This window comes from Strix aluco, chromosome 11 (assembly GCF_031877795.1).
Source record: "Strix aluco isolate bStrAlu1 chromosome 11, bStrAlu1.hap1, whole genome shotgun sequence".
Classification (NCBI taxonomy): Eukaryota; Metazoa; Chordata; class Aves; order Strigiformes; family Strigidae; genus Strix; species Strix aluco.
In genome coordinates this window covers 14,845,365-15,998,797 of record NC_133941.1, presented here as the reverse complement: position 1 = coordinate 15,998,797, position 1,153,433 = coordinate 14,845,365, and the positions used below count along the sequence as shown (strand labels likewise).

Sequence of the window (1,153,433 nt, the reverse complement as noted above, 5' to 3'; positions counted from 1 at the left end):
ATAAGCACCCACAGGGACTCAAAGGATGGAAGAAAATTGTCTGAGTTGTCAGTACTCATTTAAAAGGTTTTGTCACCTACTTAAAAAAAATTGTGTGAAAGCAAACACATAGTTGTGGGATAAATTATATTTCCTTTGTAAATTTATTTCATATTTATAAAAACACTTCCTGAAAAGCAGGGGAAAGACTTAATGTATACAGTTGAAGAGGTATGAAAGACATGAAGTAACAGCTTTGTACAGAAAAGCTCAGAGTTTCCAGTAAGCGTGATAAAGTGGAGAGCAATAGAGAATGAAGGTTTTTAAGAGATTGAAGAAAATCGCCATTCCATGGTGTGATACAGAAATTGTTTTGCTCATAATGAAACACTTCTGTTTTCAGTAGCACTGGAAGAAACTTGGTACCTTTACATTCTTCACATAAAATGTCAAGAGACTGTGAGTGAACTGTTGAGATTGTGCAAATTAGCATAGGAAAATAGTTTGTCAACCTAATTTTATGGTTATAGTAATTTTATATATACATAAAATACATATAAATATAGTAATAGGTTAATATTGTGATAGACTGCAGTCTACATTGAAGACTAAGGTCTCATGAGAGAAAGCACACCAATACTTTAAAAGTCTCTTTGGTTTCTGAACAACAGCAAAACTGACTTTTTACTGTGAAAATAAGGAAGGTGCTGAGTAACTATCAGGTATCCAGAAGTGCTTGGTCTGGTACAATGGTCTGTGAATTTGTGCAAAATGTAGTGGTTCGTGGGCTAATTTTTACCAGCAGTTTACAAAAAGCTGGAGTGTGACTTAATGTACTGAATGTGCTTACTTTGTAGGTAAGACTTGAGAATTTAAAAACAAGAGTTGGAGAGTGTCTTTGAAATGTTTTTCATAAAAATCAATTTTTAAAACAGTGCACAACTAATATAAAAGGTTTGTTTTTTTCTTCCCCTTAAAAGAACACTTGCCTCTTTAGTTTTTCTTTGCCTTGCTATGTAAGTCATATTTTGGTGTGAAATGACAATTTTGTAGCATAACATAGCTCAATAATATTCAGCCATATGTATTGAATATTACTTATTTAATGTTATTTGATGAATGTTTTCCTATGCTTTATAAAAGGAGAAGAGGTATTTTAGTATATCAAACAATGAAAATGTAAGAAGGAAGAAAAAGTCATTTGAATTATAATGAAGTGGTATAAAATTCACAGTACATTAGTTTTCATCTGTGGGATCTTATAATGAGTATTATTCTGCCAGGCTAAAAATTAATGGTGTGAGGAACTCCCCTCAAGTGCTTTGTGATGTTTCATATCTTTTCACTGTGTTAACCGTCATAGGGTTTGACCCTAAGTTCCCAAATGTATCTCATTAACACAGGGATTTTTTGCTTTAGTTTAAGTAATAGAATCACTGTAGCTTATTGTCTCTGTCAGTTTGTCAGTGGGATGGAAATCTGTAAACCTCTAGATTTTTTTATAAAAGCACCTTGAGAATATCAGTAACTTGCCAAAGTAACTTTTTGACATTTCCTGTGGTACTGTACAAGTATAAAATTTTAAAGTTGCATTTTCTGCAGTGCTACCAGTACAGAGCTATTTCACAGAACTGGGAGACAGCATCCAGAAACTAGGTCACTGTCAGTTTGCACGTTGAGCATTGGATTTGAAGAGCACAAAACCACTCTTTGGTCATCTTTACATCTCGGATTGCATGTGCATGTTGTCTTTTGGAATCAAAGATTCAACCCTTTTACCTTCATGCAGGTTGTAGAAAGTTCTTTCTGTGAAAGTCATGTTAAACCGTGGAAGATGATCTCAGTGGGTAGAATCAAAACACTAAGCATTTCTTTTTGAAACCAAAGATGCAAAGGCAAGTCTTTTTAGGGGTGTATTTTCTTAGGAGTTTTATAGGAGTATATAGGATGCAGCTTTCGCTTTTATTCACAGTAATTTTCAGCTGTTGAAATTAGTGTCTGGTTTTCTGAGGTTCTGTTAATGATTCAGATCTACATCTGGAGTTATAAAATGTTGCTGCATCCATAGAAATGTTTCCTTGATGCAAAACATTAGAGCTGAATAGAAATAAAATAGCAATTAAATATAATAATTTTGCATAAAAAGCATCATTACAATTGCAGAATTGCACATTTGAAACCTTAGTTTGTGAGACTGAGACCATTCTGTGCCCTGAAAGTCACTGTGATCTCATGAAGAAACAGTTAGACAAGCAGAGTTTAGCTGACATCATAAAGTGTTTGTATACGCAAGCTCAAACGCGTTTTTTGCCTTTGCAGCTATAAATCCAGCTTTTCTTAGTTTACAAGTGCTTGAGTTTGTCAGCTAAATTGTTTTTTTTAGTGTAGCTTGTTCATTTGTTATTTCCCTGAGGGTTTTTGTTTGTACATTTTTAAGGATAAAGCCTCAAACAGATTCTTGTGTTTCCAGTTGTAAACGTCCTTTGTGATGGGTGGATCTAAATGGCTGCTTCTGCTGCGAGTACTTAATCTTTAGGACTGGTGGTAGTGGCCCGTGGCTTGAGAAGATGATTAGCCCAGAAAAACAGATGGATGGGGATGCCACCTGGGGCATTAAGCTACTGCTGTCCTGTGCTGCTTTTACCCTGTGACTCTAGCCTTGGTCTCTGCCCTTCTTGCAGCTACCCTGGTCCCTCCCAAGTGTTTCCAACTCCTTTGTGGTAGCGCTGTTGCTGTAGGTAGTAATCTTAGTAGCCACTACTTAAGAAATCTACAGTTTTCATCTTCCAGTGATAGCTTTGACAAGGTGACAAAGTAAAATGCTTCTGACAAATCCAAGCAAAAGAAAGGAGAAACTCTTCCCGTATTACTAATGTGTATCTCAGAGAAAACTAGTACAACACCGTAGCCTGTTTTCTCGTCCTTGGAGAATATCATCAGCTTTTGCAGCAAACAGTAGCAGTTCTAATAGGAAAGATCACAAGAGTTTTTTATTTAGGCAAACTAAACATAGGGGTTGCTGTCTTTTCCTCTCACGTGGAGTTGGATTTTGTTTCCTCTTTGTACCCAGGAGATTATTAATTCAGCAGCGTGATGGTGTCCTAAAAATGCGAAGCATTTAATTCTTGCATGTTCAGAATGTTTTGGAAAAGTCAAAATTCAACCTTCAAACTGCGTCTTCAAATTCCATTTCTGTTTCAGAATTGACATCTGTATTTCCTTTTCAAAATGAAAGGACAAGAAGGGGATAACTCATCTTGACCTAAGCTGACATGAGACTGAACTGAGAAGTCTATTGTTTGTGTAACCTCCGTAATATGAATAACAATACTGTCAACAAATCTGAGATAGAATGAAAATCATAAACTTTTCATACTATGTTTTATTGAATTATTTTAATGTGTTTGCTTTAGAGCATCTCAGAGTTCAGTTGTGTATAGTTACATATGGGCAATGAAAAGACAATTCTAGCCCCAGAAGTCTGCAGTCTAAATATAACATGAGAGAGAACAGCTGGACACTGCAGCAGCACAGGCTCTCTAGGAAAGAGTGAAATAATTGTGATTAGTGTAATAAGCGGTGGTCACAGCACACCAGCTGTCTCACCAACATGAAGCAAAGTTTAAAGTGGATTAGATATTCATGAGTTTAGCTTCTCTGGTTTACTGTCCTAAAGCTTACAAGTGAATTTATTACTTGTCAGATGGGTAAATGAGAAATTATTAGTGGCTGAAATAACATGAGAATGTATCTTGGCAACATGGTTGAGAAGAGTCTGAAAATAAGAGGATGACAATAAACAGAAATGTTTATGTGTCTTTAGAAGCGAGATTCTTTGAACGAGCTGAGTTAATCTGTATTTATGTGTGCTTCATAGTAACACACATGGTAAAAACTGGAATTGGAGAGACTTATTATAGTAAATGTAATGGAACAGCTTATTTAACATAATGCTTCAGATATGGAAGGAAGAAAAATAATTTGCAGGCAAAGCATTGCCGTCATGCATGGTATGCTGCAGTTCACAGTGCAATGCTTAGAGGTGCCTTGGATGGCCATGTTCTATACTATTGATGTTGGAAAAAAGTATATTTGTCTGTCAGATGAAGGCTAAATTTAGTCCTGAATTAGTCAAATTCTGTCTCTCCCCTGTCTGATCTGCAAACATCCCTATGTAATCCCAATTAATGCATCGTAGAGCCATGTCTTATGTGTCACTGTGAGCAATTATTAGTTTTCTCTTCCACATAGACAATTTTTGCATAGAATATGAAAAAGACTTGTACATCCAGAGTATAGCACCAGGTACGTAAATGACACTTGCTAACTATTTCTGTGAATAACCTTAAGCATGTTATTTTGATTACTATTAGTTTAGTAGTTTAACAACTAAAATGCCTTAAATAGTATGCTTGCATGTCTAATCAGGCATTTAGATGAACAAGTGTTGTAGTTTTCTGGAAGCATGGAATCTTCAATCTCACGTGGCTTCAAATAGTATTGCATAGATGGTTTTACTTAGAGAACTAATAATTTTTTTCCTTTCAAACATCTCTGATTCAACATCCGCCCAGCAAGAAATATTTTGTGTGGCAAGTGTGTACTAGCAAGATAAATGGAGTGTTCTTTATTAGTTTTTAAAAATTTCTTCCAATTTACAGCAGTTTTAACACAAGATATGTCAGCCTCAAATTAACCCTTGAATGTTTTCAGATAAATTATGGTGTGCTGAAAAGGAGCATTGAATATTACTTTACAAAAATAAGTATATTATTTGTTTATTGTAATGTCATACAGGGAAAAGTGAAAGACATTAACAATATATATTCTAAATTAAAACTTTTGCTTCTCAAACTAAATATTGTAAAGATTTCATGTGGCTGTAGGGATAAAAAGTAGAGCAGTTAAATCCTACAAGCTCTTTCTACTGAAGACTGTAATTTTACCATGCTAACTCAAAGCAAGCAGGACTGCAGACATCAGTGAAGTCTGAATTCCAGGGAACTGCAGGTTCCTTTTGTGTCTCTCCTTTTCCCAAAAGGAGGAAGCTGGGAACACCATAGTAAAGGACAAGGTCTTGATGGCCTGAGATTTCTCATGTTGTTGTAACTAGCTTTAGAGAGTAACCTGTTTTGTTCCAAACAGTTTTCACAGGTTTCATTAAAAAAGCCATTAATGTTAATATGGAATATGAGGCTGCGACTGGTTAAGTAGAAATTACTGCTATCCAGAGTTCTAAAATTTTTGTGCTGACTGTGGTAAGAAAATGAGTGAAGACGATGAAAATCTTGCCCTGTAAAATTTTAGAGATTTTCAATTTTAGCTTCGATGGGTTTGCTACTATTCATTTTTTAATGAATTTCAAAATGCCTGAGGCATTTCAGAACAATTGGAGGCAAAAAGTATGTTACCCTTTAGTGCAAAACTAATTCTGGGCTTTTGCTTAGATTCACAGGTTCATATTTGCATTAAAAGAAACTTTAATGCTTGCATTAAAAGCGTTTCCATTCTGAAACTGTTATTGCACTGTAAACAGCAGTGACAGGTTATATAACTTGGAAAGAAAAGGTAGAAATAGCTTTGAAATTGCAGGTACACTGAAAAGCTGAAACTTCCAAATTGAAATTGTATTGGCATTTAGAAATGGAGCAATGGGTTTGCATCATGAGTTGTTCATAGATAAGTTAATGTTATTTTTCAGAATCTTTCTGCTTATATTGGATTTTATAACCCCCTTATTCATAAACATAAACAGCTGCCTTAATAGCTGGAGAGTAATTAATAGAATGGGCAGATCTGCCCAAACATCATACATACTTCAGTAGTTCCAGTGAAATTGTATGATTTGAACCTATCATCTTTACTAGATACTTGACTAATAAGAAAAAAAGAATCATCCCAGCAGGCAGATTAAGAAAAAGAAAAATGTGTGTTTTATAGTAATCCTTGTAATAAAAAACTAAAAGTAATTCTTGCCACTCTGTATTGGTTCAGAAAAAGATGTTTCTCTTGTAGTTTTGTATGCCATCCTTGAAAAGGTAGACGTTTCTATAAGGATAAGGTGAAACAGGGGAATCTAAAAGATGGTATTTAATAAATTTCAGGGTATAATGAAATATTGTACAACTAAATCACTTTTTGACATAGAGACTTTTAATAGATTTTAGTCTTTTGTAGCTCTGAGCAATATCTGACAACTGTATTTACTGCATGTGCTTCTAGTTAATTTCCATATGTGGAAGGGAATAAAATATGCCTATCTCCTGCATTCAGCAGGTTTTGTCAACAAGGCTTGCTCCATGCATATGAAGCAAGAATCCTCAAAGAACAAGTATTTCTTATCAACATTACTTGCTTTGCACTTGTTAGTATAAATATACTTTGAAAAAAATACACATGCATTTTAAAATCTATGCTAAGTCTGCCAAAAGTGTGTGAACCAAACTGGAAGGAATATAAGGTGTTACAGAATTTAACACTAGTTCCAGTATTTGGCTAATCAGGTGTGCAACCTTGGCTCTTGCAAGTATTTAAGAGAGCTAAAACAGTGGTTTGTGTTTCAGGTGCAACTCTAAGTAGGCTTCTGTGCATGTACCCACAATCTAGTATGTGTTTACACACAGAGCATGCTGCTATGCCTTTGATCTCACCCTTTTTGATGGAGGAAAAGCCAGCTGCAATAATTAATGTTTATGTAAAAACACATATCTGTTGTTTACATACAGTATATTTTGCTGACTTTAATGGGGGCTATACTGAAAAATGCTGGTGGCTTTGCATTGTAGCATTTTGGTGTGTTTGAACAATAAGTTATTTTTTTAATTTTCAATTTTTTCTTTAATTCCTCATTTCTTGGAAGTATTGGTCTCATCCACTCAGTCTCTCTCTTGCCTCTGTGAAATAAGACTGGGGAAGATATTCTTATTCAGATATGATAGTGCCAAGTGTTTAACCTTTTAGCACAGCTTAGTTCTCATATAAGTGGTATTTTACACCCATGTTACAACAGATTAATTTTGCTCTTGTTTTCAAAGAGGTCAGTCAGGTCTTGCAGTGCTTTCACTCGTTGTGCCGGCAAGTTTCTCAGTTTTGAAGGTTGTTTATGCCGTGCTTGCTATAAGAACATGATGTGTTTATTACAAGACAGAATTTTGTTGTATGTCTGAAGCCTCAAGGAAGCAAGCAGTTTCTACCAACTTCCAACAAGTCCAACAGGTTGATTTTCCAACAAATCCAACAAGTGGATTTTCTTCTGTATGTAATAAGCTGCTGTTTAGTCAGCACGAAACCCAAACCTGCAGTCAGCATAAACATGCATGCCTCTACTGGAGCTGTGTCATTAAACAAAGGTTAAATAAACAAAATGTTGTGGGAAGATAAAATTGCAGTTATTAAACCATGTCTGTTTTGTCTGAAGCAATAATATGAAACTGAATCTATAGTATGAAATCTGTAGAACTCAGACAATTAATTGGAATAATAATCTGTCCAAAATTTCTAAGAATTCTTAAATGTTTTTCTGATTAGTTGTCACAAGTTCTGCACAGCTTTGCACAGACTGTAGGGAGCTTCTCAGAGCATATCCTTCAGTGTGTTACCGGAGACTTCAAGGAGCTCTGTAGCCTCTGTTGCTATGTTTAGGTAGGAAAATGTAAAAGGGTGGCTTATACCCTCCTTGCAAACCTTGGTCTAAGCTGGCTCATGTGAAATGCAGTCTAGTGGAAGGTAGTAACGTTATGAAATTGTCTCTAAGCATTAATTACCAACAAAGAATTCTGGCCCTTTGAAAAGAGCAGAAACTGGAAATGCTGAGGCAGGAACAGTTGCCTGAAATCTATTGAAACAAACTGAATTCCTTGGCTTCTTTTTAGTGAAAGTGGCTTATGTGAATCTTCTGATAATTGCAAATTACTGAAAGTACATCTCCTTGCTTAATAACATTATCTGTCTTTATCAATAATAAATGCTACTGTCAGCATTTTTATTATGTTTGTTAATATATGGTTTTAAATTGTAGTGATATAAACAGTTCAAGGAATTAAGTTGTACTTTTTTTTTCCTACAGCATAGCAAGCAAACAATGTCTCACTGGTATTTAAAAATGACTCTTTTAAAAGCATGATTTGTTGAAATAGAATGGACTAATGATGTGAAAAGTGGCACACAGATACCTCAGGTGTCATTAGCTCTTTTTCTCTGTCAGCTATTTTCAGAGGGCAAGGTTTTTATGACATTCATTCACCAGCTGTGCATAGCTTTTGCTCAAGGAACGTTTTTAAAAAAGATAATATTATGATGAATTAAAAGTATAAATTATAAAGACATAAGGATGTATATCCTGAGTGTGGTGCATGCATTCAGTTTAGAGAAGACCTGCTTCTGTGGGAGTTTCAGTGTAGATTCTAAGTGTCCTATAATTTATAGCTATCTCACAAACACTATTGTCATATTTTGAAAGCATACTGTCATAAAATTTTACCGACATTTACAGAATAAACACTTTTGTTTAGGCTACTTTTATTCCTGTGTCTGGAGTCTGGGCTTGTAGAACCTAGTCCCACTACACTAAGCCACACTGTGAACCCTTAGCACAGAATAAATATGTGTGTATGGAGAGCGTAGAAGAAAAATACCTGTTCTCTAAAGAAGATGTGCCATCTGTTTTGTTTGGTTTTGTATTCTGGGTTACTGATGGATATTTTTTAAACTTAAATCTGTAAATATTAGGCATTCCATTTGGAGAATCTTTTTCTGAAGGAAGCAAGATGAATGGGAACAGTACAAACTGCTGGTCATTCATCCCTGTGATTGTAGAGTTAAAAAATATATTGGTGCATTTTAAAAGGTCAGTATTTATCAGAACTGGTTTGATAGTATCTGAACTATTGTAGTTCTTTCCTGGTTTTAAAAAACTAGTAGTAGTGTCAGGTGGCTCATGCACTGAGATTCCAGGGCTTTTTAAACATTATATTTGACAGACTTTGCCAGCTGTTCGATGAAGGAGATGATTCAAGCATCTTGGATGGGCGTAGATTAACTTTCTGATGATATCATTAGGGTGGAAATGTAATCCCCTTGAGGGGAAAAAAACCCAAGGAAACGTTAGTAATGTGCACTTAAGTAGAGCACAACTTAGAAGGTATAAATAGAACATTATGGAGAAAAATGTTTAGATACCTAAATACTTAAAATATTTGATGTTCTCACTGTGCTGGTATTTATGGAGATCTCTGTATTCTAAGGCCTGATCCTAAACACGGGCGGTAAAAAAGAAGATTCCTTTCAACTTCAGTGGGGTGTTTAAGCTTATGGAGTTTCCTCATTACCAGCAATGACAGACTAAATGGGGGCTGTTATTTAATAATTGTTCCTTGCTTGTTCCTACTTTGCAAAATTTCATTTATTTTGCCCTAAGCATCCTTGCTTCAAAATGTTCCATGTTATTAACTCCAGTCCTAAGACCTTCAGTGATTTCCAAAGGATACTCTTAGCAATTAAAACTGAATTGAAGCAATCCTAGTTCTTTTCACCCTGTAGTCAGAACTTAACCATGCTGTTTGCATTGGTGACTTTCCACGTTTCAGCTTACCTTTTCATCTATTGAGAATATCCAAATATTTATGCTAACTTTATCAGCAAAATACTTTTTAAAAAGGCTTCCAGATCACTGTTATTTCCTATACTGCTGCTTTACCGTTGAGAATACTGTAGTATTGAACTCAGCTTCTACGTTTAGCCATAGCAAAACTGGAATGCTTAAGGTCGACTGCTGTATGAGGTTCTGGGAAATCTATTATCAGGCAGAACATTTCACACTTCAGTAAACTCCAAATTAATTACATTGATGGTACATGAATACCAAAAGAAAGTGAGCATAATTAACGCCACTTCAGCAAACATCAGAGGAAATATTAGTGATTTCCAGTTGATGATAATGCTAATGTGTTATATAAAAGTATTTTATTAGAAATGGTATAATACTGTCTCTTGCAGTGCCTGTGTAATGTGCCAGTTTATTAATTTAAATATGTTTTTATTGGCGATTTAAGATTATATCAGCATGCAAATGTATTTTAATATAGTCTTAATTATGTGCAGTTCACTACTAGGACAGTTTAAATGTGAGGACGGACAAATCTGAAATGAAACAGCAACATGGTATGAAGATATCAGAAGATAGCAGAACTGCTATCTTGGACTTCTGGAGGGCAGACTTTGGCCTGTTTAGGAGCCTAGTTGAGTCCCTTGGGAGGCAGTCCTGAAAGGCAAAGGAGTCCAGGAAGGCAGGACACATTCTTCAAGAAGGAAATCTTAAAGGAGCAGGAGCAGGCCATCCCCATGTGTCAAAAGATGAGCTGGTGAGGAAGACCAGCCTGACTGAAGAGCTTTGGCTGGAACTCAGGAAAAAAATAAGAGTTTATGACCTTTGGAAGAAGGGGCAGGTAACTCAGGAGGACCACAAGGATGGGTGTTATGCAGGGAGAAAATTAGAAGGGCCAAAGCCCAGCTAGAACTTAATCTGGCTACTGTTGTAAAAGACAATAATAACTGTTTCTATAAACACATTAGCAACAAAAGGAGGGCTAAGGAGAATCTCCATTCTTTATTGGATGCAGGGGAAAACTGTGAGAAAGGATGAAGAAAAGGCTGAGGTACTTAATGCCTTCTTTGCCTCAGTCTTTAATAGTAAGACCAGTTGTTCTCTGGGTACCCAGCCCCCCTGAGCTGGAAGACAGAGAATGGGAGCAGAATTAAGCTCCCATAATCCAAGGGGAAATGATTACTGACCTGATACACCACTTAGACACACAAAATTCTATGGGGCCAGATGGGATCCACCCAGGCGTACTGAGGGAGCTGGCAGAGGTGCTCACCAAGACGCTTTCAATCTTTTATCAGCAGTCCTGGCTAACCGGGGAGGTCCCAGCTGACTGGAGGTTAGCAAATGTGATACCCATCTACAAGAAAGGCCCAAGGAGGATCCGGGGAATTATAGGCCTGTCAGCCTGACCTTGGTGCTGCGGAAGGTTATGGAGCAGATCATCTTGAGTGCCATCACATGACACGTACAGGACAACCAGGTCATCAGGCCCAGTCAGCATGAGTTTAAGACAGACAGGTCCTGCTTGATTAACCTGATCTCCTTCTGTGACAAGGTGACCTGCTTAGTGGATGAGGGAAAGGCTGTGGATGTTGTTTACATAGACTTTAGTAAAGCCATTGACACCATTTACCACAGCATTCTCTTGGAGAAACTGGCTGCTCATGACCTGGACGGATGCACCCTTCACCGGGTAAAAAACTGGCTGGATGACCAAGCCCAAAGAGTGGTAGTGAATGGAATTAAACACAGTTGGTCACAAGTGGTGTTCCCAGAGCTTAGTATTGGGGCCAGTTGTGTTTAATATCTTTGTCAACAATCTGGATGAGGGGATCAAGTGTACCCTCAGTAAGTCTGCAGATGACATGAATCTGGGTGGGAGTGTTGATCTTCTTCAGAGTAGGAAAGCTCTGCAGAGGGATCTTGACAGGCTGGATTGATGGGTTGAGGCCAACTGTATGACGTTCAACAAGGCTCAGTGCTGGGTCCTGCACTTGGGTCACAACAACCCCCTGCAATGCTACAGGCTTGGAGAAGAGTGGCTGGGAAGCTGCCTGGCAGAAAAGGATTTGGGGGTGTTGGTTGTCAGCCAGCTGAACATGAGCCAGCAGTGTGTCCAGGTGGAAGAAGGCCAGTGGTATCCTGGCTTGTATGAGCAATAGTGTGGCTAGCAGGGACAGGGAAGTGATCTTACCCCTGTACTCGGCACTGGTGAGGCCACACCTTGAATGCTGTGTTCAGTTTTGGGCCCCTCACTACAAGACATTGAGGGGCTGGAGTGTGTCCAGAGAAGGGCAACAAAGCTGGTGCAGGGTCTGGAGCACAGGTCTTACGAGGAGCGGCTGAGGGAACTGGGGGTTCTTTGGCCTGGAGAAAAGGAGGCTCAGGGGAGACCTTATCGCTCTGTACAACTACCTGAAAGGAGGCTGTAGCAAGGTGGAAGTTGATCTCATCTCCCAAGAAACAAATGATAGGACAAGAAGAAACAGACTCCAATTGCACCAGGGGAGGTTTAGATTGGAAGCTAGGAAAAATGTCTTCACCAAAATGGTTGTCAAGCATTGGAACAGGCTGCCCCGGGAAGAGTCACCATCCCTGGAGGTATTTAAAATATGTGTAGATGTGGCACTTAAGGACATGGTTTAGTGGTGGACTTGGCAGTGTTAGGTTAATGGTTGGACTCAGTGATCTTAAAAGATCTTTTTCAACCTAAACGATTCTATGATACTATGATATCTTCCAGGGTTTGTAGTGCAGCATTAAGAGCTGATGCTATCTCAACACCATCTGTAATTCAGTGAGTGACACTTACATGAAAATATCCCATTAATGGTATTACGCTTTCTGTTGTTTACAATCTGAGCCATAATGCATTCCACCCTGGCTATTGTAGAGTACTGTAAGAGCAGCCACTGTAAAATGAGCTGTCGGCATCCAGAATGCAGTTTCTCACCCAGAAACAATGTAATAAGAAATATAATTAGATTCTCTGATTAGCAGAACACAGTGAAATTATATAAGGTGTTTTTGAATTTTTTTTGCAGATGTTAGCACTTTATAAATTTGCATTGGAATCTTATTTCCACCATTAAGACTGACTTTCAAGCAACAGTAAGCAGGGTATAGTTAACCACTGAAGCAGAAATCTAGAGTCAATGAGTAATTATTAAGAGCTTTCCAGAATATTAGCTGTTTCAGTTGCTGCAGTGATGGAATAGTCCATTAGATATTTCTGTTTCTGGCAACTCCTGAGAATTGATTCTGATACGAAACAACAAGCCATTTTGATCAATACTGTAATTACTCTTATTGATGGATTGTTTTACGATGATAGTCATCATTGCAATATGTCTGCTCAGGAGGCATCAAGACTGTCCGCTGCATGCAGTAATGCGCCACAAATATCTGATTCAAATCAACACACTATTGAGACTGGGCTGACAAGCGTGAAATTAATTGTTCCACTTCATGTAAGACCTGCATTCTTCTTTTGAGAGAGTAATTTGTTGCTGTGTGTAGCCTGGGAACAGTACAGCCTCTGTGCCATGTTAGGTGTGGCTTTTTTGGTCTTTGTCTTTTTTCCACAAGATCAGTTCTTTCACCCTCTTAAGCATAAGCAAAGGAATTCATGACTCAAGGGCTCTGACAAAATTCATATCCCTTCAGGTTTTTGAGGAAGGAATTGCATATCTTGGTAAGAGAAAATTAGGCTTTATGATCCAAGCTATTGAAAGGTTTAAAAATATAGGAGTAACACTGAGGCAAGAAAATCCCAAATCCTTGTATATGAAAGTATAACAGTGGGATAATGCTTGGAAGCTGATTTTTTTTTTTTTTCATCTGAAATGTTGCGTCATTGCTATTTTATTTTTTTCATGGATGCTTATACTGAAAATGTTATCTTCAAATTGTCTTGGTGGAAAAATAGGGACTACATTCAGTGGAAAAAAAAATTTAGAAACTTAAATATTGATGTACTGTGCCATACCACTATGGTCTATTGTTGGTTCATTGAACAAATGGCTTATTAAGTAACGGAAGCTAAGTAATACAACAAGTTTTTAGTGTACCCTAAGCAGATGCACAGATGGTTTATTTTTCAAGAATATCACATAACAAACAAACATTTGCTTCTTACCCAAAAAAGATCTTCAAGGACTTGAGCTGTACTCTGACAGCTTTTATCCTATTGATCTCACGGGGGCTCTTCTTCCTCATCTCTGCCTCGTGCCACGTGTTCCACATTTGTGTCATGCCTTACCCTTTAGTGATGAGCAGTAACAAGTAGTGCTATCCTAATGTATTAAGTGCCAAAATTATTATGCACTGATAATCTCAGTAGCATCTATCAACAAACATCACAGATACTATTTGTCACTGAATCATGTGAACCATGTCATCAAGTCTGGCCTCACTGTGTACCATTCAACGCTGCTCTTTGTCTTTCATAGTGAGTATTCACATGTGCCTCTGTTGTTTTTGTAGTGGCTGAGGTTAGAGCTGATGCCCGTCTGAAACCTGTAACTCAGGTTAGGCTGGGCAGTGCTGACCAGTAGGAGGAAGGCAGTGGTGGACACCAGTGAGATTGCAGTCGGCATGCTCCTGGGAGCTTTGTGAGATAACTGCTGAACTGAGACTGGTAGAAGTTAGCTTATGCGTGGTTTTCATGCCTGGCCTCCAAATTTGGTCTGTAATGTCAATAGAAGGACCCCTAACGAAAACAAAAGCAAAGAGTCTGTCCCTAAGCAGAGTGAGTGATGTAGTAGTGTTGGTAGTGCTATGTTGCTGAATTTTGAATTATTTTTTTTAATATAAATGTATATGCCTGGAAGTAATGACGGAGAGGAAAAAACTGTAAATATTATACAATACTCAGGAAAACTCAGTAAGAGGAAATAACATCTAGTAGTTCTGATCCTTGTCTAAACCTACCTTCTAGTTAACATTTGGAGCCTTTTTAAAAATCTGATACTCTAAATTAGCATTTCTCAACTATTCCCATTGATGTTTAATGAATCCTTGTTAACAGACATGTCTGTAAGGAAAATGGTCCAGTGTAAAATGACTGGAAAGATGGGTGTTGCTTGTGACTGAAAATCTCTGCATTTGCTGAAAAGGCATTTTCTGAGTAAGTGTTTACAAAATATTGATGGAACACTTGTCTAACGACAAAGCTGGTATTTAGTCATTAACAGTACTTCATGTTAGAAAATATGAAAGGAATAAAAAATAGACTGACGATGTGTAGCTATCCCATCAAATCTGGGGTGGGCTTCCGCTTGACCTACACTGTGTGTAGCTGTATTGCATTACATGCATTGACTTGCTGTGCATTTTTTATCTTTGTAATTGATCAAATGCAAAGAATTTAATGCCGAATATTGAATTTGCTACATAGGTATAACTGTGTGAACTTTTTGTTTGCAGAAGACTGATTATCTGAAAAAAAAGTTCAGAAATTCTAACTGATCTGTGAACATAGTTCATTTGTGTCATTTACCTGTCACTGTCTTTTGACTGTTTATCACTTTTAACAGAAGAGCTTGGTTTAGAATGGTTTTATAATAATATTGCATACAATATTGAAATAATATTTAAGTAAATCAAACAATTGGAAATACATTTAATTAAAACTTTATTCCATGTTTTACAAGTGTTCAGGGACTATTTATAAAACATAATACTGCTGTGAGTGAGCCTAGAGGCACCTTCTAAGGTCTGAGGTTAGTAGTGTGTATCAGCAGGTCCAGAGAATCAAGTAGAATTAAGAAATGTTACACTCTGCAAAAAGTGATTTGGTTAAATCAAATTCCCTATGTAGAAAGAAAAAAATATTTTGAGTTGTATGAGATAATGAAATAACTGAAACAAAATACAAATCTTTTATGAAATATTTGGCTCAAAATTTGTCCTGTGTTGAGAGAATTTTTTTTTTACTTGTTTAGATTTTTGTTTGCTTTCTGCCTGAACCAGTTTAAGTTTATACTGCCGTCTAAAATTTAAATTGGATTTCCAGGATGTAGGCATGAATCAAAACCAAATGAAGTAAGCCCAGGGCCAATTGTGGCTCAAGTCTAGCAAATATAAAAAAACCTGTCAGGGATATTTTGCTTCACTTTCTTTTTTTCTCCCATAGTTGGGCTGCAGCAGTCAGGAGGGATCTTATTGTTTCAATTATATCTTGAGGCAAAACTTTTGAAATTCAATTGATTTTCGTGTTTTGCTATACAATTTCAGGTGTATATATCTATCAAAAATCATACTTTCTCCAAAAGAAGCTCACAAATAAAATTAATCAACTGCTGTTGTGCTTCCATGAATTAAAAAGGAAAAAAAAAAAAAAAAAAAATCCATGTTCTTCCCCCAAACACCCAACTCTGTCTTTTTTTGGAAGTTCATTATTTTTTGTTGAGCTTTGATTGGTTCCTTGAAATTGTTTCTTGCAATGAACTTGAATTCATCCCTAGGCTAAATACACAACAAAGCTTTTTCCTGAAGACAGATTGTGCCTGGGCAACAACAAAATGTGTCAGACTGTTCTCTAGGTCAGAAACTCAAAGAACTGCTACTTGCTGACTTTCCAAAATATAACAGATATTATATTGATCTGTCTACTTCTTAACTACCATAATCCTCTCTGCTTTATTGCTATTATGGTAGGTGATCTGTGTTCACTCAAGTTTTATTTTATCTATGGTATCAAATGTAATACACCCTCAGTCACTTGTAGTTCTAAGATTGTTTCTACATGTATTGATTTTTAGCTTGTTTTATTAAATCGTAAGGAGAAGACATTCAAAAGCTTGCTTGCTTGATAAATGTCTTACAATTCTAGTTTCTCATAGGAAAGAAATATCAGCTACACGAAGTAGAAAAAGAAAACCAAAGTACATGGTTTGCCTTTAGAGATCAAAGAAGGAAGGGTTGCAAGGCAGAATAATAGGTATGTAGGTCCAAGCATGCCGAAGTATATTGTTGTTTCCCCAAAGATATAGAAAACAGCTATTTATCTTCAGTCTGGACAGCTTCACCTGAGACAAAAATTTTCTGGGCAGAGAACATATCCCTCTGCTTGAATTTCAAGTAATGCTTTCCATTTCTGAATGGCAGAAATAAGTTTTCATGGTGAAATTGAGATGCTCACTTTTGGTGGGTCTTGTATTTGAGCAGTGTTACACAGCTGGTTTACTACTTCTAGTTTCTCTTTTATATGGGGTTTTGTGCCTCTTCATGTGGGTAGCAGTATGCATCTGGGTTTTATTCTTTTAAAACCAAAAATATTATATCAGTTCACTACTAACTTTTGATATGTATTATTTTAGCAAGAACTGGCTATGGCTTTTTAATAATTGAAAATCAAAACAAATTTAGAGATGATAAAAACAAAGCTTGCCATTTTCTAAGCCTCGACAGGCTGATCTATTTTCCTTCATACTTTTTTTTTCTGTTGTAATCAGCATTAAAACTTCCATTTATTTAATTGTGACTTTTTATGTAAAAATTCTGTTATCGTTATGTTAGTCTTAATGCAATTATGATCAGGAAAACATTTATGTAAATTTTCATGTGTTAAATCTTCTAACTTTTTGTAGGCTTAAATAGTCACTGATTCTTATTTTGACTTACTAACTTTTCATCTTTCTTCTATAGTGAAGGCTGTGTAAAATATGATCATAATGAAAATATTGCATGAGATTGAATTTGTGAGATATGTTGTTTATTTCCGTACTGTCCAGAGCAAATTGATAAGTCAAAGATGAAAGAAAAAAAGTCTCTTTGTTTGAGAGCTTAGCCAGTTGTACCTTGTCTTATTTTTCTTGATATAGTAATTCTACATCTGAAGTCCATTTTGCACTTTGATACAGAGTGAGCATTCACCTTTCTTGTGTAACAGACTGCCTACTTAGAGCCAAATGCTTAAAAAAAAAAAAACCAAACCAAAAACAAAACAAAACAAACAAACAAAAAAAACAAAGGAAGGAAGCAGCCATAACGAAAAATGCACAGATGAATACTACTGAGTGTAAAATACTTGGACAGAGGGGGTTTTGTGGCTACTGACACTGGATCTGGTACAGTTATGAAACTTGAGTGTGTTATTGAAACTGAACCTAATACTACCTTTAAAACCAGAAATTTGTCTCCATTCCCAACAGCCATATTTGAAGTAGCAGGTGCTCAGTATATAACTGCTTTGATCGGATTAGCAGATTTGAGGATTATATTTGTCTGTTTTGGAATTGGAAAATACTTTTTCTCAAAAAACCCACATGCCTGCAGGTATATGCTAGTCTTCAGAAACTGTAATTTCTTTCCTTATTTGTGCTTTAATCCTGGATAATATAAATGTAGACACATATAATGCATTGTATGATTAAAACTTGTTAGAAAAATGGATCAAAATCCTGCTTTCATTCACTTCAACCATCATAAATCTGTCTCACACAGGTACTGGTTATTCTTCTGACATGGCCACAAAATACTCACCATCAACTGAGAATTGCTTGTCTGCCTAAAGCTTAGTGTATAAGTAGGAATTACTTTTTTCTTTCTCTGTACCTCTATTCTCAGAGTATTTTGGGAATAAAGCTGAAGTGACTTAATTTTGAAAAACAGACAAGCTGAAGTGCTTGCTGAAGTAATTGAACGTTAGCACTATAAAATCTGCTGACATTGGGTCTGTCTACACTAGGAATTTGTTTTGCTCCCTGTTTTGTTCCAGGACTTTATTTTTGGGCTGCCTTTGAGAGCAAACAACTTGTTCTCTGCAAGGTGAATTGTGGGCACTGGTTTGCTGGAGGATCCAATCCGGGAGTGCTGTGTGCTGTGTTTACTGGGCTGAGCCTGAGTCCCTCTGCTTAGGAGGTCCTCAGAGGTGTCATGGCAGGTTGTGTGTGCTCAGATGTTCCCATTTGTTCAAAGGCATTCAGGACACACCCTCAGCTTTGTGCTAGAAAATTCCTGGTTTGTTTTCCTGAGTCAAGCTAATAATAGACAGTAATAACGTGTTAGTAGCAAAGGAGCTGAGAGCAGAGGTAGCACAAATGCTACTGGGGCAGATCGGCCTGGCATGAAGAGTCTGACTGTGCACCGCTCTCCACAAATTGATCCAGGGATGAGGGCTCCTCACTTTGATCGAGACAGTGGGGACGCAGCTGTCCTGCTACCACGAGTTCTGCCCAACAGACCTGCTTGGAGTGTTGTCAGCGCTTCCTTTGGATGCGGGATGGACCCATGCAGGTGGAACAGCTACTGAGGCAGCCACAGGTGCAGTTACAGTGAAGTGGAGCCCAGTCAGCAGCTGTGGGAGTCTGGATAGAATGAAAAAACTCTGTGCCACAGAAGTATCTTGGAATTTTATGTATTTTTTCCTCCTAATCCAGTTTACCATTGAATATTCCTGGATTCAATTGATTTTTATGTGTATAGCTGGAGGTAATGTGTATAGCCCAGTGTTCTGCTCTACATAAGTTGAAAATTTTTAATTCTTTCATGTATTTAGTATCAGAGCTGAAAATACTAGTGTAGCAGGTTTTAGTATAGTAATGTATTTTGTGTCTGTGGTTTTAAAAATGGTTCAAAAACTAAGACCTCACCATCTCTTCTTTTTTGGAGTGGAAAACAGAGTTAGTGCATGATATGGACAATTTACACTGGAAATTTGAGGAAATATATAAACAAACTATATGTGGAAATGACCCTGGTTGTTATGTTTTGAAAAGCAGCCATCATGCCTGTGCATGAACTTGTTTCCCACAAAAAAAATTTAAGTGGCAGATTTATTGAGCAGGCATGGTCACCAAATTGTCATGGTAAAATGTAGTCACTTCTTTGGATCTGGATCAGTACTCCATACAGTAAATATAGATGAGTGTCTGTATAAGATGACTGAATTTTCAAGCTAGAATTTTATAAATCTGTATTTTGAGTGGTGTTTTCAAGGAGAGAAGTGATTTGGTACATTTTCAGACCTGCAGTCCTCAAACAAAATTGCCAGTGAGTGTGTTGGAGCCACTGTAGGAATGGGAAGTACAGTATCAGTTCCTGAAAAAGAATACGTTCTTCGTTAGCAATTTGTAATTGTTGGACGAGCTCTTAAAATAGAGATAAGACTGATTTTTATGTTTTGATTAAATTGAACACAAATGCAAAATGCATAATGCAGTGAGGGATTCTTACAGTGCTGTATTTTTAGATTAGTAGAAATTGAAAATAGCAATCACATCAAGGCAGTGTTTAGTACACCTTCAGTCTTAGTAGAAACATTGAATTGTCCTCTGGTTATAGGATATTATAGGGTAACTGTATTTTGAAACCTCTCACCTTTTCCATAAGATGCAGTAAATAAAAAACTTCAAATGGCGTAGATAAAATATAAATGTTTGTCAAATAAAAGCAATATCAAATATCCTGTTATTCCTCTGTGAAGTGCTATAAAGTATTGTTTTGCTGTGCTACCTCTGCAGGTTTTGGAGCTGCATGTCGGACTACTCACAGCATTTATTTATTTGTAATAGTATTTTGCTCTTCGTATTATATTGCATTTATATCGTATATAAGTCTGATCCTTGCTGCTGCTTCAATTATAGATTCTTATATTTCATACTACTTTTACAGTGTTTGGACTCTTAATTTCATGCTGTCTGTATATGCTTTTAAATTTAAGATCCCAGTCCAGCAGTTTCTACTCCTGTGAGTACTATTTGCACAAGTAGGAGCTGCACTAATGTCAGTTTGATCAAGTAGGTGAAGGAGGGTTTGTAGGAATGTATCATATGCTGTATGCAAATTTTGTTGAGTTTAAAATGATTTAGAACACTTGCATCTAATGCATTAAGCAATTCCCTCCAGCTTTATGGAAAAAAAAAAAAAGCTAAAAAAAGATTCATCCACTCCTACCTGAGACTTTTCTTCAGCTAATTAAATATATATTTTTTTTTCTCGTTCCTTTCCCTCTCCCTGCAGGTTAGCATTATGAGACAGGTTAGTAAAGTTATTAAAACAGCTTGAAAGAAACTGTAACATTAGTTTTACCTTTGTACCTCATTTTCACAGAGGTTTTTACCTGTGGTTAATCAAAAAGTTTGATCTATTAACATTGTCGTTTGTTCTGGTAGAATATGTGAATCTTTTGTCCCCGTTTGGTTTATTATCATTTGCAAGAAACCAAGTATAGGTAGACATTTAGTATTTCTGAGTGGGAACTTGTAGGAGAAGCAAATAGTTTGTGTAGCACGCTCTCTGTATTATTGTTGGACTAGACAAATCTGACATAGAAGAGAATTGCTTATGTAGTTAGATTTTGTTGTTTCTCCATCGGGATGGATTGCACACTGTGCTTTAGAAGAAAAGAAATGATGATTTATGCAAGTACATAATGGTCCAGGGGTAATGAGTGTGTGAGTGTATGCTTTGTGCAAATGAAATTCAGGCAACCATAATGTATAGAATAAAGAGTGACAACTGTGAATTACAGACCCATAATTCGACTGAGGAGTTCTGCTGATGACATAAACTTCAAATGTGAAGCTTGGTTGGTTTGTGATGCTCCATCACTGGATCCCAGAAGAGGAATTAATTCCAGTTCAAACTCAATAATTCCAAATTCATGTGACTATTTTTTTGCTCAACACATGAACCTCACCTCCTTTCCCATTTTAAATAGTGTCTCTGTACATCTTCCTATCTTACGACAGTGTGAGCGCTCTCGCGTGTGTTCTCTTTTTCTTGCAAGTTTATGGATAGGAACAGTAATAGCTTTTGTTTTCAAACCACTGCAAACTAACATCTAAGCTATAGTTGGAATATTTCAGTGTTGTCTGTCTTAAATGTCCAAAGTTTGATTGCTCATCAATCAGCTTAAACTCATTGACACTGTGTTTGATAAAAGCTTTTAGCTTGATATATGCATGATTTTATGGAATCTAAATAGAGATTAAGTGTTCTGTGACTCTAACTGCAATTATTTCAGCCTCTATTTCTTGTGGAGTTGTGCAGTTTTCAATTAAGTAGTGGTTGGAAAATATTTTTATGCAATGCATTTCTTAAGAGTTTTTTGTTGTTAGGGAGAAATAAAAGTAGGTCATTTATATTGAAAACTATTGTTTTCATTTTTAAATTATATAAAGTCCTTGTGATGCTTCATGATAGATATTTACCATATGTTTAAGAAGTGGGTAGCTATTTTTACAAACTAACAGATTATGTGCATAAACATTTCATGGTAGATAAACACAAAGAATTTTTATGCCTGTTTGAATGTATCACAGTACTTTAGAATGACAGGTATTTTGTGCTCTTTCTACACAAGGAGTGTTGCTTCTTAGTTTCTTTATATCTTCCTTGCATGTGAACTATGCACAGTATGTTTTATTCCCTCATACACAAGTTTTACTCAAAATTCTGTATTCTTTTCAATTTTGAAACACATACACAGAGTGTGTGTAATGAAATTACAGTAATACATTAAAAAACATTTAATCTTTTGATTTATTAGGTTTAAAGGTAGCTAGGGCTTCTTTAACAATCAGTGTAATAAACCTTTGCCTTTTATGCAGATACAGTATATGTGATACAAATATTATTGCTGGAATGCTATTATTATTGACTGTTTTATTACTGTGGTTCCTAGGATTTTCGATGGTGTTTGGGATTGCACCATGCAAACTGAGACTGATGCCAAGTCTTCAGAAGAGAAACTAATTCTCAGTCCTGAAGCAAATTGTTCTTGGGGCTAGACTACTGGGGGCTTTTCACAGATTTTGTTTTCTGCCTAATTTGCAAGACTAAGCCTAAGAGCAAGGTGAGGCTGACTATGGAAATGTTATCCTTGTTTAATACTTTGAGAAGCACTGAGGAACTAAGTGACTAAATCAAGGTTGGGCAAAACTCTGGCAGAGCTGGGACTTAAGCCCAAGTCTTTCAAGTCCAGGGTTAATACCTCAGCCATCAGACCATTCTTCCTTGAAGAATATAGCCTTCATTATAACCCCAAATTTCACTTATGCTAATTTTACTGCAAAACCGCAGTCCCTTTGACTTAGATTTTCCATAGTTGCTCTCAAATAACAAGGGAGTTAAAAACTACTTCTGTAAAGTCCTTTTGACTATTACTAAGTTGTATTTATTAGTAAAATAACTGATTTTTCAAAACATCTTTAAGCTTAAATAGTAAGACTTTTTATGCTGCCTGTGAGATTTCCTTTCCTCTGTCTCCTAATACTACAGAACATTTTATTATTTACTGTAGCCATTGCCTGAAACTAGACAGATCATGTTTATCTCAGCAATGTTTGAACTACAAAGCATAGTTTAGGTATATTTGTTCCCTCTCTCAATATGTATTTATATGTAAAATGAAAGCTGAATTCTGAAGAAATTATCAATGACATGACAGTGCAGCATTCTCAAATTTAAAGCCTCTGTAGAGGGACAGTTGACATCAGACTTGATTTATATTGTAGCTCTCATTTTAAAGAATTAAAAGTTTCATATTAAAGACAAAAAAATGAATCATGAGTACATGCTGCCTGTCTAGATGTTTTATTATAGAGCAAAATGATGATTTTTTCAAATGAAACTTGTGAAACTAAATCTGAAATATAAGGGATTTTTTTTGCAATTCAGCCCTGGTAAAGGGTGACAGGCCAGGACCAGTACTGGAAGAACAATAAATAATTAGGAGTCTAAAAATGCTAACTACAAATTATTGGGAAAGAAATAGAAAAATTAAGTATGTCTTAAATATTGTATCTGATGTGAGCAAGCTGTTTTAGGAGAAAAGTTTGTCTTTTATTTAGCAAAATATTTTCAAGGGAACTCAGTTTTCAGATGCCGCTTCAAAGATCTTGTTTGATAAGATATCCTGTAGGGGTAGAAATAAATTTAACAGTACTTTGGATATTTATTCATTCTTATTCTGTTTGCTCTGTGATATATGCTAATACCTGGTACTCTTAAACTATTTCAGAAGATCTTTATAAATATTTTAGTGAATGAATGATATGTTTTAAATGCTTATACACCCTTTCTATACAAGGATATTAAAGAATGATAGCAATTTCAGCAAGTTTGATTTGTTTTACAAATGAGGAAATAAAGACGCAGAAAAGTTAAAATAATTCCATCAGAAGACTGCTACAGTGTTTAGGAGATTACATTTTTATGGACAATATACAAAGTTAAGCTCTAAGAGGCATGGAATCTGATATCTTTTCTAAATTTATTGATCCTTTCACATGCTGTTAGTAGTTAACTGAGATTATTTAGAAATTGGATTATTGAAGAATTCCAAGGAAAGCCAAAGATGACCAGCTGATTATGACCTTGACTCATTTGTTGTTATAAAATTTGTAAAATGTTTCTGCTTGTTAGGGAAATTATGATCTAGGAACAAAGACTTTTTCTGGGCAGGATTCTAGCTGCTGCATGCTAATTAATGGAACAAAGAGATGAGGATTACAGAAGCAATAACAGTAAAATATCCAGGAACAGTTGCATCGGTACATTATCTTCCTGTCAGCTGTGCTGTTGTGTGCTTTGGCACTTCTCCTCTTGTCATCCCACAGTAACCAGAGACTTTTATGAGGGCCTCACAGAAACATGCCTCATTCTGTCCCTGTGGCTTTCCTTTTCCAGAGAGTAATCTTACACACACTGGGTCAGCGCAACCAGATGGGGAGAAGAAAACAATCTAGCACTGGTATTCTTAGTGGGATGTTAATGGTTCACCAAAAGTGATAGAGGGTGGGTGATTTCTTTAACCACTAATTGTGAAATAAACAGTTTATGGTGAAGTGAGTCATTTTTCAAAAATACATAGTATAGCTTGGGCATCCTCAATCTGTTTTGGCAGGAGTTTCTAATGTATAGTGGTGGATATTTTTCCAGCCATCAGGGTCATCAAAGAGTTCTAAATCTGGTAACTGATCCTTAGTTTTACTGGAAAGCATGAGTATATGATAAAAGGTTAGTTTGCTAGAAGCATGTTTTCACTTCTAGTACTGCGTACTAGAGATTAGAAAGAGCACGTTTAGATATCCTGCATCATCTTCAATTTCTGCTCCACTGTTTTATTTAGTAATGTTGTCTTGTTGGGACTCCTAGTGGCTTTTTGTGTAGTGTATACTTTTTCACACCTTGTGGCACCTAAGCTCTGATTTTTAGGTAGTTACTTAAGCAAGTGGGTTCATGCAATTTTCTATTCATTATTTTGGGAATGAACTTCCATCAACCACACACCTCTTCTAAAGCTATCACCAAAGACTCTTGGTTTGAAGCAAAGATATAAATGGGCTGGAGTGTGATTGGAATATTTGCATGCTTATTCTTTGACTTTTTTTTAAATGCAGTATTGACAGAAAGCTGCAAAACTGACAGGAATCAAATTAACATTCTTTAATGTAAGCTGTTATTGCAAAATTATCTAAGTTACTGCAATAAATGTTCCCTTTCTTGTTCTCTCTCTCTTATAAATGTGTAATTCTATTTTTCAGACTTGCAAGGAGCTAATGAAGAAGTAATTGGCAGTATTCTTGTGGTTTGACTTTTAATCTCCAGTTGGAACAGGAAAATTTTTAAAGAATGGGCCGAAAGCAAATTGCTGATTATGAACAGTGTGGTTTTTTGTTTGTTTTAAAGGCTGGAAAACATTCCAATTTCAACAAAGGCATCTTTCAGTGGTCCTGATTAGGGTGTTCTAGAGACATCTAGAGATGTAAGAAGGCACCATCAGTGCCTACAAAGCAGAAATAATGCTCAGGAATCCTTACAAGCTCTGTAGATACGAATTAGTGAAGTGCTGCATGCAGGCTTGGAGTGTTCTTGCAAAAGGATTTTTTCCATTTTCAAAATCCTTTTAGATGAGTTTTGGTGTAGAATAAGTAATCTTATCAGAATGCTGCTGTATTGCTTGTACAGGGCTACGTGGGGATAAGCGATATGCTACTTGTGTATTCCCAGCACTACAGAGACTGAACACAACTGTGATTGCTCTTTTCCCTCTTTGTGGTTGATAGCCAGCAGTGACATTGGATCGGGAATGGGATCAGTGTCTCCTTGTGTGCATCTCTGTTGTACTTGTACACCTGTAACAGTAATCTAGAAGATGTGTGAAAACCAGAAGGGGAGATGGTGGGCAGGTCTTGCTAACTAGCCTAATCAAACTGATTTTCTTATCCTTGCACCATAGTTGGAGGAGAGAGGAAGAGTCTCCTTCTCCTAGTTGGTGACTAGGAACATTGGAGGTTAGTCCATCTCGGTACGCTGGCTCCAGAAAGTGCTTAGGAAGAGGAGTCCCTTGTGGTCAAACCTCTTACCAAGACGTTACTGTGTTGGCTCAGATGCTCCTGAAACAGCAGAATGACTCAGATCTGAGGGCAAGTCTGCCTAGATTGGAGTACTTCACTAGAGGCCACTTCAAGTTTTTCCTGACAAGTGTTTAGGGTATCTTGTGGCTATAGTTGCTCATATGTAGAGTTTTGGGCCTAATTCCTGAAATAAAAATCCATAAGACATCGTGATCTTGAAAGCAGAGTTGTGTTACTAAAAACAAATGTTCAAAAGGGAACTTTATTTTGAATTAATTAAGGGCAACTTTTTCTTATGCTTTTTCTTAAAACTACCAAAGAACAATCATTATTTTGTGACTGAAACAAAACTCTGTTGATTTGCTTGATAACAACTGAAAAGAGTGTTGGGTTGTTTTTATTATGCCAAAAAATTTTCAATTATCAGAACCCTTCCCAACCGTTATACTGTAGTAGGAATACAGCCTTTTTCAGAGTTAGGAATTTCTGCAAACATTGAAAGTTAATATAAAAGAAACTAATGGCTTTATTTTAACAGGTTATGTCATGATGGTACAAGGTAGAATTCTAGTGTAAGAAGAAATGCAGGTAGTGCAACCTAGGATTAAAACTGATTGTGAATTGTTTGCAGTTTGCATTTAAAAAAAAAAATGTCTGTGGTGTTCTTGTGAAGTCTTAAAAGTTATCTTGTATCTTTTGCTAGTGGCTATTATGCATTCAGGCACCTCAGGAACAAAGAAATGACAGAGAAATGGATGGCCTGGGCTTAACTACGTAGGTGATGGTACAGATGAGGCCTGATAAGCTTAACACTTCATCTCTCTGCTGCCACTGTGGTTTGCAAGGAGATTAGAACTGTCTGACTGTGAGGAGGGCAAGCTCCACAAATTCACTCATACATGGCAGTTCTGTAATGAGGTGATACTTCATTCCTTAAACTACTGAACTAGAACTGCACAAACAGATGTATGCCTCTGGCAGTTCTGTGCGTGCAGCACAGGCTCTGCCGTACCTCCAAATGCAAACAGAATGTCCAGTTGCCACAATTATATTTTATTGATGTACACTGTTCTTGTACATTCGTAATAATAAGGGACAAATTGTATTTTTGTGAAAGAATGAAACCTGCAAGTAAATTCACAGTGTTTACGTTGTAGAGCAGAGTTTGACAAGAATTTAAATAATTATTTTTCAGTAGGTTAACATGACAAAAGATTGTGTTGGAAATTAAGAGAGTGTTCTGCCCTTGGTTACGTGCATTATGTTCTTTCACAGTAAACCTTTTTTAGAAAGCTCACAAGATGGACATGTGAACCTATATTATGAATCTTTTATGCAGTTTCTGATAAAGAACCAAAGGTCAAGCTCAGTCTCAGAAGTTATGGTTTTTGAGCCTGATGACATGAATTTGGCAAAATTACATAAGGATGTGTTGAGAGTCAGAAATGGCCACTGGGACCCTAATTCACACACAGATAGCTTTAAGCACTAACTTGTTCTGTCTGCTTCAATAGGACCACTTGTGAATTTAACTTAAGTGTATGTTAATTACTCTGCTGTCTTAGAGGCTTGAATGCAGTTCACCAGGAAGGTCATTGCTTTGTGGAGAGCAGAGGGGAATTTATCAATAGATTGACTAGTGGTAACCTGTGATTCAGGCAGCTTTGTTTGATGTTCTGAGGTTTAGCAAAATTGTGTATTTTTATTAAGCAGTGAAACAGTAGGCAGTCTGCTGATGGCAGTTTGCTGGACATTATAATGAAAAACATATTTTTAAAATGGCAACTTTAATTTTAATGTCTTTGTGAAAATGTACTGTTAATTGTAGCAATTTAAAGTTTACTTTGTGCAAAAACAGTACTTAAAAGAATTCAAACACGATGAATATTAAAATTCTGTTCTTTGGAAAGTGATGGCACTCTTCTTAAAGCTATCTTGTTTCCTCTTCTAGAGGCTTGCTGGTCTAGGGCCAGTCCCTCAAAGGAACAGGACCACCAATCCTTTTTCATTGCCTAAGAAGGGGATGCCTCCATTCGATGCTAATCACTTAAACCTGTTTTTCTTTTTTAATTGCAAAAAAGGCATTATTTAATTGACTAGTGGAGTTGAATCAATAAACTAAGCCTCAACATAAGCAAACATAATTTCTCAGTGCTAAGGCTTTCCATTATTGGTCTAATGAACCACATAAGGCTTAAAACATTTCTATACATATATTCCCTAGTAGAGTATTTGTGTTGCAGAAATGTAATTTTAGACATCAGCTGTTTATACTAATGAACATCCCAACTAGAACAAGATCTTTTATTTAAGAAGCAAACTTTCAAATTGTAGTACTTGAAAATATCAGCCAGTATATGCATCTGCTCCTAAAACACAAGCTGTTTTCTCTAATGTGTGCAAATAAAGTGATTTTTTTTAAGTGCTATAAGCATATGACCAGAAAAGATACAGCAAGGAGATAACAGTATGTGTTCTTTTTCTAATTAACAACTTTTATGTGATTAAAGTGTTCTTCTACTAGCTTCCTCTCATGTGTGAAGGGAGCAAAAGTAAATTAATTACCATTAGCCTGAAGGAGAGCACACTGTATTCTTTACGACTTCATAGTATCGATTTGCCTATTATTCATGGTTTCTATTCTCTGCTATGCAGATTGATGCATCTTTAATTCATGGATACATTATCATTAATAGTGGTTTATTGACCAAGCAAAACAAAGCTGTTGCTGGGTCCTTTCTAGTGCAAAAGCTCTGTACTTTCTCTGATAAATGTATTAGTTTATGCATCCTTTATAGAGTCTCGAGTTAGATGGTTTATTTCTATATGCAATGGCAATGAACTATTGTGGTGCTATATGCAGTATGCTTTATTTTTTTGACAAGGCAAAACTTTGTTGGTTATGTAATGAATTCCTAAATTACAAAAACTTTCTCATCTTTTGCAAATCAGACAAAAGCTGAATAAGCATCTCTGCGTTTGTGTATATACGATACAACTAAATGCATGTAGAAACCTCTGTAAATAATAGGAAAAAAAATATGCCCTACACTTCAATTTGAGATAGGTTCAATTTGGTTAGATTTGGGCAAAAGTTTTTTAATTTTGCAAAAACAACTCTAAACTGATGATTTGTTGAAAAGTTTCCGGTCTTGATCAGATACTGACACGTGAATACACAAAAATAAATCTCCCCTAGCTTGGTGGTCAACTTATTTTCTTGTTTGGGTTTTTTTTTTTTTTTTTGTGAGAGGAAACAAAGACAAGACTGTAATAAAGGCACGAGACTATACAAATTTCTAAGTAGAATATCTGAATCTGGATAGTTTTTGACATATGTTTTGATGAAGGCAGTATCATTAAGGAGCTATGTATATTTTAATAAAGTGTCTTGTGTTTTCAGTTTCAGGGGAAAATAAGGTCTGAGATTGAGGCTGATATTTTTCACCCTCCTCTGCAAAATTTTAAATTGTTCAGTGTGTTTATTTACTCTTTGCAGTGATGTTTTGGAATACCTGCTTATGGTATAGGATGGGTATGGTATGACACAAAGGCTATTATTCTGTAGATTATTCATCCAATTTTCATTTTTTAAAAAAAAGCAAGAGCTACGAACAGACCTCTGGCTGTGGTTTTGATGTGTTCATTGTTTTATGCACAGGGATTTTTCTTAAGTAGGCTTCAAATTTTATTTTTGAAAGTGGGAGAGAGAGAAAATTCTTGAGGGGAAGAAACATTGGGAGCTAGGAGCATGCCAGTATTTCAGATGCCAGTGTAAGAATATATGCATTATAGCTAAATGGTCCAATGAGAAAAAGATCTGGGCAAGTTCTGTTGTACAGGACATTGGCTATTACCATACTACAGTCTTTCAAAGGTAGTTTTTAAATATTGGTTTGACTGTTGGTTTGGCAATCAAACTTTAACCCTTTGTTATTCCTGGTGTGTTTACCAGTTTATTTTATGAGGCTTTGAAAGAAATCATGGTGAATATGCTAATCTACTTAAATGTACAGAAAGGCTAGTCATTCTATACTGTTTCTTGTGAAGTTTTATAAGTGACTGAGAATCACACATGAAAGTGAAAAGCATTAGTTTGTGTGGCAAAAACACCAATGTGTTTTCATACTTCCAAGTAGTGCCAAACACTATGGTTTGGTTTCTAAATTGTTATTTTTTTTTTTTGTAGTTAGCTTGCTGAATTCTTCTCAAGACATCTGTACACAGACAGCCGGTGGGCTGATTTTCAGAGATGCTGAGAACACACTGACTTTGCTGGCTTTGATGTGACTGAGGGGAGTTTAGATTTTTGAAACTAAAATAAGTTTTCATGTTCAATGATGAAATGAAGAACTGAAAACCTAAATTTAGGCACCTGAGTTCAGATATTCAGATTTTTCTTGTTATTACAAGTCCATTTTGATACATAGTCTTCTGACACCTGTCTAAAACCCTGAATCAATGCCATGTCCTTTATAGTGACAAACAATGAAATAAAACCCATTTAAGAGTTAATGTTGAAGGCCCCACACAATGCAAAGGTTTAGAAATATTATCTAAGCAGTTGAATGTGAGTTATAGAGAACATTGCAAATTGTGAACAGAATTTGTGTCCCAAGGAGAAGAGACTACATGTTTCTTTTTCTGAGGAACAATAACATTAGTTATTCTAAATGAACAGTGCTTTTAAATCTTGTCACAAGACATGAGTATTGCTAAGCAAAGGTTTGTCTTCAGAATGCTCTTCCATTTTTGTGTCTACACTCCACTTTGTCTCTAGCTTTCTTGTTGCTCATTTTACTTTATTGCTCGTTCAGGGAGACATGCTCATGTGGGGAGACAATTGTCTTGTTTTTCTGGGATGGAAAAATAAGCATTGTCTATAAAAGTATATAGAAATACTGAAACCCAGAACAACAGCTGGGTGTAAGGCAGGCATAGGTCCACAGAAATGGAACAATAAGGAGGGAGAGACACACACAGTGATAAAAGGAAGTGTAATGAGAAAAAAACATTATAAAGTCTGATTGCAAGAATGAGTTTGTGGATGTATCCTGTGACTTTACAGCACGAAGCAAGCTGTTTCTTTTGGTTGTCCTTGTTTCCAGTAACTGTAAAGGCTTTCCAAGAAGACCAGTGCAGTTTCGTGAACAAAAGAAAATGTTGTAGTATCTCATCCCAGCTGAGAAATTTGTGAAAAATACTAAGTTGTCAGGTTCCCTAATTCTAAATCCTCAGTGACTCAGAATAACTCTCCAGGATGTGAAAGGACTGCATTCTCAGGTTTCTTCAGTCTTTTGTGAGGAGCAGACTTGATGCACATGCTTCTAATATACTTGCTTTCACCTAAAAATACAGTGATGGCTTTGCCTTGGATGAACATGCCCTCTGGGTCATTTTGTGACTCTGCAGTTTTATACCTATGGGATTTTTGTTCTTTGTTTAAAGCAGTTCATGTGAGATGCTGTAGTGAGTTTTCTAGAGTATCAAGTTCATCTTTATGGAAAAGGGCAGTTTCAGAATGTTCTTTTTTTGGTTTAAATAAGGGCTTTATGTTCTCTTCTAAAATAGAATCAAAGATATGTGTAATTACATAGATAGCTTTTGTAAAATATATTTCTAAAGCAGTTTTTAATAGTCTTGGTTAGCTGGCTCTTAAAACACCCATGTGGGCCTGTGAAGATGTTTCAGATGTCTAAAAGAATGCACAAGACTGTAATTTTCTTTTTCAACCATTTTCAATATGATTGAGTTTGTAGTCAGGAAAGATGGTAGTTGGCACTCTTTCGCAATAGAGTCTGAAGTCCCCTTGGCCTCTGCCACTGCACGCTGGAGGTGGCAGTGAGGCAAACCTTCTCAAATGTTTTTTGTTACTCTGGTTAGCCCTGACCCAAAGCAACTCTATTAAAGGGAAAGATGGCAGTGTATTCCTGACCTCTGTTCAACTGCTTAGAATTAGATCTAACTAGGTTGTTATTTGGATCACACATTTTTTGTGATGGTTGTTTAGGTGGAGGCTTTTTGACTGCTTCAAGTAAAACTTGCAATACTGAATTAGTCTTAAGGAGCAAGCGTTTGAAACTCCTGGAGTGTGTTTCTGTATCTTTTTATTTATTAGAGAATATTACAATTTATGCATCACCAATGTGACTGCTGCTTTTATATTTTATTTGCGCTGAGAAATACTGTATATTGTAGCTTCTAATCTTTCCACAGTATCTCAGCTGTTTTAACCAGCTATAAATTCAAGACTCTTCTCGTTATTGCTGTTTATGTGGTATACCTATACATATCTAGTTGTGCAAAGGTTTGAGGAGATAGCTTGTGTGGACATGTTTCACAGGTAGGACAGAGGAATATTGCTAAATCAGGAATTAGGTTGCCTTGTTTTCAATTACCATTCAGCTTAATGCTTTCACTGATCTGGTTTTGTAGCACTTGCATGTAGCAATGAGGTAAAAATAGGTCAGAAGTAAATATCTTTGTAGAAATTAGATATGCTGGGGATATAGTGCCCTTGCAATGACTGTAAGATACATTGTGAGTAAATTATTTTGCAAGGAAAGCAGTAACTATCCTCGTCGAGTCTGCTGATGATAAAACTTCCTAGGATAGCTGATCTTTGGCTATAATGTACCAGGTACAGCTTTGAGTAGCTAATCATAGTAAAATGGTATGCAACAGCTATTTCAATATTTTGCATTTCAAAGTGTATTTTATGAAGTAACTAAACATGAGTTTGAGGCAACAGGAGTTCCTCAGACACCAGTGTGTGGCAAGAGTCAAACATGACAGGTTAATATAGAGCTCCTTGGAGTCTTTTGATGAATAAAAATTCCTCTGCAGAGAAGAAAATGAGTGTGCCATCACACTGGTCACTGCTGATGGATTTCATCAACACAAAGAGGTTCAGTAAAGGTTAATAGGAGTGTGTAATGTGGTGTAACACAAACTCCCAATTATCAAGGAGTTCTCTAATGTCAAGGTGAGGAGAAGTACACCATTGTGACTCATCTTTCCATGCAGGTCACGCTGAACTTACCAAAGTTATCTGTGGTCTATTGGGCAGGGCACTAAAAGACTAACCAAGAGAGCTTGTTCTCTTTGGAGTTCTGAACTGTTGTGTGACATTGGGCATGTCACTGAATTTATGTATATCTCGAATATCCTCATGTACAGAATGGTGATTATTATAGATACTTATTTTATAAAGTGCTTGGAGCTCTGTGGATGAAAAATTCTATACCAGCTCTGAATTTTCTTTATAAATGCTCACCAGCTGTCAACAACAAAACAAAGAACTCTTACTATTGCTTATTTTGTTAAGGCCTTTAAAGTTGCTCCACCGAATGCATTTCAGAGTAAGGAGGATCAGATAATAACAACATAACAGTGTCAATCTAGTTTAAAAAAACCACATCACCATAGGGTCAATGTGATAATGGGAAAATACAACATCTTTTACTAAGAAAGACTCATCTGTGAATCTCATCAGGGGAGTGCACCATCTGTATTTGATATCTCTGCTGTGGTAGCGCCATCCGAGTACCCTTCTGCTCGGTGGAAAAACTCAGATTTCCACTCACATGCACATGTAATTTTGGAGACTGTTTTTTATTTGGCTTCACATTCAGGTTTATTCCAACAGTGCATATATAATTAGTGACCCCTCACTTCTAAGGAAGTATTTAGAGGCTGTGCTGTATATTTTTAGATCTTCTGCTGAGAACTGCTCTACCATCTCTCATGTGCAGAAGGGATATGTGCTGGTGTGGTAAAGCACTGCAAGAGCTCGAGCTATGAAGGTTTGAACTTTCACTGGTTGTGTCCCATCAATTTGAACACGGGAATTGTTTTAAAATAGTATTGTCTTATAAAATGCTGTGATAGATTCTCTACCTGAAGAACAATTTATATTCTTAATTTTCATTCAAAAACTCAGAGCCATATTTTGCTAGTAGTGGAAAGCCTTGCTCTGTGCATCGCTCCTTTAATTTTGACAGAACTCTTAATGGTGTAAGGCAGCACCTAATGTGACTACTTTGTCACTTTGCTCCACATAAATTGTAGGTTTGGGGTTTTATTATAAAAAAACAAAACCCACAAAGTGTAAAAAGGAATAGGTGTTTTAAAAGCACCCTGAATAAATGCCATTTATTTTAAACTTTGTGCAGTAGTGTTAATAACATACACATAAAAAATCATTATACAATGAGAAGAGCATAAAAATGGATGTGAACTTTATTTTTAGGTTGTGATGAGGAATAGATTAGTGAAAGAAAAAAATGTTTTTCTTGATGTGTAAAAATGTAGTATATTATCATCCTTCTGATCCTTACACTCTAGAAGAACTTGATCTAGAAATCCAAGGTTACTTTGGGTAGGAAAGTCAACATTAGTGAAGAAATGTATGGGTTTAGGGGTTAAGAATTAACAGAGACAGAACTCTGTTTGAGACTGACACCGCTTTTGACTCTGTAACTAAAGAAATCACATTAAGAGCTGCAAATTGTATTATCTGTAAGCTTTTTGCAGCCTTGTTAATTGATTACATTTGATTGTCAGGACATCTCAAATATAGAATTAAAATAGTTCTAATAAGCCAATTAACTGATGTGGCCATTCAAACCAGCACTTCTGTGCCAAAGGGAGTCATTGTTAAGACTTACATGGCAGAGTGTTTGAAGCAAGTTTGAACGGTTCAAGCAGTGCATAGCATAGCCTTTCTACTGGGCAATAGATGTTATTTGAAATCAGAAGTTGCTGATTTAATCAGGAGTGTATATTTCTGTAATCTCATTTTACATTTGCAATGTTGAGACTTGAATATCTGAAATTTTTTTGAGGGTTTTTTGTTGGTTTTGGTGTTTTTTTTCAAATGGCATGGAGTAAACTTATTTTTAATTTTTTCGTGGAAACAATGGATAGATAGAATGGATGTTTGATCTTTCATTTGCATACTGATTCTGCATTTTCATTCTAAACCAAAAATACATGCATGCATATATATTTAACATGTATGTGACAAAACCTTTCAAACAGCAACATTTGTAATGTACAACTATGAAGCTATAGCTATGAATACACCCCAGAGGTGTATATCAGTTCCTAATATGCAACACAAACTGACAGGTTGCTTTTAAAGGATTATTACAAAATTCCTGTTGAGTAAATACCTTTCTTTAATCAGGATGGTAGTGGTATTTACTGGCTCTGAAAATCCCAGGGAGTGGGAAGAATTTCCATCATAAATGGTTGTAGTGTTCTGCACATGTACAAAGCACCCACAGACTTGTCGAAAGACTGAGACTAAGGACTATTTAAACGCTTGTAAGTAATTTGAAGTATTTTTATACACAGCATAAAGGCAATTATCTTGATTTTGATAAGAATTTATAGAAGTAGATACATATAAGAAGATCACATTTCTCTGGAGAAAAAACAAGGAGAAAAAATTGGAACTGTAGCTGACAAATGGCATATTTCTGAAGTTGTCTTGCTTCAGAAGGGTATTTCTTTTCCTGCCTTGGTCACTCAAGCTGTATGGTTTCTGGTGGGTTTTTTTGTTTGTTGGTTTGTGGGTTTTTTTGTTTTGCTGGTGTGTGTGTTTGCTGCTGTTGGTGTTTCAGTGCCAAATACTTGGATTGCATTAAATACTTCAGACCTGAGTTTTGAATAGATTGCTTTCTGGTGTGTTATTTTTAGATGATCATTTATCATGCAAGAAAAAAACCCCACACCTAAATCCATGAAATGTGTTAAAAGTTCTGACAGTGAAGTACTGTCTGTCTTTCCTTGGCACTTATGTGAAATGATCTGGCAAAACAGATACTCAAGAAATAATGTATTTTTTGTGTGCTTTCTCAAATGATAAATGTTCTTGTCTCTCTGGAGAGTTTCTTACCAAATGCTGATTTTTGCAAGCAGAAAGAATCAGCATTTCAATTTTTATTTATTTTTTTTTTATAATGCAGGAAATCAGAAGTTGTATCTGCTCCATCTTCTAGTCAATTGGAAATCCACTTAGGAAAAGAAATGTCCAACTGTGACTCTAACTTTTCATACACTTTTGTTATACAAGTCCATTATTTATAGCAAAGTTAAGGCTGTTTCATCTCTTTTTAATAGCAGTACAAATGTGTTACTGGGTATGTTACAAATGTTGATGAGAATTTTTCAGTATCTCTTATTGGAATAAAATTATAGTATATTGAACAAAATTGATAATTTTGTTTTAAACAAAACAAAAAACTTTGTCATCAACTTCATTTTTTTTTTTTTTTTACAGTGGAGGGAAATGTCTATTTAAGGCATTGCTTGGAAGAGCCATTAAGAGTAACAGTAATACAAGGCAGTTTGCAAGTCCAGAATATAAAGGACAGCCTGTCCCAGAAGTTAGGTTTTTTCACCACTGTCCATGATAGCATTTTTGCTTAATTGCAACTATAGTGGCACACTGCTGTTTTCTCAGGATTACATTAAAAATAAATAATTTAAGAACTATTTTAAATTTATTTCAAAGGGTCTATGTCTTTGCTGTTTTAGCTAATTTATTTAAATCAAAAACAAATTTAATATGTAAAAATCTAGTGGTAGGGAAATGATGAGAGCCTGAAGGTCAGACAGCCTCTGCAGTGAAAGGAAAAGATCCCATTATTACTGATGTCCTTTGTTACAGTTTTATTGTGGATTTTGTTTTTTCACTATCTGCTGTGATTCAGGTTTCTTGCATTGATAGTTATTATAAAATCAACGGCTTTGTAGATTGAATCTAAATTCCCAGCCTCATGCATATGGAATACTAAGAGGAAGTGCATAGACACACACAGATTAAGCTGGCACCTCTTCCCTCCAGACACAATCGCTAGAGCACAAGGATACTAAAAACAGCTGGTGTTTTTTCCAACCACGTAATTTCTTCTGTTTTGGAACCTTCCACTGACGGCTGAAAAAATAATAGAAGTATTTTTATGGCAATGAAATACTGAATGTAAAATACATATTATGTAAACCTCTTGGTTGCCAAGGTCTTGCAGATCAAGTAAATACTCCTAGTTTGTTGCAAATGTTCTTGAAGGTTTCCAACAATTGGCTAGACGTGCACCATGCAAGATGTGTGGTCTTTTGAAATAGAACTTAAATAATATCTTGTTTCCTCCAATTTATTTTTTTATGTTGAAACTTTGGCATTTAAATTAGGAAAAAATGAATTTATGTGCTGTGAACTAGCATAATTATAAAATCATAAATTATCAGTTAATATATCATTCCTATCTGTGAGTGCAAGTTGTTATTAATTTTCAAAAGCACCAGTTACTTAAAAGTGAGAAGTGTGGCTTTTTAATATATTCTCACAATAGCCTAATAGACTATATGGTATGATTCTATGTGCCTAGAAAATTTGTTGACTCCAACTGTACCATTCAGTTTTAACACAAATGCAATGAGTAATTGCCTGGTTTTCTTCACTTGATGGCAAAGCTTAAATCAATAAACCTGATGACGTGAAAACAGTCTCCTGAAGTGATGCATTTTGGAATATTTTCTAAGAACTCAAAGGTCAAGTCTGAAGGAAACAATTTTTGTCAGAACTTGATATGTTGAACATGATCTGTGCAGCTTGAAATAAATGATTCAAATTTGTCCTTGATCTATTGACATAATAAATGTGATACGTTCATGGCAGTGCATTTTATTTCATTTGTTCTAAATTCTCCAAAGCTTCAAGTCCTGTGGGATGTGGACAGACTTTGACATCATTAATTAACTGGGAATGTTTTCAATTTATTGTTAATTTACTAAACTTTATCACAGTTAGTAACTGTTAAAATAACATTTACCTCTCTCTTGTCTACTGTGTTCTTGTATTTTCCAGTAAATAAAAAGTATTTTTCTATTTTAGCCAAATCACTGCTATCCTAAATTAACTTTTTCAGAGTGGAGAATAGTGAGTTTAGTAATGACACAAATGGACTTGGCAGAGTTGAAATCAGAACTCTGCTTATGGCATTTAAATACAGACCAAGAAGGGGAAAAAACCCAAATCTTCCCTCCTGCCTCCAGGGAGCAAAATGCAGGTGGTCTGCTTGAGGTTTCTTAGATTGCTTAGACTACTGTTAAAATCTCAAATAGAATAGAACCTCATAATAGGAAATAGTGTGGAAAAATGAAATTATTACTGAAATTGCAGAATATAAAAAATTGAGTGTCCTAGATATTTAGTGACAACTTTGTATTTCTTAACCTTATGAAATTTTCTGCAAATGATGTTTTATCAAATATTATTTGCTTATCAAAACATTTACACAAGTTTTTACAGAGCAGTATAAAGTTTAAAGCAAGTCCAAAGTGTCTCTTTGCCTTGAAAATTAGTTTTGTCAGAAGAAATGGGTACAATATGTGCAGTCATTCTCTTACGATAGAGTCTGTCCTTCCATCACCAGTCAGGCCATGACTGGTCCTGACTTCACTGTTCATCCAGGTGCTTTGAGCCTTTGTTTTTGATGCCACTATTATTCCTTCTCTCTCTGGAGTTATATAAGGTTTGGACATAATTGTAATTCCATAGGCAAATTTTAAGGATAAATCTTTTTGATAAAACCAGCTCATTTTATTGACTCAAGTATTGTGCTGTGAGTTCCTCTAAGAGTCTGCTTTTAGATGTTTGGAAGGTGTCTTTTGCACATAGGCTAAAGCTGGCAGAAGCCAGGTATGCTTTTCATCTTCCTCACAGTATCATGGAGGTACAAGGGTTCAATAATGGGCAGTGGTTAGTTCATCACAACCATACATGTTTTAAATAGAGATAAGCAAAGAATAACTAGACTGAAAGCCGTTACTTTTTAGAGTACAGGCTATAGTGGAATGGGAAAGAGAAATGTTCTCAGTATGATGGTTTTGTATATTATATTCTTACAGACTTCATTGTAAACACTGAGGAAAAAAAAAGTTGATATGCAGAAAATAGAGGATAAAAAAAAATTGTTTTGCTTATATTTTTAGTGCTTAGTCAGTCTGAGAGTTATTCACATAGTGAAAAGAGACCATAAGGTAATGCTCATCCATATTGTATAAAGGATAGTTCTATGTTTGCATTTGGATAAAGACTCCTGTTTGTGTGGTTTGTTCAGGGGTTTTTTTGCATGAAAAGTTAAGAATGTCTAGATAAGCTTGTAGTATAAGTATTCATAATGTAAGTATTTTATAAAGCTTGTGAAATAGTCATCTACAGGAAGTTCAGCTGAGGAGGAGAAGGATTCTATGTTGCTACGGCGCAGTGAATTGCCAAGCATATCACTGGTTTTAAATGATTTTTGGATGGGAAATGAGGATTTTTTTATTACTTTTTTTTGGCTGTTGTTCAGTTGTGGGGAGGGGTAATTTAAACATTGTGAAGGGGAATTATGATTTTCCTACAGTGCATGAGATAAATATTTCTATTATATTTTCTTAACAGAGTTCTGGTTCTAACCCAGTTGTTCTATTCCTGTGACAGCATCTTGGCATGAAGCAGCCTTCTGTCACACAAATAAACATGAAATAAATGAAGAATGTCAGCAAAGTGTAATATGAAACTAATAATTAGTTGTCAAAATTTCAGCTGGTTCACTGTGAATAACTTTCCCTATTTTTTTTTTTTTTGTACCAGAAATACAAAGAATATGAAAAGGATGTTGCAATAGAAGAAATCGACGGCCTTCAACTTGTGAAAAAGTTAGCAAAGAATATGGAAGAAATGTTTCATAAAAAGTCTGAAGCTGTACGGGTAAGCAGCAGGTCAATCTGCTGTTTCATTCTATGTTGTAAAGCTAAGTATATAATTTAGGCTCTGCTCTGAAGGCTGTGCTAGCGATTGAAGGTGCTGAAGTGGAAATGCTAAAGCATTCAGAAGTATTTTAGTATCAGTGTTCGAGAGAATAGATATAAATTATTTATACTATCAGCAGATAAATGCAGGAAAGTGTAACTAGGTTTGAACTACTGGTTTCCCACATGAGTTTGTAAGGTATCACTTGTGTTCAGTAAAACATAACTGCATATGGTTGTGCGTTAAAATGCTACATTTCAAAATATCAAACCAAAGCAGACTTAATTTCACTGCTCACTATTACAAAAATAGCACTGCATAGAATCTTCTGAGTTCAATAACTGTCCTTTAGTTCAAATCTAGAAAAAGCAGCTACCTCAAATGGGACTAAATCCAAGAGTCCTCTAATTGTGGCAAGTATTACAGCACTCTAAAGGCAACTTATTAATGATCATTAAGTAACTATATCGAGCTTTCTGTACATCTGTAGCTTTTGGTGTATTTGGGGTTTTTTTGATCTCCATTCTGATCGTTCTTTAGTAGATTTGGTGTCCTATTAGATTAGGTTTACTATAAAAAAGGAAAAAGTTCTGATTTCTATGTTTTACTATATTAAATAGGAGTTCATTGTAACATGCATGTCCTAAAGGATAACACATCTTCCTGTTGTAGTTTTGATTTTGCATTATTGTTTGCTAGAATTGTAGGTGACTGCCTGTAACAGTAGTTCCTGTTACATCACCTGTATCAACAAACTAACAGGACATTATGGTGATGCCATTTACCACCAGCTACTCCTTCAGTTAGATTTGTCTGCTCAGTTGACTTGGAGGTCTTTGTGTCTCAACTGTGGAGCTGGGGGCATCACCCAAGGACAGGGATTCCATTTGTGTAACTGTAGATACAATTTCACCTTCAGCCTTTTATTATTTGTTATGGTGCGGAAGGGAGGAAGGAATTCGGCTGTGTTTTAGAGGTTGAATTTTCTGGGCTGGCAGTGAAGTGTAAAACATATTTCAGCTTGTAAACTGAGCACACTTGGCAAGGAGACAGAGAAAGACAATAAACATGGAACCCCACAATGCTATTTTTACAGTCTGTTTTTCAGAGAAAAATTGCACTTTAAGATGTGAGCAACAGCTTCCAGGAGCCTGCAGAATATTGACTGGGGGGTGGTGGTGGTGAGTGATGTTTTCCTTGTTCCTTAGCCGAGAAAACTGCTACCCTGAGATCATAACAATGTGAAAAAAAACCATTCTTGGAGCTGCACTTGTTTAGAGCAAGAAGTGACCAGCAAGCTGCACACTTGCTGGTCAGGGGAGCAATGTTCCATCAGTGTGGAGTGCTATTGGGGAAGAGCAGTTTGTCTCTCAATTAGAGCTTTGCAACAAATGTTTTCTAATGTTTGTGAGTGTTTAGAACTGGTTTGGCCTCTACATACAGATGGTGTTTTTATCTAAGGAGGAAAAAAATACAGGACCAATATAGGCCACCATGGTCTGAGTGAAAATGAGCCCAAACTCTGTGAAGTTTAACCATGCATGTAGTATTGTGTGAAAGGATTTTAGTGCTGGAAAAAGTGACTGAAATCCAGAGCCTTCTCTGGAAGGTTTCCATCTTTGGAAAGGAAGCTAGAAGCTTGGTTTGGACAGGGTCAGTTCTTTTAAAAAAATGATCTGTTTAATGTACCTTCCAATAAAGTTGTTCTTTTTTGCATAATTACATGTGGTCCATCTTGGTTGCTAGAGATGTAGTGAGTGACCTTTTATGTTCTGGCAATAAATAATGCTTAGTATTTTATGTCCTAATAAGTACAAAATCCTTTGGTACAGTGCAGGTTTTGCATGAATACTGTCTTTGGTACATCATATCTAATTTTCTCCTCATATCTGGAAAGGTGAGATAGGAGTTACAAATCTTCTATGGACCTAAGAACTCTGCTCCATGTTGAGACAAATACTGCATCACTTTGCCTCAACTTTTTGATGCAAACTTGTCTGAAGAGCACTGAAACCCAGAATTCTGAGTAATATTTTAGATATGCTGGTGGTAATGTTGGGGTAAGTACTAAGTGAAGAGTACCTTACAAAATATCTCTCAGCCCAAGAAATAATGGGGTGACCATTGTGAGGGTTCAAATCTAAGTGCTCAGAAGATGTGTTCCAATGTTACCCCAAACTGTTATCCTACGCTGCTCATTGAATTAGCGTCAAGTAGTCATCAAAATTCATGGTTTACTTTAAAATACTTTTTATATAAAACATTTTAATCAACATTTTCAGGTTCTAGCAGATGTAGCAATTGTGACAACTATTCAGAAAGCCACAGTATATAAAATGCTTAATTTGTACAAAATGCCAAGACGAAAGACCTGAAAATATAGAAATAGGATGGCTTGGAAAGGCCTTCAGTTTTTTTGTTTTGCTTTATGCTTTCAAACACATTAACTTGTTCAAAGCTACTAATCACATTTGAACTCTCTTCTCCCTCTTCCCCCTTTATATTCTGGTTGAATTTTTATCTTTCTGTCTCATTGCTTTTCATAATGATTAGTTGGTTCAGTGTGATTTTTATCATATTCATCCCCTGTTTGAATTACCCTTCAGTATGCAATTATCCTATCACAGAATGTCCTATTTTTGTGCTGTCAGATACATAAAATAAATGGAAAACTGAAAGTGCTAAACCAATTATATAACCTTTTGTCATCTACTTACTGATGGAAACCCTTGCAAGCAACTTTTTTTTTTTTTCCCCTCCCCAGCATTCACTATTTACCTTAGATTTATGTCAGTGCAGGATATTCCTGTTAACTATTTCCTTCCTAATACTGTTCTACTTGATCGAATTTCAGAGAGGCAACTTCAGATTTTATTTTGAAATTTGTGACATGATTTAAGTTAAAACCACTGAAGAGTGGTTTTGATTAAATGTCACTGACACTTTGTTTTAAGCTCTAACAAATGTAGATGTATCCATTTACCTTAAGATGAAGACGTCTGAGTTGGGAAAAATTGTACTGCCCATAAGGTGGCATAAGCAGAAATGTTTCCTCCATTGTTCAGCAGTGGGTTTAATTTTACAGCCAAACCCAAATGGTCCCTTTGAGAGCCTTGTGTAGTCTGCTGTCATTTGTGGTATTGCTTCAGTTGCTTTTAGCGATTTCATCCCTAGGAAATGTGCTTGATCAGTCTTAATTTAAAGTTAGCTGTAATTTTTTAATCTTTTTTTTTTTAAAAAAATTTTAGAAGGTTTTATGATACTTTAGTGACTCCGCTCATTTGAAACTGAAGAGGAATAGAGCATGATGACATAATGCACAGTGACAAATGACTACTGCAACAAACTTGATAGTGAAAAAGAGGTGGAATTAAACCTATTCATTTGGTGCTTTTATTTTTCCTAGTTAATGGTGTAATAGAAAAAAAAAAATCAAAGGAAGACAGAGGGAGGTGGAAAAGAAAGCAAAATGAAAGATAAATAAGCTATCAGGGAATATTCAAAAAGCTATTATTGAAACTTTAGCTATGCAGTTAAAGTTCTATTTTCATTAGTGTTTCTTTACAAGTGGAGAGAATCCTTTAAAAATGTTGATTTACATGTAAGATGGCAAATCAAGTGTTAAGGATTATTTTTCTTCAAGGCAACTACCATTGCTGCAGTGGAAAATGCAAATAAGATATTTCTTTTTATTAACTTTTCCTACTGTAGCTACCTGGTGTTCATTGTGAAGCTGATTCTCATTATAACTGTACTGTGAAAAGTAATTGCTGTTGTACAGTAATTCAATTTCAGTGCATTCATGCATCAGTAAGCCAGTGGGGTTTATCTAGAGAAGCCTGGGACTTTAAAGCTTTTTATCATGAAATTCCACATGCAGACAAACATTCTTCCAAGGAGTAGAATATCATCATTTAAATTTAACAAACATTTGTGATGAAGAGAAATGGATTTCTTTCCACCGATGATTTTTACACCAGTCTTTAAACTGTTTTCAAATACTATTAGGATGATATTGTTTATGCACAGTTAAAAAAGTGTAATGTATGTGTTTGAAATGTTTGTGCTTATTCATATACATATCTGGTTTGCACATTTTAGTATGTGGATGTGTATAAGTGTGGGTACCTATCCTTACAGACATTCATTTTGAGGTTTATATGTGTTATATCAACAGATGCGATTTGCTATTGTTTTTTTTACATATGTAAGCAAAGTATTAAATTACATGTACTGCATCCATGTATTTCCAAGCAAATACTGGTAAATTGGTGTCCTGATCAATACATTAATTTGTGTTTAAAATAAGCGAAGTTATATGGTAGTGAATGTAAAATGAACTTGTCTGGATGAACACAGAGATTGTAGCAAGTAATCCAAAGCTGAGAGTGAAAGGTCCTAAACAGAGGAAGTTTCTTTCTCCGCAGTGCTCTGAATAGACTTGTTTATGAAAGCCTAGTAAAGAATTCATACTGAACATTGTAGTCAGTGAACATATAGCTTTTATTTACAAACCACCCACAAGTACTTTACTGTTTTCTTGGGTGTATTTGGAATTTAACTAATTTTTGGTGTGTAACTTAATGTTAAGTTCTTCCCCATTTGATCAGACAAATCAGTATAGTTGTTGTTTTTGTTTTCTGGTTGAGTGAGAGTGGCATTTAGAACTGGATTTTGAAAACAGATGCTTAGGTAGACTGATTTATTAGCTACTATTAAATACCTTTCAGTTCCAGGATTTATTTCAGTCATTCACTTTAAGGTTGCTGCTTCCATTTGATGTCATTGAACTGATACAGAAGTGTAACCCCAGAAAACAAACTAAATAAAATTCAAGTTTTAGAAAGGTGTCATTGTTTCACATGTTCTCATTGATAAGGAAGTTTTTATATGATCTTTTTGGGGCTGCTTTTCTTCTTAGAGTGGATAATTTTTGTCATGTTCTTCGGTTGAGGTTATTGACTGCTTTCCTCCCCCCCCTCCCCCCCCCCCCCATTTGCATTTGAACCTTTTGCCAGTGGTTAAATCCCTACAAGTGTCATCAGAATCAGGGAGTGGTTACAGGGAAGAGGGTCCATATCGTCACTGAGGAAAGGCAGAGAAAGCTCAGTCATGAGAAGGGATTGGAGAGCATAGTGCAGTGAAAGGGCACTAGGGGTGATATAGAAGGAACCTGAATAAATTATGGGAGGTTTATTTAATGCATGAGAAATAGAGACAAAAAAATATTGTGATAAGATATTACACAGAAATTGGGAACCTGATGAAGAATTAAAAACAAAACAATCAAAAAGCAAAGAAATGCACCTTTTTGTTCAGTAGTTTTGGACCTATGTTCCTCATTCCATTGAGCTGTTTTCTGGTTTTGTGTGTGTGTGTCTGTGACCAAAGCAGTTATAGTTCTGAATATAGGGGGAGTATATCTGTTGAATTAGATAAAATAACATTTTTACTCAGGTAAATTTAAAAGAAGTCTGGCTTGAATTAATAAGTTGTATTGAAAGTACATTTAACACATATATGATATTGAAGGAGCATTTAACTCTAAGTGGAAGTATTAATCTGCAGGGTTATCTAAGTAGGTTATTGAGCTGATCATGGGTAACAGTGTTGTTGTTGCCTGGACATTCATAGGAACCTGCAAAGCTTGCAGCTCAGAGCACTTCCCAGCAGTATAGTTATCTTACTTTATACCAAGGATCAAATATATCAAATATAATATACTACAAGACATTACCGGTGTCCTAGGTCCATTGTGTATTCTGTTTTCTTATAGCCAGGTGTCTCTGGTGCAGGCATCCTTATGTATAAAATAATCTGTTTGATATTCCTTCCATTATGGTTTTAAGTGGGATTTTAAAATAAGTCATCTGCATAATTTTCTGCCATTTATTTCTTAACATATAATCTGTGAATTAAGAATTGCTGGAATGTAATCTCCAGTTTACGTTCCTGCATACTGGACAATTTTTGTAAAATCTGTTCAGTCAGGGAAGTTGAGGTTGTCACCACTATGTCATTATGCCAGTTGGGACAGAACATTTTTACATGGTGGAATTTAGTATTTAGATTGCACTTTTGTTGACTTGGAAGTTGAAAAGTAGTGGCTTCCTCCTGTGCCTAAAGAAAATGGAGGCAACAGTGAGGAATATTCCAGGTGAATTTTGAACTGATTTTTTTTTGGAGACTGTTTTAAATGTACACTGTCTTCTATGTCCACTGTGTATTTTATTACAGTGTATTTTTATTCTGATTTTCTATCACTTTGATCAAGGCTAGATTGGGAATCACATTCTTGAGAAGCAAATAATCATTCATATTTCATATTCCTATAATAGAAAATAGAAAGGTCTTAAATGTCAAAAGTTACTACTTTGGTAGACTCACTATTTCTAAGTGTAGATTAAACACTTTTTCACTATCCATTCTGTTCCCTCATTGAGCTAATTTGCATCTGCAGAATTAGAAGGAAGAAAAATGAATGTCAACATGCACTGTTTAAAACTGTGCTGCTCCGTGGGTGCTATTCTGAACCCTGATTTTTTATTTTTTTTTTTAAATATAGTAAGACAGATTGTTTTTTATCAGCAGATGGAAATGGATAAAAAAATACCATTAAGTTTATAGAATTATGGGAGGAAAAAATTATAAATGATTGTGGGTGGAAGGAAATTATGGTGAATCTACCCAGTGTAACTATAAATAGTTTTAAATGACAGAATAAAGACATAATGAATAAAGGAGAGATGGCTACAATTGTGTTAATTGCTGCCAACAAATTAAAGGTTTTCAGCAATATTTTTGCATTCACATTTAGTATTTTAACCGTAATTGTTGCTAGTTACTTTTGGTATCATTTGAATTTTGCTCATAGTTCTACTGTCTCCTTCATATGCGAGTGATCAATTTCTGTTCTGAAAGCATTAAGAGGGTTATTTATTTTTTGGCAAATTAGACTACACTGGAAAATGAAAAGGTGGTTAGCAATTCACTGACAGTCAGTGGAGTATTCCGTAGCATAATGCATAACCTTGATAGTCATACTCTGAAGAATATTTAAAGGCACAGTAAATATTTTTCTTGTTTATTGCCATTGGACTTAAGGGTTACTTTTGCTAAATGTGTAGAGGTTAGGATCGTCGTCAAATGAAGCGTTGGCGAACCTATTCTAGCGCAGGTCAGCTAGATCACATATTGCTGCTTTGCTTTATAGTTCTTTGAGTTTCCCAAGAAACATGTGTACTGCTATCAATTCTGAAAGGGGGAAAAAAAAGTTTATTTTTATTGGAGCATAGGTGGGCTTCTCTTATCCTTAACTTCATTCCCATCACATAGCTGCAATTTGAGTGCTCAGATTGTCCTCAGGCTCGTTACTGGTGAACAAAAGAAATGAAGGGAAAAGGTACAATCAGTTTATTTTATACCTGTACTACCTGTGTAATGGAATACACAGGTTTAATGAAACTTAGGGATTTTTCTGTAGACCTCTCTGAATCATAGCAGGGAGCTCAAGTGCATTGATTAAATCTTTATCTAACTCTCGTGTCCTAAAATCCAGATTAGCCGAATCTACAGAAAGCTATGCTTTAAATAGCTAGTGGTGGAGGGGAAGAGGCAAAACCTGAAAAACTCACTTGCTTTTTCTTATGCATACTAAGTTTGTCAGCATTTAACTTCCACAGAATGCACAGAAACCCAACAAAAACCAGGGAGATCTTTCATCTGCTGCTTAACAATTTATTTTTTAACAGTTCAGGAATGCCTCCATTGCAAAGACTTTAATTAGATCAAAATAATTTTGTAAATCAACTTTTTTATCTGCTCAAAATGAATTTTCTCGTTTCAGTCTCTGAATACTAATACGTATTAAAGGAAAAATATGAACTTGCTAGGTACATGTTTTGAAAAAGTAGTAGTTCATGTTGATCGTGTTTGGGAGATTCAGGGATATGTATTTGTGAAGATTTTAAGGGAGTTATGTTACATGCAGTGTTTAGTAACTACTGTTTCCTAAATGTATGCTTTTATGGCTCTGGAAATTTGGAGCTTTCATTGTCTTGGTAGAACTTGAAATAAATATCTACAAAAAATGAAGCAACTTGAACTATGCTTTGAATTTTGGCTGTCTTTAAAGTTCTGGAATGTTTGTATGTTTAAAAAAAAAAATTCACACAGTCTAGCCAGTCTTTTTCTTTTGGAAATTCAAATTTAAAAAAATGAGAAAATACTCTTAAGAAACAAGGGAAGAAAATAGACTTGTAGAGAAAACTTAAAAGCATTTCCTGCTGGAGATGATTATGATGGTTTCATCTTTGGTGCTGAGAAAAGAAATAAAAAGTATTTAAAGATAGCGCATTCAAATATAGAACTCTTATCTGAAAACACAGGGAGAGAGACAAATCAAACCAGCCACTTCACTGAATAATTCTTGTATTAGATTTCATTTCAATAGTACATAATATTCAGTCTTTGCCATCAACATAAAATAGCTTTCCACACAGCAGGAAGAAAACTGTTAAGTAGTTAGGGAAGAATGAAGTCTGATAAATTAGCCTCATGTATCCTTCTTTCTTATCACTGTTTTAGAGTATTAGCATATTTTAATATTTTACATTAAGAATTTTAACAAAAATGGTCATATGGTCCAACTTGCTGTTCAATATGTGATTTAAACTAGTCACTTCAAAGAATAATGCATTATAATTAAAATTTAATTCCACTTTGCACAACTGTCACCTGTTCCATTTTCAATTTAATTCTTATTTCATATTGTAAATATATATAATTAAATCTTTTTTTGGTGTGATAAAAATGATTCTCAAATTTTATAAATACTGGTACTCTTATGTCATAAAAATTAATGAAAAATGTTGAGTCAGCTCACTTTTAGAGTTTTTTTATTAATGATTATAAATGTTCTCTTGAGAAGATGCATATAGCTTGCTTGCTGTTCTTGTAACGTTAGCTTGTTTTCTGAAACCTTACATACATTCAATTTAATGCTTAGATAATGAAAAAAGGTGTCTTCAAGAGAATGCTCAATTTGGCATAACCTGCATTCGTACAAAGCAAAGGTTTTCAAGCTGCTGCCTCCTTTTCTTGTTACAGGAATGATGCTGAACAACTCTGTTCGGTCTGTGGAGCATGAGGGAACTCTAGGAGCAGTAGTAAGGAGGAGACTGTTAATAGCTTTCTTGGAGGGATTTAGTGAATGGTCATTTATCAATATTTTGAGTAGGAAAGAGACTATAATCTCTGTGTGATTCTTCAATTTGAAGCGCTCAGAAACATTTCAATGAAAAGAGCTGTAAAGAGAATTCTTTAGTATTTTTTGAAGAGCTTTAACTCTTTACTCTGCTCTTTATTTGTGATAGAGCTTCCAGCAGGTATTGTGTTCGGTCAGGTATGTTAGCTTAGCCTGAACTGCCACTGGAGCACCATTGTGAGAGAAGAACCTCCTACACAGATAACTGAAGGCAAATACCCCATTTATCCTCTTCACTCCCACCTTTCTTGTGTTTATTTGACCACAGCATAATTAGGTAGGAAGATGCCTGCTTAATCTACAATACTTTCAGCATAGTTTGTCTGTTTTATCGTCTCTAACAGCTGATTATGTATTCCAAATGTACACAGTGCTGGTCAGCACAGTTACTTCTCTCTCACCTTTTGGATTTTTAACGCTTACCGGTTCAAAAGTTATTCTGCCTCATCTCATTTTCCCTGGACGCTATAGTTACTTTTATCTTCTTATTTGAATAGAATTACACTCTATAGGTTTATACAATAAACCCTTCCCCCAGTTGAACAGTTTCTTTAAGACTGGAAAACCAAATGGACTCTAGCAGTGTCCTTTTTAAGTGCACAGGTTCTAATAATTCTAGGCAGCTTCCAATGAGGGTGGGGGTAAAGGAACTCTTTACAACAGCATTAAATTTCAGGTGGTCACAATTTTTGTGTGAGTAAATCAGGAGTTCAAGATTAACTGGCTGAGCACTATGCAAAACACTTTTGGGAGACAAAAGCAGGCTGAAAGTGAGATGAGATGCTTCTTTTTTTTTTCCTGGAAAAGCAGGAGATTTTTTTCAGAGTGAATTAACTGAAGCATTTAGTTATAACAAACGTCAGACTAGATGCTGTAACCGGAACTTCAAATGTTTAAAACTAATCTTCCTTTTGATGAATACCAAAAAAAGGCTCAAGTTTTGTTTGTTGGCATTCGACTTCTGAATTGCCCTAGCCTGTACTTCAGTGTGCTTGCAAGCTGGCACTGGCTCTTCAAAAAGAAGGCTCCCCACCAGCTTCCACAGGTGCTTGCTCCACTCTCCTTCCTCCGTTATTTTTCCTTTCCCTCCACCTGCTGTGGCAAGTGTTTGTGTGGCTGTGCAGAATAATCTCAGAATTATAAAACTGAAGAATTATCCATTCCAGAAACCCCAAAACAAAGACCTGAGAGAGGCTTTCTTTCTCCTAGATTAATTAAGATTTTGTTCATTACATGAGATGAAAAATACTTGTAACAGCAAAGCACAGGAAGGAGATAGGCGACAGGAATGAGTTGGATCATATGGTGGACAGGACAGTGCTTTTTTTTGGTGCTTTTTTTTTTATGGTGGTGGCAGTGATGGCTTAAAACCATATTGAAGCATCTTCCTGGATTGTTTTAAGCTCTGTGGTGACTGTGCAGCTGGTCAGAGAAATTGTCTAATCACTTGTGTGTAAATGAGATGCTTCAGGTCTGGTGTTGCATGTGTTACTGTGTACTGTGCTAAGTCTTTTTTTCCCTGTTGCATCCCATACTAGCAGGTGAGCATGTCCTCCTCCAACCCATTCGTAGATAATCAATTTCTTATGTATGTTACCTGCAGAAAGCTGAGCTCTTCCGCTCAAACTTTAGATGTCTGTTCAAAAATGCTTCATATCAGTAACCTGAATCTCTAGAGCTTCAGAAAAAAAGAAACAAGACTTGAACTTTCATTTTCTGGGGGAATAAGGCAAACTGGCTCACACGTGGCACGTATCAAGTTTTTAGATTTGAGGCTTTTGCTAGGCAGAAGGGCAACGTCCCAGGAACAACATGAACCCACTGAAGCCTGAATCTCATAGTGCTCAAATTCTGGTGGCACTTCAGTCTTTGACACTGGAGATCAACCAGCTTTAGCGGTGATAGAAGGGGTGGGAAGAACCCTACTGAAAACTTGCTGTTGATCAGTTTTACTGATAGATTAAAATGTACTTAAAAATAACATGTTAACTGATTTCAAATTACTTCTAAAGATGAACTGTGAATGTGGGATTTCATGAAAATGTCCAGGCAATTCTTTCCATGTACACAGACAAAAGGATCTTAAAATATTTATGTTGTAGGATTAGTATTTGTGGAAAGAGCAGCTGAGGACCGCAGCTCTGTAAGGTAGTACTGCAGTGCGCTTCTGTAAGAGCAGGTACACACATGCTCGAGATGGCTTTCTATTTTGAGATGATACAAAGTCAAAAATCCCCGGGGGGGCACAGAGTAGAAGTGTGGTGTGTTTGTGGGGTTTTTTTTGTTTGTTTTTTGTTTTTTTTTGTGTTTTTTTTGGTTTTGTGGCATTTTAAGTTTGGAAGGAAGAATATTGTGTAGCTCATGTTCTCTTTCTGAAATGTTGTGTCATTTGGTGCTTTGTCTTTGGTGCTGTAGCAACAGTAAGAAGACCAGTGTAGTAATTGATTTTGGGTAACATCTTGAATTCAATACCATGTAATTATGCCACATTAACTTTGGTATATGTTTTAATATAGTTACACTGAAGGAAACAAACAATAAATTATAGAGAACACTTTATAATTTATTTTACTGTCCAAACAAATAGATATAGCTATATATTCTTGGATCAAACACATTTCTCTGTCCTTTAAGCTAGCACAGCATATCTTGGAAGATTGCTTCTGGCAGTTCTGTGCAAGTACTCCAGGAGGACAAACTGTTTGAGTAAATCATAACAGAAAGGTGTTTCATGGAAGAAATAGACAGTTCCAAACTAATACTATAAATTGTAGTTTTATTGATGAATCTGGTTTTTATTATAAAGGTTAAATTACAGCAATCATTGTCGCACAAAGCACTACAGAAATACTACATTATAGAAAAATTTTGTGCCCTGTATTTCTGATGGATCATTTCAGTGCAATGGAAAAATGCAACAGAAACATTATGTGCAAGAAAAAAGGAAATAATTGCTCTGTACCTGAGTCTTTGTTTTTAAAACAAGCTGGAATTGGAGAAGCAAGCTATGCTGTGGAAAAATGCACAAGCTATGCTGCAGAAAAATGCACTTAGACTGTACTTAGAGATGTCATGTGAGAGATGAAAAAGAGGTATATTTTTACTGTAATAATAATCAAATATTGTTCACCTGTTTCAAGCAGGTCTCCATCTCTGTGACAATATGGGCAGTATCTTACATTCTGTTCCTGGCTGCAGGTGACAGTTTTGAACTTTTCCCCAGTACCCTGCTCTTTGCTACCACCTCCCCAAAAGGATTACAGGACAACTTTTTGTGTGTGTCAGAAAAAAAATTGCAGGTTATCAGAGGTTAATTCTTTGATTCTTATGTGTAAGGATAAGACCTCATTTAAACCCACTTTAACTGGTAAATCTTTGGTATGGGTAGGGGACACATTAAGGGAGAACACTGGTAAACATCTTTATTTGCTAACTTATACCCCACTTCGTTTAATCAGTGGGGTTTTTAGTTTTGGTGTTCCTCTTGGAGCTAACACGAGGGGATTGCGTGTTCCTTAACACACTGAACAGACTAGAATAAAATTTGCAATTAAAAAAGATTGGCTTATATTGTAATTTTTCATCATATTGAAAAAACTGAGTTTTGTCAGGAAAATCATATCTTTATCACTCATTTCCCATATCTTGTGGTGAGATGATAATTTAGCCCTTTGTAAATGTGCCAGTAAATTAGTAATTCCAGAGTCATTAATTTTGCATTTATCTTAATTGTGTTACATTTATGGATATTGATGGAGTTTTACTTTTTTACACTTGAAAAATATTACTACAGTGTTATTTTTGATACCGGTCTAAGAAGATTAAATTATCTTATTTTAATGCAAATATTTTCGACATACAAAAATGGAAATACTGCCTTGATTTGTGTTATTAAGCAGTTTTCATTTAAATGTCACTATGAATCATTATAGAAATGGGAATATTTATTTTCCTTTTGCTTTTAGATAATTCCATGCTCATGATCTAGAAATTAAATCACTAACCTCTTGATCTTTATTTTTGACTGAAGTTCCATATGAAATTGGATAATTCATAGGAGTCCATAGGTAGCTAATTAATATACTGATGGACAATCTTTAACTCAAGAAGCCCAGAAAACACTGATTGCTATAAGCGGGAATGGTTTACTAAAAAAAAAAAATGCACTGCTGACCACTGCTAGAGAAAGGTTTGGAGCTGTCCTTATGGCTCTTACATACTGGCATTATATGATGTGATAACAGACTCAGTGCTGTGATTCTGTGAACATCTTGAAGAGTTGAACTTTAAAAGTTATTAGATGAATGCTCTGCTTTTGAAAGACTAAGCAGTTTGCTGAGCTTATGATATAGTTCTTTGGGAGATGGTATAATCTTTAAGTAAAAATTGTACTTTATTTTACAAAATGCTGCATGTTTCTGGCTGTTGTCTTGTTCATCATCTTGTTTTCTGAGCTCAAATCGGTGTGATATGGCTCAACCATGTGCTTGAATCTTCAGCTTTTACTTTTCTGGCTAGAGAGGGACTTGAACCACACAGATGACACTGGTCTAGCTTCTTTGTGCAAACCCAAAGCAATGTTCAGGAGAAACTCAGAGTATTGTGTGATAAGAGTGAAGCAAAAGTTCCTCAGAACTAGATCAACACAACCCCAAAGTATAAAAACATAAACATAAAAACAGATTGCTGCCTTGGGTTTAAAATAGTCTGAGGTCTTTGGGGTTTTTTTTCCTGTCTTCTCTTTGGACGTTGAAACTCAGCTTTGTTACATATATAGTACCGTGAACGTTGATGGATGTGAGCAGATGACAAAGAGGAATATTTTTCCTGTAATAATAACCAAATATCGTTCACCTGTTTGAACCAAATCTCCATCTCTGTGAGAATATGGGCAGTGTCTTACATTCTGTTCCTGGCTGCAGGTGACCGTTTTGAACTTTTCCCCAGTACCACGCTCTCTATTGGAGGACACGATTAATTGGTAGAAATACATTTTATTACTCCATTTCTCTCTCGATGACTATAATGCAATATATCACATAAACATCTCATAGAATTGCTTGCCATTTTTCATGACTAAGGAGATGGCGTGTGTGGTTGGGAAGCTGTAGGGATGGAGATTAGTTAATTATTTTAGGCTATTCCAAGTGACAGTCTGCACCAAAGGAATTATCAGTGCCTTCGTAGGCTTCTTTAAGCCAGAAGCTGTTGTAACTCTTGATTTTGGAGTTTCATAGAAATTATTTAGTTACCTTGGTTCTTCCCTTCTTTTTAAGCACATGTTCTCATTAAGAAATAACATAAAATTCCTGATCACTGTTCTGTGGCTTTTGTACTGAACTCTGAGGCAATTAATTCACTTATTCCACGCTATAGCAATACTGCCTGCCACTTTCTTCCCAGATCCTTTGTGCGCTGGCTGCCTTCTTGCCAACATGCTTGCTACTTTTTAGAGAACTTCTGCTTTTCTAATCTGTTATTGTATGTTCCAATTTTGGACTACTTGTTGGTTTTCTTCCCTGTTATCTTCAATTCTCTGTAAACTATTGTTTCTTAATCATGCTTCAGTCTACCTTGTCTGCACTGCTGGGTTACTCATCATGTGGTGTTTCATCTTACATTCTGTTTACCCACTGCCTTGCTCCTTAGATATTTTTAAACTACGAAGGTGTACTTTTTCCTTTCTCCCACAACTAAAGCAGTAATTTATATTTGCCTTTGTAAACCTAATGAAATCAGCATTGACTTTTTAATTTCATTTTTCAGGTGTATATTACATTTATGATTATAACATATCTTACGAGAATTATATGTTCATTCTGAACAGATAAGGAAAACACAAAGTGATTCTTTTGTGATTACCCTGAGGTGAAATTCCAGGAATAATTTTTATTTCTTCTGATACTTCTTGTCTGAGTGTACTGTTTGCTAAAGAAACAATGACCTGTAAGCCCTTATGGTGCACGTTGCTTTCAGTGCATGAGTTTGCAGGACAGGTACTTTTCCTATGAAGAAATAAAGACAGCTGGAACTTTACAACTGTCAGTAACAATGAAAGAGATGAAAAAGTCACAAGACATGTTTTGTGTATAAATAAGGTATTTAGTTTGAAGGTAAAGGTTTGATAAGAAGGCTTCTACCATTTCAGAGTGATAGAAATGGTGATTGAAATGAAACCAGTAAAGCAAATCAATTATAGCTGAAGCTACTTGAATTTTCAGTATCTTTTATACAAAATATTCAAGACTAAGGCATGGTGGTTTGGTTTAGTTTGGTAAATTAGCTTTTATAATTAGTCTATCCCCTAAGAAAACCATCATGAAGTTGTGAATGGTTTCCAGCCACTCCCTATGTCAAGCACTCTGTTATCTTATTTTTTTTTTTCACTCTGAGTATATCGATACACATTTTTAAACATAAATTATTTAACGGTTGTGCTGCCACATGTCTGAAAACTCATAGTGGAACAAGTCACTTTTTATGAAGGAAGAATAAGAATTATTATGTACTAGGAACTGAAGGAAGAATAGAGGAGTTTCTTAGAATATTTTTAAAGATTAATTTGCTAATGACTAGATTTGAAAGTCAGTTTTTTTCATGTGGGTATAACCCACAGTAAGTTTTGCAAGACTCTCCTTTCTGCATATGTATAGGAGTACTAGAGTGGAACACGTGAAAAAATGTAGTTGTGTCAGCATGATCCCTGATGATACAATCAGGGGATGACACAGAAAAGAATATGGTTTTACTACAAGTCAAAGAAATAGAGCAAATGTTTAGAAAGTGAAGTAATAGAAAATAATGGCTTCTATACTGCATGTTCTTAAAATGTTTTAATGTAACTTATTGTTGTGTTGATCTGTAGCATGTATTTTTTTACTGCTCTTATCTCGTTAGAGTCCATGGCAGGTATAGGAGAAAACATCTTATGTTGCAAAATCATAAAAGTCCAGCAGCTCCTGCTGAGGATTCCCTGTATTAAAGAGATATAGGATGTAGTCAGCACAATCTCTACATTTTCTGTATGACATAACAAAAATATTTAATCTAAAATGGCGGAGCTTAGTCAAAATTAGAAGCCTTTTCTATATTATGCATGATTAAATGAAGTCTTAAATAGCTTCATTCCGCAGCAGAAAAGTTGAGAATTGTGGTATAATGTAGTGCTTCATCTCATAAAGACAATTGATCTTACATTATTCTGATTAAGTTGTAGAGCACAGACTCAGGAGGATGCACAACATTCTAGGTGTAAATATAAACTCCACAACGTTTTTTCCAGAATTCAGACAAAGACATGGAATTTATAAGTAGCCATAAACATTGTGCGTTTCTTCAAGGAGGATTTAGTGCTAGTTCTGTGGTAGAAGCTCCATGCATATACAACTACATTTGTTTTGCTCCCATACAAGACAAATCTATGCTGTTTGTGCAAATCTTAAAACGCTGGAATCCTTGCAAGTACTGATGTAGATGGTATACTTTATTTCTTCTTGCACGGCATATAAATGTCCAGTGTATGTGGGATAATAAGAATCAAAAGGTCTAAGCTTTAGGTTAATTTTAATTTGTTGGAGTAAAAGTCTTCCAAGGCAGTTAAAAGGTAAGATAAACTCACAGACATTCATTGATTGTGATCCTGCAAACTTTGGTTTAAAGCTCCAGTGTAGAAAAACCTGTGATGCCATACATACTATAAAATTTGTCATTCAGATTAAAAAAAAATATTTTTTTTTCTTTTAATCGTGTAAAATATTTTGCATTAATGCCAGCATCAAGGAAAACATTTTTTCAGACTGTAAATAGACTAGGTTTAGTTATGATCTTTATGTATGGTGATAAGAATAATTTAGTATCAAAGTCCAGTTAATCCTCTGCATTCCGTCTGTCAAAGCTAACGTATTTACCAAGTCATACTGATTGCAATATGGACGTTTGTCCAGTCAGAAATTATTAGCACCAGCAACTCATTTCACAGAGGACTTTGACCAGCCTGCAATCGTAATTTAGAATTATTGCTAATGAGACTGAATTTAAGAAAGTGTTTTGGAGGAGAAGTGGCTTTGTTATCTATTATAGATGTCTGCTATTTGGTTTCCCTTATTTGTGTTACAAGGCACTAATGCTTTAAAAAGTGAAATGAGAAAGTGGTATGGCGATTGTTACTCCAGAAATTAATTGCACTGCAAAGTAAAGTGTGCTGAAAATTTAATTTCAGTCTAAAGTAAAAGAACATAAAATTTTATCCAGGATAAAATTTCACTATTGGTTGCTTATAATGCTTCTTGGAAGTCAAGCAAGTATAATCTGGCATGAAAACAGCCTATAAAATTTAACAGAAACACAAAACTATTAATCTACCAGCTTTGTAAGCTTTCTTTTTGTTGTTTTATTTATTTTACTTCCATTTTCTTTTAAAAAGGGCATATCAACTTCAGTATTTCTTCCCACACAATTCAGCTTCTTTTGAAAATCCAATCTTTCTTTCTACTAGTTAATTATTTCTCATGCTATTTATTTATGAACAGTTGAGAATAGAAAAATTATGCATGAATTTTATTCCTTTCTCCAGGTGCTATTATGTTAGCTAACTGTTTTAGTGTTCTGGAATGGCATTGTATACAAATTAAATGACACAAGTAATTTTAATGTATTGTTTTGGTGCAGTAATCAGAATAACATTAAAATAACTGGGAAAATTAATCATTTTTGCACTAGAATAAATAAAAATCTAAGTAAACGCTATTAATTTGCAACATTGCCTAATCTCGCTTTTATATAGCTCTCAGTGTATTCTTAAATATTTTACATGTTATCACATTTGTGGTTAAAAACTCTTAAATTGCTCCCCTTTGCCTTTCCTTCATTGGGGAATTCAAGTACTCTGAGACAAAATTAGCGTTCAGGTCATTACAAAGACACTGCTGATATTGTATTTCATACTTAATGAATCTTTATTGGCATCTGGGTTCTAACCTTGAGTGTGCTTAGTGAATCATAACTTGGCAGTCTCTGAGTAGGTGCTCCATTGTCTTATCAAATCACAGCATAAATAAACTTGGTCTTTCCCAGGTATTGGCAATTTCATAATAAGATGCATTTTTGCGGTTCTTAAAAAAAGAATTCTGTGCTCCACTAGGACCTCATACTACAAGCAGTTGCACAGTGTTTATGGTCTTGAGGACTGTGTCAAATAAAAGTTAAACTTTCTAAACTTGATCTAATATTGTTAGTGATGTTCTCAGCTTTCATAATGTCCTCAGTCATTCTGCTAAAATCGTGCTTCTCTAGCTCTTCATCCCTAAAGATCTCAAGAGTTGTGAACTTCAGAGTTTTCAGTCTATTCAGTTTTTTAGGAGAAAAGAATAGACAAATGATATGTTTATTTTATAAAATGTAAGCTGGAATAAGTTAGTGTCCCCTATCACACAGTAAATGTGTGACAACTGAAAAGGCACTCAATTCCATGTCTTAACTTTCAGTATCTTAATGCAGAGCTGGAGAGTTCCTCATCCCTTTTATGGGGCATGGAAAGCCCTTTCAGAGCTTCGGTTGTCTTAAACAGTACTCTTTCCTGTTGCTGCTTCTCCTTGCCCATTAATGTTAGATGGCACTTTCAATATTTCTGTTCTCTCTAGTTTGTTTTGATGTCAAAATAGGTAGCACAGAGGAGAAAGCAACTGTTTTATTTTAAAAAATGGTGGGATTCTGAGATGTTAGATAATAGAAAGCTAGATACATTTTTTAAAACGTGAAAAATACTGGGAAAATCCCAACTTCAAAGTAACGAAGAACTCATTTTGCCTTAGAGATGGTCAAACTTCACCTTTATTTGCAGTGGGGGGGAATGAAATTAAAAAAGATATTCTATACATACTTTAGTTTTTTAATTTCTCATTTAAGTAGAAACTCAGGGAAGACATTTGAAATCCTAGAACACAGATTTATTTCTTTTTTTTAATATATATATATGTTTCTAGTAGGTGAGTGCAAGTGGTATTGTGATGTAGTGAATGGCATCATGATGCAAGAGTGATGTGACAGAAAAATCATAAGCTTTCACTTGGTGGTGACTGAGGCCTTATGGTCCTAGCAAGAGAGGTAGCATGGGCAGCCAGCTGGCTTAAGTCTTCACCCTTCAGGCTCTGTCAAATCAGCCTATGTGATCATGTCTTAGACCTCAAAGCCTCACCTGCAATTTGGTAGCTGTGTTCTGGTTTATGCTGAGGCTTTTCATCTCGTGCTTTTGGGTGTGATGAAGGCCATTGTGAACTCCCTAATTTCTGGGTAAACTGTCTGCCAAGCAATAGCATAATTTACAGCGCAGCTGCACCTTCAGCAGTGTGTGGTTCAGGGTCTTTCTGTCTTAGGAAGGCAATAATGAACTTAAAAAGTTCAGAGAAGGGAAGAAAAGACAATTTCAGGTTTGAATGACTTTATTGCAAGTGGATTGCATACAGATGTATTCCTCGCTCTGGAAAAAAGAGAACTGGGGGATGGGGTTATAAAAAAAGTCAGTAACATCATAAATAGCAGGGAGAATTGCACTGGTTTCCAGTGCAATGCCTAAGGGGGGTGCTCGGTTCTTGTGAAGTCCCAGAGCTTCAGACTGGAAGCTTGGCAGGGTACTGTGGAACATTATCATATATAGATACATGGTTATTTTGTGCTTCCTTGGATTTCTTCTTTTGGCCACTTCTGAGACTGAGTGCTGCTCTAGATGACTCCATGATCTGAGTGCACATACCTGCTCTCAGGTGTAGGATGGGAACTGTATAGCCTAGCTCGGGAGTAGTTAGAGCCTGAAAAGCCCAGACTCAGCAGCTTGCTAGCAAAGAGATAGATTTCTATGTAGAAAGCTAAACTAAAATGAAGTAAGAAAAATTCAGAGCTCATCAATTTCTGTTGCAGGGAGGGGATTTTTAAGATCAGCTCCAATCTAGAATCTATAATGCCCAAATATAAGAATATGAATGCAGTTTCCCAGATCTTTGGATGAGAGCCCCCACTGGTTGGCTGTCACATATTCGGAGGTCTCTCTCATTTTTACTAGAAACACGTTCTCTTCTTGCACACAGAAAAAACCTGACAAGCTTTTAATCAAGTTTAATTTTTGACAAAAGTCAGCTTTGTGCTTTTTGGTTTTATTTTAAACCTGAGGGCTATTTACTTTTCTTTAATTTTTATGTATGTGCAGCTCTTGTACTGATAATTTTGAGGGTTCATAAAGGACTACTTTTTTTTTTTTTTTTTTTTCTACAGAAACCTGCCTTTGGCAAGAGATAGTATTGCAAAGTGGTCCCCAAGCAGTGTTTTGGATCTTTCTCATTTTAGCAATTAATCTGCCTTTTGCCATAGGGCATACCTAGTATTTCTGGTCTGTGGATGTTCCTTACAATTCAGAATGTGTCGTGCTAGGTACTGTGTGATATAGGAGGAAAATGTTGACAGCAAAGGATTTTGTGGGACTTAGGTGAAATATGGAATACTGCAATCAAGAGAGAATATTTAAATGTCTCACTTAAACTGTCAGGCAAAGTAGATATGCAGTGATGCATATGTTCTGAGAATATCAAATCTGCTGCATGTACTACCTTCAAAGAGATACTTTGAAATAGGGAATTGCAGTTGGAATTAATTCTGTATAGCACTTTCCCCATCTTCTGGAATTGGCATCAAATTTGCCTCAGAACAAGACAAAAACTAGTCAGAAATATAGAGGGCTTCTGGAAATGGGAAAATTCTCACTGGAATTGCAGAACAGCAGAAGTAGTAATAAGATTTGGTGTATCCTTTAATTTTAATACTCCTGTCTACTCTATCTGGAAATCACTTAATTAAAAAAGAAAGAAAGAAGTACCACCAAGGCATTTATTAATTTTGGGGTAAGCTGTGTGAAATCTGTCTGTATGAGTTCACAGTATCCCTGAGCTTCATTTTCTCTGGATTTGAAAATAAACCTTAAACCTCAAGGATGAAATGCCACCCTGGCTCATTTCATTACTTCAAGCAGATAATAAACCAGCCCAGAATTAGCATTCCCCCCATAGCTGTGCCTCTTTCCTTAGGTAGCTGCCTTCTATGAAGAGAGGCTTGTGAGCAGCGGTCTCTTCCATCTCTGTGGCTCTTTGGCTGATATTAGCCCTCTTATACCCAGGAAAGATCTGCAGATCTGCACTCACTCTTCAGCTAGTTCCTGATAATTCCATGAATGCAACTATAGAGATGTACTTGGGATATTAATCTTCCTACATTTTAATGAGCAAGGCATACTATTCCTAAACCTTCCTGCTCCACAGTGCACTTTCTCTGCTACCTGAAGGAGCAACTTTTTTGATTTTGTTTTGTTTTCGTCTATCTGGGGTCAGGCTGTAGAGACAATAAGCTTTGTGATTTTTCTCTTGGACGAAAGGACAGAATTAATTGGCTTTGAAGTTCCTGAACCTGTATTTCTGAGTAAGATATTTACAATGAGTGAGTGTGGAAGGGAGCTGCCATGGAAGGCAAATCACTCTGAAACCAGAGCAGTGCTGGCTAGGTCACAGATGCCTGCTCTGAAGTCCTCTGTTAGCACTTGATGTGAAATTGAAGTTGAAATGATTTCCGTGTCTCTGATGGAACTGGCTCCTCTCAGTGCTGTTAAAAGCATCTGTGCTGATGATTATTTTATCCTGGTAGCTCATAGGGAATACTTTGAAATCTTTAAGTATTTATTTACTTATTACCTCCTTAGGGAACCAAAATGAATGAAGTAAACAACCCCAGCAACACTGAACTCTCCAAAAAGACTTACCAGCAGTCTGTATACTCAGACAACTGCTTGCTGACAGCCTTGTGTCCAGGAGCCGCACAACCCTGGTGATATAGAGCTGTCTGCTATTGAGTCAGTCAAATTCCTTTGCTGTAACCCTACGTAAGTTTGGAGGTTTTAAAAAATAAAGATTCACAATAATTTTTGAGAAAGTGATTTTACGTTTGGTTTCCTTGTGTGGACTTTTAATCAGTAGGCAATGTGAACGATGGGAAGGAGTTTATTCTAGGAACTTGACTGAAGCAGATTGAGTTTTCAGACAGGAAAACTCATTCTTTTGAACCAAGAGCTAGTGGGGTTCTTGGTGGTATTTTGTCTGGTGACCCCAAACTTCTAAATCCTGGTTTGGACAAAGGATGAATTTGAACTTCTCGAATAATGTGTATTGTAGCAGTATTGACCACTTATTATTTGCCCTCCAAACTCCTGGGATGGGGAAGTCTGAGTTCTGCCAGAAACCGTTCCAGAGATCCCCGAGTGAATTCCACACTCGGGAAACCTGGGAAAATAGCTTTCAAATTGCCACTGGAGATTTGCAAATAGATGTAAATGAATATGCAATTCCAGTGTGAGAAGCCTCATTAATGGCTTCATTTTTGTGGTGCAGTGGAACTTTCCACAATAAAAGACTGTGGGAGCTAGGTTTACCTTTCACAGAGTAGAATGAACTCTAACAGGAATGCATGGCAAATAGCCTCAAATTTTCCTTTTGTCCACTCCAAGTACAAAGCACATTCCTTTGTCCTTGCTGTCTCCACTGTATGCAGTGTTAATGTGTAGGTTAAGAGAAGCATATGAATGACTGAAAAGTAACAGCTAAAAAGCAACACCAACTCAAGAATCATTGCTAAAATTAAAAAGAAACTGTTGCATATGTAGCATCTTTTGGGAAGAGGAAAAGGGCGTATTTGTGACAAGTGGGAGGTTAGTGTACTGCTGGAACTTAATGTGCTGACACTCCTGTGTGGTGTCAGGTAGTATAATATCCCGATTCAGGTTCGAAATGTGCAATTTAAGCCTATTCATGTTTGAAATCAAGCTATTTTGCTACCTAGTAACATCTCTTGTTGTTTGTTCGGGTTTTTTTTGGTGGGTTTTTTGTGTTTTAAACATAAATTGGTCAGTATGTAAACTTCTCATTCTTGCAGTTGTTCAAAAATCTGTGCCGTAATAATATTAATACATGGCTTGAAAACACAAGGCTCCTTTGCATCTGAATTTTTAGAGAAAAGCTTTTAAAAACATTTGCCTACAATAATGTGCAAAGACGAAATAGACTGAATAAAGCATGCTTTCTTGTTGCAAAATGTGATGTGAAGGGAGTGTAATGTTTCATGTTATAACATGAATTTTAGATGTAAGTTTTAATGTTATAACGTTATAACTTAAATTTTTAGGTGCAGGTTGGTTGGAAATGTTTTGAATATTTGTTTTCTCTTTAATGTGAAAAAATTTCACAATTTGTAATGTTTCAGGCAGTATTAATTGAGGTGGAAGAAATCTGTGTAAAATCTGTTCAATGAGCTGAGAAGTGAATGACTCCAAGCTACTTTAGGGATGTAAATAGTTAGACATCTCAGCAGAGCAAACCACATAATTTTCCAAGGTTTGATCTTTATACATAAACAATATTTGAATATAATAATTGCCACATAAACCTCAAGAATTTAATACTGCAATTTGAGTTGGCTGAACAGATACTTTTGTGCAGCTTTATCAGCATACCTGCAGAAAACAATTAGCTGTCTTACGGTGCTGAGGTATCTTTTTTTTATCCTTTTAATGGTTGAACCAGAAACAAAAGACTATCCATATTGAAGAAGCCATACTTCCAAATAAGTTTTAGCTCTAGATGTATTAAAACAAAAATAGAAAAAGCACCAAAACCTGAGGTTTATTTCTGAGGCTGAGTAATGTGATGCAAAAAGAGTGGCTTTGCACTGGGTGTTTCAGGGAAGGCGACTATGCTACCAAGGTTATTAGAGAATTATGCATTTCACCTTTAAAGTGTTATCTGTCACTGCCACTGTGGCTTATCATTAGCATATCCTTTGACACTTCCACGGCATCAGAAAAAAAGTAAACATAAAGCAAAATAGATGGGAGTCATAAACAAAACAATATTGTTACTGTGTTGGCTCACCTAGTGTGGTAAATTTTTCTTTACTTTTCATGCAGTTTTTTAAAATGGAGATATAATTATTTTAAAAACACTACGAACTTGTATCACAGTGTAAATTATTTGGGAAACTGGCCCAATCCAGCACAGTCTGCTGAAATGAAAGTGTTATCCGTGAAACTGCTTATAAAGATGGGACTGAAAGTGTTCAAAATTATATTGGGATTTTCTGTTGGGTTCTAACCTAACTATCTTCCTCAAAATCATTCCTTTAAGATGGTTTGGTTGCATTGATTCACTTTATGGGAACAAGGAAGTAGATTTAAAGATCAAGTGCCTGCCTGGTAAAATACTATGGTACAGTAACTTTCTTAATTTGGAGGTCATCAAGCAGACCTCTGTGTGATGCATGCATAAACAGGGTAAGGTTGGAGTTGCAATTTCCCATGACTGTGTTTTTCACAGATGTTAAAAGTTAATATATGCAACACACATATATAAAGTATAATTAAGACATTATGCTATTCTTCCACGTACCTTATCTCATCAAATAGTTAAGCGTGGTGGTGGTCAGGGCAATCTTTGTATCAAAATGTGATCTGAATTTATATACCAGTACCCATGTTTATATATGGGACTGTTGCATTATTGTACTTACTAGTACTGTCCTATTATACTACTGTTTAAGGGCTTATCCTTTGTGGTTTTGCTGTTTAACCGTGTTAATGAGGAACTGAAATATTTTCCTAGATATATCAGTGGAGATCTCTGGGTTTCAGTGGCTGCTTTTGGAATTCCGTACTGAATGTCTGAAGAAGGAAGCAATATCGTAACTTCCAAAAATTGAGGATTTAATTACCATTTACATGGTCTGTTAACACGTTTGTGTAGTAAAATTGACCTTGCAATTTTATTGGTTTATGACTTAGCCATCATTCATACTTCTTAAAGATTAATGGGAAACATCTTACATACATGTTTTTATTTGAATATCATTTTCCAAACAGTTCAAACACCCATTGGAAAAAAAGAGGCTTAAATAACTCATGAGAATCAGACTAGGCAGCATGTGCAAAAAAACCCCCCAAAACCCCCAAATCAAGAGCAAAAAACCCTGACCAAAAAACCAAAACCCACCCAAAATAACACCAAAAGAAATTCAGTGTTGAGGCTGCCAAGACAATGATGCTGCTCTATACCCTTAAGCCTAGACTTTATATCTAAGAGTCCTAAAAAATGTTTTTCTTTACTTCCTCAGTTAGCTGGAAGCTATCAAGGGAAGGCTATTGAAGACATTAAGCCTGACCACTAGGACATGACTGTGGAAAGACTGTAAATGGCAAATTCTTCAGCAAGTGGTGTAATGTGTGCATTGGGAACATGGCACTCCCCATATGGAAGTCCTGCTGACAGTAGCAAAATACTTTTTAAGCAGTATGTACTGTCACACTACTCCAAAGAGCTGTGAATTGTGAGATGCGGAAGCCTGGAAGCCTGCACCATATCCCTCTTCCATCTGTGCAGGATGGTTATGGTGCCAGACAGGTAGTAGGCTCTGCTGTGCTCTGCTACCCTTCATCTGCTTTCATAACTCCCACTAGTAAAAGCAGAATTATACTGCTGAAATTCAGTTAAGTCAATGAAATTCTGTATGGCATGAGGTTAGTCACTTGTTTTTAATACAGCTAGTCTTTAAAGGGGGTGAGCTATTAATTGTAAAGATATTTAGGTTCTTAAAATCAGGAGTAGAGTTCTATTTATGTTCCCAGTTTTAACAGATTATGCATGTTTAATACAGTTAAAAACAAGTGCAACAGCAACGAAAAAAAGTCAAAACCAAAAACCCCTTCAACATTTCTAGAAGATATTGACAGAGCTCAAATAAATTAATTTCTGACAATTATTGATTAAGACTAAACTGCGATGCATGAAAGCTTTGCTTGTGTTTTGCTTCGTTTGTTTCCCAAGGAATCCTGGCTCCTTAACTGTTTCCCTAGGCTTCTTTGTCTGTTTAGACAAGATTAAAATGCTTCCTACTACATAAATCACTGATAGCAGACTCAAAGCCTTCAATGGACACTTGAGCAACTCCTAGAACGGGCAAGCTAAGATAAGGGGGACTCGAACAAAAGGAGACAGAGATCCTATCTAGGGAGGATGATTTTGCTGATTTAGGAAGAAGGCATCTGCACTTTACTTCACAGCGCATGCTCTGGAAAGACAACTAGTGAACACCGTGAAGAAGACTACTTGCTTCTTCCCTCAACCACTGAAGACCCTCACTCTATTTTTACTACGCATGCTTGGACTATGTAAATGAATTCTGGGAACTCATTATCATGAGACACCCCTTCCCAGGAAATCTAATGAATATTATATGATTTACAGAATCACTGAATCACAGAATCGTCTAGGTTGGAAAAGACCTTGAAGATCAGCTAGTCCAACCCTTAACCTAACACTGACAGTTCCCAACTCCACCAGATCCCTCAGCGCTATGTCAACCCAACTCTTACACACTTCCAGGGATGGGGATTCCACTACCTCCCTGGGCAGCCCATTCCAATGCCTAACAACCCCTTCTGGAAAGAAATGCTTCCTAATATCTAGTCTAAACCTTCCTTGGTGCAACTTGAGGCCATTCCCTCTTGTCCTGTCGCTTGTTACTTGGTTAAAGAGACTCACCCCCATCTCTCTGCAACCTCCTTTCAGAGAGTTGTAGAGGGCGATGCTCCATCAGCTTCCCAGGCACTGACATTAAGCTGACAGGCCTGTAATTTCCCAGATCATCCTTCCAACCCTTCTTATATGTGGGCGTCACATTGGCCAGTTTCCAATCTGTCAGGACCTCCCCGGACAGCCAGGACTGCTGATAAATGATGGAAAGCCGCTTGGTGAGCACCCCAGCCAGCTCCTTCAGCACCCTCGGGTGTATCCCATCTGGTCCCATAGACTTGTGTGTGTCTGTGTGATGCAGCAGGTCACTGACTATCTCCTGGATTGCAGGGGGGTCGTTCTCCCAGCCTCTCTCTTCTGGCTGAAGAGGCTGGATTCCCTCAGTACAACTAGTCTTGTTATTAAAGACTGAGGCAATTTGTGTGTATGTAAACTGATGTCCCTTGCTAATTCTTGGGAGCCCTTATGGTGGATAATCTCCAGGGCGACCCCAGCGATGCTAATAAAGAATACCTGCTTAACAGTAAAAAAACTTTACTGTTGAGTCAATTTTTATGTTTCAATATATACATATTTAACATGCTGGTGTAATTTAACTGATATTCAAAACAGCATTTTAAGCTGAAGCTCCCAAATGCTATTCTCCAATATCAGATTAGTTTTCTGTAAAATGAGTGGAATATATATATTTTTGTTAAGTTTTAAAACTGAAATATAGCATATATCTCTCATGCTTGAAATTTTTCCCCAAACTCAAACTAACCAAATAGCCCTAGGAAGTGTTTGACTTCCTTTCCCCCCTCTTGTTCTTGATAATTCAGTGGCAAGATTACTCACACCTGGTGCTTTTGTTACTCCTCAGTATTCTGATTGCCTCTTGAAGCTCTTCACAATTTCATTCTTCTACAAATGGCTCAGCTGTCTGGAAAAAGACCGATTGTTGTTTGCTTTTGTGAATTTTCAGCAGTGAGAAGCTCAGTAAAATACTGTTTTGATCTTTCTGTAACTGCATTTGTTTTAACAAAATTATGTCTGCATTTCTGTGTTCATTCTTTACCTTATTAATATGATTTCTTCACATATTGATATCCTTACAAATTAGTCTTGCTTTATTAGTACTATCTTAGTTCATCTTCTCTGCTGTTCTATGCAAGTCCTGGCTTTTACATTATCTTGTGAAAATAATAACAACAATGTTAGTTGGGTTTTTTTTTTTTAATCACACTGCTGACTTACAAACCTTTAAGTTTCCTCAGGCCCTCTCTTGTCCTGTTTTGGCCCTTCCTTTGTCCTCTGCATTACTTATCTCTTTTGGACCTCTCAGTATATTTCATACGTGTGGGATGATTCGTTCATTTGCTATGAGTAATTTTTGAGATCTGTATGTACTCTTCTAAAGTCTCAAACTGTTTCCTAATTATTCCACAAGAATTTCTGTCTGTGTTTTAGGTTGTTTGTAAAGGTGAATTCTACCTGTATTTTTTTGTGTTTCTCGGAAGGAATCCAAAAGCTCGTCCATTCTGTTAATTCCTGTATTACAATAAGTCTTTTACCTTGCTCTATCAAGATGGTAGTTGTAAGTTAGGCTGGTCACCTGAAGCTCTTTTGGTCCCAGATAATAACCTTTTGGGATTTTCTTTGTCACCAAGGATGTGCTTATCTGTGGTACTAATGTCATCTCAGGGCACATCTATATGTGCCTCAGGGTATATCTATACGTTCATGTGCATGTCTTTAATTATGATGAAACAATTCTAGTGAGAATGCGGTGTAACTCCTGAGCATTCCTCTGCCATCAGCAAATGACTAGGAAATCCATTTTGTCCTTTCCTTTTCTGATGGTGGCCCAGCCTTTTGCTGTTATGGTTACTTTGCTCCAATGGCAAAATACCGCTGTAGAATCATAGAATCATTTAGATTGGAAAAGACCCTTAAGATTATTGAGTCCAACTGCTAACCTAACACTACTGAGTCCACCACTAAACCATGTTCCTAAGCACCACATCTACGCATCTTTTAAATACCTCCAGGGGTGGTGACTCAAACATCCCTGATGGTTTTTTCCATTAGGTACATTACCAGATGTAAAGGTCTTTCTGTTGAAACCATTCCAGTGTAACTGTCATGCTGTGTGATGAAATTTGTTTTTATCCCTTTTTACTTCAGCTATTAAAAAAAAAGAAAAATCACTCAAAAACCCAAATGAAAATAATTGTTTGCAAGGTCCAGCACTGAAAATGTGGGAAATGACAAAGTTAGGGTTGGCAGAATCATACTTGTATTATGACACAATTGTTAATTATTTAATAATTTTTCTTTAGGTCTTCTGGCCTAATGAATAGAGCAGACCTACTCAAAAGTTAAATCAGCGTTGCATAGAAAAGAGAACTGTGCATAAAAGAACTTATATGTGCCTTCCATCATCCTTTTATCTTTAAACAAATGAGTTTTCCTGTGTAATATTCAACATTGTGTGCCAGGGCTATCTACTCATAGTGTCATTCAGGAAAAAAACCCTAGCTCTGATTTCTCTGATTTATGCTAAGAAACCTTGTATACAGCAATCCTAAAGGTGGGGTTTTTTTTTTCAGGTTGGCTTCAGTTGAACCCTTGTGTTCTGTTCTTCAGTTTGTTTGCTGCATATAAGTTGCTAAAGTTATACAATAAAAATGTTCACTAGAACAGTATTGATTTGCATAAGAAAACAGGCGCGCTTCTTTTATTACAGACTGTTGCCAAAAGGTGGCAGTCTTTGTCCCCCAAATTCAGTGCTGTCTAGAAAATGTTATGTATGGCAACCATAATTTATTCCTAGCTACACTAGATAATAAAAATTACTTGTTAAGTAGACATAGAGGAAAAAAACCCCCTGTATTTGAAAATTTAAGGGTGACATAGCTATAGTTATATTTTGACAGTGGAATGTTAAATAACACGGCTTGGAAGCGAGCAGTGATGGAGAAAGAGCACTTCACAAGTAGACTGCTAATGAGCAAGAACTACTTATGTTTCAGATTCGGTTAGTGCTTTAAGTATTTCAGGTTTTGGAAATGTTATTAGGATCTGGCACATTAGATCAGTAGGTTGCTGTTTTCATCAATCAACATGATGAAATGTATAGAAATAATCCACTTACATAAAAATTCATGGTACAGTAGTTGATTTTCCTTTCCAAGTGTTCAGGTAGATCCCAGCAAAGCTCAGCTCCTTTCCTTACAAGTTAGTGTAAAAAAAGTATCTGATGATAAGTGATAGTCCTTTGCTAAAGACCTACAATAAATTTGGCTATATATTTTGTATTTTAAATAGTAGTTCTTTTGAGGGTTCTTTTATGATTGGAGATGGTATCAAGCAAAAAGATTTTATTCATTTTAGAAAGACTCCAACCTGGCAGTCATATTTAACTACCTTTATTCATATCTATACAGACACTTAAAAAGCTGTGATACTGTATTAACCATTGACCAGAAAGTAACCAAAATTTTATATGAAAGTATTATTGTCTTTATGGTTATGGGTAAAACTTGCAGCATGTTTTTAGGAAGAGTTCAGGACAGTGATATCGTACACAGGTGTATACACCACATTTGTGTAGTGGTCACAGCTGAGGGCACATATCTTTGTCACTTGCTGCCTCAGTGAGGCCCCAGTCAACTCTGCTGTCCCTCACACAGTGGCACAGTGTCTGCAGCAAACCCTGCTCCTTCCAGAATACTTGCAGCAGCCCTGCAGTCACTATGGGTGGACTTTGAATGCAAAAGCCTGATCAAGTAAGAGCAAAACTTGGAAAAATCCTCTGCACTCAGGTAATGTTGTACTGGAACCTCCTCACAGAGCAAAATGCTGCAAAGATGCCTGTCTGCTCTCTGAGCAAGCAGGTTGTGTGGAGAGGATGGGCTTTTTGGTAGGGCTTTGTCATACCTATACTAAAGCAAGGATTTCTTCTAGTTAGTTCAGGAAATATCTGAGTAGTCTAGAAAGCTTAGGAGAGTTGTTAATTACTTTATGTTGTTGAGTTAAAAGTGAGGAGAACTAAGAAATTTTAGGAGAAATTACCAGTATAATACTTTGAATTCAAAAATATTGTAGGCAAATTGCTCGTAAGCAATTCAAGATTGTACAGAACCCTGGAAAGAAGAGTGTAAACTGAGCTGTAATTTCTTTTACAAATATATGCATTTATTATATATGCACTATCCTGTATACTCCATAATTACACTGAATCTTTCTCCTACGGCTTTTCAGTCATTTATTATTTCAGATCTTCTACCGATAGTTACAGTAGACCGTTGAGAAGTTTTCTGATGCAAGAAGTCATTGCTCTGTCTTTTTTTGTAATTTTTATTGTTATTTATTAGTACTTGTATAATTGAGGTCTCATCTAGTTTATATAGACTGTATCATGTATCAGAAATAGAAAAAATCTAGTTGGTGAGAACTCATTCTGAACCATTTTAGTGTTATACAGAAGTGTTCTTCATTTTAATCCAGTGTTTATTTTTTCAAGGGTCTATGATGAAAGCCTAATTACTGAGCATGTTTGACTCATCTTTGTATCCTGGTGTAGTAAAAACACTAATTACAATGTTTTTGTTGTAGAAAATATATTTAATTTAATCTTCATTTCAATAGTAGTACGTATTTTTCAAGACAGATACTGCAAATCACTCTATTTAGTTTATTACTCTGGAAGGGGTTATAACTGCTAAAAGGGCATGAAAGATGCTATTTAAAAGCCAAGTCTAATACATAAGTCTTCAAGAAATATTGCTCAACAGATTTAATAACCAATGGATGAGAAATTTCACAATCTAACAATGCACAAATACACCAGGCCTATCATAAACCCCTTTCACTGGTGTCAGTGGGGTTACACGAAAGTAATGTCTAAGGCTGGCCCTATGTGTTTGCTTAAGACAGTCTCCTGCTATCACCCCACAAACCCTGAGCTGGAGGAACTGTCACCCGATGTCACACCTGGCTTTGGCCACGCTGTTGCCAGCGCCAGCTATGGATTTATCAGAATGTACAAAATCAAGGTGTTCACAGAGGCTTCAGCCTGCAAAGCATAGGCAGCTGCTCAGAATATGGATTTAACAGAAGGGAAATCTACCTCCATGTGGAACTAGAGAGCTAGCTTAGATCTTTCCTTTCTCCTATGTGTCTCTCATTTTTGTGATTCTCCTATACTAGTGTGTGGGTTTTAGATTGGAATAACAGAGAAGGTAAGGAGCATCAGCAGTTACAGATCTTTAGGGCTTCATGGTTTGTTAGGAAAAAAAAGTGGTTTGCACGTGTTTCTCAGGATCAGAGTTGACTGGGAGTTGAAACTGTAGCAACATTAATGACCTTGGTTGTTTTGTCCTTATTAGGACTTTGAAGGTTGGAGCACACTTGCTGGTTGTAGATGAATGCATGGCTGAAGAGCTGGTGGTGGTGGATGAGGAAGTTGTTCAGGCAGTAGAGAAAGCCTTGCCAGCAGCATGGGGTGGTTGATTATTCTCCTATAGTCCAAAATAAGTGGAAAACTATTGTTATAATTTACTCACTGCCTCTGCAAACATAAAGTATTAGTTTTTGTCAGCTTGTTTGCAGTCTTTGGTTGTCACTTGTTGAACCTGCAGGTGTTAGTTAGCTATGTGAAGACTGATATTGCTCCCCAAGTGCATTTTAGAAGTACTTTGAGAGTCAAGAGGAAAAATTATTAAGAAAAATGTGAGTATTCTATGAAATGAGTTCCCTAGGTCATAGCAAAATCTAGAGGTATGTCAAACAATGGAAATGAGGTGCTGTGTTGCATATTTTACTTCATTTTCCAAATAAACCTGCATATGATACTTAAATGGTGAACATTTCAGTTGATAAAAACTAATTAAGAGGTGGAAGTATAGCAATCTTTTAGTTACTAGGAGACTACAAGTAACAAGATTTTTCTTAATAAAAAACAAAACACCCGCTGGATTTGAACTCATTACCTTTACAAAGTAAAGTAGATAAGGTTTTGGCTATGCAATGCAGCCCTTCCTTTGGGTTTGGGAATTTGTAAATGTTCCTTTAATTACAAGGACAGTTTAATATTGTACTTGAGATAGAGCAAAAAATACTGGGTATTATTGCAAAAAGATTTATTTTAAAAAAATACTAAATGAATAAATGGGATGGAGTCTGTACCTCTATATAGGCTTGTAAGTCTGTATATGAGCATGACTTTGGAAAAGTGATCCCTATGTTATTCTGTGACTTACACTGTGAATTAATGTGAATCAGAAAATCCTTCTAGGTACATGAAACCGATGTCTAGTTACTAAGTGTGGACAGAGATCCCGGGATTAATCAGCTAGATAAATGTGTGACCAGAGAGTTTCGTGTAGTCTTTTTTTCTTTTTCTTAACGGACCTGCCAGAATATATAAAATTATGAAAAGACTAAATTACTACTTAGTCTGAAAGTTGCTTTTATAATTAATTCCAGCATCTTCAACACCAAATCAAGCCTTCAGAATGATAAAGTACGGTCCAAGAGACCAAAAAAGCTTGAAATTTTATCTTTGAACTTCGGCTGTTTCCAAGAAAGAAACTAGGGGGAAAACGCATTGCTTTAGTCTTTTAAAAATATTACTGATGTTCTTTTCAATGACTCTATAGCAATCCTATGCTTGGGAACCAACTCTTAAAATTGGCAGGGATGTGGCCTTGACACAAGGTTTTCTTTGAAAATCTGTTCCAGCTGGATCAAGTTGTTATCATTTGGAAACTCTGCACATAGAGCCATATGGCCATTAGAAACGTATCAGAGCAAAACTGTCTGTAAGTGAAATCTTTGAAAATTCTTTGCACCGTGATTTTTCAGTACATGGTTGAACAAGACTTTCCTGAAATTGCACCATTAGTTTCTTATGGCTTGAGCCGGCAGCAGGCAGGGGAAACAAAATATTTCTCTCCTGAGGTACTGCCAGTGCATCCATGTGCCTTCTAGACCTGAGAGAGATATTAAGGGGAGAAATTTCTTGTCTCATCTCTCTCTGTGTTCATGTTAGGACACTGGAAAATGGAAGGGTCAATAGCTAAGGGAGTCTGTTGATGGATTTAGGAGAGGCTGAGGAAGGTAGTGGCACAAGGAGAACAGAGAATGGAGAATAATGAGGTGGTGGTTTAAGGAGACAAAGGGAATAGGATTGGACTGACTGTGCTGGGATTTAGAAATATAAATGGTACAAGGTATTCTAGATGGGTTCAGTGAGATTGTACAGGAAATAGGGAAAATTGGAAATATAGGTTGGTAGAGTGAGGAATGAGGAGGTATTCGTAGGGGCCTGGAAAAGACTGGTCGGGAACATGCTTGGCAGTGCAGACACCAAGGCTGATATGAAGAAGGAGGATGAATAATTGGTAGGTGCTAGAGAAGGGGTGGAGAGTAGTATGAAAAACCTAGGTTTTGTACCTGAGTATGGGACATGCAATATGAGCTTAATGAGCTCAGGATGTGGAGAGAAGGGTAGGAAAAAAAATAGGAGTAAGTCTGGGGCCATGGTCAGATAGAACAGGAACAGGAGTAAGCCATGGTTATGTCTGATGGCAGAACTGGGTACGTTGCGGCATTGAAGTGGGCCAAAGAGTCTGTGCTTGTATAACCGGAGAGGTAAGACTGGATTTCTAAGTCTCAGGTGAATGCTTGCAAAATCTCTTACTGATACATATAGAAATGGACACCAACTGCCATCACTGTTAGTGAGGACTGCAAAGGTCTTAGATGGTATTTTTCAGTGTTCTAACCAAGCAAAATCATGTGGACAAAATGATACTATAATACTAGGGATTGAAGTTAGAGGCAGCTTCATTCTGGTGTTTCCTAGCTTAGTTTGGCTTTACATCCATAACAGTGTTTGAACTTTTTAGTGTAATGTTTTTGTTATAAAACTGTAGAAATATAACAATGCTAATATTGATTTGTTTAAATTCTCAGGACAGTTATTGTGAGAGATGGAATGTTTGCTGCGGTATCCTCACTGTATCTCTGTTTTAAACTGGCTCCATGTATTGAAGAGACACCGCCTCTTTACTTCATTAAGTATTTCTTTACATCTTTGCAAGACTTTACTTGCCTCAATATCTAGCTTAGAGAATTCCACTTGCAGTAGGGAGTTGGGAAGATTTTAGTAGAAAATTCAGAGTTTGATTTTCCTTTTCTTTTTTTGAAAATCTCCCTTTAATTTAGTCTATTGGCAACTGAAATCCTGACCCTGTGGGAAGTAAAAATAACGGTCCAGTTGACTTTACTTGAGAGAGAGTAATACCTACTGTTTTCATGGCTTGGTTTGAAAACAAAGACAAGGCTCGGTGTCTTGTGATTGAGTGCTGGCCTAGGCAACAGAAATAAGTCCCTGCAAACTCTGGAACTGACCTTTGTTTTGAGTGATAAATCTTGAGGGTTTTTTGCTGTTGTGTGATAATAATCTGGTTGGAAACGGAAACAAGGACAGTATATCATAACTGATTTTGTTGAACTAGGCCACAAATTGCAAGCTGAATTTGAATTAACTTGGGGGATTGAGCCTTAGTGCAGAGGTGAGGAAAAAGCTGAGAGTGAACAGAGCAAAAACAATTGGTTTCAGTTGGTGCTTCTAAATGTAAACAGAACAGAAACACCTCGACTAGTCCCAGGACTGATGTCAGGACAAAGTGTTGCCTCAAGACTCCTCTCCCCAGTTGAGTAAGCATGGGAATATTTTCATTTCTCTTTAGCTCATTGATATTGCACATATGGTGTGGGATTCATCTCCCTTAACTTCATTCATATAAAGTTAAATATCTAATGAAGAAAAGAATGAAGAAAAAGCTCCAAAGTTCTTCCCGTATCTTATGAGCTATTTTAGAATGGAAGAAGCAGCAACTTTGGAGTTTTCCATCTCTATGTATGAAGAATGTTTAGTTAACTTGTGTAGAGAGATGATTAACTTTGAAATAGCTGAGGTTAGGTGAGATAAATCCCAGCAATGGAGAATTTTGCATTAAATGAACTTGCATGAAAACAGTTATCCCAAATCTTTCTTCAGCAATATCTGCCAAGCATCCAGCAATAGTGTTGTGAGCTATCAGAGCTGAGGGCAAACTATTTCTGCTCAGAGATTGTGTAAGTCCTCGCTGTACTCAAATGCAGAAAGACAGTCTGGCATTATCCAAACTGGATAGTGATTGTGACAGTCAGGTGAAGAGTGGGGCCTGTGGTAGCTTAAATGTGTGAAAAAGATTAATAAATCAGATGTTTTAATCTAGTAATTTCAGTAGAGGGGACAGGAATAAGGATCATAATGATACTTACAGCTTAGTATTAATATTGAATAAATATATATAAACATATGTGTACACAGGTGAATATTTAAATGCATACACAGGCCAGCTTCTCTTGATTTTGGAAGGTTTTTTATGAAGTAACATTGTAAATAAATTTTTAAATTTATGTGGAAGAGAGCAACGTACCAGCTGTGAATTATTAACTGAAAGCAAAACTTTACAAATTGTGTTGCCATGTTGCAAGTGGAATTAAAAAGATACATAAAGGTATATCCAAAGAATTACCCAACCTTGGATGAATACATGATTGGTGTGAAATGCTGAAGAACGTTCCCCTTGGCTGTGAGGTAGGAGAGGTGGCTGAAGGAGCTGGTTGCTGCTGTACCCTAGGCAGGCAAATCACATTTTAAGTAGCCCTGAAACAGCTTTAAGTTGTGTCCTGGAGTTAAACTGATTCCTTGATGGCTGGGACATACAGAATTAAAAGTATGGAATAAAACCTTATGTAGCACATCATTCCTTCCTGTGCTGTGGTAGACATAATAACATGGTAGGTGCAGATTTGATAATCTGCGTATTTTGTATCTGATATATTGGCTTTGTGCAGTCTTTTGAGCACAGCAGAACTCGGTACAAGAGAAATGTGTTACCTTCTTCATCTGCAGTCTTCCTTCCATGCCATGGCAATCTCCAGATGCCATAACTAAATGTAGTGTTGACCTAGTTAAGTTAGAAAGGCATCTAATTACTCCAGGATTGTCTTAGCCACTGTTATGTAATGTGTGAGTTTCATGTACTTTAATCCATTCACAGTTTAATTTCTGTCTGTCCAGTTCTTTGCCAAGCTGAACTCTTTATCTTGCTTCAGAAAACTGGATAGCACTCCAACAATGATCAACCTGAAAATCTGCCAGTCTTAAATGAATATAAGTGGATAATTGAAGTTATTTACAATAGTTGCATAGGCTAAGCTTTTAACTTATTTTTATCTTTAATTTTTAATTTCTGCTTTGACTGTGCTTTGATGCAGTACTTACTGTGACTGAGCATTGCCTAGTTGAGTTGTAGTGGAATTTGATAGCAGTCATAAAGCACTCATTTTTTTTGTATGGCATTAGTTGCAAGGTTGATGTCTGTCTTAAGCTACAAGCACTAGGAACTCTAATATCAAGATAACAGGTGTGAAATAATTTTTGCCTTAGCCACAGCAACAGCAATTTTAGTGGTAGAAATTCCTAGAAAATACCTCATAGCTGAGGAGAAGAGAGTGGAAATAAAATAGGCTGCTGGGCTTTCTGAAAAGAAGAAACTGTTCTGCCCTCCCTGCCAATCTCAAGGATTAGAAGAGCCAAATTGTAAGTCTGTTGTCATTGGTCTGTCTGTGTTTCTGATGGTAGCAAATATTCCTCCAAGGTCAGCATCAGTCTCTAATACCTACATTGGTTATGGAAAACATGTGCAAAGCTATTTGCAATAAAATAATGAGACTGAGAGGCCTGTTTGCACATCAGTGCATTCATTGTCGTGTTACATGATACTGTTTCTGAACATAGGAAATAACAGGCATACTGATGAACAACATCAAATATTCTCTGTTGGCTTCTTTACCTTTTCCACTAAATGAATTGTGAAAGAAGCAAACCCCAGAACTCTGATGGAAGTAAGGAGGACTTGCAGCAGAATTACCACCCATGCCAGAATATTACCTAAACTCACTTAATGCTAATAAATCTTGTTCTTTCCCAAAACAGCTCAAGCTTTTCAGAAGTTTTCAAAGCACCTGCAGCCTTACAGGTTTCCTGGAAAGGAAATCCCTCTTTCACTTCAGAAATGAACCCCAAAATGAAAAAGTCATAGGAAAGTACCTGGGTAATGTTTTAAAAGTTTGGTAATCTATTACTGAATGCTCCCACATGCACAGCATAGACTTCTCACGAAGAAGCCAGTGAAAAAAATTGTTCTGATTGAAACACAAGTTCTGGTTTCTTTCCCAGGAATACACTCAACTGCTGAACTATGTTTTAAATAATTATCTGGCTTCACTTTAGGAAACATTTTTGGCATGTTCATAGCTCAATTACTATAAATTTTGATTGGAAATTAGATGTTCAAATCAATAGTAAGCTTATTAAAATTACACCGAGTATTTTACCTGAATAAGGGTAACTATTGGTAGTTCTAAGTTTTTTCTCTATACGGAATACTGCTGGGTTTTGCTTGGTAATGTACCAGAAAACTTGATACAAAATATGAAAGAAATAAGCTCTTAAAAACAGGGTTTAGTTTTCCTTTGTTTTGCTATCTACTGTCTGTATTAACAAAGTTTGTTTACATTTGATTAAGTTATAAATCCTTGTTGCAATTCCATACATAGCAGTCTGTGAGAAAGGCTTATAAAGTTACACAAATTCCTGGGGTTTTCTCTACCTATTGGTGTGGGTTTTTTTCAAGACAAACTTTCAGTGCAGTATATTATTAGGTTTTTCTTGGGTTTAGACTTTTTGCTATTTTTTACTAAGGATGGCTTTTAATTATTTCTTTCTTCCAAAACACATCTCAAATCAACCTTGAAGTTATATGCAGATTTGTATAGGAAGTGAATTTCAAACAAATCTGATGCCATGGGAAAATGATAAGAAAGTGTGTTAGGGTTAAGAGCTATTTTCTTCTGTTGGTTGAATGCATTCAGATGCTAGGATATAAGAACCTCCTAGAGCAGTTTTATCCACACTTTTTTTTAAATGGCTATGATATCCCACTGCTCAGAGCAGGGTCAGAATTGGTGGCCCTTGTCAAGTGTACTCTGGATGCAATTCTCATAGACCTAAAATGTACGTTGTGCAGGACAATTTGGAGGTAACAGCTCAAACTGTCAAGATTCACATAATGTACTGAAAGAAATGTTAAGGCATAGTCTAGTGAGTTTGGGAAGAATACGTTAGTAGAAGGGCTGCCAACAAGCTCACGTTCTTTAACTGACACAACTGAAGTTGTGCTTCTTGGTTGTTCTTGTAGCAGTGAGGCATGAGCCTGGGACTGAGTAAAGAAGGAGCATCTACAATTGAGAGGGTAGATCTTTCATTTTATGTTTAAGTACATCACAGTATAGCATTTTTTTGTTATTTTGAAATGAAAATTTATCATATTAATATTATGGAATATAAACTCTTAATGTTATGGACTGAGATAATATCAGTACGCAGTTGATATTAGTTATAACTAAGGTAGAGCAGTCTTCTATCCCTTTTTGAAATTTGTAGCAGTTTGGTTTGGAGAAGAGCAATTTCTAGCAGCTTTTCTGGTTTTTTTTTGTGTAGCAATTAGTTTATCTTCAAAAATAGAAAGGAAACAATGCAATATAAATGTGCTTCTTCAAGATTTGATAGCTGAAAGGAGAGGGGGACATAACTGACATTCATGGATAAAATTTAGTGACCCTCTGCAGTTGAGTTCAAAAACTGTTTCAAACTTTGTTATGCTTCTGAATTTATTTAATCAAACTTCAAGATGGGATTCTAATGAAGAAGAATCATTGAAAAGAAACCCTTACAAGGCACATGAAAAAAGAAAGGATCATCTTAGAAGCTAAAATGGGTACCCTATGCTCTGGATGTATGTGTGATGTTTTTCCTTTAAATTGGTATTTCCTTCTTAATTTATTTTCACCTTTCTGCCCATCTGTTCCATCTTTGCCTGACTTTCTGTCGGATTCTTTTTTTCACTCACCCATTCTCTTTCATTCACCTTTCCTTTGCTGTCTCTGTAACAACCTAACTTGAATGTGAATTTATCTGGGAATAACAGTTCACTGACATTCAAATACCATTTGTCAAGAAAATTACCCTATTCAGAGATAGCTCAGTGATTATTTTTTTTTTTAATGTTATTGAGAGGAAACAAACATTTATTTTTCTTCTCTCAGCCTTCTCTACATTATCTGTGATACTAGTACTACAAAAAATACCAAATATTGACGTTGTGTTTTGGGTCACCTTTTTGGGGTTTTTTGGGTGTGACATTGTTTCATCTCCTAGTTCATGCCCTGTTTTTATCCATGCTGCATTGTGATATGCTCGATAAGTCAGTTAATTTTTCTCATATTTACATGTATTGTGAAAGTTGTAAGGATTCCTTAACCAGGGGAACCTCAAATGAACTGTGCCATTGAACTTGAAAATTGTTCCTAATCTGAAGAAGATATGCTGACCTTGACTTGTCTGTGCATGCACATGCAAGCACCTTTCCACATGTAGAGCTAAATACTCCTAAATTCTGGACCCTTAGATGGTGTAACTCTAACAATGCTCAGTGTTCATAATTCATTCCATGTAAATGCATATAGATAACTCACAATTCCCTTCAGGATAACCACAGCTTGGTAAGCATTTACTTGCTACAGCAATGATTTTAGAGCATGTTTACTCAAATGAAAATATATTAGCATTTGTATTAAGAGTATCATTATAAACTATTAAGTTAAAATTGCTAATCATGCTAATGTTAAGAACTGTTCAGTCATTAAAGTATTTGAAAAGGGATTTTTGGTCTCAATATAAAATGTTGCAGTATTACATGTGGTTTTTATATTTTTGCCTCCAGAGTTTTAAGGAATTTATTCCAGCATGCTTCATCCCTTTGGGGACTTCTTTCTAAAAACAAACAAACACCCCCCCCCCCCCCCCCATACAACAAAAAAATCCCCAAACATCTTTATACAATTTCTTCATTCTGATATCATTTGTGTATATCCACTGATATGTCATTTTGTGGGTTTAAGCTTATTCCTAGCTTACCTTTTCTGTAGCTCTCCCAGATTTCTCATGGTCTCCTTCATAATAGTGTTGAGACATTTAAAGCAAACTGTGGTTAGAGACTATTACATAGAAAATGCAGCATATGCTTGTGTTGTCTACATTCACTGTATCAAAATTTTAACTTTCTTGTTAGATTTGTGAGGGTGAAGCACATAGTGTGCATGTGTATTTGTGTCTATGTCTTCAAGGAAAAACACCCTGTCAGTAGATTGTTTGCTATTTTGTTGTTCTGTAGAGAATGTTGCTGAAATGTATGTAACTTTTTTTTTTAAAGAACAAATGTAACAACTAAAATCTTAATGAATAAATCAATAAAGTACCAATCACTACTTTTCATTTCTGAGCTGCCCTCCTTACCAGATGTTTCTACTATTACCCATCTTATGCTTCTCTAGCTATTTCTTACATGGGGGGGATAAATCTTGGTTTAAATTTATTTCACTGAGGCAAAAATGTAATTGAAACACATTGGGATCAATACAAACTATATAAGAAGCCATGAATTATTTTTCTAGCCCACTAGGTACTAATATCTAGGGACTAGTATCTCATGAAATGCTATAATAATTTTTCTTCCGGTGAGTAAGTAAATATTTCAGCTCAGAAAGCAAAAACATGTTTCTCTTTTTCTTGTATTCATTTCTGTATGAAGATTTTTTTTGACCCTACTTTCACTTTTTTTCCTCTCAAACTCATGAGAGTCATGATCTTTTGTATTAGATGTGCACAGAATAGTAATGCAACTATGGTTTTAATATAAAAGAGTACACACCTGAAGAAATGCATTGAATTAGAGTAATTATTTTAAAGAAAATGCCTTTTTCATATCTGAAAAATAAGGGCTGGATGTGTAAACTACTTTCAGCAGGTCACTAACATGCTAAAGATGCACTCCAGAGGCCATTCAAATGTTTAAGAATCTGTTTCAGTTGCTGTGAGACTTCCCCCTCAGAATAGTTTGTTTTACTTCTCTTTTAAAATTCTAAATGTAAAAGAAATTGTGGGTCAAATAAATGTTTGATAACATTTCAAAGTGCAAGGTCTGGTTTTACTACTGTTCATGCAGTACAGGAGCAGTAGGAACAATTCCACAGAACTTACTGTTTTATTTGAAATATTTTTGCATGGCTTCCCCTCACGTAGCCTGTTAAAATGCATTGTTAGTTGTTGGGCTCTTTTACCCATGTGTGGGGGAAGATGAACTGTTACATTTTTCAGTTCAGTTCTGCTTTGATTTGCCCAGTGTTGAAACTGTTTCAGTTCAATTCCAGTTTAGGTCAAAAGGGTTTGCTAAGACCAGCTGGGTTAATGTGGGACAAGATTTTTAAAGGTGGAAAGAGTCAAATGACAGGGATGTACACACAGCACAGGACACTGGGAAGGTGGACTTCATCAGCTCTTTCTTGCTCTTCTGTATCAACCTGGGCATCAGTAGTGTTTCCAGTTTTTAATCAAATCTTTGAGATCTGTAACTCTGCAGTAAAGAGAAAGGTATGAAAACCCTTCCCACTGGAGTCTGCAGTGAAGATGCAGAAGCCCAGCAGAGGACTGAGGATTGAGTAACCAAAGTACTGCTTGGAACTGTCAGGTGTTTGTTGAACCATTTATTTGGAATTGGCAACAAGAAATATTTTTCTTGGTTCAGTTTCCATTATAGTTCAAATTGTATAGCAGTCGATATGAATTCCGATTCCATTTTGATTTATATCCGAAGACTTGAACAATGTGTACACTGTTGCTTACAATCAAGTGCGTTATTAGAAAATACATCCTATTTTAATTTTAAGAAAGATTTGAAAAGGGCTCCTATGTGCAAAATAAGGTCCAGTGTGGAAGCAACTTTAATTTGTGTTCTTTCAAAAATCAGTATACAAATGGGAGCTGCAGGGTGCTGAGCACTAGTGGAAAAATTACCTTTTTTTTTTTTTCCTATTTATTAGTAGCTGAGCTGTTTTGAGGGTTTTGTTACACCAATCATGGATGCTGAGGGTTTAAAAAACTTGGTGCTTTTTTTTTTTTTTTTAAATTTAGATAATTTATTTCTGTTCTGGGAAGTATTATAGCAGATATCATGTGGTGACAATGAATTGCAAAATTCTCAGTCTCTGTTGTTATACTGGAAGGAACACTTGGATTTAAAGATGTTATCCATTATTACAAAAACACACCTTTTTTTTTCTTTTTTCAGCGTCTTGTTGAAGCTGCAGAAGATGCTTACCTGAAACATGAGTTTGATGCTGATTTACAGGTAATTAATAATTATTTTCTTAAATATTTATCATCAGAGTATACTATAACAGTTTATACAATAGCTTGCTTGAACTGCTGTGGAAAGCCAAGCATGTGAGCAATAGAAGGATGCCAATTATAGAAAACGGAGTTAATGAAGGCTGGCTCGGTATTTTGACAGGTTACGCATTTAGTGTTTGTGTGTTGGGAGATGAAGCAGGTGGATTTTACTCTTTTAGAGATTTCATTTAAATTCCCTGCATGTTGGCTTAGGTCAAGATTTTTAAACACAGTAATTAGCAGCATGTTTCATTGTTGCAGTGTACTGGCAAGGAATTGTTCTACAGAGAGTTGAATTTGCAGATGGGGTGGGACCTACAGGGATGGGATTTGTATGACCTTGATTTGTGCAAATGGCTTGTGTTTGGATCCCTGTCTAGAGCAGCCACTATTTTTCCTCTTACCTAGAAGCCCTTAGAGCCATACCATTATTGTCTCAAAATATTGCCTTCAGGAATAACACAGGAGGGAGCACTGTGGCAATTCACAGTTAAAAATATTTAAAAGAAAAACAATTGCTTACATAAGATACATAATTAAAAACACAGGTTAATTTAGAAAGCAAGTAATCTAACCTAAAATGGAAAGTGTAACAGAAAGTCTTACTCAGTAGTTAAATTGAGTAAATACCTCCTTACCTGTAATGAATTCCATATCCTTGGTTTCTTAAATGCCATGTTAGGTGAAGTTTTGTTTACTTTGTCTCTATCTAGATTTAAGTCTAAAACCGTCTGTGATTATTTGCCATATGTCCATTTAAATTTTGAGCTTAAGCATTAAGGGAAAAAGAGACTTTTTCTGTAGACTTTTTCCCATACATATATCTAAGAAATACACAGATCTCTACATTCTGTTTTTTCAGATTTTACCATGGTTACTTCCAGTAATCACAAACCATTTTACTTTAATGAAAATGTGATGCAAATTACTGATTTCTGTGCAGAAAGGAAAAAAAAGAGTGAACTTTTCAGAGCTAAGGATAAAAAAAATGAGTTTAGAAGGCTGTGATACCCAGATCTGTCAGCCCATGTTGGAGTAAGGATAAAATGAGAGCACTGAAAGTGATAATTCATGTTATTGCTGTATTCAATGAACGCTGTCTTCTGTATTCAAATGCTTTAGAGTTCTATTACTTTCCAGCCTTGCAGAGGTGTGCTGCGTTGTATTTTTTTTAACTTTAAGCCTTGGAGAAATAGGAGCTATTGTCTGAATAAATCAGAACCACACTTTATAGAAGATTTTTTAGAGATCTACAGTAAGTGCTTCTTCACTGCAGGATAGTTCTCACTTTGACAAAGTCCTTCATTTGCTGAGGCTTTGAAGATATTAACACTTTCAGGAAGCCAGTTAAAAGCCATTTGTGTCAGCAGCATTAACAGGACAATCAAATCTTTGTGTAGAGCTCTGTTGTTTATTACTGTCACGGTCCATTAAAGCTAATCAATTGTTAATCTTGGTTTCAGCGACCCCTTTGCAACCCTTGCTGGGTGATTGTTGTTCTTTATCAAAAATCTCATAATACCATCTGCTCAATATAAAATAATGGCCAGAATGATTTGATAGTGTACATTCAAGTGGAGGGGGACAGAAGGCTTATATATATATACAGTGTATATAATTCTGCTATCAAAGAGGAATTTTTTGGCATTTGTATTGCCTTGGCCAACGTGTGGAAGACAGGATTAAATGCTTTGAATTACTGGTATGTGATACAGCACCAGTCTGCTTTCTTTGTGCTCAGATATTCTGGAAATTCAGAAAGCACATAAAGAAAGTGCTTTTGTGCTTTTTATTGGTCCAACATCACCTTCTATGTCTTGAGGACAGTATAGATAATATTGCATCAGTACATAAAAATGATATAAGGGAGAAATAAAATTATATTAATATTTTTATTGACTGTGGAAAAACACCAACTTAAAGAAAATACTAACTGGAAGGGTTCATCTTTTAGACTGCTGGTATTCTCTTCAGCAATGCTGAAACTATATTATTTGATTAGGCTAGACCTGATCCCTTCTGGGCATTTTTCTTAGTAACATTATTAGTTTTGTCCTTAGTTATTCTATGGGTATTCTAATCAATAGATTGTAATACAGTATAATGGTCTAAGCACTCAACTATCTATCCCTGGACTGAATCTATTGGCACCACCAACAAAAACCTTGTAGTTATAAACATAAATAAAATTTCCAGTGAATTGAAAGAAATAAATCAAAATGGGTGATATGATGTTTAACTCATCAGCATTATATATTGCATGTTTGAGAAACGACCAAAGAAAGAATCAGTGAGAGCTGACTTTAAAGATTTACCCTGCACTATTCGGGCTTTGGGAGATTCTTTTTTCTGTTAGGGATGTGAATCAAGAGCTGCAGGTTTAGCAAGTTATGAGGAAATAACCTTCTAAATGTTACTTATATTTGAACCTTTAACCCAGTCCAGGGTTTTCTTACCTGGTGGGTATGGCTTCAAGTTATTCTGTTATTAAAGACTCTTTTCATGTTGTTGCTAAGTGGAATGACTATCTTTAATCGTGCCTAATTTGTATTGCTACAGCAAGTTGCCCTGTCACAATATTTCCATAGGCTTAAAGAATTGCTCATCTTGCTTCATATGGGGCACTGTCTCTGTGCTTGCCTCTGTTTAAAATGAAGTAATTCCTCCTGATTCTGTGGTTTTAACACGATAAAAAAACCAATATAGGGGCCAACTGCCAAGCACAGACTCAGCAAGTGTATTGGATATTACAGGCTTTGAAGTGATTCTACAACCATCTTTTAGTTTTGTTGGCTTAATTGTTTTGGGAGAAAAATTTTTTTTGAAAGATAAAAGAGAGAGGGTAACATCTTCTGTCAGGAAGCGATCAATTAAGAAATTTCTAATAATTTATAATCATTGTTGTTAACTGAAATTTGGCCTCCTGATCATTTATTTCCTTTGTGCTTGGGTATGTGTTTCCTAAGATGTGGACTGCCTTGTTATGATTCACAGAAACACTATGATGGAGTTTGTTTTCAGACCCCTGGAAGAGGCTCTGAAGTGGAAAACTCTTCCCTGGCACTGTCATATACTTAAGAATTTGTTGCATATGCAGCTGATACAACCACATAGGTTTAGAAGCTCCCACCATATTTCCTCAAACCACTAGAAACCAGACAGAATTTGTTGTGTAAAAGTACACCAACGTGATACCCAGCTGCTCTGCTTATGCAGTTACTAGCGAGGTGGTAAAGCATGCTTAGACTGCAGTCATGTGGTCTGTGTTGGCACCTAAGTCCTCTATAATATCGTGTTATTTATGTGTCTGAGCTCTTAGGATAGAAATGCATTGAGTATTGTTACCATCTGAACAGAGAGAGGATAAGATCTCTGTCACAGTGTTGTATTATTTCTGGTTTTTAATAATCTCAGGAGGTGGATGCTTAGCAGTGGAACTGATGCTGGAGTTCTCAATGGAGCAGTAAAACTAATTTGCACTTTGTTTCTTATAAACTTAAAAAAAATAATGTTAGGATCAATAAACATTTATAATACTTGGTTCCTACACAGTTTTCATACTTTTGACCCCAGTGACAGAAGGAAATCATAGAAAATTTCATTATGACTACTGGTTCATTTGTGGAATGGTTTCATTATACATACACATTTGTAGGGTAGTTCTTTTATTTTCTTTGTGTTAATTAAGTTCATTAGTTCACTTGTCTTACATTCCAGCTGAGTTTTCTCTGCGTGTGTGCGATGTCATAATAAAAAAGCAAGGTTACTTCTTTTTAATAGAATCAAAGCTAGTGCATAGTTCATGTCACCTGAATTACTAGATGTTTTCAGATTGTTTCACTCTCTATATCAGATAGGAGATGTTCAAGTGCCAATATTTTAAGATGGTTGACCTTATCTCAGTTTTCTGTCAGCAGACTAGAAGAAGATTAATCAAATAGTTTTTAGGAAAGGATTACTTTCTCTTAAGAATACTCTTAAAGTTAATTTAGTGGTATAAAAAAGAATAATGGTGTAAGACTGCTTTTCATTATTCATCTTTTTAGATCTATAACATATGGCTGAGTCTTAAGGAAGAGGTTTTCAAAACTATAGCAGAGTTAGATACCTGTCTGCCAGATTTTGCTGGCTATTAACTCCTAATTGCATTTCATGTCCTTGAAAATCTCATCCTTACTCTTAGACTATGTATGTTTGCTATAGAAAAAATCTTGTGAAATCAGCAGACAGATAGTTAAGGATTTTCCAGTGGTTTATACAGGTGAATGATGTTCTTTTTTGTACATATTTAATGATTTTTGAAAGTCTACAAAAGGTGAAACTTCAAAAGTTTAGAACAAAGCACAATAGCAAAAGAGGGCTGGGGAACAGAATTAGTCCAGTTCATAAATGTTACAGCTTCTGGGTCTAATCCTGGAACTTTTAATATTACTAGATAGTTTATTGTTGTCTTTCAAGGGGGGGCTACCTGACTTTTAGTAATTCTGGAATTCAACTGCTAGATATAAAGGTTAAATATAGACATAAAAGCGTAACTTAAATTTCTGCTACTTTTTTAAAAATTCTGACTTAAATGTTTATTTAGTATAACTATACCATGCAAAAATTTATAATGCTTAGGTATTTAATTAAAATTTAATCAAATAGATGGTAATTACATTGATATCAGTTGCTGGGAAGTACAAGGACAAAAGATAATTGAGAACAGCTATTCTACATAATCTTATTAAACTGCTATTATAACGCATTACTTTCATGTTAGTATTTCAGAAAAGTCTGTTTGTATATTTCTTATCTCACTAATTTTGAATGAGGCATATGATAACTAGATTTGCAGTCTATTGGTATTAATATTTTTCTGGCTGTTAGAATAATGTCCACAAAGCTGAAGTCAGCTCTTGAAGGGTCCTGAACATCCACAATGTCTGTTGGACTTCAGGCACTCAGAAAGAATGATTGAAATGACTTGTTGAAAAGTGCATTTAAAATAGTGGTGAGGCATCTGAAGTTTGATGTGCATCATGGATTGTGTATTTGCTTTTTAAAGCAGAAATCAATCTTTCTAAACTCCAAACCTGGAAACCTAATATGAGATCTGACAGCCTAAATTCCTTTTTAGACTTTCTTTCAAATATTTTGCAGACCAAAGTGCTCTCAGCTGTATTTGGATAGGATATGGACAGTGTAGCTGTATCTTGTAATAAGGCGGGTAGAAGAGATCCTTAACAGTCTGAACTGTTAACTTTTCATGGCCCTGTGCAACTCCTGCAGAAGTAGCTACAAACCCTGGAAACAATAGTTGTTGTTGTAAAATCTGCCTCTGGAGCAATTTCCTGAGGTGCCTCACTAAGACCTGCTCTTAAGGGGTTCATCCTTGTGTTCCTCAAACACTTGTGATACTGCAACAGGTTCTTCTATATGGTTGTGTTCATCCAGTTGAAGGCATAATCTGGATTCAGCTGATGTGGAAATGCTGCCAGGACCTGCAGAAGTCTTGTAGCTGAGTTTTCTGAACAGTTGTTACTGAGTTTTCTTGTTGTTACTGAGTTTTGTGAACAGTTCAAAGTTTTCAGTATGGATCAAATGACAAGGGAGATCAAGGAAAGACAGTAAACATAGAATTCAGAATGTCATTGAAAACCAACAGTCACAGCAAAACCCCAAACTCTTAAGAACTGCACTGCAGTTTGAGGGCTAAGAAGAAGGAAAAAGGGAATAGAAGCATGAGCATCTAGTGAGTTAGTGAACTACAAGGCACAACAGGACACATTTAAATGATAAAAGCATCTGTTAGAGTCTTTATTTGGTTTTAGTTTTTCCTTTGTTAATTTTTTTTTTCTTTCAGAAAATACTTCAATACTTTTTTCTGAAAGAAAAAAAAAAGCTTCCGCTTTGTAGTTGTCAGTTTAGTCTTATTGATTTCTGTGAGCTGAAATTAAGGACTTCTCAACTGCTCTAATACCAGAACTGCAACAAATTGATTTCCAGATTTTTAGCTCTAAGGATAAGCCCTTTCAGCAGAGAGCACTTTAGCTTTTCTACTCTTTCCTATTTATTTGCTGAGGTTGGGAAGAGGAAAACTGAAATGACTGTGGAATCATTGAGACAACAGTGAATTCAGATACTACTGGTTAAGAATTCTCTAGAATTGATGTAACCTTCAGAGGAGGACTTTCACATCACTTTTGCTCTGCATGCATGGCAGGGATTAAGTATCAGAAAGAGAGCGTACAGAGAAAGAGGGGCCATGCACCTTTTGGGTTATTTTAATCTTCAAGCTTTTATCTGTTTTCTGCTTCTGTGGTAAGTGAACAGTAAAAAAAGAGAACAAGATTTTATGAAACCAGAAAAAAAAGTCTGACAATTTTTTTTTTCCTTAGTTCATCTTCTAATGATGATGAACTTCTTCATTAGTCTTTTCACTTCGGAGTTTTGTTAAATTTTTTTGAGGATTGAGGGGAGTTTTTTGTATTTTAAGACAATTATGATCAGTGGATAATTTTCATTACTTTTCCCCCTTCCACACATGTATCTTTCAAAGAATTTCTAAGTTCTCTTACTACAAACAAATCAAATGTAAATTACTAGAACGATTTTATTTTTGTGTGTGTTCATAACTGCTGTTGACAAGGAATGAATTTGATAGCTAAGCACTGAAATGCAGAGTTTAACTCACTGTCTCAGAAGCAGAGATGCACGAGGTGATTTTTCAACAAATTCATAATTTCTCTACTGTAAAGAATTGTTCGGTATTTTGGTGCCATTCTACCCTATATAAGGAAGCCATCAAAAAAGAACAGTAATTCTCTGCCTGTTTAGTTCAATAGCTGTTCTATCTACATGGAGCTCAACAGCAAAGGAACCGGCAGCTATGGTCTGAATTTGCTATTGCAAATAACGTGTTCGGCTTCTGAGAAAGGCTGGCATGGAGTTCTAGAGATTCATTCTTCTGACTGCAGTTATAGGACTCATCCTTTTGGTACCCTTAACAGTTTAGACTCATTAAACAACTACCAGAAATAGTTTCCAGACAGTTCTGCATTTATTCTTGATTGCCCCTCTCATGATAGCAGTTGCTGTCTGAAGCATATGAGGTCTGTGTTGAAGAACTCACTATAAATTCAGTTCTACCCATCAAATATGGACACAGTGCTTTTTCCCTGGTGATATCTGCTGTCAATAATTACAGAACTCTGAAACCTAGAATTGTCAAAGAACTGTATGACTGAGCAGATAATTTTGTCTTCCTGAAATTTTTCCTTTTATATTTATTTGTCCCTTTATTATGTTTGCTCGCTAACAGAAATGAGACGGAAATAGCTTCTTCGTCCCATGAATATTTTCAAAATTTCAAGTTCTCTGATTAAACATTGAGATACCCCAAAGTTTTTCCTGAGAAAGAGAAACCTCTGCTTTGGAACAACCCATAATCAAACAGGTGGGGCTCTCAGGATATGAGAAACCTGTTCAAGTCACTTCTCTAGTGAATATCAAATTATTTATATGATGTGAAATAACTGCAGCAGAAGAGTTTGTGAGACACTCAGCTCGGAAAAGCCTGATAGATGGGGCAGTCATTTTAGATCTCTGAGACCCTAGTCTGAGTTTCTGTTCTTCTTGGTTCAGAGGATAGATTTGAACTGTAGTATAAGTCCTTTTCTTTCTAGCAGTCTGGAAAAAAAAAAAAAAAGTATTTTCCAAAACTCAGAAGAATCACGTCAGGTCTAACAGCAATAACAAGATGGAACAGAAAGTATTTACACACATATAATACATATATACAATTTTTCCTTTCCCATGCTCAAATCATTAAGTATTTCCAGGTTGCTATTTTATGCTCTTTGTAAGCATCTTATAAGAATTAGAGTCATATTTAAAACAAATAAAAGCTGAGATTCTTGCATATTCACATAAATTCACAGGTTAAGGTTATAAGTAAATCAGAAGTTCTCATTAAAATAGTGATAAAACTTAGTGTTTGCAACTCAGAATTCTTTCTCTTATTGTTTTTGTAAGGCAATTCTTTAACTTATTCCAATAGAACAGATAGTGGAATAAGGTAGTATTGTTCAGATAAAGGCGTAATGATGTACCAGAAGGAGCCAGTCAAATGAAGACAGATATGTTCACTTTCAAGCAGGAAAAAAAGAGGAGATATTATGAAATGAACTTTTAGCAGAAAACTGATAACAACACTTAATGCTGCAGCCCTAAAATTAGATTGAAATTTGTCATGTCAAGCTGAGAGTGAACTTGCAAGAACTTCACTTGAGGTTTCAAAAAAGTTTCTGTTTTCAGAATGCCTAACATTCCTTCCAGAAATGCCCAAATCAGAAAAGCTTCTGCCAATGTGATTGTCCTTCCACACAATCAAAATAACATGTGATCCATGCATGCCACGATTTATAATTGAGATGTCAGCAGCTTTCACTGCATTTCAAAGCAGACTGTTGTTGGGGAAGATGAGCACCTCCTGGATCCCAGGTCCACTGGTCTGGGAAGGGATATAAGAGTAGGCAGTGAAACAAAGCAAGGGAAAACTGAGGTTTGTGAAAGGAAGACTGTGGAGGATGCAGAAGAAAGCAGAAACAGTGCAGTAAAAGTTTAGGTGTCAGAAGGCTGTAAAGTCCAGGAAAGAAGGCTGGAGAAGGAGAAATAAATAAATAAAGTGTAAAGGCAAAGCTGTGAAGTGTTAATATCTTTGTGTTTCAAGAGTACTGACAGTGATCTTTTTGCAAGTCTCTCTGAACCATTACCTTTTCTTATGGCAGCTAAAATGGAGAAACCATTTTTAGCTACTTTAAAAAAAAAAAAAAAGACAAAAACCTCTTTCCTCCATCCTCTTCTGTGTTAGGTTAGACAATCATATAAACAGTAGGAAGCTGCCTGACATAAGCTTAATTACAAAACAAAAGAAATCTTCAGAGAGAGAATAGGAGTAGGTAACATTCAAATACCATTTAAAAATGGGTTTCAGAGAAGCTTGGCAAAACAAGTATGCACAGGGAGTGAGGGAGGAGCGCTGCATAGGAGATGAGGAAAAATATTAGAGTGTTGTTGAAAAACATATGATTCTTGAGATTGCCATAAACTCAGAGAAACTCATTTTATCATTGTCAGAGCAGACAGAGATGATGTGTTTAAAAATGTGTCTTTAGTAGATATTTATGTGACTATCAATTTTCAATTCTAACTAACCAAGAAGGAAGCTAAAGAGCCAGAGAAAAGGAGAAATTACCACACCAGATGAAGTTAGAGTTGCCAGTGCTTAATGTTTGGTGTATTGGAGATAGCAAACGGGAATTTGGGATTAAAAATCACTTCATAGTGGGCAGTTGTTCGACTGACTTGTTGAGATTTGTCTAGAAATTAGTGATCATCCCTCTCTCAGAAAAAAAGAGAGCTTGTCACCTTCTGAAAATGCTTTCTAATTAGCTTTTAACTTTCTGCTGCAGAAAAGGTCAGCTACTCCGTGATTTGAACTCTGAGCCCTGTGCCTTTTACCTGGCTAACAGCAGCCCTGCCCTCAGCACTGAGCAGTTCCACAGTGGGAGTCAGATTTACTTGTATGCTCCTTTAGTCCTGTCAAGATCTCAGTGAATGTTTTAACAAAATGACTCTTCTTGGCTTAAGTGATGCCAAAGGCAAGTGACAGTTCTGAGGATTTTGATCCTATCAAGAATAATTTTGGAAAATGCTGCTCTGCTTAGCTTTCCTTTATCCATGGATATTCAGTCTGTATCAGACAGCGCACGGAGGAGGTGATGTACAGAGAGAGTTGTTTTTTGATTTGTTAAGACTCTACACCAAAGATACACAGCACAGTCTATCATCAAAGCTGTGTGTTTGAGATGTGCGTTTTGCCAGAATCACATGCTTTCTGAACAGTCTGGAAAGTATATTTTAAAGAATCTACTTGGAACATCTATTTAATTCTGTGTGTACGTATTCTGTATCTACATTTAGTTTCTGATATGTTGAAAGGATGAGATGCTAAGGTGCTTAGAGGAGCAGGCAGCGCTGGAGTTAATGTTTTTATTTATAAGGCTCATTGGTCAATGATACTGAGCTCTCCTTCAGGAAAAAAAGATCCTCAATTCACTCTTGCAAAATTCAATGCCCTATTGTTCTCACTTTTCTGAAGTCACTGTTTATAACACTGCTCTCCTTTCCCCTCTGAGGAATAATATAATTTATTGGAGCAGTTCATTCATAGTCTATGTGATATCTATCTTTTGGGACAGAGATACCTTTTGCATGATGTACACACTGTTAGCTTCAAACTCTTCCTGTTTGCTTTATGTGAAAGGGTTTGTAATCAGGAATATTTATGCATCCTGGTACCCAGTTGTGCTGTGCTGGCTGTTTTCTGCTCTTCATAGAAAATGAAACTTTTTTTTCTTTTTGGCTCACACCTACCTGAAAAGCAAAAGATTTTAGAATATTACCCTATGGATTTATGATTACTAGGCAGATAGCCAGTAATAAGCAGTGATATCTGATACTACAGCCCAGACATTCTCTGCTTTTTTCCACCTTTTTCCTATTATCTTTAGGTTTAATAAACTATAAATGGGAGAATTAAATGGCAGACCATCTTTTTTCTTTTTGTGCTTTTTTTTTTTTTTTGGAGGTGCTTGGTGATGAGATTAAGTTTAGGGTCATATATTCTTCCAACCTCGTATTTAGGAATACGCAAATTATTGAAAAGGGTGGAAGTAATCTAGTTTTATTCATTTTTGTGGGAGAGCAGCTTTTTTGCTACACAACAATAATTTTAAATGGAAATAACAGTATTATAGATAAAGATTTAATGAATATATATGAGAAAGGCAAGGTAGAAGTCACTAAGCAGTTCATAGCTTTAGATGAGGTCACATTTCTGACTTATGTAGTATGAAAGTGAGTAAATCTTAGATGATCATGGTGGAAATATTTCCAGGTTATTATACGTATTGCTTATTGTAGGAAAAAAAGTTACTTCCTTGACTTTGGCTTATAGGAAAGATACTGAGTGAAAAACAGCTACATTCATACCTTAACATTTCAATTGCATGCATTGTTTCTTTGTTTCTGAATCTCACATCATTGCTGACTACAAAATTAAAATACCAAGCTCATTATTTCAATCCTAAAATACAACTTACTTTAGACTTATGCTTTGTCTCTAATTGTAGTGTCTGTGTGTTGAGCTTCATTAACTTGAAACAGAAGGAGCCCCCACTTTTGTGTTGAAGTTAATTAAAGCTGGTAACGATTATTGTCTGAAAATTTTCTGGGTTCAAGTAGGTTATTTTGCCTCTGCCTCTATTTTCATGCATCATTTCATCAATCATGTGGTTGGTCGATTTGTAATATACAGGATTTGTCTGGATTCAGTGAGCTGTGGGGTTTCTTTATCATAAAAATACACTTGCATATCCTGCTTGTGAAATAGTAACTGGTGACTTTTAAACTCAATTTTTTTGAAAATTATTTTGAAAAATAAAAGCAATGATTTTCCCATGAAAAATAGGTAATAGCAGAAAACACAATAGATAGATCAACGTCAAGGGCCACAGTTAATGGCTTTCAGGTCTTTTTAATATAAAAATTCCAAATTTCAAATATGACAATTCTATGATGATGTGTAAAAACTTCAGACTTAGAAGCACAGTCTTCTGAGATGTACTCTACATACTAGTACAGTTTTGACCATGACTGATAGTATGACATAATTATGCATATTTAGATCATGTATAGTTTAGTATTTATGTTTTAATAATTTTGTTCAAAGTTCTGCATTTCAACCTTATGTATATTGCCTGATGTGCACATCTTTATCACTGGTTTTGTGGGTCATGCTGTGGGAGATGCCCTGCTTAAAAAAAAAAAACCACCCAAAAAAACCTCCTGGTGAAAGACCATGTCTTAAGGTCAGGCCCAGGGGTATTGCAACAAAGTGCAATAGATAAACAGATGAAATAAAACCCAGAATATGTACTTGCCTATGGGAAGCACTTGGAAAAAGTGATGGTGTGGTCCTTAAGAAATCATAGAGGCCAAGTTTAAATAAGTGTTTTGTTTGTGGTTCATTAAAAAAAGGCAACATTACAATAACAGTAATTTGATTTAATGTTACATTTTATGTGTTTCATATTTGAGATTTAAACTAAGCTATATAGCTAAAGCTTTTGGACTATGCAATTTAGATGTAAAAAAACTTGAAATCTTAATTCTGCGCTCAGCTTTTCAAAATGAGGAGCATGTGTTCAGAGAAATATTACTGTTGGATCCAAAATGTGCCAATCAAAGATATTAGTGAAAGGTTTAATGGATATTCTGTGGTTGTGTGAAGCACCTGTTGACAAATTCAGCTCAAGAGCTTTCAGCATCATATGCAAAACAGAGTTTTGGAGCAAAGATTGAGCTGGGGGGGAGGGTGTGTTATGTTGTAAGGGACAATGGAGGTTTTGGGTATAGGGCTGGCAAAGGCCAGCTTGTTGCCAGCAAGGTGAGTTTTGGTACAATTTGTAGGGCTTGTGGGACCTTAGGGTGTATGGAATTGTGATGGGTTAAAATGGTCTGGACAGAGGTCACCTGAGGTTGTGAAAGGGTGTGGGAGGTCTTGGAGGCTTCAAGGGCTTTTCAAGGCTTTCTCTCCAGCCCACTGGTAGACCTTGCCACTGTAGCACAGACCTGAACTGTTCTGCATGGTCTCTCCTTTATGTCACACTTCCCTTCTCATCATTGTGCCCAGCTCAATTCCCCCCTCTCCTGCTTCAAATTCTGCCCCATGGCAGCAGCAGAGGGCTGTGGAAGCAGGTTGAGGATCTGCTCAGTGAAAGTGTGCACTACCCTAACTCATCTTTACTCTCTTGCCATTGACAACATAGTCTGCTGCCCTGGACATTTTTGCCTGTACTTGGCACAGTGCCTAACTGTTGGTTGATCATATCTTACACAAGGATCTTTCATAGCAAGCTGTGTACTATTTTTCATAATGTACCATTTCAGATCCCTGTAAATCTTTCCCCGACACAAATGTCATGTCTTCTAGTGCATTCATGTAGTAGCTGGGGATCCATCTGTTTCCTGCAAACACTTAGGAAATTAATAGTCCCATGAAGTATCACTGTGTTAGTGTCACTGATTAATGATGGAGGTAGGGATGTTCAAGTGCACACCTCTCAGTGAAGGGGTAAATCCTGTTACCTTGTGAAAATTGTCTCCATTTTTACTGAAATTCCCGTACAGGTAAATGGCTATTGAAGTAGCTCTCTAGAGGTCAAGTGATTATTGTTCTCCTAGAAAGACCCAAATTTCGAGGCTTTAACTACCTGTAAAATGTCAATGATATGAAAAGGCATAGTAAGGAGGTGAAATATAAGATGGTGGTGTTATGAAAAATTACTCAATTTCTATACCTGTTCCCCTTCCCTACTGCATTCAATTTCTCAGAATTGCAATTTTCTGCAGACTTTATGGGATCTATATTCATTGAGATCTATTAAGGTTATAGAATGGAAAATCTCTTAAAGATTAATTGAAATTCAGAAAATAAGAACATGTAGTACATACTGTAAAAATACTTGAATCCTGAAATGTTTGTTATATTTCATCCAAGTTCTTCATGCAGTTCCATAAAATAGCAGCCCAGTTAGCATCCACAATTATCCCCATAGATGATTTTATCATTTTTTTTTTTTTTTTAATTCCTTGTGGTCTCTTGGTAAATACCTTGCTATATATTTCCTCCAAATAATATCTTAGTCCTCGATCTTTCTACATACTGGCAGCACCAGTGTTCCTCTTGTGTGGGGGTTGCTGGGCTTGGGGAGGAATGGAATGGTAATTAGGGAGATTCTGCTGAAAAAAGGCGGGGAGTGATAGAAGGTGGAGACAGAACAGTTTTAAACAAGGACCCCTTGTAATCCTGGTAATGGGGGTTTTACCTGTTGCTTACTTTCACTTTAATCAAAAGGTAATACTCAGTAGTACTTGGGACTGGTTGGAGTGAAAGCTATTCAGCTTTGGTAGCTTTTTTTCCATACATTGGTGAGCTTTTTTTCCTCCCACCCCTAATGTTTTAAGACTCATTCCTTCCCTTCATCCTATCCCAACACAGGTTTCCACCTCATCTTCCTGTTTTCCCTTTGTGTGTGAGAAGACAAAACTGGGAAGCTGGATTATTGTCAAGTCCAAAGCATTTCAGCTGATTCAGTTTTGTCATACCCACAGTACTTGTGTAAACCAGTGATCCTGGTATATCAGGGTAAATCTGGACAGAGACAGAAGGAGAGAATTTACGTAATACAAAACTTTTTCATTTATTGCCTTGCCCTTTCTCTCCAGACTGCAGTTCAGCTCTACTTTTGACTGATAAAGCATTTCAGCAGTGACAAATCCTCTGGTGCACAGCCGAGGATGTGTCTGATGGTTGCATTAGCTTTTACCACGGTTGCCTAGCTCCCTGAGTGCATGAGCGTGCTCATCCCCGTGTACAGGCATCTCTCTGCTCTTATTTCCAGATAAGCCCTGACATTAACTTGTGAATTTGGTGAGTGTTGCATCTCGGTCTGTGTGTAAGTGAACTCCAGAAGGACAGTATAAAAACTGTGGGTTTTGAATTGGACTTTATAGTGCTATAAACAGTGACATCATTGTATATACACACAAATATATAATGATGAATACAGCAAATGCAATCTTGGATGTTGGCTGGAAAATGCATGCTCCAGGCCCAGATTTAATAGGAACTTTCATATTCCATTCTTGAAATATAAAGCCAGTATTTTTGTCTATTTTGACTTTTGTATTAATAAAATGAGATCAGGAAATGTGTTAAAGTTTATCTTTAAAAATGTTTTCAACCAAATCACCTTGTTTTAAAAATCATTTCCGTTTGTTATCTGCACATTTAAGTAGGTTGTGTTTCCTCATGATTGATTCTCTGAAGAAAAGCACTAACAGATTCCTGTAATTGATTATACTTTAATGACACATAATGGCAAGTTCTGTTTTCCATTATTGTTACCCTACACACTGAACTGTAACTGCCACGATACCAGAATGTATATTGATATACAATTGATTTAGTAACAATTTACCAGTTGAACTGTCTTGCATTAACTAAAAACATGCCTCCACATCTTCAACAAAAGCGGTCATTCACACATTCAGGGCAGGTATCCTACACATCTCTGCAGATGGTCAGTTCCTTCAGCTTATTGGAGATGGCAAAAGACAACGCTGTTGGAGGTCGGTGCACTGTTTCTGAGTTTCATGGGTGATTACAGATGGGAGTTGGCTGGTTTTACATCTCAGATGTTTCACTTTAATTATATTTTTTCTTTCTTTTCGACTGTCCTTTTTCAACAAATGATCCTCTACTTCTCCTTTCCCCACCCCCCATATCCTGGATGGTGAGTAAGGTGGTTGGTGATCCGAAAGTGTTGCTTCTTTTCATGATCGGTAGTGCCTAATTATTTACTGATGTCCCCTGCCTATCTGGCAAACTCTACAGCAGGGATTACTTTGCATGCATGCACATGATTGCACGTGCATTTGTGCACATCTGAGTCCTGTTCCTGGCTCAGACTCCTGCCTGCTCTTTACTTACACAAACAAACAGTGCAATTCAGTTGCCACTTAGCTGTGCTTTAGCTCTTGGACGTGCGACCTGTCCTAACCAAATGCTTACAGGGAAAGTCTGATGAGTAATCTAGTCTGTATAGCTGGTCTACATGGGAAAAATAAATAAATTTTAAAAAGTTAATTTAAATTTTGAGTTTTGCAGGTGTTTCAAAAGCGCATACAATTGTTGTCTTCTAAATACTCAAAGGACAGATACAGGAAACTTAATAGCTAGAACATTATAATGATGTAAAATTGGTGATGTATGTTAGAAATACTAGATAGAAGTATACAATATAGTCAAATAATGTACTGACTAAGGCTTCACATTTGCCTGTATTTTAAACTTTCTTTACTGAGCATGGGATTGTATTTAAAGATTACAATTCTGGCAAGTTGTGCCAACAAATCTCATTTGTTGTGTTGTATTGTAAATCAGCAGCTATAGTATTGAAACAATAGAAAATGGATAAGGGTTACACTCTTACTTTCAAAATACTCTATTTTCCAGGGATTTGAATTCAAGCTTTCATATTATCAGCCATATTAAGCTTTCTTAGCCAAAAGTTTAGGAAAAAAAATACAAAACTGCTGTTTGGACTTGGTGGATGTCAGTGTTTGGCAGAATCAAAGTACTTTCTAAAATCTGCAGTAATTTTGCATTTCATTTTTAAAACTGAAATTTTAGCTTTAAATTTCAGTTTAAAATCTGAAATCTGAAAATAAAATCACTTCCAAAGTATATAGATAATTTGGTATCTTGAACTCTAAAACAATGAATTACCACTGCACACAGATTTTTTTTTTTTTATTCCATGTTACATAATTTAAAAATGTTTTAAATTAATCATTGTTTATTTCTGTATTAACATTCAAAAATTCAATTCTGTTAAATATGGGAGAAATATAAATGTTGGTTTAATGGCTTTGTGTATGATACTGATTGCAATTCAAATCTTCCTTGCGTGCTGTACTGAACTGCTGATAGTAATAGCAGCATTTGTAACATTCACTTTCATTGCCATGCTAGTCATAAACAGGAATATCAATTAATATGTACTTATTCTCGTGTGGTTACTGTGTGCAGAGATTATTAGATAAATTATTTTTACTATCAGAGAACAGTTTTAAAAAGAGTTGAAAATACAAAGCAGATTAGATTACTTCAATGGCCTTTTTAGTGGTGATATTTGAAGAATAAAGAATGTTTGTAGTATCTCACACTAATTTTGGAATATAATACACAATTTCATTTCCTGTTTATTTGCTGTTCTAGAAGAACAATTTTTGAACTGTGAAGTAAAATTTATGCTCTAGTGCTATGTATTCTCAGCTCAACTCACATTGCAAAAGAAACCTCTACATGTTTCTTTAATTTAAAAAACATGAGTTCCTAATTAGTTACACATAGACAATGTTAGATTTTTCCAACTGCAAAATGATTAATAATACATAATTAAAATGGAACCTGGATCAAGAACTCATCAAGTCTCCCTAATACCATAATACTGTACCCTTTCCTCTGCAGACAAAGTGATCTTCCCCCAGGGGACCTGAGTGACTCTCAGGAAATCTGTTCCTGCAAATACACTGTCTCCTCTCATAAGGAATTTCCAAAATTCACAATTGGGGAACTTCTTTCCAATATTTTCACAGTAAAAATATGCAACTCATAAAAGAGTATTAAGTAAATTTTGGAAAATCTCACCAAACATGTATACGATGTATGAAAGTGCTCTGTTAATAGTCTTTGTAGTTGGAAGTCAGTGGTAGCCGAACATGTGCATACATAAAGAACAGATCACTATTAGTCCTATAGCTATACTAAATATTTGCTTAAAGATGGTGCAATTTCTTCTTGCCAGATTTAACAAAAAAATATTCCCATCTACTTGCTTCTAAGCAAAGTCACTAACAAAGCACAGGTAAACAGAGAATAATACCTCTTTACTTATTCCTTTTCATGTTAACCTTTCTTACCCCCTCCAAGTTTTGCTAGCCAGATACTCAATTACATCCCAGACGTTTTTAATGAATACTGTAGAAAAGCAGGGCTGGAACATATCCCAGCTGGAGTAAGTACCATAACATAGTGAGCCACTAGATGCCACTCTCGTCTCATCCCAGTACAAGTCTGAGAGTATTTATGATTGTTTAAAAAACCCAACTATGCCCTCCCACCCCTAAAGCCCCTTTAAAGATGTTCCTTTGGTATTTCAGCTATTTTGCATTTTTTAAAATTAAAGTTACAATATGACCCTATTGTTTATAGTATTCCTTCCCTCCTCAGTAATGATACACTTGTTTATAAATATTTCAAAGCTATTCCTAGACAATTTTTTTTGTTGCAGGCCTCTTGCATAGCTATGTTGTGCTATGTCTCATTTTTCTCTTTGGGTGGAATTCACAAACTTCTGGCACGTGTAGTCATCTGCATTTCTGATTGATTTCACAGACACTTATGGTGCAAAAAGCTCTAAATCTATTTTTTTTAAATTTAAAAAGTACTTCACCTTTGCATTTTTTCTATACCAGATACAGTCAGAAGCTCTTGAACTTCTTGCATGTTCAGATTTTACCATTGGCAACCTCTCTGCTACAGTTGTCGTGACATTTCCATGTGAGTTGTCTGTCTGTAGATGCCTATCCCCCAATTTGCATCTTTCAGGATTTTCTTAGCCAGGTAGTTGACGAAGAATAAGTGTAAAAATGCTCAAGTTATTTGAGATAATACAGGAAAAGTTCAAAAAAATGAAGGTTGTAGGGATTACTTTTAACATAAGAAAATTGTAATGTTTCATCTGCACAAGGCATAATACAGACCTGGGCCTCAATATAGTACATTTTAATTTCTTTGTTTCATCTCATAAAAGGAAGCATTGCACCCCAAATGGATACACAGTTAAAATATTAAGCTTTTCTTCCAAATTAATCTACATCTTCTAAAGAAAATACAGTGTTCTGAATATTTGTATAAGAATCACTCCTTTCTGCATCTTGCAAACTATGCAGAACGTATTGGTCTCTTGTTTCCAGAGAAATGCTTCCATATTCTGGAATTTCTTTTAAAATGAACACTCAGAATTCAGTGAGAAAATGTCTCACAAACTTGCCTGTCTCACAAGAAAAGGAAAATTGAAAGAAATTTATGTTGTTAGTAACACTGGACAAAAAAGCCCTTAGATGTTGAAAACATCAACAATAGAGATAAATAGATCCTCTTTTGTTGGTAAGACTGACTCTTTTCTCTTTGGTTTGTGTGAATTTTATATAGCTTTTAATTACGTGATTTTAATACTGTTTGCCATATAGCATCAATCAAATATTTTCATTGCAGCTTTAAATGTATATGTGAGATAGCTCCTACATACTGTAAACTACTTGTATGCCAGCCAGAGTCAATGAAAGGCACTTGCTTGAAAAATATACAGTATATATTTTGTAAGTAACCTGCAACAGCCTGTGAATAACAAGACTGAGTAATGATGAAAAATTATAGGCATATAAAGACCTCCTGCATATTCAATTAAGTTAGATTTATCTGAGTACTTGCCGGGGTATGTGAAATGCTGTGAATTGATAGAAAAACGCAGAGGGATACATCCATTGAGAAAGCCCTTTGTACCCTGATCAGATTCTTAGAGGTGAAGATTGTTGGCGGGGCTCCGTATAGAGAAATGTGATTGAAACGTCAGAATGTGTAAATACAGGAAAAAGATCTTAGTGCATAAAAATGTGTCAGTGAAGAGGAGACTGGATTATTTAAATAAAAGTAGAGCTGTCTTTCTAGAGAGTTTATAGACTGTATGTGGATAAAAAGTATTATTTGTTCTTTTGGGGGGAAAAAAACCCTATTAGTGGTTTATGGAATTAACCACCACACTATATGTAGACCAAAGCACAGAGCTGGGGATGTATGTGGAACCTTAACTTTATTACTTCCATATCTCTGAATAATAACTGCACAACTTGAAAGTTCCCTTTTTGTCATTTGCAATGGAATGATTTAATTTATTTAAGTTTATGTGATGAACACTTAATGTCTTACACATGTAGGGAAGGGTATAGTCCGTGACTCAGCGCTCAAGTCTCGTAACTCTACTCTGGCTGGAACACTGAAGTGAGGAAGCTTTTTGTGGTCTTTAGCAAATGCTGACCTCTCTGTATACATTGTCTTAACCATGCAGTTGTTGAAGGGCAAGTTAAGGGGATGTGGTTAAATTAGTCTGCAATTTTATTATTCATTTGGGACCATAGCAGTTATTTATTAAAGGTTACACTGTAGATCCGTTCTCCTCTACTATCAGGTCTTCCCTTTACAATCTCTTCCCAATAAGGTCCCCATTACTTCCCTTTTCTATGAATATTTAAGTGGTGGTAAAAAAAGTCTTTGTACCAGCTTCTCTAAAGTGTGTCTTCATGTAGTGTACCTAGAGAAAATAAATCTCTTGCAAAGCTATATTGGCTCATGCAAATGTGAGGAAGCATTTAGTTTGCTTCTCTCCAAGGGGCAGTGGCTGGCAGTTCCGTTTTTTAAGAGTGATTTTGTGCCCTCAGTTGGAGAGCAGCATGTCAAGGGTTTGCAGGTGCCAGTTTTGCTCAAGAGCCACCATCTGCAGAAGGAGCAGTAGCTCCTGGGCAGTGTGCGTACACCTTCTCTTTTCCCACACCAGGACCCCCACCCCATACCCATCGCAAACCCATCCAGCTCTGGTGAGGAGCAGCTCACCCCTTATGCTCCCCAAGAAGCACCCATCCCCCAGCTGAGCCCCTGCTCCCCACTGCATCCTTCCTCGTTGCTCCCAGAGCACGAGTGCTGCAAATGTGGGTGCAGGATGGTGCGGCTGGGCTGAGGAGGGGTAAAGCAGCTCCAGCTGTGCCTGTGGACAACATGGCTGGGATGCCTGAAGCCTTGGCTCCTCATCCAGGTAAGACTCAGTGCTGCTGCTCTGCTTGCAGCAACCCTTTACTGCTCCAAAATGGTTTGTGTGCTATGGTTTGAAAACCTCTTATGTCTGCTGTTGTCACTAAAAGAAAATAAATCTGAGTATCCAGTACAGTTTTCCTCTCTGTGGTGGAAGAGGATCTTCTCTGAGAAATGTCTCCCCACCTTGGACCATGGGCAAGTTGCCCATGTCAGGGAAGTTCTAGTCTGGCAATAAACTATGTTGCTGATGCCAACATTGTAGCAACTGAAAGGGAGAGGGCACAGACCTTGGTACAGGGGTTTCCAATCCTATAGTTGCATATGAACCCCTGCAATATTTCTGGCAGTCTGGAGAAGTGCAAACATAAAGCCTGTGGCTGGCAGACAAAATGAAGTAGCAAGTCACTTGCAGCACGTGGCTGCTGGATGGTGTGGTACCTGGACCTGCAGCGGTGGGGGGACCAGGCCAGTGCAGGGGTGTTCCTCATGGGGAACCTTGGGCAGAGCTTGTAGGGAGCACCGGAGTGGGAGAAGACTGGTCTGAACAAGTATGATGAAAGTATGTCTGTTGTCAGAGTGGGGGGTGTATGCACATTTTTCCCCCTAATTAACTAGTTTTTCCCCCTCCCTTCAAAATATTAAGTCAGAATGTTCTCCTTGGATGTAAAAGGGCAGACATTTTGAAGGAAATTAATTTTAATCTAATAAAGTCTGTCCCAAGACTTACAATTTGCAGTAAGCATAACATTTTATAAATAAAGCCAAATACAGCATAATATACTGAATTTAAAAGAAGGGAGAGTACATGACCAAATGGTTTTTTGAGTAAATAGTGGGACAAGGAGGTTTATTCCCCTGTTAGTGCAGGTATATAACTCAGAGGCCAATTAAGTGCCCAGTAAACATGGGTTAAAAATACAAACAAATATGGTTAAGAGCCAGATTTTATTTTCAGAGTTTTACACCCCTTAATATGTTGAACCTGGTTAAAAATAGTTACTACAGAATGACAGCAATATGATAATTGATGAGTTTAGGAATATTGTCAATGATCTATATGCTTTTTAGCTAATGCAAGCAATAACCTAGATAGTAAAGAATTAGGAATTATTAAATATATATAAATATATAAAATCAATGCAATTGTACTTATTATCACAGTAGGAAGTAGATTAGAATTAGCAAAGACTTACAAAATAACTTTTAATATTATGATATGTCAGTCATAATATTGTAATTTGTTTATTCATTTTTTTTTTTTCTGTTTCCCATGTACAGAATGCTTCTTTTTAGGGAATCATACAGCAATAAACTGCAAAAGAAAATGGCAGCTTAGGACAGTTTAAAGGTAGCCTTATAACTAGCTGTTGGGTAAAATGCTTAGAAACACCTGAGTCCAGTTTTTCTGCAACATCCTTTGTGATGCACGCAGTGCAAGACACTGGTCTACCTGCACGGCCAAACACAGTGCCTTGAGGAGGCCATTAGCTGTGCTCTTGAAAGCAGGTCTGTGTAGTGTGAGACTGCCTCTGATGTCATAGGCTCTTCTCTTAATGATTAACTCAGGGATAGTACTGTGGAGGCAAGGTAATACAGCTTGCAGCTCACTTTTTTTTTAGTCTCTGAATTAAGAGAGTTCCTGCCCTGGGCAGTGTTGTACAGCAGTTATCAAACACAGCAGAGGTCACACCAAATTTAAAGCCAAATGCAAGATTTCAGAATTAAACTTGAATATTTAAGTTACTCAGGCATTTAGTTGTTCCATTTCACTTCTGTTCAGGAGGCTCATGCAATTTTGGGCAGAGTAGGACCAAAGTCGTGACTTTTTTTTTCTCATGCTTTATTCCTCACGTCACTTTTTTCTCTGTTGTCTTGCTTTCACTTAATTTTAGCATGGTGAAATACACACCAAATTCAGAAACTGCTATACATAGGAGTGTCTTACTCTTGCTTATTGTAGGTAAGTAAACACCAGTGAAAGCATGTGCTTGCCAAAGCTTTGCAAACCTTATGTTAAAGCTTGTGGAACCATGCCAAGCATTGATGCACTTCAGCTATCATTAAAAGCTAAATTTCCATCAGATTTTTGCTAAGGTTCGCATAAATCTTCAAGCAAATTCGAGCCTTATTGCAGTAATCTGAGGACTGATTTATTGTTCTGTATCAAACTAAAAAGGTTTGGGTTTCATGTTTTCAGCATTGCAACAAGTAAACTTTGAAGATTTTTAGATGTCATTCTGACACACAGCTCATAGGAAAATCCAGAGTGAACCAGAGTAGAAATCAAAACTGATTCTTCTCAAACCATGCAGATGAAACCTGCAGCTTTTTTTCTAGAACACTGTATTATGTGTCTTTCAAAGGACTGATAATAATTTGTTCTTATTTTACAAATATAGGCAAATAAGACTTGGCAAACAACATTGTGAGAAAGAAATGAAAAAGAGAATGAAGGAAAATAGGTACAAAGAAGCCATGAGCCAACCAGAACCATACTGTGAAATGATATGACTAAAATATGTGCATGGTAAATAGTGTGACATTGAAAAATGAAACATTCAGTATTACAGCCAGAGGAGAAAAAAGCCAGCTCCCAAAATTGAGTTCTGGCAGTATGTTCAGAGAGTCGGATAGGCATATGCTTGATTGCAGTTTGGGTGGAGAGAAAGGAGATCCACAGAGCTCTATTTCAGTTCTTTCTGTATTTTCCCACAGTATGAATTAATCACATCTAATACTAATTATATACTTGCAACATTCTAAATTCCTGCATAAACTGTGGAAAAATGTGAAGACGTTTCCAAGGCTGGAGCAGCTTTAACAATGAATCCGTATATGTGCTTTTGCAATTGTTTGCTGTGCGTCATATTCAAACCCAGTTATGTTCTGCAGATTTACTCATCTGTACTTTGATGGTGATTTACACTCCTAGGGAAGCGGTTGGGTGAAACCATGTTTTAGAAATGTAGAAGCTTAATATAAATAAATTAAACACAGGCGCTCGATTTAAGTGAATCACAGCCTTTTGACGTGTATAATTTCAACACATGATTGTCACCAGCTAGTCAACCTCTGTGACTCATAGTGATGCTTAAGCTATTGACTTGGTAGAAAATGTAAAAAATAAGGGTTTTCTTAGCTATTCCAGGATGTCTTCTGGCCTGCATCCACACAAGTGAGACAGATTCATAGATACTAACAGCGTATTAGGAAGCTGTCATTATTTATCATTCTGAATTAATAATGCCCTGATTAGCTTGCCTGTAAACATTAGGTCAAATGAAGAGTTTTGTCCAGGCTTTGAGATACAGGCAGGTAGTTATTTTGTTGGTGCTAAAAATAGAACCATGGCCTGACTGCAGTGGTGAAATTATTTCAGCCAGTAAATCTGAGAGCTAAATTCTTTCTGTGCTAGTGTTGCTCTTGCCTGGAATTAGTGCTATGCAAGCTCCTGTGTGAAGATTTCATCCAAAGGGAACCTGTTAGGAAGTTGAATTAGCATGATCACGAGGTGCAGGTGCTGCATTCAGAAATTACAGGTTTGAACAGGACTTATGCAGTATGGTCTGTTAAGTGCTCAGGTAGGGAATCAAGTACCACACTGTATTATTGTTGATGGTATATATTAGATGGAGGCTCTGCAGTAATGCTTTGGAGGGCTAGTAATGCTGTGGAACATTTTTCATGAGGCAGTTTCAGTCCTGCAAGAATGACAAATGTGATAATTCCTGTCTTGCAGCTCGGAATCAAGGTTGAGCTCTTCCTGAGAGATACAAAATGTTGCTTTTTGTTGGTTTTGGTTTTTTTTTTTTTTTTCATTTTTTTTTAACAAACTAGTTAAAGATAAGTTTCTATTGGAAAATCAAATAATTTTCAGCAAGATTTTGTTGTGGAAATATATAGTTATGCTTGAATTTTCTAATTTGAAGAAAAAGAAATTGCTGTCGTCTTGAAGTGGGACGGAAAACCTTGAGTTTCAGAAACAACATTTTCATGATTCTTGCTTGAGCTTCGTGAATATATTAATTTGTAGTTAATAGCAGAACTTCAAATAGTAAGACTCCAGTGAGGCTGGTGTAAAGTAAGAAGTTTCTCATTTTATCTGATTTGCTCAAGTTTTTACTTCTAGCAGCCTAGTGATAGATATGTTTGCTTCATCAGTTTCATCTGCATTTCATATAAAGTAGATTTAGGAAAATAGAAGGAAACAAAGGATGAATGAAATAAGAGAGAAAAAAGGGTGAAGCTCTTCACCTGTTATAATCTTACAGCTGAAACACTGGGTAGCAGTATGATGTGATGTACAAATACTGCCGTTGGAAATACTCTGAAGGTTTGAGAAACATGAATATCAGAGCTAACCAGCAAAAATGTTGGTGAACTAGTCTTGCTACATTCCAGGGAGAACTGTAGAGGGCTGGCTGTATTTTGAGGGCTGCCTTCTCTTTTCCCATTTATTAATATTTGCTTGACAAAGTCCTGCCCTTCAGTAATAACTGTGAGTCTCAGCTATGAGAAAACTCAACTTAACACTTGAACTTTGTCTGGAAGATGCCAGTGTTGTGCATTAATACTTTGTGCTGGGGGCACAGGAGCCCAGGAAAATGTATTGAATGTGTGGGTCTTGAACTATCAGACCGTTGATTTCTTTCTAAATGTCCTTAGTGAAGACCAGGAAGGTGATTTGCTCTTTGGCAACTGCTGACTGTATGAATGCCTGGCCTGGGAGCTGTTAAGAACTACTGCTGCAAGGAAGCACTAAAAATCAGAATTATTTCACCTTCTCAGGCACACTCATGCAGAGGATTTGGGGAGTGGGTATTAAAATGTGCCGTTGGAAAGCCTCTTAATTCTTCTGTACATAAAAGTGGTGTTGTATCAGATTAACTTCTTAGTCATGTATACATTTCAGGATAAGGGGACAGCTATTGTTTTCAGCTGCAGCAGCCACCATTCACATTGAGTTCAAAGTCTCTACATGGCTGTAACAGAGATGAGAAGCTTTTTTTAATTGAATGTCTCATTTCCTTGAAGTATTTAGGGCTTGTCACTGTCTAACTGAACCCAAGATGCTGACAAATACGCAAGTCATTTGTAAACCAGTTAAAGTACAGGATATATGTAAGTGGAGACACTCTTCTGATTAGAAAATAATATTGTATTAGTAAGTTGTCTTCCTGTTGTAAAACTCTTTCTAAATACAGTAATATTCAGAATGGGAATTGGAGAGATTTCAGGGATGTCATTTCATTATTCCCAATCAGCTTTACTATAAACAAACTCAGCAAATTTTCAGCATCAGCATATAGCTCAGGTAAACGTAAGCTCATATTTGTACTCTAAGTACCTGAATGTTTGCTGAGGAATTATCTATGGCATATTTCTTATGATGATGAGTGTTACATTAGGCATTTTGAATGGTATCCATTAGCATAAGCCCTTCTGTCTTTGAAAATATTTTTGTCACTGAAGTTTATAAGTCTGGTTTAGGTCTCTGTGTTTGTTTAAACTACAGATTAGTAAATGACTGAGATGTGTATTACATTTCAGGGTTTCTTCATGATATGTTGTATGTATTGTTGTTCAGATCCCTGTGTGGTCTAGTCACTCTATATATAATTTCAGTGAAATAGCTAATGACAAGTTGGTTGCTTAATGAAGTGCTTTCATGTCACCTTATTTAGGAGGGAGGATCTTTTTCTGGCAGCTGAAAGCTAGCGTAACAATATCTAGTGTAATTTCCCCCTTGGAATCTATGTATAGTAAGTCATCTGTGTAGTAAGCTTATGTCTGGGAAGCCTGAATTAATAATCTCTGGGTCAGCCTCACAAATTTTTCATTATTTCAAATGCTTTCTCCTTTTGGTTAAGCCTTTTGTTCAAGATGACATTGAATTGCAGTGGTTAGATGACTTATGACCTGTATTTTTCAGGAAGGACTATTGACACTGCACGTCATTTTTGTTACAGACTTGAAATGAAGCAAGCATGAAGATAAGATACATTAAATATAGTAATTACCTATTAAAATAACAATTTAAAAACATTAAGTATGATTATATTTTTATGAATATTGTTTTAGCTGTGGAAATAAGCTCAGAGCCAACATATTGAAAACTGATAAATCTTTGCTATAAGGGAGTACATTATATTTGCACTAATCTTTGTTTCTGCAATAAATGGTTAAAGGCAATGTAGGATTTTTCTGCAAATCATAATTAACCACTTATATAATCTTTTTCAGTTCAGCGCTCCTCCTTCAATGTAGTAACAATTAAAAAAAAAAAAAAATCTATGTGTGTGTCCTTAAAAATATCATTCTTCATATGATGTTCTGGTAACAAAAGAAGCAGAATCTTAGATAAACATCTGGTAGGAATGAAGGTTTCTTCATATTTTTTTACTAGATGAGCATTTCAGACCCATTTGTGACTGAATGATACTGTATTCCCTCTCATGTCTTGTTGTTTTCAATTTATTCTTTACCAGAGACAGGAAGGGAGCAGTGAAATAGGAAATTAGGATGTTTAGAGAAAGTAACTAAAGAGAGCTGCAAAATGGTTTTTAATTTGTTTAGAATACTGAGAGGCCTCTACGTGTGTGATCTTTCCTGCTGAGCTGAGGGAAACGCATAAAGACACTGTGCCCAGTCTGGACTGCCATTGTCCATTGGTGACTTCTTCCATTCTCAGCAGAGGTTTCACGCAAGGCCCTTCCTAGGAATGTTTCTTGGATTCTTCAGAGTCTTTAGAAGATGCTATCTCTCCCACATCTTTAGCCTGCACTTTTAATGCTTGTAAACAAGACTGGAAAGCAAGCTAGATTGTGGGGTAAATGATTCATAAAACTACCAGTTATCCCATCACCCAGATGGGTTTCAAACTAGAATTTTGTGTCTTTGGTTGTCTTGATTTGCCTGATCATCTTTTCTAAAAGTGTTTATCTGTTTTAATTCAGAGTAGATAAAAGTGCCATAGAAATTACACCTGGAACATGGTAATTTTTCTGAAAATCTAAATAGTTTCTTGAGTTGCTTTCACGGAGCCTTACACTATGCTGCGGTTTGACCGTAACTCTGAAGTTATGTGTAGGAGTACAATATTAACACAGTCTACAGCTCAGTAAGCATACTAGTAAATTGTTCCATGAGTATCTGACACATTAATATAGCGAAGAAATAATAGTACAAACTCCAGATAGTTTCATGATGTTGCTCTGACAAGTTCAGTTTATATACTGTGTTCCTTTATTGCTGCTGTTATATTTATCAGTTAGCCTGTCCCTGCTTGATGTGAAAAATGGTCAAAAGTTGAAAACATAAAGAGACCAGTTTTATATTTCATAATCTTAACTCTTGGACTGTACCACTCACTTATTTGCACAAGTTCAGGAACAGAATAGCGTGCAGGTGTTCATTTTACCCACACAGATACTTTGCAATATCCAAGTTCTTAACCTGCTCTTCTTTCCACTCTCTCCCCCTGCCCCCCAGCCTAGCTCCCAGGCCAAATATAAACTAGTATTTGAGAAAAATCTTCCTCAGCTGGTTTATGCAGATTCTGAGTTTCTATATCTAGGACTCATGCTTGTTGAATGAAGTCAGGAAAAGACTTAGAGTATGACATGTAAAAGTATATTCATTGTGTATTTTTGTTAAACTTTGTCCATACAATCAATGCAAAGCAGCACTGTAAAGAATCAGAGAGAGATACTTGCATTTCAGCAATAACCCCATCAGAAGGCATGCTGCTCTTAGCATGATCTACAGGTTTGAAGAGTTCTCTTATAGTGTAACTTGAAAGTTACAATACTCCAATGTATTAACACATAAGTACAGTTTTCAAAATATGCTCTAAGTTCAGTGTTTTTCTTCCCCCCCATTTGTAGAATAATTATTCTCATGACCAAGGTTTTTCTTTGTGAGTTTTTTTAAACACTTCAAATGAATCTTATGACTAAAATAGATGCCGTTGTCTTTTTTTTTTTTTTTTTTCTCCCCAGAATTGTGTGACTCCGGAGACATGTGTTTCTTTTATTAAATTAGCTCATCATCATGGTCTTGTTATTTCAACTGTGGGCTTAGCTGACCAAATTTCTATATTGCATGAGAGAGTCATTAATCATTTGAAGAGGATTTGTATACATTCAGTTGCTCAACATCTCATCTCTCACTTTACTCCCAAACAAATTCAATAATGTTGCACATGTTCTTTTGCTTCCTTTTGTGTAGTCAATAATATTAATTTAACCTCCTTTGTGTATGGTGGGTGGTTGAGAGTAACAAAACAAACCTTGGATTGCAGTGAGCACCATGAAATTTTGTTCTCTTCTATTTCTTCAGTATTTAATTATTTTGATTATCCCCCAGTGGTATATAAAAAAAATCAATCTTGTAAAGTACATGTTTAATTCATCATTCAGAGCCACAGTTAGTGTTCAAATGTTGTCGACTGCTGGATATGAACTGCCTGTTTCTTTCTGTTTTATTAGGGATAGTTATTGACCCCCAACCCAGCAAAACACTATATATAGGTTGTCTACTGTCCCTGAGCATATCTTGCTGAGGAGACAGTACAGCTCTTGATGAGTACAGAGCAGCATTATATGAATGCCTTGGACTCTGAAGTGTCTGGGTTAAAGTTGCTTCTCATGGGAGACAGAGAAGATGCAGAGCTTGAGAAATATTTTTTCTTCCTGCTTGGAAGTAGGAATGAATCACTTAGGGCATATGACTGTAAAAAAGGCACAAAGAAGTCATATATGTTTCCACTGATAATTAGAGGCAGCCTTGAGGTTGTCATCAACCTGATTGTGTCAGATGAGCTGAATATGAATGGAACTACACTGATTTCACTTTAAAACTTTTCAGTTTATCTGTTTGTGATATAGCTTGCTTTTCTATTTCTATAGCATATTTTAAACTGTATGTAGAGGTTTTTTTTAATGTTCTATGTTGAATGCTATTGTGTTACCTTGTGGTAAGATAGAAAACTCTAGAAAATATTACTGCATTGATTTTGAAGCAACTCTGTAATTTTGCTATTTTTTTTACAGAATTATTTTATAGAAGTTGTTGATCCTGCCTGTTCACTAGCTTGATACAATCTTCAAGGGTTTAAAGAGAAATGAGGGAGTCCTGTGCTTCTAGCTAGTAGTGAAAATGGCATTAAATATGAGACAAAGTCTTGCAGATTGTTTGCATTTATAAAGATACAGAAATGATATAATTTGTTTAAAAAGGTCAGCCCCATAAAACTTGTTTGGGGAATATTTGAGTTAGTCGACTTTAGAGGGAAGAAATCCATTGTCTGTTGGCTTGAGACATACAAATTTTTTCAGAAGCAAACTGTGAGAGTAAATACAACAAACTTTGAATTGCACCTGATGCACCTTTTAAATGTGACAAGTACATTCACAATACTGTTCAAGTTTAAAATATGCCTAATCTTACGCCCAGACCATGGCCAGTAGGAATCAGTAGTTAATCCCATAAAAATCACACATGCTTGATTTTTGCTTCTTTTCCCAGTTGCTGAAAAAGAATGACCCCCCTGCTTTTTAGATAAATGTGTTTTTAAAAAAAGCAAGCAGTAGTTTTAAAATCTAGGTGCTATTTCTGTTACGTATCCAACTGCTTTTCTATTTCTGTCTTTAGAATTTAAAAGAGAAGAGTAGCTGAAAGCCTTCTTCAATATCTGCCTGTGCGTCTTAACTGCTCAACAAAACTGCAGAGATTTTTATAGCCCCACTGACAATCTGTCAGCCTGTGTTTCACTATAATTATTTTTGCATCTGCATTTTGGCCATACCCACATCAGTGGGATACTACTTCTAACCTAAAAATAAAATGAGGCATAGTGAGGGGTTTTAATGCTCTGAAAATAATATTAATCTAGTAAAGACTCACTGTGTAATGTTCTATCTCAGTTTTCCTAGTCTGAAAAGGGAGTATGACCAGTACTGTAGCATGGAAGTAATGGTAAGCTTGATACAAATGTGTTCAAAAATGTTTTAACATCCTCAAGTGTTCAGAAGTGTTTATTAGTCTTCCTTGTTTTCTTTGCTCTTGCACAGAGCTTGTCCTTTTGTAGTGAAAAGTTTTAGGCTAATTGCTGCTTCTTCCAAAGTGTGGTTTAAATAAAGCCCAACAGACCTCTCATGTTTATTAGCAAGAAAAACAATCCTCTTCTATTAGTATATTTCTGAATTGGAACCATTAAGTGTAGAGTTCTCTACTGTGTCTATCAGGAGCAAGTTGGGAAGATGCATCCTCAGCAGAAGCACAGAGCCAAGGGAGCTCTGCCTGCGCTTGTGCCAGAGTGGAAGTTCAGGAGGTAACATTTTGGGTGCAGCTGAGAAGGGGCTAGCTCAGCCCCAGAACACTCTTGTCATGCTTGTTCAGCAATATGTGCAAGAGATAAGCCTTATCAAAGGGCCACACTACTATACTGGTAGATTTTCCAGGTTGGGGATTTTTGGCTTCTATTGTTTCACAGTATTAGAGTGTAAGCTCATTAATTGGGATGCAGGCTTTCTGGTATGTGTGGTAATTATGTGGTTTTGAAATGCACAATCTTCACAAACTCACAGAATCTACTATTATTGTATTCTAGTTACAAGATGATTCCCTTAAGTCATTAAATTCTTGGTTAAAGTTGCTCTAGAACTTTTAAGTAAATTGTCTCCATCATTTACTCCAGCTCTGTATGAGCATGATAACTGACTCTGAATTTACTCATCTATTAACTGGTATCTTTTTAACATATGTCCGTTGGGAGAAGGGATAACTTACAGCGCCACCAGAGTTGGGATTTGTTTTGCTCTTTAGCAGAAAGTATTCCCTGAAGGTTTTTATGTGTATGAATAAGCACAGCATTCTCCTGGCAAAACTGGCTGCTCGTGGCTTGGATGGGCACACACTCCGCTGGGTAAAAAACTGGCTGGATGGCCGGGCCCAAAGAGTTGTGGTGAATGGAGTTAAATCCAGTTGGCGGCCGGTCACGAGTGGTGTCCCCCAGGGCTTGATTTTGGGGCCACTCCTGTTTAACATCTTTCTTGATGATCTAGATGAGGGGATCGAGTGCACCCTCAGTAAGTTTGCAGATGACACCAAGTTGGGTGGGAGTGTTGATCTGCTCGAGGGTAGGGAGGCTCTGCAGAGAGATCTGGACAGGCTGGAGCGATGGGCTAAGGCCAACTGGAGGAGTTTCAATAAGGCCAAATGCCGGGTGCTGCACTCGGGCCACAACAACCCCCAGCAGCACTACAGGCTTGGGGAGGAGTGGCTGGAGAGCTGCCAGTCAGAGAGGGACCTGGGGGGGTTGATTGACAGCCGGCTGAACATGAGCCAGCAGTGTGCCCAGGTGGCCAAGAAGGCCAATGGCATCCTGGCTTGCATCAGAAATAGCGTGGCCAGTTCTATTGTACAGGGAAGGGATCTTACCCCTGTACTCGGTACTGGTGAGGCCGCACCTTGATTACTGTGTTCAGTTTTGGGCCCCTCACTACAAAAAGGACATTGAATGACTCGAACGTGTCCAGAGAAGGGCAACAAAGCTGGTGCAGGGTCTGGACCACAGATCTTAGGAGGAGCAGCTGAGAGCACTGGGGTTGTTTAGTCTGGAGAAGAGGAGGCTGAGGGGAGACCTCGTCACCCTCTACAACCATCTGAAAGGAGGTTGCAGAGAGATGGGGTCTCTTTAATGAAGTAACAAACAATAGGACAAGAGGTAATGGCCTTAAGTTGTGCCAGAGAAGGTTTAGACTAGATATTAGGAAGCATTTCTTTACAGAACGGGTTGTTGGGCATTGGAATGGGCTGCCCAGGGAGGTGGTGGAGTCCCCATCCCTGGAGGTGTTTAAGAGTCACGCTGACATAGCGCTTAAGGATCTGGTGTAGTTGGGAACTGTCAGTGTTAGGTTAATGGTTGGACTAGATGATCTTCAAGGTCTTTTCCAACCTAGATGATTCTGTGATTCTGTGAAAATAACCACACTGAACACTTGCATTTCTAGACCCGGCAAAAACATTAGATCTCTAGTAAGGCTCTAAATTTAAGAGTGACCAAAGAGTTTTTGTTCAGCCTTGTGACAAAGAAAAGAATCTTGAGAGCTTTTGTATGTAAAATTAGATATTTTTGAAGTTATTTATCTGTAAAGGAAGATGAGGCTTAATCTGAAACTTGTAACCTAAAGTGACTTTTAAACCTTTAATAGATGATTTAAAATAGCCATCATAATTACTTACTACTTGCCACTTTCAGTGAATCAGTTAATCCTTACAAGACCTCAGAGGCCTTGATGTGTTATCAATTTACATGCTGGTATAATTGATTTTATACTATAATAAAGTATTATTTATTTATCCATCCCATTTTAAGACAATTTTAATAGGGTAATCGTATTGGGAGGGAATGGATAGCCTGGGGAAAGGTCATCTTACTCTGATTGCGTACAGAACAGATGTTTTTGCAAGGATGCAAGTAGCATTTCTGTACTACTTCCATAGTTAAAGAGGGACTGATCACAACATTTCAAATCTCAGGTGTTTTCTGAGCCTTGCTGTTAAATAAAGACATGGGAAAAAATGTTGGAAGTTGTTACAAAGGAGCAAGCAAGAACTTTCAGCGAATAATCAAAAATTATGAAGATGAAATCTTACAACAAGAGATGTCAGTTTTCTCAAATTTAAAAGCTTTTTAAAATTCAGGACAATTTTTATTGAAAGAAGCAGTTAGCTTTTATGGCCTTTTATACTTGCTCGCTAAACACCAGACTAAGTTCTTGGATACAAGAGCTTTCATCGTATGCATCAAAACATAAATTCTCCTTACTGGACAATTGTCATAAGATACTTTTTTGAGCCTTAGAAACTGATATACATTCAGACATCTGCCTCTTTGTTAACACATGAATACCAGAGTCAATGTGTTTTGTAGTAAGAAAGCCTCCCTCAGAGTGGATAACTTTTCTCATTTTGTTTTTTACATATCATGAATATTTTTGCCCTCTTTGGAGCTTCAATGCAAATGCCATAAACTTTCATTGATTTAGCGTCTTCCACAGATGTCCAGCTTTGTCTTTAGATGAGCTGTAGGGTTGCGGAAACACTGTGAAAATGGTTCTTGCATAGATAAAAATTATAGTGCTGACCCATTAGTGCAAATCATTCCTAGTTGTGCTCTTACACCTTCTTAGTTCTCATAGCTCTGTGAATGGGACTTTTTTAATGCTGTCTTGGTAAAAATAATTTATGTACTATAGAAAAAATACATCAAACTAAAATTGTGGCTTGCATTGTTTCATACCATTAAAACAAAATACTTCATTTTAAAATGTGATGAAACCAACTGATACATGTTTAATCTTACATGCCAAGTACTCTCTAAGTTGCAAAGGCAATTTGCATTACAGTGTATCTTTAAAATTAAACAGTAAATATTTATATTTAAATAAATACGCTGTTTACATTGTTAACAAATATTTGATAAATAATTTAAGAATCACAGGATACCTGTTTACAATAAGATAACTGTAAATGTAAATAGAAAATGTCACTCATCTACCATAGTTTGTGCAATACTGCAATTATGCTAGATGTGCAATACTTTTCAGTATTATATCTAAATTACTGATGTCAGCAAAGTATCCGTTGTAATGAAGGTGCTTTTGTACTTGAGACTTTATGCCAAAATAAGTGGCTAAACTGGAACAGATAGCTTCAAAGTTTCCTTCTTGCCTTGCAGATCAGTTCTCCCCTGCAACCTACTCCTGTAGTTCTCATTGCCTTGAACCCTTCCAGGGAGGGGGCAGCCACAGCTTCTCTGGGCAACTTGTGCCAGTGTCTCACCACCCTCACAGTAAAGAATTTGTTCCTTGCATCTAATCTAAATCTACCCTCTTTCAGTTTAAAACTCTTGCCCCTTGTCCTATCACTACCCTCCCTGATAGAGTCCCTCCCACCTTTCCTGTAGCCCCTTTAAGTACTGGAAGGCCACTATAAAGTCTCCCCAGAGTCTTCTCTTCTCCAGGCTGAACAACCCCAGCTCTTTCAGCCTGTCCTCACAGGGGAGGTGCTCCAGCGCCCTGATCATCTTTGTGGCTGCCTCTGGACCCGCTCGAGTAGGTCCATGTCATTCTTATTGGGTCCTCAGAGCTGGACACAGCACTACAGGTAAGGTTTCCTGATAGTGGAGTGGAGGGGGAGAATCACTTCTCTCGGCCTGCTGGCCACACGTCTCTTGATGCAGCCCAGGACACGGTTGGCTTTCTGGGCGGCAAGCACTCATTGCTGGCTCATAATCAGTTTCCCATCCACTAGTACCCCCAAGTCCTTCTCTGCAGGGCTGCTCTCAATCCACTCATCACCCAGCCTGGATTTGTGCTTGGGATTGCCCCAACCCATGTGCAGAACCTTGTATTTGGCCTTGTTGAACTTCATGAGGTTTGCACAGGCCCCACTTTCCAGCCTGTCCAGGTCCCTCTGGATGGCACATCCCTTCCCTCCAGCATGTCAACAGCACCACACAGCTTGGTGTTGTCAACAAACTTGCCAAGGGTGCACTCAACCCCACTGTTCATGTCGCTAACAAAGATGTTAGACAGCACCAGTCCCAATGCTAACCCCTGAGGAGTGCCACTTATCACTGCTCTCCACTTGGAGATTGAGCTGTTGACCACAGCTCTTTGAGTGCAACCATACAGCCAATTCCTTATCCACTGAGTAGTCCATCCTTCAAATTTATGTCTCTCCAACTTAGAGACGAGGATATCATGTGAGACAGCATCAAAAGCTTTGTACAAGTCCAGGTAGATGATGTCAGTTGCTCTTCCCTTATCCACCACTGCTGTAACCCCATTGTAGAAGGGCACCAGATTTGTCAGGCACTATTTTTCCTTAGTGAAGCCATGTTGGCTATCACCAATCACCTCCTTATTTTCCATGTGCCCTAGCATAGTTTCCAGGAGAATCCACTCCATGATCTTGCCAGGCACAGAGGTGAGACTGACTGGCCTGTAGTTCCCTGGGTCCTCTTTGTTTCCCTTTTTAAAAATGGGGCTTATATTTCTTCTTTTCCAGTCAGCGGGAACTTTACTGGACTGCCATGACTTCTCAAATAGGGATAGTGGCTTAGCCACTTCATCCACCAGTTTTCTTGGTGCACCTTCAGGTTCCATAGATGGTCTCAAACCTGATCTTCTCCTACAGTGGGCAGTTCTTCATTCTCCCAGTCCCTGCCTTTACCTTCTGTGTCTTGGACAGTGTGGCTGGAGCACTTGCTGGTGAAGAGTGAAACAAAATAGTTGTTGAGTACCTCAGCCTTCTCCATATCCTGGGTGGCCAAGCATCCCTTTTCCTTCCACAGAAGGCCTGTATTTTCTCTAGTCTTTCTTTTATAACTGATGCACCTGTAAGAGCTTTTTTTTGTTGCCCTTGATGTCCTTGGCCAGATGTAATTCTATCAGGGCTTTGGCTTTCCTAACCTGATCTCTGGCTACCCGGACAGTTTCTCTGTATTCCTCCCAGGCTAGCTGTCCTTGCTTCCACCCTCTGTAGCTTCCTTTTCATGTTTGAGCTTGTCCAGAAGCTCCTTGTTCATCCATGCAGGCTTCCTGGTAGTCTTACCTGGCTTCCTCTTTGTTGGGATGCATCACTCCTGAGCTTGGAGGAGGTGATCCTTGAATATTAACCATCTTTCTTGGGCTGCTCTTCCCTCTAGGGCTTTATCCCATGGTGCTCTGCGAAGCAGATCTCTGAAGAGGCCAAAGTCTTCTCTCCTGAAGACCAGGGTAGAAAACTTGCTGTGCACCCTCCTTGCTGCCCTAAGGATCTTGAACTCCACCATTTCATGGTCACTGCAGCCAAAGCTGCCCTTGAGCTTTGCACTCCCCAGCATCCCCTCCTTGTTGGTGAGGATAAGGTCCAGCACAGCACCTCTCCTCTTTGGCTCCTCTATCACTTGGAGAAGGGAATTATCATCAACACATTCCAGGAACCTCCTGGATTGCTTATGCACTGCAGTGTTGTCCCTCCAACACATATCAGGGTGGTTGAAGTCCCCCATGAGGACCAGGGCTTGTGAACGTGAGGCTGCTCCTACCTGTCTATAGAGGGCCTCATCTTCTTGGTCTTCCTGGTGGGGTGGCCTGTAGCAGACCCCCACTATAATGTCTCCTGTCCCTGCCTTCCCTTTAATCATCACCCATAAGCTCTTGGTCAACTCCTCATCCATCCCCAGGCAGAGTTCCATGCATTCCAGCTGGTCATTGACATAGAGGGCAACCCCCTCCACCCCCATGTCCCCTGCCTTCCTAAAGAGCCTGTATCCTTCCATTCCAACACTCCAGTCATAGGAGCCATCCCACCATGTCTTTGTAATGCCAGTAAGATCGTAGCCCTGCAGGTGTGTGCACGTCTGTAGCTCCTCTTGTTTATGAATGAACCTGTAAAACAATTTTGTGATCAGTCTCCTAACAGCCCCATAAGTCTCTGCCTACTATGAGGTTGTTAGAGTACGTTAGAGCAGCCCAGGGTTCTGCGGACTATTAACAATATGATTCTTTGGGATATCTGAAATATGATCAGCTCCTTGCTGAAGCAGAATGATCCTGTGCTTGTTCTACTGAGCACTACTGATAATTTTATATTGGCTTGCATTGAGAAGGTTTTCTTCACAAGAGTAAAATATTAATATCATATGAAAGCTGAGATTCTTATTTGTCCCCTGTTTTTATGGCCTTGCTCTAAGTCTTCGTTATGATACAATAGAGGCTTTCAAAATGGTTGATCAAGCGTTCAGAATGATGCAGATGGTGTTAAGGAATGTACAACAAAAAAACCCAATGTGTTTGCCTGAGCAAATTTAAACGCACAAAAGTATAAAAATTCATGTTTAGATCTTGAGATGCATATAATAGATTACATGAATGAAATTTCCTTTGAATACTTTTTTTCTAGTTCATTGCTCACCATACGAGTCTATATGTAAAGTTAGTGTATACTCACCTGTTGGACAAGTCATGGTAGAGCCTGGCTGTGCTTCCAACCTGGATAATTATTTTGTTATTTATTAGACTAATAACTTTGTGACATGTTATATTGTGCTGTCTTGGAACTCACCTAGTTAAGGTTACATTAAAGATTGACCTCCATTGACAAGATTAAACTAAAGTCATTTTCTCTTAGAGCTTAGCAGGTAGAGTATTTGTGTTGTCAGCAAACAGAACTTTATCCCCTTTCCCTTGGGCATTATCTCAAATGCAGTGTCAGAATGCCAAATGGATTTACTTTAATTTTTTTTTCTGCAGTTTTTATTTTTAATTTTCCTTCTATCACCTTTCAGCTGTCACACTCAATAATTCCCTTGAAAGGAAAGTGCCCAGAAGAAACCACTGTGTAACAGCTCTGCTTAAATGCTGATCTTTTTCAGTAGTAGTTTTGAGCCGTATATGTTACCTGATGTTTAATCCTTCGAACTTGCAGGACTGTCTTAAATATATTATTTTTGTAGACTTCTCACTTGCAAAAAAACCCCAACAAACCAAACCCCAAACACCCCTAAATCAAAAAAAAAAAAAAAAAAAAAAGGGAAAATAATTATTTCTAATATGTAAAGGCTATTTTGTGCTACAGTTTGCTTTAAAAAAAACCCCACATAAATCATATTATTTTGTACATACTTGTAGAATTGAAAAGAGAAAATACAGACTCAGACCAATAAATCAGTACTAAATCAACCAAAGAAACAATCAGTCCTAAATACGCTTAATTGTGAATCGAGTGGTTTCATTTATTTAGAATATAGCAGATTTTAATACTTGGCTAGCCTTGCCACTTGCAGAATATGATGAAGGAGGATGTCTACTAATTAACTCCTTTGGAAAAGGAAATAACCCACTGAATGAAGGGAAATAATATTCTTTCAGAGGTGGTTTCCGTGTATATTCTGACATTCTTATTTGAAATTTGTCCATTTTTCCTACCATTTGTGAAGTATAAAACCCATGGGCAAGGTAAATTTTGCATCCTTAAGTCGTATGTGAATTACTGTAAAAGTTATTCCATGATACATAACTTAAATCCAGTTAAAGGAGAACAGTATATTGCTGCATATTTTAGTACAGAATCTTTTCTCCCATAATGTATTCAAGTTACTTAAAGTGAAATATGTAAGTACAACTTTTGTGTTAAAAATTGGAGTTAGTTGTTGTGAATGCTTTCAGTGATGGTCTTTAATAAGAAAACAAAAAGCAACCCCCCCCCTTGATTTCTGACAATCCTGATGAGACTTACAAAACCAAAAAGTGTCATGAAAGCAGCACAATGGCTTATTTGTAGCTCCAGCAGTTGTGGAGGCGATGTCATGTTCAGCAGAGAAAAAGGAAAACAAAACTATGTCTTTAAAGACAAGAAAACAAGGGGTTTGGAAACAAGGTGAAATAGTCATCCTCACCATGCTGGAACTTAGTCCAGGGGGTGTGAAGAGAAAGGTGGTTGGCAAGAAAGAAGCATGAAATATATAATTTTATTTATCGCTGTACTCCCAGGGGATAGAACATCAGCCTTTCTTCCAGGCTTAGATGCTATCTACTATATCATGGAAAAGCTACACAGCTTACTTCTTCTTTGCTTGGAACTGGAGTAGGATTGCATTTTACAACAGTCATTAGTACATGGCATAATGTTGGAAGGAATATTCTGTTTCTTACTAATATGGGAAATATGAGTTGGGCTTGCAAGCCTTCTGCCAACTGTCTATGGCTTTTGCAGAAAGGGTAAACTGAAAAAGCTGCTGTCACATATGGCCGGCAGGCATGCAGTGCGGTTAATGATCCGTGATAAACCTGGATGATAAGCAGAGATAGAGAAGACTTCACCCAAATAGAATGAGAACTGGTGTTTCTTGGAAATGATCACGTTTCTTCATCCTTTTGGTTTTGGTATGGGAAGAATCAAACCCATAACAGTGACAATTCCCCAAATGCTATAGAGAGGGGTAGCAACTATGGGGGTGTTGGATGATTCTAATAACTTTCAAAATTATTTAATTAATGAAACTACACCTTTAAACAAATTGTATCTCTACTCTTTTCTTTACCTGTGGCTCCTGGAGGGGAAAAAGCCCAAATCAACAGACTACGGTGCTTTTTCTCCAGAACTTCAGGACTCGATAGCTATGTATATTCATAAGATGTATGTAGCAGATTATCTGGCTCATCTCATTATAAACCAATTAAAGTAAAGTTATTTTACGGTCAAATGTTTAATCATGTCAGATTAATTTCCATTAAATTGATTTTCAAATATTGATGTGTCTCAATCTTTGTTATATGTGATTAATGGTATGTAGAGCACTGAGTTTGTCTGAATATTTCTGTCATACACAGGTCTTCAAAATCTAGCTAATATACAGTGACTTCTTTTGTGTTCTACTTTCATCTAAAATCCAAACTACAAGTTGGCCATTTTGAAAAACTAAAAGCTAAAATAGCAGGATATGGAAAGCTTCTTTCCAAGTAAGCTTCCATTTAAGATACTGGTTAAATTATTATGCCTTTTAATGGAAGTGTATAGATTGTAAGATTTTAACTAATTTTTGTTTAGTAGAATATGTTACATATCACACTGAGAAAAGAGTGCTTGTGAAAAGTGTTTTAAGTTTTTGTACTTGCTGTTCTGTTTTAACTTTGTAAATGGTATAATATATTTATCCTTGTACAGGTTGTATAGATGTATATAATCTATGAATGCATAGATTTATGTCTAAATATTATTTATATTGATTTACTCTCAAATGGATAGTTAGGGCAGAGATTCATATTTAAATTAACGAGATTCTTCAAAGGCACTAAACTTTGGTCTCTTTCAGTTAAGAAACACATCACAAACTGTTGCCAAGGGTTAAGGTTGTTTTAGAGGTTAAAAAGTAGTCTTCATTGTTTGCTGCCTTCAAAACTTGATGGAATTTCTGGTTAGACTAGGTTGTAAAGAAATCAATAATTTTATCTAAATTGCCTTTGCTTATCTGGTTATAGTTCTGTAAAAAATAGGCCAAATAGTCTTCAGGAATCTGTAACAGGGAGACAATAATTTCTTGTTCAAAATAAGTCACTGCTAAGTTTATATGTCCCTATTAAAGCATGCTTAATTTTACAAAACCTACTATGATGTGCATTTGTAAAATTCAGCATAAAGCAAATATTTTTCTTTAGGAAATGTCAGTCAGTACACACTGGGTAAGCAACAACAGCTGTACTTAATATTTCTGTGAAGTAAAACCACATTTAGTTTGTCAAGGCCTGAGTTCAGCACTGATAGCAGTTCTTGAACTGATGGAAATAAGCTAAACAGAGATCATCGTTAATTATCCAGGGAATTATTTAAATCTAGAGAGCTTTGTATTAAAAATAGTGCATACGCTGTTTATGTTCAGGGTGTTTGTTGGGCTCTCAACATTTTTAGGGCAGCCAGAGATCTGAGGAAATATGGGGTTTTCTTGAGATGTATTTATAAGTCTGGTTTCAGAAATGTACCTGTACTAGGAGTATAGAGGGAATCTGAGATGATAAAAATATCTTGTTCTTCTATTCTAGATGGAGATACATGTAAATGTTAATCCATGGATTGATACATATGTTAAAATATTCAAACCTCATATTTTTATGCTGAATGTGAATTCTGAATAGTGACTGTGGGTTTCTGTTGCAGTATGAATACTTCAATGCTGTGCTCATAAATGAAAGAGATGAAGAAGGAAACTATCTGGAGCTGGGGAAGGAGTTTATTCTAGTGCCAAATGACCACTTCAATAACTTGCCTGTGAACATCAGTCTGAGTGATGTCCAAGTACCAACCAATATGTACAATAAGGGTAAGAAAAGAGCTGTTTTAATTCATCATTCCATTGGCTGAACATAGGAACTTCCTTGCTCTTAAAATTAAGCTGTTGATTAACTATATATTGCGTGTGTTTTCCAGTTTGCAATTAAACTGAAATTTCAGTGGACGAATGCTTAACATATGACAGTTTTGTAGTATCTTTTGTTCTGTGGCAATTTAGCAATTTAATATGGTCAATGATTTGCATATTGGTTTTATGAGTTATTTTCTGGAATCTCCAAATCAGTTGAACAGATCTTCCATTGTCACAAGTTACATTCTGTCTTTGCTGAGAGCTAGAAATGTCTTTGAAAGATACAGGATAGATGGAAAGGGAATATTTTATTAGATTTATGCTCTTAAGTTTCTGGGAACAATTCTAGCTGTATATGACTGTCTACACAGCTGCTGTGAGTTTTCAGATAATATTTAGGAGGAATAAACTACATTAAAATTTCTACTCCCCTTACTATTTGTCATAGGTGCTAGATAGCACGTAGCACTAACAAATAGCTACATTAGATACTAGGAGTGATGGGCTTAGATCTAAAAACTGGGAATTCAAACTGAACTCAGGTACACGCTTACTCATTTTCCTTTTGCCACTTCCCTTTGATCAGACAGCAGAATTCTGTAATTTTACTGTGCTTATGCAGCATGTATCTATTTATTTTTCTCAAGCCAGTAATAAAAGAAAAATTAAGAAGGAAAGCGCCAAAGTTTCTGAACAGTGTCTACAGTATATTTGTCATTGGTCTGTAGAGAGCTGCCTAATCTCATTATCTGGTTCCTCTTCCTTGTTTTAAGTATACTAAACGACAGCTAAAAATACATTAAATGCTTTCCTCATAATACGTTCCAGGTTAGCAGTTGTGGTAATTCATGAAAGGATATTGTGTAATCACAAATGGAAGGAGAATTAATTTGGATAGGTTGGGCTGGTAAGAGAAGCAATTGATATGACAACTTCTCTTCAATGTTATGATTCAGACTTGAGAATCTTGAGGAGCCAAAGATCGTACAGTAATGTCTTAAATTAGGGATTACAAAATAACAGAGCTTCCTAGAGAGTATTTGAAAGGTTATGAAATTATTAATATGGGGGTATTTTGAAAAGATTTGTAAAATACTTAAAGATTCTAAAGCTACCAAACCATTTTTTTTGTGCAAGTGCTAATATTTGTTTAACTGAGCCTGTCTATAAATTAATTCATTCCAGTATTGCTAAGGAGGAAAAAAGAGAAAAAAATCATGGTTGCAAAGGGATATAGGGGTCAGGCAATCATGTTTTTCTGGAGAAGCAAACTAACCTGAGTACTTAGCAAGAGCAGTAAAATTAAAGGACCTCCATTACATGATATGTAGTACTGCTATGTATAGAATACTTTTTTATATGCTGATTAATTACAGTTAAAGCCCAAAGTCAAGGCACTTGTTGCATCTTGTTTTGGTCTCTAATACAGGGACTGGCCTGTAGAGATGGGGAAGATAGAGCTCTGTGCTGATTCCTGTTTCCACTTTGTCTAATTCAAACCAGCCAAAATCATCACTTTATGCAGCTGCAGAAAATATTTTTTTTATTGTTTAAATGTATTCCAACTGCTGAAATCTAGTTTGTTGCTGACATTTTCCTTACACATGAACATGATAGTCTCGGCTCGGAGACTGACAATGTTTGGAAATGTTATGCTTGCCAAGAAGAGGCCTGTATACTTATATTTTTCGTTGCCCATTTCTTCAGTTCTGTAATGCGTAGGGGTGATAACAAGTTAATTAAATCCTAGCCTGAGGGTACAGGCAGTAGGTATTGATAGGTTTACAACCAAGTATCTGCACAACACCATTTCTCTAGAAAATGCCTGTTTGCTTCCAGGTTATGTTTTATTTTATTGAATTACTAGGCAAAACCATAGCCAAACTCACAGTTGAAAACAAACAAGTGTGATCATTGATATTTAAACACAGGACTCTCAAGTCAGAATAGAAAAATGAACTTTTTTTTGTAAGCTAATTCTAAATTTTTTCCTTCATTTTTGGGTTTTAGTTGTAGAGATATTGATAATTTGCAGTGGGTTCAGAGGAGAATCATAGGACTCATCAAAGGGTTGAAAAACAAGCCTTAGACTGATAGACTCCGGGAACTCAGTCCATTTAGCTTATTCAAGAGATGATTAAAGGATTAACTAGTTGATCTCTAGTTAATTACTAATACCAGTCTCTGTAATCTGGTTGCCAAAGGTTTAGAAAGATCCAATGGCTGAAATTGGCCTCCATGATTTTGCAAGTTGCACAAATGTGGGCTCAGTTAAGTCATTGGAGGTTTGTGGTGGGGTTTTTTTTGTTTGTTTGTTTGTTTTTTTTAAATGAAGATAGTGATCTATTAGAAGGGTGTTATCCTATGTTCACCCCTCCAAGCCTTTAATCAAGACTAGATTATTTTTTGTTTGGTTTTGATATAATATGTAGTCTAGAATTAGTTGGGGCAAAAACTTTGGTCTGGTCAGCTTGCATGATCATAGTGATTCCTCCCAGCTGTAGAATTGCTAAATTGAATGTTTGGAGTCCCTAACTAGGCTCTAAATGAGATTGGCTTAAAAATCATAGGACATAAATACATTGCTATTCTTCATATATCTTCTGGCTCTTTCAGTCTCAGTATAGAAAAGCTTAAAAATATTGATGGTAACAACAACAATAATTCCCATTTTAAGGAAACCATCAAGTTTAGAATCAGAAAATAAAAGCAAAACCAAATTTCATTACTTTTATGATGGAAATCAAGAAAGCTGAAATACCATAAATATAAAAACTATGATATAAAAATTTAACATGCAACATTTTGAAAAGGAAAATGAGAGCTAATAAAAAGGGCTGCCAACCTAATTTGTAAGCATACATGTAACTCTAGTGCCATCTTTGAGTACAGATTGCATGCACCTACTACAAATGTAGAAGGAAAAATAAATTAGTGAATTTAATAAAGAATCAGTTTTGCATTTACAATACTCTTGGTCATCTTTATAAAATATAAAGAGCTGGTCTGGTTATTTATGTGCTCTTATATTTTTCATTCCCCTCTTCTGCATGCCCTCGTCCCCCGGTTTCTCCATATCTTACAGTGCACATCAATTAATGTTAAAAATAAAAAAGTTACTGATCTTTGGAGTATAAAGCCTATGGGACTTAGAAAACACTATTTTGGCATTCATTCCTATAATGTTCATATACTGAATGAATTCAGAAAAAAAAAAAAAAAGTGGGATAAATGTGCTTTACAGATAAGTGTGCTTATCTGTCTGTCAATACAGAGAGACCTCTCTCAGCTCTAGACTGTTTCACAGCAAGGCTCATGGTCCATTTAAACTGCAGAACATTCTGATGAATTGGCCTCCTTCACTTTTCCTGAAAATGACTGCTTATGATAATGTTTTGCTTTTGAAATATTTAAGCACACATCAGGATTCTAAATCTGTCAGTGCATTCTGTTTCTTCTCTTTAAGCTCAAAGTGTATTCATTGCCTATAGCCACAGGATTTGCAAGGCAGTATTTTTTTTAAACAATGAATAAATAATTAAGATTAAGCAAGAAGTTCTGTAATAACTGTCTTGGCAAGTGGTAGCTCTTTCTTCCATCCACAAATTTGATAACTAGCAATTATCAACTGTGTACAGATTTCTAACAGAAAGTAGGGAAAAGGGTTCTTAGTGAATTAATCATACAGGTATACCCATAGATGAAAAAGGAAGGGAGAAAGAAATTTACTCATTTCATATTAGAAGGAAAGTTTAGTTTTGGAAGTACAGAATCAATCTGAATCCAGTTTGGACAGTGCAGTACAAAGGCAGAAGTCTGGGTATGAGAACAAGTGTGTGTAGGGCACTGTCTAATTCTGCTGCTGCTGTTTTTTAAATAAAGTCTATTTACATGGGTTATATATCAGCACCAAAGTGAGTTTTCATAGCTCTTATTTTTTATCTCTCCTGTTATTTTAGAATGTAAGTGATTCGGGACATGCTACTCTCTCAGATATATCTTCCATGTATACTTCCATAGGTATACCTTTCAAAGATGCTCAGATATACCTTTCTACATATCAATTGGTATATTTTAAACAGCTATTGTGAAAGAGATTCATAATAATGAAAAATAATTAATGATTTAAAGTTTACATAGTTTAAACATTTGCTTTGTTACTTTCTGAGATGCTAGTAGTGTATCTAGCAGAACCTAGGAATGTGACATATAATTAAAAAGTAGGCAGTTGGAACATGGGCTAGGCTTTCTGGCGACCATCCATGGAGAACGTGGTTTCTGGCAGTAGGATTACCGTTGGGAAAAAGTAGGATTCTATAATGGATTTATGTATACAAGAATATGATAAAAGAAGGCCTCAGAATACTCAAATCTGATCTTGCAGATGTTGATATCATATAAAAGAAAAATAGAGTAACATTTTACCTTTTGTTAGTTTGAGAATGTAGGTAGTCTTAATGTCTTAAAATCCTACATTCTTTGTCCAAATCATGTGCTGTATCTGAGCTGAAGAACCTATTCCAGTTTTATTTTTCTTAAGTCTATGTCACCTCATATTTACCTGTAGTTGTGGACAGCAATGACATGTTTTCTGCTATTGGGTTTACACTCAGCACTTTCTCAAGTTCTTGAAGAGGCTTATGAATACTTGGCTAAATGTGGATTTCAGAAGAATGTAGATGAAAACCAAAGCCAGGGCGAGGGTGAATATGTCTTCATGATATACACTCAGGCAATTCTAAAATACAGCACCTATTGAAAAGTGAAGTATAGCATAGTACAGCACCAGGAGTGACACACAGCAGGATCTCATCTGCTTATGTTAGCGTTGCATAAAATCTAGGAAATTCAAGAGGATGTTGATAAATACGTTATCTCAATATCAACTGAAAACAACTCCTGATTTTGAGCTTTTGCAGTTAGTCTTTGTTTATACGATAAGGTAAACTTTACATTTGTAGTCTGTAGAAAGGGAAAAGCCCAGATTCTCTTTTCAATTCTTCAGAAATTTGTAGACGCAAGCACATGTCCTTGCCTTTTAAACTATTTTTCTATTGTACCTTCCTGTTTTTACCTTAGGTTCTCAGAATTGTGGACTTTTATATTTTGTAAATTTTACTCTCTCATTCTCTTACTGTTTTTAGTCATTAAAAAGGGTTAGACTAATTCACTAGCTAACATAATTGACTAACTTATTTAACAGGTACTAAATTCTCCTTTATCAAGTACTGGCACAAACTAGAAGGTTGAACTCCTTGAAGTCAATGACATTACTGCTGCAAAATCAGTATTAGACTGCAGTTGTCTCTTCCATCCCTAGGAATGCAAACAGGCAGCTACTTAGATACATCACAGCAGACACCTACCCACCTGGAAGACTTTTAATCCTTTTCCATTTCTGGGGAATTACTCCAGTGTTTCTTCAATGTTTCTGGGACATGAACTTGCAGAACATTTCCAGAATAACTGTAAAGTGTGAAAATTTGTATTATAAGGACAGTTGATGTTGAAACACTATGGTTTCTCAAAAAGTGTCAAGTCTTGTTTAACTGTCTTTTGTTGTGACCAAAAATTAAGTAGTTAGACTTTTGGATTTTAAGGGGTTCAGTGTCTACAGCCTCTGGTTGAGAATCAAGGGTTTATAGTAAGATTCTTAGGTACATACCTCTGTAATTTGATTGTCTTGAATAATTTGGGGTTTTTTTACATGGGTAAACAATATCTCACTTGGACCTCTAAATACAAATGAATACAATGAAACATGAAGTGATGCAGGCCTTCTACAGTCAAAACAGAATAACAAAACTAAATGGGTTCTAATCACAGCTGGATACAAGAAACTGCTTCGTCTTTACAAAATCTCTGTTTAGAGTAAATGTGCTCAATGTCATTATTTCTTCACTGTAAGAAATTTAGAGCTAAAGAGAGACTTCTGTGCCTAAGAGCTTTTTCTAGTATAAAATTATTTATTTCTAAAAACCTTATGTGTCATAAAATCTTCACTGTAGCTCTGCCTCCAGATTTGATCTGGACTAAAATATCACACACACAAAGACAACCTTTCTAAATGTTCTTAAAAAATAAAAATGCCTTTTAGAATGAGGTCAGTTTTACTTTCCTAGTTGGGTATCTGCTACCTCCATTTCTTTTCTTTGTCTTCCCAAGAAGACGCAAAGAGTGAATGTGGTTATTCAGGCCTAGACTTGTACTAACTCTTAGGTGAACTTACAGTTTTATCCTCCCACTGACTATTTAATTTGTTCTTATTTAGGCCTGTAGTAGTACTTTGACAAGTGCACGTTGTATTCCTTTTCTAATTACATCTTTTTCCTTGCTTACTGAAAAACACTTTCTCCTATTTTCAATCCTGAATTTATATCTCCTGATTCTCTCTCAGCTAGTTCTTGCTTGATCTCCTTTGTGCTTATGATTATAACAAGGCTTTTTTTTGAGATGAATTTCCTAGAATGAAGTTGTGAGGTATCTCAAGGCACAATTAGATGTATGATGTCAGCTGCAAGTTATTGGCGGATAAGAAATTTCTGCTCTCTGCCACTTGTGCTTGCTGGGTATTACTGTCCCATTGGAACCAACTGTCATAAGCTGTTCTGTAAGCTCTTCCCGAAACTGGTTTGGTAAAAGGAATCAGATCAGCATTTTCTCCTAGCAGAGTGAAAATAGAATCATTTTGACATAAATTGAGTGGGGGTGACTGCATGTGTGTATCTCTGCCAGCTCTGGATGGTAGTGTCTGAAAGATGGTGGAGGAGGTAGACATGTGCCAATAGAGGTAGACTGGGGAAAGAGGATAATCTCTTTACTGGGATCAGATCAGATGCAGCTTGAGCAAAATGTCCAATTTTGCCTCAAAAAAAAAAAAAAGGCAAGAAGAAAACTAATTTCTCTTGGCAATAGAAGGGAAGTAGGCTTACGTAAGTTGATTTAAACTAATCAACTTATAGCAGTTTTTTCATTTGTTGTCATTTATAGTTTACTATATATATAATTTTGTTTTACTTGCTGAGTTTTATAATGGAGAAATATTTCCTAGAGGATAAACCTTCATCCTATTCACACAGCTGACAGTGGAATTAAATGCATTCTACAGCTTTGCAAGATGTAGTTATCCATTGAGTGTTTTGTATAATTCAAAAACATTGAGGAAAGATTTTCAAATTCTAAATGCTTTTAATTACTTTAAATGTATTTTGTTTTCATCACTAATGAATGTTACAGGAAAAGACACATCTATGCTACATGGCAGAGAGTTGTGCAGTCTGTTGTTACTCCAAAAGATGTTGACATATATGCATGATTCACTGGAGTATTGCATGGAAGTATTATTGATGCAAGATAGTTTTGTGACCATGGATCTGCAACGAAGTTGTCAAGTCCTGGATCAGATGAATTTTAATTTATTAAGGTACACCACAAGGTTACTGTCTCTATTTTGTTTCCCATCCAGAGATGGCTAGATTGCAAGCTCTGCACTTTCTTCCATTTGTACAGAATGCAAAATAAAGCTTTTGAGAGACATGATATTTTTGTACACCAGTATTTTACTGCTTGCTTGTTTTCCCATAGTTTGTTTCCGGTGTATAGCCTGAGGCAAAGTTTCTCGCTTTAAACTCTGTGACTATTGAAGAGTTTTAGACCTGGCTGAGCAATCTGGTGCTCTTCAGCACAGCACCGAGTGCATGCCACCTCCCCCCAAACAGTTATGTTCTATTGGTTTTCATCATCTTAAAGTTTAACGCTTGCTGAACTACTGTGCTCTGTGTGGGGAGATTGAAGCCTGTGCTTCAAAGTTCTGTGGAACTGACATCTACATCTTTTAGCTTGGGCTTTTTGCACTTGACTCCTTGTAAAGTCCTGGGGTGAATATTGCATAAATACTTAAATGACAGTTATTCTAGGTCCGCACAAGCAGAAGAACCATGCTGATACAAATGAATAGGCTTGTTCTGAACACACTTAGTTTTGGAAATTCTTCTTCCTAGTTTGATTTACAATGATGTCTGCTCAAATTAGTTTAAACAGGGAAATGTCTACTCTTAGTTTGGAAGAACCCTTAGACTTTGTGAAAAGAACTGATTACTGTCTTTGAAGTGCCCAAGGTGAAATGTTGATTGGTGTTTAGAAAAGCAGGATGTAGTGGGTAATGCCAAAAGGAGCATATTAACATGACTACATACAGTAAAGTCTACAATAATAACTATCTTCCATAAATGGCTTTCTGATTCAGGAAGGCACTTTGAAGCACTTTCCTGCTTGTTGCCCAATCTGAATTAAAATACCAGTGTCTGGACATGCGCAGATAGTTATTCAAATGCATTTTCCTTTTTTAGAACCTTGATATCAATAACTGCCCCATCTAAAAGGTGATGGACTCTTCTTCAGGGAGGAAGTATGCTCTGTGCAGGGAGAAGAAAATGTTAGAATCAATTACCATTTTTATAGTGATATGTCAAAATAAACCAAAAAATTTCCTTAAAAGTGTTGGGTCTGAAAAGTTATTTCATTTATAATGGAAAATGGGGCTTATACTATTGAACCATGTTTCAGCTTTTTCCTTATATGAGTACGCTTTAAATTAAGGAACTTACATGAACTTTTAGCACAGTGTTTACACTGATTTCTTTTTAATGTTGATATTATTTATACTGAATACATTTCTCTTAGCATTTTTCTGCAACTTTGACATTTCATAATGTCTACCAGTATAACAGACTGATTTTTCCCATCCTTTGTTACATCAAGCAAGTTATATTTCATAGTATTGCCATATGATTTAGAAATACATTTTGAGGTCACAGTCATGTTTTTGTGAATTTTGTAATTGACTAAGTCTTTGTTCCATACTATAATGTATTTGAGAGGGGAGCAGGTGAACAATATGGTTTACATCAAATAATTACAACTGACTTTTTAAAATCTCTCCTTAATAACAGTTCCCTCTTTCCTACTCCTGACATTACTCTGTGATATGTGCATTCTTCTAGTTGCCGTTTTGGCACTAGGAAGGATTTTTTTTCTTATTATCAGATTGGCTGGTCTTTAGCAAATACCTATCAGCAGCCCAGAGACTGGTTAACTTATGAAATCTCTGCTATCGTAAATTGACAGGCGCTTTAGTAAATTACTTTGACATTTTTACATCATCGGGCCTGGTTCTCTGTTAAATTAGGAAGTATAGGTACGTTACGGGGAAGATCTTTTTTAAGGAAGCTGGAGAATAGTGTGGGCATGGTCAGGTGAAAGATTAATCCTTTTTATTTGAGGTGTTAAAAAAAAGAAGAGAAAAAAGAAAAAGATGTGATTGGATTACATATTATCAGGTTTCTGTCCAGGTATATTCAGATAATTAAGTAGTAGCCTTAGTGCAAGATGTTGCTATGTCTTTACTGACAGAGCAGAACCACCAAGATAGAAAATAAAATTTGATGATCAGTGTTATACAGTCCAAGAGTTAATCTGCTACTTTGAAAAAAAAAAAATAAAAAAAGCAATAATATAAATTTTAACTTAGAGAGGTCTGTCTGACTGTCTTCCGTCTGTTCTTTCCATCCTCATACTGCAAGTATAGATGCTCTTCTGGTGTTTTTGAAGTACAGGAAGGGATTTTATCAGTGCTTTCCATAACTGCAGAGTTTTTCTGTGATGGATGCTGAAGTCCATGAATATTTTCAAGCACTTCTGTCAACAGGAGATATGGTTTATGTCAACTCAACTAACAAACATAAGGCACACAATATGTTGCTGAGAGTCTCAAGCTGTGTCATCAGCATTTAAAAAAAATGGTTCATGAATGTAAAATACAATTAAAAGTTCAATAATATGTAAAAAGGTAAAGAAGTCTTCATTAATAATAATCTGCATTAATTTTTCCTTAAATTAATACAGCACTGAGACTAATTCCACACCATTGGATTTGAAATACATTCAAGTATTAGCAACCATTTTGACTCTGTAACAGTGATTGCTCTGAGTAAATATGGATTTATAAAAGAAGTGATTAAATAGTATCTTGCAAGCCTTGAAGTATATTTGGACTTCACTCATTTCAGAGACAAGATGACTATAAATATGCTATACTTCCCTATGGATTTCAATTCCATTTTTATTATTACTCTCATTATCTTCACAATTCAATTGCTTTCCATGTGGACAGCCCATATTTAGCATTCTTCCATGACTTAGTATATTTGCTTTGGTCTTTTTTTTACAGAGTTGTGATACTCTTCTGTACAAATAGGCTGTATTTCTTTCTCTTATAGCTTTGCTCATGACATGATTATTTGTAGCCTGTGTACTGTCTTTTGTGACTCTCTTTGTCTCTCCTGTCCCCTGTCATTTACTGGCTGTTGAAAGTATAGATTTTATCATGTGACTTAAACATTTGTTTAAAAGCTTTGTGTTATGATGATGATTATTATTATTACTATGGAAAGTTGGCAATCAATTATTTGTGTGCTGTCATATTATTTTCTGGGTTGTAGATCATAGAATACTTTGCATCAGAAGGGACCTTTAAAAGTCATCTAGTCCAACCCCCCTGCCATGGGCAGGGACACCTTCCACTAGACCAGGTTCCTTAGAGCCCTGTCCAACCTGGCCTTGAATGTTTCCAGGGATGGGACATCTACCACCTCTCTGGGCAACCTGTGCCACTGTTTTACCACCCTCATTGTAAAAAATGTCTTCCTTATAGCTAGTCTGAATCTACCCTCTTTTAGTTTAAAACCATTACCCTTTGTTCTATCCCAAGATGTTTTCTTGCACTTCCTTCTGTCCGTCCCGCTAATACTTCAAGAAATTATTTACAAACAGTATGAATGCAATACAGCTTTGAATAATTCTGGACTCAGTGTCTTTAGTAACAAAAGCATCAGGTCTGGTCTGTGCTTTTCTGCTTACCACGTTTACTTGAATACTGGAAACATTACAAATGTAGATGTTAGACTTAGACTTCACAAATTGTCTTTAAATTTTGCTTGAACAATTTAGAGACTAGTAAAGAATATCAGTTGTGTCAAATGGCATTTCCACTGCATGATTTTCACTGCATGTTAAAAGATGAGTTTATGCACTATAAGTCAATAAATGCAGACTCTAATCAAAAGTTTTACTTGCATAGGAAAAAAAATCTGCTGCATGTAATAGAGCCTTCTCTAAAAGATATTGAAACGTGATGAACCACAACCATTTTTTGATTAAGTGAGGTTTTTTCAATTTGATACTTAAAAAGAGCTATGAATATTGTTCAGTCATACTTTCCTATCAATGCTTTCCAAGTGGCTGTCAAAATCGAATTTACCTGTTTTCTAGAATATTAGAACCAAAAAAAAAAATCATTTCTCAAGGGATGCAGAAAGATTATAATCTGCAGCTAGCAGATATGTAAAACCCTTTTCCTGCAAGGTGTGAAATTAAGAAATAGAATCTTGTCTGTCACTGTCATATATGATTTTATGGACTATGCTTCTGAAAATTCAACATCCTGGAGTTGTTATTTCAATAGTCATGGCCACATATTGTCCTGGACCACTATATTTATATTTTGAAATCCTTCCCCTGACTTGTTTGTCTTCATGTTTTAAGATCTCTAGCACAGTGTTTGCACTGTCTTCCTAACTTTGGTCATTGTTTAATTTAAAAGGAACTTTCTTAGTCTAACTGATTTAGTCAAGGTTGCAGAGAATTTCCTATTTTCCTGTACTTCTTTGTTTTAATTCTTACTGGCTATTGGACAAAGATGCACAGACTTCTCCACTTGTTCCATCTGGTTTTGCTCAAATTCTGCCTCAAATCAAATTCCCAGATTCTAGTCAGGCTGCTGCTTTGTTCTTGCAGAGGGTTTTAGCTTCACAGAATTTCTTTTTCTTTTTTCAATTCTCTGTCTTTAACAGCAAGCCTTTTGGAAATGTTGGCATCACCACACAAGATGTATACTGTGCTTTATCTTTCTTGTATCCTAGTCTGTCTGTTTCTGGCTGTGGACCTAATCTCTGTTTCTAATACATTCACATCACTATGGCAACTAGATGTCAGATACAGGCTACACGGTAACATTAAGTTTTTCTTCTAAAAAGCCCTACTCTTTACCACTCCTTATTCATCAGCTGTTGCTTTGGGTTGGGCTTTGCCTTTTGACAAATGTGAGCCAGTGAAGGTTTGTTAATGAGCAGTATCTCAGATACAATATTAAGAGTCTCTTTGACCTGAGACATCTCTGTTAATCATGATGTCTCTACTTTTCCAGGGGCAAGAAAGTGACAATAATTTACCATTGGCCTATAATGGTAGAAAATTACTCTAGCTCCTCTTTTATCTTTCCTTTTTCTGTATTATTGTCTCTGATGAGTATTAACTTCTCTGCTGACTGATTAGAAGATGTGGAGCCACCATTTTAGCTCCCATTGTGAAGGGTGGAAGCAGCAACTCTTTAATGCTGTTATTCGCATTCACCTGGGCCTGGGTACTAGGTAACCCAGATAGGAATCTATAAAGACATATCCACAGTACACACTGGAGCTCAAATGAGAGTATTAAAAGGCTAAAGCAGAGTGTGGAGTTGCAGATAATGAATCCTACTATAAGGCTTCTCGTACCTCATGCTTCCTGCCGTGCTAGCTCAGCTCTGTGACTTCCAGCAAGTCACAGAATCAGTGTCTCAGTATGGTCCTGAACCACACTTACCTGGTTATATGTGTAAGTGGGCTCAGCGTGAATGCAGGGAGGTCTGTTGCCTCAAGTTTCATAAGGATAAGTTCACACTGGGCCCCACTGACTACCTCTCTAGAAAATGTCTCAGTTTCTGTGTTCAAACTGAATTTTGTCCTCACTTGCTGCACCTCACCTCGTTTACTTTGATGGGTGCTATAATGGCATGGCAAATGAGAGAAATGGCATGTGAACCCTTTGAACTGTAGGGGAAGACTGTGGTCTAAAGAGACAAAATTTTCAAGAATGAAGCAAATGAAGCCCAAAAGCAAAAGTGTTACTAGACTGAGAATATTAATAAGAAGCAAGGCAATGGCAACCTCTCTGAATCAGAGTGAATTTACTGAACTTGAAGAGAGTACGTTTTAATCTACAGTTAACAGAGACCTTTAAACTAGTTTTAACCTGAGCACTATTACTGTCCATACTCTCAGCATCTCTGATTTGGAGGCATGTCATATTTGGGATGCTTACCTGAATAGAAGTCTGGTAAGTTATTTCAGCTTCATCTTTGATTATCCTGGGGATTACCTACTTTACTCAAGCATCTCTTCAGTGAAGCAAGTTGTCTTCTCACCTGTTTACAATTAACATCACTGAATGAAAAAGAAACTTCAAGCATGCCAGCACTGAAATTATGGGGTCTGTCCCCAGACAGTCACAACTGCAGAAACAGTAAGGAGACAGTTAAACATGTTGGACTAGCTTAATCAGCATTGCCTCATCCAGCTGCATTTGGCTTTTAAAGATGTGTTGGTAACATGTTGCTTGCTTGAAAGGTCAGTCTGGAATGCAACAGTGAAAAGTTCTTACATGAAACATACGTTATATTGCAGGATAAAAAGGGAATGGTATGAATTATCATTTAGACATAAATTTAAGAAAAATTTAAAATTCACTTTCTTCAAAAATAATATTTTTTGTGAGACTGAAGTGTTTTTTTGTTGCCTTGTGGATCAGTTTCCTACCTGGAGGAGAAGTTAGTGCCCAAAGCTAGGCATTGCTTATTTAATGTGTGTGTCTGCAAAAAGATTCATTCTTTTTCAGTCAGCAGCAATAGGAACAAATTCCACCAAAGCAGGTTTAAGAAACCTGTGTCAGTGTGCTGTCCCAAAAGCAGTTGCCTTTGTCTTGCACCAAAGAAATTTGGTTGCTTTAAACATACAAGGTGTCCTCCTTCTTATCTTTATCCTCTGCATTTTGAGTCTGGAAAAACATTGGGTTTGAGGTTTTCTTGCTGCTCTCTTCCGTTTTAGTATAACCACTGTGTAATCCAAAGAAAAGTTTGAGACTATCAAAAAATCCCAAACCAACAACAAACAAAAAACCCCACTGTACATCTGTTGCCTACAGCTATATATAGGGGTGTGTCTGCGAAAATATATATTGTACATGGAACATGTTATTCTGTGCCTAGTTATTCTCTGAGATCAGATATTTCCACTTTCTATCTGTGTCTGTGCAGAATTTCTTGTAGACTTTTGCTCATCATTAGCCTTTAGTGTGCAAACTGTTTCCCTCTTTTCCCATAGTAATATAACTTAAAAAAAAATAATTATAATTGGTTTGTTCTCTTTTAAAGTGCTAACTTTCTTTAATTGTGTTTATTTCATTATTTTAATGAGAAAAAGCAATCAGAGAATCAGCATATGTTCTGTTATTGGCTTAAAATAACAAACAGGGAAAAGTATCCAGGGTATCTTTTAGTGTGGAATATATTAATGAAAAAAATCTCATGATCAGATAGAATATTTTTAATGGACTGAGTTTATATGCTAGGAATGCATTGGGGAGTTTTATTTGGTTTTTGGTTTATTTTGCCTTATTTAAAGATTTTTCAAGACTTTATTTTCTCCATGAAATATGTTGGAAGAGCATTCTTAATCTGTAAACTTAGTGGTAATTGACATAATAGGTCTAGGTTTCTGAAAACCTTTAGGAATGAGTATGCAAAAACATTTGATTAAATGGTTTTTTTTTATGGCAAATGTAAAAATTGTAGCTTTTGTTTAATATGGAGCAGAGAAGATTGACATTTCACAAAGAACCATAGAAGTTTATCTAAAGATAGATTTTATTCATTTTGTCTGCTATTTTAGAATACTGTAATAATTTGTTTCTCCACCCTGCTACATAACACAGACCCTTCTTTGATTTATCTTGGATCTGTGTTGTGTGAAGAGGAGAAAAGGCGGCTGGTTAAGTATTAGTACGCTTGGTGAAAATATAAACTGTTTCAAAATATTGTTTGGCTAAAAAATTTCAAAGACATTTTTACACTATACTTTGTTTATCTAGGTGTCTTTCTTGCAGCTTTTATTTGGCACATTCCTGAAGGAACAAATAGTGTTTAAGAATCCATAACTGATCTTGTAATGTGTTCATCCCAAGATGCATTTGTGCCTCTGCTCAGTGTTCTCAGTATGTTTTAATACTAGCTTCAGAGGTTTTGAACCAGCTGAACATTTTCATGTCTGTGAGACTTTTTCCGACTATTTTTTGTTTGAGTAAAACTTCCATTCTACTCAAATTGTGCAAACGGTCTTTTGTGCAAGGAAGGAGTGCTACACAAGGACTACGAAGAACTACAGCAGTAAGGGAACATTGATTTGAGAGGATGAGAGACAACGACTTGTCTCTCAAGATAAGTGTGCTGTCATAGCTGATACTTGCACATTCATACTATGTTGATACTCCTAGGAATGTAGCAGTAGAGGTTTAGTTTATTATAGCCCACTATGACTGTAAAGCATTTTATATGCTAAAACATTTCTCTCTAAAGATTCTCACGCCTTCATTTGTTGTATGCAAGAGGCATGATGTGATGATAAAACTAGGTGGTCTTTAACATCTCTTGTTCGAAGCATTATTTGTTGGTCCTTACTACACTGTGTCACGTAACTAAGTTTGCCTGTTTCTATAATTCCATGTCTCTCTTTGAATATCTGAGCAATAGGAATTAGACATTTATTGTGAAATGTTAGTTTACAGGTTTGCATGGACTTGTGTTTAAACAGGTTTTGTAAAGATTTGTGAACAGGTCTCTCCTTGGGATATTTCCATAAGGATAACTTTTATTTCTAAGGCTGTGCCTTGCCTTTGTCATATTTGTTGTCGTATTTTTTGTCAGCTTTGACAACAGCTCTGCTAAAATTGTCCATTTTCATACATCGTGCATTAAATATTTTACAGCACAGCTGGCTTCATTTAGCAGCAGTCACGTTTGCTTTCTTTTCCTCTAATTTGCAGTGTGTTCCTATGTCTTTGATTGTCATGATGCTTTTTCCTGCCCTGCCACTTGCAGAGGTTTAGATTTCCTGGTTGCTGATATCACTGTTCCATCAACCTGTGCAGAAATTTCTTCTTGCTGTGTGTCAGAACTGGGTCTTTTTTTCAATATTTAAGGCTAATTTTGCTTCTGGGATGAAATTGCAGTGCATATAGGGTCTCTGTACAATTTGGTTAATTCCTGTGTTCTGAGCATTTGTTTCCTCTTTCCTACTTGGAAAACTGTTTCTAGCAGTGATTTTTCATGTCTCTCAGTTACACCCTGGCATCCTGTAGTTCTGTGGTGTGGTATTTTCTTGCCATTCTTTCAGGCCTCATAGTCTTCAATTCTTATCCTGCAAAAATGTGGAAATAAGTGTGTTTTTCTGAAAATACAGAAATATCCTGATATCTGTGGTCACATTAATTTATGCAGTGATCATCTGTCAGGATTACTGGGTTTTGACTTTAGTTCTCCTCAGCTAAAAGCCTCTTAGCAATTGCTGGGTAGGCAATGCTGTTTTGTTAGAATATGTTAGTGATAGGTATAACTGCCCCATGCACCTGGCTCCTGTGACAGCAGCTCTATTAAAGCAGCATCTTTCTAGTTTTTCCTGGCATGGACAGTAAGTGAATGTTTGCTCCAAGTTACTCCTTTAATTAAAAAAAAAAAAAAAAAAAAAAAAAGAGTAATATTTTGTGTTCATAGATCCTGCTTATATGCTGTTTCCAGAGCTTTGCTCTAACCGATTCACTGATCAACCCATGTAGTGGTTGCTCTTAGCTGTTACATCTGATTAAGTTAAGCAGGGTCCAACCACGTCCATAGGTGACTGGGTGACCTCAAAGATACACTGATTTTACTGCAGGACATTTTTTATAATTCGTTAGGTGTCAAACTCAGCAGAGTCAGAACTGAATCTCTGTCCCAGAATGGTGTTAGTGAGGAGTTTGCAGCTGTAATTCTGGCTTTCAAATGAGCTAAAGTTGAATCTCAGACCACCTTGTTCACAAAAAGAAACCCCCAAGCCAAACAAACCCAAAAAAGCCCCCAAATCCACTCATGAAACTCAGCATAAAAATAAACACATCTGGCCATACTCCAGTTCTTATGCTGCCACTTCAAAGGAGAAGGGGAATGTTATTAGGGCAATGTTGGAAGCTGAAACAACTAAATACCTAGACTATGCTTTATACAGTCACACACTTGAAGTCTTTACCACCCCATATACTTACGAGGCAGGAATGTGATTTCTGACATTGGTGAATGGTTCTCAGCACATGAGGCAAAATGGACAAACACCTTCTTTTGTGTCTACAGATGGCCAGATGCTTTGATCTGTGAGCTGATGCATCCACATTACCCAGTAGAAGCAGAGGGAGTGGAAGAGAGAGAAATAAGCAAAGGCAGTTGCCAAAATTGGCATCCAGCCCCAGCTCTTGAATATGTTGGACCACCCTGAAAAGCATTTATATTAGTGTTGAGTAGTATAATTATTAGATTGTTGGTGTATATCCCAGCAAAGTATGTGATTTTGTTATTCTTTAAAATATGACCAGACTAAATATGTTGTCAGTGTCATCAAAACTAAGCTAATATTGTTGCTATCTTTGAGCCAAAAGGGTGCTGGATTTTGCATTCCTTTTCCAGTGCTTGGTCCTGTAGGCTGTGCTTGTACTGCTTTATTCTATGACGGTGCTGCTGTGCAAGGTTAGGGACTGCCCTTGGGGTTATCAGATATTACAAGAAGGAACACCATTTTGGATGCCTGTATCTTTGGCAGCTTTCCAGGAAAATTAATGATTATATTACAAAGGTAACATAATAGTGGAAAAAACTAAGGATCATGGGTAACACTTTTTTCTTGGCAATAAAGCAGAGTATGGTGAGAAAGAGTATTCTGTTCTTTCTTCATAGTCAGTGAATTCCTCAGTGGTCGCCCTTATTTTCTATAAAGCTTGCTAGAATAATTAGAAATCAAAATGTGTTGTGTATGCATTCGTTTCATTCCATAGACTTATTCTACTCCAGATTTTTATAGATTCTGTGAATGAATATATATTTCATTAAAGTGCTAACCTTTGGTATGCTCTTGCACATCTTTCAGTCTGCACACCTTGGTTGCCTTTGTTGAGACTTCAGATCTGTTTCTTCGGGTCAGCAGTATCTATGACAGCAACTTAATTGCTACATGCATTTGTACTGTTCTTTGGCAATTTTGTTTCAGATTCATGTTAGTGTATCTATTTGCCTGGGGGTTGGTTTTATATTAAATATCAGTAAAAGGTAACATCTACACAAACAGCAGTGAAGCAAAATCCCATATAATTGCTAGCTAGTCCATCTAAAAGGCAAGGGAAAGGGAGTATTTTAATTATATTTTAGCTGTTACTGCCAAGAAGCAAAAGCAGAAATTATGTTTCAAGAATTGTGGCAGAAGCTATTTACATTTATTGTCCTTGAGCCCCATAACATCATGTTAATGATTTTGCATTTATATTAAGCTTTATCTTTTATTCTTTTTCTTCCTCCCCAAATTTCTGAATATTCACAAGCATTAGTTTGTCACTATTGACATGTAACTATTTGGGGATGTAGATGACATTCACCAGTAATATAAAAACTTAAGAATACTGTTTCTAAATGAAGTACTGGGGGCAATTTAAGCAATTTGCTGTAATTACTAAAATTGGAAATTGCCCAGAAAAAGCTTAACATATAGGTTATTGGAAGATAAGACTGTAAAATTTTAATGAGGATATATGGTCAGGAACTCGGTTGTATTTAGGATGGTGCATGTGGACAGAGATGCATCCACATAACAGTCATCAAATTTAGAACAAGGAGCCTGGGTTTGAAATCCTTCTGCCTGAAGATACAGTAGCCAGTAAAGGCACGTGATTTCCATGTGAAGTCTGTAGGCCTGCAGTTTTTTACTGTGGATACATTTTTTTTTTCCCCCACTTGACTTTTCTTTGTATTCTAAAGATTAAACTGAGTGTGACCTTATTTGCTTTTTTATAAAAATGGTTAATGCATAAAGTGTAACTTGGTGTATGGTAAAAAGAACAGCCAGCATAATAGATATGCAGCATGTAGGAAGGTAGTGAATTGTCACCAGGTTTTATTTTGAAGGAACCCAGTCATCGTCGATCACATTTTAATTGTACCTTCTTATTTAAAGCACCTACTTAATGGTCCTTTCAGCTAAAGAATTCCCATTAGTTTCTGAGTCAATGGATTAATGTTTATAGTGATCAGCATTTGGATTAGTGATTAGTGTTGTCAACCTAATGCAGAATATAGACTCAACTAATCATGCTCAAGAAAAATTTCTTGATTGTATTTCCATGGAGTTCTCTAACCTGTTGTACAGATATATAAACAGGTGAAGTGACTCTTCATAGATGGGTTAAAAAAAAGTAATCCATGACTGTGGTGGCATGGATATTTTAATATAATTTATATATATTTTTTTAAATATAGATTTATTTTTTCAAATGCCATTGGAAGGATTTCACATTCAGTTAAGAGCTTAACAGGTGGATGACTGAAGTTGTCCCATGACCTTATTGAGCTGGAGTGTATATATAATTCAAAGGAAATTATCATTGGGTTGGGAGGCAGAGTGAAGGTTTGGCCTAGATGAGCGACACTATAGCACAGATTCATTAGGAGAGGGCATTAAAAGGCAGCTTCTGAGGAATCCAGGATAGAAGACGTCTGATGAACTGATGATATTGTAAAATAATAAGGTACAATGTGCAGTCTTGGAATGAGATCTAAATAAAAAACAAGAAACAAACCAAAACCCTCAACAAAACCAACCCCTGAACTATGTTGCTCTTTTCAAAGGTGAACTAAACTTATCACTTTATCTCAGTATCGTAATGCCGTGTCAATAATGCCACTGTACTTTTTAGTGATTCAGATACTGCACCAAAACTTGTGTATAGTAGCAGAACCAAAATATCAATGTTTGAACTTGTATTGGGAAGTTCCAGTGGACTGAGAATAGGATTCTCATTTTAGTGCTTCATTTCTCATGTAACGTCTAAATGCCGAACATTGGATCAATATTTTGGGGTGCTGAAATAGGAGTGTATTTTTACAAACTGATAATAGATGCCAGGATAGGCAGTCTTGACAGTTAATTTGTGTTGTCTTAATCACAACTTGTTATTGGAGTAACTGTAGACTTGGAAACAACTGGACAATGGATTTTGCCAGGTAGGCAAAACCAAAGTAGTACTGTTGGACTAGTGACATTGATTTGTTTGATATGTGTCTGGTTAGACAGATTTTAACTGTATATTTTGTTCTCTAGAAGAACAAGTAACTATACCAGACATGTTTTAAAAACAACATCTCTTCTGTTGATCTTGCTTTTTCAGCAGTCCATCTATGTAAACCTAAATATTTGGATGAAAGCAACATTCAAAGATTTGTAGCTGAGACATTTTCCTTTTATGCAGCTTTTCTTGATGAATGTAAGGAAAGATGACAATTCACCTTTTTTCCACTTCACTATAATCACATTCTGAGCAGTCCTCTGAAATCAGTACAGCAACGTTATTTTGCAAGCTAATGGAAGCGTTATTTCAAATGCTTGAGCAAATGTTACTGTCTATTCATTTATGCACAATTTTGCAAATGAAATAATACATCTGTGATTTTAGTTTCATTTTTTCCTTTCTGTTCTGCTGACTTCACGTACAGATTGAATTGGGAATATAGTATCTCTTAATTGTTTCTCATCTTTCAAAATTCACAGTTTGAAATTGAGTGACTTTAAGATATGTTCATTTATTTCTGATTTCCCACTATTGAACCAAATCTGCAGCTTAAAAACATACCTGGGCAGCCTGGGTTTTTAGGAATTGATAGATGGGGATGTTTTATACAGAAATAGCTTTTTTTTTAACATCAAGGATTTGCTCTGTATTTCTCTTTCTATGGGAATAAAAAATAATGAGGTAATTGTTGTGAAATCTGGGTCCAGTGTTCTCCAAATAACAATTACTGTTATTTGTAATGAGATTTTGTGTTTGCATACCAAAATCCATTCAAGAGTGAAATAAAAGGTATTTCACTTTCTATTTCCACACATAAACTTTCAGATATAGTGGGAAAGGTCTTATGAAGTTGAAGAATAGAAAAAAAAAAAAACAGGTATAAAGTCGTCCCATGAGACATTCCATGCATCCAGGGAAAGTAAATTGAGAAAATAATCTATTATTAGATTGACTCATTTATGTTCAGAACAAGCGATACAGTAGTTCCAGGTAAATGGTCTAATGAACAATTTAAATTATCTAAAAAATGTGCCTGGTGTCTCTTCTGTATTTTAACCATACTTTCATTATTTAAGTGTATCATTTATTTCAAGTCACTTAACTGACAAAGGAAACTAAAAGATGTTCTGCTATATTTTACAGTCACTAGATTTTTGGGTACTGAATAAGCTGAAGATGATAGAGTTCAAGGGATTCTATTTAGGTAAAATCACTTTTCTCTGTGTTTTTTGTTTTGTTTTGTTTGGTTTGGGTTTTGTTTTGTTTTGGTTTTTTTTCCCCAGATCCAGCCATTGTAAATGGAGTTTATTGGTCAGAATCTTTAAATAAGGTGTTTGTTGATAATTTTGATCGTGACCCTTCTCTCATCTGGCAGTATTTTGGAAGTGCAAAAGGATTTTTCAGACAATATCCAGGTAAGAATACAAGTTCTTACTTAAAATACAATAAAGAATGCTATGGCTGCAAATTTCCACTGAGTATTGTCACAAATCATGACTATCACAGATACTTGTGAGTTTGATTTTACTTTATCTAGTTTTCGGAGAGAGAGATTTCTAATCAGCATTTTCAATGTTCTGAGTTTTCTACCAATTTTCATTTGGAGGTGAGGCTCCCAAGTTAATTCATGTACTCATAAATATTCATATTCATATATATATATATACACACATATGAAAAATAAATTCTAAACAGACTGTGGAGAAGGAGGGCAAAAGGATTAAACCCTTAATATAGTACTGAACATATAGATAATGTGCTCTATTGATGCCTAACTGTAATTTATTGTTCAGTTTTTAGACTTCGACTTAACATCATATCTTTACATTCAAAGATTTCCAAAACTTGTTTTAAAGTTTACTTTCACACCAGTTGTAATATAATGCAATTAGATTACTTGTATTATTTCTATAGAAATAGGTTAAATATATATATTGTTATCTATTAAGTTTTATGTGTAACCCCATACAAACTTTACTACACATTAAATAACTAAAAAGTTAAATAAACTGATTCTCAACTTCTGTAATGCTGGATCAGACCCATATTGGGAACTGTTCCTTTAGCTGAAATGGTTTAGCAACCCATGTTTTCTGAAGTCTTGAGTTTAATGTGAGTAAGTTTACTATAAACCTGTATGTCTGAAAGTGACTGAAAGTAATGGCTACTACATCTGTTTAGTTTCAGATTATAGTTCAGTTCTCAAACTCTATGATATTTCAAGGGCAGAAGAAATGTTAGTCCTTATTTTAAAGGCTGTTTCTTGTTTTGTGCTAGAAAATGAGTGTAGAAAGCAGGAAGGATTGCCCTGTCAATTTTTTTGTACTGGGAGATGTTTTTATCATACTTCCTTTGACCCACAACTGGGAGATATGACTTCTTCATAGTGATATGAGCAAAATGGCAGGTGTATGACCTGTGAGTGAAGCAGTTAGTATAACAAGAACTGTTAAGATCAGCCCTGGGTAGTAAATGCTTAAGGCTTGAAAGGGCCTTGGCAAGCATGTGATAAAACTCGCCAGCACCAATGATCAAGTATGACAATGCTTTAGTGACAATAGTATGATGAACATAGTAGCCTTGAAGAAGTTTTAACCTTACAAGTAGGCTAAAAAGGAGTGAGGAAAAAATACAGTTTCTGGTCTTGTTATTTTTTTCTAGTATTTCCTATGTTATAGATTAAATTATTTTTTCCAGTATTTCCTGTGTTATAGGCCTGTTAGATTAAAGTATTAAGTCCATTTACTCCATTAAGTGCTACTTAGCCCAATACCACAGATGCATTTTGAACAGGCATTGTGAAAATGTAATTTAATCTCTTTATCTCTTTTTTAAACAGGAATTAAATGGGAACCTGATGAGAATGGAGTCATTGCATTTGACTGCAGAAATAGAAAATGGTAGGCAATAGATGACTACCAGTGTTGAAGAAATCTGAAAGAAAGGAAAGTTCAGTATGTAAAAGAACAAGTTGTTTTGTCTTTTGTCTTAGGTACATCCAGGCAGCAACTTCTCCAAAAGATGTGGTAATTTTAGTAGATGTCAGTGGCAGTATGAAAGGGCTTCGCTTGACTATTGCAAAGCAAACAGTTTCATCTATTTTGGATACCCTTGGAGATGATGACTTCTTCAATATAATTGCTGTGAGTGTCTCAGGATTTTTCTTCCTTATTTTCTTCCATCATTTCTTGCTATCTGTCATGGTTTACATCACACAATAAACTTGAAAAATATTGTAGGCAGGTGATGGATATGACATCTGAACTAACTAGACAGACACTGTGATTTTCCAACGCAAGCTGCTTCAGGTGACGGTGTTTTCAAACTGTTCTATGACTTGCAGTCAAACCCCTTAAAGAGATTGTCTTGAGTTTGGGAGTTGCAAAGAATAGAAATTTGTTTTGTAGTTTGCCTGAACTTTCTACATTACCTTGATTTTTAACTCTGGGGTGTGTCACTCCCTCCCGCACCCCCCTTCCCCCCCGCCCTCCCCCCCCCCCAGCTTCTGCAATACAATGCAAATTGCAAAATGGTTAATATGTAAGAATTAATAGAATCAGATCTTAGCTTTTGTTGAAGCTTGTATAGCATGATAAAATGCAAACACCGTTCCTCATTGTTCATGCTTTCTTCTGCAAATCTGAAATATATGTATGTATGTGTAAGTTGTGCAGAGGTATTCCTGGTGCTTAGTAAGAGTGATAAATTAGATCATCAGTAGTTCCTGTTGCTTGCATATGGTAGGTAGTTTTCCATGGTACAGGTAGATGTTTTAAATCTATGAGAAGGGGCTAATTTTACAGTATTTAAGAAGGATTAATTGTGTAGGTAAGGATGGATTTAATGAGTCCAAAACTGACATCAGAACTAAGATTTGCACAAGGGATGGGGGTGGGGGGGTGGGAGAGGGAGGAGGAATTGGGGGTTTTATTAAATTCTCCTTTGGTGATATTCTTTTGCTAATACTTTATAAATACATTGTTTTATCATATGCATCAACCCTCAAAATGTCTTCAAACGCTTGACTGTAAGGAGGATTTTGGCCTGTTTTTAGTACGAGGGAAGTGCCCTTTGTGTACTAAAACAGATGACACCAGTGCAAATCATTGAGATTGTATGGAGAATGAAGTATATATGTCTGAAGTATACCTGCATTTACTGTATTTTTAACAGATAGCAAGCAGTTAGTTCACAATACCTTTCATATTAATCTCCTTGCATGATAACTGCATAATTAGCAGAAACTCATGTAATAGAAAGACATAATTACATTCTGTATCAAAAAAAGATTTACTGTCCTTCAAAAAAAATTGTGATTAACTAATCTAAATAACTTTTGTAAGTTGAAAGAATGTATCAACTAAGTAATTATTAAGATACTTGACCAACCATTTTCAGTGTATAATTTCTGTGTTTATCAGTAGTTGTGACAGTTACTGTGAATGATGTAGAAAAAAGAATTGATTTTTTAAGTGAATTTTTTTACTTAGGGAAAATCAAAAGGCTCATCTATAGCAAAAAATGTAAAAATATATGTGGCTATAATCCAAACTAATGAGTTTGCCTAGGTACTACAGCAGAAAAACTGTGTAAATACTTCAAAGAAAGGAGGTATGAAATAACTAAATGTAGTTTTTTTCAATTTAAACTTTAATTGAAAGTGAACTGAGCTGTGTGTAAAACAGCATGCAGTCACAGCATTTTTATGTAATTTATTGTCAATTAACACAAACTTCTCATCATTGATTTGGGTATTGAGAAAAGGAAACACCCAACTGAGCCTTTCCTCCCCCTTGCCCAGACTCAAGTTCTGCCCAACGCCTCCCCACCATGCACTGGTCTCAGCACCCTTTCCCTTTGCTGCCGGGTTCAGTCCCTCCCCTCTCCTGGGCGAGGTGCTGTGCGGTGCTGGAGGTTGGGGTCCTGTATAGGTTTCCATCAGCAGCTCTGTGCTTATTAGTTCTCACTGCCACTCTTCACTGAGTCAAATAGGTTAAGGAGTTCTCTCTCTCTCATTCCCACAAGAGAGGAGAACCCTAAAGTATGCCTTCATTTTGAGCCAAAAGAAGGAAATGCAAGGAAAATAGTGGCAAAAGATGTGAGAGGGGTTCTACAGATGAACAACAGCCAGAATGAAGCAAGTGGAAAGGTTACACAAGCAGATGAGAAATTTTTGTGTTTGTTACAGTAAGAAGGAAGAGCACTTTAAAGTTGACTAAAAGACAATGTAAGGTTAGAGAAGCTGGACTAGTGTAAGACAGGGCTCTGTTGACAGTGGGGGTCAAGGATGAAAAGGAATTGAGCATTGAGAAAATCAGAATCTATGTCAGTGAAAGAAGAGGAAATGGAACTTAGCAGATGAAAAAGTGAAGTCTGAAAAGCATTTGTGCAAAATTTCTGGTCATCAACTCTAGTAGGTTTTTATTCTGCCTTTACAATATTTCACTGTACAAAAAGTTTTAAAAGATTTTCAATTTGCTTTTCAGGTTGTTATACATTTCAGTATTCCATACACAGAAAGACATTTAGGATTCTCATTAACTCTAATGGGAGTTATGGTCACTACATGCTAACATTGTTAAATACTCAATTAACACTTATAAATATGCAGTAGGATAGCAAAAAAACCCCCAAAACCCATCCAAGAACAAAACCCAAAAGCTACTAGCAGTACATTATCTAGGTTATTTCATGAGTCACTTGTCCCCCTCGTCTGAGCGGGACGTGACAATATCCATTTGGTTTTTCACTAAATATACTTTTAACTTTATATATATATATATATATATCAGAAAGCAAAATTCAGTGCAGGTTTTTCCAGAGAATAAACATAAAAGGATAATGTTAAAAATAATTTCAGCTTTCATGAGTAGGTTGTTGCAAAATCTATCTGAAATTGATGGACTGGATGATTGAATTACAAAAAATTCTTGAAAAACAGGAGTGATTTTGTGCTGCCTGTGTTAAAATTTAAGGTCAGTTCACTGGCGCATGAACAGAGATGCCTGCAACAAGAAGAGAATAGGCATATTTTTTTCAAATCACTTTGAAGTATAATTCCAAGTCATGCATTAAATTAACAATATTATCATAAAACGAGTACTAATTTTGCCAAATGCTAAAATTTTTTAAACGCTTTTGTAAAAAATTAAATTAACAAAATATTAACTGAGCCAAGAATGCTAAATTAATTTTAATGCTTTAGTCACACCATTTTAGCAAAATTGATTAGAATAAAAGTATTTGTTAATTCAAAGCATAGTAGTGTGTAGTCTCTTCTTTGGAGACCTTGTAGTCATACAGAATACATTATGGATAAACTTACTTTTCAGGATGCCTGAATAATCAGGTTTTGTACAGCTAATGTGTGAGCAGGCTGAGAAAGGCAGCCAACTGCTAACCTCCATATCATTGCTCCAAGCAGTAGACGGCACTTGTGTGCCACATGTTGCTCATGGTAACACTAGTGGAACTTTGAAGTACCAATTCCTTTAGTTTAGTTTCTGGATTAGCTTCACTGTTGGATCTTAGGTTGGGCTGTACTGGATATCTGAGAATGCCTAATACAGCATGAAATTTTTTATTTTTGTATTGTTGCACAACAAAATGTGAATTTAATTTGTTTCTGTGGACCTTGCTCCAGACAGCTTAAATATGATAAAGGATAAATATGAAAAATGCTAAGGTAAATGTAAACTACTTATATATGGTTCTAGCACACCACATCTCACCTTTTCAGAATACAAATAGTATCAGATTATACAATGTATGTCAGCAGCTGTCTAACTAGCTATATGGTTTCTCTTAGTTCAGATTTTAGCCCACTAATTTTATTTTATGCCTCTTGTGCAAAGAAATAATGAGTGACAAAATAATGTGAGCTAATAAAACAGGTAAACATAACTAAATAAAATAATAATAGAAATCAATGTCATCAAATATTTAAATTACAAGAGAGATGAAAGTAGACCAAGGTTTTGGAAGAGGAGCTCAGGAAGGAAGGTAATTGGTTTTTACTTCTCTCCCTTCTCTCCTTCAGCAAAACACAGGCTAATCCCAGCTATTGCACAGGTATTAGTGCTCTCCGCTAGTGCATCACAGCTCTCACAACTATAACGTGCAAAGATGTCATATGCCAGAGTATAGGGGTATGGGAAACATAAGAAAAGTGTAATGCAAGGCTCTTGAAAAGCAAAATGCAGGCTTTTTCTGAGGCAAATTAACAAGAGGTCTATAGCAGGTATTGCTGGCAAAGTCAGCAGTTACTGATCAGCCTTTTCATTCAAGATCATGAAGCTATTTCACTAAATAAAATTTTAAATGTCATAGAAAAGCTGCAGAACTGAGTTCAAATAGATGATAAGGTGGTGAGGAAGGAGGGGGAAATTTTTTCCCTTTTCCACTTTAAAGGTTTGACACAGTTAAAAGAAAAGCATCACCAATGACAAGGACAAAGAAATTGAATATATGCTATGAAGCACAAGCTGGGTATTTTACTAGAAGCTGACAGTTGTACTAAAGATCTTATTGAGTGTATATGCTAGTTTAAGCAGCAAAGACTGCTTGAATGCTTTCACATGTTGCATCAGAATTCTAGTTTTCATGGACTTAGAGAGGCAGATGTTTGCTGTTTTGGAAATTTCTTTTGGAACTGAAATAATTTTGTCCAGTGAATTTTTCCATCTTTCATATTTGAGTTTTTTAAAAAGGAAAAGAAAGTCTCTACAATTAGCAAAGAGTATACAAATTAAAATAATAAAAATGCACCCTTGCAAGAATTCAAACCATCAGAAGCTGACATACCTTTTTATATAAATTTTTTTCTTACTGTGCTTTCATTTGTCTCCACACAGTAGAGGAAGAACTGCTAACAAACAGAACACTTTCAGGTTATGATTGTTACCCATAGAACACATAAACCAGTCATTTATGCATGTTGGCATAATCCAGTTTCTTCAGCCATACATAGCGGATTACTTAAAATATTTTTGATAGTAATAATCTTAAGGTGAATTAGATGCCACAAATGCAAAAAGTGTCACAATTTGTCTGGGTTTCAGAATGATGAATATCTACGTTTTCTTATGTCCACAGTGACAATAAAAGTGCTCTGTCCACGTGCCATCTATGTAATTGTGCTGTTTATGTGAGAATGAACATTTTTATTCATCCTTTTTAAAAGCAGACTGATTCTGTAAAAGGGGGCTGCTAGGGGACTCCAGCATGTCCTCTGTGAAAGTGTGGGCATCCTTTACACTATGCAATTGAATACCAGTGGCAGCATAGTGGGAAGCTACTGAGAATCTATCTGGGTTACAGTGCAGCTAGCAGACATGTAAGCTACATGTCTGTGGGAATAACCTGGGAATATGAGTTACTCCAAATAGTAGTTAAAATAAATCTTATGGAAATCTAATGAACTGAAATTATGCTACTTAGATGCAAGGTCTGATAGAGTAGGAAGTTATTTAACCTATTTGCTGGTGGTGATAGTCCTGGAAAAAAATAATTGTGGTACTGCTACAGCATTAGGAAATTCTGAGTTTGCTTGCATGCGGATGTTTGAATCTGAGACCATGATTGAGAGACAAGTAGGCTTTAGTATTTTATTGCATGTTGGCCAATTACAGACACTGTGCTTGGTATCATATAAAGAAAAGTATGTATGTTAATATAGTTTCCAGTGACAGCTACAGAAATCAAGCTAAGAACAGGCTTAACCAGAAAGTATGTTGATTAAGGAAGATGCTGAAAAAAACTGTGTGAAGACAGAAAAAAGCTTGGGAGTAGGGGCTTGTGTACCCGTGTCTGTTACAGATTTTCAGTATTTTTTTACAGTAAAATGGAATATGGTCTTGACCTTGGCCTATAATAAGAGATGGGGTGTAGACTTGGCATTATTATTTTGCAATGACTGTCAAGAGATAGATGGGAAAGCAGTCTGAAGAGAGATACTACAGGGGAAAGTACATAATTTATCAGATCAATAAACTGTTATGACACTGGTACATGGGACACTCCCAGTAACTCTAAAGTGTTCTGTAGAAGTCTTTGCCTTGTTTTTCGTATTGCCTTTGGAGCAATAGACATGTCCACAGAGTCTCAGATATTTCAGTAACATTAATGGGAATAGTTAGGGAAGCATGCAAATCTGCTGCAGAAACTAAGTGTAAATATCTTTCGAGCATTTTTGTTTGTCTCTATATAACCAACCAACTACTGTGTTGATGCTGATGTAAACAGTCTGTATAACCAGCAATAGTAAGGGGAGTTACTCTGGGTTTGTTTTTGCTTGTAGCTGAGGACAGGGTCTAGCACAGTGCCTCAAGAATAACTTGATGCTGTTCAAATTAAACCCTCCTCCCTATGCAACAGTAATTATGTAATTAGGTGTGTGGTGAGCTGTGTGCTGTTAAAATAATGATGATGATGGGTGCCCAGAGTGGAACAGGTTGCAGGGGTTCATGGTTAGTCATATGTGTAGAGAAAGGAGAGGTGTTACGTTGAAGAGAGTAGAACAAATTCAGAGCTACAGGCAGACAGAGGCAGTGAGAACTTGCAATGACAGAGAACCTTGTCTAAGCAACATTCTCTAATGAGTCATTGTAAGACTTTTTCTATTCCCACTAAGGTGGAGGAAAAAAGGAGTAAATCCATATATTAATCTGATGAAATGTTTTTCCTGATTATTTTTGACTTGATTTAACGTGTCCTCTTCCATTGTTTACTATGGATGTTCTGATTCACTTAATGCCTGTGAAAGGGTGAAACTGTTTAAAGCCTAAATGCAAGGGCATTATAGTTTGATCCGTGATAACTTCTAGAGTAGATTAAATTAATGAGAGGAGTTGTTAAGTTACAACTCTATCTGTACAACTAATGTAGACTTTTTGAAGGTACTTCTGTATTAATTTGACCTGCATTGAAATATTTAAAAGATTTAAACCATCAAGTGACTTAAGCATCCATGAGTCTGCAAGATCTACTCACTGCAGATAGTTTCTTTTAATGCTTAAGATGCTTCTGAAAATAAGACTAGGCTGTCTAACTTAGGCCTTGCAAGATAAGCAGATAATTTCTTAAAGATCTACCACAGCTTCATGACTTAGTGTATAATAAGCTACTCTGACTGAAATTCTGACTATTGTCAGATATGTTCAGGATTCGTTCAAGCTTACAGACTTTTTGGCATAGCTATTCCACTATTAACCTTCCAAAATGTTAGCCAGCACCTCAGGTATTTGTCAGGACTTTTTTTTAATATGTAGCAAAGAACTGGGAGTTGTGACTGCGATGTATCAAACATGACCTCTTAATACTATCCAGATTCCAACTTCAAGGCTGTTTATGCCAGCTAGTATATATAGTGCCCATTAACTCCACCTGACTGTTGGCAACCATTCAATTAAATGCTCCTTTTAAAAGTATAAAACTCTAAAACATTAAGAATCATGTAAAAGAAATGCCACAGCCAGTTTTAAAAAATGAACCAAATCCTTTTGTTCTTGCTTTATATGCATCTTTCACTGTAGTTCTAAATCATTAAATTAAATTGTATCTCTCAAAGCTTTTAATTAAATTTTTCATCATACTTTTTATTTCTCTCTATAGTATAATGAAGAACTTCACTACGTAGAGCCGTGTCTGAATGGAACATTAGTTCAAGCAGACAGAGCCAACAAAGAGGTAAGGAATGAAAGTAACAAAACAGCAGAGAGATAGGATGCAGTGTGTAACAATGTGCTATAATGATCTTTTCCTAGTACAATGCATTCCGTTATTAGAATTTATTAATTATTCCTCTTATGCCATTTCAAAGGAGTCTTATGTGACTTGGTAGAAAGAAAAAGAAATAACCTCATAGTCAATTTAATTGACTAAACTTAATGAAAGAGTACAGAAATCACTGAAAATATACTGTTAATAAAGTTTAGTAATTATTTTAAGTAAAATACTTCAGTTGCTTTAAATTGAACTATCATTCTGTTACCAAAAATTACTGAGGAAGAGATTGCATTCTGAAGTCAAACACACACTAAAGTTGAAACAAAATCTCAAAACAAATTAAAACAAATATAATATTATGTGAATAAAAAAATTTAGCATTCCAAAGAGGTGTTTCAAAATAATAATGCATTCGTTCAAGAAAGTTCTGTGAAAGTGTTCAAATTAATTACATCTGGCTGGCATTTTTCAGAAAAAAAAAATTACATTGATTTCAGTGAAAGTTTTATTTGAAGGGGGATTACATTTTTAATCTGCAGCTTGAAGTGTAGTTTATTGCCTGCCAGCCAAATGCAGTTGCTGTTTGCAAGCATTGCTCCATCACAGTTCTTAGAAGGGTAAAGTTAAGATTATGCTGTGTAAAATTGTGAAATAAGATAATTGAAAAGTCTTGCATTTTTTGTAGGGGGAAAGGCCTGTTAAAATAAGCCACCTGTGTTATTATAGAACTTCTTCCCTGCTAAAGCTTCTTCTCTTCTTAAAGTGACTTGTCTACCTATACTGAGTCTTGCATATGGCTGGAGAGGGCAGCAGTCTTGCATCATCCTTTAAATATTTCTCTCTCTTTTTTTTAGTAAAGGCAAATCAGAACCATTTCAGCTCAGTACTGAATTGTGCTTAACATTCAGTGCAGTACTTCTTTTTTGCTGAATAAGTCAATGAGATGTTACAGAAAGTAGAAAACATAGCTCTGAAAACACACTTCTAAGTGTGTCAATGTCTAAGTGTATTTTTATGTATACCAAGACAAAATTAATTTGATCTTGTTATGCTGAACTTTACTCCATTCTATTATTCACATGAGTTGTTTGCATTTTACCTACATATACATCTACATTCCACAGGAATTATTCTTCATGGGCAGCTTCCTTAATATACTTGGTGTTCTCCACTGTTGATTCTTAGATTATCTAAATATCATTTTGTTACTATGTGGAATGACTGAATTGTTTCTAATCATTTAGTGTTGAAGACCCTTATTTGTGAACTGTGATGCAGTTTTTCTAAATGAGCACTTTATTGTGGGTGCATCTAATGAGCCATATGAAAGCTGTGCAAGTTCTTGACTTAAAACTAAAGATTCAAATATATTGGCCAGATGTACTGTCTGGAATTAATCCTACTGTTAACCTTTCCATCACCCTGCAACTGATCAAAGTGCAGATTACTGTATACCCATATGTTACTTAATGTCAGATTTGTTTTAATTTAGTTGATCAAAAAGTTTTTATGCCACCCAGATGATTCTCAGATTATATGAACAGTGCTCAATTATTCAAAATAGCAAAATACAATTTCATACTTTGTTCTCCAGATTAAGGATCAATTTAAGTTCTAGTTAGCTAAATTACTATTTTTTTATTATTTCTGGTGTCACTTTGTGCTTTATTTTGCCTATAAATTGAATAACGCATCCAAGGTTTTGGAGAATAACTAAATATGACCTTTTCCCCCCCAATTTTTCATATTAGTGAGCTAGTTATTGTTCTTTCCTTGAAAGGCCAGAACTAGAGGATAAATTTGAGATAGGTACCATGTAATAGTTCTGTGTATTTTTATATACTATGACTTTGTCAATCTTAATTCATTTCTTAACTTCTGTGAATTTATATTATTTTCCTGGTTTGTGTAATGAAGTTAACAATTTATTTGCCTAAATGCTGGAAGATGCAAAAGTGCCATTGTCCCGAGTATAACTCAGAGTATAAAGTAAAGATTGTCAAGGAGATGGACATCCACTTAATCCTAAACGAGTAATTCAGTTATCATGCTTCTGAATTCATAGTTACAAACAGCTTTCTGATATTGTTGTAAGAGCTGATACTGTGTGATTTGAATATACTGACACAGCAAAATTACCTGGGAGCCCCATCAAAGACTGACTGAATTTCCTGGAAAAGTTTATCTTGGATTCAGAGTCTTTTGGTCAGGTCCATAGAAAAGAGATGTTTTAAAATGTTTTTACTATGCACATTCCAAAACTGGTCAAGAGCTATCAGAGCATTTAGCTGTGTTTTGGAACTCAAGAATTCACTCGTTTGGGCTGTTACTTTCATTTCTGTAAGTCTGACAGATATACCAGACTTCTCCTGTAGCTTTTCCTGTGTAATTGCCAAATTGTCCATTGTAATATCAGATGAAAGTAGATGAAATTACACTTTCTGAACCAGTCTCACAAGTTAAATACTCCTTTGCATGTTCACTGGTAATAACAACTCTTTCTTTTGGTTATTAAATGATAAAACAGAAACAAGAAAAATATCACCAAGAACACTGTAATATGTATTTTTTCAAACATTATCAACATATAACCATAATTTTCTGTATTGGCAAAGTAGAGCAAGTGATTGACCAGCAATGTTTTAAAATATATGATATTGTTTCAGTTTGTACATAGGCCTGATTTTTCGGAAGTCCAGCGTAGGTCTGAAGATGTGACTATATATTCCTTCTAGAAGTTTCTGTTCTTTATCTTTTAATGTCAAATATTCTTCTCAATTGAATGGAAGCAAGGATGACCATATCTGTTACTACCAGTATAAGCTCTATTAGCACCAAAATAAATACCAGCATTTTAAAATAATTAGAACATTTTTTCTTTAGCTAGCAAATATCTACTCCCATATGCTAACTTTAAACAGAAACAATTGGAAATTGCTGTAATAGTATTTCATATTGTTATTTTGCCTTATGTGGAAGGTGGAGATGTATGTTGCTGATGATTGCAGGGACTGAATTTTTAACAGTTCATTCTACCACTCTTTTATATTGCTATATACACACCCAACCTTACCAAGGACAGGTATTTCTTAATGCAGCATTTGTTGCTGGAAGCATGTATAAAACCAGTTTTACCCAGCTATTAATTTCTGCTGAGTAAACTTTAATTTCTACAATTTTGACAGTATATTTCTCCCTCTCTCGCTCTCTTTTTAAAAACCATAATACATGAGTGCCAATATCAGAAATTCCCATTAAATGACCCTTTAAGTCCCCCCAATATACACAGATGCACACCCCAGTTCTTGCTAACTGCATCTTTCTAGGTTCATCTGACATCACGTGTAGCAAATAAACACAGTTCTTAGGAGCAGAGATAAGAAATTACTCTGAGATGTTTGACTGGAACTTTTATCTCATGAGGAAGGCAGCTGTTTCAAAAACTCCAAATAAAAATTGCTTTCACAGGATCAGTACCCCAATCTACATTTGTCTTGAAAGTATTTATTGAGGAACTACTTTGCTGTCTTTATATAAGGCTCAGATGTTTTCAGATGAAATCTTTCTACTCTGAGGATGTCACTTAAACATGCTGAATGTCTTTCTTTGAATTGAGTTTTCTTTAATCTCTAAACTTTAACAAACCAAAGAAATGGAAAAAGGAAATCTAGATTAGGCTGTCCTTATCACTTGCACTTCATTTGTAGTGAGGCAAAGGGCAAACAGGGCTCTCAGCAGAATAAATAGGGTTAAATTATACTAACTTGGGGCAGATGGTCCAGGGCTGGACTTGGGGAAAGGTCCTCTTATTTTGGGAGAGCTGAGTGGGGTGTTTACTTCTGCTGAGAGAGTTCCCTTCTGCCAGCACAGACACTGCCCCACTCATCCTGACCTCTTGCACAGCTGCAGCAGCAGCCAGCCTGGCTTTCCAAGATGTAGGCATAAGTAAAATAGTTTGGTTTGCCACCCGCAGCAGCCTGCTGCCTCAGGCAGTTGGGCTACAGCCAGAGCCTCTTCTGTTCCCATGCAAAGCTTGTCTAGGTAAGAGGAAACCTGGGAGCATCTTCAGGGAATGGAGCATAAGGATTTTTTTTGGTAGGCTACAGGAAACTGCTTCAGCCTTAGGGTTTATAGCAGCCTGGGAAATGAATGCTTCTTAATAGTGTTGGTGCTGAATATTCAATGGGATTATGGGTAGTAAATGAACATGGTCTTTCACATACAGGGATGGGTTGCAGAAATTCTTCTCCATAATGTGCAGGGAATGTAACAGGTTTCCAGAGAAACAGACTTTCAGAAAATCCAATTAGTCTTGGGAGAAAGGAAAAAAAAAAAAAAAATAAAGCTATGTGGTGTCTGGTTTACACATTTTCTCAGTGAAACAGTATGACTCTTGCTGCTTTTTTTTTTTTTTCTTCCCTCCCTTTCTCCACAACTCTTCTTTTCTTGGGAAGGAAATAGTATTGTAAACACAGTGTTAGTTGCACACATTGGATCTAGACCACTTTTTTTTTCTGGACCACAGTGTGGGAACTACTTACCTAAAAGCAAAAAATCCACTCTCATTAAAGTATGAAAAAGCATTTAAAGCATTGTAACCCTCTTACATCCACGCTGTGGTGACACTCTCCCTTGAGTAATGTGGCTCAGTTTTCTGTTCCAAGTGTCAGGAAAGATATTATAAAGCCCACATACCCCACACCCCTCCCCACCATTGTTCTCTGTCTTTCAGGTAGGAACGCGGGCCTGACACTGGAGTAAATCTGTACAAAGTGCATGCAGAGCAAGGAAGTTGCATTTCTTTGAATGACAACCCAATCAGTACTGATGAAGCTGCATTTGTTTCCTCTACAATGTGCAATCTATATTCCAGTTACATCTTTGCTTAAATTATTACTTCCCTATCCCTGTAGTTAATATTTTAGGTCTCCTTACGGCCATTTTAGTAAGGGTGACAAGTTAGATTTACATGTTAATTCTTGATCCTGCATTGTTTTGTTAAGTAAAGAGAGCAGTTAGACACAAAATAAAACATACCACGAGTACTTTTACCTTTGCAACTTTCAACTTAGTTCAATGCATGTTTTGAAGATTGGTACAGATTTCACAGTGATTGGCATAGTGAAGGTAGTGAAGACAGGATTCTTCTTTTTTTGAACAAGCCTCATCATACCTGTAGGGGTCACTTGATCAAAATCACTCCTTGATTAAAACACTAATAAATACCTGTCTGGTGCATTACAGTAGATTTTTAAAGGATGTGAAGTTTAATATAATTAAGCATTTAAACATTTAACATATTCATGCATTTTTGTTAAGTGAAAGGAGTGAAGGTTGGAGAAAACAGGTTTTCAGCCCTAAATCTCCAGTGTGTTGATCAAGTAACATGCTTTTCTTTAAGAGTGATGATACATTGAAAGACGTGATGATTCTAAGCATCTAAACCTGTTCCCTACCAGCTTTAAGAACAGCAAAGTAATGCAGTCTTGAGTTGTAAATCTTCATTTAACTTTATTTTTTTACTTCTAGAACAATCTACAAGGAAGAGATGCTAGCATAATATATTTAGAAATCTCCACATTTTGATCAAGTTGGGGATTTTTTCTGCAAAATTGTTGATTCTGTAAAAGCTTATGTTATGTGTAGCTTGTAATCTAATTGCACCTTGAATTTCTGTCAGATACAACTTCAGAAAACTTATCCTTTGGAGAAACCTTATTGATTCAAGTCTAGTTTAGTTATTTATAAAAGACAAGCTTACAACTTCAAATATGACAGTGATGTGAGTGGTGTTAATATATGTGCCACCAATTTTACTAAAATACAAAGTAGATATCCCCGTACTATATTTCTTCCAACATACGGTGTTTCTGCTTTCACTTTTACAATAGGAGAATATAGTAATTTCTTTTAAGAATAATTATAATTTCAGGTGATATGGCAGGCATCAAGTTGCATCCACTTATTTCTAAAATTTTTCATAGCCTAGCATTTGACATAAAATTTTTGTGTTGGCACATACCTGCATTGAAGGTTCAGTTTAGATGTGTGGGGACATATTCTCCAAATGTTGTAAGCTATCCCTAATTTGCAAAACTTGCTTCAAGTTTCATTTATCACAAAAATTAAATCTATAATTACATTGGGTAGCATAAATGAGGTTGAAATTAATCTGTGATCATAAATGTGGTTTAGTAATATAAAATATATAACATCTATTTGAATTTTACCAGACTAATTTATAATTTGGCATTAGCATTAAACAGCTGCTACCTTGAAGTGTATCAATTTGCTATACACAAATTTAAAAAAGAGTGGGAAATAATTCAGACACTCTTCTGTCACCGTCTGCACTTTCTCCACAAATTACAAACATGTGGAACTGCCTATTTTAATCCTGCTTTTCTTGGGCCAAGAGGTTTTCATCTTTGAGAAACTCCATGTTACAATTTACCTACCCCAAAGGAATCGGATGACAATCTGATTTAATGTAACTCCAGATTTAAAGTAACAATATTACAATATACATTCCTCTTTTATATGTTGTTTTAATGTACTATATATGGGTTGAGGACATTTCTTTGTAAACGTTTCCAGATGATATATATCATCTTCTAGATGCACAGATAGGCATAGTAACTCCAAACTAAATCAAGAACTTACCCCTGCATAAATTAGAATGACAAAAATAGACAGATGTAGTGTATAACTTCCAATGAGCTTTTATTTTTGTATGCAATTACCAGAAATTACATAACTAGAAGACTGATTCAGCAGTGAAGCTGAGTGAAATTGCCAATAAGAGGTTGGTAAATACAAATTTTGTGTATTGAATATTATTTAAGCAAATTACTTAGGTGTCTATTTATCTGTCCACCTCTGTCAGATTTCCAAAAAAGATTGTTGACTGTATTGCTTAGCTCTTAAAAAACCAAAAGTTTAAAGTCTCACTGAAATGGCTAGCCATTTTAGACCCCCAAAACTTTCAGCTAGCCCCAGACCACTGGTCTGAAGATTTCTGTTGCAGCCCCAGGCAACTAATTTACTTAACAAGAATTTGTTTTTAATCTGAGTATATTGAATCTTGAGCTCTTTGTTCAGCATTGTTTTCAGGATTGTTTTCCTGAAAAAAATCCAGTCTATCAGCACAAGATGCTAGGGGACACAATTGGTTGGATAATCATCACCAGCAAGCTAACCTGTAATTGCCCTGACAATGGATTTTAAATGGGATGATGCTTAAATGCTTTTTACAGATGTGAATGCACATTTATCAACTGTTAGGACATGTAGGTAAACTTCCTGTGACACATCAGTAAACATCACTCTCCCACCTCACACATATGCCTTCTGATTTTTTTTTTTTTTTTTTACTGGTTTATATGCTGATGTACTTCACAAATCTGATAAATCTTTGTCAAGTATGTCTCAGGAACGTTTAGAGTTATGTTTGGAGCATGGATGAACTACTACTAGGAGTAGCAAAAAATTGCACAAAAACTAACAAAGAAATCTGGAGGAATGTTGAACCCATTAACAATACTTTTCTGTAGGAAGCTCACCCTCATCAGACAATTAATAACAAATATAGTTTTCCAGTGTAACTGTATAAACTCTGCTGCATTTATCAGTTGTGGACTTTTACTTCCCTCTTTGGAGTCACTGGAAAATGCTTTATTCGTGTATGTTTAGACTTGAATCCATGGTCCTGTAACCCCATCTAATTTTGGTATTCCTACTCATAAATGGTACCTTATTTTTGGTAATCACAAGGAACTTACAATAAAATCTATCTGTACAGGGTACTGGGACTACTGTATAGTGCATTACCTTAACAAGAAGAAAATCAAGACTTTGTTGGTTGTAATAAAAATGCTGAAAACTGTATAAATAGGAAGTTGGACATAACTCCATTAACTAGTTCAGAAGCACTAAAATAGAAAAAAAAAAAAGAGGCTGGTTTAGCCAGGTAAGTAGGAAAATAAGAGATGGGGACTTGGTTTGGTCAGAGGTTTACAACTGTAAACTCTCTACCAATGTACTTTCATCTTGTCAGATGTAGAGATACATAATGCAAAGGCAAACAGGTTTTCAGGTCTTCCAGATAACGGATCTGCTATAAGCCACAGCAAGCTGAACTTACTGGGTGATGTATCTCTATTTGTGAGGCTTTAGGTGGTGTCCTCATGTTAAGATGCATTAAAACAGCCTGTGAAGTCTTGTAGACTGTGTGCCAATTAAAAATTGAGCCAAGCACACCACTGTTGTGACCAGCTTTGTCACAATGCTAAGGAACAAATCCATCAGTGAAATTCTGTGAATGTTTGCTACGGTAAAAAGAAGCTATAGCAAACCACAAATGCCAGACATTAGGGATTATGTTAGTTGACAACTGGTCTGCTTTTTTTTGTATATGTTTAAAATGGCATGGTTGTTATGGCACTTATCTGGCATTTGAGAATTGGAACTCAGTTCCCTGTTTCAATGTATCATTACTTGCTTTCAGAGGTGTTTGTTTCCTCAGATATTGAATGAAGGTGACTGTAACTACTTTCTTTTTCTTGTTTAAAAAGGGTAAAACCTTGAAGGTTGCGGAGTATCCTTATATTATTTTAATGGAGGCCAAAAAAAGTCCCTGACTGTTGCACAGATGCGGGACTCTTTCTTGTTTTTTAGGTGTGTGACCAGGTTCTGTTCACTTTCAAAATGTAAAAATTTGTCTTGTTGTGATTATAGATAGCAGTCAGTTTTTATAATCTCAGAGGGTAAACTTTGTGAAGCCATTAGAACAGCCTGTAAAATCAAAGACCAATAAAAAAAGACACCTTGGAATTTCTTTGGTATTGTCTCCAAATCAGTAAATTATTCTTCAGCTTTACTATAGGCTAGATAAACCAGTGTGTCATTTTGGGAACCTGCCACAAAGGAAAAATTCAGTTTTTGTAGTTTTCTGGCCTTCATCTCATCTTCATCTTCATCACCTCCCTAAATTCTTCTATGTTCTGGATCATGAAAAAGTGCTCTGAATCTTTGCAAAATCATAAATGTCATCACCAAGCACAGATTTGTTGAAATAAATTACTTGAGTTATTTAAATGTATTAACTATCAAACCCCAATAAATCAAAAATAGGCAATTGAAAAAAAGTAACAGAAATACTACTTGCTATCATATTTTGCCAGACAATTTTACTCTAATCCCTGAAGTCTGAAAATTTAATGTAATAATCTAACCAAATATGGTCCAAAGTTCCTACAATTGTTGATTACGCTGTGAAGCTAGAAAAGGTGTCTACACCTGGGTGTACCAAAAAATTCTTTCAATAATCTCATTATAAGAAAAACTCCAAGTTCAATCATGATAAATGGTTATAAATTTGTTCAGTTATGCCCAAGCCATATGCAACAGTGGTGTGATTTTTATTATTCTGTATAACTGTCCCATGAGGCATAGAATATGAAGACCATTAAAAATCTTTCTGTGTTCCTCCTCATCTAAGTTCTGAAATAGTCCAAGTCAAGTTGGGCCATCTGATTTTTAAGCAGAAATAGGTGTGTGAATATTATTTTTCATCTTTGGAAAAACAGTGTCAGTATACCCTGGTCAGTATACCCTGTTGTTCTTCCAGTAGGCATTTTTCTAACTATACCTAGGACAAGAACCCATTTTCTGATTCCAGGTCCATCAAATGTATTTGTTGGTTTGTTTCTGACTTAGAGAGTCCTAACAAACTTTACACAGTTTAAAAAGGAAAGAACCTTTTTGATTTGCATACATGGATTATTATCAGATGTCAGGCTCACTGTGACTTTCTGGTTTTGACAGTGGATTGTGTTTATAAACAGACAAGGATCAGCAGCATGCAAGGGTACAAGACCAAGTGTATGCATTGCTGATGTTCTGGTTTGAACCCTTGTAGATATATGCAAAGACCTTGTTCTGGCTGACGTGGACAGGTGGATTTGTATCCTCGCTCTCTTTGGCTCATGTTTTTCAGCCGCTCTAAAAGGATCATAGATACCTCCACAGCTGAACACATCTGCACTTCCTCACTGTAATAAGACACAACTTCTCCTGTTGAGCTCTGGCCCTATAATTTTGTAATCAGACAGCAGAGTCTGATTGTCATAATTGTGTGCCTAATTTGCATTCAGAATTACCAACATTATGCATGTCAATTAGGTATTTGAGTCCACAATTAGATATTGCACATTCTGGTAATTGCACATGGAAATTAGGCACACAGTTGCATGTGAATGTTTGTGCACACAGTTGGACAGATATCCAATTCAAACTCTAGGAAATTCAGATATTAATCTACAAGGGCTCCAATGGGACAGCGAAGAGAAGCTGAGATGAACCAATATTATTTGTTGTGGAGTTTATTACTAAGAAGAGCTATTTAAGATGTAAAGATTAAAAGATGCTTTTTGACTCATTAAGAGCAGGGGACTCCTGCTTTCTGGGATCTGCGCGATTTCTGAAAGTTACTGAAAGTGGAATTGAGGTGTTTGTTACTTCATTCCAAAATCACTTTTTCTTTAAATTGAATTGATATTGTCCTGCCCTGACATTTTTTCACTACTAGTACGGTTGAAATGTACTTTTCTGGTTTGCAGTGCTGTTGTAAGGGATTTAATTATTGAGTGGCAGTTGGAGACACATGTGGGCAAGTTGTAGAGAAATTTTGAGAGGTGTACTAGTTTGAAACTGTTTTTCTCATACACAAAGAATACAATGTTTTTAAAAATGCCTTTTCCAGTAACAAAGAGGGCACTATAGCATGACTGGTAGGGCATTGCTGTACTGACTGGACATGTGAAATAGGAAAAAATGAGGTTTTGGAGATTTGGATTTTTTCTTATAAATTTTCCTTAAAACAACAGCATAAGAGACAATAGTTGTGTCTGACTTTGAAGTCAGAATAAGGTACCACTCTTTAAGAGGGTAAAAAACAATGAAAGTACAGCAGTACATTTTGATTATTTAATAATAAACAGCGTCAGCTAGATGTAGAGTGAACAATCTGAGGAAGCTATTCTTCGTGCTGCCTGTAAAATGCAACATGATTTCTTTTGGCATGGATCCAATTAATGCTACACATCCATGGCATCTGGTATGATAAAAAGGGAAACAAAAAATGTTAATTTGCATGTTGTTGTACGATTTTTCCAGTGGACACACAAAGTGCTGAAATTCTCAAAAAAAACCAGACAAGACAAAGAATGGAGTTGGTTTAAAAAACAAATCAAAAACCCCCATAAACTGCCTCCAGACAAAGAAAGACCAAACCACACATGCATTTTAGTTATTTAATCCTTTTGCAGAATCACCTTTTGTAGCATCTGTTCACTCTAAGGCCTGAAGGCAGAAAATATTGATTTGTTAAAATTCATAGTGTATGAAATCGATTTTTAACATTTCTACTGTTTTGTATCAAACAGACATCACTATTATATTTCTTCATATATCAACAGTGTATTTTCCAGAACCTGTGTATATATATGTATATATATAGCTATGGTATGAGAAAATGTTTGTTCTCCTGACTGATCATGTGAACTGAATTAATACAATAGAGCTTATACCATTTACTAGTAATTTTTGGTAATCTGTTTATACTGTATGTTCATACTTGACAATGTATAAACTTGATATTGTAATAAACATTCCACAGTACTTGTCTCTGAAATGTTCAGAGACTTTATAAATTATTGTGGGTTTTTATAACAAAATAATTCTAGTCTAATTATGAACCAGTAATGTATTCCAAAGAGAAATATGATTGGCAGTAAATATTTATTTTAACATATCTGATTTATGAAAAGTTAAGATTGGAAATTTATTTCCAGTACAAAAAATTTGGCTTTATAAATTTTCAGAGAACTCCTCGGTTTCGGAGTGAATCCCTGTGTTAATAGGGAAGCATCTGTGGTAACTATAAACTAACCTTAGTACCATGTATCTGGGAGAGACAGGCTGTGAGCATCGGGCTGCTTTAGCAGATTGAAAATGTCTGGTCAACACATAACTTTGATGTTATGAAATCGGTTTTGTCATTGATGAAACAATAGTAAACTGCTTGTTTTCCATATTTTTTAACTGTTAACAATACTTTCTGTTTAAAATTATCAGCTATATGTAAAACTGGTTTTGCTAATGTTTCCTGGAGAATTTTATAAGCATGATGTATTTTAGGTTTTGAAGATTTCCAATGAACAATTTTAAATTCATATGAATTTTTCATATTTAATGAAAAACAGTTGTTTTTTCTGAGTTTCTGAAAAGCTTTAATGACAGTAACAGTCCTGTGCTCTAGTTAATCCTTTTGTATATGGACTGATGGCTGTGTGTATTAAAGTAACTCCGAGTACTGAAGTTAGTAGTCTGTGAATCTGACTGTTGGTCAGTTACTGGGTTTTGAAATAGCAATGAAATGCACTGTGCTGTGCTGCTGACAGTTGGAGTAGCCCTTGTATGGGAAACTGCCGTCTTTGCATTGCCGTTCTTAATTTCCAGGCCATGTTAGTTGAAGCCAAGAATATGTCGATGTGGTTTTTGATCAGTTTGGGCCTAAATTTCAGATATACTTTTGTAATGGATACAGTTGGATACAGAATATCAAGAGGTTGATGCATTTATTGAATATTTGGGTATTTTGTATTCATGCTTATTTTCATTATTACTTGCAAAAAATATGAAAGGCACAATTCAAGGGACAGTAGTAGTTTAATTTTTCTACAAAGATAATGAGTTTGATTTGATTTTCTTGCCTACAATAATGCTTTAAGACCAATAGAGTGATAAATAAAAATTTTCCTCTTACTAACCTGTTGGGATAACTTTTTTATCCAGTTGTGGAGACTGAAATAATGCTCACAAAAGCACTGCCTCCCTTGCTATTTCCCACCACATATGTCTTAATTTTCTTCTTACAAATTAATTATTATATTTAAAAATTATTTTAAACCAGTAATTACTAGCACTATGGAGATACTTTTATTTACTTAAGTTAGCTATGTTTAAGTTGGGGAAAAGAAGAACCATTTTGCAGTGTAGCTGTATCCCTACGTATTTAGACAAACAAGACTGTGCCTTTTGTCTGTTCAAAGTATTGAGCTGCGATGAACCACATTTACTAGGTCACTATGAAGTAATTGTTTTGGAAAAGCAGCTCTTTTTTTGTGGCTTCAGAATTGCCTGGAGTCTAGGATGTAAATTTTCCTGTTTCAACTTACTGAAATTTGGTAATGAAACAGGAGGTTCTCTGCCTTCCAATATACTACTACAATATCTTTTTATTTTATGAATTTAAAAAAAAAAATGTTTCCATCATAGAAAATCAAGGGAGCGAAGTACTTGTCTGTTGATTTGCATACAGTGTCCCTTTATGATAGCATGGTTCATTATAGTGTTTTTAATGATATATTGCTCTTTCTTATAAACCTAAGAGAATTTGTTTCTCCTCTGAACATTTTATTTTTGGAAAGTAGTGCTAACATTGTTTTGAAAATGTGCTACCTAGTACTTCATAACTTACATTTCCTCTAAAAAATTACAATTTAATGTACATATTATATAGTAGTCCTATATTTTTTTTGAGTGCAAAATTTGTAAAATTTGTCATACTTCTGAGATATCTGGAGAAATAACAAATGTTTAGGAAGAGGAAAATATAGGATGAATTCTGACCTGTCAACCTCTAAGAACTGCTAGTTACAAAATCCTACCCATGCTCATGGCCAGCAAGTATGGCGGTGCATAATTGATGAGCCATTTAAAACTGAAAAAAATTGGGTTTAAGTGTGACCACACAACATAATACTGAAGATAGTCACATATAGCTAGCAAGTGGTTAACCCTGTCTTTCTTGTTGTGTAGAGCAGTTCTTTATCAATCTAAATATTATATTGACATTGATAAACTGCATTTAAACTGTAATGGCCTAATGATTAGATTCTACCATTTTTTTTAGGGAGAGATCATAATAAAAAATTGAATCCCAAAGCTAAATTTCAAAAAGAATTATTTTTGTTAAGTAGCAGATCTCCAAAACCTAGAAGCTGAATAGTTAGAAAGAATATCAAATTTACTATGTGAATTAAAAAGAAGATACAGATATCCCTAAATAGAAACCCAAACAAAAAAAAAAAAAAGGAAAATTATTTGATTGAATAACTAGCCAAATGCATATCTTGTGATACCTTGACATTATTATTGTTCTAACACTTCCTTAGTTTAGTGTGACTTCAAGAGTCAAAAGGATTAACCAGGAATTACTTTGTTTTATGAACTGGTGTATGTAGTCATTTAAGAAGCAGGTCTAAAGAAGAATTCAGAAATCCTTAATCATTGATATCAACATGTATCTTGTAACAATATGCTGACAAATAAAACCTTGTTCATGTTTCAGCATTTCAGGGAACACCTTGACAAACTTTTTGCAAAAGGAATTGGAATGCTGGACATTGCTTTAAATGAAGCTTTCAACATGCTCAATGAAGTAAGTTAATGCTTTTCAGATTTATGCTGCTGAAACCTTTGTTGCTATTTAGCAATTACTGTCAATTTTAAGATAATAAATTAGAACTCAAAAAATGATGATAGTAAAATATTATCTATAGCACAATAATGCTATATAATCTATATGTGGTGAAAGATATAAGCAAATTTACATTTTTATATGTGTAGCTTTTATATTGATGTATTTTGTGGCTATCTATATACACCTACACATACATGTGTACATTAAATAAGGTTTATTTCAGTAGCTGTTCTAGGTGTTAAACAATACTAGGGTAAAAGGCAAATTTCACAGTTTAGATTGTTCTGTTTTTCTTTGGAAGGACTAACATTTTAGGAATGACAGGAATTTGTATATTCATTAACACTTCGAGAATACACACTCAGAGTCATGAAATGATTGTTCATTGGTTTGACTTTTAGCATGACAATTATAGCTTTTATAAAATAAGTTATTTGAACACTTTTGTACTTGACTAAGATAGAGGGAGAAATGTAAAGCTTTGTCTAACCAGCTCAGAGGTATTAATATTATTTTAAATATTTATCTGCCAAAAACATTAGGCTAACTTTCTGATAACATTCCTGTGAATAATGTCTATAAACAGGAATGCAGTCTCTAGAAGATGAACATCATGATCACGGAAATAATCTAGTGCAGGGCATCTAGTTGCCCTCCCAAACTCCACGTAAAATCAGTGTAGCATTCTTATTTGTCCAGGAAATTGTCCTTCAAAGGATATTTTAATTAAAGTCAGACCCATTGTCTTTGCCTGAAATCCTTTTCCTCAAAAGGTGCACATCAGTCTTAGTGGTTATCATGAAATGATTTTATGTAGCATATTTCAGAGATTTTTTTTGTCATTTCTGGCAAAGGTGAAATACATTGTCATGCTACATATTCCAGCAAAGAATGATTTTAGCAACATTTTGATTCAGCTGACTGTATACTTTCTTGGGAATGTATATTGGAAAAAACAAGAAAAGAAAGGAGAAAAGTGAACAGTAGTAGTAATGAAAGAGAATTAGTATGAGGGAGCAAACGAAAATAAAATGCACCATCAAATACTTATCATGATATTATGACTCAAAACCCTACGTAGTGTGATAGGATTAAATCCATTGCTTACAACCTCTGTTACTATCAGTTTAGATACAGGGTTTCTGTAAAAGAGAACGTCACTTTTTTTTTTTTAAATGGATAATTACAAGCAGATCTCTTCTCCAGGATCTCTAAACTAATGAACACTTGTAAACTACTATATCACAAAGCCACAGCAAAGTTAATTAAGCAGGATATATGTAGCAAATGACAGTTGAAGGGCTAAAACACTAAATATGTCAAAGGCCAGAGCAGATGTTGTGGGGGAAAATGTAAAGTATTTCAGTTAGCCTCAAGAGTGAGGAAAGCAGGAATCTGGTTAAAAAACCCCAAACACTCATTTGTGTCCCAAGTGCCAAGAGCCCCAAGGTGAAATACTAGCGAGCAGTGATCAATGAGTCCTAAAGAAAACTTAAACTCTTATCCCAGAACATTCACATTCTAAGACCTGGAATATTAGCTGTTATTTCAGAATGATGCTACATGTAATCCCCACCTAGCATTTTCTAAGGCAAAAACTGAAAACTTCTGTTTCTGTGGATTCTTTCGGAATGCTTCATCTTGCCCAAAGTTCACTCTTTTTAATAGGATGCCAAACCCTCGTTCTTTGCATCTTCTTGGTAACATTTGAAGTGCATTAGTGAGTCAGCAAAAGTGACTAAACACCTTCCAACAGGACCAACTCCTGCTAAGTGGTTGGATGTTATGAGTAAGAATCATCAGCCTATTAAAACATTCCCTGTAGCTTTCTTTGAAGTTAATATTAGCAGCTTAAGATATGATTGAAAATGCTTTGGTGCTTCCAGAAAACCTTTCTCTTTATTAAAAAAAGAAAATATTTAAAGATTATGCATGTATTCTTTTTAGTAATCTGAATCAATGAAGAGATGAGTTGATCCTTATTTAGAACCCCTATGTGTAGGAGTCGATTATATTATTTTATTATTTTTTAGTGAAGAGGGGAGGTATCATCTAGAAAGGTAGAGCAACATCAAATTCCTGGCATGTGAATTAAAATCATGTGGACTTTTAATCATTAAGTAACCTTTAAAATAGATTATGCAAGATCTTCTCTTGCTTTGAGTATTTCAAACAAGATTACTTCAAGGCTTTTAAAAGCTTTTTGAAAGCAACAAAAAAGAGAGGTTGCAATGTGATTCAAATGCAAGACAGTGATTTGATGCCCAAATTATTGGGTTGAAATGTATGGACAATGTTTTTTAGATGGTCAGTGTCTTCTAAATGTCTGATGATGTTGTGATGAGAATGTAGCTCCTTGTGTATTTAGCCACTCTAGTTTGTCTACAGATAGAAGTTAATATCTTCTCATCTGGTTATCATGGTGGCAGTCCAGCTGGTGGTAATTAATATTGTATAATGTTAATGTTAGTGATGGATACTTCCAAGTAAATACACTATGTGTTTCTTTCTAAGAACAGCCTGTCCTTGAGAGAGATTCACACTTCATATCCAGAAATAAATATTTATATGTCTGTGTGTGATATATATACATCAGCGTTAAAAGGAAAAAGAAATTATAATGTTTAGAGACAAGTTTTAAAAAATAAACAAATCAATGCCTTGTTCATGCTACTTGAACCTCTGTAACATATTCAGGGTATCTGCAGGTGTCTATTACAGAAGAGCCTAAGTTTAGGGCTGACAGTTTAGACCCCCTATCTTGCTGCTTGATAGTTCAGATCCAGAACTAGTTTGCTTTATCATTCTCAGTTTGAACAATGCCTTGGAGTGTTGACTGGGATACTTCATTAGAAGTCAATTCACCCTTCGTCTCTGGTCAAAGTACGGCTTTGAAAAGAGGAACCGTTTTGAAAACTAATGTCTCTTCTTTAAACTGAGATACATTTCTTTCAGTGTAAAAGTTACAGGGACTTAATTCCTGTCTCACAAATTAAATTCAGTAAAACTTACTATACTACAACTACGCTTAGTAAGGATTAGTAAAGAAAGCTGGAAAAACAGTTTTATAGTACATTTTTACTTTTAATGAAGATGCAATTTAGCTGTATTCTGACTTGAGTTTCTTCATGTAATGAAAACAGTTTTGTTTCTCTTTTTGCCTGACATTTCCCAGGCCACCTCTCTAGCCCTAGTAGATCCAATGTCTTAAAAATCATGTACCTTTAGAATTAATATGTATCCCAGCTAACCTCATTGGATTTTTAGAAAACAGACAAAGTAGCCACAACTCATGAATAACAGATGATAGAATAAAGATTGAGCTATGCCAACTGATGTTTTTGGAAAATTATTCTCCCTCACATTTACCAGGGTAGTTTTGTAAAGAAATATTTCAGTCACAAATACAATGAGCAAATTCCCTTCTTTTATTTTTTTTTTCTTTTTACTCTTCCCCCCTTCCCCCCCTCCTCCTTCTTTTCCCTTTTTCTACTGAGCTTATGTTCATGAAAATGTTTTTAAGTGTTTCCTTAAGTATAGTAATTTCCTTTTGGGAAAAAAAAAAAATTCAAATCTGATAGTCTCCTGGAGGAAGAAAATCTCATTTAAAATAAATAGTTAACTGTCTTTTGATTGAAGGATGTACCTTGCAAATGAGACCTCAAAACAAAATATTCTCCAAAGGGTTTGACTTGACAAGTGTGCCTGCCTTTATACTGTAGGATCATAGATTAACTAACGGTTCCAATTCCTTTGTATCCGTCTTGAAGCACAATATAGATCAGCTCTTTTCTGGGCATAAAATCCTAAAATGAAAAGATGAGGGTCTGCCTCCACCCACTGCCCACTTGTTCACCCAGACAGTGTGGAGCTGTGTCCCTCATGTGGTGCATGCCAAAAATGACAATGGGAAAAGCTGCATGAAGTAAAGAATGCTCTAGGTTGTTTCTAGAGGGTTTATTAAAAATCCCATCATGGGCACTGCATAGTCTTAGGAAACAGATGCACAACAGTAAACAGCAACCAGCCACAATACAAGAGGTGTTCTATACTAGTCTTCCAATCTGTATAAACTGAAAAATAGCCACTATGGTGATAAAGAAGACCTGAGATGAGATTTTTTTTTTGGTTTGTTTTAAAATCTGTGAGGTGACTGAAGTTATAATGATGTATGTTGTATAAAAATCTCATTAGATAAACTGATAGTTTTGAGAATAAAGGGAACTGACATCCCATGTACTGAATTGTACCTATGATAAGTGAGAGTCTTTTGATCTGTAGGGTCATGATGGATCATGCTACATGTATGTTCAGATCTATTCAAGGTGGAGTAATGAATGTTTCTATTTATACTATAAAAGGGAGCATAATAGCTTCAAACCATCTTGCATGTATACCTCCAGAATTGACAGCATAAAAATATTTTCCATTATATACAGGCATACTGGCAAAGTCTCTGGGAGCTTCTATTAAGCAGCCTAGGCCAGAGAAAAAGCTACTTACTCTCTCCTTAAAAGAGTACAGCTAACCATTTTCCACTTTGTCTACTGGCTGTGACCTTTATGTGCCAGAAATCTATTCTTGTGAATTATAGGTTAGCTAAGGATGTCTGGCCTACATTTAAAAAAAAGAAGCGGGGGGGGGGGAGTGAAGGGGGAAAAAAAAAAAAAAAAGAAAAAAAAAAGGAAACAGAAAAAAGAAAAAGCTTTGGTTTACACAAATAGTCTATTAAGACTATGGTTGGATTTTAGAATGGTTCAGGGGTTACACTACTTAAACACAGTTAATTTTGCCTTGTGATTACCTTTCAGTACTTAGGTAGATTGTTAAGACTTGAAGATGGTTGATACTGATGTCTTTGAAAAGCATGTATAAAAATCCACTTCTAAATTCTTTCCAATCATCAACTTATGCAGTGTTCATTATAGAGTGTAAGAATAGAGAAGTGCTTGGTACAGTAGTTAGGCACCTACTATGTCATGTGACAACTGCAATTATCTCTTTTGGTGACAAATGCGGTCTTTGCAGTGATTACCTTTAAAAAATCATAGCCAATTAAATAAAATTCTGTGACATTTCAAAGACTGTTAATCACAACCAAATGCTGTAAATGTCAGGATGCATTGAAATTTTTGCTGCTAACTGATGAATCACTGAGTTAATTGTAGTTCATCATAAGGCCCTTGTCATTGTTATTATTATGGAAAACACTTTCATCACTCTTGCTATTCAATAAAATTAAAGTTCTAGACAAATATGAGAAGATATTACTCATCAAAGCATTTGAATTTAATCTCATTCTTCAAAATATTCGAACAGACAGCTATGTAGAATAACGCAGATGCAGAGTGATGTTTTTTAATAAATATATGAAGGCATTCCCCCTTCATTAATTTCCTTTTTAATATACCTTGCCTCTTTCAATGTCCGTATGAAAAATATATCCCTTGAGAAAGTAACTTCATTTTTATGAGAAAATATTGGATCTAAGATCATACTAATGAAGGAATCCCACTTTAATAATTCTGGTTCTGGTTATGACTAAAAAACCTGTCATGACTGAAGAGTTTTAAGGATAGACTGCCTTGCAGGTGTCACAGATAGGAGTTTTCACACAGGCAGTGACCAGAATATAGCTAGCTCTGTAAACCCACATTAGTTTCCCTTTAAGTAACATGTTTCTATTACTGTTCACTGAGGTTCCTGTTTGATCAAAAGGAAACTGATCTGGAGGAGAGCTGCAGATGGTATGGATGATTGTTGAATGATATTTGTGGATGTGACTACTCAGATATAGAAGTGTGAGGGCTGAAGAAAAGAGGACAGAGCACTACTGGAACCCACCATCCACTCCCTTTCCTACTGCAGGCATGTCTATAAAGATGACATTTTTAGAAGTTAACTTTTTCTAGAAAAAAGGTTATTAGAGTTTTGGGAAGAACAGTGAATATGTAAGGGCAAGTAGACTGCAGAAAGCTTAAAGGCAAAGCAGTTGCTAGCGCAAATCAAACTAGAATACTCTGAATAAATTTTGTTGAATCCAGAAGCATTCAAGTCCCTGCAAGGCAATTCACCTTTAAATTTTAAATACTATTTCTTAAATGGGACCACCCTTTTTTGGGCACTATTCATTGCAGATAGGCTGGTGAGGTGGGACAAGTTAATTATTGCATGGCTTTCTCAGTACCAAAGGAAAGGAGGTAGGATGAGGCCTTGTCTGACCTCAAAGTTGGTAATGTACCTGAAAACTACATAGAAGAGAACAAAAGGAGATTGTTCATTCATTAACATGTATTTAAATGTTAGCCCAATCTATAAAGAATTGTGTGTAATGGCCCCAGTTTATTATTTTCACAGATTTTTTTAGTGTTCATAAAGAGTAATTAAAAATCAAATAATTTTCCAACTTTGCATTTTTTTGCTGAAAGCTGGATGTTTCACCTAAGTTCCTTGAATATATAAAATAATACACAGACAAATAAGAACCTATTTGACAATAAGAACAAATGGAGACACATGGATTAAAAATTAAGGCACCAACTCCAGAATCAAGAGATGAAAACTTATGTTGTGACTCAGGCCAATTTACTTGCTCTTTGACTAGGAGAAAATCCTATTTGTGGAATGATGAAACTTTCTTTCAGTACTCCAAAGGATATGTGGATTGCTGTCTAAGTACCTGTGCTCAAGCACTTCTGTTCAGCAGCTTGAATTACTTGTATGTATTCATTTTGAGTAATAGGAGAATCTGAGAATATATAAATATTAACTTGGTTTTCCCAGATAAACATTTATGAAAAATAACATATGGAATGTAGTCCTGAGTGAATATGAATGCCATATGAATAGTCATGTGTTTCTATAAGTGGTGTATCTTCTGTACTTCGCAGTAAAATTATCAGTCATTTATTTCTTCTTCCCTTTGTGTAGCTTGTTCTTTTAAAACTATATCTAAATCAAAGGAAACTCAGTGTAGATGCATCAGTACATATCATCTATCTAAAACAGGGGAATATACTTTTAATTTGGGGAACTGCTGTATTTATGAATGTTTTTATTTTTCAAGCCAATAAAATGGGGATATATAATGAATTGTGATTCTGTCACCCAATTGAAGTTACGATTCAGTAAGAACATGGTATCTAAGATAAAATGTTTTCAACCTGAGACTTTTTCACCTACTTCTAAGCACGCTAGAGATTTGACAAAATCCATGTTTATCCACTGCGATCCTATCTATCTTCATCTAACAGGAATGTGCTGTAACTAAACGATTGTTTCCTTTCACAGTTTAATCACACAGGCCAAGGAAGTATTTGCAGCCAAGCCATAATGTTGATTACTGATGGAGCTGTGGACACATATGATACAATATTTGCAAAATACAATTGGCCGGACAGAAAAGTAAGTATGTTATCACCTTTATTTGATGGAAAACTCAAAGCTTCATATCCAATATAAAGTGTATGCATATTGAAAAGTCAGTAACAATCTTTCTAATGATCTAAAAATTATTTTGGATAACAGGATGCTTCACTAATGACAAAAATGATGCTTATGTGATATTGCTCGAGGATAGAGATGGCCTTTTACTGTAGTAATGAATTTAGGATAATAAGGTATTAAGGAAATATTTTCCTCCAGGGTACATTTTTGACCATTATATAATGCTTCCCCTGGGAGACATCATTAAACATGAAAAAACTTTTCTTTCTCCCATAATACTTATTAATAATTCAATGCTTTTTGAAGCTAAAGAGGGGTATGTACTGTGGACAGTGAACGGTTTACTGTGACTGGAGAAGGAGCAGATGTACTCATTTTTCTAAATTTCTTTATTTGGCAGAGCGAGGGGTAGAGTTTGCAATTGGTGAGATTTTATTAAAAATGTATTTGGTCCTATTGATCTGTTGTGGTAGTTTGACCTTGGCTAAATGCCAGGTACCCACCAAGTCGCTCTATCACTCCCCGCCCCCCCCTTATCTCAACAGGGCAAAAAAGGGGAAAGAAAATAAGATAGGAAAAAACCCAACCCTTGTGGGTAAAACAAAAGCAGTTTTAACGTAAGCAAAGCAAAGGTCCGCGCACGGAAGCAAAAGGAAAACAGATTTATTCTCTACTTCCCATTAACAGGCGATGTCGGGCCTTCTCGGGAAGCAGGGCTCCGATATGCGTAGTGGTTGCCTCAGAGGACCAAGGGTGACACCCCCCCCGCCCCCCCCATCTTCCTTTTTCCCAGCTTTATACTGAGCAGACGTCATATGGTATGGAATATCCCTTTGGTCAGTTCAGGTCAGCTGTCCTGGTTGTGTCCCCTCCCAAGATCTTGCCCACTCTGTCCCACTAGGGGAGGGGGGAAATGTTGGAAAGGGCCTTGGTGCTGTGTAAGCACTACTCAGCAGTAGCCATAACATCAGTGTGCTATCAACACCCTGCCAGCTCCCAACATAAAACACAGCACCATGAGGGCTGCTATACGGGAAAACCAATTCCAGCTCAGCCAGACCCAGTACATCTGTATAAAGAAATTTGCCAAAATTAAATTGCTTTGTTATATAACACATGGATGTTATATGGTAGTACAGAGTGCCTTGAATTTTTGTGATGAGAAAGCTCTAGTAGGCCTCACGTTTGGATGTGAAATAATTTCCTTCTACACTTTTTATCTTCTGCTAAAGCAAGTTTGGGGACTATTTTAGGAAGTTTTCGTAGTTTGAGATACCTACCATGTTATGTGCCTGTGGAAGCAACAAGCTCACTCTTTGAAATTGAGCAATTAATTGATTAATCTGAGCGTGCTGTGTGGGGTTTCAGTATTCTGTGGAAAAAGGTAGTAGTTTTGATTTGTAGTTTTTAGTCACGTTTCTCTCATTTATAAAACTACATTTGTTTTCTCCCTTTTCTTGTTTACCTGAACTAAACCTCATCTATTAGCAATCAGTGAGCAAGAGAAAATGGGAAATCGGTGATTTTTTACTGATCTTCTGAAAATGTTATATGTTGATTACTGTCATTTTGTATAGCAAAAATGGCACACAACTATTCTATTTTTGTTGGTTAAGAGGTTTTTATTCAGAGAATGTAGAGTACCAACTAACTGCAATTTGAAGATCTATTTTCTCTTCAGATACCTTGCTCACTCCTTTTATGTAACTTCATTCTCTAAAAGAAGAAAGTTCATACATTTTGTGATTTTACCAGTACATGCCAGGAAGTCTGTCATCTTTAAAAGAATGCAAGGATGCATCAGTAATTGTGCATATTCTGAAGAGACCTGTAATAGTTTTTGTGTGAATTGATGCTAGCCCTAGTGGAAGGGATGAGGAAGTTCAGTATTTAATTAATGCGTTAAGATGTAGAACTAGATGTTATGAAAGAAGTTCCATTGTATGTCAGCATTTGTCCATTTTGGTATTTATCATACTTTGTTGGGTCACATCTCAATTGGCAATGGCAATATTGCTGAAATAGAACAGAAATATTTGTTTCTACTCTGTGACATACAAGAAGTGCTTCTTTGAAATGTGGTGATCCACTATTTGCAAGTTGAAGAAGAATACATGACCTTTGATTTTTGTCTCCCTACTTTTTCTTCAGTGCTTTTCACTGAGATTATTTGTTGCTGGTATTTACAAGAAAATATCTCCTGCCTTTTCTTATTCGGTATTTAGTGGTGAAGATGGGTGATTCTTCAGGGGTAAAGCTTTTATTGATTTTTCTGTTAATTAATTAGACATTTGGAAAGTTAGGGCTTTATAAAATACATTTGTCTGGTGAAATTACAGAATAATTCTGGAACCAGTAACATACTTGAAATGTAGCTTGTTTTTCAGATATTTAATATTCAAAATGGAATCTGTTTTTATCAGACAGGTCATATGTTATGATTTTATTCCTAAGTAAATTAGTGTAACTCCTTAATATTATATATATGGCTTAAGTCTTTTATCAGCTGGCTGTGCTCATATAAATGCCTGGTAGTAATATAGTCTCAATATATCTCTTGATTCCTGCTTTGTATTCATGCTTATTTCCAAATGTTTTCTGAGAGAAACAAGACAACTATAACCTGATTGTGAAATTATTATTTTAATAGCTGCTTCTTCAGATCATAAATGTTAATAGACAACAGACAAAATTTTTTCTTTTTTTGAAGTAATACACAGATGTTTGCATACACTTTCATCCCTATAGAAATGTTCTGAGAAGTGTTAAATTCAGCTATAACCTTCAATATTTACTGTTAATACTTTACTCCATTATATCTTGTAATGATTCAAGACTTCCATGATCAGATGATGTATGAAGAATTTTCATTAAGCAATATAAAAAATTAAAGAAATTAAATTTAAACAAATTAAATAGAGGATATGAGGAATATGACTGAATCTAAATTATCTTTGGCATTTCAATCAGTATTTCTGGCACCTTCCCCCTCCCCCTAATTTTCTCTCATTTCCAGTTTTGATATGATTGAGTGACTTTGCAGGCTAGCGTTAGCTCTGTTTTATGAAAATATAACTCATTTTGTTCCACTGGAAAGTAGGCTTAAATTTTTTTTTTAAAAAAAAAGAAGTATTGTGCCCAGTTATTCCTCTCTTGTTCAGTGGGATATTATCTGATTTAAGTTGTTAAGTCCTCAAATGTTCCATGAGAACATTTTGCTTTACCTAGTAAACACTGATGTCTAAGGAGATGTGCAGAATCTCTCAGGAGAATGTGCCTCTGATGTCTTGTATTTTCTTACAGTATGAGGTTAGTTCCTGTCTTAAAAATGGGAAGACACCATGGGGAAACTCACTCTATCATATGAAATCAGTCAGGAAAGAATTCTCTGAGTCAGTCAGCTAAGTATTTTCACAAAATCATGTGCTATATATCTTTCACGTGCAAATCAACAGCTATATCTGAGATACCAATACTTTGCACAGCTGTTGCAATAAGCAGCAGGACAGGTTTCCCTTTGGGTATACTTCTGTAAAGGCCTAGCATGAAGAAACCTACCTTGTTTAGCAAGGACATGGTGTTTAGGGAATAGATTTTACTTAATATGCAATATTCTACCCAACTCTTATAAAATATTTAATGTATTATACAGTCTTCTAATTGTATATAAGAAAATATGTAGAAAAAAAAAATCAAATCTGTTTGTCAGCCTGAAATGTTTCAGTATGAAAAATGTAAAAGATTTCCATATGTATGCTTTAATGCATTAGGGCTTTCAATGTTCTTTCTTGGATTTGTAGGAAGAATTATTGAAAACGCAATATCCTCCATATTTGCAGTGTCAGTGTGCATAAAATTTATGCATGCGGTGCACTTCAAGATCACCTGCTTTTGTATTACACCATCTTTATTCTCTCCAAATACATTTTTTATATTTATAAGTCACACCTTTGAACTGCTTAGTAGGTTTTTTTCTTGCATTTTTTTGTTCTCTATTCATCTAGATCTCTATTCATAGTGATCTTTCTTATCATTTATGTTTTTCCTGCCATTTTAATACTGTGATGGACAAAGTAATAGCTCTAATTGAGATAAGTTCTTCAGTTTCTGTTTACCTCAATTACCCTGTCAGCAAAGTACCTATTTCAGTTATGTTTTATCTAATGATAGATAATATTAAACATATCATCATTAGTTGCAGCAGAAACATCTTGTTCTCTTATAGAAAGGAACAAATTCTTCATGTAACTTCGAAGGCTTTGCCAGGTTGTTGGTGACAATCTCTAAAAATGGAGTGAAAACATACTGTCACCATGCAAATAACAATTAATATTTTCTTATTTTTTCCAAGTCATCTATATCTTTGCAAAAGACAGTACTTTTTAAAAACATATGGGGATAAGAGCACTTTATTACATGTCCTTGTAGATGTATTCTGCCTGACAGCTGATTACAAAGCTGCTTCTTTCTGATAATGTATTAAATAAAAATTGTGTTACAATAAATTTGAAATTTTCTTGAAAGAAGAAAATACTGTTTCTTTTATGAGTCCCTATCTTCCTCACCCAAAAAACACTTCCCCATGTTTTCTTAACATCTTCTGCTACTTAAAATGTAAATCTAGTAGATACTATCTTTATAACACACTATGTTTTATTTGTATGACTAAGACTAAGTTGTTAATGTCTATTTCCTTTTTTTAAATGAGTCCATTCATGCAATCTTGCACTTTAAGGAGCTAGATTCTTACACATTATAAATGAGTTTATGCTATCTACATAATTTTTATCATTCATGAAACTTGCATTCAGTATTTTCAAGTTTCCGTAATTCATTCATGACAGCTCTGCCACATGAACTACCAAAATGAGAACAATTAATCTTCAAGAGTAAATCCATCTACACGTCATATAAAAGCCCAGGTTTTCACCATGTAGCAGAAGTAAGTATTTAAAAAGAATATTACCGAGAAAGTGTTTGTTTTCAATTACAATATGATATAGTTGCAATACTTCTTTTTTTTAAGATGTCCTATTTCAGGAGAAAGCCTTTAAGTCTCAAAATATCTTTTTTATCTCAGTTGAAACAGAGAGAGCAATGCTTTTACTGTATATTATTGCTTCTACTATTATATCCAAATGCACTGGTAGAAACCAAGCAAAATACTGCACTTACATATTTCATTAGGTACCTTATCCTAATTTAAAAGCATGAAAAGACATTCTTGTTGTGCGGTGGAGCAGGCAAGCGGACATGACTACAGGAAAAGATAGCCCTTCAGGGTTGCTCCCAGAAAGTAGTACCACTAATTGTTTCTTCTTAAATAACACAATCCTACTTCCACTCTATTGGAAAATTCCAGGAAGTAACTAATGGAAAATTCCAGGAATGTTAACCTTATAAATGTTGCTCAAATGCTGTAGCACATCTAAAAATGAAATTACAATGAGATCAGAGATATTATCAGAGCTTCAAGCCCTGTCATGCTCTCTGTTGAAAGCCATTTTAGTCAGTAATTGAAGATTAATAAACTTGGAACAGAAAGTATCTACTTAAATAATATTTAACATATTTTGACATTTTAAACATAGCAAGACTGTTCTCAGTATGCTGTGACATTGCAAAGGAAAATAATATAGTAAATCCTTTTGTATGAATGCATGAGGAAACACTTTAAAACTCTAGTGACTCACCAGCAACTCCATGAAGTGTCATGATCCATTTTCTCCACTGGCTAAAATGACCAAATGGCTGCATATTTTGCAGCATAGGTCTTTTTCTCTCCTCCTTTTCCCCTTTGTTTTTATGTGGCCTGTCAAGTTCTATACTTCTATATAGCCCATCTCCTCAGTGTTTTGGAGAAGCCCAAAAGCATATCTTCCATGACCATGATTCAGGACAGAGTCTAAATCCCATTGAGATCAAGGAGAAATAAGTACATAATTGAAATATATAAGCAAATATTTTTGTGAAATTTCAGTTTGGATACAGTCTTCTAGTATTCCTCTTTCGTATGGGTTGATGCAGCACAAGTGGTCAAGGAAGATCTCATCTTTATGAGGTGTTCTGACTTGCAACATCCAGAAATGGATGTTCTGCTCCCTCAGCCTGGTGACTCTTTACCTGGTGATATTGTACCGCATGCAAAATCTGGAAAAGAATTCAAAAGAATCATTGAATGAATTGATCAATAGCCTTCCCTTTAGGTTTGTCCTTTGATCCTGAAAAGCATTTGCTTTCATAATTATCTGAAATAGCTATATGCTATGGTAGATATATGCAAAACCAGAAGCAATAATCCCTCACTACCGAGTAAAGTGAAATGGAAACCAAAATCCCACCTAAAATTTCCAAATTTTCTAGTATAAAATCCAGCTACACAGACCAGAAGTCTCTCCTGAATTTGGTCTCTGTTGCTAAGAAGGAAGGATGAATATACTCTAGAATTCAGGCCTTTTTTATTATTATTTTTTCTTAATCTGAGTTAAAAGTACCTCCACATTCAGTTACCTTATTCATTATTCTGCAGCCTTTCACTTACTGGGCAAGTAACAGGGAACAGAACTTCATCTGTCTGTCTTCTATTATTCTAAGGTCTCTGGTGAGAGTTCATTTTGTATGGGAGAGAAATATTTTCTTTCTGCTTATGAAGCATTACAACAAGGCAGAGATTTAAGATGGTTTCTGTCAGTGCTAAGACTTCAAGTAGGGTGGGTATAAAGAATAACTGCAATAACATCTTTATTCCTACTGCTCAATTATTATGATGCAGAAAGACCTAACAGCTCATGCTATGTCTGAATGGAACTGTTGAAATTGCAAGATAAATAGTTCCATGACTTTTAAGTATTTATACCTGCTTTTGCATCTGTTTTACATGAAAAATTTAACAGTCTGGAAGGTCTCTGGGTCTATATACAATACTTAAAATTAAAACTGAATCCAGAGATTAGCACCTCAAAATTTGCTGGATTTAGATTTGATTTCATAATAATTTATTATATTTGCAGACAATAGTAATCAGTTGATAACTCCTTAGCTATGTGGGACTTTAATGCATATTTTTACAGGATCAATATTTGTAGTACATTTAGTAATATATGTCATTATGCTTTTTTAAATATTTAAGAAAATACCTAGTCATTAGTGGTCACTTGGTCACTAAAGAACTTTATTTCAATCTGTTCATTGATATTAGAGATCTGTGAAAGAAATATTTAACTTTAATAATTCTGCATTTTATTTTTTTTACTAAAATTCTATTTAGTGAGTTTAAAGACAACCAACAATCTATTGGCTTAAATTGCTGTACATTTAATGAAAGTTTGAGCTTTGGGTACACGTAAAATTTGCCAAACATTTAGATTCTGCCATAGGACAGGAAAGAATGCTTCTCTTACCTTCCTTTGACAAAGGAAGATGAAAACATGGCACGTTTTTGTTTTCTTTGTCTGAAAACTATCCTAAAGACAAACATGAAATCAAGCTGATGCTGTGAAAACAGGCTACGAGAAAATGGGTAGCTGTGTTGTGGCATTGCATTGGTGACACATCATCTTTTTCTTCATGTCTGCTATCCACAAGTTTACAAACCTTTCTGCAGATTTTTAACCAAGTCTCTGTAGCTTAGGAACCTGCTGATGTTGGCAACATAGAACATTAGTACAGCAAATTGAATGTCTCGTATACAGCGTTGTCTGGATGTTATTAAATTGATTTTTTTTTTTCTAAAAAGACTGAATTACTGTAGAGGGGGATGTTGTTACTGCTACACAAACTGTATGCTTTATTACTGGTTTTCTCAGAAACAAAAGAAGGTCCAGATGCTTTATAGGACATTCAAGCTATGACATAACTTACATTAACTATCTTTCTGGTCACCCCTGCAGTATGATGAAAGATGGGGTATGAGATCAAACAAAAGGTCTTGATTTGGGCCTAAAGAGAAACAACTCCTCACAGAAATGCTATAGCCCTAGTTTCCTGCCCCATCTGCAGGAAAAAAAATAGTTTAAAAAAAGATTATTTTCTCCTGAATTATTACTTCTCCCTTTTAAAGAGAAAAGGAGGCAGGTAGGTTTCTGTTTCAGTGAATGCCTCTTTTTTTTTTTTTTTTGTCAGAACTACCAGAATGCTATCTACGAATTGTTTACTAGTATTTCTACTTGTATTCTTTAGTATGACGTTCAAAGTAGTTAAGAGTTCTTTTCTAAGCCAACGTCAATTTATTTTGCCATGAAGAAACTTTTTCTGCAGTGCTTAAAACCAAAAAGTGGAGAGATATTTTTTGTGAAGATAAGGGTGTATATATATACACCTCAGGGTATATGTGGATTGCCAGAGGAAGGATTACTGGCTCTCATATACAGAGTTATACGGTTGGCTAGGATTATATAGTGGCTAATGCTTTCTGAATGTTTTCAGAATTTTAGTTGGGATGATCATTTATACACAATGTAAATGTATATCCAAAGTGCTATTACCCCGTTAATGTTTGTCATGTAAGCAGAAATAGATACAAAAGTAAATTATGAGTCATACAAAGTACCTTCTAAACAATGTGCAGTCAAAATGGAGAATAATCTACAATCTGAAATAGATTGTCTGAAGTACTTTTCAGGAACTCATGAATATAAATAATAGAAAAATCATTACTTTTGCTGTAAAAAATAAATTAATTTTTTTGTAGTGTATGTAGACATAGAGTTCCAAAATTTAAGAAAAAATTTTTACATGAAACATGCTTAGATGACTACAAGTAATCACAATTTGCATCTAGCGTAAACTCCACATCACTGAAATACATGGCTGAAAGCCATTATTAACAAGAGAGACCAAAGTATTTTAAGTAAATATCATAATAAGAACCTGATATTTTATGAATTCTGTTTACTAATCCACGAAATGAATATAATAAAACTTGACCTGATATTTGAAGTGCTGTAAGGTCTTAATTTTTTAAAAATTTATTTTTGTGGAGTTGTTATGACAGAAGCAAGACAGTTAAAGTAGGCATAGTAGTTGCACAAATATGTCCATTTCTTTCTGTGGACTATGTCTATTCTTAAGGTAGTGTATTTTGTGAAGAATTATGTCATCCACTTAAGGAAATAGTGAGATCATTTATTTCTTGAAGTTCTTCAACAGCATGATAAAAACTGTATTTTAGTTTGTGTGTTTTAAACTGAACAATGCTGCAATTATACTAAAAGTCAGGATATACTAAAAGCCAATTCATAGTCCGATTGTTTTTAATTACTTCTCTTTATAATGTATGCATCTTCTTACTTAAACACAACAGGCAGAAAAGAGATGTTGAAGGCTGTCAGAGCTGTTCTATTTTAGATGAGTATCTACAGTCCCTGTAAAATATCAAGAATGTATATTGTTAATTGTGAGTAACCTGCCAACAAAAAGTGACCATAGCTGCATATATGAAACCAGTTTGGTTGCATTTGACAATAAAGAGATAACACAGTATTCCAATCAATTAATTTGGATTAATATTTTTTTTTTTAAAAAAAGTACAGGTAGTAAAAAACCTGAAGATTACGTTGGACTAAATGTCTTCCTAAATCACCTGTTTAAAGTTTGGCTTCTGGTAGCAGCTGAAATTATCTGAAGATATATTAAAGGCTATATTACAGAGGAAAACCTTGGTGAAAAATAAGTTGGTGAAAGAGACGAAAGTAGGGTTATGCTCAATCATCTCTGCTTCCTTTACCTATAGCCTGAAATGAGAAGGATATTTATAGATCTACAAGCCTACTTGCTTTATAGGTACTTTCTGTAGAGCACAAGATACTAAGTGAAAACTTTTCTCTGATTCTACAGAGAGGGAAGAGTGAAAACTTCATATGTATTTTGGAGTAAGTTTTAAAAAGTTGTCCTTATGTTTTAGGCCTCTGTTACAGCTTTTAGAATATACTGCAATAAACTGTCAATTTTCTATTTTTTTTTTTTAAATGCAAGGTTAATCTTGAATCAAACAATATTATGTAGTGGACAAACATTAATAGTATTAAAGATATTTTTATGACTAACAAGAATGTTCACAGTTACATTACATGCGATAATACAAGTAGAGGAGACTGCAATAGCGAGGCTTAAATAAGAAAATGGGTTATTGTATCTTTTTCTAACCAGTATTGTAAGATTCATTGCTAGTCCAATGAGGTATGGCAATTCTAGCAGCCTGTAAGTAATTGCTAAGTACCCTGGAAAACTGTAGACCAGCACAAAGAATAACTGTTTTCAGACATTTTCATCTGAGTACTGAACTATATTTCTACATATTATGTATGATCCATTCTTAGTTCATTTCTGTATCACTTTTCCTTTAATGACATCTTCATATACTTCTATTTTATATAACTCTCACTGAATTAAAATAAGCCATAGTGTGTTGTTTCGTTACATACCGAGGCTTTAAGTTAACTTCTGTTGGATATTTACATTAAGTTGAGAAGGTTGGTAAATTGCATGTTTAAATATCAAATCTCAAGAGATATTTGGACAGGGAATGTTACAAAGGGAGGAAGTTAAATGTTTGGTATAGTATTCTCTTGCTGGCATCCCATTACATATAGTAAATGGTATTTCTTGCTCATTTTGCTCTGAGAGGCCAAATTCTGCTGGTTTGGAAGTATAACAGACATTGTTTATATGAAATTATTATTCATATATACTATTTTCCCAGAGTACCTCTGTTATCCTTCGTGGTGTCTGGCTATAGAACAATCCCGCAATACATGCACATATATCAAGACAGTACGGAAGATTCATTACATGCAGGGGAACATATATGTGTAGTTTAGTATTCATTTCAGCAAAGCGCTTACATATGTGAATTATTACATCTCTGCTAACCAAAGCAATGAATTCAGGCATACATTAAAGTGCCTTACTGAATTAAGAACTAAACAATTCATCCAAACAATCCCATCTTTAGAACTCTGTTGTGGGTCTGCTGATTCTTTGAGTAGTTGAATATTTAACTGTGTTAGTGGTTCTGCATTTTATAGAATACCCATTTAGAGTGCACTGTTTGTTTATTTCACTATATTTATACCTACTTTTTCTAAACTGGCATAACAGCATTAACTACGTTCTGAGACTTCTGAAAAACATGGCAGTCTCTGTAGACTTAACTTTTATGTTCTGTTCCCATGTGTAGACATCTGCTGCAAACCTGATAAAAGCCTATTCTTCTCTATGAGATACTAAATGCCATCATCTCACAATCCTCTCTACTATCCTTACCATAATTGTCTCTGTGCAAAACTGACAGAATGAGATTTGCACATCTGAATAAATATGTTCTGTTTCTGTGGGATAACACTTGTGCACTGACTTCTGTTAAGATTTAAGCTCAGGCACAGAGGTTCCCCCTTACAAGTTCTTGAATCCTTTTTGCTGATTTTAACATTGAAGCTGAGCTTAGTGCATTGTTAGAAAACAGAAGTCCTTATTCTGCCATCTTATGTCATTAGACATTCATATCTTGAAAAAAAATATAGGATTTTGAATCATCTGGGACTTGTTATTGAAGAAGGTTTTCAAATCCATTGTAGTATTAAAGTGTATATCCCAATGGCTGCTCTTCAGCATGTCATTATGAAAATAGAAGCAGCTATAAATGCTTATAAAACATTTTGCAATTTGTGTTATATTGAGGTTCATAAAATGGAATACCTGCAGAGTCTATGATGCAACTTGGAACAGGCCTTTTTTGGGAGAAGAGGTATCAGAAGCATACCTTTGTTTAACCAGATCATTTTGTGTGTTTTTAGGTATGTATACAGAGATAGATAATGAGAGAGAGAAGTCTACTGGATACAAAATAGGAATTTGTTTTTTAATTCTGGCTTTTCTGGACAATTCAAGACAGAAGCCACTTAGGGTTTGTTTTTGTGGAAAATTTTGTGTCTCAAATTGTGCAGGCAACTTCCATATCTCTTATGCTTCAATAGGATCTGGGAATATTCAGCAACTTCTGGTAACATTTTTATGTTCACTTCACCTATTTTAAAAATAAATAGAAAGAGGTTATCCTTGTTTGAGGAAAAACATTTCCACACACACCCATGGAAAGATGACTGCTCTCTGTTGTCAAGAAGCCTAAAGGCAAATTTGGAAGTATGCATGACTGGAGACAAGACATACCCACTAGGCAAGCTCCTGGGCATTCCTCTTGGTGAAAACAAAATGTGGTGGAATAGTGAAATACAGTAATTATTCCACCAATTTTCTATCACATGGTTCTGTTTTTCAGCCTCTGATGAAGGAGAATTTGTCAGTTTTTAATAATGTCTAAGGTAGTATCAGTTATGGTCTGTCTCTGTGGGATTTAGCTGATTTAATAATATAAGGTATTAGTAAAACCATGAGGAATGTTTCCTAAGTATAAAGTCTTTCAATTAATCATTTATATGTCAGTCACCTTGGATTAGTCTAAATCTAGAATCTAAACTCTTACTTAAATATTCATTTTCAATAAATAAACTGAAATATATATTCAGTTTGTCAGGTAGAAAGGTGTGAGCAGGTTTTCAGCTCCTGTTCTTATAGAGTTTTTCTTCCCCAAATAATAAACAAACTCATGCAAAAAAAGAATAGGTGCAACATACTGTAAATTATGGAAGACCATCTGAAAGTTAACTTCCGTTATTTTCTAGATCCATCTGCCTAGCAGACTTTCCAAGAGTAAGAAAACCATGCCCAAAATTACAAGGAAAAGGGATAATGGAAATAATAAGAGAGGGAATGAAGTAAGAGGAAGCAAATGAAATGGGAATCAAAAGGGGATTTCTCAGACTGTCTTACACAGATTTCTTTCCTTCTGGGAAAAAGTCTTCTGAGGTATTGCATGGAAGGCTGGCTACAGAGAGAGGTGAATTACCAATATACGCAAGCCTGGAAGAAGAATGTTACCAAGCTGTGGACTGGTGTTGCCACTGAATATGATTTCCAACAAACGGATTGTAAAATTTTAGGGCTGCAGCTGACCTCCCCGTCCAGTGTGCTTTATGCTTCCAGATACATGAAGTACTCATCATATAATGCTGGGCTATAGGCTAGTTGCAGCATCTCAGTTATTCAAGATTCCAGTCTACCTCTTTTGAGGTGCCTACTTTCCCCAAGTTTTGCAGTATCTACAAACATCTACCAGCCTGAAAATTACTGTTGCAGTTGCCCTGCAGTAGGTGTGCAATTGTTTTCAATTCATTTTACAAATGAAGGGAAAAATCCCTAGGCAGTTCATCTCTACTACTCTAATACTTTATTAACTTAATCTCCAAGAGTGAAATTAACCGAGTATACGTTTATTAGTTTTGCTCTCACTGTGAAAAAGAAATGGCTGAATTTTCCATAAAATTAGAGTTTTGTCTAAATACCAAAACATCTGCGGTAGAGATGGGTGAAAACTGTAAACATTTGCTTTGGCTAAATTTGCATCATATTTAGGGGGTGAGTTTTCATCAAATATTTACGCTATCAAGTTTTATAGGCACAAAAATTCATGGAAGATTAATCTCATCCTGTATGCAAAAATGTCTATGATCAGATTATCTTTCTATCCAACCATCCATTTCTTGTCTCTTACAATTTAAAAAGAGTCCCTCATCAGTCACCAATTTGTGGGACCACCACCAGTGTAGCATTTTTGCAGCTGTACTGCTCTCAATTTTGAGTGGGGACCACAGAATGTGGCTAGAGAGTATGGATAGTCTGAGATTCCCATTGTTTTCTTGTGTAGAATTTGAGTCTGATCCTATGGTTTATATAGTATTGAAAAGGCATAATCAGCCCACTATTCAGAAGTGAATATGTTTTTTTACTGAGACCAAGTTCTTTCCACTCATTCCTTCACTTCTCCTGTTCCTACGCTATAGTGTCAGTACTACTTGTGTTTGTTCTGTGCAGTGTTGGGAACATAGCCAGTGGCAGCATCATGCCATTGTGTGGCAGGTAAGGATTAATGAGGATCTAAAAATCTCTCTTCACAGCTTTGATGGGGACTACTCATCAGAGGAGTTCAGACTTTTTTAGTGCAGTGTTTCTGTCTCTGCTGGATCTATATTTGGGACATCCAGTATCCTAGCTAGGTTTACTTTGTTTTACCAGATGATCTGTGCTCTCAGCCATGCTGTCCCCAGAAGTCTGGCATGCGGGCAGCACACACTGCTTAGATTTGATCAGTATAACAATACTATTGCGTTCCTCTCTGCTAGAAGAATTTCTTTAGTGAATAGCTCTGCTTAAGAGACCAATAGGAGTTTCCTTCTCTGTCTCCTACACGTGGGGATTGTTTGCCAAGACAAAGGGACCTGTTAGTTGCCTTGTGAAATAAGTTCTCCTTTACTTAGAGGTATTTTTTGGCACCTTCTTGTATGTTATTCAGTAGAGTCCTGTCACAATGGGAGTTATGTCCTATTCTGGCACTATCTCCCTGACTTATTATGGAGTTCATGATGAGTAGTACCCACAATATCTAATAGCAAATGGAACTGTTTAGAATTTTTAAAAAAGGGTGACAGAAGTTAGTCCATAAAAAGAGTAATGGAAATTTAGCAGTATTACTTACTAATGATTTTAACAAACAATGATATCAGTATGATTCTAATAACTATGATTTTTTAAATATTTTGATTTGTTTAAGCAACCAAATCCAAATTTGTGCAAAATATTCAAATGTGTACACAAACAGCATGAGAAAGTTGTGAGTACAGAGATTTTAGCAGCATATCTGATAATACTGAGTTTTGGGCTAAAAATTATGCTGGCTGACAACGTACATTTTGACATATGGCACCCCATTTTGAATCAAATTGTTTTATTTAGGCTGACCTGAGTTCTCCTTAAAAGGTCATGTATGGAAACTAGTGATGAGCCAGACATCTGAGGATGCCTTTGTGGTACATCATGTTTGTGCAGTTTCAGCCAGAAAAATGCACTTGGCTCTACATTTGTGTGCAGCAAGAGTGACGTCTAATAAGCTATTAGATCAATATAATTGGTGGGGTTATCCCTATGGTTATAACAGTGTTATATACAATATTCGGTTGTATTCAAAGGTGAAACTCAAAATGAAGTCTTTGGCTGTGCTCTGCTTGCATTAGCAATAGGAAATAATAAACATAATTTTAAAAATCTTAGTTTGGTTCATAATAAAATCCTCACATACTTTCCCCATGTCAGTAGACATGACTAGACTGAGGTCAGTTCATTTTTGGTCACATAGCAGCAAGGATGTAGGGAATGTCTTTTTTTTTCCCCTCCCCTTCACAGCCTTCACAAAGGTTGCTCAGAATGGTTTCTTCTCCCAGGCAAGGAGATGGCAGTCATTAATCATTGCCAACCAGCCAGAACAAACTTCTTGGTTGACAAATATTGAACATTTAAGGGAATTAGCAAATTCCTTCCTTAAAAATGTGAATCCCTCCATCAGTGTCCACAGTCCATCTAGGGAAGTCTGGGAAGTATTGTGCCACTCTGTGCCAGAGCAACTTTTAGGTATGCTCTTCTGTGCCAGGTACTCACTTCCATAACCACAAAGTATTGCCTTTAAGACTAACTGCTCAGCAGGGGTGTACAGATCTCTACATGATGTAAACCTCCAGGGACTCTCAGGAAAAGGAGAGGAATACAGCAGGGAAGTGCTCATACTGCGTAAATAACTACAGCTGCTTTTGCTGAGGAGGGGGGGAAAGAAAGTAGAACTTGACCTCAGCATCTAAGGGATGGTAACGTCGCCATCTTTCACACACTTTTGAAGTTTTATTTTGTGGTTGTTTTGTTTTATTTCTGAGAGGGTTTTCCTTGTAGATATTAATAGTGGAAGGTAAAAATATGGTCTTGCTTGAGTTATATTTGTGTGGAGGCAGGAGGAAAATGGCAGATGGATTTCCATCCTGGTGATCTTTTACTGCATTCATACAAGCCTAATATTATTGGGCCTTTTTGTATAAATTCTGCACAAGATTGATACAGCAGCTGCTCCATCTCTAATTATACAGGTGCACAGCATGCCAGAATATCCTGGGAAGGAGAGTAGTTGACTGTAAATTTTGGAGGAGTTTCATGGCAATTGTTCTTCTCTGCTGCCAAGGACACTGGAAAGCTTTGGTATCTCTGAAGCTAAATGCTCACTAGTGTTCCCTCTGGGAAGCCATGACCCTAAAATAGGGCTGAACTTCACTGTAAAACTGAGTTGAAAAATAAAAGGATGGTTCTTAAATTTTCATTTCACCTTGTGGAGAAGAGCCTCGTTTAAGGTTATTTTTAGCTTTTAAAAACAAATAATTTCTTTTTACTTATAAGGCAAATTGGTAATTTTCTCGCATCTGCGCTGAACTGTTGATGACATATTATCTGCCTAAGAAACATGTATGATGCAGTGTATCAGTGAAAGAGAATTTTTAAAAGACATATTCTCTATTAAATCACTAGAAATTAACAGGAAGTCAAGTCAGAAGGAAATTTAATAACTATTTCACCATTCAATGTTACTGTTCTGTATTTTTTTATATTATGATCACTTTTTATAGTATACACCTTTGAACAGATAGTAAACTGTAAAATAACATACAGATTTGCAGAAAACAATCTAGATAACTTTCAATAATTTAGTGAGAATTAGATGAGTAAATGCCCAGTTTAGTTATGGTTTATTTTGCTGCTTTTTAAATGTCAGAACATTTAATAGCCCTAAGGGAATAGTAACGTAAAGCAAGCCATGTAGGTATGTTAAAAACACTACTAATGAACTATTTTTTTTCTACTAATGTATGGATTTAGCCTTCCAAAAGAAAGTGACTCAGCAAAACGTGTCTTTTCCTCCCTTCTCCAGAGTGACTTATTAATGGCTTGTTGAGTGGCAAAAGAACCTGGTGTTCATTCCCACATTAATATCAAATCAAGCGCTAACAGCACTACAGTATCTACAAGACCCAGAACTACTCACAGGAGCTGTGTCAGTACAAAGTGTACTTGCCCTCCGAGTGAGACTGGATTATTAAATTAAAAGCATAGGCAAGATTACCATGCCATCATAAGCAGATATCTTTGTACTTTTAATTTGCTTAATTAATTTTCCAGATATTTTAAGAGTAAAAAGTGCTATGTGGGTTTAATTATCTGTGTATGACTGCTCAGACTGTGATATATTCCCCACTAGGGAAGTTTATTTCAAGGCATAACTTCTTGTGAGAAGTTTTCGGAAACAACATTTTGAAATGAAATTTTAAAAAATTGATCTATATTCTGTGTCTATATCTCTAAATTTTGGAAGAGGTACCTGAAAAATGAATGAGATTTCAGTAAAGAATTTTTGTACAATTCTTTCTGAAAACTGTGTAAATTTATAGTTAGATGTTTACATTTACCCTATAATATGTTACTTGAATGTAAACATAATTTGTTACATTCTTTCTGAAAGTGCAGAAGAGACTTGACTGGTTGCAGATTTGGACTCAGTTTTAACTTGTGCTGAGAAAACCGTGTGTGGGGTTTTTTTTGTTTGGTTTGGGTTGGTTTGGGGTTTATTGTTGTTGTTTGGGGTTTTTTTGTTGGTTGGTTGTTTTTTTAACTACCTGAGGAACCAGAGACTGATAGAAACATAAAATCCCAAGGACTGGACTGTAAAGGACAGTTTCAGTTACAGTCGGGAGTGGATCTCGCACTGGAATGGTCTGTGTGGTCTTGTAGCTTGATGCAACTGCCACCATGTTGCTGACTGCAGCACGCACTTGCCAAGAGAAAGCCATGCCATTCCCAGTAGTTATCCAGCAACTTTTGCATAAGGTCATTCAGTGACAATGCCAGAAGCAGCGCCTCTAGTGACTGTAGTCCAACCTTAACCACAGCCTCTGAACCATTTTGAATGCTAACAACCAAAGCTGTGAACAGTGCTAGCAAGCATGTACATGCAGCCTTGCTAGCACCTTTGTGGCCATGCTAGAAGCCCTTTGTCAATGTAGTATTAAATTATTCCCGTGTTGCGGCTGCAGTAGCTGATGTATTCTGTTCAAATAATGCATAGACTTCATGGCAGACACAAATAAGCAGTTTTACTGTTTCTTTGACACTTGTTTGTCATCATAAATAGTTGTAATATTTCAGGAGTGTTGTACTGCATTAATTACAAAGGTAGGCAAGACCCATGATACAAATAAAAATCTAAAATAATCTGGACTGCCTCACAAAATGTAGGGCTTAAAAAAATCTAGAATAGTCTGAAATTGGACAGGGAATTGTCTCCCTCCAAGATAACTTGAGACTTAGTTTTTCTTATCCTATGATTTATCAGTCTGGATCATAATCTCAACATTAATTAAATAAATTCTGAGAGATGCTAATATTTTAATGTATTTTGCCATTCCATTGCATTTCACCTGTCTGCACTGTACAAATTTCAGAAACATTTTTAAAAATACTTTATGTGAACATGTCGTTGGCTAGTCTGTTACATTTCTTCCTAAAACTTCTTCAGTCTGTGCTGCTTGTATGATTTTCTGTGATGGTACTGGCACAAGCTGTTAACAAATTAGGCCCATAGCCTCTTGATGGCAGTGTATTTCCTTCTCGAGTTCATAGGCCTCACAGAACATTTATGTCTCATTACAGCCAGTACAGCAGTTTATGCCCTAATAAATCAGAGGAGCTTTGCAGAGATGATCTTGACAGTAATGAATCTTTCTGTTGGCATTTCCACTTCACAGACGCAAATAATGAAGCAAAACTGCCCCATCTGGCCACTCAGTAAGAGTCAAATCACAGTGGGAAGCTGTTTTCTCAAGCATGACAGAGGTCATTGTGTGCAGCAGGAGTGAGTGATAGCAGGTTGTGCTGTGAGTGACAGTGTAGAATGAAGCCATTTGTGAGCTTTTATTATTATAATTACATTTATTAGCTGTGCTGCCAAGGTTCTCCCCGCCCTTCTACCAAATCTGTGTGCTCTTGCATCAAAAGCTACCTTAACTGATTTCTGTGGATTATTTGGAGAGCTGTTGGTTAGTTATTGCACAAAAATTGATTTAATCAGCTCAATCAGCCATTGAAGTAGTATTATTAAGATCTCTCAGTAATTTTTTAAAAAAATAATTTCTGCAGATTTACTGCCTTGAAAGAGCAAAAACTGGCAAAAGATGCTGTATACTAGTTATAAGCAAATTGATAAAACAGGTTCACTCTGCTTTAGCAACATACAGCAGAAATACAGGATATGTCATCTCAGATTGGCCAGTGGGTCCACTAAGCCTGCTGTCTAGCCTTTGGCAGTATGTGAGCAGGTGATCTTCCACCTGTTCTAAACCCCTCAGTTCTTAGGTCTGACTTTGCTGTTATACTAATCACATGTTAATAAAGTTCTTGCAGCACAGAACTTGGATACACAAGTGGTGGAAACACACCAAGTATCCTTGAAGATTTTTCCAGGGCCCTCTGCAGAACACCTTCCACATTCTGGACTTCCACAGCTTTACATTCAACAATACTGCAGCATCTCTATTTTAAAGCATATTTTTTCCATTCTGAATTTTTCCTGCTTGATATCACTGTTGTGCCTGATTTCTTCCTTTTGTAAGATAAAATACTTTCTCCTGGCTTAGTTTGGGGTTTCTATGCTGCATCAAACAATAGAAGTGAAAGGAGGTTTTCTTCTGTTAGGGAGGAGTTCAGGACTGCTTTAATTTATTTTCTTTTATATTTTTAAATCTATTTGGTGCCCTCTTCCTTCCTTTTCAGTGGTATGCTAGTCCTGCAAACATGGTGTGGTAAGAAAAGGTTGGTACAGCATAGAAATGCTGGCTAGCTAACATTCTTAACAACGCCACCAAGTGTCATTAGGTAGATGTCACCCAAATCTCCCTCATGGCTCATTGATCTTTGCATTTTGTTTTTGCACACAACATATTTTAGATGTCTGTAGGTGCATACATTCACTATTCTGCCTTGACTTTCTTTCCTAATTCTGAAATGCTATCGTTTCTGTAGGCATAACTCAGCAGAAAATTGAAAAGCTATCAGAGGAGAAAGTAAGCAGGTTAATGTTAATTTAAATGTGGCAAACTTTGTACTAATTCTTCCTTCACCTACAGTACAAGTTTGTACTGTAAAGTGTACAGGTGTACTTTACAAGCTGTATATTTAGGGATCACTCATCCATCTCAGGAATGCAGGCATTCATTCTGCATCAACAACAAAACACAACATGTTTTTTTAGGGGGAAGGTCTAAAAACTGTTTTTTCCAGTTGATATTTTAAAAAGCTTATGTCACACAGTGAGAATGCAATTGCCTGAGTACAAATCTGTCCAGAATATGGACACAGTAACATGCTTGTGGGAAGTACCAAGTGTTCTGTAATAACCACAGGTAAGTAGGGACTCAGTTTTATTTTTCTAACCTTTATAATTTTACATATTTGTATTATTATTAACAACTGGAAAGCTCCATGCTAATGCTATCAAATTTGTACTCATAAATTATATTTGTTACCCTTACAAAAGTTATTTGTATCTTTTATTATCTCTGGTGTTCCCTTTTTTCCCAAATTTCAAGCATGGAAAAGTACATTATGAAAACTATATTTGATCCTAAAATAGGAATGTAGGTCTAGAAGAAACAGCTTCGGTCAATGCTGCTCAAGTTAAAAAATTCTTCTGGGCTTACTGGACTGAGTTCCCAGCTGGAGCCACTGAAGGAAGGGAAAGGGACAAAGAGTGATTTGGTCAATAAAGGCAAAGATAGCTATAGGGATGGGAAAGGAGCCAGTTTGGAGTAAGATGAAGTGTAGTGAGGGTCTGGCTGCAAAAAAGTGGTCAGGAGAATTGACAAGAACATGTACTTTGATACTCCTGTCTAATTCTGTGACAAATGCAAAGTTTTGCTGTGAAATACCAGAATGCTTTGAAATGCTTGTGTGTCACAGGAAGAGGGCAAGAAAGAGAGGAGACAGCTTTATTCTAGAGTCTTAGATATAGCACAGGACTGTTAGGTGAAAACATGTAAATGATCCTAGGAAACAGTGAGTGTGGTGTGCTGCGGAGGAAAGCAGCAATTCCCTGCTGGTCCTGCCAAATCTGATGTGAGAAAAATCTTATGTTTGGTTAAGAGTAAAATCTACTAGCCAGACCTTCTAGTGGGGTTTTTTTTGTCCTGTCAGGAGTACTGATGTACTCTATTCCTGTCTCTCACTGATAGCCATGGACTGCCACTAAAGCTTGAGAGAAAAGTGATAGAGTAGGAGTCATCCTTTCTTTCTCAGTAAGTGACCAGCAGAAGCCCCAAATGTGACATTAGCTGTCATTTTTTCATTAAAAGAAAAATGTATAACCCCCTTTTCATTTAGCTAGTGTTGGGTTATCTCTTCTTTTTTAAATCTAAATTGTCACTCATCTGGCTGTGAATAGTAATTGTATTGTTAATAGGTCACAGTTTTATGCCTTACCAAAAAAGATGAAAGATTTGTAATGGTATTGAGGCAATAATGTGCACACATGAATTTTACTGAATGAGGAAGCAAAATATTGCAACAAAATCATAGGCCAACTCAGCAGTAGTTGAACCAGGCTGAGAAAACTAAATGCCACCAAAAGGTCGTGTTCCTTAGAGAATTATCTTATATGGAAAGATGAGAAACAACTGAAAAAAAAAAATATCAGCAATCAAATCCATCACAGTTCCAAAAGATATGAGAGAGAGAGACTCAGAAGATCCTGAGTACTAGCTAATTGCTCAGTGCAGAAAGCTTATAACAAAAGAGTTTAAAGCAGAAAATTGTAAAATTTAGCTGTAAAATGCCCCTGGAGATTACTTATGTACTACTGCAAGTGTCTTGCTGATTGCTCTTTTTGAACAAATGCTATTCCAGTGGGCTGTTTTGATGAAGAAAAGAAAAAAATTAAATATTGAACTGAAAATGTAACCCAGGAAATGCTAAAACTGAAGAATATTAATAATTAACTTGAAGGAAAAAGTACATTTCAGTGAGATTGAGGTGCAGATGGATGACATCTTTGAAAAGTAACATCTAAGAATGAGGAGGTTAGGTGTATATTTACAATTCAGAGAGGAAATGATAAATTTCATTACAGAAGACAAGGAAACTTTCAAAGAGAAAATATTTTTATTCAATTGAGAGTAAAGGTACATGTGAATGAACCTGATGAGTGGAAGTGTTATGTACAGCAAGTGCTGTCATACTTTTGTTACAGGTGGTAAAACTGATCTAGATGGTCAAATAAGTAATCTCTTTTGTGAAAGATGAGTTAGTGTTTCGAGAGAATAATAGAGGTGGCACAGTTAGCGTTATAGACTGAATAACGTGCTGCACCAGTAATAGTGTTAGAGATCTTGCTCCTTTCCACTTTTGGTTGCAAATTTTTCTTTGCCTTCATCATCTCTGTCCTGCACTGAGTTCACTGATTGCACTCTCATCCCATTCTGCCCCTGCATTGAATGCTTAAAATTCTTTTCTTCTTGCTGCTTTCTGCTGGAACCTTGTTTCTACCTAGCACAACTGCACACTGATTTCTAATCTCATATATGTTTTTCCCTCTCTCCCTTGCTACTGTGTCTATTTGTAAAGCCCTTTCTAATTCAGTTCATCAACAAAATTCCCTCTTTCTATTTTGCCTAAAAAAATCTGCTGTTTCAAAGACCTCCAACAATCATATTTGTAGTCAAATTTATTTAAATTTATTCCAAAGCAAATTAATTTTTTGCAGGACAGAAGGAAAACTAAGTGCTGAATTTCTTTAGTAGCAGCATAGACATTTTCCCAATTCATACAAGCAGTGGAAAGATTCAAGCAACCTTCTTGCTCTTTAAGAACAAGAATCAAATGTACAAATCCTAAGGTTTTCGTATGCTTTTTGTGTTTTACCCTTTATTTTCTTTTCATACATGAACACTGACAAGTTGAAAGATTATACTTTCAACTGCTGTCTTGACAGTCATTTATCTGTGGGTTTTATTTTGTCTATCTTGTGGTGGAAGTCACTACAAACTTTCACTAGCTTTGTGCCAGCATCTCTGAAGTACATGGAAGGAAAAATACTTTTACACTTTTTGTGTCATGGCAACAACTTTGATTGCTGATATACAAGCTACCTTTCATAGTGCAGTATCACTGGAATCTGCTTTTTCTTACATTCATATGTTTTTATATACTGGTGTGTTAGTGAAAGAGCATATTGTTAATTATAGCTCTTAAATGTTAGTGTCCCAAAAAGTATTTTAAATCAGAGCAGTTCTCCTTTTTACCCTTTGTCTTTTCACATATTGTATGTTATAGTTAACATAGTTTAACTCAGCTGATCTTTCTCCTAGAAGTCACAGCTCTTGGATCAGAGGTGAACATATTTTGCTTTCTCTGGTATGATGTATCATGAATAAATTTGAGCTATGCAGATTTTGCAGTTTTAAGTCTGCACTTTCTATGCTTAGAATTTTTGCCGACATGTCTATGTCTCTCTCAGATGTAACAAAGATCTCTTTAGCCACCATTTCATTAGCAGTTTAAGCCAATCTAAGACTATGGTGCCTCTATAATATGTGGTACCAACTGTGATCACATTCACTGCAATGTGGTCAATACCGTTGTATGGTCATATCATCTCCATTTTACTGTCACTAGTGTCTTGTGTGCCTACTACAGTAAGAAACCTACCTAAAAAAATATTTGTACTCAGACCGATCAGATGAAAGATGAAGCAAAAGAAGGTGAATGAAACCACATGGTTGATGGCAAGAACATAAGAGCATAGCACCATGGTTTAAAGTTGTGTTAAGCTTATTGTGATATCCTTCCAGCTGAGGCTTGATGAGACAACTGAGCCAGTTTAAAACTGCCAATGATGTGTGTGGCTTGAGCGAGCAGGGAAGGAGCAAGGTGGTATTGGGGAAGGAGAAAGCAGCCTGTGGCCAAGAGGTGGGAGCTGTGCCCCCAGGAGCTGTGTGCTAGCAGCCAGAGCAGATTGGTGCACTGCAGCTCCGTGGTCACCTTTTCAAGCCCCAGAATTCTCCACTGCAAAAAAGTTTGGGCTCAGGAAGGAGCAGAGAGGGCCAGGGCCACTGTCTTGTTTGCATATTCTGTCCTGCTCTAGCAGCTCAGGGAAGCATGACAAGCTACAGGTGCTCCTGGACCAGGGGAAGCAGTGATACCATCAGCAGGGAGTGGTGATATGACAAACAGGAGGTGGCAGTTACCTGTTCATCCTAATGCAGATATTTCTGCTGCTGCTGCTGAAGGAACATCCACTCCTTTCCCTTCCTCTGGCTCCCCCCTCAAGTACATGCTCCTGAGCTGGCTCTGGTACCTCAGAGAGCAAGTTCAGATGAGTGAGCAGTCTGATAATTAACCCAGCAAAAAGAAGCAAGTACTGTAGAGAGCTGAACTTGTCTTGATGAGGGGTCAGAGAAGAGCCACAGTTAGTATAAGGTAGGCAGAAGGTAGCAGGGAAGTTGTTGGACTGGCTTAGTCCTCGTTGAGAAAATAAGCTGAACTAATCCAGGTCATCAGAATTTCAAGGTTTCAAGCTAGAAACAGGGGAAAAAAATCTGGGGGGAGCCCTGGTCATTGTAAAGTTTTTTTTTGTTCAGTAGCAAAAACTACCATACATTCTGGTAGAACTACTGCCATATGTTCTACCAGGAACAGTAATATTCTCCCTGGTTAAAAGCTGTAGTGCTCACTGGCAGGTTTGTGCTGATATATAGGCAAGCCCCTTTCTAACGCAGAGAGAAATATATATATTCCACTCAGTATTACCAAAAAAAAAATGCTTAAGGGAAACTTTCTGAGAATTTTTGCTTTAAAATAACATTTAAAGGAGGAAGGATATTAATTTAGAAAAAGAATGGAAGCAAAAAAGAAAAGGAAATAGGGTGGGACACCATGTTTTAGGTTGTGTAATAATGAAACAAAATGACTTCAGTTTAAATAACTTGATTCATTACCACGTATTTTTCGTGTTTTCTTCTTTACATGTTGATTGCTTATATTATTTTTAGTTTCTTGAATAAAGTACATGTGTGAGGAAATATGTAGCCTGGCAACATTGAAACAAGGAAATTAAAGCCATGTCATTATATGGTGCTATTAGTTGGGTGAAGATTCTTCTAGTGGAACTGATACTGATTCTAGCTTGATCTTGCTCTCACTTGACTTAAGTTGTATTTCTTTGCAGTTGCATTTGGGACCCAAATTTGCCCATTCATGAACTTGGATTAATGAATTTTAAGAAGGAGCATATTTTTTAAGTAAAATATTGTATAAAAGTTTGAATAAAGAATAGCAGCTGAAGAACATCTTAGTCTCATGTACAAATAATGCATAAGAAGTTGGGAGTCCGTTTAACGTATAATGGATACCTTTAATTTGAGTGTGTTGTTACTCATGGCATTCTATGGTTTTGAAAAGAAAAATTGTCTGCTGATAATGTCCATGTTGACTTAAGAAAATGTAATGTGTGACTGTTGCATTAAGGTATTTTATATGCTGTAAAACCTGAAAGTAAAAATAGTATCCTTACATTTTTTTGATACGGAGATATATTTTTGGCTACCTTAAAAAACCTGTTTGGGAATTACCTAATGAAGTAATTAAGAAATGGTAAAGTCAAATTAGTCAAAGCTGAAACAGTTTGCAGGAATATATGAAGGTCACGTGTGGGAGAGAAACTCACTTAAATTAGATTATTTACTAATCTTGTGACCAGTTTTTATCCTGGGTGTGTTAAACTGAAAGTCTCTGATTTAAACCAGGTATAGTACAGACTAGACACCACACAAGTATTGTGTTTGCTACATCTTCCCTGCTAGAGCTGTTTGTTTTTATACAATTAATAATTCATTAGTTCACAGCAAGAGAAAAAAGAGAGGGAACGTGAGGAAGTGGGTGGAAGTGGATATACTTTAATGATAGGACATATGCCTGGAAAGTGGGAGACCAAGGTATGTGCTCTCCAAGAAATATTTTCATCATTTATAGAAAGTGAAGAAACAGTACCAACAGGAGCGATTAAGGCATCCTCCTCAGGTTGCATTTGTCTATTAATTAGTGCACTTTGCTTGTGAATAGCTGCATTTCTGTGGTCTAAATCAAGTGGAGTAGAAATGTGAAACTATAGAATGCTATAGAGCATTAAAGCTTTATTTGTCTCCCATTTGTGTTCCATTCATAAATGTTTTAACCACATATTGTGCACTTGCACTTTGTATAGCTTGATTAACTCCTGTTTACCCATATCCTGTAACAACAAATTTAACTTGATAAGCTCCTTAAAGGTAGTACGGAGCTTTCAGAGTAATAAAAAATGAATTTTAAAAATAAAACGAAAGCATGATCCTTTAATACTAACCCAGTAGAGTTCCACAGCTCTGACTGTTTCTACCCTCTGAGGTGGTCTTTGTGTAAGGATAGTCTTCCAGGTAACTTCCTTAGCTGCTTTTCATTCCCAATTTCCATCCTATTAATAACACATACAGTTGATCATGATTTTAGCATATTTGGGTTCTAGGGCCCATCCCCTCTTCCTAGGCTGAGATGCAGAACCTTCTGGTTTAGGATGTGAATTCAGCCTGAGTCAAAGGTAGCCAGCTTCTCAGGGGAGTTAGATACTAAATCATCCCCAGACACAGTGACTTTACAAAATTTCTGCTGGCAGACAAGCAACCTATTCCACAGCTGACTAGGAGTCATTATTCCTTAGAAGAGATACATAAGGTATATCCCTAGGCATACTCAGGTGAGTTCAGGAACGACTGTCAGTGTATAAGTATGATGCTCTCAGACATGATGCCAATGAGGCACTCAAACCTGATTTTTCTGGGCTGTATCTATATGGTAACATGCCTCAAAACAGATGCTGAGCATTAGTAGTAAATGCTATACTAAATTTACATACAAACTGGAGTGTATATTGGTTTCACAAGCCAAATTGTTTCTCAGTTCAAAGTTAACATTTTTATTTAAATTAGTAGGGTTTATACAATATGACCTTCTGAAAGAGGTTTATACTGTACTAATCTTTGTTATGAAATGTTAGTCCTAATATATTAGTTGTTTCAAATATGCATCGGTTTAAGTGTGTCTTTATTAGAGATATTTATTCCAAATTAGAAAGTGGATGTCTAGCAAAACTCTCACTGTAAGAATGTTTGGAAATGTATGCAAAGATTTTGACAACAGCAGTGTTATTTTTGTATACTGTATTTAAAGTGGCTGCTGGCAAGAAAACCATTCCACTCATCTTCAGGAGACCAGGATGTCAGTATTCACTTAGCAACAAACACCCTGTCAAAAAGTGCAATTAAAACATGCATCAGTATAACAGAAGTTCTAAATGAGGTTTGAGGGCATTAGGTTAATCATGCTAGATCATGGAGAAATTTCTGTGTTCAGAGCTGCGTGTTGGCAAGAGCTCTTTTCATATATATTTGCGATGTCCTTTACATTGTGGTATACTTAAGAAATCTAAAAAAGCCCAGTACCCTCAATCAATTGTATTTCCCAGCTGGCAGGAAAATTAATGGTAGATAAAGCAGTAATTCCAATAAAGCTAAGATCAAATGATGATTAATTTGAAATATTAGCAATCTAAAAATATTTCTCCTTTTCCCTATTTAGTTCTCATGATAGCTACATTGTTTGCTATGCTTACAGTTCAATAACTTCTATCTGTTTGCAAAAAAGCTAAACTTGTTTGCCTCTCTGTCTTCTAGGATAGGACAAAGTTTCTTTCACTGTTTCTTAATACATGCTCTCTGATGAAAGCATTCAGAATCCTTGAGGTACATGTAGATTTGGCAGGCTTTTAATGGATAAATGTTCCATTAAATTTGTAAATAGAATTTTGGGCTTTGGAGATACTGTCTGAATCATTAGGTATTAGTATACGATGCTACTACTATACGTTTTCTGAAGTGTGATTTAGATTGTTTTAGATTTTTTTCTCTTTTTACCGCATGATTTTTCTGGATTTCTTTTATATAAAATTGTCAAGTTGGAGAGATGTTTTCTGATTTTTTTTAAAATCCTTTTATCCCAAGACAAATCTTTAAAAAGTGCTGAAAACATCTCTAAATACATGGAAAATTAAATGAATCCTTTGGTAATATAATTTATCAACAACTGAGTGAGATATTAAGGTAGGAGTTTTTGCTTCCTTTATGCCAGAGGAGACAGAAAAGGCTCCAAAATGACACAAAAAAGCAAAATCTCTTTTGCAGTGAAAAATTGTGCCCTTATTGCAAAGACAATGTGTGTCTCCTCTCTTATCCCTTTTTTGAAGTACTGATGCTGGAATTGTGTGGATGAGGGCAGATTTCAACTGCATTGTAGTGTGCTTTTATTTAGTTTTTTTAAAAAAGATGGGCTATGATCAGCAGCTGAAAAAATGTGAAGATGCTAGTAGATGTGGGCAGCAGATGGAAGCTGATTTCCGGCTCAGGAATGCCACAGTACAAGATCTTGTTCAGAGCACTTCTTAGTACTGAAAACTTTTTACATGATGAGGTATCACAAAGGTAAGGGGTATAAAAGTCATCTTTACCTGTGATCAGACACGTTTACATCATCAGGTTCCACCTGCTACTTGTAGGTGGTTTAGGTGTTATGCTTGCTAGTTGTAGCAGATTTGATAATCTGCATGGCCCGCTATTTTAGGTTTTGATCCTACAGCCCTACTTTACCAAATTTCTGAAAGCATCCAAGTCCTTTATTTCCATTTTCTGACTAGCCACATATTCTCTGAGCTGTCATTTGAATATGATGTCAGGTAGGTGAAGGGTTTCTTGGATAAGCTACCTGATCAGTAAAGCAATTCTACAAAAACATCTGGAATAAAAAGGAAGAAGATGCATGTCTTGTACTATAGTATTCAGCTAGAAAATCTTTCTTGGCAATTACCATTATACAAAAATAGGAAGCTAGAAACATATTTCTGAAAGAAAGCTTTCTGCAGAATCAATGCTCATAATCTCTAGTTCAAAGCATATATTCAAATAACATTAATAGAAGTTAATACACTAAGGCAGATGCACTGCTTGCATATCAGAAGGCTTGCTGCTGCATCTAAGTAGAACAACTTTTAAAATTTTTGATCTATTAATAAATTACTTTGCGTATTAAGATGTTAATGTTCATATTTGATTTGATTTTCTGTTATGTAACCCTCACAAAGCTTTTTTTTTTTAATTGGTTGGAGGACTTGACTATGTCTGCATCTGACCCTTATATAATTTAAACATTGGTTTAACTTTAATAGAAGTACAGTTGCTCTTGTGTTACCTATATGTGCATTCTTTAAAGTGTGCTTTTGTACATCTCTTCTCTTGCATGTTTTTTCAGAGCCAACATTTTTGCTCCAGACTTCTTTTTTTAGATGAGTTTAATTTGCTTTTCATTTATAGACCTTCATGATCATCATGAGCGATGCATGCTAAAGCGAAAAATTAAAATGAGCAATAAATAAAGCAGTACATACATAAAAAGATCATGCTAGTGTATAAACTTCATTAGCCTTTCTTTCTTGTGACCTTTAAATGGGTAATGTTTCCCTTGGGACAGAAGTGCAGATACTCAGCAATGGAGCCAAGGCAGGTCCTCTCAGGAATGTAAAAGTATCTGTCATAACAGATGTTGTTCTGTCATTTCTTCTCCCACATCAGAATATGTTGGAAACATTAAATGAGGGGGAACACTCACCATCTCCTTTTCTTGTTAGCTCAGGTGAGCATTTGTAAAGTCATTGCACTTTGTAGAGAGCAAGCCTCTTAAAGCATTCCTTTGGTACTTCGCTTTTTAAGTATCACCCTCCCATATTATACAAGCTTGGGGAAAGTTTTGAGCATGAAAAGTCTTGCACTTTATTCAGTTTTTGTTATACATCAGTGATTTGGCTTCAATTTCTTTTGGATTACATCCTCTTTGAGAAACAGACATTTAATTCAATACTGGGACTAGCCGCAGTCATAAAACAAAACAGAGTAGGAACCGGTGCCAGGGGTTTCAAATATAGTACACTGGCTGCGAAATAGTACACATGAATACAGCATCATAGTTATGTTAGATCTCTTCACATAAGAGCATTATCTTTTATCTTCCATCTGTAAGGCTTATGAATAATTGCCTAAATAGGGAAGTCCTCAAACTCTTTCAATTTTCCTCAATTTTTGGAACTGAGGTTGCGTACAGAAGTGGTAACAGACTCATAGATGTCAGCATGCTAAAGTGCCACTGTGCAGTGTGAGAATCTTAAATATGGCTGTCGAGCACATTTCTGTAAGAGCACTGCTATGCAGTATGAATCTGGAAGTCTAGGAAATTAGATGACAGGTTGCTGGTTCTCAGTGTGTAGTCTTATTTACATTTTGAATTGATTTCTAGTGTGTGTGGCAAGTGCTTTGCTTTTGAATATAGAGCACAGACTTAACCATAAAGTCTATTCCAATGTACAAGGAAGGGTCTTGAAGGAAAGTGAATTATAGAGTTTTTGTGTATTTTTTTGTACATGAAGCTTTACTCCAAGCTTTGTGATATCACTGTAATATAATGGAGTTGTCAACAGCTGCATCTTACTGCTTTAAGTTTTGATCAGATTTTTAACATGGCTCAGGCATCTCAGTGTCTATTTAGGTATCAGAAGCCAAAACTGCACCAAATAAGGCTGTGAAACAGTGTTGACTTCCCATATTCTTTTTCCTAATTAAGCTCACTTCCCTTCTGTGCATCAGAAGAGTGATAGTGACAGAAGTATTCCTCACTGACCTGTCTCAACTATGGGCTAACCTGCCTGGGCTAGTTAGCCCATGGACAGTCTTTCCCAGCAGTACTATGCAGAACAGTTATGGCAGTCTTCAGGAATTATGAATGCTTAACATGTTTACAGTTCTGTACAGTGACTAATTACTCCTCTAATGTGTATTTAGTGGCATTTTCAAAAGCTCCCAGGAGTTTTACATGGTGGATGTTGTTTTTAAGAGTCACGATGTTACCTGTGTGCACCTCTAGGTACCTCTAAAAAGCAGTTCTTAATTCAGAGTGGGAAATCTTAACACTCTCGCATCTTTCTCTTCTAAGTCAAATGAAAAATGTCTTTCTTTTCATACCATAGGATTAAGACACTTATGTATTTTTAACTGCAAGTGTTTTGAGTTTCTTCAACTTTAGAATTTCTGCATACTTTAGAATTTTTTCGAACATAATGTATTAATTGACAGCAGCGTATTTCTGTTCCTCTTGCAAAAGCATCATACTATCAAGAAAAATCCTGTACCTCATCACATGCTGTTTTAATTATATACATGTGTTGAATATTCAAAGTTTCTTTGTCTTGTGGTCTGGCTTGGGGTTTATCTCAATCCACTGTGTAGGAAGCTAGATATTAAAATTAATAGTAAATATATGCATGCTGTTAGACATGCTAGAAATTGGCTGGAGTGGCTATACAAAAGTTGAAGGAGAAGTGTTGAAATGGGGAAAGAGGAGAGCAGAACCCAAAAAAAGGAATAAAAGAGTCATCATGACTGTAAGGGGAGAAGAATTGAACACGTAATCATCACTTTATTGACGATGAGAGATCCAGGAAGGAATTCCACTGAAGCTGTCACATCTGTGCAGTATTAATAAGAGAAAAAGCAAGAAACCTAGAGGAAGATGCGTTAAGAAAGGGGCTTTTATTTTTACTTAGACATGTGTGTGTTCCTCTGAAAATCAGTGCATTGAATCCCCCTGGGTTGGGCTCTGTGCACTGCCACTGCACTGAGTCCTGGAGTGCAAAAGTGGTGCTTGAAAATAACTTTTCTGTCACTTTCCAAGTGAAACAAAGTATGGGCAGAAAAAATAGAAGGAGATCATGTAAAGTTTTGAGAGTATGATGAGAGGGATGACAGTGTACAGCTCCTTTTCATACACTTCTTAACAAGCATGAGGTTTTGCAAGAGTAATATCGGTGCCAGCAGCTTAAAATAGCTCCCTTCCATTTTACTATGGCCAGACTTCATTTAGTCCTGACAGAAAAGCAAGCCATTGGTATCTATTTTTTTCATTCACAGACTAGAGAGTTAAAGAAAATGGCATTAGCTGGCCTTTGCTAAGTTACTATTTGTAGGAATTTGTTAGAAATTGCTAGTTAGTAATTGTTAGTATTTGTTAATAATTAGTTGCTATTTTTAAAGAACTGTGAGAAGGTAAAGGATTGATAATGTGTAAAGGACTTATTCTATGAAGAAGCACAAATTTGTAGTAGTTCTAGGGAAATCTACTGGCACATTTACTTTTGTCTCACAGTTAGCCGGAGTGCCAGTGTGTCATAGAATTGAAAGATTACAGCTCTTTTCCTCATTTTGGCAATAGCAGAGAAAACTGGCCTTGGTTGATATGGGAAAGATATAGGCAGTACCGTCCTGTGTTGCAACCATCAGTGGTAAAGTTTTTGGTTCCATACATATATGAACACACCAAGTCTACATTATTGCTTTGTGGCACTCTCATTTGAGTCTAGGGACTTATTTTAGAAACAGCAAGGATTAATTCTACGTTTGCACAACCGTACCTAAGCACCATTGTTTGTGTGTCAGCAGCATCTGAAGACCTGACTATGTACCTTATCTTATGCTACTAATTTGAGATTTGAAAAGCCAAGAAAAATAGAAAACTTTTTTTAAGTTTCCAGATTTGCTGACTTGAAACAATTAGATATATTTTATTGAAGAGGGAATTTTTCTGATGTTATATTGTGACCACATGTAAAATTTAATAAGAATTTTCAGTCCATTAGCAAAATAAGTTTTGTAGAGGATCATAGCAAACATTTGTCATTACCAGATTTCACTGATGAGTAATCACCTGGCATAGAATTAAAATGGCTAGCTTTGCAGCTCATATGATGCCTTTAACCTATTGTCTTGAGTACCTCCTAAAATACTTTGTGTGTGTACATGTACATGCATGTGTTCACTCTTGATTCAAGAACAGAAGTAGCTCAGACTTTACTCATTTTTCATGCATTCCTAAGAACAAATATGTTGGGGCCAATTAATTTTGAATATATGAGAGCTATTCTCAGTTTGTTCAAGTGACACATTTTAAGATACCAGAACTACTGTTGGAGGACAAGGGGAGTGGGGGTGGTATTTTCTTAAATGCTCTGAAGTTGTAGTAGCAAACTAAAAAATATTTTCATATTCTTAACAGCAATTTTTCTTAGTAGGAACAAAATTGAGCTTAAGTGAATAGGGGAAAAACATTTCCTATGTTGGTAAATCATACTTCTTCATTGACAAACTAAGCAATCATTTCTGTAATACTATAGATTTAATAGCATACATTTCCATGTAATGCTGTACTACAGCAATGAATTGGAATTCTGTAACCTATAGTGTTACATTTACTTTGACACTGTCGAGTTTCATTGCTTAATTTCTATAGAAACAGTTACATCCGTAATGTATTACTATAACTTTGATCTGCCATCTACTGCAAATGAGACTTTATCAATCTGTTCATTCTAGCCTCACTGGAGACTGGGGTAGGTACAAGCTAAATAAGCAATAAGGTACCAGAAAGTCAACAAATGGAGCACCAGAGGGAATATCTAATTTTTTTTCCATAGCTTCCTATATTACAAATTCATGAACAGAGAGGTTAAATTTTGACACAGTTCTGGGGGGTTGGGGTAGATTTAAGGATGAGTCACAACTCTACTTGCCTTTGAAGATACTGAAGAGAATGGCTACCTTACAAAAAGAATAGAATGCAGTAGAAGGTATCTGTTTTCATAATCTTTTTACTCACTTTGCTATTGAAATGAAGAAATTGACTCAACAGTCAGGATCCAATATAACTGTTAAGCAGGTATTCTTTATTAGCAGTGCTGAGGTCGCCCTGGGGATTCTCCACCATAAGGGCTCCACCGAACTATCAAGGGACATCAGTTCATATATTAGATTTCCTGGAAAGGGGTGTCTTATGATAATGAGTTCCCGGAATTCATTTACATAGTCCGAGCACGTGTAGTAAAAATAGAGTGAGAGGGTCTTTGGTGGTGGAGGGAAGAAGTACGTGGTCCTCTTCACAGTGTCTGCCCTTTCCAGAGCATGCGCTGGGAAGTCAAGTCCAGGTGTCTTCTTCCTAAATTGACGAGATCATCCTCTCTAGATAGTATCTCTGTGTCCTTTTGTTCGAGTGCCCCTTATCTTAGCTTGCCCAAGTGCCCGTTGAAGGCTTTGAGTCTGCTCTCAGTGAGTTATATAGGGAGCCTTTTACTTTTGTCTAGACAAAGAGGCCTAGGGAAAACAGTTGAGGAGCCCTTGGGAAACAAACACAAGCAAAACTTTCATGCATCACAGTTTAGTCTTAATCAGAAATTCATTCGTTTGAGCCCTTTCACTATGTTTGCAGGTAAAAAGTTGGTTAAGAATCCCCAACTCTTCTAGTAATATGTTGAGGATTCTGCTTAGAAGCAGCTGATGTTCAGTGTGATAATGTTCCCTACCCTCCTAGATTTTGAACATGCACAAACGAAAGTTAGACTAGCTGTAGGAAATACATGATTTAAAAATATAATCCATCTTCTCCACATAAACATTTTTAAAGAAAAGAAAATGTGTTAGTTACAGGAAATTCCTATTATTCAGAATGAAAAGGAGGGGAAAAGATGAGGTAGGTGACAGAAAGTGTTTACTGAAGAGAAATACAAAGGAAAACTGAAACACATCTTTCTACACCAGTGCAGATGCAGAGTTGTAATAAAGTCAATCATTCACCTTTTTACTTTTTGTAGTTTAGAAATCCTACTTAAAATGAACAGACTGTAGTGAATACATGGATCATCAAGGGAGGTGACAAATCATAGCTTGTTAAAATTTCTTATCTATCCTTTCTGAGTAGGAACTGGCTAGAAATCACCCGAGTTACGCAATCATTTAACTGGAATACTGTTCTGGTAAATCAGGCTGCAAGTCTATAATATCCTGCAATTTACAAGACCGAATGGTATATTTTACTCTTGTAATTTTTATATGTATAAAAATTTGAATATATATATATTTTCAAAATATTTTTTATTTAGTAAATGCAAACCTTTTCTAGTTCTATCCACAGTAGTAGAAAGCATTGGTTTGTTTCTCTGATACTTTTGTGTTCTTCCTAAATTAATGTTTTTAATTCTTGCAGGAGATTTTGTTTTATTGTCATGTACAGCAAAAGGGTACAAGGTTTACAGCTAGCTAAAAGAAACATATCCTTGTCAGTAGCCTGGTTTGAAGTTTCACATTGGAGCTGTTTCTGTATTAGCCTAAATTTGCTTAGATTCATGAGGGAAGTGCTCAAAGTTGTAGGGACAGGATCCTCATTGCCTCTGGATGCATAATACCACTTTTCTGTACAACAGTTGGAACATTGCTCACTGTCAAAGAATTTTTCAATTCATATTTGTTCTTCATTAGTTCATAATGTTACAATTATATTCAGGACCAACACATGTTTTATTTGGCTCACCATCATTCTTTGTCATGTTTCTGATTTTGTCTGTTTGATATATATACATTCATTAAAAGAGAAACATATTGTAAGAGGCATATCAATGGTAAAAGTTAAATGCCTCAAATTTTAATAGGGATGTCAAAATTAAAACTAAAATGAAATTCTTTGGTTCTGAATGTCACAGAGAAAATTGGGTTTTTTTAAAAGAGTACTGGAATGGATCAATTAAAATTATATTCTGAGTACCACTGAAGTTTTGTGCATATTATACATTTTTATTAGAAACATTTTTTACTCTAGGTTTTTGTGATAAACTTCATGAAATCCATCTTCTAAGTGTTCTAAAACATCTTCTAAATGTTTTGATTGCTTTTGCAATTTTTGCAGTCGACCAGATGATAGTGATAATAATGAATAACAGTTCACTTTTATGGAATGCTTTGTATCTGAAGTCCTGAAAATACTTTATTATTCCTGGTTTATGGACAGGGAAAATGCATTGCAGAGAGAATAATTTGTTCAAAATTCATGAACTGGTAATATAGCCAGGATCACATTCCATTTGTAATGACTATACAACAATAATACAGGTAATATACAACATAACTACAGTTTTATTTATAGAACAAAGAAGACTGTCCAGAAGACAGTATAGCTCTTTAACACAGTACTTATAAGTAACTTCTTGTAACTACAGTTATTTATATGCTTTCAGTCTTACAGTTCCCTGAACTCTGCAGCCTAATGAAACCCCATTAACACTGGCAATCTCTCTTAAGTACTAAGTGATTAAGCATATATATACACAAAGGTGTTTCTGTGGTGACTACAACAAAAATAAGAGAGCAGAGAGAATAATCATGAGGTGTGCCAATCCCTTGTAATAGCTGTGGTTATGGAGGAATCCTGTTTAACTAATAGCTGTCCTACCTGAGCAAGCCAAGTACTCATCTAACCCCTGAGAGAATGTGGCACTGCCTGTTGCAGCTACAGGGCAGGGCTTTAACTTTACCAGTTGCTTCCCTGTTGTGTCAGTGATGCCACTTAAAATCTTTGTGTCATGCCATGACATTTTTCGATGCTTAGGAGAGAACCTGTGGTGCTTTGTGAAAATGCAAGCAATGGCAACACTGCAGACAGGCAGTGAAAGGCAGGTTAAAAGCTTCCTTTCCCTGGCAGAGCTGCGTGTGTGTTGCAGCAGGTGTTGAAAAGTTGGGCTAAGTGGGGTGGTACAAATCCCTTGGGCAGTCTAGGGTTGACTCAGCTGGGCTGCGTTCAGGCTTCTACCAGTGTCTTTGCTATTATTGTGCATTGACCTTGCTAGACTAAAAAGTACTCGAGTATTTCTGTCAACGTGCAACTCCCTCTACTCTGCCTGAAGCATAAAATATACTCCCTTTCTTGATCGATAAATTGACTTTTTACTATAGAAGAAGGTAGCTATAGTAGGTAGATAGCAGAGGTGGGTGATTTTCTGTTTACTTCTGTCAAAAACACATAGGGTAGCTACAGCTTTAAATGTGATTGAGCCCAAAGGTTTTAAGAGTGTATTTCTGACAGTTTTCAGTATTTTGAATTTTCTGCAAAGCTTGATTTATTTTTATTTCATTCTTAAGTTTTGAGGGCTTATGTATTTTATTTATTTATAGCAGTAATGGGGGATCCCAGAGCAGGCATATGTCTTACTACTTTTGCATGCAGCGTGGCAGTGATTTAAACTGAGGCCTAAAGTTTTCTCTGCTGCAGCCAGGCAGCATGTTACTGTTCTCTCTAACCGATTTACAGTCTATTCCTATGCATTGCCTCAATCCAATCTGAGTTGATGTCAGTCAACAATGTAAACTCTAACAAGCGAGACTTGAGAGGATACTGTCATGCATCTGATGATCAATGAAGGAATACCTTTCAATGCTCTCTAGTCAGCACATTGTGTTCCCTGAGCATCCTTGAGCATGCCAACTGTCAAGATATTGATTGGATGGTTTCCACTAGCTACTGTAAGTGCTATGATATTGCACCATATAATTTCCATCTTCTGTTTTTCTCTCATCATTTAGAAAACTGCATATAGTCCAAATTATGGTCTGCTGCCCCATTGGACAGTTTATTTCTTTTTTGGTGGAGAAAACCTTTGAAAACATCTGTAATCTAGAAAGTATATATATGGTATATGGCAATGACGCTATCACAGTAAGTGAAAAATTGATAGGGGTCATTGCTCCCCTGATAACGAATGAGAAGAATGCAGACTTGCAGAGGGCAGAGGAAAAGCAAATACCCCAAACTGCATATAATAAATTCAAACATTTTTCATTGGTGTACTATTAGTGTAGAGCTCAAGATTTACATTACATGTTTGACACTTTGAAGGAGTAAGAGGGCAGAAGGAAGTGCCTGGTTTAGTCCTTAGGAGTCATTGATGGGAGGCTTTATCCTAGAAGAACATTATTCATAAAGGGTGGAGGGAGAACTGCTTTTTTCTAGTGGCTCCCTGAAATAAATGAACAGGAGCGCCTCTGTCTAAGAGCTTTAATTACAGAAGATTTGTGCGATAATAAAAAACACAGCAGGAGATTTTCTAAAAATAATGTTCTTGTGATTGGCTACAAAGTGGTTTTGCTAATTCTTTAATCTGTAAATTGGTCATCAGGTAAATACTGTGTATGGAACAAATAGTATTTTGCCACATTGTGAATGTGGGAGGAAGAAGTGAAAGGGGATTTGCAGAGTAGTGAAAAGAGTTCCAGACTTTAAAGGCAGGTCATTTTTGACATTTGTGGATTGGATTCATGCTGGTAGGTACTAAGTCTTTCCTGAGCCTCCAAATTATTTTTCTTTATTATTGCTTACTTGCAAATCTTTCTTCTCTAGTTGCCAAAAAAAGAGTAAAAATAATTGGTGGCTTTTTATCTTTCATGTGACTTTTAGGTATTTGGTCTTTAAATTTTTTTCTTCATGTTAGTTTGTGGTTGTACTTAAGTAGTTATTAAATATTTACGTATGTGTTTTGTTTTAAAGACATTATTCAGAAATGTATTAGTCAAGAACTCTTTACAGTGGATGTTACTGAAAAATCATGCTTCACTAATCTGAATGAGGTGAAGATATATCTTAAAAGATACTACTACATTGCTGCAGTCAGTGGAAGATTACCCAATGGTCAGATATTAATGTCAACTGTAAATTCAATTAATTAGCAAGTAATTTGGAGAGAAATGCAATTACTGTTCATTAATTACTCATGATTATTAACAACCACTATGAGGCATATATTAAATACAAAACCAAGTACAATTGCTGTAGTTTCAACTTCCTTTTTAATTCTCTTATCTTTTATGTTTTGACATTGCTTTCTGTTTTATGTCAAGATGCAGCCATGATCCTGAAAAGGCTTAAGTATGTGCTTAGCTTTATGTGCTGGGAATATTCGGAGAGAGTGTTCTGTGAAAAGCATTTTAATCTGTGACCTTGTCTGAATACTTGTATTTGAATTTGCTACTTCCGTGAACAGATCTCCCTAGGACCTGACACCTTATAACCTTCCTGCCCTCATGAACCACCTAAATTTTATTTGAGCTCAGAATGACAAATCTGGCATCAGATATTCAATGTCTGGAGGATAGTGATAGGGGAAACCGTTTGAATCTTCCCATTGAATACATTTTTAAAAATAATATTGTGGCTTTGATGAACCTTTTGGACAAAGAGTTGTGTGTCAGGAGACTATGAATTTCTCATTAGTCCATGCCTCACTAGCATTTTGACCTCATGATGGGATGAAGGCACTGGGAACTGTCTCCAGAGGATTCCCCTCAGGATGGGGATTGCATCAGAAAATGATGCAAGATCTGGGATCATCTTCTGCTTCACTAGCTGCCCAGCATATGGAATACCTGAGGTCAGCTTAAGTCCTTTCTTTGCTCGTTCTTCACTGGGAATCAATAAAGAATAGCAGCTTTTTGGAAGAAAGAGCATGCAATATTTCTGTATAACTTTTAGAAAGAGGGTCAAAAACCAGCTACATAGCAGGCATATATAGTAGGGCACTAAACTGATATTTCATGTAGCATGACAATGGTGGTAGCTAATAATTCTGATATCATTTGATATTATGGTTCTACTACCATATCCATATTAGAATCCATGAGGCACTCCAAACTGTTGTCTGCCTAATGATATCTGCACAATGTGACCATGAGAACGGACGAGAATTGTCAAATCAGGCAGTGAATGCTAGAAAACACCCATTTGGCACTAAAAGTTTATGGGGCAGCCCGAATTTTTGCTGCAAAAAGTGGTAACTCAATGGCCTTAGACTGTGCCTGAAAACCTTCCTGGATAGTCAAGATAGGAAGACTGGGTGGAGAATTTGAGTTTGTATAGTGTATTTGTAGGCAGTGGAAAAAATCCAGGAGATAAAATGAAGTATTTGCCTATGTCTGTGCAAGATCTCAGGGCCTGAGTTTATGAATTCAGGTATAAAGTTCTTGTCCTACTTTCTCCAAAGCAAGCAGTGTTGTTGGTCATTATTTCTAATAATTATTTGACATAATGTATGTAGTTGCCAACTAGAAAATGAGTTTCAACTTTTCAGAAAGTTTCCCAACTTTCTTTGTGTTTTCTGCAAAAGCTTCTGTGGCGTTTTATCTACTGTTTCATAAACTTTATTCAGGAGCCAGGAACCACAACCTGTGGATTTCTAGAGAGAATTCTCATTTCTGCTGTGATGCATTGTTTCTGTGATCTGCCTTGTAAAGTGGAGTAAAAGTTACCAGAAGAGTTTATTTTGAGGAACTTTTTTCATGAAAAACTTAACACCATTCACTTGTAGGTGATCTGCTCCCTGGTTTGACCCAGATGTTGCCTGTTGTAACCTAGATTTTTGGATGTGAATCTCTGCAAACACTGTATGCATGAAATCTGCTCTATGCTTAAAAGACAGTATATTTGAAGAAATAAAAGCCATTGAAGATTATGACTCAAAAATGAGATCTCCTGAATTCTATTCCCGCCTTGCTTTAAGGTCAAGTTAGTCTGCTTAGACACGCAGAGGTTTTGCATATCCTGGCTTTTTTAAATGGAGGGAACGAATAAACCCACCACATTTCCACATTTTTTGCAATTCTGTCTGCATAAGTTCATTTTATATAACTTCTTTGTACCCCACTTGAATGGGAAATATCTGGAGGGTCTGTGCTGTTATAAATGAAATATATGCAGTCTGTTTCAATGTAGCCAGAGTTTTGCATACAAGTTTTAATATAATATGGAAATTCATACATAGTTGGCTGTGAAGTTTAGATTAGTGGGCCATTTGATTCTGGGGTCTCTACAGCTACTAAAGACAAAAATGACCAAAAAAATAACAAAAATAAACCTGACACTGAATGGATAAACCTGAACAAAATCTCTTTGATTGGAGCATTTGGGATAACTGCCAGGCTGGACTTTGAGATGTTTATAATAGGTTATGTGTTGATTGAGGAGAGGAGCATGAAAGGTACAGTTTTAGCACTCCCATCCTATGCCAAAGTATGCAAGAAAGTGAGGACTACTATTTGGATAGGGGACAGATCAATTAAATCTTTTAGGACAGGATGCTTTAAAATGCATGTTTGTAAGTTAAGACATAACCTAAACATTTTAATCACAAGAGATTCTGAAGTTTTATTCACCCAGTGAGTTCTTGGTGGGGAATCAACCTTGAAACAGACTCTCCTAGGTCTTCAGCAATTCATTTCTTTTCAACCATGTAGCTTTTCAATTGATTGAGCATTTAAAATTCATTCTTCTCCCCTGCTAATTATAGACTGTAAGGAGATGTGGTGATATAGCTTTTCTTTCAGTTTCAGATCAGACACAGTTTAAGTTTGCTTTATTCAAACACATTTTGAATCCTTATAACAAATAAATCTTGGCAAAATATCATGGTTGAACTGTAAACTTAACTAGAAACAAAATTTTACTTTTCTGATTGCCAAACTCCCGAACAAAAGTAAAGGTTAAAAAGGGCTTGCTTAAAGAATGAGACAAGACACTGACAAAGGAAAAAACAAGAGTTGTTGCTATTTTCTCTAGCCCTTACAGATAAACAATTCCCATGTTTTGGTAGTTTTATCAATAGTAAAATCTGGCATAGAAATCAGCTGTTACACATTTTGTTTGTAAAGTGTCTCTGGAGTTAGTAAATAAAGCATGTTAGTAAGTTAAAGTTTTGACTTATTTCCATACTAAAAATATCTATTTTTAGTATGGAATTAATGCATGGTTCACTAGATGGAAGAAGCTGGCTGTCTGGAATAATAGTGATGCTTTTAATCCAGAAGATATAAAGTAAAATTTGACATGAAAACGTACATTGAAAAATTATTGCTTGTTTTGCTTTATGCTATCAGCATCGTTTAACTTTTGATAATCTTGCTTTGGCTTATCTTTTGGAATCTCAAATATTTTTTGAGAATTGTAATTTTGACTGTGAATTTTATTCCTAAAAGACCTTAGGATGTTTGACCAGTTTTCTAGTGTGAAACAGTGTACTGTTGTGATTTTCCTATTTAAAACTTGATTTTTGTGGACTACTGTATTGTGCCATCCAGGTCAGCACAGCAAGGACTTCAGCACATAAGTAGTCCTTCTGAGTGCTCATTTACAGAAATATCATGAATGCCAACAGAGAAGAATTACCTCAGTGAAAAAAAAGGCTTTAGTAAGGTTAAACAGTAGAGCTAGTGCAAAAACAAAGATGAAGGAAATGGTCTGTCCTGATAAAAGCAGCAACCAAATCAAGGACTACAGTAATTGTAAAGTCCCTCTTTGCTCGTAATGTATGTAGAATGGACTGGACAGAAACAAAATTGTGAAGAGATAAGCAGGATGAGATTAAAAAGTCTACTTTGAGATTCTGGAAATAAAAAAAATGGCTGAACAATGTGGGAAAAGTAGAGTGAATTAAGGATTTCTTTTTAAGACTCTGGAATAAAGATACCAAAGATGGATACAGTCAGACAGTAAGCTCAATTCTGCTTTATTGGATAGCTTAAAGTCTAAAGTAGCACTATTCAATGGAAATAAAATTTACCACATAAATTATTGGTACTGTAACAAATTTCAGTACGAAAATACCATGAATCCATGACTGTTTACTTAAAATATCGGGAAAAGTAATACGATACAGAATTTGAATTTTTGTGTAGCAAATTCACATATAGGTCTACTGGACAGTACAGAGTTCTGTAACAGTACGTAGACATAAATTGTCAGACTAAAATTCAAACTCTCAAGTGCTATTTTCATTTGCTTAAATCCTTTCAAATGAAACTGTGTCCTTTAATTGTTCCATGAAGAATTTTAGCATCTTAATTTTAAAATAACAGTTATTTTAAAATCTCATGAGGTATTACTCTGGTTTTATTTAGTGTGCAAGTGGAACAATGATAGCATGGAGTAAGCCAGAAATAACACCAACTACTTCTTGTCATACATCCCTCTCTTGTAATGCCAAACTGGTGTATAGTCGTTTTGATACTAACATGCTGCTCTGATGGTCACAAGTGTTCCTGGTAGACCCAAGCAAATTTCTATTTTTTCATATTATTGGGGTTTTTTTATGGTGTTAGTAATGAAGTGTATGCATATGAAAAGACAGTCCTGAACTGGAAAATTTGCTCTTCAATTACTGCAGTCAGATTGAAAACAGGATATTAGGCAGGCCTGTAAAGACAGTTTCTGTACATTTCTGATAGAGAAAGGAGCAGATTTCAGGTCTTTGAATCCCAGATCCCTGCCTTATTCTTTACTGTCTGTGGCAGCCACAGTCAGTTTCCTGAGTGATGTAAAAGTTCAACCAGTATCTCCTGAGGCAAAATATGAATGAATTCACCTATGCAATTACTGGGCCATCTACAGATTTCTTATTACTTTTTTTATTATATAGGTAATAGTAAAATGCTTTGGGCATCCTTGCATAAAATAGCCAAAACATAGTAAGTTACCAGCAGAACAACAAACTCTTTTCCTGTTTATGTGTGTTTGTCGAGGAACTCACTTTGCTCCAAGTCCCCACAAAAAGATGGCTCTTGTATTATGTTTTTATGAAGGTCATTGATTCTGGACAATTTCAAGCAGATGGTAGAACCTGTTCCCAAATGAAGAGTTTCTAAAGGAAAATGCTGTAATGCCATCCTCTTTTCAATTAAGGACAAGGCAGCTTCAATACTTTTACAGGTAGAGTAATCCAGATGAGACTTTCAAATAGACATTGTTCAAATTATTTGGGATTGATAGATTCGACATCTTGAGGTTAATGTAGAAATTATATCCTGTATTGTCTTGTATTTATGAATTGACTCAAGATATGTTTCTGTGTGGAATATTTGCCATAACCTGATTTTGAGAAAAAGAGTGATCACAGAAAGGATGACATCTGAAATAAATGATTGCAATTCTCTGGCTAGTTGCCCATGTAGAAAGCTTTCTTGGGCTCAGATGCTGGTTGCAGAGCAGCTGGGGGATCTGGTGCAGCTCCTGTGTTAGTAATGTGCGTAACAAATGGTAAGAATACATGCTGCATTAGAAGGGAAGATATCCTTTTCAGTATATAAGCTGACTTCTTCCTTCAAGTATACTGGCATCTGAGTTTTGTCCTGATTCAACATCAGCCAGCTAACTGTCAGCCTTATACTAATCTCCCTCTGACAGTGGCCCAGATAATCAATAGCACTGGCTGGATGAGGAGAGACTGAGACGGCTTAGACTAATGGCTCCATATGCACAAAAAGTGAGAACAGATAAAAGAAAGAGCACTTTAGAAGTCCATGTACAGGTCCCCACATCTGAAGTACTAACAGTTTCTGGATGTTCAGAGACCTTCTGTACATCTTCTTGTCTATGGAATACATTGAATTGTGTTTTACATTTATACATTATACATGTTATCTCCTAGTGATGCTTTAAAATAAAACCCTGGTATAATTTATCACTCTGCTTTCAGAAAAAGGTTACTTAAGGAAGTATGCTATTATGGGAAATTACATAATTCTAAGAACATACCTCAGTTTAAAAAAGAAAATGTCTGGCAGTGAATAAAAGATACACCAAATATCACTGAAAGCTGAAGTTCAGAGGTAGGAACAGGAACACTGTAGGAGAAGGCATTTGGGAGTAAAAGCTCATAAATAACTTTCCAGGAAAAAAGTTATGAAATGTGCTTGCAGCTTGGTGTGTTACCATAAAAGCCAGGAGAGGAACTCTCTAAGACTCATTTTGGAGCTTTAGAAAGCAGGCATTCTTTGTTGCAGTGCTGGGCACACATGCGAATATCTTCGCAAATGTGAGCGCATCCCAGATTTATAAGTGGCAGCTAATATACAGTGAGATTATACACATTCATAACTTTTCCAAGAAATGAGTTACATATGCATTAAATTTCCTGGAACTAGTTACAATATCTGCATCCTAAGTATGCATGTGCTTTCTTCCTGGGTGGTGATCTTGAGGGGTCCCTGGTGGTCGTTGGTAGTCTTCCTCACCACGTCTGCTGGTTGACCTCGGTGCTCATGCATGCTCACAAAGGTCTGTTTGGGAGGTGTTGTGCAGCTGTGTTGTATCTTGAGCTGGTTTGTTTTAATTTGTCCTGGCCTTGGTCCTGTTATCTTCAAGAATAGGCTCCAACTGTCTTATTTATTACTGTCTTATCTTCAGACCTTTCTTCTTCACAAATGCACCAACCTTCAGCTGCGTCTGTGCATTCCAGAAGATACATTGACATTGACCTGCTTTATTCTCAGTAAAAAATATTTACCAAGACGAAGAGGAAAAAAATGTTAGCAAGACATTTTGGCTTACAGGTGTATAGATTATATTTGCAGTAGGTGTTGCTTGAATAGGGAGGGTGGTTCATGTCCTTTCTAAACTGCATCTATAGGGCCATTGGGTTGATCCGAGAATGAAATCTGAAGTGTCAAATTTGACAGCTATAAACCAAGAGATGATAACGTCTGCATGCTATTTGCTTCAAATAAATGCACTGTTATTTGAAAGTTGTATTTATTCTTCTGTGAGATTTCTGGACTAGAGCTAGCTGTATACGTATTATGATTCAGAAAAACACCGTATCTGCATCCTATCTATTGGGTTATTGGATTTCAGCATGGTGGAGCTCTTGTATGTAGTTTAAAGAAAGTATTATTAAAGTGGATAATCTTAATTATGAAAATGAATTTTATAGAAGAATCTGGGACAACAAATTCTAATTTCAGTGACTCTAAGCATAACATAATTATGTGCTTCATTTCAACAATATGGCTGATGTCAGAGTAAATGTTACAAAGGGAAAAGCTAAATAATAAGGGTTCTTTTCTGTCCAGGGCCGCCTCTTACTTCCTCTTCTCTTCCTTCCAGCAGACATATGTGGGATTATACAAGTATATCTGATACCTATGTAGTGCAGAGAGCACTACGTATTATAGCCTATGCATGGCAATATTGAGAAGTATCTATTAAGAATTTGAATTACTATTTCTGAACTCCACATGCAGGTATTCTTATCCTCATATCTTCCAAACAGATTAAACTGATAAGAACATCAGCATTTGTACTCTGAATTAAGTGTCCATTCATGGATTTATTCAGGAATAGATGTGTTTCAGTTCACGCACATCTTTATTTCAGATCAGTGTTTAAATATAGCAGTCCTTAAATGCTGTGCGTGATGCTGAGAGGAAATAGTACAGACACCAAATGTTTTTCCTGTGGAGGGGAAGGCAGTGGCTAACCCAGAGGAATTGTGGAGTTGGACACAAGAATAGGAAGTCGATAATGGACAGATAGGCAAGCAGTTTCATTGGAGCTGCGTTTGTTTTCTTGCTCTCTGGCATGAGCCAGGATTCCTGGAGTTTCATTGCCCCCAGCTGGCCATTCCTTTTTCTCTGGTACCCACCTGCGTTTCTTGCCTCCTCGGTCAGAGTGAAGGATCAGCCCTGGGGACTGTCCTTCCCTCTGTGACAGCTGCCCCTGCTGCAGGGCCCGTGGGACTGCTGGGACCTCAGGCTCAGCTGGGCGGGGATTTAATTCCATGTGTCAAATGTTGTCAGGCTTAATTAACCTACTTCTACCTTTGATTGAATAACCCCTTTTTCTCTTTTGGCTGTCTCATTAAAAGAGTGAATAAAATCTCTGTCTTAATTTGTTGCACATTAGATTTCCCTTTCCTTAGTTATACTTTTTACAGAGAGATCTTGCACGTGCATGTCTTCTCTCTTCTCCATTTTTGTGTTTTTTCTTCTCTCCTTGCTCTCATTTTATATGCAGTCATATATTTCCTTTTACTAAATCATAAGATACAATTTTAGGCTCATATCTTGACTTCCTAATATTTATTATTATTACATTCCTGTGTCACCTGACATTGCATTAAGGATGTTTATTCTATTTCATGACACTAAGAGCTCTCAATGTCTAGCTTTCAGTGCAGTTTGTTAGTTTGTCAAACTCTGTTTTCTGAAAACTCATTTTGCTCTGCTGAGCAAACTCTGCCCTTTACAGTTCTCAAAAATGTTGTCTTCCTTCTATTGTAAGCTATTGTCTTCTTTAACTCTTTGTCTTTTCTTCCAACTTGCTTTTCATTCTTGCTTCTCTTGTCTTCTATTTGACACTGAGGGCATTTATTTTGTTCTGTTGTCTTTACTTCTCTACTCTAATAATCTCTTCTTTTTTCTGTTCATTTTCTTTATGTTTTTATCTCCTTTTTTATTCTTAAAGCATCCTTTTTATATGTTTGCAGTGATACTAAATGCTAAGCACTTATTTTATCTTTAACTCAAGATAATTGATCCTAGGGACAAATTTGTGATCTACAGACAGCTGCATCTCCAAAAAGGCACTTGTGATTGCTCTGGAGACAACAGAATTGTAGGTGGTTTGTTCTGGTGCATCTGTAGTGATCAGCTGAAATTCACTTAATTAAGGAAATCATGCAAGATGTGACATGCTTGGGTTTTCATTTCACGTATTGAAAGCTTATTGGAAATTCAGTAGTATTTCCTCCATCATTAGCTGATGTTACCCTGCGATGTAGAAGTGATATTAGCATACATGGCAATTCACTCTTTCCTAGGAATTGTAATGTTTTACTTCATTTCTGCACTCTGGTGGGGAGGATGCCATTTCCTGCAATGTATTGCCATATAGGGAAGTTATCGCATCAGACTGCCATGTCTCCTCTGCATCTGATCTCTCTTTGAAACACAGACTTGAATTCAGGCTGTCTTCTGGCCTAGCTGGATTATGAAATCACCTCTCATAGGCAGATTTGTTACTATGCATGTGTAGTGGGTATTGTTATGTGCTGAAGGGACAGTAACTTTCTGAATATATTTTCCTTGTATGGGCCATTATCATTCTACTTGTGGGTAGAATGGTTTTTACTTGTGTTTGGGCCCCAAAAGCAGCATCAAGCAACTGTATTAAAAAATTACTGAAGGTTTAGGAGTTTTTTAGATATTTAAAACAAATCTATGTTTTAAAAATGTCCAAGACTTCTGAGTTACTGATCTGATTTTAGATCTTGTAATGGGTGTAGTGATGGAGGCAGTAGAAAGCCAGAAAAGGTGCTCTTTGAATAGATTCAATTATTTTCTGAAAAAGATTGCCATAAGGAAAAACCAATACAGTGATGTAGCTTGTCAGGAAGTTTTTTAAGAAATTGTTGCTCAGTGTCAAAACCTCTTCAGCAAAATGAATTATTTTTATCTCCTAACTTTGGAGTTCCCCATTTTTCACCACTAACTTAACTTTCCCGTGTTTCTTAATGTCAAATGTAAGTCTAATGTAAGCATGCTAGTGCTCAAATGTCCTCATTTTGTTTCCCAGTTCTCATTCTTCCCATGTTTCTCTAAAAGGAGGAGGAAGCCCTTTGTTTAGGCTACATGTTCGAAGAGCGAAGAGTGTTTATAGAGTATTCATCTGTTTTTCTTGTCCATGATATATATGGTGACATCACTGCATACTTTTATATGGTTTGGACAATGCAAAACCAGCAGTTAAAATGGAGAGAGCAAACAGAGCATGTTTTTATAATTAACTGCAGAACTTAGAGCATAGCTTGTGAGTCACGTTAAAAAAAAAACCACCACAAACTTACCGTAGTTCTGAACTCAAAGGATGGACCTCTCTAAGCTGTTTTACATATTTAGTGTCCAAAGAGGTTTTGCTTCTCTTTCTTCATTCTTTCTAGTACCAGGTTTAAAATAGTCAGAATAGTTCTTTCCAAACACCTCAACTGCTGTTTTTGATATTTAACAAGTGTTGGAACATCAATGAATTCAAACTGACAGGTAAAAACCCCCAAAGTTTTGTCAATATTATGAAAGGCTTAATAGGAAGACATATATAAATAGCTCAGTAACCAGAGTACCTGGAGTCAGCTACAGATAAAATCATTAAATAACTTGTTCAGGATGCAGTCAGAAAAGAATTAACAATTACGGTGAAGCAAACCTGATTTTTGTATTTCATGTTTAATTGACTAGGGTGACCATTATGTTACAATGTATGTAGGCTTATGTGAAATGTGTCTTACTGTTGGATAACATTCTGATTTACAGTGCTTATAAAATTAGCTAGGGTAGCTAATGAGAAGTAAAAAAAAAAATCTTGTGGTCATGCAGGGTTCCTACTTTATCACAGTCCTTTCTAACAGTCTCAGGCCCAACGGTGAACACAAAGTCTAGATAAAGCTTTTTTCCATTTTTCTTTTTCACAGGTAGAGCTGAATAACTACCTCCTTTATCTTGCATTCATGTGTAGCATGTATTGGCATTTCTTTCAGCCACATGCAGCAAGTGTTTGTTACTTGCTTTTATGTCAGTAATTGGCCATTGTTGACTCACAATGAATTTGTGGTTCTTCCTAAAATCTAGATCTTTTTCTGGTGCTCTACTAACATTTTCCTCATATTTTGTCAATGCATTAGAACTTTCCCTCCTAATTATTGTTTCATTTGAACTGAATTTAATCCTGTTCATTTCAGACTGTTTCTCTTGCTCAGAAATACTATCTTGAATTCTAACTCTGTATTCCAGAGTGCTTGGTATAACTTCCAGCCTCATGTCATTTGACAAATTTTTAAGTGTTCTCTTCAGTCAGACATCTAAATAATGAATCAAATTATTAAATTGCACTCAGTCCAGGCCACATCATTCCCCCTCCACCAAGTTCTCTTCCTAATATGACAATAATAAGTACATGTTGAGAGCACAGCTGTCTGAAAAGTGCATTCACCTTATGTTCATTTCATTAGGCCAGTAGTCCTTAGAGGTAGACAACATCACTGAGCAGGTAACATCCCGTGGCTTATTTTTCTGACGGTCCAGATTGGAAGCTCTCCTGGATGATATGCTGCCTATGAGCCCTAGACTGGTGTGGATGACCATACTTCTCCTAAAACTACTTACAGAAATTAACCAAGATATCTTTCTCCTCCTCTTTTCTCCTATGTAGTACAAAAGATAGTTGTCATAGAAGGAAATCAGATCAGTTTGACAGGATGGCGTAGATTGATGTTGGCTATTTCCTTCCATGCTATTATGTTGTATATGCTTGTGAATGGATTGTTTAATCACTTTTTCTAGTGTCTTTCTTGGTAGTAAAATCTAGGAAGTAATTCTTCAGGTTTTTTCCTTTTTCTTGGTTTTGAAAATAAAATTTAAAAATATTTAAAGATATGTTTCCCTTTTCTTGTCCTTGGTGCTTCCTTTGCTGCCCATAGATCTTCAAAAATATTTACTAATGGTTTAAAGATTAATTTGATTAGTTCCTCTATGGGAAATTTTATCAGGCTTCTTTGGATTAAACACATCTTATTTATCTACCATACTTTTCCAAATATGACCTCAGCTCTGAATCCCATAGTTAGAAATACTTGTGTCATAGTGAATGCTCAAGTTAAACTTTCTGGTGAAGGCTAAACCATTGACTACTTGAACCTCCTCTACATTATCTGCTGTTTTTTGTACACTTATTAGAGTTAGCTTGCATACACACTTTCTTATGGCTTGGACTTCATATGTACTTACTGAATCAAGCGAATGTTTTCAACTGTGAGAATTTGAAACTGGATTTTGGTGCTAGATCTAAGGTGTCTTTTGGCCAAGTATTCCTGATTAGTAAAGAGAAACACTGTATTTGACCCTATTATTTCAGTGGCTCCACAACTGGCATGGTAATTTTCAAGTCAGTTGGATTATGATTGTATTTTATAAAATGTTTTTAAAATGTGATCTATGAATCACAGCATCGTGAATTTGTTTAGAAGACAGTTAACTCTTAGGGGACAGAGTTCCTATACTATTTAGCAGTTTAAAGATAATACCTGGTATCCTCAATTTCATGTGGAAATGAGTTGGCAGCCTGTGTAGGTTAAGGCACAAAAATGTAATAGTCTCCTTTTACTCTGACTCTACAAGTTTGTGTGAATCTTCTGCAAGAACCACCTTCAGAAGTTCTGCTGTCTCAAAGATAATGCTTATCATGACATGCACACATGTTTGGAGAGCAGGGAATGGAGTTAAATTTTCTGTACTTTTCCTAAGTAGAGTTGTTTTGAAAAATCAACTGCCCTTTCTGACATGTGAACTATATTATTTAATGATTCCTCTGAAATTACTAGTTCTGCAAAAGAAAATCACAAAGTTTGCAAGATTAGACAAATCAGAAGAAATAAATCATAAAGTGAAAAGGCCATGCTTTTATGTCTAGCCTATAAATGATGCTGCAAATTTTTGTGACCTGGTTTAATGAAAGGGTTAAACAAAGTGTTATACACTGTTTGCTGTCTTCAGGCATTTGTTCTGTATCCATGGACTTATTTTAATGTAAATAGGCACCTCAACAGCTGTGTCCCCTTAAGCGCATTTTATTTAGCAGCTGGGTTATACACGTCACTTGGCAGCCGTGGATTTTCAATTTTTCCCTGTGCCAAGGGGGCAGCTGGAATAATTTGAGTGCTCGTTAATTTGGGAGAAATATGAGCTGTGTAAGTCAGACAACATGAGTCTTCTGTATGGTGTTGTACAAGGATAAGCGGATCAGGGTAGAAGCAATTTGCCCTGTCCCAAGGGGGCCTTCGTTTTTTAATAAGCTGGTTATGAAAATTCTATTTCTTTGCAGTTTAAAGAGTCTAATTAGAGTCTGTAATTTCTCTCATATAACTGGAGTGGATGAAGGTTAACGTTAAGCCTCCAGAGTCTTTTCACATTCATTTACAGACTTAAATCAGGTAATAGTTTGTAGCTAATTAGAAGAGTGTATTAAATATTTAGTTTGACTTTACTGTGAGAACACATGGATGCTGTAAGGCTACAAAAATGATAAAGTAGAGCTTAATTTAATTCTTAATCAAAGATAAACTTGAAATCTGTATAGTAATTTTAATACTGACTGGTACACTATGACAGTTGGAGCAGCAATTGCCTTCAGTTGGTTGAAATGTCAAGATAAAGGAATGTGATGTCTATTTAATGTCCTTGCTTTAACACTGATGGTTCAATCAATTCATGGTGTATATACACAGTGTCTGAAGGATTAAATGTTTTTCAGCATAGCAGACAGTTTTTATGTAAAATCTCATTTATTTTTCTATTCACTAACTCAGCATTTTCAGAAAGATTTTCTTAAAGAAATTGTACTGCTTCTACTCACAGGAAGTCCAACAATAAACACACATTCCTACCAGAGTTTGCCAAACAGTGGGTCTGCTGTTCCATCAGAGCAGTATCTGCATTTGCAGCTTTTGCTTTGGCTGATTGTTGTTTTCAATGAATTAGTAAGGTAATCTTAAAATTCCATGCACAAACTTTTTTCCCTCTTCTTGTAACTAAAGCCTTCTGTTTTATTCTATTATGCTTGTAATTTGCAAAATTCTTTGCATTCTGTGAGTAGACCTCACTACAATTTTCTGTGCTACATTATAAAACTCTTCCTGTTGCTGTTTGGATTTCTAGAACTTGAACCTTTTGCCACTAAAGTGAGTATAAAAACTAACATAAAATTCAATTGTACAGAACCAAACATAGGCTTACAAAGTTGAGCTCAGCACCACATTGACTTTTACCTGAAATGGTTGGTTCAAAGCTCAGGCAGGGATTTACATCTCCTTATAGTGAAGGAAAGCTTTCTCAGGTCAAGTCTGCATGAGAAAAGTCAGGTAGACGTTATCCTGAGTCATGAAATACAGAAGCTCACTTCAACACAGTTCTGTAAAGCTTCCACGAAACAGATCATATTTTATTCAAATGGACATTTTTTAGTAATGCCTTTTGGTCAGAGCAGGAGTGGCTATGGTTCAAATTTTTCTAGCTTTGTTTTACTGATTTTTTTTTTTTTTTTTTTTCCTCATTGCATGTCATTTAGTCTATGAAACAATTTTGTTGATTAAATATATAGTATCCAACTAATGCTACTATCCCATACTATATAAAATGGCATTGCACAGGTGTAGCTGGGTGGACCTACCAGAGAGACCAGAAGGACATTGCATCTGATATCTTTTTCAATTATCCTTCTACAGTTTGACATCTACCAAATCATTTTGCCTTTGGTAACAGAATTTAGTGCTCAGACAACAACTACATTCCGCTGGATTTTAGCTGGTGAAATTTCTAAAGCCTTTTTACAAATTTGTAGAACTGATTCTTATCTCCAGTGAGAATTGTGCATGCTAATTTGTTTGACTATGAGTCCTTGATACTATTGTCTGTTTCTATGTTAATTCCATTGTAGTTTAGACTGGAGTCTCAACTGCTCATCTTCTTCCTAACCTTTCCCACAGTTCCAGTGAGCTGATTTCTTATCCCATAAACTGAGTACAGCTTCCCTTTGTCTTGCCTGAAGGCTCACTTACATCCTCAGCAATTGGTTCTGATAGCAATGAAGTCCCTTGTTCATTTGTGAACAAGGCTGTGGATCTAAAACTGGAGTTATAACGGTGAAATACTTCAAAGTGAAAAGGGAAAAATGCTGATAAAGGGAAGAGATGAACTAATGACTGAGACAAAAATAAAGAAGAAATATACTGTCTATTTGACAGAAAAAAAAAAGACAAAGAGGCATCTGTAACTTCAAAATAGTCAAGATTTCTGGCTATAAGCTTGTTCAGGCCTCAGATTCTTGGCTCGTGATCTGCACCTTTAATCTCAAGTTTCCTCTCTAGCATTTTTTGGATGCTAGAAACTCCATTACAGATTGGTAGAAAATCAGTGATAAAACTTCTAAATATCACCTTATTTTGTTACATTGCTTTCCCAGTTGCCAATTTTTATAAAATGGTTTATGACTGCAATAATCCCCTCAAAATCAGCTGTTATGGGAGATAATAGCCAGTTGTCAGAGCATTAACCACCCTTGACTTCACTTTGGGCCATTACGTAACAAAAGAATGAACTGGTGGTAAGGTTGCCAGGTGTATTAAATTATATGATGAATTATAGAGATTCTGTAGTGGGGATTAGTGTCCAAAAGAGACCAGTGGAGATTGCCAAACCCATTATCTGATAGGACTGCAGGCTGGACAAAATCCCAAGGGTGAAAGGCCAGTGCTTTATCCATTATGTCATCCTCTAATCTGTGTCTGCACCATGCACAGTGAAGTATACTGCAAATGAGTTACCATTGTTCTATGTTACATCTTGGAACTATGCAATAACCGAAGTGGAGACATTGGCATTATTTGGTTACTTAGAATTTAGTCTGATTTTGATTTTTTTTCTCATGGATTCTTCAAAAAATATTAGTTGGTCTACAAGAAAGCTAAGCAGTGTAGCAGCAGAAATTGTATGAGCCTGCTTTTTCCACAGAAGCTTTAGTTAGATCCAAGAAAGTTGGTTACGTCATGGTTTCTGCTCTAATTCCTTCCCCTCCTCTCCATTCAAATTAATTTTTTTAGGCTGCTCTTTTGCATTTTAGGAAGAAAATATCTGTTCTACATTTCAGCAAATCCACCAGCATTTTGAAGAATAACAATAATAGGTATAGTTGAATTATCCCCAAGTACTTCATCTAGGCTTGGCTGTTCATGGTTTGTAATGACTGTTCTGGAATCTTGCATATCAGGACTGGGAACAAAAATTTCTTTAGCTTTTCAGATGAGAGTACAGAACTTGTTCCTAGTTCCAATAAATAGTATCATGTTTTACTTTGAAATAGTAACACTGCTATGATAGAAAACTGATGTTAGGTAGTTTTTGAAAGTTATAAAAGTGTGAGTTAAAATCTTCCTCTCCCTCTATACGATGTATAGTTGAACTCATTGTACCATGGCTGGCTTTACCGGTGGAAGGATATAAAAAGTAGAATAAATAAAATTTTCTAAAACTCAGTAAAATGTTTCTAAAATAGTTCTTCAATAAAAGTGCGTAGCGCATACACAATATTTGGAGGTACTGTATAAAGCTTTTATTGGCACTCCATAGATACATCTGAAATATTTATAACACACTTAACCCATTGGTTTCAAAGTAATTTGTAAAGATGAGAGAAATGTTACAGCTTGTGCTGAAAGCAAAAGTTACAGTGAAAGTAACAAGTTAGTCTGTGGTAATCTTAGGGTTTTTTTCTTTTTAAGTAATCATAGCTTTTTAAAAGAGTCTCTGGGATGTCATTTTCTAGACATGGTCTCACCCAAAGGTTTTATATTCTCAAAATCTGTGAAAATTTTCTTTGCTGAATTAATTGTTAAACTGACAAGAAGAATTTAGTACATTCAAGACATATACCGTTGTATTAAACTTTGTACATTATGGTTGCTTATTTAACATCATTAATACATGCTGCGCACTAAGCAGGAAAGATAAACTAGAAAGTATTAGATGCTTCTCAGACCTATTTTGTTTTGCTGTTAAATGCCAAATCTTAAATGGCTATTTAATACAACCTACTTGCTCTGCCAAATCTTTACAAATAATTCTTTAGTGATAAGCTCTTGCTGTGCCATTTGAAGCTCATCTGCCTGTGAGGGAACTGATCTTGCTCAGTTCTCTGTGACCAATAATTCAGGATGTATAAAGTGGCTAGAACTTGTGTCCCATGTAAAAGGCCTGAGATGTCCCATTCCTTTCAGAACCATGTCAACCATCAATCTCCTTTAGTGAAGCAATAAGCCTTGTGCTAATATGGTGTTGGAATCTTTCTCATCACCTGCTCTGTCCTCGCACAGTGTAAAATAACATAATCTCATTTTCTGCTGCTAACAATATTCCTAAAGTATTGAGTGAATTTTGACAGTGGGAAACTATTCTTCGTACATCTTGAGTTGCATTAAAATTTTCTGAAAATCAACAAAAGATGTCAAGACATTTTTAATGCTAGAAGAAATATCCTCACTTGATATCTCATGTAAAACATGTAGCTTGTTGGGATTATTTAAAAGTGACCCTCAGCAGCCCTACACCTAGAAGGTGGATCTAGAAATGCTCCTTGCAGACAAGTGTGACATAGTAATGCTGTCCCCTGATCACAAGGGGTTAACTGCAGCAGCAATTTCCTTTCTATCTCCACATATTTTCTGAGGTAGGTCTATACAAGGAGCTGTTGGGGATGCGGATGTTTGTGAAAGCAGGGCTTAGCTGCTTGATGGTCCCCAGACAAATTAAATGTTTTTCTTTGTTGCTGTTTTTGCTTACAACATCTTGTTTTTCAGTTAAATACCCCTATTAATTATTGGGGGTTTGTTTTCATTAACTGTCCCATCAGTATTTAGGGTACAATGCACAGTGTTTCGTATGTCACTATAATAGAAAACACTTATAAAATTGTCTGGGTACAGTTTGCAGTTGCAGGAAGGAGAAAATATGAGGAAATGTATAAATGCACACTTTTCCAAAAGAGGTATTTTAAATAACGTAGGAGAAAAATTAACAATGAAGAATCTTTTACTGAATAACTTAATGTTTAAGGATTCAATTTCATGAGGTAATGGCTTCATGGCTTCCTTGCAGAATGCAGTGTCAGTTGAGTCTTTCAGCACCTTATTAGGGTAAAGGTCTCTAACAGGGTAGAAGATACTGTAGCAGTGCTATCTTGCATTGTATCACAGGGCTTTGTAGCCCTCATCAGTAGAATTTCGTGTGCTCATTTATGGAATTTATGCTCTCTTCATGGAATTTCCTGCTAACTTATCAATGTAAATAGATCCTTAACTCATTTTTTCACCACTTCATAATAAAAAAAGAACTAAAATTAAAAAAGCTACGAAGATAGATTCAGAGATAGGGTGAAGTTTCTGGAGTGACCTTGTATTTCTACTGCTCTTTTCCCATGCCTGTTCATTGCCCTGTATGTTATGCCTTTTGCAACAACCAGATATACTGGAGTACACTTGGTACAATTGCTTTATGTGTGTGTAGGTTAAAGTTAGAAGCTATAAAAACTCAAAAATCAATATATTTTACAAATTGAACATTCTTCCCTTTTCAGATTTGGAAAGGTTATTTGTGCAAAGACCTGGGGCCTATTCAGATTTTTTGAATGTGAATCTTGCTGGTCTTGATGAATGGATCCAGTATGACTTTCAAAACCCTTTATGACTGTATCCAGACTGTTCCTCACAGGAAAGTGTGGTGGCTTAATGCCATTTCCTTAACACAGGGACCAACAACAGCATTGATTTCCCCTGTTCCCATTGGTGTCTTCTGAAGTAGATCTGTACAAAAGAATGCTGGAGAGAGAGGAATAGGAGGATGAGATTATGTAAAGAGGAGTCATATTGAAGACCAAGTGGCTTCAGGCACAGTGGCAACAGGCACAATGTAATTTTGGGAGGGAAGCAGTGGAAGTGTAAAACCTCAAGCTTTTTCTAAATTTGGAAGCCAGTTTAGGTTACTTACTTTTGGAGTTGGAAGCTAAAAAGTCAGACCATCAGAAAATTATGAAGCAGCAGGACCCCAAGGAAGAGAAGCCACTTGTTGAGACTTAAAGGATGAAGAGTTTATATGTTTATCTTGGGTAACTATTTTAAGACTATTTCCACTATAACAAAGGGTAAGAAGAAATGGACCATGAAGAATTCATAATCAACAGAAAAAGAAGCTGGTTTGAAGAGACAAGAAATTTACAATGTAAAACTGAAATAGCAAAAGATTAGAATCAGAAGTTTACCCTGGCAAATTAGAATGGGATGTAATTTGTCAACTCTGCCACCAAAATGTACAGCTTCTGAAGTTGACTTTTCCTTTTTTCTTTTTTTGCATTTTATTTTTTTACCTCTTGGTGGATTTTCAAAGAATGGGGAACCTCCCTAATGCTCTTTTTCTGAATAGAAAAATGGATCTGCCTGGAAGGGATGCACATGAGAATTTCCAAATGAACATTTTTCTTCTCACCTGAACCTCTGTTAAGTTTCCCTGTATTCTTCCCATGTGTTCTCTTAGTCATATTCAAAGAGGCTGAACCAGAACTTTGCCTTTTGTTAGTGACAGACTTTGAGAATGTAGCTCTAGGGTTGTATTTAGAGAAGTGGCACCATCTCTTAATGAAAATTATTAATCATTCTGCTCTGCTTTTAATCAAAGATAAATAATATTTTTTTTAATATACTAACCTGTGTAAATGTTCAGTGACTTCCAGATAACACAGGAATATCTTTAGGCAGAGTAGAAAAAGAAATGTCAATACAAAAATGAATTGTCTTCACTTTTCAAATGACAGTGTGCAGCACAGCTTAAAATATGTTAAGGGAGACCAGTGATTTTTCTTTTTCAAAAATTCTATTAACAAGTGCAAGAGACCTAAATAAATGGCAGCCTTTTTCATTATTAGGTTCACAAGATTCAGACAATTGGAGAATTGCTTTTGTGACTCTTGAATTACAGCGTGTAAATCAAATCTAGACCAGCTCTGGTCTCATCTGCTCCTATTGTCATTTTCTTAGCTGTTGATCAAATGAAAATCGAAGTGCTTTGATGAATGCACCATTGACATTGTTGCAAAGACCAGAATGTTAAACCATTTTGGGGGGTGGTCTTTGGGTAGGGTAATACTCAGTTGGAGGATCAAGCATCTTGAACAGGATGGTCACATGCTGTCTAGATGGTAAGGGTCATTGCAACCGTGTTTTCAGCTGTATTGGGTGAGATGCTCTGAAATGCTGTTCTGCTGAATCTTTATTTCCAGCTGGCCTGTGGTTGTGTATCCCTATTCCAGCACAGGAATGATTCATTGCTATTTATTATCTTAAATTATGTACAAAAAATTTCTTATATATCTTAAGTATGTTCAAAAGGTTCTCCTATGTGACTGTTCCTCAGGCTTTCTACAATGATACTATGCAAGTATCTTTTCTCTGTACAGTTTGGTCAATTCTACAGCAGGAATTGCCTGAAAAAGTCTCTGGGATGGCCAGATTCCCCATTCAATTAGCTAATTAACACTTTGAAGTATACAAATAGTGCCTATCAGGTGGTCTAGGCATAACATGAGTTGCCTGGGAAAACATCCAGGACTGTCCCAAATTCCCACCTTGAGAGCTCCTGTAACAATTACGCCACCTCTTTGTGGTGAGGCTGCTTCGGAGTTCAGGCAATCACTTAGTCTCACGTTGATCCATTGTTCCCAATCAGTTCATTCGCTCCTCTGTGTAGAGACTAGCTGGGGTGTTCCTGGACCACCATAACTTATAACTATGGGAACTTGAATTTCATCCCTATATCCCACTTATAACTTAAATTCCATAGCTCTCGCCACAGGACTATTTTTATTTCTTGCTGAGCCAGAAAGGAAAGACTATTTTGCTGAAGGTGTCCATGAAATAGTTTGCAGCTGCAAACAGAGGTCTGCACTGTCAGCTGCAAGCAGAAGTCCCATTTCCCCTCCCACACTGTATTTTAAGTTTCTGGAAATACTATTTTACCAGCTGTTTGGCATGAAGATATGACTTCACAATTCCAGTGTGTAGAATCTTACAGATTGACTCGTCTTGCTTAACATAGATAGAAGAAGGTCCCTATTCTCTTCACTATGCTGCTAGTTAAATGAAGTTTCAGAGGTGAGGACAGTTCAGGGACTGCAGATTAGTCCATGCATAATGGATGAAACCGTTAAGTGGATATTTCAGATGAAGTGGTTAGAACTGAAATAGCTGTCATTTAAATCATCATTCTTAGGTTTCCTCACTAATGGTTGAGTGTATACATCTCTGAGATTTTATGTAAGCTGTCTATCCAGAGTTTAAAGGTTCAACCTTCAGAATATTCCCTAGCTGTAAAAGCAAAAAACTTATTAACAGTACTCTATTGTTTTTCAAAATATGAGGGGATGCAACAAAGAATAAAGAGCAAATCACCTCCGTCACCCAAACTATGATCTGTGCCTAGGTAAGGGAACAAGAGAGTAAAACAAAGAGACTAGAAAAACAGAGAGAAAGCAAGTTAATAATAATAATAATATATGCAGTTAAATATCTACTGTTGATTTACATATTTTACTCAGTGTAAGATTTGTCTGAACTACTGAGCTTGGTTGTTCAATGCGTTAATATGACTTTGTTCCGCTGTGTACATGGGAGTAGTTACCAACACGACTTGTGACAACTGCTGACATGTTGTGCTTCTCACTAGCTCACTATGGACTAGTGGTTTGGACAAGAATCCACAACCTTGCATGTAGAAGCTGACCATCATAAAATACACTGTTGAAATGAGTCTGTTGCTTAATATGGATATGATTCTACAGTTCAGAATCATTTGAGCTTATGCAGCAATCTTTTAGTAAGAATAGTAACTGAATGGAGTGCTGTTTCCCAGAGGTGATCTTTCTAGGTCAGGAATGAGACATAATAACAAGGTAATATATGGGAGGTTTCTATGTCTACTGTTTTAAAGATAATTAAAATATATCAATCGCAACTGGTATTCTTTGCCATTCAACACCCGCTTTAGAAAAATGTAGAAAAATATGAAGTGAGAAAGTCATAAGCTCTTTTAAAGATTCTAGTTCCACTGTCAGTTTCTGTAATGTTATTGTGGAGCTCTCCATTTTCTGTGAACATTGGCTTAAAAAAATAGTAGTCTATTGCACATCTGTAGAAGCTACATACTGTTCAGGAATAGCAACTGTGGTGCCAAAGATTAAAGTTTTTCTCTTGGAGTAAACGTTGCTTTGCATTCAGTGAATCTGACATCATCTACAGTTTTCAGTTTTGTAGATAGGATATAACAATTCAAAACTAGTGTTTCTGCCTGAGAATATTTCCTTTCTCCACAGGTAACAGTTCATGTTAAGCCTTAATTAGTTGATATAATATTTTATAGGTCAGACATTGAATATATTTTGATTCAGGTGTATCTCTCAAATACCTTACAAAACTCTGAAAATTATCCAGAACTGAAAGTTCTCTTTCCATCATGTTTTTTTGCCAGAGAGGTATTTATACCCTCTAATGCACATTCCTTCTCAGATGAAAATGGTCTCTTGATTCAGTCACAGTGCTTGGATATTGAAAGGTGTTTTTCTCATTTGGCTTATACTCAGCCAGAGCATATGTAGACTATGTAAATGTTGTTACTGGATCTGCTGGGACTGGTCCATAACAACTTTGAATTTATTTGGTCTGCCTTGACTAAAATATTCTCTTCATATGGATTCAAGAGAATTTCTAGTGTCCTAATATTAAGTGTTGTACCATAAGATACTGATATAGGTATATCAGTGTATATGTGTATATATATAGTGTATATACTTATTAAAGCTCATCGTTTCTATTGTGTTGTTTTCTTTAAGGTCCAATATAAACCACAGGATGAGACATATTTTATACTTCCTCATCTATTATAAATTATAGAGATTTCAATAATATGCCTCAGTACTATATATATTTATCAGTAGACTACACAATATTAGTGCTATATCTGGATTGTTTAAATAAAATATACATTTCATGTAATCATTTTGCAGAGCAGAACTGCTCTGACACACTTTCCATTCAGTTACTTCAGATACATGAAGAAGAAAATTTGGTGGCCACTGTTAACAGCTTTTACCTAACAACATTTATCTTACATGGTATCTGAGGATATGAATGGGCATTAAATCTGGTACCTAATGTCTACTCAATTTACCACGACAATTTCAGTGGTGCAGTGTGTCCTGTTTGCAGCATACGTGAGCCATCACTGCACAGGTCTTGTCCACGTGCAGGAGTTGAAGTCATTTGAACTTATCATGTTAAATTAATGTAGTATTTCTATAATATTGACTTAGTTATATTTTTATGTGGATGCAGAAAACAGGTATATGACCACAGTGACTTTGTCCCTGTTTATTGATATTATACCAGAAATGGTACCAGCACATCTAGAATTATTACATAAAATACCTATCCAGAATAATAAAACTTGTATAAAAGGTTTGTAGATCCACGTTTGTTTTGAAAAATTTGATTGAAAATGTAGACTTATTCAGGCAGGTTTCAATTCTAATAATTTATTACCTAAGTCATTGCTGTGATCTCTGAAAGCAGAAAATACAGTAAGCATTTGTTTTGTAAAATTATTTCTACAATGAATGGTTAGGCACTCATGAGTGTTTCCCACTGCAAGCTCCCAGTGAATCAAGTTTACACTGGTGGGTTCAATGAACTGATCAAATGAAACTTTTAGAAATAGAGCTATAATCAGAATTGTTTGCCATCAGAGCTGATTTTGAGTATTTTTCTTACTATGCTGAACAATATTCATAATACCTATTAATATATCTTTAAGGTCAATGTAAAAGAAAAACTTCAATGCGTCTGGTGTTATTTTAAACTAAAACAGCTCCCTGTGAACTTACATGGATATTTTCTTATGAAGCTACTGTGAATAATAAGTCATTCTATTAAGTAATGAGCAGTATAGAAATAGCATTTCAAAATTATAGTTTACCTTATATTTGATTTGATAAAAGATTTTATACTTCATGTTGACACTGGTAAATGCCATTTATATAATGCACAGTGAAAAGTGCATAGAGGAAAATACACAACTCATTGGGATAGGGAAGGAAAGCAGCACTTTATAAACCCTGATCACTCATCTTCATTGCTAGCTCTCTATAGTTTTTATTTTTATTTTTTCAAGTAATGCCAAAAAATTATCAGTATTTTTAATGATGCTTAGAATATTTTCTAGTGAAACTGCAAATACCAAGTAAATGATATGTATAAAATGTACTCAGAGAAAAATCATTAAAATCCTTGCAACAGTATCACAGAGGCAGCCCATTTCCTCGTGATGATCTATGATACTCATTTGTTGAAATTTTTTTTTTTGTAGGTTTAATGCAGTTAGTTCGTTGCCTACACCTACTATCATGCTTACTGCTCATTCTTTTAGATAAGGCTGGTGTCCTTTTATTAGAAACACAGTGTAATTTAATTCTTTATAGATTAAAGTAGATCATTAAATATAAATCTCTCGGATGTATTCAGTCTCATCACAGGCTATATTCAAGCATCATTTTCAGGAAGATAAACTGTGACAGTGATTTAGGCTGTATTTTGAGGGTATAAATCTCACTGTGCCCTTTCACGTGTGTTTAGAGAATAAGGGTTTTCTTTATTAATGCTTTTGGTTGCCATCAACAAAGCATAAAAGTACCGTTCTTTTGTTTAATGCTGTGTTCTTGAGAGTTTTAGCGTAGGACTGTGCATACTGTTTGATTCAAATTAATTAACAACATTGCACAATCAATGTGTATACTTTTTAAACTATATAAATCATGATTGAGTTCTATGTACATTTTATATTTGAAAGACTGGGAAAAGTTTTGTGATTGAAATCTGGTCTCTAGGCCTGATAATAATGCAAAACACCATGTATGCCTAGAAACAGGATCTGGCCATTAAGAAAATGGACAAAAGGGCGGTGAGGGAATATAGTATCACAACTGACAGTAAAGAGGGAAACTTTCAAGACAGCATTTTAAAACTTCTGTGAAAAAAACCTGATGGGAACTTAATATAGAGTTGGTATATTCTACAAATAAATTCTTTTGTCTGTGAGAAAAAACTGCTAATTGAAAAAAACTATAAGAAATTTAATTCTTTATTTTTTTAATTGCAAATGAATTAAATGAGAGGTCTTCATAAACTTCTCACATCATGACATTTCTTTCTGTGTAAGTAGCTTTCTGTATAATTTAAGAGTATCTATTTTGTGAATGTGAGATCCAATGTGAGACTCAAGTTATATTGAATATAATGTTTTGGAGCATGTTTTGATGTGTACAGCTTTTTAATGATGATAACAGAGTTTCTGTAAAAAAGTTTGGATAATGACGATTCTACTAAGTATACTGATAAAAAGATAAAAGGATCTGATATGTGGGTTTAGGTATAATTTTTAGTGTTACAATATGGAGTTCATAATTTTCTTTCTTCTCATCCATGATAGCACCATGTTGTCAATTCTCAATTTCCAGTCCTAACTTAATCTATTTGTTTTATGTTAAATCCATAAAATGTAGAACAAGTTTTTTCATTAGAAAATCAGTCAAAGTTTTAATCTCTTATGTAAAATATTACTAATTTCATAGAATCATTTAGATTGGGAGGGACCTCTGAAGATCATCTTGTCCAATCCCCTGCTTAGAGCAGGTGAAGTTAGATCAGGCTGCTCAGGAACTTGTCTAGTCAGCTTTTTAATATCTTGCAGGTTCTGCAGCATCTTTTCAAATATTTTATCACCCTCATGATAAAAATGTTTCTCCTGATATCGAATCAGAATTGTTTAGGACCTCTGACACTTTTTCCTTGCTGTGTTGTCATCTTAGAGTCCACTTTCAAGAAGAGTCTTTCTTTTCCAGTATGTCAGTTTCTGTCTTGTACAGGGGAATCCAAAACTGAGCTCAGTACTCCAGATGTGGTCTTGCAATGGAATAGAGGGGAATAATTACCTTGTATTTCTCTTGCTAATATGGCCCAGTATGGACTTGGCCTCTTTTGCCATGGACAGATCATTAGGGAATGGGAAAATGGGTGTGGAAATTTAGGTAATATGGAATGAGAGGCATAAGCCTTAGCATGGCAAGGGCTACAGTGGGCATGATATGGGCTTTAGCTGCAGCGGTCAGGTGCTATTCCCAGTTCTCTTGCTGGGAGCTTAGTTGGATCAAGTGAGGCTCACTATGCTCCATCTTACCAGATATATCAAATGGTAGATGAAGAAGGTATGGAACTGTGTGGGATTCCTAGATGGACTATGTTGGGTCCCAGGACAGTGATTTCTTTTCTCAGCACACACATGGGTGGTTACAGACCCAACCTCAACAGAGGGGCTGTGAGCGCCATGCAAACTTGTATTAGGTAGAGGAAGCTCTGGACAACATGATCCTTTCCCATTCCCTGTTTATCCACCTAGAACCCACTTAATTGTCTTTGCTGTAGTTTCCCATATATAGAATGGGGTTGAGAACAGAAGGTATAAGGTAGAAAATACTGTCATCTGTGAGGACAAATTTGCAGCTGTTTTCAAGGCTTGTAAAATAATGCAACCCTGAACCTATCTCTATTTGATAAGAAAAAACTGAGAAAATGGTGTGGTAAAGAGAGAAATATTTCATTGGAGATTTTCCATTGCTTTTTAGATGGCAGCTGTCTGAAGCTGCTCAAAAATGCAGGTTTGGATATAAGTATTATAACATGCAACTGTGGAGTCCAGACAAACAAGTGTTGTCATTTAGCATCTATCAAGGCCTACACTGCATCCAGTGTTTCCAAAGTATGCCCTTCTTTTCTGCAAGAAATTTTATCTGGGCAGAATTTTAAGGAAAGCAGCAATTTTCTAGGATTTCTGGACAAAGGTGTCTGTGTGTATGTCTGTGTGCATGCACATGCATACACCAGCTGCACAGCTTTTTGCACAGATATTTCTGTCTGGGACATGTGGCAACCCTGCACATGATTCTGCCATTTATCACTTGACAGCACAAGTGCCACCTGTGGTAGGTGTCTCTGTTGACAAAGATACTGTGTCATACGAACCTGGAAAACTGAAGGGAGTTTGCTTGCCTGTTTGTCTGCTAATTAAGTGCCTCTTCCTCCACATCATATCATAGCAATTTTCAGAATTCATAAGTGCAGAACAGATTTGTCTGAAACATGCAGTTTTACCTTGTACTCCAATGGTTTTAGTTTATTCTCACTTACGCTTTAACTGCTTAACCATAACTTTATTTAAATGTCAGATATTAAAAACTTCCAAAGAGATCAACCATTCTGCTACATAGAACAAATGCCACATTTTGTCATGAAGACATTACTGGCAGAGATTTTTTTTTTAATCTACTGTGCTGTTTAACCAGTAATACTTTCTTTAAAAGGTTCTATCCATATGAATTACACATCTGTATCTGAAGTTCTACTGTGTAAGTTTTAAGCACAGTATTAATTGACTTGATCTTTTGCATTGTACTTCCAGGTTCGTATTTTTACCTATCTGATTGGAAGAGAAGCTGCTTTTGCTGATAACCTGAAGTGGATGGCCTGTGCTAACAAAGGTTAGTTAACCTTCGACTGTGAAAGCCCTGTTTTCAAAACCCTATTACTGAGCCTTCCTGCATATCTGACCCTCTACAGATATGGTGTCACTGACAACTAATCAGAGGATGGGTTGGTTTTTTTTCCAGGAAAGGAAAAGACCTATTTATCTTGTAGCATACAATTTAAAAAGAAAAAAAACCACATATTTGAAATAGAATTGTTTCTTAAAATTTGTATGAAGCTTTTAAAATATGTGATCTTAAATTTTTTGTTCAGAGAACAAACTTTAATTTCAAAACATTTGTTCAAAGCTGTTATTACTCAGAGTTTGGTTCCTAAGAACATTGGGTACAAGTCCTGTTGAGTTAGGCACAGTATATAAAACAGACATCCTGTCCATTGAGAAACTGGCAGTGTAATTGAAAATACAGTTTTACATTCTTTAAGGAAGGATCATTAAAACATGTAAGATGATGAGATGCTACAGTAAAAGGATTGACTAATATAAGTAAGAATGATTCAGAAAAAAACCAAACCCCCTAATTAATCTTCAGGTTTTTCGTTTTCCTTTCCTCTTGGAAAAAAAAACAAACCACCCTGTTCTTTTTTTCCATTGTGCCACATTACATTATGATGAATTGCATCAGGTGCTATCCATTTAGTCATTATTTCTTTAACTACTGTTATGTCCAGCTGATGGAAATTACTCAGTTTGAAGTCTTGTCTTAATCAGCTAATATTACACCATAATTTAGTTTAAATAATAGTATAAGAATCCTTTGAAGCATCTTTTTTGAAGACAATTTAATCAACAAAATCTTTTAGCTTTTTAGCCCAGCTCTACAGATTCATAAAGATCTAAGTACAACATCTCAGAAATTAGGACCAGGCAATGGAGACTGCCTTAGTAGATCATCTGGTCCACATCTTCCTTATTCCCAGAGGGGAAAAAGTGGTCACCTTTGTCATTCTTCAGGACTACTTTTTTCTTTTCAGAGCCATGTTGCTTTGAGTCAGAATCTCACTCATATGAATCAACTAAACAGCTTAATGACTGTTTCTTCTATAAATTTTTTTATCTCAGTTTAATAGTTACAATACCTGCTCTCTGATAGCTTACAATGCAAAAATCTACCTCTAATTGGTAATTAATTTTTTTTTTATGGCTTTGAAAATCACAATTGGAAACAGCATAAGTGATTATGTCAGGCAGTATGGATTTAGATCTTTTTCTTACAGTTTTCAACTACAGCTCATCCATTTTCTTTTAGTGAAATGAAGGATTACAGCAGAACAGATGAGGAGTGTAATAAAGCTGGTCTAAAGATTGGCTGAATGGCTGGACTGCAGTTTACTACTTGCATAGGTGGGCCAAAGTCTGTTGTTGTCACTGAGGGTCAATGACCCTAAAATCAATTTTCCTTGCAGTGATTTTCCCCTTGGAAGCACAACATAGATGAAGGCTGTTTGCAGGGTTTCCAGCTGACTGGACTGTGCACAGCAGCCCGTTCCTTCAAAATAGGTCACAGGGGAAATTCATACCACCTTGCAAAACTTCTTTAGCTTCTAGATTCTGATGGTGAAACCTTGAAAAACCTCAAGCATGTTTTTCTGTTACATTTTTATGTATAAGTAGGGCATATCTAGAGGGAGTCGGCTTAATGAAGCAAAACACCAAACCATTTTAAATACATTAAAACATTCAAGAACCCCAAAGTCCCTCTAGAGCGGTTTGTGAAATTTGCAGTGATTTACTCTTCTGTATCATAAGCAAGTGCACATAAAGGAAAAGAATAAAGATTTATTAAGATTCTGAAGTGAACAAAGGTAAAAGTTTCCTAGTGCTTAGCATGCCAGATTTGAAAATAAGCAGGCGCTACCTTTCCCACAGCTTCTAGAAGCAAGCTGTGAAGATAAAGATGGGAGTTAATGCATTACTAACAAAACAGCCAGGATTAAACATTTTTTTTTTCAGTAAAATTCTCTATTGAATTAGTAATTTGTCAGCCACTGTTTTAATTTTTTTAACAAAAATTTTATTGTGGATCACCACTGTGGTTGGCATATTGTAAGATGGACAAAGGAGAGGATTCATCAGTACAAAGGAGCAGAGTCTGAGAAAGCAATGTAGAGAAAAATGCTTTGCGTATCGGAGGTCTGATAGCAACTCTCTAACTGCCAGCAGAGGACAGATCAGCCCTGAGGCAAATTGTGCCCCAGCTGTAGCAGTTTATAGACTATTGTATTAGCAGAAGAGGGTTGCGTACAGGAAGCCCCAGTCACATCCATTCCCATTATTAGCATGACCCCAGCACCTCATGCGCTGTGGGCTCTCGTGGGGGGTGGCAGGCAGCCAGTTACAGATACTGTTCACCTGCTTGAGAGGCCTCCTAGGTGGGGGATACAGGGGGGGGGTATTCTCCATGGGAGTTTTACAGCTGCAGCAAAACAATGAATTCCCTCCTTAGTCCCTACCCAAAGAGGATTTTTTTAATTCTGGTATTTTATTAGTTGCAAGAATATTGCATCTATTTTGCACAGTGTCCAGAAAACAGAAAGCACTGCACTGCATGTAAAAATCCATTGGAGGCATTTTGAAAAGTTCTGAGTCTAATGGTGGACATTTTGGAGAAAAACAAGCCATCCAAAAACATTGCAAGGACTGTGCAATATGGAAAGGCAGCCCAGTTGCAGAGCATGTGTGTGTCTTAACCACATTATTATACGTATCTTGCACTTGTCATTACCAAATCTTACCCATTTCCTTCACAGATTTTTTTCCTGATGGGGAGGAAAAGAAGTAGCACTGACTGCAAGGGGCTCTAAGGTGGCATAATTCACACACCAGGGAGCTGAGAAGCAGGTGTTAGAATGCAAAAATTTAAGCACGGGTTTGCTGTTATTGCTTGCATGGCCTCAGCAGCTGTGCTCAAGAACTTCAGAACATGACTTTATCTGATTATTAAACCTTGGTATAGGAAGAATAAGGTTTCTAAATCCACGGGGTACCTCTGATCTCTAGACAAGAGATAAACTTAGCAGTGTAGGAAGCTAATTCTTGTGAGGTTTAGCATTTGTTACACATAACTACAAACACATGAATCATCAAAAAGTCTAAATATACAGTGAAAATGAACTAAGAGAATGTTACCTAATGTTGTCCCTAGCTATAGTATAGTAACTTTTGGTAGAGTTTTCCCATTAGGAGAAGATTGAAAAATAAATATTAGAACAAGCATTAAAGATATGGAAATATCATTCACATAGCTTTTGCAATTCCTTTCACTTAGTTGTAAAGAAAGCTAAAACTTAAGGAAAAACAACTTTTTGTAGAAAAAAAGTAAATAGATGAACCATAAATTCACAGAAGATAGGTAACTGGTCACATTACATGAGTCATGGAAACTGTAAAATCATTGTAGATTTTTCTAATGTGAGCTACAAAAGTACAAACGATATTTATAAGTAGATGAAACAAAGAAAATCTTCAATGCAAGAAAGGAACTCTTCCCAGAAATTACAAATGAAACCCACTCCTGAGATCACATTATAAAAAACCTAGAGAGAATCCATATGGTTGTGTCTTATGACACCATCTTCATCTGTTTTGTCTTTTACACTTCTTTAGCAGCAATTTTTACATTTCACTAAACGCAGTTGTTTGAAGCAACCTGATTAAAAGGAATAAAGTTTCTAACACACTCTTTGTTTCAACTTTTCATTAGTTGCCACCTGATATATGAATAAATCTGTGAAACACAGATATGATTTAAAAAATACAATTTTTTCACACTAATCCCTTTTTATTCCACTTCCTAACCTTGACTTCTTTAGCTGTCATACTCACTGGACAAGGAGCACTGCATGGCTAGCCTGCAACTAGCCTGCATGCCAGTATGTGCTGATTTGCCATCTGGCTGCTTCTAAATAGGATGCTCAATGTCACTTCTTTCAATCTCAGGGTAGTCACAAATTTTCACTTGTCTTTGAGACCTTTATTTCTTTGCTAAGTTTATATGAAATTGATTCAGACATACTCACTACCTCTTTTAGTCTTAGAAAATTAGGCTAAAAACTGTTTATTGTGCAGTTTAGAGATATGGTTTGCAAGTACAACAACAAGAATTCTGTAGCATGCTGCCTGGAGAGTTCTGAGTAAGTTGCGATATGACAGTATGCATTCTCAGAAATACTACAAAGAGAAATACCTAATGTAATACACATCCATATGAAGAATACTTACAAATAAGTACTCAAATAGGTGTCTCTGCTCATGTTGGCTGTACCTGTTCAGATGGATCTCTTCTAAATGAAGGAAAAGAAGAAAATAAAATAAAACAAAAATTCAGAATTATCAGTGTCTTGTAACATGTATAAACCTGTGTGGCACAACACTGAAGTGTTTCAGATTGGGTTCTGTTTTCTGTTGTGTTTTTTTTCCTTTCTTTTTGTTTGAGTAATCTAGCTAAATTTTTTCAGTTGAAAAACTGACACAAAAACATTTCAGGAGGCAATCAGAATGCATGCTCATCTTACAGCAAGGTATTCTTTATTTCAAAGGTAATTTATAGGCTGTGATTAAAAAAAAAAAAATGCCAGGCATGGGCATCCAGGAGCTTCTTAAATGAGTCTTTAAGGTTTTGATTTTAATGAAGTATGACATTAAAAAGTGTTAACTAATTGTGATTTCAACCTGTATAGTTAAGAAAATACTGCTTGATTAAAAAAGACCTTTCTATCACCTTAGATACAATACAAATTTTTTCAAGGAGTTAATCTCCTCTGACTTTTCAGGCATTATTTGATATGCTCATATATATATATTAAGTGTTTCAGTGCAGGTGTTGTCCTATTGTTCACTGTACACCACTCAGTGATAGTAGATCTCTGCTCTGACTGTAATTTTGCACACTGTTGTAAGAGAAGTGCAAGTACTGGCATAACAGGCACTGAAAAGTACATGAGCTCAACACAACAAATAAATTTGGAGTGGTGACGTAAGATTGCACAGAAAACACTGAAACAAAACAGTGACTAAGTCTGCTCTTTAAGGACAACTAAAAACTTGTCCATGGGGACAACTGAAAGTATATGATTGATAAAAGGAGAAATGGAGAGATGAATGTATGTGGAGGTCCCTCGCTTTAAATCTTACTACAGAGCAATGAGCAGAGTTTGTGTGCTCTTTCCTTTTAGTGACTTAGTCCTCACTTATGGCCATTGTACACTAGTCTAAGATGGAGGAAGAAAGGCAAAAGGCTGATTGGTCTATTTGTGCTTGTGTCTAATTTTTCTGGATTTCTGAGGTTTTTTTGCTTTTGAGCATGTAACTTGAAACACGTGAACAGTGCTGCATGTGGCCCCTCAATATTGGTTCTCTTTTAAGCTTTCTGAAATGAGACGTACCAAAATTCAGGCAGGTGTACTGAATCGGAAAGTTCTAACAGTCAGACTACAGAGCACCCTTGCAGTCTTGCCAGAATTGGCCCTGTCTACAATAAACACAGCTCAAAAGTGCTTTGCAGCTGCCATGTTTTCTGCTGAAGCTTAGTTTTCCAGCTCCATAGAAGTTGCGATCTTCTCAAAAGACTAAAATTGTAGCAAGGCCTCTTTCATGAAAATTCTGTATTGGTCTTTTCTCATTAAAGAAAAGGAAAGTTTATGAAGGGGTACTGATGCGTTTAAATCAGTCCTGATGAAACTATAGCCTTGAAATTTGTCAGTCCTTTGCCACCCTTGCATGATGTCAAGTTTGTGATGTATAAAGATACTTGACAGCTAAGCACTGAAAAGGAAGTGGTGACAGCACAAAGAGCTGTGGCCTCTGCTGTTCTCAATGCTGTCAGGTCATAGGAGATGTTTTAAAGGATTAACAAAGCTGTGATTAACAATCACTAAACCAAGCAATTCTAGTTGTAGTCCACATTTTCTGTGACCTGCCATTTGTAAATAACATATTGCTATTATCTGATGTTTAGTCTATATGGATGAGCATTTTAGAGCACACGCAACTACTGTTTTATTACTGTAGCTGTAATCTGTTATGTTTCTTGAAACTGGGCAAACTAGATGAGACAATATTGGACAAAATTAATCTCAGTTCTAACTTTTAAAATATGCAGAATTATAAAAACCCCCCAAACATTTTACCATTTAATAACAAAAGTTTTCTGGAAATAGAGAGTTTAGGACAGGCAGTGCAGTGGTTCATAGCGATATTGGGAACCCAGTCCTTCAGGATTGGCCAAAGGTTTCAGAGACTTCTGTTTTTACCAGTTATTATTGTTTGAGGCTGCTTTTTATGAAAAATTTATTTTTTTCATTTCATCTTTGAAAATAAACAAACAGAAAACATGACAGACATAAAATACATCATACTTCTTATTGCAATTTTCCTTAATTTATTCTGTCTGGTTTTTAACTTAGAATTGTGTGTTTTCACAGGGTTTTTTACTCAGATCTCTACCTTAGCTGATGTTCAAGAGAATGTCATGGAATATCTCCATGTTCTTAGCCGACCAAAGGTTATTGACCAAGAACATGATGTAGTATGGACTGAAGCATATATTGACAGCACTGTAAGTGTGCATGATAAAGCATTTAATATAGGCTTATTGCATATAATGAGGAATTAGGAATAAAACTTGTGGTAGAAACACTAGTTGTGCACCTGATTTCTGTTGCTGGAATGTGCCAATTCAGTGTAAGAATCAGGACTTGATATCTTTATGTTAGAAGTAAATAATTCAAGATTATTGAACTTTAGCAAATATTTATACATTGTAAATTAAATAGAAAATAATGAAACAAACTTGAGTAACAGCATAATTTTAAAATTTATGACCTCCAAATGTACATTTCTTTTATTAATCAAAAATGGGCTTTGAATAGAAACTGATTGGATTGAGTAACCATTTTTTCTATATGTTTTAAAACATGTCAATGAATACATCAGTATAAAAGCTTAGACTGACAAGAATCAATACTTCTAGTATATAAAGGTGGGTCAACATCTAGGGCACAACTGTCTTGGGGAAGAATAATGAGAAGATTCTGCCTTTTAAAGTGGATTAAATGGGTGATATGCTAACAAAATTGTCATAAATGTCCAATTTTAATTTGACATCCTTGTGAAACATTAGAGTTGAAGCAGAACTTTCTGTTATGCAGTGACTGAGCACTCATGATACTTCTGTATCATTTGTGGTAAATCAACAGATCTGCAGATGGTTGTTCATTTTCATGGGTTGGTCTGAAATAGCTTTTTATCTATTTTTCTTCTTGTTTCTTTTGATCCAATTAAAGTATTTTGGTTTGTATATTGTCTGTAGAACAAGAGTTTGTAGCAAATACCTGTCATTTATTACAAGTAATGCCAAGTATTCAGTATAATGAAGGTCATCACAGATGACCAGTGGCAAAGCTGTTTCTTTTTGTTTTAAATTTTTACTTTCATGAAGATGGGACAAGGTGGGAGAATCTCATCAGCTTCACTTTTTTATTTGGGTTTTTTTTGTTTGTTTGTTTTGTTTTGAGTTTGTAATGTTTCTAGAAGGTTTAGTTTTAAATCAATACAAAAATATTCTAGGAAAAGAGCCCACTCTGGGAATAGAGTTTTGCTTCATTTTCACATTTGCTTAGGTCTTTTCTATTCTTCAGTTGTGGCCATGGCTGGAGTAATGTAAAATAAATACTAAAACTGCAGTTATGAAGGAGAAACAAAGAGTTGCTTGGAAATGTTGCTTTAGAGGGAATTTACTTATCTCTGTTTTCTTTTTAAAAAACCCATATTAATCCAGTCTCCCCTTTGTTCTCTTCCTTTTATTGAAACATAAGGATGAGATGAACAGAAACTACAGTTACCACTGTCCCTTCAGGGCATCCCATGAAATGGGGAGATGACTATGAAAACCTAGTTCTTGTTCACTTCTTGCTTTTATATGCTTGAAGTAATCAGTGTGTGTATATGTTGAAGGGAGTGTTTGTATTTGCTAGACAGAGTAGCAGGAAGAGATCCATTTAAGTGGTGTTTTAGTGCAACTCTCCTCCCTGTTGTTTGCTGAAGAATATTGCATTAAAAGTGTTCCAAACAAAATCTTCCTCCTTTCTCAACATCAAGTCCTCCCCTTTAGCTACCAGCAAAATACAAAATGCTGTTTCAGAATTAATTTTACACTTTGCGCTCTCTTTTGTCTGTTAATCTGTATTTCTTTGATCATTGCAGGGAGAAAAATATTCAGAAAAGTTAGTCTAACTTTCAATGATTCTCCTGTAGGTTATGAAAAGGCTAAGGAAAATGAACAACTTAATGTTGTGTGAAATACTAAGTGAATACAGCAGGGGTGAGTAAATGCAAGTGAATTTAAGAACACTAGGGGGAGCGTAGAGAAGGAATCTTGAGAGGAAAAAAAACAACGGAGCTGTTACATTCTTGAATAAATGAACTGTTTAGATCCAAACAAAAGCTGTTTTACTGCAATCAAAATACTTCGGCGTTCTTCTCTTCTCACTCTCTTGACTAAGGATAATTAATGTTACTATATACACATTTTAATATATATATGTATATATGTACACATCTATATATACTTGCACTCATATACATACTCACATGCACACACACATTTTTAAGTGTCTGAAAACTCCACTCAGGACCCTAATGAGTTGGATGCTATAAAAAAAGATTTTAAAATAGAATACCGTGATCTGCTTAGGTGCAAATACCTTTCTCCTCCACTCTCCTCCATCCTCCTCCCCTCAAAAAAAATCATAGACAAAGGAACAGGATAAATTAGCATAGTCACATACAAAACTTTGGAAATAGCAATGAAGGGAACCTTGTAACAAACCAGGGGTGCTTCTGCCTCCGCTAGAGCTGCCCGAGTGCTATTTTCAGAGACAAACTCCCTGGCCATCTCTACTGTTTTGGCATTGGAAGTGCCATCTAAATAATACTTTCCATCTCATAACTTGTTGATTTTCACAGACGGTTTGTGTCCCTGCTCCTCCGTGGCTGCTGCTTGGACCTTGCCAGGTTAGAAATAGTAGTGTATTTCCAGACAGCTTAAATGTTCTTATCATCCAGCTGTGTCGGGACAGCCATGGCTAGATTCTCAGGATTATATATACACGGTTGTAATCAGTGTCACTGTGCACTAACAGCATGGAGTATACTTCCCCATTCCCTTCTCACTGAATATCAGAGCTAATTGGCCAGCTGTGCTGTTTCTGAGTGTGCAGCATTAGGCTGGAACATACTAGGATCCAGACAGAAGCAAGCTGGACAGGAATACTCTCAGGATACAAAACGTTTCCCCTGATGCCCCAGCCTGTTCTCATCCAATATTTGTCCAGGACATTTAAGTGTTTGATACCATTTAGGAATATTCTCAGAAGAATTTTGCTACTAAAACAAGGCATCTAATTCCTGCGTCTGTTTGCCTTTCCTGTAAGAGGATGTCTGCAAAATGTTCATACAGCTGCCTATTCAACCTAGCTTTGACACTCTGAGGTGCTTCACTTACTGTTACAAAAAAGTACAGCATTTATAGAACTGGAAATCCCTGGCAAGATATCATATGCAGAAAATGTAACATGGAGGAACCTGTATTTATGTCAGGTCTGTGTTGCATTTGACACTGTCAGGGTCACACCTCTGATAGTTGAAGGGATTATAAAGCAGCTGTGACTAGACCCCTCTGGGTGAATCCAGCTGAACTGGCTTCCTTTTTTGTGTCACTAGTCTTTGTTCTCTCCTCAGTGTTTCCTGCCTTTTTGAAGAGGTAACCAGCCAGTTCCTAGGGTCAGTTTTAGTCATCCTCCATCAAAAAAAGTCACTGTTCCCTTAAAACCAGGATTTCATGTTGGAAACGTTATTATCAGTTACTAAAAGCCTCACTTCTTTCAAAAAAAGGTCTTTTGACATAGGAGTGGTGTAATCTTAAGAAGTGTCATTGACTCTCAGAGAAACTTAACAGATTTCTGAAATAATTTGAATTTAGGTCTGTGCAGAACTGGGCTGATTCCTCATTGTACTTGGTTTTGTCATTCATTTGAGGAGTAGTCTTTACAGGCTTATCTTGGGCTAATTCTAAAGTCAGCTTCACAATAGTTGAAGTGCTAGTCCTGTAATAAACTAGTAGATTAAGTGCTGCCAATACCTTTAGGCTAAAATGCTGGGATTGAAGTATGTGATATATGCCAGCCAGTGTCTAGTCTTCTGATTCAGAGGCCTCCGATCCCAAATTCCACACCTTTCCCTAGGCTTGGTTTCTTTTCCATTCATACTTCTCTAGTCAGCAGATTGATATGCACTAGAAGTGGGTAAGCTCTGTTGGATCTGTGAGATTCTATGGGAAAGGGTGTTTGGGCTGTCAAGAGTGAGGGGACAGGCAGATGATTCTTGATCGTGGAGTCTAATAGGAGAAGAGATTATCTTGCTACATGTTTGTGTTCAGCTGTGTAGTCTAGAGGTGCTGTAAGGGCTAGCTTGGATGATGGCAGGTGGGACACGTACAGTGGGCCCTAGACAGTGAGGTCTGGACAGCACTCCAACAGACCAGTCTCAACGTAACTTTTCTGCCTCAAAAGTAGGTCACATTTGGATCTGATATTGCTGCATCAACATCACTAAGGCCTACAAGTACATAATGTTTCATAAATACCTTAATGGGTGCTTAAAGGTATTCATAAAATACCTTAATGGGTGCTTAAAAACACCGTTGGATTTCTGATTGAAAGCTTCCAAAGGTGCTCTGCCCTGAGTAGAAAATAATTCTACAAGTATGAAAGTATTTCAGGGAGGAAACAATTTTGAAGTGGTCGATGACTTCTTTTAAGCATATGTGCATCTATAGCAAGTCAATACAAGTGAGTATATTGGGGGGAAAAGCAAAATTGCCTGGACATCAGAATAGTCAAGTGAAGTAATGCATAGAGGTAGTCTCTTGGGATTATGGGTAATCAGCTATAAAGCACAGAAGCCCTTAACTCATGGTAACATCTGGAATGTCAAGAAACACTGCTTTTTGCTGCAGGAAATAAAGAAAAAAGACTGGACTGGCCCCTGAGTTCCCACTGCTTAAAAGCTTGCAACTGAGAATTTGTTTATTGGTGTGTATAATTTGACCTACTTGGACTTTGTTGACTCTTCCTGGTGAAATTTGTTTCTCATAACTGTACCTGAATATGTTCTCTGGATCTAATGCACCATTGAGTTCATCTCCTTCAGGCTATCAGTTTCAAGCTGTGAGCAGATTCAGGCATACGTTACCATGTTGGCTCTGTTCAGTTTCCAACTGCAGGATTCCTTTGCATAAAAAGAGCAAATTCTTATTTAATATTTTGATATGACTGTCTGGTGCTTCAGAATTTGAGTTAATTTTTTTAAAAAAAGCATTCAGAGTTATTACAGGTCATGATTCATCATTATATGAATGGTGAGTGGTTTTTACTCTTTATACTTTTCTTCAGTGTTAAAGTACTATATATTGATTCTTCATTTGCATTATCCCCACCTTCTCATAGACATATATTAAATTATGGACTTTAGTTCAATTCTACAATTGCTGTTAAAAAAAAAAAAAATCCCTCTTTTCTTTCTTTTTTTGAAGCAGGGATTTTTTGGAAATATTTTCTGACCAAGAAGCTGATACTGTGCTAGTAAAGCAACCTGTCCAAGAACCTTATTTCCCCTTATGAAGGCAGTAAATTCAGCTAAAGCATTTCTGAAATGTTTATGATGGATGTTACAATTACATTATTACATATATGATCAAACAATTTCAATTTATTCTTCTTCATCCTTAAAACAAATAATGAAGTACTATATAGACATACATTTTACTCTGGTTCAGGTTCTTTGCAGAAATTCAGTAGCGAGTGTAGGAAGCTCACGCTTCTCAGATACCTGTCACATCAGAATCTAAATGTTTTAAGTATGGAAATTTAGATTCTGGGATACAGGTCTTTGTCAAAGGATGAATTCTGAGCCAGTTCCAGAGAAGCAAGGGAAGCTGTATACGTGAAGTCCTGTGTATAATGTACAGAGATATAACAGAAAGTTTTACAGACTGAAAGCTATTCTGCTGGCATTTTGTCCATCCAGGAGTTTCTGGTGAGGTATAAAAATGCTGTTTAATGCTTCTTCCATTCACACAGTGTTCAATGCACAGAAGAGCTTTTATAAAGTAACAAAAATTAAATAGTCCCCCCTTTCCGCTAGCTTCTATTCCCAGACATATCTTCAAATACTTTTGGTGGCACAAGTTAATTGTGCTATTATAAGAAGTACGTGTCATTAGCATTTTTATCACAGTAAAAGGTTCTCTGGGCCTCTATTTCAAAACTAACTTCTAGATTGTAGTACTGGTATGCATTAAAATGCATCAGAGTGTTCAGAATGCTCATGTATGTCTACAGCAAGTAAATATTGGTAATCACTGCAGAACCGAATGTCAGGAAATGTCATTAATCAGCAGCTGTGAAAAAAAAAATGTACACACCGGCAGCATATTTTTATTTTTTTAAATGTTTTAAAAACTAGAAATCTGTATTGCTTTTTTCCCAGTCCCACTTTGGACTTGGTTACATGCTCTAACCTTCCCTTTGTGGCTAGCATCTCTTAATCTCTAATAATTTACAGCTCTTTATCAGAGAATGTCATCACCACTGACTGACTCTGAAGTTCCCATGAGAACTTCCTTTTCTTGCTTTGACATTTGAGTGAATTGGGTTAGGGAAGGAAAATCCCATGCATGGATATCAGGCCTTCCATCAGGTCGGTTTGTTCTTAAAATAAGGTTCTTCAAGCTCTGCTTTGTCTGCTACAGATCTGCAGTGGTCTTTTGAAGACTCTGATATGGGAGAAAAAGTAGAAAGTAGCCCAGGGAATGCCTTCTTATCAGTGCTTCAGTCTGGATTAATTTTCCTGGAAAAATATGACAGCGCTGACCATTTCATCTTTTTCAAAGCTTGTATAAGAGCATGATTACAGTTTGAAGTTGCAGACCATCTGGCCCAGCAATTATGGTGTGCTGTATTTGCACTGGCATCTTATAGATATGGGACAATGCTTGAAATATTAACAGTGGTGATCAGTGCAGTTACTTGTTCACACAGTAGAAAAAGACTATGCACATATTTGTATGTAGGTGCATCATCCCTTTATGCTGATGATTAGCGGGCTGTCTGTGAAAATCTTCATTGAGAGTCCAATTAAAAAAAACCCTTTGAGCCATGACTTTTATGAGTTTTGTGGCGCAAAATCTCCAGTTGCCATAACTAAGTATTCTCGTTTTCTCCTAAACAGTCCTAATCTGTTTGTTTTACTGCTGGATCTAGAATAAATGAATTGCCATTAACAACATTAACTGTTTCAAACTCAGTAAGATCTGTGTCAGCTGTCAAAACATAATGAGTGCTCAAGATAGTAAATTAATAAACCTCTCAACTGAATAGAATTAATGCACTCTCATTATCTTTCAGATGCAGCTCAAAATAACAATGGGTGTTGTTCTTTTTTGTTAGAAAATGCACATCTGATTTACTTATGTTAGGCAGCAGGGTGCTAATCAGTGCAAGGAATGCTGTGCCACTTAAATTTGAGCTTAGAGCCCTTGCTCACACACCAGTACAAGAGTCACGGTGCAGTGTGTCCCAATAAAACACACAAATTGAGACCCCTGAAATGAAAATTGGGATGTGAAAAGGAAAATAAAGTCCATGATGACCTAGTGGGAATACAAATACTTTAAATAAGAATGATTTGTGCATTGTTCCCTGCAAACACAGCATGTAGACATAAGGACATGCACAAGCACAGATAGCACCTATGCACATGTATGTCTGTGTATGTGTACCGTTCAGCTTTTGAAGTAAACTACTTTGATAAATTACATGTTTGCTTTACTCCACTGCTAGTGCTGGAACTTACGCTATTAGGGCAATTTTCAGTGATTGCATTAAGCAAAGAATATTACTACAGAGAGCTAATTGCTAGTTGTCAAAGTCACTAGAAAAAATGTTGTAAGAAAATAATATTTATTTTAATGAATTAACACTTTTCATGTGTATTGCTGTATATGGTATTTACACTATAAAATGCTATATATGATACATCAAAAAGATGTTTAAAACATCAAAAACAAAACAAAAGTCCTCCACTTAAAGAGGAACATAAAATTTCCTGCTGGGGATGTGGAACATGGAATGCCATCTGTATTATATGGCACTGAGAAAACTGATTATGTTTGGACCTCTATTTCATAGCAGATGGGTTCATTAAATTTAATAGCCTCCAGAGCCTTTAGAAACAGTGTTAAAAACATGTGGAACATGCTGAGACACTTCACTTCTCGCCCCACAGTCATTATAACTCTGGCACAGACTATAAATATTACAGTACTTTATTTCCATTGAAACAGATTACTATTATAATTATTTTTCCTAGTGTACATTTACATGAGAAATGCAGAATGCAAATTGTACTTTTTCAAACTTTGAGATATGCAGTTGATTTCTTTAAATGCACTTGGAGTCTTTGATATAGAACTTATTTTTATCTTCTTCCTGCAACATCAGCAAGCAGCTGTAATGGCACAGCAAAGCTAGGCCTTAAGCAGCTCTGCTCCCAGTGTGGTGCAAATAAGACAAGCATTATGTTAAACCATAGAAGGGAAAGCAGAGCAGTGTTACATCTTGGCTTTTAGCTATATATTGATTCTATTTTCTAGTATTTTATGTGACAGGGTAGCTATGGTTTGACCTTGGTCTCTGTTCATCTTTCCTCACTGGAGCACAGAGAGATTAAATATCTAATTTCAAATCAGAATAGTTCCTGCAGAAACATTGCTTTAAACAGAGTAAAAATTCACCTATTTTTGAAATATTCTCAGAATTTGATAGCTAAAGGAATATTTTAGTGCTATTTACTTTTCGATTTTAAATGATGCTTCAAATGACGAGGGAGTTTTACCATGTTTAAGTGCTTTGACATCTGTCTAACATTCTTCCACCTCTTCATTTACATGTTCTGATGTTTAAACTAAATTACTTTTTTACAAACTTTGTCATATTTGATCACGATTTTTTCAAAAAAATAACCCAGTTTCCCAACAGCCATATCAGCTTGTTCTCGTATGATATAATTCTCTGTAATGTTCTTCTGTTTCTATTTCCTCTCCTACAAAACGCTGTGACTATACACACTATCTTTTACTGTTTTCTAAGGTCACTCTTGTTTTTAGGTTGTACTAACCATTTTAATGTGGATTTTTCCATATTCTTCACATCACTGACTTCAGCTCCGATTTTGTGACTGACCGTTGCTGATATTGTCAAGACCTGTGAATCCTAATAAACCACTAAATTCCTACTATGGTAGATGATGTATGATGACAGGATTAAATATCAACACCTTCCTCATATAATTTACATTCAAAGTAATAGGTAAGGATTGCCAGTTGCTTAGAAGGGCAGAGAGTGTAAGGACACAGTAAGACAGTATAGGTCAATGCAATAAGCAATTATCGGTCTATGAGATCTCAAGTATGAAGGGCAGAATGTGAAAACACACACAAATGCATGTTCAAGCCTTTCAGATTGTAGTGCCCACTTCTACAGGGTTCCCACACAAGTGTTCTTTGTCCAGGTCTTAAGAATCATGGAGTCCTCGCTTGTGTTTGGTTAAACTGAATTTCATGAAAGTATTTGGGCAATCTGGTATTTACAGCTCTGATAGTATTTCAGAGCAGTTACATTCATAAAACGCATTCTGTGATTAAATTTGGAAATTCAGTAAGGTTTGAATGTTAAAGGAATATATTTTGCTGTTTTCAGAGCTGTCAAGCACAATGATATTATGTTAGGACTTTGTCGTGAATTGTTAAGCTGTTCTTTGCTGCTTTTGCTGTAAACATGGTGTGTCTTGTGACATGATTGCTTTGCACCAAATTAGTTTCTTCTTACATGAAAACTGAGAGATGTATGTGGAAAAAAAATCCACAGAATTATAAATGTCTGTAGGTTTTGCCTGGTGGATGTTCTCCCACCAGTTACTATATACAAATTACAGAGAATTGCTTTGCTGTTTTATTTGATTAACAGGCATATTCATGCCAAAAGGGTATTGGTCTCATTTGCAGACACCTGCACACTAGAGATAGAGCAGCTTGGGACCATTTCCAGCTGCGGTTTGCCAATGACATACTGTGCCTTTAGGTGAGGGGACAGAAAATGCTTTTCATTTTCAGCTTGTTTCACAGGGACTTTTCTGGTTTTGTTGTGACACAGAAATAAAATCAAAAGGTGACAAGTCACTAACTAGAGGAAGGATTTGTTTCTAGATCTCTATATGCTATGGTGAATCCAACATTTAGGATGATACGTCTGTTCTTAGTGAAAATAACTACTTAAAGATGTTCACAGCTGATAACTGTTTGTCTTTGATCTTATTGCCTCCACTCTGAGTGAAATTGAGTTAATTATCAGGAAATTGTAGCTATTTTGTCAGCTATATTACCTTTTTCCTCTGTTTTTGTCTTTAGTTTTCACATAACTGATTTTTTAGGGTAAATGATAATGTAGGAAAGGAATGAATTTAGTATAATGTACTCAATCCCTTCCTTTGATGTCATATATGTCATTCTTTGACTTTCTGGAAGAAAGAGGGCAGTGAAATATGCTTTATCTGCACTGCTGGAGTAAAAACCTGAAATAATAAGAAAGGCTTATTAAATTATTGGTGCCATTCAAGCTTTGCTGCAGTGGCAGAATTCAGTGCAAAAAGGAAGAGAAGAAGAGAGAATAAAAGGAAATAATCTTCTATTTTGTCTATTGTTCTGCAGAAATTTAAGTTATTTATAGCTCTCCTTTTTATATAATCAGGAGATTTCACATACAACTCAGTCATGCACACAGTACAGTATACACATTAAAGTTAATGTTTGTCAAAGTCATTATGACTAATATTTACTTTGAAGTTAGTAATTTCTGGAGAAATTATTCAGAAATACACTTTAATCTACAAGGAATAATAGGATATTTCCTACTGATGTTCTTGCTGCTTGACAGCAAGGCATTTGACCTTTGTCCATACCATTGTATTTTGTCAGATCAGATCTTTCCAAACAAGTATTTCCCTTAATGCTTAGTTGAAAGATGATCTAACCAGTTGGTAAATGCGTGATCTTCAGCAACATCAGTATCAGCAGGGGAAGGCTTAGCACTTGTAAGTGTTTTCTCTGGAATTCGTAAGAGCCATTTCACCTGCACTGATGTCAGATTTTTTGGGAGGAAAATGTAATCATCCGAGTTCTAGGTAAACCACTAAAATCCCTCAGGACTCTATAGTAAGAGTGGACACAAGGAGCCTACAGGGCCATTCCATTTAAGGACTTCTTTTACAGAACATGTTGGTTTTTTTTTTTCTTTTTACAATAGTGTTTATTTAGTGCACATAAATACTACAAGAGAATACACATTAGAAACAGTATACTAACACTGAGGAACAATACAACTTACAGAGCTTTCTAATATCTTTTTGTTGTGTTGCAGCCAATGACCTCTGTATAACAATAAAGGCCTCAGTTTTCAATATTGTTAGGTTTATTCCAGAAAACTGTCAGCTATATGCTTGCATTCCATATGGGTTACATTTATTGATTCTTATTCTTTAATTTACTCTGCAGTAAATCAGTAGTATCTCCATTTATGTATCTGGAGTTACACTGCTGTAAAAGAGAAGACAGATTAATTGTATTAAAGCTCATTTTAAGGGGCTTGGATTATATTTCTATTGACTGATGGAACAATTCTAACATTTTCTTTCTTGGATTAAAGCTTTAGAGCCTCAAAAATTCAGGAGTTACAGTGAACAGCAAGTTGCCTTTATAGGAAAGAAAAGTTTAATTTTTCTTCCCTCCCTCACCTTCTCCTTTTAGTGTTACAGTTCAGTTTAAGAAAATGGACATACAGTGAAAGCCAATTTTGCAATTATCAGACTTTTTATGTTCACAAAAAATTTGCTGTGTAGCCAACTACAAGATAATGGGATTTATCACATTTTAGGTCCTGGCATGCCTAAAAATATCCTTAATGTCTGCAAAAAGTTTTAGCTCTGAGATAGCTGAAAGAGTTTTGAGACCTGTTCTTATAATGAAGTAGTGAAGTAGGGGTAAAATTTTCTTGACCTGCTGGATAGTGCAATAAGGGGAAAAGAGCAGAAGGTGATGAAAAAATTTGCCTCAGGCCAAAACCATTCTTTGAACTAGATTTCACAAGTATTGTATTAAATAGAGAGAAACTGCTTATTTGAAGTTCATTTTGATCATCAAGAAATGCTCTCAAATCATGGTCTTCCAACAAAACAGAGTCTTAGCTATTGGCCATCAGGTCAAAATGGCTTTTAGGAAGCTTCGAACTTTCAAGTTGTGCAGAGTAACAACAGAAATCTTCCAATATAAAAAAGCAAGAGAAATGTAGCTCTTTCTACAGAGTGAGTGAATCTTTATAGAGCCTGATGAATTCAACTTGCAGTGTGAAGAGTCCATAAAACGCACCATGGCTTTTTCAATAAAGTATAGCTATAAAATCTCAGTGTAAAACTAGAATGGTGAGATACATTAGCTACATACTTAGTAGAAGGGTATGAAGACAGAACCTGTTCCTCAAAACAGAGCTAATGAACAAGCAGCAGCATTGATTATGCCCTTTTATCATTTATAATGGCAGCACTAGCCAGATCTGTGGTACCAGCCTACCCACAAACTGATATAAAAGTATTATAGAAAAGAGAAAGAATGTATTGTTAGATTAGGAGTTTGTCCATCTAAGAGATTTTACAATGTTAAATGATGGAGCATTTTCTAAGCTTTTTAAAAAAAAATTCTTTGTTTTCTCATATATTTTAAAAATAATGCTTGCAACCATTAGAGACTTAAACCTGCCCTCAGATCTTGTACATCTCTGTTAGGTAATAGAATCAGTTGCTTTGCGTATGCATGAGAACCTGAAGCACGTGTTTCTAATCCGAAGTCACATGATGGCCACCTTGCTGCTAGAGCATAGTATTTTAGCATATTGTTAACTTATTTGCAAAATACACATTGGACATTTGATTCTCAAGTATTTATACAAAGCCTGGACACTATTTTTATGGCGATTTGTTTTCTGGGTTTAGGGATTATGCACCCTTCCCTCACAAAGCAAAACAGTACAATTACACACCTATCTGAGCTCAACTCTGGGGTTTCTCACTGTAGCTTTTATGCAGTATTTTTCACAAGCAATTTGTTCCTTCTTTTTCTTTATGTTTCATCTGAACTTTTGCAGATGTGCCTTAAGATGGATCCATCGGTGGTTTGCCCTTTCAGAGGCAAATTGATAAATAAGAGAAAAGGTGATTCCCTTTGAAAAACTGTTTAAAGCTTTCCATTTAGTAGTTGTGCATAAGCTGCCTTTCCTGCTGCTTTCTAATGCCCTTGATCTATTATGGTATCTGTGGATTTCTTCTTCTCAGCAAATGAAATTGTGCTAACACTTTTGTGCCTTCTTTCTTCTTTTAAAATGCACCCCCTATTGTTTATCGGCTCAAATAATCTCATGAACCTACAGTATCTGTCTCATTATGCCCTCCAGCATACTGCTCCATTCAGAGCAGTTCTGGGCTATTGGTTACTGACATAACCTTCAAGGTGTTTTGTGCTAGCTAAATATAAAATTTGTACAAGAGTTTTGCTCATTCAGAAGTGATAAGTGGGGAAAAAAAGAATAAAACATAATAATTGTTGTGAATGTATTTGTTAGGCAACTAACAAAGCAGATTATAAAATGTTCAGTATTTTAATTCTAAAAGATAATTGGTTCTAGCACTTGGAGGCCTGTACTGGTTCCAGTTTTTGCATCAGACTTCTAGAATCACCTACTTGATTTCAAAATATTTTTGGAAGGACTTGTTTCTAAGCAAGTGAGAAAGAGTAAAGAGTAAGTCCAGTTAATTACAACCCCCCTTCCCCCAAGCCCAGCTTCATTTCTCTTTGCTTTGACATTCCTAGAATCTTTGGCATCACAGATTCATGTTCTTACAAGATCAGTTTAGTCCTCTAGTTATCAAAAGCAAATAGATTACTTTGAATTGTGTAACACTTTTACTGATGAGATTCTCAGTGCTGATTTTTTCCTTATGCCTGATTCTTCTGGTCTTATTCTTGCATGCTGAACTTCAGTCACTTGGACTCAATCCATACTTTCCCTATTTTTCCCCTGTGTTTATGTGTTAAACATTCAACAGTAGTTTTGCAAGTGCCTTGCTTTGTCCTGGTATTAGCCAAAGCTCTCCTTTTTTCAATTACAGGTTCATTGCTTTCATCATAAAGTAAAAAATCAACAACTGCAACAAAAAGAAGCTTAAACAAAGATAATGGAAAGGAAAGTAATATTGAATTAAATATTGTAAAAAGGTTCTGTCAGTCCACTGATGTCAGGGCAGATTTTATACAGAATACAAATATTTTTATTATTAACCCTGTGTCCTTGACACAAAATGATGTGTAAACTTTTTAATAGGTCTGTTTTATCTTCATACCTGTAAATAGTGTCTCCTGCAAATAAGAAAATGTTTACTTCTACAGGAAACTGCTAGACATCAAGTAATTTACAGTCTGTTTCTCTATTGCGTGTTTTGTGGTCACAGTCCAAACTGTACTGATCTTGAAACGATGCTGTTTACATGTAGTAGACTAAATGCCAGCAAAAGATTCTTCTTTCTTATTAAATGAACATTCCACAAAGTTAAACTGAATGTCTGGTATGAACTGTTCTTAATACAAACTTTCAAAGATAGGTCCCAAAAGCCTTTCATCCTTCACTCCTGTTAGGTTGTGAATACTAATTAAAGCAAGGGAGAAAGGATTCTCAGATTTCTAAATTGTACCCCTAAAATGCTGCATGGATTGACTGTGAGAGTAAGAGAGAGAGACAGAGAGTAAGGGAATGGAAGCAGGGTCTGTCGACACCCTCCACTTCTGGCAGAGCAGTGCTCTAGCGATACAGAAGAAATGGTACTCTGTGAAAAACGATTGAGGAAAGAGTGGTTTTGGGTAATTCAACTATACGCATTCTTACAGCCATTGCCTTTTTAGAGCATGTTGGATGATTACAAAATAGACTGTAGAGAAATGTAGTTGTTTTAGAAGTGCAATCCCATTTAATACTATCAGAGTAACATGCTGAAAATCACAAACACAATTAGTAAATCTAAGTTTTAAAAGAAGTTCTGGCTTGCTTTACACATTCATTAAGTCAAATACACTTTCATACCTCATCAGAAAGTGGTTATCTTTAGACGTTGGTCTTACATTGATATGTAGAGCAAGTAAGATTTAATATGGAGCAAGATCAAAAACCCACTCAACTCATTGCAAGATTCTCATTGACTTTAATAGGTATTGGGTAAGGCTCTTCGTTTTTACTTTGAGGCCAGTGTGGCTTTTATCATGGGAGAGAGGATGTGTGGCTAGCTCTTAAGAGGATTTATGATTAAGAAATGATTTTTCATTTCTAGAAGGACTGTCAAAGAATTTGTCATTTTTTTCAAATGTGAAAGGGCATTTATTTGAGAATAGATGAAACAATGAATGAGTATGTGTATATGCACCTACCTTCTGAGGCTGATTCTTTTCTCCCTTCTTTCTCTTCCCCCCTTCCCTCTCTCCCTATCCTGGTAATTCAAAACAAGTCTTTACAGTACAAAGACCTTGCTTTGTTTTTTTTTTTTTTTTCTTCTTCTTTGAAATACAAGTGTTTTGGGGTTTTTTTCAGCTCTTGTTTTAATACAATGCAGTTATTTTTCTCTTACTAGAACTACTTCTCTGGGAAGGATTCTAATGCTATTATCTATCGCCTTCCTAACAGTCTTTCTAAATGTCTCATTTTGAAATAATTAGCATTAGTAATAATTAAAATGACACTATCTGTTCTCCTAGAGGTGGTACAAATGCTAATAAATACTAACAAGTATTAAAAGTATATAAGGAGAAAGAGCCTAACCATGTAATTTGATGCTATTTTACATAGATGAGAACCAGAATCTTACAGGTACGTTGGATGTCATATTATGTGTAATGATGTTCAGTTTTAAAAATATCTTTTCCTTTTGATATTATGAGAGGAAGGCTGAAAAAAATGCTTGTTGTCTAGAATACAGGTGTATTGTTTTCAGTTCTCTTGTGTATGTAGACTAAAGGGACATTGTATTATTGTCTTATACAGTGTGAAACCTCCTCAGTGCTGTTAAGGTTGAATAGTACATGGTTAACTGGAGTGTAGTGTGAGGGGTTTTTTTTACCAGACTTTAGGGGTATGATCAGAAGCTCTTTCTCAGTTTCTGCCTTAGTTCCGTTCTGAACCCTGTTCTGTCTTCCCTGGTTATTCTATCTTTATGTCTAAAAGCTTTTAGAAGGGCTATTATTTAAATGTTCAAAATAACTTTGCTTATAAATTGAAGTTAAAAAATTCTGGTCCTACAAACATGATATTTGACAATCCATATCCAGTTCCTAATCCGTTTACCTTTTTGGTATCCAGGGATTCCAATAATTTTTTCATCTTTTGAATAAAAACTTATATGATTTAAATTGTGAACTTTCTAAACTTTGTGGTGCCTTAGCAATCAACTAATGCTAAAAGCAAGCACAGTAAAAAAAGTTGCATAGTAAATACTTTAAAATAAATTAACAAAATTAAGAGAAAAATAATAAAATACTGTTCTATATCTTCAAAATTTTACTTAGATACTTTACTGTAGGTAAATTCATATTCTGACCTTTGTAGTAGACTGATCTGCTGGTATAATGTAAGTTTAAATTGATCTTGATTTTAGACTAGTGAAAAAAAAGGGGGACACATTCAAGACATAAACAGTTCTTATAGTCTATTAAAATCATACTACATCCCTATTACTTATATGAAAGCAAAACCAAACAGTAGTTCAAAACAAACAAGGAAAAAACCCCAATGTGCAGTGTAAATAAAATAATTTTGGAGGCAGCAGAAAACATAATGGTTTTCTCTGTAATAATGATTGCTGTACCAGAAAACAGTGAAAAGATTAAAATATATACAAAATATAACAATAATACAGATATAAATTTTAAAAATTATTTTCAGGTTAACTTGCCACATAGTGTGAAATATCATCAATGAAATGTAACGTCATGTCTGGACATACCTATACATTCTCTCAGTAGCAACAGAAGTTAGACTAATACTTTTAAATTATTTACATTGCTATGTTCACTTCTATACCAGTAATATAAAGAGACAGACTGACTGACCACTAACATTGATCAAAGCAAAACAAAACAAACCCAAAATCTACTATCTCACTAAAATTTAAATAAACTATATTAATGGAAATATGGGAATTATCACCAGTCATGTAATTTAAGTTGTATTACAACTTCAGATTTTATAATAAAATGTATTTAAGCAGTTTGAAAGTTTCTGATAATTTTCAGGGCCAAGAACATTTAGGGACCTGTGCCTCTAGATCTGGCAACTAGTTCTGAAGTTCTGCTCAGATATGGGAACATTTTGAGCACACTATAAATTAAAAAAACCTACTACTAAGTCATTCACTGACAGAATAACCATGTAGTTCAAGTGTTGGTAATGAGTGAAATACAGGCAGTAGGTTTAAATAAGGATAAGAAATCATCATGAAGGATAGTTCTTTGCTGCTGGTGCTTGTCTGTTTATCCATCCTCTTAGAGTCAATTGTAGAGTTCATGTTTAGTGATATTACTGAAGATATTAATTAGTGTTAGATCCCTGTGTGTTTGTAACCCAGAATATTTGCAACAACTTGTGAGCTGGAGCTTGTGGGAATTTGAAGTCAGTGCACAGATCCTAAATGAGGTACAACAAGGACTATCAAAACCACCAGCCCCTAAAAGGAATATTATCTCACTTTATGCAAGATGAGTCTATGTGTTCCCCAAAAGAACAAGTTTTAGAGAAAACTTATTTACAGTCTCACAAAACAGCATTAAATTTCTTTATGGTGGAATGGAAATGTACTATGTACATTTAGTTCTCTTGTTCATGTTGTCCACTGTTGAAGTGCAATTGGACTAGTTGTCTCCATAAGTTGAAGGTCACCTTCAAAACCTAAAACTCAATAATCCAACAATCAAATAACCATAACATTTTGAAAAGACTGTTCTTAGTTATTCTGCTATTGGTGGCACTCTAATACTAATGATCCCATTTTTAGAAACTGTTCTTTGCAGTGTTTTGTGTATGAGATAAAAAGACTAAATATGCAGATTTTAATGTAGATTGTGTCACGTGGTATCACATGACATGTAACTTACAACCAGTAGCTTTATTTGGAGTTGTCTATATTTAGAAAAATATTCCAATTCCATGCATGAATGTTTGTAGTTTTTGATTAGGAAGGAAATATCTATTATATAAAGATAAAAGAATAGTTATATCAATAATTTCCATAGGGAAATCAATATAGTAATATTTATACATAATATGTTTGCATACCTAAACTGAATTAACCATGGACATCTATTTTGCACTAAGTTTTTCTTTATTGATGTAATAATAAAAATAGAACTCACACCCCTTAAACACACATGCATGAAGTCAAAATTTTGTTCATGGTGTGTGGAATGTTCACGGAGTGTCAGATTTCATGATTCGGTTCCTACTTTGATCTTTAGTCAGGTGGTTTATTTGTAAAATCAGCATAATTCTTAAGAAAATAATTATTTATTATTAAAGTTTCTAACCAAACATTGCATTTAAAGTAATCACTCTGAGTAATTTAAATACAAACTTTCCTGTAAATATTTTGTATTCATTAGAAAGAGAGAAAGTTAGTTTATGCGGTTAAAAGAATCACAGTCACAGACTCACAGAATAACTGAGTCTGGAAGGGACCTCCCATAGATCATCTAGTCTAACCCCGTGCTCAAGCAGGATTAGCTGGAGCAAGGTTGCTCAGAACTGCGTCCAACTGGGTTTTGAACATCTCCACAAACTCTCTGGGCAGTGTGCTCCAGTCAATCACTCTTACAGTGAAAATGTAAGAATATTCCTGTGAGTATGGGTTTGTTACCTTCAACACAGGTTCAGAGATCAGATGCAGACACATATTTTGGTGTTAATGATTCTCATTTTAAAACCAAGTTTGCTAACCAGTGTGTTAGAAATTACTCAGTCATTTACGTTAATAAACAGTTATGTACTTTATAAAATGTGTAAAATCTTCAAAGAGAGCTAGAATAGTAGTTCTCATCTATATTTTATGACTTTCTTCACAGCAACATTTGCATTTCCTCTGACTGGTATCCTTTGCATACAGTGCAGAGTCTATCCTTTACTAAAATGCTGTAGTTATTGCAAAATATGTGGTAGCACAGTAAAACAATTACGTGAACAAAGAAGGATTTGGTATTGAATCCCTTGAAAACTGAAGTGCATTTTTCTTACAGATATTGGCCCAGTAAGCTGCAGGTTAATGTCACTCTTCTAATATTTATACTGAAATCTTAACATCACAAACATCCCAGTAGGAAGCTGAATTTTATTTTTTCCTCCATGCATGCATATAATTATCTATGATGCCTCTAGTACATGATTGTAGGAAGTGGAGAGTAAGTGCATAAATTGTAAAGGAAAAATCATCAAAATCATATTTAAATGCTGTATCTTATAGCAACTGAGTAAGTAGAATGTAAAGCAGAGAATTTACATTTTCTGCTAAAAATTGAGAGTTTGAATGTTCTTTCTATTCTCTCCCAAGTTTTTGACATTTTTGGGAAGAGCTGTGAAAGCTGCCCAGCAATGTATGAAATGCTTTGCACTTCTTTATACACGTAAATAAAGCATCATCTAACCCTACATTTAATTATATTATATAATACCATAAACAAACAACCTATAATATAGAGTACCTGGCACATGTATGCACTAAGTGTTGTATTTTTTTTTCTCATTCTTCCCTGAGGAGCTTCACTGATATGAGTGATGTCTTCCTCCTTGCTGTGGTGTTAAGTACAGGACCTACATGCTTGCCACAATATTTCACATCTTTCCTGAAAGTGTATTTCCAAAAAATAAAAGTTCTAATACATACATTCAATGCCAAATTCAGAGTCAGTATGTGACGTGTACAGGATGAGTCTGAACATTGCAAACCACCATAAACTTAGCTATGCATAGATGTTAATTTTGGTGCAGCCCAGAAACTATTTACAGAAATGGCTGTACTATCAAAGCTGTATTCGTACTTGTTGATTATTTACTGGCATGTTTGTACTTAATTTCTATTGATTTGTATTGTATCTGATTACGAAAAAAATCACGTGAGTAGGGTTAGCTTTTTTCTGAGACTGGTGACAGTTAAATGTTTGGCAGGAGAATAGGACTGTTGAAATGAGGTCAGTGAATGCAAAATAAGAGTTATTTATTTTTGAATGCTTTAGCATAAATATATTGCAATAGTATAATTTTTTTAGACAAAGATAATGGCATTCAATTATTATTAGAAAAATAGAAAATGGAAAATTAATTTAATGGTGATTTATATTATTTTTGTTTCTCTAATAATAGAAATAGTTTTTTGGTATAACAAAAAATGAGTATAATTTAGTCTTGCAGGATTTTTTTTTTTGCTGTTCTTCAAACAAACATAAGGTTGAATTCTGATCCAACAGAACAATAACTTTCTAATTCTAGGATGTTTTCCTTTAAGACTTCTAGACTTGGTTTCTTTGAAACCTGGGACATACAGCTACATAATGTTTTGAATAAATTGTTGAAATGGCTATAAAATATTTTAGAAGCGTATGGCCTTTTTGTTTTGGGATTATCATTAAGTCATTTACAAAATCAGTCTTTATGAACTTCTTTTGTTAAGGGTGAAAGGAGACAGACTTTTATGATGTCTGGCATGGAGTACTTAACAGAACTACTGGTCCTGTAACATATGCCTCCTGCTTCTAAAGATAGTGTTTCAGATATATCTATGGTTTTGTTTGTTTCACTCATGTTGGCCTCACAGTTATCTGGTCCAAGAAATAGTGCAATATCCTTGATGTTGCTCTCTTTGCCTGTCTTGGTTTGATTTACCATTTTAGTAACGTCTGTAATTTTTCTGCTAATACCAAACACATTTCCACAAAGGGCTCAAAACAATACTAGATTATTTGCTAATGAGGAAAGCATGACAATGTGTGCAATAACAGTATTGAAAAACCTCCTACAATTATTTATTCTGTGTTACATTGTGTGACAGGACCCAAGTTGACCTGAATTTAGAGGTGGAATTCTCAACATGTCTTACTGGAATCAAGCATACTGTGAACCTCAGGGGGCTTGCAGTCTCTGAAGGGTAATTTTTTACAATACAAAATAGAATAAAATTTGTTTGGTAAAGAAAATTTGGGTTTTCTGGGAAAGATAGATTAAAAGAAAAGAGTTTGAAAACAAATCCCCCTCCCTTTTCTTCATTGCATCCTTGCAAGTCCCTATGCTCTAATCTTGTTCTTTAATCTATCCATTTTTTTTAGGTTGCAGCAAAATTTACACAGTTCCATTAAGATCCCTAAGTCCACTTTTCTACATCAGAAAATCCTCTCAGGTTTCCCCTGGTGCTTATAGGTCTGCAGGCTCCTGTCCCTGCCATAGCTGGCAGTACTGCAACGGCCTCTTCTTACTAAGCAGTTGTGTGGAGGAAGGTACACCCCTCCGGAGGGCTCCTCCTAACCCAACCTGCAGCAACCAGGAGACAGCAAATGGCCAGACTTCTTCCCTTGCACCTCAGCCACAGTCATTTTAACAAAACATGCATTACCCAGATGGCAAACTAGGAGCAAGTAAAACAGATATGTTTATGTGGTATATAAACCAGATATATTTATGTGTATATATCATGTACCTTCTGTAGAGACAATCATCAGAGGGAGGAACAGACACTAATGGAAAACAGGAGGTACTTTGGTATGGTCGGACTTGAATAAAGACACCAAAATGGCATAGTTTATCATAGGTGCAAGTAGAACAGAAAGATCTGCACTGCTTTTTGAGGGCCAGGGAAAGATCACATCGTTTACTGCAAAACTGCCTCTTGGCAGGTATAAAGCAAACCACAGGAATCAGAGGTACCCGCTGGGTTTTACACAGAGACAGGCAGTTTTTAGACTATGCAATAAAGGGTCAGACCAGAGGACTATTACTGTTATTGTTAGGAAAATTATTTGTTTCCTATGGCCTCCCAGAAGGGGTAATGTCAGACAAACCTCCATAGTTTATTTCAAAGGAATTTGTAGCAATTATTAAACTGAATTGCTGACATATAGGATCTTCTAACAGCCAAGTTTCAAATCAGCAACAGAATGATTTGTCTGGCTGAAACAAAGACAGAATTTTTTTTTTTTTTTAAAGGAAAAGACTGTGAACCTGTATTTTGAAGTTTAGATGAAAAGTGACAAGAATGCTAGCCCAGAGAAAAGCATAATGAATGTAAATCATATCCACTGACCATATTATTCCTAATTAAGACTTTGACTACTAATATTTCAGAGTAAGGAAATATTCTTGATTTTATAAAAGGCTATAAATGGGATTGACAAACTGAATTCAGCAACACATAATATGGAACTCTGATTTTGAAACTTTTATTAATGTGCTCTAGAAAATAATCTCAGTAAAAGCAATAGGGACAGTTTCAGATACAAAAGTGTGTAACAGTTTGTGTGGTAATTATTAATAAGAAATCCTCACTTGCATTTCATCTGACTGTAATTCCCTCACATGGCAAAATCTGACCAAATGTCACAACCCGGACTGGAAGCCCAGAGAATCGCAACGGTTCTGTGATCCCCTCGGGTTAAATTAAGGTGAAACGACACCAAATGACCAGTTAAAATGTTTTACTTGCAGTAGAGAACAATTTAGACTTGGGAAAGGATAATAAGCAATATGGTCTCTTATAAATCTATAAGAAAGAAAAGAAAGGAAAGGAAAGAAAAAGAAAGGAGAGAAAGAGAGTCAAAGAAATCCGGGTCACCACCCCTGGATCCAGTGTTGTCTCAGGTCCGGTAATCTTGGGTGGTGGGTGCACACAGATCTAGATTTGATGGTGGGTGCACACACAGCAAAGTTTTCTGTTGTCTCTTAAGTTCATCATATCATCTGATCAGCATATCTGCCCACCTTTAGTTTTTCCTCTGGTCCCACAGGTTTTTGCTGACTTCATTCTTCTTGAGCAATCATCCAGCTTCTGGGGCAGAAATGCTCACCTCTTGTCAGTTCATTAGCAATGTGTGCATGGTGTCTGGTGTACACAATAGAGTCACAGGCTTATCTAAGACTTATCTTAGGCTTATCTAAGGAGTCTGACAATGCAACTGCAAGGCAGTGGGGGGTGCATCCTTCGATACACTCCTGCTTCCTTGGGTGACGTTCCTTAGACTAATCCAAAGGCCACAGCTTGTCCTTGAGGTTTTCTGTGTTGGTGAATGTTTGAGGCATTACTTCTTTCCGTTCCTTACACCAAACCATATGTATCTGAAGGGATGTGCTCAAATATGAGTAAACTCAAGTTCTGAAAAGAAGTTGTAAAAATTACATCAAAGAATACTAGTATTTGTATAAGGATTCAACTTAAATGTGAAGTCCAAATAGAGCGTTGTGTGTGTGTGTGCGTGCATTTGTTTTGGGCTTTTGTGTTTGTTCAGATTTTTAATGTTCTCCCCTATATCCTCACCTGCAGCTGCTTCCTTGAACCTGTCTCCACTGTATGTGGACTATAAGCTTTCTAATTTAGTTTGAATGTTATCTAGAAGTAAGTATTTCCGCAATGATACTTCTGTACCTAACATTGCATATGTTGCCTTGGATGCCTTGACTGTACATGAAATACTGTTTTGTAGACTATGGCATACAAATTAGCTCATTATGAAAACATCAGTTTGCTATGTGTAGTGGGGCTTGGGCAAACTGTAGAGTCCTTTAGTATTTATGCCAAAGGTAGAAATTTGGACATCATTCTTCACTGCACCTGTCTTTATCTGAGATACTAATGAAAGGATGCTTGTAATTTTTACATGTATTTAGCAAGAAGGTGGCATTAAAAAAACAAAAAAACCCAACCAAACCCCCCCAAAAAACAGTGTTAGAGAGAAAACCAGTTTCAGTGCTAGAGCAGGAAATTAAAGAATTCATATCGTAACATTATCCTTTTGTTAGAATGAGAAAAAGAAAAAAGCTTCCACTTATCAAAGTAATTAACCAAGTTGAAGACTAATAAGTAGATAAATGTTCAGAAAAGCTTTAAACTGCTCTAAGTAGTGCTCTAACCTATTAATACAGGATTTAGCTCATGTATTTACCGTTCAGCAGGGATCTGCATTTTCTGCAGCATATCATTCTATATCATTCTATATAATCAATTATTTAAACAACAGGCTTTTAAAGAAAAACATATAGGTCATACTTTAATGTGATCATGGCTCATATTTTGCTATTGGATGATTCAGATTTTAGGATGAAAGAATTTACTTGCAGCAATTTTCCTTGCCCTGAATTTTGTTACATTTTATATTGTGAAAACAGAGAAACTGTGGCTGGTTGCTTTCAGTATTTGTGAATTAGAGATCACGTGACAATTCTCTTTCATGACATATGCTAATGTGGACATTAGCTTTTAGCAGAGTACTATATGGAAGTTGTTTTTTCTATCTGTTTTAATTCAGAGCAAGGACAAAAGGTCTGTCAGAAGCTTGCTAGAGATCTTGAAGGTCTTTTTGCATTTGGTATTGATTCACTTGCCTGTTTCTGTGTTCAGCTTCTACCTGTAAAGAAATAATTTGTTTTAGAAAAAGAAATTTTCTGAGAAGGTGGAATTTAGCACAAGACTCAGTTGTTGTGTATGGTGAATTTCTCTACAAGTGTAAAAGTAAGAGGAGAAGAATTCAGAAAAAGGGAAAACTGTATTGTACCTATAATAGTTTATTTTTCTGAGCTCCTCTCTGTTACCTACATTGGGTTTTTTTTCCTAAAGAGAAAACAGAACCCATTTTCTAACTCTCAATAAATAAAGTATTTTATATGTAATGAAGCCTACTGCCTGCTCTCCATGCCTTTTTACGTGAGCTGCTGCTTACGGTGAATACTGTGAATACAATCAGGTATGGCTAATCTTGTCTAAGAACATCTGTGTGATATGAATATGCATATATGCATAAACAATGTTTATTTGCATATATGTACATATAATCATACTTGTGTTTACAGTACAGAAATGTATTGTTCTATGCATACATATACGATCATATGTTTGCATAGGCAGTCAATAACTTTCTATTACCATTTTGTTTCTCTTTCTTCTGTCATAGAGAATACAACCTCCTGCTTTAATACGATAAATCACTCTTAATGTCAATTTCATTAATAATAAGTGTAGATTTAGATGTTTTCAAACCAAGAATGGCTGGTTTCAAAACTAAAACTGTCTTTATGTTGAATTATATTTGTGTAAAGGAAGATGGAACTACTTCACTGTTCAAGTGTGGTACTGTATCTGATGAGAAAACAGTCCCTCTCTTAGTATTGTGGTATTTAACACATTGCATGGTGCTTCTGTGATACCTAGTAGAGAAGCTGTCAAATAAAAAACTTAAGTTAATAAGCCCTCAATAATTTGAATCAATTGGCAATGTAAACCTAGTTTCTCTAGTTTCTTTCCTTTATACACTGTTCTATATTATGTTTGTAATTTTATGAATACACAGCTAAAGTAGCTGTTCAAATTAATGTATAATGATTGCTTGTTCTGTTTTGTTGTTTTCCAGCTCCCTCAGGCTCAAAAGGTAAAATATTTTGATCAAATCTTAGTCATTCAAAGTAGTCACCAGTCCTTCATGTTTCCATGGTGGTGTGAGTATGGTACAGTAGTGATCAGTGAAACAGTTCACTGTAATTGAGGCTCTGGAATTGAGCAGCAAGAAGGGTAGCTGACATCAAGGCCAGCTAAGGTACTTGCTGAGAGCAGCTCTTCAAACATATGAGCTATTTTAACATGATAGGTATATAGTAGCCTACAACTTTAAAACAACAGGGAGGCTATTTTATAAACAATTTGAAATAATAGTAAGGATAAAAAAATCAGCCCATTACTCCAAGTGAAACATCTCTGGATCATTTTGTCTCTATTGTAGAGACTGCAGAACCCATGGTATAGCTGGTACCCTTTCACTGCTCCCCACTGTATCTATCAACATGCCTTTGAATACATCCAACATTTGACGTGTCTAATAGGTTGTAGACAGTTTTCATATAACATGCTCTTGCCTTTAAACAACTTCTGCATCGATATGGTATGTTACCAGAGTCACCGTGGCACATCATGATAGCACAATGATTGTGGCAAACTCAAAGAATTGCTTGGTGCCTGTTGCATCATCCTTGTATATTTCACAAATACAATTAAAGCTTCTAGAAAACAGAAAATCTAGATGCTGTTTTGTGGTTTGCAGTGAAAAATATTAAAAAGAAAAAATGAATGGAATATACTGGGAAATTGCAATACTCACTCATCCAAGTCATTCTTATTGTGCTAGGTAAAGCACCTTTAGTAAGTAATATCATAGCGATTAATCAGTTAAACATCACTGTTGTTGACTGTCTTGGATGATGATCAGAGTTCAGTTTTTAATGGGAGCTATAAGTTAAATGATCTTCAGTGAATAGCTTTTGCAGAATGGTGAGGGCATCCACAGAACTCAAAACTTTAAAATGGTTAATTAATGTATCTCGTCCACTTTTTAGTTTAAAAAGCAAGAAATGTGAGCATGGGAGCTTTTATTTTTATGATGCTATGTATATTTGAAATGTCATTGTTATGGAGCTCAGAAAATTCTATTTCAAATCTGCAGGTAATATGCTATTTTGTGACATGACTACGTCCATAGTTTGTTCTTGTGTTTTGATAGTTGAGCCTACCAAATGTGACATGGTAACAAAAATTGTTGCTTTTTTGGTTTTCTTCTGGAAATAGATGGTTTAAAGAAATCTTTTGTTTACAGCTTCCTGGAAAAGTAGAAGGATTAAAAGACTGGTTAGACTGGCTAACTTTGGCTTTTTTGTGTTCACTTTCTTGTCTAAAATTTTATGTGAAATGCTTTTCTTAAGAGTTTGGAGGAAAAAAAGACAGAGTGAGGTTATAGTATGCTGGTACAGAAAGACATAACCAGTCAGGCTGTTTGCTGGATTGTGTCATGTGGTGCTGTATTATATGTATGATGTCCACAATTCTGAGCTATTAAATAATGTTCTGGTAGTTACTCAAGCTCGAGGTTAACAAAAAAGCACACAGTTTTCATGGAAGGTCAAAAATGCCAATTTTCAATGTGGTTACCCCTTGAGCAAACTAAGACAGAACTAAAGCCCCATATTTTGTATATGTATGCATAATGTCTAGTTGAGTGTATACTACTTTCATGCAGAGAAAGAGAGGGGTGGGAAAGAAGGAATGGGATGGGGAGGGAGGACAGATACAAATAATCCACAAGTGCTTTTGATAACTTCAGGTAAGAAATAAGCGTTTTCTTAAGCATGGCCTGAGAGCTTATGAACAAAACGAGAATCTCTTGCTATCTGCAAGGTGAAGGGAAGCAGCACAAGGGCTGATGCGTGCCTTTATGAATGACTTAGTCACTAGTGTACGTGTTTTGCCATATGGTGTCTGAACTTGTACTGTATTTTTGTTGGAATCTATGTATCATCTTGCAAATGTTTTCTCTATAAACATTTCAAACACTCATGTCTCTCTAAACATGTTCTCTTTAATCTTTGAGTGATCTGAAAGAAAAATGTGGCATTCCAAGTTTACCTTTACTATTTTATATCCGTTATAAATACTTGGTCATCTTGATGAAATGCGTTATGTCTTTTATGTGAAACACTTTGGCTACAGTCTGTGTTTAGTCAATGTGCTATGGTAATTAGCTATTGATTTTGAAGACCTGTAGGTTCTCAACTGTCTACAGCAGTTGAATAACAATTAAAACCTGTTACTGTTATACTATCTGCTCTAAATCAAATTGTTGCAAATTCAAAATTGGAGTGCAGGTGAAATGAAATACGAGGAGTTTAAGGTGGATGTCTGTTGCACCATGATATTTGTCTTGAAAAGATCTTTGTGATATACCCTATACTTAAAATAGAAAATACCAGAAAACCCAAAAAATCCCCACCATAATTTCAGGTGCTAGAGATGCTGGTTTAATATGGTTATGTAGCTTTCAGAAGAAAATGTGTCCAGGAAGAGCTAATCCAGACAAATGGAACAAATTTGTGTAGATTTTATGTGTCCTCTGTGTTGCTTTTCTGCATGTTTTCAGGCAACCATCCCACAGGGCTGTGAACATAGTAATAAAACAAAACTAATAACTTAAATTTACCAATTTTCAGGCTTTTTCAGTTTGGCTTCCAAAATGACCTTTATCTTTGAAACACTTGCGGAAAGCAGCTTTTGTATTCATCGATGAGCAAAAGCTATATTTCTTTAATAGCTCAAAAAGGTTTTTTGTTTCCTAGTGGGAAAGCTTTACTTGCTTTCTTGAGCAAACACAGCAGGATTCAAAATCTGTTGTCCTATTCCTGCTGTGATGTTTTGTTCTACCTAGCTTGTGTGAAGAGGTAGAAGTGAGTAAATTAGACACACAAATCAGAAGCACATAGCTGTGTTTAGGAACATTTAGGAAAGATTTTTTTTTTAATGATTCTCTCATGAACAGAATCATATTTCCTCCGTATAGAAATGTTTTGATGATATTTGTTGCCCAAAAGTTCCTGACAGCTTTCTTCTCTCTTTCTGTTATTCCTTAACTTCTGTAAGTAGTGCTTTGCCCTCCTTTTATCTTGATGCTATCATCTTTCAGCCATTTGGGAACATCATTCATCATTCCCTGCATCATTTACCTTCTTATACTTTGAAGTGTTGAATTAACTGTCACTGGGAATAGAAAATAGAAAATTTGCAAAGCCTCTATTTCATTGAAGTGCATGACTAGTGATTTTAGCATTTTATAAAATTATAGGAGTTAAATTGAATCTAATGAAGTACAAAATAATCACAAAGTAAACATTTTGACTCTGATTTTAGCATTCCTTTGGATCTGTTTCCTGCTGACGAGAGGCTATTGTCTTTCAGTTTCATTATGTATATAAAGTTGAGTGGTCCATTCAGAAAACTGCATTAAATTTTTCACTCACATGTTAATTGCAATCTTAAATTTATTTTCCAAATTTCTCTGTCACACTCCTCAACAAGCAAGCTGACTTTTAATAACACTTTTGACTCAACAATTTGCAAACTCTAAGTAACTATAGTATCTTTGGTGTTTCATTTCTCTGTGGAAATGTCTCTCTAACTGAATACACTCACAAAGGTTCCTATAGTGTCCCAGGCCATGATTTGAGTCTAAACCAAAATAACAGCTATTCCTTATTCTTGTAATCTATATAAAACACAATTAAATGGTCAAATTCCAATTCTCTGATGCTTCCAGCCTGCCTCATGAGTCTACTCAGCACGTAAAAGCACAGTAGTCACAGAAGAAGACACCTCCTGAAGCAAGCCTATGCAGAGCGGGGAAAGGAAGAAAGGAGGTGGGTTGGGAAGGTGACAAAGTTATGACAAGCTAGTGAAGAAAACCCAAAAGCTTCAGCATGAACCTCATACTTCAGATACATCCCTGTGGAACTGCTGTCTGCTGTGGGTAAAGTTTCAGCAGCAGCATTGTGGCAAACATTTTCAACACTGGTGCCTTGTCAGAGGATTTGCAGTGTTCCCATGCCCCACAGTTTCACCCCACTTTCAGTTCCTCTGAATATAGCAGTGTTTTTCTCCTACTCTTCTCTTGTTTTTTCACAAGACTGTATAGGCTATGCAAGCAGACCTTCACTTTGACCTATTTCCTCACGTGAGTCCCTTAAGGCCTATTTCCTTCTAGGTCTACAGACCAAAGGTTCCTATGTCAGCATAGCTGCACAGCCCTCCACAAACAGTTGCTTGAGTGCCTCTGTTTAGTCCCATCATATCTCCTAACTTTTCTTCATATTTTGATTTAGAATGTTAGCTCCAATTTTAAACTCTGTCCTCTAGATATAACGGCCTATGGGCCTTTTCTTCATTTCATCCTGTTGGTAATTTAATGAAATATTGTGGAAATTAAAGCTTCTGTTGTGGATGGTGAAAAATCGACTAGGACCACTGTAGATCCAGAGAGATTAGAATTCAGTGGAATATTATTGGGCTACAGATTAGTCTATGAGCAAATTTGGGCATTGTTGTGGTTATTTGATAGCTTCCATTAATCAGAATTGGTGGGAGATGAATCTGGTTTTACTTGACACTGTTTGCTGCAACAGATATCCTGTTCTGTGGAAATGCACAGTTATTATAGTCCAATACAAGTGCAAAAATGAAGCATATGTCAAGCAACAAAAAAGGTAGTGTAAAAAAAATCTCCTACTTTGTTTTGCCAGGCATTGTTTAAATTGGGAAATGAAGATTGGATAGAATTAGCACTATGGAAGTTAATTTCTGAGCTGAACAGTCCTGCTAGGATTTCCTGATATATATCATAGACATAATAAATCTGTATTAAAAAAAAAAAAAGATATTTTGAGGTTTCAAGTCTAATGTTTTCTTGGATGAATACCTTTTTAATGTGGTGAAAATTGGTGAAAAAATTCTAGAAATCCTGACACAAGTTGTTGTCTAAAACACAGAGTCTAAAATCTGAAAGATACTGGAAAAAATATGAGGTTTAGATCTCAAAATTTGTTTCCTTTTTGTCACAAATTATAGTTCAGAAATTAGCAACAAAAAGTAGAATTGCCCCATCAAATTTGCCTTTTATTTAAATTATTTTGTATATTGTTTATTTTGCTTTTTTAAATTCATCAATGGCAATTAGGGAATGTGTATATTTAACAAAATATGAAAATACCACTTCATAGCCAGCTAAAGTGAAACAATATTGCACATTGTCCTTGAAAAAAATCAGGAATAGCATCTAAAAAAGGATATGGGCTTTGTTACTGTCCTTACTTGTTCTTCCATCTCAGGAGACGTTCACTGGTCCATCGCTGACAGAGCTCGGCTTCATTATAATCACTGCACAATATATGTGGCCAAGAATAATGTATTATCAGTTATAGATACGGACACTACTAACTCTGTGTCAGAAATTCTAGACAACCTACTGTAACTCTTCTTGGCTATATGCTCCTAAGGAAAATGTTTTGGGGATCATTCTCAAATTTCTGTTGCCATAATGGAAACACTTAAGGAAATGGATACTCTTTTCTGTATATGTCGTTCTGGAGTAATTCTGGAACCTGCCCTAGTCTTTGTCCTGGGAGATGGATGTTAGTGCTAGATGTGAAGCTAAACTGGTTTGTATGCTTCATGTGAGGAGTAAGTGGATGTTTGTTTATTTGTTGTTTCTGGAGATTTATTTGGGGTTGTTCTGAGGGGGGTAACCCTATACAGCAAGGAGTTAAAGGGAAAACTGTAGCAATTAAATCTCTTTCTAAAAGGAGTTATCTCCAATTATAAAACTATTACTGCTAGGCATTACAGATCTGTGACTTTCTCAGAGAGTAAGTTCTGTTTGTTTATTCTAAACAGTCAAGAGTCATTTGGCCTGGGAATGCATTTTTCCTCATTCCTGAGATGATTTTTAAAGGTTTGTTATTGTTTGCTAAGTATTTTATCAAATGAAGTGTCCATGGCTCTTACATAGATTCCTGCCTAAAACTGTCTTTTCATTAGAACAATTTTTTGGGGCAAACTACTAATGCTGTCTCTTCCATTTATCATTTTATACTGTAGATGGGAACTTAAAAAATCCTGGGATCTAGTTGAAAACTCTGTGTTTTTCTTTACGGGTCTAGTTTTAGTTTTTCTTGCCAATGGCATCCAAAGTAACCTAGCAATTCTGAGACAAAGCATACTGGTGCAATTTGGAGAAACTACAGGAACTTACTTTTTTGCAATACTATTAGATGAAAAATTAATATTCTATATCATAATACATCCAGACTTCAAATGAACTGAACTCAAGCATTGAAATACATGTATTTTTACTCTACCATTGTAATTCCATGTTTTAGAGAGCCATAGGAGTAGTAACAGTTAAACTGCTTGCATTTATGTGAGGATATCTTTCCAGATTTGAAGGAATAGGAAACATCTGAAGGGCTGTACAGTTCAGTAGTCTCCCATACGCATATATACCCAAATGCATGAATATACACACATTTAATATTTCACTGAACTGAATTCCCATGAATTCTTATTGCACCAATTTGACATTTTTGTAGGTTCATTATCCAGTCAGGCACTGTCAGATCCCTGGCATTTCATAGCTCTTTGAGGCTAAAGTTGCCTTGTGTTTTTCTTGTGATGGTGGTTCTGCTTAAATGGTGGCAGATTTCTGCTTAGGTATTCCCAGACTCACCTGACGGAACAGGTCTACTAGGTTACCTCATGATGTAAGAGAGATGGGAATGCCTTCTGCTATGGGCAAGAAGGAAAGAAAATGAATTAATGAAGATCTTGAGTGGAAGCTAAGCTCAGAAGGAGATGAAATTGAGGTTTGTTTTGTTGCTTTTGGTTTATTAACAAACCCTGGAGAGAATTATGTTATTGTGAGTTGATATTCTTAGCAGAACAAGAAATTTGTAGTGTATTCAAGTGTAGAACTAAATCACACATTAGCAGTTCAGCAGAAAGGTAGAAGAAAATGGAAGAATGTTTGAAATGGCTGGTGGAACAAGAGCTGCTGCAATATGAAAACTTAATTGTACACTGACAGTACTGAAAAAGAGATGCTCATTCAGCATAGGGAGGAGTCCTTTTTTCTGCTTTTTAGAGGAGAAACTTGAATATGAAAAAATACCTTACTGCAAAGGAACTCTGCCTGTGTATACATGGTTTTCCTGGGTTCAGGGATTCCAGTATGTGGTATGCTTTTGCCACAAGAAGGACTGTAATGAGCCTTCACATTGCTTTCACATTACTGTGGAGAATTTATTCAGGATCAAACCACCAGTGCAGACAGCAAAAGTCTTATACTTAAGTCTCATACATTGTTGGGGACTCCCAGACATATCCACTGGTCCTATCCTGTCTGTGGAAACAGGTAGACCAATACTGGTCAATAGATTAGTCTGATAGAATAGCGAAGACTACTGAGGTGTGAGAGAACTGAATTTAGAGAGGAAGCTCAGACTGATTGTGTTTATGAAGGAAGATGCCTTCGTATGTGAACTGGCAGAGACAATCTGTGTTTCCTCTCACGAAGGTATCTTCCTGATTCATTAAGGGAGATGCTGATTACAGTACTCATCAACTGCAGTCCTTAATCAAAATAAATCAGTGAGAGAACAACTTAATTGCATTGGAGCAGAAGAAACTGAACCAAACTTTAGGTAATTTCTTTTTTTCTTTTTTTTCCTTTTTTTTTTTTTTTCCCTGAACAATGACCACTGTGTTTTATGGGGCAGCCTACTTCCCCATATTGCATTCCATGCTTGCAAAATAAAACATTCCAATATTCGTATGGATAAACAGTTTATTGAATAAAATGTCTTTGCAGAATTCCTGTGATTAGGTAAACTCAGGGTTTTGTTTTGAAATGCATAAGGCTCATGTAAACGTGCTAATTTGGCTTTTGGAAAATGCAGGAACTTCTTGCTATTCTGTGGGGAAAAAATATCTAACAGAGTAAGGAAAATCTGAAAGGACAGGCACTTAGTGCCATACTGCATATAATCAGAGCTCTGTGTTGTTTAGCATGAAGACAACTTACTCTGCAAGAGTGGAGGCTTGCTGATGTCAGACATTTAAGATAAATACAGATCTAAATAAATATAGGAAAGTATATGTGAATGTAAATAAATATTTATTCTATAAATGAAAATAAATAATACAGGCCTGGCCCCATTTGCCTTTTTTAAGAAATCCACCTCTAAGAAAGTGACTTTGCCTGTAATATCTTTTTAAAAAGCCATGAGTAATTTATCTCATGTTTTTCCATTTTAATTCTCTCAAAAATTTTTGGATCCTTATATTTATTTTCTCATTTTATTTTCATTTGACTAATTTTAATTTGCTGACTGAAGCATCTGACAATGCCTTAAGCATTGCTCTTGAATTTATCTTTTATTTGTGTTAGTTAGCTTCTGTTTCCAGTAATCCAAACCCAAGAATTTGAAGAAATTGGAATTCACATCCAATTCTGAAACCGGGAAGTGCTTTCTTCAAAAATTGCAAGGGACCTTAACAAGCTTGTCTATGCAGCTATGTTTAGCTAGAACAAAAGTCTAAGATAGTGCACAGATACCATCACTGACCTAAAACTGTTAAACTGTTGTTCAGTTTATGGTTATATTCTGCCTTATATCAGTTTATGGTTATATTTTGTCAACATTCCTAAAAAAGCAACAACAATTAATAGAATTTTCAGAGGCCTAATGAAATTAGATGCCCAAGTCCTAGCAGATGTCAAGTGGTATTTGGAAACTAAACTTCCAGAAGCATCTTTGAAAATTTCACCCCTAGGAAATGTCAGCAATATCCAACAAAACCATTATTTGAGACTATTTTTGTACTATTCCACCAATTTTTATTTGGTTCCATCTTATACCCTGCAGGATGTTGTACTGGATCTGGGAAGTGTTTAGATGTATTTGAATGCTGCTTCTTATATTCTTTAATTTTATAGAAAAAAATACTGAGCAATAAAATTTTTTGAAAGGCACTTCAAAGCACATACCTCTTCCTTAGTTCACATCTGTTGGTAGCCTCAAGTGTTGGAGCTTGCCAGTGGAATTTTTATTTTCATGGAGGGTTGAGGATGAAGCAGCTTTTGTTTCCTTGCCTTTTTCTTGGTATTATGTAACTGCTTGAAGTAAATAAAAATGCAGTAATTGATATAGTGCTAAATAGGTAAGAGACAGGACTTTGATGTCAGTCAGGGCCTATGTGTGTTAACAAATATGGTGCCCCAAGTAAAGAATAAGCTTAAATACTTATCAAGGTTATGAAGATTGAAGAAATAGAAAGGAGCTTGATTTGTTAATACTTAGACTGATGTGTAAATAGACATTATTAAACATTGGAAAAAAAACAGTATAGTAGTAGAGGGCAAGAAAACAAATAGAGGGTTTTCTCTGAGAACAGAACAAGAACTCAAAACAGAGTGTTGGAGGAAATGGAAGTTATTAGTGGTTCTGCATATATGTTTGGATGAGGTTCCAACATTTAGGTGAACTTTGGTCCAAATTAATCCTTATTTGTGAACACAGTTGGTCTGCCAGCAACATTTTGTTTCAGCAGAAACTATATACATAACAAATATAATATTGTGTGACTATGTTTTTGTCAAACCTTACCCTTGGTTTCCGATGAACCCTGCCAACCCTCAGAGTATGTGGGGGTTAGTAAGGATGAACAAAGTAAGCTTAGCATGTAGCTTTAAACAATTTTGAATCATCAGAGTGTGGGGAATTATTATGCCACATAAAGCATACCTTTGTAAAAATGGCAGTAAATATTAGTATTAGTTACTCATATTAGTAATTCCTAAGAAACTGTAAGGACAAAATTGGATAATGTACAGACTATTGAAAGATTGACATTAAATTCATGGTGCTTCGCGTTTCAGTCATTCCCAAGGGCCCTTCACTATATGTAACTAGTAACCATCCATCTGGTGACTTTATTGCATTATATCAGGATAAGTATCATTCTCTGTATTTGCCAATAACTCTAAAAAAACCCCCGATTCTGTGTGTAACCAAGTTATTTGTGGCCTGCTTAGAAATACGCATTTTGTGCTTATTAAAAAAAAAAAAAATTATTCAAGATATTTCCTGTAAGAAGTATTTGGCTACAGTATTTTCATTTTACTTGCATACATAATTCTTTTCTGAGCCTATGACTTTGTGATGTTCAGTTGATGAGTTTGGGAATCATAAGGATTGTCTACATTTTCTTTTTGGGAAAAACATAGTAATTGAGTAACCAAAGAGTTTATTACTAATTGCACAATAACCTGAACTGTTAAATTTAGTACAGTCATTCAGAGACTTTATCGTTATATATTGATTTTGTTATTCTCAGTTTGTGATATTTAACATTTTTTGTTAAGTGTTTTTGCTGATGATTAAAAAACCAAAATCATAGCCAGTCCTGAGGATATCAGTGCTACATGTTCATTCTGAATGCAACTAATATAAGATGAAGTTTTATCAGAGATTAGAGAGTGTTCTTTTTTCTCAGAATTTTTCAAACACTTGCATGAGCTGTTACAGAGTTCTGCTATATATAAGAAATTGTCAGACTTGCAACACAACAATGCAAAATACCTAGATCATCGCTTCCTTTGCAACTTATTAATGGACTTTAGCATTAGTTGTCTTAGGAGAAATACCCAGTGGTTAACATTCTACTATTTCAAAGTATTTCTGCCAAAATGTCATTGCCCAGGGAATAAAGCTGTGCTTCTCCCCAGCAGATAATTCCTCACAATCTAACAATTTTTGTGAAGCAAATACTGCAGCTTGAGTTGGTGATTCTGTGAAACGTTGCAAATACAAGTCATCTATCATCCAGTTATTTGCTGGGTCCACTTATGGAAGTGGTTAACAACCTGCTCATCTGCCAAACAAACAAAAATATAAACAGGCTGGACTATAAGATTGCAGTTCTATAGAAATGATTGCAGTGGCCAATCCTTGGTGGTGCTTGTAGATATCATAACTACAGGGCAATCATTCTCTGCATGCTTCCATAGTTAGTTTTGAGAGTTAATGACCTGTTCTCTCAGAATTTCCCAAGAACTCCAGACTGTTTTTTTTCTCCATTTAAAGAATTTCAAACACCCTAAAACTTTACTGACAGTCCCTTGGCTGGCATCCTATCCAATACATTGTTTCTAGTAATCTCTTGGTAGTGAGTGGACTTGTTAAATAATACCGTACTGATACTTGACAAATATATAATGTCAGAAATTAACAACCCTGGGCAATCATATAAAATCTCTAAATGCTCCAAGATGTCACCCCATAATCAGCAGAATGCTTTTACACTTCCTGGTGTACGTGTGTTTGGGACTATTGACTGTCATACCACAGAAGGCTCCTCTCCATACAAATCATGTCAGCGTGCTTGACTGTACTACTCTGGCCAAGGAGAGTAAATTTTTACATTAGTTCAGCTGCATTTGACTTTCAAGGGCAACCTCTGAACTCCCAGTGTTTTACTGAGTTATCGGTTTGGGGATTTTTGTTGATTTTTTTTTTTGCTTTGTTTAATAATTTACCACTGCTTAATAGATAAAAGATTATATCAGGGCTGGAAATATCTCTTCTTATTTTAAAGGAAAACAAAACAAAACAAAAAAAAGCAAACAGGATCATAAGTTGGTTCCACCTCATGTCCCTATTGATTCCTTATCAGATGTAAATCTTCTTGATCCTAAACCCCATTTGTGTTCCTGTCTGATGTCTGCAAACATTCCTCCTCACCATGAGATAGTGTCATGCTTCAGGAAATATACTTGTTTGGGAAACTGAAACCCTCCTGAAGCAGACTGGGAGCTGCAAGACATGTAATGTTTTAGATTTTATTTGTCTGATTTGTTAATGTGAAACACGTGTCATAAAATATCTTGGTCATAATATATGACTTCTGTTCTGAAAATCGGGGGAGTTGATAGTTGCTGCTTCATTAATAACAAAGGTTTTGTTAACAGAAAAATAAAATTGCAGCAATTCTTAAAAAATTATATAAGAAATACTGCCTCAGTACAGAAAATGTGATACTGATGTAAGGGTAGTAGGAGAATATCAGAGTTGCATTTGGGCATGCCTGTCACTTACAGTATTTCTCAGGAAGATCATCTCTATTGCCTTGTCCATTTGGCTAAACACAGATGCAACAAAGCAGATTTAATTGTGTTCTACAACATTTCCACTTCTGATTATAACTGGGTATGTCATGCTTTTAAATGCTGGATAAGCCTCTTCAACTTTAAACATCTTTCCAAATTATAGGGGCAGAAAGAGTTTAACAGTAACTCTCAACTTTCTGCTAGAGTTCTTTCATATGTAGCTGGTGAAGATCTACAGGCACACAGAGCGGTGCTTGTCTTGAGCATCACAGTTAGCCTTTGGCTCATGGCAAAGATGTAGTCTGGCCAGAGGGCGTGAAGAGAAGATAGTCTGAGCAATGTCACTCTCCTGTGGTCAATGATAAGCATTCTATGTGTTTCTCTTGAATGGAACCAAGGTCAGGAGATCTGTTTTCTCTCTAAATTGATGAAATATGTTGAAACCTGATGTGCACAATCAGCTAATGCTTCATGCCACCTCTTTGTCCAGCAAACTGAAACCGGATGGAGCAGAGATGCTCCTGGGATCCTAACTGGCTGTCATCCTTTCTGCTGCTGTGTTAGCTGATGAGATCTCAGTCTGGACCACAACAAAGTGCATGCAACTCATGACCTCTTGTTCCTTGCTGGGAGAAAACAGCCCGAGGCAATGTTGGCAGAGCTGACACTGCGCAAGTTGTAGAACAGAGCTCCAGCTGCTTTGCTACTGCACATGCTGCTTCCACAATCCACATTTCAGCCCCTTCTTATCTCTCATGGGAGACTGCAATAGGAGTGAAGATGAGGCATCCTTCCTGCCAGTGCAGATGGTGGGGTGGGCAGAGCTGGTATAGTTGAGAAGGGGCCGGGGCTGGGCTGGGCTGCACTGACTGCAAATCTAACTACATAAGCGTCATTTAGACAAATTGCCTCTCCATTTAAAATGAAGAGAATGTAATTGAAAAATGCAATCACATGTCTATAATTGTTCCTTAGTTCTTAGAGATTACATTTCTTTTTCAAATATAGCTTGCTGATGATCAGGGATTGGTGTTGATGACAACTGTTGCCATGCCAGTATTCAGTAAGCAAAATGAGACTGTAAGTACTCAGACTATATCTGTCATGTGATAATGGGATGACTGCAGTGAAGTTGCTTTCAGGGACCTACTAAGATTTTAGCCTACTCTAAAAAGTTTTTTGTATCTTCTTTTGTCTGCAGTTAGATTCCCATTATTAGCATAAAAATGTGGACAAATAATCCCAAATAACTATACTGTAGAAACCACAGCAAAATAATGAAACCCTATATCTAGAAAATCTCAGATGACCCTAGGCTTTAGGGTTTTCTTACTTCTATATTACATTTTTACAGGAAATAACCTATACCCTTTTCTTCTTTGCACTGATATGCTTCTATTTCATAGACTTAGAATTTAATTATTCATATGTATATTATGTATATAGTTTATCTTTACTGATTTAACAATTTATTAAGGAAAATTACATGTACTTTCCCCTTAATGCTTAATCTTTCTCTTTTGTTTATCAAGTGGCAGGTGAAATTGGGAAAGAAGGGAGTAACGTGTTTTTAACAGTCGTTTTTAATTAAAAAACTATTTAGCATGAGGAAGTTTTCTGTTCAGGGACTCAATAGCTATCACAAGTTTTCATGTCTTTTCTATGTAAATTTGCAGATACAGTAGAAAGGAGCAATATTATTGATTAAATGACTGTTTGATCAGATGAGTTGTACCAGTGTCTGCTTTCCCCACTTTTTAAATAATTTGTCTGTTATCTATTCACTTCTGCAGAGTAACTGCAATGTGAAATGAGCAGTGAGAATGTTCATTGTTATTGTGGTTCTGAGTGCATCTTTTATTGTTCGTTTCAGAGATCTAAAGGGATTCTTCTGGGAGTAGTTGGCACAGATGTTCCAGTTAAAGAGCTTTTAAAAACAATTCCAAAATACAAGGTAATACAGAAATGATAATATGTCCTTTATACTCAGTATAATATCTATAATGTAACATAATTATTTAGCATGTTAATATTGTTTATACTGATGTAGCTCCATTATTTCACTCATTTTCCTCAGGAATTTAACTTTGTAGTGTCTGATGGCTAAATGTCATTGGTCCTTAGATCAAGTGCAGTTTTTAATACCAAAATTAATGGCTTGATCTTCACATTTTTGCAGATCACAGTGTGTTCTAGAAGGTAATATAGTAAAATTGGTAATAAAATCAGTGAAATGATTCAACTACACAATATAGCCAGAATACCACACAAAATAACCAGAAATTCATGCTGAAAATTTGCATACCTTTGTATGAAAACTGTACACAAATCTATCCTTAACATGGCTTTAGGCTTCCTGCCTGTGTGTAGCACTTTTTGTCCCAATTCCATGTCCCAGATTAGTGGTCTCCTTGAATTAAAGCAAGTGGCACGTTTCAGGAATCTGAACAAGTTCTTGCCTAACCAGACTAGCAGTTCCTTCTTTCCTACCCAGTGTTTGCTAGATGTTTCCCTCTACTTAGTTTTCCAAAGTCAGAGACAACTCTACTATAAAATTCTTAAAAAATAATTATCATAAAAGTTTTCAAAATCTGATGCACTTCATCTATTGTGAAACTTTTGTGAGTCAGTAAAAGTAGGCTTCAGGCAAAAGCAAAGATGTAATTACTTTTCATTAAATTTGATGCAATACATTAGTATTTCACTAATACTTTGCTATATACTAATGCTTTACTATAGTGCTGTTTTATTCACAGGTGAAAATGAAATTAATGTTTTCCAGTTAATTCCTAGTGGAAATTTTTGTAAGACAAATAAGCACATAACACAATACTGTAGACAGTCTTTACTAAAGAGGCCAGCTCTTGGAATAGCTACATTTTGACACATACCTGTACTGAGCATAAATTTTATGTTATACTTTCCTCTTAATTGGCTGCCATGCTCTCATTTACCGATTTCTGAGAAGGTGGAGTAATAAGTTGACTTGTGAGTGCTATTGAATATTCCTACATGTTTTTGTAGATAATTTTAGGGGGGAAAAAAATCCTCCTATTGATTTTAATTCTAATTTGAATACATTAGCAATTACCAAATGATTTTGTAGATCAATATGCAGTAACTGGAAAGTTTAAATTAAATGAGAATTTGATAAAAATAATGCATAAAATACTGGCAATAATGTTGATAAAGTGTATTGGAGTAATTCCTGGCACCTGGATCCCACTAGGCTAGATGCTATATCAAACACAGAACAGAAAGGCTGTTCCAGCGGGAAAAAAGTTTGCAGAAGAGGCAGCAGATGACTACACACTGATATCAGAACATACTGAACAGAGACATTACTGGTTAGGATAAATAACAGAGAACAGTCTCAGCACACTAGTCACCAAAGCTAGTTAACTGCAACTTACACTTTTCTGTGTGAAGAAATACAGAATCAGTAGCAGGTAGAGGAGAAAGGAGCAAAATTTGTTCCTTTGCAAAATTTGGAGCAATGAAAACAATCTTTGGAGTAGCCTTCTAAGGAGCTATGGGTAGAGCAAGTTTCATTTGTTATGAGAAGGAAGAAAATGTTGTAATGGCAGAAATGAAAGCCTGGCTGTGCATGGCTGGATAGAAAAGGCCACATCACAGCGATGTTATTCAGAAATCATCTGTAAGATTTGGACATAATCTGAATGCAAGAACCTAGAGAGAGCATGGGGCCTGAATAACAGTTATTGCAGCAGAGTTAGAGTTATTCAGTAAAGGTGAAGCTAGGCAGGAAAATTAAAATTTCTGGGTTTGTCATATGATTTTATACTTTTTAAGACCTAGTTTTCTATGGAAGTAATATACAGTCCTCTTTCTGAATATTAGACATTTTATTTGAAAGTACATTTTATATTGCAGGATGTAATGCAAGAGAGGATTATTACATGAGGCACCGATATCATGCAATACAGTTAGGTTAGTGGAATCACTTGAGTTATAACTTCCAGTCTCACATACTATAAACATCTCTGAACAGTAAAAAGGCCATGCAATTGCAAGAGCATAATCACCCCTGGGACCCATTCCTGTAGAGGCCGCATGTGAAATAAAATTCACACAGGGATATAAAATGATTGATTGGAAATAGAATTCTGCTGACCTGAAATTCTCTCAGCTTGGATGAGGTGGATTTTATGCTGATGAAGATGAATAATAACAATAAGCTATTTTCAGTAGTCATTATCTAGACTAAACGTCCCCAGATGTCAGTGGCAGTTTCTCCTGAATAAGGTAGGGTTGGATTTAGTAATACTTACCTTTCATGTGGCATTTCACAGCAGCTAGAGAAAGTTTTTTTGTTTCTGAATCTGTCATTTAAAGACGAAGTTCAAGGTTTAAGATGGCAATACTTCTGTAAGTGGTAGTATCTCTCAAACCAAAGCATTTCAAGTGCAGAGAGTGTGCAGTTTCATATATTGCACAACACAATAAAATACTACATTTGGAGTCTGGGTATGCTTCAAATAGGCAAATATTTTTTTCCAGTGAAGTATAACACCCACATTTGTTTCCTTACCTGACTTCCATTGCTTGGATGTCATTCTGCAGTTATCAACACAGACAATTATACTTGAGATCTGACAGCCAACAGCTAGTTCACTTGTCATACTATAATAGGTAAAATATGTCCACTGTTATTATTTAGGTTATCCCTCCTTTATGAAGAGATGCCAAGAACATATCACCTTCTATTACTTTCACTGAAGTTTATTGCTTTAGGAAAACCACTAATTTATGAAACAATCTTCTATATGGCAGATACAGTTGACCATAAACAATCATTCACAGAGAGATGGTAAAATCTACCTGGTATGTCATCTCTATGACCTTGCCATAATATCATACTCTGGTTTATATTTCCAGAAAATTACAGAAGCCAGCAGTGTTGCTGTCCGACTTGCCTCTTAGAAATGATTCTGACTTGTCAGCCTTGCTCCTATTGCTTTATGCCAGACAAATTCCTAAGGACCCACTTCAGCAAAGCATTTAAGAATGTACTAAAGTAAAATAAAGAGGTTGTTGGTAGTGAGAAATGTAAATACCAAAGCAAGATGGTTCTGGAGTTTTGGGTTTCGTTTGTTTGTTTCTTTTTTAATACCTCAGTGCATTGAGATACTTAAATAAAGTTATATGGGATGTTGTAGTATGTTACTTCAGAATTGAAAAGAAATGAGTGAGAGAGTGAGAAGTACTCTTTGCATGGTAAAAGTTACATACTGAAGCTGCAGAAAGTTCTACATTAGCATCAAATTTATGCTAAGAAGGGATGTTTGAATGACCACATGAATGATTTGAAGGTACATTTAGAGCATTCAGTGAGTGCTATCAACTGTGTAATAGGCATATTGTTAAAAGAGTAGTATTGTTATTTAAATAAGTATAGTGCCAAATTTGATTACATATACCATTAGGCCCCATAAATCATTTTATTGCTCTCAAATGATCTCCCATAGTTCCATTTGGTACAAATATGTAAACTTTCAGGATTTTCTTTAGTAGAAATATGCCGCCTTCTGTGGCTCCAGATGAACTTGAAAACGGAGAGGTAAAACGTCTTTAAAACTGGAAGATGTAAATATCACATATGACAGACCACTGCTTGTTCAGTACCATTGATTTAAATGATTCTTTTACAACATCTCTTGAACAAGTGAAGTAAGCTAAACCTAGTCACTCCTGGGAATATGTGAATTTACTAAATTCCAGTATCCCTTTGCTTTGGCACATGCTGTGGGGTATGCCACATGCCATGGTGTCTCATATATATGTGTATATCTAATTCACTCTAAAGCACATAGAAATAAGTGCCCTAGATAGCAAAGTGTGTGTGACATTTTAAAATTGTGCTTTATGCTGTATTCATCACAATGACAGGTTCTCATTTTCACAAAATGTCAAGGACCGGAGCTTTGCGTATGTTATAATGAAATACTATGTGGACAAGGGTTATGAATGCCAGCTTTAAGCCCTGGATAACTAAATTCTTATCTGATTTTTTGTTAAAGAATTTACTGGACACCATGCTAATTAGTATTTCTTTCTCATTTACTCTTACAGTTAGGTATTCATGGATATGCTTTTGCAATTACAAACAACGGATATATTTTGACTCATCCAGAACTTAGGCCTTTGGTAAGAATACTATTTACTGATCTATTTTATTTAGCTATATATGTTGCATTTGTTTTTCTTTTAGTGTGAATAATGTAATATGAATTCAAAAATTAAATGCAACAGATCAGTTACTTTATATCGCATTAAAACACATTATAATTCTTGGTAAATTTACCTCTGGAAACAAAGGTTAGCATGAAAAAAATCAAGAAAAAATAAATATACAAGTTGTTTCTGTAAAAGATGCAGGCCTCCATTACTGCAAAACGGCAAAGCCAAAAATTGCTATAATTATGTTCATTTTATGTTGAAATGGAATGCTGGAATGCTCTATTGCTATGTAATAACCCCTATTTGTCATGTTAAAGTGTTAAAGCTAATTTAATATATGTGCAGAAATTTCAATAAAGCATATTCTTAAGCAAAATAGGGGCACAAGGGATTTTTGTACTAAAAGAGAAATAGCAGCAAATTTTACCTTTAGTTTCCCTTATCATCTTGTTTGCATTAATCACAGTAAGAAAAATAGAAGTGCCTGTTTCACAAATGTTTATCAACTTAACACCCTAGAGAACTGGTACATTCTTGATTGCATCATTGTTTAGGAACAGCACTTGCAAGTGTTCCATCACTATCAACTCTTAGCAAAGCATGGGTATTAATAATTCCACTGCTATATACACATGGATGCCATATGTATTTCTCATGCAGGCACTTCAAGTAATGTCTGATTTCAACAATATTTTAGTAGAAAGCAGAACTATTAATTGGATGGATAATTTAATATAAAAATAAAATTATTGAAAAGCATGATTTATGAAGTCATTAGCATATCTGATGTTTTTATTCAGCAAAAGAATTTGTCTTTCTAAGATTGGTAATTACGAATTACACAGTTAACATTTGTACTTGCACTTATTGTTTCCTCATTTATTTTTTAACTGGAGTAGAGCTTATGAAAAGTTCAGCGGGGTCTTCCATGGGTGAATGGAAAAACATTTTATCAGTAACTTCACAGTAAACTGGACATGCAATCTAATGGCAAAGCAGACATTATAGTATCTTGAAAGGAATTTTAAAATAAATGGTTTAATTGCCATTTTTCTTCTAAGAATATCACCCATGATTCTGGAAGGTACAATTTTTCACAACTGTGGAAAGGAAAACAACACCTGTAGAGAATTTGGCAAATTACTGACCAATAAGTAATGCAATTCTCAGAAATGGCTCTTGCAAATTATCCCACTGGCTTTTTCACCATTCCAGTGGTGAGTAACTAAAGCTATGGATCCAGGTATAGACAGCTCAGACCCCAGGCAGTTAAATTAACATGCTCCAGTGACCGTGCTTTTTTTACTTGACACTCCCCACAGCTGATTTCCCATTATGAATGTGTATCTTCCTGTTTTATGGGAATTACAACCTCTGCTACCCAAATATATTATCATGAGGGAGTGAAAAACTTCCACCCTTGGTAGAAGCAGTTTACTCTTAAGGAAGATAGAAGACTCTAAACTGATCCCTAAGCATTTCACCCCTCACTCAAAATCTGTTTTGTCTCCACAAGATATTACATACTTGACAAGTATGTAAGTGTAGGATTTTTGAGATTGATTCACCACACCTAGACCCATATAGCCCAGAATCTCATTTCCAGCAGTGTCCAACATGAGATTGTTCCTGAAGAAGATGCAGGAATTGAGTAAGAGTATGTGGAAAATCTCGCAGCAGTCAGTATAACTTTTAAGAGTTTCAGATACTGCTCATAAACATTTGATTATGACATTTTAACATTAAGACTTATTAGAGTGGATACTTCTGATATCCATACTAACGTACACCTTTTCGTCAGTCTGCTTGACTTCTCATAGTAGTGATTTTTCATATTGTAACCATTTTATGCACAGTTTTTATTTTGAATTAGATTTCAAAATTGCATTAGAAGTACTTCTTATATTATGAACATGGAAAGCAGAAGCTCCTGATCTATTTTCTTTGTTTCCATTTCGTGTAATAATTTGTGATTGTTCTCATTGAATCTTCTCATCACAATAAACAACCAATACTTTCAGTCTTGCGTAATGTGTTTCTACTCTTTTCTGCATTTTGGCATTTTGTTGTCATGTTCTCTGTATTTTTCTGACCTCTTATTTATCCATTTTTCCATGTTCTTCCCTTTTCTGACTGAGATTGCCCACCGAGCTTTATTTGGTAACCATAGCAGAGAAGAGGCAGCAACAGGGGCTGTACAAAACCTTCTTAGAGCACCTGCACCTTCAGGTCTCTGCATCTTCACTGCCTTGTTACCTCAGCTAACTCATCGATGTCAGCTGACTATTTGTGTAACTTTCCTTTTACCTCACATCCAGCTGCACCATAGACATAACCTAAAAATTGTTTAAAGGAGCCAAAGTTACAAGCACACTGACTAGATCTAAAATTTGACTGTCATAGCATTCTGTATCTTTTCCTACAATTTGCTATTTGAAAATTTATATTAGAATATTAATTCACCCCTGGGGTTAAAATGATGACATAAATGTTGTGCTTTAATGTAAATTTTTATGTTAAACTTTTTTTTTTTTTTTTTTTTGGTGGGAAATGCCAGTGTGGGGAGAAGTTGTCTTCAAAATATGTAGCTGTTGCAATGGAAAATGTGATAGGGGATTGTTTTTAGTTCATGATTGGACACTACCTTCAGAATATTTTTTCTTATCTCTGTATGTATTAAAATCCAGGTTTTTTTTAATATCTTCTTCCAAATTGGATATAAATGCATTGTTTTTCATAGCATTCCCCAACTTTCATAATACTAAAATCATGACTTGGTCTTGATTCCTAAAAATGCTTTTGAAATCTTCAGGTATCACAGGTACACCAGACAACTTATATTTGCAAGCCACAGGAATACATCTTTGAAAGTTCCCTATCTACATTGCAAGAGTTTGACAACACACATATTTGCTGTACTGTCCCTTTTTCTTCTGGCAAATCACTTCCTTCAAAAATATTAGTATTTGTTCATTACAGAATAAATATTTTAATAAACAGAAGGTCATGAAATCCACGAACAGTGGATAGCTTTAAGTTAGACTGACAAAGGGTGTTACCCTCTTTCCCTGTTTCTGTTACGGTGGCATGGTTTAATGAGGCAAAAGATGGTTTTCTGTTACTATCCCTCACCCCAGTGTACATCTTGAAGGCACTTATTTCATTACCTTATACAACAGTCTCTCTTTTTAAAATCAAAATGTTGGGCAGTAGCCCATAAGCTGTCAACCACAGGGAACTCACTGTGATATATTCATGGTCTGTTCATTTCATTTTTTTGGAAGAGTAATTTTTACCTCTGGGTTCTGTCAGTACTGCGTAATGGGAGTCTTCTGTTGATTTCAGTGGAGTTTTTGAGAGTGAAGTGATTGCTGGCTTGGGCCCTTAGATTAATATTGCAGGCCGAATCCTGATACCATTGTAAGTAGTGGCAAACATTCCATGAAATTTGTGACAGTAAGTATGTGAAAATAGGCACGTAGGACTGGAATTAGATAGTTCACCAAAGATATTATCTAAAATTATTTGGGTGGGTTAGAGTTTACATTCAGAGTTACATCAATTACTGTGCTGATCCACATTGGTTTATATTGCTATTATATTTTCCTGTGGTGATGTAACGCTAGAATATTACCAGACTTCTGAGTTACTAACCCCAGCGGCCATATCTGTTAGTTCTGAAGCTGACATGCTGCTTTTTAAGGAGTTGTCTTACGGGACGCTGAGCAGACAGGCAGGATAGCAAACAGTCGCTGAGGAAGAGTGCTTCCTGTTGCACCAGATTTTTATCTTATGCTGACCAGTATATTTAATCATTAAGCTAGCTACATTTTTGTGCTGATTATCCTATTGGGTTTATGTTTAAAAATGTTTTTCTTGGAGATTTCCTCTCTTGTTCCTTCTGCTTTTTTTTGGAATAAACTTGGCTTTCAGTTAGGATGACTGGTTGCGTGTGCATGGACAGCTGGTGGGAGTAATTGGAGGAGAAAGAGGAAAGTATTTTCTAGATACTTAGAAGGTACTTGTAGAGGTTTAGGACAGCTGCTGAAGTAGCGCCCAGACTTCCAACTCCGTGCTGGCTGGAAGTTTTCATGGGTGACTGTTGCCATTGAGGGACTGGAAAGAACTTGTGGTTACATTCTTCCCCAAAGGGCACGTTACTAGAGTGATGAGTCTTGACAAACAACTTAATAAATCGTGATAATCAAGCAATAAGGAATCCCTTGGAAATTTTTTCAGGAGAATAAAGAGAGATTGCATGTGAGGCCTTGCCGGTTACATGATTGAGTGTAACTTACCGGTACGTTTCACACACACAGAAACTGATTTTATCTCCCTTCCTTTTGTTGCCCTTTTCTTGCCGATCCACCTTGGGCTGAGCCATCCCTTTCTCCCCGCGCTGACCGGCTGTCCCTTCGGGCGGGGCCCGGGGCAGGCGGCGTCCCCGGAGGCTCCCGCGGGCCGGGCCGGGGGCGCGGGGGGGGCGCGGGCGGGCGGCGCCGCGGCTGCGCTGCGCGGGAGGCGCCATGCGGTGGCGCCCCAGCACCGCCGGGCGGGGTCGGCTGCGGCGCGCGGGCACGCGGAGCCGGGCGGAGGAGGGGGGGAGGCCGCAGCGCGAACCCCCCTGTTAGAATCCGGAAACTTGCCTCAGCTGGAATTTAAATGAAAACAACGCCTTTGACATCTTTCTGCTGCATTTCGAAGCCTTTTTTTTTTTTTTTTTTTTTAAATTACATAGCGAGTAAATTTCAAATGTTTCTACGCATTATGCCCTTTTTAGGACGCATCTCCTAAAAAAATATTCCAGTGGTAACTCAAGAAACTATAGCTGATGGTGTTGATAGTGCAATTTTAAAAAAATATTTCTGTATCAAAATGCTCCTATATGCTGCATTTTGATTAAAAGTCTATATTTTCACAGAGTAGTATTTTATTTTTCGCGAGAGAGTATTTTAAATCATATGATTTAATTTTGAATTTTATATTTAGTTTAAAACCACATCTTATTGCTTAGACAAAAATGAATCGTTTGGAAGTTCAAAAGTGAATTTTGAGATTTTCAAGGCAATAACTTGGTTTCGGAGGCTCCTTACACATACTTGAAACGTGTACATGAGGACAAAGTTTTTCTTAGCAAGAGTTATGTCAGATTTAATTGCTTGCTTTTCGGTATCCTGTTAGCACTTGCAGTGTGCTAGGTGTTACTCCATTAAATTTTAAAATGCAAAATATGTCATGATGATGTTACAATTTGCCAAAGAAATGAGTTTACTGAATGTAAAGGAAGAGTAATAAACAAGTGATAAATATTTTTTGCATACACTTAAAAACAACCACCATATTAATTGTGGCTGATTGCTCGTGGCTGTAACTGCCACTGCGTAGTCCGTTAAATGTTGGTGCCAGAGGAAATCTGCTTTTTTAGGAAAGTGTAGTGGGATTACGGAGAAATTAAAGAATGCCACTGAAAGATCAATGTCTACCATAATCACAGATTGACACCTTTGTGAATTTTATCTGGTGTTAGGGGTTTTTACTGTTGCCTCTCAGTCCTAATGTTTGTGTGGTTTTCAGTGAATAATAGCAAGATTGCTAGTAGATTTTGTGAAGTCTGTGGCTTTTTTGATTCGTAGTTGGCAACAAAATTTGTGTTTTTGTTCAGGGAGTAAAAAAGGGATTTTGTGTTCAGTGATTATTAGGTTCATTTAGGGTAGAATACTTGAAGTTCCTGAACAAGAGGCTCAAGTTCCTTAATTAAAGAAAATATGCATTTAAAGACAAATGCATAAGTTATGGAATATTATTGCATCTTTTATTCAGATTCTACTTTTTTTTTGGTAAATGTAAGATTAAGAATGTGTTATGGTTCATGAATTAATCTAATAACATCCATGATGACTAAGGACTTTGTATTATTTGTGAGTTTAAATCAAAATCCTTTTTCTCTCTGAGAAGTTGAAGGCATATATTCATACTCTTGGTATGAGTTCTGGAAGGCTAGTAATAGTGATTTTTTTGAATGGCTGTATGTGAATATTCTTTTTATCAGTAAACCAATTCAATTGATACATTGCTTTCTTTAAAATTATGCACATCTTTAGTTTGATCAGTCTTAACAGGAAAAGTTATACATAGAAACCAAAGCCCATGTATATAGTGCAATACCCTCACCTCAATATATTGGTGGTTTAGCTGCCTGAGTAAGCTACCATTTTAAACTTAGAATGTTGACTGTCATGATAGAACGTATTAAGCTAGAGGACCTGGAGTATTTAAAGATTGCTAGATCGGTATTAAGTCTTTTGTAGCTGTAAATTCTGGGAAAATTTGTTTCTCCTAATATAGAAAAACAGAGAAATCCAAGTCTCGGGGGAAACATTAATGCCCCACTTAAGCAGTGTTAGCCTTTCATAAGCAGCAAATCTCATTTCTCTCTGGGGAGTCCCGCCTGGAACGTAAGATAACCTACACTTACCCTTGCTTTATTCAGCGACTCCATAAAACTCTACAGCTGTAGCTGACAGCAGAATATTTAAATGATTTGAACAGTGTAAATGCCTCACGTTCATTTAAATAACTGAAGAATTCAATCACTTGAATGCCAATGATTATTCCTATTGGAGTTTACATTTCAAAAAAGACAGCCCATCTGAATCCCTGTGAGAGCATTAAATTGCTATCTAATTAGAAGTGCAAAATTACATATATTTAAAAGATAATTAAAGGTTTGAAGGCTGTTGAATAACTGGTTGTACATATAAATGAATCACTGAAAATTTGTTAGCAATATGTGAAGCTTTTATTCTTTGCTTTCAGCTTTGAAGTTAGGTATAACTGAGCTCATGGGTTTAAGTCTGGTAGTATTAAGATAAAGGCAGATGTTTTTAATTATTTCTACTCAAACTCCAAATAATTATAAGCAGCTGCCAGTTTTACATAATCCCAAATGATAAGGTCCTGAGAATGCAAATAAAATCCTAAATGGAGGGGTTGTTTTTTTCAGTGGAGTAAATCACATACATGTCGCATTGCTAACCAACTGAAATCCACCTGAAAATGTGAGCTTAGCCGAAATACTCTTCGTCCAGTCTGTAGGTGTGTGATTGAAATTGGTTTTTGTATTTGCTTTTGCCTCACCCTGTATATTTCCAGGGTTTGTTTCATGAATTTAAACATTACTGCACCATTTGTAATGCAAACATATTATGAGTGTAAGTAGACAGAATAATTTAACGTGTGGCATGAGAATTATTTTCTTCTGTTACTGTGCTAGAGGGTTCCTCTGTGTACGTGGTACATCTAATTATTCCTACTTTTTCTCTGCCTGGAAACTTAGAATTGCATTATTCTCTTTTCCCTAGCAAATGACATGGCTCCTGTTAGCTTTTCTCTGCAGTATTTCTGCAAATGTTTATAGTGTGGCAGTTTTTCACTGCCATCTGGCATGAAAAATCAGTCCAAAATAACCGTTTTTTACTGCCAACCATAATCTAGGAACTTCTGGATTAACATTTTAAATAATAGGCTTGTCATGAAAATCTCTCTTTGGAAAAGGAAGTTGTTCTTCCTATTTTCCTAAGAAAATCAAGATATTACATTTTTAAATATTAAAGAGAAGCAGCTTTGTATAGAAGGCAACTTTGGTTTTAACTGGACACCTGTGTGTTCTACAAATTCAAGATTAAGGGTAGATCAATAAAAGATCATTTAAGGCCGCATACTAGATGCAAATCATGAAATAAAAATGTCACAAAAGACAAATCAGGATCTTGTGAGCAAGAAATAATATCCAAATCAAATATAGAACTTAAAAGTCAAGCTGTAGTGATTTATATTGAGATAGGCTGCTGCTTCACGTGTATCCCCAGGAAGAATGTTTTGGACCTATGTAGCACATAGTGAATGAAAGCTTAGTTGCTGCAGATGGTGTTACATACACAGGTGAAGCAGTGAAGGGAATTTTTCACTACTGGGGTGTCTTGGGTTTTGGTTGGGGTTTTTTATTTTATTTTTTTTAAATATCAGAGTATAAATCAGTTTACTGAAGTGATCTCTTCCCCTGTCTTCTCATAACTTTCCAACTGTATTTTCCATTACTTTGTCTTTGTCTCATAGTATTTAAACGCTAAGCATTTTATGACAGAAGTATTATTTTATTAATGGACTAATGTTGAAGGACTTAATCCATATTTAAAGTAATTTGGAATTATTAAAATCTTTGCTGAAAAGTAGGAAGGAAGTGCCTCCCTACCCTTCCTTTCTGTGCACGTTTACATAGCAGAGTGGCATGGCTCTTTTTGCAGAAGTGCCTCACTCGGGGACATACCCCCCTTTGCAGCCAGGAAAGGAAGCAGCAGTTACTCCTGCCTTATTCTGTGCAAAGAGCAAAGAAGACACACTTGAAGGACTGGTGAAAGAACCAGATGATTCTGCTTCTAAAGTTGGTGTAAACTGAGCTTTCCCCTTGCAGTCCCCTCAATAATGAATGGTGTGACTCAGTAGCAATTTATGCTAAGGTGGGTAGCTGGTAAAGGTCTCGGTATCAACCATTGCATTGACCATGTAAAGTCAGGCTCAATGCAGTTCCCATTCAAACAGCTGTGGTCTTTGTCTTTGCATTATGTCAATCAGATCTACACTAAGCAATAAATAAGTGGTAGCATTAGCCTCCAGAATCTTAGAGAAGGGAACTGCAATAATGACAGTGTATTCAGTCTCTGTCTGTTTATTTAAAACTGTATGGAAAAGTCTGTAATTTTAGTTAATGATACTTTTCCTCTGATATTTGTTCATTCAACCTTTCCTATCGAACTTTGTAGACAAGAATACCTTTACAGAATGGCTTAATGTAAGTTACAGTTATTCATGCAATTATATTGTGTATTTAATTATGTAGAATTCAAGCTCAGCAAAACGTATTTCCATATGTTCAGGTTTGTCTCCTCTAAACAAACAAATTGGGATCATTCTCAAATCCTGTTTAGAGTAATATATTATCCTAATTTTGAAGTACTAATCCAAAAATATGAAAATTAATACTATGCTTTAAAATTGGAGGAGTTTTCCTTACTTTTGTACATAGGAGATTAGTTTGGCAAGAAAGAGCTTTCCCTTGAAATTATTTTACCTCTCTAGCTTTTGGTTGTTTAGTAGATACTTTCTTGCTATAATATTTTCTCACAGATAATTCCACGAGTGTGGCTAAGCAAGTTTGCTAAAATCTATTGATGCTTCCAAGGCTGCTATCACAGCAACTTACTCTCTCCTACCTCCCCATTATCCAGATGGAGCACGTCTGAGAAATTCCAATCACCTTAGACCCAAGGCTTGCAGCTGTTAAGATGTAGCTTGCTCCCTCCGTGATCAGATTGCTACACTCTGGCTTTATAAACACGTGGCAGGTCGTATTCAACGCAGATGGTCTGGGACTGCTTGTGTTAAAAAAAAAATTTAAATAAATAAAATATCAAAGCAAAGAGTTTAATAATGGCACATGTAAATGGTTGTATATGGGGTGGTGAAAAAATGTGATTCAGTCTTTAAACAGTACTCATCACATGTTGTTTGAATCATCCAGTGCTATAAGAGTTTGGCCAAGCCTCAAATAAAAGATACTGAGTAAGATAAAGCTCATTCTGATTACCAAACAAAATCATTTCCTGTGTTCTTTCCACAAACAGAAATATGTTGGAGCTATTGTAGTTTTGAGCAGACTAAAAGATTCTTGTGTTTCAGTCCAGATATTTAAAAATTATCAGTTTTTTTTTTTCCCCCCATGGGTTAACTACTATATAATATCACCGTACATTTTATACTGGCCAAAGCAGATTAACAGCACACAGTTTAAATCTAGCTCTTTTCCTCACACACTTAAATCAGATTAATCTGGTAAAGCTCCTAGTTTCTGTCTTTCCCAGTGGGTCCTTTAATAATTTGTTTCAATGCTTTATAGTAATCTCGCAGATGGGTTTGGCTTCAGCCTTCAATCAGTATTTTATACTTCACCCAGGAGTCTCTGAGATAAAAAGTTAGATTAGGTTTGCTACCAGAGAAAATTATATAGATGAATGCCATTTTTAAAACCTGGGGAATTGCTTCTATGTCCATGAATAACTTTTACTAAGAAATTAGGTAAGCAATAAAACTAGAAAGAAGCTAGAGAAGAATGGCCAATTGAACAGTAGTGTTATGAAGTATTTTATATTTGACCTACTTGCATTTATGTTTTAGGCCCTAGTTACATAAAGATGTGTAAATTTACTGATGAAAATAAGGTAATACCTTAATGAAGACTAGATTTGTAAGCAAAGTTACCCAGATGCACAAATAATTGCTGTATTTTGGTATCCTCTCCTTGCTAGAAGTGTTTTGTTTTCTCTGCCATCCTTTCCTGAACTGTAACATAAATCTACTCTTTATTTACTGAATTCCTGTGTAGGCAATTAAACAGTAGCCCCTAAAGTGTGAGAGATGAATGAGGGGTTAGACATCTCAATACTTCATTAGTTCCTGTCCTAAATGTGTTTAAGAACTTCACTTTCAGTTCCTTTGAGTTCTTACAGAGCCTAACCCTTGCTTGAGCATTGAGGTTTTGGCTTTGTTTCGGCTTATCAGAATTTTTAAGACATGAATGCTTCTAATTCTAGCTTTGCTGCAGAACTTTGAAAGCTTTATCCATCTTTTCATTCAATTCCTTCTGGATTTTGTTTTGCTCTTTGAGTGCAAGGTGTGGAATCTATATGGTTAAAATAAATACAAACCCCATAATCAATATGATGCAAATAGTTTGCCTTATGTTTGAAGTCCACTTCTGCTGTCAGACACACAAAATCAACTATTGTCATAAGTAAGGATTTGCACATGTGTCTGAGAATGCAGTATAGCCCAGAAGCTCTTCAACATCTGCGAGTAAGGATGTAATTAAACATTGGAACCAAGGCAGGAGCTGTTTGCTCTACTCAAATGATCCCAGCTAACTTCTGCATAACACTTTTCAGCTCTCAGTATTTCAGAGTTTGACTATAACCATTTCTATACTAGAATGACTAAATCAGATCAAAGATTTGCTTGGTTAGTTGGTGCAGCCACACAAAGTAGACATAGTTACTCCTTGTAAAGATTGAAGATAATATTGAAAGGCTTGCAAAACACAGGTACAAAAATCAAGCCCTACTAATGAACTGGATGTTATCCACTCATATTTTATTCTTGTGAGATTTAACTATATTGGCTGCAAATTTTGTACTTCAGTATTTGGGTAGAGTTATCTCCTTGGCTATCAGAGCAATCACATAGCAAGAATTAATCATAGCATTGAGCTGCTTGAATTCACAGTCTAGTGTATAAGCATGTGCTGAAAGCAGAAATTCTTTACATCTCTCTACCCGTCTGTTGAATAGCATTAGCCTCGAAGTAGATAACCTTGTTGTTACAAGAATGGTTGCTTCTAGCAGAGGGGCAAGAAAAGCACGTGAAAGTAGTCTTCAGTTGCATTTGCATGAATTCTCAGAATGTAGTCTAAGAGTTACACCAACAGAGTTGCTTGGGTTTTTTGTTATTCAAAAGAAGAATAAGAATTGATTCATGATTTTATCCCACATAGTTTCCCAAAAGAATCATCTGTATAAATAATTGGAGTATCCAAGTTGTTATGAGCAAAAATTGAGGCTCAGTGAAGCCTGTGCTACCAATATCTCAAAATCTCTTTGTGATTATGATCCAATAATTAATATTTCTTAAAGTTTGCTGTTCTTCAGGAAGATTTTTGTCATGCCTATTTTAAAATATTGTGGTCTACAAAAGCAGCTGTGGGATTCACATGAGAGTCTTGTAATTTAGAGAGGAAAAAGTCAGGAAGGGAATAACCTTCTTAATGCTCTGAGAGCAAGTTTTTTCTTTGGCCTCTAGTCTCTCTGTAATCTGCAGAATGTGATTGAAGGTTCCTGCACCACTGGCCCCAGTGATGAATTTGCTGTCTCAAGCACTGACAGGTTTGGTTTATGGTATAGTTGGTCCTGCCCTGAGGGAGGAGAGTCAACTATATATACTGCTTTACAGGTACATTTTCTATCCTTCTCTGATGCTGTTGTTGGTGAGTCACAGAAGCAATTTGAGGATTTTTCACAGTATTCCAATGTCTCCTGTCATACTTCATTGAAACACTTGTGGTTTTTCCTCCCACTTCTATGCAATGTAAAAGATAGAAGACCAGATTTCACATTATGCTGATCCTCTCCCAAATTTTTTTTCTGTTGTTCTTATAATTTTTCTTAATCAGTGAGGTTCTCTGTTCACAGGTCTTCCTAAATACTTTTTTGTTCTTCCACTGAGCAAGGTTTTTGTTCTTACACTGGTAGGGTCTCTTGATTTTGAATGTTCAGCAGAGGGCAGAATTTCCTATGTTATAAACACCTTGGTGTCAAATCAATTTGTCACTAGAATGTTTATTTAAAATGTGCGATTTACAGTGTAACAGTGACTAGTGATAAAAAACTGTAAATTATCATTATTAGTGTATTACTTTTCCCCCCATGAAGTTGTAGATAAAATGTAGTATCTGCAAATGTTAACACCATACTTCCCAAGACTTGCATCTTATCTTGTTTAAAGAGAAATGAGTAAACATTTTGTTGATAAGATTATAGCAAATATATCTTCCTGTACAGCTGAGAGAGCTGGTTTGAGTCATTTAACATAAACTACAAGATCAAGGTTTCATGTATTTTCCATATGGGGAGAAGAAGGTACAACTGCTGAGTTTGACTTCCCAGGGTGTCCATCAAGAAAAGCTTTGTATCATGGCAAGAGATGATGCAAATAATGTAGGTTTTTAGTTCACAGACAACATTTATGCAGCAGTGTGGTACACTTTGTATGAATTAAGCTACCTACTTTTATGTGTATTGCATACAGTCAGCACGCATCCAGCAAATTTTTAAAATCTTCCGATACAAAGTCTTTGTGGAAGTAAAACAGGATGTGCTAAATATTTCACCTTTTTTATGCCAGTATGAAGAGGGGAAGAAACGAAGAAAGCCCAACTACAGTAGTGTGGATCTTTCTGAGGTCGAGTGGGAAGACAGAGATGATGTGGTAAGTGATGTGTTTGAAAACCCTGTCAGAAGACATTGCATCCCATTACTGTACCTGGAAACTGTTTAAGTAGTCATTAGAGAGGCCACCTGACTGCTCCCAGGAAGGGAAGGACAATAGGCTCTTTTACTTCATTCAAAATTTTATAACTGTTTTGTATTGATTCTTCCTTACATATGCATATACCACAAACACAGACTCTGTATCTTTGGTAAAACTCATCACCCTTGCATTCTCCCACACATCATATCGTGTATTTTTGCTGGATAGCAAATACAGTGCTAGAGAAGGGAATAGAAAATCTCTTTAGGGCTGGCCCAGACAACTGCTGAAACTCAGAAATGAAGGAATGGGTTTAACCTCTCTCCGTGAGATCCCTCTTTCCTTAATGGAAGTAATGAGAACTGTTTTCCTTAATGTACAAAATCAAAAAACATCAGACGAATAAACAAAATTGAATTCTTTGACCTCTGTTCAGAGCACAGATTCACTCCAAACTCCTAATTCCAGCCATACGGGTAGCTGCAGAAGCATGCGTTCTATGTCTATCAGCTGTTATGCACACAGTCCTTTCCGTTAAACTCATTTTTCAGTGCTGCATCTATTCTGTAGTTCACTCTTTGTCTTATTCGTTCTTACCTTGCAGGCTTAGCCTTTTCTGCAGTACTGTATCAAAAGCTTTCCTTATGTCCATGGCTTAACCTTTGTCTGGTCTTTCTGTTACTTCCTCAATAAATCTGATTTGTTAGACATGATTCGTTTTGTGTGAATCCATGCTGACTGTCCTTAATTAAATCGTAACTTTCCAGGTGTTCCCCTTTCTGTCCTGTAATTTAGTTTTTCCCATAAGTTCCCTACTGCCAAAGTCACGACTGCATGTCTGTGTTTTTCATAGATGTCTCCTCAATCCCTTCTCAAATATCAGTACTGTGTTAGATTCTCTGAAGTCCCTCAAACCTCTACTTTTCCAGAGAAGTTTTGAATATATCCACTGAAGGTTCCAATATTTACTTTGTCATGTCCTTACGAAATCTGGGATGGATCACGTACAACTGCCCCTGGAGTCTTGTCAGTCTTCAGATGTACTAATTTCTTGATCCCTGTTCTGACATAAGTCTGTATTTTCTTTCTGCCTTACAAAATATATATCTTGCATTCATCCCTCTCTCCACCCCCTTTGTGAATAGTGAAACAGTTAATTTATATTTTAAGCAGGGTGTGTTTCATCAGGTGATAGATCGTCCTCATCCTCTCCTAGGAGGCGATCTTACTTCCTTATTTAAAGTTTTGTGTTGGCGTGCACGCTCAATTTTTTAATGTTTCTTGTATAGCTTTGTGCAGTTTTCTATGCATATACTATTTAAGGCTTCCTCATTAGATTTTCATACACTGTAGCAGCCTTCTGCAATCTTGGCAATCGCATTGACTTCATACTTTATACCTTGCCTTTTCTCTTATCTTTGATCACATATTACTCAACCAGTTCCTCTGCAAATGACCTTTTAAAATTTCCTCTTTCCTTTCAAATGTTATTGCTGTAGTTAAATACTGGTTTTAAACCTTCATGACTTTTTTTCTTATTATTTCTCTTTGTTTTGTTTTGTTTTCTTTTTATTTCTTCCAGTACTTTCCCTGCTTAATTTTTACTGTTCTAATCTCTCATTTTTAAATATATCTTAGTAGAGATTCAGTGGTTCAGTTAATGTAACATTAAGCTATTTCTATGACATTGAAAATTAAATTTTATTTATAATTGAGATTCTATCTGCACACACATGAAAGCAGAAAGTCCAGATTCCGCTCTTTTCTAAGTATCTCCTTTGTTTGAGACCCCTAAGTTCTGTCACTTTTTCTGAAAATTTCTAGCAAAAATCATGTTTTTTCTATCTGTAGGCTGCAAAATTTTTATTCAAATTTTGATGAAAGATACATACATACATTTTATCTGAATCTTTCACTTAAAAAAAAAGTTTGTTAAAAAATATTTTTTAATTGTAACATAGAAACAAGCAGCCTTTCCAGTAGTTTCATCGTTTGAAGGAGAAAAGAAGTTAATCTATATTACAAATAGACTAAACTGAGCATTACATTTTTAGAAAAGGTCCAGGTCCACTGCCCAAGATGTAAGAGTAAAAAAATAGATAAATTGTAAGTGAAATTAATTTTGATAAATATTTAATACATAATAGAAGAACCTCTACATATTTTGTTGTAGCTTTGGAGCAGCAATAAACACAATTTTCACTCATGTACAATAGAGGTGTGTTGTAGTGACTTCCTTGAATGATCTCCATCTATCAGTGCTAGTAATTCACCAGTGCATACCTGAATAAGGAGGCATTCTTTGATAAATAATCCCCCCAACAGATAGGCTTTGTAAAACAGCCTACACATCTACTGTTTGATGATTATTGACCAAGTGTTATCTGAAAAAACAGCAGTTGTATTAACATTCCAAATGTTGTCCTAATACTTCATCAATGCCACACACAAGTGGAGACCTTCATACAAATATCTAAATAGGAAAAAATGCAATGTCAAACAAGTAATATTTTTACAGCTATTTTTAAAAGTAAGCCTGGTATATCATTACAAGTTTTTTCTGTTTGTGTGAAATATGTAAGTCATTTATATCATGTTACCTTCACAGGGGCTGATGATCAGAAATACTAATAGAAAAATAAAGGAGAAGATATGAAATAAAGTAATATTGGAGCTACAGGCAGAGTCATTATTAGCATTAGAGCTAGAATGAGAATGGAATTTGAAGGAAGTTCTGTAGATTATTGTAATGAAATCCATCTCTTTATGCAGCTTTTCTGATGTGAGGATCTAAATGAGTGTCCAAAATGTGTGTTATTTTTGTTGATCTTTTGTAATAGGCAATTCCTTAATATTGTTAATTTTGAGTGAAAATGGTAAATATTCTGTAGGAGCCTTAAAACTTTGTGAAGTAACTTACTGACTTGAGAGCTACATGTAGCTCTGCTTCACCCAAGGCCTTGGAATTGATGTTCTTGATTTTTTCCAAGCTTGGGTAGTAAAGCATTGTTTATTCAACTGTAGAGGGAAAGAATTAATGTATTCATATAGCTGCTTTTAATAACATAGACTGCTACTAGTATATTTTTTTCTCCCATTGAAACACTTATGTGGAAGTTGATTAAGACATTTTCTTACTTTTTACCACATTAGTTTAATGGTTACATAGTTTTCCAAGAACACAGAATGATCTCATGCTATAGCAGTGAAGCTGAGTTGTTAGCAATTGATTGGGAGATATTTACTTGAAGGAGTAATAATGCATATTACCCTGAAGAGGTGAAGTAATAGGTTTTCTCTAGTCATCCAATAAGGAAAAGGTGGCAGAATTAAGGTTAGAATTTTTTTCACCATGAAATAGATTTGGTGTAAATATATATTAATCGGTTCATTTTCCCCATTAACCGTACCTCCTATCTTGCTGTTACTGCATTTTATTAGAAATAGAAATCTTAGCATCAGCTTATTAAACTAACAGAGTGTTCCAGCAAAGTTTGGGAATATGCAGTCCCAAAGACAAGAAGTTTCAATTTGGACAGAAACCTTTTTCTCATTAGCTCACTTCTTAAAATTCTTTTATTATAATTTCTAGCTGAATGAAATATTTTTTTCCAAATAAAAAAGACCATGAATGAATGTTTTGGGGCTTGAAGCCAACTGAGGCAGTACTTATTTTATGCATTTGAGGAGGGAGATGAAAATGCAGAAGAGCCGAGAAACCAGATTACAAAGCCAAGAAATGTAATCACCGCAAACAAAAAAAAAAAAAAAGAAAAGTAAAACTCTAAATCCCACATGCAGACTTGATCTTAAACACTACTGAGAGTTTGGAGGCCCTTTTAGTAAATCTATGACTTGCCTGAGGCTTGTGGGAGGAATGGGTCTTAGACAACTGCAGGCACCAATAGGAAAAAAATGAAAACCATGTTAAAGATAAATGGAACTGTTCTGTAAATGTTAGAAAGTAGATGGTTAATTAGGACCAGCTCTCCAAGTCCAAAACCACAAAACTTAAAATGGGAAACTATTTCCAGAATTGCCTATTATGTATTGTTAAAAAAAAATCTACAGTAAAATATATGCTTTATTTTATACATGCCTCCAGCTAAAAATTATTCTTTTACACTCACTGACAGAAGAGTAAGACTGTTAATTCAAATCTAGATGCCCTAGAATTAAATTTAAAGAGCTGCAAAGTTTGTAGTTTTTGATAGGTCAGCCATGCTCAACTTGTTCATGAGAATAAAACCAGATATTTCACTGGCAAGTTTGGTCCTTCTCTTTTCACTGCACACTAACTCAAAAAGCCTACAGAGTGCATTGATATGACTATCTTCACAATGTTTCATTAAAATCTGACTAAATTGCCCAATCTGGCATGAGGTACTAGAGAACAGGAGATATTTATTCAGCAAGATGTCCAAAATTGTGTTCAGATAGATGAGCAATAGAAAAGACATAAAAATGCTCATTTTGTAATATTATTCTGCATTTTGAACATCCCTAAAGAGAGAGTGTGAATTGATTAGTGATAGTGAAATTTTCCTATTGTAATGAAAATTACAGCTGCGAAAGATTTATAGGTGCTTCTTACCACAAAAAATCCCACAAGTATAGCAATTTCACTTTGTAATTGAAGATATCCTGAAGCAACCTCCTTACACTTTTTGCATCTGTGCCATTAATTAAAAATATAAGGAAAAGAAGCTGTTTCTTCCATTTGTAAATCTAAGAGCATTCAGATAAATTACTTCCATATATGGATGGTGTACCTGCTAAACAGTAACTTTCTTATTTCTTCTCTAAAGTCATGAACTGTTAAAAAAGCAAATTCAAGACACTGAGGCTGAGGATTGCTGAAAAACCATGTCTTGTCATTCTTCAGTTTCAGCCCAGAGACCCTGCTCTCAGACCAGCTGTATCAGGGTAGCGTGCATTCATTGTCAGGGACACTGCAGGTCATTTTGGCTTATAGACCTGGGAGACAGTTGATGGTTATTTTTTTCGCTCTTCTTTTCATCATCAGGGCATGTTGACCTAAGAGAGAGGCTGTGTCAGCTGGTGTACTATGGGAAGAAGGCTCTTTCCTGGGGAGCAAATAGCTGTACTAAGGGGAAGACCTTTTAGAGGTGATGGGTAAAGGACTTTGCAGCACGGATTTGGGAGCCTGCAGCTCATGTAGAGGCTAGAATAAAGTTACGGAAAAACAGTGTTTGTGGTAATCTAAAAAGTAACAGATTTAACTTGCAGAGCAGCAGGTAAATCATTGTATATAAACCCTTTTCCCTTTATTTTCTGTTTTCCCTAGCTGCTTTGAGTTTTTGGTTTATATAATAATGAAACCTATTTTTGAAGGGGATTTAAAAAGTCTTTTGGACGACTTTGAGAGGGAGAGATCCAGGCCAATACTTAAAGCTGTGACTGAACTAGGGCTTACATTACAGAGATAAAATTTATTACTTTGCAAGGGGCTCCTGGACACCAATGGACAACAGAGGGAATCTCAGAGCACTGCAGCTGTGTGTTCCCATTGAAACAGGTTGCTGATCAAATGGGCTGTCATTCTTTTGCTAGTTCTAATTTCTGATGCAGTTAGAATGCACTTTCTGGTACTAGTTTAGGATGCAGCCCAATGTAGAGTATAAGGCTGAAGAATGAATAGTGGGGGTTTCTCTCTTTTGCTTTGTAATTATATGTATAATTATTGATGTATTTAAACACTGAGCCCTGGTCTAACTTCAGCTAAATCTGGCTGGGAATCTACTCTTTATCTTCCTATGCAGTAACTGCAAAATAGTAGTCAATTACACAGTTTATCCCAAGTAAGATCCAGATTATTCCACAAAGAACTATTTTACTATGAAGGATGCTGAGAGCTCCTATTTTATGTACCTCAGCAACATGCCTGAAGTTGTGCAGCAGGAGTCTTGGCCTATACACTCAATAATAAAATCTCTAAGGTTGTTTAGTGTGTAGTAGAATTACTGAAAATGAAGAAATGAAGAAAATTGGGCAAATGCTTAGGCCAAATGGGTGTACTGGAGAGCTCAGAGTTGAAAGAATTACAGAAAATGCAAATAAAAGAATTGACACACATTTCCTTCATTTCAGCTCCGAAATGCAATGGTGAATCGGAAAACAGGGAAATTCTCCATGGAAGTGAAGAAGACAGTGGACAAAGGGGTACAATGTATAAAATATTATTCCAACTAAGTATATTAAGTAGTTCATTTTTTAAGATTGCCATAAATATGATTCACTGCAGTATTTTTTTTCACTCACTGGACGTAAACATTGCTTGTAATTTTATCAGTGACTAACCACTTGATGTTTTATACATTTCTTATAACAAACTAACTTCTTCCCCCCTCCCCTTCTGGCTTTTTTCTTCTGAATCTAGAAGCGGGTGTTGGTGATGACAAATGACTACTATTATACAGACATCAAGGGTACTCCATTCAGGTAGAGCTGACCATAATAAATGGACATTTCATCAGACTCATTGGATTTGCGTTTGTACAGAGCTTGTGAACTCATTAAAAACTCATCAGCAAAAGTTGACAATGAAATATCCTTGGACAGTGCTGAAAATAGCAAGGAAAAGGAGCCTACCAGCATTCCTTTCAGCTTTTCCAGGGATGGAAAGTTTGTGCAAACTCACAGTGTTTGTCATGGCTTACGTTTCATTAAAAAAATATTCACTTGAGGTTTACATTGAACGAAAGGCTTTCGCAAATACTTGGAGAGCTATAAATACTATAATCCATTTAAGTAACTACATATTGAGCCCCATTTTCATTTTTTTCCACAACAAAAATGTAATGTAAAATGAGATAGTATTTCACTTCTAATTTGAGGTTTGGATATTTTGTTTCTCTGAACTACCTTTGGTGTATTTGTATAACCAAAACTGAGTAAGTCAGCTATGTTATTTTGGCATGCATCTTAGGAGGAAGAAAAAAAAAGAAAAGAAAGACAGGAAGTCACTTTAAAAATGCCCATATTTGAATTAGAAATAATCCATTAATAAAAGAATACTAACTGTACAGTATGCTTAAAGCAGAAGGCTGATAGTTGCAATACTCAACTGAAATTTTCTTCAGTGGAACCATTTCACAGAACTTGAGCTACATTTCCACATAGAGAAAATATAGGCATATTTCTCTGATATCTAATGCATGTGTTTATTCTTCTTAAAATTTGCACGTGGGTGGTAAAATTTTTGTTTAGTTTTTATTTTGGTTGTTTTTTGTTTTTTTCTGTGGCCCTGTCATTCTTACCCATTTTAGTAAACAGATATGGGGTTACATACATGCATGCAGTGTGAGTTCTGATTCTTAGGACGAAAATGTAGTAGGAAAACTGTCCTGTCTTTTTCAGCATGGTCTGTATCTAGTTTTGATGGGTAGAGGTATAGATTCAAGAAGGCAGCAGGGGCAAAATTTATTAAAACACACACTGTAGTGTCAAAGATTTTTACTGCTCAGCTCATTTCCAGATTAAGCTGTTGATTGCAGCATGTGTGCTCTTGGAGTTGGTGCCTCTACGTATACTTAAAGTATCAGCCCACACATTTTCAGACTTACTGGTTACTGGCAGGTTCCTAGCCTGATACAATCCCCTTGAATGAATGAATGCCAGATGGTATTCTGTGTATGTGTTCAATAGGAAGAGGCATGGGATCCCCCAGCCAGTTCATTAAACATGAATACTTTAAATGGTAGACTGAAAACCAAACCAAAACTGGGTATGTAACTGTTGAGAGTTTATGAAGCTGAAGTCAATGCAAATAAGTTAAACTAGCTAAAAATATGAATCACAGAAAAACTAGTCCAAGAGGAGTCATGGTGCTGTTGTCACATATGAAATTCTTTCCCTCTCAGTAGCTCCATTGATTCCCACACTTATGTAGTTTTTCAACAGCTTAGTCTGATTTACAAAAGATTGTCTCCTTCATTGTAAGGCCATGGACATGTTCAAGGCTCAACTGAAGAAATCTCATGCTGGCTGAACAGCAGTGAGCTTAGAGGGCCTGTTTATTAGTTTGCCAGAGAATAATGGTTTACTGCACCTCTAAGCACACATAAATATAGCTGATTGTTGCAGGCACATCAGAACTAAAACAGCATTGAAGCAGCTAGTTGGACAATAAATATGATCAGTGAGGGTTTGGAAACAAACAGTTTTAAAGTTAATCATTGAACACTAGCTGGAAATGTTAGAAATTAAAATAGCTCTGAATGTCTGTTATTGTTTGTCTCACAGATTTCAAGGTCTGCTTTATTTCTCTGCACAGTTTAGGTGTGGCTCTCTCTAGAGGACATGGAAAATATTTCTTCAGAGGGAATGTAACTGTAGAAGAAGGTAAGATACCTACCTTCTCATGTTGCTTACACAGTAGTTTTATTGTTGATTTGGTAGACATGAAACTTGTGTTTGTCTGCAGATTCCATAAGGGAATTAGCTTTTTTTATTTTTCTTCTGGTTTTTTTGTTTGTTTTTTTTTTTTTTTTTTTAACTATCTTTTACTTCATTTGATTTTTTACGTCATTTATATTAATCAAGGTCTTCGGGTCTTTGTTGCTCAGCTGTATTTCGGGACATGAATATGTTCCTGTACCCAGGAGAGATGTAAAAAAAAAAAAATGCTTTAAAGTTTGAGTCACTTGTACAACAAATGCATGTCTAGATAGAAGGCACAGCAGGAGACATGGAGCTGCTTACTCTCCAAACTGTTCCCAACATATCTCTCACCTATTTTCTTTAATCCAGCCATACATCTCAGCCAGTCTGTCTGATACTTTCTTCCAGATGCATCACCAGACACGTTAACATAGCCATAACTAACTGTTCCTTTTCTTCCACTCTTGCCTTCACTGATTTTCTGTCACTGACACCTCACTGTCCATCCCAAGGACTATAATTATACTTCTAGTTTTGACTTTCCTGCTTTCCTTAATCACTGTAGCTCTATCATTGTTTATTATGTAGTCAGGGGGTTCAAACCCAGACCCTGTCTTCTGAACCCTGTTTGCTTATTGTCTATTGATAAGCGTTTTAAGACTTTTTAAAATTGCCAAAGTACATTTTTATTGTCCTATATAACTAATGATATAGTTCTTATTTACAAGCATTTGTGTGACCTGTTAGTACAATAAACCTATTCTGAATGATCCTGTAAATTGTTGTTTGTGTTAATGGGCTGTGTGCTTGTTTTGAGGGACTTGTTCTTTTTAAAGAATTTTTTCTTTTAGAAGAGAAAGAGAACAACTTTCATGAAATGAGAAGAATGTATTTTAGCATAAAGAACTTTACTAGCCAAATAGAACAAGAGAGTACGAATAGGAGTCTTTTACCATTCTGTATTTTTTTTTTTTGCTCAAGTTTTCTTCTAAACTGCAAAATATATCATGTGAGTAATTTGTATGAGTTACACATATCAGCACAAAAAAAGTTTTTCCTACCTTTTCAGTTTTAGAACTGATTTAGTTGGCTTTTGCCAGTTTGTTAGACCCTAAAGTGTATTTGAACATAGTTTACTGTGATTTATTACACTGTGGTAATAATGCACTTTCCAAGAAGGAAGGGTTTATGTTATGGAGTGTATGTAAATAACCATCTGTTACCCAGACTGCTCCCTAAATAACCCATTATTATTCCTGTTACAGGTTTACATGATTTAGAACACCCTGATGTATCTTTAGCAGATGAATGGTAAGCCTTAAACAAAGCATGAAATCGGTGTCTGTTACCCTTCTGGGTTTCATATTGTTTGTGCTTGCTGAGCCCAGTTCTTTATGTTCAAAGACAAAGAGAGATCATGCTTATACATATTAACATTTTAATGTTTTGACAACGTGTTCACAGGTCATATTGCAACACTGACTTACATCCTGAACACCGTCAAATGACTCAGTTAGAAGCAATTAAACGCTACCTCACAGGAAAAGAGCCGTTGCTCCAATGCAAGTATTTTGTTAAATATGCATGTAGTAGGCTTTCTACTGTTTCGACAAAATGCAAAGCTACTTAGTTTAACCGGTGATAAATTGAGATTGGATTGCTTGGCTGATGTCACTTTGGAATTTCATTTGGTTTTGACCTTTTTCCAGACTATTGATAAAGATATTGACGATACAAATTTCTGACTTTTATGATAAACAATAAGCCTGAACCAAACATTCAAGTTGCTGTTCAGATGTTATAGCTATACTATGCAATATTATCGCTCCATCTGGTTTTATAAGTTAAACAGGATTGGTCTGAATCAATCCTTGGATCATGCCTCTAAAGAATATGCCAGATATTCGTGAGTATTTTAGGGAGAGTGTGTATGCAATTAGCATTTCTGAACTGCAAAGCAGAATTAAAAAAATTCAGAGGGATAAGTGCATATTTTGTCTATTTGCAGAGATGCAGAGCTTTTGTGACTGTTAGTAGACCTAATTGTTTTACGTCATGTGCAAATGTGAGCATTAGATAATATGCACATGAATGTGTTACGTGGAGAATTATTTTTTGCTTTTTAATCCAAAATTGTTGTTAGTGCAATGAAATTATATATGAAAAACTGCATTGTGGTAAAATACCATGTAATATTACATAGTAAATGCTTAATAATGCAAAAAGTTTAAATGCATATCACAGCTAAAATATAGTGCAGTGTGAAAAAAATATTGTTTAGTCATCTAAAAAGAATTCTCTATGCACATATGTTTACTGATTTTAATATATTGTAACAGGTGATAAAGAATTGATCCAGGAGGTTCTGTTTGATGCCGTCGTGAGTGCACCAATTGAAGCTTATTGGACCAGTCTAGCATTAAATAAATCAGAGTAAGCAAGCTTTGGGTCAGTCGCTATGTGTCAGTCATGGGTGAATTTTTAATAGTTATGTTAGTGAACTGGTGGAATACCTAACAAATCCTGATATGCGTGAAAATGTTATTTTAACCTTTTGATCCTGAGTACCACCAATTTTGAGTTCAGTGTTAAGTGTTTATGTTGCAGTATACATTATGATGGTTACTTGTAAGGTTACCCAGTTTTCGTGATATAACTAATTAAATTGTATGCTAACTGCAACTTACAGTTCTGAGTATTTCTAACAAATTGTTTAGAGTACTTGAGAAATTTAATGCAAAATTTAGCAAAATTATTCATGGAATTGGTAATTTGTCTCGGAACAAATTCTATATGGTAAAACTTACACTGATAAAATAATTTCTTTAATCCTTTTGTTTGTTTTTATTTTGTTTGTTTTCCAGAACTAACTGGGATCTAGGTTCCTGTTACAGATAATAGGGAGAGTAGCTGTTCCTTTTTAGAGTTTACATGTTTTACTTAATTCATTTATGTTATGATGTAGTAAGGTGTTCTATTATATGCATTAGAGAAAACAGGTGCTAAGATTAGCAGTTTGCAAGAAAAACTGCGGTTGAAGTGCAATTCTGAAGATTATCCCAATTTTGTTAAATTTGAACCATTTTTTAAAAGCTGATTGAAAAAATATATTTCTGTAAAAATTATTTTGATCCCCTTTCATATTCTGACTTAAACTAATGAGACAGGCCATTTATTGAAGAATGAAGTGTGAGACAGCAAGATGGCTAAGGCTATTGTCCTGGTTTTGTGGTAATATGGCTGAAGTTCTTGTAGCCATAGTAGCTAACTTGGTACTGATAATGCAACAACAGAGTTCAGCCTGAGCTACTTGCCACGTTTTTTTCCTATAAGTTAGGCTAAAGCCTAACCTGATGGCAGCTACTCTGAGCTAGCTCTTTTAAATCTAGCTTAGTTTTTGCTTGCTTGAGCAACAGTCACATCTGTGACTTTAAACATAGATGTACCACAGAATTGTTGGATGAACTGGGAGCAAGATCTGGAATTCTTGCCCATCTTGAATAACTGGGTGCCAGTGGTTATTAAGTAGTTGGTATATAGCTCTGCCACACATTTTTATTCTATGGCTTCCATATAATTCCTCCCCACAAATCCTACCAAATTTACTGTCTTTGACTTTTTAGTGACTCGAGGTCTAAATAGCATTTCTACATTGTATGTGTTCCAAAACCCACGTGACTTTAATGAAAAAGTAGCATTTTAAAAATAAATAAATAAGGGAACTATACTTAAAATATTATCTTTCTCAAAAATGTGTACACTTGTACTTTCTGTGACCAGTGATATAGCTTTATCTGTTTACTGTCTGGAAAGATTATCTTTGCTCATGTTCTGCTCTATTTCAGAAACTCTGACAAGGGAGTGGAAGTTGCCTTCCTTGGAACACGGACTGGACTATCTCGTATCAACCTGTTTGTGGGTCCAGAACAGCTTACTAATCAGTAAGTAACAAAGCTATGCTTGGCAGCCATATAAGAAAAGAAGAAAAAAAATATTTATTTTTAGGAAGTCCATCTACTTTTTCTTCCAGGGTTTTACACTGATGCACTAAAATACATAGCATAAGTTAGAAAGATTTCATAGGATACCTTACATAATTTCTTCAACTGGAACGTTTGGAACAATGAGCTATTTTACACCTGTAGCCCATATATTTCCTTCCGCCCCTCCCTTGGAGTTAGCCTCACACCTTCATTCTTCAGAGCAGAATTGTGAATATGCTACATCTGCAGATGATGATTTTTTATTTTTTTTTTTTTGTATCCCATCTAAAACCAAGTATCTGTAGGCTTTTTCAGGGACTTTGCATCTTTGTTATGGAAAATTTTTTAAAGCCAAGTGACAGAACTGGAGGTACAGGTTTCTTAAAATGGAGAGCTATAAAATAAGGTCCCATAATTAATGACTTTTTCAGGCAGTTGTTTGATAGTGTGAGGCAAATCTATATGCATTTTGCATGTGAAAGAAAATTATGCGCTTGATGTTTATGATAAATTAAGTTTATTGAATATAAAATGATATGGTGCTTACCTGACCACAAAATATTGTTGTAGTGTGAGTAGCCTGACAGGTGAGATCAATAGCACTGCAGTTTGTTACTGTCAGACAGCAAACCAGAACAATAGCGTGGAGACCATACTTGCTCTTTTCAGTGACACAAACTTTCTTCTGTCTACATTCCCTGAGATTATTGAAAAATAAAATAGGTAGTTGTCCTTTACGACCCCTTACATATTATTGGGAAAGTAGGCTGTTAAATTACTTTCTTTCATTACTTAAGAGTGAATGCCAGTGGCAACAAACTACCAAATCTCCAGTGCCTTTTCCACTTTGTACAGTTCACAGTTCTTACATTGTGCTGAGAGAAAAAGACTTTTTAGACTAAGCGTTTTTGTTTGTATACATCGGTACAAATGTTTTTAGTGGTACTTAGAGGCACTATTTTTTTAGTGCTTTTTCCATCCTTCACAAAAAAAGCAATTGCAAGTGTGTCACAAATAATTATTAGGGGCTAAAGTTGAACCCTTAAAGTTGAACAAATGGTATTAGAAAAATTGTCTCAAACCATTTCCTTTCCCAAAAGGTTGCATTTTGTTTTTTCTTGTCTTTCAAAGCTAGAAACTATTGTGTGCCATGCAACAAACAAGTATTTTCTTTCTCTCTTCTTTCTCAAGAGATTTCCTGACAGCTGAAGATAAGGAGAACATTTTTAATGCTGACCATTTTCCACTCTGGTACAGAAGAGCTGCTGAGCAAATACCTGGGAGCTTTGTCTATTCAATCCCATTTAGTACAGGTCTATAATTTTGTCATTGTCTAAGTGCTGAGCCATATATGATGCTGAAAATATTCCAAGTATGTCAGTACCAAGCAGGCTCTGTAACTAATCTCAAATGTTAATCTAAAATATGCATCAAAATTTGCAGCTAATTTACTGGTCCTTTGACCAGGTGCACCTTTTACAGGGCTCCAACTGAAACCCCTAGATGTGATGTAACAATTTTCCTAATATTTGTACAGGTTGAACTTACAGCCTAGTATTTTAAGCAAGACAAGTCCAACAGAGCAAGCATGCACATTAATAAGAAGCTCTACCAGTTGACACCTTTGTTGTCGCTTTTAGCCGAGAAGGCAAAAATTGATTATGCATTTCAGTCTTTTAAGCTTGTTGTTGGGATGCAGGGGAATTTTGAAATGGCAGTGCCTGTATGTTCTGTGCGTACACAGAACATGATGTTGGCTGTCTTATTTCTGAGAACTAAATCCACGTGAAATGTTATTTCAAGCCAGGGGAAAAAAAGCTCAATTTCCTCATTCTGCAATATGTTATTTCAATTTGAATTTTTTTTTTTTTCCTTCTTAATACACCCTGCAGAAACCGCAAACAAAAGCAATGTAGTGACAGCCAGTACTGCTATTCAACTTTTGGATGACAGAAAATCTCCAGTTGTTGCAGGTAAAATTGTTGTAGTTTATTTGTTTTATTAATTTTTTTAAAGCACCTTATGAGTTCCTCACTTTCTCTTTTGGGTTAGCAGGAATTAGATGTAGGAATATGATCTTTTAAGAAGAGAAAAGGGGGGAAAGATGGACCTATAAGATATAATTGAATGACTTAGTGTAGAGAACATTTAGTGCCTCCTTTCCCTAAGAACTTGATCCTTTATTAATTGACTCTCTAAGCTCTATGCAAGCTATGGAGTTTGACTTAATGGAAATAACCATTATCAGTAAAGAATTTTTAGTAGATATCTATATCATCATGAATCACAATATATTATTTTAAGGAAAAGGAAATATAAGAAAGGACTATCTGATGTGTAAAGGTCCACCCAGTCTTCAGGTTTGAAAATCCTGTCCTGTAGCAAATTACACAAAGTGGTCATTTTGTCTAGATTATCAGAGATGTGATTTGATCAGAGCATATAAATTGAATACCTAAGCTCTACAGTGTATCAGTCAAGAGTATAACAGTACCTAAAGACTAAAAGGTTAAGTTTCACAACTACAGATTAGAGATAAAGCATACAGATTTAAAAATGAGAGTAATATATTTTTAAGTTGTTGGACATTCCTCACTCAAGTTCAGATGCTTTTCTGAAAAATTTTCTCTAGTTCCCAGTGGTTACTGACCTTGAAGAAGGAATTAATTTAGAGAAGTCTTATTGTTATTATGCCAGAAATCAAGCTCTCTTGTCTCAGGGAAAATTATGTACCTGCTGCACAAACCAAGAACCACCCTATTTTTTTCATACTTAAAATATGATTTAAAATGCAGTAAGATACAGTGAATGCAATCCTGAAAGAGCAAGAATGTGGCAGATAATTGGGAAATCTCTAATCTGTTTCCTCAAACACAGAATATCTCCACTGATAATAATAGTTTTTATACGGTCAATAGGTAAGTGCCCTTCTGACTCCAGTTTGCATGAATACATTCTTCACAACCTATTGAACTCTTCCATAATATAATAGGAAATCCTAATTATGATTTCATACTCCTCTTAAAGCATAAAACAGCTTTTATAAACTAGTGTCAATGCAGATATCTGCCAATTGCTGAAGATGTAATTAAGATTTTTCACTGTACAATGGAGAAGGTTGACATGTTATTTCCAGAATGCTCCATCATTTGGAATTAGCAAAAGGCTTATCGTGCAGTTTAGTATCAGCTGTAAGATGTGTAGGGTTAATAGGCATCCTAAAATGTATTCTTTCCTCAGTAGTGTTTACAATTTAGTGTTGACTTTGAGGAGGTATTGCACATAACCAACTCTAATACTGTGTCAACAGGCTTTGGGTTTTGGGTGGGGTTTTTTTTGTAGTAATTGTAAAGGAGAGAGGCAGATGTTGCTTCCATGTTCACAGTAACTATGTTTAATATTGAACATGCAAAATTACTTGGGTCCCATGTTTTCTATCTAAATTAAAGACAGGGCCTTCAAAGCTTTTTAATACCAAAGCATGTAAAATGTTTCCATGATATCTGTAAATGCATAATGCCATGAAATTATGAGCAGTGTATATACATTCTGAAGCACATCAGTGGTTTTTTTACTTTTATTTCTGTAAACTAGAAACTATGCGCTATATTTTTTTTTTTCAGTATGAAGCATTTTTAAGAATTTGCTTTGAATAATTTTTCCCTTCCCTCTTGTATGGTTGAGTGCTTTCATCTGTTTTGGAGGGAGGGAGGCCTCTTTGGATCTGTACAAACCATTTTCTATGAAAGTATCACTTAACCAGCTATAGCCATTCAGCGACAAACGAGTATATGCATTATTCTTGTCCACTTTAAGTTGGAGATCATAAATGTGACTTGTCAGTCCTACTTTTTCTGTCAGAAAACTTTCAACAAAGTACCCAGCATCTAGTCCAATTTTTAGGTTTTATTATAAGGTTGACAATATTCTGTTTTAAGCAAAATGGATTTGGAGACAGAAACTGGAGCAGTGGTAAATAGGAGAAGTTTGAAGCTTTTATTAGCCAGACCTGGGAGAGTAAAGTAGGATTATGGCTAATATTTTCAAATACCTACACTGAAGTTCAAATTTGGCCCAAATGTCTCAATTTGTGTGAAGTAAGTATTCCTCATCCCCATTTGGTTTGAGTGGATAACAGAAAGCAGCAGAATGGGTTACACATTTCATTCCCTAGAGGGATTTGACTGAAAATAAAACTGTGCCAGAATGTTGTTTTTTACAGATCACTAGAAGAGTTTAAAACTGGCAGAGAGAAACTAGAACATTATTATAAAATGGAAACCTGAGTTAGACCTGCCCACAAGGGGAAAAAAAGGAACAAAACCAATTCTTACTACAAAATCTTCAGTCTGTTCTATTTTCTTTGTAATTTTTTTAATTGTTTTTGTAGAAAAACATCAGTTATAACAGACTTATACAGATCTACGCTAAGTCTTATTGCAAATCAGGAAGACTCAGCTCCTTAATATAGGCAGGAAATCCTAAAATCAATGTCTCCAGCCTGTTACTACAGAGAACTTGAGTGTCCCTGCTGCTGTTTCACCATCTGTACCTACTAATACCAGTTCAGTGTCAGAATGTGTTTGCTTATTGGCAAAAAAAACACATAATGTTTTTAAAATCCCTCCTGATACTTTTAATTGAGATTGTGATTATTTTTTTTTTTTTACTTAAATGAATGAAAATTTCTGTAGAAAGTGTGGAAGGAGGAGATACGTCTTTAATACATGTGTAGTATCATCACATTTATTACTGTTTATACAGAGTTCAATTTATTTGCAAGAGAAAAAGGGATAGTAGTACTGAATGCAGGGGGTTTTTAGATTTAAACACATCTATGCTCAAAATGGCTTTGTCTTAGTGTTCCCTATGACCGTGTCTGCTATATCAAGCTTACATTGAAATGTTAAGTTTCTTCAAATTGTCCATATTACAATGTGAAGGAGAATAAATGGTGGTGGAATTTTATTTTTTATTCATCTCAAGATGATCAAAAATTTGTAGAATCACCCTAGTCTTGAAACTCCTTGAGATTAATGTAAGATCAGTATTCCTTTCAGTGACCAAGATGAAGGCAGTCAATACAGGATATCTGAATTTAGGTAGGAATCTAGCTATTAGAATGAGGCAATTATCTGAATTATCTCTTCTGATGCTCATGTGAAAGGTTAATCGTTGATAGAATTCAGCATTAGAGTCGTGTATTCCTTGATGTTGCATGATGAGTGAACTCATTTCAGGTCTTTTATTTGAATCTCTACTTCCAAGTAGAGCATCTGGATAAGTGCAGTGTAGGATTTGTATGTTATGTACATGTTGCTTTTTATTTCCAAATTTTTTGGGAAAGGTGATGGTTTCATCGTTATGATTTTGTTTAAAATAAATCTTTAAAGATACTGCTCACCTAGACAGTTCTGAGCAAGAGATGGGGACAGAAGCAAGCAAATGAAAGTCGTCATGGAGTAAAGCAGGCTCTAAAAAATGAAAAATATTTCTCTTGAGATTTTGAGAGAGTTGAGAGAGTACATGAACCTTCATATATGTACTTCCCTATAGATCTATTTTAGCTCAAAATCTACAGTACAATATAGGACCTTAAAAGCCCTTTGTGTTGAAAGACGCTATTGCTGTTCACAGAAAATATGAAAATTAGCTCCTTGGGATGTTTAATTAAAGATAACATAACTGACAATCTTCTTAGGGCAAAAATTTATTAAAGAACACTGAAAAAAATGTCTGATGAAAATTGTTAGGATCTCTTAACTTTTCTTCATAGAACAAGCAGAACCTGGAATTTCAAGCCTCATTGAAAAAGTCCATACAGGGCTTAGTAAAAAGCTCTGGGCACCTAGTCAGAAGAATAAAGGATTGAATCATACACAGGCAGTCTGTAGTCTCATAGTCATTTGAAATTTAGATTTTGAAGGAGGTGAGGAGAAATAGTCCATTTTTGTTTAATACAAGGCTGCTTAAAAATTCTGAAATTAAGTACAATTCTGTTGTGTCTGGTTTTGTGCAGACTAGTTATATACATGAATGATTGAGGTTGGAATTGACCTCTTGAGATCCTCTAGTCCAGTCCCAGTGGACTAGATCTTGAACAGAAGCTCGAGCTAGAGCAGGTTACCCAGAACTGTGTCCAGTCAGGTCTTGAATGTCTCCACAGGTGGAGAGGCCACACCCTCTCTGGGAAACCTCTTCCAGAGTTTGACCACCCTCAGAGTAAAAAAGAAAAACAGTTTTTCTCTTTCTTCTGAAACCAGGTCCATGTTCCAAAGATGTATGCAAATTTGCCACAGAAAGACCATGAAATGTGCCTGCATTTCTAGTAATGCAGGACACAGAACAGCAGTATGATACCATGTGAACATGAGTGATCTTAAAGATTAATAAGATCACTGAGTGTCCGTATGTCAGTCTTTTCGTTTTAACAAAGGGCAAAGGACCTAAGTACATAGATCTGAAAAATAAGCATATCAAAAGATGGTGCTACTCTGAAACCTAGTTTGAATGTCATCAACATGTTCTTTCCATGATGGAAAGGTTGCAGTAGAAAATGGTTTAAAATTGTTGGACATAACTAGATATAATAAATAGATAGGAAAAACATGTGGGTTTTTTATTACTATTGCCACCTATCGATAAAAGTATAGATTTGCAAAGGAGTTTATCTTACCAAGTATGAGGAAGGAGTATCTAAAACAATTTTATATTTATTTTCTACCAAAATATTTTTATATATGATTGGTTTTCTGTTGGACTTCCTATCTATCAAAGTTGACATTGGGACATAGAAAACACTAAATGAGTCCTCCTGACAAATGTGCTTTTCTGTGGTGTCTCAATCAAAACCGAGTAATATTTTAATTTGTTTGTTTTGATAAAATATAAAGCTTTATCGATACAGTAAGACCTGTAGTTTCAGAAAAGAGGCAAGCCCTCATTGCTTTATGTCAACTTAACTGGAATAGTAGATTAACGGAGGCTCAGTATAGCTAACTTAGACAGAAATGAAAGTACTCTATTAATCTGAAGATTTATTCAGCATAATTCTAGAAAGAAAAGAAATCCATGTTGTTCTTATGTACAGGCATCTTTACAGTAATTTTCTATCGAAGAATGATTGCCTGGGATGTGCATTCAAACATTGCCATAGCTCTGTGAATCTATCCTGACCCATTCTTTTCTGCGGAAGCTACATAAAAACAATAATTGCAGGAATTCCTGTTTGGACAGAAGAGAAAAATCAGTGCAGAAGGAACCCTGTTTTTCCTCACAATTGCAAGCTTCTTGATTGGTGTTTTTGTTTTTCTTCTGTGTATTAAGCTGTTGTGGTTTAGGCCCAGACAGCAACTAAGCACCACGTGGCCACTTGTTCACTCCTCTCCGCCCTGGTGGGGGAATTCAGGTGGGGTTTACATGCACATCTCTCTTTGAAGAAGATCCCAGAACATGCTTTGGAAAAGTGACTCCAGATAATTTAATCAAAAATAGCGTGAACTACTGATATTTCTAGGACTGGCAGATATTGTAAATGTTTCACAAATAGTTAAATCTGCTATTGTACAATAGCACATAAAGTAAATACATCTGCATTGTACTGCTTATACTTTTTTTCCCCTCTTTTTTCTCACATGTATTGCTTTGGTATTACTATTATTAAAAACATTCAAGCAAATGTCACTGCCATACACAGTTCTTAAAATTCATGATACCATCTATAAAATCGCATTTTAGTATGAACGCCTAAGGAAAGATGAATATGTCATCATAATGACACACCAACCAAATTTTTGAAGCATTCTAAAATAGATGTTTTCCTTGTCAGGCAAGACAGTGATTTACTTAATCTTTGCTCCACATTATAAGCCACAGAAGATTATATTCAGCAGTAGCATTTAGTAAATCCCTCAAACTGCTTTTCATGCTTTGGTGAAAAACCACTAGTTCATGTTTTTCCAGAGTTTCTTGTTCATTTTGAATATTATCTTTGTATTCATAAATCTAATATTGGTATATAGACTAATGTTTTCAGTTTCAGGAAAATTGAAATGTGTATTTGTACAGTCTAACATTAGCTCACAGATTTAGGTTAGGAGCCATGACTTAGGAAACATAGTTTGTAGGTATTGCGTGGAGCAAGGTAAGCTCCTTCACAGAATGGTCAGAGCATGTAGTAAAATCCTGCCTCTGTCCGTTGACTGAACAGGGAATCTGAAGTTAGATGACATGTTCACAACCATTCACACATTTGTATTCATCTGTATTTGTTCTCAATTCATTTTACCGTACAAAATTATTGTGTGGAACAATTGAATAACAGGGCTTTCTAAGATAGTTCCCTGCTAGTGTTGGCTTGAGAATTTAACCCCTATTTATCTAATTCTTGGGCTTTCTTAACCACTTGTTCTCAGAGAATCTGGGGCTCTGGCGGATCAATTAGAAAAGTATCCCAACATGTCTAGTATTAACACGTATAGTAAATTGCATAGAGCATTCTGCTTTTTGCTTCTGCACTTCTGCTTTGCTGTTGGGACTTTTTGTTTGGTTGGTTGGGTTTTAGTACTACATAATTTGGGTAGGAGGAAGATCCTTGTGATCTAACAGCAATCAGATTCTAGGGGCATTTTGCTAAATAATTCTGCTGCTACCGAAATAAATCCCTGATTGCAGAACAAGGCAGCAGATAAGCTGTCAGGTTCTTTTGAAAACTTAAAATAATGCTGTGGAAGTATGAAGCTGCAATTAGGTAGTATGTGAATACATTAATACCAGTTTAAGTACTGTAGATTAACTAATTTATTTTCTCCCCAGTAGACTATATTTCCAAATACTAACAGTGTTTCCTCATGTGTTTGTTGTGTCTTGAAATGAGGGTGGCAGCCTTATGCAAAAAGTTCAACATACAGTGTACATAGTCCTAAAACATTGGGGGATCCCTCTGTAATCAGTAGGAGAGCGCATCATCCCCAGCTTTCATTGGAGATAGTTATGAAATATGAAGTTGTTGGTTGGTTTGTTATGGGTTTCTAATTCCTACTCCTTCTTCCCTGTTGTGGCTTGCTGCCACATCCAGATGATTGATGTTGCTGCCCGTCTTATCTGGGGAGCATACAGTCACATTTCAGGTAACATAAACGCAGGAAGTATGAAGACTGTCTTATAATTATTATTACTATGCCATTTCAGCCAAGTTCAAAGATCAAAGTTGTAAAAGCAGGCATACTTTCTGGATGCTTAACTAAAGCTTGTGTGTCTTTGTCTTCTGGCCAGCAAAGATAGATGGTTATTAGTAGGCAACAGTTGGTATTTTTTTGTTAATGATAGATAAGCTATGTATAATGTCACTAAATGTTCTACTTTGATATTCAAGAAGAGGGATCCTGATTTTATTTGGACATTGTATTACTAGGGAATAATGAAGCTGAATTTTGTTTGACTTTGCAAGCTTTGGATGGAAAGACACATATGGCAAGCAAGTATGTTTCAGTTTAAGCTTTGCTTCTTTCAATATGGATACTAAGGACATTTTCTATAAAGAACATTGGCGTGTTGTAGTTTTTAATCTCTGTACTAAATTGAAATTTTAGAAAGCCTCTTTTTCTGAAAACAAAGTAATATGGTGAGCTTCTATATGAAAGACAGGAATACAACAATATGTGTACTTCCGCTGTCTTTGCAAATACCTTGCAGAATAATGTGTCCTGATATTTTGTTGACCGGGGGGAAGAGTGTTTTTCACAGAGATTAGAAAAAAATACTGTGCTTACTATAATACCTCTCATGAGATTGCTGGTAAAACAGCAAAGGTTCCTCAGGAACCTTTATCTGAAAAATAAATCTGTGCAGACAACTTATTTCAGCAGCAGATGTCCATTGCTAAGCTTTACAAATTAAGGGCAGTTCTGTGGGGAATCCCTAGATCCAGTCTTCCACTTGTTGTAGTCAATAATTGTTATGGACAACAAATTGCGACTTTTATCTCTATTTTTCAATAGTTAAACATTCTGTTTGATGAAAAAGAAATAATTCTGTGTTTATTAATTTAAGCAATTGAATCAATACATTTCTCTGTTGAAAGTCTGCTATTAGCTTATCATAAATAACTGGAATTTGTTAATTGAAAACACATTTGTAAATATTATATATAGTCTTAAAAACCTTAAATGAAAAATTTATCTGGGGTTTTCTGTTGGGATTTTTGTTTGATTTTGTTTGAGTTTTTTTCTTTCTTTAACAAACAGCAAGTTAGAAAGTATAAATCAGATTTTGCATGTATTGCCTTGCTCTAGCAGAGTGAACTAATGGAAATATGAAATACTTTGCTTTGTCAGAACTCCATATCAATTTACAGCCTTAAGTGTGCATGAAAATCTCCAAAGCATCTTAAATGTGACTTGGAAAGATTTTCTTTAAAAGTTGTTGTGGCCTTTGTTGCCTCTTCCTCACCCTTCCTCACATTTTTCCTTTTTTTTTTTTTTTTTTTTAACTGTCTTACTGTAAGGAAAGCCTGAAAGGTTTTATTGATAGGACTGGTTTTTAAGGAATAGGAAGATGTTCTGGTTATTCCTGTCTAGGAAATATCAAGTCAGTTCTTGTCTTTTATTCTGTTGAAGATATCAGAAGTGTGAACTTATTTGTGATGGAAGCTGCATTGCTGTATCTGAGCCTATTAAAAACACTGTGGGTGAAATCTCTCTGGAGATCAGAGGTTTATTAGCTTTCATCTTAGGATCTGCAGTTTGAGTGCAAATGTACTTATTTTAGGTTGTCACCATAGAAAAGCACTGATTTGGGATAGTTCGTGAACTCATTTTTTAGCCCATGGTCAATAAGATACTATCAGTCTCCTCTACCTGAAAAAATATGTTTTGCTTTGTAAAATGTTATTGCAATAAATGGATAAAAGAGTAGAAAATGTAGATCTACACACTCAAATGACTTAGCTCTGAAAACAGATTATTCATTAAGTTTTACTGAATATTTAAAAGGAAAAAAAAAAAAGAAACTTGCTTTTGAGATACATCATCAAGAGATCAGATTTAAAGAGCCTGATTATCAATATTCTGAAAATTCTGTGCTGATGATGTCTCAGCTGAAGTAATGTGCCCAATCTAGGGTACCACATTTTAAACAAACTGTAGAAGAACTGAAAAGGTTCCAGGGAATGCAGGAAAAAAAAGTTTGGAGAATGTGGCCTTACAGGAAAATTTGAAACAGCTTGGTTTATTTAGTTCAGGACAGAAAAGAATGAAAAGACCCTAATAATAATATGAAGTACTTAGCAGTTAAAAAAAGAAAAGGACAGACAGTAATTGATTGTTTTCAATGTCTGCTAGATTTAGATTAAGACTGAGATACTCAATTTTCTCTGGACATGAAAGTAGCTGCAGATGCAGGAATGAGCTTTAATATTTAGGTTGCAATTATTGCTAAGTAGATAAGAGCAAGGGTCACATGACTCCTGCCATATAGCACATTACTCAGTTGAGGCTGTTATTGGAATAGCTACAGAACTTGATTTGGAATCCAACTGTTGGAAGGAGATTGGAGATCCCTGAATGTCACGGCTTCCTTTTGCCCTTATTGCAGGCTGTTACTCAGCCAGTGTCCTCAAGTCTTCTGCCCCATAGAATAAACTGGCAAGATTTTCTCCAAAGGTTTATGATAGATGCTAAGAAAAGATGTTAGACTATAAGCACAGCTGATTTCTGCATTAGTTACCTAGACATGTCTTTAACCCTGTCACTGGAGAGATTTAGAAAACACATTAGACATCTGTCACAAATAGCCTAGATGTATTTTATCTAATCTTGGTAAAGGTAAATGGGTGTTACTAAACTCTGTAGGTTGCCTGAAAATAATTTCTAAGAATTACTTAAAAAATACTTCTGCACATTCAAAATATTCTTTCTGTCCTAAAGTTATATTACTCAAATGGTTTTGGCTCTGATTTCCTCTGATGGCAAAACTGTGCTGCAGAAAGTTAGGGTGGACCCTTGAATGAATTCAGCTGAATGTTCTCTCTGTGGGAGAGAACGTGTAAACATGCAACTATATTATCCTCTGTACTGAAGGGCAGCACTGTGATGGGAGTTGCATCTGCAGTCATGATATTTGCAAAATGGAACACTTGTGTGTGGATTTGGGAATAAGAAGCTTCAGAAATGTCTGTACCAAGCGTGTATGCCAGCAGGATATGGGTAGTGTCTCTTCATATATGCTCTATGTGCTCATTTCAGTGCTTGTATCTGAAACAGTATAGCATTTCTTCTTTCTTTGGCATTTTCTCAGCTCTCTTCTCTCTTCCCTACTAAGTAATTAAAAAATTATATGTGATAGTTAACAATGTACTTCCTATTTTCTCAGTTAGAAAGTGGATGTAATGTTCAATTGTTGTCTTCTAGGGCAGATTGGAAGGTGGAAAAAAAGTATCTGGGAATGTTTTTACACATGTTTAAGTTATCAGTGGCAGTGTATAGACTGGATAGTTCTAAAACTTGATTGTGAATTGTATTTCTGGATACATACAAGGCATTCTAAGATCATAAAATACAGGCAGTCATTTGTAGCTATTTTGTATTTTTCTTTGCAGAGAGCTCACTTATGTCAGCTGCCAGCTGTAGCTGCACCATAACTCAAATGTTGTACTGATATTACATGAAGAGCTAGTAATGGAGAATGGAATACTTTAAAGTGGCTACATCAAGATTTCATTATCTCAAACACTCAGCCTTCAATAGTGGCTTCAGAATATACATACACAAAATATAAATAAACTTACATTCTTCTACATAAAGTCTTAATATATATTCCAAAGAATATATATATTTACATTTAAAAAAAAAATAAAGTGAAAAAGAAAAAAAAAGGCAGTAATTACAATTAAATCAATCCTATTTAGATTCCAGGCTTTTTAACTGAAGTGAGGGCTTTATTTTCAAGAAACCAAAGACAGAAGTAACTCAAGCCAAGGAACTATCAAATGGCTCCTTTTCCTCAGGAGTCCCATGCTGTCTGACCGGGGCCAAATGTTCTCTGTGGTATTTAGCAGTAATTGCAGCATAGGCACAACCATAAACAGCAGCTGCCAACATCATTAGACACACAATTCCACAGACAACTCCAGTTATTACTACAGTGGCAATTGCATGACGCAAACTAACAGGCCTTGGCTTTGGTTTGGGTTCACAGTTTGAACGGCTGTTTTCCCCATGTTCATTGTGATGAGCATGCTTCAGAGAACTTCTGTGCTCAAAGCTATGGTGGTGAATGCTGGCCAGATGAACGTGAGCTGTCGTCAGAGGGCATGCCCCAAACAGCTCATAGGGAACTTTGAGGAGGTCCTTTCCCTTACGAATCCCTGGCGTTGAGCAGATAATGCCATCACTTATTCCTCCTGGAAAAAAAAATATATATATATATTTATGGTCTTAGGATTTGGTGGATTCTGAATTATCTTAATGTAAAATTAACAGAAACCTGAACTAAATTTATCCTCAGCTTTGACTTTATACTTTTAAAGATTTATATCTTCAAGGTCTTTTTCCAGTTAGATCAATGGTGAGATTATTACACTTTAACAGTCAAATAGAGTACTTGCAAGAAGCAATTAATCAAGAACTGTTATATATGACTTTATGGATGTAAAAATAAAAACCAACAGTAGTATAAAAGTATAGGTTGTAGATAAAAGCAAAGAGGTATTGTTAACAACGAATTCATTCCATTCAAATTCATACCATTGCTTCTTTTTATAAAGCAAAATGGAAACAATATACTTAGTAAAGTTTTCCCACTTGATTGAAATATTCCATGAAATAGTCATTGTTCTGACATCATATGCTAACTGTAATGAAGTGAAGAGAAAGTTCAGTAAATTGTATGTATATATGAGCAATTTTTTGAAGCAAGGCCCATGGTAAGAAAATAGAGATCTAAAGGAGTTAAGAGTAATCAATCTATTACTCTGCTCAAATGGTAAATTGCATGATTACTTAGAGCCAGCTTCTGCTCTCTCCCAAAGGATGTTTTTACTATGACGGGAAGTAAGTAGGAAGCCTCAGTCCTGGTAAATCATGCAGTTGTTCCTCAGTGTGTAGAGGAACACATACCAAGTGTAGCCTTCAGGTTTCTAGTTAGTCAATACACCACTGCTTTAGGGGTGTAGTGTGTCAAGCAGTCAACAAGGCCAAAACCAATGTTTACATGTTTTTAAACATTAACTAATAAAATCAGCTGAATTTTCTTCCTCTTGTCTATCCAAAATAATTCACCTTTCAGCTAAAGCCAGGCATAGAAATTTTCACCCTGAAAAGAGTTTGTCTGAAAAAGTGGTGAATACAGATGGACCCAAACTGACATCTGGAGACTACTCCACAAATATTATTGATATTCCAAGATAGGTATGAGCATAGCAGCTTGTCTCTTGGTCTTTAATAGCCAAACCCAAAGTGTGATTCCAGACACCTCCAATGTGCCAGTTTGAGTGTGGATACAGATAAAACTCCAAATACTGCAACTGTGATATTTCTATGATTTTAAGTAACTAAACATGTGCTTGGAATAGAAGACTCGAGTCCCACCTGAACTGAAGCATTGTCTATAATTGCTTATAAGTATGCATCAAATGTCAATTGCCTGAGCTGGATTCAGCTAAAAATACTGAAATCTTTTAGAGTTATACTGGACACAACAATCAATACTTTTAAATTCAGACAATGTTCCATCTCTAACAATGTTTTGACAAGACTTGCAAGAAATATCTTTAGAGCCACAGTACTGTTTTATCATAAGTGTACAATATAAGTAATGGGAAAGATTAATGTGCAATGTGACTAATTTTTCTTCATGTGATTCACACAAGTAATTTTAGGGAAATATAAACATAGAAGAGAACATAAGTATTTGGGCTTCCTTTAAAACTTGTTGCTAAAATGAACTTGTAAATCCCATATCACTTCATTTAAGTTATCTGTGCAATGTTCAGAAAGATGGAAGGGCATCACTGAATTTCCAGTGTTGTTTTTTTGACATAAATTACAATACTTATGCTGCTGGCAGAGTAATTAAGATAATCTGCTATGTTTATCTTGGATCATTACGTTCTTCTGCACAGAGAGGTCAGAACCCCTGCTGAAATTTGTTGTAGGGAATGGTTCAGCATGATACAACTGAAGCCCTGGGATAATATAATATTTTAACAATCCAAAATATTAAGATTTTAACCTTGAGAGGAGTTTAGCCCTTTGTCTTTTCTAAAAGGTTGCTTCTGGCCGTGGCTTTATCTCACCCAGAGACTATTCCTATGTTAATTTTGTCCCTGCATAGACAGTACAGTTTTCCCGCTGGCCTGTAGGGTTCTGGTGCCTGAAAATGGCAGTCCATTCAATCACAGGCAGTATGGGCCATCTTTACATACACTGTGTTGCAGCATGCTCCATGTCACTTCCATATACAGATAGCTAATCAGTAGTTTGATCACATGCCATCATCAGAGTCTGATTTAGAGGAAAGCAAATTGCCCTGCTGTTCTGAATTCTCAGTCTGAACATACCTCCTGGGAGAAAGAAATTAATTTCTTTTAATACTTAATTCCTTTAGAATTAAATCCTATTCTCTTTTCTACAGCGTAACTCATGAATATATTTAGAAGCAGCTGTGACCAAAATGTGAGACTACTTTTATTTATAAAATTCACTTTTCCCCATGTGATGGCATTACACATTTCTGACAGGAAATTGTCAATGAATTTAGTACTACTTCTGGTTAACAACAAATTAGGAAGTAATACTAGGCAAGAGTAAACTTTTCCAAGGTATAACATACTTTTTTAGGTAAAGTATTCTTAAAATATTAAAGAGCTACTAAGTGATACTTTATAGAGGAATTAGAATCCTGAGTTCTCTAAAGTTAAATCCGTATTGATATCTGTCTTGATATTTACCTTCCTGCATCAGGCAGAAAAGTTTTAAACAGTAGGTTGGTTTCTAGCAAAAATAGATTGGTAGAATTAAAGCAAGCGTATGTGCACAAGTATGCTTGTTACATATATATAGATATGGATATATATGCATGCACACACTGCACATACGTATTTCCAGAATGTATCTGTACATACAGTATGATCGTGTGTGTATACTTTCTCTCTGTGTTAATATGTCCTATATGATTCTAGTTTGTCACATTTATTTATGAAAACACCTATGTTCTGACCTATGTATAAGAATATATTTTAGTGTGCGTATCTGAGGGGATGATCTAAGGTGTGGGGTAAATTGTTAAGCCATAATAGTGAAGATCAGTTAGATGCTGCTTAAGTATTCTCATGTGCATTGTATCTAATGAGAAGAATTCCTTACCTCTGTATAAAAAGCTCTCCAACCACAGTTTCAGGCCAAAGACATTACAATTACATTGCCAGGGATTATCTTTGAAAAGAACCACTTTCAGGTTTGGAAGTGACTCCAGCAGAACTCTTTCCATTTTCTGAAGTTTGTTATGCTTCACAGACAGCAATGTTATATTCCCTGTGCTATTTCCAAAAGTCTCAGGCAAACGTATAATGCTGTTGGATGACAAGTCCAGTTCTTTTAGGTGTGGGAGGAAACTGAAAGTCTTGTTTTCTATGTAATGAATCAAATTTCTGGTTAGGTTTAGAACCTGTAGATATCGTAATTTTTGGAAAGCACCTGGTGCCAAACTTGAGAGAGAATTATTAGACAGGTCTAAGATTTTGAGCCACGGTGTTCCAGTGAATGCATTTTGGTTGATTCTCCAAATACGGTTATTCTGCAATTGTAGTATCTGAATTTCAGGAGGTAAACGGGCAGGAATTTCAGTAAATCCTCTATTCTTGCAGTCTGCAGTCTTTGAAGCTGTATAGCATTGGCATTTGTCAGGACATCCATGAGCTGCATATATTAACAAGATGAAACTGAAAATCAAAAGGCAGTTACCTGTATCACAAGTGAAGAAAGATTTAAAATTAGTTTAAAATGTTTGTCTTTTGGCAATATGCAGGTCATTAACATGGGCAAAGGATATACAGCTCCATAATAAACATTTATGTAGATAGCGAGTCAATTTCTTTTGCAATACATTAGTAAATTACAGATAGTATTGAAGTACTTTTATAATGCAGAATGAAGGTAAAGCTTCCATGGTCATAAAATGAAGTACTTCCCACGGCTTTATCTTAAGTACAAATGGTTTTCAGGAGCATTTACCATCAGCAGAGCAGTGATGTTTGAAGGGAACGTGACAGACTTTCTAAAATTATTAAATTGAAATGTTTCTCTTTCTGTGGTAGTAACAACTTTGAGCCATCTTGTGCCAGAAGAACTGCAAGAAGAACTTATATTTTTGTCTGTTTTTACTAATTGTACTATCTAAAAAGAATTAAGTTAATGTGCCATCAAAAGAATAACAAGCTTCAAAGACATTGCTATAAAACCAGTTAACAGTACTTTTTCAGCAATACCGATACTGTAAATTTGTTCTTTAAAATATTTATGTTTATACTTACTGCTTTAATCCCTTATCTGAATGTCAGCAGTACTTCCCATAGATACAATTTTCTACACAATCAACAAACATTTGTCAATAAGCTGTTTAAAAGATAAATGAGTTGACAGGAGTACTTAGTAATATTTGGTATTTATAATTATCTTCTGCTCCCTGATGTTCGGGTCAGTTTTAACTAAGAAAATAATAGTTTTTACCTTTCATATCTTGCTAATGACCTTACTTATAAAACAAGGTGCCACTTAAAGTTATGTTCGCATGCATAGCATGAAATTAAAGAAATGATCGGATAATGTTGAATAATTAGATTTTCTTTGAATAAAGAAAGTTAGAATGACAAATCCTTTTGTAACACTGTTTTTGAGATGCCTCAAATAATTTTTACTGTTTACTATTTCAAAATGAAAAACATTTTAGTTACTACTTGAAACTTTTAGAAATTAAAGAACATACTGCATATTGACTTACAGACATCAAACATTAATTAGTAACAGGGAGTATCATATTGAAGGAACAACTGTATGATTATAACATTGAATATGACAAATGTATAAATGACAGTTTTATTTTGAGACTACAGTTTAAGTCACAAACTACTCAGTTTTCATTCAAAAACAAAATTGTGTTTGTATTAAAATTATATATAATCTTCTGCAATTCTGAATTCTACATTGTAGAATTCACTTGAAAGAATTCAGCATTCTTGCAAGCAAGGTAAACAGTATTTTCAGTTCATTACATTTTTCTGCAACAGTTGGCTTCAGAAACCGAGACACAGCTTCCAATGTTAAAATAAAAAACTGCTAGTCAAAGAAATGCTCAGAGAACAGAAAAATTTCATTATTAATCTGAATGTTTCAATATCTCACCTTTCATCCTGCTTTGCTTATTCTTCACCTTGCAGAAGATTCAGTCCAGTTTTCTGATGTAGAACAGTAACAAACACTTTGTTCTGATTCCCACTTCCATCTGTAATGTGCTCATCCAGTTTCCTTCTTGTGGGTTGTTAGCTGGGTTGTTGTTTTTTGTTTGGTTTTTTTTTTTTTTTGTTTTTTTTTTTGTTTTTTTTTTTTATGGTATCTGTGGCTTGTGTAGAAGTTCAACTATTTCTAGTGAGTTACTCCATCAGCCTTTGATTTTTTCATCACAATCTTTCCTCCCCTTCCCCCTCCTCCCCCCCACTCCATTCTGGCCTTTTATGACTGTCAGAGACTTACTCTGCCACTTAATCAGTCAACAGGCCATGCAAAGAGTGTCTGTCAACTCTAACTGGACAGCTGTAACATACTAATAATGACCTGATATAGCCTTGCCTTTTCAATTTATTTAATCTGCCTTAAATGCAATGCACAAAAATAAAGCTGGCTTTTTAAATCCAGTATAGTTTCTGAATTCTGGTGGATTATTAGCTAAGCTGTGTCGAGTTTTGCAAGATCACATGACTCTGAACATGGATTCTGGTTATCCTGGACTGTGACTGGAGGCAGTGGAGTGTATAATATCACTACGAACAGGCCTGTGGGTTGATGGTTTTGACAGTGCACTTGTTTGCTCTTCTAAGCTTATGCATCTGACATCCATTAGTTGTGCTGACAGGATTGTCTTGCATAGGAACACGGGACTGGTGGCTTCTTCCATAAAAATGGCATACATACTGGTATGGTTACCAAGAATACCAAACAAATTTATTTATTTTCAAAGATATTGGAAAGAAATGACAGATGATATTAAAATTGTTCTTCTTGTGTTCGTATGGTGCCTTGACTTGTCTCTTTGTTACTTCTTCAGTATAACTCATTCATACTGTACCATGTACAACAATAAAAAGATTAATGACTTGTGACTATGAAGGAACTCAAAGGTGTTTAAAGGAATGATAGATCTGGTATATAATAGAGTATTTCAAGGCTATATGACTACTCCATAGCTGTCCTATAGAGAGGGAAGTTGTGCAATCAAAACCTTTCAGACCTGTTCTTATATGTAACATAGCTTTCTTGGGTTCAAATTCCGCTTTTAGGTGCTTTTGAAATGATCACACAAAGCTCACTTTCTAGGGCAAAATTTATATGCTACAGACAATGCTATGGAAGAAAGCATAGAAAAGTGAGATTATCAGGTCCAAACTGCTCCTGAAATCAGGGTCTTACAAGAGGTTTTCCAGGGTTCTGTCAAGCTGAGATTTGGATATTTCAAGCAAGGGAGATTCCATCACTTCTCTGGACAATCTACTCCAATGTGTAACTGTTCTCAGCATTAATAATTCTGTCTTGCATCCAGACAGACTTCCCTGAGGCAACTTGTGTCCATCATCTCTTGTCCTGTCACCATGCATCCTTGTGAAGAAAGTAAGGCCATCTTCTCCACAGCTACCTTTTGGTTACTGAAAGTCTGTGTTGAGATCTCTGCCACCCTGACCCACAGGAGAGAGCTGTAACTGTTATTATTGTATGCTTTGCTGAATTGTTTCTGACACCAGTCAAGATACCCAGAGGAACAGTGAATACTGCTGAGCAGTGAAGGAGAACATAGAACAACTGACATTCTGTAAACATGACTGTTCACCTCAAGGATACTAGGATTATTACTCCAAATGGCAGACCATACTGTCCTTGACACTCTTGATGAATGACACATCATCCTGATACAGGATGAAAGTCTGAGATTTAATGTAGTGTCTGCAATTTACTGTAGATGTCGACTACCTGTCACCATAGTCATGCTAAATAACCCCAACTTTACAAAGGGAGAGGAAGATAAGCTTAAAGATCAGCTACAATGTACTTTAAATGAATATCAAGTTAAAGTGAAAATCTTCTCTAACCTTTGTTGCACAATACATTTATTTGCTATTTCCTTTCCCAACCCATGTGTGTGCACACATGTACAAACATATAAACAGACCTATCTTAAATGGTACCAGTGAATCATTTTATTGAAGACAGAACTAAATGTAAAAAGTGCTATTATAAAATATTATCATCCTTAGAAGCTGTAGCCTTGCTAGCTACAGATACTCTGCTCATTCAGAGAACAACTTTAGATCAGGTACTTGTTGCTTGACATGACATCCCTCTTTCCTTGCAATAACTCATCCCTTGTATCAATGATAGCCCTTTTCATGACTTTTGATTATATTGCAGAAGGTACTAGCTATTATGTTATTGTTTTCTGGTATGATAAGACTTTTTTACACTTTTCAATTCTCTTTGGTATCTAAAATTTTATTTTGGCTCATGAATTCAAAGGGTTTAACTTTAAGTCATCTCCTTAATTAATGTTTGCTGACCAGGTGGGCTTACAAGCTCCCACAGTAGTTTCTACCACCTAACAGAGGGCTTAAAGAATGTCTCTTAACTGCCTCTCTTATTTTAGGTACATCTTTGCTACTATAATTGTATTATTTTTAGCATGCACCATATTAAAGAGATGTTCATAGGACAAGGTCACTGAAAGTTAAGCACTGTGGGAGGTTCAGTTCCAACAATAATGCAGAGGTTGGTTTATGTACTCTGAATTATAGTATAAGAAGTTATTACTTTTTTTTTTTTTTTTTTTTTTTTTTTTTAAATCTTCATGCCGAGTTCAGATTTGGAAACATATCATTAAATCTGTCGATTTGCTTTTCATGTAGATGTGGCTATTTTTTTCTTATATTGAGAACTCTGAATGCACATGTTTTGTAAACAGCAGTTTCCCCAACCTATAATCCATGTCCTATTCCCATTTATTAGGAATAATACTTTGGGTATGACAGAGAAGTCTGATGTGGTGAAAATTATAGTTGTGACACAGGTAGAGATTTGCCAGAAACAGAATAACCATGAAATCTACTCTACTTTTGGCCTTTTGAACAACCAGCAGGATACTTTTCAGTTGTCTGATGTGGTGCAGCAACTGTGTTATTGTGACTGCTTAAATTAACTTTTGCCTTCTTGTAACAAGATATGTTTCCCATTGCAAGTAGCAAGACAGCCCAATGAACTAATATCCCATTCCTGTTGTCTGACGGGGGCAGTTCAGTGTTTGCTTTGCCAGCAAACACTTTGTTGCAGCAGTTAATATCATCTGCTTTAAAGGAGTACTATGTGTAAGAATCATATCTTTTACAGAAGAACATTATGTTAATTAAACTCTAGCAGAAAGGAAACAATTTAAATATTTCAAATATTTAAAAGCTACAGCATTCAGATTCCACTGCATTGTATATCGAGTCCAGGCAGACATGATTATATAAAAAAATGTTCCTGAGACCACAGCAGATATTCTGTTTATTAGATTTATTTTCCTTATGCTTTTCAGTGGAGGTATTAAAACTGCGACACTTACAGGGAAATGGCATTCTCCTTACTAATGTGTGTTTCCAGATTGGTAAAACAGCTAAGCTCTTGCTGAAGACCCTAAATGCAACTCTGAACAATGCAGAGTCCTCTTCATTTTGGTTCAGGAGAAAAAAATAACTCATATTTGTGAGTGAAACAGCCCATGTCTCTGTTGTTAAAAGTTTCACCTTTTAACTGGCACTTAAAAAACATAGAATACTGCCTCATCGAGAAAGATCTTATCCTTTCCCAGCTCCGAGTCAGAATCCTGTGCAAACAAAGAAGACAGGACATAAGAAACCTTTGAATCTCTTATGCTTTTCTTTCTACAAAGGCAGTCCTTGTACTCTAAGAGCTCACGACCCTCTCAGCTTTTGCCTGGCAGGGTACTAGGTTTTCAAAAGTTGACAAAAACTAGAGGGAGGCCCTGGATCCTACTTCTGCCTACCTTTCACAAGAGAAGTATAACCCAGTGGATCGAACCAAATTTGATTTATACCTTAAAAAGTTGACCATATTTTCCAGAAGAGGTGGGTGCGTGGATTTCTTCAGACATCTTATTGGTTAGGTAGGATAAGGGGAGAGTAATATCAACTAGTTTAATAGCATCGAATCTTGGTTATCACACAGCATAAGGAGACCCCATGATGTCTAAAAAGTTGTTCGTGTCTGTCCTTGACAGTTGTTATGAATTGTTTGGTGGTATGCCTTGAAGGTGAGAAACAACATTTTGTAACTCTAGAAATGAGGAAACAGGCAGGCAATTGTGATTTTGTATTTTGGATCACTGACTTTGAGAGGAAGAGTCCAGTTTTCTTCTTTTCAGTGGCTTGTTTTGCCTTACTTTGATACATCTGGTACTTGTTTATACAATGCATAATTAATCTATGAAACGCATTGTTGGAAGTTATCCTTGGGCCAAAAGATTAGTAGGATTCATATATAATCTGGAGCCATAGTTACCTCATGGGGCAAAAAATCATTTAGTAGGGATATAAACTTTCACTCTTAAGAGCTTTAATCAACCACTAATGACATGAGTTATGGAGGAAAAACCTTTCCCTGTGGGCAGGGCTTTTTTCCATAATTATTATTTATGGGAATTTTTACACCTTCCTCTGACACCTCTAGAAGAGGCCAGTGTATGAGATGTAATAGTGGACTAGATGAACTGGAACATGCTGCATTCCAGGTGGAAATTTACAGTGGGGGAAGGGATAGCTGGGCAGACCTCCAGCCTGCTGGTTGCAGCAAGCTGCAAACTGGTGAGGTGTGTGCTGCTGTGTCAGGTGATATCACTGAGGCTGCCTGTCTGAGCACCTTCTCAGTTTAGGTCAGAACTCTATTCATCCCCAGACCACTTGAACTGGAAAATTCTTTTAACATTCATATCCAGGTCTTTGCTGGTAATCTTTAGACAGCTGTTTGGGTCAGTCCTTTGTCTGCAGCTTTTTTCAGTTTTTTGCTCCACTAAAGTGGACTTTAGTGGAGCAAAGAGACTTTCAATCCATTTAAAGACTTTCAATCCATTAGCTAGATCAGTCAGTAATTTGTTGTGATAGTAATTCTAATATAGCGTAGTTAGGAGTTGGTTTGGCTTGCACTCCTTTTCACATAACTAAACGAGCAGAAATATATGAAGGTGAGAAGGGTTTACTTGGAAAATGCTCAAGCATCAGGCTTACAGTATGCTTCAGTAGGTTGAAAATTTATTAGAAGTGATGCAAGGCCTTCAGAATTAGTAGAAGCACAGGCAATAAAGATGCTAGGCTTCTTTACCTTAATTGCAAGTTAGATGAAGTTGCAGCAAGGGGCAGATTATGTGTCAGCAGAATATTTGTTCCATCACAAATAGCGATGGGGGGGTGTAGATTCAATTTTGAATCGTTTCATGACTAATGACAACCACCTGTTATACATGCTGAGCATCCATAGATAAAATTATGATTAGAGTTAATTAATGAATTAATTTTGCCGTTATTGTAAATAGAAAAATATATTGCTTAACATAAAGCTAAAAGAAAGGAAGGGAATAAAAACAGGGGCTAGAAAAATGCATGTAAAAATAAGGACAGGCGTACATTTTGTTTTATCTCAACATTTTAGATGCTTTTTGTCTGCTCTTAAACATGTTAAAATTGAGGTCACTCACTATTGTTCTAGACCACTTAATCATTCTACACCAAAGACAAAGTTCTTTTCTAAGCTTTTACTTAGTGTTTTTGTTTTCTTATTTTTACATTTAACAAGAATTTCTAGTCATGGTCATAGCTCACCCTGGACTCAAGGACAAAATTTAAATTTCCCATGCATTCTGAATGGTTGATTTACTAGGCTAGTTCTTGTAAGAATTGAAAGGATCCTTCTTGAACAACTTCCTGTAAAAGTGTTTTGAAATGTTTTCAGTGTGTGAAGAAAGATTGCAAAGTACAGTAAATGTTTCTTAAACTGCTGCTTACTGATCGTGCTACAAAATAGAACTCGCATTTCATTAATTCCTTTTGTGCTTTTAAGGCAAATCGTAAAACTCGCTGTTAAATGTTGGGCACTCCTGTATTTACGGGCTCAAAAGGGCTCTTTTTGTCTTTGCCCTAGTAGTCACTTGAACACAAGAACTTGCAGAAGCAGGGATGACATTTGCTGCAGTAATATGTCAAATAGTTTTGTAATTCTTGCAACACTTTAGAAATAACCATGGGAATGTTTTTTATTAATTTAAGCAAGGTACTAAATAGCCTGACATTAAAATTATGCATCTGATAAACTTTAAATACATGGTTTTCATGGATTTAAATGTAGCATATACTTAAGCATTCTATTGGATCAGGACTGATGTGCTCAGTAGCTTTGGGTTCAAGCTTTGATGGAGTATTTCCCTTTGATGGAGTTTCTCTACAAGAGAAGAAAGCCTGTAACTCCTGAGAGAATCTTAATTGTATTGCAGCAGGTAAAGTATGATGTACCATCTGCCAACTACGTTATAACATGTATGATACCAGACTATAACCCTCTTCAATACTGATATGTAGCAGTTATAACTAGCAAACTTCTGAATATTGTAGACGAATAGAACCTGGAGCATCAGTGTTCGTTGCTTATGGGATCATTCCACAGGTGGAGTAAGGATATGGTAAACTTCTTGCATATGACTCCAGTGAACAAGAATGAGCCACTTACCTATACTTGCTGCTGATGTTCTTCATTTCAATAGCAGATAAATTTTACAAGGCAGTACATAGTTTGCTGTTTTCCTTGTTTCTTTCTTCTCGCTGGATTTCTGTGTCATCCCTACTGCTTTAACTGCTACAAGCAGCAGGCGCCAAAAGTCTTCTGTGTACAACAACATCCTAGAGATCACATGGCATGCTGTTATCCTTCTTTTTCCCCTCTCCTATTTTAACCTGTAAGCAGGTTTTAAACACCAAGTGTGTTTTAAAAAAACCCTTTTCTCCACAGAATGTTTTAAATTAAATGACAGACTAAGTCAGGTATGTAGATAGACTTCTCATCCCTCAAGTTTAGCTGGTTATGCTGCTTTCAGACATGATAAATCCTTGGGAAATTCAGCTAATTTAAAGGATAATGATGTTTCTGTTCAGAATTTGTAAAATTGGCCACTGAGAGGTTTTTTTTCTTTAAAAAAGAAAAAGAAAAAACTCTTTCAGAGAGCATTTTATTAATGAGAATTACAATAGTGGAAAATCTGGTATAGATTAGCGAAGAACAGTAACAGTGTATTCAAATAGAACTGGTTGAATAATTAAATTCCTTTAATAGGTACTGAAATTTAAACCTCTTGATCCCTCTGACGTAAGCATAACTCTTAAAAGTTGTGGAACCTGATTTTAAAAGAGTAATGTGGGAGAGAAATATTGGGATGATGATTAAGGATTTCAGATAGCCTGAGAGAAAATTTATGCAGGAGTAAAACAATAGGCATTCAAATAAAGGGAAAAAAAAAAAAAAAAAAAAAAAAGAAAAACAACCCCCAAACCTGTAGCTATGAAATATAAAAAGAAGCTTTAATAAACTCCTGTTTATATAGATGTGCAGTTTATACCAGCAGTAATGTAGCAACTTGACTGGGATAACCCAATGGCAAGTAAAGGACACTAAAGATTGAAATCTTTAAGGAGCATCATGTTTTCATGATTTTACACTCTTTTTACCTGTTCGTTATTATCTTGTCTGTTTTGACTATACGTTCTTCTGTATGTCTGTTCTGGTCTCCTGTTTTCATGCTGAGAATCACAAAAGGCCCTCATTCTATCCTTTCTTTTGTCATTAATAGAACTTTTTTTCCAATATTGGTTTCAATTTATGAAGTATCTGCACTGTAAATATTTGCCTTTACTTGACTTAGTGAAAAGGAAAATTGTTTACTGAGATTTAAAACAACTGTTAGGAGGATCACATCAAATGGCTGACATGCCAGTTCTGAAGACTTTCTTAAATTGAAAATGAGAAAACAGTTTTGAGAAAGAAGTAGATACCAGTTTATCTGAAGGAGTCACATAATGCTTGGTTGTAATACTTCGTCTGAATGGAACTTGGCTGAAATCAGTCATTCAGAACAACATTTCGGTTGCGGCATAGTACAGTGCAGATTTATACTTCAAAAGTCAAAAAACTGTTTATCTCTAATCCTACTCATTGTAGTGTCAGAGTACTACTGCTGAGGCATGTCTTGCCGCTTTAGATATTCCTAATTAAGACTCTGGACCTGGTTGCTCTCCTAAAATCTTAGGAAAATCTTTCATTGATCTCCATGGAGATAAGATGAAGTGTAATTTGTACCCTTTCATCAACATACCATTTGAAATGCACTGTGAGTATGGTATGACCTTTCTGTTTTTCTGAATAGGAGTAGCATGAAATGGTGAATAAAATTGACACTCAGATTCAAAACTTTTTAGACCTTTTTGGACAGATGATGGCACTTGTCAGCCCTAGGTTTCTAGAGTTCCTGTGAGGATAAACATGTGGGAAAAAATCACTTCTGAAAGAGAGTAGCTGTTTGATTTTTATTGTTATTCATGTAGTATCTTTAAGATTGATAATTAGGGTAAATTACAATGAAAAAATAGTTGTGGTGGACAAAAATAAGTGTTTTGATCAATGTACTGCTTCTCCACTGAAGGTAAGAGACAACAAGAGAGGACTCAAGTAGGCAATGTTAGCCTTTAGAAGGAAAACATTTATGAGTGGACTTCCTTTATTTCTACTAGTGTTGTGGGCAAAGCTGTAAAATTGTAAATTGTAACTTAAAGTCATAATGTTCTGAAAAAACTGTATTTGTTGTGTTGTGTCTTGATTCAGACTTGCAAGCTTTTCTCTGGAATCACAAATAAGAAATCATCCTCTTTTGTTTGTGATCACCTTCTATTAGAGTTAGTATACACCCACCATGTGATTTTAGAAAGTGCACTGTTTGGGAGATAGAAAAAAAAAGTGCTACAGGCTATTTCTGTTATTTGTAGTTGTAGACTGAAAATCGATGAGGATATTCTTTGAAAAGATTCTTAATTTCTAACTTTTGCTTCTGGATAAAGGGTTTCCCATTCCATCTTACAGTTTTAAAGATCAAATCCTGCAATATTTTTCTTGCTCAAGATTGCTTCATGCACGTTGGTCTGCCTGTTCCTGGATTGCTCCCTAGTCTATAACATATGATTATAAGAATACTTAAGTATTGCTTTCATTCATACAATTCCAATTGCTATTCATAGACTGTGAAGTATCCTTCCTTCCATTTCACAAATGGGGAAATGGAACACAGAAAAGTAAGGTGATTTGGGCACAGTTGCACAACAGATAAACAGCAGAACAAAGAACAGACCCCAAGCCTTCTAACTCCAGTTTAGTGCTTTGGCCACTGGACCACCCTGTCTTCATAGGCAGATGTTATCTGATGGAAGTTTCACAGAAATCCAGATGCCGTGGGATAATGTCCTTATATATGAAGACTGTAAAACAAGACCAGTGTTGTCATTTAATAAAAGAGATTATTTCGTAAAGACCAGTTAACACATTTTAAGCAATGACAATGCTGATGTTTCCCGTTTTTCAGAGATTAAGATGGGCTGAACGATGGAGGGTTTCCCGTGGTAAAAGTACTGCTGTAAATGTTTCTTCTGGTAATGTAATTAGGAAGTATTGGCTGCAGTTAATGTAACTTAAACAAAACATGTTGTTCTCGGCAAACTTGTTAAACAGGCATAGCCTTGTCTAAAAAGAAAACAGGGTCATATACTGTTTCCATGGAAACTCAGTTAAAATGCTGATTTGTGGACATCGTAATCAGTACCGCAATCTAATCTGATTGAATTACATGAAAAAGAGTCTTAATTATGAAGTCAGCACAGTGTAAAAGTATCTCTACACATGCAGAAGGCATAAGCTTCCATCCTTATAGATGCTTTCTAACTACACATAAAAGCAGGGAATAAAGCAGGGAAATTTGTGGGGGACCCTTCTCTTTTTCCTTCTGCGGTCAGTTGTACCATTTTTAATACAAAAATCAAGATCAGAATTTAACATAAATCTGTTTAAATATACTTTATTGAAATTGGTTATAGCATCTCTAATGTGTGTGTGTGATTTTTTTTTTTAATGAAAGAACAAGGGCTTTTCCTTTAGGGTAGGGCATATCAGCTCTGTACTCTGAAAGAATGGAGAAGATAATCTTTGCTTCCCTTATAGACATGCTGAGAAGATTTATTAATTCTGAAGAGTATTCAGGTATCCTTCTTTGTAAAATAGCAGCAAAATGCAGAGTTGATTGAATTTGACTCTATTAGAAAATTAAATGTGCTTTATAAAGTGTGTTATAGCAACATTTCCAATAAAATCTTTGTAATTTAGAAATGTCCACATTTTGGGAAGTGGTATTTCAAAGTTATTTTGATGCCTAGGAATACAGTAGATACTTCGGAATAACAACCTAATGTTTACTGATTGCAGTGTTAAATAAGTGCTTCTGGAAAAACCATCAGTATCAATCTACCTTTGGTATATGCCTTAACAGCTATAAATATTTTGCTTTTGGAAGGCTAACTTTCTTTGTAAGCCAGTAGTAGGTTTGCCTTTATATGACAACATAATTTCTGAAAATTCTTGTCAAAAGTCCTTTTTTGAGTGGAGACTTGAGGACTTTTTGCATTCTCCAGAGCTCCATTCTGGAAGGTGCTAAGTATTCTTATCATATGCTGGGCATCCCTTAACTCTCACAGACTTCAACGAGCACTAGCAGTGTTCAACACCTTTCAGGCAGAAGCCCCAGCTGAATTTTCACCTATCTTGCAACTTAGTAGAAAATAGAAGCTATTTAGTGAGATAAATCCTTAGTTTAATTGAATATCAAAGACAGCTACCTTTCAGCAAAACCTTCCTGATTTATTTTAAAGCTGTTCCATTAAAGAGGATTACAGCTGGTATCCATGATATTGATTTCCCTCAAAAATTATTAATTTATACTTATAAAACGTGCTTTATTGTTCTATTGACAGCTAAATCCTACTAATCATTAGGGTTTAAATTGTAATATACTACTTGTTGAAGCATCTGGATAATGGTTTATGTGATGTAAGTATAGTACATTCGTAATTCTATTGTGGAAGTCATGTCAGCACTTACACTATTTCCAGAAGTTAATAACTCATCCAGAGAAGTTCACTTACGATCATAACTTGGCACACAGATCTCAGGCAATGATGACATTTTATTAAGAAATTTTAAAAATCTGTCAGTGTCTTTTAATTTTATCAGTCTCAACATTTTTAAAAAGCCTTCTTTCTTGTTGTTTTCTTGGAGTATCCATTCAAAACATTTATTAATTGTGTATTTGGCCATGAATTAGTCAACACATTGTTCTTTGTGTTTGTGGCATTGAGGAGGTAATTTCAACTTTGTCTAAAGAAGCAAATAAACTCTTGGCTAATTTTCAGCAATATGAAGACCTCTCTCAATTCATGGATATTGACAAGATTAGACCTAAGCAAACATTTCTGCTGAAGAGTATTCAGGCTTATGTAGCAATTCTGAAGATGTTAATTTGTTATTTTTCCTGAAATGTGGTAAGTAGACAAGTAAAACAGAAGGCTGTCCTTCTGTACCTCAATGCCAGACCTGTTGGCTGCACATTAGCTGTTTTCCAGTTCACACACTTGAACTTCTTCAGGTTAAATAAAGCAAAAGATAAATTATTTTCCCCAGTATAGGTTATTCCTCAGAGGTATAATTAACATTTCCTGACAGGGTTTCAAAATGGTGGCAATAAAGTGTTCTCATGAAATAAACGTAAGTAAATGTTAAAATGTTCAGATTATAGCCAATGTTAATCCATGGTTTAGAAACTGAATAAACTTTGAAGTGAGATATTTACATGTAATATACTGAATACATCTTGAAAGATTATATTTCTTTTCTTTCACACATACAAAGTAGGAGAATACAAAAAAAACCCCACTTATATTTCAGTATACTTCAAAATCTTTCAGTGTTATGAATCTAAGATTACTTTCCATTCCTGACGTGGTTTAAATGCCTGGTTCAGGATATTCCAAGAATGCTAGTTTACAGCTCAAATAATACCTCCTATTTTTGTTGAGCAAATAGGCAGCTGTGTTCTTTTCTGCACAGAGATTCAATAAAAATGCATGTTTGATCCAAAAATGAAAAAACAAGCAAAGAAAGCTGCTTTTGCAGTTGATACTGTTCACGGAAAAGTATAATGTCTGTACCTTTTGCTATTACTGTCTTTTAATTGTTCAGTAAAAGATGCAAACATAGATCAGGAGAGTTGCAAATCCACCAGTGCTATTTTCTTTTTATTTGCAACCACAGAATACTGTGGAATTACTCATCTATTTCAAACACATAAAAAAGTTTGCACTGAGTCTTCTGGGCACATTTTTTTGTACCTTTCTAAAACTACAGATTACCACCATGTAGTTAAACAGCAAAAACATGGTTAAATAAAGTAGTGATCTCAGGAAAATAAAAGCATGAAAACTATTCTGGAACATTACAGTAAATGGTTGACTTTTGAAACATCCAATAGGTATTGTGTTGAAACTCTGGAGAGTTGTATTTATGATGAGGTGTTTCTGATGTATTATTTGACTTCAAATAGCATTACTCATTTTTAAGAATTCAAAGTAATTTACTAATCACGGTAGAGAACAAACAGTTTGTAGAGAATGTCATTATTATAACTCAGTTAATAAGAGATCCAAGACTTATTTCCAAATTATGTGATTTGATAAAATGTTGGTGTTTTCTCACTCAGTGTCCTAAGTCTGGTTTGACTAATGAGATTTCATATATTCACAGACTTTGTATGCATGCAAGTACCCATGATGATAACTGGATAGAGCAAGCAGTTGGTAGTGAGTCTATTCTGGAGGCAGGAAGAATTGAATTCTGTAAGTCTCTTCCCTCCATGCTAAGATTGGTAGCAGTAGGATCTCCATGTCGGCTTCTAGGTCAGTGCTAGGATAGAAGGAATTGAACTGACTTGGGAGAAACTGGGCAGAGACCTCATGAGTTCTTTTTGCAGTGGATGCTATAACATTTATCTTTAATGTCTCATCCAAAGTATTCTGTGCCTGGCAGTAGGACAACTTGTAGCCATTCTGCTATGATAGCATTTCAGTTTGGGAGGGATAAACCTCTTTGGAAGTAATTTCTGAAATCAGCCTTTCTCACAATGCTGAGATATGTAGATATGGACTTTTTTTTTTTTTTGTCAGCATGATTAGGTAGTAGCCAGCATTGACTATGAAAAAACCAAAATACTATCAAGGTTTGAATGTGTTGTATTTTAGTTGCAAGTGGAAGCAGAAAGTCTGACATCTTCTAAGAGAATCTGGTCGCAATATCCAAGGGTTTGGGTAAGTGTCCTAATTTCTGGGTGTTTGTCTGAACTTTGAGCCTCTTAGGGTTCATTAATTGCAAACTTGCAAACAACAGCCTTTTGGCTGAGATGTGAAAGGTATACTGGCTAAGCTACTCTAAGCTAGGACCTCAGCTGTAAGAAGCAAGGCTTTTTTTGAGAACTTCACAAGTCATGGATCCTCCCTTAAGATTTATAAATGTGCTTAGAAATACATGCTGTTATTTTTCGTTTCAGTCACGGGATGTACTTGAATATTGCCAAGATATGAGCAAGAAAACCCTATAAAACTAAAAAATGGTTAGGGAGTTATTTAAAATACCACCACTGCTTCATTATTTTAGTGTTACTGTGGTCAGGTTTCAGTCTTCACATGCTTTCTGTGCCATCAGATTTCAGAAATATTTGTCAGACTAGTGGCCATGCAGGGGGATGTTGAAAGAAAGCTGAAAGCTCATAGGAACTCCTTATAAAAATTCTGCCACCAGTACAGTTTTCCTTATGATGGTGCTTGTCTTCTTTCAGCATGCTACTGGAGCATTCCTGAGGCTAATAAAAATACTGCCCAAGTCACTTTTTTTTCTTCCTCTCTTTTTTTAGTAATGGAATGAACCAGGTGTCAGTAGGTGTCAGGTATTTTCTAAAAGTCACAGGGAGGATACTCCAGACACCAGACAGGGCTTAACCATGCCCTGCCTCACCCCCTTCAAATTCTGCAGTCTGAACCCCTATTTTGTACTATCAACATAGTCCTTGTATTTCTCAGGAACAAGATATATATCATTCCGGCAAAGTGCACTTAGTGTAATTTTGCATGCCAAGTGGTTACCTCCCTCCAGGCTTATGGGAGGGTTTTTTTCCCCTTACTTTTTGTGTTGTTTTTTTAAAATTACAAATGGATTCCCAGGTAGCTGTGCTCCTGGTACACAAAGTTTATCACAGGGTAAATGAGTAGATTTCTGTGGGAGCTCTTTGTTAGAGTGTTGGCAGCATATCAGCTACTATCTTGTAAAGTTTGAAATACAGTGTAACTTTCTGAATGGTAATTTACAGATAACCTGTTTCTCTCTAAGCTCCTCAGTGAAGCCTCCTGAAAAGGCAGTGGACTTTCAGTTAACAGCATCTATATTTTTTTATGTGTTCACTCAATTTATATCCTTTTTGTGTTTCCTCCTGCTCCTACTGCTACTTCATTAGTCCTCCAGAAGGAAGATATGTGTCAGGGAGTCAAAGAGAGTCTGGTTTATGATGATGTTCACAGACTGCCCTCCGCAGTTCAGTTTGTCAAGGATTGGCTGCAAACCAAGTCCTTCATCTTTCCCTGGTGGTTTGAGTTTGGATGAACTTCGGCCTCCCAGCAATCATCATCCTGCTCCCCTTTCAGCTTGGCCTGACATCAAGTTCCCAATATCTCCTCCCTTTCTGCTTGAGCTTGGCCTCCAGGAAATACCAGTTGCCACTGCTTTCCCTGTATCTTGGGGGTTTCCATCCAGACGACTGCTTCCACCACTGATTCTGAAAATCTTCTGAAAGAAAATAGCAGATTTAAGGTCCATGAGTAAAGAGGCAGAACTTCAACTTTCCATTGTCCATTTAAGAATTCACTCATTTACATGTTGCATCTTGATAGCTCTGATGAAGGAAGTATTCTTTGTGTTGCTAAAATCTTATGGCATATTATGAAATACAAAAACTCTCTCTCATAACAAACTGATAATTATAAGGGACTTACAAAGGTATGTGTATGTACAGTCATTCCCCTTATTTGATGATAAAAAGATAAAGATAAGATACCAGTAATAATACAAGATTTTTTCCCTGGATATTGTTTAGAATCCAAAAATATGTGATAATTTGCACTTTGATATTTTTTGTATTTTACATGGTATCTAGGTTAATAAAAGACTTCAATCTGTAAATGTTAATGAGGTACTGTAGCGCAAATTTAGGTGGAAAAGGTAGGTGCAAATTTCCAATGGATTTAATATTAAAATAATTGTAAAATATTAAAATAATTTAAGGGTATCTAAATATGCAATAAACACATTGTGGGTTTAGACAAATTTTCATGTCGGAGAAGCTAGAAGAAAAGTTGTAAAGAACATTAGAAATCTTCACTGTGTTAAATAATAAAATGTAAAAAGAAAAACCAACAATAAAACAACATATTGCAGGGGTCAGTTTATAAATAATAATAGTATCTTACCCAAATGCATAACTGGTATTTTATTTTTGCTGGAGCAGGAACTATATTATAAGAAAAACAGAAGAAAGGGCACAACTAGTCAATAGGTTGGCCCATCTTTTTGTCAGTTTTACTCTTTTATCATAGGCTACTTATAACAGGTCATTATGAAGATGGCTAGTATCACCACCAAGTATTGAGGCTGTCCAGCACTTCAATTATAAGCTCATGTTTTCAGTATATTAAAAAAAAAAAAAAACAGACTTAAACATTTCAGCTGAAATTTTTTGTGTTGGATATCTGAATCAGGTTCAGATATTCCAGATAACAAAACTAACATTTTTTCATGTTAAAAGAAAATTCTGGGGATCTTCTGTTTGAGGAGAGGACCTGAAGAAAATGAGCTAGGGTGAGGAGGAGAAGAAGGTATGGGTAGAATGGAAACGATCACTGAGATCGAGAGGGAAACTGAATGAAGTGTGAAGTTTGGAAGGGTGAAACTGCATTTTACTGTGCAAGTAAACTGAAACTGGGATTAGAAGCAGTCTGGGAAGTGCACATTTGATGAATGCTCATTCATAGTTTTTTATATATCCTGCATGTGATGAAAGAATGACTATCACTGGGAATATAGCTATGTTGGATGATATCGGAGCATAACTATATTACTGTAAGAGAGTGCCTGATGGAATGCCTCTAATTTATTAGCTAAGACTTCTTGGAATTGAGAGGAAAAAATCTGTACATTTTCTTTTTAATTACAGTACATAAGACAAGTTTTATAAGTATTTTCAAGGGCATCATCTTTGGTGGTGGGAGTCTTCCATTAATCTGTACTAGATGTACTTTTTGGCAGTTATGGTGTTTATTTCTCAATATTATGTGTTGGTGTGTAATATTAAGTGTCTCCTTCTTTGGCTGAGCTAAAAACTGAAGACAGATTTTGAACTGAAACAGATTTAAAGCATAAGCAAAAGAAGTTCAACTTTTTTTTAAGTAGTTAAAGGTGTTCTGGAATATTTGACAGTTATTAGATATTTTAAAAGATAGTAATAAGAGGTAATATGAGTAGGCATAAAGAAGGGAATCTTAAGGGGAGTCTAACCTTAATACACAAAGGCGATGTAGATTAAAAAAATAATCCTGCTACAAGTCTGTCTCCAAGATTTCTTATTTTGAAGCCAAGTTAAACCTCATTTAAGATAATTCCATCAGAAATAGGAGGCCCAAATGTCCTCAAAATGTTGAGCATCTTTTCTATATGAGAAAGAGTCTTAGTCTATACTGCATTCTGTGGGAGACTTTAAGATATTTTTCTTACCTTGCTGATCTGGTGTTTTTATATAGTGTAACGTTCTATAGTTATTTCACAGAATGGAAATCCTTTTAGCTTTTACTACTTTTTCCTTAATTATGTATTTGGAATCCTTCTGCCAGTTTTATAGGGAGATTCAGCTCCGCTATTGCTTGAAATAAATCTGTCTAATCTATTTTCCTCTTTTATTTTAAGTAGGAGATGATTCTTTTTACTTAGAGACTAAGAGCTCTTGTAATTCTGTGCACAGAAGTAATTTATTGAGGAAGGATTTCCTTACCTTTCTGTCCATTCGCTTAACCATGGAGATCTTGAACACAAGCAATCCTGATCTGTTCTGAGTAGCTATTTGTTTTCCTTCATGTTTGCCTTGATACTAAGCAGCCCTGAGCTCTGTAGCAGTTGAGCACTTCCCAATACTTCTGTCCTCAAAGCATCCCACTAAGAGAGTAAAATATTACCCTCAGCCATAGAATCAATGCGTAAGGAAATTACTTATTCAAATGAATATTACAAATACAAAAAATGGGATTTGCAACATTCATTTGAAATTACACATTTTGTGTTCCATGGAGAAAGAGCCTTAATATGCGTCCGTCAGCTCACATTAGTTGATCTCCTGTATGTCTCTACCTCCAGCCCACCCTCCCCAGTGCCATTACAAAGGAAAGGCAACAGTGAAGACAAAACCTTTTCTCCTCATAGTTACTCATTTTTTCGTGGCTGAAGAAAAATAATTTGTATCCCTTAGCCATTTTAATTGAACCAAATCTGCAAATGTTGATGAATACTTTATAATGTACTTTAAAATGTATATTCCATGTAAAGATTAATTATAGTTTTTGCTGTTTGTGTTTTGTTTTTTAATTAAAAATATGGGTGTTATCTGGATACCTTGCTGAACAATATTTAGAAAAAATTCAGTGCAATTACATGTTTTTTCTCTAACCAATGTGGCAACTCCTGTTGCACCCAGGAGGCTAAACAACAAATTGGTGACATGGGAGATAAAATTCTGAAGTTTCCCTTTTTGCCCACATGTAGCCAGTTTGTAAAACGTAGATTTAAATATAAAGTAGCTTGGAGCACAGATATTTTGTTCTGAAGTTCTGAAATGCTGAAGGACTAGAGATTGCTCAGGAGTATGTATTGGCTCTAACCTTTTGAAGTATATTTGAATAGTTCTTAAGGCATTAAATGACTCAACCAAAAAGTATTCTGTGCTAGTTACAATGTTCTCAAAAAGCTCAGGAGAAAAAAAAACCTGCAAAAATGTTTTAGTATCACCTCAGGAGTTGAAAATAAAATTATTTTCCCATACACTAACACTGCTAATTCTTTTGAATTTAGACGCATTCAAATAAATATTAGCTGAATTGTAGGAAATATTCCTAATTGTCATTTGAATATATTACGTAGGATATAGAATATCTAGAAGTTACTCATTCAGTGACAGGTAAGTTCTTCTGTGGAATTGTGCAAGGAACAAAATGTAAAGAGATTAAAATGGTGAGACTGAAGTCTCACATTAAGATACACCTCTTCGAAGAAAACGTCTATTACTGCTTTCACCATGTTTATGGGAGCTGTGTTTTCACTTCATATCCTGCAACATAGGTACAGATCATAGAATCATTTAGGTTGGAAAAGACCCTTAAGATCATCGAGTCCAACCGTAGATCGAGTCCAACCATCATGTAGCACTTCATTATTTAATAACAAGTAAAAGGATTACAAAACTCTAATTGAGGAAATACTTCACAAGGGAAATATGTAATCTTTTGCGTGTTATACTTAAAATGTTGCTGCTATAACATTGCATTACCTTGACCAGAGCAGAATAAGTTTAAGATTCATTTCTGTTTCACCTCCTTCAGTGGTATTGTACCTCAGAGGTTAGTGATGCAGCTCTTTTAAAAGTTGAGAAATAAACTGAATCTTTTTTGAAAAAAATAAGGAAGACAGTAACTAAATTGATAATGTCTGGACCTTCAGTTTCTACACAAACTACACTACTGCTGAAATCATGGGAATCTGCTCGAGTGGGAGCAAGCCCAGTATTTCTCACTGTCTTTTATTTCCCCTCACAGTCTGTCCAAGAAAGCATCAAAATTCATAGAGCTAATACTCTGAAAACAAAACTGCAGCTGCCTGCCCTCATCTTCATGAAGAGGGATGATCTACGTTTCGTAGAAATTAGTCCCAGTATTTCAATTGTCTTTATACTACAGCATTCCATTGTGCAACTCATTAAAACATGCACATGGAATCTTTTACAGATCAGCTTTCTCGTAATTATTTTGTTACTGTTCCAGATTCTCTCTCATGTGGTAAGTAATTTATACCGGACACTAGAAAATCTTCAGTACATATTCATTTTCTTTTTATTTAAGGAAGATTCTAGGCTATATATTTATCATTTCTCTACAAAACATTTACACTTAAATCTTAGAATCATAAAATAATCTAGATTGGGAGGGATCTGCTGAGGTCATCTAGTCCAACATCCTGGTCAATTTTGTATATACATAGAGCTTCATTATGGGAGAACAATAGTTTTAATTGTTCCTTGATGTTTATTACACATTTATTACTAGTTTACAAGAACAAAAATTACATTTAATCAAAAGTTGCTTTGCCAGGTATTTTGAACAGGCCAGCCATGGCAGATCAAATAATCTCTAAATTACAGAGAGTAATCACTGACATGTAATGGAATATTTTGTATTCTAATATCATTGTTACTGATCTCTACTGGTATTTTGCAGTTTAGATATACTATAGGTCTTAGATAGATGCTATATGTGTTGAATTATAAGCACAAATGAATGAACTTTCATAAACATAGTGGAATAGAACTTTGTGTTCATCCTTCAAAGCTTAATAACTGTTTCTTACAGGTTTAAACCGTAAACTGATGTTTGATAACAACTCGGTTCTTTTACATTATCAGGATAATGAATGTGATAATTTTCTCAAGTTTGGCAACTGCTTCTTTGCTCTGGGTGGTGGTGTCTCTAATAAGAGTGCAAGCTGCAGGGGGTCGATCTTATCAGGACCTTAAATGAACAATATCTAGCCACCGTCCACTCATCTGTGTCTGTTAAGAGCAGCACTACTTCTAACTGATAGAACAAGGCTTTGGGGAACACAGATCTGTGTTTTATTCTAAACCTTGCTATTGTGATTCTCCATATCAGATCTTTGTGTGAACTCTGGTGTTCATTTCCTTTATGCATCTTTTTTCCAGCAATAAAATAAGAATACTAAGGCTTAACCACATTTAGTGAGTATTTTGAGATTCTTTGTTGAGAGGTACTGTATAGTAAGTATAGGTGGTTGAAATTGTTAGTGAGTTGAGTGTGAATGAGTGGGGAACAGAATTTGTATGGCACCTGAGAGTCTAGAGGTTGAGACAAGCATTTTGGAGGGTTTATAAAAATAGTTAAACAGATTTGGAACCTGCTTGGTTATGGAACTATAGAAATCAGTAGGAGCTAATAGCAACTCTGCGTAAACACTTCTGAAAATCTGCATCTTTAAACACTTTTGAAAATCCATTTTTTCAGGAACTCAGCCATTCAAAACAGATTAGCCAGAAGAGGCTGTCATAAAATCACTTGGGGAAAGATGCAGCTCTATGGGTCTATATATCTTAATTCTTTTGTTCCCCAGAAGAAAACACCTAATGACCTCTGAGAAGTGAGGTTGAGTCCTGTCAGGTTACCTTTAAACTGAAAGCTCAGAAACAGTTAAAGATTCACAACACAGATTTAAGAATTTACATTTTTCAGTGCAAAGACAACCATTTCTCACTCCAGATTCTCTTAGATATCATGTTTATTACTCAGAAAACTTGTTCATTCTGTATGTTTTGGAAAAGAAGTCTGATCCTCCATGATCAGAAAGGTATTGATTCCCCCTGATGTCTGCAAAAGATGACATTCTTTGCAGGTTGGAGTCTTAGACCATTAGAGTCAAACCTAGGCCTTAATTCAGCAAGGTACCTATTTGTGTATCTAATGTTGATCATGTGGCTTGATTCAGGGAATTCAACAGGAATGTTTACATGCAGAAAACAAGATTTAAACTTTGCTTGCTGAAATCAAGAAGACTTTTACTGGTATGAATGGTTTTACATTAATTCTTACATGATTAAATGGATTGCTAGAAATGTGGTATGAGATTGACATTTCAAATACTGATATAGCATCCAGAAGCAAATTATTTCCATGTGGAAATTTCCTGAAAATGTGTGTCTTTTGCCTCCATTTCAGAAAAAGCAGGTAGGATGTGGAGATCACCTGCATGCTGGGAATGAATTTAAAGACAAACAACAGATGAAGAAAACATGTGCTGCATAGCTATCAGATAGCATCTTCTCACTGACCATAAAATAAATTACTAGATAATAAAATGTAGCTGGAGAGAATCTCCTCTGGAGCTTATTCAAAACCAGAAATGGATTTCTCTACTTACTCTCTTAAGCAAAGATGTGCCTGAGTTACACATAGCAGAAAACTATAACCTGCTATAATAAGAAAAATGCTTATGTAATTTCACATCCCATTGTATTAGTTCAGTACAGATGTTGTTTCACATACTTTTTCCTACCTGCTAAAACAAAATAAAATATATGCATGACATCAGCATGTGTGGTTTTGCAAAAGCAAGTATCAATAATCTTCAGCACAGGTAGATGGATACATTATCATTCTCTTAGTTTAGGCAGGTGAAACTAGAAGAATCAGCAGCCTTTGGACCTTATGCTAACCACAATGCATTATAGTGTTGTTCAATAGGAACAATGTATTTCTAGTTCTGATAGGAACATCAGACTAGGCTGGAAGAAGGTTTCACTGATATTAGGGAAAACATAATCCCACCTGAGGTTATGAGAAATATATAATTTAAACCAGTAATATTTTGAATCATTAAAAAACTGTCCAGCTATTATCATTAGTATCCTTTTTTTTTATTTGAAAACCAGTAATCTTTGTCAGAGACTTTCATTTGACAGAATTGCACATAATGCTCTTAATTTCAATTTTTTAAAGGAGTTTTAAATGTTTGAAATAGGCTTCTTGTGTTCCACTGTTAATTCATGGATTAAATGACCCAAAACCAAACGATCACTTGAAATGTTAACCAACATTTTCATGGTGTTTCAGCACTTCATGTGTTTCAGCACAAAGTACATAGCATGGGTTTCTACAGCTGTTATATTGGTATCAGTAAAATACGAATTTTAGATAGATGTGAACATATTTATGTTCAGCGTGTGATTCTTTTATGTTAATTATGGAGACATATGCCATTTCGATGATGTTTGCCTTGTGTATTCTTCACATTATATTAGCAATGTCTTCATGTTTAACCAAATTGTAAATGGTTTAAAATATGATTGTGTGGTTTCTTCAATTTAATTAGTTGTGGTTTTTTATTTTACGGCTTATTTTCCCTTTTTATTATAAGGCTGGTTTTCCTTCTGTTTAATCTTAAATAATCATTTTGAAGGAATTAAATATGCTGGTTTTATTTTATTTATGTCTTTCCCAGCTGTAGGTATCCAGATGAAACTTGAATTTTTCCAACGGAAATTTTGGACTGCAAGCAGACAGGTATATTTTAAGTTGAAATTTTCTTTGTCATTGAATCCACAACAGCTTTCTAACTGTCCAGATGATGATCTGCAATCTTTTTGCCACAAGCAAAGCTACTGTAAAGAAACGATGTACTTGAAATATATAGTGGTCAAAAATGGTTGCTTGATCCCATATTTATGGAAGCAAGTAGATAGATTATTAATTTTAGGCTGCTGTACATAAGGAGTTACTTTTTGGCCTGACACGTGACTTCTCCCTTAGAAAAAGTGGAAACAGTAAACCAAACTGTGATATATATTCGTTTTCAGTGACAGCAGAATGATGCCTCTCACATACTTAGGACCTATCTTCTAATGTTCAGTAACTGAAGTATCACATAGATTAATTAACTAACTAGATTACTGAATCATGGTTGGCATTCATAGTCTTTAATAAACTGTAGCTAAAATGTTCAGGTTGTAGAATTTGTACTCATTGAAGAGGATAATCATGTACTTTCTAAAGATTAGGAGATGCCATCCCTACTTTGAGAATAGATTGGAATTGTGGTGTTTCAGAAATTAACCCCTAAAATGCAGGTCCTACCCCACCCCTATTGGAAAATCATGTATTCTTGTCTGTGAACGGTCTCCAAGCTTCTAACACATGGAGGAGATTATGGTGTTTAAAACAGTTGAAATTTTTACAATGCAAATGAACCCTTTCTCTGCAGACAGGAACAGAACAGGATAGGCGATCAGATTTAAAACTTTTCTATTCATTTTTAGGACAATTTCTGTGAGATAAAAATGTAATCAATATCAAAATATTTATAATTGTGGTCACATGGATTTTTAAAATGTCATATTTTGTAATAAACCAGAAATAAAAATATTTTACTGATTTTTTTATATCATCTCTAGTGTGCATCTCTTGATGGCAGATGTGCTATAAGTTGTGATGATGAAGTAAGTATTTAATAGATTTATTTTTTTTTTCATTTATACCTCTACTGCAGTAGGACATAAGGTTGATGAATTTAGTTGAACATTCCATTGTATATGATAATCTCCTAGTGTTATTTGAAATTACCTTCTAGATATTACACTATTTAGATAGTGAGACTTTTTTTATGACTGCTTACAACCATCTGTTTAATAACAAGGGTGACACTGATACCTCAAATATGCGGTGTAATAACTCGTGCATTGTGAATCCAGTTTTGGAAATGATTTGAAGCTGTTCTAAGGCATTTTTTTTCTTTATTGTTCATCTTAGAAGCTAATTTCTGATGTTCACGCTAGAAGTAGACATAAATTCAGAGTTGAATCTGTGCAGAACTAGTACATTAATAGCACTTCAGAAGTAAAAAAAAGAAGTAACCTTAGTCAGTTTGGCTTAATGAAGTCACCAAAGTAGCTTTTTATGTAGTTTGATTTGTTAGATAAAAATACTATTTCTAATATCTTATGCATAGATTTTTGCAAATAATTTGTCATCATACCATATGATGTTTTGGTTAAGCAACCAATGTATCACAGGTTAAATGAATTAAAAAGTGGGTAATAAAGCACAGACTATATTGATATATGGGGAGGAATTAGGCATGCAAGATCTAGAAAATCAGAGTTGAGTTTGAGATATTGTATCAGGTATAGTTAGTGATTTGAAAGAAAACAAAGCAATTACTGATAACATCTGTGTGTTACCTCTAAACTGAGTGAATGGAGTGAGGAGATCTGGATCACCTGATAAACTGTGCTTGAACAAGATGTATAAATTTAAGTATGATAAAATGTAAATTCATACACCTGGAAATAAAAACTGCAGGTTGTATTTGTATGATACTTTTCATACAGTGGCCAAAAGAACTATTGCAAAACATACATAAAAGGCAAGAGCCCCGTTTGTCTCTGTAATTCAGGCTAACGCAATGTTTTTGCAATCTTTTTTAAAGTCAGATAACATTTTTTTATACAGTTATAAAGTTTTATTCCATTTTTTATACATGCTTAGTTGATGTCACAAAAGCTGCTATTTGTATGGCCAAGAGTGAGGAGTCAGCACAACATTAGTTTTTACACCCTTTTCAACAAAGCATAAGAATCAATGCTCACAGCAAACCGTGAAAAACTGAGCAATTACCCCCACCATTGCAAACTCTGGTGTTTAAACAATGCCTTCCCATCTCTTTTCTCTGAAGCCATTTCTTATGAATATCTTCAAGTTCTCACAAGTTTGTGTCACTACTTTTTACAATAGGAACCCACATATATTATTTGTGGTATTCCATAAGTCTTCATTTTCTCTTTCTCTGCTGTCTCTTCTTATCTTTCTTACAGTCTTGCCTTACAGGTCTCTTTCTGACTGTCCCAGCATTTGAAATAAACTCCCATTTCTTATCACGGAGGTGCTGCTTGCCCTGTGTTAATGTAATTCCAATGAAATCTTCACATCTTCCACCACCTGAACTGCTGCCCTGACTGTGTTCCTGCCTATACAATGGTTAATTCATTTGAAGTGTGCTCTGTGTTGTATAGCACTGTTTGTTCAGGGCTGTTTAGGGCATAAAAAAATTAATAAGAATGGTTACATAAAGTACTGTGTGACGTTTCTTGTAGTGAAAGTTAGCAGAGTTGGGCTTCCCTGGGGATAGGTAATTCAAAACTTCAAATAACCATAGTAAAAAACAGTTCACAAATGTGTTTGAGGAGTGCTTTCTAACATGTGCCATTATTATATTGGATATTTAGTTGTTCAAGGCAAAAAATGTTACTTTAAATTTTTTATTACTTATATGTAAATTAATTTATAAAAAGTTTAAAAGGTACATCATCAATCCTAGCAATCTCACTTCTAGGATGCTACTTCACAACTTCATATACCATGACATTGAAATGTGTTTTATTGAAAAGTGAGTCCAGGACATAAATGCAGTGATAAGTTTTTTTAAAATGTATGTCTGCTTAATATGAGATTCGGATCACAAAAACCATTCCAGGGAGACAGACACAACTTAAAACATCAGCTGTTATAAGAGTGGAACAGTAGCTTCTTCAGCATACCAAATCAGCAAAACTTACAACGAACTATAATTCATCTACTAGGACCCTAACAGTTGAAGGGTAGAGATAGTAATAAATAATAAAAAATAAAATTTGCAGTAAACAAAACACAAAGGCCTGATGATCATGCCATCTTTGGCAATGAAATGGACCATATAAGTCAACATACCTTTTGCATTTCTAGCTATAACAACATACAGACTCTTCCATTTAAAGCTTGGATCATTGTAATCATTATTCCAAATATGAAGTAATGAAAAACAAAGCAGATTCCAGGTGGGGTGAAAGTACTTACTTATCCCAGATTCCAGGCTGTCGTTTACATGTTAACCAATTCTAAGGTGAGCTCATAATGTTTATTACCCCATTCTCCCAAGAGTGATCAGACATCTATTGAAAAAGGTCTGTAGAACCATTAATTACCTAAATTTTGTGTCCTGGCTTTACTATAGCTTGCTATAGACTTAATGGGCAAGCTTTACCTTGAATTGTTTTCAGCAGCTTTAAATATTTTCGTCAATGGGTTTCCAGTCATAGCCAACCAATTTGAGAAGTATAACTGCAGGTAGTCTGCGTAAAGTGAGTGCTGTATAAAATCTTCTTGTTTAGCCTAAACCACCATGCTTTTGGGATTAAAAACGGGGCAAAGATTACTTCCTTCATTTGAGATAGCCTTTGTGATAGAATAGTAATATTTGTAATTTCTTGTGTAAAACATGCTCCTGCTGCAAAGTGTCTAACTACTTCATCAAAACAAGCATATTATCATTACTGCAAAAATATTTTTGGTCTGCCCTTAGTAAGAAGCAAGGACACGCTGATAAAGATTCCAAGAGGGCACAGCCAGAAACAATCTACTCTTTTTTTATCTCATTGGCAGTTAATAAGTATAGTCATATACTTTGCTAAATATTCATGCAGAACTTCTTTTGCTATTATATCTATATGCAAAGAAAGCCCAAGCAGTTTAAAGTATTTTCAGCTACTTTCACTTGACACCAGCATGAGCCATGTAAGCATATGGAGAAATCTAATAATAGTGTGAACCTTGGCGATTTAGAGATTCCAAACTTTTTTTTAATGACAAAATATACTGTTGATAGGACTCAATCAAATATCACAGCTCCTCTGTTTAGTCTGTTAACGTTCACAGCTATCTTTTCTCAATGGCAAGAAAATATCTGCTGAACAGTTATGGTATAAACTAAAGCATTAAAAAGTATTAAGACGTTAATGCAAATAGACTGGCGCAATAGGCCTACAGAGAATTAGTTGATCAGTTTGTGTGATACTTTTGATTCTAAAATACAGACATCCAATTAATTAGAAATCCTTTTTTTCTTTTGTTATCTTTTTAAAATAGTTTTCAATTTCCCATTTCTTCTTGTTTTCCTGATGCCTCACATTTTATTTTAATGTTCTGTTTCCTTTCTTTTTTGTTTTTCATTTCTTAACTCATATTACATTCCATTACTGTTACTGTATATTGGAGCTGTGAAAAATGCACTTGAACTTGATCAAAGTTACTGTAATTCAAATGTGTTCTCAGACCTCAGTCAACATTCTTGCTGTGTTTATTCTGGACTTCGTGCCTACTCTATTTTACAAGCTCAGGGACTCTCCACCTATGGAACGTTCCCCTTGAAATCTTCACTGAACTTTAACCTTTGGACATAGCTCTGCATAGTTCACTTCCAATACCTGTGAAACATTGTGAATTAAACCTCATTCATACAGCTCTAGTCTATGCACATGCTATTAACCCACGCATTAATCTTGTATCTGAAATCTTCTGTTTGAGATTTGCTAATGTATTGGACAAGTAAATGTACCCCACTGTCCTTTGTCAGTGGAAAATTTAAGTTACAAATGGTTTCTTTAATGTAGTGCTGAATATTGAAAGTTAGTTATCATTCTGCAAGCAGGTGAATGAATGGTCCTGAATGAGTATTTTTCCCTCGTTAATGTTTCTAAAATGGATTGAAATAGAAACCCTCTTATCTTCACATTCCTCCAAAAAGATACAGATTTCACTTACTGCATTATGCTAAAATATTAGTATCTTTTAAAATCGTGAACAGTGCTAGTGAATGACTGCGGCTTAGAGATTTGAGACATGGCCACTAATTCTTAAATCGAGACAGTGTTTTTCCAACTGTGTATAATCCATACACTATGAAATTAAGCCTACACTCTTTCTTGTCCAGCGTAACTACTTTTATTTATTTTCTATACTGTGGAGAAATATTGTTTCTAAAGCACTATCTTTAGATTAATCTTTCATGCATGAGGTCTGCAAATATGTATCCTCAAAAGAGCTCTTTGTTGACTTAGCTCCTCTCCTAATAAAGTTAGTGGGAGGTTTATGATTGACTTTGGGGAGAGCAGTGTTCTGGTGTTACAGTCTACTTCTGAAATTCCATCCTTCGCACACCATTGAGGTTAAGTAGCTGCCTCTTCTGAATGCATTAGCTCTACTCGAGTCTTTGCCAGCATCATCAGCTTTTCACATTGCATTTGCCAATTTTTGGCTTTCTAGCAGATCAAAGGTTGGAAATGAGTTGTTTCAACTTCCTTTTTGACAGGTTTTCTGTCACTGGGGGTGTCTGTAACTTAGGTTCCTCCATTAGAATTAATATCCTGCATTTGTGTTAGGGAATGACATTCATTCTAAACTTTTGGCTGATTTGGGCTGCTTTGATTTTTTAAAAACTTAACTAAGCTAGCATTTCTGCAAATCTCTGCTCTTCAACCACACAGAACCGTACTAATATGTGTCCAGAAAGAGAATCAGACACATCTAAGCATCTCTTGATAAATCACACTGCATTTTCACAATGTCTCGCACAACTACAACTGCATGGAACTGCTTTTTTCTCTAAAACAGCAGCAAGATTTTGCTGGATGTGCAGAGTGTAGCAGAAAACATATTTTATCATGTCTCTGTCCAGCCCATTTGCATCAGGAAAGGTTTTGAATTAAAAGCAAAGCCTTGATGATTCCTATGTTGGAAGCCATCCTATTTTTTTTTTCCACAAATGTCACAGAAAATTCAAGAAACAATGATAAAATGTTTGCTGATGTAGACCAACAATAGAAATACATTAAAGATTTTATGCTGAGGTAGGTACTTGGCAATACTGAAGAGAAACTGAGTTATATCAGGGTTTGAGTTGAACCTTATGTTTAAACTCTGAAATGCAGTAATTAAAACTTTGCCTGTAGCAAGTAATTCACTTGAGGTTAAAATAGCGCATGCATGTATGGAGGGAAGCACTGAATTGGGTTTACCTTGTTTTATACAGTTTATACATCTGACCTACGAAATGCTAACAGTCCTACCTCTAAATCCAGTTCCCAATTAAAAACACAATTTGAAAAGCTTTAGGAGACCTGTGGGGCCTCTTTTGCAGAAGTTTCTGGTCCCATCCCCCAATGAACAAATTAAAAAATACTACCTGGTCCCCTGTTGGTCCTCCAGGCTGACACTGTGTTTTCATTAATACATCATTAAGGTAATGACATTGTGCTGATGTTTTTCTCCAAACACAGGAGAAGCCATCAGGCGCAACAAAGTTCTATGCCTTTGCAAACTTAGTTATAAGGAAAACTTTAAAGAATGGATAATAAAAACACTGACCTTGTTCTTTTTATGTTTGTTTATAATTATCTTGTATCCTCCCTTTCTGTGCACATCTTTGTTTTGTTTCGCATGAAACAAATGCATAAAAAAAGAATCAGATAACATCCCATAAGTTGAGACTACATTCACTTAGAAGTTATGTAAGCCATTATAACAACCTGAAGGCTTTACCTATTTAGAAGTCACTTGGAATTAAAGTAACATTGCTGTATCCTAAAATAAAAAATTAAAATTGTATTTTATTACTTTTCAGACAATCAACTGTTACCTAATAGATAACAATGGATTTATTTTAGTGTCTGAAGACTACAGACAGGTAAGTGAGAGGTTTTTATTCAATCTTCTCATGTAACACATTCATATAAAATTACTTGTTTTTTTAAACAGGCCATTATCTTAAAATGTTAAGGGATTAGTAATGTAAAAAGCAAAAAATTCCTTCGACAAATAATGTAAGTCGTTTCTCACAGGAGCTCAGTTTCTGTCTCCCATTGGGGCAGGGTATACTCTTAAACTCATAAATGTTCTCTTAAAGGGCTTTTTTGCTGCAGAAGCACCTGTCTTCTGTAAGATATTTTTACCCCAAGAAATAAAGATTATCTGTGGCATTTTTGCCACATGAGAAGGTTGGGAAGGGAGGGAGGACACTGGGGACACAGAGCTTTTACATTCAAACTTGAGATAATGAAATTTTACAGAGCTGTTAGCTGGGAAATTTGTTTTCTGAAGTGGGTTACAGTCACTGAAGGATTAAAACTAAGCACTCAGCATCACAACAGAGAGGACGAGGATCATGAGTAATGGGAAGATCATTCAAAACATTAATTTGCTTTGTATTCATGGAAAATTATTGAGAAATGAGTATATAATTGCTCAATCCTGCAAACCTTATGCAGGAACCATCACTATTAACTTTTGCCTGAAAACTGCTGGGATGGTGCCCCAATTATTCCAGAATTGTCTGAAGTTTAATTCCTATTATGTGTTGGGATTGTGAATAGGAATATCCGCACTCCTACTTAGTCCTCAGGTGAATTAAATTTGTTACAACTACGTTGGTTACTGAGAAACAGCTATTGGAAAAAGCTCTGGGTGACTTGTCAGAGAGACTGGAGAGGAGATAAAAAACCCGAAGTAAATGGCAAAAAAGAAGTCAAACTGAGAAGTTTGCTTTTAAATTAAAAGCTTGAATTATTGCAACCTTAAATCTGACACTTCTGAAAGTAAAAAGACCCAGATATTTTTCACCTTAGCACAAAAGTAATTGCATGTTTCCTTGTGATCCCTCTCTCCCTTCCTTCAATTTGTTTGAGACTTTGGAAAGTCTATTAGCACATAATAAACAAGGGAAATACAATTTTTCTGTAACTATTATCCTTGCAATGTGTAATGGAGCACAAACTGTTAAGTATGCTGTACTGTGTCATGCAATAGTCATTCTCCATGAGATGTCTTCTTATATGTAAAACTGAGCACTGAAATTGATTATTTTGTTTCACTTTATTAAATTTATTGCTTCCATCCCTTTAGAATGTCAAGCATGTTCTGAATATAATTCTAGGATGTACCCAAAAAATAACATGAACTAAAGATATAACATTGCGTAAATATTAACCACATTATGTTAGAAGCAGCTGTTTGGGTTTTTTCCCTTCTATGTGTCAAAGCTGTATTTTCTACTTAGTTGAGCAATGACCTAAGAAAAACAGTCATTGTAGAATAATCTTGATAGATTTCAAACTTTTTTTGTCTCATTATTCCCCCTCTTGTTATTATTCACAAGTATTTAATTGTGATTTGTGTTACTGATTTGCTAGTTGATAGTTGGCTACAGCCAATAAATATGATTAGGAAGAGATTTTTCCTTTAGTAGGTTACCTGATACTAGCCATTACATATTCCCATGAAGAATATAGCATGGACAACTGTTTGACCAGAACTAGATTAGAAATGCATTTTGACCTAGTTTTTTAGTTACTATGGATCTAAGCCTAAGGTGGACAGTAAAGTTGTCTCTACGTTTGTATGATGCTATGGTAATATTATGATAATTACAATAGTATATGTTTATTTTTATAAGTGTATGTATGAATACACTCTATTGTGGCTAGAGAAGGGGTAGGGAAGTAGGATGATGCATTGTCAATTACTGACCTGTCTGGCATTGCTTCAGCACTGTTTTTCTGTGGACTTCCCAACAATGACCTAAACTGCTCTAAGAATCTTGTTTGGGGGCAGTGTAATTCATTATCTGAATTGCAGCTAAATCCTAATGTATTAAAAAATAATGATAATCTGGGTGTTAGTGCTTTGGGGGAGAACTAGCATTACAAATGGAGCCTTTGTGGAGAGAACTGTCACTGAAATGTCTTTATAAGACTGAAGCACAACATGATAAATCAGGTTTATTACTATCTAAGGTTATACTAATCATTTATGGTTTGGGCTTTCTGACATTGACTGTCTCTCCAATAGTTAGGATTATCTTTCTTCATCAGTCAGCTAGGGCTACTGAAGCTAGTATTTTTAGTCATATAAACTACAAATGTTCCTCTTGTTTCTAGGAGACTTTACACACCCACATGTTTTGGAAAATGTTCCAAGTTTCCCCTGAGTAAAAAAAAAAAAAAGGCAATACTTGCTTTTTAGGTGGAGGAATGCTTTTTTTTGGCTAAGGCTGTAACTTTTCTGCCTGAGAACTCCCAGGTGCATACTTGAGGTCAGCTAAGTTCCTTGTAATGGAATTGGGGTTTAGTTCATACAAAATCTATGGAATCCATGCAATTTGAGAGTGTAGTGCCCTTTCCTCCCCATAAATTGTGGGATTTCTCCCTTTAAACAATGCAGAGAACATACCGAATCCTTCTGGGAGTTGAGGCTCTAAAATAAAAAATGTCTGCCCAAACTAGAAAAATGCTGTACGTGCAAGATTTTCCACTGTCATATGAATGGCTGCAAATGATGGAGTCACTTCCATATTACATACCAAATTCATAACATGAATGTTTGTTTTCTCAACAGAGATTTATTTCTATTAGTCCACATCTACTGAACAAGGACAAAATGAGTAATTCATCAGGCTGAGTGGTTTTCACTATGAAATGACTCTGGAGTTAAAATTTATAGGATTGATGAAATGTACTGTTCCAGCTCCTTAAACAGGTCATGCAGGAATTATAAACAATGCTTTTTAATGACTATTTATGAAATCCTCTCACAACCTGTTTATATCTTTTTTGAGTAACATTTTAATCACAAGGGTTTGTGATCAGATTAGTGCGTTTCCTTTACAAGCTTTAGGTTTGGATGGCTTTTATTTCTGATATTAGATGTTATATAATGTACCTCAATATATCGTTTAAGCTCTCACATCTGCTCAGGAGTAATAATGTAATCCCTATAATTTGCCTGACTGTGAAGTCCTCTTCAGTTTTTATGTACCAGTAGTCCTGAAAACCTATCTATGTAACTGTCAAAGCCACTCTTGTCAGATCCTAGAATATGCCAGTTTAAATTGCATCCAGTATTGTTTTGTGTTTATCTACACTTCTGGTAATTTTTTGCATTTTCCCCTTACAGACTGGTTACTTTTTTGGGGAGGTTGAAGGGGCTGTGATGAACAAGTTGCTAACAATGGGCTCCTTTAAGAGGTAAGAATTAACTCAACTTTCTATCTCTTAAAAAATGTTGTAACAACAAAATTAAATAAAACAAACCCAAAGTCACATAAAAGAAGGACAAGACTGGCAGTGTGGCTGGATTCTCATTTATACCTCTTTTCCATATGATCTGAGTGTAACTCAGTGCCATGCACAGAGTGTTAAGAGTATTGGAGACAGCCTACAGTGAGTTTCTTGTTAAAAGAACAGTTTATTTGACTATGATGCTAAAACTGTGTGCCTCTCCTGTTCCTGCTGTGCTCAAGTGGAAAAAGTGGGCCATATCTACTACTGACCCGTTTTAAACAGCTCTAAAGCAAATCACTGATGCAACATTAAACATTTTGACCTGTAAAAAGTTGGAGATTGCTCAAACTAGGCAGTGCAAAATGCCCTACTGTTAAAGGGAAAGTGTTCTGCTAGTAATTCATTTTCATTCACATGCTAACTCACCTTTGAACATTGTTGTGACTATTGACCTGGTCTTACTATCATGATGACAATAAAAACTAATAGTGATTTTATGTGTTATCCTTTGAAATAAATTATGCATCCTGGGCAAGTAAGAAAGAACTTTTCCCTTTAACCTGTAACTCAACACTGGAGTCTTCATGTCTTTCACATGGTCTAAGAACTGTTCCTTACCCCTTTGTCCTCTTATGGCATGAGAGAAGTGCTGACCATATATATTACACTTTTCCCTTTTATTTTTCTGTGCATTTCTAGTATAAAAAAAGACACATCACTGATCCCATCAACCACTGAATTTATATATTTACATGCGAGGGTGTGTAGAGAGGCTCTCAAAACACATGGTTTGTGTGCTTCCCTGCTAAACCAGCTCTCTTAAGGGCAGAAAGCTTTCTGTGCTGCCTCTGCACATTATAGCTGAATACCACTCCCAGTAAATGTCTGACCTGAAATGGAAGGATCATCACAGAATCATCCCAAATCCGAGTTTTCTGAGGGTGACAACCTTTTTGTGTTTAGCACTACATTCTTAACACATGCTGTAAAAGGAAGTGAAGTAATTTATAGACTGGGTTCTACAATGAAAACAATCTGTTTATAAAAAAGATGAAGCATTTTATTTAATGCAAACAAAAACATACAGTCAAAATCGAGGAGTAATGCTTTAATTTGTCCCAATTTGTTTTGTCCTGCCTAGCAAGGCATTTCAAACAGAATATCTACTGAAAAATCAATAGTAGTAGGCACCACCACTGAGAAAACAGAGACTGCATGGCTCGAGTATTCCATCTAAGCTGTGGTGGGTGCCAATTTGGCATGGACCACTGGCTTATGATTTTGCTGGTCTTGAGCTCTGAGGGAGTTACAGATAATGAAGCCACTAGCTCAGTGCAACTGAGCTGTATGCTAAAGAAAATGTAAACACAATGAGCTGATTATTTAAACACAATAAACTGGCTATTGCCAATCAGTTAAATATGGGAGAGAATCAAAATGTTGTAACTGCACTAAATGAACCACCTGCTTTTCCTGCTGTACAGCAGCAACAACAACAACAAAAAAAAAAAACCCACCCAAAACTGTCTTTGAGCTATTCTAGATGAGGCTTTTAAAATAAATTATTCCAGCAATATGAAGAAGAAATCTTTTCTGGCTCTCATGAAAAACAGACACATTTTTTGGGTGGGGTTGTGTTTTGCTTTTTCAAAGTTTATTTTATATGGAATAAGAAGTAAAGAAAAGAAACGCTGAAAAATGCAGGGGCAAAATCTATTACAAGCACAATTTCCTTGAAAGCACAACACTATAGATCTTGCATGCATGATACTTGTCATTGCTGCTCTTACCACGGAGACAAAATCAGACAGCAAGCTCTGCTCTTTAGCCTTTTATTCTGATAGTATCCAGAGGCATCCTTTCTTGTAATTTGCTTCTTATATAGCATTTACCATCCAGCAGGTGAATTGTACAGCTTTGCCCTGTATGATCTGGTCTTGCTTCTTTTTCATTTAGTTTAGAAGTAGCAGGTTCCATGGTGCCTGATCTTTACTGCAGAAGAGTTTACTAACATCCCCAGTAACCATGGGGATGGGAGTCCTTTCTTTCTTTTGCACCAATAATCAGAGTGGCAGTGCAGATATGTGCTACCACCTCACTGATTCATGCCAGCTTTCAGGCTCTCCGTCCACAAAAGGAATGAAATAACCCTTTGTGCGTTCTCTCAACTACCACTAATTTGGAGGTTATAGAAGTTCTTTTTAGGATTGAGCTGGAAGTGCTAAACAAAAGGGGGTTGTTTGCTGCTGACTATATTTCTTTTCAACCTGCGGCAGGATGAAATTCAATTTTTGTGTTCGCTGTTTATTTTTTAAAGTGAACTTAAATACCTCCTTCCCTCCTCAATTTCTCTAAACTCAGTACCTCTTTTGAATAATGTGTACATATGTATGTATGTATATTTTCTTAGTTTATAGGTTTTACATTTAGGGAGAAAAACTATATCAGTGCCTCCACAGCAGCGTGACATGTTCTATGATTTCATTTAGCAAAATGAAGTTTATCTTATACCCTGAATATCACACACAGTTAAATAATTTAAATATAACTTAAATTTATTATTAAATAAATTAGGATGTGCTTGTGGAAAAGTATCTACTTCATATAACTTAGAAAAAAGTTTCTTTACAGTTTCCTCAGCACTTTGTTTATGTAGAAACAGTAAAAAATAGATTCAACTGCTCAAAGCATGAAAATCTAGAAAAATCACATTAACATCAGAAAAATTAAGGTCTATCAGAACAATGCAATCCTCAAAGAAATGAACTTAATAAATCTGTAAGAGAAAATTAAATATCTCTTGACTTCAAAACACTTTCATCCTTTCCAGTAGGAGGAAAACTAAGCAATTCTATACGTCACATATGGAAACAGCATCACTTCCTTGTAACAGTTCTGTTTCTACCAGGTATTCTCTTGGCCTCTGAAGAAGAATTAATCATTTCAGGATATGTGACTGAAATGGTGCACCTCTGAATTCCAGCTTTCCCAGATGCTAAGGCTCAGTCTAAGTTCTCGTTGCTTTGAGCGCTTCTCTTGTTTCTCAGTTTTTCTTGCTCTGTTCCTTTATCTTTGCTGACATGCTTCTCAGTGAAGAATGAATACTGTCTGTGCCCTTACTGCACGGTACAGTCCAAATCCTTCACCTGTCTTCTCCAAATGCATGCACATAGAGGCAGACTTTCATCTCTGTCTTGATTTGCTTTATAAGCAAAATATGGGAAGTGTTTTGCCTCCAGGTTATAAGATTATAAAAAAAAAAATAAAAAAATAATCAGAACTCTTTACTACGCTACTTGCAAAGAACGTTCTTAAAGCCGAATCATGAAAACAGTAATTAGTTGCTCACCAACAGGATGCTAATCTCCACTGAGGCAGCACAGCCTTAAAATGAAGGATATTTTTATGTTAGTTTAGGCCACTCTTTCTTATTTAAGCATTCATTTTAATAAGATATTCTTAGATTTTTGGTGAAGGTGTTAAATGGACACTTATATTTAAAATTTGTTTATTTTCATGTGGATCTTTACAGTCATCAATTTGACCTATTAATTTGGCAGTGTTTCTGAAAGTAGATGTATACTTTGGAGAAGATCAGTGGTAGACTGAAGGAACAATTAAAATTGGAATTAGTGATTTGGTATTGGACAAATGCAACTGTGATATAGCAGTCCTGCAATGTAACAGTTCTTACATTATAAAAATTTCCCTATCTTTAGTAATGATTTATTTAGTAAAAAAAAAAGTAAGCTCAAAATATACCCTATGTTCATGGCATAAATATCACAAAAAATAGTCAGGTATATGAATAGGCATTTTTGTATGGGTAGGCAGAAGACATTCAAGGTAAGAAAATGAGCAGACTATTTCCAATAATATCTTCTATATTAGCTGTCATGTGCACTGCAGAGCATGTATGAGGCCTGCACCCTTAATCTTCAATTTCTAAATGAATAGTATGTAATTGTACTGCCCTGAGGAATGACATTCCATTTTCATCAACGAAATAGCTGTCAGAGAGGCAACAATATAGCAGACTGTCTAGTACAGGTTTACAAGTAGGTACAAAAGAACCAAATAATATCTGTCACTTCCCTCTTGTCATTACCAACAAGAAGAGCCCTGTTCTGATTTTTTTTTTTTTTTTTTTTTTTGCATTTACCAGATGTTCATCTGGTACCTGTGCTCTGAAACTCCCGCACTGCTGTGTGGTATGTTTTCTGCTCATATTTTGTCCATGTGACATCTAAAATTAATGTCCTAAAACAGAGTTTGGGCATTGTTAGAGTTTATATCTCTGTAAATATTACTGCTGATTTAAAGCAGTGTGTTAGTATATGGGAATCATTTTACCCACTTAAGGAGAAACCCAGGCATGTACGCTATGTAAATGAGTTGTCATTCTGTGTGCTGGAAATACAGGTGGAGTTGTAGTTTTTATACATGTTATGCTTTAGACCACCTTGGCAATTGGAAATAGCGGAACAATAAAGGCAAAGATATGTGATGACAAGTTTGTTTTGTCAAAATGCTATAATTTATGTTTATACTTTTCATTGATTTTCTTGGTGGTGAAAGGTATTAGTCTGACAGCTTCTGGAGACTAATAATCTGTCTGTCAATGAAAGTGGGAGAGCCAGAGCAGCAACAGTGCAAGATTTCTTAGTGTCCTGCTGCCTCCCCACAATGACCCTCTCTAGACTTTAGAGACTAGTTCACTCTTCATACCATTCAACTCTGTTCCTCCTTACCTTCCTTGTGAGAATGCCAGGCGAGCTTCACATCTTGTGTCTGAGTTAATGAACATCTTTCTACCACGAGTGAGCTGTAGTCACCATTATTTTTTACATAGACTACTGAGTAAAGCATACTGTCAATAATTAGGGCTTCCTGTACTACTGGCTTCCTTTGCTTGGTTCTCTGGAGCATTTCTTCCTTTTTTTTTACAGACTTGCCATTTACTTCCCATGGTAAGCTTATTATTCCTATACTTTATATGAAAACCCCAAAATCATGAACTAGTGACAAAACATTTGAAATTTTATGTATTGAAGATCTTTCAACTGTTACAATTGTCAGTGATGGTATTTTATACCAACAAGCAGAAATCCATAGGAATGTTGAACATCTAGCTGAAAGCAACAGAGTACATCTGTTAGTATTGCCTCTGCTGCTGGTAGGTCTTAGAAGTTTAATTTTCTTGATCCAGATTTGTACTCAATTTTAAGTACATTGCAAAGTACAAGACAGGAATTTCTATCAGGAAACTGACAATAAAAAGGTTTTCACTAAAATGTATTTGGCCCCTGAAGTTACACACAATGGATGTGCACATTTAGTTTTTGTTATTTTCCATTAGTTAAAGAAGATTGCATGTAGTCTGTGTTTGTCCTATGGCTGATATTGAAAACAATTGTTCTGTAGACTTCAGTAACCAGATGTGGAAATATGGGCAGTTAACAGCATGGTGGTGTCAGAAAGTCTCAAGCATGTTATCTGTAGCAAGAGCAAAGCTCTCCTGTGAGGTGCTGTAATATATAGCATGGACTTGGGCATCTAGTGGACTTAATATTAAGTTGTGGGAAGTAGGAAGATATGTTCACTAACTATAGTCAGTTGAACAGGATGTGGTTAGCTGCAAGCAGTTATTTGAAACTGAAATACAATCACTTCAGAAAGGGTAATGTGGAAGCTTTTCTTTCTGCAACACTGAGTTAAGTCTGTCTGAGTGAGAAGAAACCTTATTTTCTAAAATCTCAGAAAGACATCAGCAATAAAATAACACTCTGGAAATGACACCTGAACACAGAAGCACCACAGTGTCTTAAGCCACTGGTTTGACTACAAATACTATAGTAGCTTTTATAAGGAATAGGGCTGGAAGGTTTGTACCTTTCTATTATATTTACAAGAATAAAACCAAACAAAAAAAAAAGACTGGATTTGAATTTGTGAATGCCTTGGAACCCATTTATACTGAGCTTTACCATTCATAGTGACAGAGAATCCAGAATTGCTTCAGTATGTTGCAGTGTTCAGATTTCAGTGTGGCTATGGGTTTCATCCACTGATCTTTGAAATGTATTGCAAATTTCTTATTTGTTTTTAGTGCTGAAGAATCAGGCCTTTTAAGATCATTTTGCAATAATGCTTTTGCTGGTATATTTTGCACGTCCTGTGTATAGTTGTTTGAATCATCTTTAGAAACTTTCAGATAGGTGCCCACTTTGAAAGTTACTGAGATGGGAATACATTGTTCGATAAACAAAACTCATTCCAGGCTTTTGTTACAAAATCTGTGTGCCATGTACCTTTCTAAGGATTTACTCCTTTGTTGTTTGTTTGGGTTTTTTTGTTTTGTTTTGTTTTGGTTTTTTTTAAACCTGGATACATTATCTGTTTTCTAGTTTGTTCCTGAACCAGAATCTTCACACTGGAAACACCCTCAAATATATTTACTGAAACTAAACCCATTATAATGTTATCCACAGATGATATTTAGGCATTTCTAAACAACAATTTTGCAGTGTTCCACAATGATTTTGAGGTTGTTTATTACAACTCTTCTCTTCTGCCATCACTCTAAAGTTTAGTATTTCTTTCTGTGTTAAATGAAGTTTTCTTTAACTACATACATTTTAACATTTTTGTTCCTCTTGCTCATCATACAAGCTTAGATTGTTGTATACTCCCTACAATACAATAAGACAATCTACAAGAACTGTAATCTAGCATGTCGGGGTGCAATATTAATTATATTTTTGATTGTTTGTGTGAGTACATATTTTAATCTTCTAATGACTTTTTATCTTTGAGCATTTAAAGAAATTATTACATCTATTACAATGTAATAATTACATAAGAAATGTAATACGAGTACAAATATTGAGGGGGAAAGGCTTTTTGCAATATTTAATGTGAAGTTCAAATTATAACAAATGTTCCACATAGCACACTATAATAGTATTTGATTAACATTTCTTAGCAGAATAATGGAGTCCACAGATTGACCAAGCAGTTCTGGTGTATGAAATTGAAAGTTGAGAAATTGATTTGTGCTTTCAAACACGAAACAAACTGTCACCAAACTTACATATTGAAAAAAAACATTTACAAAGAATAAAGACAAAACTGAATGCTATTCTACTTGTAACACTAGATACTGAATGACACAGGATGGGACCATTTCATCCATATAGAATTCCTTAATCATTCTGCAGAGAGCACATTAACATCTGTAAACTGCCCTTGTCTGTGTGCTTATCACTTGCCACCATCACTAGGAGGTCCAAGTGGACATGCAACATAATCCTTGGATCTGGAGGAATAAAAATAGTCAAGCCAACCAAGACTGGAAAGGCTGAGCTGTAGAGATTATCTTACAGGGGCTGGATTCTGACCATGGTTAAAGGGGGAAAAAATTAAAGGAAAAAAAAGCTAGGGAAAGTGGTGTATTACTGCATGCCACACAGGCAGCACAGCTTACACCATGTACTGCTCTGTTTGTCTTGGCAGATCTGTGTGCGCGGATCTGGCTGTGGGCGTGATTCTGCCAAATATGGTCAGTGTTCAACTTACACCCATGTTTAGGTCTCTAGTTATGCGTTTGTCTACCATGTGCCTCTCTCTGCCAGTCCACAAAACAATGGCTTCCTAGCCATTTCTATTCTGAATATAAGATAAAATTAATAATGTAAGCTCTAAGACCATGTACTAAATATTTAGTTGAAGCTGCAAGATCCAATATATTAGATATTTTGCCTGTAAGCCAAAAAGAAAATCTAGGCATAATGAAGAAGCTTTTAGTGATGGTTGCTGTCACAAAATTAGATCAGAAAAATTATATACAGTTTCTACCACAATGGATTACAACCTTTTATTGGTACAGGTTGCAATGTTTCATGGCATGCAGTGCAGAATGCCTCATGGTGATGCTGAATGCATTTCATGACCTGGTTTTGGCAGCTTCTGGGACATCCTTTCCATAGCTGAATTTGTGTGCTCTCCTTTCCTCTTCACTTAGAAGCAAGGCACACATTGCAAAACATTGAAGTCCCATCTCATACATCTATAAACCATTTGTGTTCCTTTGTCCCTCTGATGATGCAAAAGTCAAATGGATATGTTCAAATAATAGTAGTAACTTCTATATATTTACACTTGTTGCAACTTATCAGCTAAAGATTCTTTACATCTGCTATAGATGTTAAATGCTTTTTATGTGGATGGATATAGTTGATTAATTGTTCTATGGACAGACAGATTTAGAGAAATAATCACAATTCCATATACTATCTCCAAGTTCTGGATTTTACATTTAGATCTCTGAAGTGTATCAATGATGAGTAAAATCACAAGCACAAAGAAATCTCCCTGTTTACTATGCATCTGAGGAGGCTTCTAGCATATGTTAATTACAGCAGGTACCTGACATGGAATATTTTGCCCTCATGAAAAGAAGTAAAAGTAAACCCATCCTGCTTCAATTATCTCTACTGCGAATACACTGAAATTCCACCTCTCTCTTCTTTGGAAGCAACACGATGTTTTTACAAATTACCTGTGCACTAAGATGCTGGAACTGTAGAATCGTCTTTCTGCTTTTACGGGAGTTCAAGAGTGGTCTGTTGTGAGAAGCCTCTCAAATGCATAGTATCTTTCACTTTCTGGGGCTAAATGTGCTGATCTTAGTCCAGAACCAATTGTTTAAGCATCATGTTGAATGTGTATTCTCCTCCTCCTCGCATTGTTTATATCATTGTGTGTTACACTGTATGTGTATCTTCCCTGGTTTCTCCCAGTTATGCTTTTGCTTTGTTCTGTAGTCTGATAAAATCCTTACAAAGTTTTCACAGTGTTTCTTACCTTTATTCGCCTTTGTGTAACCTGTATTTTAATGATCCCTTCCCCTCCTTTCCCTGCTGCTGTTATAATTTTTATTTTCCTGTCTACTTTGTGGGCAGACTGTTCCATATCATCATTTTTATTCCACTGTGTTTTCTTCTTTTAGTCAAACAGTTTTCTGTTCTTCTCTGTAGAATTACACTTTATGACTACCAGGCCATGTGTAGAACAAACAAAGAGAGTAGCGACAGTGCCCATAGCTTACTGGACGTAAGTATAGTAAATTTTCTGAGCACCTTTCCATGCAATCATCAAAGAAAATTGTTGCAAATATCTCATGGCCATTGTAAGCCCATTGTTTTGATTTGGAATGTTTACAGCTCTTGGGTTTATCCTACTGCATACAAGGAATGGTTCATTATAAACAAATGCAAAGTGTTAAGCATTTTCAAGTTCAAATACTTACAGAATCATTTTTAATGCTGGGTCACCATTTGTGAGGTTCTGTCAGAATGTCCTTCTTAGAACTTTATAAATTTGACAATAGATTGTGCTTTGTTTGGGGGACTGGAATCACATATGCCTTTTCTGTATGTAAACACATACACGCATGCAGAAATGTAATTCAAATTAAAAATTGACTTTTTTTTTTTTTATGTGGAAGGATTGGTTCATTGACAAGGCATACAAGTCAGTGATTTTCACACTTTTTTTTTTCCTTAGTATTTAAAGAAGATGTCTTTTAAAGTAGAATTTTAATGCATTTAAACCCTTGTCTTGCAATCAGATCTGAATGTAAAACCTGTGCCTCTGCAAGGCCTGATTAGAGCCCAGCTGGGTCTTGCAAGGACAACACTTCCTTGTTGCTAAATCATATATATATATAGGTAAGAAGTCCAAGGGTATTTTATAATCATGTATATGTTTTACTGATTACTATAATAATCTATCAGAACTGGTAAGGTGTGAGATAAAGTATAGCTTTTGCATATTAAAGAGGACCTCTTTTAACAAATATATGACAGTATTAGCATGAATAACTCTTATGTAAAGACAGAAGCAAAACACTCTAGCAATTTTACCGGTCTGAAAAAGTTAGCTGATAGTATTTTCAAATGCACTGGGATCTAGCTAGAAAAAATAAGCCTATACGTAGTTAAACTGTTGAGTAAACATCAAAATTCTGGCAACTTCCAAATATCTATATATAGCTTCTATGGTTTAATAATCATATACCTTTTGGGATGGTTTCATTTGCATATTTAAATGACTCTATGTTTTTCAAATACCTGCAAATTTGGATTTACTGCACTTACCAGTCTGTTATCTGCTAAAGCCTGAACCTGAAAAAGGACTATCTTGACATAATGATAAGTATTAGGCTGTGCAGTGAGACTTAAATTATTAGTGAAATAGAATGGAATTCTGTGAATCACATCTGCATGAAAAATTTTAAAATTTATTACAACTCTTAACAACAACCTTCCATCCCAAGGCTTGGAGCTTCAGCTCAGTTTGCATAAGCATCCAGCATGTAGAACTGAAATATTTCTATTTTACAAGTAGGCTTTCATCCAAGACATTTTCACTACTCCAATTTTTGTCTAGACTGTGTTTATGGAGAAAAAATCTGCAACTATTGTGGGATACACTGAGACATGGCAAGCATGTTCTTTATTTCTTAAAGATAGACAAACTTTTCTTTAAATTTCAAGTGAGATTTTTGTGTTGTTCCACAAGTAAGATTGGCAGAGCTTTGGTTATTTTATTATTTTCCTGTTGATTCAGTCACATCTAATAACCATGACAACAGAGAAAATATAAAGAGAATTTGCATTAAAAATAGGTAAGGCTAGATTCCTCAAAAGTATTTTTTTTCCTGTTTTTATGTCCAGTTTTATACATATAGATCAGGTTATTAGGCAGTATTCAGTATAGTCTCTACATAAGCAAAACATTTGATCACGAGTGTTTATCCTTCCTTTTGAGAATTATGGTTTTACAAATGCAGGAATAGATATAGGGACAAGACAGAGACTCTTCAAAAAGTTCGTATTTTAAACAGCATAGGAGTGAAGCACAGGCATCAAAGACTGTATGACGACTTAAAGGATCTATCACAACATTCTGTGAAAATCGTGGAATACAGGTGTCAGGGCTGGACCCCTCTTTCCGTCATAGCTTTTTGGGCTGTGGGACTAAAATGATACATTAGGGATGGACTAGATTTATAGATCAACTGGTCCATTTCTTTACCAGTATAGGATTGCTTCTTAGAAGATACCCAGATACTTTGCTATTTAGCGTATTTTCTTGTTTTAATTTATTCAAGTCCTAGATAATTCTCCATAGAACCACTTAGTTGCAAATGTATCAGTGCCATAGACTCACCCAGCTCAATTTCTTTGTCTTGCAATGGTGGTTTAGATACATAGAGAGAGTAAAACTCCTGCATTTATTGCTGCAGTTTTTGAAGGAAGAGCCTTTGAGTGGAAAAGGCTGTCTTAGTAAAATCACATTTTATGAGAATGCATTTATATCAATGTAATGAAATATTTTTCCATTAAAATTTCAAAACAAAATATTTTCCTCATTTTCTATTCATATTATTGATTTTTTTTCAGATATATTGATTTTTTAAAATTTTCTTTTAGTTCTCATAATAAAATAGTTTTATAATATAGTATATTTTACATTAAATATGAATTGTTCATAAGTAAGAATAGATACATTATTTTACACTAAATCATTTGACATTATGAAAACAAAAGGATGTAATATTTAATTACTTGGGTGTGAAATTTCAGATTTTCTAATTTGGAATGAAAATAAAAAGATGTCCCACAGGGCTGAAATTTTGTTTTCTTTTCATCTCTAGGAAAGGCATGTAGCTTTTTATCTTTTTCTATAGGTGAAAATCTTTACTGTTTCAGTCATAATGCATTCTGCTGACTTGCTAATTCAGCCTTTCATGCCACTGGCTGACACTAGTTCATTGGCTCTGTAAGTTATCAGCCCTGTGCAGAAACACTCTTCGTGGCCTCTGAAAACTTTAAATGGCCAGTTACTGCTGTGCAAAATGGCACTGCTTCAGTGAGGTGTTGATTCAGGAAGCTTAAGCATGATTTTATATATCTAGGTAGTTCTCTTAAAGTCAATGTACTTCTTACATGTGCTGAAATACTCTGTTAATATGGAATCTAAAAAGTCTGCAAAATTTTATGTAACTGGGAGACCCTAACACAAATGAATGAGACAAAGATGGATTCTTTTCCAAATTTCTGGACACTGACTTTTCTGCCTGAGATTCTTTCATAAAATAATAATCCTATTGATACTCTTTTCAAAAATAATATATTCAAAATGCAGTAGTATTGTAAATGCAGAATTTTCAAAGTATTTGCTGTATTTGTTATAATCCAGAAAAATAGAGGGAGGAGGGAAGAATCTTAAAATCAACTTAAAGTGCTTACACTGGGCCTTCAGTATGATACAGATATCTTCATTTAGGTAAATTCAAACTTCAGAAGCTTATCCTAGTCTAATTAGAGCAAGGTAATGACTAGGGATTTACATTATAGAGAGGCAAGCCTGTGAATTTCAGCCTAAACTCATATTATCTACCAGAGCGGTTCCTCCAGCAATAGCCTGGGAAATAGGAACCCCTAGAGGTTAAAGATTTAAGAATCATTTGCAAAACTTTCCTTTTCCAACTGATAATCTGTGTATTTGACCAACCACATTAAAAGGAAATTTAATTACTATCTATTCAATATAATAATATTTGCTTCTTCATAAGAAAAAGTTATTGTTCTTTTTCTCATGCTACCCATACTTTTGAATATCCATAACATTGTCTTTACGTTGAAGAATTCAGTTAAGATATAAATACTGAATGTTTTGCCTTTTTATTAAATGAGTTGCTTCTCTTCAGCCTTATAATGCCTTCTTTGCTGCAGTAAAATGGATTATGACTGAGCTTGTCTTGTAAGTAAATTTTATCAAGAACTTGAATATTTGTAGGAATTACTGAATATTTATACTTTTGAATACTTAATGAATATTTGTACATTTTGCGTTTTACATTCACTGTGCTGCTTTTATTGTATGATTTTAAATGTAGTAATATTTGTTAATTTTTTGCTTTCCAATTTTTCATTGTTAAGATCTGAGAAAATTTTGGCTATATGGGTGTACAGTTGCACTTTTATAGCATTATTCATGGTCCTCACTTATATCCGTATGTCTTTGCTTAGTAAGTCTAGCAGATTGCAACATACAAACCAAATTTATTATTGTGGTTACTGTTAAATTTTACATAAATGTCTGGCCATTTGTAGTGCTGCTTGGGTGGGTTGTTGTCAATATAGCAAACTGTTACAGTGATTCACTGTATTGCTTGTCACTTCATGAATTTCTGTAAAATGGACCTTTTACAGTATATGCCAGATAAGGTGTACTCTGGATGTTGCTGATTTTTTTTACCTTGTCTAATTCTTCTAACATTTTCAGTTAATACATAATGATCATTGCTTTTAAGAGAGATTGCCTATTGTATGAAGAGGAAGCTGTAAAATGTGTCTTGTGTTATTAACCTATATGTTTTACTATTGTTCTTATCAGAGAGCAGAGTTGCAAATTTAAGAGAATTTTATCTTTATTGAAATAGAACTAATATTTTCTTGTAGTCATTTTGTTTTAATTGTAAAATGTGTGAGCTTTCATTAAAGTTTGGAATAAGAGTTAAGGAGAATTAACTGAATGGCTAATGCCAGAGGACAGAGATTGATCTTAAATGCAGCTTTCAAAGTAAATATTGGAGAAGGAAATCACGTTAAAATGAGACTTTGATGCTAGCATATAACAAATTCAAAAACTTCAAGAACCTTTCTGTGTTTATAAGTATTGTGGTTTTATGTCCATATGATAAACTGGATGTTGGTTTCACATTCTTTAGACTTACAATAGCTGATAGACTGATACTTTTCAGTCCATTTTTCAAAGTAAATTGCAATATATTTTAGTAGGAAAATGCATTCCCTACATGTCCAGTTAGAGTTGATTAGACACTGGTTAATCAGTCTTTTCTGCTCCTAGAAATAAAATAGTTTTATTATTTTAGTTCCAGAATTAATATAAGAAAGTATTTTATGTATACTCCTGTACTGTAGCTGTACTGTGGCGTTTTACTAGAGAGTCAAAATACCTGCATAATGAAGAAATAATATTCAATAATGTTCAACAGTAAAAATACTGTATGCTGCCATGCATTGAGAATTTTAATGGGCACTTAAAATAAGATCAATAATTTAAATTAATAAAAGGTAAATCTGTGATTTTTTGGGGGTTAATTTCAGAACAAATTCTCTGTGGTAAGATACAACACACTGAAAATATGAGAATAGCAGTAGTTGATAATCCCAGAGTTATGCTAGTAACATGGATTTCAGTTCTGTGTTAGCTTTTATTTAAAATAGGATTAATGGTATCAAACTACTGACAGTTTACTGTTTTGAAACCGTTCTGTGGGATAATATGAAAACTCTAATAATTTCTCTAGGTTCCTTGTGGAATTTAATCTGTGCAGTTGGTGGCACTCTGATCTAACAGCAAAAGGTAAGTGCAATTTTTTCTTCCTGGCCATAAAGGCAGAAATGCCTAGATTAATTGGATTTTTGAAATTCAGATGTGCATAAAATGTTTTAGATTAAATAATAGACGTCTGATAACAATAGTTTGGCTCCCATGTCAGCATCCTCTTCTTTGTTAATGTTTCCCAAAACACAAGACAATTAAGATCTTCTATGAATAACCACAATGTACTTTTGTGTACTCTAAGAATACAATACACTTATAATGGAAAAGTTAAAATCATAGATAATGATTAAATGATTTTTAAAAACATTTCCCTTCATTCCAAAACAGTCTTTGTGAATAAAGCAATTGCACTAGCCTTTTTCTGCTTATACTGCATTTTTTCTAGAGCTGCTGTATTATGTAGGGGAGTTGTGCTGGAAAATGCCATTTCAACAAAAGTCCAGAGGAACATGGTCATCTCAATGTAGTTTCATATGAAAATAATTTTTAAGGCTTAAGATAGTAAATGTTATGCTTTTATTTTTAAACAAGACTGGTTAAAACTGTATTTTGTTTTACCATTCCATTTAAAATAGACATTTTAAAGTAGTAAAATCTAGATTAATTAAAATTCCATTTACTCAAAATATTTTTTTTTAAAATGTGGAGGCTTCATTTGAAATAATGAAATTTTAACAGTTCCCATAAGAACTGGCAGTTTTCAATGTCAACCGTCTCATATTTTAGCAGACTTTTTATGGCATTTCAAAAGTGTTGCTCAAGAGTAAAGGGCTAATTTACAAGAGCAGTGCTCTTCAGTTGGCTATTTCATAGGCAAATTATGCTGCATGCTGTTTACTGCTATAATGATTTAAACTGAATTCTTCAGCCTCATATTTGCAGATTTGCATATTCCTTACCAAAGCAGGGGATAAAATTGCTACTTTAGGCTTCAGTTAATATTTGCAATGGCTGGATACTAGGCTGTCTTTATGCCAAATATCCTGTCTGATGTTAAGGTATTGGGAAAATGGAACATATTGATGCCCTGGAATATTCCAGTATCCCCTATAGTAGTAAGATGCTGGAGCTCTTCTAGCAGAAAGATCTATCCTGGAGCAACCAGAAGGTATGACAGTAAATGTCAAAGCACATGTCAGACTAGTGCCTAACATGCTGTAAATGCTGTGTAGGGAGAAGGGGGTGCTGAGATGGGTGTCTCCTGGAGGTGAAGATTTCATAAGAGCCTTCTGGAAATTTAGGTGTATGAACTTAGTATAGCCTTCCCCATACTGATGTAAACTGTACACTGCATTGCAGCACTGAAGCCAATTCTGTTCCATGAACAGCGAGCCCCATGTAGGTTGGATGCACATATACAAATAGAGCTTCATGAGAACCAGCCAGACACTATTTGCTTTTGGGGCTGCTTCATAATCAGCAGTGCCTAAAAAGGTCTTCTAAAACCCAAGACAAACTCCAGTGATTTCCAAAACCACGGTGAAAAACGTCTCTTGCACTGATGGCTGTGAAGGACAGTAGGGTTTGCTGTGCTAGACCAAGAAAATTCAAAACTGTTCCTTTTATCTGAAGAGGAATGGCAGGTATGCCAGTCTTAGTCCTTGGTGTTTGCAGAACAGCGCAAAGCAGCCAGTGTAGGAAATTGGTAACTTTTTTGATGTTTTTTCAAGTGTACTGTACAAATATTCCTTAATATATCCTGACATGAAACATCCAATGGCACTTGCATTGTATGTTAGGGAAAATATGCTTTAAAAACAGCATCCTTCATCATCTCATGAAAATGAATGTCTGTTTTGTATTTTAAGCATGTTTAGAGACGACAGACATTAATAACTTGCAACCTTTCTTTTCTTAAAGACAAAACTATTATTACAGCACTTTGACAGACAAGCAAGATTGAGGGATTTTCATTCATGTTTTAGTTGAAAGTGGAGTTTTAACTACACAATTCACTTACTCCATTTCTTTGATGAGTAAGAATATTGAAAATACCCCCTCATCATGCTCATTGAAATGTCATCATTTTTATGGTACTGCTTGCCCAGTTCAAATTTGGTTAGGTAGTGACAGTTGTTCAGAAACCAGTATGTGTTAGTAAAGCAAAAGCAAGAGAGATTTCACAAGAAGGAAGTCGTCAGGAGAGAAAAGCACGTGTATGTTCTTCTGTAGATGCTATGTTACCACTAAGAGTTGTAATAATTATGACTGCACTTCATGAAATTAAAACTAATGAACTTGCACATTTTTTTACTTAACAATGTTTAGCAAAGCTCAGAAAAAAGATCAATTCCTCTAATGGGGAAATTGCTTCCTGCTCAAATTGTGACATTAATAGAGCATCACATATTATGAAGATCCTAGAAGGTCCACACACACACCTGCCAATTTACCAAACCCTAGTATGAAAAACAGTTCTGCACAAGATCTTGTAATCTCAATCACATTTGTAAATGAGAGAAGAAACATGCCCTAAACCAAGGGCAACCTCATCATCTTCTGGACTCTAATGAGGTGCTGGAAATCTGAGACCCATGGATCTTTGGCAATCTCTTTGTTACACAAGCCATATGTTGATATAAGTGAGGGTAGACCCAAAATACAGGTGATAAATTTCAGTCATTCTTGGCAACAGATAAGGAGAACAGAACAAAAAGGGAGAAGGTACAGCAGAGCTAGTCAGACAATTTTTTTTAAAAATGCTAAATTGTTAAATGTGTCACGACCTTACTGAAAACATCAGAAATAACAAAACTTTTCTGACCAACTTTAGTACTTCCCCTGAAATCTGTGCATTTGGGGGAATATTTTTTTTAAATTATATACAAATATTATGAACAGTTCAGAAATGCATGTCCTAGTGTGTGATTGCAAATGCAGTTTTGGTCATTCCCCTGGCACTGTGCAGTAGATACACCACTGGCTCTGAAACAGATTATCTTGAATGGAAGATCTGTCGAGTCCAGGAGCCTGTTTAGTGTAATCTATTTTTGTCATACCTTGTCTTGTTTTCTCACTTAGCAATTAGTTTAAGATAGACTTAACATTTGTGCTGATGTGCAAGTGTATCTCTGTGTTAAGAATGAAGGGGTGATGAAGAAAAAGAAAGGGAATGAGAGAGAGACATTGTCCAACAGATACCTCAGTGTGAGAGTCAGAAGAGCTGCCTTCAGTTCCCAGCTTTGCTGCTGCTGCCCTGTAGTTTGACCTTGAACCAGTCTCACTGCTTCCTAGTACCTCAGTTTCCCATCTTTAAGATGTAAATAGTGCACTGCAAGGGCTTCAGATTAAAAGTGTTACGGAGTCTTAATTACTACTACTTTGGGAAGCAGATAACAAGCATTGGTTCTGAGCAAAGTAATACTTCTGCCCTCCACCCACAGAGTTATTCTAACTGATGAAACTCTTTCCCAAGCTGTAATCCAAAAAAGTGTTCTGGCTTCAGTAAAATGTACCACAATTTAGATATCAGATAAATGTAAACCCCCGTACATAATAGTGATGCACAAGTCCATCTTGAATTACAGAGAAAGAAAAAAAGCTTGTGCATAAATGTAAAGTAGGTTGGCAATGGCTAAGCCATGAATAACTACTTTAACAGCTATGTCTTACAAAATTACATTCCATGGATAAACTTTTTTTTTTTTTTTTTAATTGAAAAAATAGTGTTATGCACTGCCTAGGAAATCTCACAGGGTGGCAGAAGCTGAGTAACATTTCCGTTCTCTGTGAGCTCTGTAATACAGCATCTCATGTTGTTCAGAATTTTGTGTGCTGTTCTTCCCATGTTAACATCAAGATATTTTTTCCTGTGCCTATAGCGCAGAGGTTGAAACAAACCCTAGAGCCCTGTGATACTGAATATCCAGCTTTTGTTTCCGAACGCACTATAAAGGAGACCATGGGGAATATTGCTTGCGATGACTGTTTCAAGTAAGCCCTTTCAATTTTTTTTATACAACTGTTTGTGACAAAGCAATAAAACTGAATTATTCAAGGTTGTGTTGAAGAACGTACAAGTCTGTTATGTTTTGTCTTATATAATGACCTCTGTCAGGGTGTCATTTCTCTTATTACAGTGGTCATTTAAAAGCTTGATACTCAGAAATTAAAGCAGTGCCTGTTATTTTCTACCAAAAATGTAAAAACAGTAGAGGTTTATGCTAATTTCAAAGAGTAGTGAATGTTTTAAGACTTTTCCTGGACACAGGCAGCATTCTACGGGCATATTCTGTAAAGATTTAGATACAGAACGGTAAGTGCTGTTAGCTCTCCTGTACAGGAGTGAAACCCTGCTGGATAGGTTAGAAATTCCCTTGTGGTACAGTGAAATCTGGTTGTTTTACTTGAATACCATACAGTGTTTCCTTCTTAGAATTGTTAGGCTAAAGAGTGTGAGAGGATTAAATCTATCCTCCAAACTTTCAGTGCTGAGAAGCTGAGTTAATAGCAACAAATCTCATGTCGGTGCCACAACCTTGTCTGTTCTACCAGTGCTACTGTAAAGTTGTCCTTCATAGGGTTAAAAGAAGAGGAAGACTTCAGTCTAGCTTTCCTCCTTCATACTGAAAATGTCTTTTCTCTACATTTAGTGTCCATGTCCAGTGATATTTTTACTGTAGTTATGGTACATTTTAATTGAAGAATTGCATAGGTATTGTTTATGCAAATTTCTGTACTTCAGTAAGTCCCTTAATTGGATTTCCTTTATGCTGAGAGGTCATCACCACAAATGAGATTAGTATTTACAGTAATAATTTGTCTATCAATATAAATGTCAGGAAGAATTTATAAATTAAACAAAAATTGTTACAACTCTCCCTTTCCAGACTATATCAATACGCAATTAGTAAATAAATGTGAAAACTTCTCTTTGAAGTCAATAGGTGTGTTTCTGGACTTGCTCCTAAATTTTCTTCTCAATGTCTTCATTGTTTTAAAACAGAAATAGGAGTAAGTTCACTGGAGATAAATTTTAAGTGCTAGTATTTGCTTTTAATTTGCTGCTGACCAACTTTTAATTATAAGGAAATTATTAATGCCTAGCATGAATAATTGTTTTTATATGGCTTTGTGGGATAGAAGTATGAAAGTGCTTTGTAAATTGATTTTAGGGAACCCTTTAAGTATAACAGTAGGTCCCACTGCCTGAAAAGTACAAACTCAACAAAATCAAGCTGTGATTTTTCCACTTGACATATCAAATACAATGTATATTACACTGCTATGAGTACTTCATGCCAGCATTGCAGAATTCAAGCAGCCTTATTTTGTGATCATTTAGCAGAAGATTGTGGAGAAGTTGTTCGACAGATTGTCATACATATCTGGAAGTGTTTGAGGCCAGGTTGTACAGGACTTTGAGGAACCTGGTCTAGTGGAAGTTGTCCCTGCCCATGGCAGCGGGGTTGGAACTGGATGATCTTTAAGGTCCCTTCCAACCCAAACCATTCTATGATTCTAGGATTCTGTCTAAATATTGCAAACAGACATGATTCCATGAAAAGAAGATTAATTTAACAGGACCAGGTTTTCTCAAAGGAATGCAGATTTTAGTCTGTTTTCTTAGGTAACTTCAGGTCAAAGGAAATAACTTTCAAAAATAACACAATTCTGCAATACTTGGACAGCACTGAGTTGGAAACTGAGTTTAGTGAAAATTATAGTATTTCAAAAATAATGCGCTAAGATCTTTTTCATAGAAAAACATTTTGTGTTCCACAGTGGAACAAAAAAATAAAAGAAAACTCTGTAAGTTACAAACTGATCTCAAGGCACCCATTATTTTTCTCCACAAGCAATGACAAAACCTAAAGAAATAATCCAGAAGAACTATTAGATTCTCATGGGAAAGTTCTTCATTACACCGTTTACCCACTGTCATTAACAATCTACAAATTGCATCTAAGATTGCAGACTGCATTGGATTCCAAATGTTTTTGTTATAACCCAGGACACTTTCCCGCAGAACAGCTAAGGAATTTGACCCAAAGTCCTTTGTAGACCTACATCTTCTGACCCAGTTTTTTATTTCGTGGCCTCAGTACCAATAAATATTTTTACAAGCGAGTGTATCGCTTAATACTTGTACTTTAAGAATGATGGGCTCAATCAGTCAAAATTAGGGTTCAACCTTGTATCCAGTGGGTCTTGAACTGACACAGTGTTCAGGGGTCAATCTGCACAGCATCTGTTGCATACTAGGCTCTCGATTCAGATCCCTGAGTCAGTGGGATTATTTTCTGTGTCCCCCTTGGATTGTGTTAGAGATTAATCTGTTTGTGAGAGATTAATCTACTTGCAAATGTTGATTACAAATATAAAAAGATATTTGTAAATATTTAGCTGAATATACACTCACTCTAATATTGCAAACCTATTGGAAAGGCACTGGAAAAGTCAGTATGTTGTGAACAGGTTTGTAAACAAAAACTTGTGCAAATACTCTGCTGCAAGAAAGTTTGTGTCATGTTGCTCATTCAAGTCACTGTCTTTTGTTCCTACAGTGTCAGGCACTGCTGTAGAGCTCTTGTCTGAAAATGGAGACTAATAGCAGTCTCAGTAGAAGTAAAAATGGTGACTGATGTTAATTGAAACCATATAATATTACTTAGATAAGACATTCTGGAGCACGAATACTATTTTAATTGCTACCAAAGTCACAGTCAAAGTCAACAAAGTCACTTAGTGCGAGTCAGAGGCTTAGTCTTACTCCATCCTGGGTGTGCTGTTACTGATCTTATAATACTCCACACTTCACAGTTACCAAGGGGAACAGTTACCAACTGTAGTTATGAAAACTAAGCCTTGTTCTTATAAATGTTTCCAGTTGTGGGTGCTTGGATTCGAATCAAAGTATCCTCACAAATAAATCACACAGTAGAAAGGACTACATGCTAATTATTTCATAAATAGCTAGCTCACCTTTTCAGCCATCTCTGAAAACTTATTCAGTCAGTGTAAGGGCACCTATACACTTAAGTGGACTTTGAGTCAGGTACTAAATGTATACAGACATATAAAATACACTCTCTATATGTAAACTTATCTCTTACTAGCAAAAAATAAATGCTACTTAGGGATAATTTGCAATGCTTAAAAACAATTTTCAAAAATATAGGTTTTATTAAGAAAGCAGGAGCCTGAAAGAAAATACGAATTAACATAAGAATGTCATTAGGGTCAGGGTTTGGCTGTCCCACCCCATAATTTGTTGTTATTCAATATCCCAACGATTATTAAATTAATCTGTTATTTAAACAGCAATCAAAAACAAGTCAACCCACATTTTCTAAGCACTGTCAACAAGAGAGGAAAAACTGGGATTTTTTAAAAATCAGAAATGCTTTCATATTTTCCAGTAAGCTATTCCCTTTTATAGCAAAAAACTAAAAAACCCCCCAAAAACAACCATTACTTCTGAAAACTCAAATGATAGACTGCTGAATGTTCTATGGCAGCTTCTGTGTTGGAGATAGTTAATTGCTAAAGAGAAATGGGTTTTGTTTATCAATGTCAACTGGCACTCTTTCTGTTGAGTCAGAACTGCACTAATGCCAAACGTACTTCGTATGGGTTTTAAAAGTGTTGTGCTGCTCAGTGATGTGTTTTTGATTTGACATTTAATTTGAAGTCTTTGGCTAAATTAGCATCTCAGTGCTGCTTGCAGTTTTGTGAGGTATTGCCCAGATGCATTAGCCAATTTTTAATACAAGTGTGTCAACCAAAGTTCTCTAGCAGTTCTCACTAGTTACATTACCAGTTTTTGCCTTCTGGTGATCTCAGCATTGCAAAGTTTAATTGCTGATACTTAAAAAGCACTAAAAATGTCTAAGGAAAGCATCCTTAGAAAGACAAAGTTGTCGTTATAAATTAGAAAGGATGATGGCTGATATGATATTTAACCAGAGAAAGTGAACTGATCTTTTTTAGGATATCCACTCATCTGTTCGTAGAACACATACAAAAAAGTTTTCTCTAATTGCAAATCTTATTTTTGCTTGAAAATTCAGATGTTTTCATTTAGCTTCCGTTAGGAAAATATGATTAATTTCAACATTAACTCAGGCTGCAATGAATATGGGTATAGATCTTCTGTAGGCACAGGAACTTACTCATCTGACTATTTATACATTAAGTATATATTTTAAAATTTCAAAGTTGCAAGGAACCATTTGAGTGCATAGTTGCCAAATTTGAATGTTCAACTGTAAAAGCTATGGGTATGCAAACCAGGTAGCTGTTGCAATACAAATCAGGCAGCAGTTGCACAGTCAAATGCTTAAAAATCTGCCCTTTTAACCTCTCCTGTTCATGTGTGATGACATATTGGACTTGGATGCAGATCAAAAATCTGGCCTTACTTCCAATGACCCAGGGAGAGGAGCCCCCTTCTCTTTTAATCACACATGGGTCCACAAGGTCAATACCAAAAACCCAGAGAAACTGTTTTGTTCCCAGTTGATTCTCTGTGCACAGTCTTAAGTCACAAAATAAAGAGAAAAGTAAATATGAGCCATAGTCTCAGTAAGGAAGCAAGGAAGTATGTAGCTACAATCATCCTAACCCTGGGAAAGACTTATGGGTGTGTTTTAATTATGCAAGATGAATGCAAGTGTTCCCTTTACTTTGTTGTATGTCACATGTAAATTGCCTATTAAATTGATAGGAACTACTTATTTGATTAAATGCCATCCCATGTATTATACGTTTGGCCCACTAGAGTGATAGTAAGCAGACAATTATTTAACAGGGAAAAACATCAATAAACCAAATGCCTTTTCTTGCTTTCTTATAGACGGGGCATTGAGTGCTGTTCATTGTCAATAAAAATAAGTAAATGGCAGTGGAATTATAGTTAATTATAGTTCAGGATGACACTGAACCCTTCATGTGGATTTATAATGGCAAATTTCAGACTTGTCCACTGAATGCGTTTATTTGGCTTCAACAGATAAATAACAATACAAATTACATTCAGATTGTTCAGGGCATGAGTATATTAATGTCAGGAACAGTGCAATCTGCAGACATAAAAATGGTAATGGTTTTTAAAAACCACTTAAACTTGAGACATACCACCATTTGCTGAAGTATTTCTGCATTTCTTTCTCAGTAGAGGCTTGCCAAACTACTGTACTTGATCGTGTTTAAAATGTGTAAATAAATACTCAGTTCAATTTCCCATGAAATAAATAATAATTTGTCTTTTCAGATGTAGTTAGTTTATTTCTAAACAAATCAGCTTGCCCCATAAAACAAGCAAAGTATCGAGGGCCAATTTCTTCTCATTTGGAGCTCTATGTACATCAGAATATCACTGTAGATTTCTTGGAGTAGTTTGGGCAGTAAATTATAATCAGTCTTCTAGAAGACATTTTGGGTTGTATTCATTTTACTGTATCCATCCTACAGGACCCTGAAGAAAACCAAATGTTCTCTATATTTCACCATACTTTGTTTAGACTGTATGTTTTTGCATGCTTGCTTTTTCAGCAACCATGACAAGTGACAAGTACACATGTGATACCATGTACATAAATTGAGTCACAGGTGTGCTATAGTCAAACTGCTTACTGCTGATCTTGGCAATGTTGAATAGATCTTAATTTCTGTGAGCTTGCTTAGATGTGCATGGAAGTCAAGGAGTATCTTCAAGGGAAACTCAATATTTTGCATACCTCAGTAGTTAATTGTTGAAGTGTCAAGAATCAAAATCTTAGTCTATAGAGTCATTTTGCACCTCTGTTTTGAAAATCAGATCTTCCAGACTTGCAGAATACTCATGAGTGTTAAACAGTCTTTATATTTTTGTATACATTTTGTATCAGAAATAGCGTGGCCAGCAGGGACAGGGAAGGGATCTTACCCCTGTACTCGGCACCGGTGAGGCCGCACCTCGATTACTGGGTTCAGTTTTGGGCCCCTCACTACAAAAAGGACATTGAATGACTCGAGCGTGTCCAGAGAAGGGCAACGAAGCTGGTGCAGGGTCTGGAGCACAGGTCTTATGAGGAGCGGCTGAGGGAACTGGGGGTGTTTAGTCTGGAGAAGAGGAGGCTGAGGGGAGACCTCATCGCCCTCTACAACTACCTGAAAGGAGGGTGCAGAGAGCTGGGGATGAGTCTCTTTAACAAAGTGACAAGCGACAGGACAAGAGGGAATGGCCTCAAGTTGCACCAGGGAAGGTTTAGACTAGATATTAGGAAGCATTTCTTTAATTTAATTAAATAATTAAAAAAAGTTGTATGAATGCCATAAGATATAGAGTTGTGTAGTCTCATGTATATCAAAGATGTCTTGAAATAAGAAAACTTATTAAAATTGGAAAACATTGCAGTGAATTTTTAAAGCCAGGCACACTTGTGAAGAATTGCTAATACTAGGAGATTCATTTCAGTTTATAATATATTCATATTATATTATTGTCGAATTGCTGAAAAACAACACAAACATGACTTAGGCATCTGTACATGTAGCACTTGTCTTTATAAAGTGATTGAGAGCTTACTGGATTATTAATAGCCTTTAACTTGGAAAAATAACATGAATCTTAAGATTTGAGTGCTGTGCAGGGAACATTTATATATTACCTAAAATTTTATAGAGTTTTAACTAGCTATTGAGAAGATAACATGCAGTGCACTTAATTCTTTCGGATGTGGACTTCTAAATCTTTGCTAAAGTTTTATTTACAGAAATAAATTAACAACATCCTTGCAAAGCACACTGTGGGCACGCCCAATGAGCACTTTAGTTCTAGGATTTATTACACTTTTAATGTGAAGCTCCTGACCTTCTCTGTTTTTTATACTTCAGTTTGTGTTGTGTAGCTCTTTGCTAAAGCCATATTGTCCTTGTAGATTAGACTAGACCTAAAGCTGTGGAAAAGAGTAGTTACCAATTCATGCAATTCAAAAGTTACTTTTACAATGTCATGTGATATTTGTGAGCCCTCCTCAATTAGAAGAAATCAATTGGCTTTTTAATCTTTAAATTATATTTAGAATCTGTCTTAGAAATCATCTCGTATTTTAAAAACATTATCTGAGATGTCTCTCAATGCAAACCACAGGTACTTAAGTAGGGCTAAAAAAACGGCTAAAAACACATGTTGGCTAACATGCTATAGTAGAACTGCATTTTTCAGTCTGGATAGCTTGTCAGACCTATCGTTGTCCTACTAGCCAGGTGCCACTGTCACAAAGCAAAGTCCAAGCTTTAAGAGACCTTTCACATGATTTGCTTTGTGCTGATTACTGTATCTCCTCTGTTGTTCATTGTGAGCAGTTTATCACAGAATCAAGTACCCACTCTGCCCATGGAGACTCACTCATGCCACACTCTCAGCTCAGGTTTGTTCAGGGGTATGAACCTTGACTCATATTTAAAGTTTGTGGGATTCCTGAGCTTGATTTCTTTGCAAAAATTTTGCAGTCCGTTTTAACCCTAGTGATCTGAAACTCTCCGTTATCTTACATCCTCATAAGGGTGGGTGGCTGGACTAGAAAACGTAGGAGCATTGTCAAATTCCTCATTACACAAAATACTTTTTTTCATCCTAAAGTCTGTACACTCAAAGCTTTGGATGTTTGTAACATTTCTAATATGCAGTTGGTAAAGTACTCTTATCTGAGCATCAGTTATTTGAGAAAGCACCCCCTGACTGATAATGAAAGAGGAATGGCACTTCTGGGGTTTCCTATCTGAAACAAAGTGGTTGCCAACCATGCCACAGTTCTCTGGGGTTGCAAGCCTTTGGCAGACACTGGAAAGATGAGGATGATATTGTTCATTTAAACCCTTGATTCTAAACTTTGCTTTGACTAGGTATGTTTATACTGACACCAAATTGTGCTACAGTCAGTCAGGCTATATGTGGTAGCACTTTTTACAGATTTTTACAGATTTTACTATCATGGGGTCAGGTTACAGGCCTGAGGCTGAGAGTTTATCTGTCTCTTTTTAAATGAGAGAACCACTAGCTGCTTTTTTTTATATACTTTAACTGCCCCAGCTCTCAGAAATGTTGTTATTGGCCTATATGTTATTTTTATAAATTGTATTAAAGATATTCCATTCTCTATCATTTATTTGAAAAAAAAAAAAAAAAAACAACACAAAAAAACAAGTAGCCCAGCTTGACTGTGATATAAACATTTCATTCATTCATTTAAAAAATGTGATAAGTGAGAGAAATGTGGGTTGGAAATGTAGCCAGCAGCCTGGAAAGCACATGATAGGAGTTGGGAAACAGCACAGCGGATATCTGCAGTTCAGTTGAATGCTTAAAGTTTGTTCCAGACCATTAGGGTTGAACATTTGCAACCAACAGTTATGTGAGTAACATATAAGTGCAGAATATTTTCCATTTACTGTACCCTGGTGCTGGTATGTTTTTTCTTTCTCTAAAAGATAGGAAAGATCAAATTTGACAGATATGAAATGTAATCCCAAAGTAGCAACTAATCTTAATCCAAAATACTCAAGCTTCATTAATGCATTATGCAAAAAATACCCTGAAAGGCCCAGAGGGAAATGGCTGAATTTACAGACATGCTGAAGTATTGGAGCGCCCAGTGAGGGCTATCTGAGTTGAGCACCATGGAAATTCAGATTACTTTTTCACATCTTTGTGCATGTGTTTAGGTTGCCAATTTGAAAATATTGCCCTCAGTTTATTTCAGTTCAGTCTACTCACAGTGAAATTCTTCCATGCTTTGTAGCATTCATCTGTGTGGGCGAAACAAATAGTAGCAAAAAGATCTTTTCTGTTGCCTCCCAAAAATGATTGATATGATTATGTATGTGCAGGAGTGACATAGGCTAACATAATAATGAGATATTATTCTAGTCATAATCTGAATCTAAATCCTGCAGCCATCACTGTAACATTAAACATTAAAGCGTTCCTATGGTCATTACAGAAACAAATGAAAAATACACATATGGATTTTTTTTCCCTTGAATCAGGCTGTTAAAGCTCCTGAGCATGAAATTAAAGATGAATCTTAACAGTGATTTAAATGTCTATAGGATTAAAATCCCGCCTAAGCCACATGTTTATCGTGACCACATACTCTATTGCGCAGCACCTGTTGTCATGAGCACAGATATAATAGCAGCATATTTTTGTAATGTTAAAAAGATGTATACCGTTTGTAAAATACACCGTATAGATAAATCTTGCTTATGAACAAGTGCATTTTAAAGCAAAACACAGTGCACTATTTCTATGAGAAAACAAGAATTAAGTTTTAACTGGAAACACACAGCATTGTTTATGAACAAGTTGAATTGTTTTTAATATTGGTGTTGTGCTCAAATCATCCTCAAATTACAAAGAAATAACTTCCATTCTGCAGGAAAATGGGAAGATATTTTCTCTAAATTTTTTGGTTCCTCAAGTGTAGTCTTATCCTCTAAGTATCTTTAGAGTTCCATGCTGCTTGTCATTCATTTTGTTCCCTCAAACACTTTGCAACCTTCACAACTGAAGAAAGAAGAGGAAAATGGATCTGAAAATCAGATTTCTGAATGCTATTAGGAGGTTTATAACCATTCTTTGTTGTTGAAATAAGGCATGTAGCAGTGTCACTGGCCACCCGCTAGTGGCAGCATGGTTGTAAACCACGAGAAGGAAAACAGTTGAGTGCAAGTGACCAATAAATGATGGTATTTGGGATCCTCAGTCTGAATGGCCTAATAGGACTCTGTCCTCTCCACAGCTGTCTGGCCCACCATTAGTCCTATATAAAATATGCTGCATTCAACACATTTCCTTAGGATTGGATGTGTTTGGGGGTATGTAAGTGGCTGCTTAATAGTAGGGAAACCTCAGGTCTGTGTTCAGTTTATATCCTGTCCAAAACTTAACATCAGTGGACAAGGAAATGGATTATCTCTCCCACATGAAAATACAGAGACTAAGCTGTTTAACAGTAATATCGATTTCCTTTAATAGCAGGTGTTATAGTCAAGTAGTAGAGAGTAAACAACTTAAAGGTTAAGTTTGCTTAGCTGGACAAGACACATTTCTTGCATGTTTGAAATTGAATTACGTTAGCTTTGCCTGTTATGGATCCAGCTACGTTAGGAAGGGAAAGTTGAAGTGAGCAGCATTTCAGAAACAAGATGTTAAGCCTACCAGATACAGATTTTACACCTTATGATTCAGGTAGTTGTAGTGAAGCAATAACCTGCATTAAGTAAGGAAATAAGTGACTTATAGAACTGTGTGATCTTCAATTTGGCCAGGAAACTGATCTTCAGGAGATATAGAGCCTCATGACTACAGCAGCCAGGAAGAAAAAAGGGTCAAGCTCTGCCTTGCTACTGCTGTGCCTATTTTCATCAACGTAGGAGATGCTCTGAGATCCCTATGGGGACAGACTGCAGAGGCCCCACACCAAAGCCACCTGCTGCAGCAACTAATAACCTTCTTCCCTCTGTCCCTTTCCCACAGGGGACCAACACTGCTTGTCCTATCATCCCTGTCTTTTTCCCCCATCTTGGAACATCTCCCTCCTCTCCAGGGAGGTTTGTCCCTCTCCCAGTTGCCTTTCTGATACTTTGCCACCCCAGAAGTTCAGAGGCTGGAAGGTGAGAGGAAGAGAAAGAAGCACGTGGTGTGCAAAGAGGGCAGTGCAGCAAGGGTAGTGTCAGCTCAGTCCCTACTCCTCTGCTGCCCTGAGTATCTTCTAATTATTCCTCCTTACAGGAGAAAGTCATTCTTATAATAAGAAAAAGAGCTGACATTTTTGAAATTAGGTTGTTTTTGTGGGTTTTTTTAAACATAGTCTATGGAAGAAATTATTATGATAACAATATAATATATAACTGTATGAAAACTTATATATACAAGCAAAAGGAAAAGATTCAAATTGGAAGAAAACACGGGTTTGAATGTAGTGTGCCAGCTCTTTTAGAACAGGTGTTGTAGTCTGCACTTAGCTTTAGGCATTGCATTTCACCCGGTTCAGGATGTGTTTCTCTGCAAGATCACTATTCAGTCATTAAAGAAAGACCCTCCTGCAGAGGATGATTCGGATCACTGAAGCCAGGCTCCTGCTCTGAATTATCCTTGAAGAGCCTGGGTCTCTGTGTGCACTCTGTTCAGAGTTGGAGATGATTACCCTTCTATGTAGGAACCTGGGTTACATGCATGAAGGCAGCTGGTGTGACTGCCCTCCAAAATTTGTATTACAGTCCTGTTATGATTCTTTCCAAATTCTAGGCTATCTTAAGAAATTCGAAGGAACTGGTTCTCTGTGGGAAGAGTCATTTAGCCACCAGACACACATTAAAAGTGTGCTTTCTTATCATGCCTTCATAAGCACAACTTTAGCAAATACATTTATGAATGCAGCAGTACTTGAATTACAAGTCTTTTCCTGTTTCATTGCACAATGAAAAATCACTTTTCAAGGAACAGATTAATAAATACTTAGATTTTTTAGCAACTATTTAATATTTCCAAGTAAAACATGAAGCTGTGGGTTTTTTTTTTCCAAATCAATTTGTATGATATTTGTGCAGATGTTTTTATATGGGCTGATACAAAAACAGGTTAGAAAGTACAAATAAAACATGTGCAACATAAGAAAAGTTTTGTGTAATGCTCTAACCCAAAATACAGACTTTCTTGCAGATTTACTCTCTATTCTTATTTTTTTCTTCATTAACAAAATAGTTTGGCATGACTAGATTTTTTTCATCCTTCTCTCTTTACCCCTTTCAAGTATTAAATTTCCTCCTTCCTCACCTTCTCCGCAAAGTGAAGAAGCAGTTTGTGTTCAGGTCTGTTTTAAGCCTCTGAACCTGCACATCAAATAAACCAAACTAGTTCCTCAGTGGATGAAAGATGGAGGAGAAATTATTAATAAAGTTCTTATTGACTCAGTGTGGCTTCAATGTAACAGGAACCCCAACAGTTTATTCCATTTTACATATGGAGACATGTAAGGCTTTTTCTGTGCTGTCACTGTTGAATGAAGGTGATGATACTGGTATAAAGGAGAAAGGTTCAAATCAAAAGATTTACATTACTTAACACAAAAAACCCTTTACCCTTTAAACATGAAACATTCTCCATAAATATTAAACTTAGGCTATTAAACATAGACTTTCTTTTGATTGTTAAACCAGCAATGAAGTTCAATGAAACCCCTTACTCTGTCCCTGAGAGTTGGCTCCCATATTGCCAGTGACAGAAATGACAGCCTAAGCCAGGAGGAGTTCAGAAATGCTCATTGTAATATAAACTTTAGAGACTCACAGTGGAGCTCACTTAAAAGACAAGGCCATTTTCATTACTTTGTCAGCAACTTTCTTTATTTCCCACTGCAGTCATGGAAGCTGCTTTGCTAGAGGTTTTTCTCCCTTTGCAGCTGAATCTTGGCATATGCAATGAAACATTTTGGTGGAATATTTCAGTATTTGAAAGACTTTGTTCTGCCTGTGTTTATGCACCTTTTGTTTTCTGTGAATGTTCAGTTCCTGAGACTTACTGGCATGAACGTTCACTGAAAATGAGTTTCAAAGATGCATGCACATGTCACCATGGAAACTGAAAGTTGAACTCAAACAGAAGACCTGCTGCTGGGATGATTGTGTGGTTTATCCAGTTTGGGCATGGAAGCAGTGCCATGTGAATGATCTGAATAGTCACAGAGTAACTGCCGTGGTTTTGATTGGCAGAAACTTCTTTACCGTTGATCTAGTGAGGGTAAGAATACCTCATGACTGCGAAATGATCTTAAATTATAGCAGCTGAAAGAAGTATAATTTCCTTGTGCGCATTCTATTAATAGAAAGAAAGATAACTTGGACATAAAATATTTTTGCTCTTAATTATTTGCTCAACTCAATCTCTGTCTTCAATCCTCTGTCTTCACTTGTTGATATGTTAATCCTTTGCCTGTGACCTCACAAGCCAATGACTGGTGAGGACACGCACTTGGCTTTACAACTTCATTTCAAAATTATGTTTGAGAATTGTGAAAGGGAAAACAATCATTTACTGCTTGTGGAAGATAAAATTTTGTTTTGTGTTTACTTCTAGTATGGTGGATGAGAAGCTAATTGTTCCACTTTGCAAGATATGAGTTAAGATATTACTCACTGTGAAAAAAAATGCTGCAGTGAGCCAAAACTTTCTTTTTATGGCTCTTTAGGTGACAGTCACATGTTCTGTGGCAGTCACCATAAGGTTAGACACTTCACAAACATCTGTATTAGATAAACAGACTGTAGATTTATAAGAATATTCACTGTTTGGTAAGCTGAACCAGTGTAATTAGCTGATGCCTATCTTATAATTCCTGAAGTAGAAATGTTTTTTGACTTAATATATTGCTCTTTGCAGTTCCTTTAATTCATAATTTTCATCAAACCAGGCATATACTACATTCCCCAAAATACCAGGTCTAGCAAAATTTTCTGTATCACTTAATTCCTAACTTTTGTAGTTTTTTTACTATTCTTTCAGAGAAGCCATATAGTAATTTACTCAGCATCATAGTTCTGTAGTGGAAACTTCATTCTGGGTTAAAGTGCTTTCTTTTTTCCTTCCAACTAGGTGAAGTGATAGGAAAAGCTCCCTTTTTTTTTTTTTTTTTTTTGGTTTTTTATTCCCCCTCTCTTCTTTGGGGAAGCAATAGCCTATACTTTAGAGCCCTTATGCCACCCCAGAGAAGTGAGTGAAAGAAGAAATGAAATGGAAAATGTGCCCACCTTCCATGAAATGGCACCTTTAAGCCTGGCTGTGTGGTACATGTTTTCTCACAGGCTTCAGTATTCACCTGGGGGCCAAAAAAAGGAGTTATCACGAAAGGACTTGGAGTCAGGCACACCATAGGTACAACAAAAGAGTGATTACTCCCTTCTCATCAAAAAGAGAAATGAATCATTTAGCATCCAGTTAATTGCTACAACACTTTATGTCCTTCAGGTCCTTTTCTGAGCTAGTTTTAAAGATACAATAAATATAAGTTTCAGACTGCACAAAATCTAATTTGTGCCAACTTCTGGGAATAAAGGTGGGTTTTTTGTCCATTAGGGTTTGATTTATTCATAACTATTTTGAGAAATTCGTGCAGTACAATTTTGCTGTTATTGTCTGTTAAAGATTTTCCCTCCTTTCCTTTTATTGGCCCCATTTCTCCCACACACAAATCCACAAAGCCACAGATGCTCCATTACAATGATGTCAGTCTGCTCCAGCTGTTTGGTAGGTACATTTATAAAGTTCAGCCTTCTACATTATGCCATAAATGTATATTTCATGTATAAACATAAAGCTAACATATTGCAGATCACTCTAAGTGTAATTTTAATGGAGGTTCAGTAAGTTTAAAAAATACTGAAAAGTGTTTAATCTTTCCGTTGGCAACATTTTTATAGTAGCTTTTCTAATTTTTTTTTTTCTGAAGCTAGGTTTAAAAATTCCCTGCCCCCTCTGTTATTTCATCTTCTGTGATCTTTGGAAAAAGCAGGGAGTTATTTTAGTAAGACAATATGTATTTTAAATAAAGATGTCTAAGGAAAAATATGTTTCTCTCCACATCTTCTTGGTGCTCAAACCCTCACTTAATGTTCTGTACATTTACCAGCATACTACACTGAAAAACACCTAATTCCTGGAATTGGCATACTTTAATGATATTCGATATGGCAGATATTCTGTTGATGCGATGTATAAATTCTGACATATTGTTTAAAAAATTTATCAAGAATTGGGTCTGAGTCTTAAAGCCTTTCTTTGTATTGTGTCCTGAATTTCAAAGAAAAGGCTAAACAGTGCCTATTTGGCTCTGCCTTCTCCCTGTTTTCTCTTTGGTATGTGCTTAAGAGTTCAGCTCATTGTAACTATGTGAATCATTGAATAGTGCCCACAGGATCCTTCCCTGGTCTCCCCTGGGTGCTTTCCTTCTTCAAGCCGTGTCTTTATTTCTCACTCTCCTTTTCAGTTGCCTACTTTGTCTTAATTTGAATGTGGTGCTGAGTTATCACCATATTTGTACCATATAGTTGTCTTTATTCTAAAATAAATCTCCTCGCTTAGGAAGATTTTGAGGCTTAATCTCTGTTTTGTTGGCTCAGTAATAAAATGCCTCTCAAGAAGACAGTTGAAAGCTGAGATCTTTCTCAGTAGTTCATGTTGCTTCAAGCAAGACCCAGAGTGAATAAAGGCCCTAACGTGATTGTGGAGGCTGAAGTTTGGGACTGTGAGTTATCGCTATATGGCTGCAGAAGAGCCTTCATTATTTTTGCAAGTTGGTTTAATGTGTACTTAAAAATTCCAGATCATAAATACATAGTAAGGTATTCATAATAGAGAAGAGATTCAGTATTGAAATCTGAAAAAGAAAAATCTGATAAACTCCTTGGTAATTCACTTGTGTCCCAGTCCCTGCATTAAGCCTATCCATTCTGCTTCACCTATGTACCTTTCAGCATCATGTACATCTCAGAATGGACAACCATATTCTGTGAACTACTTCTACAAGGTGTGGAAATACAGTATTATATATAAAGTCAATTATATTTGCAACTATAATACAGGTGTTGTTGACAAGTTCAAAAAACCCTGACAAAATCTGTTGCTCAGAAATACTGATAATGTCACCATTATTTGATTTCTTTTTCATTTGCAGGTCTTTTGTTATCCAACAAATCCCAAGCAGCAATCTGTTCATGGTGGTAGTAGACAACGAATGCTTCTGTGATTCTGTCCCACCAATCACCATGGCACCTATAGAAATAAGGTATATCCTTTTAGTTGCAAAGTTGTCAGAGAGAGATTCAAGATGCAACTATTAAAAAATCTCTTATTATGTAGATCTTGCATTACACCACTTAAGAATGCATCATTGCCCATTATAAAGTGCTGGGGCAGGTTGAAATTAAACCAGCTGAGAATGTATTCTTACTTATTTTCAAGGAGAATTCACTTTTTTTTTTTTTTTAATTGAACAGCCAATACAAATGAAGCAAAGACACCTATGTGCATCTTTAAGTATCATAAGGTAATGATCATCTTTAGATAGCTGAAAATCTTTCAATTTCGGCCCTGAGTATGTAATTTCCTTATAAGAATGGAGCTTCTGATATTGGAACTTATAAAACTCCCTACAAGATAGATATCCTTTTCTTTTAGGGTTGAACTAGAGTATTCAAAATGTTTCAGAATCCTGCTTTCCAAAAACATAAAAATGTGCAAAGTAAATATATAATTTGATTTTTAGTTGCCCCACTTTTTATTTTGTGCTGTTCTGCAGTTCAGGATCTTTGGAATTTATCAAAAGTAGCCTGCAGTATGCTTTTATTGCAGATTTATGGAAAGACAGGTTAGCAGTGTAAGTGCAAATGATACTATCTAAACTACAGATCACTGAAGAGAAAGTACTAGAATTACCTCCTTCTTCTTGTGTTGACCACACATGTCGCCTTGGGTTTATGATGTAGAGGAAGGAAGGAGCCGAAAGTTTTTCACTGTATTCATTTCAAAACACTCACTTAAACTCAAGACATTAAAATACAATGCTCAGAAGATCTCTCCTTAACTACCTTGTACATAATGAATCCCTTAAATGTGAACGTTTAAAATCTCAGAAAATAAGGAGACGCCCAGAATCTTGTCATGGATTTCACCCTGAAGTAAGTTTCTACCTACTTTTCCTTTCTTTTAGACTCTGGTAGATGTTTTATTTCTTTAAAAAAATAGATAGGGAAATTATCTTCTATGATGAAACTTCAGGAAATATTCTGAATGCTTGGAACACTGTAGTAGGTGAAGTGAGTGATGTAAGTGCTGCAAATCTTTTTGGTACGCCTGTAGACAATGTCTTGAGATACTGCTGTTATAGACAGTTTTGTATTGTGTAAGAGAACGTGGTAGGATATGAGCACAGACTGGCAGCCAGGAACATCTGAGAACTTATTCTGGCTCAAGCACTGACCACAAGATTCTTCATTACAGATGGTTGGGAACTTTGTGCTGTTAATGTTTTTTTTCAGTAACTAGCTTCAGTATCTCAACTGTCATGCTATAGTGATTATGTTTACACATAGTATTGCTTGGGAGGGATCATTGCATATATTTCCTACTCTGTGTTCTGCATAGTATTCTTATTTGTGTAGTGCCAAGGAGATCTGATAGAGACTGGGACATGACTACAGTGGCTTGTACAGCATATGTTCATCTGTTTTACTCTGGAGTGCCACCCCTTCAATGGTCTAATGCAGTGTAGAATGAGACCTAAAATATGGCATGGAGAGGATTGTGTAGTGTTGTTGATCATGCTCACTTTGTCTACAATCTAAAGTTGATCAAATGAAAATGTGTACCTGTATTACTTCCTGACTATATTTAGTTCATGAGTTTTGTTTTCATCAATTGTCTTCTGCCTATGTAGTTTGGTAAATAACCACGTGTCATAATTGAGTGCAATGGCCTGTATTTATTTTCCTTTTTTTTTTTTCCTTTAGGAAAATGCAAGAGAATGTGGTGGTGTATCAGGCCTTAGTGCTAAACCTCCTCTTCTTCTTCCTTTGCTATTGACGATTTTCTCAAGGTGACATTGACTGATGTGTTCAATTAGCATGCTAATACATGGATAAACTGTGATCTGGGAAATGGTGCAACATAGAGGACATGAAATATAGTCAGAGCATCAGCATTTCATGATTTTAAACTGTTGGTGATATAAATTCTTAAAGATATGTTGAAAAAAGATTTATCTTTTTACTTTGCAAGTCATGCAGATGTGAATTTGGCATATGGTAGTCATGATTCATCAAAAAAGGACTTGGTAGATAGAGGTGACCATTGCTTTGTCCCATTGAAAACAATTTAAAACTGTACTTTTTCAATAAAGTATATTAAAATCACAGTTTCAGAGTGTATTTTAAGTATGATAATATATGTGTTTAATTAGTGATGGGAAGATAATATAATAAGGTGGGTTTGTATGCTTTTAGCCTATTTCTGAAAAGATTCAGAGAAGAAAATGTGAAGTTAGCTTTTGTAATAAGGCAGAATAGCTTTTATTAACAAGTCAAGGAAACACATGTGCATGTATGAAGCTGAGCAGGTAATATACTGTGCTGATTTATAGTGAAGGTTTGGTTTCTGGAAATAGCTATAAAGCATCTCAGCCACATTTAGAAAGTGAGCCAAAGCCTGATTAAAGCCTTTTCCCTAACTTGGGCAAGCTTTAGATCAAATTGGTTGATTTGGTTGCAGATGGCAAAATTAAATACTTTTCATCTGTTACAATTTGTGGGAAGATATGTAAAATAACCTATATAAAAAGATGATACTGTTCTGTTAGTGTTCTGCCCTATAGACGTCACGTCAGCTAGGAGAAACTTGTTATGAGGAAATTCATAAGCAGAGAAAGTTTGACTTACAACACATCTGCATCAGCAGAACTCATAATGGTTTTCACTGAGACTTCATTGAGGCTTACCCTCAGTGGGCAAAGGGCAAGACCAATTTTTTTTATTCTAGGCCTTACATTATTCATTGTGAGGGAAACAAGAAGATAGAATAAGATTTTTGAGTCTTTTAAAACCCTGTACAAAGAGGAATATTTATCCTTCTCCTAGTACAATGAATAAATTCCTCTTGTAATTGATAGTAATGTCCCTGTTGTGGATATGTTTGCTGAAAATCTTGGTCTTTGAAGTATGTTAGTCTCTGTTTTTCTTTGGAGTTTTATATGAATTAGAATGCTATCAAGAGAATAACATGACCTTCTAACAATATAATATATTAGATGAAAAATAAAATGCCACTGTTCTAAATCTGGTGATTGAAGATTGTACTTTTCTGATTGGGAGTAAGTATGCTTTTAGCATTAGATCAACGCTAAGCAGATTTGCTATGTATCCTAGGTGAAAATAGGGAGCTAAGCCACTGAGAGGGGCTTTGTTTTAAGGAATAGTATCCAGCTTGTAAGAGGAAGAACTAGTAAAATAAAATTTCCACTTCAATGCTTTCATGGGTTCAAATGCACTGGTACTTCCTTGGGTTCTGAAACCATACAGATCTTTGTCTGGACTCACAATTTTCTTTTCCTCACCTTTTTTGGTTAGGAGTGTTTTGCTGCAGTCTTCTCTGTCCTTCCTTGCTGGTCTCAAAATCACTCACTGTGGGAATAATTTTCCAGCTGACATTCAGTCATTCTGTTGTCCTAGTGACATGCTGTGTTTACTAAGCTAATTGGGAATTCAAGGCATTTTCTACACTTGGACTGACACAGATATCCTGCAGTTCTTTGCTTAGTTTTTCTCTGAACACCATTCCCCCTTACCCTCCATCATTCTCGCCAAAATTAATCTCAATACTTTATATTTTAGGTTCTGATTTCCCTTATGAATTTCCAGAATGCACAACACTACAGCCTCATAATGCTTTTGTACATCTGATGCTTGTGCTTTCTCAGTGAAACTTAAATGGGAAATGTTGATAAACCAACACACTCCAGGTGATTCTTCCTTGTTAGTAGAATGTGAAAAGAAAATCTTTCTCAGAGCCATTGAAAACCTCTGCGTACAAATGCCTATCCTGTCTGATGTATAAATCATCTTTGCTCTTACAATGAAAAATGAGAAAATTTATTTCTACTGAACCAAGATGAAAATGTCTAATAATAATTAATTGTTAACTTTGGAAAGAGGTGGACAGTTTTGTAATTAGAAAGGAGCCAGAGAGTAACAAGAGATTAAAATATGACAGTCTAAATTAATATTATGAGATTAAAATATGGGTATGTAAATGAATATTACTCAGAGAAATGTGACAGTTCATTTTCACACACTAAGACAGAATTAGAAAGCAGAATGCATTGGTGTACACAAAGAAGTTACTATGTAAAGCAGAATAATCCGAATGAGTTGCTAAGCGTAAAACATTTTTTATGAGTTGCCATTTTTTGCTAAAGATGTCCTTTTAATTTTGTATTTATTCCTTTAGAAGCTTCTGATGCAGTGTGAATTCAGGTTCATAAACCCACCAGTTTAGAAGAGATGGAAGTGTTGCCTTGGGCTCACATTTGTGGATCTTTGCCTATGCAGGTCTTCATATTCAATTGAGTATGTTCAGTTGTTGACATTCATGTTGCTTTTTCTGAATTTCAAACATCAATCATGAGTGCATGAAACATCAACAGTAGGCCAGTGATAATGCTGTGAGATCTCTATTTATTTGAACTAATTGGCTGCATCTATACTAGTAAAGTAAGTGTGTCTGGAAACCTTTCTTGGCACTGAGGCCATCTGGCTCAGAGTAGCATGTGTATATGCTAGTAAGATCTCTTGTTCTCCAAAACGGAGTAGCTGCAGTATGAACAGCCTATGTCCAAACAGAAATGATGATTATGGGTTTTATGGGACAGAGCTAGCTGACACAGACTGAAAGCATGCCAAGGGCTATTTGAAACTGTTTTACAGAAAAGCTGGTCTCATTCTAATGTACAGGAATGTTTCTGACTGTTGGTAAGTTTACCAGTCTGTATGTCATCATTAGCTCTGAAACACTGAAGTGTGAATATCCCGTGAAAGTGGGTCTGTGCTGTCATATCATAACCTGTGGCAAGTCATAGGTGTAATTAAATTTCATAACCTCACTAATCATAGGTGTTACTTCTCTCAAATCCTAAAAATATCATGCAAGGTCTGATCCAAAGCCCAATGGAGTCAATAGAAAAACAGAGATGTATACATAAGCATGCATACAGCTGCATATATGTAAACTATATGCATTTTTTAATAAACAGGAAATTCAGACATAATCTATATTTTTTGTCTCCCTAAATCTTTGATCAAATCCAAGGAGAACCTTGACAACTGTACAATCTCTTTCTACACAGCAAGAGGCACAGCTGAAAGTTTCAGCTTCTACAGGGCTCGGATTTTTTTTCTTTTATACTCTCTTTGTTAATAGCATTGATTTTCAACTTATTAGCCCCAGCTGCCTCATCTTCCTTTAGTCTTGATAGAGCAAAAGCTGTTTGGTGGCTCAGGACTGGCCATGAACACTCCATTTTCTAATGGCTTTGTGTGGGAAAACTGCCCATAACTGTCAGTGCTGCAAACACTCCTTTAAAATCCTGTAAGCCAGAAAGCCTCAGGCAGGTTTCTGCAGCTGTGCTATCTTCTTTCATTGTTTTTGTGACACTGAGACTGCCTGACCCACTGCATTTTTCTGCCAGGGCCGATTCTGCAATATATATGCTAGGCGAAACAGGTGGTTGCCTAGGGCAAGAAGATATTAAAAGCAGCAGTGATTGTTTCATTGCCTAAATGGCTTCAAGAGACTGTTTCAGTTTTCTTCTGATAGCAAGAGACCCACAACAAGGCACTGGTCTGTTTAGCCTTTTGGGTTCAGAAGACAAGATAGAAGTTCGGCTCAGAAGGTTTGTGGCTAGAAGACGGCAGTTATTTCCATTTGTCACCCGAGCCCTTTATGATATCCAAGGACTTTTATATCTTGGGACTTTCTGTGCCTCAGAAATTCCAATGTGCAACTTTAATGTAAATAAGCATTCACAATTGGAAATTTTTCTGCAGATGAGTGCATCAAAATCTTGCAACTGTAGAAAATACTATATTTATTTAATTTTCCCACTTGATTATTCTTTTCCATCAGCTGTCCAAGATACCTCCTTTAGTATGTCTTTTTCTTCTTGTCCATGTTCTTCCCCATGGTTCTGCAGGTTTCAAATATGTATTTAGCTGACTTGCTATTTATCTGTTTTACAACAATGTACTCTTTCTGACAGGTCCAGCTCCCATGTATCTACTGAGAGAGATATGATTCCCATATACAGCACCTTCAGAAGATCTCACTGGAGTTTATCACAATCCAGTCTGAAGGCAATTTTCTTCTCCTCTCATCTTTAGTCTTTGGCCATTAGGGTCAGACCATATTTCTTCCAATATAATAATATTCTTGCTATAGCTCCTTGGGAGGATTTACCTCATCTTGAAGAGTCAGTCCTATGTTTGTTTGCAAAAATACTTTTGGAGCTGGATGTTTTAACTTGAATATACCAAGTCATGGTGTATTCTTTTGATGCTGTGAGTGGAAGGATATGTTTCCAACTCTTTCAGACTTTTTTTCCTTCTCCTTCCCATAGTAACTGTGGTGAAATAAGTAAATGTTATTTTATTGTTTGCAATTCCAGTACAAATTATTTCAAATGTCTACAGTTCTGCCTAGCAGATGTTTTGAAGAATTTCAAAGCACATTGTTAATCTAGAAAGAACCCATTGACTTTCATGGGATTAGAGTTGGAACAAGAGGCACTTCTGCGTTATGGTTGAGTTACATCCAGTTTAAAGATGGTAAAACAAAGCTATATTACCCTTCAGTAACTAGTATTAACAAAATGTATGCAATACATTTTATAACAAAAATTATACCTTACATAACATTTGTTAAATGCCAGATGACTGCTTAATAATCAGTTTTAAGAACATGAAACTTTGCTTGCAGAATTAGATCTAATTGAAACTGAAATGAGTGTAAACAAGGCATGCTTCTTCATTGTGAAGGCATTGCATTCCCATGTAAGGATATGTTAAATATCTAATTACTGAGGCTTCCTTTACTTCTGTAATTTTAAAAAAGGTGCCCTTAATTCAACAGAAAAAAAAAATATTAAAGGGTGGTAACTAATTTTTTTAATGATTTTCACCTAAGTCTGAAGATGGCCTTACTTAAGAGTAGCTAGTAGAGCTGTGAATTGATTCAGCCATCCAAGTGATAAGATGTTGAAACCTTAAGACAACTTCCATTTCAACAGTTTTAACAGATTTGATTGCTCATCATTGTGGGAGAAATAACCAGGTAATTGTGCTTATGTCGAGCTACCCTGTAACGCTTCACCAGGTGTCAAAAACTAACATTCATTCTCTGCTCTGCTGCTAACAGTTTCTGGCAGCATATGGGGTGCCTTGTCTATGCAGAGATTTGTAGGTAATTCACCCAAAATTGACAAAACAGTATTAAAAAAAACTCAATGCAGTATCAATGTAAGTGGCACGAAAGCTACTGTATTCCCTGTGATATTTGCATTATTAATCGAAAGTCCTTTGTTATCTTTACGTTAAATAGAATTGAGGCTGAATTTCCAGTTTGTCATGTCAGAGTGTTGCAGAATCCAAGATGCTTGTTGAGGAATTGAGCTCTAGTTCATTCAAGTAGTGCAGAGTTTGGTTCTCTCTTACTTGAATTCTTTTATCAAAAGGTTATAAGGAGTTGACAGCTAGTAGAGCCTCTGTAAGATCAAACTTGAAAGCTGGCTTTTTTGTTCCAGATGCAGTCTTGAACTGCACTTCTGTGTGTTTAAAGCAGCCTTGTAAGAAAAGGTTACACTTGACAATTCTGAGTCAAACTTGAACCCTAACACCAGAAGTTCAAGTGGTTAATACTAGGTTTGTTTGACTATGTTAGGATTTAGTTTGCAGCTTTAACATGCTGTGTATTTCACTTCCAAGAGAAAGGGAAGATCAGATTTCAGTTCATAGCAAGAAGTGTTTTGAAGCAACTATTTAAATGTCTTAGGAAGAGTGCTAAATGTTTAATAGCAAAAGCTAGTTGGGACTAGTTGGGATAGCTGAACTAATCGAGAATGCTTTTGGCAGACATGTAAATGTGCAGATGGCTCCTGAGACAGGAAATAAAGAATTGTTTTGTTTCATTTCTTTGTTAGTGTTTTGGCACTGGTCAGTTGGGTTTAACTGGAACATGAAAGATTATTTTTCATTTGCCCATGTTGTTTGTGGGGAAAAAAAATAGAATTAGTTTGTAAGCAGCCAGCTGCATTCCTGGATCTTCTAATACCACCTCTGAGACATTACTGTGATATGTGCAATAGTTAAGATAGAATCCCAAGTTCCTGTCAATATTTTATTATCCGTTATAGTTAATGAAGCTGTTTAGGTACATCTGTTTCATGTCTACAGATGTGAGTGAAATATTTAGGGGAAAAAAATATCTACTTATATTGCTAGTTTCTAAGCATCAAAAATAAAACAGAGCCACAATTACTTTGTAATTTCATTATTTCTAACAGACTTTAAAAAGCAGGAGACAAAACCTAGTGATAAAGACTTTAATGGAGACTTGTGATTTCCCATCATCAGATCACTGTGAGTTTCAGAAAGGCATCTTCTTTCAAAGCAGATGTTCTTCCTGCTTTTTCTTCTTCAGTCTTTCAAATGCAAACCCTGATAATTTCAAGAACTCCCAGGAAATCTATCCTCTGGAGAAATGGTGAACAAAGAGTATTTTGAATTCAGCTTAAAACCTGAATTTAATGTGATACACTTAAACTCATACAAGTATGGACTCAGTAAGGGATATCTAGTTAATATCCTTTCGGTCCACTAGTAATGATATAAGCAGAGATCTCTGTAGGAAGATAAATATTCTGTGAGATGTAGGATGGTCAAGAATTGTTATTTTCCACTGATAAAACTTTTCTTGGCAGAAAACCTCCAGTTTTCATTTAAAAGAAAAAGCTTTAAAAACTTTGGTTTATGAGAACTTAGAGAGGCATTGTTTAAGTCCATTTTTTAACCATTAAATCCTTTTGACATATGGCAGTTATTATGTATTTGCATCTGTCTATCTTGAAAGATTTTTTTCTAATAGAAGATACTTAGAAGTTTCACATTTAACATATTTTTCAATAAACACTTGAGAACTTCTTAACAGTAAACAATGATCTTAAACTGCCTTGCCAAGCATGTAAATGATCTACAACTCCTAATGCACCAAAGATTGTTACATATTTTCAGCTCTGCATTTGGGACCTCTAGGCAATGCTGTTTCAGATTAGGACAAACCATGAATTTCTTAACTGTTTCACTTGAGAGAAGAGGGCTTTATCCTTCTGATATTCATGGCAGAAAACCTGGAAATTTGTCCTGCCCATTCCTTTCCAAATACAGCAACCCTATCTTCATTAGCATCTGACAGATTTAAGATACTAATCTTAAATATTAGGGAGGATACTCTAATGCAAACCAATACACAAGAAAAAGCCCTCTATGCTTTATACTGCTTTCCCTGCCTGTCCAGATTTTGCCTCAGTCTTACACAAGAAGGAAAATCCCCTGTAACATGGCAGGCATAGAAAGGAAAGATTATGGCCTCTTGAAACAGAAGAATGATGCATTTTCCTTATGTCCTGTTGTAACAGTCAATAGAAATACCCATTCCACGTGCTTGAAAATATTCTTTCTTTCATGTAGACCTACTGGTAAAACTACCTACGAACAGGTAGGGCATATAAGATTCAGCTTTTTTAGGTGTTAGAGAGCAAAATGAAATTTTGTTTAGACAGCATTTTCATGGCTTTAGTGTGAAGCAGTTTTTACGCAGAAGGACACAACCGTATGTTATTAGTGGCAGTGGCTCAGTGCTAACTTGTAGAAAAGGCAGCTTGGTGCATGCTTGTATTTGTGACAAGCAAGGCATCTTATGAGAAGCTTCATTTGCTGTACAAGAATGAGCACAAGCAAGGACAGCAGAAACTCAAAGCTCAAGCAGTTGAAGACAAGGGAACTGGAGAAGGAAGTTGGCTCTGAGTAAATTCTGAAAAACAGAAAAAACAAAAAGACAAGCTACCCACTGAGCTAGGTTTGGTCTTGGTTCAGCAGAGGGTTACTTTTGAATTCTTCTCCCGTATTGTCCTGATTTTATAGTTGAGGAGATGGAAATGCAGAGAGCTCAGGATGTTAATCCCTTGAGATTTTGCATTTGAATTTCACTCAGGAAGTAAAAGTAGTCTAGTGCTTTACCTGACTGGGCAGTAAGTACTTTGCAACAGAAGTGCTACATTGATCAAATCAGGAATTAAAATTGAGAAGCCTAGTCATTCCGTCAGTAGTGCACAAGCGATGTAAAAATATGGCTCCAAAGAATTTTACCTATCAGTTTCATGTTCTGCATACTGAACCACAGTGTCCTGAGACAAGGTAGGCTGATCATTTAAACGGACACAGAATAACAAATCGAGTGAAAAATCTCATATCTGTTGCAGATGCTAGTAGAGTTTTATCCATATATAATTGAAATAACAGGGATATAGGTGCAGGTATCTTTTCCATATCATTAGTGAATTTTAGCTTGGAGCATATGAAGTCCTTCATCTAAAATATCTGTTATCTTAAGATCAGTGCTATAAATAAAGAAGCTTATTTGAAAAATAGTTCTTAAAGTATGTCACGTTTATCATGCTTATCAGAAGTCCCATCAAAGAGAGAAATCTTGAATGGTGCCTGTAAGACCTGGAGTGTAATATCCTAAAGTCTACTTTCTGGAAGAAGAGAGTATTAAACTATTCTTAAAGGCTTAACATAGTTAAGTAACTGTGTAACATTGCAAAATGCTCCCAACAAGCCTCTTGGTCCATTTGTTACGGAACTTCTAGAAACATGAACTTCTGTTGCCTGCATTGTCTTCTGGAAGAGATTTGCATCTCACGTAAATGAAAAAAACAGTGCTTATCAAACAGACAATGCTTTAACAGATCAGTAGATCAGGTTTTTCAGGGTTTTTTTAATAGCTGAATAATCACTGAAGAAACACAATCACAGCATTCATGACAAAGAAAAGAGAAAGCAAAGGAGTATAAAATTGACCTATCATTCTTTCTTCCAGTCTTCAGAGACTGCTGTACTCCACATCTGTTTCTTCTCCATAGTTTTATCATGATGGATCTTTTCTGCTATAGCTTATAGGGCTCTAGGTCCTTTTAAATTCTTCCATTTTGTGTTTCTATTCCTACTTTTTTCCATGAGTTCTGAAAAAAATCCTAAAACACCCAACAAACCACCAAACCCTAGCATCAGATTGAAGAAGATAAAGAGCTCAATCTTTTTGGAGTTTTACTTATAGTCTGCTACTATTAGCACCAGAAAGATCAGTTTCACAGTACTATAGGGGATATGTGTGTGTGTGTGTGTATGTGTATGTATGTATATTTGTATATATTATAGTTCTGGAAAAAAGTTATGTTGTAAAGAGCATTATTTTACTTATGCAGCTATTGATAAGCAACATGTCATCCTAGAACATCCTTACTTTCTGGTTCTGATTACATCCGCTTAACCTGGTCTATACCTATGCACTGGAGTGCAATAATTCATGGAATATTATGGGCCATGTATATTTCAAGCTGGCTTCTCAAGGGACAGCATAACTCTTTCACAATCTCCTGGTCCAATCTTCAACAGAGAATGTAAATCCTTGTCTCCTTTCTCTCCCTGATGAATTTGAAGAGTGGAGCAGCATTCCCTCTATCCATGCAGTGTACAATAAGGCTCCTACACTTCATTCCATCTGTCCTCCCTATGTGGACTGCCTCTAAAGTGTCTAATGTATGGTTGGGGGGGGCAGAGAATTAAGAAAGAACATGTATTGAGAAGCCTCTGATGACAGTGGTTTTTTAATTCTGTTTGCTTTCACTTGATATTTTTCAAGGATTTGTTGGAGAGAATTATCTTCCGTTCCTATTTATACATACACATAAAGTGCTTTTTAGCACTTGTGCCCTACTTGAAGTGACTTGGCAGGACCATTCAAAGGTAATTTAATTCCATGATGCACTTTAAAATTATGTTCTTAAATGCAATATAGAGTATAGTGCTTTAATTTTTACCTGTCAATTCATCTTTCCTTTAGCTTCAAGGAAAGAAAAGACATTGGATTTATCTTGAGGCTTGAATGTAACAAAATGCTATTTTTCCTTCTGTTTCCACTGAGTTTGCTGGAAGCTGTATCGGAAAGGACCAATGAGCTACTTAAGAGAAATTTCAGCAGGGAAAAAAAGTACATATGGGCCTGATTCTGTATTCCACTGCAAATGGTGTTTGAAGTGGCCACTTGTTACTGGAACCTCACTGTTCCTGGGCTGCTGCAGCTTAAGAGTTTGTTTTTCTTAGCAGAGTTTTAAATTATGTGTTAGCCTCCTGGCTCTTCTTAAGATCTGCTGGTTCAAGCTCACTCCTGTGCTAACTCCTTCAACTGCAGTGAATTTAACCTATTGGTTAACACAATTGCAAGAAAAAATGCTATTTATATCTGTGGTGCTGCTATGTTTTCCCACTTTTCTTTCACCTGTAGAGTTCTCAGAAAATGACCATTCTTAGAAGGATTGGAGACAGTGATTATTCTTTTTTTTATTCAGTTGTCTCAGGTTAATATATGACCTTTTACCTTTACTGAGGAATTTCCCCATATGTCTTCTCAAAGAATTTCCTTGGATGATTCTCTGTGGATTTTGTTCCATGTTTTGTGGAAGTGAATTATGATTGGATTAGAAAGGCATAAATCTTCCTGAGTTTTCAGGAGATGATTTCCTGGATTTCCAAAGTTAGCAATATGTCATTCTATCTTCACCCATGCCATGGGCTCTGTATCCCTGTTCCAGGCTTCTGCCTGGTTGAAATTAATTTGCTTTAAATTTGAGTTCTTAAATTTTACCAATCAAAAGCAGCTAACATCATGCAAATATAAGCAAATGACTTTTGAACAGAAGTGTTAGAGTGATTCAGAAAGCCTACTGCTGAGAAAACAGTCTAACTACTTTTCTGTCTGTAGAAGATGGCGCTCTACCAGGTGAGATCTATTTGGTCCAATGGGATAACGAGAAACATTCAAAGAGCTAAAGCTGTCTAACTAACCAACAGCAAAATCTTTTTTTTTTCTTTCTTGTGAAAGGCTCACAAAGTATTGCATATTGCTAGTGTTTACCAGTTTGTTGTAAAGACAAACATGTTCTTCAGAATTCACATAGAACTATTGCTGCAATTATTTCTGATTATTTTTCCATTGAGAAAAATAATAGATAATGCACGGTGAAATGTTAGTTTAAACATATTTCTTTAAAAATTTGAACGAATATTCTCATAAGTTTTTCAATATTCCATGAATGCAAAAAGATTCCAGTTTCTGTGCACCTCTGTCAGTGTGAAGAGCAACATTAATCACATATTGCAGGGCCATGTCTGTAGATGAGAATCTGACATGTCAGGTGAAAGAAACAATAGAGATGCCAGATTCACACTGTAGATGCCTCCTAATTAGAGGAAGTTGAATATTAGAGCTGCTTCCGAAGTACACCATATAAGCTTATATTTTTGCATGAGTATCTCTCAAGGAGCACTGAGCAGCTGACATGCTTCCCTGCTCCGAGCCAGTGTTGGTCAGCTATTACTAGTGCTACTATTTCACTAAGAAGTGAGTAGAGTTTTTGATCAATTATGATTATTGAATGCTGGCACTTTGCACAAGTATAATTTCCAAGTCAAAGTACTGTAGCTGGTGCTACCTATATCACCCACAGTCCTTTTAAATATTATCTCAATTGACAGCCTTCATCCCCTGCTGCACAATCTCAGTAAGTGCTGAAAGGCACTTCTTTCCCAAGGATACTGTCAGGATGGACTCCTCAGGCTTCCTTCTGCTTTCTCATCCTCCTGACACGAGTCTGCTAGGAAGGACTGTGTAGGGGAACATTTGTTTGCTTGGTTATACTAGTATAATTACACCAGTTGTAATTACACCAGTCTGGCCAGTATAACTCCTCCTTTGGATATATTTAGTATGGAATAAAGATATCTTTTTATCCTTAAACAGCTTTTCAAAGTGACATAAGCTAACCAGAGATAAGCACTCATAGTCCTTATATGAATGTCCAAATAGAGAGTTATATTTATATCCCAATTATAACAGTTCTAATTAAGCCACATAACTATGCTGGTAAATTTCCCAGTGTAGAGAAGCCCTTAATTAGGAGGTATAGTCTGAAAGATTTTCAGTTGGCTAATGCCACCCAGCTTTAAAACAACACCGTGTCCAATTCAGCGTGAACTAGGCAGCGTTGTGTGCCTGGTTCAGTGTGGGGTAAATCTGAGGTCAGAGGGGGACCTTTACGGGCTGAAACCTGTTACTAATATAACTGAAAGTATAGCTGCAGAATGGGGGGGGAAAAAAGAGATGATGTGACCAGTCTGGTGTTTCCCACCTTTTTTAAGGATACTTGGTCAGGACTCTTCTTTGGGTCAGATTTATGCCTGGCAAAGAGCTTAGCTGTTTCTTTCTGATGTGGACCAGGAGCCTTTGCCGCTTCCAGATGAGGCTGCTGCAGTGTACCTGTACCTCCAGGAGAGTAGTCTGATAAAGAAGAATATCACCTGCTTAACAGATGATGTAATAGCATGAGGTCCTGCTGCTTTGTCATCTATAGGTAGTAGCTCCCAGACTGAATTTAAGACACTAGTTTTGATTTAGAAAGCTCCAAACAGCTTTGGACTATCCTATATGAGAGAATGACTCTCCAGCGCCATACTTTTATACTTAAAATGAGCAAAGGCATCCCATTTCACTCTGAAGAGAGGATGCAGTTGTCTATAAATCCTTTGTTAAAGTCATCCCTTACTAGAAAAGCCTCAGTGTGCTGATTGATCTTCAGGGCATTTTGCAAAATACATCCTTTTATATGAATTTTGGAGCTTATGTGTTGTGATGGAAATTGGAGCTCTGTAAGGGATAGAAGGTGTGGGGGAGTTTTGCACAGGCTTAATCTTGATAGTTGTCAAGGAAGGATGTGAATATTTAAATCTTGTCTGGGTACTTTAAAAGGTACAGAAAGATTCTGGGTAAGTGCTCATTCTTTGTGACAATTTCGATAAATATTTAAGCATATACTGTCAGATGCACTGATAATCTTTGACCTCAGAATTAGTCATATTTTAGTTGTAGGTAGAATAGTTTAATAAACTGTATATAGAAATTATATACAGTTAGAGCTAGCTGTTATGGGAAACACCCTTTGATTTTTTTCATAGTAACAAATCAATCTGTGTTCAGGAACAAGCATTGTACTAAGCATGAAAAAATTGCTAGAGGACTTGTATATTTTTGGCACTCTAACCCTGATTTTCTAATATTAGATTTTGACCACCGAAAATAATGTAAAATATCAGTAGAGCTTTGCAGCTCTCCAAAAAAAAGACCAAAAAAAGTGAATAAATCCTCTAAATTGTTGAACACATTCAGAAGGGAAGGACTTCTCATCACATTTCAGCTAGTGCTGCAGACAGTAAGTAATGAATTGCAGAAAGCAGATCAAAACTGTAGCAACATTTGTAGACAAAATCTAGAGCTGATTAATCAGGCTCACATCTGCTGATTCAGAGAGGAGAAGTGCACAGTTGATTAATTAGAGAGATTGATGCTAATGCTTTAATTCAACACTCTGTTGCTTTTCTCAATAACGTGCAAAATGAAGAATGTCTGGTAGTTGATGATCAGTATCTATGCGAAATTTCCCACTGCTGTCAGAATTGTGTGTGATACACAGTGGTGTTCTTTGGGGAGTAATGCACTTGGTTTCATTCTCCAGCTACACGTTTAGTTACCTTCTCATACTTGCATCTTTCCTCACTGGATTGTGGGGCCTAACTCTAACTGCCTTTGCCCAGGGAAATCTACAGTTGAAGGTAGGAGAAATCTGCCTGCTTAAGTTTTTGGCACAGAGAGGCAGGACTTCTTGAATCAAAGTCGGAGGCATGTGTAAAAGCAATAGCGGGTGGCTTTAATGAAGTTCTCCCAAGGCTCTACAGCTTCTTAGAGAAGTATGGACTGCCAGGCTGTTTTTTTCAAAGCTCTTACAGCTCTAGTAATATGGTTTGAAACAAAAATAAAATACAGAAGCTTAGTTAATTTATGCCACTTTCTTAGCTGTGTTTAACACACAAGCTGAGTCCTGAACTTATTTGGTCATTTTGATGATTGGCCAATTATGTATAATACATTGTACACTTTGGCTTTTTGTTTCCTGTTTAATTCTGAAAAACAATTACAGTACCTCCCTAAGAAATGGTTGTAGTCTTTTTAAATGTCACGGCAATTTAAACATACTTGTATTTTGGCAATTGTCACAATGCATTACTTCTTTAAAAATCATTTATGCACATTACAGATAAAAGACACAATAGATTTTGAGGAAAGACTGCATGCCACAGAAATAAGTGATGGCAGTTGTACAACAATATGGGTAGCTGTTAAATTGTATTAAGTTGCGGTCAACGTTTTTGGACAAAAAGTTTTAGTATGCTTTTGTTGTAATCTTTTTCTTTCCATGGAAAATATTTTTTCCTTGGGGGAAAAAAGCACATTTTTTCCTTTAAAAAAAGTAAAATCCAAAAATGTTTACTTTGAACTGACATTATGAAGCAAAATGATCAGTTTCTGTTTCACTAAAAGTGTGTAATTTTGAATTTAATGTCAAAATATTTATTAGAATGGCAAATGTTATCTTTTTGTTGAATACCTCTTCATTTTTTTTAACTTGAGAGCTGTAAAACTATATACAATTCTAAGTTTATATAAATAGCAACATATTTTAATAAGAAAATATAATTCAGATCTGTCTGATTGTCAACTTTTGGAAAAGCCGATGAAGAATGAGACAGTTTGCTAAGAAAATGCTGTCTCTGTTCAATAAGTTTTCCCCTTCATATTGCAGTATAACATTAATCTAGGCTTGTTCAGATTCAGAAGGCTTGTTCGGATGCATGTACAGGTCTATCAGCTTTGGAAGCACAGATTTTTTGCTCAGAATTAAACACATGCGTAAATGGCTGCTGGAGCAAAGCCTAACTTAGCAAGGGACTTTACCCCCTGGAAGGACAGTGCTTCACAAACCCAGTTCTGTGATATTATATGCACAATATGTTCCAGAGCCATGCTCAGTGACTGATGCATCATTTGACTTCAATATGCGTTCATTTTGGATTCTTTGTTTCAAAATGTGGATTTAAAGACAAATGAGCCTGAACATAAGCCAACATAGGGACCTCTTTCTGTCTCAAACTATTAAATGCCTAAGCATCTTCAATTAAAAAAAAAATAAACAAGGGACCTGATGCTAACTGGCCTGAGCTGTAACAGACGTGCTTATGTGATTTTATTTATTTTTTAACATGTGTGTGATTGAACAGTATCAAGGCAAACCCACAATAAAATACAATGGAACTTCAGCATTAACATCTGTTTGCCCTATGCTGTTCAATGGAGGCAAAAAAAATCCCCTTTTAAACCCATCTCTTACACTCTTCCTTCCCCATAAGGGAAGAAAGTGGGCATTGAGCAGGCTTTGGCCATCACATTGTTGGTTCAGGTAAGAAACAGAGTGCCGGTGCTGGGTGTGCTTTCAGCTAATCTGCTCAGACACCCCCGTGATTTGTATACCCTCTCTGATCTTGAATCACAGATCAAAGGAAAATGCAGGCTGGTAATGTCAAAGCACGCAGCTCTCAGACTGTGAAAGCGAAGAGCAGCACCTTGAGCTGCAACCATTAAGGGAATCTGCCATAAATCCTGTAGTGGCATTAGAGCAGGATAGGTGAAAGCCACCCACTGTGTTTGGCTTGTAGCTGCCACTTGGGTTTTACAAAGCCTGTTCGCTGCTTTTTTTTTTTTTTTTTTTTTTTAAAGATACTTTGGTGGTCTCTATTATAGTGCCATCTAGTTCAGTACTCTTATAAAAGCAGTGGCTTGCATGCTTTTTGCTAGAAGATGAGAATTTTTGATAAAACACACATTTATATCAGGGGAGTGACAGGCATTAGTGGCAGCAGTCAGGACTTTCCTTTCAGTAAACAAAGGGAGAAGCTCATTTCTATTCCAAGGCCTGATGCACTATTTAAGCCTTGTGTTTGGACCAAAACCCTGGCAAACTATAGGTAAGTGGCAAAACACTCAATAATCAGGATTAGGTAATAAAATTGAAATGGTTTATGGGACTTTTGTGGGTCCTGGGCATTGAGACAAATTTCCCTCACAATTTCCATTGAATTAAAGCATCTGGGGAAAGAGGCAGAGTGCCTGAATGAAGATAGACGTATGGAGAAAGCAGTAAATGGTGGCCTGAGAGGAGCTGCTCAGTGAGCCTGTACTATCACATAGCACTGCAACAGAGCTGCTCAGTAAGTAAAGCCTGTCCTCAGAAACTGGAAATTTTGGTAACAAAGATTCAGCACTGTCAGAAGAAGTTGTAAGCTTACCATGCTACAACCTGAATCCCTTTAGAAAGAAAACCTTTGATTGCGCTGCAAGAAGAGGTAACCTGGGCGTGGAGCTGAGGCGAAGGGGAGGCAGAACTAGTTGCTTAGGTGCCTTCACATCCTCTCCCCTGCCTAAAATCCTACAGAAAATTTGCCTGGGCGAGGGCAGGCAGAGAAGAGGAAGAGCAATTCTTGTGGGAAAAATGATGCTGGAAAGAGGATGAAGCAAGATGAGAAAATGTCTTGATTCTTTGGTTGAAGTCCCTTCAGCTTTGCATGAGACACAAGGAGGTCTTTATTTCTTAGGTTATTTATCCACCCTCCACCCTACAGTTGAATGAATGAAATAGTTGCCTGCTGCTTTGTGGAGTCCCTTTGGTATCTCAGTGACTTTCCTTGTGTGATCATTACAGGCATTTTCTAGAATCCCAAAGATGAAGCAGAACCAGCAATTAATCAGGGAGCAAAAAGAAACCCTAATGCTGGAAGTTGTTGTGGTGGATGCCGAACCATTTCAATGATGCCTCGGACCAGAAGCTGTTAAGTTCAGTGAGATTGGGTCCTTTCAGAAACGAAATGTGTAAAGATACTTCCTGCAGGAATTGCCACACTGCAGTGACTGGTTAAACAATGAAAACAGACGGGCTTTTGTTCTGAGTGCTTCATAATGGGTAATACTCAAATGATTAATGAGTTACTGGAGAACAAGTATCGCCCTAACTGTTATTCTGTATGGCATTCATGAACTTCATGAACATAGCTGTTCGGCTGGAGAAAAACTCAAAAGTCAGAGCTTTGAAAAGTTTAAGCACATAAAAATGTTACACTGTTTTGTGTCTCCAGGAAGCACACAGTAATGTGAAACATCCACCACATGTTTAAACTGTGTAGGATTATTTATAGATGTGCATGTTTGTGTATTTATAGGGGGAGAGAGAGAGAGAAATAAAATTATGTGATATTACTGTTTTAAAGCTGTTTGCAGATATTCTATAGCAATTTTGTAAAAGGAATGTCTAGAATGAAAGAAATGAACACCCAGCATTTAAAAAAAAATTAAGTAAACAAGATTGTCAGATATCACGCTGGTCTAAAAGCTCAATCTACAAGAATTAATGGAGGAACTGGACCATGAAAGCCAAGAAATGGGGTCTGAAAATAAACTTGATTAAGAAGATAATGCTCAAGATGTACAAAGGAAGACTGATTATTATAGATGAGAACATCAGTGAACAAGCAGAGGAATAAATCTAACATAGACAGTTGCTCAGATCAGTTTGGAACGTATTTAAAAGATGAAAGACAACATAAGGAGCAATTTCTGATTTATACTGGAGAGGAAGGCCTCCAACTGATGTATTCCTATAAATGGCTTTTGGCCAAGACACAAAGCTTTGTCCACAAGAAAATATGGTAGTTGGTTTGCTTTTATCCTGAAAATCTGTAAAAAGACCACAACAGGAATGCCATTATGGGAAAGGGACACAAACTGATGAATAAAACAAATTTAATCAGCAAATAAATGTAAAGGCAGAAAAGGTAGTAGACTGGGGGCATGAGGGTGGGAATGAAGTTATGACTGATAGCTTATGCACATGTGAAGTAAATGCCCCCTGTACCTCACAGTGACTTTGGTGGGAAAAGCCCAATTTTGATTTTTTTTTTTTTTTTGAAGGCAAAAGCCTTCAACCAATCAGACTGTGAAAGCATCACCACAGTGCAGGTTGCTAGCTGTTTATTAATTATTCTGCTGAGGGTTTAAGAGTGTGAGTAAGTCTCTAGATGATGGGTCAAAACTGAAATGCATCATCTCTGCTCTGAAAGACAAAAACAAAACCAGAAGGTTGGCAGATACATACGCTACAAGGAAATATATATGATACAGACAAAGTTAGCTACAAGAGCTTTTTTTTTTTACTTTTTTTTTTTTTTTTTAAATTGAGAATAGAGGCTTAGAGGAATAGAATGGAAAGAAAGACCTGAGCTTGTCACCTGTAGTTTATACAAGACATAAATAGACATGTTTTGTCCCAAGGGAAATGATTAAGGAGAAACAGAAGACCTAATCTGGCTAATGCTTTGTTATCATTGTTATACTGCTTTTTGGTAAGTTTAATTCTGAACGGACATTGCCATAGGGTGGCCTCACCAGCTCGATGTGTCTGAAGGTGCACAGGGTTGGGTATTTTCGGTCAGGCACAGGCAGTCACAGCTGTTGCTATTTTTGCGCTGACTCCTCTCTAATCACTCAACACATTTTAAAACAAGATATAATGATAGACTATGTTGCCAAGACAGAAAAATCAACAAAGTATCTAAGGGAATATGAAAAGAAATGAAAATTCAAAATGTATCTGGAAGAGAAATATAACAGACAAAAAAACTTTTGATAAAGGTTGTTTCTATAAACTTGGCAATGTCTCTGCTGTAAGTAAATATGACTGTCTGCCTGTCTTGCTTTATGTTCAATATGTCCAAAATTGGGTGTGTGTGGGGGAAATACAAGGAAGTCTGTTCTCTTGGTGTAGCCAGCTGAGTTTTCAGGCCTAATCCATTCTGAAATTAAAATTAGCTCAAATGGTTGGATTCTACCAGGAAATTTAAAATGGAGTATTTCCTTCATAAATATGGATAAGAAGAAGACAACTTTTTGGATGTTCTACACAGTGACTTCCATTAAGAAAAAAAAATAATCTTTTCCCAACAGTTTACCAACGCTATCTCTGAATTTCAGATATTATTTAATACATGACTGAGTATATAAGTCCCAAATACCCATTACTACTTATGAAGTATCTGTGGGTTTATATTGACATTTTTAATGGTAACCATTGAATCAGCTTACATGGAACCCAAGGACAAAGTTCCATTAACTTCATCACTACCGAATCACAAATGGGAGGTAGTAAAACCCCTCTGATTTAAGCAAGTTAGGAAACACCATGGTTTAGTACTCCCCTTCTAAGCAATAAAAGTCCCAATCCAAAACAAACTGACATAAATAGAACAGCTTGTGTTTCTGATATCAAAGGGGTTTGGTTGCAACTGCAAATCATGGTGAATTAGGCATAATCTAGCTATGCTTCTATTTCTTTCATTGTAAATACTGTCTTTCCATCTCCATTTTGGGGGGGAGTTGGGTTTTTTTAATTATTTTTTGATCAATAGTATTGTTTAGAATACATAATAATGTTTTCTGGCAAATGTAGGACAAATAAATTGCATTGTAATGACAAAAAATAGGTCTTCTACTGAATCAAGTACTCCATCTACCAAACATTGTAGAAGCTGAAATATGTGACATTCTGGAAACAGATTTCTGGTAATTAGTAAAACTGTATCATTTATGTTTGCAAAACATACACTGCATTTACATCAGCAAACCACGTGCTCATCAGGAAAGTCTGTAACATGACACAGTTGGTGCAGAGGATCTGACATCCCAAAATATAAATAAAGCAAGGAGTTGAACTCTGGGCAAGGTTTAGCACAGTCCCTTGGGCAGATGACCCACCAAGAGCTCCAGTACTTTACTGGGGCTTCTGAAACACATCTTCCAGTTCAGGTTCCTCCAGACCATGGGTTCCTCCGCAGCTTCACAGCATGAAGTCCAGCTAAGCAAGTGGAGAGTTGCTTCAACGGGTACGTATCTGATCCAAAAACAATGCTAATGTAAGTACAAACAAAATAGCTCTTTCTTTGCTGTTGATGTTGCTGTTAGACATTTTAAAATACTTTCTTAAGACAAAGCCATAGTGTAAAGTATATTTGTGGATATTACTTGCCAGAGTTCTTTATGAATTTACTGCACTGCCTCTGTCTGAATTACAGATTGTTATTACTTAAAATAAGAGATAGATGGATTACGCTGAAAATATGTGAAAAAGGAAAAAAAGACTGTGGTTTACAAGCTGTGTAGGAGGTCCACACTAAGTCAACATGGAAGCTCTTTAATTTTATACATAAGTTTTCATAACTAATATATCTTACTGTTTCAAGAGGTATAATCAGAATTGTTTTGCTTCAAACCTATCTGATTTACTAATATTGAGTAGAACTAGTCACATAACTGCATCTCAGACTGGATGTTTTCATATGATGTTGATGTTGGATGCTATTCTGGGTACTCAAAAATCTTACAATTAGCCAAAGTGACTTTTTGGAACTACCTGAATATATCACGTGAATTATGCTTTTCATTGCTTTGCTGATGCAGAGGTAAAATTTGGTGGTGTTTCCCAGGATATGCAATTAACACCCTCCCTTGTGGCACAAATGGCAATGGCAAAACACAGGCAATATGTGCAGCTTTGAGTATTCATTTTTTAAAGAATTTCTCTGGTACATCATAGTACCAGATAAGCTTTTGGTTGGGAAATGTCTTTTTGTTTTGTTTGTATAATAGAAATGTATGTATAAAGAAGTAATAATAGCAGTAATTCTTATCACACAACTAACCTTGAAAACTAGCTTTTGGAGAGGCAGCTGTCAGTAATGATCATTCCAATAATTTACATTTTCCTGTTATTTTCTAATTTAAATATCACTATTTTGCTACTATGAAAATGGATATTATTTTAGCATTTTTCTTGTTAGTTAAACTTGTCTTAAAATGCCCTTAGGAATAAATTTGTACTCTACGCCAATGTGAAAAGAAAATTTGATATATAACAGTTCTGATTTTATCCAAGTGAAATCATTTTAGCTAATTTTCTGATGAATAAGATTTGCGTTGCAAATAGCACTGAATCTTTTTTTGCATGTGGCTATTTCAAATACAAATATCTTTCCTTTTTGCAGCATTTAATTTGTGTATGAATACTTACTGAAATCAAACCTCACTGTGACAAACATGCCAAAATATATTAGGTAGAACATAATAGGAATGTGTAAACAAGTAAGTAGAAACAGAGCTCTATGGGAAAGATCACTCTGGATCCTCAGTATTAAGTAAGACAATTCAGTCCTATTGACATATGGCTCAAACCTGAAAAAAACGAAATAATTGAATATGGCTTTTTCCTCAAGTGGGCAAACACTTCTCACATCTTCATAGTTTTTATCCCAGCCCTGTTTCCTGAAAAATGACATTGCCTACATAATACACCTGCTTATCATAATAAGCCACACTTAGCAATTTTCTCTTAAGTTTTCCAGAATGAAACCAGATTTACAGCTGTGTATATAAAGTGTGTATTTAAAGTATTTTAACATACTGGTACTTTTTCCGGTCAGTAACTTTGCTTTTACTTCCAGAGGCCAGCTATATGTGGCAGGACGGGTAACTCCTGATGTACCAATCTCTGTCTTGGTCCCCCACTTGCCCACACCATGAAATCTCAAGTGTCTGGATCCCTGCCTGACCCATGTGCCTTGACTCCATCCCAAGGAGACTAGGTTGTCCCTACCTCTGGAGTTGGGGCACAGCCAGGAACACACCTGAGCACACTCTGCCGGCATCCAGAAAATATCTTGACCCAAGTGCCGTTCAGACCAATGGATAGGTTCCTATAGACTAATGAGATTTAGACCTGAACCTGAAATATGGAGTTCAGGCTTGGTTACTTACATACACGTTAAGTATTCAAAGTATGGACAGCACTGATATTCAATCTTAAGTCAGTTTGGTCTGTTAATGCATTTATTGCACGATCATGAAAGGCTCAAGCATAAGCTGATCAGGTCACATAATGGCTTTATTTACTTAGCAGGGTTGGAGGCAAATTCTTCTGTTTCAGTAGCTAGAGAGCCTTTTAATACTTGGAAGTATATCCTAAAAGTCTTTAAAAACTCTTTCTTTAAAAACAAGTGCATAGCATGTCCCTCTTATGAACCTGTGAAACCAGTAATATCCACTATCACACCATCAATATTATTACATCTACATTATCACATCTATGTAATGTTCTTGAGAGCAAACATAAGTAAATATTTCACATTCTTAACTATTCCATACCTACTCTCCCAGAAGATCCCCCATTAAATAGCTGTGGGATGGAACAGGAACAATCTCCTGTACCTGTTTCACTACTGGGATTTCTTAGTTGCATTTTACCTTGGGCACACAGTATTGAGGATCTTGCTATCAACTGACAAGGATAAATCTTAAGTAGGAACACATATAAAGCATTTTATAGGGTAGAAGATTAGTGTCTGATTCATCCTAAAGACCGAGTAAGGACTCACCCAGCCACTGGGATACGGATTGCATGTTATCAGGCTTCTGAAGATCTTACAGGTAAGGGGGATAAAAGAGCTGAGATACTTAGTCAAATACCTCTGCATAAGAGTGAGCTTTATAGGAATATTCACGGTGTTCATTTTTTCCAGATTCAGTCTTATTCTAGATCTTGTGCTTCGCTTTCCTATCTAAATTGACTTTTAAAATGTCATGTTAAAATTATGTTTATTCTGTTAAGTGTAAGGCAAAATACTTGCTAGATTAATTTCTTTAACTGCTTATATATTTGTTGCAGCTTGAAACAAGAAAACTAACTGGCTAAAATTCCAGTACCTAGTATACGCCTACATCTTGTTACGCAGTCACCCTCAGGTAATACCTGTGCCCATATAAAATAATAAAAGTTAAGGCAAAAAGGAAAAGAGTATATAAAATAGCAACAGCATGTGATACCAATTATGTTACAGCCAAAAATAATACTTCTTGGCATGTTATGCTTAAACTATGTTCTGTTAATGTTACTTGGATATAGGCAGTTTTCGATGTACGCTTAGAAATATTTCTATTTGAGAACGATTAGGAAAATATTTTGAAATTACAATGTTTGAGCATGTGGAATGAGTTACCTCCCACAATTATGTGAACTACTGTATAGCAGAGCTGCATTAGATTCCGTGCAACTAATGAACCATGTCATTAATTACAGACATTCAAAATAAAAATTACTCCAAGGCAAGCCAAATATTTACTATAAATAAAATGGTCAAGAACTACAAAGTAGCCATTTCATTCTAAACCAATTGTATTTAATTTTTATCCTCTTTCTCCTCAAATTTAATTTGAAGCAGATTAACTTGATTTTATATGTCAAATCTGACAGCTGTAGGTGCACCCCCAATGAAAATTCCATCGGGGCTAGGATCACTGGAAGATTTGCAGTAAAAGTGTTAACTATTTTAAGGATGTGTTTATTAAACTCACGTGACTTGTTCTCAGAATAGGTTTCTTTTGGATATAGCTAGGACGTGTATTTTCACAGGTTTCCCTTTGATTGTCTCACTACCTTCAAATTTCAGTCACAGCTTCAGGCTGGTAAATAGCTGCATCCCCTCATCTCAGAGGAGCTTGGGGCGGAGGGCAGAGCCCTGGGACTGCACAGAGGGCTGCAGGTCAGAGCAGAGCTCCCGCTTGCCAGAACGGTGGGAGGAGGACCCCTTAACTCTCTTGCTATTTCTCCTCACCTGCTGCAATAAATGGGATCTGGCAGGTGCCACCAGCTTTCTGATATCTGTACAAGGGTGCTCCTCAGTGTTCACTAGGAGCTGGGGCCCTGCAAGGCCTTGCATGGTTGAACCACTGCCGTAGTGTTAAGGTACAGAAAAATGCGGTGCAGATCCTAGAAATTCAGGTAGGGCCAAAAGCTGACTGCTGTTGGTGGGTTTGATTAAAGGTGCTGGGGTGGAGACTGTCCACAAAGCTTCCTTCCGTGCATCAGGCAGAGTCCGGCTGTTGCCTCGGTGCTGGTTGCTGCAGCTCTAAAAGCCACCATACCCATTCTGCTTGCAGGAAACTTACAGCAAAAAAGTTTGCTTTCTTCCTCATTTCAGGTCTCCACTTTGCTCCTCTACTATATGCTGGCTCAGTGGCAGAGTGGGAAAAATAATTATAATTTTTGCGTAAATCTTTCTGTGGAGGAGAGTTTTCCTTGTCAGGCATCTAAAGGGGAACCCTCCCTCGGTCCTGCGGGCGAGCAGTGGCTGTCAGGAGGGGAGGCACTGCCTGCTGGCACTGCATGGACTGCACCACACGCTGCCTGACCTGCAGCTCCTACCCAGAGTCAAGCTCTCTGCACTGCCACTGTACTAATATTTTGCTTGTACTTTTACTATTTTGTCTAAGGTTAGTTTTGCTTGGTTTGGGTGATTTATTTATTTTTAGCAGGTAACATACAGTCCTAAGTAATGTAATAGCATTTTCTTCTGTGAACTCGTTATAATGGTTTGTGTAAGTCACATGATGTTACATTATTGCAAGTTACATCATTGAATATTTTATATTATGTATACTATAAAATATTTGCCCTCTATTTTCTTTTTTTTCCTCTTTGAACCACATTGTTACCTCTCCAAAAGTCAGGCATGAGGGTAGACAGATGCACTGACCATATAGATAACAAACAAGAGGTTTCCCCAACAAAACAACCACATAAAAGTTCCTCAGGCATCCACCACCATGTTTGTAACTTGTTTGGCATAATAAAGATAACAGCAGTAGGTAAGTAGTTTATCTAAATGTATTGCCAAGAACAAAAGCAGACAAAATGATGATAAAGTATGACTGCTATCAGGAAGCCAGAAAGTGCCACAGTTCAACCAGTTTCTGTACTATTTTCAGTTAGGTTCAGTTGTGTTCATAGAAATTTTAACAAAAGTGAGAATAACAAGAAGAGGAATTGAGTGGAAGCAAATAGCTCAAGTAGGCCTTGCTGGAATGTGGGAAAGTTGCTAAAAGTCATATTAAAATCAACAAAAGCACTCAATACATGTCTAGGAGAAGGGGGTTGTGTTTAAGTAAGGGAAAGGGTCAGCTGTTAAAAAAAATATTTGGGCAATATGAAAAATTACAAATCATTTCATCAGGAGTTTGTGACTGATTGCATGAGGTTGTACAGACTTAAAAGTGACAACTTTTACAGCTGAACGATGCTTTTGCAATGAAATCCTGGCTCCATTCAAATCAATGGCAAAATTCCCATCCGCTTCAATGCAACCAGGATTTCATGAATATCTGTCTTTTTTCATTCTTCCTTGATATTTGTATCCCAACTATCTGGCAGACTGTTGTCTCTACAGGTCAAAATTACAGCTTTCTATTCATATATGTCAAGGTTACTGTTTGTTTTCTCACCAAAAAAAAGAAGAATGAAAAAGTGTTATGCATACGTGTAGTGGTATATCATTCACTTCATTGCTCAGAGTAAAGAATTGTTTGCTGCATCCACTAGGAGAATGACAGAAATGCAAGCAAAAGGGCTAAATGCTGCCTGTGTGTAACTCCAAGGCTTTTAAAGAGCTCTTATTTTCATCTCTACATGTATTAAGTTTCGGATATGGGTGTCACGGGATTTAAGTAGGGGCAGAATTACCTCAATGCTGTCTCCTCTTAAAAATGCTTCCTGAATATGGAAAAGTATTGCATGAGCAGGAAGGAAGGTGACTTTCATCAAACAAATCTGTCATGCAGTGAGACTATTTAACTCATCAGAAAAACCAGAGGCATTTGTGCTTCTGAATATAAGCATTAACCTAGAAAAATGAAAGAGATTAATGAAAATTCAAATTGAGAGAATGAAAATAAGAGATAAACTACTACTTTGCAGATGAATGAATTTTTAAAAATGCTTAAATCCACAGAGCTTGTCAAAATGCACCAAGAAGTGCCCTTGTAAGTGAGAAATGGCACAGAGAAAGTAATAAATGTGAATGGGGAGCTTTGTGTTCCCCCAGTGCACTATTTGTACACTACAAAAGCTTTAAAAGAATTGTAATTCTACACTCACTGTTGCTTATCTTGAGGAAAGTACATGCAGTCTGCAATGTGGCTATTGCTATTCTGTTTTTAAAGCCCATCTGAGAGCACACGGACATTGCAAACCAGAATGTTTTATAAATATAATGGGGAGCCTTAGGAAAGTAAGAAAACATTCAGACAAGTGAAAATCCTTTAATCACAGTCAAAGAAAGTTCAAAAAGAGGCAATATATCAGCTGGCTTTAGTTTGTGGATGGTAACATGGTAGATAAAATATACATGGTAGTGCATGTGCATCTATCAAAGACAAAGGAATATGTCAATAGTGAGTGAATCCCACGTAAGAAAATGATAATTAGATAGTATTGATCTCCAGAAAGAATTCAGCTCCAGGCTAGATATAGAGTGAATGCCAGAGCAGGGCAGTTTTGGATATGGTCAGTGAATAAGAACATGTTCATAGTTCTTCTGACCTTTTCTAGCCTCTATTATCCCAGACAAAGTCCATGAAGTTACATCAGAAACATTACTGTGTCATTAACTTAATGGACAACTGATCTGATCAAATATATTTGTTGTTTAAAATAAATATGCACATATATTCTCAATTCAGTCATAGTTAAATCTTGCACAATCCATGAAATAGAGGTTACACTGTCCATCTGTTCTGGTGGGGTGCGTGAGCATGGTATTTGCTATTCAGGTGCTGTTGCAAATACTTGTGAGTACATCGTTAACATTCAATACCACAGTGGTCATTTCTGAAAGCTGTATCAGCAAATATTTCTGCTAGCAGTCTCTTTCTGCAGAATATTAGTAGAAATTTAACACACTTGGGAAGTGCAAACAGCAGGGTTGACAAGCCTGGGATCACTGCCAGGTTAATGCAGCTACACAGCTTTTGTACCAGCCAGTTCATATCCTACAAGCTTGGAAAGCAACTAAGGAGAGCACATCCCTCCATGTAAGATGTACTTAAACATGGCCAAGACACTGAGGCAAACATCATAATTACTGATGGAAAAGGATGCCAAATGTATTGTCTCTCTTGTCTTTTCAGCTAGCCAGTGGAAAAGAAAAAGAAATCCTTTCTGAGTAGAAAAAATATTTCTCTTTTCCAGTTCTTCAAGGTCTCTTTCTCCTGATCCTGAGATGCTGAATGGTGTTTTGCTCACTGCAAATATGGATCATGGAACTGTCCTTTTTCCTTTGGCATATTTGCTAATTTTTTTAGCTTTCTATATATTGGTAATGGTGAGAACTTTAATAAAGCTCAAGCCTTAGATTCACAGAGAAAAACTGCAACAAACATGTTTGGAAAGTTTGCTGTAAATCTCATTGCTCAGATTTAATCTGGAAGCCACAGAGAGGCGATAAACATGGTAATCCCTGTTGCCACTTAATGTGTTACTTTTCAAACCACAGTAAGATCATAGTTTAATTGTGTTGACCTCAGGAATCGCTTTGTGATATTTCCATGAAATTCATGATAGTGAAAATTAGTAATTCTGTTTTGGGAGCCAAAGTTACCAGTTGTTGCCAAAGAATTGTGTGCTACTTAATTGAGTTTTGATGTTTTTACTATCTACAAACCCAATTTTTCCATGTGACTTTGTGATGAGATCTAAATCTCTGTATCAAATGTTAAAGCCCGTGGCACTTGCAAAACAGAAAGATTTATGTAATGAGCGATGGTTGAGGAAAATAAGATTGTTCTCACTAGGGAAGGGGAGACATTGTGGTGATCTAACTGATGCTTGTCCTCATATGCAGAAGACTGATAAAATTGATCTAGACAAACTTTTCCCACTGGCAAAAATGCAAAAACAAGATGACATAATGCACATCCTAGGAAATTAGGAGCAGGTAGGAACTTAACATGAAACCACTGTATTTCATCCAAAGGGAAATACACATATTGAATGGATTATAAGAGGTCCACTAAGAGTGGCAAAATCAATTCGTTCAAGAGATAGTTAAAGAAATTGTAGACAGAAATGATTGAAAGGCATAGGAAAAGGCAGTATCTTTAAAAGGACAAAAAGGCAAAAGAATTCCTTTGGTTTCCACATACCTTGAATTTCTGGTTTAAAAAAGGTGCTAGTTCAAAAGCACAGAAGCAGGAAATCATATACCAAGATATTCCAAGTCTAACATCCCAGCTCTGAAATGCACCGTCTTGCTCCTATTATACACTGACCTGGAATATGTATTGAATGAGACTTATATGGTCCTTTTGTGGGAAAAAGTCAACTTTCAATTGGAACAAAACAGTAGTTCTAACCACTTTCAGGTGACAGTGCTTCCCTGTCTTTCTTCAAACTCAAAACTATGGAGGTGCAGCAAGCACATTTAAAAGTAGTGAAAACCTGACCATGAAAATCAGTTATGAAATTCCTACTGTTTCCCAATTCTGACTTTTAATGAGGTCAGAATCTACTGAATGTAATCTAGATATTTTGTCTAAGTCTAATTAGGTCAAAAGGAAGTTCTTTTGACTTAAATGTTCTTCTGGCCATGGCTCTTTCTTGCAGCTCTGAAGATACATATTTGTAAGCCCCACTGACATGTGAATTAGCTCAGAAGCACTATTCACCATGAATAACACAGTTCAACAGTTTGTCTTCTATTCCCTGAAAAAAAACTGCACTACGTCCTTCTGAAATCAAAGATGATGTGTGCTTTAATCGTGTCCTCTTCCTTAAAAGCATTGCTTCAATATCACAGCGAATTTATATGCATCCATGAAATTATACTCTTCCTCCTAGAATGGACAAAACTCTTCCAATGATCCATCTTTAGACTGGTCTTAACACAGGCAGGATTATAGTTTTGTCCTCACCAGCAAGACTTCTCACCAGGACCGCTTCCTGAAGTCTCTCTCAGTATCACCTGGGCAGCTGTGCTTATCACTGTCTTGTGAACATGTCCTGAGAAGCAGTCAGCTTAAACATTTGAAATGACAGTGTTTAGCCTCTGAACTGAGTAACACAAGCTGAGTGACTGCAGTGAAGTCTCCACGACACATGATCCCCCACACTGGAGATCATGAAACGCTGTTACACCTTCCTGAATTTCATGCAGGTGTGAGCTCTTTAAAGCAAGGGAATGGCCACATATCATGTCAGTTGTTTGTAGCAAATACAAAGGTTGGAAAAACCCTTGAATAGGAGGAGGAAAACAGAGTCTGAAATACTGAGAATTTTAAGAAATTTGAGTTCAGAAGGCTGGAAAAAATGCTGGTATCTTGGACATGGGATTTCTTTTAAATATGGGATCAAATAAAGACTAAGGACATTGGTCAGTGAGGAGGAAGTTTCATTTGATTTACCACAGATGTCTGGTGAGAAAGCACTGTGCAGAAAGGGAAAGGGACTAAAACACTAGCTTAAGCAAAAACTGCTGAAAGTAGTCAGGAATCTTGAAGGATAAAATGTATACCTATTTTCTGTTGCTGAGTTGAGATCTTGTACTACTTTTTGAAGTTGATTATCTTCACTTCTATCTACTATCAAGTGCCCCTGAAAAGGATAACTATAGAGTTTGTCTTTTGAACCAGCATCACTGGGCATTCGTTAGGTAGGGTAAGCCTAGGACAGAGAGAAGGCGAGTCAGCTCCTGATACACTGGTCAGCAGAGAGACACCAAGTCCGCTTTCCCACAGTACCTGTGTACTATATTACTGAGTACCTGTGCAAAGGACACCTGCCAGAGGTAAGAAAGAGGTAAGAAAGCATCACTGTTGCCTGTTCAGATCAAAGGGATTAATTTAGAGATTGTCCAGCAGGATAGCCTCATGAGGGCTATCCCCACTCTAACAATTCTGAGTTTATAGGACATGAGGGACTAAATATATAAAGAGAAGCACATGCTTACTTGCTTCACTGTCTGAATTAGAGCCTAAGTACCTGAAGCAGTAGGGTATGCAGGAAAAGCTGACTCTATTTCTTGCCTTTTTTGTATCTACTTGTAGATATGGTTTGTTAATGCCCACAATTAAATACAGAGAAGGAAAAAAGGGTGATACCCCTAAGAAGAAAATATTTCTCCCTCTTCCTCTAAGTGTTGAGGCTTCCCTGGCAAGGAATTCTGGTTTTCTGCTGGTCTGGAAGATGGTTTGAAACTGAAGAGCTGCATTAGCACTTCTGGAACAAGGAATAAGAGGAGTTGTGTTGCCCAGAGCATGACAAAGCACTGTGGAAGCCTTTCTGCTTGAGACACTTAAAAATTAAATGACTGAAGCTTTTAGAAATGTAGTGTAGAAGACTCACACCCAATTAACAGGTAAATAAAACAGATTGCCTAGGACTAATTTTTGAGTTGCAAAGTTTTGCCATACTCTGGTGCTAGCAGGGGCACTTAACTGAGCTGTTCCCAGGTGAATGACTCTCTGCTCCTACAGCAGGCTCCAGGCAGGAACTGACAGGAGGAGGAGGTAAGCAGAAGGTCTTACAGGGTGTAAGTCACTGAAGGAATGATCTCAGTTGGTTCCTGGGGTAGAGTGATCAGGGGAGCGCAGCACTCTAGCCATTAAAGGGTGCAATCAAGCTTTGAGCATTTAGGTATCCATAGTAGCAGGAGCCAAAAGAGGCCAGTTTTGCCAAGTCTGGTAAAAACTGAACCTTCTCCCCCACCCCCATCCACATCTTCTTAAAATAGAAGGGAAAGTAAGAGAGAAAGATTATCTGCTTAACATGCCACAGTGCAAAAGGAGTCAGTCCATCGACAGCCTCTGGAGACAGGTCCAGGGTAGCTCTCGGGGCCAGCTGGCTCTGCATCACAGCCAAGGACCAGGCTGCAGCAGGTCAAGAGCTTTGGAGGTGAAGTGTCTGTTGGAAGGAATGAAGATCTTCAGATCCACTGGTTCAATTAACATAAATCTTTATATTTCAAAAATAATTATTTAGAGAGTCTGGTATATCTTATAACCATATATTCACACCCTGAACATTGTTCATTACAGTTATGTTTCTAAGAGTGACAAGGAAACCTTCACCCTGCTATTTAGCCTCATCTGCTGTGTCTTGCCTTGTCTTGTCCATGCAGCTGAGCCAATGAGGGAACTTGGGGAACTTTCTTTTCTACTTAAGCAGATGTTTAACTTTCAGCACCTAAGCTGACCTTTTGACTTGGGTTTGAAATTCTGGCCCGGCTGAAATGGGTGGAACTTTTGGCGCTGATTTCAATAGAGCAAGCATTTCATTCCAGGTGCTTTATTCAATAAAGCGTATAAAATTACAAACCATAGGCCTTTCCTCTTTCTCAACTTCTCAGTCATCCTAGGAATCACTAAGTGATAAACACAAAAATCTTGAGGAAACAAAATCGCATCTTAAAAAAGGCTCCTACATGAATGATTAAAATACCTTTTAATATATATAATAGGTACACCTATGCACACATGCACACACGTATATAAGATGTCAATGGGATCAAAGCTTTTCTCCAGCACTTTAATAGGTGGCATGCACCCTCACTTATCTGCCAAAATCAAAACTTGTACATGCACGTGCAGGTGCTGGGAGTTGCTTTTTCATATTGTTGGCACAGGGCCACAGAGTAGAGCCATACACCTTCATTTTTTAACAAGCCTGTGTTTTCTCAGGTGTTCATTTATCTCTGTGAAGAAGTTTCTCAGACCTGTAACCTCAAGTTTAGTATGCTAATAGGAAGAGGTGCTCTTGCTGCCAATAAACAAGCCTTTTTCTGTCTTAGATGCAAGGATATAACAATAGAATTCCTTTAATATTATTTATAAATATTCTTTGCAAATGAAGGTATCATGCACATGTAATAGAAATAATTTGCATTTGGAACAGACTACCAAAGGATGTTGTAGGTTTCCTACCAGTGTTTTACCATCAAAGTTGTATAACTTTCTAAAAGACAAGTTTGGGTTCAGTCTGCAAGATGCTGTCTTAGAGACATGAACCACTGTATGAAATGTATGGCCTGTGTTGTAATGGCTCTTTTTGGCCTTAAAAATCCATCAGTCCATGCTGGTTTTGGTGACAGAAAGATACCATGAACAAAGGCAGAAGGCAACTAAAGATTATTTTCTTGAAAAAAAAAAAAAATTGCTTTGAATAATGAAGCAGAGCTAAGGAAGGTGCATATAACTATCCATGTGATTAATATAAGCACTCTGTTCAAGTAAGCCAGTCTTTTAATTCACTGTTAAGTTTTAAAATTGCAGAGCGGATTGACTGAATTTTTGAGTGAGTGATTGAATTGTTTATACTGAATACCTTTTTGGCAATTTAGGAAGTTACTCTGCTCTTTCTACTTAAGCCCCATTACAACAATTGTGATTTTTCTGCAGGCAATATTGTCAGTTCCCATTTCTCTCAATACTCTGCATTTTGACAGCAGCACAACCTGGGAGTCAAATTACTGATTTTTTCATTGTCTGAGAGGCCTTTGCTTTTCTGCAGTTGTCTACTTCAAGGGTTCATTCCTTCTCCTTTACAGTCAGTAGTTTTATTGTTGTCTCTCACAGTCTAGGGATGGGGTTCTGGTTTTTCTTTGGTGCATTTATTTGATCCAAAGAGCTGGCTCTCGTTATCTAAACTGAAAGTCACTTTCTCCTCCATTAGTCATTGTATGTTAAAGATCAAAAGTTTGGAGGATTTGTTGTTGATTCTAATCTCACGACATTTTTCTCTATTTACTGCTCTTGTAGATTCTGTATTTGAGAATTTGCAAAACTTGTTTTCAATGTCAACGTCCAAGTACTTCCCATAAATAAAAAAGCTGAAGTCACTTAAAATAGTTTCAAAGACTTCCCTACAAAATCTCAGATGGAATAGTCTGTAGTTTCCTGGTATTAATCTATGTTTTTATTTTACATTATAGTATTATGTTGCCACTTGTTTTTTCTAGTTCTTTTGGATCACTGCTGAAATGTATAAGGTTATGAAAAGAAATGATATCTTTAAAGAATGCTAAAACCTTTCTAATTGCTGCTTACTTTTATGGGTACTCTGGAAGATGTACTGTTTTCAAATCTTATTAGGATCAAAAATATTTAACTCCTACCTATTTCAGAGTTTCCTGAATGAGCCTGAAAAAAACCCCAAAGAAAAAACAAAAACATAGATTACTTAAAACTGTATATTTTTCTAAGCATTAAAATGAGAATAACTTTCAGAGTCATCAGTTACTTCTAGGAGGAGGAGGACATATGACAGAAAGAGGCTTTTGGGAAGGAAATCAGTGTGCAGGAATATTCAGCTACCCAAGAGTAACCCAGGATTTTGTGGACAAGTTAACATCCCATGTGTCCACTGCATGGAGCAGCATGAGCCATTAGAAATATTCTGAAGAAATACTGTGGCTCTCCAGTACCAGCTAACACCAGCACTGTAGGAGCTGCCTTAGACAGTGCTTATTCTGTACCTATAAATGTTCTTGAATGATGTACATGGCTCCATTTCTGCCTTTCCTGACTCCCTGTGTCCTACTGCTACTCATGATGCTTCTACATCACCTGGCAGCAAGCAATACCCACAAGCACGGATACTAAAGACACTATTTTCCAAAGACTTGCTCCAATAGTCATTGCATTGACAGCAGGTCACCCATGACCTTAATGTTTGCATCTCCCAAGGGGCGTCTCTCCGAAGCTGCTGACAAACTCACGTCTGCTTTCTCTGGGCCATACAGAATCACAGCTGCGGTGGGACAGGGCACCGCTACAACCTCCTGCTGTTGGGACACCTCTGGATCCTGCATGAGGAGGTTTGCGGTGCACCCCCAGCAGCTTTGCAAATGAAAGCTGAGTTGAAATACTTGATTTCTCTTAACATGCTGTTTAAAGTCTTCCCTTTTAAATAGTAGTGCTTTCCTCAAAACCGTTGTCATACACTAAGGGACACCTCAGAGCAGCAGTGACATTGGCACTAAACCCAGCCCAGGCAGATCTGAGACCACTTGGGACATGCTGCCATGTTCACTGCTCATCACAAAAGGTAGGAGCCATTGTTCAGTGTCAATCATCTTTTCTCTCTTTTTCCTGCTGCTTTAGAGTAATTGTTTTTAGTAGTTTTTATGCCTCAACTCCTCTTTTCAATGGGCTCAGTGGATGGCTTATTCTCTAATTTCTGGTATGGATTATATTGATCAAGGTGCATTTTTCTCTTAGTACACTCTTTAAATAAAGCAGGGGGAGTATTGCTTGAGAAAGAATTTAAATTAATCTGTTGGTTTATTTTGGTATTTGCAACAACTTCATTTACTTTCTTTAAACTTTCATACAAGGGATTTTTAAATTATTATTATTTGTGGGCATAGTGATAGGAAGAAATAAAGTCTATAAATATGTATAGGCACAATATTTACGCTGCAATTCTATGTTTATCTTGGATGCTGTATCTGAATTAGGTACTCTCTAGTCTGGAAGTGAGTGATAGCATGGGGCTCGGTGGTCAGTAATTATCACGCACAGTTAGTCTGAAATATTGCCCATTGCCAAAGGCTTTTCAGCAGTCCCTAAGGTGAGCTGTAGTTTCATTGAGCTAACAGGAGATTTTTAAGTAAATATGTTTGTAAAAAATGCTAAAATTGACTTGGAAATTGCTTGCTAACCAAAAGAGGGGCTGTGACTGTCATATGAAATATCAGATGTGGATAATTAGCCAAGGTCTACTTTTGATGTTTTTTAAGTTCTGATACATGCAAGCTTCATTTCTACAGAGGAATTTGTGTATAATCCTCTTTATACTTCCCCTTAATTTTGTTTCCAAAGAATGGCCATCTATTTGTATTTTTCAGGTAGTGCCTTTATAACATGCTTTATTCTCTCACTGATGTGTGTCCCTCCCCAGTAAAAACCACGAAGCAAACCATAGATTTCAAAACTCATGTCCTCCTAAGCACTTTCCTAGGAATTTTGCTGAGCTTAGATGTCTTCAGTATGTGTGAGAAAGTAAATATACATGTAACAAAGAGTTCTTCCTTCCCTGGGCAAAAGCATGTTATATAATGAAAGAAATATTATTCTTGGCATGATAATTAAAAAGAAATAATGCATTTGAATAGTATTAGCCCACAAAACTCAGGGCTTACAGCTGGCAAGTCATATAACATTATTCTAGGATGAATTTTTTTTTTCCACTAAGGTAGGAGTTACATGGGTGATATGTCAGGAGCCTTTGGCTTTGGTTAGTTTTTGTAGTAACATTAATACAACTGAAGTCATAAAATTTTATTTCATATATTAATTTTGCAGAAGTAATTTTCTTCTAATTTTAATTGAACAGTATGAGTGAAGTCCATACATACCAAATCCAGAACGGTTTCATAACAGTATAATTATTTCTTAATTTTTCTATGAGATTTCTTCTAACAGTCCCAGCATATTAGAGGTTATATATTTACAGAACCTGTCTTTCTCATTCTTCTTTCTCATTTTGTGCTGTGACAAGGCTAGTACAGTCCAGGTTCCTGCTCTCCTCCCAAGCAGCATGGCTGTGCCTGGAGATGTTCTGAGCACTGGAGTATCTACCACTTTCAGGGGTAATTTGCACTTTATATTAAATATCCATAAAAAAGTGTACCTTTAGCATTCTGCAGGTCAAGCATGGAGCCTTGGGAAGGCTGTGAAGCTCTGAAACCAAGTGCCTTTTTTTCTCTCTTTTTTTTTTTTTAAAGAGTGGATTTGCGCAATGACCTCAGGGACATGGATAAGTGCCACAATTTTGCTTTAAACGACTATATCCCCAGAGTACATAGTATCAAGGACCTTATGCAGGGGAACCTGTTGAGGCGATGGAGCAGTACCAGTGCCAGAAAGAGCTAAGGATGTCCCAGCCTCTGTCATTCTTTTCTTCCTGCACCACATTCTCATGTCCCCCTAGTGCATGTGTAATCACAATATTCCCCTAAGAAAACATCTGTAACAAAAAGGAAGAGAAAAAAAAAGCCTCAAATCCATTCATTTCAGTTCTAATGAAACTAATTATCAGATAATAGATGCCATCTGTAGCCACTGATTATTGCCAAGTCAGGGAGATCAATGGGGTTTTAGTGATTCTTGGTTCCAAGGGAATGGGCAGACACACTGTCACCTTTTCTCACAGAAGCCCAGCCCAGTCTGGTGGCAGACACTATGGCCAGGAGCTGGGGTGTGCCAGCAGGCATGCTGGGGAGCGGTTGCAACATCACCTTCTGGTGGAGAAATCTCCGTGTTTACCTTCAGGCGCATGGTCTGATCCACAGCCCACGGATGCTGTTGCTGGGTGGCTGGCAAGGGCATTCCTCGCATGCTTCTGAGTAAGTATTTGGAAGGAGGGTGGGTGGCCACACCTGTCAGCAGCTGCAAAAGAGGCTCATAGTTCCTATCTGTTCGAAAGGCAAGGGCTCTCCCTACATTATACTGCCATTATATCTTCCTCCACTGTAGTTTATTGCCAAGTAGTCTACAAAACAAGGAAAACCAATATGAAACCTTTCTGATGGTATAAAAATTGTAAAAATATTCTTCCACACTCCATTATATAACAGTGTGGAGTGTTCCTGAAGATGCCAGAAATACTGGGAGAAAGAAGAGACAAAGCACATGTCACCCTCTGCAATCCTTCTTCTCCTCCAACGCAAGTTGGATGATGAGCTGAGCTCACACCAGCCCCTACAGAGGTTCAGGACTTCCAGGCTGAGGAAACCTAGGGAGGGATAGTCTGTGATGGAAACTTGAGGGAGCCTCTGAATTTGCAGATCATTTAGGGGCTGTTGTTTTCCAGTGTGCATTAGTGTGTGTGTGTGCACAAGGCTGGTGGGTTCCTTAGGCACCGGTAGCCTTTTGGAGGTTGCAGTGTATTCGAGAAGGTTTGCTTTTGGCATCATGCGGCCAGAGTCTTTGGAGCCTGATCATGCACTACAGAACATGTCAGGAAACCACAAGACATAGTTTCTCTGTGTGGCGATAATCTGCAGGGAGCCGGGATAGCTGTAATGGTACATTGCTGCTTGCTTTATGTCTGGCTTCGCATTAACTCTTCAATTTGCTTGCTTTGGCTTCCCTGACTGTTAAATACATACACGCAGGGTCACTTTGACATAGTAAAAAATCGGTTTCTGGAATCGGCTCCTTAGTCTCCAAATCCTGGAGCTCCTTGCACCGGTCCTGCTCTCGCGTGCTGTGTGGGGTCGTGCCGCTGGGGTAAGTCACCATCTCGCCTTCCCTTGCAAATTTGCTGTGACAATGACTAATTCCAGAGGCATTGGTAATGAGCTAGGGACTTTCACCTGAATAAAATTTACTGTAAAATTTACAAGGATTATTTTTAACTGTTATCAAATGAAAAATAGTTTTTAAAAGATCTCTGTCTACCACTTCTGCCTTTGCTGTGCCAAACCCCAGCAAGCATGGGGCATCTGGCTTTTTAACCCTTTTCATAGTTTTCTACTTTTAGATCTCCTCTTCTACTAATGCAGAAGGTTTGCACTTTCCACAAGGCCTGGAATATTCCACTTCCTTTCTCTCTAATTCTTCTCTATTTTGATCATTTAGATTTAAAGAGACTAGACAAAAAATGGTGGCTGGAACATCTAAAATCTGTCTTTGGAAGAGGAGATGGTTGTCCTTCTCTCCACACAAATCAGGACAATATTTGTAAGGCTGCAGAAACACCATTTCCTCTCCCATCCACAATATATCTATACATAATGGGGTCACTCAGGCCCAAGAGATGCAAAATGTATTGACCTGGGAAATAAGATTCCCATGAATTTATAGTACTGGAGGAAACTTTGAGTAATTGTTGCTAGATCTAGTTTTTGTTAGTATTTACTGCTGCTTTTATTTAAGCAGATGTACTTTAGATAATTTATATTCCTTGCTGATTGCATCTAGTAAAAACAGACAAAATAATGTTTGATAAACATAGCCTGTTAATTGAAATAAGTTGTTCTTGAATGACTATCACCAGAAGTGAACTTAAAGTAAAAATAAAATCTGTATTTTTCCATACTAAAAACACCCAACCTCAGATTTACTCCTACTGTCTGTGACTTAAACTTAGATTGAAGAGAGACAGGTAAAGAAGAACCAAATATTAACAGCAAGAAAAGAAACAAGGTGTCTGTCAGAGGGCGCAACAGATGCCTTCCTGTCTAACCTGCTGTTTCACCTCGATGCATAAAATGGAAACTGGCCTTAGAGCTAGGTGACCTGCAGAAATGGAAAGATGCAGCATAGGGGGAAAAAAAAAATAAATCAGAGCAGCAATGTAGCTAGATATACCAGAAAATATTTGGTTTGGCTGGAGTGCCAGTTTAAGCTTTAAGCAGTTCTTGATTTTTTTTCAGGTTGGTTTACGCATCATTAACAAGGACCGTACTACAGTTAGCTCAGTCACACAGAAGCTGCTCCCAGGATCTCGGTATCTTGAGCTGTGCTAAAGGTGTGAGTCAGAGTAAACAGGCGATGTTTACAGTTCATAGTTAAAGTGAACAATGCCGCATTGTCAAATCTCAATTAGCCGTGCTCGTGTATTTGGTCTAAGGATTATCCTTGCCACGGACCCCGAGCACTTGAACCTCCCAGATTTCTTCACCGAGCCGCAGCTGCGTGCGGACCGGGCCCTTCCCGCCGGGGCCGCCTCGGCTCCGTGCGCAGCGGGGCGGAGAGCCCCCCTCAGCCGGTCGGGCCGCGCCGCGGGGCAGCTCCGCCCTCGGCACCGCGTCCCGCCGCGGGAGGGACGCGCTCCGCGCCGGCAGCCCACCCGCCGCCTCCGCTCCCAGCCCCGGGGCTGGACCCCCGCCCGCGGGGCGGTGGCGGCGGTGACCGTGTCCCAGCCGGGCAGGGAGCGGGTCCCCCCGCGGGGCAGGGACCGTCCTCCCGGCGCGCGGCTCCGGTGACGCCCCGCGCTGCCCCCGCCTCTCCGCGGGCTCCGGAGTTTAACCCCGACGGGTTGGGGTTGTCAGTAGCGGTATGTCCAGGTCGCGTTAGCCGTGGCTCCTGGCAGGGACTCGTTTTTTGCAATTCTTTGCAATTCTGGATTGCGTTCTTCGTCATTTCACTCCTCAGAGATTTTTCTCCCAAGCCCTTATGGAAACCCAATTAAGCATACAGCAACGACTATTGCCTTATTAGTGGAGAAAGAAACAATGTAGCTCATGAATAGTAAATTAGTAAAAATTATTAAAAAATAGTAAATAGCAAGTTATCCTTCTTGTCACGAGTGTCTGATAACTGTCCAGCCCTGTGGGAGGCATTACACTGTAGTTGTATATGGCACAACATGTTGTTACTCCCATAGCAGTGCTCTCAGTCAGAAGACTTGCACTTCAATATAAATGTGTGCAAGAACATGCATTAGAAGATATATCATCTTAGCACGTGAGACAAAAGCTTTTCCCTTGTAAATAGAAGCCTGAATTAGAAGTTTAAAATGCCTTCTATAAAATACTGCCCAAATATAAATGTTTTTCTTTAGATAATGCAGATGCCTTAAGACTGATTTTAAATATTTTTTTTTTTTTTTTTAAAGCCCTTTCTAGAATTCTGTGGATGGATTTAATAGTAAATGATGTTTCTGAAGCAAGGAGAGGTTAAGCAGGCTCAGCTCTGATGGCTCTATTTCCAGCTCCAATAATATATTCCAGAGTATCTTGCAAGAGATCCTGTAAATGTGAATACAGAAAAACTGAACATTCTTTTACACAGGCAGGTCTTCTCCTCAAGCATAAAAATTTTTAGTCTGTTTTTTTGAGATAAAGGCTATATCGTTACCAGACCAATGGCTGGACTTTCTCTTTGAAAATGAATCATTGTAAATGATGTATTTCTGAAGTCAAATGCTCATAACATCCAGGGAAAATTTCACCGAATATTCCATACAAATAGCAAATTGTATTAACTAGCACCTTTCAAACTTTACACAAAATTAATATTACATAATGTTGAAAGAAAGAGAAAGTTATAAAGCTACTTCCCATGCAAATAATTTGGAGTTTTTATGCTTAAGTCCCTTCAAGATTTTTGAAATTATTCATGCACCTAAATGTCATGAAATTAAATGGAAGTTAGGACCATAAATTAAAATAAATGTCTATTTTTCATGTTTATTATTAACTTAAATCTGAGCTTCTTAAGAATTTTTAGAATTTTTTCAACTTTAATTAAAAAGTAAAACAGTGAATATGCAAACAATCATATGCCTCAAACACTGTGTGCATGAGAACAAATCCGGTATCTAAAACTCTGTAAAAAGGAAGTCAGAAGTCGAACATGATACCATCATGTACAATGTACAAGAATATCTTATAGTAGTTTTATAAGATTATTTTCAGTCAACACTGAGCTCTAAACTACACAGAAAAAAAAAAAATAATTCCATTAGATCTAGATCTTTTTTGAGTTGCTTGTTTGAGGATGCTTGGTTTGATTTAAAGAGCTTTAAGATATTCTTTGCCTTTTCTTATGACAAGTAACATAAAAAAATAAAAGATTTCCCCATATAACAGTAGCCACTGGTGTCCTGTGTCAGGGTATTAACCTTTTTAACCCTGTCAGTTGTCTGGGGCCAGGATATATAGACTAGTTTTTTACTACTCTTCTGTATGTCACAACTTTATTACACATCACATTTTTACTCTTCTGAAGTGTCCGTAGTACTAAAAAAAATAGTCTTGTAAAGAGAATGCCATGTTACATGGCCAAAAAGGTATGTAGGACTGAATATCATATATTTTATCAAAGCAATGTCCTTCTTCATCCAGAGTGCACTATTGTTGCTCTGTAAAATCTTAACATCAAAGAAAGACTTGGGGTTCTGTTCCGTATTTTGCAAAGGTGCTCTCTGAGCATTTCTAGTTGAATTATTCAATAGTTTGCTGTATATCATTTTGCTGATGACAAGAAAGCTGTCTCATACCTTTAGTGGTGTCTGTACAAAGTTGGCTTGTCTTTCAAGGTAGTATAAAGCCATATATAGCTGGCTAGCAATAAATATTTCAACTGCTATTAAAGAAATTTTAATTCCTACATGTAATAGTGTTGTCCATTCTTTATACATACTATACTCTTCTCAGAAAGCTTGTACACATCCTCCATTAAGAAAAATAATGAAAATTATATGAGCACCTACAAATCTTGTGATGGTAAAATGGCATCATATTACTAGGATAATCAAAGACACACTTTAATTCATAGAAAAACATTGCTTTATCAGTTAATTATAAATCTTCAGAGATTTACACGTTATTTTCAGTAATCCAGATGGTGGTAGAAGAATGTTATCTTCCAGTAAACATAATTTTGTTAAATATATAACAGCTTTGGGCATTACATGGCAAGCTGCATCTAATTCTCTTTTCATTGCTGGGGTTATAGCTGATGCAATAGCTTGGCTTCTTGCTCCTTATTCTTATGTCATTTTTTCCCAGATTGTCACCCATAATTTAGTATGCATGTTTGTGTGCAAGGTTCACCTCCAAGCACTATTTTTTTAACAACCATGGTAGCAATGGTTAAAGTGACTTAGAGAGAGTGTCCTCAAATCGTAGTGGTATCTGTCTGCCAGGGGCAGCAGCATTACAGGAAAAGGAGTCCTCTGTCCTATTTTGATCCTGACCTTGCATGCCTCTGCCTGGTGCAGGCAGGTGGCCCCAGCCATCACCTTTGGCTGGAGAGAGTTGCCTTGTTGCCTGCACCTCCTGCCTGCACTTCCCTAGGATCCCCTTCACCTTTCTTGCACCTGTGCCACCACTCTCCTCCCTTGGAGCCAGAAATGCGTAAGGTTTGGATCCCTCTGTTGCAAAATGGGTTGGGTAAACCCAACCAGCCTGCAGGACACCAGGTGGGCTTCCACTTCTCAGGTCACAGCCCAACCCCCTATTACCTTGGACCATCCAAGTTCTTGCTTGTTTTCTTTTTCTCTTTCTTTTTTTTTTTTTTTTTTTTTTCTTTTTTTTAGGGGTGTGTGTTTGTGTTCATTTGGCTTCTGTCTCAGCAGCCTCCTTTGATTTAACTCCTGGCAGCCAAGCAGGGTAATGTCACACAGATAACCCGAGGGAATGGTGACATTTATTCCCTGCAACTCTGCTATTCTCCACAGAAGGGTATTTCTTTGGGGTAACTTAAATATGATCCGAGGAGCATTCTAATGAGATTTCATCACAACTAGATGGAATTTGGTTCCCAAAATCACTCTCTTTCTCCTTAATAACTTTAGTCCTTTAAAAAACTGTGGGGAAGACCATGGCAACACTTCCCGTGAGGAGGTGTTGTGTGCTGCAGTGGGATTTCAGCTTCATCCTGATCCCTCTGTGCACCTCTGGCAGCCTTTGGTAGACAGATTTTTGGGAGATAAATGTTTTGGGGATGAATTCAATCAGTAGAGCAGTAAGAAATAAAGTGAGGGGAAGTTTTCCCATTTGGTGAGATGATGCAGCACTGTAATAATCTGGAAATAGATGGACTGAATAGACTTTTGCTTGACTGATTTGTAAGTGAAGTAGACAAAATAAAGGAGAACATACTTTCAAGAATAATCCTACCTCAGACTTTTCATCTGAAACTAGTTTGAGTTGGTTACTATTCACATTTTCCATTTCTTAAGCTAATAAGTATTCAGAGTTTCCAGTTTTTGAAAAAATGCTTAGTATTCAAAATGCCCAATTTTTAACAAATGTTAACTCATTCTGACCTGAAATAAAAACACAGCATTTTTGAAATTTTACACAAAATCAAAATTCTGGGAAAAAGATGTTTCCCTGCATTTTTTATTCCAGAATTATGAAATGTGTTCCAATCTTTGGACATATTTATAATTCTGCAACATATTTGTTGTTATAAGACAGTTTTATTTCTGGTTTGTGATTTGTCAATAATAGTAGTAATCTGATAATATAATAATCAGTATGGTCTGTTCATTTTAAATTAAGGAGAAGTGCTCGTGTGATTAAAAACGTCGTCTTTTCATTCACAGTGGGTATATTTTAACCACCCCTGACAGCACTTTACATCATCAGAAGAAACTCCATAGTGACTGGTGTGTCTTTATGGTCCAGAGCAGAGCAGTGCTGAGAGGTTAATGAGGGTCCTAAACTCAACAGAGCTGTGCTGGAAAAGTTAGAGAGTGGTAAGTGCAGCAGCAGATCATGGGTTTGCTCCACTTTATCATCTTTTGTGGATCCCTTAAAGGTAGTCCAAAGACTTCTGAAAAGACTAGTGGAATTCAGGTTTATATCTTTCTTTTCACTCTTGATCCTTGTGAAAAGTATTTCAGTCCATTCTAAGAAGCTAAGGAGGAGCAAGTTATTGCGATTACTTTGTGTCATGTTAGGCATCAGTAGTTTGTACACTGTGTACTTCTGCTGACTTGCCAGAAACTAAAAATTAAGAAGAGCATTGTACAGATCACTGCCTGGAAAATTGAGATTATAAATGAAATTCCAAAATATTATAAGGTAAAAAAAACTCAGTGAAAATTTGTTCATTTCAGAACATTTTTCTTGAAAAACCTCCATCCAAACTTCTGAGATTTTATCAAGCAAGTTTATGGTGAAGGAATATTTGACTAAAATGTCATAAACCGTATACACATGGAGAAGGACCAGGTATATCTGGTCTAAATGAATTGCAAATAGAGGTGTTATTTAACTGAAATTTCTGAGCTAAGGAGTACTCCTTATTCATTGATTTGATGGGAATGACAATCTTTTTTCTGTATCACAGAGCTTGTTTACTTGGAGAATATGCTTTAAACCTTCACATTACATTTCAGATGGAAAAGGTTAATTTTTTTGAAACACTGTGCATGCTATATAAATAAATCTTGTCCTATTTTAGTAAGATAATCCATTTTACCCATGCCAAAAGTGGAATGTCCCTGTTCTGCATTTGTAGCTGAAATATTGTTTTTTAAGTTTAAGATTCTACTTTCATTTTTTAACCAAGTGAGTTTTATGGTAAGAGTAATTAAAAATGCAACACATTTGTTCCAGTAGCCTCTTGAGATGCAATTCGTGAAGTGCATACCCCTGCTCTGCCTGGCCTTGCCTTTCCCTCCCTTCCTTTCTCTATTGTCTTTTTCCAGCACAACAAATATGATTGCTTTATACCAAATATCATACATGACTTTTTTTACAAGGGTTATCCCTTTCTGGCATATTTTTCTAGTTTGTAATATATCAGTCCATCTTCATTTTTTTCTTATTTCTGGCACAACCGAGTGTTTGGAACTTGTTTTTAGATTTTTGTCTATATGCAGTTAAATGCAATCAACTTCCAGTAGTAAAGTTTTGGTCACTTAGTTCAAAATGCTGAAACAACATATCCTGTTTTAAGGTTTTGGTTTTTCTTCAAGATGCTAATATGGTGTTCATTATGAAAGGACAAAGGGCACTCTGAATTGTAATAAGGACTTTCTGGTTTTAAATTCCATTACTTGCATTAAAACCACTTACTGCCACTAAGAAAAATGAGTATAACTTTGTGCAGTTTGTGGCAAATAGGCAGTCTTTTGATATCTTATAGCAGAATGTTTCAGTTAATAGGCCTGCACTTGAAAGTACCCTTTCACACCAATGGTTGCAAGTGCATTCTGTGTTTTTGTTTAAGTCTGACATCCATGAAAAGACAACCAAGATCTGTTTCTTATTGTGCATTAAAGAGGATTCTTTGGAAATTGCTGAATAACTTAGCAATATGCTCTGTATCATTTTTACTGATGACAAGAGAGATGTCATCTCTGGTGCATCTGTCTGAAGTATCCTCTTGGATAACTTCTGTATATAGCAATCTGCTTCATTTCTTCAAATAGGAAGCAGTTTCAAAAGCCCTATTAATTGGCAAATACCAAAATATTTCACTCATTTGCAAGAAACAAAAATGAAGCATGCTGACTCTTGGGAATCAGTTCCCAATAATAACAAGTATTTCATTAAAAAGAAAAAAAAAAAGAAAAAAAAAAAAAAGGAAAAACCCCACAACACTCTTGCACTTGATTCAAGAGCAGGACTATTTTTTTTCAACACAAATATGTTGTATCATTTCAAGCATTCAGGTCTTTGCCTTGGCATGTTTAATGATCACAGCTGTACCAAACTGGTTTATCTTTCAGTAAAGGTCAGGCCTGAAGACTGACTTTTATTATATTTTAGTGTTTAGATTCATTTTATTCTGTTTCTCGCTTTTGTACATGGAACAAAAAAGGAGTTCTTTCCAAATAAAACCCTTTCAAATCAAGATGTAGGCTACATCTCCTGGTGGTGAGGCCACCATCTCACCAGGCTTCATCTGCAGGACGGATCAAACCTGACTGTGCAGTCCTTCCCCCTGCGCTGTGCGGGACTGATGCAGATGGGTGTTGAGTGCAGAAAGCACACGCATGTCCTGAAAGGCAGCTGATGTTTTAGCCACTGCTCTCTTGCAGAGAAAACTGCAAATCTGCCATGAAAATACGGTGTAACAGGCGCTTGACACACAGCCTAAAATAAGGAATGCTCCAGCTGCCTGCTGGTACATTTAGCATAGAGGATTAAGTAAAAACAAGGGGAGTTACTGCAAAATGAAGCTGAATAGTTTTACAACACAAATTTCCTGGAAATATTGCCCTCCTTTAAAAACGGAACAGCAGCAGAGCAGGGCAGAAGGGAAGGAAGAGGCAATGGGAGGGAGTACAAACAGGGTGCACCTCCAAGTGTTGGCTGGTACGGCTGGATCTCATCCCAAACATGGGGTGAGACTGGCTCAGTGGCTAACATGGGTTTTCAAAAGGGACAGCTCAGTGGTGAGCATTGGTAAAAAGAAATCTGCCATGCCTGAGGAAATGTCCTCTGACAAAAATGAAGTAATTTTCAACATATTTTACTCAACGGTGCTAGCCAATGATGCTCAGTTAACATATTTGTGTTGGTTTTAGCCTGTAAATAATTGGACTGCCCATTACACGGTATCTCAGTGGAGACCCTTTTGAATTGAAAAGGCTCAGGTTTAGTGTATCCCTGTTATATCTGGGGGGGGGGGGGGGGGGGGGGGGTGGCGCTGAAAGCTACACTAGTCTTAAATGAGCCTTTCTTCACTGTAGTTGTGGCATGGACTCCTGCCACAAAAATTCATCCCTGGGAAAGCTGCTCAGGATTTATCACATTACTGTGACTGGAGTTTGGTAATTGTGATACTTAGATTGAGTATTTTTTAAAGTCCTGAGAGTTTTGATTTAGCATATTTTGTCAGGTTGTTATAGATACAGTGAGTCAGCATCAGTATTCAAATCTGGATCAAAACCTTCACATAATTTGGACTTCTCATACCCAGGGATTTTGTGATCCCATCACTGCTGTCCACTGCAGGTAGCCAAGAAATTGATAGCCTCTAATTGTAAAATCTTCTTGAAAAGAGCAAACATTGTTTGGTGAGATGTGAAGAACCTTGCTCTTATTGCTAGATTCACACCCTTCTTTCTCCCAAATTAAAATAAAATATAAAAGCTAGAAAAATGTTACTATTTAAAACTATAAAGACTGTCTCTTTTCATTTTTCTTTATGTGCATATACTTCATTATCTTTTTTTAACAATGTCAGTTCAGGCCATCTCTCTGTCACCCTGACTTACACTATGATTTTAAGATGTCAACAGAAACATTTCTTTTAGTGACTGCCAGTCATTAATTGCTTCTCCTGTATGTCTCCATAAACATTATATGTAGATATATTGGTATATAATATTCACATGTTTTATGTTTGTATAAACATACTGCTAATACTGTGTTTCTCCAATAGAGATCTCTATAAATCTAGACCTCCAGAGATACCTTATAATGACTTAAACATTAAACCAAACAAGAGATTCCAAGAGGACATGATCAGGATGTAATAATGGGCCAATGTCAAAGAGGATTTATGATTATTATTCATATGACTCAACCATATGCTCCAGCTACTGCTGTAATCTTGCTAGTCTTGGTCTGACATCTGTAGTGATAATGAGTAAAATTGCATTACTCCACAGAAAAAAATCAAGACACTTAAAAAATATCTAGTGGGCTGCCAGGAGAAACATTGACCTCCTCTGTAGGGTCAAGAGATGGTTTTAAAATATGCTGGATGCTCCTGACAAAGTTGAAGCACTCTGAGGGTCTGGCAGCCAGCTGTTCTAGCTTTATTAGAGAAGAAGTTATAATTGAATTCCTAACCCATATGTATTTATCACTGCAGTTAAATACCACACATAATCCTATCAAGTTGATCTTAAAAAAGGGAAGTTACCTATTTCATTCTATATAGTAGGACAAAGGTATCCGTTCTAATAATGTGAGTTTGGGGAAGATACTTAGATAACGTGTATTTGCAGGGTCACCTGAACAGTCATGGTACCTGTCTGTCTTTCCTGGTTAAGCATCAGGCTTCCAAGTGATTACAGTGAAAAGACAAATATTTCTGTTTTTTTTCCCTCTAACAGTCTTGGTCTGTCTTGGTCTTTTAGGGAGCAACCCTCAGCTCTGGCTGCAGCTGAACCTGGTGCTGGCTGGGAAACAGTAGCTTATCTGTGCCATTTCCAGGCTTCCCCGTTCAGTGGGAATTTAGCAAACATGCAAATAACTTCTGAAGAGATGTACAGACATTGAGAACTCCTTCGTGCTTCTGGACTAATATATAGTGTTGTGCAATGTAAATATATGAGCGTAGACTTCCCTAGTTTCTGTCAAAGTCCATTAATGTTCCATTACTGACTGCAGCACTTAGGTGGTTCGTTTCTCACAGAGAAAAAGAAAACTCAGGTGAAATGGCCTGATGTCAACCCTCCTAATCCTGCAGTGGTGGTTAGCAGATGGCCAGCAAGCAAAAGTCAAAGGAGCTCATGCATAAAGCCAGCTAAATCACAAACCACCAAAGCTGCTATAAAATCATGGCCAAACATAGCAGTAAAGGACAAATATTTAGGCAGTGTCAGTCAGTCAACTAATGTATGTATCAGCATATTAGTGAGGAAATCCCCAGAAGCTCTGTGGGAGTTTTTCTTTTTGATCTGCCACCACCTGCCAGGCTGCTGGCACTGCCGCTGCAGCCACCAGGCAGGCAGGAGCAGTTCCCCTGGGACTTGAACAAGTTGCTCCTTAAGGCAAATAGCCACTTCATTAATTCAAAGGCAGACTGAGCAATCAACAGCAGGTGAGGAGCAAAAGGCAGGGAATCAGACTAGAGGCAAGCTTGTCTGGATCCCCAGAACGGTGACGGGAAAGCTCCTTCTCTGCTTGTTAATAGCAGCAAATGTTCTTCATTGCTGTCAGACTTGCACAATCTCCATTTTGCTCATACTAAATTCTGATGCCTCTCCCCATCCTCCTGAGATCCTCAGCCAAAAGACATGTTCGACATCTGTGAAGCCTGAAGTCTTGGCTCGCACGAACACAAGCACTGGTAGACTCGAGATGTTGTTTTAAGCACCTGACATCCTCCATCTGTCTTCTTTATTTTTAATTATTTCTAGTCTATAGAGTGACCTAATCAAACAAGCTCCCGTCTGATGTCAAGGTTCTTTCTTTCCTTTAATCTCTTCACATTTCTATATAGTTTCTTTTTCCTCTGGAACTATCAAAGTGTCTTTAACAAGCCCATCAATGAAAAACAAAGTCTGCATTCTTGAATTCTAAGTCACACATAAACCTTAAAGATGCTGTTTGTTCAGTGTTGACAGAAGCAGTCGTCTGCCCTAATTTACCTTCATCGTATGTTTTTATTAGCGCTGTGAGAGCATGCATAAACTCACCAGGGGCACATGCATGTTACAGGACTCTTTTCTTAAACTCTCTCAGATCTAATAAAAACACATGGGCTAAAACACTGTCTTGTATTGGGACAGTAATACCTCTCTGTCCTGTGTTCTTTCAATATGAGAACAATTGTCTCAGAATATTCACTCACATAAAAGTCATCACAACAGAAGTGAAGGAATGGTCTTCAAGGTATGGTCTCAATGAACTGTCTCTCTTCCACTGATGTTCTTCTGCTCAGTTCTGCCAAAGAGCTTAGTGATGCTTTAACTCAGGCGTCAAGCCTGATATCCCTTTTCTAACCTAATTATTTTTCAGGTGCTTATGGGGAGAGAGTGATGCCATGGACTAACACTAATGGGCATCCAGAAGTAACTAAAATGGCCCACATATTGCTATAGGCTCACATTTTCTAAACAGGATTTTCATATCCACTGTGAATTTTTTGAGGCCCTACTAACTGACAAATATTACATATGGATGTATATAGCCGTATGCATAAACATCAAACTGAGACAATATTAGCTCAACAGTAGAAGGGTTATCACTGTGGCTGATTGGGGTTCTTCACGTTTAACTTGTAGTATTACTTAGATTAAAGAAAGGTGTCATTTGATCTTCCATTTTTCCACAGATGCTGCCAAATAGTTTTCTAAATCAGTCCCAAATGTGGCCTGGTCTCTGTGTTGGGCCAGTGTGAGCATAGTAGTGGTTTTGTTCCTCCTTGCTACCTTTTCTTCTCCCCCCATGCTTCCTCCTAGAGTTTGGGGCGAGAGCACTGAGCCCCAGAATATCACACGAGTTAGACAAAACAAAGCTCCAATGTGCGCTAGATGTAATAACCTGCAATGTCTCCCCTGTCATCCCAAATTACTGGAACACACTGTGTTTCAGCTCTGCCTACCTACATGCCTGCCTGTTGGAGAGAAGTGCCTCCTCCTCCTCATCAACCAGGCTGGTGCAGGGTCAGGTGTCAGCTCCTTTCTGAAACATGCTTGCATTGCATTCTGCTTGCCTCCAAGGTCATGGGCAAACAGTGCAAATAGTGAAATAGTTTGTGTAGTAGGTCTTTGAAAATTCATCTCAACCAGACAGAAAGAGGTTAGAAAACCCTTGTTAAAGGGTATAGCAAGCGCTAACAGCCAGGTGATCATGAGTACTTGAAGGCAGTAGACTCTTCCATTGGCTTAGGTGGGTCCCAAAGAAAATGTTTTCCAGAGCCACATGGTGAGGGAATCCACACCTACCCCTTTATTGCAGTCCTGTGTGCCTCAAAGAGGGTTGAGGCTACACCGTAACACATCTGTAGTCTATCCTGGTGTACTGACTGGCATAATTGAAAGATAAAGGTGTAAAACTAATATTTCAGGTAAATCAATGCAAATATGCCACAAAGTGGTAAAACATATGTTTTCCCATAAATCAGTGAATTGCAACATAACTTGTATTTTTTCTCTACTTACCCCTGCAAATAGTGTGTACTGATCAGAAGACTGAGTCCTCAAAAAACTCTGAGATTGCATACATGCTTGCATGTGACATCTTTAATCACTGATATTTTGTGATCTATGTCACTTACTGCTGCCTTGTTCTTACACCTAGTTGTCTTTTTATAGGAAAGTTAATGATGGAAAGAAGTTTGATTATTTTGTAGGATGCCATTTACTCTTGCTTTCCACATACCTTTGCCTCTCTTTACCTGATTAAAAAAAAAAAAAGCAAACATGACAGAATCCCATATGTATGGCCTGACATAGCCCCCACCCAGTTAAGACCCCACCTACCCAGCAAAACAGATTTTTTAACAGTACTTTCTTGAAGTGTGAGTATATGAATTTGGAGAAAATATTGTGGAAAGAACTCTAAGGGTTTGAAAAGGCTTGTTTGGTTTTTGTTTGATTTGCACAATATAATTTTTTGCTTGCAGCAATATATTTAATGATGATTATGGCAGAAGTAATTCCTAGTATCAAGCAAACTCTTGCTTGACACTAGGAAAAAAGGTCCTGCTTAATCTTGCGTTTATTTAGAACCTTTTTTTGAAAAGCACCAAAGGATCACTAAGTGCGCAAGGGAACAACTGGAAAGGCAAAGTTCAGGGCCGCAAATGCATCTCTGCTCCACTTTCAGATGTGGACTGACTAACACTGCTAAGGACAGAGATGTAAGTGGAGAAGAACATGCGTCATTTTCTACCCATGAATATCTAAGGTAAGATACAGACAGTTCTAAAAGGGTGACTAAATTTTTACAATAGCAGTTGCCTAATTCACTTCTTAGAGCCTGTCTAGAGATTATGCTTCTAAAGGGGCAGTTTGGAGGAAGAGACTTGGAGAATCAGACTAGAAAGTCATACCATGTTCAATAGGGTAGCATGAACACAGGGATTCAGGAGGTTGTAGAAGTGGAAAACAGGGATATAGTAATTGGCACTATGGCTAGATTAGTAGAGATAGATACATGAAGGGTTTATGGATAAGAAACAAGCAACACTCTTCTGCCCAGCTGTCCTTGGGTCACATAACTGAGTTATGTGAGTGGGCTCCAGATCAGGATTGCACCATACTAAACTAGGGACACAGGGTGACAACATGGCATCTGGATGTTAAGTGGTGGAGAATGGCGTGAGAAAGATCGAATTCCCAAAGCCCCAAATGGACTGAAGATAATGTCTATTAGTACCATTGCTTCCTTTTGATGTTTGCTTTTGATAATGTCTATTGGTGCCTTTATTTCCTTTTTTAGCACACCTAAACCGCTTTGCTGGGCATAAAAGTACATAGGAATGCTTGAGTATCTTCAAAGGTGATGGAAAGAGAAATCCCATAACTTAAAAGTGTATTTGCACAACGTTAACAAAGGTCTTTTGGTAGACTGCAATCTGTATCACTGCTAATCTAGCAAAGATGTCTATCCAGGAGCACAGTGTCCAAAATCAACCCAGGGAAATTTCCTCCCAGTGGTCACAGTGTGAGAATAATCACTGCCACCTTTTTATCATAGGGATTTCATATCTTTCAACAGACTTTTCTATCATCCTTGCAGTAGTGGTTTGTGAAACGAATGAGGTCCCATAAGTGAAAACATAAGTAGAGTAAGTGACCTTCATACATAGAGGTATAAAATAACAAATCAAGCATCGCAACAAGCCAACAGTGCAGTGTGCACAGATGGAAGCAGACAAAATAAATTAAAACAATGTTGATATCTGCTGTATTCCCCAGTATCTCAGAGGTTCTGAAAAGCTGCCTACATTTTTAGTTCCCAGTTGCTTATATTCAGATTTTTAAAAGCCCAGAATCTGCTTTATAGATGTTTTTCATGTCATTTAATGACAAATTGAGGGAAGGACTACTATAACTTCAGTCACTAATTGAGCTAGTAATTTAATCATAAATTAGATGGCAAAACGTTTTTATTTTCAGTAATAATTTTTGCTCTGCTTATTGCTCTGTAATTTAAGATTAAAACCGCTTTTTAAAACCACCATCTTAAAACTCAGAACAAAAAGAACTTACAAAAGGAAGTAGCTGAATGCTAGTTTTGGGATGTTTTTATTAGAATACTTTTAGAAGAAATTGTTGGTGAAATATTGTTCTAGTAGCTCAGTTTTCCTTACTACTGAGGAAAATCAGAAGCAGAAAAGGAGGTGGTTTCTGGTCACACCACAAGTCTAGAGAATTAGGGCTCAGTCTCTGTTTACTGTTTGAACTCATAAAATGTGTAGGCTCATCGCTTAGTTCAGTGGAGTTGCTCTGATAGCTGGCAGCCACACCAGCCTGTTCACCCGGGTTACTTCTAACCAGATGTACGAGCCCGTATTCTGCCTTTCCATACCTGTGTCCTCAGTGCCGACAGGAAGGAGCCAACACATACTTCTGTAAGCAGAACACAGCCACGATAGCTTGTCATGCCAGAAGAGATTTCTTTTTTCCAGAGATTGATGTGTTTTATAATGGTAACAGAAATGCCTTTCCATGCAAATTCTAGCAGTGACACACTGAACTCAACAGATTCAAATCAGGAAAGAATTTGAACAATACATCTAGAGTAAAAAAATCAGAAACAGAAAAACAGGGTAGGTTTTGTTATTTGGATTCTTTGTATTTTCATTTTACTGTTTTACATGATGAGTTCCCAGAGTTTCTGGAAGTTTGAATGCCTCTGCTGGGGGAAGTTGCCCCAGCAGGGGCATAAACTGGGCGCTTTTGTATACCTGGTCCCATGTTTTCACTTAATGCATGTATGACATTTGACATAGAGCTAAGTACATATACAGCTATCTCTGCAAGTAGCATTGCACAAACATCTCTGTTTTCTGTGTTTATTAGTTTTCCACACCCTTCCATTACATGTGGGTCTTAAAACAAAGTTATAAGAAATACTACTGTTGTATGAATATGAAAAAACTCCAAACCAAAGGCTGGGTTACTGCCCTAACAATTCAACCAGCTGAAACATTTTCTCTGTGTAATCAAATACACCTGTCTCATTACAACACTTAAGCAAACAGCTTAATAGGTGGCTTAGTCCAAGGATGTACAGCCCAATGTATAAGAAAATCTTGCTTTGTAGCTTGTCTCATGAAAAGCAAAATGTAGATTATGCCTTGGAAGTTGTTTACAAAATTGTTCTTGGTCTGTCCTGAAGATCAGGTTGTCAGCTTTATGAGCCTCTCGGCTGAGTCGCCTGTTCATGTTTCTGTGCTGCCCAGAGCAGTTTTCCTGGAGAAATAAGAGTGTCCTCTGGTGGCTGATACCCTGCTGCAAATCCCAAGGGTCTCGCACTGAGACAGGGGTGTCTGTAGGCACTGTAAGCTGCTGAGCCAAGTAACCATTATTTTTATTTTGTAAATCGGGTAGTCTTTTTTGCCATGCAGTATCTTATTTTCCTTGCAAGTATCCTTGAAATGTGCTGTGATTAATGAAATGCTCGAATGGATCCTGCAAAGCATGTCCTCTCCTTGTGAGTGAATGCAGTGGCCCTGGTGGCATTCATGCCACTGTAAGGGGGCATGACAGGACGGGTTAACTGACTTCTGCTGTGAGATTTTCATAACGATAGGTTGTATCTGTGAGAGCTTGTAACTCAGCTTGCGTGCACCCACATCACACAGTGCTGTGGGAGCTGCTTTTGCCACGAGGACTAAGATTACAGAGCAGTTTTCTTCCCAGCCTCGTGACTCCACGCGTGCACACATGCACGTTTCCAAAATACTTGGTTCTGGGGTATAAGGGTTTTTTTGGTGGACTTGCTCTATGCCAGAATATTCAGAAAAATCTTTTGAACTTTTTGAGGGTTATGAGAGGACAGAAATGATGCTCTTCCTAGGAGTTAAAAAATTCCAACTTCTGTTTATTTCAACAAGCAACAAGTAAATGTACTGTGGGTCCCACAGTGTTTCTCTTCACAAGCCTCCTCTTCTCTAGTCATCCTCCTCTTTCCAGAAATCATTGCTTTCAGTTTCCCCACTGCAAAAGCACAACCTATCTCCCTCTTCTTTCTCTCCTTCCTATCAAACCTGTTCTTTCTTTTCCTAGAAAATCCTTGCTTCTCATTTTCCCCTCAATCTTTTTAATACCACCTGCTCAGACCATAACTATTCCTTTTCCCAGTGGGCAGAGCCTGCAGTGTCATGATCCGTTGGTAAGACCACAAATGAGTGGAATTTGGCCCCATACTGACTACGTGGACAGGACCCCAAACTCAGGGTTTACAGGAGTGCCCCTCTGAGAATTTTAGTGCAAAAGGCACTGTTTTATTCTCTTCTGCACCATTTTAAGCAAAGAGCTCAATTACCCAGATACAACAGTATTTGAGTCCCAGTGGTCCCATGATTTCCGTGATGAGTTAGTTGGCTGGAGTACCCCTGAGGACAGTCCTTTGTTAATGTGCCCACACTGATTATTTTCTTTCATTAGTAGGATATTTTCATTCACTGGAGTCAAACCCTCTCTCTTCATTTTGCCTGTCACTGAGATGAGCAGAGTTGGCCCATCTGGACCGCAGAGAAGGATCTGGTCCTGTTACTCTGTGGTATCTTTGTCTGTTTGTAAATTTTGTCTTTACCTTTACTGTCTTTACTTTACCCTGCATGAAGTGGTGCATCTGACATTTTAAGCCAATCTCTTTGTAACATCTCTAAACTAAACCCTCCGTCTTGTTTGTTAGTTTGGTTTATCTTTACTATCATCTACCATGAAGCTACAAGCTTCACATTCTTTCAGAAAATAGACATGACTGACAGCAATTACTATACAGAAAAGCTGAACCAACCATGCTTTGATAGATTTTCTGTTAGGATTCATAATAGCATGGAGTTAAAAGAGAGAAAATAGGTGCTTTGGAGCATAAGATCGTAAAATGCTAATTTCAGTGACACAGTGGTGGACTGAGTAAATATAGAAAGGATTTATTATGAAGTTCTTTAGTGTTGTTGGCACTAACAGCAAATTGCTGGGCAACATTATATCGCCAAAATCCAGGAAATAGCACAAACATTGAACCACTGTATTTTCAATGACAATAATGAGAGAAGCTTTGGTATTGGTTGGCATCTCCACAAAAGGCACATGTTGGCATGTTCAGGAATGTAAATGATAGATCTGCTGCTTGAAGTTTATAATTATTTAATCAAACCCAGACTGCAGAACCTGGAGGGACATCGTGTATCCTTAAAGGAGAAGAAAGAGGGAGAGAGAAAGAAAAGAAAGTCATACTTTGCAAATGACGGAATGTATCAGTCCCCCGGGTGTGCCTACCATGTATCTGTGACTGCTGCAGAATTTGTGGGTGATCTTTCTGCTCGCTACATCACCATATATTTAAGTAGCACTGCAGGAAACAAATTGCCGACAATCTCTTTTATGTGCTGATGGAAGTCAGATCAATTATCCTTTCATGGAAGAAAGAAAATCTACAGATCAGGACAGGAAACCACTCATTTGATGAACTATTTCTACACTACTGTATACGCACACACATACGCAACCTCCCCCCTTCTCTCCCGCAAGCAGACACGCACACAGCTACAAGCCCTCTCTTTTCTAGACACACAGAGAGGCACGTTATTTTCAGCTCACATTTCATGTTTAGATTATTATTACGGAATTTCAAGAAGACTTATTCTGTTTCCATTTTTTGTAAGGAAAAAAAAGAGATAATGAACATTCCGTTTTCAGAAATAAATCTCCCAGTACTGTATGTTCTGGCTGGTAACAAGCTGAGTAGCAGAGGTCTGCTGTGTTCCCAGCCCGGGCTTTGCTGACGACTCAACTTTCAATTTAGTCCTAGCGTGATGGAAAAAGAAAAAAGTCTTTCAAAAGCAGTATTTGTGTGTTTCAGGGGAGAGAGAACAAATTGCTAAATCAAATTAGCATTACATTTCATTCCTAGACCCTAGGAGATTCAAGGATTTACATAAGATACTTTCTTAAATTACGTTGTTAGTGTAAACATTAAGATTCTGCACAAAATCCCTGAGAAGTGATGCATCATTAGGTGATGTCATCATGCAGTAATAATAAAAAAAAAAAAAAAGGAAGAAATGCCTTAGCTGCACATATCAACACATGATTGCACTGTTTTTAAAAATAAAAGTACAGGATTTTATTATATTCTGAAGGATTTCATGTCATTAATCCATTCACTGTGTGTGCTAGGAATACTTGCGTTGGTTTTTATTTTCCTCTCCTCACAGACAAAGATATTTCCTGTAGGGTATTCATGGCTGTAGAAGATGAAATCCAGGCCCCACACAAGGCTGTGGAAGAGTTACCATGGATTTCTATGGGGTTGTCATTTGACTCAAAAAGGCTAAATAAGGGTCCTCAGTATTACTCCATTTCCCATCCCAAATTTCTGTATCTAGTGACCTTCTCCTTCTTCATATTACCAAATTCTCTGTAATTCTCTCTAAATGTATTGCTTTCTTTTTTGCAACACTGAGGTAGAACAATGTTTCCATGTGGGGCTCTGCAGCTCATTGTTGCCCTATGGGCAGCCACACTCTCACACGCTGCTGCAACCAGCCACGTGGCACCAGGCTGCTTCTAGCTCGAGTTTTAAAACTCACTCTGCCAAAAAAAAAATGCCAAAAAAATGTTATCAAAATAAAAAGACAAAATTGGCTTCCATGTCTAGAGCATGTGCACTTGGTAATTAATAATTTGAAAATTAATCAGAGTATAATATAGAAAATTTTATTGTTAATTTTATGAGTTTCAGGTCCACCGAAGAGCTGCAAATGGTAAAAGGAGAAATGAAGTAAAATTGTATTTATGTCCTAAGACATATAAAGGACAGTCAGTACTGTTTTAGTTGTTGAATTAGAACTACCCCATTTGAGGAGCTAAGCCACAGCCGCATAAAGAAATATGCAACTTCTGTTTAATTCTTTTTAATTTAAACATGACTTAAAGAACCATACAAAACAAGGACAGCATCAAAACATATGGAAGTCAAAAATCTTCATAACGGTAAAAAATTATAGTGTTCAGGTTTTTTTAAGTTGGACTAAACAGTTCTGTTAATCCTAGGATTCTCTGTATATATTTTCTGTGTTTCAGACTATAAATGTTCCTTACAAATTTATGCAATAATATGTAATATATTCAGGGAAACTAATTACCGAAGCAATTTATGTTTGGAAAGTTATGTCTAACGCCAGAGGGATAGAAACATTTTGTATAATGAAAGCTTACATCCCACATATAATTTCTTTTATTTAATCTACCTGTGTATAGAAACCTATTATTAAAAAAAATTATAATTGTCAGAATAAATTCAGTAGTTGAAAGACATAAAGAATAAATATGCAAATTGTGGAATAAACAGCTAAAATTACAGGTATTTTAAAACTTCTTTATTAAAAAAAAATATGAAGCTAAAAGTTGACTGTGTATCACAATATGCTACCACTCTAAATGTACCCTTCCACTACCTTGCAAATGGGCATTTATATTAATAGAGTGTTGCGAGAAAATGAGCAGTGACCGCTTCTTATCTTTTTTGGGTTTTTGTTTGTTTTCTTGACAAGAAATGTGGAATTTACATTTAAATTTCCTGGCTTTTGTCTGTTTGTCAGCACTAAGGCCATCTCTGTGATTTACTTTTTTTGCATTTAATAATTTTCTCAAACAGCATAAGAAACTCTCTTTTTTAGTTCTGCTTTTAAAATCTTATGTATTGATAGCAGGTTTTAAATAAGATCTATGATTAAAGAAAGGTGTGGTTAATTGTACAGTTCAAAATTCTTTTTAAATATAAATAAATTAATTTAAACCCCCCAAAAAAAACAAGATCATTTTGGAAAGCCTTCACTCATTGATTAATCTGTAAGGATCAGCCAGAGAGGTGAAGGAATATCTACAATGTCTGATTATATTTATATGAAAAACAAAACCCATGCACATTTTTTTCTCTGTGTCACAAAAAGTTTCTTTTCCTGCTAGTTGCTGGGTGCACTGCTTAGCTGCTGGTCTTTCTCAAAGCCTGAAATTTCAGATGAGACAGATCCATTATCCAAATACATGTGCTCTCTGCAGCTGATCCCAAATCCAGAGAAATCAAGGGAAGACCATGCGTGAAGATCAGACATGCCAGATGCTCCACACAAGCATGACTTCACTGAAACCAAAGGAGCCACATCACTTCACACCAGAAGTAACCCTATATACAGGTTGTTTTTAACCGATATTTTAAAACTGGCTCAGTTTCTCAATATGCAGAAGTCTCATGTAGAACATATATTCTGTATGTTGATATGTTCATTGCTAATAATACATCGAACTGTATCCCTAGGTGTGTTGAAGACACTCCCTAGGTATTACTAGGAGTCATGTATTAATACAAATTGAAAGAACTGGGTTTATTTATTAACTCACCTATGCTCCAAAAATATTTTCACCTCAATGTTTTCTTTTTTCTTTCCTACATTTCCCATCAGTCTTTCCCTAAACTATATGCCATATTTGTGATTTTTTTCAAATATCATCATTGTTACTATGTCAGCTTTTTTTATCCCACAGTTGGGAAGTCCACACAATTCCTTCCTGATTGTCCAAGAGAGCTGTGTACACCAGGAGTCTGTATTTCGGGAATTAAGAAAATGTAATTACATGCTTAGATATCTTATGTCACCAACTCATTTGTTGTTAAGTAGCCGTCAACTTTCAGCCCTGTCTTCTTGGTCCTCTCCAGCACCAGGAGTTCTATGTGTGTCAGGGGGAGTTCTGGCTCATTCCAGGGGAGGTGCCAGCTGTGCTTGAGCCGGCTGCACTTCTTCCTTCTGCCTCTGTATCACTGTGTGCATCTTCGGACACTGAAGTTGTTGATGGCAAATATGTGGCATAGTTTGCACTTCAGCAGCTTAAGTTAAATTATATCTCCTCTGTTAATAGCCATCTTTTGCCATTTAGGACAAGATCTGTTCTTCAAAGCACACTGCTTAGTTAAAGCATTTGTGTACGATTGTTACCCAAAATTTTGACTTACAAAGTCTCATTTTGACAGGCATATATAGAGCATGCAATATTTAAATGTGGTGTATTTATATCAGTTGTATACACAGTAATTCATTCATATCTCTGTATATCAGATAGTTTTGTGTATAATGTAAATACCATGTCTCTTCCAAACAGCACTGACACTTCAGCAGTCTAAATCTCCATTCATCCTATGTTAGCAAGATGAATAAATTTCTCCAACCCTTCAACCCAGAAAGCTAAACATGCGGTTGAGTGGTGAACCCTTAAATTAATGACATGGTCTATGCTGATGTCACTGGACATGACAGTAATTCCACAGCATAAAACTCACCCAATATAATATCAACACACACAAGACTTAAGCAAAAGTTTCACAGTTTAAATATTTTTCAGAAATGTGCTTACATAAACAAAAATGTCAATGGAGAAAAAACTACACTGTTGGTTTCATTTATTTTTAATAAGAAATACATTACAATAAGAAGTGTTTCATCATTTTAATTAAACTTATTTGATTTTTATACCATATTACTAATTATATCATTTAACATTATAGCATAACGCAATGATGAACACTCAGAATATTTCAGTAGCTGCAGCTTTCAATCTCATGACAATATTCATATTTCAGCTCACTTTTATGCCTTGCAATAATTTATTTTTGATTCCAAAATAGCCATTGAGGTGGAAGTTTTGATTTCTGATCATCTTTAGAAAGCACGTCAGTATTAGGAGGAAATTCTTTTCAAATTTGAAGAATTTAGTCAATATTATATACATATATTCATATCCTTTCTCTGTGCCACATTTTCCACTTTTGTAAAAGGGGAAAAAGATAGGTCTTCCATTGTAAAGTACTTTGAGATTGACTTATGAAGAATTGTTTATGAAAAGTTGTTTTGGTCTTTCTCATCACGATCTTCGTTTTTTTCACCAGGTTCTCTAGGACCAGATTCTCTCTCAGAAGCATGAAGCTACCCAGAAGCTGACTCCCCCCTGTACCCTGAGGTTTCTTACTGCCTACAAAACTCTTTCTACCATTTCACCTCATCTTTCCAATTGAGCATGTATCATGCTCGCATTCACCTGACTCAGCTTCTCCAGACAGGGCTGTAAGTACCCTCATCAGCTGGATCAAGAGGCAGAGCATGCAGCCGATTTTGTTCTTTCCCAAATGTTATTGCAGTGTGTGCCATAGGAGAGACAAGATCTGGATCATGGGCTGCCTTTTGAGTGAAAATGACTCTTGGCTGTGCACGGTTAGAAGCATGCCTTTGGTAACAAAAGTGGGGGCACTGGGCAGCAAAAATGCACTTATTTACTTCGGCTAAACCATGTGGATGCACCTGGCATTACCTTTTCAACTCTCTCAAATACATAGTGTGAAGTAACTGGCAGTACACCAGTCTGATTGTGTATACACTTAATGGGAAATGCTTTGCTACATACTTAAAATGAGCCATGTAGATAAATTGAGTGCCACTGTATGAACTAGTTTACACAATCAAAACACACAGAAGATTTTTGGCTATCTTGCTCTGGAAGGTAGCATTGCATGGCAGTGAGCAGACCCAACAATACAATACCAAGGGTATCTCACAGGTAACATCCAGAACCCTGGGAGGATAGGTTGTGTGCCTGGGACAAGATGTGCAAGGCACTTAAAAATCTTATAAGGTTGCTGTTAAAACTAGAAAAATAGAAAAATTGTTGTTAAAGTCCTATTTAAATTCTACTCTGCATTGTTTTCCATTATGTTTGAAAACCTGGTAATAGTTCAGCAACCTATCAAAAAAGAGAAAAAAAAAAAAAAGATTACGTTTCTTTAAGTGGGAAGACTAACAAGATTACAGCATCTGGGTGTCTATTACTCCAAACTACATTGTACAGAGCTAAAATGGATCTTCCTACAGAAAGCTAATCAAGGTGGAAGAGAAAAATTGGGTTCATTAACAATCCCTGTCACTGAAAAGTCACATAATTCTTCACTCTTCAGTTGAGTCCAATTACAGAGATATTATTAGAAATTGTTTTTCTGTAGCAGAGAGCTTTGATGGTGGTTTTTCTTTTTTGGCACTTTACTTATTGCTCACTCACATTGCACCCATTGCTAGGTGGAGATTAACACCTGTTACTGTTTTAACAGAAAATGATGAATGGTGCCATTACTGGCACAGCTTTACGTGAACAAAATTAAGCTTGTGTGTGTTAACTTTTGTAGTTACAGCAATTACCACAATTACTTTCAAATTATAGTTTGCACAGACCCTGCACCAAAGCTGAACAACTGAGAACAACCATCCTCCCATTTTCTTGGAGCAGGCTGTAGGCAAAATGCAAACTGCAAGCTCATTCCATGCCTCCCTTGAGTCAAGGGAAAGCTATAAAACACCCCCCTTATTTTGCCCTCTCAGCTAGTGATTTTCATAACGCTCCTCTCTAATACATGTATAAGGTTCTCACATTTCAGTTTATAGCTACATTTGACTCAAATATGAAATGGATATTTATAAAGCTTGAGTCAAATCTCAAGTGCTTATCTGGATTTTTGAAACCTGACCCACGTGACAAAATTAATGGGCACAGTTGTAGTTTGGCTTTAAATATATGTATCAGTTGTACCACTCATTATAATTCATCTCACCTGGTGTTGACTGTCGAAGGTTTGAGTTCCAATTTAAGCTGCTCATCGAGGTTCCCTCTATAGTCATTGGGGATCAAGACATGTCACTCCACTGTAGATAGACGGCTGGTATTAATGAGATCAGTTGCCATCCAGAAGTGTCTTTTTCTTTTCTTCGACTATAGAGGGAGCCCACACAACTGGCTTGGACCAGAAGCCCAGATTTTATTTAGGATTAAATTCAAAGCCATCTAGATGAAGTGAAGGAAAATTGCCATCCGCAGATAGTCACTTATGGCTCTTCAGCTGGACCAGCCAGTTAAGCAGCTGTCTGTTGCGCAGTAGCATGTTCTGCTGGGTAAACTTCTCTATTAAAATAGAGAGTGCAACTGTTCTGTTTCTCTTGTTCACAGGCTGTGTTCCTTATAGTGAGATGTGCAAAAATCACAGCCCATACTTTCTGAAATGTGATATGTAGAAATGTAGTTGTTAAGAGATCTAGTAATCTTTTAGTTTATTAGACTTATGGCTAATAAAAATATTAATGACATTTTAAAAAATTTTCTTTCCTGCAGCTAACCATGAAACTCAACATCCTTTGTTTTGTGGTGAGACCAGAAAAAGTCTCTTTGTGATTTAATCTGATATAAAATATTCTCTAAAATACTTTACATAAAAATTGTTCTTACAAAGAAATATATTTTTCAGAAAGAAAAAAACCAAAACAATTCCCATATCACATTTCTTGGGACTTATTATCCCCATTCATACAAACCAACCATTATATCTTCCTGTTGACAGCACTGTCCTCTTTTCTTCTTTTCTTTTCTTTTCTTTTCTTTTCTTTTCTTTTCTTTTCTTTTCTTTTCTTTTCTTTTCTTTTCTTTTCTTTTCTTTTCTTTTCTTTTCTTTTCTTTTCTTTTCTTTTCTTTTCTTTTCTTTTCTTTTCTTTTCTTTTCTTTTCTTTTCTTTTCTTTTCTTTTCTTTTCTCTTCTCTTCTCTTCTCTTCTCTTCTCCTCTCCTCTCCTCTCCTCTCCTCTCCTCTCCTCTCCTCTCCTCTCCTCTCCTCTCCTCTCCTCTCCTCTCCTCTCCTCTCCTCTCCTCTCCTCTCCTCTCCTCTCCTCTCCTCTCCTCTCCTCTCCTCTCCTCTCCTCTCCTCTCCTCTCCTCTCCTCTCCTCTCCTCTCCTCTCCTCTCCTCTCCTCTCCTCTCCCCCCTTCCCCCCCTTCCCTTTTTGTAGCATGTGGATCTTTTGTTTTGTAGCATGTGGATCAAAGGTGTGTGGATTCTTGTCTTTTCTTGAACCCACAAGCAAAGTAGTAACACAACCAAGTTTTAAAAGTTTGCAAATCATTAAGAAACAAAGCAGACAAAACATAGTTTTCCCAAGAGACCTGATAATGAAAGCATCCGTGTTGTGATGTACATACACAAAATCTGTTGGGACTAGACTTAGTTGTTCAGTAGGACTCAGAATGCACTATGATTCAGATCTCCTGTTGTAATTTCACAGAATTGGTTTATATATTTTGCCACAAATTCCCCAGACACTATGTCTGTAATGGAGTTGAACCTGTTCATTACTCTGGGCTGAACTTCAGATTTTAGGACACACTGATCTCCGTCAAGATTTTAGGTACATGTCTCATAATACATGTTCTGCTTGAAGACAAACTCTGCCAACTTTTCCTAGGTTTTGTTTTCTTTACAAGCCTTATATGAAAAACTATCCCTATTGAAGTTAGTGGGGCTTTACCACTGCCTTCAGGATTTCATTCCTGTTTCTGTTTTCTTGCCATGGTCCTCTGGTGATAAACTTTCTGGTCTCCTTTCCTGCTTCTTTCACCTGACAACGGTCAGCCTGACTCCACACAGTTAGCAAGAGCAATGTCAGGCAGGAAACTGGCATGTGCTACCACACACAGTTATTACCCTCATTTTTCACTCTTCCCATAAACTACTTTACTCAGTGCTAATGCTTTAATCAGGTTATAGTGAGTTACTAAGTCAAATGTCTTATACAAGTCTTACATCTGTATAGTTACCTTCATCAAATTGTTTGACAAGACTTATTTTTCCATAAAGCTGTCTTGACTGGAACCAATTATAGTGTCATCCTTTAATTTTATACTAATTAAATCCCTTATCAGCTTTTCCATTACTTTAGTTGGGACTGAAGCCAGACTAACTGACCTGTAATTACTGTGATCATTCTGCTTCCTTTCTTTGGCTTTTGGCAACGTTGCATATTTCTACTGTTCTCTAGCAACCTTTGGATTTATAGTGTATGGGATCTTTGACATAAAAATATTCATCTCTAATAAAAGGATTTTAACAGTGAATTCCTGGGCAATGCAAGGGAGTTTATTATCATTGTGTCATATGAATGTATTATCTTTTTTCTCTTCAAATACTAAGGAGTCTGTGTGTGTCTGCATGTTTAATATATATTATATACATGTATTTATGTTGTATATTGTATTTATATTTATATATTGTATAATATATATTATTTCTGTCTTATCTATAATAACACTGTCGATTTAAGCAATCCAGTAATGTGTTCATACCATTTAAAGGAACTGCAGAGGAGACAGTATAGTCCTGAAAAACCTTCTTATTGTTCTTAGCAACATATACTTCCTTAGCTTGCTTTATCATATTTCTACATTATTTTCTTTGCTAATTTATACATACCACTGTCTAATTTGATATACGTATATGTACATATATACAAATGAGAGGTTTTCCATGTTATTCAGCAATGTCATGTTATGTTTTGGTGTTTTCTGCCAAAAAAAAAGAGACATAATCACAAACACTGCTCATATGAAATCAAATGATCAGAAAATATGTTCTGATTGAATTTAATCCATTCTGTTCTGAATGGTGTTATTTTACAGCCCAGAGCATTTATTCTAGTATGTTCCAGTAAAGAACATAAGACACCCTCAACTCAGGCCCCTCTTTGTTTCCTTTTCCATTGTCCTTTTTTTTATTTGTTTAAACATGAGTTGTTTGGAAATTCTACTTATTCTACTCATTCACTTTTCCTTCAAATGGTCAGTATACATATGTCACTGCACCAATGCATACCAACAAAACAGCTCGAAGCTTACCAATGACATCCTGACAGCTGAAGCTTGCATTCTCAGTTTACTGGTTTTTTTATCTCTCCTGTTTACTGTAGCTTCACAAGAGAATGGTATTTTATAAACACCTGGTAATTTAGCTAAAACAAGGAGCTGGACTTTTAACAAGAGAGCGAGGTTTTTTTAATGTTTGGCATTCAGATATAAACCATATGTTTATTGTGCTTTTTAAGTGTCCAGGAGATCTTGTCAAAAGTGTCTGGCATGTACAGTGATTTTTATGTTATATGTAAGTGTATATTATTCTTTGTTTTCATGTATTAACACATGTATATTATTTCATAAATGAGTTTTGTTTTCTTATTATGGAATAATACTTTTGGTAATTGCCCGCAGCTCTGCATATAAATGTGCTCTACAAAGGTGTTTGGATTAAAGATGTCTGGCTGCAGCTTTATTAAACAAACTGTTAATTAATCTCAAATATTATCTAGCATGCCAAAGGCTTTCCCTTTGTAGACAATGAAGGTTTATCTATGGAATCTCCAGTCACTTGGGCTTTCTTACCTCTTATATGCCAAACCCATTTCAGTTGTTTCCCCATGCAGAACGCTGGGTGTAATAATGCATTCTACAGCCAAGAACTAAAGTCTTGATATGCAGCTTTGCATTGTCAAATCACATTACCAACCTGGACTGGACTATTGTCCTCACATTGTGGAATGTAGACCTCACCTTTAAAGTTGCATCAAATCAAAACACAAGATCAACTTTTTAATGGCAATTTCTCTTAGGACATCAGTCCTTTTCAAGCATTATTCTTAAGAGGAACCTTTGTTAAGAAAGCAAAGCTCTGGGAATAGCAGCCACTCCCACAAAAATGTTCCCATTAGATTCTGCAGAGACCACCAATTCCCAAAGCTCTTGTCTCAGCTCTTACTCATGACTAAGGACTAATAAAACCAAGAGGGATTAGATCTTAAAAGCCCTCAGAAAACACCATTTGGGGATAGACTAACCGTTTAAGTGTGCCAGTCTCAATCTTAGATTCTGCCCTCGTTTATGCTAATTTAAATCTAGTGCAAGACTGTTGACTTCAATAATGTTCCAAATGAGGAAATTAAATTCTGAATTTTGGCCTATTTTCCTTTATGCTACCATTTCTGTTCTTTTTTGTCTTCTCTGTTTTGTCTCAGTCTATGTCCTCTTCTTTTGCATCAGCTAGTGAGTCCTCTCTGCAGCTTTATTTCAGATTTTGTTTGCCTCCAATCTTTTTCTCATTCTTCTAATGAAAATACATATTCTTATCCAAAAGACAGTAAAAAGATGTGTTTCCTGGACTAAGCATGAATGAGAGGGGTATAATACTTCTCTCTGTGTCTTCTGATTAAAAAAAAATTCTAATTATGGAGCAGTTAGTGGAGGAAAACAGACAATTATAAATGAGCCTAAATTTAGAATTATGAATTTGAGTCAAAGCCCACTGAAGACCATAAGAGTCTTTCCACCAACTTCAAAAGGATGTGTAGTCTTACCTTGCTACTTAATACAACTTTGGGTAAGAGCTGCATTAACAGCCTAAGAAAACTGCCTTGAAGGTTAAGCCCGCCTTATTTTCAAAGGGAAAGTTTGACAAATTTTGCCAGACTCTGGAACTTAATTAAAACACTGGAAAATTTCAAAGTGACAACTACTTTAAGACCTTTTTTTCTATATTCCTTCTTGGGTGGATCAAGTAAAGTAAAAGAAAAAAGAGCATCTTTGATTGCTGGGAAGATTTTCTTTCATTCAGATGCCTATCCAAATTCCATTCACAGAGAGGAAAAAATATTACTTTGACCTCTTTGATATCTTATGCAGAAATTAAGTTATGGGGTATTTATACATGTTGCCCTGTATCACACTCAGGACATGTCTGCTGTCTTCTAAAAAGAAAAATCATTACCAGTCATACTGTTCCTGTGATGATCTTTTGTATCAGAACTATATTTAGTACCTTTTGCTTTAACAGAATGCAAAGTGAGTCTGTAATTACAAGTTTTAAAACTAAATTATTGAAAAATTGGTTACTCTGATGCACTATAAAGATTTCAGGCCTACTCATGTTGTCATGTTGACAGGACTAGCCACTCATTTGCTGCACCACTCGTAAGGCAGAGGTGGTGCCCCCATTGGTGTCACTGGGTCCCTTGGGTCAAGACAGATGGAGTTTCTTACTTTATGAAATACCTTTTTTTCTTTTTTTCTTTGGGTATTGTTGTGCTTCAGAGCAGTAGCCATTTTGCAGTGTTTCTGAGGAAATGGATACTGTCAAAAATTATTGGCTTGAAAGCAATGTCACACGGTACTGCCAAAGTACAGAATGCACCTAAGAATCCAGAAGGCACTGAGTGAGGTGACGTGGATCATGCTGGCTGTGCTTGTCTCTACCACAAACAAATTTCCCCTCCAAAGTTGTAAGTCTGTGTGTAGAGTTTGTGTGCACAGTATGCTTTAAAAATGCTGTGGTATGGTGAACCTCCTGGGGAGCCATGGGGAGCTTTTGCCTCCAACTTCTTTCTACTTCAGCAGTCAGTGTGGGATGCAGTCCCATGTGCCTTCGAACTGTGTTGTAAGATAAGAATATGAATCTTGCATGTAGAAATGTATGTAAATATTGTAAGATTTGTATACAATAAAAAAATACCGGTGTGTATATAGACATGTATTTAACTATGTATATTTAAAACTTTTTTCTAGCATTGATCTAAATTTTCAAGCATTTTTCTCTGTTTAGATTTCCTTTATCCCATGTGCAGATTCACTATTTTCTTGTATCAGGAAACCAAAAGAAAAATCAAGAGTAAATTGCTTTCTCATCTCAGTTTATAGTATCATCTGACAAAATGTAGGTTTCTTCTCCAGATAAACTGTATAAAAAGTTAGCGCTTTGCCAGAATCCCTAGAGCGCCTGTTAAATACTTAACAGAAGGCTTGTTTTGACAAAGGAATATCACCCCTAATTGTCAAATCCATTCCAAACAAAACTGGGAGAAGATGAGTGGGTAATATTTTCAGTCAGCAGTCAGGCCTTTGAAAACTGAATTGTGGACAGTCAGAGCTAATGCTGCATTTTTGTCTTATCAGTCACAGTTTCATGGATTTCATTATTTTCACGGGTTGCTTTCGTTTGATACTTTAAACATAATGTTTGACATGTGGGGAAGACGGACGTGACAGGACAGTATTTGGAAAGAAAACTGCTGAGCTGATTTCCTCATGGTGTCTGCTGGTATGTGTTAGCCCAGGCTGCAGAGCGGTGGGAGCTGGGCAGCAGCAGTATACCTGATGGAAAGGTCCAGGCCCAGGAGCACAGGTACAACAAGTTTTCTTGGGGTTTTTGGAGTAACATCTGTTGAGAATGAACTAAGTTTCTCCTCTCTTTCTCACTGTCCCACAAGGGTAGTGTCTTATGGTCTCTTTGTCTCAACTCTTTTTCACGTTGTTTTGTAATCCCTTTGAGGCCTGTTCCCACCCTCTTTTCTTTTTCCAGTACTGTGTTGCTTAGAGGTATTGTTGTCTTCCTTCCTCCAAGGTCTTTGCACTTTTAGCTAAAATTAATAACATTTGGGTCAGACAGCCAAGAGAAAACTGGATCCTTCCAGTTTAGGGACCAACTTTGTTGGCTTTGCAGAAGGACCAGCCCTGGAAATTGTTGACATAAAGGGAGACTGCACACTCATCTCTGCCTGTATATTTTAAAGGCTTTATTTTCAAATGGCACTCTGTGTTTGGAGAAAAGAAAAACCACAGGATACACTTATGAGGAAAATAATTTCTAAAGCCATGCCAGATCCTCAGCTCTTTCCTCTGGCACAACACTGAGAAGCAATCTTTAAGCTGCCTGCAGAGGACATCTGGTGATTCTGTGGTATAGGGGAGTCATCATGTTGCTCAGCCACTTTAGGACATCTGCTCTTTTTAGCTTTTGGAAAGTGGTGAGACACAGCCAGAATTTGCAGTATTTCGAAAAAGATCAGTCAGCAGAATAGTCCCTGGAGAATTTTTTTCTTGCTGGTGTAATTTCAGGTTGATTCTCTCTTTGCTATTTCAAAATCAACCAGAAAAGACCCAGCGCATCTCCAGATGAGACATCAGAGATATGTTTTAAAGCAGCTTTTGCCACTTCCATGGACTCTGCCCAAAAAGTAGGTTTCCAGACAGGAGGGACCTGTTTTGAACACTGAATGTAAGTTTTTCCAGGAAATATCTTAGCCATTAATAAGGACAAGAATTGTGTAGCTTCATAGAGTCAGCATGAATTGAGAGATAGGGATTGTATTAAGATGTTGAGAGAACAAGGCATTTGGTACAGCTCTGAACTTCCCTGGACATGTCCTGAACATGAGACAGTTGCAAGTGCCTGCTGTGCTGGTGATGTTTCTGTATGTCAGAAATGCTGAAGCTCCAACTGTCGGCATTACCTCTCCAGTCCCTTGTACCACCTTCTGCCCCAGTATTCTTGGATTGAAAACATCAAAGGCTTGATTGCATGGAGTTATGCTTTATTCTCTACAAATCAGATGTACATAGACTTGGTCTTACTGTTCCTACATGAGCAAAAAAGCAGAGTAAATCATTCACACATCCATCACGATGGAAAGCTAAATTTACCTGAAAGGTGAGTGGATCATGAATTAGTCACCTTCTCCCACTCTCTGCTACCTTCTTTTTTGGTAAAGATGGCCCAACCTCCACCAAGAAAATAAGATAATAGAACGATAATATAAGATAAACTCATTTGTTATGAACTGGAAGAGGATGATATAGAAATTTCCATCCTCTCCCATGCTATATGTGGTAGCTGCATAATTAGACAAGTTATTCTGTCACATTTCTAACACGTTAATCTGCTTAATAAAGAAAGTCTCATAAGTCTGATGTTTTTGACTTCTAGATAAATAATCACTCATGGAGCACACACTGTAACTTCTGTATGGACGAGATGGACTGGAAGGTATGGAATGGTATCATCCTTCTTAGCACAAAACTGAGTTGGTATGTACTAAATTATTTTTACTCTTTAAATATTATAAGCAATTATTCTTTCCATATATTTAGGTAGAAAGCAAAAAATTAAAAGTACTTTTATATTTACATTCTAGAATGCCAACAAGGGAGACCGAGGAAAATTGTTAGGAGGATCATGTCTAATGTAGAAGATATCCATGAAAAGTACAGACATTTTTAATCCTGTCCTGAACAGATACAAATTCCTTGGTTAACAAAAAAAAAAAAAAAAAAAAAAAAAGGTGCAATTGGGTTGTTATGCAAAAGAGTAAATTATTTCAATTGGTTATCAAAATGTCTGTCAGGTGTTTGAATTTGTGAAAGTAAGATATTAAAATTACAAGTAACATCAGTGCTCATGTAAATGTGAATTCCTTTTCAAGTATCTTAAGCACTGAGAAGTAAACTGAGCTGTAGAATATGCAGGTGTAAAGCCCATTGCCTTGAAAAAAGATTTGCATTGTTTAAACCATGAATTTTGTGCAGAATCATTTAATCCAGTAGATCTGATATCCTGAAATAATCTTTAAATATTAAGCCTCTTCAGCAGGTCTTCTAGAAACAGACATTTTTCTAGAGACATAAACTTCAGAATTTTAATCACTTTTTCAGACTGCTGGCACCAGTGATATGCATAATTCATGAGTTTCATGTTGCAGACGTGTTAAGGCAACTATTGCAAACATGTAGCTACTTACCGTGTACATACAAATCCAGAAGTAAATACTGTTCATACTTCACTGTGCAGTGCAAAATGCCTTTTTGCTATTGAAATATAGAGGCAGCATTTTATGATTTCTATGGCCACAAAGAGCTAAGAGCGTGAATAGGTGGATTTCAGTATTTCTGTCATGATGGAGATGGTAACACATTTTCCTTTCCACAAGTCTCAATTGTTAAAATACATAAATCTTAACAGTGATTAGAATTTTAATTAGAAATGCTCTTTTAATTAATTTTCTCCTCTCCTTTCTTTCTTCAGAATCCAAGAGCCCTTTTCTGAATTCAGTCACAAATACAGTGGAGGCTTTTGAAGCAGTTCATTTGCAAATCTCAACCACAAAATAGAAGGAGTCACCTCTAAGATACTTGAACCACCTCAAGGAAAATGTCAATGTCAACGTTTACCATTGAGGTGAATGACATTTTTTATTTAGGGCACCCTTAACATTATTAAAAATCCCTATGTGTCTTCAGTGCCTGCAAAGGGAGCCAAGATGCTGTTTGTTATTCTTTGTCTACTGCTCATCTGTTCATTCCCATTTATCTTCTGCATAACATTTGTCAATACATGAAGCAAAGTGCCCTTCCAGCACTCCCCATGTGCTTCACAGATCATGAAAAGCCATCCATGTTTCTGAGAGATGCTCCTGGCTTTTGTAGCAGTTCAGGACAGGGAATGGAACAAAAGGGTTCGAATCAGGCAAATTAAGAATGATCTCTAAGATAAACATGTATTATTCGGTAACCTTATTTAAATTCCTGGAAGTCTGAAGTCCAATACCTATTGCTTTGTGTTGCCCAAAGCCTGCTCTTTGTCTGCTGTCAGATTTTCAATGTATGGCTGGGGATGGCTGACTTGCCCATTCATTTCCAGGCATAACTACTTTCTCACTCTTCAGCAATGCCTTCAGATGTTTGTCACAGTCAAGATTTGTGGCTGTTGGCATGAATTCCACCAGGTCTGAGGAGGAGGAAGACATTGCACATTTTCACTGAGACAACTCAAGTCATCCTTCTCCTATTTCGGTCGCACTCTGCTGTCTCTGTCTAAAGTGATCAGAAAATGTTACCTTTTGCAGCTGACTTTATATAACCTCAGTGATACCTTAATAGATTCACTATTTCTGATTATTTTTTTATTTTTATCTTTTTACATGTACTGTCTTCCTATTAAACAAAGGAGGTGGAAGAAGGAAAAAATAACTGCCTTCAGTCATTCTGTTCAGACTGAATCTGGGTAAGCTTTGAATTTTGCATATCAGTGTCATGAGAAGAGTGCAGGGAGCATGCAAATTTCATGTCTTGAATATGAAAATATGAATGATGGGTATAAAGTACAAGTTTTGCTGCAGTTATTGCTTGAGTGGAGCTCACTTTCAACAAGGCTCAGTTAATGAAGCAGGGGAACAATTGTTTACCCTTTGTGTTTTTTTCCATTCATAGTAGAAAAAGATGCAAATTAGAGCTCTGTCAAACATAGGATATCTATCTTATGCAAGGTCTTGAAATATGGCTCTGTTTCAAACTGAAACAAAGCTCCAAAATTTCCAAATGTTCAAATGAAGAAAACTGTCAGAGAAAAGTAATTCACCCTGGGTTGGCTGAATCATTTTACTTTGTCAAGACTGAAGTGTTCTATTTTGACTTTGATTACTTTATATTTTTGATATGATGCATCTAACCTGATGCAAAATAGAATACCTCATTCAAAACTTTCAAGTTCAAAAATCCTGGAAAATGACATCTGCTAGGCATACCACTTTGAAAGCAGAGTTATCAAAATCTTCACAGATGTCTACTGAGATTGTTGAGAGGGGAGTTTCAGTCATTTATTAATTTGCAATTGGTCATTTAGAATTGTTTATAACCATTTATTCAACAATGAAGCAGGGAGGCCAACTGACATATACCGAGCCCTCCCCACTAATGCCAACTGAGTATGGTCCCAGGGGTGTTTAGGGAAGCCCATGCAGATGCGTGAATTATCACAGCATAGGCTGAGGGTATGCCTCTAGCTGAGTGCAATCACCTGCTGCTTCAGGTCACAACCCATTTTAGCTGAAGGATGAACAGTCCTGGTAGAGAATGTTACGAGTTTCCTTCATGATCTGAGTTAAGATGGACTGAAGTTTGGGTCTCCATAACCTTGGAAGATTCTCCTGTGAATTAGCCTTGATCTGAGACCAGCTGGATGGAGTTCAGCAGGTGTGCCCAGACCATACAGGTGAGTTTTATGTATCCTAGAACAGCCATTGGCCATAATGAAATATTTAACAGCTGCATTATCCTTTTTTTTTTTATTATTCTTTACAGTACCTAGCTAGAACACAATCTGGATGTGTAACTGGGAATACATGTTTTGAAATGATCAAAGCTAACAGTGGGAAAAGGGCTGTCCTTCCCCTACTCAGTTGCCACTATGTTGATCCTGTGGGGCTTGACTGGTTTTGTTTGTTTAGTAATCAAGCAGGGGCCTTTTTAGTCATTCTTTAATCATCAGGGCATAACTTGTTCATATGTGGTCATGACAACATTTCCATCACAATTCCTTCCTACTGACTATAAGAGGCATGACTGTAGCATAACCTAGGAGGGCACGTTCACCCCTTGTTTCATGTTGTACTCACAGCTTGATCACTGCAGTTTAATCACTGATATACAACAATGTGTGAGCTGAAACCACCACGTTTCTCAGAATAATTTGTTGGTGGAGAGTAGACCTCTAAAATAGAAAACATTAGGTTAGAGAGTTGGTTGATTCCTGCCATTCATTTATTTCCTTATAGAGCATTGATGCAGTAAAACTCCCATCACAAAGACATTAAGTAGTGCACGTTTATTTGCTTAAGGAGCCTAATAATCAATCAAATTTCTCCACTTGTTTTGTGGCATTGTACTTCATCACTTGGTAGGGTATGAAACATTATCATTCTTTACACAAGTTTGTTAATGGAATATTTATTTGAAAAGTTTTCAATATAAATAAAGATTTTCTACATATATTTCTTTACAAAGATTTATTTTTATTTCAACTATTTGTTTTCCTATGAAAAATTTATGTGAAAAAATAATCCAGAAGTGTAAAAGTCACAAAAATGAAATTATCCATCAGATGGAAGGGGTGATCACTCTAAGTTAAGTATGCAGGTTTGGGTGGAGTACAGCAAATGGCTTCATTTGTTTATACGTTTGAGAGATTTTTCTCCATGCCCCTCTCTTCCCACTACTGTAGATCATTTATCCTTTGAGAAAGAAAAGAAAGGCTGGTATAAATTAGGAATGGTAATGTAAAAGCTTATATCCACTGCATAAAAGTTTTTCAAATTAATACAAGCATTAAATTGCCAAAGTTTTTTCCATATACTGCCAATATTAAACATGACATGCCTGCTAGGGTTGGTATAAAGTTTTGTCAACATTTTTGGCATACAAGGTCTCAGCCTGGGGTCAATATTTTCTTGACCAAATTTTGTTGTTTCAGTTGCCTTTTTACACTCGTATATTGTAAGTCAAACATTTCCAAAAAAATGAAATTTGGCAGGCTATTAGTCCATAATGTGGTCTAATGCCTTTGGGTATTTTTTTAAATGTAAATCACTGAGATATTTAAGGTTTGAGGTTTAAGAACTGTGCACACACTTTAACAACTTCTTTTAAAAATATTTAGTATGCATATTTACTACATATGTATCTTATAGAGACTAGAGATTAAACTGGAGATTACTTGCTAAAATATGCAAACTGCTGTCCATGAATAAACATCCTCATGAACTCCTATTGAAAGTTTTTCATTTAAAAAAAGTTGTTTAAAACTACAATAAAAGCAAAGGGAAGTAAGATGGGGAGAGGAAAAAAGCAACATTTAAGTAACTTTAATGGTTTAACTTGGCCACAGAAAATAAAAAAGTTCTTCTTTTTCTCCTGGGATCTAATCCAAAACCCACTGAGGTCAAAAGAAGGCTTTCCACCTATTCCCATGCGCACTGGATCTGGTCTCTGCTCTGTTGCTCCCTCACTGTGCTGTGCTGATGGGCTGCAGCAGCAGCCCACATAACACAGTAGACCACTCATCTGCCATATATATTACATAGGTTTGGGGTAAGTTACTGGTGGCAGAGGAACTCCCCTCTAGAGTGTCCTTCCTCCTGCTGTAAATTTAAATCAGATTTCCACTTTTGCTTTGACATATCAGTGTTTACCAGTTATTCATTATAGTCCTCACACAGTAAAATATGGGAGGAAAATTGCAGAGTCCTACAAATGTCCCAGTGCGCCTGTGCACATAACAGTGTTACACACCACACAGCATCCCTGAGCCTGAGAGTTCTTCTAGATATTAACCTCATCTCAAAGTAATTTTTAACATCAGCCTGGGAATACATTCTATAATTTTTGTTAGTTACAAATGACAGGATTTGTGTAATCAATGAGCACTGGCGCCATCGCATGCAATGCTCGTTAGAATGCAATTCCTGCAGTTCCTGGACAATCTGTTCCTTATGGTGATTTCTGGGAGCTTGTAAACTCTCACTAAGATGCTGGCAACATCAACCAAACATCTCAGACACATTGTCTTTCTGAACCTGAACTTTTTAAATGGTGGTTAAACATGTTGTCTGCTTTAGTTTCCTGTCTATCTTCATCATAAGCCAGCACCTGTTTCCAATAAATTATACACAGAGCTGTATCAGCAACACCTTGGCAGCAGCTGCCACCCTGAAAAGCAGAATGCCCTTGAGGACAATACACCTGTGAACACATACAGTGTTTATTTAGCTGAAAGGCAAAACTTTTAAGTTACATAAAGCAATTATCTAAAGCCTAATGTATGCCCATTATTAACACAAAATAACCTTGTTCTTAAAAACCAATAAAAATCTATTTAAAGGCTTTTTCCAAATCCCAGGGAAACATGTACTAGCACTGTGGATCTGCTATTAGCCTAGGACTTAAATGTCTGATGGTGGGAAGACATGTGGGGGAGGCTACGTGTGCAGAGTTCCAAAGTAATAGGGCACAGATTTGGAGTTCATTATACACAGAGAGGAGGGAAGAAGCCAAATCCTTTTCAGAGAAGCTGTTGAACAACAGACTTTTTTTCTTTTTTGTTTCACATTATAAAGTAGCATTTTGTTGCTGAAGTATAGAACTACTGTGTTTAAGACAGTGTTTGATCTTTCCATCACTATGAGGAAAAAACGGTCCTGAGAAAAAGATTTTCTTATTACTAGAACAAACCTTTTATATCCAGTTCACTACCAGCACTGTCCTTTCATGTAACAGCAAGCCTCTTTTAGCAGCAGTAAGTGGAGTTTGTTGTTTGTAGCAGATCACAGGATAATGGAAATGAAAAAACTTATGATTAAAATAGAACACAAATTTGAGATAAGTTCTCAAGCTTTGGTAAAGTGAGAAGTAACACTAGGAACTCTGTAGTTCAAGTAAATTGTAAAATGTTTTCAGTTAAATATGCATACTTTAGAGATTATTTGACACATGAACTTTATAAATCACTTAAAGGGGAAGACATTTTCTATTTGATGTTTCCAAAATTAACACTAAATATGAAAAGTTTTTATATGTGTGTGCAAGTATATATATATTGCTCTATTAAATGCTCATAAAACACTTACACTTTTAAGTCATACTTTACAATACTTTCATTCCCTGTCTGATGCCTCCTGATGCCATTTAAGTGATCAACTTGATGCTCTTAGGTGAAAATGTGTTTTAACACTTCTGTTTGGCCAGACCTGAAAGCTATGTAAGGACTTGTTAATGAGTATCACAGCTTTCTTAGGTGTCATTTTTTTAAACCCTTACAATGCTGAATACAAATATATGTAGGGTGGTGATGCCAGCATGTAGCTATTCTCCCATCAGTAATTTTGGACAACTAGATCCAATGGGTTATGTTATATTTTATGAAGCACAAAATAAAATTCCAAGAGAATAGCATTAGCATAACCTCACAATAAATACCTTGTCTTTCAAATGTTGCTAATAAACATAACATATTTTGTTTCATATTTTATCATCAGATAGTTTGAAGTTTAATATAGCCGTATTTTTTCCAGTTGACTTTCTTAAAACTGCTCTGTTTTCATCTCAGAACAAGCCTGGTACATTTCAGAGATCCAATCTAAAACATATGGATTAAGTCAATGATTCAGTTTCTAAACCTCCAAATGACTGTTCTGATTACTCATGCAAATCTATATTTTTGCCAGGTTTCCTTAAGACTTTAATACAAATAAAATTAATAGGAATATATTTTCTTCTCCTAATGCACGTGAGAATATGATAGACTGATGGTATCCATTTACAGATATAAACCTGCTTCTTGATTTCAGTTTTCTTGGCTGTGTTTGATTCTAATTGAATATAAATGCTAGGAGCACCCAGCTAAGATTCCAACCAAAAGGAAATTCAGCTACGGCTACAAAATAAAAACTATTTATTTTCCCCTGGAGTGTTTAGCTTTTATTAAATGTCAACAAATCTAAAAACATGCTTTACTAATCTATGGCGTGTATGGGAAATAAGTCACAAATACAAGTCACTGAAGATGATGTTTGCTTTGGTTTAGATAAACAGGTTCCAGAGAACTGGAATCTCTCACAAGTATTTAAAACCTACCCCTTGTTTTCCTTTAACATTTGTCAGATCTCCCACTGGTGATCAAAGAATGCCAAGCTGTGATACAGTGCAGGGGGTGAAAGCAGACATTTGTGATTGTTCGTTACCCTCTGTGATAAGTTTATCCATTAGTTTCTTTCCTGTTGACTTGCATGCACAATATTAAACCAGGATGTTACATGTTCTCAAACAGAAAATGGAATTACAAGTGGAAGATGCTGCCACCTGGAAGGTCTGCCTCTGTGCTGCCCATTCAGAGAATTGCCTTGGGAGTAAGGACCACAAAAGCAGCTTCATGCTGGGACCTGTGAGAAGCCCCACCTTGCTCCAGTGTAAGCTGTGTTCCTCCTGACCTCACATCTGTGTTGACAGAGGCTTTGCTGAGATTGGGATGTCAGAGTACAGGTAAGTGCTGTACATAGGAGAAATGTTTTAGTTATAAAAGAGAGGACGCAACCACCATGCTTCCTCCAGCACAGTTTATACTAGATTCAAAGAGGATAACGGGAGTGAAGGGCCATGTGGGTCAGTCCAGACTCACCCAAGGGATCCCAAGTTTGGTTTGATTTGGTGAAGAAACCGCTAAGGTTTTATAAACTGAGTTGCCTTGTGGAGGGGAGTAAAAGGACAAAACACTACTGATATATGGCATTGCAGCCAGTATGTCCAGGACAGAAGTGCTGAGCCAACAAAAGGAGGAGGTTAGAGCTGTGGAACCCTGCTACCCTCTCAACATCCTTGCTCCAGTGTGGTCTCTTCTATTCATTAGCTGTCATCACTGGGTTTCTCATGATGTGATGTCTGGGCCCAGTAAATATAGGGCTTGACTTTGGTCTCCAGTCAGATGGCATCCAAAAGTAGGTATCAAAAGGCACCCTCCTCTTTTTAAAAAGCCAAACAGAAGAAGGTACAAATGCAAAATACAGTTTGGGTACAGTGGACAAACAACCACCAATAAGGCTAGGTATGTATCAAACCATCTTCTTCAAGAACATTTTATCTCAGACACAACAAGGTGGGAAGAGAGCCATTGGTATGAAAGTTTCCTTTATTGCAATGCTTCTTTATTATTTTAATAACATTTCTCTCCACTCATGGAGATACATAAAACAATAAAAAAAGCAACATGAAATGTCACAGTATGCAAGATTCATCTTGTATTCACAGGTTTTGTGTAACCCATTTTAAACTGATGTTTGCTTGTTTAAGAATGCACACCTGCACATTACCACTTGTGGTAAATAAGTTTATTAGCCAAGGAATGTCTGAATACTTACTGGAAATCCCATGTAAATACAGTTATGTTTTCTGTTAAGATCCTTCTTTGGTAAAATGTGCTCTCCCACTTCCATACTCCAGGGGGAAAAAAAAAAGCAGTAAATGGTGTACAAACATGCAGGAAAGATGCAGGTGAAAAGATTCACAGGGCTTAAAAATGTCGTATGCCTGATGATTCAGTGTGCCTTTCCATGTACAATTTAAGCATTCTGTTTCATATAATATTTATGTCAGATCAAGTGTTCCACTCAGAGACTAGGTCTTTATTAGTGTCTCATTTGTATTTTTTTTACTTTGAATTAAAACCTAAAGGTGGTGACAGAAGAAAGTCTGATGCTTGGCATAGGATTAATTCTTGAGGGCCATTCAACTTTGTTAATCATCCATTTGAAGAGAATTTCCTTATGCAAAGAGATTGCTCCACTTAGGACAAAACCATTTTTTTATGTCTGAACTCCAAAGAAGCAGAAGGGTGGAAAGAAAGTGAGGGGAGGCAAAGGAGCAAAAGGAGACAGAGTGAAGTGGGAAGCTTTGATCCTTTCACTGAGGGGCTGAGGCAGTTCAAAATGAAAGAATCTCTCACCACCTTAAAAAAAATAATAAATTAAAAAGGAAGAGAAACAGAGAGAGCAGTATGACAGGAGACAAAAAGCAAAGCAAGAGGCAAATCCTCAAAGTAAGGGCTGATGCCAGGCTCTGAAGGAGAAGCTTTGCAAGGAACAGAAGAGAGGAAGCATCTTGACTTCCTAAACCTAAGGAACTTCCAAAAGAAGTAAAGAAATTACAGGAATAAAATACATTCAAGTGACTTCTGATTTTGCATTGCTCATCACATTTCTTGCACTGTCTAAATTATAAAATAATTGTGCCATAACTGGACTGAACAGCCTGCAGCTATGGAAAAAAAACTAAGACAAAGATACTGGGCAATGTGCAAGAAGAGCACTGGCCCCAAAGCCTTCAGCAGTAGGACTGAGAGATGCAGCCTGGGTGTGTATCAGGGTTTGGGGAAGGGGCAGTGTTGAAGTCCATTTGGGTCAGGGTAAACTTGAGAGAAAAGGGGTCTACCAGCAGGTCTATCAGCTGTTTCATGACCCATGAGGGACAGGTCTACTACAACTGTGTCTCTGATTTAAAATGAGCAGAAAATTAATGAATTTAGCATTTGGGTTTAATTTTGTCATAGTCAGTTTGACTGGTACATTATTCCAGCCCAATGAAATGAGTAGGACTTCCCACAGAGAAAAGCATTATTACACTTGAGGCAGGATCAGTCTTCTAATCCGCTACCCTTATACAGTCCGGTTTTCTTTGTTTACACCTTTTACGTTACAATGCCTACATCATCTGTCAGTAAGCATTCTTTTGACCAGCCAACAAATTGAGGTGGATGTACAAAAAAGCCAATTTATCTGTGCCTGCACTTTGCCAGGGATCCTAATGGAGTATGAACGTACAGCCCAAACACTGTAGTATGCCAGCACTGTTCCTGGCAGTACATAGTTAAGCATGAACAATCTGTGATTTGTTGAAGACCAATAAGAAACTTGAGTCCTTCTTAATCTGTAGTAAGATCAGTTTTTGCAAAATAATGATTGCTATATAAGTGGTGCTTAGTATGCTTTTATTTTTGCATGATGGTAACCTCTACTGTTATAATTTATTCTTAAAGAACTACAGTGTATAAGTAATTATAAACAGCATATGAATTCAGTGCCTGAATAACTGCCATCTTTTTTTTTCCTACTAACAGCAGTCACTGTTCAGACATTTAAATGGTAGAAACAGAATACACACCTACCTACTGTAATTTATTTCAGTCATTTTCAACAAGATGTCCTCTTTAGAAAGAAATTCCTTGAAAAATCCACATCAATCCTTCATCTCTCCTCTGAGGGATGTGTATTTATATTATTCTTGAGCCAAGAATGGATCATCATTCACATATGCAAAAGAAACATTAGACTGCTTCTAGAGTTTGCCCATTCCTACTTTATTCTCTTCACTTTTGTGCAGAGTTATACATTAAACGAGTTCCTCTGCTGAGTGTAATAGGAATACCTGGAACCTTATATAGAGAAGAGTGCTAAGAGACTGAGTGAACATTGTCACTTACTTTTGCAAGAATCTTTTTTTTACAAAGAAATAATACAAGGACAGTCTTGGGCAAGCAATAGCAAGGTACTGGTTTTCTGAATCCTTCTGGAAATATTATTTACAAACATACCAGACCTTTTCTTTGTCTCATTCAATGTCCATGCTCAAAGAGAATGGGATTTCACATTAATTTAGCTGTATATGTTTGTTATTTCAAGTAAAATTCTCAAAGCATCAAAAGGCCTCTACATATGAGGTATTTCAAGAAAGCAGACACAGGCACACCAGATCAAAGGTACAGAATACAGTCTGATTAAACTAATTTTTTAAAAATGTATCCAAAGAAATTTTCTTTGATTCAGGGAACATGAAAACCAAACTACCTTTGAACAAAAAGTTCCAATGAAATCCAATATTTTTTTATAATTTAAGAAATTCAGGGGTTTTAATGTTTCTTTGCTTTTGCCTTTTTATATGTCAATTAGAGTCGGACAGAGCTATTGCATGAAATATATATGGGGTCAAAGCCTAAAGTAGAGTCATCAATAATAATGTCTGCAGAACATCTAAGCTTTCTTTGAATTTCATGCCACTTTAGAACAAAGATGTTTGCAAAAGTCTCAGCAAGTAGTGACATTTTAGGTTGTTTATTAAAAAATAAAGAGACCAAACCTTTGAAAAGCACAATATAAGTACATTTACAGCTATCCTTGTTAATACATTTGGAGACTCCTTTTCTGTTCAGCATTTATCCTGTTTAGCTATCACATAGCTGGTGTCACTTCATGCTATCCTGCCAGTCTCACAAAATGTAAAGCATCCCCAATATCCAGGACATGAGAGACATTATGGGAAAATTTAAGAGCACATACAGATTGTGACTTATGGAAGCAATTAGACATGAGACTTGTCTATATCTTATTTTAGGTAGAATTGTAGTATCTGCTCACTGTATGCTCAACTTTAAAAATTTAGTTAGCTTCATTCTTATGTCTTCATTAGTTTTGATGCTTTGGTCACCAGCCAACATGCTGCTATAGTTTCTTACCTTTTTTTAATTAAGAAAAATGAGGAAACATGTCTCTGAATATCTGAAGGTTTGGAATTTTTCTCATTTCCATTGACAAGAATTTCTCCAGCTAATGGCATACATTTAAAACTATCCAGCCGTCACTAGCTTTATTCCTGATCACTGCCAACAGCAGCACACTTCTTGGTCACAGTTTCAGTAGCCTATAGATGGGATAATCTCCAATAATATCTAGTTTCTAGTCAAGACTTGGGACCAGTCTGGAAAGTAAATGCTGTCCTTGTAATTTATCATTTTTCCCTTTTTCTACAAGAAATTGCCTAAAAATTGGTTGTCTCTTCATCAACTTTGGTTTCCTGACTATCTGAGGTTTTTTTAATCCTCTTTTTATACTGTTCAGTTGTCATCCCTTTCAATTCCATAACCTCTCATCTTTCATCTTCAAACTGTCCTTCAGAAGCTCCTGAATTCTCTGAACAGATCAGCCTTTCTTATGGCATTTGTACATTCTTGAATGTAACTCTTAGATTTCAGTGAAGGCATCTTCTATAGAGACTCTTCTCTAGAATGAAAGGTACGGTGCCTGTTGGAAGTACTGCATATAAAGTCACCAACTCCGTCTATTTACCTACCTTCTGTGGATGTCCAAATCTTATTTAGAAAACTGTTAGGTGAAAGCCAAGATTGTGAAAAAGTTTCCCAGTAGCAAGTAAACTTTACTAGTTATGCTTATAAAGTTGTGATAACTATAATCAGCATGAAGGCTATGAGCTTTCAGAAATGGCAAGCAAAAAAATGCAGATTGATGGGTATCAGTGGCTGTTAAAGCATTGCCTGGCATAAAGGCAAAAATAAGAAAATGTCTGTTAAAAAGTATATTTTAACTTTTGGATAGATATCTAATGACAGTAACCTTGACCACCAGTGTCTGGTTCTTGCTCATTTTCAGGATATTGATGCTAACATAGGTTTTGGACTGTGATTATAATAAACAAAAACCTAAAGACTCACCAAGCGATTGAGTGCAAAGGGACTGAAGAAGCTGTCAGACATTCTCATGTGTTGTCTGTGCTGTAATTGTTTCCAGTGGTCAGCAAAAAATGAAACAGAACCATAAGGTTTTAAAGATTAGGCTTAATGTCTCCCGCATAGTCTAATACATGATATGGCCCTTTCCTGGAACACTGTATGCACTGAAAGAGAATGATGAAGCAGAAGAATGGGCACTATGCCATTGCATCAGATGAAAGGGACGTTGGTGGATATTTGCCATGGGAATACTTGACTGTTAAGCACTTGATCTACTGTCTGTTAGCTCATGGGAATGGAACTAGTAAACTTGGGAAACCTCAAATAAATTCCCATTGTATATATAATATAATCCAAACCAGAATCTTCTTGGGAACAATTGCTAATGATACTGGAAGTCATCCTTGTTTAGTGGAAGAAGAAACAATTTTCTAATAATGCATTTCAGTACAGATTTTTATACTGAAAATTTCTACCCAATATTTACAAGATGGGAAGTCTGTCAGTGAAATCTCCATTTCAGGCATCAGTTTACTAGGGTACTAGAAAGAATATTTTTCAAAATGCCTGCTTCTGCCATCCTTGCAACGACATGAAGAACCTTTAAAAATACCTATATGATAAATTACTGTTTCAGAAGAATTCTTGAATGAGCTCATCTTTGTACCCTATCCACCATAGTCATGGTTTCTGTTACAAACCAGATGAGCTGAACATTTACCTTAGATCTTTTTTCTAATTTATGAAACAAATGTATAATAAAGACAAAGTTAGTTTCACATACAAACATTTTCACTAACATCTAAAACAATCTAATGGTTTTGTCACTATATTTTAAAATTCTTCCTCATCCCAAAACTGTTAAGTTTTTTTAAAATCAATCATCTGCAGATACTTCACACTGAATAAGTCATGCATTTCTAGCTGGCTTCCCTAAAGGGGTTTTATTCAGTGTTTAACAGAAACCATTAAGTCACTGGAGTCAGAACACACAGCTAACTTATTAACAAGCCCAGAATAGAGTAATTGAAGTCAATCTGTAAAGAATTTCTCTTTTAATTACTAGGCCCCAAATAATGAATCAACATGGACTAGTGAATGACATATCAAATATATTTGGTTTATAAGGTACATATAAATACTTAGTGTGGCATTGGAGCTGGGGATATGACATATAATGAAATCTTTACATACATTCTTTTTGCAGGCATTTTTTTAGAAAATAAATTGACTACTGCATTTTAATAAGAGTTTTCTGTTATAACAGCAGTTTAATAACAATTCAATAGCAGTTTTCTTCTTACTGCCTTGCAGATTTGTTGTTCATTTAAGTTGTCTTGAAAGCATGTTTCTGTATTCACTGTCTAAAACCCAATATCTCCATAAAAATTTTATCTCAAAACATCTTTCTTGCCTACTTTTTTCACTTTCACAAGACATAACCAGGGAATAATGTGTCTCAGATGCCACAGAATGAATTCCATCAAAAGAATGCACCCAAATTTGACCCAGGGAACAAGATACACCCCACAGTATATAAAAACCTTAATATTAAGTTGCCAGAAGGGTATCTGTCAAGCTCCAAATTAAACGTCTTTTCAGTCGTCTCTAGCTACTCTGATACTCCATAACCTTCTTCCCATGGCACACTACTTTTATGTACTTTAAAAAAAAACCAAAAACAGTTTGTTGGAAAGACAAGTCTTTTCACAATAACTCCAAGGTGCAGGTGAAACCCAATTTTCCTATTTAAATTATGCTCAGTTTTCATTCCCGTCTTTATCTATATTCTTCTCCCTTTCCTTCTGTTTTTCTGTCCTTATTTCTGAATGGATAAAATTAAATTAAATTCTTTAGAAAAGAAGGGAGAAAAAAGACACACACATATGCATGTCTTCTCATCTTTTTTTTTAAACTCTCGCAGCTCTAGTAAAAATACTTTATACCTAGGCATTGCAAACCAACATTATTTTTGCTGTAAAAACACCACATGCACGTTCTTAGACATGAGCCCTCTGTGCAAGATCTTTTCACACGTGCAAAAACAGCTGACATTTCATCACTTTCATACAGGGATAAATAGAAGAATCATGGAAGAGAAATCCACTACTGTTCTTGTCTGTTCTTCTAGCTACAGATGCTGCTTCCTCAGCATCAGGATTGTGCATGTTAATATTAATTATGAAAGACCAGTGGCTGCTACTGCAGAAGTTTAAATTATTTGTGTGCCCTGCAGTTGTCACAAATGCAGTTCTTACAAAATGAGAAGAAAAATTTATTTCCTGGACCAATGTCCTGCTGAACCCGATACAAGTACTAATCTACTATCCTATGTCACAGAATCACAGAATGCTTCAGATTGGAAGGGAGCTTTGGAGGTCATCTGGTCCAACCCCCCTGCTCAAGCAGAATAACCTAGAGCCAGTTGCCCTGGACCATGTCCAGATGGTTTTTGAACTCCTCCAAGGTTGGAGACTCTACAACGTCTCTGGTCAACCTGTGCTAGTGCTCAGTCACCCTCATGGTAAAAAATGTTTCCTGATGTTCAGATGGACCCTCCTGTGTTTCAGTTTGTGCTCAATGCCTCTTGTCCTGTCACTGGGCACCACTGAAAAAAGCCTGGTTCAGTCTTCTTTACACCCTCTCTTCAGGTATTTATATACATTGGTGAGATCTATCATGAGCCTTTTCTTCTCTAGACTAAATCATCCCAGCTCCCTCAGCCTTTCGTCATATGAGAGGTGCTCCACTCAATCATCTTTGTGCCCCTTTGCTGATCTCTCTCCAGTATGTACAGTATTTGCAAGTCAGGGTGGGTTTAAAGCAGTGCAGAACCTAGGTTAAACACGCTTGAATAAGGCAGCAACACAGTCAGTGAAACCGAAAATAAAAAAGCTGAGCAAATTAAAAAAAAATCAAAAATAATCTGTTATGCCCTGGATTTTGTACATAAAGCCTTAGCACGCAGAAATACAACTTGCGTGGGGATTGTTCTGCTTTGGTTCTGGTGGAGAGCAAAAAGGGAAAACCAGGCATTACAGAGAACTAGGAGATGGGGCAGTGCAGAGATGTTTAGAGGTAGTATGCACATGTGGATGCATATGTCCGTGTGTCTGTCTGCATGCCTACACATAGTGGTCTGCTACTGTTAAGGCACTGTAATCTGATGCAAACTGTTTCACATATTAAAAAGCTGCATCAGTAAAAAGAACTTTTCAGAAATAGACAGATGTGGTATCTATGCCAAAAAATGACATTGCAAAGGGATTAACTGTTTAAGTGGTCAAATTAAACAAGACAGAAATAGTTAGCTTCCCTTGGCCTGTAGCTCCTCTGCATGAGGCAGCTTGTCTCAAGTTGCCAATACCTCATTGCTACTAAGGCGAGGAGACAGTAACGTTAGGAATTGGGACATTTCCCAGTCTCTCACTGTCTGACCTTATGCCTTGTAGGCTTATCTGTGCTAGGACAGGATCTCCCAATCTCCCTATGCCTAAACCTGGGCCATAGAAGAGTGCTTTCCCGGTGTAGCTATTTCTAGAGAACTGTCCTAGCACTTGGCGTAGACATGTTTATTCTGGCAAAACTGCACTTTTGCTGCGTAATATGGGTGAAATAAGCTACCCTGGTGAATACACAGTTTTGTCATAACTAAGTCCACAGCAGGGACTTTTGCTGACACAACAAGGGATAATACTCTTTGACTGATACTGTAGTTTGTACTGGAAGCCTGGCCTAAGTCCAGGATTGGGGCCTATAACCTGCTTATTATTATTCTTATTAGCAATCTTATTTAGATTAAGGCACTGGTTTGATACTTGATTCAGGAGATTAGGAATAGCAATGTGCATATGGAAGAAAACACAGGGACATGCAGAGGTGCTCTGTCCAGTCCGAGGGCTATTCCAACACAATTGTTTCTGTCACTCAACTCTACTCTTTCAGAACAAGCTCAGCTATCTTTGGACAGTATTGCATTCTGCCATAAGGCTAATTGGTCTCTTAAAAGAGTATTAGCTAGTGTGAGAGAACATCAGCTGGTTTTTTCTCTTCTTTTTTTCCTTAGTAGGAGAAACCCACTTTATAAATACCTGTTCAGTTCTTTGCTTTAGTCTCAAGTTCCATAGCAAAGTAAGTGAGATGTGCTTTAGTCCTATGTTAGCAATATAAATTTAAAGTAAAAATGAAAGAAACAGCTCTCAAAGTCAGCTTAGTCCTTCCAAAGGCCACACCTGGTCCCATCTCCTTCTCCCTTGCCCAACTATTGTAATTTTCGCAGCCTCTGTGTGCACAAGTCCTGTCACTTCACTCCTTACGGCGCCAATGCATGATCTCTTTCCTTAGGCTTACCAAATGCCCACAGTGCAGTTGATATCTCCTTTAAGCTTGGATAACATGTCTGCAGCAAACATGAACTGAGATGCACGTTGCCTTGGCTGGTCCTGCCAGAACCAAATACCAGGAATTGTGAACTAGTGTCTTTGTAACATATCTAAAGTATGTCCTGGCACAGCTCTTGGACCATCTTGAGTTAGGTTTTTCAGCCTGAGTTGCTTAAAACAAAATGGCTTCATAACCATGGGAAGGTGTGCTCCTTCCCACTCACATTACACTTATCAGCCACAGCAATATAGTGTGGTTGTAGTGTATTGTGATAGATATGGGCAGCCCCATGTGGCATCCCTAATTCTCACACAAGGTATCCTAGATGGTTCACTGACCCTACTCTGGACCGTGTAAAATTATCATGCCAGAGAAACTGACTTAAATCTGCCAGACTTTTTACTACCAAAGCATAAAAAGTAGATTCTGCAGACCTCCTGCAAATCTTAAACAAAATGCCAGAGATTGTTAAAGTCCTTAACTAGAGAAAATTGACTTTGCAACCACCATAAATTGCAAAAGAAACAACAAGTGATTTGGCAACATTTGCTACTGATACTAGGTTCTGAAAGATGACAAAAACATTTGCAGAAGAGTTGTATGGCACGGGGTGGCTTGATGCTAAAATGGCAATGACCACACAGCCCAGCACAGAATGAAAGGGTAACACTGAAGTACTTACTAGCACTCCCAAGGAATGAGACCTGGAGCCATAATAGATGTGTTTAGAACATCAGTTCACAGTCAAGCTAGACCATAAGGAATTATTAGGGAAGAAAAACAAAACTGAGAACTGCTCTATACCTGTATTTTGAACACCAGGTACAACTGTGGTGTGCTACATTTCAAAAATAGCAGAAAAGGTGCAGAAAAGGATACCAAAACCTGGTCAGTCCTGCAGAGTGGCAGGCACAGAAGGATGGGCTTGGTAGGACATGTCCTGGTTTCAGCTGGGATAGAGTTAATTTTCTTCCTAGTAGCTGGTGCAGTGATATGTTTTGGATTTAGTGTGAGAATAATGCTGATAACGCACTGATGTTTTAGTTGTTGCTAAGAAGTGCTTATCCTAAGTTAAGGGTTTTTCAGTTTCCTGTGCTCTGCCAGCAAGCAGGTGCATAAGAAGCTGGGAGGGAGCATGACCAGGACAGCTGATGAACTAGCCAAAGGGATATTCTATACCATAGAATGTCATGTTCAGTATAGAACCTGGGGAGAGTGTCTGGGGGGCAGATCACTGCTCAGGCATCTGTCAGTGGGTGGTGAGCAATTGCATTGTGCATCACTTGTCTTGGGTTTTATTTATCCCTATTATTATATTCCTTTTCATTACAATTATTATTATATTTTATTATTATTATTGATTTTATTTGATTTTATTTTAGTTATTAAACTATTCTTATCTCAACCCATGACTTTTTTTTTTTTCTGATTCTCCTCCCACTCCCACTGGGAGTGGGGAAAGAGTGCTTAGTTGCTTACGGGGGTTAAACCACGACAGGGCACAATCCCCTTGCTGTCAGCACCATCAGACAGAATGCAGCTCTTGATGGCCCTCTGGTCAGCCTTTCCCTGTTGGGGTTTTTAACATGTAAATCCTTCATGGAGCTAGATCTGTATGGCCTTGAGTAGCTGGAAGGAAACCTAAAGAACAGGCCAAGTAGGGAGAAGAAAACAGAGAGGAGAGAAAATATTCACAGTCTCTGAAAGAGCCAGTCAACACAGCTGGAAAAAATGTTCTGGATAAAAAATTGCAGCCAGTAGAAGTGATGAGGTGCAGTTAGATTGAACTACAGCAGTTCTGCGTGGACTTTGTCAAAAATATGCTTGCACAAGCAGTATCTCCAGTATCATTCACAAAACTGCTAGTGTCAGTGAAGCTGACTTTACCCAAAATAATTATGGATTTTTCTACTTTTAAGTATTCTCTAGATTTGCACAAATACCATCAGCAACTCTAGTCTTCTATCCGGAAGTCAGATGGACAAACAGACAGGGATTCACACAGCAGCTGCAGAGCCTACAATGATCTAGGGGCTGCCTCAGCTGTCAGATGACAAAAGTACTAATACAGCAGATTGCTGAAAAAATGCATCAGTAATTCTGTAATATTTGTGCTACATTTCTCATTTATGGTGTCATGTCTGACTATCTCTATAGCTTTGATCTTAGAGGGACCTGGCAAAGGACTGTTCTAACTACGCTTTGCATCGTTCTTTCTGTGAGCAGCCTTGGCATGGTCAGTATCTCCCTGTGCAGGTTGCCTGTTTGCCACATGTTATCCTTGTGTATACAGACATATGTACATGCTGATTAATAAGTTAATTTAGCGCAAGAATTCGATGGTGAGACAGAAGACCCCAAGAGAAAAGTTCTTTCCTGTTGAGATAAAGCAGCAACTCTGTTAGCTTAAGCCAGCAGAGACTTTTTTTACGTTACCCAGAATTGCTTAGACTGAGATTTTCTGAACATCTATGCATTTGAAAAAGACTAAACTATTTGAAAGGATCTATTAGCATGCATGCTTTAACTTCACTTCTTTTTCATGTTTGGCTCTTACGGAAAAATACCAGATTTTGATATGAACATCTGTTTCATGTTTTTCTAAATGTGAGCTTAGCATGAAAATTAACCCCTGAATTTTTGGTTTCAGCAGCCTTCTAGCTCTTCAGCATACATTCAGGAGCCTTCTCTTCCTAGTATTGCTAGGATCTCAGCCCAGCCTATGGCTGCTTTGTCTTCTGGAAAGAACTTGGCCAACACTGGATGTGTTCAAACATTTAATGAAGATATTTTTCACATAGTCACCATTAGCAGTTGTAGCTTCTTTTTGCCGAGGCACTCCAATAGAAGTAACTAACCCAGCTCTCAGTTTCATGCAACCTCATTCAACTTTTATCCCAAGAAAATGTAGGAAAATAACAATCATAATTGGTCTTTCCAGAAATGTGTTTTAGTTACTAACAGGCCCAGAAGATGTTTAGCAATGGTGAAACCACTCTACAGAGCACAAGTCTGAGCTTGATTCAGTGGGGAGCTTCTTCTTGCTCACCAGAGGAGTATGGCATCGGACACTAACATATTTTCATCTACCAAAACAAAGGCAATTTTCTTTCCTGTCAGTTTAGGGTACATTAGCTAAAGGTAGTGACAGCTAGCAAATCTCCCCAAATGCAGGACTTCCCTTCACTGTGGGTGAGCACCCAAAATGCCAGAGGATTTTCTGAGTTACCCACACTGCCAAGTCCCCAAAACCAGCCTTTTGGTACCTCCTGCTTCAGGCTGGCTCCAGAATTGCTCAAATGTGATCTTTCTTTTTGACAGATTGGTGGTTCCCATCCAGAATTAAAGGGGGACTATACAAGGGGGAAGAAAATAACTAAATTAAAAAAAATTAAAATCTTTTATGCATTTTTAACTTTTCAGAATGTTTGACCTTGACCTGGGTGAGTTTCAGATACAACTCATCTCTCACCAGTTTGGCTATCTGTGATCATAACAAGGTTCTGCATCAGTTTATGGAAAAGGTAGGTATTTGATTCTGTTACTATCTGAAGAAACCATTTTTCTTTTACCACAGTGAGAAAGTTTTGCACGCATTTGCACCGAGGACTTAAAACCAGTAGTAATATCTTTCAAAGCTAATGAGACGCTGTTAATCTCCCCTTCAAATGTCTAGGTGATGTACAGGGTTTTCTTTTAATACCTGTTCATGGGTTTTTTTCACATACTACCATTGTATTTCTGAGGCCATCAGTGACATCCAGTGGCCAACTAGATTAAGTCTAGACATGTTTTATAGACATCTGCTTACTGCTTTCCTTAGTAAAAAAAATCAATTAAAATGTTAACCATGCAGTTGACCTATTTAGCTTAATTCTCTCACAGGTGTGATGGGAATCTCCCTGGAGGAAAACTCACAGGATTGGACCCCCACTATATTCCCTCCCTTTGAACTCATGAGACCCAGATGTTTCACAGGAGGCACAAGGTTGTGATTTGGACTCTGCTTTCTGCGTCAGTGTCACTGAAGTGAGTCAAAACTGAAGTTGCAACCTCTCAGAATTTGAGTTGGTGCAAAACTATAACTCGATTTTTTTCTTCTTGATGCAAGCAGACATGAATCTCAGTATAAGCGTGTCCTGTCCTCTTTGTTTCGTTAATGAGATTTCATTTTTACTAATTTATTTTAAAAGAGCTACTCTAAAAGCAGTTAATAGGAAAAGTAAGGGAAGCACAAATATTTATTCAGCCCAAATCATACATCTGGATAAAAAACTAGTGTGAAGCACTACAAAAATGTTAGTCATACTGTATCTTACAGAGATGTGAAAACAAAATTAGGTGCAGTAACAGATTTCCAACACTGAATTTTAAGCTTGCTTGCAGTGAGTTACCATGTTATTAACTCTGTTAATAGCCTTCATTGGGTAAAAAAGAGGTGTTCTGAAGAAGGTGGTTGGTGATGTTCAACCCCTTCAGTGGTGACAGCAGGGCAGCACAGGGGAGCCGTATCTGGTCCTCACAGTGCAGTCCTTGCTGCGGGTGGTGAAATTGGGTGTCCCCCTCCCGGCGCGCCCTTCTCCTGTCCGTCCCTGGGGGCACCCGGGGTGCTGAGTTCAGCTCAGTCTTGTCCACAGGTAAGTATGCCACACGTCATGAAAGTGCATGGGGGTGACGTTTGCCCTCACATGGTTAACCCATGTAGAGTGTAAAATGATTATATTTTTCTTTGTAAAAGATCTTTTTAAATAGAAAGGATATGAAAGAAATAGAAATTAGGGACCACAACTTCTGGTGTGCGGTTCCCAGGGCGTAGGGACTTCAATTGCTGATTTAGCACTACAAAGCATGGACAATAGTACCAGTGGTCACTACCATTGTATTCGAACAGCAGTAGTAGTCATCGTGCTACTAACGTGTCTGATTTGTGGTGCCTCTCATCTTTTACTAAATAGCCAATTTTCCTGTGACCTGTTCCAATGAAGTATTACATCTGCGCTTCGCAAAAAACTGAAGAGCTAAGTGCAATACATTGGAAAAGGACATTCATGCCAGCTATTATCATTGTCATATTTGTGATTAATTTCCCCCATTATCCTTTCTCCATAGTTGGCACAAACTAAAGAATCAGGGCTGCTTATGAAAAATATTTGCGGTCATCAGAAACAAGAAGAAAAAATAATAAATTCCAGAACTCTAGTTTAGAATAAAGTGTTTTACTTCTGGGAAACATAGTGTAAGTATGAAGTAGCAGTGAACAAGAACTAAATGTCTGTTGTTCATTAGTTCAGCAGATAATGAATTAAAAATACTTCATGGATTATAGCATGTAAAGATGGAAACTGGGCTCATGAGCTCATGACAAGGGGGAAGAACATCAATGAAACTGAAACTTACTCCCCCACTTATACTGTCAGAGAAGGAACTGCCCCTTGTTTACAGTGTTTTAAATTCCTTTAAATACGTAAATAATATGCATTTAACTGGTCAAGAAAGGCCCAAAACAAACCCCTGATTTCATAAGCTTACATCTTTGAAGTGCACTAAACAGACTTTAAATTAAAAGATAATAGGTGTTTACTAAGCTTTTTTTGATTCTTGCCAAGGGCAGACTGACTTACAGAGCAGACAGTCATAGCAAATATGCTACCTTCTCATTGTAGGCAGAAATTTTTCATCTCTTCATACAATCACAGTTCCACTTCCACATCTACCCTTTCTACAATAACTAGCAGCGACTCAAATGGCAGCCTTGTGCACCTGGATGCCAGTAAGCAATGGTGAGGGACTGCAAATATGTACATATAAATATTTGTAGATAATTTTTATATATATAATATATAAAAATATACATATATAAATATATGTATTTGAGAGAGAGAGAGACTATAGAGAGAGAAATTTTTTTTTCATGCCAAGCACTTATCCAGAAACAGCACATTAATGAGTCTGTTGAAGGTGTCATTACAAATATCAGCATTCAGATTCAGAGTCTGAGTGCCTTCATTTTTTCAGTGGGAGACGAGCAGTTTCCTCCAATTTCACAGCAAAGAGAAAGAGCAAGGCTTGCAGAACTTCTACAAATGAAATACAGAAAAATTGTTGTGAATCATTTCTGTAGTAATTCCCCCCGAAAGCCAGTAATACATTTAGAAACTAGCAATTATACATGCAAGGCATCGTTACTGGCAAGTTGCACTGCAATGAAAGGCTGTATAGTTGGTATTGTGGTTACTGATGGTTTGCTCTGTTCTGCTATATGGTTTCCTTTTTATGTATCATGTAAAGATATTTTGATGATGTTTCACCACTGTAATATACAAACATCATTTTCTATGAGGCAGAAAATTAAAATCCAAGGTGGATACCCAAAGGCATTGAGAAAATATTAGCTACTTTATTTATGCAGTTATTTAAAGAATCTCATAAGAAAACTGGTATAGCTAAGCCACTACTCATTTGGACAGGATAGCTGAGCTCAAGATCTTCAGCTCACCATCAGCTGCGCGGTCAGATCATTGCATGGAGCTTTTGCCATATGTTTTCTTTGCACCGTGCTGATAACACAGCTTAAAAATCCCACTCAAAACTTTGAAGATATTCCACTGTGAGCAGGTGGTATGAGAGGATACTTGTGCCAGTTTTCTGTGCCTGAAGCCCTCCCTCTATTCCCAGAGCCAGTCAGCAAGAGCTGCCCCATGTGGGTGGTCAGTCTGCCAGTATCCCTGGGAAGCTGCAGCACAAGAGCATCCTGTAGGTCTGAAAGAGGGGAAGGTATGCTACTGCTCGTCTAAATGAGAGGCCTTGAGCACCAGGCCTATGCAAGAGGCTATGGGTGTTATTGCTGGGATATGCTTTTTACAGCAATGAGAAGGACTTGCACAGCTGGATCAGAAACCATGCACAAACCACCTGCTGACGTCGGTCTGTTTGGAAGCAACTTTGGCAGAAATATCTACTAAAAGAAGAAATACTGAAAAAAGTACATCTGTTTCTTGGTGTGTCTCTGTCTAGAGGAAGTTCAACCTCAGTCGAGGGTCTGGCAACACCCAACCAGTCTGCGTGAAGGGAGCATCTGGGCAGCAACTATGGAAAGATGTTTCTATTCTCCACTAGGCTTCCAGATGCAAAGGATGGGAAATAGCTTCTCCCAGGAGAGACACAGCAGTGAACGTGCATCTCTGCCTGTCACGGCTTCTTCAGTCAGTGTGAAGCATTTGCTAACTTTTGCAGGGAAACTAATCATACCTGCATTTTGGAAATCTTACTTTTAAAAGGCCCCGTGGCACTTCTATTGATGGGGCTCAGGTCTGCTGAGCTTTCTTGATGTTGCTGAACCTCTTTTTGTTAGCATTTCCTGGCTACACAGACAGCTGATCACAGCATTGGCAGCGTTGTGTTTCCATCTAAGGTTTGTCTCAGTTTTGGTCTAGGTTAAAGCAATTATGGAATTAATTATTGGCTGTACAGCTGTTCTCCCCCTGCACCCTGCCAAAAGTCAGCTTAGCATACAGTCTTCCCTGTACAAAATGTTGGTGACAAAGCAAATCTAGTGTACAGAAACAGCACCTACCATCATATAGCCAAACCAGAGGATTAAAAGCAAATGGTTACCAGGAAAGCTGCCATGCATCCGGCATGCCTGTCACTCTGCAGCCTTTAAGCAAGCGTTGTGAACACACCGCTGGGATCTGTAACATAATATATGAGAGTTAGTGATGCAAATTGGTTTGTCTTTAAAAAGCATTTGCCCTCTGTTTAGACCACCAAATCCTCTATCCAGTTATACTAATACTGAACCTCCTTCATCAGGTGTAGTAGAATTCTTTTTCAAGCACATTCTTTGTACTGATTGTCCTTCATGTGGTCTTGTGCATTTCAGTATGCTGGTATAGAATTATGTTTGGTCCACTTCTTTTATTGACATGGACACTTTTTTTCTCTAAGAACTAAAGGTAAAATTACCAATAATCCAGTCTAATTGGTGGCACTTTCCCTGCTCCACCTGCTTCCCTACATCCTGCCCAACCACTGTCCCACAAAAACACCTCCCATATGCTTCAGAAGAAGGTAGATTATTGTTATAAAATATCTTGTTTAAAAGAGCCCATATAATCACATGTGTCCTTGGAAAGTATACCCCTTGCCACATCATGACTTAATTTCACTTGCAAGGTCTGGTGTTGAGCAGCTGCCACTCACAAAGCCACCTCTTGCCTGCTTCCCAGTTTGGCACAGGCACGGAGATTATGAACTACCCAAGTGAATTTAAATGCTGGTTTCATCTTTGAGGATTTAGGTGACTACCGGGTATGTCATCTCTGCTGATGAACTGATGAGCCATAATATGTTTCATGTTATATGGAAACTGAAGTGAGGTGCCAGGAGGAGAAACGAGGGCAGTCTGGGACTGCCCTGGTTGCTGTCCTGGTGACAGGTGCAGGCAGGGTGTGTGGGTTTGCATAGTGCTCTGAGCTGGCTGCCAACCTGGGACCAAGTGAAGGGTTTTTCCTCAGCCCCACAAGCTCACTGCAGCCAGAGAGAAACCTGATGGTCCTGGCACAGCAGGGCTGCTGTGGCCACATGTTGTCTGCCCCTGCCCTCAGATCAGGAGCCCGCAGGAGCACCCAGCTCCTCTGCAGGTGCAAGATGTCAGCACAGACCTAACATGTGGCTCTTGGTTACATTTCCCTTAGTTTGGTTCCTTTGCTTTAATCAAAACAACCAACATGCACCTTTTTCTGCTAAGAACCTGTAAAAGTGCCAAGCAACTTTGATGCTCTAAGAGAAATTCAGGAGCCTGAAGGACAAAACACAGCTGCCATGAAGAAGCAAACTGGGCTGAATTTAAAGCTGCCGCTTAAACAACTGTCATCTGCAAGTGTTGCAGTTCAGCAGAGCTCTTCCTGATGGCTCTCACCAAAGACATCTTCTCATTCAATAGTCCCCACAACATCTCAGCAGAAAAGCATATATCCTTCCAGTGTGCTGCAGACTATTATCACCACTTGTAAATGGAGAACTTGAGGTGTACAAGGATGAAGGAATCAGACTTTCAAAGATAGCATTAGTTCTCCATTATGTTTGCCATTCATTGGATTACATAATCACCTGATCAGTGACCAAAACCAATACCACATCACTTCAGAAGCTAACCACACCAAGGCTTCTGACATTTGAATAGTGAATCCTTACAGTGAATCGCTTGTGTACTATACAAAAAGCAAAATAATATTTTTAAGAAATGGCAAGCAATTCTGAGCAAATAGACTGGATAATTTTTAAAAAAAATATGTGAACAAAAAAAGGAACTTCTTGTTAATTGTAGTTCATACTTTCAGCCTTAATCTCTGAAAAAACAAATCATATACTTAGGTGTTTCCACTCTGATTATCCTCCTCATGGCAGTTTTTACTCAACAGCTAGCAGAATTGTTAGGTTTTTTCTTTTGAGGATCGATTTCATCTGGAAGAATTGTATTAGGTATAGAAGTGGTAATAGGGAACTTTTTGGAACAATATATTATTTTCTAATGAAGTGTGTTTTATTGTTATCCTCATTCTCCTTTGTAAGTGAAATCTGAATTGGCCCTGTAATATCTGTGAAATTGTGCTTCCATGTCTAACCCTCACATCGCTTCTAGTTTCCAGTGACTTTCAATAAGTTGTCCAGTGGCTCCCTGCCAATCTGAAAATCTCTGTAAATGCAAAGCAACTCTCTGAGGATCATTTTGGAAGCACAAATGCTTTTGGTTTCGGTAATAGACACGGCAAAATCTAAAAAACATTTTGGGATATTTATTTATACAGCACAAATGGGCACACTGAGTATCATGCTGTTGGAGTTTTAATTCCCAAACTGCATCTTAGAAATTCAGAGCTTTTCCCCTCCTACAGTGAAGTCTGACTGTTGCAGAAGCAGAGAGAAACAAATGAGATTTTTCTAAAATGGTATGAAAGTTATCAATAACGAAGAGATCAAATTTCACCCCTCTGGTACATATAAATCTGAAATGACCTGAGTGGTTTCAGCTGAGTCATTTCCAGTTTGCACCAACAAATCTGACACTGGAATTTTCCTTCTCAGTGATATTCATCAGCTGCTTTTCCTGTCTCTGCTGGTCATTTTGGGTGCAGGGATGGGACTACGTGCCTTCATACACTGCATTGTACCTGCAATCTGAGCACATCTGCTGTTGCCCAGTAAAACAAAATAAGCTTTTAAATAAGTATGTGCTTAAGCCTAAATTTGTAGTCCAACACTCATGGCTCAAGCATCCCAGATTACAGGTGAGGTCTGTAGGTGGTAATACCTGCTTTTGGTGGGTGTTTGAGGTGGAGGACTGGACAATCGGACAATTAACCCTGGGGTTTTGATATTGTGGTTGGTTGGTTGGTTGGTGGGGGTTTTTTAACATCTCTGAAGAATGACAAAAATTTGTAAAGCAGAACTGGGCAGACAGTTTGCTGGCAAAAGAGGAAAATAATGGGATTGAGCAGGTGTTAGGACTGAATTTTCAGCTACCCCAAAACAAGCAAAAATTAACTTGAATAAAGCTGTTTCTTTGGGACCAGACAAGTATTTCATTCCAGCTGAAGTGTTCAGGCTTTAGTTTCTTTGAGTGAAATTATTTCTGGCTAGCTTTTGTTGACCTGAATAAATCTTTTTTTTTTTTTTTTTTTTTTTTGGTAAAACAAACTGTCCAAAAACTTCATCCACCTCAGCTGTAGAGGTCACTTTTACACAGAACTACTCATTGCAGAGCAGTGGAAGTTCATCTATCATTTCTCCCCACCAATGCAACAGAAACAGTGGACACCACCATGCTCAGGACAGAAATCACCAGCATCTCTGTGTGAGTCTGAACACACGAGAGTACAGACACCTGCAGGGCGGCTGGGAGGGCTGGGCATTCCCATCTGCCCATTCACTTGCTTTTTCAGTCATAAAGTATTGTGCCATTTGCACTGAGCTCAGATCAAAAATCCTTCTCTAATCCAGAGGATCTGGGACTGAAATGCAGAGGTAGGGATTTGTTTGCTTATTTTTTAAGACCTTCACAACCAGTCCTTTCTCACTAGTACACTTAATTAAAAACACTACTTCCACTGAGGTTTATTGATTTAGTAAATGTGTGAGACTGCATCATCAGTTTGAGTAAAGGAAGATCTGGCCCAATATGTTTTTCCTAAGAAAACTACTGTGAGAATGTACGTACAGCAAATACTAAATACACAATGCGTTCTTCTTCACCAGATAATATACTGTCCTATTTGGTCACTGTTGTAACAAATTATGCAAAATCAAGAGATACAGAAAGAGTTCATCCTCCTGCAATAAAGCTGTTCACCTGCTAATGCTATTACTCAAGACAGGAATCAATTCTGATTAGTAAAGAGGAGACAATTGCAAGAGACACAACAGTATGATATGCTTTTTCTGCAGCTGTTTTCAACAGTGCTATTTTTATAATCATCTTGGAAAACTCCTGTGGACTTAAGAGTTGGCTGAAGTTCACTGAGTATCCAGCAGAAACACAAGACTAAGTGCTTACCCCAGCTCTGATAAGCAGAAGGAATCGGGCTGACAGGGTTTGCTCATTCACTCAGGACCCAAGTCAGCACCAAGAAAGGAGTGACCAGCCAGCAGAAACATTCACAGATACCCCATGGACATACCTTGGTCAAAGAACCCAGCTAAGTAACGCAATGGAATATCTGTCAGCTTGTACCCAGTACTGGTTCTGGGGAAATAGTTTAAAAACAGATAAACTCACCAGTTCAGTGAATAGAAGTGCCTAAACCCTGCATTGTCCAGGTCAGGAGTGAGGAAACTCTGTTCAGCTGAATTTACTCCCAAATGAATCACCACCTAGGAACTAAAGTGAGAACAGAGTAAATAGTAAATAGGATGCCCAAAGTCATGTAGTAATGCTGCCACACCATCAGAAATGGAGCCTTTTCTCTGTTTCTCCTGAAAACCAAACCATATGCAAAGCCCAACAAGGAGAATGATCATCAACCAACTTCAGTGGCAATTCTTTTTGCTTTGCACTCCAAAATGACTGCACAGGCACTGATTATAATAAACCAAATATCAGTTGTGCTTGCCGAACCATGCCAGCTAGCAGACACACTTTAAAAGACAAGTAATTATAACCTTCCAAGATCATTAGATTAGATTAGCAAAAATATAGCTGCAAAACAGATTTAATTACCATGCTAATTTTCTCTTGGTACGAGAAATACTGACTACTGTCCTGGAATTACTTTATACATCAAACCTTGCTAATACTACTGTTCAAGTTACTAAAGCACTTAAAAAGATGGAAACTGCACTGTAGTTGTGAAGTATGCTGAAACAACCTGTGAGTATAACGCAGTTCTGAGATCTTAAAAATGCAAAAACTAACTTTCATCCCTTTCAGGGGAAATAAAACCTAGAGCTGCAAAGCACTAGAGAAAATACAAATATATTTATCAAAAATATGTTCTCTGTTCTATGAAGAACTTGTGAAATTTTTAGTAATTGATGCAAAATGAAATAATTTTGTGAAAAATCTGGGGATTTCCTCCTTCCTCCATTAGCATTTTAGCACTGATAATAAAACAGTCTTTCTAATGAAAGCAAAGAAGTAATCAGTCGGACATTCACCCAGAAAATGCTCAAACTTGGCCCAAATCCCTGAGTTTACTGTCAGTTTACTCAGGAAAATGAAAAGTGGAATTCGCCATGGAGATGTGTGTGATTTCAATCATATACTCTTTAACTCCAAAAATCCACAGTTCTTGCTATCTTCAGTGTCATGAGATCAAAGTTTAAAAAGAAATGCAAGAAAAGAGTGTCTATGTTGGATTTGCTGCTTGATAGATGTAGACACTCCTGCTATTATCATGCAGAAAGGAAAAAGTTCATGCTTGAATCCTTCCCCAAGGGCTGTCAGCCAGTTAGTGAGTGTGTACAGCCAGGGCATGGCTCCCTGCCTGGCCCGTGAGAGCCCCAACGGGCTTGTCAGCGAAGCCATTACACCAGTGCCCCAGCATCAGAGGCTGGTGCAGAGGGTCTGAGAGAGAAGGAATCTGCTGGGGGTGGTGATGGTGGTGGTGATCCCAGGGGGGCCATGCAGGCTTACTGGAGCTGTACAATACACATCTGCTTCTGCCACTCCCCGAGTCTCACTTGGCTCCATTGCATGGGAAAGGGATGATGAGATGGGAGGCTGGAAAAATGTCATTGCTCTCAAAGGAGACATCAGATCAATTCACCTAGAAGACACAATCCCATTTGGACATCAGAAATATCTATCATTCCTTCAGAAGAACATACTTTTTTTAGCCATGTTTTTCTTCTTGCTCTTTTTTGGAGATTAATTTTACGCCTCTTGTTCAGCTCATCTTTACCTTCAATAGCAACAACTACCACTTTTTCCATTTGGGAGTATCTGCTATAGCTGGTATTGGTATTCAGCAGCAAAGAACTGTGCAACATGAGCCTTCAGGAAACAATCTCTGCCCTCAGATGTTCATGGACTAGTCCCATTGAACCTGGGGCATAACTTCACCTTATAACTTGTTTTTATCAGCAACATAATGTTTCTCTATAAACTGTTCTGGATTGCTAGGCAAACGTAAAGTGCTCTTTCTGAACAGTAAAACTATTTCCCACCCCCCACCCCCAAAGTAGAATATGCTTCTATTTTTGGCAAGAAACTCTCTCTCTACCCTGGGATAGCTTGAGTGAGTAAAAGGAACAAACCACTATGAACTGAATAAGGAAAGAAAGAAAGAAAGAAAGAAAGAAAGAAAGAAAGAAAGAAAGAAAGAAAGAAAGAAAGAAAGAAAGAAAGAAAGAAAGAAAGAAAGAAAGAAAGAAAGAAAGAAAGAAAGAAAGAAAGAAAGAAAGACTCTCCTCCTGCTTGCAAACAGAAGATCAGTTCATTTGCGCATGCTGTGTAAAACTTGCCACAAAGTCCTTTGTGCCATCAGCATGAAAAGAATCTTTTGCCCAGGCAGGAGATTAGGGTGGCCAGCGGGAATCCCTGCACCCGAAATTCAGATCAGAATGGCTAAGTTCATGGGAAGTTGGGATTTTAAAGAGATTGTTCTGATGATGCCAAAAAAGCAACAGCAACAACAGCCAACTCCATGAGCCTATCCAAATTTCTGTTTTCTCTCAGTAAAGGTACACTGAAGAGACACAGTGCAAGGGGCTGGTTTTGCTCACCTTTAAGGGTACTATACAGGAGTGAACCATAAAGGTGGTAGCAGGTACGTCAGGCATCTCATTTGACATCCCCAACTGCAGCCTCTCCCTTCCCTTCATATTAGCAAACCCTGAGAGATTGGTGTGATGTTAAAAGCCCTGCAAGGAGGTAGCGGGGGCAGCTGAACACTATGGTCTCATGCAGCACAATCAATGCATCAATCTTCCTTACATCGGTGTCTTATCTTGGCTCCCAAAGTTGTACTCAACTCCATAAATTATAAGGGCACTGGGGAGCGGGTGCTGAGATGCGGGCGCTGCAGCTGCCACTCCCCTCCTGCGCCGGCAATTGTGCTGCCACCTCGGGAGTGCTCCCGGCTGCCCGGCCTGGTCAAAAGACCTTTGAATTAACCTTTTCACTAGAAAAGAGATTGTGGCCCTATAGAAAAGTATGAATTCAGAGCAAAGCCTTTCTGCAGGATTAGTCCATTAGAAGCAAAAAGGAGAAAGGTTTTTTTGTTGTTCTGCAAAATATAAGTGATTACAGGATTTAAAGAAAAAAAATCGTCTGTCTGTAGTGGGGAGTATCTATGTTGGAACAATGTGCGCTCTTATCCTCTGCCTAAGTCATTGTACTGCCCTTATCTCCATCACATCTGACTGCCTGCCAGGAGTGTGAGCTAAGAGATATAGTGTAACTGCTGTCCTGTGTGGTCCATTCCTCCATCCTCTCTGAAGAGAAAAAGGTGTGTGTGAGATGTAGATCTGCTTTGCTATAGGATTTTTTTTAGGGAAGGGGGAGGGCTGTGCTAAGATTTTATATCAGAGGAAGAAAAGCCAACTAGTTCGCTATCAGAGTTTTTTTCTTTTTTTTTTTTTTTTTTCTTTTTGGTAGTGTTTCCTTTTCCTCTTCTTTTCATGTTTCTCCCAGTCAGATATTTATCCCACTAATAGCCAAAGCACCCCCACCAGCTAATTTCACCTTTGAGAGAAAAGTACCGCAAAATACAACAGTCCCCTCATCACCTTAGAAACAAAGGATTCTTTTGTATTTTCTTAATAAGATATCCATACACATGTGCTTAGGTACACAGGATCTTTTTTTTTTTTTTTTTAATTATCAATTATTTGGGGGAGTATTTTCATTTTGGTAACAAAAAGAGTGAGATTTTTTTTTCCCCAAGGGCTGGAGAATAGCACTTACTTACTAAGAAATCTGTTCCCAATACAGTATCTAAAAACTGGAAGACAGCAAACAGTGAGCACCTCTGTTTTAATTCATCATACAACCTTAAATAAAGCTAAGGTTCCTATAGGCCCCATAGTAACTAAAGGTAAAAGGCTTTTCAAATTTCAGATCATGCAGTCCTTATGTCAAAACTATTTAGTGCGGACATTATGATCAGACTTTCAAATAGATTCTGATCTTTGTTTAGAAACCATCTGGCCAAAGAAAAATAGCCAACCGTTTCATCTCCCTTTTTTTTTTTTTTCTTTTTTCACCCCATCCCAAAAATATGTTTTGAGATCAGCATTCCACTTTTCATCCCTTTTTGTCAAATATGATAAAAGACTTTTAAATATCCAGTGCATGTTTGTTACACATAACAAAGTTTGTGTAATCACATGCTTGAAGCAGTAAAATCCCATATTCCTCCCCTTTACAGATGGTGCAGTAATTATCATTTAGCTCTCTGAATATGACTCAGGGTGTGGAAAAGATACGTAAAGTTTGCACGCATGCTAGCCCACCCTTTTACAGAATTTCAAATGTAACCAGTTTTTTGGTTGTATGGTCACATTAAAATTCCCCTTTTGCAACACTTTATGCAAAAACCAAACACCTGGATTCAGACTTTCCTAAAGGAGTCATCTGAAAATAGGTACTTTCTGCCAAAATGTCATGAAGATTTATGTGCTTACATTCATGGATTAAATTGAGGACAGGTGGGAGAACATTCAAGTATGAGAAGGAATGATAGCAAATTTATGTGTAAAAAAGGGTGGGGGAGGGTAGTTATTATGATTTCTGGTGGTTTAGATAAAAAAGACATAGATTTGTAAAAGGGAAGGTACTGTACCTGGAAAGCCATCCTTCAGCAGTAAAATAATTATCTATAGGATTGTATTTCCTTAAGACAAAAATAGAGGCATTCTGGAATTCAAAGCATACTGTCTTGACTACAACCACGGCACTGAATGGCACTTGGATGCCATGCGGAGTGTTGGAACAGATGTTTATGGGGAGGATTCACAGTGTATCAGCATGGTGCAAGCAGGCACCGAAACACTGCAGCTTGCTTTCCTTCCCTGGCCAGGATAATTGGTCATGAAATACCAGTGCAACACCTTACCTCAAAGACTCAAAGCAAGTAAGCTGAATTAAAAGCAACAAGTTGTATATGGAAAACTTTTAATATCTGATTGGTATTTCAAACACTTTTGTAACACCAAGGTAATCTTAAAGTACGATCACCTAATGACTGGCCTGCTAGAAATGGATGCTGGAATCTGACAAATGTCCTCTTATCTGGATTTTGCTGGATGGGGGGGTTGGGGGGGGAAGGTGTCCATTAAAAGTTCTGCTGTGACCAGACCCTATATAAGACACTTTCAAACTAAACTTTACACCGAAGAAAACTGTAACATAGCTCAATAGGCAGCCAAGCCAGCTGTAGTTTGAGCCTCTAAACCACCATCCCAACTATTATCAGCATCCGTAGCTAAGATACATTGTAAATCAAGCTTTTCAGTGGGAACTAAATTCCTTCTAAATTAAAATTAACATTATTCCAATCCATGCACCACAAACTGGCTGTGTATACATTATTGTTCCTTTAAAACAGTGGTGCAGTGAAGATCAACATATTCCCAGTTTTTAAATCACAAAAGGTGATTACACTAAGGCAAATGAAAACTGAAGCATATTGACAAGCTTTCTTTTTTTTTCCCCCTCTGTAGGGAATGACTGTAGATGTAGGCAGTCTAGTGTTTCACAGAAGTAATGTGTTTTATGTAAATAAATATATAGCTAGGAACAGTCATGAAGGTTAAAGGGCATCTGTAAAGAGAAACTATGATTTCTAGACTCTTTGTTAAGTTTATTTAGTAGAGGGACTAGAGAAAGTTTCAGATTGGGCTGTAAGGTGCTAATAGTCCGACCAGATAAATGTTAGCTTCCCAAGTCTGGATGCCAGAAGAAACTGTAACATGGTTAAGAGCTGACACAAAATTCTTCTATCCAAGAAAAATATGTTATTCTGCAAAAAAAATTAGGGTATAGGGTATAACACTGATGTATTATTTTTTCTCAATTTCTAGCCTTCAGGATGATACATTGTTATTGTTCTATATTAATCCTCTTATGCATATATTTAGTTTTAAAATTGTCTAAGTGGAAACCATGAGCCTATGCTTCATGATTTAAAATTTATTTTTATTCACTGTTGCCTATGATTACTTCTTAGAAATTTAAAGCTGAAATAGGTTTCCTCTCTAAATCTATTTTTTTCCTGTATCACACATGCATAAAGATTTATCAACATAGAGCACTTGTATGAATTTTGTTGCATTCTGTCCAGAATTGAATTAAATTATTTACAGAGGGACAGTGACTGTGCGATTAGGACTTAATTACAGCTACACTTTTGCAAGCAAAACAGGTTGAACTCTTTGAAAAGTGGCAAATTCAAAGCATTCTTTCTCCCCAGCAGGATGTTAAATTTTGTATCTATTTACACGGTGTGATCAAATCGTGCCCCTATTTTCACCTGTACAATCACAGTGAAACCAGTGGAAACAGGAAAGTGAAAAAGAAAGAAGATGTACAGTGAGATCATTGTTCTTTTTTTCTCAAAGATAAGAAGATTTCACATAACAACGCCTTCTGGGAAACAATACATTTTAGACTAAATTAGTCCCAGTGGTAATGCTGATTTTTAGCAACTGTGTTACACCAGGTTTACGTTTAATCCCACTGTTCTTTGTTGTTCTCGTTAATAAGCCACATTATGTCACTCTGTCTGCATGCAAAAGTATCATTACTGTTATTTAATTACTTTGTTTTTGTAAGAAAAACTATGAGATTCAGTTGAGTATAAACAGTAAATGTGGCCAAATCAAAGTTGTGCACTCCAACCTAAATATTTTTTACTTTGTTTCTGCACATATAATTGCATGTAATTTTTAGTTGTGTACAGAATTTTTATGATAAAACCTCATTAATCACAAATTCATCAATGCAGCAAAAATACATCCAAGCAAATGTGGTATAATGTTACAAACATAAGACATGTTTCAGGATGGAAAGAGGCCAGAATCCCCATCTTCATCTATCCCTTAATGTTACATAAACGGCTAAGTCATCATATCAGTGGTTTTCACATGGAAATATAAACACCACAGAAATTCCATATGCTATAAATGGCTATGACTTTAGAGTGCTCAAAATTACCAAGAGTACCATAAGAATAGAGTACACAATACCCACTGAAGGATGAGAACAGCCAAGGCAGCACTGGCAGCGTGGTGCAGTTCATATGGGGCATTAATTGCCATCCAGGCTTCTGCTCCTGGCTGCATTATCACCTTCCCCTGTGCCCTCACACACAGGTTGCTTCAGATCTCTGGCTGTTTGGTTCCCTCCAGCTCCTGAAATGTTTGTTATACTTCTGTCACTCTGGTGATTTAGCTCTGAAGACCTGCATGTATGTCTATGGCTGCTGAGAGAACAGGGTCTGAAACTTTGTTTAGCCTCTGAAGCCCTATTCTAGCACTAAGTAAAAATAACCTTTCACTGTGGACCCAGCTTCACACTCTTCTGCAGCACCGAGGAGATGAAGTCAGTGAAGTTGCTTCTAATCTATAGCAGCATCCAGGTGAGAAGAACTTTGCTCTGTCTGTGCTTTTGCAGCTAAACCAAAGCCAGGATATAATCTAATCTAAATATAGTCCTTAAATCAGCAGCTCAGGGTCTTTTTAACTTCAGAGTCTCGAGAAGACAATTCACAGACAAACGGTGGTTGTGAAATCCAGTCAGGCAAGACTTGCCCCTGATTTTGAAGCAGAAATCCATTCTATGTTGATGGCACTATTGGCTCAAATATCATATTTACATTCTGGTTTTTAATGGCTTGCAGTTAGGAATCAGACAAGCTGTTCCGTAGGTGGTCTAAATTATATCCTGTGTGCACGTTGCATGCTGAGAAGAGAGTTTGCTGATCTAACAAATGATAAAAGACCAAGCAATCACCCACTGTAAATTCAAATCTTTACCCTGGCAAACCTTGCACTGATTTTTCACAGGAGTTTTGCCTGAGTAATGACTGTAGAATTTGGCCCATTTTGACCACACCAGTGATTAAGAGTCCAGCATCAGGACCCCTGTCCCTCCGGTCCCTTTTAGGTATTTAAAGCTGATTCACATTATTGCAATAACCAAAAATCTTACTATCTTCTAGTCATTTTTAACCTCAAATTTCTCTGTGGTGAAGATATTTTCTCCATTTAATACTAATATTTTTTTTTTAGATATCTTTGGTTACCTAAAAATGTAGATGTATGCCTTACGGGATTTTCAGGAGTATCTGACTACCTGTCTTTCACTCAAATCAATGAGAATTAACTCCTAAATATCTTTAATGAGTCATACCAAAGTGACTGATGGAAAATATCACATTAAACAGTTTTGACAAAGCAGGAGATTTATTCTGCCACCCATATGCCAAACCACTACTCAGGTCCCTGCACTTGACTTCTGTCATCCTCCTTTCCCTTCAACTCACTTCATTCATGTACTTTAAAATAAGGGGATCTCTAAGATATGACCTGGTCTTTCAATCTGTACATAGCTTAGCAGTGAAGGTCTTAATCCTGACTGAGACTGGGAATTACTGAACTGAATTAATTTAATTCAAATAAATGGTAAAACTTAGAAATTGTAGTGACACCAGTGGCAAGCTGCCACTTTCCATTTTTGTTTTTAATTTCATACTTGAAATAGAAATGCTTGCAAAAAAGCTTTCTTACTTGGGAGGGCAGGTGAGTAAAATTTTAATAACAATTCTATGACAGGCCCCTAAATGGTATCAAAATCTAACACCTTTGTGCTATAAAAGGCACAAAGGATGGTACAACAGCCTCTGATGTCTGCTCCCTACCCAGCAGCTAAGCAGCTCAGGCTGCAGGCTCATCCCCAGGTGCGTGCACATCTAAGGCCTTTTGCCTGAAGCTGCTGAGGACAGACTCTGCAGGGCCGTGGCTCCTACCCTTTCTGTACTGGCATATTTACTGCTATATCCATGGCAGCAAATATCCAGTGCAGTCATAATAATAAAATAAGCAGTGCAGTCATGGTGGATCTAATGACATGGACCCAAAATCAACACAGTGCATTTCTGAGGGGAAAGGGGATTAGCTCTGGGCCAGTCCTGGGCTCACAGTGACAGCAGCAGCAGCCTGGGAGGTGTTTTGAAGCACGCTTCCCAGGAATTTGTGCTCTGAAAACACACTGGCTAGTGGGAACAATTAGGAGATTTACCTCCTGATCCAAAGTAACACGAGACATCATGTAAGAATAAGATTAAAATGATTAATTTGAGGCAATTGCAGGAGAAACAGCCTTTCTTTATGTTACTTTTTCATAATCCTGAAATAACCCCTGGAAGAAGGGAATTTCAGTTTCCTTCAACACCTGCTAATATGTTTGAGATATGTGTTGTAACCCTTATTCCTCCTTCCTGTACCTTGTTGGACTTTGCCTTTTGGGGGTGAGATTTCTGTAACTGTATCTTTAATTGAATATAGTTCTGCTTACAGCCATGAGTTACTAACACTGTGAAAGTCCTCACAGTGTCTCAGCTCTCCATCGGGTTTAGGAACAGTTTAGCAGATAAGGTGCTTTTTTCCCCTCTTTATCCCATCACCTTGCTACAGAGCCAGTAAAGAGCAAGGAATTGGAATATCTGGGCTACCTCTTCATTCTCAATAAAACGCCACTATGCTTGCCAGTAACCACAGAAGGACAGAAGGAAATGCTCCAGGAAGTCCAAACTTGTTGCCAGCCCTGATGGTCAGGCAGAGGAGGGAGCTGGTGGGTGCCCAAGCATGAACCCTGTCTCAGTGGAGTGCAGGCAAGGGGAGCAGACAGCAAACCCTGTGTAGGTCTCACCTGCAGGAGCTGCTGCCACAGTTCGTGGACAGGCCATGGAACTGCAGCTCTTGCACCTTCTTGTAGTAGTTATTAGTAGTATAAGAGTTAATATTTTCATTCTTACAGGCAAAAATTAGTCTCTTTTTGCTGTTTTGCATGAAGAACACTACTGAAAGCTCATTGGTAGTGTATTGATCTGGATGGTATTTTCAACCTGGGTGCAACTACCTACTATTTTCCTGCCCAAGACTTTGGAGAAGGCAGGACACCTGCACCATGCCTGTCCTGGCAAGCCAGGTGGGTGCTGCCCTGCAGGAGGTCAGAGCCTGCCAAGTGAGAGCTTTTACTCAGAGAAAGAAGAGTTTCTTCCTCTAGGAGCAATGTCCTAATCTTCATGCCTTGCAGACCCTCAGCAGCAAAAACTACAATTCTCCATGGTTGTGCTTCCCCCTGTTTCCCCTCCCTGGAGGCTTCCCACAGCCCTGCCGAGAGGCCACAACTTACTGCCTCCTTCCAGCGCCCTGGATTGAACCATGAGCTGTTGAACTGTCAAATGTGCTTTTTGGTGGGTGCACACAGTAATGTTTTGTCTGCTGCTCCTTCTAACTTGAGTTCATTTGTCTTGGTGTTTCTAACAGATGGTTACAATAAGACTGCAAATGGTTTCCCTGCTTTAAAAAAAGAAAAAAAAAGCAACAAAAAAACCCTCTCCTTTCTGGTTTCTTAAGTAAAACTTAGATATCTTAGTTAGGAAGTATACTATGCAGTGTAGTCATTTTAGTTTTGCTCACCTGGATTTTTAAACAGTCAGACCTCTCGGGGGTGGAAATGTTCCCTCTGCAACCCAGGGAAGAAGAATCTTTGCTGTGGTGTCTTGGGTGAAAAAGGCTATATACAATAAATAATAACATGGTAATATTTTCAACACTATCTTTGGTCATTTCATTAATCATCCCTATACATAAAAAGTAGTAGGCTTGCTGATCTGCTTACATATTGTTCTGCATATTATACCTTTTTTTTTTTTTTAATATTATAGCTTTTTTTTTTTTCCATCTAGCTTGCTAGATCATGATGGGATAATTTCAGGAAGCCTACAGCTAGATTCCCTCCTGCTTGCACTGACTCTCTGAGCAGCAGGACATCTATTTCACACTAATATAAGAAAAATAAGAACAAGTTTTCACTGCAAGAGGTTCCTCTCCTAATTCATTCAGACTTTCTGGTAGAAGGATGAAAATGGCTTTTGAAATATAAAAGACTGCTATAGCTGACTCTTCACTAGGGTTTGTCATATCCCATTAGCAGTGATCTGGAAATATCAGTGTCATAATGTGTTGGCAATCACTCATCTTTGCTAGTATCATATGAATGCCTATTCTTGCTAATGTGCAACCTGTCACTCAAACAGCTACAAAGGCATATTGCGCAACAGAAAAAAAATTGCTAATGCACGTAGACTTTCATGTTACCAATACGAGTAATGGAATAACATGCTTTATCCTGTAGAGACTGGTACCTGTGTCAGTGTACGCTAGACAAAAAACATCACCATCACAGGTGCTTTCACCCTGTTTGCAGATTTTACATTTTAGATATTCTTTTAGCCCCATTAAAATCCATTGCTATACATGTATTTCATGGCCATAGTGTTTGTTGCAGTTCAAATTAAAATATAGCTCCTCTGCCTAATAATGCCTCATTTTTTTTACTTGTATTCAATTAGGCCCATTTTATTATAAAAGCCTCTATGTTTTCTCATTGTAAGGGATTACTATTACATATTCCTATAAATAATTGTTCACTTTAAGGATAAAATGATTAGGAATTTGCTTCCAAAGCATTTTCATAAATATACTGTCAGTTTACTGCTGATACCTTTTAATTACAGGGGCTTGTTTCTGGAGATTTATCCTTAAATCTCTTGATAATCCCAGCAAAATCTTGATGTCAACTAATGACCATTCCCCTTACAGTGCAATTATATCAAGCAAAGGATCTAAACAGTTCCTTTCCTTTTTCCTCAATTTAATGATATAAAATTGTTAAATGGGAATAGAATCTAGGAAATGTCAATCCACAAAGAAGAAAACTCCCAGTAAAAGAGACAGGGTTACATCTCTTCCTCTGAACAGAAAAAATTCAGCTGCAAGTCTGTAGCATGCAATTTCATCTTTTAGGAATTTTATTCAGACTCACAAATGAATACGCATTATTCAGCTTTTGTCCACAAAAGAAAAAACAAAGCCAGCTATGCCTACAAGAGTTCAGAACAGGAAACAGAGAGAAGCAAAAGAATAGTCTTGAATTTTGAATAAAATTTAGATGTTAGGTGGCTGAGCTATTTGAAATATAATTGCAGTTGCAAATATTCTAGGGTTGCTCAGTGAAATTTAATAAATAAGTAAAAAATTGGGTGTGAACATGCTGTTGATCTGGGCATTCGGCAAAATGCCATCTCTTACAGACCTACAGAGGTTTTGTGCGCATTTTTCTGATTGAATGCTATTCTCCCAGTCAGTCAGAGCGCAGCACAAGTTGCCAGAAATCATTCATCAGCCCCTCGCAGAAAAGGCTGTCAGCTAAGGCTACAGGCCTAGCGCCAGGCTGTCAAGTTTTGGGCTTGCAGCCAGTCTGTCATGGTTTGAGGCTGGTAGCCAAGCAGTAACTTTGATGTTTAAGGGGTTAGCCAACTGGTATGTGAGGGTGGCCTATCAGCTCAGAAATAATATACCGCACTCAAAGGTCATGAGTTCTGAAACTAATCTGGCTGTTATAATATTTCTAATAAAAACTGAGGTAGACCTTTTATATTGTAAAAAGTGTTCAAATTATTTCAGTATTTGTTTTGATTAAAATTTCTATTACACGTGCTTTTCATTATGCAACTCAATTAGTATATAAAAGATTTTCTGTTTAAAATGTTCAAACGAGCATAATTGTTCAATTTGGAAAGATTACAATGCTTTTATTTAATTAACACTGCAATAAATACTTCATTTTGTAATGAACCCCATACTTTTGGGCCATTAACCATTCAATAAATTTACAGTATGGAAGGTTCTTTATGGGGAAGAAGATAAATAAAGCTATTTAAATGAATGTGCAACAGCTCTGATGCTAAGCAGCAAATTATAGCTTTTTGCTTCCCATCCACTAGAGTTGTACCTCGATTACAAACATATGGGAATGTAATAAACACTATACATTTCAATTACTATTTTGAACATGAGTTACACAACACTCTTTCAAATTTGTTACGTAGAAATGCAGTCCGCATTCGTGGCATCTTCCCAGAAAAAGAAATTGAAATAAATTTTCATCTGCCTTTCACCTTCCCCTTCTCCCACCCCATCCACAGCTTCTTCAGTTCTGAAAATCCATGTGGAATGTCCTTATTTATATCTGATCATTTGTTTCTTCATAAGAATAAAAGGAATCAGCAATATAGTGCAAACCCCAGCACTCCAGTTGGATCATGTAATAACATCCCTCCGTTCTGAGGCCTATGACAAGTGCGTCTAAATCCATAATTAAGAAAGAGGCTCAAGAAGTAAAACTGTCTCTGTCAGGTAGTGGAAGTACTGCTCAGAGTGTGATGGGAAGTGAGAGTCTGGAGTCCCCACAAGCAGGGTGATCTGAGCCCACAGTGCCTGACGTGACTGACCACACAGTATTAAAGGCCTTCAAATCCCAACAAAATCAGCAGACCTGGGAGCTCTGGACAGTTGCAGAAGCTCTTCAACATCTTGTTCCATCCCGGGCTGCCTGGGAACTGTGGCCAGGGCCACAGTTCCATCCACCTGCTGGGTAGCTGTCATGGAAAAGGGGTTCACTTCTGTCAATATTTTATGTTGTTTCATGGTTGTATGCAAGGATGTAAAATGGGAGGGCAAAGTTATTTCAGATTTACAGAGCAGCTCAGCCAAAAAAGCTCATAAAACTCTAGTTTGCCAAAAACGGCAACATAACCAGTAACAAAATCTAATTTCTGAACTTCACTGGGAAAAAGGCCTCTTTGTGAAACTATGATATCATCTAGGAATATGGATTCAAAAGATTTTATTATTAGCCAAACCTCACTTTGTCTAATCCATGTGTTACAATCCCGAATCTTTAAATGAAAACCAAAAATATCCACCCAAGAACCAAACCACACCAACAAACAAACAAACCCAAGAAAATACTTCAGAAATGTATTAGACTTTCCTTTTTCACACTTTTAAAAATGGCTGGACAGCATTTTTCTAAAATGCCTACCAGAGTCATTTCAGATGTTGCACCGTGTTTACAGTATAAATTCTTTACAATAATTATGAAATGAAAATAAGCCACATAACCATGTTTTTAGGTGTTCCCTATGAACTGTAACCACTGAACAAACTACTTGAAAAACATTACCGCATGCTGTATTTTTCAACTGTCATTTGAAGATTTTTTTTCCTATTCTGAAAATAATATATAAACAGCACAGACATAAAATAAGTTGTGGATGTAGAGAATGTATAAAACTACAGGTGAAAAGAAAAAGTACTGCTGAAACTTAAAAAATTTTTCTTAAGAGCATTTAAAATTCCTAAGTATACATTAAAAAAAGTAAACATTTAAAATGGGTTTTTTTTTCAGGAAATCTAGCCACCTGTTTTTGTATATTTTCTGGAAAGGGAAAAAAGATAGACTCCTGCTGTGTAAAAATAAATTGTGCAGTTTGTGGTAACTTTATTAAAGATGAGTAATTTTTAAAGCTAGCAGTGAGACATAAATGTTTAGCACAAGAGACTCTTTCTTATGGAAGCTTTGAATAAGGACATGCCTGTTTTAAACTGTAGATTTACAGGGAGAGAAGGAGTAAAATATTTTAAAATATTAAGTGTATAGTCTGGTCAATGAAAGTGTTAAAATCAGATTAAAAACTCAACAAGCCACGTCCTGTTTTACACAAACTTCTTAGTCCCTGGCTCTTGCAAACCTAGTGAACTAGTCTCGTAATAAGTGTAATAATACACTTAACATTGCTAGGAGAAGAAAGGATATATCCCTTAAAGTCTTTTTGAAGGCCTAATTCAAGGGCCTGATTAATTGATACACTTAAGCCTATTTCAAGGGCCTGATTAATAATCAATACACTTAAGAATATTCTACATTTCATGGTACTTAAACACAAGTATTTGAAGTAGTTTAGTTTAGATCCAATTGTTTCTCTCTGATAGTAATCTCTATCTGATTATTAGTTTTCTTTCTAATTTCAGACTATGAGAACTGCTCTTTTCTTGCCTAACTGCATGAATTAGGGTCAACCAGATTAAGAAATTATAAAAGATTCCTTCGTAATTAACTGATGTTATCAAACTCCAAACATAAAAGTAAAATATTCTGAAAAATCAAGTCCTCCAGTTTAGTTCTGCAGTGTTGTCTCTGAACTCTCCACCTAGGGAGGGAGACGTCTCTGTTTTAAAGCTCAGGTACCAAGGAAATGCGACATTCCTGCCTTTCATCTATATGGCAAATGAGAGAAAAAAATCAGCCATAACTGTCTAAAGGATAAGTTATTAATTTCCTGCTTTTGACTGTCCTGGCAAAACTATTTCTGTTTACACAAAGGAGGTTGATTTTTGTTTTGAAACATTTTTTTCTTTACCATTCTTATCCCAGTCCTCAAAACTCTTCATCCCTCTCTTTTTATGGCAATAGAAACACTGATAGTAATAATGATACACTCTCCAGTGTTGTCTTCCCTCGTACCTGAACCTTCTATCTACTTACAGCATCTTAAGAAAATAATTTAAATTATCAGAGTGGGTTTTTTCCAGTGCATTCAGTACATGATTACGCACCAAATAGAGTATTTTATGAAACATGTGTTGTAGAACTCTGGCACTGTCCTGAAGTGTAAACTGGAAATAGGGTCAAGAATGCTAATTTTTTGACCAATCTGTATCCTAATGACAGTACAAAGAGCTGGGGGTTTGTGGGCTTTTTTTTTTTCTTTTTTTAGCTTTGTGGAAGTTTTCAACTACGCCATTAAGACACTTTTGAGTTATATGACCAACAGACAGTCTTGCCTGGTGCCTTAAATAAATGTCTTGTCCTTTATTATATAGATCAGAAGTTGAAGTATCACACGTCTCATGCACAGCACTCTGCACTCAGTGTGAGCTCTTCTGAGATCCTTATCTCTAAACCAGTTTTTCTTCAAAGTCATAAACATCTGGAAATTGTGCACCATTCTTGTTATAGAAATCAAACGCTCAAGTCCTTATTTGATCTCCCAGGGAACATTCCCATTGCTTTCTTCTGTTGTGTAGGTGCCACAGGATTTGGCTTTCTACTTGACAGCTTCTTTTCTTAGGTGACTGGGAATCAGTCAGACAAGGATAAACTAGGTCTTTTTTTGCCAGCTGCATTATTTAACTAACTAAATAATAAAATCTTCAAGAGAGAGTAGGTTTTATATTGAGATAAAATTGTTACAACAGAAAAGTTAAAGTCTCATTTGCCCTCACCAGGCACACAGTGTCCAGTGCCATTCAGGCTTTACCTGTCCTAGAAAGCTGTGGGCCATTATGAAATCCAAACTATTAAGCATGTTTCTGGTTGGGGGTGAGACATATGCCTAACATGGTGTTTTGCCTTTGACTGACTAAAGGAAAAAAATAAACAGGGTAGGTATACAGTGATTTCTTCCTCAAGAAGTCCTTGCAGCTTCTGACAGTATCAGGCTTGGGGACTTCCTAAATTGTTTTCTAAAAGATAACACTCACTACTGTCACATAGTTGAGACATTAACAGTTTTTCCAAAAGAGACAGATCTTGCTCCATCTGAATGCAGCAAGAGTAGAGCTTGGCCTGATCTTTGAGAATGGAAATTTCCATAGCAGCTTCTTAAAAAACAGGTTTGCATAGAAGGCTCTTGTGTGTGGCCACAGCTCAGCTTTAAAAGGAAGAGCTTTAAAGGATTATTGGAAAGATTTACTATCTATCTCATCCTGATTTTCCTATTTTCTCTGTTACTGCCATCAGGTGATCTCAGTAGCTTCATAAGGAATTGAAGTTAGGATATTTTTTAATTTGTCCAAAAAAAATCGGTGGTATATGTTCTATCCTTGATTTATCTTTAGAGCTAGGGAATACAGTTCCCCGTATCATGGTGATCCTACTGGCCTTGTAGTTAAAATCCTGTTCCCATCAAAGAAGAGTGGCCAATGTTCCCTACTAACATTTTATTTGGTGCCCTTCATTCAGAGAGATTCAGGATGTCTCACACATCTCCGGAAGCAACGAGCATCTGCCGTGTTTCTCATGGAAAAAACAGTCTGAATAAAACATCATGAAAATAGAAGCATAAATGGCACACTGGAAAAACAAATCTTCCATTTTTCATGTCAAACACATCACTTTCTTGAAAAAAAAATGAAAGATTTCTATGTGTTTTCTTTTCCCCAAAAAAATACTTGAATTTCCTCCCGTCCTGTTTTTATTTTTATTTTCCTTTAATGTTTCCTTCAGGAAAAGAACAATTCTGACCAGGTCTATTTTCCTGAATGCTCTAATATAAAATCTCCTTGGCAGCTTTGCACCTGCAGGATGTGGCCCCTTGCACGGAGCAGGAATTTCTGGAGGACCTGGCCCATTAGAGCATCCCATAAATAGGAGAGACCAGCAGCAGGTGAGCAAACGCACTGCTTCAGATCTCAGTTTATTTTTGTGCCCTAAAAGCCTGAAGATGTTTCATATAAATGTGTTAATTGTGATTCTGAAATGGAAGTTATGAAAAAATGCATTTTTTTTTTAACAGGTTACCCCACATCATTAAACTTTCTGAAGGGCTGTCTGTATTTCTTAAACTTTTATTTTTGAACAACCCCTTAGAAAACAATGAAGTCATAAAACTCATTCAGATTATATTTATAGTTATGATGAAGGATAACAAGTTTCATGTGAGCATCTGAATATATGAAAAAAAAAGCAGCAAGTGAGACTGACTATACACCGGTGAAGCATCAAAATGTATTTACTTTCATGAGTTCAGGATGCCAAGCTAATTTATGAGCAGCTGAATGAAATAGAGCCATAAGTGAGTTCAAGTAAGTGGTCATTCCAGATAAATAAAAAAACCCCAACACTACTAGCCTCGCATCTAACCACTGGAGATGTTGCCTGTCGTGTTGGACCATGTATATTATCTGTGCAATAAGGAACAAGGGGAATTTAATGCTCTTCACGGGGTCTAAAATGTACATTTAGTGGTATTAGCAAGCAATTGTGCTGCAGAAATCTTCATGGCTGGCTGTCTTGTTCTAGTCTGGGAATTGTCAATCTCTCTACAGCACGTGAGAATAACATGTTGGGATGCCACAAGTATGTGGGTAACATTTATGTAACCTTCAGCCTTTGTGGGAAAATAAAAGCCTTTGTTACTTGGATTTGACTCTGTACCAGATGGTATGAATAAATGTTTGCAATGCCAGTGTTGTTCAGCTTGGCTGATCGATTCTGTCATACTCCCAAGGAGGTAAGAGAAGACTTAAATAACTGATTCAGGATGTAGAATATATTTTCCTTTTCCTGTTGCAGTAGTATTATGTAGAAGTGACACTATTCTGACTGTCAGCTTCTCACTCGGTGGGATGCATGAATTATGTAAATATTGATCAGGTTTTTAACAAAGTTCACACAGCTCATTGCTAACCCTTTCACGTATTTTAATTCCCAAAGAAGCTTAAAGCACAATGGACACTATCTTTTTTGGTTTTGGTTTTACTGTTTGGTGGGATTTTCTAAAGTATTACTGTTGCTTGGACTAACCAGAGCTGATGCAAAACCTGTGTTCAGTTCTTGATCAAATTCTTTCTCATTTCCTATGGCAGAACAATTTGGCAAGCCTTTCTCTGGCCAGTACATGCCTGATGACAGCAATCACCTTATTTCTTATGTGTGGAATACAGTGCCTAGTACACTGGCCTGAAGCTGACTCAGGGCTTCTAGGTGCACACTGAATAAAAACAACAAAGCAATTCATTTATAGAGTTGGCATAACATGTCTTCTTTAAATTTTCCCCCTTTCTTTTCAGGATCCAGGGTGGTGGATCTCACAAACACAGGCACCATAGTTTTTTTCTGGAAAGGTTCAATCTCCTACACCCCACATCCACAAAAGGCTTCAGCCCTTAAAGTTTGATCATGTGCCAAACTTTCTGTGGACTTTGCTAAAGCTGGACCACAGAGACCAAACTGCTTTTTTGTGCAAAATTGCAATCAAAAAACTCACTGATTTTTCATAATTTTCAAAAGCATGTGCTACTTCCAACTTCCATGCTACATACAAAACTTTGCTTAAACACCTAGTGTGGTATCAGGTGGGAAAAGTAAGTTTCTGCATGTTTCTGATGCAAAACCATTTTTATTTTGGCAATGTCACATAAAGAGCTTTATGTTGTTTTTTTCTGAAAACTCCTGGTCTATTTTAACCCATCTCCTCCATTTATGCTGCACTGTTTCATTTAGAAAGCTGTGAAACCTCCAAGGGTTTTTTGTCCCTTTTATATCCTTAACACAGTACATATCAGACCTGCTTCTGCAGAGAATTTCTCACTGCTCTTATCAGACCACAGCAAAGTCTCAAGATAATCTTTCTACGTGTCTTAAGGTGGGGGAGATACATAAGTGTTTAAATATTGGTGTCTACAAAGCTATTATTACAAGGAAAAGAAAAACCTCTTGGACAAATTCACATATGAATCATTTCATTGATACCAATAGAGCAAAGCTGTATTTACAATATTGTAACTTAAAAAGAGATTCCCCCTATCTCTATTCTACCTGAATTTACAACAGATGCTCTTTGGGATATATACATTATGAACACAGAACTGTCATCATGCCACTCAGGACTACATTTTAACCTGTACATGTGGTGTACACCTGTGCTTTTTCTGACAATGCATTTGATTTGTGGTGTGGTAAACTCCCAGGTTCAAAGCTAATCTAGTGTCTTTCTTTTCTCTTATGACATCTTTTTAAGCTTTCTTCTGCAATTCTTACACAGCTTCTGGGGTAGCTGCAAATTTAGTTCCATCTCCTTTAAGAATATGGAACTTATTTTCACTAATACAGATTAAACTAAGAATAGAAGGGCCCACTGCAAAGCACAGAGGATTATGATATGTCACAGCAATGTTGTTGTTCAAATGCTCTACTCTATATATGTTCCCTCAAAGTCAATAATGTTCAAGAATAAATAAGTTTCATCAAATTCAAAAAAAATGACAAAGTCAAACCCCACATCTAAATGTAGAGATTTTACACTGTTTCACTTCAAAGACCATAATCACTGTCTCTGTTATATTCACCCTGCAAACAACCCTTGCATTTTCATGTGATGAACAAAAAATGGTGGAGACATTATACAATTATCATTCCAAAAAAGATCACCAACCTCTTCTCTTTCTCATTCTTCCAGGCCAAACTGTTTATGGACCCAAATGGGACCATGGACCTCCCTTTCCTTGCGCTTTCCTCACCCTCCCTTGCTGTATTCAAGGCAGCTGCTGCGTCCTGAACTCACAGAAGTTGGCTATCTAGACTTTTACAGGCAAAATGGCTATGTCCTATATATGGAGTATACTAGCCTCTTTGTAATTTAATGCTGGCATCTTTGACAAGGTAGCTGCATTCTGTCTCACAGCATGTTGTATATTTTAAATGCTGTTGTACAACTGCTAGCCAGACCGCACAGTATAAAGTAACGGCTGAACAAAAAAGAGATTCAGTATTAACAGGCAAACCACAAAAGTTTTGGCTGAGCATCCAAAACTGCTAATGCTTATCGGGACCTCGTGAGAGCCCCCCTCTTTCCTGCAGCCCAGAAACCTCCACCACCAAGTGTCCTGATCCTCATTAACTTCACATAACTGTCATTTGTTCGTTTTTTGCAGCAGCAGCCTCCGCAAGCTGCTTGGCACTTCCCAAACACAGTAAGAGACATGCTTTGCTATTGTTTTCTCCTTGGTTGTTTTTTTCATTTTGGGGGATGGCAGGAGACGTGAGCTATGCTGGAGAAATTACAGAATTAGTGCAAACCCTGCTCTGTTTCTGTGCAGCAATGTGGTGCCCTCTGATGAGAGCTAGATTCTGGCCTCCCTGGCCCTTTCGGGGTCCTTTGTTCTTTGTCACACCATCAGGTCTCCAATCCTGCCAGCTTAGTCTGAAGCATGGAAGCAGCTCCATTAAGTTAAAAAAGAAACCCACTTTAAAAGTTATGCCTGAGATCTTATGTCTTAGCAGAGACAAGGACTCTTACACACATGATATGAGACTGCATCAAAGTGTAATGAAGAAAAGTTTTAATATAGCTCTCCATGTAAGTGCCTACGCCACGCATTTACCTGGCAGACAACAACTTCTCAAGCTTTTTCTTCTGCTCCCCATTCCTGCTCGGTCTGTGACTGCAGCAGCAAGACCACAGCTATCATCCACAGCACAACCGTCAAATTCAGTACTAAGACTCCATACATATTTCTTGATAGAAATACCATCACTGATCCTTTCCTCTGCCAATAAGCATTACTGCAAGATCATTTGGGGTTTATGCAGTTTCTTAGAAATAGTCTGCGACCACAGATGAGCTTCAGGATGCACCATGTAATCACAACTTTATCTGAAAACTCCAATTACCTTTCCAAAGGACAGAAATTAGAGGAAGACAACACAGACTCTATCACAGGATCAACATTTTGTTCACTAATTCTCTTTTTCTTTCCTTTCTCTTCCTACTTATCTGGATGCTCTTCTCCCCTTAGTGTTATTTTGTCCATTTGGCTTCCTGTGACAGACTGCCCTGCTCCTGCCCCTCTCTCTTCTCCTGTGGTTTGCAATGCTTTCCTCTTACATTACAATTTATGATTTATATCTGCAGTCACAAGACTCTGTTTCTGAATGGTCAATCAGGTACGATGGCATGTGTGACCTGACACCAGCAGAAAGTTTAGCAACACTGATTTTTCTACATATGACTAAGAATCACAGTTTTACGGGAAAGCAGCTACTCTAAGTCTTAACAAATCTGTGACCTGCCAGTGCCCTGGGGAGTGTCTGTTAGGTGTCACCAACACTCAGATAAAAGCACTTGCTAACATGATTTCACTCACTCAGAGTGTGACAATATGATGTTATCCCTTGGATCTGATCCACAGTGCCAAAAAGGGTGAGTATGTGTTGGGTTTTTTATTTGTTGTTTTTTAACAATAGCAAACATGGCTTCTGGCTTCTTTGTGGGTGGTATATTAAATTTAAATTTTTTCCCCCTAAAGATATTCAGCTATGAATTTATTTTCTCCCCGCCCTGCTTGAACCATAATATTATGCTAATATAAGTTACACTTTGGGGTTGCTACAAATCAGATATGCTGATTTTAGGATTTTCTTCTTGTTTTTTGTCAAGAGTTAGAAAATAATTAATTAGCATATGATGTAGCACCAGAAAAATGCTGATTACCAGCATTTTCATAATAGGCAATGTCTTCTTGCCGACATAGTCTTGCTGTAGATAATAAAATGGTATAGGTTCAGTAGTTGTGGTGGTACTCTTTAGCAAGGGGCAGCAGTGCAGATTATGGATAAAAAAGGAAATTGTCAGAGGTATCATTAGAAAATTCTCATGATCCTGCAGACAAACCTCTATGGGAAATGAAGTGACACAAGTACCCATTATATGGCTCTATTTAACAAAGTAGTGCTTGTTGACACTTGAAAAACTAAATAATCCTTTAATTTAGAAAAGAAGTTGAATAATAATAATTCTCTGAGGAAAAAGCCCACCATCAAGTACATCCTTTATTGCTGTCTCATTTCTCACTTTGTTAAGGAGATGAGGTTTTCTTTGACCAGCTGGGGAAGAAGAAAATAATGCACAACTCACAAACCAGATCTGTCTTTTTAACTGTATGTTAGAATTACCCAAATCATCTAACATGCTGCATTATTAACAAGAAAATAACTCATGGTTATTTTTCAGCAGGTGTGTTAAGAAAGAAGAAGAAAAAAGCCCTACCTGAAAACATGCTACTGAAGGTTCACTACTGCTTGTGTGAAGTTATAATCTTGCACTAACTGCTGTCAGTGGACACCATAGTTTGGCCTGGGATTACACACTGACTGCTTACATATTTCATAATTATATATTATTACATATCATCTTCACTGTTTTTTGGACATACTTCCCACATCTGTGCCACTCTGCTACATAACCATACAGTGGAGGGGAACAAGGTCTCTATTCTGTGTTTCACTGAAATTCTGTTTTAATTAAACTAAAAATATGTGTTCCTAATGGCTAGCAAAGTTTCACAAGCAAGAAACTAGACATTGTGCTTGCTTTCTAACTCATCTCAGAACCATCAGAAATAGTGATTTCCTACTAAGAAGTCCCCTCTGAGCACTTTGGCTCACTGGCTGCACAGTGTAAGAGGAATTTATATATACACTGGATTATATACAATCTTTGTCTGGCTAAGTCTTTTGCTTTTAAGTTTGTTAATCCTGGTATTTTTGGGTTCTGACTCACAAGTCAGATAGTTATCTTAGGATGTCTGTAGTGATTCCTGCTCTTTGGTGCCTGGACCACCCGCCTCTTGGAGATCTCCCCCCAGCCCCACCTTCCTCCCATTGCAGCATGACTCATCAGCTCATGGACCAGCCGTCACAGTCTCACATCTTTAAATAAGGAGGGAATGACAAAGACCCACATCACCTCCAGCATAGTGCTCATCTGCAATATAGGTGATGCAGACTTGTGTTCTCTGACACTTCAATGGAAGTTAAACTCAGTTATCTGAATTCTGAGCAAATGGTGAAAGGACCTTTCTCCTCTCCTTATTTCCCTTCCCAGAGGTTTCATCAGCACTGTTTTTCCCCACTCTGCATGAGGCCCTTTTCCATGAGATCAGGCTATGCACCCACATGTTCTTGGAGGTTGTTTTGAACAGCCATGTGCGTAGTACATCAGTTGTCAGGACCTGTGAGGTCTGGCCATGTTCAGAAGCGGATATTTAGGTGTTTAGGGGTATTTAGAGTTAGAAATATACTTCTTATCACCGTGTTCCAGTATTTAAAGGGTGGCTTCAAAGAAGATGGAGACTCCCTTTTTACAAGGATTCACTGGAAAAGATGAGGGTACAAGTTACTCCTGGGGAGATTCTGGTTGGACACAAGATGAAAATTTTTCACAATGAGAACAATCAGCCACTAGAATAATCTCCCCAAGGAAGTGGTAGATTCCCCAACATTGGACACTTTTAAGATTCAGCTGAACAGGATGCTGGGCCATCTTGTCTGGGTTGTGTTTTTGGCAAGAAAGGTTGGACCATATGATCTTTGAGGTCCCTTCCAGCCAGGCATTCTATGATTCATGTAGCAGCTTAATCAAACTGAGGTACAAGCTGCAGAGGAATTTTTCAGGACCTATTTAAATTTAAAGTGCCCGAGTTCCTTTAGAGAGCTTTACACACCAGTTAGTGACTGGTTTAGTGCTAATGAGGAAGTGAGCAAGAAGTATGGAGAAACAAAGTTTGCTGAAACATGGAAGTCTGGCACAGAGTTTGAAAGACTGGTAAACAACATAAGGAGTGATAGGAGCAGCATTTCCTTTTTGACACATACAGCTTTCGGGTGCATATGAAGTGTAATTCTGTTTTTATGATGATGGAAGTTAGCAAATGTAACTGCATCTTGTAGCTGATAGTGGACTACCCACTGGTTGTGAAGAAATGGGCAAATATCATAAATTTATATAAAATGTTAGAAACTGTTTCTGAGGTCAGGTCACACAGACTGTATCAAGCTATTCATTTTTCTGTGGGGAAAAAAAAAACAACAAGAACATGTTGGGGAGCACTGACCTCTCTGAAAACCTTCTATAAAAGCTGCCATTGTTAATTTTCATCCTATGGAATAATAGAAAGTTTTATGTTGTTTATACAAGTCTTCCTATTATTTTTGTTTGATAATGGAATGTGTATTAATACAAAGTCTTCCGTGTTCTCACTTGGAACAAGTCATCCCTAGTACTGACATTCAACCTGGAAAAATCTGTTAATACCTTGCCTAGCACCTAGAGCTTTTCTATTCTTGACTTTTTGACTGCAAACTTTGTTTCAGCTTTTCATGTCATGGTTCTCTGTCACCTGTTGAGACAGTATTATTTAACAGGTTTTTTTTGTCCTCAGACATTTCTTCACAGCATTTTACCATCTGGCTGTCATGGCCTGCTTTTCTGCATGTCATCTGGTTTTGATTTAACAATTCTGGTGTGTGGTTTAGAAACTCTTGTCTGTGACCTCTGTATCTTGAATATCCTCTGTGAGTCACCTTCATCATCACTGTCTTCTAATTCCTCTAATTTCTTCTGATCTCTACTTCTTATACCTGACTAAAGAGATTTGTTTATTTTGGCTCCAGTCTAGCTTCTGATCTTGTGCTTATTTAATCCTTAATCCTCTTAACACCTCAGTTGAAATACATTTTTCTTTTGGGGGCCTCTGTTCTTTCTAAATGAATTCTTAACTACAGTATTGTCTCAAGCAGCCACTTAATATTTAGATCTTCCTCCTTCTTCAGCACTAATAAGGCTCAACATTAATGCAGTGCTCAAGCAGGTGGAAGACAGAGCTCAGTTAAACCAGGGCTCCTCTAGTATTTTCATTGCTCACATAAATTCAGTTAGACACACGAGTTTAGGCTCTGAGACAGAAATTTCAGCAACATAAATTTTGCAGCTGACAAAAGGAGATACAAGCCAACTTTGGTTTGACCTCTTGTCCACCGGTAACACTATGTCCAGGTTTCCCTCTATTGCTTGTGAAGAGGCAACAGTGTAGGAGACACAACTAAATGTTTTCAGCACAGAACTCTGCAGACCACTGGCCACCTTTGATAGACTTTCCTGTTCCAAAAGGGATGAGTGATCCCTAATGTTTCTTCATTACCCCTGTGTATAGTATTAAATTCATAAAAATTGTATGTAAACCCGCTGGCGTGCAAGAAAGACTGAATTAACTTAGGCATTGATTCACTGATTTATCGTACTTCTTCTAAAATACTAGCGATCAGGACAAAACTTGGATCACAAATATAGTGACTGGAGCTACAGAAAACATCATGCAGTAGACCACAGTCAATAATGTAGCATTTTTTTTGCTTTTTACTAATACAGCTTCTCTGAAAAGATGACCTTCTTTGTTTGCCTAATTGTCCTACCTTGAGACTATCTGAGGTAGCTGTCAGTCCGCCTGTGTGGTGGGAGCACCACCCAACACATCAAACACCTGTGTCATCACTTTATTTTTCAATTTTACACTACTTCAGTTTGTCATGCATTCACGGAAACACAGCAGATGTTTGGCATACTGACTGCTGCTGTGCTGTGTTGTTGTCTGGAGATCTTCCCACACTGCTGACCTGGCTGGCTAAGCAAGCCCTCAGCCACACTCTGGCACTTTGCTCTCTCCTATGAAGAGCTGCTCTTGGCACCTTCTGCCCTAACCAGTGCAACTCTCCCAAAATGGCACTCTGTGTAGCTCCCACCACCATCTGTTCCTGCCATTGGAAAGCATTTTTTCTTGAAGAGTGGTCTGTGATGGCTGAAACATGGCTGTGCAGTAGACACAGGGAAGAACTGGATTTGTGTTTCAGCTACACATCTTTAGCTTATGATAAATCAATTTCTATAATAAGAATGTCTTAAATGAAAATGACAAACCAGTCTTCCAAATGTACTAGTTTGGATGTTCTTCATTGCCACACAACTCTAGAGAAAATACCTGGGTGTCTGCAATCAGAATATTTCTTGTTCAATATTATGTACAATATACATAACCCTTGCTGAAACCACTACTGAATACACTCTTGATAAAACTATGAAGCTATCAAAATTTATCTGTACTTGTCTTAGAAGTGCTTTTCAGGGAAAGATGCTTAAGGGAAAACTTATGTAATCCAGTCTTAACATTTCAGTCTTTGACTACACTGACATTTGTGGCTTTTCTCAGATTTGGAACATTTCTCAGTTTTCTTACCTAAACCCCCTTACTGGTGAGCCTTTGGTGACAACAGTATCTCATCTATGAGAGATCCTGGTTAAAGAGAAAAGGTACACTTTAAAAATTTGCTTTTCTTTATATATAAGCTGGAAAAATTATTCTATACCAAGAGAGAAAAATACAATTGAAATGGTATTTAATACAGATAGTCCTTGAATATTCAAGATCATAAACTGACAGTAACTTGCTTTGATAGAGAAACATGAAGTTTTTTAGCATTCCTTTCCTTTGGGGCTTTTTTTTGTTTTGTTCTTTTTTTGAAGAGCTTCCTACAAGCATTTTGTATGTGGAAAAACATGTAAAGAACAATGACTGAGCTCAAAAAATAGAAATTCTTTGTAATATAGGAAAGCTCCTTTGTTGTTCTGGCAATTTTAATCAAAATAGTTGATCAAAAGAATAGCTCTACAAGGCAGTTAAAGGCATGTATGAAGTAATGACAGTATCACTTAGTAATTTCTGTCTTCATGATGGATATTAAAGAAATTTTGCTTAGTTTACAAACACTTTCCACACTTAGATCTATGTTATTAGTGATTAATAAGAGATCATGGTTTAAGCAGTTGGAGGTCCTTTTTTTTGCCTTGAATTAATGTTGATTCCTGGAACATGGTACCACTGGTTTTGCTAATATGGTAAAAAAACATGCTCATACACAGCTCAGTGAATGTAAGCAAAGATGTCTTACCATACCTGGGCACTGTGAGGACTGCATTTGCCATGAAGATGAACTACACAGACTCAGACCTTGGCTACAACTTGGCCGAGGGACAATATATAGAAATGTGTGCATAATTTTGTTATTCCGTCGTCCGTGGTTTTGCTAATGGTGATGTAAAATCAGTGATAAATCACTTCTCTGTGTGAAATTGTCACTGGGTTTTCCCTTGACTGCTGCAGTTTTGGAGTCAGGCAACATAAATCCATTGCTTCTGCACAGACCTAACATCTTTAAAGGACAAAACTTCTCCTGAAAGGCTCCCATTTCATACTTCAACTGACACTTGAGTTCTTTGTGAGAATAGATTACTTAAACGGGTGTGTACAGCTTGATGCTGCTCGGTTCTATCATATAATATGAAATATATACAAGAAATACAAATCCTGCTCATCTCTTCTAGCTCTGGTAGCTTTATAGAAGCTGCTGGCAAATTTCAAGTTTTCTACCTTGATTTAGGCTTTCCCCCTCCCCAAGAACAATGATGCACAGATGCTTGTCTTTGGACCTTTGGAAATTGGCTGGAAATAATATAGAAATACATATATACTCTGCCTTTAAGAAAGGAGAACCTCAAATTATGTATAGCTTTTCTAGAAGAGCTCCTGAAAATGTTGTGATGGTTTCTCTTTTTCGACAACTGCTTCATAACTTTAAAAATATTATCTCTGTTCTTATCTTCTTATTAGGTAATTTTAATCACTTTGCAGACATGGCAAATTCACCCTATTACTGAGAACAAAAAAACCCCATGCATAACTTTCACAGTTCAAATGAGCCATGTTTCAGAACATAAAAGCAAATATTTTCTACAGAAAGATAAGTTGTTATCCAAACAAATATAATTAGAAACAATCTACTGAAATAACACTCACAGTCCCAATTAGTGTGTAAGAGACTAAGAGAAAATACAAAACTAAACAGTACCGACAATCTTTGTGTATTTTTGTCTGATTTATTCTACTTCATCCATTACTAAAGTTTTACAAAGCAATCATACTCTAGATTTTTAGTCAGAAGCTAGAAGCAATATTGCCATCCAAACTACAGACCAAGTCTGGGCTGTAATGATTTCTTTTTCTTGAAAATGTAGTAAACAATTTTGCAGTGTATATGACTAAGTTTATCATTGGCCATGCTAATTGGTATATATTTTACTATAGCAAGCTCAAAGCATTACAAAAGTGAAAGATGAAGAAATATCCCTCATTTTTATATTTTATATACACAATAAAATGTACCAGTTTATAGTAATAACAGATCCAACCTTCCAGAAAGCATTGAGCTTTTGTGAACTGTTCAAGCACTCATTAGCTGTTGACATTCTTTAGAAATGAATAATTTATTTGAGTTTGGGAGAGTAGCACATGATCTAATAAAATAAACAAGTCATTGTCATCTGCAGGTAGTGTGCCAGATATATGACTTAAGCCTTGGTGGAAGGAATAGTACTATTTGCATAGAATATTCATTTAATGCTAATGTTTGGAAAGCTCTGCTGACAGCTCTCGGCCTCTGCAGGGAGATATGAATCTTCACCTGCTGTCTGCTCCCACCTGCTGTTGAGGTCTCTTGTAAACTTAAGGACAGCCCTTGGCTCCTCTAAAAAAAAATTAATCATTCTATATATAACTACTCTACACCAGTCATTTAAAGCATAACTTGCTAGACTCAACTTTTTATCAGTACTTATATGAGCATGCTAGACTGTGTCTTTTGTGAAAATAAATACGAGGGGAGTGATTTGTGATTAGTGCCTTCTGCTCTACTCAGACTGAGGACAAGGGTTGTATACATCTTATTCCCAGGCAGCTCTCCTGGCTGAGCGGACGTATCAAAGGACTCCAACTGGCAAGTTCAGCACTTCGTGGTGAAAGAGCGTCCCACCCAAGAGGCAGTCACTCCTATATTTCAAGCCTTATCTCCAGAGACAACTGACTAGTCCTATGGAACTGAGACGACTTGGCATAGATAACTTTAATACCATCACAGAAAACTGCATCAGCTCCCTCAAGCACATTACGTTTACTCAAATGCTCGCTATTTACCACACTGAAAGGTTTTGTTTTGCCCAAAGGACATGAATAGAGAACTAACTAGAAAAAACATTTTAAAAAGTCATGGATTTGTAATAAAATTGCAGGTTTCACCAACTGTTATGCCATGGGAACTGATAAAATGTACAATATCAATTAAACAGACTTGCTAGTTGTCATACAAAAAAAAAAAAAGCACAAGCTCTTAAATGTTCAAAGCATCAGCTTACAGCGCAGGAACTAATTAAGCATGCACTAATAAAGTATGATCTTATGAAACAAGAATTAATGAAACTTCAAAGTGCTACCTTTTGAAGTACAAAGCTGGCAAAAACAGCTCCAGATAATTGCCTAACTACTCAGAGTCAGGTCCCAGTCCAGGCTCCAAGACAGGCCTAAAAATAAGTTGCCACCCCTTCCCATAGCCACAAGGAAGTGAACAATCAATCTCAACTAACTTCTGATAGTGGCATTTAAGGACTTGCTCCCCAACATATATATTTATATAATATGGACAACCTCCAGCAGGAAGTGAGCAATACCATCACCTCGCCAAAAGGAAACAGCTGGGGGCTAAACTACACAAAGCTGTTCAGCCCTGTGTCTGCAGGAGACTGTTTTGAAGTTAACAGAGAGAAGACAAATTCTTGATCTTGGCAGCTGGAGCTTTACAGCTTTGCTATCTGGAACTTCGTAAGCCAGTGTTTAGGAGTTTCTTTAGCTAATGTACCAAGGGAGTGACAAAACTAAGGGTTGGAGTGTCCAACTCTTGTTGCTTCCCTCCCTGCCTAATGAAGAGTTAGTTAATACAAAGCAGGACAGCTACAAAATGAAAATCAGGGACATATCCAGAAATAACAAATAGTCTGGTAGCTAAGGATGCTTGCCAGACATGCAGAACACTGCCTTGTAGGTCCTGGCTCTGAACCAAGGCCAAGCAAGGACTCAGCTTTGGTATCCAGCACCCGTACCAGCAGGTTACAGAGGTCATAGGAGCACTTGTATTCTCCATCAGCAAAATACTTTACTAAGCTAGAGAAACACTCTGAAAAATTACTTGCTTGGGAATTATTCGGAGCTTATCAGTGTAAGACGCGTCTCTTCAAAAAACCTGGGGATGAGGCTACCTGGGGCAGAGAATGAATTTTGAGATACTTTTCCAATCCGTTCAGCCCTACCATCTCATCTGAACTTTCAAGGCTGCAGTAACAATTGATAAACTGTCATTTGCATCTGTCTAGACTCTTCAAAAATGTGCTTAATCCAAAAGATGTTGTTGGTGATTCTTTGCTTTGACTACAAATCGTGCTTCACAAGAATCAGTCCCTAACGGGCCTGCAGGACCATGGGAAGCATGCATGTAAGTAAAACAAATGGCTTATGCACCAGTAAGGAAAACACAACTGGGAAATGATGCATTTTAACATATTATCTTCCAAATAATACTTCAAAGTCACTTACAAGAAACATAACTCTACATCATTCAATATGTTCCCTTCACCTAAAGTTCAGATCATTATTGACTTTAATTGGAAAGACTCTAAACCCTTGCATCAGGCAAAGCCTTTATAGGAACTCTGTCAGGCAAAGACTTTATAGGAACTATGGTTTTTAGCCACAATATCTCTATTAATATGAATACAGTTTGCATACTACCAGTATTTAACTTGTGCCTTGAGGAAGAACCTCAAAGTCTAACATATCAAACGCACTTTCTTCCTCTAGGTACTGTAGGAGAGCAATAAATGGCAATCTGAAGCTTATTATTTGAACAGATCTCAGGTGACTGTGTGTGAGGCATAAAAGAGATGTGGACTTCATTTCACACAACACAAGAAAACGGTGTTGTGCAACAACACAGTTCAAATCTACCAAAGAAAATCTGCATACTGGATTTGAGTTATGAAGAGAGAATTTTAACCATTTCATAACTTGCTCCTGCATCTCAAGTTTGGATTGAGAACATTCCACTGTTGACCCACTCTACTGTATCTTGTCACTCACTTTACATTTTGTTGTGTGAACTGCTGCCGCTCCACCTTTTGTACTGTGTCCACTGTGTGTCATAAAGATTTTGAACCACACCTGAAATGTCTGGAATTTTAGTCTCTCCCAAATCATTATGCCTTTAGCTTCTTCAACAGCTCTGGTTTTGATCTGATTTATTAGTACTTGTCCTTCTTTTTTTTAACTACACTTTCAAGGAAGAAAATGAAAAATGTCATACAAATTATTGTTCTCATATATAATGAAAAGCCAGATAAGGTCACTGGATGTAGATTTAAAGCTCCTTTCTTTTATTTAAAAACAGTAGGATTATTTTCATTAAAACATCTATTAAAGTTTGCCCAATATTTTCATAGATATGTTTTTGCCCTTTTTTTTTTTTCAATGGAAAAATATTTTCCAAGGACATTTGGATATGTTTTAAACCGACAGTCACGAAATATGCGGGATAATATCCTCAGCTGGTGTAAACCGATGACAATCCATTTCTTTCAAAGCTAGCTTTGTGCAACCACCCTGTTTTTCGCCAGTTGTGGCTCAAAAACTATCTGGAAAACAACCACTTTGGAAATGTTTACATGCCTGGCTGGTCTTATTCTATCCTCTTTTGTTTATATCTTAAATATTTTGGACCAGATATATGATTAATTCAGTGGAAATTTTACCCTGGTTACTCACGAGTTGCTTTACAGTGGTTTGATTTAACTTCAGGGAGTGGAGAGATTGTGTTTACTGATGGAGGAGAAAGAAACAGCAGTCATAAACTCCACACTTTGACACTGCCGATGCGCAGGAATGCTGCATACCGCCCTGTCAGCATTACACCATGCTTTCATACTTCTCTCACAGTTTACCAGTGAGAGATTCAAGATTCCTACAATTCCCAAAGTACCCACATCTTCTAGACTGAGGCCAATATCAAGTTATCACAGTAAAGTTCAATGAATTGTTGTAGCTTTTCAGACTGTATTTATAGGTCAAGAGGAGGATTTGTTTTGTTTTTCCCTCTTTGAAGCTTCAGAACATATACTTTTTAACAAGATATTATCTTCCAATTAGAAAAAAAAGAAAAGGGTTTCTGGCCCTAAAATCTATGGCCTGCAAAGTAAACATACAAGCTTTCTTCTTTCATGTTTTCCAGACCAGACATCTTTAAACTCCTGGGAAGCTCCTACCTCCTGCTCCTATCAAAGGAAGACAGTGAGGAGGGGGATAGGGGAAGCCAGGACTTTCAAAATTGGTTTATTGGGGGATCAATTGTAGACTCCGTGATGCTGCTTTTGTTTTACACAGATACCAGGACTTGCAGCTTCCTTCTTTCCACAGAAACCAAACCTCCCTTGTCCTCCCTGCCATTTCTGTGGCTATCAGAGCTTTCAGCTATACAGAGCCATGATGAGAACAGAGATCCAAACCTCCAACAGAGCTCAGCTAGGTAGGGAAATAACTTTCATAAAAAGCTAATTGAAGCACAAGCCATTCTCCCAGCTCAGGTCGAAAAGACCCCCTGTCACTGCCTACTCTTAAAAGACCAGGTAAAAGTCACTTCCTTTCATATTTTAACATCAAAATACTGACATTGGAAATGATCTTGAGACAGATACCTTAAAAATACTTCATTGTATGAAACACAAGTTGAGAGAATATCCCACAGACAACTGATTGGGTAGGGAGAAGATGAACATGTGAATTCAACTCACACAATGCTTTTGAATAATTCTTAATACTCTGTAATGGCTTATAAGCAATAGGAACACAGTGAAAGCTGTCTTTTCATGAGAAATAGCAGGTGGAAATAGGGAGAGAGAAGTAGCAGTTCACCACAGACCACCAGAGCACCACAGACCTCAGAGACCTTGTGTTAGGAGGGATTAATTCTGAAAAGCGAAATTAGCTTCCTGGTATTCAGTATAGCCAGATCTACACACCCAGAAATTATGAATGAGACCCCCAAAATCATGAGACTGGCTTTAAAGTGAGATTTAATAAAAATAGTAGTGTTTTATTTGCTTTCTGGGTGTTCAGCCTCTAGGGTAAACATTTCCAAGCTGCTGTTTGTAATCACAAGGCCTAGAAACCCACTATTTAATAAATGGAAACTGAGATTTGTACATGTGAAGGAAAAACCCTAAGCCTTGTAAGAGATGTGATAGAGTCATCGTAGTTGGCAGCACTGTGGATATTATATAGTTTGGCCTTGTCCAGGAGAAAAATATTCTCTCCAGCTGCTGACCTTTCAAATTCTCCTGGTCTCTACTGGTGATACCGCTCAGTCTCAGGCAGTTCCTACACCTCTGCACAGCTCTTCTGAACTCCAAAATGTTTAGAGTTTGTTCCACAGTAAACTGAGCTCAACCCTGAACAGGCTGATCAGCCAAGGAGCCAACATCAATAGCTTTTCACAGTTTGGTTGGACCCAGGAGTGCCAAATATACCATAGCAGATAGAAATCTGAGACATATTTTTCTAAAAAGAGAGCTAATTTTCTCAACATCTAATTGAATTCTTTAGTAGTTTCACTAAAAAATCTTGTGCTGGTTTCATCTCAACATTTAATGAATACTGATTTTTTAAAGAAACTGTTTATTTACATTGAAAATTTACTTCCCCACATTCCCCAAAGTATCAAAAGAAATTTAATGTTAGATTTATAATTAATGTGGTTTGGATTTTAAAAGAAATTTTTTACAGCAAAGAACATTTCCATAAATCATGTCTGTGATTGAAAAAACATGGTCATAACTGAAGACAAAACTGCTTCATTTTGCATCTGTTTCACATATATAAATGTGTCAGGTTTACATAAAACACACTGATAAAGATGAGGAAGAAGGGAAGAAAATGATTAAAATAGCCTAGGTTGTATCGGTAACACCTCTTTTATTATAATTCTCTCTGATATTATTGTGACCAAACTCATGACTTTTCTTGTCTGGTTTAGTCACTTAAGCTGTTAAAAAGTTAAAAGAAAAATAACTTTTATTGAATTAAGCTCTTAGTTCAACCCTAGAAAAAAGCTGGTATGTGCAATGTGTCATTACCTTATTTTCTTCTGACCACTTCACAGATAACAACACTAAATTAGTTCATCACAGAAGTGATTGCTTTCTGTTCACACCAAATGTGGTCATATTGATAGCTTTGACTACAGGGCCAGTGTTGGCAGGGAAATGCCAGTTTGCACCAGGAGAGGACTTGCCCAGTGTTCCCATAAGGCTGCGGAAGTGAAGTAAGCAGTTTGCCAACAGAACCACTTATCACATGCAATGTCCTACGTGTAGTATTACTTCACAGCATAACATATGTCTTCCAAATAAATAACTCTGATGCCTAGTTGGCAAACAATCTACTATTAATAAAAAAGGTACACTAATATGTTTCTTCTAATATTTTTAATTAAAATATACGTCTTTAATGTATTTGACTTCTTTTTACCACAGCAGTTTGGCATGAAACATCAGAGAGAACAAGAGTATACAGCAAAAATAAATTGTTTAACCTACCACCATCTTGATGGGAAAGCGTATGTAGTAAATTATTCAAACAGAGGTAAGTAATGTGCTACATAACCTTTTTCTCCTAACAAACAAGTGTGTGGTTGGGGTGGCTAATGCAAAATGTATCTCTTTCACATGTAAAGTCCCTTTAAAGTTGTTTTCAGGCTCTTTCCATTTATAGTGGAATCTCCTTCAGTTTACTTAGGACTTAAATATTTGTGTGCTTAAAAAAAATATCCAATTCTTATTTTCTATAGCTTATTTTAGCAGCAATACATTATTTGGAATAAAAAAACTGTGAGTCATTTCTGCCAATAAATTCCCCTGTCCTTCAATGGCAAGGTATATTTCTTTTTGTGATATGTCCATTCATTTACAAATTAACAGCAAAAAAAGAAAAATCCTTAAATATTCTTCAAGAAATGGTAAGTAAGAAATAAAACTATCACTCAGTTTTCAGATGTTTCAGTTAGGCAAATTCATATGCAATTTGCAGGCTCAAGTGGATCTGGATACTGCCATTGTATATGCGGTTTTTACTTTTACTTACAGATTTTTAGGAAGTAAAATCTTAGAACTTACTGATTCTAACTTTGGTTTGCCTCTGACCTCTCTGTGCGTTAGGGATGCAGCGCTGCAGCTTTTACTTCCAGCTGTTTCTCTACCACCATTGCCTGCCTACATACACATGATGGCCATGGGGCCTTTGCTCCCTTTCCAGAGGCGGCAGCCTGCCCTCGCCAGCGGCGCCCTGTGGGACCCTCTGGCCAGGGGCCACCCCCTCAGTGGGCAAACGCAGTCCCGGGGTGGAGAGGCCCTGTGGCATCCCAGCAGGCAGGGCGCAGGATTCGGCCATTTACACTCTGCTTTCCCATCCAGCCTCAAGAGGCTTCTAAAGCTGGCGTGTGGCAGGCCTCATTATTGTTTTGTGCTTCCTTTTTATTTTAGTTGGCATTTATTTACTTGCTGAGGGCAAGGTATCCTCCAAACTAAGGCAAACCGCATTTTTAGAGGCACAGAAAGAAAGAAGCGATACAATTTGTGCTGACAAAATGGAAACTCAGTTTGCTTCCCCACAGCCCCTGCAGCTGCACAGCTCCCTAGCCACAAGGCCCTGACATGGCCGCCCAGTTGGGGCCAGGCCTGTGCTACAGCCCTCACTCTTGGCTCCTGGGCCACCAGGCATCACCGTGGCCACCAAGCACAAACATTGAGGAATATCATAGCCATTTGGGAACAGGCCCCCACTTCCTCATGTCCTGATCACCTTTTGAAAGGGCTTTCAAAGCTCCTGTTGAGTGTGGGCCATGACCAGCGCCCACCAAAGGTTGTGCTGTCCCCAAGGTGCTTGATGGCCACAAAAAGCCACCCAGCAGGGAAAGGCCAGGCGCCATTCCCTTTCTGGGGCCAGGAAGCACCAAGCCAAGAGCCAAAATGCAGCTGCCCTCACTGGTGTGGGCCAGGGGTCCCCACGACCCTTCCACCTCCTTATCAGCACCATGCCTGGCCCTGTGCAGCCTCACTGGCACAGTCAGTCCCCAGTCTGAGACCCAGGAAAACACAAAACCAGACAAAATAGGAGGGTGGAGAGGAGGGGGAGAAGACAGGACAAAGAAAAAAAGACAAAGGTTTAAATAAATATGAATAAAACAATGAAGCAACAGAAACTGGAGAGCGAATCTGACAAATGACTTGTCTGCTGACAGCCCCCCTGGCTCTGGGACACACACTGGAGCAGGAGGGTTTGTACACACACAAGGCCTCAGGCATATTTTGGGAGATCCTTGGCTGTGCTTCCACCTGTGGTTCCCCAGGCAGCCCTGCCTTCTGCACCTCCAAGCTGACAAATTTGTCATGACTTCAACCGGCACAGACAGCACAGAGCAAGGAGGCAAGTGAGGAAGGACGCACCGGGGTCCCTTACTGCTAGAGAAATGTTTGTAAACCTGACAAGCAAATGGCCCAGTCATGATATTTTTCCCCTAATGTGAATAAGCTGTATGAGAAATTTGTTTTGCATGAGCAAAGGCTGCAGGACTAAGCCTAGGGACTACCTTATGAAGATGAAATGTTTCTTCTGATTTGGTTTCTATATTCCAAATCCTTGCATTAGCCAGTCTCCTAAATAGCAGTAATGCCAAATTTCCTTTTACTGAGCCTCAGTCAGCTGGCTTTAGGTGCCAAGCCAAAACCAAAAAAATTTATTGTATGCTGCTATCTCCAGCTCCTAACAATATATTACTCAAAACCTGAAAATTTTAACTGTGCCAAGCATTCTTTATCAAGGAGGTACCTGTATAGGAACCTTACTTTTTGAGTGTTTCTGCAAAGAATAAACTACTACTTAATGGTAGGAACATTACAAGATGGATATATTCTGGCTCTATAAATTTGAATTCTGTGCTGATTTTACCCTATATACAGAAGAACATAAGAACAATTGTACTGGGGTGCATCTAAACCATATCCAGTCTGCATCACTCTGTCAGCTGGCACACGGGGAAATGAAAAACAAAAGGCAAAGATGTTGAATACTCCCATTACTGGAAGCATTCTCCCAGTCTTCAACTATTTTCAGCTTTGCTGATTCCCAGCTCCAGTCTGGTTTGCTCAGTAACCCTCAGAGGGTCTCTTTCATGAGCCCTTTTCCAGTCTTGGCTGGAGCCCATGTGAACACCCAACACCCAAAACATCCTTGGTCTAGAGGTTCTTCTGCTCATCTCATAGAGAACTCGGGGTTTTGGACCTGTCCCCCACAGCCCTCGCCTGTGAGTCCTCATTCTCCTGTTAGAGACAGGCAAGACTCAATCCCAGTCCACCTACTCATAATTTTCTAAACTTAAAAGAAAAGTAAGTAGTAAGACACTGTGCTTTTAAGAGGTGGGGGGCAAATGAAGAAAAAGGCAATTAGGAGGTAATAGCTCTACTGGGTGAGCTATTGAAACACTTTGATTTCCACATTAAACCAGCAAAACTCTGATGTTTCCAAGTTCACTGGGATGTGTGTCCAAATTGACCTTTTATTGCATATGGTCAAGTGCTGTGAAAAATCCCACCACTTAGCATCTCTCTGTTATCTCAGTCACAGGCAGGGAAATTCTCCCCTTCAAAGAGAACCATAAAAAGAGATAACAGAGACAGGGACTTCTGTGCCATCAGCATTTCAAACTCCACATCCCCTCAGGAAAAGAGAGGGGGGGGGGGGGGTATAAGGGAAAAGAGAGTTATTTGTAAGAGTAAACTGATCAATGGCAGTAGTTTCTCACCCACCAATCTTATGCAACACAGGAGAAGAAACGCCTCCAAGCCCTCCACCTGGAAAATGTAGTAGCAAACCAGTGTGGGTACAATTCCTGGAGTACTAATCTGGCACCAGTGGCATTGGTAAATCACCTTACCAAACACATATGCTTACAATTTTCCCATATAGTTGCAGTGCAAAGACAGCTTTCTACCCAACTCTTACACAACCTCCTTTCAGCTCCCTTTTTAGCAAGGATCATGATTTTTTTTACACTAATAGATCTATAGTCAAAACTTCTGCTGTATACTGAATGCCAAAGTAGATGCTGCTGTATGTGGGTGGGAGGGGGAAGGAGTCTGCCAGTATAGCACATTTCATTCAGGGAACTGGTATAAACTACATACAGACAAAACACTAGCTTGCCAGTATAAGCTGTGGCTACACTAGGAAAGTTTGCCAGAATAGCAAACTGCCAAATCTTTTCTAGCATAGAGAATCCATGCTATGCCGCAGATAAATGTTGCTTCAGACATTAACTCTCACTAGTCTCACCATACTGCATGTGCAAGCTGATGCAACTGGTAGATGCTACTTCTTTTCTCCATAATCTGTCTGAGGTCAGCAATTTCAGGAGGCCCAAACTCTTTTGGGGAAGATGGGAAGGGAAGAAGCCTTTGGAGACTGGGTTATACCCCTATACATTTGCTTCCGTGGGACAGATGCAATGGGGCATGGCCGCTGCCACATACAGAGACAGAAGACCTGGCTTTGCTGCATCAGAAAAGAAAGGGGACTACCATTTTGTTTCACTTAGCTGGAGTAGTCACTAGAATCCCCAACTGAATTCATCAAGCTATCTTCTATCATAAAACATGACAGAAATGGATTTTACTTGCAAGTGAGAGAATTGAACAACAGCTTGATGAGGAGTTAGAATAACATGCTATTACAGTAGCAAAAAATATCACCTGGTATAGCAACAGTAATCATTTCACAGGGTTTCCCATATGTTTGTGCAGGACCTTTTCATGTACTACCTGTGGCCATCTTTCCTATACTTTTACCTGAAGTCAAAGCAGTGATGGCTATGGTTCTTCAAAGACTTACACACTTAAACTAAGAGTACACACAGAAAGGCCAGAACATCTGGCACAGTAAATACCATAGATGCAGAAGCAGGATTATCAATCTAGCACAGAAAACAAAATAAGTGCATTCCTTTTTTTTAGATGGCACTTCAAGGTAATGTCAAGAGCTTTGCTGGGAGAACATGTGTAATATAATATAATCACATCTGAAAACACAACAAAAATTATCAAAAAGATCATGCTGTACTCAAAGCATTTATCACAGCTTGAGAAAATCCTTTTATTGTTCAAAGTAATGGTTGACTCAGCATCTGAAAACAGAAAATGGAGGTAAAGAAGTAAATCAATCATCTAGTGGAGTGTTGCATATATGGCTTTTTCTGTGCAGGTTGTTTTTTTTATTGGAATTTTCTTCACATTCATGAAATCTTGATAATTAACATGCTAAGAACATTTAAACACTATTTGTGTAGAGCACAGGAAATGAAACCATTGAAACCACCAGAAATACCCCACTTTACAAAATTTTGGAGGTGATGCCCCAAGGCTATCCAACAGTGGCTCATGCTTTTTGCCACAGTGAAATAATTAATTTCTGATATGGGTTTAAATTCCAATCCCCCTCCATTTATTTTTTTTGAGAATTTTTCTTTCCTTTTTGCAGGTAGGTGCATTGCTTATTTACTTCATGTATTTATTTTTTTTTCATTTGTTCTCATATCATCCTGTCTTTTGTTAATCTAATTTCTGAGAAAAATTAAGTCTTCAGATTTTTTTCCTGCATCCCCAGACTGGCTGGCAACTGGTCCTACACTGTTAAAGGAGAGATGACAGTTTATTAAGCATTAAGCTACAGACTAATGAGTTCTTGCCAAAGCCCGTCAAAATTAATTCATTTTTCAGTGAAGTGAAATGAGTGGCTGAGTGGATCAATACAATTGCCTGCAATCAGTGCCTCTCCACAATAAATGCAAGAAAGTGCCGCCACTAATATTCTGCTGTATTTGTCATTAGTGACTCAAGTCTCAAATTACCCAGCTTCTCTTCCGGCTGCTTTTGCAAAAAGGTTTGCCAGGGAGGGTGAGGAAATTCAGGCAAAGTAAATAACAGTGTTATTAACTAATTTCTTATTCTCATCCAACATCTTTCCCCCTATTGCCCACATTTGCCAGCACTCAGATTTCATGTCTCCTTTGACTTTCAGGAAGAAATACTTCAGTTTCTCGTAAGGCTATCTTACCACTGCATGGGATCTGGCTTCAGAGATAGTCCCACAGTTCTCTGAGAGGGGACCAAAAGAAAGCAACAGTGGAGAAGGGCTTCAGATCAGTGGAAATACACATTCCTGGGTTAGGCACTCCTCAGTGTGAGCCAAGGTATTAGTGTGTTGCCACCAGGTTGTCTAGACTAATTACCTTGAAACACCACTGTTTATTATTAAAATTTATTTCACAGCTTTGTCTGTTATTTCTGAGCTTCTGAGTTCGTCCTTGTGACTCATTCCTCCGAATGCTCCTGCTCTGTCCCTTCACAATTAAAAAAAAAAGTTAAGAAATCCCCCTTCCCCTCTTCTCTGGCCACCTTTCCTGGGGATAGTATGACCTAACTCACACATCAGGTCTCGAAACACAAAAGGCTCTGGAACCCCTTTAACGTAGCCACTGACTGATTTAAGAGGCAATTTTTATTTATTATACATTATGGTAATACATTTTTCATTGTTTGGGAGATTCAGGGGGCTTTGTGTTACCTTTAAAGAAAGTGCTGACAAGTTACCACAAGTGTAAGGAGAGAGGCCACACAAGAGGAGGAAAAGAAAACTGGTGCTAATGGCTGTTTGCTTGAATATGGCTGATATTCCTCATTCAGTCTGTATTTATTTAGGAACTCAAGGAGTATTACAATTGTGGCAACTAGTCAGGGGCTACTCCATTTTATAAATTGGTTCACTTATTCATATCAAGTGCTCAAAGCCAATAAATGTCCTGGTTTGGGATGTATGACACCAAAGTGCGGAGTCACCGAGGAAGGCAATGAGAGCTCTCCCTCACTCCAGCACTCAGCACTTAGCAGTCGCTGGCTGCTACATAAATACTGTGCTGTATTATGATATGTGCTAGGTACAGCCTTGTTCTCTGGTCGAGCCGCAGCACCATTGCTTTGGCTCTGCACACAAATAAGTTAGCTCCTCTCTTCAGACTTGGACATAGGAAGCAGAGCCCTGTTTTCCTTTCCTGTGTTTACTTATTTCTTGTGTCTTCTTACTTTTAGACAGATGAAATTTATTGGCTTTCTAGGATCAAGAATTTCAAATGTTGATAATGATCCCATCTCGGGGTATCTTCATAAGCAAACTCCCTGAGAGATAACAGTCGGTCTGTTGATGGCAGAGGCAGGAAAGCCTGCTTTCCTAAGAATTTGTGCCTGATAGTGAACTGCTGGGTATGCCATTATCTACAAGAGATTAACGTTCACTACAACCTGTCCTTTGGTAGGGACACAAGTTAGGTCCCTTTTCTCTGCTGGGATATTCTTATAAAACAAATAAAAATGGAAACTATTTTAGAACTTTCCCCTTCTGCAAAGTTTTGTTTAAGCATCATTGGATGAGAATGGAGGAAAACTGACAGTGAAAAAACAAAATACCCTGCAAGAAAGAGCATTAATTACTGTGTAGAGCAAAGATTGGGAACCCTAGTCAATTCTATTGTAGGTAAGAAACAACTGGAATAATTTTTCAAGGACCACATGATTAGTATATAGCTGACTAATAAACTATTCAAGGCATTTATAGGATTCAGGCAACGAAGAGCAGTATGCAATTAAAAAAATCCTCACATTAATTGCAGAAGTACACCTCATACACTATAAAGTGGATATAAATATAGTAGAAGAGTAGTGATTGTCATTTCTTTTATACTATTTCTACATCAGTATTTGTTAATTCTAGCTAATTCTAAGATACATTTTTATTTCCTATATTCCTAGAGATAACATTATAGAATAAATCTTCAAATCCCAGTCCCCATGTTTTCCTATGCTCAGAGTTAATATACACAAACACGTGCATTATGCACAAAAAAAGGGGACAAACAGCACATGTTTAAAAGAATAAAGAAATCATTACTTTAAAGCCAAAATCTCAACACTTTGAGAGAGATGAAGGGAGGGGAGAACAGGGAAGATGAAAAGGACCAAGTCAGTTTTAGTTTTTGCAGATGCTATTATATGGAGCAGCCTGAAATAAATAGGCTGTAACCAACATGCACTTTCAGCAAGAAAGATACCCACATTCAGAGTGCTCTCTTGATGTCCATGCTTAGAGCCAAAGCTGACTTTTTTTTTTTTTAAATCATATATTTTTCCCAATTTCCAATCAGAAATCTGCAACTTGGTTGCAAGTCTGTCAGATATAAACTATTGGACTAAGTAACAGAGCTCCCTCTAATGGTGCTTCTATAGTTATACTGATTTTTAGTATATTGTTATGTCATGTTCTTTCTACTTGTTGCTAATAAAGTTACATCAAGCTTAGGACTGCCTTTGTAGTATATAATTGTGTTTACTCATTCCCATCTGGTACTACAGCTTTTCCCTCTGAGAAGAGAGCAGTTCATTGCAATGGAGTCTGAATATCAAAGGGAGCTTGTGCAGAAGAGAATCATTGTTATGTATTAAGCAACCCAAAAAGGGAGCAAAAGCATTAGCATCTAGATAGCATTTTATAGGGCTTTTTTTTCTGTTTGTAAATACTGGTTACTTGCTTGCAAAAAGCATGCATTAAGAAAGATAGTAATACTTTCTTTGCATGTTTGGATTTTATTTATTGTTTTCTTATCCTGGCATCCCATCATGGGAGAGGCTGTTGCTGTCTTTGGGATACTGCCAGGCATAGAATTGTTGAGGTGGGTTGAAGACAATACAGGATTCAAAGAGAAAATTTGAGGAAAGAAGTGTAAGCACTTGACAAACCTAAAGTAAGATAATATGAAAACTTGCTGATGCAGAACATTAGTTCATTCACTTGCTTTTCACCTAGAAATTTGCCAAAGCCAGGCTTATTTCATATAATTCTCCCTGCTCCTCCCCACTTGTTGCAAGCTCAAATGAAGCAAGACCCAAAGGCAAACCACACCTAATTTTGATCTAGAAAAACAAAAACTACGATGAAGATTCTGTTTGTTTGTTTTACCCCCAGAGCAATCCAATTTTGCCCAGAAGAGCTCTGAATATTCCAGTTTGACCACAAGTAGAAATAATCTGCAGTGCCTCATCTTTCCCTTCATTTGTGCATATCACCAAGCTTAGTAAATTAACAAAATTACAGCTGCTCAGTGAAGGAATAAGCAAAACATGAAAGAGATATTGCCAATATGAAATAAGAGGTATTGACATGGTTGTGTGAAGAAGTCAGTACCATTAATTCCCTCTTTAGTATAGGTATGAAACTCATGCACATATCTTAAACAAAAGATAGAATTGAACAGAAGCTTTACTACATAGTGTTGAAAGAAGAATAAAACAAGGACAATCTGTCCAACAAAAGTTAAAAAATAAAAAATAAGAGAAGGAGAGAAGGGAACAGAAGCTATTGGAAAGAAACCTGGTTTCACAAAACTGTAACTATGCACAGCTATGTTTATACGTATTTTGTACTTTATAAAAAATTATGAGTATACACCACACTGGTTTAAGAAAAAAGAGCAGCAGAAGTACTGAGAGAAATAAAACACACCCTTGGCTAAGTATCTTGGTCTGTCTCCCCAGGGAGAGAAAGCATTTTTGGTGGTCAGGCAAAAGGGAAAGCATGGATTCGTTATTATTACTTTTGTAGAACTATATTCTCCATGCAAAAGGAAAGAATATAGAAAGGGCACTTATTTTAACTTTCCCATGTACTTAATTGGTAACACAACTTTAAATAACAGATTCTCTTCCTGCATAGTACCTGCCTATAAAAAGGTTAGCCAGTAATCAGATCTTTTTTTAAGTTTGGGGGGTTTTTAAGTTGTTAGTGTTGACAATCCATCTCCTCAGAAAATCATCTCACAAGTTCAAAAATCTGGAAATCAAGAGTTAACGGAGGCATCGTTCAGCAGCTGGGGCACTGCAGGTGTACAGGTTGCAAGTCCATTTTAGGTCACAGTAGTGGGTGGTAGTGGGTGGCACTCGCAGTGGCTTATTTGATCCTAAGCTACCATCTTATTTGAGTTTGAAAAAACACCTAGTCGCGGTTTTCAAATTATGGAATGAACTTAATTAAACTGTAAAACATTAAACAACAGTAGGAAAGATTATATCCTTGGAGGAAAAAAAGAATAAATCAAGTGCCTTAGTGACTTGGAGAACATAAACATAAACTGGTTGTAAAAATAAATCAGCAGTTTCCAGTCCCACCCATCACCTTTTTAGTGGAGACAACAAGGTGAGTGTGCCTTCTTAGAGAAAGTTTCTTCAAGAAAAAGAAAAGAAAAATCTGATATATAGATGCAGGTCATTGAGAAAGATATATCACCTCCTTTCTCTTTTCTTCTCTTCTCCTTCCCCCCTCCCCACCACCCCTATGCCACTCTGTCATGCTAAGAGCTGCACACTCCAAAGAGTTTATATGTTTTTCTAAAGCTGAAGAAACACGGTAAAATGTGGAGCATTACAACATTACCACTTTAATTTATCAAAAGTTTGGAATGCTTCTCGATATGTGTGAGTGGGGAGGCAGAAAGAGGCATTTTTGACATGTAAAATCATGATTAGAGAACTTTAGAGAAAGTTCAGGTAAAAAAGGAGAGCAAAGGGAAAAAACAGAAAACAACAAAAGGAGAAAAAATTATGGTGGGGAAACAAATTCACAAATATATCTGACATTAATTTTTTTAAAAATAAAAAACTGTAAAGAATTGAAAAGATTTTCTGCATGGTAATTGAAAGAAAAAAAATTAAAAATCAGATGAAGTCTTTTACATGAGACAAAAAAATGTGTCTCTACCAGCCATCACGAACATATTGCACAATGACTGGCATAGAAAACTAACCCTCAGCGGTTTTGGGGTTTTTGTTTCTGTTTTGTTTTTTTTTTTTTAATGTATAAGCAATGCATCAGAAAAGCTAAACTGGAAAAAGAAGTTACCACATTGTATTTAACTTTCAAACAAGTAAAAGCCTGATTCTTCTCTTAGTCTGTGCATTGTCAAACTACTGAAGACAATGTGATACTGAGAGATTAATTCAACAAGGTACTTAACAGTGTGCCCAACTTCAAATCAAAGTGACTGCTCAGTTCAGTCAGTGAAATTCTCCAAGTCAGGCTGCAGCAAAAATCAAGGACAATATTAATATCTTCTGTATAAGAAACTGTCAGTAAGAAATTAAAGTCCTTGGTCTTTAGAGGAGTCTTGGAACTGAGTAAATCACAGAGATTGACCAGGAATGTGAGGACAAAAACTGTCAAAGAGATAGGCTGGGACTATGTAACACCTTACAAACAAGGAGAGCAATTTCAAAAACAGTATGGTATTTGACTGGCAGCCAATACATTTTCAAAATAAATCGAATGTGCTCCTGTCGTCTCCTTTTCATAAGAAACCTGGCAGCCACATTCTGTGCTAGTTGGAGTTTATGTAAAGTCCCCGGTTCCCTTAACATAGTGAAAACCCAGCCTACACTACAAGTATTTTCACTGTTCATCTAAACCATACTTGCATCCTCAAACACCACTCTGTTTTCTCATGATTTTTCATCGTATTGCATTCATGAAGAGTCTTTAAAAGGTTAGATTGCCCCGATGAAGAAAATAAAAAAACAATTTTCTTGCAGCGTATGATCTCAGGAACATCATAAATAGAAGATTAATTATGTATGTGTAACTGAATGCTAAACCAGATCTGATGACTTTCACAAACAAAATTAACTGATCTCTCTAAAATTTGGAACGAATTGTTACTTTCTGAGATTCATTTCACATGAATAGTTTTTTTAATATCGTAATATTCTGTTCCAAGCATAGTATATTAATATTGAGAATTAGTATTTACTCTAACAGAAAAAGTATTTCAGTATCAGTTGAATTCTGAGTAATAACTGAGTATTTTACAAAGATTAAACAGAGCAGGAATTGGCAACAAGTTGGGGGTGGGGTGGGAGGCAGGAAAGCAAAAATATTGCTAATCACTGAAAGGGAGGGAAAAGACCTGTGCAAGTATGGTGCAATAAATCTACCTTTAGAAAGCAATGAAACAAAAAGTCAAAATAGAAAATGAAGAGCCTTGCCATGATGACACACAGTAATCAGCGGCAACCAAATGTCTAAGTGGGGAAAATCATTACACTGCTTTATACAAACTAAACCAAATTACATTAGTTCAATTAGATTTTTTAAAATTCAATTATATACAAAAGTCCAGATTCTTAATATCAGACTCTTGATAGTAATTTGGGGAAGACTACATTAGAAACAGCCAAGACTCATACAGCAGCAGAATTTTAGGTGAGAGAGAAGATGCAATGGGTATAGTGTGTTGTCATAAATGTCTTTATAAGGGCAAAGAATGAGTGATTGCTGGATAAATGTTAGAACCAATTTTACTTAATATCTTTATTAATAATCTCTAAGAGCGAGCACATAACACCTTAACTAAGTATGCACAGCACATTAATTAGGAAGTGCTGCAAACATCAGAAAGGACCTAGAGATGTTTAAAACCCCAGAGAGGAAAAACCAAATGAAGTACCACCCAGACAAATATAAACTGATATCCTGGGGAAAGAGGTGGTTAAATTCTGCACTGAACTTGGAGGTCTAGTGGCTCTAGCAATGTATGCAGAAAGGAAATTAACGGTGCAACACTTGCTTCACATAATACTACACAGGACAAAACCATCTAGAATATTTTGCATGCCTCCTTTTAGACAGGGAAAGATATTCAAGCTTCATTGTGGCAAGGCTAGCTCTTCACAATGATGCGTCAAGGGAAGAATGCCACATTTGGCTAGGATTTATCCAGATAACCAGATGAATTATTATGCTTTTTTTATCTTTAATTCCTATAGCTTACATCTTCCCCTTCTTTTTTAACCAGAAGAATCCTCCCCCAGATCCCAAATATGAATTCTGATTAAAAAAAGAGAGTGCAATGTAGCTTGATTACTATGTTTTACAAGTTATTTGTCTAAATTATGTTGCCTCTGTATGAATAATTACTCTTTATCATTCAGTTTGCTCTCTATAAAGATAGCTGAAAGCTAATTAGAAATTGTCAGTGGTTAGCCAATGCTGTCTTTGATCACTCCTTGCTTTTAAAGTTTGTTCCTGTGCCCATACCGCATTCCCAAGATGTTTTCATTTACCATCAGGAAAGCAGATAAAATTAGATCATGTCACAGGGGAAGAGTGCTGAGACGATAAGTAAAATCAATGCAAAAAAAAAAAAAAAAAAGAAAAGGCAGTTACGGTTTATCTCACAAGTTTTAAAAAAAAACCAAACAAGTTGGGTATTTTAGGATTTTTTTTGTAAAGAAAGGAAATTGGTACAGTCCTTCCAACATGCTTATGATCAAATCCGTAATGTGGCAGCCAAATATCCAGTGCTCATTGCTCATTGCTTCAATGGCTCCTTGTTAATTCACTTAAATATTGAAGTTATGTTTGGGAAGCCCCACTCAAAATTTACATGGCCAACTGACTCAGAAACGTCCCCCTGCTTCCATTAACTCTTTTTATATCTTCCTTTCAAAGCCTCATCACTCATGGAAAATAGGTCATTTGTGGCGGACTTTGATTTTGATAGGAACGCCATGGGAAAGGCAATTCGCACATAGGTGGGGTGGGCAGAGGACTGTTCATGTAGCACTCTCCAAAGCTCTTATGGAAACTCCTGTATTCAATATCACAGTAAACAAGGAAGTTATCAGAATGGACTCCACACCACTGGCCATTTGATACCTGATTATGCAGCAGGCTTGCCAGCAAGCTTGCTGAATAGGCTTTAAAATATCTTATATGACTCAGTGGTCTCATAATCCCCATTATATGAGACCTGGAACATCTCTCTTGGAATTCACCTCTGCTTCGCTCAGTGTAAGTCTAACTGTCTTCAGCCTAAGCAGAACATATTGATCCCATTTGATTCTACAATACGTCTGCTTCAAAGAGGTTTTGCCATTACAGCTTTTATTGGGAGGAAGCTTCACTATAAAGGGCAGCCTGCTGCCTGCCCAGCATTTATCAATACCTATCTTCAGGGAAAATGAGCTCATTAGCAGTGTGCTATGTGGAAGGGCTGGAAACAGGGAAACTGCATAACAAATGACAACCCATAAATTAGAAAGTAAAACATGCTATAGCAATGATGGACAAATTTGACATCACAGCAATGTCCCTGCCCACACTCAGTGAGTAAAGGAGGTCTGCACTGAAGTTTATTCTAGACAGTAAATAGCAAGTGCTTCTCTTGCATTTGTCTTGCAGAATTAGCAGTGTGGCTAGAAATTGCTCTTCTGGGAAAAGCTTTACATTTTATGTTCCACATCTTCTTGGGAATTGTTGGCACCTCTATCTAAATCTTATCAGTAGATTTTGCCAGCTATCTCTTTCTTCACCTCAATTAGCATAGAAAGAAAAGAGCATTTATCTTTGTCTTCTTTAGGGACTGAACAAGGTGATAGGAGTGGCAGATAATACTGGATGCATTACAGGAATTTTTAGACCCATAGTTACATGCACTATGCCCTGCAGCACAGGTTTGGAGTTGCTGGTGCTCTCCAGCCTCTGAGGTCTTCTACAACACAGAGCCAGAAGGATGGTAAACAGGGATGTGTACTTCAAATAGTGTGAGTGGCCTCTCTAATTTTTTTAACAGAAACTTTCTTACTTCCTTAAGAAGACAAGACACAAACTTTGCCTATAAGAGTGTCAGTACTGGATCAGTTCAAAGATTCATCAAGCTCTGTATTCTGCCTCTCACAGCAGCCTCTAACAGACAAGGAGGGAACAGTAAGGATCATCTGAAGATATGCTTATAGATGAGTGTACTGCAGTGGTACTCCCTCCAACATCTGCCTTCTTAACTTCAATCATAAAATGGCATAAGGACATCCAGAGCTGGGGGCTGCACCTGGACCATAGATTTTAACAGCCCCTGAAGGACTCAGCCTCCATTAATGTATCCAGTTCATTTTTAATCTATTATACTTTCAAAAACACAGGCCCAGGGTTCACTTCTTCCTCCCAATCAGCTCATGGGAAGGGAGAGACAGTCAGAACATGCAGTTGATGGTTTCCGGCTGCCTGGCTGTGCCTCTTTCAGAAATTTCTTATGATTGCTGAGGTGACATTTGAGAAAGGGGTAAGCAGGACTTCTGTTTTCATCGTGTTTAAAAACAAACTTCCAACACCACCCAAGCAGTCCAGCAGCCTACAGTAAAGGGAATTGTATCCACTCTTGCAGGTCCTGTGTGGGAGATTGGTATATTAGATGTGAAACAAGCAGTGCTGCTGAGCAGGATTTGATACATGAAAGACTAGACTGCTCACAGACTGTCTCTGCTATTGAAAATAAAGCGGAGTCTTTTTCTAAGAGATTAGAAGGTGCTGAAAACAAGTTTGCTGGTCTGCAAATTAGCTGTGCTGGATATGTTGGCATGTTTAATATGTTGCTCAAGGAAAATAAAGTGCTACAATACAAGATAGACAACGTAGATAATGAGACCAGAAATGGGAATTCTAAGAATAGTTCTTCACGTCTGAAAAAACCGTAACAGGGAAAGGGGATGTTTTCTCTGCACAGTGGCTTGAAGATCTGTAGTACTGGGGGAGGACTGGGTGCTGATTGCTTTGATCTCTGCTGGAGGAGTACCACAGAAAAAGCAATATATTCTGCAGGAGTCTGTTACCCAGTGCAGGGGGCCCTTCCGCACCAGTGGGAACCTCCCAGAGATTGGACTATCTCAAAGGTGGCTCAAGGCTGAGGAATTAACTCCCCCATTTGCTCACCACTTCTGCTTCCAGGGTAAAATACACCTTTTTGACCCTGTTTTCCCTAACAATTGCACATAAATTGCCACAAAGCTGACATGGTACAGCCTCCTGCCTTTGGGATGGGCCAAGACTCTCCGGGAGCTACTGTGATTCATGCATGGGTGGAAAGCACCCACGAAGTGACAAGTGAGTCCCATAGCTTCATTTACTTGCTCTGGTGTTTTACTAAACTGACTCTCCTTCCTGCTAAACACAACACCTAGTTGTTCATTTCACACATTAATGTCTTGTTCCAGTCACATCAAATATTCACCTTAAACTAGCTTAGAGGTCCTTTTCTCAAAATGTTTCTCTCTCAAACATTATATCAACCAGATGATAATAAACAAAAAGTAATCAGAAATTCTCAAAATCTGTTTTCTTTTACACTCAACTCAATAGAATGTTCCTCTGACATCAGTCTGCCCATTTTTCCCAAGTGCAATATTTATTGAGTACAGTAATTTTAAATTTGAGGAAATTATTCTAAAACAAGGGGAACTCTCTTGATTTGCATGTGAGAGTAAGTATGCACAAATTTCTATCCTGAAATCTTTTTTTCTTCCGGTTTGCTGCTTCTTCCCCTCTCTTCTCCCTGACAGTACGATTGGAACCTAGTTCAGAAAGCATCTTCAGCATCTGCTGCCCAAGAACACCAGTGAAGCAGCTGTTTAAAATGCCTACATGGTTTCTGAATAGAGGCCAGATAAAATGCATGTTTAAGTCTTTCTAAATCAGGGTGTTATACTTAACACAGGCCACTGTGCAAAGCCTTAGCTAGTCAGTTTGTTGGAATAGGGACCACTCACCTTATTTGCAGTGCTAAAAACATTGGGTTTCTAATCCTGATTTGTTCTAATGTTACATAAACAGAGACCTTTTGGTGGCTGGTGAACAAGAACAGTTTTGGTGCATACAGCAACTGCTCTACATTTACAGTTCCAATTCAGCTTGTTTACATACCCACAAGTTGCATGCGAATAGGTTTGTTCCCATTACCCTGTCGCATTCTTGTCCCTTCCGTCACTGAATGTTGTTGCAGTGGATGACAAACAACTCCCCACATAAAAGGCAAGCTAAGCTAAAGGTCATACTGCTTCTTCGTTCCTAAAGCATAGCTACTCCATTTCATTTGCTACAAGAGAAAACACAGTCCTCTTCACAAGAACTCTTTACTAAACCTGTGTTATTTAGGCCTCGATACAGAGGGTAAGAAGTGGGGGCAGCATCTTGCAAACACCCATACACACAGGTAACCTGACCCTGTCGGCTGGCTGGAGCCCGACTGCCCCATTGCCACGCACAGTGGCTCATGCACCAGTGCCAGGCCTGGGGGTCACATAGGTGTTTTGTAAATTTTAGGAATTGCTTCAGGAGAAGGGTATGGAGGGGGTATTCAAAATTCAGAAACATCTACTTTGATGTTGCATGCTTTTCCCCTGTCATCAAACACATGTTTTTTTGTTTAAGGATGATTAATATATTTTTAATGTTTTTCCTAACTGAAGGGAAGCCTGTGCTATATATTAAAAGAGGCTAGAAAAACACCCCGAAAGCTGAGCTGGCATAAGTGGGTAGCCTGTATGTGATGTTTATTATGATTTTTCCTTAAGATCCTTGTCTCCTCATTTTTCACTGTTTCTTTTTGCATTTGTCACTGCCCTGTTTGAGGCATCTTGTCTTCACTCCTGTATTAGTCCAAGTCCCAAGAAGAATTCAACCCAAAACACCCTTTGAGAAAGCTTTAACAAGTACAAAACTGAGCCAAGCTCTACTCAGAGCTTTGCAATACTTACAGAGAGCTAACTTTACCACCAGTGCAGTTCAACTTGACAAAAATCTGGGTGTGATAGTGCAGATTTCAGGGTGTTTGTCAGGTGCATGCATTAGGGTACAACCTGGGGCATCCAAGCCTGGGTATGGGAGACCCAGAGCCGCTGATCTGACAGGGGAAGAGGAAGATTAACTACCCACCACATGCCAAGGCTCTGCGTTTGCCCTGAGCAGTAGCAGCGAGACCCTGGCATGTCTCCGCACCAGCCGCTCTGCAGGAGCCACCTGCCCCGGTCCCAGCGGGCCTGGGGAGAGCGCTGGCCTCATCTCCGTCTGCTGCACACGGAAAAATCATTTCAGTGTCTAACCCTGGGTCCAGACAGATACGGCGAGTCCTACCAAAGGCAGGGGGGTTTATTCTCACTCTCATTACGACATTTTTCAGCTTTAACGGGGGTAATCTCAGGTGATGGCTGTGCTTGGCACAAGAGAAAAAAATGGCAGAAGAAAAGTTTGTCAGAAAACATTCAAATGTGAACAGTTCCTGGAACTGGATTCACGACACTTGTTAAACACTGGAACTGGGGAAGGCACCAGGTTTAGCAACGACGTCTAAATGTGAGCTCAGGCTTACAGGTCAGATGAAACAGCGGCTTAAATGTCCACAAAAAATGACTGTTTCACTGGCATGTGACACAAGCTGTAACATTTATCAAATAAATAAACAGTAGTCCATGTGGTCCACAAATTCATTCATTTCTATTTCTATCATTTTCACCTTGCAGATAAGACAAAAAAAACTCATTATATTTCCTAAATTTTATGACTCTGACATCTACTCAGGAAGATTGCCTTTGCTGCTGTTAACTACCTGCCAGCACTCTCATTAAGGTTCATTTAGGAATAACCTATTACCAAAAAAGAAAGGTCCAAGTTTCAAGGACAGATTATTTAAATCACAGCATGCCATTCTGCAGCAACAGGAAAATTGCCAGTTCCCCCCACCAGCACCTTTCAGAGCTGCTCAGTGGGGGAAGAGGCAGCCCATGGGAAGGTGCATTGAATTTCCAGATGGGAAAGTAATGGCAGAAAACTCAGGCCACCACAACTCTGGACAAGTGCAAAAGAGTGATATTTCACTCTAGTATGAAGAGCTGCACATAAAGAATATACATTCTGCACTGTCCCTTAAAAACTATCCAGATGGATGATAAGAATATTTAAGACAGCACGTGCCATGTAATATTATTTGCATATATAGTATTCTTCTTACATGCATTTATAAAATAGAGATACAGAAATGACTAATATATTCTTGGAAAAGATACAAACATAGGCAGAATGCAAAGCATAAGGCTATTCTAAACTACAGGTAATAATACATACACCCATCTTTTTTCTTTGATTTTAAAAACTTCTCTAGAAGCTTGAATGTATGCTTGAATCAAAACTTAACAAATATTATAGTTTATATCACTTTGATGATTCACTTTAAAATATTTCTCATCATCTAGTTTACTTTTTAAAATGCATTCAAGCATAAATATTTTAGGAAAAAGCAAAAAAAATGCTAATGGATTAAGAGGAGGAAAAATCAAGTAATATTGACTGACACATAAAAAGTAGGCTTTGTTAATGTTATATTCATTACCTTAGAAAATGTTTTACAGGAAGTGTAGTAAATCCACCACAGATGTGATAAAGATTAAAACCTCTTTTAAAGCAAATCTGCCCATTTAAAATAACCCAAAAGGCATATGCAACATTTCTTAGCAATTCTCCAAATAAATAGCTGATGAAACAAACTCAATATTAAACTGAAGCATTTCATAAATTCTAGACAAATACAGTCCTGTTAATCAAGAGGAAAATCACAAAATCCCCATTTTTCCCTTCATCTCCAAGAGATATTAAAAAGCACTTAGAAGCTAATTTGAAATGGCAGTCCATTTGCTCTAGCACTGTGCTACCTACCACAATGACACACAAAACTGTTTTCAGTGTAACATGCATTTCCCTTAGAGCACTACTTACATTTAAAAAAAAAAAACAAAACCAAAACATATTTTGAAATACAAGTATCTGAATTAAGAGTACATTATCTGCTACATTTAAGGGAGGAAATGTTACTATTTTATCCACCATGTTTCATTTTGTTTTTTAATAGACCATCTTTAGATGAACCAGGATTAAATATTTGCATTAAGCATACCTATAAATGCCATTGAACAGCTGGGTCCTATCAACCCAAACATCACAAATGGCTTGCAAGATTCTGATTACTACATGCATATTAAATCAGCATTAACATTTTTTCCTAAAAGATATATGACAGCGCAGTAGAGTTAAATGAGAGTTTAAAAATAAAGAATTAAACCAGCCACTTTATCATGATAACATGTTGTATTTCATTCTCCTCCAATGAGTTTCCCCATCCTGCAATTTTCATTCAGGATTTCTACCATTCTCCCGTATATTTAATCAATGTTTCAAAGCAGTTGAATTGAAAGGAATATTTAGATCAACAATAGACACCCAGAAGAAAAATAATCACTTCTACATACAAAAATATTTTGCGATTGCTTTGTAAGACATGGTATAACCTGATCATTACATACTACTCCCACGCATGAGGTCTATAAGAGAATACAAAAAAAGTTGAAATGGTGCAGCTGAAGAGGAAAAACAGCCTTGGGACCCAAACCTGCAAACATTTTTTCCCATGATTAACTACTCTGCCATGAGGAATCTCATTTGAATCATTAAGAGTACTCAAAGTCCTGAAGTTAAATACATACATAAGTATTTACAGGCCTGGACTTTGATATGACCCAAGGAAGCAGCAGAGAAACTCTGTCCCTATTTTTCTTTGTTCTCAGCTGAGCTAATTCCCGTCACTATCAGGAAAGACTTCTTCAGGAAAAAGACCAGTCATTGGATGGCAGCTTCCCCTGGGTACACAGATTATTAATTCAGATTTTTAATTTGAAGAAAAAGTTATCTCTCTCCCAACAAAAGCAGTACAAAGAGAACATGTGTGCAGACTGCAGCCCATAAAACTATATATAACGTTAAATATTTGCATATCTTCTTATGTTAGCTTGGCAAGAATTAAATTTGCTACTCAAGAGTATTGCTGACATTCCAAGTTCATGCCAAGAAATGTATTTACTACCACACACTGCCATCTTTTATACAACATAACATATGTGTGTGTTTATATGCATATACATATATGCATACACAGTCAAAAAGAGCTGTGCCATAAATAATAATAATAAATCAAGTGAAAATGGTATTTAACCCCCACACACCAAACTCACTAATAAACACAAGCAATGTATAGACAAAACCTATGCTTGACTTTCATCATGATGTAATTGCTATTTCAGATCAAACTGAGAAAATTAACATGCTAGCCAAACTAACACGAAGTAGGCTAATTTGGCCAAAACACCCAATTTCTCACTTTCTTTCTGCAATAAAAATATTACTGAAAAATTCCAATTATGTAAATGAGGTACGAATAAATAAAGTGTTAAAAATATAAATCAGTTCCAATGAGGGAGGAATATACCAGGGTATGAACCCTGTTTTTTAATCAGGCTAATTCTCTGCTGAAAAAAAGAGTGCGCAGATCAGGGTATGCCAAAAAGAACACAAGCGATCCAAATACAGCACCGTGTGTTACAAGGGAAATGTTACTCTTTTTTTTCTTAAAAGAAAGCAATGCAGTAAGTATATAGACTTCAATGCTTAAGAAATTTTCCCCATGGATGGCATACATAATTTGATATATTATATGTATTTCCTTGTACATTTCCTCCAAATTCCTATACTCGAATTAAGTCAGTTGTAATACACTATTTCTCAACAGGAGCTTTAACAGACATCAGATCTTTCACTCATCTGTGACTGTGCTATTTTCTCACAGAAATAAACAAGAACCAAACTTGCTTCCAATTAATTCCCTGATGTCCCATGCCTATGAAAGGACAAGGCACCAGCCTAAGTAGAACCCACAGCATGATAGCCATGGTACAGACTTGGACAAAGCGCAGTCCCTGTGCCTGTGGGGTTGTTGCAATATATGTTCATTCTCTGCTGTTCAGAAAGTGGGATGTGTTCAGGACTGAGCAAAGGAATCACAATTTACCTTTCACATCTGCATCAGTGGCTTTAGATGACTGTATATCACGATGCCGGGTGGTGTGTTGTGTTGGTGCCAGATGTCCTGATACAACACTGTTGGGCCCCTGCACTTGTTTTGTTCCAAGAAAAAGAGCATCTCCTTGTCTAAAAAGATTCCCACCTGAAGAAACAGTCCCTGGAGTGCCACTTGGCATCATTTAGAACAGCTAAAACCACCAATCCAGACCCCCAAAGCAGTTATGAGCAGACACACGCATGTCTACACCATTTGTGCACACATATTGACTTGGTTCTTCCAAGTCAAGCACAGCTCACCTGAGCCTGTAGCCCTGCAATCACTGCAGTGACTCTTACAGGTCACATCTTGGCAACTATCAGAAAGATGAGTATGCTCCCCACTTCACAAATTTCTCTGGCCAACATCAAATGTTGATGTAGTCCAAGACCACATCAATTACACAAATTAATGTAAAGTTCACTGTAAAAACGAAAATCAAAATATTGGAGTCAATACACAAAATTCTGCAGAGAGCACCCTCAGGATTTCTATTAGTGAGAGAGAGCAAAATGCTCATAAAATGTAGGCAACTGGTAATAACATCACGGCAAGAAAGCAACTACGTATTGCTTAGAAGCTCAACAAATAAGTTTCTTACAATGCCTGGTCATTTGGGGGATTTAATTAACAACTACCTGTAAATTCTTACTTGAAAACTGACAAAGTTAATGAGTGTGCAGGTGACTGTCACCAGTGGGGTTGCTAGAGAGTCATTAATGAAACTTGAAAAAAAAGAAGAAACTGCCGCCCCCTCCCCCCCCCCCCCCCATTTCAAGTTGATGAATGACATATGTGAGTGTGCCTTTAAATGAATAAACAAAACAAAACAAAAAACAAAAAAATAAAAAGAAAAGAGAGAAAAAAAAGGTTTCCTGATTAAATAATGAGCTATTGCCTGGAACAGCAAAAATACATAAACAAATACAGTGACTGAGAGCGCTAAAATGAGGAGAGAAAAACAGTTTCAGTAAAGACCAAGAGCCTCTTGAGAGCATGAGCTGTGAGCAGTAAGCTGAGCCCACGTCACAAGTATGGTTGGCACCAGTTACCACTGAGGATATCGGTTACCAAAATGTGCTGAATTTTTTTTAGCACTGATCCCAGCTCCTTACATGTCCCGGAGTGCATTTCTCTTTTTTTTTTTTTTTTTTGGTATGGGTTTGTTTTGGGTTTTCTTAAGTAGCAATGCAAAGTAAAGGGGTGGAACAGGTTGATATGGTGATGGCATTAGGTTTTGATCTCTCGCTTCAAACAAAAGATGCACACCCAGCTATCAAAATAAAGTGAACATTGTTTAACGCTACTTGCCTGACTTTCCCTTGCCTTTTACCTTGCATAGTCATACAGATCTGAGCCAACAGGATATAAAAAGTTACCCAACCAGAACTATCCACAATGCAGTTATTTGATACCCATGTTGCCGCCTCTTGTTTCTGAATTCCTTTTATAAATGTCCTTTTTACCTTAGTCCTCTTTGTAATATTTAAGTAATTTTCAAAGAATAACAAACTCCCATCTAATGCACAGTGTCAGAAAGGGAAAGCCATTTTTCCAGGACAGCTTCCCTTCCTCTCTGTCAAAGAACAGCAGGCTACGGTGGGTCCCAGAGCAGGTGACTGATTTGTAGAAATGTTATGTATGACTAGGAAACCCTTCTCTGCTAAGCAAGAATAACTGTAGCTGCTAAAAAAGTATCATCAGCAGCATTATACGCAGAATTCTTTTAAATGGCATATTATAATATTGATGTTCAAGTAGGAGCTTCCACCCATTCTGTTATTTTAATATTGTCCAACCAGAAATATGTCAATGTATATATTTTTCATAAGGATTCCAAACTTTTAGATATCTCTAGCTGGGAAAACAAACAACACCCCCCTGCTCCTTCCAACCCTCCCATTTCCTATTCCTGCAATGCAATAAAAATGCTTGCAAAAGTTTTTGGACAGTCTCCTATCTTTTCTCCTGTTTGAGGAGAAAAATAAATGTTCCTCAGATTCCTTATAGCAGAGAGAGGTTTAAAATAGTTTCTAAAAGATTTTATAGCATCTTAAAATATTCTCTTTTATCTTTTATATTTTTCTTATAGTGTCTGTAGATTATGGGCCGAGTTTAAAAAACCCTTGGGTGCTACTTTTGGAGTTGAGAGTATGCATATGGTGCACACATTTCCAACTAAGTGATGACTTCCATGAGACGTAGTACTATATGTGGGTGGGATGCTGGCAAGTAACAGATTTTAATGTACAATTCAAATAAGGGCATGAAAATCCAAGTTTTGCAATAAAAGAAACATGTCGAAATTCAATGGGAGAAATTTAAAGTTATTTATTATCTGCCTTCAAAAGAGCTGGGATTTTTGGTTGTGTCCTGAGGCTGTACAAAATGGCTAACTGGAAAATCTGTCTCCAACCAAATCTGCCCGGGACTGCAGGCATTAAGCTGGTTTTGTGATGTCATCTAGAGTATTGTTTCACACAAAATATGGAATTGATTGCATTTCGCTAAGTGAAGTGGAAACAAAAAGATTTCTCATGCTCAGTTATAATCACTTCAAAATTAGGCCTAATACATCTTTCTGCCCTCAACAGAAACCTCTTTATCTATAAACAACTTCAGCAGCCTCGAATAAGGTGTGCTGATACCATGATGCCGCCTAAGCAGCGGGCTCTTAATGTTAGCTGGGCAATAGCCGTGGCTGCATTAAGATGCGGATAGTGTGGTCTTTAAAGCTGGAGCAGCAACACTATAAAAATTCTTTGCCCAAGGCACTAGCATAATTAGGGATGGCTCTGATCATTAGTGCTGGGGAAGCAGTTATATTGTTTTGCAATTTATCCAGTACCAGCAACATTCTCAGTTCTGTACAGTACATAGTTTACATTTATTTCCTTCCCCAAGGAAAGTATAGATTGACCACACCATGAAATGTACTGTGACTGGGACATTGTGTCCCAAATATGTTATAACATACTCTGCTCTTTGTTGTGTAGACACTGTTATTGAATTGTGTTATAGCTCTAGATTAATAAAATATTTTTAGGTCTTTAAGTGTGCTGACAGCTTAGTACATAACAGATAACCACCAGATTCTTGAAAGTCTAGCATCAAATTTGTACATATCCAAGAGATTTACCAACAAGTCTTAAAGGAAGGATTTGTTATAAAGACAGTTCCTGAAGAAAGAAAAAGTAGGTGTCTGTTTATTACAGAAATGGGAAGATGTTCTCACAAACAGAGGGAGTGGGTGGTGACAGCATAAGGCTTAGGAACATAAGTGGGAGAAGGATGAAAAGTTTGGGGGATGCGGTATCAGGAAAGAGCAAGAGGTTATGTAAAACTAATGAGACATGCAGAGCCCTAAAACCACATGCTATTACCCAGGGATCAAATCCCACAAACATCCCATGCAATTTCAGAAAATCATTTTTTCTCATCAGATCTAAGACATACAATATAGTAGGAAAATAGCGTCTCCCTTTTTTTAAGCTTGGCACATCATCAAAGTCTCCTGTGAAGTCAAAGAAAAGCACCTCCACCCTAAACTGAGGCTTCTACACAGGGAAAGAAAACATGTTCCCTTCACCAGCTATTTCTACTGATGAAAGCAGAAAGTAGGTGGGAGACACAGAGAGCAATCAGCTCTTCCCATTACACCTTAATTAAGCTGGAATTCAGCCAGGACACTACTACAAAAATGCCATCGAAACCTGTAGTGATCCAGTCCACCCCTTCACAAAGATGGCAACTTTGGAAGTCCACCACCACTTTAAGCACTAATTTATCCCTGACTCAGAAGGGCTCTGCCTCCTGGTAGCCCACCAGCTCCTGATGTGCCCGGGCTTTGGTGGCTTTGCAGAGACTGCAGAGGCCTCGCCCTCGCCTGCGAGCTGACAGCTCCCAGACCAATGGGGAATGGCTGCGCACTTGAAAGACACGCTGCTTAAAAGGCTCTCTCATGTTTCAGCTGACCATGTGTTTTCTCTTAGTACTCTGCAAGTTCAAATACCTCTGTATAACAGAAGTCAGACTGAAAAGGCATTGTGCATAAAATAATTCTTATCCGCATTGGTACGAGCCTTTGTGCTTTTTAAAAGCATATACAAGTAGGCAGGGTACTATTCGCGCTACTCGGTGCATAGATTGCATCTTGTTCAAATTCGGTTATTAAAAAAAAAAACAAAACGGTTTGTAAGGGTTTTCTTTTAAACCTGATCTGTAGCAGCACAGAAATATTTAACAACATCGTTCATAGGTAACTATCTTTTGAGAAAGACCAGATTTCTCTCTCTTCCTATGTAACACTGCTAACTCGAGTGCATGTGCCAACCACAGGATCAAGCTCACAGTAATGACACAGTTTGCAACAGCATCCTACTAAGTCCTAAAGCCAATCCCAAATCACACAACTGTTTTCTAAAATAAATTTTTTTAAATATTAAAAAAAAAAAAATAAATTGCAGTAGTAGTTCTGAAGTATTGGAGTAGTATTGAAGGATGCAAGTCCACCAGTGGCAAGAAATCAGGAATTGCACCAACAAGGTGTTTGGTGAACACACCCCAGTTCTGAAAAAGTGTTTGTTATCTCTGATTTTTATTAGTTATTTAAAGGTACTGGTTTTACAGTTTATTCAATGCCACTAAATGTAATCATTGAAGTAAAATTTCTACACAGAATGAGTAGTCACTGTCACAAAATAAGGTGGGACTTCTTGAGGACAACAGCTTAAGAAAATTTTGATTAAATTGAGAGGCTCATATTTTACTATATTTTGCTTTCTACCAAGTTATTCATTGTCCATGAGCAAACATTTCAGCAGCACTCCTCAAAGTCTTTGCATTTATACTGCAAACTCTGGCACTTGCTCCTAGACATCATTTAAGACGATGTGATGGACTCTGCATATTTGATCTCACCGTCTACTTACTGAGCTAAGCCAGTTGCTCACTCCTTGGCATGGGAGTTAGGAAGCAGCTGAGAGGTGTCTTCATTGATGATTTTAGGTACTAACACATGGAAAAAAATAATCTTTTGGTGGTGACTTTCCAGCCTTGCAGATACATAGTCTAAAATGAAGTGTAGACAGAGACACACACACACACACTTTTCCACTCGGCATGCTCAGCCCAGGGCAGTGTTGCAGGTTTGCTTTCAAGACTCAAAAGAGCCTTTCAGTGCAGGGCCCCACTGTATGGCACTGTCCTCACCCTGTAGCCATCACATCCTTCCCCCTTGCAGCCCCAGCATGCTTTTACCACTCCCGTTTACTCTTTTTCTAATAAGAACATAACAAAATAAGAACAGGATTGCCCACACTGCCCACAGACTACTCCAAACTCCTGCAGAGCCACACTGAGACTAATGTCAGGCGTTAGGGATTTAGCCAGTCATCCACACAGGTCAGAAGTAACTCCTCTCCTCACCTGTCTCTCTACTCCTGCTCAATAGCCACAGTCCAAAAACCAGAGGTCAGGGATGTGTTTTGAAGCAGTACAAGTAATCCTCTTAGGCTGCCCGGAATTCTTCCCCAAACCAGGTCAGTAGGGCTGGGGGAGCTTCGTCTTCTTCTGCACCACAGGGCACTTTGTCACTGCATCCACCCGAGCAAAACACTGCAGCAGCTACCAACAAAGTCTTGCAGCGGGCAGCACTGGGAGTTTCCTATCCTCTACCTGCAGTTTAATTTCCCAGTTTCCCCTAATCAGCTTGTGAGGAGCACCTCACTACTACAACCATATTATTCTGAGTACTTAACTCATCCTCTGGGTTGTGCTGTGCAGACTACCCTTAACAGTCTGAGAAACGCAGTCTTCATGACCTGATGCTCTGCTATGGATTTTAGAAAACTCCAAATGCTTGTAAAACCCACATTAGCATACTGCATCCCATTGTCATGAAATTTTTTATCATTACAGAAAAATTCCAGTGTCATGAGAGCATTTACAATAATAATTTCTGTCAGAATTGTATTTTACAAAAGCCTTTTTCATTTGATAAAAATCAACCTACTTTGTTAAGTAAAATTTTTCTGCGTAAAGGCAAGTCTAATTCAAAACCAGCAAATAGGTCTAGAGCTTGTATTGCTTGTATCTGAGCCAGAAAGAATTAGTTATAAGATGCTTATTAATGTATACCTTTTCTACTATGTTGACTCAGCCTTCCACGCATTTTTTTTTCATATACCCCACTTTATACCATCCATCCTCTCTGCTCACACAGAAACCTGAGACTGGCAGCCTTTAAGAAGCATGTTAGCTGAAAAAGCTAGAGGTATATTCCACATTTCATGTATTAAATTCCCTCAGCCTGCTGACCTCTTCTGCTTTCAGGGAAAACACAGGCTGCATCACTGGGCAGGACTTCAAAACAATTAGGGACAGGGATTAGACACCACTGGACTAGTCAGGGTGAAGATTTTATTTCCTTAAGAAAATCTACAAGACTCATGCTTCAGTTCTCATTCACAGTTTTTCTGGAGCACAACGTGTTCTGTGTTGCTGTGGGTTATGAACACATATTAGGGAAATTAAATAAGTACCTAATCCAAGCACCACTCAGTTAATTAATACTTTGCTGTTAACAGGGTTATAACTGCACGCGTTTCATGAGAATTAACAAGATTTGTTTGCGTTAACATGGTCTTACATCTCCCAGGTGACAGCAGGGACCATGCAATGGGGATTTATGCTGTGCTTTGGCCGTTCTCACCAGTGCCCAGAAGGGCTGGGCAGGGACCCTGACTCTGGTGCATGGAGGGCTCTGATCCCCACCCATCACCTCCAGTGCCGGCTGAGGAAGGCCACAGCTCGAGCCCTGCTGTTGAAGCCAACTGTAATTTGCATGGGGGAATCTGCTTGGCGCAGAGAGAGGGGAGATGACCCCCTGGCCTACTGATTAAATAGACTAGAACTGAACTTGCAACAAAAATAAACACAGCAAGTACACAAATCAGCAACACTTGCGTGACTTTATGAAGACAAAAATCAAATTACTTCAAGATGATCTTTACAATTACGTTAGCAAGTTCAATAGAGCATCAAAGTTGACAGCTGTAGCAAGGAGCCCACAGAAGGCGGTGACAGAGTTTCTCTGGGCTTCGGCAGTGGCAGGGCTGTGCCCCTCTTCTCTCTCATTCCTCAGCCATTACTCACATGAGTACCAAGAAGATTTTCATTAAACAGTATTGGGAAGAAAGTTAGGGTAGAAATGGTAGTCCTGCTTTGTATTTGGCACTGGTTAGGTGAGACGTCTGCTATTTTCAGTTCATGATTTTCTCCATTTGCTCCTCTTCAGTTGTCCGTCTCACCAACTTTGCAAACTCCTACATTGAGAGAGGAGATGCACCTGCCTTGCTGCCTGTACACTGCTGACAGCAATGCCTGGAGCCTTAGCGATAGGCCCAGGGTGCTGACAGGAAAACTGTGGACACCACTCTATAATAATAGATGGGTTTTGCTGTCCATTTGACTACGCAACTATTCATGATTAAAAGAAATTATCTTGCTTGCTTTTATAAATTTCAACTGTAACAATATTTTGCATTAAATCATTTACCTCCAAACACTGCATTTGTCTCCATTACTAAGAGTTAAATTTATCCATTTTCAGCAGTAAATAGGACAGTAGGACCCACAGCAATTTATAGATGAACACTACATCAAACTTAAGGTTTATACCCTTGAAAGGTCAGTATTATGCGTTTGATGTAGACTACACAAGGTTTAGCCAAATGATACAGGCCACATTATGGGGCAAATCTCTGTAGATCTAAGATGAGGTCCACATATTCTGCTCGTTTGCTCATTTGCAAACATCTGTAGCAGAACACACTGATCTTCCACTAAAAAAAAACACCACACAAATGGAGTCAGTTCCATTTGTTTTCCATATATGGGAAGAACTGTCTCTAAACAAATTTAATTCTTGACTCCAAGTGGGACTGAAGATGCTTCTCAGATAAGAAGTGGTAAAATAAAATCGCAAGAGATCACAGAAAATTATGTTGTTATTCCCTTCCTGCAGCATTCATCTAATTTTATGTTTTGCATTGGGGCAGTTTGGCCTTCTCATAAGATCAGAAAGACAGCAGACAAACAGCAGTTGAGCGGTGGTTAGACTGCACTCATGTAACCCAGCAATCATAATTCAAGGGAGAAAATGATTTCCTGTCAGAAATATAGACTGAAACTGCCAAGAAAATCTCTCCAAAGCTACAAACTTATCACCGTTCACCCATTAGACTTGTGATGAGGAGAAAAATCAAAATTGCAGCACTTAGTAAACCATGGATGGAATATCACACAGAGAGGAAGAAAAGAAAATGTAGCCATGAAGTCAGCTTGAGTTCTACTAAATACTTTGCTTTGAAATCACATTTCTAAAATATCAGAGAAACAGGTAAAAACACAGTGGCATTTATAACCTACCCAGTGTAACATTTTTCCAGACAACTGGCAAGATTTTGCATTAGCTATGAAGCCATGTCCTAACAATCTTGTGAATTCACTCATCTTTCTATCCTTGGTGCCAGAACTGTCGTGTGTGATGAACAGCAAGTTGGCTTTAGGACACCATGCATATGATGAGCAACTGAGGGGAACACCAACCTGAGAGCAAGTGCCTGTATAACTATTCAAACCTTCCTAGCTGCAGTCCAGCTTTCATAAGGTTTATACCAGGATTATAGTCAAGTTAAGGAAAGTTTGAGAGGTGATGCTTCTTGAGCTTTTTCAAAAGTATTTGCCCAACGATAGTGAATTCCTCTCCCCAGTATAAGTGGCACTAGCAGTAGGAAAAGGGGAAAAAGCTTGCACAGTGGGATTTCTTGATTAAGCTACTCGCAACCTGTAACCTTCTTGGTCTATTTTCATCTGGTTTGCTTTGTTGTTTGGTTTTGTTTGGGTTTTTTTACAGTTTCAACTGCTGGGCCTAAAGGAGATCCATGTCAGAAATAGATGGCTGGTTCATAGCAGCATTATCTCATGCAGCATCAGAGATTTTCAGTTGTGAAACCCTTGTCCAGTTTTTTTACACTGGTGGCTATAGCAGATAAAGCTTCATCACTAATGTATTATCCAATGTATTATTTCAACATCCCAGAGGAAAACAGACTGGAAATTCAGTTATCTATTGCCACAAGTCACTTTGTTACACCACAAAAACAAAACCCAAAGCAGATTGATTTTTTTTTCGTAGAGCTCCAGAAAACAAAACTTATCAAGAAATGAGAAACACAGTGAGAGCTGAATCTAACTACAAATTCTGACATATCTCCACTAATAATGATTAATGACTAAGAAAAAGAAAAGGGAGGCTGCATGCACAAATGCCAGCCTGAACTGACATTAAGACATATAGCTATTTTAAATATTTTCCCTTCTAATTACATATTTCTTACTACTGTAAAATACTCAACATACAAAACCAGATTGGCTCTATTGCCTGTCTCAAAAGCAGCAGGCAGTCAAATAAGCTCTGAAAAGCTAATTCAAATGCCACAAGTAAAACAGAACTGCTGTTTCTTTCATAGAAAATCCTAATAAAGCTCATTTACTTCTCTTGTGAGTATAAGACAAAGGTATTAACACCACAGTAGACACATTCTATGGTAATATATGAACAAGGAGACTGAATGCCCAAACCTGCAGTGCCTACTACAGCCTCCAATATTTTTACTTACATTTCAGTGGGAGCACAACTCATTGACTTGTGGAGAGGGCTGTGGACACACTATCAGCTTGTTCACCATTATCTCCAAGCGAGAGCTCATGTGCGCATTGGTAAATACTATTCATGGTGAAACAGTATTCATAGTGAACTTTGTTCACTACTTTCCAAGGACCAAAACTACTTTTGCTGGCAGAATGGCTCTTTTTAAGGCAGCTTTACAAGTAATGCATGGCCAGTCACATTCTACATGATCTGAGTTTCACCATTCAAGTGCAAAAAATGTAAATTTTAGTATTTCCTTGTTTCATTGACAGGTGTAAATGAGAGTTTTTGCATGCCAGAGAGCATACTTGGACAGAGCTACACATGCAGCAGTAAAGGCTGTTGGAGCTCCGTGGGTCCACATAGCAGTGGGTGTTATATCAGCACCATGACATCAGCAGGAGGCTAAATGCTTGTGGTATAAAACATACCAAAGTTATTAGCATGACACCAGCATGATGCCCTACTCAGCACCCCACTGCTCAACCCACCCTGATTGTGTGTTGCTTTACCTTTGCTCTCACAGCCAGCTCCCAGGGAAGGATGATGTCTCTGCAGCAGTGCAGGAGGGCAGTGTGACTGAAGGGGGGCTGTGGATCTCCTCCTGCGCTGCAGGGAAAATGCCTGTGCAAACCAAAGCTTCTGAGTACAGGAGTTCAGAGGCTGTTTAGGGTTTTGGGAGGTGGGTGACTGAAAGCTTGGGTCATGCCAGGCATCACAGCCAGGACTGGTTTCAGCAAGGCCACATCTGGCAAAAAGCAGGTGACTAGCATCAGAAAACAAACCCCATCCCCTAATGCCACAGACCTCTCATACAAAAAGCTTAATAGCATGTTGATATTTGAGGATAGCAAGGTGCCCTCCTTGCTGTCCATTATCATGCAAGATTGAAATAACATCATTTGTCACTGGTTCAATGCCACGTAACACATCTGGAAGCAGGGTGTTGGTGGTATTTGTGTTATGCTCTCAGCGGGAGACAATTTGCTGGTAGAGATCATGACAGCACTGCTGGAGATGAAAACACCCAAAAAAGTGTCCCTGACTGGCAACTTTTATTTTGCAACATATGTCAGACTCTTGTCTGTGATGTGGCACAACTAGCTATCGTATGATGTAAGCGCAACAGCACATATTTTAACATACAATACAATTGTCTGGGAGAAGTTAATTCGACTCCCCACTGTGAGACACATTACGTGACAACCAAGTCTTGAAAAGTGCTCTAGTCCACTTAAAACAGTGCTGTGAGCTGAAAGGGCTTCTCACAAGGCAGGATGCACTGGGCAGAAATTTCCAGAAGCGAACTGTAAATGGAAAACCTTTAAACAAACACAAATATTAACCAAACTGGATGCAGAATTACTAGTTTGGGTTGGGCCTCCTCAGAGTAATGAAGCAATTCCCTTAGAAATGTCTCTATATGTTCAGAGCCTGCACTTAAGGCAGATTAGCCATGTTGTCATCTTATGTGAATACCAGTCTTTGCTTGGGAAAATGAATTAAGACCACACCAAAATTACTCCAATGAAGAGTTCTCAACACTCGTAACCTCAGGGATGCCGTTATAACAGCAAAAGGAACCAGCAAAATACAGACTGGTTTACCAATGCTGTTTTACTGCAGAGCAAAAACACGGTTTATGAAAGCGAAACACACCAAGGAAATACTTCGCTCAGACCCCAGCGTGGTGATGCAGTTCCTCAAGAAAAGAAAGTCCTTCTTCATCCCTTCCAACACGGAGCTTAGGAAAAAATCACATCTGACGTGAGTCATCTTCTCATTCAGACATGAATTCAGTTTATCCTTGCTGGAAGGATGATCTAACCCCTACCTTCTCCAGACTTTCTCAACAGGGGATCCAGGCACAGGGGTAGAGAGGAGCTCAGTGACAGAGGTGAAAAGAGGAAGGAAAAACATACACAAACACACAGAAAAGCGATAATTCTGGAGCTTTCCTCCAGGAAACCGTGTGCCACTGCACAGCAACAAAAATAACCCAGGGGTTCCCTCTCTGCTTCAGCTCCCTGTGAGGAACCACTTTAAAGCTTTTAGAACATTTGCAGAGTTTGAGAGAAATGGTTTTTGTTTAACTTCAGCTACTTCAGAAATGCCTGGGGCCTGAAGAAACATATTTTTGGATTGCTCTTAAAGAACAGGCTGAACTTTGAAGTTTTGGGAATTTTTTTCAGATCAAATGTTAAATTAATAAACACCAACATGACAAATCGGTCTGAGTGCTGGGGAAAAAATTAACAATCACTAAAAAATCTTCTTGAATTAATTAATTGTGGCATATTGTTTCTTATTCTAATACGTTGATGGGTCTGGCACTTCAAGTTCTATAAGCCACGCTGCATAATGTGTTTTTGTGTTCTAACTAAGCACGTCTGATATTATTGCCCATTTCCCCATATAAAATAAAAGACATATTATCACCATTGAATAAACTTCAGTTTGGGTAATAACGAGATCATGAATAACTAGTTTACTTGTGGATCATTTAAGTTTAAGAAATGCACACAGAAATTCAAAGCATCTGGGATCTAAAATTACTTCTTTGTACACAGCTTCTTTATAACAGAAGTTTCATCAATGCCACTGAATTTACCCGGCACTTTCTTGTTAATTGAGGTGCTCAACTAAAGTGTCCCACATGACTCATTTATTCTTCACTGTATTGCAAGAAATGGATGGATAAGGAACCCTTGACTCCATGGGAAGTCATGGGTCAGTCGGCTGCAAGCCACACACAAACTATTAATTACAGCTACGTGGTTGCAGAATCATCCGCTAACACTGTACAAACAGAAACAGTATCATGCCGGTATTGCCACATCCACATTTTTGTATTCTCGCCTCAATTTTCCTCACCCTATTTTCGGAAGAAAAAACATGATTCATTCTTAATAGGTGCCCTATTAAGTACTTAAAAAGCAATAACGTAAAACGACCTTCCTCTATAAATACTGGTAAACAACAGTTCACTCACTGCTGTAGTACCTTACCATCCCAGTGAAGTGTAGAGGGGGAAATTCTTCAATATATTTTCCTGCAGATTTCAGGGACATTTTTTCAGGAATCTGAGAACTATAATGCTTCAACAACCCTGAAGTGTACCTACCAAGGACCACTGGAACAAGTTTGCTTCTCACAACCTAGCTGATTTGTAAAAAAAAAGACACCACCTCCAGATTCTACTCTATTCTCATTAACACAAGCCAAGTTAATTATACCAGGACATTCCTACTGCAGGATGGAGCTGAGATGGGAGAGTTCCTACTGATTTTATCCCTGGGGAATCCTACACCAGAATCACCTCCTTGAAAAACGTGGTCCCTGCAGAGAGCCAGATCCTCAGCGGGCACTGACGGACAGGGTGCTTTGATTAACACCACAAGCTCCTGACCCAGAACATCAGCGCCCTGAGGAGGATTCCAGCAAACATCTGTTACCATTAAAGATCGCTGGTTGAGATCTACACTCAGAGAGAGCCAGGGCTGAGGGATTGCATAGTTCCTCTCTGAGGCTTAAACAGCACACAGATTTGAATGTTAGCAGAGCAACATTTAAGGAAATCGGCTTTGGAATCAGGAATGAGGAATGTGAAGCTATTCATTTAGTGGTTTCTCTAATGCTTCTCCATTTAATATTTGCAAATTTAATATTTACACATGTAAGCCTTACAAAAATTATGTTACGAGGAACAGCTTCTGTACTTCTCATAATAAACAAACAACCAAAAATACATGGTATGTATAGCAAGGATTTACAGCTGGGGTCCTATATTACTTCTTAGAGCCACTTATCTAAGATCTAGTATCTATAAAAAGCCTCTCTGTTTGCTATTTACACAGGTGTCCTGGAGCATTATATAATCATGTAGCAGATCAACATAGCCTTAGGATCTCAAAGTATAATAAAAGTACATTAGGATCATGGCACAGAGGGAAAGAGTTGGCTACCATTTGACACTGGTCTTTTATTCCCTTCAGAAGTTCACCTAGACATGGAGGATAGATGTCTTTAGTTCTTCATGAGAATAAGGCAAAGAAAACACATCTTTTCCTAACCTTGCTCATCTAGATTTCTTAAATGTAGAGTCAGGCTGGCTCCTCACATAAATGTGTAAATTTTGCAACTCTTATTTACGCTAAGTAGTTCCACTAAACTTGGTGATAGATCTCTTACAGTAAGGTCCACAAGCCAGGGGTGTTACAAGATCTCTGCTTTAAAACAATAAAGCCGTAGTAACTTAAAAGTATTCAAAATATACACCACTGAGGAGGACAGTAAGACATGAGAGATGACAGAGTCTACACAAGGCATAGATGTTTCCACATATCCTCTAACCACAGAGAGGATCAGAAACTACATTACAAATTAAAGCAGATTCTATGATAAAAATGCCCTCCAGAAAAGGCATATATCATCCCTTCCAAAAAAAAAAAAAAAAAAAAAGTGATGTATTATCCATAAAATCCTCCACAATGACTAATCTATCATTCCAATCAGCCAAATCCTGAAGACAGAGTTTGAATCTTAACAAGGTAACAACAAAATCCACTAGAATGTAAGAACAAGGGACATATTCAGTTCCTATTACATCTGGCTTCGTTAGAGTTTATTCTGCTTTCAATCTGCTATAATAAAGACCTTACGTTTGAATAAAGATCTTAGAATTTGACATGTTCATATAGAAATATATATTGCATGCAAATGACATGGCAAAGGCAACACTTACATCAGACCTTGTACTTACTATGAATGAATTATGTCCTTCGTTCACGAAGTCCTCCTGTCATTCTTTTCCAAAGCATCTGTTACGCAGGATCTGTACATACTGCCTTGTTACAGGAGACAACATCAGGATGAAGAAACTTCCATCTTACGTTCCCTAGGCTGTGTACAGCTGCTGCTTATGCCAAGGCACTGCATCCTCTCCCCTATTTTTTATCAGCTCTTCAGATTCCCATATATACTAGAAGGCTGTAGCAAAGAAATAAATTCTTATATATAATGCAATGCAAATCATAATACTTTTATAAATTTAAAAAGAAATCTTATCACCTATATTCAGGTACAAGCATGTCATCATGCATACTGAGGATTGCCAGAGGTCATAACTAACAAGCATTCTATATAATGTATATAACTACCAAGGAATTGCTCCCAGACTACTATCATTGGCATTTGCCTAGTTGTATGTATATAAATCAAATGGCACTGTGGCTTAAAATGGACATACTATCTTTGACAGAAGTAACCATTTGCCTGCTTGAGCACTACAGCAACACCAGCTCTTAAAAAAAGTATGTTTGACACATCTCGCACCTTTCGTTTTCTTTATAGTGGTTTTTTGGAGCTGTTTCCTCGGTTATGGTTTTACTTCCACTTCATTAAGTTCTCAAATTTGATTTACTTACAGGCTCCTTACTCACAAATGTACTATGTAAGATGAAAGTATCATCAAGGGAATACTTTCGTCCAGAAAGCATAAATGCAGAAACACACAGACCTTCGATCTTACATGAATGTCAATCACCACCAAAGAAGACTGCTAACAAAGTCAATGTATTTGCCCACCATAACTTGGTCTTTTCCCCATTTTTTTCAGATATTTACTAGTTCATGTCTTGCTCAGTAACAACTTTCTTTTTCATGCTTGAATCCTCTCACCCAAAGGAAAGCACAAAAATACAGCTGACCAGTATTTTACAGCATTAATGACCTAAATCTCCCTGCCCCAAGTAATGGCCAGTTCAAGTTTGCTCAGGGCTTACCCTTTACTCCTTGAAGGCTGCCGATTTACAAAGCAAAGAGATACCTGAGAAGTCCTAAAACTATTTGCCTACCAAGCATTAGCTCTTCTGAAATAAATAGTCATGGAGAGTAAATCCCAGTCCATACTTGAGAAAAGCTGTGTAAAGATGCTTCTCTTTATGAAAAACAACAGGAAAACCTACCAGGAGATAGGCTTGCTTCCCTGGTAGGAAGAAGAGGCAGCAGCTGATGCTGTGATGACTGGGAAGATGCAGCTGCTGCATTCTGCTAATTAACTGCCAGGAGAGAAGCAGGAGGACACCCTGGGCAGTGGATGGTTTCTGAAAGTCGTCCTCACAATGTAACCTCTCACTGACAACATGGGAGTCACTGCACAGAGGTTACCATCCTGTACTGCAGTGACCATTTCCTTTGCTCAGGGTGTGCATCCCAGAAAAGGACTTTCCAAAAAAAAATTCTTTAAAAAATGTAATTTTGGAATGGGCTGCTTTATAAAAACAAAACAAATCCAAAAAGAACTGTGAACCATGCTATGAACTCTACGCTACGGTTTGCATTTTTTAAATTCCTTGCAATGGATCTGGAATACATCAGCAATGGGTCAAACTGGTTCAGAAAGTGTTTGAATAACTGCCCATGGAGTGTCCAGGGGTTCTCCCTCAGCTGAGTATTTTGACTGCTGCTGTTCAATTACCATTTGAGAAAGCAGAACTGCTGGGAAAGACAACACAACGTAAACCAACATTGGCTATAAAAGCATACAGTGTACCAATATTCACGCTGCACAGCCTGGTTTCAGAGACATTACCAAAAGCAACTTCACATCACACACCACTCAGTGACACTCCTAGCCAGCAATTTTCAACACAGCCAAAGGTAAGAGGTCTTCAAGAAATCGTGAGAGCCCGAAATATCTCATTTTATCTCTATAATAGAAACAGTAATTGACAAATCATTATTTTACATTTATAAAATATATGATGAGGAGCATACCACATGCATTCTAGACTTTCTGTCTGCACTGGAAATCAACTGGGAAATTAGAAGGTATGGCGTAGAAACATCACTATGAATATACTGTATTACTGCTTTTGCAGCTGCAGTCCCAGAATTTGTTTCACAATAATTCAGTTACCCATGTTTAAATAACCAGCCAGCAGAAGAAAGGCTGATATATTTCATATGCATTCTCTTTGAGCAGGGGGGCCTTCACGTCTGGTCGAAAAATGTCAGGCTCATATGACACCACCAAAGTCAGGAGAGATGCCTAACCATAACTAAAAGCAGAATTTGGCCAACACAATTGGAAAATACCAGCAGAATATATACAAATGCACATATGCAACCTCATATAAGAGCAGAGCATGAGACAGATTTGATTTTTTTAATCACACCTTTTAAAAACACAAAATTTAATTTGGTTCATTTATCCCGCTGTAACATAAACAGACTTACCAGAGCCTCTAGTAGGAGAGAAAGTTCTTTTTTTTTTCTTTTTTTCCCCCCCATTGAGGATTTTAAATATAATTTGAAGAGCGAAAGAACAGATCTGGCCTGCCTTCCAAACTGACTTCAATAATAGATAAGCAATTTTAAGACAACCACAGTCAGCAAGTACGTACATAAGCTATACATTCATAGATTTATCTATATTTTTAAGAGAGCTTTATTTTTCCCCTTTGTTTTCATACTTTCCTGCAGCAAATAGTCCAGAAGAAAAAAAATGGATCTTTCCTGATTCAGCAAAACCACCCTTTTACAATGAGTATCTTAACAGTTCTCAAGAATTCTTACCCAAAGGAAAGCAGTTTTTCTGTCAGCTTCAGTACCAATTTCTACAAGTTTTGTATCATCTTTGTAAGATCATTCTATCAAACACATCCTTCAGAAAGGAAGGACTTCAGCTTGCTTTCTGCATGCAGTGCCTGACTCGAAGCTGCCATTCACTTCTTCAAGTTTCTTGCCTGTTCCTGGTACACTTCCTGCTAACACCTGGGGTTTCAGTATTTTGCAAAAAACAGGGTGAAAATCGGTATTGGCAAAGCCATAACTCAACACAAAGATTTCAAGAGATTACTAAAAATACAAGATTCTGAACCAAGGGATAACAGCATTTTTAATAAAATTAAACAGATAAACTTTGCTGCAAATTAAAAACAATTCTCTTGTCTCTGAGCCCATAATGACTATTTTGAATACAGATATTTACTGCTGCCAATAAAGAAAATTTTTGGTAACTTTTCTGTTATTGGGAAGAGCTTGAATACAATCCAGTCCAAAAAAATGCTGACTTTCCTAAATAGGGGCTGTGTTTTTGCAATAAAGAATACTGGTCAATATACAAGTGAAGGAAAACTGAACCAGATGTCAGTAATAGGACCACAGAACGTTGCATTTGCCCAGAATCGCTATTTTAAACACACGATGTTGGTCTACTGGTTTGTGGGATAATACATTCTTGGCAGCTAGAAGGAGTTTCGATATGTTAGAAGGTTATCCTTGAGAAAAAAAAAAAAAAAAAAAAAAGGAAGAAAAGAAGCAGAAGAGAGGTAGAGAAAGGCCACTAATTCATCAAGCTCCGTATAGCAGAAAAAAATTATGACTTACTCAGGAAATCAAAGAAAAACCAGTCTTAAAACAGGCAGCTTGGTTTTTACATTAATTTTCATTTTCTGCTTTACTTCATTACTACTACTACTTCATTGTGCTTTGCCTTTTGTTTTTTTAAAGGATTCTTCCCTCCACAGACACTCGATTTCTGGGCAAGGAGTCTAGGGAAAAACTGGTGAGCTTTCACCTTGCAGCTGAAGCGGTCAGGCTGATGGGTGGGGAACCACACCCCAGTGACCGCAAGCGCAACCCAAACCGCACAAAACCCGGTCCTGAAAACGTTTCGGGTTGGAAACCTTTGCTCATGTGAGGCTCCTGCTGCCATCACTGGGATTACTGGAGGAAGCTGTTCACAGGATCAGGCCCTGCTGACCCAGAATCACTACAAGCAGCCCTGGAAGCCATAGGCGCACAAATAACATTAACCCAGGTCTTTATCCATGGCCAAATAAGTATTTATCCATCTCTAAACTGCTTTCTAATTCAGAGTCATAGGGATTTGGGATTGGGTTTTTTGTTGGTTTTTTTTTTTTTTTTCCCTTCTATTTAAGTAGTAGTTACATCTGTATGCCTTCTTAATTTAGAAATAAAACTTCAAGATGTACTTTGTATGTTTGGCGAACAATCACTTCCTGTTTTACCACGTTGTAAATTTAAAAATCAACTCTGCTCATTGTTTTAACAAACCCTCCTCTGAAAGATAATTAAAACCACTTCCCAATATACAACCAAAGTTTTATTTTATAGTCTATCTTCCATTATGGCATAATCCTTTCTTTTTTTTTTTTTAAACCAGTGAAATATACAAATCACACAAGACAGAAATATGTACATTAAATGTACAGAACAGAGGAAAGGACATAGAAGATTTACATATCTGAATGACAAGCAAAATATTTTACATTAAATAGTGTTTTAATAGCTAGGATCATGAGATTCAGCTCTGTTCAGATAAGTCACTAAAAAGGAACACGAGGTGATTCAGCAAATGAAAAAAAAAAGATCATGGTTTTTGTACAATAAAAACCAAAGTGACGTATTCAATGAATTAGTGCTTTATTTATTTATCTTACTTTAAAGATATTCTTTGCAAACATCTGAAGATGAGGGGTAAATATGTCCTTGTACAATAAATTAAGAGCAATAAAGCGCCATTTCAGAAGCTGATAAATGATCGAGATGAACTTAATGATACAGCTCAAAGGCTCGTGAAAAGTTAAGGCTTTAGTACAACTAGGCTAAAGTGAAAGATTCTTCTCACTTGGTACTTGCAAAACCATTTTCTTGTTGGATGGGACTGAGTTGGAAAGAGGCATCTGAACCAATGATGAAATCCTGTGTAACTACACAGTACTGGGGGAAACGCATATGGTCCAACAAATAACAATTTCCATTTCAAAAACTGAAAAGCAAGGGCCAAATGCAGCACATTTTAAAGTTGGAAGGTGTCTCCTTTCAGCAATAATCAGTAATGCCCTTAACATGAGAGTGGAATAGACGCAATCTCCAGACCGGTATCAATTCAAGTGCAGGGTGCTGCCTCTACCAACTGCCCAAGAAAGTCCTAAAGCTGGGAAGAGACTTACTTCTTTCTGATTATCCTTAAAACTTTTGAATGAAAAAACCTTTTAAAAAAATAATCAAAAAATAAAAAACACCAAAAGGTTAGAATCAGTCTAAAAACCGGAAGAGATCTGAAAAAGAAAATGGGGGATGAACTGCCCCTGTAATTTAGACGTTTTATTATTTCTTAAATCACTAAAATATATATGTACAAAAAGCTTTGAAATATCAGACACCAGCAGACCACAGTTCTCCCATATATATGTAACTGCTCAAGTATAGTCTGAACAGTTGTAGTGTATATCTGCAATATATTATCTAAAGCATGTGCATTAAAGACATAAGATGATAAATTTGGTATTGCTGCAACATTTCATTGAACTATAATAGTCAGTTAATGTTATTAAAATATGAAACTATTGTTTCTTTGAGTGAAAGCATTCCCAAAATCTGCGGAAAAAATAAAAATCAATCATTCCAAGAGTGGATATCTAATGATTTATTTTCTCACATAAAATTAGAGGAGTTATTTGTCAAGCTGTGTTTTGAAAGACAGCCAGCTATTACACCATTTTTAAGGCATTTTCAAATTTGGGGAATTCTATTTTCTATGGGCTTTCCAGGCTGGGAGACCGAAACTGTTTGCAAGCATTGCAGCTCCCCTCTGCCCAGCTACAGTGCTCCACTGCACCTCGGCTCTCTCCACACTCGGTAGCAGTGAAGTACTGCTCTGTAAGATGAGACACGCGGACATCACAATTAGCTAGTAAGGCCAAATTCTGCCTTGAAGAATATCTTTATTATTCATCAAAGCAGATTTTTTTTTCTGTTTTTTGGGTCTTGTTAGGTTCTGGAACCAGACACGGTGACTCAGAAATAGCACAGTTGAAGCCTTTATGATCCTTTGCTCTTTACCCTCCGATGACATTGCGTACTTAAGCAGGCACATTCAGATATGCAACTGACACCGCACTTTGTGATGAATATACCCCTTATTTGCAGAGCCCTAAATGTACTGAACAGTTTTATATACCCTGTTCTGATAACTTCTAGTGTCTGAAACTAAAAGTCATGGACAGGTCTGTGTGTTCCTCATATCCATAAAGATTGTTCTAACACCCCAAGCACATTACGTGGTTGCTCTGCCTACTGCACATGTATTACGTCCCATGGGACTAAATTAGGATATGTTGGATTTTCCCCTCAAACTACTCTATTGTTTTTAAGAAAAGTCAATTTTTTTTTTTTTTTTTTACTTTGTAAAATAAATATTCTCAGGTTCTCCCCCATTATTGCCAAAAATATGCCACACACAGTTCTGGGATGGACGCAGAGAGGGTTTCCAAGGCACTTCTCTTTGCAACCTTTATATTTTTCTTTTTTCTTTCTTTTTTTGTTTTTCCCCTTCCCCCCACCCTTTTGTTTGTTTGTTTGTTTGTTGGTTTTTTTTTTTTTAAAGAAGACGACAACTCGTTGGACTCTATAAATAAAGTGGAGATAGTCCTGTGGAAAGGGAGAGGGGCCTGCACCCCTTGCTGGCAGGTGGCTGCAGTTCCTCCCACCTCATCCGTCCCCTATTTGCACACAAATTGGTCCACGATTTCTGTGCACAACTTGCATTTCACATAGCAGCACCAGTGGAACTTGCAGTGGCAGCGCTCTCGCTGCACCGTCTTGAACTGGTCATACCCCCGGCCACAGCACATGAGTTCGCAGCCGTCCATGCCCTCCGAGGTCTTATTGCAAAGGCGGCCCTGCGTGCCCAGGGACCCAGTGCTCTCGTTGCGCACGCAGTAGTCAGGGCTGGGGTCAATGTAGACCAGGTCGTGGATGGTGGGCGCATTGAAGCGGCTGTTCACTTGCACCAGCTTGCCCCGGCTGTTGAGTTTCATGGCAGCAGCGCTATCATATTTCTCCTTCAGGGCATCGCCTACCTTGCGGAAATCGGCAAGCTGCAGCCAACAGGTCTTCAGGCTACAGGAACCAGAGACACCGTGGCACTTACAGGCCACGTCAGCCAGGTTGTACACAGTCTGGAGGAGCCAGGGAGAGAAAGCAAAAATGATGATGAAAGATTAGCATGGCTGTGAAAGCATTTATTCCCCTCATTTCCTATCCTCTGTCTCATTCCCACTCACCCCTCCACAATATTCACTTTAGCATCCTCCTCCCTCCTGCAATACGCTGGGAAGGAAGAGCAAGAGAAGACACATGTGTACCCCCAGCACCCCTGTTAGCCAGAAGGAGGAGGGGAGCACTCTCGCCAGCCTCTCCCCACCACAGAGAACAGCCGCAACAGCACACACACAGCCCAGACAGCAGCATCAGTCAAGCTGCAGTCAAATTTTAGGAATTCACTCTCACGCCAGCAAAGGATTTTGCTGTTTCATTGAGAAATGTAAAACATCCCTTTATTTTCTATCTGAGTTACTCTCTCTATTGATCTCTGCTTGAGGCTGCAATTAGGGAAAGAGTTAAGATTCCTCTTGCTCCTGGCTCAGCTGCAGCTGATTGTCTACTCTTGGCTCAGCATCCTCCTCCCATCCAAAATATTGCTCTGCAAAGGAGCCTTCATCCAAGAAGAAACCCCCAAACACCTATGGGTGGGAGACAGTGCTACATAGCAATATCCTCTTTACAAAGCTTTGGCAGGGAAATATCAGTCATTTGCCCTGTACAAATAGAAATAAGAGTCAGTGTTGACACTGCCCCAAAAATCCTGGGGTCTGACACATTAGATGATACTGTAGACAACTTCCACCCAGCAGTTACAGAGTCTTAACACTGCCAAATGGCACTGCAAAGATGAGGCTGAGGAAGGAAAGAACTGCTCGAGTCTCTGTAAGCAACTGTGAAAGTGTCATTTTTCTTCTTGCTAATAGTAAATTGGCCTGTCCATTGCTTTCAGACACCCTCCTCTCACATTTAAATACTATTAATTCTCAATTATCTTTCATCTTTCTTCACCTTAGAACACAAGTGTAAAGTCTCCAGCTGAGTATTTCTGGCACTTCAAGGTCTAGGAAAATAATGATTTTGGCTCTTCATATTCAGACTATTAAAAAAAGAAAAGTTTACACCCATTCATTTAATGCATTTTTGAGATTAAAGAAACCATAAAGACATGTTTAACCACAGAAGACCATGTTTTCTAATAATATGGAGGAGCTTTTCACATCCTCTTAAAGCAGGGAAAGAAAAAAAGGTCAGAACAATCCTGCGGCACGATTCCAGCCTGGGAAGCCCAGCGCGTCCCTCCTCCCTCCAACGCACACTGTCCTGGTTGGAAATACAAACTAATAAAATTCTGTTCTACAGGGAATCCACAGTGAGGAGGGCACTTTTTGTGAAACAATACAGAGGGAAACACAACACACTTTGGTCCCAATCCCCATGGGGAAGGCAACAGGGCTGTCAGACAACCAGGAGCAACACAAATTCATGTGCTCCCCACCCACCTACACGCTGTACTTGCTGTCTTCTTGTTTTGTGCATCAGAACAGAGACAAGCCTTGGCGGCTGGTCACCACCCAGCGCTGCTCTATGCCCCACCATGGCACGTCTTTCCCCAAAAGGAGGGACGTGGACAGGGGCAGAGGGACATGCTGTTTCACAGCCACTTACTCTTCTCCCGGCCTCATTGTTGTGCAGGTTCATCATGATGCGGGCGCTCTCGTAGGAGCCTCTCTGGTAAACTCTCTCACGCTCCCGGGCGTCAACGAACTCCTTGGCAAAGCGGTATCCATATTCGATATTATCCCCACAGCCACCCCAAAGCCAGTCCCGGGGCAAGTCCTTGGGCCGTGCTGCACGGCTGCAGCCGCAGGAGGAGAGTTCACCCTCCCGGCAGGCACGACTCATGGCATTGACCACCCCAGCTGCGCTCACCGCGTACGTGAATGCCGTCTCCCGGCTGCCTGCGCAGAAAGAGAAGCGGTGTTAGGGGAGAGCCCATGTGCACCGCTCCCTGCCCACCAAGGAGCCAGGAAGTCAAAGGCTCTCCAGGAGTCACCAAAACTCATTTGCCTGCTAAAAGGTAGAGTAACCCTGAACCATGCTTCTCAAAATGCCTCCACTCTGAAAACACCAAGAGAAACCAACCCATTAGAGCACACAAGGTGTTTGTGAAGAGCAGGAGTCACTTCTCATTCATGTTGGTGAAAGCTTGGATGAGGGAGCGGGGAGGAGGTGAATCAGAGCCAGAGCATGATGCCAGCAGGGCCAAAGCAACCGTGCCTGCGTGTGAGGGGTGGAGAGGGAAACAGACTCCCTGTCTTTCAGAAAAAAAGAGATGTTAAATACAACTTTTAAAAGTCTGGTTCTTAAATTACTACTTCTCAAACATGATTTATGCACTTCACCCACTTGTTCCAATTTATTTAAAGTTATAGCGTTTTACAAAGCCTCCTGGTATCAAAAGAAATGCACAGCAGAATAACACACAACTTTTCACCCTATGCATAAGCCAGGCACTTCTGTAGGAAGCTATTTAAAACTAACGACAACCTGTGCTGCTTAGTATCCACCACTGCAGCTCGCGTGAAAATAGCAAGTGAGTCCATGGACAATCATCTTTACAAATTACAGGGAATAAAAAACCCTTGGCACAAGGCGGCCTTCAAGGTTTTCTCCTGCATCTGGTGCCCTTAAATGGAAATTGAAAACCTCAAGTTTCAAACTTTTGGAAGAAAAAGTTACAATACCCACAAGGCAAGATATGGCCACGTACCATCTATCTAATCCCACCTTTATTTAGAGCTTGACTTCTCCTACTGCTTTTCCAAGGGTGCCACAAATTCTGACTACAACTAGAAAAGCTTTCATGTATTTTTTTCTATTTAGATGAGGTAAGTCTTATCCTTAATCTTTGGTCTAATCAATAGATCAAGCTATTCAATCTTGATTTTACAAGATTTTTCTTAGGGAACAGCATGGGCCTTTGTAAAATTAGGGCTTTAAGAGATTGCATTTTGGACATGTCATATGTATTTAGGCAGCAACATTCTGAGGCAGAAATTCTTTGTACAAGACCTACCGTAACAGGTCAAATCTAATAGGAGCTTTCAAGCACTTCTGGAACATAAATAATTTGCAGTCTGGTCCATATTTAACATCAAGATGACACCATGCTCAGAGCAGCTTTGTTAATATAACAGCTGTCATCCACTGGATTAATTTTAGTAATAGATGCTAGTTTTAAATGGGAAAAATCAGAAGTCTGATGTTGGGAAAGATCAGATTTAAGGAAGATGAGAAGCACTTTGCTCCCTTACTTACAATGGTCTATTCTCACAGACACCTGCTCATGGAAGTACTTACATGAATTATGAGTATAAGGGGTTACAGGAGTAGCCTTTCCAGTTAAAAAAGATTTGGCTTTATATGGTGACTTATGCCTTGCATTTACTGCAAACTATAGCAGGGGGAACCTCATACAGATTTTAACGTTCCCGTTTGTTCTGTAACACACATTTTTGGATTAATTCCTTAAACAAAATTTCCACTAGATTGAGAGGAAAGAAACGTGGTCTGCTTTGGACCACAGGACTTGCCTCTTCCGTTCCATTTTATTCTTTTTCATGTTTAGTTAGCTCATGCTTTCACATGGTTAACTATGCCATTTATTGCAGGATTTAAACTCATAAAGCTGACTTTTTTTGACTAGTTTTCGTTATTACCCTGGAGCATATTTTAAAGAACTTACTCTTAGTGGGAAAGAGAAGGAAAGGCTGGGGTACAGAAAGCGGAGCTGCCCCCCAAGTTCCCTCCTTGAACATTTAGGCAAATTAGAAACTAGCATCAGCTGCTGAAGTAGATTTCAAGCCCCCGCAGGTTGCAAGCCAACACTGCCTCAAGTCATCGACCCCAGAAACACATTAGGAGTGATGGTTCCACATGGATGAGTTACTCTGATTTTTCTCTTTTTTCTTTTTTTTTTTTTTTAAGTCTTTAGGCACAACTGTGCTTTCCTTCACTGTCAAACATATCTGTCTTTTCCCACAGTCCAGCATTTCTCTCTATTGTAGCCATGGCAAGGAAACACACATTCCAAACACGTTTGAGTCCCTTCTCTCCCATATATATAAAACACAGAAATGGAACTGTTCAATATACACACACTGTAGGAAGCCACCCACAGAGCAAGGAGCTGAGCTTTACACTTGATATGAGTAAGTCTGCAAGAACAGAACAATTTTTTTTATACCTGGACATAAGATACAAAATGTTCTTTGTCTTGTATTTTAAAAGCATTCAACATCAGGCAGCAGGCATGAATCAACTGGACCCCAACTACACCAAAGTGTCGTAGGAGGATCCAGTTATTTTATTTTACGGTAGCACTTAGCTGTTTGCAAAGCCCAAGCGCAGCCAGCCCAGGGCCGGCCACAAAGCCAGGAGATGGCGCAAGGCAGGGAAGGCAGCAAGGACCATGGCCTGACCTGGGAACCAGCAGCCAAGGAGAGCAGCAGAGAACAAAAGCCCTAAAATTTTGCAATTCAGTAAGCCACAGAGCAAGTTTCCAAACCCAATGCTAGGTTTATTTGTACAGCTTTAGCTAACTTTGCAGGATAAATCCTGGAAGAAAGACTGTCCATTTATACACTGGGGTAATTACTGTGCTGTCAGTCAGTGCTTTGCCTAGGCGCTCTCCTGTGCATGGCCAGCGACAGCTCAGATGACAAAATCCTCACAAACTATGTGCATTCAGATCGTGACTACCATCTTCTCACGTCGGTGACAGTAAGGAGTATCTGACAGTACCCGACAAGTCAGGGTATTGTGGGCTGAAGTAAAATTGAATCAGACTCTAGAAATACCCATTTTTCCTTCCACTTGGAGGAACGGCAACTGGTCATTACTGAAGGTCAGCATGAAATAATACAACTGTTACCCACAACACCTTTCTTGTTCTCAGTGAATACACTTTTTAGGCTCTTTAACGCTTGAATATGGCTATTAACCTTGCTTCCATCTGCAATTAGAATAAGTGGCTTAATTACATGATGAATTGCTGTGTAGACATCAGCTAATGCAGTCATATTCAGCAGAAGGGTACGGCAAAGTTATTTAACTTGAAAGACACTACCTTTAAATAAATCTGTCATACTTGGGTAGGGCAGAAATGTCTATTCCAGAGACAGACACCACAAATCACGGGCCAAATCCTGTACATTTCTTCACACCAACAGTCCCCTTGAGCTAATTTTCACTTGCTTGGATAATAAATAAGGGCTGAAGGATGAAGGCCTAAATTTTAAACGTATTATTTTTGTGACATTTGTTAGATTATTAGAATAGAAAGGTGTACAGAAAAAGTTTTCTTTTGTGTTTCATGTGCTTTTGGTCAGGTAGGGTAAAAGAACCCAAACTCCAGAGGGGGGTTAACACTGTGCTTGCAAAAAGCCTAGGGAGGGTTTTTAAATCTAAAATCAGCTGTTCCAATTAGGTGCTTTTATGCAATAGATTTTTTTTCTATTTGTCTGACAATCTTCATATAAAAACTTCTTTTAACAAAAATTGAGAACAAATGTGAATTGATGTATTCCTTCAACCTTAACTGGAGTTAGCCCATTTACAGATAAACCTAGCTTGAGTCTGATTTTAAAACTTTATTTTTTTAAAGCAAGACAGGAAAACAACCCATATAAAAGCTTTACTTTACATCTCCAACTAAAAAGCACTGCTGAGTTTGTCAGCGTACTGATCACTACATAAAAGATGACAACTGTCACCCAGAAAAACACGCATTTTTCGGTTGCTTACACAGAGTCAGCAATCTGACTTGGGAAAGTCAGAGGAAGGTTTCACCATGGACCCAGTTCAACAGCACTGGTTAAAATTTCGCCAAGGACTTTAAAATACGACGAGGTCCTTAAACGAGAGGAAAGGCAGGCAGCACGTGAGCACTGGAGAAGCACATTTCAAAGAGGATCTGATAGGGAAAGGGTTGGGTGCCCACCAAATTGTGGTAAGATGTTAAACAGGAATCTGTCTCTCTTACCAGCCATGTGATTACATTAAATGCGAGTTAGAAGGACAATCACATTTTGTCCTGATAGAACTGATTTCATAAAAATTACCCTGCCACATTATTTTTAATATAAATCAACCTTTTTCAAAAAGAGAAAAAAGTTACCATATCGGGAAATAAGCAAGAAGGAATTACCTATAAATGCTAATAGACAGAGCAACAATTTTCATTTAACCTCCAGGCCAAGAGCAATTTATTATGCAGCCACTAACTTTGGAACTAGACATAGACATCTTTAATTTTATAAGACGCTGCTGGTTTTAATTCTCTTCGGTTGCCTTCATTTTGTCTCAGGTTTTCTAAAAGGAGATTTCAGGGCTGCATTTTCCTTTCTCCTCTATTCTCATATGCAAATATATATTCCTACTTTGTTTTCCAAGACACATGGCTGGACAGTGGTGGGAAATCACCTCCAGCTAAAAATAATTCAACTCCTTTGCCAACTTTTAAAAACACTTGGTTGTATACAGTACTCAGTAAGAACCTGGCAAGAGTTTCAAGTGCAGAACAGTATGTGCCATACATATCCTTAGTCAAGAGTTTAATTATAAAGATGTTGCTTCCTACCTATCTGCATGACTCTGCCAAAAACAGAGTTGTTGTCCACAGTGCTGCAATTCCATCTTCTATGTCTGAACTGATACTGGCACTCCTTAATGCCCGTCTTTGCACCCTCTCCAATGAACTGCATATGGTCCTGATACAATTGGCAGAGTTTCTTCTGTCCTTGGGAAAGCCCTGCTAGCTGGCTACATAGTGGCTGGGCTCCTATTATATATACCTCTGACATCTGAACAGGATTCATGGGGTTCATAGGGTTCATCCCTAAAGACCTGCATAAAAAAAGATTTGGATTAATACAGAGAAGACTCAAAAAAAAAAAAAAAATCTAGAAATCCCAACAGAACTGTGTCATATACATGAGTATACAACTCCTGGTTTTGCTAACAGGTGAGAAAAAAACCCACTTAAATATGAAACTTCTGTTTTAAAGACAGCACAGAAGTTATTAGTTCCCATCCATGTGGTTATCACCATAGATTAGGGACTGAAGTAATACGCAGACTTGGAAGACTTGCATCTAGACAGCCCTTTACCAACTTAAATGGATGTAGTAAAAGTAACGAAAGCTCCAAACAACTGCAAGGCCAGAAAAATAAATAAAGCAAAAATGAAAAGAGCCCCCCAAACCCCAGTTTATTTTAACACACATTTTAGATTTAAGCCTGGATTTTTCAATCTGTTCTACCAGAAACAAATAGGGAAACCTTTAACAAGCCAGAAGTTAGAAACTTGGTACAGACTACTTCTACCTTCTTCTGAACAACATATAAAAACACAGAGGCAAGTATATTCACTGTAAACAAAATCAACTTTGTTTTCTTAATTCTTAAAGTGCTCTTCACATGATACATTTCAATTAAAAGTGGACATTAATCCAAAAAGGATCACTTGAAACAGCAGGGAAACACCTATTTCAAGAACTCCCAACATCGTGTACTACACAAAAAGAGAGAGTTTGCCAAAGCACAAATTTAAAAGTACTTCTTTGTAACAAAATATATTTATAAAGATTTAAATTACAGAAAAGTTCAAACCGAAACTTTAACAAAAGTTTTTACTTGTAAATCAGCATTCTCTTTCATATATGCAAAATCTCTAAGGGAGTTGAAATGACTCTTTTAAAAGAGAGGCAATTCTAGTAATTTAAGGATGATCAGATCCATAGAGAATCTATCGTACAGCATCCTAAAAACTGAATTTTACAACACGAGATGTTGCACATTTACGCTTATTCGAGAGACCCGTTCACTTTACTACACAACGTATTACAACTAAAACATTACTCCCCTGCTGTCTCGTTCATTCGATAGTACTCCCTCAGAAACAAAGTACACAAGAAGTAAACAGACATTTAATCAAGCAAATCTTAACACCCCCTTTTAAAATCAAGTCGATACAAGATGCTTACCACCAAGAGCTGGCTTCTATTACAACCTGGGTAAAAGAGGAGAAAATGGCCAGAGCCACTATGAGGTACTGAGAAGCCATTGTACTGCCAACTGTCCCCAAAGCACCTCCTTGGATTAATACTGCCGTGGATTTCTGGAGGGGGGAGAAAAAGGATCAGATTGTTTATTGCTTCTCAGACCATTTTCGAGCATTCAAGTTTAAACAACGGAAGTATCCGGGCCCCTTTTAACTTGACTCTGACTCGCCTGCCCTTCTCCCCGCCGAGGCTTTGGTGCCAGACGCAGGCACGTCGCGGCTCCCGCTCCACCGGACAAAACCCACCCACGCACCCCCCCCACCCCCCCCACCCCCCGGACACCGCCTTCCCGGGGCGGCCGCAGCACCGACCCGCGCCCGCCCGGCCCGGCCCCGCCGCTCCCCGCACCCCGCCCGCGGCGGGACGGGACGGGACCGCTGCTCCGGACACGGGGGACCCCGTCCCCCCACCCGCCTGGCCATCCCCGCTGCCCCGGGGCTACAGGCGACCCGTGGCCCCCGAGCCGGGCATTACCCCATCGCTCCCCGCTCCGGAGCCAGCATCGTGGAGACGAACGCTCCCGGCGGGCTAAAGGCGGCTTCAGGTTTGCAAAGCGAGCCCGAACGGGAACGGGGTGGGGGGGGGGCGGGAGTGGGGGGGTCGGTGCCACGAGGGGGTCGGTGCCGCGGGGGGTGGGGGGCCGGCGGCTCCCACCCGGGGACGATGCGGCCGGTCCTCGCCCTTCCCCGCCGGCCGGGGAAGGCGCTCCCCGCTGCCCCTAAACCATCCCGCCGCAGCCTCCGGGCTGCGCCGCCGCCCGCTCTCCGCGATCGCCGAGGCAGCCCCGAGCTCCGCGCTCGCAGCCCCGACGGCAGCCCCCGGGCCCCGCCGGGGTCGGTGCCGGCCCGGGGAGGTACCAGGAGCGACTCCGCGTCCCGACCCGGCCCCTGCAACGGCCAGGCTGCCGCTTGGAAATCAAACGCTTCCCCCGACAGGTCCCGCGATCACCGTCTGCGTCCTCACACGGGACTCTTTAACTTGCTAACCAGTGCCATTCACGGTTTTTTATTTCCCCTCCCCTCGGAAGGAAAAAAAAAAAAAAAAAAGACATTTCGACACTTGAGGGCTCCCTATTCATTCTCAAAAAGCCCTTAATGCTGAATTGAAGCTGCTCTTAATTCTAATTTATTTCTGTTTGCGAAGGGTCGGGAGGAGAGGACCGATGGCAGCGCCGCGGCGGGAAGCCGGGCTGACACCAAACCCGCCGGGCACACGCGGGGAAGCTGCAGTCAGCGCGGGGCGGCCCGCGGGTGCGTGCGGAGCCCCCCGCGCCGCTCATCGCCACCGCGCCGGAGCTGCAGCCGCGGGGCGAAGCCTCCCCTGGCCGCCTCCCGCGGGTTAAACACCCTCTGCCCGGGGGGTGGGTGAGTGGGGGCCGGTCTCCCGCAGCAGGAGCCCGTCCGGTTTGGATGGGATCAGTCCCGGGACAGATGCGAAAGCCGAGGGCGTGTTAAGCAAGGGACGCGGCGAAGCAAGGCGTGCGAGGAGCTCGCTGCGACACCCAACAGCCAACGTGTTGGGGTTTATTTCTTTCATCTGTTAGTTCTCAAAATAATAACAGTAATAAAGAAGAGTCATGGAACTGCCCGAGCCCGGAGGAGGCGGGAGACGCCGCTGCCCAAGCGGGACCCCAACAGATGTGCAGCTGCCGGGCCCAGCAGCCGCCCCGGTACAACGCCGAGCTGCCCCGGCGGGGCGGGCGGCCGGGGCCCGCCGGGCGCGGAGAGAGCCGGTGCCCCCGCTGCCAGACTCGGATGGCGGGGCCAAAGCCCCTCTGCCTGCGCCCTTCGAAGGGCCCGGGTGCCCCCTCGGGCCTGGCCGCCGCCGCCGCAGCCCGCGCCCCCCGCGGAGCTGTGCCGCCGCGCGCCCAACAGGGGGCGGCCTCCGCCGCCGCGGCCCCTGGAGGCGCCGGGGACGGGGACGGGCGGCTGCTGCCCCGCCGACGGCACCTCCCGCGCCTCATGACCGCTGCCAGCGCCTTCCTCGTCCTCCCGACACGGCGCTGCGTGGCCTGGCGGTACGAGGCACCTGCGGCCGGGGGCCCGGGCGGGGGCCCAGCTCCCCCCCCCCGGCCCGACCCTTCTGCACGCAGCAGCTGACAAGCTGCCATCAAAAACAAAACAAAACGCCAACCAAAAAAAAAAGAAAAAAAGAAAAAAGAAAGACAGACTCGCCGGCAACATTGGCTATCAGGAGCGTGAGGCACCATTTTCAACTTTGTAGGGCCGCGGAGATTGGTTTTTGGTATTTAATGCACCCCATGCGGAGCCCGCGCTCTTTGCCGAGATGAAAAGGGAGGCTTTTACAGATCCTGCAGCCGCGGGATCGCCTGTGATCCTGTTTTACACGGGGTGTCTGGAAAGCCTGCGAAGGCATCTGGTTTTCTGGGAGCACTACCTGCGGGAAGGCGGCATCCAGAGCCCCGGCTCCGGAGGGCTGTAAACCGCGGCGGCCTCCGCGGGAGGCGCAGCGGCTCCGCGGGGAACCCCCCGGCCGCCCCCTGCGGCTTTACATCCATTTTTGAAGGGCGAGACCAGGTTTCACGTTTGCAGAGAAAGGCACTCGCTGGGTCCCCAGCCCAGCTCTCTCCTACCGGAGAGGCGGGGGAGGGGGGGGTGTTTTCCAGGGGGGTTTAAGGCGCACCTCCGTCCTTCCCTCCGCACCAGCTCCGGCCGCGGAGAAGCCTGGCTTCTTGGCCCAGCTGAACTCTCCGTGACCCTCCGAGCGCAACCGATTTAGCATACAATTGACAATTAAAAACAAACAAACAACAATAAGCCAACAGTCTTCCCAACATGGAGTCCTCGCAGCGCCAAGGGGACCCCGAGGATCCGCGCTCCTCCGCTCTGACCCAGGCGGGACCCTCTGCAGATGCAGAGTGATAATCTCCAGAAACTTAGAATAAAATTAAAAAGGGGGGGGGGGGGGGGGGGGAAGCTGACTCCGGGTCCTCCGCTGGCCCCCAGCCAGCTCTCCTTAAAGGTACAGGCCACCATTAGCGCCGACGTTGAGCTCCTCCATAGCGATCCTCCTCGGAAAAGTTTGGGAGGTTTGGAAAGATGTCTTTAAACTCGCGTTACGAGCCGCTGCCAGAAAGATGTACCGGGACGCGGCGGGCAGAGCGAGCCCAGCAAGTGTCCCTGCGGCGGGCAGCCTCTCTTGGGGGGGAAATTTAAAAAGAGAAGGAAAAAAGAAAATAAAGGCGCTTTTTCCAAGCGGGGAGCAGCGCTCTCCGCGGTGGGTGAGAGCGGAGAGGTGGGAGCGCCCGGCGGCAGCCCGGCGAGGAGAGGGCCGCCCCGCTGCTGGGGACCCGCGCCCGCGCAGGGCCGCGCCCCGCCGCGGTGCAGCCCACCCTGCGCGCCCGCGGCGGCAGCCCCCCGCGGCGCGGAGGCACCTCCGCCCCGCGCGGACTCACCTCCATTGCCGCGGGATCACCGAGCGAGAGCAGCCAAGTAATCCAAGCAGAGCAGGAGGGGAAAGGGCGAGGCGAAAGTAAAATCCTGGATCGCAGGAGCCGGGCGGTATCCTCCCAAGCAGCGGACGGCGGCGGCTGCCGGGGGAGCGCGGGGGCCCGCGGAGCTGGCGGGGGGCGGTGGGCGAGCGGTCGCTCTGTCCGGCGCAGGCTGAGCGTGTCCGACTGCGGAGTGGGGCACCAGTGCAGCCTTCCTTCCAAGGTCCATCAGCAATCGCAGTAATTAGGGCTTTCCACCACCAGAAGAAGAAGGAGGCAAAAAAAAAAAGAAAAAAGAAAAAAAAAAAGCCGAAAAAAAAAAAAGCCAACCCAACACACGCACACAGCGCCCGTGGGCGTGATTGTGCGGAAGCAAATAAAAATCTTCACAAGCGGCAGCGAAAGCGCCGCGGGCGACGATCCGTCCCACCAGCCCAGGTGGTGCCGCCGCGGGGCTCCCCGCGCTCCCACCCGGCCCCCGGCAGCGCTCGGCCGCCGCCGCGCCCCCTCCGCGGGTCGGCGCGGACCGGGCAAGGGGGACGAGTGGAGCCGAGCGGGCGCAGGGCTCCCCCCTGCCCGCCCCCCTTCACTTGCTTAAAGGCTGGGCGGTGCGGAGCTGGGCGTCCGCGGCTGCAGAGCCATCCTGGGGCTGGCTCCCTCCATTTTACACAGAGAAGAAAAAGCCCAACAGAAAAAGAAGTTTCTGCACAAGCGGGGAAGGGGGAGGGGGGGCCTTGTGCACGCGTGTGTCTGTCTTACGGGGCGACTGATCCTGCAAGGCGAGTAGGGGCAGGGGGAGGGGAGAAGTCCGGGGCTTCAGGAGCTGCAGCTCCCCCAATCCATCGCTGGCAAAGGCACACAGCGCCAGGGAGCAAGTTACGCGCGGGAGAGGGAGCCGGAGCAGACGGCGTCGCGCTGCAGCCGACCCTTCCTCCTCGGGGCTCTGCCCCCCGCCCGCTGCAGCCGGCCCAGCTCCCCCCGCGTCTCTCCCTCGTTCTTCTTCACTCCGCTGCTTAAAACTGTTAAAAAAAAAAAAAAAAAAAAAAGTAAAAAAAAAGTTGGAGAGCCAACGGCAGCTGAAAAACTTTCTCCGCAGCGCATGCGCCTGGAGCCGACCTATTGCAGACGGGGCTGGATTTTAAAGCTGTATGGCAGCGAGCGGGACCCCGGCGCAGCCTCGGGGCGGGTGGGGGGTGCCCGATCCCCGCGGCCGCAGCGCGCCCCGGGAGCGCCCGCAGCGCCCAAGCCCCGCATCGCCGGGCCCTTCGGCGTGAGACCCCGCGAACACCCCCTCCTGCCACAAAGCAGTGTCCCCCCCGCCCCTACCCCAGCCGGGGGTCTGCCTGGCCGCCCTGTGCCGCCAGCATGGTATCCTGGGGTGGAGGACACCCCACCCCACACCCCCCCCCCCCCCCCAAATAACCTGCCGGGTCGGCCCCACGGGGGCTCCCCCGCGCAGACATGTGCGCGCAATGTGGAGCGCACATGGCCGAGCCGGAGGGGGCTGCACCAGCATTCCTGGCGAGTGGCTCATTTGACAAGCCCCGTTTATCGCTTGCTTCGAGACACGAGAGGCGGCCGCGTCTGCCGCTTGCCAAGCGCGGGGGAACCGAGCGGGCTCGACGGCTTTGGGTTCTTCCTTCTCTAGCGTCTTTTTTTGGTTTTTTTGGTGTTGTTTTGTTTTGTTTTGTTTTTTTTTTTCCCCGCTGTAAATTTGGCAAGTTGTTGACAAAACTGTTTGGGTTAAATCATGTAAGACCCAATGAGAGCTACAGGCGAGGAGGGCTTCGCAGACCCTTTGTACTTCAGAGTGCTTTCCCCGCTCTGCATTCCTCAGCCGAAGGTTTTTTATTGCACCTCTCACATCCCACATGCACCCAAGTGCAGGAAATGGGAGCGTTCCCCCAGCCATGCCGTAACTCCGCATTATTTCCCTTGTATTCGCCTGCGACTGCGGGTCCACGGGGGGATGCGGGGGAGGGGAGGGGGCACATTATCAAAGCAGCCCTGGGAAATCCAAACAGGCTGCGAGAGCCGCTCCGCTATCAATAAATGCATTCACTCCTTCAAAGCCGTTCCAGTGCAAATAAAATCCCTTCAGCAGCCCAGCGCGGGGAAAGGCACATCCCGGCCGGCCCGAGCCCGCCGCCGCACACACGCCCCCGGGGCCCGCAGCTCGCCCGCCCCGACGGGGCGCTGCCGCCAGGTAAGCGCAGCCCTCCTCCGGCACCGGCGGCCGAGCAGGCGGGCTCCCCTCCTCCAGGCCCCGCTCCCCCCGGCCCGGCCCCGCTCCCCCCGGCCCAGCCCCCTCCGCCGCTCTGCCCGGGGCGCCGCTTCCCGCCGAGCCCGGCGGCGCCCGCCGCCTCCCCGGGAGGGGCCGCCGGGAAGGGGGTCCCCGGCCCCGCGGAGCCGGGCAGCTCGGGCCGCGGGTGCGCAGGACGGGAGCGGGGCGGCGCGGACAGGGGAGCGCGGCCTCAGGCGGGGGCGTAAAGGCAGCGCGGAGCCCCGCGGGCCCTTGCGCGTCCCCGCCGGCACCTGCCCACCCGGGCGGGGCCCGAGGCCGCAGCATCGCTCCCGGCGGGTTTGTCGCTCCCTAATACCCGAGGAGCCTTTCTCCATCAGGCATCCTCACAGCCCGGGCTGCGGTTCATTCCTCGGGACGGCTGTGAGGAATTTATAAATTAGGTGTAGCACCGGGTCCGGGGAGGAATAAAGGGGCTGTTCGTTCCTTTTAGGAAGACCAACCTTAGTTTTATGCCTAGTAAATAATATTTTATTGCCTTTGGTTTACTGTGGCATTTCAATTATCCCCTTTAGGAGTCTGCAAACTGCGTGGGTTAAAGGTCATTTCTCAAATCACTAGAATTAGTAAAGAATAGCAGAAAACTGTAAAAAGGGGAGGAGCCGCGCAGTAAAACAAGAAAGATCGCCTGAAATAAACTAATAAAGAGCCCCGAGCTGTTTACCTCTCGCATTTGTATTCCCGAATGATGTTTATCATCATGTAATTGCATAATGTCATCGGGCACAGGAAAACGCCTAGCCCGGGACGATCAATACAGGCAGGCAAGCAGGCAGGCAGGGCTGTTAGCAGCCGTTTGGCAACAGGGGAAGCCAACACCAGATCATTTTCGTTGCCGGTATTCCTAGTCGTTGCTTTTTAAAAGAAAACTGAACAGGGAATTTATAAATCATGGGCAAATTTTCAAGCTATGGCGCATAGAAGTGGAAATAAAGGGCAGAAATCCAAACATCCTGCAAGGCTTTAAGAATTTTAATTTCTCCTCGCTATTTAAAACAGCTGGGTGAAGCTAGAGGGGGCAGGAGGGAGAAGTATAGACAATGTTACAGGCATTTGTGCTGCCCAAGCTTTTGTTTTCCAGGTTTGCTGGCGATGGAGCTCTTAAGTTAACCAGACAGTTATCAGGTGTGCTTTACTGCCAACGTCGAAGTGTTTTCTGGAGAAAAAAAAAAAAAATGCCCAAGATATTGTTGAATGTCCAAAGAGCAGAACCCCGAACAGCAACACTGCAGGATTTTAGAGATGAAGGTCTGCTATAGCCCTGTGATTCTCTGTAAGACAGAAATAGGTTATTTCTGGTCTTTTAGATGTGTTTCTGCCATTTTTCTACAGAGCAATGCATTTTAACAAAGGAGTGGTCACATCGAAATATTGCACGCATGTGTTCATTTTAACGTGTAGTGCTGTGTGATTTATATTTTTACACCTTGGCCAATGGCAAATATGCAGTCAGGCTGATAGGCAGGGGTTTCCATCATGAAGAACCCGTTTGGAAAGCAGAACTTTCAAGGGAAGAAGGCATTTTCCTAGGTATCTTTTTAGTTCATCATGGCATTTGAATATAGAATATGGGAATCATTACACATAGTGCACTGAACCTCTGTGAAGGCATAGCCCATCTGCAGCTGCTTTGGTATTACTATGAATAGTGTATCTGCATATATGGTTTTTTAGGTGAGGGCCATGCATAGTACTATAATGACCATTTGACAGAGCAAATATGTCATGTTCCTTTGAACACGTAGCCTGCACTCTGCCCACCAGCACATCTACACCAGGCATGACTTTTTGTTTTAAGCTCTGAGGGACTTAAACCTAACTGCCTTGAAATCATATATGCATTTTCCTAAGGCCGTTTTCTTTCCTAAAACTTGCTGTTGCTTTCTTCTGTAGACCACCCTGTCATCCAAAAGATGGCTAAACTACAAAAGAAATGCCAAAGATGATGATTTTATGGCAAAACTTGCAATTGTTATTTTCCTATATCCTTAGCCACTTAGAGGCAAGAAATAGCATGGGAAACCCTCTTTTTAAATAATCATATTTATAGCTTGCCTAACTGCTGAAGAAACTTTGACAAGTTAAGAGACTAGAAGACAAAGAGTATGGATGTCTGTCATGTCCCTCCACCTGTCCCCTTCCCCTCACTCAAATCCCAAATTCCTGATGTTGAAAGAAGTCAGGATATTTGGAGGCAGCAATAACCACTAGAGAGGAAGAAATAGAGTCTAGATTAGTATTCATCTTTACCAGGTGAAGACATATTTTAGATGCAGTGAGATTCAAATAAGAGACAGCCAGCAACAAGAAAGTTTACAGGGTAATGAAGTGTCACAGATGCTGGGAAGTACACCAATCTACAAACCTGCAAAGTCTGTAGAAAAAAAAAAATATACCATTTTATATTTGAATTGATGATAACTATACCAGCTATGAACTGCATAACAAATAGCCCCCTCAAAACACTCAGCATTTTTCTGCTGGAGAAAGACAGCTGTGGACTCATTTTTCATTTTTAATGTGCGAAACACAGGTGGGTTCTTTTTATTCCCTCCTACCGAAGTCCACTAAACCTTGCTGCCACTGCAGAAACTACAGCCCAGGTACAACATGTGTGTGAGCTGGGTCATAGAGGAAAATAAATATATAAGAAAATTCTTCACACAAAGAAGAAGTAACTCTAAGAGCTGTTGAACCAGGCTGCCAACGGAGTGCCACGTCTATTGGAGCGTGGGGCTTAAGTGCCATGAGCTCAGCCGGGTGGAAGGTGGTCAAAAAATGCCCTCTCACAAGACCAAGAAGGCTGCATTTTCGTGCCCCACAGTGATGATTATTTTACTGTTCTGGGAGGCTGGTGCCACAGGCAGCTGCTTGTGCCCAACCCCAGGGTTCCGGCACACTGAGCTTGGTGACCTGATGGTGCAGGTGCTGACACTGATGTCGGTGTCTGAAGGAGGTGTTCAAGGAGGACGTGACTCCCCCCCCAACCGACAGGACATGAGAAAGCTGCCTTTCTGTAGTAATAGAGACCATGAAAGGGCGCTTCTGACATTTTTTATCTCTGTGATAGCAAAGATTGTTGAAGGTAATTATCAGAGGGATAAATTTATGCCCCCAGAAGTGTTTGCTGTTTTCTCTTCTGTCCTTTCTCTTTCCAGGGTATGTGTCCCTCTCCTTGCACCTTGTGCCTTTGCCTACAAGCTGTGGGTCTTTATCTTGGTGATACCTCTCCTGTCCTCATCTCAGCCATCCCCCTGCTGCCACCATATGTCATTGGAATGTTTCAAGTAGTGAGTCTGGTTTACTTAAAGAATAGTGCTTTTAGAGGAATAATACTTTGCTTTGTTTCCATTAGGACCTTAAAAAAAACGTTTATGGGAGGAAAAATAAACAATCCCACCACCACTCCTTAACAACAGAGTACTTTCCCTCTCGTAATGCTACCAGTTCCTTCTTTCACTGAGGCCAAAGGCACCTCCCATAAACTCTGGAGGGCTCTTATATGTTTCTTCTGAGTGGTCTGAACATAACTCTCTCCAATACACACACACACAAAGGCACACAGAGTTCATTTTCCAGAGATGACCAGGCCGGGAACGTTGCCACACTGACTGCAGACCAGCACAGTCTCCTGGTTCTTCTTCAGAGAGCCGCAGAGTAGCTGAGGCATGGAAGACCATGGCTGCAGAGAGCGTCCACAGAGGACACACCAGGGAAAGGACAGAACAAGTCTCTTTCCACAGCCCACCTGTATCATTCACGTGTAACAGCCCTTTAGCAGCCCTGTTCTCACATGCAGGTCTCTGCCTTGTGGCTGGGCTTCAGACTCCCAACTGCAGCAGCAAAGAGAGGGTTGAAGCGCCCCAGCACCAGCTACAGAGGTGAGGGGTCATGCTGGGATGATCTCTGCTCTTTAAACAGACACCCCTATAAGCAGACTCCATTGCACTCCGTTTACACTGCTAACACACCCCAGGCAGCCTGAGATGTTGTCTGGGGCTGCGTGTATGGTGCTGGGTGGTACATCACCACATTTGTTTCACCATCCTCCTTGGACCCTATAAGATGGTACACCTACCTTAGGAAACTTTTTTATCCCATTTTCCACCTGGCATATTTTCACGGTGTTGGTGTGATTGCTGTGCCATACTCATGACCCACAGGTAACTAGGACTCTCGGGAGATTTTGCTGATGGCAAACCAGCAGACCATGAATGGGCAGGAAGGGGAAGAGAGAAAAGGGCAACACAGACTTCCCATGAGCATGGACCAATCTGACACCCACTCCTGACATGGTCACAACTATGTGTGGTTGCCTGGGATGGTATCTGGTCCCGAATAGCACTACTTACTTCTGAGAAGATTAGGCTGGAGCTTATAATTGTAGCAATATGAGATCCTCAAAGTCTGCATAGCTCAGGGAGGAGTGTAGGTGGATGCTGTCTGAAGCTCTCACCTGAAATATCACTAAGCATGTCTTTAAAATATGTACACACACATGTTGTCAGTAAGGTGTGTTTAAGAGTGAGAGGAGGGAGCTTGGTTAGTCCTTAAATGACACTTATCTTAAAGACAACTTAGCTAATTCATCATTTCCTTAGGACTAAAGATATGTCATAACAGCTAAGCCAATGTCTATTTGTCCATGACTGCTTAAAGCCAATATAATTCTGAACATAGCTATCAATCTGTGCACCATGAGCAACATATCTGATAAATTTAACCCTATCTTTTAAGCTCCATAATAGTCTGTGAATTGACCTTGATTCTTACCAGTTTATTTAGAATACGGCATTGTTTGACAACTCATTTTATAAAGATATTTAATTATCTTAGATTTAGATTATCTTAGGTTTAGATTAATTTTGAAGTCTTCATTTTAAGTATTTGAGTAGGCAAACCTTGTGACTTGTTTCCCCAGTGATACTGTTGTCTTTATTTCTTCATTGAATGATTAAGGTACCGTTTTAGCTCTGTATTATTTTCCTCAGTTCAAATGAAAATTGTGAAAACTTTTGAAAACAGCACTGACAGTGCAAATGTTTGCCCACAGTGAATAACACAAGGATTCACTGATAGCACAGCCATGGGACCAGGCTGAGTAGTATGTATTAAGATTCTATACAGAATAGGTGTAATAGCCACATGTGTAGATCCGGCACTTATGGCAAGTGCTTCCCCTGCTAAAGTCACTAATCCAGCCTTGAAAAGCTGGAAATTGATTTATCATAGATGACCTCTCATTCTCTTTTGCTGTTTAGAGCCTGTAGACTGTCACTTTTTGAGGAGTGACCTGACAAAAAATGCTGTAGTATAATCTTGGAAGAAACAAGGACCATTGTAGTGGAACGTGGATTGTGCTTCCAGGCAGGACCTGGCAATGAAGTGGATGAGGGCATCTGCAGTGAGGCCTCTGCTGTGCTCCAGCCTGCCTGAGGTCTGGTATCAGAAGTCCATAGCCTGTGTATGTGTGACTCCTCTTGTTCTGCTTCTTCATTCGAAATGAGAGAAAAGCCATCCAAGCAGTTTACTGTGCTATTTGAGTTGAAAATCCCACAGAGATGGGAGATGATCTTCTGTTGTTTATTATAGTACGGAACACTGTAAGCTTTTTTGTCAAGTAGCTGTATTTTTTGCTTCTGGGAGAGCATGACAGGTATTCATTACTGCCTAGTGTGCTGCTTTGAACAGCTATGATAATTGCCCAGCCCTGCCTCATTGGCATCTGTCCTGGTCACAGCATTTCTTCCACCCAAACAGTCAGTAATAACCTATAATTCAAAGCATAGTGGTGACTCCTTGATATCACTTTTAACAAAGCAGCCAAGCAAAGGAACAGCTACAGAAGTAGCCACTTAATTGCTTGATAATAGTCATTGCACTTTAGTTTATTTAATTGTCTTTATTACGGGTTGCCAATATAGCCACTTTATTTAATCATCTGTTTTGCTAATATTTTCATGAAACACTTCCTTCCAGAATGTCTGAGGCTTGCAGGGTAACTTACCCAACATAAAGGTGGATGTACTGATCTACTGCTGGTTGTAGTGAACTCCACAGGAAAACAAAATCTCATTCATTTCTGTGAGGTTTTATGGAGAACATCTATTGCATTTTCATGATCAGTTACATGTATTTCTACGGAATGATGGAAATGCCAGAGGCTAATACCCTACCTGCTTTTCAAGCAGAGGTGCATTTCCATGCAGTGGCATCATCCTGTGACTTTTCTTTATTTTTTGGTAGTATGGTATGAAGTTATTGTGAGGGCTGCATTATCACGAGTAGGATATCATAAGGATATCCTCTATTTCCATAGAACCTGACAGTATTTCTTCACTATCCCACAACACCAACTTGTGTTCCTTGGGAAAATATTTCCGAGTTTTTCAGTATTTTCTTTGTACCTCTCCTTTTTATCAAAAAGCTGCCTTGGCTGTAAGTCCCAGCTTGACTCTGTAAAAAAAGGGGTATAGGATATACATTGTAAAAGTCACTCAAATAGTTAAATGTATGTCAAAGCAGGGCCTTTCGCCACTAAGTAGGCAGGGTGCTCCCCTTCAAAATGCTGGACTTCATACTTGGCATTTGCACTGGAATGAATATTGACAGTCCTGTCCCTGAGACTAGAACAGTTTTGGGGAAAGAATTCCTTGTCTGAAATACAATTTGAGCAGTATTTTATTATACTGTGACCCTGTGAGTACACAATCAGGAGGGACTCCTGGGGTTTATTTCAGCTGATTATGGAACACAGAGCAGAATACAGCCAGTGACCTCTGTAAATGATCACATATTTGTCTTTTGGATAAGAAGTCATCCAGTCATAAATGATTTATCTAAAAGATTCTATCAGATCTGAGACTAAGCTTCACTCAGCTACATTAGCAAAGCACGTAACAATTTATAAATGTCACATGCTGTAGTATTTTAGAAAATATATTTACATTTTATATTCTTTACATATATCTGGACTGGATTTTGAAAGCTAATTCAAAGTGAAATCAGATTTTTAAAATATTTGTTAAAAAGCCCTTCCTAAAAATCTGGTATTCATTTTAAGACGATATCCTGTATTTAATAAGAATTGTTAATATAGTCTCTGTAGCAAAATTACAAAACTGTACTAAGATGTGGCACTCAAAAGAAGTGTCCTTTTCATCTTCATTCCTGCGGTGCAAGTAGGATGTGCATAACATCAAAACTATCTCTTCAGTCGACATTTTGTTTGTAACATGGTTTAAAGCAGCGACTTTGAAATGTTTTGAATATGCAAATAGGAAGAAATTTAGCAAAATAAAAACATCTGATTTTTTAAATTTGTCCCATTCCCCTGGTGTTTGACCTTCCTGAAAGTACTAGGCTATCTCACATGAAGGCAGCCTTCCTTTCACACGAATTACTCAATTCAAATATCTAATTTACTTTATTTTCAGACTGCAGTTTAATGTCTGTGTTGCTAAGTAATCTAAATTCTTCTCAGAACTCTCTACGGTGTCAAGGTCCAACAAATCAGTTACAGAACATGGCCCTTCAGTGCAATTTCTCACTAATCACTCAGAGTTTACAAACGTGCGTACATCAGAATTTGTATTTGGAATTTCAAAAGTGAAAGGGAAACATAATCATTGAGCCAAACTTATTAGGCAAGGGAACTCTGAAAAAACAGCATTTCTAAACAACCTATTTTAATATTTCCTGATTTGTCTGATTCTTTGGGACACTAATGATGGCAACCTAATGTATATTAAGAAAATTTTACAAGGTTTTCTATATTTCAGTCTCTATTGTGCAAGATGCTGATTATATTCAAATCCCACAGCAAGCAAAGGAAGGAGAGCATTTTCATATTGCACAGAATAGGACCCATAGGTAATCCAGGTCTGAAGCATGTGTTTAATTTCAGACAGTCTTACCTTAGGTTCCTCCTGCCTCATGCAGAGTCCTCTGTGCACCTCCAAAGAAGGTGGTGAAGCAGCCAAAGAATCACAGGATTCCTTCAAAAAGAAGTTTTCAAAGACTGCATATGGCACTGCTGTGTGAGGGAATTTAGAGCTGAAAAATGTGCAAAGCACTGCAGAAAGTAGAAAAATCAGTCCTGTATGCCCCTATGGCTGCAACGGAGAAGAGCAAACAGAATAGCAGCAAAGCATAAACATTTTAACCAAAATCATTCCCTGCGATGTATGTAGAGAACAGATGTGGATGAGGATTGCTATAAAAAGGTGTCAGTATGACCATGAGCATTCACATCACCCAAAAAGCATTTATTATTGATTTCAGGATCTAAGTCCTGTAAAAATTTGCTCACGTGAGTAGTTGTATTCTTCTATAAACTATCTGTCCAATTATAACCAAAAATGCCAAGCACTGATAACCCTTACTCACTTGAGTAATTGCTTCTGACTTCAGTAGCGTTACTCATGGAAACAGGGTGCTATTCCCGTTCTCTGATTTTAAATTTTTAACCTGTTTCAAAGACCTGAATGAATATAATAACATTTATAGTCAGATTAGTAAACAGTTCTCTGTATTTTAGCAGAATAACTATATCCAATGCACTATGCTTCACACTGAAGGAAGTTTGTGACATATTTAAATTAATTTACCTATGAATTGCAATAACTGATGGTAATCTTGAAGAAAAATTAAGAATACCTACACAATCCTTAGGTCTGAAGAAGTTTCCACTGAAATATTCACGTTCTTGTAGCCAAGAAAAAAAATCCTTATCATATGAGCCGGACAGGTCTTTTCCTGTAGTTTTCAGACCTTGATGTTTTATTGACCAAACTCCTTGCTTTAGACTTGAGCTCATGTTCTCGGAGAAAGTACAAGTGGTAATTATGCAAGTCTTTCCTTCCCTGTCATAGGCAACATTCACAAGGGAGATTTACAACCTTCAGCTTTCAGATACGGAGACTGGTTGTTTAACTTCAGTGAGAATAACTCTGACATGGTGAATGGCATCAGAATTGGAACAAATCCTCTAGAAACTGGACCGGAACAGCCCTGGGAGTTAGTTATGGAGGGTGGGGGGGCAGGGAGGGGGTGTGTTGCCTCTTCTTTTTCCTATAGTAACCCCAACTGAAAGATTCATCAGAATTTATTTTGTTTTAGAAAACAGACTCCTTAAATATAATGCATTTTACTCCCTGAAGCAATAGCAAATCTATCTATAGCAATAGCAAACTAACCTATGGACTGAATGATACACAATCGTAACAAATACTATGAGATAAGTGACTGTAGTGTAGAGATACTATAATGAGAGACTGTGTTAAGAGTTGGTAGGAGTAGAATTCTGACCTAGAAACAGTCAGGACAACTATAAAAAAAATACATTGTAAATGAACTTCAGTAATGAAAACTAAGATGTATTTTCTCATCACAAAGCATTCAAAAAGTCACGCAGTTTGTTCATCTGAATTACATTTAGCTCAAGTGCTGATATACAGAGGAAATGGTTTGGCCCCACGCTCCTGTAAATGTACACATTTGCTCCAGAAAGAAGCAAGTGGGGTACAATCAGAAACTTACTTTTAATCAATAGTCTTTCAGTTCACTTCAGTAAAGTTTGGATTAGTCCCTTAATGCACATCCTTACCACGACTGACAACAATCCTGCCTTCACATGTTTGATTGATCCAAGACTGGAGAAGGTACAGAGGGCAGGAGAGTTATGCACAAGGAATACGGCTGGTCCATAATGACCACATTTCTGTGACCTTTAGTGGATTGTAATAAGGATCTTTTTATTAAAACAAAACAAAATAAAACTGTAAGAGCTCCAGGGCAGATCTGTGTTCTCTTTTGGCCTGTGTTAACCTCTAACCAAAATCTGGCCATTTTAAAAAAAATGTACTTCAGCTGGTTTTCTTTATTTTTGGAAGTTTAAAATGAAATATAAAGCCCATAATAAAACGCATATGAGGACACAAATCAATAGACTTGAGAACTATGTTAAGAACTACCCAGCCATATAGATCTTCATTAACAAGGGTGTTCTTGTGAAATTCAGAAAATGCTCTTATTTCCTTGTACGCATGTTGTTGTTCATGATATTATTTATTTCTATGGTAACCTAAGCAGTAAATACAACAATGTTAGACAACAATAATCGAGAAAAAAAACCTTATTGCAAAAGAAGACAACTAAGAGCCAAAACAGAGGTGTTTAGATGATGGTGTAATTTGCTATAATAACTGTTTAGCCACATATTTGGCAAGCCCTGGATAATTCATTTATGAGTAATGCATTCGTCTAAATTACACTAAAATAAAAAATAGTTACCATGCTACATTATCATGCATTCTGCACAGATATTTCCTCTCTATTGATTTTCCCACGACAAGAAGACTTCTTACTGAACTCAAGTTAACTGTTGATTGATGCTTATTTCTCTTGTGCAACCTCTCAGAAGTTGGTTAGGTGATGTGGAGCCACACATCATCAGTCCTTCGCTATCTGGAGCTATCTAACTTCCTTGTGCAGCCTCCCACTTGCCTCTTTGCTGTCTGCTCCATCTGGAGGGAGCTGGCTGCTCTCCTCCAGCCCTGGCTCCCCGAGCGCAAGGCAGCCTGCAGCTGCCAGAACATCTGTTGTCTCCTGGCCTCGCTGGGGTGAGTACCAAAAGCATGGCCTTTTTAAAGTTGGACAGTCACTTCCATTAGAAAGTGGATGAGTTCAAAGTTCTTGGATTTGTCCTGATACTTGTAGCTATGTGGGAATATATGGTATAACTATCTATAACACAAATTCAAGTGCACATTTCAAAGGAATACATGCGTTATCTTTGGGATGCACTGGCATTTTGCCTGCTCTTCCCCTGCATCTGTGGTGATCTGGTTTTAAAATAGTCTCATTCTGAAGAAATAGTCATTTTGAAGAGCAAGGAGTGGAAGAAATGTAAAACCAAACAAAATCAGTCCTTGATTCTGCAATTGCATCTATCAAGGGTGGGCTACCGCTGCATCAGTGCCTGCCTCCAGGCCATACAAAATGTGTAGCGATGTGTCGTGGGCTACTCCTGGTGAAGGCAGAGGTTGCCTCGTCTTTGAAAAGGTGCATTTGAAAAAGGTGTTTTGTTTGAAGAGTTAGGAGTATGAAATAACGTCACTAATCTCACAGGAGGAAAATCTTTAGCCCTACATCACCTGTCCTTTTCATACATGGGCCAAATCATGCCCTGGCGACGTGCAGGGCTCCCACTGGCTTCATAATGGGAAATGTAGTACTTATTTTAGAGCTGACTTGGCTTTATTTAGAATGATTTAAGACATTAGTTATTAAAAGCTTTGTGTTTTGGAGAAGCAATATCAACAGGTGAAATACAGTGACGCAGTTCTTTGACCCTCTGTTTTGTGCTTTCTGACAGGTTTCTCCACAAGGCAGGACTCGGTGTGCATAATTAGTGCGGCTCTTCCAGGATCAAACCCTGGACTTGGAGCACAGTGTGAACCACCAGGAGATGCAGTAGGTGTTCTGCAATTGGCTTTATCCAACTTGTGCTGTCATGGAGCTGTTTGGGGCTCTCAGAGTGTGTCTGAACTGACATGTTGGCTTGAAATGCAAGCAGATACATGGCTTCACCCCCTGAATGTCCCCCACTGCTTATACTTTTGCTTGCTCAAACCTTGAGCTACTTTGACTTAAGTCTGGTGTGAACAAACAGGCTCTCTTAGGAAGAAACCTCAAGCTCAGAAGAGGTTGACCCTCATTCAGGCTCTCTCCTGTAGGGCTGGAGGAGCTCTTGACTGTATGAACTCAGACTTCAAATTGAGGTGAGATGTTCCTGCAGCCAGAGCTGCCCTCTGGGGAGCTCCCCTCCCCTGAGGCATCCACCAGACACAAACACACTGGTCCTGCCCCTTCCCCTGGGGCCCTCGCAGCCCCTTTCTACAGAGGAAAGAGGGGACTCCTCGCTGAAAAAAATCTCACAGAAAATGGGGCTCTTCCCAATCCACTGCAGTCTTGCTCTGTGTCCTTAGTATGACACACTGGCACATACTGTCCCCTTCACCGTGCAGAGAGGCAGGAGCTGTCTTTAAAACAGGAAGTGATTAACGCTGAAAATAGAGTAAAAAATGTGTGTTTCCAATGGAGTAGGATGGAGAGTCCCCTAATACAGGCACTGCCTGAATATAGAACAAGGCCATTCTGAAAAATTGTGCAGGTCTAGAAAGAAGATAGAAGCAACTGCTACCCAATTTATAGTTTTGCAACTCAAAGCTAAGTAGGCGTAAGTAGAATACACAATAAATGTATATTTAGCTGTAGTTAAAAGTGAAACTTAATATCCTATGTTAGTACATAGTACTCTCTTACCAAGAAAACTAATTTATAGGTAAAGAAACAGAGCTTAAAACTAAAAGACTGTGTGTTTTTAAATAACCTAAGTAAAATGCATACTTACTTACCTTTTATTCTCCTGCTGTGTGTGCCCTGAGCTGGTCCAGGGAGTTCTATGAGGTAAGAAATTCCTGTTCAACAAAAGTTCCTTTTCTAAAAAAAGTTAACATAATGGAAACGGGGAACCACTTACCAGGCAGCTGAAAAAGGAGCTGACTGTGCAGAGAATTTCACACCTTATGGCTTTTGGTCAGTAAAGTACATAAACAAAATGTAATTTTCTATGCAATTACACAGGGTCACACAAGAATATTATGTTTTAGAAACCCACTCAAAAGCATATTGCTCTCTAAGAGCCCAATCCAGAAAAAGGTTCCTCACTTTACTAAAGTTGCTGGTAAGCATTTCTGGGAGTGGGGCCTAGGAGACATTTTCCTTTTCATGCTTTCTTAAACAGTTTATGTGATAGCAACAACAGGAAGATAAATTACTTTGAATGGTAGCAATTAGAGAAATAAGGAGTGTGATAGATTTACCATGTGGAAAACATCTCTCACACATTTTCTTACAGTCATTAAACCTACTTTTAATGACACAACACTGATTTCAGAAAGAAACAAAGTTTATTTGATGAATATAAACAAGCTGATCAACACTAAATACTTCCCATACACATGATAACAATGTTATGAACTCTAAATACCTTGGTACTTTACACTTCTACTAGACATTAAATTACAATGACTGTCTAATACATGCCCACTGGTAATTTCTAGGAATTCCTTAGTTTCATATCAATGTCCTTAACCATATATCAACATCACAATCCAGAACATGCCACTCACTTGAAAAAATTATTACAAGAAGCACTATCAAATGAGGACCTAAGGTAAATAGGGAATACTGACCCATTGCTGCGGAACATCACATTCGAACGTCACCCTACACACACAAAAAAAACATTGCAGATATAGTTTGTGTCAACACATCTGAGGTCTTTTCATAAACACTGTTTAAAAAGTAAATTGAAACCCACTTTCAAATGAAAGTCAATGTGCAGGTACGTGCATACTGGATACACAAAATTCATTAAATACAAAATTCATACTGTACATTTAAATGAAAGAAAGAATGTGCAGTACAAGACTGACCTCACATTAAAATAATAATCATTATCTTAAATGTTAACCAAAAATTGGTTTGCTTCTTTACACTTAGAGGGGGAAAAAAACCTACCAAACATTGCTCAAATAAAATATTTCCCAACATCACAGTGTTTATTGTAAACCCCGAGATTCTATTTTAGTGTATGAAAAGATTTTCTCCAAACATCATAGAGTATCACATGAAATGGAAAAAAAAAAAAAAAAAAAAAGAAAAAAGCAATGTTAGACAAAATTTTACTCTTTAGGGGCTAACTTGCAGGCCCTGATAAAAGTTTAGGTCAATACTCTTACCAACATGAGCGGAGCAAAAATGCCCCTAAAATAATATCTGTGACAAAATTGGCACATACATATAAATATCTAACTATACAGCTTTGTATCTGTGACCCTATTTCCCCCCTAGTTTATTTCCTACTTCAAGTATTCAGTTGCAGAGTTAAGGTAAAGACCTGATTGTAAGAGACACAGACGATTGTCCCCTACTGTGACAACAAATTTGTCATGAGAAACTAGTTTTGTTGTCTGAATTTCCAAGTGCAACATTTGTCATATGTGCTAAATATACTCCCAAAAGCTTTGCTGTTTCAAAAACAAAGATCTAAAATGCCATTGATAGTTAAAGGACAAACTTTTTAAACATGAATGAAATTGGGATTATCTATGCTATACTAATGCTATACATTTTACTCTATTTACTGAAGACAGTAGCATCCAGCAGGACTCCTGCTCGAATAAATTGCTCTTTGATTGCACCAAGAATTATGGTACAAATAAATAAAATATCATCTCTAGACAATAATTTTAAAGGGGTTACTATGTATGGCTCATGTAAGATGTTTAGGGTTAATTGCACCACAGGTTCAAAAAATAATTTTTCTAAATTCAGTGCAAGACTTTAGGAGTATCCATTTAATTTCTTTTTTTTTTTTTTACAGCAGCAAAGAAACACTACTAAGGATTAAGGCCACCCATGCTTAAATTTATTGTTTGTCCTTTAAAAATGCAGATATTCTATTCCCACTCCCATCAGCATGGAAGCATTTCTTCCATGGACAAAAAGATGCCTCAATAAAACAGCCAAACATTTGCACGTGTTTGCCAGACTGACTGAAAATGTTCATGGAGTCATACGGATCCTCTCCTTGAGAAGTGGTAGAGATTTGGCTATCAGTTATATTCTCTCACTGAATGTAATGACTTCACATTTTTATTTTTCCTTGCATGTGATTTAAATTTATTTTATTAGATACATTTTGTGGATGCAAACAGCCTTTAAGTGCTATTTGTTCATTGGTATTTTCTTTAGCATCTCAGATTCATTGGGATCCATGTTGGAGACTGTTTTTCAATGTAGAAAACAATAACAAACAGTTCCTCATTTACAGGAGACCTAGTGCATATACTGTATTCACAGCAATCTTATATTTAGTTTAGTTTTGTTTTGTTTTTTTTTAAAGAGTCCCAGCTTTTACTGTTGAAAACCTGTATGCTTTTGGATGGTAAAAGGTTGATACATCCTTCTGTATATGTCCATATATATACATACATACATATGTATTTATATATGCCTCAAGCTTTTACCATCCAGGAATAGATACATTTTGTATATAATCTTATATTTATGCTCAAATTAGATGTCCTATGCATTGTCAGAGACACACACCATATTTTCATAAAGCTAATATTTGTCATCAGTTATTAGTACCAAAAATTGATTTCATTTCCAACCTGGCCCAGAGCTTAATACCGGTTATACTATCAATGTTTTTGGGGTTTTGTTTTGGTATTTAAAAAAAAATTATTATTATTTTATCAGTAGATATAAGAAAACAGAGGAGGGTAAAGGCTTGGGTTTTATCTTTTGGAAAAGCCCACATCTAACCGGGGGTAAGATTAATGCCAACACCCTTATATAGCATTTTACTAATACCTCTCTGATAATCTAGTGCAATAGAAGTGATACTTTAGAAGAGACTAAGTAAAATCAGCAAATGCAGATACCACATCTAAGAATCTGAATTACTTATTAAAATCAATATCAATTTACCAAAAATTAGTTAAATAACCTGCTTAACTGAACTTCATTAAACAATAATCTGAACAGATGGTTTCTTTGTGAAAACAGAATAACTTCCAAGACCCATTAAAGACAGAAATGAAGCTCTTACAATTTCTGCTTGAGTCTCCTTCATTATTTTCCAAAGTACCTAATTTCATAGTAGACTACAAGAAATAATGGAGAAAATGCCAATTAATGCAGCATTTCATTAGATATCAACCTTAGCATTAATTTTCTGCATCTGTGATCTTCTCCAGGATATCATGGTCAGGTTTAGAGATCCAATGCAATAGATTATCATCGTTAGCTTCCAGTGCTACATTTTTTTCTTCCTCTTTCGCTAGTTCCTCTGACAACTGTAACAAGGAAACAAAATATTCTGATTAATAACATTATCGAAGCATACAAAACATCCTAGTTCTCATCTAATCAAGCTTCTCATAGACATCAGTGGATATATTGCTTTTCTAGGGACTAAGGATTAAGTAAGGATTTAAATTTGATTTGAACCCACTTATTATGTTCATAGGGTGGCAATTACTTTTACAGCTGATTTGTATGACAAGATTCACCCTAAAAGGGAAAATTCTTAAATTCCAAAGATGTGAAATTCTGTTGTGCTTGTGATTCTGTGAATGGCGACTTTTCTGGTCTTGTCTATAAGCACAGTAGTTTTGAAGTGGAAATGCTATTTATAAAACTAAATATTTTTGTTTGGAAACCAAAGGAATCATCCATTTCTTTCACTCTGTTCCATGGCAGGTGGGAATATGTAGTACCTCTTGCAACTCTCCAGAATTGAAGGTACTGACAGCAACACTTTATCATTATATTTTAAGCACTTTAAGTCCACTTTAATTTACAAAACAGTGGAGAAGGATTTTATGGATACAAGAACCTCAGATTTATAAAAGTTAAAATATACAACAATCTGTTATGAGTTTCTCAGCCATCCAGGCTGGCAGTCAATGACTGTTGCTCTTCATGGCCTGGCTGGCACTGCTGAAATCTAGGGGACTACGAGAGGTAACTGGTGTAAGCCTGACTCTGTCAGTGGAAAGAGTCTTCCTGCTTTCCACGGGCTTTGGATGAGGCTCCGTGTCTGATTGTAAGCGACTACAGAGTGAGGCCTGAATGATTTTTATTGTTACACTAGTTCTGCTGCAAGAAAATGGCACAGTATTCTTGAACACAGAGCAGTGGATTAGTCTTATTCACATTATCTGTGTATCAGATGAGTGGGAGGAATTAAATGATTCCTTTACAGGGCAGTTGTTCATTTATCCACTGACTTTGTTTCTAGAAAAGTGGAAATGGATTATGTATGTGATTCTCTGTTATTGCCCTTGCATTTATGTAACCTTAGAAGTTTCCAAAACATCCAATTTTATGAAAAAGAAATTGCCATAGAATGCTTACACTTTTGCATACAGCTGAAAAATTGTTAAGTTTTGTAAATAGAACTAGTTGACTAAAATGCCACTTTAAATTCTAGAATCTAATATTTATCAGAGTAATTATTCTGTGAGTAAAGTGAAACACTGTTTACAGAATAAACTCACAAATTATTTTAAATCCCTATTTTCAAGTTCATATCTTTGTGGCAAGTACATGTAATGGTTATATAATACAAGCTTAGATGAATAATTCTACTTTTCCAAGGGGAGGTTGGTACAATTCTTCTGGTTGAAACACTTAGGGACTAATCCAAAGCCCACTGAAATGTGGAAAGGTTCCCACTGATTTTAACAGGTTTTGGATCTGGCCCTTGAATGGAGAAAAAATGACTTCTGCAGAGCTGGAAAGCCAGGGAGTTCCTAAAGTAGATCATGTTACTAGTTCTGGCACATAAAATCTTTGCAAACTTTTTATGAAAACTGTAAGTCAGAGCATGCATTACGTTTCGTGAACTGTGCATAGCTCCCATTCTTTTGTGTGCCGAGTATTTCTTAATCATCAAAGAGATACATAAGCGTATGAAGCACCCACATAAATTAACGAGGAGAGTACAATTCCAGAAACTGTAGCACAAAAATGTCTGTATTTTTTAAGAGTTTCACTACAAACATAATCACAGCAAATCTTCAATATTTTTGGTATTTTACAAGTTCCTTTGCAATTAATATTCATTTATGCTCTTAAAAATAAGAACCCAGAATAAAGTATCCAATCTGAGGAACAGTAACAAATCACAAAATATAATATCTGTCTGACTTGCTCCCCAAATTTTCAATGGGGTTTTACTGTAGAATGAAACCCCCAAATAAACCCCACCCGCTTAATCAACCCACCCATTCATCAGGAAACCATACATGTATTGGAAGTGTAACAAAAACTTGTTCACCACAGGTAGGAAATGCAAAGTATTTCTCAAGTAAGTCAAATAAATATATAAAAGGATATTGCTGTCAAATACCAACTGAGCTTGAGTAAATTAAATTTATATTTGTTTCTTCAATGCTGTACTTGGTATAGGTCACTGAACCTCTAAAACAGAAATAAAATTTGGTAACATACATTGGGCCTGAGATTCAGCAGTGCTTCAGCTGAAATTAATGTCTTACGAGTTTGGCACCTCTGACAGTCCATTAGATACCAGTCAATGAAAACAGCAGAAGGATGTGAAGATATAAAAGTGTAGTAGCCCACAAATATTTGTTCAGATTGTTTTTCCTTTGGATAAAGACACCTGCCTGATTACTACTTTTTACCTTCAGTCCTTTCCTCTCAGCAGTGATTTGCAGAAACAAGCTGGAGAGGGTGGGTAAACACAAAGGGGTTAAAGGGGAAACTGTTTAATAACAGTAGTAAAATGCAGGCTATTTTTGACATCTGGGTTAATGTCCATTATGCTCCATATGCTTTCCAAATGTTTGCAACAAGCACCCAGATACAAAAACAGATACCCATTCACATAGGCTTAAATTGCCCTCTCCTAACCTGTTACACATGGTACCTACATAAAAGGCCAACAACTGATATGGTAATTAGTGAGTCAGAAAGAGAGGGAATAGCCACTTTATTGCAGGGAATTGGTATCTGACCAAATGTTAGTAGAGAAGGATATCATTAATAAAAACCTGTTAGGGCTATTTCTGCTCCTTAGTCTATGACAAGGCATCTGCATTATAATGTGACATCTTTTAAAAAGCTGTCAGGATGAATGACTCAGTTTCCTTCTCTAGACTCATTCATCATTACTGTGATCAGAGTACCAACAAATGATGGGAAATTATTTCATTTTCTGGAAACAAGTAACTAGACTGAAAAGTAGTATTTAAAAAATAAGGCTATAACTCATAAAGTCTTTCTCAAGTGACCTCCTGGAACTCACCTGCACCTATTGCAACAGCAAAATCTAAATGCCGTGAAGAAAAAAAAAAAGGCATTCTCGATTTTTACTTTTGTCTGTGCAAAATCATGAGAAGAATGACACAATTAACTAAGACAAAGCCCTGGCACAGTAGTGTTCTGAATTCTGTCCCTGCCACTAGCTTATTGTGTGACTAAGGAAAAAGCCATATCATTTTTCTGTGCCTAACTTATTCTTTGCTATAGCAGGGATAACATCAGGCTCCTCACAGGAATTTGCAAGGCTTAATGTTTGTAATGTGCCTTAATAGTCTTGGATGAGTGCTAAGTATTATTATTTTTCAGTTCCTGCATTTGATTAAAACTGAAATAACATAGTAAAAATTAAATTAATATATTAAGTTACAAGTAAAGAGCAAGCATGTGGTTTGTGGAGCTACTTGTAACACTTTTAATACAAACATGTATTACAGACTAGGTGATTCCCAAGGTCTGTAATGACATGTACCATGTGGGCATAACTTAACAACTGCAGAATCCCCCCAGATGTTTGATTCAGCCAAAAATCTGTTCGTGGCTTCTGTGCGAGCCCAGAGCTCGGACCAGTGGGAGCACTGCGGGCTGCTTTTTCCCTGCCCCTGAAGTGCAGTTGCAAACATGATCACAGTCCAGATATTTGCAACTCAGCACAAGAAACAATATTAGGTAGCACAGATCTGCTGGAGTGCTCGCCACAATATAGTTCCCTTAACACACAGGATACGAAAATGGCATGATATGTACCATTTGAACTTCTCTGTCATTACAGTCTCAACATTAAATACTGGTTTTGCTACTTCCTCCTGGCCTAACTCTCATGGAAAGAATGAAAACCCACTGCTCGCTTTCTAAAGAATACAGTAACCTGTTAAAGCCTGTTATAGTGATGTAAAAATCTCTAGCGAGGAGGGCCAAGAAGAGAAATAATTAAGACATAAAGTTGTATCCAATCTATGTAGAAAACTTTCAATGCCGAGATGCCAGAGACACCTAAGACACTTGTTGAGCTGAGTGAAAAGGTAAAATCTAGTTTAAATTTATAGCATTCCTTCAGTGTCCCTCTAGGAGTTTGGCTTTTTGCCAGTGTTCCTTGTTAAAAATTTGTTAAACGTGTTTGGCATTAATGCAAACACAAAGTGCTCATTTGTTACAAATTCTATTGGAATGCATTCATTTAAGGCAATGAAGTAGTTACCAGAAAAGAAAAAATGTTCATTAAGTACATTTTAAAAATACAATGATGTATGCGGTGCATAACTATGGCGCCCCAGTGGCTATATAAATATCTGACAGAATAACCACAAGTTGTGTTTGGTTTGAAATTGGAATCTTTTAAACATAACCGATAGAACAAAAACTGGTTTTGTTTGTTGTCAAAACTGATGTTAGTCTTTCTTGTTTAGAACTAGTTAAAATAACCAAAGTTTTGGCATACAATTTCTTACATCTCAAATCAATAAAGTCCACAGGTTAAAGCAATGCTAAAGGAAGTTTCTTGATTCGAACGGTAAGTGCAGCACTGCATATTATCTGGAGAACACTGAACACAGAAAGTAAACACCATGCTTGGAGGAGAACAAATTTTCGTCATTCTTAAAAACTCCACTTAAGGAAATGTTACCTGTGAGACCTGCAACTGTCTGACAACATTCAGGTATACCTAGGCAAAGCTGTCCTGCTCTACTCTTAATGCACTGATCCTTTCAGAAAATAAATAGCTCAAACCTAATTTACAAAATCCTAATAACAAATCTCTCTTTTATAATAATGTGAAACATCCCTGATAACGATAACTTGATTTTGAATAAGCAATTCTGAGGTGTATTTCTTAGAGTGTAGAAAATATCTTCTTAGCTACATTGTAAAAGTAGAACCATTTTTCATTTTACTTTTTCAATGATTTATAGTTACTTGCAATAAAGCTTAAAAATGGTAAATACACGAGTAAAATACATTTTAAAAGAAAGATCCAGAAACTGTGTGATTTAATTAAATATTGAAAGGTTCACAAAAAACATCAGTATAGAAAGTTATTTATAACAAAATTAACTTTGTTCCAATTCTGGCAAAGAAATTATTTATCCCATTTGTTGCTATTTATGTTTTAAATTCATTATACAGTAAACTTCAGAAGGAACTACAGCTGGTGGTAGAATCACTGCTTGAAAGTGATGAACTTTCCATATTGCTATAAAGCCAGAATTGTTAATCTGAGTTAGGGATAAAAGCAGATACCATTGGGATGAATAAAATCAAATGGATTCAAGCCCTCTAGAGAGTGAGAGACCTTGAAAACTACTGTACAATTATATGATAAAAGTAGATGAAGTTTATGAACCTTGAGACTATTTGGACAAGGATGTCTTCTCTACTGGGAATGTTTATAAATCAAAATTAGGTAAGTGGTATATGAGTTGAAAGACAGATTTTTTTTTTAATAAACTTTTTCTTTTCATAAAACAAGTCTAGTCCAAATCAAAGCTCTTCAGAAATATGAGAAAACTCAGCACATGTTCTTCAATCTGTCACTTTCACGCCAAATTAAAAAGAGGTCTATGGGAAATGGTAAGGATGGCTTCAGACTAGCACACTTCGATGGGCTGAGCTGGAGTGTATCAAAGATGATGGAAGAATTTCTATCGACTCCAGTGGACCCGAGAGCTGCTCATGGAGGCAGCAGTGACTCAGCAACGCACGGCATGGAGCTCTTTGTCAAGACATTTATGACTTCCTTAAGATGCAGCATGTGAGACCATTAAACTTCTTTTTTTTATTATTTAAATGAAACAGAAGTGACAAATAAAGAAGAGGTTTGGGGTAAAATGGATCAAACAACAAGAGTTCCCAACGTGATCCTAAAAACTGTCAATAGCAGAGATTACTTGATGAAATTTGAAGGACCCTTTTTCATCCTTGCTGATGTGGAATGCCATTTATTCTCATGCTAGGGACTAATTAGGGGCCTTTTTTGAAGATCAAGGTTTTGCGATCTCTGCTTCTTAATAACATGGTTTGCCTGTCTGCCACCTGGGACAAGGCAAGGCACTCTCTCTAACTCCCGAACAGCAGGCACTGCCTTAGGCCATTGCAAGTGCAGGCAGGAAACTGATCCTGCCTTTTCAGTTGTTTAACTCGTTCACTGCCAGCCCTCCACAAGCCCACTCAAAGTCCTGAATAGGCAGTGACCAATCCAGTGGGAAAGCATTAATTTAATATACTAAAAAATCGTGTGGCTGGAAATCTGACATGAAGGGCAAAATTATTGTATTGGTGTAGTGACAAAGTGATCAGAAACCATGCTCTACTTATAGACCAGATTGAATGCATGTGGCAGTATTTGCTGCAAATCCACATACCACTTACTGTGCTCCAAGCAGGCAGACAGTTCATGTTTCTGGTGGCTGGGAAAAGAAGTGGTTAAATAAAAGCTGTGTCAAGCCCCCAATCTAATAAGTCATCTTATTAGGAAGTTGTGATGCCCTGTTTGCCCTAGCCTGTGGCTTGTCTGCTCCACTGAAAGGTCTCCTGCTGGGACCTTTGTGGCATTATATGAGGTAGAGAAGGCTGCTGCAATATATGAGCCTTGGTTTTGAGCAGCCAAAACAGCAGGAGAACTAAGCTGCAAAGAATTAAACATGTAACAACTTTGTAAAAGCACAGACAGTGATTGAGGTTGGCCCTTTTGCTGTTGACACATTCTGGCCCCTGTAGGTTGTGGTCACTAAGCCCATTAGAGTTGCAGTGTGGCAACATCTAGTTCAGCAAGTTCAATGTGTTTCTGTTTTATTTCTAAATACTGGACGCAAGCTGGCAGTGATAGGAGAGTGGAATATGGCACCAGAAATATGTCATAAACACAGTCGTCATTGTCAGGGATGTGAAATTACTTTTCAAACTATTTATTTTTGGCAGATGGAGGTTGTATGTACTTTTGCATTTTGTTAACTGAAATTTAATTGCAACTTGCTGCATGTTTTGTTTAATTTAAAAAAAAAAAAAAGGAAACCTCAAGATGCTGTTTTCTCTTAAAAGAGAAAATTTTCACTGGATAGAGAAATCTTTGTTGTCAGAAATTCATTGCAAAATGAAGACAGAAAAAACGAACCCACTAAAATCCCAGCTGGGATAAGTTTCACTTATGAGCATCCACTTATTTAACTCAACACTCCTCACTGTTCTTATTTTTTTTGTTTCTTGAAGACAAAACATATATTTAATTCAGGTTTTAAAAACTGGATTCTGAAATGGACAAGAGAAATGAATTAAATTAATGGAGATATTACTGATATAACTGAGGGGTAGATTTAAATTATAAACCCTAATATGAGATACAAATCAGAAGAATACCCCTCCCTATTGCCCCAAGGACTACACTTTTTTCAGGGAACAGTGTAAAGTTTCTATTGCACATTGATGAGGATGCTCATGGTCCCTGAGCTCTGAAGGTTCTGTTTGCCTTTCAAAACTGCATTGTGATCCCATCTTTTGTAAATCCCTGCAGATTCATCACTGCCAGTCTGTAGATATGGAGCAAATGATGAGCTGGCTGAACCCTTGTGTATCTGAAACATTTGACTCTCTCAAGCCTGTTACGTGTTGCTGCTGTCCTCATTCCCAAATGAGCTAAGGCTTATGTAAGAGGTTAAATGTGCAGAGAATGATAAAGACAGGTCACAGCTGAAGGAGGGATGGGGTTGGCAATCTTTTGTTCTTTCTGTCCACAGGCATTTCCCTGGTGCCCTTCCCTGTTTCTTCATGGGTGAGGTAACAGTGTTTTTGCTCAGGCGTAGTCACCCTTTGGGTGCACCCAGCTCACTGCTGCTGGCAGCACTGCCGAGGGCTCAGTAAGATCCGACTTGCTGATCCACAGAAATGACTGGCCACTCCTTTTGGAGGGACAAAAATTATGTCAAAGGAAAAGCACATTCTTTCTTCAGCCAGCAGTGGTGAGGGGGTGTTTCTTTCCTGTTCTTAGGAGTTTGCCTGAGCCAAGCAAGGTCATAGCTGTGGCTTTTCTCTGGATGAGGGGAATTTCTAGAATTTGTAGGACTTTTTTTTTTCTGTCACCTTTTTAGATTTGCTGATAGTTTGGGACTAGAAGGAAATTCTTAAAATCTCATACATATTTGTCTGGTTGTAGGAAGTATGATTTGGTTTTCACCTCATGCATCCTACCAGAGCCAGTCAATATTTAATAGCTAACATTGGCTAGCTGTCACCACACTCTGTTGTTAGAAGCATATTGGTTACTAGATGTTGTACCAGAGTAAATACTAATATATTTGGTGGTTGTAGTGAGGAAGTTTAATCCAAGAGCATTCCAGCCAACGAGCAGGCATACAAGGGCTGTACTCCTTTTGAAGTACCCAAAGGCTGGATGGAGTCAGGAGGAAGAGAGGTGGTGAGGGCTGAGTACAGGTTTGAGGTACTTCATGTGTGGGCCCAGTTCTTCCCTTAGGAAAAGGCTGAATACTTGACTAGAGAGGACAAGTCTTCTTGGAAGTGCTGGGCATAGCATGGTGTCCTTAGGGCAGATGACTCCAGTAAATTGGCAGATGTTTTCTGGGATTATCTTTTTCTTAACCAAATAATAAGAAGAAAATTAATAAAGATGAATCTAATGGCTTATGTCTGCTTTTCCAATCACCTTAGATGGCTTATCTTCTAAAACTGAGAATAAACGAATGAGCTTCAGTGTATTGCTCTGTGGATCTGAATATTTGTACCAACAGCTGTATGTTCCCATCTATACTTCATAATTTAGGTAAACCATTAACATGCCATTTCATTAGTTTGTTCTGCTAGTTAATAGCCCTGTACTCTTTGAAAGTTATCCTATCAGTTATATTTAAATACTAATTGTGCTGTGGAGGGAATTGTGAGGTATACTTATTGTATAAATAATAATATAAAATAAATCAATATGCCAAAGGATAGCTCAGAGTTTTGTTATATATCAAAAGCCTGTTTTACAGCACAAGATGTACTTTCATCTTCTTCCTCTCCAAATGATCCTAAATATTTTTTATTTTACATGGTTCATGATATGAACCTAATTATAAAAGTGAAGTGTGATATTTACAGTTGCATCTTTTAATGTCAGGAAGACAGAGATACAACTAAGGAAAATGTTAGCAGGTTTGGTCTATTTGAAGTAAGACCAATGTTGGATCCACTTAAAACTCCTCAAACTGCTAAAGCATTACAATGACTGTGTGTGGCAGTGTGAACATGACTGTACATGCTTGACAGCTACTTATTTTTTAAATACCCATCCAAACAACATGCAGCATTTTGAAATCTAACTTGTGTGGTCTAATTATGCAATAATTTTTATACTTTAGGCCCCAATAATATGAGCTTCTCCACAATTATGGGTCTGCCCACGCATTTCTCAGTGCATGTTAGGGAAGACTTAGGGGCCAGTTCTAGTAAGCATATAAGCATATGTTTAATTTTTACCCTAAGTGAGACTTAAATGTGCACCTAACATTAAGAGAATACTTAAGAGTCTATAATGAAAGGGACCTTACAGGCTATCCTTTTACTAAGGGCATGCATACAAGACCCATAGTTACCAGTATACCAGTAATAATGACTATTGCATAAAGGGAAAAAATAAAATAGCAATAAGAAACTTGTTTAAGCAAAATCTTGCTTCCCCTCCCAAATTCCAAATACCATCTTTTTAACCATTTACGAACTTAAAAGCATGCAACTGTGTAAGAGTTGGCAAGATCAGAGGCTTAGATTGCAAGATTTCCAAAGGAGATACTCAGACTTTCCATGCAAGTGTCAAATGACAGATAAACATACACAATGAAAAATATGAACTTCATTATGACATCATATAAAATTACAAGGGCAACATTTTCTACTTGATGCATTTATAAAAAATCGATAAACTGTGTTTATTAATACAAGACTAGTAAATTTATGAGCAGAAATAATCACTACAATTCATCATTAATCACAGCTTACACTGAATAGTATTTTTTTCTAGAGAACACCTATTTCCCTATGCCCATTTTCTTTCCCTTCAATCTCCCATTCCAACTGTGCACAGACCTTCTCTATTTTTTTCTCTCTATTATTCTTCTTGCTTAAGCTTTATTTCTCCCCACTCTTTTTCATTCCATTCTCTGCAGTAGTGCTCTTACCACTCTGTCAGTCTCTGTTGCCAATCTCTGACCAACTCATTACTGAGTGATGGTATTGGACTATGACTGGAAACTGTGTGATATCATCACCGTCTACTATGCTTGCGTATTGCAGTTCTGTTAGTTGGAACAAGATAAAACACGAGAAGAGTAATTCACAAAAGCATTTTTGAGGCTAATTTGCTAATTAAAAACAGCAAAACAAAATCAGAAGATACTCTTGTGCATGCACAAATGTGTCAGTCCCACTGAGGAAAAAGTAAAGCCCAGAGTGGAACTTAACTCATAGCAGCAACTTGGAAAATAAGAATAATGATGGCAGTACAAACTTTGTTAATTACTCCATTAATTTTAGAGGGAGTAGCAACAAAACTGGTACTTTTTTTTTTTTTTTTTTTTCCTACTGAAACAACTATATTACAAGAAAGATAAGATAGTTTCAGGGCTATTTTCCAGAAGCTTTGTTCTTACTGGACTCTCTAATTCAAGAAGTGAAAACCAAATTTGACAACGCATCCTAATTTCTCATTAAGTATTCTAAATACAATAAAATTATCCAGCCCACTTAATTCTAGTCTTCTGGATTTATTTCCTTCCTCACACTTGCATGTCTTGCCTCATTTTCTATCTGAACTTAAAGATATAATATAGGTCACCACTGCTACATACACCTTCACATTCATATTTATACACTTCAGATATGAGACACAGTGGCCTGTGCTATATAAAGAACATTAGAGTTGGATACAAAGACATGGGAAATTCAGCAAAAAAGCACAGTTGGACCATGATATCATATTTGAATTTAGTGTACTGTATTGTGAGGGCTAGAATATAAAATGCAAGGATTAAGTCAAAGAACATGGTTTCACTGCATTTTTTTGATGAGAAAAACCTTGGTTTTACAAACATTTGCACAGATCAAATCAAACTTAACTTTTTATTAATTTATCTAAGCTACTTGTGCTTTTGAACAAGCCAGTTTTAGTAGCATATACCCTAACTGTAATTTATCAATTGTTTTATCATCAAAAGCAATTGATTAAGCCAGGAATAGCTTTTTAACAGAGCTCAAAAATTAACAATCATGTAAAAAACAACAAAACCCCATTAATTTTCTCATGCAAGTCATGAGATCACAAACATAGGACATTTTTTTCCAATAGAATGTTTTGGGATCTTTACTTTTATTTCATTAAATGAAATCTTATTTTTAATTCCCCAAGGTACACTCCTGATGGAAGCATCATTAGGCATTGCCCACAATAATGATCAGAAATCGTTTTGTAGGCTCATAGAAAATGCAGCTTGTTCCAGTAATATTTTCTAATTTATCTCTCTTCCAAATTTTGAAGTATGGATTAGGAACAACTCACACTTTCCACTATCCCTATGTAGAAGGAAACAGGGCCTGCCCTTCCCCTCCAGAGAATATATTCTCCAGGTTCCCCACAATGCACGTGCCCCTGAGAGTTCAGGGATCCCTGCTAAATCCGGAATGTTACATTGAATAACCATCAGTAGACCAAAACCATCCACAAACCATTTAGCACTGTTCCAATTTCATTTATACTTGCGGTCTCCGCAGTTGGCATGGCAAGCCTAGGCAACAGTTACATGATATCTGAGTAAGTATTGCTTGTATTATATCTAAAATCCACTGCCTGCTCATTTCACTGAGTGTCCATATTGTGGGAAAACTTACCAATAATTTCATATTCACACTCTTCAGACTATTCATGATTTTAGAGACTTCTAATATTTATACTTCTTTTCCATATGGAAGAATTATATTGCAATAGCCTCTTTTTATGTAAAAACAATTTGAAATCCTTTTTTCTAGCCTTTTCTGTGCTCTCTATTCTTTCTCAGTGGCTTATTAAAAATGTGTGGAATAGCAAAGCTGTGGGCAAACCTTGAACAGGTACAGAGGTTAAAATGGCTTTGTGTTTAGATATCTATTTCTTTCCTACATATTTATAGTATTGTTTGCCTTTTTGATCACTGCTCCAAATAAAGCTAAGTTTTTCGAGGACTGCACAATAATTTCAATATCTCCATCCTGAAGAGTAACAGTAATTTACATCCTGACATTTGGTATGTAGTGTTAGGGTTGCTTTTCTCCCATATGCTTCTTTTTGCATTTATCTAAAGAACACTTCATCTGCCATTTTACTGCAACCCAGATTTTGAATTTTCAGAATTCCTTCAATCCTACAGAGGAACAAAATAGATTTCAAAACCATTTCATGGGAAATTCCCATTAAATATATCTAGTTTCTCAAAAGAATGATCTGAAACTTGCAGGGCAGCTGGGATCGAGGGAAGGCAACAGACATATTTCCATCCTGTGCATAATTCAACAAAGTGCCAGTCCATGCTTGTGGAATCCTTTTCTGTGCTGGTGTTGCTGGCTGACACAGTGTCAGCATTTTTCAGGATTATGCCATTATCAGCCTGTACTGGGACCCTTTAAAACCGCTGAAATAAAAGGGCTCTTTTTGCCTATTTATGCCATCCTGCTCTGAGCACTTCCTGTTGGCCCCAGTAAATCTCTTTGCTAAATTTCAATCGACTCTTGTGGTGTTCCAGCTGTTAGATAAACTTCCAAGGATATTTTTGTGACAGGTACAAACCTAGACAGGAAATCTCACGAAGAAATCCTAAATTAATTATATGTCAACATTCAAGCCACAAGAAGGAGCAATTGTCATAAATTTTTGAAAGTTAGAATCCAATTTTAGTTGTAAGTGCAAAAAAGTTCACTGACTCAGTTGTGAGTCACTGCCAATAAAATAATATATTTCACTTCTTTAACAGTTCACTTTGGCTAAACATAGAAGGGAATAAGCTAAGGTTAGTGAACTGTACATTTAAATCACATAAAAAGACTACAGACACAAACCAATAACAAATTGTAGATTTATAAATTATAATTCAACATTGCCTAATCTTATTTCACCTTTTTGAAAACACGTACAAAATATAAACTAATTTCGTGCTAAATGAAAACATCTTCACTGCCTGAAAATCTGATAATGATGCCAACAAAATCTTTCTGCCATACCACACAACACGTATCCCAGCTCTCTTCCTCTATACACACATACTGTGCATTTCGTTTGTTTTATGAATGCTAGTGATATGGAGTAAGCAAGGGGTTGAGAGGGCAAAGAGTGTTGAAACAGTACACAGTTGACACAGGGCCCACAGAGGGTTGCCCATGTTTCTCTGGTTTTAGCATTGCTACGGATTTCTTGACAGCTTTTCCAGTTCCTCTGCGACATGCCCTTGCAGAAACTCTGCAGACTGCATCCGGGACACATAGGCAGTTTGAGTGCTCTGCAGCCGCTACCGGCTGTGCAGGTGGCAGAGATTCCCTATCCTGTTCCCCCAATATTCAAAACATTTTCCTGGGAACGCTGTTGAGTGCCATAACCCTTGCAGTGCTGCTGCCTGGCAGTGCTTCCCCGGCAGCAGCGGCAGTGACAGTGTGCGTCCTTCCAGGCCTGTCAGCTGCACACAGCTGGGAGCAGAGCTCTAATCCACTCCCAGCTGAGAACAGCTGAAAAAGCCAACCACTGTGTGTCAAGTCAGGTACTCAAAAGCAACCTTGTGCTCTAGCCTGGTAGGGGGCCCTTTCCATACCATCTGCCTAAAGACAAAAGAGAGAGTTTTGAGATACCTGTTGTCTCAGTACAGAGAAAAATGTGTTGTGGGGGTAGGAAGAGAGGGAGTGGGAGAAAATACATTAAGTTTTGCAGGCTGCATTCCTTGATGCAGCTTTGAGGCACACGTGGGAGATGCTTGTGGTCCTTATTCTGGCACCAGGTCTGTAAGAAGCTCTGGCAAACAGCAGAGCAACGCAGCGCCGCTCTGAATCCTGTGGCATCTATACAGACCTCAGGATACTGTCTGCTAGGTACGGAGCTAGCGGTGAGAAACTGTACTGGCCACAGCCATTACTCCTACACCTGGCAGCGCTCTGCACCATCGGCCATTGGCTACATGGTCCAGCAACCATTGCTCAAGAAAGAAAAGCCCAAGCAGGGAGATGCAGCCACCTTCCTCATGCAGAGAGGCAAGACAGAGGGAGCAACCTAGAGAATTTGCTTTACAGCAAGAAATGTTACAGCTCAGAAGGAGAGAAAGACTATTGAGAGGAGAAGCAAGAAAACAGTCATCTCGCACAATAGGCACGAGGCCATGGCTGACTATTCTGTCCATAAACAATATCCTTTTATAAAATACAGGTAACATTCCCCCTGCTTTACCGAGTGCTTTCTCTTCACAGATGAAAGGCACTAAAAGGATACATCCAAAGCCCACAGAAGACAAAGTCTTTCAATTTATTTCAGTGGAGCTATGTCAAACTAGTACCAGGAAGCAAACACTCAGAGACCCATCTGCAGGCAAAACTTGGCCACAGCATAAAATACAAATACATGAGAAATCTGGCAAGGCACCAGCAGGAACATACTGCGCTTAACTGACCACCTTGATTCTGTGTCTCTGAAATACTGTGGATAAATAACTATTTATGTCACCCTGGGAGAAAAGGAATGTATGATATGGCTATGAAACCACCTGGACTTTTATATATAAAAAGTGTTTTCACTACTTATGGAAAGCCAGACATGTAAATTACACTACCTTTAGCAGGAAAAAATATGTGCCACAGACCATGCCTAGGAGCAGAACTCAGGAAGAATGGGGGTATGGTCATGCCAGTTTTGCAGTGTTTTCTTTTACAAGCCTGTTTTACTGCTGAGGTAGGGGAGACTAGTGTTATTGCTTCCTCAGAAAGCTGTTCTCACAGGATTTGACTATTGGTCATGAAATTCTTATAAGGTCAGACAATCCTGCAAGATTTTAAGAAACTGAAGGTTTAAATGTGTTGCCAAGATTTTGGTTATGTCTGTTTATAAGATGGAAAGTAATCTACTTACAACTGTGTATCCCCTGGGAAACCAGAATTAAATAAAAGCAAATCTGGAGATCTGAATTCAGTTCCCTTGAAAGTTTACACAAATTTGTTATCAAATGGTTTATCTACTTTCACCACATGGACAGATAAAGTTGGCATTATCAGCAAAACTACATCTGCATATTTAGTATGGAAATAAATAGGCTTAGCCTGTTTTCTTGGTGCTGTAGACTGATTAGTTTGCAAGACCAAGAAGACACACAGCCAGAGCATCCTATGCCATTAGAGGTCCCCTCAAGGCTGATTGTTAGCATTAGAACATTAGCAATCTGTGTATTTATCAAAATGTGGACACTAGAGTGGCTTGAAGTAGTTTCACTTCCTCTTAAATGATAATAAATTGGCAGCGTGAGTGTTGACTGCCTGAAATGCAACTTCATTACTTCAGAGGTTAATGGAGCAACCTCTCTCTGTTGATCTTCCTGTCACCATTGGCTACAAAAGACTCTCTGACACAGTGCAGTTTTCAGGAGAGGCACAAGTATAACAGAGATTAACCACATCAAAAAGAATACTGTCCCGCTCCATTATATTCTGCAAAGCTGGTGTGCAGTAAATTACAACACCCAGCAGTGTGATCTGCCTTGTCTAAAAATAAAATTAGCATAAAAAGAGATTATGATGCTATATTACTGAAATACCTTTCCATCTTAAAAAGAAAAAAGAAAGAAGAAAAAAGAAAGGGAGAGAGGGAGAGGGAGAGGGAGAGGGAGAGGGAGAGGGAGAGGGAGAGGGAGAGGGAGAGGCAGAGGGAAGGGAAGGGAAGGGAAGGGAAGGGAAGGGAAGGGAAGGGAAGGGAAGGGAAGGGAAGGGAAGGGAAGGGAAGGGAAGGGAAGGGAAGGGAAGGGAAGGGAAGGGAAGGGAAGGGAAGGGAAGGGAAGGGAAGGGAAGGGAAGGGAAGGGAAGGGAAGGGAAGGGAAGGGAAGGGAAGGGAAGGGAAGGGAAGGGAAGGGAAGGGAAGGGAAGGGAAGGGAAATGTGAATACTTGAATTATGATGTAAAGTATTAGGAGCTGCTGACCTTGTGCTATTTTGCACTATTTCTATAGAATCCCTCTTGTATTTCTTACAGAAAGCTACACAGTGATTTAGCCAAACTACTATTCTTTTGAAAGATGAATTCATGCTTTTGCAGGAGATGAAGACTGACAGGAAAAAAGTAGGAGGTGGCTACCGAGATTCAAAGAGGATTACATTTAATGCTGGTTAAGTGAATAACCCACTGAATGAAAGTGTATTCATTTAGGGAAATGTGCCTCTTCTTGTTATATGTAACTGCCCTGAAATGCCTGGAAGGTGTGATAACTTTCAATAATTCATAACTCCTGTTGATCACTAACAACACAATGAACATGTCCCTCACAATTCTGAATAGAAAACATTGCTCAAGGAAGCAGAACATTCTGTACATCCTATAAACAAATAATTGGAAGTCACTTCAACAAGGGAGATTACTCCTGTCCTACAAGCAGCATCTGCTTTCTCAAGAACATTAACCTAAATTCACAATACATACAGGTTAGTTTTCTTTCTGTGAATATGTGAATGAAATAAAATTTCTCATTAGAAATGTTTCAATTTGTTCAATATTTATGTTCTCTTCAGCAGATTAACAGATGAATAAATAACTAAAAGTACATCAGCATGTAATTACAGCACTGTAAATGCATGCACATATCAAGTAATTATATGTGGAGCTGTGCAAATGATTCAGGTGTGTTTCAGGTCACTTGTATCCACTCTCCACTTCCCACCCCCACTAGTGTTTGGGATGGTGTTTAGCAAGTCTGACAACACATCTACAGCAAATATATCAAATTTCCTTGTTGAACTCTTATCTTTTGGATGTTTCAATTAGAAGTGAATACTTTTGAGCATGAAACACATCAGCCTGAATGAAAGCATTCAATTCCTACACACAGTGGCAGGTACCTGGACTTCTTATTAGAAGGCAACAATGATAATAAGAAGTGTCTGCTGATAGCATAAGGGAGGAGGAACCTACTGGAAATTAGGGGAGATAAGGAAGATTGGGATTTCTTGCTGGAGAAGCAAACTGGGCGTGAGATTCCAGGAAGAAACTCCTCTGGATGCCAGAGCAACTGTCACCTTCCCAGCCTGTGATCTAAGTGTTGTGAACAACAGGACAGGAATTCAGTGTTCGGCTCCAATTGTGTTAGTGGCTCCTTTTGAGACCTTGGGCTAGTTGCTTAATCTTTCTGTATCAAGATTTTCTCAACTGTAAAAATCAAAAAAGCAGCTACTAAACCTAGAGAAGTCCCTTATAACCTACAGATCAAAGTGGGATTTAAATACTAAGCTTTCTTCTGTACTACTACACCACTTCAGTTTCTTTAGGTTGAAAAATGTATGCAGTGTTATCTGAATTCAGGTTGATTAGGATCATGGCTTACCTTTTAAAAGAGTGAATAGTGGCTCTGGATGACAAATTTGAAAAAAGTAAAAATGTTTCACTTTCACAAAGTATTCAGCCTTTCTCTAACTTAAGATGCAAAAATGAGGTCCACCAATTTGAAGTTGTGTTTTTCAATAGCTGCTATGTTGCAGATAACCCTTTGGTGAATGATTTAAGAAAAGAATTGAAGAGAAAAAATTGGTAGTTCAATGACATGTTGACCCCATGAATGTCAGAGTTGAGAACATCCCTTCCACAACTATATCAAACTCAAAAATAGATAATTAAGATGACAGCGCTGCAGGTTCTAAAAGTTACCAGTCATTGTCCCACTGAAAAGAGTTTGAGAAATTGTATATTGCATAAAAATATTAGCCGAATATGAGAGCGTAAGACAACTCTTAAACATGGGAAAACTCCGCCTCTGCACACACAGAGCATCAAAATGCAACAATATATACTTCAAAGCTACATTGCTGCAGACAGAATCAGCCACATCTCTCTTTGTAGACTCTCCTTTGAAGAAGGAACTTTATGGGTAAGTGGGTGAGAGGTATAGCTGCCACTTGTGGCTACACAAAGAAAGTTGTCCTTCCTTATCCCAGAATGCTTCATTTTTGCTCCATTCAAAAGTGGACTATGGAGTGGCTGGTCTATAGGTTAAGAAAACGTTTTTGAATATCAGTGAGAATTTAATTCCAGAGTTTTTTCTACGTCCATAGAAATTTTTTTGTATTTGTTTTTTCATATCTCTAAATCACAGTTTGGCTCTGCTGCAATGTTGCTGCTGCAATGCCAAAGTAATATACAGCTAATATAATGTTCAGAATCATGTAATTCCATCCTGCATCATAATGAATACTGTTGTAGATACGTTTATATAAAAGCACTTCACTTGAACAACCCAGAGGAAAAAAAAGTCTATTATGTATTGCAGAATCTATTCAGTAACACAGCTTAACGAAATACATCTGACTACAGATGACCTTGGACAAAGGAAAGTTACAGGAAATAAGGAACTTGTACCAGGAATCCTAATACAACAGAAAGTTTTGTATTTTCTGAAATAGTATTATCTTATTACTGATATCAGGCATCAGGTTTTATTTATGTTATGTGTATATTTACAGATGCCTTGTCACCCACCATTGTAGCACAACAGTGCACTTTACCTGTGTATGAGAATGAGCAATTCCCATTCTCAATACAACACTGGAATTAAAGCAACATCCTGATTTACAAAAATAATTGAGCATAGACAGTTTATAAACCAACTACTATTAACTGCATTTGAATGACATGTATGGTTTCCAGAAAAGTCTATGGTAGGTAAAATAATCCTAAATATTTTAAAAATTTCACAGTAAGAAAATATTCTAGATTTTTAAAATAGATTCTGACTTTGCATCCTGAACTTTTTTTTAATAAAAAACCCTCGGTTCTTTCTTAATTAGAATTTTTAGCAACCAAGAGAAGAAATCTTAGAGGGAAACCTGTAGCTATGTATTTTTCAATGAGATCCAGAATTTAGAAGGGTTTTCTTTGTAAAAAAGCAACACTTTTCTGATCTTTATCTCCATTTGCATGGTAGAAGTATTCAAAGGAGTGAAGTATTACTGTCATTAGTAAGTAAAAGAGATATCAAGTGTACTAAATTCAAAGATTATCCATCATAAATGAAAGAAAACAAAGACTTTGCAAGTATAAGATAGCCCCTTTTTTCTGCTGGCTGAAATCTTTCATATGGTATATAATGCTGGCAAAACAAAATTTTTCTATTCACCTTTTTCCCTATTGAAAAGTAATGCTCTCTTTATCTAACCTTTTCTAAACCACCATTGAAAATTGTATTTTCTGATTCAAACAAAACATTGTTTTTCTTTCTGCTGCATATGGCTAATAATAAAGATTTGAGGCAAATCTCCCTACAGCTGCTTTCAGTTCATTTTAAGTCAATGAAACCTATATAATCCTGTAATACAGTCAATTGTTTCTTTTCTTCTAGGCCTGAAGGGCTGCAAGCTTAGAAAGGGAAGAATTACTGTTTTGCTTTTAAGCACCTATTAATATTTTGCCCCTCCAGCAGTTCTTTTTTTCCCCTTTGAAGCCATTTTCCCACTAAATTAATGTTTAACAATTAAATCAAGCTGAAGGAGATCTTAAAAGATCTAGACAATTACTGATTGGGTAGAAGAACAGGCCTTTAATTTAAATGGGAAACATCTCTCAAATGATGGTATGAGACCCCACAACTAATTACATAATTTTCTGCATCTGAGAAAACATGAGCTGAGAGAATGCAAATAGAGCCACACATGTAATATCAGGAAGAAAAGCTGGAACTCTAACATCTACCTATTATCTTTGAAAATAGAGCAACTTGTAGAAAAACAAGCTTTGTGCTACTAGATATACAGAGCGAAAATATAACTTCACAAAAAAAGAAGAAAGTCCAAGGGATAGCATCTCTTTTTCAGGCAAATATTACCAATACACCTAGAATGGCAATACTAACTCTCTATGTAAACATCACAAGCAGGCCTAAGAGCCCTTTCAAAATTGTATATTCTTTGTATACATAATATACTTTTGTGTACTTGTAAGATAGAAGTGTTCTGAGTTTCCTGCTTTCTTCTATAGTAATGTGTATGTTAAGTTAAAAATACATCCACAGCTGAGCAGTAAGCTATGATAATGGAGTTTTTCTGTTAGGCCTGAATAAATAGAGTTTGTCCTGAATGAAAACCCTTAACCTGAACTCAAAAGCTGGCTAGTGACCATCTCCTTTGTCAGATCCTCTGAGTACCCAGTCAGAGAATTGTCTGCCCCCTTGATTCAGATAGTCCTTTGGGTACTGAGACCAACTCAGCTCCATAACCACACGTGTCTCTCCAGATCTCATGGATACATTAATGTGTGCTAAGATCCCAAACACTGTTCTTTGTCCCTCCTAACCCAAGAAAATTTAATCTGCTCCAAGCAGAGTATCATGACTAGCTTTGCTTCTTAAAAAGGGTCAGACTGAAGTATGGCCAGGGAGTGTTTGGACCAAATGTGCGTTACCAAGACTTAATTAACAGAGTCAATAACATTATCCTGCTTCCAACGCAGGTGCAGAAGCAGCTAAGGGCACCTACTAGAATGTCCAAGAAAATGATGGATCATACCAGCAGAAACCAAATAGGTCTATGGTGTGAAACTTCCAACATCGAACCCATCCCCTTTAAGTTTGTCCCTCACACAAGTATTAGGGACAGACATTCAATGAACTAGACACCTAACTTCCTGACAGGCCCTCTAAAATATTTCCAAAGGAACCTAACTCCCACTGATTTCAAACATATGAGAAAACAGCAGTTTTTAAGAGCAATACTTTATGCTGGTTCCAGTTAAAACATATAATAGTTGAACTCTCAGGGAACTTGAAGGCTTCATTTGGTGTTTCAATGTTGACTAAACTACAGCTATTCCTTAAACCTTTCAGGAATTGCACACTGTTCTGTGAGATTTTGAGTATGTCCTACTACAAGACAAGCCACAGGTAAATGAATTTAAAAAAAAAAAAATCTCAACAGATTTTCACAATTCAAATACTTGCCTAATATTTCAGATGGAGTTTTCTTTAATACAACAGTTTTACTCATCCCTAGATAGAATCCAAACATGATCTGAGGAAAAAGTGTTACTCAGTTTTATGAGTCATCAAATAATTTTGAAACACCGAGACCATTTTATCTCACCATCTGTTATATAACCTCAATGCAAAGTAAAAAATACTATGTTTTTGGCTAGAAATCTGAATTCCATTTTCAGAAAAAGTTTGAGATGACAAACATACTATGAAGAACACATTCAGCCAACCAAAAACACTCCAGCACTTCCAGGAATTAAGCCTCTGATTCCTGTAATAACAAAAAACATCACGCATATGAAGGTCATGTCCTTTCCTGCTTTTGATAATATTTTTTAAAATACAAATTCTTTAGTATCTTTCTATTATTCATTTTAAATGTTTCATTTCACCAAGCCAATTATATTAACAATGTATTTCCCAATACAGACTGCAACTGATTCATGAATGTGTGTACAGCTGAGGCATATCCACTAAAAAGCTATCCTTGGTCAAATGTCTTCTTGTCCACAGAAAGAACAAATAGGTAATGACCTCACGTTTGTGTAATTTACACAACATGTTGTTAAAAATCAACAAAACTAGCAATCATTTGTATCTTATGCAACCCCCCACCCCAGGACATTCTATAGTTAACTTCATTTATGCTCCCGAAAGGAATTGACTCTCTCAAGGAAATATATACGCTGAGGACCAACATAAGCACCAGCCCCTTGCAGAGCACAGGCTCTGCTCACAGGTTCATCCCACTTAGTCCCTGTTTGAAAATCGTTTGCGTGCGAGCGGGTGGGATGGGTGACAACCTCTGGGGCTGTGACTGAGCAGGCAGCAAGAGGAGGAGACACAGCCGGGCAAATCAGATAGGAGCTCAGGGGCTCCCACCACCGCCAGCATCAGTCGGGTGCAGAATGTGTTGGCGGTAGCTCTTAAATGACAAATCTGAGGTGTGGTTGTAAGTGCACAAGTATCTACTGAGCAACCGGTACTGACTCCAGCACAGACTTACCTGCTGCTACTTTTTTTCTTCTGAATCAGAGTGCCGCCAGAAGCAGCTGTCCTACACATCCAGTAAGATGCTGGAGCTTAGCCCATCCCTGAGGTCTCCAGCTCCTTCTGAGTTGTCAAGGGCTCTACACAGCCGGATAGCTTGAGGGCTGCTCCCTCACCTGAACACGACATACTCACCAGGGTGCAGAGCAAGGCACTGCAAGAAGCAGCAGCCATGGTGGGCTGGTGACTCGGGAAGGGACGCACAGGACAGATGCCACTATGAAGAAAAATGATGATGGCTCCTGCAAAGCCTGGGACAGGCAGTGACAAACTTGTGCTGTGCCCAAAAGCCCCATCCTGCTGAGCTGCTGCGCTTTACCTCCACATTAGGCAGCAGATCCTGTTACCAGCAAGCTGTGAACCATGTCCTCACTCCCCTCCATTTCACCAAGCAAATCTGATGAAGACACTGTCCTCTGACACCTTCTGTTTCAGAGAAACTACAGAACAAGCAAAGATGTTGCTAACACTTCAAGAATGTGCTGATTTGGGCAGTAAGTTTGCTAAGGATTGTCTGAGAAGGCAGAACCACCCTCCTGGGGCAATCTGAAGGGAGCACAGTATTAAACACTGTTTTTAAAAGCTGTGAAGATAGGGTGGGTCAAGAAGACAAATAAGGCAAAAAGTAGGAGAGAGATGAACAAAAGCACAGGCTTTGGGCCAAAGATTAAACTTTCCTTACTGTGTAATAGCAAAGGTGAAGGGGAGTTGACTGGCAGCAAGAAACAGCCTGCAAGTTTCCAAAGAGGGACTATGCCCCTCTCTAAAAGCTGTGTTCCTAAAGCAAGAAGAAATTAATGCAAGGACATAAAGATGTTTCTTTCTTTTGGATTCAGGATATTTCTTGCAATGTCAAAAGTTCAAAGTGAAAATTTCCATCTCAGTCTGAAGAAAGATTTGAGCTTTGGGAAAGCATGAGGATCTTCCTGGAGATCCGGCATGAATACAGGCCTAAGCAACAGAAAGCTGGTCTGAGCAATTAGAAGAGCATGTCTTGAGAAGGCGCACAGGAGCCCTGAGCCAAAGGCAGTCCCAGGTTCTGCTCAGAGTCAGGAAGATTGAGAGAGCACAGCTCCAGTGTGGTGGGACCTAAAGTCAGAGCTTGGGGAGCATCCAGCCAGGGAAGCCTGTCCAGAGCCATGACACCTAGTAACAAATAAATAACAAACAAAGATATACCGGTGACAACAATCAGCTTTAGAACTTAACGGAGAAGCCTGGAAAGTGTAAAATGTATTTGTGTTGCTAGGCAAAGGCAGTGAAACTAATTCTAGAGTAATGTTGTGTCAAGTAGAGTTTTGTGCAGAGGAATTCAAAGACCAGAAAACACGGAAGATTAATTGTTATTTAAATTTCCAGATTTGGATCCTTCCCATAGCCTGACAATGAAAAATTAATAGTACAGATTCATGAAGTTTGTAACAAAAAGAAAGAGGCCAATATTGTGTTCTCAACAAACATTAGCTAACGGGCATGGGAAGGTTTAAACTGTTACCATTCAGAGCAGTGATGATGAGTGAAAAGTGACACAGGAAACTTGGGGACTGTTTTTAATCACCCTTGCATAGCTGTTAAAGGCACAATAAAATGGCAACAGGACATTATAAATAGAGCATGTAAAAGAGCGTTCTGTGACAGGCAGAACTGTTACAGACTCCCTTATTAGACAGGTTGGCTTAAGCATTCACTCCGTCACCTTCCCCAGTTGGTCAAATGCTCCATTCCATCTTAAAGATAACTGAGCTTGTTCAGCGTGCTTTGGCCCATCTCTAGTTTAATATTAAAACGGTAATGTATCAGTTAGTTTAAAAAGCAAACCAAGCAACAACACAAATGTGTTAAAACCTTTTCATTTTCACAGAAAGGATGCCAGCTTTGTTGTAAAAGCTTCACGAATTAAAATTCACGAATTTCACGACTTGAAATACAATTTAAATAATCTGGGATGTTTGGAAATAAATTTGTTTATAGAAAAGAAACCTTTCTCCCCACAAAGATGCTGGGAGACGATGGAGCTTCCTGGTGATCTCTGGTTGTGTGAGAAGTGAATTTTGCACATCTGTCTGCGAATCACTCCCCAAACAGCATTGCACAACATTGTCTTTTGGCCTAATTTTCAAAGATCTTGATACCAGCAATTCCCACTGAAGTCAGCAGGAACATAGAACTAGTGAAAGGAATTTGAACCTTTATGTCACTTATGAAGAATAAATGATAATCAGTCCATTTAGTCTTGAGATGTAGCATGCAAGCATATTAAATTCTAGATGCTTTTCACAATTTACAGCAACAGCTTCAGCACACAGCATTCAAGCTTAAGAAAAAAACGAGGACAAATGTTTCTGTTTTTTTAATAATTCATTTGGATTCTTATTTCACTGCCAGTTATGAACTGTAATATAGAGCATAAAAATCAACTATCATTCAGAGTGAGCACTGAAGAATTACTAATTTGTTTCCAGCTTCTACTTCTTTTTGTTATTACATCACAGATGCGCACACATTTGTTTTACTGTTTTGTGCATTTAAGGCCACAGTTAGAGATAAAGAAAATGGGGTCTTCCTTTAATATCTTGTTAGCAATACTTGCTTTTTGTAATCATACAACAACATACAGCATGAAGCCATAAAAGGAATATTGGTGCTCATGTCATTTAAATTTCTTATTCATCCTTCCTTTCCTCAAATGTGTATTGTGTTCAGCTAATATCACTTGTCATTCTCAGAAATGTTTAAAATAATGAAAAGAAACTCCTTAAAGAGAAAGATGATTTCCCTTAAGGCTAGGCATAACTGAAGTATTCCACGAAAATAGTATCTGTAGTGCTCAAAGACAAAGGATCGTTCACAAGACCTACAGTTTTGGACATTTTAAATTTACATTCTTCTCCCAAATGAGGCAAAATATCAATGATTAGGAAGAATTAATGTTTTTTTGGGGTTACCCAACAGAAGGAAAAAAAAAAAATTGAAAAATAAAGAGCACACTAGAATGCTGGGAGGGAAATTAAACAGTAAATAAATAAATCTGATTAGATTTAAGTGTGCATTTAATGCATGTTTGGAATTCTTCACTCATACCTGACTCCATTATTGCACAGATCACCTTTTCTTTACCGTTCCCTCTGGAAAACTAATTAATGGTATGGATGAGAGATGCTCACCAGGCACAATGAGACATGCAAGGGATGTACACGAGGAATACTCTGAACACTCTTTGTAGTAAATCATCCCAGTTTTTCTAAACAAATGAGAGTGTAAATACGAAGTTCACATAAAAGTCAACCACACCGCACTTCTGCAAACAGACATGCCTCGTCTTACCAGGAGGCAACTGTGTGCGGAGTAGACCAAACCTTCATAATATGTCTCCTAAGATAAAAAAGGAACACACAGCAATGAATCTTACTATTATCTTTAGTTTTTCAAGTTTGGCATTTTTGTTCTGTTGCAAACTACTCCATTCTCACGGCTTAGAGTAGCTGCAGACATGCTTTAAAATGATGCCACTACTTCCATGCCTTTTCCATCTTACTGTACTCAACTGTTTCTAAAGGAAAAGCATTTGGAAGCCTTTTCCCTCAGAAAATCTCCTTATATAAAGACTGTCTCTGAAATAATTAAGATTGCTCAATGCTAACCTAGAAAAGGATTGCACAACTCTGAGAAATAACCCCCTAGACATAAGGACATGGTAAATGACAGGATGTCAAAAGAAAAAGGAGGGAGACACCTGCAAATTAATTCTGTCATCTGCTCGCTACTCACCCACTCACATCACGTGGGGCTGAAGAATGAGGGACCTCATCTCATTGGGGTGGTGAAAGGATCACCAAAGCAGTAGTTGATCATAACAGTTGCAATTGAAAATTGGAAGGGAAAAGCTCAGGGAAAATTGAAAAACTGAATTTAAATACAGACATGGAGAAAGGCCAAGATAGAAGAGATAAAACACCCTAGGCAATTAAAGAGAGAAGACTGCATTAGAAGAAAAACAGGGTTTACCCCAGTGTGTCAAACAAAGGCAGACTGCAGACTTTGTACCTGAGGGTGCCCTCTGTGCCGAAGTACATCGAGGGGACTGATGGATGTCCCTGCTGTTTCTGAACCTGCAGAGAAACTTCCCCAGTCTGGAAGAGGGAGAAGGCAGGTACAGGCACAGCACTATCCTTGCTGAACTCCACTGGAAGGCTGCCAAAAAGTGAATGCAGTTGAGGATTAATTAAACTATGAGCAAACTACCATTGCTGAGCAAATCGTCCTCCCTGTGTTTGAGAAACTGAAAAGGGGAAGACTGAAGTGCAGAGGTAGCACAGAAGCACCCATCACCCCTGAGGACAGCCTTGTGGCTCTGGAGGATTCCCTGTGAACTTTGCAGACCTGACTGCTCACTTCACAAGGGAAAACCATACTGCTTCTGCTGCTCTACAGCCAAAAACAACCTACAAGGAAATTTTCCATTTTTCTTGTGGGCTTTTTTCAATTAGAGTTAGAAGGTCGTAACATTGAGATACAAATGCCTGGCTTGAAAGTCTGCAAAGTTCACCTGACAGTATGCCTTTAAGGAAATGTTTGTGTGGAGAAGGGCTGTGTATGTGGGAATCTACCTTTCTTCAAAAGAATATGTATCCTTATCAATGTGCATTTGCCTTCCCTCCTTGGGAGTAGGTACAAGTATCAGTGTAAAATGATAGCTTGATTGTTCAAGCATTTACATGGTTTTAATGAGTAGCTGCTTAAATGGTCCAACAATTCCACACATAAATATTTGACCCCAGGGCTACAGTAATTTATGGACCTTCCAATTATGGAAAGTATTCTTTTTTCTTTTGCGTTGTACTTGGACTGTTCCTTTTATTGCTTACTCCGTATCTTTTCCCTCTGTTCCCCTATGAAGCTTTGGGTGATTGAAGGAAGTGACAGAGGAATCTGTACATTACTCTCACACATGAAGGAAAAGGGTCTATTTGGACTATTTACAAGGAGGCATACAAAATACAGGGAACACTGGAAAAGTTTATGTGGAAAAATTCCACGTAATTTCTACTTTTCTAGAACAGCATGAAAGGGGAACAGAGCTTAAACACGGGGACTACAGCTAGAGGTTCAAAATGATATATATACTTGCCTCTAGATAAAAGTTAAAATCCTGGCCTTTCAGGTATGTGTCAATAACTGCTGTAAAAGTTTATGAGGGAAAATGGAAATTCTCATCTAATTCAAGCCATGCCAGAAACATATCTGCATTGTCTACAGTGATATAGAAACTGTATCAACCACAGCCTGATCATATTAAAATTTTAATTACAAAGTCCTACGCAACTATGAACAAAGTCTTTGGATGTTTCTTCATGAAGTCCAACTTAAGACACACATTCCAGTACTTAAAAACTCTTGCTGTTTATAGCAGGGGATTCATTAAAGTACTTTAAAAATAAAAATTCTATGTCTTCCATATAATATTTGCAAAATCTGTTCTAAGTGTGTGTATCTTAGTGCTGGCAATATTACAACAGCATTGGAAAAGAAGAAAGCCACAAGTAATCTCTGTCCAGTTAATAACGATCTTTTCAGCTATCTGAACTAGCTAAAAATACACTGCTTGGATGAGGAAGGATAGCTTTCAGGTAAAAATAGCAGAAACAAAGAATATTTAAGACAAAACAAAAAAAAATCCCAAATCATTCTTAAGAATTTATGCAGAGCTTTAATATTTATAACCTCCTTTCCCAAGCAGAGCTTCAAAACGCAAAGAGGACATGAAATTGATAACAAAGGAAAGATGCCAAGAATGTACAAAATAGAAAGAATTTCTGCATTCCTTCTGTGAACATGGAAGTCCTCCCTCTGAAGCAATTTATCTTGGCTGATGAGGGATAAGTGGGTGTGCCCAAGACAAAACTTGTCAGACAGACATGTTTGTTTGCTTTTTATTTATCTTAAAGTCAAAAGCACAATACATTGCAGTGCTAACATGGGCCTTTCCAGATTTTCACTCTTTAGTGGGATATGAGATGGAGAAAAATACTTATTCCAAAGGGAGAATAGATCTGTAACTAACTCTGTAGTTATCATAAATTTGTATAATAAGTAGCCTTTGAAATGGCTGCACAAGCATATTGAAAAGCATTCTAAATAGATAAGACAAATAAAGGCTGAAAACAGCAGCAAAGACAGAGGTGAACCAGTATATTCCCCCTCCTACGGTAGAATAATGACCCACTCATTGCTAGAACTATTAGACTATAGGGCCTTGCTCCCTGCAGTGATGTTCCACCCCAAAGAAATGTAGATCCTTCAATTAACATAAATTAGTCACTCCAGCTGAAAATTCAGGCCTAACTGCAAGACAAACTTCTTTAGTTTATGTTTTCAATTCCAGTCTTGCATACACTGAAAATCTGGTTTTGAAGGCTAGGTATTATCCAAAATTAAGAGCTTCAGAAAAAAATGCTGCTTAGGGAGTAGGAAAATGGAATGGGTGAACTAATGTGTATATTTTTTAATTTCTATTGTCCATGGATCCAAGTGGACAATTGACCTTGAAAACTGCATTCCCAGCAAGATTAAACAGAGTACAATTAACTTTCTGTTTAGAACAAGATTAAAGATCATCTCTGGAAGACAGAGGGTCAATGTTTTACTTCAAAGATAGGTATGAAAATTCATTCTGATGAAACAAAACAATATCAAGTGAAAAGTCAGAAAAAATGGTCTTGGATCTCTACTAATCAACATTGCTTTTTTCAAAATGGAAATCCAGGAATTCCATCATCAGGAATTCATTGTAGATGAATTACAGTTAAATCAATTTATTCATGCATTATTTATATTATTTTATACTTTTAACTGTAGTTTGTTTTGAAATGCAATGGGCATAGAATTAATGCACTGGACATAGATTCTTCATTCTATTTTATACAGTCATAATTTCAATGTAGAACTTTTGGAAATCGGGAAGTTTTGAAATGCTTAAGTGTTGCTACATCACTCTGGGGTAAACTCTGCCTTGCATATTCTTTTGAGTGATTGACAACAAGAATAAAAATAGTACCATGTTAATCCTTTTTCTTGATTAAACTTGATTAATTCTAGTTACATTTATAATCTTATTAATCTCTTGGGATTACTAGTTTTAGGCTACGCAAGCTAAAATGTATTATCTGATGCAATCATTTGATGAAAATAATGGGCTAAGTGATTACTACGGAAAATGAGTGTTCAGTACCTCAGGGGATGAGGGCCTACCTAGGGGATAGCAAGGCATTGTTTTTTGTCCAAATCTTAACAGTTACATAATATTTACTGTTACCCACCCATATACTAAAAACACATAATGCAGATGGTATTCCTAACTTGAATTTGTCTCATTCTCAGAACAGCCCACGGTGATTTTATTTATTTACAAAAAGACACTGAAGAAATAAGATATCCACTGTACTTGCATAAGTCCCGGTGAAGACCTAGGGTTTGCTTTAGGCTGTATGAGTTTTAGAGGACTCACACCCTCCCTCATGTTGGAGTATGCCATATACTACCAATGCCTGAATTTTAGTCATGTTATTCTCAATCCTGGACAGAATTCTATTGGGTTTTTTTAAGAAAATCAGAAAGAGGAAAAATGGGAACACCTGGAACTTTGTGGTAATAAATGGCATTTTATAGTTTGTCCATGACCTATTTACCATGGGAAGAACCCGTAGAAAGGGGGAGGTTTGCGCCTTCCAGCATCAAGGTGCAGGGAGAAGCTTCTGCCTAAATAAGATACTACAAGGAATGCATAATTTTCTCCTCATTCTCATGAGTTTCAGAAGAAACTACAGCACCATACCTTTTTTTTTTTTTTTTGTCTTACAATCCCTTTTTTCATGCACTCAACCAGTTCTGTCTCACATACCTGTTAATCAAAGATTCCAACTACCTAAGATCATTATAAGAAGCATTTCCATTTTCAGAGGCAGGTCAACAGCAGAACATTTCATATGAAATGTGTATTCTCTCATGAAACAACATCTGACATTTATCTATTAAGCAGACAGTGACTAGATGGCACAAAATAAATGTAATTAAGTAGCCAAGCCCAGCAACAGCAGGGTCAGAAGGAAATCTTGAACAGTCTGCAGTGCAGCAAGTTACACTTTTCCATAGGTTTTAGTCCTAAAGTAGAGAAATCCTGGAAAATTACATCTTTTCACAAGATTCATATAAAATGCAAAACATTCATAAATATGGTTTTAAGCTCCTTAAAATATAATGCTGTAAATCTTATTACAGACTTCAGATGTAATTGTTCTGCTGTTTGTCTCATAACGCTGTGCCTCTTAACTTTATATGGTTACAAGGGGGATTAATTTTGCTTTAGTCCTTTGTTTTCTTTCGCTAATAAAGACCAGACATGTTTGTTCATTTCATTCAAGTACTTCTGTTTCTTATAGTGTGAGCTCATATAGATGTAATATAGGAAATTGGTATAAAAATCTAGATAGTTCAGGTAAAGTCCAAAAATTTGGACAACTTGAGAATAATTGAAAGCTTTTGGGGTCATCCATTCCCCTTTTATTCCCTCATATTTCTCATATTCCATCTCATATTCCTCTTCCCTTGAATTTTCCTTTTATTTCAAACTATTAGATACTTCTTTCCCTCCTCTTAACTTCATATGCTTTCCTCTCAGAATCCATTTTTCTTTTTCCAAAGTATCACCGGCAATTGAAAATACCTTCACATTACAGGCTTATCAGTTCATCTTCAAAGGTCATCTTGCCAACAGGGATGTACATTTCTAGAAAAGACCATCTGATCCTCCTGCCAACTGACGGGACAGACTCTTGTGTTTGTATAGTGCTTTGCTGGTATGAATGTATGGCAGATTTCCCACATAGCATATCTAGATCAGGTCCAATAGTAATAATTTCTTTTAAATACAGCATCACTTAATAGAACTCAGAATATAGGTTTATACATTAAAAAAATATTTTTTTAAAAAAAGGAAAGATATTTTGAAAAGTCAGCTAGAGTAGAAATGCTTTCAAATTTTAAAAATAATACAAATAATAATTGAAATTTTTTTGTATTGCAAGCCCCTAAAACCTGTGCTGTGATCCCAAATACAACTGCATTACAAACAAAAAGGCCAGAGTAGCTAATATATTATTGCCCAAAGTGAGAGTAAACAGTCCTTACAAATGAATGAAATAAATTTCATCCTTACAAATGAATGAAATAAAAATGTGCAACTGAACCAAATGTTAAAGTCAATAAAGATTTTGGTATGCTCTTCTGCTGCAGAAGCCCAAGATATTCATATCAAAGTAGGAGCTATATAGTTTACCTTGACAATATTCCTTTGCATTCTCTACTTATAATTCTATTTAAAGGATGAAATACTGTTTTAAATAAAAATTTTCATGAAAACAGCTCCCTTCATTGTATTCTTTAGACAACACAGGGCCCTCTGACCTGTAATTTCCTGGTCTACAACTTACGTACATATTAATAAAGAAATAATAGCTCTGACTTGTTATTGGCAAAAATTTTCCTCAATTTAATAAGAGATAAGCTCTTAGAATGTAGATACCAGAAATACCAGAAAGTTTGCTTATAGATTTTTTTTTACCCATCTCATACAGTAGTCTAAGGCAGGATGAATAAAGTTCAAGCATTACTATACTGTTTAAGCAGACCTTCATACAGTCTTTCTGACTTCATCTTTCCTTCCCCTCTAAATATATAATATTCTAAGCAGCATATAACTATGCATGTATATGCACTTGGTACTAATAAGTTTAAAGTAGGAAATGATGGTGATGTGATAGCAAATGAATGTTGGCAAAATGTCAAATGTCCGGTGTAAAATTTTATGAGCATGCACATTCCAATGTAACGTGGACACAAGCCATCTACTGTAGTTCATTTTGGCAGAAATATTGCAAAAATATAATTTTAGCATATATTACAATTCACTTATGGATACTTAAAAACACATTCATCAACCTCCCAAGAAAAGTCAAAGAAACACACGGGTATAACATATATAAGAGGAACTGGTGTATCAGAAAAGACTAGTTGAAAATTGAGACACAGATAGGTGCATCAAAGCTACTGCATAGATTTCTTAGTGCTGACTGGGCTACAAGTAAATACAAGTCTGACAGTAGGGAAAATGTAAGTGAGCACGGCTATGCTGATTTTAGTGGAACTACAGCAATTTAATCCAAGTAATGATCAGGCCATTAATTTGCAGAAGAATTAAAATCTTTGCCATCATCATTAAATGAAAGAGGTTTGATGCTTTGTGATGGTACATACATAGGGCCATGTTTACAATCATACCTGAGACAGTATCCATTTTTTTCATGGAATAATCCAGTGGTTTAATTTGTGCATTAAAAAGACTGAGTAGAACTGTTAGTTGTGTGTTTAATTATGGGTGGAAACTGGAAATCTGTTCTTGTAGTGGGAGAGCTGTTTTTTTTAACAATGAAGGGATAGAGAAGTTGTGAAGAGATAAACAGGGTTAAATTATATACCTTATTGCTGTACAGCAGCATTGCACACTGGCACAGATGTAAGCAGCAAACAAGCAAACTTTGGGGCAGGACAATACAGCTAGAATCCACCAAACAGAAAACTACTTTTACACGATGTCTGAGCGAGAGGCATTGATGTCAGTGGGGTTTCTCAGCACATACAGTGCTTACAGCTCTCGGCTCAGTAAGTGTCGAGAAGTGCTGTGCTGGTACAGGGTTTTGTGCCAGCAGGTTGGTGGGCAGTCAGGCACTTCTGAACCTCTGTAAACAAAATCTCTGTGCACCAGTGACTGGATTACAGAATGACTCTCAAATACACCTTAAAAATATCTTTATAAATGTTCATGTTCTTAAATCTACTATGTATAATATAGGCAATATATGGTGGACACTCACATCACAGCAACAGAGAAGCAAGTGCATTACAGTGTTGAAAATTTTGTTATATCATTTGAGCTGGTAGGTTTTGAAAATAAGGTATCTTTACATTACCTGACTTCATACTCCTAAACATGTAGTCATTGGGAATTAGAGGTTTTCAGGATGGATATAAATATTCATTATTAATTCTTATTTATAAAATCAAGTTCACTAATGGAAATATGTCATTTGCCACACCAAGAATAATGCCATGGTGTGCAGTATTTCTTTGAGTCCTGAAAAGCACATTCATTCTTTAGTTTGCAAAAAACACCTGGCATCTGGCAGAATTGCCCTCTTGGGATCTTCATCTTTATACACTGCTTCATCACTAATAATTATAGTATTTGTGAAAAAGGGGAACTTACTCAAGGCTTTCAGAACATCTGCCATAACTTACAAAACCACTAACTCTCAGACAAAACTTTCCTGTTAAAAAACATACGACATCCCTCAAAGCTCTACCTCTTCCAGACTCATTAGCAGGAAGTGATAAAAGACAATAATGAGGGAGATACTTCTAATGAGCTTGCACAGAGGTCTGTGGGTGTCCGCTAGCAGCCCAACCCCTTGTACTCCCTGGGCTCCTGTTTAACCAAAATAAGTCTCTTCTGAAGTGTGATTCTCTTCCTTCGGCTTTTGTCATCCCTTTACAAGCTGAAACTAAGCAAGTAAACTAAAAACCAAAGAGAACTCTGCTAAATATCTGCCTGGCAGTTGCTTTCACAGCAGAAGTCATATCGCATGTTCAGAGAGCATATGATATCTGTTGCTAGTGACTACTTAATACTAGGCAAAAACAAATAGCCACTGTCCTTCACCAAGCTTTGTGTGGCCAGTATTATCTCACCAGAAGTGCGAACCTTCAGCTCACAAAAAATGGCAAAAGCAAAGATCCTTAAGACTTCTTGTGACTGGAAAGGCTATGAGAAGTTAATGAAACATTCTACTGGATCAAACACCCACCAAATCCTTATCATAAACATTTGCTTGTCCATAGTGTTAGCTTCAGGCAGAAGTTAATGGAGAAGACCTCTAAATGGGGAGCGGAAATGTTAAAGTAACACTGATTGTCAAAGGTGCCCTGGGAATGCTGCCCAAGACACTTAAGAACCACCTCAATGACTTTTTCATTAGTCTCCAGAGTTTCCAAGAGTCTAGACTTACTATCTTGAAAATGTCAGTATCAGACAAATTTATGGTGAGAAGCAAAGTTCATGAGATAATGGGGGTGGGGAAAAGAGGATGTTGGGGGAGAGGGGAAGACAGAGAGGGTGGGAAGAGAGAGAGATAATAAGTCTAGACTTTCTTTTGAATATATCTTCCATTTTGTGACAAGATCTTGACTTCTAAGGATCTGGTTGATCTTGAACTCATGAAGAAATAAATCCAGTTCATAGACAATAGCATCAGTTTATATGATTGTGATACAAATTAATAAAAACAACAATCCTTGATATTATCCAATTAGACTAGCTAATGACCAGGGATTCACTGTGATGCACATATAGCTAATTCCTAACTCAAAAAAAGTATCGATTCAAAGTTGCAGACACAGAGTGTAAGATGGGATCATACAGAAATGAATATGATGACAAACTAACAGAGTTGTCTTAGGTGTTCTTTCTCATTCTTCAGTCAAAGTTTTACACTCGGGACTAAAAGTAAGGTAGATGACACTGCTGCCCAAGGCTTCTTCCATTCTTATCATTCTTTAATACTTAATTCATGGCTGTGTTGAAGTTTATTTGTACTGTACATATTGGTTTATGCAGCCTGAAAGCAATTAATGCTTAATAAATTTGCCCACTTCACCTAATGAACAGGCTGACCAGAATGAGCTTCCAACCTGCCTGATTAAACAAAGAAGAAAGGCAGACCTGAAAAGATTATAGGGCTTAAAAATCGTCTTTGATTGTCATTAACTGATCTGCATCTGGAAAAGGCATCAGAGAGCATAACGTGATAAAACTGAAAAGTTAAGATGTTTGCAGAACAAGAATAATCCTTATGCTATAGACAGGAAATATTCAACTCAGAATAAAGTTTAATGAGGCCAAAATAAAGCCTAAGCATGTGGAAATGCTCCTCTTTGAGGATATTCTTTATACCAATTACTCTTCAAAGTTATTGCATTAATGTTTTTGGCAAAAGATTACAATTAAATCAGATGAATAGTTTCCAATGTTTTTGCATCTAATGTGCTCAAAAAGGTTCTTTTGCTCATATTATGAATCTGTCATCCTTGTATTTTATTTTGGCAATTCATATAGATACTGATTTCAATTATGTCAAGAATTTAAAAACATCTCAGCCTATTAATCTAGTTTATGACATGACAAATAATTAATTGGTTTTCGTTATTGTTTTTTGTTTTCCAAGAATATCACATGGGGGGAAAAACTGCCAATAAGTTCCTACTTATTTCTTATTTCTTCCAAAGAGACCTATTTTCTTATTTTTATTATTACCATTTTCCCCTTAAGGATCAACCACTGTCTTGAACTATACAGCCGCTTCTAATTTCATTCTAAAAAATTATTTTGCCTTGTTACTGTACTAATATCAGAAGCACAGCAAAATAATACAACATAGTAATTCTGTGATAAAGCTAAATTTTGGGACACAAAGGAGAACATTTTTTGAGCAGTGAGTTCAAGATGGGGAGGCACACCGGAGTTGGGATATTCCTCAGTGTTTAACTTCCCACATATGCCCTCAAAAATTTAACCCCATGTTTCAAAAACAATGCTGTAATCTTTATTCCCCCACAAATTCTAATAATAGCAATAAGCCATTTTGGTTATGTCTGGATACAGAGATCTCCTTCCTTAGAAGATCTACTCAATCAGGTGATAAAGATCATCTTGAAAAGATCTGGGAGATGAAATGCACATCAAAGTAAAGATCAGTCTGAATGCACTTCAGTAACAAGAGCGGGGGTTGAAATCTCCTATCTCATGCATTCATAGGAACTTTAAACTCTGGATTCCTCTTTTTCTTACACCTTTTCCTATTGTCCCCATACCATTTCTGCAAATTCTCTCATGTCTGCCATATGCCATTCTGCATAGGACACCCCACCTTTGCAGGACTCAGTCATTCAGCCTTTTTTCTGACTGGTATTCTTGGACTTCTGTGTTTGTGCCCAAGACGTTGCCATACTCAGTGGTGCTAGCCTCCACTGAGGTGTCTTGCAAGCACTTTTGGATCACAGAAAGCAATCTGAGGAAACAAGGGGCAGCTGTGGGCAATTAGGAGATGATTGATATTTATTAAAAAATATATTTTTTTCTTGAAAAATAGAAAAAAATTGTGACATGGGAGGGAGCAATGGGGAAGAATCTCAGACAGGAGGAAGGTTTGACATACTCTGTTTTCAGACATAATTACTTTTTAAAAATCTCTGTCAGAAGAGTTGGAGGAAACATTTTTTGTATAAGGATGTCAAGCAAGGCACAGTCTGGGCTGGGAGAAAGCAGCCTCTGGTAATAGGTGCTGATGTAAGAATCCCTGCATATTATCTCCCTTACAGTTTAGCTCAGGAAGACACTTGTCTCTTCCAGATTATCAAAACTTCGAATGAAATAACTGTTGTAGGTTGATTGGGGGTTTTTGGTAAAAAAAACCAAAACAAACAAAAAAAAAAAATCCAAAAAAAGTTTATAGTAAGAATAGGTCACCATTGTGTTTAACCTTTTGTTTTCAAAACCTCTAAGTGAGCAGATAGAAACTTCTTATTAATCTAAGTTTTTGTTTTTCTGGAGATTAAAATTAACTACCTAACCAATATATTCAGAAAATACCAATATGAAAGATTTGTTACTGACAGATCGGAACTGCTGCACCAGCATCTTGCTGGATTTGGCCTCCCCTCGCTGGATCCTAGTTGCTTTGAATCACAGTTTTCAGATCTTTGTGTGTTTCCTTTTGCATTACTTTAACCTTTTTCTAAGTCCATACTTACCTCCACTGCTGTGCTCTCCAATAACAAATCCTCATTTCAGCTTTTTATATATTATAATTGCTTTATAGTTTTAAGAGGTTTGCTAAAACGAAGGATGATAGGGTCACCATAATGACAACAAAATATACCTTCCCTTTGTTTCCTAGCCTATTATGAAGAATTTAGAGATAAATTCATGTATACAATCAGCACTTTATTCCTTCGATAGAGCTTTTGTGCTGTTCTCCTTACAATTACAATGAAAATAAAATAGATGTACTACGTCAACTACCAAAAGGAAAATTTTTGTAGATCTCTTTTGTCTAACAGTGTATTAAATTAGGAAAACAAGATGGATTTGAGTAGAAACAATGTAGCTGTTCTACTCAAACACCACCATAAATCTGACTCAAGTGCTTTGTTCAGAATTAGTGCAAGGAGCCATTACTGTAATTCTCCTACTCACTTTTTCCATCACACTTCTTCAGCGCTGAAGAACCATCCCTCATTCCTGTGCTTTGAAGTGCATCCTCAGCCAAAGAGATCCACTTCCTATCACACACCCTTAAGTAATTTGATGCCATTTGCCTTCTTAACTACTACACAATTTGTTGGGATGCTTTTTCCAGGCAGCTGAACAATCACATGTGTTACTACTAAAGAAAATTTTCAGAGTCCCAAAAATATGAATGGAGGCAGTATTTGTGCAGCAAGGTGTCTAAATTTTCTGCCTGCAGTTATGGAGCATTCCAGTCTGCATGTGGAGCATTCAGCAACTAGCAGGCAGCCTTTTATGGTGAGATACAGGCCTACCAGTAATGACAGCAGTAAAAAATGACAACACAGAATGCCTTTTATAACATTGCTAATTCATTGCAGACTACAAAGTACATAGGCATGCAAAAAGGGAAAAAAATATATATTGCATATACTACTAACAACTCATGTATGAAATATAACAGTATAATTTGAAAACAGATATTCAAATTATAAATAGCTGTAGACATTTCAACACTAAGGTCTTCCAGTAATATTGCTGCTAATTTAGAAGAAGGGGTTATTGGGTGAAATGGTCTTAAACTATGTCATCAATGCCTGCTGCTAGTTTTCATTCTTTTTGCTGTATAGTCTTTTGGACATTACTATAGTTCTTTGGTTTTACCTAAAGCAGAGGAGCCAAACACCATTCCTGTTTAATCACTGTGGCCCCTATGTGCCTAATGTTGATTCCTGGGATCTGGAGTGACCAGAAGCCAGACTTCTGTGGGTCACATTTAGCTCACAGATTGTTTTTTGCAGTAGGTTCATACATTTCAAGCATTAATCCCAATTTTGGGTTTCAGGATATTCAAGAACTTCATGGTTCAGCTGAAAGAAGTATATTGTCCTGAAAGAAGTATATAGAAAGGGCGGACAGGAGGGGGAAGTGTATAGAAAACAGTTTTCTGAAAGGCAGCCCCTCTTCTGCCAGTATAATTTCAAAATACCAGTTCAATTGCAAGTAGAATTTCTGCTCCTTGCACCTCTAAGTGGACTTGACTGTGGATACGAAAAAAGTGTACCTGTTTATTCTCTAAGGGAAAAGACTATTTAGAGTAAGTGGATGCTTACAATTATGGTAATGCTTAGAAAGCTCAGTTGTGAAAGGATTTGGGGGGTTTTTTTGTATATAAGTTGCAGTGTAATCTAATGAATTGTATTGAAAATGTACGATTTTTGCATTCACATCACATTGCTCCTTCTCTGTTCGCAAAATCTCATAAATGTAACTAAGACAGATCAAGTTTCACAGAGAAAATTAACCTAAGAAAAAAAGCAGAATTCCCTTCCACTACCACCCTTCCTGCGTTCCTCATACATTCACAAAAGAAAGACTGGGGAAATGTCAGTTGTACTGAGAAGAAAGAAGTAGGTCCAAACTTGAGACTTCATGCTACATGTAGACTATGTATTTAGAAATAGAGCTTTACATGTTCTGGTATTTGTCAATAAAAATATGGCTCTATTTAAATTCATAGAAATTGTGAAACATACCATATTTTGTCTTTCATTTTTATTTATCCTCTGAATTTTGACTTCATATGCAGAAGAATAAAGATTACATGTCAAAATAAAATGCTATAAGAATGAAATATACAGCATGTACTGTGGGAAAGTACTTGGTTTACTTACAGATGCAGCAGCTGGTGTGCACTACTGAAAAGTGCTTAATTTAATCACCCGGAAAAATAAAAGAGTTTATGGCATATTTGAAACAAAGACATCTTGAGTTTTTCACATGCTTAGTATTCAGTATTTATTTTAATATTCATAAGTCTTCACTGAAAATTAGCACTTCCTATATGAGAAAAGATTATTTTTTAACTTTCCCATTCAATGTAATATACTATTACACAGCAAGGAAATCAAGATGTCTTTTAAATCCAGCTTCAAGTATCCACACATTCCACGTTAATCTGCAATGCTTAATTTAATATCTGTACAGCACTGGTAAACATTTTAAACAATAGATTATGTACCCTAAGGGACAAAGCCATAGTATTCAGAAGGTGGTATAATAGGTTTGAAGGATGACTGTACACTTGAGAGGAGGCAGAAAAACCAAAAGCAAGGAAATCTTTACTACAATTGCCAGAAAATAATGCAGTTACTATGTGAGCACACCCTCTGGCACTCTCTTCTGTCAGGACAGGAGAGATGTCTACAGTACTGTCATGGTCCACAGGCTACAAATGTTCCCAATGTAGCTTTGTATTCAAAGCTTTTGACAAAAAAGGTCAACAGCTGTGGTTCACTGAAAGTCTGGGGGCAATAATTCTGTGTTTTAATGACATAAATGACAATAGTTTTTCAACAAGAGAAAGAACAGAGAGAGAAGAGAAGACAGCAAAAACGGAAAATAAAATTAGTCTTATTTCATTTCCTTTCTACATTACTAGTTGGAATAAACATAGAATATGATTCCAACTTCCCTCAAGTGCTTGAAATCATTCTTCAAAATGAAAGGTGTTAATTACCTGCAGCAGTTATATTCATCTAATGTAACAAGATTTAATTTAGACTGTCTTAATCTCTTCATAGCTGTTATTGGGCTTTTATCTGGGCAGTGGAGGGCAGGCATGAATGTTATTATTAAAAAATTCATTACCAAATTTGCAAATAAAAATTCCTCAAGAACCAAAGGAAATAAGATCATTAATATACTGGTGCATATATTTAAAATTCTGTTGCTAAATACTGGCACTGATAGCAAAAAATTCTACAACTACTGCACATGACACTGCAAACTGCATACAGCACTTCCAGGAATGATGCATAAAAGCAGTGTCTAGGGAAGACAAAATGTTTCCTAGATGATATTAACATTACCATTTAGGATGAGCCAAAAAATATCCTGCAGGTTCAACTAAACAGCTTGGGAAACTCTGGCATCAAAATACTTAGTAGATCCAGATGTTAAGAACTTAAAAACCAAAAAACCTTCTAATCTTCCCTTCTACACTTATTCTACTGTTTTTCTACCATTCCTACCGTTTCATGATGTGCTTGTGATTTTTCACAGGACCTCAAAAGTTTCAGCTCAGCTAGGGAACCGATGGAATAACTTTCTGCTCTCTTGTTCTCCATAATCTCTTTTATCCCCCAGAACACGCCTTCTGCCACTGACCATGCATGTTGCCTGCATGATCCTTTCCTCCCTCAGTGACTACCAGCAGCCTGAGTACCAAAATTTTGTCTCCAATATGATCCCTAAATTTTGTGGACCTATTGCAGATTTTCCTCTTCCTGCTCTCAGATTTTTAACAAAGCCAATAAAAATGGAGGGTCTGCTCATGGAATCAGTTCCACACATACTTGTCTTATGGAGGTGAATAATCCTGCTGATTTCAAAAGAATGACAAATGTGCATGAAGTTCAACATAAGTGTAACTGATTGCAGGCTCGTGGCCTGGATGCTGATCCCAGGATTTGGCTCCAGCAGCACAACCTTATGCAGCTTGTGCTGATAAGTCTTATTTTAATATTAGTAAAGGGGATATGGCACAGAACGTGTCTGTTAAAAGGTTTAAAATACATGTGTATTTTATTTAAGTAACGTTGAATTTCTGGGCAACCTCCCTAAATTCCTTTAGTTTGCTGAACAATTAGAATCAGCTTTGGCATTCTTGTGTAATGACGCAGCGGAGAATTAAATGACAGACCATATGTATGTGAAATGTATGTAAATTAATACAAACATGCAGTAAAATTAGACATATTATAAAAGAAATAATACAAAAGTATATGCTGTTTTGTGCACATAAGGTTCTACATTGTGGTAGAAAACCTGCTGTGCTTGCCTATGAATTAATCCTAATTTGCTTTCTATATAGAACAAACAAATGTTTAAAACTTTTCTAAAACATCTCTTAAAAGGAAGTGCACATGTGTTCACCAAATCTGACCTGAATTTGCACACAGTATTGAATCTTTCCAAACATTTTTTTGGAAACAAATTTAGATTTTTCAACAAAAATGTTCCTAATTATCCTCATATAAAGATAATTTTTAGATACTGTAAGACACCAAAGCCCAAACTAGTAACATGTACTGAATCCTAAAAAAGGGAAGCAGACCTCTCTCTTATCTGTGTGCCCAGCCACTTTTCTACAAGAGTTTGCAAGCCACATACACACACACAGGCACTTATATATGCAGTCAGGGGGCAGTGCTTAGATACAAGATTTCAGTCATGGTGTTACCCCCATATAACTCTTCACTTACAGAATGTCACAAGTATTTTAACACCCATAGCAAGATGTCACACTGCTTACAAAGCAATCTCTTAGAAGTCCAGGCAAACCAGATGATTTGCTTTCCATCATTTCACTGGTGTTATTTTCCTGACATTCACGTGGGATACTTGACCTAGGGGCTGCTGTGATCCCAATAAGAACAGCATGCTGTACAGACCTGCCTCACACAAAGGGGTTCCTAGCAGGGGAAACGGAACCTGCATTTTCCTGCTTCTGCTCCACGGGCAAAAGCCAGTTGCAGCAACCGTCCTGGTTTTCCTGACCGCAACAGCCTGAACAAATTCTATACTTGCAGCAGTGCTGATTATACTTAAAAAGCGAGATGGAACTGTCACTTGCGTAGCTGACCCAGTGCACAGGGAAGTGACCAGTCCTGCCGTCCAGTCGCAAGCAGAGAAGTGGCCAGTGTGACACCTTTGAGCAGGGTACTGCCTTGGCTCCCAGCAACTCTGGGCCAGGATTAGGAGCGCTGCATTCCTGCTCCCCCGGAGGCTGTGATTTGCAAGTCACATTAGAGTTCCTGAAACTGGCACGATGCCATCTTTTGTATGGGTGAATGTTTTTGGAAATAAGAATGAAACTATTGTATTTGCAATCACATATCTTAGCTGTAGGTTATCTTTTTAAAGAAATAATTAATAAAAGCTTTGCTTTCACGCAAAATTAATTTTGAAATGCATCAGTAGTTTTGCAGAGGACTGGAAGAAAAATTAAAAAGTTAACCTGCACTCTGAGAGAAACCACTAATCTGGAAGAAGAAAAGAGCTCAGCAAATTTTCCAAAATACTTCAGCCCAAATTTCCACAGGCTTTCTGAACCATGATCATAGAATTTATGCATGTATAATGACTTATTACAGATTTCTATATAACCCAAGGCATTTACTTTCTTAATTTGTTACATATCATAACAAGCAAAGCAAAAATAGTAATGACCACCAGTGACACAGATTTGTCAAATATGGACCACATTGATCCATGACAATAGGGAACATGAACAATACATGGACTGAAAGGAATTCTCTCTCAAAATGCAGTGCTCAAAAAACCTCTCCAAAAGCAACACTGATTTATCGATAAAGAACAGGGGAATGTTAAAATGAAAGTCCGTCTCTATCCATCCAATTTATACATCAAATAGGAAAAAAACAAATCCATATGGTCCATGATCTAAACACCTGCTAAAGTAAAGTTTTGTTAACATTTCTATAGTAATTTACTACAGTTGTTAGTACATAACAATTAATTTCTAATTATCTTCGCAACAGGAGAAACTCCTAACAAAAAATTATAGCCAGATATTAACATTGGTTGAACCCATTAGCAAAAGCAGTCATCCTCATTGTGGAAAATTCATCATCACTGTGGACAGTCCTAAATAAGTAACGAACATTTCCATTGGCTTTTGGTAAGCAGTAACTAAGCTAATCTCAAATTAATTTGTATTTGGTTTTGCATACCTTATTTCCCCATGAATTGGTCCAAGCTCTCATTTGCTACTGCAATTCCCAACTGGTCTTAAAATCAGAACAGACTTCTTGAATTTATGAGTCTCTGTTAGGAAGCTGGACAGATTCCAGGACACAAGATATGAACTTGACCCTCTGATTCGCAGGCAGCAGTTCAATACTTCTAAAGGAAAGTGCCTGGGGAGTGTTCGGTAGGAACTGAAACTTGCATATACTGCACACAACCCTCCCTGCCCCCCTGCCCCCCCCCCAAAAAAAAAAAAAAAAAAAAATTCCAAACCTAAAACCAGACAAACTAACACACATTAGCAAGAGGAAGGGAAACAGTATGTAGTTTGCATCCATTCATTCATTCTCCATTGTATAGGGACTGGGAAATATAGCTGATATCTGAAAATGATCTGGAATGCAAGAAGTATTTAATACTGGACCTGGGTCTTCCTTCAGAGATTTTTATATCCATTTAAATGAAAGTTTAATTATAAAGCTAAAAGATACCACACTCCTATGGAAGCTGTAATACTAAGAATTCAGTGCTTTTTCCGACAATGATTTAGTAGGTCATACACAGCAGTAAATTTTTTTCTGAAAAGTTTCTATGTTTGTGTATGTGCTGCAAGTGCATGGATTGGTGATGATAAAAATAACACTGGTCACAGCATCTGCTGTAAAACTATTCAGTTTACCAAAAAGGTAGGGAAAACTAGCAATTTTTCTGTTTGAAAGTATTTTTCTATCAAACTACTAAACCAAAATATAGTTCTTTTTTCCTTTCATAGAAAAATGCCAAGTGGCTTTTAAGCATGGAGCTTCACTCTTCAGCAAGATGCTACAGATACACATATGATCATTAAAGAAAAAAAATCCACCAATGGCAGATCCCTTCATCACAGATATGTCACTGCAGATTTATCAGTTTAATTATGGCATCCAAGAATGTCTGTGCAGCTGTTTTTGTTATTAACTACTTATCCTGTGGTAGTGCTAAGTTAAAAGCTTTCAAAAGAATGTAATTTAGCTAACTGTTTGCTAACTGTTCAGCAGCTTGGATTTACATAGCATAGCAGAGCTATTACTGTATTTGACAGCATGCTTATTGGAAGTCATACATGACTGAGCTTTGATACTTATGCTATGCACTTTTACCCAGAAAGAAAGAATGCAACCCATGTACCAGTTAATTTCCTGTATTCTATCATTTAGATATTCTCTTAACGGTTAGTTTCATAGTATGTAGATAATATTAATCATTACTAATTGATTTATGATGAACTAAAAATTGTTTTGTTAGCTTCAAGAAACTTGTGATTTGCCATTAGGTATTTCCAGATCTTCTGTTTCCAAACTGAGGGTATAGAGCAGGAATACAGAATATAAATTGAAAACAGGCAACAAGTGCTTTTCTTGTGAATGACACAAAAGCAGGGAGGGATTTAGATGGCTTTGTGATTGGCATTGTTTCAGTGCTTCAATTATTCATTCCTTGTTTAGTACAAATTTAAGGGTGTCAAATACTCCTTTTTAGAGATTGATTATGTACAATGTTTTTAACTAGTATATTTCTAAGTGATGTTGTGAATGGATTTAATAATTAACTAAGTGTAACTAAGTAATATGGCAGCCTCAGCCAACTTCAATTTATAATTTTTTTTGGTTGAAAAGAAAAACAATTACTATACTCTGCTTTACTCCCAAATCTTCAAGTACACGTAGGCTAAATATAAACTTAACATTAAACACAAATAAATGCATTTCAAGCATGGATGTTCTGTATCAATTACCTTTATACATATTAAGTAATAATTATACATCAAGTTTTTCATTGCTGATAGAGTCTGACTGATGAAACAGTTACTCTAGAGAGCCCTTTAAAATTCCATTTATTTTTTTTATTAAAAGATATGCAATCCCTGGATTGTTACAGGCTCATGCAAAACCTTATATAAAATGGAGGATAACATCATACAAAATAGACCCTCTTTTGAGTATCATTGGAATTAATTTTTTATTAACTACTTATATTTAAGATATGCAAGTTAGAAGGCTTAGGTCTGATTGACAAAACAGTTCTGCGTATTCTGTATTGAATAAATACTAATTTCTGAAAATATTGTTAAAAACAACACTATATAAAACAGGTACTGAAAAAGAAAGAATTTTTATGTTTTTGCAATTGGTAGACCTACAGCACATGTAAATATTTAGTGTACGTAAGTTCTACTACAAATATGACCAGTCTACTTACCAATATGTCAGCCTTTTCTAGTATCTTCAAAAACTGAAATTACTATAATAGTGGTATATAGAAAATGCCTCCATGACTTTCCTCTTAAAGAACCCAAGTGTCCCAGAGCAATAATTGTCTTGAAGAACAGCAGGTTGCTTTGCTCTTCACATACATGTATATGGTATTATTCACTGATACATCTTTTCATACTTCTTAGACACTATTATCAAATTCAAATTGTAGCTACCATTGAAACCTTGATTTTATAGTCAGGTCATGATGAGTAAAATAGAAGATGCAAGGCTTCAGTGATCAGAGAAATTCCTGTATAGGTGTATATGCAGAAAATTGACTCTAAGTTCTCTGTAGGAAAAGTAAATATCTCAATACAAGGATAAGGGGAGGTGCTGACATTCTGACTTGCATAAATAAAAGAAAGCAAAAAAAGAAATTAAACACTAGGAAATCTGAATATCCCACACAAATCACTACAGGGAAAGCTTTGGATTAGGCTTCTAGAAACCATGATTCAGTAAACCAACAGTTGTCAAACTGATAGCAGACACGACAGCTGTTTCCTGTCTGGTGCTGTCCATTATGGAAATAAATTTACTAGATTACTAAATCACTGTGGAAAATGTTGCTAAATGAGTAATTCTAGCGGAGACCTTTTTTTCCCCTATTTATTATTTACATTACAATAGTGCCCAGGGGCTGTAAACAGGATTGGAACCTAGACACAAGTTTAGACAGCCCTTTGCATAGTGTTGTCTAAGCTTGCTTAATAGGTATGTATACATAAAATGAACATGTGTGTATACACACACACACAAATATAAATCACCCTTGCTTAGTACACATACGATTTTATTTACATATTCAAAACCATTCTTTTACACTATCAGGATCATAAATATATACATTAATATAGTATATAATGCAGTGACCTCCTGGTCCATAAGTGGGCTGAGTAGTCACTTTTTATAAAAAGCAATGTAGCACATAATCATCTGAGATCTGCTATTTTTGTAAGCAAAGTCCATAGTACTAACAGAAATAGATGTCATACACGTTTTAGTATTTTTAATTATTTTTCTCCCACTTCTCCTCCATTTTATAAATTCATCATATACAAAGAAAAAAACAAGTTACACTTATTTGTTAATTATCTGATCAGTATTTTGAACTTGAGATAAAGTAGGCATCTTTTTTTTGTGACTTTCTGATCTCTGTGGCACTGTAGCAAATAATTGATCAAGACTATGGTAAATATCCTTTAAGTAGGATTTTTCCTTACACTTCATGTTAAAAGACATGAAGAGTGGTTTCATAGCAGCTCAGTTAACTAGGCAAGTAACAATGCTCTTCAACTCTGCCCAGAATTAGAGTATTATCTTATGTTGTGCCTGTCAAATCTACAGATATTCTTAGCCTAGACAGACAACTTGCTCTGTAGATCACTTTACACCTTGTAACAATTTGAGTTATATATCTGTGTCTACAATCTGAACAGGAGGGAAGGCAGAAAGATAAATCTATAATACATCTCAGTTCCTTGTTGAGACTTCTATTAATTAGGTCTTCCTCATCACCATCCCTTTAATTGGCATTTTTCTAATATCAGGAAGAGACGCCTAATGTTTAGGTGTCTGATGCTGCATCAAAAGGCTACCAATAATGGCACAGTCCTATTTCAGGAGAAGAGCATGTGTTGTCAATAGAATTATTTCTCATTTTAAAAACAAAGGCTAAGCAATGAAGAACTTACAGTGCCAGAAATGAAAAAACTTTGAGGAAGAAGAGAAGCAGAAGCAGTGTTACAGGCTGCTTCTAAAAAGATAAATGTTCCCTAGCTAAGAGGACATACCTATATCAGAATAAGAAGACAGAAGAATAAAAGAGGACCATACTATTGGAAAAACTCAGAGACCAAATGACTCTGAAACATGCCAATGAAAGCAAAGAAAGGAACAGCACAGAAACATTTTTCTCCACCTATCTATGATTTTCACATGTGTTTTATAAGTAAAGGGCACATATTTAAGAAATTCCTCTGTGCAGACTATGAGGCTAGGATTATAACAGGCATATCGTACATGTGGCATTCTTAACTAGACTGGACTGCCACAAGGGAGCAGATCTGGAGACAGGAGATATCATACAGATTCAAAGCTAGATGTAATGTCATGTATGACATACCAGAAATGTATTCAAGAGGCCAGATTTAGTAGACAGGGCCTGGAAGCTTTTTATTTCAGTGGAGCTGAGGAGGACACAAATGTATAGTTAGTGCTGTGTAGTACCTTGCCGTCAGCTGACAAGAATGATTTGGGTAAGACATCAACTCTCACTCTTCCATAGGAAGACAGAATATTCCCAGATATTAAGAAATACTGGCACACATTCTTTTTCTGTTTTGAGATGTATGCTGTAAGGTTTTCAGACATGCAATACACCTCAGGCTTCCATGAGCTTTCTCTAGGCTTTTTGTTTTGGGATTTCTTGGTTGTACAAGGACTAGGAAAGTAAATGTAAAACACCTTAAGATCTGTTACCTCCTTCTGTGTCTGGTTCTTTTCAAAGTTTTTTTTCTAGTGCCGTGATATTTGCCTCATGATCCTTTTTCATCCTGAAGAACCATATCTACTGGAAGAACTTACTTGCTAATATTCTCAATCATTATTTTAAAAAATGCCCTACAGAATTCAAAACAATATGCTTCAACTAGGTACTAACGCAATTATTTATGCATTCCTTCATTCCTTTCAAGCAAAATCTGATTTGGCCCTACATCTGTATGCCTCTTAAAGATAAACAGGGCATTATTTAAAAAAAAAAAAAAAAAAAAGTTGTTGTTTAGCCATAAGCTAAACAAGCTTGGTGAATGTGACAACAGTTCTTATTTACACACAATTAAATCAAGGCAGTATTTGCGGTCTACATTTTTAAGGGTTTTCTGACATTATGAGTTAAATTAATTCAGCTTTTTGATTCTATTTTGCTGAATGACATTAACTTACTGTCTTTGATTGCTGTACCTTTGGTATTCACGATAAACGTTTCTAGATATTTATACTGATTGTGTTCTAAATAAGTTTACCTAGCACTACATTTTTATTCATGAGCAAAGTGCTAGCGATTAGAAGCTCATTATGTAGTCAGTAGAACTGTTTGTCTGAAAATCTACACATCTGTTTAATAGAGAAAGAGACAACAAGGGCAGGAAAGAACAGTTTTTGGTAATCTAGAACTAGATATATTTAAACTAAAGGGTTGTTTCATAGCATCTCAGGATTTGATTTATTTTACATTGAAGGGATTCTGTCCCACATCAAAGATGTCTGTTAAAGAAAAGGAAAAAAAAAAAAAAAACCCAACCAACAAAAAAAGATTCCTTTCTAGAACAAAAATCACCTTTGGCTGAACAAATAATTTTCAGTTTAGGAGTAGGTGACAGTAAGATATCTCCCAAGGGCAGTGTATTTAGACTTACATGGAACTAAACAACTCTGTTATGATGAAAGCCGGACATTCCTCAGTGCTGTGATCTAATGAAAACATCAATGTTTTACTAAGTTTTGAAACTGACAATTTAACAGTTTTACAAGAACCATTTAACATTTATCATCACTTTCTGCAAGTTACATTTAGACAAGGGAAATAGTTACATAAAGCAAACCATTCTTGCATATAGTAAAAAAAATGCACAAACTTCTTAAGATGAATGTACATTGAAGAATGATGCCTCTTTGCAATAAACTGTCAGCAATAATAGGTTCCCATAAACAGGAAATGGTTTTATAAAAAGAAGAACATATTATTATCATCTCTGATGACAGAAACTACATACTTTCTTTTTCTCTGACCATGCTCAGTGCAAAGTCCATCAGGTTGAGCACTTGTACGGACCAAGTAACAGGAAATTGTAAGGTCAGAACAGAACAGTGAAAATTACTGTAACACAACTGTTACAAACTTCTGTGCCACTGGAGAACAGTAGGAAAAAGCTGAAGAGGCAGGAGATAGATGACGTAACCTGGGAAAGTGGGGTTTTAAGTTTGGAAAAAGAGTTTGAACAGTCTGCAGCTTGCTAATGAGGAAAGAGGAAAGAAGGGAAAATAGACTGGAGATAGGCTTGAAAATAAATCAAATGAAGCTGAAAGCCTGGAAGGAATACTGCAGCTGGAAAAGGTTGTAGAGGGAAAGGAAAGCACAGCAGAAAGACCACATAAGAGAATGAAGAGCCACTAGAGGCTATAAGAAAGGAGACATTGAAATGCTGGATGAAAAATGTTAAAAGAGCAAATCTGGCAAAATAAGGATAAAGTGCTTCCTTGAATCAGGTAGCTGAATATGAGGCATATCCATACAAGTGCTGAGATATTAGTAACTGGAATATTGCAACATTTGTCATATAGATAATTTCTATTAATGACATGAGGCACGTTGTCTTTGACAGGAGTGGTTGCTGGAAGACGAGCTCTAGGTGCTCAAGAAAACAGCTGGACGACAAATTTGAGGAGATACCATAGTTCAGGATCTCTGAGATGTCAAGAATGTAGAAATTATAAAAGGGACAATACAAACTGATATTTCTGTTTGTCCTATAATGTCTAGAACAGGAGGATTCTACACTTTAGAACTATGTCTTAGAAATCTTGTGGGTACTAAACAACATGAAAATTAATTAAACCAGATATAAACAGTTTTATAAGCTAACTTTCAGATATGCCTTTAACTGCCTATACAAACCACTGCTCTAAGAGAAATTGCACATATCCATTTTGTAAAACACCATTTCCAGAAGCAAAGCTTGCTCTCATTGAAACACATTTAAATATTTGTGTTTAGATGATGAATCCATTTGCTTGTTCTAAACATTCATTGCTTTTGATTCCGCATCTATAAGAAAAATAAATTTGCACAGAGGTTTATCACAATACTATTTCATTAGCACATAGAAAACCAAAACTGTTGGAAATGTGCAACAGTACCTTATGCAACAAAAGCCTATTTATGAGTTATGACTCCATACACAATATGCCTTGGGGATTGTTCCTGTTCTAATCAAATGCTTTTGCAAATTTGTTGGCCAGGATTGATAATCAAAGTGGGGAGAAAAACTCCAATGCGTGAATGGTGCTTCTATGGGAGCGGTGGTAATGTACACAAATATTTGCATTTTCAAAGTATCTACCTGCAATAGTTAGATAAAAGAATGAGACTATCAGGTAAAATATATTTTCATATATACTTTGGATGTTTTATTCACTCAGTAGCCAGCTTCCAAAGCTTCCAGAAAAAAATTAAATCACATAGCTTAAATATTTGTCCGCAAATAACACTGGTTAAATAGCTGCAACATCTGGTTTCCTTTTCTGTTTGCTATTTGAGCACTTTTTCTGAGTATAATTAATCCTTATAAAATGGGAATAAAGCAAGTTACTGTCTTCTGGAAACTAATGAAGTATATTACAACTACAGACAAAGGGACTGTACTTCATTCTGCACGGCAGAGTTAAGATGACCACAAAGAGAAAAAGAGCTTATGTTCATAAGAAAACGGTATTTGGAACTCCAAGGTCTAGATTCACTTAACAAATGTAGTAAAAGGAAGTACTTAGAGTAACCACATAGTTGAAGTGGAAAATTTCAGGAGGACGGTTTGAAGAGATGGGAAATAAAAGCACAGGGAGACATGACAGGACACTTTCCTTCTGTCTTCATTTTCCATGTTGAGGGCTTTGTGCCAATACAGATTGAATTTTTGGGCTGGTACAGATAATCAAAGTGGGGAAAAAACCCCAATGTGTGAATGGTGCTTCTATGGGAGCTGTGGTAACATACACAAGTATTTGCATTTTCATTACAGTATTGATCTAAGACCAAAGAAAGGTTTTGTTCTCCCTGCATCTGTCAAGGTGCACAGGAGAACAAAGCCACACTCTTAAGAAATCATCTTTGAATTTAGGATTCTTTACTGTAACACTTCAACCAGCAGAACTTGAAAGGGTAGTTCCAGACCAAGCTGCCTAAAAAACTCTACACCAAAAAACTCTTTATTATGCCTAATTACAGAGGGCAAAACTAACATATACCAATCTTTCTTCTATAAATCAATAAAGCTTTTCACCATTGATTTCCATGAACATAGGTTTAGCATGAAAAAGTCAAGAATAGCCAAGAATCTTGTTGAAAATACTGTTCTACCCTCCTGTTCTGACAAGAATGGAGATTAAACCATTTTATGTTCTGTCACATCTTCTTTTTCTATTTGACAGAAAAACAAAAGAAAAATGAGGCACAATACTAAACTTAGCTAAAGCAGCCTTTACCACTGGTCCAGTTCAGGTACTTGGTCCACACAATAAAAATCAATTAAAATAAAGGGTGGACTTTTGTCTCCCCTTTAAAATTAATACTGCAACCTAATCAAATTCAACAAAGGAGATTCATATTGATCAGTTAATCATGCCTCTGTAATGCATAATAACATATTATCTACTTTCCATTTTTGTTTTGAGGTTTGGTCTGATTTTGCCTTGTAAACACGAAGTGCTATATTTATAACTGTCTTTGTTTATAGAAGACATCTTTTATAATCAAAGCTTATTTTATGTTTCAACAATATATTACCCACAAAAGGATCCAGACTTTACTGAAGGGGCTGAGCCAATCCATTAGCTACCTACACAAGCTACAGTTTGAACCACAGACTCCAAAACATAACAAAGAGCTTGTCTTCAAGAAAGCCTCAGCAGGACTGTGCCTCAGGATGTAACCTTCAGTATCCCTCAGCATTTCAGACTGTACAATATATATGGAAGAAGAGTGAGAGATATACATAGGGAAGTCACACAGCCATAACACTGTAAAGCACAAATGCCCACTATTCACTGTATTCAGTTTAATAAACCCTTATTTTTACAACTCTTAATTGTATCTTAAGAATAGGATATAGACCTGCGCGTAACCAGACATGTATTGAACTTTACTTGCATGGATCAAATTAAAACCATGAATTTGCATTACCAGTTTGAACTGGCAATAAAGACAAAATTAATTAAGTACTCTAGGTATGCCACATTACGCTGCTTCCAAAAATCAGTTTGCTAAAGGAAATCTTCCTGGAGAAAATGTCAGTTGTATACTTTTCAATATGTTTCGTATTTCTGCATTTTTCTGCATCAATTTGTTATGGAACTATCTTTCAGATTATCCCTGCTTTTATTTTGTTTGGTGTTTGGTTTTAAGTAGAGTCATAAATGTATTTTCATTTCATGCTATTCCCAGTTAGGAATAAAATGACGGTACTTCCAAGAAAGAAAATTACCAGGAATCTGTTCTGCATTTGTAGGCAGGACTGAGGCACTTTGAATGGAGAAGAAGAATTAAATTAGCCCCAGATATAGGGGCTGAATACTAGCCATGTGTTTTTGAAGTGAGTATCTGCAAACCCTTTCCTATAGATCCTTTACAGTGTGAACTTTATACATATAAATATAACAATATAGGTATAATCTGGTAAAAAGCTTGCTGCCCTACAGCAAGCACAAGTCTATCCAATTTTTAGGCAAAACACTTCTTTTTTTCTCTTCCAAAGGGACCACTGGTCTTTGAATAAAATATTTTTACCTTCCCCCACAGCCACCAGTTTAGAATGAAAGTATATTCCATGTTTAAGATTCTATATTTACTTAGTTTAAATATTTATGGGTGAGATGTATATACAGAATTGAATAAAACAGAAACCAGATTCATTCCTTAATGAGTGAGAAAGAATAGACTTCATATGGGGCAAAAAGTAGCGTTAGAAATTGTCACTGTGTCTTTAAAGTCAGCAACCACAAGAAATGTTAAGTCTTCTCAACTACCGTACAGAATAACAAAACCAAAATAAGTTATTAGTTTTTCTTCTATATTATCAGATTTTTATGACAAAGGTTAGAATGTTCAAAAACGTGTTTAAATTTATTCAGCTGTTCTCATAGTTTCATGTTTCACTGGGCTGCTACACTGCATTATGTTCCCATATGACTGGATTAAAGGTATCTAACAGGCTGGTTAAGCTATTAGTCCAGCATCTGAATACTTGTTCAGAACCTTCTCCATCAAGTATTGACAAGCTGCAAAAGTCATATTGGATTTTTTTTTGTTTTAAACATGACATCAATGGTATTTGTCAGATCAACAATTCTAAAGACTGCTCTTCCTCCAAAGACACTGATAAACTAAAAATGGTGTTAAACCCAGTTGTAGCGGGATTGAACAGCCCAAGGGAGAGGTAATGGGATACAGAGACTTTAACCTTTAGGTCATCAATTTAAATTCAGCTCAAGTTGATCATGACCAACATTCCCACATGATGAATGTTTGTTAGCCTGTGTAAAGAAATAGACACAATAAATATTGGTGGACACATTACCAAGGTAACTGATCCCTTTTGGTAATCTTAGAAGAATACCTACACACTGACAGGGCACAAAACAATCCTCATTCCTGTATTTTCATGGAATCCATCATCGGCTGTGTATTCCAAAACAATGTCCCAACCACAATCAAATTACTTATGACAGGTTTTGGAATATTATTTTTTTCAGTAGGTGCACATTTCAACTAGAAGCATCTTCAACAGTGATCACCACTGAGTTCACCTTGTCATAATAAAGTATAAGGTGCAAAAACAGAGATAGAAAACTATATTGAAAAATACCATTAAACTAATTGCTGTTATATCCCAGGTACTACTTCCAGGCAGGTTTGGTTGAACTGTTACAAGTATGGATATAGGAAAAACAGAGAAAAACCTGAGACAGATGACAGGAATAACCAGAGGCATGGAAAGATAGCTCTATATGGAGTCTGAGATTGAGATTTGCTTTAGAGTCCAGATTAATAAATGTTGCCTGGTATGAATATATAAAATAATGATCATTGCAGGCATTTCTTCAGAGCCTGGGGGTTATGAATAAAGCTAGGCACAAAGGTTCTTTCCTAGCCTATGAGAATTCTGGAGATTTCAGAAAGGTCTTTTTAGTATTAGGACAAATCCTTTCACAATTTCCACAAAAGCAGAGATACCCAACCTATTACAGACAATAGTCCAGTGGTAATGACAGTTGCCTTGGATGCATTAGATATTCAACTGGGTTTAAGTCTCTATTCATCTGGATTCAGAAAAGGAAATTGAACCAAAGTCGCATGTCTTAAAGGATAATGCCCTAACTATTAGGCTCTGGGCATTGTAATGCAGATTTCTCAAGATTTCTTGTTGAGCAGTTCCATTTTCAATAAATTAGTTATTTGCTATTTGAAATTAAAGCTTCTTAAAGGAAGTTGCTTTAAATTACCCTTGATATGAAAGATGTTTCAGGTTCGATAAAGCAACAATTTCTATCAAAAACTGTTAACTCGAAAAATTCCCTATCAGCTTCAGTATTTAAGAGCAAATGCAAATAAGTTTCAGACATTTGTAAACAGTCTATTTTTCCATTGTGGCAACACTAAAGAAGAGACAGTGAGACCAGGCCATGCAATCTTTTTCTGTTCAAGATATCAAGTGATTTAAGGCTGGGGAATCATTGCTACTAATCACCCATCAATGAACCTCTCATAAAATAAAGATAACAAAATACGCAACAAAATGAGAAACATTTTCATTTAAAATTGATCAAGGGAAAGCACAACAGCATTTATATTACTTTTTTTTTTTTTTGCTAACTGACAATGCAGTTGACAATTTTTATACCTGGGAGGATAAGGCCTTGTGATTCCTTTTAACTCTTCCTATCTATAATCTTGAAAATATGCTGTTCCTAAATTAAATACTAATTTTCATGTGATTTGAACCGCAAGTCTGTTTTTCATTTCATTTCTATAGGTTGTCTTACATTTGACTATACCTCTATCAAGATGCTTATTGATCACAATTTTTAATTATTATAACTACCTTATGCAGAGCTTCCCAAATTACACCAATTCAAATCAGATAGAATCATGTAATATAGTTTATCCATAGTTATACAAACTTTATTCATTCTTCATAATCTCACCTCCAAATTTTACCACTCTATCAACACATAGCTTTTAAAAATTTTCCCTTCTGTAGAAATGTTTCTGTTTCCTCTTCTCTCCTACTCAATTTTCTGATTACAGTTTTCTTTTAGTCCTCTCTATCTTCCCCTGTCATTATGTAGGTTAATACAGTGGTTTTTTAGCTATTTATCCCAAATTCATAACACTGGTATCTAAGCACCCCATTTAACATACTAACAAACACCTACTTCTCCAGAGCAATCAAATCAACACCGTGCTAAGCAGTTAAGCAGTTCCCTACATTGGTAGGTCCCCATGCACACAAAATAATAATATGTTGACTTACAATCTTTATCAATTTAAATTCTGCTGACTGTGAAAGGAGAGATAGCATTAAATTGTGCAAATGGTAGCCCTTCTAAAGACAGATTATGAGACAGTGAAAGTCCTGTGTGTAGAAACATAAATGCTGCCAAATGAACTGCACATAAATCTACTCTGTCAATAACTAGGATATGGATTGCATCCTTCCTACTTTTTCTGAGTGCTATCTCACTATATAAAAAGCTCCACTGCAATGAAAATAGACACTAGCGAGGCAGAAGATGACTTGTCTTTAAAACCAACAGCCTGTCATGAATATGAGTTTCTATTCCCACCTCCACCACCCCCAATTTACCATATTACAAAGCAGCAGTAGTTCACATTTGGATACCAAACTAGGTGACACATCTACTGCCAGAAAAGTAATGTGTAATGAATCACATTATTCCTCCAGTGTTTTAAACAGGTAGAAACAATAATAAAAGAACTGCCAAGAAAATCTACAGTTCTAATTTTATACTGTCTGTAGTTCTTCAGACTAAAAATAATTCACAGATGTTATTTTCAAAATTAGCACTTCTATCAAAAAGAAAACGAGACTCATCCTAGTTGATTTTAGATACTGACTTACCAGAAGAATTCCACTGAGGCAGATAAATGCATTTGCATGAATAAGGACCTGCACTGCAGGACTTAATAAAAACATACATATCGAAAGCCTAGGAATTAAGTCAGAAATTTTGAAAAACATTTGTTTTATAACTGCAATGCAATTAATTTAGTTGAATATTCCTGGGTTCAGATCTAATACACACTGCTCTACAGAACTGCCTAAAAGCATTAACACATTTAAAGGAATTTCACTTTATAGAGCTTCAAAACGCACTGTGTTTGTCTATGGTTCATAACTGTCAATGCACTTTTGAACCACAAATTCTTCCTATAATCTTGTTTAATTATAACACATTCTTTTAAAGTTAACTTATGTTTGAAAAACAGGTTCATAAAATCCCTCAGTTCCACATTCAAAGGAGCTGTTAAATTAAAATAAACTAATTATAGGCCTAAAATATGGGAATTCAAAATGGAACATGAGGAGAATTTAGGCACCTCCAGCCAAAATGGTGATTCTCAAGGCCCCTACCTCATCCTGGAGATGTCTATTCTCTGAAGACAATACAGTTTTTGATGGTAAGATGGGTCATCTGCAGAGCCAGAGTTTACCCACGTGGCTAGGACTGAACATCTCACTGTACAGCTTATGTCTAAGCCTGACTGGGATCTAGAAATGAAGCCCACCCCTGCATAGATGATCTGAGGAGTTTGCTCCAACAGGTTTTCTCAAAGCCAGCCTAAGCCAGCCTAATAAACACCAACCAGGTGGGTTTCCTACAAAATTCTTCAGGTACTATTTCTTTCTAAAATGGTAGATGAATAGCAGTCGTTCCTAGCCTAGCAGCAGGACTACTCATCCCAGAAGGCAAAATCCCCAGGTTCAATTCCTTCTTCAGTCTAGGACTCAAAGCAATGTCTTTTAGCAGAACGTTCTGATCAATAGGCTACAGGCTGTGCTAAATGATGGGACAAGGATAGGGATATATTAAAGCACTCCTGTTGAAGATGTATCATTGTACAGAAAATAATTCAAGATTCATTGGGCCAGAGAAAGAACACAAGAGGGAGCAAGAGTCTGTAGCCTAGTGATTTGGGCACTCAGCTGGGAAAAGGAGTCCTGGGTTCCTGGCCTTTGCTCCATAGAAGGTTTATGCAATTTATCTAATAGCCTTTCCATAATGTAAGTTCTAGGTTGAATCTGGCTATATTTTCCTTCTTGATCCAAGTCTATAAATAACATTTTGTGCAATAACATTTATCGATGTGAATTTTGCAAACATCAACATGTCTTTTGTATGATTTTAATGCTAAATTTTAGAGAACATCAATAAAACAGAAATGTGCCAAAAACCCAAAGCTTAATTCATATTAATTTTGCTTTATAAACATATAAAATACAAGAACTTACTTGAGAGCAGGTTAAAAAGAATATTAAAATACAAATACATTTATTTACCTTTGTCAATAATGTTGCTTTGAATTACTAAGTTGGAATTTATTTTTTCATCTCATCTTTCTCAGGATGTGGTAAGATTTTTATGGAGTTATAACAATAGTAACAGACTTCTAATATCTTAATTCTGCTCAGTTTCAGTTTCTGATTCTTACTTAATAGTATTTTCATTTGTTGGTTCTCATTCCCTAGCTCAACAGTGCAATGTCATGCAGGCGACTGTTTAAATCCAAGCAAGTTTACCCTGAAATTCCCACTCCAACAATTTCATGGACATATTTCTGTTTTTGCTAAACATTCTTTTTATAATAGCTTCATTTTGGCCCTAAGCCTACATAACAGGGTCCCTTTAAATAAAATTCCATGCCTTGAAACATATTACAAAAACTGTTATATCAAGGCAAGTTATGCAACAGCTCTCTATGGTTTTAGCATATTTACTCTGTCACACCATATGTGAGACTGCAGTCTCCACAACAAAACCTTTACACACTGAAGTCATTATCTCTGTGAAGTCTGCAACTGGCATTTAAAACTTATTGATGGCCTGGGTATTGGTGGCTCAGTAGGCAGCACTCTTGCCGGAGGCCCAGAAGGTCAGAGGTTCACATTCTGCTCAAAGAACAAGTTGGACATATTCCAGGATGTGTGTGGGCTGTGCTAGACTCCTAAAGGGGCAGTCCTTAGGACAGTAAGTGAAACCTTATCTGTTTTGTGGATATCAAAGTCCTCTTGGAAATGGAAGAGTAAGAAGCAAGTTTAACTTGCCTGAAGCAAGTGAATGAAAATGAGCATACCTGCTGGGGACCTGGATTTAGTTGCCTGTGCTATACAGTACACTGAATAGTTTTAAACAAGCCATTTTGTCTTTGTGGTCAGCATACGTTCAAAAGACAGGTACAGACTGTCAGTCATGCTCAGTATCAGCTAACTTCCTTAACAGTAGAATGATTTTGGATTCAATTCACACCATGGAACTATGAAAAATGCATGTGTAGTTTCAGTAACTGAGTAGTCTAAACAAAAATGCTTTAATGCTGGTGAAACTTCAGAGCATACTACATAATCACTGAAAAAAATCTTCAGCCAAATATCCAAGTCAATACTAGCAACATATATATAAAAAAATATAAATGGAGATTCAACCTGCTCTGGTGTTAAACTTTGATACTTGAATATCCCAGATGTCTCCCTCCTCCTCTTCTTCTTTATAGACAGGTAAAGATGGATCTCTTGAAGGAACTGGGGATCACACTCTAGGCAAAGGTTGGACAGGTGATCAATGTACAGCATGAGATTTTGCCGTGGCTATGTGCCTCCAACAGTGACTGGATCATCTGGTTTAGAAAAACAATTCAAAATTGTAATATTTTTTAAAGAACTTATTTAGGGAAAAATTAGAAAAAGGGACAACAAATAATTTTTATAACATTGAATGTATCACAGAACTTCTTCCCATAATTATATAATTTCAAAAATTCATTTATTTCTACATTTAGTTCATTAACTTCTCAATTCCTCAGAAGTCAGACTTTAGAGGACTGTATCCCATTTCCATCGGCAGAAAGCATTCAATCGTTATTGATGAGATATGAAGTTATTCTTATGTTTCAATTTCTTTTTTTGGTGTCTAACACAACCACACAAACTGCCAAGGCCAGGTCTGGCCCATTACTTAAAGCCACTATTTATTAGTCAAATGGGATTCTACCCGGTACTGCACTTCAGGGAGGTATTCACAGAGGTTAATGTTTGTTAATGAAGATTCATCTTCCCACATTCCCTTAATTGTCAATAGACTGAAAGAACATTTTCAAAAGGACCATTCAGAGAACCTGAAGTGAGACTTTTTCTTCTAGCATTTAGAAACACCATCTTTTATCTACTTATCTTGTACATAGTGCTTTTTTTTTTTTTTTTACCATCACGGAAAGACAAATAATGCCTTCCTTCCCTGAAATACCCATTAGTATAATGGAGCTTTAGGCTTAAGCTTGGTGAAATCAACCTGTATTTAAGCAGCAGTGTTTACACACAGTAAAAGAGATCATGAATTACAAGCATCATGACATCTTTAGGCTATCACACAAGTAATGTGTAAGCAATGAGCTTACACAAAACAAGTTAATGATGGCATTATTTCTAGTTTAGAAACAGAGGAACTCATAACAGAATCCCAGTGCAAATTTGCAAAGAATTACGAGTTCATTTTGTCGCCAAAATATGAAAAGCAGCTATTTCAAGGAACGAAGGATGTCCTCTTAACCTGTGACAACAAACTTGTTTGTTTTCTTCTCTTTTCAGTAAGAAAGCAATTAGTTTTTTTCCCAATAAAAATATCCTTGTTCATATATAAACACTCCTGGTAATCATGTAATTACCTTACCCAATCAGATTAAATTGCTGTCAGTTGAGTTCCCACTGTTGATTAACTTTCGTGTACTCTAAACCTAAATGAAGTCTTTGGTAAAGTCACTTAGTCATTTACAAAGGTGTCTCTATGATTCCAAAAAGTGTAACAGCAATATATTATTTGCTATGATCATCAAATATCCAAGGTCAAGGACAGATCACAGTGGACCTCTTTTTTAAAACCCAAAGAAACACAGAATTAAACTATGTTGCTTATTTTTGTGTTTCTTGCCATGACTTCTAAACGTAATAGTAACCTTTGACCCCCCACATTAAACACCATAATTATGTAATTAAAACTAATTATGCAATTTAACATACATATTTTTGTCCTACAACAGGCAGGTCAATTACCTCACTCATTGACCTTGGAAGCTTTCACAGTTTAAACAAAACAATGAGGCTTTCAATTAATTTTAAAGTACAAACAGAGAAGGAGTAGCAGAACCACAAGTCTTCAAGCTGATGTTACATAGATGGATCACTTACAAATCTCTTCATTTTGTATTACATAAAATAAATCCCCCGATAAAAATTTCTGAATGTCTGTCTTTCTTATACGTTCCTATCATTAGAAATGTTATCATATCTGTGAACAAATCATATTACTCGTCAAATGCAAGCAAGAAAGGAGGCCATATAATACTTTTTTCTTTGTCCCACTTCTTCAGTATGGTTTCCACCGCTTCCTCTATACTTCTCCACTTCCTGTTTCACCTTTACTTTCTGAGGTCTTTTTCTTTCCCCTTTTTCCTTCATTATCTTCTCTGTTCCATTCCTAGCTGTAAAACTTGATAGGAATTTATATATTATCAAACTGCTGTAGCCATTTTCTTTTCCAGTTTCCACTTGCATCCCTAAGCCCATTCACAAGATGGTGTTTCTCATCAGGTCCTGGCACCAGTGGCTCCAGCTGATGATAATCCAGAACTTTGAGGGAACTCTGGACTGCAGAAAGCTACAGCTAAAACAAACACAGTATAGTTCTAAAAAACATTCTAAATTTTCCAGTGTGGGAAGTTTTGTACAAGTGAGAGACACTTTATGAAATTATTGAAATATGTTTCACCTGGATAATGTCTTTATTATCTTTATAGACTTCGGTAAGCTACATATACTGCACTGAAAGTTTCTTAAATTGTACAACAGAGACTCATGCAATATTACAATGTGTGCAAGGAACCTCTTTCTTTTCATAGAGTAAAATTAGTATCACAATTCAACCAACCTTTTATTTTTCAATAAACTAAATCCCATTCATTAAAGAAAAATTCTTAAAGCAAGTACAAGCCTAGGAGCATTACATTAAAAAGACTCACATTCTGCCATCCTGTTTTTTCAATTGCTATCTTAGCCACAAATAGTTCCACTGAAGTTAATAGACTTAGCTGTGAAGTGACAGACAATGTATATATAGGTACACCAATCCAGCTTTAAGTTGTTTTCTTTAAACCTTGTTTTATGTGGGGATCAGAAAATAGCTACTGACAAAATACATACACAAATCTTTGCTGACTTCTTGAAAGTAAGGCAAAAATATCTACAGCACACTTTGTGTTTTGGTGTCATTTCTAACACCATTTTTGGAGTCCTTTCAGTTCTCTGCTTTAATTAGACCTGACTTGCACATGGGGTTTGAAAGATATCAGTAAACCTTTGACATAATGGAAACAAGTAGCACTGAACTCTGAATGAGGAGTTACAACAGGAAAGAAACAATTTAAGACGGTTGCAAGCCTTATTGCAACACTAAACCTCAAATTGGATCTGATTTATATAAAGTATACCAATATACTGAGATAGTGCCCCAAACTTCTGGACCACAGTTTGAAGGAAAATAATATAGTGCCTGTGTAGAAATTCTATCCAATGGAGCAGATGAGATTATTCCTTATACTCTCATTTAACAAAAAGGTTCCTTCTGTTTTGAACAGAATATTAAAATTCTAATTCAGCTCATAGAGCATCCCAAACAGAACAGCAAAAGAATGTGTGAAGGAGTCCAAATATGGTGCTATTGAAATAGAGTGGATTAGAGGAACTGGCACAGAATCCTACAAGTGGCTAAATAGCAGCAGGAGGTCAGCTTCACAAACAGCAGGATGCTGTTCTTTCCAGACGTGAGTGACATAATACAGGCAAAACAATCAAGATTTTAGCTGATAAGTGTATGTACTAGGAAAAGGCCTTGCTGTAGAACTTCTAGGTAAATTCTGTAGACCTAATTCACACTGGAGAACATTTTGTCTTATACGAACATGTCATGTTAATCATGTAAAACAGAATCATTTGTAACATCAAGACAATAAGTTTTAAGAGCCTAAATGTAGAAAACACAAGAGTATTTGCTTAATGATTCAGTAAATGGATAAAGCCAAAAGCTTTTGTAGTTTGACAGAGCTTCAATTCTGTCCTAAGCAATTCTATGTATATTAGGTTAAAAGACATAAAAATATTAGCTCCAAATATCTAGGATATCTAGAATGAGTAAGTAACAGAATCTATGTAATCTTACTGATTATTCATAAATTCCATACTATAGCAGTAGTATCAGAGAGGTTTTAAGGTTCTGAAGGGAACAGTTGCATTTGTAAAGAGACATATTGAGGTATCAAAATAAGATGCACTTAATTAAAAAAAAGGATTAATAGATCATTTTGATTTCCAACTTTGATGGAATTTTATAAAATCACACTTTCATTCTAAACATCTATTTTTCACTCACGTTATTTTAAAAATATCTTTTAAAAGGCCGAGATTCCACTTACTTTCCATCTTATGTTATGAGCAACCAGAAGAAAATTTATTCAACTGGTTTTTAGCTAGAGAAGCGCAAAACATTACATGTAAAACGTTCATCTGTCTTCCCCAAAGTATTCTCCCGTCCTCCACAAAATATCCTTTTGGACTAATTACTTTACTAAGTTTGAAATATAGTATAATTCTTACGTCAAGAACAGATTCCATCCTGGAGTAGAGGCCACACTTCCCCTCGACTCTTAGAACATGGAGAGACAAGACTTTGGTAGGGTAACAGAGTCCCCCTGCCATGGCTTGGGTTGGGCAACCACATAAGAACCACATCTGCAGAAGACACCTGAAGACTGTATTCCCTGAGCCCTTTCTCAGCACATGACCAGAAGTTCACTCACCATCTGATCACAAAACAGGCATTTCACATCACATGATTGAGTGAGTGAACATGATAGATGATGTCTGTACTTTGGTAATTTGATGGACATGTAAATAGATCTATAGTCACTTCTGGAGAAAGACCAGATTACAGAGTAGATCAAGTTCTTGCTAGCTGGCTCCAGTCTATGAATCTTGCCACAAGCTGGCCGTCTGTGATATTAACGTGTATGATTTATGGAGATCTTTCATAAAAATGTGCAATCAGAAATTTGAAATTGTGTAAAGATAGTCATAGTATTCAGCAGTTCTAGCTCTTGCCCCTTGCTTAGCTGAAAAACTAGACAATGTTGCTTTTCTATTACCTGCAGCATTGTGCAGTTATTGAAATATGTAGTCATCTTGTTCTCATCACCACAGGGAGTGTAACTTATTTACATGTACGGATGTATTGCACATTTATAGCATGTTTGGTACAGAGCAGAGCAGCTCTGTAAAAGCTGATTAAGACATTATGCTGAACTAAAAATTGGATGCTTTGTGTTTTGGCCTTTCCCCAAATGTCTTCCCCCCACAAAGTGAGAGAGGACAGCTGGAGTAGACTAAGTTTCTGTACACAAGAGACTTTTTTGCTTCCCTTTTGAAGGTATTACTTGCATATTATTACATTTACATAAAGGATTTTTATTCTTTCCCATATATAGTAAATTGCACTCCAGTATGTGAACGTTGTATAGCCATTTCCCCCCAAATACAAAATAGAATTATCCTGTCATTCAAGGTTTTTTTTTCCCCATTACAAAGAATTGATGCAAATCTATTTTTGTTTGGTCTGGTTTATGCTGACAGCAATTAATTCTAAAGCCTACAGCATAAAGACATACAAGTATCACATATGTTTTTCATCTACAAGCAAGTTATCCAATTATTTTAGGTAAACTTTATGATCACAACCATTCTTACCAACTCTGATATGATAGGTTACTTTCTTCTTAATGGCTTAAGACTCATATACACTGCTATGGGGAATATACTCTTGAACATTCCTTATGTTTTACCTCCTGATCTTGAAATAATAATATAATCAATGAGCACATTTTGTTTACACTTATTAGTAAAAGACACTAAAAGCATGCTGGGAAATAATATTCCATGCCTTAGGACTCAAACAAGTTCTCTTTATAAATAGATCTTGTGTAAATCACGGACAAAGTTGACAAATTTCATGGATTAGTCATGGTGAAAATACCAGATTTCATGGTTTAAAACAGATTAATAGGAAAATCATATTAGAATCACGATTATCCAAATTCTGCATGCTGCTGAAGAATGAAATGAACATAGTAATAGTTCCAGAGTCCACTCACTTATTTACACTTGCACTGAGTCACATACAGAGTGTAAATCTTCCTCATCAATCAAGTGCCTTGTTAAACCACTGAAATCTATATTTAGCTACATTAGGCAAGACACACTAGGAACGAGAACATCAGGAATTATAGACTATAGTACATTCAAGCTATTTCAATGCACTTTCCCATCAAATTATCCTAATGTGAAAATATTTTGTCACCTTATAGAAAAACTTTAACTAGAGGAAGAAACCGATTTTGAAATGAAAGCTGTTATATTCAGTTATTTATATTGGGTCCATTTAATCAAAAACTAGGGAAAGAATCTCCTAAAGAAATTTCACTTTAACATAATATCTTGGAATTCTGGTAAAAATATAAAATTCATACCAGTGAAAAACATTTGGAGTTAAGAGAAACTATCAGTTTTCATGTAAAACTTCATGGCTTTTAAGTCTTTCATGATGATGTAATTTAAAGTGAGGCCTTATTTAAAAGAGAGGTTACATATAACCATGTGATTCAAAGAGACTTGTTGACTATATAACTATTTGGCTTGATGCCTACATCTCTTCTCCTTAGTTGTATAGACCACTTGTCATCTTTGCATATGAAGACAGCCAATTTGTCAGACATTTGCTTTAATTCTTTTTCTTTGTCTTCTTTTCAATATCCTTCATATGCATCCTGGTCATCAATATCATATATCTGACTGGAGGATGGAAATTCATTTGTGTCTCCGTCTTATTTCCTTTGCATGCAATTCTCCTGGGTCTTATAGGATGTACTTAATAAGAACCACATTATTCTGTTAAAGGAAGTCCTTGAGCAGACTTTGAGAAGCAGTATGGCAAATTAGTTTCAGAATGTGGAAGGTCAGGTTGGAAATAAAAAGCTGCAGTTATCTGCAGTATTTTCTGCACTTCAGAAAGTAAGAAAAAGAGGTCTAACTTTCAAGAAAGGATTTGTTTGATGTTTTTCCTTTAGAAAGCTGGATTGGATTAATTTATCCACAAACAATAATGTGTTGGACATTAGCTGAAACTAATTAAAATTAGCTTTTAGTTAAATTCACATTTTTAACATATGAACAATCACATTTCTCTTCCAAGTGTATTTAAATGCTTTTGTTTCCACAAACTTAGAACATTATTTGCAACAAATTCTATACCATTCAAATATTTAAATTTAAAAGTGTGTTTGAGTTTGATCATAAACAGCCCTTAAGATGATTGGCAATGCCAGGTTTATAGCTGTCCTTGCAGCCTTTATTCTGCCCCCTGGTGTCTATAAATTATGGTTATTTGTAACTAATGATCACATATTATTTTTCACTCTAGGATCTCAGTGTCATTCTGTTCACAGGCTTAATGCTTCTTACAGAGTGAAGTTGCCTTTCAACAATACCAGTTTTTAAAATGCTGTCTTTGCTAAGCATCTCCCCGAAACTATGTTATTATTTGCTCCCTGGGCGTCTCTGTGCCGCTCATCACCATATCTGGATACGTCTAGAACACTAACAAACTGCTTTCTGCATCTTCTTTGTGATACGAAGTGAGCGTTATTATCTATGTGCGAAAAGATGGTGCACAGACAATGGGAACAGTTTCAAAAGTCTGTTTGTTGCAGATGTCTTGGTCATCTGCTCTAATGCATTAGGCTTACTTGTGGAAAGTTCTTCATTTTTTATAGTCCTTTTCATTTTTGAAACAGTTGTATAGACTTTAACATGTTATATTTGACACATCTCCATAAAATAAAATTCTACGTTTTATTTTCCTCATTTTGTAGATGTTAAAAAGTGACTTTTACCTAGGCAGTCCAAAGAACTGTTAGAAGTGGCTTAAAACTCAGAACCACTCCTGGTGCCTCTGCACTGGTTTTGCTCCTGATGATCAGATACTTTTACTACCACAGTGGCAGTGTTTTCATTGCTCTGAGGTACTGCAAATGCTCTATATATCTGAGACAGGTCATGACTGCAATAAATAGAAGTTCACACAATACCTATATCTTGGTCTACACTATTTGTTAGCGCATAAGAAATCTGTGGCAAGTGAATGGATAGGGCTAAGCTGACCAATAACATTGTCTCTCCCACAGTCAGTGTCCCACTTAATATGTAACTCAAGAACGTATTTAGTATAATAGATAGTAAGCATGGAACAGCAGTGACATACTACAGAAAAGGTAGTAAATGGCTGTATAACTGAAAAGCACTGTAACATGTACCAAAAAGGGCACCAAAATAAAAATTACATGAGTGACTTTAAATCTGACACTTCCTGACTTCCAGACTTTTGATTTACACTGTAACGTCCATTTAATGAAGCCATTCTGTTGACTTGTAACATATATTTGCTGTATTAAAGGACAAAAGTTACAGACAACTTTAATGATGGTTCATCAGTATCAGAAGCAAAGTTTGAGCTCTTACCAGTGACAGCTGAAGTACAGATACATACCATTTAAAATAAACCTGTGGTTATTGGTGATCACTTCCAATTATAGTGTCATGTACTGAAAGAAAAAGCTGCTAGCTTATATACTTCAGCAAAGGAAAGCATTTTAGCTTGCTTTATTTATTGTTAAGACACACTGGAGTATAAATCCATCACCGAACAAGATCTGAGTGCCCTCTTTGGAGTGGCCATGCAAACTAAAAAATAGTGAAAATAGGGCTTTTAATTCTTTAAACTTACAAGCTTTTCCTCCTTATTTTCAAATGGATCTGGTCCAAAAATCAGCTGGACTTATAGGGAGCTTTTTTGTTGATTTCACAGTTAGGTGACATACAACTTGGAAGAGTTTGAGCAATGTATACAGTCAGGTTAAAAATATCAGATCTACTCTTTGTTTTTATCATCTGGTTTTCAATCACACAGACCTCAATGGATTTCTCATTATCTGTTCTAACATCAGTAAATTAGAATCAGCTACAAAATTTAATTAAATGAATTTATTTGTAAAAGCAATGAATGCATTATTAAGATCCAATAATAGTCTCAGTCAAATCTATCAAAAACCTCCCATTTTCCTTGGCAAGAGCAGATTAAAACTGAAATACTATGAAAATTCCAATTTATTCTCCAGTAGTGAGCTTATGTGTTTTTGGGTCTGTATTTCATTCTCTTCAGTGATGAAAAATTATTATAACCAATTTTTGGTTCTTAATATTTTGGAGTGCAAGAACTGCAAAAGACATGCTTGATTTTCTATTGACACTGAAATAAGAGAAAAAAGTATTTCCTTTACAATTCTTAAAAAAAAAAAAAAAAAAAAAGGAATATAAATTTTGGACTAAAATTGGTCAAAACTTTGTCATAGTAATCTCTCCCCCACCTTCTCACATACTGAAAGAAATAAGTAATCCATGTTTGTAAAGTGTTTTAATGAACTCAGATGAAAATTACAGAAATGCAAAGCAAGTATAATTGTTATTATGATGAAAACGTCTAGTTCTACTCACTATGTTCATTGCCTTAAGTAACACAGTGGGTAGCCTGTTATTACTAAAGGAATAAACTTTTTCATCAAGCACTCTTTATAAAAATATTTCCCTGGAAATGTAACACAGCATGTAGCAAGACTACTACAATTTTCCATCAACTATGAGTACATGCAGCATAGGTACTGTATTTAGATAATTTTACTTGAGCTTTTTGGCAATAGTTCCTCTCAAGGAAACCTACATTAACCCGAAATTTAGAGTCTGTTATCCCCAGGCCAGCTTCACTGGAATTTTTAATATGGCACTGTCTATTCAACAGTTGTGTGTAAAATGCCAATAAACTGGCCAGAAAAGAGCTGAAGGGCTAATTGCCTTTTAACTCCACTGTGATGATAAAGTCACATAGAAAGAAAGGAAAAACTCCCACTGCTTTAACAAGTTTATCTGACTGCCACTTTAACATTCTCTGTCTGCATGCACTTTAGTGCATTCACCAATAAAAGGATAAAAGCATTCAAAATCCTATACCCTCAATAACTAAGAAAGTCCAGATTCAAAACGTCTGCTCTGCTGCAATCAGCCCATTAGGTCAGCTAACTTTTTGCGTGGTACTTGATTTCAACTATACAGCATATACTAAGAAAAATTTTCCTTTCGATGCAAAATATTATAAATCCTTAGGAAAATGGAGTTAGAGAAGAAAAGGAAGGATACCATTTTGAAATAATAATAATAAAAAGCAGAAACTGCTTCTCATTGATGAAGGGTGAAAGGGCCAATCAAGTCAGTGGTGAAATTCCCATTGACTTTAACAGGTCAAAGATTTAATCTGAAAATAAAATACAATACAGGAAAATATAGAATCATTTAATTTTTAATGCTGGATAAATATATAATTTCAATTTTCAGTTTTTTTCTCTATTCCTTCAACAACATCTTATATTCTTCTCTTCTGTACTTCCCTCTACAAAAATCCAGTTTTATAAATACAATTTTTCATCTGATTATGAAAGAGATTTTTCCACCTAACTCTGTTTTTCTGCACCTTTTGCACAGTATTATTTCTTATTAAAAGTAGACATCAAATAATGTCAGGTATGGAAGTCAATATTTATAGACAAAAGGCATATTTTTCTTTGCCAGCTGAGTGATAACCGTTCTTGTCCTACTTGATTCCAGAAAATGAGATGGTTATTAAAAGACATTTCACAGAATGATTGAAAGGAAGAAACTAGTGGTCACTTAAATTTTTGCTAGACCTGTATCTTTACTTTGACCAGAGAAGGAATACAATCAGGTCTGATATTGAATTGACTTGTTCCACTTAATAGAATAAAAGCAGCACTAAGGCATTGTGATTGCCAGCTGCAAACCACCGAGTGTTGTTTTTCTATTAAAAATCTCTTCCATGTTTTTCTTATTGTAACCTGGAAAGAGTACAAAATCTGAAATCCAAAAGAATTGCTATAGAAAATAATACTGTTAACACCAAAAGTTCTTCAAGTACTCACCAAAGCAAATGTTATATCGCATTACAGTAAAATTGAAAAACAGAAGTTCAAACTAAAAATGGAGTGTCCTTCAAAACAGACTTAGGTGCATCAGAGCCTATGCATTAATGTACTTATTTACATAGAGTTCTGCATTTCCCTTCTCCATCACTTCATAATTTGTTCCAGATTTTGTTATTTCTTTCACATTTGAAGGTACATTGTTCTACATTTGGGTGATGAAAGACTGAACTGTATGGAAGTGCAGTGAAATGTTAGCGGGAGAATGAAAACAAAAATTAAGTTAAATTTTCAATTTATAAGGTAGTATCAAAACTAAAGAAAATTTAGTGCTCAGGGAGACCTGGAATGTTCATGTTCACAGTACAAAATAAACAACTTTGTTATCCTTCCAAATGTAAAATGCCAAAACCTAAGGAAAATAATGAATTTATCCATAACAATACACTACTTTTAGGTTGTCACTGCAGTTCAGGGCTAGTCTTAAAGCTTAGATCTTTGTTACTAGATTAGAAGGCTGAGTAAACTAAAAGATCAAGCTAATCTAGGATAAACTTCTTTTCCACAGTTCAAAGGCATTGGCCTTTCCACAGGTTCAATTGCAGGTTTCTTTGAAGATGTGCCCTAAAGTTCATTAAAGAAATTTCACTGACTTGAACTGATTTCAACATTAAAAAGATAATGCAAGAGCTTCATTTCCAGAAAGAACCTGACAGACTGACTTCGAAGCTTTTTTAGGTGGTATTAGGTAATTTTTTTTATTCTTCCACTAAAATCCTTTATTTAAACAGATCTTTATGTTTAAATCCTTAAGAAAACTTTAAAAATTAAATTTAAAAAAACCTTGAAAACACAAATTTTAAAAAGTCTGGTCAAAAATCATTACTTAATTCTTTCTACAGAATCCAAACTCAGCATCACTGATTTTTTCCCCCTCATTGACTGTCCTTAACAATATTTCCAGGTGACAGTGCACACAGTGAACTGTCGCTATGCATACACGTTTGCAAAGAAATGGCAAGAACAACTGCAGTCTTTAACAATGTAAGACTCAGACACATATACATAGCCTTATCTTAATAACATTATTATTAATTAATTATATTAATAACAATAATACAATCAGTTATTGATAGTAATTATATTATTAATAATATTGTTAATAATTAATAATGATCTGAATGTGCTCCATAGCCTGTGTCAATATTAATGTGAAGAGCAAAACACTGTTTAAGATTTTCTCGACCTCTGCTGAAATAAAGAGACACATTTACTGATTATAACTCTGGAGTTATACTTGGTCTTTATAATAAACATTTGGTTTTTTACAGTAGGGTGAATGCTAATCTCCTTATTTGGAAAAAAATAGTAATTGTTGGTATGTCAGTCTTAGGCAGGGGACTTTTATTAATAAGGTAGCTGAGGGGGAGGCTCTGCCTAGAGAACAGGACTGCACATACCGTCAAGATTTGCTACAAAATAGCTTGCAATGTATTACAATGTTGTACTCGTTTTTAGTACATAATGCTGCACTGATGACATGAAAAAAAATTAATACACAGAATATTTCCGAAATCAAGGGTAAGCACATCAGCATCAGTTTTCAGACTACCCAGGCACCCTCTAACTTTCTAGCAATACAAGCTATAGTTCCTGGTTACTATAGTCTTCAGACTTCTGTACCAGACTCACATAATGGTATTCTTGAATTTCATTCAATTTCAAGTTTGCTCTAAATACCGACTTACTGACCGGATCCTGTCAAATAAAAACCCCATCATGGTGTCTGACAACTATCATTTTGTAAACACTGCTGATGCATCGAACTTGCCTTCTTGGACAATAAATTCTACATATTTAGGTCAATTAAATACTTTCATTGCCTCAAAAAATTGCTTGCAGCACAAGTCAAATATTCAGGCAGTACTCTATTCCACTTTTAAGTTATTCTACCTTGAACCTTTATGAGAAAATCCTAAACAGAGAACTGTCATATGTACCAAGGTTTATTTGAAACACAACATCCTCAGCTTTTTGATGTATCCTTTGTTACTCTTTCTCTGTCTAAAGAGACACAGCTGTCTCTTTAAGCCTATTTATTTACTTTGCTTTTTTGAGTTCAAGATTTTATCTTGTAGATTTAAAAAAAAAAAATGACAGAACTACCTGTCAATGTTGACACATTTAGGCCTTGTAGTAAAAGCAGTCAGGCTATGCAGCTCACTCAAGGAAACTGTTTTATCAGAATAATGGAATTGATTACAAAATAATTATTAAAAAAATTATAAGATGACTGATACAGGTATACATACTGAAGATAAAACACTGAAATTCACATTAAGCTTTTGTCATTTAGCAAATATTTTGCTGTATATTCAACCTCTTGCAGTGATGAACAAGCAAATATTTTACTGATTAAAAATAGATTGAGAAGCTGATCCTTCTTTCTGTCACCTAATGTTAACCACATAATGTGATTAAAGTCTAGACACACATCAACATTTTTTTTTTAATTTACACAATGAATTTCCAGAAGTTTGTCTACTATCTTGTACATAGTCTACTTAATGTGTATTCCACACAGAAAAAACTTCTATGGTATAACATTATCAGCTTACAAGTTGAAACAAGCAAAATGTAAAAAGTTCTAGAATTAAGATTATCTATTCAGCCTGAATTTTGCATCTTATTAGATATTAGTTATGATACAGTCCTTAATTCTGCATATTTTGTTTTTCCCCAGGACTCCTGCCTCAATCAGTATGCAGAATGGATGTCAGGCCCTCATCCATCACCAACTAGCCAAAATTGTTGATACATGTTATCTTTGAGGTTGGTTAATTGAATGCTATTCAAACACTATTGTCAAAACAAATCTATTCATTTTGTTCAGGCTTTTCTAGAGCATTCTTTGTTATGACATTATTACATTCATTTACCTGAGTATCAGCATCCACTACTCAGCCAACTTGTAGTTATCATCATCTCTCTGGACCCTCTTCAGTTACTACCATTAAAGATTTTGCTCAGCCCGTTCCAATTTCCCCTCCATCTTCTGTATTCAATCATTCTTATTTGTGTACTCTGACCTCCACCATGACCTCCAATCCGCATCTCACAATCTCTTCCTTCACAGTTTAGAAGTCCCAATGTTTCCTGTCTCCTGAACCACCAACCATTATTCTCACCTGTTTGCACAGATACCTCAGCTCTACCTTACCCCTGTAGCTGATTTACCCTTTCTTTTCTATTGAGATATATTCCCAAAGTCTTTTTCCTCCCACCTCAAGGTTCTTCATCAGTCTCGGTCCTCTCTGGATCTCATTCTCCCCCCTCAAATTAACTTCTTGACAAAAATCACAGCTGTGGACTGGCAGATGACACAGAAGATACAGGAGACACAATCCCTCAGCTTCAGTTCTGGACCTGGCACACAGAAGACATCCCAAACTGAAAATAAGGGAAATCTTCCTCAGCCCCAGAGCTGATCATGCAGATAGAATCCTAGTTGTTAAACCCTAATGATCTTATAGAAAGCGGGATTCTTCTAAATTAACCAAATTTAACAAACATTTACTTGGACAAGAAAAAGTACATCCATGAAATGAATACTATCCAACTGGTAAAACTCAGGACCTCAGGACACCATCTTGAAGCAGTTGGACCAGTAAATTTTTTCAAAGAAGTTGCCACTTGTACTGTTTACTAGTTTGTTGGGGTTTTTTTTCCTATATTCACTGTCTTGGAAATAGCTGTCTCTTCAGCTAAGCACATGGAACCACTTGTGCAGAGTATAAACTCTTGAGACAGATACAGCACTTGGCAAGTGTCCCAAGTAATTTTATAAAGTTATCCGCTAAAAAAAAGGATTTCTTTATGTAAAAGGTCAGACAACCTTTAAAAGAAGAAAGGGCACTTAGGCAGGTCTGTAATAAACCCATACTACTGCTTTATTGTAATAACCTATTTATTTCTGTTTGTTGTTGTAGCTAGAAATGAAATTTTAAAGTGCTGTAATTATGAAACAAAAAGATGTAGAAAACCTTGGTTGATAATTTGTTAAAACAGCTGAAAAACTGTTAAAAAACCCCAGCAGAACAAGCTAATAAATATTGTAAAAGTTCTTCGTAAAAAATTATATCATCTTATATGTCAATATAATTATATTTACATATTGATATATTTTCACATACTGATATACATGTTCATATATTGATATAAATGTTCATATACTGATGTAATGTAATTTTGGGGTCCTTCTTGCTAAGAGCAAAAAAAACCTCCAGCATGATAGGAATAAAAATTTGTTGTATACATATATATAACACTTTCAAGCTACAGTATTGTCAGAGAGAATGTTGTTATTTAGAGTTGATTAAATATATTTATATCTATTTTAATATCGAGAATTATTTTTTGCTTTTAAAATTTTGTAAAATATTACTGTTCCAAATGAAGTTAGGGGTACAATTAGTCACAAACCAGGTCAATACAAATAGATAAATACCAAATAATTTATGAACAGGTCATAACATCTTTGTAGTTCAGTTTATCAAAATAGAAATATAATAGTTCCTACTTACAAATTATTTTGTGAAGTTTAAATTTATTAAAAAGAGAACACAGTATTAGTAGTAATTAAAAGCAGATATTATGATTAAAGATGTAATTAAAGGCCTCTCAGAGGAACATAATGTGTAAACTATATATATAATACTTAAAAAGAATGGGCTGCTTGAACAACACCCTTACACTTCAGCAATGAAGGTAAAACTTGCTTTTATAGTTTGATGTAATAGGTAATGGTTGACTTTCAACTGACATTGATGGATTGTAGATCACACCTGCAAACCTAGCTGGATGAATTCCAGTTTTCATAGGTGTGATATCACTATCAGTATTGCTACCACAGTCAAATAATTGACCAATGACATCACACTCCAATTGCAAGATTTTATTCTGAGTCCATGGACTGCCATGTGTTTAATACTACGGTGTACCATGAGGGCCCTTTAAGCATTTCCTTTTAATTTTTTTTCTTCTGTTAGCTGGGTTATTAACTGTATTAGCAGTATTTCCTATTCTGCATATAGGAAATACCTGCTCATACCAGTAATACCTTGTCTAACTGTTAAAAATCTAAAAGGAAACTATCCACTATCCTACACTCCATAAATATATCAAGCTCTTAGGCACATAAAAGTGAGACCCTGCGATCCCTGGTTAATACCAGATAGATCTCTGTTAGAGTATTTTGGCTTCTTCTACACACATCCCACCATTAAATTTGATTCAACTTAATCCTGTCTAAAATTAAAATAATGGTCACCTGCTATATTTACTTTATTGAATGTGAATGCTTACTATAAGACGAGAAAAAACAACTAAGTAGAAGAAATGACAGCACAGCCATTTGAAATATAAGTATTTGTCAGTTTTTAACATAAAATTATAAAATTAAAATATATTTTAAAATCAGATCTATTTACTGACAAAAAAAAAATCTTTGTCTACAATGTCTGTTGAACTCAGCAAGTGCACTGCCTTATTTTTTAGGGCAAGGACCATTCATAAGAATACAAAAACATTTTATCTTCCTTGGGCTTTTGGGAATGACTGTTCTTTTGTTAAGATACTGTATATTTTATTCTATGGGAATGCTATAAAATTCAATCTCATTAAATTAATGCCTCACATAAAATTCAAAATTGTTGGTTCACATTATGGTGTATGGAGGATAACTTTGTTAGCATATTGTATTTCTCTTAACTTTTAGCCTATTAATTTCTGCATCAGAATTCCATTTTTGCAAAGAGTGTACGCATAAGATATTAGCCTTTTTTTTCAACTCTATGAATGAAGTAAAATGACAAACACCTTGGGTTTTTTTTTCATTTCTAAGGTAAAAAGCCCGAACCACATTTTAATCTATACATTTACACCTTGAGATCAACACAGTCTGAAACCCCAGTGAAGTCCAGGACACACTGTCCCACAGAAATTCTGTATTAATTAAAGGTGCACCTTTATTTCTACAAAGATTACTTTTAAATAATAACAACTTCAAGAATCCCCTAGCTGTAGACGTTAAGTTGTATTTAGAATTGTAAGAATTTTCTCTTTTCCTCTTAGAGGAACATCTGAAAACATTTTGTTTATTAAAACTTACTAATCTCATTTCTGGGTTTTTTTGTACCACAAACATGCAGAAATGTATAATATTCAGTGTAGACATGTCTAAAAATGAAAGGCAACAGAGAATAAGCCAGAGTCAAATTCTTTCTCAGCATTAATTCCACCCTTTTTTCCTCCACCATGCATTCTTGCCCCTTCTACAACAGTCCTTGAAGTTTAGCAGCTTGAAATCATATGTCTGTCTGTTAAGCTGCTAGGTATGTGGAAATAAAGTTTTTAGGAGACCCATAAAATCAAACAAGATCAGACTAAATTATCTGCTGCTGATCTGCACTGATACATTACTGCTAGTCACTAAACCAGCCACTTTAGGTCCTGAAAAAAATTCAAGGGGCAATGAACCATGCTATGCAACTTCACTGAAAGCTAGTTGAGAACATTATCAGACAGAAAAAGCATTTTCAACTCCCTTAGTTGTCAACTTGGAAAACAGTAAGAGTGATAATTACCTCTTTAGCACTAGTAGAGACCAACTGAGGTATTACAACATGAAAACTCATTACACAAACTGATCTCCTACTGACTAGAAATGCATTCAATTATTTTTTAATTATGGGATATAAGTTATGCCACAAAATTTGTACAGAGACCTACCTGAAGAAAATAAGGCTACACTTCAATCACTTGCCATTGCAGATACCTTCTATATGCCAAGTATCTGAGATCCAGATCCAAGATCCAGATATTTATTTGCCATTTCTCAAGTCTACCTCCCAGCATATTGTCACTATCTTTGCTCTGAATGGTTTTGGCAACTTTTTCAGCTTGTCACATATTGTCATATAAGTTATCTGACAAAATGTAAATACCAAAAAGTTAAGCTGAAAACAAAAAATATTTCTAAAAATGTACCCATATGCAGATGTGGGCCAAAAGAGGTACCAGAATGTGAAAGTGATAAAAACTGAGAAAGCATGTCACTTATCAGAACTACCAAAAATATAGTTTCTTTTATCCACTGTTTGACCTATACACTTACCCGAGAAGAGGTAAAAAAATAAACTGAATAAATACAAGAATCATAATCTCTTTTTTTTTTCTCATCAGAGAAAATTAGACAAAATGGACCCTTCGAGAATTATTTCAAGTACAAGTAAATCCCAACTTACTCCCTAGTTTTTGACTGCTGTATTTGAAATGACCAGGATAAATACATGAGGAAACAACTTGAAGAGTTAAGAATAAAACTGAGTAAGAAATAAGAGTATGAATGTCTGAACAATGTGATTAAATACTAGAATCACAGACAGGTTTGGGTTGGAAGGGACCTTAAAGATCATCTAGTCCCCACCCCCTGCCATGGGCAGGGACACCTTCTACTAGCCCAAGCTGCCCAAAGCCCCGTCCAACCTGGCCTTGAACCCTTCCAGGGAGGGGGAAGCCACAGCTTCTCTGGGCAACCTGTGCCAGTGTCTCACCACCCTCACAGGGAAGAATTTCTTCCTTCTATCTAATCTAAATCTGCCCTCTTCCAGTTTAAAGCCATTACCCCTTGTTCTATCACTACATGCCCTTGCAAAAAGTTCCTCTCTGGCTTTTTTGTAGTCTCCCTTTAAGTGCTGGAAGGCTGCTCTAAGGTCTCCCCGGAGCCTTCTCTTCTCCAGGATGAACACCCCCAACTCTCTCAGCCTGTCCTCACAGGGGAGGTGCTCCAGCTCACCCATCATCTCCGTGGCCTCCTCTGGACCCACTCAAGCAGGTCTGTGTCCTTCTGATGTTGGCGCCCCCAGAACTGGCCACAGCACTGCAGTGGTGGTCTCAAGGAGAGCAGAGTAGAGGGGGAGAATCCCCTCCCTCGACCTGCTGGCCACACTTCTCTTGATGCAGCCCAGGACATGGTTGGCTTTCTGGGCTGCAAGTGCACGTTGCTGACTCATAGTCAGTTTTCCATCCACTACTACTCCCAAGTCCTTCTCTGCAGGGCTGCCCTCAATCCACTCTTCACCCAGACTGTATTAAATTATTAGACACTATTAAATGCATTAAAACTTTGCCTGCTATTAATAGATTAATAGTCAGCTATAGCAATACTCATACTGAAAATACTCATTATAAAGTAAAACACAAAAAAGCAACTGGCATGCCCTGGTTATGTATTGCTTATGATCTGAATTATGACAGTGTGTGAGTTAAAGGTATAGCTACAATAGTTTTGAATCACATTCCTAATTATGAATCTTGCAAGCTGGCACCTCCTAATACTGACTATCCACCCTTGATATTAATATCTTAACTTCTTCATGGACTCAATTTAATTACAAACATTTGAAAAATATTTTGGCTCTAATAAAATAAAACTTCTTTATTGTTGTTCCAACAGATATATCAACCCTGTTCTCAAAGACTCCAAAACCTTTGGCTATATGAGAATAAGCATCTTTTAAGTCTTTGATTCTTTGGATACTTATCTTCTCCGAGTATATCAAGGAAATTATGCAAATCTATAAATAACCCAACTTTGAACTGCCATGCCTAAGACCTTTAAGTAGCAAACAAAAATACTTGACTGAGTTATGTTACAGTAAGGATCCAAACATCATATATACACTACCATGCCACACTCTTAAAACTAAGAAAATAAGAGTCACTATACACAACAATACTGTGTTTTTTAATTCTCTCTAAACACACAAAACATAAATCAATATGATGCACATTAGATGTATGTCTTCATCCTTTTTTCATCTTTTGGTTTTGATCACTGGTTTCAAATACCTTTTTTTTAAAGTGTAAGGTGAAAGGAAAAGCAACAATCACAGATTGGTTTACAAAGCAAATGTTCAAGTAAGATCTGTGGAACACTTTCAGGTACTAACCTCAATCACTTGCACTCCTGCCATGCCTGGTTAGCCCTTGTATTCTCAGAGCCATTATCATCAGTTATGAGGCAGGCACAGTTACAAATTGAAACAAAAAAATCTGTTCCACTTCTAAATTCTGGAAGCTTTTCCCACATCAAATACTTTGTGGGAGACATCACTAGAGGAGGCACAAAATGATCTAGGACTCAGTAACATGCTCAGTAATGTAAACTACACATTAATAGCTCTGCTACAACTACACAGTATGTAGCTGCAGTGCACGCAACAAAGCCAAGGAATGCTAGTTAAGTTGTGGATCTCGACTGAATGAGTTCAGCCTCTTGTTTCAATAGTCCTTTCCTGTCTCTGAACTTTTTATTGAGCAGTTACCCTCACTGAGAGGAATTATTCACCACTGTCTGTATAAATAATGACATCTATGATTATAGTATTCCTCTGGCATCTCAAAAATTAGCACTCCTGCTAGGTTTATTAGATAAAGACTGTCTTATCTTCTCTTGTGAGCAAACATTTAGTGTGCCTACAACATACAAACTACAGATCTTCTTACTATGAACAAGAAAAGCAAAGAAACTATCTTTCAGAGACAAAAAGCCTTAACAGCAAAACTATGTATCAATCCTAGCAATTTACACTTTTAAAATAATACCATTTCTACACCTATACACAAAAAGTGAAGTATAGCAGGTAATGATGGCTTCTGGAAGAGATATTCAGACTAAGTATCTATTTGCCCCATGCAGTCAAAATTAATGGTGACTGAAACTTTCTAAGGAAGGTGGGAAATCACCCACTTCAGACAAGAGAATGCAGTGGCTGTAAGGGTGAGCATGCAGCTTTCCCAGCTCCCCAGTGCCTGTCACAATCCTAACAAATTGTGGGGCAAAGCTTTCCTTGCCACCAAAAAAGGTCTGTGCAACAATGCCCAAGAACTACTATTTTATAGCATTGCTTTCAATAAACTTCCCTAAGTGCACATTCCTTGATTTCTGATGTCCTGTGATTTAATGAAAATGAAAATTCAAAATCACACTGCTCATAACATTCAGAATTACTGATTTCTATTACAACTGCACCTATTATCCATTCAAGGACTTAAGTCCCATCACGCTATTCACAGTATAAATACCTTTCATCCAGAGTTTTCACAACTTACCATAAAAATATAAAGAAACTAATAAAGGTGAGATGAAGTAGATACAGCCCTGATATGAAATTGGAATTTATCAGCTTTGCTTGTCGCTTGCCCCTCTTTTGTCAGACAGAAGTTAATAGCCTTTAAGGATAATTATTAGTGATTTAAAAGGTGACATGGTGGTGAGTTTATAGATTTGGACATAGTTTCCCCTCACCTGGAAGAAACATGAGAGAAAGTGCAAAGTTATTGGAGGAACAAGTAGACTGTACTAGCAATAAATGTTGGACTTCCTGATGCAACCAAGGAGAGAATGACATTGTGTCCTGGAATCTTGGGTCTAAATGGTAGACAGCCAATTTCTTACTGAAGATGCGAAATCCAAAACGAGACAGGCCTAAAATATTCAAATTTAATGCATACTTTTCTGAGCACCTCAAAGACAAAATTTACTGATGAGCTTACATCCTCAAACCCAGGACTCTTTTTTCTGATGCATTAATAGCAGATGCTATACAGAAAGCAAACAGGTATGAAGACAGAAAATAAGGAATATTCCCTGAGAACAAAACTACAGCAATATTTTGATGCACAATGAATTCCCAAGGAATGCCATTTAGAAATCTAATTAGGTTGAAAGTGTTGATAAAAAATATTCATAACACATTTTGTACTAACTTTACCAGAGACTCAGGGCCAAAACTGATATGCTTATAGTATAAAGATAGCAACTGCTACATATATAACACAACTGTAATACATATCTTCAGGCATGTCAGCATTAAGTTTTCAAAAGGGTTCAAGAGCTTCCTATCAAAACCTGCCACACAAGTTAATAGAATGTGCTTGGACAACATATTATCAAAGCTGGTGATCCTGAAGATTGTCTTATATTTTAGTGAACCTAGGAAAGCTTTGGAACAATCTCCAAAATATGCAAAAAAATGCAGATGTGCATATCGGAAAAAAGGAGAGATGTTTCAGTGACTGGTGTTTTGAGTGCACATACATGATAGAGAGGCAGCAAAACCAGCCCCGGACTGACATGGAGGGGAAATTAAAGCCCAGCTAGAGAAACACTTGTACTGTGACCTGCATAGCTGTGTGGACTGAACACTGCCAAAACCAGGATAGGACATCAAGTAGGTACAGCACTTCTACTTTATTTCTTCCATGCTCTGGCAAAAACAAGCTGTGTGTATTAGAATATAGATATATAGGTCAGTAACAAAGACAGTTCACTATTAATTGTCTCTGTTCCTGGAACAAGTGCACCAGGCCCCAAACACTGATAAGTTAAAAGTGGTAAATTTGTCATTGTGTTGAACAGCTTGGATATTCACAGCATCTCACCTCAGAGGAGATGAAAGAGCCACTGATATCAGAAGAGATTAGATCACCCATTAAAAGTTCTAGTAATAGACTTACCTTCGAAGCACAAGAGCAGCTCTATGTACTGCTGTGAAACCTTACATGCACATCCGGGGCAGCATTTGCTTCATACAATAAGATACTGTATTTCATACAAAAGATATTTTATTTGTATTTCATAAAAAAGATATTCCAAATTCTTCACCTATGTTAGTAGGTGCACTTATTCAATTCTTGATTTGATTTGAAAAATTTGAAAAATATTATTTGAAGAATAATAAAGTGACTTAGAACTGAAATTGCCCAGCATTCATTTAAAATAATGCAGTTTGGTTTTGGTATCATTTTTAAATACATAACTTTTCCCTTGTACAAATGCAAATATAAGCTTCCCCAAACACATGCCAGTAACTGCATCTGCCAAGCCTCACGTGCTAAACATGAAATTCATTCTTTTGGCCCCATCTCATGCTCTCCTGCTGCAAGACCTCATGCATTTACAACATGGTGCCGCTTCCTCTCTCCAAAGCCATAACCTAATACACTACATGCAGCTGACAGGCTAATCGACCATGTGTATCCAGTGTGACTTAGATGGCAGTGGGGAAGTGACAAGGGCAAGTCGTGCAGCTGAAAAAGCATGCTACAAGGCCTGCATGGGCCCGGCTGTCTCTATCATGTGAGCAAACACCCATCTCCCTCACTTACACAGCTCACATGTTGGGATTCCAATAAACTGAAAGGGCTGGAGTGCATAGGAGGGATTGACATGTGGAAAATCAAATATGGAGGGGAAACACTTCTTTTATGATGCACAAAACCCATTGGTGTGGTCAACAGATGGAATGTAGCCAGATGCTCATTACAGCAATGCTATTGACATTGCTACAATTAAGGTAAGAGTCACTGTTTCCACTGTAAACTCCTGTTGCAAGACCTTATAAATTGGCCGTAAAACTTCACTTCAGGCAGAACCTTAACACACAAGGTCTCAGCATTAATGTTTCACATATATTAAAAAAATGGTGTGCCTTTCAGATTACATGGTAGCTCAAAACAGGTTTCCCATTCTTGTTCTAGTATTCTCTGCACTCCTTGCACTCAGAAAAACCTTTGTGTCTGCTGAGGAGAATGATGGAATTTTCCATTCTAATTACAATTTTCCACAGTTGGTAACAGTTTCATTTCTTATTTTACTATCGCATTAATAAGCTAAGTTGTTAGCTTTGGAAAACTGGTTATCATCTTTTGAAACAGTATTTTTAATTCATAACACCTCCTATATATTCATTTAACATAATCAAAATACAGCTTCATATAATAAAGCACCTTGGTTGAAAAGGATGCATTATAGTTTTTAGTCTATTTTCCTCACATAAACACCCACCCCCCACTATGTAAAACAAATTCAGCCAGCTAATACAGTATGTTATCCTTTGTCCTGAAGGAAGAGGGAAAAATTTCCTTGGATTTCACCAGGAGCAGACCCAAGCTTTCAAAATACATGGGTGCATAACACTATAATTACTTCTTATTTATAGAGTGCTGACAGTAGGCTCAGTGCTGTACAAACAAAGGAAGACATGGTCCCTGCCCCTTGGGGCTTACAATCTGAAAACACAACAATTGAGGCACATAAAACATCAAGTGGTGATACAGTCCACAGTGGAACACTGGCATGTTTGTTTTCCCATAAATAAATAGCTCTTTGGGAGTAGAGAGAAAAGGTATAGATAGCCTTCTTCAATTTGCTTTTTAAGAGAGGATTTGAAAGAATTCATATTCCTATCATCCAGCCTTCCAAATTCCCCATCAAATACAACTATGAGAAAAAATAATCTATAACAAGTAAGGACTTAGTAGGCAATTACTGTTACAGAAAAAAAGTTTACATCCCCTTTAGAAGTAGCTGAAATGCTACTGTATGTCTGTATTCCTCAGCTATTGAAATGCACACATCATCCTTCTACTTCTCCATAGGATGTAACAGTGTCTTTATACATACACATAACTGCATAACTAACCACGGTTAGCACTCTGATGGTGAAGTTATCCACAGCAGTACAGGACACTGCACTTTTCAGTAGAGCCTCTGTGCTTGTGAAACTTGCATTGAGATATTCAAAACTAGTGCACTTTCTTTTTAAAGAACAAATGCAGCTGGATTTTCTAAAGCTCAGAAATGACACTGCTCTAACTTCTCTAAGATAGGGTCCATTTCAGTAGCCCTCCAGGAGACAGAGAACATTTCATTCTATTCCCTTCCAGGCACTTTGCTGGTTATCTTCCCAGCAGACACTGAGTCAGACACATCCTATTCTGCAGAGCAACTCCTTGGTTTAGTATTAGTAGTTTTACACTTTAATCAGATCAGTTACAATGCAAACATTAAAAGTAAGACCAACCACTCCTTTCTCCTAATTTCATCTCTCCTGCATAGTGACATCTATACAGTATGCTCTGTATGTCTTCCTATTGCCAAATTAAGTTAGGAAGAATGTTGAAAACAGGAAGACTGTTTGGCACATGCAACACTTAATCCCAGCTAAAGTGCTAATGTTAATACTTTTGAAGCACTCCCCAACTGTGTATATGACAAAATCCAGTCAAAACTTTGTAATAGCTAGGTCATGCAGCTAGTAAGCTCCACAGTTCAAGTGCCTGAGACTACAGCTTCGCATTCTTCACATAAACTTCTTATGACCTATGGCTTCATGGCTGGATACAGTTTTTTAATTAATCCAGCCTTGATTATTTATCACACTGGGTCAGTGACAAGTTTTTAAAAAAACTATTCTTTAAATAAACATTTATGCTGTTAACTTAATAGTCTGTAATATCTTCACAGAATTATAGGGTGGTGGTTTTGGATTTTTTTTAAAGTGACAGATCAAGACTGGAAGGCCTAAAATTTGACCTGTCCTGGCAGCGATCCTCCTTTCCATTTATTTATTTTTCTAACCTGCTTGCCACTGGTAAAATTAATGAGAGGCAAGTGATATTAATACCAAAATAATAAAATTAATGCATAGGTCATATGGAATAATATATAAGAATTAACAATAATATAATAATATGAAATAATGTGAAAGCTTATTTATTTACTGCAATGTCCAATTTATGCCTTTCCAAAAAGTTACTTAATTGAGGGAAAGTTCAGATTGTAAAAGCAGAGGCACCAGGAAGAATACTCCTGACACACACATTGCAGAGAAACACACCTGCATGGATACCCACAACCTATCTGAACAGCATCCTGGTAGAAAGAAACTCTGCCACAGGACACAGTAGCCTTGACTTTAAGGGTCAACTTCCAGGACAGAGGCATTTTAGTTAGGTGCTAGTGACAGCCCATTTGAGTTAGGGTCAGCACATCACATATGCATTAATTATTATGGTTCCCTAGGTCTAAAGGAAGGATGCTCTAAGGAAACATGAATGCCATGGTATTTGCAGATTTGGTTGATGTTCTGGCAGTTACTGACTATAAAACTGGATACAAAGATTTTTACCATAAACTTTTACCATAACTGTGTAGGGGTTACAACTGAAAACATTTGAGATTGAAATAATGTTACACTCAGAGGAACCTCTCAGGGGAGAATTGACATGAAATGTGGTACTGTGGAAGTCACACACAGAGACATCAACTCAGGTATGCAAAATGAGGCTTGTAAAATGAGCACATTGTAACTGAAGAGAAGGATGCTGGTGAAGAGGAAATAATGTCCCTGCCCATGGCAGGGTAACAATGACAAGATGATCTTTGAAGGTACCTTCCAACTCAAACTATTCTATGATTCTACGATAAGGAACCTATGACAGACTAACTCATATTTGCAGTTTTTTTCATGCATCTAAATATTGAAATAGTGTGCCAATTTAACTTCAGTATAATGACACTAGGGTTAAATATCAGATTTTCGAAGAGACAGTGGAAAATATAGGGGGAAAAAAAGAGGAGACATTTAATTTTTAACCACTGAACCACAGTGAAGTAGAATTTGTGCTGATAACACCTTGCAACTAAATACGTGAAAGAAAATGTAAGTGAACACCCTCTCTTTGTCCACATTTTAACACATATGTTCCTGAGAGTTCTTCGTCTTCTACTCCTCCATATTATGATTAAACCCACTCATGCTACTTAAGACATTTTTGCACTGTTACTACATTCAGAGGCAATGAAGAGTGTTATTTACACACTGAGCAGAGGTGAATGTAGATGGCATCTAGAAGTATAAACTGGCATAAGGGATATCTTAAGGATAAGAAATGAGATTTAAGTCAACCCAGACAAGATTCTGTCCAAACTTAACTACAACCCATTCACAAAGAGGTATTTGCAAGGGAGGTATAGATTGATTGTTATCCTGAAAATATTACAGAATCCTTAAACAGCTTGAAGGAGACAGTGAAATCGATAGGAAAGAAAGAATCAAAAAATATGTGGTGTGACAGAAGATATGCTTTGTGCACCGTAAGTGCATTTGATATGGTTGTGCACACACTACAGTCCACAGTCAGTTACAATAGATATGCATGCGATCCTCTGCTCTTCTTGCTGGCAACTGACACCTGCCTAACAGAATCTGCCTTCTCATGATCCTGGCAGCAGTGTATTATGGATGAAGCCCACTACTTTCTGCTGACCTTTTTTATTGTGACTTTTTTTTCTTCCCAAAAATTTTGTCTCTGTTACATTCCTCTCAGACACTTCCCATTAAAAATAGTTATTCATACATGCAACATACAAACATGATTTGAGTATAAGCATTGTGTAAAGATTCATTAATAAGTAAACAATGCCTAAAACCAAACCACTTTAAAAAAAACATGTGGCCTTTCTCTTGTAAGAAAACATGGAATAATCCAATGCAAAATCCATGCTTACAGTCTTACCAAATACCATGAGTTGAGTGTGGGGGGTCACTCTTTTACACATCTAAGCGAAGCAATTTAACCATAATTTTCAAGACTATTTTTAAACTTCTAAAATCTGGCTAAATTTTATTTGTCATATCAGGAGAAAACAAGTTTGTGCACAATGCATTTTATTCTAAAAGACTTTTTGCTCTTCGGAAGACCTATAAAATTTAGTGTCATAATAAAGTGCTTCTGAGTTTGCATCATCTCAGAAGCCTTCTTCTCTTCCATGTTAGGGGATTGTCATGGCAAGCCAGAGAATTGTGTTTATTGAGCACTGGAGGAACCAGGCTTTAAAGTGTAGGTCACCTTTTGGAACGTAAATTACAGCAGACCAAGGGCTGTCACTTAATCATATATTTTTGGTTTGTTTAAGTTTCAAATCCTTTTTTCTACAATTGGTATGGCCTATTACGTAGAACTAATCATATTTCCATCAACTTTGACTTCACTCATTGTGTTGTTCAGTTTTCATTGAAGAGACTACATATTTATGATTGTCTAGTGAAAACCAGAATACACTAGCAATTTAACTTTCTATGTGTTTAATATAATGCATATTTAAAGCTAATGTTAATTCAATTGTAAGCATATTTAATAAATCTAAACATTAAAATATTTAATGCATTTCTAGGTAAAGACATCTGGGTTTAGGGATTAAACTGTAACTGAACAAAATGTTTTATTAATGCCAAATGAAAAGCAATTGACTTAACTACCTGCAACAGGATACACAACTCTCTTACAGAACTCCCCTATTTGCTCCTTGCTGGGGTTGGCTCAGTCACAAGGAAAGGAGGAATCTTATCTTAGCTATTGCTGATACCTTTCTGATATCCAGGAAATATCATGTCTAATGAATAGGCACTTTGTTACAGAAGTTCAACTTCTGGTTAGAAATAATTTTTCAAGTGCTATATATAAGAAATGACAACTGAAATCTATCCGAAGAAAGAATAGTCTATGGTTTATAGCCTGCAATGATGGGAAAGCTCAATTTTCATTATGCTGAATTTGTATTTGACCTTTAAAGAATTGGTTATCTAGGTAAAATGCAAAGACCTCATGTTGGTGAACTGTTTAAAGGAAACAAAAAAATCCATATTGGTTGAACACATTAGTATTCCAAACTGCTTGGATTATTTTTTTTGTTTGTTTTAGCAGTATATTCCTAAAACAGCAAACATGCAGCGACTATGAATATTACAATTGATGCCAATGGATATAATTTTACAATTGCCTTCAGTTTATCTGCTCTTCTGCTAAAAGGGGACATCCTATCCTCCTATGCCCCCTCTCCCTGCACCTCCCACCTCCCAGTCACAGCCATGCAGTTCTAATCACTGGCTTCTTTTGGCATTACTATTCATTTGGTTAACTGGTGAGCTGGATAAGCTCACTGATTCAACAAAGTAATTTTTTTTTTTTTTTTTTTTTTTTTGTGTAAGGGTTAGTGTCCAGCCAGATCTGCAAGCTGAGCATGAGTACTAATAATGGCAAAAAGACCACGCAGCTAGGAGTCAAGGAAAGGGCAGAAGCATCCTTCACAGCAGCATCAACAGACTTAGACCAGCTTTCACAGATGACAAAAAACCCTTTTGGATATTTTGTGCTTTCCTTACACACTGTTCTATCTCTGGTTTTTAATGTATCATTGCTGTCTTCTGAAATGTACTTTTTTAGTTATATCATATGGCTATAAAGTAATAAATTAAAATTAATTAGAATACCTCACTCTCCTATGAAATATCTTTAAAATTAGAGAGTTTTGCAAGTTAATTTGATTTCTATTTTATGAAGCTAGAAAAATGGACAAGTCAGGTTATTGATAAAGGAAGTTAAAGATTTTCTCCTTTAGGTAACAGATTCACATTAATAATTATTGCAAAATTACTATAATCAAATAATCTTTTAACTGGCTGACATTAAATTAGTTACTATCATCTGAGTTCTAATAGATGGTCAGAAGTACTATATAGTAGGCCAGTACAGTGTTACTGGTTATCTGAAGGGAGAAGTCAAGGCAGAGAAGACAAGGTTTGGGGCTTCCAAATATAGAAAAGAGGTCCATTCATAGGGTTCTCCTGAATGCTCTAATAAATTCACATACCAAAGTGTATTGGCACTGGTGGAGTCATTAGGCATGTGCTAAGTTCCTTTCATAGCAGTTCAATCTCATGTAGAAAAAGGGCATTTAATGATCTCTAGATGTGCAGGTAAGTTTGATTCGTAACTTCTCTGTTCCTGACTGACCACTGATGACCTAAATTCTCCTTGACACAAGCCCAAAGTCCTCCTGCTGAGAAGGACCATTCACATAGTATTTGTGATGCCAGCAAAGACCTTTCAGCTACATTTGGTAGTATATTACCAACTTCACAATATCCCTGCTTCATCCTTTCTTGCATGAAATGTATATAGACAAATACATAAATTGTTCTTATTTCTGTACTACCTGTTTATATGTTTCCATGTATTTCACTGACCATATAATCTGAGCTCTTGGTAAAAAAAATCTCAGTCCGAACAAGGGTCCGCATAGCCTGATCTAACTTTGAAGTTAGCACTACTTCAAGCAGGAGTGTCATCATAAGTAAAAATCTATTCGTGATAAAATATAGTGGAAAATTTATGCAACATATGAGTTTCTAAGCTTTATGTAAAATTTTTACTTGAGCCTGAAGTCTCTCAGGATGGGACCAAGTGTCATAGCACTACTGAACATTAAGTAAGTTTGTCTGAGAAAGTATTTATTTCCTTTTGTTCATCAATGAACATGCTTTTTAAAATTATCTGAGCTGCCACTTGGTTGTGAAGTGCCCCAGACATGAGGATGGTTTATATATAACTGCCTATTCTCTAAGAACATAAATCAGCAGTCTTTTTTTTTTTTTTATTACTTTTTAATGTACACATGCACTATTCAAGTACATTATCTACAGATTTCCCCTAGAGCTGCTTGCTACACATGTGTATATGTTAGCTTTTTCCATTAAGCTGAGCTATTTTCTGCAGTACCACCTGAACCATGCCTATTAAAAATTGTCACTCCCATGTAACATAATCCCAGCTAAAATTCACATGCAAGATGTAATCTCGACAAGCCACTTGGAATCCTCTCTAAAATAAGTAAAAGCCTGCATTCTTCCAAGGGAATGAATCAATATGATAAAAATGTCTCAGATGGATGACTAATCTGTTCACATGAGAACCTGCCAGCAGAACACTCACAATGTAAAATTAAACCACCTTTATAATCTGTCATTAGAAGGAAGAGTAATTAATTCAATTTCCGAAACTTCTCTTAGACTCCCAGTTAAGATCCTTCTCTCATGTTTTCATGTTTTCATGGAAACTCCAGCAACAAAATGCATTAAAAAAAAGTAAAAAAATCAGATTTTCTTTACAAATTCCTGTTTAGTTTTGCCTCTAAAAATCTACTTCCATTCAAATCCTTCCTCCAGAAGAAGTATATAAGGTTTAACTACTAAAACAAGATATCAAGATCTTAAATTTATAAGAATTTTCATTAACTTCTGTCAATTTTTCTTTTAAATCAACAAACACAGATCTGAAACTACAATCATCTTCATGCATTCTTAACACTGATCATATGTCTAAGTAATTATTGACAGTAATACAGAAAACATTCTATTTCCATGACCAAATTCAAATGAGAAATCCAGATATCAACTTAATAAATTATTTCAAGTGCAGGTTAGTTAATATTCCACATGAAACAGAATTTTACATAAACTAATCAAATGGCTAACCATATCTTTGATCACTAAAAAGCAAATATTTCCAAGAAAAATATATCTACAGCACAAAGTAACCAAAAATATTATTTCACTATGTCTTCTGTAATGGATTTTACAAATTTTACTTTAGAAAATCCTTTCCACTGACATTTTTCTCATTACTGATCTTTAAAGGTAAAGCATTCATACTTCAATACCTCCTGGGAAGCAGACACCTCTGCGTTATCTCCCTACAGGAACCAGTGGAGATTACTATTTTAGAATTAAAGAGAAACAAGCTAATGGCTTAAAAAAAGCTTTCTAGACTAGGAAATAAATATAAGCTAATTCTAACAGCTCTGCTAACCACTTGATAAATCCTCTTCAGAAACAATGCTAAGACATATGACAATAATTTATCTGCGTAACACCTATCATCCAGAAGGGTATGTATCTACCCTTTAAACGATATATATTTGAACCAAGACACTTCAAGCCACACTTAATTTTGAGTAAAAGTTACAAAAGTTAAATAAAACTAGGAAAAAATTAAAATTTAAAAAAAAAATTAGGAAAAAATTAAAACATACTAACTCCAGCAAAAACTACAATGGAGATGTTTAAGTACGGCAGAATATCAAGAAAATGACCAAGTTAAATATGAAATTAAAGAGCTCTACCTTCCTGAAAAATGTCATGGTAATTTGAAGACAAGCTGAAAATGGTGATACCACTCATCAGCAAGCAACATAACTTTTTTTTGGTCAGAAGCAGTGTTATAATGATTTCATAATGGGTAAAGCAATATACTGGAATAAAAAGGAGCTGGCTTGAATTCTTCACAGGCAAGACCAGGATAGCAGTAACCAGGATGTCTCTCTCAGCTCATGCGTGTTTGACACTTAGGCATTTTTTAGAGAAGTGTGCAACATCAGTGTTGTTTTACCATCACTATATAAGCAGAAACTTTTGACTGGCTAGGAAACACCAAACCTTTCTCCTTACCTATGACTCTTCTAGCCACCACAGTGCAGGCATTGTGTCCTCTAGAACAGACTGCTGTAACCTGGAAATAATTTGGAAATATTACACTGATTTCCTATCATGGAGTGGGCTGCTGTAGGTATATAAGCATGGAGCTCAAATCTCCCAGAGACTATCTATGCCCTATTTCTAGCTCAAAATGCTAACCCCAGCTACAGACCTGGGCCAAAGGTATATCTAAGTAACAAAATGTAATATCTTGCAACAGTAATAAGCTATACCTGAATGTTTGACCCTCACTACCAGAAGCAGCAAAGCTTTGCAACCTGATGAACATCTCAGGACAACTTGTTTCTCTAGAGTATCACACAATTTCATCTCCACAAGGTATGAAATCCTGCATTAAATTCTGAATAGTTCTGTCACTCTCTTTTTTTTCTTGGTTTGTTTTTTTTTTTTTTTTTCGAAATCTGGCAACAAAATTATCTAAATCAATGTCATATGAAAATCTGGAAGAAAAAATAGCAAGTGATTAAGGAGAAAGCCTATGAATAGTCAAGACATCTTCATTATAGAATCACAATTTGTGAGCATTAACATTGAAAATTACATGAACTCCTGTTCCAGTAAGAAGCTAGAAATTAATAACATGCTGAAAGAAAGAACTGTTACTGTTCACTTCACCTAGGGTGAATTTTCTGTGGTCATTATTTTAGGCAGTATGAAACAACATACAGTAAGCATCTTTCCTTGTTCCAAGCAATGAACTGAAATGTCAGCTCTATTTCATTAGGATTAATTCTATTGGAATAGTGCAGTTACCCATGGCAGAGGCCTCCTTGGAAATGGGGGTCCAGGTAATACTTAAAGACATATTACTTATTCCATAAGAATAGGGACCAGTTCACAGCCTGCACAGTCTGTGTAGTTATATCAGTTCCTAAAATTATAAAATACAGCAGGATGCTATTTCTAAGCTTTAAAATCAACAGTGTATCACTTTCCTCAAAGGTTCCCTGTAATAACTTATCCATGATACATAAGGTTGCTTGTATTCTGACACACATCTGCTTCTAAGTCTTTTATCAGTCACTCCTCCATACTGTGCACTTTGTTAAATCATCAAAAATCCCTGATTTGTGTTTCAAAGGAAGCACCATACTGCTTAAAAATTATGCTAAAAGATGAACATCATAGATGATCCTACTAACTTGAACATATGCCTTTTTGATTCCACTGACTTTTATTTTCATAGTTTAAGACAGAAATATTTTTGACAAGGGAAAAAGCAAATAGAGGGAAAGCAAATGAATGTGATACCAATGCTACTGAGAATCTTTTTATAAAAAGCACCATTATTATTTACAGCATGGAAAATAAGAACCAGAGACCAGCTGAGGTGTCAGTCTTTTAATTCACAGTAGGGCATTACCAGGTTTCAATCCAAGTATGCAGTTGATGGGCTGGATTCAGAAATCAGGTGGGAATTTTGCAAATTGTTTTCAGAAATTGAGATGGATTTCTTTATCCCCATGAACTGAAGTCCCACCAGAAAATGCTTCCCAGCTACAAATGTGACCAGGACTTGAAAATAGACCCTTTCAAAATTTGCATCACACCTAAGAACAAAGCAGGGGCATGGACCTAAACTGGGTAGTAGAGTCAAAGCTACATACAGAATTTCAAAATGGGATTTCAACTTTAAACAAAACACGTTTTTTTAAAACAGGGTCTGAATGCCAGCAATCAATAATTATGTGAATTGTTTTTTTAGACTAAAATATGCAAACAAAACACAAAGGGTTTTTTTAACCACTGGGATATAAATACAATGTAATTAAACACTGAGAGACCTGTTTTCTACTTTACAATGGATTTAGAGTACTCAACTTAGCAAACTCCTTTTAACACTTTTATTGTTATTACTTAATTAAATTATAATTTTGAAAAAGAATGATTTGTTATTGAAAAAGATTCAAACTAGGGGAATTTTTCTTTTCGTTTAAGAAAACAAAAAGGGACACTTGCCCCATCCTATCACACCCTCCCAAATAAATAAATAAATAGTATTTTTATGTTTATGGCAAGTTGCCAAAGCTTAAATTGGCCTCCCTGAGAGGCTGATAGAGCTGTTTTAGTCACTACCACTTTGTTTGAAAAACTGAATGAAAACCAGGGAGGCTAAAAATGTCTTGGTTTACATTCACTAGAATGTAAGAGAAAAGAAATAGTGATAATGGATACAGTGAGTGTAGCTTTGCCAAAATACTTTAGTCACTCTGCTTAAAAACAATGAAGAAGAAAAAAAAGTGAAAACCCTCTTTGTAAACAGGGATGTTCTAATGGCTTTTCATTAAGCTAATTGGTTGGAACTCACACTGATCCTTTTCAGAAATGAACTAAAGTCTGATTAAAATTTTGAAGGATTTTAAATAAAGCATAATTTCTTGATGTTCTCTAAATTTATTTTAAATTCTTTGCTTTCCTAGAATGATCTCAAGTATTTCACCAAACACTTCTCAAAATTTTCCCACTAAGGGGGCTATAATTCACTCCCTCTTTTCATTCCTCCTAGTGCCTCTGCATACTATAAAGTTCTTCAAGGATAATAGGGTCTGTGAGTCCAGGAAAGGAACAGAATGAAGGACCTAGATTAGAATGCTTTCTTCAGATCTGTAATTTGCTCCCTGGCTGCTAGTCACATAGCAGTTTGCAAGTAGCTAAAATAGGCGTGTTCCTTTAAAGTGTTACAATGGGTACATTCTCAAAACAGAGTGCTCTAACACACCAACACAAAAAACTCTGTTTAAAATGTTAGTAGAAACAAGCATCTTTAGAGAAGACAAGCTTCTACAGTTACTATTATTATTATTAGCAATATTACAATTATTGCTACTATTATCATGAGTCATGATATCTACCTTGTGCAAAACACCAAGACAGGTCTCTTCAACAGGGCATTGTCAGAGATAGGAAGAATTGGGGAAAGAATTTTTCTATTTATTAATATCTTCTGGAATGTGAACTTTCCATGTTAGTTTTCTGTGCAGTATTTTTTTCCTATTGTGTGGTGAATCAGTACTTTCACATAGGTAGATCTGTATATATATTTTTCCAAAAATTCTCATAAAAATTCTCATAAAAATACTACTAGTGGTCAAGCACAATCCTCTTGTCTCTGAATAAGGTTTAATGAAATTAACGCCTATTTGTATGTTTGAAAGATCTTCTCAATACATTATTTAATATGCATTTGGATCAAATCCCATGAAGAAGTTCCTGTTTAAATTCCTGTTGCTTAAATGATTCCTGATACATAAAATGCTTTTAAGGAGATGACTTTCCATTCAGTTTTATGCAACGTATAAAGTTTGTAGAAATAGCATTCTATAAGAGAAGCCTCATGTAAGATATGGTTTGATTTGGGTGGTTATCATCTTAAGAAGAAATATGTCCTGTTCAAAGTTTTAGTCCTGTGAATAATTTACCCCAGACTACAGACAATGTGTAAGTTAATGATTCCAAGGCCCAAAAATATACTTGGGGTAATGGTCAAAGGTATCTATATGTACACCAATAGGCAACAGTGAATTTTTATAACAATTCAGACATCAGGTAGTCCACAAAAATTCAAAAACCAACTTCTGCAAATGTCAGAAAATGCCTGAGTGTATTGTAAATTTAAAATACCAAAGTAATGTAATTATTATTTTAAATAGAAAGATTAGAAATAGATCGAGACAAGCTAAACCCTATTGAAAATAAGTTTACTTTTTTTTTAAACTTCCAACTGCAACTGAATATGAAGTTTTGTTATTTTGAAAATGTTTTGACATTTCTTGAACTAAAACTGAGACAATTTCAATTAAAGTCAAACCCAGTCTAGAGATGAACTGAAAAGTTTACCAGTTCAATTCCCTGCCAAGAAAATTTAGGAATGACACGTATTTTTTGAAGTCACTAAAGAGCTGGGAGATTAGTTTCTCATCTCATGTATTGTTTGGAAATATACCTTACTGGACCCATTTATTCCTAATGCAATTTAAATGGCATCCAGTGGATTTAAGCAGACACTAGAGCTGGTACTCTGTTTTAAAAGAATGTCATTCATCATTGTACATAACCAAAAATCAAATGAGATCAGAAGAAACCAGATCTGAGCATTTCTTCAGCCCTACTTAAATTCTGAAAATCTTCAGTATCTGCCCAAGCACTTGGGATCATTTCACCAAGAGATTATTTGTCCACTATACTTCACAGCATTTAAAAAATAAGAGGTAGAAAGTTTCAGGTAAATTTTCATGTTGCTTATCTTCATTAGTATTTTCATCGGTTAGGCTTACTTTTCATTGTGCAGAACACAGAAGCAGACTTGCTATAAGTAATTGTTAATTACAAGTATCAAAAAGTATAAAATGGTCTGTGAAAGAAGGCCTACTTGGCAGCAACTGTGAAAACTGAACCAAGGTATTAGAGGATTAATCTGCTACTGAATGTGGTCTTACAAGTGCAGCTTTGGAAATGAAGATAAAAGAAACTACTGTCGTCCAACCACAAATCACTTCAGATAAGAAAAAAAGAAAAGACTGATAAGTCATCAAAAAGGCAAATCATAATCGTAAGGAATGACAGGAAACAAACCCTACTGAACTACTACCAAGCATCAGATGATGTCCTCTTATTCTGTGCCTTTTAGTTCACAATGACATGAGTGCATTTTGTCTCAAGAAGCAGAGATACATGAAAAAAAATTTCTTTAGATAGATTTAATCTTGTAAGATTATAATTTAAATCAAGTACAAAGCTCAATTTCAGCATTCCTTATTACTAGCCATATTACAAAGACCAGCAAATTGGGAGGTAAAGCTGCTTTAGCAGTGATGCTTATCTGACTTCAACACATCTTTCTTCATGTTTCAATCAAAGAACAGCTGCTGTCATCCTACTGAGAAAATAGTGATAGCAGAACACATAGCAAGCCTTAAAAACTGCTAACACAGGAGCCTTATTGTGGAAATAACTCATCTACAGTTAAACTTCACATACAGGAAAGCCTGTAACTGAGGTGAAAGGATGGATTTAGCAGTAACATTCTTTCAAAGTCTTGTGCTCCCTTTCCAGAAGGACAGCTCTGAGCCAAAACAAGGCCTTGTTCTACAGGTGACGCACCGTGATCTCCTCCAGATCACTGGAGAGATGGTCTTTCAACAGCCAGGCTGTTATAATGATCACAAATTACTAAATACATCATTGTCCCATCACAAGCCTTTAAGACAAAGTGTGGTGTGTCTTACTGTTGACAACAATATTAACAAAAAGTTATTTTTTTAATAAACTATTTATGCTACCTTTAAACTGCTATGTGGTGCAGAGTTTTGTTTGTTTGCTTTGGCTATGATTACAATATGTGGAGGGGTTTTTTTTAATAAGAGTAGAAATTAATTTTATCATTCCATTCAATGAATTATTTGGAGAAACATATTCCTTTAGGCAAAAGATTTAAAACAGTAGTTTCAATAAAAATAATGTGCTAAAGCAAATGCAGTAGTGAAAAACAATCATCCCAACAGTAGGACAGTGCATTGAGACATCATGTCCAGGAAAGGAAGAAGAAAATTCCCTGGACTTCCTAGCTTAAATAAGGACCTTCTGTAACTTTACATTTGGTGCAAATGAGAAGAGAGTAAAAGTTTTGTAAACCTAACACTTCAATTGATCTAATTTTATTCAGTTGTTACATGAAGGAGATCTGTGTACTTTTTAAAACATATTCAAGTTTTCTTTAATACATGCAAAATAATAAAGTCTTCAAAAGTTATATAAACTTTACAACTAAGAAATGACATTTTAGGAGGATGAGTACCATTCTCCTCTAAAAGGATGATAGGGAAAATGAAAAGTGAAAATCCTTCTAGGATTTCACATCATTCCTATTGCTTCCAGGAAATAGCTGCTAATATGTAAAATCTCTAAAGATTTAAACAACAAACCACAAGGACCAACATATTGACCTTCAACCTAAAATAACTTTTACTGTATATTGACCTTACTCATACAGTTGTTTCTTTGCCTTGATAAATAAAACAGAATATTAAGCACACTGCATACTGTACCTTTGTTAACATAAGAAATTCCCATGAAGAAATGTGTGTAAGGAATACCTCAGACCTGGATGTGCTCACTTTGCCAGTTGCTAACCACTTTGGTAAGTAAAACTTCCTGCCAATATGAACAACTAGATCCTTTGGGAAGGAAAACTGGCATGCTCTACCTCATCACGTTAGCCCTCATACCACACAGCTAGTTAAAGAGACATTCACTAACACATGCCAGCACGGACATGTTCTGCTTAAACCATAGGTGAACAGCAAACAGGCATTATTCCCAAGTATGTCCTTTATACCCCCCTTCCTTCTTTCACTGACTCAGAGTATGCTACTGGTCAAGCTAGTCTCATAAAATCATAAACAGTATTTGACTATGCCTACAAAAAAGATACAAGCCATATAGCTAAATATGCAAATTAAATGGGATGGGTAAATGCCAGATGGATTTACATTCATGTGGGTTCAGTTCAGGTATGAGTGATTGGAATGACTGACTCTGAAAGCTTGCAGTCACTCCATGTAAATAGGGATGAATAAAAAACTTTGGCACAACTACTCAATCCCTTGACCCTGGCAGGAAAGACAAGCCAACTGGCCAAAGGAATTTAGATCTAGACTTCCTTGAACATATTAGGATAATAAAATAGTACATTAAAAAATATATCTTATTCACTAAACAAAGAGCCATGTCATTTACTCTTTCAACCCCAAACACTGATATTTTGTTTCAATGCATGTCAAATTTTCAAGCATTCAGAAGCTAAAACAATTAGGAGCTCATTAATCTAATCAGCACAATATATTTACCTTTTCAGGCTTACAGTGCTTGCAAACATAAAAATAAAACAATAAAATATAGCATTTATGGCAAGGAAATTAATGAGTTTCCTTTGAAGTTGTTGTAAATAGGAAGAGGAAAGCAAAATACGCCCTTATAGAACCAGGAAATTATGCCAGAAGCCATCTTGTTAATTTTATAATATTTTTTTAAATAAGCAGATTGACTAGTTGATTCATTTCCAGTGATGACACTGTAAGTATCTTGATTTTTTTTTTAGCTCAATGGTCATACAGTAATTTACTGAGTGCTAGATAACCTGCCAGATTCCTACCTGGAAACTCAATAAACAGCACTGTCCTAACCACAAAACCAAAATAGCTGAGTTTATACTTTTAAGGCTTTTGCACAACAGGCCTTCTTTTTACTAAGTGGCAAACCCTTGGGAAAACACTACAGACCTGATGTGGAATCTGGTAGACCTGATTTCTGCCCTGACATAAAGAAAGCTTAAATCTGGTAAATCAAACCCTCTCATTTTTTTTTACCATTGGGATTTCTTTGATGGTGTACTGGCATTTTGGTCATATTCTTTACCATGATACACCTCTTACACCACAGTAACATAAATAGTGTACAATTCTAAGAAAGGCAGAAGAAAATGGAAATTTACTGGATTTCAAATGACAAAAATGCAGCTAACAAAAGGTGCATTGTTTCTTGGTACCTCTAAGCATGTGATTCATTGATCTGCTGTCAATGATATTTTGTAAAACAAAATTATAATAAAAGTAAATGCACTGAGTCACAGTAATTTAAGGAAATCAATATTTTCAAACCCAGGTGCAAAAATAGGTGCACAAACCTTTGTTGATGCTTGACTTACATTTGATTCATTTTTTCAATATGCATGTACATACCGGGCTTTGTGTTCAGAAAAGGGTACATAAAAGGATTTGGAAATGTAAGACTTGGTGTGCTATATCATACTGCATTCGTTATATGTTAAGATTTTTTTATTACCTGTTAATTTTGTTTTAAAATGGAATTTTCACCTAAATCTGCAAAGCTTTTGATTATTGACTCTAAAACACATAGATGTTCACAGCATAAATTTATTTAAACTACGTGTACTTCCTACAGATTAATAAATGCCAAATTCTCCCATTGCTTCCAAATTTTTGTCCTGTTTTGAATATCATAGAAGCTGTCCTATACAATACAACACTGTTTCTGCCAGAAATTGCTAAAGTGAAAACAAGTGTTTAAGACTGACTTCAGCAGTTGCCTTGGCAATTGGCAATAAGGATCTAGAATTTTTATTCTGCCACACACCTGAAGTCTTGAGTCATTCCTGATTTCATAGGAGTAAATTTATACTGTGTACTCTGTATTAACAGATTCTTTTTAAATATTCTTCTTCATATTCTACGGCAAAGTAGAAAAACAGAGATTATGATGCATCTGTTTGTTTGGAGGGAGAACAATAAGATGGATTCCTATAAGCAAGCTATATTTGGGGTGCACTTAACCGGCCCTTAACCATCTTTGTAGACTGGATAGACCAGCAGAAAAGATGACTGGCAGGCAAGCCCCTGGCTCTTTTCAATCAAAAAAATAATGTTGATGATGATGCATTCACACTGAGGGAAAAAGTAATTGATTTTATCTTCCATACAACTTTCTACAACTTTTCTGATTCCTCCTTAGCTCCTGAAAATTATTTCAAATTTGTGAAATCCTGGAAAGACTTTTCAGACTCTTTAAGACTCTACCTTTCACCAAATGGAAAACAGAAGACAGGGTATTATTTACCTTGAAAACTTATTTCTTTTAATCTAGCAATTTCTTAAGTAATAAAAGTGAAAACTTCCTTAAAAGTGACTGACCATGCATAATTTTCTGCTTTAATTATTTTTATTGTCTTCTTAATCAGAGAGATTTGAAAACTACTAAGAACTGTAGAATAAAAACTGGTTTCCCCAATTCAAAATTGAAATGTAGCGTGATTTAATATGGAATATGATATGGAATATGAACTCATTACTTGTTCACTATCTCAGAACAGCAGTTTCTAAGGAATCTTTAACCTCAATATATTTTATAATATTTTATATTTTCTATCTAACTTCATTGTACATATATATTTCTAAACCCATTATATAAGGCAGAATTCTCCATCCACTAATGGACAAATCTTAAAAAAAAAGAAAAATCAGATAAAATGTCTTTTCCAGTGTAGTTTCAATTGGCTTTGAAGAACAAAACAATTTTTTAGACTTTTCTGAGGGAACGGGGTTTTTCTGAGAACTGACAAAAAACCATGAAGAAAGAAGAAAAGTATTGTCACTGCTCATATGCTATTGCTAGCTCACAAAAGCAAATAAAAGCATCTGAAACAAATAATAGCACTTACAATATCACTGGTTTAATAGTTTGTTGGGTTTTTTTTCTTAAAATTTGACCTGTTCAGCTACTGAGGGCATAAATTATGTCTTCCTTAATAGAATACACTGGGCAGAAACGTGAATACATTGTGGGAGAAGAAGAATTTTAAATCTTGAAACATTGTGTTTAAAGACTTCAACTGTTGAATTAACCTTTTGAATACCTAGGTAATATCCCTGTACACTAGGAGTGGGATTTCTTTAATCTGTCCACATGACATCTGCTATACCAACACCATTCTTTTTTTCTGTATTCTGGTCTGCAGATTGAAGATAATTTAACTCACTGTGCCAATTATGACTATTTCTTTCTACTGAAATGGTTTTGGTTATGCTTTGTTATAGTAACATAGCTAATATATATTGTCTAACTCACTGGAAAGACCCCATCAGAAGATTCTTCCACAGGCTGGCAAGATGATGTGTATACTACAGATGGAGATCCATCCACACTAAATCCCAGCCAGTTTATTTTGTATGAGAACTATCATGTAGTGACTCATCTACAGTAGCAGACAGTCTATATCTGTTAGTTATTACCTTTAGCAATGAATAAAACAATCGTATTCTGTTCTGGAAGCTGGAAGCCAATTTCCTAAAGGGGCTTTCACAATCATAGGCTAAAGTAAACATCATCAAAACAAAAGCTGTTCTGGCACAACACAGGCATAACAAAGGTAAAAAGAAAACCTAGCCTTCCTCTGTGTTCTAGACCTCACCTCCCTCCACTTTCCTGCTTTGAGGTTTCAGCTGTGTGCTGCTCATTTTATGTGCCTGCTGAAGTAAACTACAGATCATGGTAGGTTGGCTATTTGGGGAATCTAAATAAATTAATTAATAAATAATATTAGAAAAATCATATTATGATAGAATGATCATGAAAGCAAGTAAATAAAAGCAAAAGGTACACTGCCTATTTAAGACTTAGTTCCTCAAACTAATAACTAGATACCTAAGGGTTGTAATAGCTCCAGTTTTAATTTGGAGAAAATTAGTTGGATCATAGTTCTGATTATGAACTACCAGCAAAGACATAGTAAACAAATAGGTTTGCAGGTGAGATTATCCAAAGGTTAAGGTGTAGAGACATAAGAAAAGGGAAACAAGAGAAAATGGAAACAAAAGGAACCTCAAAAAAAGTGATGGAGAATATCCATCAAAGAATAGTTGAAGGGAGTAAAAAAATAATGCCTATATCTCTCAGTCCTTTGCTGTTCTCCCCATATCCTAATTCTATCCCTAAAGCTAACTCTTAGCTTACAGTTTACCTACCACTTTCATTGGATATAACCCAAATAATCTGTTTTGTCATTCACCTTTTCACTCCATCATCTCAGATGTTCAGTCTTGCTAAAACAAACTACACCCCATCCTGGCGCTAAAACTAGCCAGGTTCTTCAGTGACTTCCTACTTCCACCTGCCCGAAAACATTCATATCGGTCAGCAAGTCTGTCTCTCTTACAATCACATACAACAATCACAGGTTTGAAGAAATCTCTTTTTGTCAATCTGCAGTCTCAGAAAGTCAATTCCCAACTTCATAACCAATCTCTTCTCACTGACATATCACCAACCCAAAACTATCTTCCCTCATTACTGACAGTGGAACTGAAAAAGCAGAAGCAAGAGACAGCACATTATTTAGCCAATACTCCTAACTTGTGATCCAAGCACAGTTTTATACATTATTTGATGAAGTTTGTTTCTTTATAAGAATGGCAAAACTAAAAATAAATTATTATTCTACAAGGAAGAAAGAATATTTCCTGCCACCTCATCATGCTTCATCCCTGTTACTGGGGATAGCTGTATCTTGCTGTGATAACCTTGATTCAAGGATCACTATCTTATACAAGTTGTAGTGTTATCACCAGCATTGAAACATTTAGTAATATGACAGAATCCACACAATTCTTCAGGAAGTTAATTACCACTAAGTTTTAAAAGTAAACTCATCTACTACCAGAATCTACATTTCACCATGTTACTCATATGTTGACCCATGTGATTAAGTTAGCCAAAAAAACCCAAACATAAAGGGCAACAAAATCAAATAATTTTGAAATGTAGATTTAATATCATATTGTAATATAAATTTGTACACATCCCATACACAAAAGCACTGATTGCAACAAGACACTTGGAAATGAAACCAGCTTTTTGCATGACCTCACTTCCTGTAAGTGGTTTAAAACTAATTTTTTCCATTTTAATCCAGTATTTCAAAGCAGCATCTGGACAAAATATGCTTTTAATATAGCCCAGTGATTTATTTATTGCTTACAACAATATTTGGCAATAAAAATATTCATGCAACAACTTCATGCAAAACTGTTGCAAAGACATTCAGAAAAGCAAGTACTTGTAAAAGACAATTAGTTTGCTAAGAAAGAAGGCAGGCAGTAACATGCATTTTGAATGACATGTCTAAGTTTCAACAGCAGCTTCCAGGAAACATTTACATTTGAAAAATCCCTACTTTGACCTCTTTTCCCCAGTTTGCTTGCTGGCAGATAGGAGTACATGACAAATGAACCTAATTTAAGTGGGCTGAATGCCAGATTGCCTGTTAAAAAAGAGCACCTGATTGTACATTAGGTGAGAGGTCAGTGACACCGAACACCAGCAGGTGTAATAACAACCGCAGGCTTTTTGTAAAGGAAATGCAAACAAGAATTCACCCTGAGGACATTCACGATAGTACCTATCTGCTTAGGTACCAAGTGACTGGCAGTCAGGACTGCACATCAGGATACTTGGTGATGCTTTGTTAAGCTCTGTCATGACAGGACGTTGAGCAGTATGTCACAAAAGACGGAGTCTTTAGCTAAAATCATAAAACAACACAAAAATAGTCACTGAAGAAGAAAGCAGCTTTTCTACTATTAAAAAAGCCTCAAAATACACAGAATAAATCGTTCTGCATCTCAGCACCTGTTTTCTCCTTGCTACAAAGCCTTTATTCATCTGCCATCATTTAAAAACACCAGTGTTGGAACTACCTGATCATTAATCTTTGAAACATTTGCCAAGAGAATATTAGGTTCTTGAAAACTCTGCACACTCTACCCACCATTTGTGGGAAGAACATAGAAAAACAATAAGTAAATAAGATTTTAAAACAGTATTATTTTATCTTACTAAATTACATTCATTTGTCAAACACCTCTCCTACAGATTTGGAGGTTTTATATTCCAACTGCTGCTTTTTGATCTAAGGAAAAGTGACTGGTTGATAAACAATACTTTTCTTATACAGAAGCTTGCTAAAATTGTATTATTAATGCCAATACTAAAGCACACAATTTATAGCAACCACAGTGCAGTCTTGTAGCAAAGACTATCCAGTACAGCTTTTATAGATTTGGGGGCTTTATTTTCTAGAATACCACATCCACACTTTATTTCTGGAATGTTAGCATCTCTTTTGGTTAAGATTTATTTACTTTATATTGGTTTAGAATCTGTCAACGTATCTTTGTCTGTTTCAAAAATTCAATCATGATATTAAGAAGAATGTAGAGTTCTTGGGTAACAGGATAAATACTTTAGTTAATTATTGCTAGCAGGATCCTAGCAAAACCCATACGTGTCATATGTATACCTGCATTGGATCTCATGTAATAAAATTATGAAAAAAAAACAGTTTGGTTAGTAATTAACTTACTGCTTTCCATTTTCTGAAATACATTGTTCTGAATGATGATATGTGGTAGATCCTGCTTGGTGAGAGAAATGGCTTGATTATCTTTCAGATAAAAATATTTGTGCTACAATGAATTTTGAACAAAATTTTTCTTACAATTATATTGTATCAGACATCCCAAGAAAGGCTACTTATTAAAAAGACACTCACTGCTTAGATTTTTCTATCATACTAGTAACAAAATACAGCAGACATATTTAGATTTTGGTCATTATATTCTGATTTGTACTGGAAAGCAATTAATAATCATGAAAATGAGAACAGAATAGTTGACATACTCTCCCTTTTAAAAGTTCTTGTGTGAAATTTTGTCCTCAAAGAAGTCAATGGGACAACAATAGTTTACTGACAGTGTGTTACTGCACTGTAAATTCTTCAGGACAGTGGTGGCTTCACATGCCATGTCTTTCATCTTCAACAAACATGTATTTGGCATGTAATAAATAAAATTAGATGAAACCATGACAAAATAAAGATTTCTAAACCTAGCATTATACTTCTAGAAACAAAGTGAAACACCCACCGGCATTACTTTTGAAGTAAAAACAGTCTGTGGCTTACAGATCTTCCAGCTGGTCAAGTCTGTTTCTGAACAGCTTTTGTGTATAAAACCATGCACAACCACACCCTACACTATTGTTTCACCATACTCAAAATTTATAGAGCAGTTGACTATTAATGAATTTTTCCAAATACAGAAAGCATACACAACTGAAAAATATGCAACAATTTACTTGTGGAAAGAGCTTGTTTTCTTAAAATAAAAATGCAGTTTCATAAGGTGCTTAGTAATTCTTCCTTTAGAGAATTTCATATTCTAAGACAATTTGGTAGCAATTTACATGTATCAGATCACATAAATTCATGAATCTGAATACACAAAGACAGCATTTGAAATATTTCTAATGTCAGTTTATTAACTGAAGTTTGTTTTACGGGTGCGAAGCAGATACTTAATTTTGTCCAATCAGCTCATTTAGGGAAGCATGTACTTATGTGTTAATCACCTGCTGGGTGGTGGTGAGGAATCTATCCTTTGATCAAAGGGAGACATACTGGTTTTACTTTACATCCTGTCTCTCTAGCTCTCAACTGGCCCATACCTGGAGGGATTCATTTCAGGAGTTTTCTTTATTCCAAGTATTCTGTTACTTGCTGCATACCACCACCCAAGACATCAGGGCTAAAACTAAACATGCTTTGTGGTACACCCATGACAGACTTCAAAATGGAAACAATATTTAAGTTAAACCTGTAAGATCAAGTTTGCTGAAATCCTGCAACACGTGCAGCTTTTGAACACTACAACATCAGATCAAAGTTTGACAGGCAGAATCAAGGAGAGAATCAGTACGTTTAAACCTATCAGTCCTCAAGGAAAAACAGAGGACATTGGTAAAAGTACAGTTGACAGTATTTACGTTGTCTTGGTGCTAACAGCAGCTAAATATAGCTAGAGAGCTCATGTTTTTTCTCTGTAGAGTACCTTTTTTCTTTAACTAAGGCAGAGTTCTCAGCTTGTCTTAAAACACATTCTTAGAAGCTACACTGCTTTCAAGAGGGAAAGAAAGGGTATTTTTCTTTTGATTCTTATATTGAAAGACCATTTCCAGATAAAACTTTCCCAAACTGTCTTCGAGCAATAAGAGTGTATCTGTGGAGGATTCATATACAACTTCAGTAGTTTTCACAGTAAGACCTCTCTTTCCTACAAAACCAAGAGAAGGTACTCTAAGGCACTGCAATATTTGAACAAGTAGTCTTCATTAGAGAACTTATCAAACAAGTAAAAGAGATATGACTGAAAAAAAGAATTATCTCTCTGAGAATGAGCCCTCCCCTCTCTCATGCCATCAGTTGCAGGCTTTTTTTGGTTGACAGGTTCAATTCTAAAACTATTACTACTAGCAGATATTTTTTGCACATTTATCATTTTTCTTAAAATGAATGAAAATTCAAGTTCTAAATATTTTTCCTTCGATGAATTACACACTGACAATACATTACAAGCCTCAAGGTAAACTGATTTGCAACACTGCAATTGTAAAATAGTTCATTTCAATTATAAACAGTTAACAATAAGAGAGCTTCTTATTAAAATTTCTGCTGCTGACTTAAGAAATCAGGCAAATTTACAAATGAAGAAAAAGATCTCCTAGAAGATGAATCACCACAATTGTGTAAAAGATTGAATAAAAGCTGAATCTGATTTGGTAAAAAAATCTGGGAAAAAAACAGCAAAGATATTTCAAGCAGTTTTACAAGTTTTTAAAAGGATGACCTACCATTCATAAATATTTTACAAATGAGTGCTGCAGGATCTCGGTAAATTTCTCAACAATTTTGTCAGCCTCAGACAGACTATGAGTGAGGGTAAATTAAATAGGGTGGATAAGGAGTTATGTTTTCATTAAATCTAACTACAGATTTAAATCATAACTACAGCATATAGTAAGGCAGAGAAGAAAATTTAGAGACTTGGTAAAAAATTCTTTCAGTAGCATGACATTGGAGGCAAGCCCAACATTGGATCAGGAACTATTATAAAAATGTTTTGCAAAAGGAGTAAAGTGTCTCACCTTTATCCTTTTTTTCCCCCACAATTAATGCAGGTAGAATATAATAGTCAATTATATTAAAAAAATGTAAAGGCAATCTCAGAGGACTTTCCATCCGAAAGTCTTGAACACAACTTAATTCAATCAAAATGTTAGGATCTGTTATTACTTACACAGGTATAAATTCCTATAGGGGTACAGAAGCAATGTGATTCAGACCTAAAGGCTCTAACTGCCATAATCAAAATCATTCTAGCTAACAGAATTCCTGAACCATTAAAAACTTACCTCAGTGTTTACATTTGACCCTATCCATATTCTTAGAACCAAAATGAATCCTCATGAAAAGCTCACATGCAGGAGCCAGGTCAACAGATGTAAAACACCACACAATGAATGTGCCTGTACTGTGCTTCTTTGATGGCTCCAACAAATAAAGATTTAGGCTTCAGCCACATTAGGGAGCAGTAGTAATTCGTAAACACTTATAGGTAGACTTTAAGATCTGCTATAAAGAGCAAAGCTTGCAGCTTTGTTTGAGATTTATCACCTAATGTATTTCAAGGTCCTAGAACCATGTGTGACAAAATTAGTCATATTATTAATATAATTGGCCCAGCAAAGACTTATTGAAAGATCTATCAAAAAAACCCAACCAAAAAACAGTTTGGAGAACTGGTTTTCCTAGAATTTAACACTGATTTACTATCCAAAATTATAGCTCCTATATAAAACAGAAATTATCATTTATTACTGATCTCCATGCTTGCATCTGGTAAAAATATGTCTATCTGCAAAACGAACAAAGAGGTTCTGATTCTGATTAGTTAAACAAGAAAATGGCACTGGTTTAATTTAAATTATTTTAATAACCTGATTACCTAAATTGGTGCGAGTGCCTTTGAAGATGATCTCAGTGAGGGTCTTTTTGTTTTTAACTTATGGACATAATTCTCTTCCAGACTCAGCTTTTCCACTTGAAGATGTTACTGGCACTAGCTGTTCTTCCCTAACCATCAGCTGTATGTTACCACACAGTTTCTAACAGAGAAAGAAATGTCAGAGTGCTCTCCACTCCACACTAGGCAACAATAAACAGGCTTGTCTGATGAATGGGTATTCATCACTATTTAAGCTAACCTGGCTCAGTTTGCTTGAAGTTGATATGGGATTGATGGGAGTGATTTCTTCTGTTGATAGATCTGGGAAGGGTAACAATCTCTAGCAGAAAAATAGTAATAAGCACATAAGGGTGGGTGGTAATAACGTCATCAGCTGGCACAGCTGTTTGTAGAGTGCTCTGCCCATGGCCTAAGGCTGTGGACAGATATCCTCATCTACATCCAGATATGCTGTTGAAAGAGATTCCAGCTGCTTGTCCCTCTCCCTTCTAAGACTCTTACTTCAAATCTTCCAGTAATGCTGCTCATTTTAGTCAAAAAGATCTGGTTTAAAACAAAACTATTACATGAACTGTTCAGCTAGCTTGGCTCACTTTGGTAGAGCTCAGAGCCAGGCTACAGAAGAGCTCATGATCTGGCCAGTCAGATGATCTGAAAGGCTCCAGGAGGGAACCAGTGAAATCATCGCTGCTCTTCTGGAAAACAGACCTGCAAACATTTTCACTGGTGAACTGTCTATAAAGCAAAGATCAAAACTGAAGCAAAATAAAGCAGCAAAGCTCTGCCTTTTGTGATATGCAGGGATATTCCATCACAACTAAAGCTGTGTTTTGCCTAGTGGTCTCTGAAATGGGTAGCACAACAGGTATTTTTGAACAAATGAGAATATTGATGCCAAAATGGATGCCTAATTAGAGTGGGACAGTACAGCAAAATGAGGAATATTAACAAGCATTTCTTAACTATTTCAAATCCATTACATTAATATTTGCTACTAGAGCACAAGTATACAAATAATGTTGTCAAGCAATGTTCCCAAGATGCTTGGGATTAAATCACATGAATAAATATTTTTCCTAGATTTCTGTATGTACACTTATTTGTACAAGTATTTGTATTATATTGTATGTACAAATCTCTGTTATAGAAATATTCATAAATTATCATGTTTCAGCCACAGATTGAAGGCTCCAAACACAAGACAATCCCATCCTGCCCGGTGCCTTTTCTTTGGCAGAAAAAGGGAATGGCCATGCAAGCAGTATACACCTGCTGAAACAGCCAAATGCCTTTTTAATTTGTTTCTTTGCATCTACGCCTCAGCTCAGTTGGAGCTCCAGTCACCACACCCAAGTGTGTGCTTCAATTATTGCGTGTGTGTGATCTGAAAATCTGCATTAGAAACCACTGCCAGAATAACATGAAGCGTAAGAGACAGAGATGTGTCTCAAAACTGGCTCCAGGCCTTGTGGCTGGTAGGACTGGATATCAATGATAGCAGTCATCACCTATCAAAGCTTTTCCTACAGGAAATCAAGAGACATATGCAATATCAACTGGTATTTCATTGACGTTAAGTAGGTCAGCACAGGGAGGTTTTCTTTTTTTCTTTCTTTCTTAAAAAAAAAAGCAGCATTATAGCATTGTAACTAACAAAATAAATATGTTTATTTTATATTAAAAAGAGATACTAGATAATTTTTATTAGGTATTATTTTCTCTACTTTACTGAATATTTTCTCTTGTATTTTTCATAAACTTCCCAGAGCAATTTATATAAATCTCATGCTTATTCAAAATTGACTGGTTTTTTTCATGTTTTTGTATTCAGTTTTAAAATCTTGCATTCAAATGTTTAGGTCATATGAGCTTTGATTAGGTCTTCAAGTCAGGTGGTACTTCTGCTTCCAAACAAACCAAGACCTACCAAGAGGAATGCTGTGCTGCCAGTCCCATATTCATATACTCTACTATTCAGACAACTGCTTGAAACTCTTTTCAAGACAAATAATAATAATTTCACATGTTCACATGAATATTTGTAGAAGTGCAATTCATCATTGAATTTGTCTCTTTAAAGGAGATTTTCGTTACTTATGTTACTCAGCTTAGATTCAGATATTAAACTATATCTAAATTATTTGATTACTTCTTTTGGCGTGAAGTCAGTGATTATCTACTCCTGTTTACAGCAACTATAACATTTTGAAACAAAGTTTAGCTGTGAAAATCCATACTGCCTTTTCTCACTTTCTACCATGTTAAAAATTGCTCTAGTATGTTATTTGTTTTTACTATGGAAGATTATACAAGAGCACAGTTGATAATTGTAGGCCCTGTGATTGTTGTCTTTAGGCTGACTACATCAAAAGCTTTGAAGTTCAGTTCATCAGCTATATTTTCAGATTGTTTGCACATCTTCTGCACCTGCAGTGAAGAAGCTGAGGCCAAAGTTCAGGTAGAATGGCCTGGCTCACACAGCTAAAACACAAGTGACAGAAAAAAAACCTATTGGATTTATATAATAAAGTTCTATAGCTAGACATAAGGGTGATTTGGTGTCTCATAAATACCAAGGATAAGATAAGATAAATGCCTGTCAGATTAAAGACATCCAGTTTGTAGAAATCTTTTTGAGAATACATATACGTATATGCACAGATGTTTTTCTACTAAGACAACGAACAAATAAAAAGACAGAAACTGATCTGAGTGAAATAAATAACAAGACTTTCACTGACTTCAGAGGGCCCAGGGTTTCAACTTCTGACCTTAACTCTAATGTATTTGGCTGTAGCAATGTTGTAATGGAAAGTTAAAGTATTTTTTTTTTAATAACAATGCTGATGATCTTTACTAATCTCACATTCCATAGGAAACACAGAAAAGTTTCACATTTGTCAAGCGATTCATGTATTTCCAGTGTATAATCAATAAAAAATAACCAAATACATACAGCAAAATAAATTCCTATGTACTTTTAATGAAAAGCCTCTGTCTTCAACGGTGGGCAATCAATACCCAAAACTACTAGCAGTAGTAATGACATCTTCAAGGAAAGGTAATTTTTAAAGTAATATAGAATTTCCCAATTAAATTAAAAACTATAAATGTCTTCCATTATGAATAAAAGTATTTTAACAGGAATGAAGACTAGTCACAAAAATGTCCATAGTCTGCAAAACAAAGATTCCTAGGGAGGTTCCTCCTTTTGTTTAGTAAAAACCAAGTTGCAGTAAAACAACAATCATGTCTAAAAATTCACAAATCCAAAATGCCCTTGGGCTCCAGTCAATGTAGCAACACCCTCTTAGCTTATTAAGCATAGAGCTAGTATTCATACACTCTATGAGAAAATTAAAATGAACACTGCAGTCATGCTCCTTATTTTTCCATTGCTTTGCATGCTACTGAGACTCATTTCAAAGTTAACATGATTTTTCCAAAACAGGCTAAACAGAATATCCCAAATGTAAAGAAAAATATTTACAGAAATCTTGACTTGAAATAATGAAAACAAAAAGCAGAACAATAGCTAATAGTTAATGTCTTTAAACATATCCTTATATAGTAACATGACCAAATTTTGTTATGCTTTATACTGCTATTAGTAAGGACATCTTGAAAGAGAACTGTTCACCACATCTCAACAAAGACAAAGCTAGGCACCACATTTGTTTTAAAACAGCCTCCTCTTCTCCTCCCTGAAAACATACAAAAGACATCCAATACTTAGAAGTGAACAGTGAATATTTGCCTGAGCAATAATTAAGAAGCTTTATTCTGTCACCCATTCTGTAGAGAAATACTGCTTTGAAGGGTTTTTTTATCAAAGGACACTGATGTCTCCTGAAGAATGCCTCCACAGTATCTCCTAAGGCAAAATTTAAAATTACAGACTTTATGTTCTGCTCTTAAAACCAAATTTAGCAGACTAGCTCTATGATTCTAGTTTCAAAAACACTAGACGTAATTTGCTGCTAGGCACAAGCTTCAGTCCCTCTTTGTCTCAGGTGTGAAGGTAACCCTGCTCTAAGGATATAACAGACAATAAACTTGTCCAAACACTCCTAAACATCATCTTTCAAAACATCTAATTTACTTCACATCTGACAAAGAATAAAGTCTACAGCACTGTACAAACAAAATACTCTACAAACAGGTTTTGTGTTGATTTCTCTTACAGACACGCATGGACAACTTGTGGCAAAGTCCTAACTGTTTTTCCAGTGTCTGCTGCACTTCAGTGGTAGGAACTGGAAAGAAAAAAACAAGCACTTGTGTTCTACCTGCACACCTCAACTGTGTCACAAATCATACTTTCTGAGTCACATGGCTTCAGTTACCCATGACAGACTGCTATATAGGCTTAATTCTTAAAACTTATCACCTCCTGATTTTCTTTTTTTTTCCCTTTGTAAGGGTGAGGAGAGGGGAAAAGATCCCATTTCTAAACAAGCCCCAACCAGTGCAGCTACATGTGCTACCAAATTTGCTGGCCAGTGAGATTTCCCTGGACACTTTGTCTGTTCCTTAATGAGTAACTAGCTGTCTATAACCTTACAACATATTCTCGTCCTGCCACTCTACATTTCCACCATCATTTCATGTCACTCGTGTAGTATTTAAGTACGGAAGTTGTAAAGTTTAAAAGGACTTCACTGATTTTTAACTTACTACTTTTTAAACATAATTTAAATTATGGACCAGCCTGCACTATCCTTACTTAGGCAGAGTACTACCTCATGGCCTCAGGAACACTTTTGATTGCATGAGACTATCTGCATGGTACCTAAAACAATGTTAGTAAGACTATATAATCAGGATGAAATTAGACTTGAAAGAAGACAAGTTCAGAAGCTAAACATTTTGGTATCACAGGGTTTTTTTTTTTTGTAGAAAAAAAAATCCACATTCTTGCCATTCAAATACTTTTAAAATTAAATTGCTGGTAAAATTATATTTTCTGCTGCAACATAAAATATATTCCTCATGTTCATTCTCATTGGGCCTCTTGGTTTTCTCATGTTCACAATTAGATTTTGGTAGAAGTCTGAAGTAAAAAACAAATAGAGAAGAGCTTTTCTAAAGAAGATATACACCCAATTTAATTGCATTAAGTCTGTGTTTTAATATATACTAAACTGACTGAGAGATTTGATTTCCCCCAGTCATTCTACTTATGAAAATCAGGACAGAGAGGAAGAATGGCAAAAACATGTCTAATCCCTTGAATTAAGGGCTGTTTTAAGGGTTCTTATATTATGAAGAGTGCAATCAGCTCCTTCCTACACAGAGATGAAATCTCGATCTCATTCCCATTCCATTTACCTAGTTTCTAGATCTGTTTCAACAGGCTGCTGAAAGTTCACCAGTTCGACCACTCATCCTCTCTACTACTATCATGCAAAAAGAGTCAACCCATCCTGACTAATCCTGCAGCCACAGTGCAATGAAGATAACTGGAGTGAACTGTGCACCCATCATTCCTGGTGGTGAATTCAGGGACTTTTATCACCTTGCTCTGGTGAGAAGAGCATCCAGACTCCTCTTACATGCACTGTCAAAAACATAGGGCAGAGCACTCTGTAGTGAAGAGTTTATGCCTAGAGCTCTAAAACTCTGCACAGAAATGGATTTATTGTCATGACCTTCTGGGATATTCTACTCATGTTAACAATGCCACTTTTAAATAGTAATGCAACATTCAAGACAGTTCATTTCACCCTGATTTCTAATCATTTGAACTATTAAATTCACTTAGCCTTGAGCCATATGCATCCAAGACAAATCTTGTGTGTCTTATTTAAATAGCAATAGAAATGATTAAAATGTTCCAAAACTAAATCGCAGGCACTATTCCTTTCAATCCATAACTACAGCATCATAACGTGGATGCTAAAAGGAATATCATACAACAAGTTATAAGTACAGAACTAATTATAACGTCCAGACTTTTTACAAAGCAAACAAATGTGGAAAAAAAGTGTATTTTACAAAGACGCTGTTAGATAAAGATAAAAAGATACAACTGTATCAACCTTGTATTGATTGTAAGTAGAAACAGGAAATAATCCATTTATCCAAAATTTTCATTTCCTTAACAAATCCAGGGCTTTAGTTTATGTGGCAGAAAGTACCATAGTGTTACCTTAGAATCAAGTAATTTTTAACTGCTGCACTGCTCAAACTTCAGAAAATAGGAATAAAGACCTCAGAAGTAGTTTATGTTGTAACTTTTATTCCTCAAGAATACTTCTGAGAACTAAGTCCAGTTTTCCTCTGGTTTAATACAAGAGCTAAGTAGTTCAGTTCTACTTGAGCAATCCCCATTGCTGAGCTAGATGAGTGGAGACTGCGAACTCCTGTGCTCAGCCAGCCAAATCAGGCTGTTAGCTCTCAAGTCTGTGCACAATAGAAAAAAATTATCTATTATTTTTTCTAAGTATATCTTTTGCAAGCATCTCTTTTGTAGGATATATTTACAGCCCTTAACAGTGAATGTGAGGAAATTTAGTATTACTACACGTATTTTCATAAGCTTTATAGGTCTGGGACCTAAACTATTCTTTTCCCCTAGGGAAGGAGGTCTATGACATGAATTTTCACCTTATGATAGCCATTTCACTAGACTCATGGCCATTTTTCCTACAATGACAGGTCTATTCATGAGTTCAGTCTGGAGGACAGACTATCCCTGCTACCAGCTATTTGTTACACATTTGCAGTGCTCCCCCACTTGAAAAGAAACAGCAAACAAGTTATTTGTCAAGGATCTGGTATATAACGATACCAGATAAATGATGTTGGCATTTGAACAAAAGAGAGAAGAATGTCTGTTTTTAAATTGGAAATATATATGGGCCTGGAAAATAAACAAAGATCTGCTCTCCACACCCAAACCAGAAGAATGATGCTGACAAACAGCTGAAAATTACATTACTTTTAAATAACATCATAAACTGCTATTAAAATATCATGCAGCTGCAGTTAACAGAACTTGCTAATTACTTAAAACACAGCACTAAGAAAATCCATAAACCTTTTTTTACTTTTTTATGTGAAAAAGAACAATTCCAGATTCTTTTTAAGGCTGCTTATTTTCAGAAAAGAAGAAAGTGTAGCTAAAAAAATTTAGAATATGAGTCACATCCTTTCCTACTGTTACCACATGCAACATGTGTGTCCATAAACAAGGAGGTTATCTACACATACAACCTGTACAAGCATGACATTTAAAATTGAATCAGAAAGCATAAAACCAAAAAAGGTCTATAACTATACTCTGATAAACCAAGGTTGCTTTCTTTTAAATGTTAATGGTATCACAGTGCCCATTATTTTACTTTACAATTGTTGAATCTTAAAATACTCTGTGATGGAAAGCTTCAACAGTTTGGGGTTTTTTTTAAAGAAAATACAAATTATTCATTATGGATAGCACTAATTTTGCATCTCACAGCTATTCTAAAAATAGTAAGTATAAAAGAACAAAAATTATTTTGGAGATTTTATTCCTGTCAGAACGACTGACTTGTAACGTGGCTTATAACGCTACTGGAAACAAAACAAATCATACAGTCTTCGACTTGGGGTGACAGGGGCCAAAGTAATATAAAGTATGGCAGCTTTAATAACACATTAATCTTTACTTATGTGAGTTGATTTTGCTCCTCTGAAAAGTCCCATTGTAAATAGAATTGTTCCAGTAAGAAGTAGTGACATGAGCAACATGGTCTATGAGCGAACACCAGGCCCAATGATTTTAGCAATGTTGAGACCACAGTGATCATGAGCTACAAATTACCTACGGCTTCAAAGGCAACCACCAAAGAAGTGGATATGCATGGATCAATAACACAGTGACAATATAGTTACTTACTCATAACTGAAAGAGACTTAAACAAAATAAACTGCACTTTATACTCTTAAATATCACAATCAAATTATTGTACGGATGTTAGTCCATCAGATTATTTCAGGCAAAGAGCATGTATTGCATAGGCAGATTATACTTCCCTTATTAAGCATCTACTGCTTATATTAAAATTTCACCAAAACATTTTAGCTTAATAGGTAGTCTCATTTTTTCCATGCACATTATAAATTATACCCCAGTAAAATTGTATGCTTAATCTTTGGCAAACTTTCTTAAGCATCAAACTTTCACACTCATTCTCCAAATATATTACAGTTTTCTTACAGCGATTTTCAAGATACTATAGCAGGTTAATATTACCTTAGAGAAATTCTTATCTATTGAAAAAAGGAAATTGTTTAGACAGATACAAACAGATCTAAATACATTCCTTTAAAAGTTTTGTACCTACCTACACCTTTAGCCATAACAGGCTGTGAAAAAAATTAAAGAATTAGACATATTTTCTCATTGTTCATTGCATATGAGAAGACATTTTTACAGGGTTTACAAACACACTTGTCAAGATACACACAGCTCCATGCAGTTTAAAATGAAACAATAAAAAATAGACTGCAACTTGAAAGAGATAGAAAAGAGAGTTTCTCACCCCTCAAAACAAAACTGGAACTTTGGTTTATAGGAACGGCTAAGCCCATATACCCTCCTCGTCATCCTGTGTGCCAGATATTAGGAGTTGCACAGAGAAGATGTTAGCATTGGAATGAAAGAAGAAAAAGTTAGTTACTTTGGTGCAAATAAAATACAGTTTTCTTGGCTGTTAAAAACATGAATTTTTTTTTTAGATGTAAGCTAGCAAAAACAACTAGAACAAGTTTGAGTTGTATATACAAGAATCTGCATCTATAGCAACCAAAACAACAAGAACAGTGACGTAAACATTTTTCCCACCCAGTTAAAACAGTGTGTAGGAAGTAGATTATAAGATTAAATATTAAAATATTATCTATTTTTTAATTGCATGCAATTCAAACCAACATTGACAGCAGAAAAAGATCAAACCTTATAAGTAAGCAAAGTAATTACTATAATCAAATTGTCTTAGATTCTGTTAGGTTAAAAGATACAAAACTGCTGAAGTGAACTTCATTAGTGAAGTACAGTTTTCTAACATGCTATCAAATCTATCTTTTAAGCAATCCTCAAACATTGCAAATCGTTGAATGCTATTAGACAGTTCCTCTCCTTTTTTCCATTTTTTAACCATTAGGATTATTTATTTAGAGTTTTAATGATAGATTACATTAATGACAAATACAAAAAATCATAACAATTTCATGAATTTGTTTGTAAAAGGAATTACTTTACTGTAGATACACTGAAAGCAGAAGGTCTTTCTTTATGTTTATTGTAAACCTGAAGTTAAAAAGCACAAAATAAAAACCGTGAACTAAAGCAGGGGAGTGAAATGTTCTTTCCTGGATATGTTTAATGAAGTTTAGATTTTTTTATAATGATTATTTATCTATGCACACACAGATGTGTATGTGCATATCTATATAGTTCTACTGTGGCAAATTCTGATGGGATGCTCAGCTCCTAGAACAGAGGCGCACAACACGATGTTTTTCATTTAACTCAGCATTTCAAAATCAAATAAAATCTTATAATTTTAGATATCCTTAAAATTCACCCATTAATATTTTAGAAACGTAAAAAAATTACAATCTATAGTTTCAGAACTTTGCAAGTTAGCTGGTGTAACATACTGCTGGCACTTAATTAAATCTAAAAACTAAATAAAATGAATGGTAATTAATTATGATTGAAACAGACAGGAATTTTAGCCTGAAAATATACACTGCCAGTATCACTACTGTTCCTAGTCCATTCTTGGAATAAAAAAGAGCTCCCAGATGTCAACCGTTATTAAAAACCAGATGTTAAGATACATGTCTTGCATGTTGCTGAATTGAGTAAAGAAATCTGACAGTCCACTATAAACTTAGCTATCATTTAACACAGAAGAAATGTGGGTAAAATTTTTACAGTTAACTTGGAACATGTCTTAGTTATAAGGTCTGCACAACCACACTACAAAGCAAAGTCACAGTAAGGCCTGAATATTCTTATTTATTTTTGAAACAAAGGGACAGATTCTGTAAAACTTCCAATGAGCTGGGTTCACCTCACTGAAAATACAAGTCTGTCCCTCTGAATTCTACAGGAGCTACTTTTATTCAGGCCTACTAACACTAATTGAACTGACTTTGAAGTTGACAAGAGTTTTGCCAGAGTAAAGGTTGAAGAAAGACTGAAGGATTTCTTTTCCACTGAGTAGTTTGATCCTAATTTCACTAACAGAATGCATTAGGTTAATCTTTGGTGATATCTTTAAAAACAGCAAAAATCAACAAAATGGGCAACTCAGTACATTTCCAAATGACTTCTAACTACATACAGCTGGTTTGCTGTTTAGTGTATTGTAATTCTTCAAACAGGCAGACGTTCATTTTTACTTCAATTACTTGCATGATCTCTTTTTGGCAGAATTCTAGAAGAGTTGAAAAATCAAATATTGTCAAATATTTTTAAAAAGTATTATGGGAAATTACTGACTATATAGTTTGACACTGATCCTGATATACAATAAGCAATAAATTAAAAGCTGGAACTCAGTTAATGTCAATCAATATCACTTTATTGTGTACTTGTCCTGTCAAAATAACTTTCTATCTTTTTCAATTACATAGAGACTCTTTCTGATAAGGTAAGTGCTTTGAAATAACATGCTGAGATTTGTGGAAGGCATTTGATTATATGCCATGAGACACAGTGTCAGCAAAATTAACTCTATATAGAATGAATGCTGCTGGAGAAGGAAGGGGACCGGCAGGTATCTTTTCTCATCCCAAACTTGTTCTGTATTCCCATGATCTGAAAGAAAAGTCTCACAAAGACTGCTTGGAAAAGTGAATGTATTTGGTATTACCTGAATAAATGTTATCAGCTGCATACAATATGACTGAAATCATGTATACAGTGTCATCACTTGAAAACATACAGGGCAAACTTAGAAGACAGGGGACTGCATCTGAAATTGATGATATCAAAAAGGGCTACACAGACCATGGTGGACATGAACATGTGATACAGTGTTGAATTTACAAGGACGAATACAGATGGAGAAATAAAAATCAAAGTTTGCTGTATCTCTATGCAGTAGCATAAGACCATTAATAAAACTACACATCTGGTAGTCATGTCATACTTTTGTGAATATTGGGATGACTGTAACCAGACCAGGAAACAGCTACAAAATTATTGAAAAATTAACTTGGCAATGAGAAACAAAAGAGACTCAACATAACTGGTCACTCAGAAAATATTCAAAGATTGTTTGATCACTATTAACTAACACATACAGAAAAGGAGACAGCTCTTTTATCTAGCAGAAAAAACGGTAGATATCTATAGGATATAATTGCACTGCAAATATGGTACATATTTTTCAATAGTGCATCACTTCTGGATGACTTGAAGATTTTATATCAAGACTTAGACACTTTCTAAAAGATATGGATAACTGTATTCAAAATAATTAAAGAAAAAAATACTGATTTAATGAAGAAATTATTGGGTGGTCAGGTCCACTTCAGCATCTACAGTTAATAAAAATCATCTTCCATCTTTTTTCCTCACATCTGTTTTAGTGAGAATGTCTGTGCCATAATCTTACTCTGTACACAAAGAGTTTATTATGTATTTTCCAATTTTAGTGATTAAGAAGTTCATAAAAAATTAATTAAACACGGTTGATCTATTTTGACAGACAACTGAATAGAAAAAACAAACCCACACTGGATTTTAAATTTTTAATACTAAGAGCAACCTCAAAACCACTCTCAACATACTGTCCTGTTTAAAAAATGTGTTTCTATACAGTTTTTTGACTAGAGTTATAACTATCACAGAAAATCTGTTCATATCTCATTTTCAATTCCACACACTAATTATTTATAGAAGATAAACAGATTTGCACTAACCTAAGTAGAGCTCATCTGCTCATCATTCCTATCAAAAAAGCCCAATGTTTCATAATAATGTGCTTTATTACCTAATACGTTATTTAGTTAATTATGTCATATATTGATGCTAGGTAATGCACTAGCCTAAAAATATTTGGCACTTAATGATAGTTGAGGATAAAGGTAAAATTCCTACAGATATTGGAGAATGTCAACACTCTTTTTGATTAAAAAAAAATAGAATTAAACCAAAGAACCATAATTTCATTATAGGTACTGTCACTTTTTAATTTAACAGAAGCCACAACGTGGCTTTAAGATGCAAGATCTTAAAGAATTATTAAAAGAACTCATTGATCACTTACTGTTCCCACTATGCATACAGGCTGTTTTCAAGCCTGCACTACCTCCTTCCAGTGCATTGGATCAAAGTTATGAGGTAAGACTCAACTATCCTTGTCATTCTGCTGCCTGTTACAATTTGAGGAGTGGATATTTAATGGTGTAAATCCTAACTTAGTGTTACAGGCTTTACAGATTTTTCTGTATGGATAGGAACAACTACCTAAAAGCACTGGATAAAAAGCATGTCAGAATCAGGATTGCAGTTTTCATTGGTTTTGTGAATAAACTATTCTATCAAGAAGCTAAGGTTTGGTACCTCAATGCAAACAGATAATGTAAGAGAGAATACAGAATTTTTCACTGATGTTCAGAGATAAATTAAGTTCATTACCTATTTTTGCATTCTTGACATACAAGCTGCAGTTATGCTTTATCATTTATTAATATTGGATCAGAGGCTTCCAGAAGTATGCTTAGTCTTTCGTATCAGTGTGTATCCTACAGAATCATTAATCTATGGCTCTTTCAAACAATAAACTATAATCAAGAAGTTTTTGATTAATGTTTGTGTACATTAACTGCTTTTTAAACTTGGATCTTTCATTGGTTTATGCAGTCAAGAATGACAAAAACTGCAAAACAAAATCTCAATTACAGACAAGCAAAAAGGGAAAAAAAACCAAAATTCAAGAAACACCAATGGAATTGATAAATTAGCATACATGCTTAATTATTATAAAATTATTATAAATTCAAAATATTTAAGATATTGAATGTCTTGTATTTTTAGCACTGACATCCAAGTCTCTAATTTGGACATATATTTAGGTACAGTACATTGGTATAATCTCAAGTACTATGAAAGCCTTTATACATGGGCTATTTATATATTATTAATTCATTGATTTTATCTCATCCTTTTGCTAGTCCTTTCTTCTGTGCTGCTACTCATCATATTTGACATCTTAAAAAGAAATATCCGGTGTTACTAAATATGATTTACTCTTCTGATCCAATTGCCACAAAACGTGACATTAATACCTCAAAACGGGCTTCAAATTAGCAAGATGAGGAATTTAAGGAGTAGTGCTTGGAAAACACTGCACACAGATGTAGAAAGCTTGTATAAAGATGTCTTCTGCTTTACTATTGAACTATAACTCAATTCAAGTTTTGCAGCCACATTTCTCAGTCATCAATTCTTTAAGGTTTGTCAGTTTCAGTAATAAATTTGAGACAGATAAAAGGGGATACATTACACTGCAGGTTAGAAACAAAGGATAACTTTAATTATGGTGTACATGATCACGTATATCTAAAAAATTTTAACAATTAGATGCCAGAAATTATAAGCCTATTCCTAACTGGTTTGCATATAGCATATTCTTGAGTACTGGTAAATGTGAAATAGTTGCAAGAGGTTATATTTAGCAGTGTGTTGCAACAGCAACAGATCTACAGCCAATACAACTGGTACTGAGAATCAGCATCCATACAATGCACCTATCTTGAGGGGGGGTATTCTGGATTAATTTTGCTCTGTCTGCAAGTCTAAATTCCCTTTAGCAATTTCACTGTGTTGGGGGACCTCCTGGAATGCATCTTTCAGTTAAATTTAATCAAAAAGGAATTCAGTGTGCCCACTCCCACACCGCTTCTGGATATGATCCATAGTGGGAATTATCAAATTTGCACTCTTGATCAGAACTAAAACCCTAATGTAGATGCAATCAAAGACTGCAAAATTCTGCATTGCTATGAGGCCCACTGGTGTATAACATTTGGTTACCTGAAGTGAAGAACATAGTGAAACTGACTCAAAAACCAGACAGCAAATACTTCCATGAAGCTGAAGTACAGCAGATGTCCCCTCACTTTTGTGGCATGCAAGTATCTTTATAAAATCCATTCTTTAAATAAATAAATTTTAAAAAAATCCTAATCTCCTTTTAGACAAAAAGCTTTTGCAATGCAGGCAACATTAAAAACTTGGTAAGTTAAGCTTTTCTGGCTCTCTTCCCACATTAGAAGACCCTTCCTGACAAGGCTCATCACATTTCCCTTTCATGTGCTGGCATGCTAAGAATTAATGTCTTAACTTGGGTTAAATAAATCTAGTGATAACCTGCTCATCTCTTGAACTAACTTTCTGATGACTGATTTACGCTACTCTCCTTATTATCTATGGCTACTAATGGGTCATTAAACATGTAACTACTGTCTCTGGACTGTGAAACTGTCCTACTTACAGCAAACAATTACATTTACAAATATTAATTTCCCCATGTGACACAAAAATCTACCTGCTAACCAGTGAAGTTTCTCTCAAATCTAGAACTTAATCTAAAATCAGAATCTTTCAGAGCTTGGACTTTTATCTGCTACTCAATTTCTAGGAGCAAACATAGCTGAGGACTAATCTCGTGAACTCTCCATACACAGAACAACTGACTACAGAAGAGTTTTGTGCATGAATGATTTGAAGAACTGAGCCTGTAACTGGAAAGAGGAAAGGCTAACAGTGGATTCATTGAAGGCATAGAGTTTTAGAAGGTCTTTATGTTTCATTTGTGTATTCAAAAAGTTGAATAAATCTTAAAAATTGCTTCAGAAATACAGATTTATGTTACAGGTCTATTTTCAAACCTATCCATAACAGAAGGGGTCACAAGTAACCATGCATCACCCAATTATGAAAATGACCATAAAACCCATCTCACCATTTGTTCTATTTGTATATAGTTAGGTTAAAATCAAACATAAATACTGGCAGTGGGGGTAAGTGAAAGGTTGTTTCTGACCACTTACTTTACAACACCCTGACTAGCGTTAACATGAATAAGATGTTTCACCAGATACTCATGCATTCTAAAGCTTTATCACTAGATGAAGCGGAAACTCAATGCTTCTTACAAGAAGTGGTCCGTGAAATCAGATTTGCAATGCAAAAATTTATGGTCCCCTTTGTAGTGAAAGCCTGTGACATGTTATCTCACTTAAGTAACCAGCACCAGATATGCAACTTTTGTTATCAAGTTACTGTCTCCCAGAAATGCATTTTTGGCTCTTTCAGCTGGTCTAAAGACCTATTTTAGACTATGATGGTGGCAGCTAATTTTTCTAGTAAGAAATAGAAGATAAATGTAAACCTCTATACAAGTGTTGTATATTCTAACACACACATTCAGGGGAAGTGAGGGGGAGAGGTTTCTATAGCTAAACATGATCTCAAAAAATTCTTCCATATGTGGAAAAGACTGCAAAGCTAACATATAAATATAGATATATATAAATATACACACTGAGCAGTATGTATACATTTATATCACATTCATTAAACCTCAAAACATAAAATAAATTCATTTCTGTAAGCAAAGGAGAGGTATAACTTTTCAATACACAAAATCCATCTCCTTGAGGTATCATAGACAGCAAAACCTATTTTCTACTTCTTACTCTTAATACAGTTCCAGTTTAGCTGGTCTCTTAGTCAAATTACAAATTTAATATAATTAAAAGGTATATGAAAAATCATATGGCTACAATATACTTACAATTAAGAGGCAGGAATAACAAAAACATTAACAAATATTACAAACGTCTATTGGCTTTTACTTACAATGAGAAAACTTGAGTAGAGCACAATGTTTGTAACTGTAAAATGGCAGTATATCAAAATCAAGAACTAGAGTATCCCTGAAAGATAAATTCATACTCAGAGCAGACTCTTCCAATTTTCAAGGCTCTTTCTTTTGTTCCATCACAAGTACAATGTAATCTACAATGGAATTTAGGTTTGAAACCAATCATATTTTCCTCAAAATCTGGGCAAGCCTCTATTTCAGTTTTTAGGGTAAAGTACAGAGAAATACTCAGATAGATGTCAGAGGCAGGAAAAATTCTCTGTATCTACTGAAATAAGCATATGATAACACTTACTGTCTACAGAAATGCTTAGACAGAAATTGCATCCTCATTAGAAGAGAAGTATTTCCCATTCAGTGACATGTTTATAATAAACAATATAGCCATGATAACTGCATACAATTTAACTGGAAAATTGACTTTTCAGTGGTGACCATGACACAAATAGGATTTTATTGCATTCAGTTCAACATGTCTGAATGATGTGTGATATGAATCGTAAATTCTTTGTTCCAGAGGAAGAGTATGTGTAGCAAAGATGAAAAATTAGAGGAAATACTTAAAAATGTGAAACCATTTATATGACTAATTTGCACTGTACTCCTGAGATCTCAAAACACTAATTAATTCAGCACAATACTAGTTATTTACAGTGGATATGCCTGGGATTGTTTACACTGAATGTACCGACAAGCAAACCTTGCCCTGCCCAAATTCCTAAATTAAATAAATCCATGTGACTCCAATGAGCTTAGAGCAGGCTCAGCACTGTGCTAATGCAATTGCGTGCTTCCTTGCAGCTTGAGGCACCAGCAGAACAAGTTCACATACATTTAGTGAACAGACAAGCGCAAGCTCACACCTGCCCAAACACAACATGTAAACATACAGAATAAAGAAACACACAGAATATTAAACAAAATCTGGGTCAGGGAGGGAGCCAATAATTCCGATTTACTGCATTAAACTGCTATATCATATCACTTCTTTTATATATTAAAATGTTACTGGTGCTTTGGGTTTTCCCCTTATTTCTGTTTCTTCTTCCCTGAACAATTGAAAGACAAAGTTTTAATATTGCAGAGAACTCCTAAACATGATATTTTAGTCTTCCAGATACTAAACCTCTGCTCAGATTGAACTTGTTACTCACAGTCTAAAGAAACTTGAAGAATTTCATGCTTTTCAAATAACCATCGTTATTTGAATAAACTAAAATAATCAGTTTGGGTTTATATATGTCCTCCTTTTAAGTTGTTTGGTTTGGTTTTGTTTTGTTTTTTTTTAAGACAAATCCCAGTTTCAATACTCCTGAGGCCTATTCAGGAGTTTGAGGTTGGCAATTTTCCAGTACGGCCACAGAATATAAGGCATTGTGCTAACAGCCAGGGCTGCCAAAACACAAAGTACCATGCACTCCTTTCCCCTAAAATTACATATGGATCAATACAGTGATTTGCAGATCAGGATTCAGACACTAAAATAATAATCATTGTTTGACTGTCCTGTGGCTCTGATTTCAAAGTCATCCACCTCAAACAAAATCCCATCTGACCTGTTCAGAGTTTTTCACATATCATCTTTCAGCAACTCCAAGGATATTTAGCAGTTCCAGCTGATGAACAAAGACCTGTTGCCAAGACCAGTCACCACTTTACAAATCAATAAACGTTTTTCTTGAGAGCACATGGTCGTCTTCAAAAATTTAGCTTTTAGTGGTGTACTCCTCCTTCACAACAGTCAGACTGTTGTCAAATTTTGTGCATCATTGCATGTACCTTCTCAAATGAATTACTTTATCAGCATACTTTAAAAAATCTTTTTAAAATGACATGTATTTAATACTAAGACAGCTATCAGGTAGCTCTTTAAAAGTTGGCTTTCTGATTGGAGAGTGGCAGTAAGGGAAGTTTCATAGATACACACTGCCCAATCACTGTCCTAATAAGGAGGAGTTTTCCTTCAGATAAGAGGATAGTTCAGAAACCCTGAACTCCCTGAACTACCTTTTTGGCATCTTTGCTGAGATTTCAGAGTAACAGAAAACTTGATAGTGAGTTTGTGACAAATTACTTCTAAACACCACCACCTTGTAGAGGGGCCATCAAAAACGTTTTAAATAGGAACTAAATCTTTACACAGCCAGACTGGATTAAAAGATGTAAAAGAACATGTGACATGCTTACGACACTCTGTGACATTCCATCCTCAATTGCAGCTTCTAAGAATAGGGCCAACTTTTTGGAAAGCAGCCAGCTCCTACAGTCTTATAGCACACTCTATGATATTCAAATTTTTCTAAAAATCAGATTCTTTTAAATGAGAATATCATCTCTCATCATAAAACAAAATTAAAATATATTTGTAGCCTTGGTGACCATGGAGTAAAGCATTCAACTTTGGTTGTAGCCTTGGTGACCATGGAGTAAAGCATTCGACTCAGCTACAGCTTGGGAATTCAGGAAACTCTTACGAGATGAGAAACACTTTATATTTTATGTCTTTAAAAATCTCCAGTACTATGAGAAGTAAGAAGATTTGATAGTTCTTATAATTACCAGGATTGGCAATAAAGTCCTGAGGTATGAAAATTCTTTGGATGTTATACCTTCAGTCTTCCACTGTGTGGATGCAGAATCAAGTTTTTCCACATGCCCTCTCAAATTGCATAACTTCCTATGAAGAATGCCATCAAACTATCTTAAGTATATCCTAGACACATACATGTCATAGATTACCTACACAACTACTTCTAAATCCATTTTTTATGCAGAGATGCTGCTTTTAATTTGAATAATCAAGTGCAGTTTTTTATTATGTAGTCCATAAACAGCAAGTTGAACCTAGGACCTTTCAACCACATAGCAAAAATTTCAGGTACTTGTTCAAGACAGTCCTGGGTGATAGCAAAAGAATGCTATTTGTTATGTGGAGACCTCCTAGAGTTCTGTCATACAAGCCAACAAGTTAAGGACTGTTTCAGAGACAGCAAGGAATGTAAAATGCCCACCGAAATTAATAATAAGTGAATAGGGGTGAATGGAGCCTGAAAGTCAGAACCAGATACAAATATGGAGGGGCAGAAAGGCTTCTGAGATTAGAAAACCAAAGGGAATGAGATGTCTCAATTTGACCAGACTTGTGGTTAGCAAGACAGAATTCCCTGTTGGTTACTAACTTACAGGCATGTTATGATACTAAAAGTACAAGAACGAACTGACAAAAGGACTGCAGTACAGTAAAGCAACTGGACAGGGAGTACAGATGTGCTGATTCCTATCAACTTTTAACAGTAACAGAAATTTCAAGAGCACACAGTCACTTGTGTGACACAAACAGGCACTTCCTTCAAAACATTTTCAATACAAGGAAGAAAACTGAAAGATCATGTGAGCAACTGAGGCCAAGAGAAACAGTTTTTAAGGAAAACCAGTAAGGATGTAAAGGTGAGAAATAAGAGAGGCAGCGAGTTGGACAGTAGGCTTTGTGATGAAGTCTACACAATGGGGCAGGACAGCTTCTAAATCTGAAGTTCCAATTTATTTAGCCATCAGGTTTTTTTGTTCCAGATAGACCTTGGATGCAATGATCCAGATTAGATTACTGTAATGCACTCTACAAGGGGCTACATATTACAACTCCTTGGAAACTGAAGCTAGTACAGAATGCTTATTAAGCTCATTTTCTTGCTGGGAGTATTACACCCACACTCCAGGATACACACTGACTGCCAAAATGTTTCCAGGTGGAATTTAAGAAAGATTGCCAACTATCAAGCCAAAACTGAAGAGAATAAATTTAAGTTTTTAGTGCAAAGCTGCAAAATTATCTTTTTTTTCCAAGTTTTAAGAAGACTAGTAAAAATGGTTAATATTGCAATGTTATTGACATGGCAGCACTCAATCACCAGAAATTTATTTATATCAAATAAAAATCACATGTACCAACATAACTAGGGAACACATCATGACTCACTGTAACATGACCATGTGTATGGGCAGAGGAGAGTTAGTGTCTTCCTACTGCTTGTGAAGTTTTCTTACATCTTCCCCAGAGTTTAGGTCCAGATATACAAGAACAAAAAAGGTTGCCTACCTATACCTCTCCCTAAAGAGAAGAGCAAAAAAAGAGGGAATAAAGGCAAGAAGGGGCTGGAAATTTGGCTTTGGTCCCTAGCAGCAGCCAGAAGACATAAACACATCCATTACATCTGAAAAAAGGTGCCAGACTAGGTCCTTCAAGAGAAGTCAGAGATTTGATCCCTTAGTACATCTAGAACCACGCTGCCACATGCTGCCCATAGCAGGATATGATACTGCGTAACAGTTATAAAAAAACCATGATCATTAAAACAAAACATCAATACCCGAACTGAACAGCACCATGTAAAAAGTATATATATTTCAAGCAGGATGTGCGTGTATTTTTCTTCCAAGACTAGTGGTACACTATTCTCTTTAAAGGGGGTATAGACTTACAGTAGCATATATACAGTGTTTTACAACAGTAAGTAGGAAATGTCTTATTCTTTGCTACAAATATATACTTTGTTACAAATATGTACACAGCCATACATAACATACATGCATTTCTCCATATAAATGTAGCATATAAATTAGAAAATCCAGTATTATGTTTCAAGATTAACACTGTGCATTCAAATTTCTCTTCCTCTCCAGAATTTGTGAGAAAACATTCAAAAAACCTTCCCTAGCATTCACTAAATTAAATGGCATTTATGTTACAATATGCACCACTTTCTTGTCTTCTTACAAAATTAAAAATGCCCTCCAATGATTTGCAAGTGTAGTGATAGGATGAGGGATAACTGTTTTAAACTGACAGAGGGCAGATTTAGATTAGATATAAGGAAGAAATTCTTCCCTGTGAGGGTGGTGAGACACTGGCACAGGTTGCCCAGAGAAGCTGTGGCTGCCCCCTCCCTGGAAGGGTTCAAGGCCAGGTTGGACGGGGCTTTGGGCAACTGGGCTAGTGGAAGGTGTCCCTGCCTGTGGCAGGGGGTGGGGACTAGATGATCTTTAAGGTCCCTTCCAACCCAAACCATTCTATGATGATGATGATTTTCTCAGTTTATTCTGTGGTTTCAAACCACAGCAATATGTGGGATTATGGTCATCAAAAACCACACATCTAGAATTTATGTGTAATACACTATTGAATGGGAAATACAGGTTTCTGTGGCACATGGCAGTCAAATTGCTGTACAAAAGGATACTGTACAGAATGGTAAATAACACAACACAGAAAGTGAAAAAATAAAGTAAAATCCATGATTGAAAACTGTAAGTTAAAACAATATCCAGAGTTCACTCATGATTATCATTGACTGTGCTGTTCTCAAAGATTATTTCAGCAAGGATTTTGCTATGGATCTCCTAGTTGCTTGCTTTACATGTAAACATTTGCTTGGCTAATACATTATTCACAGAAATTTAGGGATGGCAGTACTTCAGGAGAACACCTACTCCAAGCCCAGTGCACCAGCACAAGATGAAATAAAGCTATTATGTGCAACAGATATTAATCTAACCTGTTCTTAAAAAACTCCAAGAAAGGAACTTCCAGTAGATCTTTATGAAAGAATGTCCACATTTTCTTTCCACCTACAGATTAATTCAAGTCATAGTGAAAAGTTTCCTCTTTTTAATAACTAACCTAGTTATTCTTGGTGAAATTAAATTTACCACTCCTGCTCTTTCTCCGGTGGGCACTGGAACACAATTGATCATCGTCTTCTTTACAACATTTTATGTATTAGAAGACTTATGTCTCCCCTCTAGTACTTTCTAGACTAAACAAATCCAGTTCTTCAAACCTTCCTAATAGGTCAGGTTCTCTAAAACTCCTATCATTCTTGTTGCTCACTTTTTGTCCCTTTCTAATTCGTCTATCTTTCTTAAAGCATGGTGATCAAAACTGTATACAGTTTTTCAGATGAGGTCTCACCTGTGCTTGAAAGAACGGAATAATTGCTTCCTGCTTCTTTTTCAGTATTACATCCATCCCAGAATTACATGCAACTTCACTGCAATGGTATTCCATTGTGCAATCCAGATTCCTTTTTCCATGCTATTGGCTCATCAGTACATGAGACCTCTCCCTTGTAAATGGACTTGTCTTTAGTGAATTTCAGATTATTTATTCTAGACTTTCTCTGCAGTTTATTGAGACTGAAGCAGCAAGCAGCTTATTGAGCAGTTTAACTGCTCCTACTAGGCCTGCAGTTTCTTGCAGCTCTGTTCATTATCAACAATATTCATGGTTTTCCCTATTTCATCACTGAAATAGTTTTTCTAAAAAGATACTCCACAGAAGCAGATAAAGGACAGACCTCTTTGGAACCCTGCTGTAACTGTCCTTCTCTGACACTGAGTAACGGAAAATTTGTCTGTAGCATGTTATTTGTACCAGTTGCATACCCATCTCATGGTGATTTCATAATGAATTAAATTAAAATATTATTTATAGCTACAGCTTTTATTATTGTAATGCATTTCACTTTACATGTTAATTACATTACAAATTCATTTATTTATTTGTATATTACAAATATATGGTGTGACGGGACAGTGTTAAAGGCCTTATGAATTCAAAGTATGTCACAGCTACCATTTTCTTCTTTAGCCACAAAGCCAGTTATCCCATTAAAGGAAATCAGATTTGCTTGACATAATTTGTCCTTGACAAACACAGGCAGACTAAATATAGGATGGGTATGCTATGTAACAGCCATCTAGACCTGCATTCTGTTTTAGAGAGTGGCCCAAAACTGTCACCTAGGAAAGAGCGCAAGAATAAAGTGAGTTCATAGTGATAAACAATCTCATATCTTCAAGAATGTAATGTAAAAATAGTTTTTCTGGACTAGGATAGGAACCACCAGTTGATGATTAAGGAAAGAGGATAAGGGCGAAGCAGGTAAAAGGTGATCTGATATACACTGAGATGGATGGATCTGATACAGACATGAAGCTACTGAAAATGAACAGTAAAAAGACTACTGGCTTTCTATTGATTCACTGACTAATATATTCTATAACTTTCCAGGGTCTAAAACAAAGTTATTCATAAATCCCCATACATTTTATTTGTAAAGATGAGAACAGTGTTTGCCTTCCTTGAGCCTCCAAGAAGTTGTTGAATATAATCATAAATAGTTCGGAGTAAAACTGAGAATACTAGTACTAGTAAATACTAGTAAAATAGGTAGTATTTTAAGTACTCTATATTTAACCATTTTAATCATTCATATAATTTCTTCAGTTTTTTAAGTTCTTCAAGATAAAGACTTTCATTATGCTTCTTATCTGTTCTCTTCCCTAACTTGTTATTGTGCATTGAAAAGTGCCTTCTTCACTAAATGTTAGCTCTCTTACATTTTCTTGTCCCTCAAATTTTCTTTAGAGGTTCAGGTTTCTTGAATTAGTTTAAACCAGTGTCTGAGTTTCAGTAACACAGAGGTTGTTACCTGTTTTTTCACATGTCTTGCCTTAATTCTGTTTTTCTCATTCTATTCCTTGCACAAGGCCAAAACTTTTTTTATTTCATGGTCTTTTTCAGACAATATTGCCTTCTTTTATAAACTCAGCCAACTTATCTCTGCTACTCAGAAATGGAACTAAAACCAAGACAGCAAGTCCTTAATACCCTTCTCCACTTTCTGAAAGAAAAAGTTGTTTTAAGCGTGTTCCAAGAACTCAAAGGATTCCACGTTCTGTTGTCCAGGTTTTGGTCTGTTTTTCTTTTTTTTTAGTTGCTATTCAAGAAATTGAGTTTTCTCATACTTACCCTTTCCTGTCTTCAGTACATTTAGTCATTGTAAAAACAGTGTCATTTACCTTTTTATCTCCTATTTCAGATTAAGTAGTCTATCATACATCCCCATTGTAACTTCACCAATGTTTTCCCCTTTTATGTCTACCCAGACATTATGAACTTACAAGCTAATTTAGTATCAAACAATGATTCTTCATATAAAAGTAATGCTTTAATTTCCTCTGGGGTTCTCTACCTGAAAAAGAGTTACTTGCTTCTATAGACTGTTTTTCCTACTCCAGATAAATATATACATGGATAACTTCTCTCTTTGTCCCACTGTCACTGAGTTCCTCCTAAAACTCCTGCAGCTTTCAACTCTCACTCATTGTAGTAGGCTGAAGAGTCATAATAGTGAAAAGGAGTCTATCTTAAAATTTAAGTCATCTTCAGGCCAGACTCCATCCATAGCTGACACACTCTCCACTTACTAAACGCAGTCATTTGAAATGGAAGAGTGGCACCCAGTATCAGCTGGAAACGCATGGCATGCTGGCAGCATATATGTTTTAATTTCAGAACAGAAGTTTGTTTCTTGAAATTTCATCTACTACACCTTAGCTTCTTTCATTTGTATTTCTTGTAGTTTAGCATTTCATACACATACATGCATGTATGTACACATACTATTTTTTACCATAACAAATTTTTAACAGTATCAGATGCAGACACCTCAGAAAACAGTTATGAAAACCTGTTTGCTGTCAGAAGGGTGAGATAAAGTTGTCACTATAATTTGAAATAATATTTTGGTGTGTATATATACAAATACAATGTACCTTTTATATAATTACATAATGAATTAAAGAATTTATTATTTTCAATACTATAACTTTAGAATGATAATGAGCTATAACTAATAACTGTAACATTACTACTAATAGCTATAGCAATGCTATAACATTATTTTCAATATTAGAACTATAAAATTAAAGCAGATACTTTATTTTTGGTGGATCTGGCCTTTAAGCTTTCCAGAAATAAAAGGCGCAGCATTTTCTGTTTGGAAACATTTGTTTCAAACACATCAAAACAATAAATTTTCAGTCAAGGTGTCTGCTTCACCCAGTTGTCTATGAACCAGAAGTACTGAGCTGGCACACTGGACACTTAGCAAATTTCTGCCTACTGACAGCAACATTATCTGAAAAACCATATTAAAGTAGTCCCAAAGACAGTGTTGGAATGCACAGAACATCACAACCTCCTCATTCCAAATATACAGTGCAAATATTAATTTAAAACTGTGACAGTAAACTTGTTTTAATATTTTTGTATTTTAATTTTGTCTTAACTTTCATATCTTTAATATTCTAAAATATTATCAATAAAAGCAAATGAGTTATATTTTTTTAAAAAAATTGTGGTTGGAAAATTGTATTTATTTGTAAACAAATATTGAAATTTACAAAATCAAAATAGTGTTGGGCTTATGGATGTTTTTTAAACCTGGGTGGAGTAGAAAAGTTACAATGCTAACATGCTCAATTAACATAATTTAGAAGACCATGTTATTAGGACACCTATTTGCCACTTCTGAAACGCAGGACTCTAAGAATAATAATATTCTAAGAAGAGTAATAGTGAATTAGTAAGCATTTTAAAAATAAAACCTCTCTGGAATTTGGCTTAGTATTACCTAGCAAAAATGCATCACTATTGATTTTTAAGCTATATCTGTTGTTTGAAAACTTCATCATAAAGATACTTTCTAAAACAGTTTAGAACCATTGGTTTACAAGTTGCCAAAGGGAACTGCTGCACAAGATTTTTCAATACTAATGATTAATCTATTTAAATAAACAAAAAATTATTCCAAAATTTTTCACTGATTTTCCACTGAAAAAGTTGTGTTATGACATGCTGAAGATAGCTGTAAAGTTTATAAAGATAGGGAAGAAAAATGTAAGACACCAGATAAAAAGCCAAAATGTTTAAATTGTTTCAGGGATGCAAATAAATATGAGAGCTATTCGTTTCAGTTCAAAGAACACATCCCTTGCTTATTATTTCTATGGAATATTTATTTTATCTTGAAATATCAAAATAGTAAAATTATAAAACTGAGGGTGAAAAAAGAGGTGACTAACCTGATCTGGAGAGGGTCTGTGGTTGGAGTGTTGTGGCCTCCCAGGAGATCGATGATGGTGGTGGTGGTGATGGTGGTGGTAGTGGTGATGGTCATCATCGTAGTTATCTGCCATCAGTTTCATTCTGTTTTGTGTCTGTTTAAGATGAAAAGTGAAACAATTCTATTACATGCTGGAATATATTACTCTTAACTGTTTTAGAAAGATCTTAGCTTTTTCTTAGCTCTCTTTTTTGCTGTTTTTTTTTTTGTTTTTTTTTTTTTTTTGTAGCTGTAAGGATCCAACAATAGAAGTCTGGACTGCTGGCTAACAAATAAAAGGAAATAGAAAAAGATAACAATGTGAACACATATTCTGTCTCAGTTTTCACATGTGTAGAATCGCTCAAAGTCAGAAAAGGATTTGATCTAGGATGTTGCGTTTGAAGGGTGTCAGCTTTTCTAATTCTACTGTTTTAGAATCGTTTCCTATTTTTTTCCCATCTATTATTATAGCTTGCCAATTAACTTGTAAAATCTCACTGAAAGGAATATTAAGTGTACTTCAAATATTTACAGTTAGCTACTGAGGCATGTCAACAACAATCTTGACTAGTTATGCTAAAAGCTCTATTTTGGCTTAATTATTCTATTCACCAGAATCACCCCAATAAACAGTAAATTAAAAAGATCTGAAAACTAACTGATACAGACACAGGCAAATAAGTGATTATGGAACTTTACACATGTTACTGAATGAAAGTCTTAGATACAGATCTTGAAAAAAAGATGAATGCTTCAGCTACTGCCGTGTGCAGGTAATAAAATCTATGTCACCATGAGATAACAAGATACATCACTGCTCTTTATCGCTATTATAATTATTCCATACCATGAAATAAATAGACTGGAAGAATTCAAACCTTGCTCATAATACCAAAATAATCTTACTACCAATTGCCCAATACCAGTGGATACAGTACTTATTTTTAGTGTTAGTAGGACTGAAGTCTGTCTCAGGCAAACTTGTTAACCTGTAATCAAGTTTTACTTAATTTTGCACTAACAAAACCCAGAAGAAAATGCTGTCAACCCTCAAAGACCTCTTCCAAAATTAAAAGAAACAATTAGAGACACATACAATTAATATCATGCAAATGACTAAAGGAAAGATAGCGGTCCTAACACACTTAATATCAACTTCAAAAATCTCACCTGAACCCTACAGGAGAAAGGTTGTTCTTGAAGGAGCATGATCTATTTTGTGCCATTTCTCTACGTGGACATCATTTGAGTTGGTCAAGCACACACAAGCCTACTTTGCACATGGACATTTTTTGAGAACAGTAAAGACAATAGACTGAAATCAATTGCAAAAAGCCACAGTTTAGTTGTACCCATGCTCCAAGGTAGCAGGATTCACAGTAAGTCCAGTGAGGGTGCTGGCTAAACACATTACCCCTGGACTTGCCCAAGCTAATGAGTTCTAAAGGATCAACTTAAACAGACAAATTTAAACACAACTCATTTGTTCAGGTACATTCCTATATTAACAGGTCTAACTGGCTTCCGATTCAAAGTGCCCATGAGATAGCTAGTGTTGCATAACTAGTATGTGGTAAATTTACTTCAAAGACTATTGTAAATTGATTTTCATATGACAACTATCCTATATCAAAATCTCCATTAGGAAAATTTCACTGGTAAGTATATTTTAACAGAAAATGTAAAAATTCAGAGATTGCTATTGAATTCCACAATTTTAATGTTTTTTGCTAAAGTAGAAAAGAGATTTGGAAAAAAGGCAAATTAAATATTCATATCACACAATATTTCTAAGTCTAACAAAATCTAATACAAAGAAAACTATGAACCACAGGGATCACAAGAAATCCTGATGTGTCTTTTTAGCAATTAATTTTTTTTGAAATGTCACAATGCTTCTCAAGCACTTCACATGATGTCCATTAGAAGGATCACAGAAAGCTATTTTACAGGAGGGGATCCGTACTCAGGTCAAGTAAGACCAATCAACCAACCAAAACAAAACAAAACCTTAAGGCATCCACAATAAAAAGATAGAGGAACAACCACAGATCAGATGTGCCCATATTTTAGCCACTGTCAGATTCTTTCTGAGCACGTCTACAGCACTGAAAGAGCATCTTCTCAGTGTGTTACAGAATAAATGTCTCCACAGGTCAAGTGGTGAACTCCATTGAACAGGAATTGCACTGGCACTGTTTAGTATCATTTCACATTTTTTAACAGTATTTTCTGCACAGTTGAAACCATTTTATTTTCTCCCTCCTGGATAAGAATATGTAAGCATATAGCTGTATGGATTTCAGCTATGAATTTCTACTGATTTTGCCAAAAGATCAACTCAATCTGAATCATCATAGTTGGTCTGTTTGTCTTTAGACTCAAAGAGGATGGCCTTTAGCACAAAAGAGTGGAAAAGATGACGAATTAATAGACAAATAATAACCCACTTACTGTAAACACTGTAATATCCTGCCTCTTTGGGGAAGCTCCTAACATTTTATTAGTTTATTTTCTTATCAATGAATAGCCTTAAATTTCCTACCTTTCAACTGTATTCCATAAAAGAATGCAAAAGTTAAACAAGATGATATATGCAATCCTAAAAGTGTCCCCTGTAATGAGGTGTTGGGGATTAGACATGTCATGGGATAAGAACTGTAAATGAATGATGTCATCTTTCTAATTTGGTGCTGAAATATAAATAAACCACTTCTAATGTTTCTTCCTTTTGGATGCCAGATTGCAGTAAAATGTGCACAAAGAAACGTTAATGCTGTAGTGGGCTTCCTTTAGTGTGCCTGCTCTGAAAGCAAAATATATAAATGTGAAATGAGAATTTATTTTCCACTCAAGTGATCAACATCCAAACTTTTACCTGGCTTGTGATTGTCATTAATTTCTTAAAATGATGCTAAATAATTTGCAAAATACTATTTTTAAAAGTTTTTTGTTTTTATTTATTAGCTCTTCACAATGATAACTAATATGATTTTGAGATTCTGTTTGTCTGCTTTAGCTACTGTCAGAGTGCTATATTCCACACTGAACTGTATGTTCCAGGTATGCTTAGCTTTGACTTAAGAAGTACAAAACATGGTATGATTTCAAACTTTTAGAAGCAGGACTTTTGAGAAGAATGAACAGGAGGATTTCTGAGGAGGAACAAAAGTAAAGCCATCCAGAGGAACAATACAATCCTTTCCAGGTCTTTCTAAACAAAAATCCGTAACATTACTTCTGTTTGCTTCCCTTGCTAACTCTGAATCATTAGTAGGCTTTCAAATGCCAGGTATATTTTTGTTTGAGGAAGAAATTAATTAACCACATTGGAATTCATTCAGGACCCCAGGGCTTCACACCCCTACACCTACATAGAAGCACAAACACAAACACACAGAAAGGCATATACATTTTAGGACGTTGGTTTATCAGACAGTAAATCCTCCTGGTCTGGGTCCCACATCAGGACACTGCTTCAGTACTGATTGCGAGGGAAAAGTTCCATCTACTGACTTGGCAATGCCATCGTTTCCTGCAACACCTTCAGCATTCTTGAAAATTTCCTATTCAAGAACATCCAAAATCTTTTCCTACACTACTTTTGAAAGCACAACAGATTAGTCAGTATGACTTTTCTGGATGATCGGGAAGCTTGGTTTTGGAATGTACAATTCATGAAAATTAGAATGATGATTGTACATGCATTTAAACTGTGCAATACCTAATTTGCATCATAACTCATCTGCATGAGTTACTCCATATCGGAAATAGTCATATAGTTCAAAATTTTATTCACATTTTCTTCTCAAAACTGTTATTATTGATACAGTTTTCCTGAAAATGGGTTTTCTCAAAATATACATAGCCACAGCTCTGACAACAAAATTATCATGCCAACATTTCTTTTTGAAAATGCCTGATGAACACCGGGCCCACACCTGAGAAGGAGCAGGTTTTAATTTGGATTTATACTAGGAAAGAAAAAAATGTTAACTTGTAAAATGCAACAATTAATTAACTGCATCTCCAACAAATCATGTATAGGCTTATTAGTTTTAGCCTAAACAGTTTTCTCAGATATTTTTGCTTTACATTTATTGACTACATTCAATAAACATTGCATCCACTTTGAAATAAAGGAATGATAGAGGAATTAAAAGCAGCTTAAATCTGGGTGCACAGGTATATTAACCCTTAGGGCTCGAAACAGTTGTCTTTGATCATTCAATATCACTATTTGCTAAGCTGTCAAGGTCATGAATGGTATGTGTAACTAAATTTTTAACCAATTTACCAAAGAATTTATGATCTAGCACTGTAAGAAAACTGACAGATATTTCTTATCCTCCTAAAATTCTGTTGAGTTTAAGTAAGGATCTACTGACGTGAAATGAAAGTTTGATTGACTGGTAACAGACTAAATAGCTTAACAGCAATCTGTAACTGTAAAACTGTAATATTAAAACTGTCTTTTAAAAAATATTTTAGCAAGGTGGCAATAGGGAACTATGCTTTGATCTGTCATCTGGATCAAGTTAACAACAAAACTCTCATGAATGAGGTTCAAATGAGGAAAAATAGTAGGATCTGTTGCTCTGGGATATAGGTGTAATACCATTCAATAGCTATTACTTTCCTTTGGATTTTCTTCTCAATCTCTTCACTAAATGGAATTTGAAACATTTCTGGAATATTCACTTCCAATAGGGTAGGATTTTTCCCTATATAATATGGGAGAGATGCTGATATAAGGCCTACAAGCTATCCTGGAGATATCCTGTGGTCTAATTATAAAACCATGGAATTTAAAATCTAGATACTCATATTCTAGCTTTGATTCTGCAACGGCCTCTTGTTGTCTTCAAAGACAGAGAACCTCTCTTTCTTGCAATCTCAGTATTTATGATAAGCATGCTAATATTTCCACAAAGCACTTTGAGATCTTCATGTGGCAGACGTTTAGTTCTAGTCTTCCTGAATTTTACCAATAAATTATTTAATCTGAGCTTTTATTTCTAAGACAATAATTTTAGAAAACACAAATAAAATATTTTTTTAACTTTGAAATCCAGAAGGTAAGGATCTAAAAAATGGTGTGCTTAAGACTATATAGTTCACCAAGTTTATCCAAAAGTTGCATAAACTGAGTGGAATTAACTTGGTTTTAATGAAAGCATGTGAAACTGCAGTTGGTTTTCCAGTATGAATCCATTGCTTCAGCCCTGAATTCCATTAGCTGAGGGTTAACAAAATGTTTGCTAATTAAGCAGCTCTGTACTTAGTCTCTTCAAATAAAAAGTTTTTATGCCAGAACAATATTTTTACACATTCTTTGAAAACTGTCACTGTCTGAAGACAAGTGAAGTATTTCTTATCATTTCAACTGCTGCACAACACGAAAGTTGATAACTGCCACAGAATACAATTTATAGATGATTTGTTATTTGATAAGTTAGAGTTAATTAAATACTGGACAACAAATCCTGTACTTGGCCTCAAACATCCTTAAAGTTCCCCAAATTGCATTCGTCGCTCTCAATCTGTTAAAGGACCATAGCAGTTTGGACAAAATGAAGACTTTACAAAAACAGAATATATTTGTTCATTAAAAAATACAAAACATTCCACAATGTAGATTGTTATGCTTCTGTAACAGAGGAAGACAGTCTTGAAAAGTAGATAAAAAAGCCATTTCAGAAGGCAACACAGAATGCTCTGTTTCTAAGTAATCCTTATGGTAACTTCTAAGACCAAATAAGTCATCACAGGCTACACTGAAAATTAAAATTAAATGCCATGTAAAGCCTGTATTCCTAGAACTTGATCAAGTCCACTGCCTTTTTTTTTTTTTAAACTCTTCAGCAAGTTTCCATTTGTTTCACTTCTGTCATCTGATCGCCATTAAATATTTTTCTGAGATCAAAAATAACAAGTTCAAGTTCCAACCTTGAAGCCTCTAAAAAACATGGTTCAACATCACTGTCATTATTTCCACTTTATTTGAGCATCTCAAGCTTACTAGAGATACAAGCATCCTCCATAAGTGATTCGATAACAAACCAAATTTGCTTAATTGAGCTTAATTTGCCATCTAGAAAAGAGATTTAAGAGAGATTCCATTGCAAAGTTTCAGTTGAAACTTCTTGATATACTTTGAGATTTTTGAGCACTGGTTCACTAATTATCTAGCTGAAGCAAAAAAGATAATTCCAAGGATATTATTGTTAAAAAGCCTAACCATGAGACTGCTCTCAATGGTAGCACAATTCTTGAATCAACACATAATTAAATGAGACAAATTGTTAAAATATATCCACCAGCTATGGTTTTGACAGGAGGACTTGTGTCATTTTTACAGAAGCCGAAGGATCAGTTAACTGGCCATTGCTCTGAAGGATCTTTAGCCAATACTAGAGCTGCATGGAAAAAGTGGACTTCAGTATTCTTCAATATACTTCAAATACTTATGCTTCAAAGTATTCCACAGCTTGCATTACTTTATGCTAATTATTCAGGTCACTTCTAACAGCATAATACTAGCAATATAATGCTAATTATTTCCAAAATAAATTATACTCTTGTCTTCAATTGTTAGAAATATATGATAATATTCAATTCAGGATTTTTTGCTGCTTATGCAGTGAGTTTTTAGACACCAAGAAAATTCCAATAGAAAAAAAAGTAAGTTATGAAGACTATAAGTTTGCAAGCACTCATCAGTAACCAAAAGATAACAAAAAAATAGAGTATGGTAAGTAACTAGAAACTCCACATGCTGAATAACTATCATAATCATAAGCTTGTGGGTGTTGGAATGCATCACTATGGGGTAGAGTTATGGTTTACTGAGTGCTTTAATTATGCATTTTCTTTTATAACATCCCTATAATGCAATCTCTTCTTATATTCTAACTCTTAACTGTATTTTAACATGGTTTTCCTGCTTTTTTCCCCACCTCCATTGAAGAACACAATTAATTTTTTCCCTGTTAAAATTCCAAATGGGCTAATAAGCATGTTTTTCTTTTCCTGTTATAGTGTATGACTTATCTTGGAAAGTGTGAGAGACAGGATACATGCAGGCTAAAAGTGTGCATGATAGCTTATTGAAGAAAAATGTGGCTACTCCTCATTTAGCTCTTTTTATTTTTTACCTCATTAATGATACAACTGTTGCATATGAAGTAAAGACCACAGTAAAGTTTTTATGCTAACAAAGCACATATTTTTTTCCCCCTCTGTATCTAGTTATAAATTAAAGTTAATTCATATGATGTTTCACATTAAAGTCTTACAATTCTTATAATTTGTAACATGCATGTAACCAGAACACTTCTTCAGGTCATGTCTGCCCCCCCCTCCCCCCCCGCAGTTTCACAGGACAGAGAATAGGGACTAAGAAACAGTAGAGTATTTTCCAAGTTTTCATGAAATCCAATCTTCCTCCCAGGTGAAATACAAAAGCATTTGCTGGTCAAATTAGATACCCTAACTCCTGTGCAGCAATGGAAAGCAGCTTCCAATGATGATCTTTCCAAAGACTTGGATCTGATAATTTAGTGCTGATCATGAGCATAAAAGATTTATATATATTGCAATTCTTTTTAAATTAGAGTACTATGTAACTGATATTAACAACCATTACACCTGCTGCTTTGCAAGATTACAAAATGTACTAACTTATCCTGAAAGTTAGAGCTCATAGTAAGTCTCCCTCTTCACAAGCTGAAGGATAATAGTCTCAGAAACACCAGCTGGAATATTAGACACTTGGCAGACCGAGACAGGCAGCAGTTTCAAGTGCCAAGCAGACACTTATCTAAAGTACTAAGGCCAAATTTCAACTTCCCTGACACTTGTGACTGAACAAAGTTTGAACATGGTCCATCTGACTGTTTAGTTGCGGTCTCTGCATTTAGAGTTTGTGTTTTTGAAGTCTTTTTAAGTACTGTGAATTAAAAGTATGGCTTGAAGCACAGGAAATATCTTGTAATAATACAGCATACTCAGTAATGTATAGGCTAAAGTCATGCTAAAAGTATTTGTCTGAGCCCTACTACTAAACTTGGTAATTACACAGAAGTATGTAAGAACATAGACACAAAGAAATGGGTTAAAAAGCATAATTAAAGCTCTGAAACAGTAGCTGCCTGAGGATATCTCAGGCCAGGTCCTACTAAATGCAGACAAGCAACGTGAGAACGTAAGGTTCTCTGTTTTTTTCCTTTTTTTTACAACAGGAAATAACTCATTAAAAAGATACTTCCCCATAATAATTATTTAAAACCAGACATGAATCAGAAACTGCAGTAGCTAAACAAGACCTTTGAAACTGCAAATCTCTGGTTAGTAGTACTGATTGTCTTTTTCAGTATCTTTAATGTCTGAATAGTTCGTTTCAGCTGTAATTTCTGCAATTTCATTACGAAGCCCAGTTCTCTCACTTGTATCATATACAAAATATAGCCTAAGCTGAAATGACTACATTTCTTCCATTGTATGCAATAAAAATTGATAAATAAAACATAAATTTCAACACATGGATGGTATATTGGAATATGGACCGAAATGGAGATAACATCACAACACTGTCTTGATATGCTTTGCAGAGACACCTTACCTATTGTTTAATGCTAGCTTGTAGAAATGATGTTTTATCCACCATCACAGGAGCAGAAAAATTTGACACCCAATTTTTACAATATTTTTTTAATACTTGGCTACTTAGCACTGTACTTGAGATCAAGTGTTAAACTATATTTAGCGTTATTATCACGGGGTACTTTGTAGTAGAACTTAAGGACTTGTTTCAAAAATGTCTCATGGAGGAAAACAACTTTTTGACTTGGGTGTTCACTCGTTCGTATAATGGAGGTAATTCACTATTCTTATCTGAGATACTTAATACCCATTTTCACCTATAGAGCCAGCCAGATCAAAAATTACAAAAGTTCCAGTGTTAATATATAAATTATTTTATATCTTCATTACCTAATATTTCCATTTCAGATTTTCAGTCTCAGTGGAGTTAAACTGTTTGTCTGAACAATGTGTGTTATGACAGCTATAGCTATTGAGAGGTTCTAGTGTAAATTCACGAGATTATCACTAGTGAAAAAGGGTGCCATTACACATGGCCATGCTTAAGATATGATATAAATTCTTCAAGAATTAAAGCTCTGAACAGAGAACAAACAGAAACAGATTTTAAAGCAGATCACCAACTACAAAGCAGTAAAGGACTTATGTACCAGGCCTGTGATGCCTTCAGAGCCCAACTGCTATAGGCTACATGGCAAAAAAAGCCCTTCTCATTGGAAAATGTTTGTGTAAAAATACCATCCAAAAGAATTTGGATTCCTGAGAGCATAAGGAGGAAAAAGTGATGCCATATCCAGTTATGACTTGAGTCCTTCATCTTTTATAATATAAATTGTCAAATCAAAAGTGTTGTGTGAGCACTGCCAACATCTTCAGCATTTTTCCAAGACAGAACATTTCTTCTGAATTAACTAATTTGATCAGGCAAAGGCTATTAGCTACACACACACATTCTCTTTCTTACCTTGTGCTATATGGAGCTTGTTGTGTTAAGCTATAGGGAAATGTGTCACTGGTGCTTCACCCTTACACTAATCTGTCCTCAATGGGCTTCTATCTAAGATGCTTGTAATTGGTAAAATTGAGAATTATAGACTCAGATGCAAAAATACAGATTCAAAATTCAGGTTACAAATGAAGAGAATAAAACACAGTGTTAAGACATGCAGAGATACTGCCTTAGGATATTTTTAATTAATAGAAAAGTATAAACTACAAGGATTTTTAAGATAGTCAATAAATTTAAGGCCATTGAATGCATGGGCTGCTTGTATTGATGTCAATGGGGTCTGAACAGACACATTGAAAATCAGAGATTAATAGCCATTTTGCTACATTGCCTGAGAATTCTTAAAGAAAAAATAACCAGACTGATTTCCTCATATGAGAGTTCAATATATGAAGTTATTAGAACACCTATTCTTACCTGCCCAAAATAAAACAAAGAACTTGTGTAGCATAACTGTAACAAAACTCCTGAAACTTAGGGGTCTCAGACTACTCCTTTGTTCAAAGTTAGGTGCTTAAAGCTTGAGCAAGACCAGTATTATGAGTGAGAGTAAACACTATAAACAGAAGAGTAAAAAAAATAGCACAATGATCAAATATGTCTGCAGTACCCATGTGACTGGCTTCATAACATGGATTCTATTTACTGTGCAGTAACATTTAGACTCAACAGTACAATAAATCTCTCTCTGAAGCAAACATGTATGTATAATAATAATAATGATGTAGTATTCTGTGCTCCTACAATATTGCCACCTGTAAAATTCAAGGAAATCAGAAACATTAATTTAGTCTGATATCAGAAACAGAAGCAATAGTGATCAGGAACCAACATAATACCAGGACAGTGCTGCTGATCACAAGGTCTACAGATGATAATTTCCACAGACACCATAAGGAATCATTGCAAGACTTTATTGTTCCCACACTTGTTAAACATTAGGGGGCTTAAATGCAATTAATTAATGCACAGTTTTGCAGAAAAATGTTTTGGGCTGTCAGAATAATCACAATCACAACTTCTAATCCTATACTTTTTCTTATACAGTAATATAAACACTGTCAAGATCATAAAATACACAACGCAGTACAGCTGAAAATCTAGCAGGGAAAATATAACTTAAGGTATTTTGTTATTCTTGAGTACTTGATGTCACCACCATAATATCACATTGGCACTATTTTTGATGTACTTAACTAGAACAGTACATGTAATGCAACAGACTGCCTTCAATTCCATTTTACACCTTTGCTGCTGAAAGAGTTCTTTGAAATATTTGGATGTTAATTAGTAAATAATTCTAGGCATTGCATGCAGGAGAAAATGTTGCTATTGGTTAATTTGCTGAGAAACTGTGGTTACACAGATTTTTAAAATTCCTTGATTATCATTTCTCATTCTTTTTGTTTCATTAGCAATATGTTCATGTGATGAAATATAGAGTAGTGAACTAATGGACTAGAGAACATAGCCAAACACCAGCTTTGCCTCTGGCCAGAGTATTCTGTACACCTGCAGTCTTGAAAACACTGGAAAGGTTTCTAATTTCATGTTTTGAGAAGAAAAATAAAATGCTCTCAAGGAGTTAGAAGACCTTGTATTTTGGCCAATTCCACTTACATTTTTGGCTCTATATCCCAAAAGTGAAAAGAGGCAACTGGGAAATTTTCTCGCAGTATCCAAGTTCAGAATGAATCAGTAACATAGCAGTATCTTCTGCTCTTACCAAAATCTCCTGAGATATTCTAAAAATGGACTTTAAGCTAATTATTTCATGAAGGATTGCATCACTACACAAAATTCTCTAAAAATAGCTGTCTCAGAATTCTCAAAAGGAATCTTGGCCAAGGTTATTATAAATATTATGTAATGACTCAGCCAAGCCCTCGTGGTGATTTTGTTTAATACTGTATTTCTGAAAGTTTTTTTAAGCCTACTACAAAGTTCTATGGCTCTCAAAATGCAGCATTTGGTGTATGAATCAAAACAATTCCAGTGGTTCTGTTTTGCTGGGAGTGCATTACTATGCTTCCCATTTATTTAAACCACTAAACAATAAATATTTAACTGACACATTGCAGCTGCTAAATTGTATTAAAATAATTACAATTAAATATGCTCATTTCTTATGGGAGGGCATTTGCAACGCAGAACTCAGTATTATTGCTACTAATTTTACAGGTGGATACACTGTGATACAAATAATTTTCCTAGGTTATCAAAATATAATGTGAAAAAACCTGTAAAAGTAAGCCAGCACCTGAGATAAAACCAGTGCTTTTCTTTTCTTCCAGCTTAGAAATTTTAGTGAGTTTTAGTTAAACTCACACAGTCACAATCCATAAAAAGACTGCTCAACTCATTCACATAAATTATATTTTGGTCTTTAATGTATGTACAACTGTAGCTTCATATTTAAAATAAATGACATATGCTCTCATTCCTTTACAAAGGCAGTATATTTCATTTCTTTAAGATGCTTCTTTTTCTTTTTCAGTGTGAAGAATTGTGACAAATTACTTCAAAATCAATGTCTTGGTAGTTTACAATCTGTTTGACGTTCCCAGAGGCCAGAAAAATTAGAATAGAAAAACTGGAGAAAAGCATTCAACTGCATATTTGGTGCTAGGATCAATATTTAAGTCATGAACTATTCAAAAAGAGAAAAGAACCTGGAATTTGCAATTGAGACTTTCTTTTTTGAATACATTCTATTTCTGCTTTAATTCTGTTTTAGTTTAGATTACTACTGGGATGTCCTTTGTCAGTCTGCAGGCGCTGCCAAGCAATGAAAATTAGTACATTTGTCAATGTGGAAAACATTGACATTTTATGACTAAAAAAATAATTGATAAAAATAAATGGATGCAGGTGTTTTTTTGAGTTTGGTGGAGGGGGACATAGTTGGGAAGTAAATACTTTGTCTCCAAACTGATTAATACTGACTTCACTGTTGTAAGACCACATTAAAAATAAAAGACATAAAATAACAAGTTTATGACATGGATACACTAAGATGAAAATGCATGCCTAAGCAGGCAGTACACTGTATTTGTTTTAGCTTTGCCAAAATGGTGTCTGTTTAGACAATAGCCTGTCACTCCTAGATATTGAAGAGCTCTTGGTACTTTTCTTCCTCATGGAAGTTTTCATCTTCATTGCCTGTGCCACAATGTTAATATTCTTCTGAAGCAACCCTAAGGAAGCTTATGGAGAGACAAGAAGCTTCTAGTTGGAAATCAAAATACACCAGGATGCTTCAGGAGTCTACCAGAGTGATTAGAGAAGTTTTACACAGTGTAAGTCTGCGGTAAAAGCAGCTACATTTGCATTTAGGCAATTCAATCTCAGTGCAAGTCTGTGATACATTACAGCTCAGCGATAGAATCTGTTTTTCTGGCCTTAATCCAATAACAATAAAATTCTATGAGTAACCTCAATACTTTGGGTTACTCCACTTAATAGAATTGACCTCCTGAACCTGTAAGACATCTACTACATACTGTGCCCTATCTCTTTAAATATGAAGCAGGCTTCTGATGACCTCACATGGTGGGAGCCACCCCAGCTCTTGTACAGAATTATGAGTGCAGTAGATGAATTTGCAAAAATTTTGATGTTCCAGCCAGGTAAGCACCTATAAATGTTACAAAGTATATCCATTAAAACTCCACAACCTTTAAATTGCAACCCTCCCTGGCCTCATCAGAGTTAGGTGAAAGAGCAGTAGTTAGTCCTCTCCTGCACATGGCAATATTAAGGAGGATTCACATTTTTTGTATGAAAAAAAATTCTGACTCTAGGATATTTACTTTCAACAGGATTTTGCAGAGGAAGACAATGACTTCCCTCCTTATGTCTCAAGAAGGATATTCCTGGGCATTTCATGTATACAATCAGAAATCTTGGATTCTGATGAATTCACGTACATACCTCTTCTCTCTCTCTCCCAAGAAACAGCCTTTGTAGCCCTCTCAAAAAAAGCCCTTTGTACTTATTTTACATATCAGCAGAGGACTTTCCAAGCTACAGAGATCCTACCTCAGACACTGAAGTCATCACTTCAATAGCAATAGTAAACCAGCATCCTAGGCTTGGTTGGAGTATAATGTTGCGAATTTTTTAGGTATTATCCATTGCAATGATCCATAGTACAGTATGATCTGAAATTGCTAGAAATATGGAATTGGAGTTTATCAACTACATGACAAAGTCTAGGATACCACTGAAAGAGACAGCAGCAGAAACAGAAACTCAGAGAGTTTCTGAGATAGAAACTCCCCAAACTGCAAACAAAAGCATACAGCAAATCAAACTGTCAGATATATGATGATGCAGCATGAGGTTTGAAGTTTCACAGCAGCTTACTTAGTCCAAAGTGATCCACCTGCCCATAAAAATTAGAAAATAAAACTTGATTGAAATAATATTTTCTATTTCAAATGGTAAAGTTATCCTCACTGAAGGGTAATCAAATTATTGCTTCTTTACTAAAATGACAATTCTTTGAAAAACAAAATGTTCTTGGGAGACACGGACACAAGGCGAGCAGATGAAATTAGAAGCTCAATTGCAGCATCACCACATGAATTCTGCAGTACAATGAGGAAAATATAACAAGATTATCTGAAGAAACTCTAGGACGTTGCTTCTATATGAGCTTTGTTGACATCTACAACAGTGCATGTAGATTTCCAGGCAAGATGAAGTTATGTTCAAGCAAATTTCTAACTTCAGTTAGCACTCTAAAATAATTACAAATTATTTCCCAATAGCTTGGCTACAAGATTTAAGACATTATCTGCTTTACACTGCAGTAACTGGCCTTCTGTTTTGCAATGGTGACATGAAAGTCTGGTTCTTAAGAGAACACTTATCAGCAAAAGTTGGAGAACATTAGACATAGCACAGGAATTGTAAAAGGAAGACAGAAAAATAGGTGGAGTAAAACAACTTTCTTCTGAAACACCTAGGAAATATTTTTATATTTAATGAAGAAATCTCCTAAAATTGATGGCACCTGTAATAGTAGCAATTTTGTAGCAACACAGAACAGATAAAACTGTACTTTTTATGTTCAGGAGATGCATTGTTTGATGTGCAAGTCAAGAATGGGACTTCCTCTAGGATATAAATATATCAGAATAAATGTCTGATTTGCAGATGCTGAAGGAGAAAGAAACACATTTACTCTTACCAGCTGATGCCTCTTTGTGGAACAGGGAAAGCCTCCTCTTACTGATGTTCTGCTAATAAGATTTTCAGCCACAGTGCTTCATATGCAGCCTAGCTTTCCCATCACCAACTGACAGTTAGTCAATGTAGCCATGAACAGAAGGCTTCCTGCTTGATTGGATCCATAGATAAACCAAAAATCCATTTGTTATTGTGGATATACATGAAGGGAATATAGATTTTTATCACTGTCCACCACATTATTTTGCCTCTCAAAACAAAAATTCCTCCTACAGTATAGAACAAGAGAGGATTTGGGGACCTAATGTTTAGCATTATCTAGTGAGTCATTTTCTAATATTTATAAATATCTCTCATGATCACATTAGACGGGAGAAGTTGGACTTTTTTTTCTTCTTTCTTTCAGCAGTGTAACAGCTGTGGAAATGGGGGATGGGCAAATAAGGCCATAAGAAAAAATTTGATGCTGCAGCTGATCATTCACTGACGTTCTAGTGAACCAGAAATAGACTGGGAGATGGCATCTCTGCCGTCTGAGGAACAGAGTGGATATATCACACAGTGTGGAATCCATCACTTCCCCCCGGGCCAGCACAGTCACAGCAATGAAGAGTAGCACTAACAAGCCTTTGTGTTGGATGCACATGTGAAAGCTTTGGGGGTTGACAGGGGTTCTCCCCAAAGGGATTAAAGAGGTATGAATGATCTCTACAACCTCTATTATCAGATAATTCTTAAGTGTAATAAAGTGGTGACCTAGTTAAACCACATTCCTGTTTCTGGTGTCTCTTTTTTTTTTTTTGTGGTGTCTAAGATAACAGGGAGATTATTTTGGCATCAATTTAATCTAGTTAAATAGCTTTACTGAAGATCTTTATCACTATAAATAATGGAGGTATTTGAAGTATTTGGTTACAATTCTAACTGAAGTTATCCAAAACAATGCCTATCTAGCAATCCTCTTCTGCTGTTCCTTCACTCTGTCTCAATAAAGTTATGAATGTTATTGCTTTTCAGCAATAGCTTAAAGGTACAAAAAAAAAACAAACAAAAAATCCCCCCAAAAAACCCAGATTGCCCAAGACTCATGAACATTTAGAAAACACCTATGACAGGTATCATGGAACATGGCAAAGTTTCATCACTCTTCAGTAATGAAAGATGACTATGAAAAAAGAAGATATCTAAAAGAGAAAATAACTGCCTTCTCTTTTCCAAAACAAACCAAAACAAAAATGCTTAAAATTACTTGGAACGTAATATCATCTGCTCCGATGCAGCACAGTGAGATGAAGTACTAAAAATCATAAAGCCTATTTAGCATATAAAATTTGGGTGAAATGTCTCCTGGCCAGCTGACTGACCTGAGACTTGAGTGCATCATGGCTGGAACACAGGTACTTGGCTGGGATGTCTGCAATGAAGTCAGCATCATGAGTGGATGGTAAGTTCATGCTCGGGAGCTGTTTCCTATTCTTATAGACCTGGGGGGAAAAGCTATAATGATTAGAGGCATGAGGTCAGAGCTATTGGGAATTTAGCACAACAGCAAGGGTCTTCCTGAACTTGCTGTTATTGAGTGCATGGAGTTCCTCAGTATGTAATGCATCCTTCAGAATAAAGAATCATAACATTGACTATGCACTACGTCCTAAACTTTATTAACATGGCACGCTCATTTGTAAAGTGGCACACTGCCTGACAGTGGAGTAGTTACTTTGACAGGCTAAGGAGACCAGAATGATTTTGCAGATGGTATTCTCCTCCTCCTCAAGCAACAATCACAGAATTCAGTAATGTCACACAAAGAAAAACATCAGATACAACAACTTCAGACATGGTCTGAAAACATCTTTCTCATCTTTCTCACCTATTCTGAAAGAGGAAAGGTGTTTAACAACATACATGACACACAGCACAGGTTTTAATGCCTATGTTGTATGAACATCCTTTGTCCTCTTGCCTACAGTACCTCTTCTGGCTATGACTATTACCTTTTAAAAATCAGGGGTAGTAGCCACTGCACAGTATGCAGAGTTTTAAACATTTTAATTAGACAGAGAAGAGACCTATGTACTGTGTCTGGTACATGTGTGCTGTGTCTAGTATGGTTATTTTCCTCATTAATAAAGCAGAACATAAATTTACTTGTGATAAAGTATATTTCTAGAGTTTTTATTAAAACCTCAAATGACTTATAGTGTTGAAGGTAGCGTGATTTTTACTCACTTGAGAATTTATTTTAAGGATAATCACAATTTCCAGATCACCTCTCAGAAAGCCTGAAACCTTCTGAAAACACAATTACTTTACAACAGATGAGCAAACAGCTGAACAGAAGAAAGTTAGAAAGAGTCAACAGAATGGATAGTCTTGCTTTATGGCAAAGAGCATCTGCTCTCCTCTGTCTCACATAATGGAGAAGGTTGGGAGCTATATGAAGAGGGAAAACAGAAACTGTATTGGCTGCATATGAGTCAAGCAAGCATGCAGCTAAGTACTTAACAACCATAGAGAAGCAATAAACACTTACATTGAACACCTCCTACCTTTCGTAACCGCTGTCACATGTCAGACCTGGCTTGAAGACTTTCAATATGAGGTTCGAATAAAATAGTGCAAATGAAAATAATGCTGATTTTCTGTTGCCATGAAAATAAGAAAATTAATGTCTCCCCACCTGCTGTTTTAACTGATGTACTAATCTGTCCTTCTCTCGTTTAAGAGCCATTACTTCCTCTTGAGTCTTCTTTTTCTTTGAAGCAGACAGTTCAAGCAAGGCAATGTTTGCATCTTTTTCACTAATTGCAGCGAGCAAAGCTTCCTGTCTGATAAAGTAAAATAAAATCTGTTATTTCTCATTAGAACAGAACATACACTACTATATCACACTACATGAGGTGTTTCTTTTAACCACTAGGAGAACAATCAACCACATTCTGAACACTTTAAATAGCATTGTCAATTCTAATCAAATAATGAAATAAACTGATTAGCCAAAAAAGTTATCTTTATAGATTTCTCATTATTTAACTATTTTATAAAACATTTATCTCAGTCTATTTTAGTACAATGTGATATCTAACAATATTTCTGTGAAATGTCTTCTTTTAAAAATCTTTGGTATTTATTTTTTAAAGTCACTTTCATGAATTCTAGAATATCTTATATAAATCTGTTGTGAATTATTCAAATCATACAGACTGAATAATAAAAAGCAAAGTGATACAGATGAAGTTTTATATTATCCTGTTAATTTGGTACCCTAGAGACCGCAGTACAGAAATCTCTGGACATCTTCCTCACATTTACTTAAATGTTTTCCTATGGATTTATTGTTATTCATTGTGTCACCACAAAACTAGAATTCTCGAAGTTAAATATAACATTGAGAAAAGAAGTTCCTTGATCTAATTGTTCCTGAGGAATCTTTTTCCTTTGGAATCCTGACACCTCAATCTCTATACAGCAAACAGAAACTTACAGCACTCAGAAACATATAGAATTACATAGAAGCTAGGAGGGGCACATCGTAAATCATTTGTGAGGACATATTGCAAAGTTAATTTTTACACCATGCAGTTGGAAGCACAGATCTTGCAGTATCTTATTATTTCTTATACTCTAAAATGTTCATGTTGGCAAGGCCATAATCTGTCCCTTATTTTCCTAAATAAAAGAAATATATTCATCTTCTGCAATGCGTTCAGTGACAGACTATGACTTATCAGCCAAGAAAAAGCATATACTACTTAATAGCTTTTAGAACAGAATATGTTACGGCCTATGCCTTTTTCCAGAACTATATAAGATCAATCATTAAAAAATAAACATGGATAAATGAGTCATAAATTAACCTTAGGCTCCAACTGCTAATAAATATAAGAATACGGCTCATGAACTTCATACAGTCAAGGTGAGATAGAAGCTTGGAATTCTCATAGTCCTTTGCCTGCCAGCAAAAATGTCAAGAAAGCTATTTCACTTTTATTTCAAAGTTCCTAATGTATTAATGTAAATATTTATAGGACAATATTTCTGATGGAGTCAAAGAAAAACAACCCATTTATTTTACTCTCAAAGTTATGAGACATGGATCAATTTTAGATAAACAGTTTCATTTTATTCATACACTTAAATAGTCTCATTTATTATTCTGTCTTCTTCTTTCTAATCACAGTTAAATGATGTTTAAAAGAGGATGCCATAACTCTCCAACAGTCTTAATTTAAATGAAAGCTATTAATTATTTTAAATATTAGATATTAAAAAAAACCCAATACATCAGAGGGTCACATATCCACAATGCTAATTTGAAATGAGATACAGGTATATTGTTTTCTATAAACCTCATAATAACAACACATAAAATTGCTGCATGGTAATTTGTAAAAGATCATCAGTGTTTTCACGTGTTGTGCTCAAATAAAATATCAATTAATTTTTTGATGCACTGAAATAGAAGAAAGCTGGTTTACTACTGTATTCAACAATCCCTCTCACCTTGCAAAAAGTGAGAATTTATGCACCATATAAAATCTAAATATGCCTTCTTTTGAGCATCTGGCTCAAACAGAAAGAAAAATGTAATACAATTTCAGCTTTTTCTCCACAGTACCTTTTACATACAAGTCCTTACTTTTCTGTTTTACAAATGTGTCCTAACCCTAGAACATGGGGGTTTTTTTCAGGGGTGGTAACATGAGCTTTCTGACAGAAAGTGTCAGCAACAGGTATTCTTTGACTTTAAAGTCAAAGAAACAGGATATTGCATTAATACTTTTCTTCTAAATGAAATAAGATTATGTTAGTTCCTCTACAGTTATCTGACAGCAGGCTGTATTAAAATTACAAAGAAAGGTTAGTCAGAAGTTTTGACAATGTTCCACTGGTTTGCAATTTTTAACTTGCATCAAGCAACAATTTTGTTGCTATTTTGAACATTATTAAAAAACAGGTTTCACAATGTTCCTCTGGTTTTCAGGATATGTAGGACAAAGATTGGCCCTGTCTGCAATTAACACCAGTGGGATTATATCCTAATCTTTAATTCATGGTATTCATTGCTGTAAAGTAGGTACCTCTGGTAAACAGCAAAACATAAATCTATTTAGACTAAAATTATCAGTCTAAATATATAATTATTTAAGACCTGAAAGTAAACATTGACATAACCATCACAAACCTGACATACTCAGAATAAAAATAGGTAAAGAAATATACATCTAAGAAATTCCAAGGTTTTTAAATATATTTAGATTAATTCTTAAGTTATGTAAGTTAACTCCATCCTAGCCAGACCAAATACAATGTCTACTCATCTAATAGCAAATTTCATGGTAAATACTTGCCATCTACAAGGTTTCTAATGATATATAATGTTATTTAATTATGTGTATCACATATTACAGTTGTAAAAAGCCACAAACAGAATAAAAGTTTTAAATTTACTTGCAAACTACATGAAGTTATACTGAAATTTTACTTCTCCTCCAAAGTTTAGATTATTTCACTGCCTCAAATATGGCAGTGAAAACACAAACCTGACTAGTGATGAAGAAGAGTCAGAACTAATGAATTATTTGGTATCATTTCAACATCTGATAATGGATTCATTCACACCCATTTTTTTGCATTGTCAGCCAAAATGATCACACATTCTTCTGGTCGTAACTGTTCGACTGTGCAACACTCTAGCCCCACTCTAAAGTAGCAGATGAGGTAAAACCTTCCACAGGAGAGAACAGCCAGTCAATATGCTCTGAAAAATCTGCACTCTGGATTCTGAAGCCCCAAAACCACAAGATTTTGCAGACCCTAGCACACTTTTTCTCAGCTGATGGTTTTGAGGGATTATGAAAGCCAACCAGAAGTTATGAGAATGTTTTTGCAATGGAAAGCTAACAAAATCGTTTTAACTATTGTCTTGTGGCTTACAGGATAATTCCATTCATTACACCACTTCTCCTATCTTGGGAAAATACATAGCTAAACACGTACTTCCAGGAAATAATGGTTTATAGTCATGCGAAATAGCTGCTCTCATATGACTCCATAACTGCTCCACTGAGACGCTTTAAGATTTGAATCAAACCCACAGCACATACACAAGTTTGAACTGGTGTCCCAAAATTATTGTCAATATATTTTTTAATTCTTATCTTTATAGTAAATGTAAGTGGAGTTGGGAGGCCTTAAACCTATGAATGTTGAGATGACTACACAAGAATATAAGGATGGGGATTTCTACTTAATTCCACAGCAATGTGGAATGATGACTATATCCACACAGATGGGCAGCTGAATGCAAACTTACACTGCCAGTACTCTTGAAGCCGTCCAAATGTGAGTCAGCTTCAGTTCAGAAGCTGTAAAGCCTCATTTATCTAAGAGACAAGGTGTTTTAGGTTGGGCATGGTGCCACACAACATGCTGATGGCTTCCAGACTGGAACTGGCTCACATACAGCCTGCTCAGACTGTACGCAGAGCAAGCTTGCATCTGTCTGCACCTGTCTGCACAGACATACTCCTGGAGTATGTCGACATATTATCTGTGTCTATTATCATGGATAATCTGAACAGTAATAACCTCAAATATATAATCCAGTGGCATTTAACTAGGCATCCAGGTTAACAAGAGTTCAGCTGAGAAGGACTGTATATTCTAACAAATGATACATATCGGTTGCTTGCATCCTTATCAATTAACTACTTCAGTACAGAGGGAAGACAGAGAGACCCAACAGTTATTGTTATTATTTTACAGTGTGAAAAATAAAGATGCAGGTTGTGACAGGGCATCTAAAGAAACCGAAGTGGCCTTCTTTAATTCTGCATGGTCAAGCATACTACCAGAGTTACAGTTCCTCCACTACATCCCTGGGAGATAGAGGTTGAAAAATACCTTGCCCATGCTGGTGAAGCACCGTAAATGAAGACATCCAAGCCATTTATAAAGCAGCCTTTGAAGATAGACCTGGAGCTCTACATTATCATATCTCATTTATTACATATCACACACTGGTTTACCCACATTTGTGAAAGTTGCTGTGCTACCCTGTCAACATACTTCAAGTTCCTATGGAAAAACCAAATCTGATTAACAGAAGCAATTTATTTTAGCTACCCGGTGACCCTGCTAAAAAATTAGTATCACCATTTTTGCAGGAATCATTTGAAATGAGATTATCTGACCACTAGGAAAAAAGCTGAGATGTCAGCAAAACAGCTGACAATACTGACTTTCTCACTTACAAACATGAAGTAAACTTAGTTCAAAAATGTAAACAGGTGGCAAGGTCTTCATCTAAATCCCTCAGGTAATACACCTCTGCTTTGTGGCTAGAAACTGAAACTCATCATGCATTTCTGTGCAAGAATTTTTGAAAATCAAGACCTGAACTGGCAACAAGAACATGCAGTCTGATATATTCTCCAGCTAGCATGCTTAAGAGTGTAAGTGTAATTTATAATTCCTAATTATCTTCTGTCTCATGAAAAAAAAATACTATCCAAATACAGTACTATAGAGATGTTATCACTATTTGCAGCCAAAATGTCTCCTTATTGTTTAATAAATGATGGTAATAAAATACATTTTAAAATAATTTATTAGAGCACTGAATTAAATGACATTCTTTAACAGTAATATTTATAAAGAGTAATCCTTTTAGCTATTAGTAGTTTTCCCTCTCTTTTTTGGCAAACTAATCTGTTATACAAGTAACAAGGTAGTACTTTTAACACCAAGAAAAATCATTCTAACTGTACACAGTAAAATTAGGTAAACTCTCAGATTACTAAAATAAATATTAAATCTAACATAATTTGCTCCACGTTGGTAATTATTCTGCACATTTGCTTTTAACATATATAAAATAATTCCTAGGATTCCCAATCTATATATCCTCCACTATAACATGGTTGCTCATTACAAGTAGGAGAAGGAGAACTTTTGCCCAGAAAAAAAAAAACTCATGAAATGAAACTTCATCCCCCCAGCAAAGCCTGACTGCATTCTACTCCATAGTAAACTACTACCTCAAGCTAGTGTCCTTAATACAAAGACAGTGTCTTGATGGGCATACATGCAGCTGTGAGATCAGGGCTTAAAGTACTAATGATTTCAGTGAGAAGCACCAAGAAACTTGCACAAATATCTCAGTACACTTCATACTAAAATAGCACTTCATACTAAAATACAAAAGAAAAGACAAGAGGACCAGTCCCTTCCAAGTGGCCAGGAATTCATTCATTTATGCAAGTGGTATTCCATCCAAAACTATTCAGGATTCCACTCTGTTTAATGTTTTCATTAACTACATGGGTGATGGACTAGAAAATCTACTTATTACATTTCTATGAGACTTGAGACTGGAAGGATATTCAAGAGCCATGAAGACAGGAATAAAAATGTCTTGACAAACCAAAGATGCTGTCTAGAAAACTAAGGAGGAACTACATATTAAAGATCTGTTGTGAATGAGGCAACATCGTACTGTGAACTGTAAATGGAAATAGATTGCAAGACAGAAGTGGTTCTTTTGATCTGTGTGTCTTCAGGAAGATGGTAGCTGAAATACTGGACCCAGTTTGGATATGCTTCTCCATGAAAAATGTGGAGACTCTTCAGGGGAGGGCAACAAAAGCAGTCAGAGAAATGACTGACAGGAAAACACTGGAAAAACTGTAATAAATACTCTATGAGTGGCAACATGATAATCAGAAGATAAAATGCTATGTCAAATTGAAATAGAACATTTTTGTCCATATCCATGACACAAAGAACAAGAAGTAATGTGCATAAATTGCAGGAGAAAAAGTTGCAGGTTTTTTCCTCCTAATGTCTACCCAAGGTCTAATGATAATGGCAGGTAAATATGAATAGTAATTGAGTACGGGATGAAATTTCTGCGGAAAGATGGTCACTGACAGTGGAAGTCTTTTTGAACAATTAAGGCAAACATCTGTTAGAAATGACCTTGGTATAGCTGATCTTTCCCCAAGACATGACTTTACCAGCAATGCAATTATTCAATGATTCAATGTTTTAAAGCTGATTTAGTGAGTCTCACTTAAGACAGTAGTCCTTGGAGCTAATCTTACATTTTATCTGATTCCATCACATGCTTGCTAGCCTTCCTACGACTGGGAGAAAACACCTTTTACATTTAAGTTTCTACATCTATAATAAGAAAGAACAATACCATTTTCTGTGAAAATTTCCGTGACAACAATTACAGATAAGAATGACTTTATACTGCATAGGCTATTCCTCAGTGATAGTGAAATAAAGAGATGTCGTTCATTGCAGGATCTATCAACTATTAATCTGACAATAGACATGGCTTTTAGACAAAAAGATAGTATAAAATCATATAAATCTTCTAGCAAAGTCACTGGAAGTAGTGTTAAAGAACAATTTGAATTAAAGAAAAATACCATACACAGGATTAGAGAAAGCAGATGATACCAAAGCAACTCAATTATAAATGTAACCTAACACCCGAAAAACACAATCTTATAGATCTCTAGCAATACAGACATAGAGTATGCATTTGTGAAAGCATCTGTCTTGAAGTGAAAAAGATTACTTAATATGAAAAGGAAGCCTTAGCATACTAGAAGGGAAGATAAGATAATGCAAGAAGAAATAAATCCATGAAAGACTCTGTTGAATGCCAAACTGAAAAAGTATATTGTATACAGTATTTTATCAAACTGCAGCCTAAACAAATGTCAAATGGAATAATTTCTTTAACAAATACGGGCAACAACTGAGAAAAAAGGGTTGTTCACTAGCATATATTTAGTCAAGATTAACTACGGATAAAAAAATGTACTAAGAACAGATTTAATAACCCTAAACTGTCATTCAGCTTGTAGGAGGTATTCAAGATACAGCTAATAAAACACAAAAAATGGTTCTAACCACCCACAAAAAAATCTCAGTAGTATAAAACACTGAAGGATGACCACTAAGATAAATGCTTTCTTTTGAGAGCTGCCTTGCAGTTAACCTTCTTAAAGAGTCTCCCAGAAACCTCTAATCATAATACATTGCATTGCCACTTATCACAGTCAATTTAGAAGTGAACTCTGCAAACACTCCTGCTTTACTCCCCACCTCTGTTAGTCTAAGAAAAATTTTCTGAGCCTTAATAAAAGAACTCATGACAACTTTTTGGGAGGTGGGGTGTGTTCTTAGAAACGGTCCAATTGTAATCTAACAGAATTCCAAGATTAAGATTTATAGAAACAAGATCTTCTAACAAGAACTTTTACTGCCTTTACTACTTAAGCTGTTTTCCACAAAATACAGAAATGCAACTTAAAAAGTCACCATTAAACTTAAATCAAGTCAAAAATGTTTCAACTAATGATATACCATACTCAGCCAGCCTCTTAGATGCTAATTCTACTGAAGAAGAAAAAAAACAGCTCAATCAACTTTTTCTCTTAATTATTGTTTTCTTTCCCTCATGACCCCCAGTATTCAACCTTAAGTTCAGTAGGAGGTGACCAGAGATAGACGGTGATGAGAGATCCTGTTTGAAACAGCTTCTCTCTGTCACTCCTAAAGCAAATAAATGGTTTGTTAAAACATGCTGTTAATCCATTATGGATGTGCATGCATCTTAGAAAATAAACTTCAGAATATTATTGGTATTTTAAAGCTTTTTCTGTAAAAACAAGACATACTGATCACAAGCATGAAATTTAAAATCTGTATATTCAACAACAGAGTTGTAAGTCTAAGCTAGCTGTGTGACACAGACATGTAAATTCAGTCACTATTGATATTAGACAATTATCCTAAAATTGTACGTCTGAGGCTACAGAAAATTTGTCTCTCCAGTTACATGACTAAATATGCTTTCCAAAATCACACTTATAGCTTACTGCTTTTAAATGAACAATTATTTTGCACTGTTTTCAAAGAACAATGCCTTTTGAAGTACTTTCAGAAATAAAAACAGCATGAAATAGCACTTCAGGTTGGCCTGGTGCCCTTCCAGCAAGCACAGAGAGCTACTGATGCTCCACAGCCCAAACACACCAAGAAGCAGAGAGGACTGCTCCATTAACTATGGGACAGAAAGACCGGGGGCCTCACTCCTACACACCCCAGTCCAACTCACCAAGCACTTTTCCTCACATTATCTGAGTATCAAACCTTGAATTTACCATCTGATCAAGCCTTCTGCTGGAAGCAGGTTCACACTGTGTGAGATAGACAACAAATAGTCTCTATATTGCACCTGTATTAGATGTATATTTTCATTAGACTAGAACCAAGGAGAGACAGGAAGAAGCAGCTGTGCTTAATGTGAACTTTCAGAGTAAATGGAAAGAAAGAAAAGAGAGGACCTGATTCTGAATAGTCACAGAGGAGTTTCTTGAAAAAGCAGCTTTCTTATCCATTTGTCCTTTTCCTCCAGTTTACCTCCCCAGAGCCACAGTTCAGTGCTTCTTCCCTATGTTTCATTATTCCCATAACCACATTTCTCCTTACATCCTCCAGCAACAGTAACTGTATTGTCTTTAGATTGGCAATTTTAAATTATTCCTTCTTTTTCCTCCTTAACAGCAATTTTGAAGTGCATATAGGACTTTTGTTCAGCAAACAAAAGTCATCCAGTATAAAGGTACAAGTTCAGATAGAAATTTTAAAAGGCAAAGAAGGAACTTCATGCCCATCTTCTGGGGCTAATTTTCAAGTAAGAAGTAGGCATTCAACTGCCCTTTGAATTCTCTGAACTTTTTCAAGCCCTTTAACATCATACTGCTGATGATTTGTTTTAGAAATGACAGATAAGTGAAAGAGACCTCCTCAGAAAAGACAGATTCATCTGTGAAAGCAATTACATCATAGTTTCATAGATCATGCTTCAATAACCACTGCATTATCATTTCATTCAAATAGGCAACATTGCTCACACATGAGTAGATATACCAAGCTTCAGACCATGTGTGAAATGCAGAGAAAAAAAGAATTCACAGTGCTGCAAAAGTTAGATGATGACAATTATTTCTGGGTTTTGCAGCTTATTACTAGAGTTGACTCCTATTGTTCATTAGGCTTTGTATGATTCTCCATAGGAATGCAACCAACACTTGGTTAAAATACCTCTGCCTGTTTTATGCCGTACCACAACATGGTGCAAAAATGGGGACTGCTGAGAAGAAGGACAATGGCATCTGAACGTTTGGGATTGTGTTACAGCAGAACATAGCACTGCACAGGGTCCACCTAAGTTAAACAGGAAAACAAAACTATAGGTAATCTGTCATTGTCAGCCTCCTTATCCTTCAACACCACTTTTTGTGTTTATAGAAGACAAAGATAAAAGTACTTTGCAGGATGAATGGTTTGATCTCTAGAATATAGTTCCTGGTAACGTTTTTGAACTGCCAAAGAAATATTTAAGCTTGGAAAAAAGTTAGTATTAAGACTTACTATTGTTTTAATGAATTTGCAGACAATTCAAAATATTTGAGTCAAAGACATACAAAACTGAGATGCAGAGACAGAATATTAAAAAGACATAAACTTTGATTAATTATATTCTGTTCTTAATTTTGAATTGACAACATATTCCAAATAGCCATTTGTTACAAAGTAAATGTTTATGCTAAACAATGAGTAGGCTTTCTTACAACTTTTAATAAATACTGATCAACAATCAAAATTATCCTTCTGGCAAACAGATAACAACTTAAAAGATACCAAAATCTATTTCCTTCCTTTCCATTGGAAATTTAAGAACAAGATCAGTTTGATTTTGAAAGAAGTAACTTAAGGTCATCCCTCTAATTCCCATAAAGTTACAAGCACCTGCCCTCTGAATAACATATATAACAAAACTCATAAAATCCAATTTAGATCACACTGATCTTTAAAGTATATCACAGAAGGAATAATTAGCTCCATTTTGAAACAACGTATAGAAATCAATATGAATATGTATTAGAATTTATGCCTTGAGCTTTACAGTATATTAGAAGGCAATTTTAAGAAAGAAAATTACCTGAATACATATGATTAGCAAAATGCATTATCTTGCAGTGCATAATTCATATTTCATAACTGATCTGAGGGCATAGTTTAAATGCTCACTTACCAAATAAGGTGTCAGACAGAGATTATGTAAAGCAGTGTCATATAATTTTCACTAGCCACAAGTATATGTCAGAGTACAATTCTGTGTATTAGCCTTAAACTAAGAAACTCCTTAGAATCTTGAACACACACACACACACACACACCCCCCCCAAAATAGGCTGACAGTTTTTAACATTTTAATTATTGTATCAAGATCCGTGAAGTCAGAAACATCATTACCATCATTAACATGACAACATCCATTACTTACTGCTACACTATGAGTACGTGTTAAAACTGTTACATAGCTTAACTTGATAGATACGGAAAATTCTACAAATTATTACAACTCAACATTTTTTTATTTTTTAAAACAAAAATGTTTTTGTTAAATTTGCCTAGTTGATAAGGTATTGCCTTATAAATAAGCCACCATTCCTTTAGGTGAGGGATGTCTAAAGACCCAGGTGCCTAAAGGCATTTTGCCAGAGAACATTTATTCAAACACTGCCTTCCCTCATTTTACCTCAGTGAAAAAAAATCCTTCATTTTTAATAAAATACTGCACGCCCAAAATACAGCATATGAAAATAATAACTATAAAATAGAAAAGTATCAGTAAAGACTATGAAAGCCTAGAGCAGGCAGAAGATATTTTATAAGGAAGGAGAGAGGGAATTAGACAACAGCACACAAATATTTCTCTAATTAGTATCTTAAAAGATTGGGAATGAAAGAGATAGGATACCACATGATGTTATTTAATTATATGACTTCCTTGCTAATGGAGCTATTCACAAGCGTTGCCAGGAGCATGAAGACCATCATATGATTCAACTTTGCATAAAGACATTCGCTCATTGATCTTCTTTGGTGGGTTAACTGTTTGAAAATTTGTTTCAGACTAAGCAAGCATTTTAAAAAAAGGCATATGTACAGTCTTAGAGCTCTAAAATAATACACATTGACTTACAGTGAAGACAGTTTGTAGTAAGTTTCTCAAAGCGGACAAAAGAGGCATAAGATGTAACACTGAACTGTATGAGAGAGAAGGTATAGTGCCCAGCAAGGCAGATGTCTGAATGGCAATAAGGAGCCATCACACTAGACATAACAGTAGTTGGATATTTTAAGACAGTTCCACAACAAATTGTAGCATGTTTAGTCTTGATAAACAATTAACTAACATATGAAGTTCTCTATTGATCTGAACAATATTTCTGATAGTCTAGAAAAACTTCTAAAACTGAAGGACTTTCACTGAGGGCAAAGAAAGAGTCTGCTTTTGAGCTAAAATCAAGTTAGTTCAAATTTTACTACAAAAATGGATAATAGAATGACATAGGACTACACTGACTACAGAAAAGTTGTTTGATGATACTTTTTAAATTATTAAAATCAGTGAACTAGAAATAAAAAACTTGGTTTGGTAGGTCAACCAAACTGCTTCTCCTTCCTTGGCAATGTTTTAACTATCAGCTCTTTCCATAGTTAGATCACTCCCTTCTGTAGATATCAGTTAGATGTATGTCAGAAGGTATCTCTTCTAGTTGGGTAATCTCAAGTATATGTTAAAAATAACTGACTGAGGTGAATCTTCCTGGGGAAAGGGGATATTAAGACCTTTTCTGAAGAAGCTACCTAACCTGCAAGGTGACACACAGAAAGATGTCACAGCAGGGAGCTGGGGGTCAGCAGCTTGCACAAACACCCAGATTACAAGCAGGGGTGGCAGGGGACAGACAGTACTTCTGAGGAACCAGTAGGAACTGGATAGAGTTTGCTGCCATTCAAAAGTCACTGAGTTAGCTGGAAAAGGGGCATGTCTGCGGGGGGGGTGAAATTATATTTAGATCTTTTAATTTCTGATGAGATATTCCTAGCCTTTTGCTCATCTTCAAGGAATGCTTAGGGGCAAAAAAAAAAAAAAAAAAGAAAAGATCCATGTCAAAACTAGGACTGAGCTGTGGCCTTGTCACAACACATTAGACTTTCAGACACTTAAATATGTAGTCATTCAGTCATGTCTCCATCAACCATAGGATCTGAGATCCATCCAGATGGCACACAGCTGAATTTACTCATTAGTTAAACACATACATGTTGGCAATGAATACACTGCTGTAATCTTCAAAGTGACAGTGGAGTACCAGGCCTGTGTATAGTGGTTTTGTATATATTTTCAAATTTTTCTTCCTAATGAAGAATGCAACATTTTTCTCCTCACTCTTTCTGCTTTTATCTTATGGAAAACTACAGGAATCAGCAATGTTTCCCTTCCACCTCATTGTATCTGCAAGATTTTCAAGGTCTAAGAGTTCTGCTCCTCAATGCATTTCATTAATTGGGAGGATACAAATTACTTTTCTGTTAGAAACAAAATATGTCAAGTCCAATGTGCAAAGTCTGTTTTTAAGGTAACGCTTTAGAAAACACAGAGAAGTAATCTGAAAAGCCATCAATAATAAAAAGTCAAAATACTTCCAAAAATACAACTTCAAAATACTATCTAGATGTTATTTTGAAAACTTTTGATAGCTGTATCTTAGAAAAATATATAGAACCATTGCAGAACACTGGGTAAAGTGACATTTATGGTCTTATTAAATCTAAGAAATCTTTAAGAAGTCAACAAAAACTACAGAAGGCTTAGTATTTGGCAGCCAAGCTACTTAAACCTGTACTAGACATTACAAGAGCAATACAAAAGCAGAGGATAAGTAATTCAACTAAAGAAACACAATCAGAAGGGATTGAAAGAATCAAAATCAAAAGGGATTATTATTGAAAACCCTGATGTTTAGACCAGGATGGATGACACTTTTTGGCAAAGAGGATGTGAAGATATTATAGTGCACTTGAATTTTAACACAGGCATAAATTTCATAGTTTAAAAGAATGTTACAGGGGAAAATAAAAGCACAGCATAGACACATCATGCAGAAGGCAAATCATTTCAATTTTATTTTTCAAATCTGACATTCAACAATGATGACAAACTTTATCCCATCAAATTTAAACTTGGGTTATAAAAAAAAACAAAACCAAAAGCAATGCAGGTTTAAACACTGAAAACTGGAAAGTACTCCGACAGTAGAGACAGTAAATTCATACAATCAGGTTTTCCCAGGGATAGTCCTACAAAAGGTATGCTTGCAAGAACATTTAAATTAATAAAGACTGCTAAATTTCCACAGTGGCTATGGTACAGTCAAAAACTATAAATTACTTCCAAGACCTAAGGCACGGACTGTAAGTGTAACTAAAATCAATAGTGCTTTTGGAAAAGTAATAACTGGCCCATTCAAACAAAAAATGCTTGTTTAGAATCAAATAAAGGATACTTTCTGGGGCCTCTGCATGTCCATAGTTGACTTGATTTTTTTCTTTTTTTTTAAACTATGTACAAAATTGTACACTTACTATAACATTGGATGAGCTCTAGAATTTAAAACAACAGAAAAATAAGATGTTTCTAAGAAGGATTTAAACATTACCTGAATCAACAGCACATCTGGAAAGAATCGCGACAGAAAGAGGCTAAGAAGTAGTTGCTATGGAAAATGCTCTCTTAAATTGCTATCCGGGTGGCCTTGTGACTCATACACATAATATGATCCATTTTAAGATGAGCTGCCACTAGAAGGAGGAATGCTAATAGAAGTAAGTGCCATTGCTATGAGAAATTAAACAACAGCTGTTAACTTCTGCAACAAGCAGAGATTCTGTACAGGTGGTAGGACATAACAGCACCTCAGCAGCTCAAAGAAGCCAGAACTAACCAAATCAAAGTCTAGATACAAAAGTAGGTGTAGGATTTTTTTCCTGTTGCACAAAAGGGAACTCATTAATTAGTACAACTGAGCTCTGCAGGTAGATATGCTATTGAATACACTGTCCAAGACAAAAGAAAATGCACACTCTCAAAATACAACAAAGACTTGCAGTACTCCAGAAATTTTTTTTAAAGCATATGAGAACCGTGTTAGCTGGCTAGAACAATATTTCCCCAAATAAGAATATAGCACAAACATTTGCCAAAAAGATGCTGAAAGAGAGGATGAAATGTTATCCTTTCTGGAATAGAAGATTAAACAACATAAAAAATTCAGGTCAGGATCAGGTGCTAAGAAAGGTGATGTATATCTGCCTTAATTCTTCCAAAAAGAGAAAGATATATAGGCTATTATTGTATTAATTACAAAAACTTTTGATTTAACAATAGAAACCAATGCCTTGGTTAATAAAGAACTGATGTATTTTTAGTAGTAGGAAGAAACACTATGTAAAAATCTAATAAATACAATATTTAAAAAATTAAAAAGTACATTCAAGTATTAAAAATCTGGCAAAGACATAATTGGTTTGGCTGTTCTGCTCGTTTTAGAACTATACTATGTGAATACTGCTCATGATTCCACAGTTAAGGTTGACTTAAGCTTATCCTTAAAGCAGAGAGTCATATTATTTAAGTACAAAAGAACAAAGTATATTTCTCCCCAAATTACTTCCATGCTTCTGAACATTAGTGGAAGTTACTTTGTAATGAACAATTACTAACAGCTACAATTGTTTGGGAGGAACAGAGTGCATATGATGTTTATAAAGGCTGACATATTCAGTTCACATTTCCAGGAAGCAGACTAGCTTGAAGCAAGAGAGCTGAAGAACAAGGAACTTAACATATCAGTGCTGACTACCTAAGTGAAAAGTAAATCAGTGTAGTGTATGGGAACATATTTTCACATATGTTGACAATACCTCCAAAATAAATAATTTCTTATGTTTTCTAAGTCGTCACTGTCTCAGCCACTTATATAATAAATTATTTGTTCTATTCTGCAATCAATACAGTGTATAAGACATATGCGCATTATAATAAAAGGAAGAACTGCTAATAGAAATTTCCTGTTTTTTCAACAGGTAGAAAATCCTGTGCTGTTAGTCAGTGAATTTTTGTTGGGCCTGGACTGTTGAATAGATAGTAATTTTTGAAGTCCTTCCACCCAACTATAATCTATGTCACTAGCTGCCAACCTTTTTGCAGCTGAAAATCTCTTAAGGAGTAGTGCCCCATTGAGTGATCTACTTTGACAATCTTCCCATTCACAACATTGGGCTGTTGCCACCTGTCTTCTTTCTTAGCAGGTACTGCTGCCACTTCCACTTAACCTCAGCACTAACAGCTCTTCTGCATCCTGCAGTTGTGCCAGCATTACCACTAAGCCAGGAAGCTGGCTAGCCTGAAATCTCTGCCCTGTGCAGCCCAGCATCTCCAGGTCCAGCCAGCTGATAGACAGACAATTGATGGACAAACTGGACAAACCTAAAACCTACCTGGCAGAATTCATCTGTGCAGTTTATTCTGTGTAGTGCCTCATCACTAGGTTTATGTCATTATCTGGTAACTAAACATCAGGTAGTCATAGTATAGTCAACTGAATAAATCAGAGCAACATCAATATTAGGTGAAAACAGTTCCCAAAGTTCAATGCTGTACCTAAAAATGACCAATTCTCTGAGTTGAGAGATGGACAGAACCCCAACTGTGCCCCCACCTCCTTTCAGGAAACAGCTTAAATTTCTGAAAGGACCCAAGCATATGTTTGTATTGTTGAGAGATGCTTTAGTTTTTCAAGTAAAACAGTCTCAGCAACCATGACTTTTTCCAAATTAGCAAAGAAATTATTATGGACAATGACTACTGCACCTCCCTGGTGATTTGTTAAAGATGTTGATAAAATTCTCTGGTTAAAAAGCTGTGTCATTCATTTTCTACAGATGGATCTAACACTAATCACCTTAAAATAATTTACTGCAGCAGTGACACCTCAGCTGCTACAGGAGATGAGAGAAGCAGATGTATGTTAGCTACAAAAAGAACAAATAGCATTTACCAACATTTACCATCTCATAGATCATTTTTAGCTATCTTCTTCAAGGTGAACTAATTCAAACTCTGTTCTTTAATATACAAACACAAACCTACCAAATTACAATTTCATACCGTACATGTGACAATATGACCCTACATGTTATTAAAAAAGCTGTAACTTCTTTAGCCTAATGATGAAAGAAAAATTAAGTTTTGAAAAACATTCAAAATATCCCACAGATCCCTTTTGCACAGAAACTAAAATGGTGAGAACCCTACAAAGGGCCATGGAACTCTTGGATGGGGTAAATATTGCTTATTCCAATCAGTTAAGATCACTTTTAGGAAACCCTACTCAAGAAAATATTTAAGTAAATCTCATTAATCATAGATTGTGCCATTACCCAGCACAAAATCACAGCTTCCAGGTACTGCATGATTATAGCCCACAATAATGAAGATAAACATAACCATACCTCTCAGGAGTCAGACTATGTCAACATCTCTTGATTGAGCAGAATGCCCATAATAATACAGGAAATAAGAGAGCTTGCTGGCAGGCTTTAGAGCAACCAGGTAACACTCACACATGAGACAGAAGTCCTTCGCTCCTTGCTTGATATACCAGCAGCCCATAGGCTTGAGATAACACTCTTCTCTACCTTCTCTGGCCCTAACCATAGTAATACATGAGCTAATCTAGTACAGCAGAGCTTGAGGTAAGGATTAAGTTTCATATTGCTCCTGCCAGGAATCCCCAGAAAAATTATCAGAATGTGTCTTTTGAGTATAATAAAATAGAGATATTGAGAATTCCAGGCCTGGTCTTTTCCTATTCAATACAGACAAGCAATAGTAGAGCTAACTAAACCACAGCAACCCTCTAGTGTAAACAAAATCCAGCTGCTAGATTTGGTCCAGGTCTAATTCCGAAAAGGGACCCCAAGGACTCTAGTCCTCATAAGGTCACCATGTGGTATTAATTGGACTAATGTGTCTTTCCAAGCACCTTTTTTTGTCAAAGATTCTTGGTTCCCAATGCTACATCTAGACTGCACAGCTGGCGCACATTATTCTTCAACTCATCCAGATTGGAGGCCTGGTTTTTACAAGGTCACAGGATCAGAGGGCACAGCAGCTCTTTTCTATCTTATATTCTAGAGTTTCCTTCCTGTGGAAGTTAAGTATAAAGGTGAGTTGATGGGATTACACACAGACCTCATCCTGCCACAGCTCAGAGGTAGTGTTGGTTCTCATACTTTCAGCACTGTCCATCAACAAGACACTCCCTTTGAGAAGTGCAAAGCTCTGTTTTAAGAAAAAAAATATTTTGAGATGCCAAAGGAAAAGATCTCATGTGTCCAATTCATCCTGGTTCTGGCTTTGTCCATCCCTTGCAGACTCTCCACAGAAGGTATATCTCCTATGAAACACAACTATGGCTATGTGTCCAACAACAGACACTCTCCTACAAAGAAGGTCTCGCTCTGGACGTGGTCAGTTTAAATGAAAAATATAGCCAAACTATCAAGGGCACCTTACTGCATAAAGCCTAGGGATTGTGCAGTTTTTGGCAATGGAACAGGAAGCTGTAAGGGTCATAGCTTAGGTGTGAATCAATGCAGTCCTAAGAAAGTCAATCAGTTGCTTCACATTAGCATCACCATGGGCATTATCTTCTAGAGCCCTTCCCCATCTTCTTTTGTATGGTGAGATGATATGGGCCTAAACTATACACTGGAATAACCAGAATTTCTTTATTACATTCACCAGGAAAAAGTGAACTCTATGGTTAAAGGAAGAAATCACTGTACCAGCTACTAATAACATATGTTTATAAACGAATTTTATTACATATATAACAAACTGATATTTTCAGTCCAACTCACAGTAATTTTCTTTCCAAATACTAATATTTCCATTGTACTCGCAGTAGCAAATGTTTACACACCATATCTCAATCAACAAAGGCAACATGTTAAGAGATTACAAAGAATCTCTCAAACATGGCCTCCATTCTCTCAAAGTGTAGATTTGGCCAAACTTTTCATACACATTTGGTGTTATTCCACATTTAAAATCTGTGGAAAATTAAGTCAGAGTATTTACAGGCATTCATAAAATATGTAAATACCACATGAGGAAACAAAAATTGAAAGGAGTATGAAGAATCTGATGACAATTATATTGAAAATGTTGATTACATCCCAAACCAAGGACTTCTGTAAGCTGCAAATTTACAGTTCTTTACTAACTAGAAATGATGAGACTCACAACTGCAGTAGTGAAAATATTATTGCTTCTGTAAACTCCATGCTCAAGTATAAAGTAGATATGTAATCTTCAACTCCCTAAACACTCCAATTTGGCCACTAAAGATGCTGTTTTACATTTCCAAACATTTTCCCCTGTTACTACGTTTTATACTTCAGTTCTCAGGTTGTAAGTATTTGTTACTTGCAAAGCAACTCCTTTTGAACACAGAATCATGGGAGGCATTTGTTACTAACTGCTAATGCAGCCTGCCAAACAAAAACTCCCTGCTGGTGACATGACCACCTAGTGACCTCTAAAAATGTTTTAACAATGTGAAAAATATCTCCCTCTTGTAGGAAACAGCAATTTTTTAAATTAAATGTACATTGAATGTTCGCTTACATACAGATAAATGGTATTCAGAGTCACCTTCTCTGTTTCCAATTTCAATCTTTTGAAACCCAGCCCAAACCTAAATAAATAAACGTTGATACTAAGAGGAAACTAAGAGCTCAAGAGCCTTGTGATTTCACAAACAGCTTTTTTCCATTTTCTAAAATCTAAACTTCGAGCCAGACATAGAACAGGTAATGAAAAGAAACAAGTTTGGCAGCCCCTATGTGGGTCTAAGCTGAAAATATGTCAGGCAAAAGTAAGTTGCTATAATTTGGCAGATTTAAAGTCTTTAAAAGTTTGCAGCTTGCTAGACTGATTTTTTTTTTAAGTATGTAAAATTTGCAAATTGAAACACTATAAATGTGTTGAAAAGTGACTGTTTCATAATTCCACCATAATCAAGCTTTTAAACATCATTTTGCCATTATCTATCCCTTACGCAATAGCATCACAAAGAGAAAAATAAATTAGGGTATCTACTTATTGGATGATGAACGTCTAATGTTTAAATATGCTATATTTCTCTAATATTTTTTCAGAATTTTTTTTCAAGTTACCAGGACACTGACAGCTTTCAGGTAAATACTTTTTAGATAATTAGATCTCATCTATTTATTTGTTCTTATTTGGAAGATACTGGATTAAAAAATAATGCTATCTGATAACTTTTTAACAAAATATAACAGTTTCTGGAATGTTAACCTGTAATTACTTCAGATCATTCATAAAGAACAAATTTGCCAATCTCCATCAATTTTTACTAAGAAGAATAAACTAGTTAAGATACAAGACTTGAATCTCTCTCCTACCCAGAACTATTTGGCCCTCTGTTACAGTAGTGTATCAGGTTAAATTAGCAGGCTAATACCACAAGACTGACAGAAGTTATGGCACCTTCCGTGTCACTGACATGACCGAACATAACTTCAAGCATGCTGTATAAATTAAAACACTTTAGTCCTATTAAAATAAAACATGATAAACTTTTCCCATATTTAGACTTTGAATGAAAAGTCAGAAAATCTGAGATATTAGAGCTGAAATACTGACACCACAAATAATCCAAAGGAACTACCCAGGGATCCAGAACACATTTGAGTAAAGTCCATGTTACATCAACATGCTACATCAATGCACAAGGTCATGTATTTGCTAAGATAAGTATGGCTTTCAAAAACTTTCTACTGTACTAATTAGCAGTCATATTCACTATGAAGCATGGATAATTTTAACGGAGTCGTGAAGAACACTCCTTCAAGTACCATGATGAGAGCAGAACTTTTTATCCAGATAAAATTCTATTTCAGTGTGTAACTCAATCAGCAACATATGGAGGTTTTATATGCATCTAGTATGTGCAGCTACTAACAGCTTAGGTGAAGTACTCCTGTAAGGAGTTCCAAAAACTTATTCTTCTAAACCTTTTTCCTAGGCTACAGAGTATGTCTGCTTGATTCTTCCTTTGTTCCAAAGCAAAAAGTGTTATTTACACTTCTGTAACTGCAGCAACTGCCAAAAAGTAAAGGCATATAATTCAAGTTCTGAGTAACAGCACAGAATGCTCTTCACAAGAATAAGACCCAAGGCACTGAATTATTTCTCATCTTTGACCCTGACCAAATACTACCGTTATCTGGGCAGCCTGATGCTGGTTCCCGCATCTGTCTGGAAGCAATCTGGAGCAAGGTGTTCTCCATTCAGAGGCACTCTCTCGGACAATATTCAGTATAGACATCTGATATAGACTGTAAGATAAATATACCTCACCTCCTTTATATCTGATGCAAGACAGACTTGTGCAAATACAATCATAAACAGATTAAAAGAATCTTTGTATTGCAGTATTTTTGCACCGAAGAGAATCTGCTGACTTATGTGAAGTGATGCCCTTTTGATGATATGAGGACATATTCTCAGAGACAACTGTCACCTGTACTTTAAGTGTGCTTTTATATGTGAGGTACAGAGGTTTACATAAGGCTCCTTAAATCAGATCTCTAGCTGGTACACATTTGTAAATTTGACTAAAATCACAGGGACTGTCCTAGTTCAAACATAATGGTCTGGTACGTAAACCTTGCACTGAGCCAAATTACCTTACATTAAAGGTGTAAAGATGTTATTGTGATTGTTTGGCTTGTATTTATTAATGCAAAACAATAAAGTTAAAAAAACCATATTTTAATGCTTTGGTATACTTATTAATATATCTTCTGACTTTTTTTCTCTACACTGTTTCTTCATAGATTTGATAACAAACTGGGGCAATACATCTCTCGAATTCCATTTCCAAATAACAGTATTACTGACTCTCTGCCTAAAACATTATTAGGTTTTATTCAGTCTGCTCGGACTACTGCACAGGAAGAACTACTCAAAGTTTTCTTTCTTCTTTTTTTTCACAACAGTGGGAGACATGCCAGCTGGGACATTTTAAGTCTCTTTCATTAAAAAAAGGTTAAGGTCAAAATAAGTATGATAAACATGGTAGTTCATCTTCTCAAAACTCAAGATGAAAGACTAAGCAGAAAAGAATATTTTAACCTCACTAATTGTAAAATATTTTTTTTTCTTAGTGCATAATTAGAAGCAAAAAAGACAAGAAAAAACATTTTTGCTATAAATTTTTTTGTCTTTAAATGTACTCAGTAGTTAATTTAACAACTACATGTCTTAAGTTTATTATATGTTTTCAATTATCTAAATGACTGACACTTTCAAGTTTTATGGAGGATTATGAAGAGTAACATACTTAAAGAGAAAAGAAATACATTTTCCCATTGTAAAAGGAAAAAAAAAGTTTAAAAGAGAACTCACGTTGTGTTTTGGTTAAATGACTTGTCCTTTGTCTAAAAATTTCTAAATGCTATGTCTCAGAGTTCCTTGCTTGTAGGAATATATTAAAATACAGTAAATCCCTACACTTTGGTTTCTTATACTAAAATACTTTGTTACAAGAACAGTGAAATATGTTTTCACTCACTTTCTTAAAGAAAAAAAAACCAACAGAGGTTATCAGACAAACGGGGACAATAGATTAACTTCCAAAGAACTATATTCTGTTTCTTGTAAAAGAAAAGTAAATTTATAGCACATCAAGCTTTTATTCCCAAGTGAATATGATAACTGGAATGCAAAAGTCTAAAACTGGCAACAAGTAGAGCTGGTCCAAGCATATGTAATGAAACTTGAAACTAGGCAAAGAGATTTGAGAGGTTAAAGGGAGATAGGGTGGGAAGCTAGCAAGGCAGACCTGTTCTCCCTCAAAACCACAAGAAAAATCTTCAGTACAGTGAAAGCAGCATGGATTGCATAAATTTGAAGTGACAGAGTCTTTTGGACTATGGTGTTATTTAAAGTGGGAGGATAGCTGTAGGGGTGGCAGGGATCCATGGAGCAGTACATGGGAGCAGCTTTCTGCCCAGTCTTATGGGTTAAAGTGAAGGAGAAATATCAAATGGACCATATTAAATTAACTTTACCTCAAGGACTGGTGCAATGAATTACCCATGGAGAGATAAGGAGAACGAAAGGCTCAACTAGCTGTTTTCCAAAAATACACTGCCACAAAACCCCTCTGTTAACCCCAAAAAATATATTATTTTTTTAGTATCCTTTAAGTCATAAAAAAAATTGAAATCATGGAAGTTTTAATAGATCTAGTAATTATTCTTAATGGATAACATAAGTCATGTAGCATCAGTGAGTAAAATGTCCACAAACAGCTGACATAGAATTTATTAAAGGAAGAGGAAGGCTTCTGGTTTGTACAGTTATAGAGGAAAGGCAGCTCAAAATGGTGCCAAGTATCAACAACTAATAGCGTAACTGTTCTGATTTACATACCATATACACCAGGATGACTGGCACTGGAGAGAGTGTAAAATTAGGTAAGAATTTAGTCTAAAGTGCCCTCTTGGGCTAATTACTGCGATGTGCTCAACTCAAGGCAACTCTAGCACTGATGCAAGGGGAAATCTGAGCTAATGCAAAGGGCAGCAATCCATTTAGTAAGTCATATATTTTAGACAGAGATCTTAACACCAAAACTCCATGACCTGCACTGGCTGGCTGCCAACTTCTGGGTGAAACTGAAAGTGTTAGTTTTGATCTACAAAGTCTTAAATGGCTTGGCACCTGCTTACTTGAAAGATTCCCTCTTACCCTTCTTTTGTGCTGGGCAGCGTAAGAGACCCAGCAGGAGTCTTTCCTATAGAAGTGTGAGTGTGTGGAGGCAGGGGGGAAGAAAGGAACAGGGATGAGGGAAGAAGAGAAAGTATTACGTGTTCTCTCATACTTGTGTAAAAAACTGCACTTATTGATGGGAAACAGTCCATGAGGTTATGCTATATAAACCATCATTTTACTTGAGTGTATGAAGAGGGTATGGTTTCCTATTCGTGACTATTTGATGAACACACTAACTGCACTGGCAAGAATTCAGTCTTTAACTTCATGTTATTCTGAGGTTTTCTTTATTCTTTGACTTCACTTATGGAGTTTCCTTAAAGAATGATAAAACAATACTTAGAGTGGTATATGATTATTTTTTTTAAGCGATCACTACACAGCTAAATAATAACAAGGTTTTATATTTTCACATGATGCCCTAAATTTATAGCAAAAGTCAAATGGAAGTTACTAAAAATCACATTTTTATCAGTGTTTAAAGTACACCTTACTCCCAGTCAAATAAAGTCTCTGCATTCAATGGTGCTTCTCTGAATTTACCGCTATTTTTCAAGGTTGAAGCACTGCACTTAATGTAAAGACAGACATTAAGATATAAAATAAATTATATAGCAACAATTTCCAGAGAAATGCCATGTCCATATTGCTGTTATCCAACAGCAATAAAAAAGACTTAAAGATTTTGTAACTGAATGTTTGGAATGGTCAATGAATAGAACATCAGTTTTATGACTGTTTAAAAGACACTTTCACCACATATCACATAATGCTTTTGTACACATGGCAACCAGGTCTTACTTTAGCATATAAGCAGTTAAAAGGTACTGAATCAGGATAAGGCAAAGTAGCTATAAAGTTCAGTTGTTATTCAATATATTACTGCACTATTTTCACATATACCCTTGAGGAAACGAGAGCAGAAACATGCTGCACAGTTAATACACAGTTCAGCTATGAGACTACTGTATTCAAGCAGTAGATAAAGTCTGGGAGATGTCCCATAGGATATCCCTATTAAATACTCATCTGTGATTTAATCTAGTTAGCCACAGGGTGTCAACACTGGTCCACACAGAGGCATGCTCACTGAATATGCATTTGCCAGTTTAAAAATAAATCTTAAATAAAACAATCTAGAAATAACAGTTTGAACAATCTGACACGTACAATAAACATATGGAATGACTTAAAAGGCAAGGAAACTGAAGCACAGAGCAAAAGTGAGTTCAGGAGACACCCAGTCTTGTTACTTAAGCAAGCAATAAATTGAATCAAGTTCTTTTTGCTTAGAGCCAATGGGACTGGGTAGATGTCTCGGACAAACAGGGCAGAGATAACAGGGAAAAAGCAAGATTAGAATAGATGGAAAAGGACATCAGGCATCTTCTTCACCCAGTTATACTACTGTTCTCCAAATTCTTTCCCCAAAGAGAGTGTGAACCTAACAACTTTTCAAAGCTGATCATGCTATATAGTAAAACTGTAATTGCAAAACATGTATTTAGTATTGTGGCTTGGATGGGCACACGTTTTGCTGGGTAAAAAACTGGCTGGATGGCCGGGCCCAAAGAGTTGTGGTGAATGGAGTTAAATCTGATTGGCAGCCGGTCATGAGTGGTGTCCCCCAGGGCTCGGTTTTGGAGCCACTCCTATTTAACATCTTCATTGATGACCTAGACGAGGGGATAGTGTGCACCCTCAGTAAATTTGCAGATCTGCAAGCCATCCCTATATACAGATCCTACTGAAGTCCACTGTAGGGGAAGGACTGCTAAAAAGAACCGCAGCTAAAGAGAGATGGATTTTAGCTCCCAGAACTCACTTATACAAACAGTTCCATCATTAGTGCCACTTTCTGAAAGCTGTAATTTTTTCTTTACCTCAGATGCATCCAGTAAAAGCTAGTAAAAAAAAAAAGCAAAATAAAAGTCGTAAACAGCTACTTCAGTACTGGAAGATTACTATCAATATACATAAAGCATGTTGGAGATACCAGAAATTAAAATAATGTTTGCACATTATCAAGAATACCTTGTATATTGTGTCCTAGAGTCACAGAATATTAGAAGGAAGAGATCCATCTAAAACCTGAGAATTATAAAAATGACTTCACAGTGTTGTTTCAGTAAAGTAAAAACATGGTAATAATAACCGTGCTACGCTATGCACTAATCAAGCACTTAATGATCAATGCAGACTAGGAAAAATAATTAATATCAAGTGAAAATCTTCAAATACTGGAATTTCATTCATTATTCTAAAAGGTCCTGTTTTAACAGTTTAGATCTCTCCAGCAGAATCACTGACTGCATGTGCCATATACAGCACTTGAGAAATGTACTGTCTGGTCAGTGGTTTTTCACTGCCATGACTTGGAGCAAAGTTGCCAAAATAATTTCTCTATCCAGAATTTCGTTCACTATCCAGAATTTCCATCACTTCCCTATTCCAGACATTCTGAAAGGGAATTGTTTCATTATGTAATATATTCAAAATACACTGATTAAATATTGTTCTCTGTTCACCCTAAATATGGTGTTCTCTCTTGTAATGACATGATCTTTCTTAAAAAAAAAAAACAAACAAACAAGCAAAAAAACCCAAACCTAGTTTTAACTAGTTTTTCCATATGGTGCCAGTTAGTTACAACTACCAAAAGAAATTTTGTACCTGTTATCTGAATTTTTTCAAATTACTGAAGACAAAAGGAAAGAAAAGTTAGAAATACTGACAAAGTGATACATATATGTACAAGTTGTAACAGAAACAAGTGATTGTAATGGTTCATGGAGTCAAGGATGTAGAAAAATCCAACCAAAAACCTGCAATCACCATTAGTGATTATACTCCAAGTCTACAGAAACCCTTTAAGATTATTTTCCTTGACTAATAGGGCTGAGTCCTGAAAGCCACAGAGTGGTCTGCTCCTATTCACTAAAGCATTTAAACATATGATTTCTCATAAGCAAATGAGATTTGAATTCAGCAGAACTACCCATACGCTTACAGATAAGTATGTGCTCAAGTGCTTTTTGGTCAGGAATAGTGAGATTCTTACTTGTAAGATCCTCCCGAAATCCCCATCTATTTGTGGTTTTAGGAGCTGGTAAAGGGTCAAAATACTCTGTAACATTCTTTGTGTTTCCCAGAATCTTATTTAATCCGCAGATAAGAGCAACTATCAATCTTTTTAGCATGCTGATATCTCTATTCTGTTCATTGACTAAAAATACATCACCTGTTTGTATACTACCTCTATAATACAAAACAAGTCTTTCAAAGTTTTAAAGAGGTTGGCAGATCTTTGGAAAGGACAGATTTCTGCCTGAATCCAACTAAGCAATATTTTTTCACACAAGAAAAATAATTACAAACATTTGGGGAAAAAAAAAAAAAAAAAAAAAAAGAAAAAAACCCCAAATGATCTAGACTTTTAAAATGATAGAAAATATAAGTGGAAGAACAGTAAAAGCAGCCAGAAAAGAAGGGGAGACAGATTTCATATATGAGAGTAACGCATGAGACATCAGGACAAATATCATAAATTCAAGAGTAGAATAATATAATTATAATATCTCTAGGGCATTCTCAAACATTCTGTCTTCCTGCATATTGCTTTTAGCATGAAAACACAGTCCCTATGATAGGGTGTCTTCAAAAAAACTCACCAGACTTTTCAACAGAACAGACCTGAAAAATGGAGTGATGTACCATGTTAAGTAACGGATACTTTAGAAAATTACATCTCTCATAATCCTTCATACTTCCAGTGGCAAACCTCAACTTCAGCAGGCACATGTGTCACTTCTGCCTCTTCCACAGTGGATATTAATTCAGACCCACATAAGAACACATCCATCAGAGTCACTTGTCTGTGTGGTCTACAGGAGATAGGCCCACCACTGGTTTCAAAAATGTGGGGAGACAGTAACTGAAGTATTGTTCCAAACTAAAGTCATGGTAGTAACAGTTGGCAAGAGGTGATACACACACATTTGACACTGATGACGCCTGACTGCTCTAAAAATCAATACACCTAAAGCAGACCAATTTTATATTAAAAATAAATTGTAACTTTTGATGTTGTGGCCAAAAGTTGAGTTCAAGGAGTTTGGATTTATTGCTACCTTAGATCAATTATACTACACTAGTACTCACCTGGGCTTCACTTTATGTCCTTCTTTAAAGCACAACATAAATCTACAAACCTGACAAATTTAGAAACTTCTTTAGGTTGTAGTAATTAATTTCATCTTGATAGTTTTTAAGTCTAAAAAGTCTTTACACTGATCATTAATTCTGGACTGAAATAACACAGCTGATTATTTGAAAGTGTCATTTTTCTATTTCCTTAAGCAACTGTACTTTATGCAAAACCCTCCTGCAAGAATGATAATCTAGTCTGTATGTCAGAGATCATTATTTCTCTGCAGAGAGAATTTATAGAGAAGCAGTGAATCAATTTTAAGATCTTCTGCTAACAGACAGTGCTCTGCTTGACCTTGCTCCTTGCTCTATCATGTTTACATTTTCTACTACAGTATGTCTCTAATCCCCAAAGTGTCCCTAAGGGAACTTTACTGTTTCTCAAGTCATGCTCGACTGCTGAACTTTGCAAAACACAGCCAGAGAACAAAAAAAGTATGTGAACTAACAAAAAAATTGTTTTCTATCTTAATTTTCTCCCAATTAAATATTAGTGGGGATTTGTTTCTTTGTTTAAAAGATCTACAATTATGATAGTCATTCATTCTGAATTTTCCTCTCACGAAAAATTTTACTTTCCAAAAATTCATTGCCTCATTAATATTCATTTATAAATTACTCACTACTGAGCTTGTAGCATAAAATTAAGAAATAATTTTAACTCACAGAAGTTACATCAAATATTCACCTGCAGCTCACAGCTTTTAGAACAAAGATGTGACTAACTGGCCTGCTAAGTACTTAGAATGTCAATAAACTCCTTCAAGCTATCTATGAGATATACTGTTCTCCATTAACATTCAGCGACCTTGTATCTATGATCCTGTGCGAAGTAACATTTAATGCAGTTTCATTATTAATCTCTTACTATACCGTAAGAGAATCTTGTATTGATATCACCGAAGATTAAAAAAATAAATATACTCTCTTAATGTTGCAATCATAAAAATACTTCCACAGAAGTCTCTCATCTGTGGTATTTCTGCATAAGTTAATGCTATTTGGAAAATTTGACTCTGTATAAGATACAGTACTATATTTCTTCTATGTTCTTATAGCTTTGCCTACATATGCAAAAGAAATCTAGGCTATCAAGGAAATAATTGTTGTCAACAGGCAATGCATTAAGCACATTTGAAGGTAGATGATGAAAACAGGAAGATAACTCACCACCTCTTACAGTGCAGACATGGTATGCTAGAGTTGAGGTAATGAATCTTTGTTAACTGCAAGCAGGGCAGGGCTTTCAGAGAAAGATGAACTGTTAACATGCACAGTAAGAGAGCTGTTATGTGCCTGTGGACACAATGACTGAAAATTGTCCTACATCTTCAATCTCCTTACCTGCTCTCAGCCTTCTTATAAATTTCTGCAGAACACGGTTTGACATTCTTATGTCTAGTACTAACTAGTCTAGTACATGTCCAGTACTATCCAGTACAGTTAGAACACCAGGTATGAGACAATGATGTGCCTCTTGCCTCTGTACTAGATTCTGCAAACTACTTTGGAAAAGTTACTAAAAGGCAAATTAGGAAATGGGTATTTAAGAGTTTAAAGATACCATTAGAAGCTCAATGGACAGGAAGAAAATACCCTGGTAAGTAATAGCCAATCTGTGGCAAACGGAATATATTGCTAACAGCATCTCAACTGTTCACCAACTGGGATGCTGGAAACTCACATGCTTTCAACACAGTGATACCCCTTATTTTCAGCTTGTCTACCAAACATTCCTGAGAGTTTGAGTAATGAAGACACTTTTGCTTCAGAGGAAAGAAAAGAAGGTTACCTAGATTCATGAATCTCTCTGTTATACCCAGTGGAACTTGCTCATGACAGGTGACCCAGGGTATCAATCACAAAAGCTAGCGCTGATAATACTAGAACATGTCATGAAAACATTTTCCATCATTTACCCAGTCATTTTAGAAACTTCTACTGATCTGATGCTTAATTGTGTAGACATATACACAATTACTTAAATCTGGCTTGTCTCTTTCTATATCACTTCTAAGCTACAAAATAGGAATCATGTTAGGCATGTTGCAACAGTTAACTACATTGCTGTTATCATGATACTTAGATGTAGAAGTAATTGGGTGATATATATCTATAACAGAGATATTATGCAACTTAAAATAATATGGGGTTTTTAGCTAAAGAAATACACCTTTATTCCTCCTCTTAAATCAGAAATATCCTAAGTAAAAATTTCCACAAGGAGACTAAGTACACTCAAGAATTTGGATGTCAATTTTTTCGTGTTTGTATGTGGTACTATGATTCAGAGATCTGAAGCTTTTTCCCGGTAGACAACATCTTTCCATTAGAAGTCAGTGCTTGCTCCTCATACAGCAAGAGAAATACTAGACCTTAACACAACATATGCAACTACAAAAAATTTATCTTGCTTAAAGAACTTAGGGAATCTGGTTTCCACAAACCCCCATACAGTAGGACTGATTGCAATTTAAGGCATTCATATTTTGAGGGATGCAAAAATATCCAATGTGAAAGTTCTTCATGGTTTAGAGTTCTAGCTTAAACATTTTATTTTTTACAACATCTGGCATACACAAAATGAGCAATGGTATGTTATGGTAACTTTTGTCAAAAGGCACGTAAAATCAGCATATATATACACAGATACACAATGTTTAGCTATATTCTGATACAAGAGAAGGTGATAGGTTTGGGAGTTACAGTTGAGGAATGGGTGTTTTTATAAGGGATAAATTAATCCCTAGTGCCATTCTACTGATCTACCAGAAAAAAAAAAAAACAGGGATTAATCTGGCCCAGGACACCAACTGTAATAGTAAAATTATTTTGCGGCTGCTTTTCTATGTGGATTTATTAGCCCTTACCATGCAGACGAACATTGTCAATAAATAACATCTCTGTTCACCTAGCAAAAGGCCTTTCTTCTTAAAAAACTATATAAATTAAATCTGTATTCTAGCACTTTCAACTTTTATAACATCATCTTCAACGGAGATTTCAAAGTTTCCTCTACTAATACCACAAAATAACACTGAATTTTGTTTTTCTTCCAAGAATCATATCAAGCATCATTTGTTATATTAATAATGATGTTGGGAACATCCCTAAGCTTTGACTCTGCTGACAGTTACATATGTACTTGACAAAAGTCAGCAGAAGTATTTGCATTCTAAAAATTAAGCAATACTTAAACATTGGCAGGAGTGGATCATAGTTTGGTTTCATTTAAAATAAAAAAAATAGTATTTACTTACAAATATTTCTTAAGCAAATTGTAAAATTAAGTCCTAAGCAAATCTGCAATATCATAAAAACAAAATGGGGAAAAAAGAGTTGGTTTAGGCCAACAGAAATTAAAACAAAGAAACAAATGAGAGAATATATTTAAATGACTGCATATCTTCCATCTTTGAGCTCCAAAATATGACAGCATTATCATGGTAACAAAGTAATTCAAAGGCCACATAAATGAACTGTAATTTTCCCATATTTTATCCAAATAAGTGTACTATATTTAATTTTCCTGACATGTTTCATAGTCCCACACAGAAGAAGCTGAATTTCAGCTTTCAGTTCTATTTCAATTAAAATACCAATTTGGGCTTCAGAAACCCAAACATGAAAACCAGTATATACATAGTAAAGTATCTTCCAAAGGAGTATACATGATTCAATAAACTCAAGTAAATGAACTCCTAATGAATGTCACACATGTTTAAACAGGCAAAGCATTGTGTTAATGCATCTATGCCAACAGAACATGAAGATCCATGGACATAACCTATTTTTCTGGAATTGTGACTGGGTAATTAACTCATAGTACACCAATTACTGACATCTTAAGGCTTCATAAACGTATGTACCATTTATTGGAAACAAAATTTGCCAACAAAAAACTTCCCTTTCCTGTCCACCATATTCACACAGGCCCAGGATTTCTGGGTTGGTGCAGAATCCAGCCAGTCCCCCATGCTCTCTTGGAAGGGTTTTTACTTCCCTCTGAGGCCTGGGGGGCTGCTTTCTGCTCTGCTCATCAGTCTCTCTGCTTTAAACTGCTAAACTACTGCTTCCCGCCCCATCTCTTTGGTCCTCACCAGAGATCCCCTCCAAGCTTTTTGCACCATGCATGCTTAGCTCTTTCCCATGGAAAAGCTACCTCCCCTCACCTAGAAAACAACTCCATATAATCCTGTCATTTCTTTTTTACAGGAATACAACAAAAAGGAAGAATCAAACAAACAAAAGATATGTCAGCGCTGACCCTTTCAGATAAGGCAAATCCATTGGATGGCAGCAATAGTTGTTTGTTTGACAACATATTTCCTTTTTAAAAAGCTAACCTACTATTTATGCATGGGACTGGTTTTTATCCTCACTGAGAACAATTCCCGTATCATCTTTGAGCAAGCCTTATTTATAGTTATTCAAAATATGATCTGGTTTTATGGAAATATATATGCAAATATATAATATAGAATGTTACTTTAAATATATGTAAGGAATTCTATTTAAATACAGTTTCACAGAAAAGAAAACAATAAGAAATACTTCACAAATAGAATTCAAGAAGAGAAAATCCAGGGTATCAAAAGTAATTTCAAAACTTTTAGGTAGTATTCAAAATATAATAGAAAAATTAACACATTTTTACTCAGAAGTGCATTCATAGAAATTCCTAGAAGTTTCTACAATAAGACATTTACTATAACTTGATATTTTCCATTGGAGTATCAGGGGTTCAAAGTTCATTCTGTGTATGAAAAACAAACTATGACACAATATTGGACAAAATCATGAAATCATAAAAGCCATGGTTTTAATTTCAGTGTAGGAACAGTTTCTATTTTCAACAATTCTTATTTTGATCATGGGTACTTTTTCACAATGATCAAAAAATATGGATAGTGGATACAACCTTTTTTTTTTTTCTAGAAAGCACAGTACTGAATTTATACTAGGAGATCATAATTTTATCAAATTAACTTTCTCAAGGGGGAAAGTTATCTTCACCGCAGTTTGTGAAGCTTTCCTTTTCAGTCATCAATATATAATAATTTAAAAAAGGATATATTGCCTAGCTCCTAAGCAAGGAATAATCATATTACATTGCCTGGAACATCACCCTCAGCTTGATCCTGAAATCACAGCATAGGAAGATAAATTATATTTCCATTGCAAAGTCTCCACAAATAGTTCAGTGTTTTAATAGCTTGTTCTCCAGATATGCTCTTTCCCTAGCCTTTCAAAAACTACAATGTCAGACAATATGATAAACATAGTAATACAAAGGTGAAATTAACTTTGTAAACCAAGACCCCTAGGTAATGCAGTTGAAAAATGAAGCAAAGGTAAAAATGTCAGTGAAGTTCATCTTGCTTCATATGATGTTTGCTGGCTCAAAGGGCTTGTATACAGCCATGACCTAACACAAATTAAGTAACTCCAAAGTAGGAGGACTGTGACTACATCAGCACAGTGCCACATCCCAGCTAACAAGACCTGACAAGGTTAATTGTTTCAGATAATGATGTATTGCTGCGGTTAAACTGTTCCTAGAATTCAAACTTGCATTGCTCTGTAGAACAGAAAGATCATCCTCAGTTAATAAGAGTGTTTCTAACACTGCACTCCTGCTAACCCTTGTAACAACCTTCCATTTAAACCGAGCTAGCATTTGTTAAAATCACTCACATCCGTCTTCTATACTGGTACGCATATACCAAAGTTTCACAGGAGAAGATTGGTCTTAATTATTCATTATCATGCCATCTATCTTAACAGAAAAAAAAACCAACCTAAAGATCCAACTACTCATAAGCTTTTCTTGTTGCTAACATGGACACTTCTACCCTACAGCAGAAGGCCTATTCTGTACAGAATGAAATTTATTCTATGGAATAAAGCACTTTATTACATTCACTTTATAGCATTTATTTGACCTTCTATTGATTGTCCCAAAATTCATTGCACTGTTTTCAGGTTCTATCTTTACGTGCCCATGCACGTTACAGGAAGGAAGCAGGTGAACGAACGCACCTTGTCAGATATCCCACACTTCTATACTCACAAGGAGAGCCCTACATTCAAGGCCACTCACTTCTGGTGTAGGACAGGAAAGTAGCCAGATCTTCAAATAAACTGAACAGTCAAAGTGTACCCACACTAACTCTTTCAAATCAGTTTCCCCAGATAGAATCTTGCTAGTTCTTTTGCTAGCACTTCTGGAATGGCACACCATATCAGAAAGACAGGACCAAAGCAAGACCACACGACTCCAAATTTTCTCCATGAGCTCCACTTAATTGAAAGTTGTCTTTGGTCACATTGCTTCCCTGGTTTGGGCTTGTTTCTGGGATTTTCTTTCTTTTTGTTTATTCCTCTATCATCTTTGACAAAATGGCAAGGATTGCCCTGTCACCTCACTTAAAACTTTAATAAACGCAGAGGATTACACTTCCTCCACTAAAAGTCCAGATTTTTTTTTCTATTTAATTTTCTTATATACATCTCCAAGAAAGCAGCAATTAGCTTCAGCAGTGCACTGAAACAGGAGGGGTCCATAACATCAGTTTGCCCTTGACTTCCTTTATAAACCATAAAGTAAAAGGAAGCCAAATGTGGAAAAGCTAAAAGACACACAGAATGTAGAAGTCAAAAAGAATTCACAGGCACAGTAGATTAGTTTAGCTTTAGTCTTTCACTATTTAACAGCAAAGATCAAACAGCTGAAAACTTTTTCCTTTGTAAATCAAATATATTCTTATAATCTCTAATATCAAATAAATGCAATTTAAACTCACATCTAAACTTAAGAGCACTTTACATGCTGCACAGACTTGTTCACTATCTCATTTTTACTGCTAGAACCAAACTGAGGTGTAGCATAGGATGCCAATAAGCAGTACACTTTGTAAAATAATTTTTAGTACTCAACACGATAGCTGCATGTCAGCAGGATATGGTGATAGATTTTTTTCCAATGTTTTGTACTTGCCAAGTAAAATATAATAAAAGAGATAAATAAATGAGATAACTTCTTCAGTTTCTGCCTTTTACCATTTATTAGGGCTTCTGGACCAGTTAAGGAGTGACAAGACACCAGAAAAAAACAGGGATGTGTTATTTCTTATGTTACAATCACTATTAGTACTTATAGTGCTGTACTTTCTCTCAAGACCCTCACCCACGATTGTGTATCTTATGTATCCATGCACATGGAAGACATAAAATATATGTCAAACAAAATAAAGCAAGTTATTAAGTCAAAATAGACCCTAAATCTTAGTGGAAGTCAACAGATAAACACACTATAGGTCTAGTATAGCCTAAGTACACAATGCATAATTCAGAGCTGAACTAAGTTTATAACTTATTGCAATATTTCTTACTCAGAGAGAGGTCTGGTATATTAAAGCATTGTTCAGTCACTAATTCAGCAAAATTCATGAGAAACTTCTTTCTTACTTATAGTTGGGGTTTTTTTAAGAGCCAGTACATCTCTCCCATGCTTGGGAAGAAAAAACTCTGGTTTGAATCGGTCTATAATTAAACACAGAAATTTATTGCTAAATTATTTGTACTCAGTGCTCTCACTGCCACATTCATACACATATTACTTCATGTAATTCCATTATGATTGTTAGTAAAGACTTTTTTTTCCTTATCACTGGCTTTCCCAGGCATCCATCCTTCTGGACACTGCCATATAAATTCTGCTTACCACTAGTGTAGAATGTTTAAAATATTTTGTAAAATATTTGAAAATATAATGTGAACTTAAAGGCATAATAGATTTATGGAAGTATTTATCATCATCACCATTAAATATTTAATAATATTCATGACAATTTCCATCTCTACAATTTATTAAAATACAGATATAATCATAAATATTAATATCCATCATCTGATTGATAATGTTCAAATCTGTGCACCAAACTTAAGCATTCTATGCTCTCATACCTGTCACTTTGCAATGCTAAGAAGGAGGAGTAGCTCAATCTGAATGTAGAACATAAGGAATTCCCTTTGTTCCCAGCTGGAAAGAAACATCCTTATGAAAACAGACATGTTCATCCCCACAGGGTACAATACAAATCTCTCATGCAGAGTGTAAGGAGACTACCAAGATGTTAGGAACCCAAGAAGGAACAGTAGCATGTGGGAATCAAATAAGACGAAGAAGGGCAACCCGAGTGCAGACAGAAGACTTTGCAATTTCAACTTTACACCCATTTTCTGAAACTAAGCTAGGGCCTACCAATCCTGAACAGTTCAACTTTCATCAGCAAGTTCACCAATGACACCAAGCTGTGTGGTGCAGTCAACATGCTGAAGAGAAGGGATGGCATCCAGAGGGACTTTGATGGGCTTGAGAGGTGGGCCTGTGCAAACCTCACAAAGTTCAACAAGGCCAACTGCAAGGTCCTGCACATGGGTCGGGGCAATCCTAAGCATAAATACAGGCTGGGCAATGAGTTGATTGAGAATAGCCCTGCAGAGAAGGACTTGGGGGTACCAGAGGATGGAAAACTGACTATGAGCCAGCAATGTGCACTTGCAGCCCAGAAAGTCAGCCGCGTCCTGGGCTGCATCAAGAGAAGTGTGGCCAGCAGGTTGAAGGAGGGGATTCTCCCCCTCTACTCTGCTCTCCTTGAGACCACCACTGCAGTGCTGTGGCCAGCTCTGGGGCCCCCAGTATAAGGACATGGACCTGCTCGAGTGGGTCCAGAGGAGGCCACAAAGATGATGGGGGGGCTGGAGCACCTCCCCTGTGAGGACAGGCTGAGAGAGTTGGGGGTGTTCAGCCTGGAGAAGAGAAGGCTCCAGGGAGACCTTATAGCGGTCTTCTAGTACTTAAAGAGGCTACAGGAAAGATGGGGAGGGAGTATAGGGATAGGATGAGTGGTAACAATGTGGCAGTCTTCATGGAAAGTCATAGGCCACATATGAAAGATTTAAAAAGAAATCAAATTACTTTTTTATCGTAAAAATAGGATCGCATGAGAAACAGTGACCTCACATATGGTTCTTTATTGGTGACAAAAAGTCTAGAACTATGTTAAGAATTTGTAGCGAAACAACTCCAATACATACTCACTTAACTGACAATATGTCACTGCATCAGTCCAGAGAATTTATTATAATCCAGTGAATGATGGAAAAAGGTGGTTGCTATTATTTACAAATACAGTATCACTGTTCTGAACAAAATTGGTTTAAAGATATTTTACCTTAAATTAAGCACATATAGAAACAGCGTTTCTGTTTAGTACTGCCTCCCCCAATCCTTTTCCAGCATCTCTGTGCTAACCGTTTTTTCTCTCCAGTATTTACTCACTGGTTCAGCTATATAATTAGTATTTCCATTTTCATAAAAATCACGAAGAATTTCCTCATTCTAGTGTTTCTCTTCTTCTCTCATTTTCTAACATTCTAAAATCCTTTAAGCTACCTTTTTCTCAACATTTACTCCACTTCCTAAATAAACTTCAAATATCTCTAGTTACAATACCTACAAAATTTCATTCAGTAAACATTGTTATACAATTAGTGCCTCTTCAATTAATTATTATGTGACAGTACTACTTCAGTTTGTTCCAGTCATTTAAACTTAACAGCAGTGTCATTCCAACGTAGTCATGATATGCCTTGCATATTTCTGTATTTCTTCCAGCCTGCTTTCCACAGTATTGCCCATGAGCATAGCAGTTGATTAGGATGATAAACACATGCTAAAAATTATCTTTTATAACCTAAATTACAGGGTTTATGATTTAAAAAAAAAATTTGAATATTGTTTTACATTTTTAACGTCTGATATTCAGGAATTAGGGAGAAGTTTCTGATCAAGCGTCTTGCAGGACATCCCTTATTCACGCAAACTTAAAATTAATATTCTATTATAAATTTCAGTTACAAGAATTGAAATTGAAAGAAGAATAGAATTACTAGTCTTCCTATTCTTTAGTGTCAAATTTATTAATAAAAATTCCATGTTAAAAGAAAAAAGCTGAATAAATGCATCACTCACAAGGCAAACCCAGGATATGACAAATTATGGGACAATACTTAATTTCATGCCAGTGCCCAAATAGCATATTTTCAGTGACAGGCTTGTCATCATTATTAAGAACTTCCCCTGTCTCCCAGTGATGAAGAAACACATTACAGACAAACACATTAATCTTTCCACACAGTACAATGTAAAACCTTAATTACAACCTCATGCTTTCCCCCACAAACACACAACATACCACAGACCTAAACCGTACATATGTCAACCCTGAATATCTGTTGATGTTCTTAAGATTGCAGTTAAGGCTTTGTGTGAACTGTGAGGGAGATCACTATGTATGAGAATACAGCACGTTTTTTTCCTCAATAAAAAGTTTAGAAAAGAACCCACGAAGCCCAACCTGTTCTCATAGATTTGGGGCTGCAGGTTTGTACATATATACAGACTCCTAATACAGAGAGTTTTCCAGCAATGGAATTAAATTATCTTTTTTAAGTTAAAGACAAAACTCAATACAGAGGTGCAGTTCAGTGACATAACTACAAATTGATAGAACCAACACACTCAAATGCCATCTGTGTACTGATCATAGGCAACGCCTTGTATCAGAAACAGAACTCAGTATCTCAGTATTCCTCTGTTTTCCCACTGCTAGTCCACTCGAAGCTTGGTCAAAACCTGACTGAGACTCAATCCAGATAAAACAAAATGTTTTCCAGGAAAGGAAAGGAATTAGAGTAACTGAAGGATTAGGGTCAAATATTTTCATTCTTTCTTTTAATCCACTGAGACAAGGATAGGAACCCAGTTTTCTCCAGGTCTCCCATAAACATTGGGTGATATTTCTTTTTTCTTTGCAGAACATTATTGCAATAGCTCTAGAAGATGAGACTGACTGACAGCCAACAGGTTACAATATTTTCCTAGCAGGTGAAGGCTGCAGATTCAACCACAACCGATCAATTAAAATGAAGTCAGTGCTCCTTCTCTGATACTGTAAGAACCTAAGCACTACCTTTCTTTCCGCTACAATGAGTGAAATGAGTGAAACAAGTGAGTGAAACAAAAAAATTCTTGCTTGTTTTGAGAAGAAACCCCTTCCTCCCATCACTGGACAAAACGAAAAATAATTACATGGCTATAAATGTGGAAGCTTACTTGATTAGTAAAATATGGTCACACACTGATGCTTTTACTAAAATAATTTTGATTCCTGCCTGTTGCCAAATTTGTTTGCACTTTACAACTCATTTTCCACTACAGCGAGCCTGGATTGGCCTTCTGCTGCTGAAAAATTGCAGGTCATCACTCCATTTGACCTCCATCCTGTATTATTGAAATGCTACGATTAAGGATTACCCCTGAGATCACTAAGACATGTCAGTCAATGTACTTCAACATGAGAAGCAAGGATTCCCATGGTTTTGTTCACAAAAGTACAACTTAATAAATGAGACAATAGACAAGGATTGAATAACAAAATTCGTCTGCACAATGTTCAATAGATGTAACAGGATATGCATTTCACATACAAAATTGTAACAGAGAACTCGGGAGCATTACTTTATTTCTACTTGAGTGGGATACATGCAGCTCAACTTTTTCTGCCTATCATCTCTGGTTGTAATATAACTACAAGATATGCTGCAAACACTAAAGCTTCTCAAGTCAGAGAGAGAATACCAGAGCAGAAAAGAAATGTTGATTTCTTAACTACCAGAGATAAACAGTCTTTTCTACTAGTTTACACAGATTTTAAAGAAAAGCTGCAGATCATGCTACAGCAAAACGTATTTTATGGATACATGCATATGAAAGGAAAATGTGCTTATTTACTTTTCTAAAATATTTTAAAGTATTATAAGGGGACAGTAAAAAAACATGTTGCCTATAGTGCCACGCTGAATTTTCATGGTTCATCAAAATTTTCAAGGGAATAAACTAATTTTCACAACTACCTTACAAGAAATATATTTCCACAAAGCCATTCAAAAATGTTGTTGAAAAACTGCAAAGTAAAGACCTGTTTCTGTGACATACTCAGAACCTGTAACTATGCCTTTCAGCAAAAGCATTATGTTCAGCATCCTACAGGACACTTTCAGCAGATCAGCCTCTCTATGAGATGAGACTATGCTATCAGGTTCTGGTCATTTTTACAGGGCTTTAGTAAGACAAAGATCAAAAGAAATGTTTGTCTCTGGTCCTCAGTAGATTTACATCAGTTCAACTGCCAATATTTCTTAATTCACAATGAAATTGTGCAGTGCACCCTTCATAAATATTTATTCAAAAAGTTAGACAACTGAATTTTAGTAGTGTGCCAAGCTATAAACTAACTGAAAGACTATTTGTTCTTCCAGGGAACAGATGTCAAGGTACTCAACTTCCTCTTCATGTAGCAAATCTACAGGCATATCAGTTCCATTTTTTTTTTTTTTAGTAACTTACTACTAAGTTGAATAGTAATTATTCAGACTACTAAATGTGCTGGAATTCAGATTGTGCAGTAGAGCCACTATGTGTATTGTTACAGGATAGACCTCAGTCTCTTCTTGAACATGAAAATTACATGTAATGAGTAATTTCCTGAATTGAAGATTGCTTTATAGAACTATTTATCCATTAAAGTAAGTTATTTTTAGTGATTATCATAAGTGAAATAAAATTCTAAAAGGTATAGGAATCATGCATATACTGCAATAGTTTATTTACTTAAATATTATGTAAGCATCATGCATTCGATAAAACCTATGTTATTATCATCATCTACTTTGTGTCATACAAAATATCTAATCTTTGGTTCTCAGTTTACACTAAGCTCAAAGGTGAGTAATTCCACCTTAAGAAAAATGTCACTAATAGACTCTGTAGACGTGTAAATGGTATTAAAAAGGTCAAAGAGACCAAAGTCTGGCTTTCATGAGGTCTCACAGCTACAAGGCGTTTGTCTTTGTTGTTGGTGCCAGTTAAGGCATGTCTGGCTTATTTGATCCCCCAGATTAATACAAAGAAGATATCTGAACTGTGAAAAAAAAAATACACAACAGGAAGCTTAAATGCAGCCATATGGACCATCTGATTCTTTCAACCTCTTAACAGATGAGGGTTGAAATAACTTCCTTTGCTTATTAGCTAATTAAATCGTCCTAACAGTGTATAAAATGGCTATAATAAAACTGAGTTTAACCATAACCTCCAGCTATGTTCCATTAAGTTTCACATTCTAGGTCATCTTACCATACAGTATACAACATATTGCTAACTGAAGTATAAATATATATTTTCTCAACTTAAAAAAACCCCTCATTTTAAAACTAATACAGCTCACAAAAAGACAAGAAAAATATTAAAAGTACTTTAAAATATCCACTTATATATATTTAAGATTTTCAACCAAGATTAAATAATTACCTTTACATGGCATTAATGCAAAGTCACTTATGCCTTAGCCCCTATTAAACTTTCTAGTAATGATTACATGACAGTACCTATCGTATCTATCTAAAACAGCTTTCTTTTTTGTTGTTTTTTAACACAGGGAATACTCTGGAATCAGTCATAAGAGAATTGAAAAAATAAAATGTGCTTTAACGTTGCACATTACATGCATGAAGATACATGCTCTTTCTCCACAATAGCTGCTTTAAATGTTGCTTAATTATTTGCTGTATTACTATGAAGTTTATTGCCCTTTTCATGTTGCACAGCTAAATGACTAAATAAAAAACATATCAGTGATTCTAATGCATACATATCATCAAGATAACAGTTCCTTTTTAAATTCTTCCTTTGCCAAGTTCAGATGAATTTTAATTAATGCAGCTGAAAGGACTCTACAAAATATATTCTCTGAACTAGAGCAAAGCCTACGACTCTTTCCAGAATGACTGAAAGCTCCTTTATATCCTGTTATCTCCAAATGATAACTGTACCTTTCAATGTATATTTATTTCTCCTAGATAGGAATAGCTAAAGTACATTTCCACAACATATGACTTCCATTAGAAGATGTGATGAATGACCCTCTCTCAACAGCCCAAGGAAGAGCTCATCTGTGCACACTGAAGTAACATGACTAGAATGAAATTCTTCCTCACATATCACCATATATTATCAAATTGACATGCACTGTAATTTTAGTAGAAGATACCGTACTGCCTGAATAAAAGTAAAAATAATCTCTAATCTGCAGTTTTCAAGGATGGTATTTTTTTTTATTGATACTTTGAAACCACTCTTCCTTAAAATTTGAATTAATTACAATTCACATTGTAATGCTGCCAAAAATTGCTAGTGATATCCTGTTTTCTTTAATCAAAGCCAAAATTGCCACCAACTTGATGGTGTCTGACTTTCATGTGTCATTTTAAAAATGGTGAGTGTGAGAAAAGTGCAACATTTAGTCGCCCATGAAACAGCAATCATTTGAAAGAAGAAAATTGTCCTTGCAATGGAATATATTAACTACATAATTTTACCTCAGCTACAAAAGGTGATATTCACTGAGGCATGAAGTATCACTAACTTGCCTTGACAAAGCTGCCAGTAAGAAATTAAAAGGAGGTGCTTCCATATTTCTTGCATGTAAGTAAGTTAGGAGAATGGATGGACAGACCATGGAAAAAAAATGCAGGTGTTTTGTGATCATGCCAAAAGAAACAAGGACAGTGGGTTACAGTAAATGAGGAAGTCATATCCTCTGGATCTGGGAAGACTACTTATTTCCTTGTCACCAGCATTATGAGCTGGTTTACTGTGAGTTAATGTGAAAAAAGTGAGTATCACTCACAAAGAAAGAAATTAGCTCTCTGGAGTTCATTACTCCAATAACAAAACATATTCTGCTATAAAGGTTTGAGTGACAGATGAGGCAAAGTTAATGGATTGTCAAAGATTTTGTACCAAAGGAGGGTTTAATGCCACACTTGGCATCACTTATTTTCGCTTTATGAATTTGCATTTCCAAGTTTCTCTAATACAACACACATTGAAAACACTTTCTCCTTACAAGACATAATGCACTGGAAAAACAGAAAATTTATATTTCATTAATTTAACACAAATAAGTTTTCATATCTATAGGCACTTAGGATGAAGAATTAATAACCTACTACTAAGAGAAAAATCACATTAAGAGATAACTCTAGCTAATGCTTATTGCTAGCGATTTCTAGCATAAAGGTAAGAACATACACTAGAGGACAACATATTTTGTAAAAATAAACCAACTTAGCATCTTCTTCTTTTGAATTATACAAATTAATTAATACCTAGCAATTTCATAATTGCCAGTATCTGCAGCAAAAATAACTCCTTAAAGAGGCTAAAAGTTGCACATGATTTTCTCGGACTATGTTCATCTCTGCAAAAGGATACCAACAGTCTGAGATTCATAAACTTTATCTTATTAAGGTGTACTTAGAGACAGGACCCAAATGAAAGTTTTAGAAAGAATAACTTTCTATCTAAAAATAATACCTTTCAAGCTGAATATACTTATTGCACTAGTTATTTGCTATGTTTGAAATATTAAAACTCTAGTTTTTCAAGCCCCACATTTGGAGGCTTGCCTATACACCCCATTTTCACTTCAATTTTCTTTAGCATTTCAAAATTCACAAGAATAAACATCCACCACTTCAGGAGAAAAAACACTGAACTCCTAGCTTTGTCTATTTTGGCTGGTGTTTCAGCTCGTCCGCTACATTTTGTAGGTTAGTAACAAGAAAACAGTATTCATATGTTTCAACTTTGGATACACAAAACCTCCCAGTAATTACTGCTGTTCTATCTGGATTTTTTGAATGGTTGGGTTTTCAGATAATGCAGTACTACCTTTTCCTAAAAGCCAGAGTTCTTAACTAATTTTTATTTTACCTTTACTTACTGGGCAGTTTGAGGCATTTCACAAAGAGCCAGCTCATCTCCTGCTACAAAATAATAGCCATGAACTATTTTAGAACTGTTTAAATTCACAAAGATTATGGGATAAAAACAGTTACTATTGTGTATGTTTTATGTATATGTACATAAATATATTTTTAGGAATATTATGTCCACTCAAAGCCTGTGAAAAACTTAAGAATCATTTTAGAGTGATCAGGTATAGGAAAGCATTTATATTTTTTGATATTTCTTTTGAAAGTCAAAAAGTGAAATAAAAATAACTATGTAATTTTCTCACAAATTGCCAAGACAGAACTAACAACAGAACTAACCCTCCCCACATAGTGGCCATGATACTATCCTTTTTCTCTTCATCTCTTTATCATGCAAGCTGATATGCTTGAACAATTTATTAATAGAGCAGGATGAAGATTAACAGCTGGTGGAGCAGTATGCCTGTTTCAATCAAGAAAGCCATGGAGAAACATCAATTACGGTACAAGCTCCCATGTTATCTTTGAAAAAATACCCACCTGGGTAAATGAGTTCATTTTCACATATGCTAGCAGCAGTAAGCAAAAGAAAATACTAGGGTCTACACTTCAGGAAGAGATCCCAATTTAAAGTATGTCCAAACAACTAATTAAGCAAACAGATTGGTCTGAGAATCACAGAATGTTGGAATGCCTAATATAACTATTAATAAAGGTTTACTGGATGTGGAGACCTTCTGCTGAGACTTCTTCAGATATTGTACTAGAGCAGACCATTAAAATGTTCCTAATGTTTTTTAGATTACACAAGCCACTCTAGAACTTCCAGAATGGGTACCGCTGATTACAGCAAAGAAATAATTTCTCCAGACTAAATCTGTCTTTTATCTCCAATCACTGCAAAGGTCACTTTTTTTTACTACTATCTATCCAAAGTGAAAGAGAGCTGCTACTCTAAAACAGCAGATTGCAAATGCTTAAGTACATGTTGAACCTGTCCTCTAATACCAGGTATTAGCTATTAAAAATATTTGGGTTTTCTTTCCATTTCTCTTTGATAAAGAAACAACATTACAGCAAATACATGCTGCATATAACAATGAACAACCACAGGAAGTTGGTTTGAGTAGTGAAGAGCAGTGAAGAAGCAGACTGTTTTAAAAAGGAAACTTGTTTTGCATGCACCAGTTGTGCTTGCAGACACAAACCATGTCAAAAAGTCATGCAAAATGTAACAAGTGATGCCATAACAGCATCATCTCTCTAATTTGCTACAAATTAGAAATGAGCATATATTTGGCCAGTAAAAAAAGTTAAACTTCTTTGTGAAGAAGAGTTCCTACCCCCTGTAGGCTTGTTACCCCATCATATTTTAGGAAATTATGCAACACTAATTGACTAGAATAGCCCTCCAGCTGCTGCTTTTCTGAATCCTGTGTCCAAGGAATTACTGCTTCCTATTACTACCTATATAAGATTGGACTCCATCCTCTACATGTTCTTCATCCTAGTTTATAAACACTGCAAGATTCAGTAGAGAGCTCTCCAGCTCTTGATTTCTCTGACTTTAACCTTTACAACTAATTGCAGTGTGCAACTAATGTACACTGCAAACATGCCTTTCCATACACAGACTTCAACATCCACATTGACTCAAAGCATTCCTGCAAATAAATAATGACCTAAGCATGAACAACCAGTTCCTTTCCCTTGCATCATGTGCATACTTCCTCCTGCTAATCTATCCAAAATCCTAACCATCCTCTAACACTCTCTGCTGTCCATAGGAGGAAAAGATGAGTCCATCTGTACTGCTGATGTTTGCCCTCATTTTGTATTGGCAGAATATCCAGTATTCAGAAAATACACTGATTTTTCAGCTCACAGTTTTGTAACTCGCACCATAAACTTAATTTCAAACATTCACATGAGCACAAGCAGACCTACCTATTACAAATGAATCCCTATTCCCTGCTAACTTCCAACACTAGCCTCACTTACAACAGCACTGAAGATCCTGCAAAATGGAGCTGCCCATTTTCCATTTTTCTAAATTTTTATTGCATACCCTCCCTTAAATATCATGTTAGGAAACATCCCCATCCCCTCAGATTTCATAGTAAAGCTACAAATTTAATTGTAAATCTGTTTCTATCAAAATTATCTGGTTTAGAAAAATGCTTAAGCGTTATTAAAGTATTTAAAATAATTTTGATCATTTTGACAGAACTAGGGTAGGAAGCAAATAAGAGTATAAACAGATTATAGTCACCTCTAGCAGAGCAGAAACATGCAGTGTTGAACTAAAAGAGGTAACTTCATAGCCAGACTCAGCTGCAGCCAGAACAGGGTGTCTAAATGGAGGCTAAGATATGCAAGAGGGTTAAATCAATTATGGAAAGCTTACCAACATTTTCACTCCATCCACTGAGATTACAGTACAAAAGTTTAACATAAGAATTATTGACTACTGCATTTTCAGGCTAACTTAAAAACATGCCCATTCAAAATAAACAAAACCCCAACATGGTTAAGATAGGCCATTTCTAAAAAAAAACGGAGTGTATTCCTCTACTCCATTTTGTCAGTTTTATCATATTATTTCAGTTCTACTACTCTGTTACTAGAAAGCTGTGCTGTCAACAAGTTGGAATTCACTCTGGAACAAATGTATAAAGAAACAGTAACAAAAAAATATGCTATAGCCAGGTGGAGATTCCCAGTGCTGAAATAAGTCTTCAGGAAATAAATAAGAAAATTCTAAGCTGCAGTGACTTACCACGTTAGCATGTGAGCAGCAGGATAACACAAACTTTATATTACCTGAATGAATTCTTGCTTCAAGATTATGTTATTAGCAATATCAAATAAAAGAATAAAACAAGAATATTGGAAGTTCAGTCATCCAGTCAAGTAATTTACTTACTAGGTTACTCTTTCTGAATTACTGAGGTCTCATGCCCACAGGGAAAAAAAAATCCACTCTCTAGTTCAAGTACCTTTCATTGCCAATCACCCAATACAAAGTTTAAGCAACACTATTTGTAGTAGATTCTAATGTAAACATCAGCAGCAGCATCAAAATTATCACGTAACACTGAAGTTACATGATCCTACTAAAAATAATGAGTGAAACCGCATTTGTGATACAAAACCACAAATACATACATACTGATTACGATACAAGAAAGTAGTATACATTTCCTTGAGTAGGAAAACATTTTAGCCTTGCTTTAACAAAACTAACACCATAGCTCTAAATGCACTAAGATCTGTGCAGTGCTGGAGCCCAATGGTGCAAAAATCCTGAAGTGTGAACAACTGTATTTCCATCATGTCAGCTGATTATAAAAAACAGTGTATATTCCAATTTTAAGTTGCCTGCAGGAGAACAGAAATGCTTCTTGCAAAATATAGCAGGAATACAATAGAATAGTTCAGCTGGAAGGGACCTACAATGATCATCTAGTCCAACTGCTTGACCATCTCAGGGCTGACCAATAGTTAAAGAACGTTTCTGAGGACATTGTCCAAATGCCTCTTAAACACTGACAGGCTTGGGACATCAACCACCTCTCTAGAAAGTCTGTTCCAGTGTTTGACCACCCTCTCCATCAGGAGATGTTCCCTAATGTCCAGTCTGAACCTCCCCAGTGCAGCCTTGAACCATTCCCACACGTCCTACCACTGGATGCCAGGGTGAAGAGCTCAGCACCTCCCTTGCCTCCTCCCCTCCTCAGGAAACTGTAGACAGCAATGAGGTCACCCCTCAGCCTCCTTTGCTCGAAACTAGACAAGCCCAAAGTCCTCAGCTGTTCACAGAATCACAGAATCATCTAGGTTGGAAAAGACCTTGAAGATCACGTAGTCCAACCATTAACCTAACACTGACAGTTCCCAGCTACACCATATCCCTCAGCGCTATGCCAACTCTACTCTTAAACAACTCCAGGGACGGGCACTCCACCACTCCCTGGGCAGCCCATTCCAACGCCCAACAACCCGTTCTGTAAAGAAATGCCTCCTAATATCTAGTCTAAACCTTCCCTGGCGCAACTTGAGGCCATTACCTCTTGTCCTATCACTTATTACTTGGTTTAAGAGACTCCTCCCCCCTCTCTGCACCCTCCTTTCAGGGAGTTGGAGAGGGCCAGGAGGTCTCCCCTCAGCCTCCTTTTCTCCAGACTAAACACCCCCAGTTCCCTCAGTCGCTCCTTGTAAGACCTGTGCTCCAGACCCTGCACCAGCTTTGTTGCCCTTCTCTGGACACGCTCGAGTCATTCAATGTCCTTTTTGTAGTGAGGGGCCCAAAACTGAACACAGTAATCGAGGTACGGCCTCACCAGTGCCGAGTACAGGGGTAAGATCCCTTCCCTGTCCCTGCTGGCCATGCTATTTTCAGCCCTTTCATCAGCTTTGTTGTCCTCCTCTGGACGCATTTCGGTACCTGAACATCCTTCTTAAATTGTGGGGCCCAGAACTGCACACAGCACTCTAGGTGAGGCCAACCAATCGTAAATGCAGTGGGATAATCACCTCTTTTGAACAGCTGGTAATACTTTGTGTGATGCACCCCAGAATATGGTTTATCCTCTTGGCTGCTAGGGCGCAACAGTCATATGGTCAGACAATATTTGATGTGGAATAGGGTCTGCCAGAAGAAAAAAACGCTTTCCAAAATAAATGAACCATAGGGGTGAGTTTGTACAGCATTCATACTTAACAACGTAATTGATCTGTTAATAACTACCTTAAAACTGTATTTACTGTCTCCTGAAACAAAAATCCAATCTGATAAAGAACTGCAACAGATTGGGCCAGACTGCTTCCAGGTGAAACAGCCTCAAATTTCTGCTCAGAAGGACAAGTTTTGGGATTACATATCTCTCTCACAATCAGTTCTTTACTGGCAGAACTTCCTAAACATGGCATCTCTAAGACTCAGTAGTTCACAGAACTAAAGGTATTCCACTGTCTCTATACCTCCATCCTTCTTTAGAAACTTTACACTGCATCTCCACAACACTTAACTCACCTTTAAGAATCTGCTCATTTACTATTACAGATTCATCAGGCATACTTGCAGACTTTCCACACTGCAGCACTGTCTACAACATTTTTATATACATGTTGAACACTCCACTAACCATTTCCCAAGCTGTATCATACACTTAAACTGAACTATGTCCACAGTGACTACAGCATATACTTTTTCAAGTCCAAGCCAGATTTCCCTTTCACTCACCTCCCTGCCTCCTCCTTGTATCTGTGTCCCCACTTGGTACAAACTTGGTTCGTTCCAGTCACGAGTCAGAAACTGAACCAACATGTTGACATTCTAGCAAAGAATTAAAGGTTTGAGTATAAAATCGATCGTCAAGATGACAAACCTAAAAAAATCAGGATTAGAACCTTTAAAAGTCTCTACTAATCTACATGCTTTCTTTTTTGAGTACACAACTTTACCTACAGCTGCATGTAATCAACAGATGATAATATTTTTCTACTAGAAACCTCAGGTTAAAAAACTATTATTAAACTGTGACTTCAAAATCTTGAGAAAGCTGTAGAAAAACAGAGACTAGAACTAAAGTATCTTAAACTTTATTCCAGTATCATAAATACTGTGTAGAGTTTTTGCTGTTCTTTTTCAGTTGTTTAACTTGGTCTAACTTATACCATTAGCTATGTAGTCAGACTACAGATATTACTGAATTCAGAATGCCATATGTACTAGTTAGAAATTTTGGGCCCTGGCTAGTGTATATAACACCTAACTTCCCAAACTAAGCATTTTGTTCTTTAATGTTTATTACACTCTTGTTACCATTTCCAGTTATTGCTAAATATACAATAATTTCTATCAAGTTGTATTGTGAAATACAGACGTAGAATAAATTTTATATAACAAAAGCTATATTCAATGCCCACTTTATAATGTAAATACATAGTACATTATAGCTATATACATTGTAAAATTCATACACTATGAAACAAAATAATTTAGGTGAAGATCTTCAGGATTAGAAGTTATAAAAGAGCAGAGGGCACATGCATATACACACAGATCTGCTAAAACACAAGTATTTCAGTTACAGACTGGCATTACATTTCAGCATACTGTATTTTTCTCACTTTAACTTTGTTTTCCATGTTGACTTTAATTTTTTTTTTATTTGCTTGGTATATTGAACCCTGGCTTGGAATAAATGGATTCAAATAAACACAGTTCAGTGCCAGAACTGCCACAGGCACATATTTTTCTTTCAGTGGTCCTGGGAAGTGGTTTGTTAAGCTATTGTTCTCAATTAAAAACTCATGTGTTTGTTCAGTACAATATGGGTCGCTGCTTTGAGTGAAAGATTCCCTTGACATGGCAAAACCTCTAATTGTAACAAGTCTATGCCAAGTATGTTTAACCAGATGCAGCCCCGGGTTTGATTAGCAGCCACTGGATTCCATGTACAATCAGATAATGATGGTTTTGCTTCTCTGCTGAGCAAACATCCTTGGCTTTTAATCAAGTATGTATGTGTATCTATATACGTATGTACGTATATGTGTATATTTCTAAAAACCTCTATACACATAATTATGAGCAGCACAACTATTTTAAAACTGTAGTTCATCTCAACTTATTTGACCTTTGACTGTTTAATCTTAGGAGGACCTGTGCAATACCAACTAAAAATAAATGGAATAAAATATTTATTTTGGCAGATACTATATAGATATAATAAAGAGACATGTGGTGCATGGAAAGTTTTTACCGCACATGTAGAGAGCAGAAAAGGCTCTGGAATACATTTTTGTTTTCCCACTTGTGGGATAGCATCTATTGGATAATGATGATATTAGAACTGCAAAGACACGTGCCATTTTGGAACAACATTCCAATACTCCTTAACTATGCCTGAGGGAAGGTGGTGAAGGTTGGTGTTTATTTTATATAAGAGTGGATATTAGTTAAGTTTGCTAATATGACTTCAAGAATGTTTTGGACTTCTACTATTTGCATTTATTTTTGTTTTTTTGCATGTATTCAATAAGGGCTATTAGTGGAAGTTGAAACAAAATTCTATCCCTTTTTTAAGCCTGGGCTTCTTTTATTCCAGAAATAAATATAGTATTATCTTAAATACCCAACACAATCAACATAATCTCTCACATAAAGTAAGAAATAAATGTCCTTCTTTTACACACTATATACACAAAGATAGTTAATTTTATCCTGTTCTGCTCTGGTTTATTTTGTTCAAAAGCACAGAACTGAGTTAAAAAGAACAAGGCAAAAAATAATTAAAAGTAATGTGTAGTGAAGTTCAGTCTAGAATAAATGTAAAACAAATTTTAAACAATCTAAATGAAGGCTATGCTGAAGAGTGTTAGGGGAAAATTCTCCTGTGTCTTTTAAACTTTTATCTTCCACAAACAGCAACAACACATATTCTGCAGTATTGCCAATGGCATACTTCCCTCTATGCTAACATACAAAAGCATATTTATTTCTTTCTATATAAACTAGCATTGTTCTTTCACTGAGAAGCATGTGTGTGAAATTAGCTTCATGAAGCACATAAAAATAGTTAAAGAAACTAAACATAAAACTATGTGAACAGTAGATAATATGACTTTTTTTTTAACTTGTTTGTTGAAATTAGTAGAAGTCTCAATTTAATCATCACTTCAAGGATGCTGTATGTAAATGTACTGGTGTCCTAGCTTCTGTCACTGCCATTCATAAGCAGCTGAGAGAGATGTGGGAAAGTTACTTGCATGTACTTCCTACCAGAGTCTTTAGACCAAAGCTGGTTCTAACACACAGTGTCAATTTTTCTATTACATTAATATGGACACAGTGACAATAGAAAGAAAAAGAAAAACCTTAAGGCATTATACAGCTTACAGTACTGGGCTACTAAAAATACTTGCCTCTAACAACAAACAGAAAATAGCACAGAATACATTTCTAATTATTCTCACTTAAGCTCTTCTTTTTCCATTTTCACACTGAAAACTAATGCAGTGCAGTATTCCAGTCTATAGTTACACTTAAAGTTTTACGAACATTTTAAGACTAGCAGCATCTCCTTATCATATGCTTCACAATGAATTTTCATCATGTAAATAAGCAGCTAAAACATGGTTGAAAAGCACTCAAAAGTCAATATACATTTTTTATCTTCTTCAGCTAAACTTCTTTCTTATGTTTACTTTGCAAGTAGGAGGCGTGGGAGCTGGGAGGAGGAATTGTACTGCTTTGTATCTACACTACAGTACTAGTACTGTGTTACGCTTCTGTGTCTTGCTACATCACAACTCCATGGATACCTATTAACTCCTCCTTCCCAGTTCTGTTCTTGATTTGCCTATCTGTGTTGAATATTATTTCCACTGTGTGGTCTTAATTTCCTAACATGCTGTAAATAAACCACGTTGTGAAATAAGTTATGTTATATTTTATTTAGTATCTCATAATTTGAAATATGTATAGTAATACCAAATAAATGATGAAAATTGCACTCAACTTTAGAAAAAAAGAATATTAGTGTACATAGATAACTTTGTAGAACAGCAATTCCCCCTGCCTCACCTCCACGAGACGTAACACCAGGCCACAGCTGCAAGATAAATTAATACATTCTCTTTGGCACTGCAACTTGACTGCTTGCAGTAGCTTGGTCATTTTTTACAGTAAGCCAAAGTGTTTCTAAAATGTTTTCTTCAACACAGACATATTTTATAGGTATGATAAAGCTGGGAAAAAGCATTGCGTAATTACACCTGCAAAACAAAAATTAAGTTTCTGCATTTTCAGGAGATTAATTAAAGAAATACCCTGGGAAACTGGGCAGTTAACACAGGCTCTAGGATGCAGAACAAGAGCATAAACATTCTGACTTCCTAATTCCGAGCTGTGTGCACCTCTCTGTAAAATTGAGATAATGTGCAAAAACGATGAATTCCCATGGAAGAGTAAGAGATGTTTCTAACATTGCACTCCCTCAAGGCCTCTACTAGTTGTGGAGAGCTGGTGAAGAACACTAATTGACATTGTGGAGCAGCTCACCCTCTGGCATCACTGGCTATATCCCTCAAGGAGAGTTCTTGTAATGCAGTACTGGATGCCAGTGGAACCATCAGCAAATGCTTCTGCCTGGGAAAGGAAATAGCCTTACACTGTACCCTGAGGATAAAGAAACTTTGGCTTTGTTAAACCATGTATGTGTCTGTGTAAGAGAATTCCACAGTCAACAGACCTCCACTGAGAAAGTCCTGCCACCAGATGTTTAAATCAACGGATTGTTAGTGCACCAGCTGATCTCAATTGCTGGTGGTGGTAGTGGAGGCGCTTTTGGCTCTCTTTGAATTGGGCTGTTGTCTCCCTAGGTGGGGCTGTCATTTTAATAATAGATCATTGTATTTCCCAGTAGGAGGCCCACTGTCATGGTCCAGGGTAGGATGGGGAGAATTAAGCTCCTGTTTAATATTTTTTTGTTATGTCATATCTCACAAATAGCATTGTTTTACTCTGTAGTCCATGGAGAGATCTCGTGCCTAGGACTTATTTGGAAGAAACAGAATTTTCATATTTGCTTACAAAGAAGAGTTAGCTTATAAGCCTGTGCACACAAAACATACAGAATTTAGGAACACTGCCAGAGATCTGACATATTACCAAAAAAATCATAGTGCAGTGTATGTGTGGTCTACTGAATTGAATAAAGGTTTGGTACCAGGAACAATTCAGTTCCTCCCCACTTAGATATACTATGTGGCTAAATACAATATTTCAATTATGAAGCAGTTCTAACCCAAGCATCATGTACTTCATGGAGTTAAATCTCATTTATCTAAATGAATGCCAACGTGATGGACAGAGATGCATATTTGCATTCCCAAACACCAGGTGCATTTCTGGGGAAATGCACAGGCAGGGAAGTAGGAAATGCACAGCCTGGAGTAGTGTGAAATTAATGTGTTGCCTAATTCTCATCTGGAAAAAAACTTCAGTAAAAAGTTTCATTTCCATGAAAAGAAGCAGATTTATGTCTTCATTTATCTGTAAAAACTGCAGAAGCACTACCTCTCTACCACACCACAATGTTTCAAGAATACATCCATTATTGATAATTTAAGAATTATCAAAATACTACTCTATAAATAGGTAGGTGATATTGCCTCAGATTCAATGTTGTTCAGTTCCCACAGATTATTATTTTTAAATATGACCTTAGTTGCAAAAATAACATTTTCAGCGTTTATAGCATTAATCTTCAATTAATGTCTTCAATTATATCTTCAATATCTTCAATTCAGATATTTTGCTTCTAACCTGTTTATACATATTTACAACTCCAATATATTATTGAAGCTGTCAGGGATCTCATTTATCAGATGTATCATACATAATGCTTCTACACTTGGAGTACACTGTGTAAATAGGTAATTTTTAAAAATCATGACAGGAATCAATAACTGAGTAAAATTCTACTATAATGTAATAAAAACTTTTAAAAGTATAACTATTCTCATGGCCAAAATGTTTTCAAATATTTGAGAGTATCTAAAGCATTTTATTTTTCCTTCCCCTAAACATAGATGATCTTTGTACTCCATCTTTATATAGATAAAAAAATTGGTTTGTTCCATATTTGTTAAGTATTCTTCATATATATGCTTTTTAGCATACAAGTAAATGTCAATTAAATGAATGAATGTATTATTTACAACACTTAGCAAACACTATTCATGGATTAAAATAAAGTATAACTTGTCCAAGAGGACTTAATCCATTAAAGGCATAGGAAATCAGCTCAATTTGTCAGAATGGCAGCCATTAACTCTGCAAGGTTATGCAAATACAGCAGATGAATGAGAAAGTGCAGACCATCCCCACTGTGTCAAACATAAATAAACTGTATAAAACTGGCAGCTAACAAATTTGTTGTGTAGAGAAGGCAGGTAAGGAAACATAAATACTTTTATCCCTTAAATAGGAACAATTTAAATAATTCCACAGATGTTGTTAATGTTTGTGAAATTATACAACTACTTTTGCCTATAAATGCTAATACATTTCTTGGTCTCTGAGGTTCCCTAGAGGGAGGAAAGCTTCAGAATCTCTTGACAATCTGTGTGGAACTGGCATGTCAACTGGTAATTACAGACCTATAGGAAGTACTTAAACATAGTCTAAGTATAAATTTAGATAAATTAATAATATCACTAAGGAATAATATTGCTGACATGGAAAACCTTTGATTTTAAAAGTATATGACTTTCCTGACTCCATCAGGTCAATTACTGTTTTAAAAGCAGTAATTCCTGAAACTATTAGACAGTAGAAGAGGGTTAAAGGATCTTTCACACCACTGACAAATACAAAATCTATGTGTGTGCATGTATGTGTGTTATAGATGCAGATAGACAGACAAATTGACAAAGATCTTGCAAAACTTAATGCACAAATGGTCTGAAGTGGATCATACAGGTTTACAAGTCAGTACATCACTGTAATAACTTCAAATTTGTGTCGTTGCTCCCTATTGCTACTGTTATCTGGATCTTTCACGCACAGAGGCCCTTTTTTCCAAAAGTAAGTGTGGGTAAATAGTCAAAGAACTCGTGAAGGGGCAGAGTATATAACCTTGGTAAAGAAACATGAACGTCTTTGTAAGAGCTGCTGACAAACACAAACTAGGTCATTTAAAGAAATACAGGAACATGTAACTATGTAATTACTATTTATGAGGGAAGAGGAGGAAAAGGAGAGAAAGAAGCACCCAAATCAATTTGAACAATAGTGTAACAGTCAGATAACCCAGAAATACTGGAGAAAGATTATATTGTACAGGAGTAAGATCATCATGATCTATTATGTAGCATTAGGGAAAGAGTCAGGCATAAATTTCATTACACTCTAAACACATGTGCAACCAGTTTTACAATTCTGCTTTTTGGTTGTTTCACATGGAACAATTTTTATTCCAACTTTTTAAAAAGTGGGTCACATAACTAGCCACACGATCCCAAAAGATGACTACAAATAGTTTTGAGGTAATTGCTATATATTAAGCAGTATATCCAAACAGAAGGTCAAAGAGAAGATAAATTGTGAGACAGTGCTTGAAGCAAGTTCCTAGCTTTCACAGGGCAATTTCAGAAGGAAGACAGAGGGAACAAAGTTGTTTACATCCTCTGCATTTTCAGTGCTAGATGGCTGAACTCTTTAGAGTACTGAACCTCCCTTAACTAACTTTATCAGTTCAAGTTATCATTACAATTGAACAACCCCTAGTGTACCTCTTGACCAATGACCTCTTCTTTCCAGTTGTCCATCTCACTTTTTTTCAGATCTTCCACAACTACATGAAACAGAGTCTTTCTAATGCTGAAGTTTTTGTTTGTTTTGTTTTGTTTTGTTTTTTCCCCCCAGCTTGCTCTACTCTGTCTTGCTATTTTCAGCTTCTGAAAAGGGCATTTTCTCCCACCCCAAATTTGCAACTTAGTTTATCCTTCAGCACTACACACATGCAACTTACAGTGCACAAACTTTTCCTGTACTGTCAGGAAAGCCCACCCTTGGATCACTTATCATCCCTGGGTTGGCCCCGTTGTACAAAAAAGAAGAATTTGCTACCAATCCCCTAACAGCTAAGAATTAACAGAAAATCACATAGGATCTACTAGCATTGCTGCTCTCGAGGGGCTACAACATGAAGAAAAATATAAACCACAGAAGATAGTTGTTCTTCCCTACCATATAAAAAACACTTACCAAACACTTTAATATATTTTTCATCATTAAAATGCTTAAATATTGTTTGCCAAAGTAATTCAAGAGAAACTCTTCCTTTTATAGTCATTCCACTACTTCCTACGCTCTCCCCCCTAGCCCCCGCAAGAACTCAGTCTACACATTCCTGCTAACAACTTTTCTTAAAAGGTAGAAAAAGATATGGAGCCATAGGAAATGCTTCTCTGAAGTTTCACTAATGAGGAAGCAGATCTTAAGGCTCTTGCTGCTATTGGGCTCATTTGTATTTTTTATGAGCTGATGTACTAGTGGGTAGAAGAGAGACAGACTCTCTACTGGCAGATTAACCAGCCCTTTAAGGGTGCCTGCTATTAATTTTGGTTATTCATCTGCACATCTGTCTCTGCCCAACTGTGTCATGACTATTGCTCCTTGCAGCTCACTTCATTTAATCAGATGCTTTTCACCACTGAAATCTGTCAGCTTGTTTTCTTCTCTTACAATATCTCAACTCTAATAATCTAGTTGAAGATCAGATCTTTTATTTCCACTAGTGGGAATAAAATAATCTCTGATATTAGAAATTCGAAAGTTATTGACTACATGTTTATTCACCACGTTACTGACATGATGGTTCCTGACAACAATTAGTACATCTATTATTTTCCTTAAGAAAACATGCTTTACTAACCCCAGACTGACCTAGCCGTGACTCTTAAGGGAGCCAGTCATACTAGCAAAATCTCTGAACTGAATACAGTTTAAACCCTCCATTGCCTTAAAATTTCATAGATAATTCCCCTATCTTCCAATGGAAGAAAGACTAGCTTGTACCAGCTTTCAGATAAGAGATGTTGTGTTCTCTACTGGAGAATATTTCCCTTTGTTTTGTCCCTCTTATACATCTTAATTCTAAAGGAACAAGTCATATGACCTGTTTCTTTAATGTCTTCACTTTCATTTTCTAGACTCTATCTGACTATAATAATTGACTTTGGATTGTTACTAACACCTGTGTACAAAGTGTAGTACCTTATCATTTAAGAAGGAATATACAGTACATTACTGTGAAGTTCATTTAAGCTCTGCTCCTGTCCCACTACTGCTTTGTTCACTTAGGGAAGCATGGGAGTTTTCTCAAGCATTCCATAGATCTGGCAAGTAGGAGCATGGAATCTGCTGTTCTTTACCTTTAGCTGCTATAAACTCTTGCCTATACAAACAGGAGACTGCTAAAACACTGTATATTATCCATGCTTGCCCTTTATGAGACCCAACCATGTCTCACATGGTTCACCTGATTTAGAAACAAGTGGTATAGCAGAGTTGGGATTAGATCACATCAAATATATTCCGTTTTTATTTACATTTGCTTTGTTATGAATTCTACTTTAGAAGTACGTATGGTCTTTCCCAGCTAAGAAACATGCTCCAACCACAATGGTCACTGTCAAAAGAACCACAGTACAGAAATCGGTTGTTTCCTTAGTAAGGCAGGATGTCTGCTCTCAACGTGAATCTTTTATCTGGTGTTCATTTATTCTGTCACTGTTCTTATCAGTCTGAGGGTTAACTACCTGAAGGAATACAACTAAAGAAGACTTTCTTCCTATCATAGTTTTGCCAGATTTACAACAATACAGGGTTCTCCAAATCAGGCTGTTTTCTTTACACTCTCGTTAAAGAAACCCCCTGCTTGCTTTGTGATGCCAGAATAACACAAAAACCACAGCCACTGAAAGATTTTGCCTGTGGATTACCATTTAGCTATCCTTTCAATAATATTTTCAATTTATTTTTAGTAACATTTAAATACCTACACAGAAATTTTAGCATTTAGATTCATCTAGCCTAGATGGAAGCCGGCACACTGCAAAGCTCTAACCATTAGCAGTTTCTCACAAATCCTATCACACCATGCCTCTTTTGGGCCACAGCGAACAGAGCCACTTTATTATGAATGATAGGTAAAACTGCCTGGATGCATAGGATCAAAGAAAATAAACCGTCATAGATACACTTATACTATCTCAAAAGCTAGGTACTTTTAAAAAATGCAGGGTAGGAAAGAAGCTGTTTCTTATAAAAGTAGGCTTCCATATCAACTATGCCTGGGGTTTTTACATGCCTTTCCACAGACTGGGATAGACAACTTTAATAATCAAATTTCAGTTAAGGATGCACACATACAGTCACCATTATTTAAAACAAGCTAAAAATTTAGTGGTTTTGTGAACATTTCTACAAGCAAATTCTTTTCCTACACTATTAATAGAAGGTAAACACAAAAATAACTGAAGATCAGCTGAGACAAATTTAGTGTCTTATTTTGGTGAATATTAATTTATTTTTTGAGGTCTGAACAGATTCCGTATAACAGGATGTTAATATGAACATCCCTTCTTGAAAAGATTTTTCTCCTCCTAGTGTTTCTACTTGATTCAATAGTCATTATTATGGACTGTGAAATAACATTTTCCCAAAGGTGAAGAAAACAAAATAAACTATTTCATGATTTCTCTATCTTTCTACTATCTCCTACTCAGGTTGCTGTGTGATTCTTCATTGCTCAGGACTCCTTCTGTGTATCTGTATTCTACGAATAATATTAAGAAGGCAGCTGCAGGTCAAGATTTGCTCTATCTGGTTGGATGCCTGTGGCCTCTGAAGTGAGAGTTAGTACTAATACAGATACCCCATAGAATAGACTTTTTATTCATATGCTTCCTGCAACTGTTAAGAGAAAAAAAGCCATTAAAAGCAAAAGATTAGATCTAAAATTTATCTTTAAAATAATTCCTGAAACAGGAGTCAGACCAGAACAAACAAGCTTCTGATATTTACTGCCAAGCATATTGGTAAGTATAATTCAGAACTGCAACGACCTTGTAACATTTATACACAAAAGACTAACTTTGAGACACCAAATTACAAGTACCCGCCCCAGTTATAACACCTGTGCATTCCTGGACATATGTGAAATGATGAAAATAAATACACAGCAGCCTTGAAGTTCTACTCCTTTTGACATATCAGTATAATGGTCTGTGTCAGTATATGATAAAATTACAAAGTCTAGGCCTCTCAGAAAACAGAACAATTTTATGTATTATATGAGACATGGTTTGCTCTTGGAAAAAGAGAACAGGAAGAAAATTTTTAGATTTCTTTGTTAAGGTAATGAGGAAAAGTGAAAGGAAGAGAAATTACTTAAGTGACTCAGAAGGTTGCTACAATCTTTAAGAAAAAAATTATTAACTGGGGAAAAAATGGACAGAAGAAAGAACATGGTTTCAAAGAGACATCCTGAATCACCAAGTCTGGTTGCCTCTAAAAACCAGAAAAGGGTAAAATTAAACCTGAAATTCATTCGTAGGGTATAAAATTCACTAAGGCCTACCCCTTTCTATATGCCAAAAATCAGTGATTTCATGTGGAAGTCTTTCAGAATGTCCCAACTACTGCTTGACAAAAAGGCCCAGAAAACAAACATGGATCCCTCACTTTGAAGAGGCATCTGAATCTTCTGCCTCACACAGAGACTGCAGGAAAAGTATTATCAAAAGGAGGAAATTCACATATATGAGAAGATACTGGACCAAGCTTTCTGTTAAGTGACTCCAGCAAGGTAAAAATTTTGTAAATGGGACATACAATGTCTATGCACTTCAAACAATACCAGTGTTCAAAGAAATTTTTTATACCGATCTTTCATGCCTACATTCAAGAGACTTACTTTGGTTTGGTTTGAGTTTGTTTTGGTTTTAACCGGTTCAAAATTCTAGAATTCTTTCCTGAATCAAAACATGTAACTAAATGTATCACTTCCCAGTGGCAGAATAAACATCTGGAATCATTCTAAGTAAGCCTCAAGAGGCATACTACTGTCACAGGGACCCTCCTAACGTTACACAACGCAAAGAACATTCTGGAGGCACATAGGAATTGTTCTGCCTATCTCATGTTTTATAGATCACAGTTGCTACAAAATCTGTCTGAAAATGCTAACAAGATGCCCAAGCAATGGCAACCAAAGAGGTGTTTGACTCAGTACTACACCTGAAATAGCTTCAGAACTGGGAAGAGTATGATCCTCAACTTAGGAAACAACCCTATGTTAAAGGGCCAACAGAGTGAATATTAGTGTCTCAGTTAATAAAATTTTATAATTAAGGTAGCCCAAATATTAGAACCGTCCTCTGACCAGCATGTTCTTTATTTTACATTTCTGACAAATAAGTTACAAACATGAAAATAAGGTTGTAAGGTAACCTGAAGGAAAAATAAACACCGGTTTCAGGCAATGAAATATGGGTATCATTAATTACATGTATTTAGTTTTGAAAAAAAAAAAAATAGAATTTATACTATACCCAGTTCAGAATTCCTATGGTAAGTATGTATGGCCTTCACAGAATTCTTTATTTTCTCATTTGTGAGTTTTACAAAGGAAAGTAGTGGCACTACACCTTTCTTAGGGTATTGCTTTCACATAGGATGATAACAGTCCCTTCACTGCATATTCAGAAATCTAAAATAACAGAAGTGATGAGGTTCATTTTCTGACCAAAGAAAGCCACTCTTCACATATTTTATAGACATATATGGGCAGTCTATGTTTTCACATGTGTGAAGAACTTTTAAAAACTTAAGAGAAGTTAAAGTAGTTTTCATTAAAACAGCTATAGTTCACAAACCAGAAATGAATACATGATGCTAGTGCAAAGGTAAAAGACAAATATTTCTATTAGGGGAAAACTCAGTAATACTGGTGCAACTGAACATTTAAAACTTACTTTAAAAGAATCTAATTTTATTGAAAAAATATATAGTCTACCAGCAATGAGATTTTTAGAGTTCACAGTGCATTACATTCTACTATCTCTCTGATATTAAATAAAAGCAATTATTGTTGCACTTATAATGTTATTTAAAGCTTGCTATTTTTTAAATATAGTCTCTCAGCTTTAAAATTTGTATTGTTCAAAATCTCAGGAAAAAAATATTTCTGCTATCAAAGAATGAGTAATTTTCTTTCCTCCTCATGCTGGTTGTAATCCACATGTATTTTGTCACAATTTATCCTCACAAAACAGTAAAATCAATAGAAAAAAACTCTAGGGAAAGCCATCTGCAATGAAGTATAGAATGAATGCTGTTAATCTGCTAAACAAGAAAAGGGAAATTAGGGGTGGACTGGCTGCTGGCAGAAGTAGCATTATACATTTAAATTAACATTTCTTAATTAAGTTTATTTGTAAACAAATCTTGAAACACAGTGCATCATTTGTGTTCTAATATTTTCTGAACAAAAATAAAGTCACTGTAATATGGATTTTGACAGCTAAATCCACAACATAATTAAAAGGTAGCAAATGAAATCGTCTACAATAAAATGTGAGCTTGTGAAATGATTACCTCCTTTAACTGGGGCTTTTATACCTTTCTTTAGAGTTATAAATCATTCTTTAAGCTAATAGAATTTTAGATTTGTTCAGCACTTTCGAACAAATTATTCTCAGATTGTTTCATATTGGTACCTACCTTTCTGCTTTGACTTTCCAGAGCACCACTGAACCATTTGAGAGGTATTGAATAATCAACATTTATTCTGATCAGCAAAATTCTACCCTCCACTCCACGTTCATTTTATGTTGGGTTCCTTAGATGCCCACATCAAGGGTTATGATAGGCAGTTAGTATGCACACTTCGCCAAGACATGCCAAAATGTTGAATGTTCTCCATCAGACTCCTGAGCAACTCAGAAATAGCTCAAAAAATATTCTTAAATTTCTATCCTCAGACCTTCCTTCCCCAAAGGAACGAGCACTGTGAAAAAACAGCTATAGTTCTATTTACACTAAAAAAAAACAAAAAAAAACCAAAAAAACACAACCAAAAAAAAACCAAACCCAAAACAACCCACAGTTCCCTAGGGATGTACTTCTGTAGCAGTGGGAATCAGCATGCATTACTTTATAGCAGTACGTTCTGCATGCTTAGTTCTTTAGTATATAAAGTCACTTCATCAACCCAATTATTTCTTTTTTTTCCTGTTTTTTCCCCCAAAGTAACTCTAAACTACTTTCAAACACCTTCATTACAGAAATGATTCAACCAGCACTGCTGCAAACCATGGAAATGTAAAAGCTGTTAAAAATGTATTAAATGCTGTCCATGCCACAAGGGTACTAGTGTAAAATGACCTTAAGTTTAAAGGCTCCCTATGAAGGCAGAACAGTAATCTGCTCTGCTTCTCCTAATGAATAACAAATGGGCCTTCACAATTCATTTAGTTCAGTACAAGCTGCCATTACAACCCATTTTGTTTTTTTAACTTTGTGGTAATGTATCATCTTGCCTGACTCTATGTCATCTTCTTGAAGGTCACCAAAGATATGTAACTCCACTCTTAATAATGAAAAAAAGGAGGAAGGAAAAAGAGATATGACAAATTTTGACAAAGCACCAACCAGTCCATTCCGATATACTATATCACACAGTGAGGCTCATACTTCCTACACAAAGATGCTTCCTCTATTTTTAAAAAAGTCAGAAAATCACTGAAGTCTTCAAAATAATTCTGTTTTTCAATTAATAACTAAAATACAACAGTATCGGGGAAAGAATCCTTTGGGTTTCTATTTACTTACTCTTGATTTTTGTTATGCCTTAAAATATAGTCTGAATCTGAGCATTCAAAAAGGAATTAAAAGACCACGAATATTTATCTTTATTTCACAGGTATTTAGAAACATGTATTATGTTGCTATGGACAATTAGCCTTTTATCCAATTTTAGTTGGTAGTTTAACTCACCCACCCTAAGGTTTTAATTATCCCCTCAGTCTGCATGCTTAGGCCTCAATTCATGCAGCTGGAAATCTGCCTCAGTGATGTTATAACCTTGTTAATGTAACAAAAGAGGAGTTTACTTAAAACTGTACTGACTGTGGACTTAAGCCAAATTTACTTGAAAGAGGAAAGAGACTGTCAAAAATCCTACAATAAACACAGAAATGCAGTTCTTTCATAACCTTCACCTTAATTCATATAGACAAGCAATTTACATGTAAGTGGATTCATATGGCCTGTGAGGGGCCTCCTCTCTGGAGCTGGACTATTCTTTGTACCCTACCCCCATCTTTAACAAAAAAGCTCCAACATCTCACTTTACAGAAATGGCAAAGTATCTGCAATCTTTTTTAATCACAATAAAACATAATTAAGATAAACATTTATAAAGCTAGTCAGTATCAATAAAGGCAGCATAATTTCACAAAGCCAATTTCAAGTAAATTCAGCTAGTCCTTTGTCAAATACATATTTTAAATTCAATAAAGGTTTTATTTGAAGAGTGTAAAGTTGCACTTCTAATGAGGTAATAGTTACTTTAGCCTTAAGTGGAAGTTGCTTGTCATATACTGATATCCCCCATTCATTTAGTTGCCAAATTTCGGTAGGGATTTCCTACATTCATCTGTTAATTAGATTCATTTTTAGGCTAGATACTAACAAAAACCTACATTAGACTAAACAAAACATCATAGTATTGAAGTGTTGAAGGGAAAGCTTTCTAAGAGAGAAAAAAATATAAATTCTATTTCTTAATACAACTGTGAAAATACCGTAGGTAATTTTCATCCTGATTGGATCCTTGTACTATTTTTTTTTAAGAGGGGATCTGATGGGAGGGGCAGTAGTGGGTAGCTGGGTGGTACACACGTATGCATAAGCCACAAAAACAATAACAGACTCTGTTTTCATTTCACCAGTTTTCTTTCAGTTGCTTCCAGGTGGGCAAGGAGGGCAACAGGCACCCAAAACAAAACCGGAAAGCAGTCAAGTTTCTTTCATGCATGCTGAAAGTTTAAATATTTTTCAATAGGTGAAAAGGCTTTTCTTTAAGCTCATGAATGTCAAGAGTATTTTCCACTCTGTTAAGAGGGTATCAGGTGGCTCGATGTCAGATGATGATCTATCACACTTCTTGGGCTTCTACTCTTTAGGTGTTATGTAATAATCTCTACTTTTTTGCTACTGAATTTCACACTAGTCCCAACACCAGCTCCTGCTCTAAATGCCACAGACATGAACTACTTACCTTCTGTTTATGGACCACACAGAAAACTAGAAAGAGTTTCTCAAGATAGTCATACAAGATCTGGATGAGGTTGTCCAGCTCACAAAAATATTCATAAGTTATCAAACACAGTAAATCCCCTAAACAGTGATGAGAAAATTCTGTATTTGGAGCTATTAGATTGAGGGGGTTTAAAAGTTCAGATTTCTCTTCCTATTAACTGCATCACTCCTTCCTAACCAGTCTTTGGAACACAGCTTGCCATAAAATGCAGACAGCTGAACATAACTACCATGAAGTCCCCTCACTACTGCTCACTGAATGATGCAATAAGGTCCTATGTTCACACCTGACTGCATTTTATCCAAACCTCTTCCAGTCTAAAGAAATAATGCAGGATATAAAATAACATTCTTATGAGTGTAGATTTAAGTGGAATTAGAATTTTGTTCAGTAATTTATATTCACATCCCACATAATGTAAGGATTTGAAAGTATCTAGGCTAGTTTTGATTCTGTGTTGCACACAGAGGTGACTTACCTATCCTATCCTATAAAACCTACTTTTGACATTTTCTCCTCTGTTTTGACATTTTCTACCTCTGTTTCCTAAGCATAAAGCAAGCTCAGGAGGGTTGAAAAACAAAAGAACGAGTTAGTACATTTAATGACTGTCTCTCTCAGACCAATCTACATTCTCCCTCCCACCTAGAAGGTGAGAACTATGTAAGCTAGTCCTCAAAGAATGCAAGATGAGTTTATTGGGAAGCAAAAAAGAAGAATCCCTAGTAACTAGAATGATTTTAGCAATATGGTGATCCTCAGAGGCCTGTGTGGCCTAATTTTGGTCAGAGTCAAATGCAACAAAGACAAACTACATGTTTGAGGTAGGAGTGGTTAGAAACTGGGAAGAGTTTAACCACAAAAAAGTATTTTTACATTACTAATCTAAGCCAGTAAATCACAGTTCCCCCCTTAGTATCTACATATTTACAAAACTAAAACTGGATGGGGTTTGAGAAATTCACTATTAAATATGAGGAAAAAAATATACCATCTTTCACTTGCATCCCCCAATATACTTTTAAATACTAAAATGCAACATAATAAGCATAGTACTCCTATGAGGATTATGCAAGCTCCTCTACAAATGCAACATTTCTATTTACCAACAATTGAAAAAATCTTTCCACTAACAATATTCTGCACAAGTTTGTGCTGTCACCAAGCTTTTGTTTCACCTTGAAAAGTTTATCTATTCAATTGAAGCAACTTCACCCTAAGGGAGCAAACCAAGGTGTCCTTTTAAGGTGATGTTTATCCTGAACACAACAGCTTGACTGTAAGACGTAGCACAGACTTACATAATGTACCTTCTTAAACAGGACTTTTCTTTGATAAGATACCCTGGTACACTGCGTAACAGTGTGGACATAGCCAGGTTCTTCACAATCAGAGAAAATTGAGATGAGCTCATCCTAATTTCCACTGTCATCACATAAGTCATGATCTGTGAGTCTCTGCTAAACAGCAGCACAGCATTGAAAGGAAAGGTGGTGTTCATTAGAAATTCAGTGCTTTAGCACATTTTTGTGTGTTGTGCCATATTTTACCATTTTACACCTTACAAAGCATGAGAGGATGCACATTAGAGAGCATTAATGAACGCTCTCAGACATGAGAGAGCAAAATTTCAAGCACATCTTGCACCTTATTAGATACAAGAGAACCCAATCAGAGGAAACAAAGCAATAGGAACTGAGATTTGTTTTGCCACAGCACACAGAGGAGTACTTGTTTTGCTGGGGGCATGGGGTAGGGGGGTGGGGGGGCGGGGCAGGGAAGGGAAGGGAATGAGGAAGCACAGGAAGGAGGCAGCAGTGGATTTACTTCATAGCACCAAAGGAATAACAGGAAGACAGAGAAAGCTAACCGAACCCTTCCCTTCTGCCACTAAGCAAGCTGTTCCTGTTTGATTGCTTCTGACTCTGTTCTCTCCTGACTTTATAAGACCTTTTCCTTTTAACAGAAAACATCACCATATACATTTCTAAGCACATTTTATATTTTTATACAATATTAAACAATAAACCAGTAACTTAGTTTCAGTGATCCAAACCTTTACATTTCTTTGGTTCTCCATTTTCAAAGATCTGAGTTTACATTAAGTTCAGCATTATCCCACTGGGGAGACCCTCAGCTCATAATTCCTACCATTGAATTGCATGTCCTGGGTCTCAAATATGCAAGATTTGCCACTGGAAAAAGGAAAAAAACCTGACCCATCATATTTTGAGGTCTAAAATGCAGAAACATCTGCTAGAATCATATTCAGTTGGCTGAGGTTAGGAATATGGGAGCCTGCAGTTGATCAGCGCTGCCCTAGGTGTCACGGAGGCCAATGGGAATTACACTAAGAGGGTTTCAGTAGACAAGGGCGTAATTCAGTCAGCTTTAAAAAAAATCCATGAAACAGAAGCCTAACTTTTTCTTCCTTTTTTTTTTTTACTTTCAGCCTCCTACTCCTTCCTTTCTGTCTTTTGAGCCACTTGTTCTTTTGAGTATATTATCAGAGGTGGAGGCCTTCACATTCCCATGCTGGCTGAACTTCAAAACAAATGCCATCCTACTTCATCATTTTTATCATTACTGATTTTTTAGCTAATAAAAGCACTTTTAAGGTAGTTTTAAAACAAATCATATATAGCTTTGTCAAGATCAATAACTACAGAGTACAACTTTTTTCTATAGTATTGTTCTTCTTCCAGATTTTGTTGCTTATATTTTCTTACACTAAAAAAAAGTTGTGCAATAGAAACCAGACAAAAAGTGTTTAATACTTAGTAGACAGCATACAAACTTCTTCTTCTTTATCTAAAAAGTTAAGATTGCTAAACCCCCCAGTAAGTTAACTGTAGATAAAAATCATAAGCTTCCTTAGAAAATAGAAACATACTTCAAAACTATACTTTTCCTTTGGAAGAGTCCAGACCTGGATTTTTATTCTTCAGGTCTGTATAGCCCTCCTCCTTTTACCATGGCCCATGTTTTACTGAATACTAACTCATAGTCCCTTCTTATTTTTATATGCTGTCCTTCTCATCACTGTCCCTTTTCCAGCTCACATGACTTTAGAATGCTATAAATCAAGTTATATCATAAACTGGTGTATTTTAAACCCTAACACATTTATAAACTAAAAAAACCCAGGCATTTTAGTTTAGAGGTTGATTTTTTAAAAAGGAAAAAAAGAGGAGAAACAAATGTAATGATTTTCAATTGCAATAGTTTCTTCAAATTTTCATTTACATTACAAAAGACTAGAATACATCTCAAAGTCCTTCAAGCAGCTTTAGACACCTGGAAACCTTGACGCACTGTTAATCCTGTCTGTCTTCTAAGTGGTGCAATCACTAGAGAATGTCATGTAACTGTCATACTTCACTCTTACAACCTGCACTTTAAAACAATCACTTGGTCACTTGTATCATCTTGTAAATTCTCTTATATACTATAGGGCAACAGATGCAAAAGGCTATTCAAAGTGTGGCCTTTAATCTTTCTGGAATGTATTAGTTGAATTAATATAACTGGTTCTCAAAAAAAGTTTTAAGAATCATCTGATCATTATCTATATGTGTTTCAACATAAGACAGCAATGTGGGAGGAAAGAGTTAATACTTCAGAGAGAAAATAAATTTTAGGAACATAGTTCAAGAACAGCAGCCAAAGAGTATAAAGAAGTAGCCATTTATGGATCTCTTGTCCATGAATTTGTATAACTCTTTTTTGAACCAGCTGATGCCACCCTGCCCTCTGTGAAAGCAAGTTCCAGAAGGTCACCAACCAACCAATCCATAAAGCAACACTTCTCTGTCTTTTGAATCGATTACTGATTAACCTCAGCAAGTGCCTGATATTCCTCATGCTGGGAGATCTGGCAAACAACAGTTCCACATTCAGTTTACGCCTTCCTTTGAGATTCTGCAAACTTCAAACATATCCACCCCCTGCCTTCCCCAGAGTGAAAAGTCTTTAAGTCTCTCCCTCATAAAGCAGCTGCAGAATCCCCTTGATCTCTCTACCATTCAGGTTCTGGAGAAAGCACTTGAGGAATAAAACCCCTAAGTATTGTGGAATTTCCAATATAAAATGTTTGCTGGAGCATTGACTGTTATTTTTCTACTGAGGCAAGGTACTGGAATGGGTAGAGAATAATGGCAACAAAAACAGAAAGAAAAGTGCACTACTAGGATACAAAGCAGCAACTACCATCAAAGTTCCTTTCTGTCTGGCAGATGCCTCGAACCATATGGATCACAGGAACCTGGAAGATCATTTTAACAACTAGAGAGTCAGAAGCTTAAATCTCTATAGCTTTTTGAGAATATTGCTCATGGAAACACATGATAATTAAACCAAAATACTTATAAGATGAAGAAAACAAGCTGGTCAAAGTCCAGACCAATTTTCTAGATCAGAGAAGTATGCTTATTTATTATAACCATAATATGTGTTGTCCGTAATATGTTTGAAGTCTTTCTGGTTCGCCTTCAGACAATGCTTCTGTGACATAAGAAGCACTACTGTCATTCCATAACAGAAAGGAAGACATTGCCTTCCTGGGAGGGAAACACTTTGAAAAGGTTGTTACTGCACTCTACCACTGTCTAAAGCGGACAGGAAACATGGGAGAGGCCAGCTTCCTTTGCTTGGATACCCATTATAAAAACTGGCAAAATACAGCCTCTCATATCACATTTTGGAAAAATCCTAAATTGATCTTACTAGCCTCCAATAGCAGGTGACAATCTAATTTGAAAGTAAATTATGACCTTAACAAGAACAAAATGAAGAAATAGCACACTTTCTTCCCATGATGATGAAATTTCAAACATCACAAATCTTATAAAATAAAATCAAAGTATACTATCATTTAGTCTGAACATATAAGACTCAAGTGAATAGGAACTTGGTGACACTCATATGTCTTTAAATAAGAGAAGTGCTTTGCCAAGTAAACAGTTCACTCATTCTGTTCTCACAAAGAGAAACATTTTATTGCTTTGTGCCCCTTCGTTGTTTACAAAAGAAAAACATCTCTTCATTTTAGTCAAGAAAGCTTCTGTTCCAGAGAACAAAGCCTTCATTTGGGTTTCTCTAATCTTTATGGTGTTTGCAAGTTGGTGTCAAAAATGTTAGTCAAGGCATGCTGTGTTACAGGTCTGTGGGGCAAAAGCAGTCACAAGAGACTTTCCACCCAAGTTAGAAGGAGACCACATTACCATTCTAACTACTTCCTATGGAAGTCACAGTTGTATCAACATCCTGCTGTTTTGTTTGTATTTAACTTGGGATATGACTCTCTACACTCTCAGCATGAATCCTACAATTAAATGGAAGCAGTCCACAGGTTACTAAAAAACAGTCTAGTGTTCTACATTCAAAATGGTACAATTTTTGAGACAATCAACTTGCTATCCATTCACTGAACATGTTTAGTATACATTGCCACTGCTGAAACAAGTCAAAATAATCCCTCTAATAAAAACTATAAAAAATAGTAAACTGCTTTCTGAAAATTATTTTTTCTCCGCAGCTATTTATACACCACTCCGTTACCTAACCTATTAAGTAAAGATATGTTAAAGAATTCATGTTAGAGAAATTATCATAGCTATCTTTCTCAAAATATAGGCTGTACTAGAGCTGACAAAGTAGCAAAAAATATTTTAAAACGATCCTACTTTCAAAATAATATTTTATTAATAGTCTAAGAAATCTGACCCTGGTATATTTGCTTAAAGTTCAATTCAAAGATTATCCTTTAATGTCATGTATCCACTACTACTTATTTAGCCTAGAACTATCCCCAAGGTAGGCGCTGGTTCTTTTTAGAAGATACTAGCATGTAAAAAAGGAGCATAAACCAATCATCTTTGCCCACACCTTTTAGTTAAACACCTTAGTTTCCAGTGGAGGCAAGAGAAACAGTTATCTACCTTCTTGCTTTCCTTTCTGAAAAGAAGGGGGCAGGGAGAAAGCATTGCCTAACTGTAACACAGAAAGCAGACAGTTTCTGTAAGCAAGTTACCATTTCAAGTGGTTTTAAAGAGTGAGTTACACGCAATTTCAAAGAGTAGTTCCATTAAATCACCCTGCCAATTTCTCCTACCTTGCTATATTGCTTTCCTCATCTTTGCTGCTGTCTGGAAGAACCCAAAAAAGGCAACTAACTACATGCAAGTAGAGTCCCTACAATTTCATCAGGGATTTTCCTGTCAATGAGTGTCATGCTTCTGGCCCATGTGCACTGAACAGGTGAACTGCACACACAATTGCTCTGAAATGTTCCAGATGCACTGGATTTATTACTCACACAGAGATTTCAGAAGCACTCTTGACCATAGCTGCACCCACAGCAATGAGGAAGAAACCACTATCCTGTGGGTGACAGAACATCTTGGGGTGGCGTAATTAGGACATAAAGGAAAACATGCTGAGTTCCTCACACTTTCCCTCCCGAAGTGCCAGCCTGAGATGGAAACAGTAATAGGGGAATGTAAGGCAGGGACATGAGCTGATTTGTCCAGGTGCTGGAAACATGTCTAGATTCTCTGGACATCCAACAGCCCTTGTCAGAGCTGCAGCTCCTACTGAGCTGCTACACAGATGTGAAATCCCCAACTTCTACTCCAGTAAAATTTATAGATGGAAAAAAGGGGTATGTCTGCAGAAAACCAGATGAATGGTAAACTCCCTTATACTTCTGCCACTAGTACTTCATAAAGCATTTTGACTTCCCTACAAACTCTGAGTGTGACTCACTAGTTTTATATCTTACACAGTCTTCCCCTTAGGCTGTGATGCCTGACTTTCAGAATCCATTCAAAGACCCTCTTCATCCCTGCAATATCCTCAAAAGTCCACTTGAAGCCATTTGTATACTTGGCCATGCTTGAATTTCCTGCACTAAAAGGAAGGAGGGGACCAGTCAGATCAGGTGACAGACAAACGGGCAAGACACATTCTCCTCCCTGCTACATGACAAGCTTCCTGCTTACTCTGTGAAGCTGCTCATATTCAGTTTGTTGAGCCAAGCAGATCCAGAGCATGGTCTTGCGCCCGAGACTGGCACCTAGTGGCAAATACAAGTGCCCTCTCCTTGCTTGGCAGAGCCCCTGAACCACTAACCCAGCAGGTAAAAGTGCAGTATCTGTTCAGCACTTCGATAAAGACTGGCAGCTGGTGGGACTGAATCCTTGGTGGAAGAAACATTTTATCCCCTTCTTCCCACAAATATTTCACCCTTGACTATACACAGGTGCTGTTAAATGAATAAAGTAAACACACTGAAAAACAGAGATAAGCAATACTCATTTATTATTTTCAGTGAAAAAATGGGTGGACATTCTTAAACACAGGATGTTTAATTTTATACTGTCACTGTAAGAAAATTTAATGCAAAATCTTATTTAAAAATAAATTGGTTTTGGACAGCACAGCAATGTTCTATTTTTGTTACTGAACGACAGGACAATTCTGTGATTCTGTGACTAGTAGCTGGTTATTTTATTAGGAGATATTTAATGCTCCGTTATTGAAGTAATCTGATTTATTCCACATAAGGGAAAATATATATTCTTCTGGAAATTTGTAGTGAATTTCAGGGCAAGGTCACTTCCAACAAAACTGATTTAGCAATACCCACAGGTGATGGCATGAACTCTATCAAAGGCAAGGAAATTGCCTTTCAAACTCTTGGAATTTCATTCGGGATACTCTGAAAGCTTCAGAGCACTGAGTGTACTGAGTTGACTGCTAAAGGAAATAGTAATTAGCAGTTGGATCTCAAAAATTAAGAATTCACAGATCTTCAAGTCAGAACATGGAGTTCAGTCTTTTGGGGGATTAAACCCATGGCCACTGATTACCAAGTGCAGTGTTTGTCACATGTTAACTAAGTCACTGAAAATTGAAATTAATGCAAAACCACAATGCCATAATTTTCTTTCTTTTTAAATTTTGTATTTAAACATATTACTAAGTAGAGTAAACACCACAGAAAGCTAATTTAAGGGCTTTTAGCCAAAAAATCCCCAAGTTTTGATAACAAAATTTTGGGGTTTTTTAGGGAGGGTAGTGTTTTCTTGTTTTGTTTTTAACTTCAGTGGTTGCAGCTTGAAGATTATATGCATATAATTTAAAAGTTGAACTAACAAAACAGGTGATGATAATCTTTATATCTTTTCCCTCTAATGCCATTAAGACTTTCTTTTATGATAATTGGCTCTCCAGGTCAAACCTTATCTTTCAAGGGGAAAATAATTTTGACTATTTCTAAAAAGATGATCTATCCCATAGAGTAAAATCCACTTGCCATAAGGACAGGCATTTATTTTACATACATATATAAAGCAATTTTAATATTATAAAAATACTCATTTATATATCTATACAGCTATCTAATTTTGTTACAAGCAGGTTTATGAGTTTTGGAAGGAATCACCATATAGGAAAGGACATCTGTCTGAAAGTGTTGTGGATGCCTTATGGTCATGAAAGTATGCTCCACAAATACGGCATTTCTGAAACATCTGAAAAAACCTCTGCCACATCACAGCACAAAAACTCCTACCCTCAAGCTCTTCATATTACAAAATGAATAAGCTTTTCTAGGCAAGTCTTGTGAAGTTCTCAGTAGGCTGTGCTCCTTCTTGCGGACTCTCAGAAAACAAAACCAATGTCTGGAAAAAGTAGTCTTGATATATATATATTTCTAACTACCAATTTTTAAGTTCAGGCCAATTGAAACATTGTTATGGATGATAAATACATTTTTTAAAAATATTAACATGCCTTTTGTCACACTGTGCAATACAGAATTTTTTTTTAAACTATCACTTATTAAAAAATAAAAAAGTGCATTGATTTTTTTTTTTATGCTCAGAGTTAGAAAGAGCATAAAGCATTAAGACAATTAGGCAAAATGATGGATTTGAACACATGCTGCATTTTACTGTATGTGTAACTTCCATTAATGTCAGTATGAGTTATGTGTGGACTGCTAAAATAATATGACCATAACAAAAATATTTCCTCCAGAACTAATATAGTAATATTTTTAATAGACGTTTGGAAAATAAACCCCACATATTTAGAAAGTAACATGCAAATACAAATCCTTCTCCAAACTTAACACTTTGGAATTCTTTAAAATAAATCTTATTTTTTCACATGTTGGCATCAAGTTAAGAATAACTCGATGTTTATCTCCTTCTATCAAACTAGTTTTCATTTAATGGATACTTATCTAGTTTCTGGTTCAAAAAGACCAACCAGATAATGAACAAGATTAAGCTGCTATCCATTTTTATTCTAAACTTCCTTAAATAATTGAATGTATATGGGAACATGTAATGACAACTGAAGAAGTTATCTAAAACTGACCACTGATTGTAGCCAGTAAATTAAGATGGATCTTGGCAATGTCGGCCAGATGGGCCTAGAATGCAGAGTTATGTTTGGAACTTGAACATAATACAAGCATAGGAAATCATCATGAATGTTCTTAAACACACAGTTCATGCCTATTTAACTGGAAGCTAGCAGCCAAAATCACTCAATATTAAATTTTAAAAATGATAAATAGGAGACATGGTCAATGCTGTCAATTAATAAATTATCTTAAAATATCAGAGGGAAGACACACTATTTTAGTATATTACTACAACACAGAAGTATCATTATTCTGTCACTGGATGCCTGGGTCTTCACTGATTTCTACAATTGATTTTTGAGAATACCTTATTCATAAAAACAATATAATGCCATATTTAGTATATTCTGTTGTAATGCAGCAGTGTTATAAACTGTCATACACTTACTCTAGTGAGCAATTTCAAAAATTAAACTACTGTAATGAAATATCTGAATTATTTCTAAAAGACATTTACTACTGCACGTGTATCTATTAATTTGATTTTAGTATATCTTATTAAATTATCTGAAATTGAGATTTACATTTAATTTATATTTAATAGCAGTCATGCAGCCCTTATACACAGAGCTCAAAAAAATGACTAAGTATGTTCACCTTTGCTTCTCTGATTCAGTACTAATGTTGTTAAAGAAACAGTAAAAAAAAAGTAAATATGATCATGTGAATTTCTGTCATTACTCTTTGTTCTCTGTTTAGTAATATTGTGCTGTGATCTTACATATTTCATTTTGTTCATTAATTCTAATTTACTCCTAGACCAGCAAAACCATCCTAACATCTGATAGCCATATTCATTTCTTTCCATCTCACCACAAGCAATAGAAGTTCCGTCTGATTCCATCTCCAGTATGAAATCAGCCATGTAACATATTTCGCAGAAACTAAAGTTAGGATGGAATTAAATATAGTAATAGAATCTATGGGGTTTTTATGAAAGTTAATTCTAATTCTAAGTTATTAGCTGAATCATAGATTTCAGGGGGAGTGATCTGTATATGAGTTAGAGCATTAGACTCTTACAGGTAACGACGCAGGGCTAAGTAGCTGGGAAAGCTACCTAGTAGAGGATTAGGTAACCCTCTGTGGCCTAAGTAGGAAGAAGTATGCATTATAATTAATTCTGTTTTATTATTACAGGTTAGAAAGGGTTTGTTATTAACTTAGAATTTCAAACAATTTTTAGGTCAGTTCAGGATTAAAAAATGAAAACTGTATATGAACGATTGCTTCTCTTGAAGACAGAAAAAAGACAATAGCAGAAGAAGTCTACATAATTACACAGCTAACAAAGTAGCAATTAAGAAACCAAACACAAAAAAGAAAAATAAGAAAGAAGTCTTACAAAAGAAACCATGTTACTCACTACACAAAGAAAAAAAACAAAAACAAAACACAACAAAACCAACATCCATTTAACTAGAATTTTTACTAATTTAATTTTTTAGATGCTACTTTAAAATTTTCTTCTAATCTTACTATTTTACTCATAAAATTTATATTGTAAAAAACACACTATATGCTTATATCTCATTTTAAATTCCAAACTATTCCTAACTTGGACCTTTGATACTGGGCCTTTCACCACTAGTACCATCTACTCAGTCATTTATTAATAAAATAGCTTTTACAAAAGAGGAGTCAAATTTCACTATTTGCCAATGTCACTCCCAGACTGAAGATACATGCCTTACACAGTTCTTCTGTGAGGTTCTGTGTACCCAACCAAAAAAATCACAATAACAGAATTAAAGATACTGCTTTTCTCTTCCCTATGTTGCTCAATAATTGATACTTATGATAAAAAGAAAAAAAAAAATCTTACCATTAGGATGAAAAACAAGCATGCACTCAAAGAAACGGACCAAAGCACTATACAGAAAACAGATGACTTCATGAAATATACTGGCACTGAGCATCTGAGTTATCATAGGTGAAATAATATGTACATATAAAAGAAAATCAGAGAAAAAATAATTATCTATTATAGAATATAATACCACATACTACTCTAATTTGCAAGTGCTCCCATTTTTCTGTATAGATACAGACCTCATTAAAGTCAAAAGCAGAAGTTCTCTGATTTCACTGGAAACAGTCATGCTTACATTACAGTATTTCTGCACCTGTATTACATGGCAGCCATTCTTAAAACCTACTTTTAAATTTAGATTTAAATTATATGTCTATCTTCCTTTTTCATTCTGTAGACATATAGATAGTGATCATGTGTATGCAAATAGGTTTTTGTTGTTTGGGGGTTTTTTTAACCAATTTAATGCAATAACATTTGCACCATCCACAAAAAGTTAATAAAACCTTCTCCTTGAATTTTACACTAACAGAAAATCCAACATAGAATTCCCACTGAAAGATGGGGCTTTAGACCCTGAATTTCTCATGAAAGCTATACTGTGCTGATATTTTATTTGCATGTAACAAAGGACAGCTTTCAAAAAATTCTTATCATGTCAACTGTTGAGTACTTCTAAACCGAAGACTTTTGCATTTCCGTATTTTAAAAGGAATTTAACAGTCTTACAACTATTAGAAGTTCTTAGATTCAGATTTCAAAATATACATAGAAAAAAAACCTTACGGAAAAAAACCTTTCTCTTATGGGAAGAAAGTAGTAATTTTAATTTTTCTAGAAATTAGAGAAATCAATGTACTTACTTCATTTCTAGAATTTCTTCAAGCTGTTTTCTTCGCTCTATTCTCAGGTTAGCCAGATGTGCTTCTTTTTCAGCCAAAGACTGCTGTGTTGAGGCAAGACGGGCTTTGGTAGAATCTAATTCTTGTCTAGTCTTTTCCAATGCATTCATCAGCTCTTCTACCTAAGAGAGATAATTTTTTAAGCTCCACATTCTTTACAATAAGTAAATCTTAAATCTATATAAATAAAAAAAAACCAACCCACACAAAAGGAATTATTTTAAGTAAACGGCTGTTCAAATCTATTCCTATCTTAACTGTTTTAAAAAATAACAGTAGTCTTTACCAAAAAATCTTAATGTTTCCATTAATCCATCAAGTAATAACCAATATTTATACAAAACAGAACTAACACAGATCGCTAGAAACCTATTTAACCTGAGCCACCGCCACACACAGACAAAATTTAGAAATATTTTCTGCACTATTTAAATTATTTAAATTCAGGGTGGTAGTAACTCATCATAATAGCAATTTCAGAAATTTTAGATGCAGATGTAGATATATATTTTAATATAAAACTGGTCATGACAATCCATCTATTTTTCATCAAAAAATGCACTCCCTTCTGTGCAGCACAGGTTGGCTAGGGAACCTGTAGACTTGCCAATCCTTGGGTATTTTCAGATCCTGACTGAATGAAGCCTGGAGCATCTGATCCAACTTCAAAGTTATCCCTGAGCAGGGTTTTAGACTGCATTGCCTCCAGTGGTCCCTTCTAACCCAAATTATTCTATGATTCTGAACTTTAAATGTCTGTTACTGCTCTAATAACAAGCGAGTTATTTTCCTCATGACAACTGTGAGAATCTCTGAAGTATGAAATGTAGGAATGTTAGGGTGATCTTTCTTTAACATTGGTAAATGTCAGCTGGATGTAGGATAAATTGCTTGTTGCAGGAATTCAGAAAACCTTAATCTTTTGAGAAAACAAAATTCAGAAATAAAAAAGTGTATGACATGGTCTATCACATTATTTAAAGAACACACTAAAGAATGGAGACTACATATGACACCTGTCTGGCAGCAGAAAATTTACTTGTGGGGTGAATCATTATATTCACAGAACCGGAGGGTCACAAATAGTCTCCAGCAACCAAGACACCAGTATGATTTCCCCCTATTCAAATGATACAGTTACATTAAGAGCTGCAAGTAAACAACAGATTTAACTTGGTTTTATGAGATATAATGATTTAAATAATAAATGTCCTATTTCCTGTATTTTCTTTTTCACCTCCTTTGTCCAAATATTAACATTTTATAAATTATCAAACACTTCAGGAAAGAACATCTAAATAAAATTAAATGGGAAAGAGGATATATTTCAGTTGTTCAGGTCATGCAAATCACTGAAAAGCGTTCACTTTTGCTGGTGTATTGAAAAGTCTGACAACATTCTACTCTGGTCATATAACAGAGAAAATAAGATGTTTTCTCACAAATTCATGCTTAACTGTTGTTTGCTGTTGTTATCTCAATCCTACTACCATGGGATCAGTGTTTACAAGCCACATATTTTTGTTTCAATTTGAACACACGTTGCCTCCTATATAACAGGTTTAATAAAGCAAAATTAATAATACAGTCCTCATCAAATTATAATGAGGACTCATACCCTGTCTGAAGATGATACACTGATCACTTACCACTTCTACACCAGCTGCATCTGCATCTTTATAAACACTCTAATAAGATCAATGGAATACTAGAAGAAGTCTGACACCCTTCAGCATATAAGAAGTTATATTTCATGAATGCAGAATCAGAATTACCAATAACATTGAAACTACTGATGTTCAACCTTCCACTCAGAAAGTAAAACCAGTGTAACACTGATATAAATGAAATAGCAAGGAGTGCAAATTGTGCAGTAGAGTCTGTGCAGGTGCAAGATTCTACTAAAGCAAACCATGAAGATGAAGGCTTTCGGTATCTTTGTAAAATGACTATCTAAAGAACTTTTGCAGTAGAAGCAGCAAAGAGAAAATATACTTGAGGGAAATAAAAAGTAAAAAAAACTTGACTTGCATTTAAGTCCCAGGGGGAAAAAAAAATTTAAAAGCCAAAAAAAAAAAATAATGCCAGAAGGAGAGAGATCATATTTCTTTAAAAATACACTCAATTTCAATAACACCAGATACTTCATTTTCTCTTTTAGTACAAGAACACAAACCCATGCTGTCTCGAACACGGACAAGCCTCCACTGCTAAAGCATAATGTGATATTTCTACCTGTTTTCTTGGGTTATTTCTTAGGCTTGTCCTTGTGGTTTTTAAAAACTGCATATAGTTTCTGCTGAGCTTCCAGCCTGTTAGTTAATTCCAGGCAACATACATTAATAGAAACAGTAGTAAGGATTCAAGACTGTGAAACTCTTTCATACAGACTCTTGGTTTGAGGCAGCATCTTTAAACACCAAGTCACTCCACACTTGCAGATTTGTTTGGCAATGAGAACGTAGAAAGGCAGAACAGCAGCACTTCCGTATCTTTAGTATCATTGCACTCCTTTGCCTACAGGTTCAGCTGACTTAGTACCCAACCTGTTGACTGACTGAATGCTCACCTGAGTTCTGATATATCATATCAGTTACACTTTTAAACATTTAAGGGAATTAAAGACTTGTGGAAAACAAAGCTGTGGATTTGTTAATGTATATTAATAACATACTCTTATATTACAGACAAAAGAGATCAAAGTTTAAGAGAGAGGGAAAAAAAACCTTTAAAAATTTAAATATGAAATCTTTTTCAAACCACAAATCGTTAACACATGTAGACTTCAAAGTTATGTTTTCATTTACACTTTCAACAGAGTATTTGCCAGCTAGTTCTTCCTCCACTTTTTGAATATGACCCAAGTTCAGAGTTGTATGTTTTCCTAGTTAACTGTCTCACCAACACCTACAGCAGAATTCAACTGGCTGGCATGTGCAAAAGAAACTGATTTTTTTAGGGTTTTTTAGATGAACTACTATCACACACTACTATGTGTGTGAATGCTGAAGTTGCACACAAAACCATCTTAGCATGTTTATTATTTAGCTGTAGCAGATATATTACAACTGAAAATTAAACACTGAAGGCAGTATTATCTAGATATAAAAGTCTAGGGGGAAAAAAAAGCATTGTAAAACATAAAACCAAATTCTTAATGTAAGCACATGTTCTCTTCTTTGATATTAAATTAAAATGACAGCAGAAAAAAATTAAGGTTTAATGTTGACGTACTACCTCTTAGTCCTACTGTAAGAAATGGAAATAAATCCAGTAATACTAATGACAAATTTTAGCTTTCTGACCTATGGCAAATACTTCTTTTGCTGCACTTAGGGCCACTTCATCTAGAGAATAATGCATATGCAGGAGTCCCTTCCTCTCCAAAGCACTGGTATGGTCTTGCCTTCCAGTTTCTTTTTAGTTTTTCCACTCTCCAGATATTCAGCTGAGTCCTCCATTGAAGTGTCAGATCAATAATGACCAAGTAACACATTTACATACTTTTCTTATTGTACAGAGGATCAAGATAAAGTTTGTATTCATGACCATATTTGTTACCTGTAATATCTCATCCAGCCATCTTCCCCCCAAACTGAAGCACGTATTCTACCTTAACTATCACATATGCATCCTTAAGACTTTTATTTACACCGAAATACAGAAAAGTCCCTCAAAGTAATTGTTGATCAGTAACATATTCTAAAACCCAAGCAGCGTTTGAAATGCCTTCACGTGCTGAAGCCAGGGCCACATTTTCACTGCGCACACAACGCTGGTGTTTCTACCCGCTCCGGCAGCACCTCAGCCTTGCAGCGGCACCTCTCGGGAAGGCTGAAGCTAACAGCTCCCAGCTCCCTCCTGGCTGCTGAGGGGCAGCTCCTGACCGAGCCTGGCAAGACAGTTTGCCTGAAAGCTTGCTCCTTTTTTCCCCACTATATCTCTTAGTCTAACTACTTCCAATCACAAACTTTGCCAGTTTAGATACCAGCTAAAGAATTAATAAGAATTCATGTTTTGAAAGTTTACTATGAGAACCTCACTGAATACAAAGTTCTTTCCTAGTAAGTACTCTATGCCCTGAATACATTATTAACTGGGTTTTCTTCCCCTTTGCAAGACAACGGCTTCATTTTATCCTTTGCATTTTCTAATAAAAGTCATTATTTTTTTTTCATACATCCAGAAAGCTTAACTGACCTCAGCACTTCAAGGATTTTATTAAAATTAGTACTAGAATTAAGTTTACATTTCAGAATAGCAGAAAACCAGCAAACTAAACTATTATAAATCTTTCTTAGCTTTGAGTATTTTAAATGAAGACTTTCTACTTCTGAGGCTTCACATTTTCAAGTCCCATCAGTAGTGTTTCACACCAAGATAAGAAAAGAAAAAAGAAATGAATGTGGCTGAAGTATACATCTGCATTACCAGATTCTGCAAATTAAAGAAGGTTAGAGTTCAAATGCATGACAGTTTATTAAAAATGCCCTGGAGCATTCTTAATTCCAGATTGGATTCGGCTCAGCACAACTCATGCTAACATAACACTGGTCCAGTTTGTGGGAATAAGGAGGGGGAGGGAGAATTGGATGTTTTCTCAGTTCAAGTATAATATATTTCTGCAGGATGATGAAGAGCTGGCAACTTTACAGCAATCAAGTTTAGTATTATTACTATCTTCAAAGGGTTGGCATGACATTTTAGCAACTATATTGGTGATAAATACAAGCGGTTTGGATTTCCCTGACTTTTTCAAGTATCAATAGCTACAGAAAATCTCCATACCTACTTTAATTTAAAACCTAATCTTGTGTTAGTACACACATCATTTATTAATTTTACAAAGTAAAATAAAATAAATAAATCCTACTATTTACTTACAGGTTCTTCATTTTTCTTTAATAAAGAATCTTAACCATTCTAGATAATCAAAAAAAAAAAAAAAAAAGAAAGGTTTAACAAACTATTACATTCATCCAGTACAGGTTTATGTGAGCTATATTTTTATAATAATAAATTAGTCAGTGTAAAAATCCATCCAATAGTTTTCAAAGGTGCTTTCTTTTTTCCATTTGCTAAGGAAATGGGGTTTTTGTTTGTTTGTTGGGGGGGTGTGTGGGGGGTGGTGGTGGTGCCAAGTTACACACGATATGTTTCAGTTATCTCCAGTTCTGTGAAGATCAATTTAATAAAACCTATATTTGGCTTATTTTCCCCATGATTACTCATGCGATTCCAAAAAAGAAAATACTATAATCCTTAAAGTTTCTCTATCCGGCTTTCCTACAAATTTATTCTGTCACTGGACTAAAAGGACATAGATAACACATTCACAGAGATGAGGGAAAACAGATAAAAACCTGGATTTGTACACACAAATATCCACTTACCGGCTCTTCTGACTCACAGGCTGGAGACTTCAGCTTTTTACACTAATGGATTGCCTATGCTATGCTCTGCGTAGTGAAGGATGAGCGCCAGGCGTCCCAGGGTCCTGTACCAGCGGCTGCTGGCCACGCAGAGAACCACTCTATCTCATGACTAATTCAATTACACACCTACAGGAGGTCCAACACAAGTCATGTGGATCTACTGCTCTTAAAATTGCCAACACTGTCCTGCAATATAGTTGCAAATACCTTGTTTCTTTCTGTTTCTAATGGAAATTTCTCCAGTGTACAACTGCCTACACAGTTTCATTACAAAGGTGTTTTTCACAAAAGCAAACAGACGTAGCAAAGTGTCATACTGAGCTTTGCAAGACATGGAAATAAACTCTTTGTCACCCTCCCCTCCACTCTCTTCCCATCCCATTTGTCATCCATAGCCAAATTCCTCACCTCTGACTTCTTCCATCACAGCTTTTAAACCCAGGAAACAGGTCTAAGAAAACCAGTACAGATATGAAGGCTGATGCTCCTGAACCTTTCCAAATAAAGAAATTAGACACATGTTGTCTCTCACAATTTTGGATTTTGTCAGAGAAGAAAAAAGTAATCATACTCTAGAATGTATATAAGCTTTAAAATAAACATCGTAAGTGAAGATTTGACAGAAAATTAAGTAGAACATTTATAAAATCCAGAATAATAGTTCATCTTCAATTTGGGATTGGTTTTTTAAAAATCATAATAGACTAGGCAAGTAGGGCCCAATTATATCAACCAGCAATGTAGTGGTAGTATAACACAAATTACTGGAAGCACTGAAATAGCACTCCTCATGAAACGACTTGCCATCTCCAAAGGAACACAACAGCACAAGTATTAAATGGGATGTCATACTGCAGAGTCTGAAATCTGAAACCTTATTGAGATTACTTTATTACATACAGTAGGATTTAAAACATTTTAATCCTTTTGTTAAGCACTATGTTCATAATACGTGAAGTTTAGTTTTATTCAAATAAAGAAGCGAGACAGTATAGATATAGCACATATTTCCCATCCAGACAAGGACCACAGTCAGGGAGAAAAGGTACTTTAGCTTCCTTAGTATTCCCTTGCTGGCTGTCCCATGGTGGCTACCAGTCATGTTAATTTATATTAGCATGGTGTTATGACAGACACATACGTCCATCTCTACATAAAAATTTAGCAGATTCCCATAGATTAAAGGAAACATATAACCTAAGTGGAAGGATTAATAAAGTAGTGGTCTTTATTAAGTTAATTTAAGACTTTGCAAGACAGTTCTCAGAACTGTATTGTATTAAAATTCTTAACTTTCTTGATACTGATACTGACAGAACATCAATCATCTTGTATTCTAAACATCAGTAATTCGATAAAATATAGGATCACAGCAATATAATTCTTGGATTCATTATCTCATCTTCCAGTTAATATAGCGATTTAATCTATAACTGGAAAACATAATTAAATAATTTTGGAAAGTATTGGTAATAATCAACTTAAATAGAATAATAATCAGTTTTAAAAGCCAAACCAAAATAACAACTAAAAGCAACACTAAAAATGTTTTAATATATCTATATATATATAGTTTCAATTAACTCAAATGAAAATGATGCTATAAATAATGTTAACCTCTGTGCTCTAGGGTCCTGTTTCTAGATAGATGAAAACAAAAACTATTCTCAAGTGCAAACAAAAATGGTGCTTCCACTGCAGTCCCAGGAACACTGTAATCTATTTAAACACTTCATCTTGTGAAACACAACTGGCCTCCAATTATCATATTCTCAATTAGTTTCAACTAGAAAATGCTGTATGACAACCCAGTGTCAAAATGTGAATGTGACCTCCTGCAAAACTGAAAAGGATAGGGAAAACTGCAGAATACTCCTCACAGATGCAGCTGGAATGTTTTACCCCAAATAACAGCTCTTTCATTAGCAGCAAAATACAGTTATATGATGGTGTAATTAATATCACATTCTGGTTTTGCAATGCTATATAAATTAGAAAAAAAAACCCTCAGACCACGTCAATAAAGATACAGTATTCAAAGTGTTGCAAGAATCAGTCAACAAATGTTCTTTGTCCAAGGTAAACTTCATGCTGACAAGACCTAACTCACTGTTGGCCTCACTGAACTCTAGAAGTCATCCAGACATCACTGGAATGGCAACAAGACCAGGCACCTGAACAATTGTGCAATTCCACTTTTTACAAAAAAGTAGCGCTTTTTAATTATTTAGTTTGAAAATTAATTATTTCATTGACATTTCTTATTAGTTTTCTCTCCTTTTTCACTGAGCTTCATTTGAGCAAGTCTGTGATTGTCTTAAACAGCTGGTAGTCTCAGTTCTGCTCTTACACTTGCTTGATACTGTGCAAACCTAATTACAAAAGTAGCGTTAAATATGTTTTATAGTTGTGCAAATGAAAGCCGATTTAGATATAATATACTGATAAATTACAGAGCTCAACCTAATGTTTTCAGAAGTATAAAAAAAAGTAATTGAATTAGCTATTGAACATATGTTGATTTCAGTAGGACACTCAATTGTCCTACAGGATATTGTATCTGGAAGAGAACTCTTATAGACTGAAAACAATTACACTGTGTGATTTCAGTGTTGAGTCTTTTTAGATAAACCATGCAAGTAGAGCAGAGCAACTCTTTAGCTGGTGTTAAAGTACAGCGCTGTCAGACTGGCCTCTCTGGTTAATGTCAGTAGCACTGCGTATAAAAGGTGACTAAAGTGTGTACAAATGTTGATCTTTGGAGAAGGCATGCCTAGAATCATACACACATCTACTATTTCATCCACCAGGTCAACTTCAGGGAGAGAGGGCAAATTGGGAGTTTTCTTGCCAAAAGCTGATTCTTAGCACACTTGTTAGGTTACACTGCACAAAGCTACTTCCCCACTGCTTTTAATCCATAATCCAAATATATTATTGAAGTTAGAAATGTTTCTCCCTTAGAATATTTCCAAAGGTAGCAGAGATTCACATGGTATGTGTAAAGTCTTACTGCAAACAGGTAGTTTATGTACTTAAGAGTTTCTCCACACACTACAATATCATGAAGTAGCACATAATATTTATTATTAATTTATCATTATGCATGAAAATACTTGGATAGTTTTATGTGAGAAATCTCAGAAAATTCAGTTTCCTATCTAGTTTTGACACAAGCTAAATAATACTACTAAGTATCAAGATAAATAAAGATTCATGCAACTGGTAACAAGGTATAGTTTCTGCACCAAAGAAATTTTATACCATCTTCAGCACTGTGATTTTTAACATAGCATTCATGTGAGTACTGAATGCCCGAGGAAGTTTGGCAGAAAGGAAGAAAGATTATCTGCACTCCTCTCAATGCAGATGATCTTTCCCTGTTTACTTAATTCTATGGCATTTTTACTACAAAATTATTTATGCAATATTTTATAGGCTTGGCAAACCTGCAAAAGTCACAGTGGCATGGACATGCTACATGCTTATAAACTAAAATTAATTCCTATTGTATATAATGCAATATCAGCTATATAAACAACCTCAATGTATGGACATACCATGACTTCTCTTAAAGATCCAAGTTTTAGCTCTGGCACACCCCTTTGCAGATCCGTCTTATCAAGAAAAAATTTAATACTTGGTATAGCAATCAGTAGTTACATCCTTACTCAAATTTGCCCAGAGCCACAGGTAAAGTACAGGAGAACACATGGAGCAGGACCACAAACAGCTAAGTTAATTGTTTCAGACATGGTACAAACATAAGCAACACAAGTTTACTAATATGAGCTCTGTCTTTATAGGTCAAATAAACTGCACTTAAGCCCCAAAAACGAAGGTTATATATTTAGTGTAATTTCTGGTACTTTTCTGGGGAAAAAGGTTCCTTAGAAGGCAATCTTTCTTACCAAAAAAAAAAAAAAAAGATAATTAAAAACTGCTTTGGAGGGTCATTTCAGGAAGACACCAGTCAATAGGAACAGAACTGAAGTGCTTATGAGTCTGTCCAGGATAGGGTGGCCCATAGGACAGTCAGGGGAGGCCTGCAGGGGACAACATGTCTGACAACTGGACTCCATTATTAACACATGATAAGCTAGGAATGATCACATGATGGAGCAAAAATATCGACCCAGAATTTGTCAGCAGGAATTCCTCCATGAGGCAGTTTACAATCAGCATGTCAAATTTTCAGAGAGCTAAATAGAAATCTTGCTCAAATAGTAGCTCCCTGTTCATGAAACTATCCCCACACCTACTACACAGTAATAAGCTTGCTGGACAAATCAGTCACAGGTCACAGCGTCTCCCTCAGTCAACACACTAGAGAGAAATTCCCTGTGGGAGGAAGAAGCAGTGCTGAAGGAGCAGGATGCCGAACTGAACTCAACAACAGTCTCAGGAAATACTACTTGTGCAGAAAGGGAGCCAGATGTGAGGGTGGTTGCAGAGCCTGCTGCCTCTGAGAGCAGGGCTGCCGGCAGTTAGCAAAAGCCAAGAAGGCAGTAACAGAGCCCGTAGATGCCTCCACAGCACTGCAGGCACACTAGCTCAGGAGGAAACTATGCAGCAATTAAACAGATGCTTACACATAATTGCACAGACAGCATGCGATGCTGCAGAGCGAAGTTGCAAAGAGACAGAATATGCAGAATTATACACACATAGAGTATGCAGAAAAGAAACTCAGTAGGAATGACTCACTATGATTACAGAGACGGGAGAATAAAGTCAGGTGGGGGAGAAAACACTGACAAGGGTAAGAAGATAGCCCAAGAAATAATGTCTTTCTGAAGCTGCAAAATTTTCCTCAATCACTATCTGAAGGAAGGAAGAGACGTAAAGAGACTTCGTAACAATAATTTTACTCCATGTTAGCTCCTGAAAAATTCATCTCCATCTCTTTGTGAAATACAGAAGCCAGTTAACAATGAATAAAAACATTGTTGGGAAAAACAAAGATGCTGAATTACAGAACCTGCTCTTTTCCAAGCAACAAAATTACATTGTCTGACTATCACTGAACCAAAACAAAGTATAGTGAGGATGAAGAAAAAGAGCTGTCACTTAAACTATTGCCTCACCTACAAAGAAAACAAAGATTTCAATTTTGCCACATAGGTTTGAGAGAGTTTGGCCCATGTATAAAAATGCAAATACTGTACACTCAAGAGTTCCAGCAGCTAGACTTTTTGTCTTCCCTCATGCAGTTAATGATATACCAGACAAATACACATTTAGCAATGCATTCCTATTGAGTGATAGATTTTATTTAGACTATAAAGGGGAGGCGGAGAAATTATAATATTTGCACCTCTATTCACCTTATCACTATATTATTACAAAGTACTTATATTATCCCAACATCTACCAGGTACAAGAAAATAATAGAAAAGGGCAATAGAAAATGGTGCTTAGCTCTCTGTTCTATTAATTCAGTTGCTTCTTCCCTCTTATAACCGTCCATGAGTACTCCCCCACCACAATGCTCTGCCAATCAATTTTCTATGTCCATTCTAGTCCCTTTTGGCTTCCGAATAAATAAATATCACAGAGCTGCTTCTTTAGCAAGCTCCCAGAATTTGCTGAACCAGTTCTCCCTCTTCCACTTCATCTTCCCAACCAGCTGATCCAAGCCATACTGGAATATTTCTCTATATTATTCTTGGAGAGTTTCAGTTCCAAATTCTGCTTAGTCACTTAACTAAATGGTTTTGCCTTTTTATCTTCTCAGCCCAAAGATGTGACTGTTGAAATATTCTAACAGATCTTCCCTACAGAAGTTAATTGATTTCCCAACTATCACCTTTGCTGAGCCTTTTCGTGGGTTATATGCTCAACAACTGGGGTAAGGCAGCTTTTCTCATTTAGTGATACAAGCAGGTTTTGCCATCTGCTAGAATGAAGAACACCAGCTGTCAATATTTAGATAGAGCTTTCATGCTTCCTAAGTTGCACTTCACATTACATTACCATAGGTATCCTTATGAAAGACAGCCTCATTAGATGCAGGAATCCTGTTTACAGGTAGCATGAAGAAAGTTGCTGTATAGATAAAGTAATAATCAATTTATAACAAGAAAACTAAGAGAAACTGTACTATAAATCCTTGGCCTGAACTGGGCAGCCATAATAATTGCTCTATGGAATTTACTAAAGATTTTACTATTGTAACTGTTCTTGTATGATACAAGATCATTTAAATACAAAAGCAATTGGCACTTATATAAAAGCCTAAGTTTTATACAGCTATAAATACATTTTTAGACAAAATACATTAGGCAAAGTTTGATGAGAATAATAGTATTTCTCACCAGAAGAAAAAAGGAATAATAACAGAATCTTTAACTAACGTAAACTGCCTTTAATTCCTCAGCTAAATGTTGTTTTTCTTCTTAGTCTCTCGAGACTCTTCCCACACGAGGCAAAATGCAGGAGAGTATGAACAGAAAACATGCAGAGATGCAAGTTGATATTATTCACTCTATTTTGAGGCAAAAATATGGGCATTAAGAAGACAAGCTAGGTGACAGGACTTAGAAAACTTACAGCTGGGACGCTTAAACTGGCATGGATGAGAACTGTATTTTGGATCTGCTTGACCTTTCATGTAAACTAATACCCTTGCCACTGTTCATATTCTGTACAGTAATTCTCATCAGAACTATCTTTTCTTATTCTTAAGTCACTCTCATCCAATGACAGGTTTGGTTTCAGAACATAGATATGACTATGTCCACATCAAGTTGTACATTGGAAGTATTTTTTAAGATCTAGAGTCCCTATCCAAGAAACACACAATACCACAAGTGAGGATACATTAAAACTATATTAATTAGAGTGTATTTACAAACATACATATTTACACATCATGTTATAAATTAATGCTTGTTTTCTCTCTCAACTTTGTACAGGGTTTTGTCCCACAGACAAACTTTATTACAGAAGTCTCTGCTATATCTAGCAGCTAAGTCCTTTAAAAAAATTAAATTTCTGTCTTACTTGTGCAGGAAAAATTTATGAAACAAACAAACAAAAAATTCTAGATTTATCTTGTATTAAGTAAGCAGTTATGTACTATGAATTAAGTAGGCAGTTTTTTAAGGCAGAAGAGCATTTCCATCCATTTCAAGGTGCCTGATACAGAAACATGACTCTTTAATGCTTAAATTACATATATACTGTTTCAGATGGGCTATTCAATCTCTCAAATCAGCTCCAGTACATGATACAGTAAATGAAATTTGTTGAGCATCTGATCTGTATTATGAGCAAAATCCTGAACATCTTTTTGATGTTTTAAGAGATCTCACCTCCAAATGTTCAGCAAAGAAAAACTTATTCTTTCATCCACAGACTAACAAAAATAGTAACACCAACAATGTAACTGTGTGCTCACACCATATGATGTTACAGTTCGAAAACTGCCTACAATGGCTGAAATTATGTCACCTGTGTTAAGCACACAGGACTGTTAAGAAGCAGGTTATATAGTTATTTAATTATTTTATTATTTGTATTTCCAATCAGATGCAAGTATTTTTTTTAAATGTTTGGGAATGACAATAGTCTAGATATAATACACTTCTAGTGGAAATAACATTTGCTCCATTTAGACCTCAGGCACTGCTGATGGCAGAACAAGATTGAAATGTGCAGATAATTATCTTTGAGGCTAGTCAATAGGTAGAAGTCCCTTATAATATCACCTTTAAGATCAAGCCAAGACATTCCAGTCTGAATCGGGGTTTATTTATTAAAGGATTTAGCACTTTTAGATCCAATATTCCCTGGAAGACCACCAATTTCCATTCCCAAATATCTAATTTCTCCAGTTTCTTGGACCTTCAAAATCACTTCAGTGAGCACACACATATGCACATAAACAACATCTAAATTCCTTTCCCTCTCTAAGATGAATTCCACAGGAAACACCTCTACAAAGCAAAATCTCCACAGAGACTGTAGATTTCAATAATTCTCATTCATTTAGGCCACACAGCTTAGACAATTGCAGACATTTTTTATTGAAAGTTGGATTTTTCTTGATCTTGATGGGTAAAGGGATACTGAGAAGAATATTGTTTCAAGGCTAGTAAAAAATAAAATTAAGTAAAATTAAATCATTGGTATACAAAAATCATTATATTTGTCCATTTTCCTTGAGCTAACAAAGACAAAAGACACATTAATTAGACAACAGTGGTAAGCAAATACATATAAGATGTGCTTTGAACATTTATCTAGGAAGAGAGGTGATCACTTAAAACTTTTTTACCTTTTTTTTCTTTTTAAGAAACACTGTTTACTATGAGTAAATATTAGACCTCAACATTCTCTTGTTGTAAGTTGGCTTTTTCAGTCTGGGGTCTTTTTTTGTGTTGGTGACACTTACCTAAAATCTACTGTTCATGACAAGACCAAAAGTAATGGCTTATAATACAACATCTGTTCAGTAAGTTCATGTGATAGTGTAATGTTAAAGAGGATTTCTATAAATGAACAAAAAAGAAATATAGCCTTTCTACCTATAATGGATTTGGTCAACAAAAAACCTAAATACTCACAGTATGATCCTGGTTATCCAAACTTCCCTGCTCTACATGTCTTCCTGTCTGACACTGACTCCTCATGATACAAACACTGAGACACCCAGACAAATTTAGTGTCATAGAAGTTGTTTGAATAACTGGTATCCTACTGTATTGCATTATGAATATAGTTCAATCTCAGATGTATCTCATGGTACTTCATGTAATATTATACAACATTCCACTCAAGGGGTGGGAAAATCAGTCATTACAAAAGAGTAACCCTCATTGCTACAAATGCAGAGTAACTTATGATAATAAAAATAGTAACAACTATTAACTTACTATGCTGTTGTAATACTACAAAAGCACCAGGTATTTCATATTAAAAAAAAAAATACTGACAAAGAATGTTTAAAGATTTTTTTTAAAAAAAAGGAGAAAAGAGCATCTACTTTACCAAGACAATATCTGTAATATCTGTCTCTCCTTTACTTAAGTAGAGATAGTAGTTAAGCTGCCAAAAAGAGGCACAGAATATAAAAGATTTCCCAAATCAAGTAACATAAGCTTCCTGGACATAGGAAAGAAGACTCAATCTCCTTATGTTAAAGGACAGCAACCTTCCTCCCTGCCCCCCACCTCCTCCAAATAGGGTTTCAAAGAGAAAAAAGAAAAGCCAATTATATCCTCTGTCAGGAGGATATATTCTACTCCCACATACTGCCCTTGGCTTCAGCAGGGTAGAAGCAGTATAGCTGATACAGATAGCAATCCACTATTATTTTTACTCAGAGTTGCATTTATAAACTAAAGCCATTTTAATATTCCCAGCACAGGGTTATGGTTAAAAGCCCACATGGTCCCATATACACTGTAATATCTAAAATGAGAGTCTTGAAAAAACAAAGAACTGAACCAAAGCTAAGAGCATTGCTGTCTTTACCAGAGAAGTCAACTCAGAAATAAACACAACTGTTCATGAGAAAGATATTAGAAGCAGTAAATTTTCTAGTGATGAGTGTTTTTAGGTGTATAATTTATGTGTGCAAACACTCACTGGTGGTATGACCAGAAACACAGATATCATGGAATGAAAAGAAGAAAAAATAGGGTAAAGTAGAAGATGTGGATATATGCTCCACTAGGCTGATAAATAAAATGAGCAAACTTATATGAAAGACTAGATTGTGACATATTTTCACAAAAGCAAAAACAAAAACAAACGTTGTTGACTCAAGAGTGAACGTTGGCAGGAAGCTGCCATTAGGTCTTCTATAGTTTACACTATATTTTTTCCTTCCAGACGCTGCCAGTGGGAGGTTTTATAGGATAATGATATACTGAGAAACTTATGACAAGCATGTCCAAACAAAGTAAAACATATTTTTCACAAAACAGTAAACTCTGATAGCTTTAAATACATGGAGCCAGAGGTAGCCTGAAGACTAATTATAGCAGAATTGTTAACTTGTGAAACCTGTTTAAGGTATTTAAGTGTTCTTGACTTTTTTCCAGAAAATATTGTTATAGCAGGAAGTTACTTCTAAAAAACAGAGTTGAAATAGGAAAGGCATTATTCATACAAAAATGCTGAATAGTAATATGTTTAACAGCTTGATGACAGCAAAAATAGACAAATTTCATAACTGGCACAATTAAAAAATGTATCTGGCGTAGTAAACAGAATTTTAAAGGACTGAGTATGCATAGAACTTGAATAGTTTTTTACTCCTAGGAGCTGTTTTTTCTAAGTCATACTTAGAGTTTGTTAGCAAAACAGTACAAGGGTGTAACTACATTTGAGTATATTTAAATGTGTTGTGTAAATGGAGATCATGACAGTCACCCATACAGTCACCTCTAACTTTTATTGCATAACCACATGACTAATTCCTGAAGTACCAAAACCCTGTAAGAATACAAGAAACCCTTTTCACATATTAAGACAAGTTTATCTGAGTCTGTGTAGAACAAAAAGATTGCTGCAGAACCAAAAATATGTTAAAAATAATATGGGTGTGAAAGATAAAATTTTAAAGTATTGGCAACAGAATTTTTTTTTAATCCTTTTATTCTTGTTAAAACACAATCTTGACCCAAGAAAAATTTCTCATCCAAGTTAGACAAAAAGGCAGAATCAACATCTTTTGATTCTCCTGACACTTTCAGATAGAGAAGATGCAACATTTCTCTCGATATACAATTTGGTCCCAAATCTATGCCACAGACTGAGTATTAGTAACCACCACCTGAGCACTGGCATGTGACAAGTGCTGAGTATGTCCATTATGATGATTTTTCGCCTTTCCTCCTAATATAAGGAATCAATAATTCTTTCATTCTAATAATTCCTAAGAGGGGATTAAATAAGGCACAGGGGCCCAGATGTGGCTTTCCCAGCAGAGATGCAATTGAATTCTCAGCAGTGTCTTGGGAGGACAAAGATAATCTCCTAGCATATTTACGTGGCACATCTAGTCACAAGCAGGAATTTGTTTGTTCATCTCCTTCTGTGATCCCAACTAAGTAAATAATGAACAGGTCCAGCCTTACCCAGACACAACAAATTCACTCTGTCTTCTACCTGGTGCATAACTGCTGTCAGAAATAAAAAGGCTAACAAGAATCTAGGATATGGGATAGATTAATAATCTAAATATGACCGCTGAAAAAGAGTACCAGGATCAGGGATTATTTGGAAAATTAACTATATTTTTCAGCTCCTCCTTTCACACAGTCTTAACTGTACTGATGGCATAATACTTGCATTCCATGTGTATCATTCAGAGTTTAGTCCGTAAATTCACTAGTCATTTTTCTGTTGTTACTGAAGTACTTCTTTAAATACATATTGACTAATCTATGGTTTCATACATCAAGTAGACTATTTTTCATATACAGACTTAAATCTGGCTTTAAAAACTGTACGATGAATTGTAAAAACAGTTTAAAGTTATGATTGGCTGATAAAGTGAAATTCTACTCCATTTCACTTGGATTAGTGTGCAGCTGCAAGATATAAATTCTGTGTGAGAAACAGTACATTTTTTAATGCTCTTTGAATTATCATGTTTTTGCAAAATGAAAGACAACTGGTTTCATATGCAGGTAAGAAATATTGGCATAAGGAATGTTATTTGATTTTAACTGAGTCATGTTGCCAGAATGCATGAAACAGCTGCACGAGCCGAGTATCTGCCTGAGGCTACAACTGTATTTCCCCCATCCTTTACCACCTGTCTGTGCTAAAGTTACTGGATGCTGGTAGATATCAAACTCCACTGGGATCTTTAACTATCATAATTAGGAAATGCATTCTCTACTATCCTATTGACTTTTAATGTCCAAGCAGTTTGTACTAGATAAAACAGCATTATCCCTTTCATTTGCAAACTTTTAAAAGAATGTCATAAATAAACTCACATACAAACAAAATTACTAAAGCTATACTGAAAGAGTGAGGCTTAACTCTATTAAACTTACTCTCTTTGACACATCTCTTAATTTATTATATGATTATGCTAACACCACCAAAAGGCAGATGCTCTTTTACACCACTCTACTAAGGGTAGCACTGATCAAATCGCTAGTACACTGAGGGAGGGAAAGGAAAAATCTGTTAGTGGGGGAGAAAAACAACAGATAACAGAATACTGGGATGTTTTAATATTAGCTAGATATAGTGAATTTTGTCCTAGGAATAAAAATGGCTGATAAAATCTCAGTGCTGTTGAAAACAAAAGTGGTTTTGAGAACTCCTGGGGAAGAGTTGTGATAGCAAAAAACTAGGGAATGGCAAATATAATTTTGATCTTAACAAAAAAGACTGGAGAATTATAGATAAGTCAGTTTTGATTCTGAGACTTACTAGAACAAGTAATCTGCTTCAGACTATTTGTAAACACCTAGAAGAATCAATACAGACTTCCCAAGAAGTTATGTCAAACTAATCAAATTTTTTCACATGGCAGAGTAATTGGTTTTGTTGAAGGACAAGAGTAGCAGTCATATTTGGTAACAAATCTCAAGATATTTGCATAAGCAAGCTAAAGAAAAATATGATCCAAATGAAAGTAACATAACACGGATGCCAAACTAGTTGGGGAACTGTAGCAAGCCACCAACAACTTGCTGTTAAACTAGAAGGATGTTTAAAAAAATGGGATTTTGCAGGGCCATATGATACTCAATTATTTTATTAATAATCCCAAATACTAAGACTACAAATTTGCAGATGGCATTAGTACGAAAAACAAAAATGAAACTTTTAAGACATCTTGGCAAACTTGAGAACTGAACTGGAAAAAAAATGATTATATGTAATAAGGAGAAAAGCAAGGTCATACACTTCAGCAGAATTAATCAACTCCACAAATCCAGGAAGAGAAATAACTGATTAAGAAATTGTCTTTTTCTACTAAAAAAAAAGGATCAAGACACTAAGGTGACAAGTCAACAGTGTCATGTTTTTGCAAAAAACACACTATAGAAAGATGTGTATATATAGTAGTAATCCTTCTGTTTTCTTTGGCGCTGGCAAGATCTCAGCAGGAGAACTGGATTCAATTTTATCCACTCAAAGATGTGAACAAACTGGAAAGACCACAAAGAAAAGCAACGAGGACAATAAGAAAACTAGAAAACATAACCTCTATGGTAAGATTGAAAGAAGTAGGGTCTATCAACTTCACGAAGAGAAAACTAAGGAACATGATATGCATTTTCAGATACAGGCCATCAGGAGGAGGAAAAAAAAAAAAAAAAATCAGTTTACTATGTCCAGTGTGGATAAGGCAAGAAATAACTGCCCAAAATTAAAGAAAAAGAGATTAAGTTAACATATTAGAGAAATCTTTTAATAGCGGTGGACAATGAATCATGAACAAGGTTATTACAAAGGTCACTGAGAACAAGCTAGACAAACTTCTCTCAGAAACAACAGTGGTGCAATTGATACTCACTTAGTACTATAGATGCACTAGAAGATACCTTCACATCCCTTCCAGCCCTGTTTTCTATGATATTTTAGTTTAAAATATATATATCTAGAAAAATTGTTTATCTTATTTTCTAGCATAAAATGCACAAAAGAATTGCTAGACAAAACATTCCAGACCTGCCAAAAATCATTTGAAAAGAACCTATTCTCCCAGTTAAGAAAGACAAACAACTTGAAACTATCTGCAATGAGAAAAGGCAGACTTTCAAGCAGAATTTTTCAGCTGGAAAATGCACTATTGAAAAAGAAGCCAGAGACCATAAATGCTATAGAGAAGGTGAACTGGGAACTATTGTTCACTATTTCTCACAGCCGAAGAATTATGGGCACCTAAGGACATTACTAGGCAACAGGCTTAAAAACCACATAAAAGGAAAAACTCTTAATATGACATTTTAAGTTGCACAGCTCAAAGATCTGGGGTAATTCTCAACCCCAAAATGAGTGCCAAAAAGTTTTAAACACTTTATTGATTAAAAGTTCTATGGCTTCTAAACATGACAATATATATGCTATTTGCAGCTCAAAAGGTCCCTAAAGCCACCAACGAGTAGAACCTGGGACAGTATACTGACGAAAAAACAGTCTGCTTATTTTTATTTTTTCATGCCCTAATTCTTGTATTATTCTGGTTCAAGATTTTTTGTGCTGACCAGGACAAAAAAATTAAGTAGATGCATCTCTTGTCTGATGCAGTGTATCATTTCTTGTGTTGCAAAGATTAATGCATTTTAATTGCATGAAAGGAGGACAGGAATGGTATCAAGGCTGCTGATTCCTTCTTTGAAAACACTGCTGCCACCAACTCATTCTCAATTCACCAGGAAGGCATAATTACTATAATAATACCCAGAGACAGTAGCTGTGACACAGAATTACAGAACTAGTTCCCAAGCTGCAGGGACCAATTACAAAAACTGCAGACATGTTAATTAAAGCTACTGCTGTTCATGGCTCGCAGTCTAATATTCATTCTGGGGAAATATCTAAAAATCACTCAGGTATGTCACACAAGTTACACTAATTCAGCCTCAGAGCATTAGTAATGTAATGTATAACCTTACATGGTACCATATTTAAAAAAAAAAAAAAAAAAAAAAAACAAACCACACACCAAAACAAACTAGTAACAACCTCAGGGTGAAAAGTGCTTACAGAAGTGCAGAAAGATTCATATCTGGAAGAAAATTCTGTGTCATTCTTTTGCATAGAGTGAAGAAATAACTCTTGGTGAGACCCGTACGGTTCTTAATCGGCTAAGGATTCCAAAATAGAAAAAGAAATATAAGTCAAATTCCTCTATGTTTCTACTTAAAATCAAGAAAGTCTATCAAAGAGTTAATGATAGTATCTAGCATAAAAGTACTAAAAGCACTTCTCTGTTTCATGAAAATAAAATAAATATTTAGGAAAGGTCAAAATATATTATAAATTGAAAAGGACTCACAAGTATTATGGAGAGTAAAATCATTAGTACTGAAAACCAAAAGGCATGACAGGAGCTGGAAGCTTGTGATCTCCCCACTAAACTGAAGAAGAATGACATGTCTTCTACCCTTCAGGAAAACTTTACTTCTCAGTGGCCAACTCTGTCTATAAATCAAGCTGTTTATAGAAACGTGTATTAGTTGCTTAAATACAGCTGTGAGTAGATAGATAAGCACTGTCAGATACTCTTGGTCCTCTGGTATACAGTAATGTGGACAGAAGTGCCCTACTGTAAATCACAGTATCTTACACTAATGCATGCACATTTTTCCTTGACAACACTGGAATTTAAAATGTATATATACCATATCATTACATTCGTAATTACTTACTGAAATGAATGATCATATGAAAATCTCAGGAACCATTTGTCTCCAAAGATGCTGCACCTCAGTTCAGATAGCTCATGAAACAAAGCCATTTGAGCTGCCATTTTTGATTCTTTCCTTGGAAAGTAAGACACCAGCTGCTGGATTATGGGCCTTGATGTCTAGAGTTTGTTCTGGGCTTTTACAAGCAATCAGTGGCTTATGTCATGAAGTTGTTTTCATGTTCAGAATATCCTGTTGCAGCATGGGGGTGGGGGGAAAACAGAGAAAATCTTACAAATTATTCTACAGGTACAAAAGTTTAAAGCTTTTGTTCAGATTTTAAAGTGGGGGGAAAAAAGCAGCTCTATGAAAAATAAACATCTTTCACAGACTCTATAAGATCCAAGCATAATAATTTTAGCTTTTTCCTGCAGTCTCAGATATTCTAAAACATTCTTGTACATATCTCTGCGGTGCTTTAGAAAGCACAAAACTAACTGCTGGTATGCAAAAGGATGTAAACCAGGGGTCTCAAACTTAATATATTATTCTTCTACTAGCTAAGTCCTAAGTAATTGAGCAATTGACCCTATATACCTGTGCAGAAGTTAAAGCACATCCTCCTTACTTAAGTATTACTCATGCATTGAACAACTCTAAAAGTTCTGAGACGTGGCAGTACCACGTGCACTGATTTTACTTTTGCAGCCCAAGAACATCATTCACTATGTATTCCAGTTCCTTTTCACATTTTCAGCTTTTGCCTGATAATTTCACTGCCATCAACCAGTATCAATTTTACATTCCCGCAGATAGAAATGGTTGGTCTTGTGGTCATTCTGGGAACCACTGTTCCCCTAAATTTCATTACAACATTCATCCTACCTTTCTTAAAGACTATGAAAAAATTCTCAACAATTCCACAAGTGCAGATTCCACCCAAACGTTGTATTAAGCCTACCATTCCTTCTAGATCTGTCAGTTAACTGCAGCTTGTTTTGTTACCAGAAAATTTTTCCTGTGAACATGTATTCTAGATATTAAAAATATTTATTATTATTTCTGTTCTGCATAATTGAAGGACCAATGAAATCAGTGATATGTCCTTCCATTTTAATGGGATAATTTTAATGGGATCAGACTTAGCTCAGTTACACTTCAAGTCCAAATTCATGCTTGCTAAGAGCAGGATTAGTTCCTCAGTTACACAAGTTTCCTTGTTTGAGTTGGGTTTTTTTGCTGTCTTTAAAAGACACATACCTGCTTATCTTTTTATCCTAAGTCACATTTTGGCTGTATGTGAAATGGGTTTCCAGACTGTGACTCTTGAGCCCCATGTCAAGTGGATAGGTCAAATAAAGTTCCCATGATAGGGTTTCATTACACAACTGATAACAGAGCTTTGCAGTAGGGATATGGCTGGGTAATCTGAATCCCTGGCTGGGAAGGAAACGAACCAGCTAAAATTATGAGATTGACTTATATACCAGCTCCATGGCTAAAGCAGATTCACCCACTGACCCCTAGAGATAGAGTCATTTCCTATTTGGTAAACAATCCGAAGAGCCCAACTTCTATCTCCCTACTTTTGATTTTTCAAGGTGTCAGTCTTGTGGCTCTCATCCAGAAAATTTTTGGTCCATAGGTTGTAAGATTAAGGAATCCAGTCAGCTCTGATATACAATCTCACCCAACCCATAGACAAATGTGTATCTTTATCTCCTTTCTAACATAATATTGTGCCTTTAACTAATAAGTACAATGAGAAAAAGGACAGCTTGCACCCAGCGTGGTTCATTCCCATCTCAACTGATAAGTTGATGAAGTGGAAATCTTGATTCTTGACATCATTCTTGATTCTTCTATTCAGCTGATACCTTTCTTAGCTAAGTACATTGCACAGAATTAAGCCCACTATCAAAAGCTACAGATCTGTATTGGGCCCTAACTAGTGCCTTCACAAAGAAATAGACATTTTCATCATTTACAGTAGGTATTTCTGTAAGTTAAAAAATAATTAATTTTAAAAGCCGGTATGTTGGTAGCCTGACGTTTTATATAAACCCCCATGTACTTCTAGTATTCCAGATCTCTTCAGAAACTTTTTTCCCACTTCCACCAAGACTACAGTATTAAGTGTTTGACTCTCCTATACAGTTTTCAGAGAGTGCTCTTACTGGTGAAGTATCTATTTACTGGGTCAAACAGTCACAAGTGTTAAGAGTGCAGAAGCCTTTCACATGTTTATGAATCTACATAAAGACTTCACATAGAATCATAGAATCATTCAGGTTGGAAAAGACCCTTGGGATCATCAAGTCCAACCATCAGCCCTACTCTACGAGGTTCTCCCCTACACCATATCCCCCACCATCTCATCTAAACAACCCTTAAACACATCCAGGGATGGTGACTCCACCACCTCCCTGGGCAGCCTATTCCACTGTCTGACCACTCTTTCTGTGAAAGTTTTTTTCCTAATGTCCAGTCTAAACCTCCCCTGTTGGAGTTTAAAGCCATTCCCTCTTGTTCTGTCACTAATCACCTCTGAGAAGAGACCAGCACCAACCTCTCTACGACGTCTACATGTAGAACCTTCTCTCTGCTGCCTGTCCCTGGAGATGAGCATGCTGAGAAGGACATAAAATAAGGGTGGAATATAATTTTTTTCCACATATTCTTCAGCATCAGTGTGACATGTCTAGAAGAAAAACCTGTAGCATCTTCAGGGAAAAAAATAGGTATACATTCCACATATAATAAGCATTACCCAGCCGTATCCCTGCTGCTTGCAAATTCCACACAGATCTTTTGCTGAACAACTAACCTTCACTTAGAAAAATCTAACAGAGAGACTTCACAGGAAATACACTTCCAGCTTTTTTATTCCTAGTTAGAGCAGAAACTTACTTGGGCCTGTCCCCACCCCCCCACACCCACCCCCCCCACCCAAAAAAAAACCCCAAAACCACTAACCTACAGAGAGAGTTCAATCACAGAGATGCATGTAGCATGAAAGATTCTCTCTTCCTAATCTGTTTCAGCTATTGACTTACCATGGGAAGGGGACACAATAATAGAGCTCTATTCCATGCACTCAGGATATACAGTCCTTGCTTTCAAAACAAGTAATAAAACAGAAATGAGGTTGGTTATGCAGCATTCAGAGTAACAAAATCTATCCCCCTTCTTCCCCTCAATTCCTGATTTAAACTTTTCAAGGAGCTCTGTTTTCTAAGTTCCTCCCCTAGTACCCACAGGTTCCTTTGCCATAGTTTACTGTGGTCACTGCTTTTCCACTTTGTCTTTAACAAACTGAAGGTAAACAGTTACTCAATAAAACAGTTCGCTGATGAATTATGAACCCTATGCAAATTCCCATTTCTTCAATAGCATAACTAATTTCAATTTCGGGGTAAGATAAAAAGAATTTTGTCATATGAAAGCAAGCAAAGAAGATGATACTAAATTTATAATTTTTAGATAAACACTTTACAGTTCAGCTGAGGATACGGTTATTCAAGTCCACAAAACCAACATAAAAAATAAAACTATCATGAAACTGCAGATATATTTGATACTGTCAGGACTGCAACTATATTCCAGATAACAGCTTCACAATACATACAATAAAATTCTGGAAAACTAAGTTTTCAAATGAACCTTAAACTTGTCTCTTTTGAGCTGTAATATTTGGCTAAGGTTACATGTGAAGTTTTCATAACTCCATAATTCAAAAATTGGCCGAACTTCTGCAAACTTCACACACACACCCTTTTTTTTTAAAAAAAAAAAAATGACAACCTGAGTGTTACCAGGAAAATTTTTAGGCCAAAGGAAAGCTTAAAGTGTGATCAGTTTTGTAACCTTATAAATGGGGCCACAAACATAACCCCTTAATAATGTGAAGAATAATATGGTTTTGATTTGACCATACAATGTAAGAAAAAATAATGGGAGAGGAATTTGATACCCTTAACTTCCCAAATCCCATATGGTATGTTTATCATTTACCATATGTACAGTGTCTGATGTGCATACAAAGACTACAGATTTGAGATGCTTTCTCAGTCCAGCAGCTTGAACATATCGTATCCCGCGGTTTCATGAGATCCAAATGAGATGCAGAAATGCACCATTTACTGTATAGGCACGGCTGTCTTAATGGAAAGTGGTATTTACATTACCAGAATTTGAGAGATACTTGTTAATATGTGACAGAAAGGAGCCAAACTATATCCATTTCTTAAACTGTTCAGTGTTTTTAATGTCTTAATTATGTCATTTCATATTCTGAAACACACAAGAAAGGCCAAGTATCTAACACTATCACTTCCACCAAAGAGACAAAATGAAATATTTTCAAAATGGACATGAAGACACCTCATCATTTCAGATGGTATCTACAACCTTGTTCAAATTCTTCCATAATACAAAACTGAGAGACGAAACATTTAAGGTCTCATTTTTCATCTCCTTATGCACATACAGTAAAAAGGCTTTTACTGGTTATAGAGACTCCTATCCATTAAGATTCAGAAATAGAAAAGCAGCTCTGGAAAAAAGTGTAAAGAAACAAAGAAAGGGGAAAACCATTATGATAATTAGAGTTGTGTGAAACTTGGCTGTTATGGTATGTACGGTTCATCCAAACCTTTTCTTTGGCTTTGGTTCATATCCCAAATGTTGCTTTGACTTCTGGGCTTAAAGGAAGCCAAAAACTCCAAGTGAAACATTGCCAAATCCAACATATTTTTGCAGGTTTAGGGTCAAAACCATGCAAACCCACAGAGTTCCTCCTACCATCATAAATCAGCCCGAGTTTGCCAAAATGTTCTTTTCTGTTCTGCATAAACTTTTTCACTGCACTTTTCCCTGTAACATTTAAGCTTTTTGCCATTAGTAGTGCATTTAGTAACATGATTACATAGCTTCATATCTTAATGGCTTTCTTATTCTATGACAGTTGTCTTTTTTTAAAAATAATGACTCTTATGGGTTTTGTTTTTAAAAACTACCCAGCTTCCTATGAGTTTGCAGGGAGGCACAATCAAAGAAACAATCCTTGGTCTTGGAGTGGATGATGCTGAATTTCAATAAACTGTTCACTCTCTTCTCCAGGCCTTTTAAAAACACACCTAACAGTTACAACACAGATCCTTATGGGACTTTTGAAAAATATCATGACTTGTGAACTCATGAGGAACGACTTAATTTTAGGAAAAGCACTTTGCCTCTTTACCAACATACTAAGCCATGTGCCCTCTAATTCTACTTTTTTTAAAACAATTTCTCTTGATTTGTCTAATGTGGATGTCATATGAAGAGGTAGTTTTCCAAAACCTACCTGAAAACCTTTTTAGAAACAGATGTCACATTAGCCACCTTCCAGTCCTTTGGTAAAAAGAAAATTTTAAGCAAGTTACACACCGGAGTTATAAATTCACATATTTCACCTCTAATTTTGAAGAAGTTTAGAATGAAAACTACTTGGTTTTGACAGCAACTTGGCCTGACAACAAGCTCACCCTGCTTTGAACAAGAGGCTGAACTTGATGATCCCTTTGAGGTCCCTTTCAACTGGAGTGATCCTCTGATCCATTGGTGCTACGATGATGGCATTGTTAATTTTGGTAACTGTTGTAATCTCTCCTACAGTAACCTCACTCTGAGATAAATCTTCCAATACTTTGCCCATAAAAAGGAGTTCCAGAAGCAGAAATTACCCAAGCTCTTCTTCTATGAACATAGGAGAAAGAAATTTCTTTCATATTTTTGACCTCATGACCTTATTTTCTAAAAGCACTCTTTATATGTCTTGATTATCTTTGGCTCTATAGATTCTCTGGCAGGCTTCCGCCTTCTGACACATTGGAAAATTACTAGTTTGAATGCATTTCATGACTTACTCCTTAATGTGCTTCATGCGTTTCATGGTCTGCCTATTTGTGCTTTTTACATTTTACTTGACAGGGTTTATGATTCTATTTTTCTCAACTGGACAAATTTCAGTTTTTTGAAAGATTTTTTTTCTTTTTTGCTTATGATAGCTTCCTTCAGCCTGCTGTTTAATTATGCTGGTTTCCATTCAGTCTTCCTAAAGTAGTTTTCAATAGGTCATATCCATTTCCTCTGAGCCAATATAACTTTCTTGAAATAGCCTTCATGATGCCTGTAAAGCTTTTACTCCTTTGACTGTCCTTTTTAATTTCTTTTTGACCAACTTCCTTATTTTTGTGCAGTTTCCTTTTTTTTTTTTTTTTTTTTTTTTTTTTAAACAGATACAATGTATTTCTTGGGTTTTGTAGCTTCAGAGTCCATAGTGAGTCCAGGTAAAATGTCAGCTGCTACAGCATCACTCTCAGTACCCAGTTTTTAAACCAGGTTTCAATTTCATATTATTCAATCAGCACAGGCTAATATTAATTTTCTTTATTTGACTGAAAATACTAAATACCTACAGAGAGTATCAGCAGTTAATTAATATCACCACAGCTGTACCACATTTGACAACATAAACTGCATTTTGCTGACTTTCCAGCTTTACCTCACGAATTGTAAAACTTTGTTTACACCAAGAAAAAAAGAGAACTTACAAAGTTCTCTGAATAGGGCATCTATTCAGAGAATGTTGCAGTGGTTTTTGAAGAATGAGAATGTGTTGTCTGTTAATACCTATGGATGCACCAAACCAGAATTCCTTAGGTATTCAACACTGGGAATCAAGACATAAATATGAAAACACGATACTGACAACAAACAAGAAGATATTTGGATCATTTAAAAGATATGAACAATAAAGACATAGCTTAGTGTGAATGCTAGTGAAGTTTTTGACAAAACTACATGACTGCGAAAGTGTAGAGGAATAAATACAACCTTTTATATACATAAAACACAAATCAATAAAAATCAAAATTGGGTCAAATTTTAGATTTATATACTTTTAAAATTGAGTAAAATTTTCAGATTGCAGGAAAAATGTAACAGCAATACGGATACTAAATGTGACTGAGACTAAAAGCCTCAGAAAATTAACGTTCTCTTAAGCAGAATTCCATTTGTTCATATTTCAAATATTAATTCTAGCAAAGAGAGATTCTTGATTCTTTCCAGAACGCACACACAAAACCCCACTTTTTTCCCCACAATTTATAACTCCTACATGTATGGAAGTAAGCTACATAATTTCTTAAAGATAAATAAATTGGTGTATGTATAAGCTTACATATTCATATTATGGGCCTAGTTTGACTCACATTTTGTTCAATTATTTCATTAAAAAAGTAGTGGAAAAGTTTTTTTTTCCTTCTGAATGAATATTCATTGCTAAACATCTCAAATTTTCATGAAAATACTGATCTATTTTGCAACATCCTAACATTCTGAAATATATTTAAGTCCTTTGTTACTAGCTCACTGAATTTATTATTGATTACACTTTCCTTTAAAGCACAAATGCTAGAGTTACATTCTGCCTGATTTAATGACTTTCAATCACTATATGAAACATCTGGCCAGATGTGCTTTACCCAAGGTTTAGTCTTACAAACAGTAAATGTGAGGGGAAAAAATTATTTTTTTTAAAAAAAAAAAAAGTACAACAAAAAAACCCCACACACCCTATCAGAGACACCAGACTCCTCAGAACCTTGCTAAAAGAGACAGATCGGTTTATACTTGCTATGTCCATATCTGGGTTAGAGGACAGATGGTCACTGCACATGGGGTATAACCTGTGAAGGAAAATTTAATACATGTGCACCAAGCAGAGTAATTACAGCATTAATCCTCGAACAGAAGCAAGAAAAAACATCAGCAAGATGAATATGTAATTGTATCATTAAATCAGGGAAAGGGAGGAGCACATCTTTAAAAATTTAAAATTTTTGAAACTGCAGTTTTCTAATTTCTCGTAAGACTCCTTTCACAAAGAAAAAGTGCAACAAAACCACAAGTGAATATGATGTAATGCTTCAAAGTAGCTGTGTACGTCATTTTCAACACATGCAATTGAGTCTACCCACCAGTAGTTTACTGCATTAAAATCAACATTACATACTTCAACCACTGAGCATGAGAGGACAAAGCTGCACCTATATATGAACTTTAATGATGTATATTTCAGAACTGTACGAAAGCTGATTTAAATGAAGAGGCATTTATGTCTGTGTCCTTTACTAAATCTACTGTAATTGCAGTCTAACACAAACACAGATTTAAAGACTACCTATTTAAACTACTTATTCCTTTCTCAGAAATTTCAGATAGGAATATTAATCTGAAAGCTCTTCATTGTAAAAGACAAGGAAAATAAATATACCATATAGTAATACTTCAATTAGTTAAAATGGTTTAACTGAATTATTACTATTCAACTGTTTTAAATTAAAGCATTATTTTTATGTAAAATGTTTCCTTTTTGACCTTGAGGCTTTTGCTTTGTATTTGAGTGATGTTTCCAATTGAGATATACTTCAGTGGTACAGGGTATTTCTCTGGTAAGCACTGCCTGACTGAAATATTCAGTGGAGACAGAGAAAAGGATGTACAGAGGCTCGAAAATCTTTACCTTACAGACTGAAGGATTCATACTCTTTTTTAGGTTTTCTGTATGAAATAACTTGGTCAGTAAGGTGAGGGAAAGAGGTTACATAATATACCATATCTCTGCCAGAACTATGTTGTAGGTTTACCTGTCTCCATCCCCCAGACTGAGGTCAGCCCTTGGCTGTCAGTATCTCATACTGAGTGGACCTGGAGGGTACATGGCAGCCTGTTATCCCCAGCCAGGCCTCTGGCCGCCATCTCCTGCTCCTCCTGACTGGGTACCTTGATGGCCCTTGGATCCAGTTCATCACTAGTCATGCCTGGGACTGTGGATAGACCCTGTTGTCAGCACCCAGCTCTGTCTGCCACACTGAGATCCTGTGGGACTGGACCAGCTGGCAAGGGCACAGCCCATGCCTGGGTGGCCTCATGCTCCCAGTCCCTGAGGGGGCAGCTGGCCTGCCCTGCGGCCTGGCCGTAAGCCCTGGCCTGCCACAGTCCTACGCCATGGAGCCTGCCTGTGCCCCTCCTCCTGAGGGCCCTGGCCTCTGATCTCCCAGCAGCCGACCCCCTGCCCTGCCCCAGGCTCCTCAAGGACTTCTCTGTCAGTGTGTGGTGGGGGGCAGATTCTCAGTGGCAGTCTCAAACACCAACTCCCCACCACCAGCCACAGGTCCCTGAGGCATGTCCCTGCCATGATGCTGACCCAGCTCCAAGTCCCCTGTGCCACCTCCCTGTCCCCTGAAACAGCCCACTGACACCCCATGGCAAATAGGTCACTTCACAGCCAGTTCTCTCAGAGCCCAGACCTTCAGGAGGCAGGAGGATGGGGCTGCTGTCAGGACCCTGAGGGCACCAACAGGCCTTAAAGGCCCTGACTGGCATCATCTGGGGCCTTCCCCACCCCCTGCCTACAGACCCTGGACCTCCATTTCAGCTTAGCCCTGTGCCCACCCCTGTCCCCAGTCCTGCCTCCTGGATCCACTCCAAATTCAGCTGCAGCTTGCTCATTACCATGATCAGCATTAGCATCAAAATGTTTGTGTATGGTTCCCGCTTCCCTTATTAGGACCAGGACAGCATTATTGCAGAATAATTCTGTACTGGAAAGTTGCAGAAATAAATATTCTTCAAAAGTCTTCACATGTATTTTATAACATCCTGGCTTTTCAAAGTACCACAGCAAAGTGAACAGGGAAATCACAATTTGTGGGATCAACCAGGACAACAATTATGTGAAACTTTCCCTTTTAGCTTTTAAGAAACATTTTCAGGATTTGAGATAAATTATTTCACCCGTCTACTAGACAAATCGATACATGTTTTAATTTAATAGGTGCTTTATACACATTTCAATTAGGTAAGGATAGAATGTAATTTGCAGTTGAAAACTGGAATAGAGTACCTTAGAGAACCAACAATACACAAGTTAGCTTATGTCAGGCAGCTAAGTATAGTTAATAATTTATATCCTAGCACAATGGATTTAGGATACCTTGATCCAGGTATCCCATGAACGTTTTCTAGGTAAGAAGCCATTAGGTGATGTTTTCTATGCTAGATTTCTGGTATTCATGTGATAAGTTTATTTCACATTTAGAGACAAGATACAGAAGAGAAGGAGTTTAAGATATCATTATCCTGCTTATAGCACTAATTATTTTAGTGTTCAGTTTCATAAGAAAAAGGTGAACAAAGCCACTACGCATAAAGGATCGAGGCCTATGCTGAAAGCAAGAGAACCAGACAGCAGCCTTCTAGCAGTCTTTTCTAATGTCTGTATTAAGAGAAGTAATGATGTTTGCTAGGACTTGGCAGCCAAATGTTCTTATAAAAGAACACCCAGACAGAAAAGCCAGTCTTGACAAACCTTACAGCTGACTGCGGAAGGACTTTCTCACAAATTACAACTCCCATCAACAGATCAGATGTAAATGATGAATGACAATGGACTGTTTCCATTTGTACTTGAGATCTGCTTTCTCAATGACCTTCTAAGTTTATTTTTTGTCTGTACAGGGGTTTTTTTAATTATTTTTCTCTTCATGTGAGAAATCTTTGTCTGACAAGGCAGTGGCAAAATTCCCATTAACTTCACTAGAGTCAGGAATTCACCCCATATGCAGGAAAACACAAAATTCTTTCTTCAAAACGACGGGACTATAGCACTCATGTGACACACTGTTCACATTGTTATAATGTCCCTTTGAAGTTTAAACAAAAAAGAGGAGGGGGGAATCACATACACCTGGCTTTTATCTTTGTCATAGCTTCTAGATGGATAAATTATGGTAGTTCTCAATATGACAAAGGTATGTGACAGCTAAAGAGTAAGTGTAAAATGCTTCTTATGCCAATATGCAACTGTGAAAAGAAACATGACTGACTGATACTGAATAATATTGCTTAATAAAACTCCACCGCACTAAAGAACAAATGCATTTGTAAAAGTATTTCTAATTCATGTCACTAAGATATCCACAGAAATACAAAGAATAATTCAAAATATATTTTTTAGAAGGCAATATGAAAAATCTGCATTCTGTTCATAGTTTTGGTGTTTAAGATTCAAAGTTAACATATTTATAGTTCATCTATATCAAACTCATATTTTAAATTAAGTTCATTTTTCCCTATTGACAGTTATGAAAGTGTCACGGAAAAATCTCCAATTGTATTGATACATTTCTTTAGTGAAAACATTAGGATGTCAACAATGTACACAACATATCAGGCTTTCTTCAAGGTATTTCTAGGAAAGGAGTCTTTTTCAGATGCAGAAAGCTGAACAGAGTGTTTCCCAAGGAAAGGAGAAATGGAAAAATACAAACAGAAGTAGAGGATCAAAGAAATGCTTGTTAAGGCAGTAAGGATCCTAGCTGTAACTTGAAAGAACAGCCTACTATAAAATTTAATGTACTGCACTCCAGTGTTGTTTGTCGATTATCTTGACAATCCAGGTTTTTAAAAAAAAAAAAAAAAGCTGAATCCATTGTAAAAGAAATCTAAACCACAAATGGCAGTACTCTTTTCTTTTTCTTCATATGCAGCTATTATAGACCATCCACAGAGAAGCGAGAGGCTAGTAAAACTGCCTTGTTGCTGCAAAATAGTTAATGTGGTATGTAGTCTTCCTCAGCTTTCACATGCTAAAGACCAATCTTCCAATTGCTCACTGGACCAAAAACTATATCAAATTCACTTGCACTAAGTACCTCAATCAGTATCAATTCATTAGCAAACATTTTATTATGATGAGTAACACACCACTTCAAATTCTTATCAGTTAACAGTTCAGACCAGAAAATGGAATACTGGATAGACTAAGACTAAGTCTGTGCTCCTTAATGGAGCCATCTGGGACACCTTGTGTGTAACCTTTATTCCTTATGCCTCAGTTTCTATCAATATATTTGTTATATCTCTATTCTGTAAAATACTTTGAGATCTATTAATAAAGTATGCGTTCCCTTTACCTTTAGTCACAACTGAGTATTTTCTGGCAGCCTGTGGGTTACTGTTTTAACTTGCATGTATTGCAAAACAGCTAGGAACCTGAAATATTAACAATTTACTCTCATACTTCCATGGTTAAGAAGTCAATATCTGAATACAACTTTATTCTAAGTGACTACAAAGTTCAGTAGGTGGCCAATACTTGTTTCTAGTTGGGTTTAATCTGATCACATTATATTTGTGTAAATTAGAAGTGAAATATATTTTTTTTAACTTCAAGATCTGATGGTTCACCTTGAGATTTGAAAATCACCTCCTTTTCCCCTGACTTATCTCTTCTACCATAACTAATTTTGCTGGCTAAATTCTGTCCAGCTAAAACAAAACAATTTAAAAAAAGGATAGGCAAAGTATAGCAGTGAAATTTGGTCCCAAAATCTTCAAAATCTATCTCTTGAAAGTTTCTCAAAGCAAAGATGCATTTACAATAAATAATTTTAAGAAAACTTTCCAAGGTAGGAGTGTTCTACACAAGATTATGTAAAGAAGCACCTTCACCTCCCTTCTCTTTCTAGTCTGTAACACAAGGTAGTCTGTAAGTAATAGTGTATAAGGCAATTACAGAACACTTGTAATGAGAGATAAGTGGTATAAATCTGGCTTATTAGCAACCAACCAAAATAATTTTACTGAGGCTTACCTCAAACAGAACTTTTGTTACTGAGCAGACGTATTAGTAACAGACTTGCATGCTATTTAAAATGATCTATGGAGAGTGACAAGCAGCAGCAGCTACAGCTAGCAATGGTTACAAACAGGTAAATACAACAAGACCAAATTATGAAACTAGCTAGAAATCTGAGCTTGATGCAGACCACAAGAAGGTTTTTGAAAACCTTTTTATATTTTCAACCAGCTTATCATGCTTTCAACAAAAAAATGCTATAGCCCATGGATAAGTTATGAATATAACAAAGTATACAGAGATACAGTTTGCATAGAATTTAGCTAATCAGTTGTAATTTTAGAACATGATTACTTTTTTGCTAGTTTAGATATAGGAAAACAGCTTTAATTTATGAAAACTGAAAATAAAAAAAAGTATAGGTTACATTTTTAAGCAAAGCCTAAACTGGAAAAATCTACGCTAATACAAATTTCCATTATACTGCTTTTATATTACAGGGTTAAACCTCCTATATTCATCTTATATTGAAGACAGCTACACAAATAGGGTCAGACATTTTACTGCAATTTCACTTTGCAGAATTTCAATCTAAATCATTGTTTTTGTCATTGATTATAATTTATGTAATATAGAGTGTTTAAATACATAAGTTAGTAAAATATTAGATGAGCTATAAGTCAATGTTAAAGTTAAAAATGAACTATATGTAGAATCCTATATTGGACAGTCATGTGCTGAAATACTAACATCTATTATAATGAGGTTATTGATGTAGAGTTGACATATGACTTGATTTGCAGATGCCCTACTGACTAACCTTTTGCAACTATATCTCAGTGTAAACCTGTGGTAATTATTGCTGGGCAGGGAGAGTTGGTTTAGCTGAACTATTTCTTTTGATGCATGTTGAATGTGATTGCCCCCTGGAGACTACAGGAGTCCCACATGTGTGAGTTATTACATAAATATTGAGGGGGAGAAAAAAGGTGTATCACATTAAATTTTTCCTGTTTCCTATTGTTGCAGTTTTGTTTTTTCCAACAGGATCTTTTTCTTCCAGTGTCTTGCCATATATGCCTTCTTCAACTAACAGCACTTATTAAAGCACATAGTAGAATTAACTTATTTAATCTAAACATAAAATACTTGTCAATAATTGCATTTCACAGATTTCTAAATAATTATATTAGAATATACAAATTTAACTTTGTTTGCAAATCAGGATGTCCAGGTTTAATTCTTGGGTAACATTACTTAAACACTAAAAAACATTATGTTTCTGACTTAAATGTAGAAATTGAGAAAGATGCGGAAGTCAGTATTCTGACTTTCTGATAAGGGATGCTCTAAAGTCCTTGTAATCGTGCAAATGTTGTATTAATAATTATATATTGTTCTATAATACTGCATACTTGCCTAAATATCCAAAAGTAATAAATTGGAATAGTTCTAATAATAAAATTCATGTTATTTTATACATACTCATATAATGTAATACTCTAGACAGAAGAAAGGGCATGACAACTACATACAACAGTTGCACTGATAGTGTTTTACCCACTAAACTTTTTTTTTATTTTATAGCTGGTTAGAGCAACATAGCACACAACACAGTCACTTCTGTCAACCTAGCAATTATTACAAAGAGATTTGAGAGACTGTGAGTCTAGTAGAAACCGATCTTCAAGTGAGATTTTCATAGATTGTCTATAGGGACATTTTATAACAATAGTAGTTTTGGCTTCTGGGGATTACACTGCACAATGAAAACAAATGTCAAAGTAAGCCCCCAAAGAAAAAAACCACTTCTGGTATTGATCCTCAGACCCACCAATCAACCTTCCTGCCCTCTGTAAACTCTCAAATACTTTTCTTCATCTGAAACCTTTTAGAAGTATTTTCTTCAACATAACCTTAAACTACTGGCTTGAGTTCAATACACATTTCAGCAACACATATGGAATTTATCCACAACTTATAGAACTTCCACAGGCCAAGGAGGAAAATTCCTAAATGTCCATCCATGTTTACAATCTGAATTTATATTTCTATTATGTTAGAAATCTGAAGATAAGTACACTAGCTGTATCTTCATCAGTCTCACGTGTGTTTGAATTGATTAGTCTGAGTTTTGTAAGTATGCACTTCTAATCCAGTAACTTTTTAATATATTGCACTACATCATCACAGACTTATTTGGTTTTTCTATTACCTGCTGCCTGAACCTCCACTCAAAGATTTTTGTCTTTATAGATTCATTATCAATGCATCACAGAAAAGATAGCTTTGTTAATTCCTACTTTTTCAAAATGCCTATTAAAAATTTATGTTTTGTTACCACTTTAAGAAAATGCAATTTCTGCCTTTTTCCTAGATAGCCACAAGAAAAAAAAAAGTTCCCTGAACTGTGAGAAATTTATAATAAGCTATAGATTTTGCTGAAGGCTGGACATTTTTGAAGTTGTAGTTATTAGCTACACTCCGTCTTTGCAAAATACAGCTATATTTAGAGAAGCAGAGAAATGCCAAAGGAAGTACCCATGAACATATCACTAATGCACACAATTGTGCAATCTACTGTGCTAGGTTCTCTACATTTGCTAGTACATAACTCTTGCTTTATAAGGGTAAAACTATTTGATATGTACATAAACACTATTTTCTTACAAATTGACCAAACTTCAGCTTAACCACTCAAAGATGAAACTTTACAGTCCCCAAGGAATCTATAGTTTGAAAACAGAAGCATAAAAGAACATATTTCAGTTTTCAAGCAATAAATTGAAGAGAAATCTGTAGATGTATTACAGAAAACTACCATAAAATATTGACTTTTACATTTCTTCATATGTTAGTTCATTAACGTAATAGACTATATATGGAGAACTTAACCAAAAATTCCAAATATTGCTCACTTGCACTTGGAATCAGTTCACTTGTTAAAAAGTTTTTGCAACAGCTTAAACAAATGTATCCATTAAAACAAATTACAGTTTAGTGTGAAACTTTGAAAATATTTCTGCATGGGCTACAATATTAAATAGGACATGTACAACACAAGACCATCAAAGTCTTAATCTTAAATGTCAGGTGCATCATTAAGGTTCTGCTTTAATTGTAGAAAAGTTCTGGTAAAATAAATTTTTGACTCACTACAACCATAATAAAAATAAGTTTCTATTCTGTATTTTCCACAAACAAATCCATGGCAGTTTTAAAGGGAGAACTTAATTCTAGCTGTAGCTTACCCCATGTTCTGAATTTGCCACTGAGCTAGTTCCAAAACCTTATGATTCTTTATTAACTCACACAAAGACTGAAAGACTTGTTGCAGCTGACTCTTACACAGATTTTCAAAAAAACCAGCTTTTGTTTCAAAATATTTGTACCTGAGAGCAGAAATCTTAGCAAGAGGCATGATCTTCACAAGCATTGGAGGCCATATCTTATTCTTTCTCTTGCCTCTGTACATATTTCCAAGATTCCATCTCCATCATATCTCATCTGTGTGTTCTGATTGCTCATAATACTGAGAAAGAAAAATCAAGGGCGGTCACCTGTTTCCCCTTATCCCCTGGCCCACAACTGAATGAGAGGTAGGGAGCAACTCTACTAATCAGAGCTAGACCACAATATGTGCTTCATGCATGCACGTTGTGGAAATCAGAGAAGAAAGGTGTAAAAGGCAAAATCCGAATCTTACCTCCATCTTCCCCTATAAAATGACCAGCCTTCTGAAGACAGAGAGATACAGAATCTCCTTAATGCTTGGAATTATTAAAGCCTTCCAGAGAGGTACAGGTCCACCTTCGGATGCATGCTTAAACCAGAATTCACTTTCAATACAGTAACTTATGATTTTAACCTCTTAAAAGGTTGAGTTTTCTCACTGCATATGTATTTCAGCACTAATAAATACAAAGCTATGTGTTTATGCAATGAATGCTCTCCTGCCTTATGTCAGCTACATACACTGATGCCTGTCTGCGTAAGTCATGACTGTTTCCTCTGTCTCTGAACTGATTACACTGCTCTGTTCATTTTTATTTGCAAGACTTCATCTCATTCCCTTCCTCTTTCTATTAATATTATAGTTTCAAAGTTTTTGAGACAATGCAGTAGGAAATACACTATATTAAGAGAAAAATCATAATAAATTAATGTTAGGTACACCCCTTGTTTAGGCCATACTTCTATTTTATTTTAAAAGACAGAAACATAACATACGACAAGATGCTATGTCTTCCAGATATTTTGTATTTCTAGAACTACTATGGAGCTGAAAATTATATGCTGAAGCACAGAATGAAAAATAAAGAAACAAATCCAAGTTTAAGGCTTTACGCTGACTAGCTGTGAAATCTCTTGGGACCTATTTTTAGTAAGATATCACAGATATTCACATGGCAAGAATCAAACAGCAGTAATATTAACTACCCAGTTTTTCTCTCTCTTTTGATGGGACTTTCTCTTGATCATGTTTTATTCACTACTTAAGACTAAATTTCCAGCTGGTATGGAACTATTGAAAAATGAGAATTCTTGCCTTGCCTCACTATGTCCAGTGACAAACCAAGGCTGACATGCTGGACTCTGTTTAAAAAGCAAGATATTTACACCTGGAAAATGTACATGTGTACACAATCTGTTTCACAGTACTTCAGGCTTAGAGCATTGATCAAGCTGCCCATATGTGATATTTAAAATCAATGAGAACTACACATTGTCTTGCTCAAAAACAATTTAAGTCTCTTTTCAGTACGTGGATTTCATAGAATCATAGAATCATCTAGGTTGGAAAAGACCTTGAAGATCATCTAGTCCAACCATTAATCTAACACTGATCATTCTCAACTACACCGTATCCCTATGCACTATGTCAACCCAACTCTTAAACACCTCCAGGGATGGGGACTCCATCACTGCCCTGCCCTGAACAGCCCATTCCAATGCCTAACAACCCCTTCTGTAAAGAAATACTTCCTGATATCCAGTCTAAACCTTCCCTGGCGCAACTTGAGGCCATTACCTCTTGTCTATCTCTTGTTACTTTGTTAAAGAGACTCATCCCCAGCTCTCTGCAACCTCCTTTCAGGTAGTTGCAGAGGGCAATGAGGTCTCCCCTCAGCCTCCTCTTCTCCAGACTAAACAACCCCAGTTCCCTCAGCTGCTCCTCGTACGACATGTGCTCCAGACCCTTCACCAGCTTCGTTGCCCTTCTTTGGACATGCTCGAGTCATTCAATGTCCTTTTTGTAGTGAGGGGCCCGAAACTGAACACAGGAATCGAGGTGCAGCCTCACCAGTGCTGAGTGCAGGGGTAAGATCCCTTCCCTGTCCCTACTGGCCACGCTATTTCTGATACAAGCCAGGATGTCATTGGCCTTCTTGGCCACCTGGGCACACTGCTGGCTCATGTTCAGCCGGCTGTCAATCAACACCCCCAGGTCCCTCTCTGACTGGCAGCTCTCCAGCCACTCCTCCCCAAGCCTGTAGCGCTGCTGGGGGTTGTTGTGGCCAAAGTGCAGCACCCGGCATTTGGCCTTATTGAAACTCCTACAGTTGGCCTTAGCCCATCGCTCCAGCCTGTCCAGATCTCTCTGCAGAGCCTCCCTACCCTCGAGCAGATCAACACTCCCACCCAACTTGGTGTCATCTGCAAACTTACTGAGGGTGCACTCGATCCCCTCATCTAGATCATCAATAAAGATGTTAAACAGGAGTGGCCCCAAAACCGAGCCCTGGGGGACACCACTCGTGACCGGCCGCCAACTGGATTTAACTCCATTCACCCCAAATCTTTGGGCCCGGCCATCCAGCCAGTATTTTACCCAACAAAGCGTATGCCACAAGCAGTCAGTTTCACCAGGAGAATGCTGTGGGAGGCCTTACTAAAGTCAAGGTAAACAACATCCACAGCCTTTCCCTCATCCAATAAGCAGGTCACCCTGTCGTAGAAGGAGATCAGGTTTGTCAAGCAGGAGCTGCCTTTCATAAACCCATGCTGACTGGGCCTGATCATCTGGTTGTCCTGCATGTGTTGTGTGATGATACTCAGCATGAGCTGCTCCATCAGCTTCCCAGGCACCGACATTAAGCAGACAGGCCTGTAATTTCCCAGATCATCCTTCCAACCCTTCTTATATATGGGCGTCACATTGGCTGATTTCCAATCTCCCCGGTCAGCCAGGACTGCTGGTAAATGATGGAGAGTGGCTTGGTGAGCACCCCAGCCAGCTCCTTCAGCACCCTCGGGTGTATCCCATCCGGTCCCATAGACTTGTGTGTGTCTGTGTGATGCAGCAGGTCACTGACTATCTCCTGGATTGCGGGGGGGTCGTTCTCCCAGTCTCTGTCTTCTGGCTGAGGAGGCTGGATTCCCTCAGTACAACTAGTCTTGTTATTAAAGACTGAGGCAAAGAAGGCATTAAGCACCTCAGCCTTTTCCTCATCACTTGTAACCATGCTTCCTCCTGCGTCTAGCAGGGGATGGAGGCTCTCCCTGGTCTTTTCCATGGAGGAGTGTTTCTGGACTTAGTACAGATATGATTCCATAAGATTCGATTCACTTACTAAATAGATACTTCACATTTATGAAAAGTATGATCAGAAAAAAAGTGTACATTTAGTTTCTTTTGAGGCTATATAATGAGACATATGGGAATATGATTATGTGCACATTCTTACTGTTTACTTTAGAGAAAGGACTTTGTTGTTGTTGTTATTACAGCAGGTTTGAAAATCAGAATCAAAACCAAACCCACTCAAATTCTCAATGTTATGCAAATGCTTTCTTTCCCAATTCTACTGAGGTAACAGTGTTACTGGAACAAACACGTTCCATACGAGAATCCAGAAAAACACATCTCAGGAAATAAACATCTCGCATCTATAACATTGCAAGATCCTTCAAAGAGACTTTATGACATGAACTTTATGACATGATACCTGTATATTTCTTAGCTTAGCATTTCTCAAAAAGGCGATCTTTTTAAGACAGACAAAAAAAAGAGAGAAAAATGAAGGCATGTTAGATACACCATTCTCAAAAAATTCCATGATAAAGTGTTCAAGGGCCAGCTCTCCTGCTGTGATGCTTTATGTAATATATGACCATCGTGTCTGGCAAGATTTGCACAGGTCTGCCCTTGATTTGTGAAAGGAAAAAGGAGAAAACCTCACAACTATTCCTCATTCCCAAGAATTAATCTGAAGTCTGGCTCCCTGATGTTTCCAATTTTACAGTGATCCAAATAACCCCCCAAAACCACACCTGAAGCATCACTCACAATTATAGCTGATAGCTGAGGGAGACCAAAGTGAATTCCCTCCTCAGGCATCCCAGGGCACCCTCCATCACAGCACTGGCCCTGAAGTGCTGTGAGATGGGGCCATCAGAGACTCAAACTTGACCTGCAAGCACTGATGCTAGGATATGAACCAGGCTTTTATCTGAAAAGATAGTGAAAAGTCTCACTAATATACATGATGCTACAAGCCTCAGAAACTATTACACACTACTGAAGCTTCAAAGAAACTACAGACTCCTGAACTACTTCAAACCTATCAGAAAGCAAGTGGACAGCTGAATGGATAGAGCTTCAGCCCCTACTTGAGCTGCACAAAATGGATGGCTCTTCAACAGATTGCTTCAGTTTGCCCTGAATAGACTCCCTGAAAGGTCTGTGGACAATTATACTAGCTTTCTTATTACATCTTTTCCAGTACTTCTGCAAAAGGGATTGAGACTTGGCTGGAGTAAATGTAATTTGACTAGTCTAATTGCTCTTCAGTTCTCAGCTGAGCTTATCACAGCTAGCCAACAGCCAGCTTATCACAGCTAGCCAAAAAATACAATCATAACATCTGGCCAGAGAAGTTTAGGATATACATTACCCTAACAGCTCCATACATCATTCACAAATATAACAAGTACACAATAGACACAAGCACTATGTGTTATAAATGCCTATAAACAGAATGTGTTTCTATTAAACATAATAGAAGATATTATAAACAGTAACAAGAAAAGGTGGTCAGATCCCTATGGTTTACTAGGATTCAGTATTTACTGAAATACCAATTAATGTTATTTTTAATTAGCAGATGCACAGTACTCCCAGAAACTTGTTTTTCAAACCATATCATATATCTCACATCATGTGTCTCCCTACAAATCCTGCCTCACTTAAATCCTTAGATCACTTCTGTTACATTTTATTAACTCTATATATTATTTATAAACCAAAATTTAATATCAAGAATGATCAAGTATTCTACTCTGTCAGATTATTTATTTAGTCAACTCTAATATCCCAATTTGAATTCTGTATATGTTCACATCACTAGAAGAACTTCAGTTTATATTTTGCTTCCTGGTGAAAGTATTGTACCCTTGGGTTGGTAGGAAATAAAATAAATTTAGCTATTACATACTGCATTACATGTATCCTTTTGAACACATGCCTAAATAAGTTCAGATCTAAAACACTCACAAATGTAGCTGCATAGTCAGACCTGCAGAAAACTGGTGTGTTCCATCCCTGCACCCAGGCATTTGTGGCTAAATATTACAAAAGTAAACATGTATTTTGTGCCAAATACATGAAATAGTTTTATGTGACCAGGTACAAAAGTGTCAAATCAAAATCACTCTGAAATAAGAAGCCATACACACCAATCAACATCATAACTGCATCCACCATAACTTGATCAAATTTTTTAAAAGGAAAAACTTGCATTTTAAGGAATATTTGCTCTTTAAACCACTCTGTGGAGGAGGAGGGTTTTTTAAAAAAAAAAACTTATGACAAAAATTTCCTTTGTCTACCAAGGCTAAGTGACTATAGCTTTAGTGTTCGTTTAGTTTTTTAACCAGTCAAAAACATTCTTATTAGATTTCGTATAAGAACAAGACTTGATGCTCTCACCTAATGTTGTAACTACCTTACACATATAAACCAAATAAACCATATCAGTGAAAAACTTTAAATCAAAATACTCTCCTCTCAGCAGAATAAATGCACATCAGAGTCATGTTACCTCCACTACTTAACGTCAAACTATTTGCTTTAGTTGTAAGAATCACTGTGGCATTTACGTACAACAACTAAAACCTCTCCAAATCTTGTGATGATAGGGAAACCTCAAACTCCCCATGTGTGAGGCAGGAACATGTTTCCTTTAGATGCAGAAGTATATCAGGAGCTTTACTGGAACAATGAATTTTGTGATTCATTTTTGAAGGCAAACCCTAAGGAACTTCCACAGAGTAAGAATTCCTTTACCTCACAAGAACAAGAAAAAAAAAGCAAGCCCCAGATACTACCACTACCTCATCTTCCTTAATCTTATGAAAGAAGCAATCATACAAGGACACGTTATCAAGCCCATTTTGGGAAGGGTCACTTGAAGCAGTGAAATGGTATCTGTCTCCTGTACCTGCCAGACCAGAGCAACTCTGTATCTTAATTTGCCGGGGAAGGAAAAAGCTGCCAGACGTTCATCAAGTTTGACTGCTTTTGTGCATCCCTCACCATTCACTTTGTTTCCTTAGGGATTTACTTGAACACATCAGAGTGCTGTAGAGTCAAACTTCTATTTACAACTGCACATCTCCAGGTATTTTAAGGCTCAATCTGTAAAGTCAAACAAGCCATTTGCCTTCAGGTGGATTTGCCTCCTCTGTGATCCATGCAGTGACAGCCACTCTAATTCACTAAAGAAGCAAACTGCAATGAAAGAACACATCCAGCCCTGCGTGAACACAACGGTCAACATTAAGAAAAGCATTGGAAGACACAGGCCAAGGAAATGAGGAAACGTTTTAGACACAGGAAATTTAACAACTCATATGGCAGCAAACTGATGAGAGGAGAAGATTGCCTGTTTTGCTTCTGCCAGAGAAGGCAGGATTAGCTGTACCAGCATGCCAGCAGCACTGACAACCAATACTCACTTACTCCTGTTCTTGCAGCTACTGAAGGAAGAATTGGGGAATGCAAAGCACCTACTGACAGGCAGAAGCAGTTGGGATCCCCTCTTTTTCACTTTCCCAGAAGCTCAGCAAGTGTAGGATGGGCCACAACACATACAGGCATACATTACTGAAAGTATTATGTTGAAGTACACAATATCAACATTTTAAGGCATAGTAACAGAGAAATAACAGTTCTTAGTCAACTGGTTTTCATAAACTGTTCTTAGTGTGTAAATGCTTTATAGCAAGTGAATGGCACAGAAGAGCTATACACCAGACAAGGTTTTTCCTTTCTAAATTCAGGCTATTCAGCCATGCTGCTTCCATTTGATAGACCCATTCTCATCACATGACTTGAAAGCTCCAAGCATAGCAGTCACATCAAAGACCATAGGAATGACTTCTATTCTCTAGTGATCACATCACTCTGAAAGATTTCCAAGATAATACTGAAAAAATAAAGCTCTAATATATTCTTTTTACTGAACCACATTAATTACAAGCTGCTCAACACTGAAATTTATACCAAGTATTTAAAATATTTGACCAAATATTTCACAAGGTTTTATTACTATATCTGTACAGTAAAATGCATGGTGATGCAATCAGTGTGTAGTGACCAAGGTTTTAAAGTAGACATAACACTACACAGATGCATAAATAATGTATCATTTCCTGAACTTGATTCTGATATAGTTTCACCAACACAAGCCTGAAGAGAGGTGTGGTGTTAATTTCTCCATTTTGCATACAGAAACACATGAGAAATACAGTACCATCTGAAGCATGTGAGAGTCAAATTCCACCTACTGGAAATTTTCCAGAAACCCACTATATTAGCCAGAGCAAGGCAAAATTGGTATTTTGCACTGTAAATTAGACTTGCCTATAAACACCGGGTATGGAGACATTGATGTTGTGACAGAAATCAGTACTTCACAGTTTTTCATGGTCAGATCTCAGAATAATTTTTAAGTCAAACATCAGACTTGCTTTGTGGCCTTTAATACAAATTCCCTAGTATATAATGTATCATTTACACCAGATCAGCTAGTTATCATTCAAATCTCAATGCCCAAACTCAATAACTTACAAACTGTAGAAACTCTCCTAGAATAGGGTTCAAAGTCTATCTCAAATAAAAAAGAAATATAGGAGAACCTTTTCCTTCCAACGGTAAGAAAAACGTTTCTGGTGTAGTAACTGTACAGTAATGTTTATAAGAGATCTCTCAAATGAGACAGCTACAGCTGTCTCCAGTACTTCTCTATGCTACATCTAAGTATATAAGATAAAATGATCTTTGGTGAAGATTCTAAATTCATCATTACCCTGTTAGATAATCTATCCTTACCCTTTTAAGCCACTACATATGCATGTACAGAGAGATAATAAGATCAAATCACACTCAATGATCTGAGTATGCAACCAGATGATGATACAGAATTTCACTCCCAGACAGTGGATTTTAATGTGAAGAGCTACATCTAAAAACATAGAACAGGAAGGGGTTCGTGGGTCTCAAATGTTGTTGCATTCAATCTCCACGCTGGAAAATATGGCAGAATGTCTGTTATACAATTGAATGCTCTTAAAAAACTAAATTGTATTTTACAGAGCTAATCACACCATTATGTAAATGCGCCAGTAAAAAAAAAAAATAAAAAAAAAAAAATCACAGCACGCTACTATTTGATATTCAAACATGCTGAACATTCATAACCACACTATATAACCTCACTATGGCTTGTGGATATAATGCTGTGAATAGCACAGAAATAGAATCCAGAGAGGATAATTATCCTTCTATTTTCTGACTCTCCTCAAAACAAGCTATAATGACTTACTTGCTTTTAAATAAGTAAAATACAGTCCTTGTGAGGAGAGGGCTTCAAATTCTATTGCTTTTTCCTCACCCTAAATAGTAAATATTTCATGGATGCAACTGAAGTCAGTAGTGGCCTCTGGCAGGAAAGGAGAGAGCCATCAGCCCTTTCTGGGAAGAGATTCATTTTACATCCTGGAAGACACACAGTGAAATAAAAGTGTCCTTTCTTTGATGGTTTTTAAAACACAATTGAAAAATAAACTCACTTGTAAATGTTGAGAGTTGTCAGTCATATTGTCCTCTCGCCTACGAACTTCTTCCAACAACTGTGCATTCTTCTTTTTCTCCATTTGCTGATTGTGCTTCAGATTAGCAACCTTCTTGTTTTGGTCCTTCATATGTCTAAGAATTGTATACACATATGCATTAGTGTTAATGACTACAATCACTTCTTTTTCTCTATAAATTAACTTGTGACTATGACACAGGACATTGATTCTCCAACAGATACAAGTATTCCAAGTACCAGATGTAAACAATAAAACTTCATCTTGTTTTCAAGATGGCATATCAAAACAGCTTTAATACCATCAGGTTATACAACATTAAAGCAATTGGGCCTACAACATTTTTTCTTTTTTATCATTTGCTCACAAATACTCATACATGTTCTAAGCACTATGCAGAAAAATTGTTGTTGTAACAGAGGGAGATTATCCAACAATCTTTACACACTCACTGAGTTCAAGAACAATTCTAATGGGTGCCTTAAGTAGCATTAATTTAAAAGGAAGCCAAAGGTGAAGGTGATGACTAATGTATGCTGTGAAATTCTATTTTTGAAAACCTGGACTATAAATACAATGTTTTTAGGAATTAAAGTGTGATGGGGTAGAAGGTCAGGCCATAAATATGCCATGAAGAATAAAGGATAGCTTTGTACATAACACAAACATTACACTTCTATCTTTTTTAATAATGAGACTTCTTTCTTCAAAAGATTATCAACAAATAGATTTATGAGTAACTTCTAATGAAAATTAGACAACCTTTACCATCGTTATATATTTTCTTCTGTTAAGACTGTACTCAAGTAAAAAAAAAAAATTAATTGTTTCAGTGTTTAATTATCTTTTGCTGTGGATCTTATTCATGACGTTACCAGAAGCTGTCCCGATTCTGATGCTTAGCATACATCCTTTTAAGAAAGAAACAAGCTAATTTTGCCTGGCAGGCACTGAAAAAATATCCTTGCAGTAATGGTTTCTACCTGCTTGGATTCTTAGATATTATTTTCCCGACTTTCTCTGACTTTGAGGAATTCACTCCCTTTTATCTATATAAAAATAAAGTCATGTGCAAATTCCTAATGAGATCTACTCACTAATCCTACTATGGCAAATGAAGAGAATATTATTCAATGCCCAAAGGATCTCTGAAAATGTCTCTGTCGCTTCACCATTAGAACTTTCAGTGAGAAGTTACAGCATACATTTCTTGCACTGGTTTTATTATGCTAAAGAAACTGGGTCATTTTCTATTTACTTCTATCACTGGTTTCTCTGTCCTACCATTGGGGTTTTTTTCACTGCTATTTATACTAAAAAATTAACAATAAAACTCTACTCAATAAATGTTGCCATGGTATTAAAAATTCTTAGGAAGACACTTCATATACAAGTTTGTAGGTACAGTACATAACAGAAAAGCTAATCTGTTATTACTGAAAAAAGTATCTTCGACTTGTCTAGAAAAATAAAAGTGGTCACAACTAATACAAATAAAAATCTTTGCTTTTTAAAGCCCGCAGATATTTTTTTTAAAAAGACAAGTATGAATTCCTCTATTTGAAAAACAGATTTACCCTACAGTTCTGTTCGAGTTTGCATCAGCCCATTAATGCACAAAAAGACAGATTAGCCTAACTGATCATCTGTTTATAGCATTTGTCTTTTGTACTCAATTTTTAATGTTAGAAATCAAATTTGTGAGGACTGTACGTACAGTAAAGCTAAAAGAATCCTCGACAAGACATTGATACCAGAAAATAGACCAGTTTCAGAAAAAAAATTAAAACAATCCTTTTTAAATTTATTTATTTTTAGTATAATAATTTCTATATTACACAAAACAATAACTGGAAGACGAACAGCTGAGCTTCTCCAGGTTGAACCAGCTCCAGTCAGGAGTTAGCATTTTGCAATGCTAGAGACTTTGAGACCTTAGTCTGTATCTTCCTCAAATATTCTCAAATATTTTTTATGATACCAAGATATAATTCTAATAAACTATACACCTAAAGCTCTCTCCCCTTTAGACATACCTTTAACAAAATGACAAGACTCCTAAGAAACAACACCTTTCTCCCAGCTCAGAGAGACTATCAGTACAGCCCTATAGCCGTCTCCTGACATCACATTTAAATCCCCAAATTAAGTTGACTTGAGAACAAAAAATACACTACATGATGATCAGAAAAAACCTGCCTACATGGACCTACCACAATAGGCCTGGGACTACAGCATAAATCACCTGCCTTTTAAGAAAGCTTAATTTTCTGAAAAACATCACACTCTGCCATGGCTGACCAATAATAAGCAAGCAACATGACAGTGCTAAAAATAGCAGGGATATTTCTGTCAAAGTTACACTGACACATTAATAAATAAACAACCAGAAATTGCATGTCCCAGTTTAAAGTTGTTTCTAGGGCTTAAAGAAGATAATGGGTTTAGCTATTGAGTTGTCTATTTTACTAAATTTCCACAAGAATTTTAGAGTGATGCCCTTTGTCTTTCTAAATCAAGTATTCAAATATATGTTAGATGCTCGGTGCAACTCTAAATAAAATGAGTTCTCTTTCACGGGTCCATGTCGCATAATTGTAAGCATAGACCCAAACACCATAAAAACAAAATGAATATTAGAAAAAAATTACTTTCACAACTTCACATTGAAATGTGGTATTTGACAGAAATTTTGGTGGTATAATATGACTTTGTGCTGTTAAAATATAAAATGCTTTTTAATTCTAATGCTGAGTAAATGATAAATTCATTTATTTAATCTCTGTAAAAAGTTCAATTTTATGCCAATGCTAACTGCTTCTTTCATCATCCTTCCCCTGCACAACTTCCCATTTCAGTTTGTCTAATGCCACACTGAAAAGTAGAATATGGTAAAGCTCCAAAGGAAAACATCTGGTGCCTGTGATATGCAAAATCTTGAAGAGAAGGAAATAAAAGAAAGCTGTGTCGCAGCCTCGCTTTCTTCCACAACTGACTACATGCCTATGAAAATGAAAAGAAAATGCTACAGTTAAAAAGCCTAGCTAGTAGTTTTCTTTTAGCCTTGCATTAAAGGTACAGTAGGAGTTCAATAGAAGAAAGAAATACAAGACCACATTCCCCACCAATTTTAATTTTTTTTTTTAACAACAAATACATCAAATATAATCCTTGATCTAGTATATTTTTTGAGTATGCTTGCTCTGGTATTTTTTCACATGGCTCTGTTTTTAAAATGTTTTTGAATAAAACAGAAGATTAGGATAAGTGAAAATTACACACAAGAAATAGAAAAATATTTGGGAACAGTACACAATCAGCACAAAATATCATATGCCATTACCATGTAGGATATAAAATGTCCACATAGTTTACTAGTAGTTATGCTGATATGCATAGTTGAATCTACATTATTCTTTATCATAAGGAATTAGTTTCATATGTTCTGCTACACTGTTTCAATTTAAAGCTATAAGACCACAAAATTCATTAGACAGAATAAAATAAATAAAACATTACTGTTTAAGATATATGTCTTCAAAATCTGAAATATATGCTGCAGGGGTCTGGGCAGCAGAACTGATCTTACCATCACACGTTAATCATATTCTGGTACTAAAATATATGCAAAAGTATTCTTTGTTTGACAGTCCAACTGTTCCAAAGCAGTAAGATGAAATCCACAGCTTTCTGATTTTCCACATTGTTATAGTCCATTTTGAAGTTGGGTATCTATTATCTTATAATGAGCAAAAATCTTTATCCACTAAACTAGGCATTACAGTCATCTCAGACTGGTAATTCTAGAATACTATGCTGTGTTAGCAATTTTACAAACTTAACGTAACTGGAAAGCCAGTCTTCAAACTAGTTCTAAAGCACCCAAGCCCAGAGCACACTGAAGTGTGCCAACATCACCTTTGGCTTAAAGAAATAATGTTCTGAGCTCATACTACTTAAGAAGGAAAAAAGCAGTCTAAAAAGCAGCACAGATGACTAACACTTTACATAGATGCTTAATCTTGGCCAAAAATTAACATGGCTGATTAATGACACTTTTTCAGATAACAAATTTAAATTTCTGTTTGTGTTCCTATGGTTATAACCAGTCAGCAATTGTTATAAAACATCTAGCAGCTTCATCTATGGACAAAAGTAGAATTCAGAGTGAAGCTAAGCTGTCTCCAAATGGAGCTAGAATGTAAGCACATCTTGAATAGTTTGTTGAATGGTTTGGTTTTTTTAAAAAAAAAAAAAAAAAAAAAAAGAAACAAGTTCTGTTCTATTCCATAGTTACAAACTGAAGGACTTCATGGGCATCTTCCAACTCATTTGATCATTCAATATAGAGGAGGAGTATCCAGCAAGATGGAAAAGGGGCCCAAGAAAGCTCGTTAATATTGAAGGATCATCTCCTCCACGCTCAGGAGCGATGCATCCCAGTAAAGAGGAAGTCAGGCAAAAACACCAGAAGGCCTGCATGGATGAACAAGGAGATCCTGGCCAAACTCAAACATAAAAAGGAAGCCTGCATAGGGTGGAAGCAAGGATAGCTAGCCTGGGAGGAATACAAAGAAATTGTCCAAGCAGCCAGAGATCAGGCTGGGAAAGCCAAAGCCCTGCTGGAATTAAATCTGGCCAGGGATGTCAAGGACAACAAGAAAAGCTTCTGTAGGTACGTCACTGATAAAAGGAAGACTAGAGAAAATGTGGGCCCTCTGTGGAAGGAAACAGGAGACCTTGTTACCTGGGACATGAAGAATGCTGAGGTACTGAATGACTTTTTTGCCTCAGTCTTCACCAGCAAGTGCTCCAGCCACATCACCGAAGTCGCAGAAGGTAAAGGTGGGGACTCAGAGAATGAAGAACTGTCCACTGTAGGAGAAGATCAGCTTCGAGACCATGCAAGGAACCTGAAGGTGCACAAGTCCATGGGACCTGACGAGATGCATCTAGGGGTCCCGAGGGAACTGGCAGATGAAGTGGCTAAGCCACTATCCATGATATTCGAGAATTTGTGGCAGTCCAGCAAAGTTCCAGCTGACTGGAAAAGGGGAAACATAACCCCCATTTTTAAAAAGGGAAACAAAGAGGACCTAGGGAACTAAAGGTCAGTCAGTCTCACCTCTGTGCTGGCGAGATCATGGAGTGGATCCTACTGGAAAATGTACTAGGTCACATGGAAAATAAGGAGGTCATCGGTGACAGCCAACATTGCTTCAGTAAGGGAAAATCGTGCCTGACAAATTTGGTGGCCTTCTACAACAGTGCTCATGGATAAAGAAAGAGCAACTGACATCATCTGCCTGGACTTGCACAAAGTTTTTGACACTGTCCCACATGACATCCTTGTCTGTAAACTGGAGAGACATGGATTTGATGGATGGACTAGTCAGTAGATAAGGAACTGGCTGCATGGTCGCATTCAAAGAGTTGCGGTCAATGGCTCAATGTCCTAGTGGAGAGCAGTGACGAGTGGTGTTCCCCAGGGGCCAGTACTGGGAACAGCGCTGTTTAACATCTTTGTTGGGGACGTGGACAGTGGGATTGAGTGCACCCTCAGCAGGTAAGACAATGACACCAAGCTGTGTGGTACAGGCAATGCACTGGAGGGAAGGGATGTGCCATCCAGAGGGATCTGGACAGGCTGGAGAGGGGGGCCCATGCAAACCTCATGAAGGCCAAGGGCGAGGTCCTGCACATGGGTCGGAGCAATCCCAAGCACAGATACAGGTTGGACGGAGAATGGATTAAGCAGCCCTGTGGAGAAGGACTTGGGGATATTAGTGGATGGAAAAGTGACTATGAGTCAACAACGTGCGCTCGCAGCCCAGAAAGCCAACCGTGTCCTGGGCTGCATCAAGAGAAGTGTGGCCAGCAGGTCGAGGGAGGGGATTCTCCCACTCTACTCCGCTCTCATGAGACCCCCTCTGCAGCTCTGGGGCACCCAGTATAAGAAGAACATGGACCTGTTGGAGCAAGTCCAGAGGAGGGCCTCAAAGATAATCAGGGGGGGGAGCACCTCCCTTATGACAACAGGCTGAGGGAGTTGGGGTTGTTCAACCTGGAGAAGAGAAGGCTCCAGGGAGACTTTATAGCGGACTTTCAGTACCTAAAAGGGGCTACAGGAAAGGTGGGGAGGGACTCTTTATCAGGGAGTATAGGGATAGGATGAGGGGTAACAGTTTTAAACTGAAAGAGGGTAGATTTAGATTAGATGTAAGGAAGAAATTCTTTACTGGGAGGGTGGTGAGACACTGGCACAGGTTGCCAACAGAAGCTGTGGCTGCCCCTTCTCTGGAAGGGTTCAAGGCCAGGTTGGACGGGGCTTTGGGCAACCTGGGCTAGTGGAAGGTGTCCCTGCCCATGGCAGGGGGGTTGGAACTAGATGAGCTTTAAGGTCCCTTCCAACCCAAACCATTCTATGATTCTAAGACAGGTGAAGGGAAAAGACAAATAAATTCTTATACATATAGCCCTACAGCTTTGTCCCTTATGAAGTCCAGACCAAAGAACCTAGACCTCCTTAATCTTGTTGTGCAAACAGCAATATGCCGTTAGATCAATTACACTAGCCATTCATTCTACTTAATTTTTTAATTGAAATGTCTTTGTAAGAAATAAACATCAGTGTCATGGAGACCCAGACCCTTGATCAGCAGAAAGACAAATATCAAAACAGTAGCAGCACTTAGCTCTTGTTAGTGTGAATATCACTAATTGTAATGACTACGTTTAACCATATTCGCTTGTGGGTTTTCCTTCTTCTGGAATAGCATACAAAATGATCTCGTAGTTCTAACTACAGTACATTTAATTCCTTCAGTCCAACTTTTTAAGACAAATATTAACATGTAGTTTCTGCATATATGTGAGTATCTTTCCAATTTCACTTTACAGTAGTGTGTAACTGTTGTCCAAACTCCAATGTCCTCATCTCTGGTAGGTATAGAAAATCACACTATTTCATTAAGTTCCCAGCTTTAACTACCCATCTGGGTACCTTGGCCAAAAAATTGGTAACGTCAGCCAAAAATCAGTGTTACATGCTTAGTATAGCCTTTACTCTATTTCATAAAGATTTTTTTTTTCCCCAAAGCATCCAAAAAATGCAGACCTGCAAAATACTCCCAAGAGCAAAATCTGTAACATTTTCTAAAGGAATATGTCTCTGTAATAATTTTCATTACATTGATCAGCATTACAATGGGACCAGCTGCCTGAAAGTGAATCAAAAAATTCTCCAGTATGCTAGGAATCTGTACTCCCAACAAATAAAAAAAATGCAATAAACTTACCAAATAATGTTTTCAAGGGAAAAAAAAAGCTTTATGAAATACAACAATTTAGTCAAAATAAGTAATTTCTATAAAATAGGAAAGTCTCAAAACAACATTTTGAAATTTAATCCAGTACATATATTTTAAATTATCAAACATCTTCACCTATTGTTCTAGGCATGCACTATGTAGAATATTACCAACATCATTACTTGAAAAAATTACTTTTCTTTTTAACAGATCATCTCTTTCTCCTTTGTAAATAGTCCACACCTTTACAAACAATTGATGTATGTGAGCAATAGAATGAATCTTAGCATTGTACAAGGCACTCTGGATCTCAGTAGCTAGTCATGCAGAACACCTGATCCTGTAAATCCTGTCCATGTGAATGTCCATTCTGAACTACATCACTTCACTAAGACTCAGTAGAAATATTTCCAACAGTTCAGTTCTCACTGTCTTAAAAATGACAGTGCGCAAAAGCTCCCATAAGGGTAATTCTTTAAACTTCAGATCCAAGTCAGTTGAAATCTATAAAATAGAATTTACATTAAGATACGACCAACGTTAAGTATTGTTTCTTGCATCTTCCTGGAATACAAATGTATCTGCTACTACCAATCTATAAGCCTGAAAAACAAAGATTGGTTAGACTCTAGCAAACTGTAAATATCACAAGAGATACTAAGAGGGTTACTGACAGACACATTCCTGACACAAATATTCAAGGACACTGTTTATTCACTTGCAACCCATTGATGGATTTGTCTGAGGAAAATAGGTATTATCATGATAAGAAAACCTACATTCATGACAGGCTGAAATTTTGATATGACAAAGAAAACATAACATGCTTCAAATAACCATAATTTTTCTAAAAGAAAGCCCTTGTGCTTGACTGCTAATTTTATTTAATAAGTTAGACTCTAGTCACCTTAAGATTTATCATATACTAATAAAAAACTAAGTAGTATCTTTCTGTGCTGTCGTTTGCATTTACAAAAACTTTCAGGGTTTGGGTTTTTTTTAATCCAGATTTTATAACCTAAAGAATTATTAGTATCCAAAGCATGTTTTAACATTTGAGGATTTTTCTTATTGTTTCTTTTCTTTTTGTTAACTAATGCAATTGTCATGATAATAAAAAAATTAAAGTATACCTTAAATGCAAAAACAAAAGAAAGCATCCCAACCATTAAGAAATTAATAACTTTAACACAGCCAGCATGTCCAGCAGAGCTGAGCTTCAAAGTAACTTTTATTCTTTCTCTCTTGATGGCAAAAAATTATATTGGGATTGACCTTCTTTTTAATGATGTAAATGATGCTCAGAAGCTAGACTGCTTGTACATTTTAGTCCAAAACATTCATCTAGCTTTATGCCCTGATATAAAATGGCAGAGAGCAATGATCATAACCACAGGAAGAAAACAGATTAAAATTTATTAACATATAAAACTATAACATTTTATTTCATCAGCATTTTGACTTTTTCCTTGTAAAATGAAATCTACTGACTGCAAAACTGCAAAGCTACCTCACCATTGTACACAATGATTTTTTACTGTGAGATCCACTGACTAGCAAACATGTCATGTTACAGCAACACAAAATGCAACTATTTATTGCTAGTGCATTTGTTAAGAGAGAGGAAAGAATTAGTATGTCCAAAGCTGCACAGAAGTCATTGAAGTAAGGTGTGTCACAACTGCAGTACCAAAAAGGGAAAAAGAAAGGTACAAAGCAGCTGTCTGGTTCTCCCAACAGGGAGTCTTCAAAACACAGAAAAATATATATATATGTTGTGGGGCTAAATGCATCAGCATGAACTGTTTCAGTGATGTCCTACCAAAACTGATTCACAACCCACACCGAGTGCATATTCACCACTGATACAATATAATCCACCCACAAAACAAGCAACATATGTAGAATGGAGCCTAAGAAAGTCCCAAAGCTATAATTAAGCAATTTACCACTTCCAATATGTTACCCCCTCCAGAGTAATTATTTCACTTGAGGTTTGTCTCTTGGGTTATTCTGACAGTCTGATGACGAAGCTGCTATGAATATCTGATCTGTTACTTTGTTAAAAATGGGACCCAAACTTGTAATACTTTCTCTGCACAGCCTCTTTATTCCGTTTGATAACGCTACACAATGCACACGTATTCTGAGAATATAAGTGACCAGATAACTGTCTGCCTTAAGGAAGACATGGCTCATACTAATTCATCTGGAACTGAAGTATGACACTGGCATAAATCAGCTCCGTTCTCTATTCCAAAGCTATTACACCATTTTGAAAAAATAACATTTCTTCTGTTTCTTTTGAATTTGGGAAACGTTCTACTTTTAATATGAAAATTTGACAGACCAACATAGAAAGCTCACAGATTAATACAGACCACTACATAGGCACATGTAAGTAAAGTGTTTTGAACGAAGACTTCCTAAGGGAGGAAAAAAAATAAGATCTTTCGTGGAGTTTTGTTGAGGCAGACTCAGAAGAAAAAAAACAGAATTATTTTCCACATCTGTTATCATAAAGGCCACATTTTGGAGGAATACTTCATCCCCAAATCCCAAGGGATTCCTTTCTTTGCATGTCTGACTAACCTATTAGCATCATATAGAAAAAATCCTGTCTATCCTGTCTCACCTTTGCCCTTCTTACCCTCGCTATTCCAAAGCAGAAAATCTAGCAGATCTTAGTCCCACCTTTTTCCTTTTCTCTAGAAGCACCATATTTTCTCCTCTCTACTTATCACCGAAAAGGAGCAGGGGCAAGACTTCAACTGCCTGAACTAATTGCCTTTATAATTGTCTAAACTCCTAAACTGTGGAACAACATACCTACCACCCTACAGCTGACCCTGTGACACAATTTCATTTTTACAGTGGTGTTATCTGATTTTGTAACTGAAAAAAGTATCAGTTCTACAGTGACATAAATGGGAGTAGCTCAGTTTCCCGAGCATGTCTGTTATAATATGGGATGAGAAGGAAAGTTTGAGTGGTTGCCTCCTGGAGAGACAGGAAAATGTTGTCACCCTGGGTCTGGATTGCCCCTGCTGCCAGGAGGGCTAACAGGGGACATTAAAAGCTTGTCTTATGAAATAAGCTTATGATAACTGATTAAAATTTTGTTGCCTTTTGGACAAGAGAATTTGGAGGAAGGTAATACTCTCTGGTTAACTTTGGCCAAACTGACTTTATCTTTTGGTAATAAAGGCCACTATTATGCTACACGCCTCAGAGAATATTATCACAAGAACTCAATATTGTCATCTCTTACTGAAGAAAAATGCTTGGTCGTCTTTCTGCCATTCACCTCAAGCTGAGACTACAGCAAACTCCATGTCGCAGTTCATACTCCATCTACGCACCAGAAGAACTGAGAAGCACACTCTGTGTTCTCTCTATGCTGATATAAAGGACGGGAATCAAAATGACCAGCATAAACAATGGGCAAAAAAATCATCCAAATCAAACAATATTTTTAAAATTTCCAAATAATTTGATTCCTACATCCCTAATTCTCTAGTTGAATGCAAAAATACTGCAATGCCCAGAGTTACCAATTAGAAAAATGAATTTTAGTACATTCAATGTTTACATTCCCAGCTCCTGTTACCAATGGATTACATAGCTATTTCAGTTTCACTCAAAGGAGCAAGCCTGCAGCGCACACAGATCTATAGGTCTCAAAAAACGCAAGGCAATTCTATTACTGGGTTTAAAAAAAAAGCCACAAATTCAAATAACCCTTTAATTCTTTTTTCCCTCCTTTAAATCTCATTATTTCAAGTGTTTGAAGCCTAGTTTAAGATTTCTTAATATTCAGATTATGACAGTGCTTCAGTATGACAACTGTTTTGCCTCCAAACGCACCACAAAAAGATATTGTTGCCTTGAGAGAACCAACAACTCTGCCTGGTAGAAATAAAACGAGTGTCACAGAAGTCACTGAAACATTTCTCACCTCAAAGACAAAAATGTGGGAGGAAGGGTTTACCTAACACACAATCTGGGAAGTTTTCCAAAATCTTTGTTTAAGAAGTGTTTAGTCTGACACAGTTCCCTCCAAAGCCCTAGAGAGATGCTAGAAATATCCACATGAGGATAATGCATGAATGAAAAAGACCTACTAAAATCCTGTTCCAAAGTATGGTTCATATCACTTTGTTTCAACACATATCTGCACTGCAACCACTGAAACTCCAATACAGTGCAGTGCACTACTGTCTTTCTCAGCACATTCTTACTGGATGACACTTCATATGAACATGTGTGAAATCCGCACCAGAAGACTCATCTGTCACACATCTCTTGTACACCCAGGATTGTTCTGCATTTTCTTCTGATGTTGTTCTTTTAAAAATTTTTTTTAAAAAAAACAAACCTGCTGATGACAGGACACTAGATGAGAAGGATATTTGATCTGATTTAATATGGCAATTGCTTGCTCAGCTATTTTATTAATTGATACCATTAGCGATAACTGTAGCCAGTAACTGGAAATGGTTTGTTGCCTGATATTTGCAACCAAGGAGCTGCAGTCCTGCTGCTGCTTCATCAGGTTCTTTCCAGCTGTTGTCCAGGTAAGCTTTTATCTTTTTTCTTTTTTTTAAAAAAAACAAACCAACCCAAACAAAAAGACAAAAATACCATGCAAAAAAACAGACAAACAAAAAACCCCCAAAGAAGCACCAACTCCTGACTCTGTCCAATTATTCTCTTCATCCAACTGCTCTATAGCATATCCAGCTCAGCCTGACAGCCATCAGGATCAAATCTCCTCTGCTGCACTTCATGTTTCATTGCAATTTCCATCTGAATCAAATCTTTCGACTGCAACTCCTGGCTCAACCCAGCAGTTCTCAGGATCAATCCAGCCATTATCATTCAATACATAAATCAAACTTTCCATGCTTATGAAGTAACCTCTTCAGACCTTCAAATAAATCTCATACATTTTGTATGATTTCTTGCTTTGACTTCCCCTTATTATAAATTCAGATCAGAGCATTTCAATCCAGTCACAATCATGTTGTCCAGGCATGTTGCTCCTGCATTATGGAAGCAAACAATGCAAGTGGAAGAAGTGGTTCCACCAACAGCCCAATTCCTAAATTTAGTTTCCCTGTCTCTTTTCAGTCACAGCTTTTTGAGGGTAAGCTTTGCTATCTCACAATGATTCTTCACTCACACACCCCTCCACTGTACACAGGGAATCCTGACAGCATTGCACCCAGGCAGTCACCAAGCTCCCCAGAGTGCTCTATGGCTACTTTATTCAGACATTCAAGAGGTGAAGAAATATGCACTGTGGATCTTCCCCACGGGAATACTACTGGAAGCAGCAGGTCTAGAGAAGCACAAGAAATATCGCTCTATCTTGAAATTAGTAACTGAAAAGGGAAGAGCAACAGTTCCTTGTGTTCTCTCTTCCCCAGCTCAGAACTGTGGTGTCAGGTCCTACCCAATCCAAAGTGAATATTTTTCCTTCACAGAGGTAGAGCTCTTTTCTCCTCATATCCAGTTTATGCTGCATATCCATTTACTTCCACAGAGTACTTGCACTCCAAATCAAAACCAAAAAAAAGTACATCACCGAGAAATTACAAAATATACTTCTTTATTTAAATAATACATTTCTAGCTGTCTCAGAAATTATTATTTTAACCTCTGCATGCCTTTAAGCAAACTGAAAGGGCAAAGTATAGACCTGAGTAGACAGGTTCAGGAGTCAGTGGGATAAAATTAACAACAATGCATTGGACCCATTTGTATCATTTTATTGTTTATCACTGATTCCTGCTTATTTTGTAATATATTATTATTTTACTTTTTTTAAGAAAGTAGAATTCCAAGGAAATAAACTTTCTACTTTACTATTTCTTAAATAAAATGAAATGTAAATGCACACAAGTTCAAAACCACACATGTAATCAGCTAAATCTAAATAATCTCTTCTCAATTCTCCATCTCTTTCAAAATGTTTAAATGTTAAAATGTTCACAATGTTAAAATGTTGATTCTGTATATGTAGCAAACAGACTAAAACAGAAAGACATGACAACAATCTGCCTGTTATCCAATGTGACAGCTTTGTTTCTCACTCAGAATAACCAGTCTCTAAGAAGAGTAATGTATATCACAGATTCTCTCAGTTTTCCTTAGTACACTATCTCAATTTCTCCAGGGAAATTATCTTTGAACAACATATCACTCTGCCCTTGGAACCATCAAACTGACATTTGACAAAACTGTGGAAGGCTCATAAGTTAAATTTAAAACTCCATTAAACCTTGCCTTACACATCTCATTGAGCTCTAGCCTCCCACGGAAACAGTGAGGAAGGCCAACACCAGAGGCTGGTGGGAAAATTTCCAGCACTGGTCAGTATATTATACATGGAAAAAATATCCACCTCCTCTTTATCTGCAGTTTGGGTAGTATATAAACTGCTGTAACCTAAATGAAAAAAAAAAAAAAAAAAAGAGTTACTGTACTGATTCTTGTGCTCAGAACACTTTTTTACTGTATAGGTAGATGCACATGAGGGGTTATGCCAATGTATTCGATTTTCTTGCTTGCCATCAGTATTAATAGCCTGTCAGGTTATAAAACAGATGCAACATTTTTTTAAGCATTCTAACAACATTTAAATATAGATAAATGACAGCTACGAACATATTGATAAGCAGAAATTAAAGAAATTAATAGATCTGTTTCTTAAATTAAGTTTTGACCTTAATGATGATTCAAGCTGCGAAAACTTAACACTTCACTGAAATCCCACAATAAACTCTAATCATACGCTACAACTTATCCAGGACTCTAGGGATGAAAGTTGGCAGGGTTATGAGGACAGTTTGCTTCAGCAAGGTCAGCTGGTTTTTTTAGGTCAATAAAACATAACAGAAATTGCACCTCCAACTGCTGAACAAATGTTTCTGCATACCAATCATTGAATTCCAGTGAAATCAACCATAATGACAACCGCATAGCATAATACCTTTCTTTAAGCTGTCTCCAGCTAGAGAGATTTTCAATCAATGTTGAGTATGTTCTGACAGAAATGACAGAGTGGCCACGTTCAGACAATACTTTTATAATAGACAACTCCAAATGCATTTATTAATTTCTGGAAGAAAGACATATTCTGAAAACAAATTGTTTAAGTATTTTTATAATTCAGGTGTAATAACTATTCATTTAAGCACATTAAAAAGTGCTTATAGTAGATAGAAAATTAAAAGAAAGTGTTTATCCCATTCATTACTGCAGTTATTAGCCACAAATTTCAGAAACAAAATTTTTCAGCTGGAAAGTAACTTGCAATTGTGATGTGCGTTAAAGCACATGAGGAAAAAAAAAAGTCTTGTCTTGTCAGTCTTTTCATATGAGCCACCTTTTGCCACATAGTTTGAAGGCATCCACGTTAGAAACTTCTCTGACTTGTCTGAACTGTGAAATGTGAACTGTGCTTGGTTTTGAGACTAAGATACCAAAACTCTCCCAAACTGGCAAACTCTGCTTCTATATGAACAGAGAACAGTGCTGTGCAAAAAGTATACATTGACACAAAAATTCTGAAAACTTCAGATCTGAACACATTATAAAGGCAGACTGGACATGTGCCATGATCCTAGTCAAATGTGCAGCATGGCAACCTGATACCTGGCACTGTATCTGCAAATGCAAAACGTGGAAATCCACCTGAGAGCCTTTGCAGTATATACCCTCCTTTATACTCCAGTCTGACTGATCTATGAAGAATTAAACACTTTCCACCTTGATAATGGTTGAAAACCAAGTCTGTTCCTGCCTAAAGCAAAGCTCCCCACTACAGGAAGCAAGACATTATGCAAGTTTCAATCACGAATTTCAGAAACTGAAAAATAAGGGATGAGGTTAAGAGTATAGAACTGTCTTAAATATCTGTCACGGGAAAAAGAAAAAAAAAAAAAAGCCACACTCTGAAATGAATGGGGAAAGTAAGCAGCAGAGGAACCTGTAGTCCAAACCATATAACGTTATTAGTTTCTAAAATACCAAGTAGATGCTTCAAGACTCTGCTAATTTACACTTTACAGCCTTTCATAAGCATGAGAAAGCAAAATTAACATCAAGGCCCACTAAGAGAAAAAAATGTTGACTAGATCCATTTTTACTTTCAACAAGCACCACAAGACATGTAATAATACTTGATGATAAGATTACTCAAAAACAGTGCACAAGCACAAATGCTAGCTAAACTAATCTAAAACCTGGAAGAAAGAAAAACATGACTCTGACTAGATGATGCCATACACAAACACAGCATATAAAACACACATACATACATACATCCCGCTTGCAGTTATGTGCTGGTCCAGAATCTGGTCAGCACAAACAGCTAGAAGTTTCTGAACCAGAAGCTGAACCACTCCAACTCATCCTATAATGTTTGCAATAACAGAAAAAGGGGTGATGGTAAAGTATTAAGAATTCTGATCTTGGGTATAAATCTCTCTGTATACTATTGCTATTGTTCCATCCATTACCTACTGGGTTGGTTTGTCTACCGAAAAGTTATTACCAATGTTGAACTCCCTAAACAAAGATAATAAAAGTAAAACTGAAAGAAGAAAAAAATCTTCACACAAAACAACATATGAATTGAATATGTTGTTAATGAACATTTTTTTCTTACTGACTTTTGACAAAAACATTCATTTACTGTGAAGTTTCTGATCTAGAAATGGAATGACCAAAAACTTCACAATAGGGACAAGCAGAATAAAAACAAAAACGAAAAAAAGACAAACAGAAGTTATTAATATGGAATCAAAACAGCCAAATAAATTAAGCTTCAACGAAAACCTTCATTGTGGAAGGAGCAATTAAGTAGGAGAGCAGAAAATACTGACCTGGAAGTCAAGCTGGTTGGAGTAGGGATGAAAGCAGCAGGTTGGAGAAAAACAGATAGGGAGGAAGACAGCAAAAGAGAATAAAGGGAGGAACACATTAGTTCTTTAAAAATATAACAAGCAGATGTTATATCAGCAGATTTTATTCAAAAAAAATGAAAAGGGAAAGCGAGAAGTAAAATAAAATCTCTGTAGCAATATACCCTTGCTGTGCACTGAATAAAACAGAAATTTTAAAGTAAAATGGCATCTTGTCATTTGTGGACTGTGGAAAACCATCCATATCTATAACTATCCAAATGCATACACAAACTGAACGGAACAGCTAAGTTAGGTGGATATTGGTAGTGTTTGCTGCCACACAAATGTCTCATCATATACCACGTAGCCTTTTTTTGAACTGACATAGGTTTGGTGACCCACATTCATCAAGTCTTCCCATGAAAGCCAAAACAGCTAAACAATTTGTTCAAAGATTTTTAAAAGTTCACAAAGCACTGGATCTAATAATCAAAGACAGAGATTTGCTCCCCCCACCCCCCAGGAAAGACAGACCCTTCTAACACTGACAGCAATTTTTTTCTTCAGTCTGGAGAATAAGGTTAATACTTCATCATTGAAAATACTCTGATAACTTATTTGTTAAAAAATACCTAACATGCCCTTTCAATTAACTAAGACCAAAAAATCCCTGCCTGACACCCAACTAGATTAATCCTTAAAGTTCTCACTGGTCCACAGTTTTTCATTCACTTATGAAAGGGAAATTTTTTAAAAGCCACAAAAATACTTTTTTTTTTTTAATGCAATTATTCCATATGCTGATGTTTTGCCATTTATGCAATGAATTGTCAGTGCTGTGTGGACTTATTTTCATCAGAATTCAAATCCAAATCAATTCAGAATGAATAAATTGTAGTCTGAACATGCCAAGAGCTTAAATGCACATCTATGTTATTACCCAAAGCTTACCACTGCATAGGAGAAGCGGATAACAAAAAACCAAACTTTTTGTTTAAAAACAAACTGGTTTTGCCTCATAGCTAGTAGAGTATTTTAAATGAACTTTCATATTGTTGTAAGCTTTGCTGAGAAGCTACACTCAATCAAGCAAATGATCCCCCATCTAACATACCACTGGAGAAAAGCAGATCCAAGATTTTGCAATCTACACTATGTTCTCATCACTTTCTTTCTCTTTTCAGTCTGAATTTATTAATGGATAATTTATATCCACTGTATTATGTGCCAACACTTTTACTGAAATCACTCCTCTTTCACCGAAGTGCTTACCCCTTCACATATTTATAGAGAACAGGCATCCCTACCGAGCCTTTGTTTTGCCAGAGAAACAAACCGCTGTTGTTTGGACTCCTCCTGTGACACGAGCACTCCATTCCTTTAATTACCCTACCAGCCCTCTCTGCACCTGTTTGCAGTTTTCATTCAACCTTCTCGAATATGACTGGTGAGAAGCATACAGCAGTGTTCCATATGGAGTCTTGCTAGCGCTTGATGACATTAATACCTTCCTATCCTTACTGCAGACATTTATTCTGACATATCAGGATTCACACCTCATTATTTAGAGGTCTGCTTCATTATTTAGAGGTCTGCTTCATTATTTAGATAGTTCATAATGACACTGCCATAAGCAAATTCACCCAGTCTTTCTCTTCCTAAACTGTATCAAGGATTATCCTTAGTTTACAGCTTGCAGTCTTACTGGGTCCTAACTTCACAATCATGCATTTTGTACTATTGTATTTCACTTATTTTCATGATTCAAAGTTCCTAGCATATTTCATAAATATACTTTTCATTCTAACACCATCAATAAAAGCATTAAACAATATACTCCTTCCATCTTGACAGTTCCACTTCAGCTGCAGTTACCTCTATTTGGCTAGGCCCTTCACATTAAAATTTAAGCTGATCACTATCTTACCCAGTTTCATTTACATTATTAAAAAAAAAAAAAAAACCACAAACCAAAAAACAACAAAAACCCACAACATTTCCTTCATCAAGAAAACCAAAGAAAAACATCAATCGAAGTTTACCGAAAGTTCATTATGCTGGGATATATTACATTTAATTTTAACCTGTTCTCATTATTAACAGATAAATCATGACAGATGTAATAAAAGTTATAAAACAGTTTTAGTATAGGAGGAGGAATTAGTTCTCCTACGTAGTAATGTTATAAAACACAAAATTAATATATATCAAGTAATTTAAGAAACAGACCAACATGTTTTTATACATGAGGAATGGTATGAATCTTAAGCGATGCAGCTCAGAAGGGTGATAGCTTCTGTGGCAAGAAAATCACATGAAAACCAAAAGAATTACCATTCTCATGAAATCGTCTTCGGGATTATTAATAATGTTCATCTGCCAAGTAGCATACACTTATAAATTTAATTGGCCGTATCTTGAAGCAGATATTTCTACCCTTGGGTATTTGACAGCTTCTGTGTTGATACTTTCTGATAAATAGTAGAAAGTTAGTATTCAACATCTTAATTCTTTTTTGAATTTGTAAATGATAACTGTATTACATATGTTTTTACTTTTCAAACTGATTTATACAGGTACAGCTCATTATGCTGATGAATTTATATGTGATTATAATAAATATTGTAAAAAGATACTATTGCTTGCAATGCTCTTAAATTATAACTCTCTCAGAAATTTATGTTTATAAATTTTGAGAATTTATGTTGTTGCAATTATCTTGCAATGTAAAGACGTTGGCATAGCACTGAACATGGATCCCAGCAAGCCATTAACCAACAAATACATTTCAAAAGAGCATTCATTTTCCTACAAAACCCCAGAGATGCCCTTGCATCTGAAATTAGGGGAAATGTTAAAGATACACTGTTTCTGAGCAAGAAAAAAAGGAGAAAAAGTAAGGAGAGAAAATAGCAACCTAGAGCACATTACATGAATTACAAAACAGCGGGACAAGAAGGAAAGAACATTTTCAAATATGCTTCTGTTAAAGTTGCAGTCATTTTCACAATGCTTTATTCCCATAAAGAGGGTAAACTGAGCTTTGGCTCCACCTCTTCCCTTCAATAATGAGCCAATCAAGTAGTCATTACAAGCAGAAAAAGTAGTAGCACTTCATAAAACGTTACAGCAATTTACACTCCACCTAACCCCCTAGAAAGGGGAATTTCAACATCAAAGTTCCCTCTCTAAGGACATCAACAGGTGGCACAGTTATATATAGATTTAGATCTTTAGGCCAATGTTTTTAGAAAATAAGGAAGAGGGAGAGAAAATAAATTAAATTTTAGAGAACTGTAAGGTGAGCCTGATTAGTATAAAAGGTTAGATACCCAGTCTCTGAAAATATTTCCCTATGACAACTTTATATTGCTGGCAGCATCCTAGCCTTACTGTACTACTCAACAAATTTGGACCTGTGCTCATGCATGGTGGAAAGTGGCTTTAAGACTCCATTACCAAGTAAAGGCAGTAACTTTGGTTGATGAAATCAATAATAGATAATTTTTATGTAAATCCTTTTTTCCCTAGTTTACAATAATTAACTTATATATACTCTGTGTATAGGAATTTGGAATTAATCTTGAAAGCTATGCATCAAAGTGAGAAACTGCATTAAAGTTAATAGAATTCACAAACAAATCTTAGAGCATGATGATTCCCCAAAACTGCAACATACTACTGGCCTTAGCTGGTCATGCCACAGATATCTTATTGTAAGCATTACAGAAGCACTTAAAGGTTCACAGCAAAGTTTAACTACTTCATCACATTCAAAGTACAGTATATCCTGTTCAAAAAGTCTGTGCTTACTCAGTGGTACCAAATTATTTTCTGAAAAGTTACTTCAGGATCAACACCCTCATCAACAATAACAGACTAGAAATTGGTGTCCCAAAATTTCACTGATAAAAGTACATCAATTTTAAAAAAAAATAAAAATAAATAAAAAATAGAAAATTCTGTCTGATACGTAACCCACTACAGGGTTCACAAACAATAAGAAGAAGCTGTATGCTGACAGGGCCATAGTAATATCTCTGCACCCCTTGGTTCCTTGTTTCTTTGTAATCAATAATTCTCAATTTAATTCAAATAAATCTACTGATCTATATCGATTCTTTATTTCTTTTTTATATAAAATATTTAAATCAAATTAACATTTACTGAAAATTTTAGATCACAAGCTTCACTACTTCATGTTCATCTTTCAATCCTGTCATTTTAATATTCAACCATTCAACACGTATGAGCTACTTAATAAATATCCTGAGATTATCCTCTTGATCAAAAGTTTAGCATGCCTACTATTGTGTCTCATGCCACACAATAATTCAGTAGGTTTTATAGCCCAATGAGGATATCACTCACTGTTTCTGTAAAAAACATACAGTCAGTTTCCACCAGCTTGGTCACACCTGGAGTCACTATATTACCAGCCTAGGTCTGTAACTGCCCTGCAGTACATGTACCAATGGGTGGAATAACAGAGCACTCTCCTGACCACACAAATTCAGCACTCATGTTATCTTTTTCCAAGACGCTGCTTTAGGATTTTGGACAGTTTAGGCAGCACTCACAGTCATGGTGCACAAAGTGACCACTCTTCATCACTAGCTTCCTCTGGTATCTACTTTACACATTAAAATCAGTGCAAACATTAGAGCATTCTAAACTCCTTCTGATGTGGTAAAAGAGGTAACTGCTGATTAAAGTTGTCCTCATGTAAACACTGAGTTCTACTGTGAGTACAAATCATCTTTTTTCACTTTAGATTTGAGGTCTCGTTTCTCATGACACTTTGATTGATAACTATATACCATTCATTATTATCATTATTAAACCTTTGCCAAATGTCTGCAAAGATAAGTTTTGGCAACAGATAACTGTGAAGGTTGATAAGTCATCATCAATAAAAGATGCTCTACATATCTTCCTTTCCAAGCTGGCTGTTTTCCTCCCCCTAAGGTAACCAACATTTCCAGCAGATCTTCCCCTCTTTCATGGTAATTATCCCTAATGGGACAGACCAGTGCTATGTCTTGACTGGAACTATAGCAATAATCACAACAGTGAGATCCCTTAAGCTTCTCTTTTGGAACCATGAAGCACTTTTCTTCTGACTTGATCACTAGAAAACAATTATATAAAATATGTGAAACCACAAAATTCCTTCTTTCATTTACCTAAGAGTGGCTAAGTACAGGAAGAGAATAAAGAAATCAGATCCACATAAATTGCTTATCAGTCAAACAAACTGCAGCACACCATATGGGAGAAGGTTCCAAGAATCATTTAATTATGAAGGGCATGAGACAAATGGATCCCAAAACCTTCCTGTCTCAGTTAAGGAAAGACTGTACAACCTTCCCAGAAATAAGACAAACATTGCCTGGACAATGTCAGAAAATATTCATTTGAAGTGGACTGATTACAGAAACACTGAGAAATAGTTACAACTATTATTAAATAATCACGAGACTGGTTGGAAATACTTACCAATACTCTTCAGGACCTCTGAGAACTGGAGATGCTGTTCACACTGAAGAAACATGTGTGGGGACAGTTTCAATTTACCGGTTACTAGAGAGACAGGATTGTTCCCCAAGGTTTTCTGGGAGGGTTTCTGTCACTGTAAATTGCATATGGCTTTTCCTATATGTGTTCCTTTTATAGAGACTGCTAAACAAGTGGAAACCTTGAATTGTTCCAAAATCAGCAGACAGGAGATATAGTTCTCAGGTAGCCATTTTTTTTTCATTTCCGATTCAATTTTAGAAGACATAACAAATACTCTGTTAAAGAACAACTTCTACTCTTAACTTCTCTGCTCTGCAATGAAGATCAAGTAAGTAAAAATGCCACTCAACGTAAAAAAAATATGAGAAATACCTTTCTAACTCAGCAATTTTCTTATCCTTGTCATTCTTCTCATTCTCTACTTCCTTGAGTATTTCTAGAAGTCTGTCAACCTCAGCCTGAGCTTTGCCACATTCTTCTCTATAGTACGATGCCTCTTTGTCAAGTTGTTTCATTCTGTCTGCAAATTCTGGATTCATCCGTGCCTCCTCTTCAGCCTCATGAGCCTTCAGAATCAATATTTCAAAAAAAATAAGGATGACAATAATTTATATAGCTTTAAGAGCCTTAGTTCTTCAGTCTCGGAGTTCAAATTTTCATTAAAAAGGATTATGGGTATTTCTGTCTGATGACAATGTTTTCCACAGAAGCAATATAAAAAGGAATGTAAATATCTTCATAGTCTAAAATTATAGTCAAATGCTATCATCCTGAAGGGGGAGGGGATTTATTAAGGTTTTTTACATATCAAAGCAACCATATTTTAAGGGTGTTTTTTAAATTGAAAAATCATCTTAATTCACATTAAGCTTTTAAAGTGTTTTAAATATACAGGCATCTTCTTAACAAATCATATTCTCTCTCTTTCCCCATATATATATACACACACATTATCCATGTATATATATACACAGATACATATATACATATTGTAATCTGTATCACCAGATGTTTCAAATGCAGATTGATATGAAGAATTTGAAAGGAATAAATTGTTTTTATGCAGTGTTGTTTTTAAAAGGCAAACCAATAAACTAAAAAGTTGCTTTCAGCAGACATTTTACCCAATAATCCTTTTTCTCTTATTGTTAATACTTAACCTGAAACATCAGAAGAACAAGCCCATTGGCGAAAATGGCACAAACCTGGCAAACACATGCATGGATGGGTGGCAGTTTCACAGACAAGAAAGAACGCAATGAATACAACAACAACAGTGCAGAGCCCAATCTTACTCCCATCAAACCTAATGGCAAAAACCCAATTAACTTCAATGGGAGCATGATCTGGCATCAAGTGCTTTAAACTGTTGGCTGGAATAATCACAGACAGATGGAAACAACAATGCACTGCAATGCTTAGCCTACCCCTTGCTTCCCATTATTCCTAATTGGCATCTTGAAAGAGCAGGCAAGGAAAAAACAAGTAGTTTAAGGCAGTGCACATTAAACATAGAAAATTCAGATAACATTCTCTCAACATACATAAATTTTACAGAAATTCAGGATATTTAGAACTGAAGGTCCTCCAACTATCTTATTACACAGAGATGGTGTGGACTTAACTTATCCTTCTTAATTTCAGGGAATAGACAATGCAAGCAAGCAATGAAAGAAATGCAGATCAAAATGAAACATGCGTGGTTTGGAAAGAATTAATATAAACTACAGATACTAGAAGGTTCATATTCTTTGCAATGGTTAAAAGTTTCTGTATAAATAAAGAACAAGTCTGGGTTTAGTATAAATACAACAATTAAAAAACTGAAATTACTAGGGAAGAAACTTAGGGAGTTTGCATGTAACATATCATTTAAGCATGAGGATAGTAAGAAAAAAGATAGTAGATTTTAAGTGTTATTTATTCTAGTGTGAGATTTTTATTCAGAAGAAATATTTGGTTACCAAAATAAGACAAGGGAATGACATGAGAAGCCTACTCTTGCTCTTCAAATTCTCTGTTTTGGATAATAATACATGCTCCAGCCCTGAATTCTATGCAGATACAGGACTTCCCTAACACAGAGCTCGTTTCAAGGAAACATCCAAAGAGTATCTTGATTTTACTGTTTGGGTGAGATGATAGCAACAGATTCCTTTTCATCCTCATAAATCTTGCTGCTTTAATAATAAACTTTGATTTATTTTTCTGGGTGTTAATTGTGTCAAGAAATTTACTTTCAATTAGCTTTGCAATTTTTAAAGTAAATGTAATATTCAGACTCAGGGCCAATTATTTGAGATACTGTGTATCAATTTCTAGCTGTAAACCACTTCAATTTTCAATCAGCTCTATTAATACATTAGACAATGTTTTATCTCTCCAGAATGAACACTAAGTGTTCTTTTGCAAAGAATAAAAGTAATTCCATAGGTTGGCAAAGGTAAATTTACTCTAGGAAAAAAACAAAAACCAAACACACACACACACCCCCTAACCTCCCCCCCCCCCCAAAAAAAAAAAAGCACCAATGCCTACCTTTAAGATACTAAGAAACCTATGCAAAGAGTATGTTGTTCCCTATTGCTCTTCATATTTCTCTTCTCCTAAGGGTAAATCCCAAATTTCACAGTTCCCCTCTAGAGGCTATCACTCTTTCATATTTCTTCTTGTCCCCTTTCTTTCCCTTCTGTTTATTTTAGTGTATAATTCACTTACTTATCAGTCTTGCTTCCACCATTTCATAAACAGGCAAAACACCCACCTTCCTGCCTCTAACCAGTCTTTTCTTCACTTTAGCATACACTCTCATCTTCAGCCCAAATTTTTTTTCCCCCGTGCACCTCTGCCCTAATTTTAAGCCAGGACAAGAAGCAATGCAGAACAGATAGAGAAGCCTGTCTTTTCTTTGCTTTTCATTGCCACATTGGACTTTCTATGATGAAAATATACAACTGGGCAATAACATGACAGTGTCACCAATGCAAAGGTGCTGAACGTTCAACTACCATAGAACACTCCTGTAACACAGAGGCTCAGAAATGTACTGAGCAAATTATATATTGCACAGCTTATAACTAGAGCATCAGATGAAATAATAAATTATATCCTTCAATTTAGCCCTATAATCCTTGCTCAATAGCATGGTTAGAAAATTAATGTTAAGTTGCAAGAGTATTTTCAATTCTTGTGCTTTCTGTGGTACTCACGCCATTCCATATTTGTGGGATGTGTTTTTGGAAAATTCTGTAGCACAAACTTGGTCATTGTATTTCCTCATGGTTTTCAACATAAAGAAGAGGGTATGATCAAATCCAATGTGATTAAGAGTCCAACCCATACAGGGTTTTGAGGTGCAGCACAGTCATCCATAATGTCACATATAAATCAATATAAGCATTCAGTTCAAAGACAAGTATAAGATTATTCTAATCTTTAAAAAAAGAAATCCCCATATTGCAACCCACCAATTAAGTTGGTTGCCTTTACTTTTACAAGCACTTCCTATAGAATATTTTTTTACTATTGGCAGGAATCAGGTTTCTACAAGGGCATTGCCTTAGTGAAGAAGAAAAGCAAAGTTAGTTAAAAAGGGAGCACAAGAACATAAAACATTTTTGAAAAAGAGCATTCTGCAGGTGATACTCTAACTTGCAATGAGTCCCTTCAAGGGAAGCCTCATGTTGTAAACAAAGCTGCTGATACTACAAGAGTGCAAAATCAACCCTTCTGACATTCCCAGGACAAAAGCATAGAATTACTCATAAGAGCCCTTTTATATTTTATGGCTTTGAAAGATGTGTGTGGATTTGAACTAAGCACTTTTTTTAATTGTTATATACAGATATGGGGTGATTTGTTGACAGATGGAACTTGACTTTTGAGGTCAAACAGTAGGCCCAAAGGAGATGAAAGGCAGTTCAGCTGATATTGACCCTGCTCCTACCCAGACAGGGCAGATCTCTTTGGCTTTTTTGCAGGCTGTGGGAGACAGGCTTGGATCACTTCTAACCAGAAGCTGTATGGTTATCACATGAATCAGAAAGTCTCCACATATTACTGCTATCCTCTCTTCTATCCTTTTTTTTCATTTCTGTCCACTTTCTTCTCCCTAAGTTCTGTTTTCTTGGGAAGAATACATTTTCTGGTTTTATGGGGCTTTTATGGGTAAGAATGACTGGTTCACACATACCTTTCAGCAGCAAAGTAATTGATCTCTTAATCTGTATGTGTAAATAATAATACTTGTGTGTGCAGATTAGCCTAGTTTTAAGATAGCACACTTGGTTTATGATGCTTTGTCTGTCAATCTTGTGACTGTTGTTTTATGTTATTTTTACAATTCAATAAAAATAGCATATCACTCTTACCATTAGAATTTCACTAATTTTTACAGTAATTGTGTATCTGTTCTGATATTTGCTTAATAAGTACTACAAGTATTTTAGAAGTAAAGTAACATTTCCTTACGTAAACCACAAATTTCCCACAGAAACACCATAATAGTGTGGCATAGACATGCAACATGAATTATTTAGTCTACTAAAATTTTATGGTACAATTATGCATGCATTAGCCTGCATAACAGAAATGGATGAATAGATATAGTATTTAATTTTTAAAGCTTCAGACAAACATACACAGAAATCAACTCAGTACTTCATAAAAATTAAATGAAACAGCAGAATTTACATGCAAGAAATTACTTTGTAAGATCCTTCAAATTTTATTACTTTCAATAATAAACTAAAAAAAAATTGATGCCAGCTTAATTTTTTTTTAGTCTCCTTAAAACTCAAGGGGTTTTTAATTTAACTTCAGGGACTGCTCTAAGCAATTTAGGGTGGATTCTGCAAGTACTTTAAATTTTAATCTGATGTTGCTCTGATGGACCATTTGGAAAATTAAGTCTTTATTATTCAGAAAAAGGTTCACCTGAACTCCAAACTAAGTACATCATTCTATTTTCATTACAGTACAAAATAATCATGTAAGTTCTTATAATCAATTTTGCGGAAGAATTCATTGGGTATTTCAAAAAGTTCACCTTTCAAAACATGAAGAAATGTTTGCCCAGTTCTGTTCACATCTTATTCACGCAGGTGAATACATTGTGAAATCATTTGCTATAGAGTATGCAGGATTTGCACCCCTTCCATATCATCTCCACTTTGGTATCCAAATGTGTGTAAGAATAAAACACTTCTATCCATTGCTGTATTTTAAAAACATTAGATTGAGCAATAAAGTCTTGGGAGTTGATACCTGCCTGACATAGTAGAAAAATACATATTCCACCACAAAAAAAAAAAAAAAAAGCGGTATATTACTGCATGGACTAAAAAAGGTCTAATCAGAGACTGACTGTTGTTTCTCTGACACATGTAAACAAAAGACCATTAACCTTCAGTATTTTAAGATTAGATTGCCATCTGGTTTTTTATAACACTATTATTGTCAAACAAAAAAATGGCAAGGAAACATTCTATTAAATAAAGTATCATAGTGATTTGCAGTACCAAAAAAATGTTTCAAGTAACTGCTATTATGCCATCTCAAAGAATAAAGGTGGAATCTTGGCCTTGTGGAATTCAAAGAATATGTTGCCATTGACTTCAATCAAATCACAGTTTCATTTCCAGGTCTTAGGTGGTTTTGGGGGAGAAAAGGAGTATTACTACTTAAATTGTTAAAAGTAGACTGATATATATAAGTAGGAGAAGAAAGAAGATGAGCAAGAAAAGTTTATTAAATAAAATCTGTCTCATGGATATACTATGATTGCTGCCTGGTGCCAAAGGAAAAGGATCTTGTATCCATTATTTTGGAACTGCCAGCAGGCTGTCCTTTTGAAAATTAAGCACGTAAAGGCAGGAAAAAAAAATTTAAAAGGACTGACTGACTTTGGAATACCGCACACAAATAGACTAGGAAGTAACAAAGTAACAAACAAATTCCATACAGCAGAATAACTAATATTGAAATAATGACTGGAAAGCATTTATGAAAATCAAGAGAAAAACTAACACAAAAAAGACTCCAGTCTGAAAAGACATGCACATTAGGAGTGCAAATGATATGAATAGAAACATAACTACCACAAAGGTGAGCCAGGATGATAAGAAAAAAGAGTTTTATCATTCAAAGGGAAAAGCTCTTTGGCTAGTAGTGTGCTGGATGGTAGAGGTGATAATATGAGGTCTTATGCTACCTGGATAGCATATCCATTTATAACTGGATTCTAAAAACAGTTAACCCATAAATTTAAAAGTAAATACAGCACATTCTGTGGAACTTTCCTTTCTCATACATAAGTCATGACATATCCATTACATGGTTAGAAGCTGCAAAACTTAGCAATAATAGACTCCAAAGCTGGAATCCTGGTCCACTGACATTAATGGCAAAATTCCCATTGACTTCAGGGAAGGCAATACCTTCCCTAATGCATAGTATCACATTACTTCAGCTACAAAACCAGTTCTTCTGTATATACTCTCCCAATTACATGGTAATTCCAACTATGATTACTATGTAAACTGTAGCTTGTAAATTGCTATTACAGTTACATCATTTTTTCTGTCCTGTGATGCTCACAGCACATTAAATGTAACAGACTCAGCCAGAAAAATTAAAACTCTTCTCTGCAGAGAGAATGTTTGTTACTGCTCTTCCTCAAATTGAAAAAGGAATGAAGTCAAGTATTGTGCAATTAAAGCAAACATTGGCAAGAATGATAAAGCTAAACAAGCCAAAGTAATACTGTTTGGCTTTTTCAAATACTACCCTTTGCATTCATCATTTTATATTTCAGCATTTTCTTCTATTAAATATAGTGTTTCCATATTCTTAATGTATATATGCTTAACGTAGTCTTTTATGAGTAAAACTGTTCTGAACTATTTTAATCATACTGACTTTTGAAAATAGTACCAGTCACTTCCGAGATATTATTATTCACATAATCAACTCAGCCACTTAAGATAAACTGAATAAATTAGAAGTTATTTAAGTTTGAAGGATCAAATAAAGTACTGCAGAAGGAGGAATTAAAAAGCAAAGCAAAGCAAAAAAAAACCAAAAAAACAATAAAACCTGCATGCTTTTTCTAATGGAGAAGTTGAGGACCTAAAGGCTAGGATGTTTGTTTTCTCAGAAATACTGTATGTACCTATTTAATACATTTCATATTCTTAAAATGGCCTTGAAGTCCACAAAGTTCATTTATTTGGATATAATGAATATAGCATAGTGAGCATCAGAAGTATTCTGCAAAGCTCCACAGAGGAAGAGCACAACACAGTAAGGTAATGGATCCTCATGCTTTCATATGTTACAGCGGGCATTTTAAAAAAGAACTTACTGGATTGTACATCTGATTGAACAACTGTTCAGCTTGCTACATTGCAAAGTTGGAAGGGAGTGAAGCACAGACAGGAAAAGAAGGAAAGATCCAGGAAAACAGCATTAGCTCAACAAAACCAGTGCATTTGCACAGAAGAACTTGTCATAAAAAAGTAGAAATTTAAGATCCTAAACATTCCTTGGTGAAAGTGAGAGGCACTGGGGAAACATAAATGTTGACTTTGGCTCCTAAAAAAGAATAGCTGGAGTAAGAAATTTAAGGTTTGTGTTACTTTCCCTTTCTCAAGTTAAATAACCCATGAAATAAAGAAAGGTGTCCACTTTTGATGATACATTAAGTGCTGGTCTCAAGCAATGAATCACGAGAAGTGCTTTTGGCTGAGGCTGCAATTTATCACCAAAGCTTCAAAGATGGTAATAATAAAAGATTAATTAAATTGTATCATTAAATTTATTACTTTCCTTTTGTTTAACACAAGACTGAATTTTCTATGCAGAATGACTTTCAAACAGTACAGTTTGGCAAAAAGTACTTTAGCAACTGCAAATACGTCAGTAAGCAAGTAAATTTAAGATAATGAAAAACAACAAAAGGAGGAAATTCTAGAGTGGATAATAAGATTATATATATATACACACACATATATATAAAAAACACTTAGCTACCTATTAGGTAATTCCTGCTGTTCTTTCACTAGTAGCAATACAAAGTAAGTCAACAAAAAGTCTGTGGAATTTTGGCAAAAAAAAGCATTGAGAATTCTTCTGGGGTTTATGATTTTTTTTTTAATTTTATGAATTTCAATCCATAATCTTTGTCACAAAAAGTTTAATATGGTTTTAAACACTGTTTTCTGTACCAAAATATAGCACAGTTGCATGATAACTACTCTTTACAAATATTCTATTTATTACTTTTTGAAATGTGTCTACTCTACAGTGGTTTTAGAATCAGCATGTTTTCTCCTGCTGAAGTGCGAGTAATACAGTTATGTAATACTGAAAAATATTTGGATCGAATCAGACCCAATCAAAACCATCTTTATTATCAATAAATGAATCTTACTCTCTTCAAAAACAGAAAAGAGAGAAAACAAGGGAAGAGATGAGAAACTTTAAATTTTTTTTTTTTTCATTTACAGATTTTGTTTGGATTTGCCCTTTGTACATGCTTTCTTTCAGGCATAGTACTTATCACCATTAATGCTCAAGGAAAACTAACTCCTAGCAAATGTGCACAGAATGCTATCTTCATATTTATTAGTATAATTTGTTTAAACATATAAATCAACATTAAACAATAGTGATTTTACAATACCATAATGAAAAGTGTCCTCTCTGATATTTTTAGAGCGGAGTAATGTGTAAGCTGCATTCAAATTTCTCAAAGTAACAGACAGCCCCTTGGAGTCACTTTTGAAAAAGAGATATAAACTCTGTCCGTTTCTTCTAGCTTCCGTTGTGGTTAATGTTCATACATAAGCACACTTATGGGACATGCAGGTTAATTTACTCCGAACTATGTTGATGTTCCCTCCTACTCTAACTCAGACATATGCAAGAATAACCCAGATTTCTGTTTCAGTTAGTTTCCTAAGGAGTGAAAACATGGTGACGGTAGTTTTCTGGGGACCAATTACTTTTAACACAGGATATTTACAGGTTTGAACATAAAGTATTTTATTAGAGAAAATGTGAATTGAAAATTACTGTTTGGAGTCTACTATCATTAACAGTCACTGTTTCTGTTCAACTAAACATGCCCACAAAGAAGGTTGTAACTACATTTTATTGTGGAAATACCTGGTCTCCTACAAATGTTGGGTGAATTTCCATTGGGGCTTTATGCTGTATTTATGATATAATAAAACTATTATGTTTTCAACTTTCATTTAATAATCCTTTGTATTTATACACAGGGAACATACTCCCTTTTTATATGAAAGACGTCCCAGACACTCTCTGACTTTTATAAGTGCTTATTTTTCCATGACTGTATGATGTGTTTATATGTACAGTCATAAAAGATTGACTTAGGATTTCAAGTCCTTCAAGACAATTTTGATTTTTTTTGAGCTGTGCTTTTAGGGTTTTTTAAACTATTTTTTTAAATTAAGAAAGTAAGATATTTCAGACTGTAGTGAAGTATATTTTGTTGTGAAGTGCAAAGTAAACAATCACATCTTCTACAAAAAGAAAACAGAATAAAGGACTTCCAGAGAAATAGCTTCTTTGGATGTTTTAATTCTGACATCATTAGCATTTATAAGCTATCAAACATTTAAAGTAGTTGTGTTTCCATGAAAAGCTTCTGTATATGTTTATTGAAAAACAGTAACTTCTTTCCTCTCCACAACTAAACATGTACCACAGGCACCTAAATGCACTTATTCACTCTGAATTTAAAAATATAAGGTTTACACCCTGTTATCTGTTATACATTGCAATACCTTCTTCACAGGTAAGGCTACAGAAACAATGTTTAAACACAGAGCAGGATACTACTCAACCTGGGTAAAAAGAGTGTCAGAATATTATCCTTTGGTAACATTCATAGAACAAATAAATATTCTCTCCTAGAAAATGAAACATTAGCTATCAATATAAAAAAAATAATGTTTGACATACACTTAGTCATGGATTGCAGAAGGCAAACATAATGCCTAAACCCATCAAATATGTCATGAAATTGGTGTTTGAACAATGACAGCAGACATTACCAAATGACACAGAAAAAGGTCAAAGAAACAATGTATGGTAGAAAAGGCATCAACAAACTTGCAAATCATTTAAGCAAAAACTATTTTAATGCATCAATTTAAATAAAACCACGTTATAAAATATAGGATCTGTACATTTTCCTTTAAATGTTTGCTTCCACTACTTGCCAAATAGAAATATTGAATTGCTAGCTTAGATAAACTATGTATTATTTTGCTTAATTATCACAAACATGTTCACCAACAAAGCCAAAAAAATGCCAAAATAAAACCTAGCTAGAGTTTCCATTTTGAAAGCAGAATTTTTTTGATCAGGAAGTACAGCATCTCTTGGATGAGCCTTGAATTTTTTCCTATGCTACAAACATTTTAGTCTACTTCTGATAGCAATATGAATTCACATACATACAAATTGCTGATTTGATAATTTCTTTCTGCCCTTTTATTTTCCATCCAATGTCCTGCTCCCAGTTCATCTATCTGTAGCAGCTTCTCAGAATTCCTTCATATACGTATTCAAAATAATTTCTGAGGCTCACTAATGGCTTTGGTACAAGCCTCTTAAGAAAAAGTTAGCAGTATTTGATGCAAGCATCAGCAAACAGCGTAAGATGGGTAGATTTTAGATTTACTCCAGAAGAGTAAATAATCTCATCTTTTCAAAATGAGGGGGTGGGATGTTGATTTTTGGTTTTCTGATTGTTGTTGTTTGTTTGTTTTAAGATGGAACTTACCTTTTTCAACTGTGCTTCCAACTTACTACACTCTTCTTTCTTTTGTTCTATGGCTATTTCTAAAGACTTAAGTTTGGAGTCTCTTTTCAGCCCTGCTGATGCCAATGAAGATGCATGTTCTTTGAGATCGATTAAACTAGACTGAAAAATGACCAAGAGTAAAAAGTTAATTCCTAGTCATCAGGATACTAACTTATTGCCAACTTAGTAATCACTTGGATCCTGTTCCCCCTCCCCTTCCCCAAAAAGAGTTGACACAAAGATAAGAATTGATAGTAAAAGACACCATTTTGAAAATACAACCAGTTCGAACCACAGGAGCTGGCATGCAGTGAAACATAGAAACATTCATAATACAGACGTTATATTCTGGAAGTACGATTACTTTGAAGTCCATTGCTCTGACAAACGAAAACAGGAGAAACAATGGAATATTTGAGCCTACTGGAGGCTTATGTAAAGGAAAAAGTAGAGATAATGACACACAACTGCGCAAAAACTGAAGCAATATTTTATGTACAAAAGTGAGGACTATGAAGAATGCTTAAGAAAATAGCAGTTCAGAAGCTGACCACTGAAGTGGCAGGATTTCAGTACTTAAAATGAGTAATCCTAATTCACTTCCTTTCATCATAATGACACAGATAGAAGAATATAGATTTTACTGAAAAGACTGACCTCTTTTTCTGTCAGTTCAGCTTGTAAAGCATTAACTTTTTCCTTCAGGTCTTTGTTTTCTTTTTTATAAGATTCAATTTCTTCAAGTCTTTCTCTGTCATCTCGCTCCCTTTGCTCCTTCAAGCGCTCTATTATTCTTTCCTAACAAGGGAAAGAATTGCAAAATGGAAAAGTTGTGAATCATTCTAAGACAGAATAAAAATTTCTTTACATTAAGTAGCACTTAGAAAAAACAACCTTTAGAAGCAGAGGATGATTGAGTTAATGGTATTAAAGTCAATGCAAGATTTCCCCTGATTGCAAAAGTATCAGATCAAGGTTTTAAATACTTGATAAGAGTAACATAGTACAAAACTTCATTAAATACCTATACTGATATGAGTATGTTTCGTCTTTTGATACTTATAGAAGTTATTAATCTCAGTAATGTATTTCCTGTATTCATAAGCAATTGAAGTCTTGAATAAAAGTTTAAAACAGAGAGGCCTTGACTGGTTTACTCAGCTTGAATTTGGTTATGGTTTTTAAGTGCTAGTAGCCTCTACAGTGGTTGTAAGAAGTTTTCAATATTCTAAATCTAGAAATTCTGATACAACTCATGATATTCAAAGGAAGACTTTTCTCCATCTTATTAACAGCAACCCTACACATGTTTAAACTTAACCACGTTTTTGAATATTTTGCTGACTTGCAGTTACTATGAGAAGGATTGCTGAAAATCACCAGTCAAGGATTGGGTGATAAATTCAAAGGCTGAAATTTAAAAAGCAGATACAGTATGGTTTTGTTAAGCTTTGACTATATTCTTCAAAATCACATTCTACCAATACTTGAAGGACACAAATCCTAATTGGAGAGAAATATTTAGGGTAATATAATAACCACTAGAATCACATTTGAATTGGGCATAGGCCAATTTAGGCAGAGTATCAGGGGAACTACTAGCATCATTTTGTAAGTGGTAGTCAGTCGGGCAGTGGAAGCAACCTCATTTAGCAAAGTTAAACCTACATGGGAGAAAACTACATCCTGACTGATGAAGTTCTATACTATCAGTGGTGTGGCTCAGGTAGAACCATCAGCATGCTCATGGATCCTATCAAGTCCTTTTGTACTTATGCTTGAAATCTCCAAGGACAAGTTTAAGAGCGGGATCAATACTTAAAATACTATTTCATAAAACTGGATAAGACTGATGGAAGCCTAATATTATCAGAAAGAGAGAAAAATGTCATGCTAATTCCCTCTGTCTATGATTCCTTATACTGCCATATATATACAAACACACACACTGGAGATATAGAAATATATATATACACACACGCATATATATTTATACACTACACATATACATAAAGTTTACCTTTGCCCACATCAATATACTCTCAGCTGTGGCTATTGTATCTCAACAAACATTACAACACAAGCAATGTTTCAGCACATCCCCTTCTGATTTGTAATAAACTTAGTCATTATAACGAAAGAAAAAAATTAATTCATTATCAAAGTTAGCTCAAATAATAATAGCACTTTCAGAAAGCATATATTGTTCAACAATCCTGGTTATTCATTCATTTTCTCCATACAGTAAGTGTGGTGTTCCCCCAAGCCCTAGAGGATCTTCTCAATATGCTTCGTGCCTTTTAAAGATCAAGGCATGTTTTGCAAAAAAATGACTGTCAACACTTATAAAAAAGAGCCTAATCTCAAGACTGTGATTTTCAACACAGCAGTCTCCAACCTTGGAGATACTCAAAACCCAGCTGGACAAGACCCTGAGCAAACTGCTCTAGTTGACCCTGCTTTGAGCAGCTGGGTTGGACTAGATAATCTCCAGAGGTCTTTTCCAGTCTCATTGGTTCTGTGGAATAGGCAGAGACATTTTCTAGATTCTGTACCTTGAATACCAGTTGTTTCTCTTCTGCTCAGTCTCTCTCCCCCCATTTTCACAATTCATCCCTTTGTTACACTGACCATATCAGCAACTCTGATGACAACTGCCCAGTGCCTCAGCTTGTTGTCTGTTCCTCCTTTCATACTGCATAGCAAAGGAATTACTTACTAGAAAATGGAACACATAGTGTTTTCAGAAGACTGGGAAGTTTTCTGTAAATGTCCTCTTCTATTTTCAGCTTCTATGTATCTGCCTTTCACTAAACATCTGTTCAAGATCTCCCATTTATATACTCTCCTGTCATTTAAATGCCATATTAGCTACATGTATAAAGTTTAAAACTGATAATCAGTTTCTGTATGAACTGAATAAATATTTTGTTATTTTAAATTACTGATTCAAAACTTGGCTACACTTAAATCCATTTGACTTTAATGGATTATGTATTTCCCTGAAAATATTTAAATGCCAATTCAAGAAATCAAAAAATTCATCTCATACTGATCTTTACTTATTTGGAAAGTCTCTAATGTCTGCGGTTGCTTATTACAAAGCTACCTGTAGATTCCAGAGTAAGTGCAATTAAGCATATTAGATTTTTAATTTAAATCTAAATTTTATATATCCTTAAATATTTTAAAAATTCATTTTTGCGTTATGTTTATATAGCAAGTGTAAGCTATGATGCAACATATTTTATTATGTAACAGGAGCTGTTAAGATCAAATAGCAAAAGCAGATGTGGGTATTAATCTTCATAGATGCATTCTATATTACTAGTCTATTACTGAATGTGAAACTAGGCCTAAGTGCAAAAAGTCATATATTTCATATATGTTCCTTATAGAGCTATTTCAAACATTTATGCTCATCTAACAAATTAATCTTTTTCTTCCACTATATAATATTGGCTTCCAGCTGTAATAATTTGATTCACCAACAGTCAAAATTTTTAAAAATGCATCACTATTTTATAATGTAATTATATGTATTAGTAAAATTAACATTAAATATTATTAGAAGGTTTTAAACAATTAAAGATATTTACCAAATAAGTAATTATATTTAAGTTTGTAAATAAACGTATTTTGAATCTTTTACACATTCAAAAATAATCAGCACTGTACTGAATAACCTTGCAATAAGAATATTGATTTTGCTACCCAGTTCCTAAAAAAAAACTTTCCAAAGGGCTGGAAGTTCATAGTGCTACTTTCATTTTGCAGCTAGCGTTCCCCTGACATCAGGGACTCCCTTTTACAATCTAGGTAACTGAACATATGTATTACCAAATGAGTATTACTGTAAGAATCTTCACAGAAAACAGGGTTGACTACTCATATAAAACTCATACCCCTATGTATTTCATTCAGAAGGAAATACACATTGATGACATACTACATTCCACTTAACATACAGTCAAAAAGACATGGTCAAAATTAAAGGTAGCAGGCTATCTGTAATTAAATCTGATTGCAAGACAGTATCAACTGTCTGTGCACTGAGAGCCCTGGAACTGCAGATGTATGTGACTCCTGGCTTCATTCAGCCCACTGGCAAAATCTCCCTTTGGCTCACACCTGGCAGGATTTCAGGTAGAAATGTGTTCTAAAAGGCCTTATAGCAGCCTTCCAGCACGTAAAGTGGGCCTACAGGAAAGGTGGGGAGGGACTTTTTACAAGGGCATGTAGTGATAGGACGAGAGGTAATGGCTTTAAACTGAAAGAGGGCAGATCTAGATTACATATAAGGAGGAAGTTCTTCCCTGTGAGGGTGGTGAGACACTGCCCAGAGTAGCTGTGGCTGCCCCCTCCCTGGAAGGGTTCAAGGCCAGGTTGGACGGGGCTTTGGGCAACCTGGGCTAGTGGAAGGTGTCCCTGCCCATAGCAGGGGGTTGGACTGTATGATCTTTAAGGTCCCTTCCAACCCAAACCATTCTATGTTTCTATGGGATACTAAATAACTTCAAGTACATTCCCAGTAACAAATAACATAAATTCTTAGTCCCTTGAATATTAACATTAAAATAATATGAATATTTTTATATATATGTATTCTTAGCAACAATAAAGATTACATTGCAATAAACAAAAAATAATTTTAATCCTATTAAAAAAAAAGTTTGACAGACTATGCAAAAGTGCTATCAGCTTCCTTGATGTTTTAACAAGAAACTTTTCAAAGAATATCTCAGCTCTTGGACTGGCCCAAAGCAGCTCAAGAGGTTGCTTTCATGAAGCTGATATTTATAAAGTTGGTCCTACTGTAGCAGCATACAGCAGATAAGCAATTGAGTATGTCTGATAATAGAGCTATATGCTGTGGCAATTCAGTTCCTGCTTCTGCGATAAAGTGCAAGTAGATTAGACCTGTGAGGTCCTAGATTAGTGCATAAGGAAAGCTTGCCAATGCAAATAAGACTGAAACAAGAACACATTGTTGGGATTTCTGCAAGTTAGCTGTTAATCAAGTAAAACATGGTATATTAGGACCTTTTAACACATTTTTGACATTTAGCCTTATGCAGCTGACAGATAAATTAGTCTTCTTCTGTGATTGACTGAGAAAAAATTTATACTGTTCATTAATAAGATGAAATAGTGTAATGTTTAATTTGTTATAGAAGAAAAAATAATCATTTTGGTAAATAAATCTTCAAGAAAGAACTGGTACAAAACTAAGTCTGAATATAACTAGGTGGATTCTGAATGGTTACTAAACTATTCCGCTTAGTGGAATATATATTTATTATTCCACTTAGTTGAATAGGGATAAGAAAGGTTACTCACTGAGAACAGCTAGGATTAATTGGAAAGCTGGACACAAATAGGAATAAGACACGTGGAAACATAAACTATCAAGGTATTTAGCTGCCAGAAGACACAAGAAAGCTAGACATAATACTTCATTTGGAACTTCCAGAAGATGCCTATGGGCTTCTTTCAATGTATAAGTACATCCCAGAGACTACACTTAAGATTGAGAAATCTACCCTTGAAAGCACGGCCTTCAAGAAACATGATGGGAAAGAAACTGTGCATGATTTCTCTGTACAATAAACAATCAAAGTCATATAGAGAGATGCTTTTACCTTGAAAACTTCCTCCTCATTGTGTCTAATGCTCTAAGATCAAGTACCCTGTTTCTTAAAAGTTCATATTAATTCTAGTCTGTAGTGTTGCTTTTCTCCTTATTTTATCTAAAACACTAATCATTTCTCAACTGTAAAAAGACTTCCCAGTAGCACACAGTATCTGGTCACACATTACAAGTTATAAAGCTCATGTGTAGAAAAAGGTTATTATTTAATAATTCTGTGTATGTTAGATTAACAAAGTAGCATTTCTGAAGTTATATAGAATAAGCATATCACTATCATATGGAGTACCTGCCTTTATATACTGCCACCTAACTTTTATAAGTAACAATCTCTCCATAAGTGATTGACACTGTCACCAGTAACCACAGCACAACTCAGCTTCGTGCCACTTCTCAAAAGCATTGGTTTACAAAAGATACCATTGCCTTCATTAGCTGCAAAAAGACAGAAATCTCTGTGGCAGAGGAAAACATCCCACAGTATTCATTGTAAATGTGTCACAGAGTAGCCTGCAAACACCGCAGGAAAGATGCTGTTCTCAGCTGACTGTATGTAAGCAAAGTAACTACTTTGTACAGAATTCAACCCTAGGGATCCCAGGTGAGTTCTAATCAATTCCACTTGGAAAAGCCACACTGATTCTTTTAAAAAGGGTCTGTTTATATACATCCACGCAATTCCAAATGAAGTAGACATGAATTGCAAAAAACAGATTTCAGAGAAGGATCTAAATTCATCTAATTTTTTCAAAACATTAAAACTAGCATCATTTATGAGACTTTGAACTTTTATTATATCAATCAAATAAAGCTTGACACAAAATTTCCATACCATCTGAGTCTCTTGTGTGGTCACATTTCAAGTTATCATATACACAAATAAATTCTATAGCACAATTTTTAAAAAACTCTGGGGAAAATCCTCACTATGACATTCAAAAATAATGTATCCTGAGTTTAGTAAAATTTTACAATTTGTATGCCTGACAATTATAGAACACTTTATTTTCAGATACATACAAAACTTCTTCAAAATTATAAAAAACTTTTACATTTATTTATTAGTTTACATTTATTTCAACAGATTTTAGAATGGTACTGGAACAAAATTACTTGAAAACAACAAATTGCCACTCATTAATTTCAGTTAGGTTTTAACCCGCTACTACTTAATCTTTTGTATTTCTGGTAGTGAGAAGACGACTATACATGATCTATTCAATGCCTTCACACTAGCTGCTTCTACTATGAGCCCTGGCAAACTGTCATTAATTTAATATTTTCAACAGAGAAATAACATCACAGTTGAAGACAGACTGCAACTTAGCAAATTACCCCCAGCTAAGAAGTATTGCATAAGTGCATTTTCTCTGAATTGCTGAAGATATAGCTGAGGCGGAAAATGGAATACAAGATTTCTTTGGCTTTTGACCATCTTCTTCAAGCTCAGTTGCACAGGAGAACTGGGAAGTTTGCAGTGTGACATTCGCTCTGCTTTCTACATTGTCAACAGTAGCATGATGGTTAAAGGACTGTTTTAAACTCTCAGCTGCCTCTATGGGCATTTTGGGAAAGTGACGACGTACACTAATCCAGAAAAGACAGTTTACAAGAAGAAAAAACAGATTAAAAAGTACTTTGTGAGATTAAAAAGTACTTTGTGAGATTGGTGAGCACTGTGTCCAGATTGGCAGTGAAATATTCACAAAACGCCTATAACTTTCTTTACTGCATAAATGCTGGAAGCTTATCCGAAGCCACAGAAATAATAGTAATGCCAACTTTTTTCACTGTTTTTGACCAAGCAAATGTAAGGTGATTAAACATACAAAGCAATGAAATAAAAAATTCCAACATTAGCATTTTAGGTGTTCGTGCCAACATCACAGTGGCATTTTAAAGTCATATACAGTCATACCTTCATAGGATTCCACACTGCAGAATGGCACATAATACTTTAATTAGTTGCAGTCACCTGTGCACATTTAAGTGACAGATATTAAGATCTGTGAGCTGCAAAAAGTGGATGCTTGTACTAATTTTTCTGGCATATAAATTCACTTGGATTACCTGTATTCAAAGTTAAATTGAAGAAAGACCCTGACCTCACTGAAACTGGTAGAAATGTTGTCACTAATTTAAACAGTCCGGATTTATCCCTTCTGCTAGGTATTTCCAATTTAAAGGCATATATTTTTTAAAGAAAAAGAAATTAATTCTCCATTCAACAGTTTTCTGTCCTTTCTATTAGGTATTCCTTTGCTAAAAAGTATCATTTTCTAATAAATTACAGGAAATACATTTTCACTTATAAATTAAGTGTAGGAAACTAATAGTCCTAATAGCAAATCAGGGTAACAGTTGGTAGAGTCACTTGCTGGTGAGTCTTCAGTTAGACTCTGCTTAACAGACAAAAGAACAGGATAATCAAGATCACAAAGCTATAAAAATACCCAAAACTCTACCTTAAGTCAGGTGTCCATGCCTTTCAGTTCTTTCAGAGAACAACCACTCATCCCATTGACTAAGGAAAAATCTTCCCATGTCCTGGGCCATTCACTCTGGCTCCATTTAAAAGAACATCCTTCTTTACCTTAGAGTCCTGTTTCAGTCCTGATTCAGCCAGGAATCACTCCTTGCTCATTCTACAAGAACAGAGCCACCTGCTTTCCCGACAAGGCCCACAGGCTTTGTTGCAGGTGCCAGACCAACTTAAAAAGACATTTTCTAGACATGCTTCACCCACAAGAGCAGCACATAATGCTGTTCCATGAGAAAACATTACCTTTTCTGATAGAGCTTCTTCTAAGGTCGCTAGTGCTGTGTCTGTGTTACTAGAATCCGTCTGCAATGACTTCACTCTGTCTTTTAGATTAGTTAGTTGTTTGTCTTTGTCCCTAAGTTGCTCCTGCAGATTTTCAATCTGAAAATAAAAACAGATGATAATGTTCATCGACCTTGTCTTCACATTCAAAGGCGGACTAGGATCAATTGAATGTATACATATCACATATGATACATATGCCTCAGTATACTCCCAGGGTACAATATCAACAGTTTTCTGTCCTTTCTATTAGGTATTCCTTTGATAAAAAGTATCATTTTCTAATAAATTATAGGGAAAATGTCAGTGCAGTCAGGTATTTTATTATCTAAATATTTTCTGATATCAATCACTTTAAGGTACTGCATTATCTGAGTAATTCAAACTATGTGTGGAATTATCCCTTTAGATTATTCTAGTTGTAATAAGAAGGACAAAAAAAGGGAGAGGCAAAGTGAGCCTTAAACTGCACGAGAAGATGACAACCTACTTATCTAAAAACCTCTTCTTCCACAATGCCCTGCTGTAAAGGAAACTCACCTGGACAGAGATCAGGATGCTCATATTTCAAAAAGCCAAACCCAGAAACAAAAGCAAACAAAAATCCCCACACACTCCAGAGGCTACCACTTCCATTCACTTTCTTCATCTCCATGAAGATTTAAGGTATGTCATGCTATTTTGGATATAAAAACTGCCTTAAGCAGGTCTAGTTCTTCCTCTAGTGAGTATCTAAAAATACTGCTAAGGTACCTATAAACACACTGGTTTGTTAAACACGTCACAACTTACAGTGTTCAAATCAGAAACGTTTTGCACAAAAAATTGTCCACAGGACCATGTGGGTTTTGGAAGCAAATCTGAATAAAAGCATGCAGCTTCTGATTGTCATGGTAATCACCTTCTATGGCTGTAAGGCACTATGACCTTCTGGGCATAATGCAGCAAGGACACGTAGTACGCCATATGTGCAAAATTTTATTAATTGTCTGTCAGAAGAATCAACCTCCCCTTTACCCTATGCTCTCAGTGTCACTCACTATTATGCCACTGGCATAAAACCAAAATTTGTCCCATAACACTTAGCACAAATAAACAGCAACAAGAAAATTAACTAGTCTATTATTTTAGTATGCCACTTTATATATATGACAAAATATGCCTAAATCCATAAGGTATCTTTTGTTCAAAACTGGTTTTGAATATGCTGTTAAAATTAGACAAATTATTACTATCAACGGAGAGTCAGATTCTTACTTTCATCAGTGATTTTACACTTTGGATCATGTTCTGTTGTCACTGAAATGAATTAAGTTTTGCTGTTCATTTCATAACATAATGTAATTTTTCTCATGGCCAATGTCATTTCCATTTAAAGCAATTCAGATTTTAACAGAAGCAGGATCCTTCATAATCACTGTTAAACTGTTTTTAAAGAATATTTTACAAATCTGAAGCTGAATTCAATGCATGTGCAGCTCCACAGAAGTCAACTGTTATGTCAATAAAAATTTGGTCTCCATATGCAAAAATGTATCCCCATAATCAAACACACTTTAATTTGGGGCATACTTTGATAAAAATTCTCCTACTACTACATTATCCATGTGCAGGAAAAAAAGCCTTTAGTTAAGTTTTGCATTATATAGATCTATAATCAACAAATCATAAAATCCATGGTACAGCTGTGTGTACTGTATAAAGTTTATTTAAATAAATCTAAATTTTAAAAGAACTTGAATAAAAAAATAAAATTTGCAGGAGCACATTCCAAGCAGAAATTCTTTGTAACAGTATGGCAAACACATATTGTACCTTTTTTTTTCTTTTTTTTCTTCATTATATACACAGTTTTGTATGTCAGATTACTGCTATGGGCCAAAGATTCCACTTGCTCTGTAAACTATAAAATACTAAGGTATATATAGAAAGGTTTCTTGGGAAGACCTGACAGAATAGCTCACTCTTGTAAACGACCTCTCGTAATATTTTTCTTCGTGTGTATATTCTATACAGATACAGAAATAAGATACATGTGTTAATGAGTTAAGAACTTTTTATTTTATGGCATGTGTATTAGTCACATCTAAAATTACATTAACTGGCATTCAGAGGACTGCACACTATGTTTCTTTCTTTACTTTCATCCAAGTATTAATGATTCTAACAACTACCTCATGACACCCTGTGGAATACTTAAGCAATTGCACATTTCAACTTCTCCAAAATAAATTCTCAAACAAAAAGGAAATAAACCAGGAGAGTGAATATTGATTACATGTTCTTTGAAACAAAGCTAAGATCTGTTCCTTTATTATCATCAGCTTGACCTACCGATTCTAGGCACCCTAAATTAAAGTACTTATTTCCTATGCACAGCGCTTATCTGAATTCCACAGCATTTACACGATTTCCTTCCTCTTAAAACTAATTTAAAATATGATCCAACCCTTAACCAAGAAAACATGTTCTAAAATTATTCAGCATTTACAAAATTCTTTCCTCAGAGGTAAAGAGAACAGGCAGCAAATTAAAAACATCCCCATTGAAACACAACTGGTTTAAAATAAGTCATCCAATGCATAGGCCATAGATAAAATATAAGGAAAGGATCTGATTATTCTTCTATTTGTGCTATATAAATCTGAAGGAAATACTTTGATGGAAACAGGACCACACTGTGGTATGTGAAAGTAGAGTCAGTACCACAGAGTATTTGTTTGTTTGTTGGGATGGGCACAGGATTAGTAAAGATCTGCTAATGCAGACAAGATTTTATGACCAGTTAATCACAAAGTGTTCTCTCAAAACGATTACAGGAGACAAAGAGATTGAGCAGTCTCACATGCTAACATCTTGGAACACAAGATATGATTTAGTTCTTCCTGGGTTTTTTAAACCCAGAAAGAACAACAAACCCTCTGGTAACCTTTGTCATTCTCCCAACATATATTTGGGTACAGGCATGTATGTATATAATTTTATAGCTGAATAATGACTTACTTTTGAGCATGCCTGAATTCAATTTATGACAAGGACTGTTAAGACTTTCTTAATCCTCAAGCACTTACATTTTTATCTGATAGGAAATTAGTTACTATGTAGTTTTGTCAACATGTAATTCTTACCTCTGTAACTGTTATGTTCCTGTGCCATGAGCTGTATAAAAAGAAACTGCTCCATTCTTTCTGTATTTCAGAAAGTGTGTATATTCCCAGATTTTAAGACAGAATTTATTCCTTTTTAAAAACAATACCCTTAAAGATAAACGTCTTTCCTATGAGACATCCTGTCAATAAACTGCAAGTGCTAATCTTGTCACTTTTGGCAATGGTCTCAGGAATGTTTCTTAAATACTCAAGGGATTAAATTAAATCTCATCCACAGACCAGCTTTAAAATTCTACAGTGACTCAAGTCCTCAAAAGAAAATTACTTTCATTATCAAGATTAAGGTACTGTACTGTGGAATTTGCAAGAAAATTATATAATCAAAGAAAATGTTCCATTCTATAACAACCTGTCTTTAGAGATATGCATGGAAGTATAAGAGAGTTTAAGACAGTATAAAAGAGAATTTATCAGAGGCTTCTTAGGCCTAGCTAGTGAAACTGTAAAGCCATATACTTAAACTTAGCTCCATATATATTCCTCTCTGCTCTGTATTTGAGTTTTAAGCAACTCAGACAAGTATTTTGTAACACTGTTTTCTTAAGCCTAAAATTAATTTTGCTCTACTCTAAATTTCTCTAGGCAGAACACTTTGAGATTGGTCTCATATTAAAACACAGGTCATGTCTGTTCCAGTGAAATAGATCAACAATATAAAATTAGTTTAATTTACATTTAAAATTGAAACACGGGAGGAAACAGAACTTTTGTATATATCATTTGCATTATTTACTAAAAAAAAATCTTACTATTTCAAGAAAACAAATTCTACTGAACAATTTCTCAAGTACTGTTGCATTCTACTTTAAACAGTTAATGGAATTACAAGCAAAAGAGATTTAATAAACAGCATTCATCCAACATGAGCATTAACTATGACTACTTTAAACCTTAGTATCTATTCTCAGACTCTTGCTGCTGCCTCATAGATACACATGAAAAAAGACAAAAAAAGGTAACTATTAATTGAAACAGAAAAAATTAGGTATAGTTCAAATGCAAATACTCTAAATGTCTACTTGCAAAGTATTTTTATTGGTAAGACTCACAATAAATGTTCTGTCTCATATGGTCCTTTTCAGAAACATCTCAGTATATTCCAGAACATGAAATGAGCTTTGGTAGTGACTCAGTAAAACAGTTCTATCTATAGATGTCCTAACATCTCCATTCACTTATATGTTTGTGTGCATGCATAATTTGTAATGAAATATCCAGAAAAAAAATGAAATAATTTTTCCCTACCATGACTGTAAAAATATTACTACCTGAAAGTTCAATATACAGAGGTATAGTTTTTGGAAAGCACTATAGATTTTTAGCCAGAAATTTTTACCAAATTATGTACAGTTATTGAATATCAAGTCAGTCAAAGCATTTTAAAATGAACAGGCTTTACAGCAGCTATTTGAAGTTTCAGCCTATGGGGCAAGAGGGGGAAGCTACGACTCCATAGCTTTTCACTAACATTCAGGATATGGCCTTAATACGTTTTTCAGTTTAAGCAGGATTTCAGTTAACAAAATGAGTTCATTAAAGGGCAACTTCTGCTTCAACAGTTTGACATTGCAGAATTGTCTTCTGGTTTGAAACAGACTAGCCCCCAAAATACTTCATCATTCAGTACCACTAATTTTCACTTTGTTTTTCTTCCATTTAAGTAGTAGATAGACAAGCATTAATTAGGAATATTTTTTCAAAAGTCAAAATACATATACATTCAGATTCTGAAAATTAAATGTTATCTTGAAAAATTATACTATAATATAAAAATTTATTATAAAACGGGGGTTTGCTGCTTGCAACTGAATATATTTATTAAAGCATAAGATTTGCACTAATCTTTGGCTTTACCAAGGTAATTGGAAAAAAGCTTGCTAATCTTATCATGACATGATAAAATACTCGGATTTCACTAGCATCTCCAATAGCTACCAAAATGCATGATCATTTCTCAGCAGAACAAAGCTTCTTAGCCAGAATTGCCTATTGCACAATATGTTCTCAATTTAAAGTATTTCCAGAGTGTCTTCCTGTTACTACCTTCCAAATTTATATTTTCCAAATTGGAGTAATACAGCAGCATTGTACTTCAGATTATCTCATGGTTCAATAGTACCTTTTAGCTTTATATTCTTTCATTATTTTGCCCCACAAGACTTTCTTAAACATCAGAGCTTGTAGATGGCCCAAAGCATATAACCAACTCAATCCTACACTGTCAGTATGACAGTGGATTACTAAATCAGACACAGTAAAGGTACTTGTAAAACTGTCCATAAATTTTACATAACCCTTTAGGTTACGTAAAACAACATTTCCAACCATGGATATGGTGTGTGTCTGAGGAGAAAGCAGTCTCCAAATCAGTGGGTCTGTAAGGTTTTCACAAAAGACGATCTGTCCAAATAGTTTTTACCTCAAACTTCCTTCAGGACTACAGTTCAAAGTAGCAAAGTGCAGCTGCACAGTGACTGTCACAAAGGAGCTAATGAAGCAAATGCTGCTTCAGACATCAGCCCTCACATTAACCTGATGACAAGAGCAATAGAGAAGTGGCATGAGCTAGTAATTACCCCATTGTTACCTTCCCAACTCACATAATCCAAGCAGAAAAGAAAATAATCCTTCAGAATTTTGCTGTACTTGACAAGTTTAAAAAACAGGAAAAGACATAAGACCATAATAAAAAAAAACAGAAAAAAGGTAAACAGAATATTTTCTCCTGAGGTACACTGTTTCCCTCCAAAGTTACAGCCTTTCTGTACAACGCATTTTCTGCTTCTTCAAACTCATCCAAGTTTTTGCTGCTAGGATTACACAACTGATCAGATTAACACTGTGGTTTGAAAAATTACTTTTATGGTTGTTCATTATTCTTATACCATCAAAGCCTCTTTTTTTGACCCACTACATTTACATTATTAAGAACCACCTGGTCATGCCCATTTTATCCAATATAACAGAACCATCTTTCCTTTTGCTTCATTTGAAGTTGTTAATCTTTACATTCAGAATTGTCTCTAATAAAGTGGGCTGGGAGGATGTTAGTTTATACTGTGATTAAGCAAAATAAGGCTTCAAATTCTAAGAAGCATCTTCACATAAATAGCAAAATATAAAATACTACATCATTTCACAAATGAAACTGAAGCATTTGTGACATTAATTTTTTCTCAGTGAAATCAATTCATCTCTATTTTTCATCATATTTTGTTGAGTAATGTTATCACATTATTTATTGCATTAATGTATATAATGCCATTTAAAAACAATTCTGTATAAAATAGCTCAAATAAACCAACACAAACCAATAACTTACCTAAGACGTACCTTTCTCTATACTTACAAAATGCTAGTATTATCCAGTATTATCACTGTCAACCAAGAATTTACAGGGAAAATATACCCCATGGATTTATGCTGTCCCTTGTAATATGCACTGACATGTTAAGTAAACCAAATGTACCATTTCATAGAGAATAAATGTCAAGTCTTGGGATGACATACTAAGTACAACTAATTTTGTTAAGCAAGACTCTGTATAAAGACAGTTGTGAAAGACTGCACGAGAATTTGATCTGTGCCTTGCTCAGTGGCTCGAAAAAGTTCTCTTCAAAAAATGAGCGCTGTGAATTCAGCTGAAATTCTGAGCTAGAGAAAAGAGTGCTTGCTTCGTGGCTGTTACCACTTGTATTCCAGGACTATCCAAGATTTTATGAAAGCTACTCACTCACATATTTATCTCCAATTTCTTGTTAACAAGCAAAAACTGTCACCAACATACTAAATAAAGCAATAAAATGCATACTGCTTACCCACTAGCACCAACAAGGCCTCCAGGAGGCGAGAGCAGAATAACCAGGACAGGGTATTACTCTGCTTGCAGATGTTATACTTCCTGTTTGAATTATTAGTAATGGCAGCAAGCTCTGCGTCAATATTTTTTATATCTTTTTCTCTCAAACTGCAAAGTTTGAAATATTTTCAAAGCCATTAATGAGATTTGAGATACATCTTTTCCAATGTATCTTACAGTTTTGATTTGCTTTTTTCTTTCATTTTAAAGAAACAAATAAGGCTGGAAATTTCATATACAATTTCTATACCTAGGTTAACAGTTGGACTAGATGATCTTAAGGGCCTTTTCTGATCTAAATGATTCTATGATTCTACAAAATATTAATAATTGGTCCCAAGACTTAATTATTATTCTGGAAAGGGAAAAACAAATTCATACTTTTATTTATATTTTTGTATATTTACAAGATCTGAAGTATGATTACATTAATATATTGAATTTGATTGCAAATACTTTATCAGAACTCCATAAAATAACAGGGAAATTCATTTCTTGCATTTACTTTTTCCATTAGTGGATAAGTAAATGAACCGTTTTCAAAATTCTCACATACTTCTAGGTACAGTAACCTGAAAAGAAATAAGGTCTTCATAGATTTGCAGTAGCTGAATCCCACTTGCCACAGAAGCTCTACAAACAAAATTTCAGCCCTTGAAACCCTCTTAGCTCTGTCACCTGAACAGGACTAATAGTCGCTTTTATATTGTAACTTACTACAAGTGTTTCATCAGGTTTGCTTATAACAAATCTCTGTCCTAAGGGAGAAGTGATTTAGGAATACAGGGATATTTTAAGGTCTAGAAGACATTCTTGCTACTAAACAGTTTAGTCCCACATGTTCACTCTGTCTATCCATCCATTTGATAGTCCAGTCAACACATTCACCACAGTATGATTGTAAAGCTGCAAAGAACAAAAAGGATATGATTAACGAAGACATGAAATTTATGTTGATATCAAGCTTCTGAACAGATGTTACACAGTAATTAAACTTTCCTAAACTAGGCTGAGGAAAGCAAATAAGTCAGTGGTAGAATCAAGAGATCTACTTACATGATGTACAAGTATTTCCCATGTCATTATATGTTCTGTATGATTCAGTTTGTTAAATGTGTGGAGCATCAAAAGAGTATTAGTCAAATCTTGGGGAAAACTGTACAGAAGCACAAAGTATCATTATGCTATATAAAAATAAATCCAATAAGATTGGAAGTTTACCTAAAGAAAATATATATGCCCCTTAAATCAGGAGAGGAAAAAAAAAATAGCATAAAGAAGGAAAAGAACCTATGAACTGTTGATCACTAAGAGAAAATGTATATCATTTACTGGGAATATGCAGTCATATTCTCTGGTCAGTAGCTGCAATAAAGTGCTGTTATATGTGACTAGAAAAAAAATTTTCTTTATTCTATGATTGGAAACATCAGCCTACTATCTCATGTACCTGTAGAAACTGAGAGCATCCTATTGCATCAATAAATAGAAGCAAATGCAACTAAAACTGGGGATCAAAAGCGATAAATATATTTTCTTCTTCCAAAACAAGCATTTTTGTTTATTTTATTATGCAATCACTGCCGGAAATATTTCATAGAATCATAGAATGGTTTGGGTTGGAAGGGACCTTAAAGATCATCTAGTTCCAATCCCCCTGCCATGGGCAGGGACACCTTCCACTAGCCCAGGTTGCCCAAAGCCCCGTCCAACCTGGCCTTGAACCCTTCCGGGGGCGGGGCAGCCACAGCTTCTCTGGGCAACCTGTGCCAGCACCTCACCACCCTCACAGGGAAGAATTTCTTCCTTATATCTAGTCTAAATCTGCCCTCTGTCAGTTTAAAGCCATTACCTCTCGTCCTATCACTACATGCCCTTGTAAAAAGTCCCCCCCCCCCTTTCCTGTAGGCACCCTTTACGTGCTGGAAAGCCACTATAAGGTCTCCCTGGATCCTTCTCTTCCCCAGGCTGAACACCCTCAACTCTCTCAACCTGTCCACATAGGAGAGGTGCTCCAGCCCCCTGATCATCTTTGCAGGCCTCCTCTAGACTCACTCCAACAGGTCCTTCTTATACTGGGTGCCCCAGATCTGGACACAGCACTGCAGGTGGGGTCCAACATGAGTGGAGTAGAGGGGCAAAATCACCTCACTTGACCTGCTGGTCACACTTCTTTTGATGCAGCCCAGGACACGGTTGGCTTTCTGGGCTGCGGGTGCACATTGCTGGCTCCTGATGATCTTGTCAACCAACACCCCAAAGTCCTTCTCCTCAGGGCTGTTCTCAATCCACCCAGCCTGGATTTGTGTTTGGGATTGCCTTGACCCATGTGCAGGACCTTGCACCTGGCCTTGCTGAACTTCATGAGGTTTGCACAGGCCCCCCTCTCAAGCCCGTCCAGGTCCCTCTGGCACCCGCCAGCGTGTCGACCGCACCACACAGCTTGGTGATGTCAGCAAACTTGCTGAGGGTGCAGTCAACCCCACTGTCCATGTCTCCAACAAAGATGTTAAACAGCAGTGGTCCCAGCACTGATCCCTGAGGAACCCCACTTGTCTCCACATTTCACCCATTTTTACTTACTGTGAGATTCCAGATTCCTTCTATAATACTGGATTCAAATGTACGGGTACAGGAAGGATTCAGAGGAATCAACAAACATTAAGAAAGAAGACATGTGTGCTGAGTTTTCATACAGAGAGGAGAAGAAAACTCTTCTAGGGCTGCTTAGGGAAGGGATCTGCCCTCAAGTCAGCTGACACTTTTACAGGGCTATAAAAGCAGGTCAGTGGGCAAACTGAGCCAAAAGAGGAGAAGGCTGTCACACAGAAAGGAGCTCCTGGACTGAAAGCTTGGCTTCTGTTGCCAGACTCCAGCTGAGAAAGAGCTGGAACTTAATGCTAAAATTAACCTTCCCCAGGAAGCTAGCCAAAAGAAGCCTGGGCTGATAATATCCACTTGTGTATCTGGAAATACTCAGTCTCTGTCTCCTCTTTAGGGACCAATAATTTTTCCGAACAAAACAGCTTGATTCTTGGACTCTTCTAAGCAGGACTCATAGTCTTCTGAGACATCCATTGAAAAGTTTTTGCTCTCATTATATCTATTTATTGTGATATAATTCAAAATGCAATAGGTATTTTCCAGATAGTAAATATAATAACACAAAATAGACTAACACATAAATCCAGTTATGACACATGACAAGATGGACATTCATTCTCAACAAGATAATGCTTCTTATAACAACTGTCTGTATATATTCAGGGCCAGATTTTCAAGCTGGGTTTGTTCGGTATGAATTCCTACATCTCACAACAATTTGCATGTTACAGGATAATGACTGATTGCTGAACTTTTTTTGAAGTTTAGCCCAATTGCACATTGAGAGCATCTGAAAATATGACCTGAATTACTTCTCCAAGTTAACCATGAAAAATCATACCTTTCTGCTCAACCTACCTTTCAGGTATTTGAAGACATCTGATGATTTGTTACTTGTGGCCAGTTTTGTACTATTTGGTATAGGTGCATATAAAATAGGATATGTTAGTTTATGTAAGAATTTTGCAAGAAGATTTTGCATGGAAAACTGTTACACTATGTCATATGCAAGCCAAACTATATATACTCTAATATACTCTAATGTAAATGCACATGTAGAAAAAAAGCTGCTTTGGCATACTTTTAATACAAATCATTTAAGATGAACAGTGATATACCTTTTCCTTCGTATCTTGTCATTCCTATTATGTCTGTTTCAACTGGGAAGACTTAGTGGCCTCTGCCCAGATTAAAAAAATTACAGCACATCTCATAAAAAAGTTAACAGATGGTGGGAAGAGAGAGGCAGCAGATAAGTTGTATAGACAAGTGTTGGGCAACAGGGAATACTGAAATGGGAAGCTACAAAGGAAATAGAGTAAGAATAGGCATCTCAAGAGCTGCAGAAAGAGAGCAAGAGCCAGTTAGACAGTAGTATGGGAAGTCTTCCAGAGCAATGAATACAGAGAAATCAATACGCTAGATAACATGAATGGGAAGTAGCACAAGATGTGTATGGTGTGTGCATTATTTTAAAATACACAGATAAAGGGAAACATATATAGAAATAGAAAAATAACATAAGTTTAAAATAGATGACCAATCTATTCTGAAAGCAGATTTAGGTTTTGGTATCCAAAGTATCACAAGAAAGAAGCTAAAAAGCATATTACCTCATTTTAAATAAAATTATTTCACTTTACAATATGTTATTAAAGTCAATGTAGTTATTAAAAAGCAATACAGTCCCGATAAATTAATGAGAAGCATTCATCAATGAAAACAAAGCAGTAAAGCAGAAGCAGTCTCTACCACTAAAAGACTAAAAAGAGTTTAGGAAAATAACAGAAGGAATGATTTACTATAGCTTATCCTGAGTTATGATTTTACATACTTAGGAAAATTATTGATAGGAAAACAGACACCCAGAAAATTATTTCTTTTTAATTATGGAAAAGACCCCTCATCTAGAGTTCTGAATAACAGGCAGAAACCTTACAAACTGTACTTCATTTCAAAGTACAGTCCTGCTATGATATTCTAAGATCCGTTCCAGGACTGTAGCTGATGTTACACCTAGCATTGAAAAACCTACAGTAATTGAATTTCCTTTCCCATTTGAAGGCTATCCAATCACTAAGCAGATCTTTCAATCCGATTTCATGCTACTCATTTTCTAATTTTTACACTGTCCAAAATTAATTTCTCCTCTTTTGTGATACTTACAACTTCAGAATACTTGAATAAAAACCTAAGTTCTATTAGTTTTATCCAGATACCTGTCTCTGTCAGGTCTCTAACTATTCTTTTTGTCCAACTCTTTCACATTTGCATCATTGTTCTGACAATCAGATGTCTGAAATCAAGCATGGTTTTTCAGGTGGGATGACACAAAGGCCACCTAGAGAGAGGTTACCATCTTTTGTTCTGCTATCCAGTATTTCTGCAGACAAAAATATCAGCAATTTTTACTACCACATCCCATTGTAAATACTCTTCTAAATTGATATTAGTCATCCCTTCAGCCTCCTGGCATTAACACTCCAAATTTCTTTTTCAGGCTAGTCACCATTTCTTTCTCCCCCATCTGCATTTAAACTTTTTTTTTTTTCCTAATTGAAATACTGAAGAATATTTTCTAAATGAAAATATTGAAGAAGGCCATATCTGAGACAAAAATCTGCTTTCTCACTCCAAGTCAGTCCCCCTCATCTTAACTGTAGTTGCCCGTTTATCCTTTTTCATACTTCTTCAATCAATGCAGGGAATTTTTTTTATTACCTGAAGGATTTTTTCACATTTATTCTTACTCTCAGATGTTCACTCTTTCCATATTCAATCCAGAACTATGGCTATAACAAAATATTTCTAGCCTAGAAAGTCACTGCTCCATTGAGATGTCATATACATCTATGTGGACAATCCAGTTAAAGAATTAACACCAAATTTAAAATTTATCATGATCTGCGGTCTCCCATTTTTTCTTGCCTATTTTTCATATACTTTTAATTTATGTACATATGCATTGTAATTCTTGCAGAATATCTGTTTTATTTTTACTAACACCACTATATTTCTGTTGATGGCTTAGTGTTACCATTTTAAATCACCTGCTTGAGTGAAAGAAAAGAATACCTTTATTTCCTTTCCTGGAAAGTTTAAAGAGATATTTAACATGCTTTGTAAGGTTTGAATTTGAAACTCAATACATCTCTCATTTAAGCAACTCCTATAGTTTTGATTCCAATTGAAAGCTATAAAGATACAAGAGTCCAGACAAAAGCAAAATAAATGCACATTTAAACATCACACTGTTCTACAGGACAGTGTAACTCTGACCATATATAATTATGAGTATAGCAAATGTCTAACATTTACTGCAGCATACTACAACTAATTTTGTTAGAAGACTCTGGCCATAAATTACATGATAACAGTAATATATCTCCTTATATTAATAGTTTCATAACATGCTTTTTACATAGAACTGTATGACAATATTAAACATATTTGGTATAAAGACTTCAAAAGTACAGACAGATCATTCACTTGAGAGCTAATGTAAGCTTTGTTTGTTCCAGAACATAGAGAATTCTCAGTATTCTTTATAACATTCAGAGACTTTCAGATACATGTACTGCTCTTAATTCTAAATGATAAATTGATTGTATAGAACTTATAAATCACAGACATTTCACACCCAAAGGGAAAAAAAGTGCAAACACAGCACTTTAAAACTTCTCTGTCATTTTAATCCCGAATTATATACCTCTTCCTACAAAATTTACAAAATTATTTCAGATATTTCCAATATTCTCTTATTTCCCAGTTCTTCTGTAAAATATTCTAAATAATAATATAATACTTCAAAGTCAACAGAGAAAAAATATTAAACTTTATAATTCCTTACTCTCAGAGTAAGGAATAAGGGGGCAGACAGGTTGAAGAGAGAGGAGGGAAGATCTAAAAATGGAAAATAACTTTAAATGAGAAAAAAAATCTGTAATACCAAAATTTTTACATTGAGAGCAAAAATAACAGGCCTCCCCACCTAGCTACTATAAATAAAAGATGGTTATATGAATTCAATACAGCTATGTTGATTTGTACTAAAAGAGCATCCTGCCCTTAGAAATTGCATTCAAGAGCTTGTAATAGGGAAACCAGTTTCACATGGTACTATTTTATATGAGTTTCCTTAAGTGCCAGTGGTAAAAAGTAGGAAAAAAACCCATAGCAGTGAAGCTTAAGCAGCTAGGCAGTAATTAATCAGAAATAATAACACCCCTTCTATTAGAAGGTTTCCTTTTAGCTCCCTGGTTACAGAGACCATCTGTATATATAAGGGACAGTGTAATGACTTTACATAAAAGCTTTGCAGAAGGATAACATATCTCCCTGCCCCTTTTTTTAAAGATGTCTTTTCTTAATCATTCTAAATTAACATATGGTCAATGTACATAGGTTTATATCAATTAAGAGCTGAAGTGTTCAAAATGTTCATCAGAGAACTAAGATTCTTGTTACTATGCGATGTAATTTAATATTTGCACTATAGCTGCACGAAAGACAATGCACAGATTGAGTTTCACCATTAGTTACTGCAGGCCAGACACAGTCTTTCTACGTATAAACTATCAAAGCACCACTAAACTGAAACTGAAATGTTAAACGCAGCAACTTGGATGTCTTTAATCAACATCTGCTGAACAGTTTAGATTTTCTATAGCAGCAAAGGTAACACAGCAATGCTTTTATATAAATGTCTGAATAGGAAGTAAAAATAAGCTGAAGTAGTTCTGTGTTTAAGATAGTTTGCTTTTGGTATGAAAAAACATCCTTTTTTTAAAATCTTTCACTGAATTTTCTTTATCATGTATCTCCTCCTAAAACCATGCGGGTTTGTATGTGTAACTTAGCCTCATTCTAACATCACCAACTATAAAAAAAAGAAAGGAAAATTATTATATGGTAGATCTATGACACAGAAATACTTTTTTTCCTCAACCTAGTTTTTCATTGGCTTGTTGACACCTGGAATTTAGTAATCAATGTAGCCATCTTCATTCATTTGGCTTTCTTCATTTTTTTAATTTATTGTAAAAGCCTTGATGAAAGGATCCATACAGAACACTCATTGTCCCTTTGGCAATTACAGGAAAATTCATTGTAATATCCTGGAGATGCATTTGGAGGTCATCTGCTATTGCAATGTCAGTGACACTGAACTCATACTATACTAAAACTGAAAACACACTTGTAATATTTTTTCTCTGATGTATATTTCTTTGCTTTTTATGACAGGTATTTAAAAGTTTATCTTAAAGAATTACATAGGACACTGAGAAGTTTTAGCAACTGTCAGACACAGTTGTCTCTTCTGTAGCGTTAAGCCTCCATGATCACTTCTGTTACTACCTGAAACACGTGCCCCTCTCCGTGGTGGGGTTTGACAGACACTAGATAAAACCTTCAGAAGAGTGGTGAGTTAGGAGTTTTCAGTTAAGAACACTTTGAAGTCCTTTAGAGATGATGGCTATATCAAAATATATTACACAGATTGACTACCTTATCTCTGTAGTTCTGCAAGCATTAGAATTATTACAGAACTTAATTTTTGCAAGGCTTCCTCCTCAGGAACATGCACTTAACTTTAACTGTAAGATTCTTTTAAAAAACTTAAGCATTGCTTAACAATGAAACCACAATAGTCTGACCACGCTTCCATTTTCAGTGTCTCACATTCAGGAGATGATAGATACTACTAATGGTCTGGACTTTTTAAATGACTGAATGATGGCCAGCTCAATGCTAAAAAAATATCAGGCACAGGGAAGAGCTTATTCCAGAACTAAGCATACAGAGAGATTACTTTCTACTGCTCTGCTCAGAGAATTTTTATTTTAGCATTAGTACAAAAAGTTAATCAGGTAGTCTTTGAGTGTTAATCAGGTATTCTGTAAATCTACAAACAAGCAAATCTTCCTGTTCTGTTCCTTTTTATGGTTTGGAGGTTTTTTTACAGGTTTTGTACTAGAACACTTAAAGCACAGTGATAACCAGTGACTGCAGCACTGCCCATACTCCACCCACCCCAGATCCCCTCTCAAAAAAAAGCCAGATTTAGCCCTTACTGAGAAATATGTGCTGCAGCATGAATTGTAGCACAGGTCTCAATAAGAAGATATGTTTGTCAGCATTAAACACTGCTGTCAGCATTACAATATGCCCAAAGAAGGAGAAATGCTCCTGCCTTGCCAAGGGGAGGCAATTCACAAGGATACCAGTATGCATTGGTTCATTTTGCTGTCTATGAGGTGGCTCTTCTTGCCCCTCCCCAAAGTTGGAATGATTTATAGGGACTCACAGAAGGTGTTGCAATTCATACATTTCAAGGCAGAGGCTTGAAAGGTATGAATATTACATTTCATAAAATGACAGTATACAAAAATTATTAACAATTAAAGAGTGCTAACAGTGAAAATTGCTGAACATGTAAAATGTCATGCAAGAAATCATGTTTTGTAAATCTACCACAATGTACAAGTCTAGCTCTCATGGATAGTTCACAGGGATGATCTCTTCTGCAACTAAATTAGCAAACTCCTGTTTTCTATTACCTTCTTATGTAGTCTAGATTCTACACTTTGAAGTTCTTCACATTTGTTCAGCTGCTTACTATCACATCCACCTCCTGACATGTAAAAAATCTGAAACTCTCAAGTGTCATGGATTTTTTTTTTTTTAAATAAACATTCAAATCAAGCTATTTATGGCTCCCATGACAGCCACAAAAAAAATCCAGACTTAACCATAGATTAAGATTTTGGGATAGGTCACAGCAGGTATTTCACTCAAATTTAAAATGTGCTTTTACATACTGTCAATCCTGTCTATCAACAAGCAGCTGCTTTAAGATGAATAGTTTACAAATTCATGTGGACCGTTAGCAGCTTCTCACCCTCACTCAAAATCAGCAGTAGGCACTACAGAGAGCAATGTATAGAAGTTCCCATGGTGTACAGTCACTTTGGCATGGGGTTAAACACAGAGCAATAAAGGACACTGTGCCTGTCTGGGGACATGAATGGAGATTTCTGCTGTCAAATCAAGGCATCTCTTAGGCAATAAATATAGTGGGCCTGATTTTTCTCCCAGATAAATAAGGGTTTACGCTAGTATAATTACCTTTAGTAAATTTACTGCACATTTATTCCTAAGTGAATGGCAAATAGGCCAAATATTTCTTTCATATATAAAAGATTACGCAATGTTATGCCATTTTTCTTCCTCCTTTCCAAAAACTGCTCTACTCCATTCTCTTTATTTCACTTTGATCTTAGCACTGTGCCTGGCTAGGCGTTAAAAATTGAAGTCAGGTGTGCTAGAAGGAAGTGAATTAGATTCAGATTCTATTCTAAAGTTGGATTTATTCTACTCATATTCAAATATACCACTGCTGATTCTACCAGCAAGAAATACATACTACTTGGCAACAAGAAAATTATCAAAGCAATCTGACCAAATTGGCACCACTAGCTCTGGCTACATCTGGTAACAATAACATGAAGGCAAAAGTATGAAGATAACAATTCTCATTTATTGTTACCATTAAACTTATCTGCATGTGTACTCTTAAGTCTTTGAACTTCATGCTTTCATAAAGCCAATAAGAGCTCCACTCAAAGGTGAGGGGTGATGCTTTTCCAAAAGTGATAAAATATCCAATTTACTAAGGTATTAGTCTCTAGTCACAGACTGCTCAGTCAGGCAGACAGCAATGGAATACCACCAGGAAAGCATGACTGCCAACATCAAGGAGCTCTAGCAATGCATAAATTAAGGTGTTTGATTCTATGCCAACAGAAGAGTAGAAATTTAATATACTACAAAATTGGTAAAACAACTGCTAATGCATAAGTCTACCTTTTATATTTATTAGGAAATGTTTCTTTTTATTTCCAGATATAACAAACTTGGATATACATTAGGTCAAGTTGCAGATCAAATGTAACCACCTGTCCTAGCAAGGAGATGAACAAGAGCAGTACAATCGACTTTCTTACTTCAGGAGGAGGTCAGGATGGTTTAGCACATTAACAAGTTATTCAATCACTACATTGATGAATATTTCATGCATCAGACTATGAGAAAAACATTAATCTTAGTCAAAATAGGCTCAAAATCATACATAAAATGTACCATTTCTGAATCACTTAAGACTTAAAATTATCTTCTCATGAATTTTACTGCATGTAATTAAAAGCTGATGAATTTATTTTCCTAGGAAGCATTTCATAAAACTATGATCTGCAATTTTATAGCAATTTTTAGCTGGTATGCTAAAAAGGAATAAGGATCATTAATAAAAACCTGGTAGCCACACATTTGAAACCATGTACTATAACGATGATACAAAATCATACACAGATCATTTATTTAGATTCAAAATTTATCATTACACTTTGCATATAGGCAATCTTAGTCAACTTTGAACTGTGTCTGAGACTTAGTTTTAATACACTAAATTCCAGTATGAATGGTGCATTGGTTCAAATGAAAACAAATAAATAATATCTAAATATTTTGTTCGCTCAATTTTGTATGTAACATCCTCACTTTACCCAAGCAGGAAGTAATTATAGCTTTGAAATACCTCTAGCATTAACAAAAATCTCCCCAAACTAGTAGCATCATGCTCCCACTATGCATGTAGCAGTAAGAAGTATATATAACATCTTCAAATATACTAGCCTGACAGGGTGCACAGTTCCCAGCTTCACAAAAGATTATGTTGAACGTGACAACTTATGTATCCCAAAGGAAAAAGATAGGAGTTAAACATCTCTACCAATATTGGTGTAATCACAGCTATGCCGTGTAACAAAATGTGATATACAGAATAAAACAACTGCTGCTTTAGTTAAAGTATTACTTGGCAACATATTCCCAGCTTGCCATCTTATATATTCTGAAGCTAGAGCTATGCTTTTAACATACATGTATTTATTCTACTGCAGAATATGTCTGAAATGGTAATTTAATACAGCAGGTCTAAACTTTGGAGCCTGGCAGAGAGTACTTCCTATACTCAGTTACAACATACACAGAGAAATGGCTGCTGATTCAGAGAGGCAGCTGCAGTGTGTTCCTGTGAATCCCCCTTTTCGATGTCTGTGTCAGTCAGAAAAGGTGAGAAGCCACCCAACCTCCTTCCTCCCTATGAAAGAGCTTTCACGAAAAAGATTAGCATGTAAATAAGACACACAAGCCTTTTGGGTTTGTGCACAACTTTGTTCCATGCACTACTGTTTGAAGGATCTGATATTGTGTCATTTAAATGAGTTGTCAAGGATCCAATGGTAAACGGCTGGCAGGTATAAAAGCAGCTGAATCTGTCATGTTGAGACAGTTAGCCAGGCTGCCACTCAAAGATGCAGTTCCAAGAGCAGTGAATCACATGGATACACACTCTCAGTCAGCAGCTGAAAATTAAAAAAAAAGTCATGACAGCAGAATACCTCTCTAATGTAAAATTATTCTCAATTACATTTATAACACTCTCCCTTATCAGCTTTAATTCCAATCAGCAGACTTCTATTAGATTTCTTGGAAGGCTATTTCACAGAAAAATATACTTATTCTCTTAAGCAATTCTGATTCTCCCTCATTCTTTTTTGGGTATATAAGTAGTCATCCATTTCCCTAAATAATTCCTTTGTGTTCTTCTGCACCTCCCAAATATGACAACTTCTACCTTCTTTTTGCCCAGTCACACTACACGTAATTTAGCTCTTTCACACTTCAAAAGACATTTCCTCCAGCTCTATTGAAAAGAAATTACTCTTCACACAGCTTAAAATTCCCAGCATGCAAATTGGCTGTTTTCTCAGCATGAATAAAACTTAGGATCTTATTTAAAGATAACTTATTAATTAGTATTGACATTTCAGAGCTGAATGGCAGCTTCCTTCCTCACCAACAGACTAGTGTCACACTAGCAGTATGAAACCCTTATGTATGTATCTCATTAAGCTCAGCCCTACTTTGCAAATGGCATACTGTTTTTAAGAGCACTCTGTATGTTATGCACAACCTGAGTCTTGAACTATTCAATTCTCTTAATTTGAGCTGTGTGTGAAGAACCCTCTCGAACTAGCTAGCATAACTTGGTCTATGTTACTTACACTTAATGATTCACATTTAAAATTCTGAATACATGTGATCTATGCATACACATTTACTATTTCCCAAAAAGTGAGATGTTTTTTATCTCTTATTTACATATTGCACTACATCACATTTTAGATCTTACAACTGATTGCCTCCTTTCTGTATATATAACTACATTTAGAAAGTTAATAATGCATTAGTTAATAATGTATGTAGTAATAGTATCATTCTACTGTACTAAAAACTACACAATTATATGACAGCATCTCTTCAAAGCACTTATTTCTTATTTCAGCCTATTTCTTCAAATAACTAGTACTTTTTTCACTTTCACTAACAATTTCTTACCCTGTAGCTCCCAAATGAATTAAATGATATAACCAAAATGTTTTCCACAGGTGGCATACAAAGGCAGCCAAATTATTATTTTTAATTTTTAGGATTTTAAAAACCAATTAGGATTTTAAAACATGCAAACAAACAGGTTCCTATATTACCTGTTCAGAGATGTATATTACTGATACATGAACCAGACTAGTTTGACCAATTGCAGTTTGAGCCTGTTTCTTGAAAACTGCATATATGTTGCTTCTTGTAATATTTCCCGACAAGTGAAGGCCATCCCAAGGAATAGATGCTTTCTCCTCATATTGGGTGAATAACTACTGTAAACTAAGACATGCTTGCAGTTTCAGCTACTTACACTGAAACGTATTGACACTTCTGAATTCTTCCAAACACCTGGTAACAAACATCCCCAGGCATTTCATTAATTTTTCAGCCATTGATAAAGAGGAGACCTGCTTAGACACGATTATTATGAGTGGATCTCCAAACAACTTTAACACCAAGACCAGGTGCAGTCAATATTTCTTCACTTCTTGAGGGTCCATGATTTACAATATACCTGATATTCTAAAAATCACCATGAACCGGCATTAGATAAAACAGTTTTTAGATTTTGTAATCTCAAGATTCCTCTTTATTTGAGGAATTCAGTAATTTTCCTATGAAGATAAATGCTTACTTTCAAATAGGTCAGTAAGCAGAAGCATGTAATCCCTACTCTCCTTGTGAAGTGCAGACTTGAACAAAAGCAGCAGTAGCATCGGGAATGGGGGGGAAAGCACAAAATGCTGGGCTTCTAGCTTCACTGGGTGGCAGATTCACTAGAAAAAACAGTAGATTCAATCACAGACTGAAAAACTTTATAATGATCATGGATTTCAAGGTGCAAGGACTTACCTAAACTCATAGCTATAGTTTTAGGCTGGATGATCATTCAGGTTGGCTTCACTAAGTGAACCTATATTAAATCACATATTTCCAGTGACTTTTTATAATCTGTAAAAATTTAGAAAGTGTAGTGTCCTACAAAGAATGGGAAATTATAGAAGCTAAAGGAAGTAAAAATGGTCACTGCCTCTGATCTTAATGACAGTGTTCTCACTGTACAGGTTGAGAGCATCCAAACAGCTGCACTGGTTAGGCTTGAGTTTTTTCCTGTATTTATTCAGATAACCTCGATGTGTACCGCATGCAAAGTTCAAGGGTCCCAAGGCTGAATTTTTGTGTGCAGAATCATTGAGGATCCATTTGTTTGAAGGTGTATTGGGATCAATAACACCACCACCCTGGATGAACAATTGGCTATATTTAGTTCCATCTCACTCTCAGTCTGCCTTTATCTGAATAACATAACATGATTTGGCAAAGCTGCAAGCATAAACAGCCAGCAAAGTACTATTTTCTAATACTCGGTACACTGAATGCTGTATCCTCAAAGTGGGCATATATTCTTAGAAGAAACATTTCTTAACGTAATGCACAAGTCAATAGTCACCATAGCAGCTTTGAAACATCAAAACTTTCATGTTACTCCAGAATGACTCCCTAATTTTTTTAAAAACTGGCAATCTGCAGTCAGAACATTGTAATTAGTTCAGAATTTGTTGTCTCACTCCAGAAATACAACAGAACTCTGATTTGGTAATTGCAAAACACCAGTTCACATAACAGTCTATTTACAGTGTTCTGAGATAATTTGATAAAGTTAATATCCTTCATCATGCCATCATGTCCCCTTTATGGGATCATGAAAATGTGCTTCCAACTGATTAAACCATGGAAAAAAAAAAAAAAAATCAAAGGCATCTTCTATCAGCAACATGCTTGCGCTTTCTACTTGTTAAGATCAAATGAAAGAAATTGGTCTCTTAGGTCTTCCTGGACCATGCCGAATTCAGAAGTTTCAATTTCAGTGTTCTCAGCCAGAATTCCTGCATCAAGCAGTAATACTGATGCAAATTTCTACGCACAGAGTAGGACTCATTTCTTTAAACTAGTATACTCCTAATCTGTCCATATGTAAATTTCTTCTTTTTTAGAAGATAGCTAACAGTACTGGTGCTTAGTTGCTGGCTGGGGTTAAACCATGACATGCGTACAATTAATTGTACAACACATTTTAGTTTAACATGAACTGGACAGTATCACCTAGTGTGCAGAGTCCAGCCACTCCAAGTACAGATTCCAATTATTACATGAGAGCTAAGACTTTATGACATTTCCTACAAATGCTAATTAGCTGGTAGGTTAGGGCCCTCAGTCATGTAGCACTTCATCAATCACAAAGCTTAAACTATTAAAGATGGAAACTGTAACATTTTACATGAAAAGTTATGTTGCAAGTCAAAGTAGAATATTATATTAGCCCCCTTTACACGGTGTTCTTTTATAATAGTCCCCACAAAAGAATTTCCACACACTGTTGTCCTAATATGATCCAGGTCTACATCCTCTATGCTGTTCTTGTCTCAACAGCTACCATTTTCAACACCAAGACTCATACTTCAGAGTATATAATTGTTTTTTAAAATATCTACAGATTCCTAGAGAACAAAACACACCAGGTATAGTCACTGTATGAAAGCGAAAATTTGGGAGCAAAAAGGGACACGAAAGAATCATCATCCAGTTCAACACTCCTGCCCTTCAAGAGCACAACTCAGCCATATTCATAGAACTTACACATTCTGGTAAAAAAATACATAAAGATTTCTGAGGTCTGCCCCTCTGCATGCTAAACTGACAGATATGAGGTGTAAGACTAGCTTTGCCAGGTTAAACAAGGCTATTAAAACAGCATACCCAACTTTACTGGCACTAAAATGTAACAGTGGTGCCAAAGATTCTAAAAGAAAGAAATATTAAGTAATATTGCACCTCTGACATTGACATAAGTTTATTATTACTCCATGCCAATCTACCTTGATCCAAATCTTCTAACTGCATGCTGCTCCAGTGCGGGGCCTCCCTTAAGCCTGCAAATTATACTGAATAGTGTAGCAATTTTTCAATTTGGTCAAAAATTACACCAAAACCACTGCATGGAAGGACAACGCATCATTAGCTCGTTATCTAGCCCATTACTTCTTCTGCAACGTGTTGCCTTATGTGTGTTCCTACGTCATCCCATGGGACTCAACACAGCTGTTTTGTTGCCAATGTTTTTGTTTCTTCCACACCTCTGGGAGGGAGCCCTCAACAGAACCTGTCCTGTCCTCCAAGTATAACAGCTATTCAGAAAGAAGAAACAGCTCCAACTTTGAAAAGGAGCTTTTCTGCTTTTAGTTTGGTCTCCTTTGTATTTTTCAACATGGCAGATAACAGTAATGTATACAAGAGAAAGAACAAAGAATTAGAAGTTGCATCTTTCCAAGTTACATATTCCTTCCTACTCAGTTTCAGGTTATTACTGACAGAAATATTTTTAAGCTCTATATACAAATTCTTCATTCTTCAATTACTTGAATACAACCATTAAAATAAATATTATTTTAGGCTGAGTGAAGCACTCCAGGCTGAGTGAAGAGAGATGTAGCCATCTATCTTGCATCAACAAATGAAGGCACTACAGTAAGTGGTTATTCACAAGTCCTCATGTCAAAAGTAAATAAAAATGCACAGATATAAAATTTGACCCTGCATAGAGAAAAAAAAATGGAGACAAGCGTTATAATATTATAGTCAGAAAAATCTAATGTCTAGGGAGAACTTAGGACGAAGAACTAGAAGCAGTTCTTTCACTTTCAGAAGGGTTTTCATAAGAGTAAGAGAGCAACCCAGGCAATGTCCTGAAAGAAGGTATGTGAAGTGAAGAAAATCCACTGGAGGGCCCAGTAATTGTTTCACCTCCTAAGTGTCATATGAAACGGTCTATGTGGCTTTCCACCCACTGAATTCTCCACATATATGCGCACAATTAGAACAAATTAATTTCTAAATGCTCAACATACAAATGTCTGGCTGCCATCACTTGAAGTGAAAACAATAGTGGAAGAAGTGGCCAAAAGGTCAGAAGGCGAAGATGAGTAAAAATTGAAGGAATGCAAGAGGCATGCATAATCCATCCAGGATTAAATGGTAGAAGTGTAATTAGATTCAAGTAAAGGATTGTGGTGGTGCAATTCTCACCCCTCCTCGCCCCTCCTTGTTGGGCTGCTTGGTGCTAGGTGTGATTCCACCCACATCCCCCGAGCTATACACCAATCTGTGGAGATAAGGACTGCTAACGTTAAGGCACCCCCTTAACAAGCCTGACTCCTGCCCTCCTGATTGCTTGGAAACGGTTATAACAGCCCATCATCTCCTAACGGCCTGGCACACCTGTGCCTGGGATGTGGTCAAATGGGAACAATAACAGAGTTGCACATTCATCAAGTTCTTGTGCAACTGCTGGAAAACACTGGTATACTTTGTTGTTCGAGCTGGGCGTGAGCAAAAGGTATCTGACACAAGACAGTTATCTTGGACCCTATAAATTGTGATCACAAGGGAGACCCCTTTGAGCTCTCCTGGATCGCAGCAGGCCTGTGACCAGTATCTCCCCTGAGCTGGGATGCCTCTCAGGTATCAAAAAACTTAAGGTGTCATCTGCTGTCAGAGCTGACGGAAGGCCAGGGCGAAGTCAACCTGCTTGAGTCTCAATCATCGCCCGTTGAGGAATGCCAAGGCATTGTGAGTATTTACTCTAAACTCAAGAGGAGGGAAATTTTCCTTTGAGCTAGTTTCTCTTTCACCCACTCCTCTGCTTACTGGTGTGTGTGGGTACATACTTCATCCTACTGGATCCGAATACTTTTGTCTCTGCGTGTGTTTGCACATTTTGTGCTTGTGTATGCACATGTACATATGTATAGATTTAAGACACCATAAAGTAAGTTAGTGTGAATCTTGTCATCTTAAAATCTGTAAATAAGTTGCTATTTTTATAACATTTTCTGAATTATTTTATAATGATCAAGTGCTGCTAGTTATTAATAAACCTAGATTTCCTGTTAAATCATTACCATGTTAATACCTTCATCTGCAACAAGGACAAAATTACTGCAATCAGTATATATTAAATACTTTCCCATCAAAATTTATTCTTATATATGGTTGCTATTAGAAAGCTATGTTGTCAAAATTGGAAAGAAAAGAGGTACATCATACAATGTTTTTCTTAAAGCACAGCATCCACTACTAGACTACATGAAAATTCCTGAAAAGTGACTATTCAAAAATATTACAATAAGAATACTACAGCACTAGGAATTACTACATATTTCTGAAATAACACATGACTGAATGAACAATCTGCCTATGGTTAAAAAGGAGCTGTGCTCCCTTTGGCTTTGACAGACTAAAGACTCTATGAGGTATGAATGCCCCAGGACACATAACTTCACATAGTGAGGCTAAAATTATCTAGAACAGAAAGGCACTAATGTCAGGAAAGCTTCTTCAAAAAAGGAGATAGACAATGAACATCTTCCCTTCTACGTGCAAGTATCATGGTCCAGAGATGAGATTGCATCTGCTGCCAAGGAGGCTGCGATGCTCAAGGAGGCTAACCATGAGAAGTCATGATCTAATAAGCACTGCCAAAATGAAGTTGAATGCTCGGGTTAACTAGACAAGGAGATTTTTTTTTTTTTTTTCCCCCAGATGAATTTAAAAGCCTGGAATTTCCATTGGTGACATACAGAATTTTCTACTTCATAATTGTACACCACACACATGAAAAGTAAACAGTGAATGCATCCTTTAGTATCATACTCTAGATTTATTTAAATAACAGGGGTGAGTAGAGCAGGATGATATTTCAATCAAATTTTTCTCTAGTCAAAATATCTGTGAGTGAATTTATCTCCAAACATATTGGAAGCAAGGCACGAGTAAAATAATGATCCAAAGATGCAACTGTGACCTAAGGGTAATTTTTAAAATGTATTTTTCAAATATAATATTCTTTTCCTATAAACCAAGTAATGGTGTAATGATGATCTGATATTAGCATTTTTGGTCATGCTAACATCTATATATTAAGATAATGTTGTTATTAAAAATGCTTCAGATATCTACACATAACTTATGTGATGTAAATGAACTATTTTTCTTGGGTTTTTTTAAAGTAATCATCATAATTCACTCTTCCCTAAATAAACCCATAGCAGAAAAACTGAACTTCAGAAGTTCCCTGTTGAAGCATATACACCAGAATAAAAACGTCAAAAAAAAATTCAGGTGTTACTTCCAGTTTTAAAGAGCAAATTTAGTAATAACTCTGATTTTGCACCTAGTAGTTAGTAGGATTTATTTATAACATTGTACACTAGAGCTCACAACGCTAAGACATGTGTTTATGATTTAGAGATAGTGCAGTTTGAGAATGATTATTTTCATTAAGAAGCAGGTGCAAAAGAGGCAAGACCATCTGCAAGCCCTAATAAAATAGCCATGATGTATTAAAACCAGAAAAACACACTATGTTGCAGATTTCTGAGCACATAGCCATGACAGATAGTGCTGACAGCTCTGTGATAAGTCATATTCATCACACAATTTTGATCACTGATCCACATTCCTCCTATTAATCTATTTCCTCAAGATCTAAATACAAGACCAACTGTAAATTGTTGGTTTGTTTGGGGCTTTTTTAGAATACAAACCACAAGAAAAGATGCATCCTTTTACTTCAAAATTCTCAGGCGATGTCCAAAACTAATTAGCATTCAGCACACAGGATAAAAGGCTTGAAGCTTGCTATCTCTACAACATCAGCATTGCTAACAAGGCAAATATTCAGAAATAAGATTAAAGTGGATGAATACCTATATTCCAGTTTTGATAGGCCTTATTTCCTGGGCCTGAAAAAGCAGTCTTCTCAGTTTCTGGAAAATAAGGACTTGGCTTTTTAAAGACTGTATTTAACCATCTGCAGACGGAAGCACAGCCAGACTATGAACCCTATATGAATCCTGAAGGAAAACCACAGTAACATGAACTACCTAGATAATAATAGAGAGTAAGGAGTAGACATTCTTTGAGTGGCTGTAAAAGGAGGGAAGAAGTAACAGTAAAGTGTACTTTACTGGAGAAAACAGTAAAGTGTACTATACTGGAGAAAAAGTCAGGAACTTTTTCTCCATTTATCTGTGTGCTTACGAGTGCATCTATATACGATAGTGTGATACACATGACACACACACCTGCTAGCATAAATATTTTTGTAAGCAGAAGGAAAAGGATATGGTAAATAAACATTACTACTATATGCAGAACTCTTGCAGAGCTGCCTTTCCAGGGAATTCCCTCCCCACTCCCCCAAGTGGAAACTGCAATGATTAAATCCAACTTCCCAAAGAGAGTAAATGCAGTTAGCTAAATTTGTAGAAAGTAAGACTAATAAGGCTGTTCAGAGAGAGCCTCCCTTCTTAATGTCTTTAGCTCACAGAAAAAGCAGGTAATTGACTTAATTTAGGTTCTTTCACCATTTCCATCCTCCCCCGTTAAAAAAAAGTCTTAAAAAAGAAAGCAGTATCCTAATCTTTTAGCAGTCCCACACATTTTATTTACATTATTTGGAAAGAGTAGAAATCATTGTTACTAAGGATAATTGAATACTTCATGTTGAGGAATAAGAAGTTTTGTCAGACTTTTTAGGACATTAATTTGATTCAACTAATTTTCTGGAAGGTGCAGTACCTAATATTTTTGTGATATAATATAATTAAGATGTAATACTATAGAAATGATCCCATGGAAAACAGTAACACAGATTTTCTGTTAGAGAATTATTTGACTATTACAGACTTACTCCTTACATTTTTTAATATATTAAAAGTTATACACTGTAAGAAATAAATATATTTCCTTTGAATGTGACTCAAAAGTTTTACAGCATATCTTTTCATCAGTGATCTTACCTTTTTTTGAAGGACATTAATTTTTCTTTCTTTTACTTCCAACATGTCTTTCATATCTCGAATCTCTCCAGCCAGGGTTCCTTTCTCTTCTGTGAGGTCTTGAAGTTGTTTTGTTTTTTTGTTCAGAAAGGTTTCTTTTTCTTCCAATCGTAACCGCAAGGCATCAACCTACAGTGAGTAAATCAAACATATTTAGGTTTTAGTAAAGATCATCAGCATACTTTATTTATTTTTTTCTATTACCCTTTTTTGTCACTTAAGAAATGTTTTTTTCTTCTCTATGTAGATTTTCCAACTTTATCTCAGACTAAAAGGTTCTTTTACTTCTTAAAATGTAATAAAAAATTAAATCACTTCCAGCACCAATACATGAATAGAAAAAGTAGAACAGTTACAACATGAAATAGCATTAAAACAGTCCAAACTTGACATACACGTAAAATACTCAAAAAAAATCCAAAAACAAACCCAAAACATTCTTGACTTATTAAATATATAACTCATTGAAAATAGTGTTCTGTATCCTGTATTATAATTTGCCCATTAAAGCCATGAAGTGGGCAATCAGATACTACAGTCTCTACACAGGTTTGGGCACGGATCAGTAGTCTAGAAACACAATTATTTAACAAAGACATGGCAAATGGGGAAATGATAAGGTTCTTCACTTTTCTTCAGTGTATATCGCATAAGTCCCTTAACAAATGGGCCTTACTGTACTTTTCTGTAGTAAGCACAAATTCCTGTTAACCAAAATAAGGGATATTCCAAAGATTGTTCTAAGCAGAAATGTCTTAATAAAGAACTTCACCAAATTGCTCTGCATTACCTAACTGCTTTTTTCCTTTAGAAAACCTAAAAAAAATTTAAAAGAAAGAAAAAAAACAAAAGCATTTTAACAGCACAGAAGGTGTATGTAGCCTTGATTGTCTCATTTGTTGCTGTAAAAATGTTCAAGCATGCAATTTTATCATTCCCTTAACACAGTTCAAACAGTTCTCAAATTATGGTCAGGCAAATACTTTCTGGTGGTCTGGAAAAATATGTGTAGATCACTTGATACTGGTTACTATCTATATACAGTTGTTTCTACAAACAGACAGCTCTACTGCTAATCACAATTAAAAGCTTGGGTACTCATAAAAGCATTTGGAAATAAGACGGAAAAATAGCTGACTTCTCCATTACAAGAGGAGAGAGGGGGGGGGGGGAAAGCAACAGCAACCTTCAAGGACAGATATTATCATCAAAATAGATAAAAACATTTGGTGAAGCAAGGAACAAAGTGGCAAGAAAAAGGAAAATCTAAATGACAGGGTACCTGTTCAAGGAAATGGAGAAGGAGGGAACTGGCTCTTTGGGGAGTATAATCAAGAAACAGGAAAGTATGCACAATGTGAACAGACAGACATGGCCACAGCAGTAGGCATATGCACATGGATCCAGATGGAAACACACAAAAAATGTCAAAATAGGGGAAGAAAAAGAGCTAGACAGGAAAGATACTTTTTTCAAGTAGATTTAACAATCTTACTTCACAGCTTCAAATTCCTAGTACCTTTTTTAATAATATCTTTCTACATAAGCACTGCCTAGAGTAGTTACCACAGGGTAAGGTATGATTCCAAGGTGTTACTTTTCACACAGTGAAGAGGAGAGGAAGCAGTCACTGTCAAGATGTCACTGATACAATCCTTGAGAACTCCTAATATACTATTCAGACTATTGGCTCTAAAGAACTTTCAAAAAGGTATTCAAAGTAAGAGATCTTGTCACAGCTTCCTTAAATTAAAATATAATAATGGAAGGGAATAAAGCAAATACATAAGTGGTCTTACAACGATGTGAAGGTGAAGTGGAGGTGAAACTGCAAGCAAGAAGTAAAGCTGGAAAATGAGGTTTCACAAGTTTTAATGGTGCAGCTTTTTATATAGTAAAGAACAACAAAACAATTAGAAATCGATACTGTGGTAATTCAAGAATATAAAGATACTGACTGTAGAATGTATGGGGTTCAATACATGATGCATGTAATCTTTACTGACCTTGACAACTAGGAAAATGAAAAATTATACATTTCACTGAAATGGAAAGAGCAAGAAACATTACTCCTACAAGAATGTATAAAAAAAAGTGTATGGAAGGGTGGGTTAAGTTGAATAGAAGAATAAAGAACTGTAAAGGGACAAAATTCAGAAATTAAACTGAGTTGGAATGCACCTCTCTAGTTTACAATGTCTATCAATTTCTTTGTCTAAGCTAAAATATGCTGCAGGGTGGGGGACAGAACTTAATTCACTAATGCCAAAGAAAGAATTATCCATCACCTAAATTCTGCTCTTAATACCTTTGTAGTAGAATAGCAGACATCTCAATTCATTAAAGCAACAGATCATGTTTGAGTTTAACCATCAGTGCTGCAAGAGTTGCACCTTACACGCACTGGTCCCTTCAGTGGGCACATCCACTAAATCATACCTGTTTCTGCTCTGCTCTCGTGAGACCCCACCTGCAGTGCTGTGTCCAGCTCTGGGGCCCCCAACATAAGAAGGACATGGAGCTGCTCAAGCAGGTCCAGAGGAGGCCACGAAGGTGGTCAGTGAGCTGGAGCACCTCTCCTATGAAGACAGCCTGCGAGAGTTGGGGGTGTTCAGCCTGAAGAAGAGAAGGCTCCAGGGAGACCTTAGAGCGGCCTCCCAGTACTTAACAGGGCTACAGGAAAGGGGGGAGGGACTCTTCATCAGGGGGTGTAGGGATAGGACAAGGGGTAATGGCTTTAAACTGAAAGAGGGTAGATTTAGATTAGATGTAAGGAAAAAATTTTTTACTAGGAGGGTGGTGAGACACTGGCACAGGTTGCCCAGAGAAGCTGTGGCTGCCCCCTCCCTGGAAGGGTTCAAGGCCAGGTTGGACGGGGCTTTGGGCAACTTGGGCTAGTGGAAAGTGTCCCTGCCCATGGCAGGGGGGTTGGAACTAGATGAGCTTTAAGGTCCCTTCCAACCCAAACCATTCTATGATTCTGTGTTTCCACATTCTGGTTCAGAAATGTGGTTATAAATGAACCACTGAGCAGCTCATGGGCAGCACAGCACAGAATATTGTGTGGAGATATTTTTGGGTAAAAAAAACAGATTTCATCATATATCAAGTTTTTTAAGACCAAAAGAGACACTACTTTTTTTTTTTTTTTAATGTGAGCTTCATATTTTTGAAGGCTAATTTGTAAATAAAATAATACAAGAAAATATAGTATACCCGTGAAATTTTGTCAGCACTTTTAAACATCAGAAGAGACCAACAAAACCAACCCACTGTCAATGTTAAGCATTAGAGATTCAATTCTGCATTCCCTGTGCAGTCTCAAACTCCCAAATTCAAGCCTGGGGTACAGAAATAAAGGAAGTTATTCTTAGTGAAATATTTCATTTTTCCAGAGGCTGGTTAACACATTGAAACTTGGAGTCCAGGAGAAAGGATAATAATAATACTGCTGTAGACCTACTTCTACATTTGCCCTTCTGCCCCACACAGAGAAAGACTTTGTGTAGCACAGAAAGCACACAGAGGTGGCAGTATGGGCATGGAGGACATCTGCAAGGTTTGCAAGCCGTTAGAATCCCATTCTAATTTCACGCAAAGTAGAGAACTAAGATAAAGAGCGTGCAATCATTTCTTATAACAGACAGGTTTCCTTGAATAGAGGCCATTTTTCCTGATACTGTTTTCTTCTGCAGCTCTCAAACCATGAGGTGTCCACATTAAGTGGACCTACACAGGCTTGTTTTGGCTGCAAGGTACACCATTGAGAGGACAAGGTTTGGATTGAAAATATATGATGTGGCAATCTAGAATAATTCTCCATCTACAAGAGAGCTGCAGGAAGTCAGGCAAGTGAGAAATTTTAGATTCACTAATCTAAATTTCAAACGTACGAATGTCAGAAAATAAAGAACAAGGGTTTAAAGTTTACATTACCTAGAAATTCATAAAGTTTATTCATAATAAAAAGCTAGCTGGAAGTAACTGAAAGGGCATAAATATCAGTTTAGCATTTTTAAGTTCTGCAGTTGGAATACTCAGAAAGGGCCATATCTATTAAGCACTTTTATTCATAGTTAATCAGAATATTAGTAAAGTACAAAACAATCAGCAAATCTAATTTATTTATATTTATATTCTGAGTTTTGTAATGCTAAATTTATTCGAAGTAAAAGTCTTTGCCATTCTAAAACTTGGTTTGGGACCAATTTAGATGATCTATTGGATCTTGAAATGCATGTTCTTCCTGCTCTTAAAATGGCTCATTGCTTTTCTATACACTGGAAAAAAGATTTATATTCTACTGAATTTATTTTATTTTAAAGACTTTTTTTACAATATTACAGTAATGGGATCTTGCAGTTTGTAAGCAGTGTGCAGTATGAGATTCAAAGATGACTTTTTAAGTTAGAAAACAAGAAATAGTAGTAGCAGCAAACTTTCAGACCCCTTAATAAACATAAAAGACCTCATCTGAAACTCATTACCACATCTTCTTTATACTTAATCACTTATTTGCTTCATGTCTGAAAGCAATCCCTTAAGTCAAATCATAAAAATCTCTGTTGGGCCTTTAAGCTGCAGCTGAAAAGCTCGTCATAACATCACAGTAGGAGCTCCAAAAGGGGTTCTCTTCAGTCAGACACCACAAGTCTCATTTTCCAACTGCCACTAAATAGAAGCTTAATGCTTTAAGTTGAAGGGAGTTGAAGGTGATTAGACCCACTGATAAACAAAGCACTGACACCGTTCCCTCATGACTGGGATAACACAGTAGCTTACACATGTGCTGATACAGTTCTGTTCTGCTTGGCTGAACCAGGCAGTTTCCGAGTCAATAGTCTTTTCTTCTCTACCCATCCAGTCCCCACCCTAAGGGCCAAGCAAACAATTCTCACTCTTCTTCATAAATTTCTTCCCACACACCCTGTCATCACAGCTCACTAGATTCAACTCGGGAATGGGGATTTGAGGCATTAAAACTTGGGAGCACAAAACCGGAGGGTTGAGAGGATGAGAAGATGGCACTGAAGTCCAAATATGTGAGTGACAACCTGTGTGGGAAGGGGGTGCAGAACCCTGTCCACTCTGGTTTCTCAGACTCCAATCCTGTCCTCATACAGCTGTTAAAGAGCAACACATGACTGAACTTTTCTGCATTTCTTTTCAGCACTAGCCAGCTCATAACACGGCTAGTACATTATTTCTATTCCCTAAACAAAGACACTAATTCAACCTGGAGAGACGAGAAAAGGCGCATGGTGGTTTTCTTTCACGCCAAAAAGAAACACACATGTAACTCTGGAGCAGAGCCGCAATCTCCATCTCTCCTTTCACTGGTTAGCATTCAGGCCATCCACACAAAAACCTTTAAGCTATCACAAAGGTTATGACCTCAGCTATACCAGAGTACCAGGCACCTAGTATTTCAGAGTTGTCTGGACTGACTCTAAATGCAGAAACAGATTGTTTTCTTGTTAATGTCGTAAATAGATTACTCCACATGCCTTCACGTAAACAGTTGACACCTTAGATCAATTCTTTCAGCTCCATGGTAACTTTTTAACACTTATTAATAAATATTCATGTGTTTGAGCTGAATTGCATTCTTCCATAAGAAGTTGCACATGGACTTAAGATCTGAATATTTTTAGATGTAAGCAGTGTAACTTTTGCCTAGAACCCCAGTTCCCAGAAGAGATTGCTCTTAATATAAGACTGTATCAGTTTTCATTTAAGAATTCATTTCTAGTCTTGGTAGCTTCATTAAAAAAAGCTTTAAAGAATGACTGAAGTGCAGCCTCAATTGCACGGAGAAAAATGTTCTAAAACATTTGAAACAGCCAAAGAATCTTGATCCCAGTAACCCCACTTCACACAAAGACAGTGCAAGCATTGGGACAGAAAGACTATGGCAAGGAAAGATTCCTCTAAGAAGGAATTTCACCTTCCTGGAGAAACAAAAACCTTTCTCAAATATGATGAAAAGAAGCTAGTGACGTGGGTTACTGACATAGCATCTCCCATGTTTCAGTCTGGATCATGGAGATTCAAACTAATCTTTTGCAAACCATACATTTTCCTATTCTTTGATAAGACACTACCTTATTTGATGCTCCCCTTTTTTTTTTTTTCCCCTTTGTGCAGAAATATTTTAACTATTATATATTATAATTAAAGTCAAGTCCATGTGAGAGCTCAGACTAAAACCTTTAAGATCAGAAAAGGACAATATTTATAACACAGCATGGTTTTCCATCTGTGTCATCCTTTTCTCCTTGCAAGTACAGGAAACAGAAGTATCTCTAGTCTTCCTCCCTAGAAGCTATTTTTTGTGGAGCTCAAATTAGATTGTGTCCTGACACCAATGTTGGGACGAAAAAAAGAAAAAAAAAAAAGATCTTCTGAATATATTTTCTTGTATTTTCTTACATCTCCTCAACCAGTGGTCAAATATTTTGAGACTAATACAGCTGAGCACTTTAATTGAAAATTCACCTACATAATGAAGCCCAGGTATTTTGATAGAATAGGTATATCATCCCCCAAACTAACATACACAGCAAGGAGCCATTCTGAAATCAGTGCTCTATGTGAGTTTTCAGAGAGGCAGAACTCTGAGCCAGTGCTAGTCTGGGAGACTGAATATGCAACTCATACTGTGTGTGGTCTTAGGTGTACAGATTTATTTTCTATTCACAGGAATGCAATGTGGAGGTTTACAAGAACATCGGTTATGTCAGTCATTTGCTCCTTCCCTAAATTCTTCTTTCTGTCTCCAGTAATCATGAACCAAGCCCTTTACATTTCTCATAATGCAAAATAAAACTACCTCAGCCTGAACTGCATGCAACCTTGTACTATATGGTATCTGTTTGGTGCTAAGCAGGTATGACATCATTTCATAAGTCAAATATGAACCTCCAGATGGTGTAAAACCGAAAAGCTGTTAAATCAGTTCTTCATCTTGTGGAAGACAAGAAGAAAAATATACTACCTTCATCTATAGCCAGGATGAATTTGCCAATATTGGAAATTATCTTTTCCCTGCAAATGGTACCGTGAAATCACATCTCCCAAAAATAATGAAACAATGAAGTATTCTAATTGGAGCATGCCAGTACACCATGAGAAATGTCTGCATTTTGTTACTTCTTCTTTTACATCTATGTCATTTCAAATATAATCTGAAAGGAAATTAAATATGGGTCATTTTACAGCATCAGATATATATTTTTATATTTGAAAGGATAAGGATTTCTGGTACACAAAAATCCTCTCTTTGGCTTTTCACTCAACACTATGTAATTTTAAGAGTCCTTGACTTATTTTTCCCAAGCTTTGGCAGTACGTTTACCAGTAAAACCTTGCAATCTGAAGAACACCATCATCTTCCAGAAAAATAAAGCAAAAACAGATCTAATAGCTAACACATAAAGCATTTCAAAGACCTCTATCCAAGTAAATTGCTTTTTAATTTTCTCTAACTTTTTTTTCCTCAGCAACTACTTATTTCAGCTATTTAATACAATAAACTCTGTCACTTGCTCTGGAAATATACAACACACTGCAAAAACTTCAGAATTAGGTTATACTTTAGAAAGAAAAGTTCGTGTAAGTGGCAAAAATTGCCAAATTCAAAGTCAAACTTTATTAATCTTCATGTCATCACCCACCACTCATGACCAGCTCCAGTAGTGACGTCTATTTCTTGAAGTTCCTTATTCTTAACTGTTTAACTTATATGCCATATTATATACATCATTTATGAAAGTGTTTTTAGTGCTATGGAGCTTCATGTGGAAGTAAAACATGAAGAAGCACTACTGTGTTTCACTTAAGAATTATTTATTTTACCAACATAAATACATTTAAAGCAAAGGTTTGGCTGTATTTCTTTTAAAACTAATTCTGAATTTACCAGTCAAGCACTAAGTGTACTGTAGTACCACACCTGGGATAATAGAGAAGGCAAACTGTAACCCACTGTCAATCGCCTTCCTAACCCCACCTCTGTTCCAGCCACTGTGTCCAAGAGCCAGTCTTCTCCCCTTTTCTACTATCATCCTCTCCCTTCCTGATGACCACTACAGGTTCCACAGGGCTCTTGACACTTTTCTGTGTTGCTACTTGCTCTCTTAGTGTATTATACAGCCATCTTTTAAGGAACCACTTCAGTTAATCAAAAAGGAAACTTCTATTAAAGATCTTACTGCCTGTATTTATACATCCGTATGTATCTGGGAAAATGTAATATACTAAGTTTTGATTACAAAAACCAGTTCAATCCATGAAAAAAAAGAGCTGTCACTTCAATTTTCTATACAGAAGTACTGAGTTGTGAGTACAGAGAGCATATCCTCACATGGGCCTTTTTGCAAATATGAGAACTGAGTTATAAGTATAGAAAGAATATCATGTGTCTTTAAAATGTCCCAACTGTACTCTCCACTTCAGAGCTAGTAAAAAAAAAATATATTCTAAAATACAATAAAACGAAAACTATCCCTTCATCATATCTGTCCCTCATTTTCCAGTCTGATGTGATAAACATGAGTTCTTTCAAAGCAATAGCTGTACCTCGTAATCCATAGTATAATACATTCATTTCTTTCAAAAACATCTGATGTATGTAAAATTCAAGACAGAAAAGGCAGAACATAGCCACATTCTGAAGCTGCAGACACTTGAATTTTGTACAATATGCTTTACATTCTTGTTCCAAACTGAAACTTTAGTGAGTTCGTTAGCTTTCTCCCTTCATAGAGGAAAATTCCACTTTCAAGCATTATTTCAACATTCCCACCCCGTTACTCTGGGTATTACGGTTGCTCTACTTTACATTTTAATTCAGAAATTATGTTATTATAGACCTGATAGTTAACAACCTTTATATTCTATAAAGGATATTTTACTGTCCTCTTTCTCCTAGTTCAGTATTTAAGAACTGACAAAGGGAGAGAGGTTTAAAGCAGTTAAGTACATTGTAGTCGAGGGGAACAGTGAGCAACATTAGGAGGTTTATAAACACAGGACAGTTGGCTGTTCACATCAGGAAAACAAACACATACCATCTCACACCATTTCCTTCACAGAATCACTGTCACAAGCTCTTTCAATCCTTCTGTACAAGGATGGGAGAACCACCTGATAGTATAATGCATCAAATGCACTTATTCCCCTTTACTTACTCCTTGAGAAATGGCACCTACAGGTTTCATAAAGCTCCCAGCCTCCCTCCCTGACAGTTTAGCCAGCCACCATCTCTACTAATCAATTTTGATTTTTCTTTCATTCTTTTTTTTCCACTAGTCCAGATTATGCTGCTCTTTAAAAGAGAAAATTGGTAATACTAGTCAAACTACAGTAGAAAAGGTTTTAGCTGAACCAGAGATTGTAGCCAAGATATAAATGGTTCCCTCAGGCAGTTTGAAACTCATCCTTGTGGAACATTATATGCCACAAGGAATTCTGATCATGTGTAGCTTATCAATTCAGCCAACTGCCTAACAGCTGTTTTATTCAAATTTATATCCTTGCCTACTCCTACCACTAAAATTAGGTAGTTTAAAGCAACTAGTCCAAAGTTCAAAATTTAATATTCAGTTCAGTTCCAGCAAATTTTGGAAAACACATGGGAATTGTAACTCATGTGCTAATACTTAAAGTTTTTGTTAATAAAACTTCCAACACTAACCTTACCTCACTGAACTTACCTCACTGATTTTTATGCTCACTATAAAACTATAGCTGTCATAATATTTTTGAATTATTGCAAAAGGAAGTCAGTCATTCCAGAGTCAATATTATTTAGCAACATAATGATAGTTATAAATTCAAAATACTTAAAGCCAATTTACAAAACTATCAATCTTGGAAGCTTTTAACTTTTGAAATTTCTGTCTCCAATAACATTCTAATTTTATTATACTGTAATAGATTAATAGAAAGTGAATTAAAAGGCCACAATGTTCTTTTTTAAAGTCATGCCAATGTGTTTAACTGCTTTATGAAAAAAATGTGTAGAATTCCATAATAGTATAAGAATCATCAGTAAATATATTAGCTTTATACATGATAAAAATAGAATTTTTTACATGAACCATTTTCCTCAGTTTAATTTTTTTTAATAGTACAAGTCAGTTATTACAAATAGTTGACATAGCACTGAAAGTGTGATTTTCAAAGAGCACATTCAGGTTTGTAACCTACTCAGAACATTCAAACAAAGAAGGTGCCTGTAGGTAAATCTCTCTCCAACTGAGTTAAGAGCCTGTGTTATGCTTGCAGGGGTGAGCTGTACCCTTGACCTCTCTCTCAATTTCACATGTTCTGAGTGAGACACATCTCTCGGAGGAGAATCCTATGATTTACCCTGTTCTGAGACTGGAACACCTGTTTATGTCACCCGCTTGTTTATCAGACATTCCTACATCAGTAGGTCCAGCTGGAATCAGCTTGGCTACAAGCTTGTTTTCCAGGATCTATGGCCAGCTCATAAATAGAGTGACATAAAACAGCTTGGGCAATATTTTTCATTTATTCTTAAGAACACAGCGCACAGAGAAGAAGGTTAAAACAATAAGCTAAACTTATATTGTTTACTTTAAGGATAACACAGCATTTTCTTCAAGAAATATGCCATTTTTGCTTTTGTATCTCTCCTGCCTGAATTCTTCCAGAGACCAAGTTATAGCCTTTTCTCTGCAAACTGCTGCATTTTTCTTGAGAGTGAATAAGCTTCTAACTAATTGTAATCTCTCTGATTAAAAATTCACCTCTAAAATCTTCCAAATATAAAAGCTGAGAGTGAAGTACTCTCTCTTCCAACAAGCCAGGCTCCATAATCTCCTAGACAACAGTAAACATCAGCTAGTTTGATTTCAGCCTTGATTACCAGCAAGTGTTACAGGTCTGCTCAGCTCCATCACTTGAGCTCAATCCAAACCTTTGGTTCTCTAGGCCCTTCTAGAACTCAGAACGTTCTCATTAGCTCTGGCTTTCAAGGCACATAAGACAAGGCAACCCCCTTGCATATACAAAGCAGGAAGATATTTGCCTGGTATCAGAGTGCAGTAATTTACTACATTAGATGGACCAAAAGGTGATGTGGAATATTTGGCCTTCCAGTAGCAATGTTCTGAAGAGAAAAGTTGTCACAGAAGTTAGGAGGTCCATTTTGGCTATATTTGAGACTTGCCCATAAAGGAAGTTCTTCTCAAGGAAAAAAACTCAATAAAGGTTCAGTTTGCCAACATCTGGCATATTCTCAATATTTATACATTTCAACTAAAGGCTACCAGACCCTCCTACAATCAAGTCTTTAAAAGCATAAAAGGATAAAAAAAGGTACTTTTATATAAAGATAAAAATGTAATTTGCAGGAAGATTCTGTACTTAAACATGCACTTATTTAGAAGGTCTCTGTTCTCCATGCAATTACAGACATCAGCCACCCTCTTCAGTAAGGCTTGATCAGTATATTATTCTTTCAGGTTTTTTTTTTCCTAGCTTCATAGTCAGTCTTCTTTACCCATGCAGATTTGGGGTGTATATTTTCTTGTGGTACAGAGCTGTATCAAAATACCCTGTCAATGTGCTGTTTTTAAAATTAATTTCCCTTTTACAGCACACAGCTGAGTTTGGGTGATATATAGAAATAATACCTTTGGTAACAGTACCCAAATTAAGAATTATTATAAATGCCAAGTGTTTGCCTGGAGGGAAGACAGTATGTTGATTATACAATTTACTAACTGTGAAAACAGACTGCACTGACCAAACTGTGTTCAAAGTTCTCTGTCTTCATCTCAGTAAATTAGGCTGAACTATTCAGGCATATCAGAACCATGTAGACTTCAAATCAGAGGTCCCTGGGACAATAAGACCTAGAGTGAGAAACAGAAGTCAGCTTTCTGGTCTGCTCTGGCTTTATGCACTAATAAAGTGGTACACATAAGCCCAGAATACCTTTTTTTCCAGGAAAAGCCTAATGCCACATAGACACCCAATGCATATACACACCTGGTGAAACCGACTTTTAGAATATCCCTTTTCACAGAGAGCAAAGGTCATAGGATACCTGTACTGCTTATGGGCTTCCAGCTCTCCTGAAAGTTGCTGGTCTTAATAGCATCCTATAAACTTACAAAATGACAGCAACCAGAAATGCCGTTTGCTCAGAATTCCAGAATGTTCTTGCATCTAGAGGCAAAATACTACATTATTGGTTACAATAGCTTTGACAAAACATTTCCAAAATAACAAATAATTTCAATCTTTAGCTGACAAGCCTTAATTTTAATAAACAACAATGCCAAGGTTTCTTGGAGAAATCTTTTTTACGAGATTAACATGCAATATGTATGACGCATTCTCTTTCATTGGCTGCACCAGCTGACTGTTATATCTTCTTTCCATGTCTCTCCTCAGTCCTCTGTGATTACAATGTCCAGTTTAAAGACTAGCAATATTCAAGGGTAGATTCAAAAATAATAACTCTAATGTAAGAATTAGATAGATGATATAAGCAAACTGAATGTACTGAGTCTGAAACACATGGTGTAAGGCATCTATGTAAAGAAACCGTACCTGAAGTCTGTGAAGCAAACCCTTCCTGGCTCAATTCTATCATAATTATTAAATTTGAAAAAGACAAGCTTCAAATTAACTTCAAAAATGAAATTAAAAGTGACATCCTTTTTTACATTCTTTGATCTACCAGGCCAAGGAGACAAATTTCATGAAATTCAAAAGTCAGGTCTGCTAAAACAAGAAATAAAAGAAAACTAAGACTAGCTAATTAAATTACATCTTTCTAGCAATAAAACTAGAAATTATGTAAGAACAGATTAACTTGAGAGAGATCTTTATTTCCATACTCAGAGTTGAACCATACCTACTAAAATGTTTGATGCAAGTAATAATTAGTGAGTAATATTAAAAGCTTTTTTTTTTTTTAATATGGCCTGAAAGTTCCATAAATGGACCCTAAAAGGCCTACTCTGGCATGTAAGGTACATTCTTGGTAAATGTTTTTCTCTGTATCTATTAAACATTAATAAGATCTAAAAAAAAAATGATAGAGATCTCCCAGCAAGAACATTCTAAACTATTCAGGATATAATAAATAGCAATAAATAGTTCTTTAAATAGCAAAGTTTGCATACCATTCTGAGGCAGTTTTAACGGGAAGCCTGTTTCAAGCAAAGGCACTATGCACTCTACCTACAGCAAAGTCTTTTGCTTCCTGCAGTGATAGGTTAATTTAGGGGACAACTTAGTAAGTACATGTGTGTCTCAGATCAAGGGTAAAAAATGGTATTGATCCCAGTGTTTGTAAGGATAGTATTTTGAGGTTTATTTCTGAACTAAGGGAAAAATCACTGATTAATTCTGACTGATGAGACCCAAAAAGAAATGCTTCTGTAGCAAGTCCATAGTGATCTCAGTGCAACAGATGATCTAAAAAGGCATTTCAAACTCAGCTGATGATGGTGATTCTTTTTAGCAGTGTGGTATAGCCTTAGTTTTTCAATTATGGCATCTTGAAGGTTAGAACGTCTTTCCAGAGGAATGAAAACACCAAATACATGCAACACTCAAAATCTACTTCTTTAACTGAAGGAGGAGCAAGAGTTGAGATTCTGCTTTGGGAGTAAGTAAAACTTGGTATATGAAGTTCAGAAGAAAATTTAAGTCCAATATCACAAAGCAAAAAATTTCAGACTCAGAGATTAGTAATGAAAACTCTTTTTGATAATAGGTGAAAGATAAAAAAGCTAACAGTATAAATACATATTTATAGGTAGAACTGGCAAGGTTTTAAGAACTCTTGAATTACATAATTAAAAACTGTTTGTCAGCATTGCCTCAATGTGGTATCTGCACAAATCGCTGCTTCTCATGTGAATGGATGTGTTGACTAGTCTACACCAAAGATAAGCCAGAAAAAGAACAGGATATCACTTAATAGCTCACTTAAGGAAAACAGCTCTGTGCCGAGAATAACTAAAGGAATAACAGAAGAACCGACATTCTTGGAAGATTTGACATTGTAAAAGGAAAAAGCTAAGACTGTAATAGCAAACTACTACTCAAAATTAAGGACTCCGATACAAACTCAAAAATATACATAGCTGAGCTGTGTATCACACAATTACTTCATTTTTGCAACTAATCAACTTGAAAAAATACATCAGAAAAGTGACCCTAATACAGCTCAGCTGTAACAGTGCCTTTGGATGGATCATCAACTGTTTGACACAGGAAGTTGCCAGCTGGTCTATTCTTGTAAGAGTACAGATACATGCAGTTCTCTCAACTTTTCCCATCAGTGCCCTACCCACAAACAAGTTAAACAAATACCTACTAACAGCAACACTGTATTTGTTATCTAATGCATGCAACCTTCCAGAGTGCCAAGAATGTCTTTTCTGGAAGCTTATATCTATATTAGCGACATTAGGAGATGATACCTAAATAGATATATTTATGTTATGTGAGTTAGTTTTGGGACCACAGAAGAGTCTGAAAACATTTAATTTACTAGTACGGCCACTAGGACAAGTAACGTTATTAGGCTAGTTTGCAAGTGACTTGAGAACAAGATTAAAACCATACTGTGAGTCATGTGATAACTACTTATTTTCTTAATATCTCAGATCAGAAATAATAAGTGTTGAAACTTAAAAAAAATTCTGGTCTTTATGATAGTGTAGAAAAAACATGATCTAAAAAACTCAAAACAGAAAGAAAAATATATAAAAATCCAATTTAAATCACATTTAAAATGTTACGATTTTCAGACTCAACAGATGAGTCAAGTGTGAGAGCTCAGTAGTTTTCAGATTTAGGAAACAAATAGCTTTTAAGCAATATTCTGAGCTCTTTAAAAATTGCTCTGTGAAATGCTGTATCATATATATTAATTTAATTATGTAAATCATATCTTACTGATAGTAGATGGCCCATCAGCTGAAAAAGACAAGGCTTGGTAATATTTCTAAACTATTTTGTTAATAACAAGCATCTCAAACAAAAAGCAGACTGTACTACTACTGAAACAGAAGTGCAGCTGTTTTGCCTGTCTTAGACATTGCAAATATATTTACTTTTCATGCTGGAAACAGATTCCCAAACTAGTTTCCAGAGATTGTGCTGGCTTGTGATAAGTATTCCGGACAAGGAAAGACTACTTAGACCATGAGAGGCTCCTTGAGATGCAGTGTGTCAAGAAAAGACTAAAAGGGCAGTTTCAGATTCCAAATTGGTAACTCCTTTTTTATGTCATCTTTGCAGTAACATTCTTTAGGCATTTTAGGCAGAACTGGAGAAGGCATTTTACTCTAAAAACCTTCAATCATCACAGAAATGGTAGATCTCCACCTCATATTTTAAGTGTATGAAAAGTCTAAGAAAATTAATGAGGCTCAACATACTGCAAAGAAATGCATGAGATTGAACTAGGGACATAAAAGCAACAATTTTATTCTTTGTACAAATACAGTGCTTATAATAGAGGTTACATGGTAAATTAAAAATAAAAAGTTATGCAGGAATGAAATCAGATGTAAGTTTCAGTTGCAGGCTTCTTAACATACTAACAGAGATTAGCTTGCCAAATATTTTTACTGAATCCAGTCTGCCAGATCATCTAGCAGCAAGTCAGAGACATGTCAAGATCTGATCTTGTGTTTATTTATTATTCAGCTGGAAGCTATAGGTTTACTGGTTTACCACAATTATATTCCATCTGGGAGACACTCAGTTTCTCAGGACAGAATAGGATCTGCATGAGAAAGATAAAGCAAAACTGATATGTACTGCTTTCATAACAGTCTTGACACTAAACAAGGCATGAAAACAAACTGTATCACAGAAATGGTCTTACACTGTCAAATATGTAAGGGATACTTTCAGAAGAATCAGCATTGAAGTAAGTCTCAAAAACTACTTTCAGAGAAAGAGCCCTGCAACCTACAAGAACCAACAGTGACAGTCAAGACACAGCAACTAGAGTCCTCAGCTGAACACCAATTCAGTGAGAATACCAGCCAACTCGGATTCTTCACAGTACAAGAAAGTCTAGAACACATAGATCTCTTAACTGCAATTTCCAAGATGCCATCAATGTCTTTCCTTCTCCAAAATGGAGACAATACTAGATATCATGTACACTTTATTACATTTCAAAAAGAGAAACTCCATGAACTACATATACATGTTTGATCTTGCGCTGCAGTAGAACCTGTATGAAAAAATCATTAAACCACAGTCACCAACACTGGGATAGTTGAGAGAAATCTTTCCTTCTTGCCCCTTTCCCAGCTCTCTTCAAGGAATCTCCAATCTATAAAGCTTGTAATCAGGAAAAAAAAAAAAAACAAAAAAAAAAAACAAAAAAAACCCAAACAAAAAAAACCCACAACAACAAACAACCCCACCAAAAAACCCCCCACACCCCACATGTGGCTAATATAGATCTACTACAACCAGAGTGTCACAGAGCAAAAAATCCCAGGGCCCTCTAAATCCTGCAGAAGCATCCCAGATTTTTTACATACTTGATTCAATGTACTATTTGCTATAAAGAAAAATATGTTGGTGAAACATAACTACTGCTATATATCATAATGAAGACACAGAAACAATCAGTGGGTGGGGAAGGAATTATTTAGCCATGAGAAAGCAATTTTGCACAAGCCTAACAATTTGTTCCTGACATCTCATTCCTCTAGGCAGTCCTGCAAAACAGCTTCAAACGAAATGCCTAGGTGTAAAATTCGTAACTCTGTTGGATGTTAAAATGGCCATTAAAAACAGTTCACAGAACAAAGCTACAAAATAACATCTACAAACTCCTCAGCTAGTTCTGTGTGACTAAAATGGTGTTCTCTAGGAGTGCCCAAGGTCAGTTACAAATTTGCCAATCACCTCTGTAGAATATCCAACATACAATATAACACTAGCACCTAATGGACTAAAAAAAAAAAAAAAAACCAACCCACCACTTTTTCCAGAATAGCCTGATTCTTTCACAGCAACCATCAAAAATAGACAGAAATTAGCTTAGCTGCATTATCCTTGGCTTGGGAGAGTCTTCATCTATAAAATGGATTAAAGCCTTCCCTAAAATACGACTGAACAAATGAAAACTACTACAATTATAAAAGGGTCAAAAAATAGCCACCAAAAAATTAAACAGCTCTTCATTTTACTGTACTCAGCTAAAATTTAAGTGTGATGCAATAAAATGCCAATTCACTGACCTTCCATCTACTACTACTATGTATCTCTTTAAAACCTTGTTAGCACAAGTCTTACCACTAATTTGAGCAATGTTTGTCAAATGCATGCTGGATATGTTTCAACAGAATTTATAGAAGAGAAAGGTGTCACAGCATTCAACTTAACTAATTGGGTCAAAAATATAACTTAAAATAAATACAGCAATATGAAAATATGATGAATACATGTTTTTTAGAGAGTTTAAGAATTACTTCTCTGCTCAACCTTCCTCCCAAAAGCACATCCAGCAATCTCCCACCTACAGGAAAGAACTAGATACAAAAGTAATGTTGCAATAGAACTGCTGTCAAAACTTAAACAGAAACTGTAATGATATTCAATAAATTATCCAAATGTATTAAATTATGGTCGTTACACATCAAATAGTGAAACATCATTGACTTAATTTGGACACAACTATATATATAAGTTCTGTGTGATACATTTCTCTTTTTCCTTTTTTTATAGCAAAATTTTGTCACCAGCAGGAAGAAGTAATGCAGGGGGAGAAAAAATGTAGTCAATACAATAAAGTATATAATTATGTCAGGGTCCAAATGACATTTTCTACCATTTTCTGTAGAAGGAATTAGTGTCTTCAGACAATACCTCAAGTAGGCAATCAACAACAAGATGTTTCTACTCTGTCCAGCTCAGTTTTCCTGTCCATAATGCAAACATAGTAATTGCTATACTTGTCTCTCAGACATACTATGAAGTTCCAACACTTTGTTAAAACCTTTGAAAAGTACCTTGCACAACAATCCAGAGGTGCATCATGCCACAAAAGCAAAAAAGAATAAGTCAATGGGGTAATGGAATGTTGAATCAGGACAGCAGGCAGGCAGCTTGAGCCATTTCTCGAAAGACCACGGTTCCTTTAGGAGCAGGATCTCTTCCAGAAATTCCCAAGGAAAGATCCAGAGTCCCATAATAACAGTTCTCCCATTGAAGCTTGTGAAATATTTTCAAGACTTCTGATAGAGACCTAAAAGAACTGTTATTATACTTTACAATAGTAGGTTGGAAGGCAAAATGCAATATGATGTGCAGCATCTTAAGAGTAGATAACCTCCAGGCCAATTTCTACTAGTATTATTACTATAAATGTTATGTAAAAATCTGATCATTACCCCTAGAAAATGAAATGTACCCCTACTCAGGTAGCCTGTGAAAACTTTCCTGTATTTAAAAACTTGAAGCAAAAGTTCAGATGAATGAAAAAATGCACAAGTGGACATTTCATATAATTCTTTTATTTGAAATATAATATACCTTTCAAACTGAAAACTTTTCTTGACTTGGTTTGCTCTAAAAAGTGAATTTGGGAAAAGTTTGAACAAAAATTTTATGACCATTTTTGGTAAAGACAGATTCCATTTTTTAAAGGGGGAAGGAGAAAGAAACATTCTACAGATTATTTTTTCTCCACACAACAAACCCAAATTGTTGGAATGCCAAACTGTGACATGTAAATAATACTAAATGATCAAGTAACATATAAGCTACAAGATGCTGAGCACAGACTGACACGTCTACCTTGTAAAATAAAAAATTTTTAAAATTCTATTTGAGCCTGGTCAGATTACCACAAGTAAACAATCTGAAGTTGTTTAAAACCTCATTCATCCCTGAGTGGGAAATTACCATTCCTTGGCAAACACATCATTACCAAAAGAGGAATGTCACCAGTTCATAGTAGTGATAAGCAAAATGAGTTGGCTGAAGTGACCCCTGCAAATGAAACCGCAATACAATGACACTTCTGAGCCAAGCCTTTTTAGCATCATCAGAAAGTTCTTCCATTTTCCTGATCATCCCTCTAACTTTCCTCTGCACCTCTCCTATCCTGGATTAATCTTTTTTGAACCTGGGTGACCAGAACCATAAACTGCATTTCAGATGAGATCTCTCAGAGTACATTAAAATATTCCCCATCTGTAACAGAATTATCTCTCCTGATACATTCTAGGATCAGATTTTCCACAGCCACATTTTATTGGTGACTAACAGCAATCTTCTGACTAACACACTATTACTACCATTACCTCAATCTTTATATTACAGAACTTCTAGTTTTCAGTCCTCGGGGGCATAACTCTGCATTTCCTACTATCACATCTTGTCCATTTTTCTCATTACAGAATTCAAGATCATCCAAATCTCCTCAGCATTGCTACTGGCTCCAATCTGTGCATCTCCATGAAATCTTGTGTGTGTGTTTCCAAAGTTTGGCAAGCTATGCAATGAAAATATTAAATATGGCTCATCGCAATATCAGGACTTGAGATGCTTCAACAACTCCCCAACCTGTTATTTCCTCTTCCACACTATCTATACTGTTTCGCTATTAGCCAATATTTCACCAATTCTACCATTCTTGGACTGAAGACTCTTACGTTTTAATCACTTGAACATGATATGGCATCAAAAGCCTTACTAAGATTCAGCTAGATTAGACATAATGTAAAGAGGAGAATAATAATGTGGAGTGGGACTTTTTACAAGGGCATGTAGTGATAGCACAAGGGGTAATGGCTTTAAACTGAAAGAGGGCAGATTTAGATTAGATGTAAGGAAGAAATTCTTCCCTGTGAGGGTGGTGAGACACTGGCACAGGTTGCCCAGAGAAGCTGTGGCTGCCCCCTCGCTGGAAGGGTTCAAGGTCAGGTTGGACGGGGCTTTGGGAAGGTGTCCCTGCCCGTGGCAGGGGTGTTGGGACTACATGATCTTTAAGGTCCCAAACCATGCTATGAATCTGTGATTCTCTTTGTCTACAAGATTAGTGTTCATATCAAAGAAAGATAATTTCTTTTTCAGATTTCATAACCAAAATGGATGAACAGTGGCTCTCTAAAAAATGGCTAAATGAAATGGGGTTTGTCATACAAGGGAAATAATCTTTTATAGCAAATGAAGAGGGGGATACTCAGAATAATGTATGTTTTTACTTTGGATACAAACAGATTTTTTACTATTTGTTTCAAGCTTGCTATCCCATCTGGGAATGGAAGGGGTAAAATTCTATTCTAAATCCTATGCTAGCAATGGAGTTGCACACTTGGAATAAGTATTTTGTGCCATACAAAATATAGAATAGAATTCCTGCTTTTTGAATAGAGTATGTTCAAAAGACTCTTGTAGAAAGTTTCTGTACTTGAAAGTGTATCTTTGAAATACTTCTAGGGTTTAATCTTCTAGGATTTTAACCCTTTCAACTGAAGTTATCCTTAAATATGAAGATATAAATGTCTGTGGAAAGGATTTTGCTAATATGCCATAGAAAACATGCAAGAAACATTAATTTTTAAAAAATGTTTACTGTTTAATGATTCTGAATATTCTTTTTAGTGTATATAGCATATATATTTAGTGTATAATCTTTTTAGTCTATATATATTTAGCACATATAGAGAGATGTATATACATATTAATGTATAAACAAATATTACTGCTAAAAAAATCGGGGTATAAATAATTTAACACAGAAGTAGAGGCTACATGAAAGCAGATTTACTAGTCCTGGAAATGAAACTTGGGTATGAAAATTCATTCCTCAACTTCTGACAGTTGACATTAACATGGAGCCTTATAAATCTGCCCTTTAAGAAAATTCTACAAATAAATAAATAAAGCAAGCAAGTATCATTCCTCATCTGTTTTTCTTTTCCTGGAAAGCATTCTGAAAGTAATCTTTTTTCCAGACATAGATTATTCTGCACATGGGTGAAATTCTGCTCCTTTTTCCAGTCTCCTCAAAAGATTGGGAAAATAAAGATACATTTCAAGAAACAGGACAATGCCAGCAAAAAAAAAAAAAAGGAATCTTAATGTAAAGTTTAGCACAGATTAGCTACACAGGATCCTGCACTATGCAAATTTAATTATATTTATCAGCACATGTGAGTATCACAATACCATCTCAAGGAGAAGGAAAAGAAAAACAACCAGACCCTCAGAAACCCCCCACCTTTCCAACCCATTAAGTTATAAAGGACACGTTAAGGAACTGCTAATATTTTTCTCTGTAGCTGTCAACCTGTCTTAAACAATACCTAGTGGCTTTCCCTGTATAATCCCATCTCATGACACTCATTTCACACAGTTCAACTAAACGGCAAAATGCAGAAGCAATTTGGAGCTTAAAATGATGCTTCAAAGAATTTAATTTCCAAATACTCCTTTGGTAAGGAAGTGTAAAAAAAAAAGTAAAGAGTTAGTAGTTAGCAGATAAAACCCACCACATGCAATTTAATTTATTTGTTAAATATAAATCTACCTTAAGATTGCATTACAAAAGTATATCGGTGGATACATAGGTGTATTAGCCTCTTTGATTTCCATCTCACTTTACAAAAACTGGGGTTTTTTCAGGTCTATCATCTCTGAAAATTAAATCTAGGACAGGAAAGTCAGCCTTTGTTCCTCCTGCATATATTATACCCCCAGTAATACCTCTGCAGTCTGCCTGTAAACTTGTGCAGATGCAATTAAAGTGCCTCTGTAACTGAAACTTTCTAAACCCTTCTATTATTTATGCAAGAAGAAATATAACCCTCTACCCTCATTCATCTCTGTACTGGATTGCAAGACCTAGCAGAGGAGTAAAGAAAATTAAAACTTTATTTGCTGAATGATGTATATAGATGTGATTTTTACCGTTAACAAAGAATGAACCTGAGGAACACAATGTGTCTTTTCATAGTAATAAAGTCCCCATACTTTCCTGTGATTTCTTTATATATATATGTACAAACTTTTGTATTTTATATATATGTACATATAAAAGTTTTTGCCTTTAATAGGCATTCAGCCACTGAAATTGTACCACTAAGTATGCCCTTAACTGACTATTTTTCCATTTTGAACACCTTAATTCCAAGAATCTGTCTAAAGACTTAAACTGGCATCATTATCCTAGAAACATGTAAGAGTAAATGAATCTAAGGAATAATAAAAGGTTCTGACCTCAGTGTAGGCATCTTGTATCAAAAACACTTAATAGTGTATAAAAGATTGACTTCAGGTAATCTCATTCTTTAATATAATTTATTGTTTGGCATAACAATAAGGGTTGTTCTTCTGCACAATTGCTGGTTATAATTAATGACAGTAAATGATGCAAGTTTTATACACATGAATATTTTTCCTGTAAATTAGATAACATTGAGCATCCAAGCAATACAAAGAAGCACTTAATTAGCCTCAAGATCACATGCTATATAAATCATTAAGCCACTGAAAAATAAAAACCTTTGAAACAAAAGACAGGATCCCAATTTTGCAAGCAGTACAGTCCTACAAAAACGATAATCAGATGGCAAACGGACATCAGATACCAAAACTCAATATACAGAACACAGCCTTTAAATAACAGTAGCAGCCTTTCCCTGGGGTCAAGTTTGCAACACTGGGATGCAATCCTTAAAATTTTCTCCTCTTATTTAGAAAAAAAATTATTTTTACATAACTTCAGGATTTCTCTTTCAACCATGTCACTGGGTGACAGAGTAAGACAACTGTAAATCACATAAAAAGTTCTAGTCTTTCTCTTTTAGCTTTTAACAGCAGATGCCTGATTATGCCACTATAACAAATACCTCTGAACTATTTAACATATTAACACAGTTAAAAGGAAAAAAAAAAAACAAAATCCTAAATATGTAATTCATAAAGCAACATATTTTCTTTAATTAATTTTCTCAAAGTTTACAATATCTGTACTAATTCTCTGTAACTAGATATGTTCTGGATCCATTCTCAGAGAATCTGTGTAGAATAAACATTTGAAACATCTTAAAGACTAACTAAAACCATCTTTCTACTACACTGCAAGGCAAATAATTTTTGGATGTTTTGCATTTTTATGCTAAATAGTGCAGCTGCAATTGATAAAAAGCAATCAAGCTAATTTAAGTCAATCATGTCCAGGAGGTTCTCATCACTTGTATAAAAATGCTCTCACACTCACTTTAAGGCTTTACCACAGCAAGTAGCTTCACCCCCTCCCCCAAATTTTGGTACCTTAAAGTTCCCTCTGCATCTTATGCTACAAAGAAAATGAAATATAATTTTTATGGAATAAGAATCTTTATAGTTTTACACTATAAATTAAACTTGTATGTCTCATTTGAATAAATACTTAGGTTGATAGTACCACTTGAGCACAAATTCGATTTATCCTAATACAACAACACTGTACCTTTGGTGTATGACGAGGCATCAGGTCAAAGGCAAAGTAAACTTCTAGCACTCAAAATGCACAACTGTTACCCTCTAATGTATAATCTGGATTACATTACTGAGATCATAACATATGTTTTGAATTTATTATTTTGATTTATCAATATGGCACATCACAGCTGCCATTCTGAGTTCCCTCTCAGCTGCTGTATTTGACATTTTAAATGATGATTGTTTATATTTTAAAAATTTGCATTAACTATTGTCACTACATTTTAGACCTATAAAACTATTATAGCCATGCAAGAACTCCTTCCTAGATGGGGAAAATCCAACATAATGGAACTGAATTCTGTTATGATTCTTACCCATATGGCCAACCCCCACACACATGTGACTGCTGACACTTCTCAGCCAGCTCAAAAATAATTAAATAAATGGAAGCCTTGAACATCAAAGTATGCCATGCCTTTATTGCTGTTCCCTATGCAATGGTTATGGGGTTCACTACAGTAACCACAGATGGAATCAGAGAACCACATAACCATGTCCTGGATCTCTTGCTCCTCCATGAAGAGATGAAACCAAGTGAAAGCAGGTGCTATCAGATTGACTCAAACTGCTGTCATTGCTTCTTTTCATGTTTTCTTTGAGCAGCTGCTCATCAAACCCATTTGCTCACTGTTCCCACAGAATCAAATAAGGAAAATACAAAAACATCAAAAAAGTCCTGCAACTTACCAAGGCAAGGTTTGAAAAACATACCCTGGCCTTCAAATCATAAAACCTGCATCTGTCTCAGTGGAGGAAAATAAGATTTAATCACTGAAATAGTTTTTCTAATAATTTTTGGTCTATGGTTGTTGGATAGGAAAAGTTCTCTTTTTATTGATGAACTACTATGTATTTTTCTAAATACACTGAACTCTTAAAATCAAATAATAATATAAGCTTTTCATCAAATTGTTAGAACTATAAGTGAATAATAATTATTGGACTTTAATAATAATAATTATTGGAATTAATAATACATTGCAATTCTGAACTCATGTTCTAGAAATGCTTCTTTTGCTTATGCATCAGAACACAAAATACTTCACAACAATAGCTAAACCAGCACAAAACAAAGACAACTAACTGGAGGAACAGGCAGCACTTACCTTGGGGTTGTGGAGCCTGTCTCTGGAACTTGTGAGATCATACTTGGAGCTCTGTGTCCAGTTTGGACTTGCCCAGTACAAGCCAGATATTGCAATACTGGCATGAGTCCAACTGAGGCCCCACCTGGATGGTCATGGGACAGGGGCACAAAACGGACCAGAAGAGGCTGAGCCCCAGGTTTGTGCACTCTGAAGAAAAAGCCACAGGGAGACCTTACTGCTGTCTTCAATTACTTAGTGCGAGGGCATGAAAAGATAGAGCCAAACTCTCCTCAAGGGTGCACTGGGAAGGGATGAGACACAGCCGGAACATGGAAATTCCACCTTGACATAGAAAAACTACATTTTTTTACCACAGGCTTGGTCAGATACTGAAACAGGTGCCTAGAGAGGTTATGGAATCTCCATCCCTGAGATATTCAAAACTTGACTGGACACAGCCCTGAGAAACCTGCCCTAATTAAGATCTGCTCTGAGCAGAAGCTTGGGCTAGATGACCTCTACAGCCCGCTCCCAAGATACATGATTCCATGGTTCATCTGAACTTAAGCCTCAATCTGTCAGTGTCACATACCCCCTGCACTAAAAGCACAGAGAACAGATGTGCTCACACTAAGCCTGGCACCACAACACACCACGTTAGGAAGTACCCACTGGAAGAGGAAGCACCTGCAGACCAACCCTCCCTGAGGATTTCCCCAAAATCACAAATATGGGCATGCAGCAACTGGGCTGCATGGGCTGAGTGTGAAATGCACTGCATAAGAGAAAGTTAGAAAGTCCCAAAATTCCAGATATCCTGTGATTTTGTTCTTGAGGTAAGTGGTGAAAATTTATTATATAACTGTTCTTTAACCATCCTTTCCAGAACGAAGTTGAGCAAAGAGACTCCTTCAAGGTTTCCACTTGCCTAAAAACCATTAGAACCACTACAGACATCAAGTATTTAAAGAGTTTGCCAGTAACTGCAGAAGAGAAATACTCCAACAAAAATGCTTAAGAATTATCCAACCGAACATAAGCAAAGAACAATGTCAAATTTCAAATCAAACTATCGGCAACCTATCAAAAAGACAGCTTTTCTTGGGAACAATCCACTCAGAAAAACTGCAAAAGTTTAGATAAAATACAAGGCAGAGTTTACTTATAAGTACATTCAGAATACTACTTTTATTTTCACAGAATTTTGTTATGTTCATTGATAGTGAAAGCAGCAAGAAAAAAAATACTATATTTCCCATTATCCCCAGAAATTCTAGAGAATAAAAAAAAAAACCTGCCAATGACAGCATATGTTGAGAGTGTGCTGAAAACATGCTTAAAGCTTCAGACATTTTGAGAAGTAGGCATGCAATCTGAAAGCTGGTGAAATTCATAAATCATAGTCCCGTACACAGGGGCTAATTGGGCTAATATTTAATAAATTGGGCTAATATTTATCCTTTATCATGGCATCCTACAATCAGAGTTGTAGTTAGCCATTACTATTCATGTGCTTTGGTAGTTAGCTATAAGCACTTTCTTCTTTGTTACTATACTTTTTTTTAACCCAATTTCTAATATTTTCAGGAAAGAACTGATAGAATAATAGAAAGATAGAATAATTATAATCTTTTTTAATAACTACAAACTTACGCCACTGTGGACAGAAATAAAGACCAGTCTCTTGCATTCACATCTGTATTTATAAGGCAAAGTATGTTTTAAAGATGAGTTAGCTTGCAAATGGAATTATTCTAGCTAAAATGAAAGAGAGGCTGAAAACAAGTAGTGCATTGGCATAAATTAGAATATACGCTTACAAAAGATTTTAGGACTAGGTGGTGTATTTAGTAAGAAAATTCCAAGAAATGGTAGTGCTTGATAAACAGAACACAGTCACAATCTTACACAGCAACACAAATACTTAAGACCTCACCAGCAGCAACAGTAAATGCTTATGTGCAACCCTGGTAGTGGCAACTGCCTCCCTGAGAAAGGCTATCAGGTTGGTCAAACGTTATTTCCCCTTTATGAATCCATGCTGGCTACTCCCAGTCACCTTTTTGTCTGTCATATTTGAAAAGAGCTTCCAGGATTATTTCTTCCTTATTATGATCTTTCCAGGCTTACAAGCCTGCAGTTCCTTGGATCCTCCTCCTTGCCTTAAAGTTAAGAGCAACATTTGCTTTCTTCCAGTCCTCAGAAACCTCCCTCAACTACCACGACCTTTCAAAGATAATTGACACAATGCCATCAGTACTTGTAGGTGCATTCCAGCAAGGCCAAGGGACTTGTGTGTGTCCAGTTTGTTTAAATATTCCCTAACCAGATCCTCCTCCACTGAGGGCAAGTTTACCCGGCCCTGGACTTTTGTTTCAGAAACACAGGATTGCCGAAGCCTAGTCTTACTAGTAAAGATCAAGGTGAAGAATGCATTCAGTACCTTGGCCTTCTCCATGTCCTTTAGGATCAGGTCTCCACTCCCATTCATCAGTGAGCACAGATTCTCCCTGGTCTTCTGCTGTTGATGTGCCTGTAGAAACCTTTCTTCTTGCTCTTCACATCTTGTGCTATATTCAAGTCCAGATAGGCTTTGGCTTTCTTAACCCTATATCTGCATGCTCAGATGGGGTCTCCCTATTCCTCCCAGGTCACTTGTGCCTGTTCCCACCCCCCTGTATCATTCCTTTTTATTTAGCTTCATAGTTAAGAGGAGGAGGAATGAGAGCTGATTTCAATTATACAAAAGTGATCATTTATAAAAATGCATTATACCAAAACATTCTCATATATTTTAACAATTCCTGAAAGCATTCTTTGTCCAGGAAACCATACATCATTTCTTACCCTCTCACTAGGTATGTGACAGACTGCTTCAAAATTTATGACAAAAGATGACATAAAGTATACCAGCCCACTGCCAGACTCCTAGTACACAGAATCAGGCTGGAAGAGAAAGAGATAACAGAGGCAACCGGCACTTCAATGCAGATAGGCCTGAACTTTTGCTTGGCTCATAAACCAACACAGCTGCAGGGCTGGGCAACAACCATGAGTCACCAATGTATATGAGTCTAGGTCAAGCCTGGCAAAGATTTCCTGCCTGATTTAAACTTAGTTCATTTGGTCCAATGGCACTTTTCCTAGAAATGGAGGTCAGGTTGACCACACATGTGTCTGTCTTTATTTGTGGCCTGACACTTGGCAGGATAAACTTCATTATGTTTATGGTTATGCTTAGGAAAACTACTCTCGATTGTTTCCAGTCTGTTGCAATCATAAATCTACAAGCTGAATTAAATATGTACTATTGTATTTGCCACAACTTTATGAAATCATGCATAAAATCCTAAAATGGGATAAAATAAAGGCAACTTCTCTTCGCCTCCCCCAATTTCTGGCAATATTTCAAAATCAACAAGGAAGCAAACCAAACCTTATATTGGAAGGTCAGCCAGGACCTTATTTACAGGAAAAACTGTAAAACTGGCCTAAAAAATAAATAAATTGTTCAGTAAGACAAAAGCAATTTTCTCTTGTATCAACTATGTAGAAAGATGAAACAGCTCCACAATTAAACATCTTAATAACTATCTGTGTCTATTAATAAAGAAAATGGAATTTCTTCTAGGCAAAGGAGTAAAATGAAATTTACACTTGCCTCAAAAATGAAATAAATTAATAGTAAGGGAAAAGACTACTTTATTGCAACTCAGACAACGTGGATCTGACTAGGTATTGAAGAGAATTGAGGTTTTAATCTTTTATTTTTCTACTTTCTAGTCTCAGGAACCTTACTGCTCCTGATATAAAGCAGAGAAATTTAGCTATAAATATTCAAAGACAGAAAAGAATGTGGAACTATACCAAGACACAAAATACATATTCCATTTGAAATTCAACATAGTGCAGAATCCATTAGAAACCGTGCACCATGTTACATTTAAGAGTTCTGAAACATGTAAAAGATGTTGCTCTAATGGTGTTCAAAACAATGAGTAAATGATACAGTGTAAAAGTAATTAAAATTATGGAAAGTATTTTCAGTATATTCTTGGAACTTCAACAGTTTAAACAGTTTAAAGGGGAAAATAAGCATGCAGCGAGCATGATCCAGAATTGTTTTTATTTACACACTCTTCAGTCTTTCCCACCCTATACCAATCTTGTGCATGATCTCATAGTGTAGGGCAGCTGGAAGAAAGTAGTTTTTAAAGATAAGAAACAGCTGTTATGCTTGTTTGACCTGAGGAAAAATTTGAAAAAGACAAAAGCAAAAGGACATGAGAAAGAAAATAGTCTTCACAAATGCAGTGTTTGCAGAATTGTTTCAGCCTATTTCTAGCCAACTCTGGTAATAGTATCTGATGTGCACTTTGCTTGCATCAAGCTTCCATTGAAAGACAGAAGTAGAAGGGAACCTAGCAAAGGCAATGTTAAAATAGGCAGCCAAAAAATTCCTGCAGAAACAGAAACCAAAGCATCCTTATCCATTTTATTCTATCTTCTGATCTACTTCTCAATCCAACTTTACACTAGTACCAACATTTTCAAAACTCTCTAAATTCTTGACTTCTAACTCCTTGATTTTATCCAGTTAGAGCTTAGTTCTACGATACTTAAATACATTTCTAACACTAATCATAGCAAAACTCTACTGGCTCAGACAATATTTAAGCAGCTCTCTACACCAGCGCTGATGTTTCTAATCCAGAGCTATTAAATAGCAGCATCTTCTGCAATCCCTGTCCGCAGTTCCATGCTCCTTTGTCACTCATTTCCTGACGATTCTGTAGAACACCTGATTTTCTTCATGAAGCTTTAGATTATTTTAATACTTGACAAAAATCTCCTCTTCTTTCCTTCTCTTGTAACTGTTATTCCTTCAAATGCATCAGAAATATTTGTTTGCATTTTTAAAACTATTTTTTTCCACTTTTCTAAAACTATTTTTTCTAGCATGGTACTGCTTACACAGTTTCTTCTGTAAAACTAAAAATACCATCGCACTGAAAATATTCAGTCATTGTTAAGCAAGAATCTTTCAAAAAGAGAGAGACAGTTCTGTGGCAAAGAGTATACAGTGGAAATTCATCAGGATGCACAGAGTCTTTAAACAATTACAGCTGGTGGAATGGACACAGGTAGGACAAGTATGATCATGTAAGAGCAAGAAACCTACAATATATGGTGTCTGTAACAACATCAGCAAAGTTTGGCATTCTCATCACTTTTTACATCCTACACTTCCTTCTCAAATATATGGAAAGTAACATTGAGAATCATAGGATAAATTAATTCTCTGTATGAGAAAGTGCACATTCAACAGAGAAGGAAACAATTCAAAGCCTTTCTTCCTTATATTTCACAGAACCAATGATAACCAAAGGCAATTAATTATATAGATTCAAATTTCTTAATGCCACATAATGCTATTTCTTTAACAAATTTTATTGCAAGGAAATAAAGTAACTAATGTTAGCGAGGGAAGGTATATGATCCTGTACAGGAAAAACAAATGCAAAGGATTTGTTTAAAGAGCTAAGATTTAAGTTCTAATGCTATACATTAAAATAATCACAAGAAAAGAATCAAAGAATTAAACAAATGGAGAACTGCACCACAGTCAACTAACTGAACAGTTTACATCGTTAACCACTTATATGACCAAAGATCTAAAAAGAGCATTTTTCAAAGGAGACAATTTCAGAACTTTGTTACAAGCACTTTTTACCTAGTCAAGTCCAGCAAATGTTAATTAGCATCCTGCCTTTGAGAACATTTTGTATTTTAATAAAATTAAATTCACAGCCTTCTCATTAACTACATATCTTTAAAAATTTTTTGCTCTAAGGACATTAATATCCTCATTTAACTAGGTGCTATCATGCACAGTAGTTGTTTAGCCCAGCTTCTTTTTAAGTGTCAGACCACTATTTTCATGGGTCACTGTGCACAACTGCAATTCCTCCCTGCAACAACTGGAAACTAAGATGATTGTTCCCACATGTCTGTGCCACCCGACGGTCCACAAGGATTTTCATTCGCTAAAGCCTTAAGGCTACACAACTTAACCGCCATGACTTACCATGGTAGAGCTGTGAAGTACCGAATCTATTTCAGAAAGACAGCTTTTGCCACACATGTATTATCCTTCACTTGTCTAAATGAAACAGTACATTTATGTCTGGGTTTCTATTTCATCCAATTTATAAAATGAAAAAGCAGCTTCCACTTTAATAGAAAACAAAAATGGAAGCCACAAAACTGGAATTCCATTAAGTTTACCACACCAGCTCATGGAAAATATACCAAATGATGACAGAATCAAATTATTCAGGAGAAAATGCAGCTGCTGCTTCTTTTGAAGGAGGTAATTTGTAAATACTTTTTACCTATAACAATGACAAATCTTTCAAATTCTCTCAGAGACTGCATTACTTGATGATTTTAAGTATGGAAAGTATTATAGAAATGTAAAGTATTATGTAATTATATTATGTTATCACTTGGGATATGACGTGTATAACTTCTGTTTGCTTTAGCTGATCTTACTTGGATGTTTCCCTAAATAGTAGCAGGTCACCTGTGAAACCATTGATCTTTCACAAGCTTGGATTCTTACTTTCATTTTCTGCTGTGATACCAAGACATAGACATTTCTTTCCTTCTAAAAGTTAAACAAGGGGCAGGGGGGAATGAAAAAAAAACAATAACAACAAAAAACAAACCAAACAAACCACACCACTGCATAGCTATAAGGAAAATATTCAGAATCTTACCAAGGAATGAATCAAAAAGCCATCTGAGGTCTACTCTGTCAGTATGAGCATCTCCAAAGATTTCAGCACAACCACAGCTGCAGAAGCTTTTTTATTTCAAATGGGTCATATCTCCTATTTTATTAAACTCTGCTTCTGCTGCAAGCATGATTTTTTTCCTCTGCAGAAACAGGACAGGCTGAGAATGCATCTTTGCACTACTACAGGCCTGAGTGTTGAGATTAAGAGCAATTGTGAGCTAAGAACTGTTATCTCTGTTAGGAAGAGCAGAACTCCTCACTGAACAATGATGCTCCCAAACTGACTCACTACTTAAAAAAGACACCATTTGCAATCTCTGGCCTTAGCACCAACACAAATGCTGAACTGTCCCACATTATAAACCTGCATTGCATTCTTAACATCCATATTACAAAAAAACAGTTTAAAAAAACCCCCAACAATACACAACCCTTACACTGGTACTGTGTAAGAAGTAAAAAGCCTACCTTGTCCCTACCTTTGTAGAGCGAACTTTCGCCTAGCTGTATGTACCCTAGACAAGGGTCAGCCTCATTAACAAGATTTCTATCTTCTTTCATTTTTACCCAAAGATAGCAGACACAAGAGACCAGCCACAATTGCCCTTTCCCTCTTTCACTTTTATAGACACGAGACCCACTTGCCTTTGGTCTTAAGACCATTTGTGGCTTATTCACCAAACCACAGCCCCCGTCTCTCTTCAGCCAGACAACTTAATTCATGTCTTCCTTTCTGTGGCTCTAGCCCTTTCTCCCCAGCTGTTCCTTAAGCATAAAAACCAAAAATATGCAAAACTACTTCAGTAACTTCTCCTCACATTTCATCATTATAGCAATATGTGCAAAACATCATTAACAGTTTCAGACTGAGGGGTTATGTCTACTAGTTATCCTAATTACAATGTCTACAGAATCACATAATCATCTAGGTTGGAAAAGACCTTGAAGATCATCCAGTCCAACCATTAACCTAACACTGATCATTCTCAGCTACACCAGATCCCTCAGCGCTATGTCAACCCAACTCTTAAACACCTCCAGGGATGGGGACTCCATCACTGCCCTGCCCTGGGCAGCCCATTCCAATGCCCAACAACTCCTTCTGTAAAGAAATGCTTCCTAATACCAGTCTAAACCTTCCCTGGCGCAACTTGAGGCCACTACCTCTTGTCCTATCGCTTGTTACTTGGTTAAAGAGACTCATCCCCAGATCTCTGCAACCTCCTTTCAGGTAGTTGTACCCTCAGCCTCCTCTCTCCAGACTAAACAACCCCAGTTCCCTCAACCGTTTCTCGTACGACATGTGCTCCAGACCCTGCACCAGCTTCGTTGCCCTTCTCTGGACACGCTCGAGTAATTCAATGAGGGGCCCAAAATTGAACACAGGAATCGAGGTGCGGCCTCACAGGTGGTAAGATCTCACCAGTGGTAAGATCACTTCCCTGTCCCTGCTGGCCACGCTATTTCTGGTACAAGCCAGGATACCATTGGCCTTCTTGGCCACCTGGGCACACTGCTGGCTCATGTTCAGCCGGCTGTCAATCAACCCCCCCAGGTCCCTCTCTGACTGGCAGCTCTCCAGCCACTCCTCCCCAAGCCTGTAGTGCTGCTGGGGGTTGTTGTGGCTGAAGTGCAGCACCCGGCATTTGGCCTTATTGAAACTCCTCCAGTTGGCCTTAGCCCATCGCTCCAGCCTGTCCAGATCTCTCTGCAGAGCCTCCCTACCCTTGAGCAGATCAACCCTCCCAATTGTGTTCCCCTTGGTTTTGCATGTACCTGGTGAAATTTCAATACTGATTTGAGGTGGGTTTTTCTTTGCATTTCTTTGTGTACAGTGCCAATACACTAGGATCTAACTGGGCACTTTTAGACTTAATCACAATATAAGCAACAGTTAAAGTATACAAAGAATCATTTCTGAAGCACTCCTATCAAAGTTCCTCTCCAAAAATCTCCAGTTAGAGCAAAGGTTTTAAATTAGTAGGTAACAGGACTAATATTTTTCTAATCATTTCCATCAACTAGAATCAAGCTTAATGGAACCTTGATTTATCTTATCACACTAAATTTTGCTTCGTTATAGAAACCCATTAAACTGTCTAAGTGAATATTGTTTTAAATGTCAATAAGGTAATTTTCTGTAAATCTAAGAACAATGCGGGGGGCAACAACAACACAGTTATTTAATCAAATCACTTTAATTAAATAAAAGAGATGAAACTGAGAAGTGTTTTGACAGTAAGATAAATCTAGCAGTTATTAAACTATTTGTCCCAAACAACGTGCATAAAGTCTTTACACTTCAAGTATACAACCCTTTGTACTTTCATCTTTCCCATTTTCTTTTTATTTGTGGTTTCCTGTCTCTGGGCACTACTTTCTATAGGCCCTGCAAATGGAACTCTCCCCTCCCTCAGTCACCTTTCCCTCAGGCAATTCCCTTCCAATCTTCTTATGAAATAAAATAATGGTGTCCCCAAAAGAAAGACAGAACATTTACAGCTACTATCAAGAATGGACTCAGTCAGCATGGGGGAGGGGAAGGTGTAAATATATCAATCAATATTTAATCTTTCTGTGGATAAATGAATGCTAGTATATAACTCACAAAGCCAAAAATACACATCTTTGGTACAGGATTACCTATCATGTATTTGAGAGCACTTCCTCTGTAGTATCGTAGAGTCACTGAGGTTGGAATGGGTCTCAGGAGGTCACTAGTCCAACCTCCCACTTAAAGCAGAGAACACTGAAATCACACCATGCTGTATGATGTGCCTCTGAACAGTCAAGTCTTGAAATCCTCCAACAGATAAATAGACCAAAAAAACCCTTTGCTTCACAGTTTACTTCTGTTTAAATATAGCAAATTGCTATTAAGCGTTCTTTCAGGTTACCTCTTTGAATTTACTGCCTTGCTGCTATGCTCCTCTCTCCTGTTCTAAACTGTCATGACGCACACAAAACATGAAAACTGTATAAAAAGTGAAATGTCTGGCAAATTCCACCTAAGATAAAGCTGCATTTGAAATATGCAACACACTGTCAAGAAAGCTGTGAACAGCTGCAGAGTGACAGAGAGAGTAAATGGTACGCAAGCCTCCAGAATAGAGCTTTTTACAGTGGGTGATCTTTCCCTTGCATGCACAGCAGATCTACCAGAACAATACACTGGCAGCACAGCAAAAAGACCACACTGAAATATCTGGCCCAGCCTGATTTGAAACAAGAAAAATCACAAAACAATAGAAAAATACAATTTCAAAGTAAAACTCTAACTTAGAAAAATAAAAATGTGAGAGTAAAATAACCGGTTATACCATTATTATTGTAAAATTAAAAGCAGATTTACATTTCAAGCAATATCAAATATCAGTATTGTAATAGAAAAATAAAGCGTTTGTAGTTTTGTTCCAAGTTTTTTGTGCTGTCTGCTTTTATTTGCTCTTTACGCAAACTATGAACTGCCAAGAAGTCAATCATTTCACAGTCCTTCTCTATAAACAGATTTGTTTGAAAGAAAAAACAGATTGCAATAAATACCTACTATAATCACCTTTCCTCTTCATTTTTATTAGGTTTTCTATATTAATACATGTATGCTGAACACATCAGTATTCAGTTACAGTACAGACTTCACCTATTTTTCTAATCTATTTTTTTCCATTTGACAGGACTATGCTCACAATTTACAAAATTTCTTTGTAGACAATTACTTATTTCACAGTTCATTAACCTTCAAACACCACACTTGCCAGTTTGCAGGTGTGTTATCTAAAGCAATGATACACTAAGTAACAAAGTGCTAAGTATGTTTGTGTCAGAATTGCTTAAAAAAATGAATGTTTTTCTCCACTGAGCTACTCAGCTGAAATGAATTTATTTGCATCAATTTATGTAAGGTTTTCTTCCTGATGGTAAGAGCAGTAGTTAAGCACTAGTCACTGCAACTATAGTCTCAAACTGTACCATCTACAACTTTTTAGAGTATACAAACGGTAGCACCTCATCTTTTTAAATCATCAAAAAGGATCATTAATGCTGTTTAATTTCTTCCCCTCTGTAGTAACAGTACAAGGCTTCATTTAAAAATTAACATCTATAGCTTTTTCACAACAACAAGGAAAACCTCAGCAACTCTAATATTCTTCCTTTTAACAATTCTGTATGAAGCGCAGTGACATTTTCAGTGTTCTATAGCTGGAGTAGCCTGACCTTGGCTCATTTTCATCTGACCTCAGGGTTTTCACATCACTAACAAAGAGATAATCAAAACAAAGTCTATATACATTTGAGTAGGAAAAGTTTGCATAGTTTGGCACTATTATCATATATACCCTTAAAAATGGAACAAAATGAAATGCATGTAGCAGAGGTGGTGAACCTTCTAAGGACTGATTCCAAACATTTTTCCTACTGGCAATAAACCATTTTCAGACCTCCCAACTCTGGCCACCATGATAGTTATTGCTTTACAGGATCATATCTCTTTGTTTCAGTTGTCAATAAAAACTTCAAATGATAGCTTTTCTAATCAAATAAACCTATTAAAAAACCACCAAAACACTGACATCACCGAGACAACAGAAACACCATGCAAAAAGCACATCGTGTTTAAATCTAGACTTATTTACTATTGGCTTCAAATTTTCTTACATCATATGGCAAAGTGTCATTGTACCTGAAATCTTAACCAATTATCATCATTTGAAGGAAATTAGGTATAGTCATCAAAAAAATCCAGATGTCCTCTTACTTCTGATGATCTGTTATAACACATGTAAAACGACTATCAGAACAGATATGCTAGTCATGCCTCTCAATAGTAGTCAATATTCTGCAGAGATTAAGAATTATTGTAATTCCACTTACACTTCATTTCTGACTGTTGAAACCAACTATGTAAGAATGAGTTCAAACTTAAACTATACTTTTAAACTAGTAATATTTTCTGTGCCAATTTTGCTAAGACATCATGAAAAGTCCAGACTTGAAACAATACAAAAAAATTATCTATTCTACTGAATAACAAACACTGATAGAATTCACCAACAATGAAAGTGAAACTAACAAGCTTCCAGGGATACCTGAACTACAAGAAACAATAATTAATACCAACAGATTACTTCTAAGCCTCATGCCCTATTAGACTTGGCTTGTGAGGACCATGGAGGGAGGTGGAGGAGTATCAAGTAGAATCAGGAGACTCAAGTAGAACCAGTATTGTACCCCAGGGGTCAATACTGCATCCAGTCCTGTTCAACATCTTCATTACCGATCTGAATGATTGGGCAGTGTGTAGCCTCAGCAAGTTTGCTAATGGTACAAAACTGGGAAGAGCAGCTGATACACCAGAGGGTCATGCTGCTGTTCAGAGGGACCTCAGCAGGCTGGAGAAATGGGCTGATGGGAACCTCATGCAGTTCAGGAAAAGGAAACGTAAAGTCCTGCACCTGGGGAGGAACAACTCCATGCACATGTATATGCTGGGGTCCACCCAGCTGGAAAGCAGATTTGCAGAAAAGGACCTCGTGTGGTCCTGGTGGACACCATGTTGAACACCAGCAATGTGCCCTTGAGGCAAAAAGGCAAATAGTATCCTGAGTTGCATTAGGAGGGGTGTTGCCAGCAGGTTCAGGGAGGTGATCCTTCCCCTCCATTCATCACTGGTCAGGCCACACCTGGGGTACTGTGTCCAGTTCTGGGCTCTTCAGTACAAGAAGAACATGGACATACTGGAGAGAGTCTGGTGAAGCACCACAAAGCAATTAAGATGTTAATTAAGGGCTTTATTAAAGAATTGGAGCATCTCTCGCATGACAAAAGCCTGAGAGGGGTGGGACTGTTTAGCCTAGAAAAGAAAAGGGGGCATCTTATCACTGTGCATAAATATCTGAAGGGAAGACATAAAGAAGATGGAGCCAGGCTGTTTTCAGTGGTGCCCAGCAACAGGACAAGAGGCAATGGGCACAAACTGAAACACCAGAGGGATCCGTCTGAACATCAGGAGATACTGCTGTGTGGGTGACCGAGCACTGGCACGTGTTGCCCAGAGAGTCTCCAACCTTGGAGATATTCAAAAGCTATGTGGACATGGTCCTGGACAACCAGCTTCCTGAGCAGGAAGGTTGGACCAGATGACCTCCAGAGCTCCCTTCCAACCTCAACCATTCTGTGATTCTATGAATCACATCCTGTTGCATCATATGCAGCTGCTGTCTCCAAAACCTCAAGATAACTTGCAGAGCACCATTATTAAGCTAAATAATAATAAAAGGCTTGCTATGAAGTAACTGAGATTCTGTTGAGGATTTCTTTTATTACAGGATTTACTAAGCTGATTTAATTACAACAAGGTGATTACAAAGTAATCCTATTTAGGCAGGAAGTTGACACTGCAACTATGAATACATTACTGCGCTCCAGATTAGAACTAGCCTTTGATGGTTACTTTCACCTCCAGAGAGAAGCTCTTAAGGCAGGTTATGAGTATGTTTTAGGGCAGCATAGAATTCTACAGTGATAATTAAGAAAACCTGTCCATTCTACAAATAGACATTTTGGACATGAAGGAAGACAGGAGTGTGGCTTAATGCAGGCCAAAATGTTATTAACTTTACTCATCTGGGAATGACCAATAATAGCTTGTACAGTACATCCATAATGATTTCCACCTGCTGGAGGGCTGCCATTTGCCCTGCAGCTGCTGCTGGAAGACATTGCCCTACCTTTAGATAAGACCCGAGGCCTGGAAATAAAAGGTTCAGTTGCTCTAAGCAAACAAATCTTTTCCCAATTCCCAGTTGCAGAAAACAAAACCTGCTACGTCTAGAATCGTTTTTGCTGTATTGCTACCACACCACAGTCTAGACCTTGGCCTAGTCAGCTTAAAACCCAGGTCTCAGAGCACAGCTAGCAAAGCAGCATTTTTATTCCTCATACTTGGATAGCCCACATAGAGTCTCTCACACATCACATTTGTAATATTTTCAGCAAAGATTCATATGAGATATAAACATTCCCTCTACTCCCCCAAGAGTTCTCCAAACTAAATCTTAAATTGAAAGGTAAAATGTCCTTTTGAAAGACAGGATATTTCTGAGTACTGAAGACAGACATTGTTGAGTTATATGAAGCTGACATTTGCAAAGCGATTACCAAAAAGTTTCCCCATAAAACCAAGAGTAGGTATAAAGTGAATTCAGGAAAATTTTAATCAAAGGAATCATTTTGAATTTTCCTGTCTCACTGCATCACATTTAGTTTGTACAGGATGTAACAGGAGAATGCAGCTTGAAGGCATGAATTTGTTAATTGAAATATACAACGAAGCATACAATGAAACAAGCAAAAAAATTACTTAATTCTTATTGCCACTGCCCTCTGGTCAGTCAAAATATATGAGGGTCAAATAAGCATGCAAAAGAAATAAGAGAAAAAGGAGGCATTTCCATCTTGAATAAGAAGTGCAAGCAGCACAAACCGCCTGCTTTTAACCATGTCATAACTGACTAATGCTAGGAACAAGATCAGCTATAAAAACCCTCAAACTTATGGCATCCAGTGAGTGGTGTATAGCCTCAGTAATTAATTGTTACTGAGGTGTCTTCACTTATGTTAGGGAAGTGTTCTTTCTGCTTTTGTCTAAATATTGATAAGAAACAAGGACTTTGGCCTACAGGAGTAGACATAGAAATCTACAAATTCAGCCGCTGTCCAGCTTCTGTGTTCCTCAGAGCTCCAGCACACTTCTCCAGAACACCCACAGTTTAACAGACTTCCTCTCCAATAAACTGCACACCCAGTCTGGAAGTTGTAACATAAGAGTTTGTGGAGAAGAGACAGCCTGGCAATCATTTTTAACCAGAAAAACTCCCTAACATGCAGCAGGGTGGTAAGAAATATGCTGAAACCCTGAGAGTTTTAAAAATATGTAACAATAGAACATCATTAGAACATGCACATCAGCCTTGAAGAATCCTATTTTTTAATCTGTGAAATTGCTTGGACACAGAGATCTGTCACTTGTTTTCATGATTGTTAGAGAAAGCAAGTAACATTGTCACATAGTTACACAGCAATTTATGACAAATCCTGTGTTTGGTTATATGAGTATATTTGTTATGCCTAGCTGAAAGCTGCTATAAGACTCTATTCCGGGAAACAAGACTGGATAGGGTCAGTAGTTTTAAGGAGGTCTTGATTCAAAGTCTGTTCAAAAGAGGTGAAATGTATGTTCAGATTAACCACATATCTTTTGTGAGCCTCAATATTATTTAACTCCAGAAATTGCTCTTCATTTCTCATCCCTGAATATCTAGTCTTCTAGATGGAAAGTTGTATGGCCTGTGACATGCCTACAACAACCCCAAGGCTTTAAAATAACAAACAAAAGTACTGTTCTCTCCTGGTAAGTCCAGGCCTGAGAAACTAATGGGTACACAACGTGCTTTATTTCTACATACATAAGATAAAAGATCTTTTTCAGCAGATCTGAGATGTGCTACAACCCCACAATAAAGTACAGGAAAGTAATAAAACATCCAGTGCATTGTAAATGGATAAGAAATTAGATTTAATTAATATTGTCCAAAGTATGCATGTTATTAAAGTATTTTGAGATCAGATAAATTGCTGACATAATTTAAAGTTTAACACAGGTTATTTAAAGTCTCTGCCTTAGAGGTAAATGGTGCATATAAGAGCACATCCTGTAATGCTATCTTTTCAAAAATAAATAGAAGACATTTTCAGGCAAGTGTTTATTTCCCATTTTAAATCTGCTATTAGATCAAATTTATTTGGTAAACCATTTCAAATAGTGGCTGCATCAATACATGTGCATAACTGGGATTGGAACTTGTTTTCTTTATGTTACTTCTAATTCATCTCGAGACCACATCCCAAAATGAAGTCTAGTATTAACCCAATACTCAGAGACCTTCATTTTCATATGATCTCCCAGAAAAAAAAGCTACATTAATATGACCCTTCCGCCAAAAGTCTCCTGTACATGAACAGACAATTACAGCAAATTTTAACTAAAATTACTTCCCATAGAGGTGGACATAATTCACCAACTTTCCCCAATTCCCTTTACAAAGGTATCTTAAAAAGAGAAAGAAACTCAAAAATTGTTGTTGTTGACAAAATCATTACCTACACCCTACTCAAAGCAGAAAATGGAAATCACCTAGATTTCTATGGGAAATATAAAATAGTTTGCAGTGTTTCAGAGCTTCATCAATTTATGAGGTAATGTAATTACTGAAGGCTGACAATAATGCATATGAAATAAAGCCCACAATTTTTGAAGATTTAGGCACAAAAAAATTCAGGCTCAATTGATTTAGCAAGTCCATGCAGAGACAGCCCTTAACCATCTAGAACCAAGATATACTGTGAGGACTTTTACGACTTGTTTCACTTCATTTTTAAGTCTCATATCTGCAATGACCCACTTAGCTTACAGTGTTATTCCATTCAGAAACAAACCAATGCTTTGGATTATACAGAAGTAAAGGGTTAATTAAAAGAAATAATCAAAACCAGGAATTTATCTCTTCCACTGAATCAAAATTATACTGAACATATCTTTCACTAATCCTGTACCTAAACAGATACTTGGTTGTTTTCATTGAATCTCATATTATTTGTACAAAATATCACAATTACTTATATCACAAATAACATGATATTAGGCCAAACAAAAGGGATCAATTCTTTGCTATTACAGAGCATTCCTTCTATCAAGCTACCTCTCTGGCCATTTAACATTCATTTTTCATTTGTTATTGGAATACCTGTCAGAAACCAACTGGTTCTCCACCAACTTGTTCTCTGCACAACTGCAGCATTGAGAACACTGTAGATTCAGTTCTTTTTACCACTGCCCATTTGCCAGCCTCAAGACTGTAATGCCTTGCATACATAATAGTCTATTAAAGAGTTAGGAAATCAAATTAGTGAAGAGCCAATGGAATTCACTACCAGCCTCAGCAGCATAACAGGTAATTCAAATCTTGCAAAACAGATTTGTATACCAAAAGATTTAAAATATGTAATCTTTACTACTCAAAAGCTAGATTGAGATCTGCCAAAATTGCTGGAGTTTTTCCCCTTGTTCTACTATCATTATTTTGTATTGTATACAGGCTGGCCTATTAAACACAAGCTGGAAATTGCAAGATTTCATCTGTATCTTCTTAATATACAGAGGATAAGACATACAGCACAGAGATAATCAGAATCTTAGAACTATTTATTTCCTGCTTCCATAAGAATGATGAGTTTAAGCTGTTTTTTCTCCTAGAGCTTTGTTAGCCAGAAATTTGAAACATTCTGTAAGATTTTTGTACACCTTAAATAATATGCTTCTCTGAATAGAAACTATATGCCCTGTATGACTGAATTTCACAGGTATTTCTGTTTCTTGAAAGGAGTACACACATTAAAAATAAAATGAAGCAGTTATAATAGGAATCAATCTAATCAGTACTGTGTGCTCCAAGTCTATGAACTTTTTAAAACCCTAGGAAATGAACTAATGGACAACATTTTTAACACTGGATTTACGTATTCCATTGTGTGACAACCATCAACTGTGTATTTCACCACCCATATTTTTATGATCTGACTTTGTAGATACATACATAGGTAACATACTGGCCTGTTTTAAAGACTGAAATTATTCATATTTTAAAATAAATTGCACTTAAAACAATAACCACAGATTAATAACATGCACATTCCAACAGATCCCTTCAAAATACATCAGTAGCTTCACTCTTCAAAAGAGAAATACATAGTAGAAAAGAAGCATCATGGCAGAGCAACAGAAAGGAAAAACTCAGTGAACTAACAGATGAAGAAACAAGGAATGAAATCACAACAATCGAGTCATTAAGGCCCAATTCCCCCCACAAGCCAACAAGAATTAGGCACAAACATTTTCTTAAAATGAAATCACAGATGCTTCTAAAAAAATTCTACAATGAGAGCTAGTGTACTACCAGAAAATACATACCAAACATATTGGCATTTAAAGGGCTTTAAATTATTTCACTATTCTTTAACAAATTGCCTTCTACACAGACTTGCAACAAACACATCATCACCTTGACAGATGCTATTAACAAAATATTTCTATTGCATTTTATGATTAGAAGATACAATACCTCTGTCTGAAGTATGGCAGCTCTCTGTTCTTTGGCAGTAAGTGACTCTTTAAGCACTTCAATGTGTTGCTTGCAATCTGAATTCTGATTGCTAAGGGTTTCAAGCTTAGTTTGTAAGGCAAGAAGTTCTGATTCTTTCTTTGAGAGTTCTTGTTTCAGTTGGTCAATCTGTAATGGAGGAAAAAAAAAGGTTAGATCATGAATTTCATTTCCAATTCATAGTTGCACTTGAAATCTAAAAGGTGTGAACGACCATGATATGACAACTCAGACACCTGTAAATTCTGGAAGAGAATTAAGATTCAGACTTACACTCACAATTGAGTTTCTTGTAATTTAATGTACCCTGTCTTCAGAATGATCGTCCTGCTGTTGCAGAAGTTAAAAGGAAACTCTTAAAGATTATACACAATGATTTGGCCTATAAATTCACCATGGACCTCACTTAAGTTCAAAGGAATTTATCCTGTGTGAGGCAAGTCTGGCAGGACAGCAAAAATGCATAGGGAAAAAAAATGTTCATGAAAGTATAAATTCAATCCAATAGCCTATTCCTTCCAACAGCATGATTCTTGTGACTTATCACCAGCCAGAGTGAATCAAGGTTTTTTTCAGGAGCCTGATAAGGAAAAGCAGGCATCTCAGTAAGGAGAGGAAAACAGAGAAGTGGAATTTTAACCTTACTCTTCTTGAAAATGTGTTGCTGCCCACAATCCCCACCTCCTTTTTCCCTCCCTGGCAGTTCATATGGAATTCTCAGGTACTAGGAAAGCCAAGCCAAAGAGATTTACTTAAGAGAAGTCTGGGGAAAACGTTATAAAAAATTCCACAGAGTGAAAGGTCTGCGAGACTGTAAAAGCATATCCTAGGAGAAACAGCAGAAACCCAGTCACTAAGACAGAGCTTCTGAATTTAAGTGATTTTAAGGTTCATCAGTAAATGTCATGGAATTGTGATTATTCTTCCCTTTCCACAACGATAAATGGGACACATACCCACAGAATGCAGAAGTGTGGTGGATTTAAAATATATGAATCTGAACAAAGCACTGGACAATACAAAGAATGATGCTAAAGGATTGTGAATTAGATGACATAACTATTATTCTTAAAGTCGTGTGAAATAACACTGGTCACCAGATGAGTTCAGGTACATCATCTCATAAGGATTATTTGAAATAAAACACGTCAGTGTATCTGCATAACTCAGAGAAACCACACTTCCTTTATATCTGGAAAGTTTTCTTGATGACTGTAAGGTCTAGATATTTTTTTTTTAAATTCAAGTTTCAATTCTGCAACAACCAAAGAAGTGCTAGAAGAGCTCTTTCCATCCTCTCCTATCAGTTGCATCCCAACAGACATTTGGGATGCAATAAAACTAGAAGGGCTAGATGGAAGGATACATTGCAAGCATATCCTTAAAAATGAAAAAATGTTCCTTCCAACTATAGTCCATATGCACGTCTTAACATATGTATTCCTTATTTTTCTTTATAAATCTCAGTATATTTATCTAGCAGGTTAAGGTACCTGGCTAGCCACCCCTGAGCTACTGTATGAAATCAAGAATCTATATTAGCACTAAAAGCAGTCACCTTCACAGTCTGAAAATATCAAAATAAGAAACATACAAAAATCAGATGTTAAGAAAATGTAGAGTGGAATTAACAAACTGCTAGAGAAAACTTTCTCTTGAAAGTAAACCGCCTTCCTCCATCCCTTGCCAGAACATGTAAGCAAGTGTGACAACCGAGACCAAAATTTATACAAAATGAACAATGGGAAAATCTGTCTACAAGATATAATGACACAAGGTAGATCTGCAGCCAATCTGAATTACATCACATGCTTTATATGAGACCCATGTGAACATCACAGATGCTTAATCTCTCCTAGAAACTCTTCCTGCTTTTCCATGACACAATCCACACCCTGAGAAATAATCAACAACAAAAAAAACCCCAAGTTTAATTTTCATTGCAGGTATGTTCTTTGTGCTTTAGAAACAGAATCTGTTTAGTATAAAGTTCTGGCTACAAGACCCACAAATTGCCAGGAGTTTAAAAATGTGTTAGAGCTCTCAAATTAAAAAAATAAAAGAAAACCCAAAACAACACAAAAAATGTGTTTAATTATGCTTTTGGCTGGTGTTTTATTAAAATAAAGTGTAATGGTGAAAATGTACTAAAACTTCCATTTAAAAAAATTAAGGATCAAAAATACAAAAGGCATAACAAGAAACCACGTAACTTTTTAAAGGAAATGATTAGACCTGGGCATATTTGCTTTTTTAAAATTCTGCATTATCTATTAGTGTGCAAAAGAAATTAAACAGGGCATGAAATAAATTTCTGTCTCCAGCAGATGTGCAAACATTTTCACTTTGCTATATCTTAAGTCATGTGGAAGACCAGCAGTCGTGATTCAATGAGATCTCCTGATGTCAGTACAAACAAAAGACAAAGGCAAAAATCTAAGCAAGTCTCTTTCTCATTTCTACAACTTCTATATAACTGCAAATCAAAATTAAAGCCTATATATTTGGAAGGAGTGAATATTACTAAGAATCAGTTAAGAAAAGGAACACTTCCCAACATTCTCTGCCACTCACATACAATAAATAATATTCAGTATTGGCCTCTACTTAATACCTTCCCATTTATTTAAATCAAGAACAGATCTAACACAAGTTATACTTTGAGAATAAATGTGAAGTATTAAGAGCCTTATAGCACCTAAGAATGTTAACTGTGAGAAGAGTTTTGTTCTGCTCTTTGCCATCAATCAAGACTTCTGTTTATCAGAATTTATCAACAATCTTGGGTTCAACAGATCAGGTATAATAAGATCCATTTGCTGACAGCTACATAAATACTTTTCCACCTTGAAAGGTTCTCAGATGAATGATAAAAATAGTATCTTCTGCTGCAAATCTCAATTTTAAGTGGAAGAAAAAGACTGGTGAAAGAAAACAGACAAAGTTTCATCAGAATGGCATTTATCAAAGATCAGAAGATTGTGGCAAAACAAGGCGTGTTTAATAGTTTTCTCATTCATCTGCTTTCTGTGCCACAGAAATATACTGAAGAATTTCCTCTCAAAAACATCAGAAGATTGTTAACAAAATACTAGGCTTTGTAAATTATTTTTATATCAACAGATTTGCTAAGATGCATTCAGAGCTCTGCTGTACATTACTAAAACTGAATTGCTTTGAAATTAACAATGTTTAAATAGGCAAAATAATTTTCCTGATGATAATGCTCCTTATCAACTTTAGTTACTTTTCAGTAGCTTAGAGCCACTTTTTTCAACAGAATAAATATATTCTTTCAATTTTTAAAAAAATTTTTTAATATATCTGGATTAATTTCACATGGGCACTAACACTTCCATTTCTTCTGTAGCACAAAACCCCAGGAGAAGATAAAAATATGCCCCATGTCCCAAGACATCAGCATTTCCTGTGTAGTTTACAAGATACTACAGTTTCCAAACTGGGAGTCAGTAACAGGTCTTCTGAGATGGAAAATCTTCAGTATCCAATACTACACAGTGGTAAATTTTCTTACTCCTTTACTCACTGTGGAATTCAGATAAAGTAAAAGCATCTTGTCAAGAAGGTCTCTTTTACACATGAAAACAGAAAATCAGGGAACTCAGATTCTCCAGAAAGTGCTGACACCGTTTCATTCTCTGACCATAGCCAGGCTGCATACTTTCTCTGAATCTTAGCTTGCCCAACTCTGAAAGAGTGGCAGTGGTGTTTATCTAGCTGATATTGCAAACTTTGTACTTAAACAGCAACACTGCTAAGTATTTTTAGCATCAACAGACAACAGTAGGCAGAGAACTATGCTTTAAGTCAATTAACTCCTACTTTTTTTGCTTACATGACCTCTAGAGAGGTAGTACCAACTCCTCCTTAAGCAGTTTTTTCAGAGCTGCAAGTACACACTTCAGAAAAAGTGAATCAATCCATCTCAGTTCCTTAGAATTTCATATCCACAATTTCCCCATACACAAAAACCCCTCAACATTAAACAGAATAAGAACCCAAACAAATAACTAGGATGGAAAGACTTTTAAAATAAAGTAAGATTTCATAATAATCATAACTACTGAAGTTGTTTGCCTAGACTTTTCTCTGGCATTATGGTCAAATTTTTAACATCCCTGCAAAAGATGAGATGGCTGTCTTTCCCCTTCAGTGTTTCCACTTCAGGCTGCTGTGACTTGTGTAGCCCATCTTAGTTTAGCTTATAAATAATACCCAAAAATGCTATTTCCAAAACCTAAATTTATTTATATGCAAATGGGAGCATCAGCTTCAGTCTCCATAATTTCAAACTTTTTTTTTCTTTTTATCAAGTACCATAATGCAGTATTTATCACTTCATGAACAGAACACATTCAAGGTAGAGAGCTGGGAATAAACCAGCACAAATTGTAACATTATATATTTATTGCAACTTTAGGGCAATTATAAAAATATCAGAAAAGAAATATTAGAACTCACAAGAAAAACTATTTGGTGTATTACCTAGACAGCAGCTGAGCACATAAAAATGAAAGGAGGTAAAAAGACCAGATGGGACAACAATTTAGATATCAAGCTTTACTTCTGATGTATTTTGAAATAATGAACAAGCAATACTGTTTTGTGAGCTTGATAGAAGAAATGTGTGACATCACTATACATTTACTATCTGCTTGTGGTCAACTCATAATTATCTATGTACAATAATTTGAAATGAAATGTACCACGCAGGAACAACGTCATCAAAATGCAAGTCTCTAAAATACTGGAAGATTACAATTTGCCATCATCTATGGAACAGCAGTCCTTACTGTAAAACTACAGTCAAAACGAGGAAAAAATGCACAATTAAAATTGTACCAAAATGGAGCAAGGCAAAATTATGAACTAATTCAAGAAGCCAACATTAAAACACCATAAACAAGAAAGGGAAAAGGGAACATGTTATAGACTCAGGATTGCAGTAGCCTCTGCAGAAGTGAAATAGGCTCTTCCTTACCTTCCTAAGTCAAAACATAAACACATTTTTATTTATCAAAATGCTTCACTCCTCCATAGCTACTGAGTATTGCATTGTAAAGATTTACCAAAAGAAGACATGCAGAGAGTTGCTTGTGTTGAAACTTTTGTTTCCATTACTTAAACAGCATTAAGCTATTTTATTAATAGACCTTACCTTATTTTTCATGAATTTTGAGTGACTCTTGTAAACTTCTATTTGTTTGATTTCTTCTTCTCGGTCCTCTGTATTCAGAACTCCATTTGTCTTTAACATCTGTATCTCATCTTCAAGATCTCTTATATTGCGCTCAAGTGAAGCTATCTTTGTATCCTAAGTTATAAAAAAGAGAGTATTGAAAATTATATGAAACATGTATTAAAGCATAACAGAAGTTAAAGAAATGCAGAATTTAGACCTCTTTCACCACCAGAAAAATGCGTGCAATGCTATGTCCATTGCGTAGTCTGTAGAGAATACATTCTGGTTAAAATTCCGTCTTCATTCCTACACAGTTAAGGATGAAGGGAGAATGGAAGATGCCCTGTTTTCCATGCGTACATAACATACCTTGTTTGCTTTGCTAACCACCTAGGTCTGGGTATTCTTCCAAGCTATTAAACACAAAGTTTAGCCTAGGGAGGCTAGTGCATCATCACTGCAAGACAACAGGCCACTTCATTATGTGACTCAGACTGAGGCTGAATTTCCCTGTTTCCATAGAGTTCTGCCTACTGTCAAGAGGAAGAAAGGTTGTCTCCTCATATACTTTTCCTCCACTAATTCAGCCACATCACTAAAAGGGAATTTAGCATTTTTTATTATGAGTCCCAAAACAAACAAATCCACTACCACTAAAAAATTTCTACATCACAGCCAATAGCTGCCATATGGGCCAGCACACCACTGAAAACATCCAGTGATTTTTTTTTGTTGTTGCCAGTCATTTGGAAATGGACTAAATCTCTTCAGTGAGATTCAGAAAGATTAAAGAAGTGATTACACAAACTTCTCATGTAATTTTCTGTTTAAAAGAGTATTGCAAAATTACTCATTAGAAAATCTGCTTTAGGCCCTGTTTACAGACATTTAACGAATTAAAAACGTTGTGATTCAGACTGTCAGAGAATCAGTTCAAGAACATGAAGGAGCAACCACCCATCAAAAATCAGAGATCAGAGTGAAGATCTTATTCCAGTGAGGTCAATGAAAAAAAAAAAAACCACCCAACCCAATTCAGTAAGATCAGGATATTAACCTAGAAAGCTAATATGGGGAAAATTACAAATTGAATTGATCCTTTAACCAGGACAAGCTAAGCTTGAATCACTCTGCTTAACTACAACTTTGTTTCTGTTTCTTTTATCAAAATTAGTTCTATTTTATTCAGTTCTAAGAGTACCCCAGTGCTTTCTCTAGGCTGCCTAAAAGCAAGCAAAATCCAAACTCCTGTAATACCTTGTTTCATAATACAGCTAGGCAAAGTTAGCAATTTAAGACACAGGACAGTTCAGACGAAGTTCCAAAAAGCATCTGAACTTTTGGTACTAAAGCAAAAATGAAACTCAGATTTTTTTTTGAGATTTAGCAACCACTGTTATAAATCCACAGGGAATCAAAGCTATGCAAGGACTAAACAATGTCATTTAGATGACACACTATCATTCCTCTAACATTTTAGCTTTTGCCTTTATAGTCTATAATAAGTCTCAGACTGAGAGAAATTTTCTTTCATTATTTTCTTATTTCTTACATTGGTTAAATTAACAGAGGTTTTTGAATGGGAAATATTTTAACTACTCAGTTTGCAGTACAAAAAGCTGTTTATAAACAAGTGATAATATTCATAGTCTGAAATCCTGGAGGTTTTCCAAGGTCTGACAGGATAAGTATTCATAATATGAAATTAAAGTTTGTATTTTCCTTACAAGTTTCACTCCTAGAGAAATTCTACTTAAAAATACAATAACGTGATTTAATTTACAGTAACTTCAAGATTTTTCTCTCAGAAGCTGATGCTCTTTCACCAAACATGCTGGAGCACATACAGATATTTTTGACTAGAGTATCTGAGCAGAATATCCTGAATATCTGTTATGTCTTCAACTAAGGAAATAAAGAACACTTATTCTCAGCCAATCCTATTCCTGTGTGGGATAACACATCTCAAAGAATGGTATTTACTGTAGTTAATACTACTATTCTTTTGTAAGCTAAATACAAACTTATTTGCCCAAATCTTTTCCATTATTAGTGAGCCAAAAACAATAATCCACACTATAGGAGCTGTGTGAGAGGATTCTACCTGTGCAGTGTGAAACAGTCCCACCAAAACTAGCATTAGAACTTCACAGCTTCTCTGCAAAATAATGTCATATGAACACTCAATTAACCACAAAGAGCTTTCCCATATATCTCCATTAATGAAAGTATTTAGGATACTGAGACAGTTTGCCTAGAAAAGTAAGATGTGACATTATAGTTATTTGATAAATCACAGCACAGATCGATCCAATTAGAAGGTCTGCGTAGAAATAATCTATCCACACTCTTCATAAACTCAGAGCAATTGAGCTCAAGTTCAAGTTAATCTGAACTATGTAGGAAACAAGTATTTACTTTAGTCTTCAATGACAAGGTCTCTCAGGTCTCTGTTGGTTCTTGAAAGGGTTCAACCAAGAGTTAGTATCAACAGTGAGTATTCAGTCAGAGCTTACTTGTGAGAACTCAACCCATACAAATCCATAGGACTCAACAGGCTGCATCCAAGGGTGTTGAGATAACTGGCTGATGTCCTTGCAAGCCCACTCTCTAGCATCTTTGAAAAATCATGGAAACTGGGGAGACCTCTGACAACTAGAGGAAGGCAAATGTTGCACTCATAATCAAGAAGAGACCAAAAGAACAAAACAGGGAACTACAGGCTTGACAGCCTCACTATGTTCCCTGGCAAAATTATAGTGAAGTCTTCTTGAATAACATTTTTGATGAAGAAGGTAATTGGGAACAGACAGCAGGGATGTAAACAACTGGCAAGGTAAAAAACTAGTTCTATGATCAGGCTTAGAGGGTAGTGATTAGCAGGTTGTGCTCTACCTGGAAACCAGTAACAAGAGTACCATGGGATCCATACTAGTACCTGTCCTGTTTAATATCTTTATCAGTGGCCTAAAAGAGGTGACAAGAGTGCTTGCTTACAAAGCCTGTAGATTACACCAAGCTGGGAGGCCAGTCAATATGCTCAAGAGCAGAGCTGCTATCCAAAGGGACCTAGACAGACTGGATGAATGGGCAGACAAGAACGTTAGGAAATCTTGACAAAAGATGGAAGCAAAGTCCTGCAGCTGTACCAGGCAGGGACTGTGGAGCAGCTCTGCTGAAACAGACTTGAGGATCTTGGTGGACAGCAAGCTTAACAGGAGCCAGCACTGTGACCTGGCAGCAAAGGTGACAAACAGCATCCTGGCCTGTATTAATATGAACACAGCCAGTAAGCAGATCAAGGGAAGAGATTATCAACTTCTACTCAGCATTCATTAGACTTCACCTAGGGTACTGCATCCAGTTTTAAGCCCCACAGTACAAGACAGATTTGATGAACTTGAATGAGTCCAGGGGGTCTTGAGTACTTGCCCTCTAAGAAGAGGCAGAGGAAAGTGGGCTTGTTCAGCCTAGAGAAGAGAAGGCTTCAAGCAGGAACCTAAAAGTAGCGTTGCAATACCTGCAAGTGTTATATTTTGACTACAATCATTGGAGATGGTTGCCCAGAGAGGTGGTGTCATTCGTCTCTGGAGGTTTTTCAAGATCCGACAGGACAAAGCCCTGATTGTATCTCTTCATCTGGGCTTTGCAATCATGAGACACTATATAGTGCAGGCAAATATTAATGAATTTCAATGGGGTAGAAAGAGTACTCTTTTTCCGTCATTACTTCCACAGTAGCTGTAGTACAGTGACCTTAAGTTGAATGTCTGATGCCACTGAAATATGTTCAGCATTTCACTAGCAAACAGCATTAAGATTTTTAGTACCCTTAATAATTAATGCCTTAATAATTAATCACAAATGGCTTTGCAATATAATTAATTGTAGAAGCCCATGGACATGGTTCCCAAAAGTAGGACTGACTTCAGTGCTGCTTTCTTGGCTTTTCTCTTCTGTAAACAGCCAGCTGCATTGTTCATAACCAAAATAATGTAAAAAATTACATTTACAAGTCTTTATAAGATCTAATTCCTTTTATTCATGTGTAAACACATTTTCAATCAAACCCTGTTTCACTGAAAACACCAGAAAATCACAATGACTGTAGCAAGCAGTAGAACATGGAAATAATCTCATTCAAAACAGTTAGTTGACAATTAGTATCAGAGTAAAAGCACATTTCTTCTGTGAAAGACCATGCCCTCATTAAACAGTTTTGTTCAATTGCACAATCAAAACCACAGTAAATGAATAACACTCTACTGATATAGGTACATGTATACCAGTTCAACTATACAAAGAGAATGGCTTTAAAATGAACAGCAGGAGAAGCACTTGCTTACAGACATACAAAGTGACCAGAAAATTTTTGTGTGAATCAAAATCCTGATAGTTACACAGTCAGCTCCCTTCCATATACTTAAAAAGTCCAGAATACAAATTTTCACTTTAAAAAAAAAAAAATCAGTCATAAGATGATGGGGGCAGGGGAAGAACAAGAAGAAAAAAAAAAAAAAAAAGACTTGTCAAATTTTGCCTACTGCTAACATGGTAGAAATGGGAAAAATAATCTAGCCTGCTCCTGAATGCAGATTCATTCACTTGCATCACACTGTGATACACCAGTTTTCACTGGCAGGTATGTTTCTGGGTTGTACAACTATGCAAATACACCGTGGTTCCTGTCTGAAGAGTTTTTCAGTGTGTTTTAATCCAGACAAAAGCTCAGTGATATAAAAGGATGTAAAACTTCAATAAGAAATCTCAAGACAAAAGAATTTAAAATAGAAGTTGAGAAGAGCTATCTTCCATGACAGCAAACATATTTTCATGCCATACAGGCAAAGTAATGCACTTTGAGGGGAATGCCAAACCCCTTCGTGCATCTCACAAGTTTCCAAATTAACTGCATCCTCTTTCAGAAAAGCAGCTCCAGCCAAAAGAGAACAAAGTGCCAGAATGCAATGGAAACAAACAAACAAACAAAATCTTGGAATGTTAAACTTGCTGTTTCTTATCTTTTATCTCACTAGCTGTTTCTTTTCTGGAAAATATCTGATACTGAAATGATGATAATCTTTATCAGCAGTCCATATTTTCCTTTCTTGAAGGATATATTCAAAGAGAAAGAGTATTCCACCAAAAATCAATTAAAAAAAACCACAAAGGAGCTGACTAAGGATGCAACTTTAAAACAAAGCAAAACAAACCCCCAAAAACCCACAACAAAAAACCCACCACACACACACACCACCACCTCCCTATTCTGGAAGACTTCCAACCAGCTTTTATGTTATATGCCTATATCTAATATAATTATGGAGTTGGTTTTTTGAATAGCAACTTTTCAAGTTACATGTAAAATGCAACGTAAATTACTTAGTATGTTAGTCTAACGTTACTAACATGACAGATTTCCAATAGTAGAATCCTAAAAATCTTATTAATATTCACCCATGGAATCAAAATTACTTGTATCATAGAGCAAAGGCTGTATGAATGATTGTAAAAAACAACTAATCTTTCTATTAAATGGCCAGTCCTTCTCATGACAGAAAATAAACATTTTTATGTTAACTGTTCTATTCACAAAACATTTTTCCATAAACATTTTTTTTAAAAAGAAAAAAGTAAAATAAAAGGTCGAGATAGAATGAAAAAAAAAAGGGGGGGGAAGAATTCTCATTAAATCTTATCATTTGGTGAAATTGGTTGAAAAGAAAAATACTGAAAGAAAAGAGGAAACAAGAATTTTAAAAGCTATCAAGGCCTACACACAACAATAAATTATTGTAGCTCTCACAGATACTACAATTAAATCAGCTTGCTCCATCAGACTTCATTTTAGAAACTTTCTACTCCTATTATTGAAGATAAAAGCAAAACCTAAGCTTCACTGCACTTTAGAATGATTTTGCACTGAAATATATTAATACTTACATGACCTGTCATGACATCTCATCTGGGAGTAGTCCTCATCAAATCTCTCCAGCTAAGTCTTTAAGAGTCTGGCTTTTTGTACTGCATTTGTATTTTACATGTTCGTAAATATAACATGGCAGAAATAATTTATAGCACAGCCTGTTATAGTCTTTAGAAGGTTTATACATCACAGAATAACATTTAAGCTTTATGAGAAATACCTAACATAACTTTTGGAAGCATTTTCTATACTTCTATTTTATCACAAGAAGTTTGAACTCTCCAAGGAAAACTTTTTTTAATCAATTTCTGCATACTGTGATTACAGCTGTGTAAAAACGAGTTTTCCTAGTCTAGAAAAAATTGTCAGTCAGATCTGTACTAACTTTTTATTGGAACAGAAGCCAGAAATTTCACAAATTTTGAAGACTAAAATCTGTTTCAGAATAATTGATCAAAAACATCAGTGGTGACAAGACAGAAGAGAAGCTAGACATCACCTTTGTTCACATAGTGTTCAAGGAGTCAAAAACACTGTTCCCTTATGTATGAACAATACAGGACCAGCAATTCTGCAAATACAGCAGGCAGGCTGCTGGCCTGCCCAGGAAACCCAAAAGCTTTCCTGTCTGGGCAACTGCTAGACAGCAAGGAACCTTGTAGGTCAAAGATGATATAGACAGCCTAGAGCTCCCAATGGGTACTGCCACAGGGAGCTGGGTTGATAGAAAGTTTCATAGCTTCGCTTTCACTAGAAGTTTTGACAAAATAGGCACATTCCCATAAAACCTTCTGATTCAGCTGAATCAGCATTTTCCCACAGAAAACTTCAGTTGGAAAACTTTCAGCCAGCTCTTGTTGTGGCACAGGGTCTGGCAATCCTTCAGAAACTGAAACAGGAACAGATGCAGTATTTCCTTCGAACCTTTAAGACTTATTCGCATTAGCAGCATTCTGAAAAACTACGTGGGTCTGTGCTGAATCACAAAGAAGATTCCTTTGCAGTAGTATTAAGGAAGCAGCTTAGTATTAAATGGTACTAATAAACACCTTTTGAGTTCTACAACAATGCAACACTTGTGCAGATTTTTCCAGTCAGACCCTCTAAATCTGTTAAAAGACATGAGATTATATAGCAAGATTTCTGATACCGATCAGGGTACTCACCCTAACCTATCCCCTCCTTCCAGCAGCAATCAATACTTCTTCCTCATCTTATTTATTAGAATAGTGTTGCAGATATTAGAACAGTGTTGCAGTGAGAGAGGTTAGGGCTATTTTCTATTCTGGACCTAGCAGAAATCATCTCTTTTGGAACATGAAATAAATAGAATGTGTCCTGATGCTGAAGAAAATAATATTCCACAATGGAATGGAACTAACTCTACAAATGAGTTTCCATAACAATGTTTCATGAATATTATATATAGTCCTTACAACAAGAGTGCTATAGTACATTTCCTGAACATCTGGGGGGGAAGGGCAAAACATTTGTAAATAATACAGCATTCCAGTCTGTCTTATGACATCATTTCAAATACCTGATAAATTTAAACTATGTCTGTAAAAGATCTTGCTTGTAGGGCATTCAACAAGCAATCAGAAGCAAATATTAAATTTAATAAAACTTGCACTTAAAGGCACATATGCACACATGCTATCAACAGACCATACACGACTACTCTTACTATATACTTTTTTAAACTTTGTCAATTTAATACAGAGAATATTCAGGTTTATTTCTGAAGGCAAAGGAAAGTGAAAGTTCATGCAATCTTAACAATAAGAGTATGTTGCACTGCAAACACACGTACACGCTTTTTTAGAACCAAACCCATACCTGAAATATCAAAGCTGGATCAATACATAAAGATGGCTCTTTCTGCAAGTAAGGTAAACCACAAATAGTTTCATTTATTTTACAGCTTACCATTTTTAAAGACTTTTTAATTCTTGTTGCTGACTATATATATATTGGTTGGTCAATACCTTATAGTTAGGATGAGTTTTATGTCATATCTGCAGGCAACTCATTTCTGATTTTCTCTCTCAAGTAATATCACTGGGTTAAGTCTGGAACTGTCTGAACAAGATCATAGAATGGTTTGGATTGGAAATGACCTTTAAAGCTCATCTAGTCCCAACCCCTCTACTATGGGCAGGGATACCTTCCACTTGACCAGGTTGTTCAAAGACCCATCCAACTTGGCCTTAAACTGTTCCAGGGAGGGGGCAGCCACAGTTTCCCTGGGCAACCTGTGCCAGTGTCTCAACACCCAAAATTTCATCCTTATGTTCAATCTACATCTACCCTCTTTCAGTTTAAAAACGTTGCCCCTTGTCCTATTGCAACAGGCCCTAATAAAACATCTGTTCCCATCTTTCTTATAAGCCACCCTTAAGTATTGACAGGCCACAAGAAGTTGTCTGAGGAGCCTTCTCTTCTCCAGGCCAAACAACCCCAACCATCTCAGCCTTCCTTCACAGGAGAGGTGTTCCAGTCCTCTGATCATTTTTGTGGCCCTCCTCTGTACTTGCTCCAACAGGTCTATGTCTTTCTTGTACTGGGGACCCCAGAATAGAATGCAGTACTCCAAGTGGGGCCTCACAAGAGATGAGTAAGATTCATGTGCTCAGGAGTACTTGTTATTGAAAGAATGAAAAGCATGTTTCCTTTTACTCTTTTTTATTATATTAGTCAGTGTTAATCAACTTTGGATATGACTGATATTCAAAGATATCAGTGATCTGGCATTTGTCAGCACACAATAAGCAAAGCAGTATGCATGAGTGCAACTGCAATTAGAGGAAAGGATTTCAACATACCAGCTTTATTTTACGCTTAAACAGACAAAGATTTAGGCATGGGGAAAAAAAAGCTGTTTGATTACATATATCCACAGTCACAAAGTCAGAAGCAACCATTGCAACAAAACTGGCTTCCTGTATAACAGAAGTCATAAAATTACATGAATGCTGTTAAACACGCTATAATTTAGTGTGCATTTGCTACCTCTAGCTTCCACGCACTGTACCTTACAATGTATTTGTTTTCATTACTGGAAAGGACTATTCTTTTTTTAATTAAGATATCTCAGGTAGGTATCTACAGACTCTAATCTCTTTGCTCTGTCATCTCCTATTTGTTAAACTACACAAAATTAAACTCCTAATATTTTTAAACATGCTGGTGGCTCTTCTGTGAACACCATGAGCTCCATGATGTAATTCGCTGTTTTGGGCAGATATGCACTTCTAAACTTTTACCTCTTTACTAAATCCAGGATACAGGCAACACATGTAGTATGCCTCACTTTCTAGAGAATGGATCTCAGAGAAAACCATGGTGGAGTACTGGGGGAACAAAACAAAACAGTCTCTTGAAAGCAAGGTTTACAATGTGATTAAGCAAGTTTCAGAAAACCAGGAGCTCAAGGAAATAATGGGAGCATGTGGGAAAAGGAAGCATACTGCCTTCCTTCTGTCCTGTGACTCTGCTTTCTGGAAGAAAGAAGGGCTTCTAAAGAAGGTCTGTTGCAGACAAGTGAACAGAGAGTAAAGAATGTAATGGAAAAGAATAAACCAAAGACATGGGACATCTGGAAGCAAACATGTCTAAGAAGAAAAACCAGAAAGTTTGGAAAGAAAGGCCTGTGCAATGCATCTGAAAAGATAATACATATCTGAAAAGGAATAAATAAAGCAATAGAAACAGGATTCAAGACACAGGATGTGAATTTTCTATCTTTTGTTTGCTCTTTTTTTTAAAAAAAAAAAAAAGTATACAGGAGATATACCCTGGTTGAGGAGACAGCAGTTATGCAATACAATTGCTGTAAGAAAAGGCAACTTGCAAAGTTTTCAGAGAGAAATGAAGAGCCTGACAGGACAGGAAAGATACTGCAGAAGAAAAGATTTTTAGGAAAAAAAAAAAATCACATATGAGGTAATAGGTAGAAGAAATGGGTATATTTCATTGTATGAAAGGGAGGACTGACTGGGAAAAGGGACAGAAAGCATTCAGCTGTGGCAATGGACAGAAGAAAACCACAGGAAAGAATAGAGGGAATTACAAAGGAGGGAAAGCTGCCTCCTGGCAGAGCCTGGGGGAGCCATGGAGGGGACTCAGACAAAAGCTAATGTGGCTAGTGGGTGGAAGGGGTTGGGTGCAGTAAAGAGAAATGTATACTGCTTGGAGCCTCGGCATGGGGGAGTATATGGCCTCAGATTGCCATATTACAGGGTAATCCTCTCCCTCCTTCTACCCTCAACACTGTAGGGAAATTATTGCTTCAATGCTTGATCATTCAAAACAAATGTTCCACATTTTTTTTCAAAACAAATGCTGTCTGGATTAAGACAATTTAAATTTACTTGAAAACATTCCAAAGCTGGAACTTGTAATGAAAACTGCTGCTTAATCATGTGGATTTCAACATCTTACATTTGTCCCTTTTTCTTTTCAATATTAGGCCTATTTTAGACAGGGCAACCCCAAAGGAGCATGTGTTCATAGGAAAAGAAAGAATTGTGTGCCTCAGAGCCAAAAGGCAGCTCCACATCAGAATGTTCCAGCAACACGATTACAGCCTCACCCATGACAAATGAAAGCCCTCACTACAAAGACCAGATTTTTAAAAAGTGGAACATCGCACCACACCCAACTCTCCTGGGAGACAAACAGAAAAGACTTTACTGTCTTCAGGGACAGACACTGTCAGAGTAGCTGCAACTGCAGTCTTCACGTGTGTCATTCGTGTTTTGTGTGCCCTCCTGTCTCCGTTCTTTTCAAAGAGGCTTGGTACAGGAAGAGGCATTGCAAATTATTTTGCAACATAACCTTTACATTGTTAAAAGCCCACATGGAACACCATAAATTATTATAATACATTATCTCTGTAATCCCAAAACTTGAAAATTTATAATTCTGAATATTAATAGAAAGAAACAAATTTCTCGGCCAGTATCGTACTTTCCCATATACTTAGGGTAACGAGTTACTGTGAAAACACATGTTTTAGATTTCATACATAGACTTCTGAACTAGAATAAACAGGGAAGGTCCAAGGCAAATACACATCAAAAGATGGAATACTGAAATTGATGTACCTTCTTGTTACTCATATAATCCAAACTAATTATTATCTATTAAAAGGCAGATACTGTATTTATGAAATCCTGATCGTTATAACTGTGTATTTACCACAATGTTCAGACATGCTGAACTCATTTGCTCTTAACAGAAGTCACTAGCAAAATGAGGCCTTTAATTTGCACTTCCTTTTAAGACTGAAATGAAAGACCATCATTAATGTATTTCAGGAAGCATTGCCAACTCACAAATTATCTCAAGGCTCATGGTATTTTTCTTAAAGATGTACATTCCAGACTTACAGGATTATGCAAAAATACCAGTTTTCACTTTTTAACTATCATTTTTATGTCTTGTTATTGTGGGGAAAAAAGCCACAACACTTTAGCAATATTATATATCAAAAAGAGGAAACTATATTCAGGACTAAGATAGGAGTCTCATCACATTTTATCATATCACTCTGCTGATGCAATGAATATTTTCCTTAGGTTAAATGTAAAATGATGGCCAAATAACCACCAACAGAAGTATTGTTTTTAAAGATCAAGAACAAAAACATTTTACATTGGCCTTGGACAGTTCATCTACTTTGGCTCACCTGAAATTCCTCCCCCCCCCCCCGAGTGTTTTTAAAAAGTAATATTCAGTTCTCATTATTCAGCGATGCTGCACTTGATTTTTTTTAATCAAGTCTTATTAAGCAAACAGAGTGGGAGAAAGAAATACTAATTATCCCTAGCTTCACAGCAAAATAAACTGAGAAGTAAAAGGAAGCATTTTACGATTTAATAGTAAAAGTTCTAAATCGAGGTGTTGTGGGTTAACCCTGGTAGGCAGCTAGGTGTCACACAGCCACTTCACTCCCTCAGTAGGATGGGGGAGAGAATCGGAAGGGCAAAAGTGAGAAAACCCATGAATCGAGATAAAGCAGTTTAATACATAAAACAAAGCTGTGCACACAAGCAAAGCAAATTACGGAATTCATTTACTACTTCCCATCAGCAGGCAGATGCTTAGCTATTTCTAGAAAAGCAGGGCTTCATCATGCATAACAGTTACTTGGGAAGACAAATGCCATAACTCTGACTGTTGCCCCCTCAGTTTTGTTGCTGAGCATGACATTCTATGGTACGAAATACGCCTCTGGTCAATTCAGGTCAGCTGTCCCGGCTGCATTCCCTCCCAGCTGCCTGTCCACCCCCAACCTACTTGCTGGGGGGTGAGCAGAGTGAGAAACTGAGAAAGCTCTGACTGTGTAAGCACTGTTCAGCAACAGCTAAAACATCAGTGTGTTATCAACACTGTTTTGGTCCCAGATTCAAAACATAGCACCATACAGGTTGCTATGAGGAAAATTAACTCCATCCCAGCCATACCCAGTACGTGAGTTCATGCTACAAAAATAATGCATGGGAAAACATGCAAAGACCATACCTTCATTTCAATAACTGTTTGAAGAGCCTTCGTCTTTGCCGGCTCAGGCTGAAGTTGGGTTCTTCTGTGTAATTCCTGTGGAGGGACACGATAGAAATAAGCCTGACGACTCATCTTTCCATTACTTTAATCACTCAAATGAATCTATTACAACGAAATAAAAGTCTGATGATTAGAAGCATGTAACTCCAAATGCTACAGGTGCTTCCCTCTCTGTAATCCCTCTAGCATCACTGCAGTCCCTATCTTATATTACAGTCAACTCTGATGGCACATGCGCTATTTCTGAAACCCCTATCAATAATTAATGTCATTGGTGACAAAGGCAGCAAGTAATTTCTTAGTCTAAATACAATGCTGCTGTTTCTGCCTAAACATCAAAACTTAATTAATTCAGTTGTGTTACTAATTCAAACACTGTTAAGTCACTTAAAATCTTTTACTGTAGTTTCTTCTTAGTTTTTCATCTAATATCTGAATTAAGCAATTTGAAAGACATATTTAAATTTGACATTTTAAGGATAATAATTATATAGTGGGTTGACACAGCACCCTCTACAGTAGCAATTACATTTCAGTTTTCACATTTTCATACTATTTTTATGCATTTTAATCCACGGGTAAAAGAAAAAATAGGTTGCATTAGTTAAAACATACAGTTAACAGAATTAATGTCTACTGGTCTTTATAAAAAAATAGTATGAAGACAGCAGCACTCAGTATCTTATAAAACACAGGAGTTGTATCTTGGTATGAGATATCTCAATAAAAAACTCACATATCTATATAGAATAATGTAGAGCTGTAATGAAACATCATCATTTAAGAATTTGGTGATGCTTATACCCCTTCCACAAATCATCTGAGCAGTTTATTAGGAAACAAAACCGACACAGGACAGATACAGTCCTGTTTCTAGTTCTTTAGAGTCCTTGCCTGTAAAGGACAGGAATGCCATGGTAAATATTCTTCTCTCCCTGTTCCCTCTACCCCAGTGCTCCACATACACACTTGAAATCAACTTTATAACCATGAAAAATACATTTATGCCTGGTACACTGAGGAGCTAAGTTCATTTACCACAAAGACAGTAGCTGACTCCAGAACCTGAGCTATTGTGCTTTCCCAATTATGCCTCTCCCAGCTCATCTGCATAAATTCAGAGCAGGGGGGATCATCAAAAAAACGTAACACCGTGGATCCTAATTACCTTTATTCCCATCTCTCAAATCCCCTTGAGTGAAACAAACAATGTATGACAATCAATTGACAGACTAACAATCAAAAATACAATCAATCATGGATTGTGCACATTTATTATTCTGTCCCCCCTCAGCCTATCCTAGCACATTTCTAGGTCTCGCCTACCTTATAACCCACAAGTTTAAAAGTCATAATTTTTTATATCACAAACTATCAGTCAGTTTCTTGTTCTGTTTAGCAACAAGCATACTGCTTATCAATGACTTTGAGAAACACCACTCTTTAAAGACTAAGTAGTAGGCGTAATTTGGGGCACATTGTTAAATTAAAATCTACTGATAATAAACATTTTTATAAAATACATTAAAAAAATTGTGTGGCCTAATATATTAAAATAACTGAAAGACACAAGTTAGTTGTGTGTGCTTCATTTAACTGAACATAGATTGCTTAACTTGAAGTGTAGCATATGACAGGACATAATATCAAGCCACCCACCCCAAAATTGTCAGGTTTCACATGCATTTTTGGTTAAAATAAAAGAAGCTGTCCCTAGGTAACAGAAAACGTTATGTATACAGAAATAGATCAATACTTATGATCTGTAGGATTACAGTTAAGTAGCCAAGTTACAGTCAAATGGCTGGTAAATTAAGACCATTTAGATCATACCAGTCTGATCACATTTTTCAGACCCCCATTTGTTCATGATGTTAGCCTGCAAACATCTGGGGGCATGGGCAGTTTTTCATTCCCTATTTGTACCATAGCTAACAATGATACCTTAGTCAATGGCTGAAGCTCTTAGGAACCCTGGCAATATAAAGAAGAAAGATTTGGATATACTCTGCCTTGTCTATTCTGTTTTGCCTGCTCTGCTGTTTCCATGGAAGGGATGCACAAAAACATAACAGTTAGATAAACTGTTAAATTAGATTCTGACCTGAAAGAGCCTATTGATATCTTGATAAACCACAGCACAGCCTGCAAGAGTCAGATTAGGTGCAAGTGTCTGAATGCATACCTAAATTTAAGTAGGTCTGCATGCTTTTTTATTACACTAAATATATTGCAGATATATGCATGCATAGTTAAACTACCTCTAACATCTGACAACAGTGAACTTCTAATTTTCCACTGGGCATTTATGAAAAAGTATGTCCAAATGGTCATTTTCCTTGGTTTTTTATCTGCAACTCTCTCCACGTTATAAAAAGAAAGAAATCTTTGCAAATCACCTATACAGGGAGTCTCTCAATCACCACCATCTGTTTGTCTCAAATGAAACAAGTACCTTCACTACACCAATGTTTTAAAAAATAAGAGTATGTCATAGATTTGTCATATAGTCCTCCTACAAAAGTCATGGAAAAATAGTTGGCCAGTCATACCACTATCTGATCAGCAAAAATTACAGCTAATTCTAAGACCAGACTTTGCTCCCCAAGGCCACATAAACTGAGTTGGAATATAAACAGGATTCCACACATTACCCAGGGAGACAAACCAGAGTTTCCACCCCCTTAGCCAAAGATGAATAGACTGCCAGAGATGAGTATTCCTAGATGTCTATCATAGCATGAAGCCTTGCCTCATAATACTTTTCCTGTTTGCTTTATGAATCAATCTGATGCTGGCTGACTTAAAAGCTTTTCTTCTCCATCCCTGATGGTAAAACAAAGCAGACTTTAGGATTCTGGAGAAGATCAGAAAATTACTCCCACTTTATTATTTTGTGTGGGTTTTCTTCCAATCAGATTCGAATGTTTGGAGACTCCCACAAAGCTCAGTTCTTGAATTTATGTTGTTCTATGTGTGCATTTTTTCTTTTGGGGTACCTGATTCAGGGATATACTTCTGGGGTACTGACTCAAGGATACTACCACTTTATGTGCATGATACCTTATACTGATTGTTTTAGTATCTGAGGTCATCTGGACGGTTTCAAATTTGTCTGAACAGCTAACCAAGAGATATTCTGAACATTTCACGAAGTCCTCATAGCCTAAGGAAATCAGATTTTTATCCATTACATCATGTTTGGAATGATGCTACTTTGGTCTTTTTAATTTCTTTTAATAAAAAGCCCAAGGAGCCTAATAATAAACTAAAAAAAAAAAAAAAACCAAAAAAAAAACCAAAAACAAACAAAACAAAACAAAAAAAACCCAAAACAAAACAAAAACCAACACATTAGGGATAGGTTTTTTTAACCTGAACTGTATTGGATGGAACTCTTGGTAATTATAGCCATGATAAAGTACTTCACAGAATTGTCTAGGTTGGAAAAGACCTTGAAGATCATCCAGTCCAACCATTAACCTAACACTGATCATTCCCAACTACACCATATCCCTCAGCACTATGTCAACGTAACTCTTAAACACCTCCAGGGATGGGGACTCCACCACTGCCCTGGGCAGCCCATTCCAATGCCCAACAAACCGTTCCGTAAAGAAATGCTTCCTAATATCCAGTCTAAACCTTCCCTGGTGCAACTTGAGGCCATTCCCTCTTGTCCTGTCGCTTGTTACTTGGTTAAAGAGACTCATCCCCATCTCTCTGCAACCTCCTTTCAGGTAGTTGTAGAGGGCGATGAGGTCTCCCCTCAGCCTCCTCTTCTCCAGACTAAACACCCCCAGTTCCCTCAGCCGCTCCTCGTACGACATGTGCTCCAGACCCTGCACCAGCTTCGTTGCCCTTCCTGTGCCATCATCTCTGCAACCATCAAGGTCTATACTCATAATACCTCAGATATTTACTCATTTATGAAATTATGCTTTCATTATATCCCCTGTATGACAACTGTATCACTCCAACTGGTAGCAGTTCTGAGTAACCACTTTGCACATACAAATTAATTATAATTCTGCATAACCCAGCCTCCACCTGGGATTTCATGATGGTGCTTAGTTGTCAAGGTGATTAGCATAGCCACACAAAATTAACAGGCAATCAGACCTTTTTCTTCACATGAAATTTACTCTCATATTATTTGCTTTTAGACCAAAATGAGTCTTAAACCAAAGCTGGCCATTGCTTTCTCCTTCCACATGTTTCTGGGATATTAGATTAGCATCTTGTGTTGGCCTCAAAAGTAATTTCAGCACACAATTTAATTTAAACATCAAAAAAATCCTAGAGGTGACAGCTTATATCGCATACTTTCTAAAATAATGGTGGAAGATGAGTCCTGTTCTTTAGTTCAGAAATCAATAAAAAGACCTTGCAAGATTTTATCATTATTGACTGGTATTCAAAATCCACACTACACAGCATAGTCTGAACCCAATACTAATTAAAACCGAACAATACTGCCTTTTTATCCCAGCTTTATTAAAAACACTTCATTACTTGGCTGCAGGAAAGCCAGGGTGCTGCGAACTGATCCTCCTTTAATTCTGTTTCTGATGCATTTTATTAAGGTTCCTAAAACATCAGTAACTATCTGTTGCTCTGATTAGATGAGATTGAGCTGAAATTCTTAAATAAAAGGCTACACCAATGCTGTTAATGGAGTTCAAGGTTTTACTTTCTATTTACATAAAACTGCCTAAAATAGCATGACACAAAGTACTAGAAAGAAAATTACTTTTTCGGAAAAATAGGCAATTTAGAGATGGTATCATGAAACTGCCAGTGAGTGCCTGCATTTCAACTGGTAATCTTCTATTGAGTAAAGAACAGAAGGAAAATTGAATCATGAATCAGAAGATTTTTAAAAATTAATACAGAATTCAAGTTGTATAAAAATAAACACGTAATAGGAACAAAGGCATCGGAATCAAATAACCATTGGAAGAAGAAATACAGATGATTAAAGATGGCAGCAGCTATACCTAAGGCAACATAAAAACAGGCATGAGAAACCATTGTGTCAGTAAATCTAGCTTCTTGTATTCCTAGGTAAAATGTACAAATCTGTAAATCACAGCCGGCAATAGTATAGGAGCTGCTAGTTCTCTCAAACACCTCAAAGCAGACTGCTTCCATTCCCCTGGAAAAGAAAGCCTTGGTATATCTTCTACATGATCAGCTTGTCTGAACGTTAAAATCTAAATCAGCAATATAATAATATTTCGATCAATTATTTAAGTAGAAGCACAGCCACTTACCTAAAGTGTCTAAACAGTAGTGTTTCTTCAGATAAAAATACCATTAAAAAGACTGAATTCTATTTAAAGAATACTACAAAAATGTAACATATAGGAATTAATTTATTCTTAACATACAAGCTTATCTTCTCTTTCCTGTTTTCTAACCCTTCACAGCTGTTCCCAGCCAAAATGGTCTCATAGTTATTTAGATGAAAGTATATTTAAGAAATCCTGATCAAACTCTTTATCTTTCTGGAAACCATAAACTGACAACACCAAAAATTTCCATGTCTGGCTCCAGTGTGTAGGGGAAAAAAAAGCCCTATTATTAGGAAGGATTCAAAAAAATCACATTGCCATTGGTCATCTTTTAAAAACCCACTACCATAGGTGTTTGAACTCTGTGAGAACCTGTTAAAGAAATTCTGTCAAATCCCAACAAATTTTATAGTTTGAAGAAATGAAAATGTGGATACCAGTATATGAAATGAAAAATTGCAGGAAACTATAAAAAGCTGATAGCTATATGAGTTTTGCAATAAAGAAACAGTCTGTTTGTAAATTACGTGTATTTAAATTTATTAAGTTCTTACAGTTAAGCAAAATACTCAGATGCATGCCTAATTATCTCTTTATTTAATATTTTCAAATAAATAGGCAAATATGAGTTTTGATGAATACAGAAGAAATTGCATGAATTAGGCACCACCAAACAACTATAAAACAAAGATCAATAGTCCATCACTACAGACAAGTCTAACAATAATCTCATTGGCCTCTGTATCGCTCTTGAGCAATGATTCTGACACCACTCCTGGGCTACATTAGAAAACTTTGGTGTGTGAAGAAGGGTAGGAGGGAGGAAGGAGGAGATTTTACACCAGATTAAAACAACCATATTGAATCACTAGCCAAAATATTTCTTTACAATGATCATAGTTCTACTTATTCCTGAATTCATGCACAAAAGAAGGGCTTATGATAAGTTTTACTACTATACCTAAAGACAGGTCATAAGGAAAAATGATCTGAGCATTAAGAAACTCAGCTTTTCTTTGACTTGAATGTCAAAAACACCTTAAGCAACCATGTATGTTGTCATACTGGAAGAGTGTCCTCTGGCAAGAGCCCACGTATAAAAAGTTTCAAGTGAAAAGGCGATTTGTGTATGGAGCTTGAAATGCATGTGGGACAATTTAGTTTCTAATTGAAAGCACATAGAATGCTTCCTGAAAGGAGCTACTGAAACTCTACTTTCACCAGAATTCTTGAAAATTTATTTCTTTTCTTTGTAGAAGGAACAAAATGTCTAGAGAATCATTTTTTTGCCCAGTATCCTTAATCTTTTTTTCCTCTTACCAAATTACTTCTCCAAAGTTAAGAAAAGGGAAAAGTTACTGCTTCACAAATATCTTCAGAGAAAGAAACTTGACAATAAATAGTTTTCTCTCTTTTCCTCATCCTAATTTTTTTTAAAATCCAGAACAAAACCTCTGAGTGCATGCAAGTAAAGAAAGCCCATACATTTGTTTTTAGGGGTAGTCAATTAGTAACAGAAAATAGGAGTCCCAATCACTGCTTACACTTCTGCAATAATGTAAAATCCTTATAGTAACAAATCCTTTTCATAATCCATAGTGTTTAAAAAATCGTTATCCAACAGATCCATGACTTTGAAGATTTATTTCCACCCTCCAAAACTGTTTACTCCTTCCTTCCTCTTTAGAAGTTTGAACACACAAAGAATTTTTATATTAAGGTTGAAAAAGAAAGAAATATCACATCAGTTTTACAATAAATGTAACACAATACTAATCATGAAGTAATAATGGAACTCCACCTTAGAGTGTAACTAAGAGCAGGCTTCCTAGCTCCTGCCATCAGAAGCATACAGGCAAACCTTAAAAGGGTAAAGTCACAGCACAGATTACCAAATACAATCCTAAAATCCAGAACACACAACAGAGATGCTGCTGTGTGCCAGCTCCACTCTTCATAGATTTAAATAAATTTTAATGCATGTACAGTACTGTGTGATAGGATGTTACAAGCAGTGCCAACATATAGCGCTTGTAGTATTTCTATGGGTCGGTTCATGTAAGTAGAGGAAAACAGTTTTCCAGTAGTTCTTCTCATATTTAAATAACTAACATCCTGCAAGTTTCCTAGTTCTGTTCTAGAAAAGCAAAAAGACAAAGGACAATATCCATTTTAATGCTTTCCTCACCTTCCAATCTATGCACACACCCAGTGATTTTTAAGTTCTATTCTGCATCTGTGCTCCTCTTCACACCAAATGCAGGTGGAAAAAAAAAAAAAAAAAAAACCAAACCCCACAATTAAAATGTTACTTCTTAAATGGAAGCAAAATAATACTGCCAAAACCAGAATCAAACTCAACTGCTCAGAGCCAGAAGTACTACATATTTCACACACTTGTTGGACAGACCTCCTAAGTTTACTGAAGAATGTGTCAGCTGGTGTTAATATACACTGAACTTCAAACACGCTGTTCACTTTTTTTGTGGAAATCACTTTTATAAACTTAGCATTAATACTCTGATTAAGGATTGATGTTTTATCACTGCAAACAGCCTGAGCTAACCAAGGAAAGTGTTGGCATTCTGTATGTCATACAAATCCCCACACTGCAGTAATGCTTTAAGTTTATTAGCATGGGACTTTCTTAATTTTGAAAATCACAGTTTACTAGATGCATCTACTAATATCCATACTTGTTATTAATGGATATGCTGCTTTGTTACTATCTTTCTAGCCTACATTTTAGTGTGTTCCTTACTGTTTCTTTTCTCTTTGTGTTGGCTCAGTGAAATCACTAGCTAAAATAATTTATGGGTTTGATTTTCAGTTCCCTAGTTCTCCAGGAAAGGCTTTTCTAAATATGGGTGGGTTTTACTTACATGCATTTAAAATTACTGCTGGTTTAGGCTATTTAGTATTTAAACATCAGGCCTTAATCAGCAAAGCCAACAAACATCAGAGCTAATAAGACTTCAAACGTGTAAGTTCCTTGCCTCTTTGGTACTGCAATTTTTTTTTAAATGCAGTGTTTTGTAGTGATACTTGTGATGTCGCTCAGGGGGGGACTGTATTGGGACCAACACTATTCAATATCTTGATCAATGACAAGACAGCGGGATTGAGCACACCCTCAGCAAGTTTGCAGATGACACCAAGTTGAGTGGTGCAGCTGATAACACTTGAGGGAAGGGATGTCATCCAGAGGGACTTCGACAGGCTGGAGGAGTGGGCCCATGTGAACCTCATGAAGTTCAACAAGGCCAAGGGCAAGGTCCTGCACATGGGGCGGGGCAACGCCCAGTATCAATACAGGCTGGGTGATGGATGAATGGATTGAGAGCAGCCCTGTGGAGGAAGACTTGGATATTGGTGAATTAAAAATTAGGTACCATTATTTTATAACTGTAATCTTTATGTTATCACATTGTCATGTAACAAAATGTCAAAGCTCACAATTAACAAAATTATCTCCCCTAGATATTCAGAGAAATTTCATCCCTACATTCCCAAGTAGTTAATATATGTGCAGGTAAAAGCATTGAATTGCTGGATCAAATTAATGCATAAAAGGATTGCCAGTTGGTTTTTGTTAACAATGTATAATATAAAACATGAATATTCTTTGATTAGTTTTTTCCACTACATACAATTTGAGTGTGAAATATAATAATAATTATTTTAAAATAAATAAATGTACATATTTGTATGGATGACAGTAGTAAAAAGGATCATTAATAGAAATTCTATAGAGCTGTTAGGCTATGCAGATAGAGAGGGACATGAGAGCACTAATTGAATTCTGGATAAGATATGGTCAATTTTTCATACAATTTGGGTGTTGGGCTTTTTTTTGTGGGATGGGTGTTGTGTTTTGGTTTTTTTAAGAAAAAGTTGTAAGCAACATTGAAACAAATACAATTGTTTCGTTAAACTATGTTTAAAAACCTTTAGAAGTCTAAAGCAATCAAAATTTTTCAAAGTGTTAAATGAAGCGTTTGGGAAAAAGTATTTGAAACAGCTTTTATTTTCCATTGCCTTTGATCTTTTTCAACACAAACAACTGGAATGCAACTCTTAAAAGTAAAGAAAGAAGCACGCTTTTTAACCTAAAACTACATTTTATGCTTGCCAAAAAAATTCATCACACTACCCCCCCACCAAAAAAAAAAGAAGAGATAAATTATTTTTAATTGATCTTTTTAAAAAAAAAAAATAATCCCATTTTTGGATCTACCAGAACCACCAATTCAATGCAGATATACCTGTCAGCTGAGATATGCCAACCAAGTCAGTCCCTCTCAGCAGGGAAGAGGTGGGGAGTAACGTCTAAACGTTTGAGAATGCAGAATTCATTTCATCCTGAAACTTATATTCTCCCTAAAAGCCTGAATGCATCCTTACAGAAATACATTTAAATCAGAATATTGTAAGATAGAGTTGACTGTATATGAGAATATTGGAGTGAAGCAAACACCAGCGTCATCTACAAAAACTAGTTGTGATGTGCTGCTTGTCGCCTATGCTGTGCGCTACCACACTACAGAAAAGAGCCATTTAAGTCACACAGTGAACTACCTGTACAAGTAGTTATCATCCAGCTGAATATTTACCATTCTATGAAGTCTGTCAAGAGTCTGATAAACTGAAATTCATACATCAGTTCACGATAATTTTTAAAATTTTAAAATTTTTTTAAAAAAAGAAAATCCACTTAGCCCCTGCTCCAATTCTTTCTCCATTGCCTGGGAAACAAAGTGTTGCTTGGTAACCTGAATTCATCTGTTCAAGTTTCTTCTTTCAGTCTCCTTTTATCAGAACAAAAAAAACACCCCTTAACTGAAAATATGATCAGGAAAAAAAAGGTTTCTCACTGTATAAAAGATACTACAGGTCCTTACATGCATTAAAATTACGACAGACTTAAAAATATCTGATATTGTGTCTTCAAAACAATGCTGCTTCCCTTCCCAGATTTTGTTTTTTTAAAGAAAGCGAAAAAATTTGTTTTATTCATTTTTCTTACCTCAGGGCATTATAAGCAGCAAGACACCACTTCCTTACAGTTTAGAGACTGCATCTTTTCTGTAACTGTATGCTAAACATGAATATCTATAGCCTGGGGCTAAGGCACAGATTACAAACTACTTCGCTGTGCATCAGTACTTAAAATAAATGCTGAATGCATAGGTACCATAACTATCTAAATGCTTAGTTTTTTCTAAAGATGTAAATCAAAAGAATCTCCACTGAAATTACTGGTATTATCTGTTGTGATTAAAATCAGACCCTAAAGGTGAATTCTCAGAATTTTAGGAATCCTTGTGATGATGTAAACAGGGTAAGTCTAGAAAACACAAATGGAGAAAAACTACATGATGATATACGATTCCAAATTCTGCACAGAACACATTACCAAATGTATTAAAAAAAACCCCACCACGTTACAAGCAGAAGTGGTAGCAACGACAAAACAGAGTTGTCTAACGCTTTCCATTTTTAGGCACTAAACTTACCTCAGTAAGTATGGGGTTTATTTTGGTTTGGTAATTTTTGGAGCCAGATTTGCACAAAGGCTGAAGACAACAGGTTTAGTTTCAGCAAATAAAAGTGCTTTAATATACTGAGAAAAAAATTACATGCTATATATTATCTGATTGCTGCGTCTATATTTTCAAACTCAAAATCTTGGAATTACTGCAATTTTAAAAATTTTATGTCATCTTTGTTTCAAAATAACGGCAGAGTCAGCTCAAGGCTTCTCAAAGCAACACTTGTTTCAGGAGATCTTAAGGGAGAAGAAAGGAATTGAAAGATAGCAACAGGCAATGGCAGAGGTTTAATGCTCTTTTCTGCTCTTACCCAGACCACGCTTCTTCTACAGAAGGTTTCATTTTCTCTTACGTGGTGCACAGGACAATGTAATGCTCACATTCAACCTGGAGGTACTGCAGGGATTCACACCCTAGAAGCAGCAGCTTTCTCTTCCTTACCATTTGTCTTGAGAAGTACCATTCACCTTCCTCCTCCTCTCAAGCTTTGGGGAGCAAAACGGAGCTGAACAAGCAAAGGAAACACTTCTTTTAGAGTTTCAAGGAGGGGCTGAGGCAGACATCATTGTCACAGGAAGGGAGCCACTCAACAGTCTGAGTCCTTCCCTCTACAGCTGGGGAGACTGGAAGGTGGTTTAGAGCAGATGATTCACAGTTTCTCAGCACAGGCAAGGGCAGGTAGATCACGATCAAGGCAAGTGCCTGCTCTGCCCATTACTTGAACAAGCCAGAGTGAATAGACTGAATGGGGTCCCAATACTGATGCATCTAAGTGCATCCATTACCTTTTTTTCCTTTATACCTTAGTAACATTTTCATTTTTAACGATCTTTATCTGCTTTCACATACTATAGTTCAGGAACACACATCAAAAAACACCAAGTCCGCTAGCCCAGTTTGAGCCACCTACTATTGCTTGTACATTGCAATCAGAACTTAACTCATCCAGTCTAAGGCAAATATGGTATGTATAGACAAGATGTCATCAACCCTTTTGGACTCTGGTTCAGGCACTTCCTAAAAAGTCCTGGATATCTTCTGCAGTACATAAACTGAAAATTTGAATGGAGTTCTGCAGTTTAATTAAACCCTTGTGTCCATTAAAACTATACCTCTTCTTAAGACCACCTTAAAAAAAAAAAACCTTTTGGAAGCACAATTTGCAAAAGCCTATATGTTTTATTACTCTTGCTGCTTCGATGTTTTAAGCCTAAATATCCAGTTTCTTAATATGCAAAGAATTTAGCGACAAAGAATTGTAACAATGTAGTTTACTAATGTGCAATTAGCTTTAACAGATTCAGACCAGAAATAAATTGACTAGACTTTTCAAGCACAGTATAGTTTTATATAGAGTAAATATAGTCTTATAGAGTAAAACATAAATGATTCTGTTGTAAAAGATCATATCATAAAGATGTCAAAATGACTGCAAGAACAGCACCACCATCTAAGTACAAAGAATTTTAAGTGAAAATATTATTACAACACAGTGACATACTGCTTTGTTGAATAACTTTTTCAAAATGGTGTCCATGAAAATCAGAACAGTATGACAAACTTAGCTGTTGACCTTTCTTATATTGTAAATGCAAACTAATGGAAAGTACCAATTACACATACACACCAGTAAAGTCCTGACTATGGTTTCTGCAGCAATTATAATTGAGCCCCCTACACCAACTTCTGCCATTTTGTGGCCCTGTACAGAGAAGGATGGCATACACAAAGATATTCTCATATCATAAATGTGTCACTGCAAACAACAGTCATTTTCAATCAGGACATCCAAAGGTCAGGTTAATTTTCTTCCAAGGTATGTTCCAGCAACTGTTTCTACTAAAAGCTTCATAACCTAATTTAAAAAAAAACCCCACACACAAAAAAAGCCAAAACAAACAAAAAAAAAAAAATCAACAAACAAAAAACCCCTACAATTTATAACAGTTGAAAAAACATTAAGAAATAAAGATGGCTTGTCAAATACAACAAACTTTCAGAAAGCTAGAAGATCTACTACCTATATCTATTAAATAGTCTCCTCCTTATAGATTTTTTTCTGCTCATCCGTTGACTGCATACGTATATTCATGAGATCTGTCCCACAGATGAACTGAAGAATGTATATAAAAAGAAGATGGGTTATAGCCATTAAAAGTCTCAACTTAGACTTTTTGACTTTGAAGTTCCAGTCCAGTTCAATAAGATCTATCTATAAATCAAGACAAAAGTGCTTTCTGAATATCAAGTCACCATGTAACATTGACTAGATTCAGCTACAACATAATTTAATAATCTGGAATTATTTTCCACACAGTTTACTACACACCAATAGTACATACCTTCCCCCTTGCAAGATTTGCACATATCGATTGGCAGCATTAATAGTCCTCTACATGGACCTTTATAATAGTCCTCTACATGGACCTTTAGACACCTGAATAAGTTTCACACAATCTTAAGTATAGATAGTATAATATACCAGTTAAGTATAGATAGTATAGCATACCAGTCCTTATGCCACAAAATGAACATTTTTAATCATCAAATGTGGTAAACTTTCCACTATATGTAGGAAACCAGAATAATTTATTCAGTCCACAGCCTCTTCCTTTCTGCCTACTGGACAGTTATGCCAGCCTACACACTGCTACCATTTTCCTGAAAAACTTGCAGCCCATCACTAATCATATGACCAAATACACATCCATTTCATGAGTAAAAATACTGACTTTTCCCATACATAAGCAGGTACATCCTGTCACTAAGCCATGCCAACAGCATTTTGACCATCCATTAGATCTACTCCTTATTTTAAGGTGTAGATGTAGGTTCGTACACACATTCAGTGTTTCATAGGGAGCTACATCATCTGCCCAGTGTCACGATTGCACAGCCCCACAAGTCCCGCTCAGAAACTGTTTATCGGACAGTGAAAGACAACTGATAGATAGTCCATTAGGGACATCTTATATGCCAGCAGTAACCAGGACCCACAGTTTTTAGAATCCACAGTGCTGCCTCCTTCTGAGATCAGGAAAGCACACACAGAGCTTCTCTTCAGATTAATAGCCCCCGAGCAGCACAGTGGATCCGCGGCGCTGCTCCCTAGCAGTTAGGGAAGTCTGGCACCCAGGAGGCTAAGCTGTGCCACACCTACCTATTTTGTTCTGCTCTTGCTCTCTTCCCATGGCTACAGAGAGCAGCAGGAACCTCCTCTAAAGGTCTCTGTGACACTGAAAAGGATGCCTTAGATGCTTTCCCCTTATCACAAAACAGATTTGTTCTGAACTGAGAAAGTAAGCCATTTTAGGATTACTGGCCAACATCAAATCTAACTTAGCCACAGAATCTTGGTATTAACAGCAATATATACCCTTACATGATAGCTGATTCGGGTTATTTACTTACACAAGTTGGATGAACATTTCTAATTTATTACTTATTAAAATACTTCTGAGCTCAAGCAATTATTTTTATGACATTTTGATTCAATTAGCACAGGACATTTTGCTAGTAATTCCAATGATAACTAGCATTTACCTGTCTCATTAGTGAACAGATGTTTGTAGAATAGAAACAGAATTCTCAACATACTATAAGAATCATGTTAAGGTTGTCTCAGTCAATAAACTGTTTTTCCAATGTGTCTGTCTTAAACTAAACATATGCTGTGTAGTACAACTACTAGCTAAAAGTCCCCTTCAGGACACTTTTTAGCCACAACAAACAAGCCAAGCACGTAAAATACCTGCAGTGTAAATGAGAAAGGCTATACGATACATGCTACTATAAGCAAAATGGCTAATAAAATTGTTGATCTTATTTCTACATTCTAACTACATGACAAAGACTGTTTTTACAAGCAAATTTACAAGAGCACAGGTTGGCAGAAGAATCTAGTGTTACTATGGAGATTTATATAGTTTGACTTAAAAAGAGCAATTATCTTTGGAAAACACAATCTGTTGCTGAGAATCCCTAGCCATAACAAGAAAAGTAGTCTGAAAAATTCCTGATCTCTAATTATCCCATAATAAATGCATTAACACTTCAGAGTCTGTATGTGGATAAAATTTGCATAATAAAAAAATTTAGATAAACATATACAAAATAAATTCTTTTTATAATATTCTATGACCTAAAACTCAGAACACAAGACAGAGCAAACCTTAGTCTGTGCTGACACACAGACTACAATATGTGTGGTAATGAAGAACCACCCTTTTTCTGCCTTTTATTTACAAATTAGTTTCAAAATATATCTCACTGACATATTAATAATGTATTTGTAAAGCTCTTTGAAATAGCTGAGCAAAAGGTTCTAAACAAGTGAAAACTACAACACAGATGGAGTAAAATTTCACTTCACATTTGCTTTACATTACTTGTTGCCAAATCTCCTCTATATAGACCACTGTATTTTAGGGGATGAAATAATTTTATTTCATCATTTAGTCTTAAACCCAGTTACTAGAACATAAACATTACTACCTCATTATCATGTTAACAGAAAATTTCTATGCTCTGAGGCTGCAATAGGGTATCACCTCTTGCTTGAATGTATTTATGCTTCATCCATCCTTCAATCCATCTGTTTTTCTTCTGATATGGCTCTGTTTGGAGTTAAGCACCTGTTAATGCTGACACTTCTCTTTAGGGATTCCATAACTCATACTGACTATTCTTTTATTTTTCATACTACCTTCATAGTAAAGAGCAAACACAGCAACGTGACCGAGTCAGTTCTCTCAGGTTCATTTCTCACAGCTCTTCTCTATCTTAATACTGCCTGAGATGTTGCATTTCACATTTATGTCATATCTATTACTTAAGTTTTCATGAGCTTAGACAAGGTCAGTTCTAACGATCTTTTCAAACACGGTAGTTCTATGCTTTCTATGCCTTCCCAAACCTCCCTGTGGGGAATTTGGTTTAGACCTTCTGTAAATCACTAGGGAGCCGGAATCTTATATTTCTGTCACCAGTTTAAGTGCATCCTATTGACTGAACATAACAAATCTTCAGTCTAGGTACAAATGCCATTCATAAATGTTCCATATTTTTAATTAACTACTTACTGTGCATTTAGAAGCTCTCAGTGAATACAGAATTTCCAATACTGTCACTAAATTACAAAAAAAAAATCTTGTAACTTACCTAGCAACTCTATGAATTGATAGATTTTCCTTAATTTAAATACAGCAGTAGACTGTTAGCAATTATTACCCATGCTCACCTGACATCAGATAACAAAGCTTGTACATAAAGACATTCTGGCACAAGATAATTCAAAACAAAGAGTTATAAATAGTTTAAGGGTTAAAATCTATGAGATGTAGGCTATCTGTACAAAGAGAGAAACTGTGTAGAGTAAGAACTGAAATCTAGACAGTATAAAAAGTTACCTGGTGGAAACTTGCCAACTACATAACTCTGTTGACATATTACAGAAACAATTTATTTCATAGTTTACTTACTCCACTGCTTCTTGGTTAAATACTATCTAGTTATTTACAGCTCTCCATGGACTCTCCCAGTAGAATCTAGCAGATTTTCTAGGCCCCTATGTCTTACCACATAACCTCCATTTCCAAAATCACTTCTTCACATATCCTGCCAATTGATGGACTTATCCCACAAATGTCAAAAATTCTTGGCATCAACTCCTACCTAACAGAAAACTCTTCAAGTAACAGGTCCATAGTCACTATCTCAGCATGTTAAAAGCTTCCTTTACATACATTATTCGTTTTCTATTTCAATATTGTGTGTGCCATTATTCTGGACAGAATTTTAAGGCTGAACTTCAGCAGTCCCTATGAACCAATGGTTTGACTCTTTCCTTATTTACATCAGCATAAGTCAAGTGTAATACTAATCAGTGACATCACTCTGCAGCAAAGTCATTGCAGTTTAAATCATACACAAGTCTATTAAGCGTAACAGAATGGAAAAAGATACTACAGGGTATCTTACATTAGCTTCACTATATTTAGAGGCAATAAAAAGGAAATGGATATAATATTTTCCTTTAGTAGCAAACATACCAACAACAAAACATCTTTGTAAGTTAGATCTCTTATGTGCACTTCTCTCATTCATTGTTCAAGTCCTCCATACCATATCTCTGTAAGCACAGTTTTGGAAGTGTATCATTTTATGAAAAACTTAACGTCAAAGTTTCTTTGCATTTGTAATAAAAACATACTTTAAAATAACTATGTTTTATATATTTTTATTGTAAGCGCTTCATCTTATTGCAATTTTGGATGATCGCATTTTCTTTAGAACAGTTTACAACATGAGGAAATACTTCTAAAGAAAAAAATTAATGCAACATAATCCTTTTTTTCGCAGGCTCCTTCTGATCCTCCTATCGTTCACGTTTTCTAGGAGGAAAACGGTGGTACATTGGATGATCTCATCACAGGGGTGATCTAAGAGAAAGAATGGTACAATGGTGCTTTAAGTTAGGTAAAAGGATTGGGATTCTGTACTTTGCTTCATTAATATATATCATGCAGCATTCTAAGACACAGCTACTATATAGTCCTCATACCAAATGGGAAGAATTACAAGCCAAGGAACTGCATCATTACCTGCCTCAATTTAGTCTTTCAAGCTGGGATCATCAATTTCTTTTTCTGACCCTTCTCTTATGCAATTCATTTCCTATCAGATGATAAGTATCTGCAAGACAGGAAAAGGAAAAAAGAACCCTAAATTGATTTGTAGCTCATATCATTATCCAACCCCTTAAAACAAAAGATAAACAGAAAAATTTAAATATAATGATAAACTTAATTGAAAAATTAGGAAAAAAATTATTCCAAGACACATGCACAAATTGTTAGTTCTGTGATCACAAACATAAATACGAGTGTAACTGACAAATAATTCATTCACTATAGCAAACTTACCACAGAAAGGCTTGTAGGACTTCTGTGGTGCAGTCATGATCAGTACCCGGTGTTCACCGGAAGAAGTGGGCCACCCTGAAGGCCCCCCTTTAGTTCTTCTGCTACACCCTGATGTTCTCCCCATCTGCAGATGTATGCATACAGAACAATCCCTATATACAGAATAAGTACCAATTTATGGGGTTCTTTTTAAGTAATCAATGACTGTTTCACAAAATGAGAAATGATGACGTCAATGAGTGGTTTTTTGCTAAGAAAATAGAACTGAATGTGGTTCAAAATTCCACTTAACATGCTGGTACCCTTTCCTTTCTACAGGAAGGGGTCCTGAATCTCAATATCTTTATCTCTTCTTTTTTGAGCAATATCAACACTACAAAATTTATTTTACAACAGAATAGTTTTCAAAATCAGTTCTCTAATTTTCTCAATTACCATAGCTTATCTGATAGTTAACAATTAGTTTGTAATGATTTATTTACATTAAATAATACTTTAAAAGTTAGAATTAAAGATAAGAGTTTAACACATTGGGATTTTGCTTATGCACTGCCTCTGAATTTTGGGGGGATTTAAGTCCTTTTTTAAAATAAAAAAAAAAATTTCAATTCATCTGAATGATTGTTACCTTAAATTACTCAACACTCTCCAGCCTTACTCTTGATGCAGGTTTTCCTGATACTTAGTTATGTATGCTTCCTATAGTTGCACACTAAATGTTCTAGGCACACTGTTTAAGCAAGCATCAGCATGGTTATGCTCAATTACCAACACCCAAACATAGATGTTTATATCCATATTTGGTTGTTAGTCATCATTTACCTTTACTCATCTAAAAGTTTACTTTATCTACAGATACTAGCTGAAGAAAAAGCGGACTCTGTACTTCTAATATTAGATTAGCTCTATAATGTCATTAAATATGGATCAACGTGACAGTGGACCAAAACTTTCAAGCTTCACTGAGAAGAGACACTGTCCCAGTGTAAGGACTAAACAACAGAGGAAGAACAACTCATACACAGCAGCAATGAATGGAAAGAGTTGGCAAATTATTTTCCAGATAACACAACTTATACAAATAACCTCACAGGCTTCTCTTCCTATTCAAAGTCCTGTGACCCTTCAGAACCAGAGAAATTCAACTCTGAACGAAGTGATCTGAATATTCTCATGGCTGGAAAGTGGGATATTTATAAAGTAAGACTTTCTGAGATTTAGCTGTAATTTGTAAATATAGGTACTTAGAACCAAAACATTTACATGAAAACTTATAGATGTCTATCACTTCCTAACACAGATGTGTTCAGAAGTGCCTCAAATACTGTCAGCACCAAGACGTCAAGTGTCTTGCTCAAAATTAGGATCTCTCTGAACTAAAGAGAGTTCTTTGTCTTCCTCTTGGAACTCAGTTTAACAAATATGTTCAGAGCATATTCTGCCTGCTCCTTCCATTCTTGAACAACTAAAAGACACAGGTACTGATTACCTCCACTAAGACTGAAAGTCATGTTACCCTTCTGAAAGCACCCTAGAATGATGGATAGCATATTGCACCTCTTCTGTTGAAAGCTCTTCTTTGAGCAGAAATAAGTCCAGATTCACTGGAGTACACAGAACACGTATAAGTCTCTGCAGCTAGCAAGGTGACTCAATTTCAGCCCTTGCTCCAAGGCTGTTTGACATACCATCACTGCCAATAACCCTCTTTTGTATTTTAGGAGAAAATGCAAATGCCATTCACTTTTTGGACGCTTGAGAGGCATCAGAATTTTGAAGTGGACAATGACTCAGGCTTGAATAAAGGGCAGTCACTTAAATTTTAAACATCACTGAAAAAAAGTGCCTTAATACATAAATATTACTCTTTCTCATTTTCTTAGGGACTGAATTTATTGTAACATTAGGAAAATACTAGCACACACAAAAAAATCCTATTAGATTATTGCTAATCCAACCTTCAAATATTCCTCTGGGAAATATGACATTCCCATGAATGCAGAACTTCCATCAAGCTGTTGGAAAGCTAGTGAGTTTTCACTGCTGTAATTCCGGAAAATCCTGAGCTGCTATATAACAAGCATTTACCGTTTTAGTAGAGCTTTGAGGACTAAAAAATCTAGTGGTATACTGAGCTATAACAGAGACAACTCTCCCTTCTGTTTTTGCAGATGGTAGGAGATTTGCACATTATCTAAGCATAAATGCTGTGCTTTCACATGAACACATACAAAGCTCATTGGATCCAGGCCCTGAACACATCTTGTGCTGTCTTTATTGTCTAAAATTAATTTATCAAATTTTACTCAGTGTCCTGCAAGACCAACCATAAAGAAATTAAAGATCACATCCTATTAAGTTCCAAATATCCTGAAATACCAGCAGAGCCTATTCAAAGAAGCCAACAAAAATCTGGAACAAGTACATCTCTCTTCCACTTCTCAGACCACTGCACTGGTAATATTACATGAAAACTAAGAGTCTTGAACATTTTAAGTTATGAAATTAAATTTTTAAAAGACTTTAAATAAAATCATAATAAGAACAGCATCAATCAAAGGGTTTCCCTTCATCAGAAAGCACTGCTGCATTTTTAATGCAAGTAATTTCCAACAGAAAACATTTAACAGAAAGCAGTCTGGGCAGTGCTCAGATTACAAGTGAATGAATTTTATACTTTAGCTTTTGCATTACCGTAACACTACATTATCTCATCTAATTAGATTTTTCCAAAACCTCTGGAAAATGAACTTTCCACATGCTCTGGATGTTTGTTTATTGACTAAACATGGTGTGCATGAACTAAACAATGTATTATAGTAATATGAATTATGAAAGAGCAATACTACAGCCTAATGGACTACAGAAATAGTTCTGTAAAACCATCACATTATCTCTAGCACAATATGTCTTAAACATGTTAAAGACTGTAACTTTTATAGTTTTGATCTTTATATTTCTCTCTCAAAAACAAAATGAAAAACAGCTCCACGTTAATGTATAGGCCCTTAAATGTTTTGTTTTAATCAATGTGTAAATTACTGTTACATTTTGAATTTTATTCTGAAAAGTTACATATTTATTCTCCACTATTTATATGGCTATTTCAGAAAGATACCCTTCCCAGGTTCCTAACTAACGGTGGCTTGATTTCACAGGCCTGTCTTATCAGCATTCTCATTTGTGAGCTGTTCACACCACACAGCATGAGACACCCCAAATACTGGATGACTGATTTTGGGGGTTTTTCCCTAATAGACTATCTGCGACTTCCAATGACTTACTCTGCAATTCTAAACACTTAGCATTTACAGTATTCTTAGGATCAAAAGAATGATACCCAGAAAATCAGAAACAAATAAGCAGACGTTTCCAAAAACTCTGCCTGAATCAACTGGGCCAGCAATAGGGAGAAATGCAGTGGCAGAGCCCGCAAGAAACATCATAGCTGAAGTCACATATAACCCCTTTATTCTATAATACCACTATTTCTTTTCTTATCCCGCTTCATTCAATACACATCCTTCCAGTTTCCAGAGCAAATGACACAGAAGTTCTGTCAAAAAACCTACAACACCGATTGACTACCTGATCCCAGTATGGAACAACTGAGTGCTATTTTTTTACATTAAGGGTTTTGTCTTGTGGAAACACAGCGTATATTCTGTAGAGACGAAGACATTAGAGGTTCTAGAGAAAACCAGGTTTTATGCTTCACAATTTCTGAGTACCTGGCTGTTCTCTCATATTACTTTAGTAATATAGAAAAAAATTCTGTAAGATACTTTTTTTTTTTAAATCTGCCTGCTTTGAGTGGAAAGAGAGAGAGGAAAAGAAGAAACAAACATTTAACAAAAAAAGAAAAAATAAAGATATGCTCCTCTATCAGAGTTTTCTAGAATAAAACAGAAGATACAAGAACCTAACTGGACATTCACAGAATGGTATGAAGTTGCATCAGAGGAAGTTCAGATTGGACATTAGGAAAAGGTTCTTCACTGAAGAATGGTCGGTCGCTGGAACAGGCTCCTCAGTGAAGTGGTCATGGCACCAAGCCTGTCAGAGCCAAGGAGCATCTGGACAACACCCTTAGTCACATGGCTTAGTGTTAGGTAGTCCTGCGAGGAGCAGGGAGTTGGACTCTATGATCCATAAAGGTCCCTTCCAACTTCTGTTCTATATAGATATTCTATAATTCTCTGAAAATTTCTCTGATTAAATTACAAATATAACTGACATTCTTTGAAGGGTTTTTAGCACAGGTTTCACATGTAGTGAGTACCTTCACTTCCAAGTTCTTATCAAATTGTATTTTCCTTCAACATCTAGCACACTAAACGTTTGAGCAATAGCACAAAAGCAACTTTTCTCTCCTGGAAGAAAAGCGCAGAGACCAAAACAAAAAGATTGGTCATAAATTCCCCAAAATATCCTCAGTACCAACTATTTACGTCTCCAAAGCCATTCTTATGCGTCCCTATTACGCTAATGTCAACACAGTCTAAAAGTCAGCAAAGACCTCATATTTTTCACATGCCACTCTCCAAGCGGCAGCACAAGACTCTTCTCAGTTACCTTCAGCTGCCTTTCCTCTATTTCTATCCTTTTTCACATTATTAAACAATAATATATGAACAGATGGTCCACTAAAAAAAAAAAAAATCATATCCTGCACTGTTACAGCCCATGTGTTACAAAAAATAGAGTATAAAACCACCCTTCACTTCAGTGCTATTTCATCATAACACTTAAAGCATGCTGGACAGACTTTCTTCCATTAAAAAGACATAGAATTACTTGCACATTTTAGAAAAACAAAAACAACAACAAAACAAAAACAAACAACAAAACAAAAAACACCAGAGACAAACAAAAAACCCACAACACTTGGACTTTATTTCTCAGAACATTGAATTAGATAGGATGAACAGAAACATATATACGAACACTAATTTTTTGCTTGTATAATGGCATCTAAAACAGCTTTTGAAGGGTGTTTTCAAGACAAAACAATATATTGCTTCCAGTTACCACCTACAGTGTTAGCAATTATGAAAAATTAATGACGCCTCATTTTTTTCACTCCTTCCCCCAAGGTCAAGCATTAACTCAGCTTCTTTTCAAGAGGTTTCAAGCCAGTCCCTGAAAATCCCAAAGAGCTTTGTTCTTTACAGGTCTATTTCCTTCTTTTTTTAATCTTGCTGTTTTCCCAGTTAGGTGAGACTCTACCTCTGAGTGTGACAAGATCTAACATCTTATGTCCTTCAGGAACTTGCTAGCAAAGATAAATACAAAATGCCTCATACTCAATATTTTACACTGTTAATAATAATTTGCAATTCTGTCATCACAGTGAAACAATCACATTACAGATTACTTTGTTCAGGTACCAGAGTGCATAAATCCATTCTTTTAATACCACTGATTTAATGCAGCTGAGAACATAATGGAAACTTTCAAAGATACTTCCTTTTCCTTGCAAGGTTTTGATAGATTGTTCACTCAAGAAAGTATTGGAAAAAATATTTTCTTAAGTATGTCTCCACAGCTGCAAGGCATTCTGTAACAGAATATGCAGTTTCAACCTGCTATATATATGTATTGTCTATCCATTATAGTAAGTGTCAATTTTTGCATTTATTTTTGTTTTACACCAAGAATCGGGATTTGCAGTGCTTCAGATCCTGAAGGATGGAAGGAACAACCTAGAGCTCTGAAGACATACAAAAGGCAGAATTAGTGCAAAATATAAACAGTCTATCTTTAATTTTATTTCTGAATACAAAAATAGGTACCCTACAGAGAAAAAACCTTCTACATTTCTACATTTTAAAAAAAGCACAAAAAACCCCCACCACTTTCTTCTTTCTGCCATTCATATACATTTTACCATGTCACTGAAGAAAATTACTTTTGCATTGGTAAACAAACACGGAAAAGCACAAGGTAGAAGCGTGGGTATTACAGTTTTCCCAGAATTATTAGAAAGAGTCTTTACAGATGGAATAAATTTACATTGCAGAAAATAATGAAATTATTGTCTAGAATATCTCTGAAGGAACATTTGGATATCTTCAGATTACATCTTTTTTATATGCCATTTCACATAGGAATACTATCGTGAAAAAGAACTAATACAAATCATCACCCAAAACATTTTTACAGATCCATTAATACAACAAAAATCACATTATAAAATATGGTACATATTGGATATTATTTACATTGAATTTTTAAAAACACTAGTTACTATCTGATAACAACGCCTATTCAGTTGCAAAACTACCATGAGGGACTGCACACTTAATGCTAAGTATGAAGAATATCTCACTATCCAGAAAATATTTTTGTATCAGAAAATCCTCTGAGGCAAAAAAGAATATCAGTTTTTTAGCCATAATTGCATTTACTTCAATAGTGGACGTTCCATGTAAAATAAACATGATTTTTCTTATTTTTCAGTTTTTAACTGGTTAACTAAAAGGCAAGTATGCTCATTCTGTACACTGCTGAGCAGACATTCTACCAATAGTAATTTTTTGCTACTCTTCTAGAAATACCTAAGTTGCAAAGCACCTCAGAACTATTATAGCAACTTGAAAATCAAACTACTAATTGTCATAAAATTGAAGTAGTTACACATATTAATATGGCAGCACTTCACAGACTAAATCTACTCATATTCTACTGTAGAGGAGAAACGTGAGGGAACCCTAATTCTGCCTTAAACTGCATTACTTTAAGACCCACACAAATATATTTCTGACAAAGACTAAAATTTAAAATAGATGCATATGCACAAGTTCTTATTGGTGGTTCTGAATCTAAATGTAAATGAACATAAAATGAAAATATCCAGACCTCTATGTCTATGTTTCATATAACAGATGAGTTAAAAATCTGCAGTTAATGCATATGATGCCTGCAACAAGTGTATTACCAGATTTCTCACTGCACTTCAGAATGACATTTCTGAAGCTTGACTCAAGATTCTCCCTCTATGGATTAAGTCTGTGAAATAAGCCAAAAACATCAAGGGCTGCACAAAAAGCGGTCTTCTTACATTAGAAAAGGTTTATTTAACAGAGACTTGTGAAATAAATTATCTCTGTCAGTATCTAAAATTATTAGTGAAAATGTTTCTCACTTATAACCCAATACGTGTCACAGTCTTATCCTATTAGCTATTACTGAGTTTCAGCTTAAGGATAACTGAAACCTTTGCAATTGTGAAGCGTCCAGAAAAGCAAACATTATCCAAAGTATCATACACAATAAATACACAAAGTTAATACGTAGCAGATTTTGTATTTAATTTGAAGGTGTTTATTTGAAACTACAGTGACAGAAATATGAATGTACAGAAATATTAAGTGACAGTAGGAAAGGGACGCTTTATATTTTCATGAGCTGAACACTGATATAGAAACAAATTAACTTTCTTTGCTGGAGGATGGGAATTGTCAACCCCAAAAATATCTGGGTGCATTTCTGAAACTTAAGGTAGAACTTTTTCAGTCTAGAGGAAAGAAAGAAAAGAAAAGGAATTATTAATAGCCCTATTGCCAAGAAATTCACTTCGAAAAGCCAGGTTCAAGTCCCTGTTCTGTATGTTACACTGACTTTGCTGGTAATGGTTGTATTTGTATAAACAGTGATGCAGCCATCATTCCCAAGCAACTGCTTTTCGGATTGGAGGCTGAGAACTCACTGAGGTCAGAGCTGTGTAGCCAGACAGGTGTGACAGCCAGCCAGCCACACAAGGTTACTCATGTGCTTTATACACCTGCAACAGTTACAACAGCTGCTACTTATTCTGCACACACACCCTAGCTGCGCACACAGTATAAAAGATGCAAGAACAGGGAATGACTTATCACCGCTCTTTCTATGCTCTGAGTATAGATGAGAGTGGAAGTGATGGGGCAGGATGTAGAATACATAAAGGGTCAAAGCATCTCAAATAAATCCAGAGGGCAGACAAACTGGTAAACTTTCCTTTTTTTCAGTTGCTTGGCCTTGTGAGTGTTTCCCTATAAGTGAAAGAAAAATTCTGAATGTGTTCAGAGCCAGATAATTCATAGCAAACCCTTACTCAGAGACAGTCAAATTTTTTAGTCTCTCAACAGGACTAACAGTTTAGGGAAGGAGGGCTTCAACCTTCAAACAAGAAGGCTCTTCTGATATCTAAGAAGTGCCATATAATTTCTTCCTGATTTGAATGTGTCTCAGAAGGAATAGAGTTTAGCATATAACCTGATTAAATGTGGAATTCTGAAGCTCTCTTGGGCAAAAATTTTGAGCATGGCTTCATCCAGATCACCTCATGATGAAATACAGTAAAGTACCAAAGTGGGACAAAAGAGTCTCCCAGAAAAGTCTTGATTGTTTCGCCCTGATACTGGCTGATACTGTCGTTGCTAAAGTAATTCCACTTTTGAAGTGAAATGGAAAAGGGATGGGAGACAAAGGACTTCAATACATTAGAGCTGGAATATTAAACTCAGATCTGCAAAAGGAGGGGAGGGTGATCTTGTGGAAGAACTCTTGCAGCTCTTTCGTAAATCTGTGAGTCACTGCAACCTTAAGGTACAGCAGTCTATTGAAGGACTAGAAACACTAATGACTGCCAAGTTTACAATAAATCATTTTTATCTGGAGGGAATACAGTCAAATAAATTTAGCTGTCACAATGGCAAATGTAATTATTCAAATCATGTACAAAACCTTCTCCAATCTGACATAACAAGCTTTCTTTGTAAATTCCTTCATGCTCTTACAATCATCTAAATTTGACTTTTCTATAGTAAATGTCTATCCAAAAAGAATGCTACTAAACATGAGGAGAGAAGACAGGTGTCAAATGGATCTCTCCTGCAGACACAAGAAATCTGATTTAAGAGATTACTGAACATGGCCTCTACAGCCAGCTGAAACAGCTGCAGAAGGCCAAAGGACATGTCAATGCAGGAGATGCTACCTGAACTGCTGTTTCGGCCACAACAATTGCAATGATAGGAATGCAGGTATTAGTTAACCTGACCGCTGACTCAGAAAACAGTCTCTTAGAGATCTCTGACCAGTGGTAGACCCAAGAACTCTTTGATATTCTTGTTTGCAATGAATCCACAGATGGATAACCCCCACAACTGGCAAACTAAATACATCAAGTTAGATCTTTCACTTCTCTTCCCTGGAGAGTTTCTAAGACTTGTCAGCATGTTTTAAATAACTGGTAAGCATTTCACAACATCACAACATCATGATGTACATACCAGTTCCAAACCCTGCTTGCTAACATTTGTAATTACACAGCCTACGCTTTCCCTTATTTATGGAGTTTATCACTATCATATTGGCCAATGATTCTAGCAGGAAGAGACTGCAGAAGATACTCAAATACATTTACATTAGTTAAAGCTCCACAATGTTAAACTGAGTCAAAGATTCCTGTGAAGCTCAACCACCATAAATTCATACACTGGGAATACTCAGCTTATTAATAATGTATTCATAATTTGTTTCCAAAGGAATAAAATGAGAGAAAGTTTTATACAAGTTTCTAACTGTATTTTTTCCATCAGACCCAAAAGCACCCAGGTTTTCTGGAGACTTAAACCAGTATTTTTAGACTTTGCTGGAATGCAAACCATTTAGAAAAAAATGACTAATAAATTAAAGAACAAGTTTGCAAGTGGCACCAGGCTTCCAACTACATGTGACAGACAAGAAAGCCCTCCTGCTGAAGGGCTCAATGGAAACAAATGATCAAACTAACCCTTGATTTGGAATCCTTCCAGAAGCTCTGTCTTACCATCCTGAAGTCCCCTATTGTTTTGATAAATTCTGTCATCTGAGTTGGTGTTAAAATGAACTTTTTTTGAGATAAGAAGAATGCACAAGAGGGAGTATGTTTATCTGTTCCCAATCTCTTGGTAAGATTTCCTTTTTTCTGGTCAATCATCCTGTGCCTTAATGATGCAGATGGGATGTAAGCACTGCCAAGACCTCTGTAAACACTCACAATACTGTTGAGAAACTGAAGGGTAACATTATATTGATAATGGTTTCTGAGACTTGTTATCAGCAGAAAAATCTTTTGTCTGCCAGATGTACTCCTATGTGAAAATATGCCTTTTTCAAGTTGAGAGCTGAAAATGTCTCTCTCCAAGCGAGTCAGGAATAATTGAGAACAAACTGATTGTTCTGACACTGAAACGTGCAGGTGTTCAGTCCATCAATGTTCTGAAACAGAGCAACTTTTTTGTTGGGCATAACAATGCATCTGCAATAAAAATCCTTCCTCCTGTGCTATGATGGTACACTTTTAAATAGAATATAGATGTTACTTCCTTTGTGAGAAAGCTCTCCTGAGTGAGCTCTACAAAAGGAAAATGTTTTGTGTGGCATGTATGTGTAACTGCACTACAAAATCAGAAAATCTCCAACACAAGTTTCTTCAAACTACAAGAACCTCCACAGGCATCTTCTATGTGAGGTCAAAAGAAGTAAAGAATGAAAGCTACATCTTAGGGAATTATCAGTATGGTACTTCCCTAAAATACTGTAATTCTTTATCTAAATGGATGTTTAATAGATGACAGCAAAGGCAACAACTGAGCAAGCAGTATATTGGGTGTTCTCATCTATCTGACATCTCCACAATCGCTTGTAAAAATGTAAATAGTGAAAAGTTGAATTACATTTAGGACAGATAAATTCATCAGGAATGACATAGTCTATGAGTCTTAAGATGGAGAAAACATGAGTGCCCTGTGTCTCAGAGGTGCCTTAAGCTGCAAGATGCAGTGGCTCTAATCAGTGCTGCTTGAACTCAAGATTTTGCTAAAAACTTGCTAACGTTTGAAATAACCATAAGTGGTTTCCTAATATGCTATCATAGTTTGCCTGTACACTTGATCAGCTAAAAGATAAAAGATTATTATAGTTGTCAGATATTTAATAGTGAGCTTTTCTTTAAAAAAAGGTGCAATTGCACCCCCTAGTCATCTTTCCAAAACTGCTGTAAACTCTTGCTTTATGACATTGCTCACCACAGATTTAAAAGAAAAAAAAAAAAGAAAATGTTTGAGGCAATCCCTATTCCTATTGCTCCAGTGTTCTATGTATACTGACATAAGAAACAAAGATGTATATATATCAAAAAAAAAAAGTTCGTCACACAACTTGAATCTAGTTTGTTAGGGGTTTTTTTGTTATTTACTTTCCTAGTTTTTAGATGAGTTCTAGTTTTAACCACATTACAGAATACAGGCTTCCTGAATTAAATACAAAGTAAATGTTAAAGAGTAAAGAGGTGTGTTTATAAGCACCAAAGTTTTCTTGATGTGTAGCAGTCAGGCAAAAAAGATCTTGATGGTGCAAGGATACAAGCAAAATTCTCATTCATATGGCTTTTTTCTGCTTTTTCCCTCCTCTGCTTCCCTCCCCCAATGGTCACTAGCTGTTCAACATGTTCTCTCTTGTTACAGGATCTGGTTCTGAAATTCTTTTAACGTCTTGCATATATTCTATGCTATTAGTTTCATTACGTTTAAGAGTTATGTACTTTGAGATTATAAATTTTAATACTAAAAAATTATGTTGTGTGATCTATAAGAGAGCCTTCATTGGAACTTTTTTTACATTTTTTTAATAGAAACAACACATCTTTTTTGCTGTTTTGAATAAGTCCCAGCTATTTCTTCTCAAGGAACACAATCATTTAAGTATTATCTAATACACAGAGATAATAAAGGCACAATGAACATCTCATGCAGATGAGAGATTAAATTTTGAATAGAAGATTTAGATTTACAATTCCTACCTGAGTAAGAAATTCGCTTTTTAAAAATCTTGTTGCATCTTATTATTTTATTATATTTATATAGCCTTCTCATCTAATGTCAGATACTTTATCTTACATACTGAAGTAATTCTAGGAAATATTTCATATATTCCTGAAGGCTACATCTATATATCGGCTTTCATGTCAGAGGATTCAAAATGCATCACAAACTACGTGATATGAAGGCAGCTGTATATGTGCTGCCTTTGGCTTTCTTCAGTGTGGTTATACATTACCATGCCATTACAAAGACAAGAAAACTTTCTGAGTAAGCTAAGTATTCCAAGCCTATCCTGAAATGCAGCAGGGCGTGTCAGCATGACTTGAGATATTCTCCACCACCCACCTTCCAGGTCCCAATCACACAGTATCAGTGTAGAGGTTAATTTTGGCAGCTGGGGTATGAGATTATCACGGTGAAACTTCATTCAAAAGAGGAAGATGACATCTTAGTTTGCTCTTTTACTTTTGTAAATTAAAGTGAAGATTACAAACCTTGACTAAGACATTGGGACTGAATTCCACTAATACCTTCAGACTGAATTCCTGATGTCATTTTTTCTGCAGAGAGCTGCACTATACTTTTTTGTCTTCTTGCTTCACTTCTTAGATGCAGCTATTCTAAACTGCATTCCGTTTACAGACTACTATAAAACCTCTGTGAAATTGTCTTTCCATCAACTTTAAATGATGGTTGCCCTCGTCTTTATTCTATCTTTGTAAAATAAGCAATGAAAAATAACAAATAGGGCACGATCACCTATGAAAACCAGAATGAAAACCAATCCTCATTCAAGAGTGCCATCTAGTGACCAAAACAACCCTGTATCCTTTACATGAAGGATGCGAACCCATCAAGTTACCTACCGCTGAATTTTAGGAATTATTTAGATACCCTCACCCCTTTCCCCTCTCAGTTTTTAAAGAGGGGATAATACATTTGAAACTGTAGAATGACAGTTTCTACTCTATAACAGGCTACCCTTGCTACAGTGTAGTATCTCACTTGAAGGCCACAGCAACTCATAGGTCATTCTTAAGTGACAAGTGTAATTTGAATGTCTGTGACCTCCAGTGCTGAATTAATTTTATATGCCTGGAAGTCTGTATCTTCATAAACATCACAGTGTATATCCATGAAAATGCACGTCTGCAGAAGCCTACCTATTGCAGAGGAAATGTGTATGTAAATGGAGAAGTGGTGTTTGAGAATGGTGCTGGGTATTTTTTATAAATGCTGCATATTTCCTTAAGTACACTACTAACTTTTCTCAGCTCTCATTACAGATCTTCATGTGTGGGGATTGGTTTGTGATAAAAGGGAGAGGAGCGATTAGATCTCTGATCAATATTGTTCCCTATGCTATGCAATTTTATACAATGTTCATCGGGACTATGCATACAAGCATATGCACAGTTGTACTGAGGTTTTAATGAGATAAGGCCTGTCATGTTCCCATCGTAATTCAAAATGCCAACATTGGAACTATTCAGGAGATCCTTTTTACATCTTTCTTTTTAAACAAACTATACGATTAGATTCTGATCAATAGTTTACACAAGCATCTTGAAAGAAAGGTATGCTTGCAGAACCAGAAACTAGCATAAAAAGTGAACCATAAAGTACTCTCTAGTTATCAAGTTATATGACAGATTATAAACCAATTGCTAACTTTAAAATGAAAGAAGTTTGAAAAAGCAAGCAAATCAGACAAAAATATGCTCTACTCTTGGACTATCGTGTGGCTTTTTTTTTCTTTAGTCTCCACTCCTTGACAAAAGGATATATGAAAATAGAATATGCTAAGTTTCTCCATGTCTCCAGTTTTCAAGGCACAGTTCCTCTAGGAAAACACAAAAAGTTTCATGCAACCTTTCTTTTAATGTGAGTAATGCTGCAAAAGAATAGCATAATCATACAGCAGAATAGCTGTATAGTAAATTCTAAAAGAAATTTTAATATGTTCTGCTAACATAAGATGCCATTGGTTATTTGTTCATTTAACACAATAAAAATGACTAAAACCTCTTCTACATTAGCCAGATCTGCAGACTTACAAAACTGAATCATGCTTTGGAAGCATGGCAGAAACAATGCAGCTCTTCTTTTTTGTTGGCACAAACATACTTCTTTTTGAAGTATGGCACTTCAGCTCCCCTGTAAGTGTGATATGTTGTCAATGACTGATGAAGAAGCATCAAGTACCACACTTTAAAGACAGCCCCAACCAGACCATTTGAACCATAATTTGACTTATTCTGCATATAACTAGCACAGAAAAAGCATTACTTCGTTACCAAACAATTGCTGCTTGTCAGAAGCAATCCTGCAGAACAGACTAATTTTTATGGGTTATATACATTTACAATTAACCATTTTCACTTGAAGAAGAGAAATCTGAACTCAATTAAGCTTTAGTCTTAAAATATGATCTGAATGTTATCAATAGGCACAAAAAGTTATGTGGCAAATAAGGACACAAGTTAGTAACACCTTTTTTTCCCCAATACTGTCAGATATCTAGTAAACAATACACTATTTCTTGTTCAGCATCTGAAGACCACTGCTTTAGTTAATAAACCTTGTAAAAATTCAGCTGATAATAAAAAGGAGAAATTTAATTAACCATTTGCAGGAACTTGCTGAAAGGATATCATGAACTAAGAAATTACTCAAGTTCTCCTTCTAAAGATCCCATGCTAAAAGAATACTTTTTTCCATTTATTTTCTGTTTTGAGTCAAGTATTGAACCAAAGAAAAGAAAAACGCATCATTTATCTTATATGCATTGTTATAAATCCAAAACTTAATATCCACATATTTTGGTAAATAAATTTATATTCAGGAAAATAAAAGATGTTAAGAGTCAAAGCCAATTAAAGCAGTGTGACTAAAGAAATATATATATAGCTGTTAATTATCTATTAACAGATTAAAATAATGCATTCTGCAAATGCAGATTTTAAGGAGAACAGTGTGTGAAGCACATTCCCATTAGTAAGATGTCTCTTTACTAACCCTGATTGGAACACTTTCACAAGAAATGCTTGTTTGAAATGAATTAGGAATCGGATTATCAGCACAGCAGAGCAATGGCAGTATAAGTTAATGGAGGCATACAGTAGCCAGAACTCAGTGATACGCTGCTAAGAACAACCTGTTTGCAATTACCAAGTTTAGCAGGAAGTTGACTCAGCATTTTTCTCTATGTCAATTATTAGATTATTTTTCTTCTGAATTGTATCAGTGGAACTTGGACTATGTACAAAATCTTCCAGTATCATAAGTGTCTAGGAGAGAATACAAACTGTGTATTTAAAAATAATAAATTCAAGTAAATTGTGTAAAAAGCAGAGCAATAAAGAACATACTAGATATGCCCCTTACACATCCTGAGTCTACAGAGTAGGAAACCCTACAGTTTTGTCATTCATTACAGTCTCTAACAGAGTATTGCACTCCTCTTTCAGTAATTAGGAAAACATGTCTGATTCACACTTCCCTGGATCACATATTGTTTCTATTTATCACTTCACTTCCTTCAACAAGAACTATGAAGTGTTATTAAAAGACCAGCAGGAACATTGCTTAACTCTTTTGTATGAAAGTGGAAGGAACAGGCAAGGGCCCAAACCCTACAGATATGTGCAACAGTAAGTAGTCCCCTCAGTTCATATAACTGCCTATATTAACACTTAATCTTGGAAATGAGTCACAAGAACACACAGAACCAGTAACTATTCTAAATATATTCATTATACATAAATGGTTCTAAAAAGTCTGGGTGGTTTTGTTTTGTAAAGCTTTATGTTTCAGGGAGAAGAAAATAATCTGAAGAGCAACAGAAATACTTTTACATATGACTATGATGACATATGTGTTGGTAAATGGAGATAAACCAAGCAAGTAAAGAACTGAGCTCCATCTACAGAAAAGCTATGGTGAACTACTACCTTCCAACCAGTGTAGCCAAGCAGTTACCAAGCAGTAACCAAGTCTGGATTCATTTATTCTTTCAAATCTAATCCTATTCACTTTGAATCACTTAATCTCATTGACCCCATCTGACTCACAAAAAAACACGGACAGAATTTGGTCCTCAGTACTTTCAAACATATCCATAATTTTGGTGGATATGTCTTTCAGAGCACATTGGGGTTATTCATCAAGATTTTAACCAAATCTTTATAGTGAAATAGGATATATTTATACTACTTATCAAATTTTGTATTTGCAAATTAATATATAGAGAACTCTATAATCATGTTGACTATCAGGCTCAAGATGTCAAAAGAAAAAAAAAGACCTATAATCAAGATTATCTCACAGACCAATGAATACATCTATAAAATTAGGATATGATCAGCTAATTAGTGACCAGCTAAATTCCAGTTCCACTACATCAAAGGCTACATGTTCTTTCTGAAGAAAGGGTTCAGACTGTTTCAACAAGAAATTTACATCTGTTCATTAAATCAGAAATCGTGTTTCATTAAATAGTTTCATCTAACATTACACTTTTCCTTCACCAAACTGAGTTTCATGGGAACCTTTGGGAAGAGCTTACATTATTAGCCATATTCTACTACCTGTAATACACTTTTATTACCAAGACAGGCCATGCATATACTCATGTTGCTACACAGAGTTTAAGATTTGTACAAGTAAAAAGTTTAGTAAATGAAAAGCTTAATTCCTTTTTAGGTGACCGGGCCAGGGGGAAGGTGTTGGTTTTTTTCAAATATGACAAAACACATTTTCTTCTTTTGGTGCTTTATTTCCATGCAAAGGAAAAAATGTGTACATACACACACACGCACATGTGTATATAGTCTCTGGCAGGAGGCTAGCCTGTTGCAGTTTTCTGGAAGTCAAGCTCATATGACTACAATACCTGGCTTTTTAGTCCAGGTAAACGGCTGCATGATTCGTAAGACAAAGGAGTCCCAACTTAGCTAAAATGTGGGGTGCACTGGAAATAGCAGTTTTGGTTTAGAATTTAGAAGTCTAGTCCTGAAAATTACAAAATGGGGTTCACTAATCTTACTCTGCTCTTGGAGCTATGTATGTATAAAGGATTTAGAACAGTGAGTGTTCTTCAACCTATTATTTTACAAAACTTTCATGTCCTTCTGGAGTTCTAAGTTTTCTTGTGAGATGATGCAGGAGGCGGTAAGTAAAAGAGATGCCAGCTTACAGCAACTTTAACAACAACTGAAATTATTCAGATTGTCAGTCTCTTCTTCCAGTATTCTTCTGGAAATACTCATATAGTGGGAGAGCAGTGTTATCATAAAAAAGATAAAACAGCAGCTTTCATTTAAAATGGATGATAAAATAATTTTTCAGACCAATTTTCCTACTGGGGTGTTATAAGTCAATAGATCTGGAATAAAAAAGGTGGTTCAGGTCTGAGGTCCACATCCTAAGTACATTTCAAAGTCCTTAAGCCTGCCGATAAACGTACCCAACATGACTGTTACTCTGATGCTTGCTTAGTAGTATGGTTTTAAATTCTCTGTAATGTTTGTAAGTAAAGACAGCATCTGCCATAAGAAACCATGTCATTAACTAATGATATCTTATATCCTGATTTAAACATTGTCCAACAGCTATCGCCCCAAAGGAAGCTGAAAAAAAATCCCAGTAGATTCAGTCAGTTGTACCTCAATTTGAAATGCAGGTAGGAGTCAGCAAAAGCAGAACACATTATTTGCATGCGCGCAGTGTGAGCAGAAGATTAGAGGAAAGTGGTTTAATTACGTTCATTGGTTTGAGAAGTGTGAACAATAATTCAGCACATGAGTAAGAACCCACTTGACTGAAGCCTTAATTCTTTGACCTCATCCTGAAAAAATTTTTTTTTTTTAAATATATAAAGAATAGTCTAGAGCCTGAATTAATACTATATAATCAGGTCTACACTTCTTTTACTAGAAAACAGGCCAGCATGATCTTACAAGACTATGAAAGACAGTAAATAATAGAAGGAAAATAGAAAGCTATGGCATTTCAGAGTATTAGATCTTTCCCTCAAGAGATAGCTTGTCATGCAACAGAAAGTTATTAAATGTTAAGGATGTACACTCTCGCCCACACCTGGAATTGAATTGATCACCCTGAATTTTCGAAGTACACAGAGGCAAAACTGGTAACCTGATAAACTCTCCAGGTTTGGCTGGCTTGAAAAAGGGTGCCTGTGAGGAGCAGTGCTTATACTAGAAATCTCACATCTAATGGCAACTCTTCCACCACAAGCACTCAGCTATTCTTAAATTAACAACTGGAAACCCTCTTACCCAGGGTCTATTCTTCACACAGGTATAAGCACTACCTTTTTGCTAAGCCTTTTCATTTCCAGCTGTCTCCTCCTCAAATTGATTTGACCATAGTTGCTTGCAGCATTTTCTAGTAGCTCATGTTTTAAACAAAACCTGTTTAATATATTAGCGTGTTAAAATACATTCTTCTATTTTAAATTCAAATATTTGAATGAAGACACTCCTTTTTCAACTACTGCAGTTCCATTTGCATAGTGGACTGAAATGCGTAACAGTGGTCAGATCCTTCCCCCTGCTTCATTACTGGTTTTCTGAGAAGACCTGGCCAGTTTGCTGACTTACCTTTTACGTCATTTTCCTCATCTATAGAAGAGGAGTATTACACTAAGAAAGACACTGAGAGGTAATTTGTTAAAAAAACCAAAACTGTGAGGCATGCAAACGTAATCGGCAACACAGATCAGATCAATATTTTTGTTATATTTAGAGTGCTGAAATTCTGGAAGACACATTCATGCTCTTCTGTGAAGGATTTCCTTGATTTTGAGTTGACTGATCCCAGTGAGATGCAAGAGGTAATAATTATCTATGATGAGCTATATATAAAATAAAACTACATCTTAAATAATTTGGTGCTTTGTTTTGATATCTGTATTTGTTTTTTAAATCTTCAGTGATGTTTCTTCTCCCCCCCTTTTTATTTATTTTCCTTATATTTTATATGAGCAACATAGCACTATCATTTAACCTTTTTTTTTTAGGCTCGAAGAAGGTAGAAATATTACTTCTCCCTGAATGAATCAAGCAATTAGGAAACACAGCTTCTGTCAGATAGCACTGTCTAGGTGTTTACATTGTGCAGAGCGACTAAGGAGATGCATCACTCAGTCTAGTTCTATTTCAGTAGGAGCAGCAAATTTCCACATTCTCTCTGACAAGTTTTTTCTTTTTCTAATGACTGTTCTAAGTCTTAGCCATGGATTATCTAATGGGAACAGAATTCCTAAATGAAAATAATCCTAAAATAAATGTTGAAGATAGCACATAATATGACCAAATGACTTTCAAATGCACTTCTAAGCATAATAAACTGTGCTACGCATAAATTCTGTGGGATTTATGATCTGTATCTTGTATCTTCTTAGCCCAATTAAGGTTCCTCAACAACTCTGGGCAATCTATTCCATAGCTTGAACTACTCTCTGGGTACATCTTCTTGCACTTGGAAGAGAGTCTAAAGCAAAAAAGTATACATAGGAATTCAACAGTAACCAACTCTTCTTTTCCCTGCAAATTCAGCTCTGACTCTTTCTGTGAAAATGCATCAGCATGTCAGAGCCATGAGTCATATACGTAAGCTACTGTCATTCATATAAACAAAGACAAGAAGATGAAGCTAGAGAAAATTAATTACGTTATGGAATAGAGTAATGAAGTTATTGCCATAGATATAAGCAGCAACATGTTTACAGAATAGAGACTTTAAAAAAATAATAAAAGATGAAAGGAAACAAAACATATCATAGAAACCAAAAATTGATCATTTTTCTCTGTTTCGTTATTGGCTAGTCCCTGAAATGTTTACATACAGCCTGAAAGTTGCAAATGTGTGAACTGATCAAACAGCCCTGCAAAGACAGTATTTCCACATCCGGGGACAACACTAGTTCTGGAGCAATTCAAGACAGTCTGCAGATTACCTTCTAAAGGATGCACTTCCCAGGAGTGCTGGCAGGACCAACGCTTATCACCTCCACATATTGAAAGGTATAGAAAAGCCAGCTTATTCATGAATCTCTGGTTTTTCTCACTCTTCCTGAAATAATTTCTTTAGTTGCTACTCTGAGACATGTCAGTTTGAAACTGACAGTTTTCTCATATTCTAGATTCTAAACTACTGATGATGTTGTCATGGAGAGCAATCCCATCTTTAAAGAAACTGATTTCTAAATTAAAAAAAAGCTTTCTAATCCTCCACGTGGACTTTTGAAAACTATTGCAACCAAGCACCCTGGTAAGAATATGATGGGGCATAACAAAATCTGAATGGGCTATGCTAGCAGTAATAACTATTCTCTAGAGCATAATCAGGTTCTGTCTACTTTTTCATGTCTGGAGTGACTGCCAACATTGCAAAGTCCTTCTGTATACTTAAGGGGTGACCTTAAAAACACATATTACTATTGATATTTTGATAGAAAGTAATTGTCTTTACAGCAACTGATAAGATTAATATTCTGAGCTGAGCCAGGACAAATAAAAGAAGGAGGCACTAATGAACCTAATAAAGAGGTTCAGTCTAGAATGGTTGTTAATCTACATAACTAACTTCGGGGAAGAAACGTTTGGTGTCGATAAAGCATTTCCTTAGTAAATTACTACTGGCTCCAGTGTAAGACATTTACAGTAAACACCAAAAGTCTGCAAGGCATCTGTTCTATTCACAGTGGAAGAAGGAACTTTGCTCCATTAATAACTTTAAAAACATGCAATAACTAATTCATGATGGCAGTTCAAATCCTATCAGCAGCCTTCATTATTTGACCAAGCTGAGTTCAAAGATAGAGCAAGTTTAAAAAAAAAAAAAAAACCTTGAAAGTTTAGAAGTACACTTTAGATTATAATAAAGAAGCTGTGTTCTTCTTCTTTTTACTAAATATAAAAAAGCTGTAGCTTTAAACCATGTGCAACAACATTATTTTAAGAATACATGCGAGATAAGAGTTAAAACATATAAAATGCTATATGATCTCAGATTCTGTTTTAGTGAAATTGTATGTTATAGAGAGGGCATGTGTAATATACGTGTATGTATATATAATAAAATACTTGCTGGAATTTTAACATTTGACTTTACTAGAGATTTAGTGGGACTTTGCCTAAGGCAAGTTTTTAATAGCAATAATAAAAAAATACTTAATGGTACTTAGGGTAAATAATGTGTGGTCACTATGTTTAAAAAAAGTAATACCAAACATCTGTGCCAGATTTCCACATGATAAAATCCCCATATTCCCTACAGTCCTCCCAAAGTTATAGAGAAACAAATGTTTATTTAAAATTCTAGAAGAGACATGTGATAACCAATTTAAGAACTTTAAGGCAGGCATCTTGTGTTTTCTGACAGGAATGTATATTCAGTGATCTTCATGATACTTAATTCTGAACATGAGGAATGCCATGGTATGACATTATGGCTTCAGGACAGATTTTCAACCATTAACATACTAACCGGGAAACTACCTGGCCCAAGAATGTCCTTTTTCTTACATGTGTGTATTTGCAAAGACCACTTTGTTCCATACAGGTTACGTTATTTCTCTATCAAATCAAATGCTATATCAGTTTGTCTTAGAAAATATCAATAAAATATTTTTCTTAATGTTTTTCAAAGGTAGATTAATTTGAGTGTAGTTACAGACACAGGACTCAGTCTAACTCAGTGATGGAAAACTGAGTGCAAACTGGGCAGAAGTTCCCAGAAACCATGGAAAAGAGCTCAACATTCTCTCCTCAGTCGGCTGCGTCTCCAAAACCGAAGCAGAAACACATGCTCACACATTTTGCTATTCAATCACCATTTTATTTGTTCTTTCTTGCTTTGTGAACCAGCAACTAAGGAAACTTTTGTCATAACTATTGAAAGCTGGGAATCTAGCTGTCCTTGTGAAAGCTTATTGCCTATATTCTGAATTCCTTAATACATGGAAAGAAATCTAATCCCATTTTTTGCATAGCTTATTTCCCAATATTTTAATGAACCTTACCAACACTGACATTCTTTGCTATTCCTGTAAAAGAGCAAGATTCCAACTTCAGCTGAGGTGTCCTTCTCCTCCTGTATAATAAACCTCAAATTTGTCATTCCTAAAACCTTCAAACACAAAACTTGAGTAAACCTATCATCACAAGTTTGCCTCTGTGAAACAAAGTTTAAAGATGCAGTAGACTGCGCACTGCAGAAAGGTATAATCTTTGAGGGCCAGGTAGTTAACATGCCAAAGTCAGTCCAAATCTGCTAAGAATATTAAAACAAAGAAAAAAATGGGTTGTTTTATTTTCCAGAGTTATTCCCATGCCTCTGATACACCAGCTATTTGTATGTCTCTTCCCTGTACCTTCTCTAAGAAATATAATCTAAGGCCTTGAGAAATTCCAGATCTTTGAAAGCAGCTATATTATGAAATTCTGCTATGAGTATTCACAGGAAAAAAAGAAACAATCAGTGGCTTAAGAAAGAGAAATTTTTACATGATTCTTGAATATTCGGCAAATTATTTTGAATCAAAACAGTAGGATATTGGTTTCTGGTAATGTGCATGCTACGTGAAATGAGCAGAAAATGAATATGAGAAACATTTCATAATTGACAAAGTGGTAGAGACTGAAGGACAACAAGAAAAGTTATTTCCCTCTACCTAGTAAAAAATTGAAAAAATTACTAGGTAGACAAAAGCAGCTCTGGAATAACAAAGAACATATCCCTTACTATTCAGTTCCTAGTATGATCAGTGCTCAGGGGGGTGCAGGTCAAGGAGATAGAATTGACAGCCATTGGAGACACAAGTGTAGAAGAGGGTGTCCTTAATTACCAATGTTTCACGACCAGTTGCTTCAGTTTCTCTCACAGCATGTTAGTTTAATTCTCTGGTTTAGTCAAAATTCCACCCACCAGTGATTATTAACAACAAAATCAATTTCTTCTGCTTCTCATCCATTAGCTTTCTATTCCACCATGTTGAGAGATCTAAAAGACTGTGAATGAACAAGAGAGAAGACAGATTCCAGCTTTGGCACTATTGTAAAGAACTAAGAAATGAACAGCATAAGGGAGAAAGATATGGTTGCATTAGGAGAAAACATGTTCCAAAGCCCAGCAAAATACATATAAGACTTGGCCTTTCTCCCGCTAGAATTTAAAAGGTAACAGGATGGTACACAATTAGATTTCAAGAACTGAAAAACTTCAGATTGAAAGTATTTTTAAACTAAATACCAGCAGCATAGCTTCTGAGAAGTCAATCTATATATGCTTTTTAATGTAGTGCTGAGGCTATAGAAAATGAGTAATCTTCAGGTTTTTTTCCACATTCAACCTCATTTCCACCATGTTCAGTTTTTTTTCCATAGACAGCACTCTCCACTGGACACTACAGCAGAAACTATCATTGTAACGGTAAACCAACACACTCGAAAATTCTGTTCATTGAATAACTTAATTTGCTGCTACAAAAAAAGTTTACCTTCCTTATTTCTAGTGCAGTGGCAGAAAGTCAAATAGCAAAACTAATTAAAAAACAGAAACAAGTCTTCAGGATTTGATCAAACAGTATGTTACATGTGACAATACACCAGTTTCTCAGAAATACACTCAACACATGAGCTCTATACTCCAACCTGTAAAAATACAGAAAGCAGAATATTTTAGATGAAGTTCTAAAATGACAAATATTTTGTTAAAGCTATAGAAAGATTAAAACAATATGAGTGACTACTAAATAATTCATGAATGGAATTAATGTAAAATGTATCCAAGTTTCAGTTCACTTCTAAAGCATTCTCAGGGGGAAAAAAAAAAAAAAAATCCAGTAACTCCGCAAGGTCATTTACACAGTTAGGATGAAAACTTACAAACACTAGTTGAAAAAATAAAAATATCAATCCATTGAGAAGACTACTGCAGAAGATTCAACACAGTAATTCCTGTTTTATCATGTTGGAAAAATGTATTGTGCAGGATGAAGACTACATGCAGTGACAGCAATTCAAATGAGCACTGCATAACAAGGACTTACCAAGCTACACATGAAGATCAAAAGTTGATCCATTTGGACTTTAACAAATAGATAAAACTACAGAGAACATCTGATGTTCCCTCAAAGCATGCAGACAACTTCCCATAACAAGACAGCAAAAGACAAAATTTGAACCTCAGAACATTTTCCAAGAGCCCACTTGAACAATCAAATCCAGATTCCTGTAAAAATAAGCAGGCATCTACTAAACATTTAGTTTCTAAAAAGTTCATACACCCTACAAATCATACTTCCAAGCTCCCTACAGCAAACTTCAAATATGCAGAAAAAAATAAAATAATCAAAACCAATAAATACCATGTGCAACAGGAAGAGAGCTGGAGAGACAGACTTCACCCAAAGCCTTGAATTCTTATAATAGCAAGGAAATTGTTAGCAAAAATCTCCATATCACTAGATAGTTCCTGCCAATCTCATAGGGACAGATTCCAGACAGCAAACCTAGTAAATTTTTGAACCTTGACCAGTTACCAAGGCATATCAGAATGTCTTAAGCAGAACCTCCAGTAAACCCCATTCAGCACTTGCAGTACTCCGGAGGAAAGACAACTTCTATATCCTCATATAAATTGAAGGAAAAACAATTTTTTTTCATGGCCCCTGAGAGTAACTGGGGGGAACTCTGAAACATAAAACTAATTCAGTATAAATACAGGAGAAACATGCACAGTCTGTAAGTAGCAATACGATCTCCTTTCACCATTCCTTGGACTAATCAATAAATTGGATACCCAAGGACTTTACTTGGAAGCTTACATTTTATCTATTTTTCAAGCTTTATTTAGTTCTATTTCTTTCACTGGTCTTGACTACTGTGCTAATCAGAAACTTTCTTCAAATTTCCACCGTAAATTTATTCATGTCCAATACATACCCAAATTAGGATTCACAAACTTAAGTGATACTGGTGCCACAGGTGACACAAACAATCGCATAACAAAACAAATAATAAACGGCAAATCATCCATCCTTGAAACAGACTGTATGTACTACTCTGAGAATAGCAAATCTAAATCCAGAAACTTGTCTGCTAGTTTATAGAACTTCTTCCACAATCCTTCCTCATCACAAACTCAGTATCATTAATTCTTTATGCAACTACTTTCAGGATCCATTGACTTTCAGACTTCATTAACTGGTGGCATCACTTTTTAATTAAAATTCTGCCTGTGAAAATATTCAGGATCTACACCTTCACAAGAAAACTCTACTGAAATGTATCATTATGCCTTGCAAATCTCCCAGTTTCCAAGCTTCAGATGGGCCCCAGATACCACTGAGTCCTCAACAGATAGTCTAGGTTAGAGAAGACAAAAAAAAAAAAAAAAGCTAAAAATTTGCCCACAGCAAAGAAAGTATTTTAACAACATGCTGTAGATGTAAATAGCTGTTCCTTAATCTCTAGCATTCATACACTTAGTGATATACAGGAACCAATAATATTTTCATGCTCTTGTACTACTTTTTGTCATGCTTTGATCTGTCAGTCAAATTGGTGTTTTTACTAGACTGGACATTCAATCAGACTACACTGTTGCCGAGTTTACCCTGATTTCCCTTACTGTGGGTAGCTCATACACAATGTCCCTGCAGTTTTCACCCTTCTTAGCAGGAAGCAACAGGGTCTTTCGGGGGAAGACTCACACTGTCTTGTTTGGCTGACACTAGTTACATAATGATGCTGACGGGGCTGCTGGGATGTAGAGGGGCAGATGCGCTTGACATCAGGCAGATTCTCTTTCACTTGTACTAATTGAATCATTCCAAATCCAGTCCCAAAAACACAGTCACAAGTGATGTGGGCAGCTGGTGCGGGTGGGCTTGGGATCCAGTTAAGGATCTCTCAAAGTACAGTGCAGCTATCACCCCAGTGTTTTAATGTGGCAACATTATATTTCCCTAAAAAGTTGGGGTACCACACATGAAAATACATTACAAACGCACAGAGGCAGAAGCCTTTGTTTATGTGGAAGGCGAAACATTTTAAAACATTCATTTCAAACACAAGGGATATAAAAATCAAACAGAAAAGCAGCATGCACTCATGACTATTTCATTTATAGTGGCAGAAGGTGTTACTTTGCTCTTCAGTAGTTCTAGTCTTCATTTGCCAAACACTAATTTGTCAAAATACAAAGAATACAGAAACCACACAAAGCAACATGTCAGAGACAGTGAGTCCCAAATTACTTTTCTTCCATGAATTCTTATGCTTGCTTTCAAATGTCATCTAGTTCTGTTGTGTATTTATTACAGACGTAAAACAAATGCACGTTATCTTTTTTATCAAAAAATGAGAGCAGAAAAAGATACTCTAAAGTATATTTCTATAACTGCAGCAAGTAATTTGACAATATCTTTTAAACAAATAAATTTTTCATTACCTCTCTAAGATGCATGTTCTCCTTCTCCTTCTGATCTAAAATCACTTCTAAATGATTAACCTGAGATTCAGCCTCTGCCATCCTTCGAGTTCTCTCATTGTCATCTTCCATTCCTTTAGATGGCAAACCTTTACTTTGCAACATTTCCAGAAGCTTTTTTATTGATTCATCTCTGGCATTTAGTGTTTGCTTTTGTGTTTCAATCCTAAGCTCCATTTCTTCTAGTGTTTTCCTCAACAGGAAGAGCTCTTTAGCCTGTCTATCATGTTCTGCTTGAAGTCTTCGAAAATTCTCCTCTGTGAGCTCAATGGTAAAATGTTCAGCCCCTCTGTTTCCACTTTCTTGCTGGAGAAGATGGTTAAGGTCTCTCTGGGTTCTTAGCTCATCTTGAAGTGCCTGGATTGTCATTTGCAGGTGCTGCAATAAAAAAAAAAAAAAAAAAGAAACAAAATCAATTTAGGATCTGAATGTAGGATTAGTCTTTGATTAAACTTTTGTTGTACACTGTTACAATAATTCATTAGAATCAATGAAAGTATATCAAATGACCTTATAAAATAGCAAATGCATGTGACAATATTTGTAATGATATCTTTCAAGTGCTTCTAGAAAAGAAAAAAAGACAGCAACAAACACACACACAAAATAATGTCAGCTAAAGATAAAATAAATAGCAAAGACAGGTAAACCAACAAACCCAAACACTAGGCAGTAACACATCCATTAGTACAGTCAATATGTACCTACAAAGCTGAAAGACTCAGTATTCCATGTTTTCTAAATTACTTCATAGACTGAAAGTAATTCTGCCCTTCATGGTGCTCAACAGTACTGTTGTTTATAAAGTCAATCAAAGCACTCACTATAATTGAAGGGGGCTTTGGGGACGGGCTGAGTTGGGGCTGGTTGGTTTTGTTTTTTTCTTTCAACAACTAATGCTATGAACATGTTTAGTAAACAGGATTACTGTATCTCTAACAAGCAAACAAAAAACCACAATAAACAATACTGAATTTTGAAAAATAAATTGACTGCAAATAGTGGACAAACCTTTGTTCTCCTGGCATCCAAAAACTGAACAGCATGGTAAATGAAAAAAATGAAGCAAAATCAACATAAATAAAGGTCAGATGCAAGCAAAGGAGATTCAACAGAAAGAACTGAATTCAACAAAAAGTACCTTCAACAGAAAAAAAAAAAATTTATCAAGTTATACAAAAACGCACCAACAACTCCACAGTACTCAAATATATAAACCTACAGACAGACTTTATTCAATAGATGCGACAAAGAAAAACATATTAGAAATAATCAATCCCACAGTGTATAACAACACTCCTATTTTATCTTACTGTTTATTTACTGTGTTTTAAAAAAACCTTAAAATGTAACTTGTCCTAAAATATTTGTACTGCATCTGAGTACAGGAGTCTTTCTTTGTTCAAGAGGTAAATCTTACATTCCTTACTCAACACAAATCAAAATCAAAAAGGATTTTGTCCATGATAAGGTTGGAACACAGATAATTATCCTAAATTACTGTGGTTTATTATATTCATTTCAGATTATATTGTTATCTGATGATTTGTCTTTCTTCTTATTTTTTCCCTCTATTCACTGCCTACACAGCATACCAAATTTATAGAAATATGAATTCCTGGATAGTCACATGGTCTGTACCAGAAGACATTTAATTGCAGGAATTTGAGGACTTAAATGCATGGCCCTAGAATTTTTTTGCATTAAAGGATATTCTGCAACTTCACATTCTAAAAACAAAAAACAAACAAAAACCCAAACAAACAACAAAACATCATTTCATTTGATACTGCCTTCATGTTTAGTACAACTACATCTGAAGTTTCCGTTTTTAACAGTAATTTAAACTACATGAAAAATGCAAATGCCTTAAGAAAATAACCTTTTGAAATCATGTCTTTTATCAGTTATTTCAAATGGAAAAGAGTACTGTCAATGGTAGAATTCTGCACAATTAGACACTTTAAATCTGTTCTATTGTTAAATAGCACAGTTTTAATAACTGTTCAAATCTTAATTCTCTTAATATTTGCATCTTATTAGGCACACACTCAATTAAGAGCATACAAATGTAGGCTAGTCATTTACAGGCTGCTTTTATTTAATGGCAGTTATCTTTTCTTAATCTCATCATCTTTTTAACTATTTATATAAACTTAAAAGCTCCCAATAAACTTAAAACTCCTCTAGATGTACCAATTTTCCCACTTTAAATCTACTAATATGCTGTTTACGATACCAAGACTGACAGTTTTAGCACACAAATTCAGTGCATAAATCCAAATCAAATTTTCAAATAGTACAGAAATTATATTCAATGATTATCACGAATGAGTGAATTAACAAAGACAGGGAAAGGCAATGACAAGGAGGGAGGGATGCTGCAAAGTAAACAGAATCAAATCAATTTATTTTTAAATGTTTTTTCACTACGTTAAGACATAGAGACCTAATTTTTGTAGGTTACCTTACCCAGCCAATACAGTAGTTTTGCAATGACTCCAAACTAAATTACACCTTTCAGTAGAGAATACAGACTTACTGTATTCTCTAATCCTTTGTAGCTTTGTAACACTGAAAGTTGGACAAGAATAGATGCTTGAAATTACTGAATTAAAAATAATTAATGTTTTACTAAATAGATTGCAAGTTTCCTTTATACAAGAAAATACTATTTTTCTTCACTAGCATTAGAGCATAAATATGGATGAAACCCTGGTTTAAGAGTATTGAAAAGAAAAAAAGAAAACCAGAAGCCACCTTCACATTACATTACATTCTTCAATGTATGACTATTGAGATGGAAAAGGCAAGGGAGCAGGTAAAAGTAACATTTCACTTTTAAAAAAAATAAATTCTCAGAAAAAAGTATGCGAGACACCTCAAAAAACACATTGGAATATCTCCATTCTCATCTTTGAAAACATTTTAGCTAAGGTGGTGATTTGCAAGCTACTTTAAAATTACACTCAGTAGTTTGTTTCAGTGGCTTGACTGGTAAGGGTTTTTTTTTAAAAGTATTAAGAACTCATAATACAAGTTGCTATCTTGAAGCTCAAGGAACTGGCTTTTTTTCTGTTCAGGTTTTGTTGTTACTGACTGGGAGTGGGGGGGGTGTTTGCACTGAAATCCTAGCTTCTGACAGAAAGCAATTATGCATGAGACTCACAGCTTCCATTTACAAAAGTACATTTTTATTCAAAGGCTTCAAAAGAAACCATGAGAGTGCTGCAAATGTAACAAAAATTAAAAATACCACAATAAAATAAAATTTATATAAAATTTTTCATTCAATCTTATAAATTTAGGGAAACTGTTTCATTTTTTATGACTTGGGACTTAGAATCACACAACTGACCTATCTGATGCATCTTTACTTGTTGTTCTGGTAGATGAAAAGGTGGACATGACCTAATAATACGCACTCGCAGCCCAGAAAGCCAACTGTGTCCTGGGCTGCATCAAGGGAAGTGTGACCAGCAGGTTGAGGGAGAGGATTCTCCCCCTCTGCTCCGCTCTCGTGACAACCCCGCCCCCCCCCCCCCCCCCCCCCCCGCAGTGCTGTGTCCAGCTCTGGGGCACTCAGTATAAGAAGGATACGGACCTGCTCGAGCAGGTCCAGAGGAGGCCACGAAAATGCTCAGGGAGCTGGAGCACCTCCCCTGTGAGGACAGGCTGAGAGAGTTGGGGGTGTTCAGCCTGGAGAAGAGAAGGCTCTGGGGAGACAGAGCAGCCTCCCAGTACTTAAAGGGGGTACAGGAAAGGTGGAAGGGACTCTTTATCAGGGGGTGTAGGGATAGGGAGAGGGGGAAACTGTTTTAAACTGAAAGAGGGTAGATTTAGATTAGATATAAGGAAGAAATTCTTTACTGGGAGGGTGGTGAGACACTGGCACAGGTTGCCCAGAGAAGCTGTGGCTGCCCCCTCCCTGGAAGGGTTCAAGGCCAGGTCGGACGGGGCTTTGGGCAACCTGGGCTAGTGGAAGGTGTCCCCGCCTGTGGCAGGGGGTGGGGACTACATGATCTTTAAGGTCCCTTACAACCCAAACCGTTCTATGATTCCTGTTATGGAAGCGTTGGCTAGAGCTTATTGAAAATTTTCAGATGAGTAATTATGGAAAAATAGATTTGTAACCATTTAAACTATTCATAAATTTGTATCAGGCTTGACAAACAGCGCCACTCAAAAGAATTCAATAAAGTTTTTTGTCTGTTTTTCAAATCAGTAGTCTAAAACTTTTTCATCCTATCCTTAATTTTAAATTGTCTTTTTTTAAAACAAAGTTAGAATTTTATGGGAAATGTTTCCTTTTGATCAAATAAAATTTCATTCAACATTATGCAAAGAAATTTCCATTTTAATTAATTTTCACGTTGGTGTCCACATCAGCTATCAGCCAGAGCTTCAGTCCCAGGGCATTTATGTGAAGCATGAAGCTCATATCTATACATTCTTCAGAAGAATGACTGGCTGAAATAACACACATATAAAGATTTACTTTACATAAGCACAGTAGACTAAATCCTCTGCATTCCAAAATTATTTCACTACTAAGCAACAGCAATATTCAGCAACTACCGGTAGTCTAAAAATACTCAAAAGAATAGTCTTCTCCAACCTGAATAATAATTTACAATGTGTCCTCCTAATTTTAAATTGGACAATATATATTGCTTGATGCTGAAAAATATTTACAAAAAATGTTTTCCCAAAGTCAAGTGGTGTCTGTACACAAAGGGTCTATATGCCTATACGATTTTAACTAAGCAAAGGGAAAGTAATTTCTAAAATATTTAACATGTTGTAAAACAAAAATAAAAGCAAACTTAACATACACATTGTTAACACGCAACCCTTCTGAACGCAAGCTGTAAAATCCAGAACTGTTGCATCGACACACAAATAACTAGAAATCAGAACTCAAACAGCAATTCTTGTTAAGATAAACCAGACAAGTTGTTCTTCTGTCCCACAGCAACCCATATATGTGGTTCTTTAGGTTGTACCCATAACTATGTTTGTCACTAAGCACAACAGTAGTTGTGGCTGCTTCTCAGTAATTATGTTTAAACAGCCTCAACTGTGGCAGACTACTGCTACTTTGACATAAGAGAATCCATTTTTGGACACCTTCAAGACTTAGAACTCTCTTTGAACATGATGGACTAGATTTAGACTTGTGCTGGCACAGATTTTTGTATCTGCAGCTAGCTAAGAAAAGGAAAGAACAAATGTTGTGAGGGTGGAAAGAAATTGTATAATTAATTGCAGTGGGGGAGGAATGTAGGAGTGCTATGAATATCTGTCACACTGCTGTCATTACATAAACATAGAACTTTATGGGATTTTAAAAAAAACATGCAAGTTCTATCACATTTTTTGTAATTTATATTAAAAACAGACCAGTTGACCAGAAACATTTCCATGCCAATTTATTGGTAACAGATAAATAGTTCTCTCAGAATTTTTTCATTCCTTCTCTATAGCCCAACTCCAAGAGACAATCCATGGAACTGCACAGGAGGTTCCATTAATCTTTCTCTGAATTAAGCATATTTCAGGTTTTCAAAATTTGCCCCTATAAATTAAAACAAATCTATGAAAGGAAGATGAATTAATGGCCCTTACCACATTCCAATTCACGTTCTACACAATGAAGTTCCTCTAATCTGTGCCAACTGGCTATACCCAAAGCAACTGCCTGCAGAGAAATGTCCTACCACAGTATGCTTTGGGCCAGAGCACATAAGCACTTTCAGAGCATCACAAAGCCTCAGATATATGGTGAACAGTAGAGGAAAAGGAAATCACAAGAAGAATCATGAATTAAGATTGTTAGTCCACCTACAGAAGTACACAGCTTCTTGTACTTTGCACCATCACCCTGGCACCAAAAGCAAAGAACATGTTGAAGAATCCAGTCTACTGTCATGTAAAAAATTGCCTGCTACTAACATGGAAGAAAGTGACAAACTTTTTGTAGGGTCAGGAAAGAGAGAAGTTATAGCTGGGGCTATCCTGACTGGGAAAGCCAACCTGAAGTATCTGGTGGCAGAAAGTGGACTTACACTCTCATCAAGTGATGGATTTTGAAATATACGTCCATCCGTATACAATCTGCTAGTAGTTTTCTGTAATGTAGTGATAATCTAACAAGCTAATTCCTCAGACAGGAAGCACTCAAACTTGGACAGCAGAGCTGCTGAAGGATTCTGAGTATGTTCTTTGACAGTTTCTGCTCTAAATAATTCAGTACAGCACTATGACTGAAGGGGGTAATGGTAGCAAGATCATCCAGGAGATCTGAAACAACTATTTCCATAGCCATCCAAGATTATTTGTTATTTTGGTGCTTTATCCAAAAAGAGCTATAGCTTCTTTATTGGACTTGAGTGTTTTTTCACTACCTAATGCCTCAATCCTCCTGATCACCCCGCTACTCTCTTTTATTGACTTCTACTTCCTATCTCTCATAGCTCCATTTTTAGCTCCTGATTCTCCTGTTTCTTTTCCACTCTAAACACAAGGACAAAATGCATTAGCTTTGTCTTCTGGGACCCTCTTACCTGGCTTTACAACAACTGAGAAGTAATGACTACTGCAGTAACAGTCTCTGTCCTCTCAATGTCAGAACTTCCATATAATGTGATGGTCAATCTGACAACAGTGAAAACCAACTGACAGCAAAACCCTACAAGTTTAGAAGGAATAATCAGTGTCCAGGAAAGAGAGCCGGTCCAGGCAACAGTCAGCCACACACTGCAGGGTGGGATGTGAGGTTAGGCTGAACAGCCTTAGCTTACACCAGGCCTCCAGCAGTACTGGAATACATAGGAGCACATCAGGATAGATTCATCACAAAGACTTCCAGAAGAGCTGGAAATCAAACCAAGCTGAAGATTTCAATATATTATTTTTTTCCTTTTATTAATGCAAATAAAAATGACAAGAGATTCTGTCAGTCATTTATGATCTCTTACAGCCTTTGGAAAGGTCTAACACAGTATTTTTCTGAATTTGTTCTTCAAACTACAAATGATTGTTTTAAGCAGCCTCTGCAGCTAACTTCTTGATGGTATGGGGTATTGTAAGCAGACTTGCATGATCACATTAACTCTATGGTGCATGCAATAAAAGTAATAAAATGTACTAAAACGCCCTGTGTCTTGGACATAAATACAGAATTTACAGAGCTGGATCAGTTGATATTGTCTAGCCTCCTGACGGTGGCAAATATGATGACACAGAAGACTGTGGGGAAAAAAAAAAACACCTTACTGTGTAACTGCATACCGTAGAAAGCTACAACTATAACTGAATACATCTGAACAAGTAAAACAGCAAATTATACTATTGACTATACTCTAATTTTCTAAAATCAAACTTCATTATTTATTCTATAATCTGCCACAGCTCCATTTTCACTCTTCACTGTATGAAGCTCTATCACCGAAAGCTAAAAAACTACTTAAAGCTTTCTTATGAACTACATCTAAACCAATCTGTATGTTAACTTTAGTTATACTACTGAAACAAGTATAAGCATTAGACTTGCAAATATTTATAACTAAACATTGTTAAGGACAAACATGCAAATCTATCTTTTCTTCTGTAAGAGAAAACCAAAAAGGGAATTGGAGATATTTTCTTCATCAGCATAAACTAAGAAATGGATACTCCTATGCATTTGCTCATCTGTCTAATGTAATATAAAATTCTGGCATCCAAACAACACCACTGAGGATCAGATGACAAGAATTTTTCTTGAATAAGACCGGACTGACAGAAAGAGGCGAAAGGAGAAAACAGATGTAATTTGTGAGGAATCACAGGAGATTCAGAGCACACACACCATGCATTTTCAGCATTAAAAATTCTGGAGGTGTAACAGATGTGAGACAACTTCTGCATAACAACATCTGCTGATAGAACCATGTATTTGAAAAGGGAGGATTCTTGTTTACTGACTTTCCTTAATTTTTCTTTCCTTATGCTTTTAAATTTGGTGCCTTGTCAAATTCTATACAGCTTGCCTCTAATACCATGCTTTTCAAGTTAAATAAGGAATCTGGTCATGTACATTTGAATCTGCATTTCTTAATAGAAACATGTGGTGGGTTGGCCTTGGCTGGATGCCAGGTGCCAGGTGCCCACCAAGCAGTTCTATCACTACCTTCCTCAGCAGGATGAAAGGGAGAAAGTAAGATGAAAAAAACCTCGTGGGTCAAGATAAAGGCAGTGTAATAAAGCAAAAGCCACATGCGGAAGCAAAGGAAAACAAAAGATTTATTCTCTACTTCCCACCAGCAGGTGATGTCCAGCCACTTCCCAGGAAGTAGGGCTGTTGTGGTTTAAACCCAGCCAGCAGCCAGACACCACATAGCTGCTCACTCACCCTCCCCTGCCCTGGGGAATGGGGGAAAGAATGGGAGGCGTAAAGATAAGGAGTCTCATAGGTTGAGATAAAAACAATTTAATAATTGAAATTAAATAAAATTAAAATAATAATGATAATAATAATAGAATATACAAACGAGTAATACTCAACACAATTGCTCACCACCCACTGACCGATGCCCAGCCCATTCCCTGCTAGCAATCCCAGAGAAGAGAAGATCCTGAAATCGCAATCCTGGAAGAGAGAGTACCCACTACCTGGCCAACCCTCCACTATATACTGAGCATGACGTTACATGACATGGAATATTCCATTGGCCAATTTGGGTCTGTTGCTCTGGTTGTGCTCCCTCCCAGCTTCTTATGCACCTGTCTGCTACCAGAATATGGAAAGTTGAAAAGTCCTTGATTTCTTAGCAACAACTAAAAACATCAGTGTCATATCAACATTGTTCTCATACCAAATCCCATACCGAATACAAAACACAGCACTATTTTAGCTAACAAGAAGAGTTAGCTCTATCCCAGCCGAAACCAGGACAAGGGCTTCAGTACGTGTAGCGATTGCTCTGGAAGACAAATATCATAATAATGAATGCTCCCACCTCCAAAAGCCTAATAGTTGACCTCGGGTTTCTCCTCATGTTTTCTGCCAGAGGCTCCAGGTGAGACCATGCTCCCCAGCTGTGGTGTAGAGTACATTTTGCACAGCTGGTCCTGTCCAGAGAGGCCCAGGAGCTACCGCATGAGATATTTCCTGTTTGATATACTCAAAGGCTTGTTGTTGCTCAAGGCTCCACTCAAAATAGTTCTTCTTTCGGGTTACTCAATAGAGAGGGCTCACAGGCTGACTATAATCTGGAATATACATTGTCCAGAATCCCACAAGGGTTAGGAAAGCTTGTGTTTTCTTCTTTTAACTTGTGGAGACACAGTTGCTATCTTGTTGATCACATCCATAGGCACATGACAGCGTCCATCCTGCCATTTTACTCCCCAGAACTGAATCTCCCATAAAGGTCCCCTGACTTTTTTTTTTTTTTAATGGCAAAACCAGCTTTCAGAAGAATCTGAATTACTCTTTTTCCATTCTCAAACACTTCTTCTGCCTTGTTGCCCCACACGATGTCATCAATGTATTGTAGATGTTCAGGGGCATCACTCTTTTCCAGTGCAGTTTGGATTAGTCCATGACAAATGGTAGAGCTGTGCTTCCACCCCTGGGGCAGTCAATTCCAGGTGTATTGGACATCCCCTCCCCGTGAAAGCAAACTGTGGACTGCACTCTGCTGCCAGAGAAATTGAAAAAAAAATGCACCAGCAATGTCAATTGTAGCATACCAGTTTGACTCCAGTTCATATTGGAGCTCTAACATGTCTGGTACAGCAGCACTCAGCGGTGGCATCACTTCATTCAGGCCACGAAAGCCTTACTGTTAGCCTCCACCCTCCCATCAGACTGTTGCACTGGCCACATGGAACTATTAAAAGGTGAGTGAGTTTTGCTGATGTCTCCTTGGCTCTCTAGTTGATGAATCAGCTTATGGATGGGAGCCAGAGAGTCTCGGTTTGTGCAATATTACGGCCAGTACACCGTCCTGGTAGCAAGTGGCACATGCTGTTCTTCAACCTGCAGCAATCACACAACGAAGGGATCTTCCAAGAGGCCAGGCAGGGTGGATAGCTGTTTGATCTTCTCTGTGTTCACAGTGGCTACACCAAAAGCCCATCAGTACCCCTTCGGGTTCTTGAAATACCCTCTCATGAGGTAGTCTATGCCAAGGATACAAGGGGCCTCTGGGTCAGTCACAGTGGGGTGCCTTTTGCACTTGTCCCCTGTTAAGCTCACCTCAGCCTCTAATACAGACAATTCTTGGGATCCCCCTGTCACTCCACAGATCCAGATGGGTTCTGTGGCCCCTATACCCTGATGGCACCAGCGTACACTGTGCACCAGTGTCTACCAAAGCCTTATGTTATACTTCTGTGGGTCTGAGGTGCCAAGTCACTGAATCCATGCAGTCCAGTATATCTGGTCATAACTTGCCTCCTCCTGGCCAAAGGCAGGGACTCTCCATTACTGTTCCTGGTCAGATTATTCATCTGACCTTTGCAGTGCCAGACCAGAAGACACCTAACCAGGATCAAGGGAGGTGACCTCAGTTCTTTTATGTCTGCGAGACTGCCAGTTGCCTTCTTGTGTCTCTACAGCAGCTAAGCTGACAGCCTTCTTGGGTGAGCCCCTTCCTAACAGCTGTTTTCCTGTACAAGGGCTTCCAGCTTCAAGGTGGGTTTACTATCCCACTTCCTCATGTCCTCCCCCTGGTCACACAGGAAGAACCAGAGTGTGCCATGTGACACATGCCTGGGGCTCCCTTTCCCTCTGACCAGGGCAGGACAGGACTGATTTCTTGGGGTACCCCTAACAAGCAAGGTGCTGGCCCATGGGGATGAGGACATACAGAGATTTTCTTCAAAGTTTTGGAGCCAAGACGACACTCTCTCCACATACTGGTGTGGAGACAGGGTCTTCTATCTACAGCTGGATATTAGTGTATCCGTATCTGGGCAATACATCACTGCCAAGCTGTTAGAATATGATGCTGGTGCACCCTGAATCACTTACATCCACATGGACTGTGCGCACAGGACACCCTCTGGATCTTTGGAGACCTCATTATTGTCTAGATCACTGTAGATGACTTCCAGCACCACTAATTCTCTCAGGTACTGGATGCCTTCATCTGCAGTAGTCCGCTTTCCTGAGGAGTTCATAACATCCTCCTTGAATGGATATCTTGCCCTCACACTTGAGAGGAATCACCTCTAGAGACTGCAAACTGCTGACTCTTTTCCAATTCCTCTCTCTTCTTTTCTAGCAAGGGATCCCAGCTGTTAGGCCTTCTTACCTTCCAGCTGCTGACTGCCAGCCCCATTATCCCAGCATCAGAGCAGCCAGGCAGCAATCCGTTCACCAGGCTGGTGGCTGTAATCTTTCCACATGTCTCAAAGTTCTGATGAGGTCAGGGACCATGTAGTTTCCACTTCCTGTCTGAATTCTGTCACTCCTTCCTCCAATTTCTTTGCTGAGGGACCGGCTTCTTGATCAGACCTTTCCTCTTCTTCCGCCTCCCTTACTAATCAATGATATGGACCTGTTGTTTTCCTTGTCCACTGTTTCTTTTTCACTACTGGGGCAATTACTGTAGTTATTGTTGTTTGGTCCTTGCCTCAACCACAGTCCTCAGAGTACTGAACTGTGACTTGATAGGCACAGGCCAGGCCCCAGTACAGTGCTAGAAGCTGCTGGTTTCCACTGGGGTAGGCAAGGCACCCTTCTATCAGGTAGCATGTCGGTTTGCCAGGGTTGCTTGCCTGTTCAACTGTGAAGTCCCAGATTATTGGAGGTGATAACCACCCTAGAAACCTGCCCAAAGCCTTCCACACACCCTGCCACCCAGGGACTGGCCACCTCAGGGCACATTTCAGTATGGCCTCACCCAAAAGCTGTCTTCTCTTACACCAGGACGACACCAGATTCCACAAACCCCATCATATACTAATTGTTAATTAGTAGTATTAAACAGCTCACATAAGGGTGAGCAAGGACCTTGGGAACCTGCATAATAAAACCATCCACGTCAATCCTGCGTAGAAGAGATTTATTAGGAGATTTATTCCCTCATCCTCCCCACAAGATAGTTCCCCAAGCACAGCAAGGCCATCAATGACACAGCTATTGTTTGTACTAGCATGTTCCCAAGCTCTGCAAAATAAAGAGATAAGCAGTGCAGCCAAGCTCCATAATCCACACAGGAGCTTGCCATTAATAACTCCTATAGCTATAGCACGCTTAATACAAAACTGCCATTGTCTTGTGCCCCACGCTGGGCATCAAAAAGAACTGTGGTGGGTGCCCATCAAGCCATTCTAGCACTCCTCTAAGCTTGCCCTTAATAAATGCTTTGCAAGTTAAATAAGGAATCCCATCATGTACATTTAAAGTTGCATTTCTTAATGCAGACATTACTTTTAATCTGAACTATCGGACTTCATTACTATTCAGTCAGTTTCTCTGGTTCATCTCACAAATATTTTGGTGAAAAACAACTAAGATTGGAAAGAGAGTATTGCCTGAAAACTTGAGGTCATTGTAAACAATGCATCTCCATGTATAACTGAGGGGTAACTGTAGGTTAACTGTAGGTAGTGCAAGTTTCATAGTAGTTGTGCACCTAACTCGTAAGGCACAATCTGTAAATATACTTCTTCCCCGATTCCCTGGTTTGTTGTGGGCTGAGAGATGTCATTTTTCATTTATTTCCTTTGCTTTGCCATTTGCCCTAAGTAGGCCTGCTATCACAGATATAGTTTGTCATTCTGTCAAATAATATTTCTTCATAATAGATATTTACAGTAGCACAAATCCATCTCTAAAGCACTGAAGTTCATTTGTTAATTTGGAGTATTTTGGGGTAGAAAAAACTAACTGTATGTCTGAAATATCTCTCCCTATAATCCTTTCCTTCTTTCTTCCACTATATTTCTCCAGCACAGCCAACGCTTTCTATGGTGTGTCTTTCAAATTCACCTTGCCTCTAAAATGCAATACTACTATTTTTTTTTTCTCTGTGAAGAAAGCTAGCTGAATGCTATTTGTTGAATTATTTATTCAATGGATGATTTCTGACATTTATCAACCAGCTTTAACCAAAGTCAGAACATAGTCTTATCTCTGTGGAGACACAGTACATTTTACCTCAGTCCACACTTACCAATAGGAATTCAGTTCTGGTGTACCTTGCATAAAGTAGTATCTCAAAAGGAAAAATTCAGTACAACCTTCTTTATCAACTTTAATCCAAAAAATTTGAATTAACCTATATGTTTTCTGCTATTGATAAAAAACATTTTAATATTCATGGGCCAAATCTTTTAGCCTGTAAGAACCAGAAGGCCAAGAGGAAGGGACTTTTATAAATGTAAGAAGTCAAACTCCTTGAGAGGAGTAATCTGCAAAGATACATGTTCACACAAATGCCCACATCAAGTTCTCTAGTTCCTGAAAAAAGCTTTATTAAACCATGTAAGTCATCAGTATCAGAGCAAAATGCAAGGTTTTCTATTTAGGTGATCGTTACTGGCACTATTACAAGTTTTAAACAGTCCAATTATGCTGTTATGACAAGACTGTGGCCTTTTTTCCCCTCTTCCCTTTGGAAAAATGCTGCTAGTATGTTTTTAAGGCTGAGCGACGTCAGAATCACTAAATAGTATTTTAGCTGACTGAAAATCACCTGTAACACAGATTTTGACCAATCTGAACACATCTGGAAGAATCTGTTTCAATATTACTTATTACAACTTACTGTGAAGAAAAAAACAAAATACATTTTAACAAGGCCTGGAAATCAATGTTAGCTTAAGAAAAGCAGATAATTTTTTTTTCCCAAAAAAATTTCTGTCTGTAACATTAGCTACCCAGTTAAGAACAATGCAAGTTTTAGAAGTCCTGGACACTCAAAGATAAATCTTAGGCATCCATATTTAAAAACTGTTCTCATCAGATTACATAACTACATACCATGAGAAATCCTCCATCCTCTAATGCACTCCAGTTCCTCTGATTATCTTTACTTTCCAGAATAAATCATTTCCACTCTTTTTTGAAGAATGAAGCCCTTAAGGTTCATCTAAGGAAGTTTTTAGACCATTTGGGACCATAAACCTTTATCCTTCCCACACAAGATTTCTCATATGGCCTAGACTCTATATAACTGATCCTTTCCATTTGTATTCTGACTGCCCATGGTTTATCAAAGATGAGCAGAATCTCAGTCCTACAGCTAATCTCAGGAGTAACTGCAGTCACAGAACAGAATCCCCAGAGCTTCACATCACAGCGTAAGTCTAGGAAAGTGCAAGAGCACTCAAGACCTTTTCCAAAGAAAATTCCATCCCCCTGAAACAACCCCACCCCCAAACCCCACTGTTAATGAAGAGATACAATATTAAAAAAAAGTAAAATATCAGCATTCCTAGCTCTCTTTTGCTCATAAAACAGCAGATTTCCAGTTATCTCCTCATCCTTTTATTTAAAAGGAACAATAAGTTTGCAACTCCACTGATTCACTTCTGGAAGCCCTTGTTTTGAGTATTGCCTTCTCTGCTTTAAAACTTTCCTATCAAAAAAGATTTAACTCAACATCATAAATATACCTCTTAAGTAATAATCACTTGCTTTCAGAAGATAACAATTTGCAGTTATCTTCAACATGTTTTCATTGTGTTTTATGTGGAGAAGATACTTGCAGACACACAAAGCTCTTAAAACTTTGCAGAAAAAAAAACTTTCTTTAAACTCAGTGAGCAAAGTGTTATTCATTAACAAAACGCTGCACTGTGTATTTAGAAATTATTGACATTTTCCTTCTGTTTTGTTTTAACCAAAAAGTGGAGGAAATTCAGAAAAAAATAATTTCCTCCCTGACTTCTAACAAGTTAAAGTTTCCATGAACAATGTAGACTTTTTTTTTTCCAGCATAGTGATGTTTAATATCAAGCTTTTTATCAAATAGCATTATCCTCCTCTTTTGTTATGGTTATAATTCGTGGGTTATTGTGTATTTAATGCCCAGAACAGCAAAAGTGCCATACCCAGAGTAAGTTAGTAAATCACATGGAATTTAGACAACACACTAAATTTTAACACACGTCTTATTGTGAAAAGTGCATATGGATTCATTAATGATTATAAGCAGTCAACACCTCTGCATTATGTCTTGTTTAAGAGTCAAAAGAAACCTATTGTTTTCTACCAGCAAGATCTATTAAGTGTGGCCTTAATGCTTTTAATTATGTCTGGCCTATTTCATGTATCTCATTCATCAAAGTCACTACTAAAATTATTCTTATTATCCTTTAAGGTAAGTTATTTCCAGTGTTTCCATTCTAGCATTTTCACTTAAAATTGCAGTATTTTACCACTTTGCAGCGCTAGGTATTAATCAGCTCTCATCTGCATGCCTTTGAATGAGCCTCGTGCATGCAGTCTTTCTCAGAAAGGCCTTGACCTGTTGCTTAAATAGGAAGTTTCTTTCAGGCCAACCACTTGGTTTTGAGCCATGCAAATAGAACACTAAATATTTTAAATTGCCAACAATTACAACTGCTTCCATGAAATCATTCCCTAAAGGAACATGTTGAGTAACTTCCAACAAATTATTTGAGCAAAATTACACAAGTCTTAGAAAATAACTTTTTTGCAATATGTAAACTGTACATTAAAGATGCAAAAAGACAGTACTACATTGCTATTCCACTACAAAAATGTCAAAGGAAGATATCTGGAACATGAATGACAATCCAAAATTCCGTTGAATTAAGATCATGTATAATTGAGCACGTTAATGGCAAATAACATTCAGCTCTATGACAGAATTCCTATTTAAGGTTTCTGAGATGCTAACAGTCAAATAACTGAAACCAAGTGAGCAAACATTCACAGAATTTTCAAGATACTGGTATTTCAAATATTTCTGGCTATCTTTTTTATAAGCAAACCCCAAACCCAAAAATTCTTTACATAGAATTTACATCTTTCATGGTTGTCATTAAAAATTTTAATTCCTCAGAGCCTTAAACCCAAGGTTTATTTCCTTCCTTCGAGTAACACTCTTCTAGTGCTTCTGTCATCCCTGATGCTAGGGGTCATGTTTTAAACAGCATTAGATCCTGAACATACTGGGATTTTGAATACCTCTGTAATAGCTCAGAACAGGGGATGTTCTGAAACATTTCAACTGTACCCTCCATAAAGAGCAGGAAGATCGCAGCCTTCACCTATGGATGACAGTGCTACTGCAAAAACAACACTTCTGACTAACACTTAAGAAAAGCCATGAAACTCCGTATTTCACAGTTTCCATGAGCATTTGCTACTCTAAATATTGTACATACTGAAATCATAGTAATTCATACCACCAATATAGAATAGCTTCCATGAAATGCTATTACCTGCACTATGTCAGTTCACCACTTCTTATTCAGAAAAGATTAGCAATAAAGAGATGGACTCCTCCAGGCACCGGAAATTATACTGCATAAGAAGGGGATATGAAGAGATTCTTCCCTGATATCAGTCTTGTCAAAGCAATGAGCAAAGAAGTAGAGGTACAAATTGAACTTTCCATAAGAAAGGCTACTGACCATTCCTCAGTCTTCAAACCTGCTAACATGTAACTAAAGCATCTGAGAAATTATCAAAATATTATTTGTCTCTTACCATAACTACAAGTTTTAACGTTTTTCGTATTCCATAAAATTAGTTACAGATTTGTGTTATCAATACAAAAATTGATTAATCAAATGCTGGGAGAGGGCTGGGGTGTGTTTTGGCTTTGTGGGGCTGTTTTGGGATTTTTTTTTTTTTTTTTTTTTTTAACAGAAAAAATAATACAGAGCTCCCCTCACAGTGAAATCACATACTATGTGCTCAATGCAGCAGACTGAACACTGCCTTGTCAGATTCCAGCATAGATTACTGACCTACTGGAATGTATTCTTCTTTCTCAGAAAAGCTCTAGGGACTCCATTAATTGCTTTTTTAGACAGTAGTAGAATGCCACAGGATCAACATTCTTCAACGTTGTTTGGGGGCTTGAGAAGAAATTAGATTTAGCATTGATCACAGTGGGACCAAAAATGAGTGTCAGAAGCATATACTTGGATTATTTATTTAAAAACAAGATTGTATGTGACTTAAGGGAGCTGAGCTCTATTCATGCTTCTGTAGTCATGTACAACTGAAATGCACCTGTTAGAAAACTTGGGAAATTATATTTGCCTTCTTCCTGGCATATCCATGAGATTATATTCAGTAATACCAGATCAGTACGAACTGTTGTGCAAACTTCAGTTAACGAAGAACAGAAAGTTAAGAATTCATTGTTTCTGATTGCCAGCTTTAAAAAAGCCTCATAAGCCAAAAAATATTTGGCAAGTAACTTCCTCTCTCTTTTTGGACAGTAGAATATGTTGTCCAGCTTGCTGATTCAGTCAAAATAATAGCATAGAAAAAATCTTGGATGCTAAAGAGGCCTATTCCTTTCTTATTTCTCAAAAACTGATGTCTTGCTACATTAAAGGAATTTTTTTTTCGGGCAGTGAGTCAAGAAATTACTTACAAAAGGAGAACATGGAGAGTAAACAAGTTCACATTTCAAACACTGAAAAACCCATGGTATTTGATTTTCAGTCCCTCCCTTTATCTGCTTGATCTTTTGCTATAAAGTTTAGGGGCTTCTGGCAGAAAGCTCACTATTACCTTGAAAATAAATACTCATTTTCCTATATAAAAATCATGTGAACTGGGCTCCCTTTTCCTAATTTGCAATCTGCCTCCAAAGAAACATACATCCCAATTCTTTCATTTAAAAACTAAAATAAAATCTGAGGGCAGGACTTTCTGTGGATATAATACAGGTTCTGCTGAAGCTATCAAATTAAAAACGCACATAGAGGAAAACTATATAGGCACCCAAATAGTGTTTCCAGTAAGGTCATAACAGACTGAAATAGGGATGGTTGCCATTGTCAGTAAGTAGTAATGGTCAAAGCACTGAATTATGTGAATTATTTTAGAAATATTAAAACAATTACTTCCATAACATACACCACGTGTTTGTTTCTCAGGTGACCTTAATATGCCACATACTGTAAAAGTTAACTTTTGTCATATCATATCTAAGAAACAACATGGAGAAACATAACAGACTGATATAGGTTGTCAATTTCTCAAAAAAAGACACCAGCGATTATTTGACACTATATTGAAAGACACAGAATAGGAAAGAGACTAGACAGAACCTCCACACTGCACTGCAAACATACGTGTTTAATTTACACGTGAAATGGGCGCGTGAAGTTTCTGTACAGAAAATCTTTACCGGCATAAGAGACAAATGCATAGCATCACTGAAAGCTGTGGGAGTGGGGCACCTTAACATTTTTTTTATGATCTTATCTTCTCCACCTTTTGATTTTGAAACTTTCTAACTATATTCTTTTAATGCAGCCACTAGAAAAAACATATGAATATAAGTTACTCACATGACAATTTCAAGCACAGCTTTTAGTAAGCCAGAAATAAAAAAAGTGATAAAGTTCCAATTTCAACCTCTCCCTGCTATATTTTAATCAGGCAAAATACATAAGAGAGCACTCTTCAGCTTCTAATTTTTTTCTCTACTAGGAATAGTACTGTGAGTTGATTAACCATAATACATAATCATTTTCCATTGAAACAATTTGAAAAGGAGCTTCAGAACTATGTGTTCTGCTACAATTAAGAAAAAAAAAAAATCAATATAGAGATTTTAGTAGCTCCAATGAAAACAGTGTTCAGTTAGATCCAACAGAGAAAAATGATGCATCACAAAGCAAGACAACCATCTGGAAAGCCATTTCATCCTGAGTTACTGAAGAAGTGCAGATCAGCAGGAAAGAGAAATCTAACGACAACGTTAGGAGGCAACATTTTGGGCTTAAAAGGTCTATACAGTTCGCAAAAAATAAGCTTTCATAAGTTTGAAGACTTTGGTTTCACAATAAACTTTGTTAAATCTATATTACTCTTGTCAGATTTAATAGGAGTACTATTCAGGCCATAAATGAGAAGAATTCAATACATCGACATAAAAAAACCTGCAGTTATATGTCTCCCACAAGATGGCACTAAATCCATAGCTGCAGAAAATTATTCACAAACACAAAAACACAAAGGGAAAACTATGGTCACGTACCTAAAATAATCAAGCAACGTAACTTTACATAAAAATTAGAACCTGTAAGTATGGAAAAATAAAATTAATAGCCCAAGCCATGTCTTTTGCTAAAAGAGATAGGAACCTTCCCCTCATAATTCAATAACTAGGGCAGGGGGAGGACACACAGACACAGACAACAGCACACACATGTATGCACACATGCTCAATATATACTTACACATACTTACATATACTTAAAAATATGTACCTGTACACATATATATATATAAGTAAATAAAATCCAAGCATTTGTTCCTCAATGTGTAATGCACAAAAGTATCTGTAGAAACTGAAAATCCAACCATGAGTCTGAAAACTGGATTGCCTTGCAAAGGATAATCATTAAAAGACAAACACAGGACAAAACTGAACTTAAAATCTAGTAGCAAAATGCCCTTTAATTTGGAGCACCCCAAGTGCATAGCCAAGTACCCTCTCCAGAATTACTCAAATGAAGATCAGGGGATCCCTAAACTAACAATGCTATTCAAATTTAAATCGAAGCATTACTAATCTGGAACTTTGCTTTAATTCTTAAGTTTAAAACCATAACTCACAGGCTGACTTATCATCACTAATCAAAAATAGCTGCTATTTCTTCCCAAAACCATGTATAAAACTGCAGTGAAAAAAAGCTTATTGGGTTTTTTTCTCCCCATAGAAGTTTTTCAAAACTTACTACTCCCTGACTTACAGATAGCACTTAACAACAAATCAAGCTAACCCTTAGCTATTTGTTCCAAGTTCTGATATAGAACCACAATATTTATAAGTTAAAAATTATTTCATTCCCCTGGTTACACTAACACTGGTCAGTCAATGCCAAATACAATCACACTGCACTGCAAACACAGTCAGAGGCCATGTTCTGTATTCGCATGTTTAAATATGGGATGGCCTTCATTCCTAAGAAGCAATTACAAATATAGTTCAGCTACATACATCAAAGAATGGTTAAATCTATATGTCTTCCTAATCACCATTCAACACTCCGTACTGCGCAAAATACTCAACTGACTCTTAATTAAAAAGTATTTAGGATTTTAAATTTTAAGTACTATTGACTTACATTCTTTAAACATGACTATAACACCTGTTGTGTATTTCTGTAGGAAAAATATATCAAATTAATGGTATGATTTTGAAACTAACCCACAAACAGCAAGAAATTTCTCAGCTAAGACTACAGATCCACTGTTAAACCACTACAGGGGAGCAACTGAATGCAGTAAATACTCCATTTTAAACTACTTTAAGATTCTTTACAGCTATGATTCCCTCCCCCCCCCCCCCCCCCCCCAATCCCGCTTTTCATTCCTTGTACATTGGTGGATTCTTTTTCCCCCAAGTACACAGCATAATCTAAATTACTACAGTGCTGAAATAGTAGTGTATCCACCATATGCTGGTCTACTATTTAGTAGTGGTTCAAACTCATGAAGTGCCCAGAAGCCTCCAGGGAGCCTTTTGTTGCCAACTCTAATTAAATAAACAGGTACTAAGGGTCATTTGGGGCCACCTGCATTCCACAGTGCTGAATTTGAAATTGTTAGCACTATCTTCTGCCAACAGCCTACTGTATCATACTTTTTCCTCATTTCTCAAACTGCTTTAATGTAAGCATGCTGTAAGACTATTCCATTTATACAGCTATTAAGAAAGGAGTTATTAAAGCTCTGTAACCACTTTTCAACCAGACACAAAATAAAACAATGATTAAGGCAAGAAAAGGTAAAGTGATTTTATGATATGGTCTGTGCTCCAAGCCTTGTATTCACAAAAAGCAATGCAAGCTCCACAAGCACACCACTACTATTGATTTCCTTTCAACCACCCCACATTGCAGACAAGAACACCACAAGATCTGCGGGGTGGGTAAGGCATTTTAGAGCCACCTTGGAGTGAAAAAGGCTTATTTAGTTAAAACTGCTAGGGTTTTTTTTCCCCAAATCACATGCTTACACATCTGTTGGCTATATAATGCAAACTCATTGCAGTTTAAGTACAGATTTGTGATCAGAATGAATATCCCCTTCAACACATCCTCCCTTAATCCCCAGTTTTTGCACTGTATGACCAGAGAGGATTTGCTCTGTGCTGCATAAAAGGAAATGAGAGTATAGAATCAATACTCATGTTGTCATCCAAAACACTCCATGCATCCCACTCAGCTAATGTCAGCTTCCATCAATAATTTAATAAAACGTATGGTCTCTTTCAACTTTTTAAGAAATTATGTAACCTTTTATCTTTCTACTTTTTAATTCATGCTCAGATGCATCTTTGTAACAGGATCATTTTATCTTACTCTTGAGCAGCACACAAGACATGGAGCATAATAACCATATGAACTGGCTTTACAGCTTTTCGTTTTGCTTGAATTACCTCTGATTTCTCCCTTCTCTTCTGTAGTCCACATTTTCTCTAGATTTTCCTATATATTTGCAACAAGTTCTCACTAGTATCTGGTTTACTTTGCGCAACACATGTTTTCCAGTTGCAGCTTTCCTTTAACCCTGACGTTTCCCAGATAGTGTTGTATTTTCAGTAGAACTCATGCAGTAGCAAAATCTTGAACATCTGTGTTACTGTGGGTAGGGGGGCTGTTATTTCCCCAAGTACACACACAGACATGATGACTAGTAAAAATTAATAGAAAATAAAACAAAAGTGAGTGGAACAAACTATTTTCCAACATGATGGAATGATTTAAAAACCCCGTATAGCCATATCTGAAGCCATTTAAATGTACAATAAATGTCAGCTATGATAAGCAAAACATAGTGCATAATGCACCCCAGTGTGTCTAGAAGGTCTTCCACAGTTTGATGGACAAAGCAACATATTATTCAGTATTTAAAGAAATATCACTAAATCCACAAAAGCCCAGAGTGATGTCATTGCTTTGCAGTGAACCACCATACACATGTAACAATATCCCTGCTTGGGGAAGTAAAACCATGCCTTTTTCAGAATATACCCTTTAGACAAACTCCACAGAGATCATGAGGTTGAAAGCAAAACATCAAGTAGGTATTAAAACATCAGAGAAACACAATCTTCTTTGCTATGCTACACACACTTTTTTTAACTTCACTTCTAAGATAAAAAATAACTATATAAAAGTGAACTAAACTTTATGACTGAATGCAGCTAATCTACCAACTTTCATTAGAAGATTGTTTGATTTAAACAGAAAGCTTCATGATCCTTTATTATGTTTGCTTTGTGGTGTTGCAAAGATTTTCAGGTTTTAATGTTTCTGCGTACATGTGTTCAAAGACTGCACTGGCAATCATTATTTAGTGAGACAGGTGTGCTTGTACAAAATGTTTCTCAAAGAAAACAGAAATATTTTTGTTCTTTTGAAGGATTATAGCGTTTTCTAAGTTCTGTTTCACAACACTGATTATAATTTCTACCCTGACTTTCATAAAAGACTGAAAATAAACTAGCAAACTTGTAACTTACAAATTGCTGCAGTTAATCTCTCAGAAGCCAGACTACGTAGGTTCAGTACTGCACTTCATTCGTGTTTTTATATCACTTAATTACTGTAAGATAAATTATTCTGATGTCAGACATCATTCAGACTCCACACTAGAATGTTAGGAGAATTCTAGGGGAAAAACTTTTTTTTTCCCCAGCACAAACTACTTACACAATAATCTGGTAAACTGAAGACACTATTGAAAATATAAATTAAAATAAACCAATTAATTTCTATATAAAATAGTGGCATATACATCTCTATATAAAGGAAAAGGGAGATAAAGCTTCATTCTGTTCCTGCTCTGACTGCTGTTTGTTGATCCTTAAGTGCAAAGCAGTTGGAAATCATCTGAAATCAGGAGTGCTCCCCTCCCCACAGCCTATACAGCAATAAAAAAAACCACTGCCATTGAAGGAAGAGTGTGACAAGCAATATGATAAAGCTGATTCCAAGACTCCTTCTCTAATGAAGAGAATCACCACTCTACAAGGTGGTATTTTCACATCACATTCCTAGAAGTAGTATATTGCACTATTCTTGAACAGTTTTATATGCACTGATTGCACAGAAAAATTCGTATTTCAAACAACTGCGCTAGTGCTAGAAGTAAATGTTGAATTTCAGTTCTCTAATTTAGGGCCATCCAACCACATTAAGAAGTGGAAGAGGTCCTGCTTTCATATATTATGATGCTGTACAGATGAGATCACTAGTAGCAGCAAAGGACTAATCACAGGGGAATTGCTCTCCATTATACCACATGCTATGGCTCCAATAACTTCTAGTATGCCTTCTCACTCATAGAAGGTGTACAGTAATGAAGATGCTCCTTGGGGTATAAAATCTGCACCAGAATTCTCTGGATTAAACCTTCATATTACTCAGCGAACCAGAACGCCCCATCCAAAGAAGTTCTTCCAGAGGACACAACATACCATGAGAACTTGTATCAGTCACTATAAATAAAAGAAAAAGGTCTGCATCTTAAGCCATTTAATGTTTTACCTCTGAAGAAAATTTCATTTGCTTTTTCAACTGAAAAATAGAATTAAAAAACTAGTTTAATTCTGTAAACATTGTCTAAGCCTCTTTACAGTCAGAATTCTATTAGCCCAAGAAGGCAAGCTTGTATATAGCCCTCCATCTAAAATGTGAGACAAGAGAAGAAAGTTTGTTAACTGAACAGTATTATTCCAATCAAGTGACATGTTTTATTAGAAATGCACAGAGACACCAACATTAAACATACCACTGTTCTGTGCTTCAGAGTAGACATTCTTAATTGTAACCTGTAGATCAAGTTGCTGCTGAACTTACTTATTTCCAATTTACTCTACAGGGGAAGGATAAAGTTGCTAGTAACAACAGGAAGCCATACTATGCACATTTATTATAAGTTATTTCTACACAATAAAAAATTAAGTAAGACCTTTTCTTCAGGACTGATACCACTTAGTGATATGGAACTGTCAGCCAGTGAGGTACAGGTGTAAAATCTGAACAGCCAGACAGTGTCTTCAAGTACATAGAGGAGAGAAGGACTAGGCATCAAAAAGAGTGATCACGATGTTCAGGAAAGAGATTAGAAGTCCTAGAAGTGAGAATAAAATGGAGCTTATAAGGCATTACACTATCTTTTATCTCTAATAGGATTGCCAGAACAATGGCAGTGAAAACTGCATTGCAGGCTTTATTTTTTTCATATGATCAATTTCTGTATCTGATACAGAGATGTTAAATGAGCACAGATGAGAACAGAGATGCTCAATGGAACACAGTCCTTTTGTCAAGTCTTAAACCATTATCTCAGACAATACCAGATATAATTCTACAATGCCTTCCCTTCTCTTCCTACTTCAATTCCTATCTATTATCATTAATTTACCTTAATCTATTAAAAAACACAACCCCAAGATGACAAGAAAGATTAGTTTTAAAACTGTAATTTTACTCACAAACATGAAGTATTGACCTCATTGATGTCTGCAGCAGTAAACCAAAGAGCTGCAGCTCAAAGACCTATTTCATACTTTTTTAAACTTCATTCATAATTCAAAATTCAATGGAATAATGAACCATTTGGTATTATTTCTAACAAAAAAACCCCAGCACATTCCATCTGTTCAAGCCATGTCAAAGGTACTCTTTGGGGTTTTTTTTCCTCTCCAAACTGCCTTCTTACAGAAATACCTTGAGCAGCTACCATGATTCATCTGTCACACAGACCCTCTCTTTAATATTCCCAGCTGCACTGGGAACACAAGTTCAGTCCTAGATATTGAATTTTGTCTACTAAGAGAAAAAAAAGTCTAGGCCACTTGTACTCTGAAACTTTGAGAACATGAAAAAAGCCTTTATAGCAAAGTGTACCTTAAAATAACACCCTGCCATTTCTACTGCCAAAAACCTTAGTAAAACATATTATACCTTTTAGAAAGGATTTTTTTTGCTTTGATAAACAGAGCCTATAGAAATCCTGAGTCAGTGCTATCCATATGCAATACAAATCAAACACCTGGGTATGATGATGTGAATAACCATTCCATTTTCCTCTGTGTTCTAAAACTGTTCATGACAGTGAATACTTACTGAGAAAGCAAATTCAAGAAAATACCTCAAGCACTTTTTTTATTCTTGATTACTTTAAAAGACAAAGGATGGCCATTCCAAAAAACCACACCTTTTCCTTGTAAACACATTTATATATCAAAATCTTGTTAGTTGCAGTAAAATGTAAACATGTATCTGGTTTAGCCGCATTCCTTTTCATCTCTCAGTTCACTCAGATCCTCGAAGCTGTCTATATGTTATAGTGTAATCTACTCAGATTTCTTGTACTTGCATGAGGAAATCGAAATTTATTTCTGAGATGGAACAGCAGGATACCCACATAGTCCACTGGTCAAAAAATTCCTTTGGAAAGGGTAACAGAAAATGCTATTGTTTCTATAGGGCTCTGCTGGTTCTCTTAAGTTGCAAAAAGAAGGAAAAATAACCCTCTTAAGGAAAAATATTTTTTGTGGCTTTCACACCCACATCAAGTTCACAATGCTTCATTGTCTATGAGCTTAAAGCTCTAATTCTTTCAACCTTTCTTCTTGTTATAGCAAGTAAAATTACCAAAAAAAAAAAAATCAATTTGTATTTCCAAGCAACTATTTGACGGGGGGGGGGGGGGAAGAAGTTAAATTTGCATAGTCCTAAACTCTAATTACCCAGTAACATTTTTCTTGCCTTAAGACCTTTGCTTCTTTTTCCTCCAGTGCCACTGGAGGTTTAATCAAGCTCTACCATAGAAGATAAATTCCAGGAATGATGAAATGCAAAATATCCTGACCTCCTTGGAGAATAATACCAACTGTTTACCTGCCAAGTGAAAAGTCTTCAGCCAGCTGGATCATTTATTTTTAACTATCACTAAATAGAATCAAAAAGGAAGTGGCTCCAAACATTTCAGAAAAATGAAGAAAAATTATACATTTAATTATTTTATAACCAAATAGACTTTACAATACTATATTTTTCTGCAGAATCTTTTATCACCTTTTTTCCTCATAATATCTAGAAAGAAAACGCAACAGTCTTTATAAGTTCAGGGCAACCAGTCGATAATTGCTTGGGTAGTCTGACAAGACATCTCAGGAACCAGATGTTAGAGCTCTGCTTAGCTAAATTAGCTAAATTAACTGTTAAGTGTAACCAAGAGTGTAAGAATAAACCCTAATAATCGAGCATCTCTACTTAGAATTATTGTGCAACTTCATTTGTGTGTACTAAATCCATTTTTAAAAGTTTGTTCAAAATGAAACTGTGCTGAAAGTTATCCCAATGACAGACGTTTTATAACTACATACGTACCTACAAAAGAAAGTGTGCTTGTAGTTTTTATTGTGTTAAAATTCAATTCTATGAGACAAAATAGCAGAAGGCTATCTTATTGCTGATGCACCGATACATTTTTTCTGGTCCTGAAGCCTGATTCATTGCAAGCATCTAATAAAACTATTCAGTAAATAAATCAATTCACTGTAGCTAGTTAAAAAATATTACCCAAATATAGCACATTTTCACCAGCCAGTGCTCTATTTTTTTTTCAGCAGAAATAATGTGAATATTCGCAATAGTTTAGGCTAATTAGACTGTTCAGAACATTGATGTTTTTGCTGGCTCTTATTCCTCATTGGGAAGCAGAGAAATCTAAATTTACATGACATAAGAAAGAAACATCAAAATGTGCTTATTTAAAAGTTACACGAAAACGAAGCATTTTTGGTCTTGTGATTTTAAACTTAACAACCCTTTTGACAGTCTTCCTTCCTCTGAACAGGATATTACTTTCTTAATTCAAACTCCTATGTTAAATCTGAATCATTTCTGGTACTTTATATCTGGTGCCTTGGATTTTAAGTGCTTCCTAAGATAACTAATACCCACTTAAAGGAATCTCTGTCTATAAAGGTCAGAAGAATCCTGACCAGATGGTATACCTCAACAATTTTATTTTCCCTATTAAAATGTAACCTTTATTAAACCCAAATGTATTGTCTCCTAAAATATTCTGCAACTGATCTACTTGTCAGTTTTGATATTAAGCATATATTTTATAGTTGCAACTCTTGTTTAGAGACTGTAATTTTTTTAGTGTTTGAACAGCTTTTATGAAGTGAGTTAACACTATCTGCCTGTGAACAAGAGTTTGCTGACAATTAATTTAGTTTGATGGTGAGCATGGTTCCAGATAGAGATGTCCTTCTGGCACTTTTGATCTGGAGACAGAATCCGTGGTTGAGAGAACCAGGATGAAAGAATGTCTGGAAGACAGACTGATGTATATGCCCAGAAGATGTCACCATTCATTGATGACCTTATGTTATTTATGACTACGATCACTCTGTTCTTACTAAGATCAGCAAGAGGTTTAGAATGCAGTCCACACAGGTGATTCATCTTTTAAATTCACAGACAGAGAGGGGTAACCACAGTTTAAATATAGTTCAAATACAACCTATGTGCTTTCTTTTTCTGTGCTTTTATACAATTGATTGTGATTGCGTGATCTAGTGAGAAAATATCTTACATATAAAAAAAAAAAGAATCTTGGAACCATCTTTTGGAGAAGGGCAAGAAACAGTGGAGCTCCTAAGTCAGACACTACAGGATGTTTTTGTACTGGATCCGACAACCAGCCCATATTGGATGCCTAAGGAAAAGCATAAGAGGCATAAGCAAAGGGGGCTGCAGGTTCCTGTAGTCTTCAGCTCAAGGAATTCTAGGTCCAGATTGGAGATCTATGTGCTTAATAGTCCTTGAAAGACTTTAATAAATCTATCTAATGAATTTCTGAATTTGTGGAAGCCAAAGTCCTGCAACAATGAGCTACCAGCTCAACTCCACGTTTTTTGTTTAAATGTCTTCTTGCTAATTCTGATCATGCTACCTTCATCTGGTATTTTCCAATTCTCATTTTATGAGAAATACCAGTTATTTCTGACTCTTTTTTCTTCCCATGCTGCTCAAACTCTTGCAGATTTCTATTACATCCTACTTCTGTCATCCCTTTTTTAACCTTAGTAGACCTTCCATATTTTTGTTTACCCTTCCTTCCTTTCTCAGTAATACCTTCTCTAGTTCTATTATGTCCTTCTTGAGATGAAAGAGATCTGAATTTGCAGAGAAGTCAGGACATAGATGAGCTACAATATATAAACTGTCACTGCAACATTCTCTAGTTTGCATGTAATTCCTTTTTCCCTTTCTTTTTTAATTTTCAATCAGCTTTTTTGATGGTATTGAGCATGCAAACTGACATTTCAGTACAAAATCTATTATAACCCCAAAACCTCTTTTCTGTGTGCTAATAGCCCAGTGAGCATCGTCTATGTAACTTTAGGATTGTTTTTTCCCTCAGGTGCACCATCTCTCACTTATCAATACGGAATTTCATTTACAGTTTTATCATACATTCATTCAGTACACTCCTGCACTCTTTCTAGTCAGTATTCACTGTTATTAACCTGCTTACGAACATCAACAAAAGATGCCACCATACCCTTTGCCCCCTTTTTCATATGATTAATATATTGAACAGAGGATATCCCCTTTGGACTCCATAAGCGATCTCCCTGATTCATTTCAACCTGTTATTATTCCATGAGAGTTATTCCACAAGTGATTAATGCATGTGAAGGAACTTTCATTTCACATGAGATTAGTTCTTTTAAGAACCTTTGACAGGTGACTTTGAAAAAGCTTTTCAAAATCCTATGCGACTATATCAACTATGTCACCATTATCTAGGTAATCAGTGACTCCTTGGCATACACAAATACAAGGGTGATTGAATAATATGATACAAATAAGCATGAACAAATTAGTTTCTATCAGGTTTGGACTCTGATGACTGGAGAAATACAATTACTCCTATACTCAATCTGATAGAAAAATAATTGTAGGCTTATAGAGTTAATCAGACTTTTCCATATTTTGTGGAATTTTTGCCATGGAACATTCCTCATACTGTAACATGAAAAATAATAATAATAAATTTTTTTAAAGTATCTCTAAACCACTTTTTCTGAAAGTTAGTATACCAGTGAACCATGAAGAGGCCAGGAATTTATAGTATGTTGACATAAGGTATAATTCTATGCCTCCAGCTAAAATAAGACAGTTTCTTTCATACAGTAAAGACCACAGGTTATACAAAATAATTTGCTATGATCAGCTTGCTACAGAACCAATGAATTACCTACAAGGGTATGTAAATATTTTTGTCAACCCCCCTGCCAGATACAGTTAATGAGTACAATAGCAGCCCATTTTCCTGTATGTCACCTGAGAACTAGACCTGAATCCATAGACCCAGGTTTAGTTTTTGCTTCTTTTAGCATCTCTCAAATTGCTCCACTGTTACTTAGCAGACAATAGCTTGCAGAGCAGAATTCTCCAATAAAGGGGTGATGCGTAGAGCTCCTACGCAGTCCGCTCTTCGCCAGCTTCCTGCACAGCAGATCTGAGGTACTCAGTTGTAGCCTTAAATGATTAAAAGACTGCAAGGATGATGCTTGAACCACAGAGCACTCCAAATCACAAAATAACACGTATAAGAAACAGTACATGATAGAGTATCCTCTTGGGACCTTTCCATACCAAATCTCTAATAGATGCTTACCAGTAACTATGGGGGGGCTAGACGAGTTTGAATACAAAACTAGTTCTTCCCCATCTTTCTATGTTATCTTTCACCATTTGTATATTTTTCAACTGAGAGCCTAAACTATTTGGCCCAACTACTCTCACAAGCAAACCTCAGTTTTAATTGGAATCTCTCAGCAATATTGGAATGCAGATAAATAATTCTCTTCTTGCAGCCTATACTGTAAGTCCATTACTGAAAATTCTAAAATTGTTTAAATGTCATAATGTACCTGTTTTCTATATTTATCAAAATATATTACATCTATTACTTCTTAGTTGAAACATACTGACACTTTGGGATAATTTGCAAGTTTCTAAATGAATTAAGTTATTTGTGTCATTTTTAAGCTAATACTGCATTCAGATTTCCTAACTTGATATTAAAACTGCACAAGTTACATTTGAATTTGTTTGTACTTTTTAACCGCACATATACTAAGCTAATTTTACAATATGTCAACAATATATGCTAGTTATATATTTCCACAGGTGGTAAACAATAGGAATGTGTAACATCTTAATGACATACAAATGAAAGTAATTTTTAATAAGTCAGGAAAATAACTCTTTGCAGTCACCTGGAAATTTAATCCTACTTCTCAAAAATATCAACTAAAGTTTTTTCACACATTTCCTATTAAAGACTACAGCAATATGGTAACAACAATGAAAAATTCTTATGTGAACCCATATCTCTTTCACAGTGATTTTCCCTGAATAAGAACTGGAAGACTGAATGCAATTTGATTTTTTTCCATCTATTCACCTACTCCTACGTTAGATTATGGCTGTTCCATACTAAATACACTGGGAGAAGAGTGTAAAGAACAGATGATACCACAAAGCTTTCAATCACACTGTCCATGGAGGAAACAGCTATTCATAAGATACTACATCAGAGGGAAAATAACAGTAGAGAAAAATTAATTTTAACTGAAAAAGTAAGGATGTGCCATAGGTCTTTCAGGCATACTTTCACATACAGAAACTGTATTTTTCCTTTATACTGCTCCTGACCACTTCATCACTGGTGAAAATTAAATCACAACTTGTCATTACTAAATATGAAAAAATGGTTCTCAAGTAAAATTATCAGGAGCTTTTCTGTCTGTAAATGCAGTGCACTATCTAACCTTCCCAGAAGTGAGCTAGGAAGATCAATAGGAGGCCTGTGAAGTCTCAAGAACCCCCAAAAGGTAATCCCCAAAATAGGATTCTTCAAAGCAAAATATTTTTACATATTTTATACATTTAATAAATAAAATTATTCTGCTCAACTGAGTAGAAAGACTAGATTCCTAGATGGTGTAACAATCCTCTCTTGAAACACTATGCCAGAGCAATATCAATAAACAGTTTTCTGAAGGAAAACCAAAACCAAACAAAAAGCACCACCAAAAAAACAAACAGATTTTTCTTTTTATTTTTTCTTTCCTAGATGATAGGTCTCAGTTGCTTACCCAGCAAGTAACAGTCTAAATAACTGGAATACCAGTAACCTTTGACAAAATAGCTAAGCCATAAGCTCTCAACTCATTGTTCCTAATAATAGGAACTAATAGGCAAGAGAAGTCATCACAAGCTTTATACTCGGCTACAATAGTCATTAGGTCTCAACACAGACCAAAAAGCACACAAACCCAACAAAAAGCAAGGTTCAGACTAGAAATCTCAGCTGATCCTAAAAAGTGGACCAGAAGCAATACAGGAAATGAAATTAATATTATAAAACTAGGGGGTTTTCTTTTCTATTTATTTTACTGTGCCAATCAGCACAGCAGCTAGACAGCATAACGTGTATATAAATAAGTACACATCATGAAAATCTTTTAAGCAGATAAAAATTCAGATCTCCTTCGATAACAAATGAAGGACCTCTTGTAGCTCCCAAGGGGGTTGCTATAATGGCCTCAATTTTACCCATCAAAACATACGTATCAAAGGCTGACATTTTAGTCTATTCAGTACAGAAGCTTTGACTCCACTTTCGGTAAATGCTCTTAACAGAAAAGATAGACTCCCTTTTGCTCACTTTTTGTAAAAATTATCTCTGACCTGGAGGTACTGCAGAACACCTGCAGTAAGACTATCATTCAAACTTCCTATGTTCAAAAATTCAAAGTTTAATTTTACTCTTATCTCATTGCTTTTAGCAGGAAATTGAAAATTTTACAGAAATAAACTGTAGTCATAACAACACAAAAAATATGCCAATTTGAATAAGGTTTTATGCCCTTATTCAAAAATAAGATTCTGTATAACTAGAAAAAAGGTTGGGAAAAGTAATTCTTCAACTGAATTCCATGGCCTCAAAAGAGTCTGTGAAGTAGTTTGTAGCTACTTTATGTAGTACTGCAGAAGCAGCAGAGAGCAGCATCAACAGGTAACAGATCAGTCCCTCTCTTCATTCTGATTAAATGCATAGTCCTGCCAATATTAATTCATTCACAAAAGTAAAACACCCAAAAAATTATAAACACAAGGTTCATAAAATCTCAAAGCAAGGTTTGCTCATACTTAGTAAAAAAATTAATTTCCTTTTCCTGCTTTGAATCGCCTTGACTGTATTCTGCTACTCCTTATTTTGAACTACAAGCACTGAAAACTTGATTACATTTTCTAGTATAAACTTACATCATCAAATAATCTAGTTACTGAATTTAACCTATCTATATCTATCTATATAGGAAATTCTTAGAGTTATAATGGTATCAATCCTACTATCCCATATTAACAGGTACTTTGTAACACGTTTCAAAGATTATTTTATTTCAGAGTTAAGTTCTCTTTGGCTATCAAGCTAAACATTGAATGAACGTCAAGATCACTCTGCACACTGGGATATTCACAGGCAATTAAAACAAGAGCATTAAATAAGTGAAGCTCTTCTAATATTATTTCAACAAAAATTACAGAAATGTAATCTCTTATGAAACTGGGAGGCACATATTGAACAAGTTATTTTGCTCATACATAAAAGGAGTCATGTGGGTGTTTAACAAATTACTGTGACACAGAGCATAAAATTAAGATGGAACAAAAAATTATATTATGGTGACACTACTTAACATGTTTCTAATCTGCTATTTCAATACATATGTAATTTATAAAACACAGAAAACTAAACTCTACAGAAATAACTCAAGACTAAAGTCTCTTTTCTGTGGAGCTTTCTAGGAGCTATAATGCTTAGAAAGAAAATTGTGGAGCTTTCCTTTCTTTTCCAGGTGGAAAGTGTCCTGAAGATTTCACAGAAGATTGTTATTTTCATTTTCAGACACAGAAATCCAGAGAGCCTTCATTTTAATGCAAATCAACATTTCTATAGCAACTAGAAAATTAGCTAAAAAGGAGCTATCACAAACATCCTTTTCAAGAGGCCATCTTAGAAAGTAGTGATAGGAACAGTAATCAGACCTAGATGCCTATGACTCTCTTGCCCAGGTACCCCAATATCATAACTGAGAATAGCTTCAGTCTTAATCTAGAACATTCAAATGCTAGGAATATATAGCACAATCCTATTGCTGATAACCCAGGTTTTCTTACATACTGGAATCCAAAATCCATGGAAATGTAAAGAAGGATTTCCATGGAGTCAAGAGATGGGGAGGGTGAGCAGCCATCACCACACCTCTTTTTAAAAAACATTGAATAATATTAATCACTTCCTGTTTGCAAGAATCCAGATGTTGGGGGGTTTTCCTTTCCATTTTCCCTGAGGAAAAGCAAAAGGATATGTAGCCCTCAATTTCCTACTTAAGGGAAATTCCAAATTACTTAAAGTTTTGACTCACAGCAAAACTCAAAATGCTGGGTTTTATTTCCTAGTAATCTATATTGGTTTGTCTGAATGAATATGGATTTTAAAGTATGTGCTTGCCTCAGTGCTTGAAAAACATCTAAGTTATTCTGTCAAGTTTCAGTTTAACTTGGTTATAGAAATTTAATTGTGCTGTCATAATGAAAAGATATTTAATGCAAGATTTAAAGCAGTAATTACAGTTAAAAAAATCAAGACAGAAGAGTAAGTTTCCTAACTTTCAATTTCTTCATCAACCCTTTTTAAAATAAAAACCACAGCCAGGGGTTCGGCTAGTTAGACCTTGGGACTCACTTTGAGAAACCTGGCCTACCAGGGGCTGAGGGCATCCATCTGTCAGAGAAGGGGAAGAGCATCTTTGGTCATAGGCTTGCCAAGCTGGAGATGAGGGCTTTAAACTAAAGTTGCCAGGGAGGGAAACCTCAGTCCATCCCACTCCTATCAGTTTGATGCCCAGAGCCTGGAGAGGGCTCACAGGGCAGCAGTAGAGCACCTAAAGAGCAGCACAAAGGAATTCCAGCCAGTAAGTCAGCTTCACCGGGGGCCCAACTTAAATGCCTCTATACAAACACATGTAGCATGGGGAATAAACAAGAGGAACTAGAGACGTGTGCGTGCCTGCAGGACTACGATCTTATTGACATCACGGAGACATGTCGGAATGGAAGCATACAGGCCCTTTAGGAAGGACAGGCAGGGGAGGGGGGGGTGTCACCCTCTCTGTCAACAACCAGCTGGAGTGCATGGAGCTCTGCCTGGGGGTGGATGAGGAGCTGACCAAGAGCTTATGGGTCAGGATTAAAGGGAAGGCAGGGACAGGACATGTTATAGTGGGGGTCTGCTACAGGCCACCCCACCAGGAAGACCAAGAAGATGAGGCCCTCTATAGACAGGTAGGAGCAGCCTCACGTTCACAAGCCCTGGTCCTCATGGGGGACTTCAACCACCCTGATATCTGTTGGAGGGACAACGCTGCAGTGCATAAGCAATCCAGGAGGTTCCTGGAATGCATTGATGATAACTTCCTTCTCCAAGTGATAGAGGAGCCAACGAGGAGAGGTGCTGTGCTGGACCTTGTTCTCACCAACAAGGAGGGGCCTGTGGGGAGTGTGAAGCTCCAGGGCAGCTTTGGCTGCAGTGACCATGAAATGGTGGAGTTCAAGATCCTTAGGACAGTGAAGGAGGGCGCACAGCAAACTTGCTACCCTGGTCTTCAGGAGAGCAGACTTTGGCCTCTTCAGGGATCTGCTTCCCAGAGTACCACGGGATAAAGCCCTGGATGGAAAAGGGGCCCAAGAAAGCTCGTTAATATTGAAGGATCATCTCCTCCATGCTCAGGAGCGATGCATCCCGATAAAGAGGAAGTCAGGCAAAACCACCAGAAGGCCTGCATAGATGAACAAGGAGATCCTGGCCAAACTCAAACATAAAAAGGAAGCCTGCAGAGGGTGGAAGCAAGGATAGCTAGCCTGGGAGGAATACAAAGAAATTGTCCAAGCAGCCAGAGATCAGGCTGGGAAAGCCAAAGCCCTGCTGGAATTAAATCTGGCCAGGGATGTCAAGGGCAACAAGAAAAGCTTTTGTAGGTACGTCACTGATAAAAGGAAGACTAAGGAAAATGTAGGCCCTCTGTGGAAGGAAACAGGAGACCTTGTTACCTGGGACATGAAGAATGCTGAGGTACTGAATGACTTTTTTGCTTCAGTCTTCACCAGCAAGTGCTCCAGCCACACCACCGAAGTCGCAGAAGGTAAAGGTGGGGACTCAGAGAATCAAGAACTGTCCACTGTAGGAGAAGATCAGCTTCAAGACCATGCAAGGAACCTGAAGGTGCACAAGTCCATGGGACCTGACGAGATGCATCTAGGGGTCCGGAGGGAACTGGCAGATGAAGTGGCTAAGCCACTATCCATGATATTTGAGAATTTGTGGCAGTCCAGCAAAGTTCCAGCTGACTGGAAAAGGGGAAACATAACCCCCATTTTTAAAAAGGGAAAAAAAAAAAAAGACCCAGGGAAGTCTCATCTCTGTGCCTGGCAGGATCATGGAGCAGATCCTCCTGGAAAATATGCTAGGGCACATAGGAAATAAGGAGGTGATTGGTGACAGCCAGTATGGCTTTACTATTTGTCCTAGTTTCAGCCAGGATAGAGTTAACTTTCCTTAGGCTGGGAGTGAGCACAGCTGGAGGGCCAGGCCCGGATTGGTCACTGGAGTATTCCATATCATGTGATGTTATGCTCAGTATATAAAGGAGATGGATGTGCTCTCTCTTCCACTTCCAGTTGGCATGGCAGGATCTTTTGTGCTGTCAGGATCACTGTTGGGGGAAGGCTTCATACCCATTGCTGGGTGGTGAGCAACCGCATTATGTATTACCCATTTGGACTTCCTATTGTTACTGTTATTTTGTTACCATCTGGTAACAAAACTGGTTTTTTTATTCAGCCTACAAATTCTCCCTTTTTCTTGTCCCTCCCCTATTTTACTGGGGAGGGGGGAAAAAGTGACTGGCTGCATGGTGATTGGCCACCAGCCAAGTTCAAACCATGACACTATGGGAAAATTGTGCCTGACAAATTTGGTGGCCTTCTACAACAGGGTCAGGGAAGAGCAACTGACATCATCTACCTGGACTTGTGCAAAGCATTCAACTGTCTCATACAACATCCTCATCTCTAAATTGGATTTGACAGATGGACCACTCGGTAGGTAAGAAATTGGCTGGTCACACTCAAAGAGTTGCAGTCAATGGCTCGATCTCCAAGTGGAGACAAGTGACAAGTGGCATTCCTCAGGGGCCAGTATTGGGACCGATGCTGTTTAACATCTTTGTCAGTGATGTGGACAGTGGGATTGAGTGCACCCTCAGCAAGCTCACCAATGACACTGGGCTCTGTGGTGCAGTTGACATGCTGGAGGGAAGGGATGTCATCTAGAGGGACCTGGACAGGCTTCAGAGGAGGGCCCATGCAAACCTCCTGAAATTCAACAAGGCCAAGCACGAGGTCCTGCATGTGGGTTGGGGAAATCCCATGCACAAATACAGGTTGGGTGGAGAGCAGCCCTGCAGAGAAGGACTTGGGGGTGTTGGCTGACAAGAAGTTCAACATGAGCCATCAATGTGCACTCGCAGCCCAGAAAGCCAACCGTATCCTGGGCTGCATCAAAAGAAGCATGACCAGCAGGTCGAGGGAGGCGATTCTCTTTCTCTACTCCACTCTTGTGAGACCCCCCCTGCAGTGCTGTGTCCAGCTCTGGGGCCCCAATATAAGAAGGATACAGACGTGCTTGAGGGGGTCCAGAGGAGGCCACAAAGTTGATCAGGGGGCTGGAGCACCTCTCCTATGAAGACAGTCTGTGAGAGCTGAAGCTGTTCAGCCTGGAGAAAACAAGGCTCTGGGGAGACCTTACAGCAGCCTTCCAGTACTTAAAGAGGGCTACAGGAAAGCTGGGGAGGGACTTTTTACAAGGGCATGTAGTGATAGGACAAGGGGTAATGGCTTTAAACTGAAAGAGGGCAGGTTTAGATTAGATCTAAGGAAGAAATTCTTTCCCATGAGGGTTGTAAGACACTGGCACAGGTTGCCCAGGGAAGCTGTGGCTGCCCCCTCCCTGGAAGGGTTCAAGGCCAGGTTGGACGGGGCTTTGAGCAACCTGGTCCAGTGGACGGTGTCCCTGCCCATGGCAGGGTGTTGGAACTAGATGATCTTTAAGATCCCTTCCAACCCAAACCATTCTATGATGTGAAGCAGAAGTTAATTATTTCTGCCTAAACGTGAAAGTTTTGCGTGGTCTACCTTCTTAATTCAAAACTTGTTCTAGCAGATAACTGAATAATTAGGATTAATATACAGCTACAATCCCATCAAAACCAACTGAAATGGGAACATTTGTAGGTTAAAAAAAAAAGACAATACTGGAGCCTAACTCTTCTCATACTCATTATTCTGCAAATCTGGAGTAGCTTCATTGAAGCCTACAGAATAACACCACAAAGGAAAACAAGAGAGAAGGGGATCATATCCTCACATATAATTCAATCCCCAAGGCTCCACACAAACTAAAACCAAGTGAGTTTTAATTAAACACATCATATAGCTGTACTTCAGATATAGACTGTGAATCAGTGAAACTTCTATATTATCTGGATAGAGAAAATATAGAAACTTATATAACCACTCTTAAATCCAGTGTTCAACAAAATATCATGTTTCCCTTCAAAGAAAAAAAAATACATGTTATTCCTGAACGAGTGGGTCAGTCTGCATGACGTACTAAAACAATATATTTTTTTTTAATTCCAGGTAGGAGGTAAGAAAATATTTTTAAAGTAAATATACTGTATTATTTAGGTAATTCCCAGAATTAAAACTAAAGAGTAATGTTCATACCCTTTATCTAGTCTATGCTATGGCAAAATAATTGGAGACTGACAGAAACAACAGGGAAATCTTAGCAAATGTATCCACTTTCCAGTGCATAATAGCCATACAGCCTTTTAAAACCTATTATTTCCCCAGCAACACCTATATAGTCTGGGATACACGTACATTTGGCCACAAATTCTGCACCTAAGAGCAAGTCCATTCTTGTTCAAATAATATTTAGTACAGCTCTTCAGGGCATTTGAGACCCATTTTAGGCCCTTCCCAACTGCCAAAAAGCACAGAGAAAAAAGTGCAAAAAGAAAAAATTATCATCAGCGATTATGATACAGTAAACACTATGCTCAAGCATAAAGATTGTTCCTCTAAATGAATCCGAAATACAAATTTAGGACTTTCCCCAACCCTTGCAAAAAGAAATAAAACTTACTTTTTTATGAATAATACATGTATTCTTGCATGCCCCGTGGTTGTACTATAGAAAACAAACGCAGAGTAACATATGGTACATCTGTTTCATATTTTCCCTTTCTGCTGTCATACTATTTCTCTCAACATTCAATAACACACTTCTGTTGACTCATAATAATTATTCTTAAGCTGCATATGAAACACAGCCTACCTCTACCATCATTCCTAGCACATATTCCTCCCTCCCTCCTCATACAAATGTACAGTAAATTATTAAGTTAGCAAAACCAAAATTAAGACAAGAGAGACCAGGAGTTGTATTATCAAATACTTTATACTCCTTTACTTCCAGAAGCTTGTTTTTGCAAACACTCCTACGCTGCATTTCACAGGGAAAGTGATAGCAATAGAAAGAACATGACACTAACAGAAACAATAATTACAACTCATTTAAGCAAACCCTAACACTTGTTCAGGTCTGTACGAAGATACATTCTCCAACTGTATAGGCAACCTCAGGCACAAAAACCATGCTAAAATGTCTGTGAGGCAAAAAGCATGACAAGAGAGCTGGAAACAAGCACTGAGAAAAGAATGGTAAAGGAACTGAAACTGGAAAAATATCATTAACTGGCAAAAGGCACGTGAAGTGGGAAAAATAAATAGATAATCAGAAGAGATATTACCTATAGGGTGGACTTACAGATAGAAACTTACTGAGAAATAATAAACCTAGGGAGAAAGAATATGGCATGTGTGGAAAAGAGTTTGACCTACAAGGAGGCATAAAAAGACACAGCTGGGGAAGCAAGATAGGAGCCAATACAGAGCAGTGAATACGCAAGTAGTCAAGATAGAAAATAACAAGTTTGAGCACAAAAATAATGGAGACACCCAATTTTTCACACCTGCATACATACAGAACAGCCTAGGCAAAAGAGAAGATATAGAGAGAAACAGAAACCAATTAGTAATAATCTTTTGTGAATCTGATACTGGAAGTTGATGATCGCATCAAAAACTCAGCAATAAATATAACCAAAAAATGTTAGTTTGCCAAAAATATATTTTCTCCAGTCTGTCCAAGAAAATCTAAATACTTCTTAGTGGCTGTCTTTTCCTATGGGCTTTATATCACGTTACACAATGGGGCACTGATTGGCAAATCTGACTACCACTTTGTTAAATAAATAAATGTTAAATAAAAATAATACAGTACTATTGTTGAAATGCCAATTTTAATTGCAATACTTCAGCCCTTTTTATTTCTTTGTGGAGCAGCTGGTAGTTTTGCTGGAAAGTGAAGGACTGAAGGTAGTTAGATTCAGCACATTGAAAATTGGCACTGGAAGTTGAAAATGTTCCATTTCAATTTTGTCACAGAGAAAGACAAATCTATGAATTAGATCATAATCTGTGAAGCTAAAGGAGCATTTAACTCTCAGACCACTTCACCATTATAGAGTCTGAATAGTTTCCTCTTGGGCCAATATATTATTAAACCTATTTTACAACATGCTGTAAATGCCGTAAATTAATAAACAACTCCATTTCTAACTTCTGAGGCACCCTTACCATTTCTTCACTGCTCTTGCTGCATAACCACAGAAATAACTGCATTTTAACAAAAAGCTAACACATGTATATTCAAAAAAAAAGAAAAAATATTCTCATCAGGAAGGCAATTTTAGGTACCTGTTGATAGAATACAGTATTACTTACAGGACAAAAAGGTTGTTTAGACATTCATTGATCCAACTGATATAATACTGATGCGATATCATATATCATACTTCATATTTTGATAGAACTAAAACATATGGTTTTCAGTAGACTGTTTTATGAATTGGACTGTTGTCAAAGAATAAGCTTTCCAAATATGCCATTGGCACTACACTAAACTGAAATATTAAAGCAATTTCTCATATACTAAAACATAAAAATATCAATATGCTTCCTTGATGTATGAAAAGTACTTTATGTATAAAGAAACAGAGTATGCGTCTATACATCTTTAAACAGAACATACAATCCTACAAAATTGTTTCTATAGGATGATTCAGAATACCAATACAAAGGATAGCAGTAGAAAAGCTTTTAAAGGGAGATCTATAAACAAAAACTCCAATAAATATTTGTCTTGTACAGACAATTTTCCAAAAGATTTTAATTTTTACTGATAAAAGGAGAGGTGGGTCATACTTTCTCAGCATTATTCTTCATCATGCAAGTGAACAAGGCACTACTAATGTATAACATGCAATCAATTGGCAACTTCATTCCTTCTGGTTACTATACTGCTACGTTTTCATGACTGTGAAAGGTTAAGTGCTATAGAGTATGTATTGCATCACTTTTTCAAAACTTATGTTTTACTTGAGGATGGGATTTTTCAAGACCTTAAAAGAATTTCACAGCACAAATTCAACGGCTAAAGTTAGCTAGGACTGCTCCCTATTTCCCCAGGCATTTTTCACAATCTGCCTTCAAAGCACTAAGTACAACCTTGCACAAACTAATTTTAAAATGAACATTCTTCTCTATCTCAAGAAAAGATATATCAAAATACATTGCTTATGCCAACAGGGGCATTGTATGAGTAGCATTCACTCCACTTCAAGGAATAAAAAGCCAGGTCCTTCATACACTACTGCTTTCTTACTGTGTTTAGCATCAAGACTACGTTCACATTCCAGGTGTACTCAAAAGTTACCCTACTATCTGCTATTAGAGTTTTTCTTTTACCAAGGCACAAGCAGCAGTTACAAAAGATATTTAAATATTACCAAAAAATCATGTTCACAATTTTTCAATTCTCATTTTTATTAGAATACATTTATAGCTTCATTAATATTTTTAAGCCACAGCCCTCATCCCTCAATGTACATTCATTCAGTAATGACAGACATGTTTTTCCTCAACCATACATTCATTTATGTCACCAACTTCAGTGCACAGTAAGAATGATACAAATAGTCTCAGGCATACTAAATTCAGTTATAGGCATGCATCTAAAATATAGCATGGTATTCCCAATGAAACAATTCCATTGTTTAATTACATTTTTTAAAAATAAATGTTTCTGTAATCATATTATGAACATTTTTAAAGTAAGGTAACGGTTCAAAATGATCACTTAGTATTTATTGGATTTCAGATGGGTCCTATACTGCCAATTTTTGTGGTAAGATATTGCCTTCTTTTTGCCATGCCTCCACAACATCCAAAATATCTCAAAATTAGGCAGGCAGAAACCAGTCCTTCAGAAATTACACAAACCCTCAGTTGACATTCAGCTTCTGGCACAATGCCAGCCTGAACATGCTCCAGTAATACAGCGATGTCAGCAGCTGTAAGCTCTGGGCTCTTACCCACCATGCACAGTGCCTTTGCCAATGCAACGTCTCAGTGAGGAGAGACACCAGCAAAAGCAGCCAAGCATGCACGCGTTTGAGCAGCACAGCAGAGCTGGCAGCTGAAAGGTGACAAAAGTTGGGTGATAAAATTTCTTAGTTGTAGACATGACCTCACCCAATAGAAACTAGTTGGGACCATGGGATTTGACCCATCAAATACACACCTCTTTCTCCACCTAATGAAATGTCCGAATGAACATTCTAATATTACTCTAACATGTTGGAAAAAGTCAGTTATGCATTTTAAAGATATAAATCAAATTGCATTAATATTTTGTAAAAAGGAAGTTAAATTAGTATGTGAGATATAAAGTTAAATTTGCAGAAACAGGCCCTATTTCATGTTATAGAGGAAATTACTCTAGGGATTAATTTATGTTCATATTCACAACCATTTGTCTAATACAGTCATTAAAATCTGTTTTATGAATCACTGTTCTCATCTGGGCTAAAGCAATTAAGTACTCAAGACAGAACAGCAGGTGTGCTAGTGCTAATTAATATTCCCCTCAGGTGAGCCTCGAGTTTGCTTGTGTCTCCAGGACATCTGAGGCTGGCATTAATCAAGATAACTATGCTTTCCTGGCATCTCTCTGAAAGTACAAGGTAGGCATTTAGGATCAAGTTTCTTTTCATCAGTGTGTGCCCTCACCGTCTTTCCCGCACTAGTACTGAGGTCAGATGTGATGCTACATTTACTTGTAACTAGCATTTTATCTAACCAACTGCAGTGCTTTCCATCTAATCCACAACATTAAAAAGTCATTAACAACATGATTTTAGCCATTTGAGTTAATCTGTTCAGGAATCTGACTACTTAACTGATTTGCTAAAAGACCAATTGGGTAAAATCTGATAATACATGAAAAAAATGTCCTATACCTATGGCACTTAAGAAAACACCTAAGAGCTAAGGAAAACCTCTTCGAGTTTGTAACGAATCCTGAAAAAGTAGTTCTGGCTGTTTCTATATGTCAGCTACATTTTTCCTCCCTTCAAATGCCTGATTATCCCATTGATTCACTGACAAAACACTAACAGTAGATTTTTTTTAAAAAATATGGCTTGTTTGAATATTTTACTACTTCAGACTCTACCATGAGGTAGGCCAAGAAATTTCTCTAACACTGGGGAATAAAATTTACTCTCCCCATGAGTTTTTGGTGGGTTTGTTTCAGGTTTTTTTATAAACAACATTTCAAATGGGCTTCAGAAACAGTTTTATGTTTTCTAGTTATGCTATTGATGAATGTACTATATATAGTACATTTCACATTGTTTTAAATTTACTATGTTAGTTTATTCTTACTGTGTATAAAACTCTATACTTGTATGCACAGGTAGAAAGTTGTACTATCATAGTTTCAAATCCTTTTCTGTTTTCTCTGTTAAATTACCAACCAGAAAATACTTAAGTATTATCATTTTTAAGTCTATAGATTATGGTTTAGTTCATTAATTCAAAGTTTTCTCAGAGAAATCATGCAAATTTTAAAATAGAGAAAATTGAGTAAAGTCCTTTAAATTCTTGTTTAAAAATGTAAAGCTACAGTTACAGTGTTGCGAGTCAAAATTTGATTTGTCTTTATAAAGAGTGCTTATCTGTAACTTCTTTTTTTCCCTAAACCACTCTGTTGGGTTTGCATGTGGCAGGGTTTTGGTAGTGGGGGACGGGCTACAGGGGTGGCCCCTGTGAGAAGCTTCAAGGAGCTCCCCCAGCTCCAAGTCCGACCCACCTGGGGCCAAGGCCAAGCCAATTAGTCACAGTGATCAGCCTCTGTAATGATGTATTTAAGGAGTTGGAGTTGTGAAGAAAATACCTCTGCAAACACTGAGGTCCATTGAAGAAAAGGAAGAAAGTAGGGGGAGACTCACCAGAGCAGACTTCCCTGCAGCCCGTGGTGAGCAGGCAGGCTGCCCCCCCCAACAGCCCATGGGGGTCACCGAGGCAGCAGATGCCGACCTGCAGCCCATGGAGAACCCCATGCTGGAGCAGGTGGCTGCACCTGAAGAAAGCCGGGACTCTGAGGGAAGCCCACGTGGGAGCAGTCTGTTGCTGGGAGGACAGCAGCCTGTATAAAGGACCCACACTGGAAAAGTTCATGGAGGATTGTCTCCTGCGGGATGGACCCCACACTGGAGCAGGGGAAAAGTGTGAGGAGTTCTCCTCCTGAGGAGGAAGGAGCAGGTAATGAACTGACCACAACCTCCATTCCACATCCCCCTGCACAGCTGGGAGGTGGAGGAGGTAGAGAAATCAGTAGCAAAGCTGAGCCCAGGAAGAAGGGAGGGGTGGGGCAAAGGTGTTTTTAAGATGTGGTTGTATTTCTCACTATCCTACTCTGATTTGATTGGTAAATTAGTAGTGGTGGTATTCAAATTAAATTGATGTTCTTTCTCCCCAAATCTTTTGCCTGTGACCGTAACTGGCAAGTCACCCTTCCTTGTCCTCATCCATATCCCCAAGACTTTTGTTGTGTTTCCTCCTCCTCATCCCACCGAGCACGGCTGCATGGTGCTCAATTGCCCTCTGGACTTAAACCATGACAGCCACAGTTAGGGTCACCTTTAACACACTCCAGTTACTTCTAAATGTAAACCTGGAAAGAAGAAACAGGGTCTTTGGATTAAGTTATTTCCTAACCCCAAGATATGCTTTTTAAGAATTACTTCAGATTATATGTAGTTCAGATATTCTATCACATCAGATTTAATGTAGATTTAAACATGTTTGCATATTTAGATCCATGCATAATTCCACATATGCTGTTGTTACTGACAAGTTTAATTGCAGAGAAACTTCATTTTACAGGCTCCTTCAGAAGATGTCACAGGCCTGACTACTGCCATTGCTGTCCCAAAATGTTCACTGGTCTCTCCTAAGGAAGATGATTTTAGATCTGCACATTTCATAATGTGGATGCTGCTTTGTACACTTGATCAGTTCCAAAAACAATAGATCTGTATTTTTTTATAAAAATGTAAAACTCCTATCTTCACTTTCTGCAGCTGTTTTGATTCAGCAGCCACCCAAGCACAAATCACTACTTAGCACTCTTACACAAAATTTGAAAATCTTTAAAGTTTCAACAAAACAAGATCTTCCATCTCATAACAGTTTAGAGATTAAAAGAGGTATGTCACACAAGACGGGGCATGTGGGTGGAACCAAATAAAAAAACAAATCCCCCAGATTGCTAGTTTCCCTAATAAAGGAAGCAGTAGTCAGTCTTCAAACTACTTGTGCAACAAGGTATTTTTAGTCTCACAAAGAAGGATCCTGGAATTGCCAAAGGCTGACAACTATTTAATGGGAGCAAGGAGCAGTACAGATATCTAAGTCAAAATAGCCAATGTAAAACTGGATTTCAGCAGACATCTGAAAAGTGCTTCCATACTTCTATGATATCCTGAGAAGTGTCAGAAGACATATCTTATTATTTTGGTTCATTTCATTGCAAATAATGATATGTCACTCATACTTTAATTAACACATTCATGTTTCAGTTTACAAAACACAGTGGCTCACTGTGAATAAGAACAGATATGCTGTAAGGGCTGCGAAAAGGCATCCAATATGTTAAACCAGCAGCTATTCCAGACCTTTTGAGTATTTATTTAATGATATTGATGGAATTCTCTTATCAAGAGGAAAGCTATGTATGCTCAGGCATAACTAAAAAGTTGGTAAAACAAAAATAGCTTTCATCTGATTAAGACTGAGAAAACTAAAGTAAAACATTCTTTTCCTATCAGTATATTGAAGATTTCAACATATGGTCTGTTCTTGCCACTATTTTTTGTTATGTTTCAGTGTCTAAAGAGAAAGTCATAACAGGTAACAGTAGCTCATTTATGGGAAAAGTTTCCAATTTTCTTGTTTCATGAACTTCCATTAGAAATAAGTGGCCATAAGTTGATATTTCAACTATATATTTTAAATTATATCCATTCATGTGTTGCCACTGCTTGCTAAATATGCTGGTCAGAATCCTAGACAACAAGCTGCATACACATAGGTTTGCAACAGCTGGGTCTTGAACCTGATTGGAAAGAAAGGAATTACACATATTTTGTAGCTGGGTACTACTGAGCTACAAAACCTCCTAAGAAAACATCTGTGCTAAAAGGCACTCTGCAGCTTTTATCCTAAAAGAGGAATGGGCAGACGGTCCTCTCTCCCTTCAAATTTTTGTTAATTTTGAGCGTTGTGGTCCTAAGGGCCCTATTGTGACCTTCGAGGAAAACAGCGCAAGGCATTCTTTGTCACAGTTTATAAAAACATAGCCATATGGTTAAAAATTCCCCCTACTACTCAGGTAAATGTGACCTGTATCTATCTGAGATTATACAGTGTAATAGCATATTCCATACAAATTATCGAGAGAACAGGTATACTTTTTATGTTGCTGATAAGGACACAATTCCATTAAGATATTAGGAAAAAAATGCCAATTATTTTATTGGGTTATTCATTACTAAAGCTTTTGAAGGGAAGTGGGAGAAATCTAAAAGTCATTAGAGGAAATACAGTAAAGCTTTGCCACTGTGCAACCAAGAATGCAAATTTCACAGGACCAGAAAGAACATAATAAAAGGAACTATGCCTAATCTATTGCAGAGGTGTTCTGCTGACAATAGGAAGGGAATTCCTGGTCCCTTAACAGTTACTGATTAGGGATTCTACACACAAGAATAAAGAAAAAAAAATATATATTTATGTGTTGGGTGCCTAAAAAATAGAGTAGACCCATTAATTATTGTGCTAACCTAAATTCCTTTGTAAATTTTGGCTTCTATTACGTATCTGTATTTATAACCTGTATTTATATTTTGCAGATGCTATTTTATTTAAAAGAGACTATATGAACAAGGTTCTCTACATTATTTAAAAACAAATATAAAGTGAGCTTGGGGGTGGGGGGTTAATATTACTTTTGAGTATATTTTACTCTTGATCCATGGAAAACTCAGGTACAAGGCGTAGGTCAGAAGAAAGCCAGCATAACTTGAATGTCGCTCAGGTAATGACATGTGCCAAGATGTGACCACAGATCGAGTATTAATAGTTGTCAAGGAATTTAGAGTACACTGTATCTGGGCTATTGAACATTTGGAGGCTTAAGTAACTAAAAGCATAAATAAACTCTGGTTTGTAACACTAAATGCTAAACTAAAATAGTGGACTATGAACGGTCTCCTAAAAGCAAAGAATCAAAGAGAACAAAACATTTCCCAGAATGTATGCCTTTTGATATAGTTAAACATAGGCCCATAGCTGAAGGCATATAGGGACAGCATGGAACTGTTTGTTTGAAGAGCAGCCTAATCAGTAAATGTATTTTAAGAGCATTAAATACTTTTTTCATAGCTTCTTTAGCTATTCTGTGAAAACACAGGTTTGATAATGATCAAAGTCATTAAAAATCAAATTAGTGATGAATATTGCATTTTCCAGTTCTTAATTACTTTACCAGCTATGCATTATGCACTCTTAAATGCAAATTTTCTTAGTGCTTCTGTTAATAGACATTTTAATAAATATTCTGTTCCATTAATTTTTTGCAAGGTAGTTTATAACACAATTTCCCTTTCAGGTCTTGGTTTCTCATCCTCAGTTAAGAGAAACTTACTGGCCCAACTTTCTGAAGGGACAATAATCTACTCACAGAATCACTCATCCAACATTAAGATTTTTTTTTTTTTAAATTAAAATTAAAAGTGAACTAAAATCTAAATAAGCTTTTGAGGTTGCAGGAAAATTCATCTATTCCCCCTTTCTGTGCCCCATGCACAGAAGGGAAGGGACAGCCCACAACTCAGCAAATCCACAACTGTTCTAAGTCAACCTGGTTAATTAGATTTAAACAATAACTTGGCAAAGTGGCAGACATAGCTTAACAAGCACAGTATCCATCAATACGTCCACAGTCTAGCCAGAAGACTAAATGAAAGTCAAACGACATCTATGTTGAAATTAATATTTAGACTATAGCTCTGATGCCAAATAGGGCATATTATCGATGAAGTAAAGATATTTACATAATAGCCAGACTTCCTTACCTAGTCAAAACTAATCCTGTGATTCTGATTTGAGGAATTCCTCAACAGAACCTTTTCCCCCACGTGCATCCCACTTCTTCTGAAAGAAATGGTTGGCTGTCTGTTTTATAATCTCCATTTTCCCCTACTAGATGGCATCAGTGGCCACCACCTTTCCTTAATTTTATTACTGGTCCAGAATTGCCATTAAAGATTATTTTTTTTAAATTAAAAAATTTATTGGGTTCACTACCAAGTGCACAGAGTTCAGAACTAGAACTGACAGACATTTTAGAAGGGGGGCGTGAAAGGGCATCTTTTCACACTTTCACTTTGAAGGCACTGAATTACTCTACAGAATTATTCCAGATCATCAGCTACAACTGGAAAAATGGAAATGAAATTAACAGTAAGGAATCAGATACACCAAGAAAAGTAGTATTTGTATTCCTTTAGGTACAATCACTGTTCGTGTGTTCTACTGATACGAAACCTCCTGATTTATATTTTGGTAACCAATTACTATAAGGAGTTAAATTTTGAACTTTTAAATACAGGGTAATAGTAGTAAAAGATTAATGGGAATATATATTTAGCAAAATTTCTAGTAGTCTTAAAGGTCAGATTTGAGTTCAGTTTTCCTGATATTTAATCATGAAATCCCTTACAGCATAGCAAGAATCCATGCAACTAAAATAGTAAGAATCATCGTCTGAGCTGATGTAAGGCTGATGTGGTATTAAACACTAGAAAAATCAAATCCTCAGTCACTAAAGTATAAAAATACTTTTCTGTGATTGATGAAGGCAAATTAAGTGATTTGATGGCAGAGATCCATATTCAAAAGCAATGCAGGAATGAAATTCATATGCTTAGAAGCTATGAAACCTTTGACAATAGGGCTTCTGAACTGCAAGATTTACAGTAGATCCAGCAGGCCAAACCCAAAAAAAGAGCATGTTTATTCAGTGAGTATTTCCAGCTGCCCACAGACAACAGAGCATGAACTTCTTTAGCTGCTGTACAGCTGTACCTTTCGTTTCTGGAATTAAGCCACCACAGTCCTCAGAAATACAGACATCTTCTAAAACATTTGTTTCTCAAATACTTCCTACAGCACAGCAAATTATTTTGAAGATATCTGTACAAAGAACTGAAACACTCCACTTTCAACAAGAAACATTACTAAGGCCTTTCAGTTTGCTGCATCATTCAGGTTTTGCCTGGCTTAAAGGAAAATTTAAACTAAAATAGAATAGCACTACAGAAACCTGTAAGACTGTTCAGAATCACTTAACTCATTGCTTGAATACTATTCAATTCGAAGAGTAGACTGCTGAAGTAAAAGAAGTCACAAGAAAAAAGTAGAAAATTAAAAGATATTGAAAAAAAACTACATCTCAATAACAGGTAGGGAGGTCAGGAGAATTGCTTCATATACAAGAATTATCAATTTGAAATGCGAAGTTCAACAATGTAGTTGTGCATGGGCAGAATTTTAAAATACAAGTACTGCAAATGTGCAGGTGTATACTTGTTCTTTATAGCATTTATCACAAATTGCTCTATTTTCCTTAAGATTCTTATCTGCCAGTTTGGTAAATGAGATTATAAACTGCAGAAGTGTGTACAGTTACCTACCTTTGCACACTATTATAAGTGATACTAGAATTGTTGAGCATTACTATGTAATGTGCCAAAGCCACTGCTGGGTTCTCCTGAATTCCCACCTTTTTTCTTCTTTCATTTGTTTTACATGAGTTCATGGAAGCATAAGTAAATTTTTCACTACAATCTCTTGAAATGCAAATTAATAGCTTATCTGAAATAAAGCTTCATCCAAATTTGGTATTACAGGAAATCCTCTCCTTTCTGAAACAACCTGAAGTTGTAATCTACCCAGTGTTTTACCTGCAGAGCAGCAGAGTTGTGATACACATTGGTCTAAAAATCAATGCACGTCTGGCTAAAATTTAATAGAAAAGCAACAGAAAGTGACTTTATAAAACAGTAGGTAAATTAACCATCCTGAATTATGAAGGTCTGTTTAATGGTATGGTCTGCACTGCTTCTAGGTATTGAACAGCTGCAAATGTATTGATCTAAAGTTCATTGCTTGCCTCTGCAAGTGACACAAGAATATCCACCTTCGCTGTTCTCCTATAATAACCATAGGAAATGCAAGATTCATGCGCAAACACAGAACTACTTCTTAATCTCAAAAGGAAACTACTGATTTTGCTTGGGTTTTCCTGCTTCACATCTAAAGCCTGAATTTCAGAGTAATTTTATAATGGAAATGTTCATCTGCTGCATACTGTTTAGAACCTTAGTTAAACAATTACACTTCTTAGTATTCAAAAGAAAAGAAAGGAACATCTCAAGCCATGGTTATTTTATATACCAGTTATTGCCTTTTTGAGTGTGGGGGTGGGGGGGGTGGATGTCACTTTTTTTTTTATTGGCTTTAATTAATACTGGTTTAGCTTTTCCAGAATTTTCATCAAAATCTTCTTTCCCTCATCTCCAGCTTATAAATCTGTAGATTTTAAGTTTATCCAGCCAAAAAAAGTGAAGCTTGATTTCAGTATTTAAATAATCTGTGTATATCTGAAAGTTCATGCCATAAGCAGCAAGTTAAACAACTTGAACAGATACCATCTATTTTCTCATATTTCTTTATTAGAGAAGGTAAATTCACTCTGACTCAGAAGGAGGACTTGCTCCAGATTATCAGGAAAGGGATGTTCCTCCTTCCCAAATTGCAAAGGCAATGTAAACCCATTTTGATTGGACAACAGCTTGCCAATGGGAAAAAAGTACCACTTTTAAATTTGAACAATAGTTTACTAATTGTTATGCTCATTATAATGGCTTAGAAATAAAGTTCTCCATTATGTCCACATCCATGTTCCCAAATGATTGCTTGTTTCAGTTAAACTGATCCTGCAGCACAGCACTACGCTCCATGGACTCACTCATGGAGCACAGTTATATGGGGAATTGGAAACCTCACCTATTTTCATGGCTCTTCACACCTGAACTTTTCATCCTCCCAGATGTGACTGATGCCCGGTACAGAAGGAAATATTGCTTTTAACGACCACACTATTCAAAGCATCATTGAAGAGGAAACACAGTTATTCTTTTGGTATTTAAATGCTTGAGCTTGTCAATCTGAGAAAAGTAGGTGAGTAGCCATGCTCTAGAGTGTGGAACTACTACCTCAAGATACTGCAGACTTTAAATTTAGGAGTCAAAGAAAATACATAGTCACAGCTGAACACCACAACAGAAAAGGGCAGGGTAATACTGACTGTGTAAGATGTGTAAATGGTATAAATACGGAGTTTACACAAATTGACTCACTCTTCTTGATCACACAATCTTCCCAGTAGCCTTTTGTGAGCTGAAATAAAAACAAGAACAGCAGCAAACCCTGTTATGTTTTCCAGGATTTTCTACCATCTGGTAAAAATGAGTTAAGCAATAAAATGAGAGGAAGAGGATCAATACTTCATAACAAAATATATTTACTAGATTTTATTTGCATTAAAAACTGTGTTTCTGCACATTTTAGAATTCCTCATCTGTTAAGATAATTATTTAAAATGGATGATTACTTATTTCTAGGAAAAAAAAAGAGGAAAATAAGTCTTTAAAACTCAAAGAATTAAATTTGTTGTAGACACTATTAAGCCAAGATTAAAAAGAAAAAAAGAAAAACCACCCAAATGTTCTCGTGGTGGTAGGGAAAGACTGATCTTAATCAAGTCACTGAAAAAAACCCAACTCTTCAGATTATATCAAGATAGAATAAAAAAATATTTATGGACATTTGAAAATAAATTGTTCAGGGCAAACACCAAAGATGACATCAGAGCTAAAATGCAGAGCTAAAATACTGACCTGCCAAAGAGAATGTAATTTAACGGCAAATTGCCTTGTACACTGTAGTCATAAGAGTATCAGTATTCACCATTTTCTCATGATGCTAGTATGCAAGTACAAAATACTTAAATTAGTCTAAATGTTATTCTATGCACCCATTGAGGTATGTCTGAAACAAAGACTGCAGTATAGTACAGATATTCAAGCATTCTTTAACGAAATTTCTTAAGTGCCAAAAGCAGTCAAACCTCAGTAGCAAAGAGGCTCAGCAGCAGAATCTGAGCTGCTGCCAGAATTTGAGATTCCACCTTCATCTCCTACTCTCGGCCACTTGACCCTCTACCTGCTTTACACCAACACATGACTAGATGTGAGCAGTCAGGGAAGTGATCCAGCTGAAAATTAACCTGGGGAAAAAAAAAAAACCTAAGCATTTTGTCTCTACTGTAGCACATTATTCTGACATACAAATTCTAATAATAACTATTGGGAAAAGCATCAGGAGAACAATGTGCGAGATTGCTAGTTGGCACAAAAAGTGACTTTTTCAGTGCTCTGTGACCCCTCCCACTAAGATCCAAAGTCCTGCAGAAAAAGAATGATAGCCAAGGTCAGAAGACATTAAACCACACACATTTGCCAACTTTCAGGTTTGGGTATTAAAATAGTGGGGAAATACAGTCACAACCCACAACGAGTAGAATTTGAAATAAATGAAACTTTCTCTAGACAAAACTCTGCAAGTTGGATCACCCATTCCTAATGGATGTCCAAAAGGTAGAAGAATGTCCTGAAAGCTATTAAGAGTAAGCCTTCATCAGAATGTAAAGAAATTCTACACATGATGGGAATTCTTTCAAAAGGGCATATATACAGTGCGGAGTTTCACAAATTTTCAATTATCTAGCACCCACAGGAGGACTGAAAAAGTAACCCTGAAATAAACAATGCCAGCTGGACATGAACACCATTCTTCAAAACTGGCAGATACATGCAGCAAATGCAGAGAAAGATTGGCGGAGGGGGGAGAAAGGCAGTGGGGAAAACACACCCACACAGAATAATAATAATAGAAGTTGGGACCAATTTGGTGTAAGGCAAAGATGCCTTCTTATTTCCAAACTACTTCTCTACTGTTTTGTAGGTTGTTTTTTTTTAAATTGAGATATGTTAAAATATCTGAAATGTTAATAACACAACACTGTGTAACACAATTTACCATAAAATACTTAATAAATGTGGGAACAAGTTTTTTCATATATTTTACCGAGTTATTCCAAAAGCTTAGTTCAAGGATATCAAATAGAATAGATTCTAGCTCACATATTTGGAAACAAAATGACTCAACTGAACATATCTGGAAAGTGCACATCTAGAAAGATTTTGGAACCACAGGTTTTCAAATAGAGTTTCCAACTGGATCAAGTTACCAATTTCTTCTGAGACCACTGTGACATGAAAAAACAAACTCTCTAGTTGAAACAAGTATGGAAAAATATATTCCTAAAGATTATTTTGTTTTCTTGTAAATTTGCAAAATCTTCCTTCTGATATTCCATTCTATGCTTAGCCATTGATGGCACCAGTTCTCTACACACTGAAGCACTCCTTTATACAAAATCTGAGTTCTGAAAAGGATAATGCCCTACCTGTTTAACATAGAATCTTTATTACTGGTGGCTTGAATTCATGATTTACGGTTATAACTATATATTTAAGAAAACAAACTCTTCTGTTAAATATTATTTAGAAATAATTTTACTTGGACTTTGCCAGACCGGCACTGCTTGTTCATTTTGCAGTCCTGAAGTCAGGATAACGCAGTGTATTCAGGTGGAAAAGCCTATCATGAGTATTCTTGTGTAATTGCTCAAATTCTCATTGTGACAGCTCTCCCTTTTCAGTGGATGAACTGCCCAAACTGGATGAAGAATGCCTGGTTTTGCTTTCTTAAGCAACTTTTGTGCTTTCTACTCTATAGTTCCCTCCTCTCTTCCTTAAACCCACTAGGGAATCTGAAGACAAAAAAAAAATATCACTAGTGTAAGGAAAGTATTATATTATTCATACACAGTTATGCAGCTCATTCATTTCCACATTTTGACCAAACTAAGAATGTTATGTTTATAAGCAGAACAATAAACATACTAAAACAATAACAATATAAAATGAAAATGAATAAATTTTATCCACAAGAGGGTGATGGCCTTCTAAGCAGTTATTGTTAACCAATGATTAAAAATTATCCAAATCTCTCTTAAGTATCAGAAACTTCCTAGTAAACCCTATACTAGCATAAAACACAATGTCTTCCTGAACACAGATTTTGTAGGAAGAACTTCAGACTTCCAGAACACTGTAATCATTCCAGCGGTATATTGCAATTTTCATGGCAGTATTAACCATCTCCAGAAATATAAAAGGGCTGTGGTTTCATTTAGGTTTTTACAATCTATATCAAAACAAGTAAGACAATATACCGCGTAGCTAGATGTATTTATGTTAACATCAAACTCAGCACAAGCCTTTATTTTAAATAGCTTTTATGTAGGTAACACAGTCCAGATTCCAGAGAGCTGGGCTGACAAGTAGGTACATTTGCAGTGGCATGCGAAGTAATACAATTTTGGCTGTAGAATAAAGGGCAATTGGGAATTTTGGTTTCCCTCAAAAGTCAAAGAGATACAGCTTAGTTTCTATCATTTGGAACAGTAGAAACTTTTGACACAGGGAAGGAATTTAATACGATCATTGAATGCAAAACATTCGGAATATCCCAACATATGTATAATTTTTTATGTATATGTATCTATGTGTATAATTACATATATAAATAGACCAGTTGGCTTTTGTCACAGACCTGTTATTTCAGTGTTTTTCAAGTTTGGATTGAAACAGTTTATTAATGCTTTAGTATAGCAAGATTTAAATCGCAACCCAGTATTTTACCTCCACCTTCTACTGTATCCAGCAGGAATACTGTATCATGATATTTAGGCATTTTTTCACTGAATTAGTTAAGAGCACTACACTTTATCAGTAACTATTAGCTATCTGGAGTTGACATCACACAGAACGAAAAAGTTCACACTAATAGGACTATTCTTTCAGACTTTCTACCTACAAATTGAAAGAGCTATGCATCAGTTTACACATAATTTAAAACAAAATACATAGGAAGTATTTAATTTTCAAAGCACAACTTCCTGCCTCTTTGTGTTGTTTTACTTTCAAGAAAACAGATTCTGCAGTGAAAATTGTACTCTGTACAATTAAATACTGTAGTCAGTTAAATGGAAAACCTGAGTCTGTGCAAAAAGCAGACCTTTTTTCAGGGCTTGCTGCTCCTCTGAAGCTGCATCCCAATGTGTGTTACGCTTTTTCTCTATAGTTTCTGCTGACCTTTGCTTTTCTTCTACAGAAATGTGATGTGGTGGAGACCTCATACTCTCATTTAATTATAGATGGAACTGGAATAGAGATTACCTTACAAGACCTCGGTGTTCTCTGAGTCTCTAACACTGAAATATTTACATTGATTTGCCTCAGGATTTTTCTTTTGGCAAAAACCATCATTTATTCATTTCCCTTCAGGGTTCGAAGAGCACTTCACATGAAACCTAACTGCCTTCTTTTCACATGTATTTTGTTAGCTTTGTATATCATCTTCAAACACCAAGAGTAAGAGCAATAACTATATTGTGGCAGATGCTTAAGGAAATTCAAAAAGTAAATAACATTTCCCCATCCCACAGGCCAAATATTCTAAGATTACTAAATTCAAAAGTTATTTGCTCCTGCTACAGGCAATCCAATCTGAACCAAAGTTATCCTCTATAAAGTATACCAAGGGCTCCTGAATGCTAATTTCTTTGCTAACTCAACTGACAGATATTCTAGCATTAAATTCAAGTAGCAAATAATATCTTGAAACTGACAGATTTTACAACTGACTCTCTGGCATCAGGGAAATACACAGTTCTATAATCAGGAATGCCAGACACCTTGAACAGAGCAAACGACAGGTAAAGTCAGAATCTGACCCTGCATGACATCAACAAACCGTAACTCCCAGACATGCAAAAATTCAGAAGAAAATTGAATCAGTGACTAACAGGTTAAGTCACCATCGTAACATTCCCTTCACCCTGACACAATCTGAAATGCATCTTAATAACACAGAAACATAACAGAAAAGATTAGGAAGTGTCATGCAAGTTTATGTTCAAATTATATAAATATATAAAACAAATAAAAATAATGCTTTGCAGCACAGCCAAAAGGGTTGTGTTTTTCAGAAACAGCCTAAAGGATGGAGTTCCCTATGGCAAGCTAATAGAATATGGCATTATCGACTGCCTGGTAGGTAAATTGGGGACAACTCTCAGAAAATTCAAGATGAAAAAACCAAAATGAGGGAAAATGTCTGAAATAGTAAAGACTAAAAATGTATAATGAGAAAGGAATGACTCATTTTTTTATTTTAATACTTCCTCCTCTTTCTCTCCCCCACTTCAGATGATGAAAAATTCTGAAGAGTCATTTCCAGCATTTTTTTCAATTAACTGTAAGGCCTCAAGGTTTAAAGACAGGAAGGAAGCCAGTTTACAGAAGCTAACAGAGAAGTAAAAATATTTTTTAAAAAAACACCCCATAAACTGCAAGCTCCATCTCAATCAGTGGAAAAGAAATTCACCAAGGATAATGTTTGATGTATTATGATGTATTATCTATGATACCTGTGAGAAACTGTATTATTCATAAGATTAAATGTTCAGTTAACTTCTTCAGGAGACTTTATTTATGCTTTGTAAACCTTGCTTTCAAAATAGTCTCCTGCATTACCAAATAGTTTACTATTTATGTGATGTATCCAGTACCTCCCAATTCTAACAAAACTCAAAGCTGTTTATAAACAAATACAATTACCTTTCTCTTCGCCTTGTTGATGTCATTCTGACAGCATAAAGCACCCTACTAGAATGTCTACTCTTGACTGATCCCTAATTTAAGGCAGGAGTCAGCAAAAAGCAGCAGCTGCCATGCTTGAGGTACAGCTTACCCGTAGGTACTGAAAGAATACCTTCAAGCAGGGCTTCAAGCCTAAAGCAAGGATAACTTAAAGGTAGTTTTATCCAACCTATTTCCTGCTATATCTACATTTTTTGAAGTGATCATCTCTGAGACCCTGCCAGGATCCTGGCTTCTGTACAAAGGGTTTTACCCACACAGCAACATAACAATCACTGTTGAACAGCAGAACAATGCTTCAAAGCACACCAGAATGGGGAACACAGAATGCAGCATCCATCTGAAGCTGCAAGTGAAATTTAACAAACAGAATTGAATTACTGAATTCAGCTAAAGCATCAACTAATAAACCTATAGGCTTTCAGAAAAATCCTCATGCAATACTTCAGGTTTAAGTTTTACGCAGCAGATGATCACCACCATTACAGGACAAAAAAAAAAAAAACACAACAACCCACAACAGAAGCAGCAGCACTTTTTGCAGTATCTCAGGGATGTACCATCAAATGTTAGCTAAGGATATGAATATGTTCAAAACTGACGAGATCACAATTCTGAATCGTATAGCATTACACACTTCCAAACCCCTTTTATTGGAATGCTGTTTCTGCTATAGAGTCAATCCATCTTTCCTTAAAACATGACCGGTCTTGTTTATGCTTCTTTATAAAGAACACTGACACTCATTATTTGACACTCGTTCTAAGACTTCAAGGCACAATTGAAATAACTTCAGCAGTGGCATACTTGAGAATGACCTATACCCTGCATTTAAAAAAAAAAAAGTCACCAAAAAAGGTGACCTAACTGACTAAAGTAGGTATTTTGCTCATATTCTTTCAAGTTTAAATCACTTTTTCAACAACTTTTAATTTCTAACATGATGAATAAAGTACCTTTTGTCTGAAATATAATAGTGCTCCTTCAGATGACAGAGTTTTACATAGTATATCCTAGAGACTAGAAGTCACGCTCCTTATCTTTTTCAAATACTGGGGGGAACAGAACATAAAATCAGTGTTTACTTTCCTCAGAGCTCTTTATATCTCCAAAATGCATTGTTACTATCCTTTCCAAATACCCATTAACATGGCCTATAATTTTCATATGGCTTAAACTATTAGTTTTGACTACATAATGTATATATGTTTATTATTATTATTAAATTGGAATACCACCAAAAAGCTTCAGTCATGACTAAACAACTACTTGCACACTTACAGGCACACATTCCCCTTATTCTTTTTCTAGCTCACTACTTATTAAGCTTTTTCAGATTGAAAAATCCCGTAAAAAAAAAAATCAACATAAAGTGGTGAAAAGCAACTACATTCCCCATTCACCCTTAAACACTTGAATTATTGCTTTCTCAAAGTTTCCTTTGATATCTACAGCATTATGACAACCTCCTTATCTCTTTCCACCCCCCACCACAGAGCTAGTAGCCTTTCCTCATCTTCAGTAACAGCAGCACAAAAGCCACCTCACACCCTTCTGGCACGGCTTATTCCCTCTGTTTCACACCACCTATATGCCATCACTTCTCAACAGAAGAGTACTGCTATCTTAGGCTCTCCCCATTTGACAGAAATGTTTTTATTTTCAAATTAGAAAAAACAAAAATACTGATGTACTTTTGTTTCATTATACTTTCATCTTCAGATAATGAAGGTTTGCACTATAGTGAATGTTTCACCTATTCCACACATTTAAATGTTTAGACACTTTGTCTCATTTTAAAAAAAGAAATATTTTGCACTTACCTAAATTACTATCAATGTACATGAATTTAAATGAACAAAATGGTGAAAACATCCAAAATAAAGTTAAAATCAACAAGTATGCATGCAGCTCTTAAGACAGAAGTATTAAAAAAAGCTGAAGAAAGCAGGAAACAGTACAATGAAAACCAGAAAATAAGGTGAATGAATGTGCTGAACCTATTACCTTTAAAATACCTTTAAAAAGACTTTCACCGGTCATAAATTCTATATTATAAATTTGAGTTGAAAATATCTAAGTTTATTACTTTTTCTTGAAAAGAGATATATTTAGTAAAAAAAAACACCACATAATGTTTTTGTTATTCTTATTGCATTAGTTTATTAATGTGATAACATACCTCAGGAAGCACAGTAAAACACGAACAAATCATTTCCATTTCTCAGGTTACTAGCTTTACCTTTTGTGTGTAACCTTGTACTTCACAAATATTCACAACAAGCTTCAAAATTTGTGGTGTTGCACACATGTACCCAGAGACAATGAAACAGGCTGAAACAGGTAAAACTCCTCTGACCACCTCTGCTATTCAGGAACAGTGGGGGGCCACCTTTCCAACCAATTATCAAGTGTGTACTTTGATGCATATTAAGGAAGAAAATATCTATTTTGGAACTGAAACTGAAGACACAATTGCTGGCAGCTCTGCATATTCCACTAGGATCAAACCTCCAGAATGTCAATGAGCATAAACATCTCAAAAAAGATGAAGAATAGTCTCAGAAATGGACAGAGTGAGGAAATAACAGATCTTCAACTTCCTTTGACTTGCATTTAGAGGATGCCAGCAGGGTCTAAACAATGGACTGTCCAGTTTGAAAGCAGGCAGGGTTGATCCCAGCCATGAAAACCATTGGGCAAAGTTAAGAGGTGGTGAGCTTCTTTAAACATATATTATTAATAATAATAATGACTATATTAATACATTTTTCAACTATATAGTTTTACAAGTATATAAATAATTTATATCCTTTTTAATAATTTTTTTAACTCTACCAACTAGTTCCCAGATAAGCTAGCAAAGTTACAGCAAATTAAATTATAGCCCTTGCTTCCTGACTTTTACAAGGCACGAAGATGGCTAAAAGAGTGTGCTTTGCACGATGTGCAATGCATCTGAAAGCAAAATAAGTATATAGGTCAGGTCTGGTTTGGGGGTTTTTTGTAGAATGCATACATTAGCCTGATCAAAGTTTTTCTAGGAATATACTTTAACACAAAGAAGGGAAACATCATTTCAGAATATATCTTAGTGTATTTTCTTCTACTGTTCTACTTAGATACTTGTCGTGAATCAAAGTAAAAATGAAAATCATGTGAAATAACTTTGAGTAGCTACTTGCAGTTCTGAATTCATGAATACGCGTACCCTTATCTACTGATTATTTTATCAGCTCTATTCTGTTAATTGCAGCATATTAGAGTTATTCATATTGCTAGAGATAAATAAAAATTATTTCAAGAAATAGTTTTGTATTCAAAACTTTGAGCCTCTCAGAGGAACTGTTCACTATCCTTTTTATCCTTTCTCTTCATCTCAATCAGTACCAAACTCCTGCATTATCAGGACAGGAACTAAACTTCAAAAGATCAAAATTTATAATATGTTTTCAAAGAACACATTAAGCAAAATAAAATTACCTGGTTTTCTGTAAGAAAAAAAAAAAGGATCAAGCTCACCATTTATTTCCAACAACATATAACCATATCACGAATGAAAGAAAGCCACTGTTCATTGCACACAGTGGTTCATTTTGTATTAATTATGTAGTATTAAATAATGACATTTATAAGTAGGTAAAGGGGGCATTATTTTGTGCAATTGATTTTACAGTTTATTGTTAAAATGTCACAGTAAATCTAATTCAGTTATTGCAATGTCATAAAAGCAGCATGTCAACTGATAAACATTAATATGTTGCCTTAGAACCAGCCAATCCAAATGGATAAGCTAGGTCTCCCTCTTTTATGACAGACAGGCAACAATCCTGGGAATGAATACTGCTGAATAATTTCTTGTATTCTCCCAGTTCTTTCTACCTCACAGTCTTCTGCTCTCCACTGAAACCTTCTACATTAACTCTTGCTTGAATGTGTTACATAGAAGATTAGAGAGAATAACTATATAGAAGATTAGAGAGAATAACTATATAGAAGATTAGAGAGAATAACCTGGAAAAAAAAATGCAAAATCTCTGAGACATTGCAAATGGATGATTCCAAGATGAAGAACAACTTTAAATATATAAAAACACTTAGAGTACTTCCTGTCCCTACATATATAATCAATCCACATATAGAATAATACTAATTGTGCTGTGAGAAAATACGTCACAAAGAATATGAAGAATAGAAAGACAAGACAACTAACTTTGGGTTGTAATAACAAAGAACTAGTGCTCAAAGCATACATTTTCAAAAGTAAAATAATCTTCAGAAGAAAATTAGGAATGTCCAAGTTACTGTCCAGAAACCTCTTCATGGGTCTCCCTTTGCTTTCATACAGGTTTAATTTTTATCAGTTTTCTGTTGAAACATATCCTACTCTTTCAGACTATTTCTTCAATTTGTCAAATTTGTTTTCATTCATAATCCTATTTTCCAGCATGTTTTTAACCCTTCCCAGCTTGACATTATCTGGGTGTATAACCATATCCGTCATTCAGAACACTGATGAAAGCCTCAAACAAATGACAGATCCCTACCAAATCCTATGAGACATCTTTTCCATTTCACCATGAATCATTGATAATTACACTTTGACGCAGTCTTCCAATCAGATAGGCATCCATATAATAGCAATTTCATCTCATATGCTTCCCACCAGCTTGCTAATAAAAATCTTCTGAGATAATGTAAAAAGTTTTCCTAATGTCAATGTTACTACTGTTTTTCCTTTATGCATAAAGCCTGTTTTCCTGTCATCTAAGAAAATCAGACTTGTTTGACATTATTCTTGACAAATCCATATTGAGTGTTAGTCCTTTTTTATATATTTTCACCTATATTCCTTATATTTTAGAACTAGTTAATGATTTTTTAAAAATACAATTAGTACATCTGACAAATAACTGTGATTGTCCGTAACAGTATCTTTCCAGGAAAACATCAAACTTATAATTCACTCATTTCTCTCTTTTTTTTTTTTTTTTTCTTTTTGGCAGGCAGCTAGATTTGCCCTTCTCCAGTCTCCTGGGAGTTCCCAAAGCTGGCTATGAGACTAAGAGCCCCATTCAGGGTCGATTTCATCATGCACAGCCAATCTGAAAACAGTTTTTAGTGTTTTAATAAGAGACATCTCAGCTTTTACGAAAGGAACATTTATAAGCCAGTAACCCTCAGACACTCAGGGAGAGGTCTATCACTTTTTAGTGTAGATGGGATAGATCGCATCAATTTTTTGTCTTTAAAATTATAGCTTTTTGATAATTGAAATTGGTTACTGGAAAGAATCCATAACCACGTGGGTAAGACTGACAAACCAGCTCGCACAGCCAGCTTGGACTTCCAAAGCCATTCCATCAGAAAGGCTCCTCTCCAAATGCTCACAAGAAAACTAAACAGCAACTAGATACAAGGGATGGTCCTTTCATACATAAATATTTGATTACAAGAGAGGAAATAGCAGAAACACATGGTCAAGTCATAAAACCAACAGAAGGCCCCTGTGGAGTTTTGCTGGAACCTGTGGCTGGACTTTGTGCTGTCTGACATATACTAAGCAACCCAGAGAACAGGGTGAACAGTAAGATGACTAATTTTCCTCATGACATTAGGTTATTCAGGGCAGTAAAGACAAAAGCCACATGCAAAGAAGGAATTTATAAGACTAAGCAAATAGGCAAAGGCTGGCAGATGAAATTCAGGGAGATAAATGTGAAGTTATACACATGTGAAAGTAATCCTATCTTCATGCATAACAAGCTGGGATCTAAACTGATTATAAACACTGGTGAGATTCTTCAGCTGTGATAAATATGTACATTAAAATATTAGCTCAGTATTCAGTAGCAGTAAAAAAAAAAAGGTCATCCAAAGCTAGAAAGATCATGCAAGTTGAGTGTTGGGAAATGTTGGGAGAGATGTACAGAATAAAAGAGCAAACACTTTAACATCAATGCATAACCCATTTTACACCTGTATTAGGAAAAACGTGAGCTGTTTTGGTCTCCTCACCTCAAAAAAAGAAAAGTAAATAGTTCTGAAAAAGAAATGTTGCAGTTTCATGAAAGGAACTATCACACATGCTAAGATTCTCCTGTCTGGAAAAGAGCTGAGGGAGGCATGTGATGATGGTGTCCTACAAAATCACAGGTGGCACTGAGACAGGCACCAGACATCAACTATTTCATGCTTCTTCCAGTACAACGAACAAGAAATCCTAGCAAAAGCAGACAAAGCCTAGTGCAAAAACAAACGAAAAGCAGTGGTTCTTCAAAGAAAAGTCCACTGAGAGCTAAGCACACAGAAACTATAGCTGGATCATAAAGAGTATGCAGTGGAGATATCACCGTATACTAGATCTAGTCTATGAACTTTTGGACATTGTTAGCAATGGAATACTGAGCTACCCAGACTTTACATTATTTTATTATTGAGTAAGGATTTATGTTAAATATATAGATAGGGTAATTTTTTTTTCTTTTGTTAGGTTCACCCTTACAAGAAAATAAGAGCACTTGATAAAAATAAAAAGCTATAACATTCTATGAGATGAATGAATAGGATGACTCATAACAGAGTTACTAATTTACTTTCCCCTCAAGATGTGGAAATACCTTTTAGAAAAAAAATAAACGCAAAACCACTTCAGTGGGTGACAAAGTCTCTAAATACCAGATTCAGATTTCAAATGCCAGTACGAGATATTACTGTGACACTTCTGTAAGAAAAGCTACCAAAACAGAGTGTATTAGAATATTCCTCCTACTGCTAAGGTGACACTATCACAATTAGAATGTCTAACCAATAAAGCTTTGGAATAGCAGAACCTCCACCAAACATGTTTTTGATACCATTGGTTCTAGCAGCATCCTAGTGCACCTACTATAAATATTCAGTAACTGTCAGTCTGGATACACAAGTTACACAGAAAATAATACATTAATTCACTACACTGAATTCCTGATCAAGACCCAGTCAGTTTCCCACTGAAGTAACTGGTATCAGGCTTGTTAGTTTCATAGATATTTAGGTCCACGACACACCTAAGAGGTGGAAAGTTTGGTGAGAAGTACTGCTGATCACTAACTCAGAAGTAAATTAAAAATTTCAGTTGTTGCTGCCTGCCAGCAAAGTTTAGATTGGGAATCTGGAAGTGAGAGAAACACAGGATTGTGTTTTTGTCTGGGGAAAGTTAACAGATGGTCTAAAAAGGAGCAGCTTTAAAATAAGACCAGCAGCCAAAAAGTGTGTGGAGACAGCAATACAAGAATTTTTTGATCTATTCTGTGCCACTGTTTTGTACAGCTTTGTGAAATAGCATAGAGTCTCAAAGCTTGACCTTATAGCTTTATTCATCCAGGTTAAAATACTTTAATCTTTTTAGAACTTTGGGAAAAGAACGTTATGTTGTAAATAGAAGTATTTGAAATACATATTTAAAGGATGCTCTTTTTCTAAGACACAGGTCTCTGAAACCTTTCTGAAAACACTTCAACTTCATTCTGTAACGTAGAACTACAGAAGGTTACATATGGGTATTTAATAGCATATCTTTTTTTAACTTTAAAAAAAAATGGTCAGCTAAATCCCTATGCAGCTCACACAAAATATGCTTCTGGATGTTTACACTTTTGCAGAGATGGCTCATTCACCTCTTCAGAAAAGGTTGCTAAGTCTATTTAGACTGTTGCTGCAAAAAAGCACTAGAGAAAGTCTCAAAAGAAGTAGTGACAAACAATCATTCTTTTCAGCTATAACGTGAAAGAATGCTGCATGAAGAAAATTATAACCTGTATTCAGACTCTTATTAATGTGCTCTCCTACTATTTAGCAGCCAGAGGCAGATAGATCAAGACATACCAATTCTTGTTGTGACAAACTTGTTCCAGCATAGGACACAGTACCATAAACAAAACATCAAGTACTTAGCTGTAAATCAACAGAAAGAAACTTTCAGAATTACTTACCTGATTTTCTTCATGGGAAACTCTCATCTGTTCTTTAAGAACTGACATTCTGGCCGCTTCTTCTTTCCTCAATACTCTTTCTTTCTTTAGCTCAGGACTCCAGAAAGTTTTGATGCTATTCATGGAGGATCCCAGCTTGCTGTCCTTAATGTCTAGTTCTTTTCTGAGAAGATCATTTTCCCTCTGTAGTTCCTTAAGCTGAGCCTGAAGGTCTAACATGGTGCTATCTCTAACCTGTCTCAGCATAGAAGGAACCTGATGGTGGTGATGGTGTGAAGATGTGGTCAGACCTCCATGCTGATCAGTATAAGAAAGGACATCTGTGTGCGAAAGTCCAGCTGAAGCAATATTGGGACTGCTCCCCATAGCTGTGACTCGACCACCATACACAGCTCGATTTGTAGCCCTTCCAAGAGTCATTGTGCCCTTTGGGAAAGTAGTAGAAGCTACACCTTCATGGTCACTCAGATACATTGGTCCAGATGTTGCATAGGCTGCATTAAGGGACTGGATGTTCTCCATTGATAACGTCTTACCTGTTCCTCCTCCTCCTCCACTATTTGTTCGCCTATGGCCCAGGCGAGGAGATCTTGGCAATCGAGGAGACCTGGAGGGACTTCCTTCTAAGTTGCTGATTGTTCTTGCACTTCCATACATTTTTCTTCTACTTTGAGGTACTATTTAGTAAGAAACTAGTAACACTAAAGTTGAATATTAAGTTTATAATTCCAGCTAGAAATATTGGCAGTTTCACTGCATTCTTCCAATAGGCAAAAATCTATTGTTCCTCCAAAGTCAGAGACCTGAAAAAAGATATCATCAAATTAAGTAAATTTTCATATTGGGAAGTAAGTTTACAAGTAATCAGCATATATCAGAAAATAAGGTAACCTACTTCCTAATTACTTTAAAAATAAAATTTACTATACATTTTGGATTTCAGATGACTAGTTAAAAATGCATTTTCACACTAATTTCATTCAGAAAAAAACCTGCTCATTTCTTTCTTGCTAGAAGATATCTTGACTTTTTTTACTTAATTTAACAAGCTTTATGTTGCAATAAACAAGGGCTCAAAAACATCTTAGCTGATATGTTAATGGACTTAACGTCAACAGCTCTTTTTTTCCCTTTATATAATTCCACATGGTCAGTCATTTAAGAACTACTCAAACTAAGATATTACATTTTCAAAAGACAGTATGAAAGTAGCAATTCAGCAATTCTGTATGTTCTTTAATAACATTAAATTAAGACAGAACAAGGAAATAGGCAGGGGTTTTCATTTTTGTTTGGATTAACAAAGACGTTCTTGGATAAGAAAAATGATGAAGGAAACAATGCTTCTAATAGTTCAGTAAAAACATTTTAGTAAAAAAAACAATAAAACTAAGCTAATTTGAGTGAATATTTCCTTCTAAACAATTATCACATATTACAACACAGTATTATTTTTTCAGTGAAGTACTAGCTCGCCAGTATTTGTTGTTAATATGCTTATCAGGAAAAGACTGCATAATCTAAGTTTTCATTTATAGGAGTGCTTATGAAATACAGTTTTCTTTCTTTTCCTATGGATATCATATTATTACTTTGATAGAACTATCCTTGTAATCTAATTAACCAAACAACAGATAGATGTGGACCAATGCTCTGTTTTCAAATTCTTCAATATTATCATTATACTTTTACCAAGTTTCAAATAAGTTGATTAACTTTACATAGCATAAATATAAACATACAATAGGACTTTAGGATTAGGTAGGTCCACTGATTTTTTTTTTTTTCCCCCCCAACAAATCTGACCATTTCAATAAATTTGTGGTATTAAATTGGTGGTCATTAACCAGATCTAGTACCATTTATTTCAAAGGTAAGTAGAGGAAGATCAAAAGTTGGATTCAGTCAAATCTGTTAATCTTTAACCATACCCTCAAGACATCCTCATTATCTACAGATGCATTATTTACCTGTATTTTAAAACATCTGTTCTACATTTGCTGTGAAAAAAGCATTGATGCAGGGGCAGGCAGAAGGATGATTTGATGTCACATTTATTAATAAGCTCTAGTATATTAAATTCTCACCAACAATATTAGCCTAAAATATTATCAATACAAATGATGTCAGCAAAAAAGAAGCTGAGTTCTCCACTGACCCCTCATTATCCCACACGGCTTATGTGAATTCTAAGAACTGCTTGGTATATGCTACATTTCCATCAAGTTTAACAGCCAGAATAGTCTAAAACATTTTTGTTTCATTTGAATTACCAGCATGCACCTGAATTAACTGAGATGTTTCAACTAGTGCAACTTGTTTCAACGACTATTCTACAACAGTGGCCATTCTTGGGAATTTTCACCTCCTTCCCAAGAGGTCACAAGAGTCTGGTGTCAAGAATCACAAGACTCAGAAGTGGAAGGCACAGCACTACACTACACTGAAATGCTGATGACAATGCCATTATGAGTGCTGGGCAAAAATGTAAGGGTGTGGTATTTATTCAACATTGATAATTTGGAAACACTGAACCCTGCACTGCACCCAGGATGCCTCATTAAAGAGTAATTCATTTCAATGCAAACATTGCCCTTGGCAAAGTGGATCAAACAAACTAACAACATTGTTCCATACAAACTATATTAACAAGATCAGTAATTCTGACATAAAACATTACCACTTTTTGCCATTTACAAACAATTAGACTATGCATAAAGGAAAGCAGGGGTAGCTACTTCAACAAGAAAATTTAGATTTTAACTATTTAGGAAGACAGATACAAAATTACATTCTACTCTCTTCTACTTCAGGATCACATAACTCATAAAATAACATGAATATTTTTAAATCTAGAGGCAAAAGCCTGATCCAACTTCTTGAGCCACGAAAACCTCTTAAAGCTTCCAGAATTCAGCCCCATGGCACAGAGATTTAAAGGAACCGGATGCGACTTGCTGATTTGCATTTTCAAATTTTGACCATTTTATAAGTATCCAAATCTGTCCCCCTTTTCAGTTGTCATCCAGCATTCAAGAGATGACCTATAGCTTGTTCCTCAAAAAACTGGTGCAGCTTTTCTGCCATTTCAAGTTCAACACACTGATCAATAAAAACAGTATCGCGTCGTGGTGACCGGGGGCAATGCAATTGCTTATCCTAATTCTCAAGTGCCAGCCATCCTCTGGCCAAATAACATCACTCAATGCACTCCGAGAAATCCATCCTCATATATTTCTGGTTTCCTGAAAAAGTTCTGTAGCTCCGTCAAAGATCTCACATGAGATCAGAGCTGAAGAACATTTTCCTTCCACTAGCATATGGCAGATCCTGAACAAAAGCAACTGTCTTCTAGACTGATGCAATTCTCTCCACCCCCCAAAAAAAATCTGAGCTGGTGAAAAACTAAGATTGCTAGCATAAAAACTGTCAATGTCACTTCAAACTGGATACAATCAAATATTTTTAGATACAGTAGCCCTGATACATGGCCAGGTTATGGGGGTTGGTGCAGATTTGTTGATCTTCAAAAATATAGGTATAGGTACCTTTACATCATATCGATACAGTTTTTGCTTTCCATTGCCACAGTCTGATAAATAAGCAATTTATGCTTCTTCGAGTCACTTAATATCCTACTTGGCTTTTTGTTTATGTCTCTGATACGTATTTTTAGGTAGTTGTTTTGCCTTTTAGAGTTTATTAGTTGTCATCTGTCTTCTTTTCTCTACTTGTGTGAAGTTTTGAGAAGTTCTCATCTCAACAGAGAGAACATGTTTGTCTTGCTTAGCACTCCAATGTTTACCATTGAGCCCTACTGAAAAAGGGAATCATCATCCCTCATCCAAAGGGAGGCTAACTTCTCCTTTAATAATAATGTTTACAGATAGATTTAACACTGTAACTCTCATATGCCTGTGAAAATTCTGAAAGTAACAGGAAAAGAGAAGTAAAACACCACCAACCAAAGAAGTGTTATTACCTCCACAGCATTTTCAATTATTATTTTTACTTTCCCCCTGAAAGTGTTCTAATCAAGATGGCGACCTCTACGTAGAAAGAGCAAGCACCTTGACAATACGCTTGGTTTTCTTACTTTCACAGGCTACTAAGAATAGGTCACAGACCAAAAGCTGAAAATCCCGATTTAAAGAAATTCTTACAGTTTATCTCTATTTTCATTTGCACTTCATTGCCTGCTACAACCTGAATTATACAGACTGGCTTTCTTGCCAACACCTTGGAAAAAAGAAAGCATGTGAAAGTGTGCTTTTTGGAAGTGCATACATCTTATGGATAAACCTTGAGCCTTCCGTTATGGCTGTGAAAAGTCTCAGACACAGTAGAAGCCATATACCATTGCTTTATGGAAGAGGGGAGAAAGGCGCCTACATCATTTTCTACTCTTTACTGCTTATACACAGAGCCTTCCTAGCTTCAGGAAGATTTATGGTGTGTCTCAACACATCAGGAATTGGAGGCATGAAAAAGCAGTATCAGCCTCAGGGCCTCAACAACTGCCACACAGATCATTATCTACCACCTGGGAAAGAAACAGAGGAGATTCCTTCTCCCATCTTCCCATAGAACCTGCTGACACAGAGCCTTCCAGTTGAACTTACAGTGGGCAGATGAGATATAGATGATTCTATCTTGAAAACTAGATTGATTTTATATTGCTATTTTAATTTATGGAGGGGGGGAATTATTCCTCTAAAGCAATCTTTTTTCACCCAATATTTCAAGGATGGTTTTGCTGAACTGAAGCATAACCCTCACGCACCGTAGTGCAATGGGTGGAGAGAAAGATAAAAGGAATCAAGCAGAAACATAAGAATCTCATATATTATGGGGAGGATGGGACAGCTGTATAGACAAGAACAGTATACCTACAACTAAAGGGACCAACCCTCCCCCTTGATAGAAGGCCAGAAGCTGTAGATGTTGCAGTAGCAAGCACAGAGGAGCTCCAGTACAACTTGTGAACATTATATCCTCCTAAAAACTTCCCTGAGACAAAGTGTCACCCAGATTCATTCAACCTGGTTTGGGACAGACTGCAGACCTACCACATGCATTTTCCCAGAAAAGGTTATTTTGAGTTTTCAAATCCAAATCAGCTTAATAGTACTAGAAAAAAACAGATGGTCATCTTGTCTCAATATTTTCTTACTTTAAAAAATACTTTTTAATGTACATAATGTATGACTTAAAAGCTAGCCATTATAATTGTGACTTTTAATATTTTGTGTTGCAAACAAAACGATATGAAAGAATCCAGAAAATTAAGCATACATTCTTGGCAGGGGGAGGGGATGGACATGACATGGAGAGGCATGACACCAGACACTTCCCCCTCACTCCCCCCATGCTCTCATCAGCCTTGAAAATCTCAGCAAATAAGAAATAGTCTATTTCATGCTAAAATACTTCCTGATGGCTGTTCTAAGTTAGGCTTAGCTTATTTCCCACATTTCTGCTCATCTCATCACCTGCACTCTGCAGACAATAACATCATTGATTCACATTATCCACATGACTTAAGTCTCTGACATTGCATTTTATTTGCCTTTTAACTATTTTTATAGAGACTTAAAACATAGGATTCTAATATGATGCTAATGGAAGGTCTGTCTCACTCAATTTACGCCCCAAATGCATTACTTCTACATTTTACATAATTACACAGTTTCCTTGAAATACTGTCTTCACAGAACCCCTTACGTTCTCATTCTCACTGGTTACATACTCTTACCCCACTCCCCCCCCAAAAAAACCCACAATTAATTTCGTTAAGATATTTAAACAAATCAGTGTCACCAAGTTCAAAGCGAGTGAGAATTTTCTGTGTTGGGTCTGTCAATCTTTTCATAACAATTCCAAAAGAATTGCATAGAGGCATTTTAGTTTAGCCTCAGAACAGACTGGGGGCTATTTTGCTTGTTTCCCAAGCTCTGTGACTCAAGGTGGTTCAGAAAAAAAATGGAACTAGATTTTGCCAGACAAAAGCCTGTGGCATCTGAATAAGTTTTAATGAAATTATTAAATTCTTCCTTCATACAGTTCAGAAGAATCACAATATGTTGTTATATTCCATGTTTCTCCTGTAAAATGTTTGAGCCTAAGCAGCCCAGCAGTCTCAGATCAGATATTCCAAGCCATTAAAAACAGGTAACAGTTTGAGCTTTGCTATCAATTCTGCATGTAGCCACAGCACATACAGAGATCTCACCAGTTTCACATTAGAAGTTTCATTAACAAGCAGGTGCTAGACAGCACACAGTGCAGCTAATTCAACAGCAGATTAACAACTTTATTGAAAAAAATTATCAAATCACACTATGCTGGAAAACACCAAGAAATGTAGAAAAATTTCAGTACCTATGCTCAGGAAGTGCATTGTCTACTAAATCTAAAGTATCATCTTAACCGTACAGAAATCATTCATATTACTAACAGCAGCCAAACATTTTTAGTGAAGGGTAAAGAGACTTGACTTCTTACTTCTCCTGGTTTTTTGGGGGTCTGGTCTTTTGTTTTTTGGTTTTATGCTCAGACTAGGGCACACTATTAGTTTCATTAGAGTGAGTGTTACTGTTTCCTTATCATCAACTGATAACTCGTATTTGAACATGGAGCTACTTTGTGTCAATATATCTCACCTGCTGACCATTTACACCTTCTACATAGGCAGACATAGTGAGGCCAGAACAGCCCCCAAAATACAGATCGGCGCTACAGCTGTGTGTCTGAAGAATCCTGACAATTATGGTTAGAAAGCTCAGGCCAATTTAGCTTCTGTATCTCCTCCTCTGGCCAGAATCACCTAGTCAGCAGTAAGTTTGGATATTAGCCAAATACTTAATAGCTTTGCACTACTACTTGCCAATATTAACATTCAGCCAAGAGCTCAAACGTTTGTAATACTACCGAAAGCTTTGAGGGAACCCTTTCCTTACAGCTATCCTCCCCAAACAATATATAAGGACAGCTAAATGCAGAAATTACCAGTCTGACTTTGGAAGTACTCAGTGGCTTCCAAACTGTCTGAAAGTGTTTAGTACTATACAGCTCCCCAGATATAAGCCAAAAGCAACAAAATAGAAGAAATAAGAGATGATGTAGAAGATAACACTCCTATACTCTCCACCAGGGCTCATCTTCCATGTTTTCTGAGACACCACAAAAGGAAGGAGATCCACAGAAAAAGTTCTGTTCCATAAACACTTCCTGGCAAACAGTAAGGATTTTATTAAAATAAAGGAATCATTTAAATACTCTCTTATCACAAGAAAAAACATTCTGTACATAGAAGTCCAGGGATGCATGTGTATTTAAAGTAGTGACCGAGAGCCAGAAATATTTCTGGAACATTCTTTTGGTTTACCTAGGTTTTTGACTGCTTTAACAGTGACTCAACACATCCTCATAAAAGAAGATATTCTTTTCTTTGCATGTTTCTTATTATCCATGTTGATTTTTAACAAAAAAAAAAAACCAGCCAGCTGATGCAAACTAGATATTGTATAGTATGCTTCCTTTCTCCATTCAACTGAGCAGCACAGCATGTCTTATTTTAGTGATGTAACAAAAAGATAATGAACAAAATGCTGGTTCACATGGAGTTAGTACAAGACCTGCATTATTTTTATTAAAAGGGCAAAATATTCTTTTTTCCTACTTACCAGACTTGTCAGATTGATCAAATTACTTTTATTAAATTACCATTTTTTAACCATAAGAAGAAAATCACACATTTCTTCCTACTACTCTACTGTTCCTTAGAAGTTTGAAAAACAAAATATACATGACCAGCATTAAAAGCAACATCATTTAGGTTCCTCAGAGTGTCCTGATCCTGCATTTCTAATGTAAATGTAAGTTTTACTATAGCCTGCACAATAATTTTTTTTAACTTGTCAATAAATGTTATCTACTTTCTCTTGTAGTTAGTTATAAAAATAGTACATATATAATTGTGTATAAAATTAGTTTCCAAGTCTGTTTTAGTCTTGCAAGTTGGTGATGTCCCTGAACTCCCATCAATGTTAAATGAAAGAATTGGCATTTATCACCTCACAGGATTAATTCATCACACCTGTCTGCCTTTCATTTCTATTTCATACAAAAGAAATAGTATATGAAGGAGAAGGTAGGAATGGCTGCTGAATATGCATCTAATGACATACATGGAAAATTAAGTTGTCAGGCATTCTAATGTTGTCAGGTGCAGTGACAGCAATTAATACTTATCATGCAATCAGAAAACTCCAGCAATGGAAATATTTGGTCAAAATGCAGTATTAAAAATCTTGAAAAACAAGCAGTTCTTGACTGAGTTATCAGGATTGTCAATTATATTACTCACATATATTTAAGTGAAGAGTCAACAATGCCTTTTGAATTCTCTTTTATACAAGTTTCACAGTTTTAAAATAAGGCTAGCATTCAGTAGAGGTACATTTTTTCATTGCACTGATTTTTTCTCTTTATTACAATGCTAGAGACATTGTAATTGTTTTAAAACACTTTTAAAGCATAATATCAACTAGAAATAGGCTTTAAGTAAAAGTAATATTTGAAATTCATCAACTGACACCTCCATTACTTTGTAACTTTTAAGGTAGGTCTCTCTTTGTTCTTAACAATTTATCTCTAACACTTCCACTAAAATAATTCTTTCCTGCAGTCCTGCATGTGAGAAAAGAAAGTCTCCCTGGGGTTTCTAAGATGCTTAAGGGAGGTGAGAAATTTAAGATTTGTTTTATTTTACTTTTCTTATGTTGTGTCCAATATTAAAGACTTGAAGATAGATCATTTAAAAAAAAAAAAAAAAAAGGCTTCTATAGCCAAGCAATGGCAGAATCATCACATACAACTTTCATTGGTTTTGCCAGAGAACACACTGTATCTTTATAAAAAGTTACAGGCAGCACGTCTATCTGTGCTCGCCCTATCCCGGCAAGCACAACAAATTATCTTCCAATGCAGACTATATATCACTATCCAAATTTATTCTGATTTAATGGTCAATCAACAGAAGCAGGGATGTATAGCATCATCCTTTGTTTAAAATATTAAGCACCCACATTAACAGTGTTGTTAAGAGTTTCAAAGATGCAAAGTAAAATATCTCCGTTCTAATTGATCAAAGTTCAGTCCTGAGCTCATTGTGCCATTGTTTTGCCAGCCATCTGCTCTCTCTGCAACTTTTAACGTTAAGATCCTATTTTTTGTTGGGGGGTGGGTGGTGTGAATCCCAAGTAATAAGGGCTAGAAACACATACGTTCCAAAACCCTGTCTGCACCTCTCCATTTTTTTCAGTTTTCTCAAATTTTGTGCACCATAATGACCTTCTCTGAGTACACAGATATTTTTAAAAGCTTGGCAAGCTTTTGCCTTTCTAGAGAAAGAACTCCTAACATTTTAGTCTTTGCAGGTATGCAGGTGTCTTGTTAAATACTTGCTAAATTCTGTATCCTAGTCTGTATTCATTGTGCCTTCCATCCCATAATTGTTAATCACTTCTTATTTCTTTCTCAATAAGAAATCTCATTTATCAATGCAAGCCTGCATTTACAAACTCCAGTCTCTTGTGGGGGATTATTCTAAGGCAGCAGAATTGGGTTAGCCAGACAAACAGTATTTTTACTTTAATGACTATTAAGCAGCAGTAAAAAAATTAAACATCTTAAATTTTTACTGAAATAGTCTCGTTTGGGGGAAAAAATATTAAAATGTAAAATTATACACCATTCTTTAGAATTACTTAAAAATTATGCCTAATAAGCAGCACAATTTTGCTTTTCCCAAAATTTACCCAATTTGAATGACTATTTAACAATTTACAGAAACATGGTATTTGTTTTACACTGAATTACCTTTCTATTTCAATTGAAAAGTTAGAGTTTAAAAATAAGCATGATCTAAGAAAACCTTAAAGTTTTCTAGCAAAAACTGGAAGACCAGTCTTGTTTTTTCTATTATTTCTAAATTTTAATTATCAACAAAACCTACCTTTCTTCCCCTTTTAAGCAATCTGTTTACATTTTAAAATATAAATTACAAAAGCATAATTTTTAAAGCTTCTTTACAGAGCACCTGTAACTTCAAGAGGGACACAAGAGACAGTTCTAGACATATTTTGAAAGATTTTTTTCTCTAGCAATACTACACATATTTCATTACAAACATACGTAAAGAACCAAATGAAAACATAATGGATCTTGAATCTCCGTTTTTATAATTATTTTTAAAAGGTAAATAAAATAGTAGGACAAAGGAAAAAAACTAACAAAAACTAAGTAAAAAAATAATATATCTATATTATGGTTTAAATAGCCAAGCTTCTTTTTCTTAGCTGCAATCTCATTTGCCTTGCTCACGGAACATCCAAGTTGTAGACAATAAAAAGTGAACCAAGTAGGTTGATTCACATTGACAACTTCGTATTGCTAGTTTATCATCTAGTCCACATTTCTTCTGCCTTGTTTATGATCAAGGAAAACTGAACCCTTGACAAAGTAAATTATGGTCCAAATTCTTCAGTCAAATGTGAGGGAGGTGAGGATCCTCTAAACAAGCTAAAGTTTAGATCTTCTAATCAAGTTAATTCTAAATTGTATGCATGCTAATGACACTGAATTGCAGTTCTGATAGAAACCTTAGTTTTTCTTATAGAATAATTGTGTGCATTTATTTTTTCCATTCGCACACTCTGGACTAACAGAACCCGTTGTGAGTCTTAAGCAACACTTACTTACAAAGACAAATATTATTGCAGAAGTTTGTTACATCTACTGTTACATCATCATGCAAGAAGAGAAGATAGGATAAGGTCCACTCCTGAAAACTGGGAATGATGAACCTACATGGAAAGCTATCGTGATGCTTTATACCTTGCAAAAGAGCGCTCTTAGAATTCAGGTATTGAAAATACCATATTTTATTACTTTTAAAGATCAAACAAGAGATTCATAAAAATTATACTTTAAAAAAATGTTTTTAATGCTTTTATATATGTGTGTTTATACTAAAGACACTGCTTCAAACTGAAAGCTTTTGTAAACACTCGTGTGTGACACCTATCATCTGTCTTTCTGCTTGCTATACATAGTAGCAAGTAAGGTTATAAGAGATTAACAATAAAAGACACAAAACAGTCAGTTAAATGTTCAGGAATGACAGAAGAAAAACATCATTATATTAAACAGATATTTCCTTACAAATTATGTCTACAATAGGAAAAGACACATTTCCGATGCATCAGGAACATTCTGATAATGCCAAAATAAACCATGTTTTTCAAATAAGGCCACAAGGGTAGAATAACAAAAAAACTTGTTACACATGTTCATGCAACAGCAAACATCTATACTGTCAACATTCATACCAACAGTCTTTGAAACATAAGGGTGTTTACCTGACAACACATACATATCAAACACACCTTGAAGACTGCAATTATTTGTTTTACAAATAAAACATCAGAACTGAAAATAACGTCAAAGGAAATTGATTGAATTTATAATGAGACCTGTAAATGTGTCTATTTTCACATTAAGTATGTTTAAGAATGTTCTGTCATTTACATTAATGTAATACTTTTCATTTCAAAATGCATTTGAAATTTTTAAGTCTATCTTAGAAATAACCAGAGATACTTCTACCCAATAGAGTATTTTCAATTGAATTCACTAAGGCTACTCACATGAATGTTATTAAACACAGGCTTATGTATTTGCAGAATAAAGCTATATTTTTCTTTTTTGCTACAAAGCTTCCATTCTCATAAGAAAGCAACACAATAGCCATAGGATCAACTATTAAGCCTACCTGTGTAACTTCTAGCATTTTCTTAAAATACTTAAATATTGGGATATTTACAATTTATCAAGCCTAAATATCCACTATGCATTTTAAATGTATTGGATTCAAGAGTAGTAACATACATACTCAAACTATAAAACAAAAGCATGTATTTGTGCATTCAAATGGTATGCTCATGCCAAAAAAAAAGAAACTGGCTGTGCCTCAGCCATGTTAGATCAAAGTTCTCCAAGGAACTTACAGGCTCTGTAAGTGATGCAAGTGATTTAGCAGATTACCTCTCAATTAAGCATAGAATCAACACCCTGGAACCATTAGAAGGCACTGCATTTCTGGAATTACTTTTTTCTTTATTTCTTCATTCACAGAAAAGTTTGAAAAGAGTTCCCCAACCACTTAGTTGCTGGTTATTAACAACTTCATAGCACAACCCAATCTTCCACCTTTGTGCTGATACTGAACCCATCTCAGCTGAGCACAGCCACACCAATTCACAAATGCAATTTATAAGTCCTTATAAGCATCTGACATGAACACCTGACATTGATGACAGATGTTATTGTAACTGCTTTCCTTAAGGAAAAACAAATTGTCTGAGCAGATTTCAAATGAAGTCTGTGAAAGATACATAAATGAAAGCCAAGGTACATCACGACTGCCAATACTTAGCCATCAGAAATAAACATGCTTCACACAGCAAATTGTCTTCCAGAGGAGCGCCTGAGAGTACCCATTTCTTGCACTATTATTAGAATCGGTCAACAAAAAGAACTATTCTTTACCATGTCATATTCATCCACTAACCCAAATTGTTCAAAGAACTTAAGTGGCAAGAACTGTATTTTAACAATCTATTTTGAGGAAAATGACGCACTACAAGATACTGTTCAAGTCAAGTCCACACCGTCACAGAAATAACACAGGCCTATGATATTTTATGAAGTTATTAAATGATTCAGGCATTGCACATACCACAGACATAATATGTATCTTAGCAGAGTACCTGTAAATAATTTTACTGACCATAAAAAGGGTTTAGTTAACAATACTGAAAGCCGAAGAAGCATCAGCACAATCTCCAATGGGATTCAACTCATATTTGACAAAGAAAAATCACTTTGTGAGAATTCAAGTACTGCGGTCTCCAAGTCCATTCAATGTGTTATTTTTGCAACGAGACAATCCAAATGGAAGCCAAATAGCGTAGCCATGAGTATGGACACAGTAAACCTCCTTTAGCAATTGGAATGAAGTCACCAAAGTGTGTTCTGTTAGCCTCTCAGTCAGAAGAACAGTATGGCCAATAAATCAGCATTCATCCCAAGTGATCTGAGCTATGTACTTGGAGGGAAACTGTCACACATATTACCAATGCTCTGTGCAACATATGATCTGTTGGACTAAGTTGAGGAATGGCAGAGACTTTTATTACATTTCTTTCACATCTTTCAAAATAAACTGCACATTATATCCAGCTAGGCAATCATTACAGACATTGCTTTCTTCAGCAGCTTCCCACCTCAACTCCAGCGTTATCCCAGTAACTACAGCACATTATTTTCACAGATACCTATACCATTTATCTTTCACTGATCTTCTTACTCCTTTCACCGTTCCATGGCATTTCCCACAGAATTTGAGCTATTTTTCTTAATGTGACTTAATTCCAAAATAAATGTCTCATATTTTTCCATTTCTGTAGAATTTAGCTGCTACATTCTACATCTGCACTGTGACTTCAGTTAGAGGGATAGGGTAATAAGCATGACAAGCAGTGAGAAGCTTAAAAAAAGACTGTATTTGTTGGAAGAGGGATACTTTAACTAAATAAAAAGTACAGTGGTCATTAAGGAAGCCACCTGTTAACTAGTCAGAAGCATTTCCAGTAAATGGCAATCTGCAAGAGTGAGTTTCTAAGATAGTCTAGAAAAGATAGTCTAGAAAGCTGATATCCCCCTTTCAAAAACCTAATCTTAAAACTTCTCAGAAAACCTTAGGCTTTGCTAAACATCTAAAACATCAAAGGCTCCCAGTCATCCAATCACAACTTGAAACCCTTAAGCATACCTCACATTTCATCTGCCAACCTAAAAGAACAGAAATTCTGACACTACAGTTCTCCCTCATTATTCTCTTTACAAATTAAAGAGATTGTAGTGATATACAACTTTCCAAACATGTAAACTTTCCATCTCAAAGTCTACACTTCTAATATCGTGAAGAAATTCCAGGATTCTGAGAACAGAAACAGTGTGGAGCCTTAACCAGAGAAGTGCTAAAACATCTTTGTTACTCTTCTCTCCTTTGTCAGAGCTCAGCACCTGACAGACTGACTCTGAAAGAAGATGAGGTTGGTGTTCCTAATTGCTACAACTACTCCAAAACAAAATCTGGCTATTTAAGATAGTCCAAAGCTGGGCATTGAGAAAGCTGCTATCACTAAATGAATCATAAGAACTCCCAGATATCAACAGCCAAGAAACTTAAATACTAGACTATCAATGTTAATTCATCAAAGACATTTACATTTTCATATACAAACATTGGATATCTATGCTTATAAAATTTCTCAGACCTCACAAATAGTCCACAACCATTGTCCAAGGCAAGGTTTTTCTTGATCACACCTTACATATAAGCAGTAACAAGCCAACATAAATCCATCTCACTATTTCAAAAAGATTTCTTTATAAAATCCATTACATAACAAAAAAATGACCAATTTAAAATCAAGTGCTCTAGAAAAAGATTTAACTGATGTTTCTGCTGATCTGCCTTTGCATTTTTCTCTAAGTATCACCAAGAAGCAGCAGCACTATCCAGTTCATTTAGAGAATTTCATTTCTAAACTTTCTCTTGATCAACTATGATCCTCTGAAAGAAATTATAATCTCATTTTGCTTTAAAGTAACTCTTGCCCTTTTGCCAGGACTTTGTAGAAAATATAGACTAGTATTAATGTTGCAAAATAAATAAGTTGAGGCAACCTCATCATTGCTAACTACAGACAAGATCACTCAAAAACTAAAGCTTACACCACAAAAATATTTTAAAGCAACCCTAAAACTGAAGAAAGCAAATATAATCTCACAAATAAAAGAGCAGTCACATTATAAAAAAAAAAATAAATTCAGTATCACAGTCATATTTCCTAGGTGGATCTGACTAACCATCTCCATATATATCCCAGGCATCTTACAAACTAAATTAAACTGAGAAGATAACAAATGCATCACAGTAGATAAAAATATAATAAACACCATAAGAGATACAGGTGGGAGAACATATGTTGTCTTCGGAAGTGATACACAGCCTGGTTGCCTCACCCTCTTTGAGGTGTGAACAACCCACTCTTCTGTTAGTCATCCTTCAAAGGTCTGCAAGAATCATCTTTCTAAAGCAAGAAAAATCACCTTAGGCATTCTTTCACTAAAACATGCATGCTGAATAGCTAATTGTCTAAATATCAGGTATATTTGACATTCTAAGATGGCTGAATGTGCTTACTTGATATTTAGCTGCTAAGAATATGGGCAAGTCCTTCCCTTGCCACTTTTCTACAGCCTTCGGAGCAGGCAAGAAATAGGAGGGGCGACAGGCATGGATAATTATATCTTACACTACCATTCATCAGAATTTGACCCAGAATTTGACTACCAGTAGGTTAGGGGAGTTGAAGAACCACCCATAGAGTACAAGAGGTGGTAAAATGGGTCTCCTCCAAATGCAGCTTAACCACAAGAGAAAGTATCATAACTATAATGAGTATAATAAGGCATTCAAACACTAACAAGATAAAAGGAGGTCAATGCTGAGGAAGACCAGACACACGCACTTTCTAAGGCGAGGAACTCCATTTTGCACAGTAGGATGGGAAAGAACAACAGATGCCTCTACATGACAACTTTCTTCTTCATGCTTGGAAAGGACGGAAACCATTTCATCCTCTACCTACTGGAAAAAGGGATGCATCTTAGTTCAAGACAGAAGATACTTTCTATTCATAAACCCATCTTCATGGCAGAGGAATAAAAAGCCCCACACAATTAGAAAGTCAAAGCACGTGATCTCAATGCTAGAGTGAGGAAGGAAAACAAGACTGTATCATCTTCCACATTCAGGAAGACACCATATCAACCTAGGTACCCCACTAACTGAGCAGGATTAAAATAGGAGCTATTTAAATATAACGGCAAACAAGTCTCCTCCAAGCCTGTCTAAACACACTTTCTCCAACACAGAAATCACCTTTCAATCCCCAGCACTACCCTTCAAAATTATTTACTCAACTGTTTTCTAGAGTCAGTATTTTTACCATCTTCTCTCTCAAGTAAACAAATAGCATTTCTGAGAGAATGCCAAGGGCAGTCCACATTCTCCCTTTCTCTTTCACTGGCAAAACAGTAGCTCCTTCCCCTTGCATTTGAAATTTTAGTGGTGATAAAAGAAAATGTCTATTTGAAGACATAATACAATAGAACTAGCACTACAAAAAACAACAAATGAAAAGTCTCTCAGTTCTTAACTGGAAGATCTACCCCACCCTGGGTGCACCTGTAAGAGATGCAGCACAGAGTTTCTCCATAGTTTAAACATCTAGTTTCAACTTGAGCTGTGAAGCCATAAATCTGAGGGACTGCCCTTATCTCATTAATCCTTTGGAAAAAGAAATTATGTTCCTTTCACTCACAGGACAGAAAGTCACTCCTCCCACCCCAGTTTCCTCTAGGAAAAGTGAAATTGCTAACTCACCTTGGTGCCTTTGAAATTTACACGGAGCTTTCAAACAAAAATAACAGTAGTGGAAAGCTTTCTTTTAAAGCACTGAAGAGATGTGGAAAGACTTATTTTCACACACCCCCTCTTAACACAGCCACCCACGAAGCCAAGACTTAGACTGTAAATTTCTTGCATCAAGAAATGTTAACAAAGCTTTCCCCACAGAAACATTCCTTAAGGGAACTAGAGAAACTTACCATTACACACTCCCTGTGTGCAAAACCAGACCCTGCAAAGGGTCCTTCTCCTCTTCGCATCCAGGGAACAGAAGCAATGGGGAAATGCCCTGCCCAAGCAGATGAGACCGTGAGGAGACAGCGGCTGCACGAGCCTTCGCTCTGCCATGGAAGGGGTAAAGAAAACCCCGGCAGTGAAGCACGATGGCGAGCGGCCTGACCCCGCGAGGCGGCGGCGGGGCGCTGAGGGGGCGCTGAGAGGGCGCGGGGGACCCCCGCCCCTGGGAGGCCCCGCGCGGGCTCCTGAGGAGCGACCAGCGGGCGGCACGCGCCAGCCTCCGCCCTCTCCCAGCCAGGCGAGCCGGGGCGTGGCCTGCCCGCCCACCAAGGCGGGAGGGGCGGGGCGGGGCGGGGCGGGGCGGGGCGGGGCGGTCCTCCCCTCCCCTCCCCTCCCCTCCCCTCCCGCCCGCAGTAAGCGCCGGAGGAAGGCGAGCTGGCCTGTCCGCTCCAAGGCGGAGAGAGGTGCCTTTCGCCCGAGCAGCAGCGGCAGGGGGGTCCCTTCTGTCGGGAGAATTGAAGGAAGCCCCCCCCGCAGAGCGATCGCTTTAGGGGTCCCTGTAGAGACGCAGGGAGGGGCGGGCGCGCCGCTCTGACGCCGCCGGCCGTGGGGGGAGCTGGGCCAGGAAAGTGGTTGGGCTTCCTCGCTCCTTGCTGACGAGCGGTGAGACGGGGAGGGCAGTGCCAAGGCCCCCGCTGCCCCCGGGGCGGAAAACGACGGACCGCAGGGCCGCGGGAGGCCTCTCCCCGCGCCCTGCTTACAGCGGCTCAACCAGCGCTGTGGAGTTTGACGATTTCCTGAGGTGGGAGGAGGGCGGTAACGGATCTCCACAGCATCCTCCCTCAGAGCGGGGCGACCAGCAGGCGGGCGCGGGCGGGGGCAGGCATGAGACGGAGGAGCTTCTCCGTCCTCGACTTCGCCACAGGGAAATGAGGTGCCAGCGGAGAAGCGACTTGATGGAGGGGGGAACCTTCCCCGCCCTTCGAAGGAGGGGGCAGCCGGAGAAGGCCTGCGCTCGGAGGAGCTGCCGGGAAGGGGCTGCGTGCAAGGCGGCCACCCTGGACATGCCCATGGGCAGGGGAATCGGAGATAAAACCAAATCCCAAACAAACAAATAGTTAAGTGAAACCACTGATTCGAAAAGCCAACCAGAAAACTAACCCTGACAAGTCAGATTTGCCCTCCTCTTGACTGCACTTATTGGCCGTGCTTATTTGCAACGAGCTTGTATCTGCCAATGCAAGTGGTCGGTTGGTGTGTCCATCAAGAGGGAAATATCACTTCGCTGCTAAGGGAGTAGATTCCCATCCATCCATCACAAGGCTTAGCAGGTAGCCGCCTAGAGATCAATCACACACTAATAAAAATATATATATATGTATATTCCTTTTCCATCACATTACTACTCTAGTGCTCTCAGCAAATTACATGTATGTATCCTTGATGAATATATGCATGGATTTTATCGTATACATCAGCCTTGTCCAACCTAAAATGATCTTTAAAAAAAATATAAATTAAGAAATCACACAGCATCATAAATGAGGGACCCCAGTAAGTATTCATTAATTATCTAACTGCAAAATAATATCCTGTTAGTTTCTGGTTTCCATTCACCAGCCACTAGGAGGGAACAGAAATCTCTCACCTTTTTCCTGACACGATTTTTAAAACACCAAACATTATCTAGTATTTAGGTATAAAGCTAGCAATTTCCAAAGCGCATCAATTCTGTTCTAGAAAACTTTAACAATAATATCTTTAAACACTGGGCACAAAAAAATGAGACTCCTACGGTTGCTTTTAATAGAAATTGAAAGAGAGGTTTCTGGTCAACGATTCTGTAGGGAGAGGCTCTCTGCTACCAGAATAAGATGTGCACTTGGTCCCATTTATTACAATGTATTTCTAAAGCAATAGAAAACGCCTGTTCTGCAAATTCTTTTCCAGTTTCAGCTACCAGACAGCTGTAGAAAGCAATGTATAGCAATTTCCTTAATCACAATAACTGTACAGTAATGTATTACAGCCATATTCTTGTTTAAGCTTCTCACCTTTCAAATCATTGCATCTGTCTTTCGTCCTCACATGGATTTTACAACATCACGTTTAGCTGACATCTCAGTAGCGCAGAGGAAGGAGGCAGCAGGGAGAGCCGGAGCCGCCGAACACCTACGAGGGGAGGAAGCGAGGGAACCTGCTGCAGTCGGGGGAGGCTGGCGTGCTCCCGTCCCTCGTCTTTCCGTGCCTCAGCGAGCCTCCCTCAGTCAGCTGCGAGCCTGGCTGGCTGGGCTGCCAGTCCCTGACTCAACACTCCCAGCATTCCCGAGGAGCCGCGGGTTCAGCCGCGCCGGGCGGCCTTGCCGCCGGGGGCAGCACCAAGCGCCCTGCCCGCCGCGGCGGCAGCGCCCGCACCGCCAGCCCGGGGATTTCTCGGAGGCTTCGTCGCTCTCCCTTCACTGCAAAGCCAGGGGTTCCAGTCCCCACCCAGCAAACGTCTGAAGGGAGAGGGTGTTACTCATTGTGAAAGAGCCGAAGAATACACCTCTGCCTGCGTAAAACTGCAGGGGCAAAATTGCTTTCTTGTGCTGTTCACCGGAGGCCAAAAACGCTCAAAGCCAGGTGCTTAAGAACATGGTATCTAGAAATGCATTAGTATATGTGTGTACATACACAAGGGAAAAAAAAAAATCTAAATCTGTGTTTTGGCTTAAGTGTAAAACTAAGAAGACACCCGTATTTGTGGGTTGTTCTTTTTTTTTTTTTTTTTTAAATAGTATGCAGGGGAAACAAAGCAGGAGATCAGCTGCTATGTGAAGCCTGAAAGCTGTTTTCATCAGAAAACTGCAAACTGCATTAAAAATTACTACTGAGATTTTATTTAGTTTTGTATTAAGGGGAGTGAGGGAAACATCTATAAACATCTGACTTCTCATCCTAAGAAATTAGGGGTTCTCCTCATCTGTTTTTCCCCTCTTTTCAAATTTTGAGTTTAATTGCTCTTGATACAATTATAACTGATCACCCTTAGTCCTTAGCTTCAATACAACTTCATACCTTATCCTACACAGAATTTCACAAATGTATTTTATCTGCCTCTTAACCTCATTGCTGTGACAATGTTTTTAAGAAGCACTTCAGATCTGTAGTTGGTTTACTCTAATCTGTATTTTATTCCTCTCTTGCCCACAGATGTACCTATACATGCCACTATTAAACATTATTGATAAGAACAGCTTTTATGGAATTACTATTAAAAACTATGTCAAACAAAATTGATTTCAACCAATCATGTTTAAAACTAACATAATCCCTTCATTGCTGTATTTGAATCATCCAAAGCCAGTTGAAATAGTTTGCTGTAGTGAATATTTATTCAGAGATGTAAATATGCAAAACAGTGCTAGAATGCAATCCACACAAAGTATAGCGGTTTATTTCCCCAAGAAAGGGACATACTCTTACAATATCTGTATACCTTAGCTATAATTACAATATGGGGCAAATATTTTTTCTGAGTTCAAAGTAATGGGATAAACCATGATTAAAATGCAAATTTCAGTTGCTTTTCAAACCTGTGTATTTACTTGAAGACATTTCTATTAAAAAATGGAAATTATGGACAGAGAAAATCTGTTCCTGCAGAAACTGAAAAGAAGGGACATGGGGTTTTGTACAAATAATTTTGCTTGATCTAAAAAACAAATAGTACTCTGGAAGAGTTAGCAAGTCTGCATCTGTAAGAAAATGGATAAACACTACAAAATGTAGGTCACCACACTGAATGCTTCAAAGCACAAGAAGTGTCCATTTTCAAAAATGTAGTGCTTAATTTGGATTCGGTGCGCAATAAGAATATCTTACAGACCTGTCTCAGTATTGCCAATACCAATTTTGTCTCAGTACTGTTAATGATGACAGGACTTTTGTTCTACATGGTGTCAGCTGCTGACAGGTTTTTAAACAACATCCCTGTCCATATGAAAAGACAGGAACATCAGGTTCTGCTTTATCTTTTTTGTGACTCATTCACTGACAAAGGTTATGGGCCTTGTGATAGCCTGCAAAAGCCAGGATGATTCTGACAGAAGACCAGTAGCCTAAGAATCTTCTTTCCAAGGATTTATCATTGTGGGAAGACACCATGGAGTTACCATAAGGTTGCAACAATATTGCAATGAATTAAGCTTGCTATCATTCAATAAAGTTTGTAGCAGAATTAGTCATAGACCATCTTGGAGCAGCAGACCATCTGCAGGGGGACTGTCAGTATTACTAGTGCCAAGGAACACAATATACCCACTATGGACAAGACCATTTGGTGTAAAGCTTTGTGAAAAAAATATTTTGCCAAATTGTATTCAAAAAGGGTTGTTAGAAAAATGTGCAGTTCAAGTAAAGGGGAAAAAATGATCAGAAATTTACAGCTAATCTACTTATTGTATTAGTAGAAACAACATCCATGCAAACAACCTCAGGGTCGCATAATCTGAACCCTTCAATAAGATTCATTCCTTACATTCAAGACAATGTTGGAATCCAAATCCAAAGGGTAGGATAGTAACAATAGTATGTACTTCAGACTGACTTCTTTGCAGCTGATTAAAGTTCTCATTTCAGTCTAATCACAGGAACATTTGTGTTGTCTTTGGTGTCACGATGCAGGTGGATGCCATTAAGCATAAAAAAGAACGATCGTGCAAGTAAACTAGCACTTTTTTTCCTTTTGTTTTTGTTGTAAGATGTTCCAATGCATTAACTACTAGACATATCTTTCAGGCAACTCTTAGAGAAAAATCAGTCTGTTGTAAAACTTAAACCAGTATTTATATTATAAGTGTCATATGATGCTATATCTAAGGTTTACATTTTTCAATAGTTTCTACATTCAGATACATTTTTGGCTGGCATACTTTTTTTGTTTTCTGAAATTGTTTGCTTTCTGAAAAGCTTTCTACCTTAAAAATGCAGCATATTCATAGTTCTTTATGCTTGTATCATACATCAGAAGCTGTGAAAACCCCACTTAAATTAATGACAAAATTATTTTTTATTTAAATGAGAGTAAGGTAGGCCTTAAACGATTAAAGCACATATGAAATACAGATTTTTAAAGTCTGCTGTTTTCCTCAGCCTATGCTATACTGATTTTGGAAGCAGGAAAGTATAAAACATACTCTTCATATGATTTTTCTGTTTAGTTATTCTAAGTATAAATAATTCAAAATAACATTAGAAAACCTATAATGTTACTGATTGTCTTCAGTTCCTGTGCCTCCCTTTATCCTTCCCAGCTCTCTCTTCTCTTCTTACCGGTGGTAATAATACTTTAGCAGCAGCTAGCTCCCTTTCATATTTTGGTAAAGATGTACACTGTTTAGTACATCATTTTTTGAAAACAGAAATACAAATGGAAATGGAGCTCAGTCACTGCTGCTGCATAATTGAGAGCAAGCAACTGCAGGTGTGTGCGCCTTAAAACCTGAGGAAAATGCATTTCAGCTTTATTCCATTGAACCTGGCCCTGATGTATTAATCTGTGCTTCCCTAGAGGCAGAGTTGCTTTCAGCTTTCATTTTCTATTACAAAAGCCAAGTCAAGAACATGATATAACAGTCTACTTGTGAACTAAAATTTAAAAGTTAAAAACTGTAAAAAATAATCCTGGTATTATATTAACATATGAAAAACAATTACTTTCTCACAGAAATACAGCAGAAATAGAAACAACACAAAGACATGAAAATTGTTAGAAGTATGGGAGCTTCTGAAGCAGAAATGAGAGATGATCATGCAGGTCAGCTCCTGTGTTTTGATGGTAAAAACCAGAAATATGTAAGACAGTGCTAGATTAGGCTATTATCAAGAAATGGGAATCAGTAATTCTGTTTACCCTGTGTTGCAGTACAAAGCAAATAAATGTGAGAGTAATCTTCTTGATAAAATTTAGCTGTTTATTGCATTCACAAGCACTTTTAAAGTTAGTTATAATTGTCCAGTAGAACTCACTATTACAAGATATTACTGAGATCTGCTGTTTTATTATTTATATTCTAAGAAAGGGTTTAAGGGATATATTTATTTTTTGGAAAAGTAAGTCATGATGGATGTTGGTGCTCTTTATTCATATTAATACCCAATTCCCAACAAGGATTAAATACAAAAGTTACTTTCATAGTGTAAGTTCTTCCCAACTGTTAAGGTCCAAAAAGAAGAAAAATTAATGGAACTGTGCAGGAAAACTACTTTCACATGGAATACATTAATATCTCCAGAAGAAAAAAAGAAAAAAAAAAAAAAAGAATTCTGCATGACTTACACTGAAGGCTACAGGAAAAAAAAAATATTGCGTTTACCATGATGTGGTGATCAGACTTGGGGTAAGTACTTGACCCAAAACAAACAAAAAACTCAAACAAAATCATTGAAACAAAATTAAGTTTTTCTGTTGATTTCAGAATAAGGTCCTATCAGTCTAGTCCATAGAGGTGTTGCACCTGTCAGAATAACTTATAGGGCTGCTTTCTTTCCTCTTTATCAGATATCCACCTACACATATCTGTCAAACTGAATCATAAAATAGTTTCCACCAAATGTTAGTTTCCTTCTTTGCTTTCCTCATGACAGATCACCAATCAAAGTCTGCTGTCTTAGTTTTCAAAATCGTTAGAATAATTTATTTATTTTTAATCTAACAGTGACACATGCTTTACAGAGGATGGAAAAGTGCTGCTTGGATATACGTGAATACAAAATATGCTATTGTGGATTTTGTGGTAATGTATTATTATGCAAAAACAAACAAGGAAACTATTCTTTTTAGTAATTGCATAATATAAGCAATTTATTATGTGCTGCACTGCTAATCTATTCAGGATAGAAATAAAGCTATATCAGCACGTGCTGTTAATTTCATTTTTGCAAATAGAGCAAAAGTAGCAAAATTATTTAATAGTATAAATACCCATCTCACAGAAGCTCTTCAGCTGCCACATCCCAAAATAGGGCTATAAATAGGCTTTTACATCAATCGTACTATATATTTCAGAGACCTAAAAGGTATTTCTTAGAAAAATTCAAACTCCAGCGGCCCCTAACTGTATCTTGTAAGTCTAGCTTAAAACATCTTGAAAAAGGTTTAATATTTTAAGACCTAAAATTTTATCAATGGTCCTTTATTCACCTGGTTGGATCTGTTTTCTGGAAATAAAATATTACTACTACCACTAATGTACATGTGACTATACTAGAGCTGCTGCTAAATGAGCACTGACTAATAAACTCTTAGATGCTGGTTAAGTTTTTTGATCAGCTTGAGAGGAGAGTACAACTGACTTTTTAGTAAGGCTTCAGCTTTTAAATGCCTACCTTATTTCTGAAAAGTAAATCTATATACTAAAACTTTTGCTTACAAGTGTCAACATGAGGTACTTCAGATGAAGGCAATTGAGGTTCCCCTCAATTCTTTAGTTCCAGGAAACTGAGATCTCCTTCCCTACTTATGATCTCAACCACTACAATGAAGTTAGCAGGTACAAACAAAATCAGGATTGTAAGACTGTTCACCCCCATATATCATCTTTTCTCAGCAGAGCTATAGGGAACCTGTTTAGGAAGGGCACCTTTTATTGGCAAGACAGTCTCCTCCAATTTTAAACAGCTGGGTGCTGAAGCCTGAGTTACTGCCTTTACCACATTCACATGGTGGCAGGACTTGGGCAGGAACCAACTACCTAAGCTTGTTGGAGCTAGAAACTTGATCCACAAGAGTAGTCCCAAAAATGGAATCAAGTTTCTACAGTGAACAGCTCCCCACTAGATCAAATAAATTAAGGAACAAAGTGAATACAGTGAAAAACAGCAGCTTTGTATGACTGCTTCAAAACTGACAATGAACCTGCAGATGCTTCCCTACTTTTGTACTAGTTGTGGATTCTGTTGAGGAGCTGCATGTCCAACAGAATAGCAAGAAGTGTAACATACCTGACCATGGATGGCCAATCCAGCTCACACTAATGCTAGTTATCAGCTAATAACTGACATTACATAGAAGGCATGAGGTTCACACAACTGTTATATTTATAACAAGAAGACTCGATAGTCTTCCATCTGTTACTCTATATAGACATGCTGAAGAGGATTGCTAAACTACTGTTTTGTGAGGGTAACACTTTATATCCACTTCAAAATACTCAATAGGATTACACAAACTATAAATTTATGGGGAAGTAAGTTAATTTTTTTTTTTTGTATATTACTTTAGACAATTTACAAGGTGTTTTTATAGCTGCTTTTACACATACACTAGTACTCCTCCTTGGTATTTCTGCATGGAAACACAAAAAACCCTCCACAAGTTCCCCAGTGAAAAACTATGATACAAAGGCTCAGGTTCTCTCAATCTTCAACTTCACTACAAAGTCCCAGAAACTTTAAGAAAAAAAAATTCAATACTATGAGCTCTGCTTGACTCTATAGCTAAAACATCATTTTTCCTGCCTTTGTGGTTCATGATTGTAGTTAGGGAATATTTTATGCCACCTCAACATTCTGTTAAAATTAATTTTAAATGTATTTGTTATACACAAAGTTGTACTATGTAAATAAACATCTAGAAAACACAAGAATATTAGATTTTTATCTGTACCATGTATTTTTTGCTTCATGTAGAACCTAAGGCTGGATATTAAGGAATCCTACATTTCAGTAACCAAACAGTTGTTATATACTCCATAATCTTCATTGAAGTTCAATCTCATTCAATCTCATCCACTGGATTTCACTTTTATCATCAAGAGTCTTGTCGGTGCTGTAACACAGAATGACTAGTGGTACATGCCCTTCTGAATACTTCATTTATGTTCTGGTTTTTAAAATTGAAGAAAGGTTAAATATAGACTTGAAAGTGTCCTTTTATGTTACTATAATCAAATATCCATCAGTATTTCTACAACAATCATCTATTACCCTGACTTTATGAAATATCAGGACTTCTCCCACATTTGAGTAAAACTTGGTCAATATTGGAGGATCTAACTTCAAGGGGTTATGTCCACTTATCTTACCAATGCTAGAACTAAAAAGAGAAAGTGGTCTTTTTCTCATTTATTTTTTCTCATTTTTACCATTTAGAACCAGCCCTGTAAACTACATGTATGCTAGAACATTTAATTAAATTTATCCCAATCCAGTCTCTGGCATAAAGAGGAAATGGCTTAGCATTATCTGGATTCATGCCTCTAGATTCTCTCAGCTCCCAAAATAGAGTATTCCCATGTAGATTTCCTATTGGGAACATACTCAAACTAATGCCAACTTCAAAAACATGCCTGAGAACTGGAAGAGAGGGAGTTTGTCTAGTACAAAATATGATAGGTACTGTTCTAACAGTTTAACAGTTAAATTCCAGTGCCAAGAAGTGCTTCCTGAACCTGTTTAATTTACTAGCATAAATGTAACTGCAGGTGAAATTCTTTCTGTTTGATTCTGAAGACATTTTTTGTCTACAGAAGCTTCTAATGAAAAGGTTCTCCTCAGAACTGAAACATGCCTTAAAAAAAGCCTACTTCAGTATTGATGATTGCAGATGAAGTGCCTTGCTTAGCTAGGGGCATTTAGATCCAGGGATCAACTCAGTATTGTCTTTTTTTGCACTCCTCCCCTAAGAGTTTCTGCTTTCTTCAATCCCACTTTTACATCCTATTCCAACTAGTAGTTGATTATCTTTCTGACTAAGCAATTTGTGACTTCAGTAATAAAAACACAACCACATTTTGTAACAGAAGGATTTATGTATATAACAATAATGGAGGTCTACATTAAATTGCACTGGTGACTTTTTATTTCTTTATTAATCTATATAGAAAAAAGAAAAAAGGAGAGGGCTCACAAGTTAAAATAGTGAGGGAGAAAGGTTTCCTAATTGGCAGCTTGACATTATATAACATTTCCCTACAAATAGGTACAATATGGCTGCTAATGTACAGGAATTCCTCCTTGTCAGTCTGGCACATCTATTTCTAGTGGACTGCAAATCTCATATGCATACGAAATTTGTGAGCATGAATATGCCTGAGGTGTGACTGTGCAATGAGGGAGAAGGTGGCTCTCATAACATACTTCTTGCAAATTCAAGGAACTTTTTTTTTTCTGTTATCACTTGATAAAGTATTGTTTAGAGGGAAAAAATCCATACGTGTGACTATGCCTAATCTCCTTTGTCCATTTTGGGAGGCTTTCTCATTGTTTAATTGACTTTATTGTGGGAGTCAAATAAAAAAAATATAGAAAAAGGAAAAAAACAGGAAAACACCAAACTTCAAAGCTTAGTGGAAATAACTTTGTTTCCAACCAACCCTGGTTATGGATTAAATATACTATAGTAACTTTAATTTCCACATATTTTTTCTCCTTTATCATTTAGATGTAATCTTAGGAAGAAAACTTATTTGAAGCTGCTGAAAAATGACAGAAATCACAAAATGTAGGAAGGAAAAATGAAGCCTATAAACAGCTGTTTCTCTAGCCTTCCCTCACCTTTAAGGATGAAGAAACATGTATACTCTGTCAATCCATTAGCACTGAGTAGCACAGTATTCTTTTGGCAGATGTGAACAAAAGCAGAAGAAAACGATAATCTATGCCAAAGCCATGTAGAAATGTTGAGAAGCAGATTCAGAACTCCCAGAAAAATCAGGCAATAGAAACAAATAGAAGTATTGGTAAAATTCTTTAGTGAAATTACTGGCTAGAGGAAGAAATATCTATGCAAAATTTCTATAAATTTATCAGCTGTAGAGAAGGTAAGAGAAAAGAAATGGAAAACCTCACAAATATAGCTTATTTCCATTGTACTGAAACCATTTCTTGTCCTTCAGGATGTAAGTGAAGTATACAAGTGAACTGTAAACTATAAATCACAAGATTTTTCATATTGGGATAAAGGACTATTTTGCCATACAGTACTGAATTTATTCTAAAATCTTCAGGGCCATCAGAAAGCAAATATGTATAGCAAAAGGCAGACAGGCAAACCATATGTTACAGCAGCAAGCAGCCACTGTGAAGGGGAGGATAAATGCATTAATCACTGAAGTACAGCTCAATTAAAAAGATTTTTATAAACCATGAAAGATCAGACTACAATACAGAGCATGATTTTTTAATCCCTGAGCAGACTGTCCCACGAATGTTGTATGAGAACTGTATATGACCATCTTTAATATGAATGGGGGAACCAGAGAGATACTGGGATAAAACAAAAGGCAATAGTTACAACAGCAGTTTTTTTAATAACATTTATCTGCTTCTTACTTATATGTACTCACATTTCTCTGGTCCTTATTTAAATGTACTTTGGATTTTCAAAAATATATTTTTATTTCCTGCATTCATTTTTTTTAATACCTTGTCCAGGCAGCTGTGAAGAGGAGTACATTTGAAAATGAGTAGAAATATTTTGCAGCTACAGCAATTGGTCTAAGAAAACATATTACCTTTCTGTACAAACCTTATCTCAGTGGAAATATTTCGTCTGCTTCTTCCATGCAGCTAATGGGATTCATGTTTTTGGTGCTTAAGTACAGTTGCAGTTTTAGGATCCTGAACAGCACTATGGCCTGTGCTTGACAGACAGAAGGGTTAATTTAGAAATAAAAGGGAATCTGAGCAAAGCTACTTTGTAGTCTTTAATGAGAAAAAAGATAGGAAGACAGAAGCATAGCTAGAGAAAACAACGTATTTTGGAAGTTGACAGTTATTTCATTTATAATAGTTTACTGTTACATTAGTTGAGTGAAATAGCTCTTTACTTCTGTGTTCTTGTTACAGAGCAGAGATTATGGCGATCCACAATGTATTATAAGGAATAGAAGTGAAGAAAGAAGATCAGGCTTAGAAAGGATTTAGTCTGGCATAGTAGCAGGTACTCAGGAATGTAAGGTGAGTTCAGGTTGTTTGCACATAAAGCCACTAGATCTTCAAGACCTCTAATACTGGCTGTTTAGCACACCCATTATTAAACTTGCGTATCATATGCCTACTAATACAAAAGGTAAGGAAAAATGCCCGATAGCAGATATTGTGGTTACAGTCTTTCTTGCAGGACTCCTACATGCATTTGATTTTTCATGATTTCTCTGTAAAGCAGGATATTGGGGTGTCCAAAGACTATGAATCTTTGTTTCGGGTCCTTCCCAAACTTGTTACGCAGACA

General features: G+C 36.5%; 4 protein-coding genes across 10 annotated transcripts in view; 1 reads left to right on the top strand and 3 right to left on the bottom strand.

Moving 5' to 3' along the window:
- The window catches only part of CACNA2D3 (calcium voltage-gated channel auxiliary subunit alpha2delta 3), a 468,241-nt gene extending 61,570 nt beyond the window's left edge, over positions 1 to 406,671 (top strand). Inside the window, exons 3-38 of the mRNA XM_074836249.1 lie at positions 39,536 to 39,652; positions 82,858 to 82,917; positions 124,207 to 124,369; positions 145,981 to 146,112; positions 147,537 to 147,597; positions 147,690 to 147,840; positions 155,309 to 155,383; positions 169,836 to 169,925; positions 177,258 to 177,371; positions 243,344 to 243,422; positions 249,850 to 249,983; positions 275,274 to 275,291; positions 288,402 to 288,473; positions 289,267 to 289,347; positions 293,487 to 293,561; positions 306,603 to 306,686; positions 312,840 to 312,911; positions 313,129 to 313,190; positions 315,025 to 315,092; positions 316,397 to 316,442; positions 316,596 to 316,693; positions 317,471 to 317,564; positions 318,977 to 319,072; positions 320,306 to 320,427; positions 321,007 to 321,087; positions 359,917 to 359,978; positions 360,866 to 360,910; positions 366,904 to 366,966; positions 370,230 to 370,300; positions 379,375 to 379,450; positions 383,115 to 383,167; positions 384,741 to 384,796; positions 388,600 to 388,711; positions 404,434 to 404,549; positions 405,357 to 405,436; positions 406,268 to 406,671. Of these exons, the coding sequence (XP_074692350.1) occupies positions 39,536 to 39,652; positions 82,858 to 82,917; positions 124,207 to 124,369; positions 145,981 to 146,112; positions 147,537 to 147,597; positions 147,690 to 147,840; positions 155,309 to 155,383; positions 169,836 to 169,925; positions 177,258 to 177,371; positions 243,344 to 243,422; positions 249,850 to 249,983; positions 275,274 to 275,291; positions 288,402 to 288,473; positions 289,267 to 289,347; positions 293,487 to 293,561; positions 306,603 to 306,686; positions 312,840 to 312,911; positions 313,129 to 313,190; positions 315,025 to 315,092; positions 316,397 to 316,442; positions 316,596 to 316,693; positions 317,471 to 317,564; positions 318,977 to 319,072; positions 320,306 to 320,427; positions 321,007 to 321,087; positions 359,917 to 359,978; positions 360,866 to 360,910; positions 366,904 to 366,966; positions 370,230 to 370,300; positions 379,375 to 379,450; positions 383,115 to 383,167; positions 384,741 to 384,796; positions 388,600 to 388,711; positions 404,434 to 404,549; positions 405,357 to 405,436; positions 406,268 to 406,357 (3,069 nt within the window). The 3' untranslated portion in view covers positions 406,358 to 406,671. The remainder of the gene's footprint in view (positions 1 to 39,535; positions 39,653 to 82,857; positions 82,918 to 124,206; positions 124,370 to 145,980; positions 146,113 to 147,536; positions 147,598 to 147,689; positions 147,841 to 155,308; positions 155,384 to 169,835; positions 169,926 to 177,257; positions 177,372 to 243,343; positions 243,423 to 249,849; positions 249,984 to 275,273; positions 275,292 to 288,401; positions 288,474 to 289,266; positions 289,348 to 293,486; positions 293,562 to 306,602; positions 306,687 to 312,839; positions 312,912 to 313,128; positions 313,191 to 315,024; positions 315,093 to 316,396; positions 316,443 to 316,595; positions 316,694 to 317,470; positions 317,565 to 318,976; positions 319,073 to 320,305; positions 320,428 to 321,006; positions 321,088 to 359,916; positions 359,979 to 360,865; positions 360,911 to 366,903; positions 366,967 to 370,229; positions 370,301 to 379,374; positions 379,451 to 383,114; positions 383,168 to 384,740; positions 384,797 to 388,599; positions 388,712 to 404,433; positions 404,550 to 405,356; positions 405,437 to 406,267) is intronic.
- LRTM1 (leucine rich repeat transmembrane protein 1) lies at positions 329,582 to 337,800 on the bottom strand. Its single transcript, XM_074836248.1, has 3 exons — positions 337,510 to 337,800; positions 335,476 to 336,072; positions 329,582 to 332,513 (listed from the first exon to the last, which is right to left on the bottom strand). Exons 1-3 carry the CDS (start codon positions 337,514 to 337,516, stop codon positions 332,080 to 332,082), a joined length of 1,038 nt encoding a protein of 345 aa, XP_074692349.1. The 5' UTR covers positions 337,517 to 337,800; the 3' UTR covers positions 329,582 to 332,079.
- Positions 406,672 to 580,581: 173,910 nt separating the features above from the next.
- Positions 580,582 to 597,064, bottom strand: WNT5A (Wnt family member 5A). The gene is made up of 5 exons (XM_074836244.1): positions 594,924 to 597,064; positions 591,431 to 591,564; positions 590,026 to 590,291; positions 585,051 to 585,343; positions 580,582 to 583,459 (listed from the first exon to the last, which is right to left on the bottom strand). The coding sequence occupies exons 1-5, from the start codon at positions 594,927 to 594,929 to the stop codon at positions 583,001 to 583,003; spliced, it is 1,158 nt and encodes a 385-aa protein (XP_074692345.1). The 5' UTR covers positions 594,930 to 597,064; the 3' UTR covers positions 580,582 to 583,000.
- A 15,181-nt stretch (positions 597,065 to 612,245) lies between these two features.
- Positions 612,246 to 1,143,466, bottom strand: ERC2 (ELKS/RAB6-interacting/CAST family member 2). 7 transcript variants are annotated; one of them, XM_074836238.1, is made up of 21 exons: positions 1,143,274 to 1,143,466; positions 1,124,377 to 1,125,179; positions 1,060,560 to 1,060,583; positions 1,059,510 to 1,059,926; positions 1,015,366 to 1,015,440; positions 1,002,888 to 1,003,043; positions 997,670 to 997,837; positions 955,038 to 955,205; positions 927,001 to 927,138; positions 919,223 to 919,363; positions 918,545 to 918,685; positions 915,089 to 915,124; positions 909,153 to 909,182; positions 908,098 to 908,291; positions 885,960 to 886,095; positions 840,385 to 840,545; positions 764,110 to 764,257; positions 746,598 to 746,732; positions 729,303 to 729,368; positions 672,391 to 672,581; positions 612,246 to 613,193 (listed from the first exon to the last, which is right to left on the bottom strand). In XM_074836238.1, the coding sequence occupies exons 2-19, from the start codon at positions 1,125,031 to 1,125,033 to the stop codon at positions 729,342 to 729,344; spliced, it is 2,952 nt and encodes a 983-aa protein (XP_074692339.1). In that variant the 5' UTR covers positions 1,125,034 to 1,125,179; positions 1,143,274 to 1,143,466; the 3' UTR covers positions 612,246 to 613,193; positions 672,391 to 672,581; positions 729,303 to 729,341. The 7 variants fall into 7 exon arrangements, with proteins under 7 accessions (XP_074692339.1, XP_074692337.1, XP_074692341.1 ...); XM_074836236.1 differs by lacking the exon at positions 1,143,274 to 1,143,466 and adding an exon at positions 1,141,183 to 1,141,317; XM_074836240.1 differs by lacking the exons at positions 909,153 to 909,182; positions 1,143,274 to 1,143,466 and adding an exon at positions 1,141,183 to 1,141,317.
- Between the last annotated feature and the right edge of the window lie 9,967 nt (positions 1,143,467 to 1,153,433).

Excerpts from the sequence above, each read along its gene's own strand:
- LRTM1 (XM_074836248.1), bottom strand. Across the intron at positions 332,514-335,475 it reads GGAGAGCTTTTTATACAGAG|GAGGAATAAGTGATGGCATT; the intron begins GTAAGGAATTCT and ends TTTTTTTTCCAG.
- WNT5A (XM_074836244.1), bottom strand. Across the intron at positions 590,292-591,430 it reads ATAGAAGCCAGCTCTTGGTG|GTCTTTAGGGATGAACCCTA; the intron begins GTAAGCATCTTG and ends TTTTTTATGCAG. Across the intron at positions 585,344-590,025 it reads TGGCAGAGTCATGCAGATAG|GCAGCCGGGAGACGGCATTC; the intron begins GTAGGAAGCAAC and ends CTTTCTGCGCAG.
- ERC2 (XM_074836238.1), bottom strand. The coding sequence starts at position 1,125,033 with ATGTATGGAAGTGCAAGAACAATCAGCAACTTAGAAGGAAGTCCCTCC. Across the intron at positions 997,838-1,002,887 it reads CAAAATTCATGAAAAATAAG|ATTGACCAACTGAAACAAGA; the intron begins GTAAGGTCTATT and ends CCTCCATTACAG. Across the intron at positions 764,258-840,384 it reads GAAGAAATTCTAGAAATGAA|ACAGGAAGCTTTGCTCGCTG; the intron begins GTAAGTACATTG and ends TTACTTTATCAG.